The 1153433-nt window shown below is 44.2% G+C and overlaps 4 protein-coding genes and 1 non-coding gene across 19 annotated transcripts; 2 read left to right on the top strand and 3 right to left on the bottom strand.

Moving 5' to 3' along the window:
• Positions 1-277662: 277662 nt before the first annotated feature.
• On the top strand, positions 277663-459448 carry GATB (glutamyl-tRNA amidotransferase subunit B). Of its 3 annotated transcripts, none has more exons than XM_029606930.1 (13): positions 277663-277878; positions 307911-308061; positions 337713-337826; positions 339564-339762; positions 343523-343645; positions 354911-355024; positions 360246-360330; positions 365204-365248; positions 367305-367494; positions 407101-407234; positions 409993-410071; positions 443583-443717; positions 458589-459448. In XM_029606930.1, the coding sequence occupies exons 1-13, from the start codon at positions 277727-277729 to the stop codon at positions 458712-458714; spliced, it is 1647 nt and encodes a 548-aa protein (XP_029462790.1). In that variant the 5' UTR covers positions 277663-277726; the 3' UTR covers positions 458715-459448. The 3 variants fall into 3 exon arrangements, with proteins under 3 accessions (XP_029462790.1, XP_029462961.1, XP_029462875.1); XM_029607015.1 differs by lacking the exon at positions 277663-277878 and adding an exon at positions 278082-278154; XM_029607101.1 differs by lacking the exons at positions 407101-407234; positions 409993-410071.
• An 11814-nt stretch (positions 459449-471262) lies between these two features.
• FAM160A1 (family with sequence similarity 160 member A1) lies at positions 471263-756904 on the bottom strand. Of its 9 annotated transcripts, XM_029606132.1 has the most exons (16): positions 725045-725260; positions 723835-723932; positions 715047-715148; positions 714239-714299; positions 680490-680571; positions 609822-610054; positions 581953-582579; positions 572725-572883; positions 567101-567187; positions 521717-521884; positions 517308-517387; positions 510956-511143; positions 486691-487752; positions 484250-484428; positions 475386-475524; positions 471263-472835 (listed from the first exon to the last, which is right to left on the bottom strand). In XM_029606132.1, exons 6-16 carry the CDS (start codon positions 609912-609914, stop codon positions 472603-472605), a joined length of 3015 nt encoding a protein of 1004 aa, XP_029461992.1. In that variant the 5' UTR covers positions 609915-610054; positions 680490-680571; positions 714239-714299; positions 715047-715148; positions 723835-723932; positions 725045-725260; the 3' UTR covers positions 471263-472602. The 9 variants fall into 9 exon arrangements, with proteins under 9 accessions (XP_029461992.1, XP_029462070.1, XP_029462159.1 ...); XM_029606210.1 differs by lacking the exons at positions 714239-714299; positions 715047-715148; XM_029606299.1 differs by lacking the exons at positions 714239-714299; positions 715047-715148; positions 723835-723932; positions 725045-725260 and adding an exon at positions 756784-756904.
• Positions 756905-857974: 101070 nt separating this feature from the next.
• SH3D19 (SH3 domain containing 19) lies at positions 857975-1105560 on the top strand. Of its 5 annotated transcripts, none has more exons than XM_029605834.1 (21): positions 857975-858954; positions 893381-893420; positions 960853-960893; positions 976104-976146; positions 990627-990777; positions 992700-992895; positions 993419-994405; positions 1016936-1017043; positions 1024001-1024113; positions 1047102-1047160; positions 1048724-1048982; positions 1051406-1051474; positions 1051645-1051788; positions 1056425-1056491; positions 1063603-1063733; positions 1070786-1070844; positions 1074708-1074919; positions 1075075-1075127; positions 1076974-1077160; positions 1083954-1084063; positions 1101034-1105560. In XM_029605834.1, the coding sequence occupies exons 1-21, from the start codon at positions 858870-858872 to the stop codon at positions 1101139-1101141; spliced, it is 3222 nt and encodes a 1073-aa protein (XP_029461694.1). In that variant the 5' UTR covers positions 857975-858869; the 3' UTR covers positions 1101142-1105560. The 5 variants fall into 5 exon arrangements, with proteins under 5 accessions (XP_029461694.1, XP_029461605.1, XP_029461518.1 ...); XM_029605745.1 differs by lacking the exon at positions 857975-858954 and adding an exon at positions 888884-889187 and having other exon boundaries at positions 993422-994405; XM_029605658.1 differs by lacking the exon at positions 857975-858954 and adding an exon at positions 888884-889187.
• A 15393-nt stretch (positions 1105561-1120953) lies between these two features.
• RPS3A (ribosomal protein S3A) lies at positions 1120954-1138067 on the bottom strand. The gene is made up of 6 exons (XM_029605525.1): positions 1137918-1138067; positions 1134245-1134348; positions 1130937-1131124; positions 1124245-1124453; positions 1121985-1122094; positions 1120954-1121131 (listed from the first exon to the last, which is right to left on the bottom strand). Exons 1-6 carry the CDS (start codon positions 1137977-1137979, stop codon positions 1121010-1121012), a joined length of 795 nt encoding a protein of 264 aa, XP_029461385.1. The 5' UTR covers positions 1137980-1138067; the 3' UTR covers positions 1120954-1121009.
• LOC115082783 lies at positions 1121311-1121382 on the bottom strand. The gene has a single exon (XR_003854272.1). It is a non-coding gene; the product is annotated as a small nucleolar RNA SNORD73 (small nucleolar RNA).
• Positions 1138068-1153433: the final 15366 nt, after the last annotated feature.

Raw genomic sequence — 1153433 nt, 5'->3', positions numbered from 1 at the left:
TACGCATGTCCCGGGGCTTTACGTGCGTCGCCAGGCCTTTCTAAAATAGGCCTGGCGCGCGTAACTCCACCTAGGCGCGTAAATGGATTTACATGCGTAGGCTTTTTAAAATCTACCAATGTGATAAAAAACCTATGTCTTTACTGAGTCCTTTTTTGTTATTTACAAAGTGTCTGATCATTTTAGCTTTAAACATATAGGGGTAGATTTTCAAAAACGCGAATAGGCGTACTTCAAAAACGCGAATAGGCGTACTTTTGCTGGCGCATCAGGCGCCAGCAAAAGTACGCTGGATTTTAGTAGATACGCGCGGAGCCGCGCGTATCCGCTAAAATCCTGGATCGGCGCGCGCAAGGCTATGAATTCTGTATAGCCGGCGCGTGCCGAGCCACGCAGCCTACCCCCGTTCCCTCCGAGGCCGCTCCGAAATCGGAGCGGCCTCGGAGGGAACTTTCTTTTGCCCTCCCCTCACCTTCCCCTCCCTTCCCCTACCTAACCCACCCGCCCGGCCCTGTCTAAACCCCATCCTTACCTTTGTCGGGGGATTTACGCCTCCCAGAGGGAGGCGTAAATCCCCGCGGGCCGCTAGCGTGCCGGGACACGACCTGGGGGCGGGTACGGAGGGCGCGGCCACGCCCCCGGACCGCCCTGGGCCGTAACCATGCCCCCGGGCCCGCCCCCAAAACGCTGCCGACACGCCCCGAAAACGGCGCGATGCTCGGCCCCGCCCCCGACACGCCCCCCTCCGAAAACCCCGGGACTTACGCGAGTCCCGGGGTCTGCGCGCGCCGGTAGGCCTATGTAAAATAGGCTCACCGGCGAGCAGGGCTCTTAAAATCCGCCCCATAGTAAACCTCCCCTACAGAACAGCACAAATTCCAGCACTCAAACAGTAACAACCCTACCTATGAAAAGCCAACCCTGCAAATATTACACCAGGCTTACAACATCAATACACCACCTATTAGGAAAATAGAACAAGTCAGGATGCTATAGATTCCCTACACAGAAACTACATGGCAGCAAAATACCTCAGCTTTGTCATACATGCAGAACACAGACAGACCCTCACCATACTTATTTGTTTACTTATGTACTTATTTAGGCATTTTCTCTACCATTGTTCCAAAGAAGATCACAACAGTTTACAATATCAAAGAGATCATAAAGTAAAAATTGAAATCTGTAAAAACTGAACTGAAAACTGCAACAAGGCAACAGAATCAAACAGTAAAATCAAGAAATATGAAACATCAATCATAATCCTTAATGATGATACATAAAGCCTTGTACAACATAGCGCCTCTCAAGCTAACATTCCAAATTCAACTACACACATCCATGAAACCGACCAGAAGCGCTTATCAGAACAGACTAATCACCCAACCAGCTAAATCCGCGCTGAGAAAACGCGCCCTATCCACAGCAGGCCCTTCACTCTGGAACTCACTTCCCACAGACCTTCGCCTTGAACCATGCCACTCCACATTTAAAAAGAAACTTAAGACTTGGTTATTTAAACAAGCATTCCCGCAGAGCTAAGAGCAGGTAGAAAGTCAGTCACTTATCATCCGTTTACCCCAGCATATTTCACATAACTTGTTATCTTATTTACTGTTATTTTTCATGGATGTTTACTGTTAGTTACTTATTTATTTCTATTTATTTCTATTTTATTTATGTGTTTTTTTGTTATCTATTTATTATCACTTCTTAATTGTTAACATTATTATTTATATTTCCCTGTTATTTGGATTAACCATGTTCATTGTAAGCCTCTAACTTGAAGCGATATTTACTGTTCATTGTAAACCGGGGTGATATGTATATTATACAGGAACCTCCGGTATATAAATCCGTTAAATAAATAAATAAATAAATAAATAAATAAAACTATACTAATAAAAAGAATAAATGTCAAACAGCTGATGAATACAGCATCCAATAATTTAAAAACTCATATAACCATTTTTTAAAATTCCCAAACACCAATATAATATTTCAAAACAGCAGACACATCAAATAATTAAAACTAATAAGGATAAAAAAGTACGCTGCTCTCTCAATGTGGGAACGTTTGATTTCCAATGCACTCTCAGATTGTCATGGATACACACACTCCAATAATTCATGCATGTTCATGTAGTCACATGCACATGCTCTCTCTCGTTCACACACACATGCTCACACACTCTCCCTTTCTCACACACAGATGCTCCTTGACAAACTCACTTTCTCACTTACACATATGCATGCTCTCTCACACATGCTCCCTCTCTCACTCACACATATACATGCCCCTTCTCTCCAACACTCCTTCCCTCTTTTACTCACAAATTCTTGTGGAACTTGCTAGGTAGTTAGCAATCTGTTATGGATCTGCCTCCCCAGAGGGGAGGAGTTAGCAGAGATGTAGATCTGTTCCCCCAGAGAGGAGGAGTAGCAGTCTGTTATAGAATCTGCTCCCCCGAGGAGAGTAGCCAGCAGTCCGATGTACTCCATAGATGGAGTTAGTGATCTGTTGTGGCTTGTCTCCCCACAGAGTGGCAGTCTGTTATGATACCGCTCTAGTAGTGTAAGGAATGAACACTTTAATGTAAATTGTGAATCCTTGGTCCGATGGCAGATGACAGCGCCCCCAGGAGGATATCCTGAGAGGGACCACCAACTAGGCTGGAGTATGGAGACAAATACAGATAGTTCTTTATTAGACAGGAAGTAGAACCACCAGAGGTGGCAGTAGTGAGCTGATAGGCATGGCAGGGCTGAAGTCCTTTAGAATCTGGAATTGCGATCTCTGGGTTGCTGAGCTGTAGAGAGAGACTATAGGTAGTGAGTAGACAGGGTATGCTGGATCCATAACCAGTAGTAGAAGATACATTCACAGTTGTAGATATCTGTAATGGCTTCTATGCAACAGAGAGTCTTCAGTATATTCAGGAACAGGAGCCGTAGGCGAGCACTGGTTCCTATATGCAGTCTGGAATAAGAACTCACAATATCTGTGTATGAGATGGCTTCTAGAATAGAAGAGAGTCTTTGGAGGGTTTTAGGAACATGGGCCCTCGTGGAGCGAGTACCGGTTCCTATCTGCAATAATAACTCACGATCTCCGTATCTGTGATAATGTCTTAGACAGAAGGGAGTCTTCAGAGATTAGGAACATAGGCCCTCGTGGAGTGAGTATCGGTTCCTATAGGTAATAGAACTCACAGTGTTCACGTCTGCGATCACTTCCAGGCAGTGAGGAATCTTCTGAGCATTCAGGGACATAGGCCCTCGAGGAGCGAGTACCGGATCCCATCTTAGCAGTCTGAAATCAAGAAGAGAGAGTGGGGCCCCCGAGGAGCGGATACCCCTAGGTAAGTTTGTGGAGGCAGAGCAGCAGAGAGAGAAGTCCTCCTTCCTACTCCTTGCTAATTCAATTCGTAGTTGCGAACAAAGACCTTTTAAGTTGAAAGCGGATGATGTTACTACGGGGGAACGCCCCTGAGGTTCGCGCCCTTGCTTGTACAAACTCTGGAGCGCGCAAGCCCTTAAGTCATCAGGAAGATGGCGGATCCGCAGCATCAGGCCAGCCCGGGGATTCCGGGGCGAAGCGGCGAGGAGAAGCCGCAGCAGCATCTGTCCATCAGACCCGAAGGGCGTTGCCTCTAAGGTAAAGAGGGTGGAGCGAGGGCGAGAACAGGCATGAACGCAACACAAATATACTCACTCATGGGATAACGTGATGCTCTCAACCCGCAGCAGTTAGCTAGCTGAACTCCTGCATAACTCTTTTAAATTATCCTTGCAAAATCACTGGTGAATGAATACCAAAGAAACGCAGAAATATTCTATTGCCAAAATGTAGGCAGATAAAGAAATTAAGATTTTGAACGATAAATCTCTGCCTGGTAAAGACAGTTGGCAGCTTGGAGGACGAATCCTCATCTGGGGAGGAAGACAGAATGGATTCTCGGGTACTGACTGCCTCAGGTGACACCTTCAAAAGATACCGAAATGAAATGTAAGCTGTGGGAACAAGGCCTGCAATATGCCATGCAGTACCCGGCAAAACTTTGTGTTATGGACAATGGTCAGCATCGCATTTTTTAGACCCAGGAGGAAGTTGAAATTTTTCTTCAAAATAATGGCTCACTTGATGATACTGGTGCAATATAATCTCCAAGAATGTCTTACAGCACTGTTTCTCATTTTGAAGAGATATTTTTTGTTCAATTCAAATGATTTCATTTTATCGAAAACTACTTTCTTACACTTGCTATTTTCTGTCATTAACACTGTTATTATTTAATTCTGCTTTACAGAACAATTTTTGTATCAGATACCCCACTGCCTCAGTTGGACCATTCTTAATTCTTTTTTTCAAGTTTGGATGTCATTGCAGTAGTTCTGAGCCCGGTTTCAGTTCCTGCTCAGCGCTGCATACATTTTGGGTTTTTCGCTGCTGTAAGTGCTTAAGGGATATTAGATGGGAGCATGATAGTATGGAAAAGGTTAGGATAATTACTTTTTGCTTACAGATGGAAGGTATGGGTTTTGGGGTGGGAGAGGTTGAATTATATAGCATGTTTTTGGTTGTATAAGTATGTTATATCTAAGACTGTATAAGTATAAGTATGTATGTTATATCTAAGACTGGAACCCTGCCTGTTTACCTTCCAAAAAAAACTCAAGACTTGGCTTTTCCTCCAAGCCTTCCCTTAAGCCTAACATTGCAACAGTACTTTCATTTAGCCCAATAGACTAAATGACCGACCCAGCCACTATATATTCATACGTTCTCATTCTCCAGTTTTTTCTGTCCTTTATTTCCTGGCTACTCTAGCCCCCAAGTTCATTCTCCCTGTTATTTGTAACTGCGCTTCGGCCTTCCTGTTATATGGTAATGTTCAGTTAATCCTTAAGTTTGATGTAAACCGGCCTGATATGAAGCTTGTCATGAAGTTCGGTATAGAAAAATGTTAAATAAATAAATAAAATAAATGTTATATCAGATAATTGGTTTTATCAGATTAAGAGGGAAAAGGAGTTAAAAGGCAAAACTGTTGCAATTCTGCCCGCAGCCGGAGCTACGGGCAGCCTCTCACCTTCCTCCTCCAGCTGGTCTTGCTCCCGACACCGCTCGCGGCGGGAGGCCAACGTTGCCTGGGTCTCCATGCAGCCAGAAGGCTGCCACCAGCATTCCCTTCGCGGCCCACAGGCCGCAGACGCCGGTGTTGTCTGCGGCGTGGAGCCACCTTCGGTTTCCCTTGTGCGGCAGGGAAGCCACCTCCCACGTCGGGACCTGTCCTGCTGCCCGTTCCTCCTCCAGCTCAGTGTCTACAGCATGGCCGCCGTCCTAAGGGGCGAGGTCTTGCCTCTCTCCCTCTCTTAAAGGGCCAGCGAGGGAGTGGTGCTCCTGATGACATCACCGAGGGAGTTCTTTAGCCCTATAAAAGGGTCCTGCCTTCAGTCTAGCTTCGCCTTGGCAAGGGGCTAGTCCCTTTAGGATTCCTTGTTCTTGCTCCTGTCCGGCATCTCTCTTCATCTTGGGATTCCTCGTCGTTCTCTTCCTGATCTCTTGCTGGATGTCCTTTTGTCTTGTTCTGATGTCCGCCATGTCTCCGAGATCCTGATGTTCTTCTGTGATGTCCTGATGTCCGCCCGTTGCTGTCCTGTCTGTTCCATTGTCCTGTGTCTGCCAAAGCCCCACGTTGTCCCGTCCCTGCGTGGTCTGCGACCAGTCCGGCTGGGTTGTATAGGGCATGCAGTGGTCCAAGTGGTCCGTGACCACCCCGGCTGTGGTGCGTAGGGTGCTCGGTGGGATAACTCCTTCCGGTGGGGCCGAGGATCCTCCATGTCCTTCGTCAGACTATTATCATGGCCCGGAGTTCCTTGATGTCCTCACCTTGCTCTTCCTCGCCGCCCTTCAGTGAGTGTCCTGGGAGTCCGATGGGGATGTCCGGAGCCTTCGCCATGGAGGCGTGATGTTTTAGCCTACCTCTGGATGTCTGGTCTTGAGGTCTCCAATGTCTTGGACTCCGGCTTCACCTAGCCTCCAGCAGATTGTGCGGTACAGTTGTTGCATCTTCATATTCCACCAGAAGCAGCGGCACTTGCATTTTCATTAATAAAAATCCACCATTATCTATTTCTAGAGCCCTTAAAAATCCATCAGGCCAATATTTTATCATGGAGGAGACTCTATCCGGGACTTAGTTATTGTTGGCCAATATATATGGTCCTAATAATTATTCTGAAGAATTTTTCACATCCCTTTTAATTTTAAATCTTTTCCTGCTCAAAATGTTGTTATGGGAGGAGACTAGAATCTTTGTTTAAATCCAGAACTGGACAGATCACATTCACCACATATTTCTTTTCCAGTTCCAGTTAGCCTTCAAAATATTATACAATTTTATAATCTTAAAGATATCTGGAGGGAATGCTTCCTTCCCCAGAAGCAGTGACTACACTTTTTATTCCCCTAGCCATGGAACATATAATAGGATAAATCTTTTTCTCTGCAGTTGTTGCAGTTCTGGCCGCGAGCGCCGCGACCAGACCCTTACCTCCGTGCTCCTGGACCTATTCCCGCTTCTGGAGGCCTGGTTTGTACCCTGTTTGGTGGCATCCCCGCGGGGGCCGTACCACCGGGAAGCTTCCCATGGATGCCCTGCTTCTAAGCGTGCGCGCCACTTGGACGCTTTTCTAGGCCGTTTCCTGCCAGTGGTGACTCCGCCCAGTTCCTGATGTCAGACGCCGCAGCCTTGATAAGCCGGCCGCGGACACTCAGTCTTTGCCTTGCAATGGGTTTACCTCCTGGTTCCCTGTTACGTCGTGCCCCGGAGTGAGCTGCCTTGCTACTCGCTCCGGTCCTGCTTGCCTGCTACAGTACCTGCCTGGTTCCAGTACTTGTCTACTGTTCTAGTCTGGTTCCAGTTCTCAGTCCTGATCCACAACCCGCCTAAGTCCCAGCGGTCGGGCCCCTACGGGCTCCTCCCAGGGGGGCTTCGGCTTCCAAGGGTGAAGCCACCTAAGTCCCAGCGGTTGGGCTCATACGGACTCCTCCCGGGGCAGTACCAGCTTCCAGGGTGAAGAGCACCTCTACGTCCTGCCTGAACATCTGCCTCCCGGCCTGCCACATACTAGAGACATTGACCACCTTTCCCAGTCTCCTGCAGGTCGGCCCAAGGGTCCATTAAATTGAGACTCCATAAAAGCAGTTCAAATATATTGAGTCATGTTATAGATTGTGACACTCTTGCTTCTTATTTATCGGATCATCATCCAGTTATTACTTCCTTTAACTTTACTGGAGACAGAGGCCCTAGTAATAGAAGGCATCCTATTTTTCATTTCTTCAAAACAATGACTTTGAGGACTTGGTTAAAAAGGCATCACCACCCCGAGGCTGACTATGATTCTAGGTTACGCTGGGAAACATTGAAGGTTTGGTGGCGAGGTAAAATTATCTCATTCACTAGTTACGAAAAAAGCAGTTTCTATCTAAGCAAAAGGAATTATTCACAATGATTGCAAGATTAGAAACGCAGCATAAAACAGATTGTTCCCCAAAAACCTACAAAGCTTTGCAGCTTGCCAGGGATGAGTTGACTAAGCTACAATCTCAACAGATTGAAAAAAAAAACCCTTTAAATTCGCAAAAGAAAAATATTATGAACAGGGAAATAAACCAGGTACTTTATTGGCTCATCTGATTAGTACTAAGAGCTCTTCTTTCACAATAAGTGCTATTAAAGGACCTGCAGATAATGTATTACACTCCACGAGTCAAATATTACATGAATTTAAATTGTATTTTGAACAGCTACATCAGGAATCCCCCAAAGTTCTAGATGAAGAGATTTTACAATTTTTATTTGTAATATAACTTCCTACAGTTCCTGAGAGAGCTAGGAAAACATTAATAGCCCCTCCCAAAGAACCTGAAATCTGAGCAATGAAATCATTGGTTTTGCAGAAAAACCCAGGTCCAGATGGGTTTCCCCATGACTTTTATATTCATTTTAGAGAAGAGCTGGCTCCTATATTGTGCAAAAATTGTTGCTACCAAAAATGTATCTGCCATTTTGAGCATCAATGTGATGTATTAACCCCTGAAGCAGGCGGTGTGGTCCACTGGAACATGGGCCTATGTCGGGTTATGTTATCAGTCATAGGAAGTTGACAGCAGGACCCTGGGACATTGTGCAGTCTGACTTCGGAACATTGTCATGTTGAGAAGTTTTCTGCACTTTTTATATATGAGGTATTTTTGAATTATTAAAATTTGAAACTGAGCATTTTGTGGAAAGTTTTGCACAATAAATAGTTTAGCGAGGCAGCAGATGAATGAAATATGAGTGCTAATTTCTAGAGACGTGCTTTGGGTAAAAATTTTATATCGGGCTTAGTTTTGGGCCCCCCCCCCCCCCCGGCGGGAATTTCGTTTTTCCCGTGGTTCAGGGTTTTTTTTGGGGGGGGGCCTCGATTTTCGGGTTAGTGTGCACTAACTCAAAAATGAATTTTTTCCAAAATTTCAGAAAAAATTCAATCGTGTTTAGGTTCCCCTGAACCATTCCGAATTAGGCAATTTCGTTGACATTGCCTAATTTTGGAAAAATGATTGCACATCCATTTCTGATACTGTATGAAGCCCATTGTGTGGCAAGAAGTGCTGGATTACACCTTTTAGCATTTGTAGGAGATCTGATGCTATGTTCATTTAAATTGGTGTGAATAAGAAAGAAGTGTGGTTTTTAGTGGGCAAAGTTGAGTTGTTTTGATATGCTTCTTTATTTTCTTATTGATAAGAAAACTGTTTAAACAGTCTTCTCAGAGTCCCAAATTGTTATTCTCCAAGGTGAAGGGTCCAAGTGAAGGACCTCAGACTTTATTCAAAGTTGATCTTTCTCACCAATATCCACATTTCCCATCTCGCTCTCTGTCTCAAGTCCTTGATGGAGAATGATCCAGTCAGGAACATGCAGATCTCAGATGTTTCTCTTTCAAGGAAGGAAGGAGGCAGAAAAACTCTTCCTCCCAGTATTGCAATAAAAAAGTCTTTTCCCAAACTTGAGTCCAAAAATCACCAGAAGTTCCTTGCACCACTATACCTCTGTCCTCCAGGAGCAGGGCCGGTGCTAGCTTTTTTGCTGCCCTGTGCAAACAGGTATTGTACTGCTCCCCCTCCCCCACTGTTCATTCATTCTCTGTCCCGGGCCCACCAAAAAAACTGGCACCATCCCCCCAACCCCGAATCCATGGCTGGTGCAAGGGTATTAAGGGCCCTAGGCGAACCTTATAGCCTTGCACGCCCCCCGCCCCATTCCACACACAGAGTTAAGAGTTATGCATTTATATTTTACATGAAAAATATCAAAGTACAGTATTCTGCGGTAAAAATATCACTTATATTATATTTACATGCACTGCTGTGAAGCCAACCAGAAATCCCTGTAAAAAAGACACTTGGAACTCATATGGTATTACGCCTATTGTGATGTGTGTTGGGTGTGGGCTTGACCCTCTGAAAGCCCTAAAACACTAACACACTTCCAATTAGGAGAATGCCTCACCTCAATCACACTTGCAGAACATAAACAGACCTTCACCAAATACAGAATAGAGCAACCATAAAGTAGAAATACAAATGAGCAGAAAAAAATTGAACTAGAAACCGCAATAAGCCAGACACTCTGTGCAGTGCAACAATGAAAAAACAGAACCATCATCATTCCTCAAACATCAAACAATAAAATCAAGAAATAAAATACATAATCATAATACTAAAAACATAATAATATTTTTTTAAAAAGCTGATGAATAAAAGATCAAATAATTACAAACTCATATACAAGTTTTTTTTAAATGTCTCCAGGAAGGCACTCATTCATTCTCATGCATAGACATACCCTCGGGCAGACACCCATTCATACACATGCTGAAAGCAAATCCCCTCTTATTTTGCCAGCATCCTCAGCGCCTCTCTCGTTCCTCTGATGCAACTGTCACTGTGGCCACGAGGCTATTGGGGAGGTGCCAATCTCTGCTACTGACATTGAAGCCCATTCAGCTATCTTCTCTGTCTAGGTCCCGTGGTATTAAAAATGTGCGAGGCTTCCAGTTCCTCCATTCCTCATCTCGTCTATCCTTTCATACACAGTGAGATCAGCATAGAGAAAGTACTATTCTTGCACATTCCCAAAGATATCATATGTCAATCACTAAAAATTCAAAATAATTTTTTTCTTTTTAGCTTTACTGTCTGTTTTCTAATCGCTTGTTCACAGGCTTTTTTTTCTACCTTCTCTTCCTTAGTCTTTTGCCAATTCCTTTTACAGTGTCTCTTTTTATTCTGTTTCTTCTCTATCCACCTGTCTTCTTTCCTTCTTCCCTCTTTCCCTCAAACACACACTTAGGTTCTCATTCACACACATTGTCTCTCTCTCTTGCTATCTCACACAGTTACACAGACACACACAGGCATAGGCTCTCACACTCACATACAGTCTCACACACACACACAGCTCTCACTCTAAAATATTGTCTCTTTCAAATGCTGTCTCACTCTCACACACACACAGGCTCTCAGTCTCACATGCTGTCTCACACAAATTCACAGGCTCTCACTCTCATATGCTTTCTCACACACATACAGAGGGTCTCACATTCTCTATTTCCTATTGAACAGGTTCTCACTCACACACACAGTCTCTCAACTCTCACACACACACTCAATCTCTCAACTCACTCTTATATACACACACACACTCCACAGGGTCTCAGCCGCTTTATCACCCCTGGACCTCCTCTTCTTTGGCTGCCGTGAGGTAGGATCCGCGGCGTCCCTGTTGTCAGGCCTCCTCTTCTCAGATTACGGTGAGGTGGGATCCGCAGCGGCCCAAGAAGAGGAGACTCGGCAACAGGTGGAATCCCACTTTGTGGGGGCCCTGACACAAACGCTGCTTCTCTTCTGCACATGGCCAATGCTCCTCCTCCTTCCAGCCTGCGCAGTTACAGCAATGTTTTTCCTCCGGGGCCGTGCAGGTAGGAAAGAAGAGGAGCACCTGGACATGACTTTTTCTTCTGCCGCTTTTGGACCCAATCCCACCAGTGGCACCACAAGCCTCCACTTCTTCTGCCACCGGCAGCAACACTGACCTCTCCCTGCTGCCAATGCTGCCCCACCAGGTGTGCCACCCTGTGCAATTGCACAGTTTGCACACCTGGTATCGCCAGGCCTATCCAGGAGGATACAAAGGAGCAGGTCTTCCCTATTCTGGGCCCCCAAGGAAACATTTCCCCATGCCCTCTCTCCAGGCAACACCCAGGGGTTTCAAAGACTTCTTACAAATGAAAATTCAGCAAAAGCCTAAAACAACCTAGGATGCAGTGAGTGGACTGGAAAAGCAGCTCCCTGACCTCCTTCAGGGCACCAGGCTGGAGGGCCTGAGCATCGAATGTAATCCCAAAATATAATAAAAAATGGCAAAGATCCAACACCTTCCAAAATTTAGACTGCACTGCCCCTAGCTCTCAGGGAGAGAGCTGCTTTTATTACCTCATAAGGAGACGGCCATCCCAGCACCCTCAAAGGGAGGGACTGTACTAAATGGTGCTACCCCACAATCTCCACCTATCTGTCCCTAGCTAAAGGAGTTACTTAGAGTAATGTTAGTAATGAACCCCAAGGAGTCATTAGTACATGTAATGATTGTGTCTTTAAATAAAGATATATATATATTAAAAAAATGCTCACTCACTCTGGGCCTCTCACCTCTTTTCTTCAGCCACTAGTAGGATACAATCTGCTGGCAGCCTCACATGGCTTTTCTTCTTACCTGCTGTACCCCCCATTCCTCCTGTACTATCTCTTGTTGGGCTTATAGGGCCTGACTTCCCCGCGAGCTGCCTCAGAGCCTCTTTTGGGCCTGCACAAGCCGACTCGCACCTTCCTCTGTCTGCGCAGGCTGATGATGCCACAGTCTCTGCCTTCTTTTGGCCCACACAAGCCAACCCACAGCATCCTTTTGGCCTGCACGAGCCAATGATGTTAGTCTCTCCCTCTGTTGGGTTTTCACAGTAGTCTTGTCGGCTTGTGTGGGCTAATGACTTGGCCACTGTAAACAAAAAAAGAAAGGGCAATTAGGGCTGGTGATTCGCTGAATCCCTTGAAGGCCATGAGCTCATGATACCGCAGTTTAGTAAAAACAGAAACCTTTACTCTTAACTCACAATAACAATCGCTGGGTCCAGTGTGGGTGAAAGGATGACCAGCTACCCTAGGCGGTGATGTCATCACAAGATCTCCCTCAAATCGCACATGACAAACGACCCCAGCTCCTCAAAGAAATACATATCCAAAAATAGAAAATGTACCTCGGCTCTGAGCCTCACCCGCACCATTTCTCATTTTGTCCACACTTTCAAAAACTATCGCCCTTACCGGCAACTCTGCCCTCTAGCCAATTCTGGCACCCTAGGCCACTGCCTACCCTTCCTAATGCTTCTGCTGGCCCTGGCTGACTCTGGAGGTTTCTCCTAGTACTTCCTTGTCCCCTTTATTTATTGGCATTTTTCATTACTTATTTCTAATAGCAAAACATAAGCAATATATAGACACAGAATGCATTATTTAAATCATTTTAAAAACTAACAATATTCTTAATAAAATAGCAACGTCATTAGAATACAATATATAATCAATGAAAATAGGGTCATAAAAATAAGTTAGCAATTAGAAGAAAAATTCAACAGGACATTAGAAAATTGTAGAGCCTGGGGGCTGCTTGAACTGAGAAATGCTGGTGAGATTAGGGCTGTGACACCCACCTTCCTCTCTCCCCATTGGTGCATGACTGTGCATGTCTACTATCGGCGTCCATGTGGAGCCTTAAATCCATTGAGGCAGTGGCGCGCACCCCTTGGGAATTTATTTTCCCTGCCTTGTTTCATTGTGGTTGATTAGGAATGGACCAGATTCCCCATCTTCTTCCCCAGAAGAGAAAAAGTAAATTTGCCATATTTTCGCCAGCTCCAATTCAGGGCCCTATGGACCAACATATACAGTGATTGGTTGATTTCCTGAATGTAGACAGAGATATAGAGACTTCAGTATCTTCGGGAGCTTCAAGACAAGGGATTGATTTACTCTCTCCACAGCCCTCACTGGATGTGGTGCCAGTGACCAGTAGTCCTACAGTAGCAACAACTGCTTCTCTTGAATTTACTGGACTTTTGAATGTGGTACATGTGAGTTTCCCTCCTCCAACCTTTTCTTTGATGTCTTCTATACAAGAGAGAACTTTAGGGACACATATATTTTTATTAATTTATTTAGCCATTTTGTATACCATTGTTCCAAATAAAAGATCACAACAGTTTACAACATGACATACATATTATAGATCGACATGTACGTGTTGCGCATCCCGGCCGCGTGGATACCACGACTAGGCCTGCCCACCATGCGCTGCCCTCCACTAGCTCCAGTCTTGCCGCTGCCTCCAGCTCCCTGCGTCCCCAACGCTCACCGTGGCCCTCTCCGGCATCCTCCATGCCGCAAGCCTCACAGCAGAGCTCCCATCGGGGCTCCGCATCCTCGGCCGCCTCGGCTCTAGCCCTAGGTGCACACGGCCAACGTTCTTAAAGGGCCAAGCACGGGAAACCTGACTCAGACGAACCCCAATGACATCACATAGCCCTAGTATAAATAGCGAGGCCCTATCCCCAGGACCTCACCTTGGCAATTGGGTCGACACCGTGGTGTAGGAAGTTTGCCTATTCCGTGTTCCAGTGTCTCCTTGTTCCAGTGTCTCCATGTGTTCCTGTGTCCTTACTTAGGTAGTACCTTCTTGGACTGATCTCTGGTACTGACCTCGGCCTGCCTGACTACTCTCTTCGTCTGCTGCCTGGAACTGACCCTCACTTGCATTGACTACACTCAGACTGACCTTGGTATTGACCCCTGCTTTGGCTGACCACTTCCAGATGGTTACTCTGGCTTTGACCCTTGCGCTTCACTCGGACACTCTTCTGGCCACCTGTGACTACCAGACCAACCTGCCTGGAATCCATCCATGGCCTTCACCTGACCAGACCCGCATGTGCTGCCTGTCTTGCCCGGAGAGCCTTCCTGAACTGTTACTTCCCTGAGGTCTCCGGAGCTTCCAGTTCGGGTCTGGTCCAGCCTCTCTGCATCAGCCGCGCACCCTTGCTCGTGGTGGGCACACCCCTCCACTACCTCTCCGGGAGACTACCTTAGGCCCACCTAAGTCCAGGTGGTCCGGATACCCAAGGGCTTAACCTGCGGAAACTCAGGACTGTTATTGGTGAAGCTCCAGCTAGCCTCTGTCTCCTCGTATGCTCCGCCTCCTGGTGGCAGGCGCTCTCTGGGTCCGACCAGAGGGCCATACCAATCCTGCACCAGGCCAAGGATCCACCTCCAGCGCAACAGTACATTGACTTGATGAGGTAAAAAAAAACAAAACATACAATTTAAAATTTAAATGACTTTGTCCTTGAGGGTGCGAGGTCTGAGTTCAGATGATTTTAAGTTTGTGTCACGGTTCCACCGGTCCCGTCCCTGAAAGAGCCTTCCTGGCCACTTGCAGATTCAATTAGAAGTTCTCTATAATGTCATAGAGTTCAAAAGTCTGGCCCCATGGGCCTAACTGCCACCTCCCACAGTATCTCTTGGGATAATTTCCTTGTCCCTTAGATACAACCACCCGCTGGCAGGCTCTCAAACAACATCCTTAAGTAGGTACATCCTGATATTAAAACAGTCTTTAGCTCCCAGCTCACCTTCCTGGAAGTCACGCCAGCCGTCTTCCATCTAAGCAGGAGCGCCAAAGTTCCAGTCTTGAACAGCAACAGGTAGCATGGTCCTTCTCCTTCAGTCCTCAGCAGGAGACTGAAACTGCTGGGTTAGGGAGTCTTATACTCTGTAGCTCCTCCTCCTCTGCCAGCTGATTGGCTCTGGGGAAGTCCCATCCTTAACCTCTCACACCTGTGTGTTTGTCTCTATGGTTACAGGGGAAGCCACCAGTGTATATCCTTGACTCTGTGTCACCTGGGTTTTCTTCCCCCTCCTTCTAGGACTTTGGTTCCAGGGAGTTTTTGTTCCTGGCTTTATTCTACCTACCCCGGACTGGCACAGTGACCCCGTCACAGTTAGGTTATAGGCATTTTGAAATAACCACATCACAACTAGCATATTGATAACACTATGTATAATAAATTTACCCGTAAAAGTACTTTCAGTACACTCGGTCATGACCCACTTCTCTAAAAATGATTTTGTCTAATGATATATTGTAACCGAACCTTTGACGGCACCTGTTAGAATGTACTATAGTACACTTTTACTTACATTAAATATGTGCCTACATGTAAACCATTGCGATGGTATATAACTTAGCGACGGTATAGAAAAGATTTTAAATAAATAAATAAATAAACCATGTTTTTAGATCATGTTTGAATTTCTTTGTTTCTGGATTCAGTCGTAGAGCTTCAGGTAGAGAGTTCCATAGAACACACAGTCTCTTATTTTTGTTAGATGAGTATTCTGTAATGATGACACAGCTAATAATCCTTTGTTTTGAGATCTTAATGATTTCTGCAGCTTGTATGATTGTAGAGCTACCCCTACCAAACCAGAAATGCTAGAATGGATGATGGAGTGTATTAATGTTAGGAATTTATAGTTGATTCAAGATTGTACAGGTAGCCAGTGAAGAGCTATTAGAGAGTGTGAGATGTGATCAAATTTCCTCAATCCTGTTAAGAGTCTAGCAGCAGCATTTTGTAATAATTGTAGTTTTTTTAGAGGACAGTTGGGTACTCTGAGTAGAACTGATGTTACAGTAGTCTAAATTTGAGAAGATGGGAGTCTGCGGGACCTTGCGGAAGCCTGCGTGAGTCAGCAAAGGTTTCAGTATAAGTAATAAGCGCAGATTTGATTAATTTATTTACGTGCTTATCCATTGTTAGGAACTCGTCAATCTGTATACCTAAGTTCCACTCTTGGACTGAGGGTGTAATATTGAAGTTACCCAGGTCAAGTGTTTGAGGAGTCGCTATAGGTAGATTTCTTCTTAACAGAATGATTTCACTTTTTTTAGTGTTTAGAGTTAGTTTGAGTTTAGACAGTTCAAAAAAGAGTTAAAAACATGGCTTTTCAGAAAAGCATACGCAGACTCAATTACAATCCAAGAGAATTAAAGTAATATAATATAAATCCCAAATCTTTGTGTTAGAATGTTACTATACCTTGTATATTTGTAAGCATTTTGAAATTACACTGATGATGATGTTGTAACATACCACAAGATGATGTAAACCATTATTTTGTAATATTTCACAAGAATATGTAAACCGTTATGATGGCGAAACCGAATGATGCTATACAAAACCCTTTAAATAAATAAAATAAATAAATAAAGTAGTATCAGGAAATAGAATTCATCATTGTTAAATCCCCATAGTATGGAGTCCGTTAAGGGTATGAGTAAAATCTCACTTGAGCGATTCTTCCTGAACCCAAATTGGTTTATATGTAGAATGTGATGATCGTCTAGATAGTCTTCTAGTTGTGATAAAATTGCTTTTTTGAGAATTTTTGAGAGAAAGGGCAGGTTGGAAATTGGTCTATAATATTCCCAACTGTCAGAATTGCTGGTATTACGTTTTAGTATAGCTTTTATCACAGCTTGTTTTGCCATATCAGGGTCTAATCCTTCTGAGAATGATTGATTGATTAAGGATGTGATTGTTGGAGTGATAGTGCTATGTATTAGTTTTAAAGAGCTAGCTGGAATGGAGTCATGTGGGTGATTTGCAGGTTTTAATTCAGTTATGATTTGAGTAATTTGTAGTTCAGATACTCTGTCGAAAGTGGTCCATTTAGCTGGTCCATGTTTTTCTTCATCTTCTATGGTTGGTGAGCAGGTAGGACATTAAGTTTTTAGTCTAGTTACTTTTTCCAACAGATGATTGACATAATCGTTGCAGGCATTTTTTGACGAGCAGTTGTTTCTTGAGATTGAGGAAGATGGGTCCTTGATTAGGTGTTTAACAACATCAAAGAGTAATTTAGAGTTAAAGATTACCCCATGAATCTGTTTGGCATAGTATTCTTTTTTTGCTTTGTTGATTAGCGCCTGCTATTGAGAAAGGAGTGATCTGTATTTTCCAAGTAATTCAGAAGACAGGCTTTTGCGCCAAAGTTTCTCAGATCTTCTCAAAGATTATTTAGAGCGTCTTAAATCTTCATTGTACCATGGTTTCTTTTGATGTGAGGTATATTTATCAAGTTGGATTGTTTTAGTTTGGGTTGGGCTTAGGTGATTGGCTATATTAACCATTATATCCCATGCATCAAATGATGCAGAAGCTTTAGTATGATTGAAGTCGCTAAGCTTATTTTTTAATGATTCTGCAAGTAGATCTGGCTCTGTCTTTTTACTGAAGGTGAGTATCTGGTTATTATTTGTGTTTTGTTTTGTTGGGTTGAGGAAGGTTATGACCTCTTTTAGTAATTGGTGATCAGACCAAGGCAGTATAGTTTAGTTTAGTTTATTGGTGTTTATATACCGATGTATCAGACGAACCTTCACACCGGTTTACAAAAATTACAACATATTCAGAAATACAATAATTCATAAAATAGTAACAGCTAAAAACTACACATGGTAAAAGAAATAAATTAGCTGTTAATACAATAAACCAAACATATAAAAACTCATAAAACAGGAGTCAAATTAAAATAAACATAATAAAACGATAAAATGAAATATATAGTGAAACAGCAGTAAAAATATAAAATAATAATAATAATGGTAGCCCGTCAATGGAGTCAAGAGCTATGTGTAAACTTGCTGTTTTCTGCTCATTTGTAGCATTTCAGGTTCTTATTGGCATTCTGATCTGTATTTTCGTACTCTGTAAAAGCACATTTATAGTGTGAGAGATATTTATCATACAATTGTTGTGATTGGCAAATATAAGATCTAGAATATGCCCTGCTTTATGTGTGGGTTTAGTTACGAATTGTGACCATCCCATTGCTTCCATTGTTTCTAAGAAGGTTTCACAGGCAGAGGATTTGGATGTTCTATCTTTGTGTAGATTAAAGTCACCTACAAAGAGGGTGGACTCAGGTGAAGGAAATGTTTTTGTGAATACTTTGATTAGTGGTGAGCAGTCTTTTTGAAGTAACCCTGGGGGACAATATACCATTCTGATATTAATTTGTGGTGATTTAAGTATTGCCACTTCATGGGGGGGGGGGTCAATTTCTACTTTGTATGGGATAAGTCTGAGCTCTTTTTTTACTAATGATTAATACCCCCCCCCCACACACACACACACCTTTGCGTTTAGGTCTGGGGAAGTGAAAGACATCATATTTGGAGTGTTCAATTTGATTTAAGAGTACATTATCTTTGTTGTTCAGCCAGGTTTCGGTGATGCAGAAGATGGTTGGGTTTAGCTCTTCAACTAAATCATTTATAAGAGGAATTGTATTTAGAAATAGACTGCGCATTCATAAAAACAGTGGGAGCATTGCATAGGTGTGAGTTGCTGAGGAGTTATTGTTTCTTATGGGGTGGATTAGGTTATTTATTGTTTGCTGTTCGATTTGGTGGATCTCATAAGGTTTCCATGTAGCCCTTGTCCTATTTTAACTGTGATGAAGTGTTCTTGCTCCATGTTTCCTTGTGTCATCAGGGCAGAAGCGCAAGATAGAAAAATGCCTGTGGGCTTCATTTCGGGTGCACACAAAGGGGCAACCTCCTTTGTTGTGCTCCTTTGTGCACATGCGGGGCATGTGCCAGCCGGCACAAGCACCACCGGTGCTGCCACCGCAGTGTTGATCAGCAGTGGGCAGGCTCTGGGGTGGGCAGGGGGTGGGCTCAGTCCCACAGGTGCCGGCCAGCCTGATCTTCCTTCCAGTAAAGGAGGGGGAATGATTCCCTCTCCTCACCTTGCCCGGGCGCCAGCCTGTGACAGTCGGGCAGGTGATGTCCTCCCTGTTCCTCTCCTCGGTGCTGCCACTGCAGTATTGATCAGCAGTGGGTGGGCTCTGGGGTGAGCAGGGGGTGGGCTCAGTCCCGCCCCTGCGCTGGCCAACCCGATCTTTCTTTCAGCGAGGGTGGGGGAGCACTCCTCCTTCCACTCTGTTCCGGACACAGTTCCCTCTCTTTACCTCACCTGGGCACCAGCCGGTAACAGTTGGGCAGGTGATGGCCTCCCTGCGCTTCTCCTCAGCGCTGCCGTAGCAGTGTTGATCAGCGGTGGACAGGCTCTGGGGCGGGTTGTTTAATGAGCGGAGATTATTTCAGTTACATCAAGAATGCCATTGCCTGAAATTATGTCTTTGCCTATTTGTATTACGGAAGAGGAGGAACCATCAGATATTTCCTTGAAGGACACTGGCAAGTTATTAATAAAGTTGAAAAGTCCATGTCTAGCTCAGTTGTTCAGCTGAGTAAATTTACAGTAGATACAAGGTCTAAATTGCATGAACAAGATTCTCACTTAATTGCTGTTAAAGATTATTTGATTAAAGTAAATTCTCAATTAGTCTTTTTACAGACATCTGGGATGGCTCACATTAAAGATAATTTAATGTTACATAATCAATTGGAGAGTCTTGAAAGCTGGATTAGGGTAAAGAATTTAAGGTTTCTAAACTTCCCAAAGACCAGATTGTTATCACCATATAAATTGTTTAAACAATATCTAAAGGAAGTTCTATCCTCTCTGGAGGATAAAATACCTGTGCTGTCTAGAATATTTTATATTCCTAAACATAGCAGAGTAGTGGCCCCTGAAGAAGGAGCCTTGGATGCTTTGAAAATATCAAGACCTTCTATTTCAGGTTTTTTTTTGGAATCTTCTATTAATATTATTCCAGTTAGAGCTACCTTAATGGTGTCCTTCTGCTCCAGAATAAAGAGATGTTATTTTGTAAATGTTGTCATAATAAAGAAATGTTGTTTTGTGGTCAGAAAGTGAATGTTTTTCCAGATGTTTCTAGGCCCACACAATGCCATTGTAAATGATTCTTGCTGTTAAAGCAGAAGAGTTTGGATATTGAAGCTTCCTTTAATCTTATATATCCATGTAAATGCCTTGTAAAGTTTGGAAAGAACAGATTTATATTCAAGGACCCTCTATATCTAGAGACCTTTATTAAAAATAAGGCTGTGGTATGATATCATTGTACTTCTTTCCCTTAATTTTCTTTAATTAGAAATTTGTTGAATACATTCTCCCCCGTGTTATGTGGGCTAGGACATGGTTATTGTTTAGGTGCTGATGTTCATTATCTTTAATTTTCTTTTTGTATTTACATGTCTTTCTTTGTAAATGTGAAACACAATAAACTTTAAATTATAAAAAAAAAAAAGAAAGAACATTATAGAGCCTGTGCTACAGTGTCTCCATGATGATATGGGAGATATGGGGGCTGAGAGGATGCTACAACTAGTGAGGGACAGATTCTGTTGGTCTAAATAAGCTCAAAATGTTGAAAGTCTGCATGTATGGTGCCACTTGTATACAAAGAAAGACTTTATCCCAAAGGGCAGCAGAGATTGTAAATATTATTAGTCAAGGCTCTATAGACCTCTTGACTTTATAAATAGACTCAGCATGAAGAAAAAAACTTCTGGCTGTGAGGGACCATTTCAGAGGCATGCACAAAGATTACCCTAACAGAGACCAGAGAGTAGAGGCTGTTGCACGTGTACTATGGGAGAACGTTTTCCTGAACTATGGTCTCCCGGCCTGCATTCACTCCAAACCAAGGGAGTGACTTTGAAAGCTGGCTCATTAAAGAAATGTTCCAGGCAACTGGGTTTAGAAATTTGCACACATTTCCCTGTCACTCTCAGACAGAGAGGTTTAGCAGGACATTGAAGCCAACTCAGCAAAAGAACTGGAGCCAGAATGTGAGGTACTTGGTACATGCTTACCACTGCACTTAAAATGATGCTACAGGTTTTTTTCTGTTGGGCAAGATGCCCGATACCAATTGATTTGTGTTTTGGGGTTGCAACAGATAGTACATTGACTCAGACTCTTCAGAACTATGTAAAAAGCTTAAAAGTTTATTTGGAGGCAGCCTATAGGCTGACTGTGAAATCCACACACACAAACTGAGCCAGAAGAACAAGCATCAATATGACCAGATAGCCTCGGTTCACTAACAGAACTCTGTCTCCGGCCAGATGAAGTGACTTGATGGCAGGAGACAGAATTCTGTTGGTGAACTGAGGCTATCTGGGAGACATTAGATTGCTAACAGGTAAAGAAAAATGAAATAATTTGCCTATTACGTGAGACCAGAGTGGTGGGAAGGATCAATAAAATCTGTACACAGAAACTACCTCCTGCCCATTGGGCAGTTGGCATTTTCTTTGGAGTAACCTCTAGTTTTAGCCTAATCCTGTTAGGGAGCCCTAGCCCCAAAAGAAACATAGATACATAGAAATGATGGTAGAAAAGGGCCAATGGTCCAGTCTGCCCAGCAAGCTCCCATGGTAGTATCTGACGTGCAGGTTATCCCCATGTAACAGTCAGTGCTGCTTTATGTGCTTTGCTTATGGACTTGGCCATAGAAGTAGCCCTGTGTTTTTTCCTTAATGTCTGATCTGTTCATCAGTACCTTAGACTGTAAAAAGTCATGGCTCATGTTGGTTGTCCCTGAATCCAAATTCCTCTTTCCCCCCACCCCACCCCCCTCCTTCAAAGCAGTTGCATCAAAAGCATCAAGGCTTATTGGTTAAGGGTAGTAATTGCTGCTCTGTGTAGGTTACCCTCATGCATATCAGTTTCCCAGACCGTAAAAGTCAGACCCCTGGTTGGTTGCTGTCTGAATCCAATTACCCTTGTCCTGTGCGGTTGGAACAGAGAGCAATGTTGGAGTTGCATCAAAAGTACCAATGCTTATTGAGTAAGGGTAATAACCGCCACACCAGAAAGTTATCCCCATGCATGCTTTCATTTCCTTTAGGACTTGGCCATTGAAGCAGTCCTGTGCTTTTTCCTTTATGTCTGAATATCAGAATCCCAGACCTTGGAAATCAGGACCCTCAGTTGTCATCTGATCCAATTCCTCTTTTCCCCCTGCATCTAAGTGGGGAACAATGTTTCAGTGGCATCCCTTATGCTTTTTGAAAACAACTTCACAGATAAGTGCTTTTGGAGTTATTCACAAGGGGAATATTAAATTGCACATTGGTGTTTTATGAATTGTGCACTTCAAAATTTAGAATGACTGATGATTAAAACTCATGCACTTTAAAAGGGCAGCACTCTGAGCCCTAATGATATTTATCATATAGTGCAATATGATGGTCATTCTCTTTAATTAAAATCAATCATGTCACACATCTTTACTTTGAGCATATGAGTTTGGTTGTTTCTGTACATTGTGATTATTCTTACACTTGGAGGGTTCATTTATTTGGTAGTCAGTTGCATTAAAAGCATCAAAGCATATTGGTTAAGGGTAGTAATCTCAGCATATCTTCTGCTAAGGGTAATAATAGCCATACAAGTAAGTTACCCCCTGCATGCTTATCTCATTTCTGTCCTCTAGCCTGTAGAGATCCACAGTGTTTATCTCATGCCCCTTTGAATTTTTTGACCATTTTCTTCATCACCACCTCCTACGGCAGGGAATTCCAAGCTTCCTCCACCCTGTTAACTGTTGCTTCTTTCTTGTGGATTTATAACAGTTTGTAATCATTTTAAGACTTTGGGCTAAATGAATGAATGGGTTTGAATATAAAGATACAAGAATACAATTGGTTTTGGAATATAAATTTATTTAAATTTACGGTGATTTTGAGATTGCAAAATTTGGTTTGGCAAGTGATAACTCAGTGTGGGTGAACATTAGATCTAAAGTTTTATTGACGTACATTCCCTTTTGATGACAAACATATGACAGAAAATGTTTTGAAAACATTTTTTCATATGGTTCGTAGAGCGGCAAATACTGAGGGGTAGATTTTCAAACACGGCGCGTTCGTGTACTTTTGCTGGCGCATCAGGCGCAAGCAAAAGTACGCGGGATTTTAGTAGATACGCGCGTAGTCGCGCGTATCCGCTAAAATCCTGGATCGGCGCGCGCAAGGCTATCGATTACGTATAGCCAGCGCACGCCGAGCCGCGCAGCCTACCCCCGTTCCCTCCAAGGCCGCTCCAAAATCGGAGCGGCCTTGGAGGGAATCCTCTAACGCCCTCCCCTCACCTTCCCCTCCCTTCCTCTACCTAACCCACCCCCCCGGCCCTGTCTAAACCCCCCCCCCTTACCTTTGTCGGGGGATTTACGCCTCCCGGAGGGAGACGTAAATCCCCGCGTGCCAGCGGGCCCCTAGCGCTCCGCGACGCGACCTGGGGGCGGGTACGGAGGGCATGGCCACGCCCCCGGGCCCGCCCCCAAAACGCTGCCAAAACGCCCCGAAAACGGCGCAGCGCTTGGCCCCGCCCCCGACATGCCCCCCTCCGAAAACCCCGGGACTTACGCGAGTCCCGGGGCTCTGCGCGCACCAGTAGGCCTATGTAAAATAGGCTCACCGGCGCGCAGGGCCCTGCTCGCCTAAATCCACCCGGTTTTGGGCGGATTTAGGCGAGCAGGGCTCTTAAAATCCGCCCCTATGTGTGTAGAAAATAAACAATCGGCAGGACCCACTTGTTTATATTATTTAGTTGATGTGGGATTCCTTTTTTCTCCTCTTTTGATTTGTTATGGTATAGTTAGAGTAGCAAACAATTTTTTTAGTTGGTTGGAAGATCTGGATTTTAATCAAAGGGTGCAGTCTCAGACTCATGTTCAGATGCATATTTTGAATATGGTGTTCAGCCAAGAGGAAGAAACCGGGCTTTGAGAAAAACTTAAAATCAGTCCATTATCTTGGATAGATAATATTTTAGTATTTTTCTTTCTAGTACAGAATACAGGATGGCAACAGGATTATAAGATAGGGGAGGAGAGAAAGGTGAGGTAAAAACTGGACTCAGTCTTTTGGGGCCAAATTATGGAAAAGAGAGGAACAGTAAGGTCAAAGGTCCTAGTAAACTAGGAAGCTGAAAGTAATTCCAGTCAGGAATTGATTTAGAAAAAAAAAAAACAAAAACCTGGGTATCTACTGGACAGGGTGGGCATGATAGTGAGAATTCTGAAGAGTTTGGTGGAGGGAATATGAGGTAACCCTGGAAGCCACAGTGGAGCAACTGTATCCCTGTCAGCCATGTTCATGATAGGGACTTAGTAGGACAACTTACTGAGATAGACGCATAAATCTTGGGAACCATGGGTTGCCAATCCCTGGCCCAGGATGACAGGCAGGACTGTGAAACTCACATTAAAGCTGACCTATGTTAGCTCTGGAAACCCAGTAGATGTTCCCCTCATGGGAGAACACAAGTAGATGACTGCTCATTACTCAAAGAGAAGAAGGAATGCCTTGGGACTTTAGTCTGAGTTGGAAAGAACATGAAAGAGTGGCATCTTGTTGATGACAACAATAAATTTAATTGAAGAGAGAACTCCGCCCGCACTCCCCCTCCCCCCAAGGGTTGAGGGGAAGAGAACATTCGACCATTGAAATTATCTGCAGTAAGAAGAGGCAGTGTAATAGGATCTGTCATCCTGGGAAAGTTAAAACAAGGTTAAAAAGGTGACTGGAACTCTACTGTGATGCTTGTAGAGGAATAAGTCAGAGTTTCAGGCTAAGGAATTGTTTAGAACTAATTCCTGACACTTACTGCTGAATTGCAATCAAGTATCACTTCATAAACAAATAATAGGAAAGTCCTATGCTGCATAACTTAGACAAAAAGAGGAATTTGTGTTGGGAATGCATTGAAAGACGATTTTAACAAGCAGATAGATCCTCACTGTGACTTTCAAGGGTGGACAAAAAACTTGGGCAAGAGAGAGCTCATGATGCATCTGAGCTGATGCGGATCTCTACTGCTTCTGACCCTGGACTCATCGTCTTAGTTTATCTTCATTCCAAGTACTTTTGAAGGAATCCAGAATGGCAGACAAAGATGGCAGATCAAAACCTCAGGGCGAACAGAACTTATCGCAAAACAACATTGGAGAAGTCGACCTGTAGTGAGGAGCAAGCTTCAGATGAGGAAAATATGGCCAACGCGGCTCTCCCTGCCAAAATCATTGACGCAGTGAAAACAGCAATCGCTCAACTTGGGGTCAAACATCATACAAGCATTGATGCTAAACTTGCATTGGTAGTTCATCAAGTGACTCAGTTGGTTTCTTTAGTAAGTGAAACTACTGCCCACCTAGACTATGTTACTGAGCGGATAGAGAAATCAGAACTCTCCCTAACTGCCATGCGACAGCTGAAGCGGGCACATGTGTGCACACAGGAGAAACAAGATGACCTGGAGAACAGAAAGAGGAGGAATAATTTGACAATTGTTGGTTTACCCGAAAAAGTAAAAGGGCCAGATGCTGTGCAATTTTTATCAACATGGATACCAACACTCCTTAACCTGTCCTTTAAGAATGGTAGAATCAAGTTGGATTGGGCTCACAAGGCCTTAGCACCACCCCTGAAAAAAAATGGAAAGTCATGGGAGCTTATAATTTGTATCATCGGGACACGCTAGGGAGATACAGTTCCTGGATGGAATAAATGATAGCTTTATGGAGCAATTGGTTCAGGAACCGACAAGAGAGGAAGCAATTTTACATCTAATTCTCAGTGGAGCAACGGATTTGGTGAGAGAGGTAACGGTGGTGGGGCCACTTGGCAATAGTGATCATAATATGATCAAATTTGAATTAATGACTGGAAGGGGGACAGTAAGCAAATCCATGGCTCTCGTGCTAAACTTTCAAAAGGGAAACTTTGATAAAATGAGAAAAATTGTTAGAAAAAAACTGAAAGGAGCAGCTACAAAAGTAAAAAGTGTGCAAGAGGCGTGGTCAATGGTAAAAAATATCATCCTAGAAGCACAGTCCAGATGTATTCCACACATTAAGAAAGGTGGAAAGAAAGAAAAACAATTACCGGCATGGTTAAAAAGGGAGGTGAAAGAAGCTATTTTAGCCAAAAGATCTTCATTCAAAAATTGGAAGAAGGATCCAACAGAAGAAAATAGGATAATACATAAACGTTGGCAAGTTAAATGTAAACACAAAGGGCTGGATTTTAAATGCCCTGCGGGCGTAAATCCAGCTGGATTTACGCCCGCAGGGCCTTCGCGCGCCGGCATGCCTATTTTGCATAGGCTGCCGGCGCGCGCACAGCCCCAGGACATGCATAAGTCCCGGGACTTTGTAAAAGGGGCATGGAGGGGGTGGGGCCAGGGCAGGGCCGGGGTCAGGGGCAGTTCAGGGCGGGCCCGGGGGCATGGCGCCGGCCCGGGGGCATGGTCGAGCAGGCGTAAATCTGGCAACAAAGGTGGGGGAGTTTAGATAGGGCCGGGGGGGTGGGTTAGGGAGGGGAAGGGAGGGGAAGGTGGGGGGAGGGCGAAGGAAAGTTCCCTCCGAGGCCGCTCTGATTTCGGAGCGGCCTTGGAGGGAACAGGCAACGCGCGCCAGGCTCGGCGCACGCAGGTTGCACAAATGTGCACCCCCTTGCATGCACCAACCCCGGATTTTATAAGATACGTGCGACTACGCGCGTATCTTATAAAATCCAGCGAACAAAAGTACGCTCTCGCGCAAATTTATAAAATCTACCCCTAAATCTAATCAATGGTTAAACTGGTATTTTTTATATCATGTCAACTAGCCATTAAATCTTGTAGGACCCTTATTCCTAGAGTTAGTATTGAAAGCAGACTCTCATATGGTGTAGAGTCACTTTATTTAATTCCACCATGTTTTGTTCTGTTCATTTTTTATGTCTTTTTTTCAAATAAAACCAATCTCTTAGACTTGCTGACGAACTACAGGTTATGATCAACTCATGCCAATTAGCATAATACGTTCTGAAACAATACTGAAATGTCAAGTCATGATCACCAATAAATTCAAACGATACTCATTGCAAAACTGCATCAAAATCCCCATTGATAAGAAAGGCAAAGAGATAATTTGAAAAGAAGTTGGCCGTAGAGGCAAAAACTCACAGTAAAAACTTTTTTAAATATATCCGAAGCAGAAAGTCTATGAGGGAGTCAGTTGGACTGCTGGATGATTGAGGGTTTAAAGGGGCACTTAGAGAAGATAAGGCCATCTTGGAAAGATTAAATTATTTCTTTGCTTCGGTGTTTACTGAAGAGTATGTTCGGGAGATACCTGTTCCGGAAAAGGTTTTCATGGGTAATGATTCAGATGGACTGAACCAAATCATGGTGAACCTAGAAGATGTGGTAGACCTGATTGACAAACTGAAGAGTAGTAAATCACCTGGACCGGATGGTATACATCCCAGAGTTCTGAAGGAACTAAAAAATGAAATTTCAGACCTATTAGTAAAAATTTGTAACCTATCATTAAAATCATCCATTGTACGTGAAGACTGGAGGATAGCTAATGTAACCCCAATATTTAAAAAGGGCTCCAGGGGTGATCCGGGAAACTACAGACCAGTTAGCCTGACTTCAGTGCCAGGAAAAATAGTGGAAAGTGTTCTAAACATCAAAATCACAGAACATATAGAAAGACATGGTTTAATGGAACAAAGTCAGCATGGCTTTACCCAAGGCAAGTCTTGCCTCACAAATCTGCTTCAAGTTTTTGAAGGAGTTAATAAACATGTGGATAAAGGCGAACCGGTAAATATAGTGTACTTGGATTTTCAGAAGGTGTTTGACAAAGTTCCTCATGAGAGGCTGCTAGGAAAAGTAAAAAGTCATGGGATAGGTGGCGATGTCCTTTCGTGGATTACAAACTGGCTAAAAGACAGGAAACAGAGAGTAGGATTAAATGGACAATTTTCTCAATGGAAGGGAGTGGGCAGTTGAGTGCCTCAGGGATCTGTATTGGGACCCTTACTTTTCAATATATTTATAAATGATCTGGAAAGAAATATGACGAGTGAGGTAATCAAATTTGCAGATGATACAAAATTGTTCAGAGTAGTTAAATCACAAGCAGATTGTGATAAATTGCAGGAAGACCTTGTGAGACTGGAAAATTGGGCATCAAAATGGCAGATGAAATTTAATGTGGATAACTGCAAGGTGATGCATATAGGGAAAAATAACCCATGCCATAGTTATACAATGTTAGGTTCCATATTAGGTGCTACTACCAAGAAAGAGATCTAGGCGTCATAGTGGATAACACATTGAAATCATCGGTTCAGTGTGCTGCAGCAGTCAAAAAAGCAAACAGAATGTTGGGAATTATTAGAAAGGGAATGGTGAATAAAACGGAAAATGTCAAAATGCCTCTGTATCTCTCCATGGTGAGACCGCACCTTGAATACTGCGTACAATTCTGGTCACCGTATCTAAAAAAAGATATAATTGCAATGGAGAAGGTACAGAGAAGGGCTACCAAAATGATAAGGGGAATGGAACAGCTCCCCTATGAGGAAGGACTAAAGAGGTTAGGGCTTTTCAGCTTGGAGAAGAGACGGCTGAAGGGGGATATGATAGAGGTGTTTAAAATCATGAGAGGTCTAGAATGGGTAGATGTGATCGGTTATTTATGCTTTCGGATAATAGAAAGACTAGGGGGCACTCCATGAAGTTAACATGTGGCACATTTAAAACTAATCGGAGAAAGTTCTTTTTCACTCAACGCCAATTAAACTCTGGAATTTGTTGCCAGAGGATGTGGTTACTGCAGTTAGTATAGCTGTGTTTAAAAAAGGATTGGATAAGTTCTTGGAGGAGAAGTCCATTACCTGCTATTAATTAAGTTGACTTAGAAATTAGCCACTGCTATTTCTAGCAACGGTAACATGGAATGGACTTAGTTTTTGGGTTCTTGCCAGGTTCTTATGGCCTGGATTGGCCACGGTTGGAAACAGGATGCTGGGCTTGATGGACCCTTGGTCTGTCCCAGTATGGCATGTTCTTATGTGCACAATTTTAGAGATAAGTGCCGTGCAGGCAGAAAAAGGACTTGAGATATATGGGGCAGAGAATATACATCTTTCAAGATTATTCTGCAGAAGTTCAGCAAAACAGAATGGAATATATAGAGGTGAAGAATGAATTACAACAAAGAGGGTGAACATATGTGATGCTTTACCCTGCTCAGCTGAGGGTGGTTTGCGCTGGAAAAGCTATGCTATTTGGTTGGATCCATTAGGAGGTGAAGGCCTTCCTGCAGAGGATTCGATAAGAGGCCTTTGATGCAGTACCATGAATTAACTGATCAACCTACATCCTTTTCCTGTGTCTTTCATTTTGATTTTTTGAGAGAAGTGTACAATATGTGGAAATATTCCTTTTTCTTTTTCTTTCCCTTTGTGTGGTACTTCTCATTGGTGATATGGTGTGGGAGCATGGCTAATTTTCCGATTAATATTGTTTCTCTTAATGTATGTATGGGGCATTGGGAACCCAATAAAAAGATGCAGAATCTTGGGATATCTCAAGAAGAAGGGGGTTACAAATGTCCCTTTTACAAGAAACACATCTCACTGGTCTGGGATTGGGTAGGGCATGTGGAATATGCCTCATATAATCCTAAAAGCAGGGCTGTTTGCATCTTGTTGCCCAAATCCCTCCCTCTGAGAATAGATAAGGTATACCAAGATACAGAGAGGAGGCTTGTAATGCTGGAATGCTTGCTCTAAGGGTTGAACTTTGTACTAGCTTTTGTGTATGTCCTTAATGTTTCTCAGTCAGCCTTTTACGAATGGGTCCTGGAGAAAGTGGAATCCTTTTCGAATCTCCCTGTAGTGATGGGTGGTGATTGGAATGTCTGTTTGGACATGCAACTTGACAGAAACTCAAAGGGCCGAGTGTTGTTCTACTTGATTTTCTTAAATTTATGGTGCAGCGCCTGGGATTGGTAGGATGTCTGGAGAACTCAGAACCCATCAGGGAGAGATTATACATAATACTCTCCAGGACACAAGACATATAGTCGTATTGATTTTTTCTTGTGCCCTGGGACTTTGATGTGTAAGTCAGGGATGGCGGACATCTTGCCTAGTTTTATTTCAGATTGCAGTCCTATTCTTTTCACTTTGCATGTTACACCATGTGTAGGGACAGGTTGCAGTTGGAGACAATACTGCATTGCTTAGACAAAAAGCTTGTGGGAGAATGATATGTAATGCGACCAGATAATTGTTTGAGATACACAACAGTGGTGATTATTCACCAGTTATTCTTTGGGAGACTTTAAAAATTGTATGGAGAGGTAAGATTATTGGCTATGCCTCACATGCTAACAGAGAAAGAAGGAGGAGGGAGCAATCATTAGAAAAGAAAATAGGAGGATGCTTTTCGGCAACTAACCAAGATGGCTGCTTAAGTGTGGAGCTCTGCAACCCCAATCACATTCCCCAGCCGATTCCCATTTCATCGGCATGCATATTTCTAGTTTGTAGCAGTATTATTTTTAGCTGAATTCTCCGAATGGCGGTCCAAACGCAAAATTGCCGAATTAAAGCAGTTTTTGTATAGTAAACAAGCTACCGAGATCTCCGGGCCTGAAAGCATGCCGACCGCAGACTCTCCAGCAGTCCCAGCCATGGAAGACGCAGTGTCAGCACTCCTGCCCGCCTCTGAACTCATGGATTTGCTAACCATAGATAAACTCCATGGCTGGATTTTGGAAATCAGGTCAGATCTAAAGCAGCATAAAAAAGAGCTGCTTGAGTCGATCTCTGATATGATGGAGGATTTAGCAGCTCTGGGAACACATGTAGATGAAATCGATACCTGAGTTGAAGGGCATTCTGACGCCATAAACAGTCTCTCGGTGCAGCAGAAGATTATCTTAAATGCTAGCAGAGAAGTTGGAAGACATTGAGGATAGCTCCCAGAGCTGCAATTTAAGGATTGGTGGAGTCCCTGAATTTGATGCTTATAGAAACATGATGCTAATGGCAAAAAACGTCTTCTCCTACATACTCTCCTTTTTGTGAATTATTTAGACTATTTCTGAGTCTAAATTGTTTCTATTTAGGGATCCTGCCTTTCCGTATTCATTTTCATGCGCATTCAGCTTACTGCATAGTCTTTAGATTGCACAGTTCTTTGTGTATTTCATAGCCGTTATATCAGAATACAGTGCTGGTTGTTTGCATACTATTATGTTTGCACGATCGGGGGGAGGAGCTCAGCTCTCTTCCCATGTTGGTTGGTCACTTATGTCCCCCAGAAATTGGTGGATCTACCAGTGTGGATGGGTAGATCAAATACAGAGTTCTGGGAATTTCTTGGGAGGGTGTTTATATTAACATTTAAAAACATAAAAAAGTACTAACATATCACAAAATCATAATTATAAATAAAAATCTATATAAATACAAAAAGGTCCAAAGGTTATGACAAAAACTTAAAAACAACAAACATACACACATATAAGGTGCATTGACAATAGGATTATGTAAAACACTGGACGAAAATATGTACTAGTATAGGTGAAATACAGCTCAACATTCAGCGAATATATACTTGTGGTGGTAAAACATGCTTTCTCAGAAGTTGTTCTATGATCACATTGGATTTTCTTTCTTAAACAATGTTCCAATTGGTCTCCTTATATTGTTGCAATTGGTATAAATGGAAACATGGTGTCAACATTGCCCATTATGTTGCCTGAGTAAAAATCTTACCAAATCATTGTGGTGTGCTTAAAGTTGCACAATGCTGTGCTTCACAATATTAACAATTAGAGATGTGCTTTGGGTAAAAATTTCGTGTCGGGCTTCGTTTCAGGGCCCCCCCAGGGGAATTTCATTTTTCCCATGGTTTGGGTTTTTTTTTTTCGGGGGCCCTGATTTTCGGGTTAGTGTGCACTAACTCCCGATAGTGCACACTAACCTGGCAGAGTTAGGGTGCACTATTGGGACTTAGCGCGCACTAACTCAAAAATGCATTTTTTCCAAAATTTTGGATAAAATTCAATCATTTTTCGGTTCTCCCAAACCATTCCGAATTAGGCAATTTTGTTGACATTGCCTAACTCAGGAAAAACGATTACACATCCCTATTAACAATTATTGGTGAGTATTAAAAATGCCCAATTAGATTAGATTAGATTAAACTAGTATTAAAAATTGTTGTGGGTTCACCCCCAATCCACCAAGAGTTGTCTATGTGAGTGTATAAAACTCAAGCCATTAATGTCATTGAGGATAATGTGTCAAAATACTTGCTCTTCTATGTTAGACATTTCCAAGTACCTATCATTACTGGAATTGCAAACGCATGCTATAATATCCCTCCTGCCAACCTTATGTACCCCATGCTCATATTAGAAATTAGAAATAACTGTATATCTCTAGACCACAAAATAACATCCTACAAAAGGTGAGAAAACTTTAATCTAAGTTGTGGATGAATGAACAGGGTGCTGAGACACAGTCTGGTGGAGTACTGCGCTGAGCCACCTCTTGAAGAGAAAAGGCACTGTAGCAAAGTCCTCAAGGAACAGTGCCGTGGGGGTCCCAAGGAACAGCAGGCACTGCGGTTGGGACTCACAAATAGAGTAGTGCTGGGCCTGGCCCCGAGGAGCAGGAAGCGCTGAGAGAAAGTCCAGATGGAGTAGCACTGAGCCAGGACTCGTGGAGCGGGAAGTGCAGAGGCAGAGTCCGGGTAAAGTTGTGCTGGGCCTGGCCCCGAGGAGTGGGAAGCACTGAGATGAGTCCAGATGGAGTAGCGCTGAGCCAGGGCCCGCGGAGCAGGAAGCGCTGCAGCAGAAACCCGGAAGGAGAAACGCAGAGATCCAAAGGCAGGAACAACTGGTTCATGGAGAGAATATGGCACCAAAAGGAACCAAGGAACTCGTTGCCAAGTCGGTTAGTGATGGCTAGAGGTGAGGCTTAAATATCTCGGATCAGTGATGTCATCAGCTGGGGACAAAACTGGAGTTCCCGCCCTTGGCCCTTTAAAGGAAGGGCAGATAGTGCACGCGTGCGCCTAGAGAGGCCCAGGATCGGAACGCTGGTCGGTGGCATCCCAGTCGCCACATGGAGTGCAGAGAGCCAGGACGAATGCAGCGGTGGTGACTGGCCACTGCCACAAGAGTACCGGAGGTAGAGAGCCAGACATGACATGACATGAGTTGAACCTGCCGCGGACAGCCGCAGATGGTGGTCATAACACCTTTTCCAACTTTCAGATCCGAGTGGAGATATCTTTTATTAAAACTTAGAGTGGGTAGTGACCTCTTGACTTTAGTAAACTTATACTCCCTAATTCAGATCAAGCTTCCTTCCTTAAAATGTTAGATGAAGTATTACTTTCTCATATGGAAGGGTTGCTGATCATGGAGGGGGGGGGGGGACTTTAATCTCACCAAAAGCCCAGATTTAGGTAACTTGCAATGGTTTTGCTCCCAACTACATGGGGCAAGGAAAATGCTCCATTCCCTGATTTCTCAATGGAATGTAGTGGATATCTGGAGACAGAGCAACCCTCGCTCCCGAGTTTATACTTTTTTCTCTCCTCCTCATGGCACATACTTCCGTATTGACTACTTTCTTGTTGATAAATTATTACAAAATCAGGTGTCTGGTGCGGACATAGGAAGTATTACCTGGTCCGATCATGCTCCTCTTTGGTTCAATGTTTCATTTTCTGACTTGGATTGTGGTCAAAGATTTTGCTTACAAGCTTGAATTACTTAAGCAAGAATATTTTGAAGGGGGTAAAAGGCTAGGCGCTATTTGGTGAGATATTTAAAGGCTATGCAATTCCAGAACTCCATCGCCAAAATTATAAACACACAGAGATTGGTGGTTACTAAATCTGCAGATATACAAAATTGCTTTATTCAGTTCTATAAAACCCTTCAGATAATGCTATTGATGATTATTTCCTCTCTATACCACTCCCTTGCTGGCTCCTGAACAACAGAGTTTTCTTGACTGCCCAATTAGTACACCTGAGGTACTGCAGGTCATTAAGACTTTGAAAGCGGGTAAATCACCGGGACTGGACAGGTTGTCTGGTGGCTATTATAAATGGCTCTCCCCTGTCTTAATTGCACCTTTGACAGATATGTGCAATTCTCTGAAGGATGGGCATACTCTTGCTGCTAACTCTAATGTAGCAGGCATCTCTGTCCTTGCAAAACTGGGCAGAGATCCTATCCTCTGTGGCTCATACCGCCCAATCTCTTTAATCATTCTGGATCTCAAAATTTTGGCTAAAGTTCTGGAGGAGCACAGTGAGGTTATAAAACTGAGTAATGTTGTCAACTGCTATCCTATGGCAACCTTGAGCTTTTGGAATGCACTCAAGTTAGACATTTTTTTACTGGCACAACAGAAAGTTCTAGCAATAAGACAGGGTAAATCCCTTTTTGAAAATGATTACAAGCAGGTAGATAAGTTAAAAGGTTTAGTGTCTAAGATGTATGACATCCTTAATCATTGTACAGGGCTTGGGAGTTGGATTTGGGGGGTGAATTGGGTGTGGAGGATTGGGACATCATTTATTCTAGCGCTAGCAAATGCTTGATATCAGCTAATCTCCAAGAAAATTACTATAAGATTATATTTTGCTGGCACTTCACACCATCAAAGTTACACCATATGTATCTCTCGGTGCGCAACTTGTGTTGGAGAAATTGTGGGAACATAGGCACATATATACATATTTGATGGAATTGCCCGCTGATTGCATCTTGCTGGCATCAGATTACTGACTGGACATCCACAATGTTGGAGACTGAAAATAAATGTGATGCTTGTCATGTATTGTTGGGGCTACCAGTGGTGGGTGTTTCCAAATATCAACAACATGTCTGCCACCAGATCTTTATAGCAACTCGGTGTGAGATTGGTTTGTTATGGAAAAGCTCTGCCATTCCCTCTTTTCAAAATATAATACATCGTTTTAATAACAATTATCATTTATCCCATATCACGGCTTTATGCCATAACTGTTTAAAGTTCTTCAGGGCTATCTGGGATCCTTTCGTACACTGGAGACGTTCTCAGGAGTTGGATAGTAATTAATTTGAGTCTTACCATTACTAAGGTAACCTTAGTACTTCTTCTGGGCAGGTTTGGGAGAGTTCTTTTATCTATTGTTTTGTTGGTAATACATGCTGTGATACTATACCAGTACAGTCCTCCATCTAAAATATCTACAGTATGCATATGAATGTATATTTTATTTTATTTGGTTTTGAGCTTGAAGTTATTTTGTTTTGCTCAAGGGAATTTATTTTCACTTTTAATTTTCATTTTATTTTATATAGCATACGGGGTGGGTAGGTTTGGGGGATATATTGTACAAATTTTTTTGGATGTCTGCTGTTACCTTAGGCTATTGTAACTTTTTTTATGCAGATATTCAATAAAAACTTTCAATTTAAAAAAAAAGAAAAGAAAATAGGTCAGTTAGAACATGCACATAAAAGTATGGGCTCCTATTGGATTTATAGAACATTGGAGAAATGTCACACAAATCTCAAGGGCCTACAGTTAGAAGATGTCGAGAGGTCAATGTGATATGCACAAGAGAGGATATATGAACATGCTAGCAAAACAGGGGCCAAGTTGGCCCGTTTGTTAAGATGTAGAAATCAAAAAGAAATTAATTACAAGGATCAGAAAAGAAGATGGGACTGTAATTCACTCTCTTAAGGAGATTCATGACAGGTTTCACTCTTTTGCCTGGTTGTACTTGGTGGATGATCAGGAGGGGGAAGAGGAAATTGCAGGATTCCTGGGTGGGGTGCAGTTGCCTAAATTGACAGAGAGATGCAAGATAGGCTGGTGGACCTATAACTACATTAGAAATACAGACAGTGATGCAGCAATTACCCAGTGGGAAAAGTCCAGGCCCGGATGGGAGCGGTTGGACCATTGAAATATGTTTTTGACCATCTTCAGCTTTCTCTGGAGCAGACCGGCATTCTTACAGATACAATAATAGTATTGGTCCCTAAACCAAGGCAAGATGGGTTGAAGGCCAATCCATCTCTCCTTAATGTGAATATTAAGGTACTTGCTAAAGTGTTACAGCTGAAATTAGAGAACTGTATGATGGATTTGATTGGGGTGGTTCAGACAGTGTTCTTTAAAGGGCGATCTGCTATACATAATACTAGGCATCTCTTTGATATTATCTGAATGGCACAGAAAGAGAGGAATCCAGGATTAGTCATTAGCCTCGATGACGAGAAATAACTCTTTGTTGGAATTTTTTATCAATTCAGAAGGGCACACAACAGGGATGTCCACTGTTGCCCCTTCTTTTTGATCTTGCCATTGAGGTGTTACCCTGCCAGATATGAACTGATCTCTTTTTGCAGGGGTTGTGGGCAGCGACAGGAAACATATTATTTCTCTCTATGCGGATGATGTCCTTCTCTTTTTGTCCAACCCTAGAACTTTGGGACCTTGCTTATTGCAGATTTTATCTGCCTTTGGAAGGGTGGCAGGCTATCTCGTTAACTACCATATGTCTGAGTTATTCCCCATTGGCTCATGTACTCAGAGAGATATTACTGCATATCTATCTCCCTTTAGGAAGGCAGCTCAATATATCAAGTATTTGGGCATAAATGTTCCTCATTCTGTAAGCGATTTATATAAGTTAAACTATGCGCCTGTGTTTACTAAGGGGTAGATTTTAGAAAAGTACACCGGATTTTAAAAGATACGCGCGTAGCCGCACGCATCTTATAAAATCCGGGGTTGGCACGCGCAAGGGGGTGCACATTTGTGCACCTTGCGTGAGCCAAGCCCTGCGCACGCTGCCCGTTCCCTCCGAGGCCGCTCCGAAATCGGAGCGGCCTCGGAGGGAACTTTCCTTCGGCCTCCTCCCATCTTCCCCTCCCTTCCCCTACCTAACCCACCCCCCAAAATCGGAGCGGCCTCGGAGAGAACTTTCCTTTGGCCTCTCCCCACCTTCCCCTCCCTTCCCCTACCTAACCCACCCCCCAAAATCGGAGCGGCCTCGGAGAGAACTTTCCTTTGGCCTTTCCCCACCTTCCCCTCCCTTCCCCTACCTAACCCACCCCCCAAAATCGGAGCGGCCTCGGAGAGAACTTTCCTTTGGCCTCCCCCCACCTTCCACCCACCCCCCAGCCCTATCTACACCTCCCTCCTACCTTTATTGCGAAAGTTACGCCTGCCCTAGGCAGGCGTAACTTGCGTGTGCCGGTCGGCTGCCGCCTTGCGATTCCCCGGCCCGGGAGCGATTTCGGAGACCTCGGCCATGCCCCCGAAATGCCCCGGGCCGGAACCACGCCCCCGGAACGCCCCAAACATCGCGCCGCCCCCCGACACGCCCCCTAGCAAAGCCCTAGGACTTACGCGCGTCTCAGGGCTTGTGCGTGCCGCCAAGCCTATGCAAAATAGGCTCGGCACACACGGGGGGGTTTTAAAGGGTTACGCGCATAAGTTATATGCGTAACCCTTTTAAAATCTACCCCTAAGATTCAGAGTAACCTGAAGGAATGGAAAGGGCATTATATTTCTTGAGCAGAGAGAGTGAATGTTATAAAAATGAAAGTGTTACTGAGATTGTTTTATCTGTTCCAACATGTGCCTTGTTTTTTACCCAATCATTTTTGTCAGTACAGTAAGTAGGGTACTGTCACGATTTCTCTAGGATGGAAAGCCCCCAAGGGTGAAGTTGAGAACCCTATAGTGGCCTAAATACAGGGGAGGCATGGCCTTCCCAAATTTTCAAGCTAATTTTTAGGGTGCCAGACTGTTGGATCTGTTCACATGGCTACACAAAGACAGAATTGCTCCCTGGTACTCCTTGGAGGTTTTATTGGCTGGATAGACCAATCTTATGTCACTTGTCCTGCAGTCTCTGCTGTCCCTGGGGAGGAGAAGAGCGTGTAGAAGAAGTCCTATAATTGTTTGTACAGTACGGGTTTGGATAGCAATGTATAGAGGTCATTGGGAGCTGGAGTGCATGGGCTAACTGCTATTTCACCTTTATGGAGTAACCCTGTATTTTCTGTCCAGATGCTAAGCAATTGTGGGAGGCAAACCTGAGATGCTTAGATCACTTATATGAGGGAGGGCAATTGAAATCTTTTGCTGACCTCCAGGACGAGTTTGAGATACAGGAGCAAACACGATCACATTATAACAAGATTGTGCAAGAATTGGAGAAACTTCAAGCGGAGGGGTGGTCCTGGGTGGACCCTAATCCAAAAAAACGGCTGCTATTGCCAGGCCCAATTTACTGTAAAGCTAGTTCAGGTCTATACAGAGCTTTTACTAAGATTGCTTTGGAGCGGGAACCCTTGTTGCAGGTAGAGGGTCAATGGGAAACAGACCTACAGCGCCATTTGGAGGCTGCAGAGTGGCAAAGGATCTTGCGTACTTGCACACAGGTCTTCACTGTGTGCGCACAGGGCTGAACTTATGATTAAACTAGTCTTTGCTCTTATCATTATCCCCTTTTTTCATAAATTTTGTACAACATCATATCCTCTCTGTTGGAGAGGTTGTGGGCAAGTAGGGTCATACATGCATGTGTGGTGGGAGAGCCCAATTGTACCATCTTTTTGGAGGACAATTCAAAGATTGGTGGGACAAATTGTGGAGGTACAATTTAATCTTACTCCTGAATTGGGATTGTTGGGTTAATGGAATGATAAAGGATTGATAAATTTAAGAAGAAATCGATCCACTATATGTTATTTGCGGCCAGATTTATAATAGCGACTAAATAGAAGTCAGCTCCTACTGTAGGACACTGGAGGACACAGGTGCATGATATAACTCTAATTGAAAAGCTGCCTTTTCTATTAGAGTTGAAAGATCGGATGGAACTGCATGATAAAATATGGGGGACATACTGGAAGATGTTTAAGGGGACTGGGGATATCCCATTGCAGGGATATATTAATGTACTTTTGTGTTTATTCTCACATGTGTTTTACTCATGTTTATGACTATGTAGTATGTCTGGCAAATTTAAATAAAAAGTTAAAAAAAAAAACCTTGGGCATCTGACTTTCAGAGTAGAGAGAGAAGCGGAGTCGGGTAGGATGAGAGGGCACATACTCTCCTTCCACATCCTGCCTGTGTTTTGGCCTTATGGCTGAGAAAGGAGGAATCCTTTCTAGCTGGAGAAAGTAGATGATGGGCTTAGCTGAGCTAAAATCCCTGGCAACAGAAATCCTTCCTAACGAGAAAGAAGCATGGGGGATTTTGGTGTGGCATGGCAGTGGAGCTTTGGTCTGAGCAGCTGATCAGAGGTGGAGTTTGGTCCCATAGGAAGTGCACAACCCAGTGGCGGAGCGAAGACAGATCTCTGCCCACCACCCCAGGAGGGGTGTGACCCCGGAGGCAGCGTGGCAGTGGAGTTTTGATCTTCCCAGGAGGGGTGTGGACCCAACAGCAGATCAGAGGTAAAGCCAAGAAGACGTCCAGCATTCAAGGGTAAGCTTGGATATGGCAGATCCCTCTCATATGATTTGCAGCGTCCACCAGTCAAGTTCCATTCCTACAAATGGATGAGACCCCGGGCATAGTGGGTAAAGGGAAAAAAAAGAAAGGTGGGAGAGGATCAATGTAACAAAACACAGGGAGTTCAGGCAGGATTTTCCTTTTCTGTATGGGTGCTACCTTTTTGGGATTTGTAGCTAAATGTGCTGCTTGATATCTTGGAGAACCGAATACTTGTATAATACAATAAAACTTGTGCGTCCTTGTGTAACCGACCCTCTACAAATTAGGGGCCAGGAAGGTAGGACACATGAAGGTCCTGGGACCAGTTCTCAAACTTCCTCTCACACCAACACAGTCCAGGGTCCCCAGGACAGGGTTATTTATCCAATAAAGAGGGGGGGAGGACTAAATCCTCCAAGGTCCAACTGGCGAGGTGACTCTTGGGGGGGGGAGGGGGGTGTAACCGTTCTCATTCAATTTTAAAGAGTTTGAGTGCCACAAAAGACGCTGGAGGCTTGGGATGAGTGTCCAAATGAAATCTTTACTGTAAAAGTTCTGGAATAGCAAATTGGCACCGTTGACATCAGATCTTGGCATGAAAAGATGAAATTTACAGTTCTCAGTTCTTTCTCTGTCTGTGCAAGGGTCTCTCAATATTAGGGCAAGGAAAAACTCTCACCATCCAGGAGCTGGAAAAATAAGGTCCCCTTTCAGACCAGTGGAAAAATGTCAAAACTCAGTCTGTGCACAGTCTCCCCACAGTGCTTCTCTCTCAGGATGAAGATGCCAGATGGGTGTCCTCAAAATAGAATGTTAGGTCTTACTCACAGTTCTCCTCTACAGTTGCCTTGATGGGATTTTCCTTAGGAAAAATCCAGTAAACCTGCTTTAAGACCAAGTGTTATGAAGAAGTCTAAAGGAAACATAGTGATATCTTTTATTAGAATTGCATTACTCCTGGGGGAATTCTGTATACAACATTTTAAAATTCTGTACAAAAATACAATTCAGTGTACAATATTTAAAAATTCTGCAAAATTGTGAAATAAAATAAATAGAATACAATATAATCACTGTCTTTCAATAGTAATTTAAATTTCAAAACTGAAAAAAGTTCTTACTCAAAGATTTACAATTTTTAAATTGTTGGTGCAGAGTTCCATCACGAGAACAGTAAGATTGCACTATAACTAGGACTTCTGGTTTTCAGGATTTTACTTTAGCAATCCATGAGTCCAAGGGGAGCTTTGGGCTGCAAACAGTGCCGACTGTACGATTGAGGCTGCCAGTACTTGTGGCAGCATGCAGGCCCAGATTTAGGCATAGGCAATGTAGGCAACTGTTTCCAGCACCAAAATTTGATATGCAACAAAGCAATGCCAACACTACCACCACCAACCAGGCCTGCAACCCCTTCTTCTTCCAGGTTTCGTCCATGCTGTAGCAAGAACTTTCCCCTATAGCAATGCACGCCCTTTGCACTGGCAAGTGCACGCTTACGGCAGACCCCACTGCACTCTCCCCCTAGCATGGGCTGCTCTGGTAGCAGGAAACCCTTGTTGAAGCCAGGACTGCAGTGCCACAGGACCTGCCAGCATGCATGCACCGTTGCAAAGGGGGAGGTTCTTGCTGCAGTGCCAATGGGACTTGGTAGAGGAAGAAAGAGTTGGAAGTCTGGGGTGGAGGGCAGAGGTGCCACAGGGGAGAGGGTAAGACTGGGCAGGTGCCCTGCACCCTCTGATTTCTGGGGGAAATAGGATATTGCCCCCACCCCCATGATATCTGGAGGGGAGAGAACTCCCTTCGCCCTTCCCTATCCCTATATGATTTCTGGTGGGGGGGGGATTAATCCCCTCAACCCATACCTTTTAATAATTTATGGGTTCCCCTCCCCCATGGGTACCTAAATTGTAAATCCATTCCTAGCAACACAGCAGTGTCTGGGGTTGTTGCCATAAATGCCGACAGTTACAAAAAGTCGGTGCTGCCTGCAGCTCCTCTTGGGCTCAGCAGATTGCCAAATTAAAGTCCCTGAAACCCAAAGGCCCTAAACATAAGATAGTAGACCACTCTCCTCTTTCCTAAGTTTGTCTCTCCCAATGCTCCTACCCCTTCACCCCAGCCCATCCCTTCAATAGTCTCTTCTTCTTCACTCCAGCTCATCTGCTCCCACACTTTTGCTCCCACTTCCCACACATTCCCATCTACCTCCCCCCAAAACAGGTTCCTTCCCAGCTCATCTCTTCTGCAAATTGTCCCCTCCCCGATATGCTCTCAGCCCTCGCACATCACCCAACCCTAGTCTCTCTCACCCCCTTCTCCAGCTGTCAGCCTCCACCACTCTTTCCCTGTTCTCTGTTCTGCTCACTGACCTGCATTACGGGAAGCATCTTAGAATAGGTGGCCTTATTCTTGCACTGCATGGTTTTCAGAGAGCAAGCCACGTGCCACATGGTTCACGCTGAGTGCAGTGCAGGAAGAAGAAAACATTGGCTCCTCCTCCTCCCTCCAGCTCTTGGAGCCAACTTTGACTAATTCTGCAAGGTAAAAAACAGTAAATTCTGTACTGTGCAGAATTCCTCCAGGAGTAATTTTTTTGAGTGACGATTTATAAATGGGTGGTTCTTTTAATTACTCAACTGTTCTATGATGATTGCCTGCATTATGATGATGCTACTATTTTATAGCGTTTAGTGAATTTGTACACTGGCTCAGGCTTAAGGCACAAAGGTGGGATATCAAATAAAAATAACTAAAATAAATTCATATTAGCCACCATCAGCTCTTGAGCATGGGGTCACATAGGGAGGGTTATGAGCCACTCAAGGTCCAATGACGTCCCAGAGTTCCCACATGGGAGAAAAGGTCAAACTTTTCAGGGCATTTAGGGTTTTGTCACTCTCTGGGGCTCTTCCATGCACAAGTCAGTCACACCAAAAATCACTCTTCCCTCCTAAAGCTGTTCAAAATAAAATTCTTACTGAACCTGGTGGCAGGCAAATAAACTAATGTCCATAACAGCACAACAGATGGGAGTGTATTCCTGCAACAAAAAAGTCCAAACATAGCACAAATTCAATCACAGTCTCTTCTCATTCTCTCTCCCCAAACAGGTCAGCTCTTTGGGACAGGTATCTTTCCATCCTGCCCCCCCCCCCCCCCAATACCTGAACTTCCCTGGGCAGGGAATAAGGTTCACCAAGTGTCCTCTACAAGGAAAGACACCTACACCATTCAGCCATGTTCTAAGACTGATTCTTGACTCTCCAAGTCTCTTGGACCCCTTGCCTGCATCAAATGGTTGCGTGGGTTTTTATACATTCTCACAACCCATCCCAATGGGGAGTGGTACACTACATTAGCACTCCTCACTACACTGACCTCCCACATGGAGCAGAGTCTGGATAGAGACCTCTGACACAACTGCTGGCAATTGACCTGTGAGGCCACTAATACCATACCACTAAAGTAAAGGGGCAGAATTGGGCACCCTGTCACACAATTTTCATATCAGTAAACAGTTTTATTGTTTTTGGAACAACATAGCTAAGTGATGTCTGTTTCCTGAACATGTGAGCCTCTAAGCTTATTTATTTATTTACTTTTTATTTTAATATATTTATTGATCATTTTCCAGATCAAATCTTCCACAGTGATTTACAACAAAATTAAAATAATCAGATAAACAATCACAAAAAAAGACAAAATAAAAATAATAAAACAATATAATAAGTTTGTGCTTTTCTCCACTGAAGAATCCCAGGGAGTGCAGCAAATGAGCCTTTACCCTGCAGCACTCAAAAATGCCCTTGTACAATAGCCAAGAAGATTACATTTATATTCTGTATCCCCTCTTTTCTACTGCTGTAGTGATGCCTATAAGCTGTGTCATTTGTAACCACATTTTATTCCTTTTTCAGATATCCCACCTTCTTGAGGATAGCAGACTTGAGTAACATTCCTCAGGGCTTGATTATGTATGCCAAATGGCTCCAGATTTTCAGGACAAGTTGATCCAGTCCTAGTTTTGACCCATTGCATGCTGGGATTTATTCTGATTTCCCTAATACATTCCCTAAGAAAGCAAGACTATAACGGGTAGATTTTAAAAGGGGTACACGCGTATCCTACGCACCCTGCGCGCGCAAGCCCCGGGACACGTGTAAATCCTGGGGCTTGCATGGAGGGGCGTGTCGGGGGCGTGCCAGCAGTGACACGGCGTTTTGGGGGTGGCGCCGGGGGCGTGGTTTCGGTCCGGGGGCGGTCCGGGGGCGTTGCCACGGCCTCCGGACCAGCCCCCGGGACCGGAACTCGGAGCGGGGCAGCCGACCAGAGCGCGCAAAGTTACGCCTGCTTCCAGCAGGCTTAACTTTGCCGACAAAGGTAGGGGGGGGGTTTAGATAGGGCCGGGGGGGTGTGGGTTAGGTAGGGGAAGGGAAGGGAAGGTGCGGGGGGGGGGTGGGAGGGAACGGAGGCAGGCTGCGTGGCTCGGTGCACGCAGGCTGCCGATTTTGGACAGCCTTGCGCACGTCGACCCCGGATTTTAATGGATACGCGCGACTACGCGCGTAGCTAATAAAATCCCGCGTACTCTTGTTCGCGCCTGGTGCGCGAACAAAAGTACGCGATCGCGCTAATTTAAAAAATCCGGCCCTAAGTACCTTCATGCAGGGGAGTAAAACCAGGACTGGATCAACCTGTCCTGAAAATCTGGAGCCGTTTGGCAACTCTAGGCTTGCGTAAAGTCTCTTCTGAGTCTAGCAGTCAGCGCAGCTCATTGACTTGAGGCAATGTGATGCGATGTGTCAGCAGCAAAAGTCATAATCATGGCAGTTTTAGGGTTGCCAACTGGCTCCAGATTTTCAGGACAGGTTGATCCAGTCCTGGTTATACTCCCCTGCATGCTAGTACTTATAGTCTTTATTTTCTTAGAGAATGTAATAGGAAAATCAGAATAAGTCCCAGCATGCAATAGGGCAAATCCAGGACTGGATCCATCTGTCCTGAAAATCTGGAGCCAGTTAGCAACGCTAGGGAGCTTCAACAAAGTAATTGTAATTTTTGCAGTTCTTACTATTTAATCTTTGTGCTGGATTCCCCTATCAGCTTTGCTAACCAGTGAGTCTGCACTGGCGGTACTGATGTTTTCATGGTGCATTTCCACAGAGGGTTTTAAATATGCACGTGCACATTTCCAAACAGGTATCCTAGAGGGGGAATCAATAAAACAGGACAGTTTTTTCCGCAAAAAGGATTTTTTAAAATTTTTTTTCATTGTCAATCCTCGGACCTACTTGCAAGGGATAGTGAAAAGACTCTCTGAAGGAACACTGCTTACAGACAGCGCTGGGGAGAATCCTGGAAAGGAGCTCTCCAGGGCAAGACAAACTTTGATCTGGAGATACTTTATGTTTGAACATCTACGCTGTGATCTGGCACTGATGAAAGTCTCTCCCTTGTCATGTATTATCCCTCATTTCTGGAGGTCACGTACAACCCAGCTGACAACAGTGCACTCAAACTCCCAGCTGATCAGAGCTTCACACGCCGAATAGATACATTCACTGTGCGGAGGAGATAAAACAGCCCCAGTCAGTAGCAAGAGCAGGAAGGTGTGCAGCCTGGCATTCTGCGCTTGCATTTTAAAGGTACAAAGAACTTGATAGAAATGTCTCAACTCCTCTCCCCAGGGGCTCTTCAGGGAACAAGGATTTTACTTTTTGCTGACTAGATAGGATTTGGCAAATAATATTGGCAAAAACACAATAGTGAAACATTTTTGCAGGTACTAAATATGGAATATTTATGATTTACAGATATTGGTCGAGTGTGGCAAAGTCTTTAAGTGATCTGATTTGTAATTGTAATCCCCCTTTTTTTTTTCAGGGCACTGCCTGAGGATAGACAAGGGGTCACCTTAAAGTACCACAGAGTAGGGAAAAACTGACTGCAGAACCGGATCAGAATTTTTCCAGTGCTGGAAGGCCCAGGGCATTCCACACTGTCAATAAAAGAAAACTCTTCATAAAAATGTGTTGCTCCAAAACATAAGAGTTATTAAAATTAATAAAACTGTAGAGAAAAAAAAGAATCCAGCTCAAGCTTTTGGATTTTCCCAAAAAAGTTACAGTTCACGGTCCAACAAGAAAACACAAAAATACAGAGCAGAGAACACAGCTTGCAGAAGCCCCTTCTGGCTTTTCCCTTTGTCTCTGAAACCTCTCCAGAAATGGCGTTGGTTCCGCTGTTGCTATTTCAGCTTTTTGCAGACTTTCAGCAGCAGCTCCATTCTCATTTCCTTGAGATGGACACCTTCCATAGGTGGCATTCACAGAGTTCTCAACAACTTCTCTTGCACAAAAAATATAATTTAGCTCATAGCTGTGGATTTCAAGAGATCCTTTGACAAACCAGGTTTCGCAGAGTTGAGTTTTCCTCATTTGGTAAAAAAAAAAAAAAAAAAGCAAGGGGAAATTCTCTCACGCCCTCAAAATATAAGAATATTTGGGAAACAGGCCCACCAAGGTCACCTGATTGGACAGTGTCACCCTGGTATAGCAGGGTGAATGTAATTCTGTAGCAAGGACCTGCTCTCCAGGTGATGCATTATCCTCTCACACTGAGAATGAGCCTCCAATGGCCAGTGACCAGGAGGGAAGGGTAGGACAGCCATCATAGCTGGGGATTTGATTATTATTTATTTACTTATTTAAAATTATTTATATACCGTCTAACAATAAAATATTGATCAAAACGGTGTACAATGTTCATAAGCATACAAAAATGAAAAAAATAGAAAAAATACAATCATGAATTATAATAAAGATTAAAAATTATAAAACAAAATTTTAAAATAGTAACTAACTTTAAACTTTACAAGAGAGATAAAAAAAAGAAGGTCAGTTCCACATGACTTTGGAGTACAAAATGAAAAATGATGGATGTGTTAAGGTTTCAAAAGATCTGTATCTGGGATGGCAAATGCTTTTGAGAAAAGATAGGTTTTTAATGGTTTCATGAATTCTTTTGGGTTTGAAATTTGACGAAGTGGTGTAGGTAATGAGTTCCATATTTGTGGGCCAGCTACTGAGAATGCAGATAGCTAGGTGGCTGGTAAGCATGAGGATCGCTTGGTAACTTGCCTGTCTAGTGTGAAGGTGGTGAACCTCATGCATCACCCAGAAAGGATTTTAGACAGTGTTGGGAAGGAGCCGACTGTCATGGTATGTGTGGGCACCAACGACATAGGACGGTGTGGGAGGGAGGATCTGGAAGCCTAATTAGATAGAAAGTTGAAATCCAGAACCTCCAGGGTAGCAGACACAGGACCCCAGAGGCATGAAGAGCTCCAGAGTCTCAATGTGTAGATGAGACAATGGCACAGGGAAGAGGGTTTTAGTTTTATTTGGGACTGGGCAACATTTTTTGGGAAGGGAGGGCATATTCTGAAAGGATGGGCTCCACTTTAACCAGGGTGGAACCAGGCTGCTGGCGCTAATCTTCAAAAAGGAGATACAGCAGTTTCTTTTAAACTAAATCATGAGGGAAAGCTGACATTCGCTCAGCAGTATATGGTTCAGAGGGAGGTATCTTCGAAGGATAATAAAACAGAGGAGTTAGGGCATCCTGATAGGTTCCAATAAAAACAAAAGTAGCCCCTGCGCCTATAAGAAAAGAACTACCTACATTAAAAGATTCCAAATGACCCCTGTCAACTGTTATGCAGATTGTTAATCCAAAAAAGAAATGTACCATGAAATGTCTGTATGCTAATGCCAGAAGTCTAAAAAGTAAGACGTATAGCATGGAATGCAGCGATAGACTTAACTGGCATCTCAGAGACCTGATGGAAGGAGGGTAACCCATTGCACAGTGCTATACCAGGGTATAAAAATGCACAATAGAATCTTTATGGAGGGAAATTCCATGTGTGATAGGAAAGAGTATAGAGGTGAGGATCTCCTACCATCCACCTGGCCAAAATGAACAAATGGATGATTAGGGAAGCTAACAAATTTGGCAGCATGGTAATAATAAGAGATTTCAATTATCCCAATATTGACTGGGTAAATATAAAATCAGGATATTCTAGGGAGGTAAAGTTTCTAGATGAAATAAATGACTGCTTCATGGAGCAGTTGATCTGGGAACTGTTGAGAAGAGGAGTCATTTTAGACCTAATTCTTATTTCTTACTGGAACGCAGCCACTCAGCAACAGTGCTCATAGTGCCATCAGATTTGTCTTAATGAATTGAGGGATAACATTAAGTAAATCTACAGCTCTAGAATTAAACTTTCAAAAGGAAGAATTTGATAAAATGAGGAAAACAGAAAAAAACTGAAAAGTTCAGCTACAAAGGTTAAGAGTTTACATCAGGCATGGTCATTGTTTAATAAATACCATTTGGAAGCCCAGTCCAGATGTACTCCACACATTTAAAAATGTAGAAGTAAGGCCAAACGACTGCCAGCATGGTAAAATGGTGAGGTGAAAGAGGCTATTTTAGCGAAAAGAACTTCTTTCAAAAATTGGAAAAAGGATTCATCTGAAGAAAATAGGAAAAGTCATAAGCATTGACAAGTTAGATGTAAAATATTGATAAGGCAGAATAAAAAATAATTTGAGAAGAAGCTGGCCGTAGAGGCAAAACCTCATAATAAAACCTTTTTTTAAATATATTTGAAGCCTGTGAAGTAGTTGGTTGGACCATTAGATGATCAAGAGGTTAAAGGGCACAACTAAATTAATTATGTAACCCCTTTTTTTTGGAAATAGTAACTCCCTTCAGGGCACATAACTAATTTATATCTTCAGGGGCTACCAATTCCATCCCACACTTGACACTCAGTCCTTGGAGGGATTCGTTTACAGGATAAGCCCTCCGACCCTTAATAAATCGTTTGATCTTTATGGATCAGACTAGTCATTAAATCAGTGGTTCCCAACCTTGTCCTGGGGTTTTCAGGATATCCACAATGAATATGCATGAGAGAAAATTTGCATGTTGTGGAGGCAGTGCATGCAAATTTTCTCTCATGCATATTCATTGTGGATATCCTGAAAACCCGACTGGCTGGGAGGTCCCCAGGACAAGGTTGGGAACCTCTGCATTAAATGTTGCAATCAGCACTGAAGGACCTTAGCTACCATTTTTACATCAGAATTTATAAGGAAAATGGGTCTGTATGAATTACAATCTTGTGGATCTTTTCCTGTAAAAGCCAGTTTTAAGCATTCAAATCCTTTTGAAAATTACCCCCTTAGGGATCAGCCACTATTTATCACTGCGCGATAACAGCATGGGATCTATTTACTGTTTGGGATCTTTCCTGGTACTTGTGACCTGGATTGGCCACTGTTGGAAATGGGGTACTGGGCTCAGGGACGTACCGAAGGTCTCTGGCGCCCAGGGACCAATGCAATTTATGCTGTCTCCCTTGCGCCCCTCTCCCAACCTCCTTGCAGTCATAGAAAGTCACACTAATACAAACTCCAGAAAAGAAATGAACTGACAGACTACTGTGAGCTGCTTATGGAGCAAAAGCTTCCCTGCCTAAAGATAGGTCACCCTAAGAGTTTCCTCTGCACCTTCCCAGTGTGGTACTGCAAGCAAATAAAAACAGCCTCTGATAAAGAATGACGTCAACAGACAAGGATTGTGATGTAAAATTTCTAAATTCTTCCAAAATTTCCAAATTTTCCCTATACTGTAACAACAAATTTCCCACAAATGGCACAAATAAAATCAAATTCTTCCCATTTCCCATCTCAGAGAAACAGAAGTAGCTGTCCTAATCTCCCAATCCCCAGCAGTCTTGCTCCCGAGTCTCCTCTCTTTCCCAGACCTTCCAGCCAGATTCAGATGCAGCGCAATAACGCGAAAACAGAAACATCACCATTCCTCATAAAACAAAATCAAGAAATATAAAATCATAATAGTAAACCATACTAACAAAAACAATATTTCAAAATGGGTGACAGAGCATCTAATAAGCAAGAATAAAGATAAAATTAAAAATTGTAAACATTTCCAAAAATCAATATAATATTTTAATTCATTAAAACTAATAAGGATAAAAAATGTCCCCCTGAGATTGTAGTGGAATAGTGGAGAGAAGGTGGGGGAGCAGGGGAGAAGGAAATACACAAACTTTCTCTTTTCTCTGTGGCCTCAGCCTTCTTCTCATTCTCTTAATGGAGATATTAATGCCAGCCCTGGCCCTGCAAGACAACCTTCACCTTCAAACCATAACCCTTCCAACCTTATTCCTATTTCCATTCCCCCTGTCTCTCAGTACTCATTCTCATTGTTAAAACTGGGCAGGAATCATCCACTAACCAGTACGTAAAAAAGGTGCCGGCTAATCTTGTAGCTGGCATCATTTTGTTGAACAGAAACGCATGCACTGCTATCGTGCTACCTAATAAACCTTTAGGGGTAGATTTTCAAAAAATGCGAATAGGCATACTTTTGCTGGCGCATCAGGCGCCAGCAAAAGTACGCTGGATTTTAGTAGATACGCGCGGAGCCGCGCGTATCCACTAAAATCCTGGATCGGCGCGCGCAAGGCTATGAATTCTGTATAGCCGGCGCGCGCCGAGCCGCGCTGCCTACCCCCGTTCCCTCCAAGGCCGCTCCGAAATCGGAGCGGCCTTGGAGGGAATCCTCTAACGCCCTCCCCTCATCTTCCCCTCCCTTCCTCTATCTAACCCACCCGCCCGGCCCTGTCTACACCCCCCCTTACCTTTCTCCGGGGATTTACGCCTCCCGGAGGGAGAAGTAAATCCCCGCGCGCCAGCGGGCCTCCTGCGCGCCGGGCCGCGACCTGGGGGCGGGTACGGAGGGCGCGGCCACGCCCCCGGACCGCCCCGGGCCGTAGCCACGCCCCCGTACCCGCCCCCAAAACGCTGCCGACACGCCCCCGAAACGCCGCGACGACCGGGTCCGCCCCCGACACGCCCCCCTCGGAGAACCCCGGGACTTACGCGAGTCCCGGGGCTCTGCGCGCGCCGGTAGGCCTATGTAAAATAGGCTCACCAGCGCGCAGGGCCCTGCTCGCCTAAATCCGCCCGGTTTTGGGCAGATTTAGGCGAGCAGGGCTCTGAAAATCCGCCCCTTAAGGTATTAGGCCTATTGTTACATGATGGTTGTGGGTTTAGCCCTCAAAGTCTCTTGAGTAAACTAAATGACAATAATGATATAGTAAAATTCCCATTCTAAAACAGTACTAACTGCCAGCAGTAACACAGGAACAATCCTATCTATGAAAAGGCAACACTGCAAATATTACACCAGGACTTAAAACACCGACATATGTACTGTGGGAAAAGCAGAATAAACTAGGCTGCTATAAATCCCTACATAGAAACTGCAAGCTAGCAGAACACCCCAGCTCAGTTAAACATGCAGAACACAGACTTATCGTCAACAAATACAGAATAAAGAGACCATAAAGTATAAATAGAAACATGGACAGAAAACGAACTGTAAACTGCAACAAGTCATTACTCTGGATATAATGCAGCAGTGGAGAAACAATTACCTGTCCTTATAAGTCATCAAACAATAAAATCAAGGAATATAAATCAATCCTATTAGTAAAACCATACTAATAAAAAAAATATTTCCAACAAGCTAAGGAATAGAATAACATTCAATAATTAAGAGCTCATGCAAAATTTAAAAATTTTCCAAATAGGTATAGAGAAGGGTGACCAAAACGATAAAGGGGATGGAACAGTTCCCCTATTTATTTATTTATTTATTTAAGGCTTTTATATACCGACTTTCTTGATACAAATCAAATCAACTCGGTTTACATCGAACTAAGCAGTTAACCATAACCAATTAACAAAAGACAAAATTTGATGAAGCATAAAGTTACATTATAACAAGGGAGTAAAAACTGGGGATAGGAAAATAAAGGGGGGAGAACAGAGATAGTATATATAGTATACTATCCCTTTATTTTCCTATCCCCATTTTTTACTATATACAGCTGAGGGTGTGGGAGGGAGGCAAAGGAGCCAATGTCATTATGACGTATTAGTGTGACTTAGTGCTTGTTTAATTACAGTGGAGATGGGAACAGTTCTGAGTCAAGCTATTGGGCTAAGAGCAGGGAAAGGTTCGACCGAAAAGCCATGTCTTGAGAGTTATGTGCATACCCTATGAGGAAAGGCTAAAGAGGTTAGGGCTGTTCAGCTTGGAGAAGAGATGGCTGAGGGGGGATAAGATAGAGATCTTTAAAACGAGAGGTCTGGAACAGGCAAATGTGAATCGGTTATTTTCTCTTTTGGATAATAGAAGGACTAGGGGGCACTCCATGAAGTTAGCAAGTAGCACATTTAAAACTAATCGGAGAAAATTCATTTTCACTCAACGCACACTTAAGCTCCGGAATTTATTGCCAGAGGATGCGGTTAGTGCAGTTAGTGTAGCTAGCTTTACAAAAGGTTTGGATAAGTTCGTTACCTGCTATTAACCAAGTTGACTTAGAAAATAGCCTCTGCTATTACTGACATCAGTAGCATGGGATAGACTTAGTTTTCGGGTACTTTCCAGGTTCTTATGGCCTGGATTGGCCACTGTTGGAAACAGGATGCTTGGCTTGATGGACCCTTGGTCTGACCCAGTATGGCATGTTCTTATGTTCTTATAGACCTCTAGGTAGAGCCTATGGTGATTTTAAATGCGCATAACTCTCCCAGCAGCTGTGTCCCCAGCTGTACTGCAAAAATCCTACCTTTAGAACACTTCTCCTAGACACCTAGCCTGTCCTGGTTCTACAGGTGGTACAGTTCTGGATGGGATCGCCTTCATTTTATTTTATTCTTCGGGCGATTTCTCTTGTGGAAAATTCTGGGGACCAGGCTTGATCTATGCACTGAAATCCCAGTGGGGAAGAACGATCCAAAAACCTCTCCACTAACTCAAAGTCCAAAAATACTTTAACTCTTAATCTGGATAGCTTCTCTACCATTCCAATCTCTTGCAGCAGGATCCATCACTGGTGCTTGCCTGCCCAGTGGATAGAGTAGGCTCACAGGTCTTTGATCCCTTGGTGAGAGCCCTTTTGCCCCTAGAGGGTTTCAGGCTTAAAAGTCTATCTCACTGTAACTTAAAGTGGGAGGGACCCTCTGGTAGGGAATGCATGATGAGGTATCCCCTCTGAAAGAAAACTTCTTAAGGCAAGGCCGGGAGGCCTTACCAGAGTGAATAAAAAATGCATCCGTACTCTGCAGCTGCTTGCTCCCTAACTGAAACCCTGGAGTGGTAAAGTGACAGCTAAATATCTCTGAGTCACCCCATGCAAAGTCTCCTGGTAGGAGGGCCTGAAGAGACGAATGGCTCCTAATAAGTATGTTCTAGGGACAGGGATAGTGGCATCTAGTGGCCAGACCCGATAGGGTTGCCACAAAACCTTGCTCCCTCTTCTCCTTGGGCTGCACTCAGACCAGCACCTCCACTGCTGCTGTGCCCGGGGCTCCCAGGATTCCCTGGATCTCATGATGTTGGGAGCTCTAAGACTGGGGTATGCTGGGAGTATATGAGGTTAGAGCATTATGTTACGTTTACCCCTAGACAAGGCACCCTTTCGTGGCAGGGGGGGACTCCTGATTATTTTTTGACTTCTTGCAATGCTTTTTGTTGGAGGTTGAGGGGGTAGAGACCCATCTCTGGTCCCAGCTCTGACCAGAAGGGAGAAACCTATGGGAAATTGAGAATGAAGGATCAATAAGTAGGGCTTCCGATCCTAGGTTGTAATTGATAAAGCCCAATAAAACACCCGGATGCAAAAAAAAATTAAATAGTATTTCCCTTAGTACTCTCTAACCCCCTTTTGCCTACTCTGGATCCTCTGCTTTGTTTTTCTGCCTTTTCCACGCTAACAACTCCTCAGCTACACCAATGTATGTATTATTTAATTCGGCCGGAAAAGGAACCCAACAATAGTACCTTCACTGCAAAAACACCAATAAACACTGATTTTTGGTATCCACAGAGAACCCCTCAATAACTGGAGAATAAACACCTACATTTACAATTTATAAGCACCTGAAATCAGAAGCCCTAGTCATAAGTGTAATGACCGTCTGGGGTTCATTACTGGTAATGCCCTTCGTTAACTCCATTAGCTAAGGACAGAGAAGGACAGGTTAGTAATTAGGTGACCGTGCAACCCTTCGCTTTGAGGATGCTGGAATTGTCATCCCCTGGAAAGTAGTAAAAGCAGCGCTCTCCTGAGAGCTCGGGAGGCAGTGCAGTTTGGTTTTAAAAGTTAGAGGAGGTTTGGAGGAGTTTTGCCTTCGTTGTTTTTGGGCCTAACCTTGCACTCAGCTACCACCTGCCTGCAATTCCTGGGCAAGGTCAGGGATCCGCCCTTCCAGCCCACCAACTGGCTGGCTGGGTCTGTATCCCGGGTTGTTTTTCCAGGATTATAAGATTTTTCTTTGTAAGAAGTCTGCAAGACCTGCAGGTATTGCTTGGGGTGGTGAGGGAATGGGGAATCCTCTCCCTTCGGGGCCCAAGATAGGGAAGACCAGGCCCGCTGTGACCTTCCAAGGAAGCAGAGGTAATGGTGGTGACCCGCAGCAATGCCTTCTGGTGTTTTGAACTAAGTTTTTGGGACAGAGACATTTTGGTTATAATATCTGAGAGGAAGAGTTCCGCTGTCCCCTTCTTCCTGCCATCGAGAGCTGCGTGTTCCAACTTGGGATTCGACAAAAGTGAATGAGATGGAGAAGGACAAAGGAGAACTGTAAGTAATACCACACTAACCCCTAGATTCATCATTCTGCTATATTCATTGCTATTTATAGCAGAATGATGAGTCGCGAAAAAAAAAAAAAGGGGGGGCGCGGGGGGTGATAGCGGGCAGCCGGCCGCATCGCGGTGGTGCAGTTTCACCCGCTGCATCCCAGCGGTGAGGTTTCGCCCGCCGCGGTGCAGCCGCACCACACACTATCGCTCCCATAGCACCACAGGAAAAAGTGTAGTTTTTTCCAGCGGTGCTGCCGGCGATAATGTGAAAAACTCAAACCCTGCCCAAACCCTGCCCAGACTCCTCCCCTTCCCCTAATTTTAATAATACCATAGGCGATGTGGCTGATATTGAGTGCGATAAAGCCCTGCCGCACCAAGATAAAGAGAGCCTTGCACAAATAGAGAGAGAGAGAGACAGAACTGTAACAGCCTCCTGTGGGGAAAAAAAAAAAGTTTATTTGCCTTTCTGTCATTTACCATTCAAAGAACACTTTCAGAAAAGATTGCTTTTGGGCACCCACCCAGAGTTTTCCCGAGTTATTATCTGGCGCTTATAGTATCCACAATGTTGGTGAAAGAGTCCCCCTCCCAGGGACCACGAGTACAGTCTCCCCCATCACTCTGGGCCTGGAAAGGAATTGCCTTTCTCCCCCCCCCTGCCCCCCCTCCCCCCACAAAGAATCCAGCCCTAGGGGTAAGCGAGTCGGTGAAAAGAGCGAGCCTGCCAGTGGATCCAGCCCCAAGAGACAAACAAATCATTACACCCGGAGATGGGGGCTGCTAAGTCACACAGAGGAAGCAAGGATAAGAGCAGCTTTCTTCCCAGCACTCGTTTTCCAAGGCATGGAGGGGAGGGGGAGGGGGCCTGGAGACCTGGCCATGGTATTTTTCAATGTCTTACCTGCATTGCATTAAGTACTCAGTTCCAGTCAGTAGGGCCTAGATGTCAGCACTGCTTCTGACATCTAGGCCCTACGGCTCTCAGCTATGTTCAGTTCCCAAGCAAGAAAATGATGAGGAACCGTACAAAGCTGACAGCCGAGAGCCTGGTGATCAGTAGGTTCAGATTTATTTTTTTTTTTAAGCAGTTTTATTTTACTGAAAATATTCAAGCAACACCGAAAACTGGAAGGCGTGACATTTCAAGCGTGCAGAAATTCAGTCTCGTTAACGGCAGGCTACCACTTCTAGACGTTAGGATGGGGTGCCTTGTTTATTGGGACTGCCATTTGCTACTGGAAGGGTAAGAGCTTTGCGGGAACAGCCTAGCTCTCCAAGATAAATGGATTTTCTTTAAAAGACAGTGTTAAAGATTGTTTTTAATTTTTGGAGGAGGGAGGTAATTGCCACTTGGATATTAAAGGCACCCAAACTGCAGCCAGGAGGAACGCAGGTCATTTGACATTCTGATGTGATTCACTGCACAATGTTTAGTGGCATATTAAGCACAAAGATGTCATTGTTCTCCTACAGCCTGATGGACCCATGGGTATATCCCCGGCATAGAAGAGTCATATGTGACAAAAAAAAAGATTTAGATCAGTCAACGAAGACTTCTATTTATGTTCACCTGAGTTGTACAAACCAAATAGCATAAAAAAAAATCAAGCTAAACCCTCAAATGTCAGCAAACTGGAGAGTCACAAAAATCAGGGGAAAGCAAACGTGCAGGCTACCCAATGTGCAAAAAGAAATATTTTAACCAGATGGAAGGACCCCATGGATTCCCCACTAAATAATATATGCCCCATTTAGACAAGACATGTTTTTGTAAAATACAAAGAATCAGGATCATTGGTAATGTATGATTTGTGCTATATTTTTTGTGAGTTTATGCTCAAAACATGCCAGTTACAAAAAATGTTCCTCCTTCTTGGACAATGAGAACATGCCATGCTGGGTCAGACCAAGGGTCCATCAAGCCCAGCATCCTGTTTCCAACAGAGGCCAAAACCAGGCCACAAGAACCTGGAAAGTACCCAAACACTAAGAAGATCCCATGCTACTGATGCAATTAATAGCAGTGGCTATTCCCTAAGTAAACTTGATTAATAGTCATTAATGGACTTCTCCTCCAAGAACTTATCCAAACCTTTTTTTAAACCCAGCTACACTAACTGCACTAACCACATCCTCTGGCAACAAATTCCAGAGCTTAATTGGGCGTTGAGTGAAAAAGAATTTTCTCCGATTAGTCTTAAATGTGCTACTTGCTAACAATCACATCCACCTACAAATCGGTTCTTCCTGATATTTAAATTTCCTAAGGAAACTCCTTTAGGGTTTGAAGCCTGAATACCCAGCCATTTCTGATCAAAGCATGACGTAGTAACAATAGTAAAGGATGACAGATAAAGAACAAAATGGTCCATCCAGTCTGCCCAGCAAGGTATTTAGGGTTGTAGCTGCTGCTTCATACACTATTGCACATAATTCACCACAGGTTACCCCCTTTCCTTCAGGTTCATCCCTTAGCCACTAGGGATCCATTACTGTACTTTTCTTCACACCTCTTCCAGGAGGGCATGCCATATATCCATCACCCCTTCTGTGAAGAAATATTTCTGACATTGTTCCTGAGGCCCCCTTGGAGTTTCATATCATGACCTCCTAGCTCTACCTGGGGGGGGGGGGGCTAGGACTGCAGTGAAGATGCAGGTCCCAGATGACCTCTGACGGAGTTAGGTAGGCCCTCACATGCAGAACACAGACAGACCCTTACCTAATACAGAATAAGGGATTACAAATTAGAAACAAACATGTAGACAACAATATAATGGAAAGCCCAAGAAACCAGTCAGAATCTGAACAGTGTAATACTGAAGAAAAAACAACATACAAATATGTAATGCACATTCCCAAAGATAACATATGCCTATCACTAAAAATTCAAAATCGTTTTTTTTTTTACCTTTGTTGTCTGATCTTATTTTTCTAAACATTTGGTCCCAGACTTTATTTTTTCCACATTCTCTTTCTCGGTCTTTTCCCAATTCCTTTTACTGGGTCTCTTTTTTTCTCTCTGCTTTTTCTCTGCTTTTTCTCTCTTTACCTGTCTTCTTCCCTTCTTCCCTCAAACATACACCCAGGCTCTCATTCTCACACAGACATGCTCTCACTCTCACATGCTCTCTCTCACACATACAAGCTCTCACTGTCAAATGCTGTCTCTCACAAACACACACGGCAGTCTCTCTCTCATACATACATGCTGGCTCTCTTTCACATGCTATCTCACTCTCCCACACACACAGGCTCCTACTGTCACATACTGTCTCACACACAGTGGTCTCTCTCTCATACATACACTCTGGCTTTCACGTCCACATGCTCTCTCTCACACACACAGAGGCTTTCATTCTCACATGCTGTTTCTCACATAAACACACACAGTCTCAACTCACTCTCACACACATACTCTACAGGGCCTCAGCCTCCCTCTCGCCTCTGGGCCTCCCCTACATGGGTTGCCACAGGATAGGCTCTGTGGCGGCCCTGATCTTTTCGGGCTGGCATTAGATGGGATCCATGGCAGCCCTGCTACCAGGTCTCCTATTCTTGGGCCGTTGTGCGATAGGATCCAGGGCAGCCTGCCACAGATGCTGCTCTTCTTCTGCACGCAGGCCAACGCTCCTCCTCCTTCCTGCCCATGTGGCTCTGGCAACTATTTTCTTCTGGGGCAGTGCAGGCAAGAAGGAAGAGGAGCAACTGGAGTTTTAGGGGTCTCTTCTTTGCTTTGGGCCAACAGGGGGATAAGCTCTACCATGACCCTGTTGGTCTTTCTGCTTGGGAGGAGGGGGGTAAAAGCTGTGCATGGCCATGTGAAAAGTTGTGCACAGCCATGCACGTGTGCTGCTTAGAGGGAACATTAGTGCTGGACCCTTTGTTTGTTTGTATTTATTTTTCTTATCTTGAGGGCACCCTTGCTTTTGCATCCCTACTCCAAGTCTGCCCTGTCTCAGTGGGTGCCTTTCAGTTCCCTTGCCAGCACCTCCAGTAGAGCCCTGCCAGCCGCCAGGCCCTGAAGTCACGACCTGTGGGGAACGTGGCCAGTTAGGTAGAAGATCTGGTCCTGCACAGCCCAATCCTGCAGAAGCGTTCTATTCATAAATCCAGTGAGGTTCCAGTCCGGAGGGTTAACCTATAACTGGCACGTGCCCTGGCAGGGACCCACTCCAAGGTTTCTTGTTTTCTCCATGAGCCTCCTGTGCAGGACTGTATCAAAAGCTTTGCTGAAATTCGGGTAAATTCCATCAATTCTTGATCTAATTCTCTAGTCATCCAATAAAAAAAAAAAAAAAATCAATCAGATTTGTTTAAAACGGCATTTCTCTGGTAGAACCATGTGGCCTTAGATCCTGCAACCCACTGGATTGTAGATAGTTCACTGTCCTTCCCTTCAGCAGAGCCGCCATTCATTTTCCCACCACCAAAGTAAAGCTAATCAGCCTATAGTTTTCATCCTTTTCTCCACTACCGGACCACAAGAGCCCTTCTCCAGTCTTGCAGCACCTCTCCCATCTCCAAGGTTCTATTGGAAGCATCCTTCAGTGGACCTGCCATCACTTCTCTGAGCTCCCTTATTATCCCGGGACGCTTCTCATCTGGCCCCATGGCATGGTCCACTTTCAGTTGTGCAAGTTCCTTCCAAACACTCTCTTCTGTAAATGGGGTGATATCTATCCCCTACCCATCCATGCTCTTGCCAACCAGCAACGGGCATCCTCCAAGGTCTTCTTTAGTGAACACCAAACTGAAGAATGTGTTTAATATTTCTGCTTTATTCTTATCTTTCTCCACCAATCGCTCCTTGTCTCCTTTCACTCTTACAATACCACCTCTGGCCTTCCTCCTCTTTGACATATTTGAAAAATGTTGCTTTACCTCATTGCCAATCTTTTCTTCCTCATGAGCTTTTGCTATCCCATGTGAGATATGTTGTCCACTTTAGATAGACTTTTTAAAATTGATTGAATTATGAATGTATATCAAAGATGCACAGATGGATAGTAGCCAGGGTTAAAGCTTTATCAACTGGTGCTATTGCTCATAAATTTCAAATTTTTAGCATATGTGAAGGGGCTTTGCCACTCACTAACCTTTGTCTCAAGAATGTTTTTCAGCAATAGGCAGTAGATGGTTTGAATTCCTCCCCTTGCCATAACGCCACCTTTCTGGGGGGAGGCTTATATGGGATATAAATATCCCCATGAGCATGCTCTGTCTTTAGTGGGTTGGTGGATTGGAGAACCTAAAGATCATTCCTGGATCTTAAGCAAGAGGTTGAGGAGTTGTATCTTTGGAAGCAGAGATAAGATTTTTGGACACAGACTGGTTCAACATGGATGAAAGAGTATTCTCCCGGAATCCTGAAAGACTGAATTCAGGGAGATCTTTTTGCCTGAGCACAAGAAGAAGCTAGGATGAGAATACGTTGTTGGACTCTTATACATCAAGAGATCTGAATTTATGAGGTTTTGGATTACAGGTTGGATTTTCTAAAATTTTTGGACTGTGGATAAGTTTTTTCCAATTCGGACCATTGCATGCTGGAACTATAATCCAGTTATCCTACCCTCAATGGGGAGGATATATTTGACATGGATGGAGGTGCAGGAGAAGGGAGATTAGTGAGAAGACCTAGGATGGGTAAAGAGACCATTGTTTTCATCACTTTAACATTTTTTGTGCTATTTTTTATTTTCTCAATTTTGGTTTGGATGTTAATATTTAAGTTGACGTTAACAATTTAATTTGACTCTGGTTATTTTTTCTAGTACCCCTGGCTGAATGGATGGACTTTGGGGTGAATGCTACCTAATCCTGTTGCTGATTTTTCTTTTTCCTCCTTGCTTCTACTTTGGGTCTTGCTGCACTTTTGGATCCTCATCCAGCTGGAGTGTGAGCCCTTGACGTCAGTAATGGCTGAACATGCCAGGTGCCCAGGAAGATGGCCACACCCCTATCTGGATTTGAACCCAGACCCGTAGCACCCCTGGTTGATGCTTACCACGAAAACGAGGGACCAGCTACATATGGACTTTTAAAAAATCTGTCTCTAGTTGGGAATGGGTATTTCAGTATAACTCTGCACTCTAGTTCTTCTGAATGGTGAGCTGCAGCTTATTAGAACAGCTGGATGAAAGCATGCTTTGGGCACTATACAATCTGAGCCAGAAACCTGACTGGGTTCTCAACCATGGGCACTTCTAAGTCATATGAGGCACAAAGCTTAGGTAGTCAAGGCGATGCAACAAGCCAAATTAAGTAAACATTAAAAATTACTAAGTGCGTTGATGAGATAAATACATCTATTTGTTCTTAGCTATAGGATGGAGAGGATTTAAGATACTGATTATGCAGCCAGTGAGATGAAATGTGAGATTTGTTAACATGAGTGTGATAAAAGCATCAAATATTTACATCTGAGGGAGAGGAAATGAGCTGGGAACCCCCTATGGACTCTTTTTTTTTTTTTTTAATTATTATTGTCTACACAGAGAACCTGGAAGCAGCTGCTGGGGATCTGTGGGGCCGATGTAATGAAACCTGCACTAAAGTCAGAGTCAACAATTTAGCACGGGTTCTACTATATTCACCTGGTAAAAACCCATGACCCTGCAGGAAGCTAACGGCATGCAAATGGCGGGCTAAACAGGAAAAGTGCCCTTTTTTACACTCCTGAGCCATCAAAGAGCAAATCCATGCATGTGGGATAAAACAGGCAGAGAAGATGGCATAAAATGGCAGGGCTGTGAAAGGATGCCAGATGTACCTTTTGTAAGCTGAGAAGGCTTAACCCTGATGCTTTTTCATACCGGGCTATTTTGCCATGCCTGCCCCAAAAGCTGAAGGTGTACTGAACACATTTTTGCAGTTCTCTGCTGGATCAGCATCTTCCTCCTGGCCAAATTTCACAAACCAAAGCCTGCAATCTATTTTTACAGATTTTTTTTTTTAAACTAATATGCAATATCCACATGTGCCAAAAACACCTAGCCACTGTAACTAACTTACCACTGTACAGGATATCAATAAAGATTCTTGCATCTGGCTGTTAGCAAGCAGAGCAGGGATGGATCAGTTCATTTTTCCGAAGAACGTCCCAGATGAGTGAGCCTGTTCCTCTTCTGGCTGCAGATGCAGTCGCTGCTTTTGCTGACTGCGGCAGCAGATTGTGCAAAATTCTCCCCATTTCTTCCGATTAGGTTGCAGGAGGGATGCTGTTGAGGTGGCTCTGTTTTCCAGCCTTCATTTTCCCCATTTTTCTAATTGTTTAGCTAGATTTTGGAAGGGTTAAGGTATTTTCTTTTTAATTTATATTCCGCCTTTCATGACACTTGAAAGCAGATTACATTCAGGTACTGTAGGCATTTCCCTGTCCCCTTGCCTTGAAAAATGGAGGGCCCAATGATCTCTGCACATCTCCCTCCCTTCTGCCTGCCCACCAGTAGCAAATATTGAAGGGTGGTAACATAAGAACATGTGAAATTGACCCATGCTGGGTCAGACCAAGGATCCATCAAGCCCAGCATCCTGTTTCCAACAGAGGCCAAACCAGACCACAAGAACCTGGCAATTACCCAAACACCTACCCAAAGTTACAACATTCCTGCAAGCCCTCACCTTCCAGTCCCCTTCCCCCACTCCCAAGCAGGCCCACCTGCCGTCTACCCAGCGTCTAGCATTGCGCTCTGATGCTTAGCTGGGAGGATGGAGCCTCTGTCTTCAGCTGAGATATTCTGCCGAATATTCAGCAAAAGTTATCCAGATAACTTATCTGCTCACTGGCTTACTGAATATGGACCTCAAAGGACCCCTCTTTCAGGGGCTGTGAAGGAGCCCTGAGCTGCTGCTAGCCCTTCACTGCATCTATACATTAGGTACAAACCTGTCCTCTTTTCAGAATATGCACAATGAATATACCTGACACACATTTGCAAACACGGGGGGGATACAGCATATGCAAATGTTTCTTACACTTATGCATTCTGGATATCTCAAAAACAAACTGGCTAGGAGGTCAATATGACTTTCAACCTATTCCAACAAAAAATGTCTTCAGTGAATTTATAAAAAAAATATGGTGTTGCATTATTAGAAGAGAGAAAGAGTTCACTATATACCACAGACGTGTGGGCTTTAAAGTTACTTACTTTTTAAACAAAATATTTCATATTATAAGTAATAAGTTGATCAATTGTAATAAAAAGAGTATTTTTTAGTACAGCGATTGAGCAGTACTGTTCCACGATTTGATTAATGTATAAATTATAGATCGCTGCTAGGGGGTGTTGATATATATATTTTTCTAATTTTGGTGGTGTTGATATTTGTATGAGGTCAATAGGACAGGGTTTGGGAACTGCTAGAGCAAAGGGAAGTTAATCCTGACAGGGTCTATGGGCTATTATTTGTTGGGTTTTCCAGTTTTATGCTTTCTGTATTATTGCTTCAGCTGAGAAAAATTGCATGTTTGTTTTTGGTTTTTATTCTAATAGCAAAGTGTTTGCATATCATGTTAACAGTGTAAACTGCAGACCTACACATTTGGATGGGGACTAGGAATCAGCAGAGTGTCTATGAACTGTATTCATAAATGTGTAACCCCAAGCACAAGAGTTGTTCATTAAACCCTAACCTCAGTGCTGTGTGCGCTCCACATGAAGGATTACTGGATATTTGTCGGGTATCTCTGTGGGAAGATTGGCAGACCTGTTGTCTGGGTGCTTAGGGAAAAAAAGCCATCTTGGCTTTATTTCATCTTCAAATTAAAACATTCTTGTGTATCTAGCTCTGTAAATCATCTCATATTTTGGGGCGTCAATACTCTAACAAGATCACTAATTTAACAGGTGCTATAAAGACAACCAAATGGAAATAAGCTTCTCACGTTGCTCAGGAACACACAGGTAAGAAGTCGTTACATAAATACAATTATTGTAGTTGCGGAAAATTTGTGTCCGAATGGAAAGCCAAAATTTCTTCTTCCATTGCTAGGGATGCACAGATTTGTTTAACCCAGATCTTTGGCTGATACACTTCTGCAGAAATATCAGAATCTGGCTGAGATTCACAACATCATTAGACATTGGGTTGGTCATGATTTAATGAGTAGTGGTTTAGCCCCTGCCTCAACCTCTTCTTGCTATCAGGAGCTCACGTGGGAGGTCATGGGGTAGATTTGCTGATGCTGAGCACTTTTCTTAATGGTAACTGCTGGAATCCAGCAGATGAGAACTGAATAGTGTTTAGGCAGGTGAACATCTGATTATTTTTGCAGCTCTAGAATAACTTTCTCAACTCTTGGCAGTCCTCCTTCTGACTTCACTCCCTTTACATACATGAAGCAATCTCTCCAGACATCTAAAGAGCAGAGAAATAACCCTCTCCTCCTCAAGACTACCTCTTGTTCTTCAGGAAGTCTCAGGGGTCCCCCTTAGACCCCAAGACAGAAAAATCTTTGAAGTTCTGAAGGCCTGGGCATCCCAATTTTGGGCCCCAGTCACCTTCAGGAAAGGAGATAGAAGAGAAGAAATAGCCTTTCTCTTGGAAAGAAACACCCCAAAGAAGGTGGATATCTCCACAGCTTTTGACACCCTAAACCACAACATTCTTTGTAACAACTTAGAAAACATTGGGATCACTGGTAAAGTCTTAGACTGGTTTAAATCCTTTTTACATCATCATCCTCAGCAAATAAATCTCAAAACAGTACTGTTGCAACTGGTACTACACTGACTCTGGAGTACCCCAAGGATCGGCACTTTCCGCCATTTTGTTTAACATATACTTCCTTCCATTATGTCACCTTCTATCAAGTCTCAACATAAACTATAAAATTTACACAGATAGCATACAATTTATCCTTCCGTATGACAGATCACGGAAATATACCTTCTCTCTAGCCACAATAAACACATGGCTAATGCACAATCGTCTCACTCTCAATGCAGCAAAAACTGGAATTGTACACCTGTCCACGATCCCAAACTCTACCTGTGCCTCGCCTACTGAACTTATTTTTGACAATTGCCACATACCCATACATACCTATGCTCACAACCTAGGTGTCCTTATAGATTCCAAACTATCAATGTCAACAAATATTGCATCTGTCACAAAAGCATGTTTCTACAAAATCCATTTACTCAAAAACCTCAAACCATTATTATTTCTCTCTGATTTCCGAGCTGTATTACAATCCCTCATCCTAACAAGCCTAGATTACTGCAATTCCCTCTGCTTAGGTCTCCCTGATTACATATTACACCCTCTCCAACTAATTCAAAACTGTGCAGCAAGACTTCTTATCCTACCCCACGTAGAAATCACATAACTCCTATTCTCTTGCAACTCATTGGTTACCCATTCGACAACGAATTGAATATAAAATCCTAATGTTAATTCACACTTTGTTACACAGTTGTTCATCAATATGGCTATGTTCTACCCTTCAAATCTATCAACTTTCCCGTCATTTAAGATCTGCCCACAAAAATTATCACACCCACAGTTAAAAATGCTAGACTGAATTTAACCCGCAACCGCGCCTTCTCTGTTACAGGACCCAAACTGTGGAACTCTCTGCCCAACCATATTCATCAACTAATCTCAAAACATGATTTCAAAAAAGCAATAAAAACCTATCTCTTTTCACAAGCATTTCCTATTCCACAAGCCTAAATCAGCACCAAACCTCTATTCCGATTCTCCTTCTCTTGAACCTGCAACCATTTCTGTATGTGAACTGCTTAACCGCTGTGTCATTTTATTTGTTTTTATTGCTATGATTGTTTCTTTTTAATTTGTAAACCACATAGATCTACTTTGTGTGTGTATTTGCAGTATATAAAATCTTTTAAATAAATAAATAAACCAAGAGGGAGTGTTAGACACCTTCACCACTCCTACTCTCTCTAACCTCATACTTAGGGGCTGACAAGACTCTGAGGCCTACTACTTAGGGGCAGTTTTGTTACCTGTTTATATTAGTTTGAATTTTATTGGTACAGTAACAACTAGGCCTTATTAATGAAGAAGCAGTCTAGTAGTTAGAGCAACAGGCTGAGAATCAAGGAAGCCAGAGTTCAAATCCTACTTCTTCCACAGATAGTTCTTGTGACCTTGGGCAGGGCTGGTGCATAACTATTTGGCACCCTAGGTGAACCTTTAGTCATGCACCCCCCACCCTCAATTTATCTATTGGCAGCAGCTCCAGCACAGTGTTCACTTCTTTGGCAGTATTGTCTTTCCCCATCCGAGTCTTGTGCTAATGTGATTTTGACACCCCCACAATCTTGGCACTCTAGGCAACTGCCTAGTTTGCCTAAACGAAGCATTGGCCCTGACCTTGACAACTCACTTCACCCTTCATTACCTCAGGTACAACATAGATCATAAATCCTTTTGGTTAGGGAAATAACTACAGTACCTAAATTTTAACTTGCATTGAGTTTTCATTTGGAAAAGTCAAATTAAAACTGAAAACCAAATTACATCAAGCATACCATGAGAAGGAGGAACAAAGCCAAAGTTAAACAATCCAGTTTCCGACAAAATGACCTGCTTGGGACAGGTCATGTAAGAACAGAGTTGAGAGATCAGGTAAAAAAAATACTATAGGTCGATGCACATATAAATCCCCATATGCAATCCAAAACTCCTCCTCCATGTCTTTACCTAAGAACATAAGATGTTGCCATACCTGGTCAGATCGAAGGCCCATCAAGCCCAGCATCCTGTTTCCAACAGTGGCCAATCCATGATACAGTATCCTGGAAAATACTCAAACAGTAAATAAAACCCATGCTACCAATGCAGTAATAAGCAGTGGCTATTTCCTAAGTCAATTTGATTAATATTTTATGGACTTCTCCAGGAACTTGTCCAAACCTTTTATAAACCCAGTTGCACTAACTGCCTTAACCACATCCTCTGGTAATGAATTTCTGTTGTGTCCCGCGGCCGTGGGAGGCCACGACCACGGTCCCCTACCTCGTCCGCAGCAGCAACCCGCCGCAGCAGCTTCGGGGGAAACCCCTGACCGGGTGCTCGTTGCCCCGGCGCGGGTCCCTGGCCTGACCATCGGGTGGAGAGCCGTCCCTGCTCTGCCCCTGCGCCGTTCCTGCAGCCTTTCCTCCGCGGAGAAAATCCAAGATGGCTGCCACCATCTTTAGGCGCAAGGCCGCGCCTCCTTCACAGATTTAAAGGGACCTGATCCCTTTAACAAGCTTCACCTGTCCTTGATCAGCCTGAGCAGGGGAAGTATAAAGGGAAGCTTCCTCTGCTCATTCTCTGACTTGGCAACGTCCTCCAGTGCTGTCTAGTCTGCTTGCTTCGGTGAGTTCCTTGAGCTTCGGATCCTTGTTCCTGTTACGTCTTGGTCTTCCCAGTTCCTGACTTCGGATTGGCTTACGGTGATTCTCTGGTGTGTGACTCATATTGGCAAGCGATGATTCTCTGATGTGACTTCGGACTGGCAAGTGGTGATCCCTCGGTGTGTGACCTCGGACTGGTAAGCGATGACTCTCTGGCACTTGATCTTGGACTCCTCCTGGACTCCGTCTCCAAGGGTCCACCTAAGTCCAAGTGGTCCGGGTCCCTACGGGCTCCTCCCGGGGGGACCGCGGACTTCCAGGGCGAAGCTCCAGTCAGCCCTTGCACCGATACCGCGACCCCTCTGGGTCCACCTAAGTCCCAGCGGTCTGGGTCCCTACGGGCTCCTCCTGGGGGGACCACAGACTTCCAGGGGTGAAGACACAGCTCCTCTTCTAGTCTCTCCATCTGCCTGCGGTCGCCTCCGTCTCCAGTGCCGAGGGTCAGCTGCTCTCCTCTTCTGTTCTGCCTCGCCACCCGACGAGAGAACCTACGGATCCTCCGCAAGGTATACCATCCTCTCGTCGGCCTAAGGGTCCACAAGCCTGAGCATAACAATTCCAAAGCTTAATTGTATGTTGAATGAAAATAATTTTCTGATTTGTTTTAAATGTGCTACTTGCTAACGTCATGGACTGACCCCTCTGAAAGAATAAAAAATAATTCACATTTACTTGTTCTAGTCCTCTCATGATTTTATAGACCTCTGTCATATTCTCCTTTAGCTGTCTTTTCTACAAGCTGAACAGTCCTAACCTCATTAGCCTTTCCTCATAGGGGAACTGTTCCATCCCCTTTTTCATTTTGGTCACCCTTCTCTGAACTTTTTCCAGTGCAGCTATATCTTTTTTGAAATGCAGTGACCTGAATTGCACACAGTACTCAAGGTATAGTCTCACCATGGAGCGAAACAGAGGCATTATGACATTCTCCATTTTATTCATCATTCCCTGCCTAATAATTCTTAACATTCTATTTGCTTTTTTGACCGCCACAGCACACTGAGCCAATGATTTCAATGTGTCTAATGTTGCAACATTTTTCCTACCACAGCCATCCATATCTGTCCCAAGCATGCCCAAAATATGTTACCGTGATGGCTGCCACTGCTTCTGTTGATAGGCCATTTCAGGCCTTTCCCTATTCAATTTTAGTTCTAACAAAACCAATACTTAAGCCAACACTCAAACCCTCTTCTGAATCTTTTGTAATAATCCCTACTGCCACCAAGGTTAATGAGGTTGTTGTAAACCTTGATGGCTGAGGGAATTATTATAAAACTTGGTTATCTAATTTTTGACTTCTGTTCCACCTTTCATGATTGGTAGACCACTTCAAAGCAGATTACAATAGGGTTGGAGGGGCCGTTAAAAAGGATTACAACTGAGTTACCATTAAAAACAGATTGTAATAGAGTCACAGTTAAATTAAAGAGTTGGGGGAGCTGTATGTATAGATAGTGCAGGCTGGAATTTGATACATGTCTTTAGAATATATAGGGGAAGCAAAACTAGGTTGTCTGTCATGGCTGTTTATCTGCTTAGGTGCCCTGCTGAGGGTTGTTAAAAGTAGTGGTTTTAACTGTGGTTTTGCTGATCACAGAGCCATGTTTTCAGTTGGTGACAAAACACTATGTAGTCATTAGTAACCTGCAAGGAGTGGAGGAGAGTTTTCCACAGATCAGATGCCACTCCACTGAAGTCTCTGGATCTGTTTTGTTTATTAGGTGGAAGGTCTTGAGAGAAGTTGCCATTAGTTGATGCTTTTGGCTTGATCGAAGGTTTCGGGTGGGATGAGGACCCCTTATTTTCTCTATCAAGTAGGGGAAGCCTATGTCTTTTTTCACCTTGAAAATGAGAGATGATTTTAAATTTAATGTGCAGAGAGACTGGAACCTGTGCAGCGATTTTAGGAGGGGGAAGGCCTGTTCCTCTTTTCTTCTCCCAGTGATTGTTCTGGTAGCTGCATTTTGGAGAGTCTTAGCATGAAAGTTGTCTTTTGAGGCAGTCCTACATTTATGGCATGCAATGATAGGTAATAAGACACAGAAGAGAGTCTGGGTGTTGGCTTAATTATGGGTCTTATAAGAATCAAAGTTGATCAACTTATTTTTTAAATTATTTATTTAGATTTATATTCCGCTTTTCGGGCATTTCAAAGCAGATTACATTCAGGTACTTTAATTCTTTTGGAAAAATAAGAGTTTCTGGAGTGGGGGAGGAGGGTTTCAAGCTATGTACCTTTGATACATATTTTGGAAAGAAAAAACACACTTTAGTTTTCCATAAGATTTAGCCTAGAAAGGGAATGGAGCCCAAGAAGTATTTTAAGAGAAGAACACAGGAGCACCCTCCCATGTGTCTCTACCCCTATCCCCGGGGCTTTGTTATTTATAAGAATTGGTACACATAGCAATGAGAACATTAATCAAAGCAAGAGCAAGACTGAAGCGACAGGCATCAATAAGAGCGAGGCCTGGGAGTTTTCCTAGTGCTGTCTAGGGAGGTTCACTGTAGCAGAATCAAGTACACAAAGAAAAAGGTTTCTCTAGCATAGATCTTTCTTGTTAATTCTTATAGTTTTTTAAAAACATTTTACTGGCTTATTTTTTTTCAACCAAAGAAAGAACTTGTTCCTGTAAAATTACTGAAAAAAAAAGCAAACCTGCTCTTTTTTTGTTTTTTTTGTTACTTGAAATCCATCCTTGCATGTTCTCTCTGAGGTCCATCCAGGTCATGACAGCCACAGATGCCAAAAATATCTCCAAACTAATTAAGTCTGATGCGTTTTACATCACGTCTGGAGGACAGGGACATCAATTGTGAAAGCTGCTCTATGGCATTTTGTAGCTGCAGTATTGCCCAGGCTCTTCAGAGGGCGGAGGAAACAGGTGGCGAGGAAGTGGGAACAAGATGGATGAGACACAGTGTAGAGCTTGCCTTATTGCCTGCCATATTGCAGTAATTAGCGCCGGCCTAACCTGAATTGCACTTGACTTGTTCATGATGGGCAGCCTTCCTAGCAGTAATGACATCAGTGGGTCAAAGCGCTGCACACAACCCAGTAGCACTACAGATATTAGAAGTAGTAAGAGGAATAATGAAATTCACTTTTCCACAGAACATTGTTAATTCGACCGCAGTGTTGTGGCCATTAATGTTATAGCCTCACACCTAGAAAATGACTTTAAACATAATTTAGGGAAACAATTCTTTTGACACAAATGAAACGATATAGCATTATTCTATGTCTCCCACTCATAGCAATAAGAAGATAATTTTGTTCAGAGGCCTCAACAAACAGGTAACTGAGAATCACTTTTTTCCCAGCTGTACTTAAAAAAAAACCCAAAACAAATCCTGTGTGCTTTAACTATGGGGAATTTATTATTATTTTGTGTACATTTTACAACAATATAAAATAACTGATTACAAAGATCCATAAAAATATGCAAAGTTCTCATGCGGGAGAAAGAAATAATACAACATTATTTATAAACACAACAAAAGAACTGTGGCCATATCCAACTGCATAGTGAACATATATAAATAAATATGAGCTAAGTGAAACAGAATTTTCAGACTCAGTTCGTTTCAGATTTTGCAATATGATGTCCCTGTCTTCTCTCTTCTCCATGCTTGCACAAATGAAAAATGTGTCATGTTTGCTGGGTGTCCGTTTCTTGCTGCTTTATAGCTGCCACAAATTTTGCAACACACTAATTAGGGGCACAGATGCTGGCTACTGTGGAAACAGCCGAGCCAATTGTCACATTCTGGCAACCAGCTGCCTCATGTTCATTCCCTCTCATTCCCTCTGCTCTTATAACAGATAGTGGTCCCTTCCTAGCTCCCTGGGTGTTCAACTGGGTCAAGTCTATCTTCCAGATTCTGAAATAAACATATGTCAATGGACTGGTAAGTCCTCCACTGCTAAAGGACTGGTGTTGCTGCTCTTTAGGGAGGGGGATTGCGAGGGAACAAGGTTGTTTTGCACAGACAGTGGAATAATTCTTGTTGACAAAAAAGGTCATGTTCAAGATAGTCCTAGAACAGAAAACCAACAAGCTCTAAAATACAGTAACCTTCTGAAGAGCAAACCATTGTAAACATGTTTTGAGATCACCACAACTGAGATGAAGCCTCCTCCTGCTTTGGGACTTGAATAGCATTTAGAAGGGTTTAGATTATCCCTTACATGAGTCGCAAGATATAGCAAAAATCTGTCAGGTAAAATGTAAATGATTTTGGTTTAGAAGCACTGGGAACTTTTAGAAAACATTTTAAAGGTTTTTTGACTATATAATAGCAGTTTCCATTCAAAGATACCCCTCCCTGATTAGGTGTCCTGGAAAGAAATAGGGAAGTTCTTAAATACACTTTATTTTTTTATTTTTTATATTCTGCTTTTTGGCACTTCAAAGTGCCTTCCTCAAGGGTGAATCGGAAGCCCCCCGAACACCAGTCGAAGAGCCCATGCAATTGGGTCGTGGGAGACTTTCCATACAAGAGTGCCAGCGGTGAATTAGAGAAGGGCTCTATTTCTACTGCAGCGCGGCGGGCCATCAAATAGCTGCATGCCTGGTGCTAGGGATGTGAATCGTTTTTCAACGATTAAAATTATCGTCCGATAATGTTAATATCGTCTTAAATCGTTATAGAACACGATACAATAGAAATTCTAACGATTTATCGTTAAAAATCGTTAAATCGTGTTAGTGCGCACTAACGGGAGTTAGTGCGCACTAACTCCCAGTTAGTGCGCACTAACTCGATTTAGTGCGCACTAACTGAAAATGATACAAATAAACACTTTCCAGGTCACTGAAGGTCAGTTAGGAATGAATATGTGTTCCTATTGGCTGGCTGCCCTCTTATCTATTGATGTTACCAAGGTTACCACTGAGGTGATGGTTGGGGGGATGGGAAATGGAACTGGAAACTAACGAACACCAACAGAAAATGAAACAAAGTGTTCACACTTCCCAGGTCAGTAAAGGTCACTTAGGAATGAATATGTATTCCTATTGGCTGGCTGTGCTCTTATCTATTGATGTTACCAAGGCTAACACTGAGGTAATGGTTGGGGGGGATGTGAAATGGAAACAGTTGGAAGCTTGACAAAAAAAGTAATGTAATGATCAGCACTCACGTGACTAGAACTTGTTTGTTTATTATTTTTGTTAGCAGGCACCTGAAATGCTAGTGCATGTTGAATTTGCCAATCACTGTGCATTTTAGAAAGGTGGTCCTGGCTGGAACTGTACACAGTTCAAATATATGTAATTGATTGTTGGTAAGTGTAGATTTTAAGTGATTTTCCTGCACACAGTGCCCTAACCCTGGCACCAGGGGTGTTGTGATCTTCCTGCACACAGTGCCCTAACCCTGATACCAGTCTGAGACAGCTCCCTCCCTGCATTACTAGTGAGAGGCTGGCTTCACAGACAGGGGGGAGCTGCCTGACCCTCACTCCTGACTTCCCCCATGTCCCAGCTAGTGAATGATGTGTGGGTGAGGGGGGGGGGGGGAGGATGGTGAAGTCTGAGACAGCTCCCTCCCTGCATTACTAGTGAGAGGCTGGCTTCACAGACAGGGGGGAGCTGCCTGACCCTCACTCCTGACTTCCCCCATGTCCCAGCTAGTGAATGGTGTGTGGGTGAGGGGGGGGAGGGAGGATGGTGAAGTCTGAGACAGCTCCCTCCCTGCATTACTAGTGAGAGGCTGGCTTCACAGACAGGGGGGAGCTGCCGGACCCTCACTCCTGACTTCCCCCATGTCCCAGCTAGTGAATGGTGTGTGGGTGAGGGGGGGGGGAGGATGGTGAAGTCTGAGACAGCTCCCTCCCTGCATTACTAGTGAGAGGCTGGCTTCACAGACAGGGGGGAGCTGCCTGACCCTCACTCCTGACTTCCCCCATGTCCCAGCTAGTGAATGGTGTGTGGGTGAGGGGGGGGGGAGAGGATGGTGAAGTCTGAGACAGCTCCCTCCCTGCATTACTAGTGAGAGGCTGGCTTCACAGACAGGGGGGAGCTGCCTGACCCTCACTCCTGACTTCCCCCATGTCCCAGCTAGTGAATGGTGTGTGGGTGAGGGGGGGGGGGAGGATGGTGAAGTCTGAGACAGCTCCCTCCCTGCATTACTAGTGAGAGGCTGGCTTCACAGACAGGGGGGAGCTGCCTGACCCTCACTCCTGACTTCCCCCATGTCCCAGCTAGTGAATGGTGTGTGGGTGAGGGGGGGGGGGAGGATGGTGAAGTCTGAGACAGCTCCCTCCCTGCATTACTAGTGAGAGGCTGGCTTCACAGACAGGGGGGAGCTGCCTGACCCTCACTCCTGACTTCCCCCATGTCCCAGCTAGTGAATGGTGTGTGGGTGAGGGGGGGGGGGGGAGGATGGTGAAGTCTGAGACAGCTCCCTCCCTGCATTACTAGTGAGAGGCTGGCTTCACAGACAGGGGGGAGCTGCCTGACCCTCACTCCTGACTTCCGCCATGTCCCAGCTAGTGAATGGTGTGTGGGTGAGGGGGGGGGAGGATGGTGAAGTCTGAGACAGCTCCCTCCCTGCATTACTAGTGAGAGGCTGGCTTCACAGACAGGGGGGAGCTGCCTGACCCTCACTCCTGACTTCCCCCATGTCCCAGCTAGTGAATGGTGTGTGGGTGAGGGGGGGGGGGAGGATGGTGAAGTCTGAGACAGCTCCCTCCCTGCATTACTAGTGAGAGGCTGGCTTCACAGACAGGGGGGAGCTGCCGGACCCTCACTCCTGACTTCCCCCATGTCCCAGCTAGTGAATGGTGTGTGGGTGAGGGGGGGGGGGGAGGAGGATGGTGAAGTCTGAGACAGCTCCCTCCCTGCATTACTAGTGAGAGGCTGGCTTCACAGACAGGGGGGAGCTGCCTGACCCTCACTCCTGACTTCCCCCATGTCCCAGCTAGTGAATGGTGTGTGTGGGGGGGGGGAGGATGGTGAAGTCTGAGACAGCTCCCTCCCTGCATTACTAGTGAGAGGCTGGCTTCACAGACAGGGGGGAGCTGCCTGACCCTCACTCCTGACTTCCCCCATGTCCCAGCTAGTGAATGGTGTGTGGGTGAGGGGGGGGGGAGGAGGATGGTGAAGTCTGAGACAGCTCCCTCCCTGCATTACTAGTGAGAGGCTGGCTTCACAGACAGGGGGGTTCTGCCTGACCCTCACTCCTGACTTCCCCCATGTCCCAGCTAGTGAATGGTGTGTGGGTGAGGGGGGGGGGGGAGGAGGATGGTGAAGTCTGAGACAGCTCCCTCCCTGCATTACTAGTGAGAGGCTGGCTTCACAGACAGGGGGGAGCTGCCTGACCCTCACTCCTGACTTCCCCCATGTCCCAGCTAGTGAATGGTGTGTGGGTGAGGGGGGGGGGAGGATGGTGAAGTCTGAGACAGCTCCCTCCCTGCATTACTAGTGAGAGGCTGGCTTCACAGACAGGGGGGAGCTGCCTGACCCTCACTCCTGACTTCCCCCATGTCCCAGCTAGTGAATGGTGTGTGGGTGAGGGGGGGGGGAGGAGGATGGTGAAGTCTGAGACAGCTCCCTCCCTGCATTACTAGTGAGAGGCTGGCTTCACAGACAGGGGGGAGCTGCCTGACCCTCACTCCTCCGGGGTGATCTTCCTGCACACAGTGCCCTATCCCTGATACCAGGGGTGTTGTGATCTTCCTGCATGCAGTGCCCTATCCCTATTAATACCAGGAGTGTTGTGATCTTCCTGCACGCAGTGCCCTATCCCTAATACCAGGGGTGTTGTGATCTTCCTGCATGCAGTGCCCTATCCCTGATACCGGGATGTGTGCAAGAAGATCCCAACACCCCCGGTATCAGGAATAGGGCACTGTGTGCAGGAAGATCACAATACCCCTGGTATCAGGGTTAGGGCACAAGTTCTAGTCACATTGACTGATCACATTACTTGTTTTGTCAAGCTACCAACTGTTTCCATTTCCCATCCCCCATATACTGTCAGTGGGAAGCTTGGTAACATGAATAAATAAGAGGGCAGCCAATAGGAATACATATTCATTCCTAAACTGACCTTAACTGACCTGAAAAGTGTCAAATTGTATCATTTTCAGTTAGTGCGCACTAACTCTCCGTTAGTGCGCACTAATCGGAAAAAACGATTTTTAACGATTTTTTAACTAAAAAATCGTGCCTAACACGATTTTCTTGCCCTGCCACACGATTTCTATCGTTAAGACGATATGGAAAACGATTCACATCCCTACCTGGTGCAGCCGGGAAACTCCCGGGCCTAGGACCTGAAGGAGGTCTCTTCCTGGGCCTTACCTCGCCTGCACCTCCACTAACCCTACCAGTGGCGCTAACATCTGCTGACGGTGAGTTCCACACTTTAGCTCTAGTAGATTCCGGGGCCGGCGGCAACTTTATTATGAAGAGACTGGTGGAACACTTGAAGATTCCACATGTCCGTGTTCCAGCTCCATTGGTCATCTCATCAATTCAAGGCAAGCCCCTCCCGGGACGAGTGACACATATCACGGAACCCATCCAGTTGAGGGTTGGGCTCCTTCACCATTAGCGGATGCCCTTCCATATCTTGGAGCATTCCATACACCCTGTCATCCTGGGTCTTCCCTGGCTTCAGGAACACAGTCCCCAGTTTGTCTGGAAAACATTGCAGCTGACCCAATGGGGGCTGAATTGCCACGACAATTGCCTCCAACCAGTAATTCCATTCTCATGCTCCACCGCACTCGCCAGTCTTCAGGGCCTGCCGGCCTCCTATGCCACGTACGCGGATGTCTTTTCTAAGCAAAAGGCCAAGATACTTCCACCTCACTGGCTATTCGACTGCGCCATCAACCTCCTCCCTGGCACTGAACCTCCTCGGGGGTGCACCTATGCCCTTTCACCGGCGAAGACGCAATCCATGCCTCAATACATCAAAGAGAATCTGGAGAGGGGCTTTATTTGCAAGTCTACATCCCCAGCGGGGGCTGGGTTCTTCTTCGTTGCGAAGAAGGATGGACCGCTTCACCCTGCATCTACTACCGGGGCCTAAATGCCATAATGGTCAAGGACCGGTACCCCTTGCCCCTCATCTTCAAGCTCTTCAATCGTCTGCAAGGTGCGAAGGTCTTTACCAAGTTGGATCTCCGAGGGGCCTATAACCTGATTCGCATCAAGGAGGGAGACGAATGGAAAACGGCCTTCAACACCCGAGACGGTGATACCGTTCGGGCTCTGTAATACTCCAGCGGTGTTTCAGAACACCATGAACAAAATACTCCGCGATCTCTTGTATCAGTGTGTGGTCATGTACCTTGACGACATTTTGATTTTCTCGGATTCCCTGGCCACTCACAGTCAGCACGTCATCCAGGTACTACAACGTTTAAGAGAAAACAGACTTTATGCGAAACTAGAAAAGTGCCTCTTTGAGCGGGAGTCCCTTCCCTTCCTGGGGTATATTGTCTCTAGTGAGGGATTCCATATGGACCCCCAGAAACTAAAAGCCATTCGGGAATGGCTGCAACCATCCAGACTGAAGGCACTCCAACGGTTTTTGGGTTTCACCAACTACTACCGTTCCTTTATTCCCCATTATGCAACCATTGTTGCCCCAATGACAGCCTTGACTCGGAAAGGTGCGGAACCAAGAACCGGCCTCCGGGAGCGGAGGCCGCGTTCCTCCGACTTAAAGAGGCATTCCTGCAACAGCCGTGCCTTCACCATCCGGATCCGCATCGGCCGTTCGTCATAGAAGTGGATGCATCCTCAGAAGGCGTGGGGGCCGTCCTGAGCCAGACTTCGAATCACCACAAGCTACACCCTTGTGCCTTCCTCTCTTGCCAGTTCTCCCAAGCTGAGTCACATCTTCTGGATTTACACCCTTGTGCCTTCCTCTCTCACATTTACACCCTTGTGCCTTCCTCTCTCACATCTTCCGGATTTATGCGCGCAGGGCCCTCGCGCACCGGCGTGCCTATTTTGCATAGGCCGCCGGCATGCGTAAAGCCCCGGGACGCGCGTAAGTCCCGGGGCTTTCGAAAAGGGGCGGGGAGGGGGCATGTCCGGGGGCATTCCCGAAATGACGCGGGATTTCGGGGGTGGGCCCGGGGGCATGGCGCTGGCCCGTGGGCGTGGTCGAGGCCTCCAGACCAGCCCCCGGGACCAGAACACGAGCGGGGCTGCCGGCCAGCGTGCACAAAGTTACGCCTGCTTTCAGCTGCATCGGGAGGGCTCGCCAATAGGGGTTCATAAGAAAGCTGTGAAAAATAAATATACATCAGGACAACAAACAGGACTTATAACCGAACATAAAGTGCAAGTTATACAACATCATAACATACCTGACAGCATAGGAACTTAAAAGTGACAGGGTGCGCACTACCCTTTCCCACTGACAGGTATTTAAAGCTGATTAAGGCGCCAAAACAGGAAGGCAAACCACGTGGGACTTCACCGTCCCATTCATTGGCTGCCGTTCCTGTGACGCGCCTCAGCAGGGTTGTAAACCAAACAGTGCTTATGAATGACCAGCGCTACGAAAGAGCTCTATGTGAACAGAAACCATTCAATGTCTCGATTTAACCCCTTAGGAGATACTGAATCTAAAGTGAAAATCCAACGTTGTTCGATGCGACCCAGTTGTTCAGAATAGTTACCCCCTCGTGGGCACCGCGGGAATACCTCAAGGACACTGTATGAGAGATCTGACAAGGTGTGTGATTTTTTAACCCAATGATCTACGAGGGGTTCATTTTCACGGGAATGACGAATATTGGAGCAATGCTCTATAATTCGAGTTTTAACCATACGGGATGTTTTCCCGACGTAGATCAGAGGACAAGGGCATGTAATGACATAGATAACTCCAGCCGTAGTACAATCGGAGTAAGAACATAACCTAAAAGTTTTTTTGGAAATTGGATGAATAAAACTAGTAGAGGGTGAAGTATGGGAACATACAATGCATCGTCCACACGGGTGGTGACCAAGTACACTATCAAGATTCCGTGGCACCGGAATATCAGTATGAATGAGTTTGTCACGTAAATTTTTTCCTCGTCGGAAAGTGAATCTAAGGGGACCCGGGAATAAAGTGTGTAAGGACAGAGCCTCCCAATGTCTGCGAATCATCGCAGTAATCTGGCGGCTGAGAGTGGAGTATGGCAAAATACAATTTGTGACTGTTTGATCATCATGGGACGATGGTAAAAATAAAAGTTCACGATTGGTATACAAAGCCCGTTTCATCGCCTTTTTAACAACATGCCTCGGGTACCCCCGGGATATAAAGCGAGAGGACATTATTTGAGCCTGTTTGAGAAACTCACATCTGGTGGTACATAGTCTACGAAGCCTAAAAAATTGGCCAGTGGGAATATTCCTTCGTAATGTACTGGGATGACAACTTTGAAAGGCAAGTAAGGTGTTCCTATCAGTGTCCTTGCAGTGGATGGTGGTCGAAAAACGACCCTCATCCACAGACACAAGTACATCCAAGAATGCTATATGGGAACGATGTAAACAAAAATTGAACTGCAGATTAGAGTCACATGAGTTGAGCCAATCAATGAACATATAGAATTGGATCTCTGTACCCTGCCAAAGTAAAAAGATATCATCAATGTAGCGGAGCCACACTGCTATGTGTTGAAACCATTCACCAGGGTACACAAAAAGATCCTCAAATTCCGCCACAAACAAGCACGCCAAACTGGGGGCCATAGTGGAGCCCATAGCGGTACCCTTTACCTGAAGATAAAACATCTCACCAAATCTGAAAAAATTCTTCGTGAGTGCCAAAGTAGCTAACGTGACTAGCAAAGAGGGTGGGGACACGCTGGGACCAATGCGAGAGTTCAAAATTTTTTCTATGACTTGTAAAGCAGCAGTTTGGGGAATACTGGTGTACAAAGAAATAATATCTAGTGTGACATATATATATATATAAATGATCTGGAAAGGAATACGATGAGTGAGGTTATCAAATTTGTGGATGATACAAAATTATTCAGAGTAGTTAAATCACAAGCAGACTGTGATACATTACAGGAGGACCTTGCAAGACTTGAAGATTGGGCATCCAAATGGCAGATGAAATTTAATGTGGACAAGTGCAAGGTGTTGCACATAGGGAAAAATAACCCTTGCTGTAGTTACACGATGTTGGGTTCCATATTAGGAGCTACCACCCAGGAAAAAGATCTAGGCATCATAATGGATAATACTTTAAAATCGTCGGCTCAGTGTGCTGCAGCAGTCAAAAAAGCAAATAGAATGTTAGGAATTATTAGGAAGGGAATGGTTAATAGAACGGAAAATGTCATAATGCCTCTATATCGCTCCATGGTGAGACCACACCTTGAATACTGTGTACAATTCTGGTCGCCGCATCTCAAAAAAGATATAGTTGTGATGGAGAAGGTACAGAGAAGGGCAACCAAATTGATAAAGGAGATGGAACAGCTTCCCTATGAGGAAAGGCTGAAGAGGTTAGGGCTATTCAGCTTGGAGAAGAGACGGCTGAGGGGGAATATGATACAGGACTTTAAGATCATGAGAGGTCTTGAACGAGTAGATGTGACTCGGTTATTTTCACTTTCGAATAATAGAAGGACTAGGGGGCATTCCATGAAGTTAGCAAGTAGCACATTTAAGACTAATCGGAGAAAATTCTTTTTCACTCAATGCACAATAAAGCTCTGGAATTTGTTGCTAGAGGATGTGATTAGTGCAGTTAGTGTAGCTGGGTTCAAAAAAGGTTTGGATAAGTTCTTGGACGAGAAGTCCATTAATGGCTATTAATCAATTTTACTTAGGGAATAGCCACTGCTATTGATTGCATCAGTCGCATGGGATCTTCTTAGTGTTTGGGTAATTGCCAGGTTCTTGTGGCCTGATTTTGGCCTCTGTTGGAAACAGGATGCTGGGCTTGATGTACCCTTGGTCTGACCCAGCATGGCAATTTCTTATGTTCTTATGTTCTTATGTTCTTATAGACCAGCCGGGAAGAATCTCAAGGCCGACGTCTTGTCCCGGGTCTTCGAGACTACAGAAACTTCAGATGATTCCCAGTTTATCATCAAGCCATCACATGTCCTGCTGTCCACCACCACGACCATCCCTCCCAGAAAAACCCTCGTTCTGCCGCACCTGCGGAAACAAGTTCTGGCGTGGGCTCATGACTCCTGTTGCTCCAGTCATTCGAGACAACATCGGACCTTACAGACCCTTCGCCGTTACTATTGGTGGCCTAAGGTCAACAAAGATGTCCGGTCCTATGTAGAGTCCTGCCAGTCATGTGCCCGTCATAAGAGGATTCCAGGTTCGACCCCAGGCTTGCTTCAGCCATTACTGGCTCCCTCGGAACCATGGACCCATCTTGTGACGGACTTCGTGGTCGATCTGCCGTCATCCAGTGGGAATACTGTCATATGAGTGGTCATCGATCAGTTTAGCAAAATAGCACACTTTGTGCCCCTCCCAGGGTTGCCGTCCTCACCACAGTTGGCCCAGCTGTTCGTCCAGCACATCTTTAGACTACATGGTCTACCCAGAAGCATCCTCTCGGATCGAGGCCCCCAATTTACCGCCAGATTCTGGAGGGCCCTCTGCCAGAAGTTTGACGTCACTCTGGACTATACTTCTGCTTACCACCCTTAGACCAACGATCTAGCAGAGAGAACGAACCAAACCTTAAAGCAATTCTTCCACATCTACGTAAATGAGAAACAAGACGACTGGGCAAGTCTACTTCCATGGGCGGAATTTGCACTCAATTCACACCTTTCTATGGCTACCGGATCCTCTCCATTCCAGATAGTCTATGGGAAGCAGCCACGCCCGCCGCTGCCGGTTCCCATTTCCGTCGTGTCTCTGGTAGCCCAACTCTCAATGGACGAACTGCATCGCCTTTGGGTCTCCACACGGCGTGCACTGATTAAAGCCAGTCAGGTGGCAAAAAGATGTGCCGATCAGCAACGGAGACCGTACCCTCCACTGAGACCTGGTCAAAAGGTGTGGCTGAGCACTCAGTTTATCCATCTGAAATTGCCATCAGCACGACTGGCCCTCAATTTATTGGACCTTTTCCCATCCTCCGTCGGATTGGGGCGGTCTCATATCAGCTTCGACTGCCACCTTCACTCAAGATCCACAACATGTTCCATGCCTCCCTTTTGAAGCCTCTGGTGTTATCTTGGCCTTCTAGTACGCCTCCAACTCCCCAACCTATCGCCTCTGAAGATGACTTCACCTATCAGGTCAGTGAGGTGTTGGACGTGCGAAAGCATAGAAAGAAATGGGAGTATAAGCTAGCCTGGGAGGGGTTCAGCCCCAAAGAAAACACTTGGGAGCCATTGGCCAACATCCTAGACCGAGGCTTGCTTGATCAGTTCCACAGAGACCATCCGTCTAAACCCAAGCCTCCGGGGAGACGGCCTAAAGAGGGGGGTACAGTTGTGTTCCACGACCACAGACGGCCGCGGTCGCGGCCCCCCTACCTGAAGGCTGACGGTGGGCCGCTGCGGCAGCGTTGGGGGAAGCCGCTGGAATCTGGTGCCCGTCATTCCCGCGCCATGGCATGGGCCTCCGGGGTGGCCGCTGGGTTGGGAGCCATCCCTGCTCCTCCCTTGCGGCGTCGGGCAGCCTTCCTCCGCACCCAGGGATCCAAGATGTCCGCCGCCATCTTAGGCGCGAGGCCGCACCTCCTCACCAGATTTAAAGGGACCTTGTCCCTTTAATTGTCTTCACCTGTTTCCAATGCACTGGACCAGAGGAAGTATATAAGGAGACTTCCTCTGCTCATTCCTTGACTTGGCAATGTCTTCCTTCAGCGTTGTTTGAGTCTGCTTGCTTCGGTGAGTCTTCTTGTGCTTCGGATCCTTGCTTTCTGGTTCCTGGTTCTTGTCTCGTCTCGTTGATTCCTTGGTACCTGACTTCGGACTGGCAAGCTGTGATTCCTGGTGTGTTACTTCGGACTGGCAAGCGGCGATCCCTTGGTGTGTGACCTCTGACTGGTAAGCGACGACCCTCTGGCACTTGACCTTGGACTTCTTCTGGACCATCGTCTCCAAGTCCCAGTGGCCCGGGTCCCTACGGGCTCTTCCCAGGGGGACCGCGGGCTTCCAGGAGTTAAGCTCCAGTTGGCCCTTGCACCGACCTCACGACTCCTTGACCTCTTAAAGGTCCACCTAAGTCCCAGCGGCCCGGGTCCCTACGGGCTCCTCCCAGGGGGACCGAGGGCTTCCAGTGGCGAAGAAACAGTTGGCTTCTTCGACGTCACAACTCTTCCTCTGCCTCCACGGTCACCTCAGTCTCCAATGCCGAAGGTCAGCTGGTCACATCTTCTATTCCGCCTCACCACCCGACGGGAGAACCTAAGGATTCTCCTCCCAAGGTATACCACCCTCCCGTCGGCCCAAGGGTTCACAAGCCTGAGCATAACACTCTCTTCATATTGCATTACCTCCCTTAAATATTTTTTAAATATCTCACTAGGTGACAAAAGCCTTGTTTGTGGAAAATTAATTAAATGCAAATTTTTATATCTCATTATATTCTCAAGATTCTCTAATTCTCTATGAATAGAGAGACTATCTCTAATATGAGCAGTTTCAGTATTTTCTAACAATTTAATCTTTGATGTTATTTTTCCTATATCGTCCTTTAGACTAATTACTTCCTTCTTTTGTTCTTCTATCTGTGCCTTATTTGAATTTACAACAGCAGACAAAAACTCATTCAATTGTATGACATTATTATTAACATTTGACATCAATTTCCATATATCTTGCAAGGTTATATTATCAGGTGGATTGGTTGGCCACTGTTCAGGCCTATTCAATTCCCCTTTAATATGTCCTTTATCTAATATAGATAGATGGTCGCTTATCTTTATTCCTTCTGTTGCAGCGCAGACAGCTGCATCAAGGTGGCTGTTAGCTTCCAGGTGCAAAAATCCCTCTGGTAATGATGCCAAAGGTTGTGGGGGTACTGATGGTCCTTCACCAGAAAAGGATGAGTACCACTGCCTTGTGACACACACAATAGATGGCTGGCGCCATCTTTAAAAATGGCGCGGGCCATCCAGTGCTCCTACTATGTGACAGGGGCCAGCCAATGGCACGGATACCTTGTCACATGCTAAGGGCAAAGGGCCATTGGTGCCATTTTGTTTACTGGCAGCCAACGGCCCGAGAGCAAGAGAAAGCTCCCGGGACCCCCACTGGACCACCAGGTACTTAAAACCTTTGGGGGGGGGGTTGGAGGGGTCCATAGGGTGGGGGGATACTAAAGAACTAATTTTAAGGGGTCGGGTTGTGTTTTTGTAAGTGCCCTTTCCTCCCACCCCCCCATAACGATAAGAGAACCCACAAAATTAATTGTGGGGTTCCCTATCGCTATCGGGGACCCCCGATATCTGACAAGATAGAAAATATCGTCCGATATTTTCAATTGTCAGATAAACGATTCACATCCCTAGGAGAGACTGCACCTTGAATACTGTGTACAATTCTGGTCACTGCGTCTCAGAAAAGATATAGTGCGATGGAGAAGGTACAGAGAAGGGCAACCAAAATGATAAAGGGGATGGAACAGCTCCCATATGAGGAAAGGCTGAAGAGGTTAGGGCTGTTCAGCTTGGAGAAAAGATAGCTGAGGGGGAATATGATAGAGGTCTTTAGGATTCTGAGAGATCTTGATCGAGTAGATGTGAATCAGTTATTTACACTTTCGGATAATAGAAGGACTAGGGGGCATTCCATGAAGTTAGCAAGTAGCACATTTAAGACGAATCAGAGAAAATTCTTTTTCACTCAACGCACAGTTAAGCTCTGGAATTTGTTAGTGCAGTTAGTGTAGCTGGGTTCAAAAAAAGTTTGGATAAGTTCTTGGAGAAGTCCATTAACTGTTATTAATCAAGTTTACTTAGGGAATAGCCACTGCTATTAATTTATTTATTTATTTATTTATTTATTTATAAATTTTTATTTATTTATAAATTTTTATTTATTTATAAATTTTTATATACCGCCGCTCATCAAAGATATCACGTCGGTGTACAGTGAACAGGAACTTACGCCGGAGCGTTTTACATTTAACAGAGTTATATAAGTGTTATACAATTAAAAAAGGCAAGTATATAAATATTTGAATATAAAACAAGTAGAATCTTTAAAAAAAAAAAAAAAAACAGAACTATCATTTAGTTGTAACTTAACTGAGCTGAATTAAAACAATACTATAGAGTATGAGGGTTCAAGGGGAATAGGTAAAAGCTAAGGGAGAAGGTTAGAAGGTGATGGAGTTCTAAATTAGAAGTGGTAAGAGGGGAGTGATTGTGCTAATTGCATCAGTAGCATGGGATCTTCTTGGTGTTTGGGTACTTGCCAGGTTCTTGTGGCCTGGTTTGGCCTCTGTCGGAAGCGGGATGCTGGGCTTGCTGGACCCTTGCTCTGACCCAGCATGGCGATTTCTGTTATGACTCTGCACTTACCAACGCGGCACGGAGCCGCCGACGTTCTTTGCAGCAGGAGCTGCAGTCAGCTGTTTCCTCTCTTCACCGCGGCAGGGAGCCGCGGACTTTGGGGCTTCAATGCGGCCGGAGCCACTGCCGCCGCCATCTGCAACCCCGTGGCCCAGAGGCCGCAGTCCCTGGGCTTTCCTGGTGGCTGGAACCACCCTCGGTGCTTCCTGCAGCGGCAGGAGGCGCCTGCATCCCACCTGGTTTACTGGTTCCGGGTGTTCCCACCCTGGATTCCCTCCTGGGTGTTACCAGCACTCCCTGATGTTTCCAGAACTGCTTGTGTTTGTTGCCTCTTGTTGCCTCCTTTTGCTTCTGTCTGCTGTTTTTTGTCTTTTTGCTTCTTTGTGCTGTTTTCCATTTTTTGCTTTTTTTTTGTGCTGTTTTCCATTTTTTGCTTCTTTTTGTGCTGTTTTCCATTTTTTGCTCTTTTGTGGTGTTTTTGCTTTTTTGTGCTTTTTTAGCTTTTTTATGCCCTTTTTGCTTTTTGTGTGGCTCGCCCTTTTGCTTCTCATGTGCCTTGCCTTTTATGCCCTTTTGCTTCTCCTATGGCTTGCCTTTTATGCCCTTTTTGCTTCTCCTATGGCTTGCCTTTTATGCCCTTTTTGCTTCTCCTGTGGCTTGCCTTTTATGCCCTTTTGCTTCTCATGTGGCTTGCCTTTTATGCCCTTTTGCTTCTCCTATGGCTTGCCTTTTATGCCCTTTTGCTTCTCATGTGGCTTGCCTTTTATGCCCTTTTTGCTTCTCCTATGGCTTGCCTTTTATGCCCTTTTTGCTTCTCATGTGGCTTGCCTTTTATGCCCTTTTGCTTCTCATGTGCCTTGCCTTTTATGCCCTTTTGCTTCTCCTAGGGCTTGCCTTTTATGCCCTTTTGCTTCTCATGTGGCTTGCCTTTTATGCCCTTTTTGCTTCTCCTATGGCTTGCCTTTTATGCCCTTTTTGCTTCTCATGTGGCTTGCCTTTTATGCCCTTTTGCTTCTCATGTGCCTTGCCTTTTATGCCCTTTTGCTTCTCCTATGGCTTGCCTTTTATGCCCTTTTGCTTCTCATGTGGCTTGCCTTTTATGTCCTTTTGCTTCTCCTATGGCTTGCCTTTTATGCCCTTTTGCTTCTCATGTGGCTTGCCTTTTATGCCCTTTTTGCTTCTCCTATGGCTTGCCTTTTATGCCCTTTTGCTTCTCATGTGGCTTGCCTTTTATGCCCTTTTTGCTTCTCCTATGGCTTGCCTTTTATGCCCTTTTTGCTTCTCATGTGGCTTGCCTTTTATGCCCTTTTGCTTCTCATGTGGCTTGCCTTTTATGCCCTTTTTGCTTCTCCTATGGCTTGCCTTTTATGCCCTTTTTGCTTCTCCTATGGCTTGCCTTTTATGCCCTTTTTGCTTCTCATGTGGCTTGCCTTTTATGCCCTTTTTGCTTTTTGTGTGGCTCGCCCTTTTGCTTCTCCTATGGCTTGCCTTTTATGCCCTTTTGCTTCTCCTATGGCTTGCCTTTTATGCCCTTTTGCTTCTCATGTGGCTTGCCTTTTATGCCCTTTTTGCTTCTCCTATGGCTTGCCTTTTATGCCCTTTTTGCTTCTCATGTGGCTTGCCTTTTATGCCCTTTTGCTTCTCATGTGGCTTGCCTTTTATGCCCTTTTTGCTTCTCCTATGGCTTGCCTTTTATGCCCTTTTTGCTTCTCCTATGGCTTGCCTTTTATGCCCTTTTGCTTCTCATGTGGCTTGCCTTTTATGCCCTTTTGCTTCTCCTATGGCTTGCCTTTTATGCCCTTTTGCTTCTCATGTGGCTTGCCTTTTATGCCCTTTTTGCTTCTCCTATGGCTTGCCTTTTATGCCCTTTTTGCTTCTCATGTGGCTTGCCTTTTATGCCCTTTTGCTTCTCATGTGGCTTGCCTTTATATGCCCTTTTTGCTTCTCCTATGGCTTGCCTTTTATGCCCTTTTTGCTTCTCCTATGGCTTGCCTTTTATGCCCTTTTGCTTCTCATGTGGCTTGCCTTTTATGCCCTTTTTGCTTTTTGTGTGGCTCGCCCTTTTGCTTCTCCTATACTTGCCTTTTATGCCCTTTTGCTTCTCATGTGGCTTGCCTTTTATGCCCTTTTGCTTCTCCTATGGCTTGCCTTTTATGCCCTTTTTGCTTCTCCTATGGCTTGCCTTTTATGCCCTTTTTGCTTCTCATGTGGCTTGCCTTTTATGCCCTTTTGCTTCTCATGTGGCTTGCCTTTTATGCCCTTTTTGCTTCTCCTATGGCTTGCCTTTTATGCCCTTTTTGCTTCTCATGTGGCTTGCCTTTTATGCCCTTTTTGCTTCTCCTATGGCTTGCCTTTTATGCCCTTTTGCTTCTCCTATGGCTTGCCTTTTATGCCCTTTTTGCTTCTCATGTGGCTTGCCTTTTATGCCCTTTTTGCTTCTCATGTGGCTTGCCTTTTATGCCCTTTTGCTTCTCCTGTGGCTTGCCTTTTATGCCCTTTTTGCTTCTCATGTGGCTTGCCTTTTATGCCCTTTTGCTTCTCCTGTGGCTTGCCTTTTATGCCCTTTTTGCTTCTCCTGTGGCTTGCCTTTTATGCCCTTTTTGCCTTGCTTCTTGTGTGTGGCTCTTTTATGCCCTTTTTGCCTCTTGTGTGTGGCTTTTTTGCCTTTTATGTTGTCTTGCTTTCTGGTGTCTTGTAATGGGCTTATACTTCTTTGGACTCCAAGTGCCCTTGTTTTCTGAGTTTGTATGACCTGCAGGAGGTGCCTGCACTCGGAGTTTCATCTCCAGTGTGTGCTTTCCATGTTTTCCAGTGTCACTTTCCAATGGGTATCCTTACGACCTGCAGGAGGCACCTGCACCCATTGATGTTCCAGATGTTTTTTGCCTGGTTTTTGACCTCCCGAAAGAAGGAGGGGAACCCCTTTGAGGAGGGGGTACTGTTACGACTCTGCACTTACCAACGTGACACGGAGCTGCCGACATTCTTTGCAGCAGGAGCTGCAGTCAGCTGTTTCCTCTCTTCACCACGGCAGGGAGCTGTGGACTTCAGGGCTTCAATGTGGCCGGAGCTGCCGCCGCTGCCATCTTCAACCTTGTGGCCTGGAGTCCACAGTACCCGGGCTTTCCTGGCAGCTGGAGCAGCCCTCGCTGCTTCCTGCAGCGGCAGGAGCCGCTGCTGACATCGGAGCCTGATCCTCGGCTCTGCTCGGCTTCTCTGCTACTCTCAGTGCAGCATGGCCGCTCTCCATGGTGCTGATACTTCCTGCTTCCTGTCTCCTAAGGCGCAGGCTGCACCTCCTTCACTGATTTAAAGGGCCAGTCTCCTGGCCCCACCTGGACTCCTCCCAGGGCATTTCCTGATCTTCAGCCCTATATTAGGGTCCAGCTTCCAGTCCTTAGTTGCCTTCGCAAGGAGTTAGTTCCTTTCCAAGCATTCTTGTCTTCGCTCCTGCTAGTATTTCCTGATCTTCGTGGGATCCCTCATTGTTCTTCATGTTCCTGGTCTCTTCTGGATTATCCCTTGTCTTCCTGATGTCTCGTGGTCTTTCTGATGTTCCTTACTGATGCCTTGTCTACACTTCTGCTTCCTGGACCCTTGGTTCCTCATTGCTACCTTCTCTGGCATGTCATGTCGTGTCTCGTCACCTCATGGCATGGGCCTGCCTTCTCATTTGCAGTGCTAGCCTCCGGAGGGTCATCTTCACTTGAAGCCAAGTCTCATCTTGGTCCAATGTTTCATGCCTAAAGCCAAGTCTCGTCTTGGTCACTTACCCTATGCTCGAAGCCAAGTCTCGTCTTGGTCCCTTACCCTGGAAATCATCTCGGAACTCGGATGTTCTGGTGGCTGCTCTGTCCATGCCTAAGACTCTGATTGAACCTGTGCCATTCCAGCATGGTCTGCGACCAGCCATGGGCGGCTGTGTAGGGTGCGCCTTGGTACAGGCTTCTACTGAATCTTCACCATGTTCTGGCTTCAATTACCACGTAATCGTCTGGAGTCTGCTTCGCTCTCAAGCATGGTCTGTGACCAGCCCATTGGGTCCGCCCGTGTAGGTGGGCTGTGTAGGGCGCGCTGCGTTGCAGCCTCAACCCAGTACTTGACTTTGTTCCTGAACCTTGATCCTGAGTCTTCGTGCTCAAGCTTCTCATCTGAGTCTTCACAACCGAAGTCTCCTGTCTGAGTCTTCATGTTCCAGAGCCTTTATCTGCCCTCGTCTCCTGTCCAGCCTGCTGCCATTGCCGTTCCCAGCAGCAGGTCCAAAAGGGCTTGGAGTAGTCTGAGGACCACTCAGAGACCAACCACCCACCAACCAAGGGTGGTTGGTCTCACTGAGGTATGCAGGTTGGCAGGGGCCTGGGCTTGGCCTCGACCCAGACACTGATCTGTCTCACCAGCCTCGGTGTTTCCCCGGAGCTCCTCTCTGGGTTTCCCGAGCTCCAAGAGCACACATCTCCTAATCTCGCGCAGCAGCTGCTCATGGCATCTCTTGCTACATCTAGCCAAAGCCTGCGTGCGCATAACAGTTTGCGAAGGCTTCTCAAGGTCTCCCTTCACATAACAATTTCTTATGTTCTTATGTTCTTAAAAGTAAAATTGGACTTATGTAAGTTCCAATTTACGTGTATTAAGTCATCTAATTATAATATATGCTCTCATAAATTAAACTAACCAGTTTACCAATTATTCCACCAGTTCACCCAGTCCTTCACCAGATCTATGGCCTCATAGTTCTTCTGCCTAACTCCCCCATTCATCCAGACCTCCTGCCCAAGTTTAAGATAATTTATGCCAGATAATCACCAAGTATAAAAACATACAAGCACATAGGCAAATATACACTCATCTCTTTTAAAACAGCAACTTATGCACATGTGTTGCCCCTGCCCCAGAATACCCCAGACCACCCCATTTTTATAGGTGTATATGTGAGCCTAAAAGTGAAAATACGCTGGTTTCCAACTGAAACTTTTCTGATTAATAATGGAAAGTTGATGAAACAATTAAGTTGCAAGTTCTTGTTAATTATAGTCCATTTTACAGCTTCAGATCTTCTAATAAGTTTATGACTTTCAGCTTCCAGTTAATGTATTCTGTTACTGATGTCAAATAGTTCTCTTATCCCCTTCCAATTAATGAGGTAGCTTTGGAGCTTTCTCCCAGAACTTGGTGGCTAGAGTAATCATTTCCTAATTTGTGAACTTAAGTAAAGTCCCATTGCTCTTACCTTAGTCCAGTTCTTCCATCGTTCTCCTTACTTCCCTTGTTGATACCTGAATGGTACCTCCATACTCCTTTCTTCAGCATCCTGATTTAGATGTGGTAAATCCAGATTCTTTCCTCCACCAGGATTTCTGATAGCCCACCCATGATCGCTGGCTGAGAGATACCATTCATCTTAGATAACATATACTGAACCCTGGGTCCTAGGGCACTCAGGCAGGTTGGAAAAATGTACGCTTTAAGAAAGGGAAACCAAAAATAGAGACAGGAAGGGTGGAATAACTTCATTCTCTAAAATCAAATAGTTTCCAAAAATACATATTAAGATGCACCCTTTCTACTTTTCTATAACCAACCTCCTCCTTAGAAGCCAAAGGGTCCTCTCCTAAGAACCGGAGCAAGCATGAAGACAAACTGCCCTTTACAAAGGATAACTAAAAAGTCCACAGCCTAAGATGGTGGCAGGGGTTTATAGACTCTGAGAGCTCACCATCTCAGGCTCCCACATGTGGGCAGCTAAAACACACAATAATGATATCTCGATTCCTCTTAGTAGTAACCCACAGGGTTCTCCACAATTACCAACGCTTAGAAACATATCTAGTCTGGATAAGATTTCTTGGCAAGTTAATACAAAATTCTTCCTGCACCGAGAAACCGCTCTTCTTTTTTTTCTCAATAGCCCACAGCACGCTACAGATAATGGCTATATCTCTGTCTCTCCTTGAAACAAATAAAATCCATCTCTTTTTACTCTAGACTTTAAAGAAATAGCTGTGATTGGTTGATAAATCTCATTAGAACCCGATCCCTTGCTTGTCACTGGCTACAGATATGAATAGGTAATGAATTGTTTAACTAAGTTCTGAGACCAAAGTTTACCATTTCCCATTATGAATTTCAACAATGTCTGAAAGGCCTCCAGAGAGGAGCTAATTGTAATATTCCTTCCCCTGATGTTGTAATTTCATCAGGGTAGGACTGATTACCTGCCAAATGCATTGCACTGGCTTCCAGGCAGTAGGGTCACTTAGCGTCTTCATAAAGTAAAATGAAACTACAGAGCCAACCAACAATTCCTCTTGCCTCCCCCCTGGAATTTCACATTGTCAGATCAGGAGCAGAGGTTGGCCAGTGTCCATAGGGCCACTCAGCCATAATCAAGGAGTGCTTCCCTGTCTTTCATGTCTTTCAAAAGGACATTTGGTCACTCCTTTCCATGAAGCATTTCTTCTTTACAACTTAGAAAAATAAGCTGCAGTCTTTTCGTGTCTAGAAATTAAACCTTAAATATGTATTCACTGTAGCTGGAAGAAGGCGAACAATTAAATTAATAAGTGCTTCAGTCACAGGCTTACAAGTGTATTATAAATAATTACCTGTTCCCAGGAATAGAATGTTTAACTGCATATAATTGATTTTCTTCTGTGAATATTAGATCCATTGATTTCTTAAAATTACTGATAAACTATTAGGGATATGCAGTCCTCAAAATGTAATTTTATTTTCTTTCATTTCTTTTGGAGGGGAAGGCAGATTCTGGGTTTCATGTCATTTGATATTTATTTCGGTACCAAAAAATAAAAGTCACCACCCCCCCCCCCCTCGCCTCCCAGAAAAAGATGTGGGGGCCGAAAACCACTCTGGCCCCCACTCACCCCATCCATGGGGTCTTGGTCAGTAAAAGGGGCCCCTCCGCGGTCCCTTTCAATATGGCACTGGTCGGCCCTGAGACCGGCATCATAGTGATGTTGAAATAGCACCAGTCTGGAGGCCAGCCGGCACCACTTTATTGTACGATTGTACAAACATAGAGCCCTACAGCAAAATGGTGACACCTGGCTCTGAGACTCGTGCAATTTCCACTGCACCAAGGCACTGGTCTCAGGGTCAACTGGCAACATATTGTAAGGGACATTGAAGGGACAGGTGGTAAGTGGTCATCGTTCCGGCCCTTTTTCTGACCAGGACCCCTTGAAAGTGGTAAGATGGGGCAGAGGTAGATTCTGGGTCTGGCACATTTTTTTGGGAGGGAGTGCAGAACCCAGCAACTTTCTTGGGGGGGATCAGAAGGGCCCAGAGACTTCCCCGGGCTCTGGCAACATTTTTTTGGGGGGGGGGGGGGAAACATTGGAGAGTCCCGTGGAAGCCTCAGTGAAGCCCCAGCAGGCTGTAGACAGGCCCTGAGCAGGCACGGAGAGGTCCCAGGTAGCCCCCAGACCCACAATGGATGTTTTTTCTCCAAAACAAAGCAAAAAGAAAACCAACAACATTTTGTTGGCTTTTTTTTTGTTCTACTTTGAAAAACATAATGACAGGCATGCACATCCTAATAACTATCTCAACAAATGCTAGTCCATGGAAATCCCGACATGATATATGATGTGAAATGGTGAATCTACACAGCATTCCTCTCTGCTGAGGGTCCAATCCAATATCTTCATGGGCTCCAGAACATGGACTCATGCCCTGATCCCACCTGAGGCAAGAAGGCAGCCATTAGGGGATGTTGCAGTATGAGAAAGATGGCCTAGTAGTAAGACTAAAAGAGGAAGAAAAGAAACTGAAAGACAGACAAGTACTGTTTCCTTACATGAACATATAACTTAATGTGCTGACTTATATATTCAGACCTGAGAAGTAACTCCCAAAATTGAGAAAACAGCAAGTCTCTCTCTAAATTGACAGCTTTACCATTACCTCCAGGAGAACAACACAATTAATTCATCACAGAGAAAAGTTGTTTTATGTGGGAGGGTGAGATGCTATCTTTAAAATAACAAATTCTATAGGGGACCTGTAAAAAGGTTTTCACCATTTGGTACTTTTTCCACATATTCCTATCAAGGCAGTAGACTATGCTACAGGCAGACATCAAAACCCAGGCAGAGAATGTTAGAATTGTGGACCCTTATATCGGTATGACGTTGTTGCAAACCTCTGGGAAGATCCAGTAGCGTCTCACTGCCAACTGGCAGAGCAGACGGTGCACAGACTGAGCTGGAGCTTTACCTTTACCATCCCCTTTCCCAATCAGGTTGAGCCATTGGGTTCCTGGGGCCAGTGGGTCTTAGGTGATAGTTTCTAGGGTGAATGCTGAAGAGAGGCTTCGCTATCAGGCTGTGGTCAGGGCTGGCAGCAAGCGATGATGGTCGTAGTTATAAGCTATGGTCAAGGAAGGCGGCAGACAAGGATGGTCAGATCACAGGCTATGGTCAAGGCAGGCAGAGAGCAAGGATAGTTGGGTCACAGGCTATGGTTGGAACTGAAGATCAATCCAACGGTAGACAGACAGGAGAGGAGGACAAGGCTGGACGAGGCTGAAGGCAAGGAAGATGAGGCAAGGAAGATGAGGATACGGCCAGAAAAACAACTGGCTGAATTTTACTATTCGATTACATACCCCTCACAGAACTTTAAGATCTGCGAATAAAGGACTACTCCAGATTCCATCCGTAAATACTGCCCATCTTACATTAGTACGTGAAAGAATTATCTCCATTGCAGGACCCATGCTCTGGAACACCATGCCAGCCGAACTAAGACTCGAAAATGAGCTTAAACAGTTTAAAAAGCTATGAAGACCTGGCTTTTCGAACAAGCTTACTCAGCCTACCTAGGACAAGACTAATAATAATACCATATTAAGATCTAAAGCTTGTCTATATGCCTATTCTGTTTTTTAAAAAAATTGTCTCCCTTCCTTTTTAATGTAAGAATTTTATTGTATTTATAATTTTTAAAGTATACCTCGTGTTCTATATGACCTTTCTGTTAACCGTTATGATGTATTTTTACAAATGACGGTATACAAAATTTTTTAAATAAATAAATAAAATAAGACAAAGACAAGGCTGGGCAGGCTGAAGACAAGGCAAGGCAAGCTAGAGAAACCATAGATGAAAGATAGCAACAAACACTACCACCGAGGTAGTTAACCCGTTGCTGAGGCCAGGGCCGGCGCAACCCACTGTGCAAGCCATGCACTTGCATGGGGCAGCGACCTGAAGGGGGTGGCAACTTGGGGGGCCCCAAGATGAAGACAATGCAGATGACACCGCCACCACCGGACCCCACCAGGAGGCCAATAATAGGAGGAGGAGGATGCCATGGATAATCGCACTTACACAGGTCAGGCTCTCATTCCCTCCCCCCAAAGGGGGGGGGGGGGCGAGAGCAGCAGGAACCGTCTGCAGCCTGGTTTGTGTGCCCGAGGAGATGGTGTAGGCAGCATTCGGGGTCAAGGTGGCAAGGGTTTGGCAGCAGGTAGGCCTCGTTATCCGGTAGCCGCTCTCTGGCGCACTCACAAAATGGCAGCCAGAGTTCTTCTCTGGTCGGTCGCTCGCTCGCACCCTCCTGCAGGGATCGACCTCCCATCGTACCTCTCCATTCTCTTGCCGAGAAAGAAAACAGAGGCGGCCGTCTGAGGGGAGGCCGCATCCGTTTGCATGAGGGCCTTGGAGGAGGCTCTTCTTTCATTGTGAAAAAGTGAAGTGCTCCATAGTTTTCATTGTCTTTTTTGTTTTAATTAATTAGCACTTGCCTTGATATGTTTTCTAGTCCCTCGGTCTCACGTTCATATGGTGCAGAGGAAAAGCAGCATGCAATGCACGATGCATGTGTGTTGGTATTTTTTTTTTTTTTTAATCCCAGTACCTGTTTGCCTTATAGCGCTATCTTGTCAGACTATATAAGTTACATTGTGCACTTAGATTTTTATGTTTTCTGTGCAAAAGAGAAGAGCAAGGATGCTAATAGGCTGAATAACATTTTGTTCAAAAGAAGCCAGCTAAGGTGTTGGCAGGCGAGGGATGCTTTCAGTGATTCTCAAACCTGTCCTCCGTGCGCGGGTATCCCCAGCTTGTCCAGGTTTTGGTGTATTGGTAGTGAATGCGTTTAAACTCTTGAGTTATCTACCTGCATTTTGTTTGCCACTTCTATTAGGTTCCTTTTTGTTATAACACATTTTCCTTTCTGCAGTGACAAAGTTAATAGATGAAATGTAGGTTGCCTAATACTGATATTTTAATAAGGGGAGGGGTGTAATAGAATGAAAAGGCTCTTTCTTAAAAACAAATTTTAGTCAGCAAATTGAATATCACAGCTCAAAAAATCACAAGATATAAACATGTTCAATAAACAATCAGAAAACCAGGGAAAGAATACATGCCCAATAAAGCTGAGCCATACCATTTCGAGTCACATCATATCCCTACCCTTCAAACCATCCCCAAACAGTCACACCTTCTCTACCCCCACAGATAATCATCACACCACCGATTATACACACATACAAGTCCCCCCACAGCACTCAAACATACATCTCCCCACCCATTCCTAAGCTTTCTTTCTAATGTGACGACAGTAATATCTGGTGGTTCTCAGCGCTGTTTGGTTTATGGCTCAAGACTAGACTTTTCTGTTCCAATAATTTCATGCATTGGAAGCCCATATTTGTATATGAAATAGCATCATCAAAAATCAGCATTTTTAAAGCTTGTTTAAATCTCTCATGCTGTCAGGTTGAGATTCAGTCCAGTGTTTGGCTTGTGCCTCGGGTTTGCAGTTTTTTTGCTTACAGTGCAGTGAATTGATGTCTTAATGTACTTCTCAGCATGTGAAGTGCTGCATTGGGGTACTTTTGAATGAGGGGAGTTAGTTATATGTAATTGTCAGCCTTATTTGGGTATTGCATATTGGATTGTTGGTGGATGAGGTTCCATATTTTTTTCCATTTAAACTCTTTGGGGTAAATTTTAAAAGGTTGCGCGTGAGCATACATGTGCGCGCGCTAGCCGGCACACACATATGTACACCTGGTTTTATAACTTGTGCACACAGGCACGCACAAGTTATAAAATCTGGGGTCGGCGCGCGCAAGGGGGTGCACAATTGTGCACCTTACGCGCGCCAAGCCGCACTGCCATCCCCCGTTCCCTTCCCCCTAGCCTGACCTTCCCACCCCTTCCCCTAACCTTCCCCCCCCCCAGCCCTATTCTAACCCACCCCTGACCTTTATTTTACCTTTTGCGCCTGCTGGCCGACTGTTGGCACGCGATCCTCAGTACAGTGGCAAATGGCCACTGCGCCAGGAGCCACTAACCCCGCCCCCTCCCCGCCCCTTTTTGCAAGCTCCAGGACTCACGCGCGTCACCGGGCCTTTTTAAAATAGCGCGTCGCCTTTTTAAAGTAGCGCGTCGCCGGGCCTTTTTAAAATAGCTTAACCTTTTTAAAATCCGGCCCTTTATTTTTAATGTACTTTTTAATACTTTATTTTCGAAGCTTATTGTTTTTTTGTTATAAAGTGATGTTTGTATTTGGTTGCTTAAATTATTGTATACAGCTCTGTAGCCATTTTTGCTGATGAGGCAGTTACTACCCTTAACTGAAGTCATGGAGATGATTAACCTTAACCAATAAGCAATGCTTTTAATGCAACTGCAGCATTTCTCCCCACTTCGATGGCAGGGGGAAAAGGGGGAATTGGATTCAGACAACAACCAAAAGGGCCCCGACTTCTACTGTCTGAGGTACTGATACGTAGACAAGGGAAAAAAGCACAGGACTGTTTCTATGGCAAGTCCATAAGCACTGTTTGAAATTTTCAAGAAAGGTCACCACCCAGTAAAAAATGTTGTTAGCTGCAATTTTTATGGCTATCATAAGGTTTGGGGATAAATGCACAGAGCAGCAGTTACTACCCGTAAGAGAAACATGGGAGTAGCTTGCACAAAGTTGCAGTTACTACCTTAAGAAGCTTGCTGGGCAGACTGGATGGACCATCTGATCCTTTTCTGCTGTCATTTCTATGCTTCTATGTAGGTTTTCCATTGTTGCACTGTATATAGAGTCTGACTTGTGGTTTCCAGTTCAGTTTTTGCCTGCATGTTTCTATCTATAATTTTATGGTTTCTGTTTTTTCTGTATTTGGTGAGGGTCTGCTTATGTCCTTCATGTGTGACCGAGGAGAGGTATTTTGCTACCATTTAGGGATCTATAGCAGTTTGGTTTGTTCTGTTTTCTTAGTAGGAAGTGTATTGGTGTTTTAGGGCCTGGTGTAATATTTGCAGTGCTGCCTTCTCACTGATAAGGTTATTACTTTTTATGTGCTGGCACTTAGTGCTGTTTTGGTATGGGAGGCTTATTATATTTTAATTGTAATCTACTCATAGCTTTCTGAAGGTCAAGCCCACATCCAACACTAATCCTAATGCCATATGGGTTCTAAGTGTCTTTTTTTGTAGGGTTTTCTAGTTGGCAGCATACCAGTGCATGTAAATATAATATACATGTTGTGATATATATTTTTTTTATCTTAGAAGACTGAACATTCTTTTTCATGTAAGTTCTGTTATTATGAATGCATATTTTTTACTGTTTGTGTGTGGAGAGGGTGGTGTGGGATGCAAGGCTATAAAGCTTACCTAGGGCACCTAATACTCTTGCACTGGCCATGGGTTTTGGGGAAGGGGTGAAGATCTGAGATGGGGGTGGGGGGGCAACAGTTTTTAAAGTTTAGGTTGCTGGAAGGAGCTGGGCTGTTTTTGGTGGGCCCAAGACAGAGACTAAATGACAATGTGTGTGTGTGTGTGTGTGTCGGGGGGGGGGGGGGAGGGCAGCAAAAAGGCTAGCACCGGCCCTGGCTGAGGCACTGCAGAGTTGCATGGCCGGGGTCTAATTACCAGGCTGTGTGATGTCATCAAGAGGCACCGGAATGCTCTGTTCCCGCCGCGGGCTCTTTTAAGTATTGACGCGCGACGCGCACGCGCCTAGAGAGGGGACCCAGCCGTGACCATGGCGGCATCTCAGGCAGCACGGCCGCACGGCTCTTCCTGGCAGCTCGGAACGGTGGCATTGCCTGGCCAGGCAATAAGGGGTGAGTGACCCCGCTCACGGGGGCAGCCTGTAAGCTGGCAAATGTAACAGAGAGAGAAACTCCCAGCACATCAACAAATAATGTGTGATCCAAGAGTAGCCCCTTTACTGGACAATCCAAGAAGGTAGGGGGGGTCGCACGCTGTCCTGGGGCTAAGTCTTCGCAAAGTCCAACAGCCCTGGGGCATGGTTCTCCAGGAGAAGGAGAGGGTAGACCTCCAGAGCCCAGGGTGCAGGGGTGATTCTTCTTGTGAGTGCTGTCTCACTAGATGTGAGCTGTGTAGAGGTGTAAGTGCCATCCAGACGGGACACTGGCTGGGGTTCCAACTTCAAAGTAATTTAACTTGCCCCACACTCCATTCTGGTTATATCCATGTCCCAAAACTGTTCTCAGCTCTCTCTTTCTCTCTCTTTCTGTGATTAGTTCCTCAGTATTGGGGTCTTGAGATGGTCTCACCCTCCGGGATCTGGAATGGTAAGCTTTTTAGCTTTTCCTATCTCTTCAGGGTTCCTGTTCCCCACAATACCTTAGGTCCAGATATGCTTCGGATATACTTATCCAAACTCTAGTTCTAATCTCTCTTTCCCGGTATGACAACTCCAGTGAGAGCCACTAGATTAACAACGCTTGTTCACAGTTCTCCTCTCCACATGGTAAACAAAAGATCTTTCAGCATGAACATTTCAGGCAGCAGGGAAAAAGGACTCTTCTCTTTTCCCAATTCTTGGGTAATAAGGGCGACAGCAAATTTCCATCCGAAACAAAAAGCCAAAAAATCTCCGCAAAAATACTCAGTCACTCAAAGCAGACTCGCCGCTCTCCACCCACTGGGTGTGAGAGGGAACAGATCTTCTTTCACCCTAGTCCTTCCCAAAGGCAGAGGAATTTCCCCTCCTCAAAATGAGACAAGACCAGGGGATCCAGGAAAATAAATAGCAACATGTCAAATCCACAATTTCTCAAAGTACAAAGTCACTGAGGCAACCTCTCTGGCCAGACTGTGGACTGAGAAGGAATACTGCCTCCTTCCTATGCCGGGAACACCAGGTTATTATGAGGCCTGCCAGGCTATCAGAGACAGTCAGAGAACCACAGAAAATTGCAATGCTTCTCCTAAGTCCAGCTCACAGGATGCTGTCAGGAAATGGTATGCTTCTCTCCTGGCTCCTAACCCCATGTCCTAGGCTAGGGCAATCTTGTGAAAATCCCAAGGAGGCTGCCACACTAGTCTGCTCTGTACCTTAAAAATGTTTGCTTAGATTTTTAACAATATGCTACATTGCAAAATGCCTAATAGCAGCAACCACATTTGTGTTGTGACTCTGCATGATGGGTTTTTTAAATTTCTTACCGGACTCTTTTCACGCAGACCTAAAATTTCACTTTGTGGTTAGAGAAATGATATGCAGCAAATATGCCAAGCAAACCCCCCATTTCCTGGAAGGAAATCTGAAGCCAGGCCTGAGTTTTTCCACAGCTCCTCTCCTGATGCATTTGGGTACCTGTAACACTGACGCCAAAAAGAAAAAGTGGGACTTAACTACCACAATGCACCGTGATATAAAATTTCAGAAATGGTGAGAAGATTTCCTAGAGAAACTGGGTCACCCGGTAGCCTGATGACGTTTTCCCTCTGCCTTCTAAACATGCACCACAACATTATTTCATTCGAAATAATTCACCACAAATTCCAAACTCGTTCTTTATTGGACAAATTCTCTTCCTTCACAAAACAAGCGCATCGGAAAGCCATGCACATCTGGGCTTCTAGCGTCTGCATTTTGCCACAGAGTTTATCTGAAATCTTCCAAGAAAAAGCTGGAAACAACTCATTTGAGAAGAAAAAGAAGTCCTTTTTCTTTTATGATAACCTTGAAAACAGTTTCATATTTTGATGTCTAAGAAACATGTTTGTGAGCCTGACAGGCTAACCTAGCAAAACAAGGGTGCATCCTTAGTGTGAAAATTGATACTGCTTGCATGGCAAGCCTTGGTTATTTTATCTCCTGAACCCTAACTTAGATGCCCCCCACCCTGTTTCAGAATGTCTGGCCCAGAGGCTACAGCTGACAGCAAATGTCAGCTCAGCCAAGCATTTTATATTAAGCGCCCCAAAGAAGGAATGAAATAGATTTCCAGGGCAATAACATTGATGTTCTTAAAATACCAAGCAACGTAATTCATTTCTGTGCCAGGAGAAAATATATTTTTTCATAATTTCAAAACTACAACAAAATCCCCCAAGAAATAATTGCTTAATTGTAGTCCCATGCAATGTTTCCTCTAATTTAGTGGTGCCCTATCCTGTCCTGGAGGACTCCCTCCACTGCCCCCATTGCATGCAAATTTATCTCATGCATATCAATTATGAATATCCCGAGAACTTGACTGGCAGGGGGTCCTCCAGGACAAGTTTGGGAACCACTAATTTTTTTCTGGGACGTATGCACTACTGTTGTTCACATAACTGTAGCAAATGAGTCCCTACTGTTTGATGCTCCCCCATTTCTATTGTAGTGCTGCCACTCACCACTGCTGCCCGAAGGTGTGCTGGGAGTCTCCGCCTACCCTTCATGGTGGAGACTCCACCCCCAGAGCCCTCTATGTGCCTTTTCCTGGAAGCAATGGTTGCTGAGATTTGTAATCCAGCATTACCCTTGATTTGTTCTGAATGCCTTCCTGGGTCTGTTCCCCTGGATAGTGCCCTCCCTGGCTCCTTATGGAATATATACCCTTCACATGAGTTACACTGTAATAGAAGAACTGGAGAATTTTGAATTTTCTCCCCGCTCTCAAGAATCCATGGTTTACTCTTTTCTGTAGTAGGAAAGTTTTATATTTTTTAATTTTCATGCTAACCCCCCCTCTCACTGCCCTTCACACCCAAGGTGGAGGGGGTCAGGTTTACATGTATACATATGATACTGGACATGCACAGTCATCTTTTCCTCATGACTCAGCCTTCTTGCTGTAAACCTGTATAAAAGTATGCCTGGCAAATGGGACTGGCTGTCAGTAATGATAGCAGAAGAGGGAAAGCATCTGGACCCCAGGACAGGAGGTGAAAGAAGAAACTTCCAAAAAAAAAGACCAAAAGCATGCATATCAGATGTCAGCCCAAGGTCAAGGATTAGCACCAGAAGGCTCCTCAGTCAGTCCCAGCACATCCATCCCATTGAGGCCAGGAAGGAAAATCTGCCAGCCTTGAGTCAGGACACCGGCATCCGACCATCCCTGCTGCCACAGAGGCGTGGCTGCAGCAGCTGAGCTGCGAGTCCTTCCCAGGAGACACTGAATGGGAGCTAGGAGGGATGCTCACGAAGGAGCACGCCCCACTCAAGTCTGAGCGCTCCTACAGTTTCTGTGTGAGGCGTGGACGGGATGGATACCATGGAAGAAGGGGGCAGTAGCTCCAAGGACGGGGCAAGTGTTGGTGTTGTCAGCTTTTCAGAATTTGGTTTGTTAGATTAGAGTCATGGCCGCTGCTGTCACTGTCACTGTCACTAGAAGAGTCTAGGAGCACTCTATAGGGCCAGGGCAGCGATGCTGCACTGACAGCTGCTCAAGCTGAAGCCTCACAATGCCCGGTTATCTCTGGATAAATTAACCACAGCAGCGGCCATGACTCTAATCTAACAAACCAAATTCTGAAAAGCTGACAACACCAACACTTGCCCCATCCTTGGAGCTACTGCCCCCTTCTTCCATGGTATCCTTCCCGTCCACGCCTCACACAGAAACTGTAGGAGCGCTCAGACTTGAGTGGGGCGTGCTCCTTCGTGAGCATCCCTCCTAGCTCCCATTCAGTGTCTCCTGGGAAGGACTCGCAGCTCAGCTGCTGCAGCCACGCCACTTCCTTCTGAGACCACGCAGGAAGTAGAACATATGCAGTGCAAAGGTTTTGCACAAACGCAGTATTTGACTGGAACTTGTTTTATGGGTCTCTGTACAAGTTACAATGTTGTACCTTCTACACTGTGCAGTCTACTGCAATGTTTCTGAAACAGTTGTCATTGGTGAACTTTTGGCCTGAAAGTACATTTTCTCGTCTAAACAAATGTGAAATATTTTTGGAAGTACTTATGCAGTATGTGTTGGTGTCACTCTCTTTCTCTCTCGTCCGCCTCCGCCTCTCCCCTATCCTGTATTCCATACCTCCCACAACATCTCCTGCTCTACCAGCCCCATCCCCTCCTTCAGTAACCCCAATGCGTCCCATCAGCTGAGTCCCTGAAATAGCATTCATGCTAAAAATGTAACAGCTGGTCCGAGGCAGGTGTTAAATGTTTGGCCTTAGCCAATGGGTTCTAAATAGCATATGGAGGAGAGCAAATCATGCTATTAGCGTGTACCTGCTAAAGCCTCATTTGCATCAGATCTTCTTATATTTACATTTATGCATGCACTAATTTTAGCACATTCATGCTAATATCTTTTCAGACTGGTTTAGCGTGCCTGCTAGAGCTTAGCTACACAGCCTGCCCTTTTTTGTGCACGCTAGGCTATAGTGCATAGGCCCCTAGATTACTAGAATGGGCAAGACATGGGGGATTGGAGATGGCCTCGCAGTAGGGCTGATGTAATAATCTGTGCTAAAGCTGCCACGGGATTTTGCGCGTACTCGCGCGGGTTTTTGCTGTGTTTTCCCGCACTAGTCTTATGCGTGTGTGCAATAACATAGGTCAGCATAGGAGAAACACGCGCATAAACCCACTTAAAAACCCCAGGCTAGTTTTGCGCAAATGCATGCAAAGGAGGCAATAAACTATTCTCGGGCTATGCAGGGAGCTGCGCATCAGTTAGTGCAGGTTTTTGTATGCTTGAGTCAAGGGCAGGAGTTAAGTTAAAGCGCGTCTCGGGGAAGCCACTTACTCCATTGCTGGCCTTAGTGTGGCTGTGTGTCAGTGCAGCTCTGGGGCAATCATGGATCACCTTCATTTTTTTCTGGATTCTATGGTACATTTTGTGGGTCGGCTGAAGAAATCTCTGCTGCGTTTCCCGGTGGTATAGCTGCCACGTGATCCGTGATGGAATATGAAGGGGGTTAGACATTGCTCTACCCACCTTCAGTCCCACTCCCAGACCACTGACCACTGTTTTATGAAAGGAGAAGGCTTTCACCCTGTGAATCAATCACGAGTCACCTCATTAATGTGGCTTTCAGCACGGGTCTCTGCGTGGTCCATTACATTCGGCCTTGACCACACGCATTCGCGCGGGGTTTCGTGCGTGTTTTACATTTGCGCAGATTTTCTTCCCGCATCTCATTTGCATACCCGACCTTTATTACATCCTGCAGAGGCACCGGCTTTTGCCGGGCACGCAAAAAAAAAAAAAAAAAAACACGTGCAGACAACTAGCACCGATTTCACCGCAAGTCTTATTGCACCTGAGTATTAGGGGTGATTTCTCCATAGGACACCTTTTTGGGTGTCTCTGATCCCTGTGTCCCTTCTCTGCTGACAGGGAACAGAGGAGCCATTGAATAGTTGGTGGGGGGGGGGGTTTGGTTTGTTTGTTTGTTTTTTAAATGTCTCTTCTGGATGTCCCTAAAAGCAAAGCAGGAACTGTGCAAGGTCCAACAATCACTGCAGTACTTCCCAATGCTTCAGTTTAGTTTCCAACTGAGGGTGTTGGCATTTGAAGTAACTGGCGGTGCACCAGGGACTTAGCTCAAGTAGCCGAGGAACCTTATATGACTTAGCTTAGCTATTCATATTCTCTCCTTTATTACTTTGCCTTGTCACAGGACCCATAGAGCAAAAAGAGGCATTTCAAAGCTCTGGAATTTATTTCCAAACTCATATGAAAGTCAGAGGAGGGCTTTACTGCGGTTCCAGTATGGAGGCAAACTATATTCCTGGCTTAATACTGGCGCACAGGCCAACGGTAATTTTGAGACTCCCTTAAACATATTTCCTTCTTTATTTGCAGAGACATTTTTCTTTTTCTCTCTGGTGCAAAATGACAACGACAGCATTGGCCAGGAAGAAACTACTTTTCACCACCTTGCACAGCACTGCAGTCAAGAAATAGCTCGGCCGTGGCATCTTGGCTGATCGGGTTCGTATGTCAATTGCTGCTGCTGCTGGGGCTGTCCAGGAGTAAACCATCTTCTGGAATTTCCCAAGTAAGGGAGGGGGGGGGGGTCCAAATTATTGGTTACCAGCTTTTCCCTTCATAAATACTTTGAAGCACTGAGGATCAAATGAAACCCAACTTGGGAGGCAGGAATTCCGCTAGCGGGCGAGGTGAAGAAGCATGACATCTGCATGGCACCGAGAGATGCCGCTCCTTAAAGGGTACGAGAGCTGTCCATATACAAAAAAGAAGACACATTTAAAAAAAAAAAAAAAAAGCAATAACAGATTACATTTTTTTTTTTTTAAGAGATAATCATTTTTGGTATTTAAATTAACAGCTGTAAAAAACATATTTTGTAGATGATACAGTTGTCAATAAACACTAATGAGCCCTCTTTTTTTATGTTCTGATTTTCTTTTTTTAATTACTGAGGAAATATTATTCTGGCTAACTTCCAAAAGCTGCTCCTGTGTAGTTTCTCCCAGTCTTCTGCATTTAAGTCTCGCCAAGGGCTGTTTTTTGCTGGTACTAATCAATACCCTCTGCTGGAGCTTACTGAATGCACTGTGAACAAGAGAAGGCTGGCTTCCAGGAAAGATCATTTTGAAATAGTCACAACGAAAGGAACACGCCTGTCATCAGGGCCGGCGGAAGCATTAGGCGGGGTAGGCGGTGCCCTAGGGCACCTGAAGTGGGCGGGTCAGCAGAGTAGCCAGTAAGAGCGGCAGTTTTGAAAGAACGGATGAGATGAGAAGTAGTGTGGGCGGGGCACAGACCTGGGGCGCGTTGTCCAATTTTTGGGTATGTATTTCTTTTAGGAGCTGGGATCGTTTGTTGTGTGCAATTAGAGAGAGAGAGAGAGAGAGATTGCATGATGACATCACCACCCAGGGGAGCTGGACTCCCTTCCACCGGCACGGCTTGACATTTTCAAAAGATTTGTCAATTTACGCAGTACTCTTTGAGGATTTGCCGGTGCTGGGTGAAATTTCAGTCTCTCAATCCTGTGCTTGCTGGATGAGCAGAGAGGTAGCTGCACAGTTTATAAGGTGTGATCACTCAGAGCAGGAGCCCTGGAGGGGAAGCCACAACCGGAGAGAACTTTCTGACCCAGTTAAGGTGAAGGATCTATTGTAAAAACATTTGTTGTCTAAATATAGTGTTCAGATGAAATCCTATATCCAAAACAATAAGGAGCAAAAAGTTAGGTACAAGTAGGAGCTTCATCAAAAATCCTCACTAATAATACTTATAAAAGAAAAAAGAAACAATTGTATGAAGATGAAACATATGCAATGCATTACATTTATATGCAATTTTAAATTGAAGGAAAAGACCTCAGCAAGCAGTCATTCGCATAATTGTCAAAATGTATTGCTAAATTGGTCAATCATTGGTCAAGAAAAATGTCCATTATTTTATATATGCAAAACTCAAATTAGTGCACATCTGCAATCTTTAAAATACGTTCCTACGAAGCTTATTCACCTAACTGAGAGACTAATTCATGACGCCATATTCCAAATCTTTGTAGATGTACCATCAGAAATTGAATTCAAATAAAGTTCTCACTCTCATTTATATCTAAGGTAAATGAATAACTTTTCTACACAATGCAATGCTCCAGAAGGAAGATACTCAGCTTTAGTGCAGCTTTACAGCAGTTTGTGTGCCTCGCTGGAACCGAGCTGAACAAAAATGTCATTAAAGAGTACCAATATGGCCAGTGTGTTATGCTTGGTAGTCTAGAGGTTGCTCCCGCTAACTGCCACACTCACCTTCTTGACCGGGCTGTCCCTGCTGGCTCCCAAAACAACAGGTCATCTCCAGTCCTTCTCGCAGCAGGACACCGCACTCCAACATGTCAAGGCGCCACCTATGACCCATGCAGCAGAACGCTGCCACTCTAACATACCATGCTCCTCCTTAGGTGCACACACATCCATCCCTTTATATAAAGGGCCTGTGGTGGCAAAAGCCCCGTGGCACCACCTGATGTCATCACACACTCAGGCCTATAAAAGGCCCTTGCTGTCTCTCCCTCATCACCTTAGCAACAGGTCCAATTACTTCCTGGTAGTGCGTGTTGCTCCAGTGTCCCAGTCTTCATCAAGCTTGACCTCAGTTTTCATCCAGCTTGTCTTCTTTCTTTGTCTCTGTCTGCTCCATCCACGTTGCTTACTTGTTCTTGTCCTCACCTGCCTGCCCTGCCTATCTGTCCCTCTTCTTCTCCCTTGGATGGATACCTGGTTTGACCTCAGCCTGGACCTCAGATATGCCTGACCTTTGTCTGCCTCTGACAATTGCCTGGACTACTACCTGTCTACAACCCAGCCTTCTATGGACCTTCTCTCCTGCCATCAGCAGAGACCCCACCTAAGTCCTGCCAGCCCAGGCACTCAAAGGCTTAACCCTAAAGGAACATAGGATGGTATAGGTGAAGGTCCTGGCCAGTCTCTCCTTTGCCCGGGTCTGCCTGCCAACAGTGGGAACCTATAGGGCTTCTCCCTGCAGGTAGAGCCAATCCTGCCTCAGCCCAAGGATCCACAGATATAACAGCTTGCTGAGATTGTGGACTCAGTGGACTTAACTTCATTGCAGGCCATTCCCAGCAAAGCCTGCAGGCTACAGGATCAACAAAGTGCCTTAGATATTCTAGCTGCAGCAATGGATTGGCTTGCCACTCATCTGAATACCCTAACCACTCTGGCAGCAACACCTCCACCTGCACCACTACTACTGCCTCCGCTAGTATCCAGACAACCTGTTCCTCATCTACCAGCTCCACCCCAGTATGCCAGAAATCCTAAGTGGTGTCGGGGATTCTTGAACCAGTACAGAATGCACTTCCAGCTGCAGGCACCACTATTTCCTGAGGACCAAACTAATATGACATGCATCCTCTCTCTGTTTGATGAAGCAGCACTGGCCTGGGCTTCCCCCCTCTGGGAGCAAGGGGATCCCCTCGTGCTTGACCTGAAACAATTCATGGAGCAGTTCTGTACCATTGTTGAGGAGCCAGGGCATGCAGCAGTGATGGCCTCTGAATTGCTTCATCTTTTTCAAGGCCTCCAAACCCTGGCAGTGGAATTTTGGACTCTGGCTTCTGAGCTAACTGGCTAGAGGTCAAGAAACTTAAATGCCTATGGTCTTTCAAGGAGATGACCCTAGGCCTTATTGTCTGGCTCCCCAACTCCTCTTGCTGGTCACACTGGAACTGGGTTCCACCCAGGCCTTTGTAGCTTCCAGTTCCAGAGAGAGCTTCATTTTACAAGATCTAGTCATTCAACTTCAAAATCCCATGGTCCAGATGACTTCCCTCTCTAGTGATCATCTCTGTCTAGGATAATCTACTTTCTAGTCAGGTTACGCAGACCACAGTGCTTATAGCCTTACGCACTGGCCTCCTACACCTAGAGAAAACCAATCTCCATGTGATTTTTAGGGCCATCCATCCCTTCATACTAGGCCTGCTATGGCTCCAATAACATCTACCACGTTTCAACTGTTCTACCTTACAACTTGCCAGATGGGGCCCACGGTTGTACAGACTTCTGTTTGTTGTCAGTAGAGCTCCCTTGTCCTGTGATCATGGCTTCCTTACTTCCAGGACTTCTGCCTCAATATGCAGATTACAAGGACATCTTCTTAAAAAAAAGATGCAGCATTCAGCTTGTTTCAGAAGCCATGCCTCCCCAATGGGTTTACCTCCTGTCTCTCCCAGAGACTCGGACCATGTCCATCTACATTCAGGAAAATCTGGAACAAGGATTCATCCGCCCTTCCTCCTCCCCAGCAAGGGCTGAGTTCTTTATTGTGAAGAAAGTCGGATCTCTTAGGCCATGCATAGACTACCATGGCCTGAACCCTATCACTAAGGACTGTAATCCATTATCTCTAATAACAGATCTCTTCAACCATCTATGGGGCTCCAAGATTTTCACAAATTTGGATATCAAGGATGTGTACAATCTCATCCACATCAAGGCTGGTGATGAATGGAAAAACCTCATTTGACACTCGGGACATATACTACGAGAATTTGGTCATGCTCTTTGGGCTTTGCAACACCCCAGTGGTCTTCCAGAAAATGATCGACAAGATCTTTTGTGACCTGCCATACACCTGGGGTAGTTTTATACTTGGACAACATATTGATCTTCTCAACAATGAGTTCCCACCGAAGACATGTTCGCATCATCCCGTAACACCTATGAGTGAATAATCTCTATGCCAAATTAGAAAAATGTCTCTTTAAACAAGAGGCACTCCCTTTCTTTGGGTACATAGTCTCACGAGATGGATTTTGGATGGACTCTGTAAAGATAAAAGCCATCATGAACTAGTCTCACCTCATGGGGCTCCTGACCTTAAAAGATTCCTGGGGTTTACTAATTATTAATGTCAGTTTATCCCAAACTAATGGTCTGTGGCAGCCCCCCCTTATGGCCCATACCCACAAGGGAGCTAACACCAAAGATTATCCACCTGAGGTTATCGAGGCAATTCAAAGTTTAAAGAACACTTTTATTGATAAGCCTTTATATTAGTGTGTCATATTGTGTATAACTTTCTGTCTTTTTTGAGAGAAAAATACTGTCATTATAGTTATGATTTGTTACATATAATTTTGTATCACTGTGAGGCAGTTCTTACATTGTGCTTTGCAGTCTCCTCCAGCCTTCATTAGATTCCATTGCTGTGTACCAGGCAGGTACATAGCTAATAGAGAGTACGGCATAGGAAAAGATAACACACAAGCTTGTGGGCTATAGTAGCCCCCTCATCTTTTTCCTCTCCCTTCTCTCCCTTTGCTGAAGTCACTTGGAACATTTTACTACTTACACACTGCCCTCCCTTTCTCCAAGCTCCAAGGTCACAGATAGATGCTGGGTACAAAATGGAAACTTGACTTAATTAAAAGTATAAGAACACCACTTGTTTAGAGCAAGCCAAGATGTAGAAAGTTAAAAAGTTTTGATTCTAAGCTTCACTAGTGTTGCGCTCAGTCACCTGGCATATACCCAGATTAGTTTCAATAAAACTTTTTATTAAGAAATATATATTATAGAATTGCATACAGTATTTACAGGTCCTTTTAAGGTGATTTACTAGAAACTGTTTCTATATGATTGCTTCATTTATATTAATGCAAATATTCTATATATTTTGAGTATAGATTATGATAAATTTAAGAATATTTTAGTTAGTGGTCACATAGTAACTAACATGTGAAAAGCAGGGAATATGCACAAAATAATTTCCCATTTGAGTGGTCCCAAACGCACGCAGCAAAGTTCTATTATCAGTAGTTTTGGCAATATTTCAGAAAAATGAGACAAAGAAATCCTTTCTGCGCATGTCCTATCCCAAACAGGTATAAAACCCCAACCCATCATAGCCCAGGCAGATTCCCTGCCGAGAACCAAAGTTAGGGGTCTCCAGCACTGGCTAGTCTCCAAAACAAGAACTTGCTTGGCTGATTCACCCATATGGGGGCAAGGCCTTTGTATATAGTTATACCCTATTAGTTGGAGTAAGTACTTTTGCCTATTGTGCTGATATATTGTATATATTTTATTTTGTAATTTGTCTCAAGTGACCCTGTTTTCTTTATATATTATATAGAAAATATTTCATTTCACAAAAATACATTGTTCTGATTCCGCTCGCAGGAGGACCCTGCAAGTGGCTCACTCATCTCTGTTGCCACCGCTGCACTTGCTTCCACGTTTCCTAAAGCGCTGCTTCACCTGACAACGCACCCTGCAGTAGGAGAGATGCTAAGAGCTCCTGATGCTAGCTGGATGCTGCCTTTTCCATCCATGCAGTGGAGGAGTGCTGCCAATGCTGCCGGGATCCTCGTGGCCTAAGGACTGTTGTCTTCCATCTCTGCTCTTGCACACACACCTCTGTTTAGAATTTAAAGGGAACGCGGCGAGAAAAGAGCTCTTCAATCTTTGCTCCTGGCCTTCACAAAGATCTGCTAGCACTTTCAAGGTCTTCCATGTTTCCTGTTCCATGTTCCTGATCTCCTGGTTCCTGTGGTCGCTTCGTCTTGTTCCTGAATCCAAGTCCTTGGTTCCAAGCCTTTGTTCTGTCTGAGTCTTCAGTTGCTGGTTCAAGTCTTCAGAAGTCCTTCTGAGTTCCTGAGTCTGAGTTCCAAGTTCCAAGTTCCTGAGTCTTAAGTCTGAGTTCCAAGTTCCTGAGTCTGAGTTTGTGTTCCTGAATCCGAGCCCTGAGTTCCTGAGTCCTGATCCTGGTCTTTGGAGTTCTTGTGCCAGCTTCCATCTTGTTCCAGTCTTTGAGTCTAGTGCCTGCAACTCTATTAGCATGGTCCATGACCAGACCCAAGGTTGTGTAGGACGTGCAGAGGTGCCGGATTCCTCAGAGCCTTCGTCTTGTTCCAAATCTTGAGCCTTCGTCATGTTTCAAAGACTTCAGAGCCTTTGTCATATTCCACTGTTGTGATTCTGCTCACGGGAGGGTTCCGTGAGTGGCTCACTCACCTTCATCTCTGCCGCTGCATTTGCTTCCATGCAGCCTGGAGTGCCGCTTCACTCGACGACAATGTGCCCCACAGCGGGAGAGACGCCGCCTGCTCCTGATGCCAGATAGATGCTTCTTCTACCATCCATGCAGCGGAGGAGCACCTCCGATGCTGCCATGATCCTCGCGGCCTGAGAGCTGTCATTTTCCATCTCTGCTCCTGCATACCAGCATTCTCCTAGGTATGTGCACATGCCTCTTTTTAGAATTTAAAGGGACTGTGGTGGGAAAAGCCCTGTGGCCACTTCTGATGTTCTTCTTCCTGCAGCACTATAAAAGGGCTCTTCAATCTTTGATCCTAGCCTTCGTAAAGATCTGCTAGCACTTTCAAGGTCCTCCATATTCCTGGTCTTCTTCTTCCTGAATCCAAGTCTTCATCTTATTCCTGAGCCCAAGTCCTTGCCTTGCTCCTGGTTCCAAGCCTTCATCCTGTCTGAGTCTTCTTTGTTACTGGTTCAAGTCTTCAGAAGTCCTTCCAAGTTCCTGAGTCTGAGTTCCATGTCTGAACTATAAGTTCTGAGTTCCTGAATCCAAGTCCTGAATTTTTGGAGTTCTTATTCCAGTTTCTGTCTTGTTCATGTCTTTGAGTCCACTGCCTGTGACCAGCCCAGGGGTTGTGTAGGGTCTTCAGTGGCACCGAACTCCTCATAGCCTTGGTTTGTTCCAAGTCCTGAGCCTTCATCTTGTTTCCAAGTCTTCAGAGTCATGTCCAAGCCTACATCTTGTCTTGAATACTTAGCCATCGTCGGTCTTCACGCATTGCTGGGTCTCAGTTCCTGGTGCGTGTTAGACATCCGAATGTTCCTATGCCATGCCAAGAGTGATCCTGTTTCCAAGCCAAGAGTATTCTTGTTTCAGCCAGCCCATGCTCAGATGTGTTTGCCCGCCAATGATGTGATCCACAGCCAGCTCCAGGGTTGTGCAGGTTGTGTCGCGGCACAGGAGCTCACGCTAGCAAGGGCACATTCATGCTCACAACAGACATAGTAAGTCTGGTCATTTTTCTTAGTCAGTTCAGTAATACAGACCACAGGGCAAATATAAATACTAGTAGACCCCAAAAGAACCCACAACAAGCTTGTCTGTGTCATCCGAGAGGTGCATGCCTCTACTCTGGGGATAGGAGCCAACACACTTCAGAAGGGGTACTTTATCCATGTTCCTACTTTTCTAAGAAGTTCTCCCCAGCTGAACATAACTACAGCATCGGAGATTGAGAGCTCTTGGCCATAAAACTAGCTCTCAAAGAATAGTACCATTTATACAAAGGAGCCCAACACCATGTTATAATATATCAACCACTAGAACCTTGAACATCTACATCAAGCTCAGCAGACTAATGCAAGACAATTTTATTTATTTATTTATTTGTACAGCTTTTTTTATACTGTTGTTGAGAGACTATGTCTCTATCTCTACGGTTTACAACATATTAAGAAAAAAAACAATAAATTACTAAAATCTCATAGTGTAGAATAAAAATTACAAAAAATCGACTGAATTACAGTATCGCCCATACTCAACAAACAATGGGCAGTTGCTCTCTCTCGCTCCTTCCAGACTAAGGACATCCCAGAACCTCCCAGGCACATCATTGATTCCACTAAAATACTCCTTGCCACTACATTATCTGTCCTTCCAGGGAAGATGTTTGTAATTTCCAGATTGCATGAGAAGATGTTGAAATTGGCCCATGGTTCCCATGTTACAGGTCATCCTGGGCGGGCATGAACCTTTGAATTGCTTCAATGACACTACTGGTGACCCCAAATGAAGCAAGATGTCAAGGCCTACATTGTGCACAGCAAAAACCATTGCATGGCTGACCCTCAAGGTTGTTATAGCCATTGCCAGCCCCCAGGGAACCCTGGACTCACCTGTCCACGGACTTTATCGTGGACCTTCCTGTATCTAATGGCGTCACCTTGATTTTGGTGGTGATTGATCAATTTTCAAAGATGGCCACTTTGTCCCATTGGAAGGGTGGAGTAGACAGCTCACACATGTAGAGAAAATACAACAGAAACAAATTGTAGCAATCAATATACCGGTCAATAACCATTAGCAGAAAAAATTTTATTTATAAATACGCATACATCAGTTGTGTATAATTCCAGATACACACTTCAAATTTCTTATATAAGCAAGGACCCCGACACAGCCGTGTTTCGCATCAGGGCTGCATCAGGGGACTAGGGATGTGAATCGTTTTTTGACGATTTAAAATATCGTCCGATATTTTTTAAATCGTCATTAATCGTTAAAGAGTGTGATACAATAGAAATTCCACTGATTTATCGTGAAAAAATCGTTAATCGGGTTAGTGCACACTAACGGGAGTTAAGACACAACCTAAAAACCCATCCCGACCCTTTAAAACCACTCCCTTAGCCTCCACCACCCTCCCGACCCCCCCCCCCCCCCCCAAAACATTTTAAAATTACCTGGTGATCCAGTGGGCCCCGGGAGCGATCTCCCGCTCTCGGGCTGTCGGCTGCCACTAATAAAAATGGCGCCGATGGCCCTTTGCCCTTACCATGTGACAGGGTAACTGTGCCATTGGCCGGCCCCTGTCACATGGTAGGAGCACTGGATGGCCAGCTCCATTTTTAAATATATACTCCAATGTATATATTTGGATTGCCACTCTTATGTATGAATGTTTTTCTCTTGGGTTTTTTTTGTGTACTGTTCTGGTTACTTTTCTCCATTAGCCTTTCTATACATTTTTCCTCATGTGCTCGCCTACCTGTTCAATGTCCTAATTATGTTTTTTGTTATTATAGATTTAAGGACGGTATGGTCCCCCTGATGCAGCCCTGATGCGAAACATGGCCGTGTTGGGGTCCTTGCTTATATTCTGCATTTGAAGTGTGTATCTGGAATTATGCACAACTGATGTGTGCATATTTATAAATAAAATTCTTTCTGCTAACAGTTATTGACAAGTAAATTGCTTGCCACACATTGTTTCTGTTGTACACTTTGTCCCATTACCAGGTCTTCCTTCCATGCCAAAGTTAGCGTGTCTCTTCATCTTCCATGTCTTTTGCCTGCATGGCCTATCAAAGTATATACTACAGAAAGAGGCATTCAGTTCACCACCAGGTATTGGTGCTCCCTTTAAAAAGTTTGGGATCACCCTTGACTAAACTATGGCCTATCACATGCAAGGCAATAGACAAGCAGAGCATGCCAACTGTATTCTCAAGATCTTCCTTCGCTCTTACATCAATGAGCGTGAGGGTAATTGGGCCACTCTCTTACCTTGGGATGAATTCTCCCATAATACTCATGTCAATGCATCCACCAACTCCTCCCTTTTCAAACCAATCTATGGGAAACAGCCTCTGCCTCTGCCCATAACAGTTCCATCACCAGCGGCTCAATTCTCCACCCAGGAATTGCATGAACTATGGGAATGGATCAATCAGTTAACTGAGAAAGCCACTGCCATAGCCAAGAAAACAGCAGATGCCCATAGAAGACAAGCTCTTCAGTTCAAAGTAGGAGAGAAGGATTAGCTGAGTACCTGGCACTTACGCCTATGACTCCCCTCTATGCATATGGCATCATGTTACATTGCGCCTTTCTCTGTGCTTTGACAACTAGGCACTGTCACATATCAACTAAAGCTACCACCTACATTGAATATCCACAACGTATTTCACGTATCACTACTTAAGCCAGTCAAACTCTCTTGGCCTTCCAGAGATCCGCAAGAACCACAGGATGGGCAGCAGATGAAGATGAAATATACGAAGTCTGAGAGGTTCTGGATTTCCACCAGAGGGACAAGGTCAAATACCTAATTTCATGGAAGAATTACAGTCCAGAAGAAAATTCTTGGGAGCCAACCTCCAACATCTTGGACCTCAACCTCTTGAAAGACTTTCATCAATGGCACCCAAGAAATCCAGGGCCACATGGACAAGACTTAAGGGGGGCTACTGTTATGCTTGGTGGTCCACAGGCTGCTCCCATGAATTGCTGCACTCACCTTCCTGGCCAGGCCATTCCAGTTGGCTCCCAACATAGCTGTGTTGCAGTGAGACACCACGCTCTGAGGCTCCACGCAGCAGGATGCTGCTGACTCCGACACACCACACTCATCATTAGGCACGTGCATGCCCATCACCTTATTTAAAGGAATGGAAACAATGGAAAAGCCCCGCAACACCACCTATGACATCACACACTCAGGCCTATAAAAGGCCCTTGCTGTCTATCCCTCACCACCACAGCAACAGGTCCAACTACTTCCTAGTAGTGTGTGTTGCTCCAGCATTCCCGTCTTTATCCAGCTTGTCTTCAGTCTTCGTCCAGCTTGTCTTCCACCTTTGTCCCTGTTTGCACCATCCATGTTGCCCACTTGTTCTTGTCTTCATCTGTATGCTCTGCCTATCCATTTCTTTTCTCCTCCCTCGAATGGATACCTGGTTTGACCTTGGCCTAGACCTCAGAAATGCCTGACTTCTGCCTGCCTCTGACCATTGCCTGGACCTGGCCCCAGCACCCAAAGGCTCAACCTGAGGGAACATGGGCTGGTTTAGGTGAAGATCCCAACCGGTCTCTGCTTCGCCTGGGTCCACCTGCCAATGGTGGGAACATGCAGGGCTCCTCCCTAATCCTGTCACAACATAGCATTTCGCATAGACTACTTCATCAGGGTGTATCTAAAAGAAAAGTTAATTGTGGTTAGCAATTGTTTTAAACTTTCCTCATATAATTAGGTCCTAAAAAACCCTTACTTACAAAATATTGTTAGACACCTTCCTAGTAGCTGAATGCTTTCTCAGTTTCTTACACTATGGCTAACACAAATGGCAACAGGCTTTATAGGCACATGATTTTATTGACCAATCACATTACTAGGATTATGAAAGGAATACACTCCATTCAACTGCAACATTTAAATCCCATAGTTCCTTGGACTCTAATTTATAATTCAATTTTTTTCTAGGTGTCTCAAAAATAAATCCTTTAATAATCCTAGTAATGTGATTGGCTAATCAGAATCATGTGCCTATAAAGCCTGTTGCCATTGTGACTTGACTTTAGTAGATGTAAAAGCATATGGACAAATTCAGTAGTCCTTGCAAGGCCCCTAAACCATGCCTTTTTTCCCTGTTAAGATTTATGCATGCCATTATAGGTAGGGGAATACTCGTAATGCTTCCAAAATAACATATCCACAAGTGTACATGCTCCTTATGTGCGTGTATGCTGCGGAAACAATCTGAAGATTAATCCCTCTAAATGCAACAAGAAAGAAATATACAGTGTGTGAGGTTCTTTCTAATGGAGAAATGATTCAGTAAAGTTTTATGTTGGAACATCAGCAAGAAGTCCAGATTATTTATTGGCACACCACAGATAAAAGACAGTCAGAGCCTGTAGTGCAGGTGGACCCTTGAGCCAAGACAAGGTTGATGCTACCTGCAGGGAGGAGCCCTGCAGGTCCTTGTCATCGGTAGGCAGAACTGGTCGAAGTGGAGACCCACCACCTTCACAAATACCAGCCCTTGTTCCCCGCAGGTTGAGCCCTTGGGTGCCGGGGCCGGCTGGACTTAGGTGCGGGTCTCCGATAGCAAATACTCCCACAAAGGAAGAGATCAGGTTGCAGAGATAGATCCACAATGTCCGGCAATCGACAAGCAGTGTGGAGGTTTCTCAAGAGACAAGACAGTAGGTGATCAGGCGAAATCCAAGAGTCATACCAGAGTCGAGGCAGGCGGCAATCAGGTGAAGTCCAGGAGTCGTACCGAGGTCAAGGCAAGAAGCAATCCGAAGGGACGACAAGACAAGGGAGCGGAGACGGAGTCAGGAACACGGAGTTCGAAACACGCAACCAAGGAACTTGATCTGTTGCTGAGGCGTCCAATGCAGATCAGGCCAGGCCTTAAGTAGTACGGCATAGTGGATGTCATCATTGGGCACCGTAGAAGGTTTCCTGCCGCGGGCCCTTTAAATAGCAGAGAGATGCAGGCGGGTCTAGGGACGCTCGTACAGTGGAGCGGCGTTCCTGGCATGGCATGTCCCATTGTGCACCGCAGCCTGCAGCGCCCAGAGCCCAAAGGTCGTTGTGGCGGCAGTGGTTTCCTTGCCGACCAAAGCCCTTGGTGAAAGTAGCTGGCCTCACCCTACTCCGCAATCCGCCGAGTGCAACTGTACCCTCTCCTTTAAGCTCCCTGGGGTGGGTTGCATGAAAAGCTTTAAGAAGATCCTTATCTAGAATGTTTGAGGCAGGCTCCCAGGAACAGAGCCTTGAACCTTACAGGCTGATCCTTTCCCTCCATCGGAGAATCAGTATCAGGGTTTGAAGTGAGTCAGGGGATCAGCCCTAGTACTGAGTGTGAGCCACTCACCTTAAGGAGAATTAAAAGAAAATTTAAATAGGAAAGAAAGCCAAGGAACTACCAATTTGATGTTTTCACAAAATCTAGTGCTGTTGCTATAAGACAAAAGAAAAATTGCAGATAATCTTAAAATAATTATGGTGCCCACGCTTCCTAATAGCTTCTTTTGAATATGTTTTGATGAATTGACCTCCTAAGCCAAAACTATTAAGAATTAATAATGCACAATAAAATAGCCAGGCTGGTGAACATTATCATTCCTGACAAAATAAAAAAAGACACATGAGGAGAATATAATAAGTTATTAAGTTGAGAACTGTAGGAAAAAACCACCCACCCACACAGCCTAACACCATTTGGTCCATGTTGAATTAATGCTTAAAAACCATCTAATGCACGCCATACCATTAAAACAGCTGACCTGAATGTCAGTTCTTGCAGAGCGCTATTTCACAGTAAAATACATTCTAGGAATATAAAATAACTTTCAATTAAAGGGAAGAGCTCACAAACTTGAAACATAAAATTAGGTAGGAAAGCATCAACAAAGTACTTAGTCAAATGATATCTTGTTTAGGCTAATGCAGGGCTGGCCGAATCCAGACCCCGAGAGCCACAAAGAGGCCTGGTCTTCAAGATATCCACAATGAATATGCATGAGGGAGATCTGCATGCACTGCCTCCATTGCATGCAAATCTATCTCATGCACATTCATTGTGGATATCGTGAAAACCTGTCCTGCTTGTGGCTCTCCAGGTCTATAGTTGGCCACCCCTGGGCTAATGGATATTTCAAGATGCAAACCTCTGGGACTTCAAAGGTCCCTTCTGCAAACAACTACAAACTACATTTCAAGTCTCGCTAGTGTTTCCGAGAAAGAAAATACAATTCTAAGAGCAACCAAATGTAAAAGTATCCAAGAACCCCAGATTTCCCTAAAGCATTGCAGGTGCAGCACAGCACCTGAGGAGACGCATCTGAATGTCAGGCACGGAAAGTGACATTGGGCCTTTTTCAATAAAGATTTTTTTTTACCAAAGGCATGCAAGAGAAAAAGTCTATGGAATAAAGCCCATGGAAGACACTAAGGGGGTAGATGTACTAAAATGCAATAAAGCATTTATTGTGCAATAAACGCCTTGCCCTTGGTAGTAACCATTTATCACGTCTCTTAAGTTATCACACTTTACTACACAGGCACCTAATTGGTTTTCTGCGGTGAGATATAAACACTTGAAATCTTGGAAATGGATGGTTTATGAGTTCCAAACTGAGAAGGACTGTGATTCCATGAAACTGTGGAAAAAAAAAAGTCCTTTTCTGGGACACAGTGCTTACTTAGCTGTAGCTGAAACTGAGCAGAAATTTTAGGCTTGCTGTTTAAATCCTGTTTGCATTTGTTCTCTACACCAGTCTGGACTTCCAGGTTCATTAGTTGTTACTCTGCAGGATAGATCAGTCAGGAGGTCCCCTATTTCCTATTTTTATCCTCTTAGTAACATAATATATGACTGCAGGTGAAAACCAAAATGGCCCTGCCAGTCTGCCCAGTAAGATTGGCAGACCTTGGGTGAATGGGCATACAATACGACCTCCCACGCAGAACCTGACACTTGCTCAGCCTTCCCCTATGTGTCTTTTAGGGTAAGTGCTGCTGGGTGCAGGTTACTCCATGCCTTCTAAGATCAATGCAGTCATATCACTACTGCAGTGGGCTGTAACTGCTGCTCTGTACAGGTTACTCTACGGCATCTTTACCATTCTCTTCCCAATGTATATTTTATCCCATATGTTTTTTGAATCCCATTACTCTTCTCTCCCTTCTCTATCATGTAACCCGTTACGCTAGTTATTTTTCTCTGTACTCCCATTCCCTGCCCCTGTTCATTGTACTTTCTACCTATTGTTTGATGTAAACCAACATGATGTACCCTCTAATATCGGTATAGAAAAGCCGCTAAATAAATAAATAAATAAATAAATAAATAAATAAATAAATAAATACTGCTTTTGTGCTCACCACCTTCTCTAAGAGGGCATTCCAGACATCCATCACCCGTTCCATGACAAGATTTTTTTTTGACATTTTTCCTGAGTCTACCCCTTTGGAGCTTCATATCAAGGCTCCCAGTTCTACAGCTTTATTTCTATTGAAAATACTTTGCTTGAAGTACGTTATCTTTCAGGTGTTTATTATGTCTGTGTCATATTTCATCTGTCTCGCCTTATTTCTAAGATATACATATTGAAGTCCATCCAGCTTAGCTGATAGAGCTTTCAGTACAACCCCACACCTTTTGGTTGCCTTTCTCTATACCGTCTCTAGCCTCTATCTATCCTTTCTATGACATGGCCTGCAGAACTAAGTACTGTACTCAGGTGAGGCCTCACCAATGATTTGTAAGGAGGCATTATCACCTCTTTTTTTTTCTTCTGGTTAAGCCTCTCCCTATGCAACCCAGGATCTCTCTAACTCTGGCCACTGCCCTATCATACAGTTTTGCTACCTTGAGATCATCAAACACTATCACTTCAAGGTTTCTCTCCTGATCGGTGCACATCAACTCTTTACTACCTACTGCATACCACTCCCTTTGATTTATGCGTCTCTAGTGCATTACTCTGCACTTTTTGGCATTGAATCTTAACTGCTGAGTGTTCAGCTATTCTTCAAGCTTTTTTCACATCACTTCTTAGTCCATCTACTCCCTCTGGGATGTCCACTCAGTTACTGATATTTGTGTCATCCACAAAAAGACTATCTCTTCCCTCAAATGCCTCCAAATATTGCTCACAAAAATATTGAACAGGACTGGCCACAGGACCTTCCTCTCTTCAGAGTGAATTCCATTTTCCAGTACCATCTGTCGTCTATCACTCAACCAGTCCACCACCTTGGGACCCAAACACAGACTGCTCAGTTTATTAATGAGCCTCCTATGTGGAACATTATCAAATGTTTTGCAGAAATCCAGGTAAACCACATCCAGAGCATGTCCTTGATCTAATTTTCTTGTTATCCAAATAAAAAAAATCCATTAGATTAGTCTGACATGATGCATTTCTGATAAAACCGTGCTGCCTCAGATCCTGCAATCCACTGGATTATAGATAGTTCATTATCTTTTCCTTCAGTGGAGTTACCATCAATTTCCCCATCACTGAGGTAAGGCTAACTGGCCTGTAGTCTCCATTCTTCTCTCTGCTGCCATTTTTATGAAGGACCAACCACATCAGCCCTTCTCCAGTGTCAGAGAACCATGCTGTCTCCAAAGATTGATTGGATTGGTCCTTCAGTGGCCCCAACAGAGCTTCTGAGTGTTGTTTAACTTATTCATTAACAATCTCGAAAAGGGAGCAATGAAAGAAGTGATTAAATTTGCAGGTGACACAAAATTATTCAAAGTACTTAAAACACAAGGAGACTATAAGGAACTGCAGAAGGATCTTCTAAGATTGGAGAACTGGGCACTTAAATGGCAGTTGACATTGAATGTGGATAATGTGTTGGACATAGGAAAAAATAATCTAAAATATGTGCACAATTCTGGGTTCTATATTAGCAGCAACTACCCAGGAAAAAGACCTTGTAATCATTATGGACAATGCTTTGAAAACCTCAGCTCAGTGTGCAGCGATAGTAAAAAAAAAAAGCAAATAGAATATTATGAAATATTCAGAAAAGAATGGAGAATAAAGCTAAGGATATCATAACGCCTCTGGACTGTATAGATCCATGGTGCGACTGCAGTCCTGGTTGCCCCATCTCAAGAAATGATACAGCAGAACGAGAACAGATACAAAGAGGGGCAAATGAAATGATAAAATGGGCAGAACTGCTCCTTGATGATAAAAGGCTAAACAGCTTAGGGCTCTTCAACTTGGAGAAGAGTCAGCTGAGAGGGATTATGATAGAGGTTTATAAAATCATGAGTGGGGTGGAACAAATAAATAGGGAGTGGCTATTTACCCTTTCAATAGTGCTAGGACTAGGGGACATTCCATGAAATTAGCAGGTAGCAAATTTAAAAGAAATTGGAGAAAGTATTTTCCACGTAACACACAATTAAGCTGCGGAATTTGTTGCCTAAGGATGTGGTGAAGGCCATCTAGTATAGCTGAGCTCAAAAAGGGATTGGACAAGTTCCTGAAGGAAAAGTCCATAAACAATTATTAGCCAGGAGGACTCAGGAAAAATCACCACTTATCCATGGGAGTGAACATCAAGGATCTACTCTTTGCGAGGTGCCAGGTAGTTCTTAATAATCTGCACTGGCCACTGATGGAGAAAAAGATGCTGGTCTTGATGGACCTTTGGTCTGATCCAGCACAGCACATCTTATGTCCTTATATAGACCCTATATACAAAAGAAAGTGCCAGAAGATAAGAAAACTCCTGATTTGTCGGTCCTGTAGAACAGCAACTGATAAACCCAGAATTCTGACCGGTATAAGGAGAACAAAATATTATTTAGGAGACAATTGAAAGAGACCAACGCAAAGCAGCAAATTTCAAGAAATGACAGGGGGGGGAAAAAACAGCAATCCATGCTCAATGCTACATTGAATATGTAAAATAGAAACAAATTGTGACCCTCCCCCTTGCCATTAAGAATGTGCTTTTCTTTGTAATTTTGTGCAGCTCCAGCTGTCTCTCCCTGGGCTGGCCTCTAATTCTTGCTGGGCACCAATGGGGCCTATTTACTAACTAAGCTGTGGTAATAACTGCAGACTCCCATGCTGTCTTAGCACCAGAAAATTCCTGGAATTTCCCATCGAGGCGCCAAGAATGCTCATTTCCGGTGGTGGCAGTGTGCATTCCTGGTGTCACCTCCATGACTGCAAAGGAGCCATAAGCTTCGAGTACTTTGTTGTATGGGAGACAGAGATGGGGGAGGGGGGGCAGTTGTTCTTACTCAGGGGTTATGGTTCATTTATTTATTTACTACACCTGATTTCTGCCGTTCCTTTAACAATCATTTCAGGAGGCAGGACGCTGCTTTGCATGTATTTGCATGCAACCCGGCTCATTAATTCTCCACATGTTGCGCCTGATTTTGTGGCCCGCAAATAGCCCACACTGTTTGCGTTATTTCCAAATAACATGCAGTAATGCTGCCGGTATTGCAGTTTAGTAAAGAGGCTTATTTATGGGGGAGAAATGGAAGGGTGCAGGGTGAGCGCATCCTGACAGGACCCAGCACAGGTCGAGGAAGAAGTCCGGAATCAGCAGATGCTCAATGGCTTCCCCCAAAATGCAATGTCCAATAACTTTTAAAAACAATAGTTTGCTTTTACTTGCCCCAGAGGTGTATAACTGTACAGTAAAACAAAAGCTCTACAACATTGGAGCAAAAATCTTCCCCAAACAGCCTAATTTGGAGTTTTAAGGAATAAGGAATTATGCATCAAAGTATTATGTAAAGTTTTGTAAATCTAGCATTGTAAGCCATCCTGGGGAGTTTAGTAAGGTGACATACAAATATGAAGTAATAAATAAAATAAATATATGTTATCTTGAGTGCCCTCAGAGAACATCCTGAAGTCAAAAGTAGAATCAGGCTCTCCAATCTAAATGCATAACACGTACAATTAAATCCTGCCACCCAGATGTATCTTTGTGCTTTAGATATGTTGATAGGCTTTAGATTGGAATCTGGGGGCTGGCCATGTTGAAACTGAGCAAAGAAAAAAAAATAGAAACTGAACAGTGTGCTGCTAATCCTGTGGCTTGGATTACTTGTTTAATAGCTGTAGGATGGAAAAAAAAAATCAAAGCTTGAAACCAATCAAGACATACAGAAAGCTTGCAATGCAGAGTCCTGACACTGTAAAATAATATTGCCAATCATGTCTTTCCTGATTTAGCTGCACAGCATTTAAGATGATATTATTATTTCCTAAGCAGTATATCAAATAGGATTGACATTTCAGCATGTTGTTAGATGCAGAATTTACTTTGACACTTTTTGGCTTGAAATAACAAAAGTGTTGTTCCTAATCAGAAGAGACAAGCATATTCTGATGAAAATTATAGTTTCTAGCCAGCTTTGCAAAAGTCCTTCCGATGTTGCAGGCATGCAGGTTCCTTCAGATGGCAAGTGCTGGCAGCAAACATTACTAGGCGGCTCAGTGATTACGGAGCAGGAATTATGAGGTCGGTGGAAGTTAGTTTGTGGGACTGTACAGAATACACTTACAAAACAGGACTTTTAATGCCATCAGATTCTACTTCAGCTGCTTATCTGCGTTCTTCACCTTACGTATTGCTCCTTTTCTTCTTACTTCTCACACAGTAGCATTGTCAAATAGCAGAGGTATAGTCGCCATAGTTGTGAGAGCGTATTATTTACTAGAGTTTGAGATGTAATTCATCAAAGTACATGAGCCCTGCTCCAACATTAACCCCTCTGCCAACTGTAAACCTGGTTTACGGGGGGGGGGGGAGTTTTTGAAGATGCCATCCTCTTCCCACAGAGTGCTTCCGGCTGAGACAGGAGTGAGAAGGAAGACAGTGAATGCACATGCTTATAGTCCCCGTGGCTGCCCTCCTCCTCTCCATTCCCCCATGAACACTTCTCTTAATCAGAAGCATGCTGCAAGGAAGGCAGGCACAATGTGGAGACAACTGAGCGCATTCATGCACGCTTTATTCCCACCAGACGGAGAGGGTGAAAGATAAGCGTTCTGTAACACACACACACACACCCCCCCTCTTTCATGGGGGCCACCTTCCCAGTCTCGGGGTGCTTGGTATTCACAAACCCCTGAGGTGGGGAAACAGTTCTCCGGGGCCGAGAGCTGGAGGCAGGGTTTCCTGCAGGGCCACTGCCTGGCCGAGAACACTCCGACCACATGAAACATTCTCCAGCCTCTAACTGTGCTCCAAAGTATTCAGCGTTAAACATAGTGACAGTCAAGTAGATGCAGGTAGAAGTACAACTCAAATGAAATCACAGTTCAAAAAAGGTTTGGATAAGTTCTTGGAGGAGAAGTCCATTAACTGCTATTAATCAAGTTTACTTAGGGAATAGCCACTGCTATTAATTGCATCAGTAGCATGGGATCTTCTTAGTGTTTGGGTAATTGCCAGGTTCTTGTGGCCTGGTTTGGCCTCTGTTAGAAACAGGATGCTGGGCTTGATGGACCCTTGGTTTGGCAATTTCTTATGTTCTTATGTTCTTAAAGAAAGCTTTAATCCTCTCTTCACAAACACCCCTAATGAAGATGGTTTCTTGGTTTAGCAACACAAGGTCTCCAGTAACTTTGTTACTTCTCCCTCCTTTGTCCCCTGTTGCCAAACCAGGCTTGTATTTTCTTCCACTCCCCACCAGATAGATGGTTACTGTTGCGTTCGTGCCTGTTCTCACCCTCGCTCCACCCTCTCTACCTTTGTGGCGACTACCTTCGGGTCTGACGGACAGATGCTGCCGCGGCTTCTCCTCGCCACTTCCTCCCGGAATCCCCGGGCTGACCTGACGCTGCGGATCCGCCAGCTTCCTGATGACATAAGGGCGCGCGCATGCGCTCCAGAGTTTGTACCAGCAAGGGCGCGAACCTCGGGGGCGTCCCCCATAGTGACATCATAAGCTTCCAACTTAAAAGTTCTTTGTTTGCTACTACGAATCAAGTTAGCAAGGGGAATCTTTCTCTGCTGCTCTGCCTCCACAAACTTACCAAGGGGTACCCGCTCTTCGGGTGCCCCGCTCTCTCTTCTTAATTTCAGATTGCTAAGACGGGATCCGGTACTCGCTCTTCGAGGGCCTACGTCCCTGAATGCTCAGAAGACTCCTTACTGCCTGGAAGCGATTGCAGACGTGAACACTGTGAGTTCTATTATAGATAGGAACCGGTACTCGCTGCACGAGGGCCTGTCTTAATCTCTGAAGACTCCCTTCTGTCTAAGACGTTATCGCAAGTACGGAGATCGTGAGTTATTATTGCAGATTGCAGATAGGAACCGGTACTCGCTCCATGAGGGCCCATGTTCCTAAAACCCTTCACAGTCTCTCTTCTATCTCAGAAGCTATCGCACACCTACCCACTAGAGCTAACAAGAAAGGAACCCTCCAGGTACCCTCTCTTAAAAAGGCACACCTCTCTTCCACTAGGAATCGTGCCATCTCCATTGCTGGTCCCACACAATGGAACTCACTTCCCTCCTTTCTTCGTCTTGAGCCCTGTACCACCAAATTCAAAAAGAAATTGAAGACATGGCTTTTTAAGCAGGCTTACCCAGACTAGTCACTTACCACCCCCATCTTCTTGCTAATCCTCCTTTTTGAACTGAGCTTGTATAATGTTTTTGTTACTACCTCATGTTAATTGCAGTACATTACTTGTTATTTCGCATAGTTATTTGCATTTCACTTCTCTTTGTTATGTTTCTGGCTACCTCTCGGCCTCTCTCTGTTCATTGCCCCTCCCCCATTTCCGGTTTTATGTACTTTCCACTTTTTAGTTCGGATGTAAACCGGTATGATGTTTCCCACTAATGTCGGTATATAAAAGCTTCAAATAAATAAATAGATCTGGTACATTATTATTGCAGATTGCAGATAGGAACCAGTACTCGCGCCACGAGGGCCCATGTTCCTAAAAACCTTCACAGACTCTCTTCTATCTCAGAAGCTATCGCATACCTATATCTGGTACATTACTATTACAGATTGCAGATAGGAACCGGTATTCGCTCCACGAGGGCCCATGTTCCTAAAACCCTCCAAAGACTCTCTTCTATTCTAGAAGCCATCTCATACACAGATATTGTGAGTTCTTATTCCAGACTGCATATAGGAACCAGTACTCGCCTAAGGCTCCTGTTCCTGAATATACTGAAGATTCTCTGTTGCACAGAAGCCATTACAGATATCTACAATTGTGAGTGTATCATCTACTACTAGTTACGTACTCACTACCTATAGTCTCTCTCTACAACTCAGCAACCCAGAGATCGCAGTTCCAGTATCTGAGGGACTTCAGCCCTGCCGGGCACATCAACTCACTACTGCCACCTCTGGTGGTTCTACTTCCTGTCTAATAAAGAACTATCTGTGTTTGTCTCCATACTCCAGCCTAGCCGGTGGTCCCTCTCAGGATATCGTCCTGGGGGCGCTGTCATCTGCCATCGGCCCAAGGATTCACCAATTTCCACTAAGTGTTTATTTCTTACACTACTAGAGCGGTATCATACAGACTCATACAGATTCATTAACTCCGCCTACAGAGTATTACAAAATTGCTAGCTCCTCCCCTTGGGGGAGCAGCATTGATCAGACTGCTCACTCCTCCCCTCTGGAGGAGTTGATCCATAACAGATTGCTAACTCCGCCTGCAATATCATGAATGCAATATCATGCAAATTAGGGGGAGGGGAGGAGTCTGGGCAGAAAGGAGTGGAGTCGGGGCAGAGAGGGGCGGAGACGGCGGTATGTTCACTGCCGGCAATAAATAATCCCCATAGTCAGCCTCTATACACCTCTCTGTGGCATAGGGGCCACAATTGGTTTGTGAAGAGGGAGAGGGAGAGAGAAGGAAGGAGCTGGGAGGTTAAGACAAAAAGAAGAAATTTGGGGTGCAGGAAGTAGAGAAACAACTAAACTGATGATTCCCAAACATGTCCTAGGGACCACCAGCTAGTCAGGTTTTCAAAATATCTGCAATGAAAACACATTGCATGCAAATGTATCCATATTTATTCATGCATTATCTTATTTGACTGGATAAAAGTAGAGGAGTGCAATGAAACAAAGACAGAAGATAGAAAGATATGTTTTCAATGTAAATTGGATTTCATTTATAATTTATATACTACATTTTTAGAGGCCAAGTACACATGCAAGGCAATGTACAGCAAATAAAATAATAAAAAATCAATAATACCCCTAATATAATCAAATATTTTCACAAAAGTATAACAAATAAATATAAAATAAACAATTCATCACCACAGACATAAAAGCAGATAAATGTTGTTTTATGTGGCTTTCAAAGTTTTTTGGGTTTTTTTTTAATATTTATTTTCATTGAAACACAACATAATACAGTAAATGAATAGTATCAACTTTGAAATATTAACAGGATGAAATTCTCACCATATAAACCTGACAAATAACGGATATAGCTCCTATGTAGACAGGGGTGTCATGAGACAAAAAGCACACTGTAGGTTTGGAGCAATATAAAAAGATAAAAATATAAAAATATGAAATGCATTTCAAGTCAGGTACAATAAAGATCCTATTATTGAAACAAAGTGTTGTGTCATTTATCATTTCTGCTTGACCCATCCCACCCACTCATCCCCCTCCCTCCCTGGGCCCACTCGATGGCACGCACTAGGTGGTATAAACATACATCTCATCACTGTCCAGCAAGTGTATGGGATTAGTTAGGGGCTTCAATAGAGTTCCGTTGTGTCAACCTCTCTCCCTGATCCCTAGACCATAAGCAATAGTTCTGTAAATCTTCTGGAACTGCCCAAGGGTTTTCCTGTGATGGGCTGTGATTTCTGCTAGTGTGTATATTTTCCCAAGTTTGTGTTGTACTTCACCGATGGTGGGCATTTGGGGAGATTTCCATTTCCTAGCAATTTCAATTCTGGTGGCCGTGAGAACATAATCAGCTAATCTGCTGTGGTGTTCCTTTTGTGGCAAGAAGAGAAATTACCCAGTAAGGCTTGGTGGGGATGGATCACCACAGTGGTTCTCAGCATCTGACTGAGCCAATCCTCTACAGCTTTCGGCTTTCAAAGTTTTTTAAATTATTTTGAAAAGTATTAGAATTTACAAATTATTTTAAATAACTGATCTGTTGTATATTCTTATGTCTACAACTTGATCAGCGTGAATTACAATAACATTACATTTTAGAACATAAGAACATGCCATTCTGGGTCAGACCAAAGGTCCATCAAGCCCAGCATCCTGTTTCCAACGGTGGCCAATCCAAGACACAAGTACCTGGCAAGTACCCAAACAACTAAATAGATCCCATGCTACTGATGCCAGCAACAAGCAATTGCTATTCCTTATTGATTAAAATCAGTTTATGGACTTCTCCTCCAGGAACTTATCCAAACCTTTTTTTTTAAACCCAGCTACACTAACTGCCTTAACTGTTGAATTCCAGAGCTTTGAGTGAAAAGCTTCCTTCCATTTGATCCCTACGTTTTTGAAATCGGGTTTATGATTGATTTTTTATAGGCTTGCCTACTTATGGGATTGTCCAGGTTACAAAAGACAGTATGAATGAGATATGCCTGTGGTATGGTTGGGGACAGGTATAAAAGGGGATAGCAGAATATGGGAGACAGAAGAGAGTTCTCCCAGGAAAATGGGGTAAAAGCTTTGCAAGATGTGGTTAAATGAATATTTGAGTGCAAAGCAGAGGGAGCGTCTATGAAGTAGGGGGGAAAAATAATAAAATATGCAAACTACAACAAATTTACCACTATTCTTATTTATTTCAGATTGAGAACATTGTATTCAAGGTAATAAATATTACACATAGTCATTTGCTATGAAGGCTAATATTCTGTTTCAAAATGGTTATTTGCTTGTTAAAACTGACAACAAATTTGTATTGATGATCTGTTTGCTTAATAAAAACTATTTTGAAAACATTTTTTTTCTCAAATTTGTTTTAAATGTGTTACTTGCTAACTTCATGGAGTGCCCCCTAGTCCTCGTATTATCCGAAAGAGTAAATAACCAATTCACATTAACCCAATCAAGTCCTTTTATGATTTTTAGACCTCTATCATTATCCCCCCTCAGCCATCTCTTCTCCAAGCTGAACAGCCCTAATCTCTTTAGCCTTTCCTTCTAGGGGAGCCATTCCATATTCCTTATCATTTTGGTCGCCAATCTCTGTACCTTCTCCAGTGCAACTATATCTTTCTTGAGATGCAGCAACAAGAATTGTACACAGCACTAAAGTTGTAGTCTTACCATGGATCGATAAAAGACATTATGACATTTTCTGTTTTATTTACCATTCCCTTCCTAATAATTCCTAGGTTCGGCCACCCCGAAAAATGAAGCGGAGTTAGTGCGCGCTAACCCCAAAAATTGGGGTGGCCGAAACAAATCTGTCCAAACTGTGGGAAAACGAAATTTCCCACGGCGGGCCGATAACGAAGGCCAAACCGAAAGGTTCGGCCAAATCACATCCCCTAATAATTCTTAATATTCTGTTTGCTTTTGACTGCCATAGCACACTGAGCTGACTATTTCAAAGTAATGTCAACTATGATGCCCAGATCTTTTTCCTGGCTAGTAACTCCTAATATGGAACCTAACATTGTGTTAAATACAGCAATGGTTATTTTTCCCTATGTGCATCACCTTGCACTTATCCACATTAAACTTCATCTGCCATATGGACGCCCAAACTTCAAATCTTGCAAGACCATCCTGCATTTTATCACTGGCTCTTTGTCTAATATATTCCAACTTGGAAGAGGCATGTGACAAGGGTGCCCACAATCCCCACTGCTCTTTGTTTTTTCCTTGGAACCATTGGCAATTGCACTTCGTAAACTGATGGGTTTTGAGGGGCTTCCAATGGGCTAGGGTACAGTGCTTCTTAGTCTGTTAGCAGATGATATTCTTCTTTTTTCATGGAATCCTGGAAATGGTCTAGAGATCATTTTGAATCTCATAAAATCTTTCGGGAGTTTCTTTGGTTAAAAAAGTAACCCCAAAAAGTCTCTTGCTCTTGCATTGCATCCGTCAGTTCAAAACTGACGGATGTGAGAGGATTCTTCTGTTAGATACTTGGGCATAACATTGACTACATCTGTATGTGAAATATACCAAAATAATGTCTCGGCAGCTTTGGAATACACAGAAGAAAAGCTAAAGAGATGATGTGATCTGCCTCTATCTTTGATGTGGTGGTACTGTTATGGGAGTCTCTGTTTAGTGGACCCGTGGGCCGACCTGCTGGAGACGGGGAAAGGTGGTCAATGTCTCTAGTGAATAGCAGGCCGGGAGGCAGATGTTCAGGCAGGACGTAGATGTTCTTCATCCTGGAAGCTGGTACTCCCCTGGGAGGAGCCCGTAGGAACCCAACCGCTGGGACTTAGGTGGCTTCACCCTTGGAAGCCGAGCCCTCCCCCCCCCCCCCCCCGGGAGGAGCCCGTAGGGACCTGGCCGCTGGGACTTAGGCAGGTTGTGGATCAGGACAGGTAACTGGAACCAGACTAAGACAGTAGCAAAACTGTAACTGGGTTCAGGTTCTGGAACCAGACAGGAACTGTAGCGAGACTCGGGTACTGGAACCAGGCAGGAACTGTAGCAGGCTTTGGGTACTGGAACCAGGCAGGAACTGTGGCAGGATTTGGGTACTGGAACCAGGCAGGAACTGTAGCAGGATTCAGGGACTGAAAGCAGGCAGGAAAAGTAGCAGGCTCTGGGTACTGGGACCAGGCAGAAACTGTAGCTGAATTCGGGTACTGTGACCAGGCAGGAACTGTAGCTAGATTCGGGTACTGGAATCAGGCAGGAACCAAGCAGGTACTGTAGCAGGCAGGCAGGAACCAGCAGGTACTGAAGCAAGCCAGCAGGAACCAGCAGGTACTGTAGCAAGTAAGCAGAAACCAGCAGGTACTGTAGCAAGCCAGCAGGAACCAGCAGGTACTGTAGCAAGTAAGCAGAAACCAGCAGGTACTGAAACAAGCCAGCAGGAACCAGCAGGTACTGTAGCAAGTAAGCAGAAACCAGCAGGTACTGTAGCGTGCCAGCAGGAACCAGCAGGTACTGGAGCAAGTAAGCAGGAACCAGGCAGGTACTGTAGCAGGAATGGAGCGACGAAGCGAAGCGAGTCACTCCGGGGCACAGCGCAACAGGAAACTGGGTGGCTAACCCGTTGCAAGGCAAAGGCTGGATGGCCGCGGCCGGCTTATCAAGGCCGCGGCGTCTGACATCAGAAGTTGGGCGGAGTCACCACTGGTGGGAAACGGCCCAGAAAAGCGCCCAAGTAGCGCGCGTGCACGCCTAGGAGTCGGGCGTCCATCGGAGGGCTCGCAGCGGTGCAGCCCTAGCGGGGACGCCGCAAACCAGGCCTCTGGAAGCGGGAGCAGGTCCAGGAATCCGGAGGTAAGGGCCTGGTTGCGGTGCTCATGGCTAGAACTGCAACAGGTACACCTTGGTGAAAATAGTGATCCTGCCAAAAACCTTATATTGCCTTCAAATGTTGCTATTTTGGGTGAAATTGGCAGATATCATTAAATTTCATTCCCTACTCATCTCATTTATATGTAAAGGCAGAAGATCACGATTAAGTTATAGGACACTATGTCATGACAGGACATGAGGGGGATTAACATTGCCAGATCTAAAGTTATACAATGTTGCTTGCTTACTGTGATGTATCATAAATGGTCGGTGATGGGCAATAAGTATGATCCCGATTCTTTGATGGCTGCCAGTGTCTAACCTTATTGGCCCATTAATCCAGGGGTCCCCAACCACCGGTCCGCGGACCAGTACCGGGCCGTTGGGGGTTTTTTGCCGGTCCACGGCACCGTTCTCCCCGGCTGCTGTTCATTGGCTGCCGTTGCTGTGGGGAGGCGGGGCGAGGTTGGAGACCCGCCTCCTCCAAACCCACGACCCAAAAAGCCAATTAGTGCGTCGCGGCTGAGCTATGTTGCCGGAGCCGCGCGGGCAGGAAGGAGGAGCATCAGCCACTGCAGGTGCTCCTCCTACTTCCTGCCCCGGAAGAAAAATGTTGCCGGAGCTGCGTGCCGCGGGCAGGAAGGAGGAGGAGCTTCAGCTGCGTGCAGAAGAGCAGCACGGCCCATCCTGTGGCGACCCGTAAAGAAAGGCCCAGAGGTGAGTGCGTGTTTTTCATGAATTGAGAGACTGTGTGTGTTTGCAAAGAAAGCACGTGAGAGCCCCTGTGTGTGTGAGAGAGACAGCATGTGAGAGTGAGAGCCTGTGCTTGAGCAAGACAGCATGTGGGAGTGAGAGAGAGCCTGTGGGTGTGAGACTCAGACAGCATGTGCCAGTGAGAGACTGTGTATGAATGATTTTATATGAGAGAGAGCATGTGAGAATGAGAGCCTGTGTGTGTGTGTGAGAGAGAGAGAGAGAAAGCATGTGAGAATGAGAATCTGACTGTGTGTTTGAGGGAAGAAGACAGATGGAGAGAAAAGAAATAGAAAAAAAGGCAATATAAAAGGAATTGGCAAAAAAATAAGAAAGGGAAGGTGGGAAAAAAAAGCCTGTGACCAACCAATTAGAAAACTAAGATCAGACAGCAGATGTAAAAAAAAAAAAATTACTTTTTACTGATTGGCACATGTAATCTTTGGGAATGTGCAAGAGTAACACTTTCTCTATCCGGATCTCACAATATACGAGGCAGCAGAATGGACTTCAGTGCCAGTAGCAGCAATCAGCACCTCCCCAAAAGCCACGCGGCAGCAGTGACAGTGGCAGCAGAGGAATGAGAGAGGCTCTGAGGTTGTGAGGGAGCCAGTGAGAGTGAGAGCATGTGTGTGTATGAGAAAATCCAGGGGAGTAAGAGTGTGTGTGTGTGTGGGGGGGGGGGGGTTTGTGGATGGGGAGAGAGAGTATCTTACAGCCTGAGAGTGGGTATAAGAGCATGAATGTGTATGTATGTGACAGCGTATGTGTGAGAGAGAATGGACATGTGAGTATGTATGAGAGAGAGAGGATAACCTCCTAATCCTTGACAATATCAGGGTGACTGGAAATCAAGAGCTCCCACGTATGGACAGCAGGAGCTTTTTAAAATCCTTATTAGTTTTAATTATTGTGTGTTATTTGATATATGTGCTGTTTTGAAATATTTTATTGGTTGTTTGGGAAATTGTAAAAAATAACCCCAGCCCTATATGACCAAAGCCCCGCCCCTGCCCCCACCCCGCCTTGCTGGGCCATGGGAAAACTGGTCTTGCTTGAAGCCGGTCCCTGGTGCAAAAAAGGTTGGGGACCACTGCATTAATCTGTTGCATTGCCAAGTCATAGAATACAGAGGTTGGGCTGTTCAACATTTTGGTTAACTGATTGTTGGAAAGCCTGGCAGTGCTTGCAGGTTACATGAAGCGTAGATTTTGCAGATCACTATTTTTAACTTTTCAAGGTAACGTATACTTTCTTGTGGCGGGCTCATCAGTGGTCTTCAGAGATTGGGAAGATAGGGGGGCTGTATTGCTTGGGTCAAGTGGTGGATTCAGATTCGACTATACTTTTCCACAACTCCAGGAAACCTGGTCACTTCCACAGGAGTATATGTTTTCTTTTCTGTAGGCCAGGCACTACAGCATGGCCATGGGAAAGGAGGGATTGTCTCACTTGAATTTAAATGATCAGGAGGACTCTTTTTTTATATACAATTCCTAAGTTCAATAAAATTTCAGTCTGGATGTCCATGTTGAAGAAGGGGGTGGGCTGATATTCATTTTCCAAAGTTGTCGAATTGTGGAGCATGGATCTAAGGGAAGGATTGGATGCTGAGGAACTTTTGTTGACATTTAAATCAATGTACAAGACTCTGTTAATTGTATGTTTTTAATGATCCTTGATATTCTACACTGTTAATTGTATGTTTTTTAATGTTCCTTATAATCATATGATAATTGTAAAGCCTGTTGCTCAGTTCTGTTCTCTGTAAACCGACGAGATGTTCCCAACGTTCGTCGGTATATAAAAGCTATTAAATAAAATTGATATCTGCAGGAAATACAGTTTAAACTGCTGCAAGGAGTATATATCACAAGATTAATGGGGGCCAAAATGAAATTGTGGGAATCTGACTTATGTTTGAAATGTAAAGTGTACCCAAGGAACACTTTGTCACGTGTTCTCTGGGTGTCAAAGTCGAACATGTTTTGGAGCCATATGTGTAATTTCTTGGAAAAAGTGCTAGATTGTAAGATAGCATGATCTGGGAAAATGTTGTATTTGCATTTATATGACCAGAAGGCAGGAATGCCGAAAGGTGATACAAGATATATCTCCATAGCCTTATCACTGGTGAAAAAAATACTTTTGGGAGTAAGAAATTCTGAAGATAAACCAAATTATTCACAGTGGACAGAAGTGATGATACAGATAGCTAGCAATGAACTTTTCAAGCAAAGAACTGTGAGCAATCCAAGTCAGTGGGCTGCTAGCAAGGGATATTTTACACTATGGTCTTTGATGCATAAGATTTGTGCTTTTAACCTTTTTTTAAGTATAGAACATGGGCCTTTCAGTTTGTGGTTTTTCAATATACAACTAATTTATGTGCGAATGTGAGGTTGGTTGGTATGACTACGGATGTGGGATGGGATATGTATGGGGACTCGTCTATCTTTGTATAAGAAAAAACTTATTGTTTGAGTTGACTTGTTGAGATTAGGCACAATATGCCAACTGATGTGCCTTTGTTTATAATGTTTGTGTTGGAACTTGCAACTTAATAAACAAAGTTTGTTTTTTTTAAAAAGGCATAAAACAGTTCCTGTGTCTTCATTCCCCAGTTCCTTCATCTTCAGTTCCAGTGGTCCTTGTCTTCATCTTCAGTTCTTCCATAAGTTCCTTACCTGCTTGTTCTGCTCCTTGCCTCTCTTGTCCTGCCTTTCCATCCTTCCTGACCTACAGGTGCACTTTGGCCTGATTCCTGGACATTCTAGTTTGCTGCCTGCCACTGACCACTGCCCGACACCTGAACATTCTCGTTTGCTGCTTCCCTCTGCTCTTAGCCTGCGTTTGGATACGCTTTACCTTCTCCTGCTCCAACCCGGCCACTTCAACTGATCTCTCCACCAGCAGAGGCTCCCACCTAAGGCCCCGGCACCCAAAGGCTCATCCTGAGGGGAATGTGGGCTGGTAAAGGCAGAACTCCAGTTGGGCCTTTGCCTCATCCAGGTCCACCTGCTGATGGTGGGGGACCTTCAGGGCTCCTCCCTGCAGGTTGCATCAACCCCACCTTGGTTTAAGGGTCCACACTCGCAACACCTTGGTCTCTTCCCTGCTTGGAAGTTTCTAATTGATGCTCTCCTAATGCTCTCTCTTGCATACAGTAATGTGTTTTAGGTGTTAAATATCAATATCAAGATTTGTAACCCACAAAAATGGTGCATTTCAAAAGCATTTCTACAAGGAAAATGGTGCTGTACCCACAGAAATGACCTCTTATAAAAATGTCCTGCTTGATATGCAGGTAAACCTAAGTGTTTATGGCATATATGCAAGTAAATTAACTCAGACTGAGTAGAGGCATTACTGAGGGCGGAATTGGGAGGGGTTTATACTTACAAGCATACATTACCATTTTCCATACACATAATAGAGGTGTAATTATGGAAGCATAAATGTGATGGGATAATTTTCAAAGCTGACATACATATATAATAAGTCCACATTGCAAATTTATACTACATTGCAGTGAAGTACAACTTTCAAACCATGACTATTCTCTTTCAAGTTCCCATTCATTTTTCATATGAAGGTAAGAAATGCCATGTTGGATCAGACCAAGGTTCATCAAGCAGGCAGAGAGGGCTGACGGACAGAGCCGGCTGGCGCTTCACCAATAATAGCCCTCGTTCCCCGCAAGTTGAGCCTTTGGGTGCCGGAGCTGGCTGGACTTAGGTGGCCTCCGTCAGTGGTCGTCGATGGGTGGATCGAGTCATCCCAGAGGCAGTAACTAGTGTAGGTATCAGTCTGTACTGGACAAGGTGGAAGCCCGGAGACCCGGGCGCCAATAGGAGCACAGTCTGACAGAGGGCGCCCGAACAAGAGCAGGCCAAAGCCTGAATGAACCACGTCTAGGACAAAGGCTGAAGAGGCATCTTTAAGCAAGCTGGATTCAGGGCTGGCGGCAGTCTGGAAGCAGTGGCAAGCAAGGCTGAGGTCTAGACGAGGAGAGAGTCAAAGGATGGTCAGACGAAGCAGAAGTCCGGGGCTAGAGAGAGGCAACGGAGTAGTCAGGCAATGCAGAGGTCCGGGGCTGGAGAGAGGCAACGGAGTAGTCAGGCAATGCAGAGGTCCGGGGCTGGAGAGAGGCAACGGAGTAGTCAGGCAATGCTTATGTAAGGACTAGCTGTGCTTGCATGCGCGCCTAGGGAGGGGCGCGGCGCTGGTTGGGACGGTGTCTCTCCGCGGGCCACGCGGAGAGGCCCGACGCAGAACATCAGGAACTGCAGCAGAGCCGGAGGCCCCAGGGGTGGCCCGAGGATGGAGCCGGAGGCCCACAGCCACCAGAGATGAGGGGCCAGATGCTGGATCACTTTGAAAGAGGTGAGGGGGCCGAGCCGTGGGTCTGCCGTGGCCGGCTCACATAACACTCTGACAGTGGCCAGTCCAGATCACAAATACTTAGCAGTTCTCATAAGTAGATTTATTTCAGGTTACTCACTCCCAGAGATAGCAACAGCTTTCTTTAGTCTACCTGGCTAATAATGTGTTATGCACTTTCCTCCAGGAACTTGTCCTAACCTCTCTTAAACCTCACTATGCTAGTTATCCCGATCAACGAAATTGCCTAATTCGGTTTGTTCGGGAGAACCGAAAAACATTTTTTGGGTTAGTGCGCGCTATCTCACATTAGTGCACGCTAACTTTGACCTGTTAGTGCGTACTATCGGGAGTTAGCACACACTAACCCGAAAATCAGGGCCCCCGAAAAAAAAAACAAACCCCGAACCGCAGGGAAAATGAAATTTCCCACACGGGGCCCCGAAATGAAGCCTGACACGATAAAAAAAAACACGATGCACATCTCTAGTAAATACCCATTGTATATTCACCTGCTCCACCCCTCTCATGATTTTATAAATCTCTATCCTATCCCCTCTCAATTGTCTCGTTTCCAAGCGGAAGGGTCCTAGCCTATGTAGCCTTTCATCATAAAGAGAGACGTTCCATCCCCCTTTTCATTTTTTGTCACCTTCCTTTGCACCTTTTCTAGTTGCGCTATGTCTTTTTTGAGATGGAGCAAACAGAACTGCACACAATTCTCAGGCTGTGGTCAATATGATATTTTCTGTTGCTTTTTTGACTGCCACCACACAGTGAGCTGAGGATTTCAATGTATTGGGCCACAGGGCTCCAACGTCCTTTTCCTGGGTGGTGAATCCCAATATAATATCCAGCATCGCTTAGCTATAATTGGGATTATTTTTCTGTATATGCATCGCTTTGCACTTTTTCACATTAGATTTCGCCCGCTCTTCAGTTGCCCAGTCTTCTAGGCTCACAAGGTCCCACTGCAATACCTCGCAATCTGCAGGTGTTTTAAGAACGTTGATTATTTATTTATTTTAGATTTTTATATTCCACTTTTCAGCCTTTCAAAGCCGATTACATTCAGACACTGTAGGTATTTCCCTGTCCCCAGAGGGCTTACAATCTAAGTTTTTGTACCTGAGGCAATGGAGGGTAAAGTGACTTGCCCAAGGTCACAAGGAGCAATAGTGGGATTTGAACTGCAGTGTACCAATCAACTCCTCTTGTTAGACTTTTCATTGCTTATAAGGACTACATTTTTTTTAGTGATGTCAATTTTACAATGAATACCTCTGAATGTGTCTATAACATCACCCACCCTAACCCCAACCCACCTTCCAAATACCCACCCTGATTCAAAGTGCCCCTCTACAGTGGTACCTATATATAGAGTATCAGAGTCAGTATCTCTCTCTCTCTCTCTCTCCCCCTCCCTGCCTCCCCCCCCCCCCCCCCCCCCCCACACACACACACACCATGAGTATATTAAATGCTAAGCACATACTTTTATTCTAACATTTTCCAGTAAGGGTTTTTCCCATAGACACAAAATGGAAGAAAAATCTTAATGAATCTGGCCCTAAATGTGTACCTGAGGCAATGGAGGGTGAAGGGACTTGCCCAAGTTCACAAGGAGTGGCAATGGAATATGAACCCTGGCTTGCCTGGTTTGTAGCCTGCTGCTCTAACCACTAGGCTACTCCTACATTCCTGCTGAGGAAAGATGTGGGGCAAGCACTCGGAATATGCCAAGCTATTTATTTGTTTGTATTCATGTAGCTTACTAGCTTGCACTGTTGGGAATGATTGATGCCATTCAACCAATGAGGACTGTGAGATAGGTTGAGGTTTTAAAAGAGATCCAAATATCTATCTGGTTGTTTTGATGAATATTATTAATTATAATGTAAGGTATTGGCATGCTACTTAATTATCTATGCTTGATGATCCCTTTTTTATTATGGTGTGCGACTGATTGCTTTTGATGCTTATTCAGTTGTGAATAGATACAGGTTATTAATATTACTGTTCCATGCCCTGCGTGCTGGCTGCAGTAAGCCCTGTTATAAACGTGTCCACTTTGTTATAGATTTTTGTTCAATCTGCAAATTATCAGGGCAAGATACCAAGAGGCTTAAACGAGGACCAGCTCAAGTGACAGATCAAGAGCCCTAACCACTGAACCAGCTAACGACCTGGAGCAAGTTACAGCAGAAGAGAAAAAGACTGTACTGAATAGCCCTTAAGGCCACACCTTTGGGATTGGCCTGGGCTCAGTTAAAAAAGGATTTCTGGAAACCAGAAAGTTGTTCCCAGACTACCCAGCCTGCTTGTTACTGAACCATCTGCTGCCCAGAACTTTCTGTCCAGCTTCCCTGCTTTCAAACTTCTGTCACAAGTTCTTACTGTAAGTTCCTGATCCAAGCTCCCTGTTACTCATTTTGCTGCAAGTTCCTGCTCTAGGCTGCCTGTTACCTATTTATGCTGCAAGTTCCTGTTGCAGGTCTCATCTGCCAGTATGCTGCAATTTCCTGTTATCCACTTCTCATTACCAGCAAATCACTGATCCATACAGAGGTCACCCATTGCATGACCCAGTTTGAGCATCCCCACTCTGGACACGTACCCCAGCGCATCAGTGCACAGACTGTGCTCAGCTCCGTAAGTACATAGAAACATGATAGCTTAAAAAGACCATATTGCCCATCCAGTCTGACCATTCATCCAATGAATTTAGCATCAGTTCCTTAGAGATTCCCTGTATTTATCCCATGCTTTCATGAACTGAGATACTGTTTTTGTCTCCACTCCACCACTTCCACTGGGAGGCTGTTCCATGCATCCACCACATCTCTATAAAGAAATATTTCCCAAGATTACACCTGAATCTACTTCCTTTCACCTTCATCTCATGACCCCTCATTCTAGAGCTTCCTTTCCATTGAAAAATGCTTACTTCCTGTGCATGGAAACATAAGAACATAAGAACATGCCATACTGGGTCAGACCAAGGGTCCATCAAACCCAGCATCCTGTTTCCAACAGTGGCCAATCCAGGCCATAAGAACCTGGCAAGTACCCAAAAACTAAGTCTATTCCATGTTACCGTTGCTAGTAATAGCAGTGGCTATTCTCTAAGTCAACTTAATTAATAGCAGGTAATGGAGTTCTCCTCCAAGAACGTATCTTGTCCCTTTTTAAACACAGCTATACTAACTGCACTAACCACATCCTCTGGCAACAAATTCCAGAGTTTAATTGTGCGTTGAGTAAAAAAGAACTTTCTCGGATTAGTTTTAAATGTGCCACATGCTAACTCATGGAGTGGCCCCTAGTCTTTCTATTATCCGGAAGAGTAAATAACCAATTCACATCTACCCGTTCTAGACCTCTCTTGATTTTAAACACCTCTATCATATCCCCCCTCAGCCGTCTCTTCTCCAAGCTGAAAAGTCCTAACCTTTTTAGTCTTTCCTCATAGGGGAGCTGTTCCATTCCCTTTATCATTTTGGTCGCCCTTCTCTGTACCTTCTCCATCGCAATTATATCTTTTTTGAGATGCAGTAACCAGAATTGTACACAGTATTCAAGGTGCGATCTCACCATGGAGCGATACAGAGGCATTATGACATTTTCTGTTTTATTCACCATTCCCTTTCTAATAATTCCCAACATTATGTTTACTTTTTTGACTGCCGCAGCACACTAAACCGACGATTCAATGTGTTATCCACTATGACGCCTATATCTCTTTCTTGGGTTGTAGCACCTAATATGGAACCTAACATTGTGTAACTGTAGCATGGGTTACTTTTCCCTATATGCATCACCCTGCACTTATCCACATTAAATTTCATCTGCCATTTTGATGCCCAATTTTCCAGTCTCACAAGGTCTTCCTGCAATTTATCTCAATCTGCTTGTGATTTAACTACTCTGAACAATTTTGTATCATCTGCAAATTTGATTATCTCACTAGTCGTATTTCTTTCCAGATCATTTATAAATATATTGAAAAGTAAGGGTCCCAATACAGATCCCTGAGGCACTCCACTGCCCACTCCCTTCCACTGAGAAAATTGTCCATTTAATCCTACTCTGTTTCCTGTCTTTTAGCCAGTTTGCAATCCATGAAAGGACATCGCCACCTATCCCATGTCTTTTTACTTTTCCTAGAAGCCTCTCATGAGGAACTTTGTCAATCGTCTTCTGAAAATCCAAGTATACTACATCTACCGGTTCACCTTTATCCACATGTTTATTAACTCCTTCAAAAAAGTGAAGATTTATGAGGCAAGACTTGCCTTGGGTACAAATTTTTACTAATAGGTCTGAAATTTCATTTTTTAGTTCCTTCAGAACTCTGGGGTGTATGCCATCCGGTCCAGGTGATTTACTACTCTTCAGTTTGTCAATCAGGTCTACCACATCTTCTAGGTTCACCGTGATTTGATTCAGTCCATCTGAATCATTACCCCTGAAAACCTTCTCCAGTACGGGTACCTCCCCAACATCCTCTTCAGTAAACACCGAAGCAAAGAAATCATTTAATCTTTCCGTGATGGCCTTATCTTCTCTAAGTGCCCCTTTAACCCCTCGATCATCTAACGGTCCACCTGACTCCCTCACAGGCTTTCTGCTTCGGATATATTTTTAAAAGTTTTTACTGTGAGTTTTTGCCTCTACAGCTAACTTCTTTTCAAATTCTCTCTTTGTCTTATCAATGTCTTACATTTAACTTGCCAATGTTTATGCTTTATCCTATTTTCTTCTGTTGGATCCTTCTTCCAATTTTTGAATGAAGATTTTTTGGCTAAAATAGCTTCTTTCACCTCCCCTTTTAACCATGCCGGTAATCGTTTTGCCTTCTTTCCACCTTTCTTAATGTGTGGAATACCTCTGGACTGTGCTTCTAGAATGGTATTTTTTAACAATGACCACGCCTCTTGCACATTTTTTACTTTTATAGCTGTTCCTTTCAGTTTTTTTCTAACAAAATTTCTCATTTTATCAAAGTTTTCCTTTTGGAAGTTTAGCACGAGAGCCTTGGATTTGCATAGTTTCTCTTCCAGTCATTAATTCAAATTTGATCATATTATGATCACTATTGCAAAGCGGTCCCACCACCGTTACCTCTCTCACCAAGTCCTGTGCTCCACTGAGAATTAGATCTAAAATTGCTCACTCTCTTGTCGGTTCCTGAGTCAACTACTCCATAAAGCTATCATTTATTCCATCCAGGAATGTTATCTCTCTAGCGTGTCCCGATGATACATTTACGCAGTCAATATTGGGGTAATTGAAGTCTAACCAAACAGAGCATGAAGCAGAGAGTCCTGCACAACAATTAAATCCAACACATCCGACGTGCAAGGAATAAGTAGCAAAGTCCATCAATGAATTTATAAGAAAGTTTTTAATTAAACCAAATTTTAAGGCATCAATCGTGGCAACTCCATATCATTTCAAAAGGAAAGAGTAAAGGAGTCCCCCGACACGGTCCGTGTTTCGCGGTAGCTGCATCGGGAGGGACCCGCGGATAAATTTCATCTAAAACATAAAAGACAATAAATAATGGACCTTAAGAAGTGGCTAAAAAGAGCTACAACTGATAACAATTGAACATACCTTACACATTCATCCTAGGAGCGCAATGGCTCGTACATCAGGTGAATTATTTAAAGAGGCAGTTTTGGCGCCAAAGACAGAGAATATCGCGATAGTATCAAGGGCAAAGGGCAGAAGTAGCAAGAACCCCGCCCCCACTGGAGACAATTCAGGTAAATAGAAGCAGGAGACAATTCAAGTGAATGCAGGAACCCCGCCCCCGCTGGAATCAATTCAGGTAAATAAAAGCAAGTCAGGTAAACAAGAAAGTCAGGTAAACAAGAACCATTCGATGTCTTTGTTAAGACCATTCGGGTGGACCGAGGACAATTTAAAAATCCACTTTTGTTCCCGTCGACCCAAAATTTCAGAGAAATCCCCTCCCCGAATCGGGGGTGACACAACCTCTAAAATGGAAAATTGTACATCAGCAATAGTATGGTGAAATTGGACCCAATGTGTAACAAGGGGTTCATCCATCCTGAGTAGACGGATGTTAGAGCAGTGTTCTATGATTCTAGTCTTCACCATTCTCGATGTTTTCCCCACATATAGCAAGGGGCAGGGGCACTGTATAACGTATACTACACCCTTTGTAGTACAGTCTGACTGGCTTCGAAGTTTAAACACACGCCCAGTGTTAGGATGGATAAAAGAGTCTGACTGTGTGGTATGACAACATACTGAACAGTGTCCACAGGGGCTATGCTGGCCATCCCTACCCTCCCTTAATTGTCTGTTAAAACTCGCGTGTACTAGCTGGTCTCGGAGATTGTTCCCTCTCCGAAAAGTGAACCGTAGTGGACCCTGAAAAAGTGAAGTTAAGGATAAATTGTCCCAGTGTCTGCGGATCATAGCTGCAATTGCTTTGCTCGAGATAGAGAAAGGTAAAATACAGTTAAACCATCGATTGTCATTGTCCACTGAAGGGAGGAACAACCAATCTCGGTTGGTATACAAAGCTCTTTTAAAAGCCTTTTTCACCACACGAGGTGGATATCCCCTATCCAGAAAACGCTGAGACAACACCTTGGATTGTGCTAAAAAGTCAGTACGGGATGAACACAGTCGTTTTAACCTTAAAAATTGACCCGTGGGGATATTGTCTTTTAAGGGTTTTGGATGGCAACTGGAATATGCTAACAATGTATTCCTATCAGTTTCCTTCCTGAACAATGAGGTAACATATTTATCCTGTTCAACAGAGATAACAACGTCAAGGAAAGCAATTTGTAACGAGTGAATACAAAAATTAAACTGTATATGAGGATTTAAGGAATTGAGCCAATCGAAGAACATAAAAAATTGAACGTCGGTCCCCTTCCAAATGATCAGAATGTCATCAATGTAACGTAACCAAGAATCTACAAAAATGAACCATTCAGAGGGGTATACCAAAGAAGATTCATAGTGATCCATATACAGACATGCCAATGAGGGGGCCATGGTGGCCCCCATTGCCGTCCCCTTAATTTGCTGATAGTAAGTTTGATCAAACATGAAAAAGTTTTTTGTAAGGGCAAGGGTGGCTAATTGCAGCAAAAACGAGGTAGACAGTCGGTGAGGGGCCGGTCGTTGATCTAAAACTGTTTCAATCAGTCGTAGTGCTTCTGGCTGGGGGATGTTCGAATAAAGTGAAATAACATCTAGCGTAACAAAGAAAAAGCCCCCCGAAGGAACAGTGGAGTCAGACAATCTGGAAATCAAATGTGCCGTATCCTTCACATAAGATCTAATCCGGGCAACAAATGGTTTTAAAAAGATATCAATAAATTGTGATAATGGTTCCAGTAAAGAGTTAATTCCCGAAACAATCGGGCGGCCCGGAGGAGATATCAGAGTCTTATGAATTTTGGGTAAGAGGTAAAACAACGGCATAATCGGGTAAGGGTTGACTAGAAATTTTTGTTCCCTATTCGTAAGCATTTTTCGGTCAAGAGCTTCCTGGACGATTTCCTTGATTGTTTTTAATAAATCTAGTGTGGGATCCTCAACAAGTGGTCTGTAGAAGGAGGTGTCGCTAAGTTGGCGCAATACCTCCGTCTCATAATCCATCTTACCCCAAACTACAATGCCTCCACCCTTATCGGCCGGTTTAATAACTATAGAGGAATCATTAGATAGTTCCTTTAAAGCAGAAGCCTCTTTTCGGGATAAATTGTGTTGTACAAATTGTTTCTGGGTGGCAAGCAACTGAGCGTCTTTAGTTACCAATCGTTCAAAGGCCCCCAATAGGGGATTAATGGGGCCCGGAGGAGTCCATCTAGATTTTTTAGAAATCACTGAATTGTCTGCAGAGGGCGGGGAGTCAGTAAAGAACAATTTTAATTTTAGAATCCGAAAAAACCTATAAAGGTGCACCTGTAAGTCAAATGAATCACAACATTTAGTGGGGACAAATGATAGACCTTTCTGTAGGGCACTCTGTTCCACGTCGGATAACACTCGGGAAGATAAATTGAACACAGTCTCAGATTTCACTGCCATGCATCCGGGAGGTGCGATGGAGGACGTGGTGTGCGAGATATTTTCTGTCCCGGTTGAGTGGTCCCCGTGCGAGTTCGCGTACTTCGTGTTTCCCTGAGAGGTTGACCGGAGTCTAAAAAAGACGCCGCAATCGAAGAATATCGTGAGGAGGCAGAGGCATAAGGCTGTATATTGTCCGTTCGACCTTGTGTAGAGGCTGGAGCGGTTGGAGGGATAGTAGTGCCACGAGTCTTGCGTCCTTGCCCCCGACCCCGACCCACACGCTCGCTTCCAGATTCTTCTGATGATGATGAGGAGGAGCCCTGAGCAAAGGTAACCTTCTTCTGTGGCTTCTTGGTCATCCATTTATAAACGTAGCCTGTAGAGTAATCAGTTAAATCACGCTGGAATTTACTAAATTTTAGGGATTTCAAATCATCCCGAAATTTAGTCAAATTCTCTTCAAATTCTTGAAGCTGCTGCTGAAATAATTCCAACGTTGTTGAATGTTTAATTAAATCAAGTTTAAGCGAAAGCTCTTCCTCTAAGGTGACTTGCAGCTCCTTGTTAGACTCAATGATCAAGACCATGAGGTCCAAGGAGCATTTGTTGAGGATTTGGTTCCACCGGGATATAAAAGCTGTATTCTCCGTATGAAGCCTCGGCTCCTTTTGTATCCTTAATCCTCGAGGGATACGGCGAACCCGGCAATATTCGATCAACGTGGCAGAATGTAGCTCTGCTCTGGTTAACCGTTTCTGTACATTAATGGCATCAGACCATGAAGCGGTAGGAGCAGGGTTATCAAGAGAGTCCGAAAAAAATAAAACATCTGTCAAAACGGCATTGACTGCGTCTTCAGTGTAGCTGAAGGTAGTGTCATCGGTAGCCATTTAATGCTTCTCAAATAGGTTAGACCAACCAAACAGAGCATGAAGCAGAGAGTCCTGCACAACAATTAAATCCAACACATCCGACGTGCAAGGAATAAGTAGCAAAGTCCATCAATGAATTTATAAGAAAGTTTTTAATTAAACCAAATTTTAAGGCATCAATCGTGGCAACTCCATATCATTTCAAAAGGAAAGAGTAAAGGAGTCCCCCGACACGGTCCGTGTTTCGCGGTAGCTGCATCGGGAGGGACCCGCGGATAAATTTCATCTAAAACATAAAAGACAATAAATAATGGACCTTAAGAAGTGGCTAAAAAGAGCTACAACTGATAACAATTGAACATACCTTACACATTCATCCTAGGAGCGCAATGGCTCGTACATCAGGTGAATTATTTAAAGAGGCAGTTTTGGCGCCAAAGACAGAGAATATCGCGATAGTATCAAGGGCAAAGGGCAGAAGTAGCAAGATACTTGATACTTGATACTTGATACTTGATACTATCGCGATATTCTCTGTCTTTGGCGCCAAAACTGCCTCTTTAAATAATTCACCTGATGTACGAGCCATTGCGCTCCTAGGATGAATGTGTAAGGTATGTTCAATTGTTATCAGTTGTAGCTCTTTTAGCCACTTCTTAAGGTCCATTATTTATTGTCTTTTATGTTTTAGATGAAATTTATCCGCGGGTCCCTCCCGATGCAGCTACCGCGAAACACGGACCGTGTCGGGGGACTCCTTTACTCTTTCCTTTTGAAATGATATGGAGTTGCCACGATTGATGCCTTAAAATTTGGTTTAATTAAAAACTTTCTTATAAATTCATTGATGGACTTTGGTAATTGAAGTCTCCCATTATTACCGCACTACCAATTTGGTTAGCTTCCCTAATTTCTCTTAGCATTTCACTGTCCATCTCACCATCTTGACCAGGTGCACAGTTGTATACTCCTATCACTATAGTCTTCCTCGACACACAAGGGATTTCTAACTTCAGTTAGTCAGCCAGAGTGACTCACTGCTCTCTTGATTAACAAATGTTGGTACCTATTCAAACCAAATCATATCTCCCCTATCTCGCCTTTCCTCTATAGTAAACATGTTTAGATTTTTAAGCCTGTCTCCATATGGTTTAGAATGACAACCACTGACCATTTTAGTAGCCACCCTCTGGACCGACTCCATCCTGTTTATATCCTTTTGAATGTGTGATCTCCAGAATTAAACACAGTATTCCAAGTGACCAGGGACCTGTACAATATCACCTCCCTTTTTCTGCTGGCCATTCCTCTCCCTATGCAGCCAAGCATCTTTCTGCCTTTTACTGTCGCTTTATCCATCTGTTTGGCCACCTTAATATCTTCACATACAATTACCCCCAGATCCCGCTTTTCCTTTGTGCTTAGAAGAATTTCACCTCCAATACTGTACCTTTCCTGAAAACCCTTTCATTATATCACTCACAAAAATGTTGAAAAGAACTGGTCCAAGGACTGATCCCTGAGGCACACCACTAGTAACAACCCCTTCCTTAGAGAAAACTCCATTTACCACTACCCTTTGATGTCTCCCACTCAGCCAGTTTCTAACCCACTTAGACACTCTAGGATCCATACCAAAAGAGCACAATTTATTTATAAGTCTTATGTGCAGACCTGTGTCAAAGGCCTTGCTGAAATCCAAGTACACTATGGGCCAGATTTTAATACCTATGCGCGGTGTACATTTGTGCGCGCAACCCGGTGCGCACAAATGTGCACCTGATTTTATAACATGTGCGCACAGCCGCACGCATGTTATAGAATCCGGGGTCGGTGCACGCAAGGGGGTGCACAATAGTGCACATAGCACACGCCGTGCCCTTGGGGAGCTCTGCTGGCTTTCCCCGTTCCCTCCAAGGCCGCTTCAAAATCGGAGCAGCCTCGGAGGGAACTTTCCTTCTGCCCCCCCCCACCTTCCCCTCCCTAACCCGCCCCCCAGCCCTACATAAACCCCCCCAAACCTTTATTTTATAAGTTGTGCCTGCCTCTGGGCAGGTATAGGTTGTGTGCGCCGGCCAACTGCCAGCATATGATCCCCCAGCACAGCGGCAAAGGCCACCGTGCCGGAGGCCTCAACTCCGCCCGTGACCCGCCCCGCCCCCTGCCCGCCCATTCAGTAAAGCCCCGGGACTTACACGCTTCTCGGGGCTTTATGCGCGCCACAGGGCCTTTTGAAAATAGGTCCGGCGTGCATAACCCCCCTACACGCGTAAATCCTCCTGGATTTATGCGCATAGGGCTTTTAAAATCTGCCCCTATGTCTAGCGCTCTCCCTTGATCCAACTCTCTGGTCACCCAATCAAAAAAATTGATCAGATTCATCTGACAAGATTTACCTCTGGTAAAACCATGTTGCCTTGGATCTTGCAATCCACTGGATTCCAAAAATTGCACTATCCTCTATTTTACCAGCAATTCCATTAGTATGGTCACCACAGGTCAGACTAACTGGCCTGTAGTTCCCAGCCTTCCCCTTACTTCCACTTTTATAAATAGGAACCACATTTGCCCTTTTCCAATCCTCCAGAACTACTCCAGACTATAAGGAGGCATTGAAAGAGTCAGCCAATTGAGCTTAGAGGGCTGTAACTTGACAGCATTGCTAGGAGTCTCATTCTACCCTTAGTGCTTCCTAGCAACAACAGAATGGAAGGGCCTACACCTGCCTAGCTAACCGAATCCCTGCATGGGGCAGGTCACTGCATTAGCTGTGGAAGACCAGATCTTGCACCAACAAGTTGTCCAGCTACAGGCAGAGAATGCCAAACTATGGCAACCGTCAGCGCAGTCAGTGACAGTATGGCTGGCCTTGCTGCCACTACCAAAGCTATTTGATGGCAGACCAGAAAAGTGAGGGTCACAAACTGTTATGAATCCCGGCCACGGGACACCACGGCCGGGCTCTCACCTTCCCTTCTGCCGACTCCGGGCTGTTCACGGCAATCCCCGCTCTCTGCCGAGCCATAGCTGCACCTCTCTGTGGCGGCGTCTCAACGAGGGAGATGCAGTCGAGCTCCTCCAGCTTACCCCGCCCCTTAGGCGTGCGCGCTAGGGGATGAGATTTAAAGGAGCATGGTGGGAAACCTTGGCCTGGCCCCTTGTAAGACGTCAGACACCGGGGATATATAAACACAGCATCAGCTTCCATTTCTTTGCCTTGCAACAGGGTTCACTCTTCGGAGCCACTAGTTGCTGTTCTTCGGTTCCTGTGTTCCTGATCCAGTTCCTGCTTGTTCCTGCCTTCATGTTCCTGATCCAGTTCCTGCTCGCTCCTGCCTTCCAGTTCCTGCTACCTCCTCGGCTTGACTTCTTGGTTCCTGGCTTCGGCTTGGCTCCTGGTATTCCGTGTCTGCTGCCCGTCCTGATCCTTGGTTTGTCTTCGGTCTTCATTGATCTTCTGCCCACCGGACTACTGGTCTGCTTCCTCATTTTGCTTCGCTGCTGCCTGCCACGACCTCTGGACTTCTTGCTGGTCTCCTGGTTGATCCGCCTCCTGGCTACAGATTCTGCTGTGGGCCTTCCCTCAGCATCCTCTCTGCATCTCCTAGCCGGCTCAAGGGTCCACTACCATAACAGTTTGTAAGGCCATGTCCCGGCGGACCTATCCGGTCTCCAGGCCATCCCCGGTATTGCTCAACGACTACAGGAGCAGCAACACTGCTTGGATGTCTTGGCAACTACTGTAGAAAGATTGGCAGCCTGGTTGGATTCTACACCTCAGGTGGCATCTCCACTTCCGGTTCCCGTTCCAAATCCCTGTCCGGCTGTGTCTATGCAGTTATCAGCTCGACCCTGGTACTCAGGTGAAGCAAGCAATGCCAAGTTTCCTCAATCATTGCTACATGCGATTTGCTCTCCAGCCAACACAGTTCCCATCCGATCTGGTGAAAACTACTTACATTCTGTCTTTGCTGGATGGGAGGGCCCTGGCTTGGGCTTCTCCATTATGAGAACATAATGATCCACTGCTGGGAAATCTTCAACAATTTGTTCACAGCTTTAAACAATATTCAATGAACCAGCTCTCCAGTCCACTGCGGCAGCTGAGCTTCTGCACCTGCACCAAGGTTCCCGGCTGCTGGCTGATTATGCGGTCGAATTCCGCACTATGTTGACTGAGCTGGGTTGGTGGGAGGACAACCTATACAGTATCTTCTTGGAAGCACTGTCCCCTCACAATAAAGATGAACTGGCAGCAAGAGACCTTCCAGATGACCTTGAAAGCCTGATGGATCTAGCAGGAAGGATCAATTACAGGCTTCAACAATGGGCTTGAGAGCTTAAAACAGTTCGTAGACCGGTCACACTAGCTCTGGCCTTCTCTCGACCTATGTCTTCACCGCCGGTTCAACCGAGCAGTCAGGGTAATGAACCCATGCAACTGGGGTGAAGCCCTCTTACCCCTGAAGAGAGGAGACGACACGGAACACTAGGTCTCTGTTTGTACTGCGGAGGCAAAGCTTATCTACTGGCTCAATGCAGTGAACAGCTGGAGAAAACTCCAGGGCCTAGGTTTCATCGGGGAGCTGTCCCTAGTCTGTGTCAATTCTGCTCCTCAATGTACGGTCCCTGTAACCCTTGAGTATCCTGGAGGAACATTTTCTACTCTTGCCTTCATTGACTCCGGAGCAGGAGGGAACTTTATTTTAGCAGAGCTGGTACAACAATTACAACTCTCAGTACTTCCCCGCAAACCTCCATTACGAATCTCATCTATCCGGGGTACACTACTCCCAGGGTTTGTATCAGCTACCACAACACCCTTGACTCTTCGCACTGGAGTACTCCACATGGAAGAAATCTCATTTTTGGTCTTGGAGAAATCCATTCATCCTATTGTTCTAGGCCTACCATGGCTTCAAAAGCACTCTCCTATTATCCACTGGGACACTCTACAAATAGCGACTTGGGGTCCGCACTGCTTTTCGTCTTGTTTACCAACTTTACCATAGCCCTGTATACCTCTAATGGCCACTACCCTCGCCCTACCTTCACAGTATGCTGACTATATAGATGTATTTCTAAAGAAATGATGAAACTTCTACCTGTTATAAACAAATATATACTTATTTCTCACTGGATGATGGGCTTATGGAACAAATTTACTGTATTAATCCAGCAACCATCATAATGCACAAGGTTCCTGGATATGTCCTGGATAACCCTTGAGAGCTTAAATTCTTCTGCGTGCAAAGAGCTTAATCATCGGTTGCTTTGGAATATATTGTCTCTTATGAAGCTAGCCAATGTCCTCATCTACATGGAATTTACATATGATGAGTGCTATCAGCTACGCATATGTTTGGGCGCGCGTTTTGGATGTGCTAATCTCCTGTTTGCATCGGGTGCTAGTCTAGTGAATCCAAAGGGGCGGATTTTCAGAGCCCTGCTCGCCTAAATCCACCCAAAACTGGGCGGATTTAGGCGAGCAGGGCCCTGCGCGCCGGTGAGCCTATTTTACATAGGCCTACCGGCGCGTAAGTCCCGGGGTTCTCCGAGGGGGGCGTGTCGGGGGCATGTCGGGGGCGGGCCCGGTCGTCGCGGCGTTTCGGGGGGCGTGTCGGCAGCGTTTTGGGGCGGGTATGGGGGCGTGGCTACGGCCCAGGGCGGTCCGGGGGCGTGGCCGCGCCCTCCGTACCCGCCCCCAGGTCGCGGCCCGGCGCGCAGGAGGCCCGCTCGCGCGCGGGGATTTACTTCTCCCTCCGGGAGGCGTAAATCCCCGGAGAAAGGTAAGGGGGGGGTGTAGGCAGGGCCGGGCGAGTGGGTTAGGTAGAGGAAGGGAGGGGAAGGTGAGGGGAGGGCGTTAGAGGATTCCCTCCAAGGCCGCTCCGATTTCGAAGCGGCCTTGGAGGGAACGGGGGTAGGCTGCGCGGCTCGGCGCGCACCGGCTATACAAAATCGATAGCCTTGCGTGCGCCGATCCAGGTTTTTAGCAGATACGCACGGCTCCGCGTGTATCTACTAAAATCCAGCGTACTTTTGTTTGCGCCTGGAGCGCAAACAAAAGTACCCCTATTCGCAGAGTCTGAAAATCCGCCCCACTGTGTGCATCCAACCACATGTAAACCTGTTCGCTAGGGTGGGCACACTTAATTGCAGCGGTCCCCACTGGAGCACCCATACTGCAGAATCACTCACTGTGTGTGCAGCCATCTCCTTGCTCATCCTGCAAGCACTGGAGTGACAGAAACAGCCACAAGAGTCTCAGTCTATGCAGTCCTCCAGGGAGTTGCACTGGGAACAGTGCAGAGCTCTCAATCAATGTTGCCAGTTCACGATCTCATCAAAGGTGTAGACACAAGGCAAGTCAATAGCTATTTATTTGTATACATGATAGATACAAAGTAATTTACAGGCAAGGACTGGTGGTTCTATTTGTTTGCATGGCTGTGGGACCTGACATGCTATCAGAGTTGTTGTAGGGCTGGCACTGTGGAAGGAAGGGAGGAGAGACAGCAGGAGCATAGGAGGGTGGAGAGAGAGCAGGAGGAATTGTGTGTGTGGCATGGAGGGACAGGACCAGGGGAAGAGAAACAGATGGCAGAAAGGAAGGAGGAACGGAGAGAGAGGAGGAGGAGAAGGAAGTTAGGAAAGACAGCAGGAGGAGGGGAAGCAAGAGAAAAGAGAGCGCCCAAGAGGAGGAAGGGAATGTACAGGAAGAAAACAGGCAACGAAAAAAGTATGAGGAAGGGCAGTGAAAAAAAATGCAAGAGGCGTGGAAAGCATGGGGGAGAAAGAGGTGGAGAAGAGAGAGCAGGGAAAAAATAGAGGGAAAATCATGAAGAATTTCATGAAAGAAGAGGCAGAAAGAGGAAACAGAAGTGAAATGAAAAATAAGAAAGAAGGAGAGCAAAGAAACCAAAATGGGGGAAAAACAGGCAGAGAAAAGTGGAACAGAGTATGAGAAAATAAAAGAGGAAGAACCAGAGCAGAAAGTAAAATCAGAGACAGTAAAGGCTATGAAACTATTTTATTTTCTGAAAGGGAATATAACTTAATCAATATAAAGAATCTGAATGCATTATTATCTGTGTATGTCCCACAGGAGATTTATGTTCTGGAAAACCTGAAAATGATTGACTGATTGGGCTTGTTCTGGTTTCTATTTCCCTTCTCTGCAGGATATACAGCAGGTGAATTAAATTGCCTCACAAATATTTTTTGTTAAAAACTCTTAAAGAAAATCTTTTAAATATTAAAAAAAATGCATATTTGGAGACTAGGTTGGCAAATCTCCTGGAAATAGCTGACTTGCTTTAATCAGCGCTACTTGTAGCATTCAGATAAAATCCTGCCCAACATCCTGGCTAGGTCTTCGGTGAGACCTTTGCTGCCAGGACAGCCAGACTGATCCATGCCGTGTTTTCAGGAAAGACCTATAGGTCAATGCAACATCGGGCGCTCAGGTCAGTGTGCCGCTTAACACGTGGTTGGATGCACTAAAATAACCCCCGATGCAGTACTGCAATTAGCACATCCTAAACACACATCCAGTCAAGTGCATAGCTAATAGCGCTCATCACATGCAAATTCCATGTAGATGAGCCTATTAACTATTACCCCACAATGCAAAAGATTGCCGCTTGGCCACAACGCCCATTTTAACACTGTAAATTTAATGCCTGCCTGAGAGCAGGCATTAAAGCAAGCGGCGCTCAAGGGCTGACAAAAAACCCCAAAAAAATCCTGCTTCCTGTGATTCTTCCTATTAGTATCATTGCAAAACTAAATAGGAGGAACCACAGAAAGCAGAATTATGTCCCACTCAAGGGCTTAACAAAAAGAAAATCCTGCATTCTGTGGTTCTTCATAGGGGGAAACCACAGAAAGCAGTATCCCCAAGGTCTGGCCCATTCGTAATCCCTGCCAGCAGTGAGTGATGCAGTGAATACATTAATATTAAGTTTTGAGCACTTGATATTAATTTATTCAATCCGTCACTTCCTGCTGATTGGTCCATTCACTGTCACATGTTAGTGAAATGACCAGTCCCCTTTCAGAAGGCTGTCCTGAAAGGGGACTGGTCCTTTTCACTGACAATTGTCAGCAGCATTCCAGGAGTCAGAGTCGGGTCCTCCAGGAGGGTATGGACTCCAGCAACAGACCGGGAGACAGAGACCGGTCCCCAGGAGGGCATGGACCCCAGCACCGGCATGGACCTGTCAGCATAGTGGAAGCGGCACCGAGGAGATGGCAGCAATTTAGATACAATGGACCCCCATAACACTACTCACTAGCCCAGTTGCATCTTTTCACATTGGTGAGACATGGGGGAAAAAAAGGGAGAGGATAATAATACTTGATTAAGCGGGAACTCAAGAGGTCCCTTCTATTCTATACGGTAGTATATTGCGGGGGCCAACAACTCCAAATTGCCAAATGTTAAATGTTCTTGCTATCTTGTAGAAATGTATATAGTTGTGTGGCCTGAGACTATTAACCACAAGTAGATAAGTGTGCTGTTTGACATTCTATTAGCGATGTACATAGTCATGTAGAAATGTATATACTTATATAGTCTAATAAACTTTTATATATTTGTACATACTGTCAGCCTTGTTCACAGTCCCATTTGTTTTCCTGGGGTGAAGGGAGGGAAATCCCATCCACTAACACCTTCTTCCCCAGATAGAGGCACCAGGTGCCAAGAATGTGGGGACCGATGGAGTCTGCCCTGGGGGGGGGGGGGGGGGCTCCCGCCAGGTCGGTCCCGGACCCAGGAGCGTCCCGCAAAGTAAGCGGCCAAGGGGGCGTTACATAAGGGAAACCAGGAGATAATTTAACTGTTCAAGGTGTAATAGTCCTGAACACAAATTTAAGATTTCATAAGGGATGGGGGTTGAACAGACAGAGGTCTATTTTAAAACTGTTGCTCACGCAAAAATGCCCACACACGTATAGATCTGGGCCACGTGTGAGCATCGCAGATTTTAAAAGCCGCGATTTATGTCCATGCTCCAAAAGTAAGGGGGGCAGAAAATGGGGGAGCAGGGCCAACACTTAGGGGTAGATTTTCAAAAACGGCGTTTTGGCGTACTTTTGTTGGCGCTCCAGGCGCCAACAAAAGTATGCGGGATTTTAGCGGATACATGCGTAGCTGCGCGTATCCGCTAAAATCCTGGATCGGCGCACGCAAGGCTACCGATTTCGTGTAGCCGGCACCCGCGCCGAGCTGCGCAGCCTGCCTCCGTTCCCTCCGAGGCCGCTCCGAAATCGGAGCGGCCTCAGAGGGAATTCACTAACGCCCTCCCCTCACCTTCCCCTCCCTTCCTCTACTTAACCCACCCCCCCCGGCCCTGTCTAAACCCCCCCTACCTTTGTTGGGGGATTTACGCTTCCCAGAGGGAGAAGTAAATCCCCACGCGCCAGCAGGCTGCTGGCGCGCCTAGACGCAACCCGGGGGCAGTTCCGGAGGGCGCGGCCACGCCCCCGGACCGCCCCGGGCCGAAACCACGCCCCCGGGCCCGCCCCCGAAACGCCACATCCCGCCCCGAAAACAGCGCACCGCTTGGCCCCGCCCCCGACACGCCCCCTCGGAAAACCCCGGGACTTACGCGAGTCCCGGGGCTCTGCGCGCGCCGGTAGGCCTATTGAACATAGGCGCACCGGCGCGCAGGGCCCTGCTCGCGTAAATCCAGGCGGATTTACGCGAGCAGGGCTCTTATAATCCGCCCCTTAGGCGTATAACTCCTTATTTTCAAAGGAACATTTGCTGTTCTATCTTGGCATTTAAGACTTCAAAAGGGAAGTGAGTGGGAGGGGGCTCTCTTTTTTGTGATTTAATTTTTACCCTTAAGTGTTTCAGAACAAGAGCCTGGGAACTGAGCTATGCCAGCTTAATAAGGCAGAATCCCGTTCCAGCAAGGGTAGTCACAGTCTGAGTGCCTCTGTGAGTTTGGGAATGTCTCCGCGCAATGGATTAACTCTTCCAGGTGACCCCAACCGACTGAGTACCCCGGCTAAGGAAGCTTGGTTACACACAGCCTTCGAAGGTCACAAGCCAGGGGTAATTAGAGAAAGGAGAGGAGGCATCTGGATTCTTGTGCATGAACCTCTAAGGGGCATTAGGGAAGCCCGGCCAAGAAGGCGGCTGAGAATCTTCCATAATGTTACAGGAGCTGTGCAGGAAAGGTGTTTGTTTCTCAGCTTCCTCCTGCGGAATCGCACTGAACACGTCGCAAGAGCCCTCTAGAGAGCTTCCACAAACACATGTAGAGATCAATATTCAAAAGCCATTTAAATGGATATCTCACAAGTTGTAGGTCTAAATGGCTTATTTGGCCTATTCAGCCTCTTATCTGGCTAAATTATAGCCGGATAACTACTTATTGGGCTGTAATTTAGCCATATAAAATAGGGGCGTTCTAGGGAGGCGCTGAGATATCCGGCTAACCTGGCCGAATATTGAGTTTATCCAGCTAGATTAGCTGGATAACTTTAGATCTCCTTTCAAGCAGGTCTAAAGTTATCCAGCCTTGTGTGGCCAGATAACTTTCTACTTAATTGGATATTTTCAAAGATAACCGGTTAAGTAGCTGTCAGTGTCACCCAAAAAAGAAGAGACTCTAAGGGCCCAAGGCATGACTGTGAGCCTTCCTCCCCCCCTTAAACATAAACAGTACTGTCGGGCCCTGCAGCCCCAAAATAAGCATAATCTCTTCCCCCTCCTTCCTCACAGCCACTGGTTTCATTAAAAAGGTTGCCACAGATATCCCCAACCTTCACCTCCCTTCCCCGGTCACACCAGAAACTGTCTCACCCCCTCCCCCCAACCTGGACTCCCCTATCCCCAGCCTCGAATATCACCATCGCCACCTTATACCCACTTCCGGCGGCTCCAGCGCTCCTTCTGATAGGCAGCGCTGGAGCCACCAGTAGCAGGTGAGTAAGACCCTCACTCCCAGCAGGGATCTGTTTTGGCTATCGGGTGCAGGGTGGGTTAGGGCAGTCTGGGGTAGGGGGGAGGGGTGGGAGACAAATTCTGGTGTGACAGAGCTGGGGGGGCCGGGAGTACTGATGGCAAATTTTTTTAATGATACCAGGAAAGGTGGCGATGGTGATGGCAACAGCGGAGGGGTTGGGGGAGGGGAAAGGATCGTGCTTCTTTTGGAGCTGCTGGGCCCGACAGGGTCTTTTACGTTTGAGGAAGAAGTGGGGGGAGGATGAATGTTCACAATCGGGCTGCGCGCCCTTCTTTCTCGGGTGACACTGACAGCTACTTAACCGGTTATCCTCGAAGATTATCCAGTTAAGTAGAACATTAGCCAACTACACAAGGCTGGGTCACTTGAAAACCTAACCGGCTATGTGCTGCATATTATGTAGCCGTAAAACTTGAAGCAAGTATATTCAGCGATGTTAACCTGACCGACACGCATTCCTTTTACATAATCCTTCCCAGCATTCCACATATTGGAAAGAAGAAAAAGACAGAAACAATTAAGTGCTTACTTTGTGCATCATGCTGCATTTCACGACAGCTGGAAATGGCTTAAGATGTTAAAACACTGTGTGTACCAGACTCTGCAAGCGAAGCAGCCAGTCAGTGTTAACCAAAGCGGGGCCTGCTAGCACTGACGTCTATAAAAAAAAATTATTATGTGTTTTAATTACACATAAGAGAAATCATGCTTTTGGCAGACAAGAGATTCTGTGGATATGGTCCATGACAACAGAACTGCATAAGCACTGGGTCTTAAATGAAAATAACACAACTCTGCCCCAGACTACCAATTAAGCAGATGTTAATAGAGGACACCAGGCCGACGACAAGAACAGAGTGTATAGAAAGAGAGAAAATCAGAGAGATGGGAAAAAAAAAGACCAGCTAGCCCAACTATAATAAAATCATCTCAGCTGTGGAATTAGCGTGGGCAATTAACAATTATGTTTTGCCTCCAAATGTTTGGTTAGACTTTGAGCAGAAGGTAAAATTCCCATTTACAATAGACAAGGCCTGTAAGGCTCTGCCCCTCCCCCCGATTACTCCTCGCCCTCATTCCTCTCCTAACACCAGTATTCACTTATTTTAAAGGTAGGGCACTTCCCTTGAAGGAAGTGTAGCAGGCGTGAGATGGTTTAGCCTGAGTTGTCCTTGCACTGTCGAGGCTATGGCTGTTGCTAGGCAACAGGGAGAGCCGGAGGAGAAAGCTGTGAGAGAGGGAGTGAGGCGAGGGAGCACCTGAGAGAGAAGGTAAAAATGCTGGCCAGCCTCTACTGCAGGCCCACGAGCCATGTCCAGAGCATCTTCTTCCCACCCTCCAGATATTCCCTGCCTACGGCCACCTGGCCCATTGAGCAAGATTTACTTCTTTAAAAAAACATTTTTTTTTTTATGCCCATGTGTGGCGATGTTGAAGGCTTCCTTGCTGGTGGGTTTCTAATCCTCGCCGGCAGAAGACAAAGTCTCGCGCAGCAGCATGGTTAAGACTGGACGTCCCACACGGCGGTGCGGTAAAGGGCCGCCATGCTGTTCAGGTTCCCAACCGCAGGAGAGGAAGTCCTGCACAGTGGCCCTGTGAAGGCCGGAAGGCTGACGGAGTGTCTGTACGAGGGGAGGTGACAGGCGTGAGTGAGAGGAAAGTGGAGGAAGGTGAGGAGGGGAGTAAGAGAAAGGCAGGCTGAAGGGAAGGTAAGTGTGTGGGAGGGGGGAAGTGTGAAAGGAAGATGCATGTGAGGAAGAGAGGAGAGTGAGGGGAGGGCAAAGAGTGAGAGAAAAGGAAGTGAGTGAGTGAGGAAAGGGGAGAGGAGTAAAAGGAAATGTTACGGAGGAAAGAGGAAGGAAAGGGAGAGTGGTGGAGAGGAAGGAAAGAATGTGATTGACTAGAGAAAAGTGAGGAAAACAAGGGAATAGCAAAGGAATGGAGGAAAGGAGAAAGAGGCGAGTGAAGTAGAGTGATAGCAGAAGTAGATGGGGGAGGGATTTAAGAGGGAAAGAGTATGCCAGAAACGCACCACTCTGCCATCTCCCATCCCCAACTCTCCCAGGGAACAGGTGCAGACAATAAGGAAGGCTAGAGGCAGGTGGTAGGGTTCTCAAGGCATGGCAGGGTTGTCAACTTCTTAGAATTTTTTTTTTTTTTTTTTTTTTTTTTACTGACATCCTATCTGCCATATGTCTGTGAAAACCCTGACCCCTGCCTCCCTCTTCTCCAGCATTTACAAATAAAAACACTCAAATAATTGAGAGGGCCAGGGATGGTGGGGGAGGGGGTCTTCTTAGAGTTTTGATGCAGAGGGGTTGGGTTCTCCTAGACTCCAAGGAGAACCCTTCTTGAAATGAGGCATATGGCCTTTCACTTAAAATGTTTGGGGACTCTTGCTCTGATGCAGAAGAAGGAAATGAGAGGCCTCATTAGATTGGTGTAGAGTCTCGAATACTTTGAAAGGCTGTCTTTTTTTTTTTTTCCTTCTTGCAGACATCTCTCTCTTTCTACATATGTAAAAAATAATTAAGGGCTATCCTAGCTAAATTCCTGGTCCAATGTCATGCTAGCTCCACTTCCTCCCCTCTCCACCAAGAGCTGAACTGTAGGGAAAAAAACGACTGCAGCCCAGTCATCATTTTAGCCCTGATCAGAGAAGAGGAGACAGCAGTTAAATGCTGGTATGGAGCCGCCTTCTCCCCTTTCTGGCTGAAGTGGCTGCAGGGCTGAACTTTGTGTAGGGAGAGCTGGGGGTCTACTCAGGGTGCCATAAGACAAGGGGCACCTCAGGCACTGCCAGCATCACTCATTTCACTGGTCAACCACTGGGGATCTCAGGTGCACAGTATAAGATGAGGGTTGAAGAGGCCTAGCCTCCACAAAGTCAGGTGGGTCAGGAGTGTCTCCAGGCACCTCCAGTCATGTGTGTGCGGTTGGCAGAGGAAGAGCGCTTAGTAACATGTCAGCTTCCTCTGCCACCCTGGGCCACTCTTGCAGTATGAGCCATGAAATTATGGGATCTTGCAGCTCAAACTGTGAGACTGACCCCGTGTGGCAGAGGAAGCTGATGCGCTATTAAGCACTGCTCCTGCTGGCCACACAGTGGGCTCAAAAAGAAGAGCTTGGGATACAGCCATGATAGAACGGGTAGATGTGAATCAGTTATTTACTCTTTCGGATAGTAGAAAGACTAGGGGGCACTCCATGAAGTTAGCATGGGGCACATTTAAAACTAATCAGAGAAAGTTCTTTTTTACTCAATGCACAAACTCTGGAATTTGTTGCCAGAGGATGTGGTTAGTGCAGTTAGTATAGAGGTGTTTAAAAAAGGATTGGATAAGTTCTTGGAGGAGACGTCCATTACCTGCTATTAAGTTCACTTAGAAAATAGCCACTGCCATTAGCAATGGTAACATGGAATATACTTAGTTTTTGGGTACTTGCCAGGTTCTTATGGCCTGTTGGAAACAGGATGCTGGGCTTGATGGACCCTTGGTCTGACCCAGTATGGCATTTTCTTATGTTCTTATGTTCTTATAAGGTGGGAGAGATGGAAAGTAACAGGGATCAGGGCCATGGAATGGGACACATATCTTATTGGGGAATAGAGACTACCTGGAGTGGTGGTGGGGGAGGGTCAGGGAGACCTAAATGGTGGTGGTAGGAGAACTGGGAGAGATGGTGGGGGGGGGGGGGGGGGGGGGGGCAGGAAGAGGTAGACTACATAGAGTGATGTGGGGAGAGGGAGACCTACATAGGATTGTAATGCAGGGACAAGACGAGGATGGAGCTTAAACTGGGAAAAAGGATCCAGAGTGGGAAAGGAGGGAAAGGTAAGGTGAGAGGTACATAAATAGAGGGAAATAGTATTGAAGAGTACCAGGAATGATGGAACAGAGGGAGAGAGGACCACATTTGGGTGGACAGAAGATATACAGGAGATTGAGGATGGGAAAGATCAAATCTGGGGAGGAAGGGGAAAGAGAGAGAGAGAGAGAGGACATCAGGATGGAGGGAGATGAGAGGGAGAGAGGACCCAAAATGGGAGAAGAAAGGGACTAGAGCCAGGGGAAGAGGGTAAGTGACAGGGAAGGAGCTTAAGCTGGTGAGGGGATGAGAGATAGAAGAAAATAGATGAGGGCTGGGAATTGGGTGAGTACAGAATTTGGAAAAGGGGACTAGGAAGTGAGTAGAAGCCAAGATGGAGAAGCAGAATACTGGGAAGGAATGAGAATGAGGAGGTAGGGGAAGGAAGACCTAGGAAGAGAGTGAGACGAAGAGAGTGAGAAAGTGAAGACAGAGAGTGAGAACACTGTTAGGAAACTTTTGTGAGGACTGAAAAGGACAATGAAGATGAGAGAGAGGGTAGATTGGGGAGAGAAGAGGAAAGGTGAAAACAATAAAAGATGAGAGAGAAGTAAAGAGATGGGTATAAGAGAGCTTGAAAGAGGATGGATGGAGAGAGTCCACTTAGAGATGGTAGGGAATGAGAAAGTCAGAAAGGAGGTACCAGTTGGGGGGATAAGGACAACAGAACCAGGTATCTGGAGATCGATGAGGGGAAGATGGTGGGTTGAGAGCGGACTGTGGAAGGGAAGGTAAGAGAGGTGAAAGCTGAGGCAATGAGAACTGAAGGGAGAAAAGGAGTTGGGTTAAATCTAGTTATGACTGAGTAGAGAGGCAGAGACATGAGAGGAAAGGAAAAGATCAATGTCAGGGAAGAACTGACCTAAACAGGAGGAGAGAAGAAACAAAATAGACAAAGCATGGAAAAAATGATGGAAAAGAGGAAGGCAGTGAAAGCAAAAAAAAAAAGACCAGGACCAACCTGATTAGAAAAAAATGAAATGCCCAAAAATAGAAGTAGAAAAGATTTAAAGTTTAGAGATTGCAATAAGTCATCTTTGGGAAATGTACCTCGCTCATGTCCTTCTATTTTGCTCAGGACAGGAGGAAGTGCATTTCTCTCTTTTTCTCCAGTGCTGCAGTGCATGCACAGTGGGGCTTCTTAAGGTTTCCGGATCAGTTTTTTTTCTGCATATTTCTGTTTCTAATGTGTGGTCTCTTGTTCTGTATTAGGTGAGGGTTTCTCTGTGTTCTGCATGTGTGCAGAGGTGAGGTCATAATCTCTAGCATTTAGTGGCTATGTAGGGATCTGAAGCAGTCCGATACACTTCTTGCCGGGGAAAGAGAATATATTAATGTTCTAGGCCGGGTGTACTATTTGCAAGCTGTCTTTCATAGGTAGAATTTTTGCTGTTTGGGTCCTGGGAATTGATGCTGTTTTGGAATGGCACTTTTGCTACATAGATTTGGAATGTGTTTTTTGCTGGGGGGGGGGGGTTCCAAAGTGCCTGGTATTGGGAGAGTTTGTGTTGCTTTTGCTGAGCTGACTGTAGAATTTGAATACTATGAAAGAATGTATAGAAGGAACGGGAGCAGGGGGTGAGAATGCCTGGAGGGAGGAGAGGGAAAAGGTGGGAGAAGGCATGGATAGAATATCTATGGGGGGGGGAGGGAGAGAGGTGGGGGAAGGAGGGAGCAAATGCCTGGAGAGAGGGAGAAAGGGGGAGATGGAGGGAGAGAAGGGGAGGAAATGCCGGGAAGGAGGAGAGAATATCTGGAGGAAGGGAGAGAAGAGAGGGGAAATGCCTGGAAGGAAGGGAGAGAAGAGGGAGGGAAGCAGAAGGGGAAGAAAGGATGGGAAGACACCCTCAGCAATTTTTGCCCAGGGTGCCATTTGCCTTAGAGCCAGCCCTGTGTGAATTTTTTTCAGCCGATAGCAGGTAGGAGTCTCTCTCCAGTCTCCCCCCCCCCCCCCCCCCCCCCCCCCCCCCCCCCGAAAAATAATGCTGGCAGATTCAAGTAGCTTCAATAGCCTGATAATTTATGTAAATCCCTCCCAAGGATAAGTAATAGGGATATGCATTCAATTAAAATGAATAAGGAATCCAAAGCGAATCAGGCAGATTCATTGTATAAATAGTGTGCACTATTTGTAAATGATGCATTGGTTCTAGGTTTAAAAAGTAGTCAGATCAGTCCAGGAGCCAGTGACTGTTTCCTCTCCCATCTCTCCTTCTCCTCCTTAATCCTCTAGGTTCTCAGACATATAATATATGGATGATCCAGTGGGCTCCCTTTTAGTTCCTTTGCTATTAGATTTTGGTCGGATATTGCTTAGAATTGTGTATCCCTTCCCTAAACTTTGGTGGACTGGTAGCATTGATGATACTTGATTTTTTTTCCATTCGGATGTGTTGTGTTCTTGTTTTCCATATCAATGTATTTGTGTACAAGAGGTTTTTTTTTTTTCTTCTTGATGTATTAAAAACGGAAAATACATTTTAAAAAATGTGTTTTTAAAGTTGTCTGACAGTTTGTGCAAACTTGATGGCCTGCACTGTTTTTCTGACTCATGCTATGTGCCATGAATTCTTGAATTCTATAATGTGAGAACATATCTTTTTTTTCTTGTTCACTAATTAATTCCTATCTAAAATGAAGTGCTATTTTTATAGAGTATTTCGCTTATCTGTTCACCATGATGAATTCACTTTGTATGCTCTGTTCTTTAACAAAACCAGTTCTAAAGAAAACACCCTAGTAAAGGTAGTAATTTAATGGTGGAAAAAAGACACAAATGCCCATCCAGCCTGCCAGTAAGGCTTTTAGGATTGTAACTGCTGACAGGGCTGGATTTAAAATTATGGCATCCATAGGCAGAGAACTCGGGAATTTTTCTCCTGGAAATCAGAGCACAGTGAGGACATTCCCAGTTTTTGGGTGTCTTCAGAATTTGGCAGCCAAGTCACATGTGTTACCAATGCCTAAATCCGGCCCTGACTGCTGCTCCATGCAGGTTACTACCACGCCTGCTGTTAGGGTGTAACTGCCTCTGATAAAACTGAATAGGATTAGGAAAAGGGCTTTCCAGGATCAGAGGCTCTGAGAAAGATGTCAGGTAGAGCTAGGAGGATTGTTTCGGCACTGTGGCCTTCCTGGAGCCTTATTAAACATTGTTGAGGGAATGCCTTTCCTCCAGTATGGTCTGGATTTGGTGGAGGACCACCTTATTGATGATGTTGGCTAGTAGAATGATGTTAGAGATGGGCCTATAGCTGTCCAGAATCTTGGAGTCCAGAGAGGGTTTCTTAAGGAGGAGTCATAAGAACATAAGAATTGCCTTAATGGATCAAGCCTGGTATTTTGTTTACAACAGTGGTCTATCCAGGTAACAAGTACCTGGCAGAATCCCAGACTGTAAACAGCTCACATGTTGCTAATGCCCAGTGATAAGTAGTGGCTTTTCCCAAGTCTATCTGGTTAATAACAGTTTATGGCTTCTCCTTCAAGGACTTTGCCAAACCTTTTTTAAACCCAGCTACACTAGCTGCTTATACCATATTCTCTGACAATGAATTCCAGAGCTTAAATGTGAGCTGAGTGAGAGAATTTTCTCTGATTTAGTAAGTGGCACATTTAAAACAACTTCATGGAGTGTCCCCTAATTTTTGTATTTGAAAAAGTAAATAATGGATTCACATTTACCAGTTCTTTTCCACTCATGATTTTATAGACCTCTATTGTATCTCCCTTCAGCTATCACTTCTCCAAGCTGAACAGTCCTAACCTCTTTAGTCTTTTCTCATAGGGAAGCTGTTCCACTCTCTTTATTTTGGTCACCCTTCTCTGTACTGTTTCCAATTCAGCTATATCTTTTTTTGAGATGCGGTGACCAGAATTGCACATAGTACTCCACATGCAGTCTCCCCATGGAATGATAGAGGCATTATGACATTCTCTGTTTCATTCTCCATCTCTTTCCTAATAATTACTAATATTCTGTTTGTTTTTTTGACCGCCGTCCATACTGAGCCAAGGATTTCAAAGTATTGTCCACAATGATGTTCAAATCTTCCTGGGTTGTAACTCCTAATATGGACATCAAAACTACCTGAAATCCCTTTCAGGAACTCAGTCACTGTAGCTATATTGAAATCTTTATTATTATCATTCACTATTTGAACATAAGAACATGTCATACTCGGTCAGACCAAGGGTCCATCAAGCCCCGCATCCTGTTTCCAACAGTGGCCAATCCAGGCCATAAGAACCTGGCAAGTACCTGAAAACTAAGTCTATGCCATGTTACTGTAACTAGTAATAGCAGTGGCTGTTTTCTAAGTCAACTTAATTAATAGCAGGTAATGGACTTTTTCTCCAAGAACTTATCCAATCCTTTTTTAAACACAGCTATACTAACTGCACTAACCACATCCTCTGGCAACAAATACCAGAGTTTAATTGTGCGTTGAGTAAAAAAGAACTTTCTCCGATTAGTTTTAAATGTGCCACATTCTAACTTCATGGAGTGCCCCCTAGTCTTTCTATTATCTGAAAGAGTAAATAACCGATTCACATCTACTCATTCTAGACCTCTCATGATTTTAAACACCTCTATCATATCCCCCCTCAGCCATCTCTTCTCCAAGCTTCTGTTTCATTATTTTTTACTAAACATTATCAAAAGCACAATATCTTCTTAATAAAACATTATTCCCCACATAATCCTAAAAAGTATCCATACACATTCTCCCATTCTTTTTCACAATTCACCCACACAACACATCTCCCTTGCATACTCATTACCCATTCATACATCATACCACACTCATACAAACACTCCCTTTGTAAAGATAATCTTAAACTTGCAGTCATCATCCCAGTAATGTCTTACAGCTCTTGTCTTCTATTATTTTCTATTAACACCCCTATATCAATCCTGGTCCTATATACCTCTAGCTGTTAAATACCACAATTATAACCTACTCTTCAAGGACTTTATACCAAGACCCCCAGTGTTATATTCCTTGTTTCATGGCTGTTTTTTCTTTAAGAGTACTTATCATTGTAAATTGCTTCTCAATCCACGGTAAGCTTCCAATACTAAGCCTTCTTCTTCATTCTCTGTCCCGAAAGTAATCTCTTGCGCTTTTTCCTTTTTGGGACCGACTCAACACCAGTTAAATTTTCTCCTGTGTCCCAAACATATGCTTGTTTTTAGACAAAACTGTTGTTAGCCGCCATTATAATCTTTGCTCCTGAAGATCTCCCCGGGATTGAAACGAAACCTCCCCAAGTTCTCCACCTCCTTTGTTATGGACCCTGCCCGAGGGTCCCCCCATGAGCAGGCACTGCTTACCTTCCCCCACGCTGCTGCTTTCTTCACCCGAAGCGGCACGGGTACCGTCGATGTCTGGCCTGCCTGCGTGGCTGGAGCCGTGGACTTGCCTTCCCCTGCGGCCCTGCGGCCGCCCATCGAGTCTCCTCTTCACCGTGGCCGGAGCCGCAGACTCCTCCGTTGTCCTTCGCGGCTGGAAGCTACCACTGACACCGTTTCTGTCTTCGCGGCAGCAGGCCGCATCCCCGGGCTCAAGTAGCGGCTGGAGCCGCCCCCAGGGCCTCCTGCAGCAGCTGGAGCCGCTGCCGTCATCAGGGCCTGCTTCTCAGGCCAGCCCTGCTGTTCCGGCATCGATGTCTGTGCAGGCCGCTGTCCACGGTCCTGCACAGCCAGCTTCCTGCTCCTCCTAGGCGCGTGGCCGCACCTCTCTCCAGAATTTAAAGGGCCAGACACAGGAAGTGTACTGGCCCCACCTATGGACTGATTTCCTGCTCCAGCCCTATAAAAGGGCTGCTCCGTCACTTCAGTCTTCGCCTTGCATCGGAGTTATTTCACTCTGGAGGCTCCTGCCTGCCAGAGCTCCGTCAGGTCTTCTTTGTGGAGCTCCTCTTCTTTTCGTCTTCATGTCATGTTTAGTCAAGTCTTCGTGCCTGAGGTCCCCGTCCAGGTGTCCTGGTGTCTCGTCTTGATCTTCTGCTTCCTGATGTCCCAAGTTCCTTGGTGTCTTGCTCCTGTGTCATCAGCGCTCCTGAGCCTTCTGGTCCTGTCGGTCTTCTCCCTCAGACGACGTCTTTCCCGGGTTGGAGTGGCCTGCAGGTGGACTGGTGTCCTATGCTCCTGAGCAGTCTCCTCCTGCCAGCCGTGTTGGTGCTTCGGATGACATCGGCTTCGTCGTCGGAGTCCCACCTCGGCTGGATTCTTCCCTGCGCTTGTCCCGCTCCCGGCGTGGTCTGTGACCAGCCTCCTTGGGCTGTGTAGGGCGCGCAGTGGGACAGGGTAATCTGCGACCAGCCCATTGGGTGCGCCCGTGAAGATGGGTTGTGTAGGGCGCCCTGAGAGACAGTGCCAATGTCCTTCCACCCAATTTCTCGTCTCGTCTGGACTTCAAGTTCCTCGTCTCATCCTGGATGCCGTTGCATCAGTCTTGGTGTCATGTCTTCGCTTCAACGTCTTGTTCCTGATGTCGTCGCATCGACCCTGGTCCGGGATGCCATCGCATTGACCATTGATCCATGATGTCTTCGCATCAGTCTTGGTTTCATGTCTGCAACAACCTTGGTGTTATGTCTTCGTGTCAAGGCCCATCTGCCCTCGTCCTCAGGCCAGGCCTGCTGCTCCATGCCGATCTAAGTGGCAGGTCCGAAAGGGCTCGGAATGGTCGGAGGACCATTCAACTTCCAACATCATCATGTTGTTGGCCTTGGGAGCTTGCAGGCCTGGCAGAGGGTAAGACCGTCTGCCATGCTGGAACATGCCGTCAACCCTTGGTTCGGTCCTGGATCCGTCTGGGGTCGGGCTTAGGCCCAAGGCCACACAAAAACACCCCTTCTTAACATCCTTGTTCAATATCTCGGTAAGGGCCGGATGTCCCAAAGTTAAAACTGCTCATTGTCTCCCAACGCTGCAGCGTTTTGGCAGCCCACGGCCGCCTGCATCAGGGGATCACAAAAGCTGTTTTAAATGTAAATACAAAACATCACTCTAATATCCCTTATGTGAAAAACCCTCCCCACTACAAAATATATATTGCACATCCTTACCTCCATGTACGGCACCTCTAAACTTCATCATTATCTTCTTCCCTTCAGATCATACACAGCCGCACAAGCCCCTCTTCCTATCCACCCACATTAATACATCATCATTCACTCCCCCCCCCCCCACATTTTGTTTTGCAGGTGACAACCCAGTGATCAAACTGCTCCCTCCTCTGCATTTTTTTTCAAAATCAATGATCTCTCACGCTAATACTCAAATGTATTCCAAATTCTTCTTAATGTTACAAGCCTTCTCTCACTTTCAAATGCTCTAAACAACTCTTTTCGGAGTTTAATCGCATCTGCTGTGCTATTACACCAAAAAAAAACCTCAGGTGACAACAGATCCCCTTCTTGACAATCCTGTTGTACTTTTGATAAAGAATATGCTTGGCCTTGGACCAGATCCCAAGTACCAGACACTCTGCCGTGGTAAATTTGTCATCTAGGGTATTCACTATTGATCAGATGTCGGTTTTGGAAAAGGGTCTATCTTTTGCGCCTAGCAATCAAGTAGACAAATTTCAGATAATGTTAGCTATACAAAGATTTGTTCGGACCTTGAGATTGAAGTTGTTTTTTGCAGATCAAGGCCAGGAAGAGAGTGACATGTCGGTGGTTCGCTCAAAATCTTCCTGGTGCCTCCCGAGTCCAATTGACCCAGTGATTTCAACTTTTATTGGCTGGTAGAGAAAGATATTAATGCCATCAAGCCCAAAAAATTGTTGTTTGGGGGAAGTGATAATTTCTCAAAATTGGAAAGAAGGACTGTTAGACAGTTACAAGATTTTGATGATATAGTAATAAAGCCGGCAGATAAAGGGGGTGCCATCATTATCTTAAATACAACGGATTATATAGCAGAGATTCATTCACAATTGGCAAATAAGGACTTTTATCTGAAATTGGAACAGGATCCTACAGCAGAGATTAAGAAGAATATAGACTGTTCATTGGAAAGAGCGCTGAAGCGTGTTGGGTTACCCAGAAAGAATTTGGTTTTCTTACGGTTTCTCACCCCATATGCCCAGTATTTTATGCCTTACCAAAAATTCATAAGAGCTTGACTCGTCCCCCAGGTAGACCAATTGTAACATCATTGTTGGAACCGCTCTCAATTTTTGTAGATAGATTTTTAAGACTGATGGTGGAAAGATTGCCCTCATACATCAAGGACTCTTGACATATTATTAAGGTGTTGGAGCATTTGGAAATTACTGAAGTAGAGACATGGATGGCCGCAATTGATGTGGCCACCTTGTATACTAACATTCCCCAGGATGAGACTATCTCTATTGTATGGGAGTGTATGGAGCAAAGAACAGAGAGGAGAAGAGTACCTACAGAATTCATAGTAGAATTAACAATTTGGACGATGAAACAAAACTTTTTCAGTTTTGATAATCAATTTTATCAACAGATAAAAGGGGTAGCGGTGAGAGCATCGATGGCCCCCGATATTGCAAATTTGTACATGGGGAAGTTTGAGACCTTTGTTCTTGAAATGTCACCATTGAGACATAAGATTTTGTTGTGGAAATGTTACATTGATGACATCCTGTTATTGTGGGCTGGGTCTCAGGACGCCCTTGAAGACTTTTTGAATTGGTTTAAATAAGCAAAACCCTCATCTACAGTTTTCCTCAGAAGTAAGTGCCTCCAAAGTATATTTTCTGGATATCTTGATCTCCCATGATATTGATGGTTTTCAGTTTTCCATTTTTAGAAAACAAACAGACCGTAACACCTTATTACATTTCCAGAGTTGTCATCCATTGAAATTAAGGAGGAATATCCCTGTAAGACAATTTCTACGTTTAAAGGAATTATGTTCTAATATTGATGAGTACAGAGAGAGGTCACAGGAGATGATACAGAGATTTAGAGATAGGGGATATCCGGGGCAGGTTGTGAAGCAGTCATGTAAGAGGGGACATTGGGCAAATAGGGATCTATTGTTGGAACCTGGTGATACCAAAAAAGTACAGTCAAAACTGGTTTGTGTTCTGCCATTTACTCCATAGACTTGGCGAGTGCGGAGAAGCATTCTTAAGCACTGGGGTGTTCTTCAGTTACACCCCCTTTTTCATGACCATCCCTTGTTTGCTTTTTCCCAGGCACCAAATCTTAGGGACAAGCTAGTGCATTTATTTATTTGTTTTTATATACCGGTGTTCGATTTACATATCACATCGGTTTATATATAACTTGAAGGTGCAGGAAGCAAGGCATTTCCTTTTGTCAGGTACAAAGAACGATTAGAGAAATGTAACGTAATGGAATAACAGTAGCATGAGTAAAAAACAGTGTTAATGGCAATAATCAGTATTAATAAAAGGAATATATATCATAAATAATAGCAATAAAATAAGTAACATTAGATATATGCGGCAATGGGGAGCAATGAAGGTAGGACAGGGCAAGGGGGTCATTTTCCTTGTGGAAAGTGCAATGTATGCCTATTATCCTTTGAAGGTAAATAGGGTGTGTTTACCTCATAGGTGACCATTTTAGGTTATTTTCCAACACTTCCTGTGAGTCAAGTGGAGTGATATATCTAGTGTGGTGTCCCTGTGGGTCAAGATATACGGGTAAGACGTCAAGCAAATTAAAAACACGAATCCAAGAACATATTAGGTGCAGCAGACAGGAGGCCCCTTTGGTTACACACTGGGCAATGAAAGGCCATCAAATTTATGATTTGACGTTTGTGGCTCTAGAGCAGGTGATCCCACGAAAAAGAGGGGGGGGGGGGATTTTGATAACATTTTGATCTTTAAGGAACAACGATACATTTATCAATGGAAGACAGTGGAGCCATTGGGACTGAACAAAGAGGGTGGAAAGCTCTTTTGTAAGAAAAGAGTGTGGGTAATTGAGGAAGTGGTTGCAGGATACAGAGATGGAGCCTGTGTGTTAATGAAGAAAGGAATCTGTTGTCGCCTGAGGGTTTTTTTTTTTGTGTGTAATAGCACAGCAGATGCGATTAAACTCCGAGAAGAGTTGTTTAGAGCATTTAAAAGTGAGAGAGGGCTTGTAACATTAAGAAGGATTTGGAATAAGTTGGAGGATTAGCGTGAGAGAACACATCGGTGGGGAGTGGTGAACTATTGTACTTGGCATCACAAATATCTTTTCCAATGGGAACAGTTCTTCAGAGCTGTTCTAAGTGTTTGCAATTAGTGATGACAAGCAGTTTGTTTTTTGGGTTTTTTTGCAAGGATGACACCACTGTTGTATGCTGCTCTGTGTTGGTTACGTAGCAGCATGTCAGATGTGGAGCCGGTGTTCAGCCAGAGTCCTTTTAGGTGTCTTTATTTTTATTTATTTTATTTATTTATTTATTTCACTTTATATACCGACTTTCAAATTCATTTCAAGATGGTTTACAAAAAATTAAGTTGCAGTAGCAACACTCAAATACATTTAAAACAATCCTTACACATTTTACAACACATAAAATTTAAACTAAAACATTTTAAATACCACTTTAAATACAGCCATACACTAGAACCCCACCTCTTCTTCCCCTATCGTCGTACCATTTATCCTCTATCCCATCCTCCTGCTTGCTTAATCTTCCCCTTATTAAGCCTCCTTTCCACCCTCACCCAACTAGACTTCTCACTATTAACCCTGCTTAACCCTTCTGGTAACTCCTCAATCTCTGAAAGTAAAATAAGAAAGGTCCATTAATTAGCATTAATTAGCATAAGCCCTTTCAAATAGCCAGGTTTTAATTTGCTTCCTAAAACTACTGATGTTCTCCTCTAACCGAATCTCAACAGGCAAAGAGTTCCACAACTTTGGTCCTGCCAAGGACAAAGATCTTTCCCTCACTGAGCTCAAATGAGCCAGTTTGGGTGATGGAATAGTTAGCAGGGCCTGCCCAAGAGATCTCAGGTTCCGTACTGGAGCATGAATGCGCAGTGAGGCATTTAGCCATTCAGAATTCGTGCCATAAATGGCCTTATGTATTAAAGTTAAACATTTATATTGTATACGGGCCTGCACCGGCAACCAATGTAAACCCATCAGTACTGGGGAAACGTGATCAAATTTCTTTATATCGGTTAGGAGTCGCGCCGCGGCATTCTGCAACAATTGCAGCGGGCGAATAGTTGATAATGGCACACCTAGCCATAATGCATTACAATAATCTAGTTTGGGCAAAATTAATGCCTGAACCACAATTCGGAAATCTTTTGAATGCAGTAATGGTTTTAATCTCCTCAGCACTCGTAGTTTGTAAAAACCATCTTTTATGATGGTCCTCACCGAAGTCTTCATGCTGAGCTCTGAATCAAGAATGCATCCTAAGTCTCTAACCTCCCGTTGGATCTTATATGTAGGAAGACCATTTAAAATATCGATCTCTACTTTCTCTGTTATTTTATTACTGACAAACAGTATTTCAGTTTTGGAGTTGTTTAATGCCAATGACATATGATTGAGAAGTTGTTTTATTGATTTATAATATACCTCCCATAATTTCAACGTAGCTGCCAAGGAATCTTTTATAGGCAACAGTATCTGAATATCATCTGCAAACAGATAGTGTACCAGTCCCATACCCGCTAAAAATCGACATAATGGCGCCATATAAACATTAAACAATGTTGGCGAAAGGGATGAACCCTGGGGGACTCCGGTATGTAAATCAACTACATCAGATTCTACTGTTCCCAGTTTAACTACGTATGATCTATTGGTAAGAAAGGATCTAAACCAGTCAAGAGTTTTTTCTTGAAGCCCAATTTCACTCAATCTTAAAATAAGTGCTTCATGACTGACAGTATCAAATGCTGCCGATACATCCAACAAAATAAGTAAATAAGAAGTATTTTGATCAAAGCCTCTCTGAATAGTGTCAATTAATGAAATTAGCAAGGTTTCGGTATTATGAGATTTCCGAAAACCATACTGTGATGGAAAAATCAGCTGATGTTCTTCTAAATGATCCATAGGTTGCCGATTGACCACTTTTTCAATTAATTTAGCCAAAAAAGGCAGAATAGAAATTGGTCTATAATTGGCAAGAACTTCTGGATCCAAATTGGCTTTTTTCAAAATAGGCTTTACTACTGCCCGTTTCAAATCATCTGGAACTATCCCTTCTTCTAAAGATAGATTAATCAAATCCGCCAATGGTTTAGCTATAATATCTTGTACCATCTTCAAACTATTAATAGGCATTTTATCCATAGAATGGTTGGCAGGTGTCATTTTTTTTATTAGGTTTACTATTTCTAGTGATGAGACTAGATCAAAAGTAGCCCAATTCACCGAAGGGTTGCTGGGTAAAGTAATATTTTGTGGAACCAGTGAATTTAAATCTTTTAACACTGCTTGAATTTTTTCTTTAAAAAAGGACGCAAACTCATTACATTTGTTCTTTGGGTTATCGCCCCAGGTAGACAAATTGCCTCTAAGGTTAGTAAGTTCTGAGACATATTGAAACAGGATTCTTGGATTGAACTGGAATTTATGAATTCTCTCAGAATAGAAATTACGTTTAGCACTATTAATTGACTCTCTATATTCATTTAGGGTTACTCTATAGTTTACTTGTGATACCTCATCTCTAAGTTTCCTCCAAATTCGTTCCACTTTCCTTAATCCTTTTTTAAGATCTTTTAAATGGGAGGAAAACCAAGGAGCTCGATATTTACCTTGGAGGGGAATCGTTTTTTTTATAGTGGGACATAGTTTATTTGCCAACTCTATCATGGCCGAATTCCATGAATTCACTGCATCCAAAATATTGGATCTATCTAGTGATATCATAGCAGCCGGAAAGTTGGCAATTAAATCTTCACTAGTACATGTCTTTTTAACTTCAATCTCTATTTTTTGATTTAGTAATGTTTTAGTCTGAGGCTTTTTTAGAGAAAGGGCTGCTGTAATTAAGTAATGATCTGACCAAGGAACCGGTAAAATGTTAGGTGCTGCATTAGCCTTAAAGCCTTAAAGGCCTCATTTATGAACACCAAATCTAACGTATGTCCCGCTCTATGGGTGGGAGCATTGATCAGTTGTACAAAGCCTATTGCTTCTAACGTATTTAAAAAGGAATCACAACTGACTGAACGTGGCATCGAATCCACATGAACATTAAAATCACCCATTATTATTGTTGGGACCTTGATGTCAATCCTAGATGAAAACAACTCTATAAGTGGAGAGCAATTATGGTCTAATAAACCCGGAGGTGTATATACCAAGCAAATTTGTAACAGGCTTGATTTAAATATCGCTACTTCATACCGTGCAGCAATGTTAATCTTTTGTTGAATTACATGGTATTTTTTGTTAACTAACAATAATAGTCCTCCCCCTTTTTTATCTTCTTTCCTATCATAGGGTACGTAGATCAGTAATGAACAAGGGCAGAAATTTGTGTTGCTAGGGAATACAGGTTCTTCTCCGGCCTGGCTTATCCAATGTTTTCGATAATTCTGTGTTCCAATAATGGTACCATGTCATCTACTGACTTCAGTTTCATAGTCACTTTCTTTTTTTCGCCACTCTGCGTATCATCTGGCTTCTACTGCCCTCATATGCATGTGTTAGCAAAGGCCTGAGTCACCAGGGTCTGCTCTCATAGACCCAGGGTGATTTTCAAAATCATTTATGCAGATGAATAGTGATTTCTTCTAGTGCACATGTGAAGCAAGTGTGCGAGAGCTACCCCTTCCCCCTTCGACAACATGGCTAAACGTGTGCGCATTGCTTCTAATGCTTGCATTTTTAGCTGCACTTAGATGAAGCATTCCCAGGAGGTATCCAGATCAGGAGGAGGAGAGAATTACCTTGTATGGATTGCATGTTCCCCTCTAAGCGTGTTATTTTCCATGGGGGGGGGGGGAAGCACCTGTGTAAAGCGGGTGCAAATGTGTGTGTGAAAAATGTACCCATGGCAAGCTTCAAAGCAAAAGTGCTTTCTCTTGGGGAAAGTGGTGGCAAGGCTATGAGCTAGAGTCCAAGTGAACCTCATTCCAATGCAGATGGTTTGAAAACTTTCCCCGGAATGAGAATAAATCAGGCCCCCAAGTACTATCAACAGAGATTGTTGTTTTTAAAACAACAAACAAACAGTGATTGTCTCATTTCTGCAGCCACCAAATTTGTAACTCTTGTCAGTAATGCAACTCAGCGGCTTGTAATTCACGAGCATTGCATCATTCCCAGGCCTTACAGGATTTCTTCCCGATGGACTACAATTACGAGCGCCATCCAAGTACCATAAAACCTTTAGTCGATGCCCAACTGTGATGTATTTTCTCTGTAGACCTATTACTGCTTCAAATCTGATAACAAAATATAATTACAAAACAGTGTTGCTCTATATTATGCTTTTAAGGTAAGTAAGCCACAAGGTGAGCCATAAGTAATCAGTATAAATTAAACTCTCCCTAGTATTACTGCTTCTGGTGACATTTTAATGTCTGCCAAATAGTTACATTTTTTGTACATTTTAGCTGAAACATGTAGCACAGAGCAGCACTAAAGGAGTTATTCCGCGCTATGTTCCAGATGCCGCTCCATATGTATGGATTACCTTTCAGATTTTCTGCAATGTCTAACTTTTTTTTTTTTTTTAAATTATAGTTCGCCTCATTCGACAATCATTTTGTTCAAACCAGGAGGAAAATTACCATCAGTAAAGGCAAGGAGTGAAAAGCAGTGAACGAATAACTGCAAGGGGACTACAACTATGTGAAATGTCATAGGCTTCCTGCATGCATGACAGAGGGCAAAGAATAACCGTAAGCTGATAGCCATAGCGACAGATTGTTATGAAGCCTTCTAAGCCCCAGCAGCAGTATGCTATGTGCTGGCAATCAGCAGCAAAGATTACATGCAGTGGAAAGTTTATTAATTTTGGTTCTCCACTTTGGGAAAAAATAAACATCGTCTCTGCCTTTTCCAGCTGGATGTGCCATTTTTCCCATAAATATTTACTCCTCAAGCAGGCACGCTTCCCTCTTTCCCCATCCTCTTTTTTTCCATTTTATACTTCCTTCGCAACCCAGCTACACACAGCATGCCCGCGTGACACAGGATCTCTTGATTGCAGAGGGATAGAAGGAATTCTGCTCTGGAACTAACCCTCTACATCATTCTCGTGCCAGCAAGGGTCACTCCAGCAGCTGCCTTCCACCTTCCTCCCACCCCCTGCGTGCTCACCAAGCCCCACCACTGGTCCTAACGAACAGGAAACTCAAAGCTGCTGGTGCTACAGTCACGGGTCCAGCCCCGGTACATCATTTTTAAAGAGTACTGAGTTCGTTATAAAGAGTCCTTTCAGTCCTCCCCTACACATGTATAGCTGTTGTGCATTCAGCCTAGAATGTAAATGTTAGTTCCCCCGTGCCCGGGTGGCGGTCAAATGTATTCTAGCTGTATACTTGGACTCTATATAATCCAGTCCTTAAACCAAGCAATAGTAGAGTTCATCACACCTTCAGGTTTTGACTGAGAGTGATTATCCCAGTACAGGGGCATGGGGGGGTGGACAGATCCCTGTGCTGCACCATGTAAAAGTCGGAGTAGTTTTTTTTCCAGGCTATTGAAGGGAAGCTTGTTAGGTTCTTCCAGGATAATGAAGGAGCATTGGCAGCTGGTGACCATTTGTCTAAGGTGGTGGTGGGAAGGGGTGGGGGACTGCATAGACATTATCAGATTAAAAAATGGGTTCCAGCCTTTGATGTGCCTGGCTCAGTGTGTTTTGGTTCTTATTCTATGCCCTTGTCTCTTCTATTTCAGTGCTCGTCCTCTTTTATTTCTTTCCTTCATTAGCAGATATTTTAATACTTTCTCTTCCTCCTTTTTCTGTATCCTTCTCCTGTCTCTTTCTTTCTTATCTCCTCTTCCTACTTGTGCTCTCCTCACTGTTCCTCCTCCTCCTCCTCTTTTTCCTGCATTATCTCTCTGGATTCCTTTCTTCCCCCTCCACCCCACCGCAATCCAGGGTCCTCTCTTTCTCCATTTCTTGCCATCTCCAGCTTCTCTTCCCCATTCCCCACCTTTGCTCTCTCTCCCCATTACTATCCCATTTTCTCCCTCGCCCATTTTGTTCATTCCACTCCCTTGTTTATCTCTCTTTTCCCATTTTTAGTCTTCCCTTTCACTCCCCCAGCACATAGAGAAATATACTCTTTCCTCTCACTGCCCCCACACAACTCACTCTTGCTCTCCTCCTCATATACACACACTATCTCTTGATCTCCTCTATTCCTTCTTTCCAGAATCTTGCTTATTCCTCTCTTCTCATCCTTACACACCCTTTTCAGCCTTTCCACACTCTTGATCTCCCTGCACTCTCTCCCCCTCACTCACACATACCTTTTTGCTCTTCTCTCACTGCCTCCCCCCACACACTCACTCTTGCTCTCTCCTGTCACTGCCTTTCACACACTCACACTCTTGCTCCCCTCAACTCTTATTCGCACAGTCTCTTCCTCTCCCCTCTCTGCCCCCACACTCACTCTTGCTGTCGTCTCCCACTCTCTCCTACCTACACACACTTTTGCTGTCCCTCACAATCACTTGGTCTCCCTTCTCTTTCTCCATGTTGCAGACATGTACTCTTAGGTCGAGGTGGAGTTGATGCAACCTACAAGGAGGAACCCTGCAGGTCCCCACCTTTTGGCAGGCAGACCTGGTCAAGACAGAGGCCCATAAGAAAATGCCATACTGGGTCAGACCAAGGGTCCATCAAGCCCAGCATCCTGTTTCCAACAGTGGCCAATCCAGGCCATAAGAACCTGGCAAGTACCCAAAAACTAAGTCTATTCCATGTTACCATTGCTAGTAATAGCAGTGGCTAATTTCTAAGTCAACTTAATTAATAGCAGGTAATGGACTTCTCCTCCAAGAACTTATCCAATCCTTTTTTAAACACAGCTATACTAACTGCACTAACCACATCTTCTGGCAACAAATTCCAGAGTTTAATTGTGCGTTGAATGAAAAATAACTTTCTCCGATTAGTTTTAAATGTGCCACATGCTAACATCATGGAATGCCCCCTAGTCTTTCTATTATCCGAAAGCGTAAATTCACATCTACCCATTCTAGACCTCTCATGATTTTAAACACCTCTATCATATCCCCTCTCAGCCATCTCTTCTCCAAGCTGAAAAGCCCTAACCTCTTTAGTCTTTCCTCATAGGGGAGCTGTTCCATTCCCCTTATCATTTTGGTAGCCCTTCTCTGTACCTTCTCTATTGCAATTATATCTTTTTTGAGATGCGGCGACCAGAATTGTACACAGTATTCAAGGTGCGGTCTCACCATGGAGCGATATAGAGGCATTATGACATTTTCCATTTTATTCACCATTCCCTTTCTAATAATTCCCAACATTCTGGGTTTGCTTTTTTGATTGCCGCAGCACACTGAACCGACGATTTCAATGTGTTATCCACTATGATGCCTAGATCTTTCTTGGGTAGTAGAAGCTGGAGCTTCACCTACACCAGCCCATGTTCCCCTTAGATGGCGGTGCCGCCATGGGCGCCACCATCTTTAAAGATGGCGCCGGCCATCCAGTGCTCCTACCATGTAACAGGGGCCAGCCAAAGGCACGGATACCCTGTCATACGGTAAGTGCAAAGGGCCATTGGTGCCATCTTTATGAGTGGCAGCCGATGGCCCAAGAACGGGAGATCGCTCCTGGGACCACCACTAGACCACCAGGTAATTTTAAAATGTTTTGGGGGGCTCGGGAGGGTGGGGGAAGCTAAGGGGTCATTTTTAAAGGGTCGGGTGTTTTGTTTTTTTTATCGGCCATCGGCGCCATTTTTGAGTGGCAGCCAAAATGGCGCCGATGGCCCGAGAGCGGGAGATCAGTCCCCGCGTCCCCACTGGACCACCAGGTACTCGTAAAAAGTTTTTTTGGGGGGTTCGGGAGGGTGGGGGAAGGTAAGGGATTAGTTTTATAGGGTCGGGGAGGGTTTAGGGGTTGCTTTGGTGTGCCGGTTTTCCCACCCTCCCCTGATTTACGATTTTTCACAATAAATCGGGGGAATTTCTATTGTATCGCGACTCTTAACGATTTTTGATCATTTAAAAAATATCTGACGATTTTTTTAAATCGTCAAAAAACGATTCACATCCCTAGTATCCATTTATAAAGAAGGGATGAATAGGCAGGGCAGGAAGGCAAGGAGCAGAATGGTAGATAAGGAATACGAAGAAGTACCACAGACATTGAAGATTAAGACAAGGACCTCAAGAACTAAAGATGAAGACAAGAACCACTGGAACAGGAACAAGGAACTGGAGAACAAAGACAAGGAACGTTATGGCAATTCATGCTATGGAATGAAGAGAGACCAGTTGCCGAGGTGAATTTGTGACTGTAGCACTGCTCTCTTATAGGGCTTAACACTGACATAATCAATAGGGGTCGCAGGGGTTTTCCCACCACAGTTCCTTTAAATCGTGAGGAGAGACGCACATGCTAGGGCTGGCAGTGACCAACCGTGCATGCAGACGGCATCCGAAGAGACCTGGCTGGTCAGACCGGTGGCATTCTGCTGCATTGGAGGGTAATGTAAGCGGCGTCTGAGGAAAGCGCAGCAGTTCGTGGAGGTAGCCCACAGACCGCCGAATGAAACTCTGCACTCTTGCTGCCTCTTGCTTGCTTCCCTCTTCTCATCCATATACTCCCTTCTTTCTCCCTCCACATTCTTGTTCTCTCCCCACTCTTAATCTCTCTCTCTCTCTCATACACACTTACATTTGCTTCCCCCCACATGCTTGATCTCCTCACACAATCTTATTCTCTCCTCTGTGACCCACACACACTTTCTCTCTCTTCCTATTAATCCCCATTCACATACAAAATCTCATGTTCTCTCCTATCTCTGCTCCCACCCACTCATTCTTGATCTTCTCACACAATCTCTTGCACACTCTGCCCCCTCATCCACTCAATCATCCCCCAGACACAATTTATTGCGCTCTCCTCTGTTCTCCCCTACTTCTGATCTCCTCCTCAACAATTGCACAATTTCTTGCTCTCTATGCCCTAACCCTCACAATCGTATCCAGTCTCTTGCTCTGTCCTCTCTGTGCCCCCTCCAACACACACACACACACACACACACAATCTTTTGCTCTCTTTTCTGTGCTTATACCCACACAATCACTAAATCTTTTGTTCTCTCCTCTCTGGGCACCAATGAGGAAGAGGATCTGACAGAGTTCTCAACTGGAGGTTGCAGGGGAAAGAGTATAGTGTGTTCTTTTAGGAGTGAAGAGAGAGAAGATCCAACAGGAGTGTCTTCTGCTAGAGCAGGGATTATCAATCCAGTCCTTGGAGCACACCCAGCAAATCTGGTTTTCAGTATATTCACAGTGAATATGCATGAGAGAGGTTTGCATGCAATGGAGGCACTGCATACAAATCTATCTCATGCATATTCATTTATAGATATCCTGAAAACCTGACTACCTAGGTATGTCCCGAGGACTGGGTTGAGAACCACTGTGCTAGTGTGCAAAGAAGTACAGTGGAGACTGTAATCCAGCTAAGTGCTGGCAAGTAGCTTGTTGAATCTTTCCTGATACAGTGTGTCAACAGCAGGAACACCAGGGACTGCTCTGTGGATTGAGATCATTAAAGTATTGAGCTAACCTGATGCCAGACTCGCGAGTAGAATGCTTGTGGGGAAAGCTGTTCAAAAAAAGCACTCTTCTGCTGAACAGGGTCTTCAAATCGGTTTGGTTTTGCATGTACCGTGACAGGAACGAGCCTCACTCAGAAGCCACGGTACGTTGGGTCTGATCTCAGTCTCTCAGATTTACTGCCAATGCTTTTGCTAGTGCTCAGTCTCTCAAATTAATGCTAGTTTCAAAGAGAACTTCCTTCTGGAGTTCCTAGGGTGTTTTATGTACAGGCAATATGTCAAGGGGTTTTTGGGAAGTTCTTTTCAGTCAGGTCTGTAGTGCCCAATACAATTTTTATTTAGTTATTTAAAAATATTTATTCCCTGTACATACCTGGATCAGTCCCTCCCTTCCAGCAGATGGAGTCAGAGAAAAGCTGAAAAGCACCCCCTAGATCAGGGGTGGGCAATTCCGGTCCTCAAGGGCCACAAACCAGTCTGGTTTTCAGGATATCCCTAATGAATATGCATGAGAGAGATTTGCATGCACTCTGCCTCAGTTGTATGCAAATCTATGTCATGCATATTCATTATGATATCTTAAAACCTCGACAGGTTTGTGGCCCTCGAGGACTGGAATTGCCCACCCCTGCCCTAGATATACCAGTATCTCTCTGACTCCAGCAGATGCAAGAGAGCATAACCTGCGGTCCTGATCCTTGTCAAATTTTACAGATATATATATTCTTTCTGACCAGGTTTGGTTTCTCACTTTTGGCTAGATCAACTTACAAAAAAAGAGGAAGATATAGTAAATAACTGTTTGGATGTCTAGTGAACTTTTCTAGGGGCAGGCAAGGCAGGGCATTGTCCTAAAGCCTTTATTCCCGGAGACTAATAACTTGCCCGGTGAGCTGGGGAGAGTATTTACCGGTGGGCCGGTCACTCTTTCCCCTCTATACTATACCAGAGAAGTACAATTCCTCTGGTGGGTGTTGACACTACTTGTACAGGGAGATTTTGTTTTTTCCCATCAGTGACTGAGAAAAAAAAAAAAGAGTTTTATTGAAAAAGACAGAAGGAATCTAGACACAAACCTTCTCTTCACTCAGCCCTAGCTTGCCGCGATCTCCCGGGCCTCCGGAGAGGGTGGAATTTTTTCTCCCGGCTGCTTGCTTGCATTTTCGTGTGCTTTCATGCCACGTGGGTCGACTTGTGGGGCGTGTGGAGAGCCGTTGGCACGGCTCTCACGCGAAGGTCTCTGCTCCCGGTGTATTCCTGGGGCGAGGGACCTTCGCAGAGGCTGATTTCGGGGCAGAGCTCTGCTTCTCCATGATCGTGCAACTCTTCGAACACTCCGGCAGCCAAGAGGCAAAGGTCTGGCCCATCCCTACTCGACATGGGAGCGGCGGCCATCTTACCTGCATCGGGTGCCGATGCAGATCAGGCCTGGGAAGGAGATGTTATCCTCCTCTCTTCCCGCTAGCATTAAGCCCTCAATGACCCCACGATTTGCAGCCTCACTCAGCCCCCTCCCTTGATTTTACCACTGGGGGGGCCCTTAAAGAAACAACACCCCTTTTCCTCACAATTTGTATTGCTGCTGTATAGAGCATATATGGAGGCTGAGGCTGACTTAGATAATCAAGTTCCTCCTCCAGTTAGGTTTTTGAGACCTGCTGCGGACCTGGGGGGTTCTGGGCCATGACTTTCTCGCACAGCTCCAATTCAAGAGCTCCCCATGCCCTTGGTGCCTGCGGATCCTGGCCCTCAGGGCCCCTCCACTCTGGATATGAATGATGATGTAGACAGTGCCGTTCCAGTGGAAGGAGATGATCCGCAGGTGCTCAGTTTATTCAGTAAGGAGGAATTGGATCCTTTAATAACTCATGTGCTTCAGGAGCTGGAAATCCCCCCCTCCACCAATAGCGGTGGACCCCTCTCCGGAGGATTCGGTTTTATCAGGGCTTCGGGTTCCGCCTCAAACCTTTCCCTTTCATCCCAAGCTTTTTCAGCTTGTTTCTAGGGAATGGGATTCGCCTGAAGCCTCCTTAAGGGTTAGCAGAGCCATGGAAAAGCTCTATCTGCTGCCTCAAGAATCTTTGGATCTCCTCAAAATTCCTAAAGTGGACTCGGCCGTTACGGCCATAGCTAAGCACACGATTCCCATGACGGGAGGGGCAGCGCTCAAGGATCTTCAGGTTAGAAAGCTGGGGATTTTACTTAAGCGCATCTTTGAGGTATCTTTGTTGGGGGTAAGGGCCGCTGTCTGTAGCAGCCTCATGCAGAGGGCTACCCTCCGCTGGATTCAGCAATTGCTCACATCCCAGGAGCTTCCCCCGGGTGAGACTGAGCAGGCAAACCACATGGAGTCGGCGGTTGCCTATACGGCGGATGTGTTGTATGATCTTCTTCTGTTACACTCTCCTCCTCCAGAGGGAAGGAGTTAGCAATCTATTCTGCTTTTCTCCTGAAAGGGGGAGGAGTTAGCAATCTGTCATAATCTGCTCCTCCAGAGGGGAGGAGTTAGCAATCTATTCTGCTTTTCTCCTGAAAGGGGGAGGAGTTAGCAATCTGTCATGATCTGCTCCTCCAGAGGGGAGGAGTTAGCAATCTATTCTGCTTTTCTCCTGAAAGGGGGAGGAGTTAGCAATCTGTCATGATCTGCTCCTCCAGAGGGGAGGAGTTAGCTATCTGTAGTGCTTACCCTGCCAGGAGGGCAGAGTTAGTAATCTGTTAGCGAACTGCTGTTAGATGCTTCTGTAAGGGAAAGAGGTAGCAATCTGTTATGGATCAACTCCCCAGGGAAGAGGAGTTGGCAGTCTGTTCAATGATACTCTTCTGAGGAGAGGAGCTAACAATAGGTATATTGCACTTCGCTACTGAGATAGCAATCTATCATGCCTCCGCTACGGAGTAGCAATCTGTTATATATAGGCTGCTGGCAAGTCCCATAGAAAGAGAAGCGCTGTTAGTGGTCGATAGTGGTTGGCTCCCACAGAGTGATAGTAGTGTAAGGAATGACCACTTGGAGGAAATGGTGAAACCCTGGGCCGATGGCAGATGACAGCGCCCTGAGGAGGAGATCCTGAGAGGAACCACCGGCTAGGCTAGAATATGAAATAAACACAAATAATTCTTTATTAGGCTGGAAGCTGGACCACCAGTGGTGGCAGTAGTGAGTCGATGTGTCCAGCAGAGCTGAAGTCCTTTTGATACTGGAATATAATCTTTAGGTTGCTGAGCTGTAGAGAGAGACTAGAAGTAGTGAGTAGACAAGGTATACTGGATACAAGATGGTACACTCACAATAGTAGATGTCTGCAATGGTCTCTATGCCACAGAGAGTCTTCAGTACATTCAGGAACAGGAGCTGCAGGCGAGCACTGGTTCCTATAAACAGTCTGTAATAAGAACTCACAATAGCTGTATATGAAATGGCTTCCAGAGTAGAAGAGAGTCTGTAAAGGATTCTAGGAACATGGGCCCTCGTGGAGTGAGTACCGGTTCCTATCTGCAATCTTGCCAATATAACTCTTGATCTCTGTACCTACGATAACGTCTTGGACGGAAGGGAGTCTTCAGAGCTATAGGAATGTAGGCCCTCGTGGAGCAAGTACAGATTCCTATCTACAATAGAACTCACTGTGTTCACATCTGTGATCGCTTCCAGGCAATGAGGAGTCTTCTGAGTATTCAGGCAATCTGAAATCAAAAAGAGAGAGCGGAGCCCCCATGGAGCAGGTACTCCTGGTAAGTTTGAAAAGGCCGAGCAGTGGAGAAGGATCCCCTCGCTGACTCGGATCGTTGTTGTAAGTATCGTGGACTGCCGAAGCAAGTCCTGTTGGAGTTCTTTGCTAACTCATTAGAGGTTAGCAAACAAAGACCTTTTAAAGCGAAAATGTATAACGTCACTACGGGGGAATGCCCCCGAGGTTTGCGCCCTTGTTGGTACAAAGTTTGGAGAGCACGTGTGCTCTTACGTCATCGGGAACATGGCGGATCCATAGCGTCAAGCCAACCCGGGGACACTGAGACCAAGAGGCAGGGAGAAGCCGCGGCTGCATCTGTCCATCAGAGCCGAAGGAAGTTGCTCCCAAGGTAGAGAGGGTGGAGTGAGAGCGAGAAGAGGCACGAACGCAACATCTTCGGACCTCTGCGCGCGCTATGTCTACGGCAGTCTCCGCAACTGGTCGGCTGATGCTTTGTCTAAGTCTAAACTCTGTTCCTTTCCTTTCAAGGGCAAGCTGTTTGGAGATGAGCTAGAACAACTTATTAAAGCCTTGGGAAACAAGGTTTACAAGCTCCCGGAGGACAAGCCCAGAACATCTCGCTTCTCTGGTGCCTTTCAGGGCCGCTTTAGGGGCCAGCGCCATTTCCGTTCCGGGAGGGGTGCTTCCTTTGCTTCCCGGCAGACATCGACAAGGTCACAAACATGGGCACATTCCTTTTGAGGCAGGCGGCCTCAGCACGGCGGCGCCTCTCACAGTTTCACCCCAAATAAGACTTCCCAATGAAGGGGCACCAGCCCATTCCTCCGTTACGGAGATCGGGGGGCGACTCTCCCTATTTCATGAGGAATGGTTCAAAATAACCTCGGACCAGTGGGTTCTAGATATTATAAATCACGGTTATGCTTTGGATTTTGCTCGCCCTCTTCAGGATCTTTTCCTGGTGTCTCCATGTGGGTCTCAGGAAAAGCAACAAGTGATTCTTCAAACGCTGTCTTGATTGAAGGCGCTGGGAGTGATTGTCCCGGTCCCATCAGCCAAACGTCGGACCGGTCGTTACTCCATTTACTTCATGGCCGATCTTGAAGAAGGTCAACCGAACGTTGCAGATCCCACAGTTCCAGATGGAGACGTTGAGATCAGTCATTGCGGCCATCCACAAGGGAGAGTTTTTGGCTTCTTTGGATTTAACAGAAGATTACCTTCATATAAGTATACAAGAGCACCATCAAAGGTTCCTGCGGTTCATGGTGATGGGAGAGCATTACCAGTTCCGTGCCCTTCCTTTTGAACTGGCGACTGCTCCACGAGTTTTCACCAAGGTGATGGTTGTCGTGGCGGCGTGTCTTCGGCGGGAAGGGATATTGGTTCATCCCTACCTAGATGACTGGCTCATCCGAGCGAAATCAGAGGATCTCTGAAAGACTGGAGGATAGCTAATGTAACCCCCATATTTAAAAAGAGCTCCAGGGGCGATCCGGGAAACTACAGACCAGTTAGCCTGACTTCAGTGCCAGGAAAAACAGTGGAAAGTATTCTAAACATCAAAATCACAGAACATATAGAAAGACATGGTTTAATGGAACAAAGTCAGCATGGCTTTACCCAAGACAGGTCTTGCCACACAAATATGCTTCACTTTTTTGAAGGAGTTAATAAACATGTGGATAAAGATGAACCTGTAGATGTAGTGTACTTGGATTTTCAGAAGGCATTTGACAAAATTCCTCATGAGAGGCTTCTAGGAAAAATAAAAAGTCATGGGATAAGTGGCAATGTCCTTTCGTGGATTACAAACTGGCTAAAAGACAGGAAACAGAGTAGGATTAAATGGACAATTTTCTCAGTGGAAGGGAGTGGGCAGTGGAGTGCCTCAGGGATCTGTATTGGAACCCTTACTTTTCAATATATTTATAAATGATCTGGAAAGAAATACAAGTGAGATAATCAAATTTGCAGATGATACAAAATTGTTCAGAGTAGTTAAATCACAAGCAGTTTGTGATAAATTGCAAGAAGACCTTGTGAGACTGGAAAATTGGGCATACAAATAGCAGATGAAATTTAAGGTGATACATATAGGGAAAAATAACCCATGCTATAATTACACAATGTTAGGTTCCATATTAGGTGCTACAACCCAAGAAAGAGATCTAGGTGTCATAGTGGAAAACACATTGAAATCGTCGGTTCAGTGTGCTGCGGCAGTCAAAAAAGCAAACAGAATGTTGGGAATTATTAGAAAGGGAATGGTGAATAAAACGGAAAATGTCATAATGCCTCTGTATCGCTCCTTGGTGAGACCGCACTTTGAATACAGTGTACAATTCTGGTTGCCAAATCTCAAAAAAGATATAATTGCGATGGAGAAGGTACAGAGAAGGGCTACCAAAATGATAAGGGGAATGGAACAGCTCCCTTATGAGGAAAGACTAAAGAGTTTAGGACTTTTCAGCTTGGAGAAGAGACGGTTGAGGGGGGATATGATAGAGGTGTTTAAAATCATGAGAGGTTTAGAACGGGTAGATGTAAATCGGTTTTTTACTCTTTCAGATAAAATACTAGGGGGCACTCCATGTGGCACATTTAAAACTAATCGGAGAAAGTTCTTTTTCACTCCATGCACAATTAAACTCTGGAATTTGTTGCCAGAGGATGTGGTTAGTGCAGTTAGTATAGCTGTGTTTAAAAAAGGATTGGATAAGTTCTTGGAGAAGTCCATTATCTGCTATTAAGTTCACCTAGAGAATAGCCACTGCCATTAGCAATGGTAACATGGAATAGACTTAGTTTTTGGGTACTTGCTAGGTTCTTATGGCCTGGATTGGCCACTGTTGGAAACAGGATGCTGGGCTTGATGGATCCTTGGTCTGACCCAGTATGGCATGTTCTTGTGTTCTTAGGTGGCGATACAGTCGGTTTTGGACCGCCTGAATTCCCTAGGCTAGGTCATCAATTATGCCAAGAGCCACCTGGTTCCATCCCAGATACTGGAATCTCTAGGAGCGTGCTTCAACACCGAGGTGGGCAAGGTTTTCCTACCGCTCATGAGGATGGAGAAGTTGATGACTCAGGTTCGGCACCTGTTGGCCCTTCCTTTGCCAACGGTGTGGGATTATTTACAGGTTCTTGGTTCTATGGAATCTACCCTGGAGTTGGTCCCGTGGACTTTTGCTTATATGTGACCATTGCAGAGGGCACTCCTTTCCCGTTGGCACCCCAAGTCGGAGGAGTTCCATTTGCCCTTGCCATTACTGGAACCGGCAAGGAACAGCCTGGATTGGTAGTTGGTCCCGCGTCATTTGCTCCGGGGTGTGGACTTGGAAACTCCCCAATGGATCATAGTCACAACAGATGCCAGCCTGACAGATTGGGGAGCAGTCTGTCAATCTCTGTCAACGCAGGGCCAATGGTCCCCTATATAAGCCCAGTGGTCCATAAATCATTTGAAAACCAGGGTGGTTCGTTTAGCACTGCACCAATTTCTGCCACTTGTCCGACACCGGGTGGTCCGGATCCTCTCAGACAATGCAACCACCGTGGCTTACATAAACCGTCAGGGAGGTACCCAAAATCAACTGGTAGCCTCCGAAGCGGACCAGTTGATGGCCTGGGCAGAACGCCATATGTCCCTCATAGTGGCGCCTCATAAAGCCGGAGTGGACAATGTTCAGGCGGATTTTCTCAGCAGGCAGTGGCTAGACCCCGGAGAATGGGAACTGTCAGAAGCGATGCGGCTTGTAACACGCCGGTGGGGGATTCCTCGGCTGGACTTGACGGCAACTCGCCTAAACGCCAAGGCGGCTCATTTCTTCAGTCGAATAAGGAAACACAGGTCGGAAGGAGTAGATGCTCTGGTTCTACCATGGCCTCTCGACATTCTCCTATACGTGTTTCCTCCATGGCCTTTGGTGGGAAAGATTCTACGGCGCATAGAATCTCATCAAGGGCCGGTTATTCTGGTGGCTCCGGAGTGGCTGAAAAGGGCGTGGTTTGCAGATCTGATCAACCTAAAGGTGGAAGGAACTTTACGTCTGAGCCATCTCCCGAATCTTCTGCGCCAGGGTCCAGTATATTTCAATCAAGCGGATCGCTTTTGTCTAGTGGCTTGGCTTATGAAAGGAGGCAATTGAGAAAGAAAGGCTATCCAGAGGCGGTGACTATTACCCTTCTGAGGGCACGAAAGACATCTACTTCTCTTACCTATGTTAGGATGTGGAACGTGTTTGATTCCTGGTGTAGTGGGTTGAAGGTGTCCCCACAGCAGGCCACGATAGTTCATATTCTTGCCTTCTTACAGGAAGGTTTGAAGAAAGGTTTGGCATATAGTTCGCTCCAAGTCCAGGTAGCGGCGTTAGGCTGCTTAAGAGGTAAGATTGCGGGGTCCTCCATCGCGGGTCATCCGTATGTTCATTTTTTGAGGGGAGCTAAACATTTGCACCTGCCGTTGTGGGCCATTTGTCCTTCATGGAGTCTGAATTTGGTGCTCTGCGGCCTTTGTGGTTCTCCTTTTGAGCCTATGAAGTGGGCCACGTTGAAGGATTTAACTCTTAAAATGGTATTTCTCGTAGCTATCTGTTCGGCTAGATGCATCTCCGAACTCCAGGCGTTGTCATGTAGGGAGCCGTTCTTACAAATTTTGGACTCTGGAGTCTCACTTCGGACTGTGCTTCCTTTTCTGCCAAAGGTGGGCTCGGCTTTTCCAGTCAACCAGTCTGTGGAGTTACCAGCTTTTCCAGAGGTGGATAAGAGTTCACCTCAGGGACAGAATATGCAGAGGTTGGACGTTCGACGGATTCTTCTGCGGTAGGTCGAGGTGACTAATTATTTTCGGCTGTCTGATCATCTCTTTGTCTTATGGAGCAGTCCTAAGAAAGGATGTAAGGCTTCTAAGACTACCATTGCCCGATGGCTAAAGGACGCTATTGCTTCAACGTACATATGTCACAGGCGTCCGGTGCCAAATGGGCTTAAGGCTCATTCTATCAGATCACAAACGGCGGCGTGGGCTGAGAGCCAATGTATTTCACTTCAAGAAATCTGCAGGGCTGCTACTTGGAAATCGTTGCACACATTTGCTAGGCATTACCGATTGGATGTCCGGGCTCCGGATGTGGATTCCTTTGGCAGCAGTGTGCTTCGAGCAGGACTCTCCAGGACCCACCCCATTTAGGGCAGCTTGGGTACATCCCAGCAGTCTGGACTGATCCTGGTACGTACAGGGAAAGGAAAATAGGTTCTTATCTGCTAATTTTCAATCCTGTATTACCAAGGATCAGTCCAGATGCCCACCCAGAGAGGATTTGTCCAGGAGAGTCCACTCAGCTGTTTGTTGTTTTCTATTTGCAGATTTTGGTGCTTCTACAGTTCTGTACGCGCACATATACATAGTTTTTCACTGTTTTTTGTTTATAAAAAAAAACCCATAACTGAAAGTAATAGGGCAGGTTGTTTTACTTGATCTAGTCATTGGTTATTAAATTCATTCTGCTTTGATATTGATTATACTGAAGGATTGCAGGTGGCACACCAGTATATCTAGAGGACTGCTTTTTAGTTTTTCTCTGACTCCATCTGCTGGAAGGGAGGCATAACCCAGCAGTCTGGACTGATCCTTGGTAATACAGGAACGAAAATTAGCATGTAAGAACCAATTTTCCTTTACCCGCCCCTCCAAAACAGGTTTGGGGTGGAATATGCCAAAGCCTACACAATTCTTAAAATATATAAAAATATAAAAAATTACTACAATCTTACAGATTGCATAAATTCCTGGGTTTGTTCAAATTTTCAGCAATAATGCCTAGAGTTCAGCAAATCAATGTAAAGTCTTCAAAAAACAAGTGTGCTTTGAGGAGTTTTTTTGAATCTTTCATAAGGCCTAATGACACAAGTAGAGAATTCCAGATATTGGGTCCAAAACTAGAAAACGAGCACACCCGTGTCTCGCACAGTCAAGCTAGCCTGGGGGAAGGAACATCAAGTAAACACTGGTTTGATGACTGGAGTGTCCAAATTGGTTTGTCTGTACCTTTCTGCCACAGTTTCTTGGTCTCTGATAGAAAAAGTTCTCAAATACCAAAAGATGCTTTCTCCATACATTGTTCAGAATAGTTGCTTGGTACCGACGCTTCAGTAAGCAATGCTATTCTTAGGTTTTTCTCCTAATAAAAAGAATAAAGCTTTTTATTGATTAGAATGGAAACTTCCCAGCTTATCATAACTTCTTCATTCTCTATAAAAGGGGTGAGCAAACTGGAGGGTGGGACCTCTCCCCTGGGAGGGCCTGAACAGTTTTTAAGGGGAGCATGCTGGCTGCCCAATCAAGGAAATTAAAATATGTCTACACTGGTGAGTCTTGGTGCTGTGGAAGCACTGCAACCTCAGGAGTGAGAGAGTTGCCAGAATGTAGTGGCATCATTGTGAGCATGCCATGGCTTAGCCATGTGTATCTTTTGGTGGGCCGGAGAGAGGCGCTGCATCTGCTGTGGCAGGCCCAGTTGGGGTGCTGCTTACTCTGCGGCACAACTGAAGATGGTAGCAGATACTGCAGTGTTCCACAACCCAGGAGAGATGCAACCTTAGTCCTCAGCCTGGAAGAAGTTCCTGTTGCTGCCAGGCCACTACCTATGGAGAGAGATCACAGCTGTTGCCTGCCTGGGAGAAAATAAATGGTGAGTTAGGGGAGGGGAATGGCAAAGAAGCCAGACAGAATGAGGAGATGGGGAAGGGAAGAATAAAGGCAAAAATTAAATAAGTGAAACCTCCCTTACAAGAGATGGAGGGTTGAGCATGCTACCATTTAAGTGAACTGTAGCAGAAAAAAAAAAGAGAAGACAATGCAGCTATTGAGCTGCCAGCCCAAGAAATTGAAAAGATTGCCAGATTCTTTACTGGGAAGGTACTTAAATGGCCATTGAATAGATTACTCAGATATTCAGTTAGGGGATTTGCATGTCACAGGCTCCTGGACTACGCTGGTAATTTTGCAGGAAATATCAGTAAAAATCAAATGATTTAAATTCCTAAATTACAGAAAGGGATTTATGAGAGAAATGTACTGGAGAACAGTCCTAGGAAGCAAACAGATTTTCACCCTGACTAAACAAGGATATTCAGACACTTGGGTACTAAGTTCTTAAGTTCCCAGACAACAGCAGAAATAGCTGGGGGGTTGTTGGTGGTCTTTCTTTTGGCTGAGAGGTGACCTATCTATGCTGGGTAATAGTGAATGACTGGCCATAAGCATAGCAGAGCTAAAATCCCTGAAAGCTGAGACTGGGGAGGGCCTGAATCACTGAATGTTAAACATCCATGATTCTAGTGGAGCTGTAAAATCCATTCCAGGGATAACCTTCCTACCAAGGGAGGAGAAATGAACAGCAGCAGATCCAGATTTGAGTGGTCCTCAGGGAGCAATGGGACCCCAGCAGCAGACTGGGAGGTGGAGTCAGGTGCTCCAGGTGGACAAGGACCCCAGCATTGGCACATGGCACGGACCTTTTCTGCAGAGCGAACCTCTCAGTGGAGCAGAAGGAGATGGTTTAGATGACAGACCCTCCCCAGGCCATTGCTGCCCACCAGCCCAGTTGCATCTTCTCACATGGGTGAGACTTGGGGAAAAAAAGGAAGAATAATAATACTTGTTTAAGCAGGAACATCAGAGGTCCCTTCTATTACATATTGTGGTATACTGTGAGGGCCAATAACCCCAAATTTCCAAATATTAAATATTCTTGCTATCTTGTAGAAATGTATATAGTTGCATGGCCTACTAACCACGAGTAGATTAGTGAACTGTTTGACATCCTATTTGCAATGTACACAGTTATGTAGAATGTATATGCTTGTATAGTCCAATAAACTTGTATATATTTGTAATACTGCCAGCCTTGTTCACAATCCCATTTGTTTCCTAGGATGAAGGGAGGGAAATCCCACCCACTAACAACTTCTTCCCCAGGTAGAGGCACCACCAGGTGCCAAGAGCGTGAGGACTGAGTCTCCCCTGGGGGGGGGGGGGGGGAGGGCTCCCACCAGGTCTGTCCCGGACCCAGGAACGCCCCACGAGGTAAGCAGTCAAGGGGGTGTAACATAAGCAAATCAAAATATGAGATAATAGATGGACAAATTAAGAAAAATACAACATTAGAGAGAAAAATTAGTGAAAACAAGAAAGCAAAAAAAAAAAAAAAGTTGGGCAGGGTGAGTTGGAGATTTTCTTAGCTCTGAAAATATTTAGACTGGCACCTAAGCTTTTTGAAACATTTTCCAGCCCTTTTCATTGCAAGTTGTGGTCCTTTGTGTCTGGGTGTACTGTGTCTTAGTCTGGGTCTATCTAGGCATGGAATGTATGTGTCAGTGTTTGTCTGGTATGCTGTGGTCTGTGTGTGTGATTTGTTTCTGTGTATGATGTGGTCTCTCTTTCTCTGTTTCAGTGTCTGGGTGTGCTTTGTCTGCCTGTGTTTGTCTGAGTATGGCTTTGTCTCTGACCTTGTCTTTGTCTGTGGTGTGTCTGTCTGTCTGGTGTGCCTGTCTGAGTGTTGGGTTTCTGCCTCTCTGTGGTGTATCTTAGTTTGTGCCTGGCTGGGTAGTGGGTAACTGTGTCTTTCACTCTCTCTTGGTTTGGGTGTGGAGTGTCTGGGTATGAGGTATCTGTTTCTCTCTGTGTCTGTGTGGGGTGTCTGCCTCTCTGTGCCCATGTGTGTGGGTATGATCTTACTTATTTTAGCAACTTTAAGAGAAACAAAATGGGGGCTTTGAGCCACTGACTGCCAGTGTGGCTGCCTGGTATATACCTTCATACATATAATATGTCAGTTTTTTACCCATTTTTTTTCTATGCTGGCTGTAAACCATCATATCCATACCATACTCCTTTGTCCTGTGCAGCAATGATCAAACTTTCCTCTTTTGGTTTACATGCACCTCGCCTTAACCATTCCTGTTACGTTTTCACCTATTTATGGAGATCGATTATTCAAAAACCAGATAAGTCCTACTTATCCAGCTATCTAGTGGCCGCTGAATATCCGGTTATACTCAGTGGCTAAAAGATAACTGGATATGTCACTTATCTGGCCATCTGGTTAGCCAGATAACTTATTCAACTAAGTAGCCTTGCCCCAATCTACCCACTTACCTGCCCATAAGTAATCTGGCTAAGTAGCTATATTCAGCCTTAGCTGGATAACTTATCTGGCTAAGTTAGACCTGCAGCTAAACTTAAACAGATAAGACTAGCTGTCTAAGTAGTGCCAAATACAGGGATATTCAGCAGCATAGCCATGCTGCTGAATATCCCATCTAACAGGCCGATTCAGTAAGGTTCACGGGAAAATGGGCACCCAGCCACCTCTCCTGGGAACGCGATCTTGTATTTACATGAGGGGGGTCGTGCTAAAAAGAAGGCCCTAGGGACAATAGCATATCCTCTGGTTGCTAATGTTATGCTCTGCATTTCCCACTGTACATCTGTTTTAGCCAATTGTTTTTCCTTGTTTGCTGGTCTGATTCTTTAAAGTGTACTTTTTTCTTGTTTTGCAAATTCTCTTGCCTCTTTTCCTGCGTGTGCTGGTAGATTCTCACTCATTCTTTCTAGTCAGAATGCTTGTTTAAGGATGGAGACCGATTTTGGCCATTCACATTCATACTTATCATTAAGTATTTGGATCTGCTGATGCCGTTAGGTATGCCTGGGGGCCTCTAATAACAGCTCTCTGTATATGTATAATCTATTTCTATAAGATCCATACTGCCTATAATCTCGGCATACATTGCTTCTTATAGATTAGCTGGTGGGCATGGAGTTCGTGAACCCTCTAGGGTTTGCGGCATAAAAGTAGCAGTACGTTATTTCCTCTTTATCTTCAGGGGTTCATGTAACAGTACCTAGTCATCTTCATTTTCTCATTGCTCCTGTGGACTATCTCCTGCCACAGTGGGACCATGAAAAGGTTCATCATGGCATGTAATTGTACCAGGGGTATTGCCTTCACCTGAAGATAAACCTGTGCAAAAAGAAAAAAAAACAAAAAAAAGCAGGGTAGGGTAGAATTTCCCATTGATGAACTGAAATTGCCAAATTGTAAGACGTGTTCAAGTGGACCAGAATCTTTCTGGGAGCCTAATGCTTGTGAGAGTAAGACTTACTGGTTTGTATATACTTTGGTGTTAAATATTCTAAATGGATAACTCTGTCCTTAGAAGATTTTGAAGGTGAAAGCAATTAGTACGTGATTAATGCCTGCTCTTCCACATTGAAAATGCTTCAGAGTGGAAAATCTGGAAAGAAAAACTGACCACTACATCCCAATTTTTCTTTCCTATCCTTTAACTACTTACCAGCCCGCAACGGAACATTAATTCCTACATCCATGACTTTTTAATTTCCTCAGGAGTCTCTCATGGGGGACTTTATCAGATGCCTTCTGAAAATCCAGATATACAGTATTGACTGACTCTCCCTTATCTACATCTTCAAAGGATTCAAATAGATTAGTGAGGCATGATTTCCCTTTACTAAATCCAAACTGGCTCTTCCCCATTAACCCATGTCTATCCATAAGTCCAGCAATTCTCTTCGGATTCCAGCATTTTGCCTGGCACCAGCATTAGGCTCACTGGTCTGCAGCTTCCTGGATCATCCCCCATTGCCCTTTGTAAAAAAATGGTGTTACATTGGCTACCTCCTGACCGTAGATACAGTAGAAGGTTTTAATGATAGGTTACAGTGACGCCACTGTAATAAGGTGCTCTAGGCTTAGCCCACCCCATTGCTTCCATTTTAGCACATATTTTTGCGTGCTAAAATTACTTCCTGATGTAATAAAGGTTTTGTGCACAAAAAATCTGCTAAAATGGAAGTAAAAAAGTGAGCTGATTCTAGCATACATTCTCTAAGCAAATACATGGTAATGACTTGCATATACAATTACCTCCAGTGCGGAAAATTGCGCTAAAAAATTAGTGCACTTTTTAATTGTTATATCAGTGATATCTTTACTACAACCCCCGAGGTGAAGTTAAAAGAAACAAAATATCAGCCACTCACAGATCTAGGATAGAAAAGTTGGAAACCGCTGGACATGGGATCCTCAAGTTGGGGACACCTGCACCCAGAAGACCCAAGTCTGTGACCTCGGCACCTGGGAAGCCTATGTACTTTGACACCAGCAGCAAAAGCAACTGCAGGATATAAGAAGAGAGAGAAGCAGAAACAGCTTTAGCCTGTGTGGGTCCAGAGGACAGAGCGAGTGGCAATGGTTTTGATGGCAGCATCAGCCTGTAGGGAGCCAGGGATCAAAAAGCGATAGATGCCACATTTTAAGTCCGGGCCTGGAAGAGGCAGGAACACAGAGTGGTGGGGATTGCCTGTGTGTGAGGGACAGGAAAGAGTTTGGTGTTGACGGATAAAGACTTTGGAGAAGGAATGGCATGGATGGGCTGGAGAGGAGAGAAACTAGTGGGGAGAGGGAGAGAGATTGGGGGGAGGTAAAGAAAGCTTGTGGGACTTTTAGTGCTTTTCTAGCTGCTCTTTTGGCCACCTAGATCCTGCACTTGCTTCACTCTGGATATTTAAACCTGTTCTGGCTGACCATGTTGAACCAACAAACCATTGCATAGAATTCCCCTTCATTTTTTTTAGGAGTTCCGGTAGCTCTTCATTTCTCCTTTTTTCTTCCAGTTCAGTTTGAAGAAGTGCTGAGACCCGGTGCCATGAGTCTTCATTTGCAACTACCCAGGGATTATCCTCCTAGACCTTCCACTGTTCCTAGTCCAGTTGTCACGGCAACAGTCTTGAGGACAACCTATGCATCAGGACCCCTTTGAGGACCCTGCAACATGGGTTCCAAATCCGGCCGCAGAGTGTGCACCCGACCCCGGCTGGCCTGGCATGCAGGCAGCCTAACCTGGGAATCAAAGCAGGGACCCTCCACATGGCAGTGCACAGCATTGCCACTGGGTGGGTCCCCATGTTAACAACGCAAGCACTGAGCACTGCTACACCTATGCAGTGCAATAGAAATGATCCTCTTATATGGGCAATTCAGAAATTTAATTTAAAAAATCTGTACTGTCTTTAACATAACTATCAATGTTCTTCATGAGTGGTTGTAAATTTAAAGTTCAAAAGTTGTGACAGAGGGAGTTACGGTCTGAACGAGTTAGTCTATCAGCTGGGTTTAGCAAGGTCCTGTGAATTTTAGGTAACAGATTTATGTCCTCTTTGGATACTTCTGAGTCATGAATTTAGCAGTTATCTTCATCCATCTAGTTGTTAAATAATTCAAGTCATGTGTCAGTCTTCCTCTTGCAAGACGTGGTACGGTCATAATCCAGTACAGACAGATAGCTATCTCAGATCTATAATCTTTGTAATCCCAAATCACTATATTACCTCCTTTGCCTGAATATATCTGTAAACCAAGCTTCTACTGAAGCTGGCCAATGGCTTGCAGATATGACCATTGGCACTTTGTGCGTGTTTTTCCATTTATCAGGAGATCAATATTTCTTGGGCGGTTGGAGGTACAAACCTGAAGCCCAACTTTATTGCCTAGAGTTACCGGACAGGTAACTCCCAGGGATAGGTCAGTCAGTTCTGTTTATTTTTCATTTTGACTCCTATATTATTCCGTGCCGCTCTTATCATCCTTGCTTCTGAGAGAAGTCAGGATTAGACATCTCAGAATCCAGTGAAACTTAGATTATAAGGGTCAGTGGTATTATCTTTGAATCTTCTGCTAGTCCTGCAGGAAGAGCTGGAACAGCCATGGCTGCTCTGTGTCTGCAGGTCCCACCCACTTTGGTTCCTTGCAGGTAGAGGAGAGAAGAGGGGCTGCAGCGAGCAGCCCATCCCCCTTCTGTCCCCATAGCAACAGGCAGAGTGCAGGGACAGGAAGGGGGAAGGGGAGCAGCACGTGATTCTGTTCACCCCCCCTCCCCCCCATCAGAACTGGTCTAGTCTTGTTGTACCCCCTCCCCTCCCCCGGTGAGTAGTTTAAAAGTGACCATTACATGGGCCCGTTTTGAATTTGTGTGGGCAGCTGGCCTGGCCACATGAAATCCCTGCGCTTTGACTGACTGAATGCTGGCAATTTGGCAACCCTAGCTGTAGGGGGTAAGTGCAGACCCAGTGCTCCTCAGGACAGATCAGTCTGTGGATTGCAGCCACTCGCATCACTGGAGCCTTGGAGTAGATTTTTAATACGCTGGATTCGGGGTTGAAATATTATAGCCTTATTAACTGGCACATTGTTATCAGTCTTATTATGACTTTTTTTTTTCAAAGCCTGTCAGATGATTATGCTAATTTTTTTTAGCTATGTCTCTAATCAAAGCAAAAGAAGTCTGCAGCTCTGACAGCTCAGGAGAGATATCGCAGTTGTAAGGCTTCACGCTGTCATGGAATTATAACCCAGGCAGAAACTTGAGGCATTTTCCCCCCTAATTAAAAACAATGTGGTGTGGTTTTTTTTCAACAGCAGGGTCCTTTTCTTAAATTCGAATGACTGAGTAGAGAAAGCAGAGGACACCTGTTCCTCCCAGCGTTCAAAGCAGGAAATCCAACTTCTACCCGAATGAGAGAGCATGCTGCAGCTTGACTTTTTGTCTACAGCCAACTTTCATTATTTGTGCGCCATACTGCATCTAATAAATGGGCCATGGCCTTCAGGCTTGTTGTAAATCTTCTTACGTGTTGGATTACAGGAATATTAGAAGTCCCCCAAAGCTATTGCCTGCGTTTTTGAAAACCTGCAAAAGTGATAAATACAGTAGGGCAAGTGTTGCCTGAGAGAGTGTGATGTCCCAGTGGAAAAAGTACAAAGAAGCATGCTCTCTGGAGAAAAAGGTGCATGCAAAAATGCTAAAAGGGAGACCAGTAAATTGTCAAGCAAGAGCTAATTTCTCTAGAAAAATAATCTGGCACATGTTGAGTTCTCCCGTAGGCACCATCTTCTCCAACTTTGCCTTAAGTTTGATTCATTTGTATAATTGCCTCTTATTTTGGACAAACGATTTAAAAAAAAAATCACCCAAAGAATATTATGTGGTCATTAGTTTTGCTATTTATTATCTTGAGAAGTCACTTCAGTGTTACTATATGTAATAAGGAAGTAAAATGTAGAAACGCTACCGGCAACGGCTAGAAATCTACTGAGCTTCTTGGTTGTGTTCTGCACTGTTGAGACATCTTTAATTCATCATTCATGCAAGCACCCTAAACCAGGGCACTTTGCAACAAATTGCATACAGATACAAGGAGACTAAGGGCTAGACATAATAAAGGATTTCTCCCATTTTGTGTATATGAGAAAAATGCATAGCAAATAGGGTCCTGAGTGGGGACCAAAGGCAATGGGAGATAGTGACTCACCTAACCTCACAATGACTGTCAATGTCAGAAGCGCGATTTAAACTCAGGTCCACTGGCCCCTGGTCCACCATGCTTTCCTGCTGTCCCTGATCCTGACCCTCAGGCTGGCCAGGACTGGAAGTGCAAATCAAGTAGCACTCCCAGTTCCTGCGAGGAGAGAGCTGATTACTGTGCTGATAGTGACACCTAGTGACTGGCTTAAGGGTAGCACTAGAAGGTGAGTTAGCCATATGGTAGGCAACTACAAACCATGGCCTATGTGTAACTTATGGAGTGGGTGATGGGAAAATAGGAAGAAATACCTAGAATCCTTGTGTTAGAGCAACATAGGGAAGAAGTAAGGAGAGAAGCCATACAGAGGAAGATAGAAAGAAAAGGAATCCTGTGCTGTGCTTCATAAGTAAGATGTTAAAGTCCATATTCCTAGGTGGGCCTCCTTATCAGGAAAGAAAGAAGTCAGGAGAGCATTAATGTGCCCCAGTTCTGTTTTAAGTTGTTGGGTTTTTTTCTTAATTTCTGTGATCCATGTTTCTCCCACTATCATCTGTTTATTCACAGAGCGCACACAGATTTTTTTTTTCTTCTATAGGGAAAGTAGCACTAGGTGCACCAGGATTCACTGGTTACCAATTCCCTCATAGCCTACATGAGTACTAGCATCAGTCTTTTTCTTTAACTTTAAAGATTGATTGTGTTAGTGGGTTGCTCTCTTTATCCTTTTTTTTTTTTTCTTTCAGGAGGGAAAAGAATGCCCAAGAAAACATTTTGTCAGCCATTAAGAATTAAAAATAAAATACAATGTTATATTTTCAGAAAAAACATTCCCTTGTGCTTCCAGAAGTGAGCTTGCTTTGCGCCTTGTTAATGGAAGTATGAAGAGGACATAGGTGGGATTTTATTTTATGTACCCTTATGTAATGCGACCCTCCCTGCTGAAAGGGTTTCGTAGTGTGTGTGTGTGTGTGTGTGCAGTGCTGTATACATTTCATCATAGAAACTTCTGAGGGGTAATTGTTTAATCACTGAGATAATCTTGGAACAAGCATGGCTGGAGCTCATTCTGAAATCTAATCCATTTGACCCTTCTGCAGCTCAGAGAGCAGCCCCAGGGAGCTGTTCATCTGTCGACACACCCCTCCCCCTTTACTGTATGCCAGAATGTTTGCAGGAGAGATGGGATGAATGCTTGCATTCTGCAGTCGCAAACACAGACTCCACCCATTCTCCACATATTCAGCTGAGGCGGGGCTTACTGCATCATGCTCAGAGACTGGGACAGGAAGAAGCCCTTGCATTTGAGAATAAGTAACTAAACTCAATAAAGGAAACAAATGAGATTTATTTCCTGGTTTACTGAATTTATCATCACAGACTGTATTCACTAATCTCCATCAATGATGAATATGTAGATTGTGGGTGGGGGCTCTATGATTGCTATTGTAGTGCTGAATTTTCAGCTCTTCTCTAGACAGCAGTGTACTGCCACAGAGCTCCTTTTATCATTTTTTCCACTTCAAGCACAGTTCTTGAAACATTCATTTGTAATGAACTAGTTGCACAAATGTAAGCAAAGCTCTTTTCCAAACATACACATTTAGTCAGCTAGGCAGTGTGATTTCACATTAATATTTACTAGTGCTAAGCATCATAGTAATTGACAGATCACAGGAATGGAAAATGTGGGGTGCAAGCAGCATGAGTGAGTTATAAAATAAAATACCCAGATTAAACATCTTTATTGAGCTCCTGTTGATTTATATTTTTGTACATACTCTCTCCCAACTATGGTCTTGAAATAAGATTAGCACACATACAGTACAGAGTTCTTACCCTGAGATTTTACTCGACGTAAGGTAGCTTTATTGTGCTGGCATGATTGTTTTTGTGTAGGTCTTTTCTGTGAGTGACTGTGTCACTGGAGAAGAAAGGTTGTAAACAGCTTTGCATTTAAATCTGCTTGCAGGTCTTGGGGGGTGGGCTTTTATTTTTCCCAAAGATACACTTAACATTATGCACAAACTTATTTATTTATGTGTTTTATATACCATCGTTCCATAATAAGATCACAACGGTTTACAATATCAGTGTTCATATTCTTAGTCAACAATTATATTCTGTTCTAGCATTCGTAATCTGGGTCAACATCACAGTAGATGTGTTTTAGTTCTTATTCGTATGTATTCTTGGTCAACACAACTGCAAATTTCTGGATTTCTTCATATTTATACATTTTCAGATTTGACATTACAGCAAAAGCGGCTTCTGGTCCTACTGTCTATACAATTTACATCATATTCGTACTTCTTTATGGACTACTTCATATTCATGTTCGTACATATTTATAGACTACTTTGTATTCACACATTTTCAGAGTCGACATTACAGCAAATGCAGATTCTGGTTCTGCTACCTATGCATTTTACCTCATTCATTACTCATTGCTTAATTTGCTACTATTATCTCAGGTACTGACGTTTGAAGTTTTCAGAATATTGGTATTTTATGTTAAATCATAAGCTTTTCTAAAGAGCCATGCTTTTAATTCATGTTTGAAATTCTTTCTTTCTGTTACCTGGTGAGATGGCTCTGGAAGGGAATTCCACAACTTGGGGCCTGCTATGGAAAACATTCAGTCTCTTATTTGCATTAGGTGTTTTTCTGAGTGGATGGTACCGTTAGAAGTCCTTTGCTTTGTGATCGTAGGATTCTCTGCGGTGAGTAATGTTGAAGTATTTTTTATTTTTTTATTTTTTTTTTTTATTTAACTGTTTTTTATATACCGACATTCGATCGAGATATATCGGTTCACATGGAACAATAAACTAATAAGGCAGGAGGACTGCTTATTTTACATTGAAACTAGGTATCTTACATTATAACATGGCAACTTACATGGTACATTATAACATGGCAACATTATAACATGGCAACTTACATGGTAACTAGGTAACTTACTAGGTATCTAGGTAATTTACATTGTACATGGTGACTTACATAATGATTGGGGAATAGGGTGTATAATGAGAGGAAACGTTGTAGGTAGAAATTATACATTACGGGAAATACATGAGAAGATGCATTTGTTCGTGATGAGACAATTTAGTAAAAAACAGTAATAATTAAAATGAGGCACTTTATAACGCCTAATAGGCATGGGTCAGTATTGATGATATTGAAAATTAGGGTTAATACTTTATAATGAATTCTGGATTGTACAGGAAGCCAGTGCAGTGCCATCAGTGAGGGAGTGATGTGGTCAAATTTCCTTGTCCCTAGTGAGAGTCTAGCAGAGGCATTTTGAAATAACTGTAGTGGTTTTAGTAAGCTTGAGGGTAGGCCTAGTAAAAAGGAGTTGCAGTAGTCTAAGTTTGAAAATATTACAGGTTGTAGGACAGTGTGGAAATCCTGGATTGTTAGTAGAGGTTTCAGTTGGTGTAATATTCTCAGCTTGTTGTATCCTGTTTTTATTAATTTGAAGGGATGTGCAGCAGGGACGGATTCATCCAATTCAGTATTCATATTTGTCGGGACCCAAATCCGTTGCATTCGTTCTCAGGGGACCCCGATCCGTTCATTAGTTACATATGTATTCGTTTCCCAAAAAAACCCCATCCCAACCCTTTAAATTTAATTAACTACAACCCCCCACCCTCCTGACCCCCCCCCCCCCAAGACTTGCCAAAAGTCCCTGGTGGTCCAGCGGGAGTCTTGGAGCAATCTCCTGCACTCGGGCCGTCGGCTGCCAGTATTCAAAATGGCGCCGATAGCCTTTGCCCTTACTATGTCACAGGGGCTACCGGTGCCATTGGTCGGCCCCTGTGACATAGTAAGGGACATAGTGAGGCCCCTGTGACATAGTGTGGGCTATTGGCGCCATTTTGAAAACTGGCAGCTGACGGCCCGAGTGCAGGAGATCACTCGAGGACCTCCCCTGGACCACCAGGGACTTTTGGCAAGTCTTGGGGGGGTCAGGAAGGTAGGGGTTTATTAGTTAGTGATACGTTGTATTTGTGGGGGTTCGCCATACGTTTTGTGACCCCCACGAATACAACGAATATGGCATATACGTTGCGGATTGCCAATACATTGCAAACAAATGCACACCCCTATTAATTTGCTTATATTCTTTTTCAGAGTGAAGTTCTCATCTATCTATATTCCTAGGTCTCATACTTGATCGGATGGAGTAATATTAACAATTCCTAGGTCTAGTGTTGGCAGTTTATCATATCTCACTTTAACCACACAATTTCAGTTTTTTTGTGGTTTAGAGTTAGTTTCAGTTGAGAGTTTATGTTGCATTTCCTTCATCAAACTATCGCATGCATTAAGAAGAGGGGCATGTTTTATGGTTATAGCTTATTTATCGCAAAGTACGTTATCTTAGTGCTTCGCAAAGGTATTACCGCTAGGTTGAAAGAACATTGTACAAATCTCATCTTTGTTTGAGTTTCCTCACTCTGAAGGACATCAAATCTTCACAAGAGACCACTGTTCTGTTTGTATGTCAAAGTGAACATACAAACTTTGACATTCATTTGACATATGTTGATAAAGACACTAGTTTTTTCAAATGTTTTGTTGAAGGGGATATAGAATTGAATATTGTCAGCATATAGGAAAAAACTGAGTCCTAGATATGCCAGTAATGCACATATAGGCAACAGAAAAATGTTGAATAGGTGGCTGATACAGCCGAACCCTGGGGGACACCTCTATCAATTAGGGGTGTGCATTCGTTTTGAACGCATATGTAAAACGCAACGTAATTTTTTTTTTTAACTTAAAAAAGTGATGAGGCGAAAACGATCGGATTTCCAACTTATTCAACATAGCTATGTTGAATACGTTGGAAATCGCGATTGTTGATCCTAAATAAAAATTTAAACCCCTCACCCTCCTTAATCCCCCCCCCAAGACTTACCAAAACTCCCTGGTGGTCGAGCGGGGAGTCAGGACGCCATTTCTGTATTCCTTTGCGAGGAGCACGTGACGTCCGCGTCACTTCGGAGTGACGCGGACGTCACGTGATTCGCCGCGCGTTCGCTCCGGGACCCTCGTTGGACACAACCGGAACTTTTGGCCAGCTTGGGGGGGCCTCCTGACCCCCCCAAGCTGGCCAAAAGTTCCACCCAGGGCTCTGGGGGCAGTCTAAGGGGGTCATTCTCTAACGCTATTGCACACGAGAGCTAGCTCGGGGCAGATTCGGCCCCGGAAGAGGAGGAGTCGGGGCGGCACCGGGACCGACGCCGCGGATACATCGCTGGCGGCGAAAGGTAAGATTCCTTATCGCCGCCAGTTTCGCGCCGAATAACTACACCTTTTTATGGTGCAGTTATTTGGCGCGAAAGCCGGCAGCGATCACACCGCGAAGGTGCGATTGCTGCCGGCTATCGCAGAACCGCCCCCCGCTTCCCCCTGTTATCACCAGATTTTCCAGGCCTTAGTTTGCAGTTCAGGAGGAAGGTTGGAGATTTTGACCTTTTAGTTATATTTTTGGCCTACCTGGAGGCCTGAGCTCCATGCTGCCTGGGACCTTTCAGAACAGGTCGAGGGCTCCTTGCTGTACTCTCCTCCCAAGGTGCAGAGTTGTTGTCCTGGGACTATTTGGCTTTTGGACTTTTATGTGGTAGGAGCCTTGCTGGACACCTGGTCCTTTCCAGGACTCGGGGAATGGGAAATCCTGAGTTTTGGTCGCCCAGGAATAGGGAAAACCTGCCCTCAAGGTAGAGATCTGTTGCAAGGGATAACTCTGGTATTATTTCCTTTTTTGAGGACCAAAAAAAATTGTTTTAATGATCTGGGAGGAAGTATTTCTCTGCCCCTCTTCCTACTCATCTGTGGACCATTGAGGTTGCAGTGCCATCCAGGATCCCTCCCAACATGGAGCCCCATCGAGTGAAAAGGAAAAAGGAACTACTACCTGTGAGTAACAACTTATTTACAATTTGGAGGACACCCATCTGCAGTCTTCAAGCCCCTGGGGGGAGAGAGAATTGCCCTCTGTGCAGAAGACGGCATTTGGCCAGCTTGGAAGGGGTTTTCCCAGCCATCTAAGGGCTTGCTCTGCCCACTGGGACTTAACACCCTCAAAACCCAGAAGGAGGGCCTTGCCTACTCAAGACTCCTGCACAGATAGAAGTCAGAGGATTGTAAAAAGAGCCAGGAAGACTGTGGTGCTTGAAAACACATTTATTGTGCTATTATTCAGTCAGTGAGTTTACAGTAAAGACTTTAAGTTTGGGCACTCATCCAGTGGCTCCAGTGTGTTTATTTGGGCACACAGCTCACAGTAAACAGTACCCCTGGAGCCGGTATAAGGGTGTCCAGTGCCTTAGGCAGTGATATCTCTCGCTCTCTCTCGCCTTATCACCCGACCCCTCTCCCAAATCTCATACCGTACACCTCCAGAGCTGCATTCCCACATGCCATCTCCGAAATCCACATCTCCTTTGCTCCCCCCCACTCTTGCTCACTTTCCAAAATGCCGCCCTCGCGTCGAATTACGACATCCTAGGCAGCCACCTAGTCTACCTAATGCTCCCACCGGCCCTGATTGCCCTTCTCTGAGGGATATCTATAAGGCTGTTAGCCACCCCTGCACCAAGATCCAAAAGGAACCCTTTCCCCCCCCCCCCCCACCAAGCCAAAGGATTCACACCCTGGGAAAAGGGGCAAAAATAAGAGCTGGTCAGGGTTCCTGCCCCAAAGAGCTTATAAATGAGTTTATGGCCTCCCCCATGCAGGACATGCACACTGGGGTGGGGGTCACATGTTCTTAAAAGATCACACAAGGAAAGTGATTTTATATTTTGCTCAGTTTGCTGCACAGATATTTCAATTAAACACAAGGGTCTTGGTGATTGTAAAGGTCACATAGTGCCTCACATAAACAGAGAGTAACTGCGCTAGTGGATAAATTGCAGACCTGATTACATTTTACAAGTTTAGAAAGTGAACTTGCTCAGAAACAACTGCAGCTGAGATACTTTTTACTGGATTTTCAATCAAGCACAATCTGCCATTAGCAGCAGTGGATCTCATGCAGGCCCATTGTTTAACGGGATGTTCAGCGATTTCTAGCATTGACAAACAACATGCTTGTGGACATCGCAAGACTACCGCTATAATTAACAATGCCCTTGCACCACACTGTACCAATGCTATACTGGAGTCTGGACCTTGTAAAGAGAGAAACTTTTACATTATGTCTTGATGGAAGTGATGATCTATTTGGAGATAAACTATATCCTTCACTGGTTCAGTTTCTTGACCCACCAGCAGAACAAATTAGACTGGGCATGCTCATGATGCTGCTTTGCAATGCCGATTCTACTGCACATGGAATATTTATTCTAGTGAGAGATTTCTCCTTGAAGAAAGGAATTCTTTGGGCAAACTGTGTTGGCTTATCCATGGATATTGCTAGTGTGAACATGGGATGGATAAATAGTCCAAAGAAACTGATTTCAGATCAGAATCAGACTGTGTATGCACAGGGGTGCTTATCACCCGATTAACCTGTGCACTGAAAAGGCATTATCCGCTTTGTCGGTGGATCCTGTTTATGCTGTTTCTGTTACTTTTAATTACTTTTCAAAAAGTTCAAAGAGGATGGCACAACTAAAGGATTTTTCTGATTTTAAAACACGTGGCTACTCGTTGGCTATCTCTGGATAAGTTTGTAAGGAGGGTTTTGGATCAGCTGCCGGCCCTCAAATCATATGCATTGACTCAAGAGCAAAGGAAGGAGCCATGGTTGCAGAGAATATGGGTGATGCTCTGTGATCCAAAGACAGACTTGTATTTGTTTGTAAATTCCACGCTACCTGTCTTTGTGAAACTGAACGCATTCGTGCAGCAACAACAAAGCCTTCGACAAACAATGATTCCGGCTTTCACAGAATTCTTTAAGAAACTGCTCAGCAGCCCCATAAAGCCCAATGTTTAATTCTGCGTCTACAGTATTTGATGAAGCTGTAGAAAATCCTTCAAACTACTTAGAAAACCAGAATCTGTTCATTGGTTTCATAACCAAGCAGCACATTAATTTGTCTACCCTGACACCGAGAGACATAAACAAACTTTACAAGGATGTGATGGGTTTTTATGTGGCAGCTGCATGTTATTTTCAGAAGACAATGCCAATTCATGACCCCATTTTGAAAGAAGCAGCTCAGATTATCAATGTACCTAAAAGAATGGGCATAACCTTTAAGTGCTTATAAACTTTCATGACAGGTTTCCCCATCAGTGATAGCTGTTGAAAAAATGGACTAGCTCCTGGAGGAATTCAATGATTACCAAACACTGCAGGACACAGACATACGGGGAATCCACACATGAGAGCAGAAATACAGAATAAGCAGCCAAATGTCCAATCTGGATTTCTTTATTGAATAAAGACAGGAATGTGCAAACAAGCCCTCTGGCCGAGTTTCGCCCTCTTTCAATAGGGCTGCATCAGGGGCTCCAATATATCGGTGTATCCTTTCTGTATAACTGTATTTTAGTGCATCCACCAACCAATTCTATATCCACGTCGTCATCTTATGCACTTTAATATCAACGATACCAATTGATGGGCTGCACAGCCTAATCGCTACAACATAAATCTTGTCTCTCTCGAATCAAAATAGCAAGACTGTCTTGCTATATTAAAGTGCATAAGATGACGACGTGGATATAGAATTGGTTGGTGGATGCACTAAAATACAGTTATACAGAAAGGATACACCAATATATTGGAGCCCCTGATGCAGCCCTATTGAAAGAGGGCGAAACTCAGCCAGAGGGCTTGTTTGCACATTCCTGTCTCTATTCAATAAAGAAATCCAGATTGGACATTTGGCTGCTTATTCTGTATTTCTGCTCTCACGCCTTTATTAAGCAGCCTTCCTTGCTGCTTTGGGAATCCACACATGAGGCAGGTCACAATTAACAGAAAATCTCTGGTTTTGAAATTTCTCAAACGAAATGTGCTTTTCACTAGGTTGCATCATTTCCTTATGTTATGGAAGGCCATCAAGCATCTCTTCGTGCTACCACACATAGAATTTTCTCCCTGGTCAAGAAAAATAAAACTGAATTCAGAGCTGTACTATCTTCTGAATCTGCCTTTATGCCATCTGCTAGCAGGACTAGGAATCTTACATTACATTTATGCAGACGATATCCAACTACCGGTAATTCTCCCAATCAAGGATAAATTAGAGAAAACATTAAACCTAGCTAACATGTACTTAGACATTATAAAACAACTCCTGAACCAAATGGAACTTGTGATTAATATTGAAAAAAACTGAATTTCTACACTTAGAACTGGAAAATATTGAAATCATCCAAACTCCAATAATCCTCAAAAGCAATCATAAAATTGAACTATCTGAAAAAGTACGTAACCTTGGAATAATAATGGACCCAGAAATCAATCTAAAACAACACATATCATTAAAAGTAAAAGAGGGATATGCAAAACTAATGATACTTAGAAAACTAAAACCACTACTAACATTAGCTGATTTCAGAACAATACTTCAAGCACTAGTTTTCTCCAGCACAGACTACTGTAACGCCCTTTTACTAGGACTCCCGAATACAACAATAAGGCCACAGCAAGTACTTCAAAACACAGCAGCTAGAATACTAACCGGAAAAAGGAGGAGGGACCACATAATTGAAACACTGATGGAATTACACTGGCTACCTACTGAACACAGAGTTAAATACAAAGCCCTATGTACAATACATAAACTAATAAACGATGAAAAAGCAGACTGGCTAAACACAGCATTATGAGTACACAGACAGCAAATAAAGCACTCTTAACCATTCCAAAATTGTGCAGTACAATAATGTAGAAACTCTACATCACAACAAACGTAATTGTAAACACTGTGAATATGAATTTTAACTGTGAATAATACCCTAGAGGTACGATTGGTCATGACCTACTTCAATAAACAATTGATTACCTTTAATGAAATATTGTAACCGAACATCTTGTGGCACCTATTAAAATGTACTTTAGAACACACCCACCTCCATCAACTTATGTGCTTTCATGTAAACCGTTGCGATGGTATTTGACTTAGCAACGGTATAGAAAAGATGTTAAATAAATAAATAAATGCAAGGTGAACATGTTTAAGACTGATACCTGTCACTCCATTAGATATGGAAATAATATTCTGCACCAAGCAAAACAGTCAACTTGCATTGCATCTAGGTCAAGGCCTTTCAGCAGCAACACAAGAGGTAACAGGTGAAGACTCAGCCACAACCTCATCCTCTGTCTCTGTCACAATGGACCAGTACTATGTAAAGACATGTTTAATCAGTACTTTATTCCTGTCTGGAATGCTATTATATTTGCACAGATGTAAGTTACATTAAAGAAAATTTAAAAATGAGGAAAGAATGCCTGCCTGTCTTTTTTGTTGGGGGAGGGATGAGAGAAAGTGTGTGGCGTTGCTGTACCTGCTCTACCCCCCTCCCCCCCCCCCCCTCGCTGCCTGGTAATCTAAAGAAATCTCAGGGTGAGCAGAACTCAGAAGTTCCCACGTTTGCTTATGAGGACAGAAGGAACTGGGCTGCTGCCCCTCTGAGTTAAGGACTTGTCTAGCCTATACCCTCTTGGTTTTCTTAGAGCAGCATTGATCAGCGGCCCTCACTGAAAGCTGCCAGAGTCCAGTGGTGCTCTTCCCTTTAGATGGTGCTGGTCAGAATGTAAAAAAAAAATAATAATAATAATCTATTGATCTGGAAAGTCAGGTTAAGAGAGGGCATAGATAGATAAAATAGCTTGGCCAAGGTCACCACCATAAGTCAGTGGCAAGTTTTCAACTCGTGAACTAGGGTGGCACCTTAATCCGGTCCCATGTCTCTAATCCCTAGATCCTTCTTCCGGATTAACATGGAGCTTCATTTTAATGATTACAAAAGCAAATCCTGGATGCAGTGTATCAAAATAGCTGCAACACTGGAACTACAAAGGTACAATTTGGGGGGCATAACACAGAATGAAAACTTCCAGCTTGTCTGGTGGATCTACACTTTTACTAATGAATGTGGTAAAACTCTCACAATCTACAATTTCTGCAAAAAATGCATATTTATTTTTCTCCCTGGAGATGTATTTTTTTTTTTATTAGCTTCACAGAATCAGCAAAATCTGTGGTTTGTTCCCTATCAGAGGTTACCGATGTGAGACCGTTCTGAATGTGAAAATCCATGGGAGGGAAAGCACAGACCTCTTGTCTCGAAAATGGATAAAAATGCATTGTGATATTAGAGGCCTGATTAAGTAAAGCACATACAATGAATTAACTTGTCACAAGACATTGCAGTGTGTGTGTGACGCAGCCTGCCGTAACCTTCCCTGCTTGTAAAATTCACAGGCGTGCAAAAAGGGAATGGAGGCTTCCTTCCTTCCTTCCATCCAGCTCAGATCCAGGCTTGAGTCTGTGAACAGAGATGTCATGTCAGATTTTATTCAGCTAAGTTACTCAGCCTCAGCCTGACTAGAATCTATGATGGCTTTTAAAAACCTGATGCAGCCCCTGGATAACTAATGGCGTGACCCTATGGGATGATCCCTCTTGGGGCCCAGATCAGTAGGTCACCTGCACCCGGCCTTCACTTCCTTTGTTGCTTCTCTTCTGCAGAAAGTATGCTGGGTATGTAGGAATCAGGATGCAAATCATAATACACGATTGTCAATGGAGTCCCCCCTTATCTCAGAAGTGAATGTTCCCCCTTCAGGTCTCAAGGAGTCTCAATGAATGCATCAGCACACAACCAAAATAAATCTCCTTTTCAAAGCTAAATAATTGTATGGGTTCTTTCAGATCCTGCCCGTCTCACTAGCGGGACCCGATGCTGGGGAGGAAAAACAAAAAACAGAAATACTTTTCTGTACTTCAGTTCCTAACTACGCTCCCACAGCTCCCCCGGTTGTGTGGTGCTCAAAGAAAGATATCTTACAATTTTAAAGCATAGGCGCTGAGCCACGCCTGCATATTCTCTAGGCATATAGTGCTCAAAGATCAGTAAGCACAAACTATATCACGGTTTCAAAGTATCGTAACTGAAGCACTGAGACAGGAAGGCAGCTCTTCTGGACATTTGGTGCTCAAAATAAGTAAGCACAAAAATTATATCACAGTTTCAAAGTATAGCCATGGAGGCACTGACCACATTTAGTCTCAAAGTACTCTACTTCTGGTTGGCCATTTTTCTCCACCTCCAGTCCCTGAGGCTCTGGTTCACTTCCTGTCTCAGTGTCCTACCATAGTATTCCAACATCCAACCACCCCTCTACCCTCCTTGGGCATCTTATGTTTCCTCTTTATATATTCTCCTGTTCACTTCACTTGCTTCTAGAGTAATGTCGGAGTCTCTGTCCTTCCTGCACTCAGGAATTCCATCCTCAGAGTCCCATTTGCCAAAGTTCTCCTATAGGTTCCTGGGAGATGTAGTCTTTCTAAGGATTGTGCTTGTTGTGAGGTTTTTCATTCTGACACTCATCTGCTTTGTGGCTGGAGCTCTCACAGACCTCTCAAAGGAATTTCTTCTCTGGTGTGGTAATGGGGCTACCTCATCATACCTAGTAGACTTCACTGGAGAGACACATAGTGGTTAGGTCCAGGGTTTAACTAGGCAGGAAGAATCTAGAACATTCTTTAGTGTCTCTTCCCAAAGACAGAGTGAGAGGGAAGCAGCTATCCTGCAGGTATCCTACTTAAGGGAAACGAGCTAGAAATTCAGCATGGAGCAGGTAATGGCTGAATAACTCCCTGGTAGGGCTGCCACATCCTCTTAGAAAGGATCATGAGACTCCATAAGAAGTGATTTTCTTCCTGTGTGTCTAGAGTCAATAGTATATATATGTAAAGGTGATTCTTGGGACTTTGTTTTATTCTGAAATAGCTCCCACCTTATTGGGATCAAGGAGAAAACTCAGACTTTAGTAGATGTGAGGAGAGTTGTGTGGCATAGCAAAGAAGGGGATTAGCCTAGTGCTAAAAAAAGCCCCAGTGTTACGCCCGTCGGTCGCAGACAGCTGTGACCACCCAGGCTCACCTCTTTCTTTGCTGCACTGTTGATTCTTGGAAGAATGGCGGCCTCCGCTAACCACTGCTGACCAGCCTGGCATCCCCGGTACGTCGTGGGCACTCCTGTCCACCATCTTGTTTCCGGAATCACTTAGTCACACACACGCAAGGGCCACCTTTGTACCCGGCATGGTGGAAACCTCGGGGGCATCCCCTCCGGATGATGTCAACCCGCTATGGTACTTAAGCTGACTGGCCCTATGCTTCAACGAGTTAGCAAGGAGTTTTCTTGTTGCTGAATCCACTCTATTCTTGGAGTTCCAGTTCCTTATTTGGCATTCGAATGCTCTGGGTACCCGCTCCTCTGGAGCCCTTCCGCGTTCCTGGCTATCTGCTCCTCGGAGGGCCTTCCTGGCTTGGACCGCTGCCTGTCCTGCTTCTTGGGACACTCTCCTGGAACTACCTCCTGTGAGTACTTTACTACGAACCTCTAAGACATCTTCCCTACTGAAGATTCCCTGCGGTGTACCCCATACCTCTGGCCACTACTGTGTCTTCCTCAGTAGGAGTCGCTCCAGTATACCTGCGCTGCAGGTTGGTGCCTCATCCACTACAGGATCTTCTTCGAGTTCCTGCACCTTAGACTTCCTCATCATCATCACCTCTGAACAGACATCCTCGGCGTACCCCACTCCGCGGGCCACTACCAGATCTACATGTCTCAGGTTTTGCTACACTTCAGAAGGGACTTCCTGGTGTACCCCGCTCCGCGGGCCACTACTGGATCCTCACATCGGAGGTATCACCCTGGGTTACCCTTTGCTCAGACCTGTACTTTTTATTACATCTCCCGCTCCGCGGGCTCTGCTTTCCTTCCTTCATAATAAAATCTCCATCTTTAGCTGTGTCTTATGTCACTGAGACCGCACCTACCGACGGTGAGGCCCACAGGGCTCCTCCCTGTGGGCGGAGACACCTCTCACCTCGGCCCAGGGTTCACATTCTTACAAAAACATAACACCCAGGACTTCATCCACTGGAGTATGGGAGAGAACCCCTCAGATTATTCTGAAAGGAACAGAGGAGGTGCTTCATAGTTCTATGTATTACTCTGTAGAAGATGTCTATGGTGTGCATCCTGTCACTTTTTTTTTTTTTTTGTATGGCCCCTGCTTGGCCACTAGTGTGAGGTAGACGTATAATGGAGTGGGTTTGTGTGTTAAATTGTGGAATCTTTCAGTTTAGTAGGTTCATATGGGGTCAGAGTGTTGTTTGAAGTATTCTGCTATCTCTTACAATGGGGAATCTTCTAGAAATAAGGTTCAGAAGAAGTTGAAGGGGTGTACGTGACTTTTTTTTTTTTTAGTGAAAGGGTGGTTCTTCCTTTAAAGGGGATGGAAAATTGGGAAGTATAAAACTGCCTCCTACAAGGCACAGGAGGGGAATTCTTTGGCATGTTAGAGGATATTTCAAGAGTTGGAGTTGGAAGCAAATGCTCCCTTGGGCACTCTGAGAAGTTTTGAAGAAATGTAGAACTGAAATCATTGAGCAAGAGCTGTGCTGGAGGCCAGAAGAGGCTGGGTCTGATCTTGGAGCTCCAGTCCAGGGATAGGGACACTTCAGCTACCGGAAGGGAAAGGAGGTTGGGTCATTTCTGCCAAGGTTGTGAGTAAATTGGGAATTTTCAAGAGAGACTCTTCAACTAGTAACTGGGACCACATAAAGCCTGGGACAAAGAAACAGAGAGATAACTTTGGGAGTAACTTACAGTGTACAAGATCTGAAGTTTGGCGACTGAAGGAGTTTTTGGACCATGAAGTGTTTCCTATTTGGAGCATCATTCTGATCTGGATTGTGTGCTATTTTTAGAAGTGGCCCTGCAGGAGAGTCTGTCCCCATTCCATGGGACCCAGATACTTTGTTTCCCCACTCCGGTTGAGTGAATCCACTGCTGGGAAGGTGAGCCCCTGCTAAGGTGAGGGTTACATTTGTAAATAACGATAGACTAGGTGGGTCCACCACCTCTGAATAGTCATTATTGGAACTACCTAACAGGATTTGACCTTCTAACTCATGTCAGAGTGCATGAAGAGCCACCTGAAGTTCACTTCAGTATCTGCTACACTTAACTATAGCAAGAACTCACATAGCTGTGTCCAAAGTCTTTACACTGCACTTACTTGAATCAGTTCTAATTTATGTGAACATTTGCAGGTTTGAAGTATTCAGAGACAGTGCACATATTATATGCTGTGCCAGTAAGTGCAAATGTTCACTCTCAAAATGAGTCCTAAAAATCTAAACTGGGCAAATATGGATATGCAAGTTGCATTATTACCCAAGATTAAGTGAAGAGAGGAAGAGATATAATTATGATATAGGTGTATTCATGAACGCTAGGTCTGTAAGTAAGTCAGAGAGGCAAGAAAGGAGTTCAGGAGGTCTCACCTAGCCTAAGATTGCAGCAATGTCTTTAGAGATGTTGGTTCTAACTAAAGTTCCTGTTGATGATAAGACTATTGGCAGATCAATGATCACTTGGGTCCCAGTGCAACTTTTCTTTATGGACACCCCACAACACAAGCACACAACCCTCACTCCCACACACACTGCCCTCCTGCTCAGGGATCTCATTTCACACACTTATGCTCACTTCATTCAACCTTCTCTCTTCCTGCCCAGTGCTCTCACCCCACATTCCCCCTTGTCCAGTGCGCTCACCTAACACTCTGCCCCCCTGCCCAAGGCTCTTACTTCACAGTCCTGCCTTCCAGACTCAGGTTCTCACTCTTCACCCACCTTTGCCTAGTACTGCCCAAAGACCCAGGTTTTCATATCGCAATCCCCTCCACCCCCCCACCCCCAACTCAGGGTCTCAACTCTCCTGCCTAGTGCACTCACCCCACATGCCCTCTCCACTCAGTGCTCTCACCCCATACCCCTTCCTTCCTAGTACTTTCAACCTGCACACTACTTCCTAGCCAGTGCTTTCACCCCGCAATTGGCCTCCTCATCCAGTGCTCTCATATCACATCCAATACTCTGATTACACAGCTTCACCCCTCTCTTCCTGTAAAATACTTTCATCACTCACCCCTCCCCCACCACGCTGAACTCCTCATTCCCCCATCCCAAGTGTTCTCATGCGTCTTCGTCCCGTGCATTTATCCTTCTCCCCATGCTTTTAGCCCTCTCCCCGCCCCCCACCACCCATATCCAACTCTTTCCCCAACACAGGGATTCCGCTCAGTATTTTACCCTTGCTCTTACCTCTTTCTGACATATATGGTAATGGATAGAAGTCTTATCTAGAAAAAGGCTCCTTCTCCCACCTCCTGCACCTTATGGCGCCTTCTGTTCACAAGAACCAATCAGCTGCAGGAGGCCGGGCAGCAGCTCAGCAGGCTTTCCTCCCCCCCCCCCCCCCCCCCCTCCAATTGCCAGCCCAGAAAACAAGAGAGGTGGCAGTGGAAGAGGGAACCTGATCAAGCTGCTCTTCCCTCCTGCCGGGTGCCCTGCATGTGAGCTGGCTTTGGAGTGATTGCCACCTCGCCAACTCAACAATGGTTTTTCAATCTCGACACACGGCTTCTGCAAAGAGAACAATTTTGGATACACTGTTTGGAAACAAAAGCTCCTAAAGGTCTTAATTCTGAATCTGATTTATCTATAATATTTAAAAGTATTTGTTGCATACAATATATATTTTTCTAAGTGGTTGTGGTCTGTCCATACGCTTTTTATTTGTTAGCTGTCAGAATTAACGAAGCCTAACATTATGCACCGTGATGACACCATTCTATGTTATACAAGAAGAAGGGCTAAGTTTGTATGATGGCCTCTTTTGGGGATGACAGAGTGAAATGCTGGCATCTGAAATGTAACACCATTTCAGCTAAGTATTTATTTACATACTTTATCCCCGAAGCAGTTGGTGGTTAACGAAATGCCTGCTGACATCAGGTTATAGCACAATCATTGGCTTGCAAAAACTTTGTGTTTCAGAAATTATGGTTTCTAATGGTGTACAAAATTTTTCGAAAAGGATAATAGGAGATGAATTGTGGATATTGGACATAGAATTTTGGGGGGTATATGATTGAGAAAACCCACAAAGACAGGTTTTCTGGTCTATCATATCCGGCTTGCAGATACCCATCCTTTTGATTACAAATCATATCATAAAATTTAAAATGTTTCTTATAAAAACATTTTCCTGGAGATCTTTTTGGTGGTTGTTATTGGTTTGAGCTGCCATTTCATAATCCTCTTCCAATAAATTTGTGACTCTCTGTACTGATGGTTTAATCTGATCTTTTGATTCTACGTCCCATCCCAATTTCAGGGAGGAAAACGTCCTTTCAAGACCTTTAGGGTTTTATCTTTCACTGGGGCTCTCCTGCACATCAGTCCAGTCACACAAAAAGGTCACTTCACTTAAAAATTCTGTTGTTCATAATAAACTCCTTACTAAACTGATGGCGGGAAATCAAACCCAGCACACCAGTTGATAGGGCACTCCAGCAAATAAAGCCCCAAAATAACACATTTTCAGAAGGCGTTTGACAAAGTTCCTCATGAGAGGCTTCTAGGAAAAGTAAAATGTCATGGGATAGGAGGCGATGTCCTTTCATGGATTGCAAACTGGGTAAAAGACAGGAAACAGAGAGTAGGATTAAATGGTCAATTTCCTCAGTGGAAGAGGGTAAACAGTAGAGTGCCTCAGGGATCTGTACTTGGACCGGTGCTTTTCAATATATATATAAATGATCTGGAAAGGAATATGACGAGTGAGGTTATCAAATTTGCGGGCGATACAAAATTATTCAGAGTAGTTAAATCACAAGCGGATTGTGATAAATTGCAGGAGGACCTTGTGAGACTAGAAAACTGGGCATCCAAATGGCAGATGAAATTTAATGTGGATAAGTGCAAGGTGATGCATATAGGGAAAAATAACCCATGTATAGTTACACAATGTTAGGTTCCATATTAGGTGCTACCACCCAAGAAAGAGATCTAGGCGTCATAGTGGATAATACTTTAAAATCGTCGGCTCAGTGTGCTGCGGCAGTCAAAAAAGCAAACAGAATGTTGGGAATTATTAGAAAGGGAATGGTGAATAAAACGGAAAATGTCGTCATAATGCCTCTGTATCACTCCATGGTGACGACAATAGGAATCGGTTGAAAACAAGCCCTTTATTAAAATGCCCGACTCTGGCCGAGTTTCGCTCCCTTGCACAGAGCTGCCTCAGGGGCAATTTATTTTACCAGGACTTGATTTGATCAATGCAGGAAATATCGTATAGATTGTGCCTTCGGTGCTGATATGTTCTCACTCAAATAGACTTGCTCTAATCAGCATAGTATTGCTGCATAATAGCTGCTTTGAAGTCAAACGTTCTGGATATAACAAATTTGAATTGACGAGCCGTAACTAAGCTAGTTGCGATGGAGAAGGTACAGAAAAGGGTGACCAAAATGATAAAGGGGATGGAACAGCTACCCTATGATGAAAGACTAAAATGGTTAGGACTTTTCAGCTTGGAGAAGAGACGGCTGAGGGGAGATATGATAGAGGTCTTTAAAATTATGAGAGGCCTTGAACGGGTAAATGTGAATCGGTTATTTACTCTTTCAGATAAAAGAAGGACTAGGGGGCACTCCATGAAATTAGCATGTAGCACATTTAAAACTAATCAGAGAATGTTCTTTTTCACTCAATGCACAATTAAACTCTGGAATTTGTTGCCAGGGGATGTGGTTAGTGCAGTTAGAGTAGCTGTGTTTAAAAAAGGATTGGATAAGTTATTGGAGGAGAAGAATTTGCTATTAATCAAATTCACTTAGAAAATAGTCACTGCGATTACTGGCATCAGTAGCATGGGATACACTTAGTTTTGGGGTACTTGCCAGGTACTTATAGCATGGATTGGCCACTGTTGGAAAAAAGGATGCTGTTCTTATGTTCCTATGTTCTCCTCCTTTCATGTTCTCCTCAAATAGGGAAAGGACCCATCCTCCCTGGGCCCTCCCAGTACCTTTTGAGTATTGCAGATAATCTCAGTTCTTTCTCTTATAGAAACATAGAAACAAGATGGAAGAGAGAGAACATAGGGCTCATCTAGTCTGCCTATCTGCCCAATTAATTTGGTTCTACAATTCCCATCACTTTCTCAGAGATCCCCTGTATTTATCCCATGCTTTTTTGAATTCAGAAACTGTTTTTATCTCCACAACCTCCTCTGAGAGGCTGTTATATATATATCCACCACTTTCTCTGTAAAGAAATATTTCTTAAGATTTCTCTTTCATTCTCATCCTCCTCATTCTAGAGCCTCTTTTCCACTGAAGGAAACTCACCTCATGTGCACAGAAACATTGGAGATATTTAAATATCTCTATCATATTTCTCCGATGTTGCCTTTCCTCAAGGATATACATGTTTAAATCTTTAAGTCTGTCCCCATTTGCTTTAGAACAAAGACCACTGACCATTTTAGTAGCCAACCTCTGGACCAACTCCATCCTGTTTATATCCTTTTGTAGGTGTGGTCTCCAGAATTGTACATATTATTCCAAGTGAGACCTCACTTGGGAACCTTCACAGGCAATATCATCTCCCTTTTTCTGCTGACCAGTCCTCTCCCTATGCAGCCAAGCATCTTTCCTCTTTAGCGAAATTCTGGCAGATTTTCTTGATCAGTAAAACACTTTGTGGATTTTTCCAGGCAGACTGTTCTCCCTTAGGTCTCTCTTATACATTCATCCATGACTCTTCAGAATCCCCTTCTCTCCTCAGCAGAGCTGCAGCCTGGCAAATTGGCACATATAGCCAAATGAAAAACTTCACCCTTGCCCATTACATAAGACATGACACCATGAGTTGGGGAAACTTTCTGAAATGTTTGTATAGAAATGCCCAGGGCCAGTGCAAGGCTATTAGGTGTTAAGACTTGTAGGTGTGTGGGCCCTGGGCCGAGGTGAGAGATGGTACCACCGACAAGGAGGAGCTCTGTGAGCCTCACCGTCGGGAGGCGCGGTCTCAGCGGACATCAGACACAGCTATGGAATCGAGTCTTTATTAGACAAGTAGAAAACACAGCCCACGGAGCAGGAAAAGTGACAAAGTCTGAGCAGAGGGGTATACCCAGAGGGAATACCTCTGACGTGGAGATCTGGTAATGGTCCACAGAAGTCTCTCTGTATTGGTGATGCGGTAGTGGCCTACAGCACAGGGTATACCGAGGAATTCCTCACTCAGAGATGGTATGGTAGTGGCCCGAGGTACGGAGACTCTGGTGAGGGTCATGTAGCAAAGATGTGGCAGTGGCCTGCAGCGTAGGGTACACCGGAATGGTTCCTCACTTAGAGATGACACAGTAGTGGCCCGAGGCACGGGGTACACCAGAGAAGATCCCACAATAAGGCTGGTATAGTAGTGGTCCGTGGAGTCATGGTACTCACAGAGTGGTAGTTCCAGGAGAGGTCCCAGAGAACGGGAACAGACAGCAGTCCAAGGCAGAAGCCCCTCCAAGGAGCGGATAGCCAGAGATGAAGAAGGGCCCCCGAGGAGCAGGTACCCAGAGCGTCTCATGTCGAAGTGCAGCAACTGGAACAGGAAGTCCATAAGAGTGAAGTGGATTCAGCAACGAGAGAACTCCTTGCTAACTCGTCAATAGGCAGGGCCAGCCAGCTTAAGTATAGCAGAGTGAAGACGTCATCCGGAGGGGACGCCCCCGAGGTTCCCGCCATGATGTGCTTAAGACTGGCCTGTACATGTGCGAACACGCCTAAGTGATCCCGAAGGCAAGATGGCAATCGGCAGCGCCCACGCTGACCCGGGAATGCCAGGAAGGTCGGTGGAAACTGGCGGAGGCCGCCACTTTCCCCAATGATGTCAAGGCAGCAAAGAAAGAGGTGAGCATTAGTGGTCGCAGCCACCTGCAACCGATGGGCATAACATTAGGTAGCCCAGGCAAATCTTACAGCCTTGCACCCCTCCCACCTCTGATACCCTCCTCTCACAGAATTAAAAATTATGCATTTATAATAGCAAATTTTACATAGAAAGAATATTCAAAGTACAGTCTTCTGAGGTAAAAATATCACTTACAATATATATACTAGACTCGATATTATGCCGTATCCAGCTAAGTAACTTAGCCGGATATAATATATAATATATCCGGCTAAGTTATAAGGGATATTCAGCAGCATGGCTAGGCTACTGAATTTCTGCACACGAATTGCTACTTAGCCGGATAAGTTATATCCGGCTAAGTTAAATCAGCTCTTTGGCTGGCCTAACTTATTCGATTAACTTAACTAGATAAGAGTGAATATCGCTTCTTACGTTAACCAGATAAATAGTGTTGCCTTGATCCACTCATTGCCTGCCCACCTTTTATGCGGCTAAAAGATAGCCAGATAAGTCCTTCTTATCCAGCTATTGAGCACTGAACATACTTTGAACATGCTGCCCATTATATTTACATACACTACTATGGTGCCAACCAGAAAACTCTGCATAAAAGCAAAAAAGATACTTGGAACCCAAATGGCATTAGGTCTACTGTAATGCATCTTAGGTATATGTTTGGCTCTCAGAAAGCCATGAGAAAACAGAATACAATAAACGTTCCTTATCAAAACAGCACTAACTGCCAGCACTCAAACCTCAACAGCTCTATCTTTGAAAAGGCAACACTACAAATATTACACAGGCCCTAAAACACCAATATACTTCCTATTAGGAAAACAGAACAAGCCAGGCTATTACAGATTCCTACATGCTAATAGAATACCTCACCTCAGTCACACATGCTGAACACAATTAGACCTTCAAATACATAATAAAGAGACCATAAAAGTGTAAATAGAAATGAGCAGACAAAAACCCAATGGGAAATAGCAGCAAGCTAGATTATGTATGTAGTACAACAATGGTAAAATAGAAACATTACCATGCCTCATAAAACAATAAAATCAAGCAATATAAATAATATCAATAGCATTAAAACCATACCAATAAAAAGATTTAATTCAAAACAGCTAACAAATTAGACATCCAATAATTAAAAACTCATATAAAAGTTTTCCAAATATCAATAAAATATTTTAATACAGGCAGATTAATTAACACCCAATAATTAAAACTAATAATTTAAAAAAGAATCAGAGGAGGCAGCTCCCAGGCTGTGGGGAAGACCGGAGTCGGCAGCGGCCATCAGACCGCGAAGAAGAGTGGTGGCGGCCCATGCCGCGAAGCTGGATGGCAGCATCAGCGCTGGCAGCGGCGTCTCACCTGCTGTGAAGGGAACATCGGCGGCAACCTCCTGGCCACGAAAAGAGGCAGAGATGACGACGGCCCTCTGCGGAACGGCAGCGGCAACAATGACAAAGTCAAATGCGGCCTCCAGACCGCAAACAAGGTGAGGGACTGCTTGTGGGCCTATCCCACAAGCAGGATCGTAACAGTACCCCCTCCTCAAAAGACCCCCTTCCAGGTCTGTTTCTACAACAGAGGGGGGGGGGGTCGAAGAATTGAAGCTGGAACTTCTTGATGGGGAACTGAGGCAAAGAAGCATTCAAGGCTGGAGACATGGAATTAAAGACATGGAAGATCAGGATTCGAGAAGACGTAGCCAAATCCTGAAGGTGCAGATCTAGCAGGATACGAGAATTGCAGGACAGCAAGGCAGCATCTCAGATTTTAGCAGTTTAGGGTGGAAGAATTTGAAAACAAGGAGTCCAGGTTGAACGAGAAGCATAAATGAGTGGTCACATCTTGGAATATAGTTCGGTTCTTGGTTGATCAAGACAGAAGTAGAAAGCACACACTCATCATTCTTTGGTGGTAACAATAATGAAGACCAATCAAACGTCAAACTGGAATCTTGAATGCAAACGTGATACCACTGGAGAATGGGTAGATGAACTTGTAAGTTCTCATATGCCCTTTGTGTTGGATTCGTGGACCCTTGAGCCGATCGGAACCGAAAGGAGAACTGCTGCAAGGTAGCAGCAGTGGCCCCGACCGGGAGGCGGCAAGGACGGAGATGTGGCTGGACCGAAGAAGACCCTGGGAAGCCCTTTGCGACCAAGGGCTTAGGCAAGGAAGAAGGGAACGGATGGAGCTGACACAGTGGTGAGGAAGTCTTCGCCCTGGAAGCCGAGCCTCCCCCGAGAGGAGCTCGTAGGAGTTCGGCCGCTGGGACTTAGGAGATTCACCCTGGAAGCCGGAGTCCCCCCAGGAGGAGCCCGTAGGGACCCGGCCGCTGGGACTTAGGAGAGCCCGCGGGGGCAGAGTCAGACGGGATCCAAGGTCGAGTGCCAGAGGGTCATTGCTCACCAGTCCGGAGTCAAGTGCCAGAGAGTCGCCGCTTGCCAGTCCAGAGTCGAGTGCCTGAGAGTCGTCGCTTGCCAGTCCAGGGTCAGAAGCCAGGGGATCACCGTGAGCCAAACCGGGGTCAGAAGCCAGAGAATCGTCGTAAGCCAGTCCAGAGTCAGGAGCCAGGGAACACCGTAAGCCAATCCGGGATCAGGAATCAGGAAGACCAGGGGAACACAGGATGCAGCAACTGGAGACAGGAAACCTGGGAACCTCGTTGCAAGGCAAGGAGAAGGTCTCGGTGCAGGGTTTAAATACCCTGAGAGCGTCTGACGTCATCCAGAGGCAGGGCTGCAGTTTCCCGCGCTGGCCCCTTTAAGATCTGGGGCCTGCCGCACGCGCGCGGCTAGGGGGCGGGGCCTAGCCGTGGAGAACGCCGGCAGTCAGCATGGCGCGGAGGCGCCGTTCTCGCCCGCCGGTGCAAGTTCGGTGGCTGACAGTTGGATTTTAGCCGGGTCCAAAATGTATTGAGGGGGTTCGGAGGTGTCCTCAATCTCAGTAATGCGTGAGAGGGCGTCTGCCCTAGTATTCTTGGCTGCTGGTCGATACCAAAGGGTGAAATCGAACCGGCTGAAAAAGAGGGTCCAGTGCGCCTGCCGGGGATTAAGCCTCTGCGCATGGGACAAGAACTCTAAGTTTTTGTGGTCCGTGTAAACTACGATCGGATGTTGGGCCCCCTCCAACCACTGGCGCCATGCTTCAAAGGCCAACTTAATGGCCAGTAGCTCCTTGTCTCCGATGCCGTAGTTTTTCTCGGCCGGAGAGAACTTGCGGGAGAAGTAGGAACATGGCCGAGTTTTACCGTCCTTGGAAGTCTGAGACAGGACGGCCCCCACGGCTACATTGGAGGCATCCACCTCCACAATGAACGGGCGTAGAGGGTCCGGGTGTCGGAGGCAGGTGTCCTGGAGGAAGGCCTCTTTGAGATCATGGAAGGCCTGTACAGCAGTTGGAGACCAATTCCGGGCATCGGCACCCTTGCGGGTGAGCGCCGTTAGAGGCGCCACTAAAGAGGAGTAATGCGGGATAAAGTGGCGGTAAAAGATGGCGAAGCCTAGAAAACGCTGGAGCGCCTTTACTCCCACAGGTTGCGGCCAGTTCCGGATAGCCGCGACTTTATCGGGATCCATGCGGAAGCCGGTAGAGGAGACGATGTAACCCAGAAAGGGCAAAGCCTCCTCCTCGAACTGGCATTTCTCCAGTTTAGCATATAGTCGGTTCTCTCTTAACCTTAGCAATACCTGGCGCACATGTTGACGGTGTTCCTCCAGGTCCCGGGAATAAATCAACACATCGTCGAGGTAGACAATGACTGAAGTATACAGAAGATCGCGAAGCACCTCGTTCATTAGGTTTTGGAACACGGCTGGGGCATTGCAGAGACCGAATGGCATGACGAGGTACTCATAATGACCGTCCCTGGTGTTAAAGGCGGTCTTCCACTCGTCTCCCGGCCGGATCTGTACGAGGTTGTACGCTCCTCTAAGATCTAGCTTGGTAAAGATGCGGGCCCCCTGTAGACGATCCAGGAGTTCCGGAATCAGGGGCAAGGGATAGCGGTCTCGTCGGGTGATCTGGTTCAGGCCCCGGTAATCGATACAGGGCCGAAGAGACCCATCCTTCTTGGCCACAAAGAAGAAGCCGGCTCCTGCCGGGGACTTGGATGGTCTTATAAAGCCTCGGTCTAGATTCTCTTTAATGTAGGCAGACATAGCCCGGGTCTCCGGCAGGGACAGAGGATAAACTCTACCGTGAGGAGGCGTGGTGTCCGGTAGCAACTCTATCGCACAATCGAAGGGGCGATGCTCAGGTAGTAATTCAGCCTTCTCCTTAGAGAAGACATCCCGGAAGGCCTGGTACTGGGGTGGCACCGTCAGCGGGGCTGCCAGAAGCGGAAGTGTCTGAAGCGGACGAGCAGGAAGACAGCGACAGGCGCAGCCTGGACCCCAAGACATGATCTGAAGCGAGTCCCAGTTGATCACTGGAGAATGTTTCCTGAGCCAGGGCAGTCCTAAGACAAGTGGGTGAATGGACTTCTCCAGGATGAGAAAAGAGATCTCCTCTTTATGAAGAAGTCCGACCTGAAGCTGGAGTATTAATGGTCCCTGGGAGAGGGATCCCCTGGATGGACGATACCCGCAAAGGTGGTTCTTGAGGCACGACTTTAAGCTGCAGTTGTTGTACCAGATCTCGGAGGATGAAATTCCCCCCGGACCCGGAGTCGATCAGTGCCAAGGTATCGAATCCCCCTCCTGGAAAACAGAGTCTCGTTGGGACGGTACATGGGGAGTTTGAAGAACTGCTGCCTAGAATCAACTCCCCACTCGACTCTAGGTTCGGCCGTTTCCCGGACGCTCTGTGCAGCGAGCCAGAAAGTGCCCCTTACCACCGCAGTAGAGACACAACCCCTGCAAGCGGCGACGCCTCCGTTCTTCGGCGGATAGCAGACCCCGACCCAATTGCATGGGCTCTTCAGGAGGGAGGACCGCTGCCGCCGGGGGTGAGGCTCGGACCCGAGGCGGCGTGATTCGATGAGCGGCCTGCCCCTGGGCGGATCTTCGCTCCCGGAAGCGGCGCTGGATGCGTCGGTCTACTCGCCCGGCTAGCTCTATAAGCTCCTGCAGATCGTCCGGTAGGTCTCGGGCTGCGAGTTCGTCCTGAAGTCGGGGTGAAAGACCCTCCAGGAATATTCCATGTAGGCTGTCCTCACCCCAGGCCAGTTCAGAAGCAAGGGTCTGGAACTCCATTGCGTATTCCTCTAGGGGGCGACTGCCCTGTCTCAACTGGAGTAATTCAGAGGCGGCCGTGGAGGCGCGGGACGGTTCGTCAAAAATCCTCCGGAAGGCCTGGACGAACTGCACAAGGTTATTCAATCGTGAATCCTGGCGCTCCCAAAGGGAGGAAGCGCAGGCCAAGGGTCTCCCGTCAAGGAGGGAAATAATGTAGGTCGTCTTGACCCGATCCGTGGAGAATTGTGCTGGCAGGAGGTCAAAGCAGATGTAGCACTGGTTGAGGAATCCTCGGCACGCCTTCGGATCTCCAGAGTACCGAGGCGGTGATGGCATCTGTACCGGGGCAGAGGAACCCGCATTGGCCTGAGACGAGGATGCTGCGGGGCGAGCTGCGGAGGCCCCTTCAACACGATCCGCCAGGCGTTGCACGGTTGACATCAAGGTCTCGAGGCAGGACTGTTGTTGTTGCAGCTTCTGGGCTATGCCCGGAATAGCCTTGAGGCCGGCAAGATCCGCCGGGTCCAGGGCCTTGCAATCTGTTGGATTCGTGGACCCTTGAGCCGATCGGAACCGAAAGGAGAACTGCTGCAAGGTAGCAGCAGTGGCCCCGACCGGGAGGCGGCAAGGACGGAGATGTGGCTGGACCGAAGAAGACCCTGGGAAGCCCTTTGCGACCAAGGGCTTAGGCAAGGAAGAAGGGAACGGATGGAGCTGACACAGTGGTGAGGAAGTCTTCGCCCTGGAAGCCGAGCCTCCCCCGAGAGGAGCTCGTAGGAGTTCGGCCGCTGGGACTTAGGAGATTCACCCTGGAAGCTGGAGTCCCCCCAGGAGGAGCCCGTAGGGACCCGGCCGCTGGGACTTAGGAGAGCCTGCGGGGGCAGAGTCAGACGGGATCCAAGGTCGAGTGCCAGAGGGTCATTGCTCACCAGTCCGGAGTCAAGTGCCAGAGAGTCGCCGCTTGCCAGTCCAGAGTCGAGTGCCTGAGAGTCGTCGCTTGCCAGTCCAGGGTCAGAAGCCAGGGGATCACCGTGAGCCAAACCGGGGTCAGAAGCCAGAGAATCGTCGTAAGCCAGTCCAGAGTCAGGAGCCAGGGAACACCGTAAGCCAATCCGGGATCAGGAATCAGGAAGACCAGGGGAACACAGGATGCAGCAACTGGAGACAGGAAACCTGGGAACCTCGTTGCAAGGCAAGGAGAAGGTCTCGGTGCAGGGTTTAAATACCCTGAGAGCGTCTGACGTCATCCAGAGGCAGGGCTGCAGTTTCCCGCGCTGGCCCCTTTAAGATCTGGGGCCTGCCGCACGCGCGCGGCTAGGGGGCGGGGCCTAGCCGTGGAGAACGCCGGCAGTCAGCATGGCGCGGAGGCGCCGTTCTCGGGGCCTGCACGGCCCGACCGCGACTCGGGGGAGCCCAGACTCGCGATGGGACCGGAGGGGAACCGCGTCGGGGTGAGTGGCGATCCCGGGGACGGCCCGGGATCGCAACACTTTGGTAGGCATGGGTACAAGGAATGCCCAGTGGAACAAGGAATCCCATTAATATTGCCAAGGATGGAGAAATGATCATGGAGGCATGGATATTCCTTTTGAAGATAGGTGGTAATTGACGGAGATAAACAAGTGGGAGGAACTTCAAGGTTATTGATTCCAGGCGTTGGCATGGCCGGATGGCAAGAGAAGTCCACTTAACTCGGTCAGGATTGTCTCTCAGGACAGTCTGTATTTTCGCATAGTCTTCCGATGGTGGCAAGGCTGCTCTCAAGAGGAACTTGGTAATCAAAAGATGTCACGGTGATATTTCTTTCAAGGTGTTAATTAGTTGTAAGGGATCTCCCAGATGACAGCAAGGATGAGGATTCCTTGGGTTAGAATCAGATGAGCTATTTGAAATGGTAGTTAGGCTCTGGAAACAAGACTCAAGAATAGCAGAGGTTTCTGGTAGATAATCGAGAGCACTCCTCCATGGAGATGGATGGTTAAGGATATAGCCAAGGCGTACCTCCTAATAGAGGCTACTCATTGATGAAAGACACAGAGAAGCTGGTGATTACTTTTAATTGCCTTATAGAGACATCACCTGGACCGGATGGTATATACCCCAGAGTTCTGAAGGAACTAAAAAATGAAATTTCAGACCTATTAGTAAAAATTTGTAACCTGTCATTAAAATCATCCATTGTACCTGAAGACTGGAGGATAGCTAATGTAACCCCCATATTTAAAAAGGGCTCCAGGGGCGATCCGGGAAACTACAGACCGGTTAGCCTGACTTCAGTGCCAGGAAAAATAGTGGAAAGTATTCTAAACATCAAAATCACAGAACATATAGAAAGACATGGTTTAATGGAACAAAGTCAGCATGGCTTTACCCAAGGCAAGTCTTGCCTCACAAATCTGCTTCACTTTTTTGAAGGAGTTAATAAACATGTGGATAAAGGTGAACCTGTAGATGTAGTGTACTTGGATTTTCCGAAGGCATTTGACAAAGTTCCTCATGAGAGGCTTCTAGGAAAAATAAAAAGTCATGGGATAGGTGGTGATGTCCTTTCGTGGATTACAAACTGGCTAAAAGACAGGAAACAGAGAGTAGGATTAAAGGACAATTTTCTCAGTGGAAGGGTGTGAGCAATGGAGTGCCTCACGGATCTGTATTGGAAAGAAAACATTAGAACTAGGGATCACAAATTGAAACTCCAGGGGGGACGACTCAGAGCAAACATCAGGTAATATTTCTTCATGGAGAGAGTGATGGATGCCTGGAAAGCCTTTCTGGAGGAGGTGGTGAAGGCGAAAACAGCCCAAGCATTCAAAGGGGCATGGGATAAATCCTCTGGATATCTAAAGGCTAGAGGACAGAAATGAGAAAAGCGTGGAGTGGGATAACTTGCTGGTTCGGCAGTTACCACCCTTAACAGAAGGCATGGACATCACTGCCCTTAGCCAGTATACCTCAATGATCTGGAAAGAAATACGACAAATGAGGTAAACAAATTTGCAGATGATACAAAATTGTTCAGAGTAGTTAAATCACAAACAGATTGTGATAAATTGCAGGAAGACCTTGTGAGGCTGGAAAATTGGGCATCAAAATGGCAGATGAAATTTAATGTGGACAAGTATTGCATATTGCATATAGGGAAAAATAACCCATGCTATAGTTACACAATGTTAGGTTCCATATTAGGTGCTACTACCCAAGAAAGAGATCTAGGCGTCATAGTGGATAACACATTGAAATTGTTGGTTCAGTGTGCTGCGGCAGTCAAAGCAAACAGAATGTTGGGAATTATTAGAACGGGAATGGGGAATAAAATGGAAAATGTCATAATGCCTCTGTATCGTTCCTTGGTGAGACTGCACCTTGAATACTGTGTACAATTCTGGTCGCCGCATCTCAAAAAAGATATAATTGAGATGGAGAAGGTACAGAGAAGGGCGACCAAATGATAAAGGGAATAGAACAGCTTCTCTATGAGGAAAGACTAAAGAGGTTAGGACTTTTCAGCTTGGAGAAGAGACGGCTGAGGGGGGATATGATAGAGGTGTTTAAAATCATGAGAGGTCTAGAACAGGTAGATATGAATCAGTTTTTTACTCTTTCAGATAATAGAAAGACTAGGGGGCACTCCATGAAGTTAGCATGTGGCACATTTAAAACTAATCGGAGAAAGTTCTTTTTCACTCAATGCACAATTTAACTCTGTAATTTGTTGCCAGAAGATGTGGTTAGCGCAGTTAGTATAGCTGTGTTTAAAAAAGGTTTGGATAAGTTCTTGGAGGAGAAGTCTATTTCCTGCTATTAATTATGTTGACATAGATAATAACCACCACTATTACTAGCAGCAGTAACATGGAATAGACTTAATTTTTGGGTACTTGCCAGGTTCTTATGGCCTGGATTGGCCACTGTTGGAAACAGGATCCTGGGCTTGATGGACCCTTGGTCTGACCCAGTATGGCAAGTTCTTATGTTCTTATGGACTGGAGATAATTCCCAGCGATTCAAGGAATGGAAAACTGTGGAGAAAATGATTGTAAATGCTCTCAGGAATTCAAGAACAGCGAAGTGTAATCTCATTGGTGGCCTTCAAGGAAGACAAAGTCCTTCCAGGTAGATAAACTGCGAGGCTATACAGATTTACTACATTGGATGGAGAGTGATAACTGCCGTCCTTAGTTTGGTAGCTCGGAACGTTGAGTGAAGGACATCGAGGACTGATGGCGGCAAGTGCAGAATGTAAGACAACTCGCCAAGATGAAAGATCAACAAGATATCTTAGGAACTCGGAATGATGGTAAATTTAAAATTCTGTATGCATAGCAAGATGTGGAGTGTAGCTGTAGATTACCAGGTGACTCGCTGTGATGAAGACAGAAAGGATCACTAGATGACATCTCAGAAGACCTGGAGTGGAATCCAGGGCTGGAATCACTACTTGCACAGACAACGACAAGGTCTTGACTGAAGATGGCCCCAGGCCGGAGCCAGAACAAGGCAAGCAGGAACTGAATTGGAAATGCCGAGATGGAGCCAGGTTTAGGGTGCAGACACCTCCTGCAGGTCGTACAAACCCAAATACCTGGAGTTGCTGTGGCGTACACTCGGATTGATGATATACTCCCAGAAGCTTGAAGATACTTGACGATGAAGTCGGAAGTGGTACTGGATGTGGAAACCTGGGTGCAGGTACCTCCTGCAGGTCATTTGGAACCCAGGAAGTAGAGCCAACATCATAGAGGGACAAACGGAGATGGTTCTTGGAACAGTAGCAGGCGCCTCCTGCAGGTCGAGGAAAGGTTCCAGGACTGGACTAGACTTGAAGATCTGAATACAGGAACTTCCTGTAGGTCGTGAGATCCAGACGGACTGGACTTGGAGAAGGTCTGGACTCAGGCGCCTCCTGCGGGTCATGGAATCCAGACAACTGAGAGAGAAAAAAACAAACAGAGGAATAAGAGAAGCACAGCAGCAGCTTCCTCCTTCAGCCCCTGTGACAGATGAAAACTCTTCATTTTTCTTGAGGCTGCAGGGGCTGGTGTGGCTCTTCTTCCTGCACCTGCCGTAGGGGGGAGCAGCGTTGTTGCTGCTCCAAGTGCACTCAACCGCCAGTGCTGCCTCTTCCTGCAATGACACAGGACACTTGCAGCATAGCCTTTTCTTCTTCTAGCCTGCATGGCCAGGAAGAGGAAGTGGTGGGTCTGCGCGGGTGGGAAGAAAAGGCTACGCAGCTGCGGCCCCTAGACCTGTGGTGCTCTAGAGAGCTGCCTAGTCCATCTAATGCTTCCACCAGCCCTGCTTCCACCACTTGCAGCCTGGTGTCCTCCCTCTTATTCTGCCATGAGTGGGATGGGCTCCACTTGCAGCCGCTGACCTTCCTCTTGCTGTCACCCAGGGTGGACCGCACCCCCCCTCCCCCTTAGTACTCCCCGGATTAGTGCTTGGTTTTACTATGCGTATGCAGTGAGTGCTGGGCTTTTCCCATCGATTCCTATGGAGCCAGGGTGAATAAGTGCTTCAGGCACTGTAGAGACTGAAATCTGAGCAGATATGTTTGGCTTCTTGTCCTTGGATTGAACTGACATCATGGCTCAAGCATAATCTCTGTGGCTGCCCTTAGTTTTTCTATAACGGACTGATGTCAACTGACTGACTTTGCATGTCCAAAAAAAAGATGAGGCCCCAGCAATAGGAAATTAAGCAGTTAATGTATTCTGTGGGTTGAAGCAGGGCAGGCCTGAAATATTCCTTCTAAATATGTACATTGCTTGGAGTTTTAGGAATCTTTATCTTTAATTGAATTTATTAATCGTCCATATCCCGGGTGATATACATAAAAAAAAAAACCCAAACACAGCAATAAGTACATAACCAGGTCAGAATCAAGAAAGACAAAAAACATTGTGAAAAAATACAAAAACCTTCTGTGGACTTGTTAAAAACTTGGCTGTTTAGACAAGCATTTTTATTATCAGGTACTTTCTAAATGTAATAAATATCCATTTTTTGTCCTATTTAGCCTCCCACACACCTTCTGCTCTAACACTGAATAGCAACATTTTTAATTTGTAAACCTGATTAAATAGCTATTTGCCTATGCTTCCCTTCCAGCCTTAAAATGGATGAATTTTCTCTGTAATGTTTACACAGTAGCTCTCAGTGTATATAACATTTTAATAGATAGTATGAGGATCTGATGCTGAATTCACCTCCAGCCAGCAGGTGATGCTGAGAGCTGCTTGGACTCTTTAGTTTTCTCAGTTCCTTGCCCCTCACTTCCCCCCAGTGGCCCTCTTGTTTCCTGCCTAGACGTAGATGTATGCTCAAGCCATTCCTCAGTCAGTTGCCAATGCTTGGTCCTATTTTCTGGTCCTCATAGTCTGGCTCCTTCCTGTTTGCCTGAATCTAGAAAACGTCTTTGTCTCCAGATTCTGCCTTCAGCATTCCTATTTCTAGCTTCCTGCTCTATTCCAGGCTTCTCACTTCTTGTTTGTGTTAGGGGCTACCCCATTTCTCATGCCTCGCCTGCCACCAGCACCTCAGGGCTCAAGCTGAGGAGAAGGTAGTTGGCATAGGCGGAAGACCACCTACTGTCAGCTGCCTGAATTTACCTCTCCAGACATTAGGCCACTCATTCCTGAGACAACCTACAGATGGTAAATGTCCCAAATCGATGCTTAGGTATAATAATAAGGTAGGTGAATGTAACTTTGACATTATTTTGTTTCCCTGGTGAGTGTTCATTGTAGCAGAGTGTGCCATTGTTGGTTGGCACTTAACCAGATTGCAAATTAGTTCTTTGAGATATGCACCCTCAATTATTCTAGTTCATGTGCCCTATAAAAACCATGTTTAATGATCCTGCCATCAGAGAAATAATGTGTATTCTTAGATTAAATAGAACACAAGGAAAATAACATTCATATTTAATCTGATTTATTTTCACGCCATGATACTGTGCATTCATAAAATTTATACCACAAATGTATTAAAAATTCTGTACTGGCCAGAAAACCATATTTCTCAGGAACTAGGTTATATACAATTAGGGCTCACAGAAGTTGAGAGGGCTACCATAGCCTTAAAGGATTATTACAAAATGAGCATTAGATTATGAATGTAAATTATATTATTAATTTAAGTAAACAATGTAACCACTTACAGTAGGAAGCTGTGATTTTTGGAAACGGCATCTGTTGTTTTAATCAACCCTTATTTTCTATGTTCAATGTGGTATTGCGACAGGGGAAGCTCAGCTATTGCTGTTACTGAGTGAATGCAATTCCTGCCATGAGATGACTATAGCTCCATAGATGGAGTCCTATTTCTGCAGTAACGCAAAAAGCCAAGTTATCACTATCCCACAGTGTACTCCATAGAGATGTGCATGAAAAAAAAAGTTTGGTTTGATTTGTTTGTTCGGTTTGTTTTCCTCCATACTTTGTTTTGTTTTTTCAAATGAAAAAATAATTTTGTTTTTGTGTCATTCATTCATTTGTATCCTATTGAAGTCAATGGGAGAAGCAATGCATCCTATTTAGAGCTCCAAAATTGGAGTTCTTTATCCAAGTTTAATAAAACTTGCTGGAAGACATCAGATGCAGCGGGAAGAGCAGTCCAAGACCCCAAGAGTGGGATAAAGTGGCACCAAGAAGAAGAGCATGAATAGCCCTAACTGAGGATTCAGCACCCCAAAGCACCATGAAAGGAGCAGAGCAGCACCAATGATTGCAAGACCAGCTCAAGGTTCTGTAAGAGAGGCAAAGGGAAAGACCCCAATGAACCAAAAGAAGAGCAAAGAATCATTAACAGTGGTATAAATACCCCCAAGGAAGCAAAAGAACTGTATGTGATGGAGGGTGAAAGACTGATGTGCACAAACCAAGAGAGGGATCTTGGGGAAATAGTGTCTGGACATCTAAAGATGATGAAGCAATGTGACAAGGTGATTGTTAAAGCCAGAAGAATTCTAGGTTGCACAGAGAAAGGTAAAATGTATGTAACGCCCCCTTGACTGCTTATCTCGCAGGGTGTTCCTGGGTCCAGCGTCGACCTGGTGGGAACCCCCCCCCCCCCCCCCGGGCAGACTCCATTGGTCCTCACATTCTTGGCATCTGGTGCCTCCACCTGGGGAAGAAGGTATTAGTGGGTGGGATTTCCCTCCCTTCACCCCAGGAAAGAAATGGGACTGTGAACAAGGCTGGTATGTACATATATATACAGGTTTATTAAACTATACAAGCATATACATTTCTACATGACTATGTACATTGCTAATAGGATGTCAAATTGAACACTAATCCTACTCGTGGTTAGTAGGCGATGCAACTATATACATTTCTACAATGTAGAATAAAGAATGGTCACGACAAAGATGGTTTTATTGTAAAAATTGCCCCCCCGAAGCAGCCGGACGGGCGAAACACGGTCCATGTTGGGGGAATTGCTATGTAATCTTGTGCTTATTTAGAGGAGTTACCGCATTGAGAATTAAAATTATACTTTTGAAACCTGACCAGCAAAGACTTACTTGCGCTTATATTTGTTGTACTTCCAGAAAACCCAACAGAGGGAGGTTTATTTTAATAAAGATCAACTTTCAAAATCTGGTGCCAGATGTGGACTCATGATGACCCCTGAGAATACATGTTCACTAGGCATGCAGATTAGCAGGTAGCAGAGGAAATGCTGGGCCACTTTGACAAGGTTCAGTATGCAAAAGGATCTATAGCCATGTCCTATATGGACTCTGCAAGATGGCAAGTAACTGATATTTGTACTGGCATTTCCTTTGCTTCAGGAGGATAATCTCCTTTGCTGCCAGCCACTGTAACTATGGCCAATGTCAAGAGAGACCATTCTGCTATGGCCACAAGGGGGGATGAAGGATTAAAATGGAGGAGGAAGTGGTAGGTGAAAGGCTGCTGCTTATGCTGACACCATTTTGTGGGGTACTTACTCTTTCCTCTGCTGCATCCCCACTGTCCCTCTGCCTCTGGCACTGCCATTCCCTCACCCATCTCACCCAAACTCTCTCTCATACACATATGCTCACTCTCTTTCACTCACACACATGGTGTCACTTACAAACTATCACTCACATTCTCACATATGCTCTCTCGCTCTCTCTCACACACATGCTGTCTCACACACTTTTACACTCTTTCTCACCCATCTCACCCAAACTCTTTCTCATACACATATGCTCTCACTCTCTTTCACTCACACACATGCTGTCACTTACAAACTGAAATTCACATTCTCACATATGCTCTGTCAATCTCACACACATGCTATCTCACACACTTTTATACTCTCTCACACGCACACATACACACATGCATGCTCATCCACTCTCTCATACACAAATACACATGCTTTCTCTCACACACACACACTCTTTCACACACATGCTCTTTCACACTCACTATTCTCTCAAGTTCCTCTAGAAGCATAAGTGGTGACAACAATAGCCTCTTCCTTCAGCTCTGCAACCCCTGGGACTCATCCTCCTCCTTCAGGTTGCTCCCTTGCCTTTATGGCCTGTATGATTTTTCTTATTCATTCTATCCACATGCAGGTATCTATTGAAGGTTTCAAGGATACTTCAGTTAGGACAATATGAACTCTGAGCACTATATAAAAGTAAAAGAATAATACTGCAACTTTGTATGTCTGCACTGCCATAATGAAAATGTGTTTATATGATCTGTTTCTCGGACTTGTGCAACTTCACTGACGATTTGTTTCATAGGTCCAGGGGTAATGGGAGAAACATTATATGAAACAAAATTCCCATTAAACATTTTAGATAAATATGAACAAGAGTTGATGCCCTTAACTTAGGAAGTATCAAGCCTTGAAGATATTGACATTGTATAGATTTTCTCAATGGATTACTGTTAGGCGTAGGCAATAATGGAAGACAGAGAAGAATTTTTATGAGGGAGACGAGTGAGGGAGGCTATTATTTTAATTAGTAAGTACTAAAGCATTTGTATGAGCAAACATTTTTAGTTAATTCAACTGGCAGTCATCAACAGCAAAATTAGTAAGAACCCCCTTTTTCTTTCTGGTTTATAATAAACTAGCCGTTAAGCCCGTAACAACGGGCTACATTTAAAACATTTTTTTCAGTCCATTTTCTTCCCACTCCCTCCCCCCCTCTCCCCCCTCTAGTCTCCCCCTCTCCCCCCTCCCCCCAGCTCACTCCCTCCCCCTCCCTCCCCCTAGTCTCCGTCCCTCTCCCTCCCCCCTCCCCTCCCTCTCCCCCTCCCCTCTGCTCACTCTCTCCTCCCTCCCCCTCCCCTCAGTTCACTCCCCCTCCCCTCAGCTCACTCCCTCCTCCCTCCCCTCACTCTCCCCTCAGCTCACTCCCTCCTCAGCTCACTCTCCTCCCTCCCCTCACCTCATTCTCCCCTCCCCTTACCTCACTCTCTCCTCCCTCCCCTCAGCTCATCCACAACTGGCAGACGGAAGATCTCCGGGGGGGTTGTCCCTCCCTCCCTCGTGCGCGGCGCCGCTCCTGCTCGTCGTCGTCGTCGCCGCCACTGCTCCCCCCGCTCCTGCACCTCGCCACTGCCGCCGCTCCTGCTCCTCACCACTGCCGCTCCTAAGGACCCAGCACCATTTTTTTTTCGGGCACGCTCCGTTCTGACCGACGTGCTCGCCCGCGCATGCGCGGTAGAGCTGCTCTCTACTGCGCATTTGCGGGCCGTCGGTCAGAGCCCATTTATAAGGTAGATTCCTCAGAAAGCTCATCTTATTTAGCCACACCCACCATCATAAATTCAAGTGAATCAAGGAACTGTTCTGCTGACTCTTCTCAAAGCCTCTAGCATGTTGCGCTGGAAGAGATCTAGGTGTCATAGTGGATAACACATTGAAATCGTCGGCTCAGTGTGCTGTGGCAGTCAAAAAAGCAAACAGAATGTTGGGAATTATTAGAAAGGGAATGGTAAATAAAACGGAAAATGTCATAATGCCTCTGTATTGCTCCATGGTGAGACCGCACCTTGAATACTGTGTACAATTCTGGTCGCCGCATCTCAAAAAAGATATAATTGCGATGGAGAAGGTACAGAGAAGGGCTACCAAAATGATAAGGGGAATGGAACAACTCCCCTATGAGGAAAGACTAAAGAGGTTAGGACTTTTCAGCTTGGAGAAGAGACGACTGAGGGGGGATATGATAGAGGTGTTTAAAATCATGAGAGGTCTAGAACAGGTAGATGTGAATCAGTTATTTACTCTTTTGGATAGTAGAAAGACTAGGGAGCACTCCATGAAGTTAGCATGGGGCACATTTAAAACTAATTGGAGAAAGTTCTTTTTTACTCAACGCACAATTAAACTCTGGAATTTGTTGCCAGAGGATGTGGTTAGTGCAGTTAGTATAACTGTGTTTAAAAAAGGATTGGATAAGTTCTTGGAGGAGAAGTCCATTACCTGCTATTAAGTTCACTTAGAGAATAGCCACTGCCTTAGCAATGGTTACATGGAATAGACTTAGTTTTTGGGTACTTGCCAGGTTCTTTTGGCCTGGATTGGCCACTGTTGGAAACAGGATGCTGGGCTTGATGGACCCTTGGTCTGACCCAGTATGACATTTTCTTATGTTCTTATGGAGGTGGACCCTTGGCCTGGTGCAGGATTGGTACGGCCCTCTGGTCGGACCCAGAGAACGCCTGCCACTAGGAGGTGGATCACACGAGGAAACAGAGGCTAGCTGAAGCTTCGCCAATAACAGTCCGGGATTTCTGCACGTTGAGCCCTTGGGTACCCAGACTGCCTGGACTTAGGTGGGCCTCAGAGGGTCTCCCGGTGATGTAGCGGAGAGGTGTGCCCACCACGAGCAAGCGTGAGTGGCTGATGCAGAGAGGATGAACCAGACCTGAACTGGAGACTCTGGAGACCTCAGGGAGGTAACAGTTCAAGAAGGTTCTCCAGGCAGAACAGGCAGCACCTGTGGGTCTGGTCAGAGGAAGGCCGCGGTCAGAGTCCAAGCAGGTCAGTCTGGTGGTCACTGAAGGCAAGAAGAGGATGTCTGAGTGAAGCGCAAGGGTCAAAGCCAGGGCATCCATCCAGAAGTGGTCATCCAAAGCAAGGGTCAAATCCAAGGTCAGTCTGAGTGTAGTCAAGGCAAGCTAGGGTCAGTTCAAGGTGGCGGTCAATGTGGTTAGGCAGGCAGAGGTCAGGTGCAGGCAGCGATCAGTCGTAGTCAGGCAAGCAGGGGTCAGTACCAAGAATCAGTCCGAAGGGTATTACCAGGGAACGTGGAGCAGGAACAAGACAGACGCTGAAGACACAGAGGACCACGGGAACACTGGGACAAGGAGACGCTGGAACAAGGAGACGCTGGAACAAGGAGACGCTGGAATGCAGGATCAGATACAAGGAACAGGCAAACTAGTACACTGAGGTGTTGACCCAATTGCCAAGGTGAGGCTCTGGGGAAAGAGGCTCACCTTTTTTACTAGGGCTATGTGATGTCATCGGGATGCATCCGAGTCCAGTTTCCCGCACGGCCCTTTAAAAGTGGAGACATCGGCCGCGTGTGCACCTAGGGGCAGGGCCGAGGTGATGGAAGTCGCGGAGCCCCTACGGTGCCCCTACGGTGCCATTGGTCAGCCCCATGTGACAGGGGCTGACCAATGGCACCGGTAGCCCCTGTGACATAGTAGGTCAAAGGCTATCGGCACCATTTTGAATACTGGCAGCCAAAGGTGTGAGTGCAGGAGATGGCTCCCGAACCCCCCACTGGACCACCGGGGAGTTTTGGTAAGTCTTGGGGGGGGGGGGGTCGAGAAGGTGTTTTGTTTTTTTTTTAATTGGTTCCTTTAAATGGCCGAATAATTCAGCAAAGATTCGTTGTATTCATGGGGAATCGTGATACGTTTCGCTTCCCCACGAATACAACAAATATGGCCCTATATGCTGCGGATTACAAATACGTAGGAAACGAATGCACACCCCTATTGGAGAGAGCGAGAGAGAACCTAGCTATAAGGCTCTTATAGTAGTTAGGTATTTAAACCTCTATATGAGGCCCACCTAGTTACTAGAGGTGAGGTTTAGGTAATAGTGTGGGTGTTAGGGGCCACTTTGACATTCAGAGGGAGACGTACGAACAGAACAGTACACTCTTGTGAAGGTCTGATGTCCTTCGGAGTGAGGAAACTCAAGCTAGGTTGAGAGAACATCATCTTTGTGTAAGTTTCCTCACTCCGAAGGACATCAATTCTTCACAAGAGTGTACTGTTCTGTTCGTACGTCTCACTCTGAATGTCGAAGTGGCCCCTAACCCCTACACTACTACCTAAACCTCACCTCAAGTAACTAGGTGGGCCTCATATAGAGGTATAAATACCTAATTACTATAAGAGCATTATAGCTAGTCTCTCTTTCTCTCTCTCTCTCTCTCTCTCTCTCGTTGTAGGTAGCAATTGCAACAATTGTGGCACTTACCACAAAGTGTGAAAAAGTTATTGCACTCTGCAGTAATACCTATGCAAAGCTCTAAGATAGTGCACTTTGTAATAAATAGGCTATTATCATAAAACACACCCCTCTTCCTATCCCATGCAATAGTTTGATGAATCCTGGCCTTAGTTTGAAGAATCCAGCTGCTTTCATAGTTGTGTTTTCCATAAACATACTGGAATGAGTTTTCTCTTGTTTATTACCAATAAGAGCATTATACATTATGACTAACATCATATAACCAAATTTGTTTTCTCATATTTATGTCTCTGTCTGTGTTCCAGAGAGTTAACAATTTCTGTTTCAAAATTTAGCACTACTAGGGTCAGATTTAAAGATTGGACAAAAGTCCCACAGCACTAATTTATGCATCTGTTAATATTCACAAACTTTTCTGCAGCACCAGATTTATACCCTGGAAAATGCTTTTTAAAATGACGTTTGTGGATTTCTTTTCTGCATTTCTTATTGCATGGCAGTGGAAATGGTGGGATTTTTTTTTTTAAAACAAATTTAATTTGGTACAAATGCAAAATATATTTTGCTTGTCATGATTTTGGAACTTTATAGCCTAGTCTTAAAATCTGGCCTTGAAGGTGCTGAGAAGCTAACACTTACTATTACCGCTACTGCTAATCTGTTGGATTCGTGGACCCTTAAGCCAGCAGGGGCAGATGAAGACTCACCGTGGGAAGGCCCACAGTGGGTGTCGAAGCCAGGAGGCGGCACTGAGCAGGAGACAGGAAGGATCTTCACCACTGAAAGCCCAAGGTCCCCCCAGGAGGAGCCCGTGAGGACCCGAGCCGCTTGGACTTATGGTGCAGTCTCCTGTGGGCCGGTGTCTGAAGAGGAGTTCCAGAGGATCGAGAAGAGTAAAGCTGAAGCCAGGAGGCCAACTGGAACTTCACCATGGGAAGCCCGCGGTTCCCCTGAGAGGAGCTCGTGAGGACCCGAGTCACTTGGACTTAGGAAAGGCCTCCTGGAAGAAAGCCGGGGTCAGAAGCCAGTAGTCGGAAGCCGGGGTCAGAAGCCAGTAGTCGGAAGCCGGAGTCAGGAGCCAGTAGTTGGAAGTCGAAGTCAGAAGCCAGAAGACGAAAGCAGCAACTAGTAGCTCTCAACAGAGAGTGAACCTCGTTGCAAGGCACCGTATAGGCCTAGCTGCAGGGTTTAAATACCCCTGCAGCGTCTGACGTCATCCGAGGGCTGTCCTGCTTCTTCCCACGCTGGCCCCTTTAAATCTTGAGCCCTCCGCGTGCGCCTAGGGGGTGAGGCCAGGTGCATCAGATCAGCGGCGTCTCCGTCGTGGAGGGAGCGCCACGGTAGAGGCCAGGATCGGGCCTTGTCGAGTGGGGAGGTGCTTCAGTGGCCCGGGCCGGCCCGAGGTGAGTGGAGGGACCGGGGCACGGCCCGGGACCGTAACAGTACCCCCCCTCCTATGCCCCCTTCCCGGGGGCCTGGGCTTTGCAAGATGATCCAAGTGGAACTGGCGGAGAAGACCCTTGTCCAGGATGTTAGCGGATGGTTGCCACATATTCTCCTCAGGACCGTAGCCCTCCCAGGAAAGAAGGTGCTCCCATCTACGATAGTGGAACCAGACATCCAAGACGTCCTTTACTTGGTAGACCGAATCCTCCTGGGCCGCGGAAGCAGCAGGTACAGGGATCTTGTTATGAAAGACGAACAAGACCAGCAGCTTGAGCAACAAGACGTGAAACACATTATGAACCCTTAGTGTAGATGGCAGTCGGAGCCGGTAGGAGACAGCACCCATTCGTTCTGTGACTGGGAACGGGCCAATGTACCTCAGAACCAAGCACATCGAAGGAACCGGCAGGCGAAGGTGTTTGGTACTTAGCCATACCTTGTCCCCGGGAAGGAATGCTGGGGCTGGACGTCGCAGATGGTCTGCGTACCTCTTTGCCGTGCCTGCCGTGCGTTGAAGTTTCACCCGAGTAGAGCCCCACAGGCTGCATAGCTGTTGGGCTATGATTTGCACGGCTGGTGATGGAACAGCCAGTGACAAAATCAAAGGAGGGCGGAGACGCCTCCCATAGACTACCTGGAAGGTAGGCCTACCGGTGGCCGAATGCGTATGGTGGTTGTAGGAGAATTCTGCCCATGGAAGTAAAGCCACCCAATCATCCTGTAGATCTCCCACAAAGGCTCGGAGGAAGGCTTTCAAGGTCCAGTTTGTGCGCTCTGCTTGGCCATTGCCTTGGGGATGAAAGGTGGTCGTGAGGACCCCAAACTTCTTGCAGAGTGCTCTCCAATATTTAGCCGTGAACTGTGAGCCCCGGTCGGAGGCAATATGGAGAGGAAGTCCGTGTAGGCGAAAGATGTGCTGGACGAAAAGACTAGCGAGCTCAGGTGCCGTTGGTAACTTAGTGAGGGGAATGAAGTGGGCCATCTTCGAAAACCTGTCGATCGTGACCCATATCACGGTTTTCCCTTCAGAAAGTGGCAAGTCCACGATGAAGTCGGTCGACAAATGAGTCCATGGCTCGGTGGGGATAGGTAAAGGTTGAAGGAGCCCCCAGGGTGACCAGTCGGCGTCTTTTGTCGAGCACAGGTTGGGCAGGGAAAGTGTACAGAAAAGCAGAAAAAAACTGCTTTTCTGTACACCCTCCGACTTAATATCATAGCGATATTAAGTCAGAGGCCCCAAAAGTAAAAAAAAATTTAAAATAAAAAAATGTAAAATCTGCCCGCGTGTTGGTGGTGTCTGTTTTTCGAACCCGTGGCTGACAGCGGGTTCAAGAACCAACGCTGGTAAAATTGAGCATCGGCTGTCAAACCCGCTGACAGCCATTGCTTCTGTCAAAAAGGAGGAGCTAGGGACCCTCATTTACATATTTTTTCTTACTGAATCGCGCGCCCAGGAGAGTGGCCTGGGCGTGCAATGGGAGAGCAGGCGCTCGCCGGCTCTCCTGCGGGTTTTTCTGTATCGGCCCAATAGTGACTTGAGAAGAAGGATTATATGGGTATAGTGACTCTGGTGAAAGATAAAACATGCAGCTGAATTTTGGATAGATTGTAGTAGTGTCATGCTTGATGGCGCGAGGCTCAGCCCTGCGACCCACCTCACTCACCCCAAGACGCTGCGGACTTTCACGTGGCAGGGACGCTGCTGACGCCGTCTTGCCCTGCTCCCTCACGCTCCTCCTTTAGGTGACGCACGTGCCACTGGTCCCCACATATAGAAGTAAAATTTAAGACCCGCATGCCTGTGCACATATACATGCGTTTCCTGGTACACACACGTGGATGCGCCAAATTAATAACATATGCCCGCATTATAAAATTGGCTATCTGTACATACATGTGCGCACGATTTTATATTGACGCGCATGTGCGTGCGAATGCCGTCTCGAGTAAGTGGGACGAATTTTAGTAGCTACACGCGGCAACACAATTGGCCTTTTTCCCAGTTTGTTCCCAGTTTGCCCCAGCAAAGGAGAGGACTTCTTAAAACTACTAGCTAACTTGCCTCCCTTTCACCCTATTACCCCCAACCTTTAAAACCCCACTAACTAGCACATCTTTTTTTGTTACATGATTTGCATGCTGCCTATGTTACGCGGTAGGGAACCCCAGCACATGCTTGTGCACATAAATACTTGCACGCTGGATTCATGCTACTGACCTGTCCCTCCCATGTCCCTCCACTTTTGGTGAGAAACATTTTCATGTATGTACCGGTTCTGGTTTTAAAATCCGTAAGGTACGTGCCAGGCCGAGTCACACACATATCTCTTGGCTTTGGCATGTATAGGCCTTTTAAAATCGACCAGATAGGTTACACAGCAGGAAGAGAAGCATGGTGCCAGTTGATGACATCAGAGTAGCTGGGTACTTAAAACCCAGCTGCACTCTACACCAATGCCTCAGCAACATGTTTCCTGCTTGCAGTGAGTGGAGGAACAGCCTAGTGGTTAGAGCAGTGGTCTACTGCTATTGCTTGTGACCTTGGGTCTCAGATACAAACTTACCCCTATATTTATCAAAATGATATATTTATTGCAGAAATAGTGCCTGTGATAAAAAGGGGAGTAGTTAGGATAATTTCCACGCTACCACATCGCATAGACAATTTCCACAAAGTGTGCTGCCTTGCGTTATTTAACACATCAAGAGAGAGAGAGACTGTATTGAAATTGTCACTCTCTATTTATGATCTAGAAAACAAAAAAGGAGCAATACTGCACGCAGCCAGTCAAATAAATCAGGAAAATGTACAGAATAAATTCAATGTCCACACATAATTTTGAGTAAAGAAATGTATTCTTTTGAAACGGCAACTCCACAGTGTTGTAACAGGAAACAATTTAGAGCAGGTCCCCCGACACGGACCCATGTTTCGCCGCGAGGCTGCGTCGGGAGGGACGAACAGTACTTTATTTCTTCTACAGAGTAAAACAAAAATAATATTACGAAAACAAAAAATCAAAAGGTGGATAACAAGAAAATGGTATCGGCATAACTAGAGATCTAAAAAACCTAAAATCAACGCTCTAGCATATCTAAAATTAGCACAAACATGGAGACTAGTGCCTATATAACCTCAGCGATATTTAATAGAGATTTTTGAACAAGAAAATTTTTTATGTAACAAAGAATTCATGGCTGTAATTATCTAACACCAAAATTTTAACAGTCAGTTCTGACAGATGTATGTAGCCGTGAAGTGAAAATTAAAGAAAAAAGGTAAACAAACATAAAACAAAAATGAAAGCAAAAGCAAAAATGGCATGGACCGCAGAAAAAATAAACAACAAATATTTAAACAACAATACTAACAAAATTAACATGTTTAAAAAGATATCATAGACAAAATTAAACCTATACCTGTAACCGGTTTCACATTCAGCTTCACTGGGAGTGCAATGCGTCCACGATGGCCCCAGTATCGCATGCCTTTTTGTGACTGATTTTGAAGAGAAATTCATTTATTCTTTCACTTGGTGGTCAATGATTTATTTTTGGGGTCATTACATCAATGATGTTTTTATGATTTGGATGGGCACAGATATTCAGTTTTTCATGTTCCTAGACTGGTTAAACAGCTGTAACCCCCACTTACAGTTCAACTTCAGCATTCACTCCTCTGAGATTTCATTTTTGGACATCTGCATTTCTTAGGTCTCCTACAGTTTTTTTACATCTATCTTCAGAAAAGCAACTGACCTTCCTGTTAAAAATTTGCTTTGTATTTTTCGCCTCATGCTATGATGTCATATTCTGAACTATTGTTCTGTAAAATGTTTGAAAATGCAATAAATAAAAAAAAAAAAAAAAAGAAAAGCAACTGACCGCAACACACTGGGGTAGATTTTATAAAAGTACGCCAGAATTCAATAGATACGCAGGTAGCCGCGCGTATCTGTTAAAATCCGGGGTCGGCGCGTGTAAGGCTGCCCAAAATCGGCAGCCGGCGCGCGCCAAGCCGCGCAGCTCAGTTTGCTGTGGCAGTGAACAAAGCAAACAGAATGTTAGGAATTATTAGGAAGGGAATGGCAAATAAAACGGTAGATGTCATAATGCCTCTGTATCGCTCAATTGTGAGACCATATCTTGAATACTGTGTACAATTTGGTCGCCACATCTCAAAAAAAAGATAGTGTTGTATTGGAGAAAGTGCAGAGAAGGGTGACCAAAATAAGGGGTATGGTGCAGCTCCCCTAAGAGGAAAGGCTAAAGAGGTTAGGGCTTTAAAACAAGCAAAAAGATAAGTGCCTTGCTGTTAAATGTTGTCAGGATCTTGTCGGGAATAGAGTACCCGGCCATTACAGGACACATAGAGTCATGTTCTGTTAAGTGAAAAGTTGTTTGGAACGGTGTGAAGTTTTCCCGTTCAGAACTTAAGAGGGGCTGAAGTATTTATTTAATACAGATGATTTGCTGTGGTGAAAGTTCACAAATATGGTAAAGGCTTGCAAAAATTGAAGATATCACTACATGAAAGATTTACATCAATTTAAGATATCAAAGTCACTGGCTGTGTGGAAGAAAAGATTAGTAAAGACATTATAAGAACTTTAATTGGAAACATAGCAGTACTATAAGCAGTAACCAATAGAAAATGACTTCAAGTATTTTTTTATAAAAAATGAAAAAATGAAATTAAGAGAGTAAAAGACCGGTGACTGCAACATTTGGCTTACAAGAAGTTTCTGAGAATTCGGATTTCTTGCCAATACTGAGGTCTTCTCTCTATCACAAAATATTTTTTTCTAAAATGTTTTTTTAAATAATAGTGATAATGAATAAAGGTCAAAAAAATTTTAAAAGTTAAAATTCACAATAAAGTAATCTCATTTACAATGATTTCTTGCAACAAAGATTCTAACTATAACTAATTATTTGTTCCATGATATTATAAAAGGTCTTGAACAGGTTAATGTAAATCGGTTATTTACTCTCTCAGAAGGACTAGGGGGCACTCCATGAAGTTAGCAAGTAACTCATTTAAAACAAATCAAAGACAATTCTTTTTCGCTCAGTGCATAGTTAAGCTCTGGAATTCATTGCCACAGGATGTGGTAATGGCAGTTTATATAACTGGGTTTAAAAAAGGTTTGGATAACTTCCTAGAGGAAAAATTCATAAACTGCTATTACTCAATAAGGAATAGTAGCTTGAGATCTATTTAATGTTTGGTTACTTGCCAGGTACTTGTAACTTGGATTGACCACTGTTGGAAACAGGATGCTGGGCTTGATGGACCCTTGGTCTGACCCAGTATGGCAAATCTTATGTTCTTATAGCAGGTTTGCTTTACGTTCTGAGTGTGTTGTGCAGGGTTTTGTATTACTTCATAATGTACCTAGCAGTAGAGGGGGGTTGTGCTACTGTTACCAAGATGTCAGACACCAGAATTAGAATATTCATTTAAAAGCTTAATATTTAAGAACATTATGTCCAATTACTTGTTTTTGCAGGATTGTTCTTGTTGCGAGATAGCAGGATTGTGATCAAAATCTTAGGTAGGGCTCTATGGGCCTGAGTCCTGATTCTTTTTTGCCTAGCAATGCCTGTGCCCATTGCTCATAGGTTCAGCTGCGCGGTATGAGGTGGGAAAGGTGAAGGAAGGCACCTGACAACAAAAAAGTAGAGTCAAAAGTACTTATCTTATCTGCTCTACCACCAGCTCCGTCCCATGGTTCACAGCTGTTTGAGCCACACAGTGTGCAATAGAAATCTGAGCTGTGAACCATGTAGGCAGGATACGTGCCAGTGGTAAAAAGAGTGGGACAGAGAAGGAGGGAGAAGAGGAAATGAATGTCTGGAAGGCGAGAGAAGGGGCATGAATCTCTGGATAGAAGGAGGGGGAGAGAGAATGTAGCTAGACCAGAGGTGGGCAAAATGCAGCCCATAAGAATTCTTCATTCAGCCTGCAGTGGTGAATCTTCTCCTGGCCTATTGCAGCGAGTTAGGTCCTGGCACCGAAGGGTTAAAAGGCTAATTGGTGTAGGAGGGAACAGGTGACGGTGACTTGGGTCCTGGTGTCACATTGCTGAAGGCCATTGCAGACAGGAAATGGGTCACTCCAGGATTGCTGTCCCCTTACCTACACCCCCAAAAAAATCCTTCTAGCTCTTTGAATCTCCGTGGGGGATCAATGTGTCCTTTAAGTCAAACATTTGTTCACTTCTGTGTTGGAGCCTTTGAAAATCTACCTCTTTGTGCATAGTGTTCTCACCCATTCCATCACCATCTGCCAAAGTATATGCAATCTGGGTGTCACAATCGACCCTTCTCTCTCTATGTGCAACCACATAAGAACCATCACCAACTCCTCCTCCTATAAAATACATCTACTCCATCACCTTAAGCCCCTTCTTGAACACTCTGATTTCTGGTCGGTCCTTCAGTTCCTACTATTCTCCAGTATAGACTACTGTAACTCTCTCTTAGCAGGTATACCATTGTACACAACCTGCCTAACTAGCACCCTCATTCTCGAATATATCACTCCTGTACTCGGAACATTTCACTGGCTCTCAGTCTCTTGCCATATACAGTACAAGCTTGCCATGATCAAACACTCCTCTATCTACAATTTACACTCCCCCTGGATCTCCTCAATAATAAAATTCCACACTTCCTCACGACCCCTCAGAAGAACAAATCTAATGCTATTTCTTCACGGAGGGGGTGGTGGATGCCTGGAATGCCCTTCCAGAGGAAGTGGTGAAGACCAAAACTGTGAAGGATTTCAAAGGGGCGTGGGATAAACACTGTGGATCCATAAAGCCTGGAGGATGGGAATGAATAGAAGTGGTATGGGGGTGGCTTGCGGGAATGATGGCTACTACCTGGTGATTAATGCCCTTATTCAATAAACATTCACATGGTTAATGAGACTCCAACATTGCTCTATGCTTCAATGGCAAGAGGAAATTTGGAAAAGAGGATTTGCATTCAGGCAACAACCAACATTGCTCTATGCTTCAACAACCACATTGCTCTATACTTCAACAGCAAGAGGAAATGTGGAAAAGAGGATTTAATTCAGGCAACAACCAACAAGGTAGCACAGTCTAGCTAAATAAATAAGCATGGGAGTAGCTTGCTTGTTGCGCGGTTACTACACCAAACCAATTAAGCCTGATACTTCACTTTCAATGCATATCCAGCATAAATCTCTGGTTCAATGGCAGGGGGAAATGAAGATAAGAGGATTTACATTCAGACAACCACCAACAAGGACTGAATTGCACAGTCTGGGTAAACAAATAAGCATGGGAGTAGCTTGCTTGTTGCAGCGGTTACTACCCCGAACCAATTTAAGCCTGTTACTTCACTTGAAAGCATATCCAGCACAGCTCATTGCTTCAATGGCAGGGGAATGAAGAAAAGAGGATTTATATTCAGACAACAACAAAGGACTGAATTGCACAGTCTGGGTAAACAAATAAGCGTGGGAGTAGCTTGCTTATTTCGGCAGTTACTACCCCTAAGAAATTAAGTCTGATACTTCACTTTGTATGCATATCCAGCGCAGCTCATGCTTCAACGGCAGGGGGAATGAAGAAATAGGATTTGCATCCAGCCAACATCTAACAAGGCATTGATCTGAGCAGTATGAGTATACAAACATCGGGGTAACTTGCTCGATACAACAGTTACTACCCTCAAACATTAAGCCTTATTCTTCACTTTGATACAGCTCCAACACTGCTCTCTGCATTAATGGCGGGGGTGGAAGGAAATTAGAATCAAAAAGCTACCAATAAGGGCCCTGAACTCAGCGGTCAGAGTAACAGATAAGTATGAGAAAATAAGTGTGAAAGCTTGCTGGGCAGACTGGAAGGGCCTATTGGTCTTCTTCTGCCATCATTTCTATGTTTCTATGTTAGATGATCCATCTCCTAAACTTACTCGCTTTGATGAAACCAGAGAATGTGCTTTCTTTGCTGCAAGTCCTCGCCTATGGAACAGCCTACCAAAGGAAGTAAGATAATATTCTTCAAAGCCCTAAAAACCTTCTTCTTCAATAAAGCATTCCCAAACCTAAGCAATAATCGACTACCTCTGACATATGCCTCCTCAGGGAATGCTACATAGCTGTCTTCAGGCAACGCTACTGGCCTCTCTCTCATGTTAGAGTGAACTCCCTTGTGTTTGTGTTGTCCACCCCCTTACTGAAGAATTATGTAATGTTATGTTCTAACATGCTCATTTGATTGTGGATATTCATATTGTATCCTGCTCTGAACATAGGAAGGGCGAGTAATAAATTATTTTAAATAAATAAATAATAAATAAGTTCCAGATGCCTTATTTATTTTCATGTTGGACCAGTTCCTTCATCTCATTACAACTATGAGCCTCTCATAACCATTCACCTCTTCCTATTTTACCTGGCTCTTTTAGTTCCAAGTCAAGAAATAACTTCATCAGATGCAGCTGAGCTTGAAAGCTACACCACACTGCTTTTTTAAACAAGGTGAATCTAGGGTGAAAGTATATATATCATATATATATAGAGAGAGAGAGAGAGAGAGAGAGAGAGAGAGAGAGATACATTTTAGAGGGAACTGGAGCTGGTTTAAAAAGATGTATTCTGATAGGAAACGTATTCATTCAGCATTTAAATCCTAATAGAGAAAGAGGTGATCAACCGCAAGGCATCATAGAGATCTAGCAAATGGGCCGTAGGTCATTTGCTTTAGATTTGCTTTATGATAATGTGGATTTCACTGACTGGCAGGAAAAGGAGGATATGCCTGCAATAAAAATGAGGCTTTTGTAGGAACTATGAGCTCTTCCCAACAGATCCAAATAAACAAGTCTTGAAGGATGTGAGAGAGACCATGAGAAGGGATGCTTAGGTGGAGCAGGGGGGCATGAGAGAGGGTTTGGCAGGAGATGGGAGCAGAGATACAGTATGTGCAGGTGTTCCACAGTGAGGGGGCTTTGACAGAAAGAATGTTGGCTATGAATTTTTTGCACAGAAGGAAATTGTTGAAAGACAGTACGATGAATAGAGGACTGAGCACAAAGGCAGAGAAACAGAAAAAGATGAGCCATTCCGCAGCACTATCATGTTTGTGAAGTCATGTAAATGTTTCCTGTAAGAATACAATATGTAAATGATTTTTCTTTAATGCAGATAAAAGATGTTCCTTCTAACAGGTAAATACACACCCACAATATTCCATGAGGCAAATTCAATCTTAGACATAATTCAGAAAAAAAAAATCTAAAGCATAGTAGCCTAGAAGACATGAACACACAGAGAAAATTGAATATCATGATTATATAGACATAAAAAAACTGTAAATGCTTCCAAGCCACAGTACTATAATGATCTGGAATTTACTTGTCTACGGTCCTAGCAAATGAGCACAAACTCTCTCATACTCCTCCGATAGTGAACCTAGAACATCTCAACAAACATTCAGACAAACTGTATTCTTGTTGTCACTGCAAGGGACCACGTTAAGCTAACATTGAGGTACGTATTAGGGATGTGAATCGTTTTTGAACGATTAAAATTATCATCAGATAATTTTAAAATCGTCCTAAATCGTTAGAGTGCACGATACAATATAAATGCCCCCGATTTATGGTCAGGAGCATTTGTATTGTATCATTAAATAGGGCACGGGAATTATTTGGGGGAGGGCGGGAAAACCGGCACACCAAAACAACCCCTAAACCCACCCCGACCCTTTAAAACCAATTCCTTACCCTCCCCCACCCTCCCGAACCCCCCCCAAAATGTTAAATTACCTGGTGGTCCAGTGGGGGGGTCCTGGCGCGATCTCCCGCTCTCGGGCCATCGGCGCCATTTTGGCTGCCACTAATTAAAATGGCACCGATGGCCCGAAAAAAAAAACCAACCCACCCGACCCTTTAAATCGACCCCCCTTAGCCTCCCCCACCCTCCCGACCCTTTTTTTTTTAGAGAGGCCCGCGCCGCTAAAAAAACCCCCCCACCCGACCCTTTAAATCGACCCCACCCTTCCGACCCCCCCCCAAAACCTTTTAAAATTACCTGGTGGTCCAGGGGGGCCTCGTGGATAGATCCAGGGGGGCCTCAGGGAGAGGAGAGATCCAGGTGGCCTCGGAGAGAGATTTCCCGTTCCCAGGCATCAGCTGTTCTAAAAAAAAATGGCGCCGATGCCCCTTTGCCCTTACCATGTGACAGAGTATCCGTGCCATTGGCCGGCCCCTGTCACATGGTAGGAAGCACTGGATGGCCGGCGCCATCTTTACTCATCAGCCCCTATTATAGAGTATAGTATAATAGGGGCTGATGAGTAAAGATGGCCGGCGCCATCTTTAAAGATGGCGCCGGCCATCCAGTGCTTCCTACCATGTGACAGGGGCCGGCCAATGGCACGGATACTCTGTCACATGGTAAGGGCAAAGGGGCATCGGCGCCATTTTGTTTTAGAACAGCTGATGCCTGGGAGTGGGAAATCTCTTCTCGAGGCCCCCCTGGATCTCTCCTCTCCCCGAGGCCCCCCTGGACCACCAGGTAATTTTAAAAGGTTTTGGGGGGGTCAGGAGGGTGGGGTCGATTTAAAGGGTCGGGTGGGGTTTTTTTTTTAGCGGCGCGGGCCTCCCTAAAAAAAAAATTAGCGATGTGAATTGGAATCGGAAACGATTCCAATTCACATATCTTAACGATCAGATTTCCCCCCCCCCCCCCCAGCCGAATCTGATCGTTAAGACGATCTGGCACACGATTCACATCTCTAGTACGTATTCAGATGCATTTAGCCAGTCAACTCTGAAGTTATCTGGCTAGATGAATATTTGGGCTCTTATTATCCAGCTAGAATATAGCCAGAGAAGTTAGGAGAGTTCCAGAGGTGCAACTGAGGAGGGAGGAGTTGAGTTAACTGGATAACCTATCCAGCTAACTCTGGTTGGCCCATAGACCTGTCCTAAAATTAGCTGGATAAATTTATCCAGCTAACTTTAAGATAGCCAGATATATTGGGGTAGATTTTCAAAGGGGTATGTGCGTAAGATACGCGTGCACCCCCCGAAAAGCTACCCCAACCCCCCCCCTGCACGCGCCGAGCCTATTTTGCATAGGCTCGGCGGCGCGCGTAAGTCCCAGGGCTTGCAAAAAGGGGCGGTCGGGGACGTGGCCAGGGGGCGTGGTTTGGGATCGGGGGCGTGTCCGGGGACATGTGGGCGGTCCGGGGGCATGGCCGAGTGCCCCGACACAGCGGCCTGTGTCGGGGCCTGCTGCGCCGGCACGCATAAGTTACTACTGCCCGGAGGCAGTAGTAACTTTTCCGATAAAGGTAGGGGGGGTCTAGATAGGGCCAGGGGGGTGGGTTATGTAGGGGAAGGGAAGGTGCGGGGGGTAGAAAGAAAGTTCCCCCCTTGCGCGCGCCGACCCCGGATTTTATAGGATACGCACGGCTACGCGCGTATCTTATAAAATCCAGCGTAAATTTATAAAATCTACCCCATTGAGCAGCGCAGCCCGCTAACTAGCATAGTTTATCCAGTTAACTAAGCCAAACAGCACAGTGGCTGAATATGGACCTCATTGCGTTTCAATTGCTGATTTAAGAGTATGCCTATAACCCACCTGATTTACTTCTCCCCCCTTAAATAATGACTCCAGCATCATGTTTGATGATAGTATCTTCAATTTAACCCACTTTAATCCTTCTTAGTCATGGCCTTCCTGCCTTAGCTCACAACCTCTTATTTGTGTTTTGTCTGTCTTTGATTAGAGTGTAAGCTCCAAGGGACTACTATGTGTCTCAGTACAGAGCTACCTACATTTGATGTGTGCTATATAAATAATAATATTCCTTCACTGAATTTATATTTATCTGAGTCTTGTCTTCTGCAGAAACATGTCCAATGTCAGATCTTAGTCTAAGCCCAAGTCACATGCAGGCCAATGCAATATAGTGCGCTCATCTGAGCACACGACTTTGCATGCAATTGGACACGTGTTTTGGATGTGCGTCCATAACCCCTGATGCAATACAGGGATTAGTGCATCCAAAAGGCGCGTCCAAACCGCCACGAAGCTAATAGCACTCATCACATGTAAACTACATGTAGATGAGGCTATTAGCTAATCCCCGAAATTCAAAAAATTTCCCGCACAGCCATTGCAACGCGGCAAATTTTAGCCAGCTGGCGTAAGTCTCCTGCGCTCAAGGGCTCATTGGAACAAACAAAAAAATCGTGCTTCCTGTGATTCCTCCTTTTAGTATCCTCAAGATTCTAAGTAGGAGGAACCACAGAACCACAGAAAGCAGATCCAGGGGGAAAAAAAAAGTCTTGAGAAAAAAATTCTGGGCGTCCAATAAATACGCACAAGATACATGGTCCAGGCCGTGTATATTGTGCCAGTAATGGGAGAAAACGGATGCTTGTATTGAACATCCATTTTCCTAACCCGCACTGACATCCACCTCACCTGGACACCCAATGCCGAGGAGGCTCTAGGGACGCACAGTTTCCCGAGCGCCTCTTTTTTAGCGCGACCCCACATTTAAATATTGGATCACACGTGCCTGTAGTGTAAATCAGGTACAAAAACAAACTGTTCACAGATCAGTGCAGGGAGGGAGACAGAAGACGACCTGGGTCAGAGAGGAGATGGGGAGGGAGAAAGAGAGTTAGTAGCCGCTTCATATATATTAAAAAAAAAAAAAAAAAAGTCCCCGAAAGGCAGTCATCGGTCTTTATCACACCGCTCAATCAGTGCTCTCACTCAGAGAAAAAAACAACAAGAACAGTAAAACAGTTTCATATTGAATTGTGCTGTACCAGAGAGGGAAAGGTAATGAGAAGAAGAGATTTCACCCCAGATCAGCGATTGAAAACATTATCACGAAACACGTGCCAGGAAACTTCCGGCATCCTTCGGCAGCTCCAGCAACGTGACGGTACCATTTTGAAGGACTTCAATTTTAGTGGAGAACCGTGGCACACATTTGCTGGTCTTTTTAAAATGTTCAGCACACCAAGGAAGAGGCCATGATGCTTGGCTGCAACTTTCACTGGAAAATCCTGCCAAAAGAAAAGTAGTTTGGAATTCTTGTTTGTTAAGACCATTGCATTTGCTGTAACCATATTCATCTTCACAACAACATTTTAAAACGTTATAAATCACTGGCCTTGGTTTAACCGTTCTGCCAGGAGATTGGTTTAGAGTTCTTTAAATACGTTGCTCGATCACAGGATGTATCAGTCCACAGGTGAAAAGAACTCAGAGTGAAGGACGCTGCCCTCTGCAAATCCCCTCCTTTGACTCTCAATAGGTGTAAAGATACTTAGCAGGATGTGCCTCCAAGCTGGTCTGACTTTGTTCACAGTAAAAAATGTTCAAACACAGGCTGCTGCATTGCACAGGAAACAAGGAATACTAACAGTTCCCAGTTTACCAGTTGAGCATTGAACTAGAGCATAATAAATTCCAAAAGCAATCTGCTCAGGCATTAGCTGTCTTAGCTTTCACTTGTTCTCACGACATAATTAGAATGTCCGTCTGGGGCTGAATCCTTGTCCCTTGAAATAAATGGCCCCTTTCCCCTCCGCTAGGAGGATAATATATGGCTCGCAGCCGTCTACTTTGGATTCCCACTGAACCTGGGCGAGATAGGATCCCGCTTTACCTCCGGAGCCCTTTCACCACAGCTCTCCTGAAAATGGAGAAGCCCTGCAACGCTGGGAATCTCTCCTACAGGTCAGTCCAGCTAGGGAACTGCCTGAAGTTCACCGGCCCCAGAGCTCTTCCTGCTACTCTCCTCTGTTCCTTGCGCTCTATGCCACATATTCCTCCCAATCTCACCGGACAATTCTGGCCCTGAATTGGTCAGGCTATCCCCAGATCTGCTCTGGCTTTTTTTTTTTTTTTTTTGGCACTAAAGGGCCTCCATCCTTTACTCCTGGGGGAATTCTGCATTTGCCCCACAGAATTAAAAGAGAGAGTGTGTGTGTGTGTGTGTGTGTGTGTGTGGGGACCAGAAAGTAGCAGCAGCAATGACACTGGAGGCCTGCGTGGGCCAGGAGAGAAACAGGAATCGCGTCGGAGTCAACTGGAAAAGAGAAAGGAGCAGCAGTGGGCTGGATTATGCTGAGAGAGAGTTGGCATTGGCCTATGCAGGCCAGAAGAGATGAGCCTGCAGCGTCTGCCTTGGCCTGCGTGGCTGAAAAGGAAGGTGCAGTAGGGGACCGGTGCAGCCTGAATGAGCAAAAAAGTAGACAGCGAGCTTGGGGGGAAAGTAGGAGAGAGTTGGGGGTCTTGCTAAAGAGGGGCTGGTAGACGGGGGGGGGGGGGGGGGGAAGCTAGAGAGAGCCTTATTGAAATGAGGGGAGAGACTAGAGGAGGGGGTATTCTGTCTGCCCCCTCCTCCCCAGGAGTCAGACCTGGGTGGGGAGAAAGAGAACAACTGAGGTCTTGCTAAGGGGGAGGCAGATGGAGACAGGAGATCTTGTTGGGGTGAGGGGAGAGAACTGGAGGGAACAGAGAGAGAGCTGGGGAAGGAAGGGGTGAACCTGGTGGGGAAGAAAGAGAAAGCTAGTGGGAGGAGTTGGGGGGGGGTGAGAGAGTTGCGTCAACTCCAGGGAGAAGAAGGGGTAGCAAGAAAACGGGGGGATTGATCCGAGGGGGGAAGGGGAGATCAAGCATGGTTAAGGGGTTATAAGAGGGAGACAGCTGGGGAGTGCCATTGAGCTTAGGGAGGGGAGAGGCCAGGCCTTGTGATGAGAAAATTCTGCACATAAATATTTCAAATTCTGCATCTTTGAGTAATAACTTTTTCCGTTATTGCACTATAACTGAACTATTACTCAAAGACAGCGATTGTTGTTTTATCTGAACAAATAAAGTGTTCAGACTTTTGCATAAATTTAAAATATTGTGCGAGGAATTTGTAAAATTTGTGCACAGAATTCTCCCAGGAGCAACACTCTCAGACTCTCCCAGACTGCGCTGCGGAGGCCTCTTATACGCCTTTAATCCTTCTCAGTCAAAGGCTGCACTGGTTTGCTACCTTCCTTACTGATTACCCTGACTGAACTGGTCCTTTCCACATCAGATTCAGAAATTTCTACAGCCTCAGGCAGCCTCTTCTCAGAGACATGCAGCAGATGTGAAAGGTAATTAATTCCGGGATACCAACAGGTTGTTCTTTCCATTTTCAGCATGCACTGCATGTTCCTCCAATTCAGAACACATTTTGTTGACTTCTTCAGTTTTGATTCTCAAAACACTGACTTCCCTCTTTCTTCTCAGACACTCTCTAACCTCAGCAATTCTACTAGCATGCTCAGGAAAGCTTCTGGCTTACAGTTTCAATCAGACTTTGCAGCTTGTCAAATTTCTCATTCAAAACTAGAGCAATGGACTTCGTTACCACTCAAATTTTTTCAAATGTCACAGAACCAATTGAAGTTTCCTGAAACATCCCATTTGTGTATGGCCTGACTAGACTGTAAGCTCAACGGAGCAGGGAAGGTCTCTTAGGTGTGTCTGTACAGTGCTGTGTACATCCTGTAGCGCTACATGAAATAAGTACAGAGGTGAAATTCTTTTCACCTCTGCGCACAATGGAAATATTTATCTATATTTATCAACATCTGATGCATGCTAACATGCATTATTTATCGCAGCTCCTATTTGTGGTGGCAGTTATTCACTAATAGCATGGGTTGCTAATTCACACATAGGAAACAATGGGATTTATTTAAGCTGCAGTCAATGCAACTTGCTGTGAGGTCTTCTGAAATCCAGTATGGGATTTTGCTTTGTGTTCTCGGTACATGCAAACATTAGACATTTGGTTTCTGCTTATCATGACTCTATATCTCAGCCTACCCTTAACGTAAAAGGAAAACATAATTTCTCCTTTTTAAAATTATTATAGTGGGGTCCTGGCGTGAAAATGCTTTGGCCATCGCAATCTGATCATTAGACGCGTTTCATCAACTTAACTGTTAAAATCTTGTCCAGCCTAGAAACACAGATAGCACTACCCTGTCATCATTTTCTCTTTCTCCCCCAGCTCCGCATCCTACAATCTCATAAAGTCAAGGCCATCATGTGCGGCTCTGTAACAAGGTTTCTGTAGACAATTACCAAGAGCATCCAACCAATGACAAATTTTCATTCAGGTCAGTGAGGAGAAAAATGATACAAAACCCCTCCTATTCGTGCTCACTTGGCTTTTGTTTCCTTCAGTGTTATCTCCAGGAAATATTGTAAGAGCTGCACATGAACCGGTCAGATGCTCTTGGCTCCCAATCAGGACCTGGAGCAGGAAGGGAGGCTGCAGTATGCAGAAGCAGGATGCCAACTTAGACCTAGATTCATCATTTTGCTATAAGTTTCACATGAATAACTCCTGCTATAAAAAAAAGGGGGCATGGTTAGGATAATTTTTTAGTTACTGCAACACACACTATTTTGAGAGAGAGAACGAGACAGTATTTATACCACTGTAGGAGGGTCAACTAGTAACTTGAGGTGATGTTTTGGTGGTGGGGGGGCAGTTTTACATGCACAATCAGAGGTACGAACAGCACAGTACACATCAGTGAAGATTTGATGTGGTTTGGAGTGAGAAAAGGTACTCAAAGATGAGATTTGTACAATGCACTCTCATCCTAGCTTGATAGCAGCTAGGTAGAGAGTGCATAAAACTAGGTCGAGAGTGCATTGTATAAATCTCATCTTTGTGTACCCTTTCTCACTCCAAACCACATCAAATCTTCAATGATGTGTACTGTGCTGTTCGTACCTCTGATTGTGCATGTAAAACTGCCCCCCAAACCCTAGACCACCACCAAAACCTCACCTCGAGTTTCTAGTTGACCCTCCTAAAGTGGCGAGAATGGGTTTGGAAAGGTGAGTAGTTAAATCCAAATCCAAAGTCCTGGAGGCATATTTGAATCCCTGGCAGATATCAACCAATTAAAAGTAAAAGTTGGAATGGTTCATAGACTACTGTTCAAAGGGAGTCTTAAAAACAGCCCCCCTGGTTGTTGCAGACTTTCAAAGACATATTTTCAGAAAATGAGGTACTTGCAAGAATAAAAACATATCACAACTGTGCAGTGATCCAAGAAAATTGTCAGAAGTCACTTCAAGAATTTCAAAGTAAAACTTGCAGCCACTAGAGTAGCAGGTGAAAATTCTTATTTATGTAGTTTTGAACTATTGTAAAGTAGAGGGAAGGGTACAGTGATCTTTTCAATAAATGGTAACAGATTAGTGTGCATATTTTCAGAAGATTAGTGTTAAGAGGTTGCTTTTTCATTGTATTTGAAATGTATTCCCTTTATTTATGATAATTTCTATAGCAGCACTTTATATTAAATAATGTGATATCCCTTGAAATCCAGAGGAAGGTCCCACTTATGACTTAATCCATATGCTAAATAATAAAGAAACACAGTGGTATAAAACTGTATCTCAACTATTTTATTCAATTTTTATATGAACTCAAATAATGAAATACATATGTTTCTTAAAGGACCAGTGAATTCAAGCATATAAACTGCCATTACTGTTGCGCTCGGGGGTGGACCCTTGACCTGGAGCAGTGGAGAATGGCTCCCTGGTAGGGACCAGGAAGCACCTGCCACCAGGGGGCAGAGCACTGGAGGAGACAGAGACTAGGATGAGCTTCACCACTGGAAGCCTGAGGTCCGTCCCGTCCCCCCCCCCCCCCCCGGGCTGCTTGGACTTAGGTGGGCCTCGCAGAGTCTCCTGGAGAGATGATAGACAGGCATGCCCACAGACTAGAGTAGGTGATGACAAGGCAAGGAACAGAGCCAGAATCTGGAGATGAGGTCAATCAGGCAGAGATCAGAATCCGAGGGTCAGTCCGAGGAGTGGTCAACAAAGCAGGGGTCAGGTACCAGAGGTCAGAAGGCAGGCAGCAGGCAGAGTAGTCAAGGAGCGAGCCGAGGTCAGTACCAGTGAGACAGTCCAGAGGTACTACCTGGGGAGATGACAAACGAATACAGGAACAAGAGGATCCTGGAACAAGGCTCAGAATGCAGTGACAATCTAACAAAAACTAACCTGATGCAGTGCTCAATCTTCATCCTACCGGGCCACATCTCTAGCCATCAGAGGAACAGACAGATATAGAACCAATCAACAGGAGTGAGGTCCTGGGCAAACAGCTGAACAGGACAGTGACGTTCCAGTTCTAGGAATTCTTGAAATGGGAGCTGGGACCCACAAGCTTGGAATCAAGTGTTCTTGGATTCATGGATATGTGGGCTGGGGCCTACACACTTGGAATCAATTCTTGGAAGCACCAGAGTGGGACTTGAACCCATGACTTTCAGAGCAAGGTCTCATCACCTTAGGTACTGCACCACATGCCAAGGCAAGGAAGTGCAGCCAGGGACTTCCTTATATCAGGGAATCAATCAGGGTGCGCCGTGGAGCTAGGACCCACCCCTGGCCCTACAAGAGGCCGGGTGGTCCGTGCGCGTAGGGGCATGGCCAATGCCATGGAGGGAGCTGAACTCCGATGTGAGGCCTGGTGCGCAGTGGAAGGCCCGGCAACCACCGCCGCAGGATGCCGAGGCCTGGAAGAGCTCGCAGCTGCTGCTAGGGAGGCCAACCCAGGACCTGCCATGGAACCAGAGAGGTGAGCAGGCCCATGCACAGGCCAGACGCAAACAGGGTGCGTAACAATTACAACAGAAAGGAAGCACCATGAACTGAATCATAGTTTCCTATAGCTCATCTTAGTTAATCAGTACCTTTTACCTGGAAAATTAATTTTTATCACAAAGTAAAACCACACTAAATCCTACCAGAAGTCAATAATAGTTAAGTTTGTAAATATAATTAAATTACACAATACTTCAAAAAGTAAGTTCTCTGCTTGAGTCACCAACATGGACCCTTGTTTCACCTGCCCCAAGGCTTCATCAGGGGGTGTATGAAGTAGGGGAACTTATCTTGAACATCGAAAATTATCTTCTCATGAAAAATTGAAATAATCATTCTTTTGACATGGAATATAAATTGATTGTTGTGCTTCCAAACAGTTGTTTAGCTTGCACACCTGCTCACTTAAAGGTAGATTTTAGAGGGGACAAGATGGCCGCCAGCGAGTGTAAGATGCTGATCAAGAGGGTAGTTTACCTGAGTGATTTCTTCTCCATAATATGCCGCACACCAAAATAAAGGGGAGACTAAGAGGGATGATGGAATCGCCCCTGCTGAACTCTTCCCAGCCCCGAATTGAAGGCTTCTTCGCGGGTGCAACGGCGTCATCCCCAGTGAGCATGGTCGCTGGAGGAGTAACGCGAGAGCACACGCTCTCCTCCCTGACCCCTGACACCATACTCAGCCCCGGAGAGCCAAAGAGGCCAGCCCCTTCAGTGAACAGCGACGCAACATTGAGAGCCCTGGAGCTGGGAAGGACTTTGCCGACAGCAGTTCGGATTGAAAGCCTAACCACTGGCCAGGAGATAAATCCAGAGGCGACCCGAATGTTGGAGGAAGGGAGGAGTTTGGTCCCTGGGAAATCGAAGGAGGCTCTATTAACATCGGATATCGCTCAAGAACAACCTGGATATATAACAACAAGCTCTCAAGGTATGGCGGGTGTAGGGAGCAGCAACTTGGAGGAGGGTGAAAGCCACCTAAGAGCCTTGCTGGCTGGCTCTGAAACCTCGATGCGAGGAAATGTAACATTAGAAGGAATATGGCAGGCTCTAAAAGCGATAGAGAAATCTATCCAAACACTATCCTTGATAACTTTAGATACCAGGGATCAGACTGTGATAAATAGCAGCCTTATAACTACTTATAGTAAAAAAATCAGAGGAACTTGAAAAAAGAATTGAAAAAAACAGAGAACATTCAAAGCAAAATGATTACCTCTGAAAAGAACGTGAATAAAAGGCTAGAAGGAGTGGAGAATGCTAGGGGTGTGCATTCGGTCCCTACATATTGGCAATCCGCAATGGATGTGGCCATATTCATTGTATTCGTGGGGAAGCGAAACGTATCGCGATTCCCCACGAATACACGAATCTTCGCCGAATTATTCGGCCGCCTAAAGAAGCCAATTTAAACAAAACCCCACCCTCCTGACCCGCCCAAGACTTACCAAAACTCCCTGGTGGTCCAGCGGGGGGTCCGGGAGACATCTCCTGCACTCACACCCTGGGCTGCCGGTTACAAAATGGCGCCAATAGCCTTTGACCTACCATGTCACAGGGGCTACCAGTGCCATTGGTCAACCCCTGTCACATGGATGGCCAGTGCCATCTTATGCTCCTGCCATGTGACAGGGGCTGACCAATGGCACTGGTAGCCCCTGTGACATAGTAAGGGCAAAGACTATCGGCGCCATTTTGATTATTGGCAGCCGATGGACCGAGTGCAGGAGATCGCTCCCGGATCCCCCGCTGGACCACCAGGGAGTTTTGGTAAGTCTTGGGCGGGTCAGGAGGGTGGGGGGTTTGTTTAAATTGGCTTCTTTAGGCGGCCGAATAATACACTAACTGGCTAATTTTAAAAGGAATGCATGTATGGGCACACGAGCAGAGATAGGCTTTTTTTTTATCATGTGCGCAAGTTCATGCGAATCATTTAAAATATCCCTACTGAGCATAGGTGTGCAGCCTTTATGCGCTTATTGTAATAACACACTCGCACAAGTGACTGAATAGAGGGGGAGAGAGAAACAATTTGACACTCTATACATCTCCCACTGTAAGAGGGGCACTTTCAACTCGGGGTGGGTTTTGGGGAGGCAGTGCTACAAGGCTCTACATACATATGAAGAGACGTTCCTAGCAAAATAGTGTCCGGATTTATCTGAATTTTATGAATTAAAGTCAAAATGTTAAATTGATTTGGTATTGAATAGAGAGCGAATGTAAAGAGGAAAGAATGGGTATGATGTAATCATATTTTCTTTTGCCAGTTACTACCCATGCTGTGGCGTTCTCTAACATGTGTAGTGATCGTAGGGTACTGGTTGGAAGGCCCAGGAAAAGGGAATTACAATAGTCATCATCTAAAATCATTAATGTTTGTAGTACTGTTCTGAAATTTTCAAATTCTAATAGTGGTTTTTAGGACTTAAGCAAGTGGAGCTTATTGTAACCAACTTTGATTACTGCTCCAATGTGAGGTTGCATTACTAATCTCTATATATAATTCTGCAAGATGCCTTCACTCTCCTCCATCTCTTCAGACACCTTGCTACAAAATTCACCATCCAGTGTCTCATTACTCAACCTGCCTACATTAGCTTCTTTTACAATCAAATTCTGGGTCACATGTGCTGTATTATCCAATTGTTGGATTTCAGTTTTACTTTTTGGATACATTCATGCTTTGTCTCCCAATATAACAGTGGTGTGGAGTATGGTGTGTTGATGAGTAGGAAAACAATGTACATGCATGGCAAGTGTGCCGCGCTAGCAGATCAAAATATGAGAAATGGTCAAGGGGGTGCAGACTTTCCATATTCACTGTACATTCGAATTACTGGAAAAGAAGGTACAGACTGTATGGGCTAGATTACACATTCAGCACAGTTATTCTTCTGTCCTGTACGAAACGCCAATTTCTAATAAATTCTTGTAGACATGGCTGGGAGTCCCACTTCATTGTGAGCTCCTTTAGTTAGGGGTATGCAACTTGAAAAAATTGCATTTTTTTTTATATTTTTTTCCATTTTATACCAGTTCAGTTTAGTAAGCATAAAAACTAATTTTGTGTGCACTAAATTGATTTAATGCACACACATTAGTTTACATACAGGCCGATTCAGTACAGTGCGCTCCGGTGGAGCACACTCTTAACCCGCGATTGGATGCGAGTTTTCGACGTGCTAGCTTTACCCCTTATTCGGAAAGGGGTAAAACGCCTTCCAACGTCGAAAACGCGCGTCCAACCGGGAAAGTGCACAGAAAAGCAGTTTTTACTGCTTTTCTGTGCACCCTCTGACTTAATATCATAGCGATATTAAGTCGGAGGTCCTCTAGCCTTTTAGGGATCCACAGTGTTTATCCCATGCCCATTTGAAATCCTTCACAGTTTTAGTCTTCACCACTTCCTCCGGAAGGGCATTCCAGGCTTCCACCACCCTCTCAGTGAAGAAATATTTCCTGACATTGGTTCTAAGTCTTCCTCCCTGGAGTTTCAAATCGTTACCCCTAGTTCTACTAAATTGTTTCCAATGGATAGGGTTATTTATACAATGGGAGCTAATCCTGAAAATGCTGCAACTATTTAGGTATCTAGGTAACAATTCTCACTGCCATGTATGTCATAGACTTGTTTGCATATGCATATGTGTAATGCGCATATTCAATTTAGTATGCATTAAAAAAAAACATGTGTACTCACTAACACGCCGATACAGTACAGTGTGCTCCGATGGAGCGCACTGTTAACCTGCCCTTGGATGCGCGTTTTCCCTTACTCCTTATTCAGTAAGGGGCGGAAAATGCGCGTCCAACCCACGGAACCTAATAGCACCCTATTAGGTATTCCCACGCGATACAGAAAGTAAAATGTGCAGCCAAGCCGCACATTTTACTTTAAGAAATTAGCGCCTACCCAAAGGTAGGCGCTAGTTTCTGTTGGCACCGGGAAAGTGCACAGAAAAGCAGTAAAAACTGCTTTTCTGTGCACCCTCCGACTTAATATCACGCTCTCCCGCGGACTTTACTGAATCGGCCTGTAAACGAGATGAGACAAAACAAATGACATCGCATCCTTTCTTCATACGCCCTCCAGAAGAGGGGTGTATAGAGGATAAGTATATTTATACAATGAGAGCTAACCCTGAAAATGCTGCAACTATTTAGGTATCTATTTAGGTAAGTATTTTCACTGCCATGTATGCACTAGACTTGCAGGATGCATCCTACAGGGGTTATTAGCAGTCCTGGCTTCGCCCAACCCTTCAACAACAGAGTTAGTTCAGCAAAAGCTAATAAAATCAGTCTGTGGTAGAAAGCCAAATTGTAGCTGTTAAACTAACATGAACTGCAAAAGATGAGATCAACCTTGGCCACAAGGGTCAATTCAATTATTTTACTGTCATAACACAGCTAAATAAATGAAATAATTAACAAGAGTATTGATAAGAAAGCTGCGTTAATCAGAGGTAACAGGACCCAACTGATAATGTGATATTTGTACTTATTAGCCATGATCTCTGTGACTCTGGTTATGTCAAGGCCATTTATGATGTCAGAAAGGCCCTGGCCCCCTAGCAAACCCATATAAATATGTCTCATATGTTCAGTATGGCCGTGAAATATCAGAATAGGTCAGGAACTCAGGATAACTGCTGTTCAAAGGGAACCTAAACTTTTATGTTCAGCATTAACGAGATGCTGGCTTTCAAGCCATACATTTCTGAAGCTAGTTTTATTCTGGAACATTTTTTCCTCATCAACATCCTTCAACCGCTGTTTACATTCAAAGTTTACACTCCGGTTCTTTATGTGAGGTTACATCAGATTGCTTATTCTTATACAACCAGAGACACAAGTACCAGCAGTGCAAAAGCACCACCAACTTAAAAAATAAATATGTGCCGTGCAGTGCCCGGACTCCAGCCTGCCCCTGCCCCCCCCCCCCCCCCCCCCAGGGATATAATGTAAAGCCCGACCTTCCCACCCCTTTGACACGACAACAAAGTTGCCCAGATCCACCAGGCCTCCCCAACCCTTCAATTATGCCCTATCCCCCCTCCACTGGGAAAAGAAGAAGCGCGCACACACCTCCTGCCAGCTCGTGGATCACCATCAAAATGCTGCAGGTTCGAGCGTATGACATGGTGTTGGCCCAGCACCGTTTTGACAGCAATAGGTAAACCAGACGGAGGTCAGCGCCTCCGTGCTGGCAAAAAGAAGTGACAGGGGGCTTAAGGAGGCTTGGGGAGAATCGGCGCAGCCACTGCTATTAATTGCATCAGTAGCATGGGATCTTCTTGGTGTTTGGGTAATTGCCAGGTTCTTGTGGCCTGGTTTGGCCTCTGTTGGAAACAGGATGTTGGGCTTGATGGACCCTTGGTCTGACCCAGCATGGCAATTTCTTATGTTCCTGGAGGATGGTTCGAGCAGTCTGGGCGGGCTTGTATCGTGTCGTGTGGAAGGAAATTGGAGTCTGGATGACTTTGTTGTGCCATGGGGGGTGGGGGGTGGTGAGCCCCTGTGGGCTGTTGTAGAATCAAAGGGAATCGGGGGTGGGGGGGGAGGTCTGGGCGACCTTGTGGTATTCAGACAATAGGGAATCACAGTCTGGGCACCCTTGGGGGAGGAGGTGGGGGGAGCAGGAGAGATGGAAGGGATTCTGGCAGGCTTCTTGTTGTTTCGGGGGTAAGGATATCTATTTTTCAGGGTCAGCATGGTAGCTTTTTTCACACATCCCCTCTCCCTGCTGGTAAACAGTAACTTCCGCGGTCACCCTATGCCTGTGAATGTAACATACATAGGAGGTAATATTCAGTAAGCTGGTTAGTCGACAAGTTATCAGGCTGGAGTTAGCTGGATGCTTCTCACGTATATTCAGCAGGATAAACATGCTGCTGAAAATTCTTGCCTAAAGTTTGAATATAGCTGATATTCAAAGATATCCAGTTAAGGAGATCAAGTTAAAAAAAAAGAAAAGTTATTTGGGGGCCACTGGCCCGCTTCCCATCCTCCTCCCTAATATGTTCAAATTGGCCCCGACGGACAGAGTAGTGCAACTCTCCCAGCCCCTCCGTCAAAGGGTATAGTTTGTGAGCAGGGGGGTGGAGGGGGAGCGGGGAAGGAAGGAAGGACACTGATTGCCCCCACCCCCTCCTTCTTTGTGTTTAAATATTGTAATGACAACCTGCCCGCCCTCCCTCCCCCAACCACGGTAGTGATATCCCCAACCCACCCAGAGTATGAAACTCCTGGCTGGGAGCGAGGTAACCTCCCACCTGCTCCCGGTGCTGTCCTGAATGACAAGCGCTGGATGCGTAAGCTGCTCACAGCTTACGCTTCCAGCACAGCGTTGACTCAGAGCTGCACCGGAAGAGTAAAGTGGAGTAGCTTACGCTTCCAGCGATTATCGTTCAGAAGAGCACCGGGAGCAGGTAGGAGGTTACTCCTGGAAGAAGTATGCAGGCGAGCCTTCTGGTCCTCTTTTGCTGGAGCTGTGCAGGGCCTACGGAAGCTGGGACCGTGGGAGCTGAAGCCTGGATGGCCAGCGGTGTCCTCTGCTGGGGTTCCTGGGAGAAGTGTGCGGATGAGCCTTCTGGTCGAGTAGTCTGCTGGAAAAGAAAAAATATTAAAGAAAACTTCATTGGACCAGACGATTTGTAGTAGTTAATTGGCCAGTTTCAAATTTGCCATTTGTGGCTAAGGTGATAGAAAAGGTGGTGACTAGACAAATTTCTGAATGTATTAATCTTTATGATAAATTAGATATAGCCTAGGCAGGGTTCTGTAGAAGATGTAGTATGGAGACAGTGATGGTTTCCTTATTTGATGAGGTTTTTCCTATAATGGATGGTTGGAGAGTCCATCTTTTTAATTATGTTGGGGTTTTCTAGTGCTTTTGATCTAGATGCTCATTCTATTTTGCTTGAATGTTGTTTGGAGTTGGGAGCTCAATGGTCAAGTATTAATGTGGATTAGGACTGGGTTTTTTTGGTTTTTTTTACAGGGAACAACTCGGACTGTTTTTCAGGGAACTATTTCAGCCTTCAAAGAGGTACTATAAGATCTGCCACAAGGTTCTTCCTTGTCTTCATTACTTTTTTATATTTTTTATGATACCTCTGGGCAATCTCAGTTAATCATTCAGTTTTACACCATATATTTATGTGGATGATATACAACTTGTGGTTTTGCTAGGACTGAATGCTGCAGAGGGTGGCCAGGGACTTAATGGCTGTCTTTGGACAGTTGGGAAAATGGTTTGATTCTAAATTCTAGTAAAACCGAAATGTCGTGGCTAGGATTGGGTAATAATCAAGTTTGCCCTTCATTAGAGAATTCAGTGTTGACTCCAGCAGAAGTTAAATATTTAAGATTAAAACTAGATCTTTTATTAAAGGTGGAAAAAAACAGATTTTATCTATTGCTAGGAGTGCCCATTTGAGATTGAAATGGGTTAGACAATGGAGACCAATTTCAGACCTTAAGGCCTTGAAAAAAGCAACTTATACATTGGTAATATTGCAGATTGATTACTGCAAAACTCTTTACCTAGGTTTACCAGGTAAAGCTATTAGAAGATTGCAGGTTACACAAAATACTGCAGTGCAACTATTAATGGGAAGCTCATGTTGTATTCCAGTTACGCCATGGCTTTAGAAATTGCATTAGTTACCAATTGCATTGCATTGTAAATTCAAATGTTTGGTTTTGGCATTTAAGGTGTTGAAAGGTGCTGTTCACGTCATCTTAAGAAGAGTTTAAGGTGGTATAGTAGTCATAATTTGAAAACAAACCAAAGATATCAATTCCAACTTTCATCAGTAAAAGCTTTCAGACATGTGCGTTTGCAAACTTGGGCTTTTTCTACAGCAATTCTCAAACTTTGGAATGAGTTACCTGTTTCTTTGAGAGAGGAAGGTGATTTTATGAAATTTCATAAAGGGTTGAAAACATGGTTGATGTCTGTGAGAGAAAAAAGGGTAAGGACCATAAGGAAGTATGGGCAGCTGTGGGAGAAGAGTGAGTGGAGGTGTAATTATGGGAGAAGAGTGGGTAGAAGCTCAGAAGTAGTACTGGTACTTGTATTGTCATTTTATATTGCAATGTATTATTTTTGTTTTTTATGTGTCATTTGATGTAATTGTTTTGCTTATTATTTTTGTACATCATTTAGAGAGATTTTTTAATCTGGAAAGCAATTTATAAATGCTATTAAATAAATAAAGAAAGCAAGCAAGCAAGTAGAAAAGAGGATGTTCCTAGGGCAGAGTTCTGCAAAGGGGAGGTTTAGAGCTCCAGCTAGGGCACCAACCCTTCCCAGAGATCTAGAGAGTGTTTCCTCCTGGAGGCACACCTATGCAATTGTGTTTTCAGGATTGCCACAACAAATATGCATGAGATAGATTTGGATATTTTGGAGACCCAGAATATGCAACTCTATCTCATTTATTTATTTAAAAATTATTTCTTAATTGCCTAACTGATAAAAAATCTTTCTAAGTGATATGCAAATAATAAAAACAATATTCCAACTAAGCTTCATCCATTTCATAACAGATTTCAGGATAAGTTTATCCAGATGATTAAGCTGACAACAATCCCATCATTCACTAACCCTTTCCATTAACCATGTATATTTATTTATGTATTTATTTATTTAAAAATGTTATAGGCCACATTATTGTTATAGTTCCAATCCTGAAAATGTGACTGGATAGGTGTGCTTCCAGGAGAGGGTTGGGAAACACTGTTCTAGAGCAGGAGTGGCCAATTCTGGTCCTCGAGAGCCACAAGCATGTCTGGTTTTCAGGATATCCACAATGAATATGCATGAGATATATTTAAATGGAAGAAGTATATGCAAATGTATATCATGCATATTTATTATGGATTTTCTGAAACCCAGGCCTATTTGTGGGTTGTGAGGAATGGAGTTGGCCATTCCTGATCTAGAGAAAAGAGGGAGCCAGGCAGACATAGGGATGAGAGTTGTATTTAGTCAGAGGAAAGTATTGGGAAAATTGGGGGAAAAAAGATGCAGCAGGTCCAAAAATAGGCAATAGTTGGGCCCTCCCAGACACTCTGCTCCAAGAGAGTGTATCCTAGGGGACAAGGCTCAGACGAGAGTAACAGGAAGGTCCATAAAATGGTGGCATAGCTCAGATACTCACATCCTGCCTGAGATGGCAACAATAGGTTAAAAGACATCTTCGCATTTGATGGCAGATTTCAAGGAGAAAGATCAAACCAGCTGTGTAGAGGAGCCCAGTTGAAGCATACACTAATTAGAGGATCAGTAATAGTATTTAAAGCAGGGGCTTATTTTCAAAATCCTCCAGATAGGAATTTCAAAGACTCTCCCCTTCCTGCCAATCTTTCTTATTCCAAAATAAAAAGTGGAGGTCATCTTACTTTCTTCCCTTAACAAAATCATCCATAAAATCCATGGTTTTGTTTTCTTTCTCTGGTGTTTAGGGTATCTTCTTATCCTTCTTCAGAAGTACCAAGATGGGTCCTGATCTTCTCAAATGTATGGTGGAACAGCAGTATCAACAGCAGATTTGACAGCAATTCCTGCATCAACGCATGCACCAGCAAAAACAGGCACAACTAGAAGCACAAGAAAAAGTGATCCAGCAGCTTCTCAGAACCTCCTTAGATGGCATTTGCCTACAGGAAGACTGGGGGAATCAACCTGGTGATCTGCACAAGCAAGAAAACCCCTCCTGGAAGGGACCTTCACTAAACTGGGGCTTAGAGGCAGCCCACAGGTGCTCATAGTCACATTTAATCCATAGCTGAAGTGGCTGGATGGCTCCAGGGAAAGTGGGCAGTGTAACTAGGACCCTAACTCATGGGAGGAGCTCATGCAGTTTATAGAAGTCAGACAGAAATTGCCACAAGGTATTACGTAAAGGTGAAGGAAGTCAACCTAGACTGGCTGGGGATTAACTGCAAAAACTAGAGGGGATTCAGGTCCTCTGTTTCAGCTAGTCATCTGACCATGGGCTTTGGCACAACTCAAGGATACCTGCTGGCAGTGACTATAGCCTGAAGAATACTCCAGATAACAGTTCCTGGACTTCTTACTGGTTTGTATGAAGAAATGGAATGCTGACAAAGTTTAGTTGACTGAGGCAATAAACCTGGCTGAATATTTTTAACTGCAGAAATCAATTTACAATTCCCCTCTCCCACTAGGTCCCTGAGGGTAGGACCAGTCTTGGAAAGAGGCAAACTAGAAGGGCTGAGGTCTGCCATCATCAGCTCTAGCATCCAGGCTGAGAGGTGTCCTACTGGAGGTCATGTCAAAGAGATTCATGCCACACACCATCAGGAGGATCAGGAATCTGGCCACTAGAATGTGCAAGTGGAGCAGAGACAAACACTACACTTGCATTTGTAGAGGGCATTTTATGCACTGTTTGCTTATGGACTTTTGCACAGCCCCGAAAGGCCACCTTTTGTTCATGGCGGCTTCCCAATTGCTAGTATTCACGGGAGTACAAAGAGTAGAACTGGTGGCCCTGGTCAAATCAAGAGAGTTATCGAATGCTAGTCTTAGCAGCCCTGGTTGATCTGGATCCTAGGACTCTGGAGGGATTCCAGCCCAGTGAACATTTGTTGCATCCTTGGGGCACAAAAACTATCCCAATTTCTGGTTGACCCTGAGATAAGTGGGCAGAATGAATTGAAAGTGAAGGGTAGCTAAGGACTCCCCCCATTAATTTAGGTGGAGACTGGTCTCAGTTACACCGGATGATAGAAAGGAATTTCACAAGTAACCACTAGTACTGTAGAGGTACAGTAGAGAGGTAAAATTCTTCTAAGCATGGGGGTAATCATGTCTGATGATCTTAAGTTGGCCAAACAGGTGGTTAAGATGACAGCAAAAGCCAGAAAGATGCTTGACTGTATAGAGAGAGGAAGGGTCAACAGAAAAAGGGAGGTGATTTTGCCATTGTATAAGTCTCTGGTGAGACTAATTTGGAATACTGTGTACAGTTCTGGAGAATGCACCTTTGAAAGGATATAAACCAGTTGGAGTCTGTCCAGAGGATGGTCACAAAATGGTCAGTTGACTTCTAAAGTATATGGGTTCAGATTTAAAGATCCAAACATGTAAACCTTAGAGAAAAAAGTGATTACCACTTAGAATTCAACCTATATCAGTAGCACTTATAATAATTAAACAAAAAATCTATCCCAATCTTCCTTCTTTATGCATATAAAACAATTGAAGTGACAGGAACAACCCTCCTCTATTTATTAATGAACAATAGTAATTTTTTTAAGTGAACATCATAAACCAAAGTGACTTCTAAAGCTCATTATGTTTTCAACTTCCTGTCACCTCAACTGTTTTATAAACGTAAAGAAGGAATACTGGGGTATATTTTTCGATTAATTACCCAAGAGGAAAGGGAGGTTAGAGGAGATATGTCAAAGATATTTACAGTAAGTAGCTCCAAGGTTTCCATGCACAGGAGAAAAGCCTCTTTTAACAGAAAGGAGGCTCTAGAAAGAGGGGTGAAAGGGGAAAGACTCAGGAGTAATCTAAGGAAATATTTCTTTATAGAGTGGGCAGTGGATGCATGGAACGGCTTCCTTGTGGAAGTGGTGGAGGCAAGAACACAGGGGATCTCTGAGAGAGAGGGTGGGATTGTAAAGTTGAATTAGTTGGGTGGAAGGGCAGACTGGATAGAAAAAGTACAGTATGGTCTGCCATCACATTTCTATGTTTATACATGGCAAACATTGAGTCTAACCCAGTTCTCCCATTAGGAGTATTTCCAATCACATACTGGATTTGGAATGGGGACCAAATGAGTAAATCTTGAGACCAGTGTTGGCAAGAATTCTCCAGGGTAGAAGGTGTGTCCAGATAACACTAGAAAGCTAATGTAAGTTGCCAGACCTCAGGTTAGAACAATGAAATGATCCAATATTGAGTCACTTGCATGAGCAATACCAAGTGCAGGATGGGTAGAGGGCAAATAAAGAATTGCTTAGTTTCTCTATTTTGAAGTAAGAGATGGTCTTGGCAAAAGTGGCTTAGATGGAGGAAATGCAACACCAGTTACTTGTGCCAGAGGTACACCGGAGAACCTTACTAGAATTATTTTATGACACCCTATTCGTTGGTCACTGGAGGGCTGCGAGTAGCCTTGTCCTATTACTCCAGCATTTTCTTTGCCTGGTGCATCAGCTGATGGTATCTAGAAGACTAGCAGCAGCTCCTTTGGTTCCTCTTAATTATAAGAGATTTTTTGCAATCCTATCCTCACCACAAAAAAGCAAGTGTGAACATTATTTGATCTCACTGGATATTATAGGAAATTTTTTCCCATGTTTTCAGACCATGCTACACCCAATAGATTTGCTGAAAATGGAAAATCTAAATCAAGTAGATTGGAAAAACAAGTATGAAGATCTTTCAAAATCTTAAAGGCATGTTCAAGTAGAGAAGCTGTCCTATTTGCAGTCTACTTGGAAAATTACTTTATGCTGTAGATTGACATGTTAGAAGTGGATTTGGGAGCCATGTTGTCCTAACTGGTGGGAAGAAAGGCACACTCAATAGCATATATACATTAAAAACTGTTCCACAGGGAATACAAGTACTGAATCATTAAAAAAAAAGTGTCTGGTCATCAAGTGGGCAATTAAGTCACTCTTTTACCTGTAACAGGTATTCTCCTAGGACAGCAGCATGTTAGTCCTCACATCATCGGTTGGAGCCTGGCACAGAAAACTTATGTCAAAGTTTCTGGAACTTTGACTGTGCATACTGAGCATGCCCAGGATGTCCTATACCAAGTGTACACACGGAGTCCCTCTTCAGTCTCATAATATCGAATAACGATTAAAATAAAATAAAAAAACAGGAACATAAGAAACTACCATGCTGGGTCAGACCAAGGGTCCATCAAGCCCAGCATCCTGTTTCCAACAGAGGCCAAACTAGGCCACAAGAACCTGGCAAGTATCCAAACACCAAGAAGATCCCATGCTACTGATGCAATTAATAGCAATGGCTATTCCCTAAGTAAACTTGATTAATAGCAGTTAATGGACTTCTCCTCCAAGAACTTATCCAAACCTTTTTTGAACCCAGCTACACTAACTGCACTAACCTCATCCTCTGGCAACAAATTCCAGATCTTAATTGTGCGTTGAGTGAAAAAGAATTTTCTCTGATTAGTCTTAAACTAACTTCATGGAATGCCCCCTAGTCCTTCTATTATCCAAAAGTGTAAATAACTGATTCATGTTTATCCGTTCTAGACCTCTCATGATCTTAAAGACTTCTATCATATCCCGCTCCCCCCCCCCCCCCCCCCCGCCTCAGCTGTCTCTTCTCCAAGCTGAACAGCCCTAATCTCTTCAGCCTTTCCTCATAGGGAAGCTGTTCCATCCCCTTTATCATTTTGGTTGCCCTTTTCTGTACCTTCTCCATTGGAACTATATCTTTTTTGAGATGCGGCGACCAATTTCATGGGGTGGTGGGTGAGTTTCATGAGGATTAACATCCTGCTGTCTAGGAAGAACACTGGTTACAGGTAAGCACTCTGCTTTCTCCTAGGACAAGTAGGATGGTAGTCCTCACACATGGGTGAATTCCTAGCTACAGGCTGCTCCCCAACACAAAAGGGGACCAACAAGCACCAACCAGGTGCCAACGAGCACAACCACCATAGTGCTGTTGGTAACAGAGGGGGGAAAGCCTGAACCCAAACAATGGGCCCTAGACAGGGAGAGTTGGGTACTACACTTCAAAGAGATTCTGAAGGACAGACTGGTTGAACCTACTTTCACTTTGGCCATCCCTACCCAGACAATAGTAAGATGTGAATGTGTGGAGAGAACTCCACGTTGCAGCCTTGCAGATCTCCTCTATGGGAACTGCTTGCAAGGGGGTCACCAATGTTGCCATGGTTCTAACAGAATGAGCCTTGACATGACCCCCAAGATGCAATCCCACCTGGGCAAAACAGAAGGAGATGCAATCTGCTAGTCAACTGGATTGTGTCTGGCAACAGCAACTCACAACCTATTCTTGTCAAAAGAAATAAAAAGTTGGGTGGGCTATCTATGGGCTTCTGTCCACTCCAGATAGAAGGCTAAGGCTCTCCTGCAATCCAAACTGTACAGTGCTCATTTGCCTTGGTGCAAATGGGGCCTGAGAAAGAATGTCAGCAGGATCTTAGGGTGTGCACACAAGACCACCCTATCATGAGAATATTTGGTATAAGGTGGATAAGTCGCTAAGGCCTGGAGATCGCTGACTCTGCAAGCTGAAGTGACCACCACCAAAAATATGACCTTCCAGGTCAGGTACTTCAGGTAACAGGTGCACAGCGGCTCCAAGGGAGCTTTTGTCAGCTGAGCTGGAACCTCCAAGACACAGCAGGAGGCCTTAGGGGAGGCTTCAATTGAAGCATGCCCCGCATGAAGCGTACAACTATCGGCTGTACAGAGATGGGTGCACCATCTATACCTCGGTGGTATGTGCCAATTGCACTGAGATGAACTCTAATGGAGATGGTCTTTAAAACAGCCTCTGATAGGTGTAGGAGGTAGTCAAGCAGTTTCTGTGTTGGGCAGAAGGATCTAGGGCCTTCTTCTCACACCACACAGAAAACCTCCTCCACTTCAGTCCGTAGGACTTTCTAGTGGAAGGCTTTCTGGAAACCACCAGGACGCAAGACACATCCTCAGAAAGATCGAGCAGCTGCAGGATTAACCTCTCAACATCCAGGCTGTGAGCGTTTGATGAAATCGCGAGAAAGCCCGAAAATAGACTGTGGAAAATTTTCCAGAGGTAATTTCAAAAGAAAAGTCACAAGTTCACTCTACTGCGAGGTGAAAGCTCTGCGAAAAAAAAAGAGACCGAAGAGGGACCCCGCATGGATGTATAGTATAGGGTATACTGGGCATGCTCAGTATGCACAAAGTTCCAAAAACTTTGACATAGGTTTTCTGTGCCGGTCTCCATCCGATGATGTCACCCATGTTTGAGGACTACCATCCTGTTTGTCCTAGGAGAAAGATTTCACCCTGGTGATGGATCACACACCCCTCAAATGGATAAAGGCTATGAAACAGACCAATGCACCAGTTATACGGTGGTACTACCTCCTCAACCATATAACTTTAATATACAGCATGTGAACATGTACTTTGGGGAGCTAGGCGTGTGGGTGGGTGTAGAGCTGACATGTTACCCGGTTCCAGGAGGGAAACGTTTTAGCCAGTCCTAATTTTGAATTTATATCCCAAAACAGAATGGTATTTGTAGTTCCTGATTTTACCCATTGAATTCAGTATTTCAGGTCCCATAATACATAAGAACATAAGAAATTGCCATGCTGGGTCAGACCATGGGTTCATCAACCCCAGCATCCTGTTTCCAACAGAGGCCAAACCAGGCCACAAGAACCTGGCAATTACCCAAACACTAAGAAGATCCCATGCTACTGATGCAATTAATAGCAGAGGCTATTCCCCAAGTCAACTTGATTAATAGCCGTTAATGGACATCTCCTCCAAGAACTTATCCAAACCTTTTTTGAACCCAGCTACACTAACTGCACTAACCACATCCTCTGGCAACAAATTCCAGAGCATTATTGTGCATTGAGTGTTGGAATTGCCATGATGAAATTGTCAGAAATCCAAGACTGACCCAAAATCTCCCTTCTGGTACTGGGTAACTTGAAAGCAATGTGTGTGCTATAGGATCTACATACCTCAAAAGGCAGGCAGGCCAGGACAACAAACTTGGATGGAACAAAGCAGTAAACAAGGCCACAGAAGAAAAGAGAAACTGTTGTAATCAAAGCTGCAGAAGAAAATAAAAGGAAACAGAAGAAAGGGTGCTACTGAGACAGAGCTCTGGAAGGGGGAGGGAGAAACCACCCACCCCCACCCAGAAATGTACAAGAAGCAGCAAGCCAGACAAAGGAAAGGACTGGAAAGGTTGTAGAAAGAAGGACCCAGCATGATAAGGGCCATACCCGAACCAACGGACACTCCGGACCATGTGAGTCTGGCAAAAAAAATAGTGTAAATAAATTTCCCTACAAGAAATGATAACAAAAGAGTATGGCTTGGTTAAAAAAATTGGGCTCAGCGTTTCTCCAGGACCGAAGTCTTCACAATTTACTTCCTCCACAGAATGGACTTGATTATGTGAAGGTGTTCAGGCTGCTGCATTTTTTTTTTTTTAACTACAAAGCAAATTTTTGGGCTAAAGTGAGAAATATTTTGTTTTGTCCCATGGAAATTTACTCCTTTTGCCTAATTTTTTAAAAATATCTCCAAATGTTTACTCCTGGGGGAATTCTGTGCACAAAAACTTAAAATTCTGCAAAATTCTGCAGACCTTATATTGGTCAAAATAACACAATTTACATGACAGTCTAAGTAATAAATTAATACAGAAAAAAGTTATTACTTAGAGATGCATAATTTTAAATATTTTGAGCAGAATTTCCCTAGAAATTCACTGTAAGAGTGTCCCTTCCACTTGCTCTCCCTACTCCCCTGGCCACTTTGCTCTCTCAGGCCCCAACTCCTCCACCTGCCAGTATCTCTCTCCTCCACCTCTAGGCTCAAACCCTTCTACTCTATCACCAATCCCAGAGTTTGACCCCATTTTCAGTACTGTCCCTCACACAGGCTCCCTGTCCCTCCCTCTCTCATACACATGCTCCCTCTCTCTAGTGCACATACAGACCCTCACACAGGCTCCCTCACTCTCTCGCACACATTCCTTCATAAAGGGTCCCTGTCTCTTGCATACATACCCACAGCTCCCTTTCTCTCTCATACGTACATCCTCACACAGGCTACCTATGTCTCTCTCTCACGCAGCCCTTCACACAGGCTCTGTCTCACACATACACAATCCCTTCACAAGGGCTAGCACCCTCACACACACACGACCCCTTTTTCATACACATGAGCTCCCAATCTCTCACAACACATACACACTCCTTCACAATCTCCTCATATAGCCTCCCTGTCTCTGGCACCCACACTCAAGCATCGCCCCCTGCTCTTTTACCTTCCATACTCTCTCTCTCACACCCTCCTGCTCACTCTCACCCTCCCCTCCCCCACTCCCCGCTCTCACCCTCCCCTCTCCTCCACCACACCCTCTCCCCTACAGCCCCTCACCTCCCCCACACCCCGCCTCCTCCCTTCTCTCACAGCCCCTCCTCTCCCTCACACCCCCTCCCCTCCCACACATACACATTCACTCTCACTGGGGCCTTCATCTTCGCGGCGTTGGGACCTTCCTCTTCGCTGCGAACAGCGTACCGGGGCCTTCATCTTTGTGTGCTCCATTCGCGGCATGCTGGGGTCTCCTCTGCCATTTTCTGTGCAGAAGTTGGCAATTCTGCACAGAAAATGACAATTCTGCGCGGGGGGGGGGGGGGGGGGAATTCTGCGCAAATTCTGTGCTCCGTAGAGACGCAGAATTCTCCAGGACTAAATGTTGCAGTCTGTGTCTATAGTAAATGCTTTGCTAAATCAACTCCCTCAAAATGTTACTGAACAGAAGGTCACAATCAGCATGAGTAATACAAACGAAGGATTAAAAATCTGCTTCCAAGTCCACTCTTCAGCTGTTTGTATTTTGTCCAAACTTTGCATGTTTCAGTGCCATGGCTGCATGAGAATCTGATACAGGTAAACACAGCAGCATCCCAATTTATTGCACAGAATTCCCCTCCTGAGCAGAATTCTGTGTTTGCCCCACAGAATTAGATGGGGGGGGGGGGGGGGGGGGGCCTGACCAGAAAGCAACAGCGGCAGCAACAATGGCAGGGGAGGCCTCCCTGGGCCAGAAGGGAGGAAGGAATAATGCTGGTGACAACTGGAAAAGAGAAAGGAGCAGCAGTAGTCTGGATTACGCGTTCCGTGTTGGGAGAGTTGCCATTGACCCATGCATGCCAGAAAAGATGAGCTGCAGCATCTGCCTCGGCCTGCGAGGCCCAAAGGAGGTGGTAGTGGGGGGTCCAGTGGAGCCTGAACAAGCAAGGAAGAAGCAAGCTTGGGGGAAGATAAGAGAGAACTGGAGGTCTTGCTAAAAAAGAGCTGGCAGACAGAGAATAAAAAAACAAAACTAGAGGGGGTCTTACGATAAAAATATTGTTTAATGAGGCTCACAACTTATATAACAAACACAGACAATCGACAAGACAATCCATAAACAGAAAATAATCAGGTTAAAACACTAGTAACATTTCCAAAATATATCAGACTCTAGATGTTAAAGCAGTAAAAATGAAAGCCTTTAATTTCTTTTGGAACTGTACAATACCAGATTTCTATCTTACAGCTACGGGTAAGCATGTTCCAAATTTGCAGATCAGCAATGCAAAATGCATGCGCAGGAGTCACCTGCATACTACAGACCTTAAACGAAGACATCATTAGCAAATGTTGCTAATTAGAGTGCAAAGTGTGTGCTGGGACATAAGGCAACAATAATGATTTAAAATAAGAAGGCCCCTTTTCTTGCACAGCTTTAAAAATGAACATTAGTTTAGATCGCAAAGCAATGGGTAGCCAGTGTAACTCAATTTAGGAGTCATATGTTCACACTTCCCAGAGCCTAGTATTAGGCTTGCAGCTGAATTGTGTATAACTTACAAAACATGCAATTGTGTTATCAGAAGCCCAACACAGGTATTACAGTAAACTAAAGCAGATAATAAAAGATCCTGGACAATCATTCTAAAATCCTCAGCTCATAAAATAGACCAACAGCAACTTATAAGAAAAGGATTTGATCACTGCCTTTTATCTGAACTTTAAAAGAAAGGAGTCATAAATAAATCACTCCTATATGCCGCAAAAAAACGTACAGACATAGGATGCACAAGCAGATTTCTCTGTTGGGGAGGAAGGCCAGACCTGCCACTGGAGCCTTCGCTAAGGAGGGAAGCACAGGGAAAGGGAACTGCGTCCTGCAGGGAGGGAGAGGACACTGGGATGAATGAAATAAAGGGAGATGCTGGGGAAAGAATAAATAAGACAATGTAACTCCATCTTTGAGTGGCAGCTAACCACCAATGGGGCCGTAAAAGATTCTTTGGGGATGGAACCAAACCAGGCCGGCTGTCACAATCCCCTCTCTCCCAAGTGGTGAAGACTTCAGATAATGTCCTCAATGCTCTTAAGAGTTCTTACTGGCAATTAGATGATCTTCATTCTTTTCTCTCTCAGACAAATCCCTGAGAGAAAGATTTCCTCAGGAACAAGCAGCTCCAGGTGTTCTTTGATAGGGTAGGAAGAGGGGCAGTCAAAACTTCCTCTCTGATCTTCTCAACAAAATTATTTTCCCCCAAAACAGGAGGTAAAATAACATAAGGTCCTGGGCTTTGGGTCACCGCCAGTCCCCTGCCCCCTGTACCTCAAGGAGGATAGATCTTCCCTAGCCTAGGACTCTCAGGGAGAGGGTACCCCATTGTTTTTCTCCAGGCTGTGCCCAGAGGTCTCTCAGAAAGCCCATAATTAACCTGGGATACAGTCCCTATCCACCAGGGAGTGGATAGGCAGGGCAGATCCCCAACCTGACTCACAGACTCCCAGGCAGGGTTTGCCTGAGTCCAGAGAGGTTACAAAAATTCAAATCAAAAAAGGCTCCAACACACCTTCTAACACTTCCAAAATCAAATACACTGCCCCCCAGAGCTCTCATGAGAGAGCTGCTTATAAATCCTTCTAAAGAGGATGGCCATTGCAACATCCTCAAAGGGAGGGAGCTGTGCAGAATGATGCCTCCCCCTACTCACTAACCTACACTGCAGGTAGCTGAAAACAGGCTACCCAGAACTTAATGATGATGTGCCTGGAAGGGAAGGCTAGAGGGCAGATGCTCAAGGAAGAGGAGAAATACTGTGAAGGGGAGATACTGGGAGAGTGGGAAAGAGGGGTGGGGAGTGGAAAAGTAGAAGGAAGAGGGGGAGGAACCAAGGGAGAAGAAAAGGGGAGATGCCATAAAATGTTTCATCTAGAACTGCCAATAAATTTGAGTTATTTGGCCCTTTACATAAAACAAGTTTGTAAACCACTGTTCTATGATCCTTATCTAATATAAATATACATTTCTTATGTTCTACCTTCTGCCACCAAAATAAATGCTATTTACCCAGAAAAAAGCCATTTTTCCACTGATTTTCTCTCATTATTGTTCTTGTTGTAATGAACACTAAATTCCTGGGAATAGTAAAATGAAACAAAAACTACAAATGAAGGTCCTTGTATATATATCTCCAGCATATTTTGAGCAGATTGGGATTTATTTTACTAGACTAACATAAGAATAATCCAAATATGATTTTGGAACATTATAGCTCCTTTCTGCAGATGCATGTATTCTGGAAAAATCTCATGTACATCATCACTGGAAAAATCTTCCCTTGGTCTAATAAAAGGTATCAAAACGTGTGGAAGTCTAGTAAAAAACACATTTTGAAACTACTGTAATACAATTCTTAAAACTACTTTATTCCGCATTATTTTGTTACTAAAATATTTTATACTGTAAATATCGCTCTTAGCAAGCTCTGTGACATATACAACTCAAAAATGTCATTAGAAGGAGGCACTTCATATCATCTTAAAGGCATCACCCAGACCCTAAAAGAAAATGGCAAGCTGTGGGTCACCGCCAGGGCTTTGTGGACGTTTCAGTTTTTCGCTTGAGCTTTTCCAACAAACGTTCACGCCCATGCCAGACTTCATTTCCCACAGGGCATTGCGAGTCCGTTCGGAAGTCACGTGGAATTCTGGAGAAAAAAAAAACCCCAACCAAAGTCATGGCCGGCTTCAGCTTGAGGGAGCACAGCCGGGGATGCGCGTTGGTGAAGCGCTTGCTGTCGGCTGTCGTGGGACGCTCATATGGCGATGCCACCGCTCTACCGAGGGACGAGCATTATGCAGCCCCAGCTCTACCCCCGCAGACGAAAGGGTAGGGCGCGCGGTGTAGCGCACGTTGCTTGTTTCGAAGCTCGCTCGCGCGCGCCTGCTAATCAACTAGTGGCCTACTTCCTTATGCAGTCACAGGGCTGAGCTGCAAACGCCTATGACGTTGTGCCGCGCGCGCCTGTTAGTAGCGCACAGGACGGGGCTGTTCTCGCGCCTCCCTCAGCCCTAGCCAGCGTCAGACTGCCATATGCTTCAGCACTCGCTTTAAGCAGTCCGAGTGTGCCATGCTTTTCTTGTTTGCCTCGCACGGGTTTAGTAGGTGTGTCTCTTCTGGGGAAGAATCCTGTTTTGGGAATATGCCCATCATTTTTGGAGTATCCTTAGGTTCGTCCGATGAAAGATCTCGCAGTTCACAAGAATTCCCCTACCATTTTTGGTTACATGCATCCTAAATATGGGAGCATTGTAGCCATACCAGGGAACATTTGAGTTGTGCTCACCGTGAGATTGCTGTTGATTAACGGGGAGGGGAAAGGAATGGAAGAATATGTACCAGCTTTTTCTCTTCCACTACCACCACCCCTCAACTAATCAACAAACAAATCCACACTTTGTTTTGTACCATCCATCATCATCATTCACCTGCCCCCCCTCCTGAGATGACCCAGCATACTTCCCTTTAGTCTTTCCCTGACCCCAGCATCAAAAAACATCTTTTTGCACCCTTCTCCCTATAAATCTCAGCTCCATCCTCACACTACCCTTAGCTGGAAATACAGCTAGAGAGTGAGTTTTGTGTGTATTGCAGTCCCTCTCCAGTTTCTCCCCACATGCTGCTTTCAGTGTCAGCCCCAGGCTTGCTCCACTTCTGTGCAGGTTTACTGAGGAAAGGGCATGGCTGAGCAGTATACAGAGAGGCCCTGCGATTTCTAGTGTTTCCCCTGAGACCCTGCAATTGATGCAAATTCCCTGAGGCTCAGGGTGAAATCCTGAGAGTTCCCAAGTGTTAAAGCTATATAATGCAAGGTTCCACATTAGGAGTCGTCATTGAAAATGCGTTGAAATCTTCTGCTCAGTGTGCAGGAGCAGCCAAGAAAGCAAATAGAAAGTTAGGGGTTATTAGGAAAGGAATATAGAATAAAACAGAATATGATAACGCCTCTGTATCGTGCCTTGGTGCAACCTCATCTTGAGTATTGTGTGCAATTCTGGTCACCACATCTCAAAAAAGATATAGCAGAATTGGAAAAGGTTCAGACAAGGGTGACCAGAATGATAAAGGTGATGGAACAATTCTATGGAGAAAGGCTAAAGAGGATAGGAGTTTTCTGCTTGGTGAAGAGACAGCTAAGGGGAGCTATGATAGACAGGGTCGGCGGAAGCATTTAGGCAGACTAGGTGGCTGCTTAGGGCACAGGAATTGGGCAGGATATCGTGAAGGTGCCATTTTTTTTTTTTTTAATTCTTTATTTTCAAATTTTGAAACTTACCCAAGAATATAACTCTTGCACAGAAAATTAGATATTGGTACAAAAAAATGAATCAAAAAACAACATAGGTGATCTAATTATACAATCAATATCAATACAATACTCAACATCAAAATTATAAGAATTTATGAGGAGGCAGAAAAAGAGCATCTATATGAGGCAATAATTAATATAAGAAAAAAAAAAAAGACTGTATCGTCGAGTAGTGCTGCAGCTATACTCAGTTCACTTGAACCGAGCCTATAGTAGGAGCTTCTTGGGAGTGTGACCGCAAAAAGGCTCTGAGCTGCTCAGGCTTTTGAAATATATACTGAACATTAGAATACCTTACAAAACGTTTACACGGGTATTTTAAAATATAGCTAGCCCCTAACTGAAGGATCTCTGGATGCATCGTAAGAAATTCTTTACGTCTTATTTGAGTTGTTTTAATTACATCGGGGTAGATCCAAATTGGTCGACCAAAGAAAAGTAACTGCCTGTTTCTAAGAAACAACCTCAGAATATGATTGCGCCCAGAAAGAAATGCAAAGGAGATAAGCAAAGGTTTTCTTTGAGTTATTTCTGTCCCAAGGGATGTTTCCAGTAAGTTAGTCATATCCAAATTTTTTTGTTTTGAGATCCCGCTGGCTCAGGTTCTTCAGCTTGGGCTTTTTGTTGCAAGAAATGTGCTTTAACGATGACTGGGGTAGCAGTCTCTGCTGCTACCCCAGTCATCGTTAAATCTGCTTCACTTTTTTGAAGGAGTTAATAAACATGTGGATAAAGGTGAACCAGTAGATATAGTATACTTGGATTTTCAGAAGGCATTTGACAAAGTTCCTCATGAGAGGCTTCTAGGAAAAGTAAAAAGTCATGGGATAGGTGGCGATGTCCTTTTGTGGATTGCAAACTGGCTAAAAGACAGGAAACAGAGAGTAGGATTAAATGGGCAATTTTCTCAGTGGAAGGGAGTGGACAGTGGAGTGCCTCAGGGATCTGTATTGGGACCCTTACTGTTCAATATATTTATAAATGATCTGTAAAGAAATACGAGTGAGATAATCAAATTTGCAGATGACACAAAATTGTTCAGAGTAGTTAAATCACAAGCAGATTGTGATAAATTGCAGGAAGACCTTGTGAGACTGGAAAATTGGGCATCCAAATGGCAGATGAAATTTAATGTGGATAAGTGCCAGGTGATGCATATAGGGAAAAATATCCCATGCTATAATTACACAATGTTGGGTTCCATATTAGGTGCTACAACCCAAGAAAGAGATCTAGGTGTCATAGTGGATAACACATTGAAATCGTCGGTGCAGTGTGCTGCGGCAGTCAAAAAAGCAAACAGAATGTTGGGAATTATTAGAAAAGGAATGATGAATAAAACGGAAAATGTCATAATGCCTCTGTATCGCTCCATGGTGAGACCGCACCTTGAATACTGTGTACAATTCTGGTCGCCGCATCTCAAAAAAGATATAATTGCGATGGAGAAGGTACAGAGAAGGGCTACCAAAATGATAAAGGGAATGGAACAACTCCCCTATGAGGAAAGACTAAAGAGGTTAGGACTTTTCAGCTTGGAGAAGAGACGACTGAGGGGGGATATGATAGAGGTGTTTAAAATCATGAGAGGTCTAGAACGGGTAGATGTGAATCGGTTATTTACTCTTTCGGATAGTAGAAAGACTAGGGGGCACTCCATGAAGTTAGCATGGGGCACATTTAAAACTAATCGGAGAAAGTTCTTTTTTACTCAACGCACAATTAAACTCTGGAATTTGTTGCCAGAGAATGTGGTTAGCGCAGTTAGTATAGCTGTGTTTAAAAAAGGATTGGATAGGTTCTTGGAGGAGAAGTCCATTACCTGCTATTAAGTTCACTTAGAGAATAGCCACTGCCATTAGCAATGGTTACATGGAATAGACTTAGTTTTTGGGTACTTGCCAGGTTCTTATGGCCTGGATTGGCCACTGTTGGAAACAGGATGCTGGGCTTGATGGACCCTTGGTCTGACCCAGTATGGCATTTTCTTATGTTCTTATGCATATACATTTTAAAGAGTTCTAGGGGGGAAATCAAACTCGCCACTGGAAAATTAAGTACTCTCAAATTATGGGCTCTGAGTGCATTCTCCACCCCTTCTAATCTTTTACTCATAATCTTCTCCGACACCACCAGTTTCCATTGAATGTTTTCAGTGGAGGTTAATCTTTTATCCAAATCCTCTACTTGCTTATTATAAGTTGAAATAAGATTGTTTGTTGCAGTTTGATCCCTTGTATCCAAAGTTACTTGCGATAGCGTCTTGATAGATTGCTCTATCGACCCCAAAACGGTCCATATGCCTTCTAAGGTTCCATTTTTTAACGTAGTTAGGCCTGGGTTTATCAAAATGTGATAAGTGTTTGATAAGTGTCATATCAAAATGTGATAAGTATCGCATGCGATAGCAAAAGGGGCGTGTTTTATGCAAATAGACAGTTTATCGCAATTTGCACTAATACCTATGCGAAGAGGATACGTGCCAGACCTGTTGTATTTCCTGCATTCAACCACTGGGGGACCATTTTTAATGCCCCAGGGAGCTCAGACGAGAGAGAGAGAGAGAATGAATGTTCTCTCCACCTAGCTTGATGTTACCAGCCTCGGCCACGCCCCCGAATGCCACGCCGTACCCAACACGCCCCCCAAGCACAGCCCTGGGTCTTACACGTGTCCCGGGGCTTTGCGCATGCCGGCGGCCTATGCAACATAGTCGCGCCGGCACACAAGTCCCCTGCGCGCGTAAATCTGGCTGGATTTACATGGCAGGGCTTTTAAAACTGCCCCAATTAATTATTTACTTGTAGTGCATAAATTGGTTTAAACAGTATAGGTTCAGCCACTGGATAAGATATAAATATAAAAACATAGAACATGACGGCACATAAAGATCATATGGCCCATCCACATCTCCCTTTCAGCTTTATAGTCCCTTAGAGATCCTCCGTGCTTGTGACTGAGTGCAAGGCTGCAAGGTTTACCTATGACGCCTAATACCCTTGCACCAGCCCTGGCTGTATTGGATCCACGTAGGAAAGCAGGATTCTGGAGTTTTGCTGCTTTGGGTCCTGTGGCTCTCCAGTCTTGGCCAGGGTTTCATTTTTCTTTTTAAGCCCTGGAGGAACAGCATAGATTAGTCTGGTCTCCCCTCCCCTCCTTTAGATTAGGTAGGCAGTGCAGAGCTTGGAGAAGCATAAAAGCAGCAGACTCTGTAGCACTCAGCCCATGGGAATGCACTGGAATGGTGGTGGGAGGTATGTAGAAGTGGAGGCAAGCTACAATCACCAAAAGGGATGGGGTGAGCCAAGAGGAAGTGCCTGTGCAGTGTTGGGGAGGCTTCTGTAGGCTGGGCTTTCCTCCTGAAAAGGGTCAGCTGGCTGAGGAACCTGTGAGTCTCCTGGAGTGGGAGTATCAAGAAGGATGGGAGTGGGAGAGGGCTGCTGCAGGCTGGGAAAGGGCTGGCAGCAAGCAAAAAATGTTTAGATAATGAAGTGACATTACTAGAGCGGGGGCACTCACTGCGTGAGCATATGAGCAGCAGCACAGTGATGGGTGTCTCACACACACTCTTGCTCTCAGTGTATGTGTGTGTCAGAGAGAGAGAGTGTGTGTGTGTGTGTTTCTCTCTGTCATAGAAAGGCACCCATATACATAATTTCTCTATGACACACCCATATACTGACAGCAAGACTCTGTGGGTGACGCACAGTGAGGATCTGAAAGAGTGTGTGGGTTTTTGTGTCTGACAGACTGTGTGTGTATCTGACACTGACTGGCAATGTGGTTGTCCTATTACTTAGCAACTGGTTCGAGAGCTGATTGGTTGGCAAGAGATTTTAATAGCAGACCAGGAATCCAAGGTATAATTATGAGAGATGTAACCAGACTTGAGGGCGGAAGGCAATCGATTGCATGGCTGGAAGAGGGCACACAGCTGTTTGCTCACCCCTGGTCTAGGGTGCGTTCTAAGTTTTTTAGGAAAAACGTGAGATTTATGTTGGAGATATTTTGGCTTAATTCGGCCAGGTTCCATGGCATATTGATGTTCCTATGAAGGGTTAGTTTGGTGTGCTTTTGGGAACTGTTGAAACATATGCTGCAAGGAAAACACACATGGGAGTCAGATAGATACCTGTGGGCCAATTTTGAAAAAAATCCCCCAGGCTGATATTTTCCTGCAGTCCATCCCTCTGCTTGTCCCATTTATATCCTACCTAGAACTGGTGATAGGCGTGATATACATTTTTTAAATGTTTTCTTGAATTCTGATACAGCCCTTGTCTCCACCACTACCTTGACTGGGAGGCTGTTGCATGCAACCATCATCCTTCTGTAAAGAAGTATTTCCTTAGATCAGTGGTTCTCAACCTTTTTTCCATCATGACACACCTGTCAGATGATGCTCATGTGCGTGACACATTGCACACTCATTTAACAGCTATGCAAAAAAAAAAAAAAAAATCCTAGATATTTTATTGTTGAAAATGATGCAGGAGAAAGATAATTCTTTAATTTCAATAACTTCTTATAAAATATTAAACGGTATATTTTTCACAAAAATTTAAACCTTTGCTGACTGCATCAGTGAGAAATCTGGGACTGATATGCACAGTTTTTCAATACAGCCAAACTCTCATGCATTTCACTGTCAACCTCAAAAAGTTCTGACCTCTTCTGGAGTTTATACAGAGCAGAGTTAGGAAATTTCCCCTTTCAACTCACCATAGAAAAAAATATATTCAAATTCTGATATCCCCCCAGTAATATAGTACTTCAAAATCCCTTCCCTACCTGCCACTTTGTGAAATAACATGACCCTGCTAAAAAGCCATTCAGAAATTATATAGCATAGCAGCCATACTATTATCGTACTAACACCCAGGACTTGAACAGCAACAACCTTACTTATGAAAAAGCAAGACTGCAAAAACAGAGCACAGTACACTTACTATTGGAAAACTTAAGAAAGCCAAACTGCTCTGGATCCCTACACAGAATCCTCATCCTGGTTAGCAGAATCCCTCACCTCTGTCAAGCACGCAGAATGCAGACTGACTCTTATCTAATACAGAATAAAAGACCATAAATTATAAACAAGCACACAGAGAAAACCTGAAACTCCAAGAAGCAGGAGGGGAGGGGGGGGGGGGAGGGGAGGCGGGATGGCGGGGCAGGATACAGCATGCCTGCAACATTTCTGGCTTAGACTGGTGGTGGCAGTGATTGCCAGGGGTTAGGGAAAAGCAGCAACAGGGAGCAGTGATGAAGAATTTAAGTACCAGCCCCTTACTCTGCACTCTCCTCGAGCAGCAAGCACACGTGGCTGTTATAGAAAGTATAGGCTTGCTATGTCAAATTTTTGGTGACACACTGGTTGAGTAACACTGCCTTAGATTATGCCTCATCCCATGGCCTCATTCCAGAGCCTCTTTTCTGTTGAAAGAGGTTTACCTCCTGTGCATGTATTCCTTGGGGTATATAAATGTATTTCTTGTCTCTCCTTTCCTTCTGGGTATACTTATTTAGATCTATTAAGCCTGCCCCCATATGCTTTATGATGAATGCTCTTGACCCTGTTAGTAGCAGTCCTCTGGACCAACTCTATTTGAATATTTATCCTTTTGGAAGGTGCGATCTCCAGAATTGCGCACGGCACTCCAAAGGAGGTATCACCAAAGATTTATACAGAGGTAATATTACCATTTTTTTTTGTACTGGCTATTCCTCTCCCTGTGCACCCAAGCATCCTTCTTGCTTTTGTCGTTGCCTTATCTACCGGTTTGGCCTCATTGAGATCACGCTGTGATGCACAGAAGAACTTCGCCTTCTATACTGTATTGCTCCCTTGGGGTTTTGCAACCCAGATGCATGATCCTACATTTTTTTTAGTATTAAACATTAGCTGCCAGGCTCTAGACCAGGGGTGGGCAAACTATGGCCAGGGGCGGGAACTGGTCCATCACTGTTTTTTGTTTTTTTTGTAGTTTGCCTGCCTGTATACTTAACTTTCATATTTATGGCCTGCCAATGCTGTCCTCAAACTGCCTGCCTGACATTGCATTCATCAGGCAAATCTAGGATGGCTCTGGTATAGGCCAAAGAGTGGTAGAGGCCCTCAGGACTGCTGGCAGAGCCCATCCCACCAGCAGCTGAAGAATGGAAGAGACCCGGTGTGAGTGATAGAGAGCTCCAAGGGGGGACCTTACCTGGGCCTTTTTTACAGACAAAAGTTATTAATATTGCCCCAGTTAAAATAACAGCCAAAAAAAGGGTTTGCCCACCCTTGCTCTAGACCAGCGCTTCTCAGCCGGTGTGTTGCAGCTCCCGGTGTCCCACTGCCCCAGTTATACTTCCCTTTACATTTTTCCTGCTTCCGCGGGCCAATGGGAAACCTCCTCCCTTCTTCCTGCCCCCGTGGGCCAATAGGAAGCCTCCTCCGTTCTTCCTGCCCCCGTGGGCCAATAGGAAGCCTCCTCCGTTCTTCCTGCCCCCGTGGGCCAATAGGAAGCCTCCTCCGTTCTTCCTGCCCCCGTGGGCCAATTGGAAGCCTCCTCTGTTCTTCCTGCCCCTGCGGGCCAATTGGAAGCCTCCTCCGTTCTTCCTGCCCCTGCAGGCCAATCGGAAATCTCCTTTCTTCCTGCCAGTGGGAGAAGGAAGCCTCTGATTGGCCGGTGGGGCAGGAAGAAGGGGGGGCATCTCATAGCCTGGCGGTGGGGTGGTTTGAGGGGGGCTGTGAGGAGTGGTAGTGTCTAGGCCTGTGGCGGCGAAGAAGCACGACCCTGTGGCCGCCACAGGCTGGAAGTGCTGAAATTAAACACAGCGGTGAGCCACAAAGAAAAGAGGCCAGCTGCCCCAGGAACCGCAATAGAGTAGGGATTCCCTAAAGCGGCAGTGAGTCACAAGCATGAAGAAGCCGGTTGCTCTGGGGATTCTCTCCCCCCCCCCCCCCCCCCACACCATGCAACAGTGAGCGCGGCAGAACCGCGTTTAAAGTAAAAGTGGCAGTCAGCCATGCTGATTTCAGATGGGATAATTGGAGCTCCCAGCGGTCGTAAAAGCAGGCAGATGGGGGGCCGTGGGAGCCTAGGGATATCCCGACAGCCAGAAGAAAGGCTTGAGTGCTGTGGCATATTTTTATAAAATAAATGTTTGCTGCTTCAGTGCGGCTGAGAAGGCAGCGGCAGCACTGGGAAATCTGCCACTGCGAAATTAAAGGGGAACTCAGCATTGGGGCTCTAAGCAAAGTATGTGTGAGATAGAGACTGGGCATGGAGGTGACTGGGGTGAGTGTGAGAGACAGAGACTGGGCATGGAGGTGACTGGGGTGAGTGTGAGAGACAGAGACTGGGCAGGGAGGTGACTGGGATGAGTGTGAGAGACAGAGACTGGGCAGGGAGGTGACTGGGGTGTGTGTGAGAGACAGAGACTGGGCAGGGAGGTGACTGGGGTGTGTGTGAGAGACAGCGTCTGGGCAGGGAGGTGACTGGGGTGTGTGTGAGAGACAGAGTCTGGGCAGGGAGGTGACTGGGGTGTGTGTGAGAGACCGAGACTGGGCAGGGAGGTGATGGGTGTGTGTGAGAGACAGAGACTGGGCAGGGAGGTGACTGGGGTGTGTGTGAGAGACAGAGACTGGGCAGGGAGGTGACGGGTGTGTGTGAGAGACAGAGACTGGGCAGGGAGGTGACTGGGGTGTGTGTGAGAGACAGTGACTGGGCAGGGAGGTGACTGGGGTGTGTGTGAGAGACAGAGACTGGGCAGGGAGGTGACTGGGGTGTGTGTGAGAGACAGACTGGGCAGGGAGGTGAATGGGTTGTGCATGAGAAAGCAACTGGGCAGGGAGGTGACGGGTGTGTGTGAGAGAGAGACTGGTTAGGGAAGTGACTGGGTTGTGTGTGAGAGAGAGAGACTTGTTAGGGAGGTGACTGGGGTGTGTGTGAGACAGAGACTGGTTAGGGAGGTGACTGGGGTGTGTGTGAGAGAGAGAGAGAGATAAGACTAGGCTGGGAGGTGACTTGTCTGTGTGTGAGACCGAGAGTGGTCGTAGGGTTTAGTTGGTGTGTGTGTGTGTGTCTCTGTGTGTTTGTGACTTGTGGGCCCTAAAGAAGAGGACTGTGAGGACAGAGCTTCAGCAGCCGCTGCTGCTCCTGGTATGTGCTTTCAAGGGAAAGGAGTAGGAGAGTTGCTGGAGAGGGTAAGTAAAGGTGGCTTTTTAAGTTTATCTTTCTTGATTGACTGCCATTTTAATTATTGAGTATTATGTGGTGTGTCTGCTGTTTTGAAATATTTTATTGATATTTGGACAATTTTTAATCATTTTTATGAGTTTTAATTGTTTGACGTTATTCTGTTCATCAGCTGTTTTGAAACATTTATTAATGTAGTTTTACAATTATTTCTGTGTGGGGATCTATAGTAGCTTGGCTTGTATCTGTTTTCCTAATGGGAGGTGTATAAGTGTTTAGGACCCGATATTTGTAGTGTTGCCTTTTCATAGATAGGGTTATTATGTGTTCCATAATGCAGGTGTAACTTTGTGCAGATGAGTTTCTGTGCATTATTGCAGATCCTGGGACTGTATTAGGTGCTATATTTCTCTTTCCATTTCTCCAGGTTCGCACTGTATGCAGAATGGCTTTTTTTGGTTTTCCATTCCAGTTTCTGTCTCCATATTTATAATGTGTGGTCTTTCTGTACTTGGTGATGGTAGGTTCTGTGTGTGTAGCCGAGGTGAGGTATTTTACTAGTATGTAGGCAATTGTATCAATCTTATTTGATGTGTTTTCTCAATAGGATATGCATTAGTGGTAAATTACTGTCTTTTCATAAGGAAGGCTATTGTGCCTGGTAGTAAAGGGAGTTTGTTTTGCTTTTACTGAGATGTCATCAGAACCGGAATATCTTTTCTGTATGGCGAGTTGTACAGGGTAATGCCCTGGATCTGCTCTGCACTCATTGCTGGGGGTTGAGGGGATTCCTGTGGATGCAGAGTGCATGTTTACATTTAGCCCCGTGATGGTCACATGTTCAGTGTGTCACGCATGTGAGAACCATCTGTCAGGTGTGTCCCGGCCAAAAAAAGGTTGAGAACCACTGCTCTAGACCATTCTTTCATCTTCACTAAATCCTTCCACACCTTCCAGGTTCTCCATGCTGCAGCAGATTTTAGTATCAGTTGCAAAAAAGGCAAACCTTTCCCGATAGTCCTCCACAGCATTGCCAATGGCAATCCCCCATTTCTCCAGTGTGAACTCCATTAACCATTAACCTTTGTTGCCTCAACCAGTTTCTAACCCAGTCAGTCACTTCAGGGCCCATATTTAGCATGCTCAGTTTGTTTCATTCGCCTGTGTGGAACCATGTCAAAAGCCTTGCTGAAGTCCAAGTAAGCTACATCTAGCGCTGTCTCCCAGTTTAACTCTCTGGTCAATCAGTCAAAGGAACTGAGATTTGTCTGACGAGATTTAATTCTGGTTAAACCATGCCGCTTCACATTCTGTAATCCATTAAACCGCACTACTGTCTGTTTACTCTTCTCCGAGGTCAGACTAATCGGCCTGATTACTCTCATTTTTGTAGAGAGGAACTACATCTGCCTGTCTCCAGTCTTTTGGAATCACTCCCGACTCTAAAGACCCGTTGACAAGGTCAGCAGAGGAGCTGCCAAAGTATCTATCCCCTCATTTGTAACCCATCTGGCCCCATTGCGTTGTCTACTTTTAGTTTTTGCTAGCTCTTCGGGGAGCTCACACTGCATACACCCTCCCCTCATCAGCCAGTCATCTCCAGACTCCTCCCCTAGCTTATCCCATCCAGTTAATGACTCCTTCAGGTACTCTCCCCATTTTAACAAAATCAGGTTTGCTGAAGTCCCAGGACCCTTGCCTGTCAATGGAGCACCTCTGTCTCTCTGCCTCCGCTCTAATGCTGAGCCACACCATCCAGATAATCACTGGATCTTAGGTGAACCCCCATTTTAACAAAGTCAGGTTTGCTGAAGTCCCAGGACCCTTGCCTGTCAATGGAGCACCTCTGTCTCTCTGCCTCCGCTCTAATGCTGAGCCACACCATCCAGATAATCACTGGATCTTAGGTGAACCCCCACCGCGACGTCAGAAAACACTCTCCTCATATGTAAGCACCAGGTCCAGTATCGCCTCCTCACATATCGGTTCTGTTACCAGTTGCTGCATCGGTTCTTTCTGCATTCAGTCCCGGACCTCCCTGCTTCTAGTTAGCACCACAGCTGGGATGTCCTGGTCAACGGCCGGCATATTGAAATCAATTATCGCAACGATATTAACTAGGAGGCTGTACAGAGAAGCAGTTTTTTCTGCTTTTCTGTACTAGTTTTAGGAGTGCTCAGCAATTAACGCCTGCTCCGGGCAGGCGTTAATTTCTGATCGCAAAAATGTGCGTCTTAGAACGCACTTTTTTTTTTGCATTGGGAGCGAATAGCTAATAGCCTCATTCACATGCATTTGCATGTGATGAGCGCTATTAGTTTCACTGCGCGTTGTGGAGGCGGGTTATACAGTGCACTCGGCCCCAATGTTTTTCCCAGCTCCCACTCATTATGTGCTATTGCTGTCTCCTGCATGTGGCGGATTATGGATAATTTGGCGATCATAATCTATGATATTTTAATCATTTACAACATTGAATGTCAATACTTGATATGTTATGCTTTCCCAAAATTGCTTTGATCGTGTTTTACTTTTTTTTTTTTTTCATTTAGCATCTCTTTATAAGAAGAGAATCTCAATGTAATCTTTTTGTGGCTTTTTCATACTAAGATGCTTTAAGATCTCTCTTTAGTGAAATATATCCCTGCCGTAACGTGTTATCAGAGTCTGACTTCCACCTTGCAGCAGCGCAGTATCTGTGTAATAATCTGTGCTACTCTGTCATTCATTTCCTCTTATATTCCTTATCCCATTTCAATGAATCACCGCTTTTATTGAGAGGTCCTGAGCTCTAGATGATTGACTAAGAAAAAGATTTAAAACATTTCTATGAGTTTTGCTATAAAAAATTGCTCAGAGACAAACAGGGCTGTCTGTAGTAGTAACATCGTAAATGGTGGCAGGTTAAGACCTAAAAGGCCCGTCCAGTCTGCCCAGCAACTAGGTGCTTAGGGTTGTAGCTGCTCCTCTGTGCAGGTTATACCCTCCCCTTCTTTTTAGGATTGTAACTGCCTCTCCATGCAGGTTACCCCCCTCGCCGCCCTTTTAGGGTTAAGAACATAAGAAATTGCCAGACTGGGTCAGACAAAGGGTCCATCAAGCCCAGCATCCTGTTTCCAAACAGAGGCCAAAACCAGGCCACAAGAACCTGGCAAGTACCCAAACACTAAGAAGATCCCATGCTACTGATGCAATTAATAGCAGTGGCTATTCCCTTAGTAAACTTGATTACTATCTCCCCTTAGAACCCTAGCATCACGTCTATTGTTTTTATATACTTTTATTCTGGATTGAAATCTCTCAGTTAATCCGCATTAAGTTTCTTATGGTTTGCAATTGTTCCAGAGTTTCTCCATACGTTTCTCCATTGTTCTCCATTGTTCTCCATACGTTTCTCCATTGTTCCAGAGTTTCTCCATACGTTTCGTTTGTTCTTACATTCTAATAATCAATGTTTAATGCTCTAATATTTAATGTTATCTCTAACGTTTCAAATGTACGATTGCTCTAATTGTTTAAGGTTCCATGTAATTGTTTAAGGTTCAATGTAATGCCCCTCGGCAGCAGTTATGTTCCACTGTAAACCGGTATGATCTGTATTTTTTACAGGAATGTCGGTATATAAGAATTCAAAATAAATAAGTAAATAATAATAGCCGTTAATGGACTTCTCCTCCAAGAACTTATCAAAACCTTTTTTAAACCCAGCTACACTAACTGCACTAACCACATCCTCTGGCAACAAATTCCAGAGTTTTATTGTGTGTTGAGTGAAAAAGATTTTCTCCGATTAGTCTTAAATGTGCTACTTGCTAACTTCATGGAGTGCCCCCTAGTCTTTCTACTATCCGAAAGAGTAAATAACCGATTCACATCTACCCGTTCTAGACCTCTCATGATTTTAAACACCTCTATCATATCCCCCCTCAGTCGTCTCTTCTCCAAGCTGAAAAGTCCTAACCTCTTTAGTCTTTCCTCATAGGGGAGTTGTTCCATTCCCCTTATCATTTTGGTAGCCCTTCTCTGTACCTTCTCCATCGCAATTATATCTTTTTTGAGATGCGGTGACCAGAGTTGTACACAGTATTCAAGGTGCGGTCTTACCATGGAGCGATACAGAGGCATTATGACATTTTCCGTTTTATTCACCATTCCCTTTCTAATAATTCCCAACATTCTGTTTGCTTTTTTGACTGCCGCAGCACACTGAACCGATGATTTCAATGTGTTATCCACTATGACGCTTAGATCTCTTTCTTGGGTTGTAGCACCTAATATGGAACCCAACATTGTGTAATTATAGCATGGGTTATTTTTCCCTATATGCATCACCTTGCACTTATCCACATTAAATTTCATCTGCCATTTGGATGCCCAATTTTCCAGTCTCACAAGGTCTTCCTGCAATTTATCACTTCAGCATTTCCTCATAGGGGAGCTGTTCCATCCCCTTTATCATTTTGGTCGCCTTTCTCTGTACTTTCTCCAGTCCAACTATATCTTTTTTGAGATGCAGCGACTAGAATTGCACACGGTATTCAAGATGCAGTCTCACCATGGCGCGATATAGAGGCATTATAACATTTTCCGTTTTATTAACCATTCCCTTCCTAATAGTTCCTAACATTCTGTTTGCTTTTTTGACTGCTGCAGCACACTGAGCCGACTATTTTAAAGTATTATCCGCTATGATGCCTAGATCTTGTAGCTGCTGCTCCATGCAGCTTAACTCCATGCAAAAAAAAATGACCCCAGGTTACCTCAGTGATTCCTATCATTCCCGTTGCCACTCGGGCTCTGTTTATCCCACGCTGCTTTGCATTCCACCCACCAGCTCGTCTGTGAAAAGATATTTGAGTCTATCCCCCATCTTCTTTTCCACTGGAAAAGGTTTTTCTTGTGCCTTTTTAAAACCTTTATGTAAGTCTGTATCATATCCCCCCCTCCTCCCCCAGCTCTCTCTTCCTCTAGGCTAGACATGTTTAGGTCTTTAAGTCTCATCTTTCCTGGCGTGTAGCAGATGGACTCGGGACCAATGGGTATAGTGTACTCCTGTTAGCAGTTGGAGACGGATCAGATTTCAATCTGATGTCAGCCCCTAGTACATATACCCCTGCAGGAAGTGCAGCTCTCCAGTATTTTCCGTCTCCATAGCAGTTAGGAACTATCGCACGCTTTCACAGCGTTAGAACCAAATTCAAAGAAGAAAATCCAAATTTAAAGAAGAAACCTACCTGAAGATGAGCCCCGCTCTCCTGCGGTGATACCTTCGGGTCCCTCCCCCAGTTGAGATTCCTGAGGTGATTTCCATGGTCCCTCGGAGGTAAGCCTCAGTCCGGCGGCGAGGACGTAGCCCCCGATTCTCGGGCGCGGCTGAGAGGCAGCGGGTGCACCCTCGAGCGTGGCGGTGAAGGTATTTGCCCTCTCCCCCCGCAGCCGGAGACCGCCCGGGACGAAACCGGGAAGCGCCGAAGACAAGGTAAGGTAGAAATCTTCTGCTTGAATCTGGTCTCCGAGGATCGAGGAGGAGCACAGGTCACCGGCCGGGACCAGTGCCACTGGATTGATCCGCCCTAGCAGGGCCAGGCCCCAGCTATTTCCGAGGGTCTACCCACGTGGAGACCCTCTGAGGGGGTCGCCATATTGCCCGCGTGCTCGCCGTCACCATCTTGGCCCTATTCGCCGCGCCGTTCACCGTTCGAGAGCGCACAATTCGAGCTAGGCGCACAAAGCACTTGTGCACATAAACTTACATGCATGCACGTAAAACCTTGCGTGCATAAGTTGCGTGCACAGAGCTGGGCGCATATCTACGGCTGAACGCACAGCGTCGCGCACAACTACACACTCATCTTAAGCGCACCGGAGCGCATAAGAGTTTACGCGCCAACAGCCATGGCACCTCCAGAAACAGGGATAAAGGCTCAAGGCCGCTGCCCAGCATGCCACATCAGAGCCGCACAAAGCGAGGAGGCAGACGCCCTGTACACGCAGTGCAAAGAGGCCTTGGGAGACCCAGTCCAGGGCCAGTCCCACCCAGGGCCGAGTTCTAGCACCTCAGGGGGTACCCCGGACCTAGCCAGGGGGACCTCCCCACAGATGGGGACCCCCAAGGAACCAATGCCCCTCAACTTTGACCCAGCGTCGATCTCATGGGTGGAGTTTTTCAAGGGGATTCACGCCTTTGTTCAAATGCAAACTGAACCTCAGGCTAACCAGCCACATGCTCCACAGGAGGACCCTCATGCCCCAGGCCCTTCAAGACCTAGGCACAGGCTTCCATTACCCAGAAGCCCCAACTATGGGGACTCTGACATCTCTGAGGAGGAAGCCGAACTCTTAGAAGAGGGGGAGCTCCCCCCGGGGACAGAGCCTCACCGAACCATGAGGCGCTTCTTCACAAAGGAAGAGCTCCCGGACCTGGTCAACCAATGCCTGACGGAGCTTGCTATCCCGGGCCCAGGGACTTCGGGGGAACCTAAACCGAACCTCCTGCTGGAGGGTCTTCGACAGACTTCTCACCATTTCCCTCTGTTACAAACAGCACAGCAGCTGATTGACCTGGAATGGAATGCCCCGGAGTCCACATTCAAGGGGGGACGAGCCTTGGCAGCCCTGTACCCCCTGGACCCAGCAACCAAAGATCTTCTTGCATGCCCAAGAGTTGATGCCATGGTCTGCGTGGTATCCAAGTGCACTACCATCCCGGTGGAGGGAGGAGCTGCGCTCAAGGATGCACATGAACGGCGGCTGGAGTCCATCCTCAAACAGTCATTTGACGTAGCCACTATGTCTCTACAAATTGCGGCCTGCTGCACCGTGGTGACACGTGCCTGCCTATCACAAACCAGGAACAACACCCCGGGAGAAGACATGGAACCTGCAGTATCATTCCTCGCGGACGCTGCCTCCAACCTAGTGCGCTCTGCGGCCAGAGGAGTGTCCTCTGCGATGGCGGCCAGGAGGCAACTCTGGCTCCGAAGCTGGTTGGCCGATGCATCTTCCAAACGCGCCTCACGAGGATGCCCTTCAAAGGATCCCTCCTGTTCAGCAGCGAACTAGAGAAACTGGCCGACAAAGGGGGCGAGTCCCCATTGCCGTGCCTACCGGAGGATAAGACGAAGAGAAACCAGTGACCCTTCCCCAGGTCCTCCAGGGGCAGAAGTTCACAGTGCTTCAATCCTTGCAGGAGCAACTATCAAGCTCCCCGCCCTACGGGCAGGAGCCAGTCCTTTCGGACCAAGCACAACAAGAGAGGAACCAGCTCGGGTGCAGCCCCAGCCGCACCCCACAATGAGATTCAGCCGACCCATCCAAGGGAAGAAGCCATAGGAGGCAGACTAGCCCTATTCTACCGCAGATGGGTCGAGATAACTTCGGACAAGTGGGTCCTAGCCATCATTCGGGAGGGGTACTACCTGGATTTTCTACGAATCCCTCCGGACAAGTTCGTGGAGTCCCCCTGCCACGGCCTTTCCAAGAGGGCAGCAGTGGAAGCTACACTGTCCAGGCTACTGGCCCTCGAGGCCATAACCCCAGTGCCTCCACGAGAAATAAATACTGGGCATTATTCCATTTATTTTATCGTCCCCAAGAAAGAGGGAACATTCAGGCCCATCCTGGACCTCAAATCGGTCAACCGCCACCTGAGGATTCCCCGCTTCCGCATGGAAACCCTACGATCCATAATAAGGGCGATACAACCGGGAGTTTCTTACATCCCTGGATCTTTCGGAGGCCTACCTACACATCCCAATTCATCAGGAACAGCAGCGTTACCTACGCTTCAGAGTCCTGAACCGTCATTACCAGTTCTGGGCACTACCCTTCGGGTTAGCCACAGCACCCCGGACGTTCACCAAGGTAATAGTAGTGGTGGCGGCAACACTGAGGAAGGAAGGAATCCTCATTCACCCTTACCTGGCCGACTGGCTGATGAGGGCAAAGTCACCGGAGGAAAGCCGCCAAGCAACCAGTAGAGTCATAACCCTACTGGAGAGCCTAGGATGGGTGGTCAACACAAACAAAAGCTCCCTACAGCCCTCACAGTCGCTGGAATACCTCGGAGTCCGATTTGACACCAAAGAGGACAAGGTCAGCCTGACCCCCACAAGGAGATCAAAATTGTGGAACCGGCTGCAAACCTTGCTTGAACGATCCTCGTCCCACAGTATGGGATTACCTGCAAGTCCTCGGGCTGATGGCATCCACCCTGGAAGTTGTGCCATGGGCGGGAGGCCACATGAGGCCCCTACAGCACTCCCTCCTATCACGGTGGAGCCCATGGTCCCAGAACTACACCGTACGTCTATTACTCCCGGGCAGAGTTCGGACCCAACTACGGTGGTGGCTGCAGGCCAGCCACATGAGCTGCGGATCAAGACTATCCTCCCCAACCATGGACCCTACTCACCACAGATGCCAGTCTACGAGGATGGGGAGCACAATGCGAGGAGTTAACCACCCAAGGGCAGTGGAACGCAGAAGAGGCGGGATGGAACATCAACCGCCTAGAAGCGCGGGCAGTCAGGCTAGCCTGTCTGCGGTTCGCCCACAGACTCCGAAACAAAGCGGTCAGAGTAATGTCGGACAACACCACGACAGTGGCCTACATCAACCGGCAGGGGGGAACCAGGAGCCAACAGGTGTCCCTAGAAATAGACCCCCTGATGGCGTGGGTGGAAGCAAACCTCCAGGAGATCTCTGCCGTCCACATCGCCGGGAAAGACAACATCTCGGCAGACTTCCTCAGGGAAAGTCTAGACCCAGGAGAATGGAGGCTGTCGTCCGCAGCCTTCCAATTGATAGTGAATCGATGGGGGACACCGGACATGGACCTTCTGGCAAACAGATCCAACGCCCAAGTATCCAGATACTTTAGCCGCAGGCGGGAACCGCAGTCCCAAGGGATCGATGCCCTGGTACAGACCTGGCCACCGGGGACTCTACTATACGCCTTCCCGCCGAGGCCCCTATTGGGCGCTTTCATTTACAAGATACAGCTACACAATGACTAGTTCTTCTGGTGGCTCCGGATTGGCCAAGAAGACCCTGGTACGCAGACATGAGAAGACTGCTGGCAGGGAACCCTCTACCCCTGCCCCCACACCGGGACCTGCTACAACAAGGTCCGATCCTCCACGAGGACCCAGCTCAATTCTCTCTTACGGTCTGGCCATTGAGAGGGCCCGCCTGAGAGAGAGCGGATACTCGGGGGCGGTAATCAACAATCTCCTCCGAGCATGCAAGTTCTCCACATCGTTAACGTACATAAGGATCTGGAGGGTATTTGAAGCCTGGTGCGAAGACCACAACATCAAGCCACGCTCATTTAAAGTTCCCATGATCCTGGAATTCTTACAGAATGGACTACAGAAGGGCCTGTCCCTCAACTCCATGAAGGTACAAGTGGCTGCATTGTCATGTTACGGCCCCAAGAGCGAGGTCGACAACATAGCTTTTCACCCGGACGTGTCACACTTCCTGAAAGGAGTCAAACACATTCGCCCACCACTAAAGGGGCTGGTACCTCTGTGGAATCTCAATCTCGTCCTGGACTTCCTAGCGGGAACCGCCTTCAGACCCCTCCGAGGCCTGTCCCTCCGCCTATTAACCTTAAAGACGGTGTTCTTGCTGGCAGTGTGTTCAGCCCGCCCGCATCTCGGAACTACAAGTACTGTCCTGCCGTGAGCCGTTCCTCAGGCTCACCCCGGGGTCCATCCAACTACGCACGGTTCCCTCCTTCCTCCCCAAAGTGGTCTCACACTTCCACCTCAACCAGACCATCTCGCTACCAACGACGGATGGCTTGAAGAATTTGGAAGAAGCCCGTAGTCTACGTCACCTCAACATCGGCAGACTCCTATCCAGATACCTGGAAATGTCGGAACCCGTACGAACAGACTACCTTTTCATCCTTCACAACGGAAAGAGACAAGGGGAAGCGGCCTCACGGGCAACCATCACCCGCTGGATCAAGGAAGTCATCAAGGTGGCCTACGTAGAAGCCACCACCTCTACAGGTCAAGGCCTATTCTACCAGAGCCCAGGCAGTATCCTGGGCAGAAACTAGAATGCTGTTACCTGCCGAGATCTGCAAGGCGGCTACATGGTCCTCCATCCATACTTTCTCCAGATTCTACCGTCTGGACGTTCAGGCTCGGGAGGACACGGCATATGCAAGGGCAATACTAAGTGGGTGACGGGCAGCCTCCCACCCGGTTCGGGAGTAGCTTTTATACATCCCATTGGTCCTGAGTCCATCTGCTACACGCTATTGGAGAAATTACTTACCTGATAATTTCGTTTTCCTTAGTGTAGACAGATGGACTCAGCATCCCACCCTTGGCTGTCGTCACGCATGGTCTTTCATATAATTCAAGGGTAAGCCATGTTTTCATTTACCTAGGGCATCCACCCTGCCGGGTGTCACGCTTTCCGGTTGAGTACAGTGGCGGTCTCCAGCTATAATCAATCAACCAGTTCAAGTTAATCAAGTTAATCAAGTTTGAACGTTTAACCAAGTTATGAAGTTATTCAAGTTAACCAAATTATGAAGTTAATCAATCAGTCTGTCACACATATATCCACAATGCTTTTCGAGGAGAATACTGAAGAGCTGCACTTCCTGCAGGGGTATATGTACTAGGGGCTGACGTCAGATTGAAATCTGATCCATCTCCAACTGCTAACAGGAGTACACTATACCCATTGGTCCTGAGTCCATCTGTCTATACTAAGGAAAACAAAATTATCAGGGTATAGAGTCCGACAGGATAAAGATCATACAAGAGACTAAATGCTCAGTAGAATCTATATGGGTTGAAATCCCATGTGTGTTGGGTAAGAGTATAGTGATAGGAGAATACTACCGTCCACCTGGACAAAATGGTCAGACTGATGATGAAATGCTAAGAGAAATCAGGGAAGGAAACCAATTTGGCAGTGCAATAATAATGGGAGATTTCAATTTCTCCAATATTGACTGGGTAAATGTAACATCAGGACTTGCTAGAGACATAAAGTTCCTGGATGTAATAAATGATTGCTTCATGGAGCAATTGGTTCAAGAACCAACAAGAGAGGGAGCTATTTTAGATTTAATTCTTAGTGGAACGCAAGATTTGGTGAGAGAAGTAACGGTGGTGGGGCCACTTGGCAACAGTGATCATAACATGATCAAATTTAAACTAATAACTGGAAGGGGGACAATAAGTAAATCTGCAGCTCTAACACTAAATTTTAAAAAGGGAAACTTTGATAAAATGAGGAAAATAGAAAAAAACTGAAAGGTGCAGCTGCAAAGGTTAAAAGTGTTCAACAGGCACGGACATTGTTTAAAAATACAATCCTAGAGGCACAGTCCATATGTATTCCGCGCATTAAGAAAGGTGGAAGGAAGGCAAAATGATTACCGTCATGGTTAAAAGGTGAGGTGAAAGAGGCTATTTTAGCCAAAAAAACATCCTTCAAAAATTGGAAGAAGAATCCATCTGAAGAAAATAGGATAAAACATAAGCATTGTCAAGCTAAGTGTAAAACATTGATAAGACAGGCGAATTGAGAATTTGAAATGAAATTGGCCATAGAGGCAAAAACTCATAATAAAAACTTTTTAAAATATATCCAAAGCAAGACACCTGTTAGGGAGTCAGTTGGAACATTAGATGACCGAGGGGTTAAAGGGGCTCTTAGGGAAGATAAGGCTATTGCAGAAAGACTAAATGAATTCTTTGCCTCCGTGTTTACTAATGAGGATGTTGGGGAGATACCAGTTCCGGAGATGGTTTTCAGGGGTGATGAGTCAGACGAACTGAACGAAATCACTGTGAACCTGGAAGATGTAATAGGCCAGATTGACAAACTAAAGAGTAGCAAATCACCTGGACCGGACGGTATGCATCCTAGGGTTCTGAAGGAATTCAAAAATGAAATTTCTGATCTATTAGTTAAAATTTGTAACCTATCATTAAAATCATCCATTGTACCTGAAGACTGGAGGGTGGCCAATGTAACCCCAATATTTAAAAAAGGCTCCAGGGGCGATCCGGGTAACTGTAGACCAGTGAGCCTGACTTCAGTGCCGGGAAAAATAGTGGAAACTATTCTCAAGATCAAAATCGTAAAGCATATAGAAAGACATGATTTAATGGAACATAGTCAACATGGATTTACCCAAGGGAAGTCTTGCCTAACAAATCTGCTTCATTTTTTTGAAGGGGTTAATAATCATGTGGATAAAGGTGAACCGGTAGATGTAGTGTATTTGGATTTTCAGAAGGCGTTTGACAAAGTCCCTCATGAGAGGCTTCTACGAAAACTAAAAAGTCATGGGATAGGAGGCGATGTCCTTTCATGGATTTCAAGCTGGTTAAAAGACAGGAAACAGAGAGTAGGATTAAATGGTCAATTTTTTCAGTGGAAAAGGGTAAACAGTGGAGTGCCTCAGGGATCTGTACTTGGACCGGTGCTTTTCAATATATATAAAAATGATCTGGAAAGGAATAGATCGAGTGAGGTTATCAAATTTGCGGATGATACAAAATTATTCAGAGTAGTTAAATCACAAGCAGACTGTGATACATTGCAGGAGGACCTTGCAAGACTTGAAGATTGGGCATCCAAATGGCAGATGAAATTTAATGTGGACAAGTGCAAGGTGATGCATATAGGGAAAAATAACCCATGCTGTAGTTACACGATGTTAGGTTCCATTTTAGGAGCTACCACCCAGGAAAAAGATCTAGGCATCATAGTGGATAATACTTTAAAATCGTCGGCTCAGTGTGCTGCAGCAGTCAAAAAAGCAAATAGAATGTTAGGAATTATTAGGAAGGGAATGGTTAATAGAACGGAAAATGTCATAATGCCTCTATATCGCTCCATGGTGAGACCACAACTTGAATACTGTGTACAATTCTGGTCGCCACATCTCAAAAAAGATATAATTGCGATGGAGAAGGTACAGAGAAGGGCAACCAAAATGATAAAGGGGATGGAACAGCTTCCCTATGAGGAAAGACTGAAGAGGTTAGGGCTGTTCAGCTTGGAGAAGAGACGGCTGAGGGGGGATATGATAGAGGTCTTTAAGATCATGAGAGGTCTTGAACAAGTAGATGTGATTCGGTTATTTTCACTTTCGAATAATAGAAGGACTAGGGCATTCCATGAAGTTAGCAAGTAGCACATTTAAGACTAATCGGAGAAAATTCTTTTTCACTCAACGCACAATAAAGCTCTGGAATTTGTTGCCAGAGGATGTGGTTAGTGCAGTTAGTGTAGCTGGGTTCAAAAAAGGTTTGGATAAGTTCTTGGAAGAGAAGTCCATTAATGACTATTAATCAATTTTACTTAGGGAGTAGCCACTGCTATTAATTGCATCAGTAGCATGGGATCTTCTTAGTGTTTGGGTAATTGCCAGGTTCTTGTGGCCTGGTTTTGGCCTCTGTTGGAAACAGGATGCTGGGCTTGATGGACCCTTGGTCTGACCCAGCATGGCAATTTCTTATGTTCTTATGTTCTTAATTTCTCCATTATATGACTTTTAGTGCAAAGCCTGCTTCATTCTGTTTGCCTTTTTCTGGACTGTTCCTTTGCTATATTTTTGGCACTTCAAGGTGTTTCATTCAGATACTGTAGGTATTTCTCTCTCCTGACAGGGTGTACAGTCTAAGGCCTAGAGTCTCTAAGCTGCAGGGTGGGGGGGGGGGGGGGGTATTGTGCTAATAGTGGGACCTCTCCCCCGAAAAAAAATTGCAGCTGTATGGCGTGTTTTGTCTCATGGCCAAACACCGCAAAGCAAAAGAACACACCTAGTGGACCTTTAACTCAATGGCCATCCCAACCTCAAGGGACTGCCAATGCCTTAAAGGGCCGCTGGTCCCACCCCAAAAAATATCACTGCCACATGGGGAGGTTGAGAGGGGGTTGGTGCTGACCCCCTGGCTCAATCCAGGGCCACCACTCCAAGCGGCTCAGACTCCCTCAAAGTGGAAAAAATACAAAAATGAGCCCGCATGGTGATGGTCCATGTCTTTTATTGAACTTTTGGGCGGCTGGGGCCTGGGCTGTTGCTGATTGGGCTCATTTTGTATTTTTTCACTTCGGGGGAGTCAGGGCCGCCTTGAGTGGTGGCCCCGGATTGATCAGATGGTCGCTCAGCCTCCCCTGTTGACCATGTGCCTTTTTTTTTTTTTTTTGCCGCTTCTTTAAAATGTGAAGTGGGAGCCTCTGGGCCAGCATTATGGTCCTGGATCTCCTGCCCCACGTTTTACGGCTTCTCAAAAAGTTGTATGTATTTTATCACAGCCGACTACCTTCTCAGTTGGCTGTGATTAAATATTTGCGTAAGATTGCCTAGTGATGAATCGCATGCAAAGAAGGTCATTGTAATAGGGGAGGGAACCTGGGTGGGGAGATGCAAAATATCGAGCGATATCGTCACATGGTGCTCTTTCGCGAGATACGCTGTTTAACACATGTTAGAGCACTACTGCGGCTTGATGCATCTCCCAGTAAGTTTGTACCTGAGGCAATGGAGGGTAAAGTTACTTGCCCAAGGTCACAAGGAGCAGCAGTGGGATTTGAACCTGGCTTGTAGCCTGCTAGGCTATACCTCCATTCCAGGCTCCTATCCTATCTGTCTTTTTTGAGATATGGTTTTCAGAACTCCAGATGAGGCATCACCAGTGACCTGTACAGAGGCATTATCACCTTTTTTTTTTTTTTCCCCCTAGCTTAGCATCCCTCTGGCCCTAGTCGTTGCTTTGTCACACTGTTTCACTATCTTGAGATCATCCGACACTATCACCTTGAGATCTGTCTCCCGGACCCTACACATTAGTCACTCCCCCATCGGATTTCTTCCTCTCAAATGCATGAATGTGCACATTTTTGTATTGGCTTTTTAGCTTTCCACCACTCCTCTAGTTTTCTTAGAACACTTCTCGTTCTGTCTACTCCTTCAGAGGTTTTGCAGATCTTAAGCCTCATCCGCAAAAAGACAAACCTTTCCTTCTAACCCCTCCACAGTATTGCTCAGAAAGATGTTGATCAGAACAGGACCCAGAACCAATCCTTGAGGCACTCCACTAATCATTTTACCTCGGTTTGCTACTACCCTGTATCATTTATCAGTCAAATAACTTCTAATACAGCCCACCACCTTGGGACCCATTCCCAGGCTGCCTATTTTAATAATGAGTTTAGTTTATTAAAATTTATGGATTGCCAGCTGGACAAGACTCTAGGCGCTTTACAGTAACAACATAAACAATTAAAATGACATGCTAGACACACAACGAATTAAAACTGCTTTAAGCAAAGTGCTCATCGTACAAGTTTAAATTTAGTTGTTAAGGACACCATAGTCATACAAAAGCCAGGCTGAACAAATAAGTCTTCAGATTATCTTAGTATTCATCCGCTCTGCGGGTAGAGCGTTCCAAAACAGTGGAGCTGCAATGGAGAAAGTTCTTTCTCTTGTCTCATGAAGCTGAGCCAGTTTATGTGAGGGTACCTCAAGGAGCTCTCTATTGTGTGATCTCAGGTTACGAGTGGGAGTGTAAATCTTCAACAGGGCATTAGCCCATGGAAAGAAATTAATTTGAAGCAGGTGCTCTACTATCACAAGAGATTTTATATTTTATCCTCCACTGAATTGGAAGCCATTGCAAGTCAAAAAGAACTGGTGAAATATGCTCACGTATGCGCGTGCCTGAGATCAACCTTGCAGCTGGAGCACTTTCAAGGCCACAGCTGGGAGGCCCAAATATACCACATTACAGTAGTCAAGAGAGGGCACAATTAAGGTTTGAACAACTGAACGAAAGTCACCAGCATTAAGCAAAGGCTTTAGGCCACGAAGTGAACACAGCTTAAAGAAGCCAGATTTAATAGTCGCCTTAAATTGTTGATGAAAACACTGTCTGGAGTTAACCAGACCTCAAGGCTTTTTAACCTGATGTGAAATTGGCAAGGGCACATTACATAGTAACATAGTAATGACGGCAGAAAAAGACCAAAATGGTCCATCCACTCTGCCCAGCAAGCTTCCCAAGGTAGTAACTGCAGGTTACCCCCATGTTTCTCTTAAGGGTAGTAACTGCCGCTCCGTGCAGGTTACCCCTATGTTTCTCTTAAGGGTAGTAACTGCCGCTCCGTGCAGGTCACCCCCATGTTTCTCTTATGGGTAGTAACTGCCGCTCCGTGCAGGTTACCCCCATGTTTCTCTTAAGGGTAGTAACTGCCGCTCCGTGCAGGTCACCCCCATGTTTCTCTTATGGGTAGTAACTGCCGCTCCGTGCAGGTTACCCCCATGTTTCTCTTAAGGGTAGTAACTGCCACTCAGTGCAGGTTACTCCCATGTTTTTCTTAAGGGTAGTAACTGCTGCCCCGTGCAGGTTACCCCATGTTTCTCTTTAGGGTAGTAATTGCCGCTCCGTACAGGTTACCCCCATGTTTCTCTTTAGGGTAGTAACTGCCGCTCCATGCAGGTTACCCCCATGTTTCTCTTAAGGGTAGTAACTGCCGCTCCGTGCAAGTTACCCCTATGTTTCTCTTAAGGGTAGTAACTGCCACTCCGTGCAGGTTACCCCTATGTTTCTCTTAAGGGTAGTAACTGCCCCTCCATGCAGGTTGCCCCCATGTTTCTCTTAAGGGTAGTAACTGCCGCTCCGTGCAGGTTACCCCCATGTTTCTCTTAAGGGTAGTAACTGCCGCTCCGTGCAGGTCACCCCCATGTTTCTCTTATGGGTAGTAACTGCCGCTCCGTGCAGGTTACCCCCATGTTTCTCTTAAGGGTAGTAACTGCCACTCAGTGCAGGTTACTCCCATGTTTTTCTTAAGGGTAGTAACTGCTGCCCCGTGCAGGTTACCCCATGTTTCTCTTTAGGGTAGTAATTGCCGCTCCGTACAGGTTACCCCCATGTTTCTCTTTAGGGTAGTAACTGCCGCTCCATGCAGGTTACCCCCATGTTTCTCTTAAGGGTAGTAACTGCCGCTCCGTGCAAGTTACCCCTATGTTTCTCTTAAGGGTAGTAACTGCCACTCCGTGCAGGTTACCCCTATGTTTCTCTTAAGGGTAGTAACTGCCCCTCCATGCAGGTTGCCCCCATGTTTCTCTTAAGGGTAGTAACTGCCGCTCCGTGCAGGTTACCCCCATGTTTCTCTTAAGGGTAGTAACTGCCGCTCTGTGCAGGTTACCCCCATGTTTCTCTTTAGGGTAGTAACTGCCGCTCCGTGCAGGTTACCCCCATGTTTCTCTTAAGGGTAGTAACTGCAGCTCTGTGCAGGTTACCCCCTTGTTTCTCTTAAGGGTAGTAACTGCCGCTCCGTGCAGGTTACCCCCATGTTTCTCTTAAGGGTAGTAACTGCCACTCAGTGCAGCTAACCCCCATCCCCACGGCCTGTCTATTCCCTGGGCCTAAACCTTTATTCCTCTCCCCAGGGGAAATGCCCTGCAACCAGGATTCCCTTGTGGGCTGTCTTAAAGTGGATCAGGCTAAATGCTTCATCCTGATCTTTTAAGGGAGTTTTAATATGTACTCCTTTTCATACCTTCCCCCTCAGCTTGACCTTTTCAGGTCATGTGCCTGCCTCTACCCAGGTTACCTCTCTGGGAAGTGAATTGCCATTCTTATTTTCTTTTCCCACCCTGTACCTGGGATTGGCCATTCCTTCTTCCAAAGGAGGGTAGAGATGGGATAGGGATCCCTAAGCCAGAGACTGCCTTCCCCTCTAGTACTTGAATGTGCCTCTGCCCAAACTCAAGTGAAACCACTTTTACATAGGGTTCATCTAACATCGTCAGGCTTCTCAATTTTTCATTTCCTATGATCCTAAGGATAGCCATTATCAGGGATATGTTGTCCAGGCAGAGTGTCGGACTATATTGCACAGTTCTGTGCTCTGGCTGACCTCCAGATCACAAACTCTGTTGAGGACCATCGAGTGAGAGCCATTGCTGCTTCAGTGTTTCATCTGCGAGCCATGCCCAGCAAAGATATTTGCAAAGCTGCAGCTTGGTCATCAGTTCACATCTTCGTATCCCATAACTGTCCAGACATTCTGTCAAAGAGTGACAGTAACTTTGTTCACCCCTGTGGTCTGGTCTTCATGGGGGCTGACATAGCCTTCAGCTTGGGACTCCTTACATGTCATGGCTTAATTTAACCCTGCTTGTTGATGGAGAAGGCAAGTTTGCTTCCTGTAAATGGGGGGGTTCTCTTGCAGACAGCAGGATGAGTTAGCCGTGTTTAATACCTGCTTTGCCTCCCTCGAGAGCCTACTGCCTTGCTGAAGCTAAGCTCTGCAATCAACTGAGGGGCTCACGAGGCAGCACCGGTGCAGGAGCCTCCCACACATGCTGATATGAGCTAGGAGAGAAAGGTCTGTTTGGTGCTGTTGAATGACATCCCCCATGTGTCATGGCTAATTCATCCCGCCGCCTATGGAGAACCCTATTTACAGTTAGCAACATTACTTTCCCTTTTTAGCAGGCTTTTCTTCTGCTTGTGCTTTTCCCATCCTCATTTCTTTCCTTGTCTCTCTTAGCTTTGCCGGCTACTTTTTCCTATGCTCCTTTTCTGAGCTCCTTTGTGCTTTTTGAATGCTGATCGTTTTGCTTTAATTTTTTTTCAGCCATCTTTTTGGAGAACCATGTCGCCTTTCTTTTTCTCTTGCATTTGTTTACTTCTCTTAAAAAATGATTTGTTGCCACTATAGCTTCTTTGAGTTTAGCTCACTGTTCTTCCACTTCACCTGACTCCTGCCAGCCTGCCAGCTCCTGCTTGAGGTACTTCCCCCCCCCCCCCCCCCCCCCAATTTTACCAAAGTCAGTTTTGTTTTTTTTTAAATGACTTTGAGCTTTATGCGATTTCTCTCCATCTTGGCCGTTATATCAAAGCATACCGTCTGATGATCACCGGTGCTCTGGCGGACACCTGCCTGGACATTTGAGACACTGTTTGAGTACCAGTTCCAGTATCACCTCTTCCCCCTCACGAGTTCCATCACCATTTGAGCAGATCCCCTTGAAGGGCATCCATGATATCTCTACTTCTTACTGATTCTGTAGACCGAATACTCCAGTACACATTCGGCAGGTTAAAGTCACTAACCAGCAATGCCTCGCCCTTCATTCCCACCATCTGACCGTTTCTTCCATCTGAGTAGGAGGTCCATAATCCGGCGAATATGGAAGTGTCCTTGCCTTTTTTTAAGATGGCCCACAGCACTACCTGTGTTTCTGTTGCTTTGATATTTTGATATAACATGTTGCTGCTTCTGCTTTATGTCTGTATTGTACTATGCAAAATGCTGGCTCTGCTGCTCAGAGAAGCAGAAAACAGAGGATCAGGTGGTGAAATGGTACATCATAGTGCTGCGAATGCTGTGTTTCAAAGAAGCAGAAGGGAAAGTGGAAACAGTTGCTGAGTCTTGGGAGTGGCGTATTGCAATCATTGCATGGGCAGAACCTCAAGTGTCGTCATGAGCTGCAGCATTAACATTTCAGTCATCACCTTTAATAGACATATTTGTAACAAAACAAGATAAATGTCCTAATCAAACCTCAGCCTGGGCGGTAGTAAATGGTGAGCTTGACCCATGGTATTATGACGTCCTACAAATGGATTTAGAAAAATGTGGCCTTCCTGTCCCCTGGGGAGTGATCACAGCGTTACAGAAACTTTAACCTTCTAGGTCATTAGTTCAGATATCAACCAAGATTGCCTATGTGAAATGAGGTGATGGTCCCAGTTCATTTTCAGGGGCCGTAGCAGAAGTGTTCATGTCGCTGTCCCCGTCAGATTCCTACGAATCTGCAAATTCTGCTGAGCACGTTGTTACTGATTTGTGATAAGGACATGAGTGAGAGACCCCACAAAATGAAAAAAAAACCCAAAAAACATTTAATAAGAAAAAAAAGTAAAAATTTATCATTTGTAATTCTACTCTTATTATTTTTTTTACACTATGCGTACAGTACACTAGGTCATAGTATAGCTAACAGTTCTATTTTTTGTGTAATGTGTTGAATCATTCAGATTTAATCATCAGCCATGAGATGCAGCAAAGAAAGGCGCTGAGCTGGCGATTTAAGATCACATGACACGCAAGTGCTGAAATTAAAAGCGTGTCCCCCTTCTTCCCCCTCCCCCCCCCCAAGTTTTACATGTGTGCCAACAAATAAAGTGCATTAACGATTTATAGAAAATATTGTCACAATTTGTATTTTTACTGCATGTGTATGTAGACTAGGTAATGTAGGGAAAACTGAGCCGTTTTTGGTGCGTACGTTGAGTTGCACATGGTTATTAACAAAGCTAGGAGGTTATTTACAAGTATTGTTTTTCTTTTCTTTCTTTCAGGGCAGACCAGTGGGTAGGAGTGGTGGGTCTCGAAATCCATGCACAGATCTGTTCCAACTCTAAGCTTTTCTCCAGCTCCCGAGTTCAGTTTGCAGCACCTCCTAATTCTTTGGTTTCTTTTTTTGATGCTTCGTTACCCGGAACCTTACCGGTAGGTGAACTCTGAGTTGTGTGAACGATCTCTGTCAGTAATCATTTAGAGCCAGATGCACTGAGCGTTTCCCCAGATTCAGGATGGGAAGAATTTTCAGCAGCCTGCCGAGGTGCAAAGTCTGCAGGTAATTCTGTACCCCTGGGCTTGGTAGGCAATTTTACAAGAAAACTTTGCTTTTGAAAATTCACTTATGCAGGTACATGGGCGCACAAGACTGTACCTCTTTTTGCAATGTATAAATTGTTGGGAAGAATTATACAAAATGGATTGGTATCCATCTGCTTGTAGGCACAATAACTCTCCAAAAACAGAATAGAAATGAACCACATTTTGGCATGCTGGAATAAAAAATGTGAATATCTTGGACAAATGTGGAAAACCGAAAACCTTAGACCAGTATTTTCAGAGAACCAGGTCTCCAGACATTCCCATTGCTTTCAGTGGGAACAAACCCCATTGTTTTCTTTAGGACACTGTTAGAATGTTGACCAGCGCGGGATTCCAAATGGTTCCTCTGCCCCCCCCACTTCACCCTTCCAGCACTGTGGGGCAGAACAACACAGGCAGAGACAGATGGAAAATAACTGAAAACAACTTGCAAAGGATGGCACAGAAAGGCACTTCCAAATTACACACACACACTCTCAGCTGCCCACATTCCACCCCCCCCCCCATGTGCACACACAGGCCCACACAACTCCACTGAAAACCACACACACATTCTCACACACATACCACACTTTGCTGCACCCTCTCAAACATAACACGTGTGTGCTTCCAGCACACTTTCACTCCCCCAAAGAGACAGAGGAAACAAATCGTGCAGTTTCTTAATTCAACCCTCCCCCTCACACCTCCATGCAAACACCCCTCTACACACATCCAGCTTACACATACCCACCCACATACAACTCTCAGCATCAAACACCCACCCACCCACACACACACTCCCTCACAGCCACATCCGCTTCCCACAGAGGCACAGCCATACCCCCTGAAAAACACATCCCCCATACAGACAGCCACTCCATACACATCCATACTCCCTGAGCCCCACAGCCCCATACCCCCCCCATCAGCAAATGCACACCTCCACCACCCACCCATCTATGCGCACACATACATGCATGCATACAGCTGCATTACAAACGACCTTACCCAACCCCACACTTACCATCTATATCTCCCTTATACACCTGAATCCAACAAACGCCCCCCTAACCTCGGTGCACATCTTCGCTCACCCCTTCTACAAATCTGTGTCGGGAAGCCTCCAGAAGCCATAGCACTGCATGTTTTCCCTGCTTGTTTCTGTGCTTAGAGGAACTGGAAAACAATATGCACGTAGTTTGAATATATTTGCTGTGTGCCTTCCTCATCCCCAAAGAATGCTCCTTTTTCAATGTAGCTAAAAGTTCCTATTGTGAACCCTGTAAATCTTTTTTTTTTGCCCAGGGGTGGGCAGCTCTGGTCCCAGAGGGCTGCAGACTGGTCAGGTTTTCAGGATTTCCTTAATGATTAGGCGTGAGCGAGGTTTGCATGCCCACTGCCTCGGTCGTACGTAAATCTATTTCGTACCTATTTATTAGGGTTATTCTTAAAAACCAGACGGGTTTGTGATCCTTGAGGACCAGAGTTGCCCACTCTTGTATTAGCCACTCTGAGGCTCGTGGCACCAATCCACATGCAACCTAATTTTGGATTTCCTCGCGGGATCCACCTTCAGACCCCTTCGGGGCATGTCTCTCCATTTGCTAACTTTGAAGATGGTTTTCTTGCTGGCGGTGTGTTCCGCACGCCGCATCTCAGAGCTACAAGCACTGTCATGCCGTGATCCCTTTCTCAGAATCACTCCAGAAGCTATCCATCTTCGCACGGTTCCTTCTTTCTTACCTAAAGTAGTCTCACAATTTCACCTCAACCAAACCATATCTTTGCCAACCACGGCGGGTTTGAAGAAATCGGAAGAAGGGCGTTTGCTACGCCATCTTGACATCGGCAGATTGCTGCCCAGATACCTAGAAAAGACAGAAACAGTACGTAAGACAGACCATCTGTTCGTCCTTCACAGCGGGAAGAAGCAAGGGGAAGCGGCCTCTCGGCCCACCATCGCCCGCTGGATCAAGGAAGTTGTCAGAGCGGCCTACGTAGAGGCCGGGAAGGCACCACCTCTGCAGGTCAAGGCTCACTCCACCAGAGCGCAGGCGGCCTCTTGGGCAGAATCTAGGATGTAAGGCGGCGACATGGTCCTCCCTCCATACCTTTTCCAGGTTTTACCGTCTGGATGTTCAGGCCAGGGAGGACACAGCATTTGCGAGGGCAGTCCTACGCGGTCCTCAGGCAGCCTCCCGCCCAGTTCGGGAGTAAAGCTTTTGTACATCCCACTTGTTCTGAGTCCATCTGGCTACACGCTAGGAAATGTTGAGATTACTTACCTGATAATCTCCTTTTCCTTAGTGTAGACAGATGGACTCAGCATCCCGCCCGGCTGCCGGTGTACACGGGTTTCACCGATCCAAGGTACACCATGTCATTTTCTTACATAAGAGCGTCCACTCTACCAGGTGTCGACGCCTTCCGGTTGGAAGCACTGGCGGTCTCCAGCTACTATCAATTGGTCAGGGGAATCCTGTTTCCCTAATTCATTGATCGTCTGAACACATACATCCATAACAGCTTTTGCAAGGAAGATTACTGAGTTGCTACACTTCCTGTGGGGGTATATGTACCCGTGCTGACGTCAGATCCGTCTCCAACTGCTAGCACGAGCACACTATACCCACTTGTTCTGAGTCCATCTGTCTACACTAAGGAAAAGGAGATTATCAGGTAAGTAATCTCAACATTTTAGCCAAAAGATCTTCATTCAAAAATTAGAAGAAGGATCCAACAGAAGAAAATAGGATAATAATAGGATAATGCATTGGCAAGTTAAATGTAAGACATTGATAAGACAGGCTAAGTGAGAATTTGAAAAGAAGTTGGCCGTAGAGGCAAAAACTCACAGTAAAAACTTTTTTAAAATATATCCGAAGCAGAAAGCCTGTGAGGGAGTCAGTTGGACCGTTAGATGATTGAGGGGTTAAAGGGGCACTTAGAGAAGATAAGGCCATCGCGGAAAGATTAAATGATTTCTTTGCTTCGTTGTTTACTGAAGAGGATGTTGGAGAGGTACCCGTACTGGAGAAGGTTTTCATGGGCAATGATTCAGATGGACTGAATCAAATCACGGTGAACCTAGAAGATGTGGTAGACCTGATTGACAAACTGAAGAGTAGTAAATCACTTGGACCAGATGGTATACACCCCAGAGTTCTGAAGGAACTAAAAAAGTGAAATTTCAGATCTATTAGTAAAAATGTGTAACCTATCATTAAAATCCTCCATTGTACCTGAAGACTGGAGGATAGCTCATGTAACCCCAATATTTAAAAGGACCTCGGAGTCCTCGTAGACAACAGGCTGACATCTTCAGTTCAGTGTGTGGCAGTGGTCAAAAAAGCAAATAGTACTTGAGGAATCATTTGGAGAGGAATGGAGAACAAAATGTAAAATATCATATTGCCTCTGTATTGATCCGTGATGTGACCACATCTTGAGTATTGTGTGCAGTTCTGGTCACTCCATCTCAAAAAAGGCAGCAGAACTAGAACAATTACAGAGAAGGGGGATGAAGAGAGGTTACACAGGTTAGGGCTCTTGAACTTGGAAATGAGATGAGTAAGTGGATATGACAGAGATTTATAAAATCACGAGAGGGTTGAAACATGTAAATAGAGGGATGGTTATAGTAACCTCGTGAATGATGGCAGCTAAAGACCAAAATGGTCTATCCAGTCTGCCCAGCAAGCCTTCTGTTAAGAGTAGTATTTACTACCACTCCCTGCAAGCTACCTCCAAGCCTTCTGTTAAGGGTAATATCCGCTCAAATAATACTAAAATAAGGGGACATTCCAGGACACTAACAACGAACAGATTAAAAAAAATAGCAGAAAATACTTTTTCATTCAATGCCAGAGGGACGTGGTCAGTGCGACTAGAATTGCTGGGTTTAAAAGAGGTTTGGACGAGCTCCTGGAGGAGAACTCCATACACAGTTACTAGCCAGATAGGCTTGGGAAAGCCAGCACTTATTCTTGGGTGTGAGCAACAAGAAATAGATATTACTTTCTGAGGTCTTCCAGGTACTTGTGACCTGGACTGGCCACTGACGGCGACAGGATGCTGGGCTCGATGGACTGTGGTGTGACCCAACATGGCATTTCTTATGTTAAAATCGTCGAGTGGTGGCCCTTCTTGGCTGCTGATTTGCAGATGAAGGGTGGACTAATCATGAGCAAAGGGAAGCTTGAAAAAAAGGTTTGTGGGTTGTTTTTCCTGCTTGAAAATTTTGTTGATGTGTAGGAAACTGCAAAAGAGATTTTGAGCCCAATTCTAGCATTTTTAGGAGAATAATAAAAATAAGACAGGTCTGTGGAGTCTGGCGTTTTCTCCATATGTATCTTTTGGGTATATATGCATATGGACAGATGCAAGTGTTGGCCTTCAGGGGTTACTGATGCGTGCAGCTTGGAGGCAGGAAATTACATTAAGTCCAGGAAGAGCTGAAAGGTGCTTAACCTATGCTCTGCAGCCTGTGCGCACTTCCCCGATTTGTTTGCTGTATGTCTGGATTATTGCTGAAATAACTGAAATCTACCCATCAAATTGACCGAGTTAAGTTGATCCATTGTATATAGCCCTGTCAGACAGCTGTGGAAAAATGTTCAAATTGGACCTCGACAGTTTTGGGGAGAGCTGCCCTTTTTTCCTCTGGCTGAGTTTTGAGAGACTTAACCCTTCATGCAGATTTTAAACCTTTGTTCTGAAAATAATAAAATGCACCACCACCAAAGCAGTTCCACCTTAAACAAAACTGTGTAATTGGTAATCTGGTTTCATGGAAGTGCAGGCAAACAATTCCTGATGTCATTAGCTTGGAAAGAGTTTGTTCAACCTGCGCAAAGTTAACACCTGCTCGCGTGTGACTTTGTGCGTGCATGCCTGGCCAGGTTCCATGCACGCCCGCAGATCTTCAAAATGATTAAATTGTTAATCTGTGCAGGCTGTCAATTGCCCTCTAAAACAACACTCGCTCCAGCTTGAAATACTAAAGCATCCAGGTGCGTCTAGAATGGGAAAAATGCCACGTTCATAGGCGAAAATAAGCTGCGTGCATTAGAAAGAAGCATATTAACGACCCAGAAACAAAAACTTGCTAGTGTTCGGTTCGGCTGGACTTCTCCGTATTATAAATGTATAAAATGCTTTTGGCATTGCTAAATGCAGTTAGCATTTGTGAGCAAATCCAGGCTTGCAAATTTTTAATTAACCTTCCATGAGCATAAGGCTGGCTGCATGGTAATGGAAGGTTATCTGCTAAAGCCAGACCTTGCACAACCTTGAAGAAAGCAGCGGCAGTACCCTTAAAATGACTGGAAGTGTCTGCAGGTGCATGGGACAGAATTTAAAGTCGCCAATGTGTATGTTAAACACACATACCAATCAACATTTAGGCTTGTATTTACTTTCAGATTTTATTTCATGTGCAGGCTTTCATGTTTTGGGGATACGTACAGGGAATAATCATCAGATGGATTTGCATACATAAGAATATGGCTAATTTGTATAGCTTGGATATCCTAAAATCCCAGACCAGTTCATGGCCCAAGAGGATCTGAGTTGAGAACCTCTCAGGTGGCTAAACTATGCTTTTTATGTTACTAAGGAGAGTGAGAGATGTATGTATGGGAAAAAACCTAGATGCCAGGTGGAACAGCAGCAGATGCCGGTGGTGGGTGGAGTAATGGTGGTGGAGGCAGAGACTGAATAGAGGGCCTGGGGCCAGGAGGAGGAGGAGGAGCAGCTGCCAGAGTTATAGAGGGAATCTCAGTGGCAGCGGTGCTATGCTAGATGCCTTGACCACATCCTCCGGCAACAAATTTCACAGCTTTCTACAGTTTTCTCTTCTATCTGCAAACCATTTGTTTCATGGAATTTTTTTTTTTTTTTTTTTTAATTTTGTAGGTTTTTCTATACCGAAGTTTGGTACAAGCCTTCACTCTGGTTTACAGTTGCAACGACCTTTACAGTAAATAACGTTAATAACATTGATAACAATATAACAGTCATAACAGTGTAAACAATATAAAATAACAGTGTAAACCAAATATAATAAATTGTAGTTGGACATCAATATAACATTAATAACAGTGAGTGTAATGGATGATATTCTGTAGTTAGTACATTACGATCTAGACATGAACAAGGGTGTAAAGTACATTGAAATTCAAGTCATAATGTGAGAGAAGTGCTTTTATAAGTGTGAACGTGTTGTTGAGATTCATGTATCTGTGTTGTTTAACCAATGCCGTCTTTGTAGGCTTGTTGAAATAGCCATGTTTTTAGTGCTTTTTTGAATATTTCTGAATTGTTTTACATCCTTAGGTATCCTGGTAGTGTGTTCCATAGCAGGGGTCCAGCTATTGATAAAGCTCTCTGTCTTGTAGTAGTTAGTTTGGCGGATAAGACTGGGGGTATTGCGAATAGAGCTTTGTTTGTGGATCTAGTGTTTCGTCGAGGTTTATGCTGTTGAAGAATGTTCTTTAGGGTGGTGAATTCAGTGTTGTGCATTGATTTATGTAGGATCGTTAGTATTTTGTATTTTATCCATTTTTTGATGGGTGGCCAGTGAAGTTCTTTTAGAGTTGGTGTGATGTGATCGAATTTTTTGTGTCCGGTGAGAATTCTTGCGGTGGCATTTTGAAGAATTTGGAGTGGGTGTGTGGTAGTTTTAGGGAGTCCAAGGTGTAGGGCATTGCAGTAGTCGAAGCTTGAAAAGATCAGGGATTGGAGAATGGTTCTAAAGTCTGGTGGATTCAGAAGTGGTTTTAGGCGCTTAAGGATTAGTAGTTTTTAGAAGCTGCCTTTAATTTTCATAGCTATGTGATGTTTGAGATTCAGTTCAGGGTTGATCCATATTCCTAGATCTTTGAGGTTTTCTCTTGGATTGATGATGATATCGTCTAGAACCATGGTGTTGTAGGTGTTTTCTTCTGAGTTTTTTCTCTTAAGCAGAATGTATTCTGTCTTGTCCATGTTGAGGCGTAGGTTCATTTGGATTAGGAGAGTCTTCATGTTTTTGAGATAGGTGGCCGCAAGATTAAGGATTTCTTCTAGGTTGTTTGATATAGGAATGATTAGCTGTATGTCGTCGGCATACATGAAGTATGTGACTCCGAGACTCGATAGTAGTTGGCATAAAGGGAGGAGGTATATATTAACAGGGTGGCAGATAATGCTGAACTTTGAGGCACTCCTGTTTCAAGTGGGATTGGCTCTGAGTATATATTGTTGATGTTTACCTGGAATGATCTGTTATTTAAGAAGGAAGTGAACCATTTAAGGGTTATGTCTGTCAGTCCTATTTCTTGTAGTCAGTTGATTAGGCTATTATGTTCGACCGTGTCGAAGGCTGCGGATAGGTCTAGTAGGATTAGTATGAAGCGATGTCCGTTGTCAAAACCTCTTAGAATTGTATCTGATAGTGTTAGAAGTAAGGTTTCCATACTGCAGTGTTTTCGGAAGCCGTGTTGCGTTGGGTGTAGGATGTTGTTTTGTTCTAGGTGATCGTTAAGTTGTTTGAGAACTACCTTTTCAGTTAATTTAGCTAGGAAGGGTAGGTAAGAGATGGGTCTGTAGTTGTTTAGGTCATTTGGGTCCAAGTTCTTTTTTTTTATAATGGGTTTGATAGTGGCCATTTTTAGTGTGACTGGGATTTCTCCTTCTTCCAGGAATTTATTGATGATTGCCGTGATGGTTGGGGTGATGGTTTGTGAGATTCCTTTTAGTGTTTGAGTAGGAATTTTGTCAAGCTCATGGTGGGCTGGGTTTAGTGTTTTTAGAAGGTTCTCTGTCTCTTTGGATGAGAGTGGTTCGAATGTGGACCATGACAATATGTCCTTGTTGGTTAGCTTTATGTTGTGTGTCGTGTTATTATTTAGGTTTTCTTTTATTTTGATTATCTTGTTTTTGAAGAAGTTTGCTAGCTCATGGCTTAAGTTTTTGTTTTGGCATGCGTTATTATTGTTGTTGTCTGAGGTTAAGTTTTTCACTATGTTGAATAGTGTTTTTGGGTTGTTTGAGTATTTTTGTATTTTATTGCTGTAGTATTCGCATTTAGTTTTGGTTATCATGTTTTTGTAATCTGCCAGATGTTTGTTTGTTTGTTTGTTTATTTATTTATTTATTTATTTATTTAAAAACTCTTCTATACCATCGTTAAGTTGGAGAACCATCACAACGGTTTACATAAAGGCACGTTAACAATTATGAGTGGTATAGATTACAACTTGAACATGTGCCATCATAGTACGGTAACAATAAAGTGCAATAAGCTAATTGTTTAAGTAAGCTAATTAGTTTGATATGACAATTTATCAACGGTACAAAATTAACATTACTGTGAGTTTGTTCGGTGCGTCCATCTTAATCAATTGTTTTTCTCCTTCTCTTTGTCTTTATCGAAAGCTTGTTTATAGAGCCAGGTTTTCAGGTTAGATTTAAAGATTTTCAGATTTCTCTGGAGCCTTAATTCGAGAGGCATGGTGTTCCATAGTACAGGGCCAGCCAGTGACAGTGCTCTTTCCCTTTCTTGAGTGAGCCGAGCTGATTTGACAGAGGGGACAGTTAGTAGAGCCTTATTCGCAGATCTTAGGTTTCTGTGAGGGACATGTACGCGCAGTGCTGTGTTAAGCCAGTCGGCTTTTTCCTCATGTATTAGCTTATGAATTATACATAGAACTTTGTATTGTATTCTTTGTTCGATTGGGAGCCAATGTAATTCAGCAAGTGTTCCAGTTATGTGTGCGATATCTTGCACACATAACTGGCCATTAGAGGGCCATTTATTTTTGCGCCATTCTTTCTCCTTTCTTCTTAGGGTTGATTTGGTGTCCTTCCATTGTTTGTTGAGCCATGGGTTTATAATTTTTTTGTTGTTGGTTTTTTTTGTTCTTTCAGGGTTTATTTTGTTGGCGATATCTGATGTAATTTGTAGCCATGTTTGTGATGCGTTGTTGATATTGGATAGATCTATGTTCTTTAGTTTTTTTTCAAATTCTTCCTGTAGAATGTCTATTGGAAATGGCAGTCAGTATCTGAAAGTTTGATTGTTGTTCATTAAATTGTGGTAGGTGTTGAGTGATGTTTGACATTGAATGAGATAGTGGTCTGACCAGGGTATTGGTGTACATGAGACAGAAGGGTTGGGTGTGAATTTGTCATTCGTGAAGATGAGGTCGAGGGTGTGACCTGCTTTATGTGTTGTGTTTTTTACTAGTTGTTTGAAGTTGAGGGCAGATAGTACTTCTATCAGGGTTTGGCTGGAGCGTGAAAGAGGTGTTTCATCGATATGGAGATTGAAGTCTCTGAGTATGATTGCAGGCTTTTTGTGGTTTATCTTTGATGTGAGGAATTCTAATAGCGGTGAGATGTTATTATCGAGTAGTTTGAGGGGGGGGGCAATAGATTAGGCATATCTGTAGGTTATCAGCATCAAATAATGCTACCTCACGGTGTTGTGGAAGTGAATGAGAGGTTAGTTTCATGGAGAAGCATTTCTTAATGATTAACATTAGACCTCCACCTCTACGTGTGTTTCTTGTTATGGAGAATATATCGTATGCGCTGTTTGTGATCTGGTTCAGTATTAATTGGTCAGGTTTTTTTTAGCCATGTTTCGGTAATGGCAATGAAGTGCGGTTTGTGTTCTTGAAGGAGGTCGGAGACCAGTATGTGGGTTTTTTTTAAATCGATTGGGCATTTATGAGGAGGAAGATCAAGAAGAACATGTTGAATATTGAGTCTTTAGTTTGTATATTTACCAGGTGATGTTTTCTTTCTGTTTGGTGTTTTGACGCTTTTTGTGTCATCTGTAGAGAGTCTTCTCCGGTCGCGAGGAGGGCTGCTGTGGAGTTCGGCGAGGTGGGGACTCAGTAGGTCTGGAGCCTGTGTCCCTTATTCCCTTATTCCCTGTAATAACTGAAAGAATAAATAGCCATTCCCTATTTATCTGTTGCGCCCCTCTCATGATTTTAGAAGCTTTGATTGCAGACTGTGGTTTTCTCGGGTGTTTGACTTTTCTCTACAGAACAAGAGGTCAGGAAAGGAAACTGATTCCACTGTTTTGGGACAAGGTGGAGGGAGAAGAAACTGAATGTGGTGCAGCATAGGAGAGACATGAACAGGAAGTATGGGGAGTGGGGTTGAAGAGCATGGGAGAGGAGGGGTTAATGTAGAGGTATTGCAGATGGACGGACGTTGTAGTTTGTTCACTGGGATTAAAACAAGTTTTTGTTTTATACAGGTAAGAGTATTCCTGTCATGCTATGATTGTCCTGCTTTACTCTTGTTAGTTTAGCTTGGGTGGTAACAGAGCGAACATGGATATGACAGGAGATTAGGACCTCAAGATCCATCCAGTCTGCCCAGCACTATTCCTTGTTTGCCATCGACCCAGCTGATCTTTGCCTTTCCACTCACTTCTTCAGAAACAGCATTTCTTTGTGCTTATCCCGTGCTTTCTGGGATTCTGTCATTGTTTCTGTCTCCACCACGATCCATGTATTCACCACCCTTTCCGTGAAGAAGCATCTTCTGAGGTTGTTCCTGGGTCTTCCCCCTCCCTTGGAGCCTCATATACCTCTGGTGCAGTCTTTCCTCTAAAAAAAAAAAAAAAAAAAGGTTTGCTTCTTGTTCATTATTGATGTCTTTGAGTTATTTGAATGTCTCCATCTTATCCCCCTTGTCTCTCCTCTCCTTTGGGTGTACATATTTATTTTATATGATCATGGAATGTTGGCAAGGAGGATAAAATCATAGTGGTAAACCTTGATTTTAATGCTGCCCACATGTTTAAGGAATAATCTGTGAATGGATTAATCTTCACATAATTATTTAATGTCTTTGGATATCAGACTAAATCAGCCAGTGACCTAGGTATGGTGTGATTTCTGTGCCTTTAATTTGTTCAAAATTGCTTTCAGATAGCAGATTTGATCATCTATTTTAGGAATTAAAACTTATTTTTTTAATCAGTCTTGATTGATTTATTACTGTAAGTAATACAGTACTCTCTGTCCTCTCCAAGTCCTGACTTGCTGTTAAGCTTACCAGTCTGCTGCTTTACTACCTACATACTCTGGAAATACAGCAGCATTTTCATTGTTCTCAGAGACCCCTGCTTTCCTCTCTGACTGCAGCTCAAGTCTGCCCCAGTTGTATTATTGTCATAATAGTAGTAATGTTTGTCCAATGTACTTCCAGGTATAGCACAAAATTATTCTACAGTTACAGTAGAGCCTCACTTTATTTAGTTCAAACATATGAACATAAGGATCAACCATTCTAAGGTGTGAACCTGTGCACCACAGATTTACAGAAATATTAGCTGAATTCTCTCTCCTGTCTCGTTATCTTAAGTGTGAAACTGGGCAGACAAGGAGGACCAAGAGAACTATTATCTGTAGGGTAGCCATGTAACTCCATGAACAGGAGGCAAGTTGATCCAGTTCTTGTTGCACCTCATTGCATGCATGGAGCTGTAATTCTGATGTCCTAATTGAATTCCCTAAAAAACGTAAGTCTAAATCTCCGTGCATTCAGTGGGGCAAAAAGGACTGGATCAGTCTGTCAAACTGAACATGGAGCTAGATGGTCACCCTGCCTATCTGCCAAGGACTACTATGTTGTTATATATGTTACTATGGAAATACAGAATCAATATTCCATATTCCCCCTCTTGATTTTCTAACCCGTATAATAATTTTAGTAACATAGTAAATGTGGCAGATAAAGACCAGTTGGCTCATGAAATCTACCAACTTGTCTTCTCTGGTTCCATTTGGATAGATGAGTGTTTCTCCAAGGACAAGCAGGGTGGTAGTCCTCACACATGGGTGACATCAGATGGTCCTGCTGATGTCAATGGCATTTTGTCCTTCAGTGCGGCTCCAAAGACCATCGATGTCAAAGCCTCAGACTTCTTCGCCCCAAAGAGCTGATCCATCTTGTCGAGTCGAAGCAGACATCCCTTCGGTGTCATCTGGGTCCATAAGTTGCAACCCCAGATGTCATGCAATGCCCCTAGCCAGAGGATACATACCTCATGAGGATCAGTGATAGACATGGTCCTCGGGCATTGAAAACTGGACGTGGCCAAGATGGGGCGAAACAAAAGGGCCACAAAGTCGAAAGCGATGGCTGTGGGTGTCACTGGCCGGCAGGCACCGAGGCACCGCCACCACGGAGGGGAATCGACCGTGAAAGGAAACATACCTGAAACGCCGAAAACTCTGACTAGAGACACTATAGGAAGGCACTTGAAGGGACCTGGTGACGGAATCAAAGGCAAGAACACAAAGAGCAAAAATGTTTTCCTCAAGGCTAAAAACAACCAAAGTGAGTCCAATCACACCACAAGGATTACAGCTGCACGGAAAAGAAGAGACTGAAGATGGACCCTGCATGGATGCATGGTATAGGGCATGCTGGGCATGCTCAGTGTACCTGGTCAAAGTTCTAGAACCTTTGACCTATGTTTTGTCACCCACATGTGAGGACTATCATCCAGCTGTCCTCTGAGAACACCATTTACAGGTAAGCAGCTCTGCTACAAATTCCCATACTTAAACCATTGCCAGTTCCCTTCCGAGCCTTTACCCAACCCTGTTTCTATGACTGCCCTCTATATCTTCCCAAATATGGTTAGATTTTGTTTCGGTGCTAGCCTCTACCCCCTCTGCTGGTAGGCTATTCAAGGCATGTTATATTCCTCCTTGACTCGTACAAGATCCACGTGCAATCCAGCACCCAAGCCCCCTCCCAGGTCTTTACCACCATGCTTTGTAATATTCTGAAACAGTCATCAAAGTTATTGAGTCTGTTTGAAATATGTTACCCGGTGCTCATTGATGTTAAGATTGTAGCCATAGCATCTTCATTGAGTTTACCACTGACTTCTTGGAAGCCTGATGCACTGTAGGGATGTGCAAAAGAAAAAAATTTGTTTTGGTTCATTTGTTCGTTTCGTTGGGACCCAAATTCGTTTCATTAGTTTCAAAGCAAAAAAAAAATGTGTTTATTAGTTTGATTAGTTTTTCATTTGCCATTAATGTTAATGGGGGAAATATTGCAGTCTGTTTTTGGCTGCAGAATTGAGGTTTTCTTATCAATTCGGATGAAACTGCTGGGGAGCAATCATCAGAAGGGGAAAAGAACTCCAGGGTACTTAGACTGTGGCAAAGTGGCACCAAAGTGGCATGAATAGCCTAAGGCACCGTAAAGGGGCAAAGGGGTACCAGGAGTGGTAAAAGTGCTTTAACAGAGGTGCAAAGCAGCAGCGAGAGTGTCAAAAACACCCTACAGCTTCAAAAGAGGGCACCAATAACAGTTGCATGAACCCTCCAAGGCCGCACAAGAGGCAAAGTGGCACGAAAAGTGGCATCAACATCCTACAGCACAATGAAGGCGGAACTTAGCAAGCAGAAAGGGTGTCAGAAAAAACCCCAAAGCGCCGATAAAGGGACAAAGCAGCAGAAAGACTAGCATCAACACACTGAGAAACCATGATAGAGGCAAGAACACCAAAAAGAGTAGAGTCATCTGGTGTATGGCAGCAAGCCAGAGTGGCAGAAAGTTGATGGAGGCAAGACAGGCTGGCGCAGTGGAGGTAGTCAGGTCCCTGTGGTGTTGATAGGGGCATGACAGGCAGGCACAGTGGAGGTAGACTGGCCCCTCTGGTGTTGATAGGGGCAAGACAGGCAGGCACAGTGGGTGTAGACAGGCCCCTCTGGAATTGATAGGGGCATGACAGGCAGGCACAGTGGAGGTAGTCAGATCCCTGTGGTGTTGATAGGGGCATGACAGGCAGGCACAGTGGAGGTAGACTGGCCCCTCTGGTGTTGATAGGGGCAAGACAGGCAGGCACAGTGGGTGTAGACAGGCCCCTCTGGAATTGATGGGGGCATGACAGGCAGGCACAGTGGAGGTAGTCAGATCCCTGTGGTGTTGATAGGGGCATGACAGGCAGGCACAGTGGAGGTAGACAGGCCCATCTGGTGTTGATAGGGGCAAGACAGGCAGGCACAGTGGAGGTAGTCAGGTCCCTGTGGTGTTGATAGGGGCAAGTCAGGCAGGAACAGGGAGATGACCGCCACTGCGCCCTCCTCCAGAATCCCTCTCCCCCTAGCACTAGTCGGAGGGCCTCCCGAAACCCTGTGACGTAATGAAGGTGAGGGCCAGCGCGCGCCGGCTGAGGTGGGATCCCGCTGCGTCCCGGTGGTGAGCGCACCACTGGCCCGTCTCGCCCACTCCATTGGGGAGAGGTGGAGCATGAGCGAGCGTGATAGGACCCGAAAGATGGTGAACTATGCCTGGGCAGGGCGAAGCCAGAGGAAACTCTGGTGGAGGTCCATAGCAGTTCTGACGTGCAAATTGGTCATCTGACCTGGGTATAGGGGCGAAAGACTAATCGAAATATCTAGTAGCTGATTCCCTCCGAAGTTTCACTCAGGATAACTGGCGCTCGGGCTGTCCCCCAGTTTTATCCGGTAAAGCGAATGGTTAGAGGTCTTGGGGCCGAAACGATCTCAACCTATTCTCAAACTTTAAATGGGTAAGACGCCCGGCTCGCTGGCATGGAGCCGGGCATGGAATGCGAGTGCCAAGTGGGCCACTTTTGGTAAGCAGAACTGGCGCTGCAGGATGAACCGAATGCTGGGTTAAGGCACCCGATGCCGATGCTCATCAGACCCCAGAAAAGGTGTTGGTTGATATAGACAGCAGGACGATGGCCATGGAAGTCGGAATCTGCTAAGGAGTGTGTAACAACTCACATGCCAAATCAACTAGCCCTGAAAATGGATGGCGCTGGAGCGTCGGGCCCTTGTAGTGACATAAGGGGCGAGACAGGCCGTCGCCGGCCACGAGAGCCACGGGGGCTAAGCCGCGATGAGTAGGAGGGCCACCGCAGTGGGCACGGAGCCTGGGGTAAGAGCCCGGGTGGAGCTGCCGCGGGTGCAAATCTTGGTGGTAGTAGCAAATATTCAAATGAGAACTTTGAAGGCCGCAGTGGAGAAGGGTTCCATGTAAACAGCAGTTGAACATGGGTCAGTCCAGACTCCTGGGTTTTGCCTCCCCACCAGCAGATGGAGATGGAGAAGTTTTGACTGACTCTGTCCTATACCCTCAGGTGCCACCTACAGTCCGTCAGTATTTCGTGGCATCAAAGCAGAATATTTTAAAATTAATTAACCAGAACATTGTGAATCTCATACCGGCTATGACCAGTGATAAAAACCAGATCACTAACCCCAAGTAGGATCAGAACTCTTGAAAACTTTGAAGAATTTGTCTGCAGAGAATATAAAGAAGTATTGAACGAGCAGACTCTCCATTATCTTCTTGCTGAAAAGGACGGGACACTTGACTGATCCGTGGTACTACAGGAACAAAAATTAGCAGGTAAGAACCAATTTTCCTTTCCCTGTACATACCTGGATCCGTGACATAAGGGGCGAGACAGACAGGCACAGCGCATGAGATCAGGCCCTTGTAGACACATAAGGGGCGAGACAGGCACAGCAATGAGGTCAGGCCCTTGTAGCGACATAAGGGGCGAGACAGACAGGCACAGCAATGAGGTCAGGCCCTTGTAGTGACATAAGGGGTGAGACAGACAGGCACAGCAATGAGGTCAGGCCCTTGAAGCGACATAAGGGGCGAGACAGACAGGCACAGCGCATGAGATCAGGCCCTTGTAGACACATAAGGGGCGAGACAGGCACAGCAATGAGGTCAGGCCCTTGTAGTGACATAAGGGGCGAGACAGACAGGTACAGCGCATGAGGTCAGGCCCTTGAAGCGACATAAGGGGCGAGACAGACAGGCACAGCAATGAGGTCAGGCCCTTGTAGTGACATAAGGGGCGAGACAGACAGGCACAGCAATGAGGTCAGGCCCTTGTAGTGACATAAGGGGCGAGACAGACAGGCACAGCAATGAGGTCAGGCCCTTGTAGTGACATAAGGGGCGAGACAGACAGGCACAGCAATGAGGTCAGGCCCTTGTAGTGACATAAGGGGCGAGACAGACAGGCACAGCAATGAGGTCAGGCCCTTGTAGTGACATAAGGGGTGAGACAGACAGGTACAGCGCATGAGGTCAGGCCCTTGTAGTGACATAAGGGGCGAGACAGACAGGTACAGCAATGAGGTCAGGCCCTTGTAGCGACATAAGGGGTGAGACAGACAGGCACAGCAATGAGGTCAGGCCCTTGAAGCGACATAAGGGGCGAGACAGACAGGCACAGGAATGAGGTCAGGCCCTTGTAGCGACATAAGGGGCGAGACAGGCACAGGAATGAGGTCAGGCCCTTGTAGCGACATTATTCCATCAAGCATGCTGTTAGCTTTCCCAGATGCTTTATTACGAGGTTATCTGAGATGATTCCTCCTAGATCTCTTTCTTGTATGTCAGTTTCCAGTTCTTGTCCCTCTGGTAGTTGTTTACATCTCAAATGCGTGATTTTACATTTTTTTAGCATTGAAGCTCGCTTTCCAAACCCTTGGTGAGTGAAACTTGCTGAACTGAGTTTGAGCCCTACACCTTGTGCGTGAGTTTCCTTGACATAAATCAATGTCAGCAGAAAAGGGACCTAAGCAGTCCATCCAGTCTGCCCAGCAAGGATTTTTTTTTTTTTTTTTTAAATTTAAGGGTAGTAACTGCTGCTCCATGCAGGTTACCCCCATGCCCTCTTTTTTTTTTTTTCATTTCCATCCTTTAGCCACAAGGGATCCACTGGTGTTTATCCCTTTCCCTTTTGAATTCCATAAGTGTTTTGGTCTTCTCTACGTCTTCCGGGAGATCATTCATATATCCGTCACCCTTTCTGTGAAAAATGATTTCCTGATGTTGGTCCTAAGGCTGCCCCCTTGGAGCTTCATATTATGTCCCCTAGATTTTCAGCTTTCTTTCCACTGGAAGAGATTTGATTCCTGTGCATGATAAGCTCCTTCGGTCTCACGTCAAATGGCTCTCCATAGAGACCCCCATACCATTTCTGTGGACCACTTCCATCCTGTCTCTATCCTTTTTGAGATGGGGGTCTCCAGAACCGAGCACAGCAACTTAACCGTAAATATGATTTAGTGACGATGTGAACAGAAGGATTTGGGGTTAGGTCTCGGCTCTCCCTTAGTTTTGGAAGCAGGTGATTGTTTTAGGGCGTGATACTATTTTCAGAATTTCGGTTTTGCTTCCCAGAAGTGAGAGGGGTGAGACAGGGAGGACTGCAGTTACAGTTCTGCTGTGGGGAATGCAGGTGGTCCCATACCTGCAGTGTCTCAGAGGACTCTCACAGCAGGCCATGGAGAGAGTCCCCGTAGAGATGAAGATGATCTCATCGGTGGGAGGGAAGGGATGTGTGTCTGCACTTCTCAGATGCTGATTCCCAGCTTCTCCCCAGCTGCCATTTCAATGTGGATATCCTGCAGTGCCTCCCCTTTATCCAGTTTTTAATTAATGATGCTGTGAATTTTTGCTTGATACTTGTTGCCTAATGTTGGAAGAGGCATCGCTAGGGTACTTTAAAATTAGGTGCTAAGGCCAATAGAGGGCTCTCCCCTCACCCCTGAGTTTTTCATAACAATCTCAAGAATCAACAGCCCCCTTCCTTCTTCTTCCCTCCCCCCCCCCCCCCCCCACCCACGCGAATGATCTTCAAAAAACACGGGACACGGGTGCAACTAAGATCTTGCTGGCCATAAAGAGGGCAGTTTTGAAAGCTTTTTCCACAGGAAAAGCCAGGCCAAAAAATTACCCATTACCCTCTGCAGGTACCCACAGAAAGTCCCGCTTGGACTTTCTGTGAGTATTTTTGCACCCGCTATCCCCAAGAGAAGTTTCCCTTTGGAAATGTGCTTGCAGGCCTGCTAGTAAATAGCCCCAATAGTGTGTACCAACCACGCAGGCAAACGCAACCAGAAAAGTAAAAGTTGATTCTTGCACAATCCGTGATCTGCTGTCAGCTTCTTATCAAGGGACTTTCGCCGCCTCTCTTCCACTTGGTAAGACATTCCTTGTTTTCACAAAATTATTTAACCCACCACCACATCTCTTAATAGAACAAAATAAGTCATAAGTAGCATATGCAATAATTTAACACCAAAAATTGCATTCCAATCATAGAATTCTTGGCAGCGTGAAGCCTTTTACGGGATCAGTGTAGGAGTTCTCTATGTATATTGTAGATGAGGTTTGAAAGCCCATAGGTCCTTTCAGCTCTCACTTCGGCAGCATTATTTATGTGGTCTGGTCAGGGCCGTTAAAAGGTGCAAGCAAGATGGGCATCTGCCTGGGGGGGTTGGAACTGGGGGGGCCATGCTGTCTCCACTGGCAACATCACTTCAGCAGTGGAGGTAGGCTCCTAGTCTGTGCAGTAACTCTGAACAGTGGAGGTATGCTCCTGGTCTGCGCAGTCACTCTCTGCAGTAGAGGTATGCTCCTGGTCTGCGCAGTCACTCTGCAGTGGAGGTAGGCTCCTGGTCTGCGCAGTCACTCTCTGCAGTGGAGGGGATGCTCCTGGTCTGCGCAGTCACTCTGCAGTGGAGGTATGCTCCTGGTTTGTGCAGTAACTCTGAGCAGTGGAGGTATGCTCCTGGTCTGCGCAGTCACGCTGCAGTGGAGGTATGCTCCTGGTCTGCGCAGTCACTCTGAGCAGTGGAGGTATGCTCCTGGTCTGCGCAGTCACTCTCTGCAGTGGAGGTATGCTCCTGGTTTGTGCAGTAACTCTGAACAGTGGAGGTATGCTCCTGGTCTGCCCAGTCACTCTCTGCAGTGGAGGTATGCTCCTGGTCTGTGCAGTCACTCTGAACAGTGGAGGTATGCTCCTGGTCTGCGCAGTCACACTCTGCAGTGGAGGTATGCTCCTGGTCTACGCAGTCACTCTCTGCAGTGGAGGTATGCTCCTGGTCTGTGCAGTAACTCTGAACAGTGGAGGGATGCTCCTGGTCTGCGCAGTCACACTCTGAGCAGTGGAGGTATGCTCCTGGTCTGCGCAGTCATTCTGAGCAGTGGAGGTATGCTCCTGGTCTGCGCAGTCACTCTGAGCAGTGGAGGTATGCTCCTGGTCTGCGCAGTCACTCTCTGCAGTGGAGGTATGCTCCTGGTCTGCTCAGTCACTCTGAGCAGTGGAGGTATGCACCTGGTCTGCGCAGTCACTCTCTGCAGTGGAGGTATGCTCCTGGTCTGCGCAGTCACTCTGAGCAGTGGAGGTATGCTCCTGGTTTGCGCAGTCACTCTCTGCAGTGGAGGTATGCTCCTGGTCTGTGCAGTCACTCTGAGCAGTGGAGGTATGCTCCTGGTCTGCGCAGTCACTCTCTGCAGTGGAGGTATGCTCCTGGTCTGAGCAGTCACTCTCTGCTGTGGAGGTATGCTCCTGGTCTGCGCAATCACTCTCTGCAGTGGAGGTATGCTCCTGGTTTGCGCAATCACTCTCTGCAGTGGAGGTATGCTCCTGGTTTGCGCAGTCACTCTGAGCAGTGGAGGTATGCTCCTGGTTTGTGCAGTAACTCTGAGCAGTGGAGGTATGCTCCTGGTCTGCGCAGTCACTCTGAGCAGTGGAGGTATGCTCCTGGTCTGCGCAGTCACTCTCTGCAGTGGAGGTATGCTCCTGGTCTGCGCAGTCACTCTCTGCAGTGGAGGAATGCTCCTGGTCTGCGCAGTCACTCTGAGCAGTGGAGGTATGCTCCTGGTCTGCGCAGTCACTCTGAGCAGTGGAGGTATGCTCCTGGTCTGCGCAGTCACTCTCTGCAGTGGAGGTATGCTCCTGGTCTACGCAGTCACTCTCTGCATTGGAGGTATGCTCCTGGTCTGCGCAGTCACTCTCTGCAGTGCAGGTATGCTCCTGGTCTGCGCAGTCACTCTCTGCAGTGGAGGTATGCTCCTGGTCTGTGCAGTCACTCTGAGCAGTGGAGGTATGCTCCTGGTCTGCGCAGTCACTCTCTGCAGTGGAGGTATGCTCCTGGTCTGCGCAGTCACTCTGAGCAGTGGAGGTATGCTCCTGGTCTGCGCAGTCATTCTCTGCAGTGCAAGTATGCACCTGGTCTGCGCAGTCACTCTCTGCAGTGGAGGTATGCTCCTGGTCTGCTCAGTCACTCTGAGCAGTGGAGGTATGCACCTGATCTGCGCAGTCACTCTCTGCAGTGGAGGTATGCTCCTGGTCTGCGCAGTCACTCTGAGCAGTGGAGGTATGCTCCTGGTTTGCGCAGTCACTCTCTGCAGTGGAGGTATGCTCCTGGTCTGTGCAGTCACTCTGAGCAGTGGAGGTATGCTCCTGGTCTGAGCAGTCACTCTCTGCAGTGGAGGTATGCTCCTGGTCTGCGCAATCACTCTCTGCAGTGGAGGTATGCTCCTGGTTTGCTCAGTCATTCTGAGCAGTGGAGGTATGCTCCTGGTCTGCGCAGTCACTCTCTGCAGTGGAGGGGATGCTCCTGGTCTGCGCAGTCATTCTCTGCAGTGGAGGGGATACTCCTGGTCTGTGCAGTCACTCTCTGCAATGGAGGGGATGCTCCTGGTCTGCGCAGTCACTCTGAGCAGTGGAGGGATGCTCCTGGTCTGCGCAGTCACTCTCTGCAGTGGAGGTATGCTCCTGGTCTGCGCAGTCACTCTGAGCAGTGGTCTGCGCAGTCACTCTGAGCAGTGGAGGTATGCTCCTGGTCTGCGCAGTCACTCTGAGCAGTGGAGGTATGGTCCTGTTCTGCGCAGTAACTCTGAGCAGTGGAGGTATGCTCCTGGTCTGTGCAGTAACTCTGAACAGTGGAGGTATGCTCCTGGTCTGCGCAGTCACTCTCTGCAGTGGAGGTATGCTCCTGGTCTGTGCAGTCACTCTGAACAGTGGAGGTATGCTCCTGGTCTGCGCAGTCACTCTCTGCAGTGGAGGTATGCTCCTGGTCTGCGCAGTCACTCTGAGCAGTGGAGGTATGCTCCTGGGCTGCGCAGTCACTCTCTGCAATGGGCAGTCCACGCTATTGGAGGGGGTGTTATCCATCAATAGCTTGCGCAGCATTGTTCTTCTGGTTAGTCTTTATTGTTTTTGGTGTGAGTCTTTGTTTTTAGGTTTGTGTGTTTTTATATGTTTTCTGGTGGGGTGTTTTTATTCATTACTTTTGTGAGGAATTAGAGTTTCTAAAGATTATATTTTTGGTATTAATCAAAGTTTCTCAAGATTAAGAGAGAAGATTTTCTATAAATGTACTTTTGGATATATTTTTTGTAATAAATATGTGATAATTATATATTTCTTACTGTTCTAGGTGATTTTTCTAGGTTACCTGTCTTGTAAGAACAGTATTTGTGGTCCCTTTGTTGTTTATTGTATAATACTTAAATTGAGCCAAAAAAAGTTACAACAGCCTACAAACAGGTCAATGCAATATCATGCGCACAGGTTAAAATGTGGTTGGACGCGCATTTTGGATGCGTGTCCATAACCCCTGGTACAATAAGGGGATCAGCGCGACCAAACTAGCGCGTGGATAATAGCGCTCATCACACGTAAATGCCATATTGATGAGGCTCTTAGCTAGCACCCCCGATGCAAAAAGCAAATAAATAAATAACATTGAGCTCGTTGCACACATTTTAACTCTCAAAATTTAATGCCACTCCTGGAGCTGGTGTTAAGTCTTGAGGTGCCCCAAAAGTTGAACAGAACAGCAGAAAATACTGCTTTTCTGTCATTCCTCTGACTTAATATCATCGCGATAGTGATAAAAGGTAGAGATAGAAAGCAGACAGGTTCGGAGAACGGACGCTCAATTTACGAGCGTCCATTTTCCTAACCTGTGGCTGTGCGCGGGTTAGGAAATCAGACACTCGTAAAATTGAGCGTCCGTGTTTCTAACCCGTGCACAGCCACTTCTCCTGGGCGCCCAATGCCGAGGAGACGCTAGGGACGCACAGTGTCCCCTAGCGCCTCCTTTTTGACGCAGCAGCTCATCAGCATACTGCATCGCGCGCCAGGGAGAGGCGGATGGGCGCGCTTTAGGAAAGCAGACGTTCAATCATGAGCGCCCTTTTTTCATGTGCATCGGCCTGAAAGAGTTTGGTTTACGGCAGGGACCATTCAACCACTCAGTCACTTTGTTACACATGCTAATCACTAAACTGAAATAACATTCTTTTTCTACCTTTGGGTAGAGGCTTTTTCTAATTGTGTCGGTCCCCTATCTTTTTTTCCTGCTTTCTTTCTAGTCTGTCTGCTTTCTGTCTCTGTCTTTTATCACTCTCTCTTAACTCTCTCTCTGGGGCCTGAGGCTGTGTCTTGCCCAACCCTTCCCATCCTCTTGTCCCTGTGATAACAGGCAGCCCCTGGAGGGGAGAGGAGTGTGCAGCTGGAACTGACACAGTACAGCATAGAAGGCTCCTGCTTCAGCCTCCCTCCCCTACTGCTCCCTGTTGGAGAGGGGCTGAAGCAGGGAGCACAGTGCTCCGTGCCAAGCTTTGCCCCCTCCCCTCCTGTCTCTGCACCCTGCCTGGAAGGGGAAGGGCTGAAACAGTAAGCATCACAGTTGCTCTTTGCTTCCTGAGAATGGGGCACTGTCCAATAAGCGGGCCGATACAGTAAAGTCCGTGGGAGAGCGGGCGAACGCTCTCCTGCTCTCCCGGCGCGCGCACAGGCCACTCTCCTGCGCGCGCTATTCTCTATTCAAATGAGGCCCGGCAGTAAAAACAGGCAAAAGGAGGCGCTAGGGACACTAGCGCATCCCTAGCACCTCCTTTTGGACCGGAGCGGCGGCTGTAGCGGGTTTGACAGCCGACACTCAATTTTGCCGGCGTCTGTTATCGAGCCCGCTGACAGCCACGGGCTTGGAAACCGGAAGCCGGCAAAATTGAGCGTCCGGTTTTCGATCCGACAGCCGCGGGCCGACTTCAAATTTTTTTTTTTACTTTTGGAAACTTTCGGGACCTCCAACTTAATATCGCCATGATATTAAGTTGGAGGGTGCACAGAAAAGCAGTTTTTACTGCTTTTCTGTGCACTTTCCCGGTGCCCGAAGAAATCAGCGCCGACCTTTGGGTAGGCGCAAATTTCTGAAAGCAAAATGTGCGGTTTGGCTGCACATTTTGTTTTCTGAATCGCGTGGGAATACCTAATAGGGCCATCAACATGCATTTGCATATTGCGGGCGCTATTTGGTTCGGGGGGGTTGGACACACGTTTTCGGCCCCTTACTGAATAAGGGGTAACCCTAGCATGTCCAATGGCGGGTTAACAGTGCGCTCTGTCGGAGCGCACTGTACTATATCAGCCCGAAGGTCAGGGCATCAGTCCTGTAATCCCAGACATAGCGATGCCCCTGAGCTGTACTGTCAGGACTGCTTGGGGTTCTGCAGGTCTAGAAAGAGAGGTCAGTTTTTATTGGACTGCCCGAGTTTCCTGTAATCATATTTACCTTATGCTCTTGCAGAATGTTTTGCCTTTCGTTCCTTTAGTCCTGTGGGTCTCGGAGGTCGGTGGTGCATACCAGTGTTACAATTGGGGACCCGCAATGCTCAGAGCAAAGCCGAAGAGACAGGATCTGCAGAACCCTCTGACGTGAAAACTGAATTGTGAAAGTTCAGAATAATTAAGAGAACTGCACAACACTGTATGAGTGCATATGCACATGTACCTCATATTACTTTTTAAAATAAAGTTCATTGCTCTCTAGAAGATGATAATGTGATAATGAATTTGGTGTAGCTGCATCCAAAAATGTATTTTCCCTGTACGTACCTGGATCAGTCCAGACAGTGGGTTATGTCCCCAATCCAGCAGATGGAGTCAGCCCAAAGCTTCGAGGGGGCGTCACCTTAAGTACTACTACCCCCTCTGCAGGAGTTCAGTATCTTCTGACTCCAGCAGATGCGAGTAGTGGAATCTGGGCTTGCTCCCGATTTCCTATCACCTATTTCTTTTGCGTCCCTTGTCTGGGGCTCTATTTGCTGTAGGTTTGGTTAGATTGTTTGGATCAAGTTGTATTTAAAAAAAAAAAAAAAAAAAAAAAAAAGCCAAAAGTTAATTGACTAATTGGAGAGGCGTGGCTTTCTTCTTGTTCTCTGTCTCTCCCTTTCCTCTCTACCGGCGCTAGTCGTTGCTGCTCCGGGGTAAGTGAGATTTTGTTTTGGGCTGTTTTTCTTTCTTCTTTACAGCTAGGTTGCACGCGGCTGCCGGTGCTCCGGCCTGCTAGCGTCTTCGCCCTCTCCCGCGGCCATTTTGCGGCTCCTCGTGGGCTGCAGTGGGGAGAGGGCAGATCGTCACCAGCGGGTTGTGCGGCCAGGAAGGCCCCCCCGCGGCGCCGTTTTTCTCTTCGGCGGGTAGCGCAGGCCACCAGGGCCCCCCCGCAGCGGCGATCCGTCTCGCGGCCCCCCCCCCGGGTTTCCAGGCGTTCTGGGCTGTCGGGGACTGTTTCGAAACTCGCGCTCCGGATGCCGAGGCCAGCGCGTTGCTCGGCCTGTGGCGAGCCGGGATCGCGCGTCTCAAGGGAGGGAATTTGTGCGCGGTGCCTCCCCGGAGGGGAAGGCACTTCTCGGTCCCTCACTCTTCGGTCCTCCATGACAGCCTTGCCCGGGCGGCGCGGGCCGGCCCCTCCCCCATTCCTGGCGGGAACGGCGGCCATCTTGCATGCGCTGCGCCCTGAAGGGGCACAGGCAGCGCGGGGGGACGAGGAAGCTTCGGAGGGCTCACCCCCGAGGTTAATATCTGAGACAGACCCGGAGGAAGGCCCGCTGGGGCAGGGTCCCCCGGGGCCCCCACCCGCGGAGGTCCCCCCGACTAGACCAGGGTTTTCCCCGGAGTTTATCCGTCTGATGCATACGGCTTACCTACAGGACCTGGCTGCGCTCTCGGATCCGCCACCACCTAAGCTACCGCAACCTTCGTCCTCCTATCCGGCCCCCCCCGCCCCGGCGGGCGTGGGGGCCCCACAGCCCCCCAGCCAACCACGGCTCCCGGTGGGCTCGGGGGGACTTGGGTCGGCACCAGCTTCCCCTGGGTCGGACCCTGCGGCGGCGGGGCAAGGGGACTCCACTTCAGAAGGTGAGGATCCGCGCACGCTACGTCTCTTCCAGCGGGAAGAGCTGGATGACCTGATCCCACAGATCATTCAGGGGTTAGACCTTGATCCTCCGCCGGATCCGCCAGCTCCCGTCGCGCCCGCTGTAGTCACCTCCTCAAAGAAGGGAGACCCGGTGCTGGCAGCCCTTCGCCCGAGGGCTCGGGCTTTTCCCATTCACGAGTCGTTCCTGCAGCTTCTCACCAGGGAATGGGATGCCCCGGAAGCCGCGCTGAAGGGCAGCCGCGCCATGGAGAGGCTGTATCCGCTGCCGGAAGATTTTCTAGATCTCATCAAGGTACCCAGAGTGGACTCCGCGGTGTCGGCGGTCACGAAGAGGACGACTATACCAGTGACAGGTGGAGCAGCGCTAAGGGATACGCAGGATCGCAAGTTGGAAGTCTTCCTCAAGCGGGTCTTCGAGGTCTCCGCCGTGGGGCTGCGGGCTGCGATGTGCAGCTCGCTTGCTCAGCGGGCCAGTCTTCTCTGGGTTCAGCTATTGCTCACGTCCCAGGCGTTGCCACCCGAGGAAGCCGCCCAGGCGGATAGACTGGAAGCCGCAGTGGCATACGGGGCGGACGCTTCCTACGATCTGTTTCGGGTCCTTGCCCGCTCCATGGCCTCGGTGGTGGCGGCACGTCGACTCCTATGGCTACGCAACTGGGCGGCGGACACGTCCTCCAAGTCGAGTCTGGGTTCCCTGCCATTCAGGGGTAAGTTCCTGTTCGGCGAGGATCTGGACCAGATCATCAAGTCTCTGGGGGAAAACGCGGTCCATCGCCTGCCGGAAGACAGATATCGCTCCACCAGGGCTTTTTCGTCCTCCAGGACCAGAGCCAGAGCGCAAAGGCGCTATAGGAGTTATAGGCCGGCGGCGGCTCGGCCTCCTGCCCCCAGGTCTCAGCCCTGGTCTCGCTCCTTTCGCGGGCGCCGCCCCGCGCGCCCCGCTTCCACGGCGGGACAACCTTCACCCAAGTCCTCTCAATGATGTTCAGCTCGCCCACTCCGCCGTCCCCAGGATTGGAGGGCGGCTGGCGTTCTTCTACGAGGAGTGGGCGCGGATCACCTCGGATCAGTGGGTCTTGGACACCATAGGACGCGGCTACGCTTTGGAGCTTGCCCGCGCTCCGAAGGGTCGGTTCATCTTCTCGCCCTGCGGCTCGGCCATCAAGCGAAGGGCGGTGCAGTCGACGCTGGACAGACTGTGGGAGATAGGCGCCATTGTGCCCGTTCCCTCCGGAGAGGTGGGCTCGGGCCATTATTCCATCTACTTCGTAGTACCAAAGAAGGACGGCTCCTTCCGCCCCATACTGGACCTGAAGGAAGTCAACAAGTCCCTCAGGGTGATCCGGTTCCGCATGGAAACGCTGCATTCGGTGATCGCAGCGGTACACCAAGGGGAGTTCTTGGCCTCCTTGGACTTGACGGAGGCCTACCTTCATATCCCCATTCGCCAGGAGCATCATCGGCTTCTACGGTTCAAGATTCTGGATCAACATTTCCAGTTTGTGGCGCTTCCGTTCGGCCTGGCAACGGCCCCACGCACCTTCACCAAGATCATGGTAGTTGTGGCGGCTGCCCTTCGGAAGGAGGGTATTCTAGTTCATCCTTATTTGGACGACTGGCTCATACGGGCGAAGTCTTTTCGGCATGGCCAGGCGGCAGTGGCCAGGGTGATAGAGTTCCTGCAGTCCCTGGGTTGGGTGGTGAACTTCTCCAAGAGCTCCCTCGTGCCTTCGCAGCGCTTGGATTTCTTGGGGGCGACCTTCGACACCCGTCTGGGGGCGGTTTTTCTACGGCAGGACAAGGCGCACTCCCTGCGGGAGCACATACAGCGGTTCTCTGCATTACCAGCTCCCACCTCCTGGGACTATCTACAGCTCCTGGGGGTGATGGGCTCCACCATCGACATGGTTCCTTGGGCATTTGCGCACCTCCGGCCGCTACAGAGAGCACTCCTATCCCGCTGGAAACCACTTTCGCAGGACTACCAGGTGATACTCCCGCTGCCCCAGTTTGCACGGAGCAGCTTGGACTGGTGGATGGTCCCGGAGAATCTGGCTCGCGGCGTGTCCCTCGAGCTACCAAATTGGGTAGTGGTTACCACCGACGCCAGTCTCGTAGGCTGGGGGGCAGTCTGCGACCGCAGCGCCACGCAGGGGACGTGGTCCGCGGAGGAGTCGACGTGGTCCATCAATCGTCTGGAGACCAGAGCGGTCAGGCTGGCGCTGTTTCACTTCCTGCCGCTCCTTCGGAATCGGGAAGTCAGAATCCTGTCGGACAACGCGACCACGGTGGCCTACATCAACCGACAGGGCGGCACCCGCAGTCCGCAGGTCGCGCTCGAGGCGGCGATGTTGATGCAGTGGGCGGAACGGCACCTGGCCCGTCTGGCGGCTTCGCACATAGCGGGCGTGGACAACGTCCAGGCGGATTTCCTCAGTCGCCAGTCTCTGGATCCCGGAGAGTGGGCCCTCTCCGACGCGGCCATGCAGCTGATCGTTCGGCGGTGGGGTCCCCCCCACCTGGATCTTATGGCATCCACTCAGAACACCAAGGCGCCTCGTTTCTTCAGTCGCCGGAGAGAACGGGGGGCGGAGGGCGTCGATGCTCTCGCGCTCCCGTGGCCGGCCGATCTGCTTCTATACGCGTTCCCCCCGTGGCCACTGGTGGGAAGGCTACTACGACGGATAGAGGCTCATTGGGGGACCGTCATCTTCGTCGCGCCAGAGTGGCCGAGACGACCTTGGTTTGCGGACCTCCTTCACCTAGTAATCGACGGACCCATCCGGCTGGGACATCTTCCCCGCCTCCTCCACCAGGGCCCAGTATTTTTCGACCAGGCAGAACTCTTCTGTCTTGCGGCCTGGCTTTTGAGAGGCGTCGCCTCCGACGACGGGGATACCCGGAGGCGGTAGTGTCCACGCTGCTGCGTTCCCGAAAGACCTCGACGTCGGTGGCCTATGTGCGGGTCTGGAAGGTGTTCGAGCTGTGGTGCACCGGCCTGAACACAAGACCCTCGGAGGCGTCGGTCTCTCAGATCCTCCAGTTCCTACAAGAAGGGGTGGACAAGGGGCTCGCTTACAACTCACTTCGGGTTCAAGTGGCCGCTCTTGGCTCCCTCCTGCGCGACGGAGGATCTCTGTGGCGACACCCGGACATCGCCCGTTTTCTCAAGGGGGTCATGGCTGTGTTCCTGGTGGCCATCTGCTCCGCACGGCGTATTTCGGAGCTGCAGGCCCTGTCGTGTAGAGAACCTTATCTCCGGTTCTCCGATTCGGGAGTCTCACTTCGCACTGTCCCCTCCTTCCTTCCGAAGGTGGTGTCCACTTTCCATGTGAATCAGACGGTGGAACTTCCATCGTTCTCTTCGTCGGAGCCGCGGTCTCTTCGTCTCCTTGACGTCAAGCGCACTCTGAGGCTCTACCTGGAGGCTACGAATGATTTCCGGACTTCTGACCATCTCTTCGTCCTTTGGTCCGGTCCCCGGAAGGGTTCTCAGGCCTCGAAGACGACCATTGCCAGATGGCTGAAGGCCGGCATTACCGCCTCTTATATTGGGGTGGGGCGGACTCCCCCACCCGGCATCGTAGCACATTCTACACGCTCTCAGGCGGCCTCCTGGGCTGAGAGCCGCTCGGTATCTTCGCAAGAAATCTGTAGAGCGGCCACCTGGAAGTCGTTGCACACGTTCTCGAGACACTACAGACTACATCTCGCCTCGTCCGTCCAGGGACACTTTGGCGAACAGGTCCTACGAGCAGGCCTCGCAGGATCCCACCCGGGTTAGGGAAGCTTGGGTACATCCCACTGTCTGGACTGATCCAGGTACGTACAGGGAAAAGAAAATTATTACTTACTTGCTAATTTTCGTTCCTGTAGTACCATGGATCAGTCCAGACGCCCACCGCTTTTGGGTCCTAGGTTCTATTCCTGCTCGGCTGTATGTGGATGCTGATTCTGTTCAACTGTGTCTCCCGTTACAGTAGTGTCCTTACTGCTGCTGTTTGTGTTTCACGTGTTTCCAGTTTTTGTCACTGTTCTTTTCACCGTTCTCTTGGAGGTTGACACGCTGTGTTCGTGCCCGACCACTCGTTGGTGGGTCGGATTCAGTTCCCTACGTTAACATTCAGCGGCTCATTGTTGCCGTCTTGTTTCAACTTGATCCAAGCAGGGGGTTTCTGTTTACTCGGGCTTTGATATACTCGATACTGAACTCCTGCAGAGGGGGTAGTAGTACTTAAGGTGACGCCCCCTCGAAGCTTTGGGCTGACTCCATCTGCTGGATTGGGGACATAACCCACTGTCTGGACTGATCCATGGTACTACAGGAACGAAAATTAGCAAGTAAGTAATAATTTTCTTATGCCATGGAGGAACTAGAGCTTCCAAGCAGCAGAATCGCTGATTGGAAGATGGTGTGTTTGGGGCAAACCTTGCCTTCTCTTCTTTCAGGTGCTGAACCGGCGCTGCGTGGAAGCGGCTGTGATGACGGGCCTGGCTCTGAACTGCATCATAAACCACAGGTCCTTGTTTGACAGGAAGCACTACTTCTATGCGGATCTGCCGGTGAGTAAATTGGATAAACCAGCACAGGGCAGTTGCTAGTCCAGTTGTCAGTCACTGTGCACTGCCTAATCCTTGCCAGAGGCGCCATGTAAAAGCAGAGCGCAGCCCTGGCCTAACCTCACCTTTATGCGGATTTTCTGTAATTGAATTGGGAGCTGAAACCATCGGGACCTTGTGTATTTTCAGGACCCATATTTGATAGTTCACTAAACAGCCTGGTAATGTTTAGTGTGAAATAAACACTTTAGAATATGTTTTAAGTACTGAAATATGTTAAAGGCTTTGTTCTTTTAAATTTAAATTTTCGCTTTTGTCTCGCCAGCAAGCCAATTGGTTCAGTGAGAGTGGTTGGAATCTGATAAATTAGCAGCTTCTGTTGGAAGTTTTGAGTTTTTAAAAGGAAGCTGTGAGCCCTCCGTTCTGCTCAGCACTCGGAAAGGGCGTGAAGGGCTGAGTAATTCCCTTGTGTGGATTACAGCTGTTACTGTTCAGTCACTATCTTAGCACTTCATTGAGCTACTTCTCCCCACTGCCTGGGGAGTCAAATTGCATTCCACCCATTGGCACAGACTGCTTTTGACATTGCGAATGGCATGGCACAAAAGATGTAGAGCGGCCAGAGTGCATGCTGTGAAAACGCATGTCCAAACTCACAAGAAGCTTAATAGCACCCCTCACCGTTTGCACGCTGCCATGTGGGAGACCCGACCTTGACTCACAGACCTGGCCGGCTTCTTTCTACCCATGGGAGCCAGCAGGGGCTGGGGGATGCTGTAACTGCAGTGCTCAGACCTTCAGGGTGGGGGTAGGGGGGGGATCCTAGCTGTCACACAGCATCGACCCTCCCCCCCCCCCTTACTTCCCTTGCTTGGGAGGCAGGGGGTGTGCATACCGTGCCATGGAGAGAGCCATAGTCTGTGGGCCCTGACTGTCGCTGAGAGGGGCCAGGTTATAGAGGGAGAAGGGGGTGATGGTGGTGGAGGGTGAAGGCTTTTGGCACTGGACCCTTAGTTGGGTCAGGTTCTGACTGAGCCAGAGGAAGCTGCTAGGCCGTGAAAGTATAGGTTTATACTATGCCGCTTTTTTAAATTTTAAATCTTTCTCAGTAAACTGCTGAACCACTAGTGACAAACCTAAAGGATTTTCCCACTGCCCGAGGCCCTGCTTTGCTGTCTCATATATCTAAGGCATAGGGAAGACTCTGGCACAGCGGGGAGCTAATGGCCTTGCTCTTCTGCGTGGAGATGGGGGGAGCCCTGCTGTCTTCCCCTGCCCCCGCAGAGCATTTCCTGGGCAGTGTGTCCTCTGGCAGAAAGGATGACATTTATCAGAAACCCCCTCTGACACACTCGGGCACGCTTGATTATACCGCACTGTTAAGTGCTGGGGGGTTTATAGCAAGCAGAGCCTAGAGAAGGTCCAGCTTACATTCTCTGATAAGGTGATCTGGCCTGGACTCCTTGCACTCAGCAAAGATGTGAATCTGTGAGCTGATGGGCACCCATTCCCTCCTGGAGGTGTTTTACGCTCTGCAGCTCCCAGGAAAAAGGGGACTGAGGGCCGTCACCAACTTTTGAGACCCCCTTACAAAAACAAAATTTAGAGACGGGGGCGGGGGGGGGTCAGATTCTCTTATTGTGCTGCTGTGCTGCGGCAGACGATCACTTAAAAATCAAACTTGAAACAAAAGCGGGCGCAGCAGGCGATGGAGGTGAGAATGTTGTTTTCCCTCTGCAGGCCGGCTACCAGATTACCCAGCAAAGGCTTCCCATCGCGGTCGGCGGGAATCTGACGTACCAGCTCCACGCGGGCCAGAAGCTCGACCGGCTGGAGAGCAGAACCGTGCGGATCAAGCAGATCCAGCTGGAGCAGGACAGCGGCAAGAGCCTGCACGACGACAAGAGGAGCCAGACCCTCATCGACCTGAACAGGGCCGGTGAGCGAGCCCCCTCTCGCTTTTTTTTTTTTTTTTCCTTCTTTCCATGCGCTCTGCCCGGCGCGGCAAAATGTTTCCGCTAAAGCGGGCGATTTCCAGATCTGTGGTGAATAGCTAATAGCCTCATCAACATGCTTTTGCATGTTGATGAGCGCTATTAGTTTTGTGTGTGTGTGTGTGTATTTAAATTAGGTCCGGCGGTATAAACGGGCAAAAGGAGGCGCTAGTGACACTAGCGCGTCCCTAGCACCTCTTTTCGGACAGGAGCGGCGGGTTTGACAGCCAACGCTCAATTTTGCCGGCATCGGTTCTCGAGCCCGCTGACAGCCACGGGCTCGGAAACCGGACGCCGGCAAAATTGAGCGTCCGGTTTTCGACCCAACAGCCGCGGGCCGACTTCAAAATTATTATTTTTTTTTTTTACTTTTGCAGACTTTTGGGACCTCCGACTTAATATTGCCATGATATTAAGTCGGAGGTGCCCGAAGAAATTAGCGCCTACCTTTGGGTAGGCGCTAATTTCTGAAAGTAAAATGTGCAGCTTGGCTGCACATTTTACTTACTGAATCGCGCGCGAATACCTAATAGGGCCATCAACATGCATTTGCATGTTGAGGGCGCTATTAGGTTCGGCGGGTTGGACGCGTGTTTTCCGCTCCTTACTGAATAAGGGGTAAGGGAAAACACGCGTCCAATGGCAGGTTAACAGTGCGCTCCGTCGGAGGCTTCCGTTAGTGAGGCCCATTAGTGAGGCTTCTGTCAGAGGCGACTGGGCATTGAGAGGGGCAGTTGGCTATGGAATCAGTGAGTCTCCAGGAAAGAGAGAGAGGGGTTCTGAGAAGGGGTGAGACTGCGAAAGAGAGTGGACTGCTGCAGGCTAGGGAAAGGCTGGCAAGAAGTAAGGATTTTTACATAATGATGTGGAAGTGGTGGGGTGTAAAGGGCATTGCTGAGTGAGCACTTAAGCAGCAGCACAACAGCAAATGTCTTTGTGTGTGTGAATGAGCCGCTGGTTGGCAGTGTGGTCGTCTCATTAATTGGTTCAACATTTGATTGGTTGGCAAGCAACTTTAACGCCAGAGCAGGATAGTTTTATTCCAGTGATAGGGAGCGGGAAGAGAGGAGTGAGCATGAAGGCGCAACATCTGCTCATGTTTTGTGAGTCACTTAAGTGCAGCTTTGCTTTTGAGCGCATCAGAGGAACCTATCTGAACACCAAGGTGTGCCTCGGAGCCAGGACTCTAATGTAAAGATGGGTGTAGTTGGATGGGGGGTAAGCTTTTTTTTTTTTTTTTTAAGGAAATTCATAAGAGAAATCAGTAGGAATTGAACATCTGGATTCTGCACAGTTCGAACAAGGTGCTGTCTCTGCCTCCTTGGATAAGGGACTTTTTTAAAACTGTACTTTCAGCTTTGCTGACTCGAGGAAAATGTCAGCGAGCCTTACAGATTCCCTGAGCTCGTACAGCAATAAAGTAACGTGATAAAAGTTCACGTATTTGCCGTGTGCATTGGTGGGTTGACTGCGGTTGTCTACGGAGGCGCCTCCGGGGCCGATGTAATAAGGCATTGGTGATCCTTGTACTGGATTTTACTGCTGTTTTAGAGGGCATGGTTCTGCAGTAAGTTAATCTTGGTATTCTCAACAGGGTTTTTAAGCACGCTAAAACAGGAGTAAAACTAGTGCGAGGATTGGCACGTCTCCATGCAAATTGCAGGATGCTAGAGGGGAGAGAGCCAATATAAAAAAAAAAATAATAATATATAAAAGGAGCAGGGCATAGTGGGCATGATCTTTCTCCCTCCTAACCTCCACCCAAGCTAAAAAAAAATAAATAAAAATTGCCAGGCTGAGTGGGCAAAATTTCCTCCCACCCACTCACTCACACGTGTTCTTTTCATTCGCCTGTATTTTGTCTGATATTTTGTTCTCGAAACAAAATTTGGCTGGGGAGTTGTGGGGCAACGAAGGAATTTTCATATCTTTTGTTTTCGTCCAGTCAACTCCCAAAAGTTACCTGACAAAGTCTTTGAAGATCCACCTCACTATTTTTTGGGCTGCAATCCTTTTGCCTACCATCTCCTCCTAGCAAAGCTTTAAACAGCACAGAATGGATTTACTCCCAGAGCCAGAGAGACGGTGGTCCCAACTTTCTGGTATGCTCTCACGGGCCTGCTGCTGCACAACCCCCCACGTTTGGGGAAACGCAATAATATTTCCGTTGATCTTGAAGAGCTTCCTTGTTTCCCCCTCCCCTCTCGGACCGCAGAAAAGTTACATGTTTTGCATCTGGTTCTGAAATGATCTAATCTAGCTTCTTTGCTGAAAAGTTAAACGTTGGACTTTAAATACCTTTTTAAAATGAGCACGATTAGCATTTTCAGCTGATTGTGCATGCAGATGGTACATTAGCAGACAGCAGTGCTGTTGAATAGCTGTTAAATGGTGTTAATTTGATATTGCAGCCCAGAGTTTTGGGGACTTCGTGTGCACAGCTGACTCTCCTGATCACGCCAGCAAAACTAAAGGCTCGCGATGATCAGTCTACATAAGAAATTGCCATGCTGGGTCAGACCAAGGGTCCATCAAGCCCAGTATCCTGTTTCCAACAGAGGCCAAACCAGGCCACAAGAACCTGGCAATTACCCAAACACTAAGAAGATCCCTTGCTACTGATGCAATTAATAGCAGTGGCTATTCCCTAAGTCAACTTGATTAATAGCCATTAATGGACTTCTCCTCCAAAAACTTATCCAAACCTTTTTTGAACCCAGCTACACTAACTGCACTAACCACATCCTCTGGCAACAAATTCCAGAGCTTTATTGTGCGTTGAGTGAAAAATAATTTTCTCTGATTAGTCTTAAATGTGCTACTTGCTAACTTCATGGAATGCCCCCTAGTCCTTCTATTATTCAAAAGTGAAAATAACCGATTCACATCTACTCGTTCAAGACCTCTCATGATTTTAAAGACCTTTATCATATCCCCCCTCAGCTGTCTCTTCTCCAAGCTGAACAGCCCTAACCTCTTCAGCCTTTCCTCATAGGGGAGCTGTTCCATCCCCTTTATCATTTTGGTTGCCCTTCTCCGTACCTTCTCCATCGCAACTAAGTGGGAGTGGAAAAATGCATTCTTTTAAGCTGGGATGCACTTCTAGGCCTGATCAGTTGGTGAAATATCGGCAGCGAGTTTTGCTTTATGTTACTCAGGGATCCACTGTTGCTCCATGGTCAAGTTCAGAAGCTAAGAATAGCTTGACTGCAGAAATCCTCTCTCCTCTTCCCCCTGCACTGCTGGAGGACATATCCAGAGGGTTTCAAGGCTAAATCTGAAACGTGGTTATATGGGAAGTTATTTCATTGCCTGGCTGGGGCTGTATATTGTCATTTTGTTCTTTTTATAGTACCAACAGATTTGTTGCTGCGTCATGCACTGTTGCAATGCTCCTGTCACCCAATCCCACGGAGACAGTAGCCACCGGATGATGGCTATCCGTTGTGTTGTGTCTGGAAGGCTGTGTGAGCGCCAGCTTTTAGTAAGATTAAAATTTAGAAGTCATTCATTAATATTTTCAGTTCCATTCATTAAGGCACAAGTGGTTTCAGAAGCTTTTCTCCTTTGCTTCAGCATGTCAGGAAGATTCGGATAACTTTATTGGCATGACAGTTTTACATTTGTTGCCAAAGTAGTGTACACAGTGATTATAGAAATACTGTGTAGGGACTGACGCTTGTGTCTCTCTCTCTCTCTTGACAGGCATTGGACTCATGGAACTTGTCATGGAGCCTGACATGTGCTGTGGGGAAGAGGCAGCTGCAGCCGTCCGAGAGCTTCAATTGATCCTTCAGGCTCTCGGGACGAGTCAGGCCAACATGTCAGGTACAGGAAACTAAGGCCCGTTTTCATACAGGGTGTGGTTACAGTAGGAAAGCTCGGGGAAACACTGTAAGGTTTCAGTTTTTCCTGCCACCCTCTCCATGAGCGTGTACGGCACATGCTGATGCTTCCTTGGAAGCGTTAAATAAAGAATCAACTTCTTATACTTACTTTGGAGATGTATTTTTAGGGACCTGGATAGCTAAAGCAAATGACGCACAGCTGTGCTGCGATTCCCACCGATGTGGCCAGCGGGCTGATGTGTGAGATGCGGGCACAGTGCAGAGCGCGAGGCTGCCGCGTGTAACCCCTTGGGCCGGCTGCGCCTCCTGATGGAGGATAAGCCGTCTTTTGCTCTAGCCTCCTCGTGTGCTGTTCTCCGCGAGACCAGCTGTCCTGTATGGGGAGAAGAGGGCAACCCTAAGGTGTACCGCTCTCCTCTAGAGGGAAAACGTCCTTCTTTGGGATTTTCGGCACAGGGGGGGTCTGCAGTTCGAGGGCTGTTGCCTTAAAGTTGAGGGAGGCCTTTCCAGGACATTTTTTTTTTCCTTTAAAATAGCATTCTTTAAAAAAAAAGAAGCAGTGTTACCTCTGACATTACCTTTCGACAAAGTCCTGCGTAAATTACCAGGAAGGTCTGAGCAGAGAAAGTTTGAAATACCTCTTTACTCTCTGGTCATTTAAGGCCCATTTGTGCCAAGTTAAGGAAACCGAAAAAAGTAACCAGGTGAGAGTAACTACATTTTGAGCTTTATAATTCTTATGTAATTGCTCTTAACCTTTTTGTAAAGAACACAGCAGCGTCTTAACTGGAAAGGGAAGAACACAATTCAGTGGAAAGGAGGAGTAGCCTAGTGGTTAGAGCAGGAGGCTATGAAGCGGGGAGAGTCCCACTGTTGCTCCCTGTGACCTTGGGCAAGTCACTTTACCCTCCATTGCCTCAGGTGCAAACTTATAGGGTCATTCATCAAAATGCGTTTTGGTGATAACGCTCGCAGTGGCGCGAATTCAAATTTTTCAAAAGGGCAGGATTGGGGAGGACTTTGGGCAGTATCGCACTGTGCGATAGCACAATGCACGCCGTCTCACGTTTTTAACGCCGGAAATAACTACACCTTTTTTTCTGGCCGTAACGCAATTCGCTATAAAGGTGGCAAATTACATTTTGGCCATTTCTGGGCTTGGGGAAGGGAGGAGAGAGAGAGAGAGAGAGCTTTTGGGGAGGCCTTCACAGTATTCAACTATTTATATCACTATAGGAGGGCCAGCTAATAACTCGAGGTGAGGTTTTGGTGGTGGTTTAGGGGCCCAGTTTGACATGCAGCGTGAGACGTACGAGCAGCACAGTACACCTCGGAAAAGATTTGATGTCATTTGGAGTGAGGAAAGTTTCCCAAAGATGAGATTTCCACAATGTTCTCTCTCCCTAGCGAGATGGATTCTACAACAGGGTATTATCAAGCTAGGGAGAGAGAACATTGTAAAAGTCTGTCTGGGCACTTCGCCAGTAGCAAAATACAAGTATCGCGGGGTATGAAAACTTTTAACGCACCCTGCGATATGCTGCCTATGTGATCCACTAACATAGCGCGTGGTGCGGTAATTCTAAAATGAGCATAAACATGCCCCCTTTTCTTATCGCAGGTCTTATCCATGTGAAATTATAGCGCTTTCATGAATCTAGGGGTCAGATTGTAAGCCCTCTGGGACCAGGGAAATACCTACAGTAGCTGAATGTAATCTGCTTTGAAGTGCCAAAAAGTGGAATATGAAAATCTAAAATAAAAAAGTGACACTTTTGCATGATGTTCGGTACCAAATGGAATTGGAATTCAAAATCTCTCTACTTGACTTTCAGATCTACTTTTTTGACTGTCTTTTGCCGTTTTAACACTGTAAAAAGCTCATTTCTTTCTGTACTTTCTCATGCTATTTGTCAGTATTCGTAGCTTTGCCACTGTGCATCTTGTAATTCAGCTGGGGATGTTCAGACAGCTATATAACTTTATTGGCTGAATGTTCAATATGACTAGTTTTTTTTTACATTTTTGCCAGAGGAAACTTTGCCTTGTGCAGAGGAATGCCAGTGGACCATGGGTAGCTGAGATTTTTTTTAATGTTCTAAATTTGGGCTGACCCAATGATTCAGTGACAGTACTGCATGCTACTGTGCAGGGCATCTAGGGTCCATTCCCTAGGTTGGCTTCTGGTCCTCTCTTGATCTAAGGATACTGTAAAGGTAGCGTTTACGGCTTCCGAGGGAGGGAGACTCAGCCATCGCACAAAAGCAGCATCTGGCTGGACTAGACTCAGGAGGTTTTGAGAAGTGGGAAAGAAAGGGTTAAATATGTTTGAAAATGGGACACGTGGCTCGTAGCCCAGTATAGGCCTGTTCAGATTGAGTTGAAAACTGCCAGGTCAAAACTAATTTCTAAAACTATAAATATACCAAATATTTCTTTGTTTAAATCTGTTTATTAACAATTTTGCAAAAGTTAACACCATGAACCTTAATCATATGGTACATATCGTGTCCACATGACCATGAAGTGTCCACAATATTCAGTAGGTATAACCAAGCCCAAATATTTCTTTAAAGTACACATCTGGACATTTCCCAACTTTTGTCAGCTATCCATTTATTTGTTCGCAAGAGACAAAGAATTAAATTGTGTTGTGCCTGAAGTGCGATTTAGATGACAAAAAACAAGGTAGGCAAGGAAACATGAAATATTTACAAAGTAAAGGGCCAGTGTACATTAAACATCTACATCATCGGTCACAAGTGCTTAGCATGCATTAACAGCACTGTTAATGTGTAAACTAGCTTGTGATGGCATTAACAACAAAATCTATGCTAATTAGATAATGAGATGCAAAAGTATGCAAAAACATGCATACATATTAAAATGCACAAAGTACTTCACGAGCACGTTACAAAAAGAAGTATAGATATGTTTTTGTTACCATCCACGTGTACGTGCATATTTGCACACATATACTTTACTATTTGCAGTAATGCAAGACTCATACAAATCTCATTGACATCAGCCGATAATACATATGATAAACAGTGCAAGTACACGCATTAACTGCTTATATTAATGCATTTTAGGATATTGGCCCCCTCCATTTAAGTGTGCCTCTCTCACCTTAATGTTCCTGCCTGTATGTTTGCTTTGTAGCTCGTGAGCAGCAACATGATACCAAGATAGAACCTTCTATAGTAAACTATTATTTGATTTCAAAAGTTTTATTGGAGAATTATTGTTGCAAGGATACTTGTATATAATTATGTACAATAATACAGATGTACCATGAAAAACTACAAATCTGTACACTTCGGCATATGTAAGCTGATACTTTGTTGTGGTAGAAAGCTTGCATGTTTCAGTGACACCCCCCCTGCTGTATCATCTAGGCCTAGGGCTACCTATAGAGAACAGGCCTGGTGGGAGAGGAGGAGGATTCGAAACAAACTGCAGTCCAGCCCCTGATCACCTTCTGCAAGCCCTTAATGACTGAACAGTTGGAAGAAGAACTTTATCAGGATCTCAATGCCTGTGACTGCGGATGAAGGCTGCAAAAAAGACCACCACCCACTGTCTTGCACTTTCTTTGTTGCTGGATTCAGATCTCCATCTCGTCAAGACTGCATTGCTCTTGTTCACATGCCGTTTTAACAGAAAACATGCTGAGGTTTCTACCATGGGAAATATCTTTTCAGCAGAGATCGCATCTTTTATCAAAAGATCACTCGCTGTATTGAGTTGTTTTCTTCTATGGAAAATTGCCTTAGAGTGCACCAGGGTAAATTCTGGCCCATTCATCATACTCGTGATGACAGGAACAATAAGGAACCTGAGAGCGAATTCTGGGTTCTGGAAGAGTGCTTCATGGGAGGATCTTTTTTTTTTTTTAATAAAGTAGTGTCAGAAAAGTACTAAAACAACTTTCCTAATAGCCTGGTGGAAGGACAGACGTGGGCTGAGATGACTCCACGATGAGAACATGACCCTTCATGCTCTGAGGAAGCATCACAACCTTTTAAGCTGCCTGCTTGTATCTTTTTTTTTTTTACCAGGCTCCTCCTTGTAGACAATCAGCCATTGGTAATTTAAAAAAAAAAATAAATATATATATATATATATATTGATTTGTGCTTTTCCCTAACCAAGGGTACAAAAATGTAATACTCATTCAAAAACAGATGGCGGCAGACAAATAAGAGTTGATTGATACCTTGGCTGAGCACCTGAACGTTAATTGGTTTTGTTCACCTTAATGGCGGAGCTATAAGAAAGCATTGTCTGGATGTGATTAAGCAGACGCTTGATTTCCCTGAACCCAGGAAACTGGAATTTAAAATCAATACTGGCAACTTTGGTGTGTGTGTAGGGGGAAAGTTAATGAATTTTAAGGAAGCAGTTTACAAAGTAACAGCAACAAGTCTCAAATAATGAAAACGGATTGCTCTAGAATTTGTTGAAAAATAAAGTGAATAGAATTAAAAAAAACAAACCAAACCCCAAACATTACATTGGAAGTTCTGTTGTGTAATGGCAGACAGATGGCATTATGGTTCTCGGTAGCAGAGGAAAATGATGACAAGTGAAACTTGGAAAGAGATGTTTTAAAACTGAGTCGTCATATTTGAATAAATCAGCTGAAAGCAGCTGTGCCACATGGAAATAGTTCCAGAAAAGTGGTGAAAACATCTTTACTCTGCACACCTCCCTCCCCACGTCAAAAAAATAAAGTTTTCTCCTCTTCCACGTCATGTCTGATGTTGTTGAGTTGTTTTTTTTTTTACTATGTAGGAGTCTGTTGTTTCTTTATTTGTTTGCTTATCTAATAAACCAGTTCCCTTATGGATGAATGTGCTCACATTTTATTGGCATAATACATTGTGTCGCTAATACTAGCATTTCAGTCTTTTGATGTGTGATCTTCAGCTGCTCTTGTGATTGACTCTATAAGATGTCAAATAAATATTCAGAGTATGGCAGAGTGCAAAGCGAGAGAGGCCCTGCGCCAATTGATTTCTGTAGAGGACATTAGCAGCTGGAAAGCCTTGCTGCAGAAATTTATTTTCCCATTTTGTTCTGAAGGAATGATGGTGCTGTAGGTAGCTCGTAATTCTTTTCTTTAGCATCTGCTATCTACTTATGAGGTAGATGCGCCACGGAGGTTTTGATGCGGTTGGAAAAGAAGGGGGATAAAGGAGTCTATTTCCTTTTCGCTCAAAATGACTCAATCAGAATGCAGTTTCTCTTCCCTCGTGTGTATCTGTAAAACCCATTTATCAGCCGCTAAATTTTTATTATGGTATTTTCTCTTAAAGGCGCATTTCCAGCTAGTTCAGTCAGAAAATTACCCAAGATGGAATGCTTTCCATGTTCAGCTTTAAAAATGTAAATAGAAATAATTTAAAAGCGGGCTCCGAGGGTGATCATATCTGTGTTAACAATGTAACGAGGAGGATGGGATGAAGAGCCAGTGGAAAATTAGGGAGAATATGGAGAGTTATGACAGAAGAAAGAGGGTTGTGACAATTTATGCACACTTACTGCTGTGACCTCTGGAATGGTGTGTCTAATTCTGGAGGCCATATCGCCAAAGGATATAGGTAGCAGAGGCAGATCAGAGAACTACAAAAATGGTGCAGAATCTGCATCGTGTGGTAATATTTGAAGGATCTAAATAGGAATAAGAAGAAGGAGGGAGAAAAGTGGGATGGATATGATAACAGAAATTCAGATAAGAGCATAACATTTGCCATACAGGGTCAGACCAAAGGTCCATCAAGCCCAGTATCCTGTTTGCAAGAGTGGCCAATCCAAATCACAAGTATCTGGCATTTTCCCAAAAGGTACATAGATTCCATGTTGCTTATCCCAAGGATAAGCACTGGATTTCCCCAAGTCCTGTAATGCTCAGGCTTGTGAACCCTTGGCCGACGGGAGGATGGTATACCTTTCGGAGGATCCGTAGGTTCTCCCGTCGGGAGGCGAGGCAGAGCAGAAGACGGGACCAGCTGACCCTTGGCACTGGGAACTGGGGCGGCTGCGGAGACAGATGAAGAGACAAGAAGAGGAGCTGTGTCTTCACCCCTGGAAGTCTATGGTTCCCCCAGGAGGAGCCCGTAGGGACCCAGAACGCTGGGACTTAGGTGGACCTTTGAGAGGTCAGGTGTCGGTGCAAGGGCTGACTGGAGCTTGCCAATCCGAAGTCGTACGCCAGAGAATCACAGTAAGCCAATCCGAAGTCGTGCACCAGAGAATCACCGCTTGCCAATCCGAAGTCGTACGCCAGAGAATCACCGTAATCCAATCCGAAGTCAGGAACTGGGAACACCAAGACGGAATAGGATCCAAAGCTCAAGAGACTTACCGAAGCAAGCAGACTAGACAGTGCTGGAGGACGTTGCCAAGTCACTGGATGAGCAGAGGAAGCTTCCCTTTATACTTCCTTTGCTCTAGCTGATAGAGAACAGGTGAAGCTATTTAAAGGGATTGGGTCCCTTTAAATTTGTAAAGGAGGCGCAGCCTCGTGCCTAAAGATGGCGGTGGTCATCTTGAATTTCGCCCCGTGGAGGAGAGACGCCGCTGGACGCCGCAAGGAGGGAGCAGGACGGCTCCCCCTGCAGCGAGCAGCACCGGAGGCCGCGCCAGAGCGACGGCCCGAATCAGAGCCCTCCCCCAGGGCTCCTGCGGCGAAGGAACGCTGTGGCCAAGGTAGGGGGCCGCGGTCGTGGGGCGCCATGGCCGCGGAAACAAGTAGTCCACCTTAAAAATGGTTGGTTTATGGACTTTTCTTCCAGGAACGTCTCCAAACCTAGCTACACTAACAGCTTTCACCCCATCCTCTGGCAACAAATTCCACAATTTAATTTTGCACTGGGTAAAAATAAATATTTTCTCCAGTTTCTCTTAAATGTATCACCTAGTAACTTCATTGCATGACTGTCATTAACTTTTTTTTTTTTTCATTTCTCATGGCAGGCTTTATTTTTTAATGCTGTTAATTCTATGTTTGAATATTTTTATTAATTCAACCGCCAGGTACAACAACAACATCTTGAAACAGTCAACAGATAAATCATAGATAATGCAACAAAGTAGTTAATAAAAAAAAAACCAGAAATAAATACAAAAGCAGTACATTTTATAAGAACATAAGAACATGCCATGCTGGGTCAGACCAAGGGTCCATCAAGCCCAGCATCCTGTTTCCAACGAGGCCAGACCAGGCCACAAGAACCCGACAAGTACCCAAAGAACATTCCAATAACAAACAAAAATAAGTTAAAAATCTGAATAATTATAAAAAGACAAGAAAACAGATACCTTCTAAAATAGACGTCATGATCTTATATACTAGAGAAAACATCCAGGCTTTCAGAGCCCTGTGGAATTTTAAGTAACCTTTCTCTTTCCTAATTGTTAATGGCATAGTATTCCATAATGCAGGTACTATATGTTTGCCGAGCATGATTTAATCCTGATTTTTAACTGGAGAAGGAACAAGAAGACATTTCTACCGAGTAAAGCATAATATGCATGTACGCTGATAAGAAATTTAAATATTAATAAGATATGAAGGGAATCTGTAAGCTAGGGCCTTGAAAACCAAACACAAAATCTTCGGGGTAAATATATAGCGACATTTAGCTGGATAACTCACAAATTATCCTGCTAAATGCTGACTTCTCACTATTTTCCCCACTTATCCAGCTAAAGTTATCCAGCTAAAAGCCAGATATTCTTTAAGATAGACGGCTCTATTCAGTAATGCAGTTGTGCCACTGAATATCCCTCCAAAGTTAACAGGATACGTTTATCTGGCTAACTTTATAATCCAGTTAATGACTGACTATTACCCCCTTAAACTGAATTCTGTGGTTGATTGGAAGTCAATGCAGCTTAATTATAAGGGAAGAAACACAATCATTGCTCCAAGGTTTGGCAGCAGTGTAAAGGTCTTATCAGCTGTAAAGGTCTAATCAGCTGCAGTGTTCAACCCTAAAAAATAATCAAGACTGGTGAGAATTAAGGAATGTACTAATGCTTCTAAATCTTTTCTGGTTAAAGAAAATATGATTTGACACAACAAACGTAGCCAATAAAAAATATTTCTGAACAACAGCAGAGATTTGATCCTTCATGGAATGTTTTGAGTCTAATTTGACTCCCAGCATCAGCGCTGCATTTTTTTTGGTTACAGTTAAGAACAAGCCATACTGGGTCAGACCAAGGGTCCATCAAGCCCAGCATCTTGTTTCCAACAGTGGCCAATCCAGGCCATAAGAATCTGGCAAGTACCCAAAAACTAAGTCTATTCCATGTTACTGTTACTAGTAATAGCAGTGGCAATTTTCTAAGTCAACTTAATTAATAGCAGGTAATGGACTTCTCCAAGAACTTATCCAATCCTTTTTTAAACACAGCTATACTAACTGCACTAACCACATCCTCTGGCAACAAATTCCAGAGTTTAATTGTGCATTGAGTGAAAAAGAACTTTCTCCAGTCATGTTTTAAATGTGCCACATGCTAACTTCATGGAGTGCCCCCTAGTCTTTCTATTATCTGAAAGAGTAAATAACCGATTCACATCTACTCGTTCTAGACCTCTCATGATTTTAAACACCTCTATCATATCCCCCCTCAGGCATTTCTTCTCCAAGCTGAAAAGTCCTAACCTCTTTAGTCTTTCCTCATAGGGGAGCTGTTCCATTCCCCTTATCATTTTGGTCGCCCTTCTCTGTACCTTCTCCATCGCAATTATATCTTTTTGAGATACGGCGACCAGAATTGTACACAGTATTCAAGGTGCGGTCTCACCATGTAGCGATACAGAGGCATTATGACATTTTCTGTTTTATTCACCATTCCCTTTCTAATAATTCCCAACATTCTGTTTGCTTTTTTGACTGCCGCAGCACACTGAACTGACGATTTCAAAGTGTTATCCACTATGACGCCTAGATCTCTTTCTTGGGTGGTAGCACCTAATATGGAACCTAACATTGTGTAACTATAGCATGGGTTATTTTTCCCTATATGCATCACCTTGCACTTATCCACATTAAATTTCATCTGCCATTTGGATGCCCAATTTTCCAGTCTCACAAGGTCTTCCTGCAATTTATCACAATCTGCTTGTGATTTACCGTAACTACTCTGAACAATTTTGTATCATTTGCAAACTTGATTACCTCACTTGTCGTATTTCTTACCAGATCATTTATAAATATATTGAAAAGAAAGGGTCCCAATACAGATCCCTGAGGCACTCCACTGCCCACTCCCTTCCACTGAGAAAATTGTCCATTTAATCCTACTCTCTATTTCCTGTCTTTTAGCCAGTTTGTAATCCATGAAAGGACATCACCACCTATACCATAACTTTTTACTTTTCCTAGAAGCCTCTCATGAGGAACTTTGTCAAATGCCTTCTGAAAATCCAAGTATATTACATCTACCGGTTCACCATTAATCACATGTTTATTAACTCCTTCAAAAAAGTGAAGCAGATTTGTGAAGCAAGACTTGCCTTGGGTAAAGCCATGCTGACTTTGTTCCATTAAACCATGTCTTTCTATATGTTCTGTGATTTTGATGTTTAGAACACTTTCCACTATTTTTCCTGGCATTGAAGTCAAGCTATCTGGTCTGTAGTTTCCTGGATCGCCCCTGTAACCCTTTTTTAAATATTGGGGTTACATGAGCTATCCTCCAGTCTTCAGGTACAACGGATGATTTTAATGATAGTTTACAAATTTTTACTAATAGGTCTGAAATTTCATTTTTTAGTTCCTTCAGAACTCTGGGATGTATGCCATCCGGTCCAGGTGATTTTCTACTCTTCAGTTTGTCAATCAGGCCTACCACATCTTCTAGGTTCACCATGATTTGGTTCAGTCCATCTGAATCATTACCCATGAAAACCTTCTCCAGTATGTGTACCTCCCCAACATCCTCTTCAGTAAACACTGAAGCAAAGAAATCATTTAATCTTTCCGCAATGGCCTTATCTTCTCTAAGTGCCCCTTTAACCCCTCGATCATCTAACGGTCCAACTGACTCCCTCACAGGTTTTCTGCTTTGTATATATTTTAAAAAGTTTTTACTGTGAGTTTTTGCCTCTACGGCCAACTTCTTTTCAAATTCTCTCTTAGCCTGTCTTATCAATGTCTTACATTTAACTTGCCAGCGCTTATGCATTATCCTATTTTCTTCTGTTGGATCCTTCTTCCAATTTTTGAATGAAGATCTTTTGGCTAAAATAGCTTCTTTCACCTCCCCTTTTAACCATGCCAGTAATCGTTTTGCCTTCTTTCCACCTTTTTTAATGTGTGGAATTCATCTGGACTGTGCTTCTAGGATGGTATTTTTTAACAATGACCACACCTCTTGCACACTTTTTACCTTTGTAGCTGCTCCTTTCATTTTTTTTCTAACAATTTTTCTCATTTTATCAAAGTTTCCCTTTTGAGAGTTTAGCACGAGAGCCATGGATTTGCTTACTGTCCCCCTTCCAGTCATTAATTCAAATTTGATCATATTATGATCACTATTGTCAAGCGGCCCCACCACCGTTACCTCTCTCACCATATAGGAAATTTAATTAATGGCTGATTCAGTCCTGAAAACCGCCATGCCTCCATTTTTATCTGGATTGAGTTTTAGTTTGTGATTCTCATCCTTTCTCAGGCACTCATGAAACGTTGTTAAATATTAGCAGGGTGATCGTTTAAAAGTTTTACTTGCATAAAAAACAAGACTTGGAACTTGCGCCTCCCTCATATGTGGGTAAAAGTACTGGTACATTTACTTTTTTATTTTCAACCCACATATAAAAGTGGGTGTGGTTAGGAGGGGGAAAGGGGTGAAGTACACGCAGCAATTGCATGTTTCAAATCAGCATGCATGCTTTCACCTGCCTCAAGACAGGCGCACAGTGCCCCCACAGTGTGTGCGCCACCTGCGTTTCCAAAGTGAAACTCCCCTTCTAATGCCACAAAGCACCGTGGAAAGCCTCATCATTGCCCCCTGAAAGAACTTCACATTCTCCTGGTAGGTGGAAGTCTGCTCTTGGAATCTAGCTGTTGTAACATGGCTCCTAAGGATGCTCAGTTCTGATGATACAAATCTGCCTTTACAAATTATTCCGCACAGTCGCTCATGAGAGCCTTGACCATCCTTCAAGAGAAGGGGAGAGGGAGGAGCAAGCACTTGCTGATGATATAATTTCTCTTTCCAGAGGGGCAACTGAGGGTCGACGCCAACATATCTATCCATCGTCCTGGCGAGCCTTATGGAGTGAGGGCTGAAGTGAAGAACATCAATAGCGCTCGATTCCTGGCGAAAGCCATAGGTAAAGTCAGCATTTTCTGTTTTCTTTAATTAAAATATTTTCCCGTTTTATACTCACAGTTATGTCTGTATGTTGAAAGCCCCTGATTTTTGTCATTTCTTTCCTCTGCATTCTCTGTAAGCTCCATTCTCCTAGGACAGGTAGGATGGTAGTCCTCACAAGTGGGTGACATCATCAGATGGAGCCCGGTACGGAAAACTTTTGTCAAACCTTTGACTGGCATACTGAGCATGCCCAGCATGCCAGTATCCACACCCTCTTCAGTCTTTTTTTTTTTTTTGTGGAGCTGTCTTGCATATGGTGGAGTTTGAGCTGTTTCTTGGAAAACGTCCACGTTCAAGTTCTTTTTCTCGGTTTTGTTCCTGCGCCGTGTCCCTCAACAGTGTCCTGGTCCTAGTTAGTGGGCGTCACGGTGAATTTTTGCGTTCTTCATGGTCGATCCCTGACGGTGCCATTCCCCGGTGACCAGCGACCATCAACCCCTCATCTGTTAATTTTTGGCATGGCGGCGTCGGGTTTTCGCCGTTGCCCCCAGTGCCCCCAAACGATGTCCTTCACCTACCCTAAAAAGGTCTGTCTTGTGCCTGGGGGGGATGGCATGATGTTGGGGGGTGCCCCCTCTGTACCCAGATGACCTCCAAGGGTCGCTGAGCATGCTTTGACAAAATGGAGAAGCTGTTCAGCCCCAGGAAGTCTGGTCCTTCGACCTCCGTGTCAGGGTCATCAACACCCCTGGGGAAGAAGGATCCAGTGGCTGCTGGGGCTGTACTATCTTTGCCAGCCTACTTTTCTTTCCAGGTCCGGATCGTCCTTGTCTCCCTCAGCGCTGGGGAAAGACTGGGCCAAGCACTGTGGAAAGGCGAAGAAGCACCATCATCAGTCTCAGTCTTCAAAGAGAACAGGGGAACTCCAGCCCATTCTGAATCTGAGAGCCTTGAACAAATTCCCGAAGTGGGAAAAGTTTAAGATGGGCTCGCTGAGCGCCCTGATTCTGCTCCTGCGAAGGGTGGAACTGGCTTTGCTCCCTTGATCTAAAAGAAGCCTACACCCACATCGATATTTCCCAAGTGCACAGGAAATATCTTCAATTCATGGTAGGCGAGGAACACGTCCAGTGCTGAGTTCAGCCTGGCATTTGCACCCCGTGAATTCACCAAGTGCCTAGCCACGGTAGGGGCCTACCTGTGGTGGCTGTGAGTGTAAGTGTTTGCCTACCTGGACGACTGGCTTATCAAGAGCGCCACCCAGGAGGGAGCACTGCAGGTGCTGGAGACCTTGGGGTTTCTGGTCAAATATCCAAAGCCACAGCTCGTCCTATCGCCTTAGCTGGACTTTATTGGTGCCAAGTTCAACCCGGCTCAAGCCAGGGCGTTTCTGCCCCAGGATCGAGTATTCACCATAGTGTCCTTGCGAGAGTGATCTCTCAGAGTCGCCAGGTGTTGGCACACCATGTGCTCAGTCTGTTGGAATATATGACTGCAACCGTCCATGTTGCTCCCTTTGCACGTCTGCACGTGTGCAGGGTGCAGTGGACCCTGCAGTCCCAGTGGTGACAGGCTTCTCAGGAACTTTGGACACTCATCCACGTTTCTCCACTTTGGGACTTCTTGTTGTTCTGGGAGAATTCCCAATTCGTCCAATTTGCTGATAGTTACCCTTCCATGCCTCCCCTGCTCAAATTATGCTTATCACGGATACCTTCAACCTGGGTTGGAGTGCCCATGTGAGGGATCTCCACACCCAGGGTCGATGGTCCATATAGGAAGCGAGGTGTCAGATAAACTTCCTGGAACTTGTGCGATCTGATACGCTCTGTGGGCGTTTTGAGATCGTCTGGCCAACAAAGTCTGTTCTCATCCAGACCGACAATAAGGTGGTAGTGTGGTACCTCAACAAGCAGGGAGACACGAGATCATTCATCCTCTTCCAGGAGATGGTCCATATCTGGTCTTGGGCTCTGTCCCAGGGCATTCTGCTATGAGTCATGTACTTTCCGGGGATGGAAAATGTGGTGGCAGATGAATTGAGCTGTTCCTTCCGCCCCTCACGAGTGGTCCCTGAAGCAGGAGGTTGCAGATTGGATTTTCTGTCTCTGGGGACTCCCAAACGTGGACCTATTTGCTTCCCCTGCAACAGGAAGGTAGATCATCCTGTTCAGAGAGGACACTAAGGCACAGGCCTCCTGTATGCTTATCCTCCGCTTAAAGACTCTTCTGAAGCTCCAGCAGAACCAGGGAACCATGATCCTCGTCGCTCCTTATTGGAAGAGACAGGTATGGTTCTCCCTCCTGCAAGATCTCTCCCTCCAGAAGCTGATCAGTCTGGGGAACTCCCCAGACCTAATCACACAGGATCAGGGCAGACTATGCCATCCCAACATCCTGGGCCTTGTCTCCAACGGCTTAAATGTTGAGAGGGTTATTTTGCAGCCCTTAGATCTCTCGGATGAGGCATCACAGGTTCTGGTGGTGTCCAGGAAGCATTCCACTAAGAAGTCTTATGGCCTGAAGTGGAGGAGGTTTTCCATTTGGTGTGAGCACCACAGTTTGGATCCATTCGCTTGCTCCACGCGAAGCTACTTGATTACCTCCTGCACCTCTCGGAAGCTGACCTTAAAGACCAACTTCATCTGGGTGCTTCTCAGTGCGATTGGGGCCTACCACCCATAGTGGGGCACTTTATGAAGGGTTTGCTTCAGTTCAAGCCTCCTCTAAGCCCCCCCCCCCTGTGTTCTGGGACTTCAATGTGGTCTTGACCCAGCTTATGAAGACTCCCTTTTAGCCTCTGCGCTCCTGTGACCTGAAATACCTGACCTGGAAGGTCATCTTCTTGGTAGTGCTTACATTGGAGCTCAGGGTCAGCGAACTTTAGGTCTTGGTGTCATATCCACCCTATATGAAGTTCTTCCACGATAGGGTGGCCCTCCGTACACATCCTGAGTTTGCCTAAGGTGGTGACTGGTTTCCATCTGAACCAGTCAATTGTCCTACCTACCTTTTTTCCAAAGCCTCATTCACAGCAAGGCAAACTGGCTCTGCACACTTTGGATTGCAAGAGAACCTTAGCCTTCTGCCTGGAATGGACAGCAGGCCATAGGCAGTCCATGCAACTCTTTATCTCTTTTGACAAGAACAGAATGGGAGTTGCGGTTGCTGAGGAGACTTTGTCCAACTGGCTGGCAGATAGCATCTCCTTCTGCTACGCGCAGGCGGGACTGCAGCTTGAGGGCCATGTCAAGGCTCATTCTGTCAGAGCCATGAGAGCTTCGGTGGCCCACATGGGAGCAGTCCCCGAGGACGAGATCTGCAAGGCTGCAACATGGAGTTCCTGCCACATCTTTGCCTTGCACTACTGTCTGGACAGGGATGGCCAACGCGATAGCAGTTTCGGCCAGTCTATCCTCCAGAATCTCTTTCAGCTGTAAAACCAAACTCTTCCTGCCTCAGGTCCATTGTCTGGGTTCAGGCTGATTCCCTGTATTACCAACAGCACCTCGGTGGTTGTGCCATTGGCACCTGGTTAGGTGACTGTTCGTCCTTCTTGTTTCAGGAACAGCCTGTAGTTAGGGATTCACTCACATGTGAGGACTGCCATCCTGCTTGTCCTAGGAGAAAGCAGAGTTGCTTACCTGTAACAGGTGTTCTCCTAGGACAGCAGGATGTTAGTCCTCAGGAAATCCACCTGCCACCCCGCGGAGTTTTGTTTTCTCCTAGTTTAATTTATTTTTTCGTAATTCTGTATTACGAGACTAAAGAGGGACTCCATGTGGATGCGTGGATAGTAGCATGCTGGGTAGACGTTTTCCGTGCCAGGCTCCATATGATGTCACCTACTTGTGAGGGCTAACATCCTGCTGTCCTAAGAGAGCACCTGTTACAGGTAAGCAACTCTGCTGTACCTTTGGCTAGATAAAGAATTACGTGAAGATGAAAATGTGCACGAGTTGGCCAGGTCACGAAGGTCATCTTTTTCTCCCTGCAAGAAAAGGCATTGCAGTTGACAAAATAATTGTTTTCTCCCAAATGCATTGCATCCCTGGACAGGAACAGCAGCAAAGCTAGTGAAGCCCATTCGAATGGTGGAATGTCTGAGGCACTTGGGGTATAAAAGGAGTGTAAATGACTGCAGAGAACAGACCATATGCAAACCTTTGCAGACCCTCTAATCATTTCTTACTGAAAGCAAAAGCTTTCTTTGGATCAGTTTTGCCTAGTGAATTCCACCTAGCTCAAGGTGAAAAAAAATATACTGGGTATCAGCTATTTGTGCTAGTAACACTGGGGTAGATTTTAAAAAGCATTTACTCGAGCAAAACTGGTTTTTGCTCGAGTAAATACACTTTACTCAAGTAAGTGGGCTTTTCAAAATTGCTACAATATATGCCATTGAATTGTCCATAGGATTTACTCAAGTAAGTGCACTTTACTCGAGTAAATAGCTTTTGAAAATTGCTACGAGAGTATGTCACATTTACATGCGTAACTCCTTTGAAAATGACCCCCACTGTGTCTAGTGCTGATTACCATTTTAATTTCATTATGAGTTTGCAAACATGTGCTTTACAATTTCCATCCAACAGGGAAAAACATACAGGCTGATATAGTAAGGTTGCGTGGAAAACGGGCGCTCACTGTTGAGCGCCCGCTTTCCTAATGCACGCCCAGCCACCTCTTCTGGGCATAAGATACAGTATTTAAATGAGGGGTCGGGCTAAAAAGGAGGGGCTAGGGACAATAGCGCACCCCTAGCGCCTCCTTAGCAGCAGAAGCCCAAAAGAGGTGACTGTCAGCAGGTTTGGAAAACGGACACTCAATTTTACAAGCGTCCATTTTTCTAACCTGTGCACAGTCAAGGGTTTGGAAAATGGACGCTCGTAAAATTGAGCATCCGTCTTCCTAACCTGACCGGCCGGCACATTTAAAAAAAACCGTTTTTTAACCTTTTGCAGATCAGGCGCACATTTTTGTTTTCTGTAACCCAGGCAAATAGCTAATAGCCTCATCAACATGCATTTGCATGTGATGAGCGCTATTAGTTTCGGGGGGGGGGGGGGGGGTGGTTTGGACATGCTAAACCCCTTATTGTATAAGGTGTAGTGGACACACGTCAAACAGTGCGCTCAATTGAGCACGCTTTACTGAATTGGCCTGATACTTTTGGAATTTCTAAAAGGCAGTGCTCCAGTATAACCATGCCTTGGTTTTTATTTTATTCCTGCTAGACTATGAAATTAAGAGGCAAACGGAAGTCCTTGAAAATGGAGGAACAGTTCTGAATGAAACGAGAGCCTTTGATTACAAACTTGGGTAAGATTATATTGCTTGATCGTGCTTATGGTTGCAGGCTGTAATTGTGGTGAGAACTCTACACCAAACCAGAAGCAAGAATTTCAGATTTAATTGTCTTGGCAGTAGGTTTTTCAGCTAGAAGTAACTGTCACGCTGCTGCTTTTTATTCTATGAAGTATTGCTGGTTTGGCACAAGTTTTCTAAAGTAGAAGAAATGTAAACATGCAGGTGGAACAGGGGCTATTGGATAGCATGAGTTCTCACCAGTCTGTCATGCTTGACTTCACAGGATGACGTTTTGTGGCATTTGCAGGAGAGGGTGTGAAGTTACACACATGCCTTGTTGTACTGCTATTAGAATTTGTCCTATCTTGGTAGACTGTTGAGTATGTTGGTGACAGGAGCGACAGCAGATTGGGGTTAGCTGGACATGCAACTCTAATATTTATTTATTTATTTAAAACATTTCTTATCCGCTCTTCCTATGTTCAGGGCAAGATACAATATCACATTCATAACTGATTAAAAAAATATATCATCAAACAAATTTATACAGTAAATATTAAAACGTGCATCTCATAAAACAAACAAGGAGAATCAAAGCATAAATCAGTCTTCAAACACTTGACTAAAGAGAAACGTTTTCAGTGCTTTTTTAAAACACCTTGGATCTTTCAGATTTCTAAGTTCCATGGGTAGTGAATTCCAAAAGGTCGGACCTGCCATTGAGAAGGCATGTTCCCTGGTTTCATCTAAACGGGCTATTTTAGGGAAGAGAATATGTAGTATATTTTGATTTGCTGACCGGAGGGATCTTGTCGTGGTTTGTATTTTCATGATGGTGTTTATTCATGGGGAATGTATATTATTAATGAGACAGTGGATAATTGTAGCGAGTTTATATTGAACATGGAGCGCTATTGGCAGTCAATGAAGCTGTTGAAAAATTGGGGTAATGTGTTCATGTATTGGTGTACTGGTTAATAAAGGAGCAGCAGAATTTTGAATGATGTGTAGTGGATGAGTAACATAATTTGGCAAACCAATAAGTAATGAATTACAATAGTCCTTACTAGAAAACAACGCCTGTAAAACAGTACGGAAGTCTTCGGCATCAAGCAATGGTTTGAGGTGCTGTAACAGATTTAATTTGCGATATGATGTCTGTATTAAACTTTTGACCTGAGTATTCATACTTAATGATGGATCAGTAAGGATGCTGAGGCTTTGTACAGATTCGGCAATTGGAATATGTTGGCCATTGAAAGAAAGCTCAGTTGGAACATTACAACGAGGAAATCTTGATAGATGTATTTCATTTTTTTGAACATTTAAAGCTAATTTGTTTTGACTTAACCAGTTTTGGATAACAGTAAGGTGATTAGCCAGAGCCTGTTCAGTTTGAGCCCAAGTTGACTTAGTTGGGAAAAAAAATAGTATGTCGTCTGCATACATTTTATAATGCAGCCCCAGATCCGCTAATATTCTGCATAAACAATACAGGCACAAAGTAGAACCTGTGGTACCCCAAAAATTATCGTTTTGCAGGATGAGACATGGGAATCTACCTTAATTTGTATGGACCTATTTGAAAGAAATGAAGTAAACCATGCTAAAACGTGTCTAGGTAGGCCTAAGGCCCTCAACCGAGATATGTTATGATCGATTGTATCAAAAGCTGCAGAGATGTTGAGCAGCACCATAATGAACGATGTACCGTGTTCAAAGCCTCGTCTAATTTTATCAAAACTGGATAATGGGAGTAATTCTGTACTGTGATATTTACGAAAACCAAATTGATGCTGATCCAGCACATTTTTACAATCAATGAAACAGTTCAATTGTTTTAAGAGTTGATATTTCAAGGATTTTGGCTATATACGATAAAGAGGATGTTGGGCGATAATTAGACAAAACAGTAGAAACAGCATTAGATTTTTTAAGGGTAGGGTGAACTACTGCTCTTTTAAGAGAGTTTGGTATAGATTCTTCTTTAAGTGAAGCATTAATCACCTGGGTAATAAAATTGGCTGTCTCAAATTTTATTGATTTTAACTTCATAGAGCAGGGATTTAGAGAGTATGAGGAAGAATTCATATTTGAGATATAATTAATTATGTCTGACTCCATTACTTCATTAAACTCATCCAAGAGTGTATTATCGGGGCAGTATTCACCATTTTATTTTTAGCAGGAGCAGTTATCGAGCTTGTTACTTTATTGATTTTTTCAATAAAATGCATTGCAAACGTTTCAGCAATGTTCAAACATGGGGATGTTGGAGGGAGTATAGACAGGTTCGAAGTAGGTTTTATAATCTGGTTAATGGAATGATATAACTCAATGGGTTTATTGAAAGACATTGCCAATTTTGAATAAATATATTCTTTTTTTTAACTCTTCGAATTTCATTTTGATAAATTTTAAGATGATCTTTATACAAAGCTAGGTTGGAAGAATTTGGAAAGTGATGCCATCTGCACTCTAGTCTCCTAAGTTCACATTTTTGTTTCTGGAGATAATTAGTGAACCAGGGTGCATTATGTTGACGATTCTTTTTAAATTCCTTAGCCAGACATAGTTTATCAAGAGTGACTAAAAGAGCATTATCCCATAGCAAATATAACTCAGTTGAAGAATCCTCTGAACTACTTTCTAATACGGGAGTAAGCTCGGTGGTGAGATCTTAAGGATCGATAAATCCTCGTTTTCTAATTAATGAATTATTACAGGCGGTGGGTGTTTGAGTGAGACACAGAGAGGTACATATTCAAAAATATCGTGAGCAGGTAAGCAACTCTGATAACTTTTTCCAGATATTCAGTGACACTTATTTAGCTAAAAGTTATCCAAGCAACTTCAGGCCTGCTATTTATCCGGCCAGAGTTTCCTGGATAACATGTCCAGGCAGTGCCGAACGTCGGAACTGCCGATTCAGTGTGAACCTACCCCTCGGGATCACGGCTCCCACCTGCATCATCTCCCTTTAACTGGATAAATTTTGATACAGGCAATGATTTGCCAGGACAAAATTTTCCGGTTAGCAGGGGGCAAAATCTCAAACACAGGGGTTTTTCCAGCTGACTCCAAAAGTTAGCCGGACAAATCCTTTGAATATGGACCTCATTGTGAATGTATTAGATGCTACCTTATCTCTTGACAGCCAAACATCTTAAGTTGCCCTCCCTTTTCTCTTCCTGTTTCTTTTCCACTTTCTCCTTCATTCCTTTCCTGTTTTCTCTTGTAATGGTATTCAGACTGTTGTCTAAAGGGTTAGTGCTGGGTTCTCCACAGTTAAATTAAACAAAGATTTTATGACAAGCTTAATGGTACGCATGTTATCCTATACATTAATGAACATGTTCAAATGTCTGTGAATGTGTGTTATTTATGCCTATGTATGATCTATAAAGTTCGTAGCTGCTGCCAAGTGAATTTGCTTTGGATGAATTCTCTTTCAGAAAGGCAGGTAATAAATCTTAATTAATAGAAATACATTTTGGAGACAATCAGGCCGATGCAATACGCGCACGGCTCAACACGCTATTGGACATGCGTTTTGGATGTGTGTCCAAAACCCTCAATGCAAAACGGGGATTAGCGCGTCCAAAATACGCGTCCAATTGAGCGCGTAGGTAATAGCGCTCATCACATGTAAATTCATGTTGATGAGGCTATTTCCTATTTCCCTGATTCAAAAAAAAAAAAAAAGTGCACCCGACGCATACATTTTAACCCGCAAAAATTAACACCTGCCTGGAGCAGGCATTAATTCTTGAGGAGCCCACAAAAATTACAGAAAAGCAGAAAATACTGCTTTTCTGTTCCTTGATTTGGTTCCTCTGACTTAATATTGTTGTGATATTAAGTCGGAGGAACTGAAGTAGGAGAAAATGAACAAAAAAAAAAAGTGTGCCGGCAGTCAGGTTAAGAAAAGGGGCGCTCATAAAATTGAGCGTCCATTTTTCTAACCTGACTGCCACCTCCCCTGGGTGCCTGCTGCCAAGGAGGCGTTAGGGGCACACAATTTTCCCTAGTGCCTCCTTTTTACTGTGGCACCTGATTTAACTAGATCGGTGTGCGTTAAGGGAGCAGGCGCTCCATCACGAGCATCCATTTAAGGTGCACTGATATTGCATCGGCCTGAATGTGTTTCAGGCAGTGCACAGAAGGGAGGCAGCGATGACTGGATATTGCATCGTAGTTGATCCCAGCTGGTGCACCGGATTCCTTTGATGACTTTGGCCACTAAAGCAGCCATACTTCATGCCCCCACAAACTAAGGGGTATGCATAGCTTAATGCCCTGTCCATGGAACATTTTGCCTTTCTCAGATTAAGTATCGCAGACTTTCATACATCAATGTTGATTTCATCCATGCACAGGCTGTGACAGAATTAGTGGTTGCCATTTAAAAGGCAGTGCTGGTCAAGAGTCTGTTGCAGTTTTTGGTACCTGCCGCAGACTTTCCTTTTAGTAGAAAACAATGAAATAAAAATTGCTTTTTTAATGACATCTTGGTCTTAATCTTGTATCCATTAAAGAAACCAATTTAGAGAAACATAGAAATAGATTTTTTTTTAGGAGTGCAGCTTTCCACACTTAAAGATGACTGAAACTATTTGATTGTGTCCTTCTAAGTGGCGTCACCCATGATGTATTTTCTTTGTGCTCCATCTTGCCATGTTGATATTTTGTTTGTCAGATGGCATAGTCACATCAAAATGCGCATCTTTTGCCTTGATAGCAAGTGAAACCATATTTCACACTGTAAGAAGAGGGGCACTATAAGTATGGCCTTGGAAAGAGGAACAACGTGCTACATGACACTGAAGTAGCAGAACTGGTATAGAGGGGGGCTATATGTGATAACATTTTTCCATATTTCTAGGTGTACCATCCCAATGAGAGATAAAGAAGGAAAGCAGGATTACAGGTATGTAAATCTGCGCATGCTTGCAGAATGTTAGGGTGGAATTGGTCAAGGTGATTGATGTTAGAGCATCATATGACCAAAAGTTAAAATGCTTTAGTACGTGGCCGAGACCTTCTCATGTTGTCAGTATCCCTTAAACCACGTATGCACATGCTGGTGGGAGATTTTAATATGCTGGACGTTGATTGGAATATCCCATTTGCAAAAAAACAGATTCTGGACTCACTTCGGGATGGAAGTGGGGCTTTTCTCAGGCAAAAAATGGTAACAGGACTTAGAGGGGAGGTGACCGTACAAGACCTGGTGCATAGAAAGGTGGGTACCTGAAGTTCGTTGATCACCAGCAGGTATGATTTTAATCTAAGAACAAAGGTAGGATAGGGAATGGTGAAATATATTGAAATATCTTAGAGATAAAATAATAATCTTGGAAATATAGAACAGCCAGGTAAACTGATAGAAGCCATTGAAATGGCCACAATGAAAAGTAAGAGGAAAAAGATCAATATGGTTTTCAAAGGAGATGACCGATAAGGTAAAGTCTAAAAGAACTTTGTATTCAAAAGATACAAGGGATCTGAGAAAAAAAAGGACAGGGAAGAATATATGGAATAACTGAGGGAAACAGGAAAGGTGGTCAGGTCAGGAAAGGTACAGAGGAAACGATAGCTAATGCAGTAAAACAAGGTGACACCTTCTTTCAGGTGTCGGTGAAAGAAGGAAGGGCAGAGATGGCATTGTAAGATTGAGAGGTGAAGAAAAGGAGGAAGGTGTGGAGCGGGGCTAGGAAAAGCGTGCATTCCGAACAACTATTTTGGATCAGCATTCACCCAAGAAGGAACTGGAGAAGAAGCTCAGATAGTAGGGGTTACATATAGTAGATCAGTAGATACTACTCAATTTACAGACGGAAGGGTTTGCATGGATCTAGCATAAGACAGTAGGGCTAAATGAGTACGACAAATGGTGAATGGGAGTAGATTTTACGGCTCACAACTGTGAGTTTGAATCTTGTGATGCTACTTGAGCCTGGGCATGCAGCAGAGGTGGCGTGCTTAGGCCCGGGAAGGCAGATGAGATGGTTGCCGCCACTGTTGGAAACAAGCACTAGTAAGGGTACGTTCTTAGGGGTGGATAGGCCCCCCTTGAGCCATCTGGGCGTGCCGTCTAGGGAAGCAGAAGCAGCGTAACAGAGAGAAAGATGAAAAAATTATTATTTTTTCTTTTTTTAATCTGATCATGTAACTGTATCTTATTTTATGTGTTTCAGTTTTGGAGTTGTGGGTGTTAGCAGACAGTTCTGTTCCTGGAGCCCTAAATTTGATTTATACCTTAAAAAAAAAAATCCCTGTAGCAGGGATGACTTCGGGACACAACGGGGAATGGAAGGGAGTAGTGACTTCCGTGCACCTTTTCCCATCACCATTGGGTCAGAAGCATCATTTTGCAGCAATCTTCTGCCCGGCTGATGCAAGGCTGCTGCCAGATCTGAGCCTCTGTGGGGGGAAAGGGTAATTGTGCATTATTGAATAGGTCATCAGGCCAAGCTCAGTTCTCCTTTACATCTTGCTTACATTTTCCTACGCTGGGCCGGGAATGTAGAGTTTTTCACTGTGCAGCTTTCTCCGGCACACAAGGTTCTTCTGACTTGCCTACCAGAAGGTCAGCCTCTTAGCACAGGACGCTTGTAAACAGAGCCAGGTTTATAAATAACACTTTTACTGTCAATTTTCTGTCATAACATAGACTCTGCTTGGCATTTAGAAGACAATGGTCAGATAATCAGAGGCAGAAGGTAATGGCTGTGCAGAGCACATGGGGATCGTTGGAAAGGACAGAAGCACAGCACAAACGGGCACTGCTCTTGTAATAAACCGTTCAACCGAAATAAATTGAGGCATTCAATATCTGGACATGTGCGTCGCCTGGAAGCATAAATTTTGCTGCAGCGGCATCGGGCTCGTTTTAAAGCTTCGTGTCCGATATTAAAAAAAAAAAGAAAAGCAAGGTACAAGAGATTTTAAGGAGTAATGCGAAGTATTTCTATTCTTGGCAGGTTCATGCCAGAGCCCAATCTTCCACCGTTGATTCTGTACGATGCCAAGTCCTTAAGAGCCGACGTGGATCCCCAGCAAGTGGTGAACGTAGATTGGATCCGGGAGAGGCTACCGGAGCTCCCCAGTGCCAGCAGGAAGAGGCTGGTGGAGCAGTACAGGATTCTGCCCGAGCACAGCTTGACCCTTTTGGTAGGTCGTGAGATGAACAAAAAAGATTCAGGCAAGGGAGAGCACAACAAAACAGCAGAAGGCATTTACTTATTTTATTTATTTATTTATTTATTTATTTTAACCCCTTTTCTAGCTTGGCATCTTTAAGCAGACGTGTGAAACATAAATTGGCAGCGGTTTAAGAACATTTTGGGAGTCAGTGCAGAATTGGAGGTCATCCCCCTTACCCTGACCCCACCGTTCCCTTCCAGCTGCAGGGCAGCAAAGTAAGCAGCTGTGTTTTAAGGGCCCTCCCCCACTCCCAGGGTGGGAAGCGAGGGAGCATAGCAAAGAAAGCTTTTCTTTCTTTCTTTCTTTTTTTTTTTTTCTTCAAGGTCCCAGTAGGACGGAAACAGCAGTAAAACAGTAGTACAGACAGAAGCAGTGCAGGGAGAATTAGGGAGCTGTATCTCGCCTCTACTCCCAGTCGGTCGTTTGGGCACCCAAGAACGGCGAGGCTCGATGCAGCCTCATCGACTGCTGTAGCTATAGTCCGGCGTCGCCTTCGGTGAGCCAGAGGGAGAGCGAAGGTCCTGGGCAACATCCTCACTCGTTTCGGTGACCCTGGAGATTCTCCCCCAAGCCACGGGATCCCGGATGTGGGATTAAGAATTGGATCTCGTAAGAATCAGAGTTGAAGATGAAATGGCTCCCTAGCAGAAGTGGTGAAGGCTAGCACTTTTAACAATTTTTTGAGCATTTTTGGGACCGATGCGGAGGGCACTGCTAGGGAAAGAATTTAGTGGTTGGGGTGAAGGAGCTGGTGTCTACTTGCATATGGAGATTTATATGCTTATCAGCTCCAAGTCGAATTTCAACAGGGCAGATTGGGTGGGCCAGTTTGCATTTATTTATTTATTTATCTTTTATCAGATGATTATGTAACATTATTAAAGCGGCAGAACTTGCGAAACACAACTTTAGACCACCCAGCAGTTGCAATACATCTCTTGAACCTTTTCCTCCACCCACACATCTCTGTTCTCATCTTTTGAAATGTCATGCCTGAGAACATTTTGGGAAGCTCTTCCTGCTTATCTGCTCGCGTCGTTATGAATCGGAGTAAATCGAGGTATCGCTGTGCTGATCCTAAGCTGAGCCCGGTGAGGGGTAAATTACTGCATAAGCATCCAAAACCCGGCCTTAGCAGAGAGTGAAAGAGATTTCTGAAAACAGTGTAGGGAAACTGAGGACCTTAATGAACAAGTCTATCCATAAGACACGCAGTACATGTGATAGAACCGTAACGTACTTCTGCAAGCCATCGGGAGTCCTACTTAATAGGTGGAGTCATATCACGAGTAACAACAGCCTTAACCTCTGAGGGTAAATTGGAAATAAAGGGTGACCAAAATTGCATTGAATCGCTGCAAAGGTGAAAGAGATTTCAGTCTAATGGACTTGGATTCCAAACATAACAAGGCAATCAAGTTTTTATACCAAAGGCCTCTAGTAGGAGGAGTTAACTCCTGAGGAGAATACATTGCTTCGCCACTAGACAGCATTTATAAAGAAAAACATTGCCTGCTGTCCCCAAGCCCCACATCCTCTAAAGACATTCCCAGAAGACATATCTCCGCCGAACTGCAGATAGATTTTCCCCACCACTTCCCCGCAGAATGAAATCTAGTTGCCCAAAACTTCTGAATAAAAGGGCATTCCCAAAATCCATTTTTTATTTTATTTTTAACATTTTTATGCCGCATTACCCAAGGTCCTAAGAGGCTTACATAAAACCATTCACAGACATAATCACAGACTGGCAGTGGAGGGAGTTTTGTGTTGCTGTTACTGAGGTGATAGCACAATTTGAAATATATATATGCGTGTGTGTGTGTGTGTGTATATATGTGCGTGTGTGTGTGTATATATATATATATATATATATATATATATATATATATGTGTGTGTGTGCGTGTGTATATATGTGCGTGTGTGTGTGTGCGTGTGTATATATATATGTGTGTGTGTGTGCGTGTCTGTATATATATGCGTGCCTATATATATATATGCGTGTGTGTATATATATGTGTGTGTATATATATATATGTACATATTTTGTATGTTGGATTGTAAAGTGAAATGTCCTAGTTCCCTGTACGTACCCGGATCAGTCCAGACTCCTGGGTTTTGCCCTCCCTCTAGCAGATGGAGACAGAAGTTTACAAACCAAAACTCTGCCTATATCTAGGCTGGTGCCACCTACAGTCTGGCAGTATTACTTAATGTCAAAGCAGAACAAACCAAAACATCTTCAACTAACTATATAACCAATAACCTCGATACCAGTGTACAACCCCCCAACTGGGAACAGAACCCGAGGTACCGAACATCATCTTATTCTGACTGATAAAGAGACGAACACACAGACAACGCCGCCTCTCCCGGCATCAGCCCCACAACCAGGCGGGACTCTGGACTGATCCGTGGTACTACAGGAACGAAAATTAACAAAGGTAAGAGCAAGAGGGAGGAGGATGGTAGGAATGGGGGTGCCCAGGGAGTAGGTGTAATTCTAAACTAATCTTGGATTTATATCCCACTGTGTCAGACCTATAGGACTTCCCAGAGAGGCTTACAGCCTTTATAAAAAAATTCATCTCATACAAAATTCATCCCATGCATAAAATTATACAGCATGTCATAATCCAGTTCAAACATACACATTAATTAAATACATAAAAATAAAGCATACAGCAATACATAAATTACAAATAACAACAAAAACAATAAAAACCCCTAACCCCTACAAATTCACACCTCCATTTTTCAGTAAGGTGCATAATCCAGCTGGGACACAATTTATAAACGTAACACAAAAATTAAATTCACATGACCAAAGCCAAACCTTAATAGCCAAGGCAGTTAAACCAATAGTTACAGTTTAGTGTTTGCTGTGAGTTAACACAACTCATGTTGCTTAATACCATTTGCTCTGACCTTATTTGAATAGTAATAAGCTGTTTTGCGTACATGTGCGTGTGATGCAGTGCCTTAGCATTTTTATGGCGGATATCCCTGTTAATGTGAACCAGAGTGAAAGTGCATTAAGGTTAATGCAGTATTAATGCAAGTTTAACGTGAGTCATTCAGTACGTTGATCCCTTGATGTTCTTTTTCATTCTTTTAGAAGGTAGATTTCTAGTGTATTTTTGGACCAGGGGAGACCTGGAATCTGTCAGTTGTGACAATATTTTTGGACCAACAAACAAAAAAATGGATGTAGCACATGAGCTTTTGAGATCAGAGGGTCCCTCCTTCAGAAGTGATTGTCATTCAGCACGACATCCTTATTTTAAAGGATGCTCTTTCAGTGGAAAATGTTATTTTATTTTGGCCTGACTATGGGCTTCCAGCTCAGTCAGAACCAGGGCTGTGATCTGGTGCCATGGATCTCTTACATTTATGTCTCCTGCTAACTTAGTTTAATCCATTCATCGGAGCGACGGGTCTTTGGCTGGGCACCACACGATCTTCCGGAGACTTGCAATCACAGGCCCTGAATCCAACCACTAGGTGTCGCCATTGTACAATGACCAACTTCTGACCCCCCTTCCCTCCTCATGGAAGACTGTGAGCACAGTATCCGCAGCCTAGGCTGACCCAGGGAAGACCTAGGCTGGGAGTGAAATCCAGCCCCTCTCCCTACAAAGCGCTGAGCCGCCAGGCCAATCCCAGTGGGAAGCATTTTAAAGTGTAACCCTAATAAATATACTGACTGTTGCTGCAGTGAGCACCAAGTCAATTTGTTCCCCTTGAGTTAATATATTTTAATGAGCTCTTGAAGAGACCTCGATGTTTGCTTATTAGAAAGTGTTCCACCCTCGGTTTTGTCCTCTGGAGACTGATGGGCTTTTCCCTTTTTGTTTTGCTTTCTTCTTCCCCTGTTATTTTCTGTTTAATAAATTTATTGCTTCTAAACCAGCCGTCCTAGGAGGCACAAATGGAATTTTGATTGTTCTGCTCTACATTTTGTTTCCTTTAATATCCCAGCGAGAGAGGAATTAGTTTCATTTCCAGCTCTTCCTTGAAACAGGTGGCATGTTTCCGTGAAGTCTTAGAAACATAGAAATGACAGCAGAAGAAGACCAAATGGTCCATCCAGTCTGCCCAGCAAGGTTTCACACTTTTTTTTTTCATACTTTTCTGTTACTCTTGTCCCTTTAAATAACTTTTTTGGTTCTATTTCCCTTCCACCCCCGCCATCGTAGATAACAGTGTTGGAGCTGCAACTGAGTGAAGTATCCAGCTAATTGGTTTGGGGTAGTAACTGCCGCAATAAGCAAGCTGCTCCCACGCTTGTTTACCCAGCCTGTGCAATTCAGTCCTTGTTGGTTGTTTGAATATAAATCCTCCTTTCATTCCCCCTGCCGTTGAAGCAGTGAGCTGCGTTGGATATGTATTCTAAGTGAAGTATCAGGTTTGATTTGGGGTAGTAACCGCCGTAACAAGCAAGCTACACCCATGCTTATTTGTTTTACCCAGTCTATGTAATTCAGTCCTTGTTGGTAAATGTCTGAATATAAAACATCTTTTCTTCATTCCCCCTGCCGTTGAAGCAGAGAGCTATGCTGGATATGCATTGAAAGTGAAGTATCAGGCATTTTTGGTTTGGGGTAGTAACCGCCGTAACAAACAAGCTACTCCCCTGCTTTTATGTGAATGCAAATCCTTTTTTCCACATTTCCTCTTGCTGTTGAAGCATAGAGCAATGTTGAAATCGCATTAACAGTATGTATGTATGTTGAATAAGGATATTCATCTCCAGGTAGTAGCCATCATTCCTGCAAGCCACCCCCATGCCTCTTCTCTTCATTCACTTCCTCTAGACTTTATTGATCCACATTATTTATCCCATGCCCCTTTGAAATCCTTCACAGTTTTGGTCTTCACCACTTCCTCCAGAAGGGCATTCCAGGCATCCACCACCCTCTCCGTGAAGAAATACTTCCTGACATTGGTTCTGAGTCTCCCTCCCTGGAGATTTAAATCGTGACCCCTGGTTCTGCTGATTTTTTTGCAACAGAAAAGGTTTGTCGTTGTCTTTGGATCATTAAAACCTTTCAAGTATCTGAAAGTCTGTATCATATCACCTCTGCTCCTCCTTATACATATTTAGATTCTTCAATCTCTCCTCATAAGTCATTTGATGAAGACCCTCCACCTTTTTGGTTGCCCTTCTCTGGACCGCCTCCATCCTGTCTCTGTCCCTTTGGAGATACGGTCTCCAGAACTGAACATAGTACTCCAGGTGAGGCCTCACCAAGGACCTGTACAAGGGGATCATCACTTCCCTTTTCTTACTTGATATTCCTCTCTCTAGCACTTCTCCTCCTCCTCCCAGCCCACATTGTAAGAGGTCATTGTAGTAAATGCTAAAATATAAGAATAATAGCAAAAGTGAAGAAAGTGAAACATTCCTTGGTGTGTCTTTATGCTCTTTCCTTTCTCACTATCTCATATTATCTCCCTTTTTTTTTTGTTGTTGTAATAAACATTGATAAATTCTCAGACAAATCAAAACTGAAAATGAATGTCCCTATCCTCAATGTATCATTCCTAAATGGGACAGCAGCCTATGGCACCACGTGCCTTAGATGGCATGCGAGGCCATTTTTAGTGCACAGCGGTGGTGGCATGGCACTGAATAGCAGTTGAGTGGAGCCATGCTGCCGATGCAGGCAGGCAGCACCGAGCCTCATAAATGTCGCTTCTGGCTGGTGCTATGCCCCCACGCCGGCAGCAGGAGTTGCATTTAACCGAAAGTTATCTCCTGCTGCTGCGGATCCAGTCTTACAGCTCTTACCGCGAGACCGGCCCCGTGACAACCAGAGATGACATTTAGTTAAACGCAACTCCTTCCGCCGCCCGCCCCAAGACCCGGCAGGCCACTGCAGAGCCTATTCCATGATGGCCGAGGAGGGAGGGAGCACTTAGTGGCCACCAGCGGACCTCATCTCACTGGCAATTGAAGGACGCCCTGGGATTATATGTTTGAGCATGTGAGTGTGGGTATGAGCCTGTGTGCATGTATCTGATTGCATGCGGGAGAGACAGAGCCTGTGAGTGTGTGATTGCATGTGGTGGGGAGAGAGGAAGAGCCAAGTGCACATGTGTGTGACTGCATGCGGGACAGAGCACGTGTGTGTGATTGCACGTGGGAGAGAATACTGTGATGTCGGCATTGCTCCGCCTCCATCTGCTGGTAGAGGGAGGTGCATAATCCACTGGTCATGGATCCACCTATCTTCATTAAAGAAAAGGAAATTATTAGGTAAGTTTCTCCTTTTACATGAGGAAAACCATATCAGTTTCAATAATGTTTTTACATAACTCTTGAATATTGTAACTGAAAATTGTCAATTTTAATACTCAAGAGTTGTATGAAAGAAAAGTGTTGGATCAGGGTGCTGACTGGCTTGTGGCACTCGAGGAACAGAGTTACCTACCCCCGATTCAAATCTTGGCGCACCACATCAAAAAGGTTGCCTACCCCTGCTATATACTGAGGTCTCCCAGGAATACAAGAGTCCAGTGTTCTGGCTGGTTCTAAATGCACTTCCTTCTTACTTTTCTTGACTGGAAAGGCCAGATTTAAGATGCAGGGATTTTCCTTCAGCTGAATCCTGGGCGACTTGCACAGGGGTCACACACCAGAGTCCACAACTGAGGGAAGGCTGGAACTCGTGCTTCAGTACTTCTCCCGAATCTCAGCCCAGAGCCTTACTGAGAGGACAACAGCAGTTCAAAGGGAGGTTACCAAAATGCCGCAGGGCTTGCCGCACATGCCTTGTGCATAAAGGCTGAAGAGCTCAAAATGAATTCTCGCAAGGAAAGAAGGAAGAAGAGGATCTGATAGAAAGTGTCAAATAGCTAGCAGGCGTCAAAAAAGTACAAGAAGGTATCATTTTTCATTGAAGATGCTGCCAAGGGACATGATATGAAGTTAGAGGAAGGGAGGCTCAGAGGTAAATAATGACAGAATTCGATTCTGTTTGGGATGGATACAGAAGTCAGCAGAGCGAGATGATTGGACCTAGAATAGTGTCTGGGGGCCTGATGTAATAAGGTGTGCTCAGCAGAGAGCACTTTTAACCACTGTCATGCACACACAATTTTGTGCGCAATTTTTACTGGTACAGCAACGAGTCTTGTGAACATAAACCTGTACATATTAGTTAGTACTCTCATATGCATGACTGTTGCTGCGGAAGGCATTAGCTATTCACCCGTGTTACGTTAACGCTCAAAATTGAACTCCTGGTTAGAGATGCAGTAAAATTTCCAGGGCGAGGGTTAGTCTATGGGGGCTGAACCCTGGAATTCTTGGTGAGGGGGTCACATACTCGAGATTTTGGCACAGAAAACCTGAATTGTGCACAAAGCATAATTTCTAAACCTAAATCACTCTCCCGCGTTAAAATATGTGCTGAGTTTATGCAAAAGGCTGAACACGTTTTAACTGGGGTTTGTGCACACATTTTGGAGTCGGTGTTTTGTTTTTTTTAAACCCCTGATGCATTAGCATACCATTGGCTTACTTCATCGGGAGCTAAACAGTTTTTTTCTCTTTACCACTGCGTTAAGAAACTGTATACTGATTTTCAGCCGCTCAATTATAACGCGCAACTCGTTATGCTGGCCCCCAGGAGAGACGAGGCCAATTAACTGCTGACAGCTACTGTGTTCCTAGTTCTGCAACCCCCCTAGACATCTCCTCCTTGAGAGTGTTTACACATTTAAAGCCAAGTGCCCTGTAGATTTTCTGGCTGCTCCCACCAGCTGCTGCGATGCTCTTCAAGTCGTGCAGAACATAATTCCAAATCTGCAGCTTTTCAGATTGGAGCTGCTTGCACAGCAGTAGATCAGATGTTAGGATGAGATTACTATAAGACAGAAAAAAACCATCTTGTTTAACTGCTATGATCGTTTAAAGATAGAAATAGTTCCCAGCAAAGATCTTTCTGTGCGTTAATGTTTTTGTTGTTTAGATACCTGAGGCCCGATTTTGAAAACGTGCTCAGTGCTTGATAGCCAGATAAGTAGGACTTATCTGGCTATCTAGTAGTCCGCTGAAAATCAGTATCTGCTAGATAGCTGGATAAGTCACTTATCCGGTTATGTCTGGCTAAGTTATTTGAACTGCCATCTTTCAATGTTGGGCCCCTGGATGTTAAAGGAGATCCCATTCTGCAAATGTTTTTCTTACTGGCTAGCGGTTTCCTCACTTAGAACCAGCGCTGAGATCTGGAGCCATGAGCATTCATTCTGAACTACCTGGGGATATTTTCCCCTTTTTTTAGGGACCTTCATTTTCAGTTTTTAATTTATTTTCTCAGGAATTTATCAGTGTTTATTGTAATAAACAAAAATTGGATAAAATAAGTGAGAGAAAATGGCGCATCGTTTTACACTGAATTTATCCCAGTTTTCTTTTTTGTTATAATAAACACCAAAAGACACTCAGGAAAATAAAATAAAAACCAAAAAGTAACATCTCTACCTATTTCATATTCTCTCCCTATTGCTTTAGTCCAGTCACTGCAGCAACAGTCCTCGAACAGGACATGCATGGGGGGGGGGAGGACGTTTCCTTCCAGCCACTAGGTGTCGCCATTGCATAATGACTGTGATTTCCTCCACCTCCTTCCCCCTATCAGTACCTGTGAACGCTGCCTCTACAATTCCACCCGAAAAGTGGAAGACCTCAGCCTTGAATTGAACCCAGGTCCAGCACTCTGCCTGAGCCAGCCCTAAAGTACAAATATATTGTCTATGGTTAAAAGTCAGTTGATTGTCACTGTTTAGAGGATGAAGCAGAGTTGTTTTGCTTCAGGGGACAGTTCCCTTTCGTTTGCTTCTGGAATGTTCCGCTAAAGTACCGCATTTTATCAGTAAATTTGTCACGTAAAACGTTTTATAGATTATACTGTGGTAAAAATGACTGTGCTTGCTCTGGTTGGTGGTGTGCTTGATTATTGTAATGGTTTATTGGCGGAGCCACCCAACACTCTGATAAGGTTACAATTGATTCAAAATAGCACAGCGAGTTTGGTTTGTTGGAAGAGTAGACGAGAAAGGGCGTGTCCATTGTTGGCTGCCTGTTGGAGAAAGGGCTAAATTTAAGCTCGTTTATCGCTTACTGTTCAATGTCGTATTTAGCTGAGAAATTGGTATGGTACAGGCCTGATGATGCCTTTAGAGCTTCTCAAGGAGCTTGCTTAGAATTTTTCCAGGACCATACATCTGATCTGGTAGATCTGGTAAAGGGTTCAAATATGCTTTTTCATCTATGGCTCCTCAGGTTTGGAAAGTCTTACCATTTGTAATTAGGAATGAAACCAACTATTTAAGATTTAAGAGGATGGTTAAAACCCATCTCTTTCCTTGATAGCGGGTGGTAATTTGTGGTTTGTTGGCTGGTGATGTTGGGTTGACTGCTGAGAAGGTGGCAGCTAAGCAGATTATTAGGTTGGTTTGTTTGAGTTTTAATGTTATTTTGTTTTTATTATGTATGTGTGATTGTAAACTGCTTTTATTGAGGATTTTTGGGGTTTTTTTTTACTAATTGTGCAGCATTTAAACTTTAAAATAAGTAAAGTAGAAGTGCTGCATTGATGGCTGATGAGTACATGTGCCCTTTAGCTTTTATTCCTTTCTACAACCAAGAAATTTCGCTATGAGTTTTTAACAGCCGTAGACAGCTGTACTTCCTGGTAGGAGATGGAGAAATTATTTAGAAAAATGGGCACAAAGAAGAATGTATCTAATTGTTATGTTACTATGTTTGTCCTTTTTTCTTTGTTTTTTGCTTTATCCCTTTGCTCTATTTTTTAATTGGGATTTTTTTTGGCTTATTTGCTTTATTTACTTTTTGCTTTTCTTTGCGTTCTCCATTTTCTTCTCCATGTTTCAGTACATTCCTTTTCCCTCCCTCCAGCCAGCCTCCTCAATTCCCCCTTTCCCTCTTTTCCTCTTTGTGCCCAGCACTTTCTCCCATACCTCCGAATCCAACTTTCCTATAGCCAGCCTTTCCTTTCCCCACCCCTAAGCCCATCCCCTCTTCCCAGCCAGCCTATCTGACTCTCCTCCACTGAGTGGCCTGGGGAAGAAGGCTGCTGCGGGCCACAGTGACAAGCTTCTTTAGACTGCTGTTTCAGCGGCAGTTTGATGGCAGCCACTGGGCCCCTCAGTGTAGGAACCCTGGCACCTGGGATTTTTCTGCATCTGCTTCCTGGGCATTTAACCAACTCCCATCTCTCTGATGCTCTCCAAGATATTTAAACAGCCCGAATAGCTCTAGTCTGCCTCAAAGCTACAATGACCAAGTCATCCAGAAAGGACCAGATGACTGCTGCAGCTGCCAGCATAGGAAGCACTGGAAATCCATGCTCTAAAGCAGCGATTCTCAACCAGTGTGTCACATGCTACCCGCAGCCGGTGGGGCCAAAGACTGGAGCTGCTGGCCGCCACCGGAGCCCAGGCCGGTGGAGCCGAAGACCCAAAGACCAGAGCTGCTGCCACCGCTGGAGACCAGGCCGAAGAAACAAAGATCGGTGCTGCTGGCTGCCGCTGGAGACCAAGCCGGCGGGGCTGAAGAAACAAAGATCAGAACCGCTGGCTGCTGCTGCCCGAGACTAGACGAGCTGATCAGCTGGGGGCCATGTTTGCTTGTGTGTATTTGAGATCGGAAGGGTATATGTGTGATGTGTATGTGAGACTGGGAGGGTGCTTCTTTGTATATGTGTGTGTGTGTATGGTCTATGTGAGACTGGTAGGGTGCTTCTGTGTGTGTATCTTTGTGTTTGTGGCGTGTATGTGAGCCTGGGAGGGTGCTTGTGTGTGTCAATGTGAGTGAGGGAGGGTACTTCTGTGTGTGTGTGTGCGAGAGATGGAGCATGTTTCTGGCTGGCTGTGGCTGTGAGAGAGGGAGGGGATGTGTGTGATTGAGCCTGTTTGTAAGTGAGATAGCAAGATCATGTGGGTGATTGACAGCCTATGTATAAGTGAGAGAGAGAGCATTGTGTGATTGAGAGAGACGGGACAGAGAGGTGACTGATATGTGTGTGTGTGAGAGACAGAAACTGGTCCTGAGGGTGTGACTGGTGTGTGTGTGTGTGCGAGAGAGAGAGAGAAAGAAGGGACTGGTTGTGGACCCTAAGGAAGAAGACCGTGAGAACAGTTTCAGCAGCTACTGCTACTTCTGGTGTGGCCTCCAAGGGAAAGGAGTAGGAGAACTGCTGGAGTGGGAAGTAAAGGTGGCTTTTTAAGTTCATTTTTCTTGATTGACTACCATTTTAATTATTGGGTATTATGTGATGTCTGCTGTTTTGAAATATTTTATTGGTGTTTGAAGAATTTTTTTAAATAATTTTTAAGAGTTTTTAATTGATAGATGTTGTTCTATTCATTAGCTTTTTAAAACATTTATTCATATAGTTTTATAATTATTTCTGTGTGGGAATCTATAACAGATGGGCTTTTTCTGTTTTCCTAATTGGAGGTGTATTGGTGTTTAGGGCTTGGTTTAATATTTGTAATGTTGCCTTTTTATAGGTAGGGTTGTTCCATTTGAGTGCATCAAAAATATAGAGAGAGTGAATACAAATGAAAATCTTTCAAAATTACATTTAAAGCTAATACTTTAATATATAAATTTACAAAATAAACATATATCCACCTTAATATACAAAATACAAGAATAATTTCATATAACTTAATAGAATAACTTATACTTTAAGTCATTACTATAACAAGAAAATGCAAACAATAAGAATAATGTAATCACTCTCCACCCATTCAACATCCACATTCACACACTATCTCATACATTCATCTCATAAGCACAGCACAGCCATCAATATACAGGTAAAATCTATTTTTGAAAAGACATAAATATTACATTCAACTATTGTCTACCAGCAGACGATACAATGTCTGTTCTTCATTAAAATAATGAAGGATTGTATCGCTTCTGTTTACTTTAATCGGCAGGAACACAGAAGCGATTGTATCGCTTCTGTGTTCCTGCCGATTGTATCTACTTTCTCGACGAAAATACAAAATGATCTTTTCCAGCTGTTGATCACAAGGTAAGTCGTTCCCCAACTACTGTTTAAAGCTACAATTCTGCTTTCCCTCCGAGTGCGTGGCAGACATTTCCCGACTGCCATTTTCAACTTAAACTGGCATTCCCAGCATTTCTCAACTGTCGTATTCAACTTAAACTAATGTTTCTGACAAAGACGTCTTTGTTTCGCCTATCATAAGTCTTCATCAGGGAAATAACTACATATAAAAATGAATGGCTAATTAAACTATCGTTATGAGATGAATCCATATATAGCATATAAATGGATATATGTTTATTTTGTAAACTTGTTTTGTAAATTAATATATTAAAGTGTTAGCTTTAAATGTAATTTTGAAAGATTTTCATTTGTATTCTCTCTCCCTATTTTTTTCGTTGGATCTGTGTTGTGAGAGAAATTTATTTTTCCTTCATATATTTGTTTTACCTTGTTGGTTCTCATTTGAGTGCATGTCATAATGCAGGAGTAACTTTGTGCGGATTAGTTTGTGTACATTATTGCAGATCCTGGTACTATGTTAGATGCTGTATTTCTGTTTCCATTTCTCCAGTTTTTTACTGCATGCAGAGTGGCTTTTTTGGGTTTCCATTTCAGTTTCTTTCTCCATATTTGTAATTTGTGGTCTTTCCGTACTTGGTGAAGGTTGATCTTGCGTGTATGACCGAGGTGAGATATTTAACTATCATATAGGCTAGTAAAATACCTCATCTTATTTGTTGTGTTTTCTCAATAGGACATGCATTGGTGGTGAACTGATGCCTTTATAAGTGGGCTATTGTGCCTGGTAGTAGAGGGAGTTTGTGTTGCTGCTATTGAGATAACACCAGAATATCTTTTTTGTATGGCGAGTTGTACGGGGAATGTTCTAGTTCTGCATTATACCCATTACTGAGGGTTGGGGGTGGGCTTAGCCCTGTGACTATCATGTGTTCAGTGTGTCACGCATGTGGGAACTATCTATCAGGTGTGTCCCGATAGAAAAAAGGTTGAGAACCACTGCTATAAAGTATTACAGCTCTTGTGCTTTAGCTAACGCTACCAGATAGCTCCAGGTCACCAGGTGCTTACTGAGCCAGTCTTAGTTTTACCTGTCCTTGGTGATTTGGAGCCATCTGGTAACCCTCCTACTGGCTGGTTCGAGCTAGCTGGGAGTAAAGGGTAAGGGCTGATTGTCAGAATCCACCTTGTTAGGACCCCTGCTGGGGAAAGAAGGCTACAGGGGGGGAACAGTTGCCCCTGAAATGCTGGATTCTTAAGATGACTTATTGAAAACCAGAGGAAAATTAAATGTTGTCTTAGTTGAAGGTTTAACTTGGTTCCTCTGTAGCAATGAGAGAGGTCAGAACTTATCAGCAATGCAGTGGGGTGGGAACATACCAGCAAAGGAAGCCCTACTGAGGCGAGGAAATTGAGTTGTCTTTTTATTGCACTGATCAAAGGGAAGACAGAGCCATGACTGTGCAAAGAAAAAACTATAAAGGTTTTACTGCGGCATAGCCCAAATAGCAAATTTCTGTTAAGCATCTTCATGCTGGACTAACGAAATGAGAGAGAGCAGGGTCCGGGCAAACTATGGCCTGCAGGCAAAAACTGGCCCACAGGACTTCCTGATCTGGCCTGCTTATCTTTAAAGATCACTTAATTGAATAATTGGCTTTGAAGTGGAATGTCACAACAGGCAGAATATAAATCAAAGAATAGATTGACCAGCCTGCTGTTTTGTAACTCTGCTGACCTGGCTGTTGCTGCTCATGTCGTCATCAAAGGCCCCCAGTACAGGCTTTTAATGATGATGTGAAAGAGGGGCAGCCACAGAGCTACAGCGGCCTTGTTTCCCTGTTCTCTCTGCTGAGAAAAAAAAAGGCTAGAGGTTGCCAGCGGAGCTCGCCCTGCTGGCAACTGAAGAGGAGAAAAAAGGCTCAGGGCTGCCGGCAGAGCACATCCCACTGATGGCTGAGGGAGGAGAGAGAGGCCCAGCAGGAAGAAGATGACCTAACGGGGCTGGAGGGTGAGTATGAAGGGAGGGAAAAAGGGTAGGAAAGTAGAAAAGTGGAAGTAAAAGGTGGGGGGATGAATGAGAGGGGAGGAGAAGGGAAGGAACGTAGAAAGAAAAGGTGGGAGGGAAGGAAAGTGGAAAGGCCCAGACCCTCCCCCATCTCTGTTCCCTGACTGGAGCTCAGTGCAGGTGAGAGTCACAAATGTGACCCAGCATTTAAAAAAAAAAAAAAAAAAAAAAAAAAAGTTTGCCTATCCCTGAACTATAAGATGTCGGATTTGGAGATCTTCACATTTCTCTCTCTTGCTCTTCGGTGAAGCAAAATCCCGCACATGCTCATCAGAGCTCAAAACTCTACTAGCCTGGAGAGGCAGCTCTGTTCAGTACTGTTGGATGACATCACCCCCACATGTAATGGTTAATTCAACCTGCTTATCAATGGGAGGGAAAAAAAGTTTTAAGCATGTAAATCCTTTTGAAAATGGCTACGATATATGCTACTTTTACGCAGGTAAATCCTTTTGAAAATGACCCTCATAATTTCTAAGCAATATTCCTAAGGACTGGTAAAGGCACTTCAGATGCTTTGCACAGAGTTATCTGCTTCCCTAGAGTCATTTGTCCTGTTAAGCGACTGGACTTCAGGGTAATTCCAGTCCAAAGGAATTTTCTGCCTCCTTGGTGGATTTCCTAGTTTGTGAGATACCAGTGAGGCTGATCAGAGCACCTTGTGATGGTCCAACTTCTCTTACTGGGGGAAGGCAAACAGAAGTATACCCATATCACCATTATTTAATGAAGGCTGGATGAAACACACATTTACTCGGGGTGAGGGGAAGGAGGCAGTTAAAAAAAAACCAAAAAAACTCAGTGTGCAAAGCAGGCAGATACTTCATACCCACGTAACGTTTGGTGAATTTTCAAACACAAACTATCACCCGAGGTTAGGAAGGTACAAAGAGCCCATGTATATGGGTATCTGTTCTTTCTGGGGGCTGGCTTATGTGGGAAAACTAAGCACGCATTTTTAAACATCCAATATATGTTGCAGTTTTCTTCCCAACCTAAGTGCACCTCCTGGCTAAATATCACTATTTGCCCAGCAGGGGGGGTAGATTTTCACCCTGGCAGATCAAGCTAACTCCCAAGGTTAGTCGGCTAGATCAGTCTGAAAAATGACCTTCTCAATTCCTTCTCCCTGGAGCTACAGAGTGCATCAAACTTTTCAGGCAAGCCATCTGTCAGTCTCCCACATCAAAGTGACACAACCAGATCCAGGTCTGAGCCGCGGCTTTCTAAGAAGAAGTGATCTTGGGATACCAGTCATGACCTTCAAGAGGCGCAGGCAAGATGGGCGCCAGGGTGGGGGTGGAGGGGCACCGGTAAGCCGTGCCACATCACGCCAGGGGTGGAAACAAGCTCACGCACGCTGCATGTGAACTTACTTTCGAGGCCAGCCGGTCCTCCTCCAATGACACAATCACCTCTGTGTAGAGGGCCGGCCGCATCTTCAGAGGCAGTACTCCCCCCTCATATACCCAGGGTGCTGTTCAGTCCCGCTTCCCCCCTCCCGACAGTCTCAATATCAGTAAGCAGAAAATGTGGCTCCTTCCAAGGTACACCCATGGTTTGGGAGAACAAAAATGCTGTGCATCAAAAGATCTATTGCACAAATATATAGACAGCAGCTGGACACTGCTTGGAGGAGAAAGAGGCGCACAAATAGGATGCAACATTTCTTTGCAAATGACTAAGCAAGGCTACTTTTGTACTAGGAAAAGAGGAGAAAAGTAGAGGGGGCTCTCGCTTTCTGTTTGCCAGTTCATTCATTTGATAAAACTGATTGCATCAATACTTCTGTCTGGTCATTTTTCTACTAATTCCTACTGCCTCTTGGAAAAGTGAACCCAGGAGCAACCGAGTTCTAAGAACCTGTCTCATGAGTTTTCTCAGTCATTTTTCATCTGAACACAGCACAGATGTGATCGATCTGTCCTACATTTTTTTCTTTAAAAATTCTAAAAACTCCTTTCTTCAATATTTTTTTACTTCTGTTTCTTCTTAAATTGCTTTGTTACTTCTGCAGTCACAATCACACTTTTCAGTGCTAATAAAAAAACAAAACAAAACCCCATAGCTTCCTAATGATGTGTGGGAAGATTATGTCCCTTGCTGATGGCCATGAATTGTGTTATTGATGTCTTGCGCCAGATCATGACCAGAAGAACTGCTATGCCTGTGGACAGATGTCCCCGAACTCACCCAGTACAGGATTCTTAGAATTGAGAAACTGTAAATCTCTCCAGAATTTCAGTAGGTCCTCATCCTGCAGGGCAACCTCATCTCCCTTGCCAGGAAAAGAGTTGAGTGGAAGCTTATCAAATACTTCCCTGTCTGCTTCGGTCAAGTTCTGCCAGCCGTCTTGCATCAAAGGTAAAGCGGTATCAATCACTGGAATCATCGCAGCCTGCATAGAAAAAAAACTTAAGAATTCTAAGTGCAGTGCATCGGTGCCATCGACACAGCAATCATTGGCGCCAACAGCATTGGCGACGCACAATGTATTGACTCACTTGACACACTTTCACAGATGCTAGCGGCGCACAGCACATCAAGGTGCTCAAGGCAGGATGCTTCAAGGTGTACAATGCATGTAACTCTGATGCAAGCCTGTAGCCTCCCTTCATGATCCCGCAATGCACAGTGCAAGAACCCTAGGCACAGCTCCAAAGCAACCAACGTAATATCGTCAGCCTGTGCCGGACTCCTTGACGTGTGTCTCCAAAGACCTGTTGAAGCATTCTAAGGCCTCCAAACATTCTATCCCATCAAAGCCATCAACACATTCTCCTCAGACTTCAACTTATCAAGCTGCTTTACCAACACAGCTCTATACAGCCCATCCTCGATCAGCAGGAGAGGGGGTTAGGTTGCCCCTGTTGCCGCCAATAACCAGGGCATTTACCCTGACTAGACTGTTGGCAGAGGGACTTTGCCTGAAGACTGCAGACCCAGTGAGCTCTGTAGTACCACTCACTTCCTTCTAACAGGCCGCCTGTCTTCATTCAGGAGCCTATCCTGATTTCAGAAGAGGATGTTCTGCCACCTACACTAGGCCAGAGAACACATCAGTCGCTCGACCAAATCACAGACTCGGTGCAGAGTTTTTTTACCTCTCTGACCAAGAAGATGAAGGAATGTTCCAGCCTCTCCTCTCCACTCTTGCTACAGCGATACCAAAGACTGGAGTCCCAATATCACCTATAGGGGTGAATTCATCATCAGAATCCTTGTTCAGGAGTTCTTTGACATCTGTTGCAATGGATTTGAGCAGGTCAGAGGTGTTAGACCAGGCAGCTGCTTCTCTAAGTCAACTGGAAGTCTCTGTCAGTTAGCCATCTTCATAATTGGAGTCCTGGGTAAGGGATCCTATACCTTTAAGCTTTGATGAAGATCACACCTCACCATCAGAGGATCTGACCTATTTTAAGTTTGTGGAAAAGAAGGGTACTGCACTGGACGTCCATGTCTGCAAAAACAAAGATCTCCGACCCAAGCTCCTGGGATACTTCAAATACTGGACCAGCTGAATCAGCAACCTTTCCAATTTACAACATTCTTGATGCCCTACAAAATGAGAATATGGGAAACTCCCATTTTGGTCACCCCAACAACAAAAACGTTAGACCTCAAATTCAGAGTCCAGCAATCACAAGGTTTTGGTATAATCCAGCTGCCTCATCAGTCCAAGGTAGTTGAATATGCTATGAAGAAAGTGAAGAAGACACATCTTCACTCAAATTGGCTTTCTGGAAAAGACCACAAACTTCTAGATAACTTTGGCAAGAACATTTTTTTTAGTGCAATTCTCTCTGCTCACATTACCATCCATCAGTGCTACATTGCAGTACATATATGACTACATCCAAAAGTTGAAGCCTTTCTTACTTGCCACGGAGCAAGGCAATTACTATCCACAATCACGTTACATGCAGAAGAGAGCATCTGCCATCTTCTCAGATCAGTATATGAATCCTTTGATTCTGTTTCATGTTCTTCATCCTCCTCTGTTGGGTCTAAACATATGGCATGGCTTTGAGTGAGTATCTGTGAGGACATCCACAAAAAACTAGCAGACCCTTCCCTGCTTAGGCAACAATCTTTTCGATGAAAAGCTCTGTGAAATGGTTGCCCAGATTGACCAGAATGTAGCAGTGCAGTCATTTTCGACAGCTTTCCACAGCACAACATCACTTCTGTTCTTACAAGCAATCATACTTCACCAAGCTTTACCAATCTTTTCAACTATATTGTCTACCGCCCTTTCTAGCCCAGTGTCAGCAGTCACTTCCAGCCAGACCTCATCAAAGAGAAAGCTGGCAACAGACACATACACAATATGCTAAACACAAACCAGGGCCTAGCTTTTGATTCCTCCGAACATTCCATATATTACTCTTACAGTAGGGGGAAGAATCCAAATATTTGTGGAGGAGTGGTGTTGGATCACCAAAGACCCCTAGGTCCTTCAAATTGTGTAGTCTGGGTACTGGTTGTGATTCTCCTGGCCTCCATCCCTACTGCATTATTTGGTGCTCCATCGAGATCCATCTCATTTACTGCAACTTCGATTGGAAGTCCAGTCCTTCTCCAAAAATGAGCAATACAACCAGTTCCACTGTTTCAGCATGCCTTGGGATTGTAATCACAATATTGCCTTGTCCCCAAGAAAATGGGGGGACTGCAGCCCATTCTCAACTTGAGACACCTGTACAAACATATATTCTGAGAGAAATTCAAAATGAACTCCCTTGGCTGTTCAGCTTGGCGAAGAGACAGCTGAGGGGGGATATGTTAGAGGTCTTTAAGATCATGAGAGCTGGTGGAGACCACGTTACCAGCTAGACCAGCCCACCGGGGCATGCCCGATCCCCCCGATAAGCCAATCTGCCTCTGGCACCAGCTCACAGTCCTGTATCCTGTACAACCATCCTGTTGGCTCTGCTTTACGGAGCAGCCGGCTGTATCCCCCTGGTGGAGCACTGCTCAACAAGGCGGGGTGGGATGGAGTACAAGCACGCAAGCTACTGGAAGGGATGGAGAGGAGTGGGAGTGTGCAGTGTGTGAGTTGGCTTCTATTCTAATTCTTGAGGGTCAGATTAAGAGCTGAAGAAAGACAAATTTCCTTTTAGTTACATTGACAACTTTCGGTGTTAGTTTGTTTTTCGTCTTGTCTGTTTTCCCTGTACTTTTGGGATTCTGCTTTGGCAACGCTTTTCTTCATTTTTTTTTATGGTTTCTTTTGCAGTGCAAAGAAAATTAAACCTCCAGTTCTGATAATTAATTTGAACAATCTCTTTTTTTTTTTTTTGCTGAAGCAAAAGGTTTCTGTTTCTCACTTGTCCAAATTAATCTTCACCACCTTGGTTGATTATCTCTGTGCCCTTGGTCCCTTGTATATCAGTTTTTGCATTTCATTCACTGTTTTATTTAGGAAAGCACTACTTGCTTCCCCCCACACGCACACAGTTTGGAGTATCCAGAAGGCTAGAAGGGAAAACGGAAGCTGATGCAAATCAGTGCTGAGAAAGAGACTTTACCTAGAGGATTGTGAAAAATGGAATAAGTTCCTAAAAGACATGTATTGCTTACATATGGATGGATCTAGACGAATGCTCATCTATCCAAGGTGACAAAGTACAAAGGGAACATCCTGGATATGGAGAGATATCTTAAAACACAATAATAAGGGAATCCTATTTCAAGCTCCAGGTCCTTAAAACACTTAAACCCCTCCTTCACCTCAGCGACTTCCGCACCATACTTCAGGCCACCATCCTATCAAAGATCGATTACTGTAACTCTACTCCTCAGATTCCCTGAATCCAAAACCAAATCTCTCCAAATTTTACAAAATACAGCAGCTAGAATACTTACCAACACCCGCAGGTCAGATCACATTACCCCCATCCTCAAGGAGCTCCATTGGCTCCCAATACCTCAACGCATCATCTACAAAAATCTCTCTATCATACACAAAACCATCCACAACTGCAACAAGCACTGGCTTGGCAACTCCCTACGCCTTCTTTCCTCCAACCGCCCCACCAGAAACGCATACAAAGGTACCCTATACACCCCCTCGCCAAGAACTTACAGCCTGCTCGCCACGAAAGAGTGCGCCCTTTTCATTGCAGGACCCTCTCTCGGGAATTCCATGCTGGCCGACCTTCGTCTGGAACCTAGCTTGCAAAAATAAAAAAAAACAAAAACTAAAGACATGGCTCTCTAGAAAAGTTTTCCCTGAATAAATATTCCTCCCCTCCCTCTCCACCCTCTCCCCCCCTTCGTCTCCGTCCGCTCACACTCCTACTTGCTTGATGCCTCCCTACCAGATCCCCCCCCCCCAACCTCTCCCCTGCTCGACCCATTGTTAATAGCGTATAGATCTCTTAACTCTCAATGTTTCTCTATTCTTTGCTTTTGATTCCCCCTCCCAGTTTTTTTTCTCCCTGTTAATTGTAATTCTGTTTCTCAAGTTTTATTGTAAACTGATATGATGTTATGAATATCGGTCTATAAAAAGCCTATAAATAAATAAATAAATAAAAGGGGTTCCACTCTCCGGCTAGCAACTGAGATGTATCCTTAGCAGTATGCACAGGAATAACTGGGCAGACCACATGGGTCAGTTAGTCCTTATCTGCCATCATCTATACATAACAGGTCAAGGGATAAAAGACAGTTTGGCAGGGAGTTAGGAAATGTCCCAAAGGGTCAAAAAAGGAATCCCCCTGCCTTGAGCAGTATTGCACGTATTTTGCAAAGATGTTAAGAAATTATTGGGCATGCATATTCTCTGTAAAATTGACTCAACAAATAAACTGCAGGCATATAGAACGGAGAAGGCTTTTGCAAATGGTGCATAACACTGAAATTGTTTTGCAAATATATTGCAATATAAAAACTTTCCAGTTATCTGATCTTAGGTCTCTCAGATCCTTACCAGATTTTAAAAAATGTTGAAAACTGTGACATTTCAGCAACTCCACTAAATAGCTGAAAATTATTCTTGGTTTAATTTGCATGAGACTGTTAGAGAAAGACTGGCTGGAAATGCAAGCAGTGATGTGGATATGGGAGGCTGAGCGTCCCCGAGTTGTAGCAATCTTGTTTGTACTTGCAGAGTTCTTTTGTCTGTCTTTGTGTCTTGGGTTTTTTTGGTTTTTTTGTAGTACATGGCACAAGCATTCAGTCTATCCCTCTAGCCAGGAGTGGCGGTGATTGTGCAAATCATACCACCAAAATGCCTTTCCTTAAAAGAAGGCCTGCTCTTTCAGAGTAGCCCACTCTCTCTCACTCTCCATTGTTGGAATGTTACTGGTGAGCACTCCTTGAGATGCTCCTTGTACAGCTGGCAGGGAGAACGGGAGGGTACTGTGTCCAATAGCAGCCTTTCTGTAGTTAGCCTCTCAGTGCTGAAACATTTTTTTTTGTGAAGGCAGAGCTTAGCTACAATACAGGAAGGAGGGAAAATCAGAAGATGCAGCAGGCAGAGACTTTTTCCAGCTGGGTGGAATAGAGCCAACGTTGTCCTTTGCTGGCCCTAGGATCTAGAAAGGAGGAAGCAGGATTGAGTCTTTACTGCAACTGAGCCAGAGCGGTGTGATTAGCTGAGAACTGCCACTGCGAGAGAGAAAGTGGAAGGAGGGGCAAGGCCCAGGCCAGTTGAAAGTGTCAGAGGGCAAGTGGGGGGAGACCAACCCTACTCTTGTCACATCACTTATATTATGGTCTTCCAGCCACCTCTGAATAAGTATGCTTGTTTTATACCTGTTTAGCTATATAATAATTCAGAATATATTTTAAAGCATTTAAAATCCATGTTCTAGATTTTAAAGGCACAACAAAGTTAACTGACTTTGGGAGGAACCAGATGGCAGCAAACAACAAAGCACAACTGGAGCTCCACCAAACTTATTTTCAACTGCATGCTTGATGTCTTTTGCCCTTTCCAGCATGAACAAAAGAAATGTGAAAGTTACCCAGTGGTGACTTTGGGTCATTGATGGGCCCATTGACTCTGTTCAGCGGGTTGCAAAGATTGAAGCGGCTAGTGGAGAAGAGCAGCAGGAGGGAGGCGTTTGGTCAGCCCCCTGAGTCCAAGCACTTCTTTGAGTTCACAAGTGAGATCTTCTGTGAGCTGAAAGAGGCACTGGAACTCAGACAGATGTTAGCCTTGTAGAGTCATTTCTGCGGCTGGAGGACCCTGCACTGATGCTGGGATAGCTGAAGGAAGCTCCAGGAGTGGCGGTCTTGTGAAGGGGATGCATTTACTCTTGCAAGTAGTGACTGGGAGTGACGTAGAACATGGAATAGCAGAGGCAGACCAGGCAAAGTACAAGGAAGGCTCTGTGCTAAGGGGTATTCCAGCCCATAGCACACCAGGGGATTCAGTTTTTATTGAAGCTGACAGTGGGAGATCCCAGTGCTGCTCCAGAGGTGGTCTCCTGAAAGAGATCCGAGGAGTGGTTATCCATACTGGGGCAACTTTGATGGGAGCACTAATGCAATTGTGTAAATACTTGGAAGAATCCTCGACTAAGCTCAAAGAAATAAACGCCTTCCCTGAGAAGACAGTGGTGGATGCCTAGAATTGCCCCACTGGTAGAGAGGTGCTAGTAAACCAGAATCACACCAGGATTCAGGCATGCTCGAGGCAAACGCAGAGGGCTGTAATGCTGAGGCGATGGCTGTAATGGCAAGATGAGGAATGGAGAAGATCAGAGACTGAGTAGGGTCTACAGTGAACACAGAAATGGACAAGAATGGGTGTGCTAAGTAGTCCTTATCTGAACAAAGTAGGTTTAATCTTTTGGAAAACCTTCATTTAGGATTTTTGTAAAAAAAAAAAAAGATTTTCCTTCTAATTTATCCAGATTATGGGGTCAGGAAAAGGGGGCTTCCACTGTTAGCAGAAAATGTTTCCCAATTTAGTGCACAAAAAAAAAAAATCTGCCTTGCATTCGAAATCCTTTCAGGCAGTAAAAATAAATAAATACATTTTTATTTAAAGATGAAAAAAGTGCTTTTATTAATTTTAGCTGATTCACAAACATTGCAATTACATTATGTATGTAAAACATGTTCTCTCTTTGTGTTCAGTACACAGGACTGTAACTCACTAAAATTGTACCATAAAATACGTTTTAAAAATGTTTGCATGCAGAAATATATTTAGGAAAAGTCAAAACCACCCTACCAGTTAGCTCTTAAAGTTATTCATGTTGCCTCTCTCCTGTCCTTGTTTGAATGATGAATCCAACATAGCAGTCAGATACTTTCTCATAAGTAGAAATATACATCCTAGGTCAGTAAATCCTAGTAGTTGTAAATTCTATGTTGCATATTTTGTAATAGCAGTATAGTGAAAAAAAAGAGTTGTTTTTCATAAAGCTTTACTGGATAGAAAATCACCTGCTATGTTTTTGTACAGGTTGTTTGCATCTTGAATTTATTTATTCGAAACAATTCAATTTTTAGTCAGTAAGGACATTTAAGAGTACATTGGAAATTTTTAATTATTTATAGTATTAAAGTAAACATTTAAACATTTGCCATGGGATTAATTTTCGAACGATTTAACTTTGGGAGATAACCAGGCAAAAAAATGGTGCCTCCTTTGACTGGCTAAATTTTGCCATCTTAATATGCAAGCGTAAGGGTCAAAAGAAAAAAGTTCTGCCCTGTCTTAAATGGCAGCCTGCTGTGTGAGAGGCCACAGCCCTGGCACTGATGAATCTGAGATATGTGAGGGAAGAAGTGTAGTATCGAACCTGCCACAGGCATCGTGGCAAAACACACCAGAGGATCAGGACTGGGTCTTGGTCTTTGAAAAGGGGGTTCTTTGGGTGCAACACCTTATTCTCAGCAATTGGGCTGCTTGGTTGATTGTGCTGCATGGAAGCCTAGTGAGGAGATCATGACCCGTGAAGTATTACATGGACCTGTTAAGTGTGTGTATATGTGAACCTTGATATGTTGATCTTAGAACTATGCCCTGTTGTGGGTGCCATGAACTGATTCTGCCTTGTTTTTATTTGGACTTGATACTAGGGACAGTGGACTGTCCCTGCTCCATGTCCTGCAAGAGCGTATAGCGTGTGATAGCTTTGAAGGCGAAGATAACTTTTGCACTGTTTCTATTAATCCTGTTGTCTAAGAATAAATCCTGTGTTGGGCAGGCAACAGAACTGTGATCTAAGTAATAATCTAGGCTAGGAACCTGGCAGCAAGGTACATATATTTAGCCAATTAAAAAAAATAAAATAAATGGATGGCTCCAGGTGTGTTCCCGGGGCAGGTATATTACTTAACTGTATTAGGGGAAATTTTATAACAGTTCACATAAGTTACACTGAATTTCCAAGTGAACTTGCATATATATTTGCTTTGAAAATTATTCCACTAAAGCCAACAACATAGATTTATAGCTGCTAATTTTTGGGCAGAAACAATTTGGGGAAAATTTATACACATACTTTTGAAAATGCAAAAGTATACACACAAGTCCCAAACCCTTCCCTAGGTCTGCCTCTGCTCAGTCTGGTTAAACCTTCTGCAAATACAGGACATGCACACGTAAGTTTACCCGCATACCAGGAAGGCAATTTTATGAAAAGCCATTTCCAGGGCTAAAGCACCGTTTTACCTGTCGGAATGGCCTTTAAAAATTACCCTCTTAGCGCTAACCAGCCAAGTTTATGTTGCTAACCCTAACCATGCAATTAATAGGCCCAAATCTAACTGGACAAATTTTGATCAGTTACATTTAGGAAAACTTTCAGCCAAAAAAACTTAGCTGATTAGTTTCAGCTGAAACTTTGGCTAAATACAGCTGGTTGAAATTCATATTTTGCTGTTAAATGACTCTTTGCAAATTGGCCCCATTGTGCTTCTACTGTTAATTGAAGTGAGTAGTAGAGCGTGAAGAATCATTTATCAAAGTGTGAACGTAAATGTGGTTAAAATATATATAATAATGTTGATTCACATAGTGCTACAAGGCTCGTGCAGCACTATACAAATACAGATAGGAGACACCACCTGCTCCATGGATCTTACAGTTTAGCCAAGACATTGAGAGGAGAACAGACAGATGACCGAGGGGTTAAAGGGGCTCTTAGGGAAGTTAAGGCCATTGCAGAAAGACTAAATTAATCCTTTGCTTCTGTGTTTACTAATGAGAATGTTGGGGAGATATCAGATCCAGAGATGGTTTTCAAGAGTGATGATGCAGGTAAACTGAACCAAATCACTGTGAACCTGGAAGATGTAGTAGGCCAGATTGACAAGCTAAAGAGTAGCAAATCACCTGGACCGGATGGTATGCACCCCAGGGTTCTGAAGGAACTCAAAAATGAAATCTCAGATCTATTAGTTAAAATTTATAACCTAACATTAAAATCATCCATTGTACCTGAAGACTGGAGGATGGCCAATGTAACCCCAATATTTAAAAAGGGCTCCAGGGGCACTCCAAGAAACTATAGACCAGTAAGCCTGACTTCAGTGCCAGGAAAAATAGTGGAAACTATTCTATAGATCAAAATCACAGAGCAAGATATGGTTTAATAGAACACAGTCAGCATTGATTTACCCAAGGCAAGTCTTGCCTCACAAATCTGCTTCATTTTTTTGACGGGGTTAATAAACGTGGATAAAGGTGAGCCAATAGATGTAGTGTATTTGGATTTTCAGAAAGCGCTTGTCAAAGTCCTTAATGAGAGGCTACTAAGGAAACTAAAAACTCATGGGATAGGAGGCGGTGTCCTTTCATCGATTACAAACTGGGTGAAAGAAAACAGAGAGTAGGATTAAATGGTCAATTTTCTCAGTGGAAAAGGTTAAACGGTGGAGTGCCTCAGGGATCTGTATTTGGACCGGTGCTTTTCAATATATTTATAAATGATCTGGAAAGGAATAAGACGTGAGGTAATCAAATTTGCAGATGATACAAAAATATTCAGAGTAGTTAAATCACAAGCAGATTGTGATAAATTGCAGGAAGACCTTGTGAGACTGGAAGATTGGGCATCCAAATGGCAGATGAAATTTGATGTGGATAAGTGCAAGGTGATGCATATAGGAAAAAATAATCCATGCTGTAGTTACACGATGTTTGGTTCCATATTAGGAGCTACCACCCAGGAAAAAGATCTAGGCGACATAGTGAATAATACATTGAAATTGTCAGCTCAGTGTGCTGCAGCAGTCAAAAAAAGCAAACAGAATGTTAGGAATTATTAGGAAGGGAATGGGAATTGTGAATAAAACAGAAAATGTCATAATGCCTCTATATCGCTCCATGGTGAGACCATACCTTGAGTACTGGTCGCCGCATCTAAAAAAAAATATAGTTGTGATGGAGAAGGTACAGAGAAGGGTGACCAAAATGATAAAAGGGATGGAACAGCTCCCCTATGAGGAAAGGCTAAAGAGGTTAGGGCTGTTCAGCTTGGAGAAGAGACAGCTGAGGTGGGATACGATAGAGGTCTTTAAAATCATGAGAAATCTAGAAACAGGTAAATGTGAATCGGTTATTTACTCTTTCGGATAATAGAAGGACTAGGGGGCACTCCATGAAGTTAGCAAGTAGCACATTTAAAACTAATCAGAAAAAGTTCTTTTTCACTCAAAGCACAATTAAGTTTTGGAATTTGTTGCCAGAGGATGTGGTTAGTGCAGTTAGTGTAGTTGGGTTTAAAAACGTTGGAACTGCTCCCCTTTGAGGAAAGACTGGAGAGGTTGGGGCTGTTCAGCTTGGAGAGGAGACAGCTGAGGTTGGGTATGATGGAGGTCTTTGAAAACATGAGAGGTCTAGAGTGGGTAAATGTGAATTGGTTGTTTGCTTTTCGGATGGTAGAAGGACTAAGGGCACTCCAAGAAGTTAGCATGTAGCACCTTTAAAACTAACTGGAAAAAATTCTTTTTCACTCAACGCACAATTGAACTGTGGAATTTGTTGCCAGGGGATGTGGTTAGTGTAGTTAGTTTAGCTGGGTTTAAAAAAGGTTTGGATAGGTTCTTGGAGGAGAAGTCCATTACCTGTTATTAATCATGTTGACTTAGAAAATAGCCACTGCTATTACTAGCATCAGTAGTGTGGGATATACTTAGTTTTTGGGTACTTGCCAGGTATTTGTACCCTGGACTGGCCACTGTTGGAGACAGAATGCTGGGCTTGATGGACCCTTGGTCTGACCCAGTATGGCAATTTCTTATGCTTTTATGGGTGTGTATATGTCTAATTGAGGAATAAATTGTAGAGTTTAATTATTCCACAGGGGAAAATATTTCTCAACAGAAATTGTAAGAGAAATTAAAGGGCTTTCTGGTCTCGATTTTTAGTTTTCTCTGAAGGACAAGGAGAAAGACAGTCCTGACACATGGGTGACATCATTGGATGGAGCCTGGCACGGAAAACGTATGTCAAAGTTTCTAGATCTTTGACTGAGTCTCATTGAGCATACTTCTGCATACATTATACCACGCGTCCACACAGGATCCCCTTCAGTCTCTTCTTTTCCACTGAGTCTGTCTGGCGGTTGTGTGAGAGCCTCACTTTGCCAACTTTTGGCCTACTTTTTCAAACTTTCTTTGCAATTCTTTTTTGCTGCCTTGCACAGTCAGTACAGGGTTCCCATGGTTCTCCCGTTAGCGTTAGGTTTTTCGACAATTTATCAGTAAGTTTATTTTTATTATTGATACCCCCAGGGTGGTGGTGCTCTCACTACCCCTGGCTATTGACAGCAGCTGTCATCAATTTCGATCTTGCGTCCCTATTATTTCATGATGATATGTCCACTTTGGATTTTAAGCGGTGCTCCAAGTGTTCGAGGACCATGTGCATCACAAATCCCTATGATAGATGTGTCCTCTGCCTTGGGGCATTGCACAACGTCCAGGGTTACAGCAAGTGCACCAGGATGACCCCAAAGGGACGTAAGATCCAGCTTGACAAGATGGAGCTCATCTTCAAGCTGAAGAAGACCGATCCATCAGCATCGGAGGCATTGGCATCGAAGGACCTTGCGGCCACTCCAATGGACACTGAGCCATCAACATCAGTGGAGCCATCAGTTCCATAGAAGTCATCTGATGAGAGGGACGCCGGTGACCAGCCATTGTTGAGCTCCTCCAAGTCGAGGATGTTGGGTTTGTCGGCCTCATCACCGGGGAAGGACCGTTCCGATCATTGAGGGAAGCCGAAGAAACATTGGCATCAGTCCCCGTCTATACATGGTGCCAGGCACAGGGATTGCACCTGTTTCGGCTGTGATACACCTGAAGTGATCCCATGGCAGTCCCGATGCCAGCCATTGATCCTCCTTTCAGTTCCAAAGAGGATCTGGTTACACCTCCTGCGTCTCAGCCTGTTTTGGCAATGACGATATTTGAAGAGAGAGTGGAAAGGCATGTGCAGCTGGCCATCGAGAAGGTGATGCACGGCCTCCATGTCATGGCACCGACACCAACACTAACTCTCCTTAAGCTGCTGCTAGAATCCCTGCATGCATTTATTAGCATGTTACTGACCCAGCCAGCGTCTGCACCCAGGATGGCATTGATGCCCTGCGGGGCACCACCACTACTTCCTTGCCTATCTAGTTGCCGTTGCCGATTCCTTGGAAGAGGAAGCTCCTCAGAGGCCAGAGAAGACCCGGGCCTAGGGTCCCATGTCCAGATCCATCAGTGCCTGCATCTCTGTGCGGAGGCCAAGCACATAGGGCCTCATCCCCTGTCGATGACTGAGGACAAGGGCATCTGTGACTCTGGGGGGATGACTCATCCTTGGTCTCTGACGATGGTCTCTCTTCAGATCCATCTCCTCCAGAGGAGAGGAGGAAGTCCCCACAGGAAGACCACCTTTACAGGGTTTGTTCGGTTGATGGCAAAGGCCTTTCCCTTTAAGTTGATGGATGACTGAAGAAGATACAGGCACAAAATGCTTTATGGCCTCCAGTTTGTGGAGCCTCCCAAGGAGATCGTGGCAGTCCCAGTGTGTGAGATCCTTGTGGAGTTATTGTTGAGGATGTGGGAATACCCTCTCACAGTACTTACTGTGAACAGGAAGGTTGACGTGGTTAGCTTGTCCAAAAGGCTCTCGGATTCGACACGTGTCAGCTGCCCCACCAATTGGTGGTCATCTAATCCACTCTCAAGAAGACCAAGTGCTCTCAGACCCATTCCTCTGTGCCCCTGGGGAAGGATCACAGAGCGATGTGATCATCCCCCCTCTTGGGAGGAAGTTGTTTCAGGGTACTATACTTATTGCCACATAGCTGCCTACTAGCTCTACATGAGCCAATATACACGGGACATCTGGAAGCAGATGCAGGATGTTGCCCAGCAACTGCCTCAGCAGCAGCAAGAGACACTCCTGTCACTGGTGCATAAGGGCCTGGAGTGCAGGAAACGTGAAGTTCGCTCGACCTACAATGTTTTCTAGATGGCATCAAGGGCCTCTGCAGAGGGAATCAGCTCCCATAGGCTCTCATTGCTGTAGGCTTCGGATCTCATACCAGAAGAACAGGAGCGACTCGCTGACGTGCCATGTATGGGAGACAATCTCTTTGGAGATAAGGTCAAGGATCTGGTGGCCCAAATCCAGGACCATCATGCCATCCTTCAGCAGCTCACCACTAGCACTCCAGACCAACCCTCCTCATCCAAGAGGTCATTGAGGTCCGGGCCAAGGAGTTCCTTCTTCTACACAAAGTACTATCTTCCGCCCCCTTGATCCTGTCAGTCTCATCAGGGCTCTCGTGGCCGCCCCAGGCAACAAAACTCCAAAGCCCCAGCCGGTATCTCAATCAACTCTAGGGATGAGGTTTTGACTGGATAGTAGGGAACATAGCCCAGTCACCCATACCCAGGGTGATAGATCTGCCAGTCAGGGGAAAGCTATGGTTCTTTGTGAACCAGTGGACTAGTGTAACCTCAGACCAGTGGGTTCTTTCCATCATCTGCTAAGAGTACCAATTGAACTTATTGGACACCCTGACAAATTGCCCCAAGCTTTTTCTGAAGTTCGGTAGCGCATAAGGAGGTACTAGTAGCGGAGCTCCCCTTCCTCTTAACAGCCAGAGTGGTCAAACCTTTTCCCCAGGATAAAGGGGGCATGGATTTTACTCCTGGTACTTCCTGATACCAAAGAAAACAGGGGGACTCCATCCCATCCTAGATCTAAGGGCCTTGAACAAATTCATCAAAAAAAGGAAAGTTCCAGTTGGTTTCCTTGGGCATCTTGTTCTGATTCTTGCAGAAGGTGGACTGGCTATGGTCCCTGGATCTGAAAGATGCTTACACACCTCAAGATCTTCCGAAGACATTGGAAGTGTATCCGATTCGTTGTGGGAAAACAGCACTTTCAGTGCTGCATATCCAGCATAGCTCTCTGCTTCAACGGCAGGAGAGAAAGTCCGATACTTCACGCAAATCCAACATAGCTCTCTGCTTCAACAGCAGGGGAGAAAGTCTGATACTTCACTTTCAACGCATATCCAACATAGCTCTCTGCTTCAACGGCAGGGGAGAAAGTCTGATACTTCATGCATATCCAATATAGCTCTCTGCTTCAACGGCAGGGGAGAAAGTCTGATACGTCACTTTCAATGCACATCCAGCATAGCTCTCTGCTTCAACGGCAGGGGGGAATGTAGAAAGGTGGATCTATATAAAGACAATAACCAACAAGGACTGAGTTACATAGTCTGGGTAAACAAAGGCATGGGTGTAGCTTGCTTATTGCGGCGGTTACTTCGCCTAACTATGGTAGATATTCACTTGCATACAGTTCCAACACTGCTCTCTACATTAATGGTGGGGGTGGAAGGGAAATAGAACCAAAAGGTTACTAAGAGCCAAGAGTAACAGAAGTATGAGAAAAAAAAAAGTGCATAGCTTGCTGGGCAGACTGGATGGACCGTTTGGTCTTCTTCTGCCATCATTTCTATGTTTCTAAGTATCGTGTGCTGCTGTTTGGGCATGTGTCGGCCCCAGGTGTCTTCACAAAATGCCTAGCCATGGTGGTGGCACACCTTTGCAGGCTAGGAATTTGTTTTCCCATATCTGGACGACTGACTGGTCAAGAGCACCTATGCACTGAAGTGGAGGAGGTTTTCTGTGTGGTGTAAGCAGAAGGCCCAAGATCCATTTTTCTGCTCCTCACACAAACTGACTACCTTCTAAACCTATTGGAAGCTGGCTTGAAGACCAACTCTGTTAGAGTTAATCTAAGTGCAACTGACACTTACCACTGTGGTGTAGATGGTACGCCCATCTCTGTACAGTCTATAGTTGTATGTTTCATGCAGGACCTGCTTCAGTTGAAGCCTCCCCTAAAGCCTCTTGCGTGTCTTGGGACCTCAACCTAGTGTTAGCTCAACTGATGAAAGCTCCCTTTGAGCTACTGCGCTCCTGTAACTGGAAGTACCTGACCTGGAAGATCATATTTTTGGTGGTGGTCACTTCAGCAAATTGCAGGCCTTATCGACTTACCCACCTTGTACTAAGTTTTTCCTTGACAGGGTGGTCTTACATACTCCCCCTAAGTTCCCACCTAAGGTGGTTTTGGACTTCCATCTTAACCAGTCCATCGTCCTGCCAACATTCTTTCCCAGGCTCAATTTATATCAAGGTGAACAAGCCTTGCACAGTTTGGACTGCAAAAGAGCCTTAGCCTTCTATTTGGAGCTGACAGAAGCCCATAGACAGTCCACCCAACTTTTGTTTCTTTTGATAGGAATAAGCTGGGTATCACCGTTGCTAAACAGGCGCTAATTGGCTGGCGGACTGTATCTCCTTCTATTATGCCCAGGCAGGATTGCATCTTGGGGGCCATGGCAAGGCTCACTCTGTTAGACCCATGGCAGCATTGGCCCATTTGTGAGCAGTTCCCATGGAGGCGATCTGCAGAGCTGCAATGTGGAGTTCTCGCCACACATTCACATCACATTATTGTTTGGATAGGGGTGGCTGACGCAACAGCAGGTTTTGGCCAAAGTGTCCTTTAGAACTTGTTTGAGGTGTGGAGCCCAACTCTGTTCCCTCCTAGGGCCTTTGTTTTTGTTCAGGCTGCTCCCCCTCCTCCACTCTGCTACCAACAAAATGGGTTGTTGTTATGCCTTTTGGCACCTATTTGTGCTTGTTGGTCCCCTTTATTTGTAGGGGGGGGGCAGCCTGAGCTAGGGATTCACCCATGTATGAGGACTGCCATCCTGCTTGTCCTCGGAGAAAGTAAAGTTGCTTACCTATTACTGCTGTTCTCAGAGAACAGCAGGATGTCAGTCCTTATGAAACCTACCCGCCACCCCATCAAGATGGGTTTCTTCTCCTTTATTATTTTCTTCTTTTGAATTCCATATTATAAGGCTGAAGGGCACCCCCGCATGGACGCATGGTATAATGAGGCTCAGTCAGAGTTCTAGAAACTTTGACATAAGTTTTCCGTGCTGGGCTCTGATGATGTCACCCATGTGTAAGGACCGACATGGTGCTTTCCTCAGAGTTCATCTGTTACAGGTAAGCAACTCTGCTTTCCAAGCTGCTTATCCCAGGGTTAAGAAGTGGATTTCTGCAGCTCCATCTTAATAATGGTTTATGGACTTTTCCTCCAGGAACTTGTCCAAACCATTTTTAAACGTAGCTGCTCTAATAGCTTTCACGACATCCGCTGCCAACTAATTCCAGAACTTAATTATGCATTGAGTAAAAAATAATATTTATTAGTTTTAAATGTATCACCTAGTAACTTCAGTGTGTGTCCCTAGTCTTTGTACTGTTTGAAAGAGTAAACAACTGATTAATGTTACTCAGTCCACTCATTGTTTTATAGACCTCTATCATATCTCCCCTCAGCCATCTCTTTTACAGTCTGAAGAGTCCTAACCTATTTAGCCTTTCCTCATAGGGGAATCATTCCATCCCCTCTATCATTTTGGTAAGCCTTCTCTATACCTTTTCTAAATCTGGTATATCTTTCTTGAGATGTGGTGACCAGAACTGCACACAATACTCAAGACGAGATCGCACCATGGAGCAATACAGAGGCATGATATTCTCTCTCTTATTCTCCATCCTTTCCTAATAAACCTTATGCTTAGCATTCTATTTGCTTTCTTGGCTGCTGCTGAACACCGAGCAGAAGATTTCAACATATTATCAAGGATGATGCCTAGATCCTTTTGCTGAATGGTGACTCCTAATGTGGAACCTTGCATTGTGTAGCTATAATTTGGGATACTCTCCCTAAGTGCATCACTTTGTACCTGTCCATATTAAATCTAATTTGCCATTTATATACCCAGTCTCCCAGTTTTGCAAGGTCCTCTTGCAATTTCCTACAATTCTCTTATGATATAATTTTGTGTCATTAGCAAATTTGAGCACTTCACTCGTTCCAATTTCCTATTAGTTTATAACTATATTTAAAAGCAGTGGTCCCAGGACAAATCCCTGGGGCACTCCACTATTCAGTGAGAAAATGTACCATTTACCCTTACTCTCCGTTTTCTATCTTTTAGCCAGTTCTCAATCCACAATAGGACACTGCCTCCATACCATGACTTTCTAATTTCCTAAAAAGTCTCTCATGAGGGACTTTGTCAAATATTTTCTGGAAATCCAGATACAGTGTGTCAACTGGCTCACCTTTATCCATGTGTTTATTTACGCCCTCAAAAAATGTAGCAGATTGGTGAGGCAAGACTTCCCTTGGCTAAATCAATGTTGGCTTTGTCTCATTAAACTATGCCTATCTTATATGTTCAGCAATTTTGTTCTTTGATAGTTTCTACCATTTTGCCTGGCACAGACATCTGACTCACTGGTCGGTAGTTTCCTGGATCACCCCTTGATCCCTTTTCTTTAGGTACTACAGATGATTTTAATGATAGTTTACATATTACTAATAGCAGGTCTGCAATTTCATTTTCATTTCTTTTAGCACTCTGGGATGTATACCATCCGGTCCAGGTAATGTTCTATTCTTTGGACTTGTTTCAGTTCTGCTGAATCATCACCTTTGAATATCATTTCTGGCATGGTGTCTCTTACATCTTCCTCAGTGAATACTGAAGCAAAGAATTCATTTAGTCTCTCTGCTATAGCTCTGTCATCCCTAAGTGTCCCTTTTACCCCTTGATTATCTAATGGTCCAACTGACTCCCTTGCAGGCTTTCCTGGATGGAAAGTCCATAAACAATTCATATAGGCAGGTGGACTTTGGGAAAGCCTCCGCTTATCCTTTATTCTTTATTATTAGGTACCCCATCAGCACACACCAAACCGCTACAAATGGTTCAAAATACTGCAGCCAGAATCCTAACTAATACAAAGAGAAGAGAGCACATTTCCCCAATCCTTAAAAGAATTACACTGGCTACCAATTCATTTCAGAATTCTTTATAAGTCAATCACCATAATCTACAAATCCATCCAACAAATCGCTCCTCTCAACCTACAAATCCCTTTCATAAAGCATACTTCCTCCAGACCCATAAGAGAGTACTACAAAGAGTCTCTGCAAGTACCGCCTTCCAAAACTTCCCTCCACATAACTTACAGAGATAGGGCTTTCTCCACAGCAGGACCCACGCTTTGGAACTCCATACCAACGGAACTTAGACAGGAACCCTGCTTACTGACATTCAGAAAAAGACTTAAAACATGGCTTTTCAAACAAGCCTTCCCAGACGCAGATTAAAAACTATTCTATCCAATATTCAACCTCCAATCAACATCTTTTATTATTATAACCATCCTGGTATCCTACCCCTCAGCATTATAATCATCCAGAATCTTCATTACTTATGATTTCGCCTTTATTGTTAAACTACATATTTGTACTGAACAATTCATTGTAAATCTCAAACATCCATTTTTGGAAATTCCTCCATTCTACAGGTTTATACACTTTGTTAAAGTTTCTATCTTGTCTTCTTCTTGCTCCTAGTTGTACGTCTCCTTGTTTATTGTAACTGCATCTATATTATTTATAGTTCATATTATTTCGTTCTCTGTTCCGGTTATCACCCATTGTTTATTGTAAACCGGCTTGATGTGATATTATCACGAATGCTGGTATAGAAAAAAATTAAAATAAATAAATAAATAAATCCCTGGGCGTGAACAATAAGTAAACATCTGCTCTTTGGGATATTCTGGATACTTTCTAACAACCTGGACTGGTCACGGTCAGAGACCAGATGCTGGACGCAGTGGACCTTTGATCTGACCCAGGATAGCACATCTTATGTTATTACCGTTGATTTATTATTCTTTATAATGTGACCCATTTTTGTAGTCCATCGCCTTAAGGGTAATTTTATTGATAAGGCGAGTAATAAATATTCAAAGAAAAAAAAAGTTCTCTGTGCTGACTTTTTTTTTTATTTTTCAGAACATAAAATCTTTGCTACAGATTATTTATTTATTTATTATTTAGATTCTTTTAATCTATGCTCAAGACCAGGTCTTATTGTACTGGTTAACAATAAACTAGGGGGGAAACCAGTTAACACAGAAAGCGAAATTACATTAAAACAGGGAATGTAGAACAAGGCCGTTGGAAGAAAAGGGATAGATTAACAATTTCTAACTGGAGAGCAGTGCAGGTAAGCAGAGAGCAATTGCTTACATGGTAAAATTATATACAGTTTACATATAGTTTACATACAGTTTAAAGGAAATAAAGCATGCATGGGGCTAAATTGCTGGTGCAACAGTTACCACTATTAATCAATAAGCCTTGATACTTTTGATGCAACTCCAACATTGTTCTCTGCTTCAACCGCACGGGAAAAGGGGGATTGGATTCAGACAGCAATCAATGGGGCCCGACTTTTACGGTCTGGGAAACTGATAAGCATGGGGGTAACCTGCACAGAGAAGCAGTTACTACCCTTAACAGAAGGCATGGGATTATTACCCTTAACCAATAAGCCTTGATGCAACTGCAACATCTCTCTCTGCTTCGAAGGAGTGGAGTGGGGGGTAGAAGGAAGAGGAATTTGGATTCAGAGACAGCCAACCCGAGCCATGACGTTTTTACAGTCTGGGGTACTGATGCACAGACATTAAGGAAAAAACACAGGTCTGCGTCTATGGCCAAGTCCATAGGCAAAGCAGCCCTGACTGTTACATGGGGATAACCTGCACGTCAGATACTCCCATGGGAAGCTTGCTGGGTAGACTGGATGGACCATCGGTCCTTTTCCACCGTCATTTCTCTGTTTATAAGAAGAGGCTTCTATTGTATATCGCTTGAAACCTGGGGGTAACCTGCACAGAGCCGTAGTTACTACCATAAGAAACTTGCTGGGCAGACTGGATGGACCATTTGGTCTTTGTCTGCCGTCATTACTATGTTACTTTGTATGTGTGCTTGTAGGTGCTAATATTTGCTAGTGGGTTTCTTTTTTTTTTTTTTTTTTTTTTTTTGCTACTGTCCAGAAAGCAGACCTATTGCATATCCCTTGCAGAAATCTAAGCAAAACATTTTCTAAAAAACTTGTAACCACTTTCTAGTTTCCTATGGTCCTTATCTGCCATTTACATTCCTTATCTGCTTTCATAGTCTGCTGTTTTTCCCATGAATATATGCAAATTTGTTTTCAGCACTGGGATTGTAATTAACCTTTGGGTTGAGGGTAGTATATGTGCATCCGGTTATGATTCTTGCAGTGTGGCTAAATTTAGGATTACTGTTCGTGCATTGGGCTCGTGCAGTTTGAACCTGACAAAGAGCCAATTCTGGGACATTCCTCAGGGAAAAAAAAAACCTGAATTTCTATTTACAGTATTCTCAGCTAGAAAGTGTGTTGAGCTGCATGCAGTGGTTACTAATCTACTCGTCTTTAGACAAAAGGAAAAAGCCCACATCCTTTCCTTTTTCCCTGATTTATCAGCTCTGTCAAAAAGCAAGTCTTAGATTTTCATGTCCACTTCACACTGCGGATTGAAATTCTGACCCTGAAAAGCTTCACTGGGCTAGACTTCCTCCTCTTGACAGGCTTTATCACAAGGCCGACGGGAAGGAGAAATAAGAACATTATACATTGGATCATCCATCCAAATAGAGCCGCCCAGGTGTAAAAACTCATTACTAGCTTCTTTGTCTGTGCTGTGCATAGATACCCTCAAAGCCTGCAGCTACCAGGATCCAGCTTCTTGCCTGCTTCTAGTTACAGTTATCTTGCTCATTAATTAAGTGCAAAGGCCAGCGGCAAATGATAAAAACCATTTGGAATAATAATTGCACTTTTTAGGGTAATTCATATCCTGTAATTTCAGAGAAGCTTCCTCTCGAGGAAAGGTGAAGGACTGAGTTGCCGGTGCTGGTACTTAAACGTGCGACTCTTTACATTTTATGGGTACACAGGACAAGGTTTATTTTCCCAACTAAAGGGCCATGATATATTTTTTTTTTTTTTTTTTTTTTTAAACATTAGAGTCACAACCTATTTAAAAAAAAACAAAAAAAACCTTCAAATAGGGAAAAGAGTGTTTTATTTATTGCCGTTCCTCAATTGCTGCATTCACGCCAGCTTAAATCGTTTGTTTTGGGTCAGTCGGCAGGAGCTCCCAGTCTGCTCCCAGTTTGTTATGGGATTATCTGTCCTATGTAACACACTTTGTGCAGGAGGATGCCTTCCCCTCCCCCTCCATGTCATCTACTATAATTCAGCGCTCTTCGTCGTCGCTGGGGTGTACCAAAGAGGATCTCTCCTTTGGGAGGTAGTTTGGGTTTATTTTTTGGGTAGTGTTCCTGATGGGAGTGTTTGTGCATTTTCCTGATCCCTTGTGAGAGGAGGGAGGGGGGATAGTTAGTCTGTTTTTGTATTTACATACCACTGTATTGTATTTGTATGCGCCATTGTACTGTATTTTTTATTGTGTGTTTGATGTTGTGTTGTAAGCCACCCTGGGTCCTTAATTTGATGGAGGATGATATATATAAATCTAAAACTGATGGGGGCTGATAGGCGAAAGAGAAGAAGTGTGTTCATCTGACTTGCATGATCTTACTTATATAGCCTGTCGCTGTTGAATTAATGAAGCCCAGCAACGTTCTCCAGTTCTGGCTCTCTCTATCATATTTTGCTGTACTCATCATGAAATATTAACTGTAATGGGAAAAAGTGCCATATACCATGACAAAAATAATAGTATGTTCTGGTAATATATTTTTCTGAATGATCCAGTGTCCCTAACGTTCTGTGTTTTAGCAGCGGATTTCTTAAAACATGTTTAGTTTCTCCTCATTTTTCACTTGTTTATAACCCAAAGAAATACTAAAGTGAAAAATCCTGGAGTTTTAAAAATTTTACCACTTGTTTTTTGGGTTTTTTTTAATGCTAAGCTATGTGAAATTGACGTGGAGTAATGCAGGACAGCTCGGCTGTAGACCAGAATGGTATAAAAAGAAAACCCAAGCTTGTTTTTTTTTTACAGCGCTTCAGTCCAGCGTTATAGATCAAAAAAGTTTGTTTTGGGGTTGTTTTTTTTTAACCATAGCTACTAGTTCACTTACTCTTACTACAGTAGTCCAACCCAGAGTGGACGGATCTCTAGGAATGTCCTGGATATAGGACGACCTGGAAAGAGACTGCTTTCTGCTCGGAATCCTTAGCCTAATCTGTGTTTAGAGAAGCCTCCCGTCTGTCAGGGACTAGAGTGTCTTTAAGCACGCTCCGGGGGGGAGGTGTGCAGCAGCCTCTCCCACCTCCCGGCTCTTTCCTCTGGTCAGCAAGCACAGCTTTTCAGGGTGCCCAGGCTGCTCCTTCATGGGGGAGGCACTTCCATGGCTTAGGCACTAGATAAGGGCGAGGGCAGTGGCAGCGGCTTTAGCCTAGCCCTAATCAGGGGAAGCCATCCTTCAGTGTTATGGGTTTTCCACAGTGGTTTTGTAAACTCCCTCTACTCCTGGCCTGGCTTGCAGAAAAGAGGCTGTAATCCAGCGCAGCGGGCCTGCATCCTGTTACGTTAAGATATGTGAATGCAAAGACAGATCTTAAGCACCGCATTTTAAATCATCTCATTCAGAGTAGTGCAGGTACAGGGTAAGAGCTCCCATTTTGTGGCACAGACATGTTTGTTGGGATGCCTGTGACAGTGCTAGGCAAGCCTGGAGGCTGTCACATTGGATGTTATCTTCTTACAAAGTGTTTCCACAGCGGGTTTTTTTTTTTTTTCATTATCATCTCACATGAGTCTCTGGAAGCATTCCAAGGCTTTCAGAATTGGTGAATGTGGAATCCACTTTAAGGCCCCGTGCAAAGGAAGGCGGACTCGTGATGAATGGACAAAGCTTAATGTAACTAAAGCTTTTAATCTTAGTACCCTGCCAGTGACTCTGTTTTTCTTTTGCCTTGTCTGTTTTTTGTTTTTTTTTTTGGTTTGTTTGTTTTGGTTTTTTTTTTATTTTTAATCAGAATGAGGATGGATTGAAGGACTTTTTTCAAAATGTGGTGAAGGTGACCCAGATGGACCCCAAGAAAGCGATCGGTTGGGTTATAAATAATCTGCTGGGTCATTTAAAACAAGAGAACCTAGCAGTGCATCAGAGGTAAAAGCTTACGTTGGCGTTTTACGATAATGAAACAGATTGTATGGTAAGTGTTCTGGACAGGTTCAATAAAGAGAGTTTATTAGACAGCGAGAGAAACGAGAATAAAGAGCCAGAGGCCGACTCGCTATCTCAGAGCGCGCTTGTTTTTATTCCTTATGGTGGAAGGGGATCGGCCCCCGCTGTTTTCTTCTGCTCCTTTGGGTTCCCAGCTCATTCTGTGCCCATGAACCTTCATTTGCAACTATGTGGGGGTTCCCTCCCCCCCCCCCCCCCCCCCAGTTTATCACCTTACAACTCAGCTATCCCAGTTGCCACAGTGACAGTCCACAACTCGGGGGGGGGGGGGTGGGGGCATGTATCTGGGCTGGGTGCGTTGGGAGGGTGAAAAATCCCCAGGCGTAGAACAGCAGCTCCTGCCAGTCAGCAGCAGGGATAGCATTGGTGGGGCTTGGGCTTGGAAATCCTTCTTTTATCTGCCTTGCCAGTCAAAGAAGTTAGCATTATCGGGGTTGAGGGTGGGGGGCAGTTTCAAAGCGAGCAAGAGAGTGCCGTGGTAACTGAAAAACCTGTGGACTTTTTGCAACCACTTTTGCGGCCGGGTAGGTCTTCTACGTAAAATAATCTGCGAGCCCTATTTTCCCATCCCACCCAAAATAGCACACACCCCCCCCCCCCCCCCCCCAAGAAACAGCTCCCCTCAATTCGGGTAAAGGTACGCTGCTCATCCCAGGTTACGTGTGCTTTTCATCCGTACCGAGGGAAGGCATTTTTCAACCGGTCATGATACACTCGTAAATGGCTTCTGACCCTGGTGTTAATTGGTGTTGGACATTTTCCTCCCTAGCATCAGTTGCGGTGATACGAAAGGGTGAATGAAATTGGTGACCTCGTCGGATGATGATTTATTTATTTATTTGAAGTATTTGGTGCCCGCCCTTCCACGGTTCAGGACGGGGCGCAGAAACCAATGCAGAGATTAATTAAAACATACAAACCTAAAATATAAATTAAAACAAAAAAACATACAAACCATGCCCTATAAGACATCCCACTAACAAGGCTCGCTTGAACGTCCTTGGTGGGCCAACTGAAAGAGATGGGCCCTCGGTGCTTTCTTAAAGCCGGTTGACTCTCTTATGAGCCTCAGCTCGGCTGGCAATGAGTTGCAGGGGTTAGAGCCGGCTACTGAGAAGGTGCGCTTGCATGTTTCATCCCAGGATCCTTCACCGTTTGATGATCACGGAGACCGTGCGGTCATGGAGATCTTCAGAGCTCCCAGTGGGATGTGGGGCTGCTCAGGTGGTGGCTGATCAATGCCCAAGGACCACCGTCACGGCTGCTGAAGATATTGCTGTTTAAAGGGTCAATAAAGCTGTCCTTTCCCACCATAAGGAAATGGGCAGGGGGGTTTGGATGTGCTGTTTGGACCTCAGAGTCCCATGCTCGCATAAGTATCTATGTCCAAGATCACAGAAAGATTGGTGGTTTCGTTATTTGCCTTTCCAGACCCGATCTGAAGGAGACCTGCAGTTTGGGTGCAGTGGTTAGGTCCCTTCCCCACAGAGGGTTTTACAGTCTTAAGAGCCCGGTTTTACAACAGCCCGCCGAGGTGCTTGAATACAGGCGGGCTTCAGCCCCTAGTTTTCAAAATGGACTCGCATATGCAAGCCCGCTCTGAAAATTAGCGGGACCCGCACACGCTGTAGCATGGAATAGACACGCGTTTCTGCCTGCTAGAGCGTTGGTGCCTATATTTTCGAAAATGTCCCTTTGCAATACATGTGAAATTGCTTCTATGCATACTCTTACATTTAAAAATCCTGGAAAGGGGGGGGATTTTTCAAAAGGCCCATTTACGTGCATAAAATACGGTTTTTACCCACACAAACGCTTTTTGAAAATGACCCTGTAATTTAGTACCTTAAGGCAATAGAGGGCAGAGCGACCTGCCCAAGTCCCGAGGAGTGTCAGTGAGAGAAGCAGGATTGGAAGTGTGGTCTCCCTGGGTTCTCAGCCCATCGCGTGAGCCGCCACTCCACCTCCATGGTTTTATGGTAGGGCCACAATATGAGCAGAGTTGCGTGCTGCCTTTTGACTTGGTATTGGCACCATATGTGTTGGTCAGATGTTTAGCAGTGGCTGAGATATATTTATGCAGAGCGGAAGTTAATGTTCTTCCCTGTATAGACAGTTGGCTGTAGAAGGACACTGTCCAGGCAAGTGCCAGGAGGTCAGTATGGCTCGCTACTAAATGCAAAAGAGTCACCAGTCAGTTATTCCAAGGCTCATCTGATCTCATCATAGGAGCTGGGGTATACAGCTTGGGCCAAGGCTGTTGTTCCTGAAGCAAATGTGCGAGATGGTGTTGCTTTCGTTGGGAAGATAAATTAGAGTCCAAGTGACTTCTGTGTCATATGAGGCCATCTAAAAACACTCAGGTCTTCTTGCCTCAAACCATTCAGAGATTGACTGCCTCTGCAATACAAACAAACCAGTCCATTTGACTCAATGGCAGTCTCATTCCAGTTTATCTGCTGAGCATAATAAAGATGGGGAAATGAGAAACAAAGAAGCAATTTTCATGAGGACAAGGGACAGGAAATCTTATTAATGTGATTTATCACTAGGGTCAATAAATTACATTGTGGTTGTGAACTTTGTTTTAATTGTCAACAAAAACGAATTTGGCTACCGTCAGAGAATTATTAAATTTTTCCTTATGCATCTAAGTAAACCTGTCTTTCTCTCTCTATAGTCCAATCAGTCCTTCTTCCCTTGCTGAACTTCTCAACCTTCTGGAGAAAGGAACCGTTTCTTCGTCTGCGGCAAAGCAGGTGAGAGCTCCACTTCACGCAGCTGCTGTGCACGTGCTCTACCTGTTTTGCTAAATCTTGATCTCAGGATCATGCTACGTGATTGATGGCGTAGCAGAGGGTGTCATGTGTGGGTGAGTATAAATCTACATGTTTGCAGCACCTGAAAACACCCGCAGCCCTTCCCATACAGAAAAAAATCACACAGTCCAACTTACAAGCGTACAAAATCAGGTTACTTACCAAGCCACAGCCAATGTGTTTTGTCAGTTGTTTTCCACCACTATATCTTTTTACTTTCTAAGTGGAAAAATATAGTTCCTTTGAGAAGGGATGGTGACCTATGAAAGCAATCTTCCTCAGGGTCAGCGGCTTCCGTGACAGTCATGTACATTTGGACATCTCTCCTTCTGTCTGTATCTGTAGAAAATATTCACACACGCACCCACTGTGGGAAATTAGGATACCTTTAACCATACAAAAGGAAACAAAATAGAGCCTTTCAAAGTACTTCTTGAGGTGCATTTTTCTGTATTCCTGTGAGGAAAAGAGCCTCCATTCCCTGAGTCCACTAAACATGTCAGCCTTATAAATTTGGTCTATGTAGATGGTCCAGCTTTGAGCTTGATTATAATTTCAGATCTCTTGTAGCACTGGCCTCTTTGGGGTAAGGAATGTGACAGCGATCATACTGTTAGGTCACAAGGAAAGAGAGGGGGGTAGTTGTGATTTCTGTGAAGATGAACATTCATCTTAGTCGCTCACGTAACTTTGGCACCAAACGGATTTGCCCAGAGCTTTCTGGAAAGGCGTAAAAGGCTTTCTTTGCTCAGGTGTGGTTGTTCCCGCGCTGCCATGGCTCCCCTCGGTTCCTTTTTATCCATCAGAACCGTGTCTGACGTGTTTTCAGCACTGCAGGCCCACAAAGTTGTAAAAGAGGTTTTTTTCTTCTCTCTCTCTTTGTCTTCTGACTTTGGCTATAAAAATGTAGTTTTCCCCTAGTTAGGTTTTTGGCAGCAAGATTTTTTTTTTATTTTATTCTCGACATCCCTGCTGAGCCAGCATGCACCTAAGGGGGTTTTGGGGTTTGTTTGTTTTTACATGACTGTTGCCAGCAGGCTGCCTGACCAAATAATTTTCTTCTATTTAGTCTATTTTTAGGGGAACATTTCTTTGTTTAATTTTCTATCATCAACTTTCCGTACATTGCAAGCTTTTGCTATAAGCGTCTGGGACAAGGCTACGACGACTCAGGTTATGGTATCTGCACAGGGCCTGTCGCCCAGCGTGGTCTGAGTTGCCCTGCTGATCTCTTCTCCTGCCCAAGATAAAGAAAACTTTTGGGCTGAGTCTCCCTCTTATCCTCTTGCCCAACCTAAAAACAATTGCACCTACCCTCCCCCCCCCCCCCCCCACCAAAAAAAAACAAATCTCCTCCAATGCTCCTCAGGTGTCCAGCAAAGCATAGAGGTCGGCATAAGGTGGGATGTGGCCTGACCAGCTTTGGACAGGGCAGACTGCAGGGGTCCTTCGTTTAAAAAGCAGCGTTTGATCATGACCGGAGCCTGGAAACATAAAGGTTGTCGGCTGAGCAATTCCCCACCCCCCCCCCCCCCCAACTCCCACCTGCCTGCCTGATCTGGTGCCCCAGCAGATGGCTGCTCTGTGCCTCCAGGCAGGCTTGACCCTTCTAAGCAGCTCACCAGTGGCAGAAGTTCTAAGACCCTTACAGGCCGATGCAATATCGGGGCGTGGAAAACGGGCGCTCATGATTGAGTGCCTCCTAACGTGCGCCGATGCGCCTCTCCGGGGGCACCCGATAATATTTAAATAGGCTGCCGCGGCAAGAAAGAGAGGAGCTAGGGAAAATCGGGCACCCGTGGCACCTCCTCGCCAGCGTGCGCCAGGAGAGGTGGCTGTCAGTGGGTTAGGAAAATGGACAATCAATTTTACGACTCTCCCTTTTCGTAACTTGTGCACAGCCACGGGTTAGGGGAAAATGGAGACTCGTTAATTGAGCCTCCCTTTTCCTAACCTGACTGCTGGCGCACTATTTATTTATTTATTTATTTATTGATTGATTGATTGATTGATTGATTGGGTTCTTTTTTTTTTCAGTTCCTCTGACTTAATATCGCCATGATATTAATTTGGCGGAACTACAGAAAAGCAATATTTTCTGCTTTTCTGTACACTTTTTGGGCTCCTCAAGAATTAACGCCTGCCCCAGGGCAGGCATTAGTTTTTTAGGGTAAAAATGTGCGTGTCGGGCGCACATCTTTTTTACATCGGGGGGGGGGGAATAGCTAATAGCCTCATCAGCATGAATTTACATATGATGAACGCTATTAGCTACGCGCTCAGTTGGATTTGCGTTTTGGACGCACTAAACCCCCATTTTGCATTGGGAGCTATGGACGCACATCCATTCGCGTGTTGAGCCGTGCGCGGCGGCCGGCCCGCGGTATTGCATCGGCCTGTTAATTTCTTCTGCAAGCAGGTTGCTCTTAAAAGAGGAGCATCACCAAGTGCAGCAGGCATTGCAATGCACACTGCTTCTGCCGCCACTGGATCTGCACAGCCCCTCCCGCAGCTGGGTCGTGCCTATAGTACCTTGGGAGTCACGGCTGCTGCTGCCATCACCAGCACTTCTTTGCCCAGTGGCTGCGGCCCCTGCATGAGATTGGAGATGCAAAGGTCAGCCGGATGCTGGGCAGAGGTTAGGGAGTAGAACCGGGAGAAAGGGGATGAGGGACAGGGGGAAAGAGAGGAAGGAGGTGTGAGCAGGAGAAGAGAGAGGAAGGGGTGGGGCAGAGAGGGAGAAAGCAGAGGGAGGAGGGGAGCTGAAGGGATGAGGAGAGAGCAGGAAAGAGAGCAAGGGTAGGTACTGAGCAGAAGGGGGGAACAGAATAGCACAAGGGATAGGACGGGAAGAGTTATGTTGGAGCGACTGAGGCCTCGTCATTGTTTTTGTTGGGGAATAATGTTAAGGTTGCCAAGCTTTTGTCATTTTGTCCTGGGGGAGGGGGATGAGTCCCTGGCATTTTTCTTGTTGGGGGTGTTATGTCCCCATAAGGACAATGACTGATTTCTGTTCATAGTACTTCAGTTTTTCCCAGCATACAGGGTGCTTTCTTGGGGTTTTCATGTCAGACTTTGTGTGCACCTTGGTAATTTGTGGTTAACTATTCTGAATTTGGTGAAGGCCTGTTTTCTGGGCATGTGACTGAAGTGAGGTTTTCTGCCAGTATGTGGCAGATCTATAGCATTCAGATTCAGGAAGCTTTTTTTTTTTTTTTTAGGTGTGTGTGTGTGTGTGCGTGACAGTTTGTAGATTATGAAGTCCTTTTTTAAAACCTATCTGGCTAGGGACGTTAGGCGGATAAACATCGCTGCCGTGCTACTGAATATACCCAAACAAGCCGTTAAGCCCGTCACAACGGGCTACATTACATTTTTGTTTCGGTCCATTTTCGAAAACAGCACCCTCCTACACTTTTTCTCCCTCATTCCCCCCTTCCCCTCAGTCACTCACCCCCTTCCCACCCCCTCAGTTCTTACTCACTCTCTGTCTCCCACTGCCCTCCTCCCCTCACTCTCACCTCCCTCCCTTCCCTCAGTCACTCCCACCTCTCTCCCCTTCCCTCAGTCACTCCCCACCCTGTCTCAATCCCATCCCCTCTCCCTCAGCCCATCCTCAACTCACCTTTTTCTCTGCTCCACAACTTCCTTACCCTTCCACTTACTCACATCCTTGGTCTCTCACCTCTCCCTCATTCCCCTCTCCCCTCACTCCTCCCTCCCCCCTCTCAGTCACCTCCCCCTCCCTCCCTCAGTCCCTCCCACTCAGTCCCTCCCTCTCCCCTCAGTCCCTCCCCCCTCCCTCCCTCAGTCCCTCCCCCCCCTCAATCCCTCCCTCCCCCCTCACTCAGTCCCTCCCTCCCTCTCTTTCTCTCCTTCCTCCCTCCCTCTCTCCTCCCTCCCTCGCTACTGGCCGCTGCTGCTCCTCGTCGTCGTTCGCTGCCATCGCTGCCGCCGCCGCTCGAAGCCGCCGCCACTGCCACCCGCCGCCGCCATCGCCGCCGCTGCCACCCGCCGCCGCCATCGCCGCTGCCGCTGCCACCCGACACCACCATCGCCGCCGCTGCCACCCGACGCCGCCATCGCCGCTGCCACCCGACACCGCCATGTTTTTTTGGTTTTTTTTACGCTGGCTAAGACCGACGTCCTTGCCCGCACATGCGCAGTAGAGCTGCGCTCTACTGCGCATTTGCGGGCCGTCGGTCAGGGCCCATTTATAAGGTAGATAACTTTTAGTTAGCCAAATAATCCAGCTAACTTCACATCTGCTCAATAGCAGGTCTGACTTCTCCAGCTAACATAACCAGATAAGTCTAAATATCGCTGCTTATCCAGCCAAGTGGTGCAGAATGTCGGGCCCTATGTTTTTGGTCTGGTGGCAGGATCTGTCTGCTAATAAAAGACGGCGATACATGCACCATTTGTGAGTGTTGTGCGGATGGTGCGTATGTGCCACTTGCAGTCCATACCCCAAGCTGACAATGGCACCAGAGGCAGTGAGTGGCTCAGCAGTCCAGAGAGCCTGGGGTCCCTGCTGTCTGAAGAATATGTGATGCTGTGTGGCTGATGGGGGGAGGGGAGGCTCTGCTGGCTGAACAAGAGGCCAAAGCAGAGGAAGGACAAGAGAAGGGGGATGGGGGGTGGGAGACATGAGGGAGGGAAAGGGGGGGTCATGCAGAGACTGGGGGGAAGTGGACAGTGCAAAGGGGAAAGGGTTGACCATGCACATCTTGCCCACTCACTTGCACAGAGAAGCCCATTCAGTCAGTGACTCACTCATTTATACATTCTCCTGTTCACTCACTCACTCACTCCTCCTGTTCGTTCACTCACTCACTCATTCATTTATTTATGCACACAGACTCCACAGAGCCCACTCCACCCTTTATTTACCCACCCCTTTCCTCACTATCCCTCCACACAGCCACTCCACTGTATAAGCAGCACATTTTTGCCACATACTTTCTGATGGACTTTTCTACTACTGCAACATACTTTGCTCTTTCTCCTGTTTCCCCAGGGTTATACAATTTTCCTCCTGCTCATTCTTGTGTGGGAAGCCTTTGATTTTCTCTGTCAGTTTTGGGGCATGTGCATCTAGATATTTTGCTCATTACAGGAGGAAATGTATTTCTGTTTGTTTCTCTCGTGTTGTCAGTATGCCTGCAGAATCTGGCTTCTCGGGGTTACTTTTTCAGTAAGTGTCTGCATATTTCTAATTTGCAATCACTTTATTTTGTATTTTGTGAGGGTCATTTTGCACGTGTGACCGAGGTGGGATATTCTGCTAGTGAGTAGTGAGGGATCTAACAGTCCAGCTTGTTCTGTTGTCCAGTGTGCACCTTCCTAAATAGGACATGTTGCAATGTTTGCAGGGCTGTTCTACTTGATAGAGCCCACTGAGATTTGGTAACAAAGTCTTGCTGAGATGTTAGTAGTGATGTCAAATTTCAGCAAGATTGTTCAGTTGGAAAGGCACCTGCGGTTTCCTGACAAGTTTAGATAGTCAGAGAAGCAGCAGTGGGAAAGAGTGGAAGGATCTGAAATGAGCCTTCCATATATATTACTCTGTGTTTTTTTGTAATGAACATAAGAATATAAGACTTGCCATTCTGGGTCAGACCAAAGGTCCATCAAGCCCAGTGTCCCGTTTCCAACAGTGGCCAATCCAGGTCACGAGTACCTGGCAGGATCCCAAAAGGTCGATAGATTCCATGCTGTTTATCCCAGGGATAAGCAGTGGACTTCCCCCAGTCCACCTTAATAATGATTTATGGACTTTACTTCCAGGATCTTGTCTAAACTCTTTTTTTTTTTTTTTTTAAACCCAACTACATTAATAGCATTTACAACATCCTCCACCAATGAATTCCAGAGTTTAATTACGCGTTGAGTAAAAAATATTTTCTCCTATTTGACTTAACTATTTTACCTAGTAAACTTCATTGAATATCCCCTAGTCTTTGTACTTTGGGAAAGTGTAAACAGATTTGCATTTACCCCTTCCAGTCCACTCAGTTTATAGACCTTTATCATATGTCTCTTCGGCCGTCTTTTCCAAGCTCTTCCCTTTAGTCTTTGCTCATAGAGGGATTGTAATGTTCCTGGCCGCTAGGCAGCCACACACATCCCTTCCCCCACCACCGCCACCAGCAGAGTCCCTCACGAAGTCACGCTCTCTCCTGCTCTAGCCGCCTCCTTTTTTTTGAGCTTTACGCACTGGTTTTCCTTTGTACTTTGCTAGGCTTCTAAACCCTTATACGACTGTTCATTCCCTCCATTCATCCCAGAAAGGTTTACTGTCTCTCCCTCCTCATCAGTGATTCACCTGGAGTCGACTAGGGATTTGTCCTTCAGTTACCAGGCTCCCCTTCTCCGGAAGTCTCTACCATTCAGTATTCATTCAGAAATGAATTATGTTACATTCAGGAAAGCAGTAAAAGCTTGGTTTATTAGCTGAGACATTTGACAATGCTCTCTAATGTCTCCAGTTTGTCAGTCTGTCCAAATGTATGTTATGTTTTTAGCATTAGTTGTGATTTGTTATTAGCAGATTTGTTTATATTGTAATTTGATTTTTATTACTTTTTTATGTACCGTATTTTCCAGTGTATGTCATGGGGTTTTTTTTCCTGGAGTTTTGGCAGTGCAACTTAAATATTGGTGTGACCTATATGCTGCTGGGTTCCTGTCTCTCTCTCTCTGTTGCCCGTCCTGTCTACCAGACCGTCTGAGCCAGAGCACCTCTGTGCCGACTCCCGAATGCCACTGACCGTGCGCACTGCCGGCGCCAAATTTCGGCGAGGCGACTTACTCGCTTCTCTCCCCCAAGATGCCCGGGAGTTTCCCCAGAGGAGTTTGTATGTGGCCCGGAGCAGAGGCAGCCTCCTGCTGCTGGCGGTGCGAGCTGCAAGTTTAAAAGTACAAGCGACGCTGAGGCGCGAGAGAGGAGGGGCCAGCTGTTTTGAGGATTCCCCTCCACCCCTTTGCGGCGGTGAGTTGCGACCATGCAAGGAGGCTGTCATCGCTCTGGCATTCCACCCACCCCCCACCCCGACAAGCCTTGCCAAGCGCACCGCTGGCATGCCATAGATAGCTGTGATTCACAATCACATCCACTATCCCTTTGGGCAGTGGCATGCAGGAAAAGGTGCGTCTTATCCACCAGTGCAACTTATCTACCTGACTTTTTCGTCCAAATTGATGCTTATGCAGGGGTGTGACCTATACACCAGTGCGATTTACACACCAGAAAATAGGATTGTACATCCGCTTAGCTAACATGATTTACAAGCTATATATAAAATTTTAATAAATATATGATCCCATAACTCAGCAAGGCCAGCCCTATTTAGCCCTGCCTCTCCCACAACTTGGTGCCTCTTCATCAAGTCACCTTGGCTCCTTTTATTGGCCCACCTTGCCTTCCCTTGCTATTATGGCTTCTTGTTTTCACCGTGTCCTGCAGACTCCTTGGCCTTCCTGCCTTGACCTTCAACCTCCTTGGCTTTCTTGCCTTGCCTTGTGACCTTTCGGCCCTGCTAGTCTTGCTCTGCATTGCCTTGTGTCCTGCTTAGGCCTCTTTGTCTGTTTCTTCTTTGTCTTGTTTTATATGTACCTTGCTTTGCATTAGTTCCTGTTAGCCTGCGTTTGTATGTTTTTTGTCCTGCCCTTATCTTATCTCGTCTTGCCCAGTCCTCTCTGGGTTTAAAAAAAGGGTTGGATAAGTTCATGGAGGAGAAGTCCATTAACTGCAATTAATCAAGTTGTCTTAGAGAATAGCCACTACTATTGCTAGCATCAACAGCATGGAATCTACTTTGAGTTTGGGTACTTGCTAGGTACTTGTAGCCTGGATTGGCCACTGTTGGAAAGAGGATGCTGGGCTTGATGGATCCTTGTTCTGGTCCATTATGGCAATTTCTTATGTTCTTATGACCCCCTTCAAAGCCAGCTGTTACTCAAGCCTTGAAAAGAACTGTTCTAACCTAAGAAGGTAGCCTATGCCTTTTTAGGTAAACCAGCTTTGACTAAATCTGTTCTCATCTTTGCATCTGTTGAGAATGCTACAGCCAAGCAGAACCTAGTGCCAGCTTCCAGGGCAGGTTTTGTATTTCTCTCACAGAGAGATCTGTACTTGTGGAAAACTTTGCAGCACAAACCAAAACCTGCCTCTGCCTGCCAGAAGGAAGTGTAACTATGATCCTGAGTGTATGCTAAAGACAGAGCCTATTCCACAGAATCCAGTCCAGGCTAATATCCCTACACATCCAAAGAACCTGGCCAAGACTGTTTCTACAGCTCTTCCACAGGACCCAGCCCAGGATACTGCTCCTGCAGTGCGGTCCAGGATGTTGGTCCAGTACATCTAGAGACTCTGGCCCTAGCTTTGCCAGAAGTTCTCCCTGGGATTTCAGCTCAGACCTTTTCTGCAGCCTCTCACTGTTAAGCTGTGCCCATGAAAACTGTTTTGTGTACAGAGAAGTCAATTGCTTCTGTCCAGCCATTTAGAAACTTTGTAATGCCTTTGATGCCTTCAGGTTCTTCTAGGATGTCTTCGCAGCCAAAGGGACCAGTTTATGCAATACCCCCAGTACAAATTGTGCTGGTTCCTGCCATGCCTCTGTACCAGGCTCAGCCAGCTTGTTCTGTAGCAGCTCTGCTCCAGGCGGACTATGATCTCCCGCAGAGGAGACTGGTGAATAAAATGAGAAGCTTAGGAATGAGTGCCGAGGTGGTGGCCTGGATTGCAAACTGGTTGACGAACAGAAGATAATGTGTGATGGTAAATGGAACTCTTTGTGAAGAGAGAACGGTTTTAAGCGGTGTACCGCAAGGATCGGTGTTGGGACCGATCCTGTTCAATATCTTTGTGAGCAACATTGTGGAAGGGATAGAAGGTAAGGTTTGTCTTTTTGCGGATGACACTAAGATCTGCAACAGAGTGGACATGCCGGAAGGAGTGGAGAGAATGAGACTGGATTTAAGGAAGCTGGAAGAGTGGTCGAAGATATGGCAGCTGAGATTCAATGCCAAGAAGTGCAGAGTCATGCATATGGGGAGTGGAAATCCGAATGAACTGTATTCGATGGGGGGAGAAAGGCTGATGTGCACGGAGCAGGAGAGAGACCTTGGGGTGATAGTGTCTAATGATCTGAAGTCGGCAAAACAATGTGACAAGGCGATAGCTAAAGCCAGAAGAATGCTGGGCTGCATAGAGAGAAGAATATCGAGTAAGAAAAGGGAAGTGATTATCCCCTTGTACAGGTCCTTGGTGAGGCCTCACCTGGAGTACTCTGTTCAGTTCAGGAGACCGTATCTCCAAAGAGACAGAGACAAGATGTAGGCAGTCCAGAGAAGGGCGACCAAGAAGGTGGAGGGTCTTCATCGAATGACTTATGAGGAGAGATTGAAGAATCTAAATATGTACACCCTGGAGGAAAGGAGGAGCAGAGGTGATATGATACAGACTTTCAGATACTTGAAAGGTTTTAATCATCCAAAGACAACGACAAACCTTTTCCGTCAAAAAAAAAAATCAACAGAACCAGGGGTCACGATTTGAAGCTCCAGGGAGGAAGACTCAGAACCAATGTCAGGAAGTATTTCTTAACGGAGAGGGTGGTGGATGCCTGGAATGCCCTTCCGGAGGAAGTGGTGAAGACCAGAACTGTGAAGGACTTCAAAGGGGCGTGGGATAAACACTGTGGCTCCATAAAGTCTAGAGGACGTGAATAAAGAATGGGTGGCTCGCGGGAATGACGGCTACTACCTGGAGATAATACCCATATTCAATAAACATACACACAGTTAATGCGACTCGAACATTGTTCTAAGCTTCAACGGCAAGGGAAATGTGGAAAAAAGGATTTGCACTCACAAAAAAAGCGGAAGTAGCTTGCTTGTTACGGCGGTTACTACCCCAAACCAAATAAGCCTGATACTTCACTTTCAATGCATAACCAGCATAGCTCTCTGCTTCAATGGCAGGGGAGAAAAACTGATACTTCACGCATATCCAGCATAACTCTCTGCTTCAACGGCAGGGGGAATGAAGAACAACCAGCAAGGGCTGAATTACATAGTCTGGGTAAACAAGCATGGGTGTAGCTTGCTTATTGCGCCGGTTACTACCCCTAACTAATCAAGCTTGATATTTCACTTAGATGCAGCTCCATCACTGCTCTCTACATTAATGGTGGGGGTGGAAGAGAATAGAACCAAAAGGTTACTAAGAGCCAAGAGTAACAGATAAGTATGAGAAAAAAAATAAAAGTACGAAGCTTGCTGGGCAGACTGGGTGGGCCATTTGGTCTTCTTCTGCCGTCATTTCTATGTTTATATGTAACTCTGGTATGAATGGACTCTGATCTAGATAGTCGACTCTAGGCAAACTCCAGTCCAGGAAGTCCAGTCCAGAGGGACCCCAGTCCAGCGACTCTGCGTCAGGTAGACCCTGGTCTAGGAACACCACACCAGGTGGATCCCAGTCCCGCATCTTCACTTTTGCTGCACAGTCCAAGACACCAGTTCAAGTTGCATATGCAGCTTCTAAACCACAAGACTATGCACTATTTGACTTCTCTGAAGCCAGGACCTTCTACCATTACAGCTAAATCTCCTGCCTTTGCCTTGAGGAATACCCAAACCTCTGTCCACAGCCCATGCCAAATGGGACCCAGGAGGAGCGGGATCTTAAAAATGGGGGTACTGTAACAATCTAGGATACTAGGCAGCTCCCCCCCCTCCCCATACCAGCAGAAGTCCTCACGAAGTCACACTCTCTCCCGCTCTAGCCAGCTCCTTGATGATCTTATGGCTCAGCAAGGCTAGCCCTATTTAGTCCTGCCTCTCCCATAACTCTATGCCTCTTCATCAAGACACCTTGGATCCTTGCTTTGGTCCGCCTTGCCTTGCTACTGAGTGACCCCTGTGACTTTCTTGTTTCACCTTGTCCTGCAGCCTCTTTGGCCTTCTTGCCCTGCCTTGTGGCCTTAGGGCTTCCTAGTCTCGCTCTGCCTTGCCTTGTAGCCTGCTTAGGCTTCCTTGTCGTTTTCATCCATATCTTGCTATGTACCTTGCTTTGCATTAGTTCCATGTCAACCTGTATTTACATATTTATTTATTTATAAAAATTTATATTCTGCACTTCATCAGATTATACTGTTCAAGGTGAATTATAACATAATAAAAAACAATTTTACATATACAATATTAACAGTAAAATAATATAAAATCAAATAACAGCATAATCAGGATCACAATCTAATCAAAAGCCTCACTGAACAAATGTGCCTTTAACACCTTCCTAAAACATTTATAATTAGATTGTAGCCACAAATTTGCTGGAAGACCATTCCAAAGGGAGGGAGCTTCAATAGTAAATGCCTGTTGACAAGTATGCTGCAATCGTGCACTGGAAACCGCAGAATGCAGAGCAACTGCTGACCCTCAGATTGTAAAGATTTTACCTTCAAGACTCTCATTTATATGACTTTATTCTTGTAAATACCTATATTGTAATTAGAAGTATCCATTCCATATTACTGTAACCGTGCAATCTTGATTTCTTGTACCTGTTGACCCTTAGTTCTCTGTTAATTTATTTTGAATTTTATTGTTTTTTATACATTTTTATGCATTTTGTTCTCTGTTTTACTGTAAAGCATCCTTAGCTGCATTTTGTTCATTGTGAACCGATGAGATGTTCCCAACGTTCATCGGTATATAAAAGCTTCTAAATAAATAAATAAAGACCACTGTAGTTTTGTATAAAGAGGATACATTTTTAAGTAACTTGGGCTATTACCATATATAACTAGGTGCACCAAGAACAAAATTTTAAATTTCTCATTGTTCAATAGGCAGCAAATGAAGCTCATATAATACTGGTGAAATATGGTCATGAAAAGAACACTTAACTACCAACCTAGCAGCTGCATTAAGCAAAAGTTGTAGCGAATGTAGGTAATTTTGCAGCCCAGCATAAAGAACATTCCCATAATCCAACACTGAAAGGACAAAAGAATGGATTAATGTCCTAAAATTGTTCTTATCCAAAGTGTAACGCAACTGGCGTACCTTCCTCAATTTAAAAAAGCCTACTTTTACTACCTGCCACAATTGATGCTGAAATGAAAATGAATCAAACGAACCACCTCCCCTCATGCAATTTCTACGCCGTTTGTTTATACTTAGGTGGCGGGCAAAAGTCATCCCTATATGAGACAGGTGAAACCTCTGTCTTATGAATATTTAACACTAAACCATTTTGCTTAAGCCAGCAATTATCGCTAAAGAAGTAGCAATAAACTTACTAACTTCTTCCACAGAAGAGTACAATGGACATAACAATTGCAGGTTGTCTGCATACAGTCGAAAAGTAATCTCCAATCCATCCAATAACTGACATAGAGGGCTTAAAAATATATTAAATAAAAGTGGGTCAAAGGCGTATCCTGGGGTACCCCAATCTAAGCGGTTTCCAACTTGACCTGTCACTTTCCATCCATACTTGTTGTGAGTGACCAACTACAAATGATGTAAACCAGTGCCCAACTTTTCCTAGCGTGTAGAAGATGGACGCAAAACAAATGGGTATTGTGTGCTCGTGCTAGCAGTTGGAGACGGATCTGACGTCAGCACGGGTACATATACCCCCACAGGAAGTGCCGCAAATCAGTAATTTCCGTCTCCAAAGCAGTTTGGAGCTACCTCACGCTCGCTGAGCATGTTTCCAAATTCTAACGACTAAATTCCTAGAAGAAGTTATCAAGGCAGCCTACATAGAGGCGGGAAAACCACCGCCTCTACAGGTCAAAGCTCATTCTACCAGAGCACAATCGGCCTCTTGGGCAGAAGCTAAGCTGCTGTCGCCTGCAGAGATCTGTAAAGCGGCAACGTGGTCCTCCCTCCATACCTTCTCCAGATTCTACCGTCTGGACGTCCAGGCCAGGGAGGACACAGCATTTGCGAGGGCAATCCTAAACGGTCCTTGGGCAGCCTCCCGCCCAGTCCGGGAGTAGCTTTTGTACATCCCATTTGTTTTGAGTCCATCTGCTACACGCTAGGAAATGTTGAGATTACTTACCTGATAATCTCCTTATCCTTAGTGTATGCAGATAGACTCAGCATCCCGCCCGGCTGCCGGCATACATGGGAATTCACCGAACTCACGGTAAGCCATGTTTTCTTATAATAGGCCATCCACCCTGCCGGGTGTCGACGCCTTCCGGTTGTGATCACTGGCGGTCTCCAGCTACTATCAATCGGTCAGGGTAATCCTGTTCATTTAATTGATCGGTCAGCTACAGCTTTGCAAGGAAGATTACTGATTTGCGGCACTTCCTGTGGGGGTATATGTACCCGTGCTGACGTCAGATCCGTCTCCAACTGCTAGCACGAGCACACAATACCCATTTGTTTTGAGTCCATCTGCAATACACTAAGGAAAAGGAGATTATCAGGTAAGTAATCTCAACATTTCCTTCAATTCCAAAATCATACAATCTTTGTAAAAGCAATGTATGAGGATTGGAATCAAAGGCTGATAACACATTAAGGAGCACCATGATAATAGCAGTACCCTGATCCAATTCCTTCAGCACAAAGTACTCCACTGAAACTAACACAGTCTCAGTACTATGCCCCTGCCGAAAGCTACTCTGAAACTAACTAAGAAGGGCATGGTCCGTGACAAAATCTAACAGTTGAAATACCAGTTTCTCCAAATTTTAGCCTAAAGATGGTAGTAATCTTTGTCCTAGTCTTGTCCTGCCATGTCTTGTCCTTGTCTTCTCTCATCCTGCCCGGTTCTTCTCTTGTCCTGCCTGGTCCTCCCTGTGGCCCCTGCTCCCTGTGAGCCTTCGGTTCCAACCCTTGTCTCCCATGTATGCTTTACCTCCTGTTTCAGTCCCTGTTTCCCTCCCAGGCCTTGCTCTTGTTCCATTTTCTGTTCCCAGTTTCAGCCCTTGTCTCTTGTACTAGTCCCACCTGGTTCCCCTAGCTGCCTTAACTTACCTCCCCTGCCAGCATTGTTTGGACTGATCTTCTGGCTGACTCAGACTGTCTCTGGCGTTGACTTTGTTTGCTGCCTGCCTTGACCTCCTGCTTGAGCACTGACTTTGTCTAAATCCTGCCTGCCCAGACCTCTGCCAACCATGTACTGCTTCTGGAAAGCCCTGCTGGCCACCAGAACTTGTGCTGGTCAGGCAGAAGACTCTGTTCTGCTTGGTCCAAGAGTCTGGCCATGCTCGTATTGGAGAAAGTCCCCATCCAGAGATTCGTGCCATTCCTTTTCTCTGAGGACAAGCAGGTTGGTAGTCCTCACACATGGGTGACATCAGCTGATGGAGCCCGGCAAGGAAAACTTGTCAGAGTTTCTAGAACTTTGACTGGCACACTGAGCATGCTCAGCATGCCACTATCCGCACATCCACGCGGGGTCCCTTTTCAGTCTCTTCTTTTCCGCAAAGCTGTTGCCTCGTGCTTGTGGGGTTCTGCTCTTTTCTGTAGTTTCTTCACCGGTTCCCTCTTCTCTCGTCAATTCCCTTTGGGAAGATGCAGTAAGTTTTTGTTCTTCTCTGCAGTCCATTCCTGACAGTGCCGCTCCTTCAGTGGCTGCCGGTCATCGAACACTTGCTGGTTCTTTTCAAATGGCGTCAGGTTTTTGCTGATGCCCCCAGTGCCTGTGGACCATGTCCCCCACGGATCCACATGGGGTCTGTATTCTCTGCCTGGGGGCATCGTACGACATCGGGGGGGGGTGTAGTTTTTGTGATCAAATCACCCCCAAGGGTCTTCGATGCCCGGTTAGATAAAATGGAAAAGCTACTTGGTTCCAGGATATCGAATCCATCGACTCTGGCATCGGGAGCGTCGATGGCAAAAGGCCGTGGGGAGCCGATGGACACGATACCTTCATTGTCCACTCCTCCTCCAAGGCCCTCTCCGGAGAGAGGTGCAGGAGACAGGCCATCATCAAGATCGTTGCACTCCAAGACATCAGAGTCATCTCCATCCACTTCTGCACTGGAAAGCACTGGGCCGAGCACCATGGAGAAAAAGCATCGTCACCAGTCACCGTCAGCGCACAGCACTGAGCTCGGTTCAAGACCGGCATCTGCCACTATGCCACCGAAGTGACCCTGCAGTGAAGAGGCACCAACCTCTATCAAACCCGGAAATCCTAGGTATTCCCCACTGATACTGGTGCTGGGAATAGAGTTCCCTCAGTCCGAGGGAGTTGCAGTGACACCTTCTCCACCTCTTCCTCAGTCCGTCCTGTCTTTGGTGGACTTCCAGGGAGGAGCTGGATCACAGGATGCAGATGGCGGTGCTCCGAGCCCTACAAGGTATCGAACTGCCAGCTACCCTTGTGTTCCCACCGGTGTCAGAGCTTGCATCATCGATGTTGGCACCACTTCTGGAGCAGTGCAACGTGCTCCTGGGCATCTTGCCGATGCAGCCGTGGCTGGGGGTCCATCAGTGCCCCAGCCGTCACCGATGCCTCCTCCGTCCGGTGTGATTCCTATCATGAGTTTTGAGGATGAGGATGAATCAGTGCGACCAGTAGCACCACTGGGGCCTCTGGTATTGCCGTCAGTATTGCTTGGTCTGACACCCAGACCCTCAGGGATCTCTGTGCCTAAGCCAAGAGCCCTGGGCAGGAACCCTCCATAATGACCCTCAGGGGACCTCAGTGAGGAGGACATCGCCTATCATCTGTGGGGGGAATGATACCTCAGAGTCTTTTTCGGATGACTCAGGGGATCTTCCTTCAGAGTTGTCTCCTCCAGGAGAGAAGCGTCGGTCCCCACTGGAGGATCTAACTTTTGCGGGCTTTGTTCAAGCCATGGCAGAAGTGATTCCCTTTCAACTCCTGGCAGAGGAGGACGCTTGCCAGAAGATGCTGGAAGTCTTCCAGTTTGTTGATGCCCCAAAAGAGGTAGTGGCAGTTCCTGTGCATGATAATTTTAAAGAGTTACGCCTTCAGATCTGGGAACACCCTATCTGCATTCCTCTGGTTAATCAAAAGGCAGATGCGGTCTACCTGGTGCAGCAGGCCTTAGGGTTTGAGCGATGTCAGCTCCCACATCATTCAGTTGTGGAGTCTGCCCTCAAGAAGGCCAAGCGTTCCCGCACCCATGCGTCTGCTCCCTTGTGTCAGGAGCATAGAGTGTTGGATGCCTTAGGAAGGAAGGTATATCAGGACACCATGTTCATCACCCATATTGCTTCCTATCAACTATACATGACCTAGTAAAACTGAAACCTGTGGAAGCAGGTTCAGGAGTTGTCCAAGGACCTGCCTCAACAGCAGCAGGACACTTTTGTGGTGCTGGTCCAGCAAGGCCGAGAGTGTGGTAAACACGAGGTAAGATCCACCTATGACATGTTTGAGACGGCAACTAGGTAGCAGCCGTGGGCATTGGCATCTGCAGGATGGCATAGCTCCGAGCATATGACCTCCAGCAGGAGGTTCAGAAGAAGCTCGCAAACCTGCCCTGTACTGGCAAGAACTTGTTTGGAGACAAGGTTAGAGATGCGGTGGCTCAATTGAAAGATCACCATGAGACCCTTCAGCACCTATCAGCCAGCACATCTGATCTGCCATCCTCAGTCAGGAAAGCCTCGCGACAGGGCTTTTTCTCTTACTCACACACACACTCCAGTCATCTCCCTGACCAGTCACTTTCATTATCTCTCCTATACACACACACACACACACACATACATCACCTCTCTGACCAGTTTCTCTCAATCACACACATGCTCTCTCTCACACACTTTACATAGATGATCTCAATCAAATGCTGTCACTCACAGTTACACGTGCACACTCTCAATGACCACATACATTCTCTCACTTACAAACAAGCTGGCTGTCTCTCTTTCATTTCCTGCCCCCCCCCCCCCGAGTACAAATGGTAGCTGCAGCAGCCTCCTCCTCTAGTCCCCGCATGCCAAGAAAGAAGATTCCTATCGCCACAGGAGGCTAATTCTGCTGTCTTCTGTGCCGATTTCTGGCTGCTTCTGATTTTGCTCAGGGCTGCCGCTGCCGCCACTATTTTTTCATGTGGCATGGCTTTCTTCTTCCCGCGCCCCCCCACTGCATGTCACTTCCTGTTCCGGGCCAGGGGGGAGGTGTGGGAAGAAGAAAAGGCCCAGCCTCAGTTGCCAGCCTCCACCTACATTGCTGTCGTTCCCATGAAACCGGGGCTGGTGCCGTGGCGAAAATACAAAAGCAGCACTTAGGCGGATGGCTGCTGCTGGTGGCCACGAGCAACACCTGTCACGTGATTGGGGTGACCGGTCCACCGGGGCATGCCCTAAGCCCCGATAGGCCAATCCGCCCTGTTCCTATCTATAGATTATTTATAAATGTTAAAAAGTAGTGGTCCCTGTACATATCCCTGGGGCACTCCAGGCATCTGTATGGGGACCACTGTACGGGGCTCTGCTCCTCTCCTATGCTGGAGAGGAGCAGAGGTCTGCATAGGAGAGGAGCAGACCATCTGTATGGGGACACCAGCATAAGAGAGGAGCAGAGCCCCCGTACAGATCCCTGGGGCACTCCAGCATAGGAGAGGAGGAATAGCCTAGTGGTTAGAGCAGTGGACTATGAACCAGGAGACCAGGGTTCGAGTCCTGCTTGAGCTTGGGCAAGTCACTTTACCCTCCATTGCCTCAGGTACAAAACTTAGATTGAGATAGGGAAATACCTACAGTACCTGAATGTAAACCGGTGTGATATCTCGATTGAGATCGAATGTTGGTATATAAAAATAATAGGTAAATATATAAATAAATTCTCCTTTCTCCATTGAGATAATTGACCATTTATACCTACTCTCTGTTTTCTATCTTTTAAGCAGTTTTCACTCCACAATAGAACACTGCCTCCTATGACTTTTTAATTTCCTCAAGAGTTTCTCATGAGGTACTTTGTCAAATGCTTTGTGAAAATCCAGACAGACTATATCAAATGGCTCACTTTTATTCACGTGATATTCATGCCTTCAAAAAAAATGTAGCAGATTGGTGAAGCAAGACTTCCCTTGGCTAAATTTGTTGACTTTGTCCCATTAAACTATGTCTGTCTTTATGTTCAGTAATCTTGTTCTTTAGAATAGTTTCAACCATTTTAATCACCCCTGGAACCTTTTTTATGTTTGGCCAACCTCCGATCTTCAGGTACTGCAGCTGATTTTAATGATGATTTACGGTTTGGTACTAGTAGGTCCGCAATTTCATTTTTCAGTTCTTTCAGTGCTCTGGGATGTATGCCATCTTGTCCAAGTAATTTGCTACTCTTTGTCAATTTGCCCTATTACATCTTCCATGTTTACTGAGATTTTTTTCAGTTCCTCTGAATCATCACCTTTAAATATCACTTCTGGCATGGGTATGTGCCTTACATCTTCCTCAGTAAAGACCATTTAATCTCTCTGCTATGCCGTCGTTCTCCTTTAGTGCCCCTTTTACCCCTTGATCATCTAATGGTTTAAACGACTCCCTCGCTGGCTTTTTGCTCCGAATGTACTTGAAAACGTTTTTAATATGAGTTTTTGTTTCCACAGTAAGCTTATTTTCAAATTCTGTCTTTGCCTTCCTTATCAGTGCTTTGCATCTAATTTTCCAGTGCCTATGCTGTTCCCTGTTTTCTTTATTTGGATCCCTTTTCAGTTTGTTTGTTTTTTTTTAAATATGTTCTTTTGGCTAGAATAGCCTCTCTCACCTCACCTTTATGAGTTGTATGAGGAGATGATGTGGTTCTGCTATGCACATATTCTTGAAGTGGGGTGGATGAAGGGGGTCTGTGGATACAGATTTGTAGAACTCAAAGGGCACATATCATAACAAGAATGACCCTCAATGGTAAGCCAGGGTATGTTGGGTAAGATTTCAGTCTCTCAGATTTACTGCTAATGCTCTTCCTAATACCTGCATTGTGCCAAACAGCGTCTTTCTGGAACTTGTAAGGTAATATATACAGGAAACACATCGAGGAGAGCTTGGAAGTTCTTTTTAATCAGGCAAGTGGTGCTATATTTTCTTGCTTTCTGATTGCATCTCTTAATCCTGGATGATCTTCTCTCTCTCCATACATAATACAGAATAGTCGCTTAGTACTGACATTTTTATTAGTAATGCCGTGTTTGTGGTTTTCTGCTTTACCACTATGTCTGGTTTTCTAGCATCAAGCTTTTTATTAGTTGGTCTGGGAATGAATAATTATACTTTGATTTATGCGAAGAATATATGTAAGAAGAAATGACATTAACTGTAAACATAAAATAAGAGATTAGCAGTGGAGCTGGCAGGAGAGGTCAGAGCTTGGTTGATTTGCTTACTACCACCCCCCACCCCCAACCGAAAAGGCCTTCCACTTCCTCTGCAGCAAAAACCTTTTTGCCAGCTCGATGGGGGAATCAGGCCTGCAGTTTTTCTTTTTATTGAGCAAGAGGCTGTTCACAGTTTTTCTTTACATTGGATTGGAAGGGAACTCTACCCACAGTTTTGTTGTTTTTTTTTTTTAAAGAGAAGATGGAGGATCGAGCCATGTTGGAAGAATAACTCCTATTTATAAGACTGAACAGGAGAGAAGGGAATCTTTCCACTGGGAAAGTGGTCTTTATTGAATTGGAGCTTCATAATAAGGTGGGGAGAACTGGTGAGCGCTGGATCGCTCAAACTCAGGCCTGCTAATGCTGAAAATGAGCTTTAGCGGGCTAACTTTCTTTCCCTGCCTCTTTGGACCGGCCAGATTAAGTGGCTAAACTTGGGTCGCTCAACGGGGGTTACATTTTCAAAGCCTTTGATCTAACCAGCTAAGTCTGTTCTTGGCCAGCTTCGTCCCTTTGAAAACTGACCTCTCGGTTGCTAAAATTAATGGGTCCTGTGAGGTGTACATAATTTCATGAAAGTGGTGCTCCTCCTGATCCGTCCTTTTATACAGGAGATTGTGTATTTTGTTGCTGCCTGCAGTCGGCGCGCGCTGCTGGGGGAGTTGTAATGGCTATGGGTAAGAAAAGAAAGCGAAGAGGAAGTGACCACAGGTAGTACATACCTGATAAACTACCCATAACCACATCAAAAAGTTCTGAAATAGTTGAGGCATAAATCCTTGCAAGGGATATATATATATATATATATATATTTTTTTTTTTTTAAGGTGAGTTTTGCAGTCAGAATGGGGAGGTGAAAATTTGGGTGCCACTGTTGCGATGTTGGTCCTAAACCTCTTTTTAGTTGTTCAGCCTCTTTGATTGATTGATTGATGCATTTATCTGGTGCCTTGAAGCAGCAGAGTCTCAGAGCCAATGGAGCAAAAAGTGCCCCGAGCATAAGCGATTGCTTCAGCGCACTTGCCAAGCACAATTACGGGCTGGGTAGGAAAAACATAAACAACGGAATAGGCCTGCAGTTCAGTAAATCCAGAACCAGCAGACAGCGACGGGGAACATACGGCTGTCATCATACCGTACCATACCAAGTACAGTGGGTACTGTGTGCAACAGAGCGCGAGTCATGTGAATATTTTTCAGTCTTGCCCTTTCGGGGATGGGGGCGATAAGAGCAAGGTACCTCCTGCATCATTCAAGCTGCTGTGAGAAATGCAATAGCTGGCAGATTGTTGTAGACCTTTGTAGCATTCTGGTGTCTTGTCCCAGAGGATCCCCGTTGCCAGCAAACGAAACTCCTGCTACTCATTCCTTCTCCCTTTTACGTCGAGTCTACGCCCCTATCGTGCATTTAGACAGACACTCTCAGAAATATATGACGGATGATGAGGAGTCCAAGGCCCATCCAGTTTTCTCAGAAGCAGCACCACAGAGCCTGCCAGTTCCCTGGCTTCACTCTCAAACCTTGCCTCTTACGATTCTCTGTGCCTCTTCCATCTTTTTTTGTGTTTTTTTTAATTTGATAAATAGTTTGACCTCCATTGGAAGGTTATTCAGTGCATCCGTCTCCTTTTCTGTGAAGAAATACTTCCTTTTGAATCTGTTCCCTTTGAATCTCACATCATGACCTCCCCTGGGAAAAGCTTACTTATCGTGCGTGATTTATACCTTGGACTGTCCGTATCATACCCTCTCACTCCCCCTCCTCTCTTCTAAGACATCCATGCATCTCAGCCCAGGCTTTCCCTGTCATCAGAAGTGGCCCCCATCATTATTTTGTGATGGCCGGCTGATGCGACATTTGAGCGGGGACCCCACTGGCCCAGCAAAATATGCAGTTTTAGAGGTGGCTGACATACCCTGGCTAGCTGCAATTTTGAAGAGGGGGGGGGGGGGACGGGACAGCTGGCTGTCATAAAGCATGGGGGTAGCCAGAGGGTTAAATCTGCCACAGATTTTAACCACTATTTTCTGAACCGCCTCTGCCTATATCTTTTTGGAGAAATGACCTCCAGAAATGGACACCCTACCCCAGATGAAATCTCCTCCTCGAGCTGTACAGAGACATTATCATCTCTCTTTTTCTACTGCTGACATCTTGGATTTGGATTTAAAATGTAATTACTCTCCTTTCCAAACCTGAGCTCAAGAGAAGTTACATTCAGGTGCAGTAGGTATTTCCCTGCCCCAAAGGTCGTACAGTGTAAGGGGGGGTCATTTGCTAAAGGTTTTCTCCCATTTTGTCTCTATGGGAAAAAATACTTAGTAAAAAGGGCCCAGCGTTTGAAACCTGAGGCAATGGAGGGAGAAGTCACACGGATGGTCAGTGGGAGAATCTCTTCCAGTTGTCCCCACTGACTTGTTAACGTTGTTTTCCTACCCTGAGATCATCTGATGTGATCCCTCTCCTATATGGTGCACATCAGGCTCTCATCCCCATTATGTATTCTTCTCTTGGGTTTCTGCACCCTAAGGGGTGGATTTTAAAAGGTGTGCGCGAGCGTACATGTGGCACGTGCTACCCGGTGCGCACACATGCACGCCCGATTTTTATAACCTGCCCGCCCCTTTAGTAAAGCCCCGGGACTTACGCGCGTCCCGGGGCTTTTGAAAATAGGCCCGGCACGCGTAAGCCCTCCGGATTTACACGTGTGACCCTTTGAAAATCCAGCCCTAAATGAATAGCCTTTTTTGGGGGGGGGGGGGTTGCATTATATGCTCGATGCTATACTCTTCCCTGCAATATCACCTATGAAAATATTGAACAGAAGTGCACACGGAACTAATCTTGAGGCACTCTGCTGATACCCTTCCTTTCCTCCAAAATAAAATCCGTTTCTCACCAACCCTCTGTTGTGTATCACTAAACAGGTTTCTAACCCCAAAACAAAACACCTTTTATAGAAATTAGAAGATTTATGGAGGCATAAGCTTTTGAGGGCAAGAGCCAACGTCGTCAAGTGCAGTGGACTCTTGTCCTCAAACACTGGCGCCGTTAGCCTGCAAGGTTGCCACCAGCTTCTACAGACTAAGACGGCTTATCCCTCTGGAAGTTTCTAGCCCGATTTACCGCCCAGCTTATTTTTGAGCCTTGTGCAGAATAGTGGCAAAGCCTTACCGAAATCTTAAGAGCACTGTGGCCCGTCAGAACAAAAACTGGCGAGCCACCATGAACATTTTCAGGGGATCGAAGGGAATGTTACCTCCACCCAGGCATATACAGTGCTCCAGGTAGGGGAAGGTGGTTATCGACTTCACGATCTCTGGGTACTTGATTCCCGCAGATTCTGTTCCGAATTTTCACAGCGGATTTGTGCGCATAAATCTGATTTGGAAATTTAGTGGGCGTGCACATAACCGGCTCCAAAGTACGTACACACATACCCAGAGATCCGCCTGCAGGGGAGTGGGGGGTAGCTCTTAAAAATCAAAACGCGTGTGCAATAAAGTTCTGTCTCTGTCCAAACTTGCTTCTCCCCCCCAGAACACCGCTTTGTAGCACACATAGAAGTTCACATGAAATCGGGATTTCCACATAATTTTGTGTGCGCAACCTCCTCCCCTCCCCCACCTGGCAATTTTTTTAAAAGACCAATTATCTGCATAAAACTGGAATTTATGTGCATAAATAATTTTAAAAATTGCCCTCATAGAGGACAATTTGACTGAATAGTATGACTGACTAACTCAAGGCTTTCCAAACCTATCCTGGCGACTCCACAGCCATTTGCGTTTTCAGGATATCTACAATGAATATGCATGAAATAAATCTGTATGCAAATGTATCTCATGCATATTCATTGTGCATATCCTGAAAACCCAACTGGCTTTGGAGTGCCCAGGACAGGTTTGGGAAGCCCTGGACTAACTGGAGAATGCCATCAGAAGGAATAATCTCTAATTTTTTCAGCCAGAAAAGTACATACCGGCTGTCCTTGAACGCATACCAGATGTTCTGCTGCCGGTAACCAGGATGTATGATCTGACTGTGGATAGTCTAGAACAGGGGTTCTCAGGACACACCTCACCAGTCAGGTTTTCAGGCTATCCATAGTGAATATGCATGAGGTAAAGCATGCAAATCTATCTCATGCATATTCACTGTGGATATTCTGAAAGCCAGACTGGCTTAGGTGTGCCCCGAGGACTGGGTTGGGAACCCCTGCTCCAGAGCCAACATTTGGATGTCTTCCGACAGCTTGGACATCATTGGATTGCTGCGAGCAAAAAAAGTAGTGTTCACAGGATAATGTAACCAAAAATGTTTGCTCACGTGCAAAACTTTTTGCACACAGCAAACCAATCCTTAAAGGGAGCACTGGGCGTTGGGGAGAAGGAGATTGAGATTGGACCTTGAGAGGGGTTGGGTTTAGAGAGAAAAATAGTGCTGTTCGGATTGGCCCTTGGAGAGGGAAGGTAGTACTGTTCAATTTAGTTAAAAGTACATTTTCTGGCATTTTCACAGTCACATGATCAGTGGGTATGATTATATGTGACATTGTACAATTTGGTTCGGTGCGCCAAAAGGATCAAGCAAACTTGAAAATGTGCCCGATATTAAAAAAAAAAAAAAAAAAAAAAAAAAGTTGAGAAGCGCTGTGGTAGGAGATGGGGTGAGGGTGGGAAGTTGCTGGGTGGGAAGTTGCTTATTCCTGCTTTCTCCTATACTTGTGTTTCTTCACAGATGTAGTCTGTCTTTATATTTCATTGAGGCATTTTTACTGCTGGCTTTTAAACATGTACTGGAATTAGCCTAGTCTGTTAAAAAAAAATGTTGCTGAGTAAAGGAATGCGCAGCGAGCAAACGGCGTGTCTATCGCTTAGACGAAGGCCGAACACGATAAATATTTTTACTCCTTTTTTTTTGCTAGATTTCTTCACTTCTGTTAGCTCTTGAATTTCCACTAGGCCAAGGCTCCCCAAAGCTGTCCTGGCAACCCCACAGCCAATTGAGTTTTCAAGATATCTACACTGAATATGCATGAGAAATTTTTATACATTAGATATCCAGTAAATGCATTTGTACCTCATGCGTATTCATGGTGGACACCCTGAAAACCTGACTCTTTGGAGTCACCAGGACAGTTTGGAGCAGCCCTGCACTAGGCCCAGTCATTAACCAGCTTGTGGAGGGCAGATTCCTTGCCGTGGACTCAGTTTTAAGCCAGAGAGAAGCTGGGCAGAGGGAGAACTGTGACCAGTGCAGGGGTGGCCAACTCCAATCCTTAAGAGCCACAAGCGGGTCAGGTTTTCAGGATATCCATAATGAATATACATGAGAGAGAGATCTCCACACAGTGGAGACAGTGCATGCGCAAATACTTTGTGTGCATTCATTGTGGATATCCTGAAAATCTGACCTGCTTTTTGGCTCTTGATGATCAGAGTTCACCACCCCTTGGCTAGTGTTTTCCATCACTTCTAGTGCATTGAGTCAGTCAGTCCAAACCATGATGGTCACGCATAGGGTTAAACAAAGCACGATATTTCTTATTTGGTTAAGTGATAAACCCTCTCTTATAGTAGGGAAGAGAAGGGAATAAGTAAATAAATGTCCAGTCCCCTGCGTCATTTCCAATGCCATGTACCTAAGTGGACCCCAGCCTTTTTCTGGGGAATTATATTTTTTCTGATTTGGGACATTTAGCTTACACTGTTGGTATACTAGTGCTATCTGTGCATCCTGGTTTGCAATTTGTCCCCATAAACCTAAAATTTAATTTATTATAACCAGTGTATTAGCCTTGGAAGGTCATGCTGCACGCATCAGTGGTAAAGGACACAGGCATGCACCATAAAACCTGTCAATGTGATGACAACCTCAGAAGGATATTAGACTTTTTTTTTTTTTTTTGCAGATCAGGACAGATTGTTGCTGGGCATTCAGCTCTGTGCCTGAAACTGGATTCCCACAGCCAGCTGGCGAGAGCTGGTAACGCTTCCCATCATCTCACTGCAGTGAGCACTGCACACTGGGCAGATTCCCCCCCCCCCCCCCATCCTGAATATATCACAGGTCTCTTACTGGTGTGTGTGGCAGAGATGACACCATGGCTGTGATTTGGGACCTCAGCTGTGCCGCCTTAAAAGGGCAGCAAAAGCAGGAGGATTTGTAAAAATCCTGGACTCTTTGACACAAGCGATAAGGCGTTAGTGTCGCAGGCTGTGCTATAAACTTCGGAGGGCACGACCGGCATCTCAGGATGCATTCCGAAGGCAGAGTAACTGCAGCAGTGAGCGTCTTTTGTAATTTTTTTTTGTCCAGTAGTATCATCGTCCTGCTCTTTTTGGGCTTCCAGCTCAGTTGGAACAGCTTCTGTTGGGCCTTCGTTCACCACCCCCACCTGCATTTTTATATCCTTTCCCATTGCAGCTATAGCCCTTGGTCGGTGGCCACAGACCAAGGCTCCCTTCCAAAATGTGGCAATATAGACCTAGCATCTGGCCCCCCCCCCCCCCAGGTGTTGCCATTAAGTAATGACTGAGCGTCCCTCCCCCACCCTGGTGCTGGCTGACTCAGAAAGCAAAGGACTGACCCAGAAAGTGAGCCCGGCTCTTTCACACGCAGCACTGCCACTGGGCTGGCCCAGAAGTGAGTTTTAATGGCCAGAAAAACTCCTCTTGCACTAGAAACATGTAATTTTGAAGAAAAGGTTAAAAATGCTAGCTTTCAACGTCATCCATTTTAGAATTGCAATCATAGCTTCTGGGTAGGCCATTATCTTTCCATTAATGCCTTTTTTTTTTGTCGTTTAAGGGTCAACTCTCACCATAAAAGTTTTAATAGCCAGGAAATTTACTTGCCCACTTATCATTGCTACTTCAGTAACCATCTTAGGTGAATGACAGAGATTCTTCCAAATAGTATTTGAATCCCGAATCTAGTGAAGAACGTGCTCTGTCAGGAATGGGCTATGTGGAAACACTGTAAAACTATTTTCTGTAAGACATTTGATCAGATCAAGCTGTTACAAGATAAAAGAGACCCTGCCCTAGGGCCAGAATGAGCTGGAGCCCATCTCAGTGCGTCAGCAACATCTCGTGGTAAAAGCATTGCAGACATATTGAAAATCCAAAACCTTTTCTAATCGCAGCATACTAACTGAGAGATGCAAGACTCGCTCGTTCCCTTTACCCCCCCCCTAACTTTTCCCCATCTTATGATCTGTCCCACAAATCACAGACAAGTGTTTTATTGGTATAATGCAGGCCGCAGTTTATTTCCAATACCCGAGCCCGTTAATTCAAATACGATACAACTTTCCCCCCCCACATATATGTTATTTTCCCCTGGACCCCCCACCTCTTCCAGTGGTAGGGCCATGTCATCCAAAGCCTCCGAGCATCGGCCCCCCTCCTGCTCTTTGGCAATCTCGTGTAGCAGCCCCCCCGCGCTACACAAGATTCTCCCCCCCTTTTAACTTTAACAATACAATCAATAACAACCTTTCGGGCTCGGGTTTACCGCCAACTGCGACAAGAACAACAAACTTCGTCAACATATAACAAACCACTCTACAACCGGGCGGGTGGGCGGGAAAACCTCAACTTACTGCCTCAGTCTTTCCTCGCCGACTGAGCGCGAACATCCCAACCGTTGATTCCCTTCCCTTCCCTAACCAATCCCTGCCTTCTATTTGAATGTCTCTCCCCCATTGGTCCTATCATCCTTCTACTCCCCCCTCCCTTTCCTTTCCTTCTTGCTACTTCCCTTCCCTTCGTTCGCTTGCCTCCAGTTAAATTCGCAGTGCGAGACTAGCTCGCCCTGCTTTAACTAACTGAGAGATGCAAGACTCGCTCGTTCCCTTTACCCCCCCCCCCTAACTTTTCCCCATCTTATGATCTGTCCCACAAATCACAGACAAGTGTTTTATTGGTATAATGCAGGCCGCAGTTTATTTCCAATACCCGAGCCCGTTAATTCAAATACGATACAACTTTCCCCCCCCACATATATGTTATTTTCCCCTGGACCCCCCACCTCTTCCAGTGGTAGGGCCATGTCATCCAAAGCCTCCGAGCATCGGCCCCCCTCCTGCTCTTTGGCAATCTCGTGTAGCAGCCCCCCCGCGCTACACAAGATTCTCCCCCCCTTTTAACTTTAACAATACAATCAATAACAACCTTTCGGGCTCGGGTTTACCGCCACAAAAACAATGACAACCTTCGTTGTCATTGTTTCCCCCAACTGCGAACCTCAACCTGAATCACCGATTCCAAACTTTCTTGTATCGAATTATTGAACAAATCGATACCAACATCGGATAAATGCACTCCATCGGCCTTAAAATAACCAGGGAGCACCTCCGAAGCCCACTCGTGCTTCACCCAAAAACCCCCTTGGCTGACTAACCACTTCCCAACTTGCTTATTCAACTTCTTAACTCCCCTAAACCATAAGGGCAAACTGAGAAATTTTAAACGCACAATGATGTCTGACCAACCCAGCAGCGTATCCGGCATGGCGTTCAACAGCGTACTAAAGTCCTTCTTAATTTTTTCCATCAATTCCTTACATGACCCTTTCCCCACATCATTGCCTCCCAAGTGAACAATCAAAATTTTTGGAATTCCCATCTCCAATACACAAGCTTGCAACACAGGTAGCAGTCGATCCCAAGTCATTCCTCGCTGCCCGATCCAGCGAATCCTCCAGCGCCGTTCGTCGAGCTCGAGGTTCCGTCCATACGGTCTCCTGTCCGCTCTGTGTTGTGCCCAATGTATAAAGGAATGGCCCGCTACCCAGACACATTCTGGATGCCCCCCAACGTCCTGCTTCGCTGCAAAAAACATAGAACAATTAATACCATAGTCCTTGACGCCCCCACCCTCGTCCTCGCCGAGCCCACAATTCGAAACCGCGATAACAAATGTATTCCTTATTATTATTACGGAATTTTATTGTTGCCCCGTACGAACATAAAGTCGAAAGGCCTTGGATGTCCACCTCCCTATGGTTTGAATTGCACCCCCAGACAAGCCGCCCTCCGCCGCAGAAGTTGCAGCACCGATCCGAAAAGAATGCGACGTGAAACGCCGTGCATTCCAACCCAAGTGCCGCAACGCCTTTTGCAGAACCTGACTAAACTGGTACACCGTCAAAGGCAAACCGTCCTTATGTAACAACAACAAGCCTCCCACCCGAGGCCGCACTGCTACAAAACGCTGTACATTGATCACTGGACACACTCCCCTATCCACCGCTGGAACCAACGTGATATATTGTCCTCTACCAAGTTGATCTACTTTCGATCGGTGAATGCAAATCGTAACCTCGTTATTGCCCACCCACACCATCTCTGCGAGCAAACCCGATCCGGAAACATTAGACGTTGAGGATGCCACCAATTCCCTAACTCTCATCGCCCCGAAGAACGCGAGCACGAAAGCCGTCTGAAATAACAATACTTCGTACGTAGACCAGCATACTTCCTGCAAAGTGCCGACTATGATGCGCAAGTCCTCATACCTAATTGGTAGCCTCGTATCGGGGCGCCTCCCCGCTTCCCTTTTCCAGCCCCCCAGAATCCTTTGTACTAGAAAACGAATCCCCGGATTGCCCCACCCGTGTAATTTCTGGAAAAAAGAAAAGCCTGACAGATACGAGCGTACCGCCGTCAACGAACGTCCCTTGTCCTTTGCCCACAATATAAATCTGACAAGCGTTTCATCTTCGACAAATCCCCGCCTCCAGCCCTCCTCCCGTAAATAATCCGCTACCACCCGATAACCCCGAACGTATGCGCTCCACGTAGAAGGGGCCAACGACTTCCTTATTAACGTCCAAGCTGCCGTCCCAAGCGCCAGAGATGGTTTGGAAACTGTTCTCCCTCCGGATTCGCTCCTGGCGCCAACTCCCGAAAGTCCTGCCACTTACAACGAGAAAGGGCATCTGCAATCACATTCAATTCACCAGGCACATGTCGTGCACGAATGGATAAATTCAACGTCAAACATTGTAAAATTAATGTCCGCAACAATTCTGACACCCTGGGACATTTCGCCGACTGCCTGTTAATTACCTGTACCACACCTAAATTGTCGCACCAAAACAACACCCGCTTGTTTGCTAACTGACGCCCCCATAAGCACAACGCTACTACTATAGGAAATAATTCCAAAAAGGTAATATTTTTAGTCAGCCCTTCAGCCTGCCACTCCTCTGGCCACCGCTCCGCACACCATTGACCTTGGAAATATACCCCGAAACCTACACCCCCTGCAGCGTCCGAATATAATTCCAAGTCCCCGTTGGACACTTCCGCCGGTTGCATGATGCACACGCCGTTAAAGTCTGCTAAGAAAGTTTCCCATACCCCTAACTCATCCTTCATCCTGCGGGTCACACGAATGAAATGATGACCACATCGTATTCCTACAGTGGAGCTGGACAACCTCCTGATGAATGCTCGTCCCATCGGGATAACTCGACACGCGAAATTCAAGGTACCTATCAGAGCCTGCATCTGTCTCAAAGTAACTTTAGTTAACCGACGCGTCTGCTGCACCAGCCCCTTCAGTTTCTCTAGTTTGTCCCTGGGCAAACGCGCTTCCAACGAAACTGAATCTAATTCGATCCCTAGGAACACCAACCGCGAAACTGGACCTTCCGTCTTTTGACTTGCGATGGGGACTCCAAACTCGCATGCCACCCTTAGGAAACCCTCCAGCTGCCTCCGACACCCATCCGTCCCCGCTGGACCCACAAACAAAAAGTCATCGAGATAATGCAAGATACCCCCATCCCCTGTATGCTGTTCTACCACCCACTGCAGGAAAGTACTAAACGCCTCAAAATAAGCACAGGACACTGCACAACCCATAGGCAAGCACTTATCTATGTAATACCGCCCCTCGAAACTAAAGCCCAACAGGGGAAAACTATTGGGGTGGATAGGCAGTAGCCTAAACGCCGCCTCAATGTCCGCCTTAGCTAATAGGGCGCCGCGCCCCGCAGAAAGCACTAGTCCAACCGCCTCGTCAAAGGAAGCATAACTCTCGAACAACAAGCGCGCGGTATATAATCGTTCACGGACCGTCCCCTCGGATAAGAGAGATTCAGGATAAAGCGGAACTTACCCCTTTCTTTCTTAGGAATGACTGCAATGGGAGACAAATGCATGTTAACGAAAGGTTTCTCAGCAAAGGGACCTGCCACCCTCCCCAATCGAATTTCCGCTGCAATTTTTTCCCTCGCTATCAACGCATGGTTAGTTGCTGACCGCGCGTTCCTGTCATTCCCTCCCATGCCCGGTCCGACATAAGGAATCCCAAAACCGTCCCTAAATCCCTTAAATAAAAACCTCGCCATGGCACTCTTTGGATATCTGGCCAGCCACCCGCTCATAGCCTGCACGGAGACTGGGGTGTCTGCCACTCGGCACCATAACTCACGCCTTTCCCCCCCTAGCCGGTACACCTCCTCCCCCTTTGCCACATTTGATGGCTGCATGTGCTCCCCCGCAAATGGAACAACTGTGCCTAAATTTGCAGTCGGGGAACAGGCACACGGCTTTATTAAATCTCCAACAAGTATCGTCTCCCCCGCCCCGAGGCTTACCGCCTGATCCCCCCTTGTTAAGCTGTCCTCCCGGCCGAAAGGACTGCCCCGCCCCAACGCTGCTACTCGCTCCCCCTACGCTTCCAGCTCCGCTACCAAATGCCCCAAACACCTTGCTTCCGCTCGCCCCTTTGTACGTCATCTGGGTGAGCCACAAATTGATATCCTGAGTTCCCCAAGACATAGCTCTACAACCCGCCATCTTGTCCCGAAACTTCTCATCGTAGTTGAGCCATGCCCAACCCTCGTAATCCCGGAACGCACCCACGATACTATCCGCGTAGGATAGTAATGCTCCATACTGCGATGAGTCATAGTGCCCTACTACACTAGCAAGCCTGAAAAATCCCCGAACCCAATTTACAATATTCTTGGCTACCTTAACCCCCCCCGACCTGGAGCGCTTCTTTTTATCCTTCTTCTTCCCCTTCCTAACTCCCCTCCTCCCTTCCAGTAACCTGAAAATATTCACATATCTCCTCTTCCGGATTTTGCGGCGAAGCTTCCTCGGAACCCCTTCCCACAATTCGGCCAAAGTCGCGCCTGCTGACTGCCCTGCGCCGTGTAACGGCCCCTCCTCCAAAACTGCCTTATACCTCGGGCCAGAATCTGTAGAGCCGTCCGAGGAATCGGAGTCACTAGAAGAGGAACTGGTGGAGGGGCACCGCCTCCTCCTTTTTGCTGTACTTTTAACACTCCCCCTCCCCCGCACCTTCTCACCTGCACTTGTTGACGCATCGCTCTGCTGTCCTGCTGTGCTAGCCCTTTTTTGGCTGGCCCGGCCAATGTACTCCGGCCCCGCCGTGTCTCCTGTAACCACCCTCGTTCGCCAAGCTTCCTGGCTGGACGTCCCAGGTAAGGGTTCCTCCTCAGCATCTGTAAGAAAAGACGCTACCATCCCCCCCGCTTCACCCCGACGGCTGCTCCTTTGAAATCGGACGACCCTTTCGCCAGGCTGGGAGTGGCCATGGGCGGGGAAAGTACTGTCCGGGATAAGACGAGGGGGGGGGGGGCGCCTCCCCATAACCATGCCCAGGCGGAACGCCTGTACTCCCTGTCTCTCTCTCCTGCCAAACTGGCCAGCCCCCGAATCCCTGGGAACCTCCGGAGCGGCAGCTCCCAGGCAGGGAACATGCTGGAGCCTGGGGCCTCTCCCTAACTAATTTCCTCCCCTGCCGAACTTTGCTACCCGGTGCAGGGTGAGCTGGGTCCCGAGGGTAGGAAGGGGTGGGGGCGCCGGAGGCAAAAGCAGGGGGGGAGGAAGGAGGGAGGGAAGCGCGCGGCGCACTGCGGCCACGAGCCAGGGCACCCGCCTGCAGGGGGAAAGGCGATTGGCTGGCGCAGGGGAAACGGGAGGGCTTAGGATTGCCAGCGCCCAGGAGGCGGCGGCCGCGGGAAACAGGGGCCGGGCGGGGGGCGCGGGCGCCCGCCCGCCCGGCGGCGAGGGGGGGGCGCCCTGGCCCGGCCGCCGGAGGCATGCTTGCGGAGGGCCCCGGGGGATCGGGAGGACCAGGCGGGGAGAACAAGAGGCGGAGCACGCGAGGGGGGCGAGCGGGGGGGCGGGGAATTAGGCTCGGCTAGCAGGGGGGGGCTCCCTCCGTCGGGCAGGAAGCTGAAATCCAGGGCAGAGGCGTATAAGGAGACTGCGTCCTCTTCGCAGGGCGGCGGGGAGGCGGCCGGAGGGGGGCCCGGGGGAGGGGGGACGTCACCGGACTCCGGGCCGCTCTCACCCGAGTCGGCCGGCATGTTGCCAAAGGGGGGGGAAGGCGGGGGAAGGTCGCATAAGGGGGGGGGTGCCGGGACAGGGGGGGCGCTACGCGGAGGCCGGCGAGGGGGGGCTGAGGCAGCCGGAGCGGCGGAGGCAGCGGCAGGCGGGGGGGGGAGGACTGAACCAGGGCCAGGGCGCGGGAGCCCCCAGCGCTGGCGCGGGGGCGAGCCTGCCCCTTCTTAGGCATTAGTAGGGAGGGAGCAAGCCAATACGCTTCACCTCCTGTGTGGGAAATTTGGAAATTTTTCTTCTTTTTTTTTTTTTTTTGGAATCCGAAACTCTGTAGCAGGAAAAGCTAGAATTTAGAGGTAAGTGGAATAAAATAGACGTCTGCCTGTCTGTTATAACAGCAACCCGCTCACCGCTAACCGGAAGGAAAAAACCTCAACTTACTGCCTCAGTCTTTCCTCGCCGACTGAGCGCGAACATCCCAACCGTTGATTCCCTTCCCTTCCCTAACCAATCCCTGCCTTCTATTTGAATGTCTCTCCCCCATTGGTCCTATCATCCTTCTACTCCCCCCTCCCTTTCCTTTCCTTCTTGCTACTTCCCTTCCCTTCGTTCGCTTGCCTCCAGTTAAATTCGCAGTGCGAGACTAGCTCGCCCTGCTTTAACATACGTCAGTCAAAATAAAACCTACCATAACTGAAGGAGTAACCTGAGTGAATCTTATCTTTTTAATAACCCTTTCTCCTTTGATTTCTGTTGAGGTTCTAGGTCTTCCAGGAACTTTGGAAGGGTGAAGGAAAGACACCAACCGAGATAGTAGAGGAAAAAAGACTTGGATTGATCCAGGACAGAAAGCAGCTGGAACAAATCTGTCAGGATGTGGTGGAAGGACATCAAGAAAAGGTACAGGAACTGCAGGCAGATGCCATGGTGCTGCTACTGCAACTAAGGAATGAAACTCAAATTTTCAGAGGCTTTGTCTCCCATTCTAGCAAAGCCTCACAGCCTTCTGTCTCGATGTCATGTACCTGAACATACCCAGAACAGTCCAGACCAGTGGGTTTTGCATCCCTACCAGCAGATGGAGTCAGAGAAACAAAACTTTGAGGCACTGCTATATAACTGAGAGTGCCACCTGCAGTCCCTCAGTATTTCTCTGACTCCAGCAGATGGTAGAGGTGCAAACCTGCAGTCTAGGTTTAGTTTAAAAAAAAAAAAAAAGAATAGTTAATACATTTTTTCTTTTAAGGTGTTACGTGTAGGGCAGTAGGGGACGACGGAAGCTCCCTGAGGCGTTAGGCACCTTCGTGGGCTATCCCTCAGGTGGAGCCGGGCGACTGGGGGGGTTGGATACCCCTGACTGGGTTTCGTCCGCGATGTACCGGAGGGTCCGAAAGCCAGGGGATCCAGCTCCCTCGACCCTCTGAGGCTCCCCTCTGTCACCACAGATCCTGTTCAGGGAAGAATTTCTTCAATTTTCTTCTTTATAAAAAAAAAAGTACATAATATTAATAAAGTGCAGAGTTTTTTTCTGCAGGAAGGACTGTCTTCAGTTATTTATGTTGGGCCTGGACAGCGGAGGCTGTTGCCCAGTGCTGAGGGGTGGATGAGTTTTCTTTGGGCCGACAGCCCAGGGCTCCAGGTGCATGCGGCAAGCGGTGCCAGCTTAGGCTCGGGGGGCCACAGTGCGACCATTCCTTCCTCACTGTCCATTTCTTTTGTTCGCAGACCAGTGAGTGTGCTGGCTAAGGGGGTCAGCACGGCTACGGTTGGGGCTCGTCCGCGGCCTAGTAGGTGCTGCGCCGCATGGCACGTGAAATCTTCTCATGGCGCCAAATCAGAAAATGGCCACGTGCCGCACTTGTGGCTTCTCTATGGCGCAGCTCGGGGTAATGAGGGCTCTTCGTCAGGGGGCCTGGGAAGGAAACCAGGACTCCATTCGGCAGGGCCCGCTTTTAATACCGCAGAGGTGGAAACTCCGGAGGTCGCGGCTCATCATGACGATTCCACACCCCCTTTATTCCTGGTGGGGTGGAGTAGAGAAGTAGCCTAGTGGTTAGAGCAGCGGGCTAGGAGCTCCTTGTGACCTTGGGCAAGTCATTTAACCCTCCATTGCCTCAGGTACAAATTTAGATTGTAAGCCCTCTGGGGATAGGGAAATACCTACAGTACCTGAATGTAATCCACTTTGAAGTGCTGAAAAAAGTGTGAAAAGCGGAATATAAAAATCTAAATAAAATAATGGGAGGGGGATTCAATGGATCACCCCCCAGGTTTGGAGGAAGCTGATTCGGGGATTTCTCCTTCTTCATAATGCCTACCTCGCCAGGAGAAGCTCTGGGAGAAAGCAAGCTGTTGCGCAGCCCCGCGGTCCCTTCAATAAGCTCAGAACGGCCTTGCAAGGGGCTAGTGGTGTTCTACAGAGTCTGGGATCATGTCGAGCAGAAGCCAGTGGCACTCCCAGGGGTGGGGAGGAGTCCGATCACTCACAGGAGAACCTTTTCGATTTTTATGGGACTTATCCGGATGCAACACCAGCCCCCGATACAGATGGCTCCCAAGACGACCCTGACCCAGATGAATGTCCGGTGTCTGAAGGGGATGATCTGTGGTTGGTGTATTTATTCAGGTCGGAGGAGCTATGGCCTATGATTCCTTAGGTCTTAGAGGAGTTAGGTGAGAAAGTTGCTCAAGAGGAGTCTGATAATGGAGACAATCTGGTCCTGGATGGTCTTTGAGGGCCCACAAGTGCTTTTCCTTTGCCAGAGAAGGATACGGAAGCTGGTAAACCGGGAGTGGGACTCTCTGGACACGGGTCTGAAGGTGGGCAGAGCGATGGCTAAGCGTTATCCCTTGATGTAGGAAGCCCTTGACCTGCTGAAGGTTCCAAAGGTGGACGCGGCTGTTTCGGCTGTTACCAAGAAGATAATTCTGGTGGTGGTGGCACAAACTGGAGGTGCAGCTCAAATGGATGTTTGAGGTCTCCGAGTTGAGTCTTCGAGTGACGGTATACACCAGTCTATTGCAGAGGGCCTGCCTGTGCTGGGTGCAGAAGGCTCCAGAGGATGCGGCAGAAGGAGACGGTGCTTCCCTACAGGCGGCCTGTCTAGAAGCTGGGATCGCCTATGTGGTTGAAGCACTGTATGACTCGGTGCGTACGTCGGTTCATAGCATGATCTCATCGGTAGCAGCTAGTAGGCTTCTGTAGCTGCGTAATTGGTTGGCGGATTTATCGTCCAAGATACAGTTCTGCAATCTTCCATTCAAGAGGAAGCTTTTGTTTGGAGAGGATTTGGATCAGCTGATGAAGGTATTGGGGGAGTTGAAGTGGAGCAAGTTGGTGGAGAACAGGAAACCCACTAGGAATATGTTTTCAGCTCGAGTCCGTTTTCAGGATACTCGCAGGTTCCGGTCCAGCAAGACCTCTTCTGGTTCCGCGGCAAAGCAGGGCGTTGGATGTCAGCAGTCCTTTCATGGAGCCCACAGGCCAACCATAGATGGGTCAAGCCAGGGCTCTGGCAGTGGAAAGTCAGCCCAATGAAGCCAGGGGCCTCCACTCCCTCGTGGAACCTGTAGGAGACAGATTGTCCAACTTTTAGTAGGTGTGGGAAAGGATTACCTTGGACCGCTGGGTGCTGGAGGTTATTCGAAAAGGCTACGCACTAGAGTTTTCATGCCCGGAAAGGGAGGCCTTTGTGGAGTCTCACATGGCCTCCCACAGCAAGTGGGAGGCAGTATTGGGAACTCTGCAGAGGCTGCGCAACCTCCAGAAATTGTTCCCATACCGTTATCTGAGCAGGGACAGAGAAGGTATTCCGTGTACTACTTCATGGTTCCCAACAAGGAGGGCTCCTTTTGGCCCATTCTCGACTTACATAAGGTAAACCAGTCCCTTCGTGTCCCGTGTTTTTGCATTGAGATGCTATGCACCGTAGTAGCGGCGGTGCACATTCCCATCTGGAGGGACCATCAGAAATTTCTTCATTTCATGGTGTTGAGCCAGCATTTTCAGTTCTGGGCCCTCCCCTTTGGTCTGGCGACTGTACCACACACGTTCACTAAGGTCATGGTTGTGGTGGTGACGGCCCTCGCAAGGAGGGAATTTTGGTTCATCTGTATCTGGACGATTGGCTGATTCAAGCAAAGTCCAAGGAGGCGTGCGAAAGGTCTCTCCAGAGGGTGATGTTCACCTTACGGTCTCTCGGTTGGGTCATAAATGTGCAGAAGAGTTATCTGGCGCCGACTCAGTCCTTGGTGAACCTGGGAGCTCTGTTCGACACTCGGCGGGACAGAGTCTTTCTGGCAGCGAACCGGGTGATGAAGTTGCAATTCCAGGTGAAGTGTCTCCTTTGGTTGACAGTGCCGATGGCGTGGTACTATTTACAAGTTTTGGGGTCCATGGCTTCCACATTGGATTTGGTTCCCTGGGCCTTTGCACCTCTGCAAGATGCACTGTTGTCCAGGTGGAGTCCTTTTTTGGAAGAGTATCATCTTCCCTTGCCTCTATATTGAGAATTAAGGTCCAGTCTCTTGTGGTGGCTCTCTTGTCTCAATCTAGAGAAGGTGATGGCCCTGGAACCACCGGACTGGGTGTTGGTGTCCACAGACACAAGACTTTCCAGTTGGGGGGTAGTTTGCATGGGCCGATCGGCGCAAGGTCTTTGGCTTCCAGGAGAAAGGTCCTGGTCAATCAGTCATCTGGAGACAAGGGCGGTTTGTCAAGCCCTGGAGGTTTTCCTGCCCCTGATCAGGGGACAGATGGTTTGGGTATTCTCAGACAACATGACCGTGGTGGTATACATCGGTCAGTAGGGTGGCACGAGGTGTCATGCTGTAACTCTGGAAGCTCAGAGGTTGTTTACTTGGGCAGAGCACCATCTCGAAAGCCTAGCTGTGTCGCACATAGTGAGAGTAGACAACATGCAGGAGGATTTCAACAGGCATCATCTGGATCCAGAGAAGTGGGAGTTGTCCCTTGAGGCGTAGAATTACATCTGCACCAGGTGGTGTATTCCCCAGTTGGATTTGATGGCGACACGAGCCAACTTAAAGACTGAAACATTTTTTAGTCGACAAAAGGAGCCCAGTTGTGTGACTGTCTATGCTCTGGTCTGCCCCTGGCTGACAGGAATCCTTTGTGTTTCCCCCATGGCGCCTCATCGGTTGGGTCCTCAGGTGCATAGAAGTGCACCCAGTGAGTGTGGTGCTGGTGGCGCCAGAATGGCCTCAATGCCCATGATTCACAGATCTGGTGCAGCTTGCGGAGGAAGGTCCCGTCAGGCTAATGCATCTTCCAGGGCTACTGCGGCAGGGGCCCATATTCTCAGATCAGGAGGATCTCTTCTGTCCTGCGGCCTGGTTTTTGAGAGGTGGCGGCTGCGTTTGAAGGACTATTCTGAGGAAGTAATTTCCACGCTTCTGCAGGCTAGGAGATCAGCTACCTCCATGGTATATGTTAGGGTCTGGAAGGTTTTTGAAGTGTGGTGTTTTCAGCGTCGGCTGGAACCCCTGGCGGTGGATGCTTCACATATTTTAGAATTTCTGCAGCACGGTTTATCCAAGGGGTTGGCATACAACTCGCTGCATGTACAAGTGGCAGCATTGGGAGCACTCAGGGGCAAGTGCCATGGTAAAACTTTTGCAGCTCATCCGGATGTAATCAGGTTTCTCAAGAGGGTAAAGCATTTGAGTCCTCTGGTGCGTAAAACTTGTCCAGATTGGAGTCTAAACCTGGTTCTCCGCATCTGTGCGGGGCTCCTTTTGAGCCATTGCAAAGAGTGACCCTGAAGGATTTGATGCTGAAGGTGGTGATTTTGGTGGCCATTTGTTCTGCTAGGAGGATTTTGGAGCTTCAAGCTCTGTTTTGTAGGGACCTATTTTTGTGGATTTACAGCGACAGGGTATCGTTGCGAACAGTGCCTTCCTTTGTACCCAAAGTGGTGTCCTCCTTCCATGTCAATCAGACAGTAGAGCTGCCGGGGTTTCCGGAATGGTCGAGTGATTCCCCTCAGGATAGGAAGTTACATCTTTTGGATGTGCAACGGATCCTTTTATATTATTCGCCGTTCCAATCATCTCTTTGTCTTGTATGGTGGAATTAAGAAAGGGGACAAAGCCTCGAAGGCTACCATCTCTTGTTGGCTTAGGGAGGCGATTTGTTCAGCATACATTAGTAAAGGTTGGCTGATCCCTATGGGTTTGAAGGCTCACTTCACAAGGGCGCAGGCCGCATCCTGGGCTGAGTGTCAGCTTCTGTCGCCACAGGAGATTTGTAGGGCTGCGGTGTGGTCCTTGATTCATACTTTCACCAGACATTATTGATTGGATGTGAGGGCGCAAGATGAGGTGTCCTTTGGTGACAGTGTTCTGCGTGTGGGTCTTTCAGGTTCCTGCCTAGTTTAGGGGTGCTTGGGTACATCCTACTGGTCTGGACTGATCTGGATATGTTCAGGAAAGGAAAATTGGTTCTTACCTGCTAATTTTCGTTCCTGTTATAACACAGATCAGTCCAGAGGGCCCACCCACTTGACTCTGAAAGACTGAATTTTCCTGTTAAAAAAAAAAAAAAAAAAAAAAGAAGGAAAGTGAATAGAAAGTGAAGGGGTTAGTAAGCAAATTTTTTGCTGTAAGGCGTTTCCTAGTTGGACAGGATCTGTAGTGTTCCAGTTCTTGTTTTTTTCGTTGCAGAAGTGCAAAGTTTACAGTTTTTAGGGGTTTCCAACCCTTTGATCCCTCGCCTGTTTCGAGGGGTAATTTTTGGATTATTCTTAGCTTGGGTACGGGTCAATACTGAGGGAGTGCAGGTGGCACTCTCGGTTATGTAGCAGTGCCTCAACATTTTGTTTCTCTGCCTCCATCTGCTGATGGGATGCAAAACCCACTGGTCTGGACTGATCTTACAGGAACGGAAATCAGCGGGTAAGAACCAATTTTCCTGTCTTCTTTGTGCCCCCCTTTTCAGGCCAACAGTTAAGGATTTGTTCTAGCTCATCAAGGAGGGACAATGGGCTCTAGGGATGTAGGTTAGTAAAAAGTCCTTGCTTAATTAATTCTGTACACAGAAGAGATTCCTTGGTGGAAGCAGCTTGATCTATATATTCATTTTTGGGTACGATCTTTTGGAGGCGGAGCTTGAGGTGAAAGAAAGAAAGATTATTTGTTTAAAGCATAGTGTGAAATTTCATGTTGCCTCCCAGGGACATGAAGCCATTCTGCTTGCTGCCATTTAATCTGTCTGAATTAAGACACACTGCAAGAAAAAAAACTCGTGCATTTGTACAGCCCTTAGAAAACTAGATCTAGGGCCTCTCTTTATTGCACATGTAGTTTTTGTTGTTTTTGTTTTTTTTAAGGCCAGAATATAATTTACATTAATTTTGAGTTGTCAAGTTCTGGTATATTTCTGGAAAAATTAGTTACAATCAACTTTCAGAGCAAGTACTGAATTCAAGCCTCAATGCCCACTTTCATTTTTTTGTGTCTTAGGGAACCGAAGAAACAAAAAGTTGCTTCTAAGTAAAATAAAGATTTGAGGGAACGTTAAGATCATAAGAAATTGCCATGCTGGGTCAGACCAAGGGTCCATCAAGCCCAGCATCTTGTTTCCAACAGAGGCCAAACCAGGCCACAAGAACCTGGCAATTACCCAAACACTAAGAAGATCCCATGCTACTGATGCAATTAATAGCAGTGGCTATTCCCTAAGGTTTTTTTGTTGGGTTTTTATTTATTTATTTATTTATTTATTTATTTATCAAGTTTTATATACCGTCCGGTTTCATCATCACAATGGTTTACAAAGTTTTGATGTTCAACAATGTGTATAAAAATTCATATGCTTGTTAACATAGTTATCTTAGTTGTTCTAACCATAGTTTGGTTGTTGCATTGTACTGGTTAACGTACGTGCTTTGGATTGGTTCTATATGTTTGTTTATTTATTTAAAGCAGGGGTGGGCAATTAATTTTCCCATGGGGCCGCATGAGAAATTGGGATGGTTTTAGAGGGCCGGACTAATATAATTAACTCAGTTCTCAATAGCCTTACTTATGAAAAGACAGCAGTTTACCACCAATGCATGTCCTCTGAGAAAACACAACAAATAAGACCGATACAAACGCTTACATGCTAGCAAAATATCTCATCTCGGTAACAGACACAGAACCAACCTAACATACTCCCAGGATCTGTAGTAATGCACATAAACTAATCCGCACACAGTTACACCTGTATTATGGAATACACTCAAACAGGAGCAACCCTATCTATGAAAAGGCAACACTACAAATATTAAATCAGGTCCAAAAAACCAATACACCTCTTATTAGGAAAACAGAACTAGCAAGCACTATAGATCCTCACACAGAAATAATTGTAAAACTATACTAATAAGCAGAATAAATGTTTCAAAACAGCTATGAACAGAATAACATCCAACAATTAAAAACTCATAAAAACTATTAAACATTCTCCAAACACCAATAAAATATTTCAAAAAAGCAGACATCACACAATTAAAATGGCAGTCAAGAAAAATAAACTTAAAGCCACCTTTACTTACCCCCTCCAGCAGCTCTCCTACTCCCCTTCCCTGCAGGCCGTGGCACACACCAGAAGCAGCAGTAGAAGCTAAGCTCTATACTTATGGTCCTCTTCCTTAGTGCCCATGTCTCTCACACACACACCATACCAGTCATGCCCCCATGACCAGTTTCTGTCTCTCACACACCAATCATCTCCCAAACAGTCTTTGGCACACACACCAGTCACCTTCCTGAACAGTTTCTCTCATGCCATACACACACACACAGGCTTCCCACTCCCGTGTTCTACTTACATATATGGTCTTCTCACTCTCATAATCACTTTCTCTGTCTCTCTCTCTCTCACACACACACACTCACTCACCAGTCTCTCACTCCCATGCTTGTTCTCTCCACATGCACAGGCTTCTCATTCCCATAATCACTTTCTTTCTCTCTCTCACACACACACCAGTCTCTCACTCCCATGTTCTCTTTCAGATATACAGGCTTCTCCCTCCCATGATGTGTCTCACACACACCCAGGTTTCTCACTACCATGCTCACTCTTCACATGCACAGGCTTCTCATTCCCATAATCACTTTATTTCTCTCTCTCACACACACACACACACACACCAGTCACCTGATCTCACTCATGCATACACACACACAGGCTTCCCACTCCCAAGTTCTCTTTCAGATATACAGGCTTCTCCCTCCCATGCTGTGTCTCGCACACACCCAGGTTTCTCACTCTCATGCTCACTCTCTTCACATGCACAGGCTTCTCATTCCCATAATCACTTTCTCTCTGTTACACACACACACCAGTCTCTCTCATTTCCATGCTCACTCTCCACGTGCACAGGCTTCTCATTCCCTGAATCACATTCTCTCACATTCACACACACCAGTCTTTTTCTCTCACACACACAGTCACCTTACCAAGCAGTCTCTCTCTCTCATGCATGCACACTCACCCAGGTTTCTCACTCCCACAACTCCAGGCTTCCTTCGCTCATGCTTTCCCACATACCCAGACTTCTCACTTCCATGCTTTTTCTCTCTCACACACACACACACATCAGTCACCTCCCTGACTAATGTCTCACACTCTCACATACACATCAGTCATCTCCCTGAGCAATCACTTTCATTGTCTCTCACATACACACACACACATCAGCTCTCTGACCAGTCAATCACACACAGGCTGGCTGGCTGCTTCTCACTCTCTCTTACTCACTTCCTCTTCCCCCCCCCCCCCCCAGCACAAATGGGAGCTGCAGCAGCCCCCGCAGGCCAAGAAAGAAGAATCCCATCGGCCGCGGGAGGCTCATGCTGCTGACTCCTTTCTCGATTACCAGCTGCTTCAATTGCTTGGGGACCGACGCTGCAGCCGACGCGGCACTGCTCTTTCTCCTTCCCGCACACCGCTCCGTGTATCACTTCCTGTTCCGGGTCACGGGAGGGGGGTGCAGGCGCGGGAAGAAGAAAAGGCCAGCCGCGGGTGCCACAGCTTCTAACACCGCTGCCGTTACCACTGGGCTTGAATGTGCTGACAGCCCAGCGGCAACGGCAGCGGGAGAGACCGGGAGCGCGCGCCGCGGACCGGCAAAAAACTCCCACGGCCCGGTCCCGGTCTGTGGACCGGTGGTTGGGGACCCCTGAAAAAAGACCACGAAAGGCGGAACTGTGATATACCGTATTTTTCGCTCCATAAGACGCACCTGACTATAAGACGCACCTAGGATTCAGAGGGGGAAAATAAAAAAAAAAAAATTTGTGCTAAACCGGCTTTGCGTCTGGGCGTCTTATGGAGCAAATTAGGGGAGTGCATCGTTTTTTTTTTTTCCTCCCCATTTTGTTTTCAGGTCTGGGGAGGGCCATTTTGGTCCACTCCCCAGATCAGAAAACTTTTCTTTCTCTGGGAACCCCTCCCCCCCCAAAAAAACCCCCATCCCAACCCTTTAAATTAACAACCCCCACCCTCCTGACCCCCCCCCCAAGACCTGCCGATTTAATTTACTACAACCCCCCACCCTCCTGACCCCCCCAAGACCTGCCGACTTAATTTACTGCAACCCCCCCACCCTCCTGACCCCCCCAAGACCTGTCGACTTAATTTACTGCAACCCCCCCACCCTCCTGACCCCCCCAAGACCTGTCGACTTAATTTACTGCAACCCCCCACCCTCCTGACCCCCCCAAGACCTGCCAAATGTCCCTGGTAGTCCAGCTGGGGTCCAGGAGCGGTCCGGGAACAATCTCCTGGGCTTCGGCCGTCGGCTGCCAGTAAACAAAATGGCACCGACGGCCCTTTGCCCTCACTATGTCACTGAGACTGACCAATAGCAGCGGTCGGTCCCAGTGACATAGTGAGGGCAAAGGGCCGTCGGCGCCATTTTGTTTACTGGCAGCCGACGGCCCACGCCCAGGAGATCGTTCCCGGACCCCCGCTGGACCACCAGGGACGTTTGGCAGGTCTTGGGGAGGTCAGGAGGGTGGGGGGTTGTAGTAAATTAAGTCGGCAGGTCTGGGGGGGTCAGGAGGGTGGGGGGGTTGTAGTAAATTAAGTCGGCAGGTCTTGGGGGAGTCAGGAGGGTGGGGAGGTTTGTTAAATTTTTTTTTTTTTTTTTTTTTTTGCTCCATAAGACGCACATACATTTCCCCCCCACTTTTGGGGGGAAAAAAGTGCGTCTTATGGAGCGAAAAATATGGGTATGTAGGCAAGAAACTCGAGCGAAGGCACGCTGCCCGATTGGCCGGTGCTTGCCCAGCACCGGCCAATCGGGCAGCGTGCCTTCGCTCGAGTCACTCCCTCCCCCCCACCGGACGCTGTAAAAAAAAACCAGTTCATTCTCCGCTCCCTCGCTCCCCGATTGGCCGGCCAATCGGGGAGCGAGGGAGCGGAGAATGAACTGCTGCCTTCCCTCTGCAAGGGAAGGCAGCAGTGCCTCATTCCCCGTCTGCTCTCAGCAGTGGGCGGGCCGGATTCAGCCCGCAGGCCGCCCCTTGCCCAGGTCTGATTTAAAGGCTTTTATATACCGGTATTAGTAGGGACATCATACCGGTTCACATTTGAACAACAGAGTTGAAGGAGGGAAGTTGTAGCATGGAGTCATAAGGTGTTTTGGTAGGCTTTGGTGAACATCCAAGTTTTTAGTTCTTTTTTGAAGGTTTTTAAATGTTGTTGTGTTCTCAGTTCGGTTGGGAGGGAGTTCCATAGTTCGGGGCTTCCTAGGGATATGGCTCTCTTCCGAGTTGAGGTAAGTTTGTGACGAGCAGGTGGAATTTTTAATAGACCTTTGTTAGCTGAACGGAGATTTCAGTTTGGAGAGTGGAGTTTTATGGATGCACTTAGCCAATTTGTTTTTCAAATACAGGATAGACTACTTTGTAGTCTATCCTGTATTTTATTGGGAGCCAGTGTAGCGAGATGAGAGTTGGAGTAATGTGATCGTATTTTTTCGTTCCTGTAAGTATTCTGGCTGCTGTGTTTTGAAGGATTTGGAGAGGTCGGATGGTGGTGAGAGGTAGGTTGAATAGCAGTTTCCTCCTCTTCCTTTGGGCTTTCAGTTCAGTCTGAAGCAAGGCTGGGATCAGCAGCTACTCGGGATGTTTTCTCCTGTTTTATCTCCCCTCCCACATTACTTTAGTTCCGTCATTGCAGCACCGCTCCTCTGCTCTGGGCCACACACCAGGGCTCCTTCTGGAACCCTGCAGACTCTAGGCAGGATGCAGAGCTCAACCATCACTTCTTCCACTCCTGTGCCCACCTGCCCACTCCCACACAGTCCAACCTCTCGCTCCCATTCCTGCATCCTCCCCCTCCCTCCTTGGCACAGTCGTCATCTCTTCCACTCCTGTGTCTCCCCCACCCCCAGCACAGTCAACGTCTCTCCGCCATTCCTGCACCCTTCCCCCTCCATCCTTGGCGCAATCATCATCTCTCCCTTTCCACTCCACCGGCACAGTTCATCACCTCTTTCCCAACCTCTTACCTCTCTTTTCCAGTACCCTCCTGCCCCCTCTGCTTGATCCTTGCTCCACTTGCCGGCAGGAAGAGTAGAGCTGCTTAGCTGCATTTGCCTCTGAAGTTAGACTCGAGCAGGGTCGGTAGGTCCTGCGAGACTGCATGACCCTGCACAGTCCAGACTTCAGGTGGAAGGCAGGCGCCGGAGGCGGCAGCCACAGATGAAGTGCTGCGGGCGAGGGATAGGTGGAAGGCTTGGCCCAAGCAGAGGGGGGGGGGGGGGGGGAATGAAGAAGCTGCTAATGGTTCCATGGGCCAGCCACACAGTTTTCTTTTTCAGAGCAGCCAGACGTTGCCGAGGGTGCTTGCATTTCAGGGGGGGGGGGACCCCTCTCCCCCAAAGCATGGAGCCCAGGATAGTCCCTTGATTCTTCCCCTCTCCGGTGAACAGCCCTGGGCCCTGAAGCCTGCCCCTGGGTGTCATTCTACAATGACTGGGACTTCCCTGCACAGCATCCCCAGGGAGCAGAAGACCCAATCTGGGAATCAAATCCGGGTCCTGTGCACGGCCCTGCTACTGAGCCACTGGGCCAGCGTGTTGTTTTGCCTTTGCCCTAAAATGCTAAACTTGTTCCACTTGAAAGGAAATTAAAAAAAAAAAAAAAGATTAACAAAAGAAAGAACTTGACTAACCAAAAGACCCTAATACTTGACAAATCATGACGTCTGCCCGACTCTCAGAGAATTGGTCAGATATATGCTCAGGTCACGGCTATCTCACTGGCCCTGTAGGGGGCTTTAGAGAATAAGGATTTTGTTCCTTCAGTTTATTTTAAAATAGGATGGAGCCATAAGTATACGAGGCAAGTGTAATCACACTCCTTCAGAATTGCAAAAACAAACAAAAAAAATCTTTTCCCTTGTATTTTTGTGGCCACCTTCTGAGTTCTTTGCTTTTCTATTATCATCCGGTCCCCTCCTGAGTCTTCTCAGGAAGAAGCTTATGAAAAACATTTTACTCTGATACAGCTAATTAAGGACTCACCTAGTCACTGGGAGAGGGAGAAAATGTTCCTATTATGACAGTAACTCCCCAAAATACAGAGGTAATAAGCACCGAACAATGTAGTGGGCCGAGGGCGGTTAATAGCAGCAGGTAGCGTGGCTTTGAATTGCATTCACATACATACGGTGGAAAGCACAGTATCCCACGGTGCCTGAAATCTAATCTTTACACTCTAGAAGTCATTTTTTTTTATTGCTCTGGAAAGGTAACTAACCCCAGCGCTCCCGAGGCACATATGTGGTCATGTTGTGAGTCTTACCTGGGTCGTGCACAATTTTAAATCTTTGTCTCAGTGACGTTGAATCTCCGGCTACCTGACACTGGCCAGATTGGCTTGCGTGCATCCGCCTCCCCTTCTGAAAATCCCTTTTCTCCCGTTCCCGGTGTCTATTTTGGGCAACAGCTCTAGTGTTTCATCCTCACAAATGGGCCTGGAAATACATCGCTATCAGTGAGGAGCAGGAAAAAGATGTCTAGCCGTGAAGCAAATCTCCTGCTTTTCTGCTGCCTTAACATGTGTTTTAAAAAAAAAAAAAATTCAGATTCTAGGAAAACATTTTTTGCAAGAAGACTATTTCAGGCATTTTCAAAGTGCCAATGTTTGAACATGTATGTGTTTTGTGACAGTCCCGATAAAGGCCAAAAACCATGTAGAATCTCAAAGAATTACATTGCCAACTTGAAAAAAATTCTTTTCCACCTGAAGGTAATTTCAAGCAGTTGTTTCATCAGTCCCAGTCACTTTAGATATCAAATCTGAATAGCTAGTAGAGATGTGCTTCGGGTTAGTGCTTCGTTTCGGGGAACCCCCCCCCCCATGGGAATTTCATTATTCCCACGGTTCGGGGGGGGGGGTGTTTCATCGGGGGCCCCGATTTTCGGGTTAGTGCGCGCTAACTCCCGATAGTGCACGCTAACATTGCAGAGTTAGTGCACACTAATGGGGAGTTAGAGCGCACTAACCCGAAAATGAATTTTTTCTGAAATTTCGGAAAATATTCAATCATTTTTCGGTTCTCCCGAGCCATTCCGAATTAGGCAATTTTGTTGCTATTGCCTAATTCGGGAAAAACGATTACACATCCCTAATATCCTGTAATACCACAAACCTCCAGCAACTCAGACAGCTAATAAACTACATTTCTGCGCACTTTTCCTTTCTGGATCTTAAAATAGGAGAGTATTGGTATTTGCATTATTTTGTTTTTTAAAAAAAAGTATTTGGCTGAAACTCTACATGACATTGTACCCGAAAATGATGTTAAAAGGATTTATAGAGAAAAAATCTGCAAATATTCTGAAATCCATTTTCTTCCTGTTATACAGGACCTATACCCTGGTTTCAATAGGGTTTCCTTGCCTGAATTGCTCTTCAGTCAGTCTCTACTTATAAATGAGAGGGGGAAAAGAGAGAGAGCCTTCTAAGCGGGATAACAGAATAGGATCTGGGGGTGATTGTATCTGATGATTTTAGAGTGGCCAAACAGGGGGGATGGGGCGACGGCGAAGGGCGGAAAGATGCTTGGCTGCACGGGGAGAGGAATAGTCAGCAGAGAAGAAGAAGGTGATCTGGCCCCTGTACGGCTCCCTGGTGAGACCTCATTTGGGACACTGTGTACAATTCTAGAGACCTCACCTTCAATAGGATGTAAACCAATTGAAGTTAGTCCAGAGGGCGGCTAATAAATTGATCTTTGTCCTAAAGCATATGGGGGGACAGATATAAAAATCTTAAACACGTACCCTAGAAGAAAGGCAAAATAGGAGACGTTTAAATATCTCAAAGGCTTCCATGCTGTAGAACAAGCGGTCATGGGAGGAAAGTGAAAGAGGGTAGACTGAGGAGAGGCTGGTGGATGCATGGAACAGCCTCCCCATGGAAATAGTGGAGACCAGGACAGTATCTGAGTTCATGAAAGCATGGGATAAGCACAGGGAATCTCAGAGAATGGTAGGGATTGCAAAGCTGAATAGTTGGTGTGGATGGGCAGACCAGAGAGGCTATATGGTCTTTTTCTGCCATCTTGTTTCCATGTTTCCTTTCTCATAGTACCTTGGGCCAGAATATTATCTTCAGTCAATCTTAAATGCCATCGAAACATGTTCTGTTATTATCAGTCTGTTGATTTCATAAGCTTTTTGAGGTGGTGCACTGTTTTATTATTATTATTATTTTTTTTTTTTTTTTTTTTTAACTTGACTGTAGGTTGAAGGTATAAAGAAAGGAAACAAAAAAATTCTGAATAAACTGATTGGACTGGTTCAGAGGGAGACGAAGGGACGAGCGGATCCTGTGATGGTCAAGGCCATCTTGGAAGAGAAGCTGTTGTGACACCATCCCCGTTGCAGCCTCACAAAGCAAACAGACTTGTAAATACCCTGGGCTGAGAACCTGTGCACCGAAACAAATGAGCCACGAAACCCAAGACTGTTCGTCAAGATTCCGTCTTTGTCTCTGGGATTTTTTCCATACGGCTCTAAGCCTTACCTGGGCCCGTGCTGTGAAAATGAATGTGTTTAATTACGACTTTGTAGGAAAACTGCATTTATAAAACTGTTTGATTTCTGTCTGTACCTGGGGGACAGGGGACCAGAAAGAGATGAAAAGTAAAACTTAACTGAGTGGAGCATGGCAGAGACCCTGGTCTTTTCAAGCATTTCGCTCGATGGCCTTCAAATTTGTGTACATTAGCTGTTAAGGTGTAAATAATTACCGATCTAATCAGCATGGATAACATGAGATTCCCAGGTAAATGTGCTGCTTAAAAGAAATGTTTTGAGATCTCTGCCAAGGAGATACAAGAATTAATATTTGTAAATTAACATTGCGTACCATAAAATTCACTGCCCATTTCAAATGATTGAGAAAGTACTTACTCGCTGCTGTGTTTTGTGTGAAATATTTAAATGTTGATTCTGTAATTTTCTATTTTAAGGCTTATAAAAAAAATAATTTCCTTAATTTTTATGGGCATTGCTGGTGTGGCATTATTTATTTATAAATTGCTTCCTTCAAACCAGCTCGCAGTGATTTACAGTCCTTTCCGAATAAACATAAATATTGCATATCTGTATACCTACTGTTCATTCATAAGCGTCCTGTAAATTTATCCTCCTTGGATACTTGCTTCATGATATAATAAACACATCATTCTCCCTTATGCTGCCTAGATGGATTCTAACCAGCATATGCTTAAAATACTTCTGCCCGTGTTTTAAACTCCTATTTTTATGAAAATATAATACTAGAACAAAGTGACTTAACTTTGGGGGGATATTTTTTTTGTAGGGGTTTTGAGCCGAGTTACGTCCTGCTCTCTCGGGCTTGCAGCTCAGTCCTGAACCAGTGATCTGGTGCCACGAGCCATCATTCGCAGCTACCTGGGGATTATTTTCCCCTTTTATACTTCTTCCCACCCCCACACCGCAAGCGGCATTGCTCTAACTGAGCAGACCGTATGGACATGTGAGCATAACAAGTCCCAGATCCTCAGCGTATGTCACTGTCGTCGGCTGCTGTAGTTTTTACATTGGTATTGCCCTACCCCAATTTTGGTTATATAATGAGAATTACCATTTGAGCCAAACGAACATAAGAAATTGCCATGCTGGGTCAGACCAAGGGTCCATCAAGCCCAGCATCCTGTTTCCAACAGAAGCCAAACCAGGCCACAAGAACCTGGCAAGTACCCAAATACCAAGAAGATCCCATGCTACTGATGCCAGTAATAGCAGAGGCCATTCCCTAAGTCAACTTGACTAATAGCAGTTAATGGACTTCTCCTCCAAGAACTTATCCAAACCTTTTTTGAACCCAGCTACACTAACTGCACTAACCACATCCTCTGGCAACAAATTCCAGAGTTTAATTGTGCGTTGAGTGAAAAAGAATTTTCTCCGATTAGTCTTAAATGTGCTACTTGCTAACTTCATGGAGTGCCCCCTAGTCCTTCTATTATCTGAAACAAAAACAAATTTAAATTAATTTGTGCTGTTTGTTTTCTTGCCCTTAGATATTTCTATTATATATATAGAGGTGCAAGTTTATTAAAAAAAAAAACCACTAAAATTAATAAAGTGCATATAGTACAGCCTCACTAGGACTTACGAGACCTAGTGGTAGAAAGTCGCTGGTGCTGAAAGATCCACTTTATAGTATGTATTAGTTTTGCTGTTTACATCAACTGCATTTTCAATTATTTATTACCTTGCAGTTATTTTATGTGAATCTGAAGTGGTTGCATCCTCAGAAGGAAAATATAATTCATTTATTACCACTTATCATACAATCACTCACAAGCAACATGGCATGACAGCTTTTGACCTTCAAGCCATCTTCTTAAGGCTTCCAAGTTAATACCATTTTCAAATACTCCATATAGAAAATGAATTATTTTCTCTCAGAGTAGTGAAAGATGATAGGAAAGGCCGTACAAGATATATATTGTAGCCTGAAGATGTTGGTCATGTCAAACAAGATGGAGCACAAGGCTGTTCATTTAAGTTAAAAAAAAGAACCCAGAATGAAACATTCCATAAAAATTAAAAAGCTGACCCAGGGGATTTTCTAAACAGCACCCCACCCCATCCACTGTCCAAAAGTTAATCTGACATATGGGACCATAAGGGCAATGCTAAGAGCCATGCTGTTTCTTTCTTTATAACACCAAAACCTACCCCTTCCTTTCTGAACACAGCAGACCCCCTTATGCAGTCTCTCATCTCTTCCTGCTTAGACTATTGCAACCTACTCCTCACAGGCTCTCTCCACTACAATCTATCCTAAATTCAACTGTGCGACTTACTCTTCCCCAAAGTCGCTACACCTGTATAACCCCTCTTCCGAAGTCACTCCATTGGCTCCCTATCCGCTACCATGTGCAGTTCAAGCATCCCTTACCTACGAGAGCCTTTCTGCAGCTCCTCACTACCTCTCTTTTCTTATCTCTCTCATGTACTCTGCTCATCAGGCAAGTCACTCCTGTCTATGCCTTTCTTCTCTACTGCCAGTTCCTAACTCCGTGCATTCCACCTGGCTGCATCATGTGCTTGGAATAGAGCTGGTGCATCAGGCTCCCTCTCTCACCTTGTTTTAATCCCATCTAAAGACCCATCTTTTTGAGGCTACTTTTAAATCTTATGCCCGATTGTCTGCTTTTTCTCCTCATTAACTAATATTTTAGATGGCTGGCTTACTTTATGAAATGCCCTAAGTCTGTTGCCCTTTATGTTTGTATTATTAGATTGTATGCTCTTTTGAGAAGGGACTGTCTTTTTTTTTTTTTTACGTATTGTTTGTACAGCGCTGCGTACGTTGTGCAACACTATAGAAATGTTAAGTAGTAGTAAGATCAAGCTAAGTTCACTCTCATTTTACCTACATTGTCTGTCCAGATAATGCAAGTATTCTATGTGATCTTTTGCCATCATTTAAAATATCAGCAGAATCAGCAAAAGGCACATGAAAATATCTGTAAAAGGAAAATCTCTCATCAAGCACACAAGCTAATATTGCTATACTAGTGATAAGTAATTGCACCAATAAAGTGAGAACATGTCAATAGATTCTAGGTCACTGGGTCTTCAAAATGTCCTAGGGCTTCCATCTGAAACTTAACCCCTTGCTTCCAAGTAATGGTTCTAAAAGCTGCATTGGTTAAGGATCCATTTTCTCATGTGCAGAAGGGATCCACATAGTCTTAAAAGCTAATGAATGGAAGCATTTTTGGATAATTCACATTGTATTATTTTTAGGGTGTATTTGCCCATTGTAAACAGCTTTGGATGGAATTTTTTTTTTTTTTTTTTTAGGAAAGCGGTATAGAAAGGAAGGCAACATAAATTCTTAGTCTTTAGACAGAACAAGTGAGTTATGCACCTCTACCAGCAGATGGAGACAGAGCAAACTGATGTCACAGTATATATACCCCTGCAGTGGCATCAACCTGCCAGTATTCTCTGTCTCCAGCAGATGATGGATGTGCATCTCCCTACTGGGGATTGCGTCAAGTTTTTAAAGGAGAAAAGAAATTACAATTAATTTGCCGCCACTCTCCTATGGTGATTGCATACGATCCCTCCCTCAGTTGAGAATTCCTAGGTGATATATATTGAATTCTCCCTCAGATGAGTGCCTTGGTCCAGTAACTGGTTTTCAGCCAGCATGGACTTAGCTGTAAAAGACAGCTGAAAGGCAAGCGGGTGCAGGAAGCCGAGAGCAGCAGTGATGGTATATGCCCTCCCTCCCCACAACCATAAACTGATTCTGTACTCAGCCAGGACAGGCTGAACTTAGGTAAAGAAAAAAAAAACAGAGGAGGGTTTTTGTAGGAATTCCTCTGGTCTCCGTGTTCAGCACACTGATCCAACACTCATTCCCACCTCCAGGTGAATTTAGGGGACATGGGCAGCTTGGCAGGTTGAGCAGCCTTTTTGGCTAGGCCTTGTTCTTAGGCTTATCACTGTTTGCCACGTGGTAGGCCACGGCGCTGTTTTCGTGCATTTTCCTGCCCTCTTCAGGACTGTCGGTTCATGCAAGTGCGTCCAGTTGTGCACCCAGTTTTTGGATGCTTATTTGGGCGTCTGCTTGGGCATCCAGTTGGTAGTGGTGTCTTTTGAGGTGTGCGCTTACCTATACGCACAATCTGAGCGACCTTGACTGAGGGTGCTCAGTTTTTTGGCGCTCATCAAGGCAGAGGGTTGTCCGCCTAAATTTTGGATACATTTTTTGCAGCACAAATACAGCTGGACGCACACTTTTCAGTTGCCTGTTCGAGCGTACTGACAGACTGATGGTGCCTATAGCAAAGAAGCCTAAGCACCTTGCCCTTTGTGCTGCTTGTAATGTTTGGGCATCTCAACCTGGTGTTCCCTCTAATTTGGGTCAGTGCGGCTTGGAAGCGCCTTCATCTGATTTTACTAAGCCTGATCGCAGTCTAGGTAAAGACGTGTCAGAATGGGCACCTGACTTTGGAATTCCTCTAACTGGTTTGTCAGCAGGGGAAGGTAGGTCAGTGGGCACAGGACAGGTGCCTCCTAGTTTGGGCATGGATCCTGCTGCCTTTTCTTGGCTGGAATTTTTTCTTCAGGTGCAGTTCTCAGCCCTAACCAATCTTGCCAGGTCAGAGTCACCAGTGGTGAACTCCCACATGCCTGGTGCTGCGACTGAGTCGAAGTACACCTGGATTGGCGGGCGGTCTTCCTGATAGGGACCCAGATGGCACTGATGATGAAGCCAATCCTTACTCCCTGGAGGATGGGGATTGGAGCCGTATAGAACTATATTGCAGTCCTTTCATAGAAATGAGTTACTGCCTCTGATTTCCCAGACATTAAAGAACCTGGGAGTACCTGGGGCTGAATTTATGTCTGAGCCAAAGAAAGATCCCATTTTGCTTTCTTTGCCTAAAGCCTCTTGTTTTTTCCATATTATGGAGGCCATTCAAGAATTGATTGAGCTTGAGTGGGGTGGAGTGGATCCAGGGAATACAAGTCTTGAAAGGACTGTATTCCCTGGATCCAGCTGCAGGAGAGAGCAATTACGCTTTCCAAAAGTGGATACACTTGTGTGTGCTGTCACCAAGCAGACGACTATTCCCATGGAGGGAGGAAGCAGCCTTGAAGGGATGCGCATGATAAGAGAATTGAGGCTATCCTTAAGCAATCATTTGAAGTAGTGGCAATGACTTTGCAGATAGCATCTTGTTGTTCCCTGGTCGCTCGCTCCTGTTTACTTCTCTCTCAGGAGGTCGATGAATCTGGTGTGAATTCCAGGGCAGTGATGGTACCAGCAGTCACCTTTTTGGCAGATGCAGGCTGTGATTTGGTCTGCCAGACGGGTGGCTTCGGTAATAGCAGCCAGGCATCAGATACTACCTTGGGAAGCTTGCTGGGCAGACTAGATGGACCATTTTGGTCTTTTTCTGCCGTTATTACTATGTTAGAAATTGATCAGTTAATGTGACCTACATGTCTTACCTTAAGAAGCTACCCTTTAAAGGCTCGCTCTTATTTGGGAGTGAGTTGGAGAATATGGCCAATAAGTGGGGTGAGTCCCAGGTTTCTCAGTTACTGGAGGATAAGAAACTGATGCCGCACTCCTTTAGCATGAGAGATCGTGCTAGGAGATCCAAATGTTTTTGACCCTACAGAAGAGCAGATTTTCAGAGGACTCAGCCATTGGGTAGATCTCAGTCCTTTCATACCAGACAGCCCAGATGGGGTGGAGGCTCGGGTAGTGGACCCCTCTGAGCCTCCCAGTGAAGGTATGCCGACCTACCTCTGGAAACAGGAGATAGAGGGTCGCCTCTCTCTTTTATCAGAGATGGGTCAAAATCACGTCAGATCAGTGGGTCTTGGAGGTGATATGAGATGGAATATGTGCTGGAGTTTTGCAGTGTCCCTCAGGATGTGTTCATGGTGTCTCCCTGCCACTCCCCGCAGAAGAGGCAGGTAGTGAAGTGTACATTGTCAAGGCTCCTCAGTCTGAGGGGCTGTGGTTCCAGTGCCCATGTTTCAAGAAAATATGGGCCAACATTCCATTTATTTCATTGTGCCCAAGGAGGGATTTTGTCGTCCCATCCGGGATCTCAAAGGGGGTCAACCGTCATTTGTGGGTGACTCATTTTTGCATGGAAACCTTGCAATCAGTGATAATGGCAGTGCAGGCAGGGGCAATTTGTGATGTCCTTGGATCTGTCCGAGGCATACTGCATATTCCCATCCAGCTAGAGCAGGGGTGGGCAGTTCCGGTCCTCGAGGGCCACAAACCAGTCTGGTTTTCAGGATATCCCTAATGAATATGCATGAGAGAGATTTGCATGCACTCTGCCTCAGTTGTATGCAAATCTGTCATGCATATTCATTAGGATATCCTAAATCCTGGACAGGTTTGTGACCCCTGAGGACTGGAATTGCCCACCCCTGGGTTAGAATAAAGGTCTGACAAGCACAGTATCCTGTTTCCAACAGTAGCCAATCCAGGGCACAAGTACTTGGCAAGATCCCAAACAGTAAGTAGAAATGATGGCAAAAGAAGTCTACGGCCCATCCCTCCACTTAATTTAGTAGTATAATTCCCCTCACTGAGAGATCCCCTGTATTTATTCTATGCTTTCTTAAATCTGGATATTGTTTTTGTCTCCACTACCATCTCTGGGAGGCTGCTCAGTGCATCCACTACTCTCTCTGTAAAGAAATATTTCCTAAGATTACTCCTGATCTACCTCCTTTCAATCTCATTGCATGATCTCTTGTTCTAGACTCTAACCCAATCTGACAATTCTTGTTATGTTCAATAAAACTGAGCCTTAGAGGCTTGGCTTGGAAGTAACTTCTTAGTTGTAGAAAAATATGGCACCCGTGGAACTATCTTCAGCTTGAGAGAGTTTAAAACCCCTTCTTATTACTAATAATGATAATATATTTATATTTCTCATCATGAGAGAGACTAAGACACACCAGGCTCAAAATATAATTAAACAAGCCGTTAAGCCCGTTAAACGGGCGAGATGTTTGTTCCAAATGCTAGCTAAGTGTTGTGTGTGGAGGTGTCTGGATGTGTACTCTTTCCCCCTCCACCTTCTCTCCCTTTGCCCTCCCCTTGCACTCAATTTTCCCTCCTCCAGCTCCCCTCTCCTCTTCTGCTGTCCCATCTCCCCAACCCCTGCCCCCTCTCACTTTCCCACTGCTCCTCCTCCTCATCTCTCCTCCTCCCAATGTTCCTCCTTTCTTCCACAGGTCCTCCCCTGTAGCCCCTTCCCATTCTATCCCCCGCTGCTCTGCCCCTGCAGCCCCCCTCTCCCCTTATTCTTCCATTACACTCCCTTTTCCCTCACTGCTCCTCTCTCTTCCTTATTCTCCCACTCCTCCTCCTCTGGCCCTCCCCTTTCCTCTTACTATCCTCTTCCCCCTCCACCCTCTCTCCCTTTGCACTCAATGCTCCCTCCTCCAGCTCCCCTCCCCTCTGCTCCTCCTCATCTCTCATCCTCCCAATGTTCCTCCTTTTTTCCACAGGTCCTCCCCTGTAGCCCCTTCCCATTCTATTCCCCGCTGGTCTGCCCCTGAGCCCCCCTCTCCCCTCATTCTTCCATTACACTCCCCTTTCCCTCACTTGCTCAGCACCCTTCTCTTCCTTATTCTCCCACTTCTCTTCTGGCCCTCCGCTTTCTTTTACCATCCTCTTCCCCCTCCACCCTCTGTCCCTTTGCACTCATCTTGCATGCACGTCTGTCAGAGCCGTGGGTCTCTCTCTCGTGCGTGCCTCGCCAAAGCCCTCACATGGCTCCATTTCCTCCCAGCGCCGCTCCGCTCTGACAGATGTGCTCTCTCTCCGTCCGTCAGAGCGGCGGGTCTCTCTCTCTCATGCACATGTGCGCGCCTCGCCGCAGCCCTCACATGGCTCCATTTCCTCCCGGCGCCACTCCGCTCTGATAGACGTGCTCTCTCGCCTGCGTGGTAGAGTTGCTCTCTACTGCGCATTTGCGGGCCGTCAGAGCCCATTTATAAGGTAGATTGTTCAAGATGAGTATTTGATAAGAAAACTAAACAACTTTCTTTAATCTATACCCAGTACAGGTCCATACTGAAGAGAAATGTTCTTTTCGGTCCTGTTTTCATTCACAAAGGTGATGCATATAGGGAAAAATAACCCATGCTATAGTTACACAATGTTGGGTTCCATATTAGGTGCTACTAACCAAGAAAGAGATCTAGGCGTCATAGTGGCTAACACATTGAAATCGTCGGTACAGTGTGCTGCGGCAGTCAAAAAAGCAAACAATGTTGGGAATTATTAGAAAGGGAATGGTGAATAAAACAGAAAATGTCATAATGACTCTGTATCACTCCATGGTGAGACTGCACCTTGAATACTGTGCACAATTCTGGTCGCCGCATCTCAAAAGATATAATTGCGATAGAGAAGGTACAAAGAGGGGCGACCAAAATGATAAAGGGAATGGAACAGCTCCCCTATGAGGAAAGACTAAAAAGGTTAGGATTTTTCAGCTTGGAGAAGAGATGGCTAAGGGGGAATATGATAGAGGTGTTTAAAATCATGAGAGGTCTAGAATGGGTAGATGTGAATCGGTTTTTTACTCTTTCAGATACTAGAAAGACTAGGGGGCACTCCATGAAGTTAGCATGTGGCACATTTAAAACTAATCGGAGAAAGTTCTTTTTTTACTCACAATTAAACTCTGGAATTTGTTGCCAGAAGATGTGGTTAGTGCAGTTAGTATAGCTGTGTTTAAAAAAGGATTGGATAAGTTCTTGCAGGAGAAGTCCATTACCTGCTATTAATTAAGTTGACTTAGATAATAACCACCGCTACTACTAGCAACGGTAACGTGGAATAGACTTAGTTTTTGGGTACTTGCCAGGTTCTTATGGCCTGGATTGGCCACTGTTGGAAACAGGATGCTGGGCTTGATAGACACTTGGTCTGACCCAGTTTGGCATGTTCTTATGTTCTTAAGATTGGGGGGGGGGGGGGAGGAGGTGGTCTACCCCCAGCTTCCCCAAAATACATTACAGCTGCAAAAATGAAACAAACTTTGGTATCTTCTAGACTAAGTGGATTTATTGAGACATACGGTAAACTTCTCAGGCCAACAGGTGCATAGAAGTGGACTTTTGTCCTCAAACGCTTGTGCCTCAATCAATGTTAAGTCTAGGAGTCCCCACGCTGGAGCCTATGGGCCTTATCCAGCCTGGCAGCTGTCAGAGGTGGCATACACGCTCTACTACACCTGCACCGCTTCCGTGCCCACCAGCACTGGATGGCCTGCTGGCCTCCATCCTGCCAAGCCTAGGGCGGAGAGGAGCTGAAGGTGCAGCCGCCAAGGGACTGCATTGCAATGAGTGAACAATTTGCTGATGGACTGGAAAAGAACAAGAGTGCAAGCAAACTATGGCCCGGCCCCCTATCTGCTCGGCTTAAATAAGTTCCCACAAGACATTTCTTTTCACGAGAAGCAACATTTTCAAAGCAGACTCAGCACAGAAAGGAAAACCAGCATTAGCAGCATATTGCCTTTTAACAGTGCGATACATTCAGAGGTCAATATTCGTGCAGGCAGCAAATTTAGCCAGGTAACAATGCTTACCTGCTTACAGATTGGTTAAACCCCCCCCCCCCCCCAACATTTAATGTAAGCAGAGCTTTTCCCACCCCCTCCCATGAACAAAATATTAGCAAAAATGAGGGGGGGGGGGGGAGGGAATTTTTGCTCATATTTATTTAAGTTAGGGAAAGGGGGAAGTGGGGATTGGCTCTGCTCGCAACGTTTGGTTTGTTGTTTTTGGTTGTTTTTTTTTAAGAGGGGTGGGGGGATCAGGTACTATAGCCCACACATCTTTTAACTTATTTCGGGGATGGGGAAGGGATAAAGTCACCTGGGAGGGTTTTACTTTATTTTTTTTAAACATACCCAGCTCTATGCTAAATATGTGACAACTTATCCAGCTCTGGATTAGTTATAAAGCAGGTTAGGTTTAAAGTGATCGAGGTAAACAGACTCTGCTACCTTTAGACCTGCTCCACACCATGACCAGACTCACCCAGATGAAGGTACGAGTGGGCTGAACATCGGCGTTAACTGGATAAGTTTAAGGCCTCCACACTGCCTTTTCTGTCCCAGGTAAGCTTTAGCCAGGTGAGGACGTAGATGGTCAAAAACTTAACTCATTCAGAGGGTCAGAATGGTTTGCATGGCAAAAGTCCAAAACTTCACCAGCCAAACCAGCTCAAAACCGAGCACTAGTTAATGTAGCAGGGAGATGAACTCACTCTGAAGTCGTGCCAGCACAGCTTTAATGGTACCAACGTCTGCAGGGTTGCCAACATTTGAGAAATACAGACTTCTTATTTCTGCCACCTCCCACAGAGTTTGAAATCAATGTGAGGGCTGGACAAGGTCACATCATTTTCCCCAGTCTGGCACCCTCTCAGTGCTTTTGAAATGCTCTCTATGATCCTTCTCATGAAAAGTTTGGGGATCTTTTGTCTATAATGTGCCACCAGCCTCTGCATCATTTTTGCTATTACAGACTTAACCTGTCCACCCCCCCCCACTGGATGACATTAAATGCAGGGGCGTTGGGGCAAGAGAAAAGCAGGCACTGTATCAGAGATTGATGGCATTAACCGAAAATACAGCTGGCCCAGTGGGCTTTTAATTTATCGCCTCTCTCAGCCGCAGGACAGTATTCCTCCACTGCAGGATTCAGGAAAAGGCCTTCAAGGGTAAAGGGCTTAGTAAGGCCACAGCATTTGCCTTGGAAGCAGCGCTGAGGCCAAGGAGTGGCGAAGCAATTCTTTGAGTTTCAACTATTAATCATCTTTTCTTCTCTTGCTTTTTTGACAACTCATACAGGAGGTGCAGTTGACATCCTGGCCTCTATTTTGAGAGGGTTAGGAATGGCTACAAAAGGGCTCCCAAGTTATCCAACTTATAAGTGGCCAAAGAAGAAAACTAAAGCACTGTACATGCCGAAAGCAGACTCCCACAGTCATAGAAAGTATTTAGCATGAATTAGGTAACGTGTGCTATTTCCTCCTAGCACAAAGAGAGCTTTCTGCATTAACTAGTACAGCTATATGTATTCAAATGCTAAGATTTTTTTTAATAAACCAACACATTCAATTTTGTGTACAGGTTTTTATTGTACATAAATTTTCAGAATCAAATACATCACTTCCTTATATACCTCTATCTATATATTAATATCAAACTCACCCTGTTTATGTGGACATTTAGGGCACTTCCTGCTGCCCTGAACAATTGGTTGAGGTATCTCTAGAAGGCACAACATGTGTAGGTTTGTTAAAAATCTTTTTAACAAAGTGACAATTTAAAATGAAATAAAAAAGAAAGGTCCATTTGGTGGATGCTCCTGTGCCATTATAAAAATGGCCACTGGACAGGTGTGCTCAGAATTCCCTATCCTGTGATCAGTACTGATTTTAGAGTCCCCTTCTTTGGTTTTGGGACAGGGAGAGAGAATGTTGACCCAGGTTTTCCTTCCCAGGGCTGCAGGAGGCAGGCACAGTAAACATGGGATTGAGGGATCCCCTCACCTAATCCCAGAACAGTCACCAGTCCCCTACTATCTTGAAGTCATTGAAGCAAATTAGCATACATGTTTTGGAAGGGAACAGAAAATGTAAACCTTTTGCATAGTAAATTCCGATGCTTGCAGCAAGTTTTATCGCTAACATTCCTATTGAACATGATTATGGTGTAACTGCAATAAGTTAAAAATTATAAAAAGGTTAAAAATCCAGAAGAGAGCATTGGGTAACGCTGTTTCCTAACCCATAGTCAGGGTTACAAAGAACAATTGGTGTTTCAACACAGAAATGAGCTGTAGGATCCAGATGAAGTCATTTTTCCGTGCCACAATGTTGATTTGTTCCCATACTTTGATTTTCTCACCCTCCTACAAATGTAATAAGATCAGAATAGCAGCATAGCCTCAAACTATGCTCTTTATGTTTTTGTTCTGCACTACTTTAACCCATCACACCTAAAAGAGAATGGGTTAAGTCAATGCAGAAAAGTAAGCAGGAGTGCAGCTGCTTACCCACCTCTCAGCATTACCATAATCCATCACATTTCATCTCTTCTGAGACCTACTGTATAAAGAACACATGTTTCATAAAAAGCTAACCACCAACGTCTGCAGGGTATGAAGCCTGCACCTCCTCTTCCTCCCCAATGCCAACATATGCAACATGCAATATACATATTTTGGTATGGTGTCTTACATAATGCTAACAGCTTCCAGCCTAAAAAAATAATAAATATGCAGCATTTTCAATAAAGAGGACATTTCACCCTTAGCCATAATGACAAAGAAAAGTCTTACAGTAAAAACTCTTTTACATATGCATTTACTAGGAGAGAAAAATAGATCCCAGTTTTCGTTTTTAAAAACTACAAAAATAAATCTTACGCCACCTTATCAAGAAAGTATAAAATAGATCTAAGAGTTACAAACACTAGTTACAGCTTGCATAGAAAAACATTGCACTTTGTACAACTTGTGCTAAGTAAGGCTTGCCTATGTGCTTAGGTGAGGTTAGCATACGCCCCCGTTTTAGCTGGCATGATGGCATTCCTGCTGTCATTAAAGCTTGGTTTCCTGAGGTGGGCCTGGTTTTCACTATTCAGCAGGATTTCTGACTGATGGTCTCTTGAACGTTCTTCTTGCTTGCAGAAAACTGCATACATTTTATGCCTATTTCCAAAAATCCCCAATGTTTTCCTTGGTGGGGGCGAGAGGGGAGCAGTGTATGGTCCAGGATACCACCCCTGCTAAAAGCACTTATTGCCCCTCTATCATTAAACATGCTCACAAGTAACCCACTATAGAGCGCAATGAGATTCATGCGTAACCATGTCCTGGATTTTGTTCTTTAAAAAACAGTAACGGAGTGTTTAAGTGGTCATTTATATATTTATACACACACACACATCTGCACTTGCAAGGAAAATTCTACCTATGTGACAATCTTATTGCACTGCACTATTTCATCTGACTTTTGTAGACAGCTCTACAAAGTAAGGCAATATTTATGTAGATTCAAGAGGATACGTCACCTCTTCCCCCGCCCCAATAAGACAGGGAATTGGGGAGGTTCACATTTGGTTTTTGAAAAAAAAAAAAAATCATCGTAAAGCTTAAGTGTCTTAGACAAAAAGGCAACCAACCATGTAGTGCATATTTCAGCCAAATTCTCTGCCAGGATAGAGGGTCCCATGAGATGCAAAAAAGCCTGGCAGAAGAATCCCAGAATTGTTTAAAAAATTAATAAAAAGGCAAAACAGCCATTTTTTTTTTTTTTTTTTTACTGCGAAGGACTGTAGAAATATCTACTACAAAAATTAAAGTGGTCGCTGACTGTCAAAAAACTGGCAGTTAGGAAAGACAGGGAAAAGTGAACCATTTGGAGTATTCATTTTACCCAGTGATCATATTCCCGGACTGGGAATTAAGCACAAACATGAACAGGATCACACACTGAACCGGAAAGATATTCCATCAGTGACGGCAAGAAATAAAGAAGGAGGTGGATTGTGTGCAGGTAGATATAACCTCGATACAGATATCTATCTTACTGATGCAAGCACACACACACACACACACACACCCCACCTGTAGCTCTTCAGTTAAAAATGTTAAAACTTTTTTTTTTTTAAATGTTAAAAAGCTCACTAGCAATTCGATTCTTCAAAAGACCCCAGCAGTTTGCAACACAAAATGGAATGTTCCTGGGCCAGGGCGGCGAGTTCTTTTAAGAACTCCGGGAAAAGTACAGCAGCCAGGACGGCATGCAAGGGTGCGGACCCAGTGGGAAGGCCTCTCCCCGCTCTTCTCGCCAGGGGAGGCTGAGGACTCTCCGACAGCTTCTGCCTAAGGCTCAAAGCGCCGCTCTCCTGGGCTTCATCTGAAACAAACAAACAAAATTAGAAAAGCAGGAGCAATTCGCACGCAAAACATTACACACGAAATGCTGCAGTTAACGTCGAAGCCGGCAAGAGGGGGAAAAAAAACAAGACGACAACGTGGTCTGAATAAAATCCGGAGAAAATCCAATGCAACTGCGGGTAGTAAGAGCACCAGACTGTATATTCCAAGCTCCCAAGTCTTTCCCCTGGAAGCTTACTGGGCTCGTTTTGTATTCTTGTTATTGGTTTAGGACATCCAAAACCTACCCAGAAGGTACAAGAACTGATCCCCATGGGAAAACATATCAAACTGACCCAGCCATGTAAACATAGATTAGCTTTCCACTAGCCAGTGATGTTCATTACTCAGAGAAAACACCTTTCGAGGTCAATATTCTTAATCCACCAGAGAACTGGAAGCAGGGCGTGGCGGGGCTCATTCTACGAAGTTTGCATGAACCGGGCGGACTTCACAGAACGAGGCCCCCAAAGACAGACTCTGGGGGTCCCACCTCCAGAGCGGCAGTCATAACACGACAGTACCTCTTTATACTGCACAGACCGAAAGGGGAAAGAAATTCCCGCACAATGATGAATATGCCTGGGTGGCTTGCCCGCCGTCATTGCTAAAGGTTTAAAGTCCAGGGCAATCCAGAGGGGGAGGTAACATCTTTTATTCCCTTACCACAGCGCACAGATTCCACCTAACTGCAAACTGTCGGGCCGATTCAGTAAAAACGCGGGAGAGCGGTTCCCGGCGCGTGCACCGGCCACTCGCCGGTGCGCGCGATACAATATGCAAATGAGGTGGTGCGGTAGAAAAACAGGCAAAAGGAGGCGCTAGGGACACTAGCGCGTCCATAGCGCCTCCTTTTAGCCTGGAGCAGCGGCTGTCAGCGGATTTGACAGCCGACGCTCAATTTTGCCGGCATCGGTTCTCAAGTCCGCTGACAGCCACGGGCTCGGAAACCGGACGCCAGCAAAATTGAGTGTCCGGTTTTCGGCCCGACAGCCACCAGCCCAATTAAAATTTTTTTTTTTTTTTTTAACGCCCTTTGGGACCTCTGACTTAATATCGCTATGATATTAAGTCAGAGGGTGCACAGAAAAGCAGTTTTTACTGCTTTTCTGTGCACTTTCCCGGTGCCGGCAGAAATTAGTGCCTATCTTTGGGTCCGCGCTAATTTCTTAAAGTAAAATGTGCGGCTTGGCTGCACATTTTACTTTCTGAATCGTGCACAAATACCTAATAGGGCCCTCAACATGCATTTGCATGTTGAGGGCGCTATTAGGTGCCGCAGGTTGGACGCGCGTTTTCCTCCCCTTACTGAATAAGGGGTAAGGGAAAACGTGCATCCAAGGGCAGGTTAACAGCGTGCTCCGTTGGAGCGCACTGTACTGTAACGGCCTGTGTATTAGCTGCTGCCTAGTGACTTTTTCAGGCTGCCAGACCTCAAGATGAGAAGACGTGACCCCCCGCTGTTGATTCAAGAGAGGGTGGCACGGGCCGAGCAAGACTAAATATGTAGGTTTGGTTTCTGCAGTTCAGGGGACACCATCAATAAAAGGTCGCCTAGAGGTATTAATCACGTCAGGAAAGATCTGGGTAGTCCTGCAGAGAATTATCAAAGGAATTTGCCAGGGTAACTATTGCTTTATTTACTTTTCCCAACGGATAAGCCTACGTTTCCAGCAATATGCTCACGGTGACTTCAGCAATGACCGGGATACATTCCCTGGCCTGCATATGTCCTCCCCTCGGTGGCCAAAAATGCATGCACGCCCTGTAGAACAGTGTGCGTCCTTATTACTGCGGCAAAAACAGGGCGGGGGCTGGGGGGGGGGAGGTAAAGCATGCACCAGGATTTCATTTTGAAATCGCCGTGCAATGCAAGTGCAACATTCGCAAGTAGCCGCAGTCCCCCGGTGGCCCCGAATTTTCAAAGCAAAATCCTGTGGGGAGTTTGCTTCTGAAAAAGTAGCTTGACATAGCTATGGTTACACCTCTGATAAGATCCTGGACAGTCACATCATAAATATATATTTTAACAGCCCAGAAATGTGTGCATTCATTGTAATCAGGGCTCCTGTTTGTGGGTGTTTATAAACTGTAAATTTAGGTGGTCATGTTCCAGCGCAGAGGATCCAGGCAAAGGAGGGGGCGAGAGAGTACTAGGGGAAGTGGAGTTTTCTGCATGGGGGGGGGGGGGCGTTGCGTTACTGGGATTTATCGCTTAAAACCTAAAATCAGAAGCCCTATTTATAATCTGGTATTTCTGCAGGCAAATAATGACAAATCTGCTACTTTATCAACATGAATTAAGAGCATTAGTGCTAGTCCCCTACATTAACCTTATTCAACCGAAGGAAAACAACACCCAAACAGATCTTGAAATTCATAAAGGTTTCCTTACACCAATACAAATCCCACAAAACTGAGTTAATGTTACAATGTTAAAAATGAATCTGCAACATTGATCTGGGGGTGGGAGGGGGGTGGAGTTACCAGTACCGGGCACACACGTGCGTTCTGTGTCATGAATATTTACCTTTGGTTAATAATTCAGGTCGTGTATCAGGCTTGTCTACGCGGGAAAGCAAATACTGCTGGGCTTGTACAAGAAGTTCAGAGAAGTCTTTTTCACTGGACGCAAACTCTTCAATTTTATTCTTCACAGATGCCAGCACCTACAAAATGTTTAAAAAAAACCCAAAAAACTCTGTATATTACTACAATTTACAAAACAGCAGTTGGAAAAGTCAGAGATCCCTTGGGGGTTTAAGGCATCTCAAAAGGAAGTACATGGGAGGCAGATTAAATGGGCCTTGGTGGTCTTCATCTGCCCCCATATTCTGGGTTTCTGTGAAATGGAGCACTGCCTTGGACAGACAGGATCGCATGAGCGAGAAACTAAAGTTCACTTCCTGCACCAGTCACCTGGGATCTTTCTGCTGGATGACTTAAGAGTTTTCCACCAAATTTTTGAAAAACCAACTTCTCTGCATTGGTTTAAGGCAGGCCAGGCGCCACCGGGTGTGCAAACCATGCAATCGCACAGGGCAGCACACCCGGTGGGGCAGCATCAAAAGCATCTGCAGCCGGTGGATCCGATCCCACCAGCAGCAGAAGAAAAGGAGGCCCATGTTGTCACCAGGGGACCCGATCCCACCGGCAGTGGAAGAGGCAGAGGCCCATGGTGCTGCCGGTGGACCCAATTCCAACGGCAGTGGAAGGAGGAGGCCCGTGTTGCCACCAGGGGACCCAATCTCACCGGCGGTGGAAGAGGCAGAGGCCCATGGTGGTGCTGGTGGACCCGATCCCACCGGTAGCAGAAGTAGGAGGTCCATGGTGCCGCCAGTGGACCCGATTCCAAAGGCATTGGAAGGAGGAGGCCCGTGTTGACACCGGTGGACCCGATCCCACAGCAGAGGAAGCTCGTCCTTCAGCTCCTCCTCCGGTGCTGGCTCCGTGGTATTGAGCACTCACGGTGCTAGAACTTCCTGTATTCTCGTGAGATTAGAATACAGGAAGTGCTAGCAGCATAGTGAATTACCATGGAGCTAGCACAGGAGGAGGACTTGCAGAATGGCTTTTCTCCTCAAAGGAACAGGCTGGCAGTAGCAACGGAGAAGGAATGACCCATGGACCCTGATTGCCTGGGATGCGCGCACGTGCAAGCGAACAGACGTGAGGCTGCCTGGGATGGGGAGGCGTGTGCGGCTGCTCATGAGAGAGAGAGAGAGAGATAGAGAGCGGGTCACGCCTGCGGGTCTGTCCGAGAGGAAGCGTATGTTTGTATGAGTTTGTGTATGTGTCTATATATAAGAAAGAGGAGAAAGTTTGTGCATCCCAATCCCACTACTCCATGAAAATCCCAGGATGACTGGAAATCAAAAGTTCCTAGGTACAGAGAGCGTGAATTTTTAAATCCTTTTTAGTTTTATTTTTCAGGTGTTATTTGCTCTCTGCTGTTTTGACATTTTATTTGTATTTGGGACATTTAAAAAAACTTGTATATGAGTTTTTAATTATTTGATCTTTTATTCATCAGTTTTTTTAATATTAGTTTATTATTATTTTATTTCTTGATTTTGTTTGATGTTTGAGGAAAGGTGATGGTTCGGTTTTTTCACTGTTGCATTGTATAGAGCATCTGGCTTCTTGCGGTTTCCAGTTCAATTTTTGTCTGTGCATTTGTATTTCTACTTTATGATTGCTCTCTTCTGTATTTGGTGAGGGTCTGTTTATGTTCCGCATGTGTGACTGAGGTGAGGCATTTTCTTAATAGGAAATGTACTCTGGCTTTAAGAGGGTCAAGCCCACACCCAACACAATAGGCCTAATATCATACGGGTTCCAAGTGTCTTTGAGGGATTTCTGGTTGGCATTACAATATAATGTGATATAATTTTACCTCAGAAAACTGTACTTTCGTGTGTGTGTAGAATGGTGTGGGGGGAGGGCGCATTGTGCAAGGCTATAAGGTTCGCCTGGGGCACCTAATACCCTTGCATCAGCAAGGGGGGGGGCAGTTTTTTAAATTTGTATCACTGAAGGGAGCTGGGTTTTTTTTGCTGGGCCCAGGACAGAGAATGAATGAATGGGGGGTGGGCAGCATAGTAATTGTTCACAATGGGCAGCAAAAAACCTAGCACCGGCCTTAGTTTAAGGCAAGAAGCCAGGAGCAAGACAGAAACCGCAGCAGGTATAGGTCACCATGTGGAGGACAGATAGCAGGTGGGTCATCTTCCAGCCCAGACAGCGAGGGGTTAACATTCCCAGCTGTGTCACCTGACCCTATATGGGAAGGGGAGGGATTTGTAAGGCAATCAGACAGGATGTGACCTGTGCTAGTGAGTCTGAATCTGTCTGCCACGCTCCCCATTAGGCTCTCGCCCAGCATACAGAACCATGTAACTGTGCATATAATGTTTACTGTTTTACTATCCCCGCTTGCCAAGTAAAAATATCTTTGCATGCTGCCGCAGAAGAGTTCCGAGTCATTTCACAGCTGGTTCTGACTCTGAACAAGTAGAGTCGGCCAGACCAGAGAAGGAGAAATAATCTGGGCACATGGGTACACCTGTCTTACCACACACACACACACACACCCCAGTAATGTCTTATTGCTTCCACAGTCATTACAGTGCCTTAACTCTTCAGAGTTAGATTTCTGCCATCTTAGAAATCTAACCACTAGAAAGAAAGAAAAACAAACACTTTCATTTGCTTATTGCTCTATTTTTTCTTTTGGCATGTTCGTCATCTCTTTAAGCATTCTGGCAGGTTTTGAACGTCTGCTGTTGTAGGGTATTTTTGCAGTACAGCAAATCATCTAAGTTGCGATATCTTGGGAACTGTCTGTCACATTGTCTTTGAAAAACTGGGACATATTTTCAAATATGACATGATACTTCTATATAAAAAAAAAAAAAAATTAAGCCTATGTAAAGGGACCCCAAAATCTGCCCCTTAATAGCAGCATCTGTCCCTGGTTGGAATGGCAATTGTGGCCTCAACAGGTCATCCTGGTAGCATCCAGACTGCCTCTATGTGTGTGAGCTCAGCGTACTGGAGGTGCGTTAGTGTAGTGCATCACTCCCGGTTGGGAGGGGCTTGAGATCTAACAAAACCCCTGTGCCCGCGTGACACAGGGAGTGGGGCTCAACAACTTAGCACAGGGCTGAGGGAGCAGGAGGCTCACCTGCCGGATGGGGCGGGGCTGAAGGAGCGATATTCTTTTGAGCAAGGGGGTGCCTGAAAGGAAAGAGAGGTTCCGGAGCCCAGGACGGGTGAAATTCTTGGTCTCCAAAGAATCCAGGAAGTGTTTTGTGGGAAAGAAATTTCATCTGAGGACCCCGGGAAGAATGGATCTCCTTCAGCGACAGAGCGTAGTGGAGGGGACTGGCTTGAGAGGTTCCAGAGAGAAGCAAATCTGCCTCAGCAAAGTCCCCAGGACTGCCGGCTGACTAAATCCAGCAGCCAGATTCTACTAAAAAAACAAGAGAGAGAGAGAGAGAGAGAGAGGGGGGGGGGGGGGGGGAATCTACAGACCCAAAAGGTACTGGGAGGGCCAAGAATGAAGGATAGCTGCCTCAAGAGTTGAACTGTTGGGGGGGGAGGGGTGAAGAGAGAGGTTTGCTGTATTTCTGGACTTTGCGTAACAGTGAGGTGCTCCATCCTTCTGGTGTACTGTTGGAATTTAAAATAAAGACTTTATTTTGAACAACAGTTTAGAGTAAATTGTGGGGTTTTTTCCTAACTGGCCTGGTGTGCAGAAAAGCCCCAGAGAGAGAGACCCAACCCTAAGTGCCTTGGAAAGGCCCCGGGAGGTCGTGGGGTCTTGCGTAGTCTGTGAGCCTGTGTGAACCTCCCGTGCCCAAGAGCTGACCGGGACAGGGGCTACTCCTAGAAAAGGCATCACTTTAAACGTTCGTTCGTTCGTGACAGGATGGGAAAAGATGGGTCCTAACACAAATGCATGCATCCGAGACACTGAAGCAGCTGAAGATCCAGTGGCTGGCTGGCTTCTATGAAGAGAGAGTTTGTACGCTCTGTTTTCTGGCTCAAATACAAGGCTTAAAACCTCAGCTGGCAGCAGTTTTATTCAAATTAATGTCTTTAGGGCACTGGTGTTTTTAATGCAGTGGTAAATTGTAGGAAGAGTTTTCCATTTAATGTTAATATTCTTCATAAACTGAGCAATCTAGAGAGATTCTTTTTTTTTTTTTACCTAATGTGGCCTCTGTGTGCCACAGAAAGCTCTGCAGTGTGTATAATGTTCAGAGTGGAAAATGTAACTGCAGAGAGTGCATTGTGGTTATTGCGATTTCCCCCCTATGGGAAAATACTAGAGAGGGCAAAAGACCAGAGAAGGTTCCAGTTAACAAAAGGTTATCGGCTGATCAAGGGGGTTGTCCTGAATTTCTGGACAGACAGACAGACTGGGATTTTGGGAAGAGTATAGCACCCTGCTTAGAGTAAGGGCGAGGGCTCCCCCCAGAGTCACCAAGTCAAGAAAAGAGAGCCATTAGGACCCTCTCCAGGGGTACCAGGAACCAGAGGAGAGAACTGGCAAGAGATACTCCAGTAGTGTCTCAGGGGGCCTGCGTGAAGTGATTGGAATTTGGATCTTAAGGGTAAAAAAAAAAAAAGTACATGAGAGAGAAGAGGAACTGTGAAGGGACCTTTTGGAACCAGAAAAGAGAAACCTGGGCCCAGCTGGATCTTGGAAACAGGGGAGAGAGCTTCCCATTTCCTCCAACAACAAGGGGAAGTGAGTATCTTGACATCTGTTGTGTTTACAAAAAGAATATTGTCCGTGTGGCCTAGTGCAGGCTGAAGAGCGGTGTATATAGACCGTAAGGTAAGTTGTCTGAGGCTTTCTGCAAGGCTGAGAAGAAAGGTCTTACTGGATTTGCTGTAAAGTTGAAAGTTACACTCCTCTACAGTAACTGAAGATACTTTTAATAAACTCTCTTTTCCTTTGGAGCACAAATTTTGATGTGGACAGTGGCTTTTTGGAAGCGCACGTATGTGTGTCCTGCCCCCCAGTATGGCCTGGCAGTTTAGCAACCGAGATTTATTTCCTCACTTTGGGAGCGTTACCCCAGGCTCCCCAAAGCAGAGAAGGTGACCCCCGCCAATGGTCAGGGGCTTACACAAACAAAAACGCTTCGTACATGTTAAGGAAAAAAAAAAAGTGTTTTATAAGTGGAATGGCACGGACCAGGATGCCCACATAACCTGTTAATACATTTTTGTCTCCTTATAAAGCAGGACATAGCTAGACAGCAACCTGATCAGTTCAATGATGCTTTACAACATCTGTCTATACAGAATGGGGAGATGGCTGGATCTGGTGCTTATCAACGGGAGCATCATTATCTCTGATGATGTAGTTTATGATCATCTGGGATCCAGTGATCACCGGATGGTGTGGTTCAGTATTAGAGCCCAAGAGATGAAGGTTCATTCAAAGGCGAGGGTCCTAGACTTCAGGAAGACAAACCTTGTTAAAATGGATGAGTACCCTCATGGAGTTGTTAGCTGTCTGGGAAAATCTGGGGGAAGTAGAAGAGCAGTGGGCAAAATTAAAAGGAGATATCATAAGGGCAGCTACATTCTTTTGTTAGGAAATAGGGGAAAAAGAGGCCGCTATGGTTTTCTAAAGTAGCAGGCTCAGATTCCAGTCCAGAGCCAGTCCCATGTCCGCAGAGTCCACATGAGAGACTCCGCCACCCTCGTGTCCTGAGCCCTAGCAGCTCCGCAGTCAGCATCAACCCGGCTCCGGGGGTCACAGCTGCACGTGGTGCGCTTCCTGCTCTGTTTGGAAACCCCAGAGAGAACTGTTGTCTCCGACAGGGATATAACAGGGGAATGGTTTCTTTATTTTTATGAACGCTCGATTCCCCCCCCCCCCCGTGGTTCAAGCCCTGACCACAGCCCCTCTCAACAGGAGCTGCCAAGTTTTCGAAAGAGAGATTCTGAGTCTGTGATATAAGATGCCACCCTCACCTTTCTTCCCTTCCCCATTCTTTCCAGTAAAATTTACCCTGGTGACTGCAGGGCTGGAAGAAAAGGGCAGATACTACCACCTGACCCCTCCCCCCCCCAAAAAAAAAAACCAAAAACTACTGTGCCGGCAAGCATAGAAATTTTCATCAAACTTGAAAAACAATTTTCAAACCTTTGTGACTGTAGTTTTAATCTATTCTGTTTCTTCTCTGCCTCCTCATTCCTTTTTAAGCTTATTTTTTTGGTCTTCCTCTTTTTTTTTTTATCATTTCTTATTTTTCCTCCACGTGCAAATCTCTTTCTACCCGCTGGCTCTCATTCCTCCTAATCTCATCCCCTCCTGCTACTTCCATCTTGCTTCCTCGTCTCTTTTTGCCTCTTTCCTCTACCATGAGATCCTCAATTCTTACAACGCTTCTGTTGGTTTACTTCCCCTATCAGCGCAAGCCCCTGTCCCTATGGCTCTTTTCCTATTACTCTTCACCTCTCTCTTCCTCTTAAGTTCCCTTCACCTAATCTCTCACCCTAGCTCCTTCTCTTATTACAGCTTTTACCCCCCTTTTCCCTCCTCTCAGCTACTTTCCTCTTTCTCACAGCCCATGTCCTCCCACTCAGCACTCTGCTACTCTCCCAGCCCTTCTTGCCATCACAGCCTGTGTCCGCTCCTCTCCCAGTCCCTCGCCTCTTCCTCTCCCAGCCGCTCACAGCAGACATTCTCTCTCCCAGCCCGAATTCCCTTTTACAACCCATCTTCCCATCTCCCATCCTGCACGACCTCTCAACCTCACTCCCATCTTCCAGCAATTCTCTCGGCTACTCTTTCCCTACTCCCCCTGTCAGCAGCCATCTCCCTCTCCCATGCACCTCAAAGTCTGTCTGTCCTACATTGCTGCTGCTACCGATCGGACATTCCGAAGTCGGCCAATGGGCTGCAGAGGGAGGTGGGTGCAGCAGCACGGAGACAGAAGCACTTCCTTCCTGCCCTCCTGGACAGCTCTGCAGCAAGGAACTTTCAGCTCCTAATCTACAAGAGTGCAGGAGACAATACTGAAAGTGATGAGGCACTCACAGCGCTGGGGGGCCTATGGTGCCCTTTCACAATTATCAAGGGCATAGTACACGCACTAAAAAGCATCTGGGTGCGTTCACCTGACGTTTGCATGGGCGGCCAAGAAGAGGTACAAATAGTGCACGTACATTTTGAAAACATCAAGTGTACATGTTAATTTACTCCCCAGACCTAACATCCCCATATGAATGCCTTGTTTTTATTAGAGAATTTTTTTTCGTGCGGCCCGATCGGGTTTTTTTTTTTGTTTGTTTTGTTTTTAAATCAGCTGTGCCCGAGCCGATAAACAAAAAACCAAAACGGACGGCTGGTGCCATCTTTAAAAATGGCTTGGGTCATCCAGTGCTCCTACCATGTGACAGGGGCCTGCCAACGGCACGGATACCTTGTCACAAAGTAAGGGCAAAGGGCCATCGGCGCCATTTTTATTAGTGGCAGCCTACAGCCCGAGAGCGGGAGATCGCTCCTGGGACCCCCCACTGGACCACCAGGTAATTTTAAAATGTTTTGGGGGGGGGAAGCTAAGGAGCTGTTTTAAAGGGTCGGGGTGGGTTTAGGGGTTGTTTTTGTGTGCCTTTTTCCTGCCCTCCCCCAAAACGATAAGAGAACCCCACGAACAATTTTGTGGGGTTTTCCTATCGGTTTCAGGGAGCCCCCGATTTCTGACGACTTTGAAAATATCATACTTTCAATCATATCATATTTTCAATCGTCAGAAAAACGATTCACATCCCTAGGTTTTATCTCCGCTAAGAACGCAACCAATATGGAACCCATTCAAGTCAGGAAGGGGGTGATTTTCAGCCGAGCCATTTCACTTGGATCAATGTCTTTCAAAATCATCCTGAACATGGGCATCATTCATGTTACAAAAAAAAAAAAAAAAAAGATGTAAGGGCAGTAACAGCGCCCATCACTGGGCTGCTCCATGGGTTCAATCCCTGGTTCAGGTCAGCTAGGGATGGGGGATTCTGCAGATGGAGACTCCAGGCGCTGAGCAATGGCAATGCCTAGTGACAGGGATTCAGGGCCTAGGACTGCAGGCTTCTGGAACGAGAAGCCAAGGACTTTTCCTGTAATGACCGAAGTCAGTTGGGAGGGCAGAAAAAGTATCACTGGATAGCTGCGAATGAAGGTTTACAGAGCCAAATACCAGACCCAAATCTGACAGCTGGAAGCCCAAAGGAGCAAGAGGGAACTGCGAGATCAAACCCTACACTTGCTCCCCCTCCCTCTTAAAAAAAAAAAAAAAAAAAAAGAAAATTTAATTTTGATTTTTATATTCAGTTTTTCAGCACTTCAAAGCGGTTTACATTCAGATACTGGAGGTATTTCCCTATCCCCACAGGGTTTACAATCTAATTTTGTACCTGAGGCAACGGAGGGTAAAGTGACTTGCCCAAGGTCACAAGGAGCGACATCACAATGCAGAGCCAGAGACAAAGAGATAATGGAAATGGCTGATTCTTTTCTATTACCATGAGATTGGAGTGTTTAACCAGCTGTTTGGTTTCAGGAAAATAGAAAACTGATTAAAAATGCCTTAATCAAATTTAGGGAGCCAATGGACCTTGATAAATGTATGATAGAGCGCCACAAGGCACGCTCGTTTTTCATCTCGACTGCAAACATTTAAAGGTCCTCCCCCCCCCCCGCAATAGTGACTACAAAGGGATATTCTCACTATTCCCAAGCTCTACGCTGCTTTCCGAGATGCTTCCTTCCAGAATTCGATACGTGCACAGAAACGTTTAAGCATCCTGCCGCTGGATGGAAGAACAGCCTTCCTCACAGGCTTGGAGAGGAGCCATCGCAGATAACCTTACCTGATACAGTGACCGGATGCTGGGCTGGAAGACTATGTTGGTGTTGAGTAAAAAGGACCGAAGCAGAGGTTGGGGGTAGCTGGCCAGCTGAGTGATGATCCCGATAAGCAGCAGGTTGACATGCAGTGAATTCCCCAGCATGTTCTCCAGCTTAGAGAGCACTACGCTGATAAACGGTCCTGCAGGGAACAGTCAAGACAGGAAAAACAAGATTATGCTGACCCCCTGCCCTCATCTACTGCACGTTTATGGCTTATATTAAGGTTTTTTTCTGTGCTCCACTGTTAAGGGCTTGCTTCCTGTTACACTGTGTGAACGCTGGCTAGAGGAGTACTTTGCATGGAAGTACTTTATAAATTCAAATGAAATCAAACATAATAATGATAGTGAGGTCAGATTCTGATCTCTCTAGCTAAATCTTTGCTGCCATTCCAGATACCAGTGTTTACCAGGTAAATGCAAGTTTGGCAGCAAATAGTGATGCTTTGTGGGTGAATGATTTCACAGTTGCTAGCAGCGATACCAGTATTCAGTGTATATGGGTCTAGGTGACGCGAAATGTCAGATAGTGTTCACATTGTCCAAATAATCCTGTAAATCATGTGTACGTTAGCTGATTCATATACAAACTATCTGCATTCTGTACTTTGCCTGCACTTACACCTGAAGAACTGTTTGCAAAACTAAGCCTCAGCAGCCAGTTTCCAGAAACACCTTAGAAGCAGACCCTGTGACAAGAGTTTGGAAATTGTGTGGCACATTTGCATAGATTTTCATATTTTAAAATGGAAAATAAAATATACAATAATTTGCCAACCTTGCTAGGTTTTGGAGAACATGGTCTCACTATGCTGTTTTAAAACATGTTGATTTATTTCATTTTTTCAATAAAAAAATGAACTGCACATTGAAGTTATATATCACATAGAAATGACGTAAAACCAGCATCTGTAACATATTGTAAAGGCAAATTTCTTTTTTTTTTTTTTTTTTTTTTAAAGCATTCATGATTTGTATGACTGAAATTTTTCATAGTTACACCTAATTATTTAATATCACTCACGAAATATGTTAAACTATTATAAATGTCAAAATTGTCAAATACTGAGCATTATAATGAAAAAAAAAAACTGCAAAATATAAATGTGAATATAAATATAAATTTGTTCTAAAAAAAATCAAAGTGATGTTAAACAAATGTATAACTATGAAAAATTTCAGACTTTTAAAACACAAATGCTTTAAAAAAAATTTGCCTTTACAGTACGTGAGAGAGAGAGAGAGAGAGAGAGATCGATCGATAGATAGTAGAGATGTGAATCTGTTCCGGAATCGTTTTCGGTATCGTGTTCATAGTACAGTGGGAAATCTTCATTTCCCAAGGTTCTCACCACTTTTTTTTTTTTTTCCTGCTGTCCCAAGCCGAAAAAAAAAACAAACCCACCCCGACCTTTTAAATCTAATTATTTAGCATACCCCAATCCTCCCGACCTCCCCAAAACTTTCCTAACGTACCTGGTGGTCCAGCGGGGGTCCTGGGAGCGATCTCCCACTCTTGGGTCGTCTGCTGCCAGTAAACAAAATGGCGCCGATGGCCCTTTGCCCTTACCGTGTGACAGGGGCTATTGGTGCCATTGGCCGGCCCCTGTCACATGGTAGAGAAATGGATGGCCGGCGCCATCTTAAAAACATGGCACGGGACTCCCGCTGGACCACCAGGTAATTTAGGAAAGTTTTTTTTGGGGGGGGGGGGTCAGGAGGATGGGGGATACTAAAAAATTAGATTTAAAGGGTCGGGGTGGGTTTGGGGGTTTTTTTCTGTGCGCCCTCTTCCCCCCCCCTCCCCCAAAAAAAAAACCGATAAGAAAAGTACTTGAAAATTTCATGGGGGGTTTCCTATCGCTTTCAGAGCCCCCCGATGCTTGACGGTTTAGAAAATATCGTACGATACTTTCATCCATCAGAAAAACGATTCACATCCCTAATAGATAGAGATATATGTTTTCCCCCACCACCACAGCATCAGTTCTCTAATGCCCTATCTTCCTTTCTTGCTAGGTTCTTCTCCAACCCTCCTCTAGGCAACATCTAATTAGAGAGGAGCTCATGTTAAAACAGCACCCTGACTGGACATTATGGCAAGCAAAAATATAAAGTGAGAAAGTTATCTGCAACTTGGCTTCCCCCACCTCCCCCATCATAATTTTTTCAGAATATCTGTCACTCATATGCCTGGTTTCTCTCCTTATTGCTATTTACCCAAAGCCCTACAAAAATCCACTTGGTACTTAACATCTATGTATAATTTGTTTTGGTTAATCCAATAAAAGGTAGCATAACTTCTAAAGTATTTTATCTTTAATAGGGCCAATACAACAATAAACACTTTAATATATAAGAAAGAACATTCCTACAAAGTAATGCAGTCTGAGGACTCCCACCTGTGAATGGGGTCACCTGGGTTCTAGCAGGATGATTAGCAGAGGCTGTGTGATCTTTCATCCCAAAGGGAGAAGGCATACTTTCCACAGAAGGGGTATCAGCTGAAAAGTTTTCAAAATCATCTTCTTCATTGTCCATTGGAGACAGAGGATCAGGAGAGGGAAAAGGAGAGAGAGGCTTCTGTTCTCCTAAGGGCTCAGATTTAGAGTCTAATCCTTGAATGATTTCATCATATCGAGCAATAAAATCCTCACTATCAGGGCTTAGGATCCCCAAATCTGAATTAGAGTCTGCTTCAGGACAGAGCTGTAGCTCCAGGTCGGCAGGAGGATCCATTTTAGCTTTCTTCGGATTCTTCTGCTCCTGTACCGCATCTGGATTCATGTTCGGTTTCTTCCTGTTCTGCTCTTCCATGTCGGAGTCTGGCTGGGTATGTTTAACTGGACCATTGGTCACCTCAGTATTCCGAGTGGGGCTGTTCGCTCCTGTGGGCGACGTTTTACATTCATCCGACAGTTCATTAGCGTCCCGGGCATCCTTTAGGGCACACAACCTATAAACCATGACATCGTCCTGAAAATCTGATTCTTCTATGTAGGACCCTTTGACGCGCATGATCGCATTCTTTTTCATTTCTTGAATATGCTTTGGTGGGTCTGCCGGTAGCGTGGCATCTGGCTCATTCACAGGCTGCTGTGAGCTGGTGTCTGAAGAGATTCCAGTATCGTAGCTGTCATCCCACTCCAGTTCCAGCTGGATCTTTGTTCCCAGTGGGGTCACCTGGGAGGAATCAGGATGCACTTGGGATCTCTGTTGGAGCCTGAACATAACATAGTCTGCTTTTTTACTTTCTTCTTCAGATAGCTCTTGAAGAGAGGAATCCGGGTCAGGGTTTTCCCCATCATAAGGGGAAGACCAGACTTGACAGTCTCTCATGCAGAGGGTGATGCTGGACTGAGCTTCCCAGAGATACTGAAGGTAACTGACACCCACGGCCTTTCCATAGGCAACACCACATATGGACTCGGGCACTTCTGAGCCTGCCGACTGCTCGTGGTAACCTAAAATAAAATGACAAATATTTACAAAATATTCCTCTCTTTAGAGTAAGCATATGATGGACACTGAAGATTGATTAAAAATTACTATAAAAGAGGAATGATGTAGCAGTTTTTCTAAAAATCTGACTTGAAGCAATACAGGGGCTTAAAATGAACTATAGAAGAAAGAAATCTACTTCTATTCAAGGTAGAAGATGTCATTATGCAAGCCGGGATTACATCAATAGATAACAGCACTAACAAAGTGTATATCCAGGATAGTAAAATAAACTTTATTGCACAATGTTAGTAAAAGTCAGAAATATATCCTTAACTGGAAACCAACATGTGTTGTGAAGTGCAGTCCTCAGATGTGCGACTGGCAGTGTCCAATCTTTCATGAGGCTCTGCTGACTTCCAGATTGCACTCGTCTATTCTGACCCCTTCTATTGGAGCATTAACAGCAAACTCAAAACGCAATGGGCCGTTATCGCATTCGCTAGGGCCATATCACGTGCGATAATTCCCTAACACATGCGATAACAAATGCATCACGAAGATATAATTTAAATGAGGAAAGGGGAGGGGTTTGGGCGATAATATTTTACACATTAAATTGCTGGCAGTAGCGCCAGAAATAGCTACACCTTTTGCAGAGGCACTATGGGGGCGATAGCGTTCGCCGTGGCTGCAACTGTGGCAGGCGAAAACACACCGCCGCGATGCGGCAGGGTGCACACTGTCACACCCCCCACTGCCAGTTTTCTAGCCATGGCTCTTCAATCCGCTATATTTATAGCGAAATGAAAAATCCCACAGTCAGAAAGTACAAGATCTGGTGATACTACTACAGGTGTTTATTGGTGAAGTGGGGTATGCAAATATAAAGATGTCACTCTCATGCCTTGAAACGAGTCAGTCAAAGCCAACATCATCCCAACCTTTGAAATGAGGACAACAGCACCAAACTAATGCACACTCACATACAATGTAAACAGCAAATCCATTTACTTTAAATTGTGCTATTTCAAGGCAAATTACAAAATTACCCCTGAATTCCCAATTACAAAACTCTGTATATCCTAACACGATGGCCTGTGGGGGGGCTCTTTGTAAATGTATTCTTAAATTGAATAATGTTATATTTTATTTGAGCCTTCCTAATTATGGTTTGATTGAAAATAACAGAATGAAGGTATGTAAATGAATAAATAAATAAATGCAATCCTTCTTCCGTTTACCCCCCCATAAAAGTTAGACTGTTTCTAACTAAATGTAATAAGGTAAATACTCAATTTACAATCTGCACTCAAAACAATTTCATTTGTAGAGGATTCTCTTTCGTAGAAAGACCAATTTTTAAAATTCTTTTTTTTTTTTTTTTAAATGCCCTGCTCTTCTCATCACAGGACATGTGGAAATGTTGCATTAAAACTCTTATTTTAAAGACAGATTTTTAAAATTAATCCTGGGACCTCTTTCCTCCCCTCTACTTCATTCTTAAAGGACAAGGGAGTCTATACGGCTACGAGCTGTGTGCTAATGCCGTCTATGGCAGTTTCCCTTGCAGCTCAGGATATGCTATGCACCTCCTCCGTTACACGGAAAACTCGTGCAGTCTCTGAAGGTGTCCCAAGGTGGGCAATGCGCACTCCAAAATTCCTGTTTTACAAAAAAAAAATAAAAAAGATCAGCTGCCATGCTAGAAATAAAACCATGATGGGTTACATCTAGTCGGCATCATGCAAATGGTGCATTTTCTGTTTTCCCTCTCCTCCCGATGGTGTTCATTTTATTTTTGTTAGCATGACCTGGCAATTTTGAACTTCCAGCTCGGGTGGAACCAGAGCCAGCATCTGGCACCGGGAACCTTCATTTACAACCAGCCAGGCATATTTTCCCATATTTTATATCCCCTCCAAACTAATTTTTTTTTTTTTTAAGAATTTGTTCTTAATTTATCAGCCATTCAAAGTGAGAGACATAAAAATACATGCAATATATGATAGCCTTCCATATAATGTATAAGACATGGAATATCACAAATAGAACTCAATCTGCAGTTCCAGAGAAAACCTATAAACTAGTACTAGTGATCTTTCCCATCTGATATCCTCTGGCAACTCTTTCAAAAAATGGGCCCCACACTTCAAAAAAAAAAAAAGGGATTTGAGTGAATTTCCAAGGCTGCAACAACCAGGACCTATAATCCATCATGAGCAGGGCTACGTGAGTGAGGGGGAAAGAGGTATAATCATGAGTATTTCTGTAAGGCAAGTGGAACATCTTGTTGGGTTTATACTTGAAATATGGGGAAAACTGGCAATGTTAAGTTTACTCGTTATACTGTATTCTAATTCTGCCAATAAAGATATTTACACAAAAAAAATACATGTAATTAAAACATAAAAACAAAATGTCACAAATAAAATAACTGCAAAGTTGTCTATCGACAATTAAAACAGCCCAGGGATAAAAAAAACAACCCCAAAACATTCATGTCCCAAGCTTGAATTGCCTGTGTAACCAACGCTTTCAACTGTTTTCTGAAAGTCTGGGTACAAGTTAATGAACACAGGCTCTCAGGCAACGGTATGGGACCAGACACTGAAAAAGCTCTCGCACTAGTTTGTCAGGTGAGTAGATCATGGCGAAGGGAGCTGAAATAACCCGCAATGTGCTGCCTTAAAGCCCATGTAGGATTGCAATTCTGGAGCCTAGCCGAGATCCTTGGAGAAGCACGGTTATTCAATAACTTATGGATCATCAGTGCAGACAGATATTAATTATAAAGCATTGTGAGCCTCAGCAATGAAAAAAATATTGTCATGAGTTGAAAAACAAGTGAGAGGTTTGTGTGGATTTCCATCCTGTCTTTGTCCAATACTGGTTATTGCTTTATGTGAGCAATTTCTGCACAGGAATCCCTACGTTGAAAGCACTTGACACACTGGCATATGGCATCATAAGATTAAAAAAAAAAAAAAAAAAAAAAAAAACACACAAAAAAATATCACACACAAAACAAAAAAAAACCCAACTGTTCCTTAACATCTGGTAGTCAGAGAACATAAGCCCGGGGATACTTGTGCTCTGTGATGTGAGGAACTGCTGGCAATGAAATACAAAGAAAAAAAAGATGTGTTTATGCTGGCCAGAATACATGAGAAGCCCTTCCCAGCAGTTCCAGTGAGGTGCCAGAACATAGCGGTACAAAAGCCTCCAGCAGCTCATCAGGAGGTGTAGACAGAACGGGCACTAGCTGCTGCAGACTGAAGAGGGTAATCTTCATTGTGTGCCTACCTTAGCGCACACACGCATGGCAGGAGAGCCTAAAGTTCCACCTGTAATTTATAAACTGTGCAGTAGAAGCCACGCACATCACAAAATACCACATATAGTCATCCCTAAAGTATGCATGTATTTTGTTTCAGTACACACATATTTTCCTTAATGCAGGGATCCGCATAGGAGTATAAACTATTTTTTAAAAGGTTTGTGCATACATTTTACACATTAATTGTAACATGTGCATGTAATAACCCTCAGTGTACATATAGAGGAAGTATTTTATAAAGTTGGCCGATGTATACACGTACCTAGTTTATGGAAAAAAAAAAACAAAAATCCAATTGGGAGAATACTTGCAAGCACCAATTTGCACAGACTGCAGACAAGAGAGAGGTCCGATTTAATATTTGTGACTCGATTAGCAGCTGTAAATGCAGGTGTATGTGCAAACTAATCCAGGGATTCATCATTCCGCTATAAATAAAGCGGAATGATGAGTCGCGAAAAAAAAGGGGGGGGGCAATAGTGAGCTGGTGGCGGTTGCAGCCGAGCTGCACACAATCACCTCCATAGCGCCAATGGGAAAGATGTAGTTAATTCTGGCACTACTGCTGGCGATCACATGTAAATCATCAAAATGTTTTTAACCCCGCCCAAACCCCTCCCCTTTCCCTCGTTTAAATGTTAAAGTCACAATGCGGTAGTTATTGCGTTTTGATGAATGGCCCTACTAGTTTATAATATATTCAAATGTGGGTGGAGCACCCTCAAAACGCTCTTTGTCTGCACCTAACTATAGTTGGTTCTTCCCTCACCCAAAGGGCTTACAATTTAAGTTTTCACCCGAGGCAATGGAGGGTAATAAGCAGTGTTAGTAGAAGTGGGATAGGAACCCTGCTTCTCTAGTTCTCGGCCCGCTGCTCTAACCCACTAGGCTATTCCAGGCATAACCAGAGGGGGGGGGGGGGGGGGGGAGGGGAAAGATGGATAAGGCCAGTGTACAGGTAATTGGTGAGACCTCACTTAAAAGTGAATTTTAAATCCCCGACACACGCCAAAATTAGGGGATGCGCAAATATGTTGGGCTCACAGGTGCCGAGCGGACTTTAAAAGCCGCCCGGATACGCACGTAAATGCCACTGCACGCACATCGCAGAACTTCTCAAAACAGGGCGGGGCAGGAGCGGTCCGAGACTTTAACCAGAAATGAGGGCGAAAATACTTACACGATCTGACGTGCGCAGACGTCCCCTGCCGAGCAACTTTACCTCTGCTATGGATGTCGTGTAATTCCAAAGAAAAATAAAGAGAAGGCCATTTCAGACGGGTGTAAAGGGTCTGGGTTAACTGAGTGGTGTACAGGCCTTCAAACTAGGGGAATTTCGAGAATGTAGCTGGTAACCGGGCGAACTGGGGAGGAATTGTTAAAACAGGTAATGGCGGCGCACGTCCCTTTTAAAATTTCCCTACTTCCGTGGTAGAAGCAGCTTTCGTGCACACAGGTACACATACACTTAAATTTGGGCACACTTGTGTGCTCGGTCAGGCTATTTTATAAAATGCGCGCATATATGCACATATGGTATTAAAATGCTGCGCCCCTGGGCTTGGGCCGACATACAAGCGCACATGTGCACCTGCATGCCAGTTTTAAAACTCCCCTTTTAGAGTCTGTCAAATTCTGGAGGTCATACTTCCACAGACTGGAGGCTGCCTAGGGAAAGCAGCAGGGCCGGCGGAACCACTAGGCGAGCTAGGCCTGTGCCTAGGGCGCCGAGACTTAGGGGGCGCCGCGGCAGGCAGCAGAATTTTGAAAGGGCAAAAAGTGCCCTTTCAAAATTCTGCCAGCCTTCGACTCGCCTAGATGGAGACCAAGTGCCGAGATTTAGGGGGTGCCGCGGCAGGCAGCCAGCTCCCGACTCTCCCTGCCTCCCCCCGAGTGTCACCCTCCCGACACCCCCCTAGTGGTCCAGCAGAGATCCCGGAAGCGATCTGCCGCTCCCGGGGCCTCGGCTGCCAGTAAGCAAAATGGCGCCGGTTACCTTCAGTCCCTACCATGTGACAGGGGTCAACCAATGGCACAGTTAGCCCCTGTCACATGGTAGGGGCTGAAGGCCACCGGTGCCATTTTGCTTAGTGGCAGTGGACGCCCCGGGAGCGGCAGATCGCTCCTGTGACCTCCGCTGGACCACTAGGAGGGTGTCGGGAGGGTGGCACTCGGGGGGGAGGCAGGGCAAGTCGGGAGCTGGCTGTCTGTCACAGCGCCCCCTAAGTCTCTGCGCCGATCTTCTTTCTGTGTGTGTGTTTCTGTGTGGGTGTGAGAAAGGAATGGAGCTTCTGTGTAGGAATGTGTGTGTATGTGAGAAAGGAATCTGCCAGTTTAAAAAAATGAAATGTGATAATACTTATACCTGAACTTTTGAAAAGTTGGATAAAAGATGAAATTACTGAATTTTAAGCATCCCTCTTCTGGAAAATAAAATTTACTTAAAGTGGGTAGAGACAAATACTAAAGCAAAACAAAATTATTAAAGTATTTAAAATGTTCATCTCAGCAAAATCACAAGTTTAAGATACTGATGCAAGGTGGGGTTTTTGTTTGTTTGTTTTTTTAAGCATAATTTAAGCATGAAGACTAGAATAGAACCTGAAATGGTTTTGCTTTTTTTTTTTTTTTTTTGTTAAGCCTTTAGAAAATGTATATTTTTAAATGACTAAGACTGGAATCTTCCCATTTAAAAGGGAAGCTGACTAAGGATGTCTTTCTGTTCCATATCACCCACATGAATAATCATACGACTGATAGTTTGAAGAAAGACACTTGCTTTATTGCCTGGAAGCGTAAAACAAGAGAAGCTGTACTGTGTGAGTGGCTGTTCCTTGGGAGGACAGAACCTGAAGGAAGGGTGTCATTTCGTCTTTTGATAGGAATGTGGTTTTCTTATTTAACGGCTGGGAGCATCACTTTCACTTTTAATAAAAGTGAAAAATGCTGCAAGTCTGAAAGCAAGATGCTTCCATGAGAGTGTAATATGTATGTGAGACAGGGAGGGTGCTTCGTGTATGTGAGACAGGGAGGGTGCTTCTGTGCGTCAATGTGTGTGCGCGAGAGAGATGGAGCATGTTTTTGGCTGGCTTGTGGCTGCGAGAGAGGGCATGTGTATGATTGAGAGCTTGTGTGTAAGTAAGAGAGAGCGAGAGCATGTGTGATTGAGAGAGACTGGCCAGAGAGGTGACGTGTGTATGTGTGAGAAAGGCTGATCAGGGAGATGACTGGTGAGAGAGAGAGAGAGAGACTGTTTGAGGAGATGATTGGTGTGTGAGAGACAGAAACTGGTCCTGAGGGTGTGACTGGTGTGTGTGTGAGAGAGAGAGAGAAGAGACTGGTTGTGATCCATAAGGAAGAGGTCTGTGAGGACAGCTTTAGCAGCTACTGCTGCTTCTGGTATGGCCTGCAAGGGAAAGGAGTAGGAGAACTGTTGGAGAGGGTAAGTAAAGGTGGCTTTTTAAGTTCATTTTTCTTGATTGGCTATCATTTTAATTATTGGGTAGTATGTGATGTGTCTGCTGTTTGAAATATTTTATTGGTGTTTGGTAAAGCTTTCAAAATTTGCATGAGTCTTTAATTATTGGATATTCTATTCATCAGCTGTTTTGAAATTATTTTATTTGTATGATTTTATAATTATGATTAATGATTTATATATCTTTATTTTATTGATTTGTTTCACGAGGAATGGTGAAATTTTTGTTTTTCCATTGGTACACTGTATAGAGTCTGGCGTGATGCGTTTTACAGTTCAGTTTTTGTCTGCACATTTCTATTTATACTTTATGTGGCTTTATTCTGTATTTGGTGAGGGTTTGTGTTCTGCATGCAAAGACTGAGATGAAGCATTCTTTTAGCATGTGGTTTCTCTGTAGGGATTTGTAGTAGCTTAGCCTGTTCTGTTTTCCTGATAGGAGGTGTATTGATATTTTAGATTCTGGTGTAATATTTTTGGTATTCTTTTTCAAAGGTAGGGTTGTTATTCTTTGAGTGTTGGCAGATAGTATTGTGTTGATACGGGAGGACCATGCCGAAATATATCATAATAGGTATGATGCCATATGAATTCCAAGATGCAAAGTTTTCTTGTTGGCATCACAACAGTGCATGAAATTATCACAACTTGTATATTAATTTTACCTTAGAATGTCATTTTTCATGTAAAATATGTTATAAATGCATAATTTAAAATTGTGTATGGGGAGGGGGCGCCAGACTGTAAGGTTTGCCTAGAGTGCCTAATAACCTTGCACCAGCCCTGAGGGAAAGGCAACCAAAATGGTGCAGGGTCAACAGCAAAAGCCATGAGATGAGACTTAAGTGCCTAACTATCTATATCCTAGTGAAAAGCAGAGGCAGGAGAAATGATAGAGACATTCAAATACATCGATACTATAAATCAGGTAGAGGAAGCAAACCTTTTTTGGAGGAAATTCTCTAGAACAAGAAGTCACTGTATGATGTTTCAAGGTGGTAGAATCAGAATATCAGAAAATATTTCTTCATGGAAAGAGTGGTGAATGCACAGAATATCCTCCCAGTGGAGGTGGTGGGGGGGGGGGGGGGGGAGGGGGGACAAAAAAAACCGAATATAAAAAGTATCATACTGGTTCAGGCCATGGCCCTTCAAGACAGACATCCTGTCTCAGACTGGAGCCAATTCAAGTCACAAGTACCAGCAGATCTCCAATAGTTGATCTATTTCTTGCATTTCACTCCTAGGAATAAGCGCTGGCTTTCCCAAGTCTACCTGGCTATTGAAACCCACCGTGCTGGTTGCCATGACCACATCCTCTGGAAACAGATTCCATAGCTTGATTGTGCGCAGAGTGAAAAAATACTTCCTACAACTTGTTTTAAATCTACTCATTGTTAGTTTCATAAAGCGTCCCTTAGTTTTATTGTTATTTCAAAGAGTAAATAACCATTCCACCCCACTCTAAATTTATAAATCTCAATCCTAATCCTCTGAATCGTCTCTTTTCCAAGCTAAAGAGGACTGATCTATTTATTCTTCCTCCATAAGGGAGTTTTTCCATCCCCTTTATCATCTTTTTCTCCATTCTCTCTACCTTTTCTATATTCGCAAAAACGTTAACTTTCAAAGTGACGTGCACACATGTGTGAGCCTTTTGCCGGTGCGCTCACATGAACACGTCGATTTAATAATATATGCGCGTTTATGCGTGCATGTTATAAAATCAGCTACCCTCGCATACATGCACGCATGATTTTATATTGATGTGCAAATGCCATCTCGAGCACATAAGCGGGGGAATTTTATTAGGTAGACGCGGCAACACATTAGACCTATTTCCAAGTTCCCTCCCAGTTCGCCCCAATAAAAGAAAGGACTTCCTGAACCCCCTACCTAACTTGCCTCCCTTTTACCCAACTAGCCCCGATCCTTAATACCCCACTGACTACGTTTTTTTTTTTTTTTTTATTTAACTACTTACATGCAGTCCACAGCAGAAGCAAGTTACGCGGTTATAGAATCCCAGGCGCACTAGTGCATGTAACTGATTTCATGGTGCAGTCCCAGCGCCTATGCCCCGCCCAGACCAGGCACCACCCCTTTTTCACCAAACCTTTTTTTTTATCTAGGAGATACACATGTGGCCGTGGGCCTTTTAAAATCCGCAAGATCCGCACGCGTCAGAGTCACGTGAGCATCTCCAAGTTTTATTGCATGCAAGCCTTTTAAATATCATGACACCATGATCTATACAAAGGCATTAGGATATTCTCAGTTTTGTTCTCTAATCATTTTCAAATAGTTCCTAATAATCTATTTGCCTATTTGAGTGTCCCTGCACACTAAGCTGACGATTTCAAGTTACTGTCCACAAGGTCTCCAAAGTCCTTTTCCTGCAAGGTGACTCCTAACAATGAACCCGGCAACATGCACCTGTAGTTGAGATTATTTTTCCCTATATGCATTATGTTGCACTTGTCCACATTAAATTGCTTCTGCCATTTAGATGCCTAGTCATCCTAGTCTCACAAGGTCCTTCTGCAGCTCCTTATACTTCACTGCTGTTTTAATGACTCGAAAAAATTGTGTCATCTGCAAATCTGGTCACTTCACTCATTGTTCCTTTCTCCAGATCATTTATGAACAAGCTAAATAGTTCAGGTCCTAGTACAGACTCCTGGGGTACACCACTAATGACCTTTCTCCATTTGGAAATCTGACTATTTAGTCCTATCCTCTGTTTTCTATCCAGTTAATGCACCACAGGACAATGCCTCCAATCCCATTATCTCCCAATTTCCTGAGAAGTCTCTCATAACTGACTTTGACAGATGCCTTCTGAATATTCAAATACACTATAATCAACCAGCTCACTTTTATCCACTTGCTTATTTACATCTTCCAAAAAAATCTAGTAAATCAATAAGGCAAGAATTCCCTTTGAAAAAGTCATATTGACGCTCCCCCATTAAACCATGTATCTATTTGGTCTGTAATTTTGTTTTTAAGAATAGGTTCTACCATTTTGCCCAGCACTGACATCATGCATATTCAAACTGAAAACCAGAAGGGTTGTGGGGTCCCAACAACAGGTATGAAAACCTGTTTGCAAAGAAAACCTGGGCTAGAATTGCATCTCATGATGATGTGACAACACTATGTTTCCATATCATTCACCCTAGAGGTGATTGCATGCATGTTTCTGGGACGCGGGGCTGAGATTCACTATGATATCTATAGACCCAAGGAGAACAAATTTGTCTAAACTCAGAAACAAAGATTCTGGAGATTTACAATAATTCGTCATTACCAGTTTGTAGCTCTTTCTTTTGGGACTGCACAACTCAACATTTACGAAGATAAGTGTGGGACTAGCAGCAGCAGCAATGAAAAAAGGAGAAAATAAATGTAATGCATTATTTAGATGACAGGTTAATCCCAGGGCATACCAAAGAACTAGCATTGAAAAATACAGAGCAGTACAAATTCTTCACAATTACAGATAGGTGCTCAAAGATGGAAATAAAGTTAATTCCACTAGAAGCAAGATTCAATACAACAGGGAAAGGAAGAGCAAAGAAAAACTATAGTCACAGCACGAATCCCGCAATTATCAGAAACAAGAACACAAGAATCTATGTATTGCCATGGGCCAGAAGAAGAATGAGAATATGCCAGACAAATTTCCTGGGAAAAAAAAAAAGAAACGAATGAGAAGCAAGAGAAGTAACAGAGTTTTCAAGTACCAAGCAACAGTAAGAGAATCATTAACTGGTGGCAGAGGAAAGAAATCTTATCCTCAGTGTACTGAGGAACAAAATTGGTCTATAGTCACTACCAATACCAGTTTAACATATTACCATGGTCAACAATCCCAAGGAAGAAAATCATACAGGGCAGGGACAAAGCTTTTCATTCAATTAATTAGTGATGACAGCAAGATTCAAAGTCCTCTTACATTTCAACAAACACCTCAGAAACAGGGCAGTAAAGATACTACAGAACCACTGTCAGATAACATTAGGTAAGGAGGTCCAAAACGTTCAGACTTCACAAGTGAAATGAACAGCAATGTATGACCCAGGAATACAAATTATAGACAAATTTAGTTTTGCTTTTTCATTTTTAAAGGAAAAATCATATACATTTAGGAAAGTGGTCCCTATATTCAGAAATATTTGATTATTTATGCTAGCAAAAGGAGGTATCCCAAAATAAACCAATGGCTGCCAACAGACAAAACGATTCTCAAGCAACTGCATCAGATGCTTCCCCAGTGCCAGCCTGTACTTCCCCATCTGCACCATGAATTGCAGAAGCTCAGAGAAAAACAGGAGACAAAAATGTCTCAGTAAAAACGATCGCAGCAATATGGCCCAAGAGAATGTAGTTCTCAACAATAATGAGACGTCAGTGGAACATCCGAACCTATTAGCCAAAGGCCTGATTTGTCCCTAAAGTTAACAGCATAGTTCCTAAAAGAAGGACATTGCAAGTGACGGATTTTTCAGAGTAATTAACTCAATGATGAAGGTCACATCACACACACACACACACACACTTGAGCTTATGCAGCAATTTGGGAGGGAGGAGCGGTGGAAACAGGGTGTGTAGACCCGTAGAATGACTTCCCAGATTGAAGCCATCCTTGAATTTGTAGATTTTATCTGAGATGGAATGAATAAAGTCCTGAAGTCATAGATACAGACTGCAAGGCCCATCTAATCAGTCCAATTGCAACATGAAGTAACCCATTATGTCCCAAATTTTTAAGAAGCTATCCTCTAAATAGGACACTGAGACATAATGGGTTAAGGGCCTGATTTTCAAAAGCATTTATGCACATAAAACTCAGTTTTATGAACATAAATGTGTTTTTTGAAAGTTGTCCCAGGGATTGTGTGTATAAAATACACAAAGTAGTAATTTTGCGCAGTCTTGAAAGAGGTGTTCCCGGGAGCAAGAAAAGTATTTTGGCACATATTTTCGATTTTCAAAAGTATGCGCATTAACGTAGGCATACACATTTATAGCTGCTCCCTACTACTGCGCAGTCATTTTCAAAGTGGATTTACACTAGTCCACTTTGAAAGGGCTGAAGTCTGCAAGTACTTTTTACAAGCGGACTTCAGCCCTACGTAGGCCGTTATAAAAATTATCCTCAGAGTTGAACTAACAACTACCGTATATACTCGTGTATAAGTTGAGAAATTTGAGGCAGAAAAAAGGCACAAAAAAGCTGGCTTTACTTGTACACACATACTGCATGATCACCCCCCCTCCCGAACCCCCCCCCCAAATTACCAAAAATCCCTGGTAGTCCAGCGGGGGGGTCCAGGCGTGATCCCCCCAAAACTCACCGGAGGTCCCCAATGGTCCATGGGAGAATTGAACCCAATCTCTCCCCCCCCCCCCACACCCTCCCAACCCCCTCCAAAACTCACCGAAAGTCCCTGATGGTCCAGCAGAGGGCCCAGGAGCGATCTCCCGCTCCCGGATCTTCAGCTGTCAGTAAACAAAATGGTGCCGGTGGCCCTTTGCCCTTACCACGTCATGGGGCTACCAGTGCCATTGGCTGGCCCCAGTCACATGGCAAGAGCCGTCCATTGCTCCTACCATATGACAGGGGCCGGCCAATGGCACCTGTAGTCCCTATCACATGGTAAGGGCAAAGGGCCGCCGGCACCATTTTGTTTACTGACAGCCAAAGGCCCGGGAGCAGGAGATCGCTCCTGGGCCCTCTGCTGGACCACCAGGGACTTTTGGTGAGTCTTGGGGGGGGGGGGGTGTCTCAGGAGGGTGGGGGGCTTTGATGGGTTGTGACTGGTTTTGGGGTCTTTTTTTTTATATATGATATTTTGACATGGCAGAGGGAGGGCAGCTATGGGGGGAGGGAGGGAAGGATTGAAGGATTTCACAAGCACCCTATTGTTTTACCCTTGACTTATCCACAGGCGACATGTAAATCTTGATTTTGGGGCCCAAAAAATACCCTAGACTTATACATGAGATCGACTTATACTCGAGCATAACTTATAATATAGAGGGAAAAAAGGTTTAATTTCTGTGGAGGAAGATTCAGATGTTAAAAGATTTCTGAAAGGAAGAATAAAACATTCCATACAGAGATCCAACCCCACCATGCAATAAAAATGTAGCTTTAAAAATCATCAATCAACCATAACAGCCTCTTGAGCATGTGTTAAAAATATTTGTCCTCTAAAACACTTATTCTCGGCTAGAAAGGTTGGGGAACCTCAAGTCTCAACTGGATTTAATATTTCATGAGATATAGTAGTTCTTTACACAATCCCTTAATTTACATTCAACATCTTTCAACATTTCATATCAATCAGAAATCAGTTCTCCCCTTCTTTACAAAGTCAAAAGGTCAGCAGAAAGAGATGGCATTTGCTGCATGCTAGGAGACCATCAAAAGTTTATATTTCTATATCAAATATTTTTAGGACATCAGAGAATTTTCTTCTATTGCAGTGGGGGCACAGATGCAGGCTGGACAGCATCCAAACCAATCTTGTCTAGTTGTTGTATAGATATATCACAAAATCTCTCCCCACCTCGATTTATTAAAGCTCATTCTACTACAAGTATGGCAATAGTGGGCAGATAGCATCTCAGCCGCGCTCCAATCTACAAGTTGATCACTTGTATTAATAGCTCTGCAAAGCAATTAGCGGCTAACTATGTAAGCATCTTCAGTTGCAGCCTTTGGCAGAAAACTTCTGGCAGGAGTAGAAGCAACAATAAACTAAATGTTTTTTCTCTCAAAGGGTGTTTTTTTTATATCGTTTTGGCAAATCCTGTGGTCTGGGCAATCCCAGATGGAATGTGCAAGAAGGAAGCTTTTCTGTTATCTGGGATTATCAGAGTTCCTCCTGGAATAGCTCAGAGGCTCTCTCTTCTCCTCCCCCTCAAAAGACTATAAAAAAAAAAAAAATAGGAAATGGCGTGAAAAACGAAATTTTAAAAAATTTCGCAATAGCATAACTTTATTTGAATTAGTAGACAGGGTGTTCACTTAGGTGTAGATCACACAACTAGGTGGGTTTTCTGGATATCCACAATGAATACGTATGAGATAAACTTATATATACATTTAGGTTAAGAATATTTGTTTCTGCTTTGGAAGACTTAAGAAACTGAGGACAGAGGAATAGAACAGAACTCTTTTTAAGAGTTCTCTACTTTGCTCAGTCTCTGGGCTATTATTATACCAAAATAACAATCCAGGGGCTTTGTCATATCTCTGAACTAACACTGCAATATACAAAAATCCCTAGATTACAAATATGTGAAAATCTTTAAGAACAATCTACTCCTCTCCTTCATCCCCCAAACTGTAAACCAGATGATGTAATCTCTTGTCATGTGCAGTTCTGGAAGTACTAATGCAGGATCTGCTGAGTACTTCCAAGTAACCCAGACCAGCCACTGTCAGGAGGATGGGCTCAATGAAGCACTGGTCTGACCCAGTATGGCACCTCTTAAAGCACACACACACACACACACACACACACACACACACACACACACACAATTATCAAAACTGTATGTGGCCCCTGGGAAAACCCATTCCTCCCCTGCCCCAACAGTACTGTTTGAGCTAAATTATTATTTAATAACTTCATATACAGCCTGTAAAAAGTCACCCAAGCTAGTTAAATCTTTATGCCTTTTCAGTTTTTCCCCTTGTGGTGTCTGTAAACATATTTGGAGTCAATACAAAAAAAAAAAAAAAAAAAAAAAGAACTTGATCCAATGAGTTCCCCAAATGAGGCTTCCTGGGGCATTTTAGCAGTGTTTGCAGCCTGAGGAGATTTCCCTGGAAGGAATCTGGGCGGCAACTGCTACATTATCTCGACAATCATCCCAACATCAAAATGTAATTAATGGTGTGCAATCTGGCGGAAAAGATGCTTAAGCAGAAGGTGGAGAAATTAGGAAACCATTTGTCAGCCACACAAGAGTGGGAGCCTTCTTTGGTTAAAGATAACTTTTTTCTTTACGTATTTATTTACTTATTTTACAGAATAAAGTGGAAGCATTAGAAAATTCAGTTTCATGTAAGAACCTTAGGTTAATTAAGTTTCCTATACTAAAGTTGGTTTCACCAACAAATATATTTAAAAAGTATTCAACCAAGGTACTTAAGGTTCCTGAGAAGGTTCTTCACCTATTTTGAGGATATATTACATGCCGCCCTTTAAAAAAAAGTTGGAAGAGAGTAATACACATTATGTACAGCCTCTGGAGGATATTTCTAACGCGACTGCTCTTCAAGTAACAAGAGTGGAAGAAGAGATTGTCCCCTCTGCACTAATCGTGAATCTACTTTTGGAATCAGAGGCCATTTATAGAGACTTTATTCTAAGAGGAGGAATGTGTTATTTCTTATTCTGCAGGTCTCCCTTTCCAGATGTAGCTAAAACGTAAGACCGGGGGCTCTTACAGCTGGAGGGGTAGGTATTCTGGCTGAATTTTCCCTGTAAATGTATAGTTAAACTCCCCGGAGTTGAGTGTGTATTTTAGGATCCAGCCCAACATGCTGAATTTATAAGAGGTAGAACAAGGTGCTACTCAGTCCCTTAGTGCTATCCTTGTCCATGGCTGCTTCCTCTCCTGAAACTCAACTCCTCAAGAGAGAGTCCATAATTATGTTTTATCTTCTTTTATGTTGTAGATATCTCTTTTCATTATCAACTTGTTTCCTTTATAGTGGACTGGAGACATGCAATATTTGAATGTTTTGGTATTTTTATATTTTCCTTATTTTTGATACTCAAAGTGAGGATAACTTTCAAACAGATGCTGTGCCCCCATATACACATATTTATGGGCACGCAAAAATCTACTGCTGTATTTTATAACCTGCACGTATATATGCAAGTTATAAAATACACACACCGCTTAGCCAGTCAGGTCACTGTCCAATTTGCGGTATATAAAATCTTTTAAATAAAAATAAATAAATAAAATGTGCCCTGCAACATGCATGCATGTAAAAAAAAACCACATGAATACATATCACACTCACCTGCATAAGTTCTGATTTATATGACTAAATAGCACCTCTTATCCAGCTAATCAATCTTAAAAACACCACTTATCTGGCTAAGGCCTAGATTATCATTTAGCTATGTTTATCGCGCAAATAACACATGCACTAAAAAAGGGGTGTGTCTATTCTAATTGGCAGCCTGCCACTTCGCATAGCTAAGTAACCCACATGGCGCTGCGTCATCGCACCCCACATTACATTTGGGCCAATATAAATACTGCCTTCCTGCACGTGCCTCTGAAGGTATGTCAGGAGTTTGATTAGAGGAGGTAGGAGGTATTGGTGGGTACTTGGAGATTTATAGTGATTATTGATTGCGTTGTCTTATTTGCTGTTGTCCTCTGTTTCCCTTTCCCTTTTGCCATCTTTGATGGAGTGCAAGTTTTTGTTTGTTAGATAGTTGGTCTGTATTTTTTTTTTTGGGAGGTGTGTGTAAGAGATTGTGGAGAGAGGAGAGAAGAGGCATCAGGATAGGAAGGGGAGGAGGCCTGAGAGAGAGGATGCGAGCAAGTGTCAGGGGAAGGAGTCTGAGGAGGAGTAGGAGTAGGGACAGACTGTGGAGTAGAAAGAGGCAGCAGGGAAGGGATAGGAGGGTGAAGGGTCTAGTCAGACGAGTTCCAGGGCAGAAATAGGGCAGGGTAGGGATAGACAGAAGGCAGAGGGGAAAAAGTTGGTAGGGCAGGGGAGACGGGAGCTGGACACCTCTCCAGAAGAGGAAGTGGCACCCCCTTCAGGCAGCCAGCCAGCATGTCCTCATCTAAGGGCCATAAAGTTCGCACACAGGAGAATGACCTGGTGATCACAGGGTCCTGCAGAACTATCCCCTGCCATTTGGCAACTGGGCAGCCAAGATGTCCAAGGCAAGGAAAGAGCAGATATGGCACAGTCCATCAGCAGACAGAGCAGCGCATCAAGAAATGTGGAGCAGGTCACCCACTGATACAGGGACATTAAGACCCAGCTCAAGGCCAAGGTGGCGGCGAGAGCCAAATACAACACCGGACTGGAGGAGGAGCTCCCTGTCCAAACCAACTGACGCAGATGGAGGAGCGACTCATCGAGAGGCTGGGACTGGATATGTTTGAGGGTATGGCTGAGCAGCTGGACACGATGCGAGCTACAGCCGGTAAGTTCACCTCGCCCCTAAATGGGCGCACACATCATTTGGCCTAAGATGCTCACTATGCAAAGAAGCTAAGTGCACCGCTTCCAAATCAAAAAAGGTATACTTTGCTGGCATGTGTCATCTTTTTTGTTTTTCCACAGCTCACGTGTGCCAAGCTGCTGGTGCAAGCGAGGAATGCCCAGGCCTAGCTGGGAAGCCTTAGGGCCCAGCCACCCACTAGCAGTACTACAGAAACTCTTAAACCCCCCCTCTTAACTATCTCCCCCCATTGTATTACTATTGTACATAAGCTTTATTTGCATTTAATTATGTTTTTGCCTTGAATTTACTTGTACAGTATATCCTTGGTTTTCCCCTATCCCTCTACCCCCCCCACCCTCTCTAGTTACTTTATTCAGTTTCTATGTAAAGCCCTGTTGGCCATATTTTGTTCTATGGAAACCGATGTGATGTTTTCTAAACGAATGTCGGTATACAAAAATTTTAAATAAATAAATAAATACTGATGGATGCCGAGATGCAGTGGAGTGAGGAGGAGCAGCAGCAGCAGCCGCCACAGGAATCACAGCCATTGCTGTTGCTACACAAAGCTAGCCTCAACAAGCCCACTTCAGGTATCCCTCAATCTGTCCACATTCATGGAGGAAAGCGATCTTGACTGACACCCTTCACAACCATATCTACCACGAGCCAGCACACCACGCCAGGTGGAGGGCACCACCCCACCGATGCCCATCTTGCGCCCTCACACACCAGCAGCGCTATCAGCACTGGCAACGACAGCCCCACCAGCAAAACCACCACCAACAGCACCAGCAGAACAGACACTGCCATCAGCACCGACACCAGCACCCGCACCAAGCACGCCTGTAGCTGAACTGAGGCCAACACTCGAAATGTTAACACCCTTGTTGCTGCCATCAGCAACTAATGTGCTGACACAAATACTGCATTGCATGCCAGAGCAGCCTTCTGAGTCATCAACTTAGTTACGCAGCAGTCCCGAAGAGGCAATATGCCAGAGGGGTTAGGCCCCCAAAAGGTATGTCCCCCCCTCCCTCCCCACGAAGTGGGATGGTACCACGTGGCAAGAGGCCTTGAATATGTTAAGAAAATGGCCAGTAAGGGCCAAGAAGACAAATTTTCGGACAAGACCGGGCCAGCCTCTTCAGAGAGTTGCTGTGCTATCTAGATGGAAGTAATCTGCTCTGCGTGTCCTCACTGTACAGTGGCTGTGCCAGCATGCACAATGGATGGTGTTGTGTGAAGCATTTTCATTCAGTACACTAACTAAAACCCCTCCTTGAGACTCTGCCCCATTACAGGGTTGTTTAAGTAGCCTACTATCACTTTCCAGGGGCTGGTTCTTGTCACGCTGTCCCATCGCCAGCTCTGTGCTGCTGTGCATCATCTCAGCTCTTCTCCTGCAAGTGGTGCCAACATGTTGCTGGGTCTCCTCCTGGGCCTCCTGCTTCCATGTTGCTGGGACTTGTGCTGCTCCTGCTATGTCGATGCTGCACTCTACGGTCCTGCTCCTGTTGCCTTCAGGCTGATCTGTTTGGTCCTGGTCCTGCTCCTTTCATGCTGAACTGTGGAGCTTTGGCCTTTAGGCTGTCCCCTTTGAGTGCACTCTTTCAATATGGACTGTCTGGGGCCTTTGGCTTGACAGCACATAGTAGTGTTGCATGTAGTTATGTTACAGCACTACTATAGCTTTTGGGGTGCCACTTCCTCTTTCTATGTTCTTAGTTGTAATCATGATTGTGCCTAAAGGATAAGATGCAATGCCTATTAATGTACAGATGTACACTGAATGTGCTATTCATAAAATATACAATGTTTTTTGCTAATTGCTAACTTGTCCTTGCAGAATGTGATTACCTAAGACATTGTGTTTATTTCAAACAGAGCACTACGTATGTTTGCAAATAAAGTGCTGTTTTGAAACATCAACTTTCTGGTTTTGTGGTCTACCTCATTCCAATTGTGCAATTATCGAGCATGCAAGACCATATGGGCTATGGCATAATAATGAAAGTTGCATGTATGCTAGTAAGGAAGACATCCAGAGATCAAGAAGAAGCTTGTTACTGGGAACCTTCACTATTGCCTCTTGTTGCCTTCTTCACACACCATACCATTTGGTAACTCCTGCTTACATGTGCCTGTATGTGACCTGCTCAATACCTTCATGGGCAACACATTTGTTAGTGTGCGTTTACAGCTTGGGTGGTGTAAAGGCAAACTTGGAGTCATCATGACAATTGTTATTTTCTGCCCCCTTATTTCTGTCTGAAGTGAAAGGGTATGTGACCAGATACATTTGTAATTTACACAGTAAACCTAATACAATGTGTACTTGCCGAGTGTTGCTACACACTGTCAGCCACTGGGTCACAAGTATGGATGAGGAGTGAGGGAGTACCATCTACTCTACAATGTCCACAGGCAGCCACCAGAGGGCCTAGAGGGTTACAGCTGGTGCTGGGGATCAGGCTGACTTCCACACTCTGGCTCCCATCCCTGTACTGGCCTGGCTTGGGGGTCTGTATAATACATGTAAGGTAAAGATGACCTTAAAGGTAGCATCCAGATCCCAAAGGCAAGCCACTACAGGAATGTCAGTCTGTGGAGGTCTTTTGATAATTATTGGTATTTGGATTCCTCATTTGTTTTTTCTATGTGTAACATTCAAGTTGTACGCACACTGAATGTGTTACCAAGCCCATCTGTACACCTCTTCCTCTCTGTGAACTCCACATATAAACTAAGTGGACTTGTAGAAAATAAGCAGCAGAAGGGGGTCAGTCCATATGCTGCACTGTCAGAGGCACACCTTCTCCAAAAGGCGAGCACTCAATCAATGCTGGGCAAAAGCTGTCTGTGCTGAATTTAGGTACACACACTGTCAAGGGAGCAACCTCCAAATGCCACAGCACCCACACACCAACTGAACAAGCCACACACAGCACGTCAGTCACTGAGTCACACACTCACTTATGTTAGCAGTAGGGACTACATGCTCCAGTTCCTGTACCTACACATGTGCCAGGCCTATGTTCCTGCAATGTTTGTCATAAAACAACAGGGGTGTGTGTGGCAGCTTGCAGGAACTGTTAATGAGGTTGTGTGAGTCCTTCCTATCTATAGCTGCCCACAGGAAACTGTTTTGTCAGAGGCATATATCACCCCTTCTCAGTGTGATATTATGATATGGGCCCCTGAAGGGCTTAGGTGGCACAAAATGTGTGCGTGTGTGTCAAGATAGGTGATGGCCTTTATGTGTTGCTATCATGGCAAGCACATGACATCTGTGGGAGTAGTAGCCTATACATTCAGCACTTTGTGGTGTTTACTATGGAGGTAGCTTGTAGGCTCGTAACCAGTTCAGCTGACCAGACTTGACATCCCAGAATGCAATACACAGAGAACTACATGGACTCATAGGACCAGACCTTGCCTGCTCACAACAGAAGTCTGTTACACCACTTAATGCTGAGTCTAGAGCATAGCAGCTGTTCAGCAGTCCACAGACGTTGTCACAAGCATGCGCATCTCCAATGGCATGCAACCATGAAAGCACGGAAATGTGTGCAGTCATGTTGGTAGCACAAGTATCTGCAAAAGGATTTTTGGACAAGAGTGCTCAGCCTATGTGCTTGAACATAGCTCACCGATCACAGCTGCAGTGTGACAGGTTGTAGGTATAGGTTAAAGGTTAAGAATGAGCACATGGTCAGGGTACATACATGTGTGCTTACGGCTACCCCACATGACTATCAGTGACTCATAACACACAATCACCTTGCACCAGCTTGACTTCTGCTGATCAGAGTGAGGCAATGGGTACCGGCACAGTTTAAGGCAGGAGGCTCACACACACGTGATTTAAAAGATGTACCAAAAGGTACATAAATATGTAGAAAACCCTCCAAGATGGTCTATCGTTTCAGCCAAAGAGTAAACATTGAAACCATTTTCCACATCTGTTGATTTGTTTTGAGACCCTTTGTTTCTGCAGCACAGTCACGTGTCATACATTCTTCAGACATGTTGGAAAACAAAATTGAGCTCAGTACCCGAGATGACAGACATGTGGTTGATAAAAGCAGATGTAGAAGCCCTGTACACTAGCAAATCCACAAAAGGAAGGCTCTTGAACTGGTGAGAATTTACCTGCAGAAAGGGTACCAGCCACAGGGGATGCAAACGGAATTCATCCTCGTGCTAGCACCTCTGGCACTATGCAAAAATGATTTTGAATTCCAGGAAGTTTTTTTCTCCAGATGCCTATGGCAGCAGCTATGCAAACGTTAATGTTATTCACTTTGAAGAAACATTAGTATATGGGACTCATTTAGTCCAACAACAGAGGAGGGTCTCAGAAAGATTCTGGCCAGCCTACTGACGACGTCCTACTCGCTCTCCATCCATGCCCATTTAAGTTAGGGAAATTGGCAAATGGGGGCCTTCTCAAAACGGGCCATCTAAATTGTGACCAACGCTAAAAAGAGCTGTGGCATGCCCTTTACTTTTTTTTTTTTTTTTTTAAATAAAGGCTTCTCTTGATCAAGATAAACTAGAAAACTTCCACCCACTATCAAACATCCCATTTTGGGGGAAACTCAGAGAAAACAGTATGTTCAACTAAATGTCTGGCTGGAAGAAAATAACTGGCATTATCTGAATCAGTCTGATTTCCGACCTGGATACGGAACTCTCCTTGCTAGATAATCTCCATGGAAACCATGACAGAGAACTGGCTTTCATGCTGGTACTGCTGGACTTCTCAGCAGAATCTGACACTATTGATCACACCATTATGCTAACACAGCTGGAAGAGTCTAATTTTGAGTGGTAAAGAACTAGGCTAGCTCAATTCCTGTTAAAACAGCAAGTCTGTACACTCCGCAGGTATCTCACCCTCTTCATGGGCCTTAGTATAGATCCCTATGGGATGCCGTAGATTATCACCTGTTCTGTTCAGCATCTGCCCCAAGCCAGTAGCTTATGCAGACAGTGTACAGCATCTCCTACCTACAAACAGCTCTAACAAAATTAACTGGGCAAAAAGTAACTCACTCCATCTGAACCCAAGAAAAAGGGAGATTCTATGGGTTCAAAATGCAAGCGGGCAGGCTGCCAGCTTTAAAATCCTGTTTGTAAAATGTGAACTTCTCTAAAAATTGTAAGTCAGGAGACTCACAATCTTGCTGGACTCAGAATTAACTATGTTTCCCCAGAGCCCATCTACATTTAAAAAGCAGGTCTTCCAACCGCAGCAACCAGGGAAATGCCATCCATTCATTGAGAAGGTGAGTTTGGTGGCAGTAATCCACGCCATGATAACCTCATGGCATGAATTACTGTAATGCGCCCTAACACTGACTGACACCAGCTTCAGCAAGTCCACACCACCGCAGGCATGACTGTCAGAGGGCTGCAAGCAATAGGATCACATCACACCCATCCTTCAAGAACTACATTAGCTTACAGTTCTCTACAAAGCCAAATTTAATACCACAACGCTAATCTTCAAAGCCCTGGCTATCTGAAAGAGCTATCCTTCTATGCACCTGCTAAGCCTTTAAGATCCTCTCAGTCACCTTAAGTTTGTCATCAATGAAAGAAATCCAAAGGTCAGACATCCATCCGCAGGCCACCTTGTGAGAAGCATCCACCCTGTGGAGCTCCCTTCCAGAAGAGCATTGCTTCAATTCAGAAAGTTGGAGGAAGTCTGGCTTTTCTGCCAGGACTTTAAAAGGTGATACTTCTGACTAGCTGGACAAAAGTGTTAAGACTTAGGGTCTCCCTTGGCTGCAATGTTTAAATGTCTCTGTTCTCATGTCTTACTCTCTATCTATCCCCTTTGTTACTCAGTTCTCCTCTCTCCCTTGTCCCAACACAGCTTAGGTGACATAAGATCCTTGTGCGTGCACTATTTATTCTATTATTATTTATCCAATTTAGTACAAATAAACGTCTTACAATTCATGTGTTCAGGGTTATTTATCCTATGCTCCATCTGTGAGGCCCTGACTGCATGGGCTTTCATGCTCTTATGGCTTATTTAAGTTATACCCCAGCTTGGGAGAACTGTCTTTCAAAAGGGCAGGAAACATCATCATAATATACGGTTTATCATAAGATACACGTTACAGTCAAAATCCTTCCTAAAAAGGGAGAGACACTGCTTGTACCTGTGTTGCTGGCAATTGTTGACCATAGGATGTAATCCCTCTCCTGGCTTCCAAGGGTCAGGGTGATTTCACTGGAGCAGCATAGCGGAGTCAAGGCCAGAAGCTTCTTGGGGGACACGGAGTAGCAATCCCTTTCTTTCACTGCAGATCGCTGACTTAGCATCATGTGGTTGCAGGGGATCAAGTACCTGGGAACAGCAGTCATGCATTAGGACAGTGGTGCGTATATTATCTAGCAGCGCTACAGAGAGACAATGAGCGACCGTAAAGCTACTTGTGCCTTCTCAGCCACAAGGGGGCAAAAAACCTTCTTAAAAGTAAAGTATATGCCAATGACAGCTTCAAATGTGTTCTCTCTTCAATGATTTAAAGAAGACAACGCAAATATTTTTAAAGATGAGCAGACAGTCCCATGTCAAAAAGGGATAGATCAGCCTGCCCTGGAGTTTGCTCCGCTGTTCGCAAGAAATTTAATTCTGGATTTCCCAAACCAAAGCAGAACAGAAGGTCCGAAGTTCCAAGGAAGGGTGAGAGCCATGACTGTCGCACTCTTCATTAGCACAAGAGATAAATCCAGGACAGGCTTACCTCCTCCGTGGGGCTATCTGGTCACCTTATTTTCAGACTAGAATGTACAATCCTGAAAGTTCGACATATTTATTCCTTTTTTAAATTATTTAAAAAAAATAATTAAATAAAAAAACATTTCCGAAGTCTTGTCCAATTGGTAACACATAAATCATTTGGAAGGTGGATAATGGCAACCAATTTATTAAATATGGACTCAAGTCACACAAACTAGTTTTGGTTTGAAGGGGCAAAGACAGCTGCAGATACTCAGGTTTTGCCGAACAGCTGCAGTCAAAAATATTTGCCTGCAAAAATATACTGGCTTTACCATCTCTTAAGAATATTCAAAGTATACCAAGAGATTACAGTTTTAGTCTTGCACAGCAGGTTGCTTAATATAATGGAAAAATGGAGATCCGCTGGGTTCCTGCACCAGGAAGTAAATTAGCCAGCTCTTAGACTAGAAGAGCTGTACAGTCCTTACCAGCCTTGATATTCTGTTTCTATGATATTTTTAGTTTACAGTGACAGAGACTGCAAAATAAAGAACTCCCTTAATTAAAGCACTTTTGTCTTTTTGACCATTTGCTCTGCTGGTGAATAGAGTTAGCTCTTCCTTCATCAATTAGGCCCAATAACAGTGAAAGACAATTATAATGGTTTTAGATGCAAATAAAGTGCAATTGTGATTCAGTGTGAAAGGCTGGGGTGTTTTGGTGTTTTTTTTTTTCTTTAAATTCTTTTTAATGTAATCAGATGCTGGAAAATGTGTGTCCCCTTAAGGAGGAAAGCTCACAAATATTGTTATAGTACTAATATCATGAATACTTCTCTGACTAATGGTGCTCTCCATTGGGTAAAAAAAAGGCATTGCATATTTGCACCTACAAAACTTATGAGCGATTAGAAGTTTAATTTATTATAAATTCAGTTTATGCTATTTCTTTTTTAGTGCTCTAAAATCACAACTGTGTATGCAATTGAGCACTTAAATGACCTATCCAATTTTGCCTGGTAATTAAGTGAACGCGGTATATGATAAATCAGTGTTTTCCCAACCCAGTCCTGCAGGTGCTCTTAACCAGTCTGGTTTTCAAGAGACCTTAAAAAATGAACGTGCATGAGATAGTCGCAGACACAAAGTGCACAGGCATCATTCATATCTATTGTAGCTATCCAACACAGGGCTGGGAACAGGGTAACCTCTGCTACTGACCTTCTGCACAGGAGTCTTATAAAACTTATGATGGCAGCTAGATCTGTATTTTCAAGGATTTTCCTATTTGTAAAATTAATGGTTATAATTTGTTGAACAATTTTTCTTATGTGCTGCTGAATCTGGGGAAACACATAAGCAGTGCTAACTTTAGTAAACTTACTTAGTTAAAAAGAAGAAATCATTGCCAATGGATTGTATTAAAAAGTGAATGAAAAATGCATGCGAGCAGCAGTAGCCAGGAAGCTCTTTTCAGACAAATTTTTAATAGTAGTTAAAAAAAAAAAAAAAATAAAAAACATTCAGGTCCTCTTTTTTTTTTTAATCTGATTTATATATAACTCCTGAGGAGAAAGCAGAGTTTTCAAAAACTCCTCCTACACATTCATCCTTCCCCGGAAATGAACTGAAGTGCACAGAGACAGAGAGGTGTGAGCTGAAACGTCGACTTGGTGGAAAAGATTATCAAAACGGGAAGCAAAGGCCAGAATAAACACACTTCCTCTTGTATTTTTTTTTTTTTTTTTTTAATTTTTATAAAACCAAAAAGGTAGGCATCTTATTTTGCCCATATACCCCTCATTTTGATCATTTCTCTTCCTGATAATATAGGCAAATCTAGAAATGACGCCCAATGAGACAGCCACAGTACCAAAAACAGGTAAGCTGCTATTAGGAGAAATCTCTCTCTCTCCCCTTTTCCTGGTTCTTCCACGTTTACCAGGTCACATTATTTATAAAATGAAAGAAAATGTAATGAAGACCATCATTCTTTTAAAATAATTTTAGAAATGTATACACAGGCAGGACAATAAAACATCTGAAATGTGACTCTGCTATTAAGTCCACTGGTGCAAGTTGCTAGCTTCTCATCCACTGCAGTCAAATTTTTATTTTCCGCTTAACAGATTCTGCTTTAAAACAAAAAAAATCATTAAAATGCAGCTCGATGTAAAAAGAAAAGCATTTCCGACTCCTCCAGCCCTAGGCATCTCTATAAACCAGGCGGAGACACTGATGGTGAGCCCAACTGCTTGCTGAAGCTCAGGGGGAAAGCTCACGTTCTTTTTTCCTCTCTAACTTTTCTTCAGTTAATACAATTTATTTTACAAGGGTATATACTGTTTCTTCCAGCTCACTGCAAAATTCACATCAGTAGCAAGGAGGAGGAGGACAAGCCTAGCGCGAGTCAAGGAAGCTGAAATACCGGAATTGACTTTTAATTTAAACCAGAACCAAGATAATGGCTGGCAGGGTCTCTCTCTCTCCCCCCCCCCCCCCCTACCTCTGGCTCACTATCATGTCCCGACTATCAAATAAGTGCCACCTCAAAAGCAGCAGACTGGAAGGCACAACAAGATTAAGAGGAAGAAAAAAAACTCTACCACTGATTATTGTGGTTAAGATTAAACAGCCATATGTATTTTTTTGGTTTAAAAAAAAAAAATTTTTAAAAAGCATACATATGGCTCTAAATAAGTGAAAAATGGGGATGTGACACACATTTGAATGCCTCAAAGGTTTACATAAAGTAAAGGAGGCAAGCAGATTTCTGAGATAAGGCAGTTCTAGAACAAGGTAGTCATTGTGTGAGGCTGAAAAAAGGGTTACACCCAGAAACAACAGGAAGTGTGGCGCTATTAATTAAGCTGACTTAGAGAATAGCCACTGCTATTACTGGCATCAGTAGCATGGGACGGATTTGGTTTTTGGATACTTGCCAGGTTCTTATGGCCTGGATTGGCCACTGTTGGAAACAGGATGCTGGGCTTGATGGACCCAGTATGGCATGCTCTTATGTTCTTATGGTGGATGCATGGGGGACAGTCGGTGGTAACAGAATTGAAGAAACCATGGAAAAGGCACAGATGGCTTCTAGTTGTGGTGAAGCAAGAATAAAGATGAAGACTGACTAGAGCCTCTGGTATTCCAGCAGGAAGGGAGAACGGGCAAACGAGATGGGCCTAATGGTCAATATGAGGGCAGATAAGCTATCCTCAGTTTGGAAAACCCTGCGGGTAATTTTAAATACATGGGTTTGGCACAATAATCAGAGAGAAAATACGCACGTACTTTTGCTTTCATTATTGCTCCCTGAAAAGCTATGCACGAAGAATGGCGAGCACTTCTTCTGTTGTTAATTTTTCTGTCAAGAAAACCACGTGCGAAGTTCCATCCCCCAAATCCCAGGAATGCAAAGTTACCCAGGATGTAGAACAAGTTGGTTAGTTTTTGTGCTTGCAGTGAGAATGGACAATAATCAAAGTACCCCATTTTCGTGGGCAGAACATTGGGTCACTCACAGAAATGTCTAGTGCCCTCTATGGGATTGATTTTCAAAAAGATTTACATGCATGAACCTGATTTAGGCGGCAAAAAAAAAAATCACCTTTTGAAAAATCAACCGGGGAGTGGTGCGCAACATGCATTACTCGATCGCGCGCATCCTGTTGCGTGCGCTCGCACGAGGTGTTCTGGGAGATGGAGCTCGGGGCGGGGAAGGGATTTTCTCACACGCTTCCGATTTTCAAAGGTGTGCGTTTAGATGTACACACACGAAGCTGCACCTGCTCGGGAGCAGGAATAACCACATGAAAGTACGTCGGCGTGAGGGCTGAGGGCACCCACAAACTATGCATAAAAGTCAGCTTTGAAGATTCGGGCAATGTACCTGCAAGACTTCAGCCCTAGGCAGGCTGTTTGGAAGTTACCCTCCTTATGCCATCACACTCTGTTTATAGGTTCTCATGGACACAGACTACGATGGCAGTGAGGCCTCTGCAGTCTGCCCAATATATTTCCATTCATGTGGCCTTAGAACCCAATTGCCTGATCTTCCCCTTTACATCTCCATAACTAAGGATCCTCCCAAATTTATGCTATGTTTAACTTGAATTCTGTTACTGCTTTTTTGATGAATTGGTCGGAGGACGTCACCTTTACCTTTTTGGTGAATTGGTTGGTTGATAAGTGCTAGTAATTGCTTTTGTTTCCACCCCTCCAGTAAGAGGCTCTTCCATGCATCCCACAGCTTTTTCCCTGAAGAAATTCTGTCTAATATTACTTGCAAATTTGAGTCTCGCATCATGACCTCTTGATCTAGAATTTTCTTTCCCCCAAAAAAGGTTTGTTTCTCATGCATTATTTATAGCTTTGAGGTATTTGAATCTCTATTCTAACCCCTTTTCTTCATCTCTAGGGCAGGGGTGCTCAAACTAATCCTTACCCCTCCCCCACCATATCCAGCCAGTCAGGGTTTCAGGATCTTTCTAATGAATATGCATGACATTTATTTGCATGCACTACATCCTATGTATGCAAATATTTCTCATGCATATTCATTAAGCATATCCTGAAAACCGGACCGCTGGGGGCGGGGGGAGCCTAAGGACCAGTTTGAGCACCCTGCTCTGGGGTACACATATTTAGATTTTTAAGTCTCAGCGCTTAAGACACTTGGGGCAGACCCAGCACTACTTGAATCACCTCCTCCTCACTGCCTCCGCTATGTCTATATCATTTTGTTGATACAGCTCCCAGAACTGGACACAACGCTCTAGGGGTCAGGGATGCTCAAACCAGTCCTAGGGCCCCCCCACTGACCAGTCAGGTTTTCAGGATATTGCTAATAAACATGCATGATAAATATTTGCATACATAGCAGGCAATAACGTGCAAATACATCTCATGCATATTCTTTAAGGGTTTCCTGAAAAGCCCCCACTGACTGGGGGGTAGCCCCAAAGCCCAGTTTGAGCACCTCTGCTCTAGGAGAGGTCTTACCAAGAACTTTATTACCTCCTTATTTTCCATTGGCTATGCCCTTTCCTTGTGTATCCCAGTCACTGTTTTTTCCCCGCTCACTTGGAGTTCACTTTTGGTATCTTTAGCGGGTAATTAATGTTACAAATCAAAATAACACGACACCATTTTGCTACCTGGAGATCATTACACACAATCATACGGTTTCACTCTTTTTGGTGCCCCATCAGTATCTCATCCCCCTACCCCGTCGTGTACTACTCTTAATGGATTTCTGCACCCCAAATGCATGATTGCGCACCTTTTTGGTTTTTTGCACTGAATCTTAATTGACAAGCACTCGCCGCTCCTCCAGCTTTATTAGATCTCTTATCATTCTGTGCATTCCCTGAAGGGTGTTCAGTCTGTTGCAGATCTTCGTGTCATCTACAAGACGACACAATTTCCTTTTAAGCCCCTCTGTGGTGTCACTCACAAAGATAACGAACAGGCCCAGGCCCAGGACCCTTAGGTGCTCTACCTATCACCCTTCTTTTCCTGGGATTGATTTTCGTTTATCACCATCCTCTGTTGCCTAACCCGCAACTAGTATTCTCATCCAGCACACCACATTTTGGTCATAAAAATCCCAGTTGATCCACTTCTAAATGATGTGCTTAAGTTGTCCTCCAGATCACTATAAATTAAAGTAGGAAGCACTGCTGCCTCGAAAGCCCTGTTCAAACACAATCAATATTTCCCCTTTACAGCTGCCTGGCTGAAGAGGTTGCCCATAAGATGTTGGAAAAGTAAAACAGCGGTTACCTCAGAACAAGTTGTAGCATCACATCCTCACAATGTAAGCTTATGAGAGTCCTGAAGAACGCCAAGGAGACAACGCAGAGCTGGGAGACAAGCAGACAGCCAGATTTCAGTTTTGAAATAGTATGTTTCACTTTTTTTTTTATATAGTACCCAGCCCAGGACACTCTGCAATAAAAAAAAAAATAGAGAGGGCAATTCTGAAACCCTGCAGGCAGCTTTGAGAGCACAGGCTTGCAAGCCAATGCACAAAGGGAAACGTCCCATGGAGTTCCCTTTGATAATTCAGGTGGCAAGCACAATGTGTGCACTTTTGTATGAGAAAAGATGCAAAATGCACACTACAAAGTCTGTGTGGAGATTTGAAAATGAAAAGTTACACCCCCGACATAACTGCATCCCTTTTTACCCACAATAATCAATCCACATCCTTACAGTAAACACACATTTGCCTGCATAAAAGCGTTTGAACATTGCCCCCACAATGTGTAATTTAATCATTACAAAAAATACATATGAAAACATATGAGAAATAACTAGTATGAAAAGAACAAAACAAAACAAAAAAAGAGTAAACTCAATTTTGGAAGTACGTCATAAATTATTGACATAAGAAACAAGCACATTTTGGGGATGCTGAGATCTCAGATTTTACTTTAAGGATCTCTATTTGAATTTTAAGAGAAGCACGAACACCATGCATAGCTATTAGTTTATGTATAGAAAGATATATAGACAGGACCGTCCTTATGGAGGGGTGAACAGAGGTGACCTCCCCATCTTGTCATACACACATATCAGCATTCTGGGGTCCCACTGCAGCTGAATCCCCCCAGGCCCTATACTCCTGCCTAAGGTCAGCCCTGTATAGGATACATTTATACACATGCACAAGTGTATTTGTATGATCCACTTTGTATGAAGTGTTTCCCTTTCCTTGATCATCTTTATATACTGTATAAAATAAACAAGTAAAGATTTTATATGGAAGTCAAGTCCTCATTACTCTTGGCCATCATTTAAGTCAAGACTCTTGCATGACAGAAGGGTTATGATGAGTCCAAGCAGATGAGTCTCCTGGGATGGGGGGTCAGGGAGAAAAAGAATGGATTTATTTTAAGTAATATATAAAAACAGTCACAGTCTACCTCCCTTTCTTAGATTCTCTACCAAAGCCCCATGTCCCTGAGGCAGGAGGAGTCTCATGTGTGAGCTCACCAGGATAGTGGCCGTGTCTGTCTTGCCGTCGTGGGATCCTCGCTTTTGCAGGAATCCTGCCCCAGCTCATCATCCCCTTTCCTCATTCATAAAAGCAATGTACTATATTTCATAAATTATAATCTTTGAATAATATATATAATCTTTGAAACATATATGAATTTATATATTTAACATTTTCTTTTGTTAGGAAAATGTAACTGCTCTGTAAGAGCAATAGGAGCCTCACGTGAATCGATTATGTAACCGATTTCTTGAGGATTAAAGGAGCTCAGCTTTGTGCCTTGGTACTCTACCGAGCCCATGTCATGTAATGTAACCAGACTCCCTGTCAGATGTTAAGAGCATACACACACACACACACACTTATCTACCTACCAATGTGTGTGTCTCTCTCTCTACATCTATCTCTATAATAGACTCAAGAGCAACACCAGAACATTTCTCTCCATGTAAAAGTGACAAACTCATGGAACGGCCTTCCAATGGAGGTTATGGAGATTAAAAAAAAAAAAAAAACCAATAGAGTTTGAGAAAGGCTGAGATAAGCACAGAGGATCCCAAGCTGAAGTAGTAGTGAGGGGAAAACCAGAAATTAAATGAGGTCTATGGCATTGCACCAGGAATGAAATTGAGCAAAGCAGATGGGATTAATGGTATTTGTCTGCCATCAGATTCTCTCTCTCTCTCTCATATATATATATATATATATATATATATATATATATATATATATATACATACACACATACATACATACATACACATACATATACACACACACATACACATACATATACACACATACATACACATATATACACACACACATACATAAACAGTGTGCATATATACTTAATTTTTCTGAAAAGCACATTGTCAAGAATTGCAATAGGGCCAGGAAAGATGTAATACAACAGTAATGGAGTGTGAACAATATTCTGATATTGTTATACAGGGAAATTTGCTTAATTTGCTTCTCTTATTATTTGTTCCTTTAAAGCAGAACTAGCAATTCTTTTGTACTTAAATGAGTCAGTTAGCAGTAAAAGAAAAGAAGTCATTAAATACAATTTCTGTGTTCCCATTAATGTCTCCTCTCTACGGAAATACTGCTTAAAGAAACAGCCCCCCGTTTCCTGCACCAGTTCAAGGATATATTTTGTGGCAAGAGTTAGATTTTGTAGCATATTTACATATTGAATCATAAATATAAATATTTTACTTTATACAATTAATGTCATTTTCTAACATTTATTGGTTCTCTGAATAATTTAATTTGTTCTTTGAGGAGGCAAACGATCTTAATAATCAGTTCTGGGATGGGAGAAGAATGCAAAATGGGCCACTGGAGGGGATATTGATCAAAGATGGGGGAGACCCAGGATCAGAAGAAATAAGGAGGATTTAATCTTACATTTCCTCCTCCCAATGCCGATCCCGTCTCTCAACCCATCAACCCCATCTGATCCCCTCAACTCACACAGATCTTAGACTCCCTTCTACCATCAATCCCCCTCTTCTCCCGCCTTCAATCCCTACCACCAAATCCAACTTTGGCATTAGATGGGCAGGGGTGGCACAAGGCTGCTACAATCTCCCTGCTCTCGGATCCTGGCATGGAAGCAGATCTGTGTCGATGCTTCAGTGCCTTTGCACAATGCTCGACAAGGAAACCTTCCATGATTCAAGTGTGACCTCAAGGAACCCTTCTCGGGTGCCAAGTGGAAAGGATCATAATTGTTCACTGCTCTTGGACCTATGCTTCATTCTCAGCATCAAGGCCGAGTGAGCCTTCCTCTGTGCCAACCTATTGCTTGCGGTCAGTGTAGTTCCAGAATCAGATACATATATTGCCTGTTCTTGGAGACCAGGGAATTCTGTGGCAAGGGCTGGATTTTGTAGTTCTTGCCTCAGCATCTCAGAAAACAAAGGGCCTTGGCTTATAGATTATGAACCACAATTTCTGCCCCAGCACTGCCACCCCTAGGAAAGGAAGCACACTGGGAGTTGCCCCCGTGTTGATCCTTGCACATGCTTCACTGATAGCACATAAAATGTAACTATATCATGAAAAGCTAAAGCTTGTAAGCAAGAGACAGCACAAATCATTAATTTAAAAAGGCTCAAGAAGCATAAGAAAAAAAAAAAACATACCAGAGGAAAGAAAGCAATACTAAACCCCAGAGAGGAACCAGCAGTGATAAGAAACAGCAAAGTTGACATTTTGAGGCATCAAGCTAGTCGTGCTGCTTTAAACAGACACCCTGAAGTTTTCTTGAGATCACACCTTTCCTTATTAACACAGTGTGTTTACATGAAAATCTCGCTCATTGTGTAATTAAATGTAATAGCAAAGAATGAGGGGCAACAACCATTTAAACACACCTCCGAGTTTTATTTCATTGCATCTAAAAAGGATAATATCCTGGGGGTTGAGCCCTGAATTTGTTTGTTGCCTTTTTATTTATTTTTTTTTTAAACACAGAAGCCTAACATAGCTGATGGAGAACACACTGTAAAGGGCTGAAGTATTTCAACATTGTTCACCTTGGACATCAGTGGAAGGCAATGGCCGGCAAGACGACCATTCTGTATTGCATTGCCTGTGAAATGCTCTCACCTACTTGAGAACAGCAGCTTGTTTTATGAGTCCATCTGCCATCGAGATCCCTCTCCCTTCGGTGCCTTCTCTTTCCATTCTACAAGCTCACAGCCCCAATTTTTCACACAGGTGGCCACCAGCCAATCCCACACCACTGGCACCTCAACATGACAGCAATAGCAAGATGCTCGGCGCAGGGCCTGGGAGCTGATGCACCCTTGAAGGCTCTGCAGCAGCCCTGTCCTTCATACGGGTTTCTTCAGTAACAGGAAGAGGGGTGGGGCTGCTGCAGGATTTGTGAGCCTGTACCAGCTCCTGGCCCCCAAGCTAATTGTCTTTTTATTGCTGCCGCAGACTGGAGAAGAGCTGAGGAATCTGGGGGAAAGACCCTGGGCGTGGGGGGTTAGGAAAAAAAGAGAAGGACCCAAGCATCAATCACACCCACCTCCCCACTCTCCGATCCCACTTCTCAACCCCTGCCCAATTCAAAGGGTACCTATGGACACCACAGCCCTAATTTCGGTCTTGCACATTCGTTGGCCCATCCTATCCAAAGAATGACTATTATTCCCACTTCTATCTGCCTCACCCGAAAAGGAGTGTTGATCCGGCTAACGAGGGTGTCCAAGATATAAACATTCTCGTGCCGGTGCAGGAGGATGAATCGAAGGAAAATTTTGAGAAGGGCTGGCTCCGAGATGCTGCGCAAAAATAAATCCAGGTATGCCGTTGTAGTCATCACTTCCTCTACAGTCACCTGTAACCAAGCGAATGAAGAGTACGCACAGTAAGTATACAAAATAAGCTCCAATATTACTAAAAACATTGTTACCAAATGTTGCCAACTCCCATCTGACTATTTTTATCTTTATAAATAAAACTGCCCGTTCTGATTTCAACAATCATTGCTCTTGGCTTTTCCATCTGTGTTCTATGCCAGTGGATCCCAGTCCTGTCCAGGAGGCACATCCAACCAGTCTGCTTTTCAAGATGCCTGTAATGAATATGCACAAGATCTCTTTTTGCATGCTGACCGAAGACCCAGTGCATGCAGATCTAGTCTGATGCATATTCATCACTGTGCCTATCCAGAAACCACACTGGTTAAATATTCCGAGAAAAACCAGTTTATGCCACTTTCTTTCTTACGTTAAAAAGAAAATGCACACCCCAGTCACTTCTGGAACATTTTCCCATACTGTATTTAATTTGTTACAATCAGAACATTCCAGTTTATGATGCATTTAAACATGCTAATGACAGGGTGATCCATGTTGCCTGCAACATAAGCCAATATGGCGTATCTAGATCAGCTGGCAAGGCATCGTACCAACATCCAACACAAGAGCAAAAGCCACTATTCATTTGGCATCATACTATATAGACACATGCCCAATGGCTCAATGTGATGAACAGAGAGAAAATACTCTTAATTAAAAAAAAATCAAAATACTGGGAAATGCTAGTTTAATTTAAACTTAACCCAAATGAAAATAGAAAAGAAATAGCGTTGTAATAAAAGAAATCCTAGAAAAAATAATCTGGCAGGTTCTCTTCACCCCCTCCCTCACTTTCAGCAATTGGCCATTCTAGAGTTTTGGTAAGTCGGGGCGGGTATTTGGACAGCAGATTAAGTCCCTACTTCAGATGGATCTCATGTAGTCCGTCTCCTCACCACCTGTGGTATGAGAGATGATCTTTAAACAACACTATTGTAAAAATATGAAGTGAAGAATAATTAAGCCTCAAGAAAAAACCCCTAGGCAGAAGATACCTCCAGAGTAGCCGGAAGACTGGCAGCTGTAGAACTGGCACTGGACCTACCACAGGTTACTCACAATGACAAAATGCCAACTTCCACGGCCAGTGCTGCCACCGTAAAACTGGTATCTCAGAAAAGCAATACCTTTCTGATGTTCTTCCCAATTTAAGAAAGTTAAAAGGCACCAAGAGGCTGTAAGTTTTTCAGCAGTTTTATGTCTGTGTACCAAATGGTTTTCCATTATAAAAATGAACAAGGGCACAGACCTCATGGGAATTCATATATTGTCATTTTCCGAGTCTATCTGTGATTGAACATTGATTTTTTTTTTTTAACCTCCCTTGATTTTTTTTTTTTTTTAATACATTTCCTATATTTGGCCCATGGGGAAGATTTACAAACACTTCTGCTGCAGAGAGGTTTTTGGGGTTTTTTTTTTTGGGGGGGGGGGGGGGGGGGGGAGAGTTTAAACTTTCAGGCATTTTCACAATGGCATACAACTGTAACAGGAACTGAAGAGATATTCAATCCAAGCATATTTTAAAAATTCAGCTTTATCACCATATCTATCCTTTTTTGTTTTAAACTTTTTAACAAACTTCAGACATCATGCACTCAATATGCAAACAATTCTCTGTATCTTTTCAGCTATGCTACAAAATCAGAATAATAAAGACGTCCTGTCATAGTGGTATCTCACATACAACACTATACAAGGTTGCTTCTCATCTAAATAAAACATAGAAAGAATGCTATCTGATTTGAGCCACAAAGAAAAGATTCAGATACCTCATCTCGTATAATCCCAAAATGGCTTCCAAATCATAGTGTACCTATCTTCTTGTCCCTGGAAAGAGAATGTAAGCCTCTCAATGAGTGCTATTTCAAACAGTTGAGTCTCCCAGTGGGAAATCACAGGAACCTACTTTCAGAATATTTCTACTGTGAAGCAAACAGCTTGGATACAGTGATTAGCTAACTGGATCTCTCTCCTTGCCAAAGACACGTCCAACAAGCCCAGGATAGGAGTCAGAGAAAAATCCTTAATAATGGTCTGGATGGATATTTCAATTGTCGACCAAAACAATTGTAATTCAGAGCAGGACCACCTCATATGTAAATAGGACCCTTCCAGGTCACAATCCCTCCAACAAAGCAGAGGGGTTGCTTGTCTTAGAAAATTTCATGAAGAAAAGTGGGTACCTATATGTTCGGTGAAGCAAACACATCGTCAACTCCACCCTTCTTGCACAAATGGAGACAGAGTGTGCATCCCACCAAATTATATCCCACGCGTCCTCATTCAAACATATGTGGAGGTCTTTGTTCCATGCGTCCATAAGACGTCAGTACCTTTCTGCAACTTCATCTGTTATTGTGAGTCCCTTGTACAATAAGACATATCTTCAATTTTTAATTATGCATCATTGACTAACATTTATTTTACTGTAACTGATCCATGATTTTCCAAAAAAAAATAATCAGAGTGACTGACAGAATAATGGGCAGACATTTCCTACTGTCGCTGCGTCACGGAAAAGCCCTACGCTACATGAAACAATTTAAATTGTGTCTTCCAAAAAGAAAAAAGTAACCCAAAATCCCATAAGGAATTAAAAGCACCACAAGCAACCCTCAAGAACACCACTTGCAAGTTTGCAAAATGTGAGTGCTATTCTTGCACTGAGAGCGTCGCTGTCCACCTCCTACAGTGCACCTCCAACTCTAATCCCCCCCCACTAAGCAGGTATGAGAGGTATGAGAGCACCTCTCCCAATAATAACACTTGCTACCTTTCCTTCAGGCTGATACAGTAAGGTTGCAGGAAGACGGGCGCCCAGTGTTGAGCACCTGCTTTCCTAACGTCTGCCCAGCCACTTCTCCTAGACACGCGATACCATATTTAAATGAGGGGTTGCGCTAGAAAGGAGGCACTAGGGACAACAGCACGTCCCTAGCGCTTCCTTAGCAGCGGAAGCCCAAGAGAGGTGGCTGTCTGTGGGTTTGGAAAATAGACCCTCAGTTTTAAGAGCATCCATTTTCCTAACCTGACCTGCCAGTACACTTAAAAAAAAAAACATTTTTTTTTAAATCTTTTGGTTCCTCTGACTTAATATCACCCTGATATTAAGTCAGAGGATGTACAGAAAAGCAGTATTTTCTGCTTTTCTTTACACTTTTTCGGGCTGGGCAGGCATTAATTTCTGAGGGTAAAATGTGCAAATCAGGCGCAATTTTTATTTATTTATTTTTACTGTATCCTGGGTGAATAGCTAATAGCCTCATCAACATGCATTTGCATGTGATGAGCGCTATTAGTTCCGGGGTGGGGGAGGGGCGTTTGGACACGCTTTTTGGACATGCTAAGCCCCTTATTGCATAAGAGGTTGAGGAAGTGCATCCAACCCGGGTTAAACAGTGTGCTCAGCTGAGCGCATTTTACTCTTATCAGCCTCAGAGTACAGGACTGAGCTTGCACGGGTGCAACTAAAGCCTCCACAGCAGCCCCACCCTCACCTCCCACCAGTTTCCAATTTGAAAAGGAACTCTGCAGGGGGGAGGGAGAGGGGTGTGAAGGTGGGAGGTTGGCTGCTGCTGAGACCATAGAGAAATACCGAAATGTGACGGCAGAAAGAGTCTATGGCCTACCTAGTCTGCCCATCCACACCAACTAATTCAGTTTACAATTCCTCCCTCTCCCTTCAGGGATCCTCTGCGTTTATCCCATGCTTTCTTGAATTCAGATACTGTCCTCGTCTCCCCCACCTCCACAGAGAGGCTGTACCATGCATCCACCACCCTCTCTGTAAAGAAATATTTCCTTAGATTGCTCCAGAGTCTACCCCCTTTCATCCACATCCCATGATCCCTCGTTCGAGAGTCTCCTTTCCTTTAAAAGAGGCTCACATTCAGTGAATGGAAACCTTGGAGGTATTTAATTGTCTCTTGTTATATATCTCCCCTACCCTGCACCTTTCCTTCAGGGTATACGTTTAAGTCCATCCCCATATGCTTTTGAATGAAGACCACTGATCATTTTAGTAGCCACTGTCTGGACCGACTCCGTCCTGTTTATATCCTTTTGATGGTGCAGTCTCCACTCAGTTTTCCAAATGATGTCTCAACAGGGGATACAGGGGCAATATCAACTCCCTTTTTCTGCTCTCTATGCAGCCAAGCATCTTTCTGGCTTTTATAGACAGCCATTTTATCCATATATTTGGTCATCTTAAGATCATCAGATACTAAGATCCCCAGATCCCACTCTTCTTTTGTACTTAGAATTTCACCCCCTATACCCTCTTCCCCCTCCCCTCCTTTGGTTTTTGTATCGTAAATGCATAACTCTGGATTTTTTAGTATCAAATCCTAGTTGCCAGACTCTAGACCATTCCTTAACCTTCGCTTGGATCCCTTCTCATGTTTTCCCATAACGTCCTGGCTGTACACACCGTTGTAGATTTTAGTACTATAGGCAAATACAAAGCTTTCCTGACAATACTTCCGTAATATCGTTCATGAAAATGTTGAACAGAACCGGTTCGAGGACCAATCTCTGAGACATACCACTAATAACCACCCTCTTCCTCGGAGTGAACTCCATTTACCACGTTCCTTTGTCACTTCCCACTCAAACAATTTCTAACCCAGTCAGTCACTCTAGTGCCCATACCAAGAACACTCCGTTTATTAATAAGTCACCTATGCGGAATCATAATCAAAGGCCTTACTGAAATCCAAGTACATTATATATCTAGCACTCTCCCCTGATCCAACTCTCTGGTCACTCGATAAAAAAAATCAATCAGATTTGTCTGACAAGGACTTTTCTCTGGTAGCGCTATAATGCCTCGGATTTTGCAATCCAATCAATTCCAGAAACTGCACCTATCCTTTTATTTTAGCAGCGATTTCAACACAGGGGTCAAACTAACTGGCCCAAAACTCCCAGCCTCCTTCCTTCCTTCCACTTTTGTGACTTGGAACCACATCCACCGGTCTCCAGTCCTCTGGATCTACTTCTGAATCTAAAGCAGCACTGAAAAGGTCAGCCAGCGGAGTTGCCAGGATTTCTTTAAATTCCCCTTCGTATCCTCAGAAGTATCCCATCCAGCCCCAATGCTTTATCTGCTTTAGTTTGCTTTGAACTCCTAACTACCATCAGAGAGGAGGAGGAGGAAGAGGCGAAGGAGGCAAATGAAGCAGCTATGCACGTGGGAGAGCCAGAAAGTAAATGCTGGATGTGGGGTGACAAGAGGCAGAATTTATCTGTAGGGGAAAGGCCAGGAAAGCAGTTCTGCCAGTTCTTGCAGCAGGGGGGTGTCCTTCTCCAGCCCCTCCCCCTCCAGACAGCCTACAGGGAAGAGGAGGAGGAGGAGGAAGTGAGCTTTGAACACACAGAGAAGGGAACTGCCACTCTGCTCCCTATTCCAGTCACTTCCCTCTCCCCCCACCACCTCCTTCTGTATTAGTAGTGAGGGGAAGGGGTGATACTGAAGCGGCCACTGTAGAGCAAGCCACAGACACAAAGAGGTTTTGAATTAGCACAAGCGTGAGCACCAGTACCAACTGTGAAAGCTTCAACCCTGTCAGCCTAATTTGAATAGTGAATTGCACGCACAGGAGAGTGGCCTGTGCACGCGCCGGGAAAGCGGGCATTCGCCCGCTCTCCCGCGGACTTTACTGTATCGTCCCGTTTGAGTGTGCAGGGATAAAAAAAATCTGTTTTCCCGTTTCATTTTCGGGAGGTTTAGCACAACAGCTAAAGTAAAAAAAAATAAGGCAAAAGTAGGGTGAATGTAAGCCCCACTGCTTCTGCTTCTCCTGGGTGTTGGCTTCCTGCTTATTCATGCCATCATCCCAAGCTCTGCCACTGTTGATTACGCCAGTAAAGGTGAAAAAAGCAAATGAGGGGATGTGTGGGGTGCAGCGGTGAGTGAGTGAAGGGATTGGAGGGAGGGGATGAAGAGTGAAGGAGGGGAGGGGATAGAATTGGGTGTAGGAGAGAGTAGACAGTGTGTAAAGAGAAGCATGTGGCACTGCTCCCTTCCTTGACCAAGGAAGCAGGCCATGCTTTTAAATCACAGGCCCCCACACCCCTGAACAAGGAGACTGAGAACAGCAGAGGTGCACAGCAGTCTGCTCCCACTCCTCACCCCCACAAAGCAGAGGCCAGGCAGCTGATTCTGAGGTCTGTACTTTACTGGCCCTGGAAGGAGAGGAAGGGAGTTACTAGCGGGTAGGGATGTGAATCGTTTTAGGACGATTAAAATTATCGTCCGATAATTTTAATATCGTCTTAAACCGTTATGGAACACAATACAATACAGATTCTAACGATTTATCGTTATAAATCGTTAGAATCGTGAGCCGGCACACTAAAACCCCCTAAAACCCACCCCCGACCCTTTAAATTAAATCCCCCACCCTCCCGAACCCCCCCCAAATAACTTAAATAACCTGCGGGTCCAGCGGCGGTCCGGAACGGCAGCGGTCCGGAACGGGCTCCTGCTCCTGCATCTTGTCGTCTTCGGCCGGCGCCATTTTCCAAAATGGCGCCGAAAAATGGCGGCGGCCATAGACGAAAAAGATTGGACGGCAGGAGGTCCTTCCGGACCCCCGCTGGACTTTTGGCAAGTCTCGTGGGGGTCAGGAGGCCCCCCACAAGCTGGCCAAAAGTTCCTGGAGGTCCAGCGGGGGTCAGGGAGCGATTTCCCGTACGGAAAATGGCGCCGGCAGGAGATCGACTGCAGGAGGTCGTTCAGCGAGGGTTCCGGCGCCTCGCTGAACGACCTCCTGCAGTCGATCTCCTGCCGGCGCCATTTTCCGTACGAAACGATTCGCGGCGGGAAATCGCTCCCTGACCCCCGCTGGACCTCCAGGAACTTTTGGCCAGCTTGTGGGGGGCCTCCTGACCCCCACGAGACTTGCCAAAAGTCCAGCGGGGGTCCGGAAGGACCTCCTGCCGTCCAATCTTTTTCGTCTATGACCGCCGCCATTTTTCGGCGCCATTTTGGAAAATGGCGCCGGCCGAAGACGACAAGATGCAGGAGCAGGAGCCCGTTCCGGACCGCTGCCGTTCCGGACCGCCGCTGGACCCGCAGGTTATTTAAGTTATTTGGGGGGGGGTTCGGGAGGGTGGGGGATTTAATTTAAAGGGTCGGGGGTGGGTTTTAGGGGGTTTTAATGTGCCGGTTTTTCGATTTTTCGATTTTTCGATTTTTTAACGATTTTTCACGATATTTTACCCCCTCAAACGGCAACAATACGATTCCCTCCCCCTCCCAGCCGAAATCGATCGTTAAGACGATCGAGGACACGATTCACATCCCTACTAGCGGGTGAGTTACAGGTAGAGGAGGGGCGCGAGGAACACCAAGGATAGGGGGGTTAGACTTAGGGGCTTTAGGACCACTAGGGTGGGAGGGGGGTATAAGGACCATTGGGGGAATTCATGGAGAGGAAAAAGGGAGTTAGAAAAAGGGAGCAAGTTAAGTGTGTGAAGAATGTGTCTGGTATATGAGTGGGAGAGCGCATTCACAACCCAGCCTTGGTATCACCTCTTTGTACAGGTCACACCTGGCCCTGGCCCCAACCATCTCACCTTCCTCCACAATTCCATTTTTTGCCTACAAATTAAGCCCTGACGAGAGGAGGGAGGTGCATGCTCAGGGCAGGTAAAAGCCAGCAGGGGGTGAATTCTGCTGGGTGACTAATCGCGAGTAAAGGGTGAATACTCAGTGGGGGGTGGCCATAGGTTGACAAGGCCTAGGTAAATGCTGCCAAGGGAGGAGGTGAGCAAGGAGAAAGTGAAAGCTGAGGGAGGCACCAGGCAGGAGAGTTTTCCCATACGAGTTGGCAGTCCACCACTGAAAAATGGATCCGCTAAGTTGGTGGAGCAATAGGATGTGCAAGCAAATTTCATCTTTAGCCATAAAGTTTCTAGTATAATTCTCAAAGGTGAGAACACAGAGGACGCACCTTGAGACAGAGTGAAAATCCTGAATAAAAGACTTTGCAAAAGATTTTACGCAGGATGATGGGGAAGAATCCAAGGCAAGGGAGGAATGGCGAGTTTGACAGATTTCAAAATGGAGATGCAGTCAATCACACAAAGGACAGAGATGGAGGCTGTCTAAGGTTTTGGGGCAAACACAGGAGGCCGGATAACTTTCACTTTGAAAATTAGTATAAACTCTGGTAAAAACCATCCAGGGAGTTTGGGCACTCTGAAAATTGCCCCCATAAAGTACAAAAGTCAAAGCAAGTGGTGGTCACAGAGGCGCAGAATACTGCAGAAATTAAACCTCTGTGATCCTTTAGCATGCAGGGTCATTGCCAAACCTTATATAGACAACAACCAACAAGGACTGAATTACACAGTCGAGGAAACAAAAGCATGGGTGTAGCTTGCTTATTGAGGCGGTTACTACCCCTAACTAAGCTACATATTCAATTAGATGCAGTTCCAACACTGCTCTCTACATTAATGGTGGGGTGGAAGGGAAATAGAACTAAAAGGTACTAAGAGCCAAGCGTAACAAGTAAGAGGGGAAAAAAAAGTGCATAGCTTGCTGGGCAGACTGGATGGGCCGTTTGGTCTTCTTCTGCCGTCATTTCTATGTTTCTAGAACTTTGCTGAAACCAACTATATATTATAACTCTATCCGGACTAGAGTGCAATAGGTTTTACAAATAAGACTATATTCCTTTAACGGCGGGAGAGGTGCTCAGTTTCTTGGCATAAATCCTCAAAGAGCACACGACATTAAATAAGTAACTCATACTAATAATAGTGCCAACCATAAATCAGATTCCCAATGCAGCTGACAGAGGACACGACCCCAATGTCTGCTCTCTATTCAGGAGATAAAAACGGTAATTAGCACCTAATAGGATATGTGAGTAGGAGGTAGCTTCCTATATACTTATGTGCCTCAAACAATTAAAAGAAAGGGCAGACAGACATACCCAGAATAAGTGTGTCCACTGTATTTTCTCTCTCATATGTATGCTATTTTATTGATGCAAATCATTTTTTTACCTGTTTATTTTGATACACCAAGCCATCACCACTGTTTTATTGTAAACCAGCATGATGTGATTTTATCATGAATGCCGGTATATAAAAACCTTAAATAAATAAAATAAATAAATCATGTTTTTCTGGCTCCATGTACCAAGTAGAGGACACTAGAGATGTCCTTTTGGTTCGGCCTTCATTATTGGCCCACCGTGGGAAATTTCATTTTCGCATGTTTCGGGCCAATATTTTTTCGGCTGCCCCGAAAAGAAAACAAAAAAAACCCAAACAAACCCACCCCATCTCTTCAAATGCAATTACCTACAATCCCCCCACCCTCCCAAAACTTGCTGAAAATACCTGGTGGTCCAGCAGGGGTCCCAGGAGCGACCATTCCCTCTCTGGCCGTCGGATGGCACTAATCAAAATGGCGCCGTGGCCCTTTGCCCTTACCATGTGACAGGGACTACTGGTGCCAATGGTCAGCCTCTGTCACATGGTAGGAGCAATGGATGGTCTGCATCATTTTTTAAGATGGCACTGGCCGTCCATTGCTCCTACCATGTGAGAGAGGATGGCCAATGGAACCGATAGCCCCCGTCCCATGGTAAAGGCAAAGGGCCACCAGCACCATTTTGATTAGTGGCAGCCTACGGCCCGAAAGGGGGAGATCATTCCCGGGACCCTTGCTGGAGCACCAGGAACCTTCGGCAAGTTTTTGGTTTTTTTTTTTTTTTGGGGGGGGGGGGGTCGGAGTTAATTGAATTTGAAGGGTTGGGGTGGGGTTTCTTTTATGTGACCTTTCTCCTTCCCCCCTAAGAAATGATAAGAAAACACAAAATTTTGTCGGTTTTCCTATCTGTTCGTCAGACCCCCGAAACACAACGAAATAGGAAATAATGACGATATTTCCTATTTCATTGCAAACGAATGCACATCCCTAGAGGGCACAGATGTTCCATGAGCTATTATATGAAAAAAAGAAAAGTTCTTCTACAGAGTGAGACACCTTAAGCCAGTTTTACAGAATATAATGGATATTTCACATGCATGGAGAATCTGATCAGCTTTTCCATGCAAAAAGAAAAATACGGGTATCATCTCTTAAGAACATAAGAACATAAGAAATTGCCATGCTGGGTCAGACCAAGGGTCCATCAAGCCCAGCATCCTGTTTCCAACAGTGGCCAAACCAGGCCACAAGAACCTGGCAACTACCCAAACGCCAAGAAGATCCCATGCTACTGATGCACTTGAGGACATTCTTTACCTATGATCAGCTAACGCCTCCCTTCTGTTCACAGTACATTACCTATAACTAGAGCAAGGCTTCTCAAACCTGTCCTGCTGACCCCCACAACCAGGTGGGTTTTCAGGCTATCTACAGTGAGAGATAAATTTGCATTTATTGGAGACCCAGAATATGTAAATTTATCTTATGTATATTTTTCAAAATTCTGACACTTTGCGTTTGTGACTCTCCCATTTCGGTGGCTGTGGTGAACATTGTAATTAATAGGGCTTCAGATGTTGTTAATCGAGTCACTATAAGATGTTAAAATACCGATCGCGAGGAAAAACGTTATTGCTCTTCTTCCTGCTGGGTCTTCTTCCAAAGAAATATGGGACGGAGCCCACCCAGACAGTCTTTCACGGGTAGGGAGAGAACAGAGAGACTTAAGAGGGATGAACTCAGATGAAATCAACACAAAGATTTAACTGAGCTGCAAATTTATTAACCAAAGTTAAAGTGGCAAGGCAAAAATAAAAGCTTTATAAGTGCACAGTAAATGTTTATCTGTAACACAATCTCTATTTTCTTTTGTTATAGTTATTTAGAAGAAAACATGTTCTCCCAACTCTACTATAAACCAATCAGGTAAGTATAGTTTGAGTATTATCTGTTATACTTTCTACATCAACAACTTAGTTAAAATAATGCTACTATAAAGAACATGAGCCTTTGTGTCCCAATTCTGTCTTGCAGGTGCAGCAGGACAAATCACCGCTCTCAAACTACAGGTAAGGAAAGAAAAGGTGTTTTATTTTATTTTCTGTTTTGTCTGTCTCTGTATGTCTATTTAATCTTTTCTCTCTCTCTCTCCTTCAGTGAACACTCCAGTCCCTGTGAATCCTGAGGGTTTTTTTTGTATTGTGTGCTGTTCCCTTATGTCTCTGACACAATTACTTATGACAGCTCCTGTAGTGTTTCTGTACTCTCTTTCTCTGTGGTGCTGAAAAGTTTCAGTCTAGCTGGACTTTTTGACAAGTGTACACTTAGCTGAATTTATTTAGGATGAATCTTCGTACCCTCAGCTGCTAGTAAGGGAGGAGAAATAGCCTAGTGGTTAGAGCAGTGGGCTACAAACCAGAAGACGAGTCCCGCTGTCGCTCCTTGTGACTTTGGGCAAGTCACTTTACCTTCCATTGCCTCAGGTACAAAACTTAGACTGTAAGCCCTGGGGATAGGTATTTCCCTATCCTAGTTTCAAATACAGTGTTATTATATAGGTTCCCATCCAGGTTATCCACATACATTAAGAACATAAGAAATTGCCATGCTGGGTCAGCCCAAGGGTCCATCAAGCCCAGCATCCTGTTTCCAACAGAGGCCAAACCAGGCCACAAGAACCTGGCAATTACCCAAACAAACACTAAGAAGATCCCATGCTACTGATGCCAGTAATAGCAGAGGCCATTTCCTAAGTCAACTTGATTAATAGCAGTTAATGGACTTCTCCAAGAACTTATCCAAATCTTTTTTGAACCCAGCTACACTAACTGCACTAACCACATCCTCTGGCAACAAATTCCAGAGCTTAATTATGCGTTGAGTGAAAAAGAATTTTCTCCAATTAGTCTTAAATGTGCTACTTGCTAACTTCATGGAATGCCCCTTAGTCCTTCTATTTGAAAGCGTAAATAACCAATACATATCTACTCATTCAAGACCTCTCATGATCTTAAAGACCTCTATCATATCCCCCCCTCAGCTATCTCTTCTCCAAGCTGAACAGCCCTAACCTCTTCAGTCTTTCCTCAGAGGAGCTGTTCCATCCCCTTTATCATTTTGGCTGCCCTTCTCTGCAGCTTCTCCATCGCAACTATATCTTTTTTGAGATGAAGCGACCAGAACTGTACACAGTGTTCAAGGTGCGGTCCCACCATGGAGCGATCAGAGGCATTATTACATTTTCCATTTTATTAACCATTCCCTTTCTAATAATTCCTAACATTCTGTTTGCTTTTTTGACTGCTGCAGCACACTGAGCCGACGATTTTAAAAGTATTATCTACTATGATGCCTAGATCGTTATCCTGGGTGGTAGCTCCTAATATGGAACCAAACATCGTGAAACTACAGCAAGGGTTATTTTTCTCTATATGCAACACCTTGCACTTGTCCACATTAAATTTCATCTGCCATTTGGATGCCCAATCTTCCAGTCTTGCAAGGTCCTGTAATGTATCACAGTCTGCTTGTGATTTAACTACTCTGAATAATTTTGTATCATCCACAAATTTGATAACCTCACTCGTCGTATTCCTTTCCAGATCATTTATATATATATATATATTGAAAAGCACCGGCCCAAGTACAGATCCCTGAGGCACTCCATTGTTTACCCTTTTCCACTGAGAACATTTACCATTTACCGTATTTTTCGGACTATAAGGCGCACATAAAAACCTACGATTTTCTCAGAAATCGGAAGTGCGCCTTATAATCCGGTGCGCCTTATATATGAATTTTTCTGCTGCCACTCCTTTTATATTGTCTTTTTTTCTGTTTCTTTTCTCTCCATCTTCTTCCCTCAAACACACAGGTTCTCATTCTCACATACATTTCTCTCTCTCACACACACACACACACACACTGGCTCTCACTGTCACATGCTGTGTCTCATACAATCATTCATACACTCAGTCTCTCACTCCCACATACTGTCTTGCTCAAGCACAGGCTCTCACTCACCTCTAGGCCTCCTCTTCGCGGGTCGCCGCAGGATGGGCTCTGCAGTGGCCCTGCTACCGGGCCTCCTCTTCTTCTCGGGCCGCTGCGACTTGAGATTCGCAGCGGTCCGTAAACACAAGTGCTGCTCCACGTCTGCACACGCTGATGCTTCCCCTCCTTCCTGCCCACGCGGCTCCGGCAACGTTTACTTCCGGGGACGCACAGACAGGAAGGAGGAGGAGCATCAGCGCGTTTAAATGCGATTTTTTTCTTGGCGGCCGCCCACCCCTCGCTACGCCACTGCTGCGCCTTATAATCCGGTGCGGCTTATATATGAACCTGGACGCCTTAGCAGGCGCTCATTGATAATGCGCCTTATAATCCGGTGCGCCTTATAGTCCGAAAAATACGGTAATCCTACTCTCTGTTTCCTGTCTTTTAACCAGTTTGTAATCCACGAAAGGCCATCGCCTCCTATCCCATGACTTTTCGTTTTCTTAGAACCCTCTCATGAGGGACTTCGTCAAACGCCTTCTGAAAATCCAAATACACTACATCTACCGGTTCACCTTTATCCACATGTTTATTAACCCCTTCAAAAAAATGAAGCAGATGTGTTAGGCAAGACTTCCCTTGGGTAAATTCATGTTGACTGTGTTCCATTAAACCATGTCTTTCTATATGCTCTACGATTTTGATCTTGAGAATAGTTTCCACTATTTTTCCTGGCACTGAAGTCAGGCTCACTGGTCTATAGTTACCCGGATCGCCCCTGGAGCCCTTTTTAAATATTGGGGTTACATTGGCCATCCTCCAGTCTTCATTAAAACAGTGTCCAAATTCGATACAATGTGATACCATAGGTTCATCAACTCAGGCATTTTTTATATTGGACCGATGTTCTATCATCCGAGTTTTTAGAAGACGTTTAGTCTTCCCTATGTAAAGAAGCCTACAGGGGCATCGGATTAAATAAATCACCATCATAGAGTTGCATGTGGGTTTTATATTTCATGCTCCCTCCTCCCAATGAAGAAGACCCTACAACAGAAATTCCCTCTGAAGTAGACCCCACATCAGCATATCGTTTAGATTTCCCATGCATCTGACTCTCTCCCCCCCTGTAACCCATGACCCACCCCCACGCCCCTGTATGCCCTTCTTTAGTATCTTCCCTCTCCCTCCTTTTCTCTCCTACTCCCCCTTACCCCTGTTATCCTGTTTCCCCCCGACACACTATTTGAATCCCTGACTTTCCCTGCTCAACACGGCTGTTACTAATTTTACTATGATAACCCTGTATAGTTTAAGATTATCCTTTGCTAGTAACATGACACCCCCATCATAATTATTCTCTTTATGTTTTATTTATTACTATTGTTGTCTAAGATTCCCTTTCATTATCCCTATTAGTATATACTCATATATCTATTGTATATTGTTGCATAGAGCAATTAATTTATCCCTTGTATATTGTTGCATAGAGTAATTAATTACATATATCGTTTGTAGATTTGTTTTCCACATTCTGTTATTGTTCTTTGTAAGGGCTACGCCCACAAGTTATTAGTTGTATGTAAACCGATACGATGTGCGAACGGCTATCAGTATATAAGAAACCCCAAATAAATAAATAAATAATAAATAAGATCTTATAGCCTGTTTTCAAAACCAGTGAATCTTGAATGGACATCAAAGAAACACATACTGGACAACCACTGCATGGATGATGCGATCCTGTTGTAATGTCATCTGAATCAGTAACAATAGAACAATCAGACCTCACCAGTAAATTTCTCAAATTGGTGGCACGTGAAAAAATGATCTGTGGAAGTATTTGAAAGATATCATATGTTTGCAGTACATGCCAGTATTTCAAGATGGATTCGCAAATTAAATGAACATCAGATGAATACGGTAAAATGCAAGTGTGGCGAATGTGGGCTTTTTTCCCCAACGTGAGTGGCTTTTTCTTTCACGTTCTGCAGATGATTCTCCCCCCCACACTTGCATTTTACCGTATTCATCTAATATTTATTTGATTCGTGAATCCATCTTGAAATACTGGCACTACCAGTCAAAAAAACATGGCAGACTGAGCTCACTTGCCACGGCGTTCATATTTGAAATGAGCAAATAAAAAAATTCAGTTATACTAAGAACCACCAATCAAGGTGATCATTCAAAACCCCCAGGCTGCTCAGACTTTAATTTATGAATCCAATACTGTTCTCTATAACTGAGGCATGTTGCAATATCACCAAAATGGGGAGTATTATCAACTTTCTCAATGACAGTCCACATCAATTGTTCGAAAGAATGTTTCTGCTCAATGCAATGAGTTACCATAGGAGCAGAAACAGTCCTGGTGTTTAAAGTTCAATTAACCTTATCTTTACTGCTCTTTTGGTACGCCCAACATACACCTTTGGGCAAGGGCAAATTACCACATATACCTCTTGTCGGCGGAGCCAATTAAAAGACACGATCGATATATCCAATTTTTTGACTACCAACGAAAAGAGTTTTCTGGTTTCTAAACAACTGAGAACTCCTTTGATCAACACATCAAAAGTCAGAATACTGTTCCCTCATCCTCCCTCAGCCGACAAAGATAAATAAGCTAAGAGAATAAAATCAAAATTTCCTATTCAGATAGTCTAAGCAGTTTTTTTTATCCCCACTTCTGCTATATGGAAGAAAACGTATTGGTGCAGAATGATAGAAGCAGCAGCAGAAATATTTATTTAAACTAGAAAGAATTTAGATATACAGAATTACACATGACATGAGATTGGTTGTATTGTGATACATAAGCCCAAAATCTATTGCTTGCTCATAGATCACTCACTCCTGGGACCCAATAAGGGCTCTCCTGGCATATCCTAAATTTTGACCCTTTAGGAGACAGTCCCCTTGGAAGAGACTGCAGACTTGTGCCACCAAGCACAGTAAATACTGAAAGCTGCTGACCCTTGCTTGTTAGAGGCATTGAGACCTAATTAGCTTTAATAGCAAGCGGCATTTATCACATGTCGCAGCAGAACTTGGTAATTCCAGCAACCTTGTTAACCCTAGTGGACAGGAATTTAGGTTAACAGTGCAGTCTCTCTACATCCATGGCAAAATTCAGTTTCAAAAAGCAGGCTTTTTGAGCACGTCTCAGAAATAGAACTGTCTTGCAAGTGACCTAATGACACAAAGACCAACATCTTGTTAAAGCCCATAAGAGTTATTGTAAATATTACACCATAGTCCAGTAGAAAAGGGACACCTTGAGTAGTACAGAAAACACTCTGGAGCAATACAATAGCATAAACATCACAGCAGCGAAGAGCAAGGCTTTCTCTTTCAAGCCTGGAACACACAGCCTGACTCTCCAAAAACACAGCTTGCCTGCTTGGACCCTGCATCTGGGACAGTACCCTTTTTCTTGGGTATTGTTATAACCACTGTAGATTTAACTTTTAACCCAGTAAATAAAGAACATATTTGCTGTACATAAATAAAGTACATATTTGCGGCAAAAGCTAAAAAAAAGAAAAGTTAAGCAAGCAATTCCCACGACAGTTTCATGTACCATCTTTAAACTTTCTCAGATTCACTGGCCTGCAAACCTGACATTCTTTCTAACTGCATACGATCCATCTACATTTCCTCGTACTGAATTGCCCTTCAATCACAGACTCTTAACAGTGGTGGTCCCCCTGACGCAGCAGCCCCTGACGTGAAACACAGCCGTGTTGGGGTCCTTGTGTGTACCATTGTTTTATAAATGTATATCCAATACAAAAACCTTGTGACATATCCGTGATTGTATGCACTTACTAAAATATTTACTGTAAATGATATTGACCAGTAAATAGTTTGCCACGCTATTTCTTTGTTTGATGATTTATCTAAGTACAGCTATTTATCTCTGCTGTCTAGCATGTGCTTTCAGGGTGTTAGCAAGTCATGGCAAGTTCTATTACATTAGCTCGCCAGTCACTGGTACAATATGTAGGTGAAAACACGCACTAAATTCAATACAAGATTGGCAATGTGTAGATAAACTATTTTAGTATCTTCTTGCTGTCCTCATCCCACTTGTCCCTACCTCGTCTCTACTCTTCTTGTATGTTACTGCATTTCTTTACTTATCACTTCTCCCTTCAGCCTTCTGTCATTACCTCTTACTTCAAATCGCTCTTTCCCAGCAGTACACGGTATGTATTTATGTCTCTTCCTTCTCCCCTTTGTTGTCTTACTCTTTGCTTCCATTGTCTATTCTCAATCTCTTCCTCACCCCCAGGCCTTCTCCTCTACCTCAGATGCTATATTTCTCCCATTTCCCTCAAAGAGTTTCTCTTTTCTTCAACGGTACAAAGAGACAGCAAACCCTTCCCCTTCTATGCCCGCTCTGCTGTTGGATACAGTGCCTTAGGAAGTAAAATCCCAAGTAGAAATCTTTGCAGATTATCCATTTAGCATGGAAACTAAGTTAATGAAAAAAATTAAAATTATGGGCTTAATTTGCGAAAGAAAAGCTAAAGTGTGAATCCCTGAGTTTAACAGGACCTGCAAAGAGGAATTAGTTAAATAAGAGTGAAAAAGACTGGTCTATTCTACCTCCCTGTGGATCCAAATATTGCAAATTCTGTCACCTTCAGGCCGATAAAGAACAGTGCACTCAGTCAAGCGCACCGTTTAGCCCCCGTTTGGCCGCGCATTTTAGACGCGCTATTATTACCCCTTATACCGTAAGGGGTAATAGCGCGTGGAAAACGTGCAGCCAAACCCCCCCCCCCCCCCAAAAAAAAACTAATAGTGCTTATCACATGCAAATGCATGTTGATGAGCCTATTAGTTAATCGCCCGGAATACTGAAAGAATTTTACTCTCAGAAATTAACGCCTGCCCAAGGGCAGGCATTAACTTTCAAAGCACTGGGAAAAGTGCACAGAAAAGCAAAAAAAAAAACCAACTGCTTTTCTGTACACCCTCCAACTTGATATAATTGCGATATTAAATCCGAGGCACCGAAAATAAAAAAAATACTAAAAAAAAATAAAAATTTTAAATCTGCCCGCCGATCAGAAGCTCAATTTTGCCAGCGTCCGTTTCCAAACCCATGGCTGTCAGCAGGTTCAAAAACAGATGCCAGAATTATATTACTTTTCATATAATAAATTTTCTTTACTCTTCACTTTTAGTTGTAAAACTATGGAATGGAACAACCAATCAAATAAGTTGTTTTCCTTTCTAACACTTCTGAAATGTGATAAGAAATGATCCTGTGTGATTGTTTTTTGTCTTTCAGAAATGCTGTAGATCCCGATTTTCCTCAGATACATATGAGCAGTGTTATTCTCCTCGATTTCCTGAGTCTTTACTTGTGATATTTACTCTCTCTTTGCCAGTTTCTCTGTCATTTTAATGCCTCTGTCTGGCCAGGCCTAACTTGTCCTTGTGATGAGACTGTGCACACTTAGCTCTTTGCATTTCTGATATGTTGGGCGCCTTCTAATCTGGAGTCTCTTTTTTTTCTGCATGGTCTCTTTTGAAGATCTTTATTTTTCCTACTATTCTATTTTTAAAACAAGAAATGAACGCTTTCTCATAACCTTCTTCTGAAATCTTCGTGTGTTCCTTGTGGAGTTTGGAACCTAAGAATTCCGCTTATTAATCAAAGAAAATGTGACATCAGTGTCTCCATAGCAAACCCTTTTCTCTCCCCTCGTTTCCTTATTTGATCTGAGAGAATTTCAACAAGGGAAAATAATCGCTCTCATTCAATATTGGAGAATATTTTTTTTTTTTAGGAGGATCACTATTGTACTTTTATAATAAATCCTAAGACCATCCACATAAGAAGATGGATTTTCAAGAGATTTGGTAGGAGATCAAAATGGTCTAGTCTCCTTTTACAGGCAGTTACACAAATATTGCCCTGCTGTGACTTTCATTTAATATAAGGTACTTAAGAATTCACATTGGCACTTCACAGTAGAATCTCAGTCTAGACACAGAGTCTATTAGACTCCGATATTTCTCACATCCATCTCTTGGAACCAGTTTTAATTTCCTTTTGTTTAATTTGCTTGGTTAATAATTTTCTGAGCGACAGAAGGTTCTTAGCTGTGCCTGACCTAAAAAGGAGGAGAAGTACAACTGCCATGGCTCTACTCCACTTATTTGGGCTTTGAACTGTCTTTTGATCTCCTTACCTTGTTTAATTGGAAGGAAAGTTTTATTGTTTCTAGGTCCTTACAACTTTTTTTTCCCTCAGTTCAGTTTTACTAAATCTCACACACACAACTCTATAATTAAAATGTTAAAAAAAAAAAAACCACAGCTTTCCCCTGTGTATGTGTATTTACTCTATGGAGTTCTGCAGAGCTCTCCAATTCTTCTCTCTCGATAAACCCTAAAATGGGGTAATTTCCCTCTGCCTCCATCTTCAGCTTCTCTATCCCTCCCCAACTGTAACATCCATAAAACAAACCAGATCACTTCCGGAATTATTGCTTTGACAACCTCATAAAAATAGTTCCATCTTTTTAACCTCTTTTTATGGGTTTCAGTATACTCAGGGAAAGTTCTCATTATCCTTCCTAAAGTGACCACATCTACTTAATTTCATTTACTCGCAATTTCTATATTCCACTTATTACAAGCATAGGCACCCTAAACAGATTACATGAAGCATAAACATTGCTATCATGTACAATAGCTAAAACAAAAATGTACAATAAAACATCAATGGAAAAAATATACAAATCATGATTTCTCAATTGCTGCTTTCAATTGATTATAATACTTTTAAATTTTAATCTGCCTGAGCTCTAGCGGAGGCGAATTCCATAATACGGGGCCGCTTGTTACAAAACAAAAACAGACCTCCATGTCTCATGCAGGCAGGCTTCACGATTCACAGGAATTACTAAGAGATGCGTACCTGAAGATCTCACCAGCCTTCTAGGACAGTAACTGCAGCATGCCAGATAAGTTAGAGGGACCCATATCATTCACACACTTTAAAGACTAAATGATGGCACATTAAATGTTATTCTCTGAGTTACTGACAGCCAGTGTAATTCTCTTAAAATTGGAGTAATATGGTCCCTTAAACTGCCTGGTATAACCAGTCTTGAAGTGGCACTTTGCAGCAGCTGCAAGGCCCTTAGCCAACAGTTGGGAAGGCCAATATTCAGTGAATTACAATACTTGACTGTAGTTAAAAGTCTGAACAATAGAATGAAAGTCATATTCTGAGAAAGCGCACTTTAGCCATCTGACTAGGCACAGTTGAAAGAAAGCTGATCATAGTACAACTTTCAAATAGGAGCATAACATTATCCAGGTGTCCATAAAAATACCTAACTTCTCACAAACTCAGAAAAGTCCAAAGGAAGTCCACCTACTTACAAACTTTGGCGATCCATCCTCTGGAAAAGAATGCCCAATTCAAAGGGCTTCTGTTTTAGACAAGTTTAGTGTCCAGCCATTTTTCTTAAGCCAACCCATGGACTGTTTTTAGGCAATCCATCAAGACAGACAAGGTAGAATTTAAGCTTTTGCCAATTGGATAAATCAACTGTGTCATCAGCATATATTATAAAAAGGTAATATCGTACTTTTCTATTACTTGACATAAAGGCTGCAAATAAATATTGAACAGCACCACCAAATATGCTGAACCCAAGGGTGCCCCAGACAATTGTTACCCATACTGATTGTCCATTCCTAACTGCACTTGCTGTTGACGTTTTGACAAATTAATAAACCATCACAAAATTGCCTCATTTAAATCCAGCAGAATACTATGATTTACAGCAGATGTCAGCAAACTGGGGGGGGGGGGGGGGGGGGGGGGCTTGAACAAAATGGCCGTGCTGTCGAGTCTCGGTGACGTGGAGAGACTGCAAGCTCAGTAGTGAGGGAGCTGCCAGAACATTGTGATATAGTTGTAAGCATGGCATGGCTTAGCCATGCATCTCTTTCAGTGGGCCAGGGAGAGGAGCTGCTTCTGCTGTGGTAGGCTCAGGCAGGAGTTGCTCGTTTCAACATAAAAAAATGTCAGGACCATATTTAAGGCCCTCTGGCATCTAGCCTGGTCTTCACTTTACACGGTGGCATTTACATTATCAGGACCCAGTTCCCACTTCCAGGTCCCGTGGCATTGATGATCTCACCACTAGCCTGGGCCAAGTCTTTATTTTAAGAGTGGAAGCTTTCCCAAGCTCTCTGCCACCTTAATTAATATACCAGGGCCTCTAAAATCATCAGCAAGAACTCCTCAATTCTCCATACTGCTTGCTCTGCTCTCCTTCAATGCTGGAACCACTGTTACAGCTACGGGAGCTTCAAAAACAAACTTCCTGCAGCTCCTCTGCATTTCCCCCATGCTCATGTAACCTGGGCATCATTTTGGGTTGGCGGCAAGTCCTGGGTGCGTAATATGATATCCACTAGTTAAAGTAGAATGGATAATGGGAGGATCCTTTCAAATGCAGTCCCCTCTTTCTGTGGGGTCTGGAATGGCCAGCCCATTTGTAACAATATATAACCGCGTCCTTGCTTCAGCTTGGGAGGCAGTCCTTTGAGTTTAGAACAGAGTACGGAGGTAAAGAGGGACTTAGTTTTGTTTTGTTTTTTATTTTACAGGCCCAGCCAGTTTAAGCTAAGCAAACCCTGATTGATGGACCTGGCCAGGGACGGGAGGGTTTCTGCCCAGCCAGTACACAACCTGTCTGGTGGGAGAATCTCTCTGAGTACATTTTTTGGACTTTAAATTTTTATGTGGTAGGGGGGCCTTGCTGGAGCCTGTTCAGCTCGTGGGCCCAGGGAATGGGAAACCATGGGTCTGGGCAGGTTAGGAAAGACCTAACCCCCATAGCCTCAGCAAGGAAGGAGATTGACAGTGATCTGCTGTAAGGAGTCACCTGGTGTTATTCTCAGTTATATAAAAATTAAGTGCAATATCCAGGAGGAAGCTTTTGACTGTCCTTCCTGCCTGAGTGGATCATTGACAGCCCTGCTCCATGGGATCCCTCAGAGGATTCAAAGAAGAGATCTAAGGACTGCAGTAAGATCAAAGAAGGGTTTAATCAACCAATTGTGAGTAAAAGGCAAAGCCTAACATTGGTGAAGCCACTCATCTGGTGCTTCAATCAACCTAGAGGAGAGAAAGATTTATCTTTCTATGCAGAGCCAGAAAGAATAATCTTGCCAGTTGGAAGGGGTGTTTCTGCCCATCCCACCTGGGGATCCTATTTTTTCAAGCCCTGGATGGTAGGAATTCCCTGAACAGATTTGGGAGGACATTATAACAAGCTATTTCATTGTGTTGCTGTGGATCAAGAGTTGCGCCATTTTCATTAATTTTTAGTAAAGAATTATTTTGGGCACAATAACCCAGTGACTCCAGTCGTTATTTGGCACCCCAGCACATATAGTAATATTAAAGACAAAATTACCAAAGAAGAAAAAGCTGTAAACGAAAAAAACAATGGCAACAAAATTATTTCATCTTTTCAGGAGTGCCATGAAATGAAGAAAAAAAAAAAAAAAAGAACCATGAAATTTTATAAAAAATAGTATTTCGTGTTAGTGCGCACTAACTATAGTTAGGGGCAGATCTTTAAACCTGCGCGTGGGCGTAGCTTTGTTCGCGCAACCCGGTGCGAACAAATCTATGCCTGACATTATAACATGCGCGCATGTTATAAAATCCAGAGTCGGCGCGCGCAAGGGGGTGCATAATTGTGCAACTTGCACGTGCCGAGCCACGCAGCCTTCCTCAGTTCCCGCCAAGGCAGCTCCGAAATCGAAGCAGTCTCAAAGGGAACTGTCTTTCCACTCCCCTGCACCTTCCTCTCCCTTCCCCTATCTAACCCACCCCCCAGGCCTATCTAAAACCCTTCCTTACCTTTATTGGGAAAGTTACGCCTGCCTCTGGGCAGGCATAACTTGCGCGAGATAGCTGGCTGCCGGCGTGCCATCCCCTGGCACGGCAGCTGTTCCGGAGGCCTCGGTCCCGCCCCCGGAATGCCCCCGGCCCAGCACCCCGCCCACGGAACGCCCCTTTTTCGAAGCCCCGGGACATACATGCGTCCCGGGGCTTGCGCGCGCTGCCGAGCCTATGCAAGATAGGCTCGGCGCGCACAGGGGCAGCTTTTCGGGGGTTACGCGCATAACCCTTTGAAAATCTGCCCCTTAATGTGCACTAACTGAAAATGTTACCAATAAATTAAAAAGTGTCAATTGGGGGAGCAGTTTGTTAGCTAGAGGTATGGTTCTGCATTCCCCTTAGTTACTTGTTTGTACTGTCAAGGTTGCAAGGTGGTGTTTGTGTGTGTGTTTTTGGGGGGGGGGGGATGGCCAGTGCCTAGTAAAAAATGTAAACAAGTAATATAATAATACCATTAAGTTCTAGTCAGCAAAAGAATGTAGTGCAAATACATATTTTGAATTTGCCAATCTCTATGTATTTTAGGAAAGGGGCCCTGGATTTTGGGATATGAATACTTTGAATTCTCCTGGTGTGTGTCTGTGTGTTTGGGTGAAGGGGGTGACTGGTGAGAGAGGAAGTGACTGGTGTGAATGTATGGGCTGACAGGTGGGAGAGAGACTGGTTGATTCACAAAGCTTGTTAAGGAGTTGTCTGTTCTAGTGATCACTCTCCAAATGTCTCGATGGTATATTACTTTGATGAAGATGCTTTTTCATGTTTTGTATCATTTTATGTAATGCGATAAAATTTAATAAAGTGTAAATAAAAAAAAAAAGAAATACTTCTCTGTCTGGGTGTAATTACTCTCTTTTGGATGAAATAATGTTTCTGTAATAATAACCATGCTGGACAATGGAGAAAGATGCTAAGTACATTTTTTTTTATGTAACTCAACAGTTATCAGCTGGCAAACATCTTCTTACTGTAACATCCATATGATGCCCATAAATCTAATCCTACTTCTCTTAATAAATGTCCCTCTGGGTGGCTGTCACTAGGGCAGCCTTGCCTCCCAGATTCTGGAAACTATACTCTTAGTAGGGCAGGGCTATCCTATCTTGAATGGCTCCACCTTCCCAAGGGGAAAAGGCACAGAGAGCACCCCAAGGTCCCAGATGTTATATTTTTGCTGGTGTTGACATAGATACCCAAGTCCTCTTGGCTTCTGAAGCACAGTCTCCAGTGGGAGTTTCCATGTGAAATCTCCAGTACTGTAACACTCTCCCCTCTCTCTGATGTAACCCTAGACCTTTTGGATTGAAAAATCACTCACCCCAGCACATCCAAAGGAAAATCCTCATTGCCCTATTCTGAGCCAGAAGGGTATCAAAACTTCCTCCCAAATTTAAAAGGACACAAAATACTCTTCTTTGAGGATGAATCACCGATATCCTTCTACTTTTAGTAGGTTTGGAGCAGCAGGTCTTCTCTTCCCTGACTTGTCCCAGGCAAGGGGGCAGGGAAAGCTCCTACAGCTAGGAACAAGGATTCATTAGCAACTTCCTAACCGGACTTCTGAAAAAAAAGTTACTTTGACAAAAAAGCAAAGACAAACGCCTTGAAGAATGAGTACTGGACAAGCAAGTGTCTCTCCCCTGCTCCTATATATCTGACCTGGGAGCCTGGATAGGGGAATGGAAGAAAACAAAAAACAAATCCTACTGCTCCTCCACCTTCAGAAACCAACTCAAAATGCTACACTACTCTACCATCCACCTACAGTTACGCAGACAGGAGGTACCACTCACAGCATCCTCAGACGTGCTGATCAATAATGATATGCTCCTTCCTCACCTCAGCTAGGACATTAAGTGGAGACCTAGGAGGGGTCTCTACACAGAGATTGTAGTTTGGGGCATCCCAGCCAACTGCTGTTGCATAAGACTTTGGACACTCAGCCTTGTCCTCTGGCAGCCCGTCTAAAATGGCAAAGCAGTGGCAAAAACACACACCAACGGGTACCACAAACTCATCTGCAACTGCAGCACAGCAGGTTAATGAATCTGGAGCTGGACATGAATGGTAGCTTAGCTATGGCTGTTCCTTCACTGGCAGCACCTGGAGAAGATTCGCTGGCATCAGCGATGAGGAGGACAGTCCCGTGGCAGTCTCTTCAGAGGCTTTGCTAACATCTCCTCGGCAAAGTCTGATGGTGGCTTGCTATTTCTGGTGCAGCTTCTCCTCAAATAGCTGGCAGGCAGAGTTCCACTGAACCAAGATAAATTGCATCAGTGATGTTGTGGCAGATTATGTCTTGTCTAGAAATTACAGTGACTGGTAACTTGAAAAAAAAAAAAAGTTACCATCACCAAATAAATGATACTACAGGCTCCTGATATCAAAGTTTACCTTATTAGCTATTTTTTTTCTGGAACCTGAAAGAAATGGAATCTGAAAAACTGCATTACAAAATAAAAGATAAAAGATAAATGTTATGTAGGGCCAGCCACCGCACTGGGTATATAGGCTTTCAGGAAGCATTTTGCCAATTTGCATCAAAATATCCTGGGTATGGCAGCTGCATTTTCCCTTAGGCACTTAGCTTAGCATAACGTGACTTAAAAGCAAAAAGACTTATCTGTTTTTTGATCCTGATCAGGTCACAGCTTTTCATGAATTAAATAGCAACTATCTCACTATGTTACCTTCTTACTATGTTATTAAACAGATTCTGGGTCACGATCCTCACATAGATTTATTACCGCCACAGAATCTCTCAGCTAATCTCTGCAGTTCCAATTATGAAAGGCAGGACTTCAAACCACCTCAGCAGCTGATAAGATGAGAGTGCAAATAGTAGAAGGACTTGCACCATGGTCAGCGGAGCCAGCAGTCCAGCAATGGCTGCTGCAGCGCCTCACTGTGTACAGGTGTCAGCTGCTGCAGGAAAACCTCTTGCTGAAGCCTGGGGGGGGGGGGGGGGGAATGGAATTCAGGAGGTTTTTCCTGTCATAAGCCAGCAGACAATGGTAAAACGTGGAACGGGCAGGAGCAGCCACTAGGGCACTCCTCTGACATTATTCGGAGAAATGATCTTGGAGGGTTACACACAGATTAAGCTGGCAGAGAGATACCTTCTCGGCCGGAACTGGTTTTTAAACCTTTTTAAGCCTCCTAAACATAGAAACATGACAAGCAGAAGACAACCATATGGCCTCTCTGGTTGGCCCATCTGCCCAACTAATTTACATTTACAGATCTCACTGCCTCAGAGATCTGTGTGCGCGCCACATTTTCTTGAATTCAGTTACCCATTTTTGCCTCCACCACCTCTACTGGGAGGCAGTTCCATGAATCCATTACCCTCGCTATAAAGAAATATTTCATAAGATTATTCTTGCGTCTACCCCCTTTCATGACACCCTCATTCTAGAACCTCCTTTTCATTGAAAGAGGCTCACCTCTTGTGCATGGAAACCATGGAGGTATTTAAATATCCTCCTATCTCGTTTTTCCTCCAGGGTGTACACATTTAGATCTTTAAAGTCTATCCCCATATGCTTTAGAACAAAGACCACTGACCATTTTAGTAGCCACCTTCTAGATTACCACCAACAGATTTATATCCTTTTGTAGGTGCAGTTTCCAGAATTGTACACAGTATTCCAAATAGGGGTGTGCATTCATTCCCTATGAATTGGGAATCCGCAACGTATAGGGCCTTATTCGTTGTATTCGTGGGGAAGCGAAACGTATCGCGATTCCCCACGAATACAACGAATCTTGACGAATAATTTGGCTGCCTAAAGGACCCAATTTAAACAAACCCCCCACCCTCCTGACACCCCCCCCCCCTAAGACTTAGCAAAACTCCCTGGTGGTCCAGCGGGGGGTCTGGGAGCCATCCCCTACACTCACACCCTCGGCTGCCGGTTTCAAAATGTCGCCGATAGCCTTTGACCTACTATGTCACAGGGGCTACCGGTGCCATTGGTCAGCTCCTGTCACATGGCCATCGGCGCCATCATGTGCTCCTACCATGTGACAGGGGCTGACCAATGGCACCAGTAGCCCCTGTGACATAGTAAGGGCGCCATTTTGATTACTGGCAGCAGACGGCCCTAGTGCAGGAGATTGCTCCCGGACCCCCGCTGGACTACCAGGGACTTTTGGCAAGTCTTGTGGGACCCTCCTGACCCCCACAAGACTTACCAAAAGTCCAGCGGGGGTCCGAGAGCGACCTCCTGCACTCCATAGCCATTTTGAATACTGGCAAAGGCTATCAATAGCCTTTGCCAGTATTCAAAATGGCGCCGATAGCCTTTGCCCTCACTATGTTACAGGGGCGACGATAGCCATTTTGAATACTGGCAAAGGCTTTGGCGTGCAGGAGGTCACTCCCAGACCCCTGCTGAACTTTTGGCAAGTCTTGTGGGGGTAAGGAGGGTCCCCCAAGACTTGCCAAAAGTACCCTCTCCAGTAACTCTCCAACTCCTTTCCCTTGTAGGCCAATTTCACATACCAGAAGCAGCAAGGGCTGCTGAAGCTCTGTCCCCACACTCTTCTTCCTTAGGGCCCATGACTAGTCTATCACACACACACACACACACACACACACACACACACACACACACACACACACACACACACACACACACACACTGCTTGACTAATCTCTCTTTCTTTCTCTCTCACACACACACCAGTCACCTGCCTGACCAATCTCTCTCTCACACACACACATCCCATCCCTGACCAATCTCTCTCTCTCACACACACCAGTGACTTTCCTGAGCAGTCTCTTGCTCTCACACATTTCTCTTACTTACACACACATTCTCTCATACACTTACACACATGCTGGCTCACTCTGTCTCACTCACCCCCACCCACAGCACACATAGCAGCTACAGCACAAGGTAGCCGGTAGGCTGCTATTAAAAGCAGAGTCCTGACAGGCTGGAAACTGCAGCAGGAGTGACCTCCCCAGCCCTACAGCACTAAGAAGGCAGCACTCGGCTGTTTGCTTGTGCTGCGATCAATCGCGGCACAGAGCAATCAGCTGGGAATATAATTCTATGCTTTTCTCCCCACCCCAGCCTTTTTTTTTTTTTTGCAGTTTTATTATTATTAATTTTATATTTTCTTGCTGGTGTCATGCTGATGAGAGAAGGAGAGGTCGGAGCTGGGGGGCAGGGGGGCAGCGGTGCCGTACTCCTGCAGGCCCTGGCAAAGTGGCCAGCCAGCATCGACTGCTATTTCTGCAGCAGCAGCATGCATGGATGGCTTTTTCTTCTTCTTCCCGTGTGCCCGGTAAACATCACTTCCTCTTCCGGGCCACAGGGGCAGGAAGAAGAAAAGGTCACATTCCTGTTGCCGGCTTCCACAAACACTGCTGCCTTCCCCTTGAGGCTTGAATGTGCTGATAGTCCAGGCAGGAACGGCAGCAGTGTTCGTCGTGCTGAGGTGAAAGGGGGGGGGGGGGGGAAGAGCAGCAGGTGCGTGACACACCGGTTGAAAACCGCTCTACCCTGTTGCACATTTTTTTATCAATCGGCAAAAAGACAAACCTTTCCCGAAAATCCTTCCACAATAATCGCTCACAAAAATGTTAAGCAGCACCTGTCCAAGGTCTGATCTCTGAGGCACATCGCTAGCAATGCCCACCTCCTCAGAATGAACTCCATTTATCACTATTTGTGGCCTCCCACTCAACCAGTTTTTAACCCAGTTAGTTACTCTACAACTCATACCAAAGCCTTCAATTTGTTTATAAGTTGCCTATCAAGAACTCTGTCAAAGGCCTTACTGAAACCCAGATACACTGCATCTAGCACTTTCCCTTGATCCACCTCTCCGACACCTAATAAAAGAAATTGATCAGGTTCATCTGACATCTACCTCTGGTTAAAGAACATGCTGCCTCAGATTTTGCAATCCATCGAATTCCAGAAACTGCACTAATCTGTTTTAGCAGTGATTTCATTATTTACTCAGCCCCAAACCAATTAAGCCTGATATTTTACTTTCAATGCATATCCAGCGTAAATCTCTGCTTCAACAGCAGGGGGGAATGAAAATAAGAGAATGTACATTCAGACAACAACCAACAAAGACTGAATTGCACAGTCTGGGTAAACAAATAAGCGTGGGAGAAGCTTGCTTGTTGCGGCGGTTACTATTTATTTATTTAAATAATTTATATACCGGAGGTTCCTGTATAATATACATATCACCCCGGTTTACATAGAACAGTAACAATCGCAAATTAAGCCTGATACTTCACTTTGAATACATATCCAGCGCAGCTCACTGCTTCAACGGCAGGGGGAATGAAGTAATAGGATTTACATCCAGCTAACATCTAACAAGGCATTGATCTGAGCAGTATGAGTATACCAACATCGAGGTAACTTGCTCGATACGACAGTTACTACCATCAAAAATTAAGCCTTATACTTCACTTTGATACAGCTCCAACACTGCTCTCTGCATCAATGGTGGGGGAGGAAGGAAATTAGTATCAAAAAGCTACCAATAAGGGCCCTGAACTCAGCAGTCAGAGTAACAGATAAGTATGAGAAAAGAAGTGTGAAAGCTTGCTGGGCAGACTGGATGGGCCTATTGGTCTTCTTCTGCCATCATTTCTATGTTTCATCCCAAGAGTCAGATTAAATGGTCTGCAGTTCCCAGACTCCTCGTTACTTCCATTTCTATGAATAGTCTCACCAATCAGATACTTTGTGGTAGTGACTCTCCCGCTTCAGTGACAGAATGTAAAAATGTCAAACAATAGGGTTTCAGATGTTATCAAAGTACCAACTGAGAGGAAAAATGTGACCATTCTTCTTCCGGCTGGGTATTCTCCAAGGAACTATGGGACAGAACTCACCCAGTCTGGAGGGTAGAGAGGAAAGACTAGACTTAAAGAGAAATATATTCAGATTGAATCAATATGAATGTTAAACTTAATGATCAAAAATTATCAATTTATTGAAAGAACTGCAAGTTAGAAAAAACAGCAATCTGTGAATGTTTTGTGCTTGCACTATGAATTAGCAACATTGACTCAATGTTTCTCTATTTTACAACAGAACTCCCTGACCCTGTTGAGAATTGGTTCTCCTAACTCGATAATACACTTATCGCATTAGTTTATTTTGATAATATATGTAATATTTTCTGTATAAAGAATATATTAATGTGGATAAGTGCAAGGTGATGCATATAGGGAAAAATAACCCATGCTATAATTACACAATGTTGGGTTCCATATTAGGTGCTACAACCCAAGAAAGAGATCTAGGTGTCATAGTGGATAACACATTGAAATCGTCAGTACAGTGTGCTGCGGCAGTCAAAAAAGCAAACAGAATGTTGGGAATTATTAGAAAGGGAATGGTGAATAAAACGGAAAATGTCATAATGCCTCTGTATCGCTCCATGGTGAGACCGCACCTTGAATACTGTGTACAATTCTGGTCGCCGCATCTCAAAAAAGATATAATTGCGATGGAGAAGGTACAGAGAAGGGCTACCAAAATGATAAGGGGAATGGAACAACTCTCCTATGCGGAAAGACTAAAGAGGTTAGGACTTTTCAGCTTGGAGAAGAGACGACTGAGGGGGGATATGATAGAGGTGTTTAAAATCATGAGAGGTCTAGAACGGGTAGATGTGAATCGGTTATTTACTCTTTCGGATAGTAGAAAGACTAGGGGGCACTCCATGAAGTTAGCATGGGGCACATTTAAAACTAGATCGGAGAAAGTTCTTTTTTACTCAACGCACAATTAGACTCTGGAATTTGTTGCCGGAGGATGTGGTTAGTGCAGTTAATATAGCTCTGTTTAAAAAAAGATTGGATAAGTTCTTGGAGGAGAAGTCTATTACCTGCTATTAAGTTCACTTAGAAAATAGCCACTGCCATTAGCAATGGTTACATGGAATAGACTTAGTTTTTGGGTACTTTCCAGGTTCTTATGGCCTGGATTGGCCACTGTTGGAAACAGGATGCTGGGCTTGATGGACCCTTGGTCTGACCCAGTATGGCATTTTCTTATGTTCTTAATGTTATGTAAAGAAATGTGAATCTGTGTGTTTGAATTATGTTTTCAGGCACAGCAGGACAAGACCACCATTTCCAGGCTGCAGGTAAGTAAAGAAAAGGTGGTGATTTTTATTTCTTGTCCGTCTGTCTTTGGAAGTCTATGTTTATATTTTCTTTCCTCACTGGCTCTTTCCACTCTCCTAAGCCACAAATTTCCTGTATTGTGCACTCCTTTCTTACATCTGTGAAACAATTGTTAGTTTTCTCTTTTACCCCCTAGATTCATCAAAATGCTATATATCATTGCATGGATAATGCCCGCAGTAAGAGAAAAAGGCATGGTTTGGGTAATATTTAGAATTACCACACCATGCGGTAACATAGTGCTTCGCATAGGTAGTATCACGAGGTGCAGTAAACATTTTTCAACCAGCGCTACTTCCTATTTCACAATTCATGAAGGGGGGAGAGAGAGAGACACACATACATACAGACAGACAGACACTATTTAATAAGGCCTTCATAGTATTCAACTATTTATATGCCTATAAGAAGGCCAGCAAGATGAGGTGTTGGTGGTGGTTTAGGGGCCAGTTTTACATGCAGAGTGAGACGTACGAACTGCACAGTATACCTTGGTGAAGATTTGATGTAATTTGATGTCATTTTCCTCGCTCCAAATGACTGGGAGGGAACTTCCCTACCCCCCCCCCCCCCGACACACACACACACACCTAAACTCCCTCCCCTCTTCCCTTCTCCTCCCCATCCCCTAAATCCTTCCCAGCAGCTTACAGTTTTTTTGTTTTACTACTTACTGCTCCCCTGCAGCAGAAGTAGTTTGTGTGCACCGGCCAATTGCCGGCGCGAGCTTCCCAGGCCAGACTCTATCCCACCCCACCCCTCCCTGCCCAAACCACACCCCTAGCTCGCCCCTTTTTCAAGGCCCGGCACTTGTGCGCGTATTGGCACTTACGTGCATGGCCGGGTCGTTTTGAAAGTGCGCGCAACGCGTGCAGAGCCCAGCCATGTGCACAAGTGCCGATTTTTACGCACATGGCCATTTTAAAATTCAGCTGTTTACTTTGCTCACTGAAGTGATTTATTATAGGAGGGAACAGGTGTTTCATGTGTATGCTCTTTTGTAATATCCCTCTGTCATCAACTCCTTTACGCTGAATTTGTTTGTTTGTTTTTTTTACCTTACTACCACAGTAAGTCACAACTTCAAACTCAGTCACCTATTCTGTTTCTCTTCACCACCAATCGTGAACTTTCTTTGTTGTCCTCAAAGATATTTTTCTCTTATATTAAGACTAAATCTGTTTTAGTTCTCCAGAGTATCGTAAGTCAGGTAATGCTATAAGACATTTCTTCCTGACATAAATTTAACTTGACAAGCTCTACAGGTTACTTTTATGATAAAGTCACCTTATTAGTTTAAAACTCAGGTTGTTATACTTTAGTTTAATATATTATTAATACCTTTGAAATTGTTATATGTGATTACAATTACCAACAAAAATCAATTTTGATTCTCTGTTTATCTGGGCTAAGGAATTAATCATCTGAAAAAGGTGTTTACCTTCACAGAGAATTTTTTCCTTATTTAATATTTGTTTACAGGGTTACTTCTCAATTTCACCCCAGTGAAATAAAATGGAGCTTACTGAATATATGTTATTTTTCAATCTCACTTTCTCTCACTCAGTCTCATTTCTATAAAGACTTGACATCTATTCACGCAGGGCAATCATAATTTAGAGATTGTCCTATCCAGAGCCTAAAACTTGCCTTTGGTTCAAATCTCTATTCACACTTTCACTAAATCACTCACATTCATTCTCTCTCTCTCTCATATAATTGTGTGCCTACCATCACTGTGCTTAACATGGTATTTTATGGGCACCTTAGAGCAGTCTCAGAACAGAGATCAGGTATGACACCTTCTGCTCACTCACTTACTGGATTCTGACTGACAACTGTCCTGTCAGGTTAGCGTGAAGCACTTGGGTTACCATGGATACGGACCACTAAGTTTCCAGCAGCTCCTAGGATCCAGCATGAGCTCAGACAGCCCCAATCAGCTGACAACTTTTATTGTGAGCTGGGGATGGGAACCCTGAAACCCGATACTGTGACAGCCAATTTTACCATAAATTTCAGTTTCGAATCATTTTCTCAGCTATTATAATAAAAAAAAAAAAAAAAAAGGAAAAGTTACCCTCCCCCTTCTTTATTTTAACCACTGGTTACAATACCAATCATATCCACCTATCTCCAATCCTCCTCCTGACGCTAAAGAAGCGTTGAAAAGATCGGCCCGCAGAGCTGCCAGAACTTCTCTAATTTCCCTTAGTACTCTGGGATGTATCCCATCTGGTCCCATCGAGTCTTAATTAGCTCCTCACAAACATGCTTCGGAAAATTGATTGAGATTTACCCTCACTGCCAAGCTCGTTTGTGTTCACTTTATGTGGTCCTACTCTTGGCCCTTCCACAGTGAATGCCAAACAAATATTTGCTGAGTAATTTTACTTTTTCCTCGTCAGCCTCTACATGTTCCTCCCCGTCGCCTCTGAGTCTCACAATTCTACTTTTGCACTCCTAGCACTAAACATCTTAAAAAATAAAAATAAAAAGTGACCCTGACATTTTAACATATTTTCTATTTTTAATTCCATTTGAATTTTTACATTCAGGCTTTTCTCCCAATTTCTCTTTTCCAGATACTGTTGTCTGTCTTTCACTTTCTGTGATCTCGTGTGGTTTATAAATGCTAACCTTTTCTCTCTAACTTTTTAAACTATTTTTTTAGAAAACCATAGCTGCCTCTTTTCCTTTATTTACTTTTTTTTTTTTAATTAACAAAAAGGTTAGTTGCCCTTTTAGTTTTGCCCACTGCTCTTCTACTTCCCCTAGATTTTCCCATCCAGCTAACAACTTTTTGAGGTACTAATCCATTTTAACAGGGTTAGTTTTCCTGAAGTTTAGGACCCTCACCTTTGAATAAACCTTCATCTCCTGAGCTCTAATACTAATCCCAGATGACCATTGCATATACATCATCCACAATATCAGAAATACTGTCCCCCTAGTGTCTTTATTTTCTTTTTTTTCTTTTTAATTCTTTCATATTTCTCTCCCTCTCCATTGTTTATGTAGGAGGTTGCATGTTTGGGTAATTGACTATATTATTGCCTACTAATGTTATTTTGTCAATCTCCTGATTTCTGTACAAAGTTTCTTGTGCTTTATTTTTAATGAAATTTCAATTTAACTTAAAAATAAAGAAAATAAATACTGTTGGTAAACATCAGGTCCAGTATTGCACCTCCCGTGTGTCTTCCATTATCAGATGGCAGAACAGTTCTCCCTGCAGAGAATCGAAGATCTCCTTGCTTCTAGAAGATACCGCAGCTGGGATGTCCCAATTAACATCCAGCTGATTGAAATCCCCTAGCAAAACCTCTTTCACAGCAATTTTGTAAATATCCTCCATTAAATTTCTATTTCTTCTGTGTGATGAGGTCTGTATATTACACCAATATAAATAGATATTCCATTCCCTCTTTCCAGATTGACCCACAGTATCACCTCCTTACCTCAAATTCTGCAATTCTGTTGCTTTAATATTTTTACATAAAGTTCAATGCTGTCACTTCTGCAGCACAAGGCTCATGCTCACCACTGATTGCTACTTGGAGGGGAATACCTCGTGCCAATCCACTCAAGCAACTGCAAGATGGTTGGAGGATTAAAAGTGGTCATCTTCATGGTGAACCTTCACTGGCATCTATGACACTTTCTGGTCATTCTCCAAGTGATGCTGGCTACTGGCTGACTATCAGCCTAGGACAGGCAAGCCATATGGAGCCTGGACTCTCAGCCACAGCATGCAAAGTGAGCAGGATGAACAGTGCTTCCTCTTGTGCCAACAGGTTAGCATGCCATAGCACATAGGTGGTGACAACTAAGCTAGGTAAGCAGAAGCACAGGATGTGAATGAATTGCTTCAAGACAGACAGATTTAGTCATGGTGAGCAGGTAAGTACTCACATCAGGATATTCCTGCCTAGACGATGGCACCTCCTGCTCAAGAGATCAAGCCCAGATGATGTTGCCACCCTGATAGGGCCAGAACCTGACTTGGGTAGATGCACTGGAAACTTCAGAAATGGGAAGCACGCCACAGTCAAATCCAGCAGCTTATCTGGCATAGGAGCTGTAGGACCCAGATAAGGGTTCCTCTGATCTGCTTGATATCTCAGTATAGTAAGTTGATGTTGTTTACGTAGGCAGCAGGGGCTTTTAGCTGAAGCTGGGCAGATGGTGCCAACTGCATGCTCCATGATACTTTACAGTTGTAGATTCCACGAGGCCCCTCTTTCTCTGCTCAGTGATACAAACTACTTTGAAGGGTGTGCAAATCATCTCATCACCACTCCAAGAGCTTCCAAGGGTACTCATGTACTTTCATTTCAAGATTTGCTACAGGCAACTCCTGAGGGCAGCAGATAAGCTGGACAGAACAGAAGCACTGGTCTCTTGTTTTGTACCCCCAGTGACACCATGGACAAGAGTCTATGGTGGAGGGGCTGTGGATGAGCAGATGTGATGAGGGGCATATTCCCTACCTCAGGCCCTGAAGCAAAAGCCATGGCCATTTTGAGGGCTGTGAAATGGGGAGGTGAGGCTCTTCTTACCATAGTCTCGTGCAGCATTTCGCAGATCCTTTTTTCATCGCATCCTTCAAGCGGTCACCACTGTGGCTGGGGGAGTGGGCAGACAGGAATTTTAACCTAGCAAGAGTGTTCAAGCTGGTGGCTTCAATTATAAATACAATGGTGCAGGCATAGCTTGTTTTAAATGTGTAAAATTGCTACCAATGTCTCTCTCTCCCTTCTGTCCACAGCGCTAACTTTTCAGGATATCAGCACCCATGGGGATAAGCTAGGACAATCTGACCTGATGAAAATTCATCATGCCAGGATCCAGTCGCCAGAAGAGATCATTTACCAATTTTTAAATTTTCCCCTACTGCGAACTGGCAAAGGATTGCAAAGTTTTTGCATGAATCGATCAGAAGTTAGCAAAAAGACCAAGACTGAAAACACTGGGTCTGATTCTTTGCAAATATGTCCCATGGATAAACAAGTGCAGCATGCATGGAATTAACCAACTTCATCCATAAAGCAGCAACATAACACCTAGAACTGTCTAGTGTCGCCGTATGGCACCCAGCGATAGGGTGATCAGGCGTTCTGGCACATTCTGCTGATCCTACGGGTCAAAGTCTAAGCTTTAATGGTAGTGCTACTCTGTCGCACAGCTGATCAGACATTTCTCCATACTGGATAATTCAGTAACGGAACCATGGAAATATCTGAACGTAATGTAAATTGCTTGAGCTGGCGACCTGTTAGGGGGCGTAGTAACACCAGTAGCTCGAGTATTTAAGGCTGAAAAAGATTTTCCTTGAGTAGTTAAAGTTTAGTACAATTCACCAGATGTCTCTCGGGTAATTCACAGTAAAATGAATAAAATAAAATTGGAAATAAGCAAAGAATCAAAGAGCTTCTTTGAAAGTAAATATTTTAAAAGAACTGAACTAGCAAATGGAAATAGGTTTCAGAATCAAAAATCTGTAATATAAAGTTTCAGTAAATGTATATTTACATATTTCAATTCATTGACAATGCATCCACATATATTTTAAAATATTCAAGCTTTAAGAACATAAGAAATTGCCATGCTGGGTCAGACCAAGGGTCCATCAAGCCCAGCATCCTGTTTCCAACAGTGGCCAATCCAGGCCACAAGAACCTGGCAAGTACCCAAAAACTAAGTCTATATTTTTCTAAGTCAACTTGATTAATATCAAGTAATGGATTTCTCCAAGAAGCAGGTAATCAGCAGAACATAAAATTGTAACCAAATTACAAGGAACAATCAAACTATTTTCAGATAAGTTATTTTCTTTTTCTCACTACTGTGTTTGTTTCTGGGGGGGGGGGGGGGGTATGTGTGTATTTTGTTTTTATTAAGAATTGATTCTTTGTGTGTTTTATCCCTTTCAACAACTGCTCAGAGAAGATTTTTTTCAGCAGTTAAATGTCACTTCAGTTAAATTTTTGTGTTTCTAGTATTGGTTTTGTATGTCAATTTCTCCTCTTTATAATGTCTCCTATATTTGTTTCAACAATTATCTCTAACTTTCCTTTCCTACTAATTAATTAATATCTGTCTTTTGCGCATTTAGCTTAGCCTTGATCAAATCGCAGTCAGCGAGCATGGAACTAGGAGCACTCAGGATGTACAGCAGCTTTAGATGATAGAATCCAATGCTAGGGATTGTTGTTTGGGTATACAGATTTACAGAGCTCTAATATCTTGACCATGTATTCTTTACTCTAGCTGTAACTGCTTAAAAAGAGATACTAACGTGTCCCTGAGTTGTCTTCCACTTTCTTTATGTATACTCAGGCTGAGGTAGATCTTAAAAACATACGTGCGCAAACAAAAGTACCCTGGATTTTATAAGATACGCGCATAGCCTAAATCCCCCCCCCCCCACCTTTGTTGGGCAAGTTATGCCTGCTTGAAGCAGGCGTAACTTGTGCGCGCCGCCTCGGCATCCCCCGGCACAGGCTGCAGTGCCGGGGACTCAGGACTGCCTTCCCAGCCCGCCCCCAAACCGTCGCGTCGCCACGCCCCCGGACCCACCCCGGACCACCCCCTGACCCCAGACACGCCCCCAGACACGCCTCCACCCACCCCTTTTACGAAGCCCCGGGACTTACCCGCGTTCCAGGGTTTTGCGCGCGCCGGCGGCCTATGCAAAATAGGCCGCCGGCGCACACGTGCAGGGCTTTTAAAATCTAGCCCTATATGTCCAGATAGCTTATTGTATTAATTATCTTTTATTTAGCTAGAATATAAAATATCCTTAACTAATTTACTATTCACTGAGAGAGTTGTGTCTTATTGGTAGGAGGTTATGTGAGCAGGTATGTACTAAAATAGGAACTGTCACTAGTCCTTTATATTTAAGCTTAAATGTCTCAGTTTCATTGTTAAGGAACACGGACAGGACTTGAGTTTCATGGCCTTTTATCACCATAAACCCAAAGACACTTGGGGGCCGATGCAATAAGCCACACGTAAAAACATGCATCCAAACTGGATGCCCTTTCTTTTTTTTTTTTTTTAAACATGCACACAGCCTCATCTCCTGGGTGCCTGATGCAGTATAGTAATGAGATGCCGCACTAAAAAGCATGTGCGAGGGATCAACTGTGTACCCCTAACATGCCCTTGGCATTGGGCGCCCAGGAGACGTGCTGTGCACACAGCCACGGGATAGGAAAACAGACACTGGTAAATCGAGCAGCCGTTTTCCTAAGCTGGCTGCTGTCAAGATTTTTTTTTTCATGTTGCTGCTTTCTGTGGTTCCTCCTACTTAGTATTGCGACGATATTAAAAGTAGGAGGAGAACCACTGATCTTTAAGTAGGGACCGCGGCGGTCCCTACTTAAAGATCAGTGATAAGCACTATTAGCTAAATGTGATAAGCACTATTAGCTAAATGTGAGTTTGGATGCACTTCTTGGACGCGCTATTCCCCTTATTGTTGCGTTGGAGGTGGACCCTTGGGCCAAGGTGGTGTTGACACAACCCGTAGGAGGGGACCTACAGGTCCCCACCGTCAGCAGGCGGAGTGGGCTGATAGACAGAGGCCACTGGAGCTTCACCTATACCAGCCCTCGTTCCCCGCGGGTTGGGCCTTTGGGTGCCAGCAGGACTTAGGTGGGCTCGAGATGAGAGTGGTTCAGCCCAGAAACAGCGGGTGAAAGGTGGTATTAGTCTTACTCTGGACGAGGTAGTATCCTGGAAACTCGAGCTCCAAAGGAACAGGAGTAGACAGGGGGTGCTCGAGCAAGAGCCTGAAATAGCCACGTCCAGGGGATAAGCTGAAGAAGCAAAGAACAGGCTTGAGTCAGGGCTGGTGGCAATCCAAAGGCAGTGGCAAGCAAGGCTAAGATCCTGATCACGGAGATAGGCAATGATGTAGTCAGGCGAAGCAGAGATCTGGGTCTGGAGATAGGCAATGACGGGGTCAGGCAAAGCAGAGGTCTGGGTCTGGAGATAGGCAATGACGGGGTCAGGCGAAGCAGAGGTCCGGGCTTGGAGAGAGTAAATGGCAAAGTCAGGCAAAGAAAAGTCAAAGTTCGTGTAGCAATCAGAGGGACGAAGCAGGTATAGAAGCAAGGAGACTGGAACCAGGAACAATGAGGAACAGAAACGCAGGAAGTCAGATGAATCTCTGAAGGCAACGAGTACTCGACCAGCGAGGAGACCTATTGCAAAGGCAACTCTAGGGAGCGGAGCCTAAGCTTATATACTGTAGTAGCGTTGACATCATCCGGGGCCGCGGCCAGGTTCCCGCCGCGGTCCCTACTTAAAGATCAGTGATGCGCGCATGCGCACGCGCCTAGGGAGGGGTGCGGCGCGAGTGGCAGCGGGACCAGGGATGCCGGGAGCCGCAGCAGGGCCGGAAGCACCAGGGGAGGCCAGAGGACGGAGCTCGCGGCCCACCGCCACCAACAGGGAGGAACCAGAAGCTGGAATTGAAGAAGAAAGGTGAGGGGGCCGGGCCGCGGGTAGCACGCGTAACACTTATTGCATCAGGTGTTAGCCCAGCATGTCCAATCTCTGGTCAAGCTATGAGCTAGCCTGAGCACACAAAATTGCATCAGCCCCTTGTCACATTTGGCTTAGATTGTTACGAGTATTCTTCCTTTTACATGGGCTTTACTAACATAACTGGTGCTTGTTAATGCAGCATAGCCAGGTTTGTCTTAATCTCCCCAGTCCTTTATCTACAGGACAGAGTAATTTTATTACTTAAACATTTTTGTTCATCTAGGGACCTAATATTTTCTAAATTTCTAAGTTCATTATTGAAATCTTTATGAGGATATTTTTCCATTCAGCTTACTATAATTCAATAAATTAACCAAGTTGAAAATTCCATGCTTCAGCTGTATTTATACTTGTAACTTTCCCTTTTAAATTCCTTACCTTAAATTAGCTAAATATTTTCACACACGCATTCTCAGGTGTTTTCTAATTAATTGTGGTGTTTTTCACAGTAATTAGATTGTCAGCTAATGCTGGATTTTTTTTTTGTTTGTTTTTTTTAGTGATGATATTCTAACAATATCAATCACAACAGTACTTGTCCTGTTGAAATTTATTTCACACCTCGGCTTTCCAATAAAAACACTAGTGCAGGAAAATATGATCAAGGGAAAATTTAGAAGTCTTCAAAACCTTCCTAATTAAAGTTAATTTAAAAATCATTACTGTGCTTTGTTCCACAAGCCTGTTAGTATCTCAGCCCCAGGTAAGTATCCTGTTACTCTGGAGTCACCATGGCTTCAGAACCTTCAACTTATACCAGTTTCCGTGTTCAAGGATCTCATTTACCCACCTTAGCCCTATTAATTTGAATTGCTCTGGGAAAATCCATCAAAATAAATTACCACAGAAAATCCCAAATAAAATAACAAAATAATTCAAAGTCACTCTTATCTCACTCACCTCCCATAAGTGTCACACACTCTTACACACTCATTAAAACCTATCCAGCCACCTCCAGTCCCAGTTTCATTAATATAAAAATTAAGATACATTGAATCAAACCAATGGTCTAGCTTGTACTTTTATGCCTCTCCCTGTTGACCATCACCAACAAAAAAGGGTTTGTGAGGAATTTTTCTAACTTTTGAGTTCCCAGAGACCCCCGCCCCATGCCAAACGGGATAAATATCTCTTTAAATTAGCACTTGAGCCCACATTTTTTTAAAATGATTTATTGATATTTTGGCACCAGATACACCATTGTGATTCCAGGGTCCTAGAACTTATTTTTATTTTAAAATTTCCTGCAGGCAGTGTCACGGCCACCAGCTCGATGACATCATCGCTGATGTCAGCAAGGACGTGGGCCTGTAGCTGTATCGCAATGGGGCTGTGAGCTGCCAATAATATGCAGCGGCAGCATCCCCAGCGCTGCCGCTGCTCATCCCATCCAGCCACGTGGTGAACAGCTGAAACAGCTGCAGCTGTTTTCCATCTCTGCTGCAGCCCTGCTCACTTCGGTGGAGTCGGAGTGGCAGCAGCGGCCTCACCAGCTGCACGCTCCAGCATCCGCTCTACATGGCCATACTTTCCTCGCCGCAAGGAGCTCCCCAGCTGACTGCCGTTTTCAATTTCTAACACGGCTCTCAGCCACTGAAACGGCATCCCTGCTCTCCCTCAGGCTCCAAAATAAGTTAAAAACAAACAAAAAAAAAAAAAAGACACCTCAGAGCATGCTTGCAGGCCTTTCCCAGAGTTTCCAGTCCTCCTGGGTTTCAAACCACCCAAACTTTCCTGTGCTCTCTAGCAGCCCCAGGAGTGGACACAGGCATCGCATCCTCCAGGGGCAGGGAAATAAATTGTATTGGTTTTTATACCCAATCCACAGTAAGCGGCAGATGGGATGCACCGTCTGCCACACAGGCAAACAGGAAAGAAGCAGGCTCTAGTTGACTTCAACAGCCTTCAGCAGTGGCATGGTGTCTATTCAACAATAAAAAGGACCCAAGGAAGGGGAAAAGAAAGCTCTAGCCTCCTATGGGTCAGGCCGCAGCTTATGTGGGGAGCAATGGGGCAAACCTGCAAGTGCCTCAGGCCTCTGGCAAGGTACCTGCTCCAAGCGTTGAACTGTAAGGAAGAACTGAAAACTCAGCCCTTTACCTGTGGGGGAGGGAGGACCCTATTCCATGAGAAGTGGGGGACCCTGCTACAGAAGCCGTGCAGGTTGCAGTCAAGGTGATGCAGCATCAGACCAGCAGGCTAGATGGTCTGGCATGGGCAGGCTTCAAGAAGTTGCAAGGAATGAACTGAGGCATCCACACCAGAACACATCATCGTCTTAGCTGGAGATTGAAGTGATGTTGTATCATGCTGGCAAACACACAATTCAGGGCAGCAACTGGGGTCCTTCTGGAAGGTAGGAGGCCCAGGATAGGTACAACCATGCCAGAGGGCGTGCCACTTTGAGTCAGAAGGTAAGCAATCTGGAGCAGCGCCCGGTGTGCTTCTGGAAGTTGCATGGCATGTGCTAGACACACCTATAATGAAAGGGCCGACCTAGTTTGGAACATGGCAGAGACCCCCTAAGGCTTACAGGGAGCCACAGCCTGGCTATGCTGGAAATTCCCTGCAGACCTGAGAATTTCAGATTGACCTGCTTATCCATAGCAAACTGTCAGGAAACCGTTGCAGTTATTTAGCTTGAGTACAAAAGTGTTTGGTTGCTTGACAAACAAAGCTGCAGCTTATTAAATCCACCCATGCCTTGCTTATTGACTGAAGGGAACCCGGTCTGAGGGAGGAGGAACAGGTGGCGCTGTAGGTCACAACCTCCGATGTAATGCAGATGAGAATGAATTTAATCAATCCTACTTTTAAGAAGTAATATTTCAAAGCGATAGTAACTCAATAATATACCTGGACTTGACCAACATTACTCAAATAATGATTTTATTTATGAAATTGTAACCGAACTTTATTGGCACCTGTTAGAATGTAAGATATCCTACATTTACTTACCTTAGTCTATGTGCCTATTTGTAAACCGTTGCGATGGTATATAACTTAGCGACGATATAGAAAAGTTTTTAAATAAATAAATAAATGTATTTTATTCCTCTAACTTCCGCTGCCTCTTGGAATTAAGCTTGGAACAAGAGTAGTTCTGGGATCCCTACTTCACAGAGGAGCCTGAAAGAGAGAAGCGCGAGAATTTCAAGGGTTTCAAAGGGGATAAGAACTTGACATTGGGGACTCATCCAGCTTATCGTGACAATTTGGGGGCGCATCATTCCTGGACTTACAACTCCCAACTGGAGGGCTCCTGGAACTAGAAATTTTGTTTGGATATTGTATGCACTAAATTTTGGTGGCCATGGGAGAGTCTGTATGTAGTTAAAATCCCGGTAATATCTTTTTAAACCTGGAAACAGTACACAGCATGGTGTTCTCTTGATATAAATGAACAGAACACTGTAGTTTCTTAAACTACTGCGTGTCGCTGCCGGAGCTAATTAGTGTGAAATGCTTAGAACGACTTACAGATTTTCTTTTGGAATGTTAGTAGATGGTAAAGATTCCCGTACTTCATACAGGGCCCATCTGTATCTATCATCATGGCCTTCTTGATTAATTCTACAGTAAACCAAGTTTCTTCTGTGTTTTCTCTGTATCTGGACTAGATGATCAGTTCCATGGAGCAGGGACTGTCTTCTGTGCATCGCTGCATGTATCTTGTAGTGCTGTATAAAGAGGGTCCTTCATTTTCAGATTAAATAGATTTTCGCCCACAAATTCCTGGAGTTTTCCCAAAGGCTGGTTAAAAACTAATATTCACCCCAATTTTAGACTGATTAAAAAGCTCCCCCAGAGCGGGAGATGCATTTCAAGGCCTCCAAGCCACTGCTGTAAGCCAGTGTGGGCCAAGTTGCACGCTGTGTTTTAAGTTCTGCCCCCAATCCCCCACCAGCGAAAGTGCTCAACTTCCAGTGCCATCCACGTTTCAAATGCTGCCGCCTCCTCACTCGCATCCCCCCCGCCCCCAAGCAGCCAAAGTGCCCGATGTCTGGTGCTGCAAATGCGCTTCCCAGCAGTCTCCCCGACACTGCACACCAGCCTCAAGCATACTGCCGAAGGAAGGAGGGAAAGCCTGGAGCCTCCACCGGTAAGGGTGAATGCAATTACAATGGAGGGGTGCAGGAGCGAGACATGCTAGGCAGGAGAAGGGGATGCTGCTACGCGCATGGGTGGGGGAACCTGCTTCATGTTGTTTTATCATCCACCAAAATAAACTCTGGTATTTACCCAGAAAAATACTGAGCCTTTTCCCCCCTCCCCCCATTTTCTCCTGTGTTTGTTCTTGTTATATATAATAAACCTCAATAAATTGCCAGGAAAAATACAGAACAATAAAAACCAAAAATGAAGGTCCCTATATTTAGTTGTAATCAAGGCCAGTAATGTAGCTGGGTTTTAAAAAGGTTTGGATAAGTTTCTGAAGGACCGATCCATCAACAAATATTAGCCAGGCAGATGAGGAAATCATCACTTTTGGGAACAAACAACAGGGGATGGATCTCCCCATAAGGATCTACCGAGTACTTTCTAACGACTCGAATTGGCCACTGTCAGAGACAGGACTCTGGGACCCAGGCTCCATAGGGTCTGATCCAGCTTTACAGTTCTTACCTAAGCAGTAACTGTGATGAAGCAGAGTACTGAACGGGTCAAGAGAAGTCCTGGAATGCGTGTTCAAACCCTCTCTACCCTAAGTCAATTTGTTGCCTTCTGCCAAACGTACTCACCTGTAATTAAACCAAACTGATGGCACTATTTCTTCTCCCATCACACCAAAATGTGTTGTCGAACCATTCACACAGAAGACTGCTATTTGTTTTTTTTTTTAAAGAACTAGATGATAAAACCAAATGCAAAATTATTTTGGTCCCAGCAATATTCTCTCACTCCTCTGAACTTCCAGTTAATCAGAATCAGCCTCTGCTGGGCTACAGTGCGAGGAGCTTTCATTGAGACTCCCAGGGTGTTTCCTGATTTTATAATGTTCACTTTTTTTTTTTTTTTTTTTTAAGCAACGCCATTGCTATAGCAGTCTTTGGCCAGAAGCCACAGATCAAGAGTTTCTCCTGGAACCTGCTGTGCATGCACACGGAGCCTGGCTCCTAGGGGTCACCATTACGCAATGGCTGGGAACCCCCCACCTCCCTGAGGCTGTAAATGCAGAAGCCAGGCTCAAGAATCAAGCCCAGGGCTCCTGCAAGGCTGGCCCCACTATATTAATATTCTTGTTAATAGACCCTTGAAGAGGATGGTCTGCTTGGTTTCAGAAAGGAGTTGGTATGAGGACACATCACATTACCCACTGCCTGACCACGGATATGACGGAGTGGCACCGACTGAGGCCTCGGTAGATCTTCCCAACTCCTGGTTACTAATTAAGGGGATGGTGAAAAACTAGAGGGCTTGGGCCGTAAAGATGAACTATTCATCTTCTCAAAGGCTCTCCTCCACAACCAACACAAAAAAAAAAAAAGGGGGGGTAATGAAAATCTTGATAATACAATCCCTTTTCTCCAATCACTGACCTTATGAAGCGCAGGAGCCATGACTGGAACCAGGAACCCATTGTAGATGTAATTAACGAGCTGGTTACGAATCAGAGGATGCGCCACCTAGAATGTAAAGATCCTGCATTGACAAGGGTCCAATTACGCACAGATTATTAGGTTTTTCAGGTGAATAAAGTTTCATGTGCAGCCATGTCCTTTGAGTTTTGCATTTTGCTCTGACTTTAACCACCTGACCAACCAATTCAGACATTGTTGTAAAAATGTCATTTCAATTTGCATCTGACGAAGTGGACTCTGTACTCGAAAGCTTGGGCCTGAATAAACTGGTCAGTCTATAAGGTGCCACCCGTCTCTTGACATTGCCATCTCAATTTAATTACATAAAAGATTTGGACTTGGCCCACAATGTATAATGGTCATTGTAGGAATGCAATATTAAATCAACACATGACTTGTGATCAATAAACCATCCTGGCTGCTTTTAAGAACATTACTTTAACTTGGTAATAGTGCCCCTGCTGTACAGTCGCTGTTACGCATGCCATGCAGCGTATGCGAAACGATTTGCCATTGCACCTTTGAATTTTCACAGATCAATACAGTCATGCAACAACAGATCAGGAACACAAGGCCCATCTAGTCGAGTTTGCTTCCTGGTCTGTGCCTTAGAGCCCTGCTGATTCCTGGCTTTCCCCCCTCGCTTCTTTGCAGCCAGAGATCCTCTGGGCTTATCCTAGGTTTTCTTAAATTCTCTTACTGTTTTGGTCTCTGCCATCTCCCCTGGGAGGCTATTCCATGCCTCCACCACTCTTCCACGAAGAAATATTTTCTTAATGTTATTCCTGAGTCTACCTCCTTGAAGCTTTGTTCCGTGACCTCTTGCTCTAGAGTTGTGGTTCCCGAACCTGTCCAGCCAGTCAGGTTTTCAGGATATCTACAATGAATATGGCATGCATTAAATCTGCATGCAACTATCTATCACATGCACATTCACTGTGGATTTCTTGAAACCCAACAGGGGGGGGAGTCACCCAGGACAGGTTAGGGAACCACTGTCCTAGAGCATTTCTCTCTCCTGAATTTGATTTTCTATTTTACTCATAACAATGGTCACCTTGGAAAAATATCACATGCATATGTATTTTCTCATAACCACAGCACAAATTCGGGAGGGGGGGGGGGGGAATGCTGGTTACTACGCAACAATGACTAGAATATTCTGTGGCTGGCACCACAGCAATGATTTTAAAATCCTAACAGTAGTCAGTTTGTCAACACTAGTGAGAAGAAAGGGAATTTCAAACACAGTAAAACTCTGCAGCAAGCTCTTGCTTAAAAAAACAGCTATTATATGGGGATGCAGTGTTAATAAAGCATCCGATCCACACAGATTAAGAGAACTATAAATGCCACGAGATGCGTTAGGGATTAACATTTTCTCCACACACTGCACTGCCTGCCTAAGCAGGTTCCTGCCAAGGAGGGTAAAGCTGCTCTAAACTGAGGGGGGACTTTACTGAGTGCCATGGTCTCTATTAATTCCTTCAGTTTTATTTTTTTGGTTTTTTTTTTTTAAGTAGGAAATCTAGAAAAGCTTTTTGGTCTTCCCATAACGAGGACAGTGCTTTTGCTGTATTTTATGGCCAATTCACAACTATGCAGTTTGTCACCTAAGGAGGAAGCAGAATATGACAAGCTGGCCTGCTACGCTGGAAATGAACTTCCACTTCACTTAGCTGTACTCTCGATACCTTCAAACCTGTATTACAGAAATAACTGATGGCTTCGAGCAGCTTTTTTTAATTATGTAACTGTTTTATGAACATGTTCCATCTCCCTGCTTCCCCCCCCCCCCCCCCCCTCATCCCCAGACTCAGTTGAAAATATGGATATTATTTTAATCTGGCTTTGCTTCGCCCGTCAACACGTTTAAAATAAAAATGGATTAAAAACATTTCTAGGTCTTGAATGTTATATGCTTTTTTCCCCTACAAAATTATCCCCCCTCCCCCCAAACTTAGAAACTACATGGTTTAGACACCTTGGGGAAAACGTCTCTCTCGGAAGCCCTTAACTTTAAGAGAAGAAAAAAGTGTCATGGATTCCGTACCGCTGTGTTCAGAATCGATGACCTTCCCCGCTGTAATCCCCTGTCACGAGTCTCATATTAGAAAGCAATGCAGGAACAGGAAAAAATAAAATCTGCATGCTGCAGACCATTCCTGTCGGATACAAAACGGATCTGAGCTACTGCACTGCCGACTTCCAAGAATGGGGGGAAAGCAGAATCTCATTCACTTACTGTGAAAACCCCATTACCTCAGCAACGTTACACGCCAGTAGCTGGTAAACATCATGGGAGAGTCCCAAGACGCGCTTGTCTGACACTTCGTGAGGTCAATGTACTGAAGTGCGCTAATGCTTTCAACAAGTGTTAGTTTGCATTTACAGCGCTGTTAAGTGTACACAATCCAGTGAATGCGCATTAACTCGCTGGCAAGAGTTCCAACTACAACTTGTCATGAGATGAGATGCAAAGCAGCTCACCTATTACCACACAGAACAAACAACAGGCGTTTAAAACCCGCAAAAAAGCGAACACAGACCCACGATAACATCCCCGTTAGTGTGCCAACTTGAACCCTAGCAAAATTGACACAAAACTCATTTTACACCTCACGACCATGAACCATTAATGCAAACTGGCTTCCAGATTTCTCAAAGGGCCAGAGCTTGAACAGGTACCGTCCCAGCTACCTAGGAAATGTTCTCATACCCAGGTGAAACAGCATTCAGACACTGCTGGTAGGACTTTAACGGAGGGGGTAGGGGCAGGCTTGTTCCACGGTTTTGGTTTTTACAGGAAAAAGGGAGAAACCTTAATGGGCATTTGGCCTCCATCACGTCCCTCTAGAAAACTGTTGGACACTTTTTTTTGGACTCACCCTTCTCTCGCTGAAGGAGATTCATACTGCAGCATCCCCAGCCCCGTCCCCCCTCCAAAAAAAAAACCTTCGGCCAGCAGCTTGCAAACCAGCCCAGCTAAATGCATAAGACAAGTTTAAAAAACAAAAAACAAAACATTAAACCATTTCAATTTTTTTTTTCAGGCCAGTGCAACATAGGGGCACAGATAACAGCGCTCATGATTGAGTGCCCGCTCTCCTTGTGCGCGCCGATTCACGTCTCCGGGTGCCCGATGCAATATACCACCCAGGAGAGGTGGCTGTCAGCGGTTTAGGAAAATGGACGCTCAATTTTACAAGCATCTGTTTTCCTAACCTGATCGCCAGCACTTTTTTTTTTTTTTTTTTTTTTTTTTTTTTACACATTCTCCTTTTTCTGTTCCTTCGATTTAATACCAATATTGTAAAATTGAGTGTTCGTTTTCCTAACCCGCTGACAGCCCTGGGCGCTCGCTGCCAAGGAAGGCGGTAGGGACACAAACTTCCCCTAAGTGGCTCCTTTTTACCGAGGCAGCCATTTGCATATTGAATCGGGCACCCGGAGAGGTGAATCGGTGCGCACAATATTAAGTCGGAGGAAGTACAGAAAAGCAGTATTTTCTGCTTTTCTGTCAACTTTTTGGGCTCCTCAAAACTTAACACCTGCTGGGGCAGGTATTAATTTTTGAGGGTAAAAATGTGCATGTCAGGCACACTTTTTTTTTTCCCCCCCATCGGAGGGAAATAGCTAATAGCATCATACATGAAGGCTATTCAACATGAACTATCCACTCTCAAACTCTCTCTAAACACCAAAAAAAAAAAAAAAGTGAAATCATTCTATTAAGAAGAAATCCTCCAGTAACATCTCTGCAGACACTTGACCTGGGTGACTTCAATATTACACCCTCAGACCAAGTGTGGGACCTAGGAGTACAGATTGATGAGAGCCTAACTATGGAAAATCAGGCTATGCTAAACTACAATTACTACACAGACTGAAACCATTGCTGGCTCATGCAGACTTCTGTACAGTACTACAAACCATCATTTTCTCAAACAGACTACTGCAACTCTCTTCTACTCATAGCACCTAAAGGACTTAAAAAAAAAAAAGACTACAACTACTACAAAATGCTGCCGCAAGACTCCTAACAGGATCCAGGAAATCTGATCACATCTCACAATCACTGATAGCTCTGCACTGGCTACCGACACAATCCCGTATCCATTACAAAGTCTTAACATTAATGCATTCCCTCCTTCCATTCTGACACCACCACCGCTACAACCCTACAAGCCACAGAGATCACTCATAATAAAGGATTACCAGCTGTGCCAACATTACAGAATACACATCGGACAAAAATAAAAGACCATATGTTCTCCATTGCAGGCCCCACATTTTGGAACTCTCTGAGACTCTACGCCTGACGACCACTGAAACAAAGAAACCCAGACGTGACCTCAAAATGTGGTTATTTCAAAATGCCTACAATCTTACTTAACCTCTCTGAAATCATCATTTGCTCCTACACTGACAGTCTCATAGTGAACCTACCTATAGATCTCTTTACCACTTTCTTTCCAACCCAGCACAAATAAATGTATCTGAAACTTCTCTCAACCCCCTTTCTTGATATCCCCATTACACCTTTATTAAAAATAAAAATGTACATGTGATGAGCACTATTGCCTATGCGCTCTATTGGACATGCTTCCAATCGCATGTTAAGCTATGGCCAGCGCATGGTATTGCATCGGCCTGTTTGTGGGGTAGCAAAGTAACCACCCATGGTACGGGACATCTTTTTCTCAAAGTCACAGACTGTGTGCTTTAAAATTTTGTGTCAGACCAGTGTTTGAGCTAGACATTTCAACAGGCAGCCATGTCTGCCGTGCACGAACATGCAAAAACCAGCGATGAGATGCTTTGGGGGCATGGCGCTAAGGACATCACACACTGTGAGAATGTGAGACAGAGACAGAACGAAGTCCTTCTGCTATTCAATGTGTATTCATCATCAACAAGACATTGCATGGCCAGCAGGAGGTGCAACAGGCAGGCAACCGTGTCCTACGTACAAGCGGCATAAAGCAGTGCTTCTTTCAAGGCGACGGTCATAGCAGGTTGAACAGGCAACGCTTTACATTTTTCTCCTGGTTTAGCAGCTTCAGGCTGAAGCTCATGCTCTGTCATTCTAAGGAGTGCAACATAAACCGGGCCACAATTGCATTCACCTTACACCCATGTAATCTCTAGACCATGGGGCAAGACTGCTCAGCCCAAATCAGTCTACTGGTCCATGAAAAGAAACAAAAAGGAACTAGTCTGTATTTTTTTTTTTTCAGGCAAGGCTGCAGTGTTCCTGCCTCATGCAAATGGAAGGTAAGAGGCATCTACATACTGCTTGGTCTAATAATTTCCCTGTAGGATATTAGTCCAGGCTGGCCCGGAAACGCAATGATTGGAACTAGGGATGTTTACCTACAGCAGGAATGGTGTTACAGCGGTTTGTACGATAAACCTTTGCCTACAAAGAAGAGAAATCTTGCTGCTCACGGCGTGTTTTACCTGCAATAACCCAGCTTTGCTACTGCACTGTCCCTACAGGAAGCAAGTCCATTGGCTTCCAGCCCACATATTTACACTGAATCATCTGAAAGGGGGCGAACAGGCAGGTCAGCATTTACCTGGATGACCGCGTTGCAAAACTCAAGTGAGTTCATGAACTGGATGAGTGCTGGGATCTGGAGCCAGTCCTCCTTCAGCAGGCAGTGCCAATCTTCCCCCTTATCTTCCAGCTTGGTGGGCAGAGAGGAATACAAGCCACTCAGCCCTGTGGCTAGCACCTGTGTTCAGAGGCAAGACAGGGAAGCGTTCAGTTTCTCGCCATTAAAACATTCTGCTGCATAATTCCCGAGCAGTTTGCTACACAAAGTGAACCATTCTCAGTATGCCTTTAAGGAAATGTGCTCAGCTCACGCCGGGGCCAACGCAGTAAAGCGTGTGATGAGCAGCACAAGTGTTAGCAGGCGAGCACGAGCTCATGTTGACATTAATGCAAATTTTATGCTAATAAGATGCAGAATTATGCTAAATAGTTTACCTAATAGTGATGTGAAAAATGCAAGTGAACATACAAAATTTAACAGACCCATTAACACAAGAAAACCTGATAACTGTGCCTCATTAGCACCTACCTCATTTACCTCTTATCATCAGCTGTTAAAGTGCACATTAAAACACTATGTTAACGACTGATGCTAGGGCACTTGTTTCATTGGTCCCCACAATGTATGACATGCATTATAGATCTAGTAAATGTACTATAGTCTTCTTTCTACTTTTTCTTTGATGTAGCATTTCATTTTGGCTGCTTCTGTACTGGAATATGCCATCGTCAAATAATACACACACACATATATATATATAATAATACACACACACATATATATATATATATATATATATATACACACACACACACTGTATCCCAGCCAGATCTTATTGACTGCTCTTCTGGTCATTAGAGAAGGGCGTGTGTGTTTGTGTGTATTATTTGACGATGGCATATTCCAGTACAGAAGTATATATATATAATACCACTTTCTCATACCGTTTTTGCAGTCCCCCTACACCCAGAAATTTCCATAGCGGCTGAAATGAACTTGAGTCAAGGTGTCATTCACAAATAATACCTGAAATCACCACAGATCATCACAAACGGGCCGATACAGTACAGACGGAGCGCACTGTTAGCCGGCATTTGGACGCGCGTTTTGGACGCGCTAGCTTTACCCCTTATTCAGTAGGGGGTAACAGCGCGTTCAAAACACACGTCCAACCCCCCCGAAACTAATAGCACCCTCAACATGCAAATGCATGTTGATGGCCCTATTAGGTATTCGCGCGCGATTCAGAAAGCAAAATGTGCAGCCAAGCCACACATTTTACTTTCAGAAATTAGCGCCTACCCAAAGATAGGCGCTAATTTCTCCAGGCACCAGGAAAGGGCACAGAAAAGCAGTAAAAACTGCTTTTTTTGTGCACCCTCTGACTCAATATCATGGCGATATTAAGTTGGAGGTCCCGAAAGTTTAAAAAAGTCAAAAATTAAAAAAAAAAAAAAAATGTAAAATGGGCCTGCGGCTGTCGGGTCGAAAACCAGACGCTCACTTTTGCCGGCATCCGGTTTCCGAGCCCGTGGCTGTCAGCGAGCTAGAGAACCGACGCTGGCAAAATTGAGCGTCGGCTGTCAAACCCGCTGACAGCCGCTGCTTCTGTCAAAAAAGAGGCGCTAGGGACGCGCTAGTGTCCCTAGCGCCTCTTTTTACTGCCGGGCCTAATTTAAATAAATTAAGATACTGTATCGCGTGCACAGGTGTTCTTACTGTATCGACCCGTATGACGGGAAAACCCCAAATACATAAGAACAAGGGAAATTAAGGAGGGCAAATATGAAGTTATGAAGAAAAAGAGCAGTACCTGGAATGCTCATAGTCAGGGTAATAAACTCCCAGACCTGGAAGCCCTAATGGCAGACACTGAACTGGAGACCAGTTTATATAGAAGACCCATATAAAAGGTGAGGGCTCCTCCAAATCAGTGGGGAAAGGAGCTGGACAGAAAATACGACAGGGGATATCATAAAGGCGCACTTAGCCAAAGAACAGACTGCTGAGGACACATCCAATCAGAGTCTTCAGTAATGGCTACATTTACCCAAGTATGAATCAGGAATCCATAATAGCAGCATTCACTCTTATTGCAATCAAGTGCTGAGACCTTTCTTTGCAGAGAAATAAAAATCAACAAATATAGGGGAAAAAAAATATCCCAAAGTCCAAATGCTTAGCCGAGTCTGTTGTAATGTGTCTCATGACAAAAGCACCTTCTTGCAAAACCCCCTTATGCTGGAGGGCTCCCCGAGTTGTCGGTTCAAGGGAGAAATCCATACAATGCCAGCCTGGGTGTGGCAGCGTTTTGGCTCTTGTCTGGCCTGCATCAGAGGCCCTCGAACCAACTCCAGAATGAGGGTGTTTGCATAAAGGCTTTTGCACCTTTACATGGTCTCATTTGAGTGTGAGAGAAATTTGCTGGTTTTTTGTATTGAGTATTTTATTTCTTTTATTTGATTTATATTCTGCCTTTCAGCCATTTCCTGTCTCCAGAGGGCTCCCAATCTAATAACCCAATGCGGTAATCTGGACACTAAGAAAATGGGCACTGGTTTTCAGTGCACATTTTTCGAACCTAGTTTTGTTTTTGGTTTTTTTTTTTTTTTTTATTAAACTCCAGATCCTAATGCATCAGGACTTAAACACACCTAAACCTTAAAATGTGCGTTTCAGCACAGACAGAATGCACATTTTAACTCGGGAAAGGAGGAGGCATCCCTGAGAGGCTACCACTGCCACCACTTAGACAGATAAATACTGATTTATCCAGCTATCTGGAGCGGGCCACTGCTCCCTAGCTGGATAAGTACTTTATGTGGCTAAGTAGCAGCAAACTGCACCTCATAACCAGATAAAGTACTCACTTATGCGGCTATCAGGCTGCTGCTGCCTCCCACTGCCAGACAGACAGAAATTAGTATTTATCCAGGGGAAGTGGCAGCAGCTGCCGGCACTTACCTGGGGAGTTCCTTTTTTTTTTTTTTTTTTACACAGTGCTGGAAATTTAACTCTAGCCCTGACCCAGGAGTTAAGTTTCCAGCAATAAAAAAAGGCAAGCTGGCCAGATGCAATGTCTCTGCATGGGGGAGTACTGCTTAATGCCCTCATTTGCATGGATTTTTTCTATGCAAGGGCGCTAAGCAGTATTCCCGTTTAGGAATGTGCATGTTCTGTGCACAAAACTCCTTGCTGCAGCAGCAGTAAGTTTTTTTTATTTATTTTTTTTTTTTTTAGCGTTTTTTATATACCGAGGTATAGCAGAGTTGCCTTCATTCCGGTTTACATTATAACAAACCAGTTACATTTAAATTTGACAGATTACATTAATCAGACTGAGAAACAGACATAAAAATTAGTCTAACAAACAGCAGGATATATTACAAGTAAGGTATACTGAAAAAACAGGGTTCATAGATAATAGGATATATCTGTAGTTAGAGGGCGGGATAAATTGTCCTATCGGTAGACTGATAGTTATGAGATCAAAAGTCCGAGCTGTCAGTAAGAGATTGGCTTAGTAGCCAAGATTTTAGTTCTTTTTTTAAAAGATTTAGGGTTTTCTTGACCAGCGAGGTACTGAGGTAGTGAGTTCCATAATTTTGGGCTGATGATGGAAATGGCTCTATTTCTGGTGGAAGAGAGTTTGGCGAGAGGGAGAGATGGAATCACAAGTTGTATTTTACTAGTTGTTCTTGTAGTGCGTAGGGATTGGTGGATATGTATGACGTCAACAAGAGCAGAGTAATCTGCTTTGTAAATTGCTTTCTGCAGAATTGAGAGGACTTTGAATTCGATTCTTTTCTCAATTGTGAGCCATTGTAGTTGGTTGAGAACAGGAGTGATGTGTTGAGATTTTCTTTTCCCCGTTAAGATTCTGGCAGCGGCATTCTGAAGAAGCTGTAGTGGTCTTAGGGATGACTTGGGTAGTCCAATTAGAAGAGAATTGCAGTAGTCCAAACAGGAGAATATTAGGGCTTGAAGGACTGTTTTGAAGTCATGGGGACGAAGCAGTGGTTTTAGGTGTTTGATTACCTGTAGTTTGTGGAATCCTTCTTTTGTTCTAGTAGAGATGTGTTTTTTAAAATTTAGATCATTGTCCACCCAGAAGCCTAAATCTTTAACATTGTCTTTAAGTTGGATGATGGAATTGTCAAATTGGAAGGGTGGAATAGTTTTAGGTCCGGAGTTTTTTCTGGAGTTTTGCGCTCAGAAAACGTGCGTTCAAATGCCCCTTTCTGCATCAGCCTTTACGTTTGCACCTGAGGCAGTGGAGGGGGACGCAACTTCCTTGCCCAAGGTCACAAGGAGTGGCAGCGGGATTTGAACCCTGGCTTGTAGCACGCTACTCTAAGCACTAAGCTAGTAATAGATAGTGATACCAGCATATTGTTGCTGTGAGACGGAGTACATTAAGAAACATGACAGATACAGCCCTACGAGTTTATAAGCAGGGCAGCTATTGTTAGGTCTTTATAAATTGTAAATTCCAGCTAATTAGGGGGGGGGTGGTCTCTGAGGGTACAAAAAAAACAAAATCAGTATTTCAGTGTTTTCACGACACAGCTGCTGTTGCAGGCAGCACCAGCACTCACATTCTCCCGGCCACCGCACACATGCACCCCCCACCCCGGTAACACTCCCTCTCACACCAACATCCCAAGTCACAGAGGGCCTCGGAGCCTTTTAAAGCACAGAAGGCACTTAACTGCATTCACTAAACTCGGTTGCATCATTTTCTGCCCTTAGAATTTTCTCAGACCAGACCGAGTGAATTGAGCCCTAAGAGGGAAAAATCAGATGGAAGAAAAGAAAAGGGCTAGGCTGCCCAGGAGGAGAATCAATGAAGCCAAACCAAAAAGTTACATAAATATTTATTTTGCCCTTCCAGGCAGAGCCAATAAAACTTTACAAACAAAAAACACAATGCTAATGTGCTTTATTCAGAAAACTAATGTGCTTTACTGCTTTTCAAAGTGCTCTCTCCTGGACGTATTTTAAGAGCTGTGGAAGGAAATTATTATGGAATATAATTTTGTCATTATGGGTACCCATGAGAATAAAGATATATTTTAATTAGTATTTCTGGAGCTCACTGTGCAAATCAATGTGCTTTATGTATACTTTGCATGCATGAGTTTTCATGATATGCATGAAAGCTGGTGAGCCACTTTTGCAGAAGGAAACAATGTCATTTATTTAACAACTACTCATGGATCTGCTAACAGACCCATCACTTTCTTTTTTGGCTTCTTTGGGCTTCCAGCTTGGTGGAAAATCAGTGTTGGGATGTTGGCATCTTGAGCCTTCATTAGCAGCTACCCAGGAATTTTCCCCCCGAGATTTACTGTATACGCCATGGTTCCAAGCCCAGTCATTCCGGCAATAGTTCTCTGCCAGGGGCCATGTGCTGGAGCACTGCAATCATGCACGCTCAGTCTGGGCCACTAGGCATCACCAATGAGTTGACTGTGATTATTGCCTCCTCCCATTCCCCCATCAACACCACCACCACCACCAGGGGCTGTGAACACAGCCATCCCCAGCCAATCTGAGGTAGCGAGTTCTGCCACAGGACCAGCCCAGTTACTTAAATTTTTATAAGAAAACATTTCTGGAGAAGGAGCATAACGGAAGCAGGCTCTCCCTGGTGCCCTGGGCTGAGGGAAATGGTGGGGGGAGGGGGATGCATTTGATTCCTGCTGACGCGGGCGATGCCCAGACAGATGCTGAACCTTTAATCGGCATTCTGCAGATGTTGATGGAAGGATCATTCGTTGCACCAAGCGGAGTTAAGATACCAATGCTTAATGCTGGAGCCTCAACACAACTGAAGTGTCGAGCGATATACCTTGGTAGTAGTTCTATAAAGTTCTGCCTCAAAAAATACAGATGACAGCAGCGGGGACAGGACATCCTCCACAGCTCTCTAGAGGTTTCTGTCAAAGTCCCCAACTGGACATCCAGAGACCATCATAGCAGCATCCATAGTAAACCTCCAGAATGGGCCACTTTGGATAGTGCAGACTCTCCTACACCTCTGTCTCTCCAAGCCATGTGCTGCTATCAAAGCTATGATAATATCTTGTGGCCTCCACGCAAAGCTCAGCGACAACCGTTCAGCTCCTTGTTTACTTGTTTGGAGCCCAGGCCTCAGTTTGGGCAGAGGATTCCTCTCAACACCAGGGTCTATCGTTTTAACAAGGGGATGAAGATTGAAAGCCTACATGGCGTGGCCTGGCAAGCAGTAAACTATGTGGCTCTGTGGTCCTTGCATCAGGGCTTTGATACCAACTAGATGCAAATTCTTTGGTGAAGAACACGGAGTGTAACAGCTGAAGGTCTACTTTGCATTGTATGGTAAGCACTGCTCCTATTAGAAGATATCTTATAATAAAAGACTAAAGATTTTTCTGCTGGTAGTGTGTTTGCTAGCACCCACAACAATGGGCTAAGAACATTTCTGGAGGCAAGAGGGTGGCAATATGTTTCAAAAATTGCATGAACATTTCCTTCTTTCATGTATTCTTGGGTAAACCATCCATCATCTCTTCCCACACAGCCAGGGCTTTCTTTGTTGTGGACCTCATGGGGATAACCTGGTCACATGTACTCAACACAGCCCCTACTGAACTGCAGTGCTTTTTTTCAGTCATAATGCTCCAGCTGAAGGGGGATTCTGCAGAGCAAAGCAAGGTCACCCATCTGCGAAGCCTGCATCTGCTTCGTTTCAGTACGTGCGGCAGGATGTTTTATTGCTCAAGAACGTTTAGCAGAAGAAATAGGCAGGTCATAGGCAGCCACCACATGGCCTGCAACCTACCCCCCCCCCCCCCCCCCTTTCTCATTGGACATACTCCTAATACAACTTGTATTTTTGGCAATTACAGAAAACAAGGATTTTAGAAATAAGATTCATCTTTTTCTGTCCATCTCCTTCTTGAACATAAGTAAATTTGTGAATGTTGCAATATAGTTTAGGGATATTGGTCCAGTTTAGCAGGAACCAAGATTTAAAAATATTTGTAGCCCATCCCCGAGTCCTGCAATCTGTTTAGTTTCACAAAACAGAATTGCATCAGGATGAGCTCTTAGCTGAAAACTGTCTCCACAAAGAGCAGGTCCCAAGCTCTAAGTAGCTAGTGCTGTTGGCTGTTTGCGACCCACCTTCTTTTCTCTCTAAAAACCTTGACTGAAAAGTAAGGCTAGCTGCCACAAGGACTACACAAAATTAGGATTTCAGAAACTGGAAAGACATTCCTTTCCAAAATGTTGAAACCCACGATCCCTCCTGGAGCGTATGTACGTGCAGTAACAATACTGCTAATTTTCTGTACACACAACTCCCAGTGTTTCTAGCTTCAGGTACTATAACTTGTACGAGGATGCCTCATTGTGCAAACACTGTTTTCACAGTTGAAACAAGCAGGGAGTCAAAGACCTCTGTGACTCAAGCTATCACCAATCCCTTGTTAAGTCAGCACTGTGTACAATTCTGGTCACTGCATCTCAAAAAAGATATAATTGCGAAGGAGAAGGTACAGAGAAGGGCTACCAAAATGATAAGGGGAATGGAACAGCTCCCCTATGAGGAAAGACTAAAGAGGTTAGGACTTTTCAGCTTGGAGAAGGGGATATGATAGAGGTGTTTAAAATCATGAGAGGTCTAGAACGGGTTAATGTGAATCGGTTATTTACTCTTTCGGATAATAGAAAGACTAGGGAGCACTCCATGAAGTTAGCAGTGGGCACATTTAAAACTAATTGGAGAAAGTTCTTTTTTACTCAACGCACAATTAAACTCTGGAATTTGTTGCCAGAGGATGTGGTTAGTGCAGTTAGTATAGCTGTGTTTAAAAAAGGATTGGATAAGTTCTTGGAGGAGAAGTCCATTACCTGCTATTAAGTTCACTTAGGGGTAGATTTTATAAATTTACGCGCGCGCACTTTTGTTCGTGCACCAGGCGTGAACAAAAGTACGCTAGATTTTATAAGATACGCGCATAGCTGCGTGTATCTTATAAAATCCAGGGTCGGCGCACGCAAGGGGGTGCACATTTGTGCAACCTGCGCGCGCCGAGCCCGGTGCCCGCTGCCTGTTCCCTCCGAGGCCGCTCCAAAATTGGAGCGGCCTCAGAGGGAACTTTCCTTCCGCCTCCTCTCACCTTCCCCTCCCTTCCCCTACCTAACCCACCCCCCCCAGCCCTATCTAAACCCCCCCCCCACCTTTGTTGGCAGATTTACGCCTGCCGAAAGCAGGTGTAAATCTGTGCGCGCCAGTGGGCTGCTGGTGCGCCATCACCCGACCCAGGGGCTGGTCCGGAGGCCTCGACCATGCCCCCAGGCCAGCGCCACGCCCCTGGTCCCGCCCCAAACCGCCCCTGACCCCCCGGACACGCCCCCACCCGCCCCTTTTACGAAACCCCGGGACTTGCGCTCGCCGGCGGCCTATGCAAAATAGGTGCACAAGTGACCTGCGCGCGTAAATCCAGCCAGATTTACGTGCGCAGGGCTTTTAAAATCCGGCCCTTAGAGAATAGCCACTGCCATAAGCAATGGTAACATGGAATAGACTTAGTTTTTGGGTACTTGCCAGGTTCTTATGGCCTGGATTGGCCACTGTTGGAAACAGGATGCTGGGCTTGATGGACCCTTGGTCTGACCAAGTATGGCATTTTCTTATGTTCTTATAAGTCAATTCAGATTTTATTGTAAGAATGATAAAAAGGACAGACAATACAGCACAGGACATAATTGTTCCTTTGACATACCATGCATTCTGCAGATAGAAACGGAGAAAGTAGGGATTATTGTTTGCCTTTTGTGCTCAGCACGGTTAGCAGTTTTGGTTTTCTAGCAACGTTCCATTGCAGCAGTGCTAGTAAGGTTAGGTTTGCCACCATTGCACTAAAGACACCAAGAGGAAGTACAGGTAAGAAATCTTTGAGGGAACGTCATGCCACTTATCCCTGGAAATATCATTTAGTTGAGTTTCATAAAGAGAAGTTGTCCTGGGAAACCTCGTTTGGATATGGACTTTTTATAAGAGGGGTGGGTGAATTGTGACGATTCTTTTAGTTGACAGTTTTAGGATATAGTAGAAAATAGGATAAAGAAAAAAAAAGGATCTGGAAATGAAGAGAAAGGGACTCCTCCAAATTAACATTAAACCTTAAAAAAAAAAAAGCCATACATAAAACACAAAAAAAAAAAACCGAACAAAAAAAAAAAAACAAAACTTACCGGACAAAAATAGGTGCTTTCCACTATGTGATTGGCAACTACATCGTTCTCAGCAGACAGCGACATTATGAAGAGTAGCGCATCCCTGGCTTGCTGGCCCACCGTCCCTTCTCTATGGATGAAAGGAATCAAGAGCGAGAATATGAGGAAGTTGGCAGCTCCTTGGTCCTCGCTGGCGTGGAAGAAGAGTTCTAAAATGGACGGATCTGTGGCCAAGATGGAACAGAGCTGATTCAGCAGGACCACCAGGGCCGTCTCCACGGACGGCGTGGACGTGCCCGAGCAGGAGCTCAGCAGCATCATCAGCGGCTTCAGGATGGGCTTGTGGTGCAGCAAGGGTTGATAGGACTGGGTGACCAGCATCTCGTACATCTTCAGCTGCTCCATTTTCGTCTCGTCGGTGAACTCTCGCCTCAGGCTCCAGAGGAAGAGTTTCTCCATAACGTTCTCCGAAACCACAAATTCCAAGATGGGCCCCATGGCGGCATCCTTGGCCTGTTCCTCTATTAACAGGAAGAGCATGTGCTCCACGTAGTTCTGCACTGCACTGGCCTCATCCGGAGGGATCGCGCCGTGCTTGGCTTGAGAGTTCTTAAACGGGTCATGCTTCTCCAAAATTTTTATAACCTAGGTAAGAGAGCAAAACGCACATCGTTAACACTGCTGCACATTTTTACCATGTTCCAAAATGTAAAACAAAAATACCCTCCCGAAGCCCTTGCCTGGTAAGCTGAAACCAGCATGATGGTTTAAAAAAAAAAAAGGTTATCAAATGATTTCTGCAAAAGGTTGGTTCATTAGTAACGATAATGTGTTTTATTTATAACTATGAACAGTGGTGTAATAATTCACAAGACATTATAAATCTCTCTCTCATATATACATAAGATTATGGAACTTATTTTAATGAAATTTCAGTCACCTCTGTTTATGCTATACCATAAAGACAGATTTATACACGGGCACAGCTCACTGAAATTGGAAAGGGTTATAAATTCTGGGGTAGCCGTGGCGTCTTTGTATTTAACAATAATTTGGATTTATACGGTGCCTTTCATTCACACCAGTTCAACATGTTTCACAGGTTTTACAACTTTAATACTTTAGCAAGGTGAATACCACTCTGGGGCGACCATTCTGGCTATGAATTCGGATGCCTTCTCTTTCTGTCAGCTTCCACCGGGAGAAAAGGAGAAGGAACGGTTTTTACTATCCTCTTCCAAGTCAGCAGAGGGAGATTAAACGTCTGATTTACTAAGGCCTCTCTCCCATTCTGTCTCTATGGAGGGGGAAAACAGGCCCCACAAATCAAGCCTTAAATGACTTGCCCAGCCAGTCACATGCTGTCAGCCACAGCCACTCGCATCCCAGAACATCTAACTCATAGCTGGAAGAGTCAGTAGACCATACACCTTCTCTCCTGCTCCTAATTTACAACAGAGCACGCCTCGTTCTTCCCTAGAACCTAACAGAACAGAAGCTAGAGAGAGGCTGCTCTCCATTGGTCTCTTCGTATTTCATGCGCTGTTGTCTTAGAGTCACTAATGTAAATTTACCAAAATGTACATAGCACTGAACTTTTCCTGAATACTGCAGATTTTTTTTTTTAAAGGACAGTTCCATTTTCAAGCTGCAGTTCACATGGCATGAAAGATGGAAATACCTAAAAAATAATAGCATAACTGCTTCTTTGCTCTGAAAATGTTTAGAGAGATGAGCTGCCAGAGGATACCGGCTAAAAGCCATTCCCCGTTCAATCTGCAGTTAGAGCCACATTCTCCACAATGGGCCAGGAATGCTTCGTGTGAGATTTTTATCTACTTTTCTGAACTCTCAAAATGCATCTCTCACCTCCCAAGAATGTGGGACTGGAAAGGTTATACTAATCTACTGTTTATGTAGAACTGTGTCTGGGTACAGATAAAGAGGGCAAAGCCATCACCCGGTAAAACAGGCTGTCAAAGTCCGCCCTCCCTCAATCCAGCCATAAGTACAACACACTATAGAAGACCAGGAGCACATTTATCCAGACTGCAAGAAGGCATTCCCAGGGCACGATCAGTTTAGGGAAGGAAAATAAATGCAAGCTGATATTTTCAACCCTATGTACATTATTCTGCATTGAAATTTCAGGCACACAGAACGCAGGTGCAAAGGCTGTGGGTCCTTTGTACCACATGGACTTTTTTTTTTTTAATTTCCCTTTGAAAATGAAGTACAAGAACTGCAGGTACTTTTTACATAGGTGGGGAGTTTGAAGAAGAAAAAAAAAAAGCTCAGGTCATGGAAGCATCAAGATAACCGACCTAACCTGAAAGAATCTGATTTGTTTTCTGCTATCAATATTATTTATGGCCCTAAAGCCTATGTAGACTGATTACCTTCAATATGCAGTTCACATCCATCTGTAGCCCTGCTGACTGTCAACAAAACATTCTCCTCGTATCTCATCTAGTCCGTGTTGTATTGTTGTGTGGGTTATTTATAACTAAGACTTATGTAATATAGGAATATTCGACACAATGACCAAGTCATCTGTATGCATCCAAGTCTATGACAAGGCTATTCAATGCTGCAAAGGTATGTGCCCACTCCCTGAAACTAACATACTTCTCTGTTCTGACAGAAATGGGTGAAATTATCGGAGGATTTTCTTGTATCCACCAATTGAGAAACCTTTGACAAACAAAGCCTCCCAACACATATCAAAACCTTTATGAAAATGTGTTCTAACATTCAATATGCATGCCCAATGAGTTAGGGAAGCTTTTAAAAACTGAAATAAAAGTAATTCCAGATGTCAACCTGCAGCACTTATGATTTCGAGTCTTTCAGCACAATTCCTTCAACGCCTGGGATTGCTCCGGTGAGCGCACATTAATTTGCAGTGCTGACCCCCGCTGAGAACATCTTCATTAGCTTTATTCCCCTTGCAAAGCACATGCGGTTTCTATTTAAACAATACTATGTGGTTGTTTTTAAAGGACTACAAAAATGGAATAAACAGAGATAATAAACAGAGGTATGTTGTAATCTGCTTTCAAATAGTCTTAATTGTTCAATATGTTCCATGTAAACCGCCATTCAGGCGATAGCTATCTCTGTTACCTGTAAACCGGAGTGATATGTATATTATACAGGAACTTCCGGTATATAAAAACCAAAAATAAATAAATAAATAAATAAGCAAACACTGGAACCATGCAACCAAGGAATATGACATTGTGAGCATGCACCAAGACAGCAATACCTCTAGGAAAATTGCCGATTAGTAAAGTGCTGCGTCCTCACTACTCATATAACACGATAGTACTTACAACTAGAGATGTGAATCGGAACTGAAATCCGAACCGATTCTGGTTCCGATTCACATCTATAGAGATGTGAATCGGAACTGAAATCCGAACAGATTCTGGTTCCGATTCACATCTCTACTTACAACACCTTTTCTACAGCTGCTGCCACCTCCTTGTTGCATTTCATGATTACAACCGACCAACGGATATTCATCAGGCTCTTACTGTTGCCCACCTCCAAAACATCTCTCCGTAACTGTGACTCTCCATGACTGTGGGATGACTGTAGAGTATCTACTCTTCAAAGAGGTTCTACTGCACTAATCATTCTCCCTGAATTCTAAAAGACAAATCACAAAATTAAAGACCACGGAAAGCGGTCGAAGGCTAACATCGTTTCCCCCCTCTCCCAACCGTGATGATTTCTAGCTGTATTGATGCTGAAGAAAACAGTAATTGGAGGTTTTGATACCCTTTCTTGGGCCCAATATAAAGAAAGAACACATGAGCATCTGCGAACCCTTAAGTCCCACCTTCAGATATGGTCTCAAAAGCTCGTTTAGCACATAATCCTTTCTGGGGTTTAATAAGAGCTATCACATCTTATGAAAGTTGCCAAATTATTATTTGAATGGTAACTCAGCCCAGAGATACAAATTATCAATAAAGGACTAAACAGTACAGTATGTATTAGAAACATGTAGAATAAGAGGTCAATATTGAAAGACTTTAGAGCCCATGACTCCGTAAGGGAGTAGGGCACAATGGGGCGGGGAAGGCAAAGTAGGAGGGCTTAGGCTTAGGGGAGGGCTCGGGGGGGGGGGGGGGGGCAGGGCGATGCCTGGTAGAAGAGGGGATGCCAGCGCGGATGGACTTTCCTTTTCACCCAGGCATTCGTCGGCACGGCTTCATCTTTTCATCAAAGGGCCAGCGGCCCATGCTTAATGAATTTGCGGCAGGAATTGCCCTGTAAGTGGATTCGCTACCGGGGGCCTGTGGCAGGGTGACTGGCGGAAGCGACCCCCCCCCCCCCCCCCCCCAGCATTTAGGAGGATCGATCAGGCGGATCGGACTAGGCAAGCGGCCTAACAGATCCGGCACAAATCCCTCGACACGTCAGCCAAGAGGGAGAAAGAGGGGAAGGCTGAGGCGCTTAGACCAAACGACCCGACTTCCACGGTAGGGTTACCAGCAATGACGCTATGGCTTTAACGGCCAAGTGTGACAGCTCCCCGGCTTCTATGGCCAGGGGTGCGCGCGTGCGCCTCAGCGGATTTTCATGCTTGGCACTTAGAAGCAGGGGGTGTTCGCTGGTCACGTTAAAGTAGTTATTAATTGTCATGCTGTTTTAATAGTTATGTTAATGTTCTTGCTATTGTTATTTATTGATGGTTATTTATATTGATGGGCTGCGGCCATTATTATCCACCATTAAACTATTATCGGAAAGAATTGTGTGAGTATGCAATAAATGGGTAAGGGTGTGGCGGGGGGGGGGGGGGGGGGGGGGGGGAAATGCAGCCTTTCCACTGCCACATTGTGTCTGGTTAAGTTTGGGACTTATCCAAACAAACCCCCTAAGTTTTTACTTTTCCAACCCATCAGATGAGTAAATTTTAGTTGGCTAAAGCTTACCCGGATTTAAGAAAAAAAAAACACAGAGGCGGCAGCATAAAGGGATTCCAGGAGCACCGATATTAGACAATAGCCAATTAAGCTTAGCCAGTTAAGTCCACGCATGGTGGAAAGCAGATCTAAAATCATCCAGGAAAACCTACTCGGAAAACTTTAAAACCGAACTGCGCACATTCAGTGGGTCTTAACTCGTTGTGTTTCCCCACTGACTATCCTGGCCAAAGTTAGCCAGGATAAGTCTACCCAGCTAAGTTGCCGCTGCCCACATTACTCAATATTGACCTCTTGGAACCCCTGCAGGACCAAGTCCTGATTTTGTGCACTCCATAAGATACAATAAGAGAGCAGTCAAGCATGGAGAAAACGCAAAATAAGAACACACCTTTGTAGTTTTGTTTGTTTTCTTTTTAACCGTATCTAATAGCACATTATAGCCATGGCAGAGCAGTTCAGCAAAACGGAAGTAACATTTGTCAAACAAGTAGTCGGAGTGTGATATCTCGATTGAGATCGAATGTCGGTATATAAAAATAATAAATAAATAAATCTGAGAAAACGGCTAAAATTACTCTGCATCCTCTTCTTCCCAGGGCCAGTGAAGGGTATTAGGCACCCTAGGCAAACCTTAGTCTGGTGCCCCCTCCCTATACACAATTTTAAATTATGCATTTATAACATATTTTACATGAAAAATGACATTCTGAGGTAAAATTAATATACAAGTTATTGTGATAATTTCATGCACTGTTGTGATGCCAACAAGAAAACTTTGCATCTTGGAATTCATATGGCATCATACCTATTGTGATATATTTCGGCATGGTCTTCCCGTATCAACACAGTACTATTTGCCAACACTCAAAGAATAACAACCCCACCTATGAAAAAAGAATACCACAAATATTACACCAGAATCTAAAAATATCAATACACCTCATATCAGGAAAACAGAACAGGCCAAGCTACTACAAATCCCTACAGAGAAAACACATGCTAAAAGAATGCTTCATCTCAGTCTTTGCATGCAGAACACAAACCCTCACCAAATACAGAATAAAGCCACATAAAGTATAAATAGAAATGTGCAGACAAAAACTGAACTGTAAAACATCATGCCAGACTATACAGAGTAACAATGGAAAAACAAAAATTTCACCATTCTTCATGAAACAAATCAATAAAATCAAGATATATAAATCATGATAATTATAAAATCATACAAATAAAATAAACACCAATAAAATATTTCAAACAGCAGACGTATCACATACTACCCAATAATTAGAATGGTAGTCAATCAAGAAAAATGAACTAAAAAAGCCACCTTTACTTACCCTCTCCAGCAGTTCTCCTACTCCTTTCCCTTGCAGGTCATACCAGAAGCAGCAGTAGCTGCTGAAGCTGTCCTCACAGTCTTCTTCCTTAGAGACCACAACCAATCTCTTCTCTCTCTTACACACACACACACACACACACACACACACGACACCCCCTCAGGACCAGTTTCTGTCGGTTAGCTGCCCTGAATCTGTGGTGAACCGCCTTCACCGCCACGGACCTGGGGCAGCTAACCGATGGATTTCCCGAACAGCAGTGCAGCAGGAAATCCCTGAGGCCACATTCTCTGCTGACTGCTTTGCACCGCAATGACCGCAGCACAGGCAAATAGTTGACTGCTGCGCCGCCCAGGGGAATCACTCCTGCTGCAGTTCTCAGCCTGTCATGACTGCTTTAATAGCAGTATACCAGCTGCCTTGTGCTGTAGCTACCATGGGTCCTGGGGATGGGGGTGAGTGAGAGAGAGAGTTAGAGAGAGTGAGCCAGTATGTTTGTGTGATTGAGACTGTGTGTACGAAAGAGAGAGAAAACATGTGTGAGAGCAAGAGACTGGTCAGGAGGCGACGTGTGTGAAAGAGAGAGAGATTGGTCAGGGAGGTGACTGGTGTGTGTGTGAGAGAGAAAGATGACTGGTACGTGAGAGACAGAATGTGTGTGCGCCTGGGTGAGAGAGAGACAGACTAGTCATGAGCCCTAAGGAAGAGGAGCATGAGTACAGAGCTTCAGTAGCCATTGGCCTACAAGGGAAACAAATAGGAGAGTTGCTGGAGAGGGTAAGTAAAAGGTGGCTTTTTAAGTTTATCTTTCTTGATTGACTGCCATTTTAATTATTGGGTATTATGTGATGTGTCTGCTGTTTGAAATATTTTATTGGTGTTTATAGAATTTTAAATACTTTTTTAAAGTTTTTAATGACTGGATGTTATTTTATCAGTTGTTTTGAAAGATTTATTATATTTATTCTAGTTTTAGAATTATTTTATATTACTTGAGAAATGTATAATTAGAAATATGGAGACAAAAACTGAACTAGAAACAGCAAGAAGCCAGACCGAGTATATGAAGTGCAACAATGGAAAAACACATACATTAACTCGATGGTCACATTATTCTGTATTTGGTGAGGGTCTATCTGCGTTCTGCGAGTGTGACCCAGGTAAGGGTATTCTGCAAGCTTGTAGTTTCTGTGTAGGAATCTGTAGCAGCTTGGCTTGCTCTGTTTTCCTAATAGGAGGTGTATTGTGTTTACAGCTTGGTTAAATATTTGTAGTGTTGCCTTTTCATAGATAGGGTTATTACTGTTTGAATGAGTTCCATAATGCAGGTGTAACTTTGTGTGCATTATTGCAGATCCTGGGAGTGTCTTAGGTGCTATATTTCTCTTTCCATTTCACCAGGTTTGCACTGCATGCAGAGTGGCTTTTTTGGGTTTCCATTCCAGTTTCTGTCTCCATATTTCTAATTTGTGGTCTTTCTGTACTTGGTGAAGATCGATTCTGTGTGTGTGACAGAGGTGAGGTGTTTTACTAGCATGTAGGCATTTGTATGAATAGGACAGGTATTGGTGGTAAGTTACTGTTATTTTCATAAGGAGGGCTATGGCACCTGGTAGGAGAGAGTGTTTATGTTGCTGTTACTGAGATGACACCAGAAATATCTTTTCGTATGGTAAATTTAACAGGGGATGTCCTAGTTCTGTTCTGCACCCATTGTTGGGGGGGTCAGGGCGGTTCCGGTGGATACAGAGTATATGTTTACATTTAGCCCTGAGATGATCATATATTCAGTGCGTCACACATGTGAGAACCATCTGTCAGGTGTGTCCCGATAGAAAACAAGATTGAGAACCACAGATTTAAAAAATATGCATTTACAGTAACAGATTTTACATGAAAAGAATATTCAGTGTTCTAAGGTAACAATATTGCTTAAAACATGTATATTATGCATGCACAACTGTGGTACCAACAGGAAATCTCTGCAAAAAAAAAAAAAAGACACCTGCAGTCATCTGGTATTGGGACTATTGTAAAGCATGTTGATCCTCAGAACGCTTTATGTAAACTTAATTACAATATAGTAAATCTCCCATATAAAAAGAGTTCTAGCTGCCAGCATTCAAACAGTAACAACCCTACCTATGAGGAAAGACTAAAGAGGTTAAGGCTGTTCACCTTGGAGAAGAGACGGCTGAGGGAGGGATAAGATAGAGGTCTTTAAAATCACGAGAGGTCTAGAACGGGTAAATGTGAATCGGTTATTTACTCTTTCGGATAATAGAAGGTCTAGGGGGCACTCTATGAAGTTAGCATGTAGCACATTTAAAACTAATCGGAGAAAATTCATTTTCACTCAATGCACAATTAAACTCTGGAATTTGTTGTCAGGGGATGTGGTTAGTGCAGCTGGGTTTAAAAAAGGTTTGGATACGTTCTTGGAGGAGAAGTCCATTATCTGCTATTAATCAAGTTGAATTAGAAAATAGCCACTGCTATTACTAGCATGGGATATACTTAGATTTTGGGTACTTGTAGCCTGGATTGGCCACTGTTAGAAACAAGATACTGACCCTTGCTCAGAACCAGTATGTCATGTTCTTATGTACCTATGAAAATGCAACATTTCAAATATTTCACCCGGCCCTAAAACACTATACACCTGATATTAGGAAAAGAGAACAAGCCAAGCTGAAACTACATGCTAGCAAAATATCTCACCTCAGTCACACATGCAGAACACAGACAGACCTTCACCAAATACAGAATAAAGAGACAAAGTATAACTAGAAACATGCAGACAAAAACTGAATTGGAAACCATTAACAAGACAGTCCATGTATGCAATGCAACAATCTAAAAACAGAAACATCACTATTCCTCTTTAAACATCAAACAATAAAATCAAGATATATAAAACAATCATAAAACCATGAACATACAAAGAATAAATATTCAAAATAGCCGATGAAAAGAATACCTAATTTTTAATTATTCCCAAATATCATTAAAAGCAGAATATAAACCAAATAAATAAAATATTTAAAAACATAAGACATCAAATAACACCCAATTATTAAAATTAATAAGGATTTTTTTTTAAATCCCCTGCTCTCCATACCTGAGAATATTTGATTTCAAGTTACTCTGAGACTGTCATGGATTAGTTCAGGGAGGGAGTGGTTCATCTTTCTCCTCTCTCTCACATGCCCATATTCTCCAACACAGACACACTTGCTTACTCACACATCCTCACACACACATATTCCCTTCTCTCTCATACGCTCTCTCACATACACACATATATACTCTCTCTCACCTATGTATGCTCTTACATTCTCTCTCACCTACATGCACACATCCTCTCTTCCCAGAACATACAGAGGCTTCCTCTGGCCTGCACAGTTTCTCTCACACACAAGTGCAGTCTTACATGCTACTTGCTCACATGCACATATGCTCCTACACATGTTCACCCACATTTCATCTGCTCACACATATACCCTCCCATACACACTTGCTCTCTCTCTCCCTGGAACATACCAATAACAGAAACATGCTCCTTGGGCCTGTGCAACACCTCTCGCATAAGAACAAAAGATATGCCATACTGGGTCAGACTAAGGATCCATCAAGCCCAGCATCCTGTTTCCAACAGTGGCAAATCCAAGTCACAAGTACCTGGCAAGTACCCAAACATTAGATAAATCACAAGCTCCTATTGCTTATTAATTACCATAATAGCAGTTTATGGATTTCTTTCCTCTAGGAACTTATCCAAACCTTTTTTTAAACCCAGTTACTCTAACTGCTGCAGCCACATCCTCTGGCAATGAATTCCAGAGCTGAACTATGCGCTGAGTGAAAAATAATTTTTTATTCTATTTGTTTTAAATGAGCTACTTGCTAACTTCATGGAGTGTCCCCTGATCCTTCTATTATCTCGGAGAGTAATTAACCAATTTATATAAACTTATTCATGTCCTTTCATAATTTTGTAGACTTCTATCATATCCCCCCCCCCCCCCCCCCCCCTCAGTCATCTCTTCTCCAAACTGAACAGCCCTAACTTCTTTAGCCTTTCTTCATAGGGCAGCCGTTCCATACCCCTTATTTTGGTCGCCTTTCTCTGCACTTTCTCCAGTGCAGCTATATCCATTTTGAGATGCAGTGACCAAAATTGCACACAGTAGTCAAAGTGTGGGCTTACCACGGAGCGAAACAGAGGCATGACATCCTCCCTTTTATTTGCCATTCCTTTCCTAATAATGCCTAACATTCTGTTTGCTTTGATTGCCACAGCACACTGAGCCAATGATTTCAATGTATGATTCACTATGACACCTAGATCTCTTTCCTGGGTGGTAACTCCTAAGATAGAACCTAACATTGTGTAACTACAGCAAGGGTTATTTTTCCCTATATGCATCACTTTGCACTTGTCCACGTTAAATTTCATCTGCCATTTGGAAGCCCAATCTTCCAGTCTCACAAGGTCTTCCTGCAATTCATCACAATCCACTTGAGATGTAACTATGTAACTACTCTACAAAATTTTGTATCATCTGCAAATTTGATCACCTCATTCATCATACCCCTTTCCTGATCATTTATAAATATATTAAAAAGCACCTGTCCAAGTACAGATCCCTGAGGTACTCTACTGTTTACCTTTTTCCACTGTGAAAACTGACCATTTAATCCTACGGTTTCCTGTCTTTTAACCAGCTTGCAATCCACAGAAGGACATTATCTTCTATCCCATGACTTTTTATACTCTTAGAAGCCTCTCATGTGGGACTTTGTCGAATGCCTTCTGAAAAACCAAATACACCACATCTACCAGTTCACCTTTATCCACATGTTTATTCATCCCTTCAAAAAAAAAAAAAAAAAAAGAAAAGTAGGAGATTTGTGAGGCAAGACTTCCCTTGGGTATCTCCATGTTGGCTGTGTCCCATCAAACCATGTCTATCTAAATTGTGTAATTTTATTCTTTATAACAGTTTCCACAATTTTTCCCAGCACTGAAGTCAGGCTCACCGGTCTATAGTTTCCCAGATCATCCCTGGTTCCCTTTTTAAATATAGGGGTTACATTGGCCACCTTCTAATCTTCAGGTACATCAGATGATTTTAATGATAAGTTACAAATTAATTGAAATAGGTCTGAAATTTCATTTTTTAGTTATTTCAGGACCCTGGGGTGTATACCATCCAGTCCAAGTGATTTATTACTCTTCAGTTTGTCAATCAGGCCTACCACTTCTTCCAGGTTCACCAAGATGTGGTTCAGTTCATCTGAATCCTCACCCATGAAACCCATACCGGAGAAGGTTATCTCCCCAACTTAAACACCGAAGCAAAGAAATTGTTTAATCTTTCTGCGATTGCCTTATCTTCTCTAAGTGCCCCTTTAACCCCTTGATCATCCAACGGTCCAACCAACTTCCCCCGCAGGCTTTCTGCTTCGGCTAGACCTAAAAAGTTTTTATTGTGAGTTTTTGCCTCTCTGGTCCCAACTTCTTTTCAAATTCTCTCTTCGCCTGTCTTATCAATGTCTTACATTTAACTTGCCAATGTTTATGCTTTATCCTATTTTCTTCTGAAGGATCCTTCTTCCAATTTTTGAATGAAGATCTTTTGGCTAAAATAGCCTCTTTCACCTCACCTTTTATCCATGCCGGTAATAGTTTTGCCTTCCTTCCACCTTCTTAATGCATAGAATACATCTGGTCTGTGCTTCTAGGATTTTTTTTTTTTTTTAAACAATGTCCATACCTGTTGCACACTTTTTACCTTTGTAACTGCACCTTTCAGTTTTTTCTATTTTTCTCATTTTATCAGTTTCCCTTTTGAAAGTTTAGTGCTAGAGCCGTGGATTTACTTATTGTTCCCCTTTCAGTCATTAATTCAAATTTGATCATATGATCACTACTGCCAAGTGGCTCCACCACTTTTATCTCTCTTACCAAAGGCTGCTCACCACTAAGAATTAGATCCAAAATTGCTCCCTCTCTGGATGGTTCCTGAACCAATTGCTCCATAAAACTGGCAAAACGTCATCAACGTCAGCATTCCAGAGCTCAGACTGGCGTTTTAGAGCTCAGGTAAAAAGCAGTACAGCGGCCATTTTAATGCACTTTGGAGAAAATCTCAACAGTTTGGAATAAAAACTTCAAGGAGCAAACTTTAAGATAAGTACAACACCATTTTCCAATGGGCGAGAATTGTTGCTTTATATAAAATGATTGGTTCAACTAGTTGTGGAGCAGTGGTTTCAAGAAAAGAAAGGAGAAAGAGGATGTTTAAGGACATTTTAATATATAGAAAATAAAAAAGGATTTTGATTAAAAAAAAAAAAAAAAAAAAAAAAGGTTTTTGGACCCATGAGTGGAACAACTGCTGTCAATTTCACAAAAAGAAAAGGTCTAAACCACTGATGAGGTCTTTTCCTCTCTCAAATAAAAATTATTTTCAAATTAGAAAGATAGGAAAAAGATTTTAAAAATTTATAAAAAAAAAAAATTTTTATAAAAAAAAGAAAGGTTTAGAATAAAAGTTAGATTATTTTTTTTTTTAAAGAAAAAAGTTGTGGTTCTCCACGGTTTTCAAAATAAATAATGTTTGAGTGAAAGCAACAGAAAATTGTAACACTAGCAAGTTTTTCTTGATTAATGCTACAATATTACTGCAACTTTTTTAATGTCTGAATATTGATTTTTTACTTATTTTTGCTTTTGTGAAAATTAAGAGTTTGTGAAAAGCATTTATCTTAAAAATATGAAAATTAGTGAAAACCACTTATCTTAAATGTGATAGATGAGCACTCCACAGAATGTCTCTATGAATTTCCAAAGAGGGAAGACCAAAAACCGTGATCCATATTTTAGAAGTCACTATGCACAGAGACCCATTAGGCATTGATTGAATGAACATCGCAGCTGTGTTACAGCTTTAAAAACATCGGCCCCAATAGTACAACATTGTAGGGATAATACCATACCTTTAGCCAAATAAGATTTATTTATTTATTTTAACATATTTCTATACCGGTCTTCATGAAGGGATTCATATCAGACAGGTTTACATGGAACTTGGGGATTAACTAGATAACCAAACAAGAACGCCGAAGCAAAGTTACATATAACAAGGAATATGAACTTGGGGGCTAAAGTAGCCAGGAAATAGAGAGACAGAAAAAAAACTGGAGGTAAAATACAATGAAGGGTAATGGGATTAGTGTGAACGTCCCGTCAGTTGAGCTGAGTCTGAGATGATACTTTCGGAATTAGGGGAAGGCTTGGAGGAAAAGCCAAGTCTTAAGTTTTCTTCGGAAAGTAAGAAGGCAGGGTTCCAGTCTTAGGTCAGTCGGCAATTTGTTCCAAAGGACTGGGCCCGCTGTGGAGAGTGCACGTTCTTTGGTGGAAGTTAGGCGGTAGGTTATTGATTTTGTTCCAACATATAATCGAGGAGGCAACCGGTTGGCAATTATTATCAAATGGGAACAATATTCGAATTATGTTTTGAGAAAGTTATATCCCCTTGGGTCTAAATCAGGAAATAGATTGGTAGTCATTGATTTAAGTGAGCATGGAAGTTCATATTTGATTAACATATTTGGGGTTTTTTTACATATGTAAATTTGGAATATTAACACCAATTGAGTGCAGGATAAACCAATATCTCCATTTTCTATTTAAGGACTTAAGGAGTGGTTTAATTTGTGACAATGCACTGTGGGGGCAGATTTAAAAAACCAGGAGGATTTACGCGCGTAGGTGGTGTTACGTGCGCTGGGCCTATTTTCAAAAGGCCCGGCGGCGCGTGTAAGTCCCGGGACTTTACCAAATGGGCTGGCAGGGGGCGGGGTGGGTCGCGGGCGGAGTTGAGGCCTTTGCCACTGTGCCAGGGAATCGCACGCCGGCAGTCAGCAGGCAGGCGCAACTTATAAAATAAATGTTATGGGGGTTTTTAGGTAGGGCAAGGTGGGGGGGGGGGGCAGAAGGAAAGTTCCCTCCAAGGCTGCTCCGATTTCGGAGAGGCCTTGGAGAGAACAGGGAAAGCTAGCAGGGCTCCCCAAGGGCTTGGTGCGCGCAAGGAACACTACTGTGCACACCTTTGAGTGCGCTGACCCCAGATTTTATAACATACGTGTGGCTGCATGCGCATATTATAAAATTGGGCGTACATTTGTGCACGCCGGGTTGCGCGCCCAAATGTACACCTGTGCGTAGGTATTAAAATCCAGCCCTGTCTTTACAGTGAACGCCATAGTGGACTAATCAACGTGATACTTTGATGAAGAGATGAATATCTCCAGATGTTTTCTAAATGAGGTGAACACTTAAAGTTTTTGGACCATATTTAAAAATGAAGAGATTAATATATTCCTCAGCTTCTTCTAATGAGGTAAACACTATTTGGAAAAACCTTTTGGACTATAATTGATTAAACAGAGGAAAAAAGACCTTTCCCTGAGGTACAAAGCGTGATGACTTCTGAAACGTGGATAACGTTGTTTGGTTTTTGGTCTTCCCTCCATCGAGTGCTCATCTACCAAATTTAAGATAAGTGGTTTTCACTAATTATCATCCCCACCAAAGCTCTAATAGCCATCCCCGAATGCATAGCCAGCACTATAGCAGACATTATCAACTGCTCCTTCACCCATGGGACAGTCCCAGACCCCCTCAAACACGCTGTTGTTAAACCCCTCCTCAAGAAACCCTCCCTAGACCCAAAAGACCCCGCCAACTTCCGCCCCATTTCCAACCTCCCTTTTATCTCCAAACTAATGGAAAAAGTGGTTAATTCTCAACTCATGGACTACCTTGAAAACCATGATATCCTCCATGTTTCCCAATTCGGATTCAGGAAACACTTTAATACTGAATCCTTACTCCTTTCCCTTACTGACCATCTCCTCAGAGGTCTGGGACAAGGCCACAGCTACCTCCTCGCCCTTCTCGATATTTCAGCGGCCTTCGACACCATCAGCCACCACCACATCCTGACACGGCTAGAAAGCATCGGCATCTCAGGAATAGCCCTCACCTGGTTCAAATCCTACCTCTCTAACAGAAAGTTCTCTGTTAAAATTGGAAACAACCTATCTGCCTCATACCCCCTACAACAAGGAGTCCCGCAAGGCTCATCACTTTCTTCGACCCTCTTCAATGTTTACCTCACACCTCTCTGCCACCTCCTCTCAGACCTTAAACTCAAATTCTATCTCTATGCTGATGATGTACAGATCATCATTCCCATTCACAACTCTATATCTGATGCCCTGGAACACTGGGAAAATTGCCTAGCAGCTATCAACGCCCTCCTCACCAACCTTCAGCTTGCACTCAACACAAATAAAACAGAACTCCTCCACATCTCCTCGCATCCCCCTGACCTCCCGCCTAACGACCCTAAACTTAACCTCCTTACTGCTCAACCCTCCGTTAGGGACCTCGGAGTCCTCCTCGATCCCAATCTCAGTATGAAACCTCACATCAATTCCATCCTCAAAGCCGGTTTCTTCAAACTCAATGTTCTAAAGAAACTCAGACCCCTGCTCTACACCCATGACCTCCGTACAGTGATTCAAGCCACCCTCACCTCCAAACTTGATTACTGTAATGCCCTCCTCTTAGGGCTCCCCCTATCTTCGATAAAACCCCTCCAACTATTGCAAAATGCTACTGCAAGACTCATCACGAACACACGCAAACACGACCATATTACCCCCATCCTTAAGGACTTACATTGGCTCCCCATCCTGTCCCGCATACACTACAAAACTTTGACCATAATACACAAATCCATCCACACCCACAACTCAAACTGGCTCGACCTCCCATTCACCGCCTCCTTTTCCACCCGAGCCACCAGATCCACCAACAAAGGCACCCTACATGTTCAATCCTTGAAAACAGCTCATCTCTCCTCCACCCGCGACCGTGCCATCTCAATTGCCGGTCCAGCCCTCTGGAACTCCCTACCTGTCCACATGCGCCTTGAACCCTGTGCATTCAAATTCAAAAAGAAACTAAAAACACTTCTGTTCAACCATGCCTATACAGAATAGCTTTCCCTCCCCCTCCGCAGCCCCCCCCCCTCTAGGTGACCGCCCTCTCCTTATATTAAGGAGATATTCAATGTAAATTGTAAATTGTTAATTGTTATTCTCTCGTTATGACCTTCTTGTTTTCTATCCTTCATTCTGCCTATTGGTTATCCCCGCGCCCAGTTACTATCCCTGTTGAAATGTACTTTCCAACCTTGCAGTTATTATGTGAACCGGTATGATGTCCCCACAAATACCGGTATATAAAAGTTTCTAAATAAATAAATAAATAAATAAATGCTTTTCACAAATTCTTATAACTTTCACTAAAGCAAAAATAAGTAACAATAGGGAGGAGGCATAGACCAATGATTAAATCAATATTCAGGCATTAAAACAAGTTGCAGTAATATTGCAGCATTAAGCCTGTAAATATGATGGTCATGCTGTCTTTATTAAGATATGTAAAATATGTGTTTAAAAAAAATAATTAATACAGAGTTCAATGATTTAGGGAAGATTTTTCTCAGTCAAACTAAGTTAAAACATGCTCTCAGCCTTTTGCATAGGCTGACTGCACATTTTAACTCCATTTGGAAGAGAGGAGGAGAGAAATTTTAAAAAATTGTCTCTTAGACTCATGTTTATAAACACCAAAAAAGCAGCAAACGTTTTGTACATATAAATCATAATCATACTTTATGCAAAGAACACACTAGGGAAGTGCATTCGTTTGCGACAAAAGAAGAAATAGAGATGACATTTCCTATTTCATCGTGTTTCGGGGGGCGAAGAAAGGATAAGAAAAGCCACAAAGTTTTGTGTGGTTTTATTATCGTTTTTTTTGGGGGGGGGGGGGGGAGGAGAAAGGGCACATTAAAAAAAAAAAAACCCATACCCACCCCAACCCTTCAAATTTAATTAATTGCAATTCCTCACCGTCTAGACCTTTACTTGCCTGAAACACCCCCCCCCCCCCCCCAAGACATACCAAAAGTCCCTGGTGGTCCAGCAGGATCCCGGAAGCGATCTCACCCTCTCGGGCCGTCGGCTGCCACTAATCAAAATGGCACCGATGACCCTTTGCCCTTACCGTGTGACAGGGGCTATCGGTGCCATTGGCCGGCCTCTGTCACATGGTAGAAGCAATGGATAGCCGGCGGAATCTTAAAAAATGTCGCGGGCCATCCATTGCTCTTACCATGTGACAGGGGCCGACCAGTGGCACCGATAGCCCGTGTCACACGGTAAGGGCAAAGGGCCATCGGCGCCATTTTGATTAGTGGCAGCCGACAGCCCGAGAGGGGGAGATCGCTCCCGGGACCTCGCTGGACCACCAGGGACTTTTTGTATGTCTTGGTGGGGGTCGGGCAAGTCTTGGGGAGGGGTTTGCAATTAATTAAATTTGAAGGGTTGGGGTGGGTTTGGGGTTGGTTTTTTTGTTTTTTTACACCCCCCCCCCCCCGTTGGAATTCATTAAATCTGAAGGGTTGGGGCAGGTTTCGGGGGGAGGGGGGCATACGAAATAAAATCAGCCCAAACCGCAGGAAAATGAAATTTCAGGCAGCGGGTCGATAACGAAGACCGAACCAAAAGGTTCGGCCGAATCTCATCTCTAGAACACACACTGTGCATGCACAAAGCAAGTTATCTGCCTGGCAACAGAACTCCAACTTCTGCCCATAAAGTAACATTAGCCCTGGAAACTTTATGCTGCCTCAGACCAGGAGTTAAGTCTCCTGTGCACCTCTCTGTATTGAGGGTAATAGCTAATGCCTTCATTAGCTTGAGATTTGCGTGAGATGGTGCTAACTTGTATGCACATTTTTTGTTTGCACATTTTACTGCACTGGCAATAAAAAGTTTTATGCAAAAATAATAAAATAAAAACAGTCATGTATTCTGTCTAGTGCGCCATATTCAAAAGGCCCGAAGAGAGGCTAATCCTCAAAAGCTATCACAGTTAATTTAGTCACAGTCGAATTAGTCCAGTAAAAATGAAACTAGTTAGAATTAAGTTAGTCCAATAAAGATATCATCCACAACTTGTTTGTTAAGCCTTAATTTCACTTATTGGCACCACTGTTGGAGGCAATAGCAGAGAAGCGAACGATTTCACAGAAACCAGACTACACGCTCACCATTACAGAAGAACCCTCTGGAGCAGAAGGGTGAAAAATCAGAAATGAGATTTTTTTTTTTTTTAAAGTAACATACCAATATAAATACCTTCCATTCTTGTTCGCTTTTTTAAAACAGTCTTCTTAATTTTCATACCTTATGCGTGTTAAGCGATCATAAAAGGAAGCCTGTTTGCTAGAAGGGTCACTATAGCTAATCATAAGAAGTCTGCACAAGTAAGAAGGAGCCCTTAGGCCAACGGAAATGCAAAAAAACTTAAGACGTTACTAATTAAGGTACAGCAAAATGTTAAATGCTTCAGGGCCATTTTCAAGCTGGAGACAAAGGCCATGGGCGTTTTTTTCACCCATGAACTTCGCACCCATTTTCAAAGAGGAAGGACACATGGTACATTCAATTTGAAATGTGCCATGGGCACAAGGAACTTGAAGAAACTTGCACCTGGTTTTTGTGCAGGTACTTCTTCTGGGAGTAATAACTGACGCAGAGTTGAGAAATGGAAAGCCACATAAATTATACTCCATCCGAGCTAAACACACCGCTCAGGAGCACCATCTTTAAATGCAGCTAAAAGAACGCATCTGGTTGAACAAAGCACACAGTTTCAGCCTCTGATGGAGGGCAATCGTCAGATGGCCAATTCCCACAAATAAATGGTTTAAAAAATTGTCATCCTCCAGTGATACTTCCACTTCCTAGTATATTACGAGATAAGAAAGTGTTTCCAGAATACTGACAGAAATATCCTCAAGAAAACAAAAAATGTAGCTGTGTTTTCTTGGCCACTAAAGGGAACTGGAAACCCAGGTGTCCTTTGTAAAGCATGAGTTTTAGTTGTCATCTTATTAACAATGTGTATAGGGTAAACCAGATCTGTGAGGCAGTGTATAGCAACATATATGAAAGTCCCTGCTCTTACATATAACATAAGATTTGCCATACTGGGTCAGACAAAGGTCCATCAAGCCCAGTATCCTGTCTCCAACAGTGGCCAATCCAGGTCACAATTTCCTGACAGGATCCGAAAACGTTGAGAGATTCCATGCAGTTTATCCCAAGGATATGCAGTAGATTTCCTCAAGTCCACTTTAATAATGATTTATGGACTTTTCTTCCAGAAATTTGTCTAAACCTTTTTTTAAATCCAGCTATAACAACTTTCTCCACATCCTCTGGCAACAAATTCCAGAGTTTAATTATGCATTGAGTAAAAACTTTTTCTATTAACTTCAATCACATCTATCTGTTCCATTCCACTCATCATTTTATAAACCTCTATCATATCTCCCCATCAGCAGACTCTTCTACAAAATGAAGAGCCCTAACCTCTTTAGACTTTCATAGGGGAACCGTTCCACCACCGTTATTTTGGTTGCCCTTCTCTGTACCTTTTCTAATTGTATGTCTTTGAGATGTGATGACCAGAACTACACACAATTCTCAAGGAGCGGTCATACCACGAAGCAATACAGCGGCGTTATGATATTTTCAGTTTTATTCTCCATGCCATTCCTAATAATTCCTTTCATTGTATTTGCTTTCTTGGCCACCGGCGGACAATGAGCAGAGGATTTCATCATATCCACAAGGACACCTAGATTCTTTTCCTAGGTGGTGACTACAAAGTGGAACCTTGCATTGTGTAGCTATAATTTAGGTTGATCTTCCCTAAATGTATTACTTTGTACTTGTCCACATTAAAATGTCATCTGGCATTTGGACGCCCAGTCTCTCAATCTTGCAAGGTCCTCTTGCAACTTCTCACAATACTCTTGTGATTTAACAACCTTGAATAAATTTTGTATCAGCAAATTTTACCACCTCATTCATCGTTCCCATATCTAGGTCAATTATGAATGTTAAAAAGCAGAGGCCCCAGAACAGATCCCTGGGGCATCTTTCTCCATTGAGAAAAATGACCATTTAGCCCTACTCTCTGTTTTCTATCTTTTAACCAGCTCTCAGTCCACTACAGAACATTGACTCCTATCCCAAGGCATTTTAATTTCCTCAATAGAGTCTCTCAAACCTTTTCAAACACTTTGTGAAAATCCAGATAAATTATATCGACTAGTTCACATTTATCCACGTTTATTCACGCCTTCAAAAAAAAAAAAAAAAGGTAGCAAATTGGTGTGTCAAGACTTCCCTTGGCTAAATCCAAGTTAACTTTGTCTCACTAAAATATGTCTATCTGTATGTTCAGTAAATTTTGTTCTTTAGAATAATTTCAACCACTTTTCCCGGCATTGGCATCACGCTCATTGGTCTGTAGTTTCCTGGATCACCCCTGGAACAGTTTTAAAAATAGTTACATTGGCCACCCTCCAATCTTCAGGAATCCTAACTGATTTTAATGATAGTTTATAGATTACTAACATTCAGGCCAGGCCGATACAGTACAGTGCGCACTGTTAGCTGGCATTTGGAAGTGCGTTTTTGACGCGCTAGCTTTACCCATTATTCAGTAAGGGGTAATAGCGTGTCCAAAATGCGCGTCCAACCCCACCAACCTAATAGCGCCCGCAACATGCATATGCATGTTGATGGCCCTATTAAGTAATCCCGCGCGATTCAGTAAGAAAAATGTGCAGCCAAGCCAATCATTTTACTTACAGAAATTAGCGCCTACCCAAAAGGTAGGCGCTAATTTCTCCGGGCACCAGGAAAGAGCACAGAAAAGCAGTAAAAACTGCTTTTCTGTGCACCCTCAGACTTAATATCATGGCGATATTAAGCTGGAGGTCCCAAAAGTTTAAAAAAGTAAAAAAAAAAAATAAAATTTTTTTTGAAATAGGCCCGCGGCTTGAAAACCGGACACTCAAATTTTGCCGGCGTCCGGTTTCCAAACCCGTGGCCGTCAGTGGGCTCGAGAACCGATGCCGGCAAAATTGAGCGTCGGCTGTCAAACCTGCTGAAAGCCGCCGCTCCTATCCAAAAAGAGGAGCTAAACATTGTGAAAACTGTGACAATTGTTAATAGATGATAAGAATTAAATAGGCCTTTATTATCAAGTTTAACAATATATTATCTGTATGGACACATTTAGAAGACATGGCTTCCTTTATTATTATATTCACTATCACATCTGGATTGCAGTTGCCAGAAAATGAGATTAAGTAGGTACATGGGCACATAGCGAAGAATTCAATTTCTGGGGTAAAATATATAGATATATAATTGACCATCTATATCTAAACATTGTAAACATTGAAATCACACAGTTATCCTTGGCATCTTTAAAAATTGTGGTTGTATTAATTTTACATAAGTAATTACAGACCAATAAAGTGAATGTGCACTGTTGTTCGGTGAGGGAGCGGTTTATATTCTATAAATAAGAACATAAGAAATTGCCATGCTGGGTCAGACCAAGGGTCCATCAAGCCCAGCATCCTGTTTCCAACAGAGGCCAAAACCAGGCCACAAGAACCTGGCAATTGCCCAAATACTAAGAAGATCCCATGCTACTGATGCAATTAATAGCAGTGGCTAATCCCTAAGTAAACTTGATAAATAGCCGTTAATGGACTTCTCATCCAAGAACTTATCCAAACCTTTTTTGAACCCAGCTACACTAACTGCACTAACCATATCCTCTGGCAACAAGTTCCAGAGCTTTATTGTGCGTTGAGTGAAGAAGAATTTTCTCCGATTAGTCTTAAATGTGCTACTTGCTAAGTTCATGGACTGCCTCCTAGTCCTTCTATTATTCGAAAGTGTAAATAACCGATTCACATCTACTCGTTCAAGACCTCTCATGATCTTAAAGACCTCTATCATATCCCCCCTCAGCCGTCTCTTCTCCAAGCTGAACAGCCCTAACCTCTTCAGCCTTTCCTCATAGGGGAGCTGTTCCATCCCCATTATCATTTTGGTTGCCCTTCTCTGTACCTTCTCCATCTCAACTATATCTTTTTTGAGTTGCGGCAACCAGAATTGTACACAGTATTCAAGGTGCGGTCTCACCATGGAGCGATATAGAGGCATTATGACATTTTCCATTGTATTAACCATTCCCTTCCTAATAATTCCTAACATTCTGTTTGCTTTTTTGACTGCTGCAGCACACTGAGCCGACGATTTTAATGTATTATCTACTATGATGCCAAGATTTTTTCTTGGGTAGTAGCTCCTAATATGGAACCTAACATTGTGTATCTACAGCAAGGATTATTTTTCCCTTTATGCAATACCTTGCACTTGTCCACAATAAATTTCAACTGCCATCTGGATGCCCAATCTTCCAGTCTTGCAAGGTCCTCCTGTAATGTATCACAATCCGTTTGTGATTTAACTACTCTGAATAATTTTGTATCATCTGCAAATTTGATAACCTCACTCGTAGTATTCCTTTCCAGATCATTTATATATATATTGAAAAGCGCCGGTCCAAGTACAGATCCCTGAGGCACTCCACTGTTTACCCTTTTCCACTGAGAAAATTGACCATTTAATCCTACTCTCTGTTTCCTAGTTCTAGTATCGAGGCACAAGCCCCCTGAAGTTGCAAAAGCTAGTTCTCCACTCTGATAAGCAGATTCTTGGTGCCCCAAGATTGAAAATGTGCTGTCCCCAAGAAATCAGATGAAGAACTTTTTCATGAATTGCTCCAACACTTTGGAATGCAGTAAATCTTCACTTAAGAAGAAGAATGCAAGTTCTTTAGGAATAAATTAAAGGTCCTTTTTTTTATGCCATTTGTCTATTTTTGTTGTGTTCTCATTGTTCTTCTGTTTGTTTTACATGTCAGACAATTTTAGGTATGTTTCATTGTAATCCGCATTGATCAATTGTTTGGATGTAGTGAATAAATAATTACAATAAACAAATATATGAATGAAAAGCTCAGGGCAATCTGGGATACCCTAATTTTCAAAGATACTGGTATGCCATGCAATTACAAGCAGTGTTAGAATACAAAATATTTTATAAGGAGCAGCCCTGGATTAAAATAGAGCATTTTTGGGGCAATATGCTATTGAGATATCCGATTATGGGTACCTAAGAAGGATAGGACAATTCTGTCTACTCGCAATATATTTATCAAAATTATGTTGTAAATTTAGGCTAGATTAAAAAATGGTTTTATACTTGCAAGAAATATATCTTTCGGCTCTCCAATGTAATATAATAAAGCATTCCCACCAGGGTTGGAGTCTTGTTAATAGATAGGAAATAGTTTATTTCTTGGCGGGGTCGGTTTCTGTTGAATAATATAATTAGCTTCTAAGAGATAAATATGGTCTACCTCAAATCTGGCTATTTTCAATATTCACAAGTTTCCAATTATCTTAGACAAAAGCAAGTTGAAATAGACTTTCACAAGACAATACACAATTAGAGACTATCTACAATAAGTCTCTCTACAAAGGAACTAAACAACTGTGAGATTTGCAGGTAGGTCCCAAAAAATAAACATCATATTAGGTTTTGGAAGAGGGAATTGGGGGGGTTCACTTACTGAAGAGTAGAGGGAAATTATTGGATTGAAGATGCACAAGCTTTCAGTTTCTACATTTTAAGTGGCCAATGGTTATTCAATATATTTTCAATGGTATTTAACCTTACACAGGTTGAGTAAAATTTATCAGACTAACAGATGAATGTTGGCAGGGTTGTAGTTGTTGCAACAGTCTCTTCCCGACGGCTTCACTCCACCTACCTTTCTTTCCTTACACCTCCTCTCACTTTGGATGGACGTCTGCCTGCTGTCCTCTCCAGCGTCCCCAGACCGGATTGGGCGCTGCCTCCCCGCCATGCTCTGCTGGTACCTTAGGGCGCGCGCGCCGCGTGGCCCACTCTTATTTCCTACTTGGTGCTAACCTCAGGGGCATCCCCCCGTGATGACGTCACGCTGCCCGGATATTTAAAGCCCAAGATGTTTGCTAGCCTTTGAGTTAGCAAGGGGGAATATTAAAGATGGGTTTCGCTCTCCGTACCCAGCTACTTTGCCTCTCCAATTTCCATTGGACTCTTAACGCTAACGGGGTACCCGCTCCTCGGGGGCCTCACTTGCTTTTCAGGTCACTATCAGGAAATTGGTACTCGCTCCTCGAGAACCCATGTTCCCTGACTCGCTGCCTGCTCCTACCTTCTCTTCTGCCTGGAAGGATTCGCTATCTTCAACACCAGTGAGTACTACCATCTTCACCTCAGAGCTGTTCCCTGGAACCAGGTACTCGCTCCTCGAGGGCCTGCCTCTGTTCCAGCCCTAGTGCCATCTCCTACGTGGAACCGCTGTGTGAGTACATTACCTTCAAGCCTCTCAGCTCTCAGGGATCAAGTACTCGCTCCTCGAGGGCCTGCTCTCCCTATCCTGGGGTTCTCCTTACTGGGGCTTTGTGCATATTCCACTGTACTCATTCTCAGTTCTTTCCACTACAGCTCTGCTACCGGAGGAGTCGCTGTTCCAGCGCCTGAGGGACACTAGCCCAGCTGCGCTACTTCTGCTGCTCACTACTGCCACCTCTGGTGGCTCCACCACATTGTCTAATGAAAGATCAATCTCTGTGTTTGTGTGTCCTAAGCTGAGCCTGACCTGTGGCCCTTCACGGGACTTCCCCCCCCGTGGGCGTGGTCAGCTGCCACAGTGTCCAAGGGTCTACCCAAACCTCACTAATTACAACAGTAGTGGATAAGGCACAATGTTTCATATATGGTGGAGCTGTGAAATAATGTTCTAGAGCTTATCTGAAAAATTCCTCAGATTTTTTGAATTTGGTTTATTGGGAGGGGATATTCCTCATTCTAAAGACAAATTACTCAGTTACTGGTGGCAACTGGATATGAAATTGTAGCATATTGGAATTAGACCTATCCACCAACTCTACATAGATGGTTTAAAAGAATTTGGAACGGCTATCTGATGGACAAGCTGACTTGTTCTGCTTCATAATTGTAGGCAGCAGTTTATGCTGAACGGAAACCTTTATTGAACTGTAAACTGTCTGTCAGTAGCTTGAGATCTGAAAAAGCTTCTATTGAGTTTCAAACTATCAATAATTAGAGTTAGTTTTTTGCAAAACTGAAGTTGAACTTGGTTCAGCTTAATTAATACTTTCTGTAGGGAAAAGATGAGGATTGGTTTCAAATCTGAAATCTACTGGCTATTGAAGACGGTTGAATTTTGATTGAAAGATATATGTTGATTACCTTTGCATGAGGCTTAAAGATTTTTGTAATCCAGTAATATCAATAAAACATTTAAATACAAAAAAAAAGTTCTAGTAGCCACAGTAGCCCTGGAGAAAAGACTGGAGTTTTGGTAGGATAGGACACCTTTTAAAAAAGAGTCAGGGACCCTCCAGTTCGAGGGCAATAAACTGGTCGGGTTTTCAGGATATCCCTATTGAATAAGCATGAAATGCGTAAGATCCGAATACATCAGACAATGTGCATGGACTGGGGGTTCAAGAATTTAACAAAAAAAAAAAAAAAGATGTTCTAGCACGCGAGCTTTCCAGACCCCATCATCATGAGAAACATTTCAAACCAACTCACAGCAAATTTCTTAAGGGACAGCTGTTTTGAGTCAGGAAGACTCACCTGGTTATTTTTAATAGAATTGCCATTAATTGGCAAGATCACTTACCACTGCAATATCAGCGCCTAAAGGTGCTGGAAAAGCTGTTTTCTTTGTATTTATTTTTTTTTAAGTACGGCACATGATTATGAATTATGGCCTAATGCAAGGGTCCGCAAACACAGTCCTCCACCACCACAACCCTATTGGGTTTTTAGGGATTTCCACAATGAATATGCATAAGATATATTTGCATACAATGGAGGCAGTGCATGCAAATAGATCTCATATATATTTATTGTGGAAATCCAAAAAAACACCAAAATGTATGTATGTTGGGGTCATGGCCCTAGCGGACAGAGTTTGGGGACCCCTGGTTTAATGGAAATTTGTTTTTGATTTTTTTTTTAAAATTAGATATGAGCTAGGGATTTCTTGCATATGATCAGCTACACCTATCTGGTACAATTCCCGCCAAGGAAACTCTGAGCTATGGAAGTTTGACATTGCATGTGCACAGAAGTAGTCCATAATGAGGATAGGTAATGAGGGGGAAGATTACTTTTAATCAAAATTATAATTATAGCGCAAGACAGCATGAAACCTTTGAGATGGCTACAGTGGAAGGCGCAGACTGAGTGTCAGCCTGTGCAGCTCCACACTTCAAGCTTCAAAGAAAAAACCCTCATGCCTGCTAGACCCCAGCATCCAGCGCTTTCCTGTTCAATGTTTATTTCAAAGTAAAAAAATAAGACTAGCCTGCCAGCCAAATGTCTTGGAAACCGTACCCCTCAGCTGCAAGGCAGATCCATCCTGAACGCTGCAGCAGCAGTAGTCCAGGACATTCACTCACACCCACTCAAGGCGGTGGATGAAGCATCACTGCGCTTGATGTGGGGGGGGGGGGGGAGGAGGGGAATAGCATTTTCATGCATACTTTGGGGCTGATACAAAAAAAAAAGAAAAAAATGCACTGAAAGTGGGTGCTGAGTGTTCAGCGCCCGCTTTCCTAACACACACCCCCCCCCCCCCCCCCCGGGGCTCCTCTCCTGGGGGCGCCATGCAATATTAAAATTAGGGGCTGTGCTGTCAAGCTAGGGTCGATTGTGTGCCCCTAGCGCCTCCTTGACGGTGGGGCACACAGGAGAAATCGGCTGTCCGCCAGTTAAGAAAATAGACACTGAATTTATCGGCATCCGTTTTCCTAATTGGCCACAGCCATGGGTTCGGGAAAACAAACCCTGATTAACTGAGCGTCCATTTCCCGAACCTGACTGCCAGCACTTAATCTTTTGTTCCTCTGACTTAAAATTGCTACAATATTTAGTCAGAGGATGTATAGAAAAGCAGTATTTTCTGCTTTTCTGTACAACTTTTTGGGGGCGCTCAGAAATTAACTCCTGCTCTGCGCAGACAATTTCTGAGCGCAAAAATGTGCGTATTGGACGCATATTTTTTTTTTTTTACATTTGGGGTGACTAATAGCTTCGTCAACATGCATTTGCATGTGATGAGCACTATTAGTTTTGTGGTACATTGTTCATGCGCTATGGAGGCGCTAATCCCCTTTTAGCATAAGGGGCTACGGATGTGCCTACACAACCCATGTCCAACTGCAGGTTAAACAGTTCTTTCAGTTGAGCGCACTGTAATTCATCAGCCCCCTCAAGTAGGCAATCCACTTTCTCACAGCACCAACAGCTAGGCCAGACGCTAGGGCTGTCCTTTTAGTCAAAATGAAAGAGCTCACTTAAAATGTTTTGTCAAGGACAAAGCCATCTGCTGAAATCAAAACCAGCTCCGATAATTGATATCCTAGCCACACAAGCCAATAAAATAAATGAATGCGAGTATTTACATGCCTGTTCGATCCATTACCTGAGCCCAGTGGTTTTTAAACACGATTGTACATGTTTCCGGGTCGATGCCCTGCAGCCTCACAGCTTGCGGGATCCTGCCAGCCGAACTCATAATTCTCGCGGGGGTCTGTCCCACTAAGTCATGTTTGGTTTTCTTTAAAGTGAGTGTATAACGTCATCTGAATTCATAGGTCATACTGGGAGGCACCAGTAGGTCTCTTCTCTTTATGCCATGTGTAGAAGTCTGTAAACCTGATAAAAAAATATATATATTAGATCTAAAACTTGAATGAATTATTTAAAAAAAAAATTGCACATTTTTTTCTTAGCATTTGCTTTTTGAGCATTTATACCAAAGAAACAACATATGATGAAAGAGAAAGACCATGGGGTCAATATCTATTGAACAGGTCTAACTTAGCAGGTTAAGTAATCCATCTAAGGACTTAGCCGGATAACTTATCTAGCTAAGCAGCGCCACCTCAATCTGTCCAGTGCCCACCCCCAACTTATCCAGCTAGCCAGTGGCTGCTAAATATAACTGGATATTTCTACTTTTGCGGCTACCTGATGTCTGAATATCGATTTCCATAAAGCCTGTCTAGTCTGCCCATCCAATTTACTTCCTTCTGAATTCCATAGATTAGGGACTCGCTGTCATTTTTAATCATAAGCTCTTTACACGTAAGATTAAAAAAAACCCCAAAGTTCCAGCTTGATCAACTGGCCGTCTACTCCCACCCAGTAATGTAACGACATACGTGAAGGTACCACCGTATAAAAAGAAACAAGCAAGGCGGAACAGACAGAATTGAGGGTTTTAAAGAACCTCCCTTGCTTCCACAGTACAGTCCTTTGCTACACCACCTGACTTGGTGGGCTGTGAGCCCTGACTCTAATATACCAAATGCCACCTACCGAGCTCGCAGGTGCACTAGAAATCAAAGATGTTCATTCTATATCTTCAGAGATGCTAAGGGGGAAAACTGGCTGCAAGTGCACGCCTACCCCCTTAGTCCTGTCCAGGCAGAAAAAGTGGATTTTCCCAGTCCACTCAGGAGAAGTTCCATGGGGCACTACATGCCCCTAAGGATCTAGATTTGGTAAACAGCAAGCCCGATTCTTCTGCACCTTTTGCAGAACATTTTTAAATCGTCATTAGGAAAAAAAATAACCAGATGGCCAGAGGATTGGTGGGAAGTCTGAATGAGGTCAGATTTGCTTCTAGTACCCGATGAAGAGTTCTAGGACCACAGTATAAAATTCTGGCTTGGTCCCTTGGAGGTTGCTGTCCTGACTTTCCACTATAAACCTAGCAGGTGGGTTTGCAGAAGATAGCAGCAGCTAGATTTTTAGAACAGCGCATCAGGACCAATCTGAAAGTGCACCCAAGTACCTCAAGTTTTCCCCGATATGGTATTGGTCTACAGAAGTCCCTGGCACTTCTCTCCAGAAACGGGTCCCCTGTTGGGATACTCCTGCCAGCCATGGGAGGGGAGCTCTTCCTCTCTTTGGTAGCAGAAGCAAGCACATTCTCCCAGATTCCCCCCCCCCCCCCCCCCCCGTTAGGATACCCTTGATGTTGATGGCTATGGTAGGGGGAAAGGAGAGGGACACCCTTCCCCTTACCCGGAACTTTTCAGGGCAGAAGCAGAGCACATTCTCCTCTTAATTTTCTTTTCTTTACGTCTTTACTATTTAGGCAGAGGGTCACCGGGCCTTATGAGCATCACCCCCTTTTTCCCAAACCAATTTGGCATTTTTGGGACTGAACAGTCATGTGTTCAGGCAAAGTGGTTCCTTCCTTCCCCCCCCTTGGAGGCCTCTCCTGGAGGACTTACAGCAAGGGGCGGGGCTCCTACCATGTCAATCATGGGTATGGGGAGGCTGTGGTGTTCAGAAGCTCGCCCTGCAGCCTGAGCACGGCCATGGCATTATCTCCTTCCTCTGGACAGACTTGCACCCAGTATCTGATGTGGGTTTCTGGGATACCAGCTTGCTAGTTTGTGCTTTACAGATTGTGTTGTTGCAGTAATGTCTTCTCAAGGCAAATGATGTGTGAAGTGTTGCGATCCCGGTCGCTAGACTAGCGACCGGGTCCTTACCTGCTGCCTCCCGCTGCGGGCCGCGGCAGGGCGTGGCGCTTCCGGGCCTACCGGGTCTCTTCGCGGCGGCATCCCCACGAGGAAGACGCCGCCGAGCTTCGAGTTAAACTCCACCCCTTCCCGGGGCACACGCGTGCGTGAGACAGGACCTTTTAACGGTCCAACTGCGGGGAGCTCCAGCCCGCCCCCTTTGGTGACATCAGACACTGGCAACTACTTAAGGCCGGCGTCTGCCCTGTGGAGGTTGCCTAGCAACAAAGTTACTCAATGTTTCAGTGTTTTGTGCTGTTACTGTTGATCCTGATCCTAATCCTGGTCTTGCCGCTCCTGATCCTGCTGTTCCAGATCCGCTCCGCTTCAGGATTCTTCTTGGTTAGTTCTTTGGTTTCTGACTTTGGCTCTGTCACCGATTCTCCGTGTCTGCCCCCTGCCTCGACCCTTGGCTTGTTTTCTCGTCTTGTCTCGTTCCTTCTCCTAAGTCCCAGCGGTCTGGGTCCTCACGAGCTCCTCTCGGGGGGGGGGGGGGATCTCGGGCTTCCAGGGTGAAGATTCCACTTTCATCTCTGTCTTGGTTCTGCCTCCCGGCCTGTGCCATTCTCCAAGGAATTCGCTCTTCCCATCTGCGCACTCCACCAGGCCGGCCCAAGGGTCCATCGTTCTGTCCGCAACATGAAGGGCAAAAGAAGCAGCAATCCTCCACATAAACAAACCACTCGCCAGATTAGAGTTGTGCTCCAAAAAATGAAATAGTTTACCAAAAAATCTTCTGAATCAAACAGTGACAATTCAGGTAGATGCAGAAATTACACAGAATTACAGTTCCAGAAAATCTTTAAACTTCTTATAACTCCTCTCCTTAAGTGACAGTTTCTCCTTACAGTAACACAGTATCACTGGTTACTTTGTTTCTCTTCTCTCTTCAGTTTTCTGCACAACCTAGCCTGGTCCTCTCTAATCTCCTCAGTTAGCAAAATAGTTACTCACCAGGAGGTCCTGCTCAGCTCAAGGGAAAATCCCTTCTGGTGCAGCATCTGGATCCTCCGAGCCCCAAAACAAGTCCCCCTCTGGCACAGGTTGGCTTCCTGGTCCAGATGAAACCTGTGCTTAACTACGGCTCATCTTTTAACTTCCAGACTGTAATGCAAACCCTCTCCTCCTGGCTCCTTCTCTTCAGGCCTCTGGGGCTGTTAGAGGAAAATCCCTGCCCCACCGCTGCCGCTTCCTTCTGTAATCCTGGGAGGGGATCACTGCTCCAAACCAGTGTCTTTCCCTTGCAACGTGGAGCAGCCCTTTCTCTACAGAGTCAGGGTTTTTATGACTTCGCTCAGTGAGTGAGCCCCCTAGGAGATAACCTACCCTTTTTGATGGATAAGAGGTACAACACCTTCTGGCACATATATGACCCAGAGCTTCAGGCTCACCTTTCGCTGTTTCAACATCCTGCGCACTGCCAGCAGATGTTACACACTGCCTAAAACCACTCAGGGCTCCCATAAGGGGAAACCTATATTTTACCATAAAACCTGTAGCACTGTTAATGTCTATTAACTCTTATGGCATAGGGGCCACACGTATATTTGTTCAAAAAACTTATGTACCCTTTTCAACACAATAAAGAACAAAAATAACCAGATGGCTGAAGAATTAGTTGGAAGTCTGAATGAGGTCAGATTTGCTTCCTGTATCTAATGAAGAGTTCCAGAGGCACGGTGTAGAATTCAAGAATGGTCTCTTGGATGTTGCAGTCTTGAGTTCTCACTACAGCCTGACAGGTAGATTTGTGGAGAACATCAGCTGCTAGCATTTCAGGACAGGACTGAGAAAGTGGCATCACCACCAGTACTTATCTGAAAGTGCAGTCCAGCCCATTGAGCCCTCCATGGGCATGCAAAAGCAAATTTTCCCAGTACAATCTGGGTCCATGGAAGTCCCTGGCACTTTCCTATAGAGACCGGGCTCCCCTAGTGGGACATCCCTGCTGGCCATGGGAAGTGTCTTCCCCTTCCTTCTTCAGTGCAGAAGCAGAGGTCATCCTGTTTTTCCTCACCTCCCCAGCAGGCAGGTAGAGAGCTGATGGCTCCTCAGGAGAATCTTCCCCTTTCCCCCACCAATTGATTTGATACCTCATGCCTGAATAAGGAGTGCCCTCACTGGCTAGCTCATCCTATGTTCAGGCAAACGAGTTCTTCTCTTCCCTTTAAGGTCCTCTCCAGAGGCCTTCACGGGGGGGGGGGGGGGGTGACAGAGTCCTTCCTGGGTCCATCAATGGTAAGAACAAGTTATTTTGGCTGCTTATTCAGCAATCTGAGCCCAGACATGGAAATAGATCCATCTCGTGGCAGCCAGGCTGAGGAGAGGATGAATCATCAGTCACCCAGCTTGTGCGTTCCTCTAGGTTTAGGGGTGTCATAGGGTACGGCACCTATTTTGTTCTCAGCTGTGTCCAAAGACCATTGCAGAGTGGAGCATGGGTCCCTGTTGGTGTGTATCATTCTGGTAAATGATGGCTGGATGGGAGCTCCTTGACCCCTGTAGTGGGGTAAGTGTCCTAGTAGGTATCACAGGTACCTGGTTGATCTTGCCAGTAGCATATGCTTGTCCCAAAGATTAAGCCATGCATATGTTATGTACACATGGTTGGTGTAGCAAATAGCTCATTATATTAGCTATAATTCCTTTGATTGCTCTGTTACTTGGACAACTGTGGTAATTCTAGAGCTAATACATGCTGACGAGCACTGACCTTGGGTTGCATACATTCAGGCACTTTGAAGACACCAGATAAATCGTGGGCCAATCACATGTGCCTGTGATTGTGGATGATACATTTGGATGTCTGCGCTATCAATTTTTGATGGTGCTTTGTGTTCCTACCATGGTGACTATGGGTAACGGTGAATCAGGGTTCATTTCTTGAGAGGGAGTCTGAGAAATGGCTACCACAATAGAGGCAGGCAGCAGGCACCCAAATTATCCACTCCCAGCTCTGCGCGGTATTGATGAAAAACAATACAGGGCTCTCAAGTAACTGGAATGAGTACACTTCAAATCCTTTAATAAGGATCCATTGGAGGGCAAGTCTGGCACCAGCAGCTGTGATAATTGCAGCTTTAAGAGTATATTAAAGTTGCTGCAGTTAAAAAGCTTGTAGGTGGATTGTGTGTTTGAACCGGCAGTCCGCTGCAAGGCAAGCTACTGTCTGTTCCATCCCCTTCCTCTCAGTGCCTTTTGATGATCTTGACAGAGGGTCCTGGGGGTCCCAAAAATTTACTGAGAACCAGAGTATGCAGGCTATTTTGTTGATTTTGAAATTGGGGCCATGATTAAGAGGAATAGCCAAGGGCATTCATATTGTGCCACAAGAGATGAAATTCTTGGAACAGCAAAAGACAAAACCAAAAGCGAAAGTATTTGCCAAGAATGTTTTCATTAATCAAGAACGAAAGTCAGAGCTTCAAAATCTATTAGATGCAGTCATAGTTCTGACCATAAATGGTAGTGGTGATAGAGAATAGTTATTCCCCTGACTGCACAGCTGAGTTACAAGGTTGCAAAGCTGAAAATTAAAAGAAGATCATTCCAAGAGTGGAGCCTGCAGCTTAATTTGATTCAAAATGGGGAAACCTCACCAGACCTGAACCTGGAAAGGACCGACAGATTGACAGCTCTTTCTCAAATCTATGAGTGGTGATAAATGGCTATTCATAATTGGTGGAGTGATTTGTCTGATTATTTCTTAAACTCCTCCTTGATAACTAGGGATGTGCTTTCGTTTGCAACGAAAAAGGAAATAAAGACAATATTTCTTATTTCGTTGCATTTTGGGGGGGCTGCCGACATAAGAAAACCATTTTGGTGCCGGCCGTCCATTGCTCCTACTATGTGACAGAGGCCGGCCAATGACACCGATAGCCCCTGTCACATGATAAGGGCAAAGGGCCACAGGCACCATTTTGTGTACTGGCAGCTGACGGCCCCGAGAGCAGGAGATCGCTCCTGGGACCCCCACTGGACAACCACGGAATTTCAGCAAATTTTTTTTGGGGGGGGGGGGGGGTTGTAATTAATTAAATTTTAAGGGTTGGGGTTTTTGTTTTGGGGCAGCCAAAAAAAACAAAATCATCCCAAACCGCAGGAAACCGAAATCTCCCATGGTGGGCCGATAACGAAGGCCGAACCAAAAGGTTCGGCCGAATCACATCTCATTGCTAACTAGTTATTCAGCCCAGCGGCCATCATACAATGTCAGAGAAACAAGTGGCGTTCAATAACATGAGAGCAAGCCACAGGTCTGTGATGCCCTGAGTATGCCAGGGCAGAGGAACCCCACTGCTTCCTACTTCTCACAGAGCTGCAGCCCATTCTTCATGCACCTGGGAAATTGCCCCACTATTTTCCTACACCTCTCCATCGGTTTCTTCAGTAATAAGACATCCCTTACTGTCAAACGCATCAGTGTTCAGAGAATAAAATCCCCTTATAGCTTTCCCCATCTTTCATTGCCCTTCTTGTATTACTGCCACCATCTATTTAAAAAAAAACAAAAAAAAAACAGCAAAGTCCATGTGTTTCCAGCCTAGCCACCAGTTCTCTGTCATCCCCCTTATCATCACTAAGATACAGGCCAAGGTAGCGCTCTTATTCATCATCATCACCTGTGTATGCAGCACTGCCACCTGTCCCCTGATGGTCCACCCCCACTGGAACTGTGCCTGCTCCTGCCTCAGCCAGCTGTCACCGGTGCCATGTCTGGGAGAGCTAGGCACGTGTAGTGCTCTGGCCGGTCTAAAGAGTGCTTATGAAGTGAATGGTACTCCCCTGCAGCCTGACCAGCTGCACCTGCTCCCGAGTACGGCACTGTGTGTACAGGAAGGGGAATCGCCTGTCTACTGAATGCTGACCTGAAGGGAACTTTGTAACCGGGGGCTACGATGTGCAGCAACCACTTAAGGCTCGTGTTCACCACCCCGCAGAGGCTAATCGCCCAGGGCAAGCCTTTCCTTCCTGCACGGCGTTAGCACCTTCAATTCCACTTATGCAGGCATGGGGTCTGACCATACATATAGATATTCAGTTCTTATTTGGCCCCAGAGTGATAAATCTGGACTACATTTGACACAGATTTACCAGGATATAGCGTCACCATGTGCTACAATAGTCCAAAAGCACCTGAAGATTCTCATTCAAGATCTGATCTAGAGACACAATGAAGCAATTTGAGTAACTGCCACCATCGAGACGCAGGATGCATATAAGTTGGTAGCGACGAGGAACTGCTGTGCAAGCTGCTTTGAAAATAGCATCACAAGTGTGATTATCTGCTTCCTCTCTACAGATATTTTCTGTATCATCATCATCCAGGGTCTCACTGTATTTAGTCCAATCTGCTTTCTGGAAGTTCCATCACAACTTCGAGCTGCTGATGGACTGGAAAGCTAAAGAGTATAAGTGACAGCTTCTGTTGGCTGTTCGGAAAGTTATCTAGATGGCTGAAGATGGCAGGCGTGTGGATCTAACCCAGCACAGATCAGATGAATAACTCCGACATTATCTGGCTCAATGGTATGGCGGCACGGCTTATGTGAGCAATATTTTTTCTAGATTGTAAAACTGTATATAATGCATACATTGCATTACACTACGTAGTTCGTATTAGTCAAATTACATTTGTGTTTTCGTACTGACACAGTTCTGCAGAACATGTAGTTCTTGCGAGCCATTTTTTGTTAATCAGCCAAGGTCACTGTCATATTTTGTTATAGTTCACACTAAAAAGTGCTTAATCTGGTGGGGGGGGGGGGGGGGGGGGAGGGGAAGGCAGAGAAGAGAATAATTTGTTTTGCTTTTTGCTTTCTGCATTGGTATTAGGCACTGCCCTTGAAATTGGCTTATATGTTTGAAGCATGGACCCATTCGGTATTAGTATTATATTAGAAGTCTGTTTCTGCATCCTTTAGAACTGTCTTTATTGGTTAGACATCATAAAAAGCAAGCACAGGGTGACACAAAATCATTAAATCACTTCTCTTCTTTCAAGGAGTGTGTCGAGTTTGTATTATGACAGCCTCCCCCTTTGCTCATTCTCTTCCTCTTTTCTAGTAGGAGTCTAAACTGAGGTTTATAGTTACTGACTGATCCATTCTAAGACCTTGTTTGGTTTGTTGACAAATCTTTTTTTTGAGAACAAATAAAGTGCCATGCTGGGTCAGACCAAAGGTCCATCAAGCCCAGCAATCCTGTCTCAGACAGTAGCCAATCCCTAAAACTAGATTCAGTTTATTGCTGCTCATTCCTCATGACATGTATGAGTCCCCTGGTTAATAATTATTTATGGCCTTTTCTTCCATGAACCTTTTTAAACCCAACCATGCTAGCTGCTTTGACCACATCCTCTGGCAATGCATTTCACAGCTTGATTGTTCACTGAATGAAAGCATAACTTTTTCCGATTTGCTTTAAATCTGGTAACTGTTAGCTTAAAATGAGTGTCCCTTAGTCTTAAGTGTTATTTCAAAGGGTAAATAACAGTTCTCTGTTTACCCATTCTACTCCACTCTTGATTGAGGATCTCAGTCTTCTCCAAGGTGAAGAAACCTAACCTGTTCAGCCTTTCTTCATAAGGGAGCTGTTTCAACCTCTTAATCATTTTGTTGCCCTTCTCTGGACCTTTTCTAACTCCACTATCTCCTTTTTGAGATGGGGGTGACCAAAATTGCATACAATACTGGGGTTACTGTATTTGTACGAGATTCAGCTTTATAGTCCAGAACAAATCCTTGTTTCTACAGCAGAGAAGTAGAGACATAGCTGTACTTGCAGCCAGGCCAAAGAAAATAGATGCTAGTCCTGGGGGAATTCTACACTACCGCAGAGCGCAGAATTCACGCAGAATTCCCCTCCTACATAGAAATTCCATTTTCTGTGCAGAATTTGGAAAAGATGAAGCAGGCCCCAGTGTGCAGTGAGCAGAGACTATCCAGCTCCCGACGAAGGAGCAGGCCCCAGCATGCCACGAATGGAGGCCATCTCGCTCATGGCGAAGATGGAGCAGGCCCCAGTGAAAGAGAGTGTGTGTGTGTGTGTGTGTGTGTGGTTAAAGACTGTGAGCCTGGGGAGGTGAGAGAGAGAGCATGTGTGAGGGTGCCAGAGAGAGGGAGCCTATGAGAGGAGATTGTGAAGGAGTGTGTACATGAGTGAGAGATAGGAAGCTGGTGTGTGCGAAAGAGGAATTGTGTGAATGTGAGGGTGCATGTTTGTTTGTGAGAAAGAGAGCCCGTGTGAAAGGATGTGTGTGTGTGTGTGTTTGAGAAAGAGAAAGGGAGTCTATATGTAGGGGGGTCTGAGTGAGAGAGGCAGCCAGTGTGCAGAGGTGTGAGAGAGAGACAGTCTGTATGAGGATGTATGCATGAGAAAGGGAAACTGTGTGGGTGTGTGTGCGCAAGAGAGAGGGTGCGTGTGAGAGAGAGAGAGAGAGGGTGCCTGTATGAGGGGATATGTATGTACACTACAGAGAGGGAGCCTGTTTGTGTGTGAGAGCAAGAGACAGAGGGAGCCTGTGTGAGGGGCAGTACTGAGAGAGGGGGTGAAACTCTGGGAGTGGAGATAGAGTGGAAGGGGTTGAGCCTAGAAGGGGAGGGGAGAGATAACAGCAGGTGGAGGAGTTGGGGCCTGAGAGGGCAAAGTGAAAGGAGATTGTCAGAGGAGTAGGGAGAGAGAGTGGAAGGGACACTCTTACAATGAACTTCTAGGGAAATTCTGCTCAAAATATTTAAAACTCTGCATCTTTAAGTAATAACTTTTTTCTGTATTATATTTTAAATTACTTACTTAAAGACTGTCATATATATTGCATTATTTTAGCCAATATAAAGTTTGCAGAATTTTAATTTTTTTGCACAGAAAATTGATTCCCTTCTCAAGTGCTGAAAACTTGTAGTTTTTGGTCTCGCTTCACAACACTGCACCCAAGCCATGGGTCAAAATGCTTCAAGAGGCAACAAAACGGTGTGTATTACACAATGCATTTGAAATTATTCTGCAGTTACTCTAAATTGTCTATCACTGAAACTGCATCATTTTTAGAAAACAAATTAAAAGTCTAAAAATGTCTACATATAAACATCTCATATTACTAATCTCTTTTTATTTATATTATGTTCCACCTGTGCCTAACACAATACTAATCCTAGACATACCATGCAGCCTTTAAAAGGATATTTATATGGACTAGAGGAGAAAAAAGAGAAACTGAAAATCTTAAAGAAAGAAATCTTATGTCGGTTTAGTTACTGTATGTCCTGCACCACACAAAAATTAAAAAAAAAAAAAATAATAATAATCCTAAGAGACTAAACATATTATTCCATATCACAAAATAGCTGACATCTGTTCACTTCCTTGGTGCAGCAGTAAGGGCATACACATGGTAATAAATAAATAAATAAAATCACTCCGTGATAGCTCAGAGCCAGCTTGATGAGCTGGAACAATCTTACTGCTTCGGTTTGGACCAAGGCCACAAAAAAAATATGATTTTTAATACTATTTTACCAGTCTTGATGCTGCAGTCCATTTTAAGCAAATAGACTTGTAAATTTTATCTTTACAAATCTTGCAATCACAACAATGTTCATGCAAATCTCTTTACAAGCTTTGTATCAGTCATGCTTAAATGACAGACCAGTAAAAATCAATCTTCTGTAGTCTGAAGCGTGCCTGCCAGGATGGTTGAATATTAACCAACCAGGAACAGCTCTTAACGGAGAAAACCTTGAGCACATTATTTAACTTCTGTGTGCATGAGTCCGAGTTACACTAATTATCTTCCCCTCCTTTCCCCTTTTTGAAGGTGCCATGCGGATGAAAGCATTAAAACTAATTTAGATGACAAAGTCACCCATCTATCCATCTCCGAGATGGCCACATCTAACCAATCTGTTGCTATTCCTTGTTCTATAGCAGTGGTTCCTAACCCTGTCCTGGGGACCCCTCAGCCAGTCGGGTTTTCAGGATATCCACAATGAATATGCATGCATGCAAATTTTCTCTCATGCATATTCATTGTGGATATCCTGACAACCCGACTGGCTGGGTGGGGGGAGGTCCCAGGACAGGGTTGGAAACCACTGGCCTACAGCACATTACAATCCTCTCTGAGTAAACGATGCCCGTTCCAAATCTTAGCAAACACAGATGAGGTGTGCAGAAGTCTCTAACGTGCCGGCTTTCAATTCCCCACGATGAACTCGCATCAGCTCAGCTGAGGCTCACACAAAAGCTTGCTGCACGCATCCAGCGAAAATGGAAACATTTTCAATTCCGACAAGACTTGCTAAAACAAATTAATACAGCTGTTCCTCTACCGGTACAGTCACGCCAGACGACATTTTGAAAAGAAAATTGGAGGACAATAAATGGAATGGAAGGCAACCTCTTAAGAACAGTCCAACATATACAATAGTAATTATTCCTGGAACATTTACTTTATTCTGTATACTAAAGACACAAGTGAAAGCACGCCCGACGCTCCCAGATTGGCTCGAATTGTATCAGATATGTAGGTGAAGCAGACTCTACAGTCGTGTTACCAGTAAGCCCTGGGAATTCCCTTATAGAGATGGTGCGGTTTGAGTGAATAATTAGGGGAGAATCCATTTGATGCAGCCCTCCCCCCTTCAGAGAGATTTATAAGCAGCTTTCTACAGAGAGCTCGGGGGGTCGGGGGGGGGGGGGGGCAGTATACTTTGCCATGTTGGAGGAAGGCTGGAGATTTTCTCCGAGTTGGACTTCGCGGCCTTGCCTGTGAGCCTGGGCTCCATCCTGCCTGGGACGCCACATCTGTAACCCACTCCATAGGTGCGGGTGGGGGGGGGGGGGGGGTTGTCCTGGGTTAAGATTTTGGGTCTTTGAAACGTCTTTGTGGTAGGAGCCTTGTGAGACAGCTGGGCCTCTCCTGAATGCGAGGCACGGGGAGCCCTGCCCCTTAGAGGTGGTGACTCGAAGCAAGGAGATCATTTTTTTTGGGGGGGGGGAGGGGAAAGAGAAGATTTTTGACTGAAAGACCTGGGAGGAAGTTTTTCTGCCTCGCTTCCTACCCCATCAGGGGAACAGCTGGAGCAGTTGTTTCCAGGAGGCTCTCGCCCATCTGCGATCCACAAGGGGCAAAGATTGAGCGAGAATGGAAAACAATCAAGGAAGAGAAAGAAGAACTGCTGAGAGTTAAGAACAAAGTAAAAGCATTGAGGACGCCCCAAACAAGAGAGTCTTCAGCCCTGGGGGGGGGGGAGTGAGAGAATTGGACTCTCTCTCTGCCGAGCCTATGTTTAAACCTTTTTCCCAGTGCTGGAGGGATTTTCCTGCCCACCTGGGAACTTCACTTTCCCATGCCCTGGAGGGTGAATGTTTCCCTGCCCCTGGTATAAGAAACCCATGCACAGACAGAGCGAAAGACTAGTGTTAGGCCTGAGATATTTTATTTTTAGAATTACTGATTAATGGAGGTGTATTATGTTGAAGTATAACACTGATGTCCATGTAATATGATAGGTTTAATTGATATGCTGAATTTTGTTATTGTAAACAGACGTGAAATTAATTTGAATGTCGATATACAAAACCGACTAAATAAATAAATAAACTAATAGAAAAGAAATTCTGTGGGGCTGAAGACTGTTTGTTGTGCCATCCTTCACCAGTGGGAATTTTGGGACCCTAAACCAGTGACTCCGGGTATTTCTTTGGCACCCGCAGCGAGGACACGTACTCCCTCCCTCCCAGGGACAAGAGAAGGAAAGCCTCCCATAGCACTTGGGGCCCCTGAAGGTCGACTCTTTCCCTCCCCATCAAAAGGATGCACATCCTGGGGAAAGAGAGAGAGTGAGAAGAGAACCAGCGGGAGTGACATCAGGCCTCTAAGACACTGAATTCTTTTTATGGCCCCACTGGAGTGCAGTAAGCTCCCCGGGGTGGGGGTCACATAGGCTATAAAAATAACCTAGTTCAGAAGCTCATATTTTGCAGTTGAAAGTCAAGTGGATGGCCACATGGCTCAGCACACAGTGCTTTGCACTGTCATACAGCAGACCTGGGTTTGATGCCTGCTCCTTCGACATCTTGGCATTCTCAGCTCCTCTGCAGCCGAGGATGCCAAAATGGCAGCGTTTAATGCCCTGTGAGGAAAAAGTCTAAATCAGCGCATACAGAAACAGAAACATGATGGAAGAAAAAAAGACGACTAAACTCCCTGTCTTCTCTGCCCATCTGTACAATCCCTACCAGTCCCTCAGAGATCCCCGAGCTCGTCTCGCCAGGGGCGGCTCAAGACAACCTGCTGCCTGAGGCGAGGAACGAGATGACGCTCACAGAAAGATGTATTTATTCTTGGATTTATTAAACTGCAACCCTGCTCTAGAACACTAGCACACTTTGTATTGGCTTCGCAAGCTGGAAAACAGAGCAAGTAGCATGATTATAGATCCCAAGTATTTGAATAGAAAACTTCACTGTCAAAAAAACAAGTGAAAACATGACAATCATTTTGACAGTGAATGTTGCGATTGAAATATCATTGTATTTTACCCTACCTGCCCCCAAATCCCTATTCCCCTACCCCCTCACCCAGCACCAGTTCATCACTCTGCCCCTGAATCCCTCTCCCTCTCCCTGAATCCCTCTCCCTCTCCCCCTGCCCTGAATCCCCCTGCCCTGAATCCCTCTCCCCCTGCCCTGAATCCCCAGTTCCCATCCCATCAACAAAAGTGCACAGCTGCATCTACTGCCCTCCCCCCGCTGTCAAAATATCCGCAGTGTTTTGCCTTCAAGCAGGGCAAGTCAGGATGAATCCTGGTGGCAGTGCTCAAAGGACTCTCGCTCACTGGGCTGGCTCTAGGGCAAATGGTGCACCCACCATCCTCCACCCCCATCATCTACAAAAAAAAAAAAGACAAACTTTCTCCCAAGTCCTTCCACAATGTCACCGACCAAAAAAAAAAAAAAAAAAAAAAGTTGAAAAAAAGCAGTCCAAGAACTGATCCCTGCGGCAGACGAGTAGTAACACCGCCCTCCTCGGAGTGAACTCTCTATACCACTACCCTTTGTTGCCTCCTACTCAACCAGTTTCTAACACTTCAGTCACGCTGAGGCCCATACCAAGGGCACTCAGTTTATTGACAAGTTGCCTGCGCAGAACCGTGCTCAAGGCCTTTCTGAAAACAGAGCACACTACATTGAACGCTCCTGTGGATCCAGCTCTTTCCATCTGACAAGGCCCTGCCTCTGGTAAAATCCTGCTGCCTCGGATCTTGCAAGTCAGCAGATTTCAGAAACCGCTCTCCTCTGTTTCAGCAGCGATTCCATTAAATTTTCTCACCCCAGAGGTCAGACTAACCAGCCTCCTCCTCACTTCCACACAACTGCAAAACCTAACGACGGGCTCCAAGGATGCACTCTCACCAGATTTCAGAGGGATCGGTGGTAACGTTTCTCTCAGAGGTCTAAAGCTGCAATGGGTGGGCTGGATGGGGCTTAGGGGGAGGAAGGAGGGAAAAAGCCAAGCAGTTGCTAGCACTCAAAGGCTCATTTTGTCTCAGCCCTTGCAAGGGCCGGTTCTGATGCAGCTGGAACCCAAAAGGAGGGCTAAGAAGATGATGCTGGAGAAAAAGAAAATTCACTTTTTTTTTTTTTTTTGGACCAATACTACATGCCTGGTATTACTGCTCCTTGATTGTTACTACAGCATGGCCCAACCTGTAGAAAACACATTTTATACAGAAATATTAGGGAGAAGTTCAACAACTCCAGTTCTAAGCACCCAGCGATAATGCACTACTATTGGCTGGAGAGGAACGCTCAGACTGGCAGAGCTGCTCCAGCAGAAGGGAAGGATTTTATATTACGCAGGGCTAGCAGAGTGGATAAGGGCTCACAGATAAAATAAAGTTAGCAGGGCTGCTAACAGTTCTGAAAAGGTCCGGCCTGTAGCTTAAGGGCCTTGGCTTTTGCTCCAAACTCAATTTGCCTGGGCTAGGAATTGGGCGCCTTCCCCAGCCCCTCTGGAGGAGCTGCAACAAACACACAGCCCTGCTCCCCTTTGCTAAAGAGAAGAACCAATTTATTTAGCAAACACAGTTAAAGCAATTAAACAATGCAGCCCTTTGACCGGCACATAAAAACGCAACCCTTTGTTGGATCACATTAGGGGAGTGAGTACAGATTACCATGTAAGGGGAGAAAGGCTAGAAGAGTTATTAACTTCATTTCTGTACAGTGCACATTCAGGGGCAGCCAGAGAAGAGTGCAGTGTCTTGTGAAGTACCATATTTCTTAATAATCTGGAGATAAGACACACACACACGTACAGCATATACACACATACTGCTAAGGGACAGTACCAGTACTCTGGGCCACACCAGCAGTCAACTATAACAATGCCACCTAGGGGCCCGGAGGTCTCCAGGGAATAGAGAGCCTCTCACCTCTAGATCACCAGTTCCAACCAACTCAAATGGTGATGATCAAAGTTACTCCCATCTTAAAACAAAACAAGCCTGGAGACCTGGTGGTTATCAGACCAGTATCCACACCACTAACAGCCACCACCATCTTAATTTGGCATCAAGTGGCACAATTACTGGAAGTCTCAGCAGAATTGTCAAAGCTTTGGAGACAGACTGAATTACCTTCTTCAGCTTTGGGGCCGTCCCCCTCCAGAACAGATTAGACGACCAAGGTCAGGAGAGTGGAAAGAGGCCTGCGTTAGCCCTGTGTGTGTGCTGTATTTGCACTCTGCTCAGCCGGATAACTTGTTTTTCATTGCTATTAATGTAGCACATTTCATAAAATTCACTAAAAAAAAAAAAAAACACAACCCAACAACTGCCTCCGCCTACAAGAGACTATTTGCTTTCTTCTTTATAGAATCTTCTTCTGGGGGCCAGACTGAACAATTTGCAAGCCAGACACATCAATCTCACTAGTACTGGAACTATAGTGTCCAAGAATCCCTTCATTTAGCTTTAAGTAATTCCTGCTCCAAAATGCATGTAGTACAGGCAGCTGATAGTTTATCACATACATAACAAAAAAAAGCAGCTTTATGCTCTTAAATATAATTAGACAAATTACCTCTCGATCATTTCAAATGTGACTCACAGGATATTATACTGGATTTTATAAAATGCCTTGTGGATTGGAGCTTTTTTTGCAAGGATGGGAAAAAACAAAATTGTGCAGAATTACGCTGACAGAGCATCTGCCTTCTTAAACCCATGCCCATATAGCAAAATGCCCGCTATATTTCAAGTGCGGTCTCCTTACAGTAACAGCACATGCAGGACGTTCATCGGTACCGTAACGCTTTTGGGTTCCTCTTAGCTTCCTGCCCCCCTAGAGGCCACGGGTTCAGCGGTATAACAAAACGGATTCAAGTAGAAGGTGCAACCAAAACGTTATTCCACACGCTTGATTCACTGCCAGCAGGAACGCCGGTTTCTCAGGTTCCTCCGGCACCCTGGTGGGGGGGGCTCTCTAGCCACACCTGCCCCAGCAGGTCCCCTTCTCATTTCCTTGGTTTTCTGCCTGTACATACACAAGCACCAGGGAGCTAGAGGGCAGGCTGCAGGGGCTGGCGGCAGCGCTCTGTGCCTGCTGCATTGGCAACAGCAGGGCGCGGGGGCAGAGCAGGAGCAGTGACGGCTTAAGTGGCAGGGGGTCCACGCACTTTTTGCTACCGCTGGCAAGTTTTCCGTTCAGCAGTACAATTAGTCCACCTCTCTCCTGCTTGTCAAGGGTCAATTAGGTGACAGCAGAGTACACAGTTTATGATGTTTAAACAGTCTGCAATGTTTTAAACAGTTAAAAAAAAAAAAAAACCACACAAAAAGGTACATTCGACTCCTTTTTTCAAGAGGAGAAAGAAAGAGAAAATTCCCTGCCACCCCGCCCCAACTCCTCCCCATCTTATGTTTTGTTGGGTCATTCAATAAAATTTTAAATTGGGGGGGGGGGGGTGAAAAAAACGTAACAGATTCTATACCCCAGGATATAAGAGCCGAAGTGTGGCATTTCTACAAAACTGCTGTCAGGCTATAGCATCATAAAATAAATACATATTATTTATCTAAAATGATTTGTTACCTGCACGCTTCAAAGTTTGAGGTGGGTATGACAGGATATGACGGAGTATACAGACAACGTCCTCATTCTACCTTAAGGAGCTCAATTCAGGCTTTTAACCCAAGCCTCCTTAAGGCAGAAGGTCACAAGGTATTCTTGGTTAAGGGAGTTTCCCTTCACCCTGCCCTATGAGCCCAGGCCTAGAAAGTTTGAAGAGGCCCCAGGGAGTTGGTAGAACCTTCAATACACCCAGCCGGTGGACGTTTACCTGTTAGCTGTGCATGTCGCAAGGTCAGCTACTATCTTGATTCTTATATCTTTGAAGCACTGTAAATAAAAAAAGTCTGCACCATAACTAAGTTGGTCCGGTCTTATATTCCTGAAATATTCCTGCAGCTGCAGCAGGCCCAAATACTCTACAGTGGGATACAATGTGATATGCATAAAATAAAGACACAAAAATGCCAATAAATCAATGTACATAAATAAATACAAACAAATCACATAAAAATAACAGCGTAAGAAATCTAGAGTTTCATCTAAATTCGTCTTTGACTGTTAAGAAGCAAATCAACACTGTACTGGTTTCAGGGTACTATAAATTAAAACAGCTAAGACACAAACAGTTGATAGAACAAGCTGACTTTCATACCTTGATACAAACATTTACTTGACTACCCTGGATTATGGTAATCCTTTGTATCTGGGTATTCTGGGCAACAGAATATGGTTGCTCGGCTGGTTTTAAATGCCCCTCGCCGGGAACATGTTACGCCATTGATGTACAAGGTAGTGTTTATTAAGGCAGCCCTTTATTTATCAGAGCTGTTTACTGACTATGTCCCTTGCCTGTTGCGATCCACTAATATGCTTTTAGCATTGTCCCCGATAAGAGATATACTTTAATTGAGAAACCAGCCAAGGAGCATTTTCGGTTAGGGGTATTTCCCTCTGGAACAGCTTACCTATTGCTCTCCATGATCCGGCAGATTTTAAATTGTTCCGTAAACATGTTCAAGCAGTCCTTTTCAGTGAAGCTTTTGCTTCTTTTTAATTTTATGTATGTGTTTGTTGAATATTGTTTGATGTCACAAATTGTAAGCTGCTTAGCCTAACATTGTTATATAGGCAGAATATAAGAAATTTTAATAAAAATAAATAAACTTAATGCCAGCAGATTACAATGACTGAAAAAATAGCCAAAAAGGAGGGCCAATCATAAAAGGAAGGGGAGAAAAGAGAATCTAAAAACTGGACTAAGATGTCAACTCTGCTTTTTTGAAAAGAACCATTTTAAAAGCCTTTCCGAAAGTCTGCAGGTCAACAGGCATAGATTTTCCAGGAAGAAATTCCATATTAGGGGCCCAATAACTGAGAAGGCACAATCATGTGTTTCCGTGAGATGGGCAAACTTTGGTGAAGTGGTTTCTAATAGACCTTGATTAGCTGATCTCAGAGCTCTAGAAGGCCTATAAATCCATAGGGAGGGATTTAACCAAGGAGAGGAAGTGCCATAAAGCAACTTATGAACAAGAGTAGCTAGTTTAAAATGTCACACTCCATCGAATTAGGAGGCAATGTAAGGAAAAAAGTTAGGGGGTGATATGCTTATGTGTACTAATGCCGAAAGTGTTGAAACAAGCAGGCCCGCAAATAAAGAGTTACAATAATCAAATGTGTGGAAAATCAGGGATTGCAGATTGGTACAAAAAGGTACAAACATCAAGTAGCAATTTTAATCAACACAACATGCGCAATTTAAGAAATATAGATTTCACCAAGATGTTTAATATGACTATACAATAGAGAAATCTGAATCCAATATAGCACCTAAATTTCATTTTTGAGAGCTAACTGGCACCTGGTGACCCTCAAAAAGTTAAAAAAAAAAAAAAAAAAAAGGAGCATTAGCAGATGGAAATCAGAAATTTTGATTTTTGAGCAGCTTTGATGCTGAGGGCCAGACTATACGTAGCAGCCATCACTTCACTGAGGCTAGATAAATGATTACTAATTCAAACTCCTGCTGTCTCTAAGGCCATGATGATGTAAACAGGAGGAAAAATTGTATATCATCGGCATAGTTCCACTACAGTCTGCGTAAAGGGGTCAGGTAAAGTGCGGCAGAGACTGCAGATGCCTGTGGGATACTGGTGGTATATGGAGGTGTTAGGGGAGATTCTAACCTCTTCTGAACGATGAGTAAGGTAGGAGGCTAACCCAGATAATACTAAGCCACTCATCCCTAACGCACCTAAAACGGAAAAGCAAAATGGAGGGGCCACCCGGGCCTACGGTGTCAAAAGTAGCATAAGAATACTTAGCATCAGACTGGGTTACAGTTCTGGAAATATCAGTACTAGAAAGAGGGGTCTCAATTTGAAAACCAAATTGCTGAGAATCGAAAAGAGAAGGCTCAACAAAATCAGTAAGCGATTGTAGCACCACAGCCTCAATTACTTTGATACAAAAGGCAACACTGAGATGGGAAAAGTACAAAAGAGTCAAAAAAAAAAAAAAAAAAAAAAAAGAGAAAGAGGGTGTATAGATGCTGGTTTTAATATAGAGAGCAAGCAGTCCTCATTTAAAGAAGCATTTACCAGAAGTGCAATACATGGACTAATCTCTAACTTCACAACTTTCAGTACAGCTGTTGGAAAATGGATTTAAGGAGCATGAGGACTTATTCAAATCGTTAATAAATTTGAGTATCTGCTTCAGAGGCTACCATCAAAAAAACAATCCCATCCCATTGTCAACAGAATGTAGTGCAAGTCAGACAAAGAAAGAGACTGGTCTGAAATCATTCTGAAGCTGTCCATAGACAAAGATAGGACTGAAGGGACCTCAAGAAGCATCCTTGGCTACTTTTGTACCTAAACCATCCCAGACAGATTGAACATAATGCCACCAATTTGCAGAGTTTAATTATGTTTGGGAATAGAGCGCATAAAACTTAAGTTATTACTTTATCACAAATTCATTTTTTAGTTCTGTACCAATAACTCTAGTCTATAGTACATTAAAAATGGTAGCCTGCTGCAAACACATCTTAGATGCAAGAACATTTATTTATTTTATCATTTTCATTACTCCTCTTTTAATCAAAAGATACCAATGTAAGGTACAAAAAAAAATACATATGCAAGTAATGAATGCTTAACAACTGGCAAAAACACAATAAAAATCACACTCTTTCTTAAGAATCATCAAAATAATTCTCCGCTCCCCTCGGCAGATATTGAAAGGGCAGTAACAGCAACAAAAGGCAGCAAGATTTCTAGAGACGATTAATCAGGCATCTATAACAAACATGGAAGAGAAGGAGATCCTACCCAAGGAAAACATGCAGAGGGTGCAAAGCAGAGACAGGCAACGTCAGCATTCCAGGACTACAGCGTCAACATATCAGAATCGATGATCGATTATAGGCCTTAGGCGTTGTCATTGTCCCAGGCCTGAAGAAGATCCAACTCAGTCAAAAAAAAAAGTCACGGGTAAAAACCAACAAAGGTAGAAAACAAGGGACCTAACAACAGGCTCTCGTTTTACCAGAGTACTTCTCCTATTAATTGCCTGTGGGAACATCCCTTAATGAATTGGGAGTGCAGCTTTGTACTCACAGAAACTGGTTCACCGGCTTCATTCTCCTCTGGAGTGCAGTAGGGCATTAAATAGTTTACTGCACAAACACACATGAAAGCTCCTGCTGTCTCTAAGGCCACAGGCAACGGCACTGAAATAACACAGCTCAGAGTGGAGCGGCAGCTAGCAGCTTGCTAACGAGGCAGGTAACTACCCTTGGAACAAATCTGAAAATTATCCACCTCGGTTGCAAATTCCGCTCACCCTCGCCCAATTACTGCATGAAACAGCTTTGGCATTTCATAAAGCAATTTGTACCTCACATTCAGAACAGGCTAGGTTTCCTTAGTAGGTGTTAATTTCTCAGCTTGGATGAAACCTGACTTTACAGTCAAAACTACACAAAAATAACCAGAAATAAAAACGTCTAGGGATGAATGCCACCTTTCTACCAGAAGAGGTGCGGACAACACTTAAAACATTAGCCAACACCACATTGTGCGGAGGTTCTCTCTCAGTCTTAATGCAGCTCAAAAGAGTTTTGTGACGGTATGAGCTTTAAACCTGTTCATCGACAATGTACCATGATTTGCTACACAAAACTTTTCACCATATAAAACATTAAACTACGGTAAATACCTGTCCCTTCACATCTCTAGCATTTTGCTAGAATGCCCAGCAAACTGGTCTCACTGCTTTTTTTCTTTTTTACTGGAGTCTCCAGCTTCTTCAGCTACTGAATTAATTTCGTTTGTCACGTCTTTTGCAAAAACCATTGAAAAATAATCCAGCACTGCACTGAAAGCTCATGAAAAGGAAAAGGTCATTGTTCCCACGAGGAGCAATGATTTATGTCTCATGGCTTTTATTCCACAGCATCCCTGGTCACAAAATATTGCAAGAGGCTAACAATTAACAGGGATACGTGGGCCAAACATTTTGATTCCAGTTCAACTGGGTGGGGTATTTTCATTTTTCTTTCTTTCTTTCTCCCTCCCCTCCTTTAGTTTCTTTTGTGGGTCTTGTTTTGGGAAGTTCATGCGTGCAGTTAGTAAATGCGCACACAAAAAAGCCTTTTGCACGCACACATTTGGAACGTGTGCAACTGTGAATCACGGCAACTCTGAACTGCACGCACACACACACAAACTTCCAAAAAAGAATGCAAACTAAAATATTGCTTTTGGATGCACTGTTGATTTAGTTCATTCCATATGGAACAAATCAAAAATATACTTTCATTCCAAAACATACATCCCTAACAATTAACACGAGTAAGTACTACAGACCAGTGTAAATATAATGAAAAGGAACACTAGTGAATGAGGACAGAGAGCACAGGCAATGAGCGCACAAAGACATAACGCCAGAACTGAATTCTTGAGCGGTAGTCCACAAATGTATCATCATTATGGTATGAAACCTGTTTGACCCCTCAAAAAAAAAAAATAAGTGGTTGTCACACCAATATTAATATGATACAGTGAGTTTTGTGGGCTAGAAAAATACGGTAGTTTCTCGGGGGGGGGGGGGGGGTTTGACCCAGGGATTCCTCCTTTCTTTTCCCTTTAATTAAAATAGACCCTCTCCCACTGTTCCTGGTCCGGTCATTGCAGCATCAGTCTTAAGCCCAGGGGTCATGCCCCAGCCTCCTTCTGGAACCCTGGATCATGGGCTTTAAATCTGGCCACCTGGCATCATCCTTGATAACCATGACTTCTTACCCCAATTAACCTGGGGTGCAGAGGACCCAATCCGTAAATTGAACTGGGGATTTTCCACATGGAAATGCACAGTACTTGCACTTGCCAGGCGGACCCTGGTAGATTCTTTTAAAGCTTTTAGATCCCGATTCATTAAGACTTTTCCCTCATAAGACACAGAATGAACATCTTAATGAAGAAAGCCAGGGGGCAGTTCTACCATAAGGCAAGGTGAGGCTGCAGTCTCAGGTGGTCAATTTTAGAGTGGTATAAATTCCCCCCTCCCCCCACCAAATTTTAAAAAAAAAAATCCACTCCTGCGACAGCCACTTCACCTTACTTAAGAGCGAGACCTGGCAAAGCTACGGCAGACCCCAAACTGTTGCAGCCCAAGAAGAGAGAGAGAACATGTGCGTGTGTGTTATGAGAGCGCCTGTGTGCACATGAGAGAGAGAGAATGTGAGTGGTAGCAAGCTAATTGTAAGAAAGTTTAAGTTTTGTGAAAATCACAAAAGGGGGCATAATTCAGTGGTAGAGCAATTTACTGCATTGACTTAAGTGTACTAAAACGGTTAATGATATCAAATGTAGAAAACCCCAGTCTATCCATTTCTCAACACTTAATTGGTCCCTGCTTCCACTTAGACAGAACAACCTTTCTACATGCCCACATTCCTCTTGCTGAAAGATCCACATGATTCCGTGGTTTAGTGGAAGTTCTGATCTCCCCAATTAGTAGGATACGGAATAAAGTTACTAACGTAATGAGTTTACAACAGAAATACAGTTCCTAACCAGAATAGTCTTGCAATGCTCCGCCCCCTCCCGAAATGATTGTTAATGTCAAAATTTGTTATTGCAACTCCCTACTTCAAATGTTGATAGCCCAAATCTCAGAGCTGCTTTGACTGACTTAGCCCCAATGGATCTTTTTATATTTGCCATTTGAATCAAAGCTAAGAGACTGCAACCTATCCAATGAACTTCCTAGGTACTGGCTTAGGAAAGAAACTGATCTGCATAATTGTTCTTATTCTAATTATTTTGATTTTTTTTTTTTTTTATTGTTCTATGCCTTGGCTGCCAATGTGCAATCAGTCTCTGCAGTAAGACTGCTGCAAAATTGATTATTTCTACAGTGATGACTTCTACGCTGCCTGATGCAAACTCTGAACACTCCTCTACAGATAAATATGCCTAATGTACTCATATTACCTGCCATCTCCCCCTGAAGAAGAATTTATCAATTTACAAATAGGTCTCAATTAAAAACAAGGCCTCGTCTTATACCCATATACCTCCCCCTTATGACAATTAACAGACCTAGTCTACCTATAGCTCCGAGGATCAGGAACGCATGGGATAAACCTAAGACACAAGTGGGAGGCCAGTGGTTTTGGAGCTACAGTAATTGAAAAAAAAATAATAATAATTTCAATTCTAAGACAAAGGTAGTATGAAAAAGAACATTCTGGAAAAGGCTCGAGCTGTTTAAATAAATACTTAAAAATGCAGAAGTGTACCAAGACCAAAGGTTACTGCCTGCATCCCATCTTAGATCTAAGCTTATCTTACATGCTGACAATATTTGCATATTGCACTGATTATGAATAGCCAAGGGTGATGAAAAGTTAAAATGCATGTTAAAGGTCAAAAAACATGTTAAAGGTCAACACAGTTTCTATTTCTATCTTCTGGGTTCAATTTACAAAAAATCACATGGACTTAGAAAAATCCTACCGTATTAACATGTGAGATAAAATGATAATGCAAACCAATTAGGAAATTTTTATGCAAACAAACTCACTGGTTTGTAAGCTAGAGGCAATTATATATTTGTGACCCAGCTTTGCCTGTCACTAAACTGGTTTCTGTATCTTTCCATTAGGAAGGGGGTTTTTGCATTTTGGAATCCTCCCCTTACTCTATCCCCATTTCTTTGTGGGATGTGACTGAGGAACATAAATATCCCTTGGAGCATGTGATCTTGGCCATTGCCTCTCCCTAAGAGGAGAGATCAGGACAATGGTCTTTGCTGCTAGTAGAATGGACTGACCAAAAGAGATTTTTGGATGGTGGAAGCATTTTGTATTTTTGGAGCTGCACCAGTTTCCTGAAGATACGGAATCCCTGGTGTGTGGAAGGGCTGGGTTCGCTCTCTGTTGCCTTTGCTCATAGAGTGTGAAGATTTTGGAAATCTTGATAATTGCTGAGAGAGTCTTTTGAATCTGTTTTGAAGGCTACTTTTTATTGAAGCAAAGGGGGTTTTGTCACATTTCTCCAGCCCATGTTTATGTTGGAATTTCAAAGAAACTACCCTGCTCTCCAAGGGAAAGGGATTATGGAGGTGGATGCTGGTGCAGTGGTAAGAACAACATTTGGAGGAGGAGTGTCATGGATAAAGAGATCATGGCTTTCTTGACTTTAATTTTTCTGATGCTGTTTTTCATTTTTGACATACTGGCTAGGATTCTGATTTTCAAATTCAAGTAAGCTTCGACACCATTACTGGACTTCATTAGCACAACCAGAAGTTGCTCCATTGTCAGAAGAGAGTGCTAACCTTGCAAATCCTGTAACTAAAGCAGATCTTGCAGCCCAGATACACGAACTCCAACTTTTATGCACCAAAATCTCGGGTTCTATTACCACCTAGCAAAAAGATAGACAGAGCCAATAGTTCAGTCAATGCACACCCATGGGCATTTCAAAGCTCTGGAACAAAAACGGCAAGCCTTAGAAATGAAGATCTTGAAAACAGGCCAAGTAGATCAAATGTGCGCATTTTTGGCATTCCAGAAAAAAAAAAAAAAAAAAAGGGGCAGAGTGCTTACAAGAAGTTAATAAAATAATTTATGGTTGTAAACCCAGTTCACTGTTCAGACTTAAAGACAGACAAGTTCCATAGAGCTATGATGAAAAGATCTTCAGGTAATATTAATCCCAGGCTAACTGTGGTATGTTTCCACTACTTTTGTGACAAGCAGTAATTAAGTAGGGCGAGACTCAAAACCTTTTTTCTTAATCTACAAAGGAGCTTAAATACACTTTTTGCTTATTTGGCCCATTCCACTATAATGAAGAGAAAACAGGTAAAGCCTCCACCTGCCTGGCTACGGTCTAAATCGATCAAGTACAGATGGGGCTTTCACTTTTCACTGCTCGCCACCCATGATAGAAAGCATTACCACCTGTTCAATACAAATGAGTGCTTGGATGTACCGGAAAAATTCACCAAGAAATGACAGAGTCTTACAGAAGATACTACATTGGAGGAACCATGGGCTAAAAGAAGGAGAAAGCTCAGTGCAGAATGTATACCACCATGAGGGTCAAGCCATGGAGGACAATGAAAGAATTTCTGATCCATGGTGCTGTGTTCTGAACTTCCAAGGGGATATTTCTAATCTCATTCATGTTTCGAAAATCTTCTCTCACCTGGACTGCATAATTATACTAGAAATCAAATACCGTATGGGTTTTTTTTCAAAATCATTTCTTTTTTTTTCTCTTTCTTTCTTTTCTTTCTCCAGTGGTCTACGTGGGGAAGGATGACTATGTTTTTACAAATGCAGGAAATAGTAAGAGGAAGGCACCTTTGTCATTATTCATTTTTCTATGGTTCTATATAGAATATGAGTTATACATTATAGGTGAATTTTAAAAGCCCTGCGCACAGCAAATCTGGGAGATAAGTGCGTAACTGGGACGTGCGTGGGTTTTAAGAGGCCCTCAGCCACACGTGTATCTCCTGGTACATGCACTGGAAAAGATTTCGCAAAAAGGGGTGGGCCCAGACAGCGCCATTAAGTCAGAGTCACACACAAGAACACGCTGGGATCCGATGACCGCTTAAGTTGCTGCTGCTATGGACTGCGGGTAAGTAGTAAAATAAAAAAATTGAGGGTAGTCAGTGGGGTTTTAAGGGTCAGAGCTAGTAGGGTAAAAGGAAAGCAGGTTAGATAGGGGGTTTAGAAAGTCTGCTCCTTTACAGGGGCGAATTGGGAGGGAACAGGGAAATAGGCCCTAATGCGTCACCGCCTGGAATACTAAAAATCCCCCCCACTTACTCGCGTGACTGCATTCGTGCGAGTCTATATAAAATCGTGCACGCGGGTAGCAGATTTTATAACATGTGCGTATGTTATAAAATCGGCACATCCATGTATGCGCACTGGCAAATGCACACACGTGCACGCCTGAACGAGACTCTAAAATTCTACCTTTATATGATTGATACCATTTTGATGGGAGAGGCAGAATAACTGGCTGTTGGGGGAGAGAGGGTAAGGATGGTTTAGCTCCTTAGGTGGAAGAGTAGGACTAGTCTTATGAAAAATATTGCTGTTCTGGTTTTTAAAAAAAGATCACTTGACTGTAATATTGCTTACAGGGAACATTCCTCACCTATTTTTAACAAAGATTCTAGAATAGACTTTTACAATAATTGACTTATTTTATTAAGGAACACATTGTTGAATACCAAATCCCTATTGTTTCTTTAGTTGATTTTAAGAGGTTTAGATAAGTAGAAAAAGATTTTTTCTGATTACTCTTGACATTTCAGCAGCATTTGATACAACAGACCATGGTATTTTGTTGTAGCGATTGCAGGAGATTGGCATCACAGGTAAGGTTCTTGATTGGTAAAGCTAGAAAATGATTGTTCTCAATGGCAATTAGGATCTACTGGAGTCCCTCAAGGGTCAGCCTTGTCAGCCACCCTTTTTAATCAATATATTGCACCACTGCATAAAATCCTGGCTGACATTGTACAGGTTATAGAATACTTGCAGATGACATCCAATTTTATAATGAAATTCAATCAAACTGGAGTGTGAACCATGAGCTATGAACAACTGCATGTCTAGTGTTAAAAATTGGCTAGTTCTTAATAAGCTAGTTTTGAATATGGCTAAAACAGATTCTGTTGATTTAGCGCCCTGGTGATGGTGTAGTCACTCAGTCACTAAGATTGGAGATTATTAAATAGCACTTGATTCCTGCCTAAAAAACACTAGGGGGTAGATTTTATAACATACACGCGCTACCTGACGCGCACACATGTACATGCGCGCACAAGTTATAAAATCGGGGGCTGGCGTGTGCATGGGGGTGCACCATTGTGTACCTTGTGTGTGCTGAGCTGTTCTGTCTTCCCCCGTTTCCTACCCCCCACCTTCCCTTCCCTCTCCTGCCCTTCCCCCTACCTTTGTTGTTTTCTTTTTTTTTATTACAAAATATGGCCGCAAATATGGCCGCTGTGCCGGGAGCCTGACCCCACCCCGCCCCTTTTTTAAAATAGGCTCGTCGCGCGTAACCCTTTTAAAATCCGGATGTCTACTGGTTGGCTAGCAAAATTATCTTAAAAACCACATTAAAATGGTGGTCAATTTGTTTTGTTGTTTTGTTTTGGTTTTTTTTTATAAATTAAGTTTGCTTTGGGGACTAAAAGAACTACTGGAGTACGATGAATTTCAATCAGTGGTTCAAGCAATGATTTTTACCACTAGTTTTCCACAAACACTGAAGGCACTACATCTAGGGTTAAATTCAAGTGCATGGCTAATCTCTGGGAAACCACAACATGACCATATCTCACCAATTTTATATAAGCTGCACTGGCTACCTATTCAATCACTTGTGCAATATAAGGTAGCATTGTTGGTGCACTCTTTTCTGAAACTGAATTCCTTTCAATGGGTAAACTTGATTTGAAAAATTACATTCCATCGAGGCAACTGAGATCTTCCCAGCATTCTTGGCTTAATGTCCCATCATTGAAGCAGGCTTACTTGGTTGAGACGTGGAACATTCTTTTTATGTTGCTGCACTGGTCATTTGGAACGTATTGCCTGACAGCAGCAAGACTTCCGAAGACAATGCTTAAGACCTATTTATTTAATCATATTTTGGTGCAAACCAATTTTATTTTTACTATTTTACTACTTTATCAACTATGTTGATTTTATCTGTCTTAGGAAAGATGATTACTACTACTTTTTAGGAATTTAATTTTATGTTAATTTTAGTTTGTCTGATGAGTGTACATATGCCAACTGTGAGTCAGATTTAATTATGTATGTTTAATATGGAAATCACTTAAGAGCCTCGGCAGTAAGTGATTAATAAATATAAGTAAATAAAACAAAATAAATTGTTTTAGGGGAAATATGAGAAGAGATGACAGATTTATCTTAGGTTTTGCATATGAAAGGGTTTGGGATATTCTCTACATTGAGGAAGGGAAGGAAGAGGATAAGAGGGTGTTTAACTCTTGATTTTATTCTAGATCTGCCAGATCTATTGTACCGTGGATTTTCCTCATGTGTAAGAAGTCATGCTGGAAATATTCAGGATGTGCAACAATCTTGGACTGCTACTTCAGATCTAGGTGCTATGGATTTCATTTATCATTCAAGATACATTATGACAAGAGAGGACAAATTGATTAGTGTCAAGTTCAACATTAAGGGCCTGAATTCTCCCAAGTTATAGTATATTGTTTATCCAGGAGATCCATTTCAAGCAAGGCAATGAGGTTTTGATGAGGAATAAAAGACATTGCGGACGTCTACTGGGCTTCCTTCATGAAGAAGAAGGGACCAAGTGGGTACTGTGTTCTTTAAAAATACACTTTTTGTGAAGAAAATGTTAAAAGATCCAGAAGGCAGGTATCTCTTATTGCAAAGATGATCAGACAATCATAAGATGACACTGATGATTGCAGTTTATGCCCCTAATGATTAACAAGATGCAATTCTGGGAATGCTACTTAAACAACCAGGAAAGGGAGAGTCAGCAACGCTTAAAAAAAAAAAAACAAACCACACATCTAATGAAAGAGAAGTGTAGAATATAAAGGCCCTCAAATGAAAAAGTAGACAAATCTTCAGCATAAATATTATTTATTACCACAAACTCCTGTAATTCAAAATGGTCAGTTTCATAAAGCCTTCAAGTCCCTCAACAAGGTCACGTGTTTCGCCCTGAAGGATGAGATATGAAAGCACAGCTACAGCAAAAACAATTAAAATAAAATGTGACAGACCCTTGCGGTCTGGCCATTAGGTGCCACTATCCCTGTCCTTAGAATACATTAAGAAAGGGGGCCATCCATACCCTGCAGTCCCTCCCTCCCACCCAGAAGCTCTGACTGGATGACTCTGTGCTATTTAGCTCAGCCATGTTATTGATCAGGAGGTTCAATCTGAGGAAGCAGAGTGAAGATGTAGGTTTTTTTCCCCCACACACCAGTAGAGCTTCCCGGCCTTGCCCAGAGTTCTCTTTCAGAGGAGATTCCTTATTCTGCACTCCCTGCCAGAGGGTCCTTCTATTATATTAAAGTTACAGAGAGATAGACTGTTGAGTCTGATACTCTTTAGGGGCAAAAGGGCTCTCACCAGGGGACCAAAGACCTGTGAGCCTTCTCTAAACCCTACGTAGGCAAGCACCAGTGATGGATCCTGCTGCAGGAGATTATGAAGGCTAGAAGAGTTCTCTTTTTGAAAGGAACAGAGTTCACCCTGCTGGTGGTACTCAAAGGACAGGGGCTGTAGACCAGTCAGCCCATTCACAACCTGAATGTGGCAAGCACCTGTGACGGCCTGAACCTCAGTTTAGGAAGAAGATTTCAGTTAAACGTTAAGTGGGTTGTTGTGTGTGTTTTGTTTTTTTTTACCTGAGTTAAAAGGGGAAGCTTTTTGGATCTCCCTTCCCCACTGGGATTGCAGTGCTGAGGAATAGCCTGATCCCCTGATTTTCCACAAGAGAAATCCCAGAAGTACCAGCTGAGGAGAAATGAACAGCTGAACCAAAGGAAGGAAGGAAGGAAGGAAGAATAAGAGATGGAGACCCCCCCCCCCCCCCACCCAATCTGGATCTCTGCACATCAAGGATCCAGGACAGGCTGGGTGTCCAAGAAGAAGATGATGTCCAAAGACAGGAAGTTTTGCAGTTAAGTGGGAACTCTCTCACTAGGATTCCGCTAGGAGAGCAGTACAAGTAAAATCACCTTGTCTCTATTACAGACCTCTGGGTAGAGATCATCTACCTACAAAGAAAGAAGCCTTGTTATAACTACATCTTTTTGGACAAATGGTCTTTGTTTACCTTTAAAAAAAATCAGTAAACTATTATTTTATACCCAGTCCTGGTCCTGTCTAATTCTTGTAGCCTCTCACCACTTGAGAAGCAACTGAAGTACAGCCCACAATGCGGACGTTTTCTCATTGTCTGGGCCATAAGCAAGAGCTCCCCCACCCCCACGTAGAAAGAGCCCCCCCCTCAGGGACTGAGAGTCAGCATGGAAGTGAATGGTTAGCTGGAACAGCCCCGAGGATATAAACTGGATTGTGTGCCCTTAGGACTTAACACACCCCAAAAGTAAGGGTTACATAAAGATTAGAAAAATAAAATAAACGGGAGGCCACATGAGCAATAGCTCAACAGATAATAAATTTATAACTGAGGAAATGGCTCAGAAAGACAGCTCAAAAAGAGAGTGATAATACATACCATAAATGCTTTCAGATAACAACTAAAGGAGCTTTAGAGAATGTTTGATAGAAGGGATCTGAAAGCTCTTTTGCGCCAAACGGAAAGAGCCAATCCAAGCCTAGGTCACTTGACTGGGAATATCCAACCCATGGGCAAAGCGTTTCAGGGCTGTTAAACATCAGCAGCAGCTATCAGATGTCAATGGATAAGGGAAGGGAAAACGAAAGGGAGAACCAAAACAATATAAATCGGAAATTGAAACCACTCAGTCGGGTTGTAATGAATGTAGTCTAAATCCACCTTTGCTCGCATTGTAAGACTTTGACTTAATCATTAATCCAGTGCTTGATCGAACCAGCATATAATTGGAACAGAGGAAACAAAAATAAAATTCACAGCCTTTTATAGAAATCTGATCTGACTGATCTTTGGAGGCATATGCATCCAGATGGGAAAAGATTATACATAGTCTACAGTGCCCAACTCTTACGCCTATACCGATTTACTATTAGGCAATGCAGAACAGGTTTTGGGGGATCAGCAAAGGTACAACAGAAATGTAACTTGGTCTGACTATGCTCCAGTAGTGACTGAGGGCTATCTACCCTCAGCTCAGCAAAGCCACAGAGATGGAGTCTTGATCCCTTATTGCTTAAAGCAGAGCTTTCCAAACTTTTCATGTTGGTGACACTTTTTAGACAAACAATTTCGGGACACAGTAATTCAGTCTACTAGCAAACCAGAGGTTAAAGGTTAAACGAATGAAATGTATTTCGACAATTTATGTATGTTTCCTTAAATATATACATCATAAAATGTTTCACAACACAACCTATCTTGTAAAAACCTTTCATTTATATTAAATATATATAATATTCGAAGATTAATGTTATTGTTATAATTTATGAGTAACATTAATAAAACATAGTTATTGTGTTATTCAATTTACCTCTTTAATGAGATATTTATTTATTTATTTATTTTAAGTTTTTTTATACCGATTTTCCTGCATAAAATGCATATCAAACCGGTTTACAATGAAACAGAATGAGCAGGAAGTAAAATTCCTTAGTCTAATACATTTAAACATCAATAATGAAATAATTTTAAACAAAGCAAAAAGCTAAATAACATTAATAAAAGATATATGAGCTTGATGGGATGAACACAGCTTTTGAATATTTGGTGTTAATAAAAAAGTCCAAAGGGTCTTCTGCGTAATTTTAAAAAGCTAGCCAGTTTCACACTATAAAATTATTTGATAGCCTCATTCAACTAATTCTATATGGCTATGAGAGTGAAATCTGGAATTTATAGGAAGGGACAGAATGTCAATATAAATCCTGCACCTCCAGTTCTGTAACTCTGCATCCACTGAAATTCCCCCAAACAATGGAGCTTGGATGTTTCCCTTACAGCTCATCATACTAAAAGATATTTTCAAATTCTGGTGTCACCTCACAGTAACAGCAGCACAAACAGCTTCCACTGCCAGACACATCGTGAACTAACACAAAACCCCGCAAAAAAGACACTCAAAATCTATACTGCAATCCCATCATAACATAACAGTAATAACACCAAGGACTCAAACAACAATAACCCTACCTGTGAAAAAGCAAGGGTAAATATTACACTGGGTCCTAGAATACCAATACACCACCTACTGAGGAAACAAAACAAACCAGATTGCTATAGATCCCTATGCTAGCAGAATCTCTCATCATGGTCACACACACAGAGCAGAGACAGACCCTCACCAAATACAGAATACAAAATAAAGGAGCACAAATTAGACAAAAACTGAAATGGAAACCCCAAGAAGCCAGACTCTGTGTATTAACAATGGAAAAACAGAACCACCATTCCTCATAAAACAAATACAATCAAGAAACATAAAGCATCAGTTATAATAGTAAAACCATACTAATAAAAGAATATTTTAAAACTACTGATAAATAGAATTTCTATTAATTAAAATCATGTACATTTTTTACAATTTCCCAAACACCAATAAAATATTCCAAAACAGCACATATATCAAATAACACACAATAATTAAAACTAATAAGGATTTTAAAAAGCCCCTGCTGTCCATACATGGGAGCTCTTGATTTCCAGTCGCCCTGATATTGTCGAGGATTAGGAGGTTATCCTCTCTTTCTCACACATACTCACATGTCCATTCTCTCTCACACATACACTGTCACATACATACACATTCATGCTCTTATACCCACCATAACCTCTCGCTCTCACAGACACTGACACACTCTCAGGCTCTAAGACACTCTCTCCCCCTCCACATACACCCCCCACACAAACTCTTACTCACCTGGATTTTCTCATACACACTCATGCTCTCACTCTCTCTGGTTCCCTCACATACACACAAACGCACACACCCAGGCAAGTTCCCAATCATTCTCACACACTGAAACTGACCCCCAAGTAGGCTCCCATTCATTTTCACACCACTCCCTCACCATCCCTCAGGCATTCTCACACACACAGACCCCCAGGCAGGCATCAATTCATTCTCACACACACACACATACACCACACACAGGCAGGCACCTATTCTCACACATACAAACCCAGGAAGACACCCATTCATTCGCATACACAGACACACCCTCAGGCAGGCACCCATGCATTCACACACATACACCCCCAGGCAGACTCCCATTCATACACATGCACACTAAAGGCAGACCCCCTCTCTTTCTTTTACCAGCAACCTCGGAGCCTCTCTCATTCCTCTGCTGCCACTGTCACTGATGCCGCATGGCTATTAGGGAGGCGCTGATTGCTGTTATTGGCACTGAAGCCCATTCTGCTGCCTCCTCTGTGCAGGCCCCGTGGGTTTCCACTTCTTCCATGTTGATCTTGTACATTGTGAGATCCACATAGAGAAAGTGCTACTCTTGCACATTACCAAAGATTACATGTGCCAATCAGTAAAAAGTAATTTTTTTTTCCTTTGCTGTCTGATCTTAGTTTTCTAATCGGTTGGTCACAGGCTTTTTTGTTCCACCTCCCCTTTCTTATTTTTTTGCCAATTCCTTTCATATTGTCTTTTTTTTATATTTCTTTTCTCTCCATCTATCTTCTTCCCTCAAACATACAGTCAGGTTCTCATTCTCACATGCTTTCTCTCTCTCTCCCATACACACAGGCTCTCACTCTCACATGCTCTCTCTCATACAATCATTCATACAGAGTCTCTCTTGCACATGCTGTCTGACTCACACACCCAGGCTCTCTCTCACTTCCACATGCTGTCTTGCTCAAGCACAGACTCGCACTGTCACATGCTCTCTCATACAATCATTCATACATACATAGTCTCTCACTCCCACATGCTGTCTTGCTCAAGCACAGGCTCTCACTGTCACATGCTCTCTCTCATACAATCATTCATACACACAGGCTCTCACTGTCACATGCTGTCTCTCTCACACATACACACAGGCTCTCACATGCTGTCTCTGCAAACATTCAGGTCCTTACTCCCACACACAATCTCTCAACTCATCTCATACACGCACTCTACGGGCCCTCAGCCTCTCTCTTACCTCTGGGCCTCCACTTCACGGGTCGCTGCAGGATGGGCTCTGCAGTGGCCCCGACCTTCTCGGGCCGACCCGCGGTGGGGACCCTGCTACCGGGCCTCCTCCTCTTCTTAGCTCGCTGCAACAACGCTGCTCCTCTTCTGCATGCGGCTGATGCTCCACCTCCTTCCTGCCCGCGCAGCTCCAGCAACATTTTTCTTTCGGGGCCGTGTGGGCAGGAAGGAGGTGGAGCACCTGCATGTTTAAACGTGACTTTTTTTCTTCGGGCCATGGTGACGTGAGCTCCACCACGGCCCTGCCGATCTTCCTGCTGTGTGTCTCCGGCACACAGCCCAGCGAAACTTCACTGCTCAGCCACCAGTGGGATGAGGTCCACCGGCGGCCGCATTGGCTCCCACTTCCTGGTGTGTCACGTGCACCGGGCTTGCGCGACACACGCTTTGGAAAGCTCTGGCTTAGACATTCCAGCGAGATGGGAAAATATTACAAAATTGACTGTTTCAGAAGAGGACTGGGAACATCTCTTGCCAGTCTGCAAAGGGTAACTCAATTTGTGTCTGGGTACAAGATTTTAGATAACTGGTACGATACCTTCCATAGGTTAGAAAAGATGGGCCTGATGAAGAATGATAATTGTTGCCGGGAGTGTGGGGGGGATAGGAACTTTTTTTCATATTTGGTGGGAATGCCCCAAAATACAATTTATTTATTTATTTATTGTTTTCTGTACAGACGTTCAAAATTAAATCTCATTGGTGTACAAATTAATTATAAATGCCCTGTTAAAAGCATTTTAAAAAAACATTCAATAAAAATACTGCTCAATTATAAATGCCATAAAAGCATTTAAAAACAGCAATAAAAGAGTACATTTGTTAATAATAAAAGATCAACACTTCTTAAATATTAAAATCTAAAAGAAACTAAAATTAGCTGTAAAAACAAGAATTTTAAAAATAAATTTAAAAGACTATGCTTACGGAAAGGTTTGTTGAAATAGCCAAGTTTTTAATCCTTTTTTAAAGGCTTTCATGTTCAGCTCAAGTCGCAGATCTTGTGGAAGAGAATTCCACAATAGCGGTCCAGCAATGGAAAGTGCTCTCTCATGAACTGTATTTAAATGCACCGATTTAGGTGATGGTACAGGTAAGGATCCATTGTTTGCTGACCTGGTCGATCTCTGTGGTGTGTGGAAATGTAGTGAGGCAATGAGCCATTCCATTTTGTCATTATAGAGCGTTTTGTGAATCATGGATAAGGCTTTGTATTGGATGCGGTAAGAAATGGGTAACCAGTGTAGGTCTTTCAGGATCGGTGTGATGTGTTCTGTTCTTCTGGTGTTGGTTAGAATTCTGGCCGCTGAGTTCTGGAGGAGTTGATGTGGCCTAGTTGAGGAAGCAGGTAATCCCAGTAGCAGAGCATTGCAGTAGTCTATCTTTGAAAAGATGAGGGCCTGGAAAACTGTCCTAAAATCTTACTTATATAGAAGTGGCTTTAATCTTTTTAAACATTTAATTTGAAGTATCCATTTTTAATAATGTTGTTTATCCAACGCTTTAGGCTTATTTCGCAATCTAGTATCACTCCTAGGTCTTTGATTTCAAAGTCACTGGATATCTTTTTGCATATTCTATTATTATACGAGTCAGAGGTCTTGTCATGGATGTATACATTCACGGCCATTACCTTATCTCTTGCCCCACAAGTCATTCTTTAAGGAATGCCATATGGAGACATTCTGCCAGTTAAAAAAGGTGGCATTGGTCTAATCATATGCTGGTTGCTGCTAAGCTAAACCTAGCTCACCAGAGGACCTCCTCTGCTCCTTCTATAAATTAATGCATTTGCCTGTTTTGGCGGGCCTATACAAATGGAATTCATAAACTTCCAATTATGAGACTTCTATCTTAATATTTCTAAAATCTGGGAATTTATTTATTTATTTATTTATTTTACAGAAAGTGGGTCAATATTTTGAAATAGCAATGTCCCTTGACTATTAACATGACAGGCTGAAGCAGGAAGCTGAACATTAAAACACTGTGCGCTTGATATTAGTGCACAGGTTTTAATGCTCTCAGATTAAAATATTTTTAAACTCCCAATGCACAAAGCTAATGTTATGCAAATGCACAGGGCATTAAAAAACAGGCTGCCTGTAAAATGTGCTTTCCGCACAGGCTGAACGCACATTTCAACTCTGGAAGGGGAAGGGGCAGTGTCCCTGACAAGCGGATCCCACTACGGAGAGGTGGCAGCAGCTGCCTCCACTTAGCCGGATACTGATTTAACGGGCCATGCGGCACAGTTTGCCATTGTCACTTACCTGGATACGTTCGCACTCATCCGCGAAGTGTTACTCTGACTTTTTTTTTTAAACAGGTTTTAAGTGCCAGCGCAATTACGCTGGAAGCTTAACTCTCCAGAGTCAGAGATGGAGCTAAGTGTCCAGCACTAGGAAAGATTTGGGTTTGGCCAGAACACCTCCCTGCATTGGGGGGTAATACTTAATGCCCTCACGTGCATGGGATTTCCATGCGAGGGCGCTCCCATTTCAGAACACTCATTTTAGAACATAAAACTCCTCGCTGTGTTGGCAGTAAAGTTTACGTTGACAAAATGAGGGTTCACATGCGGGTAAAGCTGTGCATTGGCCAGAACGCACCTTTCTGCATCGGCCTGTGAGCGTATCATAACCCCATTTATTACAGCTGAAAGGCACTAGCTGCTTTAAGTAGAATACTTGTTTTTGCCTGTTCAAGTTGGGTTATGGTGGCATTCCATGAATTCACATGGAATATTTTTCACTTTCAAATCTGCTTGTACATTGCTGTATATGGAAACATGTATGATATGTCTGCAGTACTGAAACTTTTCTGATGTTATATATGTTTGCTTCACTTTGGATATTTATCTGGCAAATTTGAAAAAAAAAAAATTTATTTTTTTTTATTTTTTTTGTGAGAATTAGTTGCAGACTACAAGACTTTTTTTTTTGTAGTCTGCAACTAATTCTCACAAAAAGAATAAAAAAAAATAAAATCATTCCATTAAGACTCCTAGCTCATGGTGTCGTGTGTTACTGTGTGGGGCGAGGATGCACTTTTTCCATTTGGCCTACAGTGGCCAGGCTACAGATCTACTGAAGCCTACAATACTCAGTAGCTCTGACGCTGATTCAGCTAAGCAGGTTTTCCCCTAAACTTGGTCTTCGAGACCTTCAACCATGTCAGGTGGGCATTTCCAGGTGAGAAGAGAGAGACTTTCTTGCCATGGAAACTCAATTAACATCTCATTTCTAAGAGTAGTCCCTCCTGAAGAGAGATGAGTCACTACAGCAAAGCAGCCTGGAAAACTCTGCAGCACCACCGCCCAGGCCAGATTTATCCCGTCAATTGCCACTGCCGTGTAGATGGGGCAATTTTTATCATGACTAGCAGGTACATATTCAAAAGCCATTTAGAGTGATAATGGGAAAGATCTGTCTAAATGGCTCAGCTGCATTTTTTTTTTTTAAATTTTATCCAGCTAGAATTTAGCCGGGTAAGTCGGGGGCATTCCTGGGGTGGGAGGTAGGCGCTCCGGGGAGGGACTGAGTTAAGCTGGTTAAAGTTAGCCGGATTCCACCCATCCAACTAACTGTAACTCATCCCGGTATATTCAGCGGTGCTGCTGATTATCCCAGTTAAGTTAGCCAAATATGGTTATCTGGCTAACTTAATTAGCCTCTTAGTGATGAATATTTACCTCTAGATATTTATTAGAAAAAAGGATATTGTTAAAGAAAAGAGCTAAGCATACTTATTACTGTACTAAGCAAAATCAAAGAACCAAGTGACGGCACTGATCCAGTAACGTCTCGTCCAAATACAGTCACTTCTCAGAGAGAGAATGCGCCCCTTGGGTGCGCAGATATAACAAACAAAAGAGACATGGTCTATCAGGACCAATCTCAAGTTACAGCTCTCAGAAAAATGCAAGCGCATATATTGGATAAATGCTAATACGTGTATACTCTGAAGACTGAAATCATTACCAAGTTTGAAAGTTGGGAGCAGTAATGCCAACAAAATTATTGGTAAGTGCATCATATGTTGAAACCAGTTCTCAAGCCTCCTGATCTACTGTTTTGGGTTTTTTGTTTTGTTTTTTTTGTTTTTTTTTAAGTAAGTCATTTCTACAGAAACTTGACAACCACATTAACTACAAAATTCTATATCTGCCTTCTACAGAGGAGTTGCAGTAATCAGTCACAATGCATGATCACATACGGGCCAATACAGAAAAGTGGAGCGCACTGTTAGCCCACGTTTGGCTGCGCGTTTGACACGCTATTTTTACCCTTTATACAATAAGGGGTAATAGCGCGTCGAAAACGCACAGCCAACCCCCCCCCCGAAACTAATAGTGCCCGCAACATGCAAATGCATATTGATGGTCCTATTAGTTATTCCTGCGCGATCCAAAAAGTAAAATGTGCAGCCAAGCCACGCATTTTACTCTCAGAAATTAACTCCTGCCCAAAGCTGGCATTAATTTCAACCGGCACCGGGGAAGTGTATAGAAAAGCAGTAAAAACTGCTTTTCTGTACACCCTCTGACTTAATATCATAGCAGTATTAAGTCGGAGGCCCCAGAAATTAAAAAAAAATCAATTAAAAAACAAATAAAAAATTTGCCCGCAGCCTATGGGTTGGAAGACTGATGCTCAATTTTGCCAGTGTCCATTTTCCGAACCCGTGGCTGTCAGCGGGTTTGAGAACAGACACCGGTAAAATTGAGCGTCGGCTGTCAAACCCGCTGACAGCCGCCACTTCTGTCAAATAGGAGGCGCTAGCGACGCGCTAGTGTCCCTAGCGCCTCCTTTTATCACGGGCCCTCATTTAAATACTCGATCGCGCGCCCAGGAGAGTGGCCTGTGCGCGCATTGGGAGAGTGGGCGCTGGCTCTCCCGCGCGTCTTTCTGTATCGGCCCGATAATATCCTGCCACATCCAAGTGATCGAGACCGAGAAACAGGAAGGCCAGGGTTCAAATCCTGCTTCCCTCACTGACACTCCCTGTGAACTTGGGCAAGTCACTTTGCCTTCCAATGCCTCGGTTACTAATTCAGGGCCTAATTTACTACAGCTTTTCTCCCATTCTGTGTCTACTACTGTATCTTGAAATGTAACTCGCCTTCAGCACAAATTTAGAAATCCAGCTCCAGACTTGTACAAATCAATGGCTGAAGCTCGCTCCCTGCTGAGAGATGGGCTGAGTGTTTGTGTTGTATGCCTGGGGGTGGGGAGGAGGCAGTAGCATAAATCGCCTTCGATAGCGCACTGTGGAGCTCAACTCCATAAACCGGTTAAGAAAAAGAAAAAAAAAAAAGTCTGTATTCAAAAGATATCCCACACAAAAACGTACATTGCACACTGAATACATTTCTCAAGCAAATCTAATAATCCGTTTGCACTCTCTCTGAGGCAATCAGATTTAATGTTTCAATCTTGCTGTCATATAATTACATTAATACATAACCTGATGTGATTAGAATTAGAAGGTAACCAAGCTACACACAAGGGAACCAGCGGGAAGCTTCTCAAGATGTAACCACGCTGTAAGCCTGACAGCGGCAGGCTGCAAACATGTAAGGCGGGAGAACTGGATGATCGATTGGCATGGGGTGTGGGGGGGAGAGAGTACAGTAACAGACTAGGACCAGCCAGAACTGAATCTGGCTTTGTCAAAGCCAGAACAGACAACCTCTGCTGTCAGGGAGCAGCCAGTCTGCCATTTGATAAACCTCTCGTTATACTGGCTACGCCACATAACTTAGTAAAACGCAGCAGGAAGAGGCCAGATTGGCTCTTCCAGTCTTCCCAGTTGACATTGCTCAACTACCCAATGTGGAACACAGATATTCCCAATATTCAAACCCAATACCAGCCCCACCCACACCTCCCAATCCATGCACGTCGGGACATGAGGGGGGTCAATGAGACTGTGGTCCTTCCACCACGCCAGAAAACCTTCACCGGGGAACAGCAGGGACCAGCACCAGAACCTGAGAAGAGTCCTCGATATTCTCCTTTCTGTACCCTGTGATATTATCTGACTATTATCACTATTTTGTTATTTTTTTTCCCCTTTTGTTTTTTTTCAACCACTTTGAACTAAGATATTCCAAAGACCCACTGAGCGGGTAAGATACCTGCTTAATTTTAACTGACTGTTCAGCAGAATCTAATTGGCTAGATTTTCAGCTGAATATTTTCCTAGATCTGGCTGGTCAACTATGTAACTAGCTAGATTTAATGCAGCTGGATTCCACTGACTAAACAGCTGGCAAGCGATAAAAAGTCACGGCCAGTCTATTAATTCGCTTGTTTAAAAAAAATTAAAATAAAAAGCCACACCCCAAGCCAGCAATCCCTCCTCCCTCCCATATAATCAGAATTGTTTTTAAAAGTGCTCTGGATTACATCCCTGTACACTTCCTCCCCTCTGAACTAGATATGTCCTTCTCCCCTCCCTGCTGATTAAAATAAAGTGCCTGCCTGGGATTCCCTGCCTCCCTCCTACCCAAAAAAAAAGAAAAAAAAAAAGATAGCGGGCTGGCTGGGGGGAAGACCCCTCCTTACCTGCCCACAGGTGTTATTTTATAATGCAAGCTATACAAATGGGTGCATTCTGCACATTATTTCCTGCAACCTACATTTGCTACAGGAGCCTCAAGGTAGGATCCCTCAGGGCTGTGTTCCGGATCCCTGCAATGAATATTCATAGGATTTACTTGCATAGAGTGGCTCCAGCTTATGATCAGTTTACACACATTGGTTAGCTTGAAAACCAGAACTATGTGCTGCTGTTGAGGACTGGAAATGTATACTTCTGATGCAGTCATGTAGAAACGCCTCGGTTGGAATTCTTCCTCAGCCTATCCTGCCTGCCTGTCACACAACGCTCTGGGACACAGACATAACTGGAATTGTGTTCAACAATCCTAATCTACTTAAACCACAGGGCAATTACATTATGCACATCACCCCCCCCCCCCCCTCACTTCCTTGCTATTCCTGCCTCACAGCTCAGCAGATTTACAAAACGCATGGATGATTTGCCATCTCTAAGTGATCTCAAACATGCAATCGAGTTATGCTGACTGGTAGCCCAGTTTTGCTTTCTCGTGACAATACCAATATAAGTAGATACGGATGGATAACCTCCGTTTTGTTTTCCTTGCCCCGTCAAGTATAAATAAATATTTAGAGGAAATAAACCTGGGTAGCTGTGAATGAAGACTCGTGGCATCGCAGCCCAGAGGGCAAAACAGGTAGAGCTAAAAGCAGAAAGGAGTAGGCACGAATTGCAGAACCATAAATAAATGCGTAGAGTTAATTCTAAATTACTGATCACTTACACACAGTGTCTACATGTCATGAACTCTCAACACTTCCTGTAAGACAAGCCCGAGACTGGGTAAGGCTCTTCAGAACTGCATAAAGAACTGACAGAGTGGGACGGACAGAGTGGCTCCGTGCACCGCCATGCAATAGATCTTCCACTTCCCAGATTAACTGAAATCTGGCAGTCTAAAGCAGCAAATGGGCCTTAAAAGGAAGACAAGGAGGAGCAGCTGGAAGACAGGAAAGCTCCTGACTGGGCTCTCAAGCAGAGGGGGACAAATGATCAACCTGGAAGTACAGAATGATGTGAGGAGAATATGACGGACGTAGCTTATTCTGAGAAGCATTGAGAAGGACCTGAAAGTCACATGCTGGGCTTCAGAAGTAAAAAACAGTTCCATGGGAGCTTGCCTAAAAGGAAAGGAACGGCCCAGCTAATTGGGGAGGAACAGAGTGGGCATCGGTAAGGGATGTGGCTCTCCTGTGTGAGAGTGCGAGATGGTGAGCTCTTAACCCCTGCCACCATCTTCGTGCGTGGGCCTTCATGTTGTCCCTCTTCGAGGCAGCAGGGCCTCTTCGCTGTCCTGTTTTGTTCTTTTCCATGGGAAAGGACCCTGGCAGTCTCTGGGATTGAGACCTGGGGGAAGTGAAGGAGGAGGGGAAACCTTGTTACGAGGGAGATTTTCCACCCTTCCAGCCTCTTCTTTTCTCTATCCTTTTTTTTTTTCTTAAGAAGCTGTTTTGTTTAACCGAGTACTCTGGGGCTCAGTCTTTTCGTAACATCTGGACAAAGGGGGATCTTTCACAGAGAAAGAGCCTTAGGACTAACAGGGTCCTCTTAGAGGAATAAGTCCACAAGGCCACCCAGGGACAAGAAGAAAGCAAGGTGAGGAGGAGAAGACCAGTGGCACCATTCAGATGTATTATAAAGGGAGGAGATTGAGGAGTAACGAGATGAGAAGTATGACAATTGGGATTTTCCATTAGTACATCTACATGAAGTAAGATCCAACCCACCAGCTTCTGGGAGGAAGTGAAAAACCTGCTTCCGCCAGTAGATTAGATACAGAGATAAAATCAATCAATCAACTTTGCTTTAAAACACTAGATGAAATTATTTGAAGCTTACAGTCACAAATTTATTGAATAATTAAAGTAGAAACTGGACTTGTACACAGCAAGAGCTGTAAAGAACTCTTGCCATTCATTTCCAATATTTTTCAGTAAAGGATTAAGCTGGAAACATATTAGCTTCCAGTGTGATTATGAGTGCTGTGCACAAGTTACTCTAATGATTGCTTGAGAGCAGAGCAACGCACAGGGCACAGACCAACTTTTTCCCTACCACTCAGGGAACTCTGGACATTCAGAATGAAGTATCAGTAGTAGCAACATGAACTGAGATTGAGGTGTGGTTCCTGGGGCCCTGTGGTGGGATTCTAGCCCAGGGGTTACACAACATTTAAGTCAATCCAATCAAGATAAAGGAGGAAGGGCCAAAAGGATGGAATTCACTTGCTATCTACAGTGGCATCAATTCACCTATAGTAAATTTGGCCTCTGAAGGGTGACTAGTGGAAGAAGGTCAAACAGCAATAGCTGTGAAAGCAGATACTCCATTATTCAACTTCAGAACTAGTTGTAAAATAGATATTCAGAGCACATTGCAGGAGCCAGAGCTGCCAGACAGACACTCCATTAATGCACTACCCTTTGCCCACAGATTCGTCTATACACATCATATCTAAAAATATTTACTCATTCTGAAGGCCGGAGCACTGAAGCAGAGCATATATTTCCAATGAACTTGATTTTTGATACTTAATTTTTATGCTTTGTGAAAGAAACAAATCAAGCACTAACAAATTCACTTCAACTCTCTGCAAAATATCCCCCTCTCGACCCTCAAACAAATAATACTCTCAGGCTTTCCCATGCAGGCCCGGCTTTTGGGATTGTGCGACCTGTACACCAAGCAATGGAGGCAGTGCCAGTGTCACCTCCTGATGCAGCTGTGGTCTCTCTTCCACCAAGGCCTGAGGGACAAATAAGAGTGGCTACCGAATGCCACCCCTTCCCCTGCAACCCACAGGGCTAAAGTGCTGCTACTGCTGCCACTGCCAAAATAAGAGCAGCACCAGGGCCCAGACCTTCTAAATCTTGCATCCTGCTCCCAGCACCTCATTGTCCTGCATGAAATTCAGGTGGTAGGAAACCACATTTAGAAGGGCTGGGCCTCTCCTGTCAGCAGGAGTGATAGCATTGGTGCTTGGGATCTGTGGGCCTCAGAGCAGAGGTGCTTGGAAGCAGCTGTTCTTCAATCCGCAGGCCCTCTGAGAGGGGTTGGGGGAGGAATGGAAGTAAGACTGAGCAAGGCAGAATGGAAGGTGTAGGGATGAGGGAAACTGATATTTTTCACAGAGGTAGGGGTGCTCCAATTTCACTTTTCTCTCATGATGCGGATAGCCTACAGCTAGCTCGGTTCACATGTTTTTCTTTTTGTCTCCTCTAGAACGAAAAGAAAAGGGTATGTTAAGGTAAATTGTTGGTCTGTTGGAACATTTGCATATGATAAAAATTATTCAGGGTAGTTAAATCTCAAGCGGATTGTGATGAATTGCAGGAGGATCTTGCGAGACTGGAAGATTGGGCTTCCAAATGGCAGATGAAATTTAACGTGGACAAGTGCAAAGTGATGCATATAAAGAAAAATAACCCTTGCTGTACTTACACAATGTTAGGTTCTGTCTTAGGAGTTACCGCCCAGGAAAAAGATCTAGGCGTCATAGTGGATAATACATTAAAATAGTCAGCTCAGTGTGCTGCAGCAGTCAAAAAAGCAAACAGAATATTAGGAATTATTAGGAAGGGAATGGTTGATAAAACAGAAAATGTCATAATGCCTCTGTATCGCTCCATGGTGAGACCGCACCTTGAATACTGTGTACAATTCTGGTCACGGCATCTCAAAAAAGATATAGTTGCGATGGAGAAAGTACAGAGAAGGGGGACCAAAATGATAAGGGGAATGGAACAACTCCCCTATGAGGAAAGGCTGAAGAGGTTAGGACTTTTCAGTTTGGAGAAGAGACGGCTGAGGGGGGATATGATAGAGGTGTTTAAAATCATGAGAGGTCTAGAACGGGTAGATGTGAATCAGTTATTTACTCTTTCAGATAATAGAAAGACTAAGGGGCACTCCATGAAGTTAGCATGGGACACTTTTAAAACTAATCGGAGAAAGTTCTTTTTCACTCAACGCACAATTAAACTCTGGAATTTGTTGCCAGAGGATGTGCTTAGTGCAGTTAGTATAGCTGTGTTTAAAAAAGGATTGGATAAGTTATTGGAAAAGTCCATTAATTGCTATTAAGTTGACTTAGAAAATAGCCACTGCTATTACTAGCAACAGTAACATGGAATAGACTTAGTTTTTGGGTACTTGCCCGGTTCTTATGGCCTGGATTGGCCACTGTTAGAAATAGGATGCTGGGCTTGATGGACCCTTGGTCTGACCCAGTATGGCAATTTCTTATGTTATTATCCTCAGCAGATTGCAATATAATAATAAATATATTATATAACAAAAATATACTATAAGCAAGCAAAAAAAAACAAAAATCCTCAAATGATTATATATAAACTCAAAGTAAAATCCTAAAAAGATTGCACACTCATTCACTGTAGCCACTCTACCACCAACACCACCACAGTAAATCCATTGCTTTCAATACCCCAAAAACCTTGAGCGATTGCTAGGCTATGGGCGGCAAACACTACAAAAGGTTGCTTGTTTGAAAAGGTATTTAAAACAGATTAGCCATGTGCGCTCTGAAGATGTGCAACAGCAAGCAATGAAAATGTTCCAACAGCAATTTAACCATCAGCTGAAAGAATATCTATCAGGTAAACCTTGCATACATGTTAACTAAATTAGTAGACCGTCTTCTGCCGTTTATCTCCTTCAGTTTCCTCACCCACTCCCCCACTCCATCCTTTAGCCTTACAGCTTTGAAAACAAATACTGTTGTCTTGATGCAACCTATAGTTTACTTGCATATTCAGGCCTAGCCTGGACATGCTGTACCCTCCCTCGTTCCCCCTTACACCAGTAACCACACTATGCCGCCCGCATACGAAGTTCTTTGTTCAGTGAACGAAAGACTGCCACAGGTAGCTTGCTCGCTCAGCGCCAAAAACCTTGCCACTTCCCCTTTTCCTGTCCTATTTCTACACCTCCCTGAACCTTTACCTGCCTATTGCTAAAAGCTACCCACCCGCGCCCCCCATCCTAAGCTCCTGGACAGCAGCCCCTGCTACGTTTCCCGTGCCCCCTGTGGTGGATGGGCCTTCTACATCACCCCTGGCTCATTTTGCCATGCTCCGTTGATGAAAGCTAGTCACAAAACGTATTTAGACCGGTAAAAAGGAAAGTCACCTATAACTGTGGGTGGCTCTTTACTGCTACGTTAGATGTGTGAAAAAGGAACCCATCTGATCTTAAAAGTTCACGCACTACATCTTTTGATTACTGAACCAACATAAAAATAAAGGCCATTACAATTACTAAGATTTCAGTGTTTTGTAGTACCAGCTGGTAGATCTCTGTATTATATTCATGTGCAAAGTAAGACCAAAACATATATAGCTGTATTGTTCTTAACAGTTACTCATGATTTATTTTTATTTTTTTACCATAATACCTTCAGTGAATATTTCAGAAATGTGATTATTCGAAATAAGCACTTTGTGGTGTACTGTTATCACCTGAACAGGACAGACAGCAGGATATTTGTTTTTATGAACTCCTCCCAAAATATTTCTTTTTTCAGCCATGAGAATATTTAAACCAGTGAATAAATATTGGAAAATTTGAGATTCACATGACAAAAAAAAAAAAAAAAAAAGAGAAATATTTGCATTAAAAAGTACAGATTACCATAGCAACAAAGCCATTGAGTGCAGCTACATCTACCTACCACAGCCCATTAAATAATTTAGTATGCTTGGGCCTAACAGTGGCACTGCACAACTGATCCTATTCATTAGCAAATCGTGCATTATCATATTTCAGACCCCTGGACAGTTGATCACTTAAAAAAAACAAAAAAAAAACCCAGTAAAAAAGGCCAAACTGTACTATAAAGGCTGTAGAATGAGAAGAGAAGGGGTGGTTTAGCATCAAAAACAAATTCTTGTTCTAATGGTTTTCTACCATTTTTGTGCCCATGAGTACAAGTGTATACTATATAGGGAGGCCTTGCCATCAACAGAATGAGAAAGAGAAGTTTAGTAGTTTAAGTAGTGAGCTGAGAACCAGATCAGCTCAGGATTCAGATCCTGCTTCTCCCTGCTTGTGACCTAGGACAAGTCACATTATCTCCTGTTGCTTCAGGTACCCACTTGGGTTGTAAGCCCTTTGGGTCATGGACGTATTCTCTCTGAAGGGCATTAGGTGTCCTAGGCAAGCCATGCAGCCACAATTTAAAAATTATGCATTTATAACTGATTTTACATGAAAAAAAGATAATTTAAAGTAGATACTTCTGAGGTAAAAATATCACATAAAACAGGTATTTCAAACAGAAAATCCTGCAAAAAAATAAATAAGACACTTTGAACCCATATGGTATTAGGCCGATTGTAATGCATGCTGGGTGTTAGCTTGGCCCTCAGAAAACCATGAGGAATCACAATATAGTAAACCTCCCGTATCAAACCTGCACTGCCAGCCAGCACTCAAATAGTAACAAGTCTGCCTTTGAAAAGGCAACACTGCAGATATTACACTAGGACCTAACGCACCAATACGCCTCGTATAAGGAAAACAAAAAAAAAAGATCAACAAGCCAGGCTGCTATAGACTCCTATAAAGAAACTACACACTAGCAGAATGCCTCGCTTCAGTAACACTTGTAGAACAGACAGTCCCTCACCAAAGACCATAAAGTGTAATGTAAAATTAGAGCTTACCTTGCTAAGTTTTTTTCCTCAAGTCCTGACAGACCAGACCAGTCTTCACCATGGGTTACATCCCGCTACCAGCAGATGGCGGCAGAGTTCTAAGCCTCTTCCCTGAACCACTCCCTATATAGGTCAGTTTGGCAGGGAAGGCGTCAATACATTCTTGTACAAGCTGGTGCTGTCTACCCTCAATGTCCTCGCTACTGTCTAGAAAACAATGTTAAAGTCAAGAGAAGTGCCAGGCACCCCTTTGCTTGGAGGTCCCCCTGGGGAGGAGACTGTCCTGCTCACCTCTCCTCCTCCCTAGGTTAAAAGGACAACAAAAAACTTTTTTGGGGGCTCCTATCCACCAAGGGTAGCCTATAACAACAACTGAGAAATTAAAGAGTGGCCTGCCCGTGGCTGAGAAATGAAAAACAACAACAGAGACAGGGTCAGTCCAGGCTGGCCCTTGTCCCTTACCCTGAGGGGCCAGACTATAGTGTGGGTTTCCGCTGGATTCACTTATTTCCCTTATTTTCTCTTTATTTATTTATATCATCTTCTCCTCTTTCGGGTGGGAATTTGGAATGGTCTGTCAGGACTTGAGGAAAGAAAGTTAGCAAGGTAAGCTCTAATTGTACCTTCCTCTTCGTCCTGCCAGACCAGTCTTCACTGTGAGTTGTGCCTAAGCTATAGTCATCCCAGGTAAGTCCTAGGGTTGTTCCAGGACCCGTATCACAAATCTTGTGTCTTTCCTTTCGTGCAGGTGCAGCCTGTAGTGTTTCATGAACGTGTGCACTGAGGCCCATGTGACTGCCCTGCAAATAACGGTGGGGGACACTGATCTATATTCTGTCCAGGAGGCAGCCTGTACCCTTATGGAGTGGGCCCTTCTGGCCTTCCGGCACTTCCTTGCCATTCACTATTTACACTGAAGCGATGGCTTTCCTGCTCCATCTCGTGATCAAGGTTTTGGAGGCTGCCTCCCTCTTCCAGGCTCCCAAGTATAGATCAAACAGCCTGTCTGACTTCCTAAACTTGGTTGTAGACCTTAGATATTCAAAAGGATCCTTCTAACTTCCAGAAAATGCAAATTGTTCCGCTTCTGTGAACATTTTACTTTTCTGAACCCTGCAGAGTGATTGGCTGGCTAAGATGGAATTCAGACACCACCTTGGGGAGGAAGGACAGGACTGGTCCCTTGAAAGAGAGAGATATGGCTCCCGGAATGACAGGGCTTGGATTTCAGATATTCTTCTTGCTGAGCAAATTGCCACCAGGAAGTCTGTCTGCCAGGTAAGATCCCTTACCTAGATCCTGTTAAGTGGCTCGTAAGGGGCTTTGGTTAGTGCCCTTGGTACCAAATTCAGGTCCCATGAAGAGATCGTTTGCATGGTGGTGGTATGTGTTTTGCTCCCTGTAAGAACCGAACAATGTACGGGATTGAAGCAATGGAGGAGCCCCTGATCTGCCTTCTGAAGCATGTGAAAGCCACGATCTGTATTCTCTGAGAACTCACAGCCAATCCCCTATCCAGACCATCTTGCAGGAATTGTAGTATTGCTGTGGTGTCAGCCTTCGCTGGCCACAAGGTTTCTTTGGGAGCATCAGTGCTCAAACATTCTCTGGGTCCTTGCATAGGCAAATAACACTGACCTTTTCCTTGCAGTAAGAAGCGTTATGATTATCCTTGTGGACTATTCTCTTTTCTCGAACCTATCCCTCTCAATAGCTATGTCATAACAGAAAATTGTGCCAGATCTGTCATCTTGATTGGACCTTGCTCCATGAAACCCAATACTGGGCAAAACCTGATTGGCTCCTCTACTCTTAGCCTTGTTAGGTCCACGTACCATGGCCACCTCAGCCAGTCTGGCACTACCAGGATTACCCATCCCTGGTGGTTTACTATTCTGTGCAGAGTTCTCCCTATCATGGGTTGGGGAGAAACAGAAGTTCCTCGGTGGGCCCTGCTTGCACTACACGCATCAATTTCCTTGATCCCCATTCCCCTTCTTCTGCTGAAAATGTTGGCAGCCTTGGCATTGCATCTCCTGGCCATCAGGTCTTAGTAGGGGCACCTCCATAGGGATACCATTTGCCCAAAGGCTTCTTCTAATAGCTTCCACTCTCCTGGGTCCAATCTTTGTTGGCTTAGGAAGTCTGCTTGTATGTTTTCCGCTCCTGCTATGTGGACCACCAAGATCTCTTGCAGATGGTCTTCCGCCCATGTCATGAGATTTCCATTCAAAAACAACAAGTGTCCTGGTACTAAATTTTAAATAGCACCTAATACGCCAAACTACTTATGTATGACCCTCTATTCACGGGCAGACATTGTCAGTACTGCTCGTTTTGCATAGGGGTCACTAAACCTTTAATCAAATATAATTTTTTGTTGATTTTCAAAAATTTTTAGCAATTGCAATCGAGAATAAAAAAACGGATACTTATCCGCACTCGGAACCCAAACCCGACATGGCCATGTTTCGGACTTCTGTCCTGCTTCAGGGGAAAATATTCAAAAAGCCAATTCAGGTGGTAGAAAACATCTTCTTCTTTCGGCGAATTTACTCCGTGCCTATCCTGTTTGTCAACGCGGGCTGCATTTCACCCCGCTGAGTTTAAGAAATGGCGACAACCGGAAACTATTTATACAATGTCAGCGCCTAATACCTCCCTTTCCGGTCAATGAATGGTAGTTCTCTAACACGTCCTCTCAATGTTGCCAACGCTGGGGTACCTCCCCTCGACAGGGAAGGACATTAGTTCCCTATCACATCCTCTCAACACTCCCAGCGTTTGGCCCTCCTCTTCCGGTATGAGATGTTTACTATTCCATCTTTGAAAAAAAGCGCTTTCAATCTTGCATAATCTAGTAGAACACAATTAGTTTCTCTGCACTCATATTCATAATGGATCGCAAAGTAAATCACAGCAGCCCATGCTTGTAAACACTAGATATACATCACGTCCTCACTGGATGAATACTGTAAAAAATTTTTGTAAAAATTTTTTAGAAATCATTCGTAATCACGGTCCCCTGCATCATTAATTAGACACAGAACTTAAAGACTTATTCAACAACCACAGTCTAGTTCGATATCCAAACGGATAGAAACATTTTTGTCCAGATACCAAAATTTGATAATATTGAAAAACAATCAAATGAGAGAGTACCAATTGATTCTCTCATTTAAACCATTTGGGTCCACAGTATTCAAGTGAAAAATCCAAAAATGTTCCCGTCGATTTAATGACAACTGTATGTCTCCTCCTCTTGGATTTGGATCCACTTGTTCCAAAATGGACCATCTCAAGTCAGTAAACTGGTGATGATGATTGATGCAGTGTTGTACTAGGGGGGCTGCAAGTTTGGATGTCTTAATGCAACTCCTGTGTTCGATCAGGCGGGTGCGGATCTTTCTCTTCGTCCGACCGACATAAACAAGACTGCAAGGACATTGTATCACATACACAACTCCCATCGTATCACACGAGGTCCGTCTATCATGTCGAATCACCATCCCCGAATGGGGCGCCTGCCATTGTTCACCCGCGATAGTTTGCCCACACATATCACAAGTGCCACAGGCTTGATGTCCTCCAGAAGGAAACGAAATCTTATGTGATGAGAATCGGGAATGGACAACCCGATCCCTAATGTTCTGTCCCCTGAAAAAGGCAAATCTTGGGCTCGTTTGAAACACAGTATGCAACGTTAGAACTCTCCAATGTTCTCGCACGATGTTAACCACTTCAGTTGCATAGCGTGAATATTTCAAAGTACAGGTAAGTTCTTGATTGTAAGGACGTTGCTGATACTGTAACAACAGATCTCTATTTGCAAACTGAGCCCTCTTATATGCCTTTTTAATCACTCCACGGGGATAGCCTTTTTGCGCAAATCTTGCAGAGAGAACTGAAGCATGTGCTTTAAAATCCTCCACAGATGAACAGATCCTGCGTAATCTAAGGAATTGGGATATAGGAAGGCCATTCTTTAACCTTTGAGGATGAAAACTGGAATACCTTAAATAATGACTCCTATCTGTAGGCTTCCTATATAAGGAAGTAGTGAACGAGTCCCCCTGTTTTTTGATCAATATATCCAAAAAAGCCACTGAGTGTTGGTCACAATGGGCTGTGAATTGTAGATGGGAATCTTGGGAATTTAGCCAATCCAAAAATAATTGTAGCTCATCCCATGTCGCTGTCCAGACGAAAAAGATGTCGTCTATGTAGCGTCGCCAGATTACAATATTCTGAAACCATTCGGAATTATACAGAAATCTGTCCTCAAAGCAGGCTACATACAGGTTAGCAATATCAGGGGCAACAGTGGCCCCCATAGCTACCCCTTGGACCTGTAAATAGAAAGTCCCATCAAAATTGAAGAAATTTTTGAACACCACCAATTTCAGCATGCCCAATAAGAAACTTGTAGGTATACGATGCGGGCGGGGGCGATTCCTTAGAATATCTTGTACCAATTGATACGCTTCTTCCTGCGGGATATTGGTATAAAGTGAAGTGATATCTAAGGTTACTAACCAACAGCCCTCCGCAACTGGTGGAAGATCTTGAATCAAACGAAGCATATGGGACGTGTCTTGAAGAAAAGAGGTGGATTTTATAACCACAGGTTTTAGGAAGAAATCAAGGAAATTTGATAGAGGTTCCAAAAGAGACCCACGTCCTGCTACAATTGGACGGCCCGGAGGCACATCCAAATGTTTATGTATTTTGGGCAGGGTATATAGAACGGGGTGTAACGGATGTTGAACTTTAAGAGCACGTGCTTCCCTCAAAGACAAAAAACCCCCGTCTAAACCTTCCTTGACTATAGAGTCAATTGTTTCACGTAACCATTCCGTGGGATCTTCATCCAACACTCGGTAATATTGGGGATCATTCAATTGACGCTGTATTTCTGTAACATAGGCTCCCGTATCCTGGATCACTATGGCTCCTCCCTTATCTGCAGGTTTCACTACCACGTTTTGGTTATGGGACAGCTGTTTCAAAGCATCTTCTTGTGCATGATCCCACTCCTCTGATGGACAAATCTTATAAATCCCTTGGCGTTCTTCAAATACCGCTAAATCTTTCAGCACGAGCTGAATAAACGTGGATATAGCCGGATCCATCGGTCCGGGGGGGAGCCAAGTGGATTTTGGTGTAATGATAGCTGAGGAACAACTATCTATATCACAGAAAAACAACCGCAATTGTAACCGCCTAAAAAACCTGTGGAGATCCACATGGGTCTGAAAAGAGTCGTATCTAGTTGAAGGGACATACGATAAACCTTTTTCTAAAGCATTAATCATATCTTGAGAAAGGGCTAGTTGGGAGATATTCACCACAGCAATAGAGTCTAAAACCTCTGTTGATTCCGCTGTTGTGCTCGGGTTTGTGGTCCTTCCCAATCCGATGTTCTGGTATGAGCCGAATCCCAATTTGGGGGACGACCTCGAGCCTTGCCTCTGTACGGGCGCGAGCGGTAAGCCTCTCGAGGTGGACCTAAAAAAGGCGCCGATTGGGCTGATTTGTTGCAGGAGTTACAGGAGTTGCATTAAGACATCCAAACTTGCAGCCCCCCTAGTACAACACTGCATCAATCATCATCACCAGTTTACTGACTTGAGATGGTCCATTTTGGAACAAGTGGATCCAAATCCAAGAGGAGGAGACATACAGTTGTCATTAAATCGACGGGAACATTTTTGGATTTTTCACTTGAATACTGTGGACCCAAATGGTTTAAATGAGAGAATCAATTGGTACTCTCTCATTTGATTGTTTTTCAATATTATCAAATTTTGGTATCTGGACAAAAATGTTTCTATCCGTTTGGATATCGAACTAGACTGTGGTTGTTGAATAAGTCTTTAAGTTCTGTGTCTAATTAATGATGCAGGGGACCGTGATTACGAATGATTTCTAAAAAATTTTTACAAAAATTTTTTACAGTATTCATCCAGTGAGGACGTGATGTATATCTAGTGTTTACAAGCATGGGCTGCTGTGATTTACTTTGCGATCCATTATGAATATGAGTGCAGAGAAACTAATTGTGTTCTACTAGATTATGCAAGATTGAAAGCGCTTTTTTTCAAAGATGGAATAGTAAACATCTCATACCGGAAGAGGAGGGCCAAACGCTGGGAGTGTTGAGAGGATGTGATAGGGAACTAATGTCCTTCCCTGTCGAGGGGAGGTACCCCAGCGTTGGCAACATTGAGAGGACGTGTTAGAGAACTACCATTCATTGACCGGAAAGGGAGGTATTAGGCGCTGACATTGTATAAATAGTTTCCGGTTGTCGCCATTTCTTAAACTCAGCGGGGTGAAATGCAGCCCGCGTTGACAAACAGGATAGGCACGGAGTAAATTCGCCGAAAGAAGAAGATGTTTTCTACCACCTGAATTGGCTTTTTGAATATTTTCCCCTGAAGCAGGACAGAAGTCCGAAACATGGCCATGTCGGGTTTGGGTTCCGAGTGCGGATAAGTATCCGTTTTTTTATTCTCGATTGCAATTGCTAAAAATTTTTGAAAATCAACAAAAAATTATATTTGATTAAAGGTTTAGTGACCCCTATGCAAAACGAGCAGTACTGACAATGTCTGCCCGTGAATAGAGGGTCATACATAAGTAGTTTGGCGTATTAGGTGCTATTTAAAATTTAGTACCAGGACACTTGTTGTTTTTGGATTGTTTACATTGGTGTGTACTGGAATACACCGTTGGTGTGTGTGGGTTTTTTTGGTGTGAATGAGATTTCCATTGCCATCTGCAGACTCCTGGTTCCTCCCTGCCTATTGATGTAGGCTACTTTGGTTGCATTGTCCAAGAGGACCCCCCGAATGGGCAGTCTTCCATCCTTGACCCGAAACTGATTAGGGCTAGGCAGGCTGCCATGGCCTCCAGCCTGTTTATAGAGAATATTTTCTCCTGTTGAGACCAGAACCCCTGTGCCACTTGGCCCCCAGCCCTTGTTGCTTGCATTTGTCATTAAAAGACTCCACTAAGGGGGATCCAAACTTGAGCCTTTGGCCAAGCTGCCTTTGTCCCACCACTAGATATGTGCGTCATTTTTAGCTTTTGGGTCGGGCGCTTCATGGAAAACTTAGTTTTCCAATGGGTCGTTTTTATTTTTTTCGGCAAAAAAACTGGGGGGGGACCCCAACCCTTCAAATTTACTTAATTACAACCCCCCCACCACCATCCCAATCCCCCCCAAAACTTACTGAAAGCCCTGGTGGTCCAGCGGGGGGGTCCCAGGTGCGATCTCTCCCTCTCGGACCCTACTAATCAAAATGGCACTGGTGGTCCTTTGCCCTTACCATGTGACAGGGGCTACACTGGTGATGGGATAAAGTGCTCCCTTATACTGCTCTTCAGCTCTGGGTAGTACCCTTCTATTATCTCTAGTACCAACCTGTCTGTAGTTACCGGAGTCCACCTCTTAGTCTGCCTCTGTCCTGTGACAGCACCAAGTGGACCCTCGTACCATCATTGTGCTACCTTAAGGACACTGGCAGCAGAGGCCAGCTTCCTAACACTATGCCCAGCCCCCTGAAATGGCTGACCGTGAGGCCTGCCCTCCCCATTGGGCTAGAACCTTGACCATCTAGGCTGACTGATGTCCCTGGGACACCGTCTGCTTCCACCTCCTCTCTGTATTCTCCTGCCCTTGTCTTCCAGGATCCTTAGAGGCTTGGATTCCAAGCACCTCATAAGGGAATCTAGGTTCTCTCCAAACAGTAATTTTCCCTTAAAAGAGAGTTTGCCCAGCCTAGCTTTTGACCCGAATTGGCTGCCCAACTTTTCAACTATAGAAAACGCCTGATCATTACACCTGTCGCAGCCTGCTTGGCCAAGATACTGATAAGATTGTAGAGAGCATCAGCCACATATGCTGCTATGGACTTTGTTTGGGCCATCTCTTGGTTGTTGGTACCTTCTGCCTGCCCAATGGGCAGCTGCAGGGTGCAGAGCCTCCCAAAGCTGCGCAGTCACAGTTTCGGCAGAACGAGCCTACCACCATCGGGACACAACGCACACGCATCCCTGGCATTTCATACCCCTCTCCATTCTACCTGCAGGGCGGACTTTGGGCCAAGTACTGCACTCTTAGACTCGAGGCCTACTCACTACCGCCACTTCAGTTTCTCCTCTCATTTCTCAGGAAATGCAAGGCCACCAGCCTAATCGCCTGTGCAGGAAGAGAAAAATTGACTTTAGGAGGGCTGCCCTGACCCAGCCTAGGCATTGCCTGACCCAGCCTCAGCATTTCCCCAGGGAAAGCGACCACAGGGACGCTGTCGCCCCTACCTAATTCCTCCTGCCGAACCAGCTCCACTTACCACCTGCTGGAAGCAAAAAACCACAGACACCTTCCCTGCTGAACCGGCCTATATAGGGAGTGCCTCAGGGAAGAAGTTTAGACCTCTACCTCTATCTGCTGGTAGGGGATATAACCCACAGTGAAGACTAGTCTGGCGGGACAAAGAGGATATAGAAATACGCAGCAAAACACTGAACTGAAAACTGCTACAAGCCAGACTGAGCAGTACAACAATGGAAAAACAGAAAAATCACCATTCCTCATAAAACAAAATGAATATAAATCAGCATACTGATGGTATTTCAGTAAACCATACTGATAAGAAGAGTAAGTATTTCAAAACAGCTGATAAACAGGACAATTAGAAATGTATAACAATTTCTGAAAAATGTCCCAAACACCAATTAAATATTTTGAAACAGCAGACACAAACATCCAGTAATTAAAACAAATAAATCCCCTGTTCTCCATACCTAACAAACTTTTGATTTCCAGTCACACTGAAACTGTCTTGGATTATTCAGGGGTGGGGCACAAAAACTCTCTTCTCTCTCACACACGTGTGCCTGAATTCACACACACACTCACATACATACTCCCTCTCTCTGATTCATACTCACTCTCTCTCTCTTTGAACTCTCCCCTGTAAGCTCTGCTGGGCTCTTCTCCTCACTTTTTTTTTTACTACTAGTGAGATGGGGGCCACTGGCAGCCAGGAACTTATATGGCCAGTTTTTACCATCATCCCCCCTCCCTCGAAGGTTAGCACTCTAGGCGGCTGCCTAGTTTGTCTAGTGGACATGCCAGCCTTGATCTGAATACTAATAATGATGAAAGCTGCCTTAAGCATCACTTGAAAAGGAAAGCTAAAACCTAAATATCATATTAGATGAAAATACTGTATGTACTACATACAGTAATAGTAACATAATAACTGACAGCAGAAAGAGACTAGATTAGCCTATCCAGTCTGCCTGGTTGCAATTCCTCAACTTTGGATAGAAAAGTATATAAAGTCTTATGCTCAACCCAACACCAACAACCCATCTCCCATTACCTTAACATGAAATTTCAAGACCTTTCTTACCCCTGGCAAGCATGCCCAGAATCTGTTAAAATACCGGGCTCTACCACCACCGTTGGCAGGCCATTTCAGGCCTCATCTTCCTCTATGACTGTTGCAAGACCAACAATTCAACACTAGGGTCCCCTTCCACGTAAGGAAGGCAAGATCAAGACATCGAAGGCCCTTGCGCCTAAATTCCCTTGTACCATGCTCATTACAAAAAATAGTCCTCTTTATATTAAAACTTCTTTATTAAAGAAAAGAAAAAACACATAATGAAAAAAAAACAACAAAACATTGTTTCAACATGACAACAACAAAATATCAATGTACAGTGGGCCCTTGAATTACAAGAGAGAGACTAGCCATAATGCCCTCATACTAGGTAGGTATTTATATCCCTATATGAGGCCCACCTAGTTACTCGAGGTGAGGTGTAGGTATTAGTGTAGGGTTTAGGGGCCACTTTGACATGCAGAGTGTGGCGTACAAATAGAAGAGTGCACTCTTGTGAAGATTTGATGACCTCTGGAGTGAGGAAACTCTCCCAAAGATGAGAATTGTGTAGTGTTCTCTCATCCTAGCTTGATGTTACCCAGGTAGAGAGTCCATATGCAGATATCATAAAGGAACTGGTGGAGGAGGTGAAATTGTTGTTTCTGGTAGGCTAGGCACATTTTATAACTTTCTGGTGAGTACACTAGAAAATTATTGGTGTTTCTAGTAATTACAGACATTATACAATCATTTTTTTATTATAGAAATGGTTAGGTAAGGGGTGCTTTTGGGAGATTTGGAATGCATAATGGGTATTTCCATTATTTCCTATGGAAAAAAATAGTCTTGACTTACAACCAACTTGAGTTACAACCAGCCCTCTGGAATCAATTGAGTTCGTAAGTCAAGGGACCACTGTATACTTTCATTTTTTCCCCCTCCTACAAAATAGTCCTCTTTATAAAACAGATGGCAATACACAAGGCCATGGACTTTTAATGGTGGAAGTAGAGCCACTATAACTATATTTCAGTACTGGATGTGGTATGAACTTCTTACCTGCCACCACAGCGTCTTCACATCAGAAGCACGAGTGAAGTCTGCCCTAAATATCCTAATTCAGGATAACTGGGCAGATGTTCTGTTTCCGCCATCATTTTCTATGCTACTAGGATAATTTTACATCCACACACATCACCGTACTCAAAATGTGTGTAGTTTTATTTTATTTTTTCGTTCATCACTGAAGGATAAAGTTACAATTATAAAGCTATTCTTTTATTCAAAACTGATACAGAGAGATTTGGACATGATTTATCATATTTACCAATTAATATTGTTTACAAAACTATGTTACCGAACCATTATGGCACCTGTGTAAATTGATATATTTTAGCAACATTATGTGCCTTACTGTAAACCGTTGTGAAGGTATAGAAAAGATTTAAATACCGTATTTTTCGCTCCATAAGACGCACTTTTTTTCCCCCAAAAATGGGGAGAAAATGTGGGTGCGTCTTATGGAGCGAATGTAGCAGCTCTCCCTCTTGCACGCCGTCCCCCGCCTCCTCCCAACTCCGCCCAATCAGCATGGTGGTGTAGGCGTGTGTATTCTGCCGGCGGAACTTGAGCTCCCTGCCGGTCTGCTGTTCCCGCGGTGCAGCTTGCTGCGAGGGTCGCCGCGGCGCAGGTCAGACATCACCTGTTTGACCTGCATGGGCTACGGAGGCCCTTCCAGTTCAGACGGCTGGCATTTGACCTGCGCCGCGGCGACCCTCGCAGCAAGCTGCACCGCGGGAACAGCAGACCGGCAGGGATCTGTTTGAACTGGAGGGGCCTCCGTAGCCCACGCGGTTCAAACAGGTGATGACTGACCTGCGCCGCGGCGACCCTCGCAGCAAGCTGCACCGCGGGAACAGCAGACCGGCAGGGATCTGTTTGAACTGGAGGGGACTCCGTAGCCCACGCGGTTTAAACAGGTGATGACTGACCTGCGCCACGCCGATCTTGCAGTGAGATGCACCCGGAACCGGCAGGGAGCTCGGGCTCTGCCGTCGGAGGCTCTCACTTGCAGTCCAAAGTAAGAACTTCACTCGTTGTGGTTTGGATGTATTGGAGGGTCATGGGGGTGGTATACTGCCTAGGATGGAGGACACATGACACAGACCAGCAAATATAATTACTGCCTGTGCTGATTAAGTGACTACCTGTTGAAATATTAGGAGCAATTGCTCTCCTAATCAATGTAATATAGCCCTGACTATTTATTATTGAACTCTGGAGCAGTCATGAAAGTTTAAAATAACTGGTGTGAGAGAGATGTGTATGAGGGAGAGTCTGAGTGTGTGATTGTCTGTGGGTATGTGTATAAGTGAAGAGAGCTAGTGAATGTGAAAGAGCCTATGTATGTATGTGAGGGACAGAAAACCAGTGAGTGTGAGTACCTGTGTGGATGTTCTCTGCCTTACTATAAAAAAACAAAACAAAAAAAAATCCCACGGACGGCCACCAGGGGGGAGCTCCGTACAGAGCCCATCATGGGGACAGAATTTTTTTTTTCTTAATTTCCTCCTCTAAATCCTAGGTGCGTCCTATGGTCAGGTGCGTCTTATAGTGCGAAAAATACGGTAAATAAAATAAATAATATTACAGAAATAACCGAACTAAGGATGAATGATGCAAATGAAGACCCCTGGTGCCTTGGTCCCAGTTGAGGCAGCTGGATTTTGTTGGGTAAACAAACAAACAACTCGGCAACATTTCTAAACCTGCAGTCCTTGCATTCTCTCTCTCACAGATTTGCATTTATAAGCCAAATACATAAAATTATTTTCTCCTATTTTGTGGCCTGGAGAATTCTTTTTATAAAACTGAACCATTATGTATATCTTGTTAAAAAAAAGAAAAAAAAGTCAAGTTTTAATTTTCCCTTTTATCACAGGCTGTAAGTACACCGCCATCAGATTTCTATGTTGGTATCAAATAAGAAGCAAGAGGGCCAGGGTTGCTTTTCAACCAAGTATATTTTGGAAAATGCTAGATTGAAATGGACAATAAAATTTGCAAAAAAAAACGAACCCCAAGAGCTGAAAATCCCAATTTCCAGTTCACAGTGACAACCTGGAGCTGTTTTGTAAGAGCAGAGGGGGAAGAACATTTCTTGAGTGCTGCTGCTTCCGCCTCCTCCTGCACACCATTGGTTAGCAGTGGAACGCGTAGCTCTTAACCGATGAGTCATAGGAGGCAGCAGAAGCCGCAATGCTTGAGAGAAGCCCTCCCTGCAGATCACTCATTGTAGCGCTACCATGCTACTGCGCTATTTTACAGCACACAAAGGGATAGATTTTCAAAGGTATACGCGCGTACCCCCCGAAAACCTACCCCAAACCCCCCCCTGCGCACGCCGAGCCTATTTTGCATAGGCTCGGCGGTGCGCGCAAGCCCTGGGACGCGCGTAAGTCCCAGGGCTTGCATGGAGAGGCGTGGCGGGGGCGTGGCGATCGTGACGCGGCGTTTCGGGGGCATGGTGCGGGTGACGCGACGTTTTGGGGGCGGCGCCCTCCGGAACAGCCCCTGGGTCAGGTGATGGCGTGCCAGCAGCCCGCTGGTGCGCGCAGATTTACATCTCCCTCTGGCAGGCGTAAATCCGGCAATAAAGGTAGGGGGGGGGGGGGGAGTTAGGTGAGGGGAGGGCAAAAGAAAGTTCCCTCCGAGGCCGCTCCAATTTCGGAGCGGCCTCGGAGGGAACGGAGGCAGGCTGCGCGGCTCGGCGCTCGCAGGCTGCCCAAAATCGGTAGCCTTGCGCGCGCCGATCCCGGATTTTAATGGCTACGCGCCTATCTATTGAAATCCCGTGTACTCTTGTTCGCGCCTGGTGTGCGAACAAAAGTACGTGCTTGCACAAAATTATAAAATCTACCCCAGCGGAAAAACGTGTGCAGAGCATAAAAAGGGGAAAGAAAATGGATGAGTTAAAGAGAGGGAAGAGAGCAAAAGAGTGAAAGAGTAGTGTGAAAAGTGGGTGGGGGAAGAAAAGGAGGCACTGGGCCTATGCAATCAACTGATTATCATCTGCCTTTTGAAGCTCAAGATGAAATTTAATATGAAAAGCAAAATAAGGACAACTAAAAAAAAGATGAAAATTTTAACAAAATCAAAACAGAATTCAACAAAAATAAAGAGAGAAACAAGAACAATAAAATATTAAAAACAGTAAAAGTTAAAATAATAAAGCCAATTAGGCCACATATGCAAAATAGGACTAGAAAATAAATACAAAATACCACATATAATCAGTCAAAATATACAATAGAGACAGAAATCCATCTCAGTGCAAGACTATAATACCAGTTTTGAAAAGTCACATGTGCAGAAAAACCCAGGCTCGACGCAGAAGGAGGAAGAGCAAGAGCTGACTTTACACAGGCCAGAGAAGCCTCAGAGAGGAAGGAGGATGAGACTGCAGAGAAGGAAGCAGGGTGTAACCCTCAGCCTTTTCTGGGACCCCATGTTAGTGCCAGAAATCACCGCTTTCACCTACACGCAGGGCAGGGCCACCAACAAGGAGGGCCTCTGCCCTCTTCCTTCACCTTAGCTTGCTGGGGTCATTCACCTGCACAATAAACCGCATAAGGTGATTATTTCTGGTACCACCAAATTTGTTTCCTCCTCCCTCCTCTTCTCCAATAAGTCATGCCCCGAATCAATTTTTTTTCTTATTATCTACATGGGATTTAAAAAAAAAAAAAAAAAAGTTACTGTAGCAGTTTAACACGCGCCTTAAAAGAGAAGACAATTCTGCTTCCCAATGCACGGTTTGCTTAATGTCTTTTGAATATGCAGAAGGCACATGAAAGCATGTCCCTCTCAGAGCTCATTTGACAGGTTTAATGTTAACAAGAACAGGGGAAGGAGGGCAGGGAATTATTTTGAAGACAAACCTGTTATGCTGTTCAGCTGCCATAGAATCCGTACATACCGCAATTTATATATATATTTTTTTTTAAGCCCAGTGGTTAGTCTTTGTTCAGGCTAAGTCGTGACGTTCAGTAGGACAGCATGGTGCAGCTCAACACACAAAAAAAAAAAAAAACAACCCAGTGTCAAAATGCAAAAAAAAACAGGGGGCAGGCCGAATAATAAGCATCAGTATTAGAGAACCACTCCAGCAGGCAGGCCAGGCTTAAACAGAACAGTCCACTATTGGGAGACGACGTCTGGGTTATTGAAAACAGAATTCCAAGACTGTCTCTTCTCGTTTCTTGTCTTTGCTTCTTCTCGCAGGCTCAGTCTCCGAGTCTGGGAGGGAGGTGGGGGGTTAGAAACCACACACCAAACAGGCCAACGCCTGCAAGAGACAAAAAACCATGCCCAACCCTATCAATCTAACTGGGCCTCTGGCCAAGGAGGCGCTCCAACCGGTTCTCACAGGCGTGTCGTCCCCCGTCCCCGACTCGGGCAGCAGAGCGATGTGCCAGAGCGAGCATTCCGCTGTGCCACTCAGCCTAAGCCTCTCCGGGAACCTCAAGGGATTTGGTTTCCATGTGAACTCGTGTTGCACAACCTTTGCCTCCCAGAGAGCAGCGGCCTGAATAACACCACGCGCTTCTTTCCAACTTAAAACAGGAGTTTTGAGCAGCCTGTGGCTCGGCAGCAGTGGCAGTGCTGCGTGGTGCCATGCGTGGGAGGCCTCGGTTAGAATGCCAGGTGAGGTCTTCCATTCCCCGGACAAGCCAGAGGCAGGGATGCTATAGAAGGAATCTCTGCCAAAGCTAAAACAGCAACCTCTAAAGAGAACGGTTTGTGAGGCCTGTGTTAGCAGAGTTTGACAGAGCCACAGTTCGAGGCCCCTGGCGGAGGACTTTTGCTGCAGTAGCTGGGCAGTTAGACTATATTAAAAAAAAAAAAAAAAAATTGGGTGGGGGAAAAAAATCCTGGGTAGTTATAAATAAGAACATAACACTGGTCATACTGGGTCAGAACAAAGTCCTTCAAGCACAGAATCCTGTTTCCAACAGTGGCCAATCCAGGTCACAAGTTCCTGACAGGATCCCAAAAGGTCAATACATTCCATGCTGATTATCCCAGGGATAAGTAGCAGATTTCCCCAAGCCCACCTTAAGTGTTTCTGGACTTTTCCTCCAGGAACTTGTCCAAATGTTTTTTTAAACACAGCTACAATAATAGCTTTCACCTCATCCTATGGCAATGAATTCCAGAGCTTAATTATGCGTTGAGTAAAAAAATATTTTCTCTTATTAGTTTTAAGTGTATTACCTAGTAACTTCATTGTGTGTCCCTTAGTCTTTGTACTCTTTGAAAGAGTAAACAACCAATTAAAGTTTACTCATTCCACAGACCTCTATCATATCTCCCCCAGCTGTCTCTTCTCCAGGCTGAGGAGTCCTAATCTCTTTAGCCTATCCTCATAGGGGACTCGTTCCAGCTCCTTTATTATTTTGGTTGCCCTTCTCTGTACCTTTTCTAATTCTGCTCTCTCTTTCTTGAGATGTGGTGACCAGAACTGCACACAATACTCAGGACGAGGTTGCACCATGGAGCAATACAGTCATTATGATATTCTCTGTTTTATTCCCCATTCCTTTCCTAATAATTCCTATCATTCGATTTGTTTTCTTGCCTGCTGCTGCACACTGAGCGGACATCAATATATCATCAACAGTGACACCTTGATCCTTTTCCTGAATGGTGACTGCTAATGTGGAACCTTGCCTTGTGTAGCTATAATTTGGGTTACTCTTCCCTAAGTGCATCACTTTGCACTTGTCCACATTAAATTTCATTTGCCGTTTGGATTCCCAATCTCCCCGTTTTGCAAGGTTTTCTTGCAATTTCTCACAATCCTCTTGTGATTTAACAACTTTGAATAATTTTGTGTTATCGACAGATTTGATCACCTCACTTGTTGTTCCCATTTCCAGGTTGTTTATAAATTTATTAAAAAGCAGTGGTCCCTGAAAAGATCCCTGGGGCACTCCACTATTCACCTTTCTCCATTGGGAAAATTTAGCATTTAGCCCTACTCTCTGTCTTTTTACCAGTTCCAAATCCACAATCGGGGACTGCCCCCTATTCCATGGCTTTCTAAATTTCCTAAGAAGTCTCTCATGGGGGACTTTGTCAAATGCTTTCTAGAAATCCAGATATACTATTTCAAATGGCTCACCTTGATCCGCATGTTTATTTATGCCCTCAAAAAAATATAGCAAATTGGTGAGGCAAGACCTCCCTTGACTAAATCTATGTTGGCTTTGTCCCATTAACCTATGCCTATCTATATGTTCAGCAATTTTGTTTCTTATGATAGTTTCTACCATATGCCTGGGGCGAACATCAGACTCGCTGTTCTGTAGTTTCCTAGATCACCCCAGATCTCTTTTTAAAAACTGGAGTTACATTGGCAACCCTCCAGTCTCCAGATACCATGGAGACTTTTAATGATAGTTTGCAGATTACTAAAAGCAGATCTGCAATTTCATTTTTTAGTTCTTTCAGCATTCTAGGACGTATACCATCTGGTCCAGGTGATTGACAAACTAAAGAGTAGCAAATTTACCCTATTACATCCTCCAGGTACACAGATTTGATTCGGTTCTGCTGAATCAACCTTTGAATATAAATTTCTGACATGGGCATCTCTCTTACATCTTCTTCAGTGAAGACTGAAGCAAAGAATTCATTTAGTCTCTCTGCTATGGCTTTGTCATCCGAATTGCCCCTTTAACCCCTTAATCATCTAATGGACCAACTGACTTTCAGGTATGTTTGAAGTTTTTATTATGATTTTTTGCTTCCACAGCAAGCTTCTTTTCAAATTCTCTTTGCCTTCCTTATCAATTCTTTCCTTCTGACTTGCCAGTGCTTATGCTCTTTTCTGTTTTCTTCATTCAAATCCCTTTTCCATTTGTTTTTAGCTATTATAGCCTCTCTCTCCACTGTTTAACCATGCCGGTAGTCATTTGGCCTTCCTTCTACCTTTTCTATTGCATGGAATACTTCTGGTCTGGGTTTCCAAGATGATATTTTTAAATAACCTCCATGCCTATTATAAATTCTTATCCTTTCCAGTTGCTCCTTTCAGTTTTTTCCTAAGCATTTCCCTCATTTTATCATTGTTACTTTTTTGAAAGTTAAATGCTTTTGGTGTAGATTTCTTTAGTGTCCTCCCTCCAGTTATTAAATCAAATTTGATTATGTTGTGATCAATATTGCCATGTGGCCCCAACACTGTTGCTTGACAGTGCTGTAAGCCCAACAGAGGTCAGTTCTAAATAAAGCAGGAAGCCTGAAAAGAAAATGCAGGACCAAAAAAAAAAAAATATATATATATATTAATGGTATTCTATTCTCTAGAAATGACATTTTGAATAAAATATGTGCCGCTTGACACTTAACCGTTTGATTTACACCAAAATTTGTGGCTCAAGGATGTGCATAAAGCACAAAATTTAAAAAAAAAAAAAAAAAAAGGGGCTTCCAGAAGACTGGCTGTGTTACACTGTAGTGACAAAAGGTTTGCAGAGGTTGATGACACCTCTTTATAGGATTCATAGGTTTATTGCGTCATGAGCTTTCCAGGACAAGAGAGGTCTACTTCTTCAGGTGCATCTCTTGTCCTCAAACGCTCATGCCTCAATAAATCTGTTAGTCTAAGGTTCTATGCGCACCAGTGCCATTCATGTTGCAAGAAGTGTTATGAACTTGACTCTAGCTCAGGGCTACCCAAACCTGCCCTGGGGACCCCACAGCCAGTCGGGATTTCAGAATATCCACAATGAATATGCATGAGATAAGTGTGAATATCACAGCGAGTCAAACTTACATATACTATCTCATGCATAATTCAGGATATCCCCGATGAAAACCCTACTGGCTGTAGGGTCCCCAGGAAAGGTTTGGAAAGCTCTGCTCTATCGAGTGCCAGTAAATGGACTGAGAGCTACCCCCTCTTATGGAGCGGGCTGTGGACAGATCACGGGGGGGGACCACGGGTCCTTTTCTGTCAGTGCCTTCTCTGCATCTGTGCTCTGCTATTTCATTCTGTCAATGAAGTGGGGAGACTGGGGAGGTGGGTGGGAGGGACGTGGCCAACTAAACTGCAAAGACAGAGAGGGCACCATCAATGATATTAATATTCCTAAAAGAAAAAAAAAAAAAAAAAGTCAACTTATAGGGAAACACGCACAAACACATTAAAAAACATTTTTAAACAATTAAAACAGAAACACAGAAATGACAGCAGAAAAGGACTGTTACCCCCATGCTTATCAGTTTCCCAACCCGTAAAAAAGTCAGGGCCCTCGTTAGTTACCGTCTGAATCCAATCCCTTGTTACCTACCGTTTGCCGCTGAAGCGGAGAGCAATGATAGAATTGCTCTAACAGTATGTGGGCTTATTGGTTAAGGGTGGTAACCACCGCACCGGCAAATTATGTGTATACAGCAAAGTGTATGTATGGAATAATGACATCACATGGGGCACACAAAAAGGTGTTATCTGCATACATTTATTAAAAATTCCAGTGTCAGAACAATTTTTTTCTATTAAAAAAAAAAAAAAAAGCTAGAATAAGGGTCAGAAAAATGGGAAAGGGCTATAAGTAAAAATAGTCTTTGTTGTCCAAGTATGTTAACTTGGTCATGGATAGGATCAATTAGCCCAAACCCTCCCAAAGAAGAACAGGTGCATGAGCGTGAGTGAGAGAGAATGCGGCTCCCCAGTTGACGCGCTCAGATTTAAAGATAGGGGAACACCCAGCATTACACAGCACATTTTCTGACCATTTATTAAAAACTGAATAAGAGCCAATTTGCACTGACACAGTAGCAGCTTATGTGCATGCCACTGAAAAGTGAAAGGTAGGGACAAGTCCCAGGATGCTGACTGGTTATGGTGCACGTGGACATCCCCAAGCACAATGGTATGGGCTGGATCCTTAAAGCAGGCACCTCCTGTCGCATAAAACCCTCCCTCCCATAATTCCTGGCTCTACAAACTCATGCAATGCTCATTTGCATTTATTTGTTCTTTAGAATTGGATTTCCTCCAATCTCGGCAATGAATTGACAATAATATACTCCTTAACTTTGGTTCTATCTTCTCTTTCTTGATTATAAAGAACTTTATTAGCACACATGGGACCAGAAGTACAAAGCTTTTTCTCTTCTTAGACACAAAATGGGAAAAACCCTTCAGAACGCGTGCCCCATAATTCCTGAGAACTCGCAAACGAGCAAAATGCACTTCACATTCCCAGGCCTTTCAAAACGGCAGCGCAGATTTCATTAACCCAAGGCTTTATTCCAATCTAATGAGAAAAAGCTTTACTAACCCTGCTTTAGGTTTTCAGCTATTTAAAATCTCTTTAAAAAAAAGAAAAATCTAATTTAAATTTGTGATAAGCTACAAGACTGACAGAAGGTAAAAATTCAGTGTAACCTTCAATGAATTCCCTCTAGCAGTTTACTCAGCCAACTAATCAGAGTGCATAAGAATTAAAAAAAAAAACAAACAAAAAACCAACAACTCATCATAAATCAAGATTTCTTTAAATTTGCCCTTATAAACAAGATCCAAACCACTTCATAATGAATTGTAAACCTAACAATTGACAAAGAGAGGGCCGAAGCAACCCGAGAGCTTACAAAAAGGGCCTCTTTCTGCAGGCTTGTCCACAGGCTACCATTATAAAAGTACCAAAAGTGGCCAAAGCTGACATCAACCTAATCAGTGCGCGTCTCAAAACATCTTGGGAAGGTACCAGTCTAGATTCATACGGCACAGGGAAAATGCAAAATTTAAAAAAAAAAAAAAAAAAAAGAGAGAGAGAAAAACCAGTTGAACACTTCCAGACACGAAACACCGTTCACCCCTCCCACTCCACCCCACCCCAGTGAAGACGGACGAGGTTTCCCAGGCGGGTGAGCGGGGACTTCGCAGCGCTCCGGGGCCGGCAGACGGGAGCTTGTGTGCCACAGCTTTCACCAGCACCGTATCTGCTCCGTACACCGTCAGGGAAACATTTCACGGAAGGGGAAGGGGGAAAGGTGCGACCTGCCGAGTACCTGGATCCGAGAAATCCTCCGCGGAAGCCCTCAACACCGAAAGGAACCGCCACTGTTTGGATTTTTTTTTTTTTTTTTTTAATCTCTTTTTATCTTGTACGGATTATTAGCTCTGCTTAGAAACGCCCGTCTTGTCTTCAGCAATAAAATCCGCGATACTTTCGGGACGCCGGTCCTCGGTTTACAGGTTTCGTGCTCGCAGCTCACAAACTTTCTCCCCAGCTCGCATCGGAACAATTGCCAAATCCCAGAAACAGGAGTAGGCTTCCTCTGGCAATCTGCTACCGACAGATTGATTCTGCATTACAGCAGGACAGGAGGGAAGCTGTGCAATAACCTGAGGTAGGGGCGGTTCTGCTGCCAGAACAGCTAAGGAGATTTGTTAATTATTCAAATAGTTTGTGTTTGGAAGATTCTCTGGCATGCCTGGAGTCTGGTTTCACCTTCCACTGCTGCTGCCAGACAGGTGTGTATTAATAAAAAAAAAAAAAACAAAACAAACCACACACAAAAAGGTCACATGTTCTGTCATGACGGTGCCTGTCAAACTGCTCCTGGGGTTTCTACTTATTACTGACATTAAGGCAATGAGCAGGAAGAGATCAGAACAAGCCGAGGGGACTTCCAACAGCAGTGGAAAGCAGAGGACAGCCAGTAGCCCTGGTAGCAATACGGCTATACAGAGAAACCTGGGTACAATTCCCCAGTTCTCATCTTCCTCTCCCCAGGCGGGGCAGGGATGCTGCGGAAGCAGCGTTCACAACCCTAGGAAGGGGGAGGTAATCTCAGGTCACTGCACAATGGTGACACCTAGTGGCCAGATTTAAAAGGACACGACTGCAGAGTTCCAGGAGCCCTGGTGCATGGCCTTCAGCTATGAATGGACCAGGTGAGTAGGGAGGAAAAAGAACACATGGGAAAGAAATCCACAGGTAGTTGTGAATAAGGGCTCAAGGTACTGGATCCTAGCTCTACTTGACTGAGTGGAAAGCCCAAAAGACCTACCATCTCCAACCCCCCCCCCCCCCCCAAAAAAAAAAAGCCCCACAATGTAAAGCCATGCCAAGATTTTTTTGTGTGTGTATTTGCATATTTAATTCAAGCATTTTATCTACAGTCATTCCAAAAGATGATCACAACGGTTTACAAAAGCAACATTCACATTAAAGGTCAACACAACATCAAAAACATGTTAACTGAATTGTTAAATTAGTAATTTGTGGTAAATAAGTTCTACAATGAGCTACAGTTTAAATTTTGCCCACATTGCATTTAACTTTCCCCAGTGACTTTTCATTCCTTCTATAAGATTCAGATTTGTTAATTACGCTTCCCCCAAATCCCTCAGATCCTTCCTCCCTCTCACCTCTCCACTCAAGATAATGCTAAAACAGCAGGTTCTCACTGCCTCCACAAAGTCTAACGAGATCTTGGAATTAGCAAAACACTTATGCAATATTGGATATCAATCAATCAGGTTGCCATTAACCCCTTTCCCAGTCCACCCCGAATATATTCGTCAGTGAGCCTATTGATTTGTGTTGTGTTTTCTCGTCCTGAAAGGGGTTACGGGTAATATATAATGCACACAATCATACATATTACACATATAATACAAGAAACGCAGAAGATAGAAAACAAAAACAAACAGGTAGAGTGGATTCAATGCAGTCAAATATAAGAAGTGTTCCTCCTCCTTACCTCTGAGTGCCTGATAAAATCAGGGCCTATGGATACAAAACAGTTTCTGCTAATCTAGTTCCCTACAATAACATTTTAACAGTTGACTGTTCTGAAACGGTCCCCACCCCCATTAAGGTGCACAGGCCTACTACAAGGAAGGTCAATTATGGGACAAGCAACTAAAAGGTGACTCACAGTTAATTCAACTGGCACTCAAAAGGCACAAACCCCAAGTGAAAAGGAACTGAGTCCCACTGCTAGTGTAACTCACCAGCCTGGCAATGCCAACCTTTCTATTTTACAAAGGTTAGCCATCAATGTGCCACAGAGCTTCTGTCCAGATCCTGTCTGTACTCTTTTTCAAGACCCTTTCAAGACTGGTAGTTTTTTGGAACCATCAAGGGCACTCAGAAGCTGTGAAAAGCCAAAGACTTATCTGGTCACCAAAATGAAGAAGCATTTTACCAGGAAATAAAATACACACCTGTGAGCCCTGAATTCACAAAAGATCTCTGACCCAAGGCTTCAAGCGGAAAAAAAAAAATGAAACAATGTTCATTCCTTAGCAAAGAGACTTGAAAGTTACCTTGGGAAGGATGGAGGAAGGATGGCATTTAGAATCATAAACCGTGTGCTTTTGTAAATTTAGACGTGCAGAGTTTATGAGCCTGTGAAAAAGAAAAAATCTAGATTCAAAACACAGAATTATTTTTTGGACCATGGTACTTTGGAATTTAAAAAATCCTTAAACACAATACTCAAACTACTTAGGTCCTAAATAAACGAATAAATATACTCAACCAAAATAAGAAAACGACAATTTGGTTGAGTAGTTTTGTACTCAATCTCCGACATCATGTTTCACAACAGCCTTATACAGACACTGGGAGAATGAAACGTGCATAGTATCCCACTGTCGGGCACATTTTCCCCATCAGTACAGAAGGAGACAGTAAGTAGGTACAAGTATAAAATTAGTGATAAAAGCATCTCCATTACCCAAAAACATCACCTCAAACCACCATCAAGGCAAAGATTTCAAGCCATAATGTCTTCTTGTCCTTAATTCATGTTGCAACAACAAAAAAAAACAAAAACACTATTCTGATCCCCAATGCTCCAGAGGCAAGCTTTATAATACCAATATTATAATGTATGTAAGAATTTGATCCCTCCACAGAGACCCGTCATGTCCTCTAGAACGGTGGTGTCCTCTATACCCAAGGACAAGACCGTGAACATTCCACCACAGGGCGATCAATACCGCAAAACTGCTCATGAACTTTAACAATTGTTTCATCCATGTGGCTGATCATCTTTTCTCTGAGAAAGTTGTTTACCATAAATGATAAAAGCAGAAATTAATAAAAATGGAACAAAATAAAGGAATTGTTAATGCTCACATTTTGTTTTAACTTTTTCAAAGTATATAGGCTCTATCTTTATTTTATACCTTTAAATACGATCAGTTGAACAGCTAGTGTGCTGTTATGTGAAACCAGATATCTTAGGAAAGCCATTTCTTCATTTATTTCATCACTTTAAGGCCTTTGTTGTATAACAGGGATAAAATCCAGGACCCAGGCCAGTTTTAGAAGCCAAAAAGGAAAAACTTGGCCCCGTGCATGCCACTGAAGTTCTTTGGCCCCTTTCAAGTCACTAGACAGTGCTGTAGGGGAATTTTTAAGGGAACCTTCCGCCCAACAAGGTAGGCATCAAGGCCCCTCTTCCAGTCACTCTCTACTCTATGTTCCTCCTTCCTGTCCCTATGTACCCAGTATTTTATTCCATCTTTCCAATCCCACCCCTCTTCTCCATGGTCCTATTTTCCCCTCCACTTTCCATCTCCTTACTCCTCTCTCATTCAGTCACATTCCTCACCCATGCATATTACAAGCTACCAGCTCCTAACCCACCCCTAAGAAAAACGGCAAAAGGAGATGGAACAATTCTCCTGTAAAGAAAGGCTAAAGAGATTAGGATTCCTCAGCTTGGAGAAGAGACGGCTGAGGGGAGATATGCTAGAGATCAATAAAATAATGAGTAGAAAGGAACGAGTAAACGTTAATTTGTTGTTTATGCTTTCAAAAGTACAATGACTAGGGGATGTACAGTGATGTTACTAGGTAATACATTTAAAAGTAATAAAAGAAAAATTTTTTTTACTCAATGCATAATTAAGCTCTGGAATTCATTGCCAGAGGATGAGGTGAAAGCTATTAGTGTAGTGCGTTTAAAAAAGGTTTGGCCAAGTTCCTGGAGGAAAAGTCCCTAAACCATTAAGGTGATGTTGCAGAAATAGACTTTCTATCCCTGCAATAAGCAAGTTGAATCTATCTACCCCCATGGGATCCTGCCAAGTACTTGTGACCTGGACTGGCCACTGTTGGAAACAGGATACTGGGCTTAATGGACCTTTGGGCTGACCCAGTTATGGCAAGTCTTATGTTAACTCAAACCCATGGGGTTCATGACATAATGGGTATCTTAAGCTCTGATCCTGAGACATGGACAACAAGGGGCCTACAAAGGACAGTGCATGATCATATAGATTACAGAAATCCTATTCAAGCCCAAGACACGCATATTAATACAAATTTATAGCACCCCAAATTCCACAGAGCGAGCAGTGCAGACATGAAGAGGGCTTATATGGTCAAACAAGAGCTAGGGAAGCACTCCATGCCAGGTCTCTCTTCCAAATTTTAAAGCAAAGGGAGAGGGAGGGCAGAGTCACCCATGCACCTGTCACAGTGGATCGGCCCCCTCTATATTATACACAAGGGCAGGAGAATGGAGAAGCTCATGTGCTATGTGCAGCCAGTTCAGTTACTTACCTCTCGGCTGCCAGAGCTCCTTCACTGCTGCTGCTCCTGACACTCGAGCCACATCCAGTGCTCCGTGCGCGCTCCCCTCCACTCACTCAGCTGGAAGGATTCAAAAGGAGGGGGAAAAGGTGAGGAAGTGCTGTGTGCATTGCTGCAGAAAGCCGAGCCCAGCTATGGGTGCCCTGCATGCTGCGGCTGGAACAAGGAGGCCTGCAGGCTCTCTCACACCTTCTCAGAAAGCAGCTCTTTCACATTTATGAGCCGTCGCTGGTGTTCGCTGCTGCTGCTGCTGTGAGATGCAGAGGGCGTGGATCTGAGCATCAGGCAGGGGGTGGCTTTTTCGTGGCACACCTGATCAGGTCTGAAGGCAGCACACTGATTGGGACACGCCGGACCGACCAGAGGGCAATTTCCAGGAGTCATTTACCTGGGTAAATAATCCATTTTCCAGAGCTAAACTGCCCGCCTCTGATCTGGATAAAAGCCCACGCAGGGATCAACCCCATGCATACAGTTACCTGGTGAAGGGAAGGCAGATAATGCAGGCAGATTACATTTTCAAAATCTGCATGTGCTACTTTCAAAGGGGAAAAAAAAAAAGCGCCCAGAGATAAAAGCAGATGCAAATCTCTGCGAGGGCTTTTCCAAGAGGCAGCTTTTCAAAAGGGAAGGCAAGTTTGCACCAGTTCTCTAAGGGAAAAGTGTGAAGTCCTCATGAGTGCTCCCCTCCCCCCCAGTCTTTGCACCCATGCGGGTACCTTGGAAAATTGCCCCAATAATGCTTTGCCGTGATGCACCCAGACGCAAGCAGCATGGGTCTCGATAGTATGTGGCTGGTGGCTGGAAAGGGAGGGAGAAAGAGCAAAGCAGGTAATCTTCACCGTTAGAAAAGAATTGCTACAGAGCGATGCCACCAGCAAGAGAGACAGACGGGTATAAGACTTTTCCATCAGTTTGTTTCTTTGCCATGAGGGATAAATCAACCTTTGAGAACATCCTGGTCATTAGTATTAAAAAACAATTGCTGAGAAGCACTGAATTGTAGCTTTTATGATTATTTAAAAAGTGTCATATTTGCAAAGTAAAAAAAAAAAGAAAAAGAAAAGAAAAGGTCGTTCTCGTCCCTCTGTCACTTGAACTGTGCCTATAAATCTCAGCTATATAAAGCTAGATACAGGTATGTGCCAGCAAACATTCTGAACTGGTTCAGCTTTCGGAATAAACTTAGTGAATCACACATGAAGAGATGGAAAACCCTTATCTATAGCTTTGCAGGTAAAAATGTTCAAGGCTACCCAATGAAACTCAAAGCAAAAGCTGGAACGGTTTAAACGACCAAGTAAAAGGAGCGTTAAACCGTTCCCCAGCATGCATCTGACACACCATTTCTCCCCCATGAAAAACAAGTACTCTGCACCTGAGAAAATACTATTAGATACCTGTTATCAAAAGGTTGAGAAGTTACTTCAAAGAAAATGCTGGCATGCCAAAAAGCATGAAGTTAAAAGCAAACAATGTATAAAGATAGCCAGAGCTTGGGCATGTGGAGAGCAGTGGTAAGAGGAGGGCTGAGAGGTTGGGTAAATGTGTGCAAGGGGAGTGGTGAAGTCTAGGCGTATATTTAAGAATGGTAGAGTGCCAAAGAGGGAAGATAAAATATCTGACTTGGGTTAGGAGAGATATCCTGCAGGAGCTCAAGCTTGTTCGGCTGACATCTGGTAAATAACTTTAGCTGGACAGTGTAGACAGGAACAGGCAGGCAGAATTGGGAGGAAGTGCAATTAGTCCTTATCTGCCATCATTGACTGTGTTAGGTCATTAAATCCACCATAGGTCATAAGCAGGCACTCTCCTAGCCACTATATACTCCAGCAATATCACACTTTAAAAAGGGACCAAGACACACAAAGGGTTTTCTTTATACAACTGGTGTCTGGTACCTAACAACAACTCACTGGGGCCTAGCTGGCTATCAGTTGTGCAAATTTCTTGTATCCTTCTGCTGATAGGACGGTGCAACAACTAAACAGGAAGTGGATACTTGACATGTCAACATGCATGGCAGTCAATGACTGCTGGCTCAGCCCTACAGAGCTTTCAGTTACCACATACCAGATTTAAAAAAAAAAAAAAAAAACCCCAACAATGGGTTGATCGGATAATTCCAATTCATAAGGGCCACCAACCTGGCAGGTTTCAGAATATTGCTAATGAATATGTATAAGATATCTGCACATATCCTGCTTCAATTGTATGCAGATCAATTTCATGCATATTTATTCCTGTTATCCTGAAACCCTAACTGATCCCCCTCCAGGGATGGACAAGCCAGTCCTTATTTCTCCATTGGAGACAGAGGCAAAGAGCAATTCAGAAGTGTCGGGCAAATATCTTATGTTACCCTGAATTTGATAAGTAGCTCCTCCAAAGCTCAAACAGAGGCAACATGGGCAAGCAAGGGCAGAAAGCATTGTCTGCCTCATTAAAATATGCACAAGGCTCACTTCAGACATGCAAAGTCCTTCTCATTTCATCAGCAACATCTGGAGGCGAGGAAGCACACATAGCATGCTCAAGATGTGTGGTAGCATGATCGAAGGACCAAAAGCTCATCATGTTTCACATCACAACTCTGCCTCATGCAAATATCCTCTCAAAAAAATATATTAGATAGAGATAATCAATTAGGAGGGGGGAGAGAAAGCATCAAGATGCTTGATTACAATACAAAACACACATCTGCAGCAAGCAACAACGCCCGAAGAGCCTCTGGCATGAAGAGTTGGCACATGTGACAGCATTGCAAACCATTTCCTCCTACAATCACTGAATGACAGCTGATCTGCCCATTGCGTACTGCATTGCTTCTCAACTAAAACAAAGCTCGCCTTTTCCCTTACACAGACCATTCAAATGTCAACCCCTGCACCATTATTTTTACATAGCACCCTCAAAAGGGGTACGATGACAAATTGCATTCAGGGATACGCTCCGGTCCCAAAGAGAAAGATAGTGGAAGACTGATTTCTCCAGGATCAGGAAGTGTGTTTTTTTGAGATGCATCCCCTCACTCCCTGTAGAAGGTAAGGAGCCACCTATAGTAGCATCTGCATTGCTCCTTGTTCTGCTGTCTTCTGTTCCTGTGCAGAACTCGCACCAGAAAGGTCCAGTGGAAGTCCTGCAGGGGAATTATTTATTATTTAGGGTTTTTATATACCGATTTTCTTGATACAGATCAAATCAACTCGGTTTACATAGAACGATAGTATATTAACAATAACTAGTCAAACCTCAAAAGAGGAGACAGATTGGGAGCAGAAGGCAAAAAGTTACATTATAACAAGGGTGAATAACTGGAATTGGAAATGAAGAGAAAGATAATCAAAGTAGAGAGATATAACAGAGAGAAGGGTCTTGGAGCAGGAATTAATCTCCATTCATTCCTGGAGAGAAGGAGAAATGAAGAGTACAGAGGGCAGGGCCAGCAACTATCCGGTTGCCTAGAGTTGCTGCTCTCAAATTGCTGCTCTCAAATTGCTGCTCCCCAACAATTTGGGAGCAGCAAAATCCTGCTAGCATGAGGCCCAGAGGATGCTGTACCAGAGCCAATACCAGTAAAGGAGGGAGTGCTGTGCTGGGGGTTAAGTTGGAGGAGGCGGTGCATAACCAAAGGTTCGCCAAGGACACCAAATACTCTTGCACCAGCCCTGAAGACTTGTAGCACCCATCTAGTGCTAACCACTATCATATCATCAGGATATTGATGGGGGGGGGGAGCGCGGAAGAGTATGAAGGTACCCTCCAGGCACCAACAGAGAAGTAAGGAGAAAGCAGAGTAAGAATTTTGTGCTGAACAACTGGACTAAAAGGTGCTAGATATGGGACTTTAATACATATACCTACCAAATTTTGTACAGGATCATGACTGAAAAAATTAATGGACATCAGTAACGGCCTAAATTAATTGGAAGTATCAAGTGACAGATTTATTGGAAGACGAAAGCTATAAATGAACTGTAGAGATCATGTGAGATCTCTACCAGGAACCATACAGAATATGCCACGTGCGGGGAGGAAACTAAATGATTGTATGGACAGGTGGATCCCCCATGTGGAAGAGCTCCTCCGATATAAATACTCTGACCACCATTTCATGTTGTGAATTTTCTGTTTCCCTTTCCAGGGGCAGCATGCCATGGCTGCCCCCTGATTTTTCTGTTTGAGTCTTTTATTGCCTTCATGGAGCTTTTTGTTTTGGATACAGGAGTCTCTTTCCACCATCTGGATTGGCCACTGTTGGACACAGGATGCTGGGCTTGATGACCCTTGGTCTGACTCAGTATGGCATGTTCTTATGTTGTTATCATCTCTATCCAGTTTGTATTTTTTATGCAGATTCTTTTAAGCTCTGTATATCCATTAACTAGGGACTCTTACTTTCTTTCTTTTTTTTCTGTTCTAACAATGGGAGAGGTTCCTTTTACAAAAAAGGAAATTTGAGATCATTGGGATCAGTGGAGAGAGATGACACTCAGCCATCCTGAGGAGAGCAGGAGAGAGGGGAGAAGAGTTGGGGATGGACCCCCCCCCCCCCCCCCAACAGGGCTCATGTACATCTACTGAAGATTTGGGAGGAGTAACAGAAGAAGTATCACTGATACTAGAAGGGAGATGAGTATAAGAAGTATCGCTCCGATACTATGAGGAGAAGTGTAAGAGAACTACGGAAGAGGTCAGAGATAAAGGACTAAGTATTTGAAGAGACATCTAGGATTGGATTGCATCTTTAAATATTTCACCTAAAGTATTAAACACTTGCCCAATGCCAGTGGGACAGGGAAACAAACATCAGATAAAAGACTGAATCAGTTAGCTTTACACAAGACTGAGAAGTCACAAATTTGCGAAGCATCAGCTGTAGCATCTTTAAGTGAATCAATCAGCTGTAAAGATCATTTCGTTAATGCACAACATCTCAGTAAAAGTAATTTTCGGAAACCAAGTCAGCTTCCAGTGTGCTTTTTGCTGCTAGGTGACGTTAATGCTCGTCGGTGCAGTTATCACCACTGTACATAAGAACTGTGAACTGGGACTTAAGTGTTGCAATACACCTGGCCTTGAAAGTTATCTTCCACCCCCCGGGAATCCAGGAGATTGAAGTAATTTAGAGGTCTGTATTCAGACAGTTTATCCGGCTAACTTCAGTAGCTGAACTATTAAACAATGCTCCAAGCCCGGAAAGGATTCTTTGACTTTCAGAAAGGCTTAACAGTAGGAAAGGAAAGTTAACAGCTTAAGCCCATAACTTATGGGCTTAAGCTGTTAACTTTCCGTATGGTCTTTGGAGTCCTGCGATGAAATACCAGCCATGGGGTTACAACTATTTCTACTGCTAAATCGAAATTCTGCACATACCTACTCTTACTATTGCAGCAGTAATAGAAAAAAGAAGAGCCTTTTCACCCAATTTGGATAACTTAGGACCCTAGTGGCAGAAAATGGAGCCTAGTTCAGTTCAAGGCCCAATATTATTTAGACACCTTAGCCCAATATGTCACCTGCCATATGACAATGAGCCTGTATCTTCGCCCAAGCAAGAGGCCTGGCAGAAAAAGGAGATTCTGCAAAAAAATGTTGCTGTGTCACATGGATGCCTATCGTGCCCTTCTGAGCTACCACGCTTCACCTATAGAACCTATAAGGGAGAGTCCAGCTAAGCTGCTAAAGGGCCATGCTCTCCACCCAAGTCTTCTTTCACTAATGGCGACACATGCAGTGCAATAGTCCAACTTCACCATCCTGCAACAAAATGATGCAAAAGCTAAACACAGCGACGAGACTTTCTACAATAGACATCTTTTAGCAGTAAATACACAAGAGAGAGAGATAAAACACCAAGAGATGTTACTCATCCACACACTTATACAAGTTTTAGACACCTTCTGGAGGCTGCCACCCTGTGTGTGTATTAGTGCAACATTTTGTAGCAATTAGAAAACAAGAAAATCCTGTCTGATGTTAGTCACCGTTGAAAGATTGGGAATCTCTACATGGAAGCAGCAGAGAGCGGCAGGCATCCTTCCATGTCGGTGAAGCCAGCACATCTTCATTTGCACCTGTCTTCTGCACTACCATTCTCCACAAAAATAAAATGCTCTGAATCAGCCTCTAGTACCTTTTCTCTCTTGTTCCAAGGCTCAGCCATAATAAAAAGTAGCACAGTCAAAACAAAACAAAAAAAGGTTTCCAGCATTCTCTATAACAGAGATTTGCAACAGGTGCTGGAGAAACCCAAGGCCAAGACCACGCTGTGGCATAATGAGATAAAAGTAGCATCAACTGAAAGAGGACGTGCCAAAGCAGGATTAGCAGAAAAGCCTGCATTTACTTAGTTGCACAGATCAAAACACTCATCACCTTCCCTGCTGGCCTTCTGCTGTCAGCTTTCCGCCAATGCAACAAGTAAAAGCCATCCTTAGTGGCGCTGACAGAATAAGTATCAGCATTTAAGGGATTTATAATGCAGACCGTCATAGTGTTTTTTTATTTTTGTTTTTATGTATTGTGTGTGTTTTAAATTGTGGATGTAATTTTGTAACTTGCCACAAACTGTGGATTACAAACAATACATTTTATTATTTTAACCTGCACAGAGTGGCAGTTATTACCCTAAAACATACAAAAAAAATTAAATAAATAAATAACTTGCTGGGTAGACTGGAAAGATCACTTAGGTCTTTTTCTGACATCATTTATGATGTTACATGTAAGTCAGAGGGTTTTTCTAAGGCCCTCTCTCCCTGCTCTCAGCCCTCAAGAATCAAATCATTCTGCTCCCACCCTTACTCCCCCCTCCACCTAAGCTGTGGTCACGTCCCTCCTCCACACTGCAGGCATGTCCGATACAACCCCAACAAAAGGCCAGCCTTCACAGGTCCATAGAGGATTTTACCATTCCCAAATTCTGGAATTAAAACAAAGAGAAAGTGGCAATGCTAGCTATTAGCTCCCCTTTTTTATTTTGTTTTCTTCTCAGCTTGCAGCATATGCTTGTTAAATATTTATTAACAGCTTTAAAAATGAAATTATATTATAAGGAACTTCAACAATCCAAAACTGGGCTAGCCCAGTGAGTCTGTGGCCATGCTGTGCAGCTGGGCTGGGGAATAATGTTGAGGCAGTGCTCACGGCCCTTAGGGCAGTTGTGGCCAACTTCAATCTTCGAGAACCATAAACAGGCCAGGTTTTCAGGATATCCACACTGAATATGCACGAGACAGGTCTGCATACAGTAGAGGCCATGCATGCAAATCTGTCTCATGCATATTCATTGTGGATATCCTGAAAACCTGGCCTATTTATGGCTTTTGAGGACTAGAGTTGGCCACCTCTGCCCTAGGGGAAGGGAATCCAAGTCTTTGCACAATGGTGACACCTAATGGCTGGATTTAGAGTCTAAGACTGTGGGACTCCAGAAAGACCCTTGGTGGATGGTCCCCAGCCAAGGATAGTTATAGCAGGGTTGCTCAAACTGGTTCTACGGGCCCCCGCCCCCCAACCAATCGGGTTTTCAGAATATCCCTAATGAATATGCATGAGATTTATTTATGTGCACTACATCCTGTGAATGCAAATATTTCTCACGGATATTCTTTAGGGATATCCTGAAAACCTAGCTGGCTGGGGGGCCCCATAGGACCGATTTGAGCATCCCTGAGTTATAAAAATAACTGGACTAAAGGAAATTGAGAAGGATGACCAAACTCTGGTCCTAGAGTGTCATGAATAGGCCAGGTTACCCACAATGACATATGCATGAGATATACTTGCATGCACTGCCTCCACTGCATGCAAATCTATCTCATGCACATGTCATTGACGATATCCCGAAAACTAGTTCTGTTTGTGGCTCTTGAGGACTGGAGTTGGCCACCCCTGGGATATAGCAGGAGGTGTGGAGGGAGAAATATCCAGGTAGTTGTGATGAAGGTTCATGATGCCAGATTCCATCCCTGATTCCAGCTGAGCTGAAAGTACAAAGGAGTAGAAGAAATCCCTGGGTTAAAAAAATAAATACAAATTCTTCTCATTGACATTTTGATATGTAATAACTGATTAAAATTCAAAATATTTTCATAAATCTTCAAATAAAAAAAACTATTGTGCCAACTGACAATTTTCTCAGTCCCATAAAAATAGAATCCCATCAAAACTACTGGGTCTCGTCTGTCCTTTCCCACAGATCATAGGTTGGACTAGAAAATCATATTTAAAAAAAAATTTAAAAAAAAATCTAAACGTGGCACGTACAAGTGCACTGAATTATGAATCTATAACGAAAGGTACGCGAATGAATATTGGCCAGGGCTAAAGCCTTAATGACTGGCACTACTGCTCACCGGTTTCAGACTTGTGCTAATTACCTTGGACTAAAATACACCAGTTGTGCTTTACTGTAAATGTCATTTCTTCTATTATATTACAGACCAGATACTTCTATTCTTGCAATCATAAAAATTACTAAATTATTATTCAGTCTCTCCATCCTCTCTCACTTTCTGAGCTACAGTTAGTTTTATCGCATCCCCTTCGGCTTGAACTACGAGAACTGATCTCCACATCCCGAGACAACCAAAAGCTCTTGAAGCAGTAGCATCACCAAAAACAGGGGTTTTTGTTTGTTGTTTTTTTTTTTAATACATCAGTCCATGCTCACACTTTTTATTTCCCTCTTTGGTTTTTTTTTCTCTCATTCTAAAAGCAAAATAAAACGTGTTTGAGGTTATTGGAAACTCCTACTCAGCCGCTGGCAGCGCCATCTCATGTGAAACAATCTGGGGTTATCTCGGTCTTTGACATCACGAAACCTGTGCAAGAAACTCCGATAACATCTGAAATGCCGAAGGAAGAAGAATTTTACATACAGCCAAGGAGAGCCAGAAGAATTTAGCCCTTAACAAGATAAATCAAAAGAGCGTTGGACAAAAAAAAGGAATCTGAGTTAAATAGGAGAGAAGAATGGATAAGCTAGAAAGAGGCAAGTACTTAAGACTCCTGTTCACACACACTAAAGCAGTAGCCATGAAGACTCTGGCACACCAATCAGTAGCAGAGCTAATGTTCGAGAATGATGAGGGAAAAATTACACAGTCACAGATGGGCAGGGAATATTTTAAGACTCCATTCCAGTTTGTCATTCCAGCTTTTACTGCGTGTTTAATCACTCTTAAAACAGGCAAAACATCTAACCTATAAAAAGTACTTAAAGCAAGAGAGAGTCAGGTTTGTCTAATTGATTTTAAAGGCAAAATGCGGAATAGCTCAGACTGCGATGCAATAGGGTGTGGGGGGACAGAAGACGACCTTGGTTATGGGACACTGGGAAGTGCAAACCAGCTGCCCAATTCTGTGCATGACTGATGGCTGATATACTTGTTTGGTACTGCTATATAATAAGAGATTGAAACATAAAATTGGGTGACAGGGGAATTACATGAGATGCTTATAGCAAAGACGTAGTAAAAACATTCACCTATGCCCAAAATCAATTCCTTAACTTTTTAATTGCAACGTAAAATTAACAGTCACATGTCTCAAAAAAAAAAAAAAAAAAAAAGCTCTCATTACCAGACAAAAAGGTCCCCATGCTCCTTTATTTCAAATATTCACTAGATGTACTATCACTCCTAAGATATTTCCCCATGTCTCTGAAGTCAGAGTCCAATTCAAAGTCACCATACAGATCTGCATTAGGGGTAGCAGCCGTATTTTATATAGCAGGGATGAAATATCAGATCAGGTGGTATCCTCAGCTATACAACTGATTCAGACGTTATGACAATTGGTCAACATAAGATTTGCCATACTGGTTCATGTACACTGTGTTCCATGATACTACATATTTAAAAAGTTTATACACCCTACTTAGAGGAAATTTTCTCTCCGATATTTGTCTAATTGCACATCCATGTGTGTGATGGCTGTGTGCCCATGTCTATTATTATATTGGAAAAATGGAAAAAAAAAAAAAAAAAAAGACATTGCACGTATGACTAGGGGACCACCACTGTTTTCTATGTACAAATAAACTCACTGCACCAATGGTGGAACACGGCATCTTCATGAATAAGTCATCTGGAGATTTAAAACGTTTGTATCTGATGAACCACAGATTGACTGGGGGAGTAGTAAACAGGATTCACCATTTAGATACATAGTTTTCCCCGGAGTGAATTTAGAAATAAAATGAGGGTATTTTTATGAATGTCTTCAACCCAAGTAAAAACCATGTACAATATAAGCCTGCATTCCTTGAGTGAGTTTTCAATGAATATTCTCTCTTTAAACAATGTGCAGCACTGTCCCTGGTGATGTCAATTGATGCCTTACCCCTGCTGCAGAAGCAGATCTCTATCTATATCAGCAAAGGAGGCTATTTCTAGGTTTTGATTGGTTCTTATAGAACCGAAGTTTCTTTCATAATGGACACGGTCATTACTCAGATTTCCAAAGTGGGACAGGAGCACAAAAACTGAATGTTTGCATATTAAAAGAAAAATAAAAAGCACTTTCTGCCTGTTTCAACAGCTGTCCAAGGCGGAACACAATAACCACATAAAACAGCTATTAATCTAAAAACATCTTACATAACTTACATTAACAAACACTCCCACCGTACTATTCTTCCCTTCGTTCTGCTGCCCTCAGCTATGCCCTAGCTTACTGCAGCTCTCCCTCCCAAAATAGCTATGCTTTCTTCTCAGTTTCTTCAGATCTTTCTCCTGCCTGAGCGGGGCTGGGAGAGTATTCCAGTACATTGGCCCAGCAATCAAAACGGCTCTCATCCTTCTGCACTTTATCTTGTACCTGTTTACTGAGGGAATATTAAAATGCCCTTGATCCTTTGATCTTAACGTATGGGCCAGTTCATTTCTCGTTAAAGCAAACGTAAATATTCTAGTCCATCTACTTGCAATGCCTTAATCACTAGTATAACCATCTTAAATTTGGTTCTTGCATAAACAGGCAACCAATGCAGCCCTTTCAGAGCCAAAGTTATTTGCTTCCAACTATCCAGGCCAACAATCTGCCCTGCAGCCGCATTTCGGATTATCTGCAATGCTTGCAAGTGTTGTTTCATTGGTAGGCCTGGATAAGTCACATTGCAATAGTAATTAGTGGAAAGAACCGATCCTGGTACCATTAGCCTAAAGTCACTTTGTAATAACCGGTACCTTAGTTGCCTTAACAACCGTAACAAAGATTCCTGTCTTCCCTACCTTTTTAATCTGTGCTTTGAAGGTCAGTCTAATAACCAGACTAGCTAAATTCCTTACCTCTGATTGAGGCGGGAATATCTGTCGGTTGAAAATGATGATATCTTCTCAATGGATACTGTTTGACTAGCTCATAATAATTCAGCCTTAGGAAAATTTAGCTACAACTTTGTACATTTCCTTTTATATACACTTGGTTATTAGCCATAAATTAATTGAACAGACTCAATCATGGGAAAAATGAGCTGAATATCATCAGCACAGAATTTAAATTCTATCCCTAATGATCTAAGACTAAGTAATACACCTAATTAGATTAGATATAGATTAATATAGCTGCTAATTGTGACTTTTGAGGTACTCTGGTCATCAGTCTTACAGTCAAATACCATTTCATTTACATTTATTTTAAAAAAGACTAAATGTTAAAACAGATTTAAACCATTGAAATACAACTTCTTCTATTCCAATGGTAGCTAATCTTGCTAGCAGGATTGTATGTGATAAGATATCAAAAGCTGCCCACAGATGCTAGCAAAAACTCCATCTTATGCCAAGCTTGAAATCTGCATTGCTCAGAATCTAAAATACCATTACTCTAAGAAGTCACTTAACTGTCGGACACATTTTTCTAAAATTTTTAACAAACTAGGCAAATGTGAAATTGTTAGATAATTAGATAACAATTGTGTGTCTGACACTGGCTTTTTTTGAGCTAGCCTAAACCATAGCTTGTTTCAGTATTTCTATGAGCTGCCCTTTACTAAAAGATACACCAATTCATCTTAACCAAAAGTTTTTCAATACTGAGAAGCCAAAATGGACAGGAGCCCAAGACACAGCCCTTTGATTTCATAGAACAGATTACAGAACGTATCTAGTCTTCTGACATCAAGCCAAAGTTGGCCCATTTTTGTGGTCCCATTATACTTATTAGTGGCTTGGACTGATCTTCTAAACAATGATTCCCATTTGACTCGACTAGATTACGCAAGGAACTAAATTTTCTCCACAAAGGTAGTTAGCAACAGTGTTAGCTTCTATTACATGAAACTCCTTTTTCTTATCATCTAATAACTGTCTAGTCAGAAAATAATTCTAGGGAACGATTAAAGGGGGCAGAAAGCTGTTTTATAAAATAGTACTAGTTTTTGCACTTGTACAGCACACTTTGTATTTTTTATTTTTTTTTACAGCATCAACAACTTTTAATCTTTTCTGTCTTTTTTTTTTCTTCCACCACCTTCTTTCAGATTGCCTTAATAATCGTTCTAATTCAAAGTATTCTTTAGAATACCATGGGGCATACTGGTGGATGCCTCGTTTCATTAATATCTTTATAGGTGCTCTCTTTCATACTAGAAGTTAAGACATTGATTTAAAGACACTTACTTTCTTAGTCATGTCTTCCTCATGTTCTCTCTACCTTTGAGAGATTTCCATACACTCCCATTCCTTCCTAAAATCCTCCTGATTAACAAACCACTTAGATATTTGAGTTAACAAGTTACACCCACTAGTTCGCTCATTCACTGGAAATCTTAACGAGACTTAACACCCACATCCCCCCCCCCCCCCCGAGACCTCCTGGAATACAGGGGCACACAACAGTCCCTGGGCCCACTCTTACTCTCAGTTCTCCCTCTCCACATGCCTGCACAGTCTTTTGGCCACCAGGGTGCTAAGGTTCTTCCAGCAGGGAGGAGGACAAGACTCCAGAGACTTAGGCTCACAGGGGTGGTCTTCAAGTATAGGAAAATACTAACTTTTAAGGCAATCACATTCAGAAAAATATTCCACCGGGCCTATCAGTCCATCAAAGTGGAACTCATATATTGCTGCTACCCGAGGTGCAGATCTATCATCAAACACAGCCTGTGTGTGTCAGGTTTTGGATGTTACATGATCAGTTCGAACTGGACTTGGACTTCGTGGAAGTGGGGGAAGTGCAGCATCAACAATAACGTTCCTTTCTTTAAAAAACAAAAATCATAAGGTGCCCTAAGATTTCTCATGTGCATAAGTGCTGGGATCTTTGCTTTCTGGTATAAGGAAACATTGGATTCTTTACCAGAGGGACTGAACCAAAAATCTAGGGAGGTGCAGAGAAAGTAGTAAAGCAGAGGTTTGGGTGTTGCTCCCCCATGTGGGAGAAGCAGAAGGTTTGCTCAGAGCTTTTATAAACCCTTGCCACCCTCTTAGAGTGTGGATTTCAGTTTGAATTCCTAAATGAATCCACTTTGATTATTTTTCTAGGTTACGACTCTAGTGTCTCTCTACATAGAGACTTGGGACAAAAAAAGGGAGACAGTGCCTTATCCCTGTAGTAAGTCTTCATGTCTTGGTAACTGTTTTAGTTGATAGAGGAGGTAGTTATTTCCACTCTTCCTGCCTCTCTGTTGAGTAAGAGTTTGTCTTTCTGTCTCCTCTCCATCCCAACTCTTAAAAATGCTCACCTCAATACAACACGCAAACGAGCCATTACAATAGCTGGCCCTACCCTCTGGAACTCCCTCCCCCCACAGCTCAGAAACGAACCCTCACCGCAAGTCTTTAAAAAACAGCTCAAAACATGGCTGTTCTTGAAAGCATTCCCTCCTGAACCCCAACATCCTATAATAAACGCTCTTGAAAGCCTTACCGCATAACTTCTACTCTGCATGAACGCATAACCCCTCCCCCCTTCTCTATCCTCCCTTTTCCCTGTCCCCCACCCTTCTCGTAACCTCCCTTTTCCCTGTCCCCCACCCTACTCATAACCAAGTCATATTGTACATATTGTATATAGGCTATATGCCATTTCTATATACCCACATCTAATATTTAATTTTAATTTTATTCATATGTTACAATGTTCCTTATATTTATTGTTTAATCAACTGTTCTCTTGTTACAATGTAAAATAGGGCAGTTCCGGCTCTATTCAACCTGTTTCTGGAAACCGATGTGATATCTCGATCGAATGTCGGTATACAAAAGAAATAAATAAATAAATACTAAGCACCCTAGGGCCCAAAGGCTCAACTGCTGGTGGTTGGAGGAGAGAAGTTCCTTTCTTTTTTAAAGGACTGAGAGAAGAAGAGATGTCAAGGAAGAATGGAGAAAAAGGTTGAGGTATGGTGTAAGAATTCTGTATGAACTCGGGGATCTTTATCGGAGAAGAGCGTGATACCGTGCCCATCAGGTGCCACAAAGTGGAGAGTGAAGAATGGGGAGGACAGTGGGAATTGCATGAGTAAATGGGCCTTTAACTGTGATTTCGGGAAGTATTTGGTATAAACTTTTTTCCTTCCCATTTCTACAGGAGGATCTGAAGCGTAACTGGGAAGAGTAAAGAGAAAATAAGTAGTCCATTTTCTCAAAGGATTGGCTGAAGTAATTGGAAAACCGGTTGCTGGGAAAAAAAGAACACTCACAAATTTATTAAGTTTCAAGTTGTGGAAGTCTAGTGGATCATTTTCACTTTTAAGTTTGTAAAGAAATCAATTCACTTTTACAACCCATCAGTAAAGCTGAGTTGGAACCCACATTGGTTAATGCTGCTGCCTCTGTTGGGAGATCATCAGTGCTATTTACAAGGTGCGGAAAAAGAGACTTATAGAGAGGGGTGTGGGCTAACGCAAAGGACTTTGAAGCTGAGCTTCCCCCTACAGGGGATCCTGGACTTTCGGAAAGAGATTTAGGCCTCTGTGTTCAATAACGGGGTTTTCCCACCCAGGGTTACACTGATAATAGTTAAAAAAAAAAAAGTAAAGTAGTCAGACTGATGGTAATATTTAACTGCAATATAAAAATATTATTTAAGCATTTTATATACAGTCATTCCTAATAAAGATCACAACGGTTCACATGAGAGACATGCATAGATCATGGCTGTTTGATAGTTTGATGAGACATTCATAATATGGGCCTATATTTTCAGAGGTCAGTTCAATAGAATCATAATTCAGTCCCTTCTTGAAAGAGAAATAGTAGATGACCTGGTGAGTAAAAGATCGTAGTTCATGACGAAGCGTTTGCATAAATAATCATTCTTCACTTTAGGTTAAGTGTATGAGTGAGAATTATTTGGGAATGTAATTGTTTAGTTCATTAAGTGTCAATTTATGAGATTAAGGAATTAATTTTTAGAACTATGATTAGATTTTGGGATTGGTCAAGGCCTCACCAAACCCATGGTGTAAGCATGTCTTAATTAAAATCAGTCATTCATATTTCTGATACTATTTTGTATTTGCTATATGAATTTTGTTCTATCATACTGATGCAGGTTAATATTGCAGGGCTTAAAATAATCCACCCATTGGGGTCAGCTGGGTGGCTTGGGCTGTAGAGCTGTGTGTTGCTTGGGCTCGAAGCTTTTGATTGGTGGGTCTGAAGGGGCTCAAATGCACTGTAGAGGTGATGTGCTCCACCTCCTGGAGCACATCACCTGCCATTACAGCAGCAGCTCCTCCTAACAGATGAGCAACCCGGAAGGGTTTTAGTCATGACTGAGGCTTCCCCTCCAGGCCTGGGCCGGTGAGGGAACTGAAGTCACCTGGGTATACCATCTAAACTCAAAAGCTTCATCTCCATCCTGCCCAAGAGGTCAACATACTGTTGTTATTTAGGAGAGTTGTGGGTGGATCCTTGGACCAGTGGCAGATGACCACACCCCCGGGGGGGTGGGGGGAGATCCCGAGAGGGATCACCAGTCAGGCTCAGAGTTTGGAGACAGACACACACTAGTTCTTTTATTAGACAGTATACTGAACCACCAGAGGTGGCAGTAGTGAGCCCAGCTGGGCTGTAGACCCTCAGATACTGGAACAGCGATCCCTGGAGGCTGAGCTGTAGAGAAACTGAAATATAGTGAGTAGGCAGGGTATGCAGAGCTCATGTACCGAACCTGATGGTAACACTCACACAAATTGTCTCAGAAGCCCAGGAGCTGGAATGAAGTAGGCCCTCGAGGAGCGAGTACCTGTTCCAGGGAAAGCTCTGAGAGAGCGATGGTAACTCACAGATGTAGTTGGCAGCGATAACTTTCAGGCAGAAGAGAATACGGAGCAAGTCTGGGAACGAGGGCCCTCGAGGAGTGAGTACCGGTTCCAGACTGTCACCTGAAAAACAAAGGAAAGAGCGAGGCCCCCGAGGAGCGGGCACCCCTGGTAAGTCCGAGGAGGCAGAGTAGCTTAGGTAAAGTAACCCTAACCCTTGCTAACGCAATCTGTTAGCAAATTCTAAGACCTTATATATCCGTCGCGGGTGACGTCATCTCAGGGGGGCGCCCCTGAGGTTCGTGCCATCGCCCGTACTTCAGTCGGAGCCGCGCCGCGTGCGCGCCCCTAGGCCTCCAGGAAACATGGCGGGTTGCAGCGTCTAGCCGGTCCGGGGACACCGGAGGACTTCGGCAGAAGAACGCCGCGGCAGCCAATCTTCCCGTGGATGAAGAGGGAGGCGCCAAAGAGGTAAGGAGGGCGGAGAGAGGGTGTCGGGAACCGACGGACACAACACATACATGCACAGGAAGATTAAACAGGTTCCATTACACTGCAATGTGCTGTATATGTCTATTGTTTGTATGCATCGAGATAAGAAATCAGTGATATTTGCCAGCTGGTGGTGGCCTTTCAGTATTTATGACTATAGGTGAAATAAAGACTTTTCTCGGAGAAGCAGAACAGCAGTGACCCTTCCAGTTTCATTAATTCAGTTATTTATTAGTAGTGCAATAAAAAGTTAAAAAAAAAAAAAAAAAAAAAAAGGTTAAACATGAATCCTCATTCTCCAATAAAGCCATCATTTACTTCAACATTACCACGATTCTACTCATGCCTCGATCTGATCCTGGCCCCTAAAAACACCAGTCAGATTTTAATGAAAGGGAAAGAACAATTTTAATTGTGTAATAAAACACAGTCGTGCCATAAAAATGTTTTATGTTAGAACAGGCAAGCAATGTGATAAGCCCTTGTTAGTCCGGGTTTAACCAGAAATGGACGGATGTGCTGAGAGCTTCCCATCTGTCTCAACAGCCAGCCTAGACACCTCGAATTTGCATCAACTATGATAACTGGAAACGCCTGCCAGCTGAAAGTCTCAGGAGGAGTTACCCAGAGTAGAGTAAGAGAACCACACTTAGATAGCAATTTGCCAAGGTGTTCCCACGGATAACCATCGTGCTTTACCTATACGGAAATGGCCTTTTACAAAAAACTGCCCTTCCGATATGCAAGGGGAAAAAAAAAATACCCAGCTTCTGCGTGAACGACCTGTTTGCACGCAGCAAGCTTACCTGCAGCGAGCAGAGGCGTTCCTGGGGCAAAGGGGTTTTGTACGTCCGAAAACACTTTTGCAATTTCCCTGAAAAAATCTGCGCACAAACTGGCAGGTGTAATCGTGCACAGGTAGTTTTGCTAAGATAACATTTTTTTTAAAAAAGGGTTAAATAGGCACTACTCTTCCATTGAAATTTAGTGTAAAAGAATGCGGGTAATGGACTTCAGTTTTCTGCTGGCTCTTTAAAAAAAAAAAAAAAAAAAAAGGCAAAGGGGGCAATTTTCTAAGCGTCAGACTCTCACCCACTTGCTCAATTCCAGTCACCCCACTGCCAAACAAACTCCCAAACAAAAACATTTTATCCAACAAATAACCAAACGAGGGTAAAACTCATGGGCAGGACGGGAAACAGCGCCCAATACGTTTTCTCATAATGATCCAAGGCTCTCCCCCTCTCTTGGCTAACTCCAAGTCAGTCCCGATGAGTCAACTCAGGATTTTCCATATTCAAGTGTCGGCAGACTGGCACGGTGCACACACACTTAAAGAAGAACCGGAAATGCTTGAAGGAGGAATAAAGGTGCCCCCTATGTACCTTGGTGGTGAGGTGCATGCACACAGACCCCCTTACAACAAAATTATAGGCTGCTTCCTGAGCTGCTCCGATCTGGCGGGCTAGAAGTGAATAAAGCCAGCTAACCAGGCATTATTATAAAGGCTTCCAAGGTTTGTGGTCTGTATTATTTTTATTTGAAATATAACAAAAACAGTCTCCATGCTGCTAGTTATAAGCAGCCGGTCGCTATGTAATAAAATCACATTTTGTATGAGCTCCCCCCCCCCCCCCCCCCCACACCCCACACACACACACACACACTCCATCCTGAAAATTTAGAGGAAGGACCATCAAGAAATCATGGAACAAATAAAAAAAATTCTGAGGGTCTGGCATGCCGAGATGCTAGAGCTTTTATTAATGGATTTCAAATCTTGGTGTCTGGGAATCCAGTGGTAAGCGATCGAGCTCTTTCCTCATATTTGGGCAGGGTTTGTAGCACTGTTGCCACTATCTGTTAGGGATCGGTTCTCTTTGTCCCGAGGTAGGACTCCTGCGACAGCCTCTTCTGACCTGCTTTGCACAAAGCATGTTCAAAAGTAATAGAGCTTTTTCAGAGTTATCTCATGGCTTTTTTTCTGACTTTTTTTTTTCTCTTCTGGATGGCTTTACATTAGAATGGGAGGGAGAGAGTGAAGGAGGGGGGATTTATAGTCTTGTGTGGGATATGTCTGAAACTTTATTTGGTTTTATCTTTTTAGTGTGTCATATGTCCTTGTTTATACTATGCTATGCTGCGAATGGCTTGTTAATATCTGGTTTTTTTCTTTGTATTGTATTATGCTTGGATTCTAAACTGAATAAAATCTATCATTCAAAAAATAAATAAATAAATCAGAGGGACGTGCACAAGCCCAGGGGTGGATTGCAAGAAAATATCAGCCTGGGGGATTTTTTTCAAAACCGTCCCACAAGGTACCCATCTGACTCCCTTGTGCACTTTCCCTGCAGCATGTGTTTCACAGTTCCCAAAAGCACGCCAAACTGACCTTTCATAGGCGTGTCATGTGACCTGGAGCCTGACAGAACTGAGCCCAAAAATCTCCAACATAAATATCACATTTTTCCTAAATAATTTAGTAGGAGAATGCACCCTAGGCCAGAGGTGAGCAAATGGAGCTGCATGCCCTCTTCTGTCCATGCAATCGGTTTCATCTCATAATTCTCTCTCGGATTCCTGGTCTGGTATTAAAGTCTCTTGCCAACCAAACAGCTCTTGAACCAGTTGCAAAGTAACGTAACAACCACACTGCCAGCCAGTGTCAGACACACACAGTCTCTCAGACACAAAGATGCTCACACACACTCTCTTGCTATCAGTATATGGGTGTGTTAGAGAGAAAGTGTGTCTTTGTGTCAGAGAGAAAAGAGACACCCACACACTCTCTCACTCTGAAACACACATTCTGTCATTGTGCTGCTGCTGCTCAAATGCTCGCACAGTAAGTAGCCCCACATTTATCTAAAAGGTTGTTGCTTGCCGCCAGCCCTTCCCCAGCCCTCTCTCTTTCCCATTCCCACTCCCCACTCCAGGAGACTCACAGGTTCCTCAGCCAGCTGACCCTTTCAGAAGCCTCCCCAACACTGCACAGGCACTTCCTCTTGGCTCACCCCATCCCTTTTGGTGATTGTAGCTTGCCTCCACTTCTGCATACCTCCCATCACCATTCCAGTGCATTCCCATGGGCTGGGTGCTGCAGAGTCTGCTGCTTTTATAGCTCCCCAGGCTCTGCACTGCCTACCTACTCTATTATAGCAGGCCCTAAAACACCAGTACACCTGATATTAGGATAACAGAGCAAGTCAAGCTGTTATAGATCCCTACAAAGAAACTATTTGCTAGAAGAATATCAGTCACACATGCAGAACACACAGACCCTCACCAAATACAGAACAGAGGCAATAAAGTTGAACTAGAAACATGCAAACTAAAACTGATTTGGAAACCATAAGACAGACTCCGTATACAGTACAAAGACAGAAAAGAAAAATCACCATTTCTCATTAAACAACAATAAAATGAAGATATGATAATAGTAAAGCCATACTCATAAAAAGAATAAATATTTCAAAGTAGCCGATGAATAGAACATTGAATGTATACTATACAGGAACCCCGGTATATAAATTCTTTAAATAAATAAATAAATAAATAAATAAATTCTTTAAATAAATGATTAAAAATATGTAACAGTGTTTTATTGTTTTAAATTTTCCAAACAAAAAATATTTCAAAACAGCAAATGCAACAAATGACACACAATAATTAAAACTAAGGCTAAAAAAAGAAATCCCTTGCTCTTCATACCTAGGAACTTTAAATTCCTGTCACCTTCAGATTGTCATGGATGAATCAGGGATAGAAGGTAAGCACAAACGTCCTCCTCTCTCATATATTCACACACTTTCTAACATATTCGCTCATTATCATGCAAACTCCCTTATATTTTCTCTCACATCCATGCTGACTGGCTCACAAACTCTGGCTCACATACCTGCTCTGGAAAACACAGTAAGACTATTATGCATTGCAACAATGGAAAAATAGGATCATCATTCCTCATAAAACATTAAGCAATAAAGTCAAGAGATATAAATCATCATTCATAATATTAAAACCATACTAAAAAAAACAAAACAGTAATTAACATAAGTTTTTTCTAATATTTCCCAAACATCAAATATTTCAGACTACAGACACATGAAATAGCCCAAAATTTAAAATTATAGGATTAAAAACTTCTAACTCTTCATACCTGGGATCTTTTGATTTCCAGTCACCCACAGATTGTTGTGGATTGGGGGAATCTTTACTTCTTTCCCCATCTCCAACAAATACACATGCTGTCACACACAAGCTCTCCCTCACTCACATATATGCTGTCACACACACAGTCACTCTCTCACACACATATATACAAAAACATACAGCCTCAGGCTCTCACAAACAAATACAGACACTCTCACTCTGACAATCATACGCAGTCTCTCTCGCATACACAGGCTCTGTCGCACTTTCATACATTGCCTCAGGTATGAACTTAGATTGTAAGCCCTCTGGAGATAGGGAAATACCTACAGTACCTGAATGTAATCCACTTTGAAGTGCTGAAAGTGCGAAAAGTGGAATATAAAATAAATATTAAAAAACAAACATGCAGGCTCTCTTGCACACACAGATACACATATGCAGTCTCTCTCTCATACACATATATAGCATTCAGGCCTCCCCCTTTCTTCTGGCCTTCCCTTTGTCCACTGTGGGATGGCAGTGCTGCTCCTCAATGCTGGAAGAGAGGTGGAAGAAGGTCACTGCTACCCATGGCTCCTGTAGGGGTGCTACTTTTCCACAGATGTGAACTAGACACTTGAGGACGGGGGTGGGGGGGTCATGTGTCCTCCCTCATTTGCATATATGTGCTCCCACTCCCCCTGAACCATACTGAGAGCCCTCCAGTTCCTGTTATTTAAGCTCTCTCACACACACACACATTTTCTCTCTCCTCACTCACACCCATGTTCTCAAAAGCTCCCTGTCAAACATACACACTCTTCTCCCTCTCTCATACACTAAATTTCTCTCCCATTTTCACATAAAAAAAAAAAGATGAGGGTTTTGTGTATCTGACTGGGGCACTGCCACTGGTCCCAACTAACAGAAATGGGGAGAGAGGGGCAGGGGAAGCTGAAGAACAGAGAAATACTGTCGTCCCCCCCCCACACACACACAGGTTGAGTGCAGCATAGCAAGACAGTCTGTGTAGCTAGCAGGCAATAGCACAGACGGTCACAGCTGCAGGACCAGCATGGATTCGCATGGCCAGAGGGAACATCTGTCGCCTGCAAGGCGGGGGAAGGGAGGACCTCTCTTCGGGCCGCGGCAAGATGGGTTCTGTTGCGGCCATGCAGGGCCTCTCTCCACGCCATGGCCATGCAGGGCCTCTTCGCAGCAGGAAGCTGGAAAAATATCACGTGATCAGAGTGACCGGACCCCCGGGGGATGCCTGATCCCCACAGGCCAATCCACCCCTGCACAAGCCTACTGCTTACAGAATGTCTCTACAAAATTGAGTTTATGGCATGGGCTACCTTTACCTGGTCTACTTTATGATGCTAAGGAAAGGTCAGAATATGACCAAAAAAAAAAAAACACATTCAAGAACACAAACATAAGAGAAAAAGCTCCAAATTACAAAGACCCAGAAAACTTGGAAATTTGTCTTCTGGTTGCACCTTGCATTATTTTAGTGTTCCATTCCATCAGTTAAGCCTTCCATGGTTTACAACTGGGGCTTCTCGTTTTGTGCTTTGACAAATCAATACAGGTACAAAGAAAATGTATTTGTAGATTAATACAGTGGTTTTTTTTAACTGTGGTACATCCAATATGATGAGGATGGCAAGGTCGCAGTCAGGAACATCAGATGAGGAGAGATCAGAGTCATAGGGGATAGGAAGACTAGAGAAGTCAAGACTAAAGGACTGAAATAACATTAAGGAAAAAAAGAAATGTTAACATTAAAATGGTTGCACATTATTGCAAATAAAGACGAGCATGCATGTTTGTGAATTGAGAACTGAAAGCAAGCGTTAAAAAAAAAAAAAAAAAAAAAGATGTAAAGCATAAAAATTTTCCATAGCATAAAAAGTCTATCAAGAAATATGAAATAAAAAGGTCACATCATTCCAAGTAAAAATAATGAAAAACCAAAATGTGTGCTTAAAAATAAGAGCCAGAAGAGTTAAAACTAAAATATAAATCCCTTACGACTGAAAAATTTAACACTCTGATACTGAACTGTTTTAATGCCTCCGTATGCCATACAGGACAATTATTCCAATTTATGTATTGGTTTTTGTTTCAAGCCATTTATCTCAGGCTACTAAAGCACTTGAAATGCTTAGCACCGATGCTAATGACCACAAAGAAAAGAAGGATTCCGGACTACCATAACCACTTAAACCCATATTGGTCTCTTAGAGCTTTTAATTTGAGCCATTAGTATAATTTACATCTGCAGTCAATACGGTACATCTCCTATAAAGAAACACATCCGACGGTGGAGCCATGTAAAGCAGCATTTCCATCAAGTAGATTCAAAGCTGCCCAAGCAGGGAACAGGACAGAGTTGAGGCAAGAACTACTTTTTCTACCTGTGTAGGGATCCTGTTAGTTCCCTACTAGAGTTAGTAGGTAAAGGAATAGATCAATTGATCTGGGGAGAGAAACACGGGAGTAATGTTTTGGGTGAATCGCTCTGACATGTGGAAGCTAGGAGTGGTTTGTTACTCTGGCACTTAGAGCCAGAGCACCGTTTTGCCTTGAGGATTCCCCTTTGCTTTTTGAGGAGACAATGCCCTGTGCTGTACTCCAGTGTTTCTATTAAATTTGCTCCATGGAGGCAGAAGTTATTTGATGAGAGAGAGTTTAGTTCCACCCTCTTATTCCATTTAAGTTTGGAGCACCCACTACATGGGACTCAGTTAAGCTAAATTATTTCTCACCTTCCTATTCACTGGGAGAGATTCACTTCCTGCAAGATGAACCCAAGATCAACAAGATCCTAAGGAGAGGAAGAAGGAGAGAGGGGAGAAAGGAGCTGGAATGGTTGCCAACCATGCACATCTACAAAAGAGGAGGAGAAGAGCAGCTACAATTATCTTCATGATACAGAACAGAAGAGAAGGAGGAAGACTTGTGCCTTTCAGGTACAGTGAGGAAACTCAAGGAGGTCTAAGGAGAAAACTACAAGAAAGAGATAGATAATGACTGTGTAGTATATATTCCACCTTTCATACTTGACTACATAAGATCATAAGGCTTGCCATATTGGGTCAGACCATCAAGCCCAGCATCCTGTTTCCAAAAGTGGCCAATCCAAGTCACAACTACTTGGCAAGTACCCAAACATAAAATAGATCCCAAGCTACTATTTTATATTGATTAATAGCTGTTTATGGACTTCTTCAAACCTTTTTTAAACCCAGTTATACTAACTGTTGTAACCACATCCTCTGGCAATTAATTCAAGAGTTTAATTATGCATTGAATGAAAAAGAATTCTCTCAGATTTGTTTTAAATGAGCTACTTGCTAACTTCATGGAGTGCCCCCTAGTCCTTTTATTGTCAGAAAGTAAATAACTAATTTACATTTACCTGCTCAAGTCCTTTCATGATTTTGTAAACCTCTATCATATCCCCCTTCAGCCATCTCTTCTCCAAGCTGAACAGCCCTAACCTCTTTAGCCTTTCCATGCCCCTTATTTTGATCGCCCTTCTCTGTACCTTCTCCATTGCAACTATATCTTTTTTGAGATGTGGCAACCAGAACTGCACACAGTATTCAAGGTGCGGTCTCACTATGGAGCGATACAGAGGCATTATGACAGCCACAATTTTAATTGCCATTCATTCCTAATAATTCTTAACAGTTTGCTTTTTTGACCAACACAGCACACTGAGCTAAGGATTTTAATGTATTGCCCATTATGACACCTAGATTTCTTTCCAGGGCAGTAACTCCTAATATGGAGCCTAACCATGTAATTATAGCAAGGATTATTTTTCCCTATATGCATCACCTTGCACTTGTCCACATTAAATTTCACCTGCCATTTGGAAGTCCAATCTTCCAGTCTCACAAGGTCCTCCTGCAATTCATCACAATCCGCTTGTGATTTAATTACTCTGCATAATTGCGTGCTATCTGCAAATCTGATTACCTCACTCATCAAACCCCTTTCCAGATCATTTATAAATATATTGAAAAGCACCAGTCCAAGTACAGAACCCTGAGGCACTCCACAGTTTACCTTTTTCCACTGTGAAAACTGACCATTTAATCCTACTCTTTGTTTTCTACATTGGGAAAGAAGCTATAACATCTCCATCTCCAAACCAGTAGCAGACATCATAAACTGCTCACTGTCTCAAGAACATGTCCCAGACCAGCTCAAGCTTGCAATGCTCAAGCCTCTCCTAAAAAAACCCAACCTGCCACCCTCAGATCCAGCCAACTACCGCCCCATAGCTAACCTTCCAATGATTGCCAAACTCATGGAGAAGATAGTAAACAGACAACTATCCGAATACTTAAAAGAAAATTACATCCTCACCCCAAATCAATTCGGATTCCGAAAGGCCCTGAACACCGAATCACTACTAGCCTCGCTCTTGGATACCATCCTCCTTAACCTGGAAAAAGGTCAACCATTCCTACTTGCACTTCTGGACCTCTCCGCAGCGTTCGACACCGTGAACCACACCTCCCTTCTACAGCGTCTAGCAGATATCGGCATCACAGGATCGGCGTTCATTTGGTTAAAATCATTCCTTGAAAACAGGTTCTACAAGGTCAGGATCAACAACAATTGGGTGCGACACACACCCAATCAGATCAAATCTGGGAGTACCCCAAGGATCATCCCTGTCACCCACACTATTCAATATCTACCTCCTCCCACTCTGCCATCTACTAACCAACCTCAAGCTTACTCACTTCTTATACGCGGATGACATACAGATCCTCATTCCCATAGCTGAATCTCTCCACAAAACATGGTCTCATTAGAATAGCTGCCTTACTGCAATCAACAACCTACTCACTAGCCTCAACCTCGTCCTTAACACCAACAAAACCGAAATCCTTCTAATAGCCCCAGACAACTGCATTCCGCTTAACCCCCCCAATCGCTTCCCAACTCTCCTTCACATCTATCAACCACACAACGCATGTAAGAGACCTTGGTGTGCTACTAGACAACCAACTCAACCTAAGCAAATTCGTAAACACCACCAAGGAATGTTTCTTTAAATTGCAAGTATTAAAAAAATTAAAACCACTTCTGCACTTCCGAGATTTCTGCCTGGTACTACAATCTATCATCCTCCCGAAACTGGACTACTGCAACTCACTCCTTCTGGGCCTACCAGCCAGCACAATCAAACCTCTTCAGATGGTCCAGAACGCGACGGCCAGGATCCTCACAAACACATCACCCCTATCCTCCAGAACCTTCACTGGCTGCCAATTAAATTCAGGATACTCTTCAAAGCCCTCATGATGATCCATAAGGCCTTACACAACATTCCCCCCCTCAACCTAACCTTCCAACTTCAGCAGCACATCACCAAGAGACCCATCAGAAGAGCGTACAAGGATATGCTGCACACCCAGCCGGCCAAAACCTCACTTAGGAAATGCGCACTTTCCACAGCTGGTCCCTCACTTTGGAACTCGCTCCCTCCGGACCTCCGACAAGAACCCTGCCTCTTAGTATTCAAAAAGAAGCTAAAGACTTGGCTATTTAGCCAAGTGTTCCCTGAGAGCTAAGAGCTGATGAATCGAGCCTTACAGTCGCTGGTCCACCAATCCCATTGTAAATATGTTTTGATTTGTACTTTAACTAATCATGTTTTTGAATTGCATTCCACTTGTTCTCTGTAAGTTAATTTCAACCTTGTTTCAATGTATCTGCCCCTGAGGCGACAGTTAAGTTCTCTGTAAACCGGTGCGATATGTATTCTATACAGGAACATCGGTATATAAAAATTACAAATAAATACATAAATTTAAGAAGTAAATTAAACTGCTTTAACAAAAGTACTTGATAAAGACTAGGAGACGTCAACAACAACTGAATTAACTGGCTTTACCATCTGAATTAAGAGGGACTGAAAAGAAACTCACTAAAAATCAGTTGTACCATCGCAAAGTCAATTAACTCAGCTGTAAAGAATTGTATTTCATCAATTTCATCTTATCAGTAAAGAGAAATGTTGGAAACCAACAAAACTCAAATGTTTGATTGGGCTGTGAATGTAATAAGTTTCAATGCTGAGATGATTACTGCTGAATGCAATACATTAAACTGGGACAAACTAAGCAATGTGCAGGGCCCTGAAAAGGTATCTTTCTCCTCACACAGGAAACCCTGAAAAATATATCTTGATGCAAAACATTGCCCATCTTCAAACAGAAATCTGAGATATGGCCTCTAGACCAGATTATTTATTTATACCCATTGGTCCTGAGTCCATCTGCTAAAGGCTAGGAAAATAGATGTTAAACAAGGTCGCCGATAAGGCGGAACCTTGAGGAACACCTATATCCAGCTTGGTTAGATCAGAGACTTTATCATTGGTTTTGACTTGATAGCTCCTGTCATTTAGAAAAGAACTGATCCACTGTAGTGGTTGTCCTTCAATCCCTATTTCTTTTAGCCTGGGTACCATGATCTCATGGTTCACTGTGTCAAACGCGGCCGACAAATCAAGAAGCATCAACAGATAGTATTAAAAGGGTTTGATGTTTGAAATAAATGTGTCTTGAAGAGACAGTAGTAAGATTTCAGTATTTAGATGTTTCCTAAAACCAAATTGTGTTTGATAAAGTATGTCATTCTGGTCAAGATGATTATTCAATTGCTTTAGGACTAATTTCTCTATAATTTTCGCAAGAAAAGGGAGATTTGAAATTGGCCTATAATTATTCAAATTTTTATTGTCCAAATTTTCTTTAGAATTGGTTTTATTGCTTTTTTTTTTTTTTTTAAGACACCAGGTACTATTCCTTCCTTTAAGGAAAGATTTGTGATCACTATTACGTATGGAGCAATTGTCTGCATCATTTTCTTCAGAGTTATTACAGGAAGGATGTGTGGCTGGATTCATTTTCAGGATTAAATTTATGACTTCATCAATTGTAGTCTCTTTAAAAGTTGACCATGGCTTGATTTCTTTTCTGTTCATTTTAATCACTTGTTTAGAGGTGTTATCAAAATTGGCTTCTATCAAGTCAATTTTATTTTTAAAGAATGCAGCTAATTCTTGACTCAAGTTTACATCCGTATTTGATTCAGTTTGAGAGTAATCAGTTGTTAAATTATTTACTAATTCAAATAGAATTTTAGGGTTGCCTGAAAAGCTTTTTATTTTATTGGTGTAATATTCCTTTTTTGGTTTGTTAATTAGTTTTTTATAATGAGCAAGGCAAACTCAATAGCTTGTTAAGGTTTTTGTTGTTTTGTTTTCTCTCCATGCTCTTTCTTTAGCTCTTAAAATTTGTTTTGTTTCTTTAATAGCCTTATTATACCATGGATTGGATCGTTTATTTCCTTTAATGACTGATTTTTTTGAGGATTTATATTGTTGGCAATTTCATTGGTAATATTAATCCAAGATTGAAGGGCATTAGATGTGTTAGTTAAATCAATATTCATGAGCTGTTGTTCAATAGCATTAAAAGGTGGTCGGAATTCAAAAGATTTGTTTTCTTTGAGTAAATCTGGTTTTTTGTTTGGTTGTTTTTTTTAATCAAAGATGATGTTCGCTTTGATTAAGAAATGGTCGGACAAGAGGACAGGAGTATAATTAGAGTTAATTTCACGTACTAAATTATAGTTAGTGAATATGACATCTAATGCAAAGATTTTGTTGATTCAATTTGATATCCCAAGGCTAATAATGCATCTAATAATATTTGACAAGTCAAGGTTTGTGGTTGTATATCAAAATGCAACCACAACTAGTTATCCAAGTTCGACCATAACAGGGGTTATGCATGAAAAGCCATTTCCCTCTGCATCTGCAGGGACTTCTAGCACCAAACCAGGAATAAAAATGCTGCATATATGCGGTTATTAAAACAAAACAACAAAAAAAAAAAAGTCTGTCAGGTGCAGGGAAACCAAATGCAGAAGTTGGGTCATATATGCAACTGCTTGTCCCACTGTGTCAAGATCACAGAACATGAAAACAGCTAAACTAGCCAAAAGATTTTTAAACCAGGTCATGCTCAAGACTTGGCTTTGATTCCTCTGATCAGCTTTGACTCTGCAGGATGGCAAGGTATGCCAAGAAGGCAGCATTCACAACACGGGAGGAGGGAGGGATGGAGAGGTTTGTGAAGCCATCAGTCAATGGCAACACCTAGTGGCCAGATTTAGGGTCCGTATTATCAGGTTCAGAAAGGAGCCACACTTTATGGGCCCCTGGGCTAGGATGGTCTCTGCAGCAGAGCTGAGTTTAGAAAAGGTGAGGGAGAACACAAAAAGTTGTGAAGGATGGTTCATGGCATCACAGCCCAAGAGATGTTGGTTCCAGTCAAGTTGTTACCCCAAAAGGAGGAAACTGATGAGCCAAGAATCCCAAATAAAAATATTTATTAGGTGAACCCAGTCACACTTCCATTTTTTTTTTTTGATTCATGAGATATTGCTATGTACAATTTTAATGCACCACCTACCTAACCGCTTCCTCAATCCTGAACCAAAGTACATAAGTGTGCACCTGTGCTGTTTCAGAGCCACATACCAGAATCCAAAAATATACCAAAGCGTAAAAAACTGCAAAGAGTTGAAGAGCAGACAAGTGAAAAAAATCCAGCAACCATGCTTATAAAATAAAAGATGCCTCTCTCTCTCTTTTCTCCAAGAAGTAGAAGACCACCACCACAAATAAAAGATATTTAGACAGAAGAATAAGGAGACCTAGGAATAAAACCAGAACAGGAGACTGTAGCATCGGTAAACAATCAGTTTGATTGCTCCTGCCCACATGGTTTTGAAAATTGCCTCTTAAAAGCAGGAGTAAAGTCCACCTGTGGGGATTGCACCAGTTCTCAAAGAGAAGGTAAAGCTAATTTTCCCTGTGAAAATTGTAAAAAATGAATAAATAAAAATTAAAATAAATAAATTACCTGCAGACATTTGCTCCTGCTTTCTCTGTGTGTACTTTTTCCAGCAAAAACTACAAGGATTTGTTACCTCCTTTGTCCTGGGAACACCTCCACAGAAATGGGGTAAAAAGGATGTAGGCTGTGAAACAAGCAATACTTTTACCTGCATTCAGGAGGTATGAGGTAGGAGATTTAAGAACATAATAAGATTTGCTATACTGGGTCAGTCCAAAAGGTCCAACAAGCCCAGTGTCCCGTTTCCAACAGTGGTCAATCCAGGTCACAAGTACCTGGCAGGATCCCAAAAGGTCGATAGATTCCATGCTGCTTTCCCCAGGGATAAGCAGTGGATTTCCCCAAGTCCACCTTAATAATGTTTTATGGACTTTACTTCCAGGAACTTATCCAAATCTTTTTTAAACCCATCTATACTAACAACTTTTACCACACCCTGCAGAGTTTAATATGTACTGAGTAAAACAATATATATATTTTCTCCTATTAGCTTTAAAATGTAATACTTAGTAACGTCATTGCATGTCCCCTAGTCTTTGTACTTTTTGAAACCGTAAACAACTGATTTGCATTTGCCCAATCCATTCCACTCACTTTATAGACCTCTATCATATCTTCCCTCACACCTTCTCTTCTCCAAGTGAAGAGCCCTAACCTTGTAGGCCTTTCCTCATAGGAAATCATTCCATCCTTTTTATCACTTTGGTCTCCCTTCTCTGTACCTTTTCTAGTTTTACTATATTTGAGGTACACTAACTAAAACTGTACGCAATACTCACGATGCAGTCGCATCATAGAGCAATGTAGAGCCATTATGATATTCTCTGTTTTATTCTCCATTCCTTTCCAAATAATTCCTAGCATTCTATTTGCTTTCTTGGCTGCCACCACCGCACACTGAGCAGAGGATTTCAATGACACCTAGATCCTTTTCCTGGGTGGTGACTCCCAATATTGAACCTTGCATTGGGTAAATAATTTAGGATGTTCTTCCCTATATGCATCATTTTGCACTTGTCCACATTAAATGTCACCTGCTATTTGTGTGCCCAGGCTCCCAGTCTTACAAGGTCCTCTTATGATTTCTAACTCTGGCCCAATCTGTTGGTTCAGGGTCAGAACCGGATGTGTGCACTGCGAGGACCCCACACTTCCAAGAGAGACACTGAGTGAAGCAGAAATAATTCAGAACTCTTCTGTTGGCAGCCTGCAAGAATATTTTACTTGGAAATGTGGAATAAAGTTAAACAATACTAAAAGCATTATCTGCACAGTCACATGGTTCTATATACTGAGATTCTGCCGATGTGAGCAGCATAATAGACAGGCGAGGAAGATGGAGTCTCACTCACTAGCACAGGTCACATCCTGTTTAGATGCCTTACTGTCCCCTCCCCTTCCTATATAGGGTCAGGTGACAAAGCAAGGGAAAATTAACCCCTCGCTCTCTGAGCTGGAAGATGTCCTTTTGCTCTCAGTCTGGTTAAGTAGCCATCTGAATAAGTGACTTTTGAAAAGCTGCCCCCTAGATGTTTTTCCTCAATGCAAGTGGCGTATTGATTCCAGAAAGAGCAACTACCAGAACCATCTCCGATGCTGTGCAGCTGAATGCAAACCCAAATCTAAGCCAGCAAATACAAAGACATCAAGATTTCACCTGCATTTCATTCCATCCTATGAAGACTCTGGCATTTCCTTAGGCACGTCAGCAGATAAACCTTGATTTAAAAAAAAATAAATAAATAAAGAGTGCCATCTGCCCCTATGCCGATGCCCTACAAGGATCGGTGAAGCACCATACAAGAGTGCATAGAATCAAGCACCTCCCACTTGTATGTCTATTTGCAAACTAAAAATGTCTTTCTTCTCCATAGACACAGAATGGAGAAAGTCTTCATGCACGGCAAGTGAAACAGCATCAGGTGGTGTTTATTTCACTAACTTGTGACGGCAGCCTGGCTTTTCAGAGAGCAGAGGAGAGAGATGTGGGAGGAGGAGCAGGTAAGGCGGAGGCTTTTCAGCAGAGACCACAAATGATTTACAAAAAAAATAAAGACAATTCACACATGGCATGACTGTTTATCTTAATGGACAGGGTTTGGTGTGTCCAGCCATTCCTAGTACAAGTAAACACTTTACACACGTCACAGATCCAAATCAAAAGTCTGATTTTTCAAGATCAGCAGAGGTCAAATAGGCACAGGCAGCAAAACTGCACCAAAAGGCACCCTGAAGATTTAAAGCTGAGTCCCAAGAACTGGATGAGCAAGCTCCATACCCTCAAGTCTGAAGGGCAGAGCGCAAACAAAACATTTCTGATTTCTAAAGGATTTTTACACAACTTTCCTCCGACACGACCATCACGAGATATTTCTAGCTTAGCTTAAATCTGATATTAAAAGAAAACAGAAGTATTTACAATACTACTAGCCAGTAGTTTTAAATGGCCTGAACCAGCTAGGTACCTTCAGGATCGCTGTTTCTGAACAAAGCTGCAAAATGCAATTAAGCGTATTGCTGGTCCTCTCCTGGTTACAGGATTCGTCCTGGAATGCCACCCTAGAGGACTTTCAAAATGGAAACTGGTTAAATATGAGAAGGATCGCACTGGATGATAAAGCCCCTTGAAAACACATTTTTAGGGGATGGAGTAAGTCAGCGAGCACACAGCAGCAGCACTGGTCCTAAAGATCATGCAGATTTTTTTTTTTGCAGATTGCGATAGCACTCACTGGACCAGAGATAAGAGTCAGCCAGAGAGGATGCCGTATAAGAATCCGAAGGGCTCCGAAAACGAGATGTGTCACGCTGCCAGGAACACATACTATAAACCAAGCCTGCACCCTTCCAGCAGCACTGCTGGACTTCTCCCCTCCTATCCCATCACCTGTGCCAGTCAAAACTGCACCAAAAGAAAACCTGTGTAAGATATAGCATTGTTTTACATTTTCTCTATTGTGCCATCAAAGTTTCAAATGCACAGGTTTATGACAATTACAGCACCACAGATTGCTATGTAGTGTACAATTACTGTATTTGACCAATTACAGGGCAACCTTGACTATAAAACAAGCTCTAGTCTTAGTGACTGAGAAAAAAAAAGCCAATTTATATATCCTTTCTATTTAAAAATCACTGATATATGAACATTATGTGTCCCCTGCCCCAGCATCCGTCACTTGTTTAACTCTGCTCCCCATTGTTCATCCCTTTGCTTTTTCCCCCCACCATCCATCTCCTCCTGTTTATGTATTTAATTTGGCTTTTAAACTTTTTTTTTTTTTTTTTTTACAAGAAAATGCAAAGAGGCAATACAAAATCCACAGCCTCTACAAGAAAGCTAAGGCGCACTGAACAATATGGAAAAAGCCCAGAAGCAGAGAAAAATAAACCCAATCTTTCACATAGCAGTGAAGGCTGCATACCCTGGCAGGTAAGCTCTCAGGGTAAGGCACCCGTTCCTTCTGGGCCCTTCCCCCTAGTAAATGCTTCTCTGCATGCAGCTTCCTCTGTGTTCCATCAGCAAGCTCTGAACTCCCAGAGCTGGAGCTTCCCCAGCGCAGCGATTCTAACAGACCTCCAAGTCGGGCAGTCTTCGCTGGACTCCCAACTTCAACTCCACACTTTTCCCCAGCCCCACAGCATTCTCCCTAGACAGATAAGGGGTAGGGGCTTACAAATCCCTTCCTCGAAACTACCTCTGTGTCAAGAATTCATTGCTGTCCATCTGAAGAACTCTCTCAGAAATTGATCTTCAGAAAACCTAGGAGGCCTCTCCTTGAACCCCTGAGCAGCTATTGCCTATCCTAAACGTCTGGGCTCCCCGACCACCTTCTCAAGACAGGAGGCAGGCAGTACTCTCCCTTTGGAGGGCAGCACCTCTCTATTGAGGCAGACACCCCTGAAGAACCCTGTACCCGAGGACTTAAGAGTTTTCTTAAACTGCTGGCGCCGTCCACCAGAGCGTTGGCAACTATCTACCGGCCCCTTCTCAGACACTGCACACCTAACAGGGTTTGTGGAGCCACTGATGCTACAGTAATAAGAGCACATCTGAGACCCCGACCCCCCCCCCCCCCCCCACCTGCATTAAGAGATAGAATTTAATGAAGTACATAAAACAGCATTAAGGGCTGGAAAGCAGCATTCAAACAAATGGAATCTACTCATAAGCAGATATCATCACTGTTAGGCTCACGCCTATTCATTGGTAGCTGGGTAAGTTAATACCTACTGCACCTGAATGCACCACATCAAATTAAAGCTATTAAATATGCATGCCAAAAAACAAAAAAGTTATAATAAATAAATCAAAGCATAATTTCGGTAACAAACCGTTTCCCAATAAACGTGAATAGGAAATGAAATACAAATAAAAGCCAAACGATCTAAGCTTTCCGAATCTACTTATATACTGCCCCCCCCCCCCCCAAACAGGGAGCCCAACGTGGTTTACCTCACAGTAGCAATAAGATACAGTAGTACAGCATATTATAACATATGAAGTAATGAATAAAACATCCTTAATACAGACAGACCATACACTCCTGCCCTCATCAGGGAAGTGGCAGCTAATATCACATATAGAAAAGAAAATCATTCCCAATGACATTGCATGCACCCCCCTGGGTCAGCCACTAAATGACCCTAGGTCTCTGCTTAAACCTTTCTGTGAACTTTCCACCCTCTTCAGCCCCTCCCAACCTGGAGGGCTGGGATTGGTTGCCTCATCCTAATGAGTGGAGCTAGTTTAAATATTCAGCGTGGCAAAGTTAGCCTCAGAGGAGTAAGGATGCTATTTTTCATATCCCTGGCGAGATCTCCCTGCCCCATCAGGAAATTTAGTTTGGGGGAAATTACCCAGCGCGCACTCCCTGCCACAGGATCTTCCTCACATATTTTTGCAGTGAGATTGGTTTCTGCCGGATCCCCTTTTAGGGACTGAAGACCTGTGAGCCTCCTACTTCTTAGGTGAGGCAAGCACCAGTGAGAGAAGCAGCGGTCATAGATTTTTTTTTGGCAGCAAGTAATCAAGTATTGAGTTGTGTGGAGGTTTTTGTTGATCCACTCCTCCCCATAAGGGATCCAGGGCTAGGATAGCCTGACAAGTCGGAGACCACCAAAAGCCCAGAGAAGGGCCAAGATATTAGAGACCCCCCTTAGGATCTCCACTCCTATGGGACCAAACACAGGCTGGGTGACCGGGAACGAACATTGGAACCAAGGTAGGATTCTTCCGTGATAAAGGGGATCCTACCCACCACAGGACTTCACCATAGTGCTGGGATAGGTTTATTCACTCAGAGTAAAAAAGGGGTAAGCTAAACCTCAGGAGAGCAAGAGAAAGGACACTACCCAAAAAAACAAAAATAAGAGAGGCACCTGCAAACATCACAGCTGTATCTTTCCATTCTTGATAAATTGTTTACTTTGACTTTAAAGAAAGAGTCAACTTTTATTTTAAACACCCAGCCCATTGTCCCAGAATCTCACCCCATGGGATCCTCCTCTAACTACACACAGTAAGAAGAAACCACCACCACCACCCGGGCCACAAGCTTTAGCTCCTCCCCACCCCCCAATAAAAAAGGATCCACCCTTGGGACGGAGAATAATGTTATGGGAGAAGTGTTAGCAGGAGCAGCCCCCAAGAATAAATTAAAAGTCGTGTGCCCTTGGGACTTAAACCTCCCCAAACAATGGGTTACGACTGCAAAGAAAAATATGAAAAACAAAGTCAAAAAGGCCAATAGCTGTCACCATCCCAGATCAGAAAATGAAATACATTCCTGAACCACAGTAAATCAAATTAGTCGAGTCTTTGGGAAGAAAGGAAAAAAAAAAAAGCCACAGCAAACATCTGATGACTTTGCAGTTTTTGTCTCAAAAATGTGTATATTCAGACATACAAAGTTTTAGCATAGTGTCTGGTGCTTCCTCTTCCTGTCCTGGCCTCATCTTGTATTCTTCTCTCCAGGGAAACATCCTGTGACTTGGATTTCCACTCTCAGTGGGTTTTAAGATGGACCAGATTAGACAACTTTAAGATGTACTGGAGGTTTGTCTTGTACACCCTTTCACATGGAAGGCAGTACAGAGCAGTGGCATAGCCACGGATGGTCCTAGGTGGGCCATGGTCCAGCAGCTTAGCATTGCCCGGCGGCCCAAGAAGAGAGGCACTGTCGCAGGACCCCTGCCAGGTGTGCACACACAGCGGAGCAACAGCCAAAGAGGAAAGGGGGCTTGGGAGGCTGCTGGTGGACCCTATCTCACCAGCAACCAAAGAGAAAACGAGGTCCTCAAGGCCGTCAGTGGCTCCTATCCCACGACAAATGAGGCCTGGGAGGCCACCAATGGAGCTCAACCCACCCATGGCTGTGAAAAGGAGCAGGCCCAGGAGGCCGCTGGTAGGCCTCATCCCACTGGGAGAACCCATTCAACTGCTCCACGATATGTGCTGGCCTACATGAGATCAGCACAGAGGAAGCGATAGCTGCAACAGTTTTGAATAGTGCAAGGGCAAGCACAAGTGGAGGAGCGGAGGAACTGGCTCCCCCTTCTGCTCCAGATGGGTAGACTGTCTGGGTTTTGTCTTTGTGAGTGAATGGGGAGCCTGCCTGGGTGTGTGTATGAGAGAGAACATGTGGGAGTGGAAAAGGTGTGGGTTAGTATGAGACCAAGTGTATTTGAAAGAGAGCATGTGGGAGTGAGACCCTATGTGTGTGAGAGAGCAACAGCCTGCATGAGAGAGAATGTAAAAATGAAAGGTTGTACGTGTCTGTGTGGGAGAATGGGAACCTGCATGCGAGACAGCATGTGCGAGAGAATGAAAGCCTGTGTGTGTGAGAACATATGAGAGTGGGAATCTGAGAGACAGTCTGTGTGTGTATGAAGGAGGAAGGAAATAAGACAAGAGGAGATAGAAGAAAGAGAAAGAATAAAAGAGACCCTGAAAAAAAAAAGGAATTAGGAAAAAAAAAGAGACAAGGGGAACAAAGACTGGGAACAGATTATAAAAATAAGATCAGTCAAAGGTTTTAAAAAAATTAATTTGACTTTCAGTGTTTGAAATATGCCATCTTTGGGAATGTGCATTTCTTATATATTTGTATCTTCAGTATTCCAGTGGTTCTCGGGCTATTTTATTTTTGACTGCATGCTTCTGTTTCTAATTTGTATTAGGTAAGGATCTGTCTGTGTTGTGCATGTATGACAGATGCAATATTTTGCTAGCATGTAGTTTCTCTGTAGGGATTTATTGCAGTTTGGCTTGTTCTGTTTGCCCACTACATAGTGGATAAGTGTTCTAGGGTTTGGTCTAACATTTGCCTTTGCTACCTTTTTGCAGATAAGGGTGCTACTGCTGGTATGGTATGATATGTTAAGGTTCTAGACTTTTTTTTTTTTTTTTTAGTGGTAGGGAGTTTGTGTTACTTCACAAAGTGTTCGGCATTTGAGGGAATATATTTTGCTGTCACTGAGGTGGCACCAGAATTTGAATATTTTATTTTGCATGTCCTAGTTCAGTTCTGATGATATGATTATTGCTGTTTTATTGTAGCTAAGAATTTCTCTGCATTTTTTGAAAGGAGGATTCATAAAAGAATACATTGAGATTTGTTTTATTACTTGATTGGATCGGATGTTTCATGTGCATGTATAAATTGCAATAAACATAAAATAAATTAATACCAGATTAATAAGATATTTTAATGCTGGTAAGTGCTTGAAATATAATTAAAATATTTTAAAGCATCACTCATGATGAAACTACTTAGAACTCCATTGTCAGATGCACTCTAAGGTATTATTTATCAATAAGAGTACAACTAGTAGGGCCTAGACCTGTAAGTCAACTGCCCCCCATTGTTAACCTTGGGTCCCCTCAAAAATTAACTGCTGGCTAAGCCACTAGTATAGAGCAAGGGTGGGCAGACCACGCCCCCCCCCACCCCACCCCTACTGAATTTGCCCCATTATCTCCAGCCCATCAGTGCCTTGCAATAATGGCCTGACATCATGAGTCTTTGTCGATGATATCGACCTACATGTTGACGGCTGGCAGTGACGTCCCCCTCAGAGGCATAGCAGCATAGGGAGAGGAGTGTGGCCCCACCAGAATCAGCAGTGAGTCCGGCAGAGCAGGAAGAGGAGAAGTATTGTGGCCCCACTGGAATTGGTTCCATGACCAGCAGGACCTTAGAGGAGGAATATTGCCACCCTACCGGAATCGGCAGCTTGGCCGGTGTGACCTTAGGTTAGGAAGAGCAGCGTGGCATTTGTCTCCCTCAAGGCCACATTTGGGTCGGTCGCAGGGGCTGAAGATGGAGCCTGCTGCTGGAGGGGGAGAAAAGTGAGAGCGTGCATTATGTATGGGTGGGTAGAGGTATGTGTGGATAAGAGAAAGAGCACGTGTGCGTGCACACGCCACAACTCCCCTTCCCCTCTGTCTGCTAATCCACAACAATCTCAGGCATCTGGAAATCAAAAAGTTCCCAGGTATGGAGGGTGAGGAATTTTGTAAAATTCTTACTAGTTTTAAATTACTGGGTATTATTTGATGTGTTTGTTTTGAACTGTTTTATGGGTGTTTGGAACAGTTTTATATGAGTTTTTAACTATTTGATGTTATTCTGTTTAACTGTTTTGAATTATTCTTTTTATTTGTATGCTTATGTGAAGGAGTACACCAGAAACTCCCTCAAACCATCTTAAGGGACCGGCCACAGCTATGTAGCCCAGACACATGGGTGAATGGAGGTTCCCCTCGCCAGACTGTAAGGAATAAGGGCCCAGAGGAGCAGGCAGGAAGCCACTCTGAGAAAACTGGGCTATGTGTGATGTCTCTGTGCTACCTGAATTTTAAGGTGAGCTACATACTTTTTTTTTTTTTTTTGCTTTGCACTTTGATTTTCCCCACTGTAAATAAATTGCATAAAAGGAAACAGCCAGTCTGCCGCCTCATTCTTTCTGGTTGTTTCCCCCCAAAAGCAGCTATTGCCCAAGTTACCACAGCTTACTGCTTTGGTCCCCTCACTCTGTGGTATACTTGCCACTGTAGCACCCTCCGCCCCCCCCCCCCCCCCACACACACAGAATTGTAAAGGGGACTCCCCCAGCCCCCGGTTCCTATAAGCACCAGTAATGTGGCCCAGTTTTTAAAAAGTTTGCATGCTCCTGGTAGAGAGTACATGCAAAGGGAGAAATGGCACTCCCCACTGGGCGTGGTCATCAGAGTTAACAAAATTCCTGTTGTCATGGGAAACAGTGGGGATTGGAGAGTTAAGCCTTGGCACAGGACTGAAGGCGAGAGAGCGTGCGAGTCTCACTGCAGAGGATACTTGGTGGGCCAGTCTCTCCACAAGGATAGGACCAGGAGCGAGTGCGCTCTCCTTTGAGCAAAGGGGTGCTTGAGAGAGAGAGAGAGGAAGAAATTCTAGAGGGGTGAAGTCCTGGGATTCCAGTGTCTGCAGAGAGAGAGAGAGAGAGAGAGAGAGAGAGATGCTCTTGTGGCAGGCAGAGTCTGAAGGTCCAAGGAAGGAGGCATCATTTCAGAAACAGGCTTCAGAGGATTGCTCTTTGGAAGCATCCGAGAGAAACTGCCAGCCAGAGAAGATCTAAAGGAGCTCCAGACTGATAGACATTCAGAGAGGAGCTCCCTGCGTTGTGATTGAGAGGTGAGAGGAAAAAAAATATATATAAACATGTACTCTACCAATCTAGGTACTGGAGGGCCCACGGATGAAGGGTACCTGTCCCAATGAGCTAGCTAATTTTTATGGCATCTATTGAAAGAGTAATTCTTTGTGTGAACTGTTTTGGACTTTGTTTTTTCTCTGCCACTGGTTGCAGCAGAAGACTTATGTTTGAACAGCTTTGTGTTTGAGGATTTTTTGCTGGAATGGTGTACCAAAGAGCCTCGGTGTGTAGAAAACAACTGCAAGAGCCTTGAAAAGTAAGATTGTACCTTCCCCCACCACCACTACCACCATACAGGAACCCCAGAAGGTCATGGAGCTGGGATGGGGGACTACATTTACTGAATAGCTAGAAAGCACAAAGCTGCCACAGGGTTTTGCACGTACTTGCACAACAGCGTTCAGTGCGGCAAAAATGCACACATAAGCCTGCTTACAAACCCACGGTTGGTTTTGCAGGAGTGCATGCAAATGCAAGCAAAGGAGGCAATTAACTATTCACGAACTCTGCAGGGAACCGTGCATCAGTTGGTGCTTTAAAACCCGCACCTTGGTCAGGAGTTAAAATAAAGTGGAGGTCAGTTTACTCCATTGCTGGCCTTAGTGTGGCTGTGTGCCAGTGCAGCTCTGGGGTATTCATGGATCACCTTCACGTTTTCCGGATGCTATGGTACATTTTGTGGGCTGGCTGATGAAATCTCTGCTGCATTTCCCACGCTTACCGCTATCAGCCGGTACCGCTGCCATGTGGTTGGAGACAGAACATGAAGGGGTTAAGACATTGCTCTACCAACTTTCAGTCCTACTCCTGGACCACTAACTACTTCCCTGTTTTATAAAAAAAAAAAAGAGGAAGACCAACACCTAAAGAATCACTAGTGGGTGACCACATTAATGTGGGTCTCTGTGCGGTTTATTACATGCGGGCCTTGAGCGTGTATATTTGCACAGGTTTCACGCGTATTTTACTTTAGCATGGATTGTATGTGTGTGTGTCTCTCGTTTGCATACCTGTCCTATATTACATCCTACAGAGGCAGCTGCTTTTTCCACGCATGTTAAAAAGAAAACACGCCTACGGCTAGCGCCAATTTCACCACAGGTCTTATTAGTGTCAGTTGGTGGGGTGAAAGGAAACCTTTCAGGGTCCAGAGTGACATGGGCACCTTTATTTCTTTTCCCTGGGAAAGATGTGTTTTCTTTCCCCACTGAGGGTGCTGCGAGTGCCAATAAAAACTCCAGAGGCTTTGGTTTCAGTGTCCAAAAGGAAGTTTACTGAGAGGTAATCAAGTGGCTAAGTGACACAAATATATAATTTCCAGTACCCAGATGGTCTCTCCCTCTATCACCACCCAGGCATGGGAAAGCACTCACTCTCCAGGGTTGGGCTAGGTGAGGTCCTCAAGTGGACAGGGTATCCTTAGGATGACAGGAAAAAATCAATCTCCAAATCTGTTAAAATGCTTACTCACAGCCTCTGCACAGAGAGAGTCAGAGTCCTCTCTCTCCGGGGGTGAGAATTCTCCAAGTGGGTATCCTCAATAGATTTACTCACAGGTAATTAATCCTCCTCACATTTCCTCTTCTTCCTCAAATCCCAAGTTGGAAAGGACCCCTTCAGCTCTTGATGTTCCTCCACAGGCTGGAAGGGATCTGCAAAAAAAAAACACACTCTTCCTCCTGGGTCTAACAAAAATCCTGTTCCCAGAAACAGGAGGCCAGAAAGCCAAAACTATCCCTGCATCAGGTCATTGCCATTCCTCTGGTCCCTTAAAGAGGTTAAAAAGGGTCAGGTCTTCCTTATCCTGGGGCCCCAAGGAAAGGGTTCCCCCCATGTCCTTTCACCCAGAAGTCTCGCAAGGCTTCCAGTTACAAAGATGTCCAAAACACACCCCCCCCCACCCAAAAAAAAAAAAAAAGAAAAGAATCAAACCTGGAAGCCAATTCAACCAGCCTGTTAGTGGACTGGAAGGGAAAGCTCCCCCCAACCTTGCTCAGGATCCCCAGGCAGAGTGTGTCTGGTTCCTCCAAGTAGGCCCAAAACACGGGTGAAAACTCCAACCTCAAGCTGCACTGCCCCAGTCTCTGAAGGAGAGAGCTGCTGATAAAACCTCTCCAGGGACGGCCATCCCAGGCCCCTCAATGGGAAGGGCTGTACTGAATGGTTCCTCCCACTTTCCTGACCTTGCTGTTCCTAGCTAGAAGATTAACTAAGGCCACTAATGGTAATAAAAATAAGCCCAAAGGCCATTTACACTTATCTCTTTCATTTTCCCAAAAACCAGACTGCTTCTAACAGTGCTGTTGCAGGGATACTAAGCCTCCGCCATCTTGAGATGTTGCTTCTACGCCAGTCACGGAGGTGCCAGAACGAAAGTCTAGGCAGGGATTTTTTTCACCTTGGGTACCAGGAACTTTCATTCTGCTCTTTACGAATGCCCCTCATTAAAATCGGGTGTTCTCTGCTGGCTGGAAACTGCACCATCGCGAGCACGACTCAGAATGTAGTAGATTTGTCCCTATACAGGCCAGGTGAACACAAAAAGAATAGATGCCTGGATCTTTTTCAACGCTTTATTGGTGCAGAGACGTGTCAAATAAAATCGCCCGACTCAGGCCGAGTTTCGCAGCTTTACAGCCGCTGCCTCAGGGGCTCCCTGAGTCAGGCGATTTTATTTGACACGTCTCTGCACCAATAAAGCGTTGAAAAAGATCCAGGCATCTATTCTTTTTGTGTTCACCTGACGGTATCATAGATCGCCTACCTCTTTGTTTTCTTGGACCTATACAGGCCAGGACTGGAACAGAGGTGGTATGGAGACAATTGCTCATGCCAGGACTGGAATCAATGATGAGCATGGGGTTGCCTGGGGTTCACGTTACCCTGCAAATGGAGAGAGAGACCTTCACTTCTCTCTGCCTCTGTTTCGTTTAGATGAGGAGCTAATACCCCCCACCGCATGGAAGAGCACTATAAGCAAATGCTGAAAAGGGAAAAAAAGAGACATAAAAATAGGCTAGGCTTTACCAACAATCTCTGCAGACAAATGTACAAGTACTGTAATTATCGTTTCATGTTAACTGAATGTCAACTAAAAATTACTTCGCCAAGGGCAAATCCTATCTGGATTCTAATATCAACAGAAACAAAACAATCACCCAATAAAAGCACCCTGCAGGTCCTCCCGACCACCCAGCCATGAAAAACAGCCACAGCACAGTTTTTCCCTAGCAAGTACTGCACAAGATATGCTCAGTGCAGGCCTGAGGGCAAATGGATTTCCCTTAGGAGTGTCACAGATAAATATCTGCCTAAAATTAAAAATGTGTTGTTATTTCCAGAGGCAAAATACATAGCGAGTCGAGTAATATGGAAATCAAGAGACGCAACTGTAACCGACTGTTAGGGCCTCTGGGATCTGAAGCAAGGGAAGAGAATAAAATAAAGAGGGCAACCAGGCAGCTTAAGACTCCCCCAATCGTGGGCCAGTTCGAGGGCTCAGGGGGTAGCCCGTGCATGGCCATGCAGAGGGACCCGGCTTTGATACCCAGGGCGCAGGTCAGCTGGGGATGCAACGGAAATGACGCAGCCAAGCCATGGAGGGGGGGGAGGGGGAAGAAAGACAGATCTTGTGCAATGGTGACACCTAGTGGTCAGATTCAGGGGCCCATAACTGCAGGATTTCGTAAGGCATCCTTGGTGCATGCCCCACCCCCATGCCAAGGACCATCCGTGCAATGACTGGGACACAGTAAGTTAGGATAAAGTATGGAATCAGGGTAAAAAAAAAAAAAATCCCCAGGGAATCATGAAAGAAGGCTCAGGATGCCAGATCACAGATGAACCTGAAGCCCAAAAGGAATGCGAGGAAACTGCCAAGATCCCAAATAAATAAATCCTGATCATCAGCTGGAAGGAGGTTTAACATTCAGGCCCCTCTTCGCCGCCCCCCCCCCCCCCCAAAAATAGGCTGATCCAGTCCCAATGCTACCTCACTGCATGCATGATGAGCTCGTACTTCCAACTTCCCCTAGTGAAAAGCACAGGACTACAAGTCTATCAGGTGCAACAGGGTGAAACCAGGACTGGCTCTGCCTGTTAGGAATGGAGCTGCCCGGCAGAGCAGCCAGAAGAATATTAAGAGTTGGGAAAGATGCAGATGGAAGTAGAATAGGCAATAGAAAAGGGGCAGTCGAAGTTTCACTTGGGGCTCAGACATAAGACAACTGAGATCGAACATCCCCCCCCCCCAACCACTGCAGTCTGCTGCACAGCCAGAAAAAAAAAAAGAAGAAAGACACACCCTTCTGGTGGTTTGTACTGACCAAGACAGACGCAGGAATTGTTACTGCTCTTATAATTCAAAACAAAAACATAAAAAGGCAGAGAACAACTGCAAGGCCCACCTCCAGCCTTTCATCAGGGCCTCTCCTTCCTGAATTTCCTTTCCACTAAATGCACCAAGTCCATTCACTTACAAAACTCACATGAACAAACAATACGGGCTATGCAAACAGAGCATAACGTGAAGTGATTACTTTCCACAAAGCATACAAAGAAAAAAAAAAAATGAGCGATACAAGCTCCACAGAGAAAGAATAACGAGAATATAATACACACTCTCTTACCTGAAATCATCCCTTCCATAAAAGATTTGACGTCAAGAAACACAAGACGAGTTGCATGCAGGGAGTATTTTCCTCGTGGTGGTCTTTTAAGGTTCTATACTGTAGTATTTCTTGTGCATTTTCTGTGAGCCCAATTACATATCAGCTAATTTCCATGGGTAGTGCTATATCTCGATTAAATTCTTTGCTAATTTAACAAGGATCATCCACCCATAACTAAGAGGAGCATACTCTTACTGGACACAAGCACAAGTCCATGGTCCACAACATGCAGGGGTCGAGAGGAAAAACACCCCTGTCAGAGACCTCCTGTTCCCCCCAACAGACCCTGAAAGTGTAGTGTGGATAGGACAGCAGTCAAAAAAATTAAGACTGAGGCACAGACGTTTCACAAGCTGCCTTTCCCTCAAACCATAGGCTAAAAACTTAGAAGAAAATCATCATCGTCAAATCTTTTTTGTTTTTTCCTGGCAGTTTCTTCCTGCTCCTTTGGGCTTTCAGCTCAGCCTGTACCTTCCTGGACAGGAGTTATGTGACATGAGCCAGGGAGGTGCTCCTTATTTTATTCATGCTTCACTTCCTGTCTAGGTTCAGTCATTGCATAACAACTTATCATACCCTTCAAACCCATCAAGCCCAGTATCCTGTTTCCAACACAGGCCAATCCAGATCACAAGTACCTGGCAAGATCTCAAACAGTAAATAGATCCCATGCTGCTATCGCATATTGATAAGTAGTGGCTATTCTTTTAAACCTACTTTGTTAATAACAGTTTACTGATTTCTCCTCCAGGAATTTGTTCAAACCTTTTTTAAACCCAGCTATAACAAATGCCTTACCACATCCTCTGGCAATGAATTCCAGGGCTTAATTGTGCATTGAGTGAAAACATTTTCTCCAATTTGTTTTAAAACTTGCTACTTCCTAACTTCATTGAGTGCTCTCTAATTTTTTATTTAATATTTATTAAATTATAACACTTACAGAGAAGTGATATAATCAAGAATTTCCAGATATTATAACATAAGAAAAGTTTTTCATATAATTTTTTTAAAAACATTTCCAGCACACATCTAGGAGAACAGGGAGAGCATTAATCAGCTGTACGTCATTCATTTCTTTACAACCCAAAACTCCTTAAACCTCATAATTAGCTAATCTAAGACTTGTCCCTTACAAAAAAGTTGCAAGTGTGAGGGATCAAGAAAAACAAACTTATTGTTTTCATACAATATCTGGCACTTGCAAGGGAATTTTAAGAAAAAACTAGCTCCTCTATCCAATACAAATTGCTTTAGTGACAAAAATTGTTTCCTGTGCAACTCAGGCACGTAGGAAGCATCTGGGAAGACTTGTACATTTTGCCCACAAAAATTACAATCCTTATTTTGAAAATATTTTAAGAAAAACAAGTCTTTATCCTGCTTTAAAGAAAAAGAAACTAGTAATGTTGCTCTTGAATTTATATTGTCCATGGAGTCCTCTAGAAAGGTAGAGACCCCTGGACTTTCCAATATATCTACTCCACTCTCTTGAACTTGTAACGTTTTTCTCTTTGGCAAATAATACATTTAGAAATGATAGGGATTTTCTCTATTTCAATACACAATATTTCAGTAACATTTGTTATATAAAACTCACCGACAATAACCTTGAAATTGGAAAATTCAATATCCTAAGATTAAATGATCTCAATTCATTCTCCATCATTTCAATCCTATTAGTATCAAATTATCTTTAATGGAAGATATATTAATAGCCTGTAAATTATTTACTAATGGGTTCAAATTTGCTACTGCGTGCTCCTCCCTATCAGTCCTCAATCTAATTATTTGAGTTTTGCTCTAGTTTCCACAGAAAAAGTATGCACGTTGAATATAGATCTAGACATCTTCTTATCAATTTTAGCAATCTCCACACATCCAATAGAGTTACATTTTCCGGTTCTACATTGTTCTCCTCCCCTTTGCTATCTATTTCGGGAATTATTGATGGACACTGGACCTTGGTATTACCATCAGTTGCCTCGCCACCCAATACTATTACATCAGAATGTATATTCCCTTCTGGTGCACACCCATTTCCATTTAGGTTTGGGATTGCTGTCATAGAGGGGTCTATAACATTAGCTACCTGTATGCCCTCCATTATAGGTTGTAAGGGGGGTTGTGTGGACCTGGGTCGCAAGGACACCCCCAGTTGGGAGTTCCCTTCTAAATCATCCCTTACACTGGACTCACCCATATGTACTGTGTGGGAGTCCAGTGGTCCAATCCTTCTTGATAAAGGGGTTGTTGGAGAGAAGGTATAATTTTTTGATTTCCATTTTCTACCCATAATTTTTCTTACCCAGGGGTGCGCCTCTTTGGCGCACTGCTTCGGTTGCGCGCCGGCTGCTGCGCGCCGTGGTGCCCTTGATTTTATGCTGTCCCGGGGCACCTAATGACGACATCAGTGAGTTTCCGCCCCCATGGTCTGGGCCTCCCCTCTCCTCGACCAGGAGAAAGTTCTTTATTTCTCAAAGTTGCTTCAAAGCAGCAAACTGAAGTCGGGTAGTTCCCAGCACCCAGATTCTCTCACCTCTCCTCCCTCTAATTTTTGTATTTGAAAGAGTAAATAATTTATTCACATTTACCCGTTTTAGTCCTCTCATGATTTTATAGACCTCTATCATATTCCCCCCTCAGCAGTCTCTTCTCCAAGCTTAACAGCCCAAACCTCTCTAGCCTTTCCTCATAAGGGAGCCATTCTGTCCCCTTTATTTTGGTCACTCTTCTCTGTACCTTTTCTAGTGCAATTATATCTTTTTTTTGAGAGGTGGCGAACAGAATTGCACATAGCACTCTAGGTGCAGTCTCCCCATAGAGTGAGAGAAATATTATGACATTCTCCATTTCATTCACCATTCTTTTCCCAATAATTCCTAAAATTGTTTGCTTTTTTGACCACCACAGTACATTGAGCCAATGATTTCAATGTATTATCCATTATGATTCCTAGATATTTTTCCTGGGTAGTAAATCCTTATATGGAACCTAAATCACGGAACTACAACGTGGGTTATTTCTTCCCTATGTGCATCACTTTGCATTTGTTCACATCAAAATTTCATCTGCCATCTGGATGCCCAGTCTTCTGGTCTCACAAGGTCCTCCTGCGCCCGCAATTTATCACCAATCCACTTGTGATGTAACAACTCTAAATTATTTTGATACATCTGCAAGTTTGATCATTCCCCTTTCCAGATCATTTATAAATATATATAATCCCAGTGATTTTATAAATATGCCAAATTTTGAATAACCAAAAAAACAGAAATCCGCAATACTGGGTAAAGTGAGCCAGAATTTGCCCATACTACTAGTAACCTGAACCAAGCTCTTAAAGACTTGGAAGGGTTCAGCTAGATACAGATTTTAGTATGAAACTACAGGTCACCCAGATGATGCAGATGTTTGTTTTGTTTTTTTTAATTATAACTTAATATCTAAAGGGTGCAATTTAAAAGTAAGTCGTTTAAGATGGTGGTCTAGGCATTCGTTTCATCTTATTTAGACTTCTGCCAACAACCTGGGCATTGGCCTCCATGTGAGGCTAGTGCAGGTAGTCTAGAACATGGGGGCCGAGTGCACTGTATAACCCGCAGTTTGTCACAGGTTGTATAGGCGCTAATTAATCCCCTTATGCAATAAGGGGATTAGCGCCTCTATAATGCATGTCCAACGCGGAGTAAATCTAATAGCACTCAACACATGCAAATGCACGTGAATGAGGCTATTAGACATTCACTCCCAATGCAAAACAAATAAATAAATAAAAATGTGCATCTAGGATGCACATTTAGCGATCAGAAATTAACACCTGCCTGGAGCAGGTGTTACTAACTGAGCACTCTTAAAAACTAGTACAGAAAAGCAGAAAACCCTGCTTTTCTGTACTGCCTCCTATTTAATATCATTGCAATATTAAGCAAGAGGAAAAACAAAATGAAATAAAGCAAAAAACAAAAAAAAAAAAAATTAAAACCAAAAAAAAAACAACCCCAAAAAACAACCCCCCACAGTCAGGTGCAGGAAACAGACGCTCAACTGACAAGCATCTGTTTCCTGAACCTGCTGGCTCTGCGGTATTTAGTAAAACAGACACCAATAAACTCTGCAGTTTCCTAACCGGCGGACCGCTGACGCCGATCGGGTTCTCTTTATTGCATCGGCCCCATGGTTTCTAGAGCCATTTTCAGACGTCCCAGTGGCTCAACTTCATTACATTGGCTTTCAGTAGTGTTACAAATCCACTTTAAGATCTTGTCCTTTACTTTAGGCCATTGCATCTTAAGAATAAACTGGCATGACAACTGCCGTTTAGTTAGAATGTCTTGTTTCCCTACCATCCATAGTTTGGGTCCCTACTCTCTCGAGCTTACGTTCAGTGACGGATTTAGGATTTTGGCACCCCTAGGCACTGTCGGTGCTGTTGCCCCTGCCAAAGTTTAGAGAATATGGAGCAGAAGTTCTAAGGCACAGTCCCCCTAGTTTCCTGTAGCAGCTCAGGGGTAGATTTGATTTAAAAAAAAAAAATTCTGAAGCACACATTTCTATCTTTTATATTGCATTATAAAATTAAAGTACTTTTTCAGGCTAATTTGTTTTCTTTTAATTGGGTGAAAGGGGATATCACGAATGGGGAGGAAATAAGGGAAGGATTGTGAGAAGGAGAGACTTGAGGTGGAAGATGGGAGGGAGAGCGAGAGAGAGCAAGAGAGAGAAACAATCTTAGCTTGAGAAAAAGAAGGAGGAAAGGTTGAGGAGTTAGTTCCATGACGAGAAGAAGAGAATGACAGCAAGGATCATAGGACAGAATCGAAGATTAAGGGAGGGAGGATATGATTGCAGTGGGTGAGGAAGCAGCTATCTACCATGTTCTGGTTCTGCTTCTCCTTCCATTTCCTAACGTTCCATCTAATTTGACATATACTGTGTGTATACAAAGAGAGATAGAGATACACACACACACACTTGGCACCACTCCCTTTTCTCACACGCACACTGCCCACCAATCCTTGTTTGCCCCCCCCCCCCCATCATACACAGACAGACACATGCCTCCCTCCGCTGAACCATCTCATTCCCCAGCTTCTCTTCTCTCCCTCTAATCATCCTCTCCTAATCTACCCTAAGTGATCCCCATTTGCTCATTCTGCTACAGGCTCACTCCCCTCCTCCTCCTCCTGTTCCCTGGAAGGAGAAGGGCTGGGACAGGACAGGGAGGGCTGTTCTCTGTTGAGCCAGATTCAGCACAGCTGGAAGGCAGTAAATCTTCAACCAGGCTGCTGCCCCCCCCCCCCAGGCAGAGGTCTAGTGTGCCTATTGACAAATCCAGGCCTGCTTACCTTGTGCTGCTAATCCACACTGGGGAAAATATTTAAAGACTGAACTGAAAAAACTGTTTCAGACCTACCAAAAAGACTTTAACCCCTGCAAAGACCACTAGTTTTCCCCCAGCTGAGAGAAGAGAGGTGCCAAAAGGATCTATCCACATGTTAGATGCAGGATTTACTTATTTCTATATGAAGACTATATCTCTGCAACAAAACTAGCAGCTGCATGGTTAATCTGACAATTTACAGCACCAGGAGAGCACATGACTTGGGTGAGGCTACTAGAGCTGGCCAGCAAACAGGAAGGAGAAAGAATGCTGTTTGCATCCATTGGGAGAAAGACCATTGGGGGGGGGGGCACATTTTTATTCTGGTGCCCAGGTTTTCTTCTGGAGTGGCTCAGAGCAACGCAGCAGAGGAAGAGAGGCGAGCCATCCCACTTAAAGTGGCGTCCGATACTGCTGCAGTTACGCACTGCAAATGGACTAAGAACTCCAGATCTGGAGGAAGCTGCAGCCCAGGACTTCACTTGGTTGCTGGCAGATAAGTGGCAAAGAAATTCGGTTGGGACTTTACCTCAGAACAATTCAGATCAATTGCTGCTACGGCCTGTTACCCTTCCCCGACTTGTGGCTGTGCTGTTATTAGTGGCAAGGCCCCATAAACTGGGAACTGCAAGGGAAAAAGAAGAATTCCAGCCTGTGTTCGGTTCTCTGCTGAAAGGGACCTCGCTTGGGAAAAAACCCAAAACAAAACAAAGGGAAAGTGGAGATTACTCTCTCTTCAATGAATAAGACCCTTTTGTTTTCCTGCCTTCTGCACTCTCAGCATAATCTGGTCCCCACCGGGTCTTTTTGTGCACAAAAAGACAGTGACTGGAACAATAAAGAGTATTAATTTCATTGGTACCAGCTAAGTATCAGCTGAGGTTTGTTAACAGGTCACAACCTGATTCAGTTACCTGACCTAACTGGCATACAATACTATTTTCCGTGATATTTGAACTTTGTTATTTCTGATTTCTGCACTATTAACACCCCCTCCCCCACCCCTTGTTATACCTGAACTGAGTTGTGTGTTACCAATAAGAACATAAGAAATTGCCAGGCTGGGTCAGACCAAGGGTCCATCAAGCCCAGCATCTTGTTTCCAACAGTGGCCAATCCAGGCCATAAGAACCTGGCAAGTACCCAAATACTAAGTCTATTCCATGTTACTGTTGCTAATAATAGCAGTAGCTATTTTCTAAGTCAACTTAATTAATAGCAGGTAATGGACTTCTCCTCCAAGAACTTATCCAATCCTTTTTTAAATGCAGCTACACTAACTGCACCTACCACATCCTCTGGCAACAAATTCCAGAGCTTAATTGTGTGTTGAGAGAAAAAGAATTTTCTCCGATTAGTCTTAAATGTGCTACTTGCTAACTTCATGGAATGCCCCCTAATCCTTCTATTATTCAAAAGTGTAAATAACCGATTCACATCTATTCGTTCAAGATCTCATGATTTTAGAGACCTCTATCACCCCTCAGTCATCTCTTCTCCAAGTTGAATAGCCCTAACTTCTTTAGTCTTTCCTCATAGGGGAGCTGTTCCATTCCCTTTATCATTTTGGTTGCCCTTCTCTGTACCTTCTCCATCGTAATTATATCTTTTTTGAGATGCGGCGACCAGAATTGTACACAGTATTCAAGGTGCGGTCTCACCATGGAGCGATACAGAGGCATTATGACATTTTCCATTTTGTTAACCATTCCCTTTCTAATAATTCCCAACATTGTTTGCTTTTTTGACTGCTGCAGCACACTGAACCGACGATTTCAATGTGTTATCCACTATGACACCTAGATCTCTTTCTTGGGTTGTAGCTCCTAATATGGAACCTAACATTGTGTAACTATAGCATGGGTTATTTTTCTCTATATGCATCACCTTGCACTTATCCACATTAAATTTCATCTGCCATATTCCAAGTTTTTAAGATTTTTTGAAATTTTTCTTAATGCTTAATAACAAGGATATCCGTACTCGGTTGTGCGAAAGGCATACAAAAGAGTACAATATACTCCACGCACTGCAATGCTTGAATATCAATCAAGACTGCCAGTTGCCATGAATGTGTGTGTTTTACAACACACAGATAAGGCATATTTAATAGCACAGAGTATCAAATGCCACTGGCATATTTTACAATTGTACACAATTTTTTCAGATTTATCATTAATCTCTTATCAGAGGAGCAGAAATATTTGAGATCAGGTGGTCCATGCCTCTCTTTCAAATTCAAAGCATACATCTATAGAGGGCATTCATGAGTATTGTAGTAATTGTGATATGTGCACAAACACAATTGCTGGAAATTATTGGCAACATCCGAAAACTGGAGAATTTTTCAAAAAGAAATGGATAACAAATTGCGAATCTACAAATATTGTTTACTTAATTCAATGTACATGTCCATCTATTTATGTGGGTCACACCAGTAGACAGATTAAAATAATCTTAAGAGAACATAGGAGCCGTTTGAGGACAGGGAACACTGAAGCACCAATAGTGAAACATTGCATCCAACAACAACATACTTTTGAGCAACTAAGATGGACCATTTTGGATAAAATGCAATTTTCTGATCGGGGAGGGGATTTCCAAACAATTGAATTTTAGAGAGCAATGGTTGATTTTTAAATTGTCTTCCCAAACCCCAGATGGCATGAATGACTGTGTCGAGTGGATGTCGCTGATCTAAAATCATTGAAGGTATTCTATTGGTCATTTGACAATGTCAGTGGTATAGTGATTGGCTGTAGCTGAAGTAGTGCATAGGTTTAAAAGCCTAGTAAATCAAAATGGAGGATCCCGTTTGGAAACGTTGAAGTAAGCGAGCAGGACACGAGCAGGTGCTAAGATGCAAGGAACATAATTGAAAAAAAAAGTACCGTATGCCCCTGGGCAGTCTGGCTGTTCCTATAACATTAAGCCGCCTCGAGAGACCGCAAGGAAATGATAAGTGTCCTTGTTATTAAGCATCAAGAAAAATTTCAAAAAATCTTAAAATATTGGAAAATCAGATACATTGAATGGAGATCAAAGACATGACAGTCGTAACATATTAAATTTGACTGTGGATATATAAATTAAGACCATAAGTCGGCAGAACGAGAGAGTCACAACAAAGAGAAGCTCTCCGTAACACTTATGAGATCTCCATTCATGAAATAATAATATATGTTTCCACATATGGTGTTGCATTGTTAAAGCACTCTTTATATCTGGCACTAATAATCTGAACCTCCTTCTGGCTACGGTGGAGGGAGGAGGGAATTGGAGCATTCCAGTAAGGCCACAGGGAAAGCAAAACAGGGGAGTGGGCAACGAATGAAGACCTGCGACACCTGACCAGCAGTACTGAATATGGGGGCCCCAGGATTCTTCAGGCAAGCACGGCTGCTAATAAACCTCTGAATGACACCATGTAGACTAAATCTTAGCGTGGCTCAGAGACTCTCCCAGAGTGATAACAGCTAGCCATCATCAAAACAGGCAATGGGAAAAGGAGCGATTTATAAAAAAAAAAAAAAAATGAAAGCATTAAGTGCTGTGCAGATCATTGGTTTACATAAAGAAAATTTCATTTTCAGCAGCGGCAGTCCCAGTAGCAAAATACACTTTCATTGTCTAAATGTCACGCGAGGCAATGCAGAATTATTACTGATGCACTCCGAGCAAATGCTGTAGTTATTAGATTTTGCTGTACCCATCACATCTGGACTGCATGTGTATTTTTCATGAAAACAAAACAAAAAAAAAAAATCAATGCATCAGGAAAAAGACCAAAATAACTTCCAACACTTAAAGGAACAAATGAGAGGTTGGGCTAATAGCTCAGCGGCAGAGCCCATGCTGCAGAACCACCCTCTTGATGGGGCAGAAGCGGATGGGGAACAACTGGGGGGGGGGGGGGGGGGGGGGAAAAGAGGGGAAGGTTACTGCTGCGGCAGGGGTGCCCTGCCTCAGGCACAGGAGGAGGAGTATAGGCACCATTCTCTGAGGAGATACCCGAAAAATGAGCAAGACCCAAGGAAAAAAAAAAAGACCTGAAAGTTTTTATATAAAAATCAAATAAAAATGTGGTAACTTCCGTTTAAAATAAAAAATGCAGATTTAAAGGGAATGAATGCATAGCAAACAAAAACAAGTAAAATACGTGTAAGTGTTATTGCAAATCCCCTGTTCATATTTTCCAAATGCTTTGCCCGACTTCGCCACTTCATTATGACATTAAGTAAAGCAAACAGAGGTATTTCTCTGCTGACCTTAATAAGAACCTCATGCAGGTTATCGTACTGAGATGGGTTAGCATGAGTGGCAGAAGAGCACACTCAAGGAAATTAAACATTTGAAAAATGCAAAAAAAAAAAATCCTAACAAAGTCCAAAAAATATAAATAAGAATATTTATGTATTTAGACAAAAAAAAAAACTCTGAGTAGAGGATAGGAGTGAAGGGAGGGATATGATAGAGCCCTATTAATACCTCAAAATGTATAAATGCACAAGAGGCAAACTTTTTGTAGTAGAAAGGGAGATATAGAATAAGAGGCCATGATATGAGGCTTGAAGAAGATAGACTGAGCAGTAACATTAAAAAATATTTCTTCACGGGAAAAGCTGCTGATGGTGGAGGCAAAGACCGTAACAGAATTCAACAGATCACGAGTAGTACAGAAGATCCTTAGCTGCAGACGATAAAGTCAGAGATCCAACTGGATTCTACAACATTAAACCAGGAAGATTATTGGGCAGACTGTGGGCTTTACAGTCATTATTAGTCGTCATTTTCCACATTAATGAGACGGAGAAAGAAACAGAGCAGTTGATATTTTGAAGCTTTGGTCTCTTCTCACACCTGTGATAAGATCTCTTGGATGATTTGTCAAGAATTGTTGAGATACTAGTACTACTATTTATCATTTCTAAAGCACTGCTAGACATGTACAATACTTTACAGATACACATAAGAGGCAGTCCCTGCTCCATGGAGCTTACAATCAAGTCAAGTCAAACACACTTCCCACAGATTCTCATCACGTATCTACTGTAGAGAAGTGCTTAGGATTTGCTTTACTTTATGTCACATTTGATAGTCCATCTCTCATGAAGCGCTTATCCCGAAGCAGATAACTTTTCAGAATACCATAAAATCAAAATTAAAAAAAACAAACTACAAACTAATCAACAACAAAATATTAACAATACAAAAAAATCTTAGAAAACAATTAAAGGTCAGAATAACAGTGGCAATAATATATGCTCCATACAATGAAGAGGTTTATTTTTCTAGAAAAGCCTTGAAAAGCAGTGTTTTTAGACTGGATTGGAATATGGCCAGAGTGGGAGCATGACACAGCAACTCAAGTCTATTCAGGCATATGGCACAGCAAGGCAGAAAAGTGCAGAGTCGGATAACGCAGTACCTTACAAGCGGCATCACAGTGCGCTGCCTACAGCCGTTAATATAAAAAGCTATTTAATGTGAAAAACAGGGCCATTCCCCTCCGATCTCACTAGGAATGCTAACAGTAATTCAAAGGAGTCCTTTCTGGGCTCTTTGTAAAAATAAAAGAATTAAAATAAGAACAAAAGCCTAGTTCTACTGCATGCTCCTGCAGCTCTAGCACGGGCCAAGTATATCACATCCCACTATTGCGGAGCCCCAGAAATAAAGATGTCATGGGCAGATCAGGCCTGCTTGGTCTGTACAACCTCACACCTGTGTACTGTGCTGCCATAAACCCTCCACGAGCTGAGGTCTCTCTCACTTGCCTGGCCACAGAGATCCCTCTAAGTCTATCCCATGCATGAATGCTCCAGTTCTTCTGTTAATACCTGCAGGAGCCTGTTCAGGCTGTCCTCCACCCTCTCAGTAAAGATGTAATGGCTCACATGCCTTTTGAGCCTCCCTCCCTTCAGTTCCATATGGATGACCTCCCCCTCCCATGTCCTTCAGCTTCTCTTTCTATGGAACATGCTTCATGCTGTTATTTTACTAAAGCCTGCTATATTTATTTAAGCATCATCTTCCCTTTCATCATTTAGTTCTAGAAATGTATGGTTTCTTTTAACAAAATACAAAGGTTAAGGATGGTGACCTTACACTAAAACAAAATAAATTTAATATAAAATTTATAGATTTAAATTGGCCAAAATGACAAAAAAATCCAGCTTGATATAATAAAAAGTTTTAAATGCAATAAATCAGACCATACATAAAATTTAAGAACAATTAATCAATTTATTCCATACCAACCCTCATAATAAATCAATGCACACAAACAAAATCAAACTGTACTTTTGCTGGCTGGACCGAGGAGGCCCAGGATGGCTTTGGTAGGCTTGCTTTATTAAGAGCTATGCTCTGTCGCTGACATTAAATAAACTTTTAATGAATAATGTGTTTGTGTTTTGTGTTTGTTTTAATAAAGTAAGTACCTACACAATAAATGGAAAATTTGTAAAAGTTGTGTGTATAAATTGAGTTAAAAAATGATGAATGGAGTCAGAGAAAGGTTTCATACATAGTGTAGGTGCCCAGCACCTCTATAAGGTGATCTTATAATCATTAACCCTCCTCCTCAGATGCTTTTAACAATTATTTTTTAAGAATTTTGTTTATAATTAGTGTTGTCCCGAAGGACGCCTGAAGACTCTTCCGTGGCGATGTAATATTTTCAAATGCGTACCCGCAAAAATTAACTGAATGAAACTCTATGAAATGTCAATAAAGGGTATAAAAACAGACTTCCCTGATTCTAGTTGGTGTGTCCATCTTCTTGTAAATTATCCCGACATGTTTCAGACATGAATGCCTTTCCTCAGGGAGTTTGATGTTTGCTGGAAACCAACTTCACGGAGTCTGTAACCCTTTGCTCAACGATTCCTCCAGAGCTCAAAGTAAATCCGATTCCCGGCGATAGACAGAGGAAGACCGCCTTGTGGCTAAAACTTTGAGCTCTGGAGGAATCGTTGAGCAAAGGGTTACAGACTCCGTGAAGTTGGTTTCCAGCAAACATCAAACTCCCTGAGGAAAGGCATTCATGTCTGAAACATGTCGGGATAATTTACAAGAAGATGGACACACCAACTAGAATCGGGGAAGTCTGTTTTTATACCCTTTATTGACATTTCATAGAGTTTCATTCAGTTAATTTTTGCGGGTACGCATTTGAAAATATTACATCGCCACGGAAGAGTCTTCAGGCGTCCTTCGGGACAACACTAATTATAAACAAAATTCTTAAAAAATAATTGTTAAAAGCATCTGAGGAGGAGGAGGAAGGTTAATGATTATAAGATCACCTTATAGAGGTGCTGGGCACCTACACTATGTATGAAACCTTTCTCTGACTCCATTCATCATTTTTTAACTCAATTTATACACACAATTTTTACAAATTTTCCATTTATTGTGTAGGTACTTACTTTATTAAAACAAACACAAAACACAAACACATTATTCATTAAAAGTTTATTTAATGTCAGCGACAGAGCATAGCTCTTGATTGTTTTTGTCTAGTTTAGTAGTTCGCTGTACAGGTGGTGTATTTGATATTCTTTTGCTTTATTATTAGCCTGTCGTTCTATACTTGCTGACTGGATTGATCCTCTAGTTATGCCATCCCTTATGGCTTGGCAGCATCGTATAATGGACATGGCATTACTGGAGCGAATGGATTCTCTCAAATCTCCTAAGCCCATGGACAAGAAATATGCTGACTGTTGAGCTCGCTATTACACTCTTCTCTCCCCAGCTTTTCAAGGACACTTGACTACTGCAGGTTACCGCGTCATTTGGTATATCCCAGTGCTTCCGTGCCAGCCCCAATCTGACAGGGACCACGCAGTTTGTTTGGGTTTTTTTTTTTCTACTTTGATACAGTCCACATTAACGTATATGGGAATTGGGGCTTCTGGGCATGTTGGTTGAGGTGGTGGTATGGGTGGAATATGCGAGGTGTGACTGTTAAGTCTGTTTGCTGGGAGTGGTGATCCCAGTTGGGGAATTCAGTCTGATTACAGGGGTGGGTGATGTTCTTTAAAAGAGGATATGTATAACCACTGTAAATCGATCATTACCCTGTTGGTATTGTTGTTTTCTGCGCATTTCTTCGTGCTTGTGGAAATACACGTCTTCGCAATAAAAATGATTTTGCAAAAAATAAATAAATAAATAGCAGCCATCTATTTCTTTGGCAACAGTGTGCAAAGAACGACTTAGTTTATATACATTCAGCTCACAACACCCAAATTAACAAAAAAAAAATAAAATTTAGGGCCCAGTTTAAACGTTTTATGAAGGATGGCCATATAGCAGATGTTATGCATTGAAAAAGCCCAAAATAGCCAAATCTACTCTTTCCAAAGCCCTGACACATGACTGCATGAAGAAGGGTTTGAATTTGGCTCTTAGCTACTTCTCCTCTAAACATGGCCGAGGGCATAATATATGGAATTCAGACATGAAGAAGACAAGAACATTTTCCACACACATGGGACAAAAGCAGATCTTCCAACCACCCTTCACAATAACTGTAAGAAATACCAAGGATTTCAATGACCTCTCCCCCCCCCCCCCCCCAGCACATGGGTCCCCTCTCAGCAATTTATTGAAAAGTCATGAGAAAAGCAGACATCTGTTAATGAACAGACTAAGCAAAGCAGGTGCCCTGGATGGAAGGCAAAAAAGGTAAAGAGAAGAGAATTTCAAGATAGTCCTAATACAGCCTTTCAGAAGGGGCGGAGATGCGGCGCATCACCTGAAAACAATGCTCTCTCTTAGCCACCTTCCACCCAGCTGTGTTTTGCACTCACGAGTGACATCTTTTTCCCACCCAACACTTTGGCTCCATTCCGGACCTATCAAAGTCACATGGTCACCATGCTTGGCAAGTGTTAAGAATTTGATAAACTATGACTATACTGATTAATGTCGAAGGCTGCACTATGGCAGCATGAAGGAATGAGGACAGGCCAAATCAACAGAGCAGCCAGTCTAAAAAGGACCCAAATCACACTTCCACCCACCACCCCCAATCCCCCTCATCTGCTTTTTCAAAACTACATTTGAAGCTTAAACAGACAACTGTCAAAAAAACAAAAAAGTTAGCACTTGGGAGACATAAGATGGTAACCAAATAACTCTTTAAAAACTTTAGAAGCACACACACGCAATGTTTGGCCAACTCCATTGGGTTCCTCTGTGGAACCTCAACAGCAACTCAAGTGACCTCCGAAGGGCAGAGTATTTGATGTTCCTACAGAACTGCCAAGTTCTAAGAGCCGATAACCTTGCACAAAAATAAATAAATAGGACAAATTTTTTTTTTAAACCATCTTGCACACCATGTAGCAATCCGATTCCAAGAATTAGGCTGAGCTAGTGCTAAGAAACAGGCAAGCTATCATTTATTGATGCTTTTCCTTTTCTACCCTACAAGGTGTAGACCTCTGCTTATGGACATGGACCCCATTTTTACAAATCATAGGAACACAGAACATGGCAGCAGATAAAAATCCATAATAGATCAGCCACAGCTCCTGCTCATCTTTATAGCACCTTCACCATCAGAGCTCCAGTCAGGAATCAGGTGTCGTCCCCTTCAGAGCTTTGGTCAATATATTACCCAGCAGAAAAGTAGCATAGACACTGTCAAACCCAAGGACACCTTTCACATCTCCAATTCTCCTTCCTTCCATCCTCCCTTCCTTGTCCAACAATCCTGCTTTTTCTTCCAAAGGGCAGTAGCTGGCTCCACTTTTTTCTACTGGCGAGTGGCAGCAGTCAGCTCTCCCTTTAGCCATGCTACTGTCTCTCTTCCTGCCAGCTCATCATCAGAGGCCCAAAATGACATGCACAATAGGCCATTGGTGGGCCAGAGTTCATGGAAACAGGTAGGCAGACCATGAAAAAAAAAAAAAAATAGATGACGAGGGGCCAATTTGAGTTCACAGACCAGAGTCTACCCATCTACCCACTCCTGCTCTACATATCCCTTCCCCTCTGAGAGTACCACTTTTGCACTTCCTCCTATCAATAACATCCCAAAAAAAAACCAACAAAAAAAACCTATGTTGCCTTATTTGCTATTTTTTCTTCCTTTTGCATCTTTGCTTTCCAGACTACTTTCACCAGATACTGCTGCCTGTATTCCTGTTTCTGTGATCTCTTGCAGTTTATGAAGGCTCCTTTTTCTTTTACCTTTTCGGCCACTTCATTAGAAAGCCACAATGGCTTCTTTTCCTCTTACCATTATTTACTTTCCTAACAAAAAGGTTTGTTAAATCATCTTTTAGTTTTGCCTGCTGCTCTTCTATTTAAGAACATAACATGCCATACTGGGTCAGACCAAGGGTCCATCAAGCCCAGCATCCTGTTTCCAACAGTGGCCAATCCAGGTCATAAGAACCTGGCAAGTACCCAAACACTAAGGGACAGATTTTCAAAGGCTACACGCATAACCCAAGAAAATCTGCCCCTGCGTGCGCCGAGCCTATTTTGCATAGGCTGGGCGACATGGGCAAACCCTGGGGTGGAACAGAGGCTGCCGGCAGGCGTAACTTTCGAGATAAAGGTCAAGAGGGGGTTTTAGTTGGGGCTGGGGAGGCGGCGGAAGGAAAGTTCCCTCCAAGGCCACTCCGATTTCGGAGCGGCCACGGAGGGAACGGGGAAAGCCATCGGGGCTCCGCGCACGCAAAATGCACAAGTGTGTACCCCCTTGCGTGCGCCAACCCCAACCCCAGATTTTATAACATGCACGTGGCTCCGCGCACATGTTATAAAATCGGGCGTAAATTTGTTCGTGCTGGGTTGCACGAACAAATCTACACCCTAGCGCTGTTTTAAAATCTGGCCCTAAGTCTATCCCATGCTACTAATGCCTATTTTCTAAGTCAACTTAATAGCAGGTAATGGACTTCTCCTCTAAGAACTTATCCAAACCTTTTTTTAAACCCAGCTACACTATCTGCCTTAACCACATCCCCTGGCAGCAAATTCTAGAGTTTAATTGTGTGTTGAGTGAAAAAGAACTTTCTCCAATTAGTTTTAAATGTGCCACATGCTAACGTCATGGAGTGCCCCTTAGTCTATTATCCGAAAGAGTAAATAACTGATTCACATTAACCCGTTCTAGACCTCTATCATATCCCCCCCCTCAGCCATCTCTTCTCCAAGCTGAAAAGTACTAACCTCTTTCGTCTTTCCTCATAGGGGAGTTGTTTCATCCTTTTGGGTCGCCCTTCTCTGTACCTTCTCCATTGCAACTATATCTTTTTTTGAGATATGGCGACCAGAATTGTACACAGTATTCAAGGTGCGGTCTCACCATGGAGCGAGACAGAGGCATTATGACATTTTCCGTTTTATTCACCATTCCCTTTCTAATAATTCTCAACATTCTGTTTGCTTTTTTGACTGCCGCAGCACACTGAACCGACTATTTCAATGTGTTATCCACTATGACACGTACATCTCTTTCCTGGGTGGTAGCTCCTAATATGGAACCTAACATCGGGTAACTAGACCATGGGTTATTTTTCCCCAATGTGCATCACCTTGCACTTATCCACATTAAATTTCATCTGCCATTTCGATGCCCAATTTTCCAGTCTCACAAGGTCCTCCTGCAATGTATTACAATCTGCTTGTGATTTAACTACTCTGAACAATTTTGTATCATCTGCAAGTTTGATTACCTCACTTGTCATATTTCTTTCCAGATCATTTATAAATATTGAAAAGTAAGGGTCCCAATACAGATCCTTGAGGCACTCCACTGCCCATTTCCTAATTCCTTCCACTGAGAAAATTGTCCTTTTAATCCTACTCTGTTTCCTGTTTTTCAGCCAGTTTGTAATCCATGAAAGGACGTCGCCACCTATCCGATGACTTTTTACTTTTCCTAGAAGCCTCTCATGAGGAACTTTGTCAAACACCTTCTGAAATCCAAATAAACATGTAGATGTAGTGTATTAACGCCTTCAAAAAAGTGAAGTAGATTTGAGAGGCAAGACTTGCCTTGGGTAAAGCCATGCTGACTTTGTTCCATTAAACCATGTCTTTCTATATGTTTAGAACACTTTCCACTATTTTTCCTGGCACTGAAGTCAGGCTAACCGGTCTGTAGTTTCCCAGATCTCCTGGGGCCCTTTTTAAATATTGGGGTTACAATAGCCACCCTCCAGTCCTCAGGTACAATGGATGATTTTAATGATAGGGGGAGTACCTCAAGGAGGTATTAACCTATCTTAAACAAAAATTATTTTTTCCAAAGTCCAGAACCCTTGCCTTTGAATGAACCACCTCTATCTGTGCTGTAAAACAACCACACCTTTTGGGGATGGCATCAGAAACACTCTCCCCTATTTGTAAGCACCAGGTCCAGAATCATCCCCCTCACATGCTGATTTTGTAACCAGGATCTCCCCAACAAGACAGCAGGGATGTCCCAATCAACATCCAGCAGACTGAAATCCCTAGCAATAGCTCCCCTCCTTTCATAGCAATTCTGCAAAGGTCTTAAATATCTGCTTTTTCTGCGATTTAAGTAGAAGCAGCTTTCAGAAACTTTAGCACACCATCATAAATATATTATTAAAAACAAATCAAATGCATCAATACGGCCTCAGCAATGAAATCAAGTTCCATCTTCCACACAAAGGTTGGCAACTCTGGTGAGCCAGTTCTGTGCCCGTATTTCCAGATCTTGACTATTTTGTGTCACTTCCCACCCAGACTGCTCTGCTCTCTGCTTTCCTCCAGTTCTTTGGCTCTCTTATCATGCCCTCCAGTACTAAATTAGCTGATGTGCCACTACTGAAATATAAACCGTAAAACAAAAAAAAAAAAAACACACAAAAGCTCTCAATGACAGTTTTCATGTATATATTTTATTAGATTTGCAAGACCATCTTTTCAATAGATGGTTCATGCTCACTGCCTTGAGCAATCAACTTCAGTTCCCAGATTGTTCTTTTGCATTTGATTCTTGGGGATTTCGTTAGCAATGGAAATTCTGCTTATATTTAAAAGGAAATCAAGATTATCCTCTACACCAGTGGTTCCCAACCCTGTCCTGGGGACCCCACAGCCAGTTGGGTTTTCAGGATATGCACAATGAATATGCATGAGAGAAAATTTGCATCCTGTGGAGGCAGTGCATGCACAGTTTCTCCCATGCATATTCATTGTGGATATCCTGAAAACTCGACTGGTTGGGGGGTTCTCAGAACAGGGTTGGGAACCACTGCACTAAACAACCTAAAAATATATTTTTTTTTAACCAGTAGTGCTGCTTATTGGACCCAGTGAGTTATAATACATTAGCATCAGGACTGTCTCTCAACTAGATGGTAAGCACCAAGAAACAAGCGTCCCTTATGTATATCTGTATAGTGCTTGAGAAATGTTACATAGTAGTATCGCATTTTAATAGTGCAAGAGAATCATAGTCGATCTTTATTAATGTATCCTTTATACTTTACACAAAGGTGAATAGCTAGTGCATCATGGGAACGCATGGCAGAACTTTAAGGGCGTCTCACTCAGTGATAATTTATGCCAACAATTCAAGTGACACGCCTTTATGAGGAGATAAAACATTTCCCAGGTACAGAAGAAACAAGAGACTCCAACTGCTCCAAGCTCTTTTAAACGCGAAACTGCCGTTTTCATATCATGATCATCTCACTGGGGAGAGAGTTACAATGCATCATCAGTGCCTTTATGAACAAGTTTTTCAACTGAGACTGTATAAATCTGATTTTGTTCATTCTGCTCATCCTGTGCGAGAAGATGGTTTATCATCAATGGCTAGCCACACGAGAGCCCCGGCTCCGTCGCACTACCTTTCAAGAGCAGCTCAGGGCTGTAGTGAGGAGGAGGAGTCTGGCTTTCACTTTCCCATCTGAAGGTCACGTACAACATGATCTCTGGATAACCATTCCATAGCACCCAATTACTAAGAACTCTCATTGGAGAGAAGAGAAGCTTCTGTAGTCTCATTCCCATTGGACAGAAAAGCGATCATTCTATCATAGCAACGGAACTTAGTGACTGATGGCAGAAAAGGACCCGAGTGGTCCAGCTAATTTGCCCGGCAAATTTTATGAGTAGCAACTGCCGCTCCATGCAGGTTACCCCCATGCCTACCATTAACTGTGGAAAAAGCACGTAAAACGAAGTTGAGGGGGAGACAGGGACCAACCATTTTTAATACTTAAAAAAAAAAATAAAATAAAAAATTTAACTTAACTCCAGATGCAGTAAGCTGTTATGCAAATGCATCAGGAGTTAAAAACAGAGCAAAAACTGTAAAATGTGCATTCGACATTGACCAAATGCACATTTTAACTCAGGAAAGCAGGAGGGAGGGAGGGGGGGGGGGGGGAGGCATCCCGATAGGGAGAAAAGAAAAAGCAGAGTCCTCACAATTTATTAGCTCTGACAGCATGCGGCCGCTCTGGAAGTAATAAGGCAATGAGTGAAAGCATTCGACTTCCCATTAACCAAAGAAATGAATGGCTGACTGTGGAGATGCCATAATTAGAATATGAAAACAATACATTGTAGAGGAAATCAAATTGCAGGAGAAGCACTGCTTAGGTTTCTCATCCAGTCCAACTAGTTTTAATGTACTCAGAGATGGCGAAGCAATGTGACAAGTCGATAGCTAAAGGCAGAAGAATGCGGGCTGCATAGAGAGAGGAAGTGATAATGCCCTTCTGCAGGACCTTGGTGAGGCCTCACCTGGAGTACTGTGTTCAGTGCTGGAGCCTGTATCTCAAAAAGGATAGAGACAGGATGGAGGCGGTCCACGAAGGGCAACCAAAATGGTGCAGGGTCTGTATTAGAAGACCTATGAGGGGAGGGTGAAGGATGTGAATATATAAACCCTGGAAGAGAGGAAGTGCAGGGGAGATAAGAGACACACATTCAGATACCTGAAAGGTTTGAATGATGCATGGACTTTAAACCTTTTCCGTTGGAAAGAAAATCAGTAGAACCAGGGGTCATGAAGTGGGAAGAGCAGCGGGCTACAAACTAGAAGACCAGGGTTGAAGTCCCACTGTCGCTCCTTGTGACCTTGGGCAAGTCACTTTACCCTCCATTGCCTCAGGTACAAACTTATAGGCCAACTCAGAAAAACCAGCGGGAGAACCGGCACTCCGTGTTGAGCACCCGCTCTCCCGACACGCGCCCAGGCACCTCTCCTGGGCGCACGATACAGTATTTAAATTAGGGCTGGCGCTAATAAGGCAGCGCTAGGGTCACTAGCACATCCCTAGCGCCTCCTTATTAGTGGAAGTGGTGGCTGTCAGCGGGTCCGACAACCGACACTTAATTTTACCAGTGTCCATTTTCGAACCTGCCTACCGGTGGGCAGATTTTTTTTTTTTTTAAGAAGTTTTTTTGTTTTGTTTTTTTTAATTTTTGGGGCCTCTGACTTAATATTGTTTTGATATTAAGTTGGAGGGTGTATAGAAAAGCAGTTTTTTCTGCTTTTCTGTACACTTACCTAGTGCTGTCTGAAATTAACGCCTGCCCAAAGGCAGGTGTTACTTTCTGAGAGTAAAATGCGCGGATTGGCCGCACATTTTGCTTTCTGTATTGTGGGTGACTAACTAATAGGTTCATCAATATGCATTTGCATGTGATGAGCGCTATTAGTTTCAGGGGGGTTGGCCGCGCGTTTTCCACGTGCTATTACCCCTTACAGTATAAGAGGTAATAAACAGCGCGTCTAAAACATGCGGCTAAAAGGTGCGCTCAGCCAAGCGCACCATTCTGTATAGGCCAGTTAGATTGTAAGCCCTCTGAGGATAGGGAAATCCCTACAGTACCTGAATGTAATCCGCTTTGAAGTGCTGAAAAAAGTGCGAAGAGCATAATATAAAAATTAAAATAAATAAATCATGAAATGAAACTCCAGGGAGGATAACTCAGAACCAACCTCAGGAAATATTTCTTCATGAAGAGGATGGTGGATGCCTAGACCACCTCCTTCCAGAGGTGGTGGTGAAGACTGTGGATCCCTAAAGACTAGAGAATGGAAATGAAGAAAACAAACAGAGCGCATGGGGGTAACTTGCCGATGCGGCAGTTATTGGCCATAACCAATAAGCCTCAATGCTTTGATGCAAATGCAACATTGCTCTCTGCTTCAATGGCAGGAGGAAAAAAGGAATTGGATTCAAACAAACAATGAGTGCCCTGACTTTTACAGTCTGGGGTAAGGAGTCACAGACATAAGGGGAAAAAGCACAGGATTATTTCTATGGCCAACTCCATAAGCCAAGCACATCAAAAGCAGCACAGTCTAAATTTTCAAGGCGGCTCATCACCCAGTAAAAGAGAAACACTGGGGTAACCTGCATGGCACGGCAAATACTACCATAAGAAACTTGCTGGGCAAACTGGATGGAGCATTTTGGTCATTTTCTGCCATCATTACAATATCACTAAGTTATGTTAGAGTTGCTGGGCCTTCATTTTCCCCCAAAGTATTTGCCTAAAGCAACAAGCTGCATGCCTAATTGAAGCTGGACAACTCTGCAGACAACCCGAAGAGTGGATGGTCAAGAAAGATGATCTTGCAACTGGATGCACTGAGCAAAATATTAAATTGCTCAGTGTGTCCGTTACCTGGGTAAACGGCAGCAGCTGCCGCCACTTACCCAGATTAGTTCGGATCAATCCAGCAGCAGTGAGCTGCTGCCACTTAGCCGGATACGTCTGTACTTATCTGGCTAACTTCTGGCGATCCGCCAGATACCCGGGTGAGAACTTATTTTATTTATTTATTTAGGCCTTTTTTTTTATACCGACACTCAAGATACCAATCATATCGTATCGGTTTACAATAAACAGCGGTGCAATAACATTAACATCAACGTGAACAATAGGTGAAGAGAGAAAAAGTGAATGAAAGTTACAATAAAACAGGGGCACTTGAACTGGGAGGAGGAAAAGCCTGACTTATCCAGCTAAGTGGCAGCAGCTCACTGCTGCTGGATAGATCATCAGAACTTATCCGGGTAAGTGCTGCCATCTACCCAGAAAAAAAGGCCAGGTCAATGATTTATTCTCGTTTGCTTTATCTCTGGATATTTGTCCCTCTCTTTCGCAAATTCATTTGAACAGCTTTCAGTCTGGAAAACGGAAATGTGGTTTCTGCCTCTCTCTCTCTTTCAATAGCAGTGTGAGACTGGAGGACTGGGGGTGCAAGGAGCAGTCGTACCTCTGGAGCTGGGGTTGGAAGCAGGCTTGAATCGGGCGAGAGAAGCACGGAGCCCGATCCTCTCCCCCAGCCCAACAGAGCCTCGAAGTAGGGAAACCTCTGACTTTTTCCTAGTGTTGGAAAGTTTACTCCATCTCTGACCAGGAGTTAACTTTCCAGCTCTAGGAAAATATGAGCTATTCCTGCCCACCTACCTGCATTGGGCGGGAATAGCTAATGTGCTAGTTTTCATGGGATTTCCATGTGAGCGCACCAAAACCAACACAGTTACCTGCACATTTTCTATTTGTGAAAATCCTTGCTACATTGACTTAGCTTTATATGCAGAAAATGCACATAGGAGGTATAATCGAGAGCAACTCACAGCACACCTTATTGCATCGGCCCCTTAATGTTTTCTGATTAATGGGCCGATACAGTAAAAAACGCGGGAGAGCGGGCAAGCCCCCACTCTCCTGTGTGCGCGATACAGTAAAAAAAGTATTTAAATTAGGCCCGGCGGTAAAAAAGAGGCGCTAGGGACACTAGCACGTCCCTAGCGCCTCTTTTCGGACAGGAGTGGCGGCTGTCAGCGGGTTTGACAGCCGACGCTCAATTTTGCAAGCGTTGGTTCTTGAGCCCGCAGACGGGTTCAGAAACTGGATGCCGGTAAAATTGAGCGTCTGGGACCTCTGACTTAATATCGCCATGATATTAAGTCGGAGGCACTAATTTCTGAAAGTAAAGTGTGCGGCTTGGCTGAATTGCACGGAAATACCTAATAGGGCCATCAACATGCATTTGCAAGTTGCGGGCGCTATTAGGTTCGAGGGGGTTGGATGCGCGTTTTGGATGCGCTATTACCCCTTACTGAATAAGGGGTAAAGCTAGTGCGTCGAAAACGCGTGTACAAATGCCGGCTAACAGTGTGCTCCATATCCCAGCTTTGCTTCTAACTGAGATGAAAGCCCAAAGAAGCAAAAAGGAAAGTGCAGGAGGGAGGCTGTGGCTGTGAACAGTCTGGGAGCGGTGAGCACCGGAGCGCTCTGTACTGTATCTGCCTGTAAGTTATTAATGAAATTTCCTGCAGGCTGAAAAGTCAAGCCAAAAGTGCATGTTTCTGCGAGAATGTAACTTGCCCAGAGAACCATCACAGCTGTAAGACCTACTAATTCACTACCATGTCCTCTTCCAATTCATGCCTGTGGCATGATTTTGCCTTAAAACCAAAGTCATTCTTAAGTTCTCTGATAATACATGCCTTCAAATTGTTGCAACATAAAAAGTACGCGTGCACATATTAGACACATGGTAACATCCTGAAAAAAGGGTTTGGAGTTTGAGAGACTGTAGAACGAATTGTCAAGGTTTCAATCCACACTAGGCCTCACAAATTTCAAAAAGGTGCCGATACGACCACGGTCTGAAGCATGGAACGTAGTGATGAGGTGGTTTCAGCAACAATCTCTTCCCAGATACCAACCGAGCCACGGATTGACTGCCCTGCCTGCCTTTATTTTGAAGCAGGCCAAGGGAGAGCTTGAAGCCATGTGTGTTCTATAGTAAGAAAACATTGTCCAAAAAAAAAAAAGGGAGTCAGATGATATCTCAAGGTCTAGGATCAACTAACATAGCTGGTGACCTCCTCAGTAGCGTAAGTCGTGCATTTAGATAAGACTATCAACAAGGACAGATCCCACAACTATAAGCAAATTTTATCCACAGAACTGCAGGCAGAAAATTAGAAGCCTCGCTGAGCATAGTGTTCAGCTATCTGTGATTCTTATGAATTTTGTAAGCAATAGAAATCCTGCTTCTATTTATGGAACCCCCGCTACAAAAGCCTGTCAGATTTCATAACTCATTCTGCCCTATGCCATCCAAACCCCCCCCCCCCCCAAAAAAAAAAGAAATTCTACAAACTTGCCAATACTAGGATGGTAGCCTTCATCATAGCTTTTAAAAATGGGGGGGGCTGGCCTGGAGGCTCAGCAGGCATGCTATATACTGCCTTGAAATGCGGAGGACCTGGGTCCCATTCCCAGGTCAGATCTCTTGTATCCCCGGTCGGCCAAGGCCGGGGATGTTGCAGAGGTACAGTACGGTACAAGAAGGGAGTTCCAGTCGCTGCTCAATGGCGACACCTAGTGGTGGAACCCCAGGGTCCTACAGTGCAAACCTTTGCTGCTTGGCCCCCCCCCCCCCCGTCAAGGACTCTGGCAGCAATGACTAAAACAGAAAAAGAAATAAAATGGGGACGGGGGACGGGCGCAGAATCACCAGGTAGTTACGAATGAAGACCCATGGCACCATATCCCAGCTTTGCTTCTAACTGAGATGAAAGCCCAAAGAAGCAAAAGGAAAGTGCAGGAGGGAGGCTGTGACTGCAAACAATCTGGGAGCAGTGAGTGACTGTGAGAAATCCAGAAGCGGTGAGCAACTGGGTGCTAGGTGCCCATCCACCTCCCTCTGCTCGCGACCCCTCTCCCACTGGCCTGATTCCCTCGTCCTCCCTCCCTCTTCCCCAGCCTTCAGCCTGCCTCCCACCTGCCCAACACCGAAATCTACGTGGCCTGCCCCTCCCTGTTCGCCAGCTGCAGATTTAAGCCGGCACCCGACAGGGAACATCCAGCCAGCGTTCAGTGAGCAGCCTCTGCCCTCACTGTTAGCCTGGATTTGGGTCCCTAGCAGATGCGCTGCCTCCTGCCGACATTCGCAGCATATGGCCCCAGCTCCCCACTGCTGGCCTAGTTTCGCAACTCTCAGGTGCAAATCAGGAAACTCAAATCGGGGCTGTCCGACCACCAATTAAAGTCCTGTGTTCCCATTTCGGCACACAGAGGACTCCTGTGCTGGCTCCTGAGACGGGGCTTATAAAAGTAGGATCCCCTGACTGCCTTGTGGACCCCAGAGGTTCCAAGAAGAACCCAGAGGGCCCTAGTGGACCCCTGAGAGCCTCAGAAGACAGAAACCACAGAAGACCCCACAGGAATCCAGAAGACCCATGAGTCCTCCAACGCATTCCCTGAGAGGAAAGACACGCCGAGGAACTCACATGAGGACGCCACTACCTAATGCCACCATCTGAAAACTCCACCTCAGTATCACCTGCATTACATGATTATCTGACCTAGACTACTCTGTATACCCTACACCGCCTAAAGACCTCTCTACTACGACGGTTGAGCACTTATAGACATAACCATCTATTCAACCTCCAATGCCTTGCCATATGCTCCAAATATCACAATGAGACATGGAATTAAAAAGCAGAATACAACCAATAACAGGGCAGAGAAAATACAATGACCTTATAAACGAGAAAAACAAAAATCCAAACAAGACTAAAATACTGTTCTCCCTACTTCTACTGAATGCACAATCTATTTCCAGGAAAATCCCACTAATCAATGATATTATAAATGATCAACCACCAATAATATTGTGCATATCTGAAACCTGGCTAAATGACAAGGACAATATACTACTAAACCAATTATCGCATCCAAATTACAACCTATTCCATATATCAGGACAAGAAAGAAAAGGAGGTGGCTTACTAATAATCTGCAGAAAGGAACTCAAATTAACACTTAAGAAAACTGAAATCTAACCTCCCTATGAAATAGGGATTCTAAAAACAAAACAATTCAGAATTGTATTGTTATACTGCCTTCCAGGCCTACTCCAAAAAGGACTGCTCACCCTTAATCGAACTCTTAAAAGAATTCCCTACACCAGAGACAACCATAATACAATCTCCTAGTAATCTTCACATAAATGATTCTCCAAGATCCACCTCTTGCGATATGTTCCTTGAAGCAATGGAAGCCCTAGAATGGACTCTACCTCTGAGGCCACCCACAAAGCAGGCAATACTCTTGACCTCATATTCACAAATGCTAATAATTACAATATAAAATATTAAGCACAAAATAATTCCTTGGTCTCACCACCATCTAATTAAAGCAGATCTAATAAAAACACTCTGCGATTAGCCCTGAAATTAAAACCTCTCAAACAGTCAGATGAAAAATAAAACTGAAACACTAACGCATTAGAAACCAAAATCAACAACCTCAAATCTAAACAGATGCGATGAGGCATTTTATTCATGGGAAAAAATGATCAAGGGAATAGCAGGCAGGTTCCAAGAAGAATGGTTCCAAGAAGACAGAAACCCAATCCAAAATTATGATAATCTAAAAAAATTAACCCTGGTACAATGAAGAACTGAAAGAACCAAAACACCACCTCAGAAAACTTGAAAAACTTCAGCAAAATAAAAACCTACAGACGAATCTAAGATGCAGCAAATCTTACCTATCTCACAACAGAACACTAACGAATAAATAAAAAAAACCAAAAACCTATAATGCAAAACAAATACATGGAGTTGTTTTCAACTTAAAACTTCTGTTTGAAACAGTTAAGAGCCTAATAAAAGTCCCTTCTGCAATAACTTCGAACAATAATTTCACAAGAACCTCATATAAATGACTACGCTACAACATTAAGTGAAAAAAATCCAGAGGCTGGAACAGCAAAATGAGCCATACCTACCCTATTAACATATTGGATGGCTAATGCACCTGTTAACTGGTCATCATTTGACACAGTCTCCAAGCTGGAGATAAACAAAATCATAACTAAACTAAAACCAGCTACTCCATCCACTTGACCTGATATCTGCCTCCTCGCTGAAACAAGTAAACCAAACCATAAACCCTACAATCACATTAGTTAACCTTGCCCTTGCAGAAGGACATATGCCCCATGCTCTAAAACAGGCAATTATAAAACTTATATTAAAGAATAAATTAGGAAGATCTGACGTTTGGGACAACTACCGACCAATCTCCAACTTAACCTTCATCGCAAAAATTATTGAAAAAAAGTCAGTGCTTAGCCAATTAGAGTCTCATGTAGAAGACAATAATACCCCATATCCTAACCAATTTGGATTTCAGAAAAATTGATCAATGGAAACCCTTCTACAATTCCTAACCGACCCTATATTACAGGGCTTTGACTAATGAATCATACTGCCTAGTACTGATTGTGGTCAACAGTATCAAAGGCTGCTTTGAGATCAATCTACTTTGCCGACAGCTGAAAAAAAAAACATAGGGATCAAAAAAAAAAAACCACACTTAAAGTGGTTCACCTCATTCCTAGCAAACAGATCTTTCCAAGTTAAACTCAAATCACTTAGCCGACACATTCCAATGCTCAACAGGTGTTCCGCAAGGATCAGTGCTTTCTGCAACCCTATTTAATATCTATATGCTATCCTTGTGCAAATTACTAAACAGACCTAGGAATAAAATTCTTTCTATATGCCAACAATCTGCAGTTCTATATCCCACTAACAAAATCATTTGAAAAATACAGCATTGCTTATCTCAGAATATATGGTCACAATAAAAGAAAAACTTGCACAAATGAAGTTATCGATGAACCCCCCAAAAAAAAAACCCAGAAATAATTTGGCTGAGCAGAAACCCCTCCATCTATACCACCAGGTATGGATATTGGAAATTGCCAATTAATCCCAGCAACTCAAGTGAGAGATCTAAGAGTTCAAATTGATGAAAACTTAACTATGAGAGCCCACATATTGAAACCACTACCAAACATTGCATATTTCAGAACAGTATTACAATCTCTAATATTCTCAAACCTTGATTACTGTAATTCCCTACTTCTGATTAGTCACACAAAACCTCTGCAACTACTGCAAAATGCTGCAGCTAGACTACTGACTGGAACAAGGAAATAACGACCACATCACCCCAACTCCGATCGCTCTGCATTGGCTGTAGATTCTTGATTGAACAGATAAAGTACTTACAATAATATTCAATAACATTTATCCAATCTGATGGGAATCACTTTTAAACCACATATTCCACCAGGAACGCTCAGATCACAAAAGAAAGGCCTCCTTGAAATCCCGAACATAAGAAATTCTCATCTAACACAAACAAGAGAGTGATTTCTGTGGCTGGCCCAACACTATGGAACTCCATGCCAGATAAGCTGCGAACAATAACAGACATTAAAAAATGTAAGAGCGAATTAAAAACTTGGCTATTCACAAATACATACTGTCTGACAGAAAACTCCATGTCGCCATAAGTCTGATAACCAGAAATGTCCTGACCAATTCCCCTTACCCTTGGCCCTTCTATCGCCCAGCTGTGCCTTTCCTTAACTGTACCTGTCCTTGATCAGCACCCTCTGTCTCTAAATGTTTCCACAGTTTGCCAACCTCAGTTTTTCCACTATTTATGAACGTCAAACCTGTACACGGCTATGAACTAGTGAGTCTCACATGGAATGATGGCATATAAAACACATAAATAAATCAAACGAGAAAGTGTAAGCCTCCTCCTTCATTTCCTTCACTTGCACAGAAAAAAGTTCAAAACCTGTTACAGCAAGTTAAAAACACGTCCTTTTCAGATCTGTATGAGTAATGGAAAGTTTCATTACATATAATGAATAGTTATAACAAATGAAATATAATATGTATACACACATATACATACCAGAATAAGTTATTAAAAGTTAACATTTACAGGGTGATGGCGAATGTTTACACTCATAACAGGCTAAGTGTCACATTCGGGGAAAGAGGTGGAAGAGCTAGGCACATATATATTATTGTAGAATAATAAAAGATAAAACCCTATAGGGGGATGGCTAATATATACATTCACCTTTAGAGCTAGAGAATAGCTTGGTAACAGGGGGATTGGTAGTATTTACAGCCTGGCTAAGATGGACATGAGAAGGGGGATATTATCTACGATGGTGCTAAAGAGTTTTGAAAGAAAGTGGCTGTTTCGGTTTCGCCTCCAGATTACGGGTGTGAGCCGAAAACTCATCCACAGCCAGGTGTTTAGGATTATTAAAAAGCGAAAACCACCCCATCCAAGCGTTCTGGAAGGCGGCCATGCCCTGCCGTTACTGCCTCCTCCCTCCTGGCAGCTCATTTGCTCACAACCACTGCACGGTTTTCCCTTCCACGCAGGAGCGGGAATAAGGAAGCAGAGGCCGGCCGGCAGGTGCTGCCTCCTGCAAGACTGCCAGGATCGGACTCCCAACTTTCCCTCCCTCCCGCGGACTCGCACGCTCTGAGCCCGGGAGAGAAGGGCGGAACCTGGGGGAAAAAAAGGCAGAAAAGAAGTCCCAAGAAGGGAGCTCGGCGGCTGTACCTGCGCTCTGGAGGGCTCCGGCAGGGAAATCACGGGCCGAGGCCACGCCAAGGAAACCGGTCCTCCCGGGAGCGGCGCCGGCGAGAATAAAAAACAAACAAACAGCGGGTACCTGGGGAAGGGAGGGAGGAGCCCCGGCCGAGATAGGTGTGTGGGGGTGCGAGGCTCCTCCCCCGCCGCGCGGCCACTCCCCCCTGCACGCTTTCAGGCCCCGCCCCCCTCCCCGGGGAATCCTTCGTGGGCAGGCAGGTGCCCGCGAGCCCGCCGGGAGGGCTGCAGGGTTTTCACACAGTCTCGTGCTTTGTTTAACTGAGAAACCAAAACAACCACAAAACACGAAGCTGAAGTGACCTGGTTTCTGGAGGGGAACCTGTGTGGCGCTTTCTTTCAATTTGCATTGATAGGAATTGCAGGTAATTGCATACTAGTAATTGTAGTCCTTTTCCTTCCCTTTGACATCAGCCCTATATGAACCTAGCTTCGCCAGGAAGGGCAGAGGGGTAAAACTTGGTTAAAAGCTTCCTTCAGAAATGAGGTCTTTTGATTATTAGGCAAAGATCCTAAGAGTCAAATAAAATAAAGTTATTTATTTTCATTTTTTTTTTAAACTCGTTAGCAAAATTGAAGGTGAAAAGCGCAATGGAGCCAGAGAGGCTACATCTTACCCTTCTAAAGGAGCTTGCAAAGGCTCTGGCAGTTCCGCGGTGCAGGCTGGTTTTAATGTATTTCATTAATTTGATTTGCATTCCACCTTTCAGGCACTTCAGTGTGGATTACATTCAGGTACCCTAGGTATTTTCCTATGTATGTGTGCTTGCATTTCAATTAGTCTTGTGACACTATCCTAACAAAAAAGACTTATAAATAAACACAGCAGTCTATGGGTGGATCCTAACACAGTAATCTGGTTGAGTGATGGACAACAGAGAGTTACCATAAATGATGTTCACTTTAGGGAAAGGGGAAGGGTTGTCGGTGGAGTGATTCAGGGATCGGACCTTGGGCCAGTTCAATAATTTTAGAAGCAGGGCCAGAGAGAACAGGAATTAGGCCCGTGCCAGCTAAGAAAAGTAGGCCCCTATGTAAGGTTCTGATGTGATACTTAATAAGAGAAATCGTTTTCTAAATTTCCCAAATAATTTTTATTTATTTAAGAAGGCTTTACGAACTTTTTTGTTAGGAAATTCTTCCATTAGAAATAGATATATTTAACTTTTTTTTAAATTTTGCCCAACAAAAGTAGGCCGCTTGAACATTGTAGGCCCTAGCCAAATGGCCATGCTGGCACCCCCTCTCTGCTGGAGTGGCGACAAAGTTGACATGCCAGAAGGAATAGAAAACAATGAAGAATGATCTAGGAAAGCTGGAGGAATGGTCAACAACTTAGTAACTACAGTTCAATGCAAAAGAAATGTAGTCATTCATTTAGGGTGCAGAATTCCAAGAGACAGTCGGTGAGATGGGAGAGCACTGGCCATGGTGAGGCACTGATAATGTAGCAAACAGGAGAGAAAAATCTTAAAATAATCCTGTCTGATGATCTCAAGGTAGCAAAGCAGCGTGACAAGGCAAGAGCGGTATGAATGCTAAGGAATATAAATAGGGTACTCAAAGTTTAAAAATAATTGAATTACCTGCCACATAGTCCCTGTGTTATGACCATCGGCCGCGACCGATGCAACTCACTTTTTGTACTGCTCTGCTGTCTTCTCCGGGTCTACTCGCGACTGAGGCCAGCCGCTACCGCTGCATTCCTCCGAGTTCCCAGGACTCCTCATGGCGTCCGGGACGCCGTCTCCACCCACACCGACTCCGGGCCTTCCTAGGCCCGTGCGGGCACCACCAGTCTCTCCTTTGAAGACCCAATGGCGGGAACCTCAGGGGCGTCCCCGGCTGATAACGTCACCAGGCTGGGATTCTTAAGCACCGCCTTCGCCCCTTGCTAGCTGACTTGACAACGAGTTCCTTGCTACTGATACCTGCTCCTGGCTCCTTGGACCCGTGGTTCCTGTATCGGTTCTATCTGTCTCTGGACTCTGCTCGGGTACCCGCTCCTCGGGGGCCCTGCTGCGCTCTTGTGCGAGACTTCGTCTCCTGGCTTCCCCCGCTCCTCGGGCTAGCCCTGTACCTCCCGGAGCTCCTGCCTACCAGCCTCCCTGCTCCATCAGGGTCATCCCTGGGAACCAACCTCTGCTTGGCATCTGGACCCGCGCTTCCACGCTCCTCGGGGCAGTGCCTTTGTTCTACAACAGAGACTGTACTTGTGCTTCCCTGCTCCTCGGGGCAGCGCTTTAGTTCTGTTTCAGTGACTCTACTCGGCACCCCCGCTCCAGGGATGACCTTGTTTCTCTGCCAGAGATTCCATCGTGTGCAGCCCTGCTCCCCGGGGTTGCTTTCGTCACTACTGCAGAGATTCACCCGGGCTTCCCCTCTCCGCGGATTGACCTAGGTCACCACGCCAGAGCCTCTCTTGCTGCCCAGCCCCGCCCCTCGGGTCACTCTCCGCTGCCGACCTCCAGAAGTTCCTGTCTTGCTCCTCTCTTCCGCTCCTCTCTCTCGGAGGTCCCTGCTCTTGTACGTGCTGTTATGCTAACCACGTAGATAGTAGTGGAACCGCGGGCTAGACCGCTTACCTGGAGGTGACACCGGTAATACACAGTCCGAGTCAGGGCAGGCGGCAGACAATCAGGAACCAGAAGCAGATAATCCAAAGGCAGGCAGCAGGCAGCGAAATCCAGTACACAGTCCGAGTCTGGGCAGGCGGCAGACAATCAGGAACCAGAAGCAGATAATCCAAAGGCAGGCAGTAGGCAGCGAAATCCAGTACACAGTCCGAGTCTGGGCAGGCGGCAGACAATCAGGAACCAGAAGCAGATAATCCAAAGGCAGGCAGTAGGCAGCGAAATCCAGTACACAGTCCGAGTCAGGGCAGGCGGCAGGCAATCAGGAACCAGAAGCAGATAATCCAAAGGCAGGCAGTAGGCAGCGAAATCCAGTACACAGTCCGAGTCAGGGCAGGCGGCAGGCAATCAGGAACCAGAAGCAGATAATCCACAGGCAGGCAGCAGGCAACAAAATCCAGTACACAGTCCGAGTCAGGCAACAATCAATAGGCAGAAACCAAGGCAAATCCCCAGACGAAAGCTCTGAGAACAATCGTGGCCGAAGCAGTGAATCAGAGGAACTGCTCCCTTTAAATAGTCAAGTTTCCCGCGCAGAGGTGCCTCAGCCGGCGTCTGACGTCAGGGGGGCGTGGCCAGAGCTTTGAATCGCGCGAGAATTGGCTCTCCTAGTCGCGCGAAGAAGCTGGCTTGTGTGCTGGAGAGAAACGCTGCGATCCTTACCCGATCGCGCTGCCGATGCCGCTGAATCCTTCTCGTGGCTCCCCGGACCCCGGACAGCCCCTCCCACACGCCGCGCCGCCGCGCCCCGCGCGGCCAAGGTAACACGTGCCTCTCCAGTGGGTTCTCCCTGAACTGTGTCTCTCACTCCCGCTCCTCGGGATCCCCCACAGTACTCCCTTTACTGCACCTACGATCGCGTGGCTGTGACGCAGGACGCTCCATTCCTCTAACTACTGAATCTCCTACCACAGCTGACCTCGCCTCCCGACGGTGGGGACCTGTGGGGCTCCTCACCTCGGGCCAAGGCCCCACAAACAAACCCACGAATCCTAACACCCTGAATGTAGGGTGATGGGTGTGGGGCAGGTCTGTTTCATCTGTGAAATATGTTTTGGGCATTTTTTTTTTTTATCAAGATGGAGTTTCAGTAATCCAGCCCAGGTTTCTCCCAGAACAAGTGCTGGAATCCAGTTTAATTCCAAAGCGGTTTCCTAGGGAATGTAAGGTCAGCGAGTAAACAACCCGGTGATGAGACAGACAGAAAAATCCAATGCCAGTTTGAGAATCTGAGAAAGAGCTGAGCTGAAGTGACGCTAGTGCTTCTCTATCAAAGTGTAAAAGTTGCTCCAAACACTTAAAAAAACCTGGCAGGAAGAATAGTATACACTCTGGAATGAATGGGGTGCGATTTGAATAGGGTTTAGTTATATATAAAAAAAACAAAGGTAAGGCTTAGAGCAGATAAATGTAATTGTAAGTGGCAGCTGCCCCACAGTGAATTAGTGTCAGCACTTATGAGCGAGAGTGAATAATCTAAACAAGAAAACACGTGAGACAGACTCCTTGAAACTCCTTCAAGGGAAAGCTTCAAACAGAAGCGTTCACCCTGAGCCCAGTATACTCTAAACTGAGAAATTTCTACTGGCTTTGGAAAAAACAACTGAAAAGAGAATTTCTTTGGTAATAGGGTTCAGGGAAGAGAGAGAGAAAGAGACCTGAGAAAAGGGCTTGAACTTCCCATCTACAAAAATTAACTGGTAATAGTGAGTTCTAACTGGTGGATTTCAAAAAGGAATTGAGAAAGAGCAAACACTCTATGCACTCAAACAAAAGAGAAAAGTAAAAAAATATACTTTCAGAGAATCAGAGAGAAATCTAAAAGGAAAGATGAGAGAACATAATCTAAGGAGTATAAGTTCCCTCTGACAAGAAGTTAATTGATTTCTCACTCTTGTTCCTGACCAGCATTAGTTAGGGAATGCATATGTCAGAGGCGTACCTAAGGGAGGTGGTCCGCCCTGGGTGGCAACAGTGGAAGTAGTGATTTGCAAACCCCGAACCTTTCGGTTTGGGTTTCATTTTCCACCCGCCGCAGGAAATATCGTATTTCCCGCAGTTCGGGCCTTTGAAATTCAGGAGGATCCGAATTTCGGGTTAGTACGTACTAACTCCTGTTAGTGCACGCTAACATTTTAACGTTAGCGCGTACTAAGTTCCGTTAGTGCGCACTAACCTGAAAACAAATTTTTCCCGAAATTTCATGAAAAATTCATTCGGGATTCATTGTTCCCAAAACTGGATGAATTGACATCCCTAAGTGGAAGGGGTGCCATTGCCGCCGGCAGGAAGGTCCTGTGGTGGCACGGAACAGTGACATGGTGGGGGGAACCCCTCCAGCAAAACCAAGGACCTGCAATGGCAGAGGCCACTGGTGCTGCCAGTATTTCCTGGAGCCGGCATGGCAGTAAAGAACAGGCCCTGCGATGCCACCGGCAACCAAAGAAGGGAGAGACTGGCCCTGTGACAGTAAGGGCCAGTGTATGGGCAGGGGTGTGTGTATGAGGGTGTGTGGGGGGGTGTGTATGAGAGGGAGTGGGGGGTGTATGAGGGTAGATGTGTGTATAAGGGTATGGGAGCATGGGGGTGTGGGAGATGTGTATGAGGGTGTGTGGGGGTGGGGAGGGGTGTGTGTATGAGAGGTGGTAGTATGGGTGTGTGTATGAGAGAGTGTGTGTATGAGAGAGCAGGTGTATGAGAGAGCGGGTGTATGAGACGGTGTGTGGGTGTGTATATGAGAGTTGTGTGGGTGTATGAGAGGGTGTGTGGGTGTATATGAGAGGGTGTGTGAGTGTGGGTGTGTTTATGAGAAGGTGTGTGGGGTTATAAGGAGATTCCTGTGTGTGTATAAGACAGTGAGTGTACAGAAGCATGAGTGTGTGTGTGCCTGTGGGTGCATATGTGTGAGATGGTGCCTATGTGTGTGTATGAAAGGGTACCTGAGTGCGGGGGTAGGGGTGAGAGAGAGAAAGCATGTGTGTGTGTGTGTGTATGGTTGGGTGTGGGTGAAACAGGAATTGTGTGTGAGAGATACAGAGGAAGCATGTATGTGTGAGAGAGAGACTGAGGAAACGTGCATGCCTGTCTCTTTCACACACACACACTCAAGCTCCCTTTGTCTCCCACCAAGCATGTATGTGGATAAGAGACAGATGAGGCATATTTTGTTTGTGTGTGGTGCGGGTGTGTATGTACCCCCAGTTCACAACAATCTCAGGGTGAAAGGTATGGAGAGTGGGGGACTTTTAAAATCCTTATTAGTTTTAATTACTGCTATTTTGAAATATTTTATCAATGTTTAGGAAATTTTTTAAAAAATTGTACAGGAGCATCTAATTATTGAATATTATTCTATTCAACAGCTGTTTTGAAATGTATATATTTTAATATGGTTTTATTATTCTAATTGATTTCTATTTCTTGATTGATTGTTTTGAGCAGAGATGGACACAGAGAAGTATAGTATTTATTATACTGCAATGTAGATGGTAACCCGAGGAACGGGTAGTGTTCCCAGCCAGAAGAGATGTCTGATGGCAATGTTCCATTCTGAGGGTTGCAAGGTGGAAAAGGCAGTTCCACAGTCTCACCAGGTCCCGTGAGGGAGATGGGTCCGATAGTGGTCCGTGAAGCGGGGTAGGCCAAGAACTCAAGCCTAGATGGAAAGGCCAGTGAGAGTAGATCTGGTAGTGGTCCGCGGGGTAGGCCGAGGATCTGAGAAGAGAGATGAGACAATGCAGAGACAGAACTGGAGATGTAGTACTCACTCTGATACTGGCGGTTGTAGAAGTAGAGATCCCCCGAGGAGCGGAGGTCCAAGACGAAATAAGGCCCCTGAGGAGTGGGTACCTTAGGCGTCCTTGAAGGTGGTAAGCAACCCTGGAGGGTAGACAGGAGCGAGGCAAGGCCCCCGAGGAGCGGGTACTTTAAGCGTCCTAGCTGGTAGCAGATAACCCCGGAGGGTGTAGAGAAGCGAGACAAGACCCCCGAGGAGTGGGTACCTAATTGGTCCTGGAGCAAGAGTACACAGAGCGGAGGCGTCTGGTAGCGAGCAGAGATCAGCATGGAGGATTCCTTGCTAACTCTTATCTGTATTCGTGAACTGAGATTAAATACCAGAGCTTGTGATGTCATGCGGTGGGGACGCCCCCGAGGTTCCCGCCATGACGCATGTAAAGGACGGGGCTGCGCGCGCGTGCCCTAGGTGACTCCGGGAGAAAGATGGCAAACGCAATCGCCCATGCCAGACTGGGAACGCCAAAGGGGTCAGCGTGGAGAAGCAGAGGCAGCCATCTTCCCAAACTGAGCTGAATCAGGTAGAAAAAAGGTGAGCAATAGAAGGCGCAGCCGTCTGCGATCGATGGGCGTAGCACTATCATCATCCTCCCATTCCTTTTCCCACACCCCTGGCACCATCATCTTCTCTTCCTTAAACCATCTAGCATCATCATCAACTTATTCTCCCTTCCTCCTTCCCCCACCACCTGGCACCATCACCTGCTTTTCCTTTCCCCTGACATCATCACTTTTTCTTCCCTTCTCTTTCCCCCACACCCTGGTATCATCACTGTCCCTCTCCCTCCACCGCTTGGGCATCACCACCTCCTCCTTTTCCCTCTCCCTTTACCCTTCTGGCAGCATCATCACCTTCTCTTCCCTTTCTCCTGCCATCACATTGTTTCCTTCCCTCTACCTCCACCTACTGGCATTATCACTGCTTTTTCTTCCCTTTCTCTCCAACCTTTCGGCATCATCACCTTCTCTTCCCTGTCCCCTGGCATCAGTACCACATTCCCTCTTCCCAATCCCTCTCCCTCCACCCCCTGGAATCATCCCCCACTTTCCCTTCCCTTCCTTCCACCCCTCTAGCACCACCATCATCTTAATCTTCCTTCTCCCCTGGAATTATCACCTTCTTTCTTCCCTCTCCTTCTACCCCTCTGGTACATCATCCCCTTCCTTGTCCAGCCACCCAGCCCCAGTCTAGCCCTTGTCATCATCTTCCCTCTTTCACACCCCTGCCATCATCACCTTCCCTTTCCCCCACATCCTATGACACATTTAGTTATTTCACCCCCCGGGAACCAGCACGAGTCTGAGCAGCACTTACCTGCTGCTGCTGCTTTCTCCTCTGTCGGCTTGCCTCTGCAATAGTAGCAGCACGAGGCCAGCGAGTCTTGCAAGAGAGAGCTAACAGAGAGGGAAGCAGCAGCAGCAGCAGACAGACACTGCGCTCCACCACCCTCTGCTGGCAGGAGGACAACCTGCGGGCTAGGCCGCGAGAACAATGCAAGACTGCCGGCGCTCTCTTTTCATACCTGGCTTGTCTCAAGGCACACCTGCAGGTCAGTCACGGCACACGGGCTGGGAAACACTGCCCTAGGGAACACTTTTAGTTTTCAGAAGAACTGTCGGTGCAAAGGGGTTAGTTTTCTTTGTTGATTATGTTTATTAAGCGTAAGTTAGTAGGTACGGATCGGCGAAAGCACTATCAACGCATCCCAAGAACACCAGACAAATCCAAAAAGGAAAAAAAGTTAAGTGCGTACACATGAGCTAAAGAAACAGCAGGCCTGTTTGTTGGAGACTACAGGAAAGAAATCACATCAGGAAAGAAAGCACAATGAAAGAAAAGGAAAACAAAACAAAACAAAAGTAAAAGTAAAGGCTTCTGAAGGAGGAGAATGTACTCACAAGGGATCTAGGGAAACCTAAAAGAGAACAAATCATAAAGAATCAATTCCTATGATTACATTTCTGAAACAGACATAAAACAAACAAAAGTCACTACTGGATAGACAGACAAGTGTCTGACTGGTGTTTAGGAGAATCCTGGAACCCTGGAATTCTTTACTCTCTGTTGTTGGAGTCGTTGGGTCTAAGAGAAAAGAAAGAAAAGTTACAGAGTTTACTGTTATGTAGGCATTGAATTTAATTGGAAAAAGTATTGTTTGCCTAGAAAAAGGAAACTGTTGTTTTAAAATAAAATTGTCAAATTAGAATATACAAAAGAGAAGTTCATTCCTTTGTTCATTTATCCTCATAACCTTGAGAGGTTTTGTTGGGTGGGTTGTGGACCCCTAACCTTGTGGAGAGGAGGGCATTGAACTGCGCCCCTGTGGGCGACATCTGAGAGCTTGCTGCCCTGGTCACATGACTACACTCTTAACACCAATCTCGGCCACGACTGCACTCTTCATCCCGTAGGGGTGGCGGTTTACAGGTGCACAGGGAGAGGTATTACTAGTAGAAAACAAGAGGTGATAATATTTCTCTATAATTATTGGTGAGACCTTATCTGAAATATTGTATCCAATTCTGGAGACTCGCCCAAAGGTTATAGATAGAGTAGAGGCAGTCCAGAGAGAGGCTAGCAAAATAGTGCAGTCTGCACCATAACTCTCGTATACATCCTAGAAGAGAGGAGAGAGCAGGGTGATTTGATAGACATTCAGTTATCTCAAAGTTATATAGTTATTAACTAATGTACAAGAAGCAAGCATTTTTTTTCCAGTAAAAAGGAAGTTATCGAACACAAAGGGGAGGTAGACTCAGGAGTAACACAAGGAAATTTCTTCATAGTACAGTAACGGTCAAAATATGGATTATTTTAAACTTAATTACTTGCTGTTGTGGGGGCAAATCCCATCCTTGGATGTCCATTGGTGCAGTCGGCATGGCAATGGCAAATTAGGAGCAAGAATAGCAGATAGAGCTGGTACAGCTGACAGAGCTGGAGGTTGTCATGGTTTAATAAGCTGGCAAGGCAGCAGGAGCTACTCCTATAAAAAAAAAAAAAAAATTCTCTTTTCTATTTTTTTTTTTTGTGTCAGGACTTAAGGCAGAAAGGGGCCATGCTTGGAAGGAGGCTGCATCAAGGTAGCATCATGCTGTGGGGAGCTGGCAGCCACAGGAGTGTTACTCCCTCCCTCCCTCCCGCGGCATTGAAGAGAAAGGCGAGGACTACTGGTTGCCTCTGTGGGCCTGGAAAGGGCCGGTGACTGCATCCTGCTGCATCGGGAGAGCAACCATGGGGGGGGGGGGGGGGGTCTATAGTTTGTCTCTCACAGCGCCCCGTGACTCACACTCCTGGTGAGGGGGAGACGGCGGGGCGAGCGAAGTGGATGGCTGCTGCTCCTTTCCCGTCGCAGTAGCAGCAGGAGAAAGCCTTCACCACCACGGTACTTTGCAGATAGGTGGGAAAAAAATGTTGGGGAAGGCACTGCAAATGAGGAATCCTAACATACGTTATGGAGGAGCAAGGATAGGGCTGGTTACAGACTGCTGTTTCAGTTATTAAAGTTGGAGAGAATGGTTGGAAGTTCACTGAGCAGAAGTGCAGTGACAGACCAGTGTGAATCAAACACACACACAAAACTAAAACACTTACAGAGTGAACAAGTGAATGAGAAAAGTTTAATTAGCAAATCTCCTAAAGTGACAAATTACAAATTAAAACCAGAGTAGATAGGGTTTAATAGTAACTGGAAGCTGAGGTGCAGTATTTATTTCAGCTTAAAGTGGTTAGAAACTGGAACGAATGAAAAAAGTTGTGAATTTAAAAAAGTAAGCTTGGTTCAGCCATTTGTGCATATAAAAACGCTCAGGACTCTAAGTCAAAGGCCCAAAATTATGCTAGTAGTGCGGGCATAATAAAAGTATAAGTTCTGTTGGACCTGAGGTACTTCAAGTGGTAATTAATCAGAGAGCGAGAGACTGTCACAGCCTGCTCAGCTAAGGGCCGAGAAAAGGTATGATGGCTAAGCAAAGGCTGGAGCTGCTGTCTTCCACCTAAGCAGCTACCATTGGGTGGAGGTGGACCACTAGGCCACCTCCACCCAATGGTAGCTGCAGTCCTGTTGCCTGGCCATGTTCCTGAGTTTCTGATAACTTCTCCAGTCTTAGTCTTTGTTTTTGACTATGCTTAAGCTGCATTCCTGCTTCCTGCTCCAGTCCTGGTTTTCAGCCCATTCTGGTTCCTGTTCTCACATGGAAGTCCTAGTGGGAACAGGAACCAGAATGGACTGAAAACCAGGACTGGAGCAGGAAGCAGGAATGCAGCTTAAGCATAGTCAAAAACAAAGACTAAGACTGGAGAAGTTATCAGAAACTCAGGAATATGGCCAGGCAACAGGATAACACAGAGCAAACTCAGTATTGACTGTTGGACCAGTTGTGGCTCCTTATATACAGCTGTCTATTTGGGTCACACCTCAGAGGTATACCTAGAGTATTTGGCACTTGGGGTGGATACTTCTTTGGCATCCCTCCTTCCCCAATATATCATTTTAAAATTTCCTAAACATCAATAAAATATGTCAAAACAGCAGACACATCAAATAACACCCAATAATTAAAACTAATACGGATTTTAAAAAATCTCCTGCTCTCCATATCTCACCTTGGGGCCTACAGCCCTTCCTTCCCATTCCAGGTCCTGTCCCATTGGCACTGTGGGAAGAACTTTCAAACAAACACAAGGCCTTTGCACCCGTGCATGCACACTCCCAGCAGGCCCTGGAGTGCTCCACCACCTGCTCTAGCACTAGCACAGGCTTCCTATTACCAGAGCAGCCTGTGCTAAAGGTGGAGTGCTGAGGGGCTTGCTGGGAGCGTGTATGTCTGTGAAAGGCCCTGTGTTTAGTTTAGGAAAGTTCTTCTTGCAGTGGGGAAGATATCTGGAGGAAGAAAAGTTTGTAGGCCTGGATGGCAGTAGTGTCAGCAATGCTCTGGCGCCTATCAAAATTTGGCTTCATCATTGCCTATGCCTAAATCTGGGCCTGAGGTGCAAACTAGCAGATCTGTTGTTTCGCGGGAAGAGGGCAGACTTGTAATAGATATTAAATGGCCCATGTTTGTAAATGAATCCACTATTAACAGAATTGTGGTCTTCCCTTGTGAAGGTGGTAGATTGGTGATAAAGTCCATTGATACCCATTCCCAGGGACTTAAGGGTACTGGTAATGGTGTGAGTTGTCCATGAGGATGGTGATGTTGCACCTTATTCTGGGCACATACTTAACAAGAGATGATGTAGTCAGTTATGTCTTGGCTCCATCCTAGCCACCAAAATTCATGGACAACTAGTTCTTTAGTTTTGTGGCAACCAATATGGTTTGCCAATGGGGAATCATAACAGTTTTGAAGAACTTCCAAGCATGACATACTTTCTGGTACACAGAGTGAATCCTTTCAATAAAGGAAAGTTTCTCACCTTATCCAAACAGTATCCTTTTCTCCCTTTTCCAGTCCCTGCAGTCAAGTTTGTGCATACTCATCATGCTGCAGGTTCCCACATATTGCCTTCATACAATCAGAATTTCTAGTGCCAAAGGTGAAGTTCACTGGTTGAAGGATTGTGGTAGGTGCTTCTGGGGCTGCAGGTTCTTCCCCTTCATTCCAGGACAGAGCATCTGCCTTACTGTTCATGAACCCTGGCTGGTAAGTTAATATGAAATCAAACTGGGAAAAGAAGAGAGACTCTCTGAGCTTGCCTGGAATTCATGCTGTTCGTGGTCTTTAGCATTCTAAATTCTTGTGGTCAGTGGATGTTGCACTGGTGGACCCTTGAACAGAGGGGGAGTTGGTGCTACCTGCGGGGAAGAGCCCTAGAGGTCCCCATCATTGGCAGGCTGAGCTGGCAGAGGCAGAGGTCCAACTGGAGCTTCGCCAATACCAGTAGTTACACAATGTTAGGTTCCATATTAGGAGCTACTACCCAGGAAAAAGATCTGGGCATCATAGTGGATACTACATTTAAATCATTGACTCAGTGTGTTGCAGCAGTCAAAAAAGCAAACAGAATGTTAGGAATTATTAGGAAGGGAATGGTGAATAAAACGGAAAATGTCATAATGCCTCTGTATCGCTCTATGGTGAGACCACACCTTGAATACTGTGTACAGTTTCTGGTCACCACATCTCAAAAAAGATATAATTGCACTGGAGAAGGTACAGAGAAGGATGACCAAAATGATAAAGGGGATGGAACAGCTCCCCTATGAGGAAAGGCTAAAGAGTTTAGCACTGTTCAGCCTGGAGAAGAGACGGCTGAGGGGGGATATGATAGAGGTCTTTAAAATCATGAGAGATCTTGAATGAGTTTATGTGAATTGGTTATTTATACTTTGGATAATAGGGCAAGAGGGCACTCCATGAAGTTAGCAAGTAGCACATTTAAGACTAATTGGAGAAAATTCTTTTTCACTCTATGCACAATTAAGCTCTGGAATTTCTTGCCAGAGGATGTGGTTAGTGCAGTTAGTGTAGCTGGGTTAAAAAAGGTTTGGATAAGTTCTTGGAGGAGAAGTCCATTAATTGCTATTAATCAGGTTGACTTAGGGAATGGCCTCTGCTATTACTGGCATCAGTAGCATGGGATCTTCTTAGTGTTTGTTTGGGTAATTGCCAGGTTCTTGTGGCCTGGATTGGCCACTGTTGGAAACAGGATGCTGGGCTTGATGGACCCTTGGTCTGACCCAGTATGGCAATTTCTTATGTTCTTATGTTCTTAATAGAGGATTTAGTTCCATATTTCTCATCTGTCTGAGAGAGAATTCTTCAGTTTTTTGGGAGAAAGAGGATTTTCTTTGTGGGGAATCAGAGGGAAGACTGCCTTGCAAGAAGAAGGAAATCATCAGCTTAGGAGTTTCTGAAGTGTATCAGCAGGAGTTGCAGTTTCCTATTGGAAAGGAGTCTGAATCCAGCTAGCAGGTACTGTTGGCGACATACCCAAGTCAGAGGGGGGTGGGGGAAGGTCCTTTCTGATGAGTACCTGCTGCTGAGGAATGGAGATTTTGCCAGTGTCTGTATATGGGATTTTATGCCAGAACTTTATTTCTATATTGAAGTGTACCTTTCCAAAGTGTACCCTTGTGACATTTTTTTCATCTGCAATCAAGTATTCAGTAAAAGAATCTAATTTTGAACAACTGCTGACTCGTGCAATGTGTTTCTTTTACTGTAAGAAGCAGAAAACCTCCCCAGGAAGCATAAGGGCCTTGAAGGATTTCCCCTTTCCCCCCCGGTTGGACAAAGAACCAGAGAATATGGCCCCAGCATGTCCTATCAAGTCCCTGAGCCCTGGCAGGGCAGGGGCAACGTGTGTGGGCCTGTCTGCCAGCTCAGTTTACATGTTCTCTCTCGTCGTGTATACATGTAACCCTTGGTTGATTTTAAAGGCTGAACTCAAGGGCCACACAGTTCCCAGGATGGTATCTACGCCACGGACATCTGATTCTCTTTGCCAATTTTCCACCCTCGTAGCTCTTGGGATGTCAGGATTCCTTGGGCGGGGCGGAGGTAAAATCTCCAGAGGCCCTTAGGGCCGGGTGGGGATGCGCAACACCATCACTCAGTCACGTCCACTTAGTCACAGCCCAGATGATATTTGCTGTAGACGATTTCAACAGACTGGAAAAGGAGCCAAATAATACAGCAGAGAGAGCCAGGTGGTGATGTTCAACAAAACAAAAATAATTGACTTGATCTTGAAAACCAGAATCCAAGCCAGAATTGCGAAGATCATAAGCAAAAGCAGAACGATAACCACCCACAAGGCTCCAGTCTCCCTGTCCATGGTACACTTTACCCTTCGGTCTGAATCAGTGTCCAATACTCTTTTCTCCTTACAGGATAGTAAAATCCCTCTTTACCACAATCCTAAAAAAAAAAAAATGAGAACATTGAAAAGAAGATGGGGAAAAACCTTGCTTCTAAGCTGGATGCACAACTTCTCTCACTGAGTAGTTTCTGCCCCACTGCTAACTGGTTGCAGGTCGAAACCAGAAGGGGGAAAACAGCCCTCTGACAAAAGCTGGTCCAAAATCACAAAATCTCTAAATCTTCCTCTACTTCAAACACTTCCTCTGGTGAGCCATCAGGCCTACCACAATTCAACACCTCCAGAAAAAAAAACAACCCACCTCTCCAAAAGATCTCCCATCACCAACACAAAGGATCTGGAAGGAATCACCTCTGAGCATGCTCAAGAACAATATACACACGTACTAACTTCTCACTGGATGTGGGACATATGGAAACAGATTTACTGTGATAGTCCAGCAACCATCTTAATGCACTGGGTTCCAGGAAATGTACCGGATAACCCATATGAGCTGAAAGCTTCTGTGTGCAGAAAGATATAATCATCGGTTGCTTTGGAATAAAGTATAATGTCTCTTATTAAGCTAGACACTTGATTAACTTGTAAGTTAGAATCATACTTAGCTTAAATATCAATATTGAGGGCCGCTAAATGCCGCGTTCTCGATAAGGAATGCTGCTGACTGCCACGTCGTGCTGTAATCAGAAAAGGGTTCCTCGCAGGTTCGCAGTTACATCTCCCGTAGTGGGCTGTTGAGTAGAAGTCCTGTCAAAAGTTCCCTTTCTGGAAACCTTTGGACGCTCGCTGTCAAAACACCCGATGCTGCAGAGTTTCGGAGTATCTGCCTTCCTCAGGGGTACAGCAAGCTTATGCATGTGACAGATTTTATGCACATACTGTAATCCTGTCTGTGAAAAGTATGCGGCTGCTTCTTCTAGGATATTAAGTCGGAGGGTGTACAGAAAAGCAGAATTTTCTGCTTTTCTGTACACTTTTCAGGGTCCCTTAGAAATAGACGTTAATTTCTGAGAGTAAAATGTGCAGCTTGGCCACACATTTTACTTTCTGTATTTCGGGCAACTACCTAATAGGCTCATCAACATGCATTTGCATGTGATGAGTGCTATTAGTTTCGGGGGGGGGTTGGCCACACGTTTTTCACGCGCTATTACCCCTTATAGTATAAGGAGTAATAATAGCGCCTCTAAAACTCATGGCCAAAGTTTGCTAAAGGGTGGGCTTGGCCGAGCACACTGTTCTGTATCAGCCTGATAGTATGGGGAATAAAGTGGTGAATCTAGAGGTTGTCATGGAATAAGCTGAAGTGGATGTAGTAAATCTCACAGAGATATAGTTATACCGGGCTATAACCTAGTCAGGAAAGACAGAGTAGGAAACAAGTGCAGAGGACTATTGAGTGCATTTTAGGGATATGTACACTAATTTATTTCATCTTAGTTTTGTTTTTCTGAATTTGTTTTGGTTCTTCTTTTTTGTTTTTGAGAAATAGTGCATGCTATTTGCAAATAATGTGCACTGTTTCCTGAAAACAAAAAATTGATTTGTTTTTTTTCCAATTTTTGGTTCATTTGAAAGAAAACAAAAATGGGCTCAGTCATCACATTTTGCACTTTTGTTTCCAACAAATGCACATCCCTAGTGCATTTCTGGTCAAATCATCTAAAAAAAATATATAGTAGAACTAAAAATGGTACAGAGAAGAAGGGCGACCAAAATAATAAAGGGAATGGAATGGCTTCAACCTGGAAAAGAGATGGCTGAAAAGAGATATGAAAGAGATCTATAAGATTTTGAGTGAGGTGGAATTGGTAAACAGGGGATGGTTTTTTACTCTTTCAAATAGTACTAGGACTAGTGGAAACTTGTCAGGGCCACACTGGCCAGTAAAGGGATAACCCCCAGGATAGGAGCAGCTGGCAGGTTGGACTCAGGGATAGGACAGGATTCATCTGTACAGGCCTCCTCCCCCTCGGGTTGAGCCCTTGGGCTCTGGTGGCCAGCAGGACATGGATGACCCAAGAGCAGGGACTTAAGGACATCCACAAGAACAGGGCTAACTGCAGGAACACACACACACACACAGAACAAGGTGCCCACAATGTTGCGTGTCCTGGCTGCGGCAGGCCCTACTCACCCTCGGTGCCCGGGTCCAGGATCTTGCCCTTCCTCTCTAGCAGCAGTAGGCAGCCACCTACACGCCTGCGCTCCTACCATGTCCCCAGGTTCCTCCTCCGGTCCCCAGGTTCCTCCTCCGGTCCCAGTCGGGTTTCCCCACGTGTATGTAGGGGAGAAGCTGCCACCTCATAATTCCTGCTATTTGCCTTAGGCGCGCGCGCGCCTCTCTCATCTTTAAAGGGGCCGCGGCGGGAAACGTTCCCGCGGCCCCGGATGATGACGTCGCCGGGCCCTGCTATTTAAGGCAGGCCCCACCACTTGGTCTTTGCCATGGCAACAGGTCTCCACGTTTGTCATGTGCTTAGTTGTTACTCCTTCGTTCCTGTTCCTGCTCCTGTGCTCTTTGTTCCAGTCCTGCGTTCCTGTTTCCAGTTCCTGAGTTCCAGTACCTGTTACCTGTTCCTGATTCCCTTGGATGGATTCCTGGCTTGACCCTTTCTACTCCTGACTACGCTTTTAGACTGATTCCTGGCTTTGACCCTTGCTCATTCTTGATCACGCTTTGGACGGATTCCCGGCTTTGACCTGTGCTCGTACCTTGACCTCATCTCCAGCTGCCTGCCCTGACCTCAGCCTGTACTTGGCCTTGTCTCCAGCCGCCTGCTGTGACTTCAGCCTGGACTTGACTTCGTCTCCAGCCGCCTGCCCTAACTTCAGTCTGTCCTTCAGACTCCAGCTTGGACCTGTCTCTGCCTCCAGCAGATTACCTGGACTTGGCCACTTTTAGGTTTCTGCCTACTTACAAGCCCGGACTTAACTTGCACCTGTCCTCTAGCCTGCCTCAGCCTGTCTGGGCTTTTGGATCCAGGCCTTGTCTTGAACTCAGCTCCTTCGGACCCTGTGTCTCAGCTGCTTCCTGGCTTCCTGTTCTGAACACCTTCCTCAGGATCAACCATGCAGAGGCCCGCCTAAGAACAGCAGGCCCCGGTACCCAAGGGTTCAACCTGCGGAGAACGAGGGCTGGTATTGGCGAAGCTCCAGTCAGCCTCCGCTTCCCAGTCTGCTCCAGCTCCCGACGGTGGGGACCTGTGGGGTTTTCTCCATGGGTAGCGTTAACTCCACCGCCGCAACACACAAGAGGCAGACACAAACAATACAAGCCAAGACAGGTAGTCCCAGGACAAATAAGCAAAAACCAGAAGGCCACACCTAAGGGCCAGGGCCAGCGCGTCCATTAGGCAAACTAGATGGTCACCTATGGTGCCAACCCTTAGGAGGAGCCAAAGAGCAGCCATGTGCTGCTGCAAGTGGAGCCTATCCTGCTCGTGGCAAAGAAGAGCAGAGATTCGTCAGGCCGTAAGCAGCACGTGCTACTCGCAGCCCTGAGAAGCGCACAGTTGCCGATGCGAATGAGGTAGGAGTTGGGGCCGTGACCAGGGGGCTGGGGGGGGGGGGCAGCACGGGGGGAGACAACGTGACCGGTGGGGGGGGGGGGGGGAAGCAGGAGCAAGGCAGAAGTCATCTAGGGTGCCTGCTACCCTTGCACCAACCCTGCTAAGGTCACAAACAAACAGGAACAAGTAAGAGGAATACACAGTGCGAGGAAGCCAAACAGGAGCAAGGGCTAAAGCTTAAGAAACCAGCAAAGATGGCCACAAATAGAGCAAAGGAGACCCAAGGAGCAACAGGTGAGGCAGACTTATATGGGAGTGGCAGTGCTGAGTGATGCTGCAATATGGCTGCCAGCAGGACTTCCAAGCCATAGAAACTTAGAGAACTAAGGCAGCATGAACGTGATCTCCTGAGGGCCCCTACCAGCAGGAGGGTAGCACTGCAACCAGTCCCCTTACAAGACTCTATGAAGCTAATAGGTAGCACATTTAAAATAAATTGGAGAAAGTATTTTTTCATTCAGTGCACAAACTGTGGAATTTGTTGCCAGAGGATTTGGAAGCTGGATTTAAAAAGGATAAGCCATGTAGACTTGGGAAAGCCACTGCTTATCCCTGCTTATGAGCAAGAATTTTTGGATCTATTCTTTGGGATCCTACCAGGTACTTGTGACATCAAGACAGAATGCTGGGCTTGATGGACCTTTGCCTAAACCTGTCTGACATTTCTTCTGTTCTAAAGCAATAGTACTGTAGGGGTTACCACTGTGGGTTAATATAGTAGGCGGATTATGTTGCAAACTTGAAGGCCTTGCATTCTGTTATGGCCTCGAAGGCCTGGCGTTCTGTTGCGGGATGGGTTTAGTGTGCCCTTGGGCCTCAGCCCGAACCCAGGCGCACCCAGGGCCGACCTGAGGGTTGACGGCGTATTCCAGCGTGGCTGGCGGGCTGACTCTCTGCCAGGCCTGCAAGCTCCCAAGGCCAACATCCGAGGATGTTGGAAGTTGAATGGTCCTCCGACCATTCCGAGCCCTTTCGGACCTGCTGAGAACAGCATGGAGCAGCAGGCCTGGCCTGAGGTTGAAGGCAGGAGCTGGACTGAGAACTGGAACCAGACTAGGACAGTAGGTCGGTACTGTAACGGGACTCGGGTTCTGGAACCAGGCAGGAACTGTAGCAGGACTCGGGTACTGGAATCAGGCAGGAACTGTAGCAAGACTCGGGTACTGGAACCAGGCAGAGACTGTAGCAGGACTCGGGTACTGGAACCAGGCAGGAACTGTAGCAGGACTCGGGTACTGGAACCAGGCAGAGACTGTAGCAAGACTCGGGTACTGGAATCGGTGGGAATGCAACGGCATCACAGACGAGGGCTAGTATGAAGACATCACCGAAGACACTTGGGCAGAAGGACAGTTGCACAGTCTCTCAGGGTGCCCTACTCAGCCCACCCGCGGGACTGAGTCGCAGACTACCCTGTCCCACTGCGTGCCCTACACAGCCCGAAGGCTGATCACGGACCACGAGGAGAGCGGGACATGCGCAGGGAAGATCCAGGCGAGGAGGAACTCCGATGTCGGGAGCATTGACATCCGAAGCCCCAACGGCTGGCGGGAACAGAAGCTCCAGGGTGCAGGGACGGATCCCACCTGTTGGCCACTCCCAGGCCCAACAGGTCAGAAGGCCAGGAGGGAAGAACATCTGGGAAGGCAGGAACATCAATTCGAAGAGGATCATGGCAGGACATCAGGACAAAGATCAGGACAGGAACATCAGGATACCTGGACAGGACATCTGGACAGGACAACTGGACGGAACATCTGGACAGGAACCTCATGCTCGAAGACAAGACATGACAAGACAACAGGAACTCCATGGAGAAGTCAGGAAGGCCTGATGGAGCTCTGGCAGGCAGGAGCCTCCAGAAGGGTGACACTCCGATGCAAGGCAACGAACAGACTGACAGAGCAGTCCTTTATAGGGCTGAAGCAGGAAGTCCACTTAGAGGTGGGGCCAGCACACTTCCTGTGCCTGGCCCTTTAAATCAAGCAGAGAGGCGCGGGCCGGCACCTAAGAAGCAGGAAGCTGGCTGTGCAGGACCACGGACAGCAGCCTGCACCGACGTCAACGTGAAGAGAGGCCGGGCTGAGCCTGTGACGCAGGCCCGATGTAGGCAACAGCTCCAGCCGCTGCAGGAGACCCAGGGGGCGGCTCCTGCCGCTAATCCAGCCCGAGGTTGTGGCCTCCTGGCCGCGAAGATGTCACGAAGGCCGGCGGCGGCTCCAGCCGCGAAGATGGGAGGAAGTCCGCGACTCCAGCCGCGGTGAGGGAGGATATCCGGGGCGGCCTCCGGGCCGCATGGGCAAGGCAAGACCGCGGCTCCAGCCGCGCAGGAAGGCCTGACGTCGGCGTCCATGCCGCGTCGGGTGAAGCAGAAAACGGCAAATGGTGAGTGCCTGCTCGCGGGGAGGCCCGCGGGCAGCGCAGAGCATAACAGATTAATCTGGAATGAGGGAATAAATGTCCATTCAACTTGGTGCAATATACAGACCTCCATCACAGGCAGAAGAAAATGGATAGGAATTTAATGGAGGATATTCACAAAATTCTATGAAATATTTCTGTGGCTGCAGGCTCAGTATTTTAGTCCTTGTGATTTGCAGTGCAAAACAAAGCAGATGGGACACTCGGACTGGGTGTTTCAAAATAAAAGTTAGCATGATTCTTGGTCTATTGTAATCAGTTGGCAGCAAACACGCTTCCTTCTAGTTACATTCATGATCAGTGTCAACTCCCATCTCCAAACGTAATCTGTATATGTGTCTCTTGGTATTTTCTCTCAAGATTCCCTCTCTTCCACAGAGCAGAAAAATAAGGTGCCCAGGGTTATCCTAGCTCTGATAGTTAGAACATAGGATTTGCCATGTTGGGTTAGACCTAAGGTCCATCAAGCCCAGCTATTATCCTCTTTTGAACAGTAGTCAATCCAGGTCACAAGTTACTGGCAGGATCCCAAAGGTTAGATAAATTCCATGCTGCTTATCCCAGGGATAAGCAGTAGATTTATGCCACGTCACCTTATTTATTTATTTATTTATTTATTTATTTATAGATTCTTTTATACCGCGGTACGTATAGACATACATCACCTCGGTTTACAGTGAAACAATAAATTATAACAGGCTTTACATGTAACAGTTTAAAAAACAGTAAAACATTTGACAGCAACAGGCTTTACAGAAACAAGGGTTTTAAAGATAATATGCATACATCATTAAATATCAAACAATAAAATATAAATAACCATGTATTCGCAGGTTAATAATGATTTATGAACCACGTATTCGCATGTTAATAATGATTTATGAAATTTTCCTCCAAGAACTTATCCAAATCTTTTTTAAATGCAGTTACACTAACAGCTTTCATCACATGCTCTGGCAATGAATTCCAGAACTTTCTAATGCAATGAGCAAAAAAATATGTTCTCTTATTAGTTTTAGATGTACAACTTAGTAAGTTCGTTGTGTGTCTTTTAGTCTTTAATGAGACTTGGGTTAAGAAGCAGCACAGTGGACACCACCTCCAGGGTGGCGCTGGATGGCATGATGACTGGAGCTAGGCTTGGACAGTCCAGTGAGGCTGGAGCAAGTTCAGGCAATGATGGAACTCAAGAACAGTGTGCAAACAAGGCTGGAAGACAGGAACAGTGTATAAGCAAGGCTGGAATGCAAGAACAGACTGGAACAGCATGCAGGAAAAGTGGACCTAGAACTCAGGAACAGCATGCAGGTAAGAGTGGAACCGGAACTGAAGAACAGACTGGAACAGCATACAGGTTAGAGTGGAACTGGAACTGAGGAACAGACTGGAACAGCATGCAGGTAAGAGTGGAACTGGAACTGAGGAACAGACTGGAACAGCATGCAGGTAAGAGTGGAACTGGAACTCAGGAACAGACTGGAATAGCATGCAGGTGAGAGTGGAACTGGAACTGAGGACCAGACTGGAACATCATGCAGAAAGAGTGGAGCTGGAACTCAGGAACAGACTAGAACAGCATGCAGGCGAGAGTGGAACTGGAACTGAGGAACAGCATGCAGGTAAGAGTGGAACTGGAACTGAGGAACAGACTGGAACAGCGTGCAGGTAAGAGTGGAACTGGAACTGAGGAACAGACTGGAACAGCGTGCAGTTAAGAGTGGAACTGGAACTGAGGAACAGACTGGAACAGCATGCAGGTAAGAGTGGAACTGGAACTCAGGAACAGACTGGAACAGCATGCAGATAAGAGTGGAACTGGAACTGAGGAACAGACTGGAACAGCATGCAGGTAAGAGTGGAGCTGGAACTGAGGAACAGACTGGAACAGCATGCAGGTAAGAGTGGAACTGGAACTGAGGATCAGACTGGAACAGCATGCAGGTAAGAGTGGAGCTGGAACTGAGGAACAGACTGGAACAGCATGCAGGTAAGAGTGGAACTGGAACTGAGGAACAGACTGGAACAGCATGAGGAAAGAGTGGAGCTGGAACTCAGGAACAGACTGGAACAGCATGCAGGCAAGAGTGGAACTGGAACTGAGGAACAGCATGCAGGTAAGAGTGGAACTGGAACTGAGGAACAGACTGGAACAGTGTGCAGGTAAGAGTGGAACTGGAACTGAGGAACAGACTGGAACAGCATGCAGGTAAGAGTGGAACTGAAACTCAGGAACAGACTGGAACAGCGTGCAGGTAAGAATGGAACTGGAACTGAGGAACAGACTGGAACAGAATGCAGGTAAGAGTGGAACTGGAACTGAGGAACAGACTGGAACAGCATGCAGGTAAGAGTGGAGCTGGAACTGAGGAACAGACTGGAACAGCATGCAGGTAAGAGTGGAACTGGAACTGAGGAACAGACTGGAACAGCATGCAGGTAAGAGTGGAACTGGAACTGAGGAACAGACTGGAACAGCATGCAGGTAAGAGTGGAATTGGAACTCAGGAACAGACTGGAACAGCATGCAGGTAAAAGTGGAGCTGGAACTCAGGAACAAACTGGAACAGCATGCAGGTAAGAGTGGAGCTGGAACTCAGGAACAGACTGGAACAGCATGCAGGTAAGAGTGGAGCTGGAACTCAGGAACAGACTGGAACAGCATGCAGGTAAGAGTGGAGCTAGAACTCAGGAACAGACTGGAACAGCATGCAGGTAAGAGTGGAACTGGAACTCAGGAACAGACTGGAACAGCATGCAGGTAAGAGTGGAACTGGAACTCAGGAACAGACTGGAACAGCATGCAGGTAAGAGTGGAACTGGAACTGAAGAACAGACTGGAACAGCATGCAGGTAAGAGTGGAGCTAAAAACTCAGGAACAGACTGGAACAGAATGCAGGTAAGAGTGGAGCTAGAACTCAGGAACAGACTGGAACAGCATGCAGGTAAGAGTGGAGCTGGAACTGAGGAACAGACTGGAACAGCATGCAGGTAAGAGTGGAACAAAGTTCTGAGAATGCCAACTTGGAGGTTCTGGAACTCAACTTTCCATCTAAAATCCTAAATTTGGCTTCCAAAACCTCTCTCCTGCACTTTCCTATGTCATTGGTACCCATAAGTACCCAGGGCCAGCGGAAGCACTAGATGAGCTAGGCCTGGGCCTAAGGCACTGACCATTAAGTGGTACCGCCATCACTTGCGAGCCAATGAGCCAGGGTTAGGTGGCTACTTCAGGTGGCAGATTTTTGAAGCAGCAAAAAATGCCCATTCAAAATTCTTTCCAGTTCCTGCCTCACCCTGCCTTCCCCCCCCCCCCCCCATCATGCCACCCTCCCGACTCCCCCCCCCCCAAGACTCATGAAAACTCCTGGTGGTCCAGTGGGGGGCCTGGGAGCAATCTGCCACTCCTGAGTCATTGGCTGCCACTAACCAAAATGGCACCAGTGGCCTTTAGCCCTTACCATGTGATAGGGGCTACCGGTGCCATTGACTGGCCTGTGTCACATGGTATGGGCAATGGATGACCAGCCCCCCGCTGGACCACCAATTGTTTTTTTGAGTCGGGGGGTTGGGAGGGTGGAGGAGTTATATTATTTAAATTTGGGGAGGCAGCGCAAGGGGTGTTCCCCGCCCCTGGAGGTAGGAGTCGGAGCTACATAAGGGAGAAGGTGCCTAGGGCGCCTAATCCCCTTGCACCAGCTCTGCATGTACTGAGACAGACAGCTCAACCCCCGCACTATCTAAAATCCTATGCAACGCTTGAGGCCCACTACCTTCACACCAGGCAGGCAAGTTACCAAGCGATCCTCATGTCTACCAGCCTCCCACCTGTCTACATTCCTAATTGAATTACCAACTACAAAGGCTATCCTAACCCTATTCTCCTGGGCACGTGCCCCTGGAGACATATCCTCGATGCCCTTGAGGGCAGGTCCTTGCTACAGGATTGCTTCCAACCTCACCAAGATGATGATCTCCTTCCAGGTGACCTTTCTCCTCCAAGGTGGCACACGAAATGCTAGATTTGAGGTGGGACTGCTCTACTATGTCCCTGAAGATCTCCTTTATATACCCCTCACTCTCCCTTAGCTCCTCCAGGTCTGCCACTCTAGCCTCCAGAGATCTAACTTGTTCTCTGAGGGCCAGGAGCTCTTTGCACCGAGTGCACGCATGCAACCTCTCGCCAACTGGGAGATAATCATACATGTGGCATTTCAGTGCAAAATGCTGGAGAGCCTCTCTCTGTGTTAGACTGCTATCTGCATCTTAATGTTCTTGATTTGTTATCGAGTTAAAATTTCTAAGGGAGTAGGGATGTAAAGATAATCTAAAGTAATTTTAGTTTATTGATTTATTTTATATTTGTCTGTCAATGAACCTTAAAACACTACAATTAATCTACTCATAACTACCTAGTTATTCACCGTATCGACTCTTGTTTTAAATTAAATTCCTTCTGTATAAAAATCTGTAGTTCGGAGGCGTGTACACTTTTGTTCTGGTCCTCTTCTGCTGCAAGAGGTGCGGGGTCTCTGGCAGCTGGGGGCTGTGGAGCTTGAAGCCTGGATAGCTTGCGGTGGCCTCCGGAGTCCTGCTGGGTAAAGTGTGCTGCCCTTTCCAGGTCCATTGCTTTGACGCCACAAATTCTGTTCCTCTCCGTCCTGTTTTCCCAGAGGTAGAAACTTCCTGTGAGGGTCTCCAGACTCTCCTCTCTCCTCCAGATAGAATCCTTGAACCCCCCCCCCCCCCCCCCCCCCCCAGTTCTCTTAGATGTTATAAATGGATCTTCTGGCAGGGCTTAGTTTGTAGACTAAAAAGAAGTGGGACTGTGTTCGTGGGTGGGGAGAGGGGAGCAGGACTGGGGCCAGGTGTGAACACCCTGCTCCACACACACATATATCTGTATACATGCAGTGGGGCCGAGAGGCATTCATCTTCTGTCTCTTCATCCTTTCCCATCTTGCCCTGCCTTTGAAAGGTGCCAAAAATGCTGCATAAAAGTCAAGGCCGTGTGGACTGCTCTAGTCTGGCAGAAAGCAGCTCCAGCACTCTATCATCATCACGGCAGGAGGCCGGAGGGCCAGAAATGATCCTGCCACCACTGGCTCTGCTGCTTTTTTTTTTCGTAGGGAGTTGGAACTGATTTTCACCCCCAGTCCTGCTCCTTTTCCATGGGGGAGCCAGAATGGATTTCTACCACTGGCTCTGCTCTGTCTTCTTGAGTTTTGGGGGAAAAAAAAAAAAAAAAGGTGACAGGATGCCATTCTGGGTTCTTCCACCAGAAATGGGTTGAATTGGCCGTGGTGCTTATCAAGGTCAGCACTGAAGCCTTGACGAATGGTACGACTGCACCTAAGTTTCAAACTTGTGCTAATGCAGCCCTTTTGGTTTCTTTTATTTATGTATTTATTTATTTTCTGCTGTTCGGCGTCTGCTTCAGTATCTCCCCCTTCTCCTCCTCCCGTTCCCTGAGGAAGAGGAAAGCAGGGGAGAACAGAAGGGAAAGGGTTGGATTAGGGAGTAGAGGCCTATTCTTTGCTGTCTGCTCCAGTCTCACCTTCTCCCCCCTTCTTCCTCTTGAGGCAGCGGCAGAGCAGAATACCCCTGAAAAGAAGGGGTGGAACTGCGTTCCAGGTCGTTTTCCCCCCCAACAAATTAAGCCCTGTCTTTCGGTCTGGAGAATCCTAGAAACCACACAGTAGGGAAAGCAAAATCCTCTTCTTAGCCCCACTCCTCCCTTGGGCAAGAAGGATGGGTGGACAAACCTTCCAAGTCAAAACTTTACCAAAAAAACACTCAAAGTACAGCGGTGCCACAATCCAGCCACCGGGGGAAAGTCAGAACACGAGCTTTTCTCTCTTCCTAGCCGGTCCATGCAGGGGTGATAGTCCACACGGTGCAGGGAGAGGGGAACGAGCAGAATGGAATAAAAATCACTGAGACACATTCCACCAGTAACAGGGGTGTAGTCTAGCAAAGCGCATTCTCACGGCCTACCCTATTCAAGTAGAGATTTGGGTCCAGGAGTAGGGGAACCAGCAAAACTAAGTCTTTTATGTACTTCCCAACAAAAATCCCACACTGATCCCAGTTTTCAACTGCTCTTGAGCACAGGAGCCCACCCCTGCCAGAGTCACCAATGGGGTTGGAGGGGGCCTGTAGCGCGTTACCCACATTACTTACTGCAAATTAAGGCCAGTTACTGGTGGACATCCCCGTGAGGTCTCTACATGTTATCACCCAAAAAGTTATTACATGACTTGATTTGCAAACATATGTCCATCTGAACATCCCTGGTGGCGCAGGCAACAGAATTAGCTCACTGCATTGTAAGGGAGGTTCACCTGGGACTTAGTCTTATTATACTATTCTAATATTAATTAATTTGTATAGCCCCTACTTGGGGATTTGGCCAAAAAGGGCAGAGGTCACACTTAGTTCTGGGGCTAAGTTAGCAAGAGGCTCATTTAAAACAAATCGGAGAAAATTATTTTTCTCTCAACGCATAATTTAGCTCTGGAATCCATTGACAGAGGATCTGCTAACACAGTTAGTGTTACTGGATTTACAACAGGTTTGGATCAGTTCCTACAGCAGAAGTCCATAAACTGCTATTAATCAATAAGGAATAGTAGCTTGGGATCTATTTAATGTTTGAGTAATTGCCCAGTACTTGTGACTTGGACTGGCCACTGTTGGAAACAGGATGCTGGGCTTGATGGACCCTTGGTCTGACCCATTTTAGCATGTCTTATATTCTTATGTAAGTCCTCACACAGTCTCATTGACTTTACCAGGGGAGAATTCTCTGAGAAGGAGTGAGGCTGAACCACCAGGACCCAAGGCTCAGAGGTGAATTCCTCTTCTCTGAGTGAGATTGAGGTTACTCAAGTGCAGATGCAGAATAAGACAGCTGAAGATGCTGGCTGGGTGTTTCAAAAATAACTATACTGAATGTCTTAATATGATCAAATTTGAATTAATGACTGGAAGGGGGACAGTAAGCAAATCCACGTCTCTCATGCTAAACTTTCAAAAGGGAAACTTTGATAAAATGAGAAAAATAGTTAGAAAAAAACTGAAAGGAGCAGCTACAAAGGTAAAAAGTGTGCAAGAGGCTTGGTCATTGTTAAAAAATACCATCCTAGAAGCACAGTCCAGATGTATTCCACACATTAAGATAGTTGGAAAGAAGGCAAAACAATTACCGGCATGGTTAAAAGGGGAGGGGAAAGAAGCTATTTTAGCCAAAAGATCTTCATTCAAAAATTGGAAGAAGGAGCCAACAGAAGAAAGTAGGATAATGCATAAGCGTTGGCAAGTTAAAAGTAAGACATTGATAAGACAGGCTAAGAGAGAATTTGAAAAGAAGTTGGCCGTAGAGGCAAAAACTCACAATAAGAACTTTTTAAAATATATCCGAAGCAGAAAGCCTGTGAGGGACTCAGTTGGACCGTTAGATGATCGAGGGGTTAAAGGGGCACATAGAGAAGATAAGGCCATCGCGGAAAGATTAAATGATTGCTTCAGTGTTTACTGAAGAGGATGTTGGGGAGGTACACATACCGGAGAAGGTTTTCATGGGTAGTGATTCAGGTGTACTGAACCAAATCACAGTGAACCTAGAAGATGTGGTAGGCCTGATTGACAAACTGAAGAGTAGTAAATCACCTGGAACAGATGGTGTGCACCCCAGGGTTCTGAGGGAACTAAAAAAATGAAATTTCAGACCTATTAGTAAAAATTTGTAACCCATCATTAAAATCATCCATTGTACCTGAAGACTGGAGGGTGGCTAATGTAACCCCAATATCTAAAAAGGCCTCCAGGGGCGATCCGGGAAATTACAGATCAGTTAGCCTGATTTCAGTGCCAGGAAAAATAGTGGAAAGTGTTCTAAATATCAAAATCACAGAACATATAGAAAGACATGGTTTAATGGAAGAAAGTCAGCATGGCTTTACCCACGGCAAATCTTGCCTCACAAATTTGCTTCACTTTTTTGAAGGAGTTAATAAACATATAGATCAAGGTGAACTGGTAGATGTAGTGTATTTGGATTTTCAGAAGGCGTTTGACAAAGTTCCTCATGAGAAGCTTCTAGGAAAAGTAAAAAGTCATGGGTTAGGTAGCGATGTCCTTTCGTGGATTACAAACTGGCTAAAAGACAGGAAACAGTAGGATTAAATGGATAATTTTCTCAGTGGAAGGGAGTGGGTAGTGGAGTGCCTCAGGGATCTTTATTGGGACCTGTACTTTTCAATATATTTATAAATGAACTGGAAAGAAATACGACAAGTGAGGTAATCAAATTTGCAGATGATACAAAATTGTTCAGAGTAGTTAAATCACAAGCAGATTGTGATAAATTGCAGGAAGACCTTGTGAGACTGGAAAATTGGGCAACAAAATGGCAGATGAAATTTAATGTGGATAAGTGCAAGGTGATACATATAGGGAAAAATAACCCATGCTCTAGTTACTCGATGTTAGGTTCCATATTAGGAGCTACCACCCAGGAAAGAGATGTACGCATCATAGTGGATAACACATTGAAATCGTCGGTTCAGTGTGCTGCGGCATTCAAAAAAGCAAACAGAATGTTGGGAATTATTAGAAAGGGAATGGTGAAATGCCTCTGTATCGCTCTATGGTGAGACCGCACTTTGAATACTGTGTACAATTCTGGTCGCCGCATCTCAAAAAAGATGGAGAAGGTACAGAGAAGGGCGACGAAAATGATAAGGGGAATGGAACAGCTCCCCTATGAGGAAAAACTAAAGAGGTTAGGAATTTTCAGCTTCGAGAAGAGACGGCTGAGGGGGGATATGATAGAGGTGTTTAAAATCATGAGAGGTCTAGAACGGGCAAATGTAAATCAGTTATTTACTCTTTCGGATAATAGAAAGACTAGGGGGCACGCCATGAAGTTAGCATGTAGCACATTTAAAACTAATCGAAGAAAGTTCCTTTTCACTCAACACACAGTTAACTCTGGAATTTGTTACCAGAGGATGTGGTTAGTGCAGTTAGTGTAGCTGTGTTTAAAAAAGGATTGGATACGTTCTTGGAGGAGAAGTCCATTACCTGCTATTAATTAAGTTGACTTAGAAAATAGCCACTGCTATTACTAGCAACAGTAACAGGGAATAGACTTAGTTTTGGGTACTTGCCAGGTTCTTATAGCTTGGATTGGCCACTGTTGGAAACAGGATGCTGGGCTTGATGGACCCTTGGTCTGACCCAGTATGGCATGCTCTTTTGTTCTTATATACAAATCTGCTTCACTTTTTTGAAGGAGTTAATAAACATGTGGATAAAGGTGAACCGGTAGATATAGTATACTTGGATTTTCAGAAGGCGTTTGACAAAGTTCCTCATGAGAGGCTTCTAGGAAAAGTAAAAAGTCATGGGATAGGTGGCGATGTCCTTTCATGGATTGCAAACTGGCTAAAAGACAGGAAACAGAGAGTAGGATTAAATGGGCAATTTTCTCAGTGGAAGGGAGTGGACAATGGAGTACCTCAGGGATCTGTATTGGGACCCTTACTTTTCAATATATTTATAAATGATCTGGAAAGAAATACGACGAGTGAGATAATCAAATTTGCAGATGACACAAAATTGTTCAGAGTAGTTAAATCACAAGCAGATTGTGATAAATTGCAGGAAGACCTTGTGAGACCTTGTGAGACTGGAAAATTGGGCATCCAAATGGCAGATGAAATTTAATGTGGATAAGTGCAAGGTGATGCATATAGGGAAAAATAACCCATGCTATAATTACACAATGTTGGGTTCCATATTAGGTGCTACAACCCAAGAAAGAGATCTAGGTGTCATAGTGGATAACACATTGAAATTGTCGGTACAGTGTGCTACGGCAGTCAAAAAAATCAAACAGAATGTTGGGAATTATTAGAAAGGGAATGGTGAATAAAACAGAAAATGTCATAATGCCTCTGTATCGCTCCATGGTGAGACCGCACCTTGAATACTGTGTACAATTCTGGTCGCCGCATCTCAAAAAAGATATAATTGCGATGGAGAAGGTACAGAGAAGGGCTACCAAAATGATAAGGGGAATGGAACAACTCCCCTATGAGGAAAGACTAAAGAGGTTAGGACTTTTCAGCTTGGAGAAGAGACGACTGAGGGGGGATATGATAGAGGTGTTTAAAATCATGAGAGGTCTAGAACGAGTAGATGTGAATCGGTTATTTACTCTTTCGGATAGTAGAAAGACTAGGGGACACTCCATGAAGTTAGCATGGGGCACATTTAAAACTAATCGGAGAAAGTTCTTTTTTACTCAACGCACAATTAAACTCTGGAATTTGTTGCCAGAGGATGTGGTTAGTAGAGATGTGAATCGTGTGCCAGATCGTCTTAATGATCAGATTCGGCTGGGGGGGGGGGGGGGAAATCTGATCGTTAAGATATGCGAATTGGAATCGTTTCCGATTCCAATTCACATCGCTAATTTTTTTTTTAGGCCTGCGCCGCTAAAAAAAAAAAACCCACCCGACCCTTTAAATCGACCCCCCCCTCCCGACTCCCCCAAAACCTTTTAAAATTACCTGGTGGTCCAGGGGGGCCTTGGGGAGAGATCCAGGGGGGCCTCGGGGAGAGATTTCCCGTTCCCAGGCATCAGCTGTTCTAAAAAAAAATGGCGCCGATGCCCCTTTGCCCTTACCATGTGACAGGGTATCCGTGCCATTGGCCGGCCCCTGTCACATGGTAGGAGCACTGGATGGCCGGTGCCATCTTTACTCATCATCTTTACTCATTGCACCGGCCGGCCATCTTTACTCATCAACTTTACTCATTGCACCGGCCGGCCATCTTTAAAGATGGCGCCGGCCATCCAGTGCTCCTACCATGTGACAGGGGCCGGCCAATGGCACGGATACCCTGTCACATGGTAAGGGCAAAGGGGCATCGGCGCCATTTTTTTTTTAGAACAGCTGATGCCTGGGAACGGGAAATCTCTCCCTGAGGCCCCCCTGGATCTCTCCCCGAGGCCCCCCTGGACCACCAGGTAATTTTAAAAGGTTTTGGGGGGGTCGATTTAAAGGGTCGGGTGGGGTTTGTTTTTTTTAGCGGCGCGGGCCTCCCTAAAGAAAAAGGGTCGGGAGGGTGGGGGGAGGCTAAGGGGGGTCGATTTAAAGGGTCGGGTGGTTTTTTTTTTTTATTGGGCCATCGGCACCATTTTAATTAGTGGCAGCCTAAATGGCGCCGATGGCCTGAGAGCGGGAGATCGCGCCGGGACCCCCCCCCCACTGGACCACCAGGTAACTTAACATTTTGGGGGGGTTCGGGAGGGTGGGGGAGGGTAAGGAATTTGTTTTAAAGGGTCGGGGTGGGTGTAGAGGTTGTTTTGGTGTGCTGGTTTTCCCATCCTCCCCCAAATAATTCCCGTGCCCTATTTAACGATACAATACAAATGCCCCTGACGATAAATCGGGGGCATTTGTATTGTATCGTGCACTCTAACGATTTAGAACGATTTTAAAATTATCTGACGATAATTTTAATCGTTCAAAAACGATTCACATCCCTAGTGGCTAGTGCAGTTAGTATAGCTGTGTTTAAAAAAGGATTGGATAAGTTCTTGGAGGAGAAGTCCATTACCTGCTATTAAGTTCACTTAGAGAATAGCCACTGCCATTAGCAATGGTTACATGGAATAGACTTAGTTTTTGGGTACTTGCCAGGTTCTTATGGCCTGGATTGGCCACTGTTGGAAACAGGATGCTGGGCTTGATGGACCCTTGGTCTGACCCAGTATGGCATTTTCTTATGTTCTTAAGACCCAGCGGCCCGGGTCCCTACAGGCTCCTCCCGGGGGAACCGCGGGCTTCCAGGGGTGAAGCTCCAGTCAGCCCTTGCACCGAACACTCGTCTCCTTGACCTCTCAAAGGTCCACCTAAGTCCCAGTGGTCCGGGTCCCTACGGGCTCCTCCTGGGGCTTCCATTGGCAAAGACACAGTTCCTATCCTCGACGGTACGACTCTTCGTCTGCCTCCACAGTCGCCTCAGTCTTCAGTGCCGAGGGTCAGCTGGTCACATTTTCTGTTCTGCCTTGCCACCCGACGGGAGAACCTACGGATCCTCCTCCTAGGTATACCATCCTCCCGTCGGCCCAAGGGCTGACAAGCCTGGGCCGACGTAGTACTTGGTCTAATTGGTCTAATTATTTTACTCATTGGTCTCCGAAATATACTTTTTTTTAACTCAGTTTATGAAATTGCAAATAAAACAAGCATATTCAGTAGGCTTAATCAATTAGTTCAAAACTTGTTAAACCCTTATTTTTTATGAATTTTTTAGAAAGCCACAACATGTCAATTCAGAAGGCAGTCCAGTCCGATGGGATTCGCATTTCAGATACTTCGTCAAGGACTGAGACCAAATGTGATGTGCTTGTGGTTCTAAAATGATAAGAGTCATTAGTTGTCATATGTACTTGAAACTAAATGCTCACAAAAAATTGCAACATTTACCTCTGCCACCTCCAACAGCTGTTCATAGAATATCCCATCAGTGTTACAGACACTGCACATTGACATCATTTTTTAAATAATACGAAGGAAAGTAGTGACAATAAGGAACATGATAAAGGCTTGTCCTGTATTTGGGAAGCATAATCTGCATTCACATGTTAACCTTGCATCCTTTTTCTGCTGCTGTTATAACTCTGCCCTTCAGTGGCCATATGTGGAACAGCAGTATCACGTTTCTGCAGGAGCTGTAGGATTTTGTAGATTTCCAGGTTTTCGCAGCATTCTGAAAGCCAGTGAACAGGGGATCTTCTGGAGGGAGCTCTTAGGAGTTATCAGGAGCCCCTTGATCAATTACTGCATTAAAATAAAAGAGCATCTCACGCAGCAAAGCACAACTAGTGGGAGCCCTGTAATAAGGAATTGGCAGCATGTTTCTGGAGCACCCACTGTTTCTTAGGGAGTCTTAAGGGAATTAAAAAGCAAAAAGAGGTATGGATGGAATTATTATTTGTTTGTTTGGGTTTTGTTTTTTTTTTTTACCTACAAAGGATAAATAGCATTGTGCAGAATTACCATGCACCTGTAGAACTGCTGTGTTAAATTACATCCCTTGCAGCACCCAGAGGTGAGGAAGGAGTCTCAACCACCACACAAGGGCGACATCTAGTGGCCAAATGCAGGGTGCATGGTACAATCACACAAAGACCAGCGATGCTAAAAGGATGAAGGATGATGGCAGAGGGTAAAGGAGAGAAGACTTAAGAGTCCAGGAAGGGAGAAGGCAGCGCAGGAGGAAGAGTGGGGAGAGGAGAGGGGAACAGTACTTGTTGCACCACCTATGGCTGTGAAAGGTGGAATATAACAAAATTAAATAAATAAACTTGCTGGGGATTCCCCTCCCCCTATTTTATACCTCCTCCCAAGTTTTGTTTAGTGCAGTGGCAATAGTGGGCTGGTGGTGGCCATGCACCAGGATTCCTGGGAGAACCCTGCAGTCATGGGCCCTAAATCCAGCCACTAGGTGTCGCCCTTCAGCAGTGAAAGCAAAATAGACAAACAGTTGTAAAGATTCAACAGCCACAAACAAACTGAAAGGGAAAAAATACCAGTTTTGAGTAACTGAGTAGCAGCACTGGGACCACCACTTGCTCCTTTTAGTGCTCCTTTCCCTGCAAACCCCTTCTTGAAAATCAGAAATCCTCTTCTCCCACTTGGAAAGATTGGTAAATACCTGGTTGGTGTCTTCAGCCTCCTAGATAGGCTGTCCAGCCCCCTGGGACCTAGAGACAAAGGCCTTCCAGTGCACTGCAGGCCTTAGGACCCTCCTGAAATCCCTCCAGCTCGTTCAGAGACTGAACCCCTCTCAAAGCCCCTTTCCCTTCCTGGAACTCGGAGAACCAGAGCCCTTTTTCTGCCTTTCCGTTGACGAACCCCCTCTAGTGGCTCATGAAGACATCTTTACTGAGCTTGACAACTGAGCCATCTTTAGTGGATGGACCCAGACTACCACGCAATATTGGGAGATACATCCCTGGAGCCTCCCAATACTGGAAGTCTCCACATTTTAAGAAGAGTGAGGCCTAAACAGCATAAGGCATTGCTAAGGGGTGGTAAAGTGCCCTTCAAAAAAAAAAAAATTGCATATCACCCCAGCTAGGGTGCAGCTCGCTGGAGGAGAAGGTGCCAGGTGGATTAGAGTGGCTGGCAGGGATTCCCAGGCCCCCAAGCAGGAGGAGCAGCAGGAGCATATCCCTCCGCTCCCTACCACTCCGCCTCCTCCATCAAGCTGCCGGCACCGGAAGCACGTTTGAAATTTGCGAGCCAGCACTTCCTGTGGTTGACCTTGCAAGATCAGCCATGGCAGGTGCTAGTTCATGAATCTCAGATGTTCACGCGGTGTCAGCAGTTTGACAGAGGTGTCGGAGTGGAGGGACAGGTTCCTGCCACTTAGCCAGTTTGAGGGTTGGGGGAGATACGGGACAGGGTGCAGATGCGGAGGGGGTGGAGAGGGAGATTAGAACATATGTTGGCAGATACTTGGGAAGGGTGGGGGCGGGGTGGAAGAAGGGCTCAGATGTTGGGAGAGGAGTGAGAGAGGCAGAGAGACAGATGCTAGTGGGGAAGGGGAAATTCAGGAGGCCAATGCTGGGACACGTGGAGAGGGAGAAGCAAGGGGATGGTGCTGTGGGGAAAAAAAGCAGGGGGTAGACACTGGGGAAGAAAGGGAGGGAACAGATGCAGGGGAAGGTGGAGTCAGAGAGGTAGAGGGATGCATGCTGGGAGGGGTGGGCAGGCAGGAGGCAGATGAAGAGGAAGAGGCAGGGGGGATGGATCCTGGGGAAGGGGAGAAAGGCAGCAGGGCAAATGCTGGAGAAGGGGGAGAAGAAGGCAAAAGAGTAGATAAGGGGGAAGGAGGCAAGATGGCAGATGCTGGGGAGGTGGGTATGTGGGTATGTGGGATGAGCAGAAGAGCCCAGATTCAGAGATTGGATGGGTATTGGGAGGAGAGTGGGCACTCAGTACAAGAAGTGTTGAGGCTGACCTTGAATCAGAGTCTGCTCCGTTCAGGGTCAGTGCACTATGCATAGCGCCACGGAATGACTCTTGGTAAACCAGGTTCAAAGACCAGAAAGCCTGATGTATGGCTCTACTCCTGAGGCTCCAGATTGGTCCTCGGGGGATTCAAAAGGCATTTAGATGGCTCAGAGACCAAGGGACTGCTTGGGATTTGGGAGGAGGACTTGAGAGCTCATCTCCCTATGGACACTGCTGTGATGTCCTGAAACCGTGTGTTAAAGTCTGTAAGTAGATGTGTCTCAAACATTGTCTTTGCCTTTGAAAAGGAATTGCTGTGGAACTGACCTGGATTGGACGTATGGACCGCAATTAAGCTTTACCCAAACTGTGAGTGCTACCTGTGCAACTTCCCACCTGCAGTGCATCGTAAGTTAGGGAATGGTATCTATAGTGAAATACCAATCCCGCTGTAGGGACTTCCAGCCTGACAATATGTAGGGAACCCTGAACTCTGCCTCCAGCTTTTGCAGTGAGGTGGAAGAGCTATCTAGAAAAAGCTTTTATCAAGCCTGACATTAAACTATTATCCAAAAGAGTAAATAACCGATTTACATTTACCTGTTCTAGACTTCTCATGATCTTAAAGACCTCTATCATATACCCCCTCAGCCGTCTCTTCTCCTAGCTGAAAAGTCCTAACCTCTTTAGCCTTTCCTCATAGGGGAGCTGTTCCATCCCCTTTATCATTTTGGTTGCCCTTCTCTGTACCTTCTCCATCGCAACTATATCTTTTTTTAGATGCGGCGACTAGAATTGTAAACAGTATTCAAGGTGCGGTCTCACCATGGAGCGATACAGAGTCATTATGACATTTTCCGTTTTATTCACCATTCCCTTTCTAATAATTCCTAACATTCTATTTGCTTTTTTGACTGCTGCAGCACACTAAGTCGATGATTTAAATGCATTAATCACTGATGCCTAGATCTTTTTCCTGGGTAGTAACTCCTAATATGGAACCTAACATCGTGTATCTACTGCATGGGTTATTTTTCCCTATATGCACTTGTCCACATTAAATTTCATCTGCCATTTCATCTTCCAGTCTTGCAAGGTTCTCCTGCAATTTATCACAATCCGCTTGTGATCTAACAACTCCGAATAATTTTGTATCATCTGCAAATTTGATAATCTCACTTGTCATATTCCTTTCCAGATCATTTATAAATATATTGAAAAGTATTGGTCCAAGTACAGATCCCTGAGGCACTCTATTATTTATCCTTTTCCACTGAGAAAATTGACCATTTAATCCTACTCTCTGTTTCCTTTTAACCAGTTTGTAATCCGCGAAAGGACATCGCCTCCTATCCCATGACTTTTTAGTTTTCTTAGAAGCCTCTCATGAGGGACTTTGTCAAATGACTTCTGAAAATCCAAATACACTGCATCCACCAGTTCACCTTTATCTACATGTTTATTAACCCCTTCAAAAAAGTGAAGCAGATTTGTGAGGCAAGACTCATATCTTTCTATATGTTCTGTGATTTTGATCGTTAGAACAATTTCCACTATTTTTCCTGGCACTGAAGTCAGGCTAACTGGTCTGTAGTTTCCTGGATAGCCCCTGGAGCCCTTTTTAAAAACTGGGGTTACATTAGCCACCCTCCAGTCTTCAGGTACAATGGATGATTTTAATGATTAAAAATTTTAACTAATAGATCTGAAATTTCATTTTTTAGTTCCTTCAGAACCCCGGGATGTATACCATCCAGTCCAGGTGATTTACTACTCTTCAGTTGATCAATCAGGCCTACCACATCTTATTTATTTTATTTATTTATAACTTTTATATACCGGCATTCGTAAAAAAAAACATCATGTCGGTTTACAGACAACTGAGAAAGGAAATTACAATGATAGATGGAGGAAGGATAGGAAGTTAAAAGGTGACAACTTTACTGTAGAGCCAACGGGCGCCACAGTTATTAAATGAGATTACATGTGGTTAACCAGGTTGGACATAAATTAATTATATACAAGAGGCGACAGAGTGGGGGGGTAGCGCGGGGTGGGGGATGAAGCGCATAGGGGAGGCGGGGTGGGGTAGGAACTGTACAAGGGGGCAGGTGGTGGCGATGGGAAGGAGAGGTGGTGACTGAATATCAGGAAGCCATAAAATGAATGGGGTGGTGAGGGAGGGAGGGTGTGTAGGGGGGCGGGGGGACACTGTTCATCTGAATCATTACCCATGAATCATTACCCATGAAAACCTTCTCCGGAACAGGTATCTCCCCAACATCCTCTTCAGTAAACACCAAAGCAAAGAAATCGTTTAATCTTTCCGCAATGGCCTTATCTTCTCTAAGTGCCCCTTTAACCCCTCGATCATCTAATGGTCCAACTGACTCCCTCGCAGGCTTTCTGCTTCGGATATATTTTTTAAAGTTTTTACTGTGATTTTTTGCCTCTAAGGCAAATTTCTTTTCAAATTCTCTTAGCCTGTCTTATCAATGTCTTACATTTAACTTGCCAACGCTTATGCTTTATCCTATTTTCTTCTGTTGGATCCTTCTTCCAATTTTTGAATGAAGATCTTTTGGCTAAAATAGCCTCTTTCACCTCACCATTGCCTTCCTTCCACCTTTCTTAATGTGTGGAATACATCTGAACTGTGCTTCTAGGATGGTATTTTTTTTTAAACAATGTCCATGCCTCTTGCCACTTTTTACCTTTGTAGCTGTTCCTTTCAGGTTTTTCTAACTATTTTACTTATTTAACAAAGTTTGCCTTTTGAAAGTTTAGTACTAGAGCCATGGATTTGCTTACTGTCCCCCTTCCAGTCATTAATTCAAATTTAATCATATTATGATCACTATTGCCAAGCACCGCCCCCCCCCCCCCCCCCCATTACCTCTCTCACCAAATCCTGTGCTCCACTGAGAATTAGATCTAAAATTGCTCCCTCTCTTGTCAGTTCCTTTCTTTTATTCCATCCAGAAACATTCTCTCTCTAGCATGTCCTGTTTCACTTACCCAGTCAATATTGGGGTAACTGAAATCTATCGCGCTGAGAGAGAGAGAGAGAGAGATGTTACCCAGGTAGAGAGTCCATCAAGCTAGGTTGAGAGAACATTGCACAAATCTCATCTTTGGGTGAGTTTCCTCACTCCAGAAGGTCATCAAATCTTCACAAGAGAGCACTGTTCTGTTCTGTTCATACGTCTCACTTTGAATGTCAAAGTGGCCCCTAACCCCTACACTAAAAGCTAAACCTCACCTCGAGTTACTAGGTGGGCCTCCCATAGAGATATAAATACCTATCTAGTGTGAGGGCATTATGGCTAGGTGTGCTTTCTCTCTCTCTTTCTCATAGCTACTAAACATGGTCCCCCCAGTGCTTGTATGTAAAAAATACAAAGTACTGCCTATTACCATAAAACACACCCCTTTTCCTATCACATGCGATATTTAGTGCATTTTGATAAATCCAGGCCACAGTTAGCTTCCCTAATTTCTCTTAGCATTTCACTGTCCATCTCACCATCTTGGCCAGGTGAATGGTAGTATACATTTCCTGGGATTGTGGCTCCTGATATGCCCCTGTTCCCAAGGGGTGTTCTTGTAAAACACCTCGTCACTGGGGGACAAGGCAGTGCTTTCACTCCGTGGAGTTGAGACTTTGGTCCTTCTGTTCTCTTGATTGTTTTGGGGTCTGGGGAGTAAAACTACAAGTGTTCGTATGGATGATCTTGTTCAGTATGTTATGATGAAATGGGTTTTGTGTGTTTGGAGTGAATGTGGGGTGTGGTTGGTGTATGAATTCAGCAGCACATCTACTGTCAGTTTGCTATATATTGGTACTCGATACAGTCTTGGGATAAGAGGGGTGACCTCAGGCTGGGGAGTTCCCTTACTACAGATGGATTATTCTCTGGGTGTCTCTTCTCATCTTTTTACTTTATGGCTAAGTTAGTGATCTGTTCTCTTAATGTAATGGATTGCACTAACCTATTAAATGGAAATAAATCTTGACAGACCTCAGGAAACACAATGCTGATATTGCCCTTTTCCAAGAAACCAATCTCAAAGATCTTGAACATGGGAAATTAAAAAGAGAATGGGTGGGTCAAGTTTTTTTCTCTTCTTTTTCAACTCGTCAAATGGGAATCGCAATTTTGGTGCATAAAAAATAGACTTTCCAACTTGATTGTCAATATAAAGTCCCGGCAAGGCAATTCATTTTGGTGATAGATTGTTTGGATGGAGTCAAAGCTAATATATGTGCTCCAAACAAATACTCCCACAGGTTTTTTTACGAATATAATTACAAAATTGGTTTCCCTGCAGGGATTTATTCCTTTGATTTGGGGTGATTTTAATATTATTGACAATCCTTCCTTCTAAGGCACAAAAAAAAAAAATCAAGCAGATACTGGAGTTGGGCTCTTGTGTCAAGAATTATGGTTGATAGATACATGGCGTCTTTTACACTTACATAACAAGGAGTACACATTTTATTCACATGTACATAAGATATAGTCTCATGTCAACTATCTATTGGTATCAGAATTAAGGTTTGACAAGATACAAGATTGTGTAATTCATGAAGTCCCTTTCTCAGATTACCCTTAACAGAAACGTGGGGGTGGCCTGCACAGAACGGCAGTTTCTACCCTTAACAGAAACGTGGGGGTAACCTGCATAGAGCGGCAGTTGCTGCCCATGACAGAAACGTGGGGGTGGCCTGCAAGAAGCAGCAGTTACTGCCTTGGGAAGCTTGCTGGGCAGACTGGATTGACCATTTTGGTCTTTTTCTGCCGTCATTACTATGTTACTCTGCTATACTTAAGTTGCACTTAGAATTAGCTAAAAGGGGAGAGAGGCCTCCAAGCTGGAGTGTCACTTTATCATGATCGGAATTTTGTAAATTCTTAAGACAGCAATGGGAAGATTATGTGTAATTTAATCATGACGGAGACGTTAGTGCCCTTACCTTTTGGAATGGTAGAAAAGTAGTAATGAGAGGTCATATTATTGCCTATCAGGCAAAGTTGCGGCAAACTCGCTGTGGTAGGATCTTGGCCCTTTCCAAAAAATTATCTCAGCTCGAATTTCATCTCAGCACTATAATCCTCATATACAACAGCAAATTATGGATACCCAAAAGGAATTAGATGAGCTCTTAACTCACAAGGCCAAGCAGAACATTCTTTATTTTCAATATATACTCTTTCAATGGGGTAATAAATCTGCAAGTTACTTGCAAATTCTCAGGGACATTCTTTATTCTGCGGTATCGCGTGCAGTACGACCTTATCCCATGTGATACTGGCACATCGCAGCAGTATTGTAATTATGGGAAAGGGAGGAGTGTGGGCAGGGTTTGGGTGGAGTTATCTCCCAGCAATGCTGCAAGTGATGTTTTTCACATTATCGCCGGCAGCACCGAGAGAAATAACTACACCTTTTCCCATGGCGCTATGTGGGTGATAGTGTGCGGCCTCGGAGAGAACTGGGGAAGGCCCTATTGTGTCAACGTAATTTTTTTTTTTTTTTTTTTTAGAAAATCCCTCCTGTTACATATGTGAGTCTGAAGTCGCCCACATATTTAATCTGGTGGCAAGGTGAGACGGTTGCCCGATGTTTTGAGGGCCACTTTTTGCCACTACAAAATTTTGCCACCTGAGGCAGCTGCCTCACCCTGCGTCATTATAGAACTACTACCCCTGATTGATATGGTTGCTCTCAGCCTCCCAGATTAAAGTAACCCTCCTGCGTACTGCTTGCTGAGCTCCTCCTGGAACTCACCCCAACCAATAAGAAAAAATAAATATGCATTCTGCCCTGTGAAGAGAAAAGGCAATCTGCCTTCACTTATCCTGGAGCCCTAGATAGTATAGCTTCTTGCTGCCTTTCTCCAGCTCCCCAGTCAATGACACCCCAGTAATTCATGGAGTCACATTTATAAGTTTAGAGCAAATGCCTGGACTGGACTGGAACTATAACTCAGGAAACATTTACTCCTACTGGAGACTCCCTGTAATGGAATGGCTGGGCCTTGGGTTGATGTAACAGGGTCTCTGATGGTAGTCCCAAGGGTCAGGTCTGGAGGTTAAACCCTCTGCTGGTCCTGTGGCTTTAAAAGAAGGAAGTGCCTCTTAGGTGAGTGGGTTCCTAGTTTCTACAATTCCTTCTAATTAGGCTGAATGGCTCAAAAACACTCACATAGAGGCTTTAAGGGAGGATTCAAGACATAGACCTAATTTACCTAGCTCGCACTGATATCCCTAGTGTCATTTCTCACTGGGAAAAATAAAATAAAATCTAAGCTCCACACTTTCCAGCAATAATTCCTTTAATTAGTTTCCCTGGAAACCTAGTCTTCGGCTACTTTCCAGTTCCAACAACAACTCACTAATGTACAATTCGGTGTATATTTCTTTTATTAAGTAGCTTTTAACAAAACAGTTGTCAGAAAAGGAGCATAACCCATTATCAGCAGATGAATGTCTGTGGCTTCCAACTACCTTCTTGTCTCCACTGCAGCAATCAAGTTAGATCCATACGTATATATCCCCTCCCAGACTTTGCACCGGCCCTTGCATTTCACATGGGGTAGGCACAATCTGCGACTGCAGGGGTTTAAACTTCTACATTCCAGCTAATCATTCAGATGAGTTAGCAATAAGGCTTCAGCTTTAGGACTTGGAGCGGGCCCTGTCATGTCACTCTTCTAGGCAGGCACAACCTGCTTTTGGCAGGTTTTACACTTTCCAGTTTTTAAAGGGTGGTGATCTTTGAGACAAGCTAAGCACAAAGTCTCAGCTTTAGGATTTAACCCATGCCTTTGCACCAATCAATCTCATTTAGTAATACTGTAAAATTATACGGTTCAAACCCCATCCCCTCCCCAATCTTCAGCCTGGGCTGTTTTAGAATTCCAAGGCTACAAATCAACCTAATTAGTACCAGTGCCCCTTCTAGACTTAACCCCTCCAGTTTCAGTGGTGTGGTGCCACGATTTCACCATTACCATCTCCAGTACACCACTTCAGTTGTACCTGCAGTGCCCAAATAATACAGTTCATCATTAAGCATAACTCAAAAAGCTGAAAGGAGAAACACAGCTGTTTCAACCTGTTATGAGGGTGCCAGCCCTTTCCCCAGTGCCTAAGCTTTCACTTTCTTTTAAAGCTTCTGCTCCTGTCATACGTTATTTCAAGTCTGGGGGAAAAATCTTCCCTTCCTGTGCAGAATGGGCCTCTTCTTAAGTGGAACTCCATAATGCTGATAGGCATTAACTCCAGTCTTCCCCAAGTATGTCTTTCACTTGCATACTAATCCAAGTTACTTTAAGACCCTTATTCTCTGCTTCCATCCCGTGAACTGGATGGAAGCACTTATCGGTTGCACTTATCGGTTTGCACTTATCGGTTTGCACTTAGGGCAGGTAATGTATGACATCCTGAAGTGCTCGCTCCAACACTGCAATGTTTCGGAGTGTGCGACTCCTTCCTCAGGGAACTTCAGGGATTGCTCTGGTATAACTCTGTGTGGAAAAAACAATATAAAGAGTTCTACAAAATGCCTACAGGCTAATAATCCAACAAATGGCAAAGGTCTGGGAGTAAAAAACTTACTGTGAGATAATGATTGTGGTCAATAGCAAGCGGTGAAAACCACTGGCTGTGTTCGCTGAAAAAAATAATTAGCGTTCAAAAAGGCTCTCTCATGAGAATAAAAACTGGAATGCATATAAATATGAATGCTGCCACAAATTAACACGCTGATGCATATTACGGTCGGCTGAGTGATGCCGTCTCTCAGTCTTTTTGGTAATGCCAAGGCTAAAAAATGCCGTTGCATTGAAAGAAGCTCTCTTATGTGAATACAGAGAGAATGGTATGTTCATATGAGTGCTGCAAGAATTTAACTCGCTGGTGTATATTAAAGTCTCTCAATAAACTGAGTAATGCTGTTGCAATGAGGTTATAAAGTACTTACGTGCACAAAAAGTGAAGCAGTCTTGCCGAGGTCTATGCCGCTGAAATGACAAGGAACCGCGGGAAAAACGCCGGTTTTAAAGGGGACCTGCTGACTGGAGTTAACAATAGCAGGAAATGACGTGTGTAGCTCCAAATTTGGAGGTGACCATATATGGTGAATGACGTGTATGGGGGAATACTACAGCAACTGAAGTCCATATATGGGCAGTGATGTTATACGGGCGGCCATTTTGAAAAAAATAAATAAAATGAAAATTGCAAGGAAAACTTGATGTTTGAACGAGAGGAAATCCTTTTAAATATATATGCGATACTGACATGATGTGCAACCAGTTGATGTAAAAGTCCAATATAAATGACAGAGTAAACGTATCTGATTCAAAAATGTAAACGGAAAAAAAGTTCACGTTGACAGGAAAAAACTATTTTGATAAAGGAGCCAGGAACCATGTGAAACAACTTGCAAAAGCATTTTGAAAAAACATTGATTGCAAGTGAAACTGAAAAGTACACCGTGAGTGGTATAAGTGTTAAACTAGGGAGAACCATTCGACTCTTTCATTTAGCCCTAATGGTTCAATGGAGCGTAATTGAAAAATCCAACGATTTTCTTTGAAGATGAGCTGTGATGTTCTATCGCCTCCTCTCCAGTGTAAGGGAATATGTTCAAGAATAGCCCACTTGTATTCATCAAATGTGTGTGTATGTGCCAAGCTATGTTGGACTAGAGGAGCTTTAATGTCCTTGTTATTGATTCTGCTGCGATGCTCCACTAGTCTGATGCGGATCTTACGCCGTGTGCGTCCTATGTAAATTTTATTACAAGGACACTGTAAAACGTAAATTACAAAATCAGTGTTGCAATTTACGTTGTGATTGTAAATGATCTTCAATCCTGTTTGGGGATCAGTCCAATCTGAGCCAGTAATAGCTTGACTGCAACAAGAACATTTCCCACAGACTGTAAGTTGCCCTTGGAAAGAGCCGGGTAGAGAACGAGGAGCTGCTCTAACAACCTTTTGTTTAATGTTCTGGCCGCGAGTGTATGCGAACATGGGAGGTTCATGGAACTGTGAGTGGGGACTGAGAACGTGCCAATTGTCCATAATGGCTCGTTTGATATGAGTGGTAAGCTCTGTGTATGGTAGGACGCAGATCAAGCCGGAGGATTCTTTACGATGTTTGTATTGTAGTAACTGGGTTCTATCAGAAAAAGTAGCCCTTTTGTAAGCTCTACGGATGACTTGGGCAGGATATCCTCTTTCGAGAAACCTATTATGAAGATGTCCAGCTTGTATGTGAAAGTCTCCAATGTCTAAACATAGTCTCCGGAGTCTGAAAAATTGTCCCACGGGTAAACCCTCTTTAAATCTTCTAGGGTGGTGGCTCTGAAAACGCAGGTAATTGTTGCGGTCGGTGAGTTTCCTGAACAGCGTGGTGCTTATGCCGTGAGAATTCTTTGTAATCTTGATGTCTAAAAATGCTAATGAATGCTGGTTGTAAACAATACTAAATTTTAAGTGTGGATCAATGTGATTGAGCCATTGGTGAAACTGTAGCAGTTGTTCTTCCGTGTGAGTCCAGATGAAAAATATGTCGTCTATGTATCGTGACCATAATTGGACAAACTGAAATTGTGGGGATGAATAGACATGTTCTTCCTCGAATCTAGTCACGTACAGATTAGCAACATCAGGTGCTATGGGGGAGCCCATAGCTACTCCATGGGTTTGGAGATAAAAACGCTGTTCAAAGGCGAAAAAATTATTGTGAAGAATAATGTCTGTTAATTCAACCAAGAATTCTGATGGAATATGGTGCGGTCTTGTCCTATTTTCAACTATCTCTTGGACAAGTGTGAGTGCATCCGATTGCGGAATATTTGTGTGTAATGCCTCGATGTCTAGACTGACAAGAAAATGACTGCTAGATGTATGACTGACCGTGGAGAGTTTGTTAAGCATGTCTGAGGTATCTTGTATATATGAAGTAGCATTTTTGACTGGAACTTGAAGAAAAATGTCCATAAATTTAGCTAAGGGTTCCAAGATGGAGCCGTTAGCTGAAACAATCGGCCGACAGGGTGGATGCACCAACGTCTTATGAATCTTGGGAACCCCATAGATGACTGGAATAGGAGGATGTTCCACCTTAAGAAAATTATATTCCTTGGTGGTAAGAAAGCCTTGCTCATGTGCGATTTTAAGCAAGACACCAATCTTGGAGGATAATGACGGAGTAGGATCATCTTGTAAAAGCCTGTAATATTTATGGTCATCTAATTGACGTAGAATTTCTGTATGATAATCTTGTTGATCTAAGATAACAGTAGCTCCGCCTTTGTCAGCGGGTTTGATGATTATCTTAGTGTTAGAGGCTAATGATTTAAGGGCCATCATTCTTCTGAGGCTATGTATGATGGTTGCAAAAAAGCAAGTCACACTTGAGTTCCATATATTAAGGGCTATCAGCTTACCTGGTTAAGGTGCTGCAATTAGTACAAAATGCAGCGGTGCCTGTTCTTTTTTGATTACGATAGGGGAGGGAGGACAGTTTGATGCTCTTTATGAAAGATTTAATTAGTTCCCTATATTTATTTTTATTTATTTAGATTTTTGCTATACCGGCATTCGTGAAAATGTCACATCAAGCCGGTTTACAATAAACAATGGGGTGATAACCGGAACAGAGAACGAGATAATATATACTAAACATACTATAGATGCAGTTACAATAAAACAAGGAGTCGTACAACTAGGAGCAAGAAGAAGAAAAGATAGTAACTTTAACATAGTATATTAACCCGTAAAATGGTAGAATTTCCAAAAAGGGAAGTGTGTGATTTACAATGAATTGTTCAGTTCACATAGATGTAGTTTTTAACAATAAAGAAGAGATCAGAAGTAATGAAAATTCTGGATGTTTATAATGCTTAGGGTAGGTTGCCAGGATGGTTGTAAAAAGAAAGTTGTTGCTTGGAGGTTGAATGTCGGAGAGAATTGGGTTTAATCTGAGTCTGGGAAGGCTTGTTTGAAAAGCCATGTTTTGAGTCTTTTTCTGAATGTCAGTAAGCAGGGTTCCTGTCTTAGTTCCGTTGGTATGGAGTTCCAAAGAGTGGGTCCTGCTGTGGAGAAAGCCCTATCTCTGTAAGTTATGTGGAGGGAAGTTTTGGAAGGCAGAGACTCTTTGTAGTATCCCAAAGGATTAATTTTAAGGCACTTAGAATAGTATATAAAGCTATTTATGTTGCATCACATCCCTTAGCTGGAAAACTGAAATAGTATAGGCCTATTCGATCATTGAGATCATGCACTCAGATGCTATTGCCTGTGCATCTTTAAGTTTGTGTCATCTCCACACAACTAGAACTAGAGCATCCTCTGCTGCAATTCCAATTCTGTGGAATAGATTATCTATAGAACTGCAGGAAGAGCAAGATTATCTAGTGTTTCATAAGCAAGCGAAAGCAGTTTTATTTTGCCAAGCTTATGACAACGTGATGCTTTAGTAATCAGTTTAGTAGTAATAGCTGCATTGATAAAGTACAATACATATTTAATTTTATATGATTTTACTGTGTTTTAGAGTATTAACTGCTTTAATTTGTTTTATTTTGATTCGATGTGTTCTGTGTATTTTAATTGTAATACTGTAACCTGCATTGAACAATGTGGAATTGCGGAATATAAGATGTTTTAAGTATATAAATAGTGGGGAACTCAGGAGGTCAAATATAAGAAATATCTCTTTATATGGAAACCCACGATTTGTATAAACATAAATCAGTTACATGGTGTTATGCACTTTTTGTTTATAAATGCTGTATCTCTCCTTGAACTTTCTTCAACTTAGCATGAAAATATTAATGTTGAATTAGGGACCGTCATACCACCCACTGTGGACCACTGACTCCCACACCAATTTAAGGGAAGTATTATCTTCTATATTTTAAGTAAAAAAGTACAAAAAAAAGCAAAAAGTACAAAAAAGGTTTCGCTTTAAATATTGGACTTTCTGGACCTATGATTAAAGAAGACCCATCAAAGTGCAAAATACAAGTGCTAACTTGAAAGCACAGTGGGTGGTATGACGGTCCCTAATTCAATATTAATATTTTCATGCTAAGTTGAAGAAAGTTCAAGGAGAGATACAGCATTTATAAACAAAAAGTACACAACACCATGTTTCTGAACTCAGGAGGTCCCCACACTTGTTTTTCAGATTCCTCCCTGGAAAAGCTCCTCCCTGCCTGTTGCTTTTACTTTTCTAGGCCTTAATCTTCTTCAGCAGCCCAAACGCTAGCAGCAGCAGGAGTGAAAAATGTCATCAGTTAGTCTTCTACTAGTGCCTCACTGCCTGTCACCATACTCCTTCTGTTGAAATCCCCTCTCAAAATACAGATTTTCTTCTGTACCCAGGGAATAGCAAGGACAGGGCGTGCAGGGCACCCATCCCAGGTGGTTTTTTGAATGGGACTCTCTATGGGGGTTTTTTTGGGGGTTTTTTTTGTTTCTTAATAGTCACGTCGCAATTGGGTGGGTGCACCAAACTAAAATTTCACCCCGTTTGGAAAAAAAAAAGGTATCTAGCTATGGCCCCGCCTTTTCCTATGTATCCTCACATTAAAATGTTATCTGTTTTAATCCGTCACTGCACTTCTGGTTTCCTACATAGGAAGTAGAGGTAGTGGTACTAAGTAGAATAGAACTGTATTGTGATAATTATTGTAATCTGACAGCTAGTCTGCAAGCCCCCCCCATCCAAATAAATATTAGTATTCTAGCTTCGCAAATTCAAAGCAAAAACAAACAAGTATCTGTGTTTTGTTTGGCTCCGAGCGTAATTGACTTTGATTGTCCCACACGTAGTATCATTCAACTAAAGATTATTCTTTATTTGTGAAACACCATCTGTGGCCTAACCCCAGCCAGATAAGGAAACAAATTGTAGGCACAGTTACATGCATTACCATAAGCCTTCCCCATTTTAATTCCATTCTGTTTTGATTATTTTATCTTACACAGAATAAGATATTTGTATAAATGTCTTAATATCTTTGTGTAGCAGAAAACCCGGAGCCTCTCCGTTCTGTCCTTTGTTTCAGAATTGCTCACGGCTTGTCTTTCATTTTGTATTCTTTAAGCCAATTCCCTGCAATTCCCTGAACTCCTAGGAGCAATTGTGGTTGGGAACAGTGTCAGAAATGGCCTTGGGAGCAACTTTGTGGTTGATTTCACATCTGCTGTTTTTTGGTGTACACTGTGAATTGGTCTGAAAATTCAGGTTTTGTCAAACAGTAATTATAGTTAAAAAAAAAAAGGCTATTTAGAAGACATATGAGGTAGCTGAACAACTATTTTGTGCCTAGAGGGTGCGCTGGGCCCCACCAGATTACCAGGGTACCCACTAGACTACTAGGGACATATTGTAATGTATGGGAAGAAAGGTCCAGAGGGTGGGCTAGGGTGGAGAGGTTCGGGGGGAATTTGGCAGACTACTACTGGCAAGGGTGGGGGTTGGATTAGGAGCAGGGGGTTGGGACATTACCATGCTGTTGTGGGTGGAAAGAAGGACTTAAATACTGACAAGCTAGCAAGACAGAAAAATCTTTATATTGTAAGATATCTTATAAGAAGAGGTATTTATAAAGCAATGTAGAGTAAACACCAGCTCAGCTCTTCTGAGCTGTTACACTCTGTTAAATATATCATTGCCCCTAAACTCAAATTGAAGAAGGACCACAACTGGATGCAAAATGAATTATCAAACAAATTGCAAATAAACTATCAAATAAATTGCACCCAAAATTATGAATATGATCACACAAATCAGTTTAGTTGGAGGAAATCTTCAGCGGCACAATCCTGGCAACAGATGCCATTGATGTGAAAAAAAAGCACCATCATGAGTAAAAAAAAAAACCTCCATGCCAATTTTTAAATTTTTAATACAAAGTTTTTCATTTTTAATATTTAGTGTGTCGCTACACCAGCGTATTTCAAAGCAAGCAAAAAAAAAAAAGCACTCTATTAGCACTTATCTTTTAATGGTAGCTAAAGTCCTCCGACACGTTTCGCCCAACTTGGGCTGCGTTAGGTAGAATGTAGCGAAACCATCTTTATATCTTTTATCTGTGGCAAAAAAATACAAAAAACACGATCATGGTGCTAATCAAATCTAAAACAACCAAACCAACCTTTGTTTTCAGTCCCTTGTGGTTACTAGTTGATACTTTGAAAAATGGCTGCAGCAAAACCGCTTCCTTCTGCTCTTATTTGAAATATAAATCAATCAAAAATGGAACATGTGACCGTCACTTGAATATGGAAAAACACCTGAACCTTTTCAATGTGATCTAGAAAAAAATTTCTGAAAATCGAAAACGAAAAATGGAAAAGATTAGAACAATTGTTCCCATTGAATACTGGAATTTAACCCATCAAGGCTGTAAACTGCCAAGCTGATAAATCCACTTCTCTTCCCTTTGAATTCAAATTGTTTCACGATCACCTCCTCGTGGATTTTTACGGATGGTATAGATTGCAAAAAAACCTTATACTCTGAGAACTTGTGCAATGCCTCAACCGAATGCGTCACCAGCGGTGTTTCTATAGGCGCATTTTCTTTTATACAACTTCTCTGCTCTGAGACGCGTAGCCTCAAAGATCTTTTGGTTTTACCTCAAGTACAATTTCAAACAGGGGGAAATGGCTACATACACTACACAATTAGAAACCCAAGTGGTAAAATGTCTCAACAAATTCTCTCTTAGTGGAGGGATGAATGAACTTTTTAATATTTAAAGTGACTTCACAGGACTGACACGAACCATAATTATAATGGCCAAATAACTGTGTGGTTTTGACGCTTGTCTCTTCTGGTAAAAAACGCTGGATTCAGTTTCTCTCTCAACCTCTGGTGTATGCAAACCACAGTTCTCTATCCTCAAAGGCTTTATTAAGAGTCAAGGAATATCTTATTTATTCAGATAAATTTTCAATTAATATGTTAAATAAGGTCCTACATTTTGAATGTTAAATATGGTTCTAAGTTATATGTATGTATTATGTTGTTATCTTGTAAACCGGAGTGAAGGCAGAAGCTATACTTCGGTATATAAAAAAATCCAAATAAATAAATAAAAATAAATAAAATGTCCCAGTTTTTTCTCACAATTTGACTAATGTTCTTAGAACCTGCCATATATTGCAAAACACAGGTGAAAATACCCTTCACCTGTGTTTTGCAATATATGGCCTGACGAGTTGAATTCCAGGGTTCAATGGGAACATTTCTTCTAATCTTTTCAAATTTTTAATTTTCAATTTTCAGAATTTTTTAAATATTTGCATTAGATTAAGTATGTATAAGCCATTTTGCATGCATTTGAAATTTTATGCATGTATATTAGCTCATTTAAATATGGGGCAATTTTTAAGGGGAAAATATCGCATGATAAACGCTTATCGTGGCTTCGTAAACAGACCCCTAATTTTGTACCTGACATAATGGATGATGAAGTGAGTTGCCCAAGGTCAATTGGAGGTCCATATTCAAAATATTTGTCTGAATAACTTCAGGAGTTACTTGAACAAATCTTTGGACTGCCACTGTTGGTATGGAAAAAACCTTGGCTAGGATTGATAATGTATCATCATGATTTAACGAGTTTTGTGATCATGTAGCTACTCAAGCATAGGTAATTGGAGACTAGAGATCTAGATTGACTTGTTTTGAAAACCAGTATAAGGAGATTAAGGGATGCACACTCACTTTGTTTAAAAAATATATATACCTGGCACCCTGAGATTTTTGTCAATTAGCAATGGGAAGAAGAGGTGGTGTTATGCACACAAACCTTTTGCTCTCATGTACACATTCTAATACACTCACATGTTCACTCACGCATACATGCTCATTCTCACTCGCACATATGCTCACTTACACATTCACGCCTCTCATTCTCCCACATGTACATGAACTTTCACACACACATACTCATATATGCCCTCACGCACATGCCCACTCACACAGACCTCTACACACATTCTCACAGCAGCTCACTCATTCTCTGTTTTCCACCCCAAACCCATCAGCTGCAGCCGCTTCCTTTTTCAGACCCATGTGGCCAACAGGGCTCCTCTTCCTCCTTCTTTGGCCATGCAAGCCAATGCTGCCTCTACTCCTTCTTCTTCTTCTGTTTGCTACTTGGCACTCTTCTTCCTTTTTCCTGCCTGAGTCACCAATGCTACTCCTTTCTGCCTGCACAAACCCATATGATTTCCTCTTTTGGGGCCCGCACAAACACTTTCCTGCTGCACCTGGAGTTTTCCAGTGTTAGCCTGGAGACCAAGCAATTGCTTTTGAATTCCAAAATCTCAAAGTCAAATCCGGAGAGTTACCAGGTATGAGAACATAATTCATCATAAGATAGATCTTCTTGATTATAATTTGTTAAATTTTCCAAGATCATCCTCTGATTGCTCCTTTAGATATGCTGAGGAAATTTTACCAGGAGATTTTGAAGGTGCCTTTGTTGCTAGGGTATACTATTGGCCCATAAGTCCCAGAGGATTGTTATCAGATATTCCTGAGAGAACCGAGCTAACCATGGATAGCTTAGATCTCACAGCTTTCTTGCAAGATTCTCAGGTAGAGGCTTCATCTAGTGCTACATGGTTGGTGTTTATTTGTTCTTGAACTGGATTTTAAAAATGTTTTTTTGTGCTAAGCAAAATGTGTTCAAGGGTCATAAAGTGGTAGTGTACTGTACTTGAATGTAACTCACCTTGAGCTACCAATGAAAAGGCATGAGGTAAATACACAATATCATGTTTCCTGATGTATCTAAAGTTATGCAACAGAGACAGAAAGAGTTCTGAATAAGAGACAGGAGGTAATCTCTAGAGGAGCCACCTTTCTTGTAAATGTGAAACAAGATTAGAGGGTAAGAAGTATGATTCAGATCAGTTACATTTCTTTTTGCAGGGCTACCTCCAACCCTGTATCTATACCACAGAAGTTAAGTATTGCTCAGCTTTGATTTGGCCTTATACTGCTTGTACAAGATTTTGCTTTGCTTGTTTCTTATAGGTCCCTTTATTTTGAGGCCTTATTAATATGATTTGGGAGATATTGGTGTGGCCCCATTGGCCACTAGATGGTGCAGCAATAGCAGAATTAGTACTGTAAATATGGTAGAAAATAAGTTGTTTGCCTGACCCTGATGCTGTAGCCAGATTTTGAAGTTGTGCTGGGGATTAAAGTCCTGAGAGAATTAGCTTGAGTTACAATAAAAAAAAAAGAAAAAAAAAAGTGGTTTGTTTACCTACCTGGGAGGAGTTCCTGTGCTCTGAGTTGGGACAGCAGGGGAATGTGAATTCACACACACACATACCCCTGCAGTGTCTGGCTTAATTTCTTTTCTCTTCTCTCTTGTCCTGGGGAGCCTGGAAGCATGGCCAATTGTTTTGTGTTGTTTTTTTTGACAAAGAGAGATACCCAAGCGATCAGCTGATGCTCTCAGTTTCCCCCTCAGGATTGTAGCTGCTGTGAAGCTCTGGAAAGCATCAGTGGGCTTTCCAGAGGACCCCAGAGTGCTGTGGAGAGATGCAGGCTGGGCCACTGATGTCATCACTGATATCAGAAGAGCCTGGGTCAGCATGATCACATGACCAAACTTAAAAGTGTAGTAAAAATCTAATAAACACGTTAAAAATTCCAAACTTTGGTGATTTAGGTGGGAGGTCAAAGAAGCTCTCTACAAATTTTGGTAGCTCCAGGTGAACCTTGGCAAAATGGATCCCAAAAGCATCAAGTATCACTTTTAAAAATAAAAATCGCTGTGATTTTGCAGAATGTGGTCATGAAAGGGGGGTTGGTCTGATAACCTGATTACAGTGAGAGTTTGAACTTAAATTTCACTCAGAAAGGAGTTATTTATCCTGTTTGGGAGAGCGGGTTTCAGAGGCTCAGAACAGCTGGATACATTTTAAAACAAGTCAGACTGTAGTTGTGTACATCTGAGGAAGTGCTTAAGGTGACAAATGAGTCCTTATTTTGAGATTAAAACTTATGTTCTCCTCATATGAAAATAAGTGTTGTGGGAGTGATTTCAAGGAGATTTTCACAGGATTTTTCAAAGAATATTTATTGTGATGATTTTGGTAGATTTTGAGAATTTTCTTTTGAATGGGATTTGAATCTTTTTTTTTTTTTTTAGTTTCTTCACATTCACATTGAAACTTTTCAATGAAGCTGTTAAAACAAGTTCTGTTTCCCCTAAGGGAGAGAAAAAAAAATCAGTTAGAGGAATGTTGTCATAGCAACGTCATGGTTACCGCATATTTACAATAGCTGGCAAGTGAGCAGGTTATTGTAGTAATACCTATATCAGTCATATCACACTGAATTTTATGAATTAATCTCATTTATAATTAAATGTTTGGCCTCTTAAAATATCTTAATATCTTTAAAATATCAACAATAGGTTTCTCTGTAGATTCTTGATCATTAGAGTTATAAACCAGATAGGGGAGGTGGACCTATTCTCACATGACACTGAAATAAGAATATTGTCTGTGAAAAAGACAGTGTCTGTTGCTTGTTGTCGAGAGAGAGGTCTATAGACAGGTATGCTGTGATTCTGGTGGCTATACAGACAGGTCTAACTACTGTGAAAGACACGGATTTATTAGGAATTCCTTAGTGAATGCTTGTGTGTGAGTGTGATATTCCAAATTCAGTATAAATAATCCTGAAAAAGGTAGGAAGTAAAAAGTGGAAGTTTTAAAAATAACTAAAGTGCTGGTTTGCGGATTTTACCAGCATAGTTAGTACAGTGGAAGAGAAAGTTGAATGATTCAACCTTAAGTCAAGAAAGATGATTACTATAGAAAATAATCTTTTGGTTTTTAAATTATAAAAAAAAGATTATTCCTTTTGAGAAATTTCCTTCATAATTAGCATCCCCTTATTTGAGAAGGATTAATGTATTAATATGTCTGTAAATAAAGAACACACTGATTGGTTAAATAAACTTCCTGCTTGTGAATGAAGATCCTCTGAAGCACTGCAATAATACTTAACCTGGGATGCACTAATGGTGCTGAAGATACACTGAAGGAGAGGTTAAGTGAAGTTAATGAGCTCCTGAATTGTTTGACCAAACAGAGTTTTCTCATATTTTTGGATGGTGAATTTCAAAATCTGAAACTATATAAAAGTGGTGGTATATAAATTCTCATAATTTTCTCATTACGACTTGAAATAATGGGAATTGATAGATGGGAATAAAAGTGGGAAGCATAAACTTGTTTGACTGGATTTGAATGTTATGTGATAAAAGCACACAGAATGTCCTTTCTTTTCTCTAACATACTTTTAAGTTTCACATAAAAGTAGATTTTCAAAACCCTACTTGCAGCCAAGCCGGGTGATATGCGCGTGACTCGGACGCACATGAGTTGCGCGAAGTTTACAAGGCCCACGGTCATGCACGTATCTCCCGGTATGCACATTACAAAGGTTTTGGGCAAAAGGGGTGGGATGTAAGCGGGGTCTGGGCAGGCCGTGGGTGTGGCATGGGCAGGGCCGGGACAGTGCCATGAAGTCAGTGTTGTGCACAAGTGCGCACTGGGATCTGATGACCGCAAAAGTTGCTGCTGCTATGGATTGCGGGTAAGTAGTAAAATAAAAAAAATCTAGGGTAGTCAGTGGGGTTTTAGGGGTCAGGGCTAGTAGGATAAAAGGGAGACAGGTTAGGTAGGGGGTTTAGGAAGTCTGCTCCTTTACAGGGCTGAACTGGGAGGGAACAGGGAAACAGGCCCTAAGCCGTCACTGCAAGCATCTACTAAAATTCCCCCACTTATGTGCATTCACATACACAAACGCACATGGATATAAAATCATGAGCACATGTGCGCGTGGGTAGCAGATTTTGTAACATTCACACGTTATAAAATCAGTGCATCCAAGTGTGCGTGCCGGCAAATGTACACACGTGTGTCCACGCGCAACTCTAAAAATCTACTTTTAAAGGTATTGGGAAAGGATTTCTCTGTAGAGTACCATTTTCTTCCTTTATTGGTAAAGCTGATCTTATGCATCCCATTCTCATTTGCTACATTCCATTCACACACTCACATTATTTGCTCCCAAAAGACTGATAATTTTCTCATTAGATAGGGAAAATAGATTCATAGCTATTTTCTTGTAGTGAATATTAAAATACAAGACTTCAGGAAAACACTAAAGGTTCTTATTTAGTCTGCAGAAGATAATCATAAGAAGAAAGTCAGTTTCTTTTATTGAGTTTGTAAAGATGGTATAGATGTCGGGTTCAAGAGTGGGAGGTGTTTCAGTCTTTACTATCAAGCTTTGAAATCAAGCTTGAACTCTATCATCTAAAGCTTCTCATCATACCCTGGGTAAAAGCAAGGCTCCGATCACTAACAAGGAATACAAGCTCTGCCCACATACAGCTGCATCAAGGGAGTCTGAGATAAGTGCTAAACTGAATGCACAACTGCTAGTAGAGACTTATTTAAAAGAAATTAGAGAAAGCACATACAATACACAAACAAAGGGACACACACAAGTAGAAGAAATTCTTACCTGAGAATTCTCTTCTTGTTTGTCTTAGTAGAGATATTCCATATTCCTCAAAGACAAATATAATTTACAAAAAAAGATCATTTCATAGGAATTAGAATTGTTAGTTATAAAAAGACCACAGTGAGTGAAAGAAAGAAAGTGAATATTATACTTATCTGTAAAAGAATGGGTTCTTAGTTCTTAATTCATTTTTTTCTTGTTATTTATTTATTTATTTAGAATTTTTATATATCGACATTCTCGATACGAATATCAAATCAGATCGGTTTCCATTAAACAAAACAGTCGTGGTTAAGGCGTTACATTAAACAGGGTGACTGAACATTAGAACGTAAAAATTAGATAGTCATAAATAGATCGTCAAACAGCGTTAAAAAAACGTAACAAAATAAATAAAATAAAATTGAATGATACATGTGACAGCGAACAATGTTAATGTGCGTAACATGGGCTTAATGAACTAATGTATCTACTAGGGTGTCTTTCATAACATGTGGACTGTCCAAATCAGGTGTAAGTGGGCCCTGAGGGGAGTGAGAGTGATCATGCGCCTTGTAGTGGTCTATTTTGCCCTTTGACCGGTGTCAGAGTGTTCTTGCGATTCCGGGAAGGCTTGTCGGAAGAGCCATGTTTTTAGGTGTTTCTTGAAAGTTTGATGACATGTTTCTTGGCAAAGTTCTGGAGGCAGTGAGTTCCAGAGGGTGGGCCCGGCTGTAGAGAGTGCTCGTTTTCTTAATGAGGTTTTGACCGGAGGAGCATATAGGGATCCTTTGTAAGGGTATCTGCTAGGTCTTTGCGATGTGTGAGGGCGGAGTTGTGTGCTTAGATTGAGGTGGGCAATGCCAATAATGTCCTTGTGGATCATCATTAATGTTTTGAAGGCGATCCTGGATTTTATAGGGAGCCAGTGAAGACCGTGTAGAATTGGTGTGATGTGGGCTCTTTTATTTGAGTTAGTGAGTATCCTCGCCGCTGCATTCTGGACCATCTGTAGGGGTTTGGTAGTTATGGCAGGAAGGCCTAGGAGAAGAGAGTTGCAGTAGTCTAACTTAGGGCCTCATTTTCCAAAGAGTTACCGCGCGCGATACGGCTGTACCGCCTGCGCTAAATTCGCGAACCGCGATAACAAGCATATATCGCGGTTCGCGAATGCAAATATGGAATAATGTATTCAGGGGGCGGAGTTGGGGCGGGGCAAATGTAAAGTAGGCAGGAGGTACCGCGTGGCGCGAAACCCGCGGCGGTGTTAGCGCGGACGTATCGCGTGGCGCGAACCCTGCGGCGGTGTTAGCGCGGCTCCTAACGCGGCCAATAACTACAACCCTTTCAAATGCGATACAGTCTATCGCGGCGCACAGCGCGCAGCGCGCTACTAGCGCGTTGAACGAAAATTTGCCAAACCAATCCCCATAGACCTACAAATGTAGAGCTGGCCAATAAAAAGGCCTGTTCTTAGTAGGTGAATCTGCTCCACACATCCACAGTGTATGGGGCAGGTGCAAGCCATGGCTGACCAGGCCCAACGCAGACGCAGACGCCAGGATGTTGGTCGACGTCGCCATCGTTACAGGCATAGGATCCATCTGCCACGAACCACATTGCTGGGAACGCCAGAGGATGTAGTCATCAGCAGATATCGCCTCAGCACTCGTGCCATCATGGAACTATATGGAGACATACGAGGTGCCCTTGAGGCCCGAACCTGAAGGAGCCGTGCCATCCCCGGCCTGACCAAACTCTTGGCCGCCCTGCATTTCACAGCAAGTGGCTCCTTCCAATCCACGGTAGCTGTCGTGGGTGGCATGTCACAGAGCACCTTTTCCCGGTGTCTGCACCAGGTCATTGCAGCTGTTATGGACCGCATGCCTCGCTACATAGCATTCCCACGCAACAGACAGGACCTGATGGACCTCAAGCGTGGTTTCTATGCCGTTGCCCACTTTCCGAATGTCATTGGAGCTATTGACTGCACCCATGTGGCCATCGTTCCACCCCGTGAAACGGAGGCAGCCTACCGCAACAGGAAGCAGTTCCACTCCCTCAACGTGCAAGTGGTGTGTGATGCTGGAATGCGGATCCTCTCGGTGATGTCCAGATTCCCGGGGTCAGCGCACGATGCCTTCGTACTCAGGCAATCAGCTCTGTATCGCAAATTCGAAGATGGCCTGTATGGCGATGGTTGGCTTGTAGGTAAGATCCACGTTAACATACATATCACATGTTTGCAAGGGTCATCTCTGTAATGGCACACAAAGGTGATGTAGACGCCTGTTGTGATGGAGTCACAGGTCCCCATCACAACAGACCTGAGTGGGACATTGTGTTACTGAAAGTGGCGTAATGGCTCAGGCACCCAACTATGTACCATTGGCTGCCAAGCACAAACTATGCAGTACGCCCTGTATGTGGCATGGCTTGCTCACCTCACCGCACAGGTGGACAGCCGACACATATTGGGTGGAGCCATGGCTACTGGCAGTGTGCAAGATGAATTGAGACCTGTCATGTGAGAGCAGCTCACATCCACAGGTGTTAGTGTGCCCCTGACGTTCCTGAGACCTTGCATGAACATCTCTACTCAGTTGTGCACATTGAGGGGCAGCCAGTTGACACCATGTATGTTGTTGGGTAGGCATACCGACAGAGAAGGTGTACCTGAGCACATATGTCAGTACACAATGACTGGAGTGCATACTGCATATGATTTCAACACAGGGACGTCAGGACAGTGGTGTAATGCACCAACCGCATACACAGAGCTGACATACATCTCACTGTTTAGGGGCCCTTCACGTGCTATAACGCCTAATAGCCACACACCAGCTGTGTGGCAAAGCAATCCTGACACCACACACATAAGGTGTAGGGGAACAGGAATGGGCTGCCTCGTGCCATCCGGTTCAACTGCATGTATTGAGCACATACATCCATGGGACAGAAACATAAGTATGTGTAATCTGTTCCCTATGTCATTGCTACAGGAGACGCAGCCTATGGATGCAGGCCCTGGCTGATGACCCCGATCCCCCAGCCTGCCACAGAACAACAGCTGGCCTATAATCGGTCCTTAACTGCTACCCGCATGGTCATCGAACGTACCATCGGCCTTTTGAAGAGCCGCTTCCGATGCTTGGACAAGAGTGGTGGAGCGCTACTGTATGCCCCCCACAAGGTTGCTCAAATAACCCTGCTTTGCTGTGTGTTCCATAATGTGGCTCTTCGCCATGGAATACCTGTGGCTATAGCCCCAGACCTCAGACCTGATCCCCCATGTGCGCGGGCACGACGGCATGACAACACACTCAGGGGCAGCCAGGTTCGGCAACACCTTATACAGACACACTTTTAAGGGTGGCATGGGGCAGACCCCTGCCCCAGACGGCCTGTTTGCCCACCGATGGGTTAGGAAATAGGTCAGTGTGCAGAGCTCCTGTCAGTCTGCTACGTGCTTCACCTGCTATGTGTGTCCACCCAACAACTGTGTGGGGTGCTGGCCTGCCACAGAGGATGGAGGCCTTAATAGGGTGGGGAAGCGCTGCCTCAAGCCTCTGCTGAGGTGCTGTATGTGTGATACCTATTCTGTGCCATTGGGCTAAGCACTTGCTACATACTCTGGGTTGCTGTGCAGTGCACCTCTGCCATCCAAGGTGTACCACACACCTGTGTCATTCCAGATATGGCACACATTATCTGATGGAGTTACCCAGCAACACAGTGCACCCCAGCAGCAAGGACGAGCTACCTGGCCATGCATGCTCCTGGAAGCAGCACACACACATGCTGTCAGTCCCCCTCATGATATAGATGGCCCCTGTTGGGACACACAGCCACCATTTAATGCAGGCCGGACATACTCCCGTCATGACATCTCACCTGAAGAAAGTGTCAGCAGTGCTGGCTGCACGGAGCTGTGGGCTGGGGCTACCCAGCCACCCTACGCATTCTTGCCTACAAAGGTGCTGGCCTGACTGTTGGCATGTGATGGGGAGGACAGCGTGTCAGGCAGGGCGAGAAAGCAATGGCTGACCCTATCATCTATGGGGACCCCAGACATGGCTGTTCATGCAGGCTTGGCCAGAACTCCACTATTATTTAACACCTAACAGTCAACACACCTCACCATAGATAGGACTATTAGCTACCCCTTACAATGTGATTATATATACTTATCGTGTTTTCCTTTTCATATGTTGCCTTCTTACTCCAAATTCCATATTCCGCTGTTACATGTAACAGCTTTTTCTGCACTATTGTTCAAGTGTAAGCTTATTTTGCACTCCTGTGTCATGTGAACCAGCATGATGGGACCATTGTCAGGAATGTTGGGATCTAACAAACTGAAATAAATAAGCACAATAAATAAAGGATTCCTCATACTGGAAGCATGTGTGGCTCATAACGTATGTAGGGTACAGTGGCCTGTCGCCCTCATACTGTACGGTATAATGGTACACAGGGCAGGAAGGTGACCGATTGGGCTGCGGATTGGTCTGCGCTCTGACCATAACCACGCCTCCCCCCCAGTCTGGCCACAAGATATGCCAACCCATCCCCCCCAGCTTGTGTGACTGGGACAGGTTGCTGTGTTGCCACTATCTGACAATGATGGTGCTGCCCACTGCAGCACCCCATACCAGGATGGCATCTCGGGGTACAGGTGGTACCTCGGCTCTGCATTACACACACACACCCCCCTCACCACCATCCACTCTTGCTTTGGCCCTCAAGCATGAGCCCATGCAGATGTACACCTGGAGCCTACAGGTACTGTACCTTATGAGGGTGCACCCGTCTGGCAGCACGTGAGCTGGCTGCACCCAGCGATGTCTTCCACAAGGGGATACAAGGAGGGCCAATGGTGCCATCAGCCCCTGCCATGGCTGGTCACAGTGTTCATATACCGCACACTTGGCCAAGCAAATGTGCATCCGTAACAATTGTGCCACCTGCTGCACCACAGTTGTATGGTCCTGGTTTCCACTAGCTGGGTATGCAGACATTAAACAGGCTGCACGGTACATGCTGTATGTTCTGACATGGCTACCTGTTGTTAATGAGGTGGAATGTGTCAGTGACACAAGATGTGCCTAAGGGTGTTGAAAAATACCATCACAGTGTTCAGTGTTGCACTTGGCCTCTGCCTCAGTGCATACACGGGCCACACAGTGCCATGGACATGGAGGCAACACCGTACACCATGTATGGCAAGCGTTCGACAGGTGACAGCTTCCTGATGTCCACGTACAGTGGAAAACCATCATTCATGGATTGTGTCCTCCATGGGTGCACCAACAGGGTCCTTAGTAATGCCATGAATACAGAACTGTGTGAGACCCAGTGATACAGATCTTCAGTATAATCTACTGAATTAGAACAGGACAACAATCATTCACATGCTGCAGAACCCCAGTGTACCTCCCTCCCTACAGGTGTGCTGGTCAGGCAGACGGTGACAGCTAACCAATGTGGCACACACATCATCATCAGTAGAACATTACTGTTTCCACATGCTGAATGACCTGTGGCACTGCCTGACAGGCCATATGTGTAGGAGACCCCCTTTACCTTGCTTCCCAAGTATGTGGTGCACAGGAGCTGGTGCACAGTGGTGGTACCAGTACTGCTAACTGCGCTGTGTGCAGGCATATAGGGAATAAGGGCCACACATGGACCTACATGTCCCTCCGCGTGACATAGATGCACCCATATTGGTACGTTGGGAGGGTAGGCGTCCCATCCACATGATGTCCCTCAAAAAAGGCTTGCAGGTACAGGAGCTTCACAACAGGGTTTGTGGCACAATGGGTGTGAGGTGCCTACATAACATGATGGTGACACAGGTCACACAGTCTGTGTATAATGTCTGCTGAAAATGATGTGTGAGCAACATTGTATACCTGTAACTGTCGCAACTGCACACCTGTAGGAAGGAAAGTCCACTGGGGTTCTGCAGCATGTGAATGATTGTTGTACTGTTGAGGGACAGTTATGTCTCACAAATATCTGTCACAACTGACCGATACCTCTGACTGCCCTGTACTGGTTAGCCAATCAACATGCCCTATCACCAAGGACAGTCCACCTTGGTGAGTGGCTGGCATATGTGTGTGTAGTGACCTAACATATGTGAGGACACAGTAGGACTCTGGACCACACAGTGTGGGCCATCAGATGGTGGGCCATGGGCACCATTGGAACAGGTAAGGGAGGAGCCATGCACACCCCACAGCTAGGAGATGGCACCAGAGGGATGTGTGCCACTATGGATGGGGACCCCTTGTTGCGATACCTGCACCTTTCAGAGCCACAAAATCCTACATGGGTGAGCAACAGTGACTGCACAACAGCAGTCACCACATCAGTGTGCACATGGACACCCGCTAAACACACTTAAGGGCTGTTAACCATACCTTACACCGCTTGCACCCTGTACACAGCTATGGCGATTGTGCATTAACATTGTTCCCCTCGCCGTACAACTGACAGCCCACTTAGCTGGCTGCTGACAGTCTGTGCAACTGCTGTCATACACAGCATGCAGATAGCAACATTACCCTTCCCCTGCCACACCTGTCAGGGGCCCACAACCTTAATGCTACATGCGTGCCTAGACGATGGTGTTCCTGGAACACAACCATGCTGCCATGGTGGGGATGTACAACGATGTATGGGATTGCACAGAGTACAGCTGGAAAGGCCTACACAGTATTGTATGCCAATGGTGCCTGGAAATGGAAAGTGTGCCTGCGCTACCACTATCATGGATGTCGTGCATGCCAACCTCCCAGTCAGTCACCCAGCAGTGGTGAAAGCAATCGCCCACTTACCTGCAGAGGTGAGAGACTACCTAGGAGCCATCGTCAGCTAGTACCTTATCATCAGTTAACCTTACTTACGTGGTGTGTGTAATGCCGAGATAGGTACAATACTGCACCCTGGTCAGATATCCATGTCTGGACTCTTCACCGACATCAGTGCATGACATGAGCAGTCCCATTGCAATCCACAGCTGGCCACCCCTTCCCCTTTCCTCACAGATCAGGAGTGCTGCCATACATCAGCACACTCCATTACTGTGCATTCCCTGTACTGAGGAACAATACGTCTACTACTGTTAGGGACATGTCTGGTACTGCCCTATGTTGAACTCTGTAAGGTATGTGACAGAGAGATGCACAGGTAGCAATACTGAATGTCAGGCAGGGGCCAGTTTGAACACTCAGTATTGGTGCAATGTGGGATACAACATGCAAGGTGTGGCGGGGGTACACCAACAGCACATTAGGAACATGACACGGACACAATAGGTGGCAGGTTAAACAGGATATTTATTCGTGACAACATTCAGCAGGGTATAGACAAGTATTACGGCAGCAGGAACAGCATACAATTTATGTTCCTAGATATTCATGATCTGCAAGTACTAGATAGCTAATGGATCCAAAGTGATCCAATTCCGGACTACATCACTCCACCATCAGCAGTATTTACACATATGCAGGCAGTGGGTGTTATCAGTACAGGCAAAGCATGATTACCTAGGAACAGGAAGTGGCACCCCAATAGCTCAGATACCGTAATACATTGATTACCGCTGGTCAGTATACAATGAGTAGACAGGCATAGGCCCCAGGCAGTCCAAGTTGAAAGAGTGCACTGAAAGAGGACAGCCTGACAGGCCAGCCAGCAGAGTGAAAGTCCAGGCCCCAGGCAGTCCAAGTTGAAAGAGTGCACTGAAAGAGGACAGCCTGACAGGCCAGCCAGCAGAGTGAAAGTCCAGGCCCCAGGCAGTCCAAGTTGAAAGAGTGCACTGAAAGAGGACAGCCTGACAGGCCAGCCAGCAGAGTGAAAGTCCAGGCCCCAGGCAGTCCAAGTTGAAAGAGTGCACTGAAAGAGGACAGCCTGACAGGCCAGCCAGCAGAGTGAAAGTCCAGGCCCCAGGCAGTCCAAGTTGAAAGAGTGCACTGACAGAGGACAGCCTGACAGGCCAGCCAGCAGACAAGGTACCCAGCGGTTCAGCATGTCGGCAGCAGGCAAACACATGAAGGGTCTGGCTACAGCAGTGAAGGGTCAGGACCAGACAGCAGCAGGAGGCCCAGGAGCAGCAGGAGGCCCAGGAGGACACAGCAGCAGGAGGCCCAGGAGGACACAGCAGCAGGAGGCCCAGGAGCAGCAGGAGGCCCAGGAGGACACAGCAGCAGGAGGCCCAGGAGGACACAGCAGCAGGAGGCCCAGGAGCAGCAGGAGGCCCAGGAGGACACAGCAGCAGGAGGCCCAGGAGGACACAGCAGCAGGAGGCCCAGGAGCAGCAGGAGGCCCAGGAGGACACAGCAGCAGGAGGCCCAGGAGGACACAGCAGCAGGAGGCCCAGGAGCAGCAGGAGGCCCAGGAGGACACAGCAGCAGGAGGCCCAGGAGGACACAGCAGCAGGAGGCCCAGGAGCAGCAGGAGGCCCAGGAGGACACAGCAGCACATGGCTGTTGGAGACATGAGGCACAGATCGCACCACACAACCAGCATTAACATTCCATCAGCAGACCGGTCATCCTTCAGCACACTGCCAGAATGTGCAGGCCTTGAAACAGAAGGTGGCAGACAGCAGAGTGGCACAGCGGATGGCGGTGAGCCAGGTGAGCAGGTGGGTGGGGGCATTGCATGGTGCCTCCACCTCCATCTCGACGGCACTGCCCCTCTGTAGGGAGCAGCCAGCGGGACATCCTCTTCCATCTCGACGGCACTGCCCCTCTGTAGGGAGCAGCCAGCGGGACACCCTCTTCCATCTCGACGGCACTGCCCCTCTGTAGGGAGCAGCCAGCGGGACATCCTCTTCCATCTCGACGGCACTGCCCCTCTGTGGGGAGCAGCCAGCGGGACATCCTCTTCCATCTCGACGGCACTGCCCCTCTGTAGGGAGCAGCCAGCGGGACATCCTCTTCCATCTCGACGGCACTGCCCCTCTGTAGGGAGCAGCCAGCGGGACACCCTCTTCCATCTCGACGGCACTGCCCCTCTGTAGGGAGCAGCCAGCGGGACACCCTCTTCCATCTCGACGGCACTGCCCCTCTGTAGGGAGCAGCCAGCGGGACATCCTCTTCCATCTCGACGGCACTGCCCCTCTGTAGGGAGCAGCCAGCGGGACACCCTCTTCCATCTCGACGGCACTGCCCCTCTGTAGGGAGCAGCCAGCGGGACATCCTCTTCCATCTCGACGGCACTGCCCCTCTGTAGGGAGCAGCCAGCGGGACACCCTCTTCCATCTCGACGGCACTGCCCCTCTGTAGGGAGCAGCCAGCGGGACATCCTCTTCCATCTCGACGGCACTGCCCCTCTGTAGGGAGCAGCCAGCGGGACACCCTCTTCCATCTCGACGGCACTGCCCCTCTGTAGGGAGCAGCCAGCGGGACATCCTCTTCCATCTCGACGGCACTGCCCCTCTGTAGGGAGCAGCCAGCGGGACATCCTCTTCCATCTCGACGGCACTGCCCCTCTGTAGGGAGCAGCCAGCGGGACATCCTCTTCCATCTCGACGGCACTGCCCCTCTGTGGGGTGTGCATCACAGTGTTGATTGGGTGTACCTGCCCATACCCCGTTTATGGGCCATGTTGGTCCCCTCAGGGCCCCTTGCCACGTCCCGATGGTCCGCTGGGTGGTGGCATTTTCTTCGGTGGACGGCCCCTGCGGCCTCGGGACACTGAGGGACTTGGCTGGGGCGTTGAGGTTGCCGAGGACGAGGCCTGCACATCTGGCAGCCGCTGCAGAATCTGCATCAGGATGTTGTTCTGTGTGGCTATCACTCCTGCGATGCTGTTGCCTGCACTCGCGATGTTGTTGGCTGCACTCGTGACTGCTGCACTCAATACCTGGTTGTCCCGCCGCTGCTGCCGCCATGCTCGCCTCAGGGCACGCATCTCCAGCACTATGCGTTCCAAGCCTCCATCAGCCACTGGTTCCAGTTGGACAGGTGGCACTGCTGGCGGTTCCTCCGGTCCGAGGGGATGTCCCATGGCCATTGGTGGCGCAGCTCCCGCTGCAGAGCTGCATGGGGACATTAGCGGTGTGGGTTGGATGGGCGGGGTAGCCAGTGAGGTCCCCAGGATGCCTGCCCGCGGAGGAGTGTGGGGGGGGCCCCACTCAAACTCCTCAAAGGCCTCAGGCAGGGTATAGGGGCTGCCTGGGGGTGGCATTGTAGCCTGCACCACCTCCTCCTCCTGCTCCTCCTCCTCCTCCTCTGACCACTGTGTCTCCGCGTCCATGTAGAATGGCCTCGTCAGCATGGGCGGCCGCCTGAGCCCTGGTGGATCCCTGCTTGTGCCTGGGCCCTCCCAGCTGTCATCAGAGGGCTGCTGCCTGGGACCAGATGGCTCTGTAGGAAGATTGGGGAGAAAGAGGATACACTGCATCAGTACCACAGCTGTTCTGTCATAGTACTGTGATGGCACACAGGGGCAGCTAATGTACAACCAACATGTCATTCTGCATATACAGTACAGTTGGGTCCTTTGAGACATTCCTCATGGCATGGGTGGTGAGGTTGAGGCTTGAGGCCCAGCCCTCATGGAGACAGTGACCTGTTGCCAGCATGTCTTGCACCCTGCTGCCTGCCCCTTGCTGACTGGGGGAGGGGGGCTGGGCCCAGAAGCCTGGCCTGTGCACAGGCCAGGCTTCTGGGCCCAGCTCACTGAGTCAGTTTGGGCCTGGCCTGTTCACAGGCCAGGCCCTCATGGAGACAGTGACCTGTTGCCAGCATGTCTTGCACCCTGCTGCCTGCCCCTTGCTAACTGGGGGAGGGGGGGGCCACTACAGTTCTGCAGAGCACATGGGTAACAGAAACTGAAACCTGGCCTAAACATTGTGTTACGACCGTTCACAGGGGGGGGGGGGGGGGGGGGGGGGGGGGGAAAGGGCCCCAGAGGGCAGCTTACCATCTTCGAGGTGGGATGTATCCAGGTGGGGATGCAATCCCTCGAAGACATCTGGTCCCAGACGCTCCATCAGTTGCTGCTCCATGGGTGTGAAGCGGATGGGGCATGGGGACCGTCCGCCTGTGGCCTTCAGGTACTGGTTCCTGTCAGCGATGCGGGTCTTCAGCTGGGCCTTAACGTCACGGTAGCGGTGGGCCACCTGCTCCCCGGTGCGAGGGATGCCGCTCTCCCGCTGTATGTGGCCAGCTATGCTGGCCCAGATCTCGGCCTTTGCTGCCTTGCTGGTCCTCACTGACAGATTGCCAAACAGCCGCGGATAGTGGCGCAGGACCCCCTGGATGAGCATGTCATTGTCCTCCTGGCTGAACCTGACAGCACGCTGCCTGACCCTGGCCTGGCTGCCTGGTTGGGGTGCCACTTCCGGAGGGTTTTCCTCCCTGTCCTCTCTCTCCACCCCCCCAGGTTCCCCACTCCCTTCCTCCCCCCCCACCTGACCCTGCACTTCCCACTCCCTTCCCCTCTGCCCTGCCTGTCTAGCCCTACCTCTTCCCGCCATCCTATCCTGCCTTACCCCATCCCCCTCCCCCTCCCTCCTATCTCTTCCCTCCTGCCTATCTCTCCCACTACCCCTGTCCCGGTCCCTGCTCCTACTCCTCAGTCCCCTACGTCCCTCCTCCTCCCCCTCCTCCCTCCCCCTCCCCATCCCCCTCCCCCTCCCCCTCCTCTCAACACCCCTCTCCTCTCCTCTCCTGCCACTCCTCTCACGCTCCATCCTCCTCTCTCCTCCTCCTCACCACCACCACCACCAACACACTCCTCTCTCCTCCACCTCACCACCACCACCACCAACACACTCCTCTCTCCTCCACCTCACCACCACCACCACCAACACACTCCTCTCTCTCCTCCTCACCACCACCACCACCAACACACTCCTCTCTCTCCTCCTCCTCACCACCACCACCACCACCACACTCCTCCTCCTCCTCCTCCTCCTCCTCCTCCCCCTCCTCCTCCTCCTCCTCCTCTCCCTCCTCCACACAGATGGACAAACAGTTGACTAACAAACTTGCACTCAAACACAGATTACAAAAGACACAAGGTAAAGGGAAACAAAGTATAACAGAAACACAGGACAGCGCACTCAGTATTCAATTCTCTAAACCACTTCTCTATACCACCAACACCTACCTTCACTATCCAACACTCCTTCCAAACCCTCAAAGGAGGAGGGGCAGGAAGTCAGGTTTTATACCAGACACATTATCGCGTGACGCGGTATTTGGTTTCATTTTGTATCGCGTACCGCGGCAACGGCGCGGTACGCGATATTATTTTGACCTTTTCCTCGCGTACTGCGATATTTGTTTCGCCGCACGCGAAACAGCTTCGCCGCACGCGAAACAGCTTCGCCGCACGCGCTGGTAGCGCGTGCGGCGAAACATTCGCGAACCACGAAAAACCACCTATTTGCATGGGCCACGCCCCCGATTTTTATCGCACGCGGTAACAATGCGTTACCACTGCGATAATGGAAAATGAGGCCCTTAGTCAGAATTATAGACTGAACTACTAAACGGAAGTCACTGAAATGCAGGAGAGGTTTCAGATTTTTGAGCACTTGAAGTTTGAAAAAACATTCTTTAGTGGTGTTGAGGACGAAGGATTTTAGGTTGAATTGATTGTCGAGTCGCACCCCTAAGTCTCTGACCGAGGGGGAGTGGATAATGGATGATTTTGCGAATTGTGTTGTGCTTTGGGAGTTGATGAGAGTGTGGTTTTCATCAGGCGAGATGATGAGGATTTCGGTTTTATTTGAATTGAGTATAAGGTTCAAGCTGGATAACAGAATATTGATAGACTGTAAGCAGTTGTTCCAGTGTGCCCAAGTTTTTTGCAGGGATTCAGTGATAGGAAGAAGTATCTGAATGTCATCAGCAAAAATGTAATACTTTAGTTTGAGGCTGGAGAGTAGATGGCAGAGTGGTAGCAGATAAATGTTAAAAAGTGTAGGGGAGAGGGATGATCCTTGTGGGACTCCTCCGTTTGATTTGATTGGGAGTGATTCTTCGTTATTGATCTTGACCTTATAGAATCTATTCTCCAGGAACGATTGGAACCATCTATGTGCTTCTCCTTGAATTCCTATATCAGATAGCCGTTCCAGAAGGATGGAGTGATTCACCGTGTCGAAAGTGGCGGATAGGTCGAGAAAGGCGAGAAGGTAAGGTTGTTTTCTTTCAAGATTGAGAAGGATGGTGTCGGATAACGATGATAGTAGAGCTTCTGTATTTTGTGATTTCCTGAAACCGAACTGGAAAGGGGAGAGTATGTTGTTCTCCTCCAGGTACTCAGACAGTTGTTTGTTTACAAATCTTTCCATCACTCTTGAGATCAAGGGAAGGTTAGCGATTGGACGGAAGTTTGCAGGGTCAGCCGTCGAAAGGTTGGGTTTTTTTAGTAGGGGTTTCAGGATAGCTATTTTAAGTTGTTCTGGGACCTTTCCTTGAGTTAGAGAGCAGTTAATGATGTCTGCTAACGCTTTGGAAATGGTGTTTGGAATGGATAGCAGAAGATTAGAGGGTATTGCGTCCAATGGATGAGAGGATGGTTTGAGCTTTTTAAGTATGATTTCGATTTCCATTGCTGATGGGGTCTCGAAAGATGTTAGGCTGAATTTCTTGATAGGTGTTGAGGTGCTGGGGGGCATTGCTGTCGGCTGTTGGGTAGAGATAGGCTTAAGGAGGTTGGATATCTTCTTATCAAAGTAGATGGCTAATTCTGTGGCTTTGTTGTATGCTTGTTCGTCAGGGATGATAGGTGGGGGGGGGTTGTCAGAGATGATACAAATGAGAATAAGGCTTTGGAGTCGAATGAGAAGTTGTGAATTTTTTTTGCAAAGAAGTCTTTTTTGGCTTTGAGGATGGCCATCCTGTATGTATTGAGGTGGGTTTTGTAGTTTAATGTTGTGACGGTGGAAGGAGACTTGCGCCATCTGATTTCTTTTTTCCGAAGTTCTTGTTTAAGGATTTTAAGTTCTGGAGTGTACCACGGATGTCTATTGGCTTGAGGTGGTTTCAAGGGTTTCGTGATGGAGGGGCAGGATAGATCTGCGACCTCATTTGTTATCTTGAGCCAGGAGTTGATAGCTGAGGGAGCGTCAGTGAGATCCAGTCGGTCGAGCTCTTTGGTGAGCAGTTTGCTAAGACTGTCTGTGGTTATTCACAACTCTTTGTTTTCACTGCATTGGTAAAGACAAATTAAGAAAATTTCTGGGGAATAAATTGTGTTTGTGTGTGTTGCATACTGTCTTCTGCTATCAGAAAAACTCTTTGAAGAAGAAAAATAACTGCATTTATTTAATATTTGCTTAGTTCCAGCTTAATTCATTTGAGAAGAATTTGTCTAAAAAATACATAGATTTTAAACTGTTTGAAAAGTATTTTTTATTCAAATTTTATTCTCAATTGTAAACATACCTGAGGTAACATCTGAGGAACTGACATGGGGAACCTTCTAGATTTTTAAAGTGCGTCTGGAGTGCATAGGGGAGGTGTGTGACTTAAAGGGGCATGATTAGTTGGGAGTATAAAATATGGTGTTCCACGTGGAACAGGGGCTAGTCACTGAGGAAAGGGTCTCTGAGAAGGGAGTCTCTGGAGAGGCCAAATTTGAATTAATGACTGGTAGGGGGACAAGAAGTAAATCTACAGCTCTAGCACTAAACTTTCAAAAGGGAAACTTTGATAAAATGAGAAAAATAGTTAGAAAAAAAATTTAAAAGTGCAGCTACAAACGTTAAGAGAATACAACAGGCATGGGCACTGTTTAAAATTCCCATCTTAGAAGCACAATTCAGATGTATTCCATCCATTAAGAAAGGTGGAAGGAAGGCCAAACAATTGTCAGTATGGTTAAAATGTGAGATGAAAGAAACTATTTTGGCCAAAGAACTTTCTTCAAAAATTTGAAGAAGGATCCATCTGAAAAAAAAACCCAGGAAAAAGTATAAGCATTGGCAAGTTAAATGTAAAACATTGATAAGACAAGTTAAGAGAGAATCTGAGAAGAAGTTGGCTATAGAGGCAAAAGCTCATAATAAAAACGTTTTAAAATATATCCGAAGCAGGAAGCCTGAGAGGGAATTGGTTGGACCGTTAGATGATCTAAGGGTTGAAGGGGCACTTAGGGGGTCATTTTCCAGACGGATCGCACGCGATACCAAGATGGGGGCGGAGTCGGCCCCAGAAGAGGAGGAGTCGGGGCGTCACTGGGGCCGACTCCGCGAAGACGCCGCGGACAACGAAAAGGTAAGGCCCTTTTCGCATTCTACTTCGGCCCAATAGTTACACCTTCTATGGTGGCGCTATTGGGTGTGAAACCGGCAGCAATCGCACTGCAGCGGTGTGATCGCTGCCAGCTAACGCAGGACCGCCCCCCGTTTCGGCCCCCTGCCCCTCATTACCTAAAGTATAGCAGGCCTGCGATACTTTAGAAAATGAGGCCCTTAGGGAAGAAAAGGCCATCACAGGAAGACTAAATTAATTCTTTTGTGTTTAGTAATGAGGATGTTGGGGAGATATCCATTCCAGAGACGGTTTTCAGGAGTAATGATTTGGATAAGCTGAACCAAAGCACGATGAATCTAGAAGACGGAGTAGGTCAGTTTGATAAACTGAATAGTAGCAAATCACCTGAGTGGATTGTATACACCCTAGGATTCTGAAAAACCTAAAAAATGAAATTTCAGACCTATTACCAGTAATTTGTAACCTATAATTAAAATTGTCCTTTTACCTGAGGACTGGAGGGTGGCCAGTGTAACTCCAATATTTAAAAAGGGCTCCAGGAGTGATCCGGAACACTACAGACAAGTGAGCCTGACTTCAGCACTGGAAAAATCATGGAAACTATTCTAAAGGACAAAATCACAGAACATATAGATAGTCATGGTTTAATGGGACACAACCAGCATGGACTTACCCAAGGGAAGTCTTGCCTAGAAATCTACTACAGTTTTGTGAAGGTGTTAATAAACCTATGGATAAAGGTGAACCAGTAGATGTAGTTTATTTGAATTTTCAGAAGGCATTTGACAAAGTCCCTCATGAGAGGCTTTTAAGAAAACTAAAAAGTAATGGGATAAGAGGCGATGTCCTTTTGAGGATTACAAACTGGTAGAGAGTAGGATTAAATGGTCAGTTTTCTCAGTGAAAAAAGCTAAACAGTGGAGTGCCTCAGGGAACTCTACTTGGACCGGCACTTTTTAATATATTTATAAATGATCTGGAAAGGGCTATGAGGAATGAGGTGATCAAATTTGCATATAACACAAAATTATTTGGAGTAGTTAAATTACAAGTGGATTATGATAAATTGTAGGAGGACCTTGCAAGATTGGAAGATTGGGCTTCCAAATGGCAGATGAAATGTAATGCTTTTAAAAGCATTTTTATTTCAACAAGCCTTCAACTCATGATCCCATAAGCTATGGTGAAGGTTGCCAGCAAGCGGTTAAGGCATTCTATTTTCAACTAACCTTTAACCTATGATTATATTTCTTACATTGTAGGTTAACAGCAGGTTTTGTCTTCCTTGATTAGTTTGTTTTTTTTTTTATGATTTTACTTTTATGTTTTGATTGTATTAGATATTTTTAATTAATATTTACTTAGATCACTAGGTTAGTTAATGGTTTAATATTGGTTATGCTACATTTTATATATTATGTATTGGTATGGTTTATCGGTTTTAGTCTCTTGCTATTCAACTGAATACATTTTGATTGTTTAATGTATCTTTATGAATGGTACCCTGTTAACCACCTATGAATGTTGATAGGAGGTCTAAAATTTTAAATAAATAAAATACAAGGTGATGTATATGGGAAAAATAACCTATGCTGTATTTACATGATGTTAGGTTCCATATTAGGATTTGCAAGCCAGGAAAAAGATCTCGGCATCATAGTGGATAATACATTGAAATAGGTCAGTATGCCAGGCGGTCAAAAAAGCAAACAGAATCTTAAGAATTATTAGGAAGGGCATGGTGAATAAAATGGAGAATGTCATAATGCCTCTATATTGCTCCATGGTGAGACCGCACCTTGAAAACTGTGTGCAATTCTGGTCGCCGCAACCCTAAAAAGATAGATTTGCACTGGAATTCATTGCCAGAGGATGTGGTTAAGGCAGTCGGTGTAGCTGAGTTTAAAAAAGGTTTGTATAAATTTCTGGAGAAGTCCATGTTGCAACCGTCCCTTCCCGATGGCTTCACTCCGCCTACCTTTCTTTCTTTGCACCTCCTCTTGCTGTGGATGGACACCTGGCTGCCGCGGTGTCTGCCTGCCATCCTCTCTGGCATCCCCAGACCGGCTTAGGTGCTGCCTCCCGCCATACTCCGTCAGTATCTTAGGGCACGCGCACCGCGCGGCCCTCACTCTTATTTCCTACTTGGCGCAAACCTCAGGGACGTCCCCCTGTGATGATGTCATGCTGCCCGGATATTTAAAGCCTACATTGTTTGCTAGCCTTTGAGTTAGCAAGGGGATTCCTTACGGATGGGATTCGCTTTCCGTACCCAGCTACTCTGCTTCCAATCTTCTATTGGACTCTTAATGCTAACGGGGTACCCACTCCTTGGGGGTATCACTTGCTTTTCAGGTCGCTATCAGGAAACCGGTACTTGCTCCTCGAGGGCTCATGTTCCCTGACTCGCTGCCTGCTCCTACCTTCTCTTCTGCCTGGAAGGATTCGCTATCTTCAACACCAGTGAGTATTACCATCTTCACCTCAGAGCTGTTCCCTGGAACCAGGTACTCGCTCCTCGAGGGCCTGCCTCCGTTCTAGCCCTGGTGCCATCTCCTACATGGAACCGCTGTGTGAGTACATTGCCTTCAAGCCTCTCAGCTCTCAAGGATCAGGTACTCGCTCCTCGAGGGCCTGCTCTCCATATCCTGGGGTTATCCATACTGGGGCTTGTGCATATTCCACTGTAGTCCTTATTCTCAGTTCTTTCCACTACAGCATTGCTACCGGAGGAGTCGCTGTTCCAGCACCTGAGGAATACTAGTCCAGCCAGGCTACTTCTACTGCTCACCACTGCCAGCTCTAGTGGTTTCATGTCATTGTCTAATAAAAGATCAATCTCTGTGTTTATGTGTCCTAAGCTGAGCCTGACCTGTGGCCCCTCACGGGACTTCCCCCTGTGGGCGTGGTCAGCTGCCACAGTGTCCAAGGGTCCACCCAAACCTCACTAATTATAACAGTCCATAAGTTGCAATTAATTATGTTGGCTTAGGGAATAGCCATTGCTTATTACTGGCATCAGTAGGGATTATTATGGGATCTATTTAATGTTTGGGTACTTGCCAGATACTTGTAACCTGGATTGGCCACTGTTGGAAACAGGATACTGGGCTAGATGGACCCTTGGTCTGACCTAGTAAGGCAACTTCTTATGTTCCCGAAACATAGCCAAGAATGAGAAGCAACTGGCTTTCTACATCTGATGTTTACTTCTCCTTTACTTAGTAACTACACTTCTAGAGAACTATATGCATCACAATATAATATTCAATCTACAAAAATATTTATTCATATACATGCAATAACACCTATCTAGACAAATAAATACTGTCTAACACATTCACACTTATCACATCCACACGCATCCAGTCATGTTAAAAACAAACATATATCATAGTCAACAGTTATAAAAATTCCACCAATTTAATAATCAAGCAGTATAGCTAGTTATATCCCAAAAAATGGTTATTTGTTCAATATTCTCATCACATGTTTTTTAATATGTAGTATGCTGCTACTCTCTCCTATAACAAAATGGTACACTACTACTCTAACCTATAACAATGTCAACTTCAATTCACAGTCTTGTCCGACCCATACAATGTGCATGTTCATCCTCACACAGTCCTCAATTCGCAATTAATGTCCGTACTCCTTGTATCCGTCCAACAAAGATCTTTGTTTCACCCTAACTTCTTAGGGCTTCATCATGGACTCATTCACTTCGATATTCCACTGTAATAATCATACGATCAAATTAAACCACTGCCATCAACACCATTACTATATCTAACTGAATATTTATAAACTTACCACTCCATATACAACAAATGCTCACTTCCTGTGTCACCCGTATTTTTCACCATATCATAAAGACTTAAAGATGGTCATTATAATTCAATTTCTTCAAAAAGTTTAATACAATATAGGATTCTTCACAAAGTTAATCTGATTGCAAGAACTACAACCCGAAAATAAACTTTATTATAACCAAGTGTTATTATTTGTAAGGGTTTTGGATGGATCCCTGGACCTGTGGCAGATGACCACGCCCACGGGGGGAAGTCCCGTGAGGGGCCACAGGTCAGGCTCAGCGTGGGAGACACACACACACTAGTTCTTTTATTATACAGGATTGGTGAACCACCAGAGGTGGCAGTAGTGAGCTGGAAAGTAGCCCGGTTGGGCTTGTAGTCCCTCAGGCTCTGGAACAGCAATCCCACAATGGCTGTGCTGTAATAGAGAGAACTGAGATTGTGAGTAGTAGCAGGATATGCAGAGTTCAGGAATAGACCCTCGTTGGTAATGTACTCACACAGCGGTCTCTCAATGAGGAGCACAGGAGCTGGAGTAAAGGCAGGCCCTCGAGGAGCGAGTACCTGGTTCCAGGGAATAGCTCTGAGAGAGAGAGATGGTAACTCACAGATGTTATAGGCAGCGGTGTCTTCCTGGCAGAAGTGGAGTCCAAGTAGCGAGTCCAGGAACATGGACCCTCAAGGAGCGAGTACCTGGTTCCAGGGAATAGCTCTGAGAGACAGAGATGGTAACTCACAGATGTTATAGGCAGCGGTGTCTTCCTGGCAGAAGTGGAGTCCAAGTAGCGAGTCCAGGAACATGGACCCTCAAGGAGCGAGTACCGGTTCCAGACAATGACCTGGAAGATAAGAAAGAGAGAGAGGCCCCCGAGGAGCGGGTACCCTAAATAGAGTAGGTCCAAAGGAGGCAGAGTTGCAAGGTACGGAGAGCGAATCCCACCCGATAGGAAACCTTTGCTAACTCGATTAGCTAGCAATCGCATAGGCCTTTTGTATCCTGGATGCATGACGTCATCACAGGGGGACGCCCCTGAGGTTCGCGCCACTGAAGGTACTTGAAGCTGGGCCGTGCGGCTCGCGCGCCCTAAGGCAGCTGAACAGCATGGCGGGAGGCAGCGCCCAAGCCGGTCCAGGGACGCCGGAGAGGACGGCAGGCAGACACCGCGGCAGCCAAACGTCTGTAAACCGCAGGAGGAGTCGCCAGAGAGGTAAGGAGGGCGGAGTGGAGACGTCGGGCAGTGACAGTTGTAACACCAAGAAAGCAGGAAAGATAACAATACACATACCTCATCAGACGCTATCAAAATCACGCTACTCATGTTACATCGGAAGTGACGGGCTTACCAACGTATTCCAACGTGTTAGATATCTCAGCACCCGATCTCTCTTTTATTGCACATTACTGCCATAAATTAACCAATCAACTAAAAATCCACCATGTTCAATACACAAAATTAATTAATCACAAGAACATGGTGGATTTTTAGTTGATTGGTTAATATATGGCAGTAATGTGCAATAAGGCTCCCAAACATTAGATAGATCCCAAGCTACTATTGCTTATTAATTACCGTAATAGTAGTTTATGGATTTAACCTCTAGGAACTTATCCAAAACTTTTTTAAACCCATTAACACTACCTGCTGAAACCACCTCCCCTTACAATGAATTCCAGAGATTAACTATGCGCTGAGTGAAAAAGAATTTTCTTAGGTTTGTTTTAAATGAGCTACTTGCTAACTTCATGGCATGCCCTCTGGTCCTTCTATTATCTGAGAGAGTATATAACAGATTTATATTAACTTGTTCAAATCTTTCATGGTTTTGTAGACTTCTATCATATTCCCCCCTCAGTCGTCTCTTCTCCAAACTGAACAGCCCTAACTTCTTTATCCTTTCCTCATAGGGCAGCCATTCCATGCCCCTTATTATTTTGCTTGCCCTTCTCTACACTTTCTCCAGTACAGCTATATACTTTTTGGTGACCAGAACTGCACACAGTATTCAAGGTGCGGTCTCACCATGGAGCAATACAGAGACATTATGACATCTTCCGTTTTATTTTCCATTCCCTTCCTAATAATTCCTAACATTCTGTTTGCTTTTTTGATCACCATAGCACACTGGGCCAATTTCAATGTATTATCCACTGACGCCTAGATCTCTTTCCTGGGTGGTAACTCCTAAGATAGAAGCTAACATTGTGTAACTACAGCAAGGGTTATTTTTCCCTAATTGCATCACCTTACACTTGTCCACATTAAAATTTCATCTGCCATTTGGATGCCCAAAATTCCAGTCTCGCAAGATCCTCCTGTAATTCATCACAATCTGCTTGAGATTTAACTACTCTGTGTAATTTTGTGTCATCCACAAATTTAATCACCTCACTCTTCATACCCCTTTCCAGATCATTTATAAATACATTAAAAAGCACCGGTCCAAGTACAGATCCCTGAGGCACTCCACTGTAACTTTTTCCACTGTGAAAACTGACCATTTAATCCTACTCTCTGTTTCCTGTCTTTTAACCAACTTGCTATCCACAAAAGGATTGCCACTTCTGCCAGCCCTGACCGGACACGATGAACTGTCTCCTGACTGGCCTGATGAACTGCCACTTCCCATCCATCGGGTCCCTACATGGTTTGGGCAGCACAATAATAGCTGCCTTTGACATAGAGTTTGGAATCTTTTCCTCAGCTGCCATAGAGTTAAACAAAGCCACAAGTGCCTGTGACCTATTAGTAAAAATTTGTAACCTATCATTAAAATCATCCATTGTACCTGAAGACTGGAGGATAGCAAATGTAACCCCAATATTTAAAAAGGGCTCCAGGGGCAATCCGGGAAACTACAGACCGGTTTAGCCTGACTTCAGTGCCAGGAAAAATAGTGTAAAGTGTTCTAAACATCAAAATCACAGAACATATAGAAAGACTTGGTTTAATGGAACAAAGTCAGCATGGCTTTACCCAGGGCAAGTCTTGCCTCACAAATCTGCTTCACGTTTTTGAAGGAGTTAATAAACACGTGGATAAAGATGAACCGGTAGATGTAGTATACTTGGATTTTCAGAAGGCGTTTGACAAAGTTCCTCATGAGAGGCTTCTGGGAAAAGTAAAAAGTCATGGGATAGGTGGCAATGTCCTTTCGTGGATTGCAAACTGGCTAAAAGACAGGAAACAGAGAGTAGGATTAAATGGACAATTTTCTCAGTGGAAGGGAGTGGACAGTGGAGTGCCTCAGGGATCTGTATTGGGACTCTTACTTTTCAATATATTTATAAATGATCTGGAAAGAAATACGACGAGTGAGATAATCAAATTTGCAGATGACACAAAATTGTTCAGAGTAGTTAAATCACAAGCAGATTGTGATAAATTGCAGGAAGACCTTGTGAGACTGGAAAATTGGGCATCCAAATGGAGGATGAAATTTAATGTGGATAAGTGCAAGGTGATGCATATAGGGAAAAATAACCCATGCTATAATTACACAATGTTGGGTTCCATATTAGGTGCTACAACCCAAGAAAGAGATCTAGGCGTCATAGTGGATAACACGTTGAATTGTCGGTTCAGTGTGCTGCGGCAGTCAAAAAAGCAAACAGAATGTTGGGAATTATTAGAAAGGGAATGGTGAATAAAACGGAAAATGTCATAATGCCTCTGTATCGCTCCATGGTGAGACCGCACCTTGAATACTGTGTACAATTCTGGTCGCCGCATCTCAAAAAAGATATAATTGCGATGGAGAAGGTACAGAGAAGGGCTACCAAAATGATAAGGGGAATGGAACAGCTCCCCTATGAGGGAAGACTAAAGAGGTTAGGACTTTTCAGCTTGGAGAAGAGACGGCTGAGGGGGGATATGATAGAAATGTTTAAAATTATGAGAGGTCTAGAATGGGTAGATGTGAATCGGTTATTTACTCTTTCGGATAGTAGAAAGACTAGGGGGCACTCCATGAATTTAGCATGGGGCACATTTAAAACTAATCGGAGAAAGTTCTTTTTTACTCAACGCACAATTAAACTCTGGAATTTGTTGCCAGAGGATGTGGTTAGTGCAGTTAGTATAGCGGTGTTTAAAAAAGGATTGGATAAGTTCTTGGAGGAGAAGTCCATTACCTGCTATTAAGTTCACTTAGAGAATAGCCACTGCCATTAGCAATGGTAACATGGAACAGACTTAGTTTTTGGGTACTTGCCAGGTTCTTATGGCCTGGATTGGCCACTGTTGGAAGCAGGATGCTGGGCTTGATGGACCCTTGGTCTGACCCAGTATGGCATTTTCTTATGTTCTTATGAGATGTAATATTTAAAAAATAAATAAATAAAAAAGTTAAGACTGTTTGGCCCAGGAGATTTATGTAATTTTAACTCTAATAACAGAGGTGGTTTCCATGTTTGAGACAGGCCTATTCAAGCCATCCAGGTACGTTGCGGTTAATTTGGGTAAATGCAAATTTTGAAGAAAATGGTCCCAATTAATCGCATTAGAATTTTCAGAACTATATAAAGTTTGGCAATAATTCTTAAAAACTTCCCCTATGTGTGATGATGAGGTAACCAGCATTCCATCTCATCTATGGATAATACTGATAAATTTAGAAGGGCGCTGGGCCTTAGTCAAGTTCGCTAATATGCAACCAGGCTTGTTCCCATACCGAAATAATTTCTGTCGAAACATGAAAATGGTATCTTTAGCTTTCTGATGCAATAAGTCATTCAGAAGTCGCTGGGTAAAAAGAAATTTATCCCTCCAAAAGGATGATTTAATTTTAATCCGTTGATCCTTATAGCACAGCAATTGTTTCCCTAGGGCTAAAATGTTTTGATTCCTAGATTTATGCTTAAATGCAACAAAACTGATTATGTCCCATCTAAGGACTAACTGGGTTGCTTCCCAGAAAAGGCCAAGGTCCTTTTGATGCAGAACATTAGCCTCTTCATAAAGCTGCCACTTTTTGATCAAATAGTCTTGAAAATCATGATCCAGGTTTAACCATTCTGGCATGCGCCATTGGAATGCACCATTATATCCAAGGTGCAGAATACCAGGCAATGGTCCAAAATAAGTAGGTGCCCAATCTCAGCAGTAGAAACAGTGTTAAGAGGAGGCTCCGAAATGAGGAGATAATCAATTCTAGATTTAGTCGGATGAGCTTTAGCATAGTGGATAAAGTCTCGCTCCCCTGGATGTAAAGCCCTCCAAATATCTACTAGGGAGATATTATCGCAAAGAAATTGAACCCCTTTAGATTTCCCTAACTTAGAAATTGTAGTAGATGAACACCAATCCAAATCTAGAACACAGTTTAAGTCCCCTCCTAGAATCACTACTCCACCCCCCAACTGGGAACATTCTGTCATTATATTTGTGAAAAAAAGAGTGATTATATTGATTGGGAGCATAAGCAGAAATCAAAATAACATCTTTCCCAAAAAGAAACCCCATTTACCATAATAATTCACCCTTTCGTGCCCTTCCATGAGTTCAGAGGAGTAAAGGGTACCTGAGAGTGTATCAGTATTGCTGCCCCCTTGTTCTTAGATGTCCCAGAAGAAAAAAAAGTTGGGTAAAACATCCTCTACACACAATCTAACATGTTCTTCTTCAGACATATGCATCTCCTGAAGAAAAAATAATGTTCCCTTTAGATCGTCGTATATGGGACGAGACTTTTTTATGTTTAATCGGGGACCCCATACCAGCTACATTCCAACTCATATAGTGGAGATCCTTAGCCATAACCCCTTATGAGCAATAGATAGTAAACAGAGCCACTTACATAAGAATATAGGGTGATATGCTCCAGAGAAGCCCCAGCTGATGAATATAATATAGGGAGAGAACTGAGAGAACAAATGCCATATAACATACCATTTTGAAACAAAAATGGATGGAAAGTAAACATGAAAGGAAACAGTCCCATTCCACACACCCCCTCACCCTTCCCCCCTACTTCTCCCTTACTGCCCCATCCCCAAGTGTCATATAGGTCTCGTTGATGCTCTTCAGTAGAAGAGCCAGAGTCACTAAAGTGTGATCAGGTGATTTGCCCCAAAAGAAATATAAGAGAAAAAGGCAGGGCCAACCCCTACACCATGTAAGAAAGCATAACCTGTCACTACCTTGACATAACTAAAAGCAGTGGAGCACAAAAATAAAACAAATATAAGGACCATAGCAAGAACCATTTCTGCTATCACAAGTTCGGAAAGCAGTGTTGATCAGGTCAAGTGTCTGCTGTGTTGTCCAGACAGTGCAGGGGAGCAAACAACATTCTCTGTGCTCCAAAGCCCACCAAAAAGCCGTCAATATGACGGCGCAAACAAAGCATCAATAAATGAAGAATAAGCATTCTGCCACATAGGCAACAAAGGTGTCCGACAATAGAAAAAAAAAACTTGCTCCTTCTTGTTGAGTGCCACAAAATGGCACTAAATCAAATGAGACTTGCACATGAGCATCTAAAATGCATAGAGAAACCTCAAGTAGCTGCTATTTGATCCACAAAGAGTTTCACTTCTCTATGAGATTCAAATACATGCACTTTGTGGTTGTGCCAAACTCTAAGTTTTGCTGGGTATTGTAGTGCGAACCTCATTTGTTTATTCGCCTGTAGGGAGCACACAGGGCAGAATTCTTTTCATTTGGAACCCACTGTAGAAGAAACATCTTGAAAGCTTTTTGTATGAGAATTGTGGTATTGTAGTTGTTGCATCTGGCGAGAGGCAGACCAAATGCTCTGCTTATGTTCATAATTCAGGAAACAAGCAAAGACTACTCTAGGCGCTTATCTCCACTTTTTCCGGCTCCCAACCTGTGTGCATGCTCTACCACTAATGCGGAGGAAAGAGTCAGCAGGTTTAGCGCCTCTGGCAGCCATGAGGTCAGAACCGTACCCAACTCTCCATCATCATGTCTTCAGGGAAGCCCACGAAACGTAGGTTATTACAGTGAGATCTGTTTTCCAGATCATCTATTTTTTCTTCCTGTGCTGTTAACAATTTTTGTAGTTGATTTAATTGTCGCTTGTGGGTCAAATTGTTGTCCTTTATTTTTAATTAGCTAGATACAGTAAACACTAAGTCATCGGAATATATACCGAGAGAACACACATATAATAGGCTGCGGTAGGTCGGTGCAGGGAGATAAGACTCTCTTTTTCAGTTGTTTGAGAAAGAGATAGTAGGGAGAACATAGAAAAATCAAGAAAGAATAAAGATGAGAGATCACCATCAGAAATAAAGCGGTGTGCCACACCAACACTACCAACAACAATAGCCATAGCAGATGAAAGGAAAGAGATAGAAAAGAGAAACGAGAGGGTGACAGTAAAGTAAAGGAAAGAGAAAACAGGTACAGACACAACAGCCATAAGAAACAGATAAAGAAAGAAAATAAGAGAGAGACAGACATATATTTACCCAGAGTACTCGAAGTTCCCCTTTGTTTGATCCAGAAACCTAGAAAGACACAAAGTAAACACAAAGATTCAATTCTTGAGGATACATAACACAGACAATTATATTATATCAGATAAGAGGGTTTTTTAAATTTATTTTTTACTTATCTGACAGAAAACTTGAATAGAAGCCTGGTACATAGTTGTATTCCATCCAGAATTTTCATAGTGACAGAAGCTAAATGGAAGAGGAAAGGAAAAATACATAGTTACATATGTACAAAAGTGTTATATTAGACTAAACAATGAATACTTTGTTATTGGAATTATAGAGTAAGAAATGTATTTTATTTGAAAGAATATATCTGACATTGTTTGATAAGTTTGACACAAATTTCAAATAATTTACACTGCTGATTCCATCTCACTACTTTATATTAAAACTCTGCCTTTCCCCTCTATCTCTGAGGGGCTGTTCGGGTGGGTATAATTCTCCTCTTGAGTGTGGTGACTGGAGTGTAGGCTACTTGTCCTTAGTTTGCTCTGATGTCATACCGGGAGCTTGCTTCCATTTGCTTCCTGTGTCCCATTCCAGATGCTGATAACATTACACAAGTGACTTTGCACATCCAGCAAGGGATAATGACACTCATATGTATTTGAATGAACCTAGGGAGGAGGAGCTAATCGGGGGAAAAATTTTAAAGATTAGTTATTCAAATATTCCAAGATCCGTGGAGCCTCTTGGCTGCCTTTTTCGAACCCAGAATACAAATATTTGTACGCATCTGATGCGGCAAATAACTCTTGGCTGTAAATGTTTCCAAATCCAGAGCACAGTCAAATCAAACCCAATTTTTGCAATTACTTTTATTTTTTTGAGGAGAGGGGGGTTAGGTTGTGGAGTGATTTAAGTTTAAAAAGTAAATTTCTCTGAAAAGAGTGTTCAGTTTTCATGGAACTTGCTGCGCTTTGATAGTGTTTATATGTTAGTCACCCTTCTTACAGTTCACCTCTGTATTTGGTTTGTGCAATCACTCAATAAAAATATATTGAACATAAGTTTAAAAAGCAAAATGCACACCTTAGCTGCATGACAATTGCACACTTTCCAGAAATAGTTTAAGGACAAACAGGAAATAAGCTTGTGACTGTGACATAATTACTTGGAAAGGCGTGCAAAGCGCCTCCCCCAATCACCACCCCTTGCTCCCTGCATTCTCAGTCACTTAATTGGATTGGATTGGATAGAAATTAGAAAAACAGGGTGTGTCCATGATTTAGACTTCAGCAGAGGATTACCACCAAAACCAGGTCAACCCAAAAGGCTGGTCCAGTCCTGGTTTTGCCTCATTTGCATGCATGGGGTTATTGCTTTGGTTTTTCCTAAGGAAAAGTAAGACTACATCTCCATGAATGCAACAGGAGAAATCCAGGCAGGACTGGATAAGCCAAAATGACCTTGGGTGAGATGGTGACCTACTGCAGTGCCAGAGACATGCATTCAAGTGCTCTGCCCAACAGGCAAGAATCAGGCAGGCCATGAAAGTGATGCACTCAAGCTTGAGGGTGAGGAAGAGATATCCTACTGTGGGGAGCTCAGCTGGCCACCAAGAGGTACCAAACGGAAATCTCAGAAGAGATCCCTCTCCAGCTCTCCTGGTTTATGAGGGCGCATACATTGCCTGAACATGCCATCTGGGACAGGGGTAAGCAACTTCCAGTCCCCATGCTCAGGAGTCAGGGTATTTCTAAAGTATATAAACTGTATGCAAATCTCATATGCATATTCATTAGGAATGACTTGAGAACATCAGAAATTGCCATGCTGGGTCAGACCAAGGGTCCATCATGCCCAGCATCCTGTTTCCAACAGAGGCCAAGCCAGGCCACAAGAACCTGGCAAGTACCCAAATACCAAGAAGATCCCATGCTACTGATGCTGGTAATAGCAGTGACTATTCCCTAAGTAAACTTGATTAACAGCAGTTAATGGACTTCTCCTCCATTGGATTGGTATCCACAAGGACTGAGAGTTGCCTAATTCTGGTCCAGGCTAAGGAGTGTGCAAAAAAAAAAAAAGGAAAGGGGAAACATTGGAGACAAATATAAATAATAATAATAAAAAAGTTAGATTTATGTGAACTTTGCAGGAGAGCCGGAAAGCACATACAACTCAGCATATTTGTTTTACTTGTGGAAAACTGAGCCCAGCATGTGAAAAGAATCATCTTCCCTGGCTTATTTTCTGTCTCATCAATCACATCTGGTGTTGGTTATACTTTTGATGTAAGCTGTTGCATTACATCTGTGCATTTTATCTTCCCCAGAGTTAACGGAGAGCTTGTGCCTTCAGACCTGCTAGCACTCTGCAGGGTGGTCATTCATGTCATGCACATTTCCTGTCCTGACTCCCTCTTTCAGCCACGTTTTCTTATTTCCTTTTGATTGAAATGCCAGACAGCGAGCCATAGCTTCAATCAACAAAACATTCTGAGCCTTTCCGCCAAGGAGTCACAATAGCATTTGCATTTTTTCCCCTTCGGTTCAGAAGTATCAGAAATTGAAACGGGGTGTGGGGAAGGTTGACTGTTTTTTGGTGATGGGCAGAAGGGCACCACAGATCCTTTCCCCTTAGCTCACGGATTCAAATATTCTCAGGATAGCAGTGAGTGAGATTCATCTGCCATCTGTTCAGAATTCAGCTTAGCATGTAAATGTTTCTCACCAGTCGCTGGGTTAAGTGTATGCTGAGAGCTCTTGCTGATGTACCTGAAGTGTGGAGGTGGAGGAACAGTCTCTCTGTCTGTCATTGATAGTAGTAAGTGCAGGCCTTAGCTCCTGAATAAATCTGTGTTAATCCTTTCTCTGTCTGGCCTCCCTCAGTCACTCACTCTCTCTCTCCAGTCTGAAAGCTGTTCAGTGCCCTATATAAAATGACTTAGGAGCATGTGTACTAACTTGTGTTGGGTTTGGAAATGTTACTGCGGGCGATCTTTCAACCAGCTGTTATCATGCTGTGTACTAAGCTAATTATACATATCACGCCAAGGTAAATTTTCTGTGGTAACGTTTGTAATGCCCGAAAGCAACACTGGAATAGGAGGCTGGGAACTCCATATTTGTGTTATTTAAGGCAATTTTCAACTGTGTTTAATAGTTAATACATAATGCATTATTTAGCGTGCACTAAAGGTTAATACAACTTAGTGCATAGGCCTATTAGTGGAGTTAGTCCAGTTCTTGACAAACACGTCCACATCACTACAGACATATTCTAGCTCAGGGGTAGGCAACTCCAGTCCTGGAGTGCCACAAATAGGTCTGATTTTCAAGACATATACAATGAATATGCATGAGGTATATTTGCATAAAATGGAGGCAGTGCATGCAAATATATCTCACGCATATATATATCCTGAAATCAGACCTATTTGTGGCACTCCAGGACTAACTAATCAGCACCCTTGTTAGCAGATAGTGAATCTGCGCAGAGAATGAGTTTTCTTTGACTGCCCCGAGGTATGTCCTCCCAGAGCGGAGGAGCACAGGAAAGCTTGCATGGCTGCCGTCTCTGGGTAAACAGAAGTCTTCTGTTTCCAGCACTGGCACTCCAACACAAGTCACAAGAACCATAATTTATTAGTAACTGTAAAACGTGAAGGAGGTAGGATGGAATAAAACCAAGCAAAAACAAGAAAAAGGGAAAATTTTGCCAAAACCCAAATTACATACAATTTTCCATTCAGGATAATGGGCACCTGATTCAGCTGAACAAGTGGACAGTATTAGTGCTTTACTGAATGTCTACCTAGGGAAATATAATTTATCTTAAGATACAGGATAGTGCAAGTTTATTTTGTACGGCACGTCATGCAGAGAAGTTACACAGTGCCATGTGATAATTACACAAGCAGTACAGTATTACACCACAGCTCATAAACAGAAAAAAGGTTAAACCTTTAATACATGTGAATTTTCCAATGGGATTTGAAAAGCGAGGAAGCACCCGCTGGTGTGATAGGAGGGGTGGAGTGGGGCAGCTGAGAGTGGCTGTTCGCAACTGAAACATTCCTGCGAGGTGAATCTTGCACCGTAAACCTTAGGCACTATCTTGGAATTGTACACGGTGCGCCAAACGTGAGCTAGGTACCACCTCTTCCTCTAAGGAGGTGAGGCTAATAGTTGGCCAGCAACTTGTTCAAATTGGTTAGTCTCTAAGGTGTCACCCACCTCGGGTCATTCTCATTCAACAGGTGAGATGCTATTTCCACAGAACTGTTTGAAAATGTTAATCATTTACAAGTTCGTGCTTCCACCTGTTGGATGTAGGCATCTCAATATTTATCTATTAATTATGGTCTGGGAATTCATTGCAGAGAGTTGTTGCTTGACTTTTAGAAATGTTTGAAGTAGCTACCTACTAACATAGTACCATAGTAACAATGGCAGAAAATGACCAGATGGCCCATCCAGTCTGCCCAGCAAACTTCTTACGGTAGTATCTGCCGCTCCATGCAGGGTACCCGCATGTTTCTCTCAAGGATAGAAACTGCTGCTCCATGCAGTTATCCCCAAGCTTTATGATAAGGACAGTAATATTTACAATCAATCAAAACCAAGTAACTGTCAAACCCATAAATTACTGCTAGCAACATTTTTATTGAGGAGCCTTCTTGATAATTCAGACAATGCTATTTGATGTTCTTTGCTTTGGGACTTAGCCATAGAAGCCATCCTGTGCTTTGTCCTTTATGTCTGTGTGTCAGTACCCCAGACCATAAATTCAGGGCCCATGTTGGTTGTTGTCTGTATCCAGTTCTCCTCCCCCCCCCCCCCCCCCCCCCCGGTCAAAGCAGGGAGTGATGTTGCAATTGTGTCAAAAGCATCAAGGCTATTGTTTGAGGGTAGTAATCCCCATGCCTTCTGTTAAGGATAGTAACTGCTGCTCCATGCATGTTACCCCATGCACCTTCTTCTTCATTTTCGTCCTCTAGCCTTTAGTGATCCATAATGTTTATCCTATGCCCCTTTGAATTCATTGACTGTTTTCTTCCTAACCACCTCCTCCGGAAGGATGTTCCAAGCATCCACCACCCTCTCCATGAAGAAATACTTCCTGACATTGGTTCTAAGTCATCGCCCCCCCCTGGAGTTTCATTTCTTGACCCTTAGGTTCTACTGTTTCCTTTCTGACGTAAAAGGTTCGAAGTTTGTCATCATTGAAACCTTTCATGTATCTGAAGGTTTGTATCATATCTCCCCTACACCTCCTCTCTTCCAGAGTATACATATTCAGATCCTTCAGCCTCTCCTCATATGTCTTCCATTTTGGTCACCCTTCTCTGGACTGCCTCCATCCTGTTTCTATCCTTTTTGAGATACAGTCTCCGGAACTGAATACGCTACTTCAGATGAGGCGAGGCCTCACCAAAGACCTGTACAAGGGCATTTTCAGCCCCTTTTTCCTGCTGGTTATTCCTCTCTCTATGCAGCCCAGCATTCTTCTGGCTTTAGCTATTGCCTTGTCACATTGCTTCGCTGTCTACAGATCGCCAGATACTATTATCCCAAGGTATCTGTCTTGGTCCACGCACATCAGTGTTTCACTATCCATCATATACAGTTCTTTTGGATTACCACACCCCAGATGCATGACTCTGCAGTTTTTGGAGTTGAATCCCAGCTGCCAAATCTTTGACCACTCTTCAAGCTTTCTTAAATCACTTTTCATTCTCTCTGCTCCTTCAGGCATGTCCACTCTGCTGCAGATTTTAGTATCATCCGCAATCAGACAAACTTTTCCTTCTATCCCTTCTGCAATGTCGCTCACAAAAATACTGAACAGAATCAGTCCCAAAATAGATCTCTGTGGCAAACTGCTTAACACGGTTCTCACTTCAGAGTCGATTCCATTTACCATTACATGCTGTCTCCTGTAAGTCAACCATTTGTAATCCTCACCACTACCTTGGTGCTCACTCCCAAGCTTCTCATTTTATTCACAAGCCTCCTATGAGGGACCATATCAAAAGCTTTGCTGAAATCCAAATAGATCACATTGAGCACTCATCCTTGATCCAATTCTCTAGTCACTCAATCAAAAAGATCATTAAGATTGGTCTGACAGAACCTTCCTCTGGTGAATCAATGCTTCCTTGGATCCAGCAAGCCACCTGATTGTACATAGTTCACTATCATTTCCTTCAGTAGAATCTCCATTAATTTTCTCACCACTGAGTTGAGGCTTGTTCTACTGGCCTTGTTGTTTCTAGCCTCCTCTCTGCTTACTACCCTTGTGAAAAGGGACCACAACTACACTTCTCCAGTCTTGCAGCTCCACTCCCATTTCCAGGGATCTATTGAATAGGTCTTTCAACAAATCTGCCAGCAAATCTCCGAGCTCCTTCAGTATACTGGGATGTATCTTGCCCACTTTCATTTTACTTGGCTCATCCCATACATTTTCTTCTGCAAATGGAGTTTCCATCCTCATTTATGGTCTTGTCAACCAGCAATGGTCCTTCTCCAGGGTCTTCTTTAGTGAACACCAAACTGAAGTATTTGTTTAATATTTCCGCCATTTCTCCACAAATTGCAACTCGTCACTTTTCAGTTTCACTATACTACTTCGGGCCTTGCTTGTTTTTTCACCTCACTTTACCTCTTTGGCTTTACCTCTTTCTTCTGTTTGATCTTTCGCTTCCTGATTTCTTTCTTTGTCTCCCTCAGCTCCACCAGATATTCTTCACTGTGTTCCTCTTTTTGGGATCCTTTATACTTCTTGAACACTGTTCTTTTTGCCTTTATTTTGTCAACCACCTCCTCTGTGAACCAGATCGGTTTCTTTCTCCTCTTACTTTTACTTTTACTTTTCTAACATATAAATTTGTTGCCTTTGTGGTAGCTCCTTAAAATTTGGCCCACTGTTGTTCTACCTCACCTATTTTCTCCCAGTCTTCCAGTTTTTCTTCCAGTTAATCCCCATTTTGACAAGTCCATATTTGTAAAATTCAAAACTTGGGTCTTTGTGTAACTTCTCTGTATCCTGTTCACGATATCAAACCATACCATTTGATGATCACGGGTGCGCAGGTGGGCAGCTACCTGGACGTTAGAGACATTAGTGAGCACTAGGTAGAGTATAACATCCTCCTTTGTGAGTTTCATTACCATTTGTTTGAGCAGAGACCCTTGAAGGTCATCCACTTCTAATTATATTCCTGTAAAGCATAAGATGGCAGGAAGTGCCTGGAGATGTTTAAAGGACTTTACTGATTTGATTTCAAAGTCTTTCCAGTTTTATTTAAAGGGATCTTGCCAAGATTGATAAGCTATAGCATTTTATTTCCAGTCCTAGAGCAGCGGCAAAGAAATACACATTGGAGTAACACACTCATAATAACATTGTAGATGCTGGCAGATAAAGACCAATTAATTTGCGCAGTCAACCAGTTGTTCTCATCTACACTGCTGTCACTAAGGGTATCACCTAGATCAGCGCTTCTCAACCGGTGCCCAATGGGAAGCCTCCTTCATTCTGCCTGCCCTCGCGCAGGCCAATCGGAAGCCTCCTCCCTTCTACCTGCCAGTGGGAGTAGGAAGAAGGGAGGAAGCCTTTGATTGGCCGGTGAGGCAGGCATCGCAGAGCCCCAGGGTGGGAGGAATGGCAGTGTCGAACCCCGACGAAGCAAGTTCTCTTTCAGGTCTTGGTGTTAACTACAAATTGTATGCAGATGACATACAATTTTTTGGCCTATTCAAACCATCCTGCTCTATTATTTTTTAATTTGTCTCCATTTGTTTATCTATGATCCAACGTCAGCTATTTCATAACCACCTAGCTTTAAAAATCAGTAAAACAAAAGTTTTAATTCTAAATAGATATCCTTCTAATAATATTCCATCAACATTTCTGTTTGACAGCAACCATCTCCCTATGAGATCTCATGTTTGGTATTTAGGAGAGAGTCATAAATTCTTCTCTATCTATGCATGTTCACATAAAAGCGACCATTAAATCTGCCTTTTTTAAGCTGTGTCTACTACACAGATGAAAATTACTGCTCGATGCTAGTGTTTCTGACAACTTTACAAGCTTGGATCGTCCTGCATTTCTTTCTTTTTTAAATTAATTATTTATTTACAACATTAGACAGAAATTATTTCAATCTAGTATGGGTCATTCACAACAAATTTAAAGGAAATTCCAAAAACTAAATCTAAACTCCTATTTCTAAGTACATATTAGACCCTGTAAGTGGTAATTTGGGAGATCCAAGGGTTACAAGAACACATTCTTAAAATAGGAAAAAGGGAAAAGGCAATAAAGGGAGACAATGACATACATATATTGTATCCTGAACTGGCTAGGTAACACTGTCCTCAACTCTATAATCATCTAAAAAGAAACGCAGCTGAGATGGTTCAAAAAAATATATACCGAGCATTGTTAAGTTTCATTACATATTTACAAGGGTATCTGATTGTAATCTGTGCTCCTGGTTGCCTAGCCTCCTGGCACATTCCTAACAGCTTCTTCCAGCGGGTCTGAGTGGATCTAGTAATATCGGGATAAACCCATATCGTCTGACCATAGTATAATTTTTCTCTGTTACGAAGAAAAAGTCTCAGAGTAGAATCTCTATCTGCAGAAAAAAACCAAAAGTTACTAATAGTGTTCCTCGATAATCCACTTGATCCTCCCCTGATGTTTCCAGAAAGGCTGTAAGATCCGTAACCCATATTCTGAGGCAAGTCAGCCGAAGCCTCTTGATTCCCTTTCTTTTCTGAGGATGATGAAAAATATATATTAGACAACGGCAGCACAACATCCTCAGGAAGATGTAGAACTTCCATCAGGTATCTTTTAAATTGATCCCTTGGAGATAATAACTTTACATGGGGAAAATTTAGCACTCTGAGATTTAAATATCTCAGGGCATTTTCCACATTTTCCATCCTTTTCATAGTTACTGCTTCTCCTTGTAATAGGTTTGTTTGAACTTCTTGCAAATGTGAAACTTGTATGTCCAAATCCTGAATTTTAGTATCATGGGAATTTAATAATGGCTCCATAACTTGGATACTCTTCTGTGATTCGGTTATAGCCAAAGTAATTGAAAAAAATTGATTTTTCTAGGAAAATTAAAGCATTCCACACAGCTTCTAGCGTAATTACTTGAGGCTTAGGCATTTTAGAGTTGAAAACTGTGCTTACCCCACCATCACGGCAAACTTCTAGAATCCTTACAGGTTTTCATTTCATTTTCATTTATTAAAGTTTATTAATCGCCTAACACTTAACAAGGCCTAAGCGATATACAAGAATACATACATAATAAAAACAAAATAAAATACAAACAACAAATTTCAGCTTCACAGAAACCAAGAAGCAAAATACCAAATATTAATGGCACATTTACTGTTTTAGGCATAGGAGCATATTCCAAAAATGGAATATTCAATTATTAAATCATATTTACTTTAATAAGCAGATTAAGAACATTCATGCCGCCTCATTTATCATTGAACGCACAATGGAGCAGATATTCCTTAAATGCCGTTTTGAACTTTTTAACGTCTTCAATGTCTGTCAGTGCTTCACCCCCCGCTCGAACGGCTACAGCGCCGCTCAGGTTCGGCTGGGCCTGCTCCTCCGTATCAACCTTCCTCTCCACAGATGGAACCATCAGACCTGTTGTTGCGGGAGCGCTGGGAAGCGGTCCCATTTCCTGGAAGATGTGTACCCTTGGGCCACGATGCAACCGGAGAGGAGCTCCGGGGGAGCGCCGTGGCAGGCGAAACGTACCCCAGTATGGACCAGCAGGCTGGAGATAGGGAGCCATGGCCTCTGCCAAAACTGACGCATCGGAGAGACCCAGCAATGCAATGTTGGTCTCTGAATTAGCCTTCCGGCCACTCGATAGCCCTTTCGGACCTGCCATACGGAACAGCAGATGCGACAGGACGGACAAAGGCTGAGGGCAGAAATGAACAGACTCACGCGAAAACTCAGGGTGTTTGACAGACTCAGATGAAGACACAGGTCAGTTGAAGATTCAGGATTGTGAAGGGTGTTGCTTGAAGATTCAAGATTATGAAGGATGCTGAGTGAGTGCTGCTTCACTGCACGCCCTACACAGCCACTCAAGGCAGGTCGCAAACCATGCTGATGGCGAAACAGACTCCAGGCGAAGTGGTGACTTTGAATCAGGACATGACGAAGATTCAGATGAGGCCTGCACCGAGACATGCCCTCCACAGCCACTCAAGGCAAGGCATGGGCCACGCTGGGATGGAGCAGGTTCAGGCGGAGTCTTAGGCATGGACAGAAGCAGACACGAGGAACTCCGGAGACCAGGTCAGGATGAGGGTTAAGAACAGAACTTCAGGATCCAAACCTCGGAGAAAGGAACTCAGAGCAGATTGCTCAGAGAAAAGGAGCTCGGAGTGACGACTCAGAGCAAAAAGAACTCGGAGCTAGGAACCTGAAGCTTGAGGATTAAAAGCGAAGGTCTTCCGGAGACTTGTGCTGCCGATGAGAAGAGGATCTGATTAAGAACACTGGGAGACAGCATCTGGGTATGAGGACATCAGGAGAACATCCGGACATCTGGAACCGACGAGACAAAGATACAGGATCAGACGAGAGACCAAGATGAAGACACAGGATCCCACGAAGAAACTGAGTGCCTAGGAGGAGTTGACAAGACGAGAAGTCCCAAGGAGGACTGACTCCTTGCAAAGGCAATGATAGACTGAGGGCAGGGCCCTTTTATAGGGCTGAAGAGCAACTCCCACGATGAGGTCATCAGGAGGAGCCAGGAGGACTGGCCCTTTAAATCTGGAGAGGAGGCACAGCCCCACGCCTACGGAGGTAGGAGGCAGGACCCTGGAGAGCGGCGTCCCTGCCACAAGTTAGAGCAGGAGCGGCACTAGGCCGTGAAGCAGGGCCTAGCATCGGGGCGGCTTCCTGCCCCAAGAAGAAAGGCTGGAGGCGGCTCCAGCCGCATGGAAACACCAGCGGCGGCCTCCGGGCCACAAAGAGGAGCTCCGGGGTGGCCTACCGGCCACAAGGAGGCTGGACGCGACACTCCCAGCCACGGGAGGACCCAGGCGAAAGCAGCTCCATGCCGCAGGGGCAGGACAACAGCGGTGGCACCAGGCCGCGAAAAAGCAACGTCAGCGGCCTCCAGGCCACATGGGAGCGGCATCTGCGGCTTCTGGCTGCAGGGTGGAGAAGCGACGTCGGCAGCTCCTGCCGCGAGAAGACAGCATCGGCGGCCTCCTGGCCGCATCGGAGCACGGCAGCGGAGTTCAGAAAAGCTAGCTGGCAGAAGGTGAGAGGCTGCCAGAGGCCCTAGCCACGGGCAGAATCGTAACACCTGTAGCAACTTCGGGTGAGAAATCCACGCCGGATAACCCGGGGCCTGCCTCTGCCGTCGGCCTCTCGTCCGTCTGTAACTGCAGTGAAGCCCAACCCGGGGCCCGTGTAGTGGCGTGGAATGGGGGGGGGGGGGGGGAGTCTCAGGAGCCCCAAGGCTCAAAGATGTTTGCGTGTCCTGGAGAGCTAGGGTGTGTTCTTCCCTCGGCTCCACAGCGGACCTCCCTCCTGGGGTCGATGCATTCGACAGAGTGAAAAAGCCCTCGATGGTAGGCTGAGAAGGGGTGGATGGGGTGAGCGCAGAGGATTCAAACCGAATCCTTCCCTTCCTCCTGGTATTCGGCGTGTAGGAACGGGGGAAAATGCTATTTCAAAGAGCGAGCTCTAACTCAGTCCTCCCTTTACGCCCCTTCCCGCATTTCTGTTGTCCATGAAATCTGGTGATTGTATCTATTATTGCATGGTTTACACGTGCTTTTGCATTCCTTTTGTTGGCAAGGAGATGCCCCAGGTTTCAGCTTCTAATAAAGGATTGGTTCAGATTGTAGTCTGCCTTTATTTGACAGGAGTGGGGGTTTTGGAAACATTCTCTGCAGGCCCGGATTTTAGAGCACGGCGTCCATAGCCAAAGGACTGCGCATAGGGGTTTTGCCCCTGGAAATCAAAGAGCTGTAGGTTTGTGGGCGCCTTCAAAATTTGATGCCCAAGGCAAATGTCTATGTTACCTATGCCTAAATCCAGGCCTGACTCTCTAAGACATTTGTCCACCAAGCCCTTTTATATGCATATTTTACCACTGATAAGGGGTAACCTCTGTTGACAAAAGCAATACCCGTTTCTTTAGGTCTCTGTTTAAATTCACCCAAGGTAAAACAGCCTCCTCAACAGTGTATAAATGTGGTGTGTTTGCGTGGTTTGTTTTGAGTGTTTTGCCAGTTTATAAGTTCCGTGAAGTGAGAAGGGTCTCCATGAATAAATCAGGTGAGGTGTCTGGAGCGTTGGTGTGTTGTTTGAATGCTTGTGTCCTTCTTTATATAGAGTATTTTTATTAATTTTTGTTTTGTGGAGAGCTGTTGAAATTTGTTGTTGTTTTTGTTTTATTTGTATGTTATTTTTAGAACAGTAACTCCTGAAATAGATGGTTGTGTCCACCGAAACATGAACTCATGTCAGGTAATCTGAATTAGGTGGTCATGTGGAATACAAACGATGGGACCTTTTGAATTTTGTTTTGAGATAAGTAAAAAAAAATGTTAAGGAGTTTTGGTAATATAATAAAAATAAAAATCAACACAGGACTCATATAGGGGTTTTTCCCACTGAACCGGCAGAGGAGTGATAGTTTGGGCGTCCATTGCTGATACTGCTTGGGGCCCATTTCGTGGCGAGAGGTGGTGAATGTAAAATTTGGATACCACCATTTTTCTGATGCCTTGTTCATGGAAATAATGGTGGGAATGAAGTGATAAAATTAGGTGTGAGTGGAAGTTTATGGACCTCCTTTTTATGAACAAGGATTAACGTAGGGAGGTCTCTGCTTTGGTACTTCACAAGTCATACCCATACCAGAAACATTTTTTGATGGTGAGGACTCTGAGCAACTAAACAAAATTACTGAGAAACTGGAAGCCGTAATAAATCAGACTGATGGAATAAAGAATAACAAATCACTGGAATCGGATGGTATTAAACCCAGAGTTCTGAAGGAACTCAAACATGAAATTACAGACCTTTTTCTGGTGATTTGCCACCTTTCATTTCAAATAACCATGGTACCAGAAGAATGGCGAGTCAATGGGATGTCAATTTTTAAAAAGGGCTCAGTGAACTGGGAAACGATAGGCTGGTGAGTCTGACATCAGTGCCAGGCAAAATGGTCGAAACTAATCTTAAAAACAGATTTATTGCCCACAAATAGGGGGGGGGGGGGGGGGAGAAGAGTCAACATGGATTTTGTAAAGGGAAGTTTGTTTGTCCAGAACGATAGCATATAAATAAATAAATATGAAAATACTAGATTTTTTTGAGGGTATAAATAAACATGCAGACAAAGGTGAGCTGTTTGATATAAAGTATTGGGATTTTAGAAGGCATTTGGCAAAGTCTCTCATTACGGACTCCTCAGAAAATTGGGAGGTCATAGGCAGTGTCCTACTGTGAACTGGTAACTGGATAAAAGACAGGAAACAGTTGTGGGTTGTTGTTGTTTTTCTGTAAACTTTCCAAACAATTCCCAAAATTCTATTTGCCTTTATGACAGCCCCCAGTCAACAAAAAACTGCATTTGAGTGTTATTGTTGGATGAGCAGAGCAAATCAAGGTAGAAAATGTATGATGTTTCCATCTCACCATGTTATCTGAAACACATAGAAGTAACAAAGCTGGAAAATGTAAATCTGCACATTGCCCCCGAAAAATAAATACAGACAGCTGAAATGCAGCCATGCAAAACAGTGAGGTAACTGAGGTCTGGCAGTAAATGTATTTATTTATGTGCTGCCTTTCAAAGCGGATTACATTCAGATACCGTAGCTTTGGTGTAAACCTAAAGTTAGAAGGCCAAACTCCTTTTTTCTCCACTATTTTCTGCCTTTAGACCACGTGTAGGATGAGGGTCTAACATTCCTGAACATCCTATTTCCCTCACTTTCCACGTGCGATCCTTTTCTCTGAAGCATTCTGCGCTCATGTCTTTGTTCCTTCCCAAGATGATGCCACGAGGTCAAGCCGATGCCACACAAACACGCACCAGAGGGGAAAGGACCTGTGTCATGAGAAGATGGAGGAAAAGTGGTTTAAAGGGATAAATATAATTAAAATACATGTTTGGTTTGGGGAAAAAAGGTAATTATCTATGGCAAACCTTGAGGAGTGCCAGGAAGTGCAGAGTCATGCATTTGGGGTGCAGAAATTCAAAAGATCCCTATGTGTTGGAGGCCAAAGACTGATGTGCATGGATGGAGCAGGAAAGAGACCTTAGGGAAAGTGTCTGAGGGTCGGAAATTGCCGAAGCAATGTGACAAGATTGTGGCTGAGACCAGAGTGTTATGTTTTTGTAATGATGAGAACCCTGGGCGGAGGTGAGAGGTGTCTCCGCCCACAGGGAGGAGCCCTGTGGGCCTCACCGTTGGTAGGCGCGGTCTCAGCGGCATAGGACACAGCTGTAAATGGAGACTTTATTATGGAGAAAAGAATGGCAGAGCCCGCGGAGCAGGGAGATGCAATTAATACAATTCTGAGCAGTGGGGTATACCCAGGATATCAGATATATGAAGATCTGGTAGTGGCCCGCAGAGCGGGGTACACCGAAGATGACTGTACTGAAGATGATGCAGTCTGAGGTACAGGAACCCGGAAGTGGATCTTGTAGCTGGTGCAGCAATACCCTGCAACACAGGGGGTACTGGAACAAGGAGTACTGAAGAGGGTCGGTAGTGGCCCGAGGCACGAGGTACACCGCAGAGGCTTCAGTAAAGCTGGTATCGTAGAAGTCTGTAGTAAGGTAATCACAAATGATGGATCCAGGAGAATGACCCGAGAAGCGGGTCAGGTAGTCCAAGGCTGGAAGGCCCCCCGAGGAGCAGATAGGCCCCCCGAGGAGTGGGTACCCAGAGTGTCCACATGCCAAGAGAGAAAACAGGAACTGGAAGTCCACAAATGGAGCGGATTCAGCAACAAGGAAACTCCTTGCTAATTCATAGTAGCAGGGGGACGATCAGCTTAAGTACAGCAGTGAGTTGACGTCATCGGGATGGGACGCCCCCCGAGGTTCCTGCCATGATGTGTACAAAGGAGGCCCGCGTACGCGCCTTAGGTGATTCCGGAGTCAAGATGGCAGTTGGCAGTGCCCACGCCGACCCAGGGAGGTCGGTGTTGGTTGGCGGAGGCTGCCATTCTTCCTAGGATTGATGGTGCAGGGAAAAAGGAGGTGAGCATGAGAGGTCGCAGCCGTCTGTGACCGACGGGTGCAACACAGAAGGATGCTGGGCTGCACAGAGAGAGGCATAACAGCAGGAAAAAGGAGGTGATAATGCCCATGTACAGGTCCTTGGTGTGGTCTCACCTGGAATACTATGTTCAGTTCTGGAGACAGTATCACACAAAGGATAAAGACAGGATGCAAATGGTTCAAAGAAAGGCAACCAAAATGGTGTGGGATCTGCAGTAGGAGACCTTTGAGATGAGACTGAAGGACCTAAATAGGTGTACCCTGGAGGAGAGAAGGGACAGAGGAAAAATGGTAAGACTTTTAAATATCTGAAAGATATGAATGATGCACATGAATCTCATCTTTTCCAATGGAAAGCTGTAGAACTAGGGGCCATAATATGAAGCTCAAAGGAACAACATCAGGACATATTTGTTCACAGAAAGGGTGGTGGATGCATGGAACTCCCTCCCAGAAGAGGTGGTGAAGACAAGAACAGTCATGGAATTCAAAATGGCTTGGGATAAAGGATGGAAATGAAGAAAAGGAGTAACTTGCAGAGAACAGCAGCTACTGCCTTAACAGAAGGCATAGGGGTAACCTGCATGAAGAAATAAGTAAATAAACTTGCTGGGCAGACGGGATGGACCACTTGGGACTTTTTCTGCCTTCACTGGGAATGCTTTCCTACTGAGGCAACATAGTAAAAGCCATGCCTCTGCATGCTTTCCTTAATTGTTTTAAAATGTAATTTGTGACACCAGGCCACATGCTTTGTATTATTATTATGATATATTTTATGTTTCTCTGGTTATTTTTTTAATTATGTTTTAATGCTTTAAGTCAAATATATTGAATTGGTTTCCTATTTATTTCAGTGTTATGTGTTGTGGTTACGTTTGTTTTGGTGGATCCTTGGGTGCTGTGGAGATGACCATGCCCACGGGGAGGAGCCCCGTGAGGAGCCACAGCACTGGGCTAGACTCGTACTACACAAAACACAAGATAGTTCTTTATTAGACAGCTTGAAGATCTCCACCAGAGGTGGCAGTAGTGAGGCAGTCTGTAGTTGCAGTCTCAGGGACCTCGGCAGAGGGAGCCCTTCTCTCCTTGATGACGTCAGGAGGTTCCACAGCAGGTCTCCCAGTGAGGAGATACTGTGGATGAGATAGACTGAGAGTTAGAGTACTCACTAGCAGGCCGATACAGAAAAACACGCGGGAGAGCAGGCGAGCGCCTGCTCTCCCGGCGCGCGCACAGGCCACTCTCCTGGGCACGCAATTCAGGAGGGTGGCCTATGCAAATTAGGGCCCGCGGTAAAAGGAGGCGCTAGGGACACTAGCGCGTCCCTAGCACCTCATTTTTGACAGGAGCGGCAGCTGTCAACGGGTTTGACAGCCGACGCTCAATTTTGCTGGCGTCGGTTCTCAAACCTGCTGACAACCACAAGTTCTGAAAATGGACGCCGGCATAATTGAGCGTCCGGCATAATTGAGCGTCCATCTTCCGACCCCTGGGCCAATTTTTACTTTTTTTTTTTTAATTTTTACTTTTTTTTTTACTTTTGGGGCCTCTGACTTAATATCGCCATGATATTAAGTCGGAGGGTGTACAGAAAAGCAGTTTTTACTTTCTGTACATTTTACTTTCTGTATCATGCGGGAATAACTAATAGGGCCATCAACGTGCATTTGCATGTTGTGGGCGCTATTAGTTTCGGGGGATTGGATGCGCGTTTTCAAAGCGCTATTACCCCTTACTGAATAAGGGATAAAGCTAGCACGTCAAAAACGTGCGTCCAAACGCGGGTTAACAGTGCGCTCCACCAGAGTGCACTGTACTGTATCGGCCTGTAGGTGTTTGCTGTTGGTATGCGATTCCACCAGGTACGTTGTAGAAGGTACAGGCACCGAGGCAGGGAGAGCAGGCCCTCGAGGAGCGAGTACCTGTTCCCTGTAAGGCACCTGAAATAAAGCAGAGGGCCCCCGAGGAGCGGGTACTCAGGTTAGCAGTTACCCCGAAGGGCAGAGAGAGAGCTTCCTGCGGCAGCACGGAAGTGGCAGAGTAGCGTAGACAGGAATGGATTTGAGTCCTTGCTAACTCAATGAGCTAGCAAATTAGTGAAGGTAATATACCCGGATGGCGTGACGTCAGCATGCGGGAACGCCCTCGAGGTTCGCGTCAAGGGTGGTTCAAAGATGTGGGTTGCGCGCACCCTAGTAGGTACCTGGGAGGAGCAATGGCCGGATGCTGCACCATAGCCGTTCCGGGGTCGCCAGAGAGGTTGGCTTGAAGATGCGGCAGTAGCCATCTTTCCTAGGTAAGCGGGAGGAGCCGTGAATAAGGTGAGGCAAACGGGGCGAAGCCATCTAGGACCGACGGACGCAACAGTATGCATGTAGGATGATGTTCGCCACTTTAAGCATATATTTTTTGAAAGGCAGATCACAAATAAGAATAAATGAATCATTACAGTGCCAACTGGGGACAGCAAGCAAACAGAAGTATCCCGAACATAAAGCACCCTGCTTGATACACTTCAACTAACATACACACCGTTAATGCGACTCCAACATTGCTCTATGCTTCAAAGGCAAGAGGAAATGTGAAAAAAAAAGGATTTGCATCCACAAAAAGCAGGGGAGTAGCTTGCTTGATAGGGCGGTTACTACCCCAAACCAAATAAGCCTGATACTTCACTTTCAATGATATCCAGCATAGTTCTCTGCTTCAACAGCAGGGAAATGAAGAAAAGATCTCTGCTTCAACGGCTGGGGGAATGTTGAAAAGATGATTTATATTCAGACAACAACCAACAAGGACTGAGTTGCACAGGCTGGATAAACATGTTTGGGAGTAGCTTGATATGAAGGCAATTAGCTAGATACTTCACTTAGATGCAGCTCCAGCACTGCTAACTACATTGATGGCGGGAGTGGAAGGAAAATAGATCGATGGCGAAAGGGGGGGGGGGGTGGAAGAGAAATAGAACAAAAAAAGTCACTTACAAGGGACAAGAGTAACAGATAAGTATGGGGGGGGGGGAGGAATGAAAGATTGCTGGGCAGACTGGACGGACCGTTTGGTCTTCTTCTGCCGTCATTTCTATATTTCTGTGTTTCTATGTAACTCTTGTGATTATCCTGGCTGTAGTCCTGCTCACTCGTGCCTGGTTTCCTCTCCAGCCGATGACTCGGCTGTGTCCCCCAGTGGTGATAAAAAAAAAAATGCCACCAGATAAGATTCAGTGGAAGTCTCCACCGTCCACTTTTTTTTTTCCCAATAGGAAAAAGGAAGCAAGTTGGAAAAGGTTCCGGATTGGTGACCTGGTAGAAAATCACCACTGCCTGAGCCTAGTGCAGTGTTATAGGTTTCATATTTCACTCGTTACTCCATCGATCTTGTGTGCAGCCTTGCTAACATTAAATACAAGTGCAGGATCTAAAACGTTCTCCCGTTCAGCCTCTAAATCGTCTGCATGCTACTAACTTCACCCGAAATGCCTTTGCGTCGCAATGATTTCAGACAGCAGCAATATATATCTGCTCGCCTCCTCTCATCCTGCCTTTTAGATGTTATCAATTCCGGATCGGTACCTTAATGTGCCAACCGCATACGCTTTGTTTTCCAGGTCCGAGGTCGTTTCGCCATTGCATTTTACATATTCCCCGAGAGCAGTGCAAAAAGAATATAGCAGCAGATGCCAGGGTAGAGGAGAGGAAATAAAAAACGAGTCAGCGCTGCCCTGGAAACCCGATCCAGCCCCTTTCTACCTCCCCGCCGCAGGTACCTCCTCTCCTCCTCCTTTTGTTTCAGTTCGGCCCAGTTTCCTGTTGACACCGGAATATTTAGAAAGTGCACGGAAAGCAGATCGCCGCCGCTCTCGCAAGTTTGCGCGCGGGCTACTGCCCGCTCCCGGATCTGCCGCTCTCTACGGGGAAGAGAGGGTAGCGTTATATAAAAAATAAAATAGCACACGATTCCAGCGCGAGGTGAAAACGAGAGCGAGGAAGAGGGGTGTGAGGAGCAAGTTGCGGTGCAGATGTGCTGATTCCCGCGGGATCGGAGGGGGGGGGGGGTGGAGCAGCCTTCCAGCTGCGGTGCAGATGCGCTGATTCCCGCGGGATCGGGGTGAGAGGTGCAGCCTTCTGGCTGCGGTGCAGATGCGCTGACTGCCGACGGGATCGGGGTGGGCGGAGCCGCCCTCCGGCTGCGGTGCAGATGCGCTGACTCCCGCGGGATCGGGGTGAGAGGTGCAGCTGCGCTGACTCCCGCGGGATCGTCGCCTCGGGCTGCGCGCAGCCGCCTTCCCTTTGGGGCCTGCGTGTCTACCGATGAGCGCCACCCGCCGGCGGCTCGGCTGCTGATGGCTGAAGCCTGGCTGGAGGAGGACGAGGAGGAGCTGCGAGAGCTCCGCAGAGGCAGGAGGTGCAGCCGGAGCTCTGCCGCAGGTAATCAGAGTTATAGTCGGCCTGTGGCCTCCTTTGATCTGCGCCTTTCTTAGGGTTTTATGACGGTGCCCTTGTGTTTATGGGACCAGGCTGTACTTTGGCAGAGGGAGAGAGAGTGACTGGATTAGAAACTGGTTGGTTGGGCCGTGAGAAAGGTTCGTGGTAAATAGAGTTCACTGCCAGGAGAGGGGCATTACTAGTGGGGTACTGCAGGGATCCATCCTTGGACCAGGTTCTTTTCAACATTTCCAGAAGCAATAAGGCAGGAGGAGAAAGATTTGTCTTTTTTTTTTACAGATGATACCAAAATCTGCAACAGGATAGACACCCAGTAAGGTGTGGAAGACTTGAGCAGAGATCTAGCCAATCTTGAGGAGTGGTGTAGAACAGGGAAGGGTAGTTTCGGTCCTTGAGGGCCACCAGCCAGTCAGTTTTACAGGATATCCCTAGTGACTATGAATGAGAGAGCTTTGCATGCACATTGCCTCAATTGTGTTCATTAGGAATATCCTGAAAATTCAATGGGTTAGTGGCCCTCAAGCAGGGGCGGATTCCCGATGACGACCGGCCTGGGCATTCACTGCCCAGGAGATACCACGTGGTCTGCCGAGCACGGCTCTGTCACAGCCGCACTCGACAGACCACGTGACTAGAGCGACCGGCCCACCGGGGGGGGATGCCCAATCCCCCGATAGGCCAATCCGTCCCTGCCCTCAAAGACCGGATTTGCCCACCCCTGATCTAGAATCTGGCAGCTAAGATTTAATGCTGAAAAATACAGGGTCTTGCATTCGAGAGGAAATTCTTCTATGCATGAACCAAGGATGGAATCCGGGGATGATATTATCTGGTCAAACAGATGGATAAGGCAAGAGCAAAGGCAGAAAGATGCTTGGAGGCATAGGGGGAGCATCGGTCAGCAGATAAAAAGAGATGATATTGCCCCGTATAAGTTTTGGTGAGACCTCATTTGGAATAATTGCCAGGTTCTTGTGGCCTGGTTTTGGCCTCTGTTGGAAACAGGATGCTGGGCTTGATGGACCCTTGATTTGACCCAGCATGGCAATTTCTTATGTTCTTATGTTAATACTGCATAGAATTCTGGAGACCGCACCTTCAAAAGAATATAGACAGGACGTAGTCTGTCCAGAGGGGGGCTACTAAAATGGTCAGTGGTCTTCAATGTAAAGCATATGAGAACAGAATTTAGGGTGGTGGATGTGCTGAACAGTCTCCTATTGGAAATGGTAGAAACAAGGACAGTATGTGACATCAAGAAAGCATGGGACAAGCACAGGGCATCACTGAGGGAGTGGTAGGGATTGTAGAGCTGAGCAGTTGGTTTGGATGGGCAGACTGAATAGGCTGTATGGTCCTTTTATGCCATCATGTTTCTATGTAAGGTCAAAGATCAGCTGTCCTCTGCTTTATTTTGGTCATTTCCTAAGTGCTGTCAACCCAAGCTGAGATCAGCCTCGGTTTTAATTACTTTCCGTACTTATTTCAACTTCTTTACTGGGTTTGTTTCAAAGTAGATATTGGTTGTAGATGAATGGTTTTTTTTTCACATATCACTTCTGCCAAAGCCCAGCATCCCTGTCCTGCTTGTCTGAAAACACAGAAACAGAATAGGATGGCAGATAAGGACCTGAAGGCCCAGGCATAGTCCTAGTCTCTCTCCTGTGTCTTTTGTCGCAAGCCGATGACAGGTGTCCAGCAGAATTCACAGACTGGAATAAATCTGACACAATGCAAATGCTCCCGGCGCTGCTTCTGACCTGGAGTTGGATTTAAACTGGTGGCCACTCTGTCTGGCTGATAAGTTTGCTCATGGACTGTTGTACTGTCCCGAATCTCCTGCTAACTGTACAGAGGAGGGAGTAAAATACAAAATAAAGTTATAGTGAGAAAGAGGAGGAAATTGTGCAGAAGAACAGTCCTGCAGCCTGTTGCTGCATTGAATATCTCTTAATGAGAAAATGTAACGGTAGCAACCAGCACTACTTACCAGCCAGATTCAGGGGATATTAACTCACAGTAACTTCCTGTTCAACCTTCCACAAATCTGATTCAATCAAACAGTGTTCTGTAGAGCTAAATCACTTTTAGGACTCTTAAGAACAAGGCAAACTCTAAAAGGCTCCTGAGGCTCAAGGTTAATACAGCGATTTAAAAAATAAACCCAAAAAACAAAGTTTTTCCAGTTAATGTTTTGATTTGAATTTAGAATTCTGTTTTAATATCTGTTGTGAATTTAGCACATGGGCATTATCCCGATCATTTCGAGTTGCCATATGGTTTGGTGTCTTTGCCTTTTGCTTGGAGTAAATAAATATTACCATGTGTAATTAGCTGATGAATATTCCTGCTGCATAGGGAGGCATTATCACCTTCAGCCCTCTGCGGAGGACTTCCTCTTCAGCTGTGTGATAAGTGTGTTAGTGCAGCTGTGACTCCAACTTCGGAAAGAACGCACTGTTTAGGAGCAAACATTTATTTTTTGACAGACACGTTGTCCTATTCATCATTTCTACCCTGGCGGTTTCCTGCCATTTCTCTGGGCTTCCAGCTTAGTCGTAATCTGGTCTCTATTGAGCCACTGTGCCCATGCGCCTTCATTTGTAAGTAGCTGCATTCCCCCCTTATCACGGTGACGGTCCCTGGCCATGGACTACGTGCCCTGGCTCCTTCTGAAACGCGGCTCACAAGGACCCCGTTGAGCAGTGACCGAGATTCCCTTGGGTTACCAACACACCATCCCCTGCAGGTTTGGGGAAGTAGAGGCCTGACCCCTCCACCTGGCAGCACACCGCACTTGCCACCAGGTCGAACCAATATTTGTATTTTCTGTTTAATCATTTTATTAGTTGCATATATACAATGTGTAGAATATGCACCTACAGTGTATGTATAGATACAGATAGAGAGACAGATACAGGGTTTGTTGTTTTTAAGAAAGGACTGGACAAAATGCTTAAAAGAAAAATGTTCAGCTCTACAGAATATTCACGATCTGAGCTTAAAAGCTTTGTGCTGGGACAGTAAGCAAGCACTGTATGCATATAAGTGGAGGTCGATATTCAAAAGCCATTTCAGACAGCGGTATTTTCACATTTTTCACCAGTGACACGGAGACATTTGGAAGGTACACACTGGAAACACTTTTTTGTCACTGCCCTCCGAAAGAATGGCTTCGCTTGTTTTGTGTTGGGGTTTTTTTTCCCCCTTACTGGAAGCCCTCGACCCCCTTTATTTGTTGATATTTGTTGATATCTAGGAACAATGAAAATGAAAAAAAAATGTTTTCCTTGTTTGTCCGGTAGCACTTATTGAAGGGAGCAAGGCACAGACTGGTAAAAATCAAATACAAAATTCATTTCAATGTTACTGTGGAAGTAATAACAACATTTTATATGGAAGCCCCCATGATAGGAAGAGAACACCCCCTCCCCCCCAACACCTGTAGCTTTTCTGCCATTGTTTGTCGGGGTGGGGGAGGGAGGCAGGCCCTAAGTGGCAAGACTGTTTCTGGACAAACTTGTGAACATACAGAAAAAAAAAAAAAAGTGTGTCTGGAATAACTTCCCTGACAGGCCTGGAGACCCGCAGTTCATGCCAATGTAATGAGTTGCCTTGAGATAAGGCAGCCCACTCTTTCACAGGTACTGGAAAGGTATGTTTACTTAGACTGGTGAGTCATTTCCATTCTCAGTTAACTTTGCTCTCCCTGATGTTTCTCTTAGAGAAGAAAAGAGCACTGGGGCTGCTGGTGTGAGATAAAACAAAACGCCCCTCTCTTATTCATCTCTCTCTCTCTCTGCCTGGCTCTTTCATTCAAACTTTTTATAGGGCAGGGCGAGGCAACGGCTTAGGGGGAGGGGAGCCCTATGCACTAAGCAGTTTTTTTTCCCCCCCATAGACACAAACTGGGAAAAGCCCTTCTTCGTTTAACACCTGGGTTCCCTTATCTGTGTGCTCTTTATCTGCTGGCTTGAATTCGGGTCCCACTTTGCATACATGTGGCCTGCTCGCCACAGAATCTCAGCCCAGTTGTGCGCGAGTGCCAGCCTCTACTGGCAGGCTCCTCTTCAAGTTACCTGGGGAAAAACATGCTTGACTTTAGTCATTATTATCAGTCCTTCAAACTTCATGAACACCAGGAGGTCACACTAAGACCGCCCTGCGTTTTCCATAGCTACGGTAGCTCAAGAATAACTTCTCTGTTTGTTCTGCTGGCTTAGCTTCCCGTTGACAAAAAAGGTGAAAGAAGAGGAAGAAATGAAAATGCAGCAGTGAAACATTATACAGTCTGATATAATCAGTACATAAAAGCAATGATACGAAGGGTAAATATCGCTCCCTTTTCGTGCATATTTTAAACGTTCAGCATAGTTATAAACAGAGCATGCGTCAGCCGAACGGAATACTTTTTGCAGGATTTGCAAGTGGTGTATTTGCAATCGCGATCACCACCATGGTTTCCCTAGGATGCTTGCAGGGGGTGGGGATGGGGGCTGCTGCGGTGACTGTGAGCATGCGCACAGGCTCACAGTACAGTCTTCCTGCTAACTCTGCTCTGCATGGCTGTGCCCCTCCCCCCCTCATGCCTTTGCCGAGCAGTAGTTGCTCTCCCCCCCCCCCCCCCGCTGGAAGGACTGGAAATATGAGACGTACAAATCAGATTTTCTTCTAATCCTCAAGGGTTACCATGTTTCAACAAATGTATGCAGCCTCTTGTAGTCTATGCAGAGCTTGTTATATACTGCGTGGTAATTTAATGGGGCACCTCACGCTGAAGTGGTCCTCTTGAAAAAATAATGTGGTTAGTCAGAACTTTATGACTTATTACTGGGCAGTACCTGGTGGCTTAGTGACAACATCGTATAAATCCTTGGAGACAATAAAAACGGCTATAAAGAGTCTCTGGCAGAAGTGTGCTGTGTGATCTCCAGGCCCTATCTGCTCCATTGACTGTTGGCAGAGCTTGCTTTCTGTGTTCCTATTGTTGGAATGGTGAAATGGCTTATAAACCACAGACCCCACTCTTTCTGTTCAGGGGTATCTTCAAAGCCATCACCAGTTTATTGTCTGAGGATGTCAAGAGCAGGGGATATCAAAGACTAAACCCCAAGAAAGTACTGGTATTGAGTAAAGCAGACATGGCAAGAGGTTACCGCCAAGGCTATGTGTACAGAAATAAAGGTCAACAAATATATATATATAAGGTAAAACCTTATTGTGCTCATCTCATAAGTAACCAGTAATCAACCTTGCCATCATATTTTCAATTTTAATACACTAATAGTAAAAGCCTATCCAAGGTAAGATGTGTAATAGTAGAGTGTATGCCGAGCTCAGGTGTAGTATGTTGTGGTAGAGAATGGATTGACTTCAGAGAGAGAGAGAGAGGGGCGGAGCTGGAGAGTACAGCTGAGGAGAGGTGCGAAGCTCAGTTTCCAATTGTGCTGGTAGAGAGTGGATTGGACAATACAGAGAGTGGGGCAAAGCTGGAGTACAGGGAAAGAGAGTGGAGCGGAGCTCAGATCCCTTACACAGGCCGATACAGTACAGTGCGGACACGCGTCGAAAACGTGCGTCCAACTCCCCTGAAACTAATAGCGCCTGCAACATGCAAATGCATGTTCATGGCCCTATTAATTATTCCTGCGCGATTCAGTAAGTAAAATGTGCAGCCAAGCCGCACATTTTACTTTCAGAATTTAGCACCTACCCAAAGGTAGGCGTTAATTTCTGCCAGCACCGGGAAAGTGCACAGAAAAGCAGTAAAAACTGCTTTTCTGTACACCCTCAGACTTAATATCATGGCGATATTAAGTCGTTAAGTTGGAGGTCCCAAAAGTTAAAAATAATTAAAAATTTAAAAAAAAAATTTAAAATCGGCCCATGGCTCGCAGATTGAAAACCAGACGCTCAATTTTGCTGGCATCCGGTTTCTGAACCCGTGGCTGTCAGCGGATTTGGGAACCGATGCCGGCAAAATTGAGCGTTGGCTGTCAAACTTGCTGACAGCCGCCGCTCCTGTCAAAAAAAAGGCGCTAGTGTCCCTAGCGCCTCTTTTTACCGCAGGCCCTAATTTGAATATTTTAGTGAATCGCGTGCACAGGAGAGTGGCCTGTGCGCGCGCCGGGAGAGCAGGCGCTCTCCCGCGAACTTTACTGTATCGGCCTGACAGAAAGGGAGAGAGACAGAACTGTAGAGTATGGGGAGGGAGAAGGGCAGAGCCCAATTTGCATACCAGCTGTGCAGGGCAACTTTCCAGTTAGATGTATCTTTCTTTTCGGAAGACCCATATATGAGGCATTACTGTAATCATTATTTGTGTTTGTACCACTGTTCTAAAGTCATTTTTGGATAAAACATTTTAGATACCGTACAAGGTGTAGTTTAAAAAAGGATGTTGTGTGTACTTATATAATCTGAGGTTGGGAGCACACAGCACCTCTCTGCTGAGTCTCTTTTAGTTCCTCTCACCTCTGCCATTTCAGAAGTGAAACAACTCACTCCAGGATATGGACTACAGTTTTTGATGCATTTTCTGGGTGTTGCTCATTATAAGCTAGGGGCAATAAATGGGGTTAAGTCTCCTTCATTATAAAGATGGATGTAGTGCTTTAAGCACAGACAATGTAAAGTGGTTTATATATTTTTTTTTTGTGATATTGTTTGTGGTGTCATATTTAGCCATGCTGTATTTCCTCTCTGATCAGTCCTTACTATTTGTTTATTTTATTTGTTTTGGTGTATTTGAAGCACACTCTGTGGTCCCTCCCGATGCAGCCCTCTGAGTTAAACATGGTTTCCATGTCAGGGGACATTATTCTGTTTTAATGGACCTTGTTTTATGCCGAGAAGTTATGGAGTCTCACCATTGCAATAAAAATTAGTCGTTTGCACTACCATGTTTAGTAAGGACTGCTTTAATTGTTTCACGCTCTCCTCCTTTTGTTAATTGTTGCTCATTATGAACCAGGGGCATGCCTCGAAAACCCTTTACCCTGCATCCTGTTGTGTGCGACGCTGCTTATGTATTTTAAGGTTTGGGCTCTGGTTGTGGAATATCTGAGGAGATTTAGCCAACTAGCAAATGTTGTTAAAAGGGTCTGTTCCAGATCTTTATAAGGCAGTTCTACTCTACCATATGCTATGAGAGGGATGAGTGACAGAAGCTGCCCTTGGTTGAAAACCTCACATCCTTATGGCAGCAGTCACTTAGAAAGCGACAGTAGCACTTTCAGCACAGCAGATTCTGGCATTTGTCTTTTTAAAAGAACTTTGACAGATTCCATGTACTGCACAAGCAGCCCGACACATTCACGTACCACATGCACTCCCCTCCTGTTGAGTCACCTTTTCTCTTTACCTGAGCTCTCTCAGACATACCTCATTGTAACAAGGAGCTGACTGCAGGACGGTCCGGCGACCAGTCGACAGAAACCCTGTCCGGGATGCCGACGGAAACCCTTCGTGGCATGGGTGCCTCCGGCCACACCGCGCCATTCCCTAGTCGCGCGTGCACCGCAGCCTTTCATTGGCCCTGCGGCGGGAAACTCTCTGACTGCGCTCACTGATGACATCGGCTGCTGAGACTATTTAAATCTCTCTCGTCGTCCAGCCTCAGCCTTTGCTGTGCATGTTGCTATCCTGATCCTGCTCACGTTCCAGCTCCTACTCCTGATTTCACTCCACTTCCTGTTCTTCCCTGACCCTGACCTTGATTACCTCCATCTTTGCCTTGCCTAGCCTGTGGACCCTGCCTTGCCTCCTCTCTCGCTTCGAGCCTCGTCTCTGCCTCTTCCTCTTGGACCTCTCTCTCCTCCTACCTGTCCTGATTCTTGCTTCCTGCTTCACTCCCTCCTTCTTCTTAATTTGACCCTTGCTCTTTCAGACTGCTCTCTCGTGCTTGACTTTGCCCGATTCCTGACCATGCTTGAATGCTGCTTGCCCCACCTGGAATCCGTCTACACCCGAACACTGCCTGCCCTGACTCCTGCCTGGTATCTGTCTATGCCTGCATGCCACCCACCCTGACCTTTGGCCTGTCTTTGGACTTTCTTCACTCCTTAGGACCTGGCGTAATTCCTGCTGGCCCCCAAACCCAAGGGCTAAACCTATGGAGAAAAGGGGTTGGTAAAGGTGAAGATTAGTCAAATAAGGGGCAGACTTTAAAAAAACAAAACAAAACCTGAAAAATAGAACACCGTTTTTAACCTCCTAAATTGTCTAAGTCTAGAAAAGGCTTTCTGTATGATAAAAGAGATATGGAGCTCAAGACTAAACAAGTCATCCACCATCACCCCCAAATCTCTAACCTTACTGCTCCTAACAATTGAAATTTCTCTGACCTGTAAAGACAATGAATAAAAAAAAAATCCCTGCATCACTTCCCACAGGTACAGCCATATCTAAAGGCAATGTTTGTGACTCAAACCATTTCAGAATTAGACCTAACCCCTCGTTAATCCTCCGAATAGCTGTAGCTGAATCTTTCCCTGCTGTAATCACCAACTGATGAACATCATCTGCGTATATAAGGCCTGGGAATCCTGGAGACCAGATCAATCGACCTAGGGGGTCTGTGTCTGTTCTGCCAGGCCGCTGCAGAATGGGTTCAGTGGCAGCCTGCCCTGCCCTGCCTGTCACCTTAAGTTTGGAGGGCAATACTCTGCCCATGGAAGCAACTGCAGATGAAAATAAAAAAATGGATGAGGGCCCAGGAAGGCCCTGACCGCACGCCATTGACACGCATGCACGCTCTTGCCCTCAGAAACATGATTCACTTTTATGAAGTTCTTCTGGAGGATTTATTGCCCAGGTGACAGAAATACAAAGAGGAACAGACTAAGTAGAAGCAGTTACTCAAGATAGCATTAGGAACCTGGTCCCGCACACTACTGTTATGTTGCTGTTTCATGCTGTTTTGTTAGGTTATTATTTTTGTAAGCTGCTCTGAGTCTTTTTTTTTTGAAAAGAGCAGGGTATAAATTTAAAAGAAAAATAAATGTTCTGAGTGGATTGGCACTCCAGATTGTTCCACTCAGGGAGCTGTGCAGCTCCCTGAGTGGAAAGGTTGTTGCAATTCAGGTGTCTGTTCAGTGCCAGATTAAGATAGCATGCGCCCATAGGCAAGGGGGGAGAGGGGAAGAGGAGTCATCCTTCCCCCTCTCCCTGCAGGGGGGGGGGGTGATGATTCCACCTGCTAAATCCTCCTCCCAGGGCATCCCCTTTCCCCCAACTCTTGGTGCCAGCTTCAGATGATAGCAGCACCTCAGCACGAAATATAATCGGCGCGGGGCCTTCAGCGGGCCTGTGGTTCCCCGCCTCCTCCTCTCGCATGGGCTTCCTGTTGCCAGGGAAACCTCTGTGAGGGGTAAGGCACTGCAGGGCTCCTCAGCACAGGAGGGCTGCAGAAGACTCCACCCCTAATGCTGCTGTGATCTGGATTGCTGGAGGAGAGAAGTGGCGCCCTGTCAGCAGGCTCAGATTTAGGAATGGTAGCAGCAGGGCCGGCGCATCCCATTAGGCGACTTAGGTGGTCGCCTATGGCGCCCAACGATTAGGGGGGCGCCGACGAGCACCAGGTGGGCCCGTGAATGGCGTCCCAACCTGCCAGCGGCCCAGAGAAGCACACGCTCGGCGGGCGCGAACGAGGTAGGAGTCGGGGGCCGTGACTGGGGGAGGGGGCAGCGGCCGCAAGGCAGAAGATTTGCCCAGGGCGCCTAATACCCCTGCGTCTGCCCAAGGTAACAGCAGTGATGCTGCAGCGCCTGTAGGAATTTTGTGCTGGAGGCAGTTGCCTGTTGCCTTCATCCAGGCCCTGTGTCCGTCATCAGGTTTGTGCTGGAGAAGTTGAGAGGTGGAGGAAGAGCTCAGGGTTCAGAGGAGTTTTGTTCTCCATGGTTTAAGTTTATGAGAACAGCTTTTATGTGCTATCTTCCTGCAACCTAAATGCGAAATTAAATATCGTTGGGAACAAATTTTCAGTAAAGCTTCTGTTCTTGAAAACTATCATATGAGCCAAGCTGGTGACCTACAAGTTTTATCTTTGCCATACCTCGTTTTAATACAGTTGTACTCTATAAGCAAAGCCCCCAAGCTTCCTATGGCAGATTTTTCAAGATTCTGCAGCAAGAGTTAGCAAATTCTGTGGCAATTATGTGACAGAAGGGGAGGCACTGGAATAGGCAGTTTAGTATACTGCCTTTCCATAGAAGTAACAGAAGTTTACAATTCTAAAAACACAAACAAAATGAAAATATGTTTCAATAATGTAATAAATAAAAAAAACAAAATACCAATGTAAAGCATACAAGATTCCACAATCACCAAACACAACAGCCATAGGAACACTGAGGTGAAAAAGCAGAGCAGAATGGCTTTTCTTTTACATGCTCTGCCTCAGCCTCATCCCTTCCCTCCTGTTCTGCGCCGGCTGCCTGGGAGGGGCCAAACTGGAGCAAGGAGCCAAGAAGGTTGCAGGGAGTTGAACGAGAAGGCTATTGAATCAGCCCTGGAGACACTTTCAGGCCGATGCGCACTGTTCAACCCCTGGTTGGTCGTAGGCTTTGGACGCGCATCCACAACCCATTATTCTATAAGGGGATTAGCGCGTCCAGCCCCCTGCGAAAGTAATAGTGCTCATCACATGTAAATACTGTTATGCTCAGGCTTGTGAACCCTTGGCCGACGGGAGGAAGGTATACCTTTTGGAGGATCCGTAGGTTTTCTCGTCTGGTGGGCGAGGCAGAGCAGAAGACAGGACCAGCTGACCCTTGGCAGTGGAGACTGAGGCGACTGCGGAGGCGGATGAAGAGACAAGAAGAGGAGCTGTGTCTTCACCACTGGAAGTCTGTGGTCCCCCCAGGAGGAGCCCGTAGGGACCCGGGCTGCTGGGACTTAGGCGGGCCCTTGGAGATGGTAGTCTTGAAGGAGTCCTAGGTCGAGTGCCAAAGGGTCGTTGCTCACCAGTCCGAGGTCACACACCGAGGGATCACCACTTGCCAGTCCGAAGTCACACGCCAGGGAATCACCGCTTGCCAATCCGAAGTCGCACACCAGAGAATCACCATAAGCCAAGCCGAAGTCAGGAACCGGGAACACCAAGACGAAACAGGAACAAGATCCAAAGCTCAAGGAACTCACCGAAGCAAGCAGACTAGACAGCGCTGAAGGACGTTGCCAAGTCACTGGATGAGCAGAGGAAGCTGCCTTTTATACTTCCCCTGCTCTTGCTGATAGAGAACAGGTGAAGCCATTTAAAGGGATTAGGTCCCTTTAAATTTGTAGAGGAGGATGTGGCGGCCATCTTGGATTTTGCCCCGCGGAGGAGAGACGCCGCTGGATGCCGCGAGGGGGGAGCAAGACTGCTCCCCCTGCAGCGAGCAGCACCGGAGGCTGCGCGGGAGCGGCGGCCCAAATCAGAGCCCTCCCCCGGGGCTCCCGCGGCGAAGGAACGCCGCGGCCAAGGTAGGGGGCCACGGTCATGGGGCGCCACAGCCGCGGAACACAACAAATACATGATGAGGCGGTTAAGCTATTCTTCCCCCGATTTCCAGAAAAAAAAAAATGCGCGCCCGACGCACACATTTTTACCCTCAGAGCAGGCATTAATTTCTTAGCAGCCCAAAATATATACAGAAAAGCAGAAATTACTGCTTTTCTGTACTTCCTCTGACTTAATACCATGGCGATATTAAGTCGGAGGAACGAAAAGGAGGACATCCTTTAAACAAAAAAATAATTAAAAAAAAATTGTGCCAGCGGTTAGGTTAGGGAAAGGAACGCTCAATTAACCAGTGTCTGTGTGGCTGTGTACAGGTTAGGGAAACAGATGCTCGTAAAATTGAGCTTCTGTTTTCCTAACCCGATGACAGCCGACCTCTTCTGGGCACCCGCTGCCGACGAGGCGCAAGGAGCACACAGTTTCCCCTAGAGCCTTCTTTTTACCTCGGTGGTTGATTTAAATATTACATCGGGTGCCCCAGAGAGGTCCATCAGCGCGTGTTGGGGGAGTAGGTGCTTAATCATGAGTGCCCATTTTTCCCACGCCGATATGGCATCGGCCTGTTTGTAGCTTCCTTTAGATGACTGAATTAGCATGGGGGAGATTAAAGTTTGTTTATTGTACAGCAGGTTGCATATTATGCAGCAGCAGATTAATTATTGCAATGATTGGCATGGAAGAGAGCTCTTTGTGCTGTGGCGTAGTTGACACTGCCTCGTAGGCGCAGCTGGAGAACGCACCCTGTAGTGGGACAGTCTGGAGGTTCACCTATACCACTCTCCTTCCCTCCAGGTTGAGCCCTTGGTTTTTGGTAGTCTTCAGGACTTAAGCGAGTCCCTAGGATGGTGAAGAGAGCAAGTGTCCAAGGGCACGCCGGGGTCACGCCAGTTAGCACACTGGAGACACGGAGATAGGCAGGGAGCAGGTAAACGTGGTCAGCTCTGGGCAAGAGGTCATGTCCAGGTGGCAGGCAAACGTGGACAGGTCCAAAGCAAGAGATCGATACCTGGAGATCAGACCGGAGTGGACAAAGACACACGAAGAGAATGGACGAGATAAACTGGATGAGACAAGCATGAGAAGGCAGGACTAGGCAGGGCAGGAAGAAAGGAAGCAGGAACTGACAGGAAGCAAACACTGGAGCAGCACGCACTGCTGGACGCAAGAGACCCATTGTTGAAGCAGAGGCAGGCAGTCTGATGAGCCCTTAAGTAGTCAGGACCTGCTGGCATCATCAGAGGGCACTGCGGAGATTTTCCCGCTGCTTGCCCTTTAAAGGTAGAGGCTGTGTGCAAGCATCTTAGGGGGAAGCCAGGATGGCAGCAGCATGGCGGTGTTGGGCCACGGTCAGTGGTATCCATGCTGTAGTGAGGTCGGGGTCTGCCCGAGGCATTGGGGGGTGAGTGCCGCAGCTGGCGGGACCCTCTCGCGAGCCACAAATCCTAACAAATTATGTGATTTCTCCTGTAGAATCTTGGGAACCTAAGGGCACTGATTATAAGCTAGTTTGAGGGCAGTATCATATCTGCTGCCAAGGCTGCAGAAGCTTTTCACGACTAACAAGTTTGTTTTACTCTTTTTCTGCCCAAATCCTTTTTCAGAAAAGGAAGGAGTTTTGTACAGGCTAGATGAAAGAGAGGATTTTGAACATTTGCCTTTATTAAAAGAAAGCCAAACCATTCCACCCCTGTATTAAAGCAGTGTCTTTTTGATATTCTGCTAATTGGCTCTGTTCTGTGAACAGGCTTCCTGTTATGAACCATCTCTATCTGGCTCAGTGATGCTGAATTCCAGTTCTCCGGTTGTTTTTGTGAATTGCAACTGTGGCCGTGATTATTTGGAAGGGAAATCCACAGGAGGAGAGCCAGTATGCTCTCTTGCTCAGTACAGTTTTCCTGTCAGTTCTGTTTTGGAGGGCGGCACTCTGCACACCTGTGCCAGGGCACTGAACCATCTGGGAGGGGGAGGGTTGGTAGTGGAAGCGATGGTGGAAATTTTGCTTGGGGTGCAGGTGGGGGGGAGGGGGGAATTAGTGGGATGAGAGAGACCAGAAGTGGCATTGGCAGCAAGAGAGTGAAGCAGTTGTGATGGAGCGGTGGGGGGAGCAGGAGAATTGGAAGCACGAGGCTTGTGAGTTTGATTTTGGCTAATTGTTGAGAGCTGCTGGAGCAGACTCCCCATTTTCCTTCCTCTCTGCTGTTTCCCCTTATCCTTCAGTTTTTGGATTCATTTTCTGCTCGCTATTTTTATCTTCATTTCACAGAAGGTTGAAATGGGTCGCTGCCTGCCTGCCTCACTTCTAGGCGTGGTTCGTCTCATTTTGGGAATCATGTCTGGCTTGCGCTGCTTCGGCAGCTTGTATGAGCTTGCCTTACGAGCTGGAAGCAAGCAACTGCGTCACGTACAAGGAATCCAGAATACCTTGGCAAGGGCAACAGAATGCCTTTTTAGTTGGGGGAGGCAGTCCAACCAACCAACCAACCACTGCACCCACTCCTATCTCTCCCTCTGTTCTCATCCACCTTCCCCCCCCCCCCTTTCTCTTCCCTACAGGACTGGAGTTACGAGTTTGGTGCCCATAGGCAGTGTTGGAAAATGGGAGGTGGGAGGCCCTGGAGATCTGAAAGTGGTAGACATCCCTTCCCCCACCACTATCACCGACAGTAGTACCAGAGTACCACAGCAGCATCCCATTGAAGTGGGCTAGACCAGGCTACTCCTTGGTACAGTTGCACTCTTCTTTGGCCTGGATATTTGGCACCTTAGGCAATTACTTGTGTTGCCTATGCGGGGTGGAGTGTTCTGGGGCGGTGTCATCTATCCTACTAATTTAACCAAATAAACGCTGTTATTCAGCATTATCCAGCCTAGTAATTACAGCAGTGCGCTGTGAACCAGGGAAACCAGGGTTCAAATCCCTCTGCTTCGTCTTGTGACCTTGGGCAAGCCACTTCACATTCCATTGTCTCAGGAACAAACTTCCTGGGAGATGCATCAAGTCACGGTAGTGTTCTAACACGCGTTAAGCGATGTATGTCGCATGATATACATGATATTTAGCAGATTCCCTCCCCTATTACAATGAGCTGTTCTGCATGAGATTTGCTTGCATGGATTTTGCTTTGCAAATCCATGCAAAGCAGCTCATGCATAGGCAATCTGATGTTAATAAATTAACGCCGACTCAGAAAGTTGTCAGCCACGTTAATTTAATACTCAAGCAAATATGGGGTATTGGCGTCTATTAGGCTATCTCTGATGGCCAGACCAACAAGTTAGATATTTGCCTTCCTTTAGGTTATTACCATTTATTTATTTATTTATTTATTTATTTATTTATTTATTTATTTATTTATGTATGTATGTATGTATGTAACAGGTTTTTTTTATACCGGTATTCATCATAACATCATATCGGTTTACATATAATTTGTAACAAAAAGGGAAAATTACATTGAACAGGGCGAAGGCAAACTTGGAGGGGGGTGAAGAAGGAAGTTATCAAAACATTGGAAGAATCAAACATTGCAGATTAATATGTACACGTAGACCCAGATATTGCAGTTAATATTTACAAGAAGGGGAGGCAGCTATGGACGCTGGCATGAATTAATTTGTGTACCGTTATAATATGAAGTTTCTTTAACCTTTAAGTTTCTGGGGGGGGGGTTTTGTTTTCGTTTTATTTTTATATGCATGTTAATTTAATACCACCTTTTTGAAAAATGTTTATCTAATGTGGGAGCATCGAGACCCTAATGCAGGTCCTGATGCCCCTGCATTACATTTAAAGGGCCACCCTAACCACCAAAAAAAAAGGCCAAAATAGTAAAGCTGTGTGTGGGGATCAAACGTGACCCCCTCCTCACCCCGGCAACCAAAAACAAAAATAATGAGCAAGTGGTCGCATGACCACGGGCCCCATTTCGCTCCAACCCAATCACCAAGTAGTCCATCACTGCCAAAGTTACCCCCCACACTCCCCTTTCACCTCAAAGAGTGGCCAGTAGAATTCTCCACTGGAACACCCCACTCCCAAAATGAAAAAAAGAACTTGTTGGTCTATAATAGTTCCCCCTCCTCCCCGGTCTCTCCAAGTCCAAAAGAAACATTAGTTTCTAATGGGGGAGCTCTCCTTCTACCCCCCCCCCCATCTGAGTTCCTCATAATAGCAAAACCAGTTCATCAAAAGTGCTCAGGGTGCCATTTTCCAAAATGGTGCTGATCTACCCTTGCCCCAATCACATGACTGGAATAGGGTCCGGCATTGGACTGAGGGCCCAGGGCTGGGGAGCACCCCAGGCCCTTCTGGTGGACTGCTTTCACTATTTTGAGGTACTGGGTTTTGGTGGGGTGTAGGTTCCCCCATCAGAAACCAACATTTCTTTTGGACTTGGAGGGTCTGGGGGAGGGGACCACTATAGACAAATGAGAGGGTTTTTTTCATTTTAGGAGTGGGGTGTCCAGGGAGTATTCTACTGGTCATTTTTTGAGGTGAAAGGAAGCTGGAGGGGGTACCTTTGGCCGTGGTGGCCTGCTTGGTGATTAGGTTGAGAGGAGGGGATCCATAATCACTTGCTCATTATTTTTTTATTTGGTTGTTGGTGCTGCCTCAAGTGGAGGCCCCGGGGAGGGTGGGGTCACTTTGACTCCTGCACATGGCTTTACTATTTTGGCCTTTTTTTTGTTTGGTGGTCTCTTTAAGGCAATGGCAGCCTCATGCTTTGGGGACTGATATTGCACATAAAGAGACCATGCCATTTGTTCTGCCCTGCAGTGTTTGCTGCAAGATAAAACAATGCAGCTGTACAGCCACAATGTTTTTCAGAGAAGGGACCCACTATCTCGACTACATACCCCCTTCCCCCATGAAAAAATATCATGGTTTAGTGCATCCAGGCCATAGATTGTGAGCCTTCTGGGAACAGGGAAATACCTACAGTACCTGAATGTAATCCACTTTGAAGTGCCTGAAAAGTGGAATATTAAATAAATAAATACTATCTAAATAAGTTAGCCAGATAACTTTAGGACTGCTTGAAAGCATCTTAATAGCCATGGATATTCAATGGCGTGGCTGCTTAATATCCAAGTAGAGTTAGGCGGATAAGTTTATCTGGCTAACTTTGCAGTCCAGCTAACGGTTTAATATGGTACAAAGATTTCTTTTCTTTGTTCTTGGTTTTAGTTTGTTACAGTTTTACAGCATAAAGCACTGTAATGAAAGCTGAACATAATTTAAATGCGTTATCTCCAAGCCTAACTTTGCACTTGTTAATTACGCAATTTCCAAAGCTAGCCGAAAGGTAATTAAGCCAGTTGTATCTCACCCTTAACCGGTCTGCGTCACACTCCTGTAGAAATCCAGGTTTCTGCCTCAGCACGCCATAGGGAAAATCCAGCAAACCCTGTATGGCAGATGATGGTTAGAAACTAAAGGTCTGACAGAAGTCTCTGTGAGATATATGATGGCAGAAACAAGATAAAGACACTCCTAGCTTGCCAAGATCTTTCAAGGGATAGTTGGCCAGACTCCTGCTTCTCGGTTATGGAGCAGGCTGCTGAGTATGGAACTCAGTCTTATTTGCAGGTTCACTGCAGTCAAAGTTCTGGAAGCAAAGCTCTGGAAACAAAGTTCTTTGGATAATCCCTGCGAAACTCCACAGTGTGTATAATTCAGAGTCCTTTTCTCTGTTTGGAACCTCGTTGCATATTCAATTCCATAGGATCCAACGTTGATCTTGATTGGATGTTGCCATCACCTTCTATAGACACAAGATTGGTGGAATGCAAATGACGTCGTTTGAGTCCAGATGCATATGAATATTCCCATTGTGAGTTAATGAAGTTCATCAGCAGACATGTGCTGAACAATACCCATTTCAATGCTGGTCTCATGGCTGAATATAAAGCTTTCACCAAGGACATTGTGCACAGTTCTTGGCCAAGGTTCTCCTCTCACATTGTGAGGTGCTGACAAATATCTGATATGGAAGAACAATCGCAGCGTCGTCTCTTCTTTATGAATCACACTCTCATATGAAGTTACCAAGATCATCACATGGCTGAAGACTCCATTTTTGTGTTGCTTGCCCTGCATTTTTGGTTCAGTCTATGTGCATAGCTGCAGGCCTCAGTTCACTTATGCACATCCTTGTTTAGGGTCACTGGCATTTACCCTACAGAGCAAACTCAGAACTCCAGCACACACTTTCTGGGTTGTGCTGGAGTTCTGAGTTTGCCCTTCAGCTGTCCTCTGACAATCCCCCCTCCTTCCATCCCTGACAGGGTTCATTGCAGGGAGCGAATGCCAGACCAAGTCTTGGGGATTCTGAACTAAGGGCCAAAAAACAATCATGGTGAATTGTCTGCAGGCTTAGGTAAAAGGCAGTGAATGGGTTACAAAATGGGGTAAAAATATTTCTCTATTCTCATCCACCATGTAATCTCCCCTTGCTGCCCCATCATTGGATGTAATTAGAGAAAAGCTCATGAGTTACAGGTTTACAGATTAGACCAACAGGAGCAGAGAGAGCCTTGTTTTTGTGCTATGGGCACAGTGGCTGTGGCTCCTGACATTAGCTCTGTTTTCAGCCTGCTGGTGGAGGCGTAATGTAAGAGAAAGACCCTTCCCTGTGTTCTCTATGAAAGAATTTTCTTAAGGAGAGAATCAAGGCAGTCAGGGCAGACTTGGCAGCAAAATCAAGGAATTCTGATTGGAGGCACTAATTTAATCCTAAATTTTGTATTACAACCTGCAACAATCCTTTTTTTTGCTAGTGTTGGAGGTGTGGCACCTCAGGGGAGAGATGCTGACTTGAAGGATGTGGGTGAGACAAATTCTCAGCGGAAGACCAGCAGCCGTGGCATGCAGGAGAGATCACCCTGCTGCTCCAAGGATAATGGTGATCAACAAGTAAGCTATCCCATGTGGATAAAGAGATCACCCGAGAGGAGATGAGAGCATGATTTTGCAGAACAAGAGGAATGCTAAGAATGCAGTGGACTGAGTTGTTTGGAGATACTCTTTTGAGGATAGGATGAGAGTGGTATTTATTTATTTATTTTTAATTTATATTTTATTGAATTTATTCAAAACCTATAAAGGAAAAACAAAGAGAGAACAAAATAATACAAGTTTATCCTTCTTCATAAAAGAAAATCTTCTCATCAAAATACAAAAATCAAATCACAATTCACAGTTACTCAAGTCCACATTAAGTGGATGAGAAACACAAATGGCAACATCTAAAATAATACATTATAAGCAATAAGGGAGAAGGGGAAAAGGGTATAACTTTAATTGTTCAGTCTAATCCACCCTAAACATTTCCCAATAATATCTCAGGAGTTGTCTGAGACAAATGTTTCTAAATGAAGAGGGTCAAAAAACACACATTTACTATTCTGGAAGGGAACTAAACATTTACATGGAAATGTATGAAAGAAAGTGGCACCTAAACGCAGCACTTTCTCCTTTAAGGAAAGAAAATGCTTCCTTCTCTTTTGCATTTCTTGAGAATCATTAGGAAAATGTGTATTTTATGACCACAAAAGGAAATATGTTTGTTCAAGCGATATTTTCGAAAAACAATATTTCTATCTTTACCTAAGCTGAAGGAGACAATTAAGGTTGCCCTGGAGGGTACTAAATCTAGGAAGGCTGATGCATCCAGGCTATCCTGCCTGGTTGCCTCTAAAAGCACATCCAAATATTAGATAAACATGGAATTTGATCTTCTGGAAAGAGAGTGGATGATGGTGTCTGCGTTGTGACGCTCATCTTACATTTTTTCTGTTTTTACACTATTTTCAGAGCCACATTTTTTTGTCATACTGTTGCGGATTTATATGTTTCTGTTATATGGTTTACTTAATATGGCTATTGGGGCCATCTGATCAGTGGGGTTATTCCTCCGTAGGACTCTTTGCCAGGATGGAGAGGGTCAGCAAATCTTTAGTTTGTTTGTTCCTTTCCTTCTTCCTCTGATAGGCCCACACTATCGATTTACCCATTAACACCGCCCTCAAACAGTCCCACAACATATTCGGTTTTACCTCACCTGTATCATTATGATGTGGATGTTCTTAGATCTTCCTCTCAATTGTTTTACATATCTGTCCATCCCTTACTAGGGCATCATTCATTTTCCAAAATTGTTCTCTAGGTAGAGGACTCAACCCCCTAAATCTAACCCAAGCAAAGCCCGACCAAGTAATATTCTCAGCGTCTGATCCTTTCACCATCCCCATTGGAAATTATTCTACTAGCATTAAATCTGTCTAAGAATATGTAACGTGGATTGGAATAAAAAGTATAATTTCTGGAAAAAGGAAACCTTACTCCCCATGCATCCACCAAATTCAGGTTGTGAATTATATCCATTAATTTAAGCCCTTGCTTCTTCTGGATGGTTTTCTGGAAATGCAGAATTGCATGATCTGGCCTCTTAGTTAGATTGAAGTCCCCTCCCACTATTAGTGGGCCTTTAGCAACAGCTCTGGCACAGCACCAGAAAATAAATCTTGCTGCCTACAAGATTCACTGTAGCAACCCTCACCCCTCTAATCTCCACATTAAGAAATAGAAAGAGAAACAGAAATGGGAGAAGCAGAGCCTTTATAGTTTAGGGCAATTATACGAAAAAGGGATGGTGCTGAGCTTCGTTGAGCTCAGGGATCGAATCTCTTTATTGAATAAGGATCTTTTCGCTTACCTTCAAATTTGGCATTGTTTAGAGCATGGGCTAGGGAAGGATCCATTGAAGTTGGTCAAAATGGGGTTTAAAATGTAAATAATCACTAAGTTATTTATTTTATCCCCATACAGTTCTTTTACTCCTCCCCGTTCATCTTTTCTTCCTCTCCCAGTTTTATACCCCTGTTTTTTGTAACTGCTTCCCCCTTGCACCAGTTTAGTTCTACTGTTCGATGCACCCCCTGTTTCTATGTAAACCAGCATGATGTGACCTGGTCATGAATGCCAGTATATAAAAAATCTAAATAAATAAAATAAAATAAAATATTAAACCCTTGGGTTTAAAGGGTGGGATATCAAAGAATTAAGGGTTTTTGGTTTCATAGCTTTGGGATAAACTTAGGTATGAAGAAGCTTTGGAATGGGATGTCAACTGCTGTATAGAAGAGGATGAATGGGAAGATATATGGGGACAGATTTTTAATGTTACTCGCGTGGGGTATATTTGGGCGCGCTACCTGGCGCACAAATGTACACCCAATTTTATAGCATGCGCGCGCCGAGCCCTAGGGGAGGCCCAATTGGCTTTCCCCGTTCCCTCCAAGGCTGCTCTGAAATTGGAGCGGCCTTGGAGGGAACTTTTTTATTGGTCCCCCCACCTTATTTCGTTGAGTTAACTTGCGTGTGCCAGCTCAGCATCCCCCGGCACAGACTGCTGTGCAGAAGGATTCTGGACTGCCGCCACGCCTCCGGCCCACCCATTTTTTAAAGCCCCGGGACATACGCGCGTCCCGGGGCTTATGTGCACCTCCGAGCCTATGCAAAATAGGCTCGGCGCGCGCAGGGGTAGGTTTTCGGGGGTTATGCGCGTATCTTATGCGCATAACCCTTTGAAAATCTACCCCATAGTTATATATTAATAAATCATCCATTTCTGCATATAGTGGAAATGCATATAAGCTTTATTATAGGTGACACCTCACTCCATCCTGACCGCAGATCATTTTTGGTCAGTATCTGATAAGTCTTGTAAGTGTTGTAGTGAGAGAGGCTCAGTGGGTCACATATGGTGTGGGATTGTTCTGTTGTTGTTAATTTTGGGGAAAAGGTCCAGAAAGTTATACAACAGATGGTACAAATTACAGGAGACTGGGACCCAAACATCTTTCTGTGTAACTTCCCAATGCAGAATGCTTCCAAAATAATAAATCAGCTTAATTTACAGATTTTAATAGCAGCCAGATGTGAGATAGATGCTCAAAGGAAGAAAATGACAACTCTGGACCTCTTGTCTCTCTTTCGGCTTCTCTGCAAAGTTCATGTGCTGGAAAAGATTGCAACTATAGATGAAATAGGCTGCTGATGTTTCATAAAGTGTGGCATCCCTTTGAACTGTGAAAAGAGTCCCAGGATCTGATATCTTGTTGGGATGGGTTCTGGTTGAGTTACGGGAAAATGACAGTTTTGCTTAGATGTGTACACTTGAGGATATACTTTCTGTGGTTGTACGTTATTAAACTTGGAAATGTGGATCGTTATAATAATATTAAAAATAATAATAATGATAGCATGTTTTAAATAACACCTTCCCCCCCATTTAACAGAATCTTCCATTTTGAGGCGTCATGCGTTATATACAGGGTAAGGGTGCACTTTTTCACTTGGCCCTAAGTGCCAAATTGCCTGGCTATGGCTCTTTCGGATTTTGGCTTGCAAAAGATGTTGTGGCAGGGCAAGAATTACCAGCATCCTGACCCCAAGTCAACTGGCGCTCAAAATGGGCACAATACAGCTAAATAGGGCTGCTATCGTGTTATTAAGTAGGCACCTGAGCACCCATCATCTGGAGCCAGACATAAAGAGAGAATATCACAATTATAAAGACGAAATCCAGAACTGCTGCACTTTTCAACACTGACCTGTTTGTGTCTCTTATCCCAGATTGAATTATTGTTATATGGAGGATAATGATACAGAGCTTCTTTATAGAGAAGTCCGTGTGCTCTGTATATTGTCCATAAAGGAATGTACAAATTCTGCCCTCTGCGCCAAAATATAGTCTGAGGGGGTGGAAGTGCCAATATTAACAGCAAGCAAGCCAGAGCAGGGACAGCAGAAAGTCAAAAGGACAGACATTTTGAGGGATGCAACTAATGTCTTGCTCTGGGTCCATCCTCTTTGTCCTGTATTAAGCAGCCATGCTTTTGGATTAGTAGAAACGTCCCTGTCATGCTTTACAGAAACTGGAATGTGGAAATGTGCACAGGTTTGAGTTTTCAGTGCTTATAAAGTGGTAGAGATTGTGTACACTGTGGGGTAGATTTTAAGAATTTGCGTGATTGCGTACTTTTGTTCGCGCATCAGGCGCGATTTTATAAGATACACGCTGGATTTTATAAGATACACGCGTAGCCGCGCGTATCTTATAAAATCTGGGGTCGGTGCGCACTGCCTGTGCCCTCCGCCCCCCCCGGCCCTATCTAAACCCCCCCTTACCTTTGTTTCATGATTTACGCCTGCTAAAAGTAGACGTAAATCTGCGCGCGCCGACCGGCTGCCCTGCTCCGTGTTCCGGTCCCGGGGGCTGGTCCGGAGGCCGCGGCCATGCCCCCGGGCCGAAACCACGCCTGCATCACCGCCCCCAAAACGCCGCGTCATTCTGCCACGCCCCTTTTACGAAGCCCCGGGACTTACGCGCGTCCTGGGGCTCTGCGCGTGCCGGCAGCCTATGCAAAATAGGTGCACAAGGGCCCTGCGCGCGTAAATCCGGCCGGATTTACGCGCGCAGGGCATTTAAAATCCACCCCTGTATCATTAAGAGCTGAAGAACAGTATCTGCTTTATAAATGTAGAGCCCCTCTAGGATCTCTCCCAGGCAACTTGCTTAGTATTTAGGACCAAGCAGTGTAGGGCAGAGGAATCTGCCATCTTGTCACAGCATCCCCGCAGGAAGCTGCTGCAGTGGTTGATTCCTGCCTGCCTATTTGCAGGTGACTTCCCAGAGTCAGTGTCGCATTTTTGTTTGAAGCCTGAAGGAAAAAGCCTGTTTTGTGTAGTTCTTCCATTCTTCTTCTGCGCTGGCTGAAAACCTCCTCATAATGCCGAGCGGTCAGGACTAGCCAGAGAACAGACTCCAGGCTGGACTCTTGGCAAAAATCTTTATAAGCTTCTTTATTGATGAACAGTAACTTGTTTTGTGGAGTTCAGCAAATCAAATGTAACTTACAGTTCGTTATCTCGAGGCTTCCGTCTCTTGCCGGGGCCTCCCTCATGCCTCGAGCCCTGGCCTCTTATCCCTGCTTGCAGTGACCGACCCTAGCCCAGAATCCCTTGCTGGGTTGGGAGTTAAGGTGGACTGGTACAGATAGCTGTAGGCGGTCCTTTAAGGTGTCCTGAGAGAGTTTCTTATATGCTCCCTCACACTCCTGCAGAGAAAGATAGGAAGATAGTTTTCTAATCCTCATCCCGTGGTTGGTGAAAGGGTCTCGGTGACGTTTGAGTGTTTTTGTTATAAGCGTGGGTTGTTTGGGTTTTTTTGGAGGACATTTTTTGTCCACCCTTCCTGCCTGAGAGGAAGAGGAGTGGGGTAGAAGGCTTTTTCCCATTTTGCAGAACTTTTCACATCCTTCAGACCAAAAGACCCTTGTGTGCCATCTAAGAGAACTGTGAATAAAAGGAGTGGATACCAACCGGAATCCAGAGCTGTGAGGAGACAGAAGGAAACTGGGCTCCCACAGTGGAGTTTCAGCCAGCAGAACAGGAGAGGAGAGTTTTGGAGAAAGAAGGGTCAAGTAATGCATCCCTAGCATTGTGCAAGGAAGATCCTTAAGAGATAGGAAAACCTTTTCTAATACCCTCCAGGCAGCCTGAATTCCATCCAAGGGAAGAAAAGGGAACCCTGAGAAAAAAAATCAAGGAACCATAGACAGATTATTTGGAATGTATTGCTCATCTTAAGTTGCAAATGGCGTCTACTCCAACAATCAGAATAGAAAACATATTTTTGGAACATCCTACTCATGTGTCTAGCCCATTTATTGGCACTCACCAATATAGGGACGCAAAGTTTGAGCATATACCTATAGAAAGAGAAACGACACGATGACTTGGGCCTTGGAGGTCTGTCCTCCCCTTTATCTCCATTTCAGTAAATTCATGACAGGGTTTGGTCATAATGTACATAGACTAAGCCGTGGAACTGAGAGTCCCCTTCCCTTCATAGCTACAACTAGAAAAGGGGAGGGGGGCTACATATGAGTAAGGAGAGTATATGTGATGTGGCGTGTAATGTTCACTCAAAGGCTGTGCTAATAAAGTTTTAGTAAAGGCTATGGGGCACCAGAGGGCATGCTGGGAAAATAATAAAGAATGTCACTGTTCCTGTTCAGACTGTGTGGTCAAGTCTGTCTGGGATGGGACCTAGTAATAGCTAAATAAGCAGCACGAAAGCCATCTATAATGTGACATGGTGTTAGAAGATTGGATTTCAGAGTGACAGCTTCAGAGCCAGTGTTCAGCCCATAATGAGACCCTTGGTGCATCAAGATAGCGAAGCTTGAGCCTCCTACAGGCCTCAACATTGCCGATCCAGCATCCTGGCTTGACTGGTGTCAGTGATTTGCAAGGGAGAGGATGGCAACCAATTGGCACCCGGAGGCTGAGGTAGTACAGGTGTGCACACTTATGTACACGATGGGGCCTAGGCCCGGTGGTCCTTGCCTACCACAGCGAGACACACCAACAGGCTTGCTGACACCTTCTTATGATTATTGATTTGAGATGTTCAATATTTGGGTTTAATTACTATTTGGGCCCCCTTTATTTTGTTACACATCTTGTCGGCCATGATGGCGCAGCGAGTTACATGGATGATATGTTAGCCTATTGGAACATGCCTGAGAACATGACCGCCGACTGGGAAAGGTTATTTGAGACAATAGCAGCTGCAGGTTTGGAATTAAACAAATAAAAATGCCAAGTTCACACAGTCTCAACTGCAATTTCTGTGGCACCTTATTGAAAAGGAAAGAATTAGCCCAAACCCAAAAAGAGTGGAAACCATTACAAAAGTGGAAATTCTTCACAATTCTAAGAAGGTCTGTGATGGTGCCTAGTTATAGTCGGGGCCGGATTTACACATTTCTACGCTCTAGGCCAAAGCACAATTCTGCACCCCCTCCCCCTCAAAAGTTGATTTATAATTTTCAATTTAATATGTAATAGTTTATTTTTTAAACATGTAAGCACTTAATACAATCTTTATAATCTGTGAACCGTATATTTTTAATTCAAAACTATCCGCATCGCCCCGCGGAAGTTCTTCTGTCCGACCCGACCCATACTGACATATTTTGAACCCGACCCACCTCATATGGGTTATATAGGCAGACATCTGCATTTTGCGGGCCGGGTCGGGTTCAAAATATGTCAGCGCGGGTCGGGTCGGACAGAAGAACTTCCGCGGGGCGATGCGGGTAGTTTTGAATTAAAAATATATGGTTCAAAGATTATGAAGATTGTATTAAGTACTTACATGTTTAAAAAATAAACTATTACATATTAAATTGAAAATTATAAATCTACTTTTGAGGGGGAGGGGGCGCAGAATTGTGCTTTGGGCCAGAATTGTGCATCTGGGCCAGATGGCATATTCGATACAAAAATCAGCGAATAAAATTGACAAATAATGCAGAAGATTTACATCGATTCTCATCTGACATTATAGAATTTTATTGAAATGTTTTGCATTTTGGGTCAAACTTAACATTACAGCACATTAAACGGTGCTGCATAAACAAGCCATAAGTTGTGTATGTTTCATGTTTTGTAATAAAAATCGCAGTCCCCTTATAATTTGGCGAACACCCCCGTCAGCTTTTTCTGCTTACGGCTTTCAGCCCTGAGTTAACAAAACAGTATATAAAAGTAGTAACGCTATATTTTACGTGCCTATTATCAGTAGATATGTAGAAGACAAGCGATATGAGCGGAATGAATCACTTGGAATCACTATTGATTTGTAACGCCACATCTGGAATTTTCCTTTAACGCGTGGCTTACGCTGAGTGTGTGAGAGAGAAATAGCAAATGCTTTTTATCTGTGACTAAGCAAGACAGCGCAAACTGAGAGATGGGCAACGTAAATGTACTGCTCAATTTATTTAAAGTATATGGATGTAAATTTAATAAACAGCATTTTATATGGCCTTTTCAAAATAATACTGAAAGATTTGTACATTTTTGATTGTTATTTCTGCTGTATATACGCCCCCTGACTGCTGCGCCCTAAGCCATGGCCTAGGTTGGCCTTTATGGGAAATCGACACCGGTTATTTATTTATTTGTGTTTTTTCTTGACCGACCATCATCAGAGATATCATGCCAGTTTACGTATAGTTAAATAGCCAGCATGTCACTGTCTCTGTAATGTGACAATATTTATTTTGCTTTCCTGAAAGGGATGCTTATAAATGAGATGTAAATTGGCTTTCCTATGATATCTAACACTGTTGAAGCAACCTTAAGACTAGCAGGTGAAACTGTTTCAATGCCAGCTATCAAAATTGTTTGCAGAGAATCACCTCTGCCTAGCCAGGTTGGGCAAGTCATATGAATCTCCTCCAAAGGCATGGAGGTTAACATGAGTGGGCCATTTTGGTCTTTATCTGCCATCATTTACTATGTTACTATATCCCCAGAACATGGGCCTCCCTCCCTATCCTACCACTGTTCCTCAAATATGCTCTAGAGAGGGGCCAGCTCTGTTACAGGGGAGGCTATTTCAGTTTCCAGGCCCTATGTGATCTTTGGATTCTCTGCTGAGACTACCAGCGGAGGCACCGGTTGGGGGAGGGGGGGGGGGCGCAGGGATTTGCAAGGTGGTCACCTGTCCCCCGGGGATTGGCATGAAGCCATCAACTTGTTTCTCATAGGTCACCAAACAGCTTTAGGCCATTGGCAACCTCGTCTGGATTTGAACTGGTGTCCTAGAAGTGAAAGGCTGTACATGCCCGTTATCAATCCCACTGAGCTATCCAGTCCCTCAGCAGTACCTGTTTGTGAGCCTTCCACTGCTGTTTGCGCCCATTGTGAATGTATTTTTTTTTTGAGGATGAAAAGTAATTAAATTAAATGAGTTCTGGAAGGGCCTTTCTAGAGGCCCAGTTTTACCCCCACAGCAGTGGTTGAATATCTCTCTCTGCTGGGCTCTTTCCCCTGCTTTCCTGTCACTCTCCTTTAAAATGTGTTTCTTAAAGGTAGTGAGTTCGAGTTGTCCCACTTTTTTCCCCCGCCCCCCTGATGTTGCTGGCTTATGTTGCCTATCTGCTTTCAAACATTTAAGGTTTATGAAGGGGTATACCAGAGTATGGTCCGCTTTTCTCGTTAGAGAACCTGATTTCTATTCTGAGCTGCATTTAACGAGGTAAAATCAGTGGGGGCCCAGAGGCCTCTGGAAAAATAAACAGTAGCAATACCCTTTTGTCCTAGAAGAGTGAAGGACCCCCAACAGTGTTGTGCCCAGAGAAGAGAAATACAGGTAGCAAAGGAGCCTGGGTATTTATAAATCTGCATTGCATGTTCAGGCCTCTAGCAGTTCCTGATATATGGGGTCTTGCAGGCTGAACCAATACATAACTAGGCTTTCACACTAACATAATTTCAGAGACTAGACTAGGTTAATAAATGTGACTCTTTCTGCTGTGAATTTTTTTTTTGAAGGGGGGGGGGGAAGCGTGGGTGGAAAGCGGGGTTTGTATAATGCCTTACATCTCAAAGAAGTTTTCTACCGTAGTATTATTTCCTAAGCATACTGCGGGTCACCTCAGGGGTTGTATGTCCCTGTAGCTGATTTCAGCACGTAGAGGGAAGTTGTTGTTTGTTTTTTTCCAGTATCTTAAACGGAGAGAAGGAGCACTATTATTATTAATCGCAGATTGCTTTTGGGTAAACTGACTAGTGGGTGGCAAGCTGGCGACTGAAGCCTGTGAAGCATAACCCTCGCAGGCTCTACTGCAGCTACTCAACCACTGCAATCTCGCCTCAGTTACACCTGCATGAGGACATTTGTGGGTGTGATCATGACTAGGTAAGAATGTGAATTTTATGGTCTTGGCTCGCCTCTAACCTTTGGCTACATTTCCTCTCGTCATTTAACCTAAGGGATGATATTTGCATGAGGGTGTGACTTGTGTGGTTTGGCTTCAACACTGGAATGACAGGTGCGTGGTTGGAATTCTTTATTGCGTATGTCATGGCCCTTTTACCTCAGAAAAGCGCTGGCGCATTCTTTCGGCATCTGATCGGCCAAGGCCCTGGGAGCAGACCCCCGCCGCAGTGAGAAATAACACCAGCCTGTCAGGTTCAGAGCAATTAAAGCACATGGCTGTAAGGCTTGTAGTGAAGGGCCCCAGCTTGAGATCTCCTGCAGCAGCTCAAGGGGTAGATTCTATAGCAAGGGATAGAAAACTCTGCAGGAAACTTCTTCAGTTACCCAGATCTATGCAAGAATATTACTTTATTCTTTGGTCATTTTTTTCCCACCTCATTTTTTTCCTCACATTTCCTTTGTCTACGCCTCTTTCTCCATCCCAAAAGTCTCTCTCTTCTAGTAGCCTCTGCTTTCTTTCCCATTTTACACTATGGAGAAGGAGAGGGGGTGACCCCGCAAGGAGAGACAGTTACAAACCTAAAACCCTGGCCGGGCAGGCTGGAAGAATGATTTCAGTCTTCATCTAATCTCATTTACTATGTTACTGTAAACATGGGCTCTCTAAATCAGCCCTGGCCCACCTGGGGAGCAGAGGGCAGGAACCCACATTTGTCACAGAGCCACCCCTCAGTTCTCTCTTTCCCTTTGCTGGAGCCTGTGACAGATTTAGGCAACGCTAGTTCAACTACAGGTTAGGGCCTCAGATTATAGGAGACTTCTAAATACAAAGGAATCCTAATTTTTCAAGTTTTACGGGGGGGTTTTTGGGAGGAAGGGCCTCTTAAACTCCATAGATTAGGGTCACAGCATGATTTAAACTCGGCTGTGCTTGGCGCTAAGTAATTGGAGGTGCTCTCGTTGGCAGCCGCTTTGAGGCTTGGCAGAAGCATTTATGATCTCTTGTTTGGTTTTAATTTCGGGAAGTGAGAGGTAGTGGATGCTCGTCTTCTTAGCAGTCTTCTTAGCAGTTTTCTTAGCAGTTTCAGAAAGTGAAAAGCGTGCTCTCTAGCGTTTGGGTAGAAATTGATGTCCCATTCCACGCATTGCATTGTTTGCAGCAAAACGTATGAAATGTACACAGAATTTCTTATAGGACTTAGAAAACCTAGGGTCCTGGGTAAAAAGATAGGCTGACTGTGAAGCCTCCTTGTAATTCCATGCATTTATCCCAAAGGAAGGAAACGCAGGCAGAGACTGCCTCCAGATGTCTTTTCCATACCTCTTTTCTGTAATGTTGTATTTCTTTGCTTTAGAGTGATCGAGGGTGAAATGGAGCCATCTCTTAGCTACGTGTTAAACAGAAAGCTGATGGAGGACCAGAACAGTTGCAGCCCTTACAGTAGAGTTTTTTTTTTTGGCTTCGAGTTTAGTTTTCCACACTTCATAATTGTTAAGAACTGTGTTTCCAGACACCTGTAATTATCGAGTAGGAAAAGTCCCGAAGTCTTGGGTCATTTAGGACAAACGGCGGATCGGAAACCGCCGGCGTAAAACAAATAAAACAATCTCTCCCCCCATGGCGCTGCTAGACCCAGCGGCGAGCAGGAGCGCGCGAGCTTCCGGACCGGCTGCATTCCAGGGCCCGGAGGCCGCGCGCCAGCCAATCAGCAGCAGGTCCCCTGGCCGGGGTTCAGGCTCCGGCGGCGGTGCTGCTGCTGCTGCTGCCGCTGCCTTTCACGCGCGCGGTCCCGGGAGAGCAGAACTGCGTCACGGGCACGGGGGTAGCAAGAAACTCGGGATCGCGGGCCGCCAGGAGAGCGCTGGGAAGGCGGCGGAATTTCACGCCCTTCAAAAGTTTGTCGCAGGTAGACTGCTGTTCGCTTGCTGCGCGTCAGCTCACCGCCGTGTACTTTAAAGTAGAAAGCTGCATGTGATTTTAATGCCGAAGGAAGATTAACGGTAACGGGAAATAGTCCACCGACGGGGCACTATTGTGGGGGGTGGAAAAAGCAACGTTAAGTTTTTGGAGGAAAACAATACAGAGAAACCCATTTTCTAGCTTGTGTTGCAATTGAAGGGCTTAATTGCCTCCAGATGCTGTTTGTAGGGCTTCCCACTGGTGAAGGAGCCCTGGCTCTGGCGCTTTGTAGCAGCGGCCGCAGCACTGGGGCTCGTCTACTACAATAGCACAAAATCTTCCGGAAAAAAAAAAATAAAATCTGCACAGTATAACGGAGTCAATGGTGAAATTCAGCCTCCTTGGAGCCCTGTCTGACTTTGGACGTGAGTGGCTGGCGGGAGCGAGAGGGGTTCGGTGGTGCTGCTGCTGCTGCGCTCGCCGGACCCCGCGCCAGGGACCTCTGGGCTCCTCTCTAGCTGCAGACCTGCTCCGTTTTTTCCAGCATTAACAGACCGCACGTCACCGCCTTGCCGTGTCCCATTTGTGCTTTTAAACGGTAAACCTGGCTTGATTCTAATAATTCCCCTTGCTTTTCCTTAATTAGAGGTAGTCTATGTATACCCGTCAATGGAAACTAAAGGGTTTCTGTTACAGTTCTGCGTTCAGCTTGCTACTTTTCTCAGCGTGTGTCTTTAAAAAAAAAAAAAAAGTGAAACTGTAACCGACACGTTTACAAAACGTGATTTTTTTTTTGTCCAAAGATACGAAGTGGGAAGAATCCTCTGGTGTAGTGGTGGACCCAAATATATCATCTGACCAGCACAATGATACAGGGAAGGGAGAGCTGTTTCTATTTCGGCTCCAGTCTCTTTTCCCGTCTAACGCCTGAAAAGAGCAGAGGTTTTGCAATAAGCAAAGCCCAAGAAAGCTAAAACGAAAATTTGAAGGTTCCTTGGGAAGGGAAGTGTTAATGCTTTTTGTATTGTGAGATTTTGTGCCTCAGTTGATGTTGATGCAAGAGAAATATTAAGACCCTCATCTTGCCAGGGAAACCAGCTAGTCAATGCTCAGAGCCTGATTTTTATATGATGAGTAATCTGTCGTTTCCCTTTTTTTTTTCTGGTTCTGCTTTTTTTTTATTACTTTCATTTAAAAAAAAAAAAAAGTTGGATGGGAGAACTTCAATAGAGACATATGAATGCACAACACTATTTAGAAGGGAGAATGTAATGCAGAAACAGACTGCACATCAGCTGATTTTTAGCTCATTTTATTATTGGATGTACAGAGCACCACTGTAGATACCAGACAGAATACCACAGGCCTGATTAAAAAAAGAACTTCCAGGCATATCTAGGCCTGTTGCCTATGCATATAACATCTCATGAACTTTAGAAGGAAGCTCTTTGGCACAATGTAAAAATTAAGACGGGTATTAGCAGATAATTTTCAACTGAGATCAGGCTCAACATACCGTGATTTAAGAATGAGATTCATGCCTGTCAAGGTATGTGCAAAATTAACCCATTTGGATATATTACCTAGAACACAGCTCTTGTTCTGTAAAGTCCCTTCCAATAGGGTGCTATGACTGGGTGACCCTGTCTAGATGTACATGGCAGCAGCATTAGGTCACTTTCAAATGTTTGAAGGTGATCACTGGACTTTCCTTTCCTTACTCCTTCCCTGTCGTCTTCAGGTTGCCCGCCCTTAGGCTGGCCGTTATCACTGTTCGGTTAGCAGGTGTTGGCCTGGCCTGGTGAACTGTCCATTCTGTGGATGCTCACAACCTTGACTGTCCCAGTGTGCTCCAGTCCAAAATGGAAATCAGGCTGGATCTCCTGTACGATAAGCACGTGGTGCTCTCACTGAGCTATTTCCCTGGATCCTGGAGAAAAGAATATTAATTTTTTTTTTTTACACTTTAAAAATATGTATTTAATTTCTCAAATTAGTATGCACGTGGATGGCTGTATATACTCCTATATAGTAAATAGCCTTGCATCACTAGTCATTTTTTTTTCTCTTTGAGTGCAGAAAAGCAGGTTTAAAAAAAAAATTATACCTGTAGGGGATCTCTAGAACAGTGAAGGTGCAAAACAACAAAATAAAAGTACCTGTAAACAAATGTTATGTTTGCTGCGGGAGCTGGGTGCAGAAGGAACATTTTGGCATCGCTGACTAGTCCAGGCAGGGGATACAGAGCTGTGCCTCGCATGTACGGCACAGTAATGTGGAGCCGTAACGTCCCTGGTTTAAAAATAGTTGATTTTTTTTTCTTCTGTGGTTTGGGAGGCTGCACTAGGCAGTGCTTCCTCTTGTGGTACTCCAGCCTCCTCCTGGAGCCTCCCACTCGCTGGGTCCCCGGAGCGCGATGAAGCGCATCTTGCAGGAAGAGGCGCGAGGGAAGGCAGCCTTGGGAACAAGCTGTGAAAACACAAGAGGAAAGTGACTATTAAAAAGTGATGCTTCACGTCTTGAGGGCCATAGAATACTTTATAACAACTGTACAGTGGAGGGGAAAACACTGTCACTTTTTTTCCATTCAGTTAGCTTTATTTGTATCTTTACCGTTTTTGTTTTATTTGACGCTGTACTGCAGATTTGCTCGTGCATAAAATGAATCATTTGTTCCAGAGAGCTTGCCATCTGGGAGAATGCTTGTCCAAAAAGAGAGAACATCCTAGGGGAATACCTGAGAAATTGCAGTACTTGAACTTGGTTTTATTTTTATTTTTTGATTTATATTCCACCTTTTGGCACTTCAAAGCAGATTACATTCAGGTAACTGTAGATATCGGGGCTCCTGGCCCATTTCTCTAACCGCTAGGACTGTCCCTCTGATTCCATGTTATTTTATACTGTCTACCGCCTTTCCCTTCTACCTTTTTGGTCATTTCTACTTGTCAGAAGTGTTTTGGTCCAATGTTAAAAAAAAAAAAAAAAAAAGAGTAGTTATCTGGATCTAGTTATTCACTCAACACTTACTTGCTGCTTCATGAGCACACTTGGAATATATTACGAAGGGCAACCTATTCCCTGTGCTGCTGCCAGAAACTGACTTGAGAAGAGGGGTGGCGTGAATCCCTGGCTGATCCGAACGAAGCTCCACCATGCATCTAATTGTGAGTAGGTAGAGTCAAAGCCTTGAAGTCAAGAGGCTTAACTAGATTTAAAGAGAAGTTTCTCATGATGCTGTGGAGCTTGTATTGACCCTGGAGAAAATTGGATTTATGAAGGTTGTAATACATCTTTTTTTTTTTTTTGTCTGTGCTGAGCAATCACTGGAGATCAAAAAAATCTGAAGTGATTGCTCGTGTTTATTCTTGAGAGAGCGCGTTGCTTTCTTGAATCGCCTGAAGTGGCCCGCTGTCCTTTTTAAGAGTTTCATATTATCATGGTTCCAGGTCCGCTAACCTTGCATTTTGTGCTTTTGTGTTTTCTGTTGATACTTTTTGCTGGATTGCTGTAAGAATTATCCAGAAATACCATTTTGTGTGTATGTGTGTTGCACTGATGCTTTCTTTGGGCTTTCTAGAAATTTTGAAAAATAAGTTGCTAAGTACAATACACCCAGTGTCTGATAGTTCCATATTTAGGAGCTGCATTTATTGGGGAAATTTGTTTTCAGGCAGACCTCATAGTTGCAAAGTCTATGGCTAGTTAAGTAGCTAACTTTTTTTTTTTCCAGGGGAAGCTGCGTAGTTAATTTCTGTTATGAAAGTCGCCGGGGTTCTTGTTCACCTGTTTTTTTTTTTCTGCAGCCAAAAATATTTTGTTGGAAACTGTGAGTACATTTTGAAAAATCCAGTCTAGGCACATGGATGCCCCCTCCCTCCTCTCCCGATCTGGCTGAAAGTATGTGAGCTCCTGGAAGCCCCAGCATGCTTCTAGTCGAGCAGAGGAGATCCAGGTTTCAGACAGGGCCAATATATTTGGGGCAAATTGCCATTTTCCTGAGTACATGGCTTTGCAAAATTGCCCTCCTCAAATTGTGAAGCCGAAGTTTGATTTAACATCTTCGATTCAGAGTTGCATGTTGTAAAAGGGCGTTTTGAGCAATGCAAGCCGACTTCTCCCTAGGTTTTTTGGGTTTTTTTTTCTCTGACTGGTATTGCCCATATTATTTGCTAACACAAAGGTTTTCTGTTTCCACAGATCGCTCAGAAAGAAATAAACCAGAGCACCGCACTTCTAGGTAAGACCTTTTTGTTTTCTGGGTGTGTACAGGGAGATGCATATTGAGTCCAGTGCATGTATGCCTTGGCCTCTGATTTTCTCTGCTGCTGCAGGCTCACCAGCGAGGCACAACAGATACTCGTGATCTGAAAGGACCACTGTTAAGAAACGGGATACTGGGCCTGAAGGACCCTTGGTCTGAACCCGTTATGGCAGTTCACATTTTTACCACACAGCTCACTTGTGCATTATCGACTTGTTGCAGTGATAGCAGTGTTAACCTTTCACGTTCATTAAAGCCAATTAATTTCTTCCGTCTGCTTGCTGGTGCAGCACCCAGACATTTCATCATTGTCTCTTGAGGGTTCCCAGGGGTTTGGCACTATCAGTCATATTATTTAATTTAGACTTGCCACCCCACCTCCCCAGGGAAAGTAATTGCCAGCTGAGGAGGTATAGTGCTGCTTCTGTGCAGACTATTTACACGTCATCTTCACCCATAGTCAGTTCTGTACATGAGGCTCTGGAGTTGCTGACTGATTGTATTCGGGGCAGATGCTCGTCGCGCGTTTAATTCAAAATTTGGCAAAAACTGAAATAGTATGGGTAAGCCATTTCCCAGTCCCCAAAGAACATCCATGAGCACCATTCCCATACTTATCAGGAAATAACAAGGTTTAGGTATTATAATCGATTGCAATCTTAAGGCTCAGATAAAAACAGTTTTAAGGGTAGCTTTTTAGAAGCTGAGATTTGTGAGGTGCCTGAGATTTTTATTACATCAAGATATTATCAGTACTAGATTATTGTAATACCATTTATTTTGGTTTGCCAAAAAAAAAAAAAAAAGTGAGGCTCTAGCATATGGTCCAAAATGCCACAGAATGTATAATTAGAGAGCCTGGAAGGCAAGAACACACCTCGCCTAGTTTAATTGCATTATATGTTGGGTTCCTATTGCTGTCCTGTCAAAATTCAAGGTCCTGATGTTGACGTTGAGAGGCTTGAGGGAAGCTAGCCTTGAATATCTGAAAAAAATTCTTATTATAAGCCCACAAGACATTTGCAGTCAACAAACAAGTAATTGTTAGCAATTCCCTTTATCAAGAAATGTTGAATGCAGGTCTCTCGATTTGAGGATCTTTTCATCTATAGGCCCTGAATTGTGGAGCAGTTTGCCACAGGCAGCAGTCTGACAGGATGGACTCAGGGAAAATGCTCAAAGCTTATTTTATTTGCTGAAGCATTTTCTGAGGGGAATTAAGTAGGATGTTTGAGCTGCTGAGGTCTTCTGTGAAACTAATCCTGTTCAGTTTTATTCTATCTTATTTTATTATTTTTGTCTGACTCGTATGTTGTTTGCCTTAATATGTCAGACATTTGATGTTTTAATAATGTAACCCGCCTTGTACAGCACTGCTGAGAAAGGCAGACTATAAATGTTTAAATAGAGTAAAGCTCTGTGGGGTTACCTGTGACGCATAACCCAGGTTCATTGGTAACCTCCTTTGTTTAAAACCAGAATTTCTTGAAGTACTGTATAATACATATTGAAGGGGAGAGAGAGAGCATCTGCTGAATTGTAAACATCATCATGGGCATTTTACCTGAAAATTATGCCTTTTTTTTTTGATTGACAATTTTTTATTGGTCTTCACATGAAAAATATACAAAACAATGAAACACTAGACAACCAACAAGTTTTCATTGCAATAATAAACCCCTTTCCCCCCCGACCAAGAGTACTAAAATCAATGATACATAAACTGGAGTACATATAATACAGTCTTATTCTAAGACCACTGTGGCGAGCAGGTTAAGCACTAACATGTAGTATCTCATACAAGATACGTGCATCTTGTCTCTTAGATAACTGATTCCTTCATGTCAAATAAGGATCCCATATCCTATAGTATTTAGGTAAAGTATGATTTTTAAGCGCAGTTAACTTGTAAAGGTAACAATTATGTTCAAGTCGGGCTACCACTGCTTCCTTAGTAGGGAGATCTAGCCTTTTCCAAAACAGAGCTAGCTCACATCTGGCAGCAATAAGGATTTGATGTACAAATAACCATTGATAGTGAGGGACTGGTGGAGATACATTAAGTAAAAAATGTTCAGGAGCTAGAGGAACCTCTGAGCCCACAATGCCAGCAACCAAATGATTGGTTTCTTCCCAAAACATTTTCACCTTTCGACAACTCCACCACATATGAAAGTAAGTACCAGTACCCTCATACTTTTTCCAGCAGTCTGCACTAAATGATGGTACAAACTTCTGTATCCTAACAGGCGTTAGTTGCTTATTAAGTATCGCTGCTGCAGCTCTTTACCTGGGGCACCCACATGCAATGGCTAATTCAGCCTGTTTACTGTAAACAGTTTTTTGCCCAGATAGAATGAATTAGCCATCTCCCTGGAGAGTCAACTACATAGTTAGATTCAGCTCCGTTAATGACTGAGGAGGCTCATGAGGCAGTGTGCATGTGGGAGCTCCCGCACATGCTCAGTAGAACTCAAAGCTCTACAAGCCCTGCCCTCAGGTTTTTAAAAAGAAGCTGAAAACATGGCTTTTCAGCCAGGCCTTTGCGGAGAGATAATCCTCCCACTGTAACTTGCCCACTAGCTAAGCCAGCTCTATCTGTTATCCATCAGCTACTCCAGTTTTTCCAGTTATGGCGTTCCCCTAAGATTATTTGGAAGTTTCATCATGTATAGCCCTATGTTTATATTATTCTTTAGTATATTTCTATTGTACCACATGTTTCATGGCTTCTTCATGTTCATTATACCTCATGTTCATTGTATCCGCCCCATGGCGACAGTTTAGTTTCTATGTAACCCGGTGCGATATGTATCCTATACAGGAACATCGGTATATAAAAGTTAAAAATAAATAAATACAAGCTTGGAGAGATGAGTCTGTTCAGTGTCTGCAGATGCCCTGCACATTTTATGGAATTTTCCACAGATTCTCGGTGGTCTTATTCACAACTGTAACATCAGACCCCACACTCTTTTTTTTACCCTTGTTATTATGTTTGCTCTCTGTATCTGTTCTAAGTGTTCTTAAATTCTGTCATAATTTTGGTTTCCACAACCTTTTCTAGTAGGCTGTTCCAACCATCTGCCATGCTCTCAGTAAAGAAGTATATCTTCATGTTTCTTCTGAGCTTCCTTCCCTCAAGCTTCATATCATGAACCTTTGTCCTGCCCTAATTCCTTTTAACCATATTTATAAAGGGTGTGGTTTGAGGATAAAACGCCATGTTCCTTTATTTGCAGGGTACTTGGATTTGATTCTTTATTTCTAATCTCACATCCCTTCCTTTTCAGCCCAGCTATCATAGCAGTGGGCCCTTACCTGGGGGCATGCACCATATTCCTTCAGGAACCATACTCAGGGGCACTCTTAAGGAGATGACATTGAGCAATGGATGAAAGTCCTGCCCACCCCCATCCTACTGGGAGCTGTCAACACCCCTGGCATAGCATCTCCAGCACCTGCAAGCCTAGTGATCAGGGCTCAGAAACTGAGCTCCTCTCCCATGTAGCAGCACTTGTTGCCATCATGTTTGGCCTAATAAACTTTAGCAAGGCAGCAAGTCAGTGGCTCACAGTGCATTGCGAATGCAGTGCTGTGAGTAGAGGAAGCCCTCTGTCAGTGTGGTGTCTATCAGATGTATTTATTATGATGCTATGCAATATAGAGGCAACCTGAATCAAAGTCAGATTGTGATGACCAGGATTTAAACTTGACTGTGTGCGCGCTGGCGTCTTAAAATGTGTTCCTGGAGCAGCTGAATGCAATCTGCTGCCTGAGGCAAGGAGAAAGAGGACACCCCCCTTCTGTGCGTTGCAAGTCAAATCAGGAAGAGGGGGAGGGGCCCTCTTGGAGTCTAGCCCTTTTGATAATTCCAAATGTTGGGGAAGGAGAAGGCAGGGTGAGTGACAGATAAGAGTGTTAGTGATAATATTTCTAGGAAGCTGGCAACCCTGTCACTCTCCCAGGAGCCCCACCAGTTGTCCCACTCTTCCCCAGGATTTGTCCCGCGTGAGAAGGGTGAATGGTTTGGATTTGTGTGTACTGCACTTTTTCCGGGATGGTGCAAGGGAATTGGGTGTCCTAGGTGAACCTTGAAGAATTGCACTCCCCCAGCCCTCCCCACAAACAATTACAAATAATGCATTTATACATTTATATAGGTTTTACATGAAAAAGGGCATTCAAAGTACAGTCTTCTGAGGTAAAAATATCACTATATATATATTATGTTTACATCTAGTGCTGTGGTGCCAACCAGAAACCGTGAATAAAGCAAGAGAGACACTTGGAACTCATAATATATTAGGCCTGTGGAAAGTGCCTTAGGTAGGAGCTCGACTGTCAGAAAGCGATTGAATAAACTGAATTACTATTATCTCCCATTCCAAAATAGCACTAACTGCCAGCATTCAAACAGTATCAACCCTACCTATGAAAAAGTAACAATTCAAGATCTATGTGGATGACATTCAGTTCTTTGTACCATACTCCACATCCTGGTCTAATACCCTCGCAACTGTTAGCCATAGGTTGATTGTTTTGATGTGAAGGCAATCTCACAACCGCCTCAAATTAAACACTTCCAAAACCAACATTTTACATTTATCAACCATTCCTCATTCTGCTTGCAGTCCCCCCTCTCACTTACTCCTAGATGATGTATAAATTCCCATTGTATCGAAAGTCCACAATCTGTGTGCATCTTGATTCACGCCTATCCATGTCCCTTCATATTTCTAATACAGTAAGAAATTATTTTTACAAACTTCATCTGCTAAAACGTCTCTGACCTTTGCTGTTTGCCAATGATTTCCTTACTGTTCTTCAATCCCTTATCCTTACAGGCATTGACTACTGTAATGTCCTCTTTCTTGGCCTTCGTGACAATGCTCTCCGCCCTTTACAATTAATATAAAACACAGCCTCACACATTCTGACAGGCACTTCCCGCAAAGAACACATATCTCCAATCCTACACTCACTACATTGGCTCCCGGTCAAATTCAGAATTCTATCCTTCATTCACAATCTAATTCATAACGACTCCTCAACGTGACTGTGCACTCTACTTTGTATTTATCAACCCAGCAGAGAGCTCCACTCACTACATAAAAATTTTCTGGAGATACCATCTGTCCAGCTAACTAGATTAGACATCACCAGATGGCGTGCCTTCTCCGTTACTGGCCCTTCACTTTGGAATGCCCTCCTAGACCACCTAAGGCAAATAACATCACTCATAGACTTTAAACAAAATTTAAAGACATTCCTCTTCACTATGGCCTTCAGCTCCCTCCCAATGCCTCAATAAGTACTACCCCACTACTCAATAAGCACCATTTCTGGAGCCTCTCCTCCTTTTAGAATTTTCCCTTCCCACCTTATCCCAATCCTTATAGCTTAGCTTTCTTCCCTGTTTTTTTTTACAGTTATGTTTTTATGTCATTTTAAAATTATGTATATTTATTTGTAAACTTTTTTGCCTGATGTTTTAGTTGTAAAAGCAGTATATAAACTCTTTTAAATAAAAATAAATAAACCCTACCTATGAAAATGTAACATTGCAAATATTAGACTGGGTCCTAAAACACCAATACACCTCCTATTAAATAAACAAACAAACCAGGCTGCTATAAATCTCTACATAGAAACCTCATGATAGAGTACCTCACCTCGGTCACACATGCAGAACACACAGACCCTTACCAAATTTAGAATAGAGAGACCATAAAATACAACTAGAAACATGCAGAACAAAAATTCAACTGGAAACTGCAACAAGCCAGATTCTGAATGCACTGCAACAATGGAAAAACAGAAACTTCAACATTCCTCATAAAACATCAAACAATGCAATCAAGAAAAATAAAACAATCATAATAATAAAAACATTTTATTTATTTATTTACTTATGCAATTCTTATATACCGTTACACAGAACACAAGGTTCTATCTTTACGGTTTACATAATACAAGCTATTAAATAGTTGGAAAACAGAATAAATACAATAAAAACTTCAATAAAAATAGTAAGAAAGCTAAAATCTACTTGTAAAATAAAACTAAAATAACATAAGTATAGTTAAGTGTAACACCATCCCCGGGTGCAGATTACTACCCAATAAGGCCATAAAAGTATTTGATTTACTCTTTGGAGTTGGAACTTTCCCAGGCTAGCTTTACAAGGTCTCTTCCTTTCAGGGCCTGGATCCTTTGGGGGTATGAGATTACACCGAAGACCCCGAGTGCTAACGGTGATACCTTGTGTTCTTGTTCCTGGGAGAGAGGTACTTGTATGTCCCAGGGTGTGCTGGATGGGCCCAATAAAACAACTGGAGCCACTGCGTTAGTGTCCAAATTAAAGTTGTTACTGTTGAAACTGTATGAATATGGCACATGAGTTAATCCCATAGCACCACAATATGTGTTCTTTTACAATCTCCTCCTCAATTTGTACAGGAATATCTGGTGTCAGCCAGGGGAACTTCTACCCTCCAGGACTTGGAAAAATAGTCTCTAGGTGGGCAGGGTGTCCTTTGGATGGGCTGCAGCCCTTCCAGACAGCCAAAAATACCAAGTTACTGTCTTTGCACAGAGAGATAAAGTGTCTCTCTCTCTCTCTCTCTCTCCAGATGTGTGGAAGCACTGTTTGGGGGGTCTTCAAGGATGTTAGGCTTTGCCTTTTCTCACACTTAGTTGATTTCCTGGACTCCTTTGTATCTGGTACAGTTCTTTTACCTTCTGTATTGATCCCTGATGGGAGGGATCCCCTAAAGCGGGATTCTCTGTGCTTCACTCAGGAAGGAGGGGCAGCCAGAACTTCCTCCTGGATCTTGAAACCAACTCTTTCCAAAAAAAAAGAAAGAAACTGAGAATAACACCAGAGTGTATCCTCTCTGCAGGTCACCACTTCAGGGGGCAGGGTTTCCCTAACCTGCACAGCCCCAGACACAGGGTTCCCCGTTCCCTGGGCCCAGGCGGTGTACAGGCTCTCGCAGCAAGGCTCCTACCACTTAAAATAGTAAACCCAAAATATGTACCCAGAGGAAAAATATCCAACCAGCCAGTAAGTGGACTGGAAAGGAAAACCCCTTCCGACCCTGGTCAGGACCACCAAGCAGGGTTTGCCTGGCTACTCTGACTGGGCTCCTAATCTTGTACTAACCAGAAGGGACTGCCCCCCCCCCCCCCCTAAGCTCCAGGCAGAGCACTGCTGTAAATCCTCACCAGGGGGGACGGCCATTCAGGACCCTGCAAAGGGAGGGGCTGCATATGAATGGAAACCTCCCCCTTACTTCCATCCTGCATTAAGCTGGCTGACATCTGAGAAGCCAGCACTTACTGGTGGCGTGACTGTAGGCTCCGCTACATAAGAATAAGTATTTCAAGACAGCTGACAAATAGAACATTAAACATTTGTATAGGAGTTTAGTTATTTAAAAAGGTCCTAAAAATCCTATAAAATATTTCAGAAGAGCAGGCACATCAAGTAACACCCAATAATGAATAAGGATATACTATAAGTTCCCCACTCTCCATACCTGAGAACCTCCTGATTTCCAGTCACCCTGAGATTGTTGTGGATTAGTGGAGAGAGGGAATGCACAGCAGCCTTCCCACCCGCTAAGGCCCACGCGACACAGCTTCCTGTCCTGGGCCCACTCGGGCGGGAAGAGCAAGGAGTGGAAATCATTGTAGACCTGCCTAAAACTGTAGCGCTCTCGGCAGCCGCCTGGTTCATCTACTTGGCCATGCACGCTCTCCCATTCACCCCCCACCCCATGCATTCTAACTTCTCCTCTGTTTCCCACCCCTTCCCTCCCCTCCCCTCTCAATTCCTTCACTCACTCGGGCCTCCCGCTTCTCTTTTGCTCACTCACCCCTTCCCTTCCTTTTCCTGCCTTGCCTCACCTCCGCCTCCTCAGTGGAGCTCCCGTGAGGGGTAGGAGCCCCGCGGGTAGGTCACTCAATCCGTGCCACTGTGGTTCTTTTCTTCTGTCTGCGGGGACGCCAGTAAAACTGCACGCCGGAGCCTTTGGTCTGGATGCAGGGTGAGGTCACGGCAGGAGTGTTTTAGGGGGCACTTCTGCCTGCGGTAGCTGCCTCACCCTACCTAAACATAGAACCTGTTGTATTCGATTAATGCAAGCTGGAAATGCAAGTCATTTCATCAGTGGAAAATGGGGAAAGTGCTGTTAGCTTATCTAGAATTGTTCTTTACAAGCCGTGAACTGCAAGGGTTAATTTGAAGAGTAATTATTGAAGCGCTGGTGTGTGTTTCCAGGCAGAGGACCATTGCTAGTGTAGCTGGGCTAAACAGGAGGGGGAAATGAGATTAAAAATGAGGGGAAAAGTCCAGTGTTAGATGTCTTTTTTGTCATACTTATTTAACAAAAATAAAGAAAAAAGGTGTGCGACCTCTAGCCGAAAATCTTTTACCAGAGTTGTTCATGTTGTGATATTATGTTTTCACTTGGAGCTGTGTGAAGCCCACATAGAAATCTAGCAATCAACTTTCCAATATACTTTCATTTGTAATGGTGGCAGTCATTTAGGTTGAGTTTTGAAAAACTTTAAATGCCAGGTGCTTCTCAGGAATTAACAACAAAAAAAAAGCAGATCAATTCACCTCAGTTCTTTCTGGCCTCTGGAGGATAAATATTGGAAAATATCTGTATCTTGCTGAACAGCCACTGATGTAGGAGGAGCCACTCAGAGGATATTCAGTAGAAGAAAACATTTATCACGGTTTGAAATAATAATCCACATGTTCTGAACGAGGAGAGGAGCCCCTGTAGATGCTTTGTAATGCCCTTCATTCTGCTCACTAACACGCCGATACAGTACAGTGCGCTCCATCGGAGCCCTTGGATGCGCGTTTTCCCTTACCCCTTATTCAGTAAGGGGGCGGAAAACGCGCATCCAACTCGCTGCACCTAATAGCGCCCTCAACATGCAAATGCATGTTGATGGCCCTATTAGTTATTCCCGCGAGATACAGAAAGTAAAATGTGCAGCCAAGCCGCACATTTTACTTTAAGAAGGGAAAGTGCACAGAAAAGCAGTAAAAACTGCTTTTCTGTGCACTCTCCGACTTAATATCATGGTGATATTAAGTTGGAGGTCCCGCAGGGTAAAAAAAAAAAAAAAATGTAAAATGGGCCGGCAGCTGTTGGGCCGAAAACCAGACGCTCAATTTTGCCGGCATCCGGTTTCCAAGCCCGTGGCTGTCAGCGGGCTCGAGAACCGACACCGGCAAAATTGAGCGTCGGCTGTCAAACCTGCTGACAGCTGCCGCTCCGGGCTAAAAGGAGGCGCTAGGGACGCGCTAGTGTCCCTAGCGCCTCCTTTTGCCCGTTTCTACCGCACCACCTAATTTAAATACAGAATCGCACGCACCGGCGAGTGGCCGTTCGTCCGCTCTCCCGCGGACTTTACTGAATCGGCCTGAAACTCAGGAGATGCATGTGCGCTCTTTATTTTATCTCTGCAAGCCCTTGGAGTCAAATCTGAGACTGCCAGAGTGCAGCCACAGCTATGCAGTTTCCATTACTTCCCATGGGAACACTTTAATATTTTGGGGTTTGTTTTTTTTTTGGTTTTTTTTGAGTAGAAAACCTGGCTGGAGTGAGACCCCTCCCCCCCCCCCTTTTTTTTTTTTTTTTTTTTTTTTTTAAAACATCTGCACCGAAAATACATTTTGACAGCTTTCCCCTATTTTTAAAAAAACAGCTTTAAATTTTCTCATGCAAATGCTGCTTTGAAAGAGCCATGACTCCCTCCCCCTCCCCCCCAACTGTCTTGGCCTTTTTTTTTTTTTTTAAAGTCTGACACATTTTAAACAGTTTTATATACCGTCGAATGGAAACAATCCGTCTCAACGGTTCACAAAATTGAAACATAATACAAACTAAAAATAATTGGAAGAATGAAAATACATAATAAAATATTATAAAAAAACACATTACTTTACCCACCACTTGTAGCACCTCTGGCTTCCTAACTGGAGGCTTTTTCCTTACACAGACACACACCCCCTCTCATCTTCCTTGCCAAACAGCACAGTGGATGGTTTCCCCAGGGCCGCAGGGTGACACAAGCCCCATGGTCATACAGCGGTGCTACCAGTCGTTCTCACTGGCTGCTTATAGCACTGTCCAGCTCCTCTGCCAGGTTATTGACATTGAGTGATCTCAGGGGCGTTAAATCTGCCTCTCTCTGAAAAGGGATAATTAGTCATGCGTGTTGTAAAGAAGCTGATTTATTTAGAGTCGGCTCGTGCCTTTTCATTGGTAGCCCAAATAATGTACTCCTAGTAGGAGTTTATCTGAAAAACTTCCTGAAAGATATTGATTTTCCTCCCCCCCCCTCCCCCCTCCCCCCCATGATTTGCGGTGCCTCTGAGCAGCTAATTATTTATGTATGCGTTTATATAGTTATCTTATTTAAATAAACACCAGAACGTGGTTGCTTTTAGCCAAACTTTTTTCAAATATCTTTTTGCTGGAAATTTTTCTATGCCACAGATTTGACTGGATTGAACCTACACTTCATTTGCTTCAACTGCTAGTTAAGTTATCTTTAAAACAAAACTTTCCTGTAATACTGCTTTAGGTAAAACTGTGGTCACTGTGACTTCTCCCTCTCTCTCTTGATTTTTTTTTTTTAAATATATATATTCCATCTTTCTCAGAGTGAATTACATTCAGGGAATGTAGGTATTTCCCTATTCCAAGAGTGCTTACGCTCTGACAGGCCGATACAGTACAGTGCGCTCCGACGGAGCACACTGTTAACCTGCTCTTGGACGCGCGTTTTCCCTTACCCCTTATTCAGTAAGGGGAGGAAAACGTGCGTCCAACCCGCGGCACCTAATAGCGCCCTCAACATGCAAATGCATGTTGATGGCCCTATTAGGTATGCGCGCGGGATACAGAAAGTAAAATGCACAGCCAAGCCGCACATTTTACTCTAAGAAATTAGCGCCTACCCAAACGTAGGCGCTAGTTTTTGCCGGCACTGGGAAAGTGCACAGAAAAGTAGTAAAAACTGCTTTTCTGTGTACCCTCCGTCTTAATATCATAGCAATATTAAGTTGGAGGTCCCGAAGGGTAAAAAAAGAAAAAATTTAAAATGGGCCGGCAGCTGTCGGGCCGAAAACTGGACGCTCAATTTTGCCGGCGTCCGGTTGCCGAGCCCGTGGCTGTCAGCGGGCTCGAGAATCGACGCCAGCAAAATTGAGCGTCAGCTGTCAAACCCGCTGACAGTCGCTGTTCCTGTCCAAAAAGAGGCGCTAGGGACGCGCTAGTGTCCCTAGCGCCTCTTTTTACTGCCGGGCCTAATTTAAATACATTTTTTTTACTGTATCGCGCGCACAGGAGAGCGGGTGCTCGCCCGCTCTCCCGCGTTTTTTACTATATCTGCCCGTGAGTTTGTACCTGAGGCAGTGGCAGGTTGAAATAACTTGCGCAGGGTCACGAGGAGCGGCATCATGATTTGCATCCTGACTTCCCTCGTCTGCAGCCCCCTGCTCTAACCAGGAGGCTGCTCCTCCACTCTGTTCCCTATCCAGAGTTGTCACTTTAGCTCTCTCTCCCTTTTCGGTATCTGCCGTGTCTCTCTCCCTTACCACTCTGCTGCCTCCACCTGCATCCTTTCTCCTCCTGCCTGTCCGATGCTGTCTCTGCTTCCCTCCCAGTCCTGCTGATGGTGCTCTCTGTCTCCTCTTCCTGGTCTGCTATTGCAGTCCTTGGGGGAAAACAAATTGCAACAGCCTGCTGACCCATTGTTAAACAAAATTCTTCTTAGTACATGGATATTGGCCTAACACATTCTTCCAAGGCGATTGTAACACTGCCAAATGGAATTGGTTGTGAAAGACCATGAGAAGAAAGCCGAATCGTGCAGCAGTGAGCCTTTTTATTTAAGTCTAAAAGCTGTGCTTTGTTTAAAAAAATTTTTTTTAACTTTTTATTTATAGAAGATACAGTATTAAACAAGGAAACATCATTAACACACAGGGAAAAAAGTCTTAAATTAACACTGTATTGTGGAGAACGGCTGTGTCCATAACAAATATAATTTCTGGGAGGAAGCAAGTGATGGTGGATGCCTTACCCAGCAGAGGCAACCCCTCCACTCCACCCCCACTGCGCAGTACAGGGATGCAATGGGGGTGGGGAAGAGGATGTTAGGGGCATGGGGGGGAGGGGGGAGGGATGGGAAGTGATTATACCAGAGGTGTGGGGATGGAGGGAGAGAAGATGACGGTGTGACATGACCGGGAGAACCCAGCGAGACACCCAAAAAAAAAAAAGTTGGGAATTGCCACCGTAAGCTCCGTAGCATCTCTGGAGTCAAGCGGGAGTTCGTGTCGCCACCAGCACTGCCGATGGTTCTGCGACCGCGTAGGACCTGTAAGGAGCAGCGAGAGTCTGGCCCAAGAGCCCCGTGGCACCCTTGGCTGGGGGTGGTGGGCAGGAGAGGGAAGTTTTTACCTGGGGCTTTGCCTTTACGCGGTGCTTCTAGCATGCACTTTACAATGCGTTCAGACTTTTTAAGTGAATGGAATTGAAGGCAAGAGGATTATCACAAAATTAACGTTTGGGTGTTAATGTTACAGGCTAGGTTAAGAATTTCATTAGATCACACTGTTGAAAAGTTGTGGAATGGAATGATTACATTTTTGAGATCTGTTTTAAATGGCACAATATTATCTGATTAATAACTCTCTATTGCTAGGTCTTCCAGTCTTATCTACAAAACCCTTACAGATGGTGCAGAACTCTGCGGCGAGGTTACTCACCAACACAAATAAAAGAGCCCACATCACACCAATTCTCCACAGCCTTCACTGGCTTCCTATAAAAGCCAGAATTACCTTCAAGACATTATCAATGATCCACAAAGATGATATGGGCATCGCCCATCTAAATCTAAACTCGCAACTCCGCCCTCACACATCACAAAGACCTATCAGATACAACTACAAAGGTTCCTTATATGCTCCCCCGATCAAAACTTTACTAACTAAACGAGCACTCTCCACTGCCGGGCCCACCCTCTGGAACTCATTACCGCCGGATCTACGACAAGAGTCATGTCATCTAACTTTTAAGAAAAACCTAAAAACATGGCTCTTCCGGCAAGCCTATCCAGAATCGCAGGAACACTCCGACACCGGTCAAAGAGCAAAATAGTCCACTATAAGTTTCACTATAAGTTCCACTATAAGTTCCACGACCGCCCTTACCCCCTCAAGGCCCTATTACGCCCGATCTGGACAGACCACGTGTTTTAAAAAGACTTCTTTGTTGATGCATTAGTTCTCTAGCTCATGTGTTACTCATGTTTTTTTTGCCCATCAATACTGTTCTCCGTTACCTGTTTACCCCTATTTAGCCTACCCTCTTTTTTAACTATTCCCTACACTTATTCATGTTATTTTGACGAGTTATTGTTGTCTATTTAATAATTATGTTCTTATGTTCAGAAACTCTGTTTAATGTAACGCCTCAACTGCAACAGTTTTGTTCTATGTAAACCGACCTGATTTGATATTTGTATTGAGAAGGTCGGTATATAAAAATCCTAAATAAATAAATATTTATTTTTTAACCATAATTCTCATTTGCGTGCACATTTTTTTTTTTTTTTGTATGTTAGGTCATTGTCGTCTACTTTTCTGCTTCAGTGACTTTTTCTTCAGTGCCAGATCTTGATGTCTCTCACAAATTATCACTCGGCCTTCAACATAAATATTGCTGCTGATGCTTTCGTCTACCTACAAATCACTTTCTTACGGTCTAGGACTTGCCTGGCTACTGTAAAGACTCTGCTGATGCCTTCTGACAAAATATTGCAACTCTCATTTATTCCCAGCCCTCTCTAAAATTATTCCCTCCATCCTCTCAAAATTCCTTTGGCCCCAATCCCTTCATCACTTGCCCCCTCGATTCCCAGCTGTCTCGTCACTGTTCTCACCCACTCTGCCATCTCTGCTTTGGCATCGCATTCCCCTGTTCCCTGACCTTCACTCTATTACCAAACCTTGTTGCATCTTTCTGCACAGCTCATTCCTTCCATGACCAAAACTGTTGCCCATATCTTGATCTTTTTCCTTCAATAATTGAAATGTCTACTCTTTGGCCTCCACATCTTCCCCGTTCTATCTTTTAGAGTTCATCAGATTGCAGTGGCAAGAATCCTTTTCTTCTCACACACCTCCTTTCCTGCCTAACTTTCTTTTTTTTTTAATCTTGTTTCTCTCCACTGACTCCCCAAATGCTGCTTCTCTCTCCATATCCCTACACCTGCATCTCAGCCCTGCCGTTTCTTTGTGTTCCTTCTGTGCAATTGGCTGAGCACAGGCTTCTCTCTGTTCAGTTTGCTTTCACCTGCAAGCCATTTGCTTTACTGTTAATCAATCCTCTTATTTGGGAGTGAGGTCTGGTGTCTTATCACTTACCCCAAACTATACAGAATGGGACAGAACCCCAATATAAATCAGATACCTCCAGTTCTGTAAACACTCTGTGTTCACAGAAACAGCCCTAATAATGGATGCAGTGCAGACTTAGGAAGCTTCTCTTTACTAATCACCATACAAAAAAAAGAATATTCAGATTTTGGTGTTATCCCAATAAGTTACACAAACTCCCTCCCTACCAGGCTCTCTGAAGTAACACAAAACCTTGGGAAAAATAACACACTCGGCACCTACGTAGAAAACCAATCCTGCCAATCCAGCACTAAAACCTGGAATTAAAACTACAGCTCGGTATATGAAAAGATGGCAATGCAAATATTGCAGTGTGCCCTATTGGGAGAAACAAATTGTAAAGCAGAACAAGCTGGACTTCTACAGATGTTTACACAGAAAATATATGGTAGCAGAATACTTCACCGCAGTCAGAAACGCAAAACACACAAATACAGGCTAGAAATAGAAAGATGCAGACAAAAACTAAACTGGAAACCTCAAGAAGCCAGACTCTGTTTGCGATGCAACACTAGAGAAATAGAAATGCATTTCCTTCTGAGCTGTACAAAATAAAAAGATATCAGAGAGACACATTTTCCAAAATTGGTAGAGAAAATCCAAGTTTCCCCACAAAAGAATGAGCAGGAAAAAACTCTATAATCCTGGAGGAAAGAGGAGAAACAGCAGCTATAGCAGCAAAATGTGTGGGATCCTGCCACCTGATCAGGGACAATTTGGACTGGCACCAGAATCTGACATGTCCCTGATACTGTACTTCCTGTAACCTGTACCTTTATTGGACTTATTACCATTTTGCCATTTTTTTTCACTTTTCCTAACCTTTTATTTTAATTCTATATATTACTTTAGCCACACATGAAAAATTGTTATGCCAAACATTAATCTGAGTTGGAATCAGTTTGTAACATGTCCTTCCCGTTTTTGTTATTTCAAAGCCCAAAGATGCACTTCAGAAAGGAATATTACATGAAGCTCACTTCTCCTCCTCCCATCTGAATCTCTCTCATTCAGTTTACACTGGGGCTGATCCTGTAAAATGCACTCGGCTGTTTAACACGGGTTTGGCCGTATGTTTTCGACCGGCGTCTATTATCCCTTATACTGTAAGGGGTTTAGTGCCTTGAAAACATGTGGCCAAACCCCCTGAAAACTAATAGAGTTCATCACATGCAAATGCATGTTGATGAGGCTATTAGTTAATTGCCCAGGATTCTGAAAGTAAAATGTGCGGCTAATCTGCACATTTTATGCTCATAAATTAATGCCCGCAGTAGTTAATTTATGAGCAGCCTGAAAAAGTGTACAGAAAAGCAGAAAATACTGCTTTTCTGTACACCCTCCAACTTAATATCCTAGCAATATTAAGTTGGAAGAACCAAAAACGTAAAAAAAAAAAAAAAAAAGTGCCAGCCAGTCCGATTAGAGAACGGACGCTCAATTTTACTGGCGTCTGTTTTTCTAACTGATCACCGTCAGCAGGTTCGGAAAACAGACACTCATAAAATTGAGTAACAGTTTCCTGAATCCGCTGATAGAGCCACCTCTCCTGGGCCAAAGAGCTGCTAGGGGCGCGTAATCGTCCCTAGCGTCTCCTTTTAGTGCGACCCCCCCCCCCCCCCCCTCATTTAAATATAGGATCACGCGCCCAGGAGAGGTGGCTGGGCGCGCATTGGGAGAGCGGACACTCAACACGGAGCACTCGTTCTCCCGTGATCCTTTCTGAATCGGCCTGACTGTAAGCTGTGTAGGAAGCTCCTCACTTCCCAGTCTTCAGTGCCTGCATAACTTGTGTTTGTTTTCATACCCTTTATGAGGACACATTGACCTTGCACTCTGCTAGACAGATAATCAATAGATGCAAGAATACACAGTGATGGCAGGAAGAAACTGTGCACTTTGCTCACAGCTGGTTGTTTGGGCCCTTCGTTTTTGTCATCTTAACGTTTATTGATGTTCCCCTTCTAAATTTGGGTTTTCTCTGAGGGATCCTGTGAACCAATTTGTCATTGATGCGGTGCCTGCATCCTCTTGCTCCTGGGGGAATTCTCTCTCTGCACAATAATTTAAAAATTCTGCAGAATTCTGAATGCATTATTTGTCAAAATAACAAAATATAAATCACTCTCTTGAGCAATAATTAATTTAAAATGCAATATAAAAGTTCCCATTCAGAAATGCATAATTGTTTTAATTCAGAATTTCCCCAGAAGTACTGTAAAAGTACATCATAAGGCCCGCACCCTCTCTCCAGGCTTCAGTCCCCACAGTGTGCTCAGTCCCATCCTTCCCTCCTACTTACCAGACTAAATCTCCAGCTCTGTCCCTGCCTCAGCTCACTCTCCCTTTCTCCCCTACCCTAGCTTAACACCCACTCCCAGTTCTTTCCCTCCTTCATCTCACCATGGCTCAACAGCCGCCCCCCTGCTCTGCTCTTTCTCCCTTATCTATTTCCATCCAGGCCTTTTTCCCCCAACCCCCTAAGTTCAACAATCATTCTCCCTGTCAGACTCATCCCCCCCCCCCCCTCCAACTTCAATCTCTGTTCTTAGTGTTATGGGGCGCTATCCTTTTAAGCCTGCTGGCCTTGATGTCACCTCTGTCCTGGGCTGCTAGACAGGCTCTGGGACGGCTTAAATTAAAATTAAAATTAAAAACAGACAAAAATCTCCGAAGGCAAGCTTCCTGACTGGCTGTGCTTCTGAATTGGAGAGGGAATCACTGACTGCACACGGCAGGAGAAGTTGCCGTCCCCGGTGGTGATTGGGAGCAGCGCAGGAACAGTGAGTGCACCGCATATAGGCTTTACTGGCGGCAGCCCAACCATGGAAGAGGGAAAGGAAACATCATCCGTCCTCTTCTGGCTAACGCAGACCCGGTCGCTAATCTCTTTCCTCTTTCTCTGGTTTGGGCGCGTGGTTGCACCTATGGCAGATTCTGTACCCAAGATAGAAAATTCTGTGCGGGTGGGGAATTCTGAGAAAATTCTGCAGTGCACAATTAGGCATAATCTTCTCTGCCATGCCCCTGGAGGAGTCAGCACTTAAGCCCCAGGAAGGCAAACCTCTGCCAGATCTTTTGGAAAGGCCTTTGGCAGGTGCCTCTGATGCTGCTGCAGGAAGGGGAGGCAACTTCAGATGTGACTGCCATGACCAAGGGATGGCTCTGAGGATTGGAAAGTTCAGACCAGCTAGATGCCGCTGTGCTCATTTGAATAATTTGGCCAAAAGAGGAGGCACCGGGAGGAAGGACAGTACCTGGTGGACGGAGTATAACGGGAGATCAACATGAAACTCTTGGGGGTCATGGTGACCGCGGGACTTCCTCAGCTTAGTCTCTTCGTCTGCTAAGGATGTCAGATCTCGAGGTGATCTGGAAGGCAGTTTGTCTCTCGGCTCACGTTTCTGAACTAACTGTGTAGCTAAAGGGATTTGGCTTTAAATTTCTTATTTGTGGAATAAAAGGTTCAGGGTCAGCCTGGGAAGGGAACATTGAGGAAATTAAAGATAATTCAGCCCTACAATATATAGCATGAAATGACTAGAGAAATCTGTTTGGAAGAGGGACCTGCGTTTCCTTAATTTCTTAAAGTGCCTATGGTAGCACCTGGAGGCAGGTTTAATGGTTAAGTTTATCGAGGCACTTAAAATGCCTCTTGAGACTCTCTTCTGGTTTTGTATCTGCTCCAGTCTAGGGAGATTGCTGATGCGCGGGGCACGGTTGTGCTGTGACGGTTTAGATGTGTCCGTGCTGTTAGAAGTTGGGAAGGAGAGATGGTGGCAAGTTCGGTATTGATAATCTCCTTTTAGAGCCAGATAGAGAGTGGGTCTTAAAACTCTGCTTTAGACACGTCCTATGATTTGTTTCAAGATTGGAAAGTCCTCGTGTTCCCTGATGTGGTGCGTGCCATAGGGAGAAGGAAAATGCTTCTTGAATTAAGGTCTGGAGGAGCACATGTAGGTGCTTGCTTCTTGAATTTGCCTCGGGAATGTCTTGTGTTTTCCTCTGCCTTTAATGTCTCAGATAGGCCTTTGGGTCCCTGCTGATTACTCCTTATGTTTTCATGATATGCTTTCTATGTTTCTGGCCACGATCATCCTGTTAAGCCCTTTTCCCCCCTGGCAGGATGTTGATTGCCAAGGTGACTCATTGGATATTTCGCTCATGGGAGGGAAGAGCACTGGAAAAGGTGCTGCTCTGGTGAGCCGAGGCTGGAAATGTTGCAGCTGTGGAAGGAGGGTTTGGTTGCATCCAGCCCATCCTTTATTGCACATGTAAATAATTGGTTCAACAAAACCAGAATTATAAACAAAACGGCTGTGTTTGGAACGTGAGTAGTTTTGTGTACTGGCCGGACTCTGTGCATTAGGATGTCATTTTGCATTTGCTCGTGGCGAGGCTGGATTAAAGCTGCAAAAGCCCCGGTGGGAGCATTGAAGGTGAACAAGCCACTTTATTGATTTTTCTACACCATTGGCAGTAGACACTACTGTTTTCTGAACAGGAGATGTTTTATAGCAGGCGAGAAGATATCTGTCTGACTGGACAACAGGAAGCTGTCCATAGAAGATGCAGTGTGCTGAAGGAGTAATGCCGTGAGTAGCATCATTTTCTCCCACCCTCTGATTTGTACATGTGTGTGTTGGAGTAAGGGTGAGAAATCAGTGTTGATGCTCTTCTGCTGGTATGCATCTCTGTCTGCTGTTGGACTTTACAATACATTCTAATTAATAAAACAATTTGCTGTCTAACCATGTTCATGGTACTCTAATTCTCTAATAATTGTTATCATTTATAGTTTGGATTTATGTAGCACCATAATGCGAGGTCTCTCTGTACTTTTTGGCTTAGTACTTCAGATGACTTAAACTTAAATTGTGGAGCCACCACTAGGGTAGAGTCTGCTAGCACGTTTTGGTATTTGAATACCATGGAAATTATGATGTGGGGTGAAGAAGTAATTTTTGCTAATACCTGCTTAATGTTTGGTAATGTGAGTGACTTTTTTTTTTTTTTTTTCTCAAGATCATACAGAATCAATGGAGATCTTGGACCATAAATTTGTTTGCTTCTCGAACCACATGACTAGACCATTCTACCTGTCTTTCATATTCCCTGTTAGCTTCTAATCAGATGATGAGTATAATATAGATAGAAATATAGTATAATATGCGGCAGGTAATTGTAATGGTAACAGGTACCATGCTCTGCTCAACAGTCTTTATCAATTCCCTTTTTAGCAAAACCAAAATGCTATGAGCTGGAGCACAGTCTTTGTGTTTTGGGCCACTGCGATTCAGGAAGTGGCCAAAATATAGCTCTTTGAGTAAGTTTTCCCTATGATTAGTGTAATTGATTAAAATATGGGGCTACTCAACACATCAGGGAGGGTATGGCATAGACCAGACTAGAGAGTGCTTCCCAATCAGTGTGCCTTCAGACCTTATCAGGTCTGTGCCCTGGAAGTTACCACTGCCTGAGGCTCAGACCTATATCAGAACCTGGGCTCTATTCTAAGCCCCTCACAGCAACACAAGTCACCAGCAGTGGTTCATAAACATGTAGGAGTTTGAGAACATGTGTAATCATACATGATTCTTTTGCCAAGCTACACCATGAGCCCTGGAGTGTGCTACAATTAAGTATGTCATACTGGGTCAGGCCAGGGGTCCATCAAGTCCAATATCCTGTCTCCAGCAATGGCCAATCCAAGTCATAAGTGCCTGGCAAGATCCCAAACATTAGATAGATCCCATTCTACTAATGCCGGCTATTTCCTATTGATTGATACTAGTTTATGGACTTTTCCTCCAGGAAATTAGCCAAATCTTTTTTAAACCCAGCTACACTAATTGCCTTAACCACATCCTATGGAAATTAATTCCAGAGCTTGGGTGTTGAGTGAAAACTGAATTTTCTCCAGTTTTGTTTTAAATGTGCTGCTTGCTAATTTCATGGCATGCCCCCTAGTCCTTTTATTATCCGAAAGAGTAAATAACCAATTCACATTTACTTGTTCAAGTTCTTTCATGATTTTATAGACCTCTATCATGTCTCTTCTCCAAGCTGGAAAACCACACACTTAGGAATCTTTTTTCAAAGTGCTTAAAAAAGTGGGGAACATCTCATATATAAATGATAGGTGCTGCTTTTTATGTCCTTTTTTAACAAAGACCAGCATTCACGTATTATGGTGAAATCATATATTCATGTGTCACCAAAGTGATTATGCACCCCTTCAAAATATAATCATAGGGCTCCATACTTTTTGTTTATCTTATAATCCACAAACTTAATTCATTCCAAAATAGAACAAAAGGCACTCTTATCTTATAACGCCACGATGCTTAATCTGCTCTAGGCTGGAACAAAAGACATTTGTGCATTTTATCCAGTTAGTTTCATAATACACGGCCCGACACGGCTCGTGTTTCGAAAAACCTTCCTCAGGGGCCTCAGAAATATGTATTTACCAACTTCTGAAGGAAAAACTAAATATAGCATTAAAACCAACTTATATATTCCAAAACAAGTAATTTAATTATCAAAATTCATACATGTTAGCTCCGGCATCTATACCCGTGTTTCAAAAGTGGCCATGCCGTTTCCAGGAAGGATCCGCCATTTTACCTCGCTCAATTTTTAAACCCTCCTTTAACTAACTCTCAACCAATCAGTGACAAAAGGAGATCTCTACAAGAACCAATAGAATAATCCCACCTGTTCTTTTAAATCAGTGTCATCCATTCAATACTGTCATTCATTCCATAAGGAAATTGAGATGATAAATTGTAAATCCAACGCTGTTCTTTGTAATTCAAAAGAGAGCGCGAATCCCCTCCCCTATTTGACATTTGCACTACATCCAAAATAGTCCATCTTAATTGTTCAAACTCACAGTATACGGACATCACAACTCCTGCATGATTGATACCAAAAACATTAGTGGTTGAACAGCAGAAGGACAGGCAGAGCGGGCCACTTGGTTTTTAATATTAGGCCCTCTTTTAAAAGAAATTAATGGTTCCTCAGAGAAAACAGGATATAATTGTAGAATGTGCCAATGGCGATAAATGCTTTGAACTATCGCTGAGGACTTATCAGTATGTTGTAAACACAAACGTTCTTAGACATTGAACGTTTGGCCTGATATTCTAATAATGAGGACCCTGTCAAACACTGTTTACAAAAAAATCATGTGTTTGAACAATTAAGAAGGACTATTTTGGATGTAGTGCAAATGTCAAATAGGGGAGGGGATTCGCGCTCTCTTTTGAATTACAAAGAACAGCGTTGGATTTACAATTTATCATCTCAATTTCCTTATGGAATGAATCAAGTATTGAATGGATGACACTGATTTAAAAGAACAGGTGGGATTATTCTATTGGTTCTTGTAGAGATCTCCTTTTGTCACCGATTGGTTGAGAGTTAGTTAAAGGAGGGTTTAAAAATTGAGCGAGGTAAAATGGCGGATCCTTCCTGGAAACGGCATGGCCACTTTTGAAACACGGGTATAGATGCCGGAGCTAACATGTATGAATTTTGATAATTAAATTACTTGTTTTGGAATATATAAGTTGGTTTTAATGCTATATTTAGTTTTTCCTTCAGAAGTTGGTAAATACATATTTCTGAGGCCCCTGAGGAAGGTTTTTCGAAACACGAGCCGTGTCAGGCCGTGTATTATGAAACTAACCGGACAAAATGCACAAATGTCATCTGTTCCAGCCTAGAGTGGATTAAACATAGTGGCGTTATAAGATTGCCTTTTGTTTTATTTTAGAGCAAATTAAGTTTGTTAGATATAGAGTGCTCCGTATATAAGAGGCACGTATATATGAACCGTAAACTAGCTACGAAAGCGAAGCAGTGTCAATAGGGTATGAGCTGGAGGGAGGGGGAGGCTTGCCGGGTTCAAGGGGTTGGAATGGGGGATGAGGCTGGGTTATATTTCATTATATTTCATCTGCCATATGGATGACCAATCTTCCAGTCTTGCAAGGTCCTCCTGCAATTTATTACAATCTGCTTGTGATTAACTACTCTGAATAATTGTCATCTGCAAATTTGATCACCTCACTTGTTATACTCCTTTCGAGATCATTTATAAATACAGTATATTAAAAGGCACCGGTCCAGGTACAGATCCCTGAGGCACTCCACTGTTTGCCTTTTTCCACTGTGAAAACAGACCATTTAATCCTACTCTCTGATTTTTGTCTTTTAACCAGTTTGCAATCCACAAAAGGACTTTGCCTCCTAACCCATGACTTTTTAATTTTTTTAGAAGCTTCTCATGAGGGACTCTGTCAGTTGTCTTCTGAAAATCCAAATACACCACATCTGTTGGTTCACTTTTATCCACATGTATGCTCATCCCTTCATAAAAATGTAGCAGATCTATGGGGCAAGATTGTGTCCCATTAAATCATGTCTGTCTATATGTTCTGTGATTTTATTCTTTATAATAGTTTCCACGATTTTTCCCGGCACTGAAATCAGGCTCACTGATGTACCAGATCACCTCCTGGAGCCCTTTTTAAACATTGGGGTTACATTGGCCACCTTCCAGTCTTAAGAAGATAAGAAACTGCCATGCTGGGTCAAACCAAGGCTCCATCAAGCCCAGCATCCTGTTTCCAACAGAGGCCAAACCAGGTCACAAGAACCCAAACATCAAGAAGATCCCTTGCTACTGATGCAATTAATAGCAGTGGCTATTCCCTAAGTAAACTTGATTAATAGCAGTTAATGGATTTCTCCTCCAAGAACTTATCCAAACCTTTTTTGAACCCAGCTACACTAACTGCACTAACCACATCCTCTGGCAACAAATTCCAGAGCTTAATTGTGCGTTGAGTGAAAAAGAATTTTCTCTGATTAGTCTTAAATGTGCTACTTGCTAACTTCATGGAATGCCCCCTGGTCTTATATGGGGACAATAATTAAATTTATGGCTCTAGCACTAAACTTTCAAAAAGGAAACTTTGATAAATGAGAAAAATAGAAAAAACTGAAAGGTGTAATTACAAAGGTTAAGTGTGTACAAAATGCATAGAAATTGTTAAAATACCATCTTAGAAGCATAGTCCAGATTTATTCTATGTATTAGGAAAGGTGGAAGAAAGGCTAAACAATTGCTGACATGGTTAAAAGGTGAGGTGAAAGAGGCTATTTTAGCCAAAAGATCTTCCTTCAAAAATGGGAAGAATCCATCAGAAGAAAATAGGATAAAGTATAAGCATTGGCAAGTTAAATGTAAAACACTGATGAGACATGCTAAGAGAGAATTCGAAAAGAAGTTGGCCGTAGATGCAAAAACTCATAATAAAAACTTTTAAAAATATATCTGAAGCAGGAAGTCTGCGAGGGTGTCCGTTGGACCATTAGATGATTAAGGGGTTAAAGGGCACTTAGGGGAAGATAAGGCCATGGTGGAAAGGCTAAATGAATTCCTTGCTTCGGTGTTTACTGATGAGGATGCTGGAGAGAGACCAGTTCTGCAGGCAGTTTTCAAGGGTGCAGCGTACAGGGCATGGATAGCTGGGCCCTGTGCTTTGTACAGCACTCACGTGGCATACAGCACCTCCTTATTAACTCCCCCCCGGAGCTTCCTCCTTTGAGTCCTTCCACCCTCTCATCCCCTGGTTGAGTAAGACTGGGTGAGCGTGCACTGAGCGCTGGATGTGACTCATCACAAGGATTGGGAGTAGCTCTGGCAAGCCACATGTGACAGCCAGGGTTAAGTAACTGAACTTGGCTGCCCACGTTACAATGACTTATAGAAGGGACTGGTCCATCGGATGGGTTCATGTGTCTCCGCCCCCTCCCCTTTCCCTTTATTTAAAATTTGGAAGAGAGATTTGTGGGGCTTTTGGTGGCTCTCCGGCTCTTCTTTTGACCATATGAGAACTCTCCCACGTCCTCATTGCCTGCCCTGTGGAGGCTGGTATGCCACACAACACTTTTTTTTTTGTTGATTATAGGTATGACTCGGGGCTTGGAAAGATTGGGGGAAACTCTGGAATATAGCGGAAAAAAAAAAAAGATATACGCGATGGTTTTAAAATAGATGTGCTTAGATTAATGGTGCTTGTGTTGTTATTAATTCTGTATTTGATATCTGTTTTGTGTTAATTGTATGATTATACTCTGCCCTAGTGCTTTTCATGCGAGGCGGATCATCAAGTAGGATAACTGGGTACTGCAGTTAGTCTGAAATTTTACACCTGTGAATGTTGTCATGTTTTTTTCCTGTGGCATTTTCAACAGTTCGGCTTTTAACTGAACTGTCTCATGAGAACAGTGGGAATGTGTGAGGCGAAGCTTACTGATATGCAGGGCTGAATGCTGAGATCTGGCCCTGGGATGAATTTAATTGGAAGCTGTTTTGTTAGAATGTGAATTAGATTTTTTTTTTCTACGTGTCTTGTCTGTCTGTCTTGACGTAGATTGTATGCTGCAAGGATGATGATGATATTTCTGAAGCCAGTAGCAAGCGTGGTGCTACGGTTTGGGCTTCCTTACACACGTGACTTGGCATAGGCTGTGCACAGGTATCTGGAAGGACAGGTTTGGTGAAGGGTGCGGCCTTCCGGGGATAATTTTGGATGGGAGTGTGGGGTGTTTTTTTTTTTTTTAAGCTCCTTCGGAGCTAAATCTATATTTGTAAAACAGGGTGTGGTTTGATGAACCTCCCCTGTGCTCTAAAATACGCTTTCAGTATTTGTAATTGAAGACCTATTAAAAGAAATGTTTGGGGTTTTTTTTTTTTTAATATCCACAACTGCCATACCCACCCAACCAAAATCACAGTTACTATCAGTCTTCAAACGTGACCAGAATTGTAGTTTGACTTGGTTACATTTTTTGATCAGGTTTTGAGGATTTTTTTATTTTTTTTTTTGCTGTTTTCAGGAAACAAATCTGAAAAGGATAAAAATAAATAAATAATAATTGGTGGAGAGTCTAGGCAGGGGAAGGTAATGTATGCCATAAAGGATGAGTAAAATACAGATTTGTTTTTATTATAGGTGATTAATATAATTAGAGAATGAAGAAAGGCCTCTGTATATTTTCAGATCTTGAAAAAAATTGTTCAGTGTAACAGAGGACCGGCATTCTTTTCTCTTTGCCAGGTACTTATAGCCTGGATTGGCCACTGTTGGAAACAGGATGTTGGAAACAGGATGCTGACCCAGCATGGCAATTTCTTATGTTCTACAGCAGAGCTTTCCAAACTTTTCATGTTGGTGACACACTTTAGACAAACAATTTCATGACACAGTAATTCAGTCTACTAGCAAACCAGAAATTAAAGGTTAAACGAACAAAATGTATTTCGACAATTTATGTATGTTTCCTTAAATATATACATAATAAAATGTTTCACGACACAACCTATCTTGTGAAAACCTTTCATTTATATTAAATATATATAATATTCCAAGATTAATGTTATTGTTATAATTTATGAGTAACAATAATAAAAGTTATTGTGTTATTCAATTTACCTCTTTAATGAGATATATGAGCTTGATGGGATGCACACAGCTTTTGAATATTTGGTGTTAATAAAAAAGTCCAAAAGGTATTCTGCGTAATTTTAAAAAACTGGCCAGTTTCACACTATATAGTTATTTGATAGAATTAGTTGAATGAGGCTATGTGGCTATGAGAGTGAAGTCTGGAATATATAGGAAGGGACAGAATGTCAATATAAATCCTGCACCTCCAGTTCTGTAACTCTGTGCATCCACTGAAATTCCCCCAAACAATGGAGCTTGGATGTTTCCCTTACAGCTCATCATACTAAAAGATATTTTCAAATTCTGGTGTCACCTCACAGTAACAGCAGCACAAACACCTTCCACTGCCAGGCACATTGTAAACTAACACAAAACCCTGCAAAAAGACACTCAGAATCTATCCTGAAATCCCATCGTAACATAGTAGTAATAACACCAAGGACTCAAACAACAATAAACCCTACCTATGAAAAAGCAAGAGTAAATATTACACTGGGTCCTAGAATACCAGTACACCACCTACTGAGGAAACAAAACAAACCAGATTGCTATAGATCCCTATGCTAGCAGAATCTCTCATCATGGTCACACACACAGAGCAGAGACAGACCCTCACCAAATACAAAATACAAAATAAAGGAGCACAAATTAGACAAAAACTGAAATGGAAACCCCCAAGAAGCCAGACTCTGTGTATTAACCATTCCTCATAAAACAAATAAAATCAAGAAACATAAAGCATTAGTTATAATAGTAAAACCATACTAATAAAAGAATATTTTAAAACTACTGATAAATAGAATTTCTATTAATTTAAAATCATATACATATTTTACAAACACCAATAAAATATTTCAAAACAGCACATATATCAAATAACACCCAATAATTAAAACTAATAAGGATTAAACCCCTGCTGTCCATACGTGGAAGCTCTTGATTTCCACTCACCCTGATATTGTCAAGGATTATTCTCTCTCTCTCTCTCTCTCTCACAAATACTCACATGTCCATTCTCTCTCACACATACACTGTCACATACACACACCTTCATGCTCTTATACCCAACATAACCTCTCACAAACACTGACACACTCTCAGGCTCTAGGACACTCTCCCCCTCCACACACACTCCCCCACACAAACTCTTACTCCCCTGGATTTTCTCATACACATGCTCTCACTCTCTCTGGCTCCCTCACATACACACAAACACACACACCCAGGCATGCACACATTCATTCTCACATAAGCATACACCACACACAGGCAGGCACCTATTCTCACACATACAAACCCCAGGAAGACACCATTCATTCTCATACACAGACACACCCTCAGGCAGGCACCCATGCATTCACACACATACACCCCCAGGCAGACTCCCATTCATACACATGCATTCACTAAAGGTAGACCCCCTCTCTTTCTTTTGCCAACAACCTCGGAGCCTCTCTCATTCCTCTGTGGCCACTGCCAGTTCACTGCTGATTGCTGCTACTGGCACTGAAGCCCATTCTGCGGCCTCCTCTGTGCAGGCGCCGTGGGTTTCCACTTCCTCCATGTTTAATCTCCTACATTATGAGATCTGCATAGAGAAAGTGCTACTCTTGCACATTATCAAAGATTATATGTACCAATCAGTAAAAAGTATTTTTTTTTTTTTTACCTTTGCTGTCTGATCTTAGTTTTCTAATCTGTTGGTCACAGGCTTTTTTGTTCCACCTTCCCTTTCTTATTTTTTTGCAAATTCCTTTCATATTGTCTTTTTTTTCTATTTCTTTTCTCTCCATCTATCTTCTTCCCTCAAACACACAGTCTCTCACTCCCACATGCTGTCTTGCTCAAGCACAGGCTCTCACTGTCACATGCAGTCTCTCAATTCATCTCATACACACAGACACGCAGTCTCTCAACTCTTCTCATACGCGCAGTCTCTCAACTCTTCTCATGCACACACTCTATGGGCCCTCAGCCTCTCTCTTACCGCTGGGCCTCCTCTTCACGGATCACTGCAGGATGGGCTTTGCAGCGGCCCTGATCTTATCGGGCCAATCCGTGGTGGCGGCCCTGCTACCGGGCCGCCTCCTCTTCCCAGCCCACTGCAACAACGCTGTTCCTCTTCTGCACATGGCTGATGCTCCTCCTCCTTCCTGCCCACGCAGCTCCGGCAACATTTTTCTTCCGGGGCTGCGTGGCCAGGAAGGAGGAGGAGCACCTGAATGTTTAGACGTGACCTTTTCTTCGGGCTGTGGTGACGTGAGCTCCACCACGGCCCTGCCGATCTTCCTGCTGTGTGTCTCCAGCACAGCACAGCGTTACTTCACTACTCAGCTGCCAGTGGGATGAGGTCCTCCGGCGGCCACATTGGCTCCCCCTGACCTCTCCTCGGTATACCACTTGCTCCACCCCGTCACGTGCACCGGGCTTGCGCGACACACCAGCATACTGCAGGCGACACACACTTTGGAAAGCTCTGTTCTACAGGAAGGTGACTTAAATTCTCAGTTTCCATAGGGCACTTGTAATGATCACCTCCCAGCTCTAAACTGTGTATCAGAAAGGTGCTCATGCCTTCCGTGATTTGACTAGCAAAGATGTCCCATTGGGTTCATTGTTAACTTACATACAGAAATAATTCATTAACAATATTCGTAGACTGACACTTTGTTTCCGTGCTACAAAATTTCTATCATAATTCCTTCCATAAGGAAGCCAGTGGGTACCCACTTTTGGGTCCTGTAGACTCAACTGCTCTTCAGCCCTGGATCTGTAGCCGTGGATCTGCAGCCGCTCCTTTGCTTTGTGAACAGTATCGGGAATGAGAGAGGCAGCTCTTTTGCAGCTGCATTGGGAGTGGATAGTGGTTCCCCCTAATGGATGGAACCCTGTATTGACTGAACAGGTCATGCACCCCCTAAAGCTGGAGCTGCAAATGGTCAGCTCAAGGTACCAATGTTGAAGTAGTCTCTGAAATCCCAAACAAAACTGGAGATAATCCTGCTGAAACGAGATCAGTCATATGGCTTGGAAAATTAATAATCTGTGAAAACTCAAATCAGTAACCTAGAAGACAAAGAAAAAAAAGTAATCCTCCTGAGCTAAATGTGTCCTATCTTATCTGTATATTAAAATCTCCTAATACCTTTATTGCTGCTGTTAAATTTGCCTATTCCAGTAGATTAATACTTGCTGTCTGCAATCGGTGATATTTATTTATTAATTTAAAAATTTATATACTACACTATAAGCAACATTATCAGAGCAGCTTACAATAAAAAAATATAAAACCAAAAAATAATCACATGCTTCATTACTAAGCCCCACCCACTCAGGAACACAAAAGTCTTAACGTTTCTGGAATTTTTGACAGCTCGTTTCTGACTGCACTGAGATTGGTAACATATTCTTTAAGTTGTGGAGCAATGCTAGTAAAAGCTCTCTTTATAATTCAGATTTTTACTGAAGGACAAATTCAAACACTTGTTCACTCAAAGCAAGAGTAACAACAATGAAAACAATTGCACAGATTTCTAAATGATCCTTCCCATCCAACCTACCTCCCTTCCTTCACCTACCCAGTAAAAGCACCACATGCCCCTTAAGTTGATAATGGAAACTCCGTAACACCACAAGGCCCGGAATGGAACATAGCATTCTAACTCATCATACAAATACTCTGGACCATTATTCGACAAACAGCGAAAAACCACTTTTAGTAAATTAAGCTTTATTCTCTCTAGCATTGGTAACCAATGGAGATGAACTAAAAATGGAACAGCACATTAATTTCTACTCTCAGTGTAAATTAACCTATCCACACTATTTTGAATACGTTGGAGCTTCTTGATCACAGCAGTCTGTACCTCTGTCAACAAAACATTACAATAATCTAACATCCCAAAATTTAAAGATGAAACCACTGACCAGAAAGCAAAATCATCCAAGTAGGGCTTCAGTTACGTAACTATTCATTATTGCAAATATTCATACCGAGCCACCTGAGAAACCATACCGTATAATGTGCATTTCAATAATACTTTCAAACCTAGCTGCCAAGGGCCTTAGCTGACCCAGAAAAAAAAAAGCGCAGATTTAAAAAAATAAATAAAATAAGTCTCCCCCTTCAGCTTCCCTGACCTCGTAGGAATACCCTAAGGGCGTAACAGATTGCGAACAACTGTATCAGACTCCTGCAGCTAAGATTATGTAACACAAAGAACAAAACAGATAAATAAGAGGAATTTTGTTTTTAACTGAACGAGCATTAACGAGGCCCCCTCAATGTCACCCATCACTACGGTGGAAGTCACCTATCTAATACCCTAAGTGGCCAATGGTAACCTAACCAGATAGGTTCTGATGCAAGGCCATGAACATAAAGGCTGTTGGCCCAGATGTCTGGCCTGAACACCATAATGACCATTGCCTACAATAGGGATCCTATCACTGAATCCAACTTTACTCCAACCCATGTTCCCTCAGCAAAAAATACAATATTTCCTAGCATGTAGACAGATGGACTCAGGACCAGTGGGTTTATGCTCCCCTGCCAGCAGATGGAGACGGAGCAAGCTGACGTCACAGTATATATAACCCTGCAGTGACCCCAGCCTGCCACTATTCTCCATCTCCAGCAGATAGTGGACGTGCATCTCCCTATGGGGATTGCTTTGAGTTTTTTTGAAAGGAGAAGTTTGAAATTCTAAATTCAGGAAAAGAAAGCCCCGCTCTCCTGCGGTGATTCCTAAAGGTCCCTCCCCAGTTGAGAATTCCTGAGGCAATTTCCGTGGTACCTCGGGAAGTGTGCTTTGGTCCGGTAGCTGGATTTCCTGGTGTGAACTTATCTATTAGTTCAGCTGAAAGGCAGCGGGTACAGGAGGCTGAGCATGACTGTGACGGCAGATGACCTTTCCTCCCGCAGCCGGAGACCATCTCTGTCCTCAGCGGGTAAGTGCTGAGCTCAGGTAAGGTTTAAAAAACATTAAAAAAAAAAAAAAAAAAAGTTTTCCCTGAATTAGACAAAGGGGTTTCAGGACTTCCTCCGGTCTTTGTTCTCAGCGCACAGTGCCGACATTCGTTCCCACTCCCATTGGGATTGGGGAACTGGGCAGCCTGTCGGGTTGAGCAGCCCCCGGTGGGCTAGGCCCCTCACTTAAGCTTTTTTCTTGCACACCACGTGGTAGGCCATGGCGGCCATTTTCACGTGCTTTTGTGTGTGTTGTGCTGCCCTCTAAAGGCTGTCGGTGTGCACAGTGTGTCAGTGCAGTGCACGCGTTATGTGCTCGGTTTTTGGGTATGCTTTTTACGTTGCACAAACATTTTTACGCACTTAACTTGGCACATGGTTTGAGCGTGCGCCTTGCCACGCTTTCTTCTAGGTGCTTATTTTTTGGGTGCACTTCATTTTCAAGCGCGAGCCATTACGACGCATGTTTACCGCAGCAATGGCACCAGTAAGCAAGAAGCCTAAGCATCTTCCTATTTGTGTTGCCTGTCATATTAGGGCTTCTCAGCCGACCTGGCTTCTAACTTGTGTCAGTGCTGTTTAGGTGCTCAGGGAGAGTTGTCTTCCTCTGATTTTGCTAAACCTGGCTCTTCCCATTCTGATGATGGGTTCGTCAGGGCCTTGACTTGGGGGAGAAGCCTGACCTTGCTTCTTCCTTGACTGGCTCCTCTGCTGGCGAGGGCAGTTCTGTGGGACAAGCTCCAGTTCCTTCTGGATTTGGTCTGGACCCGGCTGCTTTTTCTTGGGTGAAATTTTTTCAAGGCTTACAAGCCTTTCTTCAGGTGCAGTCCTCCGCTTCCCCCCATTTTCATCTGGTCAGACCCTCAGCCAGTGGCTCCTCCCTCTTCCAGCCCTATGCTTAAGCGCCCGCGCTTGCCTATGCTCCCTGCGGATGTTCCTAACAGGAATCCAGATGTCTCTGATGATGAGGTTGATCCTGATTCCCTGGAAGATGGAGAAATTTCTCTAGGGCTGGATCCATATTGACCCATGTTGCAGTTCTTTCTTAGAGATGAACTGCCAGCCCTGATTTCCCAGACCTTGAAACAGTTGGGTGTTCCTGGTTCGGATGCCATGTCAGAGCCGAAGAAGTATCCCATTTTTGTTTCCTTACATAAAGCCTCTTATTTTTTCCTGGTGATGGATGCAATGTCCAGAGGCAAATTTTAAAGGGGGTCAGACACTGGAAGGCCTGAACCCCCTGGATCTGGCTGTCAGAGAGCGTTTGCATTTTCCCAAAGTGGATTCTCTGGTATAAATCATGTCTAAGCGGACGACTATCCCCATAGAGAGAGGAACAGCCTTGAAGGATGTACATGATAGGTTTGAGGCTATTCTTAAGCAAGCCCCTCTCTCTTTTATCAGAGGTGGGTCGAGATCACGTCAGACCAGTGGGTCCTGGAGGAGATACATGAAGAGTATGCACTGGAATTTTGCATTATTCCTTGGGACATGTTTATGGTGTACCTTTGCCACTCCCCGAAGAAGAAGCAGGCAGTAGAGTTCAAGCTTCAAAGGATCCTCAGACTGAGGGCTGTGGTTCCGGTGCCCAAGTCTCGAGAAAGTATGGGGCGATATTCCATTTATTTTGTTGTGCCCAAGAAGAAGATATCCTTTCGTCCCATCTTGAATCTCAAAAGGGTCAGCTGTCACTTGAAGGTGACTCATTTTTGAATGGAAACCTTTATGCTCTGTAATAATGGCAGTGCAGTCGGGGGAATTTCTGACCTCCTTGGATTTGTCAGAGGCTTACATTCATATTCCCATCTGATTGAAACACCAATTCTTTCTATGTTTTGCGGTGTTGGAGCACCATTATCAGTTTCAGGTGCTTCCTTTTGGCTAGATACCGCTCCCAAGACATTTTCCAAGATTCTGGTGGTAGTAGCGGTGGCCTCGCAAAAAGAAGGAATCCCGATGCACCCGATTCGAGCCAAGTCTCAGGAAGAGATCTGCCTGATGACACACAACAAGGTGATCTCCTTATTGCAGGAGCTTGGTTGTTCTTGGTCAGGTTCACCATCCAATCTTCAACCATCCCAGTTGGAGTATCTGGGGGTCCGGTTTGACGCGGGACAGGACAGAGTTTTTTCCTACCGGAAATTCGGATCCAGAGATTGATGTCTCAAGTGCGTCAGTTGATGAACTCCATATGCCCAATGTTGTGGTCCTACCTACAAGTACTCAGTTTGGCAGCTGCCCTGGAAGTGGTGCAATGGGCAAGGGCGCATATGCATCCTCTTCGGCGCTCTCTGCTATTGCGTTGGAACCTGCAGTCTCACGATTATGCGGTTCGGCTCCGCTTGCCAATGGAAATCTGTTCCCATCTCCAGTGGTGATTGCAGGAGGATTATCTGAGAAAGGGAGTTACTTGTCCTCTCCGGCCTAGTTGGTACTCATAACAGATATGAGTCTCTATGGCTGGGGGGCTCACTGTCTGGAGTTAACGGCCAAGGGGCACTGGAATGCTGAAGAGTCCCACTGGCACATTAATCGCCTGGAGGCCCGGATGTTACAGCGGGCATGCTTGCAGTTCAGCTACAGGCTGCAGAATCAAGTGGTTCGCGTGATGTCAGTCAACACGATGATGGTGGCCTATATCAATCGCCAGGGAGGAACCAAGAGCCAGTAAGTGTCGCAGGAAATAGACCAACTGATGGAATGGGTGGCAGGTCATCTGCAGATAATCTCTGCTTCTTATATTGCAGGAAAAGACAACGTAAGAGCGGACTTTCTCAGCAGGGAGAGTCTGGATAGAGAAGAGTGAGTGTTGTCAGCCGAGGTGTTTCAGATGATTGTGGATCACTGGGGCCTTCTGTTCCTAGACCTGTTGGTAACTTCTCGAAATGCAAAGGTTCCTTGCTTTTACAGTCGCATGAGAGATCCGTTGTCCCTGGGAATAGATGCTCTCATACAGGTTTGGCCGGAAGACAGATTGCTTTATGCCTTTCCTCCATGGCCTTTGCTGGACAGTATAATTGCAAGATCGAAACCCACAGGAGGTTAGTACTCCTGGCACTGGACTGGCCCAGTCATCCGTGGTATATAGATTTGCAATGATTCCTGGTGGAGGCCTCCATTCTTCTTCTACAGCACATGGATCTACTTCAGCAGGGACTGGTTCTTCATTAGGAGCCAACTCGATTCTGCTTTACAGTTTGGCCTTTGAGAGGGCTCGCCTGTTAAAGCGTGGTTATTCCTCTGTGGTGCTTGCTACTTTAGTTCGCACTCGCAAGTTCTCCACTTCCTTGGCTTGAATGTGTGTGGGTTTGGAGAGTTTTTGAGGCCTGGTGTGGGGTGTTGTTTCTCATTCAGTTAAGATCCTTCTTATTCTGGATTTTTATAGAATGGATTGAATAAAGGCTTGGCTCTTAATTCCTTGAAGGTGCTGATTGTGGCTCTTGTCTGTTTGAGGCCTGATAAATGATGTTTCCTTGTCGTCTCATCCTGATGTGGCCTGTTTTTTGAAGGGAGTGAAGCAACTTAGGCCTCCCTTGAGGTTACCAGTTCCATTGTGGAGTCTTAATTTGGTGCTGGATTTTTTGGCAGTTCCTATGTTCTGATCACTGCATTGGTTTTTCTTATGGTTTTGACTTTGAAGACTGTGTTCCTGGTGGCTGTATGTTCTGTGCATCGGATTTCTGAACTGCAGGCCTTGTCTTGTTCCTTCGGGTGATTCCAGGAGTGTTTATAGCTGCTTACTGTTCCATCCTTCTTGCCCAAGATAGTCTCAGACTTTCATTTGAATCTGTCCATCTCCTTGCCAATCCTGGATAAGGTCAGGGATGCAGAGGAGTTTCACTTTTTGCACTCCTTGGATGTTAAGCATTTTGTCATGCAGTATCTGGAGGTCTCTGAGTCTTTTCAAAAGAAAGATTACCTGTTTGTCCTTCATGGCAGGAGTTAGCAGGGTGCTCCGGCTTCGCAGGCTGCCACAGCTCATTGGATTAAGGAGGTGATCATAGCCACGTATGTGAATGCTGGAAAGCAGTTGCCTACTCAGGTTATGGCTCATTCCACTAGGGCTCAGGCAGTGTCATGGGCAGAGGTTAGTTTCTGGTCTCCCGTCAATATCTGCCGAGCTGCGACACGGTGGTCCTTACACACTTTGTCCCAGTTTTATTATCTGGATGTGCAGGCCCAGGAGGATGCAGCCTTTGCACTTGCGGTGTTGACTGGACCGTAGGCAGCCTTCAACCCTGTTGGGGAGTAGCTTTGGTGCATCCATCTGGTCCCGAGTCCATCTGTCTACAAGTTAGAAAATGGAGAAATTACTGACCTGATCATTTCGTTTTCCTTTGTGTAGACAGGTGGACTTGGTGCTGCCGCATGAGTGTGTCAATAGTCCTCATGTGGGGCTCTGAGTCCCAAGGGATTAGTGGTAAGTGTTCATCCAGTCCCAAGCTTGGGATACCTTGAATCTTACGTGAATTAGGTGTTTATGGTTGGTTGAGTACAGTTCTGGTTATCTGTTTTTAATCATGCTTTTAATCAAGTTTTTTGCTAGTCTGTCCACAGTTGCTTTTGAAGAGAATACTGGCAGGCTGGGGTCACTGCAGGGTTATATGTACTGTGATGGCGGCTTGTTCTGTCTCCATCTGCTGGCAGGGGAACACAAACCCTCTGGTCCTGAGTCCATCTGTCTACACTAAGTAAAACAAAATTATCAGGTAAGTAATTTCTTCACTAATCCAAATGCAGAGGTTATACTTCCACACACATAAAAATAGAATTTATTACATAATTTAATTCTTCTTACAATAAATATGTATACAAAATGAGCAAATCTCTCAATACAAATATTTAAATACTACATATTTAACAGGTGTACACGATATACCATCAATCATACCCTCACATACACATACATACAATATAAAATAGGCCTAAAAATAAAATCACCAAAAACCATTCAGAACAATATATATAAAGATATATTCTTTGGTGTCTTCATATCTTCATATCCAATATCACCCATCTTTTTTTAATGTATGCACAGCCATATCTCCTGGGCACCTGATGCAGAATTTAAATGAGCTGCTGCATTAAAAAGGATGCACTAGGGAAGATTTGCACTAAAAAGATTTATTTAAAAAGATTTATTTAAAAAGGATGCACTAGGGAAGATTTGCATTAAAAAGGATGCACTAGGGAAGATACTATCAGGACTCCACAACTGCTCAATCAATTTTTGAATCCATAAGTTCACTATATTACTCTTATTGTATCTATATGGTAGATTTGACAGGTCATCTCTACTACGTTAAATAGTTAAATTGTATGTACATATTATATTATATTTATTATTACTATGTTAAATTGACATCCGGTTTTATTGTTCCTTATGTTCTACAGTTCTATGTAAAGCCCCCATCCGCTGTTGGGCAGTTCATCGTTTTATGTAAACCGGAGTGATTTGTAATTCCCACAAGAACTTCGGTATATAAAAATTAAAAATAAATAAATAAACAAAATAAAATTTGTGCATCCCTAGTGCTCAAAAGTATTGGGAGCCCAGGAGACATGGCTGTGTGTCCACAATTGCAATGGGTGCCCCATACGAGCATACGTTTTGTCCCACTTCGTTGATTTTGTCCAGTATACACGCCTGGAATGTGTACATTGTGCGTCCAGGAATTTTTTCTTTTTTTTTAATATCGTTGTTACATTATTCCTTTAATCTTGAACACAGCGAGTAGAAGATCTAAGTATCGCAATAATATTTAGAAGGAACCACACAAAACAATATTTCTTAGGAGCCCTTGACTGGCAGAATGACTTAACGCTAGCTCCGGGGCTGGAGTTAAATTTGCCGCATTGAAAAATGTGCATTGGGTGCCTGGCGATTTATTGCATCAGGGGATAATAGCTAATAGTCTCATCTACTAGGAATTTTATAGGTGTTGAGTGCTATCGGCTACTCAGTTGTTTGGGCGCGCGTTTTGGTTACTTTTATCCACTTATTGCATTGATGCTAGTCTAGCGCGTCCAACCACTCATTAACCTGAGCACTAGGCTGGGCACAGTTTATTGCATCAGCCTCACTTTTAGGTGCATTTTCAAATACACATTAAGAACTTCTTTGCAAAATTACCGAACTTTACTGAGGTAGTTTATGACCAGGATGCTTTGCCTGCAATTTCCATTCTGTGCAAACCTAAACTGCCCCTTGTTTTTATAATGTTATAAGCCACATGCTGTGGAGTCCTGATAAAATGCCCTTTTTTTCCTCTTGACAGATTTTGTTTTTTTTCCCAGGCTAGTTGGCATGATGGCCTAATGTAGGGGTCTGCAACCTTTTAAAAGAGAAGAAACCTTTCTTTTTTTTCTTTGTTCAGAATATTTCAAGATTTGCAGGATAGACATGAATACAGCATCAGCAAGCAAACAGTGCAAAAAGGGATTAAAATGCATTTTAAATATTTTCTCATTTTTTGTTGAGTGTGTCCTCTGTGCTAGGTTGTTTCTCCAGAGGCATGTCATTGTAATTGGCGAGTCATTTATTAGGAATGTAGATAACTGGATACCAGGATCACCTGGTAACTTGCCTGCCTGGTGCGAAGGTAGTGGACCTCTCACATTATCTATATAGGATTCTAGAGAGTGCTGGGGAGGAGCCGGCTGTCCATGGTACAATGTACTTTTTCACTCAAGGCACAATCAAGCTGTGGAAATCTGTTGCCAGAGGACATGCTGAAGGCAACTAGCACAGTGGAGTTTAAAAGAGGTTTGGACAAGCTGTTGGAGCAAAAGTCCATAAAGTGTTAGGCAGGTAGAGTACAAAATGTTGTTGCTATCCATGGAAATAAGTAGCAAGAAATCTACTTTTTGTAATCTGTCAGGTACTTTATGACCCAAACTGGCCACTATTGGAGGCAAACTGCTGGTCTCAATGGACTTTGATCTGACCCAGCATGACATTTCTTGTGTTTTCATGGAGTCTAGGATAAAATAAGGAAATTTAAGAAACAAACAGGTAGCAGATTAAAAACAAGCTGGAGAGAGTATTTTTATTTTTTACTCCACACACAATGAAGCTAGAGATTTGTTTGTTTTCCACTTCTGCTTAATGTCTGTACCCCTTAATGTCTGTGAGCTTTCTTTAACCATTCGTGTGTGTGTGCATTTCATTTCTATTGCACCTTAGGAGTTTATAAATCATATAAATCATATTGGCCTTTATATCTTTTTATATTATTATTTTTGATATTACCTGGATTTAAATTACTTTTCTCTCCTGTCAAATGGGTGTGTATTCCAGTGCACCAAAACAGTTTCTTCAGATTAAATAGCATGCATACCATTTATTTGTGGTATAAACTGTTTTGACAATATTGCCTTGTATGTTGTATTGAGCCTTTGATCATTAATTCCTGTACATTTTGCTACTTAATCAGGGTATGTATTCATTGGCTTGTTATCAGAACAAACATTTTGGGTAGGTCTAAAGGCATGGCAGAACAAAATATCGTTGGGCACTATGATTGGGGTGGTAATTTTGATTAGAGAAAGGAAGGATAATGCTGGCCAGAAGCTTGCACTAGTGCTCCACGCTACCCTGTGGAAGGCATTGCTTTGATGTTTGCTTATTTTGCTTGCTGAGGCTAGCAGTGTAGCACTTCTCTAGGCTGGCTTTTCCCTGGGTTGTTTAAGCTGGGGTTTCTTGAAAAACCCCAGCTTTTTCACTTTGGTCAGAGAGTGGAGAGCTCTAAAATGGTACCTTACTCTCTTCACTTTCTGCCCCCACCCCCAAATCTGGATGTGGGGCTGGCACCAAGGATAAACCTCATTTATGCCTGGAAACCTAAAATGGTGTAGGAGACCTCCCAATAGACCATCAGATTGTGAAAGAAAAATCATTTCAATACCCCACACCTTCACAGAGCAGAAACGACTTGTTTAGGAATTTTGAAACTGTTTGTTGCACTAAAGAGTTGTTAGTTGATGTGCTAGAAATGTACATTTTCAGTCTGTCATCTCACACAGAGCATTGCCATGATGTGATTTGTGGGTTGTATACCCTCAGAAGAAATAACCAGAATAATCACAGATATTAATGCTCAAAATAATTGAAGCGATAACACAAAGGGAATTTATTTAACATAAACAAAAGTGAAGGATTATATACTGTATATGAATGACTATAAAGAAAATTTGCTTGCTAAAAATTATAAATAGTTGTTGTTTCAGAACTTATGCAAAGCTTTTTTAATTTTTTGTTTGTAATATGACAACAATGCAATAAAGTAGTCCACATACAAAGTGGAGCCACTAAAATTCAACTAACAGCTTATCTTTAAAAGAAAAACAGCACAGTACAAACGATAAGTCATGTCGCCAGGAACTCAAGTCTCCAAGTCCAGTCCCAACTTGGCTAAATTTTGGCAATAATCTGGAGATCATTGTATTGATGTGAAACTTTACTTGACAATTTTCTGTGAGTTAGTAATTCTCCCCCCAGTGTAGGCTGTGATTGCGGTAGCTTGACCAGGTAGGGACTAAACTTGGAGGTTTGAATTATTGGTGATGGAACCGAGAGTCTTCTGAACTTTGCAGTAGTTCGAAGATAAGTCATTTGTGTTTGGACTATTTTATTGCACCAATACGTTGTTTTACATAACACAGTAACATAGTATTTTTGTAAAGACCAAATAGTCCATCCAGTCTGCCCAGCAAGTTTCTTTTGGTAGTAACTGCCGCTCCATGCAAGTTACCCCTAAACCTTATGTTAAGAATAGTATTACTTACAATCAAAACCAAGCAACTGTCAAACCCACAACAAAATTACTGCTAGAAATATTTTCACATGGTGAGCAGCCTTCCTGATAAATCATACAGTGCTATTGCTTGAACGTGCTTTGCTTTTGGACGTGTCCATAGAGCAGTCCTGTACTTTATCCCTAATGTCAGTACCCCAGACAGTAAAAATTGTGGCCCAGTGTTGGCTGTCTTCAGAATCTAATACCCCCCTTGTCAAAGTGAAGAGCGATATTGCTGTTACATCAAAAGCATCCAGACTAATTGGTTAAGGGTCGTAACCCCCCATGCCATCTGTTAAGGGTAATAATTGCCACTCTATGCAAGTTGCCCCTATGCACCCTTTTCTTCATTATCATCCACAAGCCTTTAGGGATTCACAAGGTTTATCCTTTCCCCTTTTGAATTGCTGACCAGTTGGGAATATCAGTTTTGGAGAAACTAAAATTTAAAAAAACATATATGTATTGCATAATGAGAGCAATGATTCTAATAATTTTCATCGAGATCTTTCACCATAGCCAAAACACATATGATGCTCCTCTTTTGTGTATTGCTACAGGAGTTTGTTAAATAAATTTTTCTTTGCCGTTTTACATTTGCGTCATCTTAAATCTTTGGATGGACAGACTGGCTCGGCCATATGGTCTTTATCTGTCATCATTTCTATGTTTCTATGAGAGTATTAAAATTAGAGACCTACAGTTAAAATTGTAAAAAACTACTTATTCCATACTGATCAGAGAGATGACAAAACTTTCCTGTTGCAAAGTTGCTCTAGGTGTGGAAGCTCAGTGAGAGAAGCCCTGCTCAGATGCTGTAAATCTGCTTAAATAATTCAAAATAACACACAACTCCATGGGAGGAGTAGCCTAGGGGTTAGAGCCACTAAGTAAGCCAGGGTTCATATCCTGCTCCTGCTTTTTTGACCTTGGGCAAGTCCCTTCACCTCCCTTTGCCTCAGGTACAAATTCAGATTGTGAGTCCTCTGCCAACCAAGAAATACCTACTGCACCTGAATGTAATCTGCTTTGAAGTGCCTGGAAAGCAGAATATAAATTAAATAAAAATACAGTAAAAGCCCTATTATCCATCACTCAAATATCCAGCATGCTCAACTTGCCTAAGCAGCATTTTAAGAGACGGGGGATAAAATGGCCAGGAGGGGTTGGTTCAGAGAGCAGACTAGCTTTTCTCTGCTGTGCTCTGTCCAGCATCAGCCATCCCTTCCTCTTCCCTGCAACGGACTGGAAGAAGAGAGGTGAAACGGGAAGCAGAGGACTCTTGGATATTGGCATATTTGATTAACTACAAACACAAAAGTGTACCAGTAGTGTCCAAAATTAAATATTTTGTTTGCCACAAACCTCTACCTCTAAAATGTATCCATGCTGTACGCTAGATTGACCATCATAATATGTGTCATCGTATAGCAATTTTTGCGTTTTAATACTCCACCTTATATTTAATCATAGGTCACAATTTTTTTCTTTGTCTTTTCTTAAGTATGCAATAGGGGGATTAGCGCCTCTACAACGCACGTCCGAGGAGTGAAACTAATAGCGCTCAGGCTATTAGCTATTCGCTCCCTATGCAAAAAATGTGCGTCTAGGACACACATTTTAGCGATCAGAATTGCTGAGTGCTACTAAAACTAGCACAGAAAAGCAGAAAAAACTACTTTTCTGTACTGCCTCCTACTTAATATCGTTGGGATATTAAGTAGGAGGAACAACTCTTTTAAAAAATAATAAAAAAAAAAGCTTTCAGCGCAACATTTTTGCATCGGCCCCTAAGACTCTTAAGCTAAGGCTTTGGACCTGTTCTATACAAATTAAAGGGAAATGAAAGGGAAAAAAATTTCCTGCTTCTCCATTTCCAAACTCAAATATATGCACAGATACTAGAGGGTCTCATGCTAATATGCAAACTGAAATAAACCACTGCAGCAGCTTTCAGTGTGGGGGTGCTGTGGCAAAGATTTATTTATTCATTATTTTTTATATACTGACATTCCATCTGAGATATCACATCCGTTTACATTCAGGTACTGTAGGTATTTCCCTATCCCCAGGGGGCTTACAGTCTAAGTTGTTGTACCTGAGGCAATGGAGGGTAAAAGGGACTTGCCCAAGTTCACAAGGAGCAACAACAGGACTTGAACCCTGGTCTCCTGGTTCGTAGCCCACTGCTCTAACCACTAGGCTGCTCCTCTCCAGTGTCTGGCCCAGCTTTTACGCCCTGCTCCATAGGGACCCTACACACACAGCTCCATCATTGTAGAATAGAAGCTTCAGGGGTTGAGTGGTGGGGGAGCTCCTGATGGGCCAGCAGAGTGTGAAGAAAAGAAAAGCTCATTGCATGTACTGGCATTTTGGATTCTCCAACCGCTCTCAGCCTTCTCCTTACTCTCAACCGCTCTTCCAATCCCCTGTTCGTATGTTCATCTGTCTTTTGTTCTTTCCTTTCTCTTAATTGCTTTTAAAAACATAAGAACATAAGAAAATGCCATACTGGGTCAGACCAAGGGTCCATCAAGCCCAGCATCCTGTTTCCAACAGTGGCCAATCCAGGTCATAGGAACCTGGCAAGTACCCAAAAACTAAGTCTATTCCATGTAACCATTGCTAATGGCAGTGGCTATTCTCTAAGTGAACTTAATAGCAGGTAATGGACTTCTTCTCCAAGAACTTATCCAATCCTTTTTTAAACACAGCTATACTAACTGCACTGACCACATCCCCTGGTAACAAATTCCAGAGTTTAATTGTGCGTTGAGTAAAAAAGAACTTTCTCCGATTAGTTTTAAATGTGCCCCATGCTAACTTCATGGAGTGCCCCCTAGTCTTTCTACTATCCGAAAGAGTAAATAACCGATTCACATCTACCCGTTCTAGACCTCTCATGATTTTAAACACCTCTATCATATCCCCCCTCAGTCGTCTCTTCTCTAAGCTGAAAAGTCCTAACCTCTTTAGTCTTTCCTCGTAGGGAAGCTGTTCCATTCCCCTTATCATTTTGGTAGCCCTTCTCTGTACCTTCTCCATCGCAATTATATCTTTTTTGAGATGCGGCGACCAGAATTGTACACAGTATTCATGGTGCGGTCTCACCATGGAGCGATACAGAGGCATTATGACATTTTCCGTTTTATTCACCATTCCCTTTCTAATAATTCCCAACATTCTGTTTGCTTTTTTGACTGCCGCAGCACACTGAACCGACTATTTCAATGTGTTATCCACTATGACACCTAGATCTCTTTCTTGGGTTGTAGCACCTAATATGGAACCTAACATTGTGTAATTATAGCATGGGTTATTTTTCCCTATATGCATTACCTTGCACTTATCCACATTAAATTTCATCTGCCATTTGGATGCCCATTTTTCAAGCCTCACAAGGTCTTCCTGCAATTTATCACAATCTGCTTGTGCTTTAACTACTCTGAACAATTTTGTGTCATCTGCAAATTTGATTATCTCACTCGTATTTCTTTCCAGATCATTTATAAATATATTGAAAAGTAAGGGTCCCAATACAGATCCCTGAGGCACTCCACTGTCCACTCCCTTCCACTGAGAAAATTGTCCATTTAATCCTACTCTCTGTTTCCTGTCTTTTAGCCAGTTTGCAATCCACGAAAGGACATTGCCACCTATCCCATGACTTTTACTTTTCCTAGAAGCCTCTCATGAGGAACTTTGTCAAACGCCTTCTGAAAATCCAAGTATACTATATTTACCGGTTCACCTTTATCCACATGTTTATTAACTCCTTCAAAAAAGTGAAGCAGATTTGTGAGGCAAGACTTGCCTTGGGTAAAGCCATGCTGACTTTGTTCCATTAAACCATGTCTTTCTATATGTTCTATGATTTTGATGTTTAGAACACTTTCCACTCTTTTTCCTGGCACTGAAGTGAGGCTAACCGGTCTGTAGTTTCCCGGATCACCCCTGGAGCCCTTTTTAAATATTGGGGTTACATTTGCTATCCTCCAGTCTTCAGGTACAATGGATGATTTTAATGATAAGTTACAAATTTTTACTAATAGGTCTGAAATTTCATTTTTTAGTTCCTTCAGAACTCTGGAGTGTATACCATCCGGTCCAGGTGATTTACTACTCTTCAGTTTGTCAATCAGGCCTACCACATCTTCTAGGTTCACCGTGATTTGATTCAGTCCATCTGAATCTTTACCCATGAAAACCTTCTCCATTACGGGTACCTCCCCAACATCCTCTTCAGTAAACACCGAAGCAAAGAAATCATTTAATATTTCTGCGATGGCCTTATCTTCTCTAAGTGCCCCTTTAACCCCTCGATCATCTAACGGTCCAACTGACTCGCTCACAGGCTTTCTGCTTCGGATATATTTTAAAAAGTTTTTACTGTGAGTTTTTGCCTCTACAGCCAACTTCTTTTCAAATTCTCTCTTAGCCTGTCTTATCAATGTTTTACATTTAACTTGCCAATGTTTATGCTTTATCCTATTTTCTTCTGTTGGATCCTTCTTCCAATTTTTGAATGAAGATCTTTTGGCTAGAATAGCTTCTCTCACCTCCCCTTTTAACCATGCCGGTAATCGTTTTGCCTTTTTTCCACCTTTCTTAATGTGTGGAATACATCTGGACTGTGCTTCTAGGATGGTATTTTTTAACAATGACCACGCCTCTTGGACATTTTTTACTTTTGTAGCTGCTCCTTTCAGTTTTTTTCTAACAATTTTTCTCATTTTATCAAAGTTTCCCTTTTGAAAGTTTAGCACGAGAGCTGTGGATTTGCACACTGTTCCTCTTCCAGTCATTAAATCAAATTTGATCATATTATGATCACTATTGCCAAGCGGCCCCACCACCGTTACCTCTCTCACCAAGTCCTGTGCTCCACTGAGAATTAGATCTAAAATTGCTCCCTCTCTCGTCTGTTCCTGAACCAATTGCTCCATAAAGCTATCATTTATTCCATCCAGGAACGTTATCTCTCTAGCGTGACCCGATGATACATTTACCCAGTCAATATTGGGGTAATTGAAGTCTCCCATTATTACTGCACTACCAATTTGGTTAGCTTCCCTAATTTCTCTTACCATTTCACTGTCCGTCTCACCATCTTGACCAGGTGAGCGGTAGTATACCCCTATCACTATAGTCTTCCCCGACACACAAGGGATTTCTACCCATAAAGATTCAATTTTGTATTTAGTTTCATGCAGGATGTATATCCTGTTGGACTCTATGCCATCCCGGACATAAAGCACCACACCTCCTCCCGGGTGCTCCTCTCTGTCACTGTGATATAATTTGTACCCCGGTATAGCACTGTCCCATTGGTTATCCTCTTTCTACCATGTCTCTGAGATGCCAATTAAGTCTGTCATCATTTACTGCTATACATTCTAATTCTCCCATCTTACTTCTTAGACTTCTGGCATTAGCATACAAACATTTCAGTTTGTTTTTTGTTTGTATTATCATTCTGCTTTTTAATTGATAGCGATAAGTTTGAATTTTTTAGCTCAGGTGAGTTTTTAGTTACAGGCATTTGGACTGCTTTTCTAATTATTGGAACCTCACTGTCGGGATGCCCTAATTCTAATGCATCATTAGTATCCTTTAAAGATACCTCTCTCTGAACCATGCGCTGCTGAGCGACTGTCGGCTTTCCCCTTTGTTCTAGTTTAAAAGCTGCTCTATCTCCTTTTTAAAGGTTAGCGCCAGCAGTCTGGTTCCACCCTGGTTAAGGTGGAGCCCATCCCTTCGGAAGAGACTCCCCCTTCCCCAAAAGGTTCCCCAGTTCCTAAAAAAACTGAATCCCTCTTCCTTGCACCATCGTCTCATCCACGCATTGAGACTCCGGAGCTCTGCCTGCTTCTGGTGACCTGCGCGTGGAACAGGGAGCATTTCAGAGAATGCTACCCTGGAGGTTCTGGATTTAAGCTTTCTACCTAAGAGCCTAAATTTGGCTTCCAGAACCTCCCTCCCACATTTTCCTATGTCGTTGGTGCCCACATGTACCACGACAGCCGGCTCCTCCCCAGCACTGTCTAAAATCCTATCTAGGTGACGCGTGAGGTCCGCCACCTTCGCACCAGGTAGGCATGTTACCAGGCGATCCTCACGCCCACCAGCCACCCAGCTATCTACATTCCTAATAATCGAATCACCAACTATGACGGCCGACCTAACCCTTCCCTCCTGGGCAGTAGGCCTTGGGGAGATATCCTCAGTGCGAAAGGACAATGCATCACCTGGAGAGCAGGTCCTTGCTACAGGATCCTTTCCTGCTGCACCTCGTTGGTGCTCTCCCATCATGAGACCTTTTGCATGCCTCTTAAATTGTAGCACGTTCTGGGGGGGGGGGGAGGGTCAGTTTTTGTATGTTTCTGCTTTAATGATTTCTTTCCCTTCCTGAAACTGCAGGGAAGTTAAATCTTTTAACAAAAGGTGTGCTGTTTCAAGATTGTCCAGACAAAATGGATTACAGGCCTCTCTCTTTTTTTTTTTTTGGCCTTCTTTTGCCTGAAACTAAATCTGTCTCAGAGAGTTCATGATGCCTCTGGTCTGCCCTGGTGAAGAACCACAGAGGAGTTGTGTTTTGTTTTTTTAAACTGAGTTGGCTTCAGAGAGCATGGTTTAAATGGAATAAGTTCCTTCACTAAATATGCACGCGAGTGTTGACATATGTTTACAGTGTCCTCCATGCTTGCACCCTGTGAGGAGTATATTAGTCATCTGTGTACAATTGTAAAGAGCAAACAGAAGCATCAGTAGAAAGTTATTCCAAACCAGCCATATATGCACAGTATTCATGGTTTGTTTTTTGTTTTTTTTATAATTTTCAAAAAATACAAACTCTTTAAATGTTTGCAGACAGAAACAGCATGAATTGGTAGGAAAAATTCTATGTCAAATAGACATCATTATACTAAAGCAATTAGAAACTCTTTTTCTATACCAACTCCATTCATCATATCAAACATAATTGAGAGCTTTCTACCTAGCAACAGTAAACCAAGGGGAGTCTAATTAAACTAAAAAGTTTTATATAAGCAAAGACATTTAACATAGAACCTACACAATACAATTAATTCTATTGATTAGACACTGGGGAAGAGGCTGTTGGTCTCCTTTCCTCAAGAAAATTCTTTAACTGATCGGGTGTGAAGAAAATATATAGATCTTCTTGTTTTCTAATCATGCATTTGCATGGAAATCGCAGCATAAACGAAAATCCCTTAGAAATTACCTCCTGGCGGAAAGTCAAAAAGGCTTTCCGCCTAACCTGTGTGGATACAGCTAAGTCTGGATAAATCTTTACTACTTTTTCCAAAAGCTTAATGGGATATTTGTTGAAATATCTCTTCATAATTTTATTTATATCCCCAATTGAAGAGAAGGTAACCAGTAGGTTCCCCATTCTATAACTTGTGCTGATGAATCCTCTAAAAATGTTTGTAAGATTTCCCTGGAAATAACATTTCAGATCTATTATCCATATTTCTGGGTCTAGGTAGGAAATAACAATTTTGTACCACTGGGGAATCTTCGAGAGCAAATCCAAGTGTATCTATGAAAAAATCTTTGACCGTAATTAATGGAGCTTCCCCAACAATTCTGGGGAAGTTCAGGAATCTTAAATTAAGACGCTTGGAGTTGTTCTCGAGAGATTCTATTCTTCTTGTTAATATCTCTCTATCTTTAACCACAGCCATATTGAATTCTTGAACTTTTTTCTCTCTTTCTTCCAAACTTTTGATTCTATCAGCAGAATCTTTAATCTGCTTTTGTGTATGTAAAAAATCATGCTGATTTCCAGTACTTAGTGCATCCACTTTCTCTTCTAACCCTTTTATATTTGATAACATACCAGCCATCATTTCCCACAATGTGTCTAATGTTACCACAGCTGGACGAGTAGGGGATTCTGATGTTACCCCAACGGTTGATTGTCGTCCTTCTCCTCTGGGGAGAATCGTCCCCAGCTTCTCTGCTCTAGCCTCTGTAGGCAGCCCATTGATAGGAGGGGTGTTCTCTTCTCCTGATCCTATATTGCGGGTTAAAAAACTTCCCGTTTCAGGGTCAGGGCTGATGGTTCCCAAAGATACACTCTCTAAATATTCCTCACTAACTCTCTAGTTGCTGGTGGCAATCCGATGTTCGGACTTAAGGAAGCCTCCTCTGCTAGGCCAGGCTGCTCTCCCTGACTGCCTGGCACATCAGTATTATTGGTGACTTTATTCTTTAGTGCAGGAGAGATCATAAAGTGAGTAATTTCCTGTTGTATAGGTGAAGGCAACGAAAGGGAGGGAAAAACCCTCACCTTCCCTTTTCATTTAGGAGGCATATTTCAATTAAGTAATAATCATATAGCCTAACACAGAAAATTTATTTCACTTCAGCCCTTTCAATGCAGTCATATAGCCGCTAGGTAGTAGATGGTATTAGGAGAGAAAAAGAAAAAACATTTATCTAATAACATCTGAAACGTATAAATGCAATTTTAAGCAAATCTTACTGAAAGTCCAGGTGACCTCAGGCGAAGCCCGGCAAAGCCCTTCAAACCGCGCGCCCATTGGGCGGCGCACCGGCATCTGCTGCACGCCGCAAGATGGCCGATGATATAGGCCGCTTCCGGGTCCCGCCTCCGGGTCCTCCCCTTGATGTCACGCTCCTCAGCCGCCGGAGTTCTCCATCGGGGTAGGCTGAAAACTCACCCCTGGACTCAACAGCTGCTGGTATGAGGCAGGAAAATGTTCTCTCCTCTCACTTTCAACAGTAGTCATGTTTTATTTATTTTATACACACTGTGTATATACTTGACTGGTTTGGATTACCTTTCCTTTGTTTGGTATCTCAGATTCTGATTGTAGGCCTTGGCCTATGGTTTGATTCCAATGGCACTGGCATTCCCTCTTTGGGAGAGGTTTCAGTGGGACTCGTGATCTGGTAACACAGTTGGCTCTTGCCTTAGGAGTAGAGTAAGCCTTTGGCTGCTTGGGTGATTCAGCTGAAGAAAAAAGCCATGTTTCTTTACTTGCTCTCATCGTGTGTTTTCCTGCCAAGGGGAAAAAAATACACTTTACCTGTCAAAGACCTATTATCTATTGGAAACAGACCTTCTTGCTGCTTTTATGTGGCCATCGCATTAAAACAGTTTTAATAAGTTCAGTAAGACAAATTACAAAAAGATGCCAAGTTTTCACCATAGGAAGTTCATTGTTCAGGCCTTGATGTTTTGTGTGATCTGGGAATTCAAACCCTCTTTTCTGGCTCATTTCTTGCCTTTGTTATAACTTAAGCCCTCCAAACTTCAAATTGGTGAAAGAATGAAAGAACACAGACATCTGGCATTCAGCTAGTAAGATGCATCGCATGCTAGCGTTAAATTATACTTCTTTTTTTTTTTTTACTGTTTCTTCCCCCATGCCACCCCCCTTTTTTGGGATTAGTATGGAGTTGTGAGGAGTTTTTTCATCTTCAAAATGGGATTCCTGCACTCATCAAGGCAAATAGCATAGTAACATAGTCGAATTGTGAGTGTGTAAAAGTCGAAGTCTTGAAATCAAATATCCTGGACAGATACCACAACAGTTCTGACCGACCTAAAAAAAAAATAATGCATGGATGTAATAGTCTTACCCAGAATCCTTCATTCTAGAACTTTATTTGTAGCATTCCTTTATCTAAGACAGTAAACAATACAGAACCATTACTCTGTCAACAGTATTAGAAGCAGATGGTCCAAGAAGCTGGGAGGAGAGAAAGCGTATGGAAAGGAAGGACCGCGCTAGCAATTCAAGATATGCTAAGCGATTGAAAACTGGAATGGAGAAAAAATGTAACGAAAGATGAGTGGAGCCAAGCAGATGTTTATATGAATAAACCTTAGAATACTGAATCTAGGAGTTGGAGTAATGCTGTCTTTCATAATCCATATGTTGTAAGACTTGAACTGTATACAATAAAACAAATGTTTCACTCATGGTTACAAATTAGCTATTTACTGCTAGACTTGTTCTGAGTATATAAAAAGTGGCAATTCATCTGGATGCAACCTGTTTTATTTTGTGCTGATGTTTCAAGTATTGTCTAACAGCTGTTGCTCCATTAAATTTTTGCTCAGAAAAGCACTGGATTTCTTGCAGATAAAGTAGACCTGTATGAATTCAGCAGCTTAATACATCATAGTTTGTGAACAGTTCTTATACTGATGTATACATCAGAACCTGCAAAGGTTTTCTCTAGGTCCAATATGGCTGCCATCAGAAAAGTACAGAAGATGTATTGGACAGATAGCAATAGCCAGAAACATGATAGAATTAATACATGCGTGAAGTGCAAGTGCCAATATGAGGATTACTGTATGTACAGTGGCTATAGGAAGTCTGCATCCCTTTTCAGAATGTTAATCTTTTGTTGCCATATAGCCTAGAAGTAAAATGTTTGTTCCAGGTATCCATGCATCCTACCCCACAATTGCCAAGTAAAAAATGTATTCCATCATTTCTTAGAAAATGAAGAACAAATAAGAACATGGAATAACTTGTTTGGATAAGTTCTTCAGTAGCAAACTTAAATACATAAAGCACGCCAAGTGAAATAGGCTCCCTGTGTTCTATTTTAATGATTCACATTATGTCAAGATAAATTAAACACTTTTGTTTGTTCTGTCCACTGGGTAGTGCATTTGAAAGCAAGGACCCAACCATGAGTACCAAGGACAAAAGAATTCTGGGACAAAGTTGTGGAAAGGCACAGGTTTGGGGATGAGTATAAAAGAATTGCAAAGTCACTGAATATCTCTTGAAGCACAGTCAAGATGATTTAGAAGTTTATAGTGTGTGTGTGTTGGGAAGGGGGGGGGTGTCACGTGATGTGGTAGGATTAGTAAAATGCGTCACGCAGAGCTCCGGGTGCCGCCTCCTTCATTTGAGCCTTTTTTCACATTTTTAATGTGATCTGCTCCTTTTTTTTAATAGAAACCTGCAGTACTGTGGGACGTATGGGATGCAAATCAAACAGGAGAAAAAAACAAACTCACATGCTAAATGGAAAAATTGCATTAAAAATTAGAACTAACCTGAGAATCTGGACTAATACAGAAAAGTGCTTTAAAAAGTGCTTTAAGTACAGACTTAGGGAGGAAGATGCTGGAAGTTGCATCAAAATGACCTTGTATACAAGTTTGGGGCTATGCATCCCAACTTCAGCACAAAAGTATGTGGACTGTTCAGCTGTAGGTGCCCCTCTCGGACAGTTTGCCCTCTTCATTTAATGTAGCATGTCTTGCCACAGTGGCCCTGCAGGTGAGATTGTGCCCCATGCAGGGATGCAGTCTTGCATGCAAGACCATTGTGCCAGTGCGTACTGTTCGGCTATACAGAAAGCTTGCACTTCCATTTTACGTGCTATACCTTGCCACAGTGGGGAAGGCACCTATAGCTAAACAGTGCATACTGGCTCCATGGCACAGTGGCCTTACATGCAAGATTGTGCCCGAGCTGGGATGCACAATTCCCACCTCCCATGCAAGGCCACTTTGGGAAAGGAAAGGAAGAGGGATTGTGAGTGAGAAGGGAGGAAAGGAAAAGTGATAGAGTGACTGTAAGGGGGATGAAAGTGCACTATACAACTGTTTCGCCAAATTATTCCCATTGAAGGACCTTTGACCAATTAATGAATTTTGTCCCTTTTTTCTGCGTCATATCTCATCGAGATGACTGTGAGACTTTTTGGGGTTTATCTGCCATCCACTAAAAGGGATTTTGCCAGTTATCTTTGATCAAACCTTCTGGATACCCAACCAAAGAAATTGATCAGATTCATCTGATAAGATTTACCTCTGGTAAAACCGTGCTGCCTCGGATCTTGCAGGCCACTGGATTCCAAAAATTGCACTATTCTCTGTTTTAGCAGCGATTCCATTAGTTTGCTCACCGCGGAGATCAGACTAACTGGCCTGTAGTTCCCAGCTGCCTCCTTACTTCCACTTTTAATGAACAGGAGCCACATCTGCCCTTTTCCAGTCGTGCTGAACTACTCCCGATGCTAAAGCATTGAGAAGGTCAGCCAGTGGAGCTGACAGGACATCTCTAAGTTCCCTTAGTATCCTCTGAACTATACCATCCAGCCCCATTGCCTTATCTACTTTGTTTAGTTACTTCTTCATGAATATACTATTCTGAAAATCGATTTAGGTTTACCTCACTTCTGATCTCTCTTGTTTTCATTTTATGTGGTCCTTCTCCTGGACTTTCCACAACGAACGCTGAACAGAAATATTTAAGCAATTTTGCTTTTTCCTCATGAGCTTCTACATATTCTTCCCCTTCACCTCTTGAGTTTCACTAACAAAAAAAAAAAAAAGTTGAGGATCACATGATGTGAGAATGTGATCCTCAGTTACTCTTTTTTTAATCTGTTAATTTTTTTTTCTTTTTTTGTGGCTTTTGTGGTATAAATGGACCATCTGATTGCTTCTGCATTACTTCATTCAGGTTTCTTTGTCTGGGTAGTTTGCTTAGATCTGCAATGACACCCAGACCAGTCCAGAATGAAAAGGGCAGGTCCAGATTTGCAGAGCACAAGATGGCTGAAGCAGTACATGGTCCACCATTGCCCGGCTCTGCTGATGAGAGGATAAATGAATCTGCCTCAGCAGGGTCACTACTCTTCAAGGTAAATTTTGAAAACACCTGCTCTCTAAGTTCAATGATGGGTATACTCTACTTGTAGATACCAAGAAGCAGTTAGAGGAGGCTGAAACGCACCTCATGGAGGCAGACGGATGCAGGCCTTGGAGACAGAGACATCAGCCTTATAGTCTGCGAACTTTAAAAATAAGGGGCAACTTTAGGACCTGGAGAACAGGTCAAGGAGAAGTAATCTTCAATCGATTGGCTTCCCTGAATCTGTTACAGACTACGATTTTCCTGATGTGCATGAGGAATGGCTACCGACAGCTTTAGGCTTCACAGATACATGTAGCTCCCTCTGTATAGAGCATGCTCACAGGCTGGGAGTGCGGGTCCCATTACAGAACCTGGAATGAAAATTTGAAACTCTAGGCACAAGGAAGAAATTCTTCAAAATTATCGCCCGAATAGAGACTTTAAATTTGAAGGACAGCCTATTCTTATTTTCCTGGACTGTTCTACAACTGCTGCTGCAAACTTGCAAAGCATCAGACTCTATTTATCCTTTAATTCCCGGACAAGTATAGAGTGATTTATAATATGACTAAGGTCTATGAGTTTGTGGAAGAAGTGCAAGTTTTTCTACAAACTGTTTTGGATACAAGTGAGGAATTAATCACCTACTGGCTCTATGGGACTGGTGTTATAGCTAAATTGGCATGCTGCTTCTCGGAGACCTGCAAAAGTTTGGGGTTTTTTCCTGCCTTTTTTTGGGGGGGGGGGTGAACTCTCCCTTAGACTATGGGCTTAATATTATTCTTTATTTTGCAACATGGGATCTGAGTGTTGGTTTTTTTTTTGGATGATCACATGAGGTATATCTGATTTTATGTGCTGTTCCCTTTGCATTGAGTTGCTCGCTCAACATACGTCAGACAGCAGGCCATTTTTTCCTGGTTAATGTGACATCAACAGGATTTGTTACACCCTTTAAAAATTTGCAAGATTTCATGTTTCTCCATTTTTACTTGAACACAGTTCATCTTAAATGGATAATTGGACATTTAGTGGTATTTCTGAAACTAATCTAGCCTGGGACCGTTATTGAAGAGTGATTTATTTTTCTTTTTTTCTCTTGCTTTTTCTCATATAGGCCCCCCCCCCACACACATTTTTTTAAAATATATTTTTATTTATATTCTGCTTTTTGTCACCTCAAGGCAGATTACGTTGGAAGTACTGTAGGTATTTCCCTATCCCATAGACACACAATGGGAGAAAAACTGTAGTGAATCAGGCAGTAAGATTGTACTTAAGGCAACCTAGGATAAAGGAGCGACAGTGGGATTTGAACCCTGGTTTGCCTTGTTCCTAGCCCGCTGCTCTAACCACTAGGCTTACTCCTCTGCTTGGTACACTGATCCAGGGCTCATGGGTAGGCCAGTTGGTATGGAAGATTTGGATCTGGGAAAGGGTGAGGAAGAGGGGGGGACATGAGATTGAAGGCAGGAAGGGATATGGGGAGGGTATATTGGAGGTTGGGATTGTAGGGAGTATGTTTTATTCTTTATAAGGGAGTGGGATGGAGATGGATTTATGTTCCACACAGAGGGGCCGATACAATAAGACACACATTGAAACTGGGCATTCGTATTGAGCACACAGCCACATCTCCTGAGTGCCCAATGCAGTATTTAAATGAGGGGCTGTACAAAAAAGGACGTGCACTAGGGGAGAATTGTACATCCCTAGCAGGCGCCCATAGTTGCGACGGGCGCTCAATACGAGCATCCATTTTTATTCTGCTTCTTCTGGCCATTTTGTTGAGGCTGCTGAAGATGCCCATAGCTAAGCTCCTATTGCTGTGGGCATCTAAATTGTGTGTCCTGAAGAATTATTTTTTAAATCAAACAAATTTAAAAATTTATTTTTTTCAATACTGCAATCAGTAAATTTGTGTCATATTGATAGTAAGTAGGAGGAACCATGGAGGACTGTATTTTTTTAATTTCTCATGAGCCCTTGACTCATGGATTGACTTTATGCCACCTCTGGGGCTGGAATTAAATTTGCCCCATTAAAAACTATGCGTTGGGTGCTCAGTGATTTTCTGCATTGAGGGGTAATAGCTAATAGCACCCATCACATGTAAATTTCATGTAGATGAGGTTGTCAGCTACGCATTTGTTTGGTCACGTGTTTTGGACACGCTAACTTCTTTATTGCATCGGGTGCTAGTCTAGAACGTCCAAAACATGCGTAAACTTGTGCGCTAAACCTTGATTGCATCGGCCCAAGGGCATACTGTTGGACAGTTCTGATTCAAGTGGCTGGGATCTAAGCTAGCGGATGTCCAAGTCACAGGGATGTTTATTGCTGTGGTTTGCAGTTGGATACGGTTTACAGTGAACTTTAAATTGGGTATTGATTTAAATGCAATGCATAGGGCCTAGAAGATTAGTCTCTCGCCCCTCGCTCAGGGGATCTTGGACACGCTGGTGAAATAACATGGGAAGATTTAACTTGAAGAGACTGTGTTTGAAATGGGACCATCAGCCCAGGGCTTATCATATTTCAGACAATAACCTTTTTATTTTCTGAAAAGAGACTTAGGAAAAGTAGAAGGTTTCCTTTTTGGAGATTTATACAGAAACAAACTAATCCCAAGAACTGCTGTTTTCAAATTGATGGATAAGTGGGATATTAGTGGTATTGGTCTTGTTAATCTAAAGCCTTGTATAGCTTAGTTTTCTTTTGACATTTAGGAGATTGGCTAGTAGGTACGGGTTTCTGTACCCATCTTTTCTTGGGAAGAGCTCTGCTTAGGCCCTTAGATCCTTATTTTGTATTGCATGGGCCTCTTCCTTGGTTGCCAGTTTATCATAGAGACAGCCCTCTTGTATCAATGTTGAAATCTTGGAAATGATTCTCTCTTAAATTACAGTTGTGGAGTTGGATTGTTCAGTTTTTCCCTCCTTAAGGTAAGAGAGACTTTTTACCTGGACTCAGGAAACAGAGAGTAGGATTAAATGGACAATTTTCTCAGTGGAAGGGAGTGGACAGTGGAGTGCCTCAGGGATCTGTATTGGGACCCTTACTTTTCAATATATTTATAAATGATCTGGAAAGAAATACGACGTGTGAGATAATCAAATTTGCAGATGATACAAAATTGTTCAGAGTAGTTAAATCACAAGCAGGTTGTGATAAATTGCAGGAAGAACTTGTGAGACTGGAAAATTGGGCATCCAAATGGCAGAAGAAATTTAATGTGGACAAGTGCAAGGTGATGCATATAAGGAAAAATAACCCATGCTATAGTTACACAATGTTAGGTTCCATATTATGTGCTACCACCCAAGAAAGAGATCTAGGCATCATAGTGGATAACACATTGAAATCGTCAGCTCAGTGTGTTGCGGCAGTCAAAAAAGCAAACAGGATGTTGGGAATTGTTAGAAAGGGAATGGTGAATAAAACGAAAAATGTCATAATGCCTCTGTATCGCTCCATGGTGAGACCACACCTTGAATACTGTGTACATTTCTGGTCGCTGCATCTCAAAAAAGATATAGTTGCGATGGAGAAGGTACAGAGAAGGGCGACCAAAATGATAAGGGGAATGGAACAGCTCCCCTGTGAGGAAAGAGTAAAGAGGTTAGGACTTTTCAGCTTGGAAAAGAAACGGCTGAGGGGGGATATGTTAGAGGTGTTTAAAATCATGAGAAGTTTAGAATGGGTAGATATGAATCTATTCTTTCAGATAATAGAAAGACTAGGGGGCACTCCATGAAGTTAGCATGTGGCACATTTAAAACTAATCAGAGAAAGTTCTTTTTCACTCAACGCACAATTAAACTCTGGAATTTGTTGCCAGAGGATGTGGTTAGTGCAGTTTAAAAAAGGATTGGATAAGTTCTTGGAGGAGAAGTCCATTACCTGCTATTAAGTTCACTTAGAGAATAGCCACTGCCATTAGCAATGGTAACATGGAATAGACTTAGTTTTTGGGTACTTGCCAGGTTCTTATGGCCTGGATTGGCCACTGTTGGAAACAGGATGCTGGGCTTGATGGACCCTTGGTCTGACCCAGTATGGCATTTTCTTAAGACAGGACAGACTCCTGAAATCCAAGTGAGGACAAAGTATCAAGGAGTAGGTGGTGGTTAAACTTTGTGAGGTGGATTCACACTAGATTACATTCTGGGAATATAGAAGTACTGCTTTGTATGATATTGCAATATATACTGTCTGTGGTTTGGTGTTATCGTTCTGTCTCACATTATAAAATTATATATAAAAAAAAACAAAAAAAGAGTAGGCTGTGATCAACAGTGTTAAAAGCAGCAGATAGGTCAAGGAGGGTAAGGACAGAGTAAAGACCTTTTGGATTTAGCCATAAATAAGTCATTGGAAACTTTGGCAAGGACTGTTTTTAATTGAATGTAGAGGACGAAAACCTAACTGGAGAGGGTTTTTTTTTGTTGTTGTTGTTGTTGTTGATTTTTTTTTAAAGCTTATCCAGATTTTGTCACCTGTCTTTCTCCTCTGTGATCTCTTATAGTTTATATGAATGCTAACCTTTTCTCTTTTTCAGCTATTTCTTTAGAAAACCATGCTGGAGTTTTCTTCTTCCTTTCTTTATTCTCTTTCCTAACAAAAAGGTTAGTTGCCCTTTATAATACCATCTTTTAGTTTTGCTCACTGCGCCTCTGCTTCCCCTAGTAATAACAAGTTTATGAATATCCTCCATTAAATCTCTCTCCATTTCTTCTGTCCATGACGGAGGTCTGTATATTACATCAATATAAATAGATATTCCATTCCCTCTTTCCAGATTAACCCACAGTGCCACCTCCCTTCCTCGTAAACCCTGCAATTCTCTTGCCTTAATATTTTTATATATAGTTCCATGCCTCCTCCCAGAATAGGTTTTAGCCCAGCATAACTACTTGATATATGTGATTTATATTCTGCTTTTCAGGCAATTCAAAGTGGATTACATTCAAGTACTTTAAGGATTTTTCTATCCCTAGTGGGCTCACAATCTAAGGAGCCAATGCAAACAGAAATGTGCTGAAAGCGGGCGCTGAGTGCTTAGCTCCTCCAGGCACCTCTCCTGGGTGTGCCATGCAATATTTTAATTAGGGGACGCGCTGTCAAGGAGGCACTAGTGTTGATTGCACACCCCTAGCGCCTACTTGACAGCCGGCGCCCAGGAGTGGTCGGCTGTCCGCCGGTTAAGAAAATGGATACTGAATTTATCGGCATCCGTTTTCCTAAGCGGTGCACAGCCACTGGTTCGGAAAACGGATGCTGGTTAACTGAGCATCTGTTTCCCGAACCTGACATCCGGCACTTTTTTAAAATATTTTTTTTTTTTAACTTTCATTCCTCCGACTTAATATCACCACGCTATTAATTCAGAGGATGCACAGAAGAGCAATATTTTCTGCTTTTCTGTACAACTTTTTGGGGTGCTCAGAAATGAACGCCTGCTCCACAAAAATGTATTGGACGTACATTCTTTTTTTTTTTACTGCAAGTGGAGTGAATAACTAATATCCTCATTGACCTGCATTTGCAATGATGAGCGCTGTTAGTTTCCCAATGCGTCAGACGCGGGTTGTGGAGGCGCTAACCCCCTTAGAGTATAAAGGGCTGTGGACGCGCCTACACAACCCACATCCACTACCCCTTATATAACAAGGGGTCTAGCGCATCCATTTTCCAAACCTGCTGACTGCGCGCTCTCCTGGGCTTCCGCTGCTAAGGATGCACTGGGGGTGTGCTATTGTCTCTAGCGCCTCCTTTTTAGCACAACCCCCTCATTTACATACAGTATCGCGTGCCCAGGAGAAAATGGCTGGGCGTGTGTTGGGAAAGTGGGTGCTCAGCACTGAGCGCCTGTTCTCCCGCGCATTTTGCTGTATTGGCCTGAATGCAAGGCTGACCTTCCTGCTTGTTGACAAACAGAAAACACTCACTCTGCAGGATCTTAACTGGAGATCTTCTCTGTTTGTCTTGAAGAGCTATAGAAATTTGGGGGGGGAGGGTCTCCTTCCCACCTTTCCCCATGGCAGTCAAGTTGGGCATACGTAACCTGTTTTCTCTCCTGGAGATGGGCTAGAAGGGAAGCAATCCTACAAGATTGCTCTTGTCAGTGCTGTCTCCTGCCAGCATGCAGACAGAATAGAATCAGTTTCTATGGAAAATGACTTTTATTTTCATTAACAGCTGCACAACACATTTTTTCATTTCAGTTTTTTTTATCTGTGACATTTTTGTTTGAAGTAAAATAATCTTGCATTGCATTGATATATATATATTTTTTTATGATTACTTTTAATGTTTTAGACAGAACAGCTATGGCCGCCACATTGAGTTGAAAATTTTTATTTTTGCCCTCTGGGATCCAAGTGGTTTGTGGGAATATTTTGTGCATTGCAGACACGCAAAAGGACAATAAATGATGGGAGGACAGGTTAATACAGCATGCAGCATTCCTACTGAACCAAGACTGGAAGATTCTGCACCACCGGTCTTGGGGTTTGGATTCTGATGATCAAAATACGATTAGAATAAGCCAGATTGCTAACTGGATCGTTTGGCATTTCCTGTGACCTGTAAAATCCCTTTCTGCCGCTGGCTACTTTCCTCGGCTGGCCATTAAAGGCAGCGATTCCCCAGGTCCATTCCTGCTTCCCTGCCCCCCCCCCTTTGCAGTGGAGGGGGGGGGAGGGAGGGAGGGAAACCGTGCAATGGAACGGGAGACTCCTCCCCTTCAGGAAAGAAGAGTATACTGATCTGGGGAGGGAATTGCTCCCTGATCTGCCACGCTGCTGTCTCCTGGAGGGGAAGGGTAAAGAGTGAGGGGTACCTCGGAGCCTTCTGTCTTCTCTTCCTTGTTGGATGGTTAAGGCAGGGGGGGAAGCATTGGCTATTTAAGTCTCATCTCACAGGGCTTTTGGTGCAGAGCCTGCATCATTTTCATAGTCCTCCTCTTGACCATCTCCACTCAGTCTGTATCCAGAACTGGACGCAATACCCAAGATATGAGGTCTTGAAAACTTCATTCATGGAAGAGGGGAGACATTTTGCAAAATCTTCTTCAGTCTCAGGTGTTCATGCTTTATACGTCCTTAATATGATACCTTCAAGGATTTCTGTTAAAGGTCAGCAGAGCAACGCCCAGATTTCCTTAGATCATATGGTTGCCATGGCTATGTTGGAGAAACTGTCAAACTTTAAAACATTAATGTCTCAAGAATTAAATATGCAACAGAGCAAGAAGCATGTCATACGTTTGCTGGTTTGAGCAGGAATCTGTAAAAATATTTCTTCTAGTACCACTGCTTTACGATGATAGGCTCAGTCCTCCAGATTCCCATTGGGATAGGGAGGAGATAGCAGAGTGCTGGAATCCTTCCCTAGACCTAACCACACTCCTTCGCCCCCATTATGCAGGAAAAAGCAAATTAAGGACATGAGGATTCAGTACAGGTTTGTGTGAACTCCTTTCCTGGAAGGAAAAGGTGGGATTCTCTCCCCAGACCTGAACATAGTACTCTTTTGGTTTCCCCATGCTAACTCAAAAAAGTGATCTGTTTATTCTAGAAGGGGGTGGATTAGATGGACATTCCAATATCTGGAAGGTATAAATGATGCACAAGAAGCAGACTCTTTCCAGTGAATGGGATGTTGTAGAGCAAGGGGCCATAGTGAGGATGCAAGACAGTAGACTCAATAACACCAAAAATATTACTCCACCGAGAGGTGGTGGATGCATGGAACAGCTTTCCAGTGAAAATGATGAAGGCAAAAACAAATTTTAAATAATCATAGGATAAGTAAAGGAAATCATTAGCCACAAAGAAGTTACCCCCTCTTTCTATTACCATGGATAATACTATCATCTGCCCAGTTGTCTTCTCTTCTCTCTCCTACTCTGTGCATATTCAGAGCACTGACAAAAATATAATTTTTTTTCCTATAATATCACCAAAATCTGTCTTCCTTTCTGAACATGCTTCCGGACTCTTATCCACTCTCTTGCTTCTCACTTAGACTAATGCGACCTCTCAGGTCTGCTACTGAACAATCTGTCTTCACTTCCACCTTTACAAAATGCAGCTGTCTGACTTGTCTTCCTCCAATGTCATTACAATCATGTAACTCCAGCCTCACTACATTGGCCCCCCCCCCCCCCCCCATCCACTTCTGCATACAGTTCAAGCTTTTCTTACTCGGCTTCACTCTGCAACTCCCCATTACCTCTCCTCTCACTTCCCCTGACACCACTGTTCTCCCCCCCCCCCCCCCCGAGCTGTGCACATGCTCACAGATCACAAACCCCTGCACACGTGGCGAAACATAGTGCGCGTAAGAAATCCAAAAATGATTTGTATTAATTTTGGTTTGCGGTGCACAAATTTTAACTGTGCTACAAAAAGTTGCACAAAAGAAAATGTTTGTGCAAGTATCCTTTTAAAAATTAGAGGAGACCTTGCTGGACGCCCTCATCCCTTGTAACCTCTCTTCATCAGGCAAGCAGCTCTTATCTGTGCACTTCCCTCCATTGCCAGCTTCTAACTTCGAGCTTTTTGTCGTGCACCATATTATTGGAACAGCCTTCTTGAGTTGATGCCTGGTGACCCATCTCTGCCCATATTCAAGTTCTATCTAAAATACCACCTTTTCAAGGTTGGTGTTAAATCTTAAACCCTGGCTCTTCCTCCTCATAGCCTTGTTGATTTTAACCATGAATATTGTATCAAATAAATTTTCCTATTCTAATCTGTGTGTTTTGGCTACACTGTAAGCATTATTGAAATAAGTACTGAAGAAAGCCAGTGACCAAATAAGGTCTCTAAAGCATTGTAACACTAAGGGGCCGATGCAATATCATGCACGGTAAAAGGGGGCGCTCGTATTGAGTGCCCGTTTCCCTAACATGCGCAGATCCACTTGTCCTGGGCGCCCGATCATGTATTTAAATGAGCTGCCACATTAAAAAGGACGCATTATGGAAAATTGTGCGTCCCCCAGCGCTCAAATGCATCGGGGCACCCAGAAGATGGGGCCGTGCACCCGTAAGGAAAACGGGCGCTCAGTACGAGCGTCCATTTTATCCCGCTGCAAATAATTTACACGCTCAATATGCACACGGCGAAATCGGCCTGGAATGTGCATATGTATATTGTGCCTCCAGAAATTTATTTTTTTTTAAGAGTCCTTACACTTTCCTTAAATTTTAATCACCACAAGCAGTAAATCTTAGTATTGCAAGGATATAATTAAGAGGAATCACAGAGAGCAGTATTTTTGTTTTTTCTTGTGCCCTTGACTTGCCATATGACTAAACACTAGCCCTGGAGCTGGCATTACATTTGCCAGGTTGAAAAGGATGCATTGGGCAACCGGTGATTTTCTGCATCGCAGCTAATAGCCTCATCTGCATGGGATGAGCACTATTAACTATCGAGCCGATTCAGTATGGTGCGCTCAGCCGAAAGCACCTTTAGCCCCCATTTGGCCGCACGTTTTCGACACGCTATTTTTACCCCTTATATAGTAAGGGGTAATAGCGCGTGGAAAACATGCGGCCAACTCCCCCCCCCCCCCCCCCTTTTCCCGAAACTAATAGCGCCTGCAACATGCAAATGCATGTTGATGGGCCTATTAGTTATTCCCGCACGATACAGAAAGTAAAATGTGCAGCCAAGCCACACATTTTACTTTCAGAAATTAACGCAGCCCAAAGGCAGAAATTAATTTCGGCCGGCACATGGAAAGTGTACAGAAAAACATTAAAAAAATACTTTTCTGTACACCCTCCGACTTAATATCATAGAGAGAAAAATAAAAAAAATCTAAAAAAAAAAAAAAATCGGCCCGCGGGTTGGAAAATGGACGTTCAATTTAGCCAGCGTCCGTTTTCCGAACCCGTGGCTGTCAGCGGGTTGGACAACAGACGCCGGTAAAATTAAGCATCGGCTGTCAAACCCGCTGACAGCCGCTGCTTCTGTCAAAAAGGAGGCGCTAGGGATGCGCTAGTGTCCCTAGCACCTCCTGTTTATTGCGGGCCCTAATTTGCATATTTTTTTTACTGAATCGTGCACCCAGGAGAGTGGCCTGGGCGCGCGTCGGGAGAGCGGGCGCTTGCCAGCTCTCCCGTGAGGTTTTCTGTATTGGCCCGTATGTGTGTGTTTGGGCATGCTTTTTGGAGGCCCTAATCCCCTTATTGCATCTGGTGTTACTCTATCGTGTCCAAAACGCACGTCCGAGGGTAAAGCTGTGCGCTACATTGGGCGCACTTTATTGCGTCATCCCCAAAGTAATTTGGGCAGACGAGATGGATGCAATGGTTCTTTTTCTGCCGTCACGTTCTATTTATTTGTGTGTCTTGCTTCCCCAGATATTCTTTGTTTTCCCTTTGGGGTTTCTCACCGATCTTACTTGGACTTTCTTTCAACATCTGATTCGGCAAAACGTCAGGGGGTGGTTGTTGACCCATTGTTCACGCTCTGCCCACACACACATTTTCTTTTTGTACTTAACCTCTGCTATTCTTTAATGTCCATAAAATACTCTTCTCCGTTGTCTGTCTTCCTGTTGAGCTATTGTTAAGAGCCTTTTGCTAGACTCCCTAATATGTCACTCCAATATTTGCAAAATCCAGTACCTCATTTGTTTGGCTGCCTCCCATGCCACACTGTCACTTACTTATGCCATGTTTCTTCATCAGCTTTCTGTTGAATACCAGGTAGTATTCAAACTACTGTCTGCTGATCTTCCCTAAGTGAAAGAGAACCAGAGAAGAAGAATCTCAGCTGGATATATTGGATGAGCCATGAGTCCATTAGCATCAGCTGCCTTTATTTACTACATGCTACTATCCTTTTCCTTTAAATGAATTCATGGCCTTGCACACTCTCAGGCAAGATAACTTCCACATAAGAAGTTGCCTTACTGGGTCAGACCGAGGGTCCATCAAGCCCAGCATCCTGTTTCCAACAGTGGCCAATCCAGTTTACTAGTACCTGGCAAATACCCAAACATTAAATAGATCCCATGCTGCTGATGCCAGTAATAAGCGGCGGCTGTTCCTGAAATCAACATGATTAATAGCATGATTAATTTATGGGCTTCTCCACCAGGAACTTATCCAAAACCTTTTTTAAACCCAGCTACACCGACTGCCTTAACCACATTCTCTGGCAATGAATTCTAGAGTTTAATTGTGCATTGCGTAAAAAAGAATGTTCTCTGATTTGATTTAAATGTGCTACTTGCAAACTTCATGGAGTGCCCCCTAGTCCTTGTATTTTCTGAAAGCGTAAATAACTGATTCACATATACCCGTTCAAGTCCTTTCATGATTTTATAGACTTCTATCAAATCCCCACTCAGCCATCTCTTCTCATATCTCACCCCCTCTCTCTTATTGACCTGACTGCATACTTTCCTACTTCCTGTACTATGGAATAAACTGACCTAGGATATCGAAGTTGCCCCATCTCTCTGCTTTTTTATCTCGTCTATTCTGTTCTTACATAATTACGTATAATTGTTGAGGATGAAAGAAGACCCAGAGGTCCATCGTGCTCAACTTTTTTCTGATTGCCAGAATGTTAATTTATCTGTTTTTCCATTTTCTATTTATGTAGCCTTTCTATTTTTTGTTATCCATATAGAACCAAATATATAAACAATAAAGCCTGCTATTTCAAGCAGTGCAGAATAAGAACAAATGAAAAACGTTAGAGGGAAAAAAAAAGAATCTCCAGGAAACCTAGGAACCAAAAAGACAAGTTAATAGCTTGAGTAATTACTGTTGCTTTAAAGGAAAGAAAGACTGAAATGATGTCACTTTGAATATTATGTTAAAAGGAGTAGGGGAGGCAGTGTTAGGCATTCCAAGGATGTTTGTTTTCCTGTTTAATATGTAACTGTAATAACAGGTTTCAACATCCTTCCAGTAAAACAAAAACATTCTTCCCTATGCAGTTGTTTTTCACTGTTTACAAGGTAACGGAGAGTTGCGTGCTGCACTGCTGAGACGCTACGGGACTGTAAAATTGTGGTAGCAGATTTCCATGTGTGCCGCTATAGGGCCGCGTCCTCACTGCTCCTGGAAGCCTTGCATGTTAGCATCGGTTGTGAATGTTTACCATGTGCTGGGTATAACTTTTACATCTGTTCTGGTTTGATTATAATCCCAAGAGAAATGGGTACAGCACAGTTATTCCTTTTATATACCATGCAGTCTCTGAACAAACAGTAAAGATGTAATTCTCTTTTTACATTAGATATCCTTTTTCTGCGTATTGCTAAATCCACAACCTTTCCCTAGCTTTGCAAACGTTGCATTCTTTCACTTCATTAAGGATTAGGCTTTTTGCTCTGAGAAGCAAGGCTTATGTTTGTTTGTTTGCCAAATAAGCTTATCTTTCTGAGAAATAAAACCTTGTTTCATCAGATCATGGACTGTTTACTACTCTTACTGCTAGCACTACTTGTGTTCTATAAGCATTACTAGTACATGTACACAGATACAGTCCCTACAGTGTGGAACTTACAGTCTATCATTTTTTGTTTATTGACCTTTATTTCCCTATTGTAATCCCTGGACGGATATGTGCAGAATAAGGGCCAAGGGGCGCGCGCACACCTCACTTCATTCTTAAAATGTGGTCCAGGATTCCCTGGGGGGGGGGGGGGGAGATTAAGGTTTAGCCCATTTTTGTTTTCTTAAACTGCCGTTTTACTCCATGGTATAAGCACAGATAATGTCAGAGGTAGCAGCAATAATCACCCTGGAAGCTGGATGGTTTCCATCTCCTGTTTTTAGTTGTTGAGATGGAATGAAATTTGTTTAAGGTTCATTGATATTAAAGACCAATTGGTGTACACCCTGAGTTCTGAAAACATTTGTTTGTTTATTTATTTATTGTTTTTGTTATACCGAGTTTCATGATAGGCATCACATCAACCCGGTTTACAAATAACAAGGAGTGTAAAGCATAACGTAACGTAAAAAAACAATATTTTCAATAAGAACCTTGAACTTTAAATACAGTGAATCAGAAAAAGGGAGAGGGAAAGTTACAAAAAACAAGGAAAATAAACTTGGGATGGAAGGGGAGAAATTGAACAGCACAATATTTACATTTCAGCCTATTGATACATCTCTGACCTCAGACTTGCAGCAAAATGCATTCTAGATATGCAAACCAATTCCATTAGTTTTCTAGTCCAATTTAGTGAATTTATCTGTTGCTGCTACCCATTGTTAAATGGTTGGAATCTGGCCCCTCTTAACAGGATGAAAAGGCCCCGTTCTAATCCCTCTCCTCTTCTCTTTTCCTTTTGCCTGGTTAGTACCCGGTTGGTGCTGTTACTTCTGTCCTCCCAAGTGTTGCTCACCCGGGTCAGTAGTGATATCCTTTTAGCTGTTACTCTCAACCCCTCCTCTCTCTGGTAATGGATGTGAATCCATTTCTCCAGGGTGACCCAATCTATTCAGGTTCTTTCTAGGTGAAAGATGCCACTTCCTAAAAATGGCACAGAATCTGAGTCCCTTTGGGCTCTAGGGCACTCAGCAGGTAAAACAAGAAGAAGGAAAGATCTTGCTTAAAAAAGAAAAAAAAGAGGGGGGGGGGGGAGAGGGAACCCGAATGTGAGGCAGGAAGGGTGGGGGGAAGCGCGGGGTTCCAAAACTGTGACCTAAATAGGGGCCTTTACCCAGGCCTTTATCCATGAGAACCCTGGAGTCCTCCCCCGCCCCCCCCCCCCAAGAAAGCATGATCCAGCCGAGGACAGGAAGAGGCCTGCTGTCTCCCCAAGAACTGAGGAATCCAAGCCCTGGGATGGTGGCAGAGGTTTATAATAGGGCCAGAGCACACCACCCTGCTTCTCCCGCCTGGGGGAGCCAAAACCGACAACTCCCACCCAATAAATCACTCTGCTCCCCTCCCAACAAATGGGACCAGCCTTTCTACTAGAAGATCCCTTTAGGTCAATATATTTATCCTCCAGAAGAAATTCCTTCTTGATAGGGAGACAGGCTGACTCGCTGGACTGGGAAACTCGTAACCCTGCTCCGCTCCGTTAACTGGTGTGCATAATGTTGTGTTCTGTTTCTCAGTGAACAGCAGAAATCCCCTGGTGTATAAGGGCGGGCACACCGGTGTTCCTGTTTATCAGCACCGCAGACATCTTACTAGTTCATTTAGAGAGGTTATGGTTTCACTTTACAGAGCTGGGATGGAGAGCGAAGAGGTTGTATTTCTATTCCTAGAACAGTTCAGAAACTTGCTGTAGGTGGGTACCTGTCTCCTTAAAATAATGGATGGCCTGCTCTAGGTTTAACTCCTCCGCAGGAAATACCATCCAGTTGTATCCTGGAAATATGTAGGACTCGAGAGAATTGGGAAGAGGCATTGCAAGCAGACTGTTGGGATAGTTCACAGACTAGTGCATCCAGCTGCCCTTCTTTATAGGATGCAGGCACCTTTCCAGCTGTGCTATTTTTCCCCAAACATGCAGTGCTGGACGTGTAAAAGAGCAGTCTCATTACTGCTTCTAATCATATGCAACACGTCCCCGTGATAAGGTAGCGCTGCGGTCCAAGGAAGGATACGAACTTAAACTGCAGACAACACAGTGCAGAAGGGAACATTTCAGAAGGGCTTGCTGTTCTGAAGTGGGAGTCCTGGTTTTCATTACGAGCAGCTGACTCTGGGTGGATACTTCTTTTTAGCCTTTTCAGGCAGACGTCTACAGTGGTACAAATCCAAAAAGAAATGAGCTTGGCTCTAAAGTATAAAACTGCCCTGCCCTCTTGGTATATTGCCTTTGGTTAGAAGAACACTGTAGCAAGCACTGCGATGTCTGTGTGGAGCAGCAAACTTTGCAGTTTTTGACTCATTTGTGAAAACTGATGGCTTCCCTTTCTGATTTCTTTCCAGCCAAGGACCTTTGTCATCCATTAGAGCGGTAATCAAGAGAAGTAAGTATTGTCTTTTCCTTTTATTGTGCATTACTTTTTATTTATGCATCGAACTAGAAGTATAGCTAAAGCTCATTCACCCATCCAGTCCTGGGAGGTTTTTTTGGGTTTTTTTTACCAATTTACTGCAGACCCCAACTGATCACTGATTTTACCCTTGATTTCCCTGCGTTAAGGGCCCCTTGCCTTTTCAATTCTGATATTGCTTTTGCTTTCATCACCTCCACTGGGAGCTATTTGCTGTCCTTTTCCAGCCTCATACCCTGATCCCTTATTTTAGAACTTAAAAATGCTTTTTTTTTTTCAGTGAAAATGTATACCCTTTCGGGGTTTGTCTGCATTTTGTCTCCCACATGCTGCTCCTCCATACCACCTACATTTAGCTCTTTAAGTCTCCCGTTGATAAGGATCTCTGCTCTGTCTATATCCTCCTAGAGATGTGGCTTTCCAAAACTTGGACACCTGCAGCTCAGGCCTCACCAAAGGCTGGGGCAGAGGTAGCTTCAGTTCAACAAGGGTAGGCTGAATCAGTCTAGTTTTTAGCCCTGCTGTACCCACACACTTGTAGTTTTTTGGTTTTCTGAAATGTTCTTATGTCTGTATTCTTATCCCCGCCCATGCACGCGCCCTGGCTAAAGAAATCCTGAAGCCTGAGAGAGGACAAACTCCCAAGCGAACAAGAATTTTGGTTTTTGTAAACTTTTTTTCCAGGAAGGGCCAGCTCTAAGAAAACAAAAAAAACCCAAAACCATTGTTACTGTTAGAAATCAACCTTGAATGTAATTACCAAAGAGGGAGATTGTTCTCGGTCTCCTGTTTGCTCACTAGGGGTTTCATTCAAGAAGATATTGATTCCCCATACTGCCCTTGTTTCACATAAATATTTTAGTTGTCAGAATTGCTTTGCTTTCTACAGGCAGATCAGAAGTGCCTGTCACACCCGATTTGCAATTCTCTGCCGTGAAGACTTGCCGTATGGGCCCCAAAATATATATTTTGAAACCATTTTTTCTTTCCTTGTGGCTTTCCAAAACCTATAAATAAAATATTACACAAAGATGACTATACATTATCCAAAAGACTCTGTTACAGGGGAAACAGTTTGTGTTATACTGCAAACTTAATCTTCTTTGATACTTCATATCCTTTGTTTACCTATTTTGATCATGTAGGATGCATAAAAAGAAAAGAAAAAAAAAAGAGAGGCTGTATCATGGCAAAAGGAATTTAGGAATGGATGTGTGTTACAAGGGAAAAATGCAAAATTTAAAAGTGTACCCTTCAGACTGTATGTGAAACAGAAAATTCTGTTTAATAATAAAAAGCAAATTAGCATATGATTGACTTGTGATAGGACCCAGGGGGAAGGCATGATCAAGGATTATTGACCCATTTGACAAGTAATAACTCCTATTGATTTTACTTTTAGCCCTGAACAAGCCTGTAGTGCCCTGTCTGGCAGCCCTTATTGTTTTGTTAATTTAATTTGGGGAAAACAGCAGAAGACTTTGGTGTGTGTAGCTCAAGATGCTAAAGGAATACGTTTGCACCGCTTCCCTTCCCCCACCTTGCTAATCTGAGGCACTTGTGTACCTGGTGGTGCCTGACTAGCCTTTCTGACCATAGATTTCCACTGCGTGGAGGACCCAGTTTTGCCTCTTTCTATAGATAAGAAGCCCCTCGTCCTGGGGCCATGCTCCCGGCCGTGGTGCTGTTTTAGTGGCTTGTGTTGGTGCCAGCTACACACAGATAGTGTAATATAAGGGTCCAATTCCAGCAGCTTCTGGCAGGCAGCCTTACTTGACATGGCGTAGAATTAATCATTTTGCTTTATTTCACTCCTTTGTGCCTTTCTCAGTCTAGTTCCATCCAAAAAAAAAAACCAATTTCTTTATATGGAATATGACTCCCCCCTTCTTTATCAGATCACTAACATCTGCGTTCTGTGATGGGGAAGTGCAGACCAGGGAGAGGGACTAGCCCAGGACCATATTTGCATATCAAGGGAACAGCAGTAATTTTACACAGGTGGGCAAGTAACAGCTTCTGCTCTTTAAAAAAAAAAAAAATAATAATTTGTGGCCTATACTTATCAGTGTTTCTTAGCCACCAGTCTGACAGCATTTTTGCAGATCCACAAACTAATGGTGATTGCAGGAGGATAAAGAGGAAGCAACACCTGCCCTGCGGCTGTACACGCCGCACTGCGCCCTGCATCACAGCCAGCAGAGATTTTTCTTAGCGCAACCTCCCACCCCGCTGGTTTTTGTTTTTTTTCCTCCAGACGGGGGCCGGTCCTGAGGCCCTCGTCTCTGGGAAGAGGGGAGCAGGAGCAGCCGCCGCCGCAGATGAATGCTAATGAGCTGGCGTGAAATCGAGTCAGGGCCTGCTCCGCTTTCAGGCCGCGCCTCTTCTAGAGAAGCCAGGAGGGGGACGGGCCACGGCAGGGCCGCAGAGCAGACATTTTAGTGAGACTTGGTGCTGTCTCGTTCGCATTCCGTTGCAGGTGCTCCCTTCCTGGAGATCAGGCCTGCGGGACCGGTCCCAGTTGGAAGAGAAATATGTTAATGGGGAGACAAAGAGTGGAAGGGGCTTCTTATTCGTTTTAATGAGTTTGCTGATGGCTGACTTCGAGGGGGGGAGAGACGGAGGCTGAGTGAGAAGAAGAGGAGGTAATTTTTCTGAGGACTGTACAGTTAACTGGCTGGGAGAGGGAAGGGGGGGGAGAGAGGGAATTTATTTTTATTTTTAGAAAATTTTCTTAAACTGGCTAGTTACCTTCTTAAAATGACACAGACCAGTTGCAGGGCTGACCCATAAGATTAGAAACTGGCAGGGCATATGAACACCTCCACTTCAGCGCTTTAATTTTCTGGAAGACCTCCCCCCACCCCCGCCACTCATGCATTTTAAGGAAGGAGGTTAGCTGATCCCAGGCATGCAAAAGGTGGAGAATCGCTGCATTTATGCTGTGTACAGTCTTTTTGGGATGCAGCGAGTGTGCTAAAATATCCTGCTGGATCAGTTGGGTGGGAAGGAAAATGTACAGTGGTTCTTCCATATCCAAGGGAATGAGATGTGACATGAGCAGCCTTTGGATTTTTGTATTTGCACAATGTGTGCATTTTAATAATTTGTAATCCACTTTGAGGTAGACAATCAAATAATAAATAAATGTTTCCCACTTCTGATTTTCTCTCTCCATAGTTGCTCCCCTTCCTTCTCCATAAGCCTCTCCACTCTTAATTTTCTGTCTCTCCTTGTCTTCCCCTGCATGTGGTACTTCGTGAGCCCCTCAGTGTATTTTCTTTTGACCAAGCTTTCACACGGATGTGTACCCTCTCTGTTCTTGTCCTTTTTCCAATTTTCTGAAGTTTTTATTTCAGCTAACTTGTGTGTAGTATTGCCTTGCTACCTCCGCAGCCCTTCATCAGCACTTTTCAATGCTATCTTTAAAAACAAACAAAAAAAAAAAACCCCAAAACTTGATATCGCATGGTGTCTGGCTCCAAGAAAGCCACTTCCAGTGGCTTTAAAGTTTGTCTGTGGCCACAAGATGACCATCACTGTCCGCCATGATATTTGTTAAAGATGCCTCAGTCCTGACCACAATTCAGCCAGCTGCTATGACCTTGGTCAAATATCAACAAGGTCCCAGAGGAACTTCACAGATTAGTCAAAAGTCAGAAATTCCTCCTCCTAGAATGGGGCTTCCTCAGGCTCCCTCTACACTGAGTTAAGCAGGAGCTTCTCGAGCAAAGCTCCCCCAGCTGTGGCACCATATTTCTGATTTGTCATAGTTCAGGGGTCGAGCAAGATGTGGAAACATTGAGTGCAGGAGCCAGAAAACTCCTAGGTATACTGAGGTTATTCCCCCTTTATTCATGGTCCCCATCAACACAGAAGAAAATGTCACCACTCCTCAGAGCCGGTGATGCAGTTGGTGCCGAAGGAGGCACCAATGATGGACCAGCCCTTTGTGTGGTTAATGCATTTGATGCACTCAATGCAGAAGTAAGCATTGGAGGGACTTGGAGGAAACGCCTTTCAGTTACTTCCTCAATGTTGGTGTCCTTAACTCTATTTCACCTCCTTGGTCTGGACTTCAGATCTCCTGGAGCTGCTTCCTTACTATCAACCCATGGGCTTCATTTGGAAACTGCAGACCAAATATGCTCCCTTGTGCCTCTGGTCTCTATGCAGCCACCAATGCAGTTAACCCAGGAGGGGTGCCCCTTCTTGGAGTCTAGTATGTGCTTCTCAGGAGGATGACCCTATGTTTGTTTCAGAAGAGGATGTCTCTTCCCCAACTTTGGGTCAAAGAATACAACAGCCTATAAACCAAGTGGATGAATTGGTCAAGACTTTCTTTACCTCATTAGCGGCCAGTGACGAGGAAGGCACCCTTCAACTTCTCCTTCCAAAATGCTGGCTTTGTTCCCACAAGGGGAATCTTCTCAACTCCACGCCTCCGGAACTCCCATCAGAGCTCCCAGTGGTAAGATCTAGCCCTCACCACCAATCCCTCTCTGTGAAGGAAACCAGCTAGTCTGAGGATGGGAGTTTGGGATGCCACCATCTGGAGTATGCTCCAGGAGTATTCCCCTATAAGATGACACGGCACCTTGCCCTGATCACCTATGTCAGGGGTGGCTACCTCCTGTCATCAAGAGGCACAAACAGACCTGGTATTCAGGATATCCATAATAAACATGTATGAAAATATCATTGTATGCAAATATCTCATGCATACTTGTGTATAACTTGATAACCAGACCTATCTTTGGTTCTTGAGACCAGGGGTGGTCAACTCCAGCTCTGTCTTCATTGCGGTCATGGGCTAGTGTCCTGGATTCAGAGGAAGGGTCTATAAGGATCCCCTCAGAACCCTTACCTATCATGCCAGATCATTCATCTCTGCCAGAAGATTTCTTGTGCTCTAAATTCTTGAATAAGTTAGGTAAAGTGATTGGAATCAATGTCAGTAGACCCAAAGATCCCCGCACAGAAGTCTTTGAGATACTGCCGATTTTGGAAACACCTGCTGAGCGTGCAGCAATACAGACTGAATTAATCTTGCAAGAACTACAAATGAGAATGTGGGATAATCCAGCCTCCTGCCTACGCTGCATCCTTCCACCTCCCAGTAGCCAGGAAACTGGACCTCAACAATCTCTAGGGTTTGGTGTAATTCAATTACCACATCAGTCTGTGGTCATAGAGTTAATATTGAAACAGGCTCAAAAGACCAGGATTTTTCCAGTACCCCCCAGGGAAGGGAACCTAGCTTGTTGGACAACTTCAGAAAGAAAATCTTTCAGAACTCAATACATGATGCTCACATTGTTGCCCATCAGCTGTGTACAATATTTACACACCTGCAACAATAAATCGAAGCCTTTCAGAGTGGCTCGACAGGAAACAAGAAGCCTTATCAGCAGGACCTTCTGGTCAGTGTATGAATCATTCAGTGCTGCAGCAAGATCTTCTGCTGCAGCGATTGGAGCACACCAAATGGGTCTGGCTGAGGGCCAACAGCCTACATGAGATGTCCATGAAAAGTTGCCAGACATTCCTTGTTTGGGGGACATGTTTAGAGAAACCATCACATAGATCAAGGAGCAACATGCAGTCCTTCAGTTCTTATCAGTGGGGGTTGAGCGGCCTCCTTCTAGATGTCTTTAGTTCCTCTTTTGCCGTTTTCACAGTATTGCGCCCTACCTGCGCTGCTTCAGCAGCAGCTTACAGCTCAAGGACATCCACTCAAGAACATCAACCTACAGTGCCACAGCAGGCCCAGCAGGAGTTTTCTGATGAGTCTCAACCCTTAGACCTTTACCCCTCTGGTAGGGGGATAAATTCATCTGTTCCTCATAGTGGCAGAAAAACCACCAAGGACCGTTAGGTCCTCAAATTGTGGCGTTCAGGTACCATTTGTGCTTTTCCCATCTCCTTGTGCTGCATCAATGTTAGCCTTCAATCCAGCTCCTTCTCATTCAACCCAGCTCCATCTCAACATGGAGGTGCTCCTCAAATAGGCAATAGAGCTGGTTCCTCCCCATCTCCATGGTCAGGGATTCTACTCCCACTGCTCTCTTACCTCCAAAATGTCTGGGGGATTGAGATCTATCCTGGATTTAAGAAGCCTGAACAAGCATATATTCTAGAAGCAATTCATAATGAATTCTCTCCATTCCATTCTCCCCTTCATCTAGATGGGGGAGTAGATGTGCTTATGCTAATGTTCCTATCCCTCCCTTCCCACTGGCATTTTATGGTGGACTCTTTCCACTTTCAGTACAGAGTGCTCCCCTTTGGCCTCTCAGCAGCACCGAGGGTCTTCACCAAATGCCTGCCTGGAGTAGCAGTATATCTGCAATTTGGAGCATCTGAGCCTTCCCTTATTTGGAGAAGTGGCTTATAATAGTGAACTGCAGGGAGCTGTACTAACCTCCCTGCAAAAACTAGTACAACTGCTACAATTACTAGGGTTTCTGGTGAATGTTGAGAAATCATCTTTAATTCTTTCCCAGAAAATCAAATTCATTGTAACATGGATAGATTCACTACAGGAGAGAGATTTTTTTTAATCTAATCAGAGGAATACTCCCATATCCCTTGTAGTCAACTATTGAATGCAGATCGGTCAACAGCCAGAGAAGTTCTAGTTGTTCTGGGCCACATGGCATCTGCAATTCACATAGAGGTCCATATTTTAAAAGCCATTTAGATGGATAACATAATACTTATCTGTCTAAATGGCTTACCTGGCTCCATGCAGACCGTATCTGGCTAAAGTCTAGTCAGCTAATAAGTTAGGAGGCTAGAATTTAGCTGGATAAATTAGGGGCAGTCCAGATGTGTAACTGGGAGGAGGAGTTAGCCGGCTAAGTTAACCAGCTAACTTATATTCAGAGTTAACCAGATGACTTTGCCGGCTAAGTCTGGTCAAGTCAAAGAGCTGTCCTAAAATTAGCCGGCTAAATACAATAGTATGGCTGCACTATTGAATATGCCTCCAAAGTTAGCTGGATAAGTTTATCCAGCTAACTTTGCTATCCTGAGTGTGTCTGAATATAGACCTCATAGTTTCACTGACTTGCCTTCACACGCATGTCCTACAGAGGGGTCTCCACTCCCAATAGGATCAGCTCACTCAACCCCTGAGAAACCAAAGTGTGAATTTCACAGCAAATGAAATAGGATCTATGTTGGTGGCCAAACCCCTGCTTCCTTCAGGAGGGATCGTAACTCAGTCTACTTCCTCTCCATGTTACGTTTGTGACAGATGCCCCCATCAGGAACCTTTTGAATTCAAGGATCATGGATCATTCCTAGAAGGAATTTCAAATCAACTTCCTGGAATTGAGAACAATCAGATTCACTCAATTCCTCCAGGATAAGAGCATTCTCATTCAAACCAACAGCAAAGTAATCACGTTCTATATGAACAAGCAAATGGGCCCCAGGGTCATGGACTCTTTGCCAAGAAGCGATAAAGATATGGGATTAGGCATGCAAACTAGAACGGACTAATGTAAATCAGTTGTTTACTCTTTCAGATAATACAAGGTCTGGGGGGCACACCATGAAGTTAGCATGTAGCACATTTTAAAAAAAATCAAACAATGTTAGGAATTAATAGGAAGAGAATGGTGAATAAAACAGAGAATGTCAAAGTGCCTCTATATCGTTCTATGGTGAGACCACACTTTGAGAACTGTGTTCAGTTCTAGACGTTGTATCTCAGAAAATATATTGATGCACTGGAGAAGATTCAGAGAAAGGCAACCAAAATGATAAAGGGGATGGAAAGAGTAGAGGTTAGTGCTGTTTAGCTTAGAGAAGAGGTGGCTGAGAGGGGATATGATGGAGGTCTAAAATATCAGGAGAGGGCTAGAACAGGTTAATGTAAATCGGTTGCTTATTCTTTCAGATAATATAAGGAGTAGGGGGGCATGCCTTGAAGCTAGCTAGTAGCACATTTAAAACAAATCTGAATTGTTTTTCACTTAGCACATATTTAAGCTCTGAAATTCATTGCCAGAAGATGTGATTAAGGCAGTTAGCTTATCTGGGTTTAAAAAGGTTTGGACAAGTTACTGAAGGAGAGAAGTTTATAAACTGATATTAGTTAAATTGACACAGGAAATAGCCACTACTTATTACCAGCATAAGTAGCATGGGATCTTTTTAATGTTTGGGTACTTGCCAGATACTTATATCCTGGCTTGGCCACTGTTGGAAACAGGATGCTGGGCTTGCTGGACCTTCGGTCTGACCCATATGGCAACTTCTTACGTTCTTAACATCAAATTGTCTCACTGGCAGCCTACCTTCCAGAGATCTTCAATACATTAGGAGATCGCCTCCGCAGAGTTTTTTAATCACACAAATGGTCTCCATAGTAGTCAATAGCCAACGGATTATTCAGGCAATGAGGACTTGCAGCGATCGACCTATTTGTGTCAGAACAAAACAGAAAACTTGAAAAGTTTTGCTCCATTCATCCCAGCGAGTGCAAATAAGTTCAGGACACTTTTCTACTCATGTACGCCTTTCCACCAATTCCACTGATAGCCAGAATTGTGCAAAAAGTGCTCAAAGACTGTGTCCATCTGATCCTCATAGCTTTAGCATGGCTCAGACATATTTGATTCGCATGTCTAGTACAGCTGTCCAGCAGTCCTCCGATCTTCCTCTGGTCAGATTCATACTTATTAACTCAAGAAGAGGGAAGTCCTTTTTTTTTTTTTTTTTAATCCAAACCTTATCTTCCTCAATTTGACAGCTTGAATGTTGAACACTTAGTGATCCCCACAGTTATCCTGACCCAAGGAGGTTAAGGACATAATAGTGACTGCCAGAAAACCATCCATAAAAAGACCCTATGGCAGGGGTCAGGAACCTTTTTGGCTGAGAGAGCCATAAACGCCACATATTTTAAAATGTAATTCCATGAGAGCCATACAATATGTTTAAAACTAAATACAAGTAAATGTGTGCATTTTATGTAAGATCACACTTTTAAAGTACAATAAGTCTCTGAAAATATTACACCAGGCCTTAAGACACCAATACATCTCCTATTAGGAAAACGGACCAAGTCAGGCTGCTATAGAGTCCTACACAGAAACTACACGCCAGCAGAAAACCTCACCTGAATCACGTGCTGTCCCTCACCTAACATAGAATAAAGAGACCAAAAAGCATAACAAGAAGCATGCAGACAAAAACTGAATTGGAAACTGCAACAAGCCAGAGTCTCTGTATGCAGTGTAACAAAGGAAAAAAGAAACATCACACATCCTTATAAAACAAATCAAGAAATATAAAATCATCAGCAGTAAAACTGTACTAACAAAAAGAACATATTTCGAAACAGCTGATGAGTGGAATATCCAATAATTAAAAACTCATATAAAACATTTCCAGATACCAACAAAATATTTCAAAATAGCAGACACAAAGATCCAGTAATGAAAAATAATAAGGATACAAAAATTTTTTTGCTCTGCATACCTGGGAACGTTTGATATCCAGGTGTCCTGAGATTGTTCTGAATTAGCAGGAGGTGGGGTGGTTTGCTTGGAACTTTCTCCTCTCTCAGTCACATACAGCGCTCTCTCTCACACTGGCTCTCAATGACACACCTATACACACATGCTCTCAGTCACTCACATATACAAATGTTTTTTCTCTCTCACTTATATAGGCTCTTAATTACACATTTACACACATGCTGTCTATCTTTTCACGCTTACACACACACAGGCTTTCAATCACATAAATACATGCTGTCTTTTTCTCTCACACACAGACTCTCATTCACATGCTTACAAACATGTCCTCTCTTTCTCTCATTTACACACAGGCTCTCAATCACATACTCACATGCTCCCTCACCTAAATCAGCTCTCAATCACACACATACACACATGGTCTCTCTCTCTCATTTAAACACAGGCTCTCAATCACATACTCACATGCTCCCTCACCTAAATCAGCTCTCAATCACACAGACACACATGGTCTCTCTCTCTCATTTAAACACAGGCTCTCAATCACATACTCACATGCTCCATCACCTAAACCAGCTGTCAATCAGACACAGACACACATGATCTCTCTCTTACTTATACACACAGGCTCTTAATCATACATACACATGATCTCTCTCACACACAAAGGATCTCAATCATACACACATACTCTTTCAAACAAACAGGTTTTCAATTACAAACTTACACATACAGGTTCCCAATGGTAAACTTACATTCATGCTCTCTCTCTCACAGGCAGGATCTCAATCACAGACATACTCTCTTTCACATATACAGGCTCTCAATCATTCACATACATGCAATCTCTCACTCACACACACAGGATCTCAAACACACATGCTTGCTCGCTCATTCATTCACTCTCTCTCTCTCCCCCCCCCCCCCCCCCCGGGAACTCGCGGCAGCAGCAGCCACCTCCCAACGCTAACCTCCTTCATTTTCAGCCCTCGCCGAGGCGAAGGCGGAGTCCCATCGGCCGCGGTTGAAGATTTTCATTTTCCTCCGAGCCGCGCTGCAGTCTTCTTCCCATCGGACACTAGCGTGCCTGCGCGGGTCTTCCCGCGCAGGCACCCGATGCTCTCCACTTCCTCTTCCGGGCCGCGGGAAGAAGAGAGCACCGGCGTGCTCTCTTCTTCCCGCGGCCCGGAAGAGGAAGTGGAGAGCATCGGGTGCCTGCGCGGGAAGACCCGCGCAGGCACCCGATGACTCCAGCGCTGGCACCCGGCTGACACCCGATGACTCCCGCGCAGGCACCCGGATGACTCCAGTCGGCGTGCTCTCTTCTCCTCCCCCCCGCGGCCCGGAAGAGGAAGTGGTGAGCATCGGGTGCCTGCGCGGAAGAAGAGACCACGCTAGTGTGGTCTCTTCTTCCCGCGCAGGCACCCGATGCTCTCCACTTCCTCTTCCGGGCCGCGGGGGGGGGGGGAGAAGAGAGCACGCCGGTGCCGCTGACTCCAGCTGTCCTGCCGCGTTCCGCCCGGGCTGACAGCATTTTAAGCCCGGGCGGCGGAGGACCGGGGAGCAGCTGGGTCAGCGGGGAACCGCGAAGTATGGCGACACTTGTCTGCGAGCCAGATGCAGCCCTCAAAAGAGCCATATCTGGCTCGCGAGCCATGGGTTCCCGACCCCTGCCCTATGGTTTTAAATGGAAAAGGTTCTCCACATGATATCAAGACCATACATTAGATCTGCGCATACAAACTCAAATAATTCTGCTTCTGGACTTAGCACCTCGTTAGTAAATATACATCTCATTGCCATAGCAGCTTACCATACTCAAATTGACAGTGAGCCTATCTCCATTCATCGCTTAGTTTCAAAGTTTATGAAAGGCATTTGACATTCTAAATTTCCAGTTGCAAAAACAACTGTTCCACGGGACCTAAACATGGTTTTCGCACAACTGATGAAACCGCCTGTGGCACTGGGGTAGATTTTATAAAACTATGCCCGCGTGTACTTTTGTTCGCGCACCAGGTGCAAACAAAAGTACGCCAGACTTTATAAGATACGCGCGTAGCCGCGCCTTATAAAATCCGGGGTCGGTGCATGCTCAAGGGGGTGCACATTTGTGCACCTTGAGCGCGCAGATCCCTGCGCGCGCTGCCAGTTCCCTCCAAGGCCGCTCCGAAATTGGAGCGGCTTCTGAGGGAACTTTCCTTCGGCCTCCCCCCACCTTCCCCCCCCCAGCCCTATCTACAATCCCCTACCTTTATCGTGAAAGTTACGCCTGCCCTGGCCATGCCCCCAGAACGCCCCAAATGATGCGCCGCCGCGACACGCTCCCCCCAGGAAAACCCCGGGACTTACGCACGCTGCCGAGCCTATGCAAAATAGGCTCGGCACGCGCAGGGGGGTTTTGAAAGGGTTATGCACATAACTTATGCGCGTAACCCTTAAAATCTGCCCCACTGTGAGCAGTCTTCGGATAGCCAGAGGACTGATTCAGGCTGGACTCTGGCAGAAAGCTTGCTTAAACTTCTTTATTAGTGACAAGAAAATAAATAAAACTAGCTCTGCTATTCTTCACAGTTCAACAACACATATGTAGTATTACAACTTAGTTCAGCAGTATTCACTTTCTCTGGGCTTCCTTATCTCACCTAGACCTTCCTGTTCCCCCTTGGGCCTGGCTAGTTATACACCTTCCCACTGATCTCTCCCTGACCAGGATTCCCTGCTGGCTTAGACTTTGGATCCGGTCCTTTTAAGGTGTTATGGGGTTTTCTCCTGTATATTCCTTCACATTGCCATTTGAACCATTGGAGGCAGCTTCTCTACAGCTTCTAACATGAAAAGTAATATTCCTTGTAGCAGTAATGTCAGCCAGAAGAGTTAGTGAACTTCAGGCTTTAGTTCATTATCCACCTTATATGCAAATCTTCCATAACTGGGTGGTGGTCCGCACCCACCCAAGGTTTCCACCAAAAGTGGTCTCAGCGCTCCACCTTAATCAAGTCATCATGTTTACCATTTCTTTCTGAGGCCACACATACATGAAGGTGAGAGAGCCTTTCATACCTTAGATTGTAAAAGGGCCTTGAATTACTACAAAAGTAGAATTCAGCCACATCATCAGGCTTTGCAACTATTTGTTTCTTACAATCTTAGCAGACTGGGCATAATGGTGGCCAAACATACATTGTTCATCTGGCTAGCAGACTACATCGTGACCTGCTATATGCTAGCAGGACTCCAAATTAAGATACCATCAAAGCTCATCAAGTTAGAGCCATGGTTACATCAGTGTTTCATCTTTGAGCTCTCAAAGATATCTGCAAAGCTGCATCATGTCGTCCATATACACCTTTGTGTCCCATTATGGTCTGGAAATGATTGCAGTTTTGCCTAGCCTGTTCACCCAGTAGCCTGCTCTCTGTGGTAGAGTTCAGGTTGCCTATTCAGTAAGTGCTTTGTTGCAGCCCTCATCTTGGGATTCGCCACATGTCATGACTAATTCAGCCCTGCTTATTGACGGAACAAGCAAGTTTGCTTATCGTTAATGGTGTATCCTGTAGTTAGGATGAATTAGCCATACTAACTACTCCCCTCCCTGAAGAGTTGACTATCTAGCTAGAATTAGCCCTCTAATTGACCGAGGGAGCTCATGAGGCAACACCAGAGCAGGAATTCCCACACATGCTCAATACAGCAAAAGCTCTAACAGCTAAGAGAGAGAAGTTTGTATGGTGCCGCTGGATGATGTCACCCGCATGTCATGGCTAATTCATCTTGCTATCTACAAGAAAAACTTTATGGTAAGCAAATTTGCTTTGTCTCCATCGCCTCCTTTTAGAGACTGTTCCATGTATTTGCAAGCTTTTTTATGAAGAAATATTTCCTTATCTTACACAGCATGGGAGGTTAGCAGAAGATGCATTTTTTTTCATTACTTTAAGTTAGCAAACAGCACATTTAAAACAAATTGGAGAAAATTCTTTTTCATTGAGCAAACACAATTAAGTTCTGGAATTTGTTGCCAGAGAATGTGGTTAGGGCAGTTACCTTAGCTGGGTTTAAGAAAGGTTTGGATAAGTTCCTGGAGGGATAAGTCCATAAACTGCTATTAATCAAGCTGACTTTGGGAATAGCCACTATTATTGGCATTAGTAGCATGGGATCTATTTAATGTTTGGGTACTTGCCAGGTATTTGTAACTTGGATTGGCCAGTGTTTGAAACAGGATGCTGGGCTTGATGGACCCTCTGACCTAGTATGGCAACTTCTGTTCTTAGATGTCATGAATTTGACTGAAAGTTCATTGTCATCAGTATTCCAAATGCTTAAATAATTGACAAGCCATTCAAAAGGGGGAGCACAAGAAAAATTACTTGAGTGCAAACTGAATAATAATGTATAAGCAAACAAGTTAAACCCATGTTAATTAAACTATGATAAAAGTAAGGTTAGCAGGTTGGCCCAGTGTTATCAGGGGACAGCATGATCCAGTCCTGGTTTTGCCCCAATGCATGCAAGGACTTGTAATTTTGTTTTTTTGCGGCAAAATTAGAATTACAAGCACATGAGGAAAAACCAGATCAGGCTCAGCCTCTCCCAGAGGATCTGGAACCATTTGATGAGCGGCCACTGTACTGTTAAAGGATTTCAGCGTCTTTTCTGGGTGCATCGAGAAGTGAGATCCAGGGCCAAGCGTATTCAGCATCTGAGAAGAGGGTCGAAATCCTTCAGTGCACATAGTTGAGCGTGTTAGTGAATCTGTGAAAATCCACTAGGATCAAAACTAAGGACTCTGCTTTCAAAACTAAAATAAATAAATAAATAGATTTCCGTCCTATTATCTTCACTTGTCCCTGTTGAAATCTGAGGCTGGAGCATATTGTGTTGTCATTAGGCACTATCCAGGATGTCCTACCATTGGCTAATGTCTAATGGGTGTCAAAGAATGTTGATGCATGTTCACATGACATCTGTAAACATGCTCAATTTTCACAAAATATTTTTAGAATATTCTTGTCAGTTCTTTCTTTATTTTCTTCTCTCTACCCTTTGAAAAAAAATTTTCTATAATACTTTTTTTTTTCCTTCCCCTGTTTCCCCCTCCAGCAGTTATGAATGGTGCACAGTGATGCCTAATAGAAGAGGTGTGTTTGTACCAGTGATTCTGATTTTCTTTTAAAGCCATGCCTGGTGATTTGCCAGTAAGAGTCTGGGATACAAAACCTTTACTTTCCTTCTCATTTCATCAGTAATGTTCTGATTCAAAGACCTAGCTTTGGGGAAAATTTGGAACACTGTCAACTTTTGGGCTTCATTTGCTTAAATTAACCTGCTTAGAGGAGTAATTTTGCTGTAAATTTTTTAATAGGTGCCAATTACCTTTCTTGCTTAATTTTGAATACAAATCCCAATTGTAGCCCCACTCTTAAAATGCTAATCAACTGTGAAAATTTGCATCAATCTCTGATTTCCTGCTAGCAGGTGACTCGTCCAAAGTTATGTTTGTTTGAATAAAATGTGTACATGCGAATGTAGAAATTATTCCATTGTGCAGCTGTCGCATACTATATGTATTCAGTTACTGTCTTTGAAATGACTTCCTGAGATTTCAGCATGATCTAAAATTGCGCTGTCAGCTTTTTAGTGGTTTTGGTGAACCTAATGAACTTTTGTTTCCTCTTTAAAATAGCTTCCCGGACTACTATTCATGGTGAGCCGCAGAGAGAAAGGAGGTATGCTTACTTGTAACTGTGTATTGCATCAAGAATTATTAGAAAATTTTCTTTTCCCTTTATAAACAAAAGTCATTGCTTGCCTTTGATGAAGAAAATTCTTTGTGTCCATTATGCCTACCCTTGTACAGGCCCTAGGCTGTAGGAGTGGTTAGAGGAATGGGCTGGGAATCCAGGGTACCAGGGTCAACTACTGCTTCTCCCACTAATGCTCCTTTTTTTTAAAAACTTTTTATTTATAACTGCACAAGTGTACATAACAAAGGATTAAAAAAAATATACAAACAGTGAAATTGTCCATTAATATGAACAACAGTTGTTAGCTGGCGTACATGAATTTATAGCGAGATTGGGTAATGGCCTGGTTTGGCCTCTGTTGGAAACAGGATGCTGGGCTTGATGGACCCTTGGTCTGCCCCAGCATGGCAATTTCTTATGTTCTCATGTTCTTATGCACTCATAACTGTAAAAGTTAAATTGACCAGAGGTATCCCCCACTTACACATCAGTGACATCTTGAGTTTGCCAATCCCAGTAAGGTTTCCAGACTGTATCATCATCATCCAATTCATCATTTAGCATACATGTCCATTTTTCAAGATCTGCTATCTCTGCTACCTTAATCTTCCAATCATAAACCACAGGGGATAGTTTCCAAAACTGGGCTATAGTGAGGCGAGCTACTAACTTTTTTTTGGTGACCCTGCATGCTGGATCTATTTGGCCACCAGTCTACCAACCCCAGGGCAGGAGTCAAAACCAATCGCTGAATACAAATTTGTTCAATATAGGACATTATCTCTCCCCAAAAGGACTAGAAATGGCAGCACTCCTGCTACCACACATTACCTCTCCAACATTCCTTTCCCACGTCACTGAATTGGGCTAAACGCACAGGAGTACGATACATGCGGTGACTAATGCTCCTTTTAACCTTGGGCAAGTTACTTCACCCTCCATTGCCTCTGGTAAAATCTTACAACTGAAGCCTGCTAAGGCAGGGAAATACATTCAGATGTAGTAGGGTAACGTGCCTTGTGCTCAGGTTTGGAAAGGCGAATAAGTAAATCTGAAATCCAGTTCATAGATGTCGCTTCCACAACCAGGATTATATAATATAACTATCTGAATGGGTTTGTCTATACACCCTGCCCTTTCTCTCCTCCCCCTCTCTCACACTTCCTCAGCTGCCCTGGACTGCAGTATTGACTTAGTGGTTTCTAATGAAGGACTGCAAAGTGGGTTTTCCTCTGCTCACCTATTCAGGTCCCACTGCAATCAGCTGAAGATACCATTGCTGTTCGCGGCTGTCTCTCCCCCCCACCCCCAGGAACCTGAGCCCATTACTTCTGGGATTCCTCCCCTCTCTTCCCCCACCAGTTAAGAAACTCAAACTTTTTTCTTCTATGCAGTAATGCAAACATAGCCAAGACCAGGACTGGCCCTCCTGATTCATGATTGAAACCTTTTAGGGAATGCAACAGTATCTGTTTTCTCAGTTTTGTAATACATTTTGTTCTTCTCAAAAAAAAATTTTTTTTTTCACAATTTAATGGCTTTAGCAGACAGAATGATAGTAAGGGCATGTTCAGATTTACTAGAGTGAGATGTCACTAAACAGATCCTAAATATGTGTATCATGGAGGGGGAGGAGGGGAAAAGGTTAATGTGTAGTGCACTAATAGGGTGCACGGATGGAGCCGATGCAGATAAATGGTCAGGCTCTGTCTGCAGTGCTGTGTCCAGTTCTGGAGGCCGCCTCTCTGAAGGAGGTGTAGACAGAGCAGAGGCAGTTCAAATACGGTAGTCCTCCTCCTCACAATCTATAATGAGGTAAGAATTATGAGAGTAACTAGGCATGCCTTGTAGGAGAGAAGGGAGGAGGATTATGAGCTGCACATTTATAAGGAAAGCTTCTTTTGCATAAAAGGAAGATCTGAAAGAAAGGCGGTCATGATATGAGATTGGAAAGGGTTTGCCTCGAGAGTAACCAGTGTATCTCCATAGAAAGTTTGGAGAATCTGTTGAACAGCTGATTGGGACAATATTGGTATCAGATATTCAGAAAGGCATCAAACAGGAAGAGAGAATTACCTAGTGGTGGGGAAGTGGAGTCTGTGGTTTTTAAGTAGGTAGGGAAAATGGGCAGAGTCGACGGGCCCTGGTGGTCACTGTCCGTTTTATGCAATTGAGATGGAGAGACATGCATTTTGCTTCTTTCTTGGATGACTGTGTAGCATTACATGTACAAACATTTACTACTTAATCTCATCCATCAGGGACCGCTTTTAGCCCCGTTTCCTTTCAGGAAAATTGAGCGTATAAAAATCATGTCTGTGTCCTCCATAATAATTTTTGAGCCACTCATTTAATTTTTTTTCAAATTGGTATCTCAGATGATAAGCACCCCATGACTCTCTGTTCTTCATGTGCTCTTGATGCCCACGACACTTAGAACTTCTGAAAAGGGGGAAGAAACAGCCCAGTTCAGTCAAAATTTCGGACAGATCAGAACGCATGGGCCTGCCATTGGTTAGTAGTCATAGCTATATACAAATTTCAGTACCAAAGGAGGAAGCCAGGCATCATGAAAACATTTGCATGTATCTTTTTTTGTTCTACAAAATTGTTTAATCATTTTCAGAGCCCATCTGCTTTCTCCACATAAAGATGATGACATTGACATTCGCCAGCTGGTAATCTTCCAAAGTCACAGCCGCATCTTGAAGACTGACTTAGACAACAAAAAAAACAAACAGTGTGCCATAGTTTAGAAGTAAAATACTAAAAAGATCCACGTTCTCTCTATTAAATTTTATAAGACATATAGTTTTACCACGGGAAGTGAGAGAGGCTTTACACAGATTTTGGAAGCACAATGTCTTCAGAATCGTGCTAATTAGACTGCAGCATTGATTTCCTTCTGGCTATGACCGGAACCCTGGAGAAGGCTGAACCATCCAGGGTCATCTTTTGCCAGCAGAGGCATCCCAAGTGGTGCACAGCTGTCCCTGTGGCCAGGAATAGCTTGTACAATCTGGCGCAGCACTGCAGCTAAACCACCATCCCTCCCTATAATGTAATCCAAATATTGTATTTTGCAGTTTGATAGAAAATATGACATTCAGATCATTCAACTCACTGGAATCCATTGCATGCTAAATTGCAGTGAATCCCAGTGTGTGTTATAGTATGTATATATATATATATATCACCCCTATGGGTAGGCTACTAGAGGTCCCTAATTCCCCAGAGATAGGACTAGGAGTTGACAGCCGCACATTTTAATTTCGGCCTGCACTGGGAAAGTGTACAGAAAAGCAGAAAAAGCTGCTTTTCTGTACACCCTCTGACTTAATATCATAGTGATATCAATAAAACCCTCTGACTTAATATTTATTTATTTTATTTATTTTAAGTTTTTCTATACCGGCATTCGCGATAAATATCGCATCATGTCGGTTCACAATTAACAAGTGGATAGGAACAAAATCAAAAAATAACATTTAGTAATAAATAATAATAATAGTAGTAAAAAACATAGATCAAGAGAGGGCTAAGGAATGCAGTTACAATAAAACAAGGGAATAAAATAACTTGGATCTGAGAAAAGAATGCAGGGGTTTAAATTAAAAGAATATATATGCCAGTCAATGTGCTTATAGCCTTGATGAATTGCCCTTATGAGGTAGGGATGTTAATTACCATGATTAAGGCAAAGTCTGGGCGACTGGTTGATAATGTAATAAGTTCAGTTTAGTTCAGGAAAAGCTTTCATGAATAGCCACGTTTTAAGTCTTTTCCTAAAAGTAGGAAGGCATGGTTCCTGTCGCAAATCTGGTGGGATAGAGTTCCACAGAGTTGGTCCTGCAGTGGAGAATGCCCTGTCTCTGGCGGTTATGTGCTTCATGGTTTTGGAGTGTGGTATTTGTAGGGTTTCTCTATAGGACTCTCTGATTGGTCTTTTGGACGTGAATTTTTTGAGAGGAATTTGAAGGTTGAGCTGAGATTGTTGATGTATAGCTTTGAAAATAGTGGTTATGGACTTATATATGATTCTGTAGTGAATTGGCAGCCAGTGCAGGTCTTTGAGGATTGGTGATATGTGGTCTCTTCTCCGTGTGTTTGTTAATATTCTCGCAGCCGTGTTTTGGACCATCTGAAGGGGTTTAGTGTGAGATGCTGGAAGACCTAAAAGCAAAGAGTTGCAGTAATCTAGTTTAGAAAATATTATAGATTGTAGAATAGTTCTGTAGTCATGAAAATGGAAGAGTGGTCTTATTCTTTTTAGGACTTGGAGTTTATAGAAACAGTCCTTAGTAGTTTGATTTATGAATGCTTTTAGGTTTAACCTGTTATCCACGATGGCTCCTAAGTTTCTTACTTGTGGCGTTTGTAAATTGGGTGGAGGATTTGTGTCAAAGTAACTGTTTTCAGAAGAGATTAGGAGGAGTTCACTTTTTGAAGAGTTTAGTATTAGATTGAGGTTTGAGAGGAGAACATCAATTTTTTGAAGACAAGTTTCCCAGAATTCTAGAGTTTTGGTGTAGGATTCTTTAACGGGTATGACTATCTGGACGTCGTCTGCATACAGAAAGTGTTTAAGGTTTAAGTTAGTTAGCAGTTGGCAAAGAGGGAGCAGGTATACATTAAATAGCGTTGGTGAAAGGGAGGAGCCCTGTGGAACTCCCGTGGATGAAGAGTAGTGTTGGGATTCTTTGTTGTGGATTTTGACTTTGTATTTTCTGTTCCCTAAGAACGATTTGAACCATGATAGTGCTGTTCCGGTTATTCCGATGTTTGCTAATTGAATTAGTAGGGTGGAGTGGTTAACCGTATCAAAGGCAGCTGATAGGTCCAGTAGGATCAGTAAATAAGTGTGACCTTTATCCAGGCCCATGATGAGGTAGTCGGTCAAGGAAATTAGCAGTGATTCAGTACTTAGAGCTTTTCTGAAGCCATATTGAGATGGGAACAGAATGTTGTGTTCTTCGAGGTAGTCTGAGAGTCTGGAGTTAACTAATTTTTCCATTACCTTAGCTATGAAAGGGAGATTGGATATAGGACGGAAATTGTTAGGATCATTAGGATTTAAGTTGGGTTTTTTTAGGAGCGGTTTGATGGATGCAATTTTCAGGTCGTCCGGGTAGATTCCTTGTGCTAGGGAACAGTTAATAATGACTGTCAGAGCATTGGAGATTGTTTCTGGTATTAGCAGGAGAAGTTTGGATGGGATGTGGTCTAAAGGGTGAGATGAAGGTTTCATTTTCTTCAATAAAGAGAGAATCTCAGAAGTAGTGATGGGTTCAAATGATTGTAGAGAAATGTCTTCGTTGTAGTGGAGGTATGTGTTGGATGGCGTTGAAGTGTTGGTTCTCAGCTGAGTTATTAGGTTGGAGATTTTGTTGCTAAAGAAGAGGGCCAACTCCTCTGCTTTTTCTTGAGCTAGGTTGGCAGGGATGTCAGGAGTCATAGTTTGGGTTAAATTAGATACATAGGCAAAGAGGGCTTTGGAGTCAAAGATAATATGGTGGATCTTCTGTGCAAAGAAGTCCCTTTTTGTTTTTAATGTAGCGCTTTTGTATTGGTGGAGTGCGAGTTTGTAAGCAGAGAGGGATGTCTGTGTTGGTGTTTTCCGCCATTTGCTTTCCTTCTGTCGGAGGGAGTGTTTCAGTTTTTGAAGTTCTTCTTTAAACCAAGGTTGTCTTTTGGAGGAGTTGTGTTCAAGTTTTTTTGTTGATAGAGGACAGAGATTGTTGGCTGCTGTTTCTGTTATCATAGACCAAGATTGGAGGGCTGAATTGGGTGAAGAGATGTCTATGAGTGTGAGTTCTGGGCCAAGATGATTGTGTAATTCCTCGGATGTGCAAGATTTCCTGTATATGAATTCAGGTTGTGGGACAGGTTTTTTGCTTATTTGTTCCAGCAAAAAGGCGGAAGATATTAAAGTATGGTCAGACCAGGGAACGGGTTGGCATTTGGGTGGAGTTGGGTGAGAGATGCTAGAGTTTACAAATATTAGGTCCAGGGTGTGACCTGCTCTGTGGGTAGGTTTGTTTATAATCTGCTTGAACCCTATGGCCGACATGGCAGTTAAGAAGGATTCACAATTGGTTGAGAGAATGGGGTCGTCGACATGTAAGTTAAAATCTCCCAATATTATAGCGGGGTGTTCCAGATTTAAGTATGTTGTTGTTAATTCTAGAATTATCATAGTGATATCATAGTGATATCACTATAGAAATATCATAGTGATATCAATAAAACCACCAAAGACTGCTTCTTTAAACTGCAAGTCTTAAAAAGGATAAGACCACTATTCCATGACAAAGACTTCAGAACCATCCTCCAAGCCCTCATTTTCTCTAAACTGGACTACTGCAGCTCTACTCTACTTGGCCTCCCCTCCTCATACACAAAACCACTCCAAATGGTTCAAAACGCAGCAGCCCGTCTATTGACTAACACTAGGAGAAGAGACCACATCTCCCCAGTTCTACAAGACCTCCACTGGTTACCAATCCATTTCAGAGTCATTTATAAATCCATCACCTTGATATACAAAATCATTCACCAACATACCATAATCGACCTACAAATTCCGCCCCGTTTACACAAAGCCACAAGACCGACCAGGGAAGCCTACAGAGGATGCCTCATTGTTCCACCCACGAAAACCACTAAGCACAGCACCTTAAGAGACCGAGCCCTTTCCACAGCAGGACCACCGTTATGGAACTCCATCCCTCCAGATCTCAGAAACGAACCATGCCTCCTAACCTTTAGGAAAAGGCTTAAGACATGGCTTTTCAGGCAAGCCTTCCCGAACTCCACCTAACATGCACCATCAATAATTTCTCTGCTCAGAAGCTGTATATATTGGACTCCATATTTATATTGTACATTTGTTTATAATTAACCCCCTCTATCTCTCTTTACTCTTACAATCCCAGTTCATTAGCCCTTGTTAATTGTAACTGCTTCTTTTCATCACGTTTTATTATGTTTTTTTGGTTGTATTCTTCGCACCCCTGTTTTCTGTAAACCGACATGATGTGAACGAGTTCATGAATGCCGGTATAAAAAAACCTTAAATAAATAAAAATAAATATTTATATATAAATCTGAATATATATACTTATATATTAATATCATAGCGATGTTTGTAGCCAACTTTATTTCACAACAACTGTAAACCGTTCTGATGGTGAAACAGAATGATGGTATACAAAACACACTAAATATTAAGTTGGAGGCCCCAAAAATAAAAAAAAAAATTTAAAATTAAAAAAACAATTTTTTTTTTAAATCTGCCCGCGGGTTGGAAGACGGATGCTCAGTTTTGCCGGCGTCTGTTTTCCGAACCCGTGGCTGTCAGCGGGTTTGAGAACCGACGCCAGAAAAATTGAGCGGCGGCTTTCAAACCTGCTGACAGCCGCCGCTTATGTCAAAAAGGAGGCACTAGGGACGCGCTAGTGTCCCTAGCGCCTCCTTTTACCGCAGGCCCTAATTTGCATACGGGCCGATACTGAATCGCGCGCCCAGGACACTGGCCTGTGCGCGCGTTGGAAGAGCGGGCGCTCGCCGGCTCTCCCACGACTTTTACTGTATCAGCCCGTTGGAAATTGATTTGTCGTTTAACAGAATCGGTAAACTTTAGTATTTGAACACCCCATTCTGTGTTCGGGCTCCTTGATTATGCATCCTCAGAAAATACTATGACGAGCAGCAACACGAGGAGAGGTCACTCCCCCCAGCTGGACCATGGCAGAAGCTTTCCCCGTAGAAAGAACTCACTCCTGGGGAGAGTGGCAAGGAAAGAAAGCCCCAAGAGGTGATGTTATTTTGTGTATCCTCTGAGGAGATGCCCCTCAGGAGAATAGGGTGAAATACACATTGGACCTGTTTAAATAAAGGATTTTCTCACGTGGAAATGTAGGTTTGCATCAAGCAAAGACAATTGGGCCAATTTAGGCTGGCAAACACAGCACTAATTTCCTGATTAAAAAAGACCTGACGTGTGAGCTGACGTTTTGGTGTCAAGGTATTCTGCAATCCTCACCTTGGGTGCACTGATTGCATTATTTTCCCCAACATCAAGGTCAGGCCTGTACTCATTGGTCTGCTTCCTGCTTCTGGGTTTTGTGGAGAAAGATGGCATCTGTGTCCATCTCCAGTCTTCTAGAGCCACTCTTATGTCCAGTGAGACACTGATCAGACCTATCAGTAAAACTGCCGAGTTCCTTTTTAAATCCGATGATGTGTGTTTTCTGACCCTCCTGCTTTCTTTTCTTCTGCTACAAATACCACACAGAAGTATGTTCGTCAGGTAAAAGAAAAAGATTTTCTTTTACCTGCAAACATTTCTTTGCTTGCAAACATTCTTCTATTTAAATGTGTTAGTTGCAGTTCTCTTCTGGGAATTGTTTGTGTTATGATTTGGTCTTTTAATGTTTTTAATGTTTTTATCTTATTACATTGCAAAGTGCACCTTCCCCTACCTAACCCACCCGCCCCTACCTTTGTTGGAAAAGTTACGCCTGCCCCGGGCCGTTGCCGGTGCGCCATGTTCTGGACCAGGGGCTGGTCCGGAGGCTGCGGCCACGCCCCTGGGCCGGAACCATGCCCGTGGCCCCGCCCCTGATGACGCGCTGGCCGCAACACGCCCCCCCAGGAAAGCCCCGGGACTTATGCGCGTCCCAGGGCTTTGCGCACGCCGGCAGCCTATGCAACATAGGCTCGGCGCGCGCAGGGGGAGCTTGGGGCAGGTTTTCTGGGGTATGCGCGTATCTTATGCGCGTACCCCTTTGAAACTCTGCCCCTTAATGTGCTCCAGTCATCACTGAAGCTTTTCTCTGTAGCAGAGCTAAGGCAGACAGAGTGTTTTACCACCTAGGCGGTCTTTCCTGCGGGCATGAAGAATGTTTTAATGATTTGCTGTCTTCCTCCTTCCGTTTTTTTTGGTTCAGAGAGAACAAGCTCCTTTAAGATATACTCAGGGTTGGCCTGAATTGTCCCTACACTTCTCCCCTTAACTGAGATACCTGAAAAAAATCTTCTTGCCTCTCTTTACTGCCTCAGCTGTCTTTTTTTTTCTTTCTTCCACTTTTGTCTTTGCCGCCCAAACCTTCCCTCATCTTTCAACTTCACCAAATATTCTTCCTTCTGCTCCTCTTTCTCGGATCCTGCGTACATTTTGAATGCTCTTCTTTTTGCCCTTGCTTTTTCAGCCATCTCATTAGAAAACCAAATCAGTCTATTTATTTCTCTTACTTTTATTTCCATTCTTAAAATAAAGAATAGTTGCCCTTACTGTGGCTCTTTTTAGTGTAACCCACTGTTCTACTTTGCAAAGGATCAAAGCTGTCGCACCAGAGGGGGCAACCGACCTGAGTGCCAAGCCAGGGAGAGGGAAGTGTGATGCCACCCTTTTGAGTCAGTCTTTGAGCATGCAAGCCCAAAAGAGAAGGGGGCAGGGAAAGCAACTCCTTGTCTAGTGACTGCCCTGCAAGGGACTTCCACTTTGCCAGAGTTGGTACTTCTGAAGTCCAGAACTTTTGACTTTTCATTGACCCCTCTCTGCTTTGGCTCTTGCATTGCCATGCCATCTGATGACTGTTGGAGTTCAGAGAACAACTAGTACTACTACTACTACTACTACTACTACTACTACTACTACTACTTATTACATCTATAATGCTACTCGACGTAGGTGTGCTGTACAAAAACATAGAGTCCCTGCTATGTAGAGCTCTAAATCTAATCAAGACAAACATCCAAGCATTAGAAATACTTTTTCCATGTGTTAAGTACTAGGTCTGGAATCTTCTTCTCATGCTTCCCTGAGAGAAAGCCCCTTGAGTTCAGGGGGAATATGATAGAGGTCTTTAAAATCATGAGAGGTTTAGGATGGGTAGATGTAAATCGGTTATTTACACTTTCGGATAATAGAAGGACTCTGGGGGCACTCCTTGAAGTTAGCAAGTAGCAAATTTAAGACTAATCAGATAAATTAATTTTTACTCAACGCACAATTAAGCTCTGGAATTTGTTGCCAGAGGATGTGGTTAGTGCAGTTAGTGTAGCTGTTTAAAAAAAGGTTTGGATAAATCCATTAACTCCTTTTAATCATGTTGACTTGGGGAATGGCCTCTGCTATTAATTGCATCAGTAGCATGGGTTCTTCTTAGTGTTTGGGTACTTGCCAGGTTCTTATGGCCTGGATTGGCCTCTGTTGGAAACAGGATGCTGGGCTTGATGGACCCTTGGTCTGACGTAGTATGTGAAGTTCCTATGGTCTAACAGAATATGCTGATGGGGTGCTCCAGTCCTCTTCTGTCAGATTAAAATCTCCCACCAGCAGCAACTCCCTCACCATTGTAATCGTATATATTTATTTATTTATGTATGTTTGATTAGATTGCTATCTAGCTCTTCAGTCTGTCAATGATGATTTAGAGGGCAGTGCCATCACCCCTTTCCCAGGTAACCCGTGGTGTCTCTTTTTCCCATATCCCCTGCATTTTTTTTATGTAAAGTGCTCCTACTTCCCATTTTTGTTTGCTATATTCCAGTCATGGGTCTCACTGAACCATGTTTCTGTGACAGCCACAATATCTAGATTGCCTTTTGTCATTAGGGCTTCCAAGTCTGGAATTTTATTACCTAGGTTATGAACATTTGTGCTCCTGGCCTTCCACATACTCCTCCATCCTTGGTCTTTCCTCTGCCTATCCTCATACCTGCCTCTCCCCACCGCCTTGTTTTAATCTGTTACTATCTGTAACCTGCCCCGAACATTGGAGGGCGTGGGCTATAAGTTCTTTTAAATAAAAATAAATATTTTCTCTACATGTAGTCTTGTGAGAAACATACATTTTTGTGACACCAGTAACTTTATTACTTTCTTAGGGGTGACAGCCCGATTGAATCGGCTCCTGTCTGCCGCCCTTCTCCTCCAGTCTAAATTCTTGTCAATATACAAACTGAAAAGTTCACCTAGGGTCTTGATTCATGTCTCAGACAGATGCGGGCCAACTCCGGGATAAAATCGTGTATTCTTCCGAGTATCACCCCCCCCCCCCCCCCCCCAAGCCCTCTTCTTTCGGCCATGAATTAAAAATTCTGGGGTTACATCGCCTCTCTCTTCCATTTTGTTCTCACTTATCAGCTACAACAGAGAGAGACCGGACTATTCAGAAAAGAGCATCAACTTCAAAATTAATATCAGAATTAGATGTTTATCTTTCAGAGGTGAAATACTATAAACTGGAAGTCTTTTTATATAAGTGACATTCTAGTTGTGTCATTTTCTTTAGAGTTAGTTTGAATGCTCATAATAGGGTTTCATCACTGAGCCTGTTTTCAGTTATTCAGTGATCTACAAGTGGATCTCAGCTTAGAGTTCTGAAAACACTAAGGGCCTGACTTTCAGAAGCATTTACATGCTTAAAACTGGTTTGTGCATGTGTTAATGCGCCTTACTCATGAAGCTGGGTTTTTAAAAAACTGCTGCAATAGAATGTTACGTTTTTATATGCGTAACTCCTTTGAAAATTCACCTAATTAACTTGTTCGAAGGACTTTTTGTGTGTGTGGCTTGGTAGTTCCTTCTTGATCCTTTTCTTTCCAATTCATTTGGAACCAGGGCTAGTATTCTTAGTATTAGTATTACAAAACACAACAGCCCGAATCTTGACCAACTTACGCAGACACGACCATATTACACCTGTTCTAAAAGATCTACATTGGCTCCCAATAGCTTCCCGTATACAATATAAGACTCTCTCTCTCATCCACAAGGCTTTATACAATCCTGAAATGAACTGGTTTAATGAATCCTTCCGCTTACACCAGTCTAATAAGCCTACTAGACACGCACATCTCGCAACTATGCCCATCCCTTCCCCTAAACTCTACAAACTAACATCTACCAGAGCCCGTGCAATATCGATAGCCGGGCCGACCCTTTGGAACACAATGCCAGTTGAACTACGGCAAGAGGAATGCCTCAAATCATTCAAGTGGAAGCTCAAGACCTGGCTCTTCGCCAAGGCATACACCTAATTTCTCCCTTCCTCTCCACTGCCCACCCTTCCTCTCCTCTGCCCCCCTCTTCTGGCCCTCTATCCCCTCACTTCGCCATTCTCCTACCTTTTTCTCCCCCCTCACCTCGTTCCCTTCCCTCTCTCGCCACTCCCCCCTCTCCTCCTAGCACTCCTAAATTGCTTATCTCTTAGTGTCTTCCTTTTGTACATATGTATATATTTACAAACCTCGTTGATTATTTAATGCAAATTTCCCCTTGTTATTCACACCCTCATTTATTAATTTGTTAACTTGTTTTATTTGTTCAGTGTAAAGCGCCATGCCTGGCGTTTGTTTGTGTTACACTGTAAACCGATGTGATATCCTGGATGAATGTCGGTATAAAAAAAATTTTAAATAAAAAATAAAATAAATAAATATTCTGGCACCATCAGCCTTCATTCTTAATTACCTGGAGATTTTTCCTCCTCTTTTAATAGACCCTCCCACTGTTCCTGGTCAGGTCATTGCAGCAACGATCCTGAGATGGGTTCCTTCTAGCACCCTGCATCATGGACCCTATGTTCAGCCACCAGGTGTCACCCTTAACAGTGACCACAGCTTCTCCCCCCTTTCCCTCAGGGGCTATGATTTGCTTCCTCTGAAGCATCCCCATCTCACTTGGGGTGTGGGAATCCAACTAGGGTCCCTCCGTGTGGTTGCTCGCATCTCTAAATTATCTTGTTGATGGATGCATGCTCACAAGGGAGGTAGGCTACAGAGTTAGCATTCTAATCAACTGGGCAGGAAAAACAATAAGAAAATTTAGGTACATTTTTCCTTGTCTCCTTTTTTGGCTCATGTACAATTTTTTTTTTTTTTTTTTTTTGTGGGGAGGGTTACTTTTTTTTCTCTGACTTTGTTTTTTGTTTGGTTGTATTTTTTTATATATCTGTTTTGCTTTCTTTTCTGTTTAACTTTTTTGCTTACTTTTAGTTTTACATTTTTCTCCCTCTGCCCCAAACCCTGCAGCCTGTGAAAGGGAGCAGTGAATAGTCCCTGTCAGCAGCAGCAGCTCCTTCCATTGGGCCGAGGACCACTGGAGCGGTGATACGAGGCCTCTCCCATCTAGCCCAGGCTTGCTACAGCGGCATCCAGGCCTGCTGCAGCAGTAACACTTGTCGGGCCCGGGATGCTGAAGTGGTGGCAGGTATCACATGCCAATTTTGGGGTGTCTAAGCAATCTGGCACCCAGGAGTTAGTCTTCCTCTGCAAAATCAGTACCACTGAAATAGTAAGCACACACAGCCATTGCAGGGTGGCAGGTTGAAGCATATTCAGATTTGTATCCAAAGGCATCAAAAACACAAACGGCAGAAAACCAAGCATGTGTTAGGCAATGATATAAAAATAACATTCGGATATCAAGTTCCTTCTTTTCAAAAGTTTCTTTGCCAGCACACCAACTCTGCACTGCTGCTTTCAGGGGAAAAAATGCTATCTTTTCTGCACGTATACTCAAATGCACGCAGTATTTCTGCAGGTGAGTGGATTTTCTAGTGTTTTGAGATGACAAATATCAAGGACCCTGTTCTAATAATACAATGGCCTCTCTTCGTAATGAGCATTCTCTTCTAGCCTCCGCCCCTTTCACCCCAATACTACCCCCTGCTAGCTTGCTTCTGCCCCTTTGGGATTCCAGGTCTAACGAAACTGTGTCCTAATTGGTGGGCTGTGGCAACATAGCGTCAGGTCACAGTTTATAAAAGCTAAACCTGCTCTTGTGTCAGAAATAACCTGATGCTTTGTATCTCCTTGGCTGACCTATGGTCACCTCTGGTGATTGATTTTGCAGCAGCTCGTCAGTTTGTCCTGTGGTTTTGGTAGAGAAAACTGGACATGGTACAGTGATCAGTGGCCTGGTCAGTTTTGAATGAGGCCTGTCCAGACTATGGTACTCTTGAAAGCAATTTGCATGCCTCTTTCTGTACTTACACATATGGGGAACAGTGGTGAAAAGCTGAAGAAAATGTTATAAAATGATAAAATGCACGACAACTCCGGAACCCAATCACTTCTTCAGAGCAGTGAGATGCAAAAGAAGCCTTTGCAGTTTCTGTTACTACTTTTTATTCATGTTGCTTCCAGGTTTCATCATTGCCGTAAAACACCTGGAATAGTTGGGTTTTGTTCTTTGCAAATAGTGTTTATATTGAGTTGCCTTGATATTTTTAAGGTGCTTTGTTTTGGGATGCAGGGTTCCACCTTGCAAAAGCGCACAAAAAAAAAAGGCAATCAATAGCCAATTGGCTACAAAAGGATAAAATGCAAACGGAAACCTGAGTCACAGCGTTCTAGCGGATCTCTACATTTTCAGCCGTGCTTATCTTGTTTTAGGTAATAACTTCAAATGTTGCTGAGTGTTCTGTTCTGTGGTGGTTTTTAATCTACAGACGCCCTGAGATCACCATTGTTGCTGCTGAGCCCCTGGGACCAGCCTGGTTTCCGAGTGGGGGTCGTGGTGCACCAACGAGCATAGGCTGTGCCCCCCCTGCTCCTGCCTCGCAGATTCCCTGGAGGACAACAGAGCCTGTACCAGCCGGGGTAAGCAGATGCCCGTGATGAAACATTTTGCATCGGGTGGTCCATCTTTTCTGCTCTTTATTTTAAAAGCAGCAGCAGCAGACTCAAGATTGAAGCAGGATATTAACTATTATAAGACGGTTTGCTGTAAATCCTCGTCTGGCTGGGGATCCAGGCTGACTGGAATGTATGCTATGCTGTGAATGTTTTTTTGCACATCACGGTGAGCTATTGAAAAACAATAATAGCCGGTTTGACCTGTCGCCTCCCATCCTGATGGAGAGACTGCGGTTAAAACTACCCCTCAGGCACTCCCCCCCCCCCCCCCGAGGGGTGGGCAGGACAGTCCAGCTTTTATATTATAAATTACATTTTTTTTTTCTTCAAACGCTCACCATGAGGTAAAAGTGCATTCACAGCATGCCTCTTCCCTTGCAGCATTTATTTATTTATATGTACTGCCTTATCTTAGTGGAAGCTCGGGGCGGTTTTCATAAACAATATCTAGAAACAATATAAAACATCCATAGCACTGCTTTATGTTCACATCAAATCAACCTCGCCTTACTATATCCAAATCATAACCACATACCTGCAAGCATCCACAACTATTACAATAACAACCCATCTCAATCCACAGATAAAAATAATATCCCTCTGTAATGATCTTTTCCATAAAGTCATAGCATCAGACAAAAAAAAGACAGAGCATGGGGCTGCTGCTTGTTGCCTAATGCTTAGGCAGACCTTCCCCTGGCTTTTTGGGGTCAGGTGAGGAGGATTACCGGCCTTCCTGCAGCTCCTAGAGCTTATATACTTTAATCAATCGAACAAAAACTTGAGGCTCTTGCCTACAATGTAGGGATTGGTGGGTATTTCTGGTTGTAATATGTTTGTTTTGTTTTTTTTGTTTTTTTGCTTGTTTACAGACATATTGATTGTATTTTCTTCAAGCATGTTTAGTCTAAAATGTGCAGAGCTAAAGTGAAAGCTATCTAGCCTCTCCATCCACACTAATCACTCCGTTTTGCAATCCCTAGCACTCCCTCAGAGGTCCTCTCTGCCTTGTGCTTTCTTAGATTCAGATACTGTCCTTATCTCCTCTACCTCCGTGGGGACTTTGTTCCATGTATCCACTGCCCTTCCTGTAAAGAAATGTTTTTTTGGGGTTTTTTTTATATTCCTCCTGAGTCCTGCGCCTTTCACCCTCTTCCCATGTAATCACCGCAGAATTCAGATGGAGTCTTTGTGGGGTGTAGAGCCTTTTATCTGAACCAACAAAGGTGTGAGGAATGAGGGTGAAAGGGGGTGGGCTCGGGAGTAAATCCAAGGTAATGTTTCTTTACAGAGAAGGGTAATAGATGCATGGAACGGTCTCCCCATGAAGGATGGTATCTGAATTCAAGAAAGCATGGGATAAACACAGAAGATCTCAGAGGCAGTGGTATGGATTACAGAATTGAGTAGCTGGTACGGATAGGCAGACTAGATATGCCATATGGTCTTTTTCTGCCATCGTGTTTCTGTTTTCTATGTTTTTATATATATATATAACTGTGTAGAAGACTCAATCTCTGGCTGCTTTCTTTGCACCTTAAGAAAAAAGTAAAGTGATGGTGGGTTGTTTTTTTTACTTACACGGGAGGAGGAGTGTAGGACTGGAGTAGAGGTTAGAGAAGCGGGCTATGAACCACGGTAAACCAGAGTTCAAATCCTACTGCTGCATCTGGTGACCTTGGGCAAGTCACTTCACCTTATATAGCCCTCTAGGGATAGGGGAATTCCTACAGTATGTGAATGCAGTCCACTTTGAAGTGCTCAAAAACAGAATATAAATAAAATAAGCAAAGCCTTGTGATTCAATGAAAGAATGTCATTTGAAACATGTCTAAAAATGTACCTTCTAGACAAATACTCTTATTTTAAAAACCTTTCTCTTGTAGCTTCCGCCATCTTATGAGCAGGTGATAAAAGAAATCAGCCAAGTCCAGGTCCCTACAGCACCCAATAATGCTGCTCCCAGAAGTACCACCACGTCGGCAACACAGACAGATTTTGCAGAGGAAACGGACAGCCAGCGGCCAGGAAGTGCTGTGCACAATCAGCTCATTGCTGCCCCTGAGTTAGATCCAGTTCCAGGTGACTACAGACTACATTGGCATTTTTATACATCTTACCAAAAACCTGAGTTTATTTAAAGCTTAAAATGAGCAGAAGGGGCTGGCCCAGGTATTCGGTAGTAAGTGCTGTGCAGAGGATCTGGGTTTGATTCTTAGGCCAGTCTTCTGCTCCCTGGGTTCACCAGGTGTGGGGATGCTGCAGTGACACTGCATGGCCAGTTGTAGTGTTCATGCTAACCGATCTCCAGAGGGAGCTGCGGTTTATGGCTTCCCCGGCTGATGACTCTGATGGTTGAGCCGAGGTGGAAGAAATCCCTTGGTCGTTATTTTTCTTTTTAAGTGTATAAAGTACTGGACACCTTTTAGTGTGCATTTCAACACACTGATTTCCTCCAGGAAAACCATAATAATGGGACAAAGTCAAGGATTATTAGCCAAACTTAACATTGTAGTTGTAACAGCAGCATACATTTGGAAAAGTGACGGTTTCAAAGTGCATGGGCTTTTGTGTTTTGTAATGTAATTCTTTCTTTTTTAATTAGTAGTGCAGTATCCGCCCAAGCCACCAAGAACATCGTTGTTTCTTCAGGCCTGCAATCTTGCAGAAAACACATCTCCTTTAATTACTGTCAGAATTTCTGATGAACAGAATGATCAGGAAAATTCCGGTCCTGTGAAGTTTCCAGTGCCAAAGCCAAGACTGAAATCCAACCTCAAACCTGTAGTCAGTGAGACTCTGAATATAATACATAACGGAGAGGCGCTAAATCAGCCAGTACCTGAAAGGGATTCGTCTCTTGTTCTGCAGCTGTCCCCATTCGAAGATAACTTTTTGGAAGGTCAAGTTGTAGAAGACACTATGAGCACAGAAAAACCCCAAAATAGTATTGTTTCAAGGATCAAAGCCTTTGAGTCCCAGGCAAATACTGAAAGCTCTTCCTTGTCAAAGAAACCAGAAATTGTACCGCGCTCATTTGCAACAAAGCCTACTATTACAGCAGGGAAGCCAACACCAGGCCCTAAGCCAGTGTCTAATAGAACTTCAGGAGAGTGGAATTTGAGCACAGATGGCAAACCAAAGGCCACGCCTAGGGAATGGCCTCCAGTACTGTCTAAGCCTCAAGAAACCAGCAGTATTGTAGTCAAACCCGAACTGCCAAAAAAGCCAAAACCCAGCCATGTAAAAAGTACCAGTAACAACGTAATTAATGTGAGCGGTGTGCCATCCTTTGAAGATGACAGCACCGATGGGGGAAAAAGCACTCCAGTTCCTGCTCCGAGGCCATTGCTTCCTAAAAGAGCTGTGTCTTTGAGGAATGCCGGCTCACAGTCGGCAGCACTAAAGCCCGTCATGGTTACCTCTAGACTGACTGTAGCTACCCAAGCCAAAGCCTTTACCTCTGTGGAAGATATAACTTCGGTTAACCCCCCTGCACCCGTCAGTGAAGGCGACTTGATCAGTTTTGATGACGAAGCTATTCCTACTTTGCCCATTACCCAAGAGTCAAATAGTTCTGAACCAGCTGCAGGTGAGAACGTATTTTACTTCCTCTACTTGCTTTGTATGACATGCAAGCTTTGGGAAATGTTCACTGTGTATTATGCTGTTCCACTGAAAAGTCTGTTTTTAGAGAAAAAGGGAAGAATAAGGATAAACCAGATAACTACCTTCCTCCTTCCACCTACATTTGAAGGGTACTCTCTTTGATGCACGATTGACTTTTCAACAGGGAAATCCATCTCATTAATTATCATTTATGGATATTCAATGTATTAGTTGTGTACCTTAGTGTAACCCAGTAAGCAAGAGCATGACAATGTTTGTGACATGTCTGACATCTTTCTACACAACTGAAAAATGCATTTTATCTTCTTCTTGTAGCCTTGCATTACTACTGTTGCATTGTTTTGCTCTGTACCTTATTCTTGGCCAGTGATCATTGCAGCGGTTGTTTTGTTCAATTGCTGAATGTAATCACATCATGTCTATTGACTTTACTGAAGAAATGGATGTGGTATTTGAGTTGCTTTATTCTATATAGATGTAATCTGTGGTCTGCCAGGAATACTGTTGGAAATGTCAAGGTAACTTGGCAGGTGGGAAAGGACAAGCTTTTCAAGGCCCTTAGTCTTGTGGGATGCCTTTTAGTACCTCCCAAAACAAAACAAACAGTACACAATGTTGCTGATGTTCCAGAACAAACCAATATACTATGGTACTTGATGCAAATGAACAATTTTGCAGATGGTGCACTTGTATCTGATGCATTCCATACAGAAATCAAAATCCAGTCAGTTGTAATACAGTCACAGAAATCTGTTGCATTGGGAAACTCTTTCCTCCAGATTCTCTCATAGTATATTCTTTAGAGATTATGCCATGCATTTTATATGCCTGTGTTTGAAATGCACCCTTAGATTTTTAATGTTTACCTTGAATATTCACCTGTTTGTATGCCTGCCTTTATAACTCATCCTTTGTCTGTGAGTGTTAAGTCTGTACACCATTGTGATCTAGTGATTCTCACATGGAATGAAGACATATAAAAACCCTGTGACATTCCCTGTATTTGTATCTGCTCTATAATATGCAGATCTCTGGAGTCCAGGAGAATTTCCAAGTTTCACCTGCTTGAAGAGTTACAGATGAGCGTGAGGGTGGTAGGTTCACCCTCATGCTAGTCAGTCCTCTGACTCTAGCCTGAAACTACCTTTTTAGAACAGACAAAGTAATCTTCAGTGTAGGTTTATGGATTATAAGAACCTAAGAAACTGCCCTACTAGCTCAGATTGAGGGTCCATCAAGGGCAGCATCCTGTTGCCAATAATTAGTTACATATGGTATTCATTTCCCATTAAAGTTTAAAAAACCCCAAAACAAAACAAAAAAAAAACCCCATCCCACCCCTTTAAATTTAATTAACTACAACCCCCTACCCTCCTGACCCCTCCAAGACTTGCGAAAAGTCCCTGTGGTCTAGCGGGGGTCCTGGAGCGATCTCCTGCATTTGGGCTGTCTGCTGCCAGTATTCAAAATGGCGCCAGTAACCTTTGCCCTTACTATGTCACAGGAGCTACCGGTGCCATTGGTCAGCCACTGTCACATGGTAGGAGCATGTGACAGGGGCCGACCAATGGCAAAGGCTACCTGTGCCATTTTGAATACCGGCAGCTGACGGCCCGAGTGCAGGAGATCGCTCCAGGACCCCCGCTGGACCACATGGGACTTTTGGCAAGTCTTGGAGGGGTCAGGAGGGTAGGGGGTTGTAGTTAATTAAATTTAAAGGGTTGGGATGGGGGTTTTTTTGTTTTGTTTTGTTTTTTTTTAAACTTTAATGGGAAATGAATACCATATATAACTAATGGACGAATTGGGGTCCCCCAAAAACAGATATAATGGATTTGTGTCCCGATGAATACAAATACCAAATCGAATGTATCCATCCTTGCTGCACATCCCTACCAAGCTGAACAGCCCTAACCTCTTCAGCCTTTCTTCATAGGGGAGCCATTCTATCCCCATTATCAGTTTGGTCGCCCTTCTCTGTAACCTTTTTCCCAGTGCAACTATATCTTTTTTGAGATGCGGCAACCACAGTTGCACACAGTGCTCTAAGTGTGGTTTCTCCAGGGAGTGATATAAAGTTGCATCCTCCGTTTTATTCTCCATTCTTTTCCTAATAATTCCTAACATTCTCTTTGCTTTTTTGACTACTGCACACTGGGCCAGAGATTTCAAAGTAATGTCCACTATGATGTCCAGATTATTACCTGAGTGGACACTCCTAATATGGGACCTAACATAAGGAAAAGTAACCCGCACTATAGTTACACTATGTGCATCACTTTGCACTTATACACATTAAACTTCATCTGCCATTTGGCTGCCCAGTCTTCCAGTCTTGCAAGGTCCTCCTGCAATTTATCACAGTCCACTTAAGATTTTACAACTTGGAATAATTTAGTGTCTACAGATTTGATTCCCGTTCCAGATCATTTATAAATATATTAATAAGCACTGGTCCCAGTACCAATCCCTGAGGCACTCCACTGTTTACCTTTCTCCACTGAGAAAAATGACCATTTAGTCCTCCTCTTAGTTTGCAGTCAACAATAGGTCATTGTCTCCTATCCCATTACTTTTTCATTTTCTTAGGAGTCTCTCATGAGGAACTTCGCCAAAAGCCTTCTGAAAATCCAAATACACAATAAGCACCAGATCACCTTTATCCACATGTTTAACTCCTTTAAAAAAAAATGTAGAAGGTTAATGAAACAAGACTTCCCTTGTGTAAATCCATGCTAGCTGTGTCTCATTAAACCATGTCTTTCCATATGTTCTGTGATTTTGTTCTTTAGAATAGCTTCCATGTTTTTTCCTGGCACTGAAGTCCTGCTCACTGTTCTATAGTTTTCTGGATCACCCTTGGAGTCCTTTTTAAAGATCAGGGTTACATTGGCCACCCTATAATCTTCAAGTATGATGGATGATTTTAATGATAAGTTAAAATTTACTAGTAATAGACCTTCAGTTTCATGTTTGAGTTCTTTCAGAATTCTGTGGTGTATACCATCTGGTCCAAGTGATTTACTATTCCTTAGTTTGACAATCTGCCCTATTACATCTTCCAGGTTCACCATGATCTGTTTCAGTTGTTCTGAATCGTCATCATTGAATACTGTTTCTGGCACTGGTATCTCTCCAAAATCCTCAAGAGTAACACCGAAGCAAAGAATTAATTTAGTCTTTCCATGATGGCCTTATCTTCTCTAAATTCCATACATAATAGATTTATGTATGGAATTTACATAATTTAGATTCTCTAAATTCTGTACATAATAGATTGTATATAGCATGTACATTACTCCTGCTTTTTGTAAATTAATCCCCGTACTCCCCTCCCCTGTTCCCAGCATACTCATTAGCTCCAAGTTACTGCCCTGCCCCTTCCCCCTCCTCCCCCCCAGTTAAATATCAGTTACAATGTAAAGCCCTGTTGGCTGAATTTGCTGTTGTCTGGAAACCGATGTGATGTCTCGTGCGAATGTCGGTATAGAAAAATGTTAAATAAATAAATAAATTCCCATTTAACCCCTCAATTGTCTTACAGTTTAGCCAACTCTCTTACAGGCTTCCTGCTTCGGAAATATTTTTTTTAAGTTTATATTATGTCTTTTTGCCTCTATAGCCTGCCTCTTTCAAATTCTCTCTTAGCCTGTCTTATCAATCTTTTACATCAAATTAGCCAGTGCTTATGCTTTTCCCTTTTTACTTCAGATGGATCCTTTTTCCAATTTTTGAAAGAAGTTCTTTTGGCTAAAATAGCGCCTTTCACCTTGCCTTTTAACTATGCGGGCAATCGTTTGGCTTTCTTACTACCTTTTTTTAATGCATGAAATAGATCTGATCTGGGCTTACATGATGGCATTTTTAAACAATGTCCACATCTGATGTACATTCATAACCTTTGTAATTGCATCTTTTAGGTTTTTGGGTTTTGTTTTTTTTACTTCAATTTATCAAAGTTTCCCTTTTGAAAGTTTAATGCTAGAGTTGTAGATATACTTAATTTCCTCCTTCCAGTCATTAAATCAGATTTGTTCACACTGTGATCACCAACATTACCTCTGGCACCAAATCCTGCGTTCCACTAAGAATGAGATCTAAAATAGTTCCCCCTCTAGTCTGCTACTGAACCAACTGCTCTTTGAAGCAGTCACTTAATCCGTCTTGAAGCTTTACTTCCTTAGCATGTCCTGTTACATTTACCCAGTCAATATTCGGATAATTGAAATCTCCCATTGTTATTGGGCTACCAAATTTGTTAGCTTCCCTGATTTCTCTTAGCATTTCATTATCCATCTGTTCATTTTGGCCAGGTGGATGGTAGTTTACCCCCACCATTATAATCTTTCTCAATCACATATGGGATTTCCACCCATAAAGATTTTACTGTGCATTTAGTCTCCTGTAGAACCTTATCCTGTTGGACTCTATGGCAACCGTAACATAAAGTGCCCCTCCTCCTCCCCACTACAGTATCATTGTGATATAATTTGTTCCCTGGTATAGCACTGTTCCATTGGTTATCCTGCTTCCACCATCCTCTGAGATATGATTTATGTCTACATCTTCAGTGCTATACATTTCAGCTCTCCCATCTTATTTTTTAAATTTCTGGCATTAGCATATAGACATTTTAAAGTGTGCTTTTTGTTTATATTAATAATATGTTTATCAGTTGAGAAAAGTAATTTGGAAATTTTAACTCAGTTTTTTCTTTACTTATACTTACCGTACTTTTGCTTTTATTGGAACTTCTCTATTGGGATGTTCTAACTCCCCTGTTTCATTAGTATCCTTAGAAGATACCTCCCTCAAGTCATGCGCTGCTGAGTGACTGACTGTTTTCCCTCTTGTTCTAGTTTAAAAGCTGCTGTACCTCTTTTTTAAAGGTTAGTACCAGTAACCTGATTCCACTGTGGTTAAGGTGGAGCCCATCCTTTCAGAAAAGGCTCCCCCTTCCCCAAAATGTTGCCCAGTTCCTTACAAAACGAAATCCCTCTTCCCTCACCATCATCTTGTACATGCATTGAGACTCTGGAGCTCAGCCTGCATGTGGAACCGGGAGCATTTCAGAGAATGCTACCTAGTGGTTCTGGATTTCAACTTTCTATTTAAAATCCTAAATTTGGCTTCCAGAACCTCCCTCCCACATCTTATGTCATTGATGCTCACATGTTCCACAATAGCCATTGCCTCCCCAGCACTGTCTAAAATTCTATCTAGGTGATGCATAAGGTCCACCACCTGTGCACCAGGCAGGCAAGTTACCAAGTAGTCCTCGCATCCACCAGCCACCCAGTTATCTATATTCCTAATAATTGAATCACCAGCTATGATAGCTGATCTAACCTTTCCCTCCTGGGCAGTAACCCTTGGAGACTCATCTTCTGTGCAAGAGAATAATGCATCACCTGGAAAGCAGGTCCTTGTTACAGGATCACTTCCTGCTACACAATGTGATGCTCTCTGACCAGATGACCTTCCTCTTCCAAAGCAGCAACAGGGGCTGCCAAACTGGAGTTGGGACTTGGCTACTATGTCCCTGAAGATCTCCTCTATATAACTCTGTCTGCCACTCTAGCCTCCAGAAATCAGACTCATTCTCTGAGTCCAGAAGTTCTTTGCACTGGTCGCACACATACAACCTCTCACCAACTGGTGGTAATCATACATGTGGCCTCATCTTGCTTCTGGACTTCTGTTTTTATCTTAATATTGTTGAGTTCTTGGTTAATTTAGGTTGCTAAGGGAGTAGGATATGTAAATTAACTTTCCTGTACCATAAATCATCTCTGGTCCTCTCATCCTCTGGATTTTCTTGGATCTCAAGATGACTCCCAAATCCTGGAGGCCTGGGAACTCCACCTTTGAATTCAAGCCACCTTACTAGGATAGAAGATGGGAGAAAGAAGAAAAGAGCAGAGAGCTAACTTGAGCTCCTCAGCTTTATAGAAACAGCTCTCCCTACAAGACATCTCCCTTTGAGTAGTGTCTAATAGCCACTGCATCCTCTTTACTATTTCATACTCCACTGTCTGTGAAGACGCTGATGTAGTTAGGGACCCTTTTGGGACACTTACATACTATATATAATATGCTTAGAACTATGCCATGGCATCTATCAGGGGCCTGCTATTGCTACTCTGGCACCAAGGGGGCATTGTTGGTAAACAATCACGTGTACTTTGCAAAGAGAGTGCTACTTGGCAAAGCCATGAAGCTGCGGAACTGAAGGGAGGCAGAGGGACCAGCTGGCTGGAAGGGAGAGGAGAGCAACAAGAATGTAGGGGGACTGGCCAATTGGAAGAGAGAGGAGACCAGCATGCTCTGTTGAAAAGCTGAGAGGCTAGAGAAGAGGCAGAGGGTTCGGCCAGTTGAAAGACAGAGGATGCCAGAGCTTGAGGGGATGAAGAGGAAGAATGCTTGGGTCAGGCTGGGATGGAAGTATTGGCATTGGCATCATTGCCCTGCAGATGTTTTGCAGATGCCTGCTAGTTGCAAGTGTATTTATGTACTTGTGCTAAACATTCATCCATAAAGCAAGAAGTTATGACAAGATGTGTTTATCAATGATCTCACAGCACTTGTGCACCACTAATCAGTCAGTTAAACCAGATACTGAATCTCCTATGAAGACACCTTGTCTAAATTCCCACAATGTTTATTCCAACAGGTAATCAAAACATATAACTTAACTGATTGCAGTCTTAAGGGGGAGGGAAGAGGAGAGGTTGATCTCAGGTTCAGAGCACTGACTCTAGAGTTCAAATAGCTGTTTTAGGAGTTGTACTGGAGATTTAAGTGCACTTATTGTATGTATGTATATGGTAAAAGGGAAGTGCCCTTTCAAGGAAAAGGAAAGATGAGAGGCCGTTTGCTTCTTTCTTCTTTCTCTCTCGCAGGCATGAACCAGAATTTGAGCCAATAGGAAGGGCCTAGACTCAGTGGGAGCCAGAAACATGTGACCATAAAGGGCCAACAACAAGACTACAGGATTATAGGAGCTTGCGGTCCTTCTGCGACATTACACTAGCTTACAGTCAGGAACAGAACTTTATATATACATAATAAACAACAATTTCCTAGCATGTAGACAGATGGACTCAGTACCAATGGGTTTATGCTCCCCTGCCAGCAAATGGAGACAGAGCAAGCTGATGTCACAGTATATATAGCCCTGCAGTGACCCCAGTCAGTATTCTCCATCTCCAGCAGATGGTGGACGCGCATCTCCCTATGGGGATTGCTTCGAGCTTTTTGGAAGGAGAAACTTGAAATTCTAAATTAAGGAAAAGAGAGCCCCGCTCTCCTTCGGTGATACCTAAAGGTCCCTCCCCAAGTTGAGAATTCCTGAGGTGATTTCGATGGTCACTCTGGAGTGGTTTTGGTTCGGTAGCTGGGTTTCCCATCGTAGGCTTAGCTGCTAGTTCAGCTGAAAGGCAGTGGGTGTATGAAGCAGAGCATGGTGGTGACAGCAGATGCTCTCTCCCCCCACAGCTGGAAACAAGTCTCCTGTACTCAGCCAGTAAGCGCTGAATTCAGGTAAGGTTTAAAAAAAAAATGTTTTACCTTTGAATCAGAGACAGAGGGGTTTCAAGACTTCCTCTGGTCTCCATCCTCAGCTTGCTGTACCGACGTTTGTTCTTGTTTGGGTTAGGGAACTGGGCAGTCTGGCAGGTTGAGCAACCCCCAGTGGGCTAGGCCCGGTACTTAGGCTTTTTTCTTGAACACTGCGTGGTAGGCCACAGTGATAATTTTTTCACGCTTCTTGCATGCTCTGCTGCCCTCTACAGGCAGTCGGTGTGTGCAATGTGTTGGCTCTATGCATGCGTTGTACACTCTGTTTTTCAGCATGTTTTTTATGTGCACAAATTTTACACTGTTCATACGCTTAACTTGGTGCAGAGGTTGTGCGTGCGCCTTTCTCACTTTCTTCTAGGTGCTTATTTTTTGTGCGCATTCCCCTTTGAGCGCGAGCCGTTCAGATGCACGTCTACTGCCGTGATGGCGCCAGTAAGCAAGAAGCCTAAGTGGCTTCCTGTTTGTGTTGCCTATCATATTAGGGCTTCTGAGCCTGACCTGGATTCTAACCTGTGTCAGTGCTGCTCAGACACTCAGGGAGCGTTGTCTTCCTCGGACTTTGCTAAGCCTGGTTCCTCCCAGTCTGATGGGTTGGTCATGGCCTTGGCTGAAGGGACACCAGACCTTGGTTCTTCCTTGACTGGCTCCTCCGCAGGTGAGGGCAGTTCAGTGGGACCAGCTCCAGTTCCTTCTGCACTTGGTCTGGACCCTGCTGCTTGTTCCTGGTTCAGATGCTATGTAACAGCTGAGGAAGTATCCTATTTTGGTTTCCTTACGTAAAGCCTCTTGGTTTTTTCCCGGTGATGGATGCCATCCAGGAATTGATTGATCTGGAATGGGATACCCCAGAGGCAAATTTTAAAGGGGGTCAGATATTGGAAGGCCTGTACCCCCTGGATCCCACTGTGAGAGAGCATTTGCATTTTCCCAAAGTTGATGCTCTGGTATATGCCGTCTGTAAGTGGACGACTATCCCCGTAGAAGGAAGAGTGGCCTTGAAGGATATACATGATAGGACTGGGGCTATTCTTAAGCAAGCCTTTGTGGTGGTGGCGATGGCTATGACTTTACAGGTTGCATCTTGTTGCACCCTAGTGGTGCAATCTTGTCTGCTTCTCTCTGAGGAGGTGGTTGAGTCTGATGGGAATTCCAAAGCAGTTATGGAGCCTGTGGCCGCCTTTTTAGCCAGATACAGGCTTTGATTTGGTCCGTACCTCGGCCAGAGGAGTGGCTTCAGTGATAGTGGCCAGGCGTCAACTCTGATTGTGAAATTGATCAGCTGAAGAAGCCTCCAAAGCTAATCTTAACAAGATGCCCTTTAAAGGCTCGCTCTTGTTTTGGAGTGAGTTGGAGAAACTGACCAATAAGTTGGGCAAGTTTCCAGTTCCTCGGTTGCCGGAGGATAAGAAGCAGTTACAGTGCCCCTTTGGTATGAGAGGTAGTCTCTGGGGTTCCAGGCACTTTCGTCCCAACAGAGGGTTGATCTTTCAGTGGACTCAGCCTTTTGGTAGGTCTCAGTCCTTTTGTCCCCGATAGCACCAGAGAGGAGTGGGCTCGGGTGGCGGACCTTCCCAAGCTTCCCAATGAAGGTTTGCTGACCCACCTTCTGGAACAAGAGATAGGGGGACGTCTCTGTCTCTCTTCTTTCGGAGGTGGGTCAAGATCACGTCAGACCAGTGGGTCCTGGAGGTGATACAAGAAGGATATGCGCTGGAATTTCACAGTATTCCATGGGACATATTCATGATGTACCCTTGCGACTCCCCACAGAAGAAGCAGACAGTGGAGTTCACGCTTCAAGAGCTTTTCAGGCTGAGGGTTATGATCCGGTGCCCACATCTCAAGAAAGTATGGGGTGATATTCCATTTATTTTGTTGTGCCCAAGAAGGGGAGAGCTCCTTTCGTTCTATCCTAGATCTCAAGAGGGTCAAGCATCATTTGAAGGTGACTCATTTTCTTATGGAAACCTTATGCTCTGTGATAATGGTGGTGCAGTCAGGGGAATTTCTGACCTCCTTAGATCTGTCAGAGGCTTATGTTCATATTCCCATCCGATTGGAACACCAGCGCTTTCTACGCTTTGCGATGTTGGAGCACCATTATCGGTTTCAGGCGCTGCCCTTTGATCTAGCCACTGCTCCCAGAACATTTTCCAAGGTTATGGTGGTAGTAGTGGCAGCCTTGTGAAAAGAAGGGAGCCTGGTGCACCAGTATTTGGACAACTGATTTGAGCCAAGTCTCAGAAAGAGAGGATCAGACTCGGTTCTGTCTTACGGTTTGGCCCTTGAGAGGGCTCGCCTGTTATAGTGTAGTTATTCCTCTGCAGTGATTGCCAACTTACTCTGCGCTCGCTCTCCATTTCCTTGACTTATCTGTGGGGTTGGAGAGTTTTTGAGGCCTGGTGTGAGGAGCAGGGTGGTGGTGTTAGTTCAGTTAAGATCCCACTCATTCAGGATTTTTTGGAAGGATGGGTTGAATAAAGGATTGGCCCTTAATTCCTTGAAGGTGCAGGTTGTGGCTCTTGCCTGTTTCAGAGGCCTGGTGAATGGTATTTCCTTGTCGCCTCATCCTGATGTGGCCCATTTTTAGAAGGGAGTGAAGCATCTTAGGTCTCCCTTGAGATTACCAGTTCCATTGTGGAGTCTTAACTTGGTGCTGGATTTTTTGGCAGGCCCTAAGTTCCGACTGCTGTGAGGCCTTTTCTTGCAGTTATTGACCTTAAAGACTGTGTTCCTGATGGCTATTTGTTCAGCGTGTCAAATTTCTGAGCTGCAGGCCTTGTCTTGCCAGGAGCCGTTCCTTCAGGTGACTCCGGGAGCATTACAGCTGCATACTGTTCCATCCTTTTTATCCAAGGTAGTCTTGGACTTTCATTTGAATCAGCCCATCTCCTTGCCACCCCTGGATAAGGTCAGGGTTGTGGAGGAATATCGCCTCTTGGGCTCCTTGGATGTCAAATGACTTGTCGTGCAGTATCTGGAGCTTTCTGAAACTTTTCGAAAGTCGGATCACCTGTTTGTTCTCCATGGCGGGAGTAAGCAGGACAATCCGGCTTCATGGGCTACCAAAGCTCGTTGGATTAAGGGGGTAGTTACAGTCGCATATATGGATGCCAAAAAGCAGTTGCCTACTCAGATTAGGGCTCATTCCACTAGGGCTCAGGCAGTATCGTGGACGGAGATTAGTTTGTCTCCCGTCGATATCTGCCGAGCTGCCACATGGTCCTCCTTACATACTTTTTCCAGGTTTTTATTGTCTGGATGTGCAGACCCAAGAGGATGCAGCCTTTGCAAATGCAGTGTTGACTGGACCGCGGGCAGCCTCCCACCTTATTGGGGAGTAGCTTTGGATAAAGCTGCACTGGAGAAAATGCAGAGAAGGGCGACCAAAATAAGGGGCATGGAACGGCTGCCCTATGAGGAAAGGCTAAAGAAGTTAGGGCTGTTCAGTTTGGAGAAGAGACGACTGAGGGGGGGATATGATAGAGGTCTTTAAGATCATGAGAGGACTTGAACAAGTTAATGTAAATGGGTAATTTACTCTCTCAGATAATAGAAGGACCAGGGGGCACTCCATGAAGTTAGCAAGTAGCTCATTTAAAACAAATCAAAATTATTTTTCACTCAGCGCATAGTTAAGCTCTGGAATTCATTGCCAGAGGATGTGGTTACAGCAGTTAGGGTAACTGGGTTTAAAAAAAATTTGGATAAGTTCCTAGAGGAGAAATCCATAAACTACTATGATGGTAATTAATAAGCAGTTGTAGCTTCTGATCTATCTAATGTTTGGGTACTTGCCAGGTACTTATGATTTTGATTGGCCACTGTTGGAAACAGGATAATGGGCTTGATTGGCCCTTGGTCTGACGCAGTATGGCATATCTTAAGTTCTTATGTTCATCTCACTGGTCCTGAGTCCATCTGTCTACAAGTTAGGAAATGGATAAATTACTGACCTGATAATTTTGTTTTCCTTAGTGTAGACAGATGGACTCAGCTCTGCCGCATGAGTGTGTCAATAGTCCTCCTGTGGGGCTCTGAGTCCCAAGGGATTACTGGTAAATGTTCATCCAGTCCCTAACTTGGGGTGACTAGATTCTGAAGTGAGTTCAGTGATTATGGTGGTTGAGTACAGTTCTGGTTATCTGTTTTTAATCAAGTTTTTTGCTAGTCTGTCCACAGTTGCTTTTGAAGAGAATACTGGCAGGCTGGGGTCACTGCAGGGTTATATATACTGTAACATCAGCTTGCTCAGTCTCCATCTGCTGGCAGAGGAGCATAAACCCAATGGTCCTGAGTCCATCTCTCTACACTAAGGGAAATGAAATTATCAGGTAAATAATTTCTCCAATCTGCTCACAGTTAATAGGGGCAGAACAGTGTTAATAGAATAGTTTCTGTAATTGGATCACTCTCTCTCTTTTTTTTTTTTTTATACATCCTAATTTGCAAGTGTGCGTTCAACTTGAATATCACAAAATATGACAACCTGTCAGCTTAACTGTAATATTTATGCTTCAATTTCTGCTGCTGGAAATTATTAGTGCCAGTTTGCAGCCATACATATTTTTTTTTTTTTATGGCTGGTATTTCTCTAGTGACAAGGACAGCCCTATCGTTCTGTAATCCCCTGTGTTCATCAGACTGAAACATCTGGTCTGCTGGAAAAGTCGAAAGAAATCCTCCATTCCAAGTAGTTTGCTTGTAACTACATATGGTCAAAAGATTAGCACTTCCAAATCAAAAAAAATATTGCTGCTAATTTAGTTGATAGTTTATACAATTGGAATCATTAAAGATGCCCTTTTTTTTTCTTTGTGGTTTTTTTGTTCTTTTTTTTTTTTTTATTTGATTGCAGAGATGTGTGATTTGAAGTTTTGATTTGTGCTACTGCCAGCTCTGTGGAGCTGAGCCCTAATTAAATCAGCTGCCATGCCAATCATTTCTAGAAGCTTATGGAGAGGTCCCAATAGCTTGAACTAGATTTTTTTCGAATTGATGATAAAACTCTATTACTTAACTTTCCTCATTTAAGTTTGTTGATAACTAAGAAATATTTTAAGGGTAGCTGTGAAATAGCTAAGGAATAAAATTGTGGAATGTCTCTGTCCCATGTTTGTTTCATAAATCCAGGACTCAGACTAGAGACTGAGTTGAGCACATTTATTAATAGGGATGTGCAGTCGATTTTCCTGAATTAGGCAATGTCAATGAAATTGCCTAATTCGGAATGGTTCGGGAGAACCGAAAAACGATTTAATTTTTTCCAAAATTTCGGGAAAAAAATTCATTTTTGAGTTAGTACGTGCTATCGGGAGTTAGTGCGCACTAACCCGAAAATCGGGGACCCCCCCCAAAAAAAACCCGAACTGCGGGAAAAATGAAATTCCCACAGGGAGCCCCGAAACGTAGCCCGACTCAAAATTTTTACCCGAAGCACATCTCTGTTTATTAACACATGCAGCATACCATCAGTGTAGCTGCCGTCCTGCTTCTTTACGGGCCGATACAGTAAGGAGCGGTAGGAAGAGCTGCGTTAGTGCCGGGCGCACCCGCGTTTGCCGCACACACACAGTCCAGCTCACCTACCGCTTGATACTGTATTTAAATAGCTTGAAAATGCAAGCCGCGTCCAAGAAGCGTCCGAGAAGGGTTAGGCCCGCGCAATCCATTTTATTGTATAGAGCGCTATTCATCGCCTATACAGTAACCTGGGTGCGCTGGTAAATGACATTTGAAATGACAGGTACCAGGAAGTTGACGGTTCTCCTACGCTCGGGATGGCCAGTCCTCTCTACCCTCCTCCCGAAGCAACGAAAGCGAAAAAGGAGAAAAGCGACATGTGACAGCTTACTTTTCTTGCAGCCCTCCTCCGGAGACGCACCGCAGCTCCCCTGCCTCCTGGGGGCTGCCCCCTGCCTCCCGGGGGCAGCCAGCGGCGAAAGCGGCCCCGCTGGTGAAGATGGATGCCTGCACGGGCCCTCTGACACGATCGCTCCAGCTGCGGCCACTTCTCCTGCGTGCATTCAGCCTGTGCGTGCAATTTGGCCGCTCAAAGCATGACGTCACTATGTTTGGCGTCACGGCGTGTGACGTCACGCCTTGAGCTGCCAAATTGCACGCGCAGGCTGATTGCACGCAGGAGAAGTGGCCGCAGCTGGAGCGATCGTGTCAGAGGTTTGCGGGGTTTTGGAGGGCTTTGTTTCGGGTAGAAATAATAATAGAAAGGTCCCTTGCAGCTTTCCTCCGGAATAAGTTGGCTGCTGCCTGTGCCTGCAGTAAAAGAGAAACCGAAGGAGCTGAAACACTTTGTTTTTTTCTAAGGGGGGGGGGCGAGATTGGTAATCAATAAAGAGGTGGGGGCTTTTCTGTTTTAAGAAGTCTCCCTCCGCAAACAATCATGCGGCTCTGTACTTTTCGCAGCTTTTTACTTTTTCCGCAGCCGCCGAGGCCCCGCAGGGAAGGTGGCCTGAAGGCGCTCTCTGTACCCCTGCTTTCCAGGCCGCTCAGGGCCTTTTGTCGTCCCCCCCCCCCCCCAGAACGAGAGCCCCAGTTAGCAAAACTAAAGGCAAACGAAAGGTCCTCCGTGACTTGGGCTGGAAGGGGCAGGGAAGGCAGGGCGGCTTCGGCGGGGGCCCTCGAGCGGCCTGCGATGAAAGCCGCGGATTACGCTGCCCCCCCCAGTCGCACGCCGCTTTCCTTATCTGCCTGCAGCAGCCAAACCGAGAGACCCGAAAAGACAAGGCAGACCCTTGGGGGTCGCTTTATTTCCAGCAAGGAAACTGGCATTTTCTGCTCCTCCAAGAAAAATAAAAAATACAAGGGGGTGGGTGATGTGCTGTCTTTTGCCGCCGGCTGTCCCCAGGAGGCAGGGGGGAGCCGCGGTGCGTCTCCGGAGGAGGGCTGCAAGAAAGTAAGTCACATGTCGCTTTTCTCCTTTTTCGCTTTCGTTGCTTCAGGAGGAGGGTAGAGAGGACTGGGCTGCCCCTTTTTCGCTCACCGGCCAGGGCAGGTGAGCGAGGGCTGGGGGAAAGTTTGCCGCCTACCCTTACCCCTGCCTCTAACGCAGGGGTAAGGGTAGAGGCGGTAAGTTAGCAGGTTAAACGCGCGGCTAAACTGCAGGTTAAAAAGGCGATAGCCGGGGCGCGCGTTACTGAATGGGGAGGGAATAGCTAATCCGATGGTTTACATCTCATATACATGCCGCGGGCGGAAGGGGTTACTCGTTGATTTAAAGAGGCGGTAAGAATGGGTTAAAGGGGATGGTGTATCGCGGGTTGGGCTAACGCGGCCAAATTGTGAGTAAAAGGCGCGGGTTAGGAGCAGGGTAACCGCGGCCGCACTTTACTGTATTGACCTGTTAGTCTGTGTGAGTATGTGTGGATCCTGAACCTCTGACATCTGGCAGCCTTGTGGTGTTTCCCTCCAAAACTGGGAAGGGGTAGAAGCAGAACCGAACTAACTGGAAACACAAACAAATCCTGGTCAGGATTACTGGGACTTGTCTTTATCCCCAGACATTACAGTAAGTCTGTGTGTAGAGTGCAATAGGCAGTTCTCATTGAATGTCCTTGGTTAATATTTTTCTTGTCCCCTGGTTCTTCAGCGTGCATCTCTGCACTGTTACTTTGTGCTGTGGGGCGTCCTGGTCTGGCAGACACACACACAACCAAATAATCCCAAACTAATGAAAATGCGACCTCCGGATTTATGACTTTACAATTATCACTCTGGGGAGCGGGTTTGGATGACCTGGGCCAGTTCAGTCACATCTATGGGCTGCTTTTCCAGAAAGGAAAAAAGAAAAAGGTAGAACTACAAGTCCCTAAATGCAACGTGATGAAACCAGAACTTGCCCAGTCTGTTCACATGACACGGAGGCCCTTGGGGGGAAGTACGCCACTCATGCCCCTCAGCCCGGGGCAGATAAGAATTGCTGACAGGAAAGCGGTGGTAACCCAACGTACTCTTGAATTTTAGTATGCAGGTTCCAACCTTGAAACCACAAATGGGCAGGTTTTTGTCACCTCAGAGTTATTTTCTCCAAATATGTGAATTTTTTTTTAATGCTTTCCAACATATGGAATTATTTTGGGGGACAATTTATTTTTTAGCCCACACTTCCAAATTATGCTCAAAGTGGCTTTCGGCAGTATTGGAGCAAATTATATAAAGGGGGTGGGGGGTCCCTGTCCATAGGAGGGAAAAATAACTCTCAAAGGAAGGGATGGAAAAATCACCAAATCTGGCTCAATGGAAGAGAACAGCAATGTCTTAAATGAGTCTAAAATTCAGAAATAAGGGAAAGACCTCCCCCCTAAAAAAAAAAAAAATCCCCCTTTTTTTTTTTATTGTGGAAAACAGAGGCTGCAGAATGAGGGAGACTGCTCTCTATGAAAAGCCCATCCCCCTCAACACCTTGTGCCAGCGCAAGAGAAATAGATGGGTGGGGGGGGAATAGAATCAGCTGGCAAAGGATGGCACACCCCTCTCACAACACGTACACAAACCATAATCGGCACATCTCTACTCACACACACAACACAATCAGCACAATTGTATATTTGAGTGTTGGGAAAGTATATTGAGAGCTTGAATTAATCCTGTGTGTCATTTAAGTTTTAAATATAATTTAGAGTTTGTGTGTTGGAAAAGTAATTTTGAGAGTTTGCAAAAGTTACTTAGCTGAGTTGAGAAGGTGTGAAAGCTAATTCCCGAACAAGGATCGGTGCTGGGACCTGTGCTGTTTTACATATTCATAAATGATCTGGGAAAGGGGAACAACAAGTGAGGTGAATCAAATTTTGCAGATGACAAGACTATTCAAAGCTGTTAAAACAGCATTGAACTTTGAGGAACTGCAGAAGGATCTTGCGAGACTAGGCATCTGAACCACAGATGAAATTTAATAGGGAAAAATGCAAAATGATGCCCATAGGGAAAATATTCCTAACTATGCATACGCGCAGTGCTTGGGTTCTGTATTAGGAGCCACCATCCAGGATAAGGACCTTGGCGTTCTTGTGGGGCAGAGGAGTTAGAGCAGCGGGTTACATACCAGGGTTCAAATCCCACTGCCGCTTCTTGTGATCTTGGCGAGTCACTTTACCTTCCGTTAACCTCAAGTACAAAATTAGATTTTGAGCCCCTGGGGATAGGAAAATAGCTGCAGCACCTGAATGTAATCCACTTTGAAGTACTTGAAAAGCAGAATATTAAAAAAAAAACCCCAAGGAAATCCTCAGCTCAGTCTGTGGCGGCTGTCAAATAAGCAAAACGGAATGATCCGGAAAGGAACAGAGAATAGAATGGAGAAAAATCATATTGCTTTTGTATCGAGACTTGGTGCGACCATACTTTGAGAACTGTGTGCAGTTCCAGTCACCTCCTCTCGAAAAAGATATGGCGGATCTAGAAGAGGTCCAGATGAGCGTTAAAAAAAAAAAAAAAATGATAAAGGGGATGGAATGGCTCCCCTACGATAGGCTATATACAGGTTAGGGCTCTTTAGCTTGGGAAAGACAGCGAAGGCGGACAGTGACTGATTTAGGATTTGCTGCCCCCACCCCCTCCCCTGACACAGTACAGCTAGACAACAGGGAAGCAGGTCTAAGGCACAGCCCTACGGTTTCCTGTGGTGGCTCGGAGGGGTAGATTCTGTGGCAAAATGTGAAAATTCTGAGGTATATTGACAAACATTTCTCTTTTATATTAGATTATAAACCTTGCTTGTGTTTGTATAATTTTCCCTTTACTGGGTTAGAAAAAGGGATCTCAAGTATCAGTACAGGGAAGAGATCTCAGGGTTAGGGAAAGGAGATGAGGAGAGGACCAGGGATGAGGAGAGAGGGAGGAGGATGTGAGGAGAAGATGAGCGGGCCAGAGATGGAAGATGGCAAAGATAAGAAATCGGGGGGGGTGGCCGCGGCGAGGGTAAGAAGGGAGAAAAGGCCAGGATCTGGGGAGAAGGGAGAGGCACTTTTGTAGCATTTGAAGGTTCCTGGATCTGAGAGACAGAATCCAAGATGAAGGGAGAGGATCTGATTTGCAGTGAGAGGGAGGCAGATGTCCCTACTGGTTCTGTTCTTCCTTGCAATCCTCTCTCTAGCTTTTCAACCAATCTGGCAGAGAGTAGCAATCCTATCTCTCTCTCACACACTCGCACACAACCACTGCCTCCCTCCCCTATTCCCCCTTCCTCTCTCTCACAGACACCTACCCCCTAGCTGATCCTCTCCCCTCCTCCAGTGATTCCCCACAGTCCCTCCTGACCTCCCCTCTGTCTGCTGCAAGCTCCCCCTCCCCTCCTGTTTCCTGCACATTGCCTGTTAGGGGAGGGGCTGGATCAGGAAGTAGAGGTCTGTTCTCTACTGAGATTCAGCACAGCCGAAGGCAGCAAACCTTCAGCCAGCCTGCTGTACCCCCTTGCCACCCCCCGATTTTTGCCACCCTAGGCACAGGCCCAGTGTGCCTATTGACAAATCCCAGTCTGAAGATGGGATATGATAGAAGTTTATAAAATGAGTGTGGTGAACTGGTAAACTAGGGTTATTTTACCCTTTCCAATACTACTAAAACAAGGAGGTAACCAGCAGGTTTAAAACAAATCATATTAAGTACATTTTCAGTCGCCACTCAATCAAGCTGTGAAATCTGTTGCCAGAAGATGCGGTCAAGGCAACTAGCATAGTAAGGTTTAAGAGGTTTGGAGAAGTCCCTGGAGGAAAAGTCAATAGAACATTATTAGACAGGTAGATTAGGGAAAGCCATTGCTATCCTTGGACGTAAGTAACAGTAAATAGGTTTGCTTTTTGGGTTCTGCCAGGTACTTGTAACTCAGACTGGCCACTGTTGGAGATAGGATGTTCGGCTCAGTGGACCGTGGTCTGATCCAGTATGGCATTTCTTATATAATCAGCCCACACCACTTCATGTACAAATTCACACATACGCATCATAGAACCCTCCACTCTCCACCATAGATCACTCAAGCCCACAATACGCACACCCCTTTCTCACACCCGCAAACAGTGCTCCAGTGTGCACGATATTCACACACACACACACACACACACACACACACACTCCCCCTGGACCTATGCGCACCCAGACATTTGCACATATCTGAGATTTCACTGTTCGTGGCTGAATTCATGCCAGAATGTTTTGTGGAAACTGAGTAAATTGAGATACTGCTTCAGTCTTGCTCTGGGCTAAGCTGCTGGATGGTTTTTTTTTTTTTAGAAAAGAGTGCTTGCCAACACTTCACAGCCTCTCACCACCTCCCATAAGCACCACGAGGCTATTTAAGGCCACGCTGCAGACATATTGCACCAGTTGCGCCTTCCAAGCTGCTCTTTCTCTCCTTGCCTCCCTATCTCCCTTTCCCTCATGATGGCAACAAATGGGGAAAAACCATACTGAAACATAGTGCATGCTCAATATGTAATGTAAGAACCCCATCACCCCTTCTACTAGTATATGTTCTTGAAGTCATGCCTCCGTGTGCTCTTCTCAGTTGTGCTAGTGCCATGTTTGTTCCAAAGATGTAACAGTCTAAACAACCATGAACTGCTTCAGACCCAACCAAATACCTAAACTAGTAAACAGCACTCTGTTATAGAATATAAAAACTCTGTATTTAGCTTAAATATTTCAGTCCTTGTTAGGACCAACGTATTGGATGAAAAATGTTTTCATCTTCAGCATAGTGCACTTGACCCTTCCTTGTTTCATTCTGTGTGCACCTACAGACTGTTGAATTGTACGGCTGACAGCTGAGGCATCGTTGCCTAGAGCAGCATAAACAGGAATAACTGGGTAGGTCACTCGGTCCTTATCTGCTGTCATCTTTCATTACGCACGCAGATCCTTGGAAGAAAAATTTGCAGTGCCCAGACAGGTTCTAGGAGTGCTTGGAGCACTGTTGGGGAGAGAACAGGTCTTCTCTTTGCCTATACTGAGCCTCAAATCACATAGAAAATAATTTCTACAAACCTTTCTCCTTTTGTTTTATTTGACGCCTCACTTTCCTCCTGCTCTTTGGGTTTTGGGCTCCCAACTCAGTTGGAACCGGGGCTGGAATTTGGTGCTGTTAACCTTTATTTGCAGCTTTTTGAGTGGAGGGTGGGGGGGGGGCCTCTGTTTTACATCCCCTCCCAACTTAGCTAGTTCACGCATCGCAGTGATGTTCCTTGGCCGGGCGCCATGCACCAGGGCTCATTCTGGAACCCATAAATCCAGCCACTAGATGGCAGCATTGCGTGGTAAGTGACACTCTGCCTGCCCAGGGGCTGTGACCGCTGCATCCCTGCCGTCCTCGGCCCCGGGGGTGCAGAATTGCTGAGTCGGGAATCGAACATACTGTATATATGGTGACTGATTCACTAAGCTTCTTTCTTAGGGAGACAGAATGGGAGAAAACTCTTGGTGCATGAATCTGGTTCATAATCTGATAAGGACCAAGTAATTGTCAAATGTACATTTAATTATAAAGCAGTTAATTGTTTGAATTAGGTGTTCCGCGTTTGCCTAGAAATTATAAAGGGGTGATGCCTGGTTAACTTTATGGAATTGAAAATATGGTGAATCGCGGTTAAGAAGCTATTAGCAATTCATTTTTCACACAAAGAAATTATTCAACAGTTCTTTTTGGTCAGTCTAGCCTGAGGGGAGTAGATGAATTTGCTGTGGAATTCATATGCCTAGCAAGATGATAAATACTTTCCAGTTTGGTGGCTACTTCCTGCCTCAGGTCAACCCTCTAGCAAAGAAATAACCACGTAGCTATAAGATTTAAGCTAATTGTGAGGGTGAAGGAGTATCATGGAACATGAGGTAATGGGGTAAAATAAGAAAAGTGACTTCCTTCTGCATGTTTGTCTCATTTAAGTCTGGGCTGACGTAAAATGAGGTCTGCCATCTGGATCTTTTCATCGAGCAGTGATTATTTAGGATTTTGCTGGTATCAGCTGAAACTTGAGAAGCTATAAGATGAAAAAAAAAAAACGTTGCTCAAGTGATTTCTGTCAGGGCACTGTGAGTTCAGAGTCTTCGGAAATAATGATACGTTCTGTACAAAATCTGGAAAGACCTCACTTGGGTATCAGCAGATCTTGCAGCAGACAAAATATATATGTAAAGTTGAGTATTGTCGATGCACTCGGTTTAGAGTTGTTCGCAGCTGTGATTGTACAATGCCAATTCAGTGTATCACTGGTTTTCTCCAGTGATTTCTGTATATCAAAGCCTCATGGGTCATTTCTGTATCTGTCATCATGATAATAGCTTCGACTCTGGTTTTTCCTAACTAACTAGGAAGCAGGTCGTGTTTAAAGCTATAAAGAGGAATTATTTCCCTGCAGAAGTCTTTCATCCGATGGGTCTTGAAGGTGAGCTGAGGGAGGCTGGTGCACTGCAATGGTGGAGGACTTCCAGAAGTAGGGAGCAGCAGAATGAAGTGGGGAACTCAAGGGGCCTGAGAGGGGTGAGCAAAAGGTTATGTTACTTAGCTTGAGGATGGTAGATTTGCAGATAATCCAGGGAAGAATTTATCCACTGAAAAGGGTGGATGGAGGAGGCACGAAACAGCCTCTCTTCAGAGGTGGTGAGAGCAGAATGGTCTTGGAATCCAAAAAGACAGAATAGGCATAGTGAATCCTTAATGGAGGGAATCCGGGGGTAAAACTGGAGATCAAGGTGGGTTTGCATTGCAGTAGGTAGAATGGAAAGACTTGTCGGCCTTCATCCCTCAAAATGTTCTGTGTTTTGATTGCAGCTTGTGGAAGGGAGGGATAGCAGAGTGATAAGCTATATAGAGAGAGAGAATGTAGGGATCCATAGGCATGCAGGACCTGGAGAGAAGGAAAAGTTTGAATGTGAATTAGAGTAGGCTGGAGAGAGAGGAAGAAAATGCCTGTTACAGAGAGTGCTATAAATAAACTTCTTTGTGTGTGCATTGCAGACATTTTTTGTGGTGGGTGTCTGCCTCTTTGTAGGTGTATCTGTTTTTCAAAGAGGCAAAGAAAGTATTTGACTTTTTGTAGCACTCACATTTTGCAATTTTTTAAAATTAGCTACATGAAAAAAAAAAAGCAATTACTTTAAGATTGATGTTTTGTCATTAAAAGTATTATACATGTTTCTCAATAAACACATGCTTCATGGTTAGAGTAATCCAAAATAGGTGAGTGACAATGAAAATTAAATCAAAAACACAAAAAACACGTATCCACTCAAATTTAAATATTTAAATAGACACAAAACTAAAACAGCGTGAATGTTTAATTGATCGAAGGACTGTCATAACACTGGAGAGGTTACTTAGTGCAATACGTTTCTCCACAAGAATGGTCATATGTAATCATAGCTCCAAGGGTCTTTTTTTAGAAATGCTTATTCAAAATTTGTGCAAATGTCTTGTGAAATATCAAAAGAAGAAACTTTTCCAATGCATCCAAAACGTATGTGAAATAGAAAAAGCTTACTTGTGCTGAAGATTAGAGTTCCACCGGGCCTGAAAACACGGCACCATGTTTCGGAGAACCTGCTTCAGGGGCTTGTATTAAAGATATAAAATGTACCGGCCCATGAACCCCCTATTGATAGCACATAATTCAAGACTTTTGCACAAATTTTGAATAAGCATTTCTAAAAAAAAAAAAAAAGACCCTTGGACCTATGGTTACATATGACCGGTTCTTGCGGAGAAACGTATTGCACTAAGTAACCTCTCCAGTGTTTTGACAGTCCTTCTATCATTTAAACATTCACACTGTTTTAGTTTTGTGTCTTTAAATATTTAAATTTGAGTGGATGAGTGTGTGTTGTGTTTTTTGAGAGTTACTTTACCAGTCAAGCAAGTGAAACAGTTTGATACGAGGATTTTAGTTTGTTTTTCTCTTCCTTGTAGATCCTTTTCAGCTTTTCATCAAACCAGAGCCTCCTAAAGAGCAACCCACTGCTCCAGCGCCGGTCCGGAAACCCACCGTCATCAGAATCCCCAACAAGATGAGCAGGTGTAAGTATTCACAGCCCCATGTGTGTGCTGCGGCCGCCTCATTGCTGCTTGAATTGAGAAGCTGACCTGCCAGTGTGTATCCTCCTCCCTTGTGTTTCCCTTTCTTATGAAATGCACATCGATCACTCTAGATCTATGATTTATTCCCTAGATTGTATTTCTGTGATGACTTAAATCTGAAAAATAAAATGCATTTTTAGATTATGGGTCTATAATTCCTGTGTACAGCTCATTACCTCCTCTTTTACCTGGCTTTTCTTGACAGACATTGGAGAGAGTCAAAATTCGATAAATAGGAAGTTTACAAAGAGTATGCTGATACGTAATTAGGTTTAGTGGCACAAGGAAAGATGGTGCTTGCAGAGAACTGCAGATTTATATTCGAGCTTTAATTTTGTGCTGTTTTATTTGTGACTGTATGTTTTATGTTTTTTACAAATATTTATAAAACTTATAAACTGTCTAATCAGCAAAAGCTAACATCATAAGGTAAAAACATACAAACAGAGCAATCATAAACAGACATCCATCCTCACTACTAACACACCATTCACCACCTCCCCACATAACTAAAATCATAAAAATTACCTAAGCTACTTCCCCTCAGGTCAGCAGAGATCAGAATACATTCCTCCTAATCTGTCATACACAGAGCTCCACTAGTTAATCACTAAAATCAGGGTTAATTGTATGTTAATTTAAATCACAAATTAAGGTATCTACAAAGAAAAGACTGATATAATGAAACAAAGATTGAGATGTCTGTTTTAAATTGCAGATTTTATTTACATAAGCTTGTATGGTGCTTATTAATACCATTGTCCCTTTGAATGTAAAAATGTTATTTTTACTATAATTGTTGAGGTGTATTCCGTGTTATCAGGCTGCCACTGTACTTTGTAACTGAGCATTGTCATGGAGCTTACACTGGCCCCAATTTAATAAGGTGCACTCAGCCATGCGTAAACTTTTCTATGTACAACTTTACCCAATGCAACAAGGAGTTTAATGCACAAAAATGTGCACACACATTAATACTCTTCCATGCAAATCCCAATCAAGGCGTGAGCTACTAACCCCCATTGCAGAGAGATGCATAGGCTTCACTCATATTTTCTTAATGCTGGAAATTAAATTCCTGATCAGAGGTGGAATAAAGTTTCTAGAGCTAGTGTTTGTTTGAACCCTGAGTTTTGTGGTGCAGGAGTCATGTACTTAGCATTTATGACCAAAAAAAAGTTTGTGCACATTAAAAAAAAAAAAAAGTTAGCATAAAATGTGCTCCTAAAAGTTAGGATCACACATGTGTTTGGGTTTTTTTGTAATTAGCATTTTATTTATTTTGTAAATATCAAACAATACATTAACCTTCATACAATGGTTATGTATGGTAGGCAGAATATTCCTTAATCCCCACCCCCTTTTCCCCCTTTGCAGAGTTCTCTTGACATCGAGACATGGAGTCCATAAACGTTGACTTAAAACCAGTATGTTCCCCCAAAGAAAGATTAAGAAGATAAATAAAAAGATACAATATCTAGACAATATTAACTACTTTGTAATAATCTATATACCTCTCTACTCAAAAGGAGTAAGAAGTAACCCTATACACAGGATTATTGTTGTTGTGTATAAAAATCTAGAAAAGGCTTCCATACCAGAAAGGAAGGAAGACATCCGTCTGTGTTTGGCTGCCGTTAGAGAGGCTAAGCGATAATGTGTATATAGTTTTTCGATAACATCTGTAATGGAAGGCAGCTGTACTACCTTCCACTGGGCTGCTATAGCACTACGTGATGCTATGAAAACCTGAATGCAGAATTTCTGTTGATGTTTGCCCAGCCCAGATGCAGGCATATGGAGCAAGGCCACCTCGGCAGAAGGGGCCAGCGTAATACCCAGGACTTAATCCAACCCGGAGAACACCGATTTCCAAAAGTGTGAAACCCGGTTACAACCCCACCATATATGAAAATAGGAGCCCGGTTCCCCATACATACGCTAACCAATGTTGGAGTGTTTAAGATAGATTTTATGTAATTTGTCTGTGGTGAGATACCAATGGAAGATCATTTTACAACCATTTTCCTGCAAACGAGCAGAGATGGAGCATTTGCTGCTGTGCGAGTAATTTTTTCCCAAGCTTTTTGCCCTAACTTCCAATACAAATCCCCTTCCCACTTCACAATATGGTAAAAAGGCGTGGCTCTGCATCAAAAATCAAATTATAAACTTTTGATATAGAGCCGTGAATAGAGTCACAGTTTGCAAAGGGAGAACTGTTTCGTAAATGATTTGTCTTTTGCAAAGAATTAACAAAAATTTGTGATTTGTGCAGACACTAAGAAGTTAATGGGGGTCTACATGATAACTTTGCTCAAGTGCCTCTTTTGATAACAAGCTGCCCTGGTGCATCAAGTAGCCAATAGTGTTGATTCCCTACTTATGCCACATATGAAATAGATTAGTTTGATATTCCGCCTTAATCGCACATTATGAAACAATGAAGTTTGATAGAAATACCAGTATTGCCCCATGAGCTTTTCTTTCCATTGGACCCAAACCTTCCTGGTTGTCCAGGGCAGACAATTTATTGGTCGCCAAGTTGCTTGAGATTGCCATGGCAACACCTTAATAGACATTTCCCCAATTTGCCACTGCTCAATCTGCACCTATTGTTTTGCTGAGGTCTGGCTGTTAGTCTAGCAGTGCTCTAAATTGGGATGCTGTGAAATGCCAGGAGAGATTAGGTACCCCCAGGCCTCCCTGTGATCTAGAGAGAAATAACACATGGGGTGAAATTCTGGGAGAATGGCGTCTCCATATAAAATCAAATATCTTTTTCTGCCAATCGCGAAGTATGTGGGAAGGAATGTGAATTGGTAGGGATGAAAAAAGTTACAGAAACTTAGGTAATATACTCATTTTAAAAATTGCTATCCGGCTGAGCCAGGAGAACATATCTTTAGCCCATCTGCTTAAGTCTTTATCAGTGTTTTTCACCAGTGGTACATAGTTGAGATCATACAAATCTGTTACATAAGATCCTAGATAAATCCCCAAATACTTAAGGCAAGTTTTACCCAGCAAATAGGGAAACAAATAGGTTGATATTAAGAAGCTCCGATTTCTCAAAATTTACCTTGAAACCAGAGACTTTACTAAAGCAATTAAATTCATGCTCGACCCCAGCTAGGTAGTGTTTCGGGTTTATAAGAGTGAACATATATCGGCAAAGAAGGATAATTTAAAATTAATGGCTCCTAGATAGACTCCTTGGATTGAGGATGCTGAGCTTATTCTAATTGTGAGGGGCTCTAAAAATAAAGCAAATAGCAGAGGGGAGAGTGAACACCCTTGCCTAGTGCCTCTGTCTATAGCAAAGTCATCGCCATATCCTCCGTTTACCTTAACTCTAGCTTTGGGGTAGTTATACAACTTTTGAACCCACTGAAGAAAAAATGGGCCAAATGCCATCCTGCGCAGTTTGAAATAAATAAGGCCAATGAACAAGGTCGAAGGCTTTTTCTGCTTCTATGGATAGTAAGACCGTGGTAATCCGCTCTTTATGGACCCACCACATGAAGTCAACAATTTTTCGCACATTATCGGCCGCCATGCGTTGCAGGACAAACCCCACCTGATCAGAATGCACCAATGATGGCAAATATCTGTTAAGCCTGAGAGCAAGCACTCTGGTTAGGATCTTTAAGTCCAGATTTATCAAAGATATAGGTTTACACGATCCGCAGAATGAAGGATCCCTGCCTGGCTTAGCAATAACAGATATGCATGCTACATTAGAGTGCTCTGATATAGCACCCACTTCTCTCCACATTATTAAAAAAAGTTCACTAAAGGACCCACTAGGATGAAGAAATTTTTTGATAGTAAGCTCTAGATAGGCCATCCAGCCCAGGAGATTTGCCCGGTTTAAGAGATTTAATCACCTGTAATACTTCCTCGCTAGTAATGAGCACATCTAAGGCCTGTTGTTGATTGTAAGACAAAATAGGGAGGGCCACTGTTTGTAGATATTAGTCTGTTTCCAAGGGATTAATCATAGTGTCTGTGCGGTAGAGATTTTGGTAAAAACTAGTGAAAGAATCTCGAATCTCAGCCGTTGTGGTGTGAATGGTCCCTTTAGTGTCCTTGATTTTAGAGATGATACTTTGCGCTATCCTAGCTTTTACCCACTGGGCCAGAAAGCATCCTGATTTATCACCACCTTCAAAATACGCCTGCTTTGTTTTTTCAAGGGCAAGAAGCACTTGCAGATCATCCAATCTGCGGAGTTCCAATTTAGCAACTAGAAGCTTATGATATATCTTTGAGGATTGGGTCCTCATGCTTATTAGACAATTGTTCTATTGTAACCTGAAGGTCATATTGTGCCTTGCTCCTAGCCCTCTTACGAGCATCAGCTTTGGATATAAACAGGTCCCGGGCTACAGCCTTAGAACATTCCCAGAATATCCCTGGTGCTGTAGAATTATCAGAGTTTATTCAGAAATACTCTTCTAAGTGAGTTTCTAAATTCCTTACAAAGTCATCATCCTGAAAGAGAGACTCGTTCCGCTTCCAAAAACGGGTACCCTTGTCCCCATGAATAAGACCAAGGTCTAGCCACACAGGAGCATGGTCGGACCAGGAAATAGTGTCGATAGCAACTGTCTGAATATTGGTTAATAAAGTTTTGTCTACCAAGAAAAAATCTATTTTAGAGTAACTATTGTGTGGGGCAGAATAAAAGGTGTAAGAGCGTGATGTGGGATAGCGGTGCCTCCACACTTGTATTTCTGACTTGTGTTTTGTGCGACCAACTTTTAGGACCACAAATAGTTTTCTGCAGACAGTGTGCCTACGTGCATAAAATGGTTTTATGTTCGGTAAGCATGTGTTTGTGCACATCTTTATGTGGGGTTAGGGTGCTTTTTTTTTTTTTTTTTTAAGCCCCCTAATGCATTCCCCTATCACATGACCCACCAGATACCACGTGATAGGGGAAGTGGCCGGTCAGTGCCATTTTGAAATATGGCGCTGACAGGACCCAGAGCTATGGGCTGCTCCAGGCCCCCACTGAACTCTGGTAACAACTTTTTGCAGTACAGGGAAGGTTGGGGGTGAGGTTCCTGCAGCCTTCCCCCACCCAAGGCCTTTATTTAGGTGGGGGTGGGGGGAACCATTAGACTCTAGGAGTATGAATGTATTTGGATTGGGGGAAGAGGGGCAGAGGTGGATTGATGCTGGAGGGGTTTTTTTAAGAAGGACATTTAGCCTCAGGAGAGAGGGGTTGTGTTGCATACTTATGGAATGGATTAAGGAAGGGTACAGGGTCTTATTGCACACTTTAAAACTTTTTTCTTTTTTTTTAACCTCTTGTGGGGGTTGCCACTGCCTCTAAAGGCGGGCAGGTGATGCAAAAGACCCCCCCCCCAACAGGGACTGTTTAGCACATTTGGGGTAGGGTGGGGGATTTTTGGACCTTGGGTCTTTTAAGTGATGGCAGCCCCGGCCAAAATGAGCCGTCATTTCATGCATCAGCCCAGTTTCACGGTGCATTTTTTAATAGTGCATTTCTCCCGTGATTAAAAAAAAAAAAAATCATACCTCATGATTGCCACCATATTTTGTTGGGGAGGGGCAAACTATCGTGGGACGTTCCACCCCCCACCCCCGCGATTAATTGTGCCTCCTATGATGAAATATTGTGGCATAGTAAATGATGCTGTTAGATTGTAAGCCGTCTGGGTACAGGGAAATACCTGCAGTACCTGAATGTAACTCGTCTTGAGCTACCAATGAAAAGGCCTGAGCTAAATCTAAATAAATAAAATATTTTGCAGGGTCTTGGTGCATACTGACCTTCCATAACAGCATTTCCTGATGCTTTGCTAAGTAGTTGCAGGTGGGGGGTTTTTGTGTGGAGGGGAGGGGTAAGTCTAAGGCATTTTCTATATTGATGATCTTACTACCCTTACACACCATTATTTTCTGTGCTGCCGAGCCACAACAGTGTTTCAGAACATATGTAAATGAGGCCAGGTTGTGACTGAAGTGCAAGTGTGTTTGGCTTATTGCCGTTAGATCATGCTGGCAGGTGCTTTCTTTGCTCATATCCAGATGTTGCTGAATCATCAAAATAACTTTGCATGTCCAAAAAGGGATTCTCTGCCTCATGCACATTGTAATGAGGAAGATAATATATATTCTATGCTGGGAAAAAGACTTTTCATAAAATCCCTCATTATTATGCTTATTAATCTATTCAGACTCCCAAAGAACTTCTTTCCAAACTTCACTTAGCGTATTAGATATCCGTCCAACCCTCTTGAAAAGCTCTTCACCACAGCCTCCTTTCTGGCTTGTAAGTGGGTGACCTGACCCTTTAGTTTGTTTGAGCTTTGGGACAGGAAACTCTGTAACTCTGTTGTACTTGTGGCTGGTATAAATCATTTATTGTAGCACTTTATTGGCTTGTTTGTTCTGTGTTCACTGTAAACACTGTAATAAGAAAATAGTAGAGGTAAGGAAATGGTCCATTTATGTATCATTCTTCTTGTTCCCCCAAAATCACAGCTAGCTAACACCACTCATGACCTGATCATTTCCTTCTATATAGTACAGGGGTGGCCTACTCCAATCCTCGAGAGCCACAATGAATATCTATAAGATAGATCCGCATGCACTGCCTCCATTGTAAGCAAATCTATCTCATGCCACATTCATTATGGATATCGTGAAAACCTTGACCTGTTTGTTGCTCTCGAGGACCGGAGTTGGCCACCCCTGGTATAGTACAATAGTGTTAAATTTTATTCCTGGTCATCCAGTTCATTGACCTGCTGGGGTAGAGATTATTTTTTACTTGGTTTTCTTTAAGTTGATTTTGTCAAACCTGTTTGATAACTCGACCACAGACGACATGGAGCTAATGCGATATGGGTGTCATTCCAGCTGTATCTGAAGATCCCCAAGCCCCTCCACCACTTCCTGCTAATAAACCCATTGGAAGCCTGTTTAGCAATCCAGGTGCAAAGCCCGGTTGGAATACCAGAACAGGAAATGTGGTAAGTTTGTCTTTTTTGTTTGTGTGGGGGGTTTTTTTGTTTGTTTGGTTTTTTTTTTTCAAGGCCAATAATTACTGTGAAAATCTTGAAGGGTAGCAAAGAATCCAGTGTCTCACTTCATAAATGGCAATGTCATCTGTCCTCTGATGGATTTTTTTTTCTTAAGTAGCTTCTTTTGTATGTTTCTGTAAACCAATAGGCTTTTTACATTGGGAAGAATTATCCATGATTGAGTCATCTTGCTTTTCAAAACAGCATAGCCAACTCAAAAGTAGGTTGTGTTGACTTGTTCTCCTCTGGATGTTTCATTTTATGTCTAATGCCATATTCTTATAAGAGGAGAGAAAAACCCAAATAATTTTCCCCTATATTTTCATGTCTGGTTGTCAGGAGTTGATCAGTCTTCAGTATTGAATCTCTTACTTCTGGGGGTCAGTAATCTATTTCACATGTGCCATGAGTGGCGCTCGAGATTTTCAGTGGCTCGGCAGCATTGTCCCAGCACTGAATAGCAATGGAGTGACAGCTGTGTGCTGCTGCTGCTACTGCTACTGTCCATCGGTGTCTTGCAGTCTTCAGCCTCCTCTCTGCCTGGATCTAGCCTTGTGCTGCCTGAAACGAACTTGCTGGGGCGGAGGCAGCAGCTTGCGAGACCAATAAGTAGGAGGCAGGGGTGATGGCAGCAGTAGCAGGGAGCCACTTGGAAGGAACCAGGTGGTGGTGGCCTCAGTGTGAGCACAGCCAGTTGCAGAAGGTGGAACCAGGTGCACCTTACTGGGCTGAAGCTATAACTGAAGAGCCAGAGGGGAGTCCACAGGTGGGAAGATCAGTAGTAGCGGTAGAATCTTCTCTGGTGGGGCTCCTGATCAGGAGGATCAGTGTCAGGGAAGAGAGGCATCAAGTGTAAATGAGAAAACGCAGCATAAGGGCCTGAGACTGCTTATTTGAGCAGTTGCAGTGCTGCTGTTAGCATAGGGATCAGGCTGGTGGAAGATTGGAGGATGGCTGAGAGAGAGTTTTTAGGAGACCAGACTGCTGGAGTGAGGGGATGAGGATATGGAGGTAAGGAGACCATTATAAGGGGGGGATAAGAGTGAGACTGCTGATAATGGGGGGGGGGGGTCTGGGGTTGAGAGAAACTGCTGAGGACATTTGAGATCTAGACTGCTGGAGAGAAGGGGGAAATGTGAAACTGTTCGGGATAGGAGAGGGGGAGCTGAGTGAGTGTGAGGCTGCTCAGCATGAGGGTAGTAGTTTGGGGTGAAAGTGAAACTACTGGGAATGGTGGAGAGAAGGGGGGCTGTGGAACAAAACTGCTAGGGACGGGGGAAGAGAGAGAAACTGATGGGTAAGCGTGGAAAGAGGGGATTGAGAGGAGACCGAAACTACTGGGGAAGAGAAGATTTAGGATAGCCTGAAAACCCGACCGGCTTGTGGCACTTGAGGACCAAAGCTGCCTACCCCCAACTTAAATCTTGGCATACCATTTCAGAAAGGTTGTCTATCGCCGCCTTAATTCCTTCTGTGCTCTGTCAGGGGTGTACTGTACCTTGGTAGGCTCTAGAGAGAGATCAGGAGTCACTGTCCCCAGAACAAGCTCTGCAGGTATTGAGGAATACAACTCTCTATCCAAAGGCTACTTTTATCTCTTGAGGGACCCTCCCGCATTTACACACCACTGTAGTAATAATGGTGTGTAAATATGGGAGTGCATAGTGCTGTGCATCTGTAGGAGGTTATATACTGCTCTGTAATAGCCCCTTGCCCTGCACTAAAACGGAATATGCAATGCTGTGTAATAGCACTGCACTCCCATGCAACAGGATGTGCAACACTGTGCCCCCTCCCCCTTGCCATGGCAGGTATGCAACACTATGTCTTAGCACTGTGCCCTTGTATTTATTTATTTAAAACATTTCTATACCACCTATCAGCATTTCTAAGCGGGGGAACAATTTAAACAACCATAAAATGCTAGAATGCAAAAAAAAATATAACATAAAATCATAATCAACTGATAAAATATCATAAAAACATGCCAGAAACTGACTTAATACATGAAACATGAACACCACAAGCTCTTTAGAAAGTTGTCTAAAAGTTAACTCTGAAAAGACTTATTACAGTACTGTCATTTTACCTGATAGCATGAGATAACACATCATTATAAGCTCAATCTCTCCATGGTCCAATTCGGCAAATGCCTGATGAAACAGATGCGCCTTTACCAGTTTCTTAAATTTTAGGGGAGAGGGGGACATAAATGTAGTCTACTCTTTATCAACTAGCTTTAAATTTTAATGTAATACTTTTCCTTCCTGCTGTAGCATTTTCTTCACCCAATTTTTGCTTAGCTAGCATAACACCCCATCACTGATATTTACAGAGTGCACCACTTTGTTTCTGTGACTAGACTCTGAATAAACAAATAAATTAAACAAATAGGTACCTTTCAACTACCGGTTAATTCAGAGCCTGAGAAACGGCTTTGACAACTTTGAAAGATCTAAATATTGGGTCATATGCACAAAGCATTTTTATCATAGATAAAAAGTAGGAGAACCTCCTTAGTATTTATTTATTTATTTTTAATTTTTATATACCGGAATTCCTGTATGCAATACAAATCAGTCCGGTTTACAAGTAACGAAAAGGTTGCCCTGGTCTGGTAGATTAGACTGGGGTTTTTTTACATAGAACATAGAACAATAACAATCAACTATTGAACATTATTACAAGGAACAGTGAAAGTAACAATAGTATTTAACAAACATATAATATTATTATAACATTATTCGTGTTCACGTTTTACAAGGAACTTTGGTAGCGTAAATAGTCTGCAAGTAATCGGTTAAATAATATAATATGAAAGGATGACTTAAATAAATAGATATTGTGAATAATCAAGTCCGTGTATGAAATTGAGTGTCAATGTGTTTGTGACACCTTGCAATGGTTGGATCTGAAAGACAGGAGGAGGTGCCTAGTTTCACTCTGGGAATTGGAATGCTTGCCTGAAGAGCCAGGTTTTTAACCTTTTTTTGAACTCTGGTAGATTGGGTTCGAGTCTTATGTCTGGTGGGAGCGCATTCCATTGATGTGGTCCCGCAGTGGATAGTGCTCTTTTTCTTAACGTTGATTTGGCGGGAACTGCGACTAATGTGCCTTTGTAGGCACTTCTGATGGGTCTGGCCGATGATTGTAGACGAAGTTGGGTTTGTAGAGATATAGGTGCGACGTTATGAATTGTTTTATGGATAATGGTTAAGGTTTTATATATGATTCTCTGTTTGATGGGTAGCCAGTGGAGGTAGCTCAAGGTGGGGGTAATATGGTCTCTTCTATTAGTGTTAGTTAGGATTCTGGCTGCGGCGTTTTGTACCATCTGTAGGGGTTTGATGCTGTTGGAGGGGAGGCCCAGTAAGATTGAGTTGCAGTAATCAAGTTTCGAAAAAATAATGGATTGAAGAACGAGGCGAAAGTCATTGAAGTGAAGGAGTGGCTTTAGCTTCTTTAGGACCTGTAGTTTAAAGAAGCAGTCCTTGGTGGTTGTGTTTATGAATTTTTTAAGGTTAAGTTGATTGTCAAGCCAAGTACCTAAATTCCTGACGTCTGCAGAGAGCTCCATGTTTAAAGATGTGGTTTGTGCCAGACTAGGTGGGTGGTTGTTCGGGTTTTGTGAGATTAGTAGCAGCTCTGTTTTGCTGGAGTTTAGAATCAGGTTTAGGCTGGAGAGTAGTTGTTTAATTGGTTTAAGACAATTCTCCCAGTAGACGAAGGTTTTTTGAATTGATTCTGTGATGGGGATTAGGATCTGGATGTCGTCTGCATAGAGGTAATGAGTAAGCTTGAGTTGAGATAGCAAATGGCAGAGGGGGAGGAGGTAAATGTTGAACAGGGTAGGGGAGAGGGATGAACCTTGTGGTACGCCTTGGTCTGATAGGATGGGGTCAGATTCCTTGTTGTTGATTCTGACCTTGTAAAACCTGTTGGATAGGAACGATTGGAACCAACAGAGGGCTGTGCCTTTGATTCCTATGTTTGATAGTTGTTCTAGGAGATGTGAGTGATTTACCGTGTCGAACGCTGAAGATAGGTCTAGTAGGACCAGTAAGAATGACTGTTTTTTCTCCAGGTTCAAAAGTAAATTATCAGTGAGGGAAAGCAGAAGGGACTCTGTGCTTCGAGATTTGCGAAATCCATATTGTGCCGGGGAAAGAATGTTGTGCTCCTCGAGGTATTCGGAAAGTTGTTTATTTACCGCTTTTTCCATCAGTTTGGAGATCAGGGGCAGGTTTGCAATGGGTCTGTAGTTGGCTGGGTCCATGGGTGATGCAGTTGGTTTTTTCAGTAGGGGTTTGAGGATTGCAAGTTTTAGCTGATTAGGAACTGTGCCCATGGCTAAGGAGGTATTGATGATTTCTGCAATAGGTTTTGCGACGGTGCTAGAGATGGCAGTGAGCAAATTAGTAGGGAGTGGGTCCGAGGGATGTGCCGATGGTTTAATTTTTTTAAGTAAGTTTTCAATCTCCATGGCTGATGTGGGCTCGAATGACTCTAGTCTAGAATTCAGAGTGAGTTGGTATGTGCTATGAGGTGTTGGAAGCGTTTGGTGGGTTGTAAGGGAGAGGGTGAGGTTTGAGATTTTTGTTTTGAAGTAGGTGGCTAGTTCGTTGGCCTTACTGAGCGCTAGGTGGTCTGGAATGGATGGTGGTGTTGGTTTGGTGAGTGATGAGACGTAGGAGAATAAAGCCTTCGAGTCGAAGATGAAGTTATGAATTCTTTTTGCATAGAAGTCCTTTTTTGTTTTGTGTATGGCGTTTCTGTAGGTGTTGAGGGTGGCTTTGTAGTCAAGTCTGGATGTGGGAGAAGGGTTGTTTCTCCAGCTTTGTTCTTTGTTTCGTAATTTCTGTTTCAGGGTGAGTGCCTAACACATTCTGTTTCAGTTGGCTTCAGTACATGGTTAAAAGATTCCTTAAACCCCCATACTGTACATGGGAGAGGTAAATTACTATTTCAAGCTTCATTATTACAAGCTATATATGAGTATGTTAACTGAAAGGGTTGTGCAGGGGAAAAAAATTCATTTTTTGGTTTGTTTTTGGGAGGATTTTTTCGTACGAATTTCGGTTCAGGGATTGCTTGATTCATTAAGCGATTTAAAAAAAAAACAACCCTAAAATGGCCAAAAATCCAAAATGAGCCCATCCTCTTAGAAAAACGCCGGAGCCAGAATTCCCCCAGCCCCCACTTACCCAGTCTGATGGGGATCTGCTGTCTTGGACTAGGCCGAAGTCTCCGTCTTGCGTAGGCCGAGGCTGCGGCAGATCGCTTTGGCCTAGTGCTAGGCCTGAAGCCTCGGGCTTGCATAGGCCAAGGCTTCGGCCTAACCCTTTACCGGTTTCCCAGACCCCCAGGCCTGATGTTGTGGCCCAGCTGGGAGGGCAAGTCCTGACGGGGGGCCTCGGCCTGAACATAAGCCCAATGCCGCGACCCAGAGGCCCAGTCCCGATGCCAGGGCCGTCGGGTCAAGGCGTCAGGCCTGGACCCGGGCTTAGACCCCAGTGTCGGAAACGGGCCTCCAGGTTGGGTCGCCACATGTCGAGACCCAGCTTTCGTCTGATACCCAACGAATTAGGTAAGGTTTTGTTTTATTATTTTAATTTTCAGGAGTTTCAGCCGAGGCCATGGTGACACCTCGTGCCTCCGCTGAGACCCTGGCATTGTGTTCAGGCCTAGGGCATGGTCCCTGCTTTGGGCCTCGGCCTAAGCACTAGGTGAGGCCCCAGCTTTGGGCCTGGGCCTAGGCCAAGGCACTGGCGTCATGCTTGAGCATAGGCTGTGCCCCCTGCTTTGGACAGTCTCTGCCACAGGTGAGGCCCCAGCTTTGCAACTAGACCTAGGCCCGAATCATTAGTTTAAAACGAAACGAACGAATAAGGTTTGTTTCATTCGGGGGGGGGGGGGGCCCCCCGAATCATTTTGCTTGTTGCCAAAATTCTGCTATGTACAGTTGTGTGCAAATGTTTAGGAACCCTTGTCAAATGTTATCTTTCACTGAATCTCTAAGTACGCAGAGACTGACACAATCTCTATGTGTAACGAAATTAAACACCAAAAAATAAATCTAATTTTTCCGTCGGCCAGTAGGGCTGAATTAGCCATGATACATGGGTGATGTCATCACATGGTGCTGAATGGACCCATCTCTAGCTCAGTAAAGCTTTTTTACTACTGAGCACATACTGGAGCTCCCGCCCACGTGCTGCTTCATGATCCCCTTTATATTTTTTTTATATCCAACCTTCTGCATAGACGTGTTCTCTGTCTCTTGTGTTTGTACCTTTCATGTTTCTGAAGTTCTTTACTTCAACTAACTCATTTCAGAGTTGCCTCTCTTTCTCAGCAGCCCCTCAAAAGCTTTTTTCAGTGGTACTAAAAAAAAAAAAAGAATAACTGTCTAGTTCCAAGAAGGCCATTTCCAGTAGCTTCAAGGACTAACTCTGTGGTTGAAAGAGATCCATCACTGATGGCCTCGATATTTGTTACCTATGGCCTGGTCTTATCCATAATTCAGCTAACTGCTATGACTGTGGTAGAATGTCAACAAGGTCCCATAGGAACAGGTCCTGTAAGATGGAGGAACTTCACAGGTTGGTCAGAAGTCAGAGATGTTCCTCTTCCTGGAGAGGGACTTCCTTGGGTTCCTTCCACACAGTTGAGCAGGAGTTCCTCAGGCAAAACTTGCCCAACTATGGTGTGGGGCTCCTGAACTCCTCAGTGCTTCCCCTTCCTTTTGGGGCTTGCTGGTGCAGAAGAAAAATAAGTGCCACTCAGAGCAATCTGCATCAAGGCATAAGTCGGCATGGAAGCAGGCGTCGATGCACCACCAGTCCTCAGCGCTCTTGGCACACTGGCAGTAGCTTCTAGGGATGTGCAGACCAAAAGTTTATGTTCATAAGTCCATAAGTTGAAAGGGGGGGGGGTCAATTTCGGTCAATATGGACATATGGAGAATTCCATAAGTTGAGTCTATGTCCATACGTGCAAATAAAAATTTAAACCCCTCACCCTCCTTAATCCCCCCCCCAAGACTTACCAAAACTCCCTGGTGGTCCAGCGGGCAGTCAGGACGCCATTTCTGAACTCCTTTGCGAGGAGCACGTGACGTCGGCGTCACGTCGGAGTGACGCGGCGTCACGTGCTCTTCGCAAAGGAGTTCAGAAATGGCGTCCTGATTCCCGCTAGACTACCAGGGAGTTGTGGTAAGTCTTGGGGGGGGGATTAAGGAGGGTGAGGAGTTTAAATTTTTATTTAGGATCAACAATCTCGATTTCCAACGTATTCAACATAGCTATGTTGAATAAGTTGGAAATCCGATCGTTTTCGCCTCATCACTTTTTTAAGTTAAAAAAAAAAAAAAAGTTGCGTTTTACATTTAAGTTCAAAACAAATGCACACCCCTAGTAGCTTCTGGCTCATGGATATCAATATGAGGGACATTCTCTTAAAGTGCCACAGCAGACTCAGTCCAAGACGGGTCTGATTTTTGACAAGTCTCAATCCTCAGAACTCTACCCTTCTGGTAGCAGGATGAATTCATCTATTTCTTGAAGAATAAAGGAAGATCACCAAGGACATTTGGGTTCTCAAAATTGTGGAGTCTGGGTGCCATTTGCACTCAACCCAGCTCTTTATTGAGGTGGAGTTGCTTCTCAACCAGTGGGCAGTAGAATGCCTCTCCCACTCAAAGACCATAGCAAGGGGTTCTAGTTCCACTATTTTCTTATCTCCAAGAAACCCCTGGGATTGAGACACATCCTGGATTTACAAAGTCTGAAAAAGAATCTGTTACAGGAGAAGTTAAAAAAATAAACTCCCTCCACACCATCCTGCCCTTGGATGTGTGCCCTAGATCTGAAAGATGATTATGCTCACATACCCATTCATCAGTATCTTTGGAAATATCTCAAGTTCACGATGGATTCATCTCACTATCATTACAAGGTTCTTTGCTTCAGGCTCTCGGCAGCCCTGAAGGGTCTTCATGAAGTGCCTAGCAGTAGAGGCAGCACACCTTCATTGCCAGGGGATTTGTCTTTCCTTACCTGAATAATTGGCTAGTGATGGGACCTTTGCAGAAGACAATCCAGCTCCTTCAGTCACTAGGGTTTATAATCAACTTTGCCAAGTGAAACCTAGTTTACACCCAGACAACCAAGTTCAGTGGGACATGGATAGACTGGAGGAAAAGGCATTCCTTCCATCAGATTGGGAATCCAGGCTGGTGGAAGCAATAGGCAGGTCTGGAGGCGGCACCAGCATGGCCTCTCCTTCCTCCCACCAATGCAGCCTGGAAGAGGAAGCGGTAGGCCCGCATGGGCGGGAATAAGGAGAGACCATGCAGTTGGGGCCAGAAGCAGAAAAAAGAACAGCACATATCCTGGGCCATCACAGGAAAAGGCAGCATTGACCCACATGGTATTGAAGCACAGGAGGAGCTACATTAGCAACAGCGTTCCCCTACCACCTTCCCCCATACACAAACACTTATACGTGCAGGAAACAGTGCAGCATCAGCCCCCGCGGAGACTGGAGGAGGCGGCTGCTGCTGAATTTGTGCTTGTGATGAGGAGGGGGCAAAAGTGAGCATGTCTGTGTGTGAGAGAGCATGTTCTGTGATTGAGCATGTGTGGATATATATGAGAGGAGAAAGATTGTGAGCAACAGCCCCTTTCCTCTCCTCTGCTAATCCCCGATACTCTCAAGGCATCTGGAAATCAAAAGATCCCAGGTACGGACTGCAGGGGTTTATCCTTTTTAAGTTTTAAATATTGGGTGGTGGTTGTGTCTACTATTTTGAAATATTTTATTGGTCTTTGGGAAATGTATATGAGTTTTAAATTATTGGATATTGTTCGTTTTGTCAGCTGTTTTTATTATTATGGTTTTACTTCTCGATTTATATTTCCTGATTTTGTTTGATATTTTATGAGAAATTGTCATGTTTCTGTATTTCCATTGTTGCACTGCATACATAGTCTGTCTTGCAGACAAAAAAATGGACTGTAAACTGCATGTTTGTATTACTACTTTATGGTCACTTTATTCTGCATTTGGTGAGGGTCTGTTTGTATTTTGTATATGTGACTGAGTAGACGTATTTTGCTAACGAATTTGTTTTTATAAGCAATGAAAAGTAACAAGGTGTTGATTTGAACACTGCAGTCTCTGCTAGCTGCATTGTACAAATCAGTTCCTTTTCATTGCTTAAAAGGACTAAAATTCTTTAGTGATGTCAATTTTACAATGAATACCTTTGAATGTGTCTGTAACACCATCCCCTAATCCCAACCCTCCTCCCGAAAACCCACCCAGATTCAAAGTGCCCCTCTACGGAGGTACCTATATATATAGAGTGTCAGACTGACCCTAATACAGAGTCTCTCTCTTCCCCCCCCTCCCCCATGTTCATGACGCCTGCACCTCATGAGGACCCATGGCAAAGTTACGCAGGTAACATACGCATGTTGCCTTTGCAAAATTTGTAGTTATGTATGTCGGTCTTGGGCCTGCCCCACCTCTTTATTCTGTACACACGCCCTTCCCAGCTTCTTAAAATTCATGTTGCTCAGGCGTGGCCCACATACACACGTATGTGGCTGTTTTTGCACAAGCAACACTTTTAAAATATACCTCTTAGCTGCTTAGAGGAGCCCATGATTGTTGAACGTAGACAAAACTTCAATAGGAGTATTTATTAAACCATGGAATTGTCTTCACCTGACTAACTGAAGGCCTAAAGAGTCAATCAACATTTTGGGCTTTATTAACTTGTTTTTAAAAAGTAGTAATCAACTGGAAGGGTGCCCGAACTTTTGCACTTGCCATAAGAACATAAGAAAATGCCATACTGGGTCAGACCAAGGGTCCATCAAGCTCAGCATCCTGTTTCCAACCGTGGCCAATCCAGGTCACAAGAACCTGGCAAGTACCCAAAAACTAAGTCTATTCCATGTAACCATTGCTTATGGCAGTGGCTATTCTGTAAGTGAACTTAATAGCAGGTAATGGACTTCTCCTCCAAGAACTTATCCAATCCTTTTTTAAACACAGCTATACTAACTGCACTAACCACATTCGCTGGCAAGAAATTCCAGAGTTTAATTGTGCGTTGAGTAAAAAAGAACTTTCTCCGATTAGTTTTAAATGTGCCCCATGCTAACTTCATGGAGTGCCCCCTAGTCTTTCTACTATCCGATAGAGTAAATAACCGATTCACATCTACCCGTTCTAGACCTCTCATGATTTTAAACACCTCTATCATATCCCCCCTCAGTCGTCTCTTCTCCAAGCTGAAAAGTCCTAACCTCTTTAGTCTTTCCTCATAGGGGAGTTGTTCCATTCCCCTTATCATTTTGGTAGCCCTTCTCTGTACCTTCTCCATCGCAATTATATCTTTTTTGAGATGCGGCGACCAGAATTGTACACAGTATTCAAGGTGCGGTCTCACCATGGAGCGATACAGAGGCATTATGACATTTTCCGTTTTATTCACCATTCCTTTTCTAATAATTCCCAACATGTTTGTTTTTTATTATTTTCAGACTGTTAAAATCAGCAAATAGTAATTTTGCTTAAAGATATATTTATCTTTGTACCATGTAGAGGTTGTCAGTTTCTGTTCATGTAGAGATTCATTGAAACATACAGTTTCACCGTGGATGCCTAATCTTTTGCATACTATTGTAATAATTCAAATAGCATTAAAATGGAGTTACATTAACAATTCAAGAAAGCATAGAACCTTAGATTCGTACATGTGAGGGTAAAGTCTGAGACTGGGTAGGCCATACAGTATTTGTGTCAGTTATACTGTGTAGCTGGCTAGGTTGAAAAAAAAGTTAGTCTATTGAGTATGACAACAGTAAATGAATTTAAAAGGTCATGAGATAAATATTGCGGATCCCTAAAGGCCTGAGGTTGGTATTGAAGAAAAGAGGTAACCTATATTAATTTCAGGTGTGGCATTTCTGCATGAGAGTAACCTGCACGGTGCGGCAGTTACTGCCTTTAACACAACGCATGGGGGTAAGCTGCATGAAGCAGCAGTTACTACTATAAACCATTTGCTGGGCAGACTGGATGGATCATTATTGCTATGTTACTATGTATGCTATGTTATGCGTCTAATCTTCTGATTGCCTACTAGATATCCCTGTGTAGTAATCAGAGTGAAATAAAAACTACATTTGTAGGCATGTTTTACAGCAATGGGAAAGATTCCTTCCTGATCCCATGTGGAGTGTTCGGCTCAGAATCTGTGAATTAGCCCTCTCCTTTAGTTACTGTTGTTGTTAAGTCTTAAAAAAACATGTAGGAGACAGAGGAAGCCAGTGCTCTGTGTGCATTCAGGATATGTTCTGCTAAGTATTGTCTTGCACTCAAGGATAACCAGGGTATAGTAATGTGCAACAGTTAAACCATTAATGGCCCAAATAAGCATCATATCGTGAAGAAACTGGTCTGAAGGGGCCATCTTAGATTACCACTTCCATTCTGCAGAAAGAGCCCAGGTTATTTTCTTTCAAGTGTAAATTGTAAACTAAGATTGCCGCCTTGCAGAGGCCTTTCCAGGCCATTTGTTTTCTGTTGCGCTAAAAAGACTCCCTAGTATATAACTTGATACTCAGTCATGCGTCATCCCCTGCCATGCTTCTTTAGTCAAAGCCTACTTCATCATCTCAAACGGTGTTCATGCTAATTAAATGTGCTTCCTCAAGGAATCAACACACCCTGACTTGTGACTTTTAATTCCCGGTCAAATCAGCCCACCTTGTGTGGCCTGTGGCATTCAGCGAGGAGGGTTCTAGCTTTTCTGGGACTGGAGAGCAGCAAGGTCTGCATACTGGCTCCTGCCAAGTACTCTCACTGTGACCTTTTTGGCTGCTCTTATTCTTTCCTTGTTCCAGTAAATTTTATAAGGTTCCCTTGGGGGGAGGAGGGGGCGGGAAGATTTACATTATATTTATAATTTTCAGTGTGAAAGTATCTACAAAAAATGACTGCTGTTTTCCTTGGCTCAGATTTCCAAGGCTGGCAAATAGTTTGGATGCATGAAGTGCTGATAGCTGTTTTCATTAAATTGACTTTTTCGTGAACTGATGAAAAATCATTTTATAGTACAGAAGGATAAATGAAGCCATGTTGCTGTTATCCCTTTAATCCAGCATTTGGTTTTTTTCCCAGTATGCCTAATTAATTTGAGAAGAAAATAATACTCCAGCAGATGATCTAAGCTCTTAGATTGTATTAATTGATTCCGCTAGCACGTAATCTGAACTACTTAAAACCCACAATTCCACTATAGGAATGTTTCAAGCCTTGCAGTGCTCAACTGAGTATCTAGTGTTAAAGGATAGATAGTTTGATCTCACCCTTCATGCTCTTGGTTATCAGCAGGTGTATATAAAATTTTTGCTGATGGTGGAGCGTGTGATTGCAGTGTGTGAGTGAGTGAGATTTGTTTGGGGGGGGGAGGGGGGGTTGGCATTGCACTTATAGTGGTTAAAACTCAAGAGTTGTGGTTCTGTTCCCATCTCAACCACTCACTGTGACCTTGAACACCCTCCTCTCAATGTAATCGTAGAAATTGTAACCATGGAGATTCTTTTATATGTAACTTTATACTAGTGATGTCCGAGTAGTTTTAGATGAGATTTTTTTATTTTTTTTATTTTGCGGTAAGTGTTCAAAATATGTTTAGAAAATAATTTACAGGAAGTCCTCAGCCTAAGGAAATTTGAGTAACAATTTGAAGTACAGTTTTTTAAATTGACACCCACTATAGAACTTAAAATTTGTTTAGACTTTAAGATGTCTGAGTGTCTTCAAGCAGGTGGGGCCCTGCCTAAATTGTCAGCGGGAATATAGTGCTGGGGACTTTCTCTTCTTGGAACAATGTCACTGCAATGTCCTATAGAAAAGCCTTGGCACTTTCCTCTTCAGACCCACAACAAAAAAATGTAATGCTTTAAAATATGTGCCTGCTGTATATATGGTACTAAATTCTGGTTTATTTTGGTGAAAATAAGGTATAGAATAGACCACATCACTCCAATCCTTAGAGACTTACATTGGCTCCCCGTCCCCTCTAGAATACTCCACAAAGCCCTCACAATAATCCACAAATCCCTTCACGATCAAAACTCTCACTGGCTTAATGGCTCCCTACAATATAATTCCTCCAGTAGACCAACTAGATCTGCCTACAAAGGCTCCTTGTCTACTCCCTCGCATAAACTGACTCAGCTTAGCTCCACCAAAGATCGCGCTCTCTCCAGAGCGGGCCCAAAGATCTGGAATTCAATGCCACCCGATCTACGCCAAAAACAATGCATCAAAATGTTAAAAAAAAAACTAAAAACTTGGCTGTTCAAATGGGCCTATAACTAACTTCAACCTCCATCCCACTGTCAAAATCATACCTCAACCTTCCCCTCCTCCCCCTTACCCCGCGACTCATTCCTTCAAGAGCTACCTCCCTCTTACCCTCGTCAAACCTACTTCTATTTATTGGTTAAATTACCTAGTTATGCCGAAACTATCTAGTTACGTTATATGATCTACATCTATCTATTGGTTTTCCTATCTGCTACTCTCTTCACCTAGGTCCGCTTGACCCTCTAATACTCCCCTCTTGTTCGTTTTGACCCCTTGTTAATTGTAACTTTATAAATCAATTTCTCAACTTCGCTGGTTTATCCCCGTTGATCTGTAAACAGATGTGATTATGTCTATGAATGTCTGTATATAAAAGTTATAAATAAATAAATATTGGGCCTTAGTGCTGTCCCAATCCCACTATTATAATATTTTTTCTTATGGGACAGTTAATTCCAACAAAAAATGCAGTTTTCAGGAGCCAATTGTGTTCTAAATCTGAGTAGTTCTTGATTCTGCTCTTGAGAGACTTCTATATGGAACAGTAGTTACAATCCTAAACAGAAGGTAGGGGGGTAACCTGCACAGAATGGCAAATATTTTGCTGGGCAGACTGGCAGGGGCCATTTTGAACTTTTTCTACCATTATTTACTATATTACTATAATGGTGTCCGGATTAGCCATACTTAAATCAGGACAGAACCTGCTTGGATTTGCAGGTCCAAGTTGACTTGCCCATCCCTACTTCATATACTGTTGCCACTGTGTAAATTAATACCTTAAGCAATAAAACAGGCTAGTGCATATCAGCATAAGAGATGAGACATCTGCTAATAAGCCCAAGAATGCACACAGAAAGCGAACAGTTGATTCCACAATGACCTTTATTTTTTATTGGCAATGATAGTGTTTTACTATTGCTGAAGACTAGGCACATCCATATACTATAGCTGCAGTCTTCCCTGAAGAATAAAAATTCAGTCCACACACAGAGATGGTTGAGGGAGAGGTCTCTGCACACCCATATTCCTATTCTGGTTTTGATGGCTTAACCACAAAAAATAAATGTAACCAACTAGGACCTAGATTCACCAAAATGTTATAAATGTAGTGGAAATAATGTCCATGATTAAAAAAACAAAAAAAAAAACTGGTTAGGAAAATTGCAGTTACTGCGTCACATACAAAAATATCACAGCTCATGGAACATTATGGCATTGCACATTATTTGTTTTTAGCGCACACAGTATATTACCGCAGGTCATAACACACCCAGGTCATAACACACCCGCAGCTATCACTGTGGGGGGGGGGGAGTAGGGAGGGAGAGAGCGCGCCTCTGTATAGAGTCAGTGTGACATACACTATATATATATATATATATATATATATAACACTGTAAAAGTGTACTCTTTCAACTCGGGGTGGGGTGCTTTTACATACCCAGAGGAGTTAACTGCAAATTAGATATTACTGATGAATTTCTATCATTTGAATCAATGAAAGGTACCAACAAGAATAGTTGATTTGTACATCCCACTTGCATACTCACTGTAGAATTCGCAGCATTGCGATATTTATCACGTGCGATAAGCCCCTATCGTAACTTGAAAAATGAGAATTGCTATTTGAATGTTAATTTTACATACCTGTTTCACTCTGCGTAAAGTTCGTTTTCATTTGTTCTTTGAATAGTGAAAGTTAGATGTTTGTTAAAAATAGATGAAAAGAGATGGCCTGGTATCTTAGTGATAATGCTGTTTCAGTACCATGATGAAGGAACTTGGATTTGATTCCTGGGTCGGGTATTCCCCTCCCTGGGTCAGCGGGGGCTGGGGATATTATGGAAGCAGTGTTCATACCCCTTGATGGGGAGTCATAGACATTGCACAATGATGACACTTAGTAGCTGTATTTAAAGCCTGTAATAGCTTTCCAGAGGGGAGCCCTAGTGAATGGCCTCCAGCCTAAGACCTTTGCAGCAATGACTGGATCAAAGTAAGCTGAGAAGGGAAATAAAATTGAGGGGAAAAATCCACGAGTAGTTGTGAATGAAGGCTCATGGTGCCAGTTCTCCGCTCTGGCTTCGATTAAGCTGTGGGAAGCCCAAAGGAACAGGAGGAAACTGGCGGGTCAAAACAAATAGGAGAAAAACCTGTGAGTGTTGGCACCATGGGTTTCCTCAAGTGTGAGGAGACATCTGCCTCTAATTTCTACAGATTAACAGGACTGTTTGAGTCCCCAAATGCACTGTGAAGCAACCAGCTCGGATCCAGTCAGTCTATGACGAGTTGGAGCTAACCCAGTGTGAGATGGCATAGATTTTTAGATTGCTTCTACACTTTCTATACGTGTTTTTTTCTTTTTCTCCATGGACAGGGAGGATTAATGTTAGCCATACAAGTAGGTGATGTCACTGATGGTACTGACTCTGAGCTCTGAGACAGTACATCCGTAAGTCCTAGAATTTTCTGTGAGCATGTGCAGGTTTTCCCGCACTGCTGCCATGCAAATCTCAATTGTTTTTTTCTTTTGCTGCCATTTGCCAGTTTTTCACTGACAGCTTGGTTTTATTTCTCCTTGCATTGGTTGTTTTTCTCCAGTCTTTTGTTTTCGTATTCGGGAGTCTCCTTTGAAAAGAAAAAGGGTAGTTACTTTTCCTAATGTTTACTCCTTTCTCTCTTAATTTTCATGATGTCAGGGAAGGAATCATTTAAGCCTTGCACTAAATGTAGGCATAAAAAGGCTGCGCTGGATTTACAAAATCTCTGCCTCCATTGCTTGGGCACCAGTCATGATATGAGTCTGTAGATGAATGTCCCCACAAGTGCTCTCGTTTAGAGATCTTAAGTTCAAATTCCATCTGTCCTCCCCTTCAGAGGAAAGTTCAGAGAGACCAATACCTAAAAAGAGAAGGATTGAGTCTCCTTGGTACTAAAGCCATACCTTATTGGCTTCAGGTTCTGGATGCAAGAATTAATGATTGTAAATATGTTCATCTCTCTTTCCCCATTCCCCTTGCTTGACTTTTTAGGCTCTTAAGAGCCCCTTCTCTCTTGCTTATATCCTCTCCCTGTTCTCCCTGCCCCTGTTCTATGTAATTTCAATCTTTTGTTACAATGTAAACCGATATGATGTGTATTTTAATGTCGGTATAGAAAAGATGTTAAATAAAAATAAATAAATAAATAAGAAGGTAAGAAAATAATCCCCGTCAGCGCAGAAGATGTTTGAAGGATACCCATAAGAGTCGGTGTTCTGATACACTATCTGCACTGTAAGTTAATGAAGCCAGAGTCTCAAAGCCATTTAACATCAGATTTCATAGCGCCAAAGATTCCAACACAAAAGCTTTTCGGCACTGAACCAGCAACTTCTTGGTGCAGAGATTCTGTATTTAAACTTCCAGGTAGAAAAACTACACCTTCTATCTTGGTACCAAGTCGCACCTCTTCAATGGCACTTCCTCCTCCTTAATACCATCCATTCCTTTAGAAGCTATGGTTGAATTTCATCCCTATCTATTTAAAGAGTATTCCATCCGCTCCTCCACCTCCTTTACTTATGGAGCTCATTTTGTAGACGCTGTCTTCTCAGGCTCCTAGTCTTTCCTTCCTGCATTTTAGAAGGTCCAACAAGAACAACATGAAGGCTCTCAGCTCTGTCTCCTCAAAAGATAACTTCCATCATGGACGCTCCTATCTTGCTATCCAATTCTGATGATTCTCTTTAATCTTACAACCTTGCTCTTTCCATTTGATTGAGGAATCAGGATTACGTTCAGATCCCTCCCCAGAGCTTGCTAGAACAGGGCTGTCCAACTCCATCCTTGAGGACTGCATATTGCTGTTTTCAGGATAACCGTAATGAATAAGCATGAGATTTGCATGCAAATGTATCTCATGCATATTCATTAAGGATATCCTGAAAAAAACAAAACAGACCAATTTGTGGCCCTTGAGGATTGGAGTTGGATACCCTTGGCTAGAAGTACCACTCCACCAAAGGATATGAACTACCCAGCCTTCCTCCAAATAATGGCAAAAGCAATTCCTTTTAAATTAGAAGAGGTGATAGACTCTAAAGAAGACCTCCCTGGGATTCTGAAATATATATATATACAGCTATCTAAATATGCTCTTGCTGTTCCAATCCACAAAATCCTTCAAGAACTGTGGCAGATTCCTCTTTCCATTCTCCCAGTCGGTAGGAAATGGGATCTTTAAATATAAAATTCAACGCTGTTCAAGGCATACCAAAGTTCAGCTATCTTAAGAAATCTGTAGTAATTGAATATGTTTTAAAGAAGGCAAAAAGATAAAAAGTATACTCCAGTACTACTAGTATGCATGCCAGATTTATTAATCAGTACAGGAAAGAAAATCTTCTAATTGGTGATAATGCAAGGCAGAATTTTAGCTTATGAATTCCAAATGGAATTGCCCAGTAATCCATTGGGTGCACTGAGAGGCGAGGATCTCCTTGCTGGTGGCTGGAAAGAATCAGTAAGTACTGCTTGGAGAAATTTTTAAAATTTAAAAGTATTGGGGAGAAGTAAACTATTGGGATATATTATTTAGTGTGTTCATGTGTTTTATTTTAAATAGTCAGAAAGTCAGACAACAAACAGAAGTTTGTGTGTTTGCATTTTCCAACCCTCCCACCCCTCTCTCACCCACCCTTAACTCATTCTTTAATTTATAGGTAGGTGACACTTTCACACTTAAACAATAAAAAAAAACCATTCAGCCTTTTAACTTAAACTCAGAAATTCCCCACACCTTATCAAGAGTTTGATCATTCCCTTGTAGGTTACTACCAGATATATTGTGAATACACTACTACATTTAAATGACCCTAATTTGTACGCAATCCTACACCCATAGCAACCTAAAATTTAACTAGGATCTGAACAAATTTAAGATGAAGGCAGCAGTCCAGCAGCAAGAAGGGGAGCCTCCCAGTCTTTTGCATTGAGTGTCACATGTATGATTTTTTTACCCACCGGTGAAAAATTGTACATGTGCATCTGATGCAAAGAGCTCATGTCTCAGAGCAAGTCCAATCTCTGGAGGCTAGAGTGGCAGACCTGGAGGAGCCCGAGGCAGACAGAGAGATGAGACCTTCAGGGATAGAGAGCCAAGTCCCAACTCCAGTCTGGCATCCCTGGTGCTGCCTTGGAGGAGGAAGGTCTCATGATCGGAAAGCATCAACCTGGTGCAGCAGGAAATGATCCTGTAGAAATGACCTGCTCTCCAGGTGGTGCATTGTCTTCTCGAACTGAGGATGTCTCCTAGTGCATCTGCCAAGGAGGGGAGGGGTCAGGTCGGCCATCATAGTTGGTGATTTGATTATTAGGAATGTAGACAGCCGGGTGACTGGTGGGCATGAAGATCGCCTGGTAACATGCCTACCTGGTGCGAAGGTGGTGGACCTCCCTCATCACCTAGATAGGATTTTACACAGTGCTGGGGAGTAGCCGGCTGTCATTGTACATGTGGGCACAAATGACATAGGAAAATGTGGGAGGGAGGTTCTGGAAGCCAAATTTAGGCTCTTAGGTAGAAAGCTGAAAAACAATGTCAGGAAAAACAAAGTTTGTTTTTTTCGTACTTAGATGACTGGTTGATATTTAACAGATTATGTCAGGAAGCCAACCTCATGACTTCTCTTCACACACCCATGGGGTTAGTTGTCAACTTCCAGAAGTTCCATTTCATTCCAGCTCGTCAAGTGAAATTTATACAATCTTACTTAGACACCCTGAAAGGAAAGCCTTTTCTTCCACTTCAAAGAAAGTGCACGCTAACTCGTTTAGTTCATTCCTTATTCATCCAAACAGTTTCAGCCAGAGCATTCATGGAGATGCAAGGCTACATGGCAGCCACAGTTCATGTGAAGCCTTTTGTATGTCTACACATGAGACCAGCTTAGTGGTACTTAAAACTGAGATGGAACCAATATTCATAGCCAGTGATGCACAGAATCCTTCTTTCCAGACTTCTTACTGAAGTGGTGAACCCAACCTTCATATTCTGTGCAGTCAGCCTTTTCATCTTCACAAACTCAGAACATATTGACTACAGATATTTCCAGTCAAGGCTGGGGGGCACATCTCAACAATGTTTGCTCTTAAGAAACTTTGGAATGCACAGGAACAAAAACTAAGAGCCATTTTCAAGGCTGTTTTAGCATTTGAACCATGGCTGAAGGTAATAGTTCAAATCCCGACAATCAAATAGTAATGTATCACATAGACAAGGAAGAAGAGGATCTTCTAACATATACAGAGAAATGTTCAAGATATGAAATTAAGCAAGTTCAAGGAAAATATTCAATGCCATTCACCTCCCAGGCAGAGATAATGTATTGGCAAACTCATTGTAACATCATCTACAACCCCAAATGGTTGTTCCACCCCAGCACAGCACTGTTTCTGTTTCAGCTCTGAGGAATTCAGCAAATGGACCTTTTTGGAGTTCGGTTAAACAACAACTGCCCACTCTTGCTCGAAAAGCCTAGCACCTGACTCCCTGCATCAGATCACTTTTGCATTCCATGTGATCAAGGACTAAAATATGTTTCCACCAATACTGCTGATATCGAAGATTATCTTCAAGTTAAGAAGAGACAAAGGGAGCATGATTTTAATAGTCCCATTTTGCTGTGCCGGATCTGGTTTCCATGGCTTCAACACCCAGCCATTGTACATTTACAAATATTTCCAGGTCTCTTAACACAATAAGACAAAATACTTATTTGCCCTTCTGTTTCTGGCACTCACAGCTTGGATATTGTAAGCAGGGTAATGCAAACCATGCCCCCTACCCTCAGAAATAAAATAAGTTAATCTTGCAGTACAATGACCTTCTACTAGGCATTCTTACAACTTTAAATGGAAAAGATTTTCCATATGGTGTTCGGCAGAAGGATAATCTGTTCAATTGCTCCATTTCTGCCCTGTTAAGATATCTTCTTAGTCTGTCCAAGTTAGGCTTGAAGACTAATTCTGTCAGAGTACATTTGAGTGCTATTGCAACACATTACCACCACTTCCAATTTTCAACATCATATAATAGCAAGATTAATTAAAGGTCTTTGCCATCTTCACCTGTCCATAAGAGAAACACCTATTCAGTGGTAGCTAAATGTTGTTCTTTCTCAATTGTTGTTCAATCCTCCCTTTGAAGCTGCCCTATCTGTGGACCTCAAGGTTCTTTCCTGGAAAGTATTCATTTTGATTGCTTACTCTGCATACTGAAGTAACTGCTAACTTTAGACCTTAATCATACATGCACCCTACACACGTCTTCAAGAATAAGATAGTTATTAGAATCCATCCAAAGTTTTTAACTTATGTAATATCTCTATTTCACCTGTATCAATCAATATTTTACTAACGTTCTTTCCAAAACCATATTCTAGCAAAGGTGAACAAGGCCTTTGAACCTTGAAGTGCAGAAGGGCTTTATTATTCTACTTGGAAAGGTCTGAAACATATAGGAAATCTTCTCAACTATTTATCTCTTACAACACAAGTCAGAGAAACAAATGCTATTTGCCTACATCAAACTGCATTTTCTTATTGCTATGCTAAATCTGATAAGCAGCATTAGGTAAAGTCTCACCAAGTATGGGCAACTTCGACATCTCTAGCACAACTTTGCTCAGCTTGTATTCAAGTAATCTGCAAAGCATGCATGTTGTCCTCGCTCCATACCTCTGTTAATCATTATTGTCTTGAAGAGGACGTTTGAAGTGATAGTGCCTTTGACCAAACAGTTTAACTAGATGCTTCAGCTCTCCCTCATTCCACTCACCACTGAGTTGCAATGCTTCTACCCCTGATCAAGGAAGTAAAAATGTTGCAGCCTTCAACTTGGGAATCCCCACTTGTGAGGTTGAAGTTAGTCCTGTTTGTCCACATAGAAAGGAGTGTTACTTCACATGTTCTCCATAGAAAGCAGGATAATTCAGCCACATAATCCCACCCCTCTCCCTATAGAATTAAAGTTTAGCTTGTGAAATAACTGAGGAGATGCATGCAGCGGTGCGGGAGTCACCTGCACATGCTCAGAAAGACTTCTAGGTCTTTCTGAGAAAACACATCCATGTTAGCACTGACAGGTGATGTCACCCCCTTTTGTGGCTGAATCTATAGAGAACATTTGTTAAAGGTAAGCAGTTTTGCTTAATTTTTGCCAAAATAGCTCCTCTGTTTCAGGCTATGTATGTTCTTCTAACCCCAATAATTTAAAAGTTTTGTTTTTCATGTTTCTAATGTCATACTTCTTTTTCTTAAACACTGTCAGGCCGATGTAGTATGGTGCACTGGACGCAGCGCACAGCTCAATGCGCTTTTGGACACGTGGCCATAACCCCCCAATGCAAAACAGGGGTTAGCTTGTCCAAAATATGCACCTACCCGCCCGCATAGTTGATAGCGCTCATCACATGTAAATTCATGTTTGTGAGTGCTATTATGTATTCCCCTCAATGCAGAAAAAAAAGTGTGCCAAATCTGCACATTTGTATGCTCAGAAATTAACGCCAGCACAGAGCTGGTGTTAATTTCTGAGTGGCCAAAAAAGTGTACAGAAAAACAGTACTTCCAGGGCTATTCCCGATTGGTCCCTTTCACTGACAAATGTCATTTAATTTTGAATTTATTCATTCCTTCATTTATTGCCGATTGGTCCCTTCACTGTCACATGTCAGTGGAAAGGACCAGTCGGAGTGAGCTTAGGGAAGGTCAGACAGGGCTCCCAGCCATGTCTCCTAGGTGCTCGGCATTGAGCGCCTGCTTTCTACGTGCCGATATGCATCGGCCTGTGTGTATGAGAATGTATGAACCAAGAATTTGGTTGACTGCTAAATGTAAGAGATTCTGTTTAAACTCGGCCAGTTCTCTCCCGTCCCTTGGTGTGAATGAAGAGCCAAATTGGCATGCGCCTAAGGCACATGACATGCATGGAGTTGGTAAAATTCAGCTGGAGAGAAACATGAGCGAATAGTGCTTGTTAAAAATGGTGCCATAAAGGTTTATTCTTCGATTGGATTACAAAGGTATACTTCCAGCCCCAAGGGGGGGTCTGTGCACATTACATTTTCTCCCAACACATAAACTAGGGGTATACAAGGGTGGCAGGAAATGACTAGACTTGATCCCTAATCCTACTCCTACAGTACTCCCCTCATGCAGTGAATTTTCAAATATATTTTCATCCTGAGCTTCAAAATGTCTGCAGTGAGGTAAAAGTGAATTTATCTCTTGTGCAAATGTATTTGCAGTGCAGATGGGAATGCATGTGAGATGCATTTGATGCAAAGTTAAGTGAAGACTAATGGTTCTGAGGCTTTTCCTCTTCTGGGAACTCTGACAGTAGTATTTTGTTCTGTAGCTTTTTTTTTTTTTGTGATCTCTTTCCTGTGCATGCTCCAGCCTTCATGTTCTTGCATTGCTGAGGCCGGAGCAGTTTCTCCTGCAGAGAGAGCTCTGGAAAACATACACATTCTCAGTGGAAACTTTCCTGTGTTCTTGTAGGAATCTGAGCACTCGGCAAACTCAAAAGATGGTTGGGCCCAACCAATGTCATCGTCAAGGTGAGTGGATGTTTTCTGACCTCCTGAGCACTTTCTTGAGTGCTTGGAGATGTAAATTTCTTTTCTCTAAATAGAATTGCCTATGATCCTGAACGCTACAAAGAAACCCTACTAAAAAAAAAAAAAAAAAAAAGCAAAAGTTGCGCAAACAGCCTACAAAATAAATAACTTTAAAATTACCAGAATGGACATGATACAAAAGTTTCTTAATTTTCTGATCATATGTCTACCTTCTTAATTATTAACGGGCCAATACAGTACAGTGCACTCCGGAGCGCACTGTTAACCCGCTATTGGATGCGTGTTTTCCCTTACCCCTTATTCAGTAAGGGGCTGAAAACGGGCGTCCAACCCGCCAAACCTAATAGCACCCTCAACATGCAAATGCATGTTGATGGCCCTATTAGGTATTCCCTTGCGATTCAGAAAACAAAATATGCAGCCAAGCCACACATTTTGCTTTCAGAAATTAGCGCCTACCCAAAGGTAGGCGCTAATTTCTTCGGGCACCGGGAAAGTGCACAGAAAAGCAGTAAAAACTGCTTTTCTGTGCATCCTCCGACTTAATATCATGGCGATATTAAGTCGGAGGTCCCGAAGGGTAAAAAAAAATTTGAAGTCGGCCCGCGGCTGTCGGGTCGAAAACCAGACGCTCAATTTTGCCAGGGTCTGGTTTCCGAGCCCGTGGCTGTCAGTGGGCTTGAGAACTGACGCCGGCAAAATTGAGCGTTGGCTGTCAAACCCGCTGCCAGCCGCCGCTCCGGGCCTAAAGGAGGCGCTAGGGACACGCGCCTCCTTTTGCCTGTTTCTACCGCAGGGCCTCATTTAAATACAGAATCGCGCGCACAGGCGAGTGGGCGTTCGCCCGCTGTCCCACGGGCTTTACTGAATCGGCCCGTAAGTTAACTAGTTGGATGATAAGGTACATGCAGCAGGGTCACAACTACTTATCTAAATACTTGGACGATCTGCACATCTCTCAAGTGGAGTACTGCAGAGAAGGGGTGTTAAAATTGAGATTAAGGGGAAAGGTGAATGTAATTGTGGAGGTAAGTGGGTAGCTTGAAGTTGATGATAAGTTAAAATCATAATCTTTTTGTATCTGGTGCAATTAGAAGAGTTGTTGTATTCTGGTGTACCTTTTACATTTCTGTTTATTTATTTTCTCTTTTATTTGTATTCTCCCCTGTACCCAACCCATATTGCATAGTTTTGCAACCCATGTGCCCTTGGTGATGTGGAGAGATGTCTCCTCTGAGACTTACCCTCTGCCTTGTTCCTTCAGCCAGCAGAGGTCCATCACAGTAGCATTAAAAATCGTCCCCTCCCTTCTTGGTATCCAGTGCATCAGCTCTGCGGTGTCCCCCAAGCTCTGCGGTGTCCCCCCAAGCTCTGCCAGCACTGTTGCCCAGGGTCCCTGAGCCCTGCCTCTCCTGTGTCACAGCCCAAGACGCACACAGCCAGCAGCTTCCGTATATAACTTTATTTAGTCACAGTTGGTTGAATAGGTGAGATTTTTTAAAGGTGCACATATTCCACATGTATCATTAAACTAATTTCTAGGGCTCTCGGAGAGAAGGTTGTACCAGCTCGACCACCCGCACATAAAAGCGCTCCAGGCAGGCCGCCTCCACCCAAGATATCCAGCGCCGCAGCTTCTTCACAGAAGGTTTCCTGTCGCCGCTCCTCCTCCGAAGTGGGGCTTTCCATGAACCACAACGCATCTGGAATGAAGAGGTCAAAAAGTCAACTTTTAAGGCAACCAGCGCCTAAGCTACCTCCCCGACCCAGACCAGGGCACCTGCTCTACAATAAATACGTGGTAAGTGTGGTTCTAATGCTGCCAAGATGTCATCGGCTTGGAAATACAGCACTGTCCATTTCAGCTGTTGATTGCTATTATCGAGGGGCTCAAATTAACTTTTAACCTTTTGGAAGTTGAAAAGCTTTGTGGCCATTGTTCAAAAAAAAAGCAGAGCTACCTATATTTAGGCACCTAAGCGAGGTCTCTATTTTCATTTGAACTTAGCCAGATTTTTGGCTGAAAATTCATCTAAATTTAGGCCTGCAATTGCTTTCTCTAGATTTGGCATCCTAAGTTAGGTGCCAAATGCAGAAAATCAGCACTAAGTACATTCCTTCATTATTCTGCGCACCCACCTCAACTTAGAGGCCTATGAAAATTAAGACCCTAAATGTAGGCACTCAGCTCTAGTAAATTTTCAGATGGGCCAATTTAAGAGCCTAACTCCAAAAGATTTTGAAAATTTACCTCATTTGAGGATCCAGTTTTGGGGGTAATCTCATGTTTTTGGAAGTCAGACTAGTTAGAGTGCAAATTTTGGAAGTTAGTATCTTTCACATGCGGATTTTTGGGGAGTATCCACCCACCTAAGAAGAAAATCTTCCACATGAAGATCACCTGAACCTTGCAAATGAAAGCTGTAATCATTTATCATAGGATGGTTTGATTTTTTGAAAGGTCTCAGCTTATTTTAAAAAAAAATAAATCTTTTTTTATACCGTTTTTAATATAGAACTGCAGTAGTGGGAATTTGGTTTCCATTGTTGGTGCACGCCTGTAGTTCCTGCCACAACCAAACGTCAGCTCCATAGGCAAAGTTGCACCAGAAGACAAAGTCCTACGTACTATCACGTTAAATTATGCTGTAAAATAAAGGATTTATGAAAGGTCTATGTCAGGCCACGCTCCAGTACAAAAACCGCCTGCTTTGTGAGACCGGAATGTGATCCTTTCCTAACTATTGAAGCCTCCCTTTAATCCACTGAAGTCAAGTCTTCTAAAGTATTTGACATGGAATATGGTTTTCCTCGACACAGTGATTTCAGCTAGGGAGAGTCTGTGAACTCCAAGCTCTCATCCACTGTCCTCAATACACTAATATCTTCCACATCCGGGTGATTCCCCGTACTCCTCTGAAATTTTTGCTGAGAGTAGACCCTGCTTTCCATATCAATCAATCCATATTGTGTGTGTGTGTGTGTGTGTGTGTGTGTGTGTGTGTGTATATATATATATATATATATATATATATATATATATATATATATATATATATATATATATATATATATATATATATATATATATATAATATATATATATATATGCCTCATGCGCATGATGGCGAAAAAGCCCTATATATGCTATGGATTTCAAAAGGCGTATTACAAGAAACGAACTCAGCCACATCATAAAACCTCTTAGCTGTTCATCCCAACAGGCTAGAGACTGTTTCTACCTCCCATTCTGTTTGGGGACCTTTTGAAAGCTGGAGCAAATCTACTATAAAATGAGGATTTATGATTTCAGGGATTATTTATATTTTGTGATGGAGATGGTTGGGGGGAGTGGGTGTAGATTAAACATTTGGGAAATTTTCTGATTCCTGTTTAATTGTGTTGGTTGAAGTTGTATTACTGGATTTGCTTCTGTTGGATTGTGGATTTATCCATTGCAAATCTGGAAAAAAGAAAATGCTATCTGTGTGCACTCTTCCTCCCCTGACCAAAACACACCCCTGGAAATGCTGCCTCTCACCTGTTATTGAAGAGTATGCAGAGGGAATCATTTTCAGACTATGTTAAGGAAATGGGGGGGGGGGTTAGCCATGTAAATCCCTTTTGAAAATTGTTCTTGCAATCAGTGAATAATTGGATAATTGCTTCTCTCTTGTGAGGCTGTAATCATTATTTTTTGGCATTTGTCGTCTTACTTGCTCAACTAGATGGACATTCAGAAATTCAGCTTGTTTGCTTGCTTTTGTTTATTTATAATTTCCCCTGTTGCAGGCACTTTAGACTAAACATAGCCATGCTGAGAGAGTTTTGTTCTTGGTTTTATATTTGGGCCTGATTAATGGTTTGCCTTTTTTTTTTTTTTTTTTAACCGTACCCTTTTTTTGTGTCTTTTTTTTTTCAGGGAATATTTTTATCTCAGTTTTATTTTTGTGCTCTTTTTAAGATTTGTAGATTTCCAGTTCCTTGGTAATTTGTCTTACCTACCATATGTCACAGTTTTGGCTCATTTCAGCAGCCTCTGTGGTGTTCTTAGCCCCTCTGTTTCTTTGTTTTGCTTTGTAGCCCTAGAAGAACAGACTTGTAGGGCCCTTTGTTGCCTGATAGTCCATAACCTTCATTTTTCTTATAATGCGACCAAACCTTGAATTTCTGTCTTCGCCTGATTAGCTGTTTGTAAATTATCTCCCTTATTTTCTGTTCAAGATGCCTGTGCCTCACGGGATTGCACTAAAAGATGTCGTTTCCAAAAACCCCGGAGATCTCTCTTTCGAGGTAATGCTGTTCTGTTGTGCTTTTTACTTGTACCTTTGGTAAATGACTTTCTTTTACTTAGGTTTATAACAGCACTTAATGCTTGACAGTTTAAGAATTGTTACGTTGCTTAATTAAATCTTTTTTTTTTTTTTCCTGCTAACCACAGTAATAATTTTGTGCTTTTACAGCGTGGGGACGTGCTGGTGCTAATGGAGCGGACAGGCAGTAATTACTTTCGGTGTCAGAAGGGAGAAGAAATTGGAGAAGTTCATCTGTCAAAGATGAGGATAATCACTGAACTGGAGGATGAGCGTGTTGGAAATGGTCACAAAGTAAGAGCTTTGACATGACAGAGTGGAAGCAGCCCAGAGAAGGGCTGCCTGTGTGGTGCAGGGCCTGCATTGTGAGCCTTATAAGGTGAAACTACAGGACCTGAATATGTAAACCCTAGAGGAGAGGCAGGGGGAGGCTAATCGCGAGAGTGAGTCAAATATCTCAACGTTATTAATAATGCACCAGAGGCAAGAATTTTTTATTTTCAGTAGGGAGGAAGCTGTAGAACCAAGGGGTCGATATACGAGGCTCCAAGAGGGTAAGCTAGAGAATAAAGTTAAGGAAATATCTCTTTACAGAGAGGGTGATAGATACATGGAACTTAGCTCCCTGTGGAGGCGATGGAGGCAGAAGCATTAGCTGAATTTAAAAAGACATGGGTCAAGAAGGGAGGATCCCTAGTTGTGAGGCAGCTAAATGAAGATTAAGTCCGCAATCAAGCAGAGTTCAGTGGTACTGAGACAGGAAAAGAAAACGGACAGGCTGGATGGGTCTCGCCGTAAACGTTCCCTCTAAGCTGCCCGCATGCCGGGCCTTACACTTCAATTCCTCCCGCACAAAACTTCTTTCGGTCCTCACATTTATCACAAAAGCAGGGAGAGCCTAATTGTAAGTAACTAACCTGGCTGCCTTCAGGTTCTGCTTCCTGGTTGCCTGCAGACAATAAGCTGAGCATGAGTGGGCCCTCCGACCTGCGCCTTGTAGTGCGCGTCCTAGGGGTGGTGGGGTGGGGGCAGGGCAGAGATGGAGTTTGCCCTACGTCTCCTGGCGCCTTCTAGCACTGCCCCCACTCACACTCAGTCAGCTGAGGCCTCTTTCCTGTGGGCATGCGGGGGAGAGGAACAGAGCGGAGATTGCTCTAAATTGACCCGCCCTGTGCCCAGCCCGCCTCCCAGTTCGTTCAGATTAAGAAGCTGGTCTGGAGCAGAACTTGCTGCTTGAATTTGTTCTCGGTGCCTCTCGCGGTCTCCTGCTGCAGGGTATGGAGAGGAAGGGAACTGTGCGGAGGCATGGGTGCTGCTATCTAGTCTGCTGCTCTTCTGTTATTTTTGTCTCCTACCTCACTTTGTGATTAGTGAGGGCGACACAGAAATTTTTTTTTTTTTTCATTTTTCCATCATTTTAGTTTTTATTTTATTTCGTTTCGTTACCTTACGTACACAAAGTTGTATTTACATGCATGAAATCTATTTAATGCATGTACAAAATGTGTGTGTGTGCAAACAAAACAAAGCCAAAGCATGTCCCTGGCGTCTAGACTGTTAACATACATACTAGCGTTGCTGCCGCTGGTGGCTCTTCCTGCCTCCTGTGGAGTTCCTGAGCTGCGTCCCATGTCTCTGCCGTGAGAGAACCAGTGTCCTTGGCTCTTGAGGGAATTTGTGTCTGGTTAAGGGGAGACAGGGGCAGGAAGGGTGTAAGCTGGGGACAAGAAAAATGTTAGTGGGGGTCTCAAAAAAGATATAATTGCGATAGAGAAGGTACAGAGAAGGGCTACCAAAATGATAAGGGGAATGGAACAACTCCCCTATGAGGAAAGACTAAAGAGGTTAGGACTTTTCAGCTTGGAGAAGAGACGACTGAGGGGGGATATGATAGAGGTGTTTAAAATCATGAGAGGTCTAGAACGGGTAGATGTGAATCGGTTATTTACTCTTTCGGATAGTAGAAGGACTAGGGGACACTCCATGAAGTTAGCATGGGGCACATTTAAAACTAATCGGAGAAAGTTCTTTTTTACTCAACGCACAATTAAACTCTGGAATTTGTTGCCAGAGAATGTGGTTCGTGCAGTTAGTATAGCTGTGTTTAAAAAAGGATTGGATAAGTTCTTGGAGAAGTCCATTACCTGCTATTAAGTTCACTTAGAGAATAGCCACTGCCATTAGCAATGGTTACATGGAATAGACTTAGTTTTTGGGTACTTGCCAGGTTCTTATGGCCTGGATTGGCCACTGTTGGAAACAGGATGCTGGGCTTGATGGACCCTTGGTCTGACCCAGTATGGCATTTTCTTATGTTCTTATGTTATGGATAGAGAAAGGAGGGGAAAAATTGAAGATTGGTGAAGATAAGGAGTAAAATAAAATGTGGCAGGATGAGGCAGACACAATAGGGATAAAAAAACATGTGGAATAGATAGAGTGATAGGAGGTGGGGGGATGGGAGACAACGAAAGGAATAGAAATGTGGGAAGGAGGAAGGATGGAGTGAAGGGGTAGGCGATTGAGCTGAAAGATAAGCGAGAAATCGATGGAAGAAATGGCAATGAAGGAAATGGCGAGAAAAAGGAAGAGAGATGAGCTTGGGTCCCTGGTGTTGGCAGCAGCAGGTGGCGTCTGTGTTCCCTCTAAGCTGTGCACGTGTGCATGCGGATGAAGGTCGTGAAACAAGCGCACGCAAGAAAACGCAGCATGGAAAATCGAATGGCGTTTCAGAAGAATACTGTGCACGGATTCGTACACTACGTCGCGTATGAGATCACAAATAATGAGAGGGAACGTTGTTGGCGGTTCAACAATAGAGCACACAATTGTTCCCCTTCCCACCCCTGACCACATTTCTATGCAGTATAGCAGTACACACCCCTAGAAAACAAAATTTAGAGGGATAACATGTTTACCAGGCGGGATATTAAGAATAATAAAATGGGGGGAAAAAATGAACATTGCTTGTGGTCTTTATATTCTGACGTATTATGTGTTTCTGATACAAAAACTGATCAACAGGGTTATAACTTTACTTTAAGGATTAATTACTGTAAGTTGATGTGTTACTTTTGTCATGTTACATCTGTTTATAGTACACAGTGAGGCGGGGGGGGGGGGGAAACCCTTGTTTGACACCACATTTCTCTGAAATGAAAATTCAGACCTGGTGGCTCAGTGACCGTGCTGGGCCACTACCATGCGAAAGCTTTCAGGTTCAATCCCCAAATAGGGTTCTCCACTCCCCGTGTCAGCTGGGGCTTGGGTTGCTGGTGGAGGCAACACTCGCAGCCTGTAGGATGGAGGGGATCATAGTCCTTGCACAGTGGCTCAATTTAGTGGCCAGATTTAGGGTTCGTGACTGCAGGGCTCCAGATGGAGCTTCTGTGTGTGTGGCCCTCTGCTGAGGATTGTCTGTGCAGGAGGAGATGTATAACGGGGGGAGGGGGAGCTCAGTGGGGCCAGATCTCAGCCTTGGTTCCTTTTGAACTGGAAGCCTGGAGAAGTAGGAAGAAAACCGCTGAGTCAAAAAAAAAATCCATGTTTGTCCTTAGCCCACATTTTGTATGATTTTCGGACGTTAATCCAGTAATTTTGAAGCTGTGTATGGCCCCATTAATGAGTCCAGAAGATTTGCAGGTGGGTCCCGATATAAAGCATCATGAAGGACATTTCAGAAGATTCAAGCATCCGAAAGCAGAACCAGCAAGTCTGCAGTTCCTAAATTTTTAGACATGCCGCGTCATGTTGACGGAACCGAACGGTGAATGCGCCATATTTTGAAACGTAATTTGGAAGCCCTTTTATGATGATGGGTCCTATTGTAGCTCAGAAGCGGGTCCTGACTGAAAAAGAGATTTAAAAGCCCGGGGCTTCACCTGCTCGGCCTTGATCTTCTGCTACACAGCATAGCCAAAGCCTGTTGAAAATGCCTAGAGACGAATCATTTCCTGGTTTGATCTAATGCTTTGCAATAACGTTGCATGAAATGTAACTTTTAAAGTTAATAACTAAATTTAGTGTTGTAGCATCTTCATACTCTGGCATGCATGAATCTAGAGTCTGGCTATGATGTCTAGAATTGTACTTCTGCTCTACTTGTAAGCTATGCATCTTCACTGCTACTTGGGGGAAAGCTTTTTTTTACATCAGGTATAAGGATAGGATGTGGTGGAAGGGGGAAAGAATCAAGGGAGCATTGTGAGAAGAGGGCAGAGGATTCCAGTAACCACTAAAATAGAGAATTTGGGCAGCATTTAATATGAGATAGGTAGAGAAGGGATAGAGAGAATCCAGAAAATTTTAGAGGGGAAGAGTGAAGAAGGGGATATTGGGAAAGAGAATTAAAGCCAGGAGTAAAGAATGAAGCCTAATCTTTGAATCTTACTACACAGTTTCCATTGAGAGTGCCCAATTAAGCTCATAGTCACTTGGGGGCCTGTTTTTTTTTTTTTTACAAAAGGCATTTTCCATTCCATGCTTATGGGGAGAATGTAAACCGGTGTGATATCTCAATGGAGATGAATGTCGGTATAAAAAAAAAAAAAAAGAACTGTAAGCTTACTAAATCAGGCCCTCATTGCAGAAAGCTCCACCCAACAGCTTTCAATAGCAAATAGTGTCTCCACTGAACCTAAGCCAATCTGCCCTCATGTCCTCATTTATCTTGACACCATCAATCAGCTGAATGAGGTCCTTGTTCTGCAAGAATTATATCATGGTGTATTTGCCTAATGAGGATGCATTGTTTAAAGTAGAAAACTTTCCATCTTACACAGGTGAGACGCTAGAATTAAAGCACCTGCACTACAGCCAGACTAACAAGTTGCAGCATCAACATTAATTTGAGGCAATGATTATTTTTACCATCCAGTATTAGTAAGGAAACTGTACCTTGGGCAGTAATTTATTTGTGTTTTTTTTGTAGGAATTTAATAGTGTTCGCAAGGATGGTAACACTCCTCATGCTTTTGTGCTGCATGACTTCCCAGCTGGTAAGTATTGTGAGCGTCCGTACATAAGGCTGATGGTTTCACAGTGAGACGTCAGATCACATAACTAGACTGAAAGGTTATTTATTTACTGATTATTACTCCTTAGAGGTCCATATTTAAAATAATTATGCGGGTAATAGATTTTACTTGCATAAATCTGCCCCTTTAAATATATCCCTCCATTGTCTGGGTAACTTGATAAATGGAGTGGGGGGAGGGGGAGGGGCAGGGGGCAAGCTAACATGTTTAGCCAGATAGCGCCATATTGAGTGCTATCCAGTTAACTTTATGCAGACGGGTTAGTCCAATAGCTTTACCCAAATATTCGGTGGAACGCTGATCTGGATAAGTTCCACTGAATATCCGGGTATAGTTATCCAGATAACTTAGTTGCTTGGCAGTTTTTTTGAATATGGACCTCTTAGTGAATAAATACAAAAGAGAAGCTGGGTAATATTTCATCTGCTTTTACTAGTTTACAGATGCAGTATGTGTATGTATCTATGTATGTGGAAAAGTTAACACTATGCCCTGCCACTGCATATACCATCTTGGGGATTTTGTCCTCCTAACCGCAAAAATGTTACAGAATACTACGCTGCTTCCAGGGGCTTTATCGTGATTTTATTTGGTGAGTGATGGAGCTAGTTGGTGGGTTTATGAGTGAAATAAGAATGTCTATATGGCTCCTTGAAATGACATCATAAGTTGATATCCCATCTGGAAGCTTGGCAGACCTAGTATGTCTAGATCAGATCTATATATATAACACATTTCTCATAACATATATATATATAGATATAGATATATATATATCTATATATATATAGAGAGAGAGAGAGATCTGATCTAGACATACTAGGTCTGCCAAGCTTCCAGATGGGATATCAACTTATGTCATTTCAAGGAGCCATATAGATAAAAAATAAATATATATAAATATATATATAATCAAAAATAAAGGCAATGTATGTGTATTTAACTTGTGCTTTGTCGTATTGCACAAAAAATCCCCCAAAGCCAAAGTGCTTTTTTCCTTTTTTCTCCAATAATTTGTTTTTGGGGGATTTTTTGTGTATATATATATATATATTAGAAATATTGCTAGGCAATCACAAACAATGTATCAAGTGTTCAAAAAGTGTACAGACTAAAATTAGAACAAAGAACACTGATGTAAATCTAAAATATTTTTACTGGTTTTGTTAATTTTGAAGATATTAGCATCAATGTTCTTTGTTCTAATTTCAGTCTGTACATACATATATCTTGGTAAATACACTTCTGCCATAACACATTTCTCAAATGATATAGACTGAAGGAGTTGTACAAGTTCTTACATGAGTTAGGAGTAATAAATGCTCTTGTCTGTGAATGTCATTCACAATAAGTGAAGCAAACTGTATTTTGTAAATAGTGGATGTGGTGTTTCACTTTGCTTTCATGGGTATAACATGCAGAGGACACGGATAGGCAAAACCTGATAGTGTACACTGAAATACACGTGGCATTTTGGAAACCACATGAATTTATGCGATGCCCTGCATGGGTGAAATACATAGCAAAGGCTCTTTAGCCAGTGCTGCCTTTAATGTAGCCCCGGATGCTGAGGTAATATAGGATAGGATGACACACAGCATTTTTGTAAGCTTTATTTCAGCTCTGCCCTGTGTCTGTGAGATTTTGCAAAAGTCTCAGTAAAATGCATGGAATATATAAGTACATTGTAGTTGCCCATTCTGTAAAGATTTTATTTTCATTAAACATTAGTGAGGGAAGGAAGTACAAATGGGGAAAGCCCTGAGATTGTTATGAGGGACTTGGGCATGATCATTGAGAGTGATCCCTAAATGTAAAAAGAGATGCATTTTTTGTGCCATATATCAATTCATGTTCTTAAAAAAAAAAAAAAAATCATCACTAGCAGGGCAATCAGGGGACCCCGAATCACCACTTCAGCACCCTCCCCTTCCCCCCATGGACACTGGCATGTCAATCTAAGGAGCCACAAGAATCGTCTGACCTTGAAAGAGGTCTCCTGGGCCTTCCTATCCCCTGCCGTCCCAAAGGGGAGTGGTATGAACCTATCAGACTGCAGTCCCCCCTTCCTCTTATAGGAGGGGAAGGAGGACTTCAGAGAACTTATCTTAATCCCTCTTCTAATAAGAAGTAGAAGAGGGGGACCTATCAGGCAGTAACCTCCTTCCCTACTCCCTTCTAGCAGGAGGGGAAGGGGGAGCACACAGGGTCGTTCACTCCTCTCCCCCCTTCCTCCTGGAAGGAGTGCCGTGGGCCATGGAGCATGCAGTAGTGGAGTTTCTTGCAGGAGGCCTAGGGATGCCAGTGTGCCAACTTAAATTGCAACAATTTTGCATGCTTAATTAATCATAAATGCTGCACAGATACAGTTTGATTTTTCCCATAATACCTGACCAGCCATATGCCCATGAAATCAGTCACTACAAAATGTCTGTAACATCATTCCAGTCTGAGTAGTGCCTAAAGGGCTAAAAACAATGAAATGTCCTGAGCATGTCAAAAGTTCAATATTTACTGACATAAATACTTTTCTGGGACAGTCATTGAACCCACGTACGTGGTATAAACATATTTCTCAGTGGACAAGCAGGATGCTATCAGCCACACAAGTGGGTGGTGTTATCTAACGGCACCAAGACGGAAAGCGCTCCAAGCTTAGAGAAATCTAGAAGGTCTTTCTGAGTGCAGACAGATCTTCCCATACAGCCGTCTTCTACCCGAGTCTACTCAGTCTTTCTTTCTGCTCTTGCAAATAGACGTGAATTGCGTGCTTGTATTTTTTCCAGCCATTTTTTCATTTTTTTTTCGATCTTTATTTTTAGAAAGTTTCCTAAAAGATATATATATATATATATATATATATATATAAGATTTATCCTTCCAAAATTTTAGATTTATCCTTCCAAAATTGTTTGACATCACCTCAATGATTTTCAAGATGTTGGAATATCTGGCTGCAAAAGATGTCCTAGATGCTCTAAGAAAATGTTGACCAACTTCCATGATCACTGTGTCAGACGTTTGGGCCTTTCTCATGACATAGAAAATTCCATGCGCATGTCCCCAGGACCAGAAGACCCAGGAGCCACATAATCCATTAATTTTTACAATTGCTCTACTCCTCCTCTTCTGGAAAAAAGAAAGTCTACATCTGAAGATGGACCTGTGTCCAAAATAAGGACAGAGTCTTCTCATGTTCAGTCATGACTCTGTGCTGTCTCTCTGCACAAGCACCATTCCTGCTTCAGTAAAGAAAGAGGTAAGTTGTGCTCTTTGACACCAAAGGATTCCAGCACGGAAAAAGAGAGAGATAATGCCAAGGAGCATAGTGCAGAAAAAAGGTTGGTACAAAAGCTAACGCTGTCCACAGAATCCCTTTTCGGTACAGACTGTAACCTGGCACCACTGATTAGTATAAGCGTTGCTGCTTTTCGGCGCACAAATCTCAGTGCCAAAGTTTTTTTCTTCAGCGCTGAGCAATCCAAAAAGACTAGAAATACCCTAGTGAAACCAGCAAAAGGAGAAGATACTTTGCTCCAGAGAATGCCAAATCCAGTCCCAGAATCAGAATCGGTTAGTCACGTTAGGGCCCAAACCCAAGGGTACTTTGTTTATTTGCATGTGCAAAACCATGGCAAAGGCCTTACAGAAATCAAAGTATCCCACATCTTGCGCTCTTCCTTGATCCGACTCCCTGGTCTCCTAATCAAAGAAGTTGATCCAGATTCATCTGACAAGACCCGCCTCTGCTAAAACTATGCTGCCTCTTGTAATCAGTTGGATTCCAGAAAATGCACTATCCTTTGTTTTAGCAGCGATTCCATTAATTTACTCACTACAGAGGTCAGGCTAACAGGCCTGTAGTTCCCAGCCTCCTCCTGCTTGAAGAGGAACCTCATTCGGAAACCCTCTGATACATTGAAAAGGTTAAGCCATAGAGTTGCCAGAACTTCTCAAAGCTCCCTTCGTAGTCTCAGATGTATCTCATCTGGCGTCATCACTTTATCTAGTTTTATTTTGGCTAGCTCTTCACAAACGGTCTTCTGAAAATCATTTGTGGTTTACCTTGCTTCCAGTCCTTTTCATGCCCCTTTTGCACATCGTCCTATCTTAAAAAAAAAAGAAAGAAAAGAAAAGAAATCTTGCTCCGTTTTACCATATTTGCTATTTTTTTTATTCACTCTCCTGACTACTTTCCCAATTTATCTTGACTTTTCCAGATATTATTGCCTGTCTTCCTCTTTGTGGTCTCATGTAGTTTCTGAATGCTAACCTTTTTTCTCTTACGTTTTCAGCCATTTTGTTAGAAACCATAGCAGCCTCTGTTTCTTTTATCTTTATTTACATTCCTAACAAAAAGGTTAATATCTCCTTTTAGTTTTGCCTACTGCTCCTCCACTTCCCCTACATTTTCTCATCCAATTAACTCCTTGAGGAACTCCCCCATTTTAACAGTTTTTCAGATGTCTAGGATCCTCATCTTTGAATGAAGCTTTACTGCCTGCTCTCTAATAATGAACCTCACTATCCAGTGATCACTAGATCCAACATGATCATCCACAACAAAATTAGAAACACGCTCCCCATTGGTAAGTACCAGGTGCAGTGTCTGTCTCTGCCTCCTGTGTGGCTTGTGTTACAGAACAGTTGACTGAACAGATCTCCTGGCAGAGAATCCAGGATCGCCCTGCATCTAACACTGCAGCCGGAGCGTCCCAGTCAACATCTGGCAGATTAAAATCAGCTAGCAACAGCATTTTACCTTTCATAGCCCTTTGTCAATATCCTCCATTAAATCTCTATGTATTTGCCTGCAATGGAAGTCTGAGTTTGAGTGAAGTCTCAGGAAAAGTATGCTGTTGTAAGAGATTGTTTGGAAGTTAGATTATTTTATTATCTTGAAAAGGAACAAAAACTGTACCAGCTGAAAGACGATGTTCAGGACCTATGATTATATCATTGAGGCCATTGCTTTACATCTGAGTAAAGCGCCTGTAATTTTATTAAAAGTTTAAAAGAGCTTGGAGATATATTTTGGCAGATATTTTTGCTTATTAGCATAATTGTATAATCTAGCCAGGCTGGTTGTGATTTTGTGTGCCATTTTTATTGACTGTCTTTACTAAAAACAAAACAGGTTGTTGCCAAAAATACTTCTGCCCATTGACAATGTTTCTGGTTGTCTTTCCCTTTTTTTCGTTAGCTAGGGATTCCCCACATTTGAGGACTTAATATCCTGTTTGTCCTTGGAGGAAGCAAAGGGGTTTTTTTGTTTTTTGTTTTTACCTGTAACAGATGTTCTCCAAAGACAGCAGGATGTAAGTCCTCACAACCCCCACCAGTTTCCTCTTGGAGTTAGTTTTTCAAGTTTGAGTAAATAGCTATGGAAGAACTGAGGTGGCTCAGTGTGGGATGGTGATGTGAGATGTACAGCACACACTCAACTGAGCATGAAAAAAGCTTCTAATAGCTTTTAAGTAAGTCATCCATACCATGCTCTGTTGGATGATATCACACCACATTGGATTTATATCCTGCTATACTCAAGAGAATTCCTGTTATAGATAAGCAACTCTGCTTTCCCTTCTGTCATCCCAGTGTTGTCTTTGATGGTTTGGTCATTGAAAGTCAACTAACTTAATCCATGCAGTACCCTAATGGAATAAAGGAATGTTCTTCAAGGAATTACTCTACCAGAAGGTCTTAAGCTTTAAATGGAAAAGATGAACTATCTGCTGCTCAGATTTCAGACAGGACCCCTTTAAATGTCTTGTTTTTCTCTTGAATATCTACTAATCCTGTCTGGTTTGAAAGCTAAATCAGTCAGAGCTCATCTTAGTGCCATAGCAGTATACCATGAGGATTCAGAAGGTGTTCCTATTTCCCACCAGTCTACAGTTAACAAATGTATGAAAGGTCTCGCACATCTGAAACCTCCAATAAAAGATCCTTTGTATTGCCAATAGTTTCTCTGACTGCATGTCCATAAATTTCATACACTGGACAGCAGAAGAGCTCCATTTTTCTATTTGCAAAGGATGCAGTCCCACATAATAACGGTTTCTTTCCTTTAGTTCAGTTAAATGGCGTTTTTCAATGTACATTGAATCAGATATCTAATAGGATATCTGATTGCATAACTTACTGCTACAATCAAGAAAGACTACATCATCAAAGTAAAGGCAAGGCCCATCTAGTTAGGGCTACAGAAACCTCTTTAGTATATCTGCACTGTGCTTCCATAAAAGATATCTGCAAAGCTGCTGCATGGTCTCCTCTTCGAACCTTCACTGCTCTTTACTGCCTAGATAGCATCTAGACGGCAGCTTTGGCCAGGCAGTCCTTCAAAGCTTATTTAATTCCTTCAACTCTACCCACCATCCTTAGGCAATAAACATGTATTTCAATGGCCTGCTACTGACATGGGGGGAAAAAAAAGCCCCTAATCATATCCAACCATTTGCTTCAGAGTTCCCATTTGTGTGGCCGATATCCTGCTTGTTCACGCAGAAATCTAAGTTGCCTATCTGTCGCAGGAGTTCTCCTCAGACAGCAAGCTAAATCAGTCACACAGTCTCCCCACTTCCCCTTTGGAATTGAAGCTTAGCTTGCTGTTAAAATTAAGGAGGCTCGCGCAGGTAGAGACTGCATGAGAAGGGCCGTGCATGAACTGAGACCACTAGCTGATGGAGAGCTTTCTGTCTCTGCAGCTCAGGATACCACACACTTGTGTGGCTGATTTATCCTGTTATCTACAGAGAATTCCCTGTTACAGGTAAGCAACTTCGCTTATTTAGCTGTAGAATCATCCCAGTATTTTATTTGGATACTAATTTCCACACAGCATTAAATAGAAGAGCCTAGCTAAAAACATGTGGGGATAATTACAAGATACCCACATGTCTTCTAAACCAGACTTTACTATCAGTCATTGGCATTGTGCGTTGCCTATGGTGCATGTGTAGACATAGAAATTATCAAGAGATTTTGCCTGTTGTGTTGTATATTTCTGTTTGATTGCCCACTGACTGAGACCCACCTGTACCTCCTGAAATATGATTCTGTCTTACAGAGGAAGCTGATGATTTGGGCCTTTACTCGGGTGAGAGTGTTCATCTGCTGGAGAAAATAGATAACGAATGGTACAGAGGAACATGCAGGGGACTCACTGGGATATTTCCTGCCAGCTACGTCCGAGTGATTGTATGTTGACCATTTCCAGTTCAGTTTTTTAACCTATCACTTTTTTTTTTTTGTTAAAGAAACTTGGCATTCTATGGTGTTTCTGGAATGTTTGCTGCTCTTCTGTAAACTGCTTCAGTGAATAGTTCTAGATTTCTTCTCAGTGTCACCACTTCCCTTTTCTAGTTTCTGAATGTAGATAACCAAAGTATTTCTGGGTGTTATCTGGGTTAAAGCAAGTGATGCATAGCTCCTACCAGAGCTGTCTGGCTGTTGACTATGTATGCACTCACTGGACAAGTGTGCACCCAACTATTCTTGGATGCTGAGCATTGGCGGTATTGTACTGAAGGGAACTATGAAGACTGCAAAGCAATGTGACAAGGCAATAGCAAAAGCCAGAAGGAGTATCTAGCAAGAAAAAGGAGGTGATAAATCCCCTTGTACAGGTCGTTGATGAAGCCTCACCTGGAGTATTGTGCTCAGTTCTGCAGACCGTATCTCAAAAGGGAGAGATAGGATGGAGGTGGTCCAGAAAGGCAACAAAAATGGTGGGGGGTCTCCATCAAATGACTTATGAGGAGAGGCTGAAAGATCTGAATAATGTATACCCTGGAGGAGAGGAGGTGCAGGGGAGATGTGATACAGACCTTCAGATACCTGAAAGTTCTAATGATGCACCATCAACAAACTTTCTCTGATGGAAAGAAATCAGTAGAACTAGGGGTCACAAAATGAAATGACAGGAAGGATGATTCAAACCAATATCAGGAAATATTTCTTCACAGAAAGGGTGGTGGGTGCCTGGAATGCCCTTCCAGAGGAGGTGGTGAAGATTGAAATCTTTTACAGTTTTTAAGGGACATGGGATAAAAATTGTGGATCCCTCAAGTCTAGAGGATGGGAAAGAAGAAAAAAGTGCATGGAGGTAACTTGCTGGTGTGGCGGTTACTACCCTTAACCAGTAAGCCTTTATGCTGTTGATGCAACTCCATCATTGCTCTCTGATGCAACAGCAGGGGGGAAAGAGGAATTAGATACAGACAGCAACCAACAAGGACATTGAATTGCACAGTCTGGGGAAACTGATAATTATAAAGATGGCTTGTATGGCCAGCAGTTACTATCATAAGCTTACTGGATGGAGCATTTGGTCCTTTTCTGCCATCATTTCTATGTTTCTATGAGCTTAGGAAGCCGAGAGGCAAGGTGGGGAGGGTCCTTTATAGCTGAGTGTTAGGTAGCAGCACAATTTAAAAATCTAACATCCCTTAAGTGGAAATGTGTGCTGGTATTACCTTTTGGTGTTGGGACACATGCTTGAATGGCACGTGTTTTTGCATTGATGGGGGAGGATAATCTGTTTAGCATGTGCCCTTTTGATCTTGGTTTCATTATCTATGGTTTCAGAAATGCCCCACATTTAAAATTGTTTTTCGCTGTCTTTTGTTTTTGTCATGTCATTTCATTGATTCATTTTTTTCATCAAGTGAAAAAAAATTTTTTTCACCAAAAAAATAATTTCCAGTAATATTCACCCCTAGAATACCAGGGAAAGGGAGGCAACAAAAATGTTCAGGTTTCCAGGACCAAAAGCTACAGAAGGAAAAAGTGGTGATCAAGTGAAATTTGATTCATGCAACAGCATCAACTACTCCACAGGAAGCTTGAGCACTCATAGACTAAACATTTCCATGGTCCAGTGGTTTAAAGATTTTAGAGTACTCACATGGGCTGTCACTGGCAAAACTCACTGCCTTGCTTTAGTTTGACCTCCGGTTACATTGCTAGTGGGGTGACGTGAAGTGAACACACACCAAAAAAAGCAAAGTAGTTGGTTAGAGCTGAGACCTTTCATTAGGGCTAGTGAGTAGGCTGTATGCAGGTCAAAAGATTGTGCCATCTCATTTGGGGCAAATCTCTGTGTCATTTACATTTTTTCCTCAATTTTTTTTTTATTTTTAATTTTTGGAAATGCGCACAATTTCATGGTTTTCCTCAATTTTTTTATTTTTAATTTTTGGAAATGCGCACTAGTAGAGATGAATGCGCATATCTACTAGTGAGAGAGACAAATTTGAGATGTGGCATGAGGAAAGAACCTCAAATACTCCTGAAATCTTGCATTTTTCGCTTGCCTACATAAATAATCAAGGTTTCATGGGGAAGTCTTGCCTTACCGATCTTTTAGCTTTTTTTTGAAGGTATAAATATGTAGATAAAGGTGAGCCGGTTGATATAGTGTGTTTAGGTTTGCATTTGACAAAGTCTCCAATGAGAAGACTCCTCATGAAATTAAAGTCATGTGATTGGGAGCTGGTTAACAGACAGGAAGCAGAGGGTGGGATTAACTGGCCAGTTTTCCAGATGGAGAAAAGTCGTCACTGCAGTACCACTGGGATTTGTACTGGGACCTGTGCTGATTTGGAAAGGGGGATGACAAGGTAGGTGATCAAATTTGTAGATGACACAAAATTATTCACTGTTGTTAAAACAGTGGATTGTGAGGTACTGCAGAGCAGTCTGTGAGGGACAGATGAAATTTAATGCAGTGATACCAAAGGGGGGAAAAAATCCCAACTGCATTTACACCATGTTGAGTTCTGTATTGGGAGTCATCATCCAGGAAAAGGACCTTAGAGTCCCTGTGAATAAAATGTTGAAATCCTCAGCTTAGTGTGGAGTTGCGATGAGAAAAGCAAATAGAATGTTTAGAATGATCCAAAAAGGAATATATAACAAAGTAACATAGTATTGTAAGAACATAAAAACATAAGAAATTGCCAAGCTGGGTCAGACCAAGGGTCCATCAAGCCCAGCATCCTGTTTCCAACAGAGGCCAAAACCAGGCCACAAGAACCAGGCAATTACCCAAACACTAAGAAGAACCCATGCTACTGATGCAATTAATAGCAGTGGCTATTCCCTAAGTATAATTGATTAATAGCCATTAATGGACTTCTCCTCCAAGAACTTATCCAAACCTTTTTTGAACCCAGTTACACTAACTGCACTAACCACATCCTCTGGCAACAAATTCCAGAGCTTTATTGTGCATTGAGTCAAAAAGAATTTTCTCCGATTAGTCTTAAATGTGCTACTTGCTAACTTCATGGCATGCCCCCTAGTCCTTCTATTATTCGAAAGTGTAAATAAACGAGTCACATCTACTCGTTCAAGACCTCTCATGATCTTAAAGACCTCTATCATATCCCCCCTCAGCTGTCTCTTCTCCAAGCTGAACAGCCCTAACCTCTTCAGCCTTTCCTCATAGGGGAGCTGTTCCATCCCCTTTATCATTTTGGTTGCCCTTCTCTGTACCTTCTCCATCGCAACTATATCTTTTTTGAGATGCAGCGACCAGAATTGTACACAGTATTCAAGGTGCGGTCTCACCATGGAGCGATACAGAGGCATTATGACATTTTCCGTTCTATTAACAATTCCCTTCCTAATAATTCCTAACATTCTATTTGCTTTTTTGACTGCTGCAGCACACTGAGCTGACGATTTTAAAGTATTATCCACTATGATGCCTAGATCTTTTTCCTGAGTGGTAGCTCCTAATATGGAACCTAACATCGTATAACAACAGCAAGGGTTATTTTTCCCTATATGCAACACCTTGCACTTGTCCACATTAAATTTCATCTGCCATTTGGATGCCCAATCTTCCAGTCTTGCAAGGTCCTCCTGTAATGTATCACAGTCTGCTTGTGATTTAACTACTCTGAATAATTTTGTATCATCCGCAAATTTGATAACCTCACTCATCGTATTCCTTTCCAGATCATTTATTTATATATATTGAAAAGCACCGGTCCAAGTACAGATCCCTGAGGCACTCCACTGTTTACCCTTTTCCACTGAGAAAATTGACCATTTAATCCTACTCTCTGTTTCCTGTCTCTTAACCAGTTTGTAATCCATGAAAGGACATCACCTCCTATCCCATAACTTTTTAGTTTTCGTAGAAGCCTCTCATGAGGGACTTTGTCAAACGCCTTTTGAAAATCCAATACACTACATCTACCAGTTCACCTTTATCCACATGTTTGTTTACCCCTTCAAAAAAATGAAGCAGATTTGTTAGGCAAGACTTCCCTTGGGTAAATCCATGTTGACTGTATCTCATTAAATCATGTCTTTCTATATGCTCTACGATTTTGATCTTGAGAATAGTTTCCACTATTTTTCCCGGCACTGAAGTCAGGCTCACTGGTCTAGAGTTACCCGGATTGTCCGAAAGAAAAAGACCAAATGGTCCATCCAGTCTGTCTAGCAAGCTTCCCATGGCAGCAACTGCCACTCCATGCAGGTTACACCCATGTGTCTGTTAAGGGTAGTAACTGCCGCTCTGTGCAGGTTATCCCCATGCTTTATGTTAAGGATAGAGATACTTACAAGCAAAAACCAAGCATCTGTCAAACCCATAACAAATTTACTGTAACAGTTTCATAATGAGCGGCCTTCTTGATTATTCAGACAAAGCTGCTTGAACATTGCTTACTTTTGGACTTGGCTGTAGAAGCTTTGTCCCTAATATTAGTGTATCAGTACTCCAGACCGTATGTTGGCTGTTTTCAGAATCCAATACCCTTTTTTCACCGCCCCGCCAACAAAGGGTAGAGCGATGTTGCAGTTGTGTCAAAATCATGAAGGCTAATTGGTTAAGGGTAGAAATCCCTCATGCCTTCAGGTTGAGGGTATTAACTGTCACTCTGTGCAGGTTACCCCATGCACTCTTTTCTTCATTATCATTCTCAAGCCTTAAGGGATCCACAGTGTTTATCCCATGCTCTTTTGAATTTGTTTACTGTTTTCGTCCTCCGCATCTCTTCCAAAAGGGCATTCCAGGCATCCACCACCCTCTGTGAAGAAATATTTACTGATGTTGGTTCTGAGTTGTCCCTAATGGAGTTTCATTTCATGACCCCTAGTTCTACTGTTTCTTTTCCAATGGAAAAGGTTCAAAGCTTTGTGCATAAATCCTTTCAGTTACCTGAAGGTCTGTATCATATCCCCCCTGCACACCTCCTCTCTTCCAGGGTGTACATATTCAGATTCTTCAGCCTCTCCTCATTAGACATGTGAATCGGAACCGGAATCTGTTCTGATTCCGGTTCCGATTCACATCGTGAATTTTTTTTTGTGCGGCCCGATCGGGTTTTTTTTTTTATCGGCTGTGCCCGAGTCGATAAACAAAAAACCCACCCCGACCCTTCAAAACAGGTCCCTTAGCTTCCCCCCCCCCCACCCTCCCGACCAGCCATTTTTAAAGATGGCGCCGGCCATCCAGTGCTCCTACCATGTGTCAGGGGCCGGCCAATGGCACGGATACCCTGTCACATGGTAAGGGCAAAGGGCCATCGGCACCTTTTTTATTAGTGGCAGCAGACAGCCCGAGAGCGGGAGATCGCTCCCGGGACCACCAGGTAATTTAAAACGTTTTGGGGTGGGGGAAGCTAAGGGAGCTGGACATTCCATGAAACTAATAACCAGCAGATGAAACTAATAACCAGCAGATTAAAATGAAATCTTAGGAAGTACTTTTTTTTTTTTTTTTTACTCTGCACAATCAGGCTGTAGACTCTATTGCCAGAGCACATAAAGCGGGGTTTAAAAGAGGTTTCTAGAGGAAAAGTCCATAAAATATTATTAGCCAGATAGACTAAAGGAAGGTATTGCTATCCCAGGAAGCAGGTAAAAGGAAATAGGTCTACTTCATAGGATCTGCCGGATGCTTGGCTGCTGTTGGAGACAGGATGCTAGGCTTGATTGATGGACCTTGGTCTTACCTAGCATTGCATTTCTTACGTTCTTAGGCCTAATAAATGTCTCTTCGCTACTAAGGAAAAGATGCAGGGTTTCAGGACTGCTAGAGGTTCTTTATTTATGCAATGTCCTGCAAATTTGTATCTTTCACTAGCCCTCATAAAAGTGTCATTGCTATCAAGCTATTTCTCTTTTAACTAATTTTCGGGCCGATACAGTAAAATTCGCGGGAGAGCCGGCACTCCGAGGTGAGCGCCCTCTCTCCCAACAAGCACCCAGGCCACTCTCGTGGGTGTGCGATCGAGTATGCAAATGAGGGCCCGCGGTAAAAGGAGCGGCGGCTGTCAGCGGGTTTGACAGCTGACGCTCAATTTTACCGGCATCGGTTCTCAAACCCACTGACAGCCACAGGTTCGGAAAACGGACGCCGGCATAATTGAGCATCCATATTCCGACCCTCGGGCCGCTGGCCGATTTTAAAATTTATTTTTTTTTTAATTTTTGATTTTTTCTTCTAAATTTTGGGGCCTCTGACTTAATATCGCTATGATATTAAGTCGGAGGGTGTACAGAAAAGCAGTTTTTTCTGCTTTTCTGTTTACTTTCCCGGTGCCGGCAGAAATTAACGCCAGCCTTTGGGCAGGCTTTAATTTCTGAAAGTAAAATATGCAGCTTGGCTGCACATTTTACTTTCTGTATCGCGTGGGAAAACTAATAGGGCCATCAACATGCATCTGCATGTTGCGGGCGGTATTAGTTTCGGGGGGGGTTGGCCGCGTGTTTTCGTCAAAAACGCACGGCCAAACGCACTGTACTGTATCGGCCTGTTTATTTGGGTGGGGCTAACACAGTACTTCCTGCCTACCACTGGATTGTTATTAGTTTCTTCTTGGCATTTCTTCCATATTCTGTAGCAGCCTTTTCTGTGCCTGCTCAGTTGGAGTCTGATACAGACTAGAGAAAAGTGTTGGATATGGCCAAGATACTTTTCTCCTACTTGGAAAGATATTTTAATCTGTTCTTTTATACAACATGTTTGTATCTTAATTGTGAATGAAGTAGGATAAATGCACTGTATTTTTTTATTTGAAGCATGGGGATTTGCATTCTACCACACTAACTTGCTGCGCATTATTCTGAATATTCTGCTTTTCAATTTGAAGTAAATAGTTTCTTGAAGTGTAGTGCAATATGCAAGAGCAATACAGTGGTGTATGAGCACGAACTTGAATCCCATGGCATTTTTTTCTTTTCAGTTCGGACAGTGAATGCATTTTTTTTTTTTTTTTAACTTCTAGGTTGATGTTCCTGAGTGCAATAATGAAAAAAAGGGAGCTTTTTCACAACCAACTATCAAGTGAGTTTTCATGCGTGCATGTGCAGCCACAGTCAGCTATTCTGCAATTGCAAAAAATGATTAAGTGGGGCAATCTTGGAAACAGTGGCAGGTCTTAATAGCTAGCAAGTATCGTGCCCGGAGCTGTATGCAGATACAGTATATCAACATGGTAAAAGCATACTTAATTAGCATGGCAGGCAGGGAAAGCTTTTTACTGTTTGAAATCTGGATAGCGGTTACAGCTAATCAAACCATATTTTGTGTAGTGATTTATAAGAAACATCCAGCACGGTCTGAAAATGCTCAGTTCTGCTGCTTAGTTGCACAGATTACAGATATTCTTTTTAAATCCCGTCTGAAGAAAAGGGTCTCGGAAGCTCATGTACTGCAGCTTTGTTTGTTGGTCCTTTTAATTGAAAGGTATCACAACTGTGGCTGGGTCCGGTGCTTCAGTTTGGAGCAGTGCCCTGCGGCGTGCACCTGGGTTCAGTCTCCAGGACAGGTCATTCCGCTGCCCTAACCTGGCCCAGGTTGAGGATGTTGCAAAGTTAAGAGTTCACGGTTCCTAGAGGGGAGGGAGCCACGGTTTATTGTGCAGCAGAGACATGCAGTGGCTGGACATGGGGGTCCACAATCAAATCAAATCACAGGCTTATGGAGGGAGATCTCAAGCATGGACTCCGGCTGAGGAACTGTTGCTGCAGCGACTGGACCAGACGAGGAAATATATTGAGGGAAATCTCTCCAGGTAGTTGGGTATGAAGGGCCCATGTCACAAATTCCCTGCCCCAATTCCGCCTGACCTGGAAACCCAAAAGAACAATAGGGAACCAATGTGCCAAAGCAAAGTATCTTGGACTCCCGATTCATTCAAGAATGCTTTCTGCAACAGAAACGGATAGTTGTAAAATGCTTTTAAAATAGAGGCTGTTTAGGTAGCAGTCAAAAACTACAAATGATTTTTGCTGTGCAATACTATAACATATATTCACTGGTCATAGGAAAGATAAAATAAAAAATAACTACTAATAAATCAGCGCAAGGTGGGCCTGATTTTAAAAAGCATTTACTCAAGTAAATAGGCTTTTAAAAATTGCTACAATATATGCCATTGAATTGTCCATAGGACGTAAGTGCACTTGGAAATTGCTATGATAGCATGTTACATTTACGCGTGTAACTCCTTTGAAAATCTCATAAGAACATAAGAAATTGCCATGCTGGGTCAGACCAAGGGTCCATCAAGCCCAGCATCCTGTTTCCAACAGAGGCCAAAACCAGGCCACGAGAACCTGGCAATTACCCAAACACTAAGAAGATCCCATGCTACTGATGCAATTAATAGCAGTGGCTATTCCCTAAGTAAAATTGATTAATAACAGTTAATGGACTTCTCCTTAAGAGAGGAGATATATTCCCCTAGAGTGAATGCCTGAGTGGAGACCATCATACTCAACTTTTGTTTCAGTGAAATGCCAAATGTTATTTAGCTTTTCAATATAATCAGTCTCCACCTAACTGTTTTTTTAATACATTTTTCAAAATTGCATTTTAAAACTGTACTTAACTTCCATGAAATTCCAACACTCCCAACACTGGCTGGTGTTTCATGATCTACCACTGATCAAAATAAAAATAAATCACATAAAAACAAACGATTCAGGTAACACTGGCCCATTCCATCTCCACATTTAATTTGTGAGGGGGTAACAGTATTCCATCTGTAGATCCAGAATTTGCTTCCTATTAAATAATGCTGGTAAATCATCTCCTCGGTCAGAATTATACATGCTCTATAATGAGCCATCCTAGTAAAATTTTGTAATAGACCTTTCAGTGACATGGTGACCCCATTTCTCAAAGTGACAGAGGCAGATTTTCAAAGGGGTACGCGCGTAACCCCCGAAAAGCTGCCCCTTCCACCCCCTGCACGCGCCGAGCCCTTGGGTTAGTTAGGGGGAAGGGATGGGAAGGTGGGGGGAGGCGGGAGGGAATGGAGGCAGGCTGTACGGCTCGGCACACGCAGGCTGCCGATTTTGTGCAGCCTTGCGTGTGCCGACCCCAGATTTTTCTATTAAAATCCGGCGTACTCTTCTTTGCGCCGGGTGTGTGAAAAAAAGTGCGCGCTTGTGCACTTTTTTCAAATCTGCTCCTTAGTGTGACCGGAGTAGTGATATGCCTAGACTCCGCCCAGTCAGCCAGTTCACAACACCATTCTGCCACACACATGCCTGCGTGCTCACGCACGTATGTGTGCTCTGTGTGTTCTCCTTTTGATACAGTACATCAGAATGATGTGTTAAACAAATTGTCTTTTACTGGACCTCTCTGGCTTGTATTATGATATCTGAGCAGACTCTTAAGTCACATCTGCACTGAACCAGTCTCACTCATTTCTTTCCTGAAAGTTGCTCTCGCCTCATGGTGTCTCTCTGGTAGATCTCCAGAGAAGGTTGCAAGGCACCCTGGGTGTATGTCACCTGGGCAAAAGCTTTATAACTGCTAACTAAGAAATAGTCTATTAAAATGTTTTTGGGTTTTTTTTTCAATTTTAGCATTTTGCCTTTTAAAGGAATGGTTCAGCTTTAATGTTTTGTTTTATCTAGTTGATGTGCCTCTTTGAAAGAGTAGCACTGCCATTTTTACTCAAAATTATCCAGTTGACTGCTCTTGATATATATCTTTTTAAAACTTTTATATCTATGTTGATTTTTTTTTCTTTTGGTGTGTCTTCTTTCTTGCTTGGAGAGATTTTATTTATTTTTTTACGCTTACGGTATATAAAAAGTTGTGGAAGGAAAGGTGTATGGGTTTTTTTGGGTTGTTTTTTTTAACTATAACTTATCATATATCTCCTCTCTTAAGGCCTCTTTCCATCTTCTATATTATAAAATAGTTGTTAAAAATAAATAAATAAACAGTCCTTGCAATTTGTCAGACAGGATTATGTGACTATGTATTGAAATTGTGCATCTTGTTGAGAGTTCCTTGATCTTTTAGACATAGTGTGATGTTGGGCAAATGTGGGTTCTGTCTAGTGACCACACCAGAACCTGAATTTCCTTTGAGCCTGTTTGCTAAGTAGGAAGAGCTTTTCATATTTTAGACATTTCACCTAGGAATGGGGTAAAAATCACAGAAAATAAAATCACAATTCTACTTTTCTTCAAATGAATTACTCAAATTAGTTTAAATAACTGGTAGTCTTGCTTGTATTTCAAGTTCCCACCATTAACTTTGTGGTACATTGTAACAGTCTGAAAACCTTTCCTGTGGGTATGGTTTGGATTTAGATATAGAGTGCAATATAAATGCTGATCCTGAGTCATCCCCCCCCCCCCCCCCCCACGAAAGCATCGTGAGAAACGCTCATCAGGTTAAAGCGTGTGTTGCGGTGTAAGAAAGACAAGACCTGCTTTTCCATATTTTTATCAAATAGAGAATGAAGGGAACGTCTCTATTTTCAAGCCTGTGATCTCTCGTCACATGCACAAAAAGGGGTAACCTTTCCCTTCCAACCATGCCTTGGGTTTGCAGAACATTTGTAGTGCAGCCTATCTTCATGTTGTTGCACGCATACGTATATGCATCTCTTCCTGTAGGCCCTGGTTACCTAGCAACACCATGGGCCTTAAGCTCCTTCAGATATTATGGAGCCTGACTTAATGTGATAGTGGCAAGAATCCTATGTACATTAAATAGATCATAGACTGGCCGGTCAGGTTCTTCTCAAGTGAACTAAAATCAGGCTTGAGGTTTAATCAAACCAAAATCCAAGCTAATTTATTTTTTACATTAAAATACAAGGGGAAAACTATAATTCTGACTGTTCTCTCTAAATTTTGTCTCTTACCCAGTTGCCATTTGTTTTTTTTCCCCAGGGGCCCAAGATGCGTGTCTCGGTTTGAATTTATAGGCGATCAGAAAGATGAACTAAGTTTTGCAGAAGGCGAAGTCATTGGCTTGAAGGAATATGTAAGCGAAGAGTGGGCCAGGGGAGAACTGAAAGGCCAGACAGGAATTTTCCCACTAAACTTTGTGGAAGTTGTTGAAGATCTCCCTGGAAGCAGCCCAAACAGATTCATGCTTGCAGGTACTGGGAGGTGACCAGAAACTTTCTGACAGACAGGCTATTCAGTAGCAGGACTGATCCTAGGGGGCTTCTAATACTGCCTGCTAGCTTCCCCATAGAATTTTTATTATTGTGTGTCCAGGTTATCTGACATTCACATTATCATCATCTTTTAGGATCTGAAGCACAAAGGAAGAATAAAAGAGAATCTTTCAGACCTGCTTCCCAGGTAGGCTATTTCACTGCAAGAGTTACATAAATGTTGCTCTGCATAGGCCTTAAACAGAACTTAATGTATATATTAATGAGGAACTCCCCATTACTGGATGGATGGGATCTTTGGGCACTTCTGTTTCTATACTGATGTGACCGAGGTCTCTTTTCCAAAGCAAAATGTGTAGTTTTGCCAAAAGGATTGGCATGCATTAAAAAAATGAATAGATATTTTAAAAGTGAAGAGCAAAAGTTTGCACTGCAGCTGTTGCAACCAATACTGACAAAATGGTTTCTGTGCACAGACCAAGAGTACCTCCTCCCTATGGTGCCAGATATGAGGAGATTCAGCATGGCCTGGTGGATCCCCTCCCTACATCACCAGCAAAGAGCAATGGGATCAGACATTGGCCAGATCTCACCCTTCCTATGGTGCCTATAGGCACGACAAGTCGAAAGTGGGACAGAAATGCCCCCTTCTGCCACCCACCCGTAACCCAGCACAGGAACGGATGTGCCCCCACAACACTGGCTGGCACAGCAAGACCTTGATCAAGCTGGGGAACTTATCTTATGGTACCAGTGGAGCCCATACTCAGCCTGAGCTGAAGATCCTCTCAGAGTATTTACTGGTTTTCACTTGTCATTTATACTAATGAGTAACTTACCAGTTTGTGTAGATATTCTTAGGGCAAGCCTCTCTTTGTCTTATAGAAATAGTTGAGGTTTCATCTGAAAGAATAAAATCTATATTTTTCCAAAACGTGCTTCCTTATCAGCCCACCAGGCCAACAGAGAATGACCATTTTGCCGAAATTACCCTATATTAAGGAACCATGCCACTTGTAGCTCCTCAATATTCTCTCTCCAGCAGATGATAGAGGTGAAATCCCTGTAACTTGGAAGACTAATTTACTCTGGGAGGCTTACTTCTTTGGGCAGCTCCTGGTGGAAGCAGGACCAGTGGGTAGGAGGGGGCAAGGGTCTAGTGACACTTGGCTGACTTGGTCCTCTGTTAAAGGGGGGATGGGTCTGAAACCCAGAGAATTCAGGCTCCCTCTTCCTCTCCCCTCTGCTCTAGTTTCCTGTCCCCACCCCCAAAGAGCATCAAGAGCTGCTAAGAATCTCAAGGGAAGTAAGTTATTTGTCTACCTAGCATTTATTTTTCAGTTGCTAGTGCTAGTAAAGTTTGTCTTTTTTCTTTTTTTTTTTTTTTTTTTTTTAATAAAAGGCAAAAGAATTAGCTTTTGTGGCCTTTTGACTGCTCTGTAGTGATCAGTGAGGGGATGCATTTCCATTTTTTTTATTTTTTATTTTTTTTACGTCTTGGGAGGCTGGATTTTTGAGCGGGCAAGTTGACTGCCTTCTCTGCGTCATGGTAATGATGGCCCCTGCCAAGCATAGGAAGTGCTGTTTGACATGTGGGGGATGTCGTAAGACCTCAGCATCAGCAGACCTGTGCGACTTCTGCCTTGGAAAGGCTCAACTTCAGGTGATATTTTTTGGTTGGGCTGGATTTGCATCCCTTCCCTTTGCTCATTCCTGTAGCTGTACTATTGCTTATGATTTTACAGGAAAAAAAATGGAGGCCTTATAGGTTGTGATGCTTCTTAAAGGGCGAACAAAAAAAAAATGTGGTGTTTTGCACGCCCCTTCTTCAGTCCCCTGCTCTCGTATCTGAAGTGATGGTGAAAGCTTATGTACTGTGTCATTGTCCTTGTGCCTCTTTAAAGGTACCGCAGCCTTCTAGCTGCTAGAAGACTGCACTGTGATGAGAAACAAATGGAAACTAAACTTTAATCTCCTGCTTCTTCATGGGTTTTAGCAACAATTTTTTTTTTTTTTTGTGATGTCTTTCGTAGCACAATAGATCTTCAGGAGAGTGGTATGAAGCACTTTACGATTTTGCTGCGGAGACCGATGAAGACCTGCCCTTTAGAAAAGGAGATTTTATCCTGATCACGGAGCACCTGGACGCGGAGTGGTGTAGGGGCAGGCTGGATGAGAGAGAGGGAATCCTGCCCCTCTGCTTCGTACAACCATCTGCAAGTAAGAACGAAAAAATATCACTTGATTTCTCCCCTTACTTGTGGATGAATAGAACACAGTTTTTGAATAATTTTGTCTCCAAGGAGTCCATATTCAAAGGATTTTATCCGGGTAAGTATTACCTGGACAAACCCCCAAGGTTTAAATTTACAGCCCCTCTAACCAGATAGATTGTATCCAGGTAAGTTAGTGGCAATCCTGGGGCACTCCAGAGCGGAATTACATTAGTCAGACAACTTATCTGGTCAACCCGGATAAACTTTAACAGATTATATTCAAAATATAGCTGGTTAAGTAGCAAATAAAAAATCTTTCCACAGCAGCACCTCTCTCCCCACTCTGCAAAATCACTAAAAATGGTGTTGGGCATAGATTCATCCCAACACCGATCCTTGCGGTACACCACTTAAAACCGCTCTCTCTTCAGAGAAGGTTCCATTTACCATCACACATTGTCTTCTGTCCGTCAACCAATTTGCAATCCAGGTCACCACCTCGGCACTCACTCCTAAGCTTCTCGTTTTATTCACCAGTCTCCTGTGCGGAACCGTATCAAAAGCTTTGCCGATATCATATTTCAGCAAAGCTTTTGATACGGTTCCGTTCCACACAGGAGACTGGTGAATAAAACGAGAAGCTTAGGAGTGAGTGCCGAGGTGGTGACCTGGATTGCAAATTGGTTGACGGACAGAAGACAATGTGTGATGGTAAATGGAACCTTCTCTGAAGAGAGAGCGGTTTTAAGTGGTGTACCGCAAGGATCGGTGTTGGGACCGGTCCTGTTCAATATCTTTGTGAGCGACATTGCGGACGGGATAGAAGGTAAGGTTTGTCTTTTTGCGGATGACACTAAGATCTGCAACAGAGTGGACACGCCGGAAGGAGTGGAGAGAATGAGACGAGATCTAAGGAAACTGGAAGAGTGGTCGAAGATATGGCAGCTGAGATTCAATGCCAAGAAGTGCAAAGTGGGGAGTGGAAATCCGAATGAACTGTATTCGATGGGGGGGGAAAGGCTGATGTGCACGGAGCAGGAGAGGGACCTTGGGGTGATAGTGTCTAATGATCTGAAGTCGGCGAAACAATGTGACAAGGCGATAGCTAAAGCCAGAAGAATGCTGGGCTGCATAGAGAGAGGAATATCGAGTAAGAAAAGGGAAGTGATTATTCCCTTATACAGGTCCTTGGTGAGGCCTCACCTGGAGTACTGTGTTCAGTTCTGGAGACCGTATCTTCAAAAGGACAAAGACAAGATGGAGGCGGTACAGAGAAGGGCGACCAGGAAGGTGGAGGATCTTCATCGGATGACGTACGAGGAGAGATTGAAGAATCTAAATATGTACACCCTGGAGGAAAGGAGGAGCAGAGGTGATATGATACAGACTTTCAGATACTTGAAAGGTTTTAATGATCCAAAGACAACGACAAACCTTTTCCGTAGGAAAAAAATCAGCAGAACCAGGGGTCACGATTTGAAGCTCCAGGGAGGAAGATTCAGAACCAATGTCAGGAAGTATTTCTTCACGGAGAAGGTGGTGGATGCCTGGAATGCCCTTCCGGAGGATGTGGTGAAGACCAGAACTGTGAAGGACTTCAAAGGGGCGTGGGATAAACACTGTGGATCCATAAAGTCAAGAGGCCGCCAATGAAGAGTGGGTGACTCGCCAGAATGATGGCTACTGCCTGGAGACAATACCCTTATTAAATAAAGATACACATGCTTACTGTGACTCCAACATCGCTCTAAGCTTCAACAGCAAGAGGAAATGTGGTAAAAAGGATTCACACTCACAAAGAGGGGAGTAGCTGGCTTGTTACGGCAGTTACTACCCCAAATCAAATAAGCCTGATACTTCACTTTCAATGCATATACAGCATAGTTCTCTGCTTCAACGGCAGGGGAGAAGAAAAGAGGGTTCGCACTCACAAAGCGGGGAGTAGCTGGCTTGTTACGGCGGTTACTACCCCAAACCAAATGTGCCTGATACTTCACTTTCGATGCATATCCAGCATGGCTCTCTGCTTCAACAGCATGGGAGAAGAAAAACAACCAATAAGGGCTGTATAACATAGTCTGGGTAAAACAAATAAGCATGGGTGTAGCTTGCTTATTGCGGCGGCTACTACCCCTAACTAATCAAGCTAGATATTTCACTTGGATGCAGCTCCATCACTGCTCTCTACATTAAAGGTGGGGGTGGAAGGGAAATAGAACCAAGAGCTAAGAGAAACAGATAAGTATGAGAGAAAAAAATGTGTGAAGCTTGCTGGGCAGACTGGATGGGCCATTTGGTCTTCTTCTGCCGTCATTTCTATGTTTCTATGTTTCTATATGTTTGTGTTTTAATGCTGTGATCTGCTTATAATGGTATGAAGCAGAATGGGTAGAATATAAAATATCTTAAATAAAAAAAAATAAATAAATATAATGCCAGATATCCCTTCACCCCCTCAGTCTCCCAAGCAAAGAAAAAATGTTGTGCACCATATCTCTTTAGGAGCCTGCCTACCCCACCTTCCATTTCCGAATTTGCAAAAATCAAGCTGGCTCCAAGACCCCTTCCTACTCCCTACCCTTCCCCCTGTAATCCCAGTCCGAACCCTCTCATCTCACCTGGAGCAACCCAAAAGGCCCAGGAGCACAGTATATTCCTACCATTTCCAGTGACACTAGGACTTTTGTGGGGGAGCTCTAGTTGAGGTGGGGGGCTTTTAACCAAATAGAGGCAAAAACTCTTAGTAAAAACTTTAAATATATCTGAAGCAGAAAGCCTGTGGTTGAACAGTTAGATGATCGAGAGTTTAAAGAGGCATCTAAGGAAGATAAGGCCAACACAGAAAGACTGAACAAATTCTTTGCTTCGGTGTTTACTGAAGAGGATGTTGGGGAGGTACCTATTATGGAGACTGTTTTCAAGGGTGACTATGCAGATGAACAGAACCAAATCACAGTGAACCTGGAAGATGTGGTAGGCCAGATTGACAAACTGAAGAGTAGTAAATCACCTGGACCGGACAGTATACACCCCAGGGTTCTGAAAGAACTAAAAAATAAAATTTCAGACTTATTTCAATTAATTTGTAACCTATCATTAAAATCATCCATTGTCCCTGAAGACTGGAAGGTGGCCAATGTAACTCCAATATTTAAAAAGGGCTCCAGGGCTGATCTGGAAAAATATAAACCAGTGAGCCTGACTTCAGCACTGGGAAAAATCATGGAAACTGTTATAAAGAATAAAATCACAAAACATTTAGATAGACAAGGTTTAATGGGACACAGCCAGCATGGATTTACCCAAGGGAAGTATTACCTCACAAATCTACATATTTTTTGAAGAGTGAATAAACATGGACAAAGGTGAACTGGTAGATGTGGTGTATTTGGATTTTCAGAAGGCGTTCAACAAAGTCCTTTATGAGAGGCTTCTAAGAAAATTAAAAAGTTATGGGATAGGAGGCGATGTCTTTTGTGGATTGCAAACTGGTTAAAAAACAAGAAACAGAGTAGGATTAAATGGTCTGTTTTCACAATGGAAAAAGGTGAACTGTGGAGTGCCACAGGAATCTGTACTTCGACTGGTGCTTTCTAATCTATTTATAAATGATCTGGAAAGGGGTACGACAAGTAAGGTGATAAAATTTGCAGATGATTCACAAAATTATGCAGAGTAGTTAAATCTAAAGCGGATTGTGATGAATTGCAGGAGGTTGTGAGACTGGAAGATTGGGCTTCCAAATGGCAGATGACATTTAATGTGGTCAAGTGTAAGGTGATGCATATAGGGAAAAATAACCCTTGCTGTAGTTAATTACACAATGTTAGGTTCTATCTTAGGAGTTACCACCAAGGAAAGAGGTCTAGGCATCATAGTGGATAATACATTGAAATTGTTGGCTCAGTGTGCTGTGGCATTCAAAAAAGGAAACAGAATGTTGGGAATTATTAAGAAACGAATGGCAAATAAAATAGTGGATGTCACAATGCCTCTGTATCGCTCCATGGTGAGACCACACCTTGAATACTGTGTGCAGTGTTTGGTTTTCACATCTCAAAAAAGATATAGTTGCACTGGAGAAAGTGCAGAGAAGGGTGACTAAAATAAGTGGCATGGAACGGCTGCCCTATGAGGAAAGGCTAAAGAAGTTAGGACTGTTCAGTTTGGAGAAGAGACAACTAAGAGGGGACTTGAACAGGTTAATGTAAATTGGTTAGTTACTCTCTCAGATAATAGGACTAGGGGGCACTCCATGAAGTAGCTCATTAAAACAAATTGAATAAAATTCTTTGTACTCAGCGCATAGATAAGCTTTGGAATTCATTGCCAGAGGATGTGGTTACAGCAGTTAGTGTAACTGGGTTTAAAAAAGGTTTGGATAAGTTCCTAGAGGAAAAATCCATAAACTGCTATCAATAAGGAATAGTTTGAGATCTATTTAATGTTTAGGTACTTGCCAGGTACTTATGACTTGGATTGGCCACTGTTGGGAACAGGATACTGGGCTTGATGGATCCTTGGTCTGACCCAGTATGGCATATCTTATGTTCTAACCAGTTATAGTCAAATATAGATGATTAGGTTTAAAAGTTATCAGAATATTTAACCCAGATAACTTTAGCAGAATATATATATATAGATAGATATATAGATATATAGATAGATATAGATATATAGATAGATATATATAGATATATATATATATATATATATATATATATATATATATATATACACATGTTGAGTATGTGTGACAGTTATCTGACTAACTTTAGCCGTATAACTTGTCCACTCCCCCAGCTTACTGAAAATGGACCTCCTAATGTTTGTTTTGATTATTCTTTGTGGTGCATTTCAGTGTTCTTATAAAGATTTTTTTCTTGAATGTTAATTTAAAGTAATATAAAATATTAAAAAAAACAAAAGGAAAAAATGTGCAATAGTCTTTGTATAAATTATTATTATTATATTAATACACTTGCAATATGTAAGGTGACTACTTTTAATAAAGCAGGATCACAAGAAACTATAAAGAAGCATTACATGCACGCTGTAAAGGAAGGAAAATTGCTCATTTTGTCACTGATACACCGGATTATAACATTCGTCTCCTGTCTAATGTGCCACTGTGTGAAATTATTCTCTTTAAAGTCTTTTTTGGATGCTGTAATGTTATTTTACTATTACTATAAGGGTTTTTTCTTTTTTAACCGCTTTGTGTATTATTTTGATAGCACATGTACATGTTGTTCTGCCAATGAAGTTTCCTGAATCTGTTAACCTTTTTCTGTACAGAGAGATACTGGTTTCACTTTCAGCATCTCTTGACTTATTCACAGGTGTTTTGCGATGTGAAGTGGTTTGGGTTAGTTTGTTTGCCTTTCTGGTTTTGTTCCAGGTGCAAGAGGAAAAAAATGGCCTAACTGTGCAACAAGGCATAGTGAAACAAAATGATGGGTTGTGTCCATCAGCTCAGTAATTTGATTGACTGAACAGCCCTGCAGAGCTAGGTCATGGCTACTCTGACTCTCTACAGTAGGAAGCTCCTCGTCTGAGTCCTATTCATAATTCTTTGAGATGCCTCAGTCACTCAGCTTACTACAGTCTCGCCCTGCCATCTATTGATGTAAAGCAGCCATTGCACACAGCATGCTGTAGTCCATGATTTCTCTACCACTGTTCCGACTTGCAAGTGTTAGTACTGCTGGATTAATTATACTGCTTGTATAGTAATGGGTATATGAAAATATATCTGAACCAGTAAAAAAAAAGTTGATGCAGAATGGGAATGGCAGTGTTTGGTTCCTTCCATATTGCCTGCTGCAGTGTGCCATCAGTTGAGTGAGATTGTCATCCAGTAAAACAAACAAACAAACAAAAAATCAGACATTTGCACCTCAGAGTGACACGATTCTGAGGTGCAAAGGTTTCGAATGTAACACAGGAAGAATGGATATATCTCCTTAAACATGTATTGGACATACATGTATATTTTCCAGTTCGCCGAGCCTAGTGCTTAGTAGAGACGTGCTTTCATTTAAAACAGCACACACCGTCAATGACAAATTGTCTATATTGTTTCATTTCATTTAAAAAAGAAAAAAATATGAAATTTCTTTTCTATCATTTTTTACTCGCACTGTTTGCCGAAATAAAATGAAAAATAGCCCTCAAAGAAATGAAATTCAGCTATCAAGCTCCCCCCTTCCCCAGCGAAATAATATGACATGAAATATTATTTGGCCTGCACATCCCCAAGGCAGAATAGCCTCTTTTCACCAGCTTGTCAAAGTCACGCCAATTAACGAAACGGGGTGGAATATGAGAGGAAGCGTCAGCAACCGACAGAGTGCTCTGGCTGCTAGGCACTTTATGAGCCACCGCCATTCAGCACAGGTGCGTGCCCAGAAATTAGGACCAGGCGATTGATCCAACTTCTTATTCTAACTAGCGCTCAGTGCTGCTCTACAGCCCAGGAAAAAGCCGGGTAGAGAACATGGAATGACGTGAATAACAATACTTTAATTAAAGCCCACGTCACCATTTTTAACCCCCAGGGATGACTCTCACAAAGAACCACCATCCTGCTTGCCAGGCTCCATCGCTCTGCGTACGTTTTCACTGGTTCGGTATCGTGTGCGTTTGCCTATGTGTATCTTTTTTTTTTTTTTTATTTGTGCCTATTTGTAAACCGTTGCGATGGTATATAACTTAGAGACGGTATAGAAACGTTTTTAAATAAATAAATTTGCCAGAGGCCTTCTCTTAAACGTTTTTGATCTATAATCCTTCAGGTTCTGCAGTTGGAGCAAAGTCATTGGAAGAACAGGATGGCTGGAAGAAAGGAAAGGCCAAGGCCCTGTACGACTTTCACGGGGAGAATGAACATGAACTGTCCTTCAAGGTAATCTTGTGACAGTATCTCCAGATAAGCTAATGCCGCATACGTTTCATAGGCAGGGCCACCACAGAGTCTGCGGAAACAAAAACCTCATATTGCATGCAGGGAATTAAGAAGATTTAATTAAGCTCATTTCTTGTACGGATTCCTGGGAATCTCTTCACTTTCTCCCCAAAGCTTGGAGAAATTTATTTTTGTAATTGGTATCGTCGGCTTCTCTCAGAGGAGGTCAAACTACAGCCCATGGGCAAGGAAGGGCCCACACCCGCAAATGTCCTTGTGGCTTGCCTACCTCACACGTATTTGCTATAGGATCTAGCCCACACCGCCACCACCATCCTTCAGCAGCCTGCCTGAGCAGCTTGATGTCATCAGCGATGACTTGTAGTAATGCATGCCATGTGGGGGCCATTGCTGTAGGCCAAACCCTATAGCAAACTCACACCAGAAGCTACCTACCAGATATTCATAACATTCCTTCCTGTTCGTACCCCAGATCAGTCCAGACAAAATGGGTTTTGCATCCCTACCAGCAGATGGAGACAGAGAACTAATAATTTTGAGGCACTGTTGCATAACCGAGAGTGCCATCTGCAGCCCCTCAGTATTTCTCTGTCTCCAGCAGATGGTAGAGGTGCAAACCTGGCCACATTTATTTATTTATTTATTTAACACTTTTATATATCAACATTCATAGACATATCACATCTGTTTACAAATAACAGGGGGATAAATATATTGAAACTGAGAGGGAAGGATAAAGTTACATGTAACAGGGAATAAAAAACTTGGAAGAGTTGAAGAAAATGGTCAGGTGACCTAGGCAAGAGGAGTTAAATAGATAGAACAATAACTATAATATCATTGTTTGTATAGTTCTGGAGGGAGGTGGTAGTGAGGGAAGGAGCTATGGTGGGGTAGCTAGTTCCAGAGTAGGCTAATTCAAGTATAGGCTTGTTTGAACAGCCACGTCTTAAGTTTTTTTTTTTTAAGGTGGCAGTGCAGTATTCTAGGCAGAGATCTGGTGGCATAGAGTTCCATAAAGTTGGACCTGCTACGGTTAGTGGCCATTTTTTGGTAGATATGAGTTGGGTGATATTGTGGGTGGGAATGGCTAAGGATCCTTTGTACACGGTTCTGGAGGTGCAGTATTGGAAGGATTTATTTAGCCACATGGTGTTTTGGTTGTTTAAGGTTTTGTGAATAATTGTAAGGCTCTTATAAAGGATTCTCGAAGTGATCGGGAGCCAATGGAGGTCTTTGAGGATCAGAGTGATGTGCTCTGATCTGCGTGTGTGTTAGGATTCTTGCCGCCACATTTTGCAGCATTTGAAGGGGTCTGATTGAAGTTGCTGGGAGGCCTAAAAGAAGGGAATTACAGGAATCGATCTTAGAGAAAAGGGTAGCTTGGAGGACTGTTCGGAAGTCATTGTGGTGTAGTAAAAGTCTTAGTTTTTTTCAGTACCTGCAATTTGTAAAAACAGTCTTTGGTTGTGTTGTGAATATGTTTTTGGAGACTGAGGTGGTTATCAAGAGTAAAGCCTAAATCTCTAACATGTTGGGAGAAAGTGAAGGGATGCACTGAGGGTGGTGGATGGAGACAAAGATGGCTCTGACATCAATTTCCCAACGTGGGAAAGCTTCGGGCTGTTTGGGGAGCCGGAGGCTGCGGTGGGCAGTATTTCCCTCCTCTCCCACACACCGTGATGACACAGCTTCTGTTCCTCTGCAGCAGGCCCGGCTATGTGGAGATAAGATGGTGCCAACAGAAGTTTCCCAGTGCAGGAAAGCTTGTCAGGCCGGCAGCCTGGCACGGGGACAGCTGAATGCAGTGGCACTATGCCACAATTCATTTCTGGAGGGGAGGGGCGGGGCCTTCCGGGGGGGGGGGGGTGGAGTGAGGCTGGTAGGAGAGCCATAGGTTCCCAAGACCCTGTCAGGATCAATACTGGGAGCCTAAAGAGCCTGTCACGCAGGAAGGTGACGGAGTCCTGGGAGCTCAGGGACACCCCTCCCCCATTGTCTCCAGCAATCCTGTCTGAGGGGGAGATGCAAGCTCTGGGCCGGACAGGGGAGAGGATGACATGGAGTTTTCCTCAAAATTTGTCTTGCTTATGTATAAGGCCTTTTTAACCAGGAAAAGCACTGGCTATAAAAGGACTTTTCTGTCAGCTCTCGTCCTGCTGCAAAGAAGCTGGGGGCTCCTTGGCCGGAGGTCAGGGAACCTCCTTCACCGGCTAGGCTGGATCATCCTGAAGGGCCTGGTGGCTCAGATGATTCGGACCTGGATGACCCGGAAGATGGTCATGGGGGTGGATCAAGATGACCCAGTAGATCTCACAATGGATGTCGATCAGGTTGATCCCAAAGAGGTCCTGATAATGGAGGGAGATGACCTGCAGGTGGTTCATCTGTTTCAGAGTTGAGGCCCTGTGTTTGGACTCCGAGGCCCACCGAAAACCTTTCCTCTTCCTAAAAGGATCAAGAAGCTGACAAACCAGTAATGGGACTTCCCATTGGCGATTCCCAAGGTGGCTAGAGCCAAAATAAAATTATATCGCCTCACGGAGGATATCCTGCAGCTGCTAGTATTGCTGAAGGTGCATGCTTCGAACTCGGTGGTCATTAACAAGTTGACCATTCTGGGTGTGGGTTTGGCAGCGTTAGAGAACACGCAAGACTGTAAGCTAGAGATTCATCGGAAGAGGATGTTTGAAGTCTCGGCGCTGAGCCTGTTAGCAGTGATCTGTGTTGCTGTCCCGGGCCGTGCCCCGGTCCCTCCACCTACCTCGGGGGCGGCCCGGGCCATTTCAGAGCTTCCCCGGGCCTGCAGGCCCCTCAGCACGTCTCTCCCTCCTCGGGAGAGACGTCAACGACTCGGCACGGCTGGCCCCGCCCCCTGACACGCGCGCGCGGGGAGGAGCCTTTCTTAAAGGGGCCAGCGTGGGAAAATCAGCTGCACAGCTGAGGACGACGTCAGACGCCTTCAGCCATAAATATCTTGCTTCTAGGATGCCCCCAGTGCCTTGCAACAAGGTTCCTGGACTTGTCCAGTGTTTGCTGTGTTCCTGGTTGTCTTCGTCCCGCTTCTGCCTGCTTCCCTTGCTTTGGATCGCTCTTTCGCTCTGACCCCTGGACTGGCTTTGGATCGCTCTCTGGCTCTGACCCCTGGACTGGCTTTGGATCGCTCTCTGGCTCCGACCCTGGACTGGCTGCGTACCGCTCTCTGGATATCGACCCCTGGACTGGCTGCGGACTGCTCTCTGGATATCGACCTCTGGACTAGCTGCGGACCATCCTTGGACTCCGACTCCTGGACTGACTTCTGGATTTCCTACGACCTGCTGGAGGCGCCAGCCGTCCAGAACCACGACCTGCAGGAGGTGCCTGCATCCGGACCATCCGCATCATCAGGAAGTCGCCTAAGTCCCAGCGACCGTGTCCCTACGGGCTCTTCCTGGGGGGACTTCGGCTTCCAGGGTGAATCTCCTAAAGTCCCAGCGGCCGGATTCCTAAGGGCTCCTCCCGGGGGAGTGCCGGTCTCCAGGGCGAAGTCTTCTTCCTCTACAGTCCAACCCTGTCCATTCGTCCAGTGAGGGTCTAGTCCTTAGTCGCCAAGGACTTCACCATAGACCAGAGCGTCAGCCAGCATCAAGCTTCCGAACAGCCTCCTGCACCCTCTACAGGAGGGTGCATGTGGGCATCAGGATGCTGGGCTTGATGGACCCTTGGTCTGACCCAGTATGGCATTTTCTTTCTTATACTGTCGCGCTGGAACTCCTTGTTTTGCCCAAGGAGTTTCATCGGGCTTTACTGCTGCAAGATACTTCCAGGTCCAGTCTCTTGGGGTGGCTGTGTCTGCCCATTTTGGAGAAAGGGATGGGCTTGGAGGTTCTGGACTGGGTTATAGGAATCATGGATGCCAACTTCAAGGGTTGGGAGGTGATCTGTCAAGAACGCCTGGTACAAGGACTGTGGTCACCAGTGGAAGCATCCTGGTCTATCAATCAGTTGGAAACAAGAGCAATGTGCAGGGCATTGGTGAAATTCCTTCCACAAGTCCAAAGTCGAATGGTCAGAGTGTTTTCGGACAATGCAACAACGGTGGCTTATATCAATCTGCAAGGGGGGATGAAGTTACACGGTCGCCCAAGTTGCCCAGGACCTTTTTGTCTGGACAGAGTGACATTTGCGGGGGATAGCTGCTTCACATGTTGCGGGAATGGTAAATGGGGTGCTGGAGAAGCTGCGCCATCCGTGGTTCGCGGATCTGGTTCAGCACACAATTGACGGGTCCCTGAGATTGGCTCATTTGCAGGGGCTGTTAAGGCAAGGTCCTATTTCCTCGGATTGGGTGGATCACTCTTCTCGCAACTTGACTTTTGAGAGCAAGCGCTTGTGACAAAAAGGATATTCTGAGCCCGTGATTTTCAATAGCTTAGTTTACAATTCCTTGCGGGTTCCATTGGCAGCCTTGGAATGTCTCCGACGTATGCTGTTGGGGGAAAAGGTTGTTGGCCTCACATTCGGATGTTGTGAGGTTTTTGAAGGGGGTCGAGCATCTGCGGCTGCCATGGAGTTTAAACTTGGTCTTGCGGGTGCTTTGTGGGCTTCCGTTTTGAGCCGTTGAGGAAGGCACCTTTTAAAGGACCTCATGCTGAAAGTGGTATTTTTGGTGGCAATTTTTTCTTTCAGAAGTATCTTGGAGCTGCAGGCTTTGTCCTGTAGGGAACCATTTTTTGAAGATTTTGGATGAGGGGGTGTTTTTTGCCTATGGTATCTTCGTTCCTATCTAAGGTGGTAACTTTGTTTCACCTGAATCAGACTGTGGAGCGCCTGCCTTCCCAAATTGATCTGCTGAGTCACCAGAGCCAAAGTTCACAAACCGTTTTCGGTGGTCGGATTATTTGTTTGCATTGTTTGGAAGTGCCAGAAAAGGATGCAAGGCCTCCAAGGGCACAATAGTGTTTGGCTGAAAGAAGCTATTGTTTCGGCCTATCTTTGTAAGGGGAGAAGAATTCCAGAGGGGTTGCATGTGCACTCTACTAGAACAAAGGCAGCATCATGGGCAGAGTGTCAATTAGTGTCGCCGCAAAGGATTTGTAGAGCGGTGATGTGGTCTTCTCTTCACACTTTATCTTGCCGTTACCGTTTAGCTGCTCAGGCTCCAGGAGAGTCAACCTTTGGCGAAAGTGTGTTTAGAGGGGGGTCTTTTGCGGGCCCGCCCAGTGAAGGGGTGCTTTGCAACATCCCATTTGCCTGGGATATGAACAGGAAAGGAAAATTGGTTCTTACTTGCTAATTTTTGTTCCTGAAGTACCACAGATCAGTCCAGAGACCCAGCCCCTTATTGCTTTCAAGACCGTTACGGCAAGTCCATGCTCTGGCATGCTTACTGGAAAGAACTGTCAGAATGCATATATACAGAACCTAAAAAAGCTTGCCAGGTTATGGTTAGCCCCTTGGGTTGATTTTGTGGTTTTTCTGTTTGGGGGGGCTCCAACTTTTTGGTTTGGCATTCGTTCTCATTTAGGAGGTTGAAGACTTTTTACTTTATAGTTGGCTTGGGTACAGGTCAATACTGAGGGACTGTAGCAGTGCCTCAAAGTTTTTAGTTCTCTGCTGGTAGGGATGCAAAACCCATTTGTCTGGACTGATCTATGGTACTTCAGGAACGAAAATTAGCAGGTAAGTACCAATTTTCCTTTGTTGCAAATATATTGTAAATTATGGTGCTTTTGCTGGAAAAAATCTATCTCGTGCCAGATTCTTTAGTGAACTCATTCCTGTACAATTGTGAGAGTGGACAGAGACAGAGTAGAGGAGGAAAATGAAAGGAGGGAGGCTGCCACCAAGCCCAAGGGTGAGACAGAGAGCAAAGTGGGGATTGTGAGTGTGATGTTTTCTATATAATATAATAATATATTGCCCATTTAGCACATGTATCCCCATGCTAGCTGGAGTAGGCAGTGAGCATCTGACTTCACACATACAGTGTAGGGAATCAGTCCTGCCTATGTGATGTTTCACTCGCCTCACCCTATATTTGTGTGCGAGTAGTATACATAAGGGGTAAGGTCTACCAGCAACAGAAAATAAAAAGGTAATGCCAAAGAAACAATTTCAAATGCAAAAGTTAACAAAAGTATTGCAGAGAAATCTGAAATTCAAGGTCTTTGCAATGTTATATTGCACTTTTCTTTTTGGGCAGGCAGGACTGAATTCAGCCACACAAGTGTGTAACATCACCGCATGGTGCCATCATGGAACATGCTCTCAGATTTCAGAAAGACTTAGGAGTTCCTACGCAACTGCCATCATGTGGCTCTTCAAGCACACTCATAGAAACTCCAGCTCTTTTCACCTTCAGAGGAAAGGGGCAGGCAGGACCAGTATCTAAAAAAAAGAGAACGTCAGAGAATCCTCAATGCTGGAGCTGTGACTCTCCCTCTTCAGGTATTGAGTGCAAGAAAGGAAAAAGAACGCTGTCACCAAGAAGCAAGCACTCCAATAAGAGACACTGTGCCAAGACTCCTTCGGCACACACAGAGTCAGCACTGTTCCTGTAAGATCAACTTTGAGTGCCACAGCACCAATACGTTTTGGCACTAAACTTACTTTTGATCAGCATGTTTCAAAACATCTTGTAGGGAAAAGCATTCCTCCCATACTGGGGCCAGAATCAGACACCTCTTCAATGGTTCTATCTCCATCTGCTCCTGAATACCACTCTCATACAAAAGTTATGGTGAAGTTTGCCTATAACTATATAAAGAATATTCCAAACTCTCCACTACCCCCATCTTTCATGGAGCCCATCTTAGAGAGAGTCTCTGCCCAGTTAGATTTGTAATATTCTATTCTCAGTGGACAAGTAGGATGGTAGTCCTCGCACATGGGTGACATCAGATGGAACCTAGCACAGAACTTTGATCTCAAAGAATCTAGAACTTTCAAACATGTCCTGCTGAGCATATACAGCTGTAGTCATCACCCTACCCCCTAGGCAGAGTCCCTTAGTCTCTTTTTTTCCGTGGAGACATGTGGTCATGGGAACCGTGTGTCGCATGGCATTCAGCTTTGCTCTCTTCCTCACAGTCTTTGTAAATGATTTTTCTAGAGCTGCAGCTGTTTTCTTTCCTTTACCTTTTGGTAGTTTTGTTCCTTTTCACTTTTTTCTTCATTACTCTGTCTGCCAGCCGCATGGCGGGCCTTAGACACTATGCTGTCTAGCAGATAAAAAAATATATATATTACACCTGCAGTTTAGTATCTGTGTCCTCTCCTTGCTCTGTCTGTTTTTGTACCTTTTATCCGGTGGTAGCAGGACTGACTGAGTGCAGTCTGTGGATAATCTGTGTAGGCCGCTGAACCTGGGGACTCACCTGAATTTTACCTGGGCAGGAGTTCCATGTCGTTTCACTGATCGATCAGCATTGATGGAGGTCAGACTGTGAAGAGATTGAGAACCATACCATTCCTGTGATGGGGAAGAGTTCATCTTCCCCACACTCAAAGGCACTAGTCTCCACAAGCAGGAACCCTGGATGATGTAGCCTCCCCTCCTGCTTGCCGTTGGTGGCAGTGCTGTATCCTTGGAGAGAGGGTGAGCAGGAGCTTGGGCAAGCAGCTTGCTGCCATGCCCAGTAACAGTTGCCTATGCACGTCAAGACTGCATCGGGGACCAGGAATGCCATTGAGCACCATGGTCACCCTTGAAGCTGTCAAGGTGCTGGGACGCTTTCGATGTCATTGGGTGCATAACCGCCCTCAATACCATAAGGGCCTTCTGTGCATAGGCATCAGTGGATGTGAAGTCTCGATGCACCGGAGTCATCGAAGCCTTGGGCCACGATGTGGTGGAGTAGTGGCACAACCTCTAGCATAGGGAACCAAGTCTGCCATCAAGCGCCATGGTTCACCTTGGTGCCCCCAATGCTGCAGTGCCCTCGATATCTGCGGTGCCATTGGTACTACTGATGCCCTTGATTCTATTGTGGTGAGTGGCCACCCTTGATGTCGAAGTATGTGATCTTGATGCTGCGGCAGCCCTCGAGGCCACCATAGTGAGTGGTCTTGATGCCATCGTAAAGCATGGCCTCAATGCTATTTCGATGAAGAGCTGCCCCGATACCATCAGCACATTCAATGCCATTTGGGTGCAGGGCCAGCATAGAAGCCGTCTGGCACGTTGGCCATTAATGCCTTTCTTTGCTGCTCTCAACCATATCGAGCACCACCAACGAGGCACTGGGATCACCATTGAGCACCCTGGTCGTCCTCAAGGCATCGTTCGCCGGAGCTCTTGAAAGCCCTCGAGTGCTACTGAAGCCCTCGGGCAACAGGGATTTTGGCCTTGGACAGATCGAGCACCGGAGTCGCCATCTACTCAAGGCACCCTGGTACACAGTGGCATCCAGGTGTAGTGGCCTTGAGGCTCCTTGATGGTGCCCTGATGGGGCACTGAGGAGCACCGTGCTGTCCTGTCACCTACTGTGGCTATTGGGCACCATAGATGCCAGTGATCTCAGGGATCCTGAGCTGTTGGGATCAGAGGGCATCAGAGGCCTTGCCTGGATTCGTGCACTGGTGAGGCTATAGTCAGCCAAAGCCGCTGGCAAGAGATGTCATCGTGCTCACAACATAGACATCCTTGGACGAATAGGTGAGGCGAGGGGAAAATTTGATGGCTCTGGCAGTCATCAGCTCCTTTGGGCATCACTGAGCTGTGTTGAGACTACAGAGCCTCTGCCTGGAGGTGCCCCTCGCATCCTTGGTACCCACCTGTCCATCAATGCCTTCGGGCACCTGGGGCTCTATCGGTGCCACTGGGCAGTCAATGTCCGCAAGTGCCTGTGGCACTGGGGATGGTGCTATATACCATCAAACTGATCCTGATTTGGTCAAGTCTTGTCAAGGCCCTGGGTGCCACATTATTCAGTGCCCTTGATGTGACCCTTCATTGGTGAATGCAATAGCTCTATGTGTCCTACGGGCACCATCACCACTATAGGCATCAGTGGATATGGTCAGATGCCGCGGGACATGGCCACAGGGTTCCTTGGGCACCATCAGTTGCCATGGACTTCACTGCTGTCATTACATGAGGGAAACGAAGGGCTGTGTCCAGCCTCTTGGAGCGTTATCAGGTACTGCAGGGGGCGATACCGTAGAATGCCACCCACCAGCATACCATACCCAGTGCACCAGTGGTACTGGGGACACCGTCATCACACTGTTCCTGTTCACGCCACTGTGAGTTACTGCATCAGTGGAGTGCAGCCTGCACAGTCGGGTATGGCCAGGTATCTACTCAGAGTGCCTTGAGCAATGGCAGGCAGCATTCTCCCGGTCTGTGCAGTTGTCAGCCAAACCAGGGTTCTGCCATCATCACATCATGGTCTTGGCCTCCTCGTCAGTCCTGCACTGCAAAGTGCTGGGGAGCACCGGCGGGAAAAGCACCATCACACACTCTGACTTGCCTTTTGGCATCACATAGCCGCCTACTATAGCAAGCGGAGATCACTGTATGAGTACTGGCCAGCATGTTTCTTCTGCAGAGGGCTCTTTTTTTCCAGTTGCCCTCTGCTCTATGGGTGTGTTTGTATGTGTTTCCCTTGTGGCAAGCAAAACAGGTTGTGCCCTACAGCCACAGGACTGTCCTAGGACTTCATTCCTGATATCACCCCAAGGGAAGTAGACACCAGGAGGGTAGTGTCTGGAGTCCTCTCCTCCCTCAGAAGAGGAATATGTCTTTCGACCCCTCCCGTGTCAAAAACCCCTTTTGTGGGGAAGCCCCTGAGGCTCTGTCCCTGGCATGTTTATCTCTAAACTGGAGCCTCAGTTCTTTGAATCCATGCATCTTCTAGGAGGCCAGAGTCGGGAAACAGCAGCGGGGGTTGTAGGACTGTTTTTGCTGGGCCTACCCCTTCTGAGGGTAGCTGCCAGTGGTGGATTGGTCACTTCTGAACTTCAGCAATCAGTGATTGTCATTCAGCTCTTGATGAGTTGAAAGGTTTTTTGGGATCGGGAGACCCCAATTCCCATTGCTCTTCTCCCTTCAGAAAGGGGAGATTCAACTAGGCTCCAGGGCAACCCTTATGGGTTCCCCTCTGGACACTGTCTACCCCTACAAGGGGTATCCCTTGTTCTTTGTTCCCAGGGAAGGGATATCATTGCATCTGACTGGTGGTTGCTCTTGGTTCCTTGCAAGCTCCAAGGGCTGGTTGAGCAGAAGCACTTTCCTTAGGTCGTTCTAAGGCATAGCAGGTCTATTTCATGAGGGAGCCTTTCCAGAATAATTCCCAGGTGAACCTTAAGGGTTTCTCCCATCCAGGAAGTCACCTTGATACCTGCTGAGCTCAATGGGCCAATATGGCCAATCATTCTCAACTATGGGATCCTACCTCAGTGAAGAGGGTTTTAGTCCATCTGATTGGCAATTATGCCTTTCAACCTATCACCATATCCATGGCTGAGGGAGTTGGGGGATGAGAAACCCCACAACAGAGGTGCTACTCTTGGTTGCAATGGTTTGCAAGCTATACTTCCCCATTTTAGAAATAACCCTGTCTGCGGACAGGGGAGTCCTAGTTCATGCAATGCTTGTTCCATGACTGGACCGCATGCTTCCTTGGGGGAAGTATTTGTAATCCCGATGCTTCACAATCTGTTCTGAGATTGCCCTGTGCCTACCCTGGCGGTCCAGTGGCCGGCCTGCCTCCTTGTGTTTTCATTCCCTCTGACTTCCACTTGGAATGTTGGGGGAAGGGAAGGAAAAGCTAAAGGCATTCCTGGTATATCTCGGTGAATACCTGCAGGGAAAGATTTACCATATAGCTCTGGCCATTACCACTTTTAGCTCTTCTCCCTTCACTAGGTTGCCCAAAGTGCCTTCCTGCTCACCTGACCTATCCTGTAGACTTGTAGACGCTCATTACCCCAGACCAATGGGTTCTCAATATCTGCAACAATTATCATTTGATCTTTTGAAAGTTGCCTCCTTACACTTCATCCAACACTCATCTGGTCTCTCTGGAGCTACTTCATATTTTAAAACAGGAACTAACCTCTCTGTTAGTGGCAAGTGCTATAGAACCAATCCTAATAATAGAAAAGAACAAAAGATATTTTCCTTATCACAAAGATGTCTGGGGTCTTTGTCCCATTCTGGACTTGAGAAACCTAAACAAATTTCTCAAGAGAGAAAAATTCAAAATGAATTTTGTAAGTACAATCCTTCCACATCTAGAAATCAATGATTGGCTGATCACACTGGATCTAATGGATACTTACACACACATTACCATTCATACCAATCACAAGAAATATTTACAGTTCCCTGTGACAGATCATCATCATCAATGCCATATTCTCCCCTTTGACCTGGCTGTGGCTCCAATAGGTTCCAACAAGTGCCTAGCTGTTATAGCTACATGTATCAGGAAAAACAGTATCTTAGAAGAATGGCTAATATTGAGCAGATCCAGTCAAAAAGCAAGCCATTTAAATTTGTACACTCTCCACACCCTCCTCTTGCTGAGATTTGCTGTTAACTTCCAAATGTCCAATTGTTTCTAGCTTGTCCATTGTACTTCATAGGTGAATATTTAGATACACAGAAGTAAAGAGCATTCCTTCCTCTGCAAAAGAGGAACATGTTTGCACACTTAGTTCACTTATTATCCGCCTGCATAGCAGTATCAGTCAGATCTTTTATGGAGATATTAGACCACATGGTGGTCACAGTTCATATCATGCCCTTGCATATCTACACATGAGACAAGCTCATTGGCACTTGAAGCTTCGCTGGATCTAAGTTTCACAGAATACAACTCTCCAGGCATCGCATTTGTTTGTTGAGGTGATAGATATAACCTTCAAATCTTCTTTGTGGTCAACCCCTTTCATCTTCCTCAGACACTTCAAGTGTTAATGGAAGATGCCTGTACTAAAGTTTGGGATGCACATTTCAACACTGTTTGCTATCAGGGAACTTAGAGCATACAGAAACAAAGGTTCCATGAAAACCTTTTAGAGCTCAGAGCCATATTCATAGCTCTTCTAGTGTTTGAGCTATGGCTGAAAGGAACAGTAGTACCGAACCAAATGGACAACTGGATAGTGAAGCACAACATTAACAATCAAGTAGAAAAAGGGTCCTCTAAGCTATGCAATTAAACTTGCAGGATATAGAGCTAGGTGATCACAAAGATGATTTTCTCCATGCCATTCATCTCCTGGGCAAAGACCATGTCTTGGTGTACTCATTGAGTCATCTTCTCCAATCTCATAAGTGGTGGCTCCACCCCAGCATGTTACATTTTCTCTTTTTGACTCTGGGAAATCCTGTAAATAGATATTTTTACAGCTTCATTCAACTACAAATACTGTCTATACTGCTCCCAACTCCACCATGTCAATTGCTTTTTGCATCCCATGGAATCGAGGGTTGACATCCAAAACAATTTTCAAATTAAGGGACAAGGGAAAGATAAAATAGCCCTCATTGACCTTGTCAAATTTGGATTCCATGGCTTCTACACCTATAGAAACATATATAGAAACATGATGGCAGAAGAAGACTGTATGACCCATATAGTCTGCCCATCCATCCAATTAATTCAGCAATATAATTCTCATCACTTCCTCACTCCCCTGTATTTATCCAGTGCTTTCTTGAATTCAGATACTGTTTTTATCTCCACCTCTTCGCTGGGAAACTATTCCACACATCCACCACCCTCTCTGTAAAGAAATATTTCCTAAGAATACTCCTGAGTCTACCCCCTTTCAACTTCATCACATGACCCCTCGTTCTAGAGCCTTCTTTCCAATGAATTTTCCTTAGAACCTTTAGCATGGAATGGATCTCAGATATCTTTCTTGGAAGGTGTATTTTATAGCAGTGATCTCGGCATGCAGAGTGAGTTCTAAGTCTTGGTAGTACATACATCATATATAAAAATGTTCAAAAATTGGGTAGTTTTAAAAACCCTTGCAAAGTGTTGTTTTTTCCAGCTAAGGTAGCTTCTCAAATCTACTTAAATTAGGCCATAGTTCTATCAAAGTTTTTTCCGAAGTCTTGGACTGCAGAATTGCTGCTTTGTTCTATCTGGAGAAGGTCGAGAACTTACAAAAAAAATCTCCACAATTATTTTTCTTTTAAATCAATCAAATAAGGTCTGCCACCAGTTATAAAGCAAACTCTGGATATCTAACTGTCAGGTCTATCCTGTAAAGTGCGTCCGCGGTTTCCCCGTCCCTAACCGGCTCTCTACTCACTTTCCGGCCGCGTTAGCCCTTCCTGCGATCCCGAATCCCCTTTAACCTACTCCTACGGCGTCCTAAATTCCCCGGGCAAACCCTTCCGCACGCGGCATGTATATTGCATGCAAACGAGCGAATTAGCTATTCCCTAGCATCCCGTAACCCGCGCCCCAACTCGCTAGTTTTCCCTGCCGTTTTGTCGCGCGTTTAACCTGCAAACTTACCGCCTACCCTGACCCCTGCGGTAGAGGCAGGGGTCAGGGTAGGTGGCAAGCTTTCCCCCAGCCCCCGCTCACCTGCCCCGGCCGCGATCATGGCTGCCGGTCTCCGTGGCAGCCCCAGTCCTCTCCGTGGCAGCCCCAGTCCTCTCCCCTCCTCCCACTTCGGGAGGAGGGGAGAGGACTGGGGCTGCCACAGAGACCGCTTTCCCCCGTGCAAATAAGTTGCTTTGCCGCTTCAGTTCTTCCCTCCTCCCGGAGCTGCTTTTTCAGCCTTGCTCCGGGAGGAGGGGAGAATAGACACTAGCGGCGAAGCGAAAAAAACCCAAAAGCAACGGGATGTGACGCCACGTCTTGAGCTGGCCAATTGTACGCTTTCCCCCGTGCAGGCAGCCATCTTCGTCGGGAGGAGCTACGATCGTGTTCCTGTTGATGGCTGCAAAAAAGTAAGTTGTGCAGGCGTCCAAAAGCGACTTACTTTTGGGATCTTGACAGATCCCAAAAGTAAGTCGCTTTTGGAAAAAAACCAAAATTGTCGCTTTTGGAAAAAAAAAACCAAAATTGCTTTTGGGTTTTTTTTGCTTCGCCACTGTCAGTGTCTCCCCTCCTCCCCGAGCAAGGCTGCTTTTCGCGCCCTGCTCTGGGAGGAGGGGAGACACTGACAGCGGCGAAGAAAAAAAAAAAAAAGCGAAAAAACCAAAAGCAAGAAGTAAGTCGCCTCGCCGCTTCCCTCCTCCCGGAGCAAGGCTGCTTTTCGCGCCCTGCTCCGGGAACAGGGAAGAGTGAAGCTGCGAAGCGACTTACTTTTTGCTTTTGGTTTTTTCGCTTTTTTTTTTTTTGCTTCGCCGCTGTCATCTCTTCTCCCCTCCTCCCGGAGCAAGGCTGCTTTTCGCGCCCTGCTTCGGGAGGAGGGGAGGGGGGACTGGCAGTCCCGACTTCCTGGTATCTGTCATTTCAAATGACATTTGAAATGACAGATACCAGCGTGGCGTGAAGCCTTAGGCCCGCGCACCCAGGATACTGTATAGGCGCTCTATCCAGTAAAATGGGTTGCGCGGGCCTAAGGCTTCACGGACGCGGTTTACATTTAAATAAAATTAGTGTTCAGGATCGAGCGGTAGGTGAGCTGCACTGTGCGTGTGGCAACCGCGGGTGCCGCAGGCACTAACACAGCTCTTCCTACCGCTTGGTACTGGATAGACCTGTGTATTTCTTATTGCTATACTATGCCTGGCCAACATCTGTTTAGGAAAGTAAAGGCTTATCAAAAGTGAGAGACTTCCACTTTCTTAGCAAACCTTCGCTCAGCTTCAATTCAGTAAATCTGCAACATGGTCCCATGGAGACTCAATATATGTAAATTTATCTCATGCATATTCATTATGGATATCCTGAAAACCTGACTGACTGGGAGTCCCCAGTCCCTCTGGTTTAGAAGACTCCCCCCTGCAGGGACAGTAGCTCTGGCCAAACAGTACCCCCTGCCACCCCACCTCCACATGCTCTGCTCTGGGTTACAATTATTCCATCACACATCAAGAGAAACAAATTTTTATCTTGCACCCTCAGCTTGGGAGTCCCCACTTATGTGGCTGAATTCAGTCCTGCTTGTCCATTGAGAAAGTAAAGTTGCTTACCTCTAATAGGTGTTCGCCATAGACAGCAGAACAATTCATCCATGCAATCCCAGCTTCCTCCTTTAAAGCTGAGGCTTGCCTTGTGAAATACCTGAGTAGACTTGCACAGCAGCAGCTGCCTGAACTCCTGTGCATGAGACTTCTAGATTCTCTTGTGCATTGAGAGAGCATGTTCAGCAACAGGTTAGTCCAGCCTTGGTTTTCCACCACTGTGTGTATGGAATTAGTTTCGACTTCATTAAGAAAAGCAGGAACTGAGACCATGAAGAAAACAGAGAGCTAGTTGGTAACCCTAACATTTTATCTGGGAGACTTTTTTTTTTATTAGTGTTAGTCCCAAAATGTTTTCTACCATAAGTCATTATCCAAGCCAGTCTGAATTTTTTTCAGGATGTGACTCCTTTTATTTGTTATCAGCATAAGAGTTATCTAAAGGTGGTGATACATATGGTGTGACCATCTTGACCACATAGCTGAAGAAGGGACTTATCTGGGTCTTGAAAATTCATGTGCAGCATTAGCGCTGGATGTATGTTTTGCTGGGAATCAGAACCTGCAAATCAGTTTTTCCAGGATGTATGACCAACACAAACTGCATTATCTGCACCAAAGAATCCAGCATTTGGTGGGCAGGAGAATGCATGCCAAGCACATTTGGACTGCTATGGGCAGAATATATGTTTTGTAGAATAAGTAAGATGGCTCCCTTTTTTTTTTTTTTTTTTTTAAAGAAAAGAGAATTGATTTTGGGAATTAGTTATCTGATGTAATGAAAGCTCTTTTTGTGTTGTGCATGTTAACATGTGAGACTTAAATTTTGGCATGACCTTAGGTTACTTCCGCTCACACCACAGCTTTAGCAGTAGTTTCCTGTTAAAAGGATTAGCAGGAGGAGACTCTGGTAATAAGAAGGATTCCTCCGCAGAAAGGGTGATGGGTGCATGAATCAGCATGAGGGAAAGTATCATAAAGACAATTCAGGAAAGCATAGGATAAGCGGAGAGTACCTTTAGCAGAGGTTAAATGTGGCTGACTTGATGAGCCTTGGTGGCCTTTGTTAGCCGCCATTGTCTGTTTCTGTGTTTGTGCCATTTTTTTTTTTGCACCTCCTGTGAGAAAATATGTTCTGATCTGAAAGCAGCAGCTCTAGCAAACAGCCGGAGGGGGGGAAATCTGCTGCCGCCGCCGTTTCTAGTCCCAGCAGAAAGAGTTCCTCACGGTGACATTTGATTGTGGGTTTGAATCCTCTGGTAATGCTGTGTATGGTAATTGCGTAAGAATGAATAATTAATATATACTTAGTAAGCTAAGCTGTGTCTGTGCTCAGGATTGAGTACTGGTTAATTAAGAAGGAATAGGTAAATGAGCTCACTCGATCTGCCCAATAGTTTCTGCTGCAATGCTGTAGCTAAGGATTATGCCAGCAGCCATTAGCTGAACAAGCTTGACTGCTGCTTATCCCAGTCAGCGATTCCCTTTATGTTCCTCTTCCACTCTGGGTAGTTGCACATTTAAGATCCCATACTTGAATAAACACCCAGCCTCTAAGTCCTGTTTCTGTTTGGTAGTGTTGATTTCCACCTCTGCCAGCAGGTTACTTCAGGATCCCTCTGAGCTCTGTATACTGTTAAGTTCATGAAGGGCAGAATCCCCTCAGGAGAGCTGAAAGCTCGGAATGGATGAGATGAACGTTTCGGTAAAATAAAAGCAAGAGGCTCTGATGGCTGCACGCATGGCTGTGTTTCTGGAGATATAGCAATCTGGGCAGTATCAGAATGGAAACGTGTTCCACTCGCTGTGGTCTCATACGACCAGTGCTGATGAGCTTCCTAATTCTTTTCTCTTGCAGGCTGGAGATCTGATAACAGAGCTGGAATCTGTAGATGACGACTGGATGACTGGAGAAGCGAGAGGGCGCGCTGGAATGTTCCCCAAGAACTTTGTAAAGATTCTTTGAGAGTCCTGCAGGTGGACCTGGGTTTTTCTGTCTTTGTGGGAGAAGCAGACACCTAAACCCACAAAAACGCATGCTGCACCCTTCCGAGGAAAGGACTGTCACCCTAGGTGCCACTCTGACTTGTTTTTTTTACTTATTGAGTATCTTGTTCGGTATTTTTTGCACTATTTTTTCTTGCAAGAGAAACACTGCTGTGTGTTCTTACACGTGGCCATCTGGTTAACCTTTTGTAGCTGGATCCGTTAAAAGACTTTTGAAACTCTGCAACAATGGATATAGAGGTGGGAGAGAACTGCCTTGAAATGTTCGCTTACTGGCTCTAGAGGCGGCGCAGGTGTTTTGCTGATGATGGAAGCAGATGGTGAGGGATGTTGGACAACTTTTGGTTGGAAAAATTTGTTTTGCCAAGAAACGTTGGAGATGGAGCAGCACATAAGGCGCATAGCTGCCAAGTGTTGTGCAGCGAGTGGATTAATCGTACCCATTTCAGAATCATGCATGTACTGTGTCGGTCATTGCCATAATGGCACTGTTCTCGAGTCTTGCTCAGAGACCTTGCTGCATTTGTTGGTCACTGCTGTGCGGTGATCCCTCCCCAATGAGCACTGATGTTTCACATCTAATCCTGCCTCCTTGCTCACTCCTCTGCTGCTCCACAGCTTTTTCTGTCTTGTCAGTCAGTCCCTGTCCCAGACCGTTGATCTATTTGCCAGAGGTTCTGCAGCATGAGGAAAAGCTACTTCTGTACAAGCCCCATTACCAAAGCTGGTTTCTGTCTACCAGTGAAAAAAAGACTGGCGTGGTGCTAAATTTGCTCCCTATCTGCTTGGGTGTGTTTAAAAAAAAACAAACCAAACAACCTGTGGTTTTGGCCTTGCCCACACAGATCATCCCTTTTTTTTTTTTGAGAGCTTGAATTGACTGGTAATGTCATTCTGTATATGCCATTGTAGTAAGTGTCTGTGACTGTGTATGAGACTTGTGACAGTATTGTGTGTGATAGTGAGCGTGTGTCTGGGCAGTAAAAGCATGTATGTGGCACAGTGTGTCTGCATGTGGTGGAACTGCAGCCCGGGGCGTGTGGAGGTCGTAAGCAGTTGTGACAGTGTACAGCGTAAGTGGATGAACAAAGTAGTGAGACACAAAATGGAAAGACACAAAAACAAGAAAATTGGGGAATGAGCATAGAAAACGAAAAGGGAGCATAGGACAGGGTAAAATAAAGAGAAGAAAGTGCCACTAGGACCTTGATATACCAGCATCTTCAAATAGGGCTTCGTGCTCCAAAGCGTACGAAGCCCCATTTGTGAAAGATTTTGCAGATTTGCTGCTATGCAACAATAAAACTTAATTCACATCAAATATTATTTATATTCAAAACTGAGCTGCTACAATGCAATATCATGCAAATCAGCTCATTAATTATGAAATTCGTGAAACCAAGTGCACGAAAGCATTTCTGTGGGCCGGTTTTCCCAAATAAAATAAACTACATTTCAATGAGATACAGCTATCTTTTTCTGCTGGTCCCTGTAGCAAATTTTCACAGTTGCATGAGGCCTGTCAGGTGTGAGATCTCTGACCTAATGGGCCAGGGACAGGCACTAAGGAAGAGGAGAGCCAGAGATGAGGCAGGTTAGCAGAGCCAAAGGCAGGAAAGAGGAGGACTGGAGGTCAAATAAGCTGTGGAAATATTTTTAAAAAGAGAGGTAAAAATGGGGGGCAGGCAGGGTTGTGATAGTAAAGGTGTGTGTCACAAGGGGGAGCTGCACAATTGATAGGCATTTACTGTGTGTGCCTGCTTGGACACTACCAACTCACTCTGATTGCCTTGGAAGGATAAGGAAGAGGAAAAAGATTGAAAAGTATTTTCTAGGCAATAAATGTCAAAATATTTATATTACTATGATTATTGTTTTCACCCAGTCTAGTCCTCATAAGTTGTGCCTGTTCCTGAAAACATAAATACAGAAGGATTAATGGGCTTTGATGTAGTTTCCAAGCAGTGTTCAAAAGAAAGAGAGATATGGAATAATGTAAGAAGGGCCAAGGATAACTGCACTGGAGATTCCCATGGCCAGAGGTGCCGAGCATGTTCGCCAATGGGAGAAAACCCTTCTTAGCATACATGGCCCATGGTTTCCTATACACATTACATGCTAAGGGGACTAGCATTTTATGGAGGGGTTTTTGAAAATAGATTTCTACTTCTTTTTTAGTAAATTTTAAATACTCTCTTCTTGACAGTGGGTATCTGTGTCGTGCGTGCGTTTGATATTTAAGTGTAACTGCTACTGCTTTAGCATTTGTTGGCGTCTGCGAGCAGGCCGATGTGCTGTAGTCGCAGGAGTGGGGCTCTTGCCGAGGACAGAGACACCAACTGGTGCATGTGTGGCGAGAAGCTCAGATGGGGGATGACCTTTCTCCCTCTCTCACAGGAAGACTTTCCTTGTCTCGTACCAGACCTCAGCAAAGACTTGCTTTAAAATCTCGTATGCTGGATACCATAGAAATCCTTTATTTTTACATTGCCCAGTAAGAATTACGTTTGTAACCTTGCTGGTGTGTGTGTTTGCCATGGGATTGCACATGAAAATTGAGCACATACTACCCTCTTGATTGATAAAATAAATTGAGCCTATGCTCTTCCTCTCCCCTCTTAATTTTTCGCTGACCTAGCCTTTATTCCTGCACTAAAAATGATATTGAATGTAAGTTCAAAAGTATATCCAGTACTAATCTACCAAAGTGAATCTAACCAGACTGTTCTGTGCTGTATGGTGATGTCGCATCATGAAAGACTTGATGACTTTTCAATCAAAATGTCATCGGAACTGGTGCAACATGATGCACCTAATGTCCTCACATAAAGATATGCCATCCTCAAACGCCCTTCAATCTGCTTCAAAGACAGATGATTTTTCTATCACTTCAGGATGGGCCTTAAAAGCTGCCAGCCCATACCTGTGACCAGACAGAAAATCATGTGTTTGTACAGTGAAGCTGTGTGAGCTGCCAGCTGCTGTTGTTACAAATGGATCTACTGGTCAAAGATGCCCAGTCTGGCTTCCATAATAGAGTAGTACTGCTCCGAGTGCAAGGGAGGAAGATACACTCCTTCAACCGAGGGAATAAAAAAATTATACTTGAAAGAAACTCCCTTTTCAAAAGGGGATGACAAATTGTACTCGAAAAAGTCATGGTGTTCATGCTTTCATGGCAGATTGCAGAGACCAGTACCCCCTCACTCACACATTCACTCTGGTAAATTAATTCTGCATTTGGGTTGGCCTTTCATCTTCACTTACTGCATTTATCAGGAATCCTGGGGAAGATTGTTCATCTTTAAGTTATGCTGTTAACGCTGCAGTTACAGGGGCCGTTGACCAAAAATATTATTTTTACTTTTGGATGACAGATTTAAAAAGGAATGGTATACTAAGAATAGAGCCCTGCTCAGGCAGGCTTAGGAAATCATCGCATTGCGTTAGCTGCCTCTAAGTGTGTCATGTTATTATGGTATTGAGAATGTACCGTCTAAAACCTGCCTCAAGAAAACTGAAGTAGGGATCCAGGCTGTTTCAAAAGTTCATATCAATTAGTTTTGTGTTGGGCCAAAGAATCCAGAACACTTAGTTTGCATCCTCTCTACTACTGGCTTTGCGCTTGATTCTGGGAAGAGCAAAGGTTACCCCTCTGCACTTGAATGGTAGGATTTCTTCCCTCTTCCTCTGGATGCTTTCATGAAGCTAGACACTATGCTGTCCGACCAGAGGCCAGCCACCCCATAGACTGATGCTTTTACATTTCTGAACTATTAGATTATAAAGTGCATTGGGATCCTTTCTGGATGGAAGATGCTTATGCAAATCTAAATTATCCACACATTATGAGGTTAGGTGAGCATATTGGCAACTTTCTTTTTCTTGCAGAGTGCCAGAACCAACTTAATTTATTTAAAGTCTGTATAACAGTGACCGTACCCATTTAAAGTGACAATCCTTAATACAGCAGTCTTGTAATCATCTTGATCTTGAAGAATATTGGATTCTTTTCAGGCTGTGATACTACTTTGGGTACCAAAATAAAAATTATCCAAGGATGGTGATATATAGGAGTTTTGAAGCTACAAGGATCCATCAGATGGTACTCAGTTTATTTTGTCTGTTTTTGTATGCACATGGTAAGAGCAAATCTTTATGAGCTGTTGGCATAAGTAATGTATAGTTTATCCTTGTTTATCCACACTGATTCTGAAGTTTCCAGTTTGTAAATCAAATATGTTTCTATTGTTGATAATCTGTAACCTATGTTGCTTCCTCACCCCTTGGTAATTTCTTACACTTTTTTTTTAGTATTCTGAAAACAAACATTTTCAATTGCAGTACCATGAACATAATAAAATATTCCACTCTTTCATGCCTTGTCTCATAATGTTTGCCAAATATTTCAAAATGTGATCTTTCAACTCTCCTGACCGTTATGTAGGGACCTTCATTTACATTTTATTTTATTTTCCCTGGGAATTTCAAAATTAGAAAAATGTATTAACAGGAGAAAAATCAGTGGAAATATAAACTTTTTCCAATGATTTCTTTTTTGTTGCAAGATATAAATTCCCAAGGAAAATAAAATAAAAATTGAGAATGAAGATCCCACGCTACAGTATTCATTATATCTTTTGTAGCATTAGCATAATGTAAAACATAAATGGCAGAAAAATATATCTGCAAGTTTGTTTATGTCCAAGCATGCACGTTCTATTCCTTTTTTTTTGGAGATGCATAGAGAAACCGTCAACTTGAAATTCTAATGCTCTCACTATTTTGAAAGTGTAATTTTGGGACCGGCTCTTCAGCAGTGCTATACTGCCATGCAAAGGAACTTGGCTTTGATTCCCAGGGTAGATCTTCTGCTCCCCAAGTCTGTTGAGGCTGGGAATGCTGCAGAGGCAGCACTTATAGCCCCTATATGGAAGGGAGAACCAGTCGTCATGAAATGGTGACAGCTGGTAACTTGACTTAGAGCGCATGACTGCAGGATTCTGGAAGGAATTTTGGGGTATGGCCCTTAGCCAAGGGGCTGTCACTACAATAGCTGAGTTAAGAGTTGAGAGGGAATGTGAAATAGGAGAAAATATTCCCGAGTAGTTGTGAATGAAGGCTCATGATGCCAGATCCCAGTGCTTGTTTCTGTTAAGCTGGAGGGTCAAAGAAGCAGGAGGAAACTGCTGTGGAAAGCAGGCCTGAATTCGGCCATCAAATTGTGCTGCCGTGGAATGTGCTCTCTTAGAGCTCAGAAACACCTAGAAGTTTTTTTTTCAGCTGCTGCCACGCAAGTCTCTTCAGTTGTTCTCCTTTGCCAAGGCAAAAGGACGTCTGCTATCTGTCTCCGCTGCTGCTGATTTTCCTGGTAAATTTTCAATATTTTTTCCTCATTTTCCTTAGTTTTTTTTCTAGTCTCATTTTATTGGTGAATCTCCAAAAAAAAAAAAAAAATTTCTCTTCCATGAGTCCTTGTAGGTAATTTTTTTTTTCATAGTTTTGGAAAAGAAACCCTTTAAACTTTGCAACAAATGCACTCATGAAATGTCAGGCTTGGAGTTCCGTGAGTTTTGTCTCTACTGCCTGAGTCCCTCCTATGACATAAGTAATTGTGTAATAGTAATCATTAGGCAGAAAGTGAGTGGACAAAAATTTCCAAATATAGGAAACATTCTTAAACTCTGAGAGGATGGCCATTTGTAGTGTGTAGTTAGAGGTATATTTGTTTTCCTTCTGAAAAGTCTTGGTTTTCATCTTATTATCTGTCATGAAAGTAATGTCCAAACAAGTCCATACATTAAGTTGCATGAGATGCGTTACCCAAATTCAGTGCATAGGAAATTTTTGGTTGAAAGATGGTCACAAAATTCAGCAAACAGAATGCAAATTTTAATATTAAAAAAAATGCAGGTCAACTACATTCCAAGCTTTGGACCAGAAGTAAAGATAGAACAAAAGCAAGGCCAAAATACAAGAATGAAAGGCCTGCAAGTATATCTTGGCGTCACGACCCTAGATGGAGCGAATGCCATGTAAAATTCTGTGCAGGATTTCTGTTTTTGAGGGAATATAAATATCAAAGATAAAATGGAAAATAAATTAATAGGTAAGAGAATTTCTCCTTCCTATTCATCCTATTACACTAGTCCAGTCCCATTCAGGTGCAAAGTACCAAAGCTCTATCTATTTGGGCAGGTGAAAGCAAGGGCTTCCCTGAGAACTCCAGAGTCATAGGCAGAATTCACCCTGGCTAGAACATCCAACCAGTAATGCTTCACAAAGATATGCAAAAAAAGACAAAGTTGCTACCCTACAAATGTCTGCAGTAGATATTGCCTACTCCTCCACCCAAGATGATGATGGCGCCCTTGTGGAATGTGCTCACACCAAATCCAGCGGCCTTTTTTCTTTCAGCTTGTAAGCTGAGACAATAGTCTCCTTTATCCAGCGAGCCAGAGTGGCTTTGGAGGCTGCTTCTCCCTTGCGGGGACCCCCACATTAGGACGAACAACTTATCCAACTTGTGAATGTCACTAGTCACTTCAAGATACCTTAACAGCACAAAACACTGAAGAGACCAATATTCGGCTCTGCATTCATCTCAGGGGTAAAAGCAGACAGAGAAACAGACTAATTGATATGAAAATTCAGAGCTGACCTTCAGGAGAAAAGACTGTACCAGCCTGAAAGTGACCACCTCCACGGAAATGCCAAAAAAGGGTACTGGCAAGAAAAAGCCTGAAGTTCCGAAATTCGTAACTAATGGAGCAGATATCTGCCAAGAAGGCCGCCTTCAAGGAAAGCTCCTTCAAGGTTACTTGCCACAAGGAAAAAGGAGGATCCACAATACGAAGTTGAGATCGCAGTAAGGAACAAGTGGCAGAAAAGGCGGCCATAATCTCTTGACCCTCCTTAAAAAAACAAAATGAGAAATATCCGGGTGAACCTCTCCAGAAAGGCCACCCAGCTTTCCTCAGAAACAAGAAAGAGCTGCCACTGAACTTTCAGGCAATTCAAGGCAAGCCCCTAATCCAGTGGTGTCACGATTCCTCCTGCAATGTAGCCCCCCCCCCAGGGGCAGCAGTCTTCAGCGATCCTCATTAACCGCTGCTCTAGCCACCTCTTCGCTGATCATGTGATATAGTTCCGCCCCTACTTAACCCAGCATATCCATTCCCTTAGCTCCTTAAACTGGCCATCCTTGCCTTGCTATTCTACCTTCCCTTGCAGCCTTCTGCCTTGCTCTGGGCCCTTCCAGGCCTTCAGGTCTTACCCTGCAGCCTTCCCAGTCTATCTGCCATGCTTAGTGCTATCTTGGGCTTTCCTGTCCTACCTTGTGGCCTTTGGGACTTCTAGCTTCACCTAACCAGCCTTGTGCCTTGTTTGGGTTTCTTGTTTCCTGTTGCTTGTTCTAGTCCTACCTTGACTAGTCCAGTCCATGTATGCTATTCCAGGCCTTGCCTTTGCCTCTAGTCCAAGCCTGCCCTTGTTTCCAGCCTGGTCTCCAAGCCTGCCTGTATCCAGCTCACAGCCTTTGTTTTGTTCCAGCACCAGCCATGCTTCTGGATAAGTCCTGCCAACCACCAGAACTCAAGGGCTCAACCTGCAGCGAAGATGGCTGGTTTAGGTAGAAGACCCAGTTCAGTCCAGCCTTGCCCAGAGTCTGGCCCTACTCCTGCCAGGGAAAATCCCAGCCTAGCCTGACTGCCCTGTACCAGAATGAAGAGGCTATGACCCTTCTGGAGTGGGACCAGGATTCACTGCCTGCTTGGTAACCCTGGTAGGCCAGGGAAAAAAATTTCCAATCCTGTGAAAACTCCTGCTCCCAATCTACAAGTACCAGTGTGTTAACACATAATCTACTAAGCTCCTGTGTCAGTTTTTGAACTCACCGCCATTTCTTGAATGCACCAAGTGTGGTTCTCTTAATCCTGCTCACTGGAGGTATGTGGGGTGCAAAATTGTGAACCCTGTGAATATAGAGGCCTGTCTCTCTTGTAATACACCCAAATTAATTCCCAGACTACAACTTCCAGATTCTGACAGCATGAGATTTGCCTCAAAAAATACCAAGCACAGCTAATACAGTCATAATTTTCCATAGTGATTTAAACTCTGTACCTCTGTAAAGGCAAATTCTGCTTTAGCATGCATCATCTCTTTGGTGGTTCTTCCTTTGTGTCAGATAGTGGGGATTTTGAGTCAGAAAGAGGTAGTTAATTCAGTCCCTGGAATTCAGCTTCACTCAGCTGCCTGCAGCAAACCTTTTAATGAGGGCAACACTGAGTCCCAGGATCATAATGTGTAGAGATGTGATTCAGCCGAACTTTTTGGTTCAGCCTTCGTTATTGGCCTGCCATGGGAAATTTTGTTTTCCCGCGGTTCTGGCCGATTTTATTTCGGCTGCCCCTAAAACAATACCTGAAACCCACCCCACCCCTTCCAATTTAATTAATTACAACAGGGGTTGTAAAATTTAAAAAAACAAACATCTTAAAAAATGGCGTGGGCCATCCATTGTTCCTACCATGTGACAGGGGCCGACCAATGGCACAGACAGCCCCTGTCACATGGTAAGGGCCATCAGTGCCATTGTGATTAGTGGCAGCCGATGGCCCGAGAGGGGGATATCACTCCCGGAACCCCACTGAACCACCAGGGACTCGGTAAGTCTGGGGGGGGGGGGGGGTCACAATTAAATTTGAAGGGTTTGGGGTTGATTTTTTTTAATGTGCACTTTCTCTCCCCCCCCCCCCCCCCCCCAAAACAAAAACAATAAGAAAACCACATGAAATTTCATGGGTTTTCTTATCGTTTTGTTGCCCCCCCAAAAAAAACAATGAAATAGGAAATATCGTCTCTGTTTCCTATTTAGTCGCAAATTAATGCACATCCTTAGTCTGTCTTCTTAATGCACATCCCCACATCTGTCTTCTAAGGATCCTTCCTGATTGAACAAGGCTCAGAAGCTAATTCTAATCCACCTCCATGGAATCCTTTCCAGACTGCTGTTCCCACATCTGCAGTTCTGTCTTCAGAGACGTCTATTGCCTCTGTTCAGCCATAGAGAGATGTGGTAACACCATTAAAGCTTTCTGGTTATTTTATGATGTCTTTCCAGCCTGAGGGAACACCTCAGTTCCAGGAGAAGCCTGGTCTATCCACTCTGCTCCAGGAGGAGTCTTCTCCATCTGCTTCACTCCAGGAGGATCCCACTTTCATAGATCCGCTCCAGAAGGAGCCCGATCTACCTGATCCAATCCAGGAGAAGCTTACACATATAGTGCTGCTCCGGGAGGAGCCCGCTCCTACCACCCAGCTGATTGAAAGACTCTGACCCAGGCACTCAGTGCCAGAAAGATTCTGGCCCAGTACTTAAGTTCTTAAGAGATGTTGAGCCAGTGTGTCAGCACTAGTGAGACCCTGCTCCAGCACATCAGTATCAAAGAGATTCTAGTCTAGCATGGGGAAGGGGAGACTTTTCTGAAAGGATTGGCTCCACCTTAACCAGAGTGGAACCAAGCTGCTGGCACTAACTTTCAAAAAGGAGATAGAGCAGCTTTTAAACTAGAACAAGGGGGAAAGCAGACATTCACTCAGCAGTGCATGGTTCAGAGAAATGTATCCTTGAAGGATACTAATGAAACAGGAGAGTTAGGGTATCCCAACAGAGAGGTTCCAATAAAAGCAAACATAGTCCATGTGCCTGTATGTAAAATATCACCGAAGTTAATGATTTCCAAATTATCCCTAACTGAAAAGCAGTTTGTTAATACAAACAAAAAACACCCTTTGAAATGTCTGTATGCCAATGCCAGAAGTCTAAGTAAGATGGGAGAGTTAGAGTGTATAGCAGTAACTGATGAGATTGACATAATTGGCATCACAGAGACTTGGTGGAAGGAGGATAACCAATGGGACAGTACTATATTAGGGTACAAACTATATTGCAATGATAGGGAGGATCAACTTGGTGGATGTGTGGCACTTTATGTCCAGGAGGGTATAGAGTCCAACAGGATGAAGATCATACAAGAGACTAAATGCTCAGTAGAATCTATATGGGTAGAAATCCCATGTGTTGGGTAAGAGTATAGTGATAGGAGTATACTACCGTCCACCTGGACAAAATTGTCAGACAGATGATGAAATGCTAAGAGAAATCAGAGAAGCTAACAAATTTGGCAGTGCATTAATAATGGGAGATTTCAATTCCTCCAATACTGACTGGGTAAATGTAACATCAGGACTTGCTAGAGACAAAGTTCCTGGATGTAATAAATGGCTGCTTCATGGAGCAATTGGTTCAGGAACCAACAAGAGAGGGAGCTATTTTAGATTTAATTCTTAGTGGAATGCAGGATTTGGTGAGAGAGGTAACGGTGGTGGGGCCACTTGGCAATAGTGATCATGACATGATCAAATTTAAACTAATAACTGGAAGGGGACAATAAGTAAATCTACAGCTCTACCACTAAACTTTCAAAAGGGAAAATTTGATAAAATGAGGAAAATAGAAAAAAACTGAAAGGTGCAGCTGCAAAGGTTAAGTGTTCAACAGGCATGGACATTGTTTAAAAATACAGTCCTAGAGGTGCAGTCCAGATGTATTCCACACATTAAGAAAGGTGGAAGGAATGCAAAATGATTACCGTCATGGTTAAAAGGTGAGGTGAAGGAGGCTATTTTAGACAAAATAACATCCTTCAAAAATTGGAAGAAGGATCCATCTGAAGAAAATAGGATAAAACATAAGCATTGTCAAGTTAAGTGTAAAACATTGATAAGACAGGTGAAGAGAGAATTTGAACTGAAGTTGGCCATAGAGGCAAAAACTCATAATAAAAACTTTTTAAAATATTTCCAAAGCAAGAACCCTGTGAGGGAGTCGGTTGGACCATTAGCTGACCGAGGGGTTAAAGGGGCTCTTAAGGAAGATAAGGCCATTGCAGAAAGACTAAATGAATTCTTTGCTTCTGTGTTTACTAATGAGGATATTGGGGAGATACCAGTTCCGGAGATGGTTTACAAGGGTGATGAGTCAGATGAACTGAACCAAATCACTGTGAACCTGGAAGATGTAGTAGGCCAGATTGACAAACTAAAGAGTAGCACATCACCTGGACCGGATGGTATGCATCCTAGGGTATTGAAGGAACTAAAAAATGAAATTTCTGATCTATTAGTTAAAATGTGTAACCTATCATTAAAATCATCCATTGTACCTGAAGACTGGAGGGTGGCCAATGTAACCCCAATATTTAAAAAGGGCTCCAGGGGCGATCCGGGTAACTATAGACCAGTGAGCCTGACTTCAGAGCCGGGAAAAATAGTGGAAACTATTCTAAAGATCAAAATCGTAGCGCGTATAGAAAGACATGGTTTAATGGAACACAGTCAATATGGATTTACCCGAGGGAAGTCTTGCCTAACAAATCTGCTTCATTTTTTTGAAGGAGTTAATAAACGTGGATAAAGGTGAACCGGTAGATGTAGTCTATTTGGATTTTCAGAAGGCATTTGACAAAGTTCCTCATGAGAGGCTTCTAGGAAAAGTAAAAAGTCATGGGATAGGAGGTGATGTCTTTTTGTGGATTACAAACTGGGACAAAGAAAGGAAAGAGAGTAGGATTAAATGTTCAATTTTCTCAGTGAGAAAGGGTAAACAGTGGAGTGCCTCAGGGATCTGTACTTGGACCAGTGCTTTTCAATATATATATATAAATGATCTGGAAAGGAATACGATGCGTGAGGTTATCAGATTTGCGGATGATACAAAATTATTCAGAGTAGTTCAATCACAAGCGGATTGTGATACATTACAGGAGGACCCTGCAAGACTGGAAGATTGGGCATTCAAATGGCAGATGAAATTTAATGTGGACAAGTGCAAGGTGTTGCATATAGGGAAAAATAACACTTGCTGCAGTTACACGATGTTAGGTTCCATATTCGGAAAAATATCTAGGCATCATAGTGGATAATACTTTAAAAATCATCAGCTCAGTATGCTGCAGCAGTCAAAAAAGCAAGCAGAATGTTAGGAATTATTAAGAAGGGAATGGTTAATAAAATGGAAAATGTCATAATGCTTCTGTATCGCTCCATGGTGAGACCGCACCTTGAATACTGTGTACAATTCTGGTCACTGCATCTCAAAAAAGATATAGTTGCAATGAAGAAGGTACAGAGAAGGGCAATCAAAATGATAAAGGGGATGGAACAGCTCCCCTATGAGGAAAGGCTGAAGACGTTAGGGCTGTTCAGCTTGGAGAAGAGACGGCTGAGGGGGGATATGATAGAGGTCTTTAAGATCATGAGAGGTCTTGAACGAGTAGATGTGACTCGGTTATTTTCTCTTTCGAATAATAGAAGGACTAGGGGCATTCCATGAAGTTAGCAAGTAGCACGTTTAAGACTAATCGGAGAAAATTCTTTTTCTCTCAACACACAATAAAGCTCTGGAATTTGTTGCCAGAGGATATGGTTGGTGCAGTTAGTGTAGCTGGGTTCAAAAAATGTTTGGATAAGTTCTTGGAGGAGAAGTCCATTACTGGCTATTAATCAAGTTTACTTAGGGAATAGCCACTGCTACTAATTGCATCAGTAGCATGGGATCTTCTTAGTGTTTGGGTGATTGCCAGGTTCTTGTGGCCTGGTTTGGCCTCTGTTGGAGACAGGATGCTGGGCTTGATGGACCCTTGGTCTGACTCAGCATGGCAATTTCTTATGTCTTAAGATCCTAATGCAGGTCCCAAAGCTCCTGCCTCACATTGGTGATAAAAAAAAAAAAAAAAAAGGCAAAACAGGAAAGTTGAGCAGTGGTTAAGGGTGACCCCACCTCACCCTGGGGCTGCTTCCTGACCACCCCCCCCAGTATAAAAATTTAAAAAATGCATCCACACAACCCCAGCCTCCTCCCAAAGAGGCTTCAGCCCCAGCCCTCCTCAAGGCAAAGTCCTCCCACTCCTGACCCACTGAACCTTAAAATGGATCCCTTGCATCGGACCTAGTCAGCCCCATTTTACAAAATGGTGCCAACCTGTCATGTAACTGGGCTAAGGGACTTGATGGGATGGAGATGGGAAGGGGGCCCAGGCCTGAGGCTGTATTTTATTTGATGTATTGAGGAGCCATCCCTACACAGATGCATTTTTTAATTTTTAGTTTGGGGTCAAGGGCAGGAGTCCGGACTGCCTCAAGTGGCTGCCCCAGCTTGAGGCAGGAGTCAGTCTTCCTCCCTACTCAACCTCCCTTTTTTACCACTTTTTTTTTTATTTTTGGGCAAATGGTCCTTTAAGATTATGCCAGTCCCTTGCGGTTGGGGCTGTCCTCACGTTATAGGGCCACTGGGCCCGATCTTTTGGTCCAGTGTTTGACCTTGAGGCAAAAACACCCAGCAGCGCCCTTCCCTGATAATGGGACCCCCTCCTGCGATAAAACATTGCAGCTTAGTGAATCTAGGCTTTAGATTGTGAGCCCTCTGGGGACAGGGAAATATGTGCAGTACCTGAATGTAATCTGCTTTGAAGTGCCTGAAAGGCTGTATATAAATAAATAAAATAGTTCCTGTACTTCCTTCTCCTACCTAATGTGCAACTACTGCTGCTGAAATACAATTAGTAGAGGGAAGAAGTGACATCACGGATGAAGATGGCAGCTTGATCCGTGAGCTCCCTACGCTGCCTCACCAATGTGTTTCAATCGGAGCTGTCCCTGCTTCAAATTTCATAAGGCTGTACTTGATACTACGGAAAAACCACCCCACCATGGTCTCTAAGAGGAAAAATGTGAACTTTTAGCGATTTTCCTATTGCAGAGGGAAAAAACCCTCCTGTGGATTGGGAAGATGGTGTGAGTGACAACCACGATGGCATTGACACACTGGCTTCAAGCTCAGGAGAGGATGCATTGAATTCAGATCCCCCGACTTAGTTAAATTCTGATTATCCCACTAAATCCGAATTTCAGGAATTGTTTGCAAAGCTGTGTACAGATATAAAGACCTACCGACAAGAAATGCTATCTAACATGGACAAAATGCGGGAAAAGCTGGCCACCTTGAGCCACAGAATTGACCGAATTAGACACGAGGCTCAAGTGGCAGACTGAGCAATCAAAAAACAGCAAATCCACGTGTGAGGAACTCTATTTTCAAGGTCAGCTAGCTGACCTTGAAAATAGTCTTATGGAGTAATCTGCATTTTTGCAGCTTCTCGGAATCCCCAGGTATTGAGAACTGTAAAGAAATTATTATATGCTTCTGCCGGCATTTATTAACCACATCTAACTCAGAGGCAGATCACACTCCTCCTGAAATACAACTTGATAGAGCTCACCGGGCTCTACGAGCTCCTATGTCCAATTGGTGCAGGGACATCGTGGTCTGCTTTCACGACTTCTCTATAAAAGGAGAATATCTGTCTATGCAGACTTCAGGCCACACTACAAAATCGGCAGACTCTCAGGGAGATTAGTTTTTCTCAGAAAAGAAAATATAAAATAGCATTGGCTCCATCCATTCAGTCTCTCTTTTTCTCTAGAGGGTTCCACACACAAAAATCTGCTCTCCCTCTGAAGCCTTCCCAATTCTGACACCGTGAGGATTCACCAGCTCAATGATACCTACCAAATTGTCTAAGCCTTCTACTCTACGTTCATCTTTCCCAGCCTGGCAAAGAGTAGGAAAGCGAAATAACAGGCTACGTAGACACTCTGGCAGCTCCCAACATAGCCAGGGATGAAGTTGAGTGCTGCCCTTTGAGGAAAAAGTGTTAATTAATAGTACTTGGGCCAAGCCCATCTGCAGCTACAGTGCAATCTTACTTTTTTTTTTCCCTCTTTCTGCACATGGCTTCCAATTGCTTCTTTTTTGTAGGCTTTTTGATGCACAATTACATTGAGAAAACAAAATATGTATCGTATTGAGATGGCATGGGAACCGCCTCTTCATGCCTGATAACTCGCCCTTCCTGGGAGGAGTTATTTGCCTGCAAGGAGGATTGTACAGGCACTTAATTGTTCTAGAGGGGACAAATGTGGTCCCTATGGGGTTTGTGTTGCATATTGGACTAGTATTGTATTTTCTTTGAATAATTTTTTCTTGAACAGGTGCTACCATTGAATATTTTTTCTTGGTGTAATCTGCTTGTAATATTGTTTCCCATCAGGTACTGACAATTTTCCACACTGTCTATACTCCTCGCTAGTTATATCCTTACTACCCTGCGATGCTTAAGGCAGTATTTTCATTCTTTTTTTTAAAGTGACAACTTTATATCAGTAATATGCCTAGCTTTCCTATTACATCTATAAATATCAAAGGTATTAATATCCCACAGAAAAGGAGTTTTTTTTGTTTAGGGAACTTGACTTGAATAAATCTGAGAATATTTTTCCAAGATATATCTCACACAGATATAAATATTTTATGCGTTCTCCTAGATTGTCAGAAATACTATACCCCAACTGTAAAACTGCAAAATACACTGTAGTTGGTATTTGTTTTCTAAAAATGTCATATTTGAATGTTCTCTCTGCATTTCAGACCCCAAGGGTAGATACCTTCTATTGCGAATTAAGGTAAATGGGATCACATATACTTTGGTAAATATCTATGTTCCCAACAAGGAACAAGCTGCCTTCTTTAGTAAACTCCACCAAATTAACCTCCAACATAGTGCAGGATTTTTGATAGGAGATTTTAATGTTGCCCTATCTCGAACTCTTGATACATCCAAAGGTCATTCTTATTTAGCAAAGACGCATACGGATGCCCTCAGAGCCCTTATGGATGACCTACAAATAGTAGCCACATGGCGCAATTATCCCCACTCCTGATCCTATCCTTACTACTCTAAGGCACATGATTCCTACTCTAGAATAGACTACCTTTTGGTTGATAAATCATTATTTCACCACATTCGGAAATTGGATGTGGGTATTTTCATGGTTTCATCATGCCCCCATATTTTTGGATATTCTTCTCCAGGATGATGATGGATTTAAATGTTTCTGGTGACTTAATGACTCCCTGCTCCAAGATACATCATACATTAATGATATTACCCTTGCTATCCAAGATTTTTTCATACCAGTGTTAACTCTATTTCCTCACCTGTTGTGGTTTGGGATTGTTTCAAAGCATTTCTAAGAGGCTTATTCATATCTCACTCCTCCTTCTTGAAAAAAGGGATAAAGCGACTTGTACCCAACTAAGAGATAAAATACTCACGGTATTCCCATAGTGGGTCCCTGACCACACTTAATCGTCTTAATGAAGCCAGGGAGGAACTACAAAGCTTGGAGGCAGAGCTCATAGCTAACTCTATGGAACTGACTCACCAGGAATATTTTGAAGGAGGGGAAAAGGCAGGGAAACTACGGTACTTCCTAACAACTTTAAAAAAAGTTACCTTCCAAAATCATATTTTAAAAATAAAAAATGAGGCTGGTCAGATTTTCTCTACTAATGCTGCTACAAGTCAGCAATTTCTTAAATTCTATCAAGCCCTCTACTCTGCAGACTCCCTAATCATTCCAGAAGTCATTGAGGCTTATCTGAACTCCATTTCTTTACCTCACCTAACTTTGGGAATGTGAGAATTATTAAATGCTGAAATTTCCACCCCTGAGCTTTTAACAGCCATTAAAAACCTTAAGGTGGGAAAGGCCCCCGGCCTGGACAGGCTCACAGCTAAATTCTATAAGCAATTTGCTCCCATTTTAGTACCAGAGTTACAAAAGCTATTTATCTGCATACAGGAGGGTCGTTATTGCCAGACTCTAACCTAGCGGGTATTACTATTATCGCCAAGCCGAGACCCTACCATCTGTGGCTCATATAGACCCATTTCCCTGATCAATCTCGATTTGAAACTGCTGGCAAAAGTCCTAGCTGATCATCTGAATTGTTTCATTGCCCAAATTATTCACTCTGATCAGGATGTTTTATCCTGGGTAGGATGGCCAGTGATATTGTCCGAAAAATCTTAAATATAAATTTGGGGGGGGCACGTAAAAAAAAACAAATGCCTTCACTTCTCCTAGCCATAGATGCCGAAAAGACGTTTGATATGGTGCACTGGCCTTTTTTTTTTTTTTTTAATTTGCTACCTAGGAGGTCATGGAATTTTGTGCTTCCTTTCAAAACTAGATTCATTCCCTTTATCACAATCCTAAAGCCTGTTTAAAAATTACTGGGGGGGTACTCAGATACTTTTAATGTCCAACGTGACACTAGAGAGAGGTGCCCCCTCTCCCCTATTCTTTTTGCTATATTCTTGGAAGCATTGGCTACCACTATACGTAATAACCCTCTCATCTCCAGTTTCAGAATGGATACTATGACCTATAAATTATCATTATTCGCAAATGAAATTCTTTTTACTATTAGTAACCCCCTCCATTGCTGTTAGCCATTGAATCTGACTTTGCCTCCTTCAGTGCTTTCTCTGGCTTTAGAATTGGGGAAAAGTCTAACTTTTGAACATCTCTTGTGACACTCAAATTATTTTTTAAATCTCATCACCCCTTCAAGTGGGCCTCTAAGCTTAAATATTTAGGGGTTTGTATTGGTAAACATCTAAAGGATCTTTTCCAACTATGTACATTTTGGAAAATTGAACAGAATCTGGATAGATGGATCGCCTCTCCTTTACATGGCTAGGCAGGCTCGCTATAATAAAAATGAGGTTTCTTTACCTATTTAAAAAACTCTTCCAATTCAACTAATTCCATTTTTTAAATTTGGCAGAGGAAGCTTCTCTGACTTATCTGAAGACTGATGCCCCCAAGGGTAGCTAGATCTATCCTTTATCAATCCAAACTTGATGGTGGGTTGGGGCTACCAAATCTTCTTTGGTATTACACCCCCTTAGAAAAGCATTGGGTACAAATTGAGCAGGCTTGGATAAAGGATATGAGCTGCCTTACAGCAACCTCGTCGGTCTTGCCCTAATATAGTCCCTACCACTAGACACACCTTGAATGTCTGGACCCTCTGGAAGCACCAGCTGGTGGGCCCTGCCCTCCTACTTCCAATCATCCTCTCTCTTCCATAATTCAACATTCCCTCCCTGTATACCCACCCACTCTTTTAATGAGTGGCAATCCAGAGATCTCTCTCAGGTAGATCACATCAATGTAAATGGGAAGATATTACTGTTTGCTACCTTATGCATTCCATTTGGAATATTATTCATATCTTCAGATTGTACACTTTACTGCTGAACTACGAGGATCTCTCTTTGAGGGGTATTGCTCGCAACCCCTTATTGTGAATGGATCGATTTCTAAAATTTATAAGTTGTTAAATACCCATTTGAAGAATAAACCTGTATACATCATTGCATGGGAACATGATCTTAGTTTAAATCTCTCTGAAAAGGAGTGGTCACTTGTATTTCTTAGGATTAAGTCCTCCTCAATCTCTTCCTTCATAATTGAGAATAGTTATAAATTGTTAGACAGATGGCATTATACACCACTTAAAATACATAAATTTTGCCCTACATCCAGTATGCTTTGCTGGCATGGATGCTCTTTACCAGGATCCTACATCCACATGTGGTGGGACTGTATACATATCCTATCTACCTGGCAGCAGTTATCAACCACGATATCAAAAGTACTGAAGGATTCTATTCACCTAACTAAAGAACTGGCTCTCCTTAACCTCCAGGACAACTCAAGTGAACCCAATGCTCTACTCTTAATTCAACAATTTTGCATAGCCCTGAGGATGGAGATTGCAGTATCTTGGAAAAAGCCTTGCTCCCCAACCACACAGGAAGTGTTGCGACGCCTAGACAGAACGTGTACCATCTACAAAATCACTTCAGCAAAACACCATTGGATTGGCAAGTTTAATTGCAGCTGGAACCCATATCTGACCTGGAGACAATCTTCTCTTGAATTCATCACTCCTTGAGAATCTATTTAGATCCCCATTTGTTTGGTTTTCTCAGGTATTCTTTTCTATTCTCCTTCATGTCCTTTCTGATATCGCTAAACCATTGTCTAAATTCAGTTCGAGTAGGCGCATTGGATAGCTGGGAGACCTGCTCGGTCTGGCATTCAGCTTCGGCTTCTGAGACGGCCACCATGTCGTCCTCCGGTTCCCTCTCAGGGCCTTCCACAATTTCACCCGCTTTAGAATACGCAAATCTGCGGAGATCAGACCCTTTTTTCTTTTGTAGCATTCTTTAGGCTGTTGGGGTGCACAGCGATAATTTTTCTGCTACTATCGTCAGGATGGATGGCGATTATAGCTTTATGAGGCTCATGGTGTGGAGGAGCTCACGTCTCAGGCTGCCATCTCTCCCGCTGACGTCACCGCTCTTCTCAGGTATTCTTACATTACTTTTGAGACTTTTGATGGTGTACACCATATCATGATGATGTTTTTTTTATGACACTTGTTTTTCAGCTTTGGACTTTGCAGCACAGGAAGGATGGGAGGGGTTCATTTACAAACTTTAAATGCTGTCCTTGTTTTATATTTGTTTGATATGTTAGGTGAGTTGTTGCACCTTTGTTCTTTTCTTGGACTTCAATAAAAATTACTAATAAAAAAAAAATACAATTAGTGCTTATCTGGGAAGGATGAAAGCTGAATTAAAAAAAAAAACCAAAACCTTGTATAAACCTGTTTAATATCAAATATCTCTTTCCCCATCCTATAGCACATGATCATCACAAAAAAATTAGCTCTCCATGTTTAAGCGGAACACACCACACAACCTACTAAAGTGACAAAGCCCCAGCATTTTAGATATATATTTTTTATTTTTTTTCCAGGCACTCTGGACAGGATTATACTCTTTATACAGATTCTTGTACTGGAGGCTCATAGCCATCAGCACGTTCCACTTTGGCGCCCGTCTCCTCTCCAGTGGGTTTTCCGGTGCCTCCACCTTCCCCGTGCAATTCCATCAGTTTTCCCACTGCAAAGAACCATGCGTTAGTATCAACAACATTAACCACAGAACCCTTAACCCCACCCCAGTAAGATACCTCTCTCAAAAAGGAACAAAAAGAGAACAACAAAGTGGTTTGTTTATACAAGACAAACTGCCCAGAGGAAAAGAAAATATTAAAAGCTTTTACAGCTTCATGGTGTGGGAATGTCAGAACGATCTCTAAGTAGTAATCACTGAGTCTCATTTGGGACCGAAACATTTTGTCATCATTCATTCCCATAATTCTTTTTTTTCGCCATGCTGCAAAGCAAATTAAAGCAACATAAACAAAAACGCTGCATCCTAGGCTGGTGAAATGTCTGCTGCCAGTTCAATGCAGCTGCCACAGAGACCCAATCAATCCCACCCTCCCCACTCCTACTGCCCCCGCAGCCTCTAGTTATGTCCTGTATTCTTTCACAGAGCACTGGGAGAACTTGCTGAAAACAAAAAAAAAATAAATAAAAATTAATCCTTCTCCAATGGCTCACAGTGCTGCTCATGACAGAGGCCTAACAGGTCTGGTTTTCATGGCAGCCAAAAATGTCAAATGTTTCATGCTCATTCATTAATCATATCTGGAAAACCAGAGCTGGCCGCGAGGCCTCATGAACAAGCTGGGTATGCACTGTGCTGTTCTTAGCATCTTATGCCTCAAAAACGCTGAACCTCTTAAGAGCAATGCACCTCATTACAAATGGAGATCTATATTAGTGCCATCATCCACTTTCAAACTGGCAACCTCAGGCCTCAGCTTCTTTTCTGCCATTGATTTTCCCATCCCACAGCGGGAAAACTAACATCAAAACTTCAGATTATAATGCAGACTCAAGCTTACATTCAAATTTGGGCTTCTTCAGCATTTTCACCTTGCGAACAAACACATCGTGGAGAGGATAAATAGACTGGCAGGCTTTCTCGATGTCTTTGCCAATGCTGTCCGGGATCCTGAAAAGCAAAACATACATATTAACTAAACAGAATGCTTGTTCTTTTTCTGTTTGTTTGTAATTAAAAACAATGAATTTTGGACAACCCGACAACTCTGCTGTAAGATACCAGAGCCAGCGCCAGCCACTCAAGCTGACAGGGACTACTTTCTAACTATCCCCCACCATGATTTTTTTTTCTATTGGACTCCCCTCTGCCCTCTCTTTCACTCAGGTCAATACAGTAAAGTGCGGCCTCGGTTACCCTGCTCCTAACCCGCTTTCTACCCACTTTTCGGCCGCGTTAGCCCTTCCTGCGATACACAATCCCCTTTAACCTACTCTTACCGCGTCCTTAAATCAACGGGTAACCCCTTCCGCCCGCGGCATGTATATTACATGTAAACGATCGAATTAGCTATTCCCTCCCATACAGTAACGCGCTCCCCGACTATCGCTTTTTTACCCTGCCGTTTTGCCGCGTGTTTAACCTGCTAACTTACCGCCTACCCTTACCCCTGCCTTAGAGGCAGGGGTAAGGGTAGGCGGCAAACTTTCCCCCAGCCCCCGCTCACCTGCCCCGGCCGCGTCCATGGGTGCTGGTCTCCGGGGCAGCCCCAGTCCTCTCCCCTCCTCCCGAAGCAACGAAAGCGGAAAAAAGCGAGAAAAAAAAAAGCGAAAAAAAAAAAGTAGCAAGAGAGAAGGGAGAGGAGGGCAATCCTATGCTCGGGATTGCCAGTCCTCTCTCCCCTCCTCCCGAAGCAAGGCGCGAAAAGCAGCCTTGCTTCGGGAGGAGGGGAGAGGGGACTGGCAGTGTAAATCAACAAGCGACTTACTTTTTTTGCAGCCCCCCTCCGGAGACGGACATTGGCGACGAGGGACCGCGGCTCCCCTGCCTCCAGCTGCCCGCAAAGATAGACGCATCGCACGGGCGAAAGCGGCCCCTGTGCGTGCAATTGGGCCGCTCAAGATGTGACGTCACGACGTTTGGCGTCACGGCATGTGACATCACGTCTTGAGCGGCCAATTACACGCACAGGGGCCACTTTCGCCCGTGCGATGCGTCTATCTTTGCGGGCAGCTGGAGGCAGGGGAGCCGCGGTCCCTCGTCGCCAATGTCGGTCTCCGGAGGGAGGCTGCAAAAAAGTAAGTCGCTTGTTGATTTACACTGCCAGTCCCCTCTCCCCTCCTCCCGAAGCAAGGCTGCTTTTCGCGCCTTGCTTCGGGAAGAGGGGAGAGAGGACTGGCAATCCCGAGCGTAGGATTGCCCGTCCTCTCTCTCTTGCTAATTTTTTTTTTTTGCTTTTTCGATTATTTTTTTTTTTTTTCGTTTTTTCCACTTTCGTTGCTTGCTTCGGGAGGAGAGGAGGGAGGGCTGACAATCCCGAGCGTAGGAGAACCGTCCACTTCCTGATACCTGTCATTTCAAATGTCATTTGAAATGACATATACCCGCATGTCCGTGAAGCGTTAGGCCAGCGCACCCAGGATACTGTATAGCGCTCTATACAGAAAAATGGGTTGCGCGGGGCCTAACGCTTCACGGACACTTCTTAGACGCAGCTTGCATTTGCAAGCTATTTACATATAGTATCGAGCGGTAGGTGAGCCGGACTGTGCGTGCGGCAACCGCAGGTGCACCCGGCACTAACGCAGCTCTCCCTACTGCATCGGCCTGACTGTAAGGATCTAGGTATTATTTCTGATTCTGCTCTTGGCATCTCTCACACACACACACCTCAATATTCCATTCTTCCCTGGATTACAAGTTATATAAATCAGGACTAACTTTACGTTTAATACTTGCCACTCTCCCCTCTCCTGCCACGACCACTCTCTATAAGGCTATTAGCTGGCCGCCCTGTCTCAGCCTTCCAAACTTGTCAAGTTCTCTGAACCTTGGCTGCCCGACTCCTTTACCAATTGTCCCTCTCTATGCTGGTTCCCAGTGAAATTCCTGCCACGCTCTCAAAATCCTTACACCTACTTGCAAATACATTCCCCAGTTCTGCTTCTTCCCAGCTGCTCTCTCTCGCTAGCTCCATTCTCTCATTTTTGTTACTACATTTCTCAGATAACCCATGCATGCCAATTTACCAAGCAGTTAGAAACTAAAAAAAAAAAACAAACCAAAAAAAACCCTATACTCAGTTAATGGAAGAAACTTACAACTTGTTGACCACTTCTTTCAAGTCATTTGTCTGCACTTCTCGGGTCATGATCTCCATCATTTTCTTGCGTATCTGGCGCACCTGCTGGTGCTGAGCATAGGAGGTCTTGCGGATCTGATTGTTGCGCTTCTTGGTAAATCCAACGCAGAAGAGACGCAGGAGATAACCATCGGTGGTCTTGACATCAACATGAGCTTCAATCATGGTCTACAGAATTTGCAAAAAAGAGAGACTACATGTTAAAGGGGTTATGGCATGAACCTGGAAGGCACTGTATGTATTTACATTTACTCTTGCATCTCTCTGTAGACCCAATCCAACACATTAACCTCCTCCCCCAAAAAAAACAAACCCATGTATATAAATATACCATAGGTTATTTTATTTAGTGGACTATAAAGAGTTATATTCTGTTTATTGTACCTACTGGACAATTATCTGTAAAGTCATTAACAAATGATAAATACTGTATGGTAAAAGGCAGTGTAGCAAGACAAACTAAATATTTAAACCACATAGCACTACAAAGCTTACAATCCAATGAAATCCTAACTCAGAGAAAATGAAGCAATATTTTAGAAAGAAGTGGATGCCTGCAATCTTCTACCAGCAGATGTCACAGCATGCAAACATGCTCTGGAGAGAAACAGAGCAACAGCAGGTAAGGGCAAGGCAGGGAGACAACCTGAAATCAAGGAGGCTATGCAGTAACATAGCAGTTAGGGAAAACTGGTGCTTGTTTACAAAAACTATTGTTAAATCCTTGTTTCTTATTCTGTGCTCAGAAGCAACACAAAGCAAAATGAGAAGCAAACTTCTATGTGCTATTGGTTTCATGCTCCACGCCAAGTCCTCTTCAATTGCCAGATTTCATAAAAACTCAGAATGGAGAGGGGCAAAACATTAACTCTGGGAGCCTGAACTCTGTGCGTCGACACAAAACTCATCCTCATAAAAATAATACAGGTTAACTACCAGAAACCTGAGAGAGAAAATATAAAAGTTATTCTATCAACAGATTTTTGCGCTATTCCTCTCAAGAGCTGGAACAACCTTTAAACTTATAATAAATTTCTAGCTAAAAGGTTGTTCCACACCACCTTAACTTATACTTCATCACATACAGTACAAGTGCAATGAGCTTAAGGATACTAGAAGTTGATCCCCACTTAGAGAGCATATCATTTTCATCTCACTACCTCAGGAAGCTGTCCAGATGGAGCAGCGTCACCACTGATCTGCATCCGAGTCAGACACACAAACACAGAGCTGACAGCAGAAAAGGACCAATGGTCCATCCAGTCTGCCCGGCAAGCTTTCCATGGCAGTACGATAGCAAATGCAGGTTACCCCCATGTACCAGCCAGTGCTGCCTGATGTGCTTTGCTTAAGGGCTTGGCCGTAGAAGCAGTCCTGTGCTTTTTCCCTTATGTCTGCGCATCAATATCCCAGACCATGTCAGGACCTTCGGTTGTCGTCTGTATCCAATTCCTCTTCTACCCCTGCCATCTAAGTAAGGAGCAATGTTGCAGTTGCATTAAAAGCATCAAAACATATTGCTCAAGGGTAGTAATCTCCATGCTTTCTGCTAAGGGTAGTAACCTCCATACCAGCAAGTTACCCCCCCTGCACACTTATTTCAGTCCTCTAGCCTTTAGAGATCCACAGTGTTTATCCCATGCTCCTTTGAATTCTTTGACTGTTTATGTCTTCACCACCTCCTCCAGAAGGGCATTCCAGGCCTCCACCACCCTCTCCATGAAGAAATATTATTTTCTGACATTGGACATTCTTCCCTGGAGTTTCATTTTGTGACCTCTAGTTCTATTGATTTCTTTCCAACAGAAAAGGTTCTAAGTCTATACATCACTGAAAACTTAAGTATCTGAAGGTCTGCATCATATCTCCCCCACAACTCCTCTCTTCCAGGGAATGCATATTCAGATCCTTCAGTCTCTCCTAATAGACCTCCCAATACAGACCCCACACCATTTTCATCACCTTTCTCTGGACCACTTCCATCCTATCTCTATTCATTCTGAGATCTAGGCTCCAGAATTGAACACAATACTCCAGGTGAGGCCTCACCAAGGACATGTACAAGTGCATCACCACCTCCATTTTCTTGCTGGTTATTCCTCTCTCTATGCAGCCCAGCATTCTTCTGGCTTTAGCTATCGCCTTATCACATTGCTTCGCCATCTTCAAATCCCCAGACATTAACAACCCAAGATCTCTTTTGGTCTGCGCACATCAATCTTTCACCCCACTTCACATACAGCTCTTTTGAATTTCCGCATCCCAGAAGTATCTCTCTACACTTCTTGGTATTGAAACCCAGCTGCCAAATCTTCAACTACTCTTCAAGCTTTCTTAAAATCACTTTTCACAAGCCGTTAAGCCCGTTGGGGCTACATTAAATTTTTTTTCAGTCCATTTTCGAACACAGCACCTTTCTATACTTTTTCTCCCTCCCTCCCCCTTCCCCTCGCTCATTCACCTCTGTCACTCATCCTCCTCCCCCCTCGGTCAGTCATTCACCCCTTCCCTCCCCTCAGTCTTACTCAACCTCTGTCTCCCATTGCCTCCCTCCCCTCAGTCACTCCCCACCCTCTCTCAATCTCATCCCTCACTCTCATCCCCTCCAATCCCATCTCAGCTCATCCACAACCCCTTCCCTCTCCTTCAGCCCTCCTCCGCTCCCTTTTTTTCTCTTCTCCACAACTTCTTACCCTTCCTACTTACTCACTCATATCCCTCTGTCTCCCACTGCCTCCCTCCCCTCACCTCCCCCAGTCACTCCCCACCCTCTCTCAATCCCATCCCTCTCATCCCCTCCAATCCCCTCTCAGCTCATCCACAAACCCTTCCCCTCTCTCAGCCCTCCTCCACTCCCTCTTTTTTCTCTTCTCCACTTCTTACCCTTCCCACTTACTTACATCCCTCTGTCCCCCTCCCCTCAGTCACTTCCCTCAGTCATTCCCCTTTCCCCTCAGTCACTCCCCTCCTCCCCCTTCAGTGACTCTCGGATGGCGCAGACGGAAGATCTCCGGGGGTCCCTCCCTCGCGCGCTCCTCGCCGCCGCCACCGCTCCTCTCAGCACCATGTTTTTTAGCAGGTCACGCTCCGCTCTGACTGAAGTGCTCGCCCGCGCATGAGCGGTAGAGCTGCTCTCTACTGCGCATTTGCGGGCCGGTCAGAGCCCATTCTCTCTACTCCACCAGGTATATCCACTCTGTTGCAGATTTTAGTATCATCCACAAATAGGACAGTTCACCTTCTAATCCCTTCTGCAACATCACAACACCGTTCTCTCTTCAGAGTAGGTTCCACTTACCGTTACACACTGTCTCCGATCAGTCAACCAGTTTGTAACCCACGTCACCTTGGCACTCATTTTATTCACAAGCCTCCTATGCAGAACTGTATCAAAAGCTTTGCTGAAATCCAAGTAGATCACATAGTTCGCTCTTCCTCGATCCAATTCTCTAGTCACCCAATAAAAAAAAAAATATATATATCAGATTTGTCTGACAGGACCTTCCCCTGGTGACTCCAGGCTGCCTTTGGGTCTAGAAACCCACCAGAATGTAGATAGTTCTCTATCCTTTCCTTCAGCAGTATCTCCATTCATTTTCCCACCACCAATGTGAAGCTAACCGGCCTGAGGTTTCCAGCCTCCCCTCTGCTCCCACTCTTGTGAAGTGGGCCCACCACCGCTCTTCTCCAATCCCACGGCACCATTCCCATGGATCTATTGAAAAGGTCCTTCAGTGGACCCGCCAGCACATCTCTGAGCTCCCTCAGTATCCTGGGGTGTATCTCATCCAGCCCGATGGCCTTGTCCACTTTGTTTGCCAAGCTCTTCCCATATATTCTGTTCCGTAAATGGAGTTTTGTCTACTCCCATCTCCAATCACCAGCATCGGTCCTTCTCCAGAGTCTGAAGTATTTGCTTAATATTTCTTCTTCTCTCTCCACACATTGTTCATCACCTTTCAATTTCACTATAATTACTTCAGACATTCCTTGTTTCTCCGATAATCCTGAAAAATATTTTGTCACGTCGCTTTACCTCTTTGGCAATCTTATCTTCAGCTTGACCTTTTCCTTTCCTGATTTCTCGTCTTCTCTTCAGTATTCCTCTTTTTGGGATCCTTTATAGTTCTTGAACACAGTTCTTTTTGCCTTTATTTTTTCAGCCATTTCCTTTGAGAACCAGATTGGTTTCTTTTTCCTCTTACTTTTGTTTACTTTTCTAACATATAGATTTGTTGCCTGTGTGATAGTTCTTTTCAATTTGGCCCACTGTTCCACCTCACCCATTTTCTCTAGGAACATTCCCATTCTGACAAAATCCGTATTTGTGAAATTCTTAACTCAAGTCTGTGTGTGCCTTCTCTGTATCCTGTTTGTGCTACCAAACCATGCTATTTGAGGGTCACTGGTGCTCAGTTGGGAACCTACTTGGACATTTGCGACATTATCCCAATATGTGTATCACACCCTCCCTTGCGGGTTCCATTACCATCTGAACAGAGCCCCATGAAAAGCATGCACTCTCTCTCTACTTCTTGTAGATTCCGCAGAAGGGATATCCAATCCACATACGGCAGATTAAAATCTCTAACTAGCAACACTTCTCACTTCTTTCCCACCTTTTGGATATCTTCGACCAGAACTCCATCTAGTTCTTCTGTTTAATTTGGAGGCCTGTAGACCACACAGATGTAAATGGAAGCACCATCTTTTTTTTTTCAGGATAGCCCATAATGCTTCTTCCCTACCCCATGTCCCTTGCATTTCAGTTGCTTGGATACTGTTTCTGACAAAGCACTATTCCTCCAGCTTTTCTTGTATTCTGACCTTCCTAAATAAAATATAGCCAGGGATGACTGTCCCAATCATGACACTCTGTAAACCTTGTCTCTGTAACAGTAACGATGTCCAAATCTGCTTCCATCATTAGAGCCTGCAAGTCTGGGATTTTATTGTCCAAACTAGAGGCATGTGCTCATAGCTTTCCAGCTTCTCTCCTTGGACATCTTTTCTGCCCTATTCAGCTGATTTTTGTTAACAAAAACCATGACAGCTTCTGCACAGAATAAAAATTAGATACTCTTACAGTAGTTCTAGCCTCAATTGTAAGTGTCTACACTCCGAGGAACATGATTATATGCTCTTAGACCAATATGAAAAACTGAAAATCAGAAGGAAGGGATCACCACAATACACATCTTGCCCAGAGACAGCCGACATAGTAAGAGTATGTGAAGCATCCCTCTTACTGCCATCTAGTTCAAACACCACACCAGTTTTATTTCTGGTTTCTAAGAGCCAAACAGTAGCAAAACTCCAAGGATGTGTTTCGGCGACTGTTCAAGCCTATCCCAAAGGGGAAAAAAATCAAGTATCGCCCCCCCTCTCCCCCCAAAGAGAGAGTGATCTCCCGACAAGAGTCCACACATGGTGCTCCAAGAATCACCAATCCTGGACAGCGAGCTCGATGATTTCTGAACCACAAATCCCTTGAGAGCGAGAAGGTCATTCCTGAAGCAGAGTTCTTACTTATAACCCATACTGCCCCACTGTTTCCCCCCCCCCCCCCCCCCCCCCCCACACACTGTATTTTCTCTCGAGAGCCAAAACATTAGGCTTTGACTTTTCTTTTGGATTTGTCCAAGGGCTCCATGTGCATTTAAAAATTGTTCAATTTTCCTGCTTCTTGTATTATTCCATTTGTGGATTTAGTATTGGCCTTTGCTTTATAATAAATTCTATAGCTCTTAAGAATCAAGAGGAAAATCTGCTAAAGAAGCCCTCTCTCTACATGACTGTCTATAGATTCAATTTTATAATTTATATATGTTATCAACAAGTTCACAATATATTTACCCCCTCTGACCATGCCATTAAACTTGCTTACAAATATGATCAATGTGTACATTTCTCATATAGATTTATATATATTTCTCCCTCAACAGTTATGTACTCTCTGCATACTATGTTATGTATGCAGAGTACATAACCTCATCACCTAATAGTAATCATTGTAATTTACTCCCCAGTTCCTTGATCCAAGTTTATTTTCCCTGTTCGATGTAATCGCATTTTTACATGCTTGTTAATGTTATAATGTAAACCGAAATGATATGTAACATTGCTACATGAATTTCGGTATATAAAAATGTTAAATAAAATAAATGTACCTTTCCCCTTACTATGCCATGTAATCAAATCGTTCCATGTATCTTCGATATCTTTGTTATACGTTAATTGTAAACTGATACGATGTGCAAATGGTTATCGGTATATAAAAACCTTTAAATAAATAAAAATAAACATCAAAATTTCATCTGCCTCCTGTCATGTTATGACAATTTATCTGTTTTGTAATACATACAGAAAGATGGCTGAATTTGCACAGGTTTGAAATATATGAGCAATAATGCCAGTCACCAAAGGTTAAGGACTCAAGCTGCAGATTTCTGCCAGTGCCTCATTCTTCTATATGCGTGTGTTCAATGAATACATGTATAAATTCCAAGTTTGTAATTAATAGCATAGTTTACATAAAGCAATGCACCGATTTCAATAAAAAAGGTAACCGGGGAAAAATATTTTATGCTATTTTCTCCCATCATGAAGCCATTGAGCTTAGAATTTCCTTTCCACTCCTGGAACACTGACCTGCCATTTCTTGACCATGGAGCACATCTTGTCGCGGGTGAGGTCCATGCCGTGAAAGTTGGTCAGACAGTTCTTGCCCTGTACATCCTCTGTAATCAGCTTGAATTTCCGGAAGGCAACTTCATCATTCTGCAGGTCAGCCAGACTCACCTCGAACACACGGCCCTTGAGACCATCTGAGGCAATCTCTGTCAAAAGCCATTAAAAAAAAAAACAACCAAAAAAACTTATCATTGCTTTAAATACCATTTATACTGCACAAATTAGTACAGACACCAGGCCTTCCCCCAGCTCCTTTTCCATCTGAGACAAAGCAACATTAGTCAGTAAAGAAAACTCCAACTATCCCATGACCAATGGAACTCAGTCTTGAGACCCAATACTATCCTCTACCCATCACTCCTACTTAAATTCTCCCCTCCCAATGGCACCAGGTCCCTGCCTCTCTCCTTATAATCACATTTTGTAACTTTTACTTACCCAGAAAGCAAATCGGAAGCCGATCAAGTTGGCTGTATAGCAGTAAAAGAAGAGAAGATCAGTATATGTAAAAAAAAAAGCCCTTTATTAAAATTTGCTCGACTCTGGCCGAGTTTCGCTCTATGGTCAAGAGCTGCCTCAGGGGCAATATGTATGGGCAGGACTTATTGCAGGGCTGAAGCCGCAATGTTAGTATGTCCACTTTAGTATAAAACTAAATGTCTGTTAGATGGTACATGTAGTAAGACATGTAGCATCAAATATGAAGACCACCACTTTCAATTTTTTCTCAAAGCACTGGTAGATTATGTAAGACATTTGGATAGATGTCATACAGTGTGATTCTGCAGCATTCCCACGGTGCGTGCAATTATCTGTTCAGCTGCAAATCAACTGTGACAGTGGTGGTCTTCATATTTGATGCTACATGTACCATCTAACAGACATTTAGTTTGTATACTAAAATGGACGTACTAACATTGCGGCTTCAGCCCTGCAGGCATGCAGTAAGTCCTGCCCATACATACTGCCCCTGAGGCAGCTCTCGACCATAGAGCGAAACTCTGCCAGAGTCGGGCAAATTTTAATAAAGGGCTTTTTTTTTACATATATCGATCTTCACTTCTTTTACTTACCCTACACCCAACTCCTTCATTCCCTTTCCTCTATGATCCTCAATTCCTATCCCCCATTCCTCCAACCACATCTTGACATAGCCTCTTTCACATTGCCCTATTTAGATTAAATAGATTGTAAGCTTTCATTAATATAACAAAATCTAACTGAATTGTGATCCACCTGAGACCATCCTGGTACAGGCACAATAGGAAACGTGTACAAATAAATATCAACAGCCACCCCCAGAGTCTATGATCTCCAGAGAGGTTAGCGTGACCTGCTCAAGGCTGCTCAGCGAATAATGTGTGAGAATTAACCTGGCTTTTATCATTTCACAGTTCCATGATCTAACCAACACACCACATCCCCAACCAACCACAGAAGACATAAGGATTGACCTTGGGTTGACAGTTGCTTGCTTGATATGCAGAATACCCTGAAGTCTAAAATATCCTTGTATTTTTTTTTAAGTTGTTGAATTAGCATGATTTCTTTAGATTTATTATTTTATTTTTTTTAACTTTGTGGTTCTCTGTGCATCATTCATTCCTTTCCAGGAATGGTGCTGAAGCCAGTTGTATGGTTCATAACACTTATGAGGCCAATGAACAAACTGTAATTAGCTTGTTTGCTGCATGTCTTACCAATCACAGCTGGTGCCAAGTCTTCCATTTTTCCCATCTGGTCAATGTAAACCAAGTAGGAAAACAAAAAGGATAGTTGCCTGGATCTTTTTCAAATCTTTATTGGAGTAGAGACGTGTTTAAAATATACTGCCCGACTCTGGCCGAGTTTCGCAGCTTACACAGCTGCTGCCTCAGGGGCTTGAACACTCTTTGGACTCAAGTTGTTGGGGTAAATTGAACTCATAACCCACTATTGTTTGTGGGTAATCCGTGACATCTCATTGTGCCTTGATAAGTGCCATCGGATGTTTGATCTCTACTCTGGTTTTGTTTTTGCAGAGTAGAGATCAAACATCCGATGGCACATATCAAGGCACAATGAGATGATCCAAATTTTCCAGCTTAAATCAGGTCTGAAAGAATTAAGATTTATTATTGTCACGGATTACCCACAAACAATAGTGGATTATGAGGTCAATTTACCCCAACAACTTGAGTCCAAAGAGTGTTCAAGCCCCTGAGGCAGCAGCTGCGAAAGCTGCGAAACTCGGCCACAGTCGGGCAGTATATTTTTAACACGTCTGTACTCCAATAAAGATTTGAATAAGATCCAGGCAACTATCCTTTTTGTTTTCCTAACGGCTTTTCTAGATTGCCTACCTTTTTGTTTTTTTGGGTCCACTGTAAACCAAGTGACATTATTTTGCCAGACTAATTCGGGAGTACAGCAACAAATGCGGACTTTAAGACAGGAACACATTATAGAAGAATGGAAAATACAATAGTATATGGAATGGAAGTTCCAGCAGATCTTACCTTTATAATTCAAACTGCAACATACACACACATTTATTTGTTTAACGGTTTTATATTCCGACATTCATTAAGAATATCACGTCGGTTTACATTAAACATAAACTGAGCTTAAAAATGCTTTACAGAGAACTTGATAATATGTACAACCTAGAACTGAAGATAGAAAAGGGCCTGAGGGGGGCGAACGGGTGTTAACTTGCATGCAAAGGTAGAAGGAATACAAACTATACACAGACTATAAATGAGAGAGGTAGAGGGGAGCAGTCTATATACAGAGAGAAGAGTGGACAGAGGAGTTCAACTTAAATACATACTATATACAGACTATATATATGGAATTAACAGGATAAACTAATTAGACTCTGCAGGTTAAATATAGAGTCAACAGGAGTTTAGATTAATTACATACTATATACAGACTCTATATAGAGATTTTACAAAGTAAATGATGATCAGACTCTGCTTAGACCTATGCAGATTAAGTACAGCGTCAAAAGGAAATGGAGTCCACTTTGTGTGTGATGACAGTAGGGTTCAAAAGATTGCTGGGCACCAGGCCTTTCAAGGAGGAGGGAGCAATTAACCGGAGTGGCAGGAGAGCTGGGATAGGGAAAAGGCTCGTGTATGCCTATATATATTATATATATATATATATATATATATATATATATATATATATATATATATATAACTATGATAAACTTACAGGAACATACACATGCTTGCTTCATAAACCCACATATTCAGTGAAAGCTTCTTAGTACTCACTTGTTCCTTGAGTTCTGGTGACAAGTGTCTTTCCAAGATTTCTGATGTTAAACATTGCTGGTGCCTTGACATCATACCAGTCCTTTTTGGAGAAGGGGTCAACCCTGTGTTTACAAAGTAAAAAAGCAATCAGCTCACATTCTTTTCCTCTCCAAGTTCTTATTCTCCAGACAAAAAATGGGCAGTATTACTCTGAGGGCAAGCTTTTTCTGCAACTAATTTGCCATGCTACATAAAGCCTATGAAAAGATATTCTTGTACTCAAGTAGGAGTCTCAAAATGTCATTTAGAACCAAAAAATTGCCATTGTTTACCCTCACAACAATTTTATTTTGAGGTCTTGAAAAGAACTATTGTGGTTTACTTCTATTACAAGACACCTTTGGAAACAAAAAAATGTTCCTCTAAATTAGGGAGCAACTATAAAAACCAAGACCTTGCCTTTTATCGATCAAATACTACTAACAGAATAAAACAAAATAAATTCTGCACTTTAGCATCATGGGAAATGCTTAAAAAAAAAACCAAAAAACAAACAATATATTCAAACAGGTCGATACTGTAACGTGCGGTTGACGATTTCCCGTCTGTAACGTGCTGGGAGCGCACAATTCAGATGCGTAAGGCGATCCAGCGATACAGTCTCCAGTTTCACGCGTCCTTAGCGCTTCTTAAAACAGACGCATAACCCTTTCCGCACGCATGTATATGATATGTAAATGAACGAATTAGCTGTATAATGAAGGAATTAGCTATTCCCCTCAAGGCAGTCACATGACGTGACGTCACGCCTTGAGCGCCAAAATCGCACGGGCATTCATTCACTGCCGGCGGGGGCCGTGCATTCATCCAGGCAGAGGGAGCCGGAGGCCGCTTTCGCCGCCGGCTCCCTCTGCCTGGATGAATGCACGCCCACCCGGCCGCCTTGAGCGCCGAAATCGGGAGGAGAGGAGAAGGGACTACCGTCGCAGGCCCGAGCCTTGCTACTTTTTCGGTTTTGTTTTTTTTTTGCTGCAGGAGGAGGGGACAGGACTGGGGCTGCACCGGAGACCGGACGGGGCCAGGGCAGGTGAGCGGGGGCTGGGGGAAAGTTTGCCGAGCATCGGGGAACATAACTGTCCACTTTCTGGTACCTGTCATTTCAAATGTCATTTGAAATGACAGATACCAGCGCGGCCGTGAAGCGTTAGGCCCGCGAACCCAGGATACTGTATAGGCGCTCTATACAGTAAAATGGGTTGCGCGGGCCTAACGCTTGCCTAAGGCTTCGCAGCCGCGGCATGCATTTGCATGCAATTTGAAGAGAGTATCGAGCGGTAGGTGAAGAGAACTGTGCGTGTAGGGAACGAGGGTGCGCCTGACACTGCCGCACTGTTTCTACAGCGGCCTTAAGAGTATCAATCTGAAAGTAAGGTGCTATGGCAGAGGTAGCCAACACTGGTCCTTGAGAGCCATGAACAGGTTTGGTTTTCAGGATATCTGCAATTAATTTGCATGAGATATATTTGCATACAGTGGAGGCCGTGCATGCAACATGCAAATCTCTCTCATGCATATTCATAGTGGATATCCAGAAAACCAAGCCTGTTTGTGGTGCTCTAAGACCAGAGTTGGCTACCTCTGTCCAATGCTATTTTGGTTATGTGAGGAAAAATGCTTTCAAATTAAAGATTCAAAACTAAATTTCATGGCTATTGTTTTAGATTGTTCATGTTAATCAAGGCAATGTCCACTTGATCCTTTGGGCTTCCAACTCATTTGAAACTGGTCTCTATCGAACTACAGCACCACAGTCTTAACATTCACAATTATCTGGTGTGGAGAGGTGGTGCTTCTCTTCTTTTTTAGAAATCTCCCATCCACCAATTCAGCAATGCTATTACAATCACAGACCTCAGCCAAGATCACAGGGAGAACAGCTCCCTGTGGAACCCAGCTAACGTCAAAATAAAGTCTAATCATTAAGGGTCGCCATTAAGTAACTGTTAGTGTATTTACAGGCCGATACAGTACAGTGCGCTCCGGTGCGGTATTTGGGCGTGCATTTTCAACACGCTAGCTTTACCCCTTATTCAGTGAGGGGTAATAGCGTGTCGAAAATGCCCCCCCCCCCCCCCCCCGAGACTAATAGCGCCGCAACATGCAAATGCATGTTGATGGCCTTATTAGTCATTCCCACGCGATACAGTAAGTAAAATATGCAGCCAAGCCGCACATTTTACTTTAAGAAATTAGCGCCTACCCAAAGGTAGCCATTAATTTCTGCTGGCGCCGGGGAAGTGCACAGAACAGCAGTAAAAACTGCTTTTCTGTGCACCCTCCGACTTAATATCATGGCTATATTAAGACGGAGGTCCCAAAAGTTTAAAAAAGTTAAAAATAAAAATGTAAAATGGGCCTGCGGCTCGCGGGTTGAAAACCGGACGCTCAATTTTGCTGGCGTCCGGTTTCGAACCCGTGGCTGTCAGCGGGTTTGAGAACCGATGCCAGCAAAATTGAGCGTTGGCTGTCAAACTCGCTGACAGCCGCCGCTCCTGTCCAAAAAGAGGCACTAGGGACGCGCTAGTGTCCCTAGCGCCTCTTTTTACCCCTGGCCCTAATTTAAATAAATTAACTTACTGAATCACGCGCACAGGAGAGTGGCCTGTGCTCACCTGCTCTTCCACGATTTTTACTGTATCGGCCCATTAGTTTGTTATACTGCCTCTATCTTTAAGGCTGTTTGCATTCAAATTTAACAAACATGATAAATAAGCATTAGCATACTAAAAAGCACTCAAATAAAAAATATAAAACAAACTCAAAATCACATCACTATTCTATTAACAATATACAAGCATAAATATATTAAAAAGCAGCCAGAGCTCACATCCTACAATTCATAAATATTATGGCACGCCCACCAGCCAAGAAGCAGAATCGTTGATGTCTGCAATTACAGTAAATTCCATGGCTGGTCTAGCGACAAAGCACCTTATTTACTCACTGTCTGAACTGTTGTGGTACCGTAAATACTATAAACGCCCCAAAACGAGTACCGTAATGAAGGCTTTCCATTTACTCTTTTGCTGCCACGTTACTCTGCAGTCACGCACTGCAGATTATGAATCAGAATATACTGTATACATCTCAGCAACACATTAGGAAACAAGTGACAGCAAGGCCCAGAAAGTCTGTCCATCTAGACTAGAGCCCATTTACTAAAGTGTTCTCCCATTTTGTGACAATGGGAAAAAATATCTTTGCTACAGGAGTGTTTTACATTTAACCTAAATCCATAAAAAAAATGCTTTTTTAAGTTTACACCAGACTTTAAATGAAGCGGCGTGGCATCAAAGGGCCAGGTGGCGTTTGCCAGATCCCGAGCTCAGGCAGCCTCGTGCGAAACTCAAAGAGAGCCTCAGGAGGACAAAGTATAAAAAAAAATAAAGCTGTAGGGCGCTGTGAGCTAGCGGCCGAACCCCACCCAGCACGAGCTGAGTTTGAGCAAGTCCGCCGTGGACCGCGAGCCCAGGAGCGCGTAAGCGCAGGCCGCCATGGCCGGAAGCGGCACCGGCTCCAGCCCAATCCGTCCCGCATCTCAGCCATCCCGCCCGCTCCGCCATGGCTCGCCTCGCCCCAGGCGCCCCGCACTCCCCTGCTGCACGCCGCCGACGGCAGGAACGAGACTTACACCTTCTTCTTGGCACCTTTCTTGCCTCCTTTGGTCAGCCTCTTATTCTTACCGACTGCCATCTTGGCGCTCAGAGGGTAAAAGAGAAAGAAAGAGCAAAGCTCGCGAGACTTCACGAGACTGGACTGCAGGAGCCGGCGTAGAGCTCGCGAGAGATGGTCGGTTTTGCTCTAGGCTTAGAAAAAGCTAGCGCCCTCTGGCGTGTGGAGGGAGGGAAGCTCCTGCAAACTTCCAGCTAGTTTGTGCCTGTAGCATATTTTGCATTATGAAATACACACAAAAGTTGTTTTATTTCAGTATTTTCAATTATTAAATATTATTTTCATTTGAATTTTTTTTTTGCAAGCTTTGTTATGGATACCTAGATGAGGTCCAGGAGGTAGTGATGGGGGGAGAGATAGAGATAGCGAGAAGTGTGCGTGCTGATAGGTGGAACTTGTTTATATTTTATAGTTCTTATGCTACCTGGCAGTAAAGATGTTCACAACATACATATCTTCTTGTTCTTCTCAGCTAGCTCTCAATTAGGAGAGGGGTCAGTGAAAAACAAAAACAGCTTTCAACAACAATAAATTTCTTCAAGATTTTATATTGAGGAAAAGAAAAAAAACCAAAGTACATAGCAACGATGACATTGACTCAGTTACAGTTTCAATAAAATGTTTTACTGAAACAGCAAAATGAAATGGGCTTGAATCTTTGCACATAGATGTGTATATGTACCAAATTAGCAATGATATGATGTACATAAAACAATAAAATAATATATATTTCAGGCAACTCTGATAAAATGTTTGAGCAGAAAATAAAGTCAAAGAATTGCTCAGCTTTGTGTGTCCATAAGCAACATTTATCGGTCAGTTCAGTGCAATGCACACAACTTTGCCAGTGATAGCTCCTACTGTGAATCCTTAGTGAAGACCCTTCAGACTCTCGGGCTTCAGTCAGATGATGGTTACTGTTTTTGTTGGCATGTTTTTCCTTCCATATTTCTAGAGTCGCTGCTGTAGTGCTTGCAACAAAAATAAACATTTAGGGTCCCTTCTCAAACTATATCAGCTTGAGAGATTCACTGCAGCACCTCCGGCCTCTGAGCTACACCTCACTAGTCATCAGAAGAATACTGCAAATTTCAGTAATTTGTTAAAGGGGCTTCAGAATTTTTATTAACCTCTAAGTGCAGGGAAATCCTAATAAAAGTTGCTGTTTCATAAGGACAGAAAAACACAAAGGCCAGGATCCTGCAGACTCCCTATCGGACAGGACCTGGTATGCAGAACATTTCACACTACACTCCCACATCAAGTCAGTAGACAGTAGATCCTAGGACAATTAATATTTATTGATTAATATTTAGTAGGAATAATAATAATAATACAATGTAAAACATCTCTTACATGAAACAATTTCATCTGTAGAAGAGCTCAGGATAGCAACATATATGTCTGTTCTTCTGTCTTCTGCCTTCTTTTCTGCTTCAGTCTGCTTTGTCTTTTATTCTATAAAGTTTTTGAATGTTTTTTTTCTTTTTTTTGGGGGGGGGAGAGATATCCCTCAGCTCATAACTCTAGCGCACACACACACAGCAACACTGAATACTTTTGCCATGTAGCTATTCTGTTTTCTCTGCTGGAAAACACTTCACAAGCAAGAAGCTGCTATTTTTAATTGTGTCTTTGTCTTTCTCTGCAGCTCTTGTATGAATGCTTCTCTGGAGCCCTGTAAGTTGTAAGTTAACTCATTCTGAGCTAATCAAGCTCAAACCAGGCATTCCCTTCCAGTTACACAGGCACCAATTAAAATAAAATAGTTAACCTTATTTTGCAGGAACATTCTACAAAGATGGTACTCTAACTGCTGTTGCCATTTCTTGGTTAAAACTAAATGTATTTATCTCAGTCACAATACAACTGTAATGGGGAATTAGAGGGACTCAAGTGACCTGTAAAAACAGAAATACCATACTTTGTTAAACCAAAGGCCATCAAGCCCAGTGCCCTGTTTCCAACAGTGGCCAATCCAAGTCACAAGAACGTGGCAAGATCCCAAACAGTAAATAGATCCCATGCAGCTATTGCACAGTGATTAGTAGTGGCTTTTAGGGAGCTGGGAGTTTTGGAGTTTATTATTGCAGGCTAGATCTACATTTTATCTCCTAGATCTACATTCAACAAATATAGTTAAAAGCTTATATTGAGCTCAATTAGATTCTGCTAGTTTACAAGTCTGACCAGATCTAAGGTGTGATATTTTGTAGGTGTATGCACACACTTAGCTGGGATCCAAGCTCAGTCCATTGTGATGCAATCTCTGATGTGATGGCCTCTGGCACAGCAACTGCCTCCTCCATGCAATGGTTCCTGAGGTCTCTGGCATCTGGTCTTCTTCCATTGGTACCTATAACCCAACTATACCAACTCAAAAACAAAGACTATCTCCCAAGGACCGAGTTATCTTCCACAAGCTAAAAGTCTTTCTGCTGTGGGTATCCAGCGACTTGGTGAAATTGATTTATCTAGCTAAAGCAAATATATGATAATCAGGAAATCTCTGTCTTTAATTTCAGGGAAACAGCAGTTACTTTCCACACAAAAAAATCCTACTGCCCTCTAATTAGAACTGGCAAAAAAATGATCACAGTCCTGTTCAGTTGCTTCTACTATTAACTATTCTGTCCTTCCTTTTCTTTACTTTCAGGACACAGGAGTCTCTCTGGGATCTGGAATCAAAACTTATTTTTTTATTTTCTCTCTTTCAAATCTCCCAAAGACACAGTATCTCAGTAACTGCACCATAAATGTTTTTGGGGCTTTTCAGAGCTGACGACAAGAATTTCTGTCTCCTGCAAAAGCCTCTTGCCTTCTGCTCAGTTCACCATGTGGAAAATCTCCCAAAGCAAATCATATAAAATAGTGCCACTTTTAAAAATCTTTACTTTCCTTGGAGCTGCCATGCTCAGCCTTCCTGGTGATAGGGTAGAGGTGTCAGCCACTTCTGTTTAATATTCTTTATATTTTAAAATAGCTGCACTGTCCTAAAACAAGGTTCCAGGGGTTAGTCACCTTACTTTTTAGTGCTCCTACACTAGGCAAATTACATACAAAAGCCACTCCAACACTCAATCTGGTCCAAACACTTATTTTTAAACTATTTTTCCCAGAGGCTACATGGACTTGTTTTTCTCTCCAGGACCCTCTCTCATACAGCCCAGCCACAGAGGTTATCCCATCATCCCTTGCTGCTGTCCCTGCTGTGCTCTGTACTCCAATGTGCCTCTGTCACCCCCAGGGAGGGAGGCTATCCATCCTGTCGTTGCTGCAGGACCTTGTCAAGTGTTTGGGATCTTGTCAAGTGCCCTCTGCTGCCTGTCTTTTTCCCTCTTGCTTTTATTTTAATCTGTCTTAGTTTTGTTTTACTTTGATTTATTTTACTTTTGTGCCTGCTCCTGAGGTGCTGATATGACCTAGCTCCTTTAAGAGGCCAGGCTATGACGTCATTGTTGCTGTGCTGCTAAAGTGAAATTAAACCTGCAGCTCCTTTTGATCTTTCATAATGGGTAGAGTCATACATTCAGTGGCTTCACCGTGCTGCTGAATATACATCATAACTTAGCCGGATTAGTTCTAATCGACTAAGTTACTTACACGGCCAGCATTGAATATTTACCCCTTCATCTATTAGGATAATGATGTTTGCACATTGTTGCTTGATAGTCTCAGGGATGGGAGCCAGTAACGTTTTGCCCTGATTTTTCACAGAATGGAGTCGGAGTAGAGCTTGATATTTGACCTCTAGTGGTGATTACTTAGAATGTGGACAATGTATATTAAAGCTGAACTCTTTCACCCCCTAACCTGAATAGCTGTGAGCTTTCCTCTCCAGGGTCTAATCCTATTAAACAAGCTAGTTTCAAAACAGATACAATTAAAAATGCCTATCAAAGATGACATCTTTCCCTATTCTCAGATGAGACAGTGGATTTGGCACTCTCTACTCAATAGGCCCATTATATTCTTGGTGTCACAAAATGCTTTTAGTTTGAAAGACTTATAGACTGCCAAGACCTCAATTATGCAGTGAGCAAAATATAAAATTTGACACCAGCTAAGAACAAATCATTAAGGGAAATATATATGCCTTTCGCCTCGTGTGGAATTCCCCTGGGTGGAGCCGCAGAGCTGGGTTCCTGTAACTGAGTGCATTTGTTCTATGAGATGGCATTGCAGCAAGTTAAGAACATCTTTTAACAACAGTCATCTAACTTTCACAAAATTCATGAGCGTGTAAACGACCATTAACTGCTGGAATTCAGCCTGTGTTAAAAGGGCACTAGGTCAATGAACTAATCCCCAAATCCCAAACACACAAAATACAGACTCAGTCAATTAGAATCTGATATAATCATTTTCACATTGGGTATAAAGTAAATCCACAGAAGGCGATCAAACTACCAACGCGATCTTCTATATGCAATAGACCACTCTTCTAGGCACGTGCCTTAGTTCAGTGGTTCTCAGGCAGTCCTTAGGACACAGCTAGCCAGTTAGGATCCCAGGGTATCCAGAATGAATATGTATGCAAATCTATCTCATACATATTACTTATGGGTGCCCTGAAAACCTGACTGGCTAGGTGTGTTCCAAGGACTGGGCTGAGAACCTCTGCCTTAGTGCATAGTTGTCCAGCCCAGACCTCATGGGTCACATGCAGTTCCCATTGTGTGTCTTATGTGGCCTGTGAACAACCGGCCCTCAGTAGCATCTGCCTATTCCCCTTCTCACCTCCATTAAAATCCTTCCCACAGATTCAGAGACTGGCAACCGCCTGTTGCAGTCAGTCTGTGAGTGCGGAGGCAGTGGCCCTGCCTCCTTCCTCTTGCACAGGTATTCCTGGGAAGGCAGGCCCAGAGGAAAGGGAAGTAGGGAAAGACTGGATTGAGATGAAAGGTTGGACATGGGAGATAGGGGCTTAAGAGAGACCTCTGGAAGGCAAGAGAGCTAGGTGTGTGGATGTGCTGGGTTCATATCTTGAAATGTTCTACTTCTTAATCATGTATATGATATGCTTAGAGCCATGGTGTCTGCATGTATATGCCAGACAACACGCATGAGTGGACACATGCACCTGAAACTTCTAGGGCTGTAAACAGAATTAAATTTGTGTCAAAAGGTTGGGTGGACCCACTCAGGCTGGAGGAGGGACACAGGAACACAGCGGCAGCGGTTGCCTGGGGGGGGTCAAGGGATGGGGTTGGGCAGGGATGGGCGCATTGGTATCATTGCCCCGCAAATGTTTTGCGAGTCTCAGCTTGTATTTATTATCTCAATTTATAAATTGCTCTTCCAAAAATGCTGCTTAGAGTGATGTACCTCATATTAGAAAAAAACATTAAAATCAAACAATAACCATCTTATAAAAATAAAAACAGCATCTATATCCATCTAAAAAAACATAAAGCAGTCGAGTATGCAGCTCCTACCATAAATGATGAAATGGTTACGTTAGCTCTTTTCCAAAAAAGGTTTCACATAGTAACATAGTAAATGATGGCATAACAAAACCCAAGTTTGACCAGCAAGTTATTTAGGGTATTAACTGCTATTATGTGCAGGTTATCCTTATGTCTTCTGTTAAGGGCAGTAACTGCCACTCCATGCAGGTTACCCCAGTTACCACAGGTTACCCCTTTTCTTCATTTCCATCCTTTAGCCATTAGGGATCCTCTGTGTTTATCCCTCGCCCTTTTGAATTCCATGACCATTCTTGTGTTCACAACCTCATCCGGGAGGGCATTCATTGCATAAGAACATAAGAAATTGCCAAGCTGGGTCAGACCAAGGATCCATCAAGCCCAGCATCCTGTTTCCAACAGAGGCCAAAACCAGGCCACAAGAACCTGGCAAGTACCCAAACACTAAGAAGATCCCATGCTACTGATGGAATTAATAGCATCCACCACCCCTTCCATGAAGAAATATTTCCTGACATTATTTATGATTCTACCCTCTTGAAACTTCATATTATCTCCCCTACTTTTACAGCTTCCCATTGGAAAAGGTTCACTTCTTGTGCATCATTAATACCCTTCATGTATTTAAAAGGCTGTATTATATTTCCTCTGTCCCTTCTCTGCTCCAGAGAATACATATTTAGGTGCTTCAGTCTTATCTCATAAGTCTTCCGGTGCAAACCCCATACCATTTTGGCTGCCTTTCTCTGGACCACTTCCATCCTGGCTCTATCCTTACTTATAAACCGGACTGATTTGTATTGCATACAGGAATTCCGGTATATAAAAATTTAAAATAAATAAATAAATCCTTTTTGACATTATAGTCTAGATACTTTATACGGATACAGACGCCAGAACCCACGAGGGGAGGAGCGATACTGAACCTGGTGCTCACAAATGAAGATAGAATCTCTAATGCCCGGGTAGGTGCCCACCTGAACACCAGTGATCATCAAAGGGAATGGTTTAGGTAGCAGCCAAGATGGAGAGAAGTCACACGAAGATCCAAGCTCTGGATTTAAATATTATAAACTTTGTTAAAATGGGGAGTTAGCTTGAGGAGGAGCTAGATGTCTGGCCTGAACTTAGGTGAAGTGGAGCAAATGTGAGCCAAATTAAAAGGAAGTATTATAAAGGCAATACATCTTTACATAAGAAAAGTAAGTAAAAATAAGGGGAAAGGAAACTATATGGTTCTCCAAGGAGGTGGCTTGAAAAATAAAGGCAAAATGATCAGCATTCAAAGGGGCCAATGTAATAAGACCCGCGGCAAAACGGGCGCTAGTTATGAGCACGGGTTTTGATCACTGCACACGGCTGAAGATGCTGCATCCATGGGATGTAAAAACATAAATTATGCAAATGATTTGCGTACAGAAATCTGCACATATATGGAGAAATGCGCGTACCTAAGCGCAGGTAAGGGCCTATGAAATAAGCGGCCAGATCTGCAGTCAAAACCCGCGCCGGTAATCTGCTCATAAAAGCGAGCGAGCGAGCGAACGGGTCTCCCTATTAAGTGAAAGTATGGCCCTGGAAAGTATTTTTAATATTTCAAATAACTGTGCTGCAGAAAACATGGCAAATATTTTCATGGATGCTAATTCACACTGCCATAGCAGCGAGATAGGTGCTCAGTCGGGCATCAGTCTTGCCACTTGGGTGCTGAGTTAGGCGCTGTTCTGTCCATGTATCTGACCGCTCGGGCGCTCAGCTGGTTGCAAATCTGGCCACTCGGACGCCAAGGAAAGCGCCTAGGGAAGCATCTACCTAAGCTGGCCGCTCCGACACCGAGAAAAGCGCCCAGCGATGCTGACTGCTCGGTCGACCAGGAAAACGCCAAGCTAAGCTGGGCACTCGGACGCTGAGATAGGCGCTCAGCTAGGTGGTTTTCAGGATGCTCCGACGCCGACAGAGGCCCCCTGAGTCAGGGCTGACACTTAACTCATTCCCTGATCGTGGCGGTAAAAAACCTGCACTAGCATTAGCGCGGGTCCCTGCATTGCCTATGATTATCTAGTCGCTTGCTTTGCATGCCATTAGCATGCATTCACGCAGGAAAAACCACAGGTCTGTGAGCGCACACAAAACCCTTATTACATCCCCGTGTAGGGCTTTACGCGGGAAAATGCGCGTACAGCGCGCACAAACCCACGGCAGCTTCAGTGCATCTTATTCCATTGGCCCCAAAAAGAGGAACACAAGGAAGAATATCCGGTGAAGCTGAAAGAGTTAAGGAAAGAAATCAGGATAGCAAAAGCTCTAGTGGAAGAAAGGATCAGAAAAGTAGTAAAGTGAGGTGACAAAGCAAAAATAGAGAAAGGAAGAAAGTTAGAGGTGGTATTGTAAGACTGAAAGGAGACAAGGGTCATTGTGTGAAGAAAGATGAGGAAAAGGCAGAAATATTAAATAAATTCTTCAGTTCATTGTTCACTAATTAAGACCCTGGAGAAGAACTGTTGCTGGCTGGCAAGAGAATGATTGGGAGTGGGGTAGATTCAACCCATTACAGAAGAAACTGTTTGGATGGAACTAGCAAAACTGAAATTACATCTCAGAATACCAAGGGAGCTCAAAGGTCTGCTGAAACACTTATTCGATACATCCCTGGAAACGGGAGTGGTGCCACAAAATTAGAAGAGGGCGGTGGTGGTCCCTTTTCACAAAACTGGGAACAGAGAGAATCTTAGAAACTTCAGTCTTACATTGATGGTGCGATAATTAATGGAGATGCTGCTGAAGGAAAGGACAGTCACCTATCTATAATCTAATGGGTTGCAGGATCCGCGACAACATGGTTTTTACCAGGGGAAGGTCATGTCAAACAAATCTGATTCATTTCTTTGATTGGGAAACTGGAGAGTTAGATAAAGGGCACGCACTCGATGTGATTTATCTGGATTTCAGCAAAGCTTTTGACACTGTCCCAGAGAGGAGGCTCATGAACAGAATGAAAACCCTAGGAGTGGGTCCCAGGATAGTGGAATGGATTACAAATTGGTTGACTGACAGAGAGTGATGGTAAATGGAACCTGCTCTGAGGAGTGAAAAATGATAAGTGGGATGGTTCAGGGAAAGGTTCCGGGGCCGGTTCTGTTCAATATCTTTGTGAGTGACATAGCGGAAGGGTGTTATTGTTTGTAAGGATATGGGTGGACCCCTGGACTCTGTGGCTGCTGACCACGCCCACGGGGGGAAGTCCTGTGAGGGGCCACAGATCAGGCTCAGCTTTAGGACACACACACATTTAGATCTTTTATTAAACAGTATTGAGGAGTCACCAGAGGTGGCGGTAGTGAGCAGGAATGTAGCCCGCTGGGCTTGTAATCCCTCAGGCTCTGGAACAGCGATCCCACAATGGCTGCGCTGTAGTGGAGAGAAACTGAGATCGTGAGTACAAGCAATTTATGCAGGGTTCAGGATTAGAGCCTCATTGGTAGAGTACTCACACAGCAGTTTCTCTCGGTAGGGAACACAGGAGCTGAAGTAAAGGCAGGCCCTCGAGGAGCGAGTACCTAGTTCCAGGGAACTGCTCTGAGAGAAGTAGATGGTAACTCACTGATGGTGTAGGCAGTGGTGTCTTCCAGGCAGAAGAGAAGTCCAGGTAGCGAGTCCAGGAACATGGGCCCTCGAGGAGCGAGTACCGGTTCCAAACAGCAACCTGAAAGAGAAGAGAAAGAGGCCCCCGAGGAGTGGGTACCCCAAATAGAGTAGTCCAAGGTGGAGGCAGAGTAGCTAGGTACAGAGAACGAATCCCATCCGTTAGGAAACCTTTGCTAACTTGACAGCTAGCAATCGTGTAGGCTATTTGTATCCGGGATGCATGACATCATCACAGGGGGACGCCCCTGAGGTTCGCGCCAAAGAAGGTACTTGAAGCAGGGCCGCGCGGCGTGCACGCCCTAAGGCAACTGGACAGCATGGCGGGAGGCAGTGCCCAAGCTGGACCGGGGACGCCGGAGAAGACGGCAGGCAGGAGGAGTTCGTCAACTGCAGGAGGAGTTCGTCAACCGCAGAAGGAGTCGCCAAAGAGGTAAGGAGGGCAGAGTGGAGACGTCGGGCAGCGACAGTCGTAACAAAGGGTTAGAAGGAAAAGTTTTGTCTTTTTGTGGATGACCCTAATATCTGCAACAGAGTGGACACACCTGAACATAAGAACATAAGAAATTGCCATGCTGGGTCAGACCAAGAGTCCATCAAGTCCAGCATCCTGTTTCCAACAGAGACCAAACCAGACCCCAAGAACCTGGCAATTACCCAAACACCAAGGAGCAGAGAGAATGAAATGTGATCTAAGAAAGCTTGAGGAGTGGTCAAAGGTTTGGCAGCTGGGATTCAGGGATGGTGCGAGGGTATTAGATGCCCTAGGTGAACCTTCTGCCTGTGCCCGTGCCCCCCCCCCACCCATCATGCCCCCCCTCATCATCCCCCCCCCCCCCCCCATCGCACTGCCCCCTACTGGCTCCAGTCAAACTAGATTGACTGGAGCCAGCAGTCGAATCAGGTGAGGATGGATGGGTCGCTCGTCGGTGAAATATCCTGCCGGCAGCTGATGAGCTGCCTTTCCCGCCGCTGCGGCAGCGGCTGTCTCTTCTCTCTTGATGCCACGGCTGCTGCCCCTGGGAACCTGGCGCCCTAGGCCCCTGCCGGCCCTGCTAGGATTCAATGCCAAGAAGTGCAGAATGAAATAATCCAAAGGAGCTCTATGTGATGGGGGGGGGGGGGGGGTGTGAAAGACTGATGTGAATGGACTGGAAAGACACCTCGGGATGATAGTGTATGATGATGTGAAGGTGGCAAAGCAATGTGGTAACTAAAGCCAGAGGGATGCTGAGCTACAGAGATAGAGACATGACCAGCAGGAAAAAGATAATGATGCTCCTTTACAGGTCCTTGGTAGCCCTATCTTAGTATGATCACACCAATATCCAACACACAAATTAGCATCTTAAGTGATTCATTGTGACAAATAAACAGCAAAACCAGCACCTAACATGTCCCTGTTTCAGCTCATTAAAAAAAAAAAAAAAAAGAATAGAGACATACATTACTGCAAACATCAAAAAATTCAAATGTGCCAGTATTTCACAATTAAGCACAAAATAACTCCATAATGATTAATTTGGTGATTCTAATAATTTCCCTTTTTTTTTTTTTTTTTAGTTACATCAATGACGATTCAGCAGTCAGCCTACAAGAAAACCCTGAGGCATTTATTCTCACACTGGGAAAGAGATATTTGGGCTCTATCCAGTGGAGGCTTCTGCCCATGCATAATATTTTGGCACATCTCTGCAGAATAGAAGCCACTATGACAATGGACAAAATAAGAGTTCTTATTCTGATCCCAAGCAGTTTTATAAATTAGTTTACGGAAGAAAAATACAGCAACAGTATATTGGAGCTTATGACTATAATTTTTGGGGAGAGGGCAGCTGGGGTTTTTTTTTGTTTTTTTTAACTGTTTCTTTTTTTAACTGTTTCTTTTTTTTTCTGCTTATCTCTTTTGTCATTTTTTCCTGCTGCTCCTTTGGGCTTCCAGCTCAGCTGAAACCAAACCAGCACCAAGTTCTTAGGACCATGAACCTTCATTTGAAACTACCTGGAGATCCTTCCCCTCCCAAGTTTCTTGGTCCGGCTATTACAATCTTCATCATGGGGCCTGAATTCAGCTGCGAGGTGTCATAGTCGCACAATGATGATGACTCCTTCCCTCTAGGGAATGGGGATGCTATTTCCATGGTGGTCCCAATCCCGGCGGACCCAGGGAGTGGAAGACGTGAGCTGGAAATTCAAACCCAGTCCATCTCCATGGGAACATTTAGCGCTATCAGGGAGCCATCGGGCCAGCCTCCTTTGTTGCCTTTTGGAATATTTGTACTTTTCTAATTTAAGCTTCACTTTTTTTTTTTTTTTTTTTAAATCATTAAAAAGAAAAATGCAGAATATGGCATCTGCAGAATTTCTCACATTTTCTGATCAAGAAATTAATTCGCTGAACAGTGGGCAATCCATACAGGTAAATTTGAAAAGCGCATGAAGGACATGTGCTTGTGCTCTGGGTTTTAAAAGCTGCCTCCATACCCGCGCGTCTCCAGTGGCGCGCACGCCTCACTCCGATTCTAAAAGGTGCGTGGCATGGGCGTGGTTTCGGCTTTATAGGGTGGGGCCAAGAGATGTGGGCGCAAATACTTACATGCCTGGGCACACGCCCAAGTCCAGTACCCCATAAATTACCTCGGCTGTGGAGGAGGTATACCTTTAAAAAAAACAAAACAAAAAAAACCAAACCAGGCATTTCTGAGGTCTTTAAAGGGTATGTGGTAAATAGGGGGAGTGCAGGCTATTAAACCAGGGGGCTATGGAGGACCTAGGTCCACACTGGGCAAATCGGTGGGCAAACCGGTGAAATTGGTCACGACATGAACCCGCACTGGTTATAAAATCCCCCCAGTTGCGCAGCTCAGATCCAGATGTGCGCAGCTGTGCACGCCCAGTTGCAAAGCAGGGCGCACATATTTGCGCATTATGTTATAAAATATCTGCATCCCGGGGGCACACCCACACACACAGGTGTCAATGTGCGCCCACACGCCCCTTTCAGAGTTCCCGTCAGACTGCAGAAGATTGTGATGCCATACTCTATTTCCTAAAATCTCTCCCTGAAGAAGACTTTCCTCCTAATTTGGTGAACTAATGATGCGGGGTTGCTATTATTGTTTTCCCCTCAGTTTTTTGTCGCTACTTTAAATATGTTTCTGTGTAATTTATGTGTATATATTCTGATGGCATAAATTAAAAAAAAAATAAGAATTAGTACAAGTTTGAAACTTGTGAGCAGTAGCACCAATCGTCAAAATCTCAAACCTAGCTACTGTCACTACTTTCTCTTGCAGTTAGCAAAAGCAGACATTAGCTCATTGTCCACCCTCTCTCTGGTTTAACACAGTGTACACTTTAGACAAATGTGCCTATGAGTTTTTGTTGTAAGTAGATATTCCACTGTTGAAATCCTTCGTTGGGGCTTTGCTGTTTCCCCTAGGGCTATAAAAGTATTTGTTAGTCAGGGCTGCTCTTGCCATCCTTTCCCATCTTCCTGTACCTCCCAGGGCGTGAGCTCTTTCTGTTGGGGGAAAGGAAATCCTTTGTGATCCAGGTGATGGAGGGCCTCTCCTGACGTGTGTGTATCACAGTGGTGCAGTGTTCTCCTCAGGGACAAACAGCTGATCTCAGATTGGGGGGGGGGGGTTTCAAATAAAGTTTAATGATTGTTCCAAAATATCAATCACTGTCCCACAAACATTCCACAAATGAAACTGTACATCTGAATGATTTACATTGTCTCTCTGCTGGGGCGCTTGTGTCCATCTCTCTAGCTTCTGGGAGGTAGCTCGCCACTGTTTCCTTATCTGTATGCAAACAGCCCAGTAACAAGACGATACAGAAAGAAACACGGGAGAGCGGGCACTGTATGTTGAGCGCCCGCTCTCCCAACGCGGGCCCAGCCACCTCTCCTGGGCATGCGATTCAGTATTTAAATGAAGGGATGCTCTAATAAGGAGGCTCTAGGTACAATAGCGCGTCCCTAGCGCCTCCTTATTAGCAGTAGAGGTGGTTGTCAGCGGGTCTGGACAACCGACGCTCAATTGTACCGGTGTCGGTTTCCAAACCCGCTGACAGCCACGGGTTAGGAAAACGGACGCCAGTAAAATTGAGCATCCGTTTTGCTAAACGCTGACCGGCGGGCAGATTTTTTTTTACATTTATTTTTTTTAATTTTTGGTTCCTCCGACTTAATATCGCTAGGATATTAAGTCAGAGGGTGTACAGAAAAGCAGTGTTTTCTGCCTTTCTGTACACTTTTCCAGGTTGCTCAGAAATTAACGCCTGCCCTTGGGCAGGCGTTAATTTCTGAGTGTAAAATGTGCGGCTCAGCTGCACATTTTACTTTCAGTATCCCGGGGACTAACTAATAGCCTCATCAACATGCATTTGCATGTGATGAGCACTATTAGTTTTCGGGGGGGCTGGCCATGCGTTTTCGACACACTAAACCCCTTACTGTATAAGGGGTAACAGTCACACATCGAAAACACGCAGCCAATCACATGCTAAACAGTGCGTACTGTATCGGCCTATTTGTTGGGGGAGCCCCCACGCCACGAAAAGATCCTACCTGATTCCAAAGTTCTCTCTTTTTCCCATAGCTGTTACCTGATTCCTTGGGGATGGAGATCCGATTGGGAGTCTCCAGATCTTGAAGTTTTCAATCCCGTTCTCTCCTTCCTTTCTGTGTGACTTCCCTGGGAGAAAAGTCTGATGTCCCTTTCTTGACCAAAGCTCTCTATCTCCTTCCTCCAAGTCGTGAAGAGGGGTGGAAAAAACTTCCACACACTAACAAAAAGGAGTAAAATCCAAATGTCTCTAAGTTCAAAAATCCCACGCTGGGTATTGCTGAAACTGGGTTTGCTTCCTCTAGGGTGTAGAGGGGTAGCTCACAGGTCTCCAGCCTCTCCAAGTCACAGGGTGTTTCCCAGAATGAGAAAACTTCTCAAAAATCTACAACAACCTCCCTCCCTCTCTCTCTCTCTCTCTCTGCAAAAATGAGGCAGACCCTATCAGACAGAGTGGGTACTGATAAGAAATCCCCTCTGAACGCAAGAAGAGATACCACCTTTGGACAACTGAGCTTCCAGACAGAACTGATCACAGCTGTGACAATTTCTTGATGTCTTCTCATTCCATGAGTGTTTGAAGTGTTCATCATTCAAATAAATGTTATTTACTATTCAAGGACTGAGTTTTTTTCTGGTATTTGAAGCAGGGAATAAGATGTATCTGACTGCATAGGCACTCAAGCTTAGGATCAAGAGCTGAGGGCAGCACAGTATCTGTCTGGAGTCTTTCAGTAGGGCTGGGAAGCTGCATCTGTCTACAAAAGATGGGATATGCAGTCCTACAGCCATCCGAGAGTTTTTTGTGACTAGTGAACCTGAAGAAAAGTTACCAGAGGATGTGGTTAGTGCAGTTAGTATAGCTGTGTTTAAAAAAAGGATTGGATAAGTTCTTGGAGGAGAAGTCCATTACCTGCTATTAAGTTCACTTAGAGAATAGCCACTGCCATTAGCAATGGTAACATGGAATAGACTTAGTTTTTGGGTACTTGCCAGGTTCTTATGGCCTGGATTGGCCACGGAGACAGGATGCTGGGTTTGATGGACCCTTGGTCTGACCCAGTATAGCATGCTCTTATGTTCTTATGTTCTTAACTGTGGAAAGAGACTGCGTTGGTGGGTATAGGTAGGCAGAGGATTTCAGAGGGCCCAGAGGGGAGGACTGTGTGAAGAAGAGGATTGTAAAGTTTTTGCTGAATTTAACTACCAACTGTGAGCTGATCTTTTTGAGAATTGGGTAACAAAATAATTAAGCTATTTAGCTGTCCCGGGAAGGGGGCTGTGCTAATGCCAGGAGGTCCTCTCATGTTGGGGCTTGGAGGCCCATGAAAAATTGGCCTGATATTTTTTTTTAAGTTGGGGAGGGCCCAGGGGAGAGGCCTGGTAGCATGGCAGCGATTTTTATTTATTTTTTTTTTAATTTAAGGGCAGCAAGAAATCGGGAGGCTGCCTGAAGTGGCTGAGAGTTGCGATTAAAAAGAAAGCGGCTCAGCTGCAAAGAGGAGCAGTGCTGCCTGGGGAGCTCCTTGAGGCGAAAGAAATTGGGCCACATGGTGTGGGGACCGGAGCAGGACAGCGAATTTAGCCGCTGCTGCTGCACTGAGTCCCCAGGCATGAGAGGGACTGCGGCAGTGAAGACAAACAGCTGATACCATATCAGCTGTGCGTCACCACACATTAAGGAGGCAGAGAAGGGCGGCAGAAGCACTGGGAATGCGGCCGCTGCTAGGGTCAAGGGCAGGCAGCGAACAAGAGCGATCAAAGTCCAGGCTAGGGTCAGATCCAGAAGTCAGTCCGAAGGAAGGCTAGAGACAAGGAGAAGGACTGACC

This window comes from Rhinatrema bivittatum, chromosome 1 (assembly GCF_901001135.1).
Source record: "Rhinatrema bivittatum chromosome 1, aRhiBiv1.1, whole genome shotgun sequence".
NCBI lineage: Eukaryota > Metazoa > Chordata > Amphibia > Gymnophiona > Rhinatrematidae > Rhinatrema > Rhinatrema bivittatum.
This window is presented reverse-complemented; position numbering and strand designations above follow the sequence as displayed.

What these genes read in the sequence shown, in the direction of transcription:
- FAM160A1 (XM_029606299.1), bottom strand. Translation starts at nt 609,914, where the DNA reads ATGAGTTCGGCTGGCAGGATCCCGCAAGCTGTGAGGCTGCAGGGCATC. An exon ending in AAAGCACCTATTTTTGTCCG is followed by an intron (nt 572,884 to 581,952) that starts GTAAGTTTTGTT and finishes CTCTGAACACAG; the next exon opens with GTGCTAGCCACAGGGCTGAG. An exon ending in GCATCCGGTCACTGTATCAG is followed by an intron (nt 475,525 to 484,249) that starts GTAAGGTTATCT and finishes AACATTTTGTAG; the next exon opens with GTGCTGGCATCTGTGAAGAA.
- SH3D19 (XM_029605658.1), top strand. Translation starts at nt 888,899, where the DNA reads ATGGCGCTGCTAGACCCAGCGGCGAGCAGGAGCGCGCGAGCTTCCGGA. An exon ending in CCAGAGCACCGCACTTCTAG is followed by an intron (nt 893,421 to 960,852) that starts GTAAGACCTTTT and finishes ATTTCTTTCCAG; the next exon opens with CCAAGGACCTTTGTCATCCA. An exon ending in CAGAGCCTGTACCAGCCGGG is followed by an intron (nt 990,778 to 992,699) that starts GTAAGCAGATGC and finishes TTTCTCTTGTAG; the next exon opens with CTTCCGCCATCTTATGAGCA.
- GATB (XM_029606930.1), top strand. Translation starts at nt 277,727, where the DNA reads ATGGCCGGCTTCAGCTTGAGGGAGCACAGCCGGGGATGCGCGTTGGTG. An exon ending in ACTTCTATGCGGATCTGCCG is followed by an intron (nt 337,827 to 339,563) that starts GTGAGTAAATTG and finishes TTCCCTCTGCAG; the next exon opens with GCCGGCTACCAGATTACCCA. An exon ending in GAAGGAAAGCAGGATTACAG is followed by an intron (nt 365,249 to 367,304) that starts GTATGTAAATCT and finishes TATTCTTGGCAG; the next exon opens with GTTCATGCCAGAGCCCAATC.
- RPS3A (XM_029605525.1), bottom strand. Translation starts at nt 1,137,979, where the DNA reads ATGGCAGTCGGTAAGAATAAGAGGCTGACCAAAGGAGGCAAGAAAGGT. An exon ending in AAAGGTGCCAAGAAGAAGGT is followed by an intron (nt 1,134,349 to 1,137,917) that starts GTAAGTCTCGTT and finishes TTGTAAACACAG; the next exon opens with GGTTGACCCCTTCTCCAAAA. An exon ending in GAAGAAGCCCAAATTTGAAT is followed by an intron (nt 1,121,132 to 1,121,984) that starts GTAAGCTTGAGT and finishes GGTTCTTTGCAG; the next exon opens with TGGGAAAACTGATGGAATTG.